Source organism: Bos taurus, chromosome 16, assembly GCF_002263795.3.
Source record: "Bos taurus isolate L1 Dominette 01449 registration number 42190680 breed Hereford chromosome 16, ARS-UCD2.0, whole genome shotgun sequence".
NCBI classification, from domain to species: Eukaryota; Metazoa; Chordata; class Mammalia; order Artiodactyla; family Bovidae; genus Bos; species Bos taurus.
In genome coordinates, this window is record NC_037343.1 from 19,694,039 (window position 1) to 20,847,471 (window position 1,153,433).

General features: G+C 40.1%; 2 protein-coding genes and 4 non-coding genes across 12 annotated transcripts in view; 1 reads left to right on the forward strand and 5 right to left on the reverse strand.

Moving 5' to 3' along the window:
* Nucleotides 1-121,868, reverse strand: part of USH2A (usherin) — a 923,574-nt gene extending 801,706 nt beyond the window's left edge. Inside the window, exons 1-8 of the mRNA NM_001191425.2 lie at nucleotides 121,384-121,868; nucleotides 117,708-117,873; nucleotides 56,691-56,823; nucleotides 25,827-25,890; nucleotides 22,768-23,062; nucleotides 21,686-21,870; nucleotides 21,001-21,222; nucleotides 19,792-19,885 (exon numbers count right to left, since the gene is read on the reverse strand). Of these exons, the coding sequence (NP_001178354.2) occupies nucleotides 19,792-19,885; nucleotides 21,001-21,222; nucleotides 21,686-21,870; nucleotides 22,768-23,062; nucleotides 25,827-25,890; nucleotides 56,691-56,823; nucleotides 117,708-117,873; nucleotides 121,384-121,868 (1,644 nt within the window). The remainder of the gene's footprint in view (nucleotides 1-19,791; nucleotides 19,886-21,000; nucleotides 21,223-21,685; nucleotides 21,871-22,767; nucleotides 23,063-25,826; nucleotides 25,891-56,690; nucleotides 56,824-117,707; nucleotides 117,874-121,383) is intronic.
* Nucleotides 121,869-209,522: 87,654 nt separating this feature from the next.
* On the reverse strand, nucleotides 209,523-905,539 carry ESRRG (estrogen related receptor gamma). Of its 7 annotated transcripts, XM_010813096.4 has the most exons (9): nucleotides 712,949-713,731; nucleotides 703,269-703,359; nucleotides 694,751-694,842; nucleotides 406,262-406,677; nucleotides 379,114-379,230; nucleotides 279,791-279,901; nucleotides 275,544-275,705; nucleotides 225,806-226,075; nucleotides 209,523-213,420 (listed from the first exon to the last, which is right to left on the reverse strand). In XM_010813096.4, exons 4-9 carry the CDS (start codon nucleotides 406,662-406,664, stop codon nucleotides 213,176-213,178), a joined length of 1,308 nt encoding a protein of 435 aa, XP_010811398.1. In that variant the 5' UTR covers nucleotides 406,665-406,677; nucleotides 694,751-694,842; nucleotides 703,269-703,359; nucleotides 712,949-713,731; the 3' UTR covers nucleotides 209,523-213,175. The 7 variants fall into 7 exon arrangements, with proteins under 7 accessions (XP_010811398.1, XP_010811399.1, XP_059731645.1 ...); XM_010813097.4 differs by lacking the exons at nucleotides 703,269-703,359; nucleotides 712,949-713,731 and adding an exon at nucleotides 905,272-905,539; XM_059875662.1 differs by lacking the exons at nucleotides 703,269-703,359; nucleotides 712,949-713,731 and adding an exon at nucleotides 854,568-854,689.
* Nucleotides 234,621-234,679, reverse strand: MIR2285BM (microRNA mir-2285bm). The gene has a single exon (NR_162293.1). It is a non-coding gene; the product is annotated as a microRNA mir-2285bm (primary transcript).
* On the reverse strand, nucleotides 540,792-540,863 carry TRNAY-AUA (transfer RNA tyrosine (anticodon AUA)). Its single transcript has one exon. It is a non-coding gene; the product is annotated as a tRNA-Tyr (tRNA).
* Nucleotides 680,792-680,862, forward strand: TRNAG-GCC (transfer RNA glycine (anticodon GCC)). The gene has a single exon. It is a non-coding gene; the product is annotated as a tRNA-Gly (tRNA).
* Nucleotides 731,101-731,159, reverse strand: MIR2285AZ (microRNA mir-2285az). The gene has a single exon (NR_162250.1). It is a non-coding gene; the product is annotated as a microRNA mir-2285az (primary transcript).
* Nucleotides 905,540-1,153,433: the final 247,894 nt, after the last annotated feature.

The window sequence follows — 1,153,433 nt, forward strand, 5'->3', positions numbered from 1 at the left end:
TCTTTACATGCAACTGTTTCAAATAATATAATACAAATATGGATTCCCTAGATTAAGAAGCATAATCCATTATTTCTGTCCTTTAGTTTAATGAGTGGGCATAAAAATGTATTTGAGTTACTATTTGGATATATAGCCATTTTATATTACAAATTTTACCTAGTGCTAGACATGAGTATTATATTAATAAATTAAAAATCCTTTTATTCATATAGCCCCATTTAATTTTTCCTTTTAAGATTTAAAATGTCAATGATATTTATATTATTTGTTAATTACAAATTGTCAGCCTCAATCATTTGTTGTATTAAAGTCATCTCCATTTATTATAGTAATTAGTGTCTGCCAGGGAATCTTCTTTGAATTTCGTAAATGAAAGTCCTTCAATATTTTCAAATACTTGAATCTGTAATCAAGATGTTATGGTTATACTCTAGTCTAACACTCTTCATATAGAAGGCATTTCATAAATATTTCTTAAATGAAGAGAACAAATAATGAAACTTCACATTAGAACAGGAAACATATAATTATTAATTTTATAATGGTTATTCCATGGTGAAGAGTCACCTCCACTGTCTTTACCAATAGCATGAATACTTAACATAGGTAATATGTTCTTAATAGATTAATAAATCATTATATTTTAGGAAAATTTTGCTGAAATAAAGCCATGCGAAATTTATAAATAAAACAGCAAACTGTGCTCCTTATTCACCACCTGACAAAAACAAAATAAAATGCCATGTACATCCCGTCTTACCAGTAATATCTGAATTTAGTAATGTTCATTCACAAGTATTTCTTGATATTTTATTACTTTTAACATAGTATGATTTTCTATGGTTATAAATATTATATAAATGATATGCTATACTAAAACAAGCTTTTGGCACTTCATTGTTTGAGAAATCTAATAATGTTGATGCAATAGCTACATTCATTCATATTCACTGCTGTATTTCATTTAAATACTGGCAAATTATTTTTCAGTGGTGGCAACCTTCCCATCAGTGGCTTATATATCCTCAGTACCTAACTTACATCCTTGTCAGAATTTGAAACTTTCAGATTTTTTTCTCTTTACCAACCTCATGGGTATAAAACATTGTCTCATGGTTTTGGTTATTTCACTGCTAACTAGTAAAAGTTCAGATCTTTTCACATGTATTTGACCAGTTAAGTTGCCATTTATGGCCTTTTCTGTGAATTGTTGTTGTACTTGCTAAGTTGTGTTCAACTCTTTGCAAGACTGTAGCCCACCAGGCTCTTCCATTCATGGGATTTACCAGGCAAGAATACTGGAGTGGGTTGCCATTTTCTTCTCCAGAGGATCTTCCCGACCCAGGGATCGAACCCACATCTCCTGCATTGGCAGGCAGATTCTTTACTACCTAGACACCAGGGAAGCTCCTTCTGTGAATTATCTTATCTTGGTATGTTTTTCAATTAGTTTGTATGATTTAAAAGTTTCCTTTGTTATATTCATTGTGTTGTCCAATATCATCAGCTAGTCTGTAGTTTTTCTTAAAAAGGTAGCTTTTGATGATTAGAAGTTTCTAATTTTTACATAGCCACATTTACCAATTTCCTCTTTTATTAGTTTGTGCTTCAAGTGTCCAGAAGTCATAAAGACATCCTTTATTTCCCAAGGGAAAAATGTTTATCTTCATAAATAGATGATATTGGGAAAGGCAAGACCCTGCCACTTACTATACTCCCCAAATTTATTTCCACTATTTTACTTCTCTAATAATATGTATATTAGAATAAGTTTGTCAAGTCACAGCAAAAAAAAAAAACAAAACTGCTCCAATATTATTAGAATTAGATTGAATTTATAACTGGGGAGAACTGACATGCTTTTGATATGGAATCTTTCTCTACATGAGCATGTTGTAGTTCTCTATTAATTTAAATCTTATAAATTTTTTTCAATACTGTTTCTACCATATATATAAGTTGGTAGATTTTCCTTTGGATATTACTATAATTAGTATCTCTGTTTAAATTAAGCTTCCCATTTGCTTTTTGTTATTAAAAGGCAATTGATTTCCATGAGTCTATCCTATTTATAGGATTCTTTTCTGTTTGGTCACACAGTTATGTCTGACCCTTTGCGACCCCATGGACTGCAGTACATCAGGCCTCCCTGCCCCTCACCATCTCCCGAAGTTTGCACAAGTTCATGTCCATTGCATCGGTGATGTCGTCCAGCCATCTCATCCTCATGCCCTCTTCTCTTTCTGCCACCAATCTTTCCCAGCATCAGGGAATTTTCCAATGAGTCGGCTATTTGCATCAGACTGAAGTCATTAATATTTAATAATTTGTAGATTGTCTTCCATTTTATGACCAAATCATCTTGTCTTCAGACATTGGCAGTTCAATTATTTCTTTTTATTTAATCAATAAATACTTGTATTGACTTATACTTAATTTACAATATTGTGTGAATTTCAGGTATACAGCAAAGTGAATCAGTTACATAGGTGTATATATGTATACAGTAGTAATAGTGTACCATTAGTCACTCAGTCATGTCTGACTCTTGGCAACCCATGGACTATAGCCCACCATGCTCCTCTGTCTATGGAATTCTCCAGGCAAGAATACTGGAGTGGGTTATACACACATACGTATATTATTTTTCAGATTACTTTTCATTATAGGTTATTATAAGATATTGATTATAACTCCCTATGCTATACAGTAGATCCTTGTTGGTTATCTACTTTATGTATAGTAGTCTGTAACCCTGAATTCCTAATTTACTCCCCCACCCCCACTATCCACTTTGGTAACCATAATTTTATTGTCTGTGTCTGTAAGTCTATTTCTGTTTTCTAAATAAGTTCACTTGTTTCACATTTTTAGATTTCACATATGTGATATTTTTCTTTCTCTGACTTACTTAAGATGATAATATCTAGGTCCATCCATATTGTCCAAATGGCATTATTTCATTCCTTCTTATGGCTGAGCAATATTCCATTGTATATACATGGCACATCTTATTTATCCATTCGATTGTCAATGGACATTTAGGTTGCTTCCATGTCTTGGCTATAGTAAATTGTGCTGCTATGAATACGGAGACGTCTGTATCTTTTTGAATTGTTTTCTCTGTATATATGCCCAGGAGTGGGATTTGCGGGATTATATGGTAACTTTAGTATTTTTAAAGAACCTCCAGACTCTTCACCATAGTGGCTGTATCACTTTACATCCCCACCAACAATGGTACCTTTTTCTCCATACCTTCTCTAGCATTTGTTATTTACAGACTTTTTTGATGATGGTTATTTTAACTGGTGTGAGGTGATACCTCATATGTAGTTTTGATTTGTATTTCTCTAGTAATTAATCATGCTGAACATCTTTTCATCTGTCTGCTGGAATTTTCTCTTTCCAATTCTTTAAGTGACTACTCTTTTTCTTATCATACTGAGCTGGCTAGATCCTTCAAAAATATGTTGAGTAACAGACAATCTTTTTTTAATTTATTTTTTAGATGAAGAATAATTGCTTTACAGAATTTTGTTGTTTTCTGTCAAACCTCAAAATGAATCCTGACCTAAAGTGAACCACCATTATGGGTACTGTTGTTTAAAGAAATTTGTAGGGTTTTTTTTTTTTTTTTATCAGATTAGGGGAGTCTGCTTCAACTATGCTGAAAATATTAATCTAGATGGATACTAAATGTTATCAACTGTTTTCTCCATATATATATAAATGAGCATGTTTTTCCTCCCTTCATTGGTTAATGTAGTAAATTATATTAATTAATTTTTAATACCAAGTTTCACTTGCATTTGTGGGAGAAACTTGATTTGGCTACCATAAGTTATTGTTTTTATAAAATAGCCATATTTGGTCTGTTATTATTTTAAGAAACAGGCTTATGTTTACTAGTGAGAATGATAAAGTTTTATTTGTACTGTCCTTTTTTGACTTTGTTTCCTGGCCTCCTCACTTCTATTGACAGAATTCAAAATAAAGATATGTGCCCTCAGATAAAAACTTAGCATGTTATATGTTTAATTTTATATTGCTGTTGACTCTTCTATTCCCACCACCAATTTAAGAGAATGTAAAGAAACTCTTCAAGAATAAGAATTGTGGTTTGCTTAGAGATATAAACCTATTTCTCAGTAAATGAGTACCCAAAACAATTTTAGTGGATTAATGAAAGATTCATAATTTTAGTTGGCAATGTTTTCTTATTCTATTTTTCTTGATGAATTTATATAATAATGCAATAATTAAATGCATTCATTCACTGAGAACCATGTACTTAATGCTTACAATGTGTTCTGATTAAAAATTCTATATAATATGCTGAAACCATCTTTATTGATTAATACAAGATCAATGTTTATAAATTTTCTATGTGATCTTGACACATAGAATGTGTATTTTTCACAGCTGGATACAGGAACCTATTAGTTCAGGCTTCAAATTAGTTCAATACTTAGTTACTAAGGTTTTCCTATTTGTGTTTGGACTGGCTGTTTGACCAATTAAAGTCATCTATACTGATAGCAGATTTGTCAATTTCACCTTCCAGTTCTATCAAAATTTGCTCTATACTTTTGAATCTATAAGATGTATATAAATTTAGAATTGTATTTTTTTATCCATTATATGTAATGAATGTTTTATCTCTAATAAATTTTTAAAGACTATTTTATCCAATATGAATACAGTTTAAGTGAGTTTTCTTACATTTTCAAACTTTGTATGTGCTTGTGTTTTAGGTATATATCTCACAACCCTAGTGTCAGTATCATGTTAAACTGTATTCAAGCCTGTGCTGTGCTTAGTCGCTCAGTCCTATCCAACTCTCTGAGACCCCATGGACTGTAGTCCGCCAGGTTCCTATGTCCATAGAGATTCTCCATGGACGGAAGAATACTGAAGTAGATCGCCATGCCCTCCTCCAGGGCATCTTCCCAACTCAGGGGTTGAACCAAAGTCTCCCATATTGCAGGCAGATTCTTTACCACCTGAGCCACCAAAGAAGCCCAAGAATACTGGAGTGGGTAGGTAGCTTATCCCTTCTCCAGGGGATCTTCCAGACCCAGGAATCAAACCAGGGGTTCCTGCATTGCAGGCAGATTCTTTACCAGCTAAGATATCAGGGAAGACCATATATACTCCAATATATACTATGAGCTTCCCTGGTGGCTCAGTTGGTAAAGAATCTGCCTGCAATGCAGGAGACCTAGGTTCAATCCCTGGGCCAGGGCAGATCCCCTAAAGAAGGAAATGGCAATCCACTCCAGTATCTAGACTGGAGAAATCCCATGGATAGAGTAGCCCACAGGCTACAGTTCATAGGGTAAAATATCTTCCCAAATCTGAAACAAGTGACCTAAGAGCACACATTGCATGATTTAAGTTTGTTAAGGTATAATTTTGTGGCCCAGAATGTGAATGGTTAATCTAGTGAATGTTTCATGTGGGCTGGAGAAGAACGTGTATGCTGTAACTGTTGGATAAAGTAATCTACAGGTGTTCAATTAAATCCAGTTGATTGAAAGTATTGTTGAATTCAACTATTTCCTTCCTGATTTCCGGCCTCCTGGATCTGTCCATTTCTGACAGAGGGGTTTTGAAGTCTCTAACAAAGATAGTGACTTCATCTATTTCTTTTACCAGTTCTATCAGTTTTTGCCTTACATATTTTGATGCTCTGTTATTAGGCACATGTACATTAAGGACTGTTATGTCTCCTCACAGTTAACCCTTTTACCATTATGTAATATCCCATTTTATCACTGATAATTTTCCTTTCTCTTAACTGTGCTCTAAAGTTAACACTTCAGTGTTTACTCTAGAGTTTTTTGATTAATGTTAACATATAAATCTTTACTCTTTTAATCTATATGTCTTTATATTTAACATGGATTTCTTAAAGACAACACACAGTTTTGTCATGTTTTTGATCTTCTCTGCCAAACCCTTTTAACTGATATTTAGGCCATTGATGTTTAAAGTAATTACTGACATATTTGGAGTAATATCTATTGTATCTGTTACTGTTTTCTATTACTTTCACTCTTTGATCTATTTTTATCTTCCACTCTTTCTGCTTTTGTTGTCTTGATTGTGCGTTTTATGTGATTCCATTTTGTCTTTTCTCAGCATATCAATTATTTTTTACTTTTTTAAAAAAATTGATGTCCTTAGAGTTTGTAATATACATTTACAACTAATGTACAATATTTACAACTATTCTAAGTCCCCTTTCATTTAACACTATACCACTTCATGGGTAGGATAAATATCTTAAAATAGCACTCCCAGGTCCTCTCTTCAATTCCTTGTTGCTATTTCATTTGCTAATACTTGAGCATATTATGCTATTATTATTTAGATCAAACTATTATCTTTAGATCAATTAAAATTTTAAAAATGTTTTTATTTTACTGTCACTTTTCTTTTCTCTAAATCATCTTGTTTATTTATACAGATCGAAGCTTCTGATTTATATAGCTTTCTTTCTCTGTAATGAACTTTCAACATTTCTCGTAAACAAGTCTACTGATAACAAATTCCCTCAATTTTGTTTCATTTCTCCCTAACTTTTGAAGGATTAATTTTTCAGGTTACAGAGTTCTAGGTTGGTGTGTTGTGTCTCTCAACATTTGAAATATTTTTCTTGCTTACTGGTATCTGAGATGTCAGAAGTAATTCTTATCTTTGTTCCCCTGTAGGTTAGATGGGTTTTTCTTTGTAGTTTTTTTGCAGGCTTTTCTTCTTTGATTTCCTGTAGTTTGACTATGATATGGGGGCTTCCCTAGTGGCTCAGATGGTAAGACTCTGCCTGCAATGCGAGAGACCTGACTATGATATGTCAGGGTGTAAATTTTTAAAATTTATTTTGCTTGCTATTTTCAGGCTTCCTGGATTTGTGGGTTGCTATCTGACTTTAATGTAGGAAATTCCCAGTCACTATTTCTTCAAATATTTCTTCTTTTCCACTTTTTTCTCTTTCTGATATTTCCATTATGCATATATTATATCCTTTGTAATTATCTCAAAGTTCTTGGATAATCTTCCTTTTTTAACTCTTTACTTCCTCTTTGCTTTTTAGTTTTGGAAGTTTCTATCCACACATCCTCAAGTTCAGAGATTCTATCATCAACCTTGCCCAGTCTACTAATGAATCCATCAAAGATATTCTTCATTTCTATTGCAGTGTTTTTTCTCTCTAACATTTGTTTTTTTTTTAAGATCTTTCTGCTTATATTATCCATTTATTGTTGCATATAATTTTCCCATTAGAACCTGTAGCATATTAATCATAGTTGCTTTAAATTCACAATCTGGTAATTCCAAAATTTCTACTATATTTAAATCTGGATCTGATGTTTGCCCTGTCTCTTTAAACTGCATTTCTGCCTTTTAGTATACTAATTTTTTAAAAAACATAATGATGGATTGGATTGAAGAAACTCCAGAAAAGAAGGCCTTTAGTGAATGTGGTGGTAAGATATGGGATCAGAGAAGTGTTCTATGGCCCTATATTAGGTCTCAGTCTTTCAGTGAGTATGTGACAGTCCTTCAATCTGACCTGTTAGGTGTAGCAGGATGACTAGAAGGGGATGGAGTAAGATATTTTCCTTCCCCTTAATTATATTTTTAATGTCCATTTTAATAGTATCTTGCTATTTTATAAACTCTACCACATATTACTACTGAGTTTACATTTATTATTTAATATATTATTATTAAACAAGATTATATTTCAGTTCAGTTCAGTCGCTCAGTCGTGTCTGAATCTTTGCGACCCCATGAATCCCAGCACACCAGGCCTCCCTGTCCATCACCAACTCCCAGAGTTCACCCAGACTCACGTCCACTGAGTCAGTGATGCCATCCAGCCATCTCATCCTCTGTCGTCCCCTTCTCCTCCTGCCCCCAATCCCTCCCAGCATCAGAGTCTTTTCCAATGAGTCAACTCTTCGCATGAGGTGGCCAAAGTACTGGAGTTTCAGCTTTAGCATCATTCCTTCCAAAGAAATCCCAGGGCTGATCTCCTTCAGAATGGACTGGTTGGATCTCCTTGCAGTCCAAGGGACTCTCAAGAGTCTTCTCCAACACCACACTTCAAAAGCATCAATTCTTCGGCACTCAGCCTTCTTCACAGTCCAACTCTCACATCCATACATGACCACAGGAAAAACCATAGCCTTGACTAGACGAACCTTTGTTAGCAAAGTAATGTCTCTGCTTTTGAATATGCTATCTAGGTTGGACATAACTTTCCTTCCAAGGACTAAGCGTCTTTTAATTTCATGGCTGCAATCACTATCTGAAGTGATTTTGGAGCCCCCCAAAATAAAGTCTGACACTGTTTCCACTGTTTTCCCATCTATCTCCCATGAAGTGATGGGACCGGATGCCATGATCTTCGTTTTCTGAATGTTGAGCTTTAAGCCAACTTTTTCACTCTCCTCTTTAACTTTCATCCAGAGGCTTTTGAGTTCCTCTTCACTTTCTGCCATAAGGGTGGTGTCATCTGCATATCTGAGGTTACTGATATTTCTCCCGGCAATCTTGATTCCAGCTTGTGTTTCTTCCAGTCCAGCATTTCTCATGATGTACTCTGCATAGAAGTTAAATAAGCAGGGTGACAATATACAGCCTTGACATACTCCTTTTCCTATTTGGAACCAGTCTGTTGTTCCATGTCCAGTTCTAACTGTTGCTTCCTGACCTGCATACAGATTTCTCAAGAAGCAGGTCAGGTGGTCTGGTATTCCCATCTCTTTCAGAATTTCCCACAGTTTATTGTGATCCACACAGTCAAAGGCTTTGGCATAGTCAATAAAGCAGAAATAGATGTTTTTCTGGAACTCTCTTGCTTTCTTCCATGATCCAGCGGATGTTGGCAATTTGATCTCTGGTTCCTCTGCCTTTTCTAAAACCAGCTTGAACATCAGGAAGTTCACAGTTCACATATTGCTGAAGCCTGGCTTGGAGAATTTTGAACATTACTTTACTAGCATGTGAGATGAGTACAACTGTGCAGTAGTTTGAGTATTCTTTGGCATTGCCTTTCTTTGGGACCGGAATGAAAACTGACCTTTTCCAGTCCTGTGGCCACTGCTGAGTTTTCCAAATTTGCTGGCATATTGAGTGCAGCACTTTCACAGCATCATCTTTCAGGATTTGAAATAACTCAAATGGAATTCCATCACTTCCACTAGCTTTGTTCGTAGTGATGCTTTCTAAGGCCCACTTGACTTCACATTCCAGGATGTCTGGCTCTAGGTCAGTGATTACACCATCGTGATTATCTGGGTCGTGAAGATCTTTTTTGTACAGTTCTTCTGTGTATTCCTGCCACCTCTTCTTAATATCTTCTGCTTCTGTTAGGTCCATACCATTTCTGTCCTTTATCAAGCTCATCTTTGCATGAAATGTTCCCTTAGTATCTCTAATTTTCTTGAAGAGCTCTCTAGTCTTTCCCATTCTGTTGTTTTCCTCTATTTCTTTGCATTGATCGCTGAGGAAGGCTTTCTTATCTCTTCTTACTATTCTTTGGAACTCTGCATTCAGATGCTTATATCTTTCCTTTTCTCCTTTGCTTTTCACTTCTCTTCTTTTTACAGCTATTTGTAAGGCCTCCCCAGACAGCCATTTTGCTTTTTTGCATTTCTTTTCCATGGGGATGGTCTTGATCCCTGTCTCCTATACAATGTCATGAACCTCATTCCATAGTTCATCAGGCACTCTATCTATCAGATCTAGGCCCTTAAATCTATTTCTCACTTCCACTGTATAATCATAAGGGATTTGATTTAGGTCACACCTGAATGGTCTAGTGGTTTTCCCTACTTTCTTCAATTTCAGTCTGAATTTGGCAATAAGGAGTTCATGATCTGAGCCAGTCAGCTCCTGGTCTTGTTTTTGCTGACTGTATAGAGCTTCTCCGTCTTTGGCTGCAAAGAATATAATCAATCTGATTTTGGTAACCTAGCTTATATGTATTGGCTAGTTTACTTGCTCACAGTTCACTTTTGCCTATCAGGCCTTTTTCCTGAAATAATTATATTTCTTTGTAAAATATATCCTTAAAAATGTTCTTAGTGCATCTACACCAGTGGTAAAGTTGATAAATTTTTGTCAGAGATAAATTGTACTCTTTATCCTTTGTGTTTAAATGATAGTTTAACTACAAATACAATTCTAGGTTTGTTGGTTACTTTGTCTTTGCACTTCAGAGGTACTATCCCATTGTCTTTTGGCTTCTATCGTGGATTGAGATATCAGAAGTTTCAATTTCTTATAAATTCATATCAATAAATATTTATCTTTTTCTCTGGCTACTTTTTAAAATTTACTCTTGGTCTTTGGCAATCATCAGAATCACTATATATTATCAGTGTATTTTTCATAGCCTATTTAGGATTAAGAAGGATCAGGTCATTACTCAACTTTTGTCAATTCTTTACTCTTATCCCTTTAAATACCATATGTCTTCATTTTTATATGCTCATCATTTCTATTCTATAAAGCTGTCTTAATCTATCCCCTTGCTCCTAACCTCTTTTTCATGTTTTAAACTTACATTTTCAAGGTGTTTATGTACATACTTATTTCAGGGAAACAAGAATAAGTGTTTTTCAAAGATTAATAATATCATCCAGGTGTCAGATAGGAAATGAAATTCTTGACTTTGACTCATGAAGTGAACATCTAATGTAGATTCTATAATATAAACTGCCTAAATGCTAGTTACATGAAAATAAATTCATCAGTGTTACAAAACTATAATATAAAATGAAATAGATTTAGAGTAAAAAATTTCTGTTAGCAAATAGAAAACATTCAGAAAACAAAGATCATGGCATCTGGTCCCATCACTTCATGGGAAATAGATGGAGAAACAGTGGAAACAGTGCCAGACTTTATTTTTGGGGGCTCCACAATCACTGCAGATGGTGACTGCAGCCATGAAATTAAAAGACGCTTACTCCTTGGAAGGAAAGTTATGTCCAACCTAGATAGCCTGTTCAAAAGCAGAGACATTACTTTGCCAACAAAGGTCCAGCTAGTCAAGGCTATGGTTTTTCCTGTGGTCATGTATGGATGTGAGAGTTGGACTGTGAAGAAGGCTGAGTGCCGAAGAATTGATGCTTTTGAAGTGTGGTGTTGGAGAAGACTCTTGAGAGTCCCTTGGACTGCAAGGAGATCCAACCAGTCCATTCTGAAGGAGATCAGCCCTGGGATTTCTTTGGAAGGAATGATGCTGAAGCTGAAACTCCAGTACTTTGGCCACCTCATGCAAAGAGTTGACTCATTGGAAAAGACTGATGCTGGGAGGGATTGGGGGCAGGAGGAGAAGGGGATGACAGAGGATGAGATGGCTGGATGGCATCACTGACTTGATGGACGTGAGTCTGGGTGAACTCCGGGAGTTGGTGATGGGCAGGGAGGCCTGGCATGCTGCGATTCATGGGGTTGCAAAGAGTCGGACACAACTGAGCAACTGAACTGAACTGAAAGCTCAATGTGTAATAAAAATATGACACAAGTTAGTCATGATGACTCATACTTCTGGACTTAAGTTCCATAAAGGAACATACTCTCTAAAATAACAGGAAATACTCATTTACATAAATATCAATGTAGAGTGTGACGATGGCACCATTCAAATTGTTGAATGGTAGAAAGGGTTCTTATATAAAATGTTTTAAGCTGGCTCTGCTATTTATAATACTAACAAAATGCATACTGATAGTTTGATCTTAGTTAATTCATAAAATCTAAGATTAATGTTATAAAAGGGTCACAAATCAGAGCCAAAGAATAAAGGAGTATTCACGGTTACTAATAAATTGCTCCATGAATGCTTGGCCACCCTTGCAGATAATGATGTCACAAAATGATGAAAGAATAGTTAAGCAGCCAACAAAGTGCCAGTGCTTGGCAGAGGAACTGATCATTGCATCATTCTTGGACCACAGCCCTTGAAAGGTGAACACAACTATTAAAAGAAAATGAAAAATTCTAAGGATGCAAGTTTCAACTGGTAACACTTTTCTTAAAACTAGATTCTATCAATACTTGAACTCTTAGAACAGGTAAATAAAGTTCCAGATAGGAGGAGAAAAGAATTAATGGCTATATTGTAGCTATGCCACCATGTTATCTGATATATACTAGTTATTTCCTTATACAAGTTTCCAATTCCTAGGTTGCATTCTGCACCTGTGAACTTAACATATATTTTTGAAATTTATAATGGACTTCCTGAGCAGGTGGACCAGAAGTACTTTTTTATTATAAAGCTAATAATATGACTAGCTAGGAAATGATCTAAAAAGTAAAAAGGAGTTGGGGTGGGGTGGGATTTAGAAGTCTATGTATCAAAATAATATTTATCGAATAACTCTTTGATATGAAATTAATCTACAATGACAAAATGGTGGTTTCTTCAAACAGGGTTGGTGGGGAGATATTGACTACAAAGGAGCACAAAAGAGAGCTTGCAGAGAGGAAAAGGTTCTATATTTTAATCAGGGTGGTTATTACAACAAGGCTATACATTTGCCAAAACTCAAACTCTACATTTTTAAATGGGTATATTCTATTGTATGCAAATCATACTTCAAGAAAGTTACTCTATAAAGAAAAACAAGATATTCCTATATGTGAAATTTGGTAAAAAGAACAAGAAATATTTGTATCGCTTCTTTTTTTTCTGACCATTGATCTCCTACTCTTTATTAGGAACATATTCCGCAAAGGCCTTTGGTATGGATAGCAGGAAAGCATAAAAACTTTGCTTTTGTGAAGATTAAAGGAAAAGTAATGGGTAAAAATACCTGCCACTGGGCAACAGTCATTCACCCCTCCCACTCTGGACTCAGGCTGACATTAGGATTTAAGGAAAGACTGTAATCAATGCTGCTTTACCTCCAAAGGTTGAAGCTGATGTCCTGACTTCAGGAATTGCTTGCTAGAGTTAGCACTCTCCCCACAAACACACACACATACACAACAAAAAGAAAAAAAAAATTGTCTTTTGAATGCATAAGTTTTTTCCCCCATAGAATGAATCCTTACACTACTCTTTGAACTCATCTTAAAAATGATAAATACTTACAGTATATGAATTTATAATTATATCAAAAAACTATTTAAAAATTAAAAATACATGTATAAGTGACAGTTATTAGTCAAATAACATTAAGCATTTTAAAACAGTATCAACAATCATATGATCCATTAGAAGCCTGATGCCATGTAATCCTGAAATCTACTTTAAAACATTCAACTCTGCTCAAAAGTCATTGAATAGTATCTAGTCTGTTGGGATTTGTTTGCCATAGATTAATCCTAAAATGGACCAGTAAATTAATTACTCACTGCTTCAGTCATTTGGAGGGAAGAAATGTGACAAATGCTCCAAATTTTTCTCTATTAATGAAATATGCCATTATTATTTATGGTAACCATAATACATTATGCTCAAAGCATCATACATTGTGTTTAAAGCCTTAAAATTGCCGATACCATACCAAAATATGTCAGAGTTCCTAGTCCAACAGCACTGAGGAGAATCAGTGAGCCTCCTCGAGATAAGTATTTTAAGTTTCACAAAAAGCAGTGGAATGTTTAAGAAAAAGTAAGTATGACTTCAAGTTCATCTTAGAATCAATGGTATCTTTGGTTACAGATATTGAGTTGTTTTGGGTTATTTGTTAGTTTTTTTTTAACTTTATGAATGGACAAAATAAATAGGAACAATGAAACAGACTGCTGATCTTACTATACCCAGAATAATCTACTAGTATACGTCTCAAATATTAGAGTAAGCTTAAAAGTGTCTGAAGACCAGATGGTTAACATGAATGAGGTCACAAGATATACGGCTAAGGATAGTAGTAAATACAGTGGCAAGTGAAGATGATGATGCTCTAGAGAGGGTAACTGCTACCATGAGTTAACCAGCTGTTACCATGGGGAACGGGGGCATGCCCGTGTTGGACGACTTTCTAATTAAGAGAACTCGGAGATGTAATAAAAAGATGGAAGGAAGGAAGGTGAAAACTCTTCTTGGAAATTAAAAAACTGAACACTGTTCCCACCTGAGGACCACCAGTTTGCAACATCAACTTTACAAGCAAAAAATATTTTACAGAAAAGTCTCTAGAATGACTATGTATATGAACACGCTTCTGATTTCACCATTCCATTCCCCCAATTTCATTCATTTTCACTTCTGCTAAAAACACTTTCTCATAGGACTGACAGTTGCCAAGAACTGGCATATTTTCAAGGCTTACGTTTTCATCTGTTTGCCAAATGGCTGTAATATAAGTCACAGAAGTCCTGTTTATTGAGTAATATTATTAATGGCTAGCATAATACTGTGAAATTGAAGACACTCCTTTTGGATTATGTCCAGATCTTTAAAGAGAACATTGTTTCCAATAGGATATGGATGGCTTATATTAAAACTTGTTATTTAAAAAGTGAAACAATGTGAAAAACACTTGAATATTTTCAAATTACTGTAGGGGAATTTTTTCAGATATAAGTCCCACATGTATTAAAATATCTAGAATGATAACAAAAGAAAAGGTCATGCTATGAATACCGCATAAAATCATTTTTCATTTTCAACACACTATTGAAAATATCATAGGACTGAGAAATCATTCAGCTTAACAGTTTATTGACTTTTTCCCTTCAGTTGCATTTGGGAAGGAAGTGAATGATATTTGTTGCTCTTTTATTTATGGTACAATTCATGAATTATCAAAATACTACAAGAAGGAAGATAACATAAAAGTTAACTTTTAAACTTTTGTTTTCAAAGGCACTTAATGTCTAAATAAGAAGCATTAAAACATATTCTCAACATAAATTATAGTTAATTATTTCACTAGTTCATAATTCAACAGTCACCACTGGAGACCAAGTCTGAAAATCCCAACTTGACTTCTGAAACCAATCATGAGCCTTGACTTATTTAATGGCTCTATTTTTAAGAGGAAGCATGAAATCACCCAAGAATCATAAGATATCAATCATTGAACTGTGAGCATTTAGAGAGAGAAAAGGGAAAAATATGGGATGGGGCATGAATAGGAAGGGAGATGGGGATGAGAAAAGGGGAGAGGAACTAACTAGCCAAAATAAAGCAAGAGAGGCTCAAAAAACAATGAATCAAATGAAAGTATTAGGCAGTCCTCAGTCTATGGGGTCACACAGAGTCGGACACAAGTGACGCGACTTAGCAGCAGCGGTATTCATTTACTAAACCTATTCAGATCTAACTGTCCTACTCAGTTCATCCCAGAGCACTTTTAAATTGAGTTATTAGTGGACTTGGGGAGGAGTGAGGTTATAAAAGAAATCACTGACTGCAAAAACAGAAGTGTCTATTTTAAATGATCAAAAGGAGACAACACTAAGAAAAACAGTATAGTAAAGTCACTCAGTCGTGTCCAACTCTTTGTGACTCCATGGACTGTAGCCTACCAGGCTCCTCTGTCCATGGGATTTTCCCGACAATAGTCCTGGAGTGGATTGCCATTTCCTTCTCCAGGGGATCTTCCCAACCCAGGGATTGAACCCCGGTCTGCGGCATTGTAGACAGAGGCTTTACCGTCTGAGCCACCAGGGAAGTCAAGAAAAACAGTATAAATGTCATTTTAATATCAAGAGCAAATCAAATTGCCCAAAATTTAAATACACAATTACAGCTGAATAAAGAGTGAATCAATGAAGTTAATTCAAATAATTTCCTTCTGCAACAATACAGTAAGCCATATAAACATTAAAATCAATGTTTAGAGACTTTTTCATGATATACTAATACAATCACACTCAAAGACTCCAGTGTTAGATATCTGAAAAATATAGAAGATTCTTTCTTTCAAATCGATTAACTAGTGGCAAAGACCAAATGTATAAATTAAAAAGTCAGCAATATGAATCCATGATCTGGAGGATAGGTTCAAATGGACATCTGAATTAGAATGTGGAAGTTTTGGTTTGAGCACATAGAAATAAAGGTGGCTGTAATCAAATCAAAGACCCTAAGTTGAAACCGAAGATTAGCAAGACGTTCTAAATGTGTCAGAGGAATGCTGCTTCTCAGAAAATATTCTTGCCATTGAATTATACACACTAATGCTGTAGTTGAAAAACAAATTAGATTAAGAATTTCAGAAGACAAAAATGGAGTTTGTCAAATCCTTTACAGATGGTTTTTAAAACAAGATATTCCATGAAATTCTAAAACAAACTACACAGACGAGTGAAGTGACTAACAACACACAAGTCGGGAACATCTAGAAGGCATGCAAGTCATATAAGAATCAAGAGACAGTGCTGCCATTTTAAAAGCTAAAATACACTAATGTATAATCTCATATTTATATAACAAAAGATACAAATGTAACCATTCCATACTCTTGTCAATGAAGAACAGCTTTTTAGAATGACAACTACATAAAGTAATCCATTGTATTTACAACTTAAATTTAATACGTGTGAATGTGTTAGTTGCTCAGTCATGTCTGACTCTTCGTGACCCCACGAACTGTGGCCCACCAGGCTCTTCTGTCCATGGGATTTCCTAGGCAAGAATACTGGAGTGGGTAGCCCTTCCCTTCTATAGGGGATCTTATCCACCCGGGGATTGAACCTCAGTCTCCTGTACTGCAGGCAGATTCTTTACTGCCTGAACCACCAGGGAATCCCCTTAATTTAATATACACATGGCCACATAATCCTCCAAAAATTTTGTACCAGTTGGGAGTTCCACCATGTTATATTCAAAATTCATCTTCTCTCAAATCTAAATGTCATCAATTTTGAAATTTGTTGCTAATCTGATAGGCTAAAAACAAAATTTTATTATAATCTTCACTTTCCTAATTAAAAGTGAAGTTGGTGAACTTTGATGCATTTGTTGAAAATTGTCTTCTTTGTGAATTGCTTGTTAGTATATTAGCCCCTTAATATTATTACCTTCGACAGAAAGGATATCAAACCAGTCAATCCTAATGGAAATCAACCCTGAATATTCATTGGAAGGACTAATGCTGAAGTTGAAGCTTCAATACTTTGGCCACCTGTTTAAAAGGATCAGCTCATTGGAAAAGACCCTGATGCTGGGAAAGACTGAGAGCAGGAGAAGAGGACGACAGAGGATGAGATGTTTAGATGGCATCACTGACTCAACAGACTTGAGTTTGAGCAAACTCTGGGAGATAGTGAAGGACAGGGAAGCCTGGTGTGCTGCAGTCCATAGGGTTGCAAAGATTTGGACATGATTGAGTGACTGAACAACAAATGGTATTAATTATTTTCCTTAGTATTCTTTAAGTGTTCTTTGTGTATTAGAGATTGTGACATAATAAAATACATATTTTTGGTCTCTGGCACACAGCTTCTAAAACTCTTGTTATTTCCTAACTGGTAAGAGTGATAGGGGCATATTTTGTTATAAACTTGGTTTCTATTCCCAGTTCCTAAAATAGTTCCAGAACCAAAAGTTAAAAAAAATATCTTTTTTATATTCATAACAAGTCCCTATCCACATGAGTTTATTTTAACAAGATGATTTTTGGAAACACCTTAAGGATAAGGGCTGGTGCCAGCAAAGACAACCAAGTGGTCAGAGGGATGGAACTTTCTGCCTCACCTCTAGATCTCCAGGGAAGTGAGAAGGGCTCAAGGTCAAGTTCAATGGCCAATGATTAAATCAATCATGTGTAATGAAGTATCCATAAAAATTCTACCTGAAAAGGCTCTGAGAGCCTGCAGACTGCTAAACACATAGAGAGTGGCATGCTCAGAGAGGGCACGGAAACTCTGTTCCCCTTCCTCTTGACATTCTCTTTGCATCCCTTCCATCTGGGCGTGCTTGAATTGCATCCTTTTATAATAAATGGTTATCTAATAAGTAAACTATTTACTTGAGTTTTGTGAGCATTTTTAGCAAATTATCAAGCCCAAGGAGTGCATTAGGGGAACTTCTAATTTGTAGCTAAGTCGGACAGAAGTTGTAGTTAACCTGGGGACTCACTACTTGCAGTTGGCATCTAAAGTGAGTGATGTCTTCTAGGACTAAGCTCTAAACCCATGAGGTCTGTGCTAATTCCAATTAGTGTCAGAACTGAATTAAATTGTAGTACACCCAGTTGGTATCCATAGAGAACTGAATTGCTTGGTGTAGGAAAAAAACCCATATATCTGGTGTCAGAAATGTGATCTGTAGTTGTAGGTAGAATAGTGTGCATTTCCTTTTTAGAGGGATCTCAGATCTTTATCTGTTAAATATTTTCAATCAGCCCCATCACTTATCACTATTGTGCTTAGTCGCTTAGTCATGTCTGACTCTTTGCGACCCTATGGACTGTAGCCCACCAGACTCCTCTGTCCATGGGGATTCTCTAGGCAAGTATAGTAGAGTGGGCTGTCATGCCCTCCTTCAGGGGATCTTCCTAACCCAGGGATCAAACCCAGGTCTCCCGCATTGCAGGCAGATTCTTTACCATCTAAGCCATGAGAGAAGCCTTCACTTATAAAGAATACTTGTATGACCGAATGTCAGTACTTTTTTATGACTCCTGATATGCTTGTTTCTTTTGTATTTCATATGTTTTGCTTATATAGACCCCACCTGAAATTTAGAAATATTTTTTTAAGTTATAAAATATATTTTATTATTCTATTGTTTACACATATTCAATGTAGAAAATTTCAAAAATACAGTTATAAATAGGATAAAATACTTTATTTCTGTCACATAGGACTGGTAATTTCTTAAAATTATATTCATTTATTATTTTACCTAGCATTATTAATGTATCAGTAAGTTATTATAATCCTTCCAGTTAAACATGAATGCATTTATGTAATGTATATGTGTGGATATATATGAAAGTGAAAGTGTTAATCATTCTTGTTCTAACCTTTATTTTCATAAATTTACAGTTGTTTTTACATTTAATTCTTTAAGCACCTAGATTTTTATACATGTCATGAGGTAGGTAACTTTATTTTCTTACAAATTGGCAGCCAATTGCTTCAAACACCATTTACTGAAGATGCCATACTCTTTACTTTTATTTCTGCTGTAACCCTGTTTCTGCTGCTGTAACCCTCTTTCATATCATCTATTACTGATGTTTGTGCTGAATATTTATTTCTAACAAGTTTCTCTTAATTTTTTTTCATTTACTTCTTCTTCCTAAAGATGAAGCTAAATTTCCACTTCCAGTATGAAACTTACCCCGATGATTAGAGACAAACTAAAGCAATGTAACTTCTAAGCGATTTCACTATAGATTTTCAAGTTAACTACTAATTAAAATTCCTGATATCAGCAACAAATTAAACTTGATTGATGCAATCACATAAAGATCTCTTTATATACCTTTGCACAAATGTACCCTTTAGGTGTAGCAATCTGATCCTTTTCTTAGTTCCATCTATTTATATGCCTTAAAAGTTGCTTTATAAAATATGATAATGCTGATGAAACAGAAAAAAAAAGGAAAAAGAAAACCTCTGGGTTTAGTATTAGTTGTTATTTCTCCCACAGAGTATTTTTAAATAAAGTTTTCAACTTTACTCATAGCTTTCATTTTTCTCTATGAAAATGTTTTCTGAAATAATTAACAGTTTAAGTTCATATCAATTTACTTTTACTCATAAGGAGAAGTTAGACCAAGTCAAGTTTAAAGGATTTATATTCAACAGCCCACCCACTTTTTTGAGATTCCCACGCATAAACAGAGAACTCACATGAAGTCCTTCAGTGAAACTTTCCTGAGAGCAGAGGCATCTATAGGGCTGGCTTGTTGTGTCACAGTGATTGGCATGACCATAGCATTGACACCTGTGGACATGAGCATCGAACAACTCCTTAGAAACACCAACCCAACTGTGAGTATATTTAAAGATCTATGTATGTATCCACTATACGAATTTAACAACAAGAGGCAAAGTCTATTATCCAATACAAAATTCAGTTTCTTTTTGGTCATATGGATAATATTCATAACAGTTTTAAATTAACACTGAAGTATTGGAAGGATTTTCATCAATATCCAAATGTGAAGTTGATTTTCAAACTCATTCTGAGTGGTTTGTACCAATATTAACCATGTGGCAAACTGTCATGAAAAGGCATTTACTGAAACTACCAAAAACAGAATTGAGACTACAAAGTTCAGAATAAACTGAAGAATAAAGTTCACACATTTCAATTGGTCTTTTTCCTCAAAATTAGATGGTGAAAACTTAATAGCTATTTTTTCATTGTGCTATGACTTAACAAATAACATTTATATGTTCATATTCCAGTCTGCTTATGAATATGTGCTTTATTCACAGGATATATCATTCTTCTAGCACAAACCAGTTTTAAGTAGAGTCTATATATGCAGCATTTCCATACTAGGGAGTACGCTATCTTGTAGTTTTCCAACTATTCATTTGTTTAACTTTGTTCTCTACTAGAGCCAGATATTTATAAATTCCTTAGAGTGTCCTATAATTTTCCTTTATTCCTTTATAGGAGAACAGATATTCCTCATAAAACTGTGAACTTATGGAGATCAAGCTCAGTACTTACAGACTAGCTGGGACTACAGTTGTAACTGCAAATCTAGCTTCTTCTCTTTGATTTCAAGAACACTTGAAAATTATATTCCAGAAAAAAATAAGCAAAATATTTGACAATTCTTTTCTAAGTTGGATTCAGGGTATCATAACTTCTAAACCCAACAGCTTTTGAAAATTGATTTCCTAACAATGTGATATTATGTACATCAAAGACTCACATACAAATCTCCCCCCAAAATCTTAGAATAGGAAATAATGTCAATACATGGAGACTGGAATCTGGTTTTCTCTAAAAGGCTAATGTATTTTTAAATGAGTATGACAAAAATTTGTTGGACACGAGATTCATCATGAAAAGCACACTCAGAACCTTGGTCATGAGCCTACCTTCCAGTGATGGTGATTTCATTGACCCCATAGTATCTGTGTCTGGGGCTGACAGGAGTCTCAGTCGTATGGTACTGCCCATGGAAATGAAGTCGTACTTGGGTGGCCTTAACGAACTCTTGAAGTGATGGGGTATTATAGAAATTATTGTATCCAGGACGCTGATTTGGTCCAGGTGTCAGGACGCTAAACGTGACATTCCCACAGGAATATGGAGGAAAACTGTTGATGAAATTTGAAATCATGAAAAGCTATTCATATTTTTTGACAAAGCAGACATTATAACAGTAATAGCTTGAATTCTTCATTCTTGGAGACAAACATTTCATCTATTTTATACACAAGCAATATGAGAGCATCCCAGAAAATATAGTAAAACATTTCCCTGAGGACATAATAAAAATCCTATTAATATATATAACTTGGTAGCTAATCTGAAAATCAATTTTAAAGCACAAGTGAGACTGTAAGCAAGAGATACTCTATAAAGTCTTACGGGAATTTTAAACAGTGTTTAAAACTCAGCTTAAGAAATAGTCTTAGAAAAATCTTCCTCAAGAAAATTGGTGGTAGAGGAAGTCTCTACCAGCTTAACTAGCTTGCATGCAGGTTACTACTGCACATTAGTCTATTCAAATTAACTCCTAACTGCATTCAAAGATAATACTTTAAAAAACATTCATACTTGGGAAGTTGAAGACAGTTGACAGAATCAGAATTTGCCAAATCTCCATTGTTTTTCATTCTGAAAGTGCTGCAATTTCTAGCAAAATATTGCCAATCCTCCCAATCTAGGCTGTCCTCCTTTTTCCTCTGAATCCTTACTGCTGTTGGTTGTGGACTAGAGAACTGAATGATAATATAAAACACCTGAAAATGAATGATAATTGTCATTGAAGTTTTAAGTTTGACCCCATCAGTATAAATCAAACCACGGGAATTTTTACGTTCAAACATAATAGCTGACTTCCTTATAATGACAATTACCAAATATTCATTAGACATCAGAAATTCCATAGCCTACAGTAAAGGCAACACATTCTATAACTGCATATATGTCCCTCTTCTCAAGGATTTTATAAAGTGGAAATTAATACATTTCATATAAAGACATGAACAAAACATTACTTCTAAAAATAATTGTTATATATTTCTTCTTATAGTTATTTACAATAAGGACTACAGTTTACATTAATTTGTGCTACTTAATATTGAAAAGAATGTTTTCATATTTCATATGATTTTGATACAAATCTCTAGAAAATTAGGGCCTGCATATCTTTGATATATTTTTATTTTATAGGTTGTGATACACTACTTTGATGAAGTAATGGTCAATTGCCTAATTCAGCTTTCACTTTATAGCTGGTTAAATTGTTTCCCCAAATAGATGTGTTCAAGTACTAACTCTTGATACTTGTGACTGCAACCTTATTTGAAAATACGGTCTTTGCAGGTATAATTAAGGGTCTCAAGGTGAGGTAATCCTGGATGTACAAGGAAGAGGGCCATGAAAAATGGAGGCAGAGATTGGAGTTATGCTGCCATAAACCAAGAAATGCCAGGAGCCACCAGAATCTGAAGAAGGCAAGGAAGGATTCTTCCCTACAGCCTTTAGAGGGAGCATGGCCTTGTCAACATTGATTTCATACTTCTGATATTCAGAACTGTAAGAGAATAAATTTATGATTGCAAAACTATTAAATGTGTGGTAGCTTGTTGAAATATGCAAAGGAAACTAACACGCATCCCACTGTTACGAATTACCTGATACTGTCCATTTTCCAAATCTATGGAAATGGTCACTCCTTGACTAAGCTGGGTCATGTTTGTAAACACATGTGACACCCACGAAGTACCAACGTTGTTATCATTGACAAAAGAAAGAGGATGGGCTTCAGGATTCAGCCGTAACACCCTGTTTTTGGTTGTGTCTTCTGCGTCATTAGGAATGCAGTACCGCTGTTCCAAACGATGGACACGAGGGTGGCTGCCAGGGCAACGGCAATGTGACTGGATATGCAATCTGGGTAGATCTCTGGAGAAAACTTCCTGAATCTCTCTGTAGGAGTCAAGAGGAAGATGGTAAGGACCAGTAACTCAACAGTGACAGGACTTCTAAGAGGTGTTACCAATGACTATCAGTATCACGATGTTTTGATTTGCAGACATTTACCCTTAATAATTTGCTAAACACAACATAAAATCAAAGTCGTTCCTAGTCAAACATATGCAATCTCAAAAACTGTATCTCAAAAACAGTGCATTTTTTAAAATGAGGTATAGTTGATTTACAAAGTTGTCAATCGCTGCTGTATCGCAAAGTGATTCAGTTACAAATACTCACACATTGTTTTTAATATTCTTTCCCATTCATAGTTTATAACAGGATATTGAATATAGTACCCTGTGCTGTACAGCAGGACCTTGTTATTTATCCGTTCTAAATATACTAGTTTGCATCTGCTAATCCCAAACTCCTACTGTATCCTCCCTTAAACCCTGCGCCCTTGGCAACCACAAGATACCACAAGTAACCACAAGTCTATTCTCTGTGTAAAATCAGCACATTCTTAAGGGTTAATTGTGTACATCAAGAAGCATGCACAAGTCCTTGACTGATAATCAAGATATTTGTTAAAATATAATACTTTATTGTGCCTATTTTTGATTAAAAGAAAGGCAACATTAACTTTAAGATTAACATTAAGATTGTTAAGCTGACATCACTATGAGTGAACAATAATGTATTGAAAACAATGAGTTATAGATAGGGTCTCCCGTTCATCCATGGAAAGAATTAAGAAAATCATTTTATCTGCTGCTGTTTTAGGAGAAGGGACTGGGGCCAAACCCATTTGTCAATGGTTTCCTGTGACTCACCAGTACAGATTCTGGCACCCTAAAATGCTTCAATGGCTTCAGATCATATGGCCACTGCCAAGAGTCAAAGAAGAATGCCAATTTCAGGCAGATATATTTAATTTTTCCATTAAGGGCAATATACTGATACAGAGCAAAATCAGTCATTCTATTTATAAGCATTCTCCCACATAATGCCTTTCCAGACATTTCAGATAGGCCAACATCAGCAAGCCAGGTGTAAGTAGAGAGTAAACCAGGTCTAAGTTGAGAGATCAGACTTCTCTCAGACCCCTCTAAGGGCAAATGGAGGAGGCGGGCACCTTTTTCACTCACTTAAAACACAGAATGGCATGCCTTCTTCTTTAAATCTCATTCATACTTTTCACTTGACATCATGTGTGGCATAGGGCCAGCAGTGACCGTCCAGTGAAATGTTTACCTGAGGAAATCTTTATTAGCAATGCTGCTTTTCAGAATTTTAGACAAAAGTGATCTAAATGATTGTCAGACTAGTGGCCATAAATCTCCCCAAGAAAGTGTTTCAGTGTTACAGCATCCTATATTCAGGCATCTCTGGATCATATAGACTAACTAAAAGAATGCGTATATTGTTAATGGACATAAGATCATCGCTTCATCTCAAGAGCAATGCCTCTCAAATTTACAAGAACTAGTTCTGTCATTGGAAATTCACCATACTAATCTACATTTCCCTTGAAGAAAAATGAATAAACATTCTTCTTCTGCAAGTGAATAAGATCAACGTATTCATACAATGATGTAATATTATATCATCAAATCATAACTCAGGAAACAAACTTCAGAGGATATCTCAGGCTGAATTTTCCTTGAACTTTCTGAGGAGAATGGAAATATGCATGCCTTAAAAAACACCTAAGAAAGATTTCCTACCTATTCTCAAGATGAAGAAATACTTCAATAAATATAGTCCAAGTCCACACAATGTTTTATTCACTGGAAACAGAAATATACAACAATACTTCAAATTACTTACTCTTTTTGTCTCGAAGTCTAGTAGTCCAGTCTCTTGAGATTTTTCTATACATCAATACAAGTACTCAGTTCCTTTGTTCTACATTCTCTAGTACTTACAAATTCGGCAAAGCAATTTTACAAGGCAGATATAGCGGTTTCATAAGTATCAGAAACAACTTCAAACAGAACATTTAAACAAATGTATAAAGTGCTTCCCTGATAGCTCAGCTGGTAAAGAATCTGCCTGCAATGCAAGCAACCCTGGTTCAATTCCTGGGTCAGGAAGACCCCCTGGAGAAGGGATAGGATACCCACTCTAGAATCTGCCTGCAGTATGGGAGATCTGGGTTCAATCCCTGGGTTGGGAAGATCCCCTTGAAGAAGGGAAAGGCTACCCACTCCATTATTCCAGCCTGGAGAATTCCATGGACTATATAGTCCATGAGGTCACAAAGAGTCAGACACAACTGAGCAACTTTTACTTCACTTTTATCCCAAATTAGAGGTTTCCCTTGTGGTTTAGTGGTAAAGAACTGGCATGCGAGTTCAACCCCTGGGTCAGGAAGATCCCCTGGAGAATGAAATGACAACCCACTTCAGTATTCTTGCTTGGGAAATTCCATGGACAGGGGCCCTTAGTGGGCTACAGTCCATGAGGTCTCAAGAGAATCAGACATGACTTAGCAACAAAACAACAACATCCTAAATTATACACTACTACTTGTTCAAAAGTCTAGTTTTCTTAGAAGAAATCATTTGTACAGAATTTGATCAATTCTATGTTATCAGTTACCCACAGAGTAGCACTAGTGAATAAAAACCATAGACTAAGCCAAAGCAAACACTAAAAACATTAATTAGATGGTGTTAAATACTGTAAAGGTGGAAAATTCAAAATATTCATGATATTCTTACTTAAATGAATTTATCCTTACACTTCAGGTATAAAATTTTCATCAGCTTACCTGTTTGTAAGCGCCACTTGGTATAATCGAAAATCTTGCATTCTTCCAACAAACTGCTCTGAACCTGTAATATATATATACATATGTATATACATATATATTAAATCTCAGTTTTCCAAGCAATGTCTGACAAATGTTCAAGTGAAATTCTTTTAAAGCTCTGAAACGTTTTTATTCATATTAGTTTCAGTTGTACAGCATTATAATTCAACATCTGTATATAGTACAAAGTGGTCACCACAAATCTAGTTATCACCCATCACTATACAAGTTGACACCCTCATCGGTTTTGACCCCTCTCAACCACATTCCCCTACAGTTACCAGTAAACTGTTCTCTGTATTGATGAGTTTTTTAAATTTTTAATGGGCACAATCCAGGGTTCTCAATTCTGTCCCATTGATCTGTGTGTTTTTGTGCCAACACCATACAATGTTGATTACTACAGCTTTGTAGTAGAGTTTGAAATCAGGGAGGATGGTTCTTCCAGCTTTGTTCTTCTTGCTCAAGATCATTTTGATAATTCATGATCTTTTGTGGTTTGCTACAACTTTTAGAATTATTTGTTCTAGTTCTATGAAATATGCCCTTGAAATTTTGAAAAGAGTTGCATTGAACTTATAGATTTTTTGGATAAGATGAAGCAGTCTTAGAGACTGCTATCAGAGGTACTGTCTCCTGGGCTGCAGTCTTCACTCTGGGGCTTCCCTGGTGGCATATATGGTAAAGAATCTACCTTTAATGAGAAGACCCGAATCTGATCCCTGGGTCTGGAAGATCCCCTGGAGAAGGAAACAGCAACCCACTCCAGTATTCTTGCCTGGGAAATACCATGGACAGAAAAGCCTTGTGGGCTACAACTTGGGTCTCAAAGAGTTGGACACCACTGAGAGAGTAACTCTTTGGATAAGATGGACATTTCAAGAATATTAACTATCCCAATCTATGAATAAGAAATAAATTTCCACTAATTTGTGTCTTTAGTTTGATTCATGAGTGTCCTGTAGTTTTCAATGTACAGGTCTTTTACCTCCTTGGTTAAATTTATTCCTATTTTGCTTTTGTGGTGGTTTAGTCACTAAGTCGTGTCTGACTCTTTGTGAGCCCATGAACTGTGGCCTGCCAGCTCCTCCGTCCATGGGCTTTTTCAGGCAAGAATACTGGAGTGGGTTGCCATTTCCTTCTCCAGGGTATCTTACCAACCCAGAGATCAAATTCAGGTCTCCTGAATTGCAGGCAGATTCTTTACCAATTTGATGCAATTGTAAATATGATTGTTTTCTTAATTTCTCTTCCTCATTAGTTCATTATTTGTGTATAGAACTATGACATATTTTTGTATATTGATTTTATATACTGCAACTTGCCTTATTTATCAGTTCTAACAGCTTTTGGCAGGCAGTCTTTAGGTTTTCCATAACATGATATCTGCAAATAGTGATAGTTTTCCCTGCATGCTACAGTCCATGGGGTTGCAAAGAGTTGGACATGACTTAGTGATTGAACGACAACAACAATAATGTGTTATCTGCAAACAGCAACAGTTTTTCTTTTCTTTCTTTCCAATTTAGATTCCTTTTACTTCTTGTGTGCTGTACTTAGTCACTCGATCATGTCCAACTCTTTGAAACCCCATGGACTATAGCCCACCAGGCTCCTCTGTCCATGGGGATTCTCCAGGCAAGAATACCGGAGTGGGTTGCCATGCCCTCCACCGGAGGATCTTCCAAACCCAGGGATCAAACCCAGGTCTCCTGCATTGCAGGAGATTCTTTACCATCTGGGCCACCAGGGAAGTAAGCCCAAGAATACTGGAGTGGGTAGCCTATCCCTTCTTCAGGGGATCTTCCTGACCCAGGAATCAAACCAGGGTCTCCTGCGCTGCATGTGGATTCTTTATCAGCTGAGCTACCAGGGATTTGTTGCTAATTGCTGTGGATAGGAATTTCAAACAATGCTGACGAGAAGTAGTGAGAGGGCATTCTTGTCTTATTCCTGATCTTACAGGAAAGCCTTCATATTTCCACCATTGTTAGTTGTGGGTTTGTCATACATGGCCATTTTATGCTGAGATATAGTCCTCTATAAACACTTTGCTGAGAGTCTTTGTCATAAATTAATGTTGAATTTTGTAAAATGCTTTTTCTACATGTATTGAGATGATCATATGACTTTTATCCTTCATTTTGCTGATGTGACTTATCACCTCAATTGATTTGTGGGTACTGAACCATCCTTACATCCTTGGAATAAATCCCACTTTATCACAATGCATGAGCCTTTCAATGTCTTTTTGGATTCAGTTTGCTAATATCTTGTTCAGAATTTTTTTATCTATGTTCATCAAAGAAGAGTTTGAGAAGGCTAGGTATTTAATCTTCTTTGAATACTTCCTAGAATTCACCAGTGAGGTCATTTGCTCCTGGGCTTACTGGTTGAGAGACTTCTTTTTTTAACTGTTTTAATCTCCTTACTAGTAATTTGGTCAATAGGTGGAAGTGCTTTATATCACAGCCTTTTCAAATTCTTATAGACCAGTGTGTGTACTTAGTCACTTCAGTTGTGTATGACTCTTTGTGACCCCATGGACCATAACACGCCAGGCTTCTCTGTCCATGGGATTTTCCTGGCAAGAATACTAGAGTGGGTTGTCATGCCCTCATCACTGAACAGTATATATTTTACTAATTACAAATGAATAACAGTAATGATCATAGTTATTTCTATAAACTTTATAGGCCTTATGTCAGAGTTATTATTTTGGTGAGCCTACTTACTGACACAATTTATAATCTCTATCCCGAATATCTTCCCCAAATCAAATTTCTCCGTAGTTTATAAACATAAATCTATCATTTCATCAGTCCTAAATGTGATTCTCATCTGTTTCCTATGTGATTTTCAGAGCATTCACATTACTGAGAGATGACTCCCCATTTTTCCATTCCACTTGCTCAATCACCAAGCTTCAGGGCATCAGTTTAGGTACTCTACAAATTAAGATTAATGCCTCATTTAGAAAGCCTGCAATAAGTGAGGATAGATTGTAAACCTCCTATTTATGAGTTCTGAGTTACTCACATGTCTCAAAATTCCATCACCACATGAGTATTTTTATAAAACAAGTCAAGTTCAGAGCCCAATCTGCTTTGAATTAGGTAACTTTTCAAGATATGGGTAGATATCAACTTTAAACCACACACAATTTTATCAATTCAGCAAATACTTATTTACAATGCATTAACAGATAAGCTGATGGAGAGTAGGAACAGAAAAATGTAAGAAAGCTTGTTTGTTTTAATAATAAGAAAAACAATGAAAATGGCAAAATTCTAGCTAGAGTTTAAATCATGGGGACACAAAAAAGGATATGATCTAAAATATAATGCCTATTCAGTAACTGTTTTTAAATTAAATTTAGAGCAATGGCCAATCACCAAATGACTATTTCCTCAAATGTGTTTTTTTAAACAATTCTATTTTTTAATTTTATCTTAATAATAGAGTTTTTAAAAATGTTTGCTGAGCCTTTGCTGCAGTTCCTTGGTGGTGACTCAGAGGAACCTGGGACAGAGTGAGGTTATGCCAGGTGAATAAATGATGCCAAGTAGAATTAGCACACCAAATAGTTTCGATGTTGATCTCAGAAGCAGGGGGAGATGAATGAGCAAAAAGGGTGAGATTCAGGGGCATAAAAAGGACATGTGTTTGTGTTTGAGTTTGTGCTTGTGTGTATATATTTCTATTTCTTCTTATAATTATATTAAAGGCTATAGTTAAGAAAATAACATTTCACATATGAATATTTCTTCATGAATCTAAAGGTTTCCAAATGATATACAGGAAGTAGGCTAATTGAAATAATTATAGTATTCACTTCAGCGTTGGCTAGGGACACTAAAGAGATTAACACTGATTCTGCTCTTGGCAGCACTTACTAATGAAGCAACAAGAAGTTTCCCATCATCCTCAAAGCATGCTATGCCATCAAGCAATACCCTCCCCAATTTAAAAGCTATTGTTACAGGTTGAATGGTACTCTTCCCAAACTGCATATTGAAGTCATCCCCCAGCACCTATGAACATGCCTTTATGTGGAAACAGAGTCTTTGCAGATATAATCAAGTTAAGGTGATATCATTAGGGTAGGACCTAACCTGACGAGTGTCCTTGTAAGAAGAGGAAAGTGCCTGGTAGAAACACATTCACACAATGAGAAGGCCATGTGACGACAAAGGTGGAGTTTGGAGTGACGTAACTGTATAAGTCACGGAATACCATGGCTTGGTGGCCACCACCAGAAGTTAATTAAAGGCAAAGGACTCTCCACTAGAGGTTTCAAAGAGAACATGGACCTAGTAACACCTTGATTTCAGATGTATAGCATCCAGAACCGTGAGACAATAAAGTTCTATTGTTATAAGCCATGCAGTTTGTGGTATTTTGTTATGGAGGCCCAGGTAATGAATTTAGTCAATATTTAGTACATTTAACATAATGAGTTATCAAAGAGAAAAAATATATATTATGAAATGTATTCCATATTATCCAATTTGTTTTTTCAGTGTATTTTTTAAAAAGTCTAAAACATTATATATAGAACCACTAGGGAATGTTTTATTTCAAAGTACCCAGAAAATACAGATCATAACAAATAAGGGATAATCACTTGTGATTTTTGAAAGACTTAATATCACTGAAAGCAAAATTGATGATCATTGTTATTTTTTCAAAGCTTGAATCATGGATTTAAATTATCAAGGTGCTTTCATTCTTTCTTCATTCATTCCTTCAACAAATATTTATTGAGAGCCTTTCACACGTTAGGATTTTCATGGGTTTGGGGGATACGTTAGTTAACAAAACAGGCACAAAAAGCCAAAAAAACAACTGTGGAGCCTATATTCCAGCAGTTATATGAACATAATAAATGAGTAACTTATATAGTGTATTAAAATATGATAAATACTATGAAAATGGGGAAAATTAGAGCTACATAGAGAGCATAGCTGGAATTTAATTTGGATGGTATGTTAAAGAGAGGTCTCATTGAGAACAGAAAGAGAATGAATCATGTATACATCTTGGGGCAATATTCCAGACAGAAGTCAATGAACGCACAGACCCCCTAAGCCACTATGATTGGCATACTAGAGGAGCTGCAAGAAGTCAGTACCCTGAAGCAGAGTAAGAGAAGGGAGGCTCTTGGAAAATTAAGTCAGACAAGCCAGCCAGACAAGTAACTGGCTGCTGTGGTGGTCGGCAGGGGGATGGGGTAATTGGGTTCCAATTGTGAAAAGTCATGGAGCCTATTGTTAGTACTTTGGTTTTATTCTGTGTAAAATAGGAAGTTTCTGGAGAGCATAGAGTAGAGAAGTGACATGAACTCAGGTTTATTCCAAAGTGTTAAAAACAGAATATAGGAAGACAAGGGTAGAAGCAGTGAGATCAGTTAGGCTATTACAGTCTCCAAGTCAATAGAAGTCAGACTAGGGTATAGAAGTGAAGGTGTACACCTCAATATTAATAAATCTGAATTCATTTCCTATATTTTAGCAATAAAGGGACACTTTGCTGCAGAGGGATTGTGAAGTCTATTTTATCACCTGTAAAATAAAGGGACTAGGTTTTATGACCTTTAAAAACAATTACAGTTTTCAAATTTGGAATCTGAACATAGAACAATCACATCTTCTACCACAGAATTCATATTTGAAGGGAATTTTTAAAGTTAAAAAAGTTCACTAAAGACCTAGAGTTACTGTGAATCATCCACTCCAAACAGGAGAATTATGATTTGATTTTGGGGGAGAATATCATAAAATCAAGGACACAGTCATAAGAGTGAATTTTACTAATTCCTTTGTCAGCTGCCAGCTTTACAGCAACAGATATTCACTGGAATAAACAATAAAATGATTTTTCTTTGAAAAATATTCATATGGAAAATATCAGTTAAATTACATAAATTGATCAAGTAAACAGGTATGAATCATACCAGAAAGCCCTCATGGTTGTATATTTAGAAAATATGTAACTACTGGAAAGAAGCAGTATATCCACATTATGATTGGTGGCATAGCAAAATTACTTCAATAGGAAAACTGAGTAAATAATCTAATACATAAATCAAGATAAAAAGAGTAGTTTTGCAATAAGGCTAAATTTTTAAAAAGTCACACCAACTGGAAAGGAAGAAATAAAATTGTCTCTATTCATGGTTAATATAATTGTCTCTTAGGAAAGCCCAGTAAATTTATACAAAAACTACTAGAAGTAAAAAGTGAATTTAGCAACAAGTTGAATGTATAAAATCAATTCAATTTCTATACACTAGTGATGAACTACTGGAAAGAAGTTTTTAAAGTAATATTTATATTAGTCCCAAAACATGAATACTAGTTATAAATCTAAGAAATGAAGGTTATGCCTGCTGATGAAAGTGCAAGATAATGATGAGAGAAATTACACAGTGTGATCAGGAATGGCAAAGTAAGAACAAATGAAGATTCTGCCATAAAAGCAATAATAACACTAGCAAAGAATGTCAAAATGATGACATTCTAAAATGATGGAAACTGACCAAAGATTTGCAAAAATCCAGGGTGTGTGTGTGTGTGTGTGTGTGTGTGTGGTTTAGTGGGTGAATAACAATAAGAATAGCAAATTTTGTGGCATTTTAACTTTCTCAATTGCCGTCCTCCTCTCAATCACTCAATGGTTAATCTTGATATTGGATATTCTATGATCACAGCGAAAAATAGAGCCTAGCATCCACTGGAGGAATGAGAGTGGTGTTGGAGCTCCTTGAAAGCCTTAATCTCAGAAAACTGTCATTATTTAATCTGATAGTGGTACTATAAAAAACCCCACATGTATGGCTTGAAATTACTCAGAGCTTGGTCATTTCTTTTCATACTGTCCGTGGCATTCTGAAGGCAAGAATACTGAAGTGGTTTGCCATTCCCTTCTCCAGTGGACCACATTTTGTCAGAACTCTCCACCATGACCCATCCATCTTGGATGGTCCTACACAGCATGGCTCATGGTTTCATTGAGCTAGACAAGGCTGTGGTCCATGTGATCAGTTTCGTTAGTTTTCTGTGATTGTGGTTTTCAGTCTGTCTGCCCTCTGATGAAGAAGGATTAGAGGCTTAAGGACGCTTCCTGATGGGAGAGACTGACTGAATGTGAAACTGGGTCTTGTTCTGATGGGTGAGACCATGTTCAGTAAATTTTTAATCCCATTTTCTGTTGATGGGCAGGACTGTGTTCCCTCCCTGTGGCTTGACCTGAGGCCAAACTATGGTGGAGATAATGAAAATAATAGCAACCTCCTTCGAAAGTCCCTTGCACACACCGCTGCACTCAGTGCCCCTGACCCTGGGCAGGCAACTGCCAACCTACACCTCTGCCAGAGACTCCTGGACACTCCTGGGCAAGTCTGGGTCAGTCTCTTGTGGGGCCACTGCTTCTTTCTCCTGGGTCCTGGTGCACACAAGGGTTTGTTGGTGCCCTCCAAGAGTCTGTTTAAGTTCTGTGTTAGTTCAGCAGTTCTAGGGTGGGGTTAATGGCAACCTCCTCCAAGAGGGCTTATGCCATATCCAGGTCTGCTGAACCCAGAGACACTTCCCCTGTGGCAGGCCACTGCTGACGCATACCTCCACAGGAGACACTCAGACACAGTTCTGGCTGATATACCCATTTGAATGCAGAGTTCCAAAGAATACCAAGGAGAGATAAGAAAGCCTTCCTCAGCAATCAATGAAAAGAAATAGAGGAAAACAGTAGAATGGGAAAGACTACAGATCTCTTCAAGAAAATCAGAGATACCAAAGGAACATTTCATGCAAAAGTGGGCACAATAAAGGACAGAAATTGTATGGACCTAACAGAAGCAGAAGATATTAAGAAGAGGTGGCAAGAATACATAGAACTATACAAAAGAGATCTTCATTACCCAAATAACCACAATGGTGTGATCACTCACCTAGAGCCAGACATCCTGGAATCAAAGTCAAGTGGGCCTTAGGAAGTATCACTAAGAACAGGGCTATAGAGGTGATGGGATTCCAATTGAGTTATTTCAAATCCGAAAAGATGATGCTGTGAAAGTGCTGCACTCAATATGCCAGCAAATCTGGAAAACTCAGCAGTGGCCACAGGACTGAAAAAGGTCAATTTTCATTCCAATCCCAAAGAAGGGTAATGCCAAATAATGTGCAAACTACCACACAATTGCACTCATCTCACACACTAGCAAAGTAATGCTCAAAATGATCCAAGCCAGGCTTCAAAAGTACATGAACTGTGAACTTCCAAATGTTCAAGCTGGATTTAGAAAAGGCAGAGGAACCAGAGATCAAATTTCCAACATTCACTGGATCATCAAAAAACAAAGAGAGTTTCAGAAAAACATCTATTTCTGCTTTATTGACTATGCCAAAGCCTTTTACTGTGGATCACAACAAACTGTGGAAAATTCTGAAAGAGATGGGAATACCAGACACCTGACTTGCCTCCAGAGAAATCTGTATGCAGGTCAAGAAGCAACAGTTAGAACTGGACATGGAACAACAGACTGGTTCCAAATGGGGCAAGGAGTACATCAAGGCTGTATACTGTCACCCTGCTTATTTAACTTATATGCAGAATACATCATGTGAAATGACAGGCTGGATAAAGCACAAGCTGGAATGAAGATTGCCGGGAGAAATAACAATAGCCTCAGATACACACATGACACCACCCTTATGGTAGAAAGCAAAGAACTAAAGAGCCTCTTAATGAAAATGAAAGAAGAGAGTGAAAAAGTTGACTTAAAACTCAACATTCAGAAAACTAAGATCATGGCATCTAGTCCCATCACTTGATGGCAAATAGATGGGGAAAGAATGGATACAGTGACAGACTTTATTTTGGGGGACAAAATCACTGCAGACAATGACTGCAGCCATAAAATTAAAAGATGCTTGCTCCTTGGAAGAAAAACTATGACCAACCTAGACAGCACATTAAAAAGGAGAGACATTACTTTGCTGACACATGTCCGTCTAGTCAAAGCTATGGTTTTTCCAGTGGTCATGTATGGATGTGAGAGTTGAACTATAAAGAAAGCTGAGCGCTGAAGAATTGAGGCTTTTGAACTGTGGTGTTGGAGAAGACTCCTGAGAGTCCCTTGGTCAGCAAGGAGATCTGACCAGTCAATCTTAAAGGAAATCAGTCCTGAATATTCACTGGAAGAACTGATGCTGAAGCTGAAACTCTAATACTTTGGCCACCTGATACAAAGAACCAACTCCTTGGAAAAGACCCTGATACTGGGAAAGATTGAAGGTGGGAGGTGAAGGGGATGACAGAGGATGAGATGGTTAGATGGCATCACCGATGCGATGGACATGAGTTTGAATAGGCTCCGGGAGTTGGTGATCGACAGGAATGTCTGAAATGCTACAGTCCAGAGGGTCACAGAGAGTCCGACATGACTGAGGAACTGAACTGAACTGGGATGTTTGTTGAAAATAATCAGCGGCAACTGCTTAACATTATAGTTGCCTAAGGCAACAATAACAGCTTGGGAAAACAACAAACAAACAAAAAAGAGATAAAAGCTGAGAAATGACACATCCATAGGGGGCTTTGCAAAGATTTCCTGGGAATCTAGAAAGCCATGCTCATACAAAGGGGGATGTATATGTCCAGGAACATGTACATCCCCGAGGGACATTTGAGAACTTAAACTTTCACCTCTCTTTGACCTTGTAATTCTACACAAGCAGTAAATGGTGACTAAAGAAGAGCGCTAATCTGACCGACTGAATGTTAAAGGTATATGGCAACAGACTAATAGAGCCCTCAAAAGAGACTAAAAAGATTATTGGCTCTAAGAATTTATGAAAACCTCAAGGCTATGGTTTTTCCAGCGGTCATGTATGGATGTGAGAGTTGGACTGTGAAGAAAACTGAGCACCGAAGAACTGATGCTTTTGAACTGTGGTGTTGGAGAAGACTCTTGAGAGTCCCTTGGACTGCAAGGAGATCCAACCAGTCCATTCTGAAGGAGATCAGCCCTAGGATTTCTTTGGAAGGAATGATGCTAAAGCTGAAACTCCAGTACTTTGGCCACCTCATGCGAAGAGTTGACTCATTGGAAAAGGCTCTGATGCTGGGAGGGATTGGGGGCAGGAGGAGAAGGGGACGCCAGAGGATGAGATGGCTGGATGGCATCACTGACTCGATGGACGTGAGTCTGAGTGAACTCCGGGAGTTTGTGATGGACAGGGAGGCCTGGCATGCAGCGATTCATGGGGTTGCAAAGAGTTGGACATGACTGAGCAACTGAACTGAACTGAACTTCCATTATTGGCTTATATGGTAAAGAATCTGCATGCAGTGCAGGATACTTGGGTTTGATCCCTGTGTTAGGAAGATACCCTGGAGAAGGGAATGGCAATGCACTCCAGTATTCTTGCCTGGAGAATCCCACGGACAGAGGAGGCTTGTGGGCTACAGTCCATGGGACGCAGAGAGTCAGACATGACTGAACGACTAACACACTAGAGTGCACACTCACACATGCTAACTGAACAGAGAGTTCAATGACCATTCATGACAAAAATATGTATTTTATATAATTTGTTTAGGAAAGTCACTAAACAAGCAAACAGCAGCAACAAAAATCCTGGGGAAGGAAAGACTCTGATTTTTGTATCTGCTACATTACACTATCTAAAATGCCCAGTTTTCAACAAAAAATATGACACATGCTAAGGAACAAGAAAGTATGGCTGATAAACAGTTGAGGGGAAGGGGTCATATAAGCTGGGCCAGTTAAAAGCCCATACATTAAACTTACTAGACAAAGACTTTAAATCAACTATTTAAACATGTTCAAAAAACGGAAGGAAACCATATCTAGAGAACCAAAGTATCAGAATGATGTCTGAGCAAATAGAAAAGATGATTATATGAGACAGAAATTATCGAAAAAGAAAAATTCACTAAAGGGACTCAACAGTAGATGCAAATGGGCAGAAAAAAAACAGTGAACTTAAAAACTGGTCAACTGAGATTAGTCTGCAGAATAGAAAGAAAAAAATACAAAAATTAACCAGAACTTCAGGGACTTGTGGGATTCCCCATCAAGTATACAAATATGACCATAATACTAGTCCCACGAGAAGAGAGAATGAAAGGAGCAAGAAAAATATTTAAAGAAATAATCATAAACCTCCTCAGATTTGATGAAAAACATTAATGTATACATCCAAGAAACTCAATTAACTTCAAGAAGGATAATTCAGAAAACTGTACACAATATTTCATAATCAAACTGCTGAAATTCCAACAGAAATTTATGAAAGCACCAAGAGAGAAATGATCCATCTATACAATGTATCTTCAATAAGATTAACAAGATTTCTCATCAGAAACCATACAGGCCAGATGATAGTGAGATGACATATTTAAAGCACAAAGGAAAAAAGAAAAGAATATGAACCAAAAATTCTCTTTCCAGTAAAACTATTCATAAAAAATGCAGGACAAATGAAGAAATTCCAAAGTAAACAAAAACCGAGACTATGATTTATAGACCTAATGACTTACAGACCTAATTTATAAGAAGTACTAAAGGAAGTCTTCAGACTGAAATGAAAGGACACTAGACAATAATTCTAGTCCATGTAGAGAAATAAAGAACACTTTTAAAAGTAACTACACAAACATAAATATTATTTAAATATTTTACTTATAATTCTTTTTCTTAATTAAAAAGAGAAATGCATAAAATAGTAATTATATATCTGTGTTAACAACATAATTTGAATGACAATAACAAGGGGGATAAAAACAAACAATAAGCAGAAAGTTTGAGTATACTAATGAAATTAAGTTGGTATTAATTCAAGCTAGATTATTATAAGTTTAGAGGCAACTGTGATAACCTGGGAAACTACTAATAAAATAACAAATATAGTAAAAAGAATAACAAGAGGATTAAAATGGTATACTCAAAAACATCTATTTAACACAAAAGAATACATGAACAAAAGAGGCATAAGCCTTAGAAAACAAAGAGCAAAGTAATATTACAAAGTTAACTACCTTATCATAATTGCATTAAATGTAAATGGTTTAAATACAATAAAAGGTAGATTTGCAGAATGGAAAACCAAAACATAAATATGATTCAACTATATGCTTTCTATAATAGACAAGCTTAAGGAAACAAATAGTTTGAAAGTTAAAAAATAAAAAAAGACATATATTACATAAACTATAACCAACATATTCCCAACATATTCCCAACAATAAATAGGTCAAAGAGGAAATCACAAGCAAATTAGAAAATCCTGAGACAAATAAAAATGAACATATATCACACTCTATGAGTTTCAGATAAAACAACGCTTAAAGTGAAATATAGAACTATAATCATCTATATTAATAATGAAAAGTTTCCAATCAATAACCTAGTCTTCTACCTTCAAAAACTAGAAAAAAAGAGGAAACTCAATCCAAAGCATACTGAAATAAGTCAATTATTAAGATTAGACACAAATGAAATATAGAATTTAAAACAATCAGGAAAACCAGAAAGAACAAAAATTGTGTTTTTTTTTTTTTTAATGAACAGCATCTTTAACAAGTCTTCAGCTACACACACTAAGAAAAGAGGAGACAAAGACTCAAATTAGTAATACCAGGAGTGAAAGAGGGGACATTGCAACAGACCTTACAGACAAGAAAAGATGACAAGGGAATCCCTGAAAAATGTAGGCCAAAATTAGGTCAGATCAATGGATCAATTTCTAGAAAGACACAAACTACTGAAACTGACTCAAGAAACAGATATCATCACCAACAGACTACCAGAGCTCATCAATGAATTCAATAATGTTGCAGGTTATAATATTAATATAGAGAAATCTGTTGCAGTTGAATACACTAACAATTTTAAAATGGCAAAACCATCCCCAAGAAAAAGAAATGCAAAAAAGCAAAATGGCTGTCTGGGGAGGCCTTACAAATAGCTGTGAAAAGAAGAGAAGTGAAAAGCAAAGGAGAAAAGGAAAGATATACCCATCTGAGTGCAGAGTTCCAAAGAACAGCAAGCAGAGATAAGAAAGCCTCCCTCAGTGATCAGTGCAAAGAAATAGAGGAAAACAATAGAATGGGAAAGACTAAAGATCTCTCCAAGAAAATTAGAGATACCAAGGGAACACTTCATGCGAAGATGGGCTCAATAAAGGACAGAAATGGTATGGACCTAACAGAAGCAGAAGATATTAAGAAGAGGTGGCAAGAATACACAGAAGAACTGTACAAAAAAGATCTCCATGACCCCCAAAAATCGTCACAACCCAAAAGATCTTCATGACTACAGATTCAATGCAATCCCAATCCCAAACAATCTACAGATTCAATGCAATACCAATGACTTTTTTCTTCATACAAACAAAATAATTCTAAAATTTGCAAGGAAACACAAAAGACTCCAAATAGCTAAAACATTATTGAGAAAGACCCAGATGTCTCATGCTCCCTGATTTCAAACCATACTATAAAGCTACAGTAATCAAAACAGTATGATATTGGCACAAAAACAGATGTAGATTAATGGATTAGAATAAAGAATGTAGTGAATACAGGCAATTACTCTATGAAAAAGGAGGGAAGGGCATAAAATAGGGAAAAGTCTCTTTAACAAATGGTGTTGGGAGAAGTGGACAACTACATGCAAAAGAATCAATCTGGACTACTATCACATTATGCACAAAAATAAATTCAAAATAGATTAAAAATTTAAATGTAAGACCTGAAAGCATATAACATCTAGAAGTAAGAATAGGTATGTTCTCTTTGACATTGGTCTTCATAATTTTTTTTTTTTTGATATGCATCCTTGGGTAGAGAAAACAAAGCAAAAATAAGCAAACAAGACTACATCAAACTAAAAAGCTTTTGCACAGAGAAGGAAACCATCATTAAAAGTAAAATGCCAAAACAACAAAATTCTGTAAAGCAATTATCATCAATATAAAAATAAATTAAAAAGAAAAAAAAGGAAAATGCCACCTAGTAAATAAGAAAAGATATCTGCAAATGATACATGTTAAGTGCTTAATATCAAAAATAAATAACTCATACAATTCCACAAATGAACAAATAACCCAGTTGAAAAATGCTCTAAGTAGACATTTTTACAAGGAAGATACACAAATGGCCAACAGCCAAATGAAAGATGATCAACATCATCAGGAAAATGCAAGTCAAAACCACAGTAAGATATTACACCATATTTGTCAAAGTAGCTATTATCAAAACACAACAAATAACAAATGTTGGCAAGGAAAAAAGGAAAACCCCCACTGGTGGGAATGTAAACTGGTGCAGCCACTATGGCAGAGTATGGTTATTCCCCCAAAATTTAAAAATAGAGCTACTGTATGATCCAGCAGTGTCATTTCTCAGTATCTATCCTAAGAAGTATAAACATTAATTAGAATAGATATATGCACCTCTTTTTCATTGTAGCATTATTATATTATAAATAACCAAATATGGAAGCAACCAAAATGTACATCAATAGATGAATGGATAAAGAAGATGAGGTATATATACACACATACACAAACAGAATATGGAGTATCACTCAGCCATAAGAAATAAAATCCTGTCATTTGCAAAAACAAGGATGAACTCTGAAGATATGAAATAAACCAGAAAGAGAATGGCAAGTAGTGTATGATTTTACTTAAATTTGAAATCTAAAAAACAAAACAAATGGACAAATATAATAGAACACAAATAGACTTACAGATGCAGTAAAAGGGGACGAGGAAGGAGGAGGAATTAAATAGGTGAGGGAGATTAAGAGGTACAAGCTTTCAGTTGCAAAGTAAATGAGTCACAGGTATGAAATGTACAGTGTGGGAAATATAGTGAATAACTGCATAATATCTTTGCATGGTGATATACGGTACTAGATTTATTGTTATGACCATTTAAAATACAAAATTTTTGAGTCACTAAGTTGAGTAACAGAAACTAACATAGTGTTATAGGTCTACGATATTTTAAAAACAAATTTATAGAAAAGAGATCAAATTTATGGTTAACAGAGAGGGAATAGAGTAGAGGGAAGGGGGAAGGAGATGCAGACAGTCAAAAGGTCTGAACCTCCAGGTATAAGTAAGTACTAGTGATATAATATACAATATGATGAATTTAATTAACACTGCTGCATATCATTACGGAAGCTGTTAAGAGAGTAAATCTCAAGAGCTATCATAAGAAAACATTTTTTTCTATTTCTTAAGTTTTATACCTATATAAGTTGATGAATGTTTACCAAAACTATTGTAAAAATCACTTCATGATGTATGTAAATGAGATCACTGTGCTGTATTCCTTAAACTTAAATAGTGCTGTATGTCAATTATATCTTAGTAAAACTGGAAGAAACAAAATCAAATATAATAGTGAATGAAAAAAGAAGAAACAGATATTCTTAATATGGCTATAATAAAAAAGGAGATTTATTTAGTTTAAAAAAGTTATTTTCCACAAAGAAAATCCAGGATCCATGTCTTCACTGAATTCTTATAAACATTTATTTTTTTCTTTTTTTTTAAATTTATTTATCTTAATTGGAGAAGAGAAAAAATGGGGACTTCCCTGGTAGTCCAGTGGCTGAGGTGCCACATTCCCAATGCAAAGGGTCCTGGTTCTATCCCCAGTCGAGGAACTAGATCCCTGATACTGCAGCTGAAAGATTCCCCAAGTTACAACTAAGACCCAGTGCAGTCAAATAAATAAAGAGGAAAAATGTCAAGCCTTCACAAGCTCTTCCAAAAAATATAAAAGGTAAAAACACTTCACGTTGAGGTTTGACAGAAAACAACAGAATTCTGTAAAGCAATTATCCTTCAACAAAAATAAATAAATTTAAAAAAAAAAAGCACTTCCCAAATAATTCTATGAAGTTATCTTACCCTGAGAACAAACCCAATAAAGACTATACAAGTAAAGAAAGTTACAGATCAATGTCTTACGAATATATATCTTCAAAAAAAAATACTATTAAACCAAATTCAACAACATAAATACAGGATTATACACCACAAGCAACTGGGATTTCTCCCAGAGATTCAAGGCTCATTCTACATATGAAAACTAAATAATGCACAATCTGATAGAATAAAGGACAAAACACAAATGATTATCTCCTTAGACGTAGAAAAAGGCCTTTGTCAAATGCCAACATTTGCATTATAAAAACAGTAAACCCTGAAAAAGAGAGAAATTCTTCATATAAGAAAGGGATTTTAGAAAAATCCATAGCTAACATCATATTCGAAGGTACAAGACTACTTGTCTGCCATGTCCAATATCCACATTTGCCACTTGTAGTATATATTGTTCTGTAGGTAATTAACCAGGGCAATTAAGCAGGGAAAAGAAAGGGTTTCCAATTATCAAGGAAGAAGTAAAACAAATGTGTACCATGAGAAACATATGTTAAATGTGAAATTTCATAAATTTTAAGAAGAAAATTATCAGCATGGAAACAAATAAATAATGTATGCTTTTATTCATAAAATGGAATATTAATAAAGCATGCAAAATGAATGAATCAGACTTAAAAATTAAAAATACTCAAAAACAAATTTTACAGTTGCTTTCCAAGGTGAAATTTTACAGTTGTTTCCCAAGGTGAAGCAACTTTTATAAATTTTAACATGAAGATAATAGTATGTATTGTATTATTTAAGTATACTTATATACTCCAGTACTCTTGCCTGGAAAATCCCATGGACAGAGGAGCCTGGGAGACTATAGTCATGGGGTCGCGAAGAGTCAGACATGACTGAGCGACTTCATTTTCACTTTTATGCATTGGAGAAGGAAATGGCAACCCACTCCAGTGTTCTTGCCTGGAAAATCCCAGGGACAGAGGAGCCTGGTGGGCTGCCATCTATGGAGTCGCACAGAGTCGGACACGACTGACGTGACTTACCAGCAGCAGCAGCATATACATATTAACTTAAGGTTGAAATAGTTAATATTTGACAATCTTTAGTCTATAAAACTGGCAATTATACAAGGTATAAAAAATCTCATAAGGTATAAAAATGACACAAGAATAATAAATGTGAATACAGAATGGGAGAGAGGGTTAAGAACCTTTTGATATTTCAAGGCCATAAATGACCATTACCTAGAAAACTCACTGGCATAACAACAATTTCTATTTTAGAAAGTTAGATGTTAATAAACATGCTAAAGTCAAATGAGGAGAAGGCAATGGCACCCCACTCCGGTACTCTTGACTGGAAAATCCCATGGACGGAGGAGCCTGGTAGGCTGCAGTCCATGGGGTTGCTAAGAGTTGGACACAACTGAGCAACTTCCCTTTCACTTTTCACTTTCATGCATTGGAGAAGGAAATGGCAACCCACTCCAGTGTTCTTGCCTGGAGAATCCCAAGGACGGGGGAGCCTGGTCGGCTGCCATCTATGGGGTCGCACAGAGTCGGACACGACTGAAGCAACTTAGCAAAGTCAAATGAATGGAAATAGCAACAAGTTATTAAGACTAGATCTGTCCTTGTGAACCAAAACAATTTTAGAATTAGAACTGGAAGTATAATTATCGGCACTGCTGCTAAGTCACTTCAGTCGTGTCCGACTCTGTGAGACCCCATAGACGGCAGCCCACCAGGTTCCCCCATCCCTGGGATTCTCCAGGCAAGAACACTGGAGTGGGTTGCCATTTCCTTCTCCAATGCATGAAAGTGAAAAGTGAAAGTGAAGTCGCTCAGTCATGTCTGACCCTCAGCGACCCCATGGCCTGCAGCCTACCAGGCTCCTCCGTCCATGGGATTTTCCAGGCAAGAGTACTGGAGTGGGGTGCCATTGCCTTCTCCAAATGATTGGCACAGTTGCCTTTAAATAGAGATACCCACTCACGGGCTAAAAGAAAGATAATTACTGTGAATTTTTATTTAAAAAAAAAACCTAGTATGATATCATACTGAGAATCTTCACTTCTGAAAATAACAAAGCTTAAAGACTGAGCATTTTGACAATACCATTAATAGATTCACATATGTAAGAAAAAACCTGCCAATGTAATAGAACAAAAATAAATAAATCTGTGTCCATTCTACAAAGACTTAGATAACCTCCTTTCCTCATTTCTATCAAAAGTTCTAATTGAAATTAAAATTATGCATGATGGGGGTCAGATTAATTACCTAATTTCTATTTACTTCAGTGTGACACAAAAGAAAACATTGTACTCTGAATCCAACTATAAAAGCAAATCAGAAAAAATCTAGAACTTCAAAAATGATGGCTCTAGAACAGAGAGTCAAAGAAGCTTGCTCATTTATTTTTTTCATGCTCACAATGGTAAGGGCTTTATGCCAGAAAATTTAGAATGCATTTTGTGTTTCTATTATTGTTAATGTTGCTTTTAGGTAGTAGTAACAAAAAGATAAGAATATACTCCAGCTGTCATGGAACCATAAGAAAGAAAATAAAGATTTAAATAAAATATCATTGCAGACAACAATAACAAAAAAAACAAGCATTCAATATAGAGTCAGATATGATTAATATATGTGTATTATACAATTACACAATATATACACTATAATAAAATTCCTTGATTGAGGAAAATTTGAAAATTCACCTCTAGAAGTGGTAGCTAAAATCAGTGAAAGGCAAGGTGTTATCCTGAACAAGTAACAGATGACTACAAAATATTCAAATTAATCATCAACCCGTAGAAGGTAAAAGTTTGAGCTGAATGAAGAAATAACCAATGGTTCAAGTGTTGTAAGACAGAAACTGCTTCACAAAATCAAGAAACAGAAAAAGGCCACTAATGAGTTGAGATAATCTAACAAGGATTCAGAATCCTCAAAAAATTTCAGTGTTAAATATTGGCAGTGAATAGATTTCAGGAAGACCAAAGAAAACTTATGTAAAAAGCCAAAAATCTCCAGAAAAAATTTGAAGAGGTAACAAATAAGGTCAATTCCCAAATGCTACCAAAATAATCTTTGGGGCCAAGTAATAGGTACCTCCCTTGATCAGAATGCCAGAGACCAGCCATGGTTAACAACCAAGAGAGGTGCAGAGTTAAGCAAAGAGGTGGTCAAAGAAAGAAAATGTGCTATCAAGTGTTACAGTAAGAGTTGGATTTCCACCTGTGCTTCAGGTATAGAAAGTTGAAACCATCACTTTAGATCAAACAACCAAAGTAAGCCAGATAAGCTCTAAAATCATTTCTTAAACCATCAGAAAGTAGAGAAGACAGAGAAATTTGAATAAATTCTAAAAAGTAAACAAGCCTTGCACAGAAGAGTTGAGACCCACAGCTGTTCTCATCCCTAACAGAAAAGTGAGAGGTAGCAGAAATCAGTTATAGAATAAGAAGACAGCAGTCCCTACTAGCACCAGAGGGAGTCTACATCCATCCTAATTCTGTCATCAAACATCTGAAACCAGCGGTGAACTAAATTATATTACAGCTGAAATAAAGCTCAAATCCACATCAACTTCAAATAAGTTTGATGCTGCTCTCCTCCTTTCCTCCTCCCACCCACTGCCAACACACACACTCCAGAGGCCTAATAGAACCAGAAGTGCTCTTTTCTCTGGAGGTAACTATTATTCACCTAGCTTTCCTGATGGCTCAGATGGTAAAGAATCCGGCTGCAATGCAGGAGATACGGGTTCAGTACCTGGGTCGGGATGATTCCCTGGAGTAGGAAATGGTAACTCACTCTAGGATTCTTATCTGGAGAATTCCACAGACAGAGGAGCCTGGTGGGCTACAGTCCATGGGGTCACAAAGAGTCAGCTGACTGAACAACTAACACACACAAACACACTTCTATCTCTTTCATTCCCTTACACAAAATGTCTGGCACACAATAAAAACATTTTAAGACACATGAAACAGCAAGAAAACATTGTGCATCACAAAGAAAGGAAAAAAAAAGTCAAGACATGGCTCAGATGTTCCATAAAATTCTAGTCGTTCAGTCGTGTCCTACTCTTTGTGATGCTGTGGACTATACAGTCCATGGAATTCTCCAGGCCAGAATACTGGAGTGGGTAGACTTTCCCTTCTCCAGAAGATCTTCCCAACTCAGGGGTCAAACCCAGGTCTCCCACATTGCAGGCAGATTCTTTACCAGCTGAGCCACAAGGGAAGGCTTAGATGTTGGAATGATCCAAATATCTAAGGCAAAAAATACCAAAAGATCTAGTGGAAATGGTGACAATATGTATGAAAAGATGAGGGAATATGATGAGCAGACAGATGGAACCTACAAACGAGTTACCAAATGGAAATTCTAGAGATGAAAAGTTTGTTATTAAAAAATGAAGAATTTTCTAAATAAGCTTAAGAGCAGCCTAGATACAAACAAGAAATTAATAATCAGTGACTACTAAGACAAATCAATATACAGTATCCAAAGAGAAATGTTAAGAATAAAAAAGAGTATGTAAAAAAAAAAAAGCAAACAAAAACGTGCCCTACATCTGTGGAATACTATCCGTGCTCTGACATAAACATAATTGAAGTCCTAGAGTAAGAGGAGAAAGAATGTGGAATGGAAAAAAAAGAAGAAAGAAAAGTTTAGAGAGAGAATTATCAGAACTTCCAAAAATAGTGAAAATATCAATTTACATAAGCAAGAATCTGAGCAAATCTCAACTAGGATGAATACTATGAAAACTACATCCAGGCAGTTTAATTAAACTATTAAAATCAAAGAGAAAATTTTCAGCAACAATAAAAAAATGGCATATACCCTACAAAGGAATATTAATATGAATGATGGCTGATAACTCATCAAAAATAATGAAGGCAGGAAGACAGTGAAACAACAATCTTTAAACTGCTAAAAAATTATCATTAACAATGTAAAACTCTATATCCAGTGAAAATATCTTTCAAAAGTAAAAACAAATTAAAGACATTTTTCATAAAGCTGAGAGAATTTGTTCCCACTGGCCAAACTATAAACAATGAAGAAGGAAGTCCTTCAGGCTGAAAAGAAATAACACCAGATAGACTTCAGGATTTGCAAAAAAAAAAAAAAAAAAACCACAATGAAGAGTACCAGAGAGGACTAATCTTTGAAGAGAGAAAGAACTTATTTTGTGGCGCTTACCTACACAAAATATAGGCGTTTTAAACATATTGTACATCACTGTCCTAAATTAAAATTTTTTCTTACTCACCCTAGGAAAATTTTGATTTTGAGCCAAAAATTGAATGTCGGCCAGGACCATTATTTTAAAATACTTAAATTTCACAAAGTCAGTAAGAGTAATACCTAAATTATTATAACATTAATATTTATAATAGCAAATTTTCATTGGATAACAAACATAAACCAAGTATATATTATTTAAAAGTTTTACAGTTGCTTTGAAAACTATATCAAAAACATGTTATAGATGAACAAACAAATTAGGAAACTGGATGGAGAAGTTAAATTTTTTGCCAAAGTCACTTGACTTTTAAGAAGCAAAGCCAGATTCAAACCAAAAACAAGTACCTTGCTTCTCAGGCACTAATTATTATAGCAATAATAATTTCTATGTACAGAGAGTTCAATATCCAGTGCAAATTTGCATTTCCTCAACCCATGTTAAAGATTATACTTTATGCTCATTCATTTTTCATATTATAACACATCATGAATGTGTTGCCAAGTCTTGACCAACTGACATTTCATTTCTCTTAATAATATACACTTTTCCATTGGAGACATAAATTATCATTTATTTTAATCCATTCTCTTTTGAAGTTTCTAACTGGTTCCAATTATTTGCTACCTTAAGTAATTCTACAATTAACATTTCATGTACATATTTAAAGCCTTATTTAATCATATTCTTGAGAGATATGTCCTGGGAGGAGAACACTTGGATGACACAGCTTTCATATTTTTACTTTTCGTAGCTTGCCAGGTTATCGCAAACTATTTCCAACCCTAGTATTCTCTTTTTTATTCCCAGCCAAACTATATACAAAATGATAAGCACTGTTTGAATTTTAAATTCTCAGTCAGATGCTTCAATATTTTTGCTTTACTAATTCTGGCCAGGATATCATGCTAATAAAAATCTTCAATATGCCAGGATTATGAAAACATTTCCTTTTACTGTCCTCTACTATCTCATGATTATACATTTCACATTTAAATTTTAATTCATCTGCAGTTTTTATTTAATTATGATTGCAAGGTACACATTTAAATTATATTTTTATTTTTGTAACATAGTTGGCCACTTGTCCTAATAGCATTGCTAGATATCTCTTCCGCAATGCTCTGAAACTCCTTCATCCTTAATTAAACTCCTCTACAGCATTATATGGGCTTTCCTGGTGGCTCAGATGGTAAAGAGTCTTCCTGCAATGTGGGAGAGTCAGGTTCAATCCCTAGGTTAGAAAGATTCCCTGGAGAAGGGAATGGCCACCCATTCCAGTATTCTTGCCTGGAGAATTCTATGGACAGACGAGCCTGGCGGGTATAAACCAAAGGAGTCACAAAGAGTCAGACATGACTGAGCGACTAACACTTGTTTGTTTTTTTAATACCTTTATAGATCTTGTTCCTATAGTCTATTTCCATTCCATTTACCTGTCTCAATTCATCAATTTCTACATTTTTCTATTTCTTTACTTTTTACCTAATTAAAAACAAGAATTCTCTCAGAAAAATTTTAGTATTATCTCCAGCTAAACTAAAAGGAAAACTGGCTTTCCATACATAGCTGAAGTTAGAAATGTTATTGATAACCTTTGGGACAATAGTAGAAATAAAAATACTATTCCAACTCCAGAAAGAACAAGCAAGTGAATGAAGATACAATGCCTAGAAAACATGGAATGCAAGGGAAGTTGGCATTAGCATTAGGTGATCATCTTTTTCTTCCTTGTATATTTGCTTTCACAGCTACACAACGAAAGTTCCCTGATTCCTTAATGACCAGTTATCTTAAGAAAGTAATGTAGAGAAACCAACATTTAAAAGGAAATTAGAACTCTGTTGATAAGAGTTCAGAAATTACTCTGAAATACTTTGATTCATGAGATTTTTTACTTTTATATCCAAAATTTGCAGGGCTATTGTAGTTTATCACCACAGTGACTTTAGAGACTGTTTATAATTACATGTCTGTTACCACAGCTCCTCTTCATTTTCTGCCCAACTGAAGGAATTAAAATAAATATATGACTGGAACTAATGGTACTTAAAAAGGAACTGACACATTGGTTGATATGGAAGGTCTAAGCTGTTTCTATTTGTATATTTAAAAATCAGCCAGAGCAAATCAGATGACTGAGCACACACACTCACACACATCCCATTAATACAGATACAGAACCCAGGAAACAATATTCATATGGTCCATTGGCTAATTTCCTAGGGGAGGCAAAGACAAGGCCCACAGCAACAGAAAGTGTCATTGGCACCCTACAATATTTTTCTAGAAAGTTATGCTAGTTGGAGATGAGACTCAAAGAAAAGGCTTTCTAGCAGCCAACACTCACGTGAAGCTGTTGCTTCCTGAGTACAGAAACAAGGAAACAAGGTAAGCCTAACCAGAGAAAGAAAGAAAAGCCATCTTGATTTCCTGTAGACCTTCGTTTGATATGCCTGCGATTGAGGCAGATCTGTTCCAAAGCAGAGACAGCCGGCCCAGTACTGCATGACAGCACCTTTAATTCAGCTTACGGTAATCTCTTGCACAATTACCTCTCCTGAATGAAACCATCTTGGATGTAGACAAAAGTATGGAGGACAGTGACTTAATTTTTTGATTAAAAAAAGGAGCACGGGAGAGAAAGAAAATGATTTATAATAAGTCCATGGGAACATTCTGTACCTATCTCTTTTCTGATTAGAGAGGTGGCATGGAGCCTGGCTCATTAGGCAGAAGTAATGAGCCAGTCTACCTGCCATCTCTAATTAGAGAAAAGATACAGTAGGTACAACCATACCTAGAAATTGATGGGAAAAAAGATAAAAATTATTTTTAAATATCTTTGCCTCCTGTAGCTCTCCAATGCCAAAACTTAAGGAGGAAAACTATATTAAAAACTAAGTAACACTGGAAATAAATGCTTTTCCAATTATGTGCTTTCTAATCAGAAGTCAAATTTCTTTTTTTGCAGTTTAAAAACAAACATCATATTCAGCCCACACTGTCCTTTGGAATCATTAATTCAGCATTTAGTATATTGAAATAGAATAGAAGCAAGTCATTTCAACCCCACAGTGCAGAGTGGACAAATTTATGGCACTATCGAATACTTTGAGCAACATTTGGTGCAATAAAACACTTTTAGAAGTGCTAATGGGAATTAAATATTGAAATAAGGCTCACAAGATTTAATGTGTTATTAAGAATTTCTGCATGCAGAGTACTTTATAAAATTTCTCAATAATACTAATTACTCAAATCAAGTTTCTAAATATATAGGTTTCTTAAAATGCTACTTCTTTACGGAAGTTTAGCTTGATCTAAGAGAATATATAAATTAAAATAATAGAGTCATTTATAGACATTTTCCTTTGGATCTCTCAACAATTCTATGGAAAGTAATTGCTATGTCTACTTCACAATAAGAAAATAGATATTCAATGAGGTTAATAATAGCTACCACTTATTAAAATTTACTATATGACAAGAAATATATTCTACATATACACTAACATATATAATTCTTATAATATCCCTATAAAATATTTATTAAAATATAAAATTTAACAGATTAGAAACTTTAAAGGAATATATCTTTAGATCAAAGGTAAACAAATGGATTGAATTCAACCCTAAATTTGTTTGGCACCAGAGCTTGGAAATTTAACCAGTGTTTTAGAGTGTATTTTGAATATTTAAATATCTATATATATATACACACATTTTCCCATAATTAAATAACTATATAAATCAGGTCATGGGGAAAAATTAACATTTTGCATTATTTCAAAGTTAATAATAACAACACCTATAAATATCTATGTGACAACTCCATGACCAGTTAGGCATTTACTGCAAACATTTGAAAAGATTTGAGTGCCTGCTATGTATAAATGATAGGACTGTATAACTATCAGAATTTAAATTTAGCAAGGTCATTGATTTCGGTGTTGACCATCTGGTAATGTCCACGTATAGAGTCTTCCCTTGTGTTGTTGTAAGAAGGTGTTTGCGATAACCAGTGCGTTCTCTTGGCAAAACTCTATTATTAGCCTTTGCCCTGCTTCATTCCTTACTCCAAGGCCAAATTTGCCTGTTACTCCAGGTGTTTCTTGACTTCCTACTTTTGCATTCCAATCCCCTATAATGAAAAGGACATCTTTTTGGGGTGTTAGTTCTAGAAGGTCTTGTAGGTCTTCATAGAACTGTTCAACTTCAGCTTCTTCAGTGTTACTGGTTGGGGCATAGGCTTGGATTACTGTGATATTGAATGGTTTGCCTTGGAAACAAACAGAGATCATTCTGTCATTTTTGAGACTGCATCCAAGTACTGCATTTCAGACTCTTGTTGACCATGATGGCTACTCCATTTCTTCTAAGGGATTCCTGCCCACAGTAGTAGATATAATGGTCATCTGAGTTAAATTCACCCATTCCAGTCCATCTTAGTTCACTAATTCCTAGAATGTTGACATTCACTCTTGCCATCTCCTGTTTGACGACTTCCAATTTGCCTTAATTCAGGGACCTGATATTCCAGGTTCCTATGCAATATTGCTCTTTACAGCATCGGACCTTGCTTCTATCACCACTCCCATCCACAACTGGGTATTGTTTTTGCTTTGGCTCCATCCCTTCATTCTTTCTAGAGTTATTTCTCCACTGATCTCCAGTAGCATATTGGGCATCTACTGACCTGGGGAGTTTCCCTTTCAGTATGACACCACCCTTATGTCAGAAATGGCAAAGTAATTTTAGAATTTGTAATTAAGGAAATGGCAATTCACTCCAGCACTCTTGCCTGGAAAATGCCATGGACAGAGGAGCCTGACAGGCTACAGTCCATGGGGTTGCAAAGAGTTGGACACTACTGAGCAACTACACTAACTTCACTTATGTCAGAAAGTGAAGAGGAACTAAAAAGCCTGTTGATGAAAGTGAAAGAGGAGAGTGAAAAAGTTGGCTTAAAGCTCAACATTCAGAAAACTAAGATCATGGCATCTGGTCCCATCACTTCACGGCAGATAGATGGGGGAACAGTGGAAACACTGTCAGGCTTTATTTTGGGGGGCTCCAAAATCACTGCAGATGGTGACTGCAGCCATGAAATTAAAAGACGCTTACTCCATGGAAGGAAAGTTATGACCAACCTAGACAGCATATTGAAAAGCAGAGACGTGACTTTGCCAACAAAGATCCGTCTAGTCAAGGCTATGTATGGATGTGAGAGTTGAACTGTGAAGAAAGCTGAGCACTGAAGAATTGATGCTTTTGAACTGTGGTGTTGGAGAAGACTCTTGAGAGTCCCTTGGACTGCAAGGAGATCCAATCAGTCCATCCTAAAGGAGACCAGTCCTGGGTGTTCATCGGAAGGACTGGTGCTGAAGCTGAAACTCCAATACTTTGGCCACCTCATGTGAAGAGTTGACTCATTGGAAAAGACCCTGATGCTGGGAGGGATTGGGGGCAGGAGGAGAAGGGGACAACAAAAGATGAGGTGGTTGGATGGCATCACCAACTCGATGGACACGAGTTTGAGTGAACTCCGGGAGTTGGTGATAGACAGGGAGGCCTGGTGTGCTGTGATTCATGGAGTCGCAAAGAGTCAGACACGACTGAGCAACTGAACTGCACTGAACTGAAGGTCACTGAACTTAACGTCGATATAAAAATTGATGCTAATTTTATATAATAGAAATAAAACTAGAGAATAAAGTTCCAAAACAGTATTAAGTGAAACTGAATCTTTAAAAAAAAAAGGACAAAAAAACACACAGGACTAAGTCCTACAAATATGAATGAGACCACTATACAGAAAACTAAAAACATTGCTGGGAGAAATTAAGGAATATATGCTGCTCGTGGATTGGAGGACTTGATATTCTCTATATATCTATTCTTGCAAAAATTGAGTTAAGGATTTAAACTCCCACAAAATTTTTGTGAAAATTGAAAAAACTCCTTCTAAAATTCATATAATAACCAAGACAATCTTGAAAGATTAAAAAAAAATTGGAGAAATTAAATCCTTCTAGACAGTAAGACTCTTCTGAAGCTACAAAAATGAAAACTAAATGTTTTAACTATATGTATGGGCAAACAGATCACTGAAACAAAATAGGGAGCTCAGGAACTCACTTCTTCATGTAACAGGGATGTAATTTGTGACAAAGCTGCCATTGCAAAGTAGTGGAGAAGTGATGAAAATGTTTCAGGGTTAATTAAAATTCCAGGTGGGGAAAAAAATAGAATCTTGACTCCTACTTCATACTATACCCAAAAATCAATCCCAGATAGAATGTCAATCTAAATTTGAGAGGCAAAATAATATCACTTTTAAAATAAAGCACAGGAGAACATCTTTAGAGATTTTGGGTATTCTCCTACACTTTATACTTTCAGGGTTTGCAAAGATATTCTAAACATCACATAAAAAGTATTAAGTTTAAAATAAACATAAATTAGACTTCACTGAAATTAAGAACTTCTGTTGATCAAAGGAAACTGATAGTATAAGTTGTAATTCAGAAGGTTATATTTGAAGTCCATTTATCTCTCAAAGAATTCAAATTCAAAATATTGAATTCCTATAAGTTATAAAAAAGACAAGCCTTCCAACTAAAAATTAGCAGAAACTTATATAGGTAGTTCACAAAAGAGCATAACCACGGCCAAGAAGCACATGAAAATGTTCTCAATACCATCAATCATCAGAAAATGCACCATAAAGCCACCAGAATGGCAAACAACAATAATGTATGATATTATTAAGTGTTGGTAAGTACATGGAACACCAACATTCTCAAACATCTTTGGTTAAAATACCCACTTTGAAAAAGTAAAGAAGTATTTTCTAAAGCTTAAAGAAATAGCAGCACACTATAGAGATATATCTTATTGGTGCTTAGAAAAGAATTCATACACAAGAGTACTCACTTGCATGATTTAAAGCGCTTGAACATTCAAGAACAGCCAACACTAATTTATGCTGATAGAGGTCTCTACTGACACTATTCTTTGTTTCCCTTTAGAGTTGGTATTCACCAGGAGTGTGTGAAATCCAGGAAATGTTTGATAACTTTTTCTGGATGAGAATTATGCAAGTATATATACAGATTAAAAATTCATAAAGCTATATCCGTTAATATTCGTGTATTATGTTGCATGAATGTTTTTGCCTTGACTAAAATATAAGAGAATATTTTTTAATTTCTATAATGAAAAGTTCTGACTATCTAAAAGCTAGAAAAAATGTGTAACATAATATTATTAACATTAATGAGCTTTTACAAATAGATTTTCCAGAGTATAAATATGAATATACAATATCAATAAGGAATTCACAAATGACATGCAAATTATCCAGACATATGTGGGAAGCTACTTAATCTCACTAATGGCGAATAATTCTAAGGCAGGGTCCAAAAATACTTTCCGGTGAGAGGAACGGCAAAAATGAAAAAAAAAAAAGGATTATTTGTCAGGTTAGTTAGTGTTTAAGACAAATAGTTACTTATATTTTTAAATAAGCCTGTAAATTTTCACAACCTTATGAGGTAATGAGGTAATCTGTCGTTATGCTTTAGGGCAATCATTCCCATATGTATTAAAATATAAAATGACCATTTCAATCTAACTTCTATCAACTTAGGTTAGCAAAATAATTATAATTAACAACAGCATTGCATATTAATATAGTTTCGTATACACAAGACCCAGTTATTCATTCATTCATTCAACAAATATGGAACAACTACTGAGTACGAGATGCTGGAAAAACAGTACTGTTTTCTATGACACAGCCTCATTTGATCCTCACCATGAAACTGTAATATCATCACCATCATGATTTTAAATTCAAGATAACTATAGTTTAGAGACATAAAGTTATTTCAAGTCACATGGCTAGTAAGCAGAGAGATGGGACTTGAAAACTGACACCAAAGGAAAAGGTCTTAAGGAACTGCACAGACAATTGCTCAAATGCAATATATATGTGTATGCATAATAGATATAGACACAAATACAATATATAAATACATACATATATATTTTGTGTTTTTGTTCAGATAACTGCTAATAATTTTGAAATAGTAGACGTAATCTACATGTTAATTAATAAGATTGTGTTTAAAAAGTTTTGGTTACATCTATACAACTGTGCACAATGCAGTCATTTTAAATGAGAAGGCATATTAACTGTTTCTCATAACATTTGGAGGGGAAGTATTTATTTTTAGAGGGCTCAGAGAAAGCATATGTATGATAATTTCATTTTTGGAAAATTATTATATTTATAACCATATCTCTAGCTATATGTACAAAAATGGTGGAAGGTTATAACAAAATTAACTATCTCTATCTATAAAGGTCAAAATAAGGAAAATCCTTCCTATTTTGTAGAGTTTAATGCTGTTTAGTTTTTCTTATAATGATCATTCACTGTTTAATAATATAAAGCAATTAATATTACCATTTTTAAGTATAGGCAATTTTGTAGACCAGTGTGCTAGTTACTACAAGAGAATTCTAAATTCAGCTTCTGTTCTTTTCAGGATATGCCACTATCTTCTTAAAACTATCTACTCCACCGTACAAAAGAATGAAATAATGTCACTTGCAGCAACGTCAGTGCAACTAGAGTATCTGAAGTAATCAGAGAAAGACAAATGCCATAAAATATCACGTATACGTGGGATCTAAAATTTAACACAAATGAACCTATCTATGAAACAGAAACAAAATCAGAAACACAGAAAACAGACTGTGGTTGCCAAGCGGGAGGGGAACAGGACAGAGGTGGATTGGGAATCTAGGGTTAGCAGATGCAAACTGGTATATATAGAATGGATAAATGACAAGATTCTACTGTATAGCAAAGGGAAAGATATTCAATATCCTATGATAACCATAATGGAAAAATATGAAAAAGAATGAATATATATATATGTAACTGAGTCACTCTGCTGTAGAACAGAAATTAATACAAGACTGTAACTCAACTTTACTTCGATAAAAATACATTTTAAAAATATAGTTTATTACATATTGTTCTTACTTTGAAAAAATAATGATAAAGACATTTTAAAGATTCTCTGATATACTGGGTTAAATAATGGCCTCCAACAAGTAAGACTACCTGCAATTGTGACTTTATTTGGAAAGAAAATCTTTGCAGATGTAATTAAGGATGTCGAGATGAGAAAATACTGGATTAGGCTGGGACCTAAATCTGATCACAAGTGTCTTTAAAAGAGACAAGAAGGGGAGAAGGCCAGGTGAAGATGGAGGCAAAGACTGAAGTTATATATTAATAGCTACAAGCCAAGGAACACTAAGTATTGCTAGAAGCCACCAGAAAGAGAGAGGCATGAAATGAACTCCCCCTCAGAACTTCCAGAAGAGGCCAACACTGAGCCCTTGATTTCAGATTTCTACGCTCCAGAATCACAGGGGGATGAAATCTGCTTTATTAAACTGTCACCCAATTGGTGCTACTGTATTACAGAAGCCCTAGGAAACAAATACACCTGGGTATTTTAAAATATCTTTGACACATTTTTCAAGGAACAATGTAATTAAATAAAACAAATAATTTTCTGAAATCTAAACTCACCATTTAAGCTCTGTCCTATTTGCATGGTACCAGAGGCAAAATCTGTAATTGAACCACTTAGAGTTCTTGCATCAAAAGCTGCATTATCCTTTTCCAAACCATTGATGAAGAAACTGATTTTTGTCTGGTGTACCTGTAAGAAATTATCACCATTAATAATTGCATAATCTTTTATTTTATAATAACTGCCGTTAGCAAGCTTTCTCAAGTTAACTTCCCACTTCTCCACTTCCTTCCGTTGGAAACACTAGGAATTTATTTTAATGGTCAAATGGTATATCTCGTGTTTTTATATCTAGACATAAACCTAGATATAATAATTCTGTGCTGGATCATACATACCAGGGTATTCAAAGGTTTGCTTAACTGTTTGTCCCATATATTTCACAGCTCTGTCTTCCATGCCTTCATAAGTTGTTCTGGAGACACTGCTTCTTTAGCTACTAGTTAAATTTGTTACAGTCATATTTGGAAATAAACAGAAATGAATGCAAAAGGCAAAAATATTCAAAACCAGATACACTAGAAATGTATTACATATGAATATAATTCAATTTAGGTTGCTAACACAAAGACTCCTTATAAACATTTATTTTCTTGGATGTTGGTATCCAGTTGGTAATTTTCACCTGCACTTCTCCATGCTGCTGCTGCTGCTGCTACTGCTAAGTCACTTCAGTCGTGTCCGACTCTGTGCGACCCCAGAGACGGCAGCCCACCAGGCTCCCCTGTCCCTGGGATTCTCCAGGCAAGAACACTGGAGTGGGTTGCCACTTCCTTCTCCAGTGCATGAAAGTGAAAAGTGAAAGTGAAGTCGCTCAGTCGTGTCCCATGTCCGACTCTTCGCGACCCCATGGACTGCAGCCTACCAGGCTCCTCTGTCCATGGGAGTTTCCAGGCAAGAGTACTGGAGTGGGTAGCCATTGCCTTCTCCATACAGAATAGCAAAAATCTGCTGACCATAGTCTAGGCTAATTAATCAGGTACCCTAACAACCCTCTACACCAGAAGTCAATAAGCTTTTTCTGTAAATAGATAAATATTTTTTATTTGAATACCAAATGATTTGATTTTGTGGTCTAAATGGCTCAGGTCACAACTGTTCAACTCTGCTGTAATAGGAAAGCAGCCACAAACAATATATATATAAATGGGCACAAATGCGTTCCAGCAAAACTTTTATAAAAATACGTGGCCAGCCACGTTTGTACCACGAGCTATAATTTGACTACCCCTGGATTATATCATAAAAAGTTACGCAGATTACTTCATTGAGAGAAACGTAATATCTTGTAGTTGAAGGTTAGATGCTAACATCTTAAATAAAAATATCAAAATGAAAGTATATTAAAACAGCCTTTCAAAAATTAATGAAAATAAACAACCACCCTCCAATATTTTTAAATCATGTGAATAACTGCCTTATGAACTCTTTTCAAAGTCCCCATCTTTAAAAAAAAATTACACACACACACTATTGGCAACTATAAAAATTTCTTGGCAATATCAATATATCAGTTCATCAAAAACTTATTCAGTTTGGCTTTTTTCCTCTCTATCCAACCTGCTTTCATTTAAAACCATATTTTTTCCTAAATGCATCAACCCTGTGTTCCATTTGACTTAATTATAAAACAAAGCGTTAACATAAAGACCAAAAATCACACACTAGCTCCTCACGGACCTGGATATATACCCTTCTGCTCCTTTTTTTTTTTTTTTTTGCATGCCATTTTTTACAGCCTGTTACTGTCATTTGGTGTTTGACTGTTATCATTATAAAAGATACAGGCTTTTCTACTTTGTTATTTGTAGCATTATCTCATGTTTTACAACATCTCTGCGCAACATGCAGGCACATGAAATATAACTCGTGGAAAGTTCTCGAAGGTATTAATGCATAAAAAAGAATGTGGTTCCATCTCTACTGTCTTTACCCAGCCAAAAGCTGATGAACAGCCAATTTTCCTTTATCACATTAGCGCAGCCATGAGGGAAACACATTTGTTCTAGTCAGCTCCACTAAAGATACTATTACCAATCTAACATATACATGTTTTATATCAGCAGTATTCTCAGAGCATGAGAGAGCCAACAATATATTAACACTAGCATGACAGTTTATTTAAGAAAAGAAAATTGTCTCTGTAGAGGGACAGAAGTTAGAAATGTATGGCTAAAGCTCAGTGTCACTGGTCTAATAAAGGTAATAATTCTTTGGCTTTCTTTATAGCAGGTAACACTCCTGTGACAGTTCTGTCATATCATTCAAATAAAAATGTTGTCTTTTACAAGTTTAAGTGCACCTTTATTTTGAGTCAGATGGAAAGCATGCTTTTGATTTTCTGTATTCACTGTATTATATCTGTAGTCAAGAGTTCGGGACCTTCTTTTCTCTTTTTTTTTTTTTTATCAACTCATCACATATTTACTTAATAGAAGGATTCAGTGTCACTTGCAGTGAATTCCAGAAGAATGTTTTCACTTTCTTGGTACTTAAAAAATGATTAATGATGATCCCAAGTCACTCTTGCCTGGTGTGGCCTCTCCCCCACCCACCACCACCAACTACCTTTCTATAAATAAGATTAAATCATCTTTGGTGTTCTGTATCATGTTTTATATTCCAAGATTCTCTAAACTACTTTGCAATTCAGGTCTGGGGCCCCATCACACTGAAACTGTGACCATGATGGTGGCTCTTTGCCATAGCTCATCCTGATGATCCCCTTGCCAGTTATTTAAGGGAATAGGAATATATACGATGGAATTTCTGATCTGTAAAAAGAAAGCCTTCTGCTCAAGTGAACTTCCTCTCTATCTTTCTCCACCTCTCTGAGGATTAGAGGAGTTTGGACATGTTTATTGGTGTGGCTTGAAGGAATGAATTGGCAAAACTAGTAGCAGCTGTAGAAAAGCTTTACGCCCTCACAAGATCCCCAAAAACATTTCAGAAAGAAGATACAAGGGGGCATGTCATTCTCAAGCCTTCATGCTCTCGGGCCTTCAAATTTTACTTTGTTGATTTTTTTTTTTTTTTTTTTGGAGGGGGGTCAAATTTGTGTCTCTGTGATAGGCTGTACTCATTCCTTTGAGCTCCAGAGTATATTAGACTCAAAAAAAAAAAAAAAAAAAAGGTAGAATTCCTCACCATCCTCATGCCTGATTAGAGAGGAGCATAATTCAAAACTCTAGAAAATCATACAACTGCTAAGAGGCTACCAAGGGAAAAAATACAACCAGGCCCCCCCTGTAATTATCAGCAATCTCTTGTTTCACTGAAATGCCAGATTTCTGTTGTTTTTCTACTTAGGCTGGCTGCTACCGTTACCACTGCCACCACCGACAACACAAAAGCAAAATAATGCTGATTCAGGCTGGGGAAAAAAATAAGCAGAGTCCCTATGCTGACTTCCTCATTGGAGAAATAGTTTTGCAGTTTTCCTGTTGCCTATATCCTCCTAATTTTAATTTACTTCAGCACAGCATGAACCTAGAATCTACAGTAGCCCTGTAAGTTACACCAAAAAAAAATAAATAAAATCACAATCATTTCCTCTAGGAGTTTGTATGTATGAAAGCATAAAGTATTTTTAGTATACTAAAAGTATGTGAATCACTATAAAAGATGACAGTTGTTTTTCACTAAAGTACTGAAGCTTATTGTCTTTTTCATGAGGTTGATTTGAAAAGTTGTGCCTTAATCCATAAATGTGTGGTGTAGAACCTATTTGGGGACTTTCTTTGTGGGACCTATCTTCCTAGAACTGACTTATGAGCCTCCCAAGAATATAAGTTTCATTAATTTGATGGATCTCATTTTAGAGCAAAACCATTTTAAGCATTTTGAATAACATCTCTCTCACAGATTTAATACAAATGGTTTGGCAACAGATCTCAAATTCAGACTCACTTTCAGAAGATGAGGATGGGTGATACAAATATAAAGAACATCATCTTGAATGCTAAAGATTTCAAACAAAAAAAGAAAACTACTTTCCCCTACAGATATGAATCTGAAGGGAAAACTTTATGAAGGAAAAAGTGTTTGGACTTTCTGAAATAGAAATTGTCCTAAAATAGAATTTCTATTTCTAGGTTAAAGAAGGATTTGCATAAAAGATTCAACTATTCCATCTATAATTTTTAAGCATAAGGAAGACAGTTTATTCTGAAAACTTCATAAGGTTATTTTAAAATATCACATGTATGTTTCATCCTCTACCTGAAAGCATGTGGAATGCCACTCTGCTTACCGTCCTAAACTAAAGGTCTTCTAAGGTTTTCCCTCTCTCGTTCCATCCACTTTTATTTCCAACTGCTCACCAAGAGTCAACTTCACCTAAATGGTGAGATTTCCTCACTGTCTGATAATCACACAATGCTTAATTCTATTTCCATGTTATATTTAAGCTATTTCCATATGGTAATAAACTTGCTACTGCTTTTCATTTACTTAAATTCTTAGTATTTTAAAAACATATATATCTCAAGTCCTAAATCCTACAAGGATCCTTTATTGACTCCTTCAGCATTATCAAAGTGTTCACATTTATTGAGAAGCTAGCATATTGAGCACTGTTCTAAAGTTTTCTTTTATCTTTACAACAACCCGAGACAGATTTGGAATTATCTCCAAGTAATGAAATGGAATCATAGAGAATTAAATACAAAAAGGTTACATTTTTCAAAGTCACAGAGAGGAGTGACTGGTTCTAGAGACTGTTTTAACCAATTTTAATTATCTACACCCAGTTAGCATTTAGAAATAACCACCATCTAGTTTATCAGACCCACCCATTGAACTACTTTGCTTTAACTCAACACAGTGATGATTCAGGTTTTATATCAATGCCTCCCATAATAAGAAGGGTAACAACCCGAATGAGCAATATAACCATTTGCCATTTTCCTGGCAATGTTTTGAATGCTTTACTTATAGTATCTTACCAGGTTCTCAGATCCCCCTCTGTCATGTTATTAGTTTTATCCCCAAAATGAGGACTCTTGAGATTCACCTGCTCCACTATTCTGATCCTGCAGACTCTGGGAAACCTTTCATCTTTGAACAGCTTTTGCTATTATAAATGATTGAACTGGAAGATGTCTCTTTATAAATTCAATTCTTAGGTCCCAGCTCTAATTACTGAGACCACATGAAACAAATCCAATCCCTTTTCCACACAAGAGTTCACACATATTTTTCTCCCAAGTCTTCTTCAAGATAAATGTGTTTGGCTTCTGTGGCGTTCTAAATATGACATGGCTTTGGGTCTTTCTTTTAAAATATGGCTCCAGAAATACTACAATCTCTACATGTGGCCTCTCACCAAATTGAAATAAGATTATCACCTTAATGTAATCCAAACTTGCATGCTACATTTCTGGCAATGACATCATATAGCTAAAACTGATAAATTAAGTTGAGCTGACTGTTAAAGCATATCTACCCCATCCTGTACATATGCAGTTAGTTTTGTGAATCCAAGGACAGGAATTTATATTTATCCACAATATATTTCATCTTGTTAGATTCAGCCCATTGCTCCAGGCTGTCAAAATCTTTTTGGATGCTATGTCTCTCATCCAATGTATTTAACATCCTCCAAGATTTGTGTCATTTGCAAATTTGATGAGCATGCCCTATGTGCTGGGCAGAAGCTCAGTAAATACTAATTGACTGATTGACTAATAAATACTCCAAAAATAAAACCAACACAATCTACAGCATTGCAATTCTAAGCAATAAAGAAAAGGCATCATTTTTAACAGATAAAATGTGTCATACAGGAATTCTTCACCTTTGCAGAGTGACCTTATTTACTAACATGGGTTTTTTTTATAGAATCATATAATTATGAATAAATACATAAATTTATTAAATATGTTCTATGCTACATTTATCCAAACAATATGAAAAAAAGAGTTGAGGTAATTATTTATGGAAAGTTTGTTTGTAGAAATTAATCACATGGGTTGCACACAAGTATTTGAAATGTGTATGTGTTCCCACATACACTTGGTTTGATTTACCGATAACTCCTTAAATCTTTCTTCTCTTTGACCATGTGAAAGATGCTGCAGGGAAATGACTTCTGACACAGCTATATTATTCAAGATTTTCTGACTAGTTTTGTTTCTCTTTATTATCTCCCATGAGCTCACACATTTCAACACTCCTCTCCCTGGTCCCATCTCCCTTCCTCCCTGCTCCATTCATCCCCAACCCCCTCTCCAATAGAACTCTGTCTCTGACATAAAGACTTCTGTTTCTCCTGTATGAATAACTCAGACAAGCCAGACCCTGGAAGTGATTCATGCCTAAGTGACTACATTTACACCCTAAGCAGGGTACTTTGGATTTACTACTCTCTCCATGACATCTATCGGGCTTCCCTGATGGCTCAATGGGTAAAGAATCCACCTGCAATGCAGGAGACACAGGTTTGACCCCTGGGTTGTGAAGTTCCTCTAGAGGAAGAAATGGCAACCCACTCTAGTATTCTTGCCTGAAAAATCCCACAGACATTGGATCCTGATGAGCTACAGTCCATGGGGTCACAAGGAGTCAGACATGATTGAGCAACTAAGCCTGTATGCATGCCATGACACCTATTAAAGCTCTCTCTCCATATACTGCAATCTCCTAGGAACAAACCTCCAGCTTAATCAATCTCTAGAAATTTAACATAGGAATGTAAGTAATTTTCTTTGTCCTATCTTGAGTGGATATGAAACTCTCATGGCCACTTTTTCCTAAACTATTACTCTATTTACTTTAAAAAGTAGCTATTAATTTATACATACACACAATGGAAAAATGCGCCAATGGTTTATTATTGATTTCATAGGGAATGGGGACAGAGTCAGCCCATTGTCTGTAGATACTATCTAGGAACATTTTATGCACAATTCCACATTTAAGAATGCTTTTGGTAGTGTGCATATGTTGCACAAAATAAATAATAAGGAACCTACTATTAGTATATATCACAGGGAACTATATTCAATATCTTCTAATAACCTACAATGGAAAAGAACCTAAATACATATATATATAGGTGTTTGTGTGTATGTGTGTGTGTGTGTGTATATATATATATAGGTGTATATACATATATATATGAATCACTGCTATGCACTTGAAGTTAACAAAACACTGCATATTAACTATACTTCAATTTATAAAAATGGTTGAAAAAGAATGCTTTTGGTACACAGATGATCACAATATCTGACGCTCTTAATTGTCTCAATGTATCTTTAGTTCTTTTTCCTATTTTATCCATACAGAACAGATGACTTCTAAAAGATTATTAGAATTAGCTAAAAAGAACCTTAGTAACTTTTTCAACATTTCCTATCCCTAAATCTGGAAGTTGTTTTTATGCCTACAATTTCCTTTCCTTAAAGTCAAGTTCTTATCATGTCTTCCATGTCTAGGAATAAAACTGTTCATCATACCCTTCATATAAAACCATAACTTTATGCCATACAATAAGTCTTTGTTGGTTATCTATTTTAAATATAGCAGTGTCTATGTCAGTTCCAAACTCCCAGTCTATGCCTTTCTCCATCCTTTCCCTGACAACTATAAGTTCTTTTTCTAAGTCTGTGGGTCTATTTATGTTTTGTAAGTAAGTCCATTTGTAGCATGCTTTAGATGCCATGTGTAAGTGATATCATATGTTATTTGTCTTTCTCTTTCTGACTTACTTCACTTAGTATGATAATTTCTAGGTCAATTCGTGTTGTTGCAAATGGCATTAACTCATTCTTTCTTTAGGGCTGAGTAGTACTGCATTGTGTATATATGCCACATCTTTATTCATTCATCTGTCAATGGACATTTAGGTTGCTTTCATATATTGGCTATTGTGAATAATGCTGCTATGAACACTGGCCTGCATGCATCTATTTGAATTAGAGTTTTCTGGATTTTTGCACAAATGTAGGATCACTGGATCATATGAGAGCTCTATTTTTAGTTTGAGGAACATCCATACTGTTTTCCATAATGTCTGCACCAATTTACATTCTTACCAACAATGTACGAGGATTCCTTTTCCTCCACATGCTCATTAGCTTTTATGATTTTTGGCTTTTGGTGATGGCCATTCTGATTGGCCTAGTGATGTTCTCTACTTTCTTCAATTTATGTCTGAATTTTGCAATAAAGAGTTCATAATCTGAGCCATGGCCAGCTCCTGGTCTTGTTTTTGCTGACTGTGTAGAGCTCCAAAGAATATAATCAATCTGATTTTGGTATTGACCACCTGGTGATGTCCATGCGTAGAGTCTTCTCTTGTGTTGTTGGAAGAAGGTGTTTGCTATGACCAGTGTGTTCTCTTGGCGAAACTCTGTTAGCCTTTGCCTGGCTTCATTTTGTACTCCAAGGCCAAACTTGCCTGTTACTCCAGGTATCTCTTGACTTCTTACTTTTGCATTCCAGTCCTCTATGATGAAAAGGACATTTTTCTTTGATGTTAGTTCTATAAGGTCTTGTAGGTCTTCAAAGAACCATTCAACTTCAGCTTCTTTGGCATTAGTGGTTGGGGTATAGACATGGATTACTGTGATACTGAATGGTTTCCTTGAAAACGAACAATTATTCTACCATTTTTGAGATTGCACCCAAGTACTGCATTTTGGACTCTTTTGTTGACTATGAGGGTTACTCCATTTCCTCTAAGGGATTCTTGCCCACAGTAGCAGCTATAATGGCCATCTGAATTAAATTCACCCATTCCAGTCCATTTCAGTTCACTGATTCCTAAAATGTCAATGTTCACTCTTGCCATCTCTGTTTGACCACTTCCAATTTACCTTGATTTGTGGACCTAACATTCCAGGTTCCTATGCGATATTGTTCTTCAGAGCACTAAACTTTACTTTCACCACCAGACATGTCCACAACTGAGCACTGTTTATGCTTTGGCTCAGCCTCTTCATCCCTTCTGGACCTATTTCTCCACTTTTCTCCAGTAGCATATTGGACACCTACTGACCTGAGGAGTACATCTTTCAATGTCGTATCTTTTTGCCTTTTCATACAGTTTATGGGGTTCTTAAGGCAAGAATACTGAGTGGTTTGCCATCCCCTTCTCCAGTGGACCATGTTTTGTCAGAACTCTCTGCCATGGGCCATTCGTCTCGGGTGACCCTACACGGCATGGCTCATAGTTTCAGTGAGTTTGACAAGGCTGTGATCCATGTGATGTTTGGTTAGTTTCCTGTAATTGTGGCTTTCAGTCTGTCTGCCTCTGAAAGATGAGGATAAAAGGCTTGTGGAAGCTTCCTGGTGGGATGGACTGGCTGTGGGGAAAACTGGGTCTTGCTCTGGTGGGCAGGCCATGCTCATTAAATCTTTAATCCAATTTTCTGCTGATGGATATAGCTGTGTTCCGTCTCTGTAGCTTGGCCTGGGGCCAAACTATGGTAGGGATCAGTTTAGTCAGTTCAGTTTAGTTACTCAGTCATGTCTGACTTTTTGCGATCACATGGACTGCGGCACACCAGGTTTCCCTGTCCTTCACCATCTCTCAGAGCTTACTCAAACTCACATCCATTGATTCACTGATGCCATCCAACCATCTCATCCTCTGTCATCCCCTTATCCTCCTGCCCTCAATCTTTCCCAGCATCAGGGTCTTTTCCAATGAGTCAGTTCTTTGCATCAGGTGGCCAAAGTATTGGAGTTTCAGCTTCAGCATCAGTCCTTCCAATGCATATTCAGCAGAATATTCAAGGAGAGATAAGAAAATCTTCCTCAATGATCAATGCAAAGAAATAGAGGAAAACAATAGAATAGGAAAGACTAGAGATCTCTTCAAGAAAATAAGAGACTGCAAGGGAACATTTCATGCAAAGGTGGGCACAATAAAGGACAGAAATGGTATGGACGTAACAGAAGCAGAAGAAATTAAGAAGAGGTGGCAAGAACACAGAAGAACTAAAGATCTTCATGACCCAAATAACCACAATGGTGTGATCACTCACCTAGAGCCAGACATTCTGGAATGTCAAATGGGCCTTAGGAAGCATCACTACAAACAAAGCTAGTGGAGGTAATGGAATTCCAATTGAGCTATTTCAAATCCTAAAAGATGATGCTGTGAAAGTGCTGCACTCAATATGCCAGCAAATCTGAAAAACTCAGCAGTGGCCACAGGACTGCAAAAGGTCAATTTTCATCCCAATCCCAAAGAAAGGCAATGCCAAAGAATGCTCAAACTACCACACAATTGCATTCATCTCACACATTAGCAAAGTAATGCTCAAAATTCTCCAAGCCAGGCTTCAACAGTATGTGAACTGTGAACTTTCAGATGTTCGAGCTGGATTTAGAAATGACAGAATATCCAAAGATCAAATAGCCAACATCCAGTGGATCATTGAAAAAGCAAGAGAGTTCCAGAAAACATCTACTTCTGCTTTATTGACTACGCCAAAGCCTTTGACTGTGTGGATCACAACAAACTATGGAAAATTCTTCAAGAGATGGGAATACCCGATCACCTGACCTGCTCCTGAGAAATCTGTATGCAGGTCAAGAAGCAACAGTTAGAACTGGAAGTAATACAACAGACTGGTTTCAAATCAGGAAAGGAGCATGTCAAGGCTGTATACTGTCACCCTGCTTATTTAACTTATATGCAGAGTATATCATGGGAAATGCTGGGCTGGATAAAGCACAAGCTGGAATCAAGATTGCCGGGAGAATATCAATAACCTCAGATATGCAGATGACAACACCCTTATGGTAGGGGTAATGACAGTAATGGCAACCTCCTTCAAAAGGACTTATGCCAGCACACTGTGGCTCCCAGGACTGTTTTAATCAATTAGATCTGATAGACAGAGTGCCTGAAGAACCATGGACAGAGGCTCGTGACATTGTACAAGAGGCAGTGATCAAAACCTTTCCCAAGAAAAAGAAACGAAAAAAGACAAAACAGTTGTCTAAGGAGGCCCTACAAATAGCTGAGAAAAGAAGAGAAGTGGAAGGCAAAGAAGAAAAGAAAAGATATACCCATCTGAATGCAGAGTTCCAAAGAATAGCAAGGAGAAATAAGAAAGTCTTCCTAAGTGATCAATGCAAAGAAATAGAGGAAAACAATAAAACGGGAAAGATGAGAAATCTCTTCAAGAAAATTAGAATCAAGGAAACATTTCATGCAAAATGGGCACAATAAAGGAAAGAAATGGTATAGAACTAACAGAAGCAGAAGATATTAAGAAGCGGTAGCAAGAATACACAAAACTATACAAAGAGGGTCAAGGATGAGATCCTTGGATGGCATCACTGACTCAATGCACATGGATTTGAGTAAGCTTCTGGGAGATGGTGAAGGACAAAGAAGCCTGGCGTGCTGCAGTCCATCCAGTCACAAACAGTCGGACGCGACTGAGTGACTAAACAACAAATTCTGACTGGTATGAAGTGGTACCCCATTGTAATTTTTATTTGCATTTCTCTTAATTCGCAACACTGAGCATCTTTTCATGTCCTTATTGGCCATCTGTATGTCTTCTTTGGAGAAATATCTATTTAGGTATTCTACTGCTTTTCAGTTGGATTATTTGTTTGTTATTAAGTTGTATGAGTTGTTTGTATATTTTGGAAATTAACCCTTTGTCAGTTGCATCATTTGTGAATATTTTCTCCCAGTCTGTATGTTATCTTTACATTCTGTTTATGGTTTCCTTTGCTGTAAAAAGCTTATAAGTTCAGTTATGTCCCATTTGCTTATTTTTGCTTTTATCAATATTTACTTTTTATCAATAAATATTGCTTTTTAAAATATTGCTTTTATCAATATTTATCAATTTGCACTGGTAAAATTTGTCCGAGAATATCTGGCCTATGTTCTCTTCTACGATTTGTCATGTTGTGTATTACATTTAAGCCTTTTAAGCCATTTTGTGTTTATTTTTGTGTATTTTTGTGTGACGATATGTTCTACTAATCTTCATTGATTTACTGCATATAAAGCAACTGGATCTTGCACCAAGTTGTTGTTCAGTCGCTAAGTCATGTCCGACTCTTTGTGACCCCACGAACTGCAGCACACAAGGCTGAGATGTCCTTCACTATCTCCCTGAGTTTGTTCAGACTCACGTCCACTGAGTCAGTGATGCCATCCAACCATCTCATCCTCTGTCGTTCTCTTCTCCTCTTGCCCTCAGTCTTTCCCAGCATCAGGGTCTTTTTCAATAAATTCGACAAATCCTCATTCAATCTGTTTCCTTGCTACCTCTGACTTGTCTTTATTAGCATGTCCCTGTGCTCTCTGATCTAGCTACACTGCCCTCAAGGGCTTCCTGGTTGGTGGTAGTGGTAAAGAATCTGCCTTCCAGTGGTGCAGGAGACACAGGAGACATGGATTCAATCTCTGAATTGGGAAGCTCTCCTGGTGGAGGAAATGGAAACCCAGTCCAGTATTCTTGCCTGGAGAATCCCATGGAAAGAGAAGTCTGGCAGGCTACAGTACATGGGGTTGCAAAGAGTTGGACACAACTGAGTGTCTGAGTACACACCCCCCCCAAACATTCTAGGCACCCATTTTCCTCAAAACCTTCACATTTTCTATTCCTACTCCTTGACATTACTCCTACGGACACCTGCTGGCTATTTGCCACACCTCCTTCAGATGTTTCCTTAATTTCTTTAATTGTCATTTTAGGAAAATCCCTCCTAATACCCTTACTAAAACTGTAGTACCATCCTTGCTAACCCCCTTCCCTATCAGCTTTTCTCTGTGCACACCAAACATACTGCATATTTTATTTATTTTTCGGCTTTTTAGTCTCCTCTTCCTGCCTAGAGTCTAAATTGAAGGAGAAGTTTGGCTTTGTTTCCTTTTGCTGTTTTGTTTACTACTGTTACCTCATTCCCCAGAGTGATAACTAGCAACTATTAGGAACTTATTAAATATTCACTGAATGAATGAAGCTTCATCTAAACTAAGGACTGAAAGATTAACTACACTAACTTGAAAGATTAACAGAAATTAGCAAAAGGCAGAAGTGGTAGAAGATAGGAAATAAGTGAATTGTTGGAAATGGCAACCCACTCCAGTATTCTTGCCTGGAGAATCCCAGGGACGGAGGAGCCTGGTGGGCTGCCATCTATGGGGTCGCAGAGAGTCAGACATGACTGAAGCGACTTAGCAGCAGCAGCAGCAGCAAGAATAGAAAATGGCTTCCCTTGTAACTCAGTTGGTAAAGAGTCTGCCTGCAGTGCAAAAGACCCAGGTTCAATTCTCAGGTCAGGAAGATCCCCTGGAGAAGGAAATGGCAACCCACTCCAGTATTCTTGCCTGGAGAACGCCATGGACAGAGGAGCCTGACAGGCTACAGTCCATGGGGTTGCAAGAGTCAGACATGACTTAGTGACTAAACCACCACCACGAGGCATAGAAAAACACAAGAAAATGGAAAGAAGCCTTAAACTTATCCCAAGCCTTCTATTTATACTACCCATTCTCATCCTTTTCTTCTCAGTGTGTTGAATTTAAAGCCACATTTCTTACTTTCCCCCCAAATCCTTCCCAGTTTTTTAAATCTATTTAAATTTTAATGATACAGTTGTATATAACTAGGGCAAATTGTGTCTGAAAATGGTGGACATCAGATTCCTGTTATAAGTTCAGGGAGTAAGACAAAGATGTGAAATCACTCCTGACCCAAAGGCAGAGGCTCATCATTCAATCCTCAACATCTAGATAGATATGTAGGAAATCATTTCTGTACACAATCCAAAAACTCAACTCTGTGCCAGTATTCAACTAATATCTTAAAGATCCTGAGCAGTAATTTGTAAGTTGAAATGGAGTCCTGCTCTATAAACAAAACAGGTAAAATACCTCCTTCTGCTATGCAGGAGTTACTCCTACTAAAATCTTCAACAAAGGCAAAAAATCCCATTAATTAATTAATGGATTATTAAATTTACATTCTTGAAAGAAACACATTCTTTTCTACAAGTACCTATCTTCCAGCCATTCTGTATCCTTAGCTTTTATTTTTTTGTTTTTTTCCCCCAGCTCCAGGAGTACTGAGCAAAATTTATTGAAAATGTGTCTCATAAACTAAATGAAGAAGAGCCATTTTAGGCCAAAGGAAAAACATGGATCTCTTTAACCTCCTTTAGAGAATTGTATCATGAAATCTGATACGAATTGCTTTATCTTTAAAGACACTCAGAACTGAGAATAAAGCCTTCATGGTGACCCTTGTTTAAAGGTGGTGCTCTTTGCCCTAAAGCTGGTGAGATAGTAATTGTCTAAGCAGTTTTTTCTTCAATCAGTAATGGAGAAGCACACACATTTAATTTTGTTTTGACAGGAAAAATGACAGCAGCAAATAGGTATTTTTTTAAAGGTAAGGATTATATCAGCCCTAAAACCAAAAGTAGCTATTTGTGGGTCAAATGTAGAACATTCAGTAAAGTTTCCTTTCTTTCACCCATTTGCAAAAACAGCAAAGAAAAAACCTAAGATTGTGTCATCAGTTAGAGCAAAATAAATGAATGCTTTCATTATTCTCTGAAGAAATTTATACTAGCAAACGGATAACCAGATTCAAGCGGTGCTCTTGAAAATAATATTCATTTTGTCTTTTTACAATTCACATTTATACAGTCCAATTCTTACATATTTCTTCCCAAACCATTTTTCCCAACGTAAGCAGCAGCTGTCAAAAAAAAAAAAAAAAAAAAAAATCCCTACATTTGGTGGTGTATTTGGAATCTTTTTTTACAAAGAGATTAAACTTCTCTAAAGGCTGACAGGCTCCAGAAACGTGAGGCCCAGAATAAAAATAATGGGTGGGAGAAATAGCCACGTGTTGACTTGCCAAAAACAATGAGTTTATAATAACTGCTATAATACCTGACTTCAGTATATTTTTAGAAAGAGGAAATCAAGAGTGAAGGTGGCTATTAAAGGGTAAAACAAAAGGGAAGGGAGAGAACTGCTATGGTTATAATGGGTAATATAAAAATCAGCTTATCTATCATCTCCCACATAATACTGTTTCTGATATTTCACTGGCGCTTTTTTATCTCCTGATATGTGTAACAATGGATGTTGTTAGGTTAGTGTACCTTCCCATTCACTTAAGAATGACTAGGTAGTAGTTTACTTCTACCTTTCCACAAATTCACCTTTGAATTATAATGTTTAAATACTCGGTTCAGCTTTTAGGACTTAATGAGACTTTTTTTAGAACCAGTGATGGGTATGAAGGGATGCAGGGTTTATCGTCACTCAGACCTCACTTGTCTATTGCCACCTCAGAGAGTCCTTTAATGTCCGAGCCAGCCTAAATAATCACTCAATAACTTTCTACTATGTTGTCGTATTTTAATTCTGCAGGTATAAATTTTCTCTCAAAGTATTTCTGGTTTAATTCGCTTGTTCTCCTTTCCCCACCCGTACCTCATCATGTACATACATGTGCATGCACGCGTGCACACATACACACACAATAACAGCAACTCCAGTCAGTCACTGCATTGTCCCAGCACCAGCAAAGAATCCTTCTAATCTAAGAGATTTCTTTCCACAACTTTAACATAACTGTTTCCATTATCTGTGATTTTTTTCCCCATCCATTCTTTCTGTTTCCGTCTCTGAAACCCCTCTTAGAAGCATGATGGATCTGCCTGTGGACACGTCTCTATTTTCTCTACATCAGATCTGATAACTGCAGGGCAAGGGCGGGTATGCAGGACAACTCATTTTCTCAGGGCAAGGATCCCCTTTCACCTGAGTTTCATCAGCCTTCCTTCTTCTGGCCTAGAGTCCACTCTGTATGCTCCAAACCGAGGTCAGCTGTCACCACTGCCTGATGCCTCTTGATGGGGAAGAGTGGGAGAATCTGACCCAGACTGTCACTCCAAGTGCTGCTTGCCAATTCCTGTCCCCAGCAGTGACGGAGTCTGCTGTGCCTTCTGCCCACGGAGTCCTCCTGCCCCCGGAGTCTGTCAGCTCCAGGCTTATGACACCCACCACTCAGTTCTCTCCTCCACCACAACTTCACTCTCCTGTGTGTATTTTGGACTGTGGTTTCTTTTGCCAACCTGATCTCATCTGCTTTCTACTTTCCCAGATTCCTACGACACATGTTCTAATCATCATGTTCTTTTCTATACCTCCCAATAGTAGCACTTGTGATCAACTGCTGCTGTGTCTGAGCAGGTTAAAATGGTAAATTCCTTTCCCTAGCCAAAAAAGAAAAAAGAAAAACCAGTGAAGACCTGAAACACTCACTGTGAGAAATAAATGTGGGCACTGCCTAAGTAACTTACCCGAAATGCACTTGAGAGCTTCGCAAAATTTCACTTTACCATTAGCCTTTCACGCTACTCGGAATCAGTGTCTAAGTCATTTATACCATTAGACTAGCTAGATGACAGCAAGTTGTCAACAGATTTCTCAAGGATTTCTCCAAGGAACTAGAGACTTACAAGTGGGAGAAAGTGTCACTCCATCTGAATCCAACCATTACACCAATTGACCTGAAAGCTAGAAAGGTTCTGTTTCTCTAAGGAAAATAAAACAATTGAAAAGCTTGAGTATCCAATCAAACAAATTACATTTAACTCCCCAGGGGGCTACACCACTTGTGCTCAAAGCAGAGTTTCGAAGGAATATCTATTCTAAAGGATAGGCTTAGCACAGACTGCTGAAAAGGAGCAAAAAATAAAATGAATAAAACTGAAATATAATGGAACTGAGGAACTACATAGGCATAAAGGTACAATATTATTTTTAAATAATGTTACTATTAAATAACATTTTATATGAACTTGAATTCAAGCCCTGTCATTTAAAATTACATATTTATGGACTAAGAGGGGAATTGATAAAGAATTCCAGTTTTCAGGTTGTCATTAGTGATCGGCAAGAATAATTACTCTATTAATGAAATCTGCAGACAACACCCAATTGATAGGTACTGTGAAAGTCATTAAGAAACCAACCTAGAAGAAAATGCAAGAGGTTAGATTATCGGGCAGGAAAGGAGTGGGAAATTTACTCTATTTAAAGAGAAGGTCGTTCAGAACGCACACTTTAAATAACTTCTTTTTCCAAGTAGCTGAAAATGTTTGAGTACTACTCACTACCTCATATTTACTAGGCAGCAACACTGCTTCAGACAACAGACAGGATATAGAGCCAGAATCGTGAAAAATCAAAATCAAAAATGCCAAATGCAAAGAAGTCCCAAGAAATGCAAGAGAAAGACACTCTTTATGTATTTTTTCCTTGACATGAAATGTGAAGAAAATGTGAAGAAAATTTTAAAGAAAATTCTTTAAAATAATTTTTAAAGAAACCCCAGCTATCTTCTGGGCTGTAACAGAACTCAAAAGGCTGAGTGTGAATACATCTGTGAAGAACAAAGGATACTGTAGAATTCGGCGTGAGACGAATTGTGAGGGACAAAAAAGAGAACCACTAGTTTAAGTTATACCGTGTGTTGTTTTTTGTTGTTGTTGGTTTTTTTTTTTTTTTTTGACTAAATAGAGAATGGACAGCAGTGAGCAATACAATCACCATCATTGGAAAATACTACAAAGTGATCAACAATCATCTGAAAGAGAATTTTGCTAAAGATAAAGAGGAGATTTTTGTAGAATTTAGCAAAGTTGGGTTCTTTCATCATTTAAAAAATATATTGAGGTTTTCAGTCTATCACATATGTTTTTCTCAATACTATCATTCTTTACCAAACTCACTCAATTCCATTTGTTTACACATTTTCTTATATTAAACATCCACTATGCAGACACTTTGCTCTATTCTTGACATAACCATAAATGAAGAAAGTATTTGCCTTCAACAAATTCAAAATGTACTTAATATAAAAATCTACCTATAAATGTCTAATAAAATCTACCCTTTATAAAAAATATTGTACAGCAAATAGGAAAAAATGCCATAGGAGCACAGAAGAGAAAAGGGAAAACAGATTTAACATGCTCTTTACAAACGAATTTGCATTTGTTCTGGTCCCTAAAATATGTGTACAAAGGAAGTAAAGGTTAGTTCTAGAGGAAGAAAGGTGCAGGGCAGAAGCAACTATGAGGGAAGGCAAGCCGGAAGAACATGGATGAAAGGACAGTTTTCAGAGACTCAGGAAACACTGCAATTAAAGGTCAAGATACTTAGAAGGACAATAAGGCTATAGATCCACAATCTAAAACACTGTAAAAGGGTCTTGAGAGAGTTGCTAAGAGAAGGAGAACTTATGGAGCATAGAGTTTCTTTAGACATGTAATCACATTTGTATTTTATTACATTCCTTTTTATTTTTTTTATTTTTTTTCTCTAATTTTATTTTATTTTTAAACTTTACATAATTGTATTAGTTTTGCCAAATATCAAAATGAATCCGCCACGATTGAAAACACTAGGGGTAGCGGGTGGGAAGTAGGACAGTGGGGAGTAGAAAATAATTGTAATACACAACCCAAGCGTTAAGGAAGGCTCCTCTTTGTAACTCCTACTTGCAAAGCAAGTTGTGAAGAACTTTGTTCAAAACTTTAAGGTCATCTTTAGTGCTCCTCCAAACTTCCCAGTTATTAATGAAATCTTTGCAGTTTTCTCTGTATTTGCCTCATAAACCTGTTTTTGCCCTTCATTTTTTTCCTGCTGCTGCTGCTGCTAAGTCGCTTCAGTCGTGTCCGACTCTGTGCAACCCCAGAGACGGCAGCCCACCACGCTCCCCCGTCCCTGGGATTCTCCAGGCAAGAACACTGGAGTGGGTTGCCATTTCCATCTCCAATGCATGAAAGTGAAAAGTGAAAGTGAAGATGCTCAGTCGTGTCTGACTTCTAGAGATCCCATGGACTGCAGCCCACCAGGCTCCTCCGTCCATGGGATTTTCCAGGCAAAAGTACTGGAGTGGGGTGCCATTGCCTTCTCCGTTTTTCTGCTACATGTTCAATAATCCATCAATACCTCTCATCTATATCTTAATCAGTTCAGTTCAGTCACTCAGTCAAGTTCTGCTTTATGACCCCATGGACTGCTGCACGCCAGGCTTCCATGTCAATCACCAACTCCCAGAGTTTACTCAAACTCATGTCCATTGAGTCAGTGATGCCATCCAACCATCTCATCCTCTGTCATCCCCTTCTCCTCCTGCCTTCAATCTTTACCAGCATCAGGGTCTTTTCCAATGAGTCCATTCTTCACATCAGGTGGCTAAAGTATTGGAGTTCAAGCTTCACCATCAGTCCTTCCAATGAATATTCAGGACTGATTTTCTTTAGGATACACTGATTGGATCTCCTTGCAGTCCAAAGGACTCTCAACAGTCTTCTCCAACACCACAGTTCAAAAGCATCAAGTCTTCCGTGCTCGGCTTTCTTTATAGTCCAAGTCTCACATCCATAAATGACTACTGGAAAAACCATAGCTTTGATCAGACAGACCCTTTGTTGGTGAAGTAATGTTTCTGCTTTTTAATATGCTGACTAGGTTGGTCATAGCTTTTCTTCCAAAGAGCAAGTGTCTTGGTTTAATTTCATGGCTGCAGTCACCATGTGCAGTGATTTTGGAGCCCAAGAAAATAGTCTGTCACTGTTTCCATTGTTTCCCCATCTATTTGCCATGAAGTGATGGGACCAGATGCCATGATCTTTGTGTTTTTTTTTTTTTGAATGCTGAGTTTTAAGCCAGCTTTTTCACTCTCCTCTAGATTCCAAACAGATTGTCCTGTTTTCCAAATCTCTTCACTCCAACACTGGATTATGTCATCATTCATTCACTCACTCCATTCATTTACTCATTAAATATTTGAGAACTGACCACATTCAGACATGATGCCAAGCCCTCAAGGAAGTATCAGTAAATATGGTACAATCTTTGACATAAAGTTTCCTGGTCTAGTTGGGAACACAAATGCAGAGCATTAAGTTAATTGTGAGGATTTCACAGAAGTACTAAGTATATCTCATTCAGGGTTTGAGATAAGAAAAGATTTCCAAAAGAATCTGAAACCACCTGAGTTAAAGGAGAAGTAGGGTTAATCTGAATAAACAGGAGTGGTAGAGACAGAGTAAAGGGGCAAAGTACATAATTAAATAGTTAATCCCACTAGGGGATTTTAAGTAAAGAAAAAAGTATGGAAGACCCCTGTAAGTTAATGATCACTTAAGAAAGCAGATTTGCTTAACCACAAAACCAAGCAGGCTTGCTTAGCAATAAAACCATGTAACAGAATCACGAGACATGCCCCAGAACAATAAAGTAATGGTGGCATGACACCCACATCCTACCCAGGAACTCAGTAAGTCAATGACTCCTAAGACATGCTCTCTGCACACTTAAAAAACAATAATTTTGGAAAGGTGACATTTCAAAGAGACAGACCCTCATTATGTTGAGACCTGAAATAATTTTTTCATAGCGTCAAGGCAGTTCTATCTTGATCATGGAGGGACAAGAAAATTTCCCCATCTGACATGGAGGAGGAGTTAATGATGGAAGCATAACATCTACTCAAGAATGAGGAAGAAAATAATCTTTTCCCTCTTCCCCACTTTTCCTTTGATTATAAAACTATAGCCCACTAAGTCCTTGAGATGCAACATCATCTCACCCACCTGTTTGTAAGCCTCACAAGCATCCTGTTCTAATAAATCACTTATCTATCACATTGCCTCTCACTGAATTCTTTTTGCATGGAGACATAAAGAAGCGGAGCTCCTTGGAGTCCCCTGAAATGCCAATGAGTGGTTTTAGCAGGGGGAAAGTAGTCCTCCCATAGTCAAGAAGTTCTGTGGTTTTACAAATGCAAAAAAGACTGATACAGAGTTCAGCATCACTGAAATGAAAGATACACAGGGAGGATTTACAGAACACAAGGCTGTGCAGCTGTTGCAGCTAACTCATTGAGCATCTTTGTTTCATGCTAAGGTATCTTAAAAGTTGGAAGAAAAATAATTGAACTATGAAAGATCACTGACAGCATGATGACAATACAAACCTAGGATTTATAGATTTTGTAATCATGAGTATGGGGTTTTCCTGGTGGCTCAGTGGTAAAGAATTTGCCTGCCAATGAAGGAGACTCAGGTTTGATCCCTGGGTTAGAAAGATCCCCTAGAAAAGGAAATGATAACTGACTCCAGTATTCTTCCCTGGGAAATCCCATGGACAGAGGAGCCTCACAGGCTACAGTCCATGGGTTGCAAAAGAGTCAGACACAAATTAGCGACTAAACAACAATTATGAGTATAGAACTAGTTCCAGAATTAATCCTGATTGTGAATAAGGTCTCTCAGTGGGTGTGTGTGAGATGAAAAGTGAATACAGTTAAGCAAGTGGCTGTGGAAATACCAAAATAAAGAGCCTGTGTGGAAGAAGAGCTCTTGAAGAAGAGGCTTGAGGTGACCAGAATATACTGACAGATGAACAGACATCAGAGTATATGCATCCTCTTCTTTGGGCTTCGCTGATAGCTCCAGTTGGTAAAGAATGAGCCTGCAACACAGAAGATCCCGGTTCAATTCCTGGGTCAGGAAGATCCGCTGGAGAAGGGATAGGCTACCCACTCCAGTATTCTTGGGCTTTTAATCCAAGAATCCACCTGCAATGTGGGAGACCTGGGTTCAATCTCTGGGTTGAGAAAATCCCCTGGAGAAGGGAAAGGCTACCCATCCTCTTATTTTACTTGTTTAATCCTTTTTTAACTTATATGCAGAGTACATCATGAGAAATGCTGGACTGCATGAAGCACAAGCTAGAATCAAGATTGCTAGAAGAAATATTAATAACTTCAGATGTGCAGATGACACCACCCTTATGACAGAAAGTGAAGAACTGAAGAGCTTCTTGATGAAATTGAGAGAGGAGAGTGAAAAAGTTGGCTTAAAACTCAACATTGAGAAAACTAAAATCATGGCTTCTGGTCCCATCACTTCATGGCAAATGGATGGGGAAACAATGGAAACACTGACAGACTTTATATTCTTGGGCTCCAAAATCATTGCAGCTGGTGACTGCAGCCATGAAATTAAAAGACACTTGCTCCTTGGAAGAAAAGCTATGACCAAACTAGACAGCACATTAAAAGGCAGAGATATTACTTTGCCAAAAAGGTCCATCTAGTCAAAGCTATGTTTTTCCAGTAGTCATATATGGACGTGAGAGTTGTACCATAAAGAAGGCTGAGTGCTGAAGAATTGATGCTTTGGAACTGTGATGTTGAAGAAGACTCTTGAGACTCCCTTGGACTGAAGAAGATCCAACCAGTCCATCCTAATGAAAATCAGTCCTGGATATTCATTGGAAGGACATGCTGAAGCTGAAGCTCCAATACTTTGGCTACCTGATGTGAAGAACAGACTCATTGGAAAAGACCCTGATGCTGGGAAAGATTGAAGGCAGGAGGAGAAGGGGACAACAGAGGATGAGATGGTTGGATGGCATCACCGACTCAACGGACATGAGTTTGAGTGAACTCCAGGAGTTGGTGATAGACAGGGAGGCCTGATATGCTGCAGTGCATGGGGTCACAAAGAGTCGGACACAACTGAGCAACCCAGCTGAACTGATTTTACTTGAAAGAAAGAAAGTAATCTTACAGGATGGAAGCCTGAAAAAACAAATAAGATATAAAGCCAAAGACATAAGAAAGACTAGTATTTAGTGACTATAAAGATGTTCTGAACATTCAGATAAAAGAAGTTTACTTTTCAGAAAAATAAAGATTAATTAATACCATGGTACATGTTTTTTGAACAGGGACTTTAAAGATAAAGAAGGAAACCTGTAAGTATTCCTGCCCCAAACACACACAGGACATGGATAGTGAAAAATAATTCTTAAACTTTTCTCAGATTTCTCTTCAGCAACATGATGTGGTATATTAAAGGCTCAGAAATGAAAAAATATGAAAAGAAGCACATTCTCATCCAAGTCATTGTTCATGAATAAAGGCCTTGGATATGCCCAACTCCACAAGGATTTTGAAGGCACAACACCAGCCATGTTCCCTTTTGGAAAACAAATACTCTCACCAAAGAGAAAGCTCAATTTAAATGAAATTAGGTAAATTATAAAAGGATGCTCAGTGAATATTGAATCCATTTAAACCTATTACTTTTAAATAATAGCTATAAAATGTTAGAATAATCCTTGAAATAAAAGTAACATCATCTAATTATAATGATTTTGCTATAATTTATTGGGATAAGAATCTTCATTTATTCTAAGAAAAACTAGACTGTGGCAAGAGAAAAAAAAAAAAGAGTTGTGAAAGCAGAGGTATGATTACTCTCTTACTTTCCTATAGGAGTTGATAGTTTGATGCCTGAAATTCATGACTTGAGAAATATAGCCTTAAATTATTTTCACACATGGATTTTTAAAATAATCACTAGCATAAAATTATATTTAATTCCTTCCAAATTACTATAACCATAGTATTAGTCACTCAGTCTTGTGCAGCTCTTTGTGACCTCATGGACTGTAGTCCACTAGGCTCCTCGGCTCATGGGATTTCCCAGGCAAGAATACTGGAGTGGGTTGCCAGTTCCTTCTCCAGAGAATCTTCCCAACCTGAGGATCAAACCCAGGTCTCCCACATTGCAGGCAGATTCTTTACCATCTGAACCAAACAATTACTGATACATTAAGATTTCTTAGTAGTCAAAAAAAAGCAAATCCCTTAATTAAAAAAAAAAAAGCAAGAGGCAATGTACAATATTACTCAGAAAAAAAACAAAAAACACGTGGTTGATCAATAAGTAGCCATTGCACAGAAGATGAGACATGTACCAGTTAGGGTAAGAAATGCAAAATGGAACAAGAATGACTAATCTTGTTTTGCCCATCAGATTGGGGAAAATGAAATAAGTAATTCCCTGTATTGACAAGAATTTAAAGGACAGGCACTCTGATTCACTTTTGGTAGGAGTCTGCATTAGTCAAACATTTTCTGAAGGCAATTTGTCAATATGTGTCAAAAATAAAATTATGTACACCCTTTGAGTCAAAAACTGCACCTCTGTAATTGACCCTAAGGTTGCACTGAGAAACCACCTCCAGCTGGAAATCATTTAATCAGTCTACACACCTGTTTTTCTTTGGTATTACCCATCAGTCTATACACAGGCAGTAACAAGGCAGTCTGATGAATAATTTAAGACTAGGGTATTTGGAGGCAAGAGAAGGAAAAGGGGACATGAAATAAAAGAAATTGTTAAGAGACTAGTGAAATCATGTTCTTTGTGGCCTAAGCTAGAAGTAGAGGAAGTGAATCCAGACCAGACTTGATAGACTCAGACAAAAACAAGGGTCCAGAGGCTTAGGTGTGTAGTTAAAAGTTATTCGGGACAGATAGGACATCAGAGAGAGGGTGACTGAGTGAGTGAGGATGGTAAAGCGGAGAAGAAGTGAGGTTACATGATCATTGAGCAAAAGATGATGCTGATGTTGAGAAACCCTAAGAGTTAGGGGTGATATTTTATTGTGTTTATAGGGAGGTTGCCCCAGATACCAGCTGTGCAAAAAAAATGAGTCAGGTATTGAAGAAAGTTATGTGCTTAATTAACATGAACTTAAAAGTACTGTTTCTTTCCAATGTGAGATTAAGAAAATATGTCAATCTTTATATCTTCATATATATATACATATACATATATATATATTATATATATATATAATATATATATCTTTATACCTGCCCCAGCACTGAAATGGATGAAAAGCAGGTAGATGAGCACCCTCCACTTGAAAGGCACAAGAGAGGGGTCCTCCAGGGAGGGAATTAGTGTTTGTAAGGACAGGACTTTGAAGAACTGTTGATAAGAGGCTGAAATTGTAGATAAAGTAGCTTGGTTACAAGCTACTGTAAAATGAAAATGTTGAAGATGAAAATAAAGAAAGGAAGGACAGGGAAATAATGGCATGAGAACATGTGAGAAGACACATAATTGATGGGCATGAGTAATAACAAAAGATGACAGGGCTCTTGGACCCTGTGGACTTAACTACTCCACATTCTACTGGAATTCTGGGGTGAAGGTGGCTCTGCGCTGGCAGGTTGGGGGAGGGAGAGAGTGAGAGACTGAAATTAGAAAATATAGGCTATTACATATAGACTGTATAAACAACAAGGTCCTATTGTATAGAATAGAGATCTATATTCAATATCCCATGATAAACCATAATGGAAAGAATTTTTTTGTTTTTTTAACATAAATTTATTTATTTTAATTTGAGGCTAATCACTTTACAGCATTGTATTGGTTTTGCCATATATCAACATGAATCTGCCACAGGTGTACACGTGTTCCCCATTCTGAACCCCCTTCCCACCTCCCTCCCCATACCATCCCTCTGGGTCATTCCAGTGCACCATCCCCAAGCATCCTGTATCATGCGTCGAACCTGGACTGGCAATTTGTTTCATATATGATATTATACATGTTTTAATACCATTCACCCAAATGATTCCACCCTCTCCCTCTCCCACAGAGTCCAAAAGACTGTTCTATACATCTGTGTCTCTTTTGCTGTCTTGCATACAGGGTTATCATTACCATCTTTCTAAATTCCATATATATGTGTTAGTATACTGTATTGGTGTTTTTCTTTCTGGCTTACTTCACTCTGTATAATAGGCTCCAGTTTCATCCACCTCATTAGAACAGATTCAAATGTGTTCTTTTTAATGGCTGAGTAATACTCCATTGTGTATATGTACCACTGCTTTCTTATCCATTCATCTGCTGATGGACATCTAGGTTGCTTCCATGTCCTGGCTATTATAAACAGCACTGCAATGAACATTGGGGTACACGTGTCTCTTTCAATTCTGGTTTCCTCACTGTCTATGCCCAGCAGTGGGATTGCTGGATCATAAGGCAGTTCTATTTCCAGTTTTTTAAGGAATTTCCACAGTGTTCTCCAGAGTGGCTATACTAGTTTTCATTCCCACCAACAGTGTAAGAGGATTCCCTTTTCTCCACACCCTCTCCAGCATTTATTGCTTGTAGACTTTTGGATCGCAGCCATTCTGACTGGCAAAACGGTACCTCATTATGGTTCTGATTTGCATTTCTCTGATAATGAGTGATGTGGAGCATCTTTTCATGTGTTTGTTAGCCATCTGTATGTCTTCTTTGGAGAAATGTCTGTTTAGTTCTTTGGCTCATTTTTTGATTGGGTCATTTATTTTTCTGGAATTGAGCTGCAGGAGTTGCTTGTATATTTTTTAGATTCTTTGTCAGTTGCTTCATTTGCTATTATTTTCTCCCATTCTGAAGGCTGTCTTTTCACCTTGCTTATAGTTTCCTTTGTTGTGCAGAAGCTTTTAAGTTTAATTAGGTCCCATTTGTTTATTTTTGCTTTTATTTCCAATATTCTGGGAGATGGGTCATAGAGGATCCTGCTGTGATTTATGTCGGAGAGTGTTTTGCCTATGTTCTCCTCTAGGAGTTTTATAGTTTCTGGTCTTAGGTTTAGATTTTTAATCAATTTTGAGTTTATTTTTGTGTATGGTGTTAAAAAGTGCTCTAGTTTCATTCTTTTACAAGTGGTTGACCAGTTTTCCCAGCACCACTTGTTAAAGAGCTTGTCTTTTTTCCATTGTATATTCCTGCCTCCTTTGTCAAAATTAAGGTGTCCATAGGTGTGTGGATTTATCTCTGGGCTTTCTATTTTGTTCCATTGATCTCTATTTCTGTCTTTGTGCCAGTACCATACTGTCTTGATGACTGTGGCTTTGTAGTAGAGCCTGAAGTCAGGCAGGTTGATTCCTCCAGTACCATTCTTCTTTCTCAAGATTGCTTTGGCTATTCGAGGTTTTTTGTATTTCCATACAAATTGTGAAATTATTTGTCCTACCTCTGTGAAAAATGCTGTTGGTAGTTTGATAGGGATTGCACTGAATCTATAGATTGCTTGGGGTAGTATACTCATTTTCACTATATTGATTCTTCCAATCCATGAACACGGTATATTTGTCCATCTATTAGTATCCTCTTTGATTTCTTTCACCAGTGTTTTATAGTTTTCTATATATAGCAAATCTGGGAAACTCAGCAGTGGCCACAGGACTGGAAAAGGTCAGTTTTCATTCCAATCCCAAAGAAAGGCAATGCCAAAGAATGCTCAAACTACCACACAATTGCATTCATCTCACACGCTAGTAAAATAATGCTCAAAATTCTCCAAGCCAGACTTCAGCAATACGTGAACCGTGAACTTCCTGATGTTCAAGCTGGTTTTAGAAAAGGCAGAGGAACCAAAGATCAAATTACCAACATCCACTGGATCATGGAAAAAGCAAGAGAGTTCCAGAAAAACATCTATTTCTGTTTTATTGACTATGCCAAAGCCTTTGACTGTGTGGATCACAATAAACTGTGGACAATTCTGAAAGATGGGAATACCAGACCACCTGATCTGCCTCTTGAGAAATTTGTATGCAGGTCAGGAAGCAACAGTTAGAACTGGACATGGAACAACAGGCTGGTTCCAAATAGGAAAAGGAGTACGTCAAGGCTGTGTATCGTCACCCTGTTTATTTAACTTATGTGCAGAGTACATCATGAGAAACGCTGGGCTGGAAGAAACACAAGTTGGAATCAAGATTGCTGGGAGAAATATCAATAACCTCAGATATGCAGATGACACCACCCTTATGGCAGAAAGTGAAGAGGAACTAAAAAGCCTCTTGATGAAAGTGAAAGTGGAGAGTGAAAAAGTTGGCTTAAAGCTCAACATTCAGAAAACGAAGATCATGGCATCCGGTCCCATCACTTCATGGGAGATAGATGGGAAAACAGTGGAAACAGTGTCAGACTTTATTTTTCTGGGCTCCAAAATCACTGCAGATGGTGACTGCAGCCATGAAATTAAAAGATGCTTACTCCTTGGAAGGAAAGTTATGACCAACCCAGATAGCATATTCAAAAGCAGAGACATTACTTTGCCAACAAAAGTCCATCTAGTCAAGGCTATGGTTTTTCCTGTGGTCATGTATGGATGTGAGAGTTGGACTGTGAAGAAGGCTGAGCACTGAAGAATTGATGCTTTTGAACTGTGGTGTTGGAGAAGACTCTTGAGAGTCCCTTGGACTGCAAGGAGATCCAATCAGTCCATTCTGAAGGAGATCAGCCCTGGGATTTCTTTGGAAGGAATGATGCTAAAGCTGAAACTCCAATACTTTGGCCACCTCATGAGAAGAGTTGACTCATTGGAAAAGACTCTGATGCTGGGAGAGATTGGGGGCAAGAGGAGAAGGGGACGACAGAGGATGAGATGGCTGGATGGCATCACTGACTCAATCGACCTGAGTCTGAGTGAACTCCAAGAGTTGGTGATAGACAGGGAGGCCTGGTGTGCTGCGATTCATGGGGTCGCAAAGAGTCGGATATGACTGAGCGACTGATCTGATCTGATATATAGGTCTTTAGTTTCTTTAGGTAGATATATTCCTAAGTATTTTATTCTTTTCATTTCAGTGGTGAATGGAATTGTTTCCTTAATTTCTCTATTTTCTCATTATTAGTGTATAGGAATGCAAGGGATTTCATATCCTGCAACTTTACTATATTCATTAATTAGCTCTAGTAATTTTCTTGTGGAGTCTTTAGAGTTTTCTATGTAGAGGATCATGTCATCTGCAAACAGTGAGAGTTTTACTTCTTCCTTTCCAAATTGGATTCCTTTTATTTCTTTTTATGCTCCGATTGCTGTGGCCAAAACTTCCAAAATTTTGTTGAACAGTAATGGTGAAAGTGGACACGCTTGTCTTGTTCCTGACTTTAGGGGAAATGCTTTCAATTTTTCACCATTGAGGATAATGTTTGCTGTGGGTTTGTCATATATAGCTTTTATTATGTTGAGGTATGTTCCTTCTATTCCTGCTTTCTGGAGAGTTTTTATCATAAATGGATGTTGAATTTTGTCAAAGGCTTTCTGGAAAGAATTTGATGCTTGGGGCTGGTGCACTGGGACGACCCAGAGGGATGGTGTGGGGAGGGAGGAGGGAGGAGGGTTCAGGATGGGGAACACATGTATGCCTGTGGCGGATTCATTTTGATATTTGGCAAAACTAATACAATTATGTAAAGTTTAAAAATAAAATAAAATTTTAAAAAATGGAAAGAATATTTTAAAAGAATGTATAAAGATATACATATAAAACCAAATCACTTTACTTTGCTGTACAGCAGAAGTTAACACAACACTGTAAATCAACCATATTTCAATACGTAAAGTAAAGGGCTGTTTTAAACCAATTCCTTTGTTCAAAACTGCCTTTTGTTTCCACTTAATTATTGAATGGTTTTACCAACTTCTTTCAAGTTCCCATCATCTGACACTCAAAATCTTTCAGGATTTCATCTTATTGTGTCTTACATAAAACCTACTCAAGACAAACTTGACCAGTCACTCTGTTACATGAATACACCGAACTCTGTGCTTTTCCACGTCCCTGTCCAAAATCCAGAATTCTCTTCCCATTTCTACCTCTTTAAAACTTTTCAATCCTCAAAGTCCAGGTTAAATTCATTACGATCTATGAAACTTCAGGAGAAAACACAACTCCAACAACTATAACCACTTGTATGTATTACTCTGTCAGTGTTACAGTCACCAGTGTTTACATTTTATGTCTTCTAATAAGTTCCTGTTGTTGTTCAGTTGCTCAGTCGTGTCTGACTCTTTATGACCCCATGGACTGCAGCATGCCAGGCTTCTCTGTCCTTCACCATCTCTCAGAGCTTGCTCAAACTCATGTCTATTGAGTCAGTCATACCATCCAACCATCTCATCCTCTGTCATCCCCTTTTCCTCCTGCCTTCAATCTTTCCCAGCATCAGGGTCTTTTCCAGGGAGTCAGCTCTTCTCATCAGGGGGCCAAAGTATTGGAGTTTCAGCCTCAGCATCAGTCCTTCCAATGAATATTCAGGGTTGATTTCCTTTAGGATTGACTGGTTTGAACTCCTTGTGTACAAGGGACTCTCAAGAGTCTTCCTCAACACCATAGCTTGAAAGCATCCATTCAACTCTCACATCCATACATGACTACTGGAAAAACCGTAGCTTTGATGGAAAAACCATAGCTTTGACCATATGGACCTTTGTTGGCAAAGTAATGTCTCTGTTTTTTAATATGTTGTCTAGGTCTCTCATAGCTTTTCTTCCAAAGAGGAAGTTTCTTTTAAATTCATGGCTGCAGTTACCAGCTGCAATGATTTTGGTGCCCAAGAAAATAAAGTCTGTCAGTATTTCCATTGTTTCCCCATCCATTTGCCATGAAGTGATGGGACCAGATGCCATAATCTTAGGTTTTTGAATGTTGAGTTTTAAACCAGATTTTTCATTCTCTTTCACCTTCATCAAGAGGCTCTTTAGTTCCCTTTACCAAGATTCTATTTAGTTGATTTTTGTCACTTCCAAAACGTCTATCCAGTGTCTTTTGTACATGTGTGCTAAGTCGCTCCAGTCATGTCCAACTCTTTCTGACCTAGTGGACCAACGCCTGCCAGGCTCCTCTGTGCATGGAATTCTCCAGGCAAGAAGACTAGAGTGAGTTGCCATTTCCTTCTTCAAGGTATGTTTCTAGCCTAGAGACTGAATCTGTGTCTCATATCTACTATGTTGGGAGGTGGGTTCTTTACCATTAGCACCATCTGGGAAGCCCATGGTGTCTCTTACACAGAATTTAATTTGAAAAATAAATTAAAGTGAACAGCAGTCACAACAGAATAGGAGTCATCAAAAAGAATAAAAACTCCTGACTTTGTTCATGCTTTAGCTTTGTGGGCAGAGCTTAAATACCAACTCTACCCACCCATTTAGCCTCTCAGACTTTGAGAATTTTGACATAGGACAGCTTGAAAATCCTCATGGGTTGTAAAGGGATTTTGAAGTAAGGCAGGAGGAATTACTTTTAAAAAAACCATAGTTTAATTACCTTGTAAAAAGGAGAAAATCCAGGGTATGAAGGACCCAGAATGTGTATAAACTTTGTAGTTCTATAAATATAAGATATAATTTGGAAAAGACAAAAATAATCTGAATATAAGAAACATTTATAAAACTAATGTCAACTGGATAAAGAAAATGGTTGAAGACATCACTTAGAATACCCAAACCTGGTTTTCCTAAGCCACAGAGTAGTAAACTTAGATGACAATAACATTCCGGCAGTCAAACTACGGAATCCATTGTTAACAATTTAGTTTCCATTTTCACATTTGAGTCTGGTGTAGCTGACCTGACAAAAAAAAAAGTCTTCAATAGAGACCAAATTTTTCTGCGTGGGTTATTCCATGCAAGTTACTTTACTATCCAAGCTTAATATTCTGGCATTCAGACAATTTTTCAGATGCTGAGCATTTTATATTATTAGACAGGAAGAATCTGGGTATAAAAATGGTTCTAATACATTGCATACTCCCCAGGTGGGCCAAAGTGCTTTACAAATTAATGAGGCAGCTACTGGCTTTGTGGTAACTTCAGTAGACAAACAGAATCTATTAAGAACTCAGTAATACCCTTTACAGATCCTCAAATGTAAAAATCTATTTTAAAGCAACACTTCCAAAGTGTCACTGGGTCTTTAATGCTCTGTGCCACCAAAGTTAGAAATAAAGGACCTTATTTTAACATTTAACCTGCCAGGACATCTTTACCTGCCCTCCCTCCTCCCCACATTGTGACACCGTCTGAATTCAATATGAGACAAAATGCTGGTATGGGAATTCAACTCAGATATCTCGTTGAAGAGCATCAGGCTCTCCTGACCTCCCAACCTTCCCTTTGTCTGAACCTCCTGAGAATCAGGTAGATGTCAAAATGTAACGAGTTTCCTCTGGAAGAGCGTTATTGGAAGGGGGAATATTCCTTGCCGGGGACTGACCACATTCTGCCAAGATCCAGTGACAAAGCTGTTTAAAGTAAAAATCAACAAATTCCTATAAATTTAATTTAGTGAGTTTAACTATAACCATTATTTTCTTAAAAAAAGAAAAATCTAGCTTTCAAGGCAAAGGTGACTTCAATTTGGGAAGTCAGTGAAAACAAGTATCTGGTGAGAAATGATGCTTTTTCCATAAAGGAGATGGTTTCAACATTCTTTCTTCAGAGATCATTTTAAAGGGAACCTTTAAGGATCTCCTCAAGGATTTTATCTTTGTCTGGAAATCCACTAAGCTTCTGTGTTTGGCTAACCTTATGCTGCCTTTTGGCTATTGCTGCCAGTAATCAACTTTTTTGTTTTGTAGTTTTAGGGGAAAACAAAGTATTTTCCATTCTTTGTATTTTAATATTTTGACTTAAAATGGAAACTGCAAATGCAAAGGTATGCCAGGTGAGTTAAGATTCAGAAGATGAGTGTTTTTGCTGGGCATAGTGAACAGGAAAACAGCTCACTTTGTACATAAAAGCAGTTTTTTACACGTCATGAGGCATTTGCACAGGGTCTTGTTCTCAGTCAGACCAAAATGCAAATGCCATGTTAACAGAGGGAGGAATCAAAAGAATGACACTGGAGGACAAGCCAGAATCACAATTTATCTGCAGAACGCTCTGCAGTCCGATGGCAACTTCTAAGCTGCTGACACCCCTGGCTGAGGTTCCTGCCAAGGAAACTCCTGCTGTTCTTCTGTGAGGAAACTTCCGCCTTTCTCCTTTCGTAACTTATTATGCAGGTCTTCCTTGCCTCCCCCTAGGCATTCGTCAATCAAAGAGGTATTTGGAACTCCTTTATTTAAAGGCAAATCAGCTTTAATTTTATATGACAAATTTTCACAAAGCTATTTATAATTGCAGGGAAAAGGTAAAGATATAAAAAGCGGTGATGGAGCAGAATAAAACGATTAAAACGAGCTAAGGGTTCATTTCCTGAGTGCCCAGTGCAGATGAAAAAAGGAAAAGGTTTTTGGATGAAACTAATGGATTTAATTGCAAGCTTTAATTTGAAAACTTCTAAATCCCAAGTCTTCCTACTCTACCAATTCTCACAGATATAAGGGACCCACACAAAGGATGAGCATCATCTAAATTATAAATAAATGAACACTACTATGTATCTCCCTGCGTTTGGAAACTCAGCTGTTATTTACAATGTAGAGAAACGACAATGCGCGTGCACGCTCAGTCTTGTCTAACTCTTTTGCTACCCCCATGGACTGCAGCCCGTTGGTCTCCTCTGTCCACGGACTCTCCTAGGCAAGAACACTAGAGTGGGTTACCATTTCCTCCTCAAGGGGATCATCCTGACCCAGGGACTGAACCCAAGTCTCCTGTGTGCCCTGCATTGGCAAGCAGATTCTTTACCACTGAACCATCTGGGAAGCCCAGAGAAATGACAGCTCACTTCTGAAAGGATGTAAGGAATCATTCCTTCTATTATGAAAGTGTTGGTCGAGGTTGGCTCAACTTACTTCTACTAATTCACTTACATAGCATTTCTTCCAGGGATATATTTACTGAGTAGGATTTTTCTAATTACAAAAGAACAATTTTAAATATTAACTCTTATATTTAAACAGGGGAAAATTCTGAATCTGACATTAACTTCTTAACCTTTCTTTTCTCCATTTATATACTCCCCAGTCATTTCTAAAAAGAGATTTACATGCTGAAAGATTTATACCTAATGGAACAGAAAGTAAACACACACCTTAAATAATTGGCCAATTTTCTTCAATACAAATACTCATCACATCCCTAATGAGGAAAGTATGGTATTTCTAAATACATTCAAATCTTGCCTCAAACACATTTTTATTTAAAGAGAACAGTTTTTCTATACATCTTCCCTTTAGAACCACTGGAAATAATTTAGTTTTTATTTTAAAATATAGCCAAACATTTCCCCTAACGCTCAGGTATCAGGTGGACAAAATAATAGTGACTTACATTTACATCTTGCTTCTCAACTGTCAGTACATTTACTGGCTGTCAGTAAAAGAGAAAAATTTAAAAATTGACTGTCAGTTTTAAAAAAGGGTAAGAAAGAGAAAATATACCAGCAAATGTGGAGAAAATAATTTTGAAAAATATTTTACCCATTTCAGGTGTCTTTCACCAATGTGAAATGTATAACTACGCAATTTGAATTGTTTGATGTCTTAAAATTGTAGATTCTAGAGAAGATGGAAATGCCTGGGTAAAACATGTTTACTTTGAAATCACTATTTCCAAACTAGGTTGAGGCAGATGTAAACAAGACTGCCATTCACCTAGTCAAATAAAGGGATTCTGGAGCTTTGCAGTGTTATTTATATAGAACAGGAGATTTAGACTCAGATTATTAGATCTATGCATCCCTTAAATTTTCCAATCAAATTACTGATGAATTTACCATAACTAAAAAGTTGAGCATATAATACTATAATGAAGAATGAATTCACACCATAACTGCACCTCTTCCAGAACATAAAACCCCAATCTTAGTTATTTCTCAATCTAAACATTCAGAAATTGCAGCAGAGTTTGTTCTCTTATAATGTATTGGGTTATATGTATTTTTTAATTCAATGAAAATATTTTAAACATTTAATCTAAATTATATTCATTTTCAAAGGCTAAATATTCTTGAAATGGAGAATTCTATACCTAAGTTTTTAAGATAATTTATGGACCTAAATAAATAAGATAAAGAAATAATGATATAGCAAATAAATGTGTACCTATTTTCTTAGTATTTATAACCACAACAAACTTTGAAGATTTTAAGTTTATTAGAGATGTAAGAAATCTCCCATCACTTTGGCATTTTCCTGCTTCAGTGGTGAAATTGCCGATCAAGAAGACTCTTTAAACTTAATCATCATTCATCTAATTTAATGAAATTAAATCTGGGCACATTATTTTTATTAAAATAATGAAATTGAATCATTACAGCATTCTGTCCAGAGATAACAAGTGGACGATGGACGAGAACATCAGCTGTGAATATATTTAAATATAGATTTACACATGCAGTATTAGGGAAGGTAAAAACAGGCTATGAAATAAACATTAGGCATCAACTCTAAGCTCACTGTCAAGAGTACGCCCAAGCTTCTAACCACAGAGTTCAGCTGAAGGTAACTATCTGTCAAATGTAATCTGTGCAAGTGAATATGCTTAAGCTGGTGCTATGAATCAACCAAAATTGCTTTGGTCTTATTGACATTCAATTGCGAGAAGTTGCAGCTCATCCCGTCCAATAGACAGTCTGACAACACCAGGAGTGCTTCCCGTGACAGAAAGCTTTAAATATAGATGCAACTATCATCAAAATACACATGGACCTAAACTTTATGATCCTTCAAAGCATCTTTTGCAATTGGTCAGGCAGTCATCAGCTGGTCATAGAAGCCCCAAGATCCCATCTCGTCGCCCTAACGTCTGCCAGCTGGCTCAGTTAACAAACCATTATTAATCTTGAAAAAAATAATGAATATAGATTTGATTGACAGGTAAAGTCCTCCTGGATTAGTAGGAGCGTTCCTGTTGCATTGTGCTTAACCCCACTTCTTCGCTTTGCAGGTCTGCCTTTTATCTTTTCTACCATTTGAGACTTGCCCCCAATACATCTTAATAAATAATAACCTGGCATGCAGGAAGAAATCCAGAGGGTCAATTTTAGACAATGCCTTGCAGATATTTTTTGACATGTATTGAGTTTGCATAAGCACTGCATTATACCAACAAGAGAACTAAGGTGAGTGAGGTTAAATGACTTGCTTAGAGTTGTTTCCCCTTGGGCACTGTGACCTCTCAAGCAGATTCTGCCGGGGCCCATATGCTTTTGTTCCAGGTCTTAATCTTATATTGAACAAACTTTCCATTTCTTTCCTGTCTGGGCATATTTTCAACTAAGAAAAATGTGTTGAGTTACAAACAAGTCGTGATGCTCTGCTCACCTCTGCTAAATACCGTCAATCGCTCTGTACCTTGGTCATTTCATCTGTACCTTCTTCATAGGGTAGTTCATAAAATGACATGTAAAACCCTTGACTCCATAAGAAACCAGCAGACATAGGTGGGTAGATTGATATTTTCATTTCTAAAGTACCTAAGTAAATACTTTGCTGTTCCTCTAAGAGCTTATCATTTAAGAGAAATTGCACTGTTGAGAACAAATCTTTACAGGACATAAGGAAAGTATATGACCTACCACATTATCTTAAAAAAAAAAAAAAAAAAACCAGTAGAGTAGCTTCCTGAACTCTCACACTAGTCCCTTTATTAGCAATAGTCTTTTCCTTTTTCAGGGAACATATTACTTCTTCAAGACCTACCTTGAACTTTGAAGCTACATGGAAAAAATTGTGATGCAATGTTAACTTAAAAAGGGAAAGGAGGGGTAGACCAAAGTATATATTCACTAAGGATCTGCTGTGGTTAGAACTATCTAAAATATGTGCATGAGACCGGAGGGAATTACATTAGTTTAATGACAGAATTATTGGAGGGGATTGTTGGGTTCATCATTTTTCTTATTTATTTTCTAAGTATTCTAAAATATTGATTTCATCACAGATACAGAGAATAAACTAGTGGTTTTCAAAGGGGAGCAGGTTGGGGCAAGGATGGCATGGGAGATTGAAGTTAGCAGATGTAAGTTATTATATATAGAATGGCTAAACAACAAGGTCCTACTGAATAGTACAGGGAAATATATTCAATACCCTATGATAAAAACACAATGAAAAAGAATATTAAGAAAATGTATATATAAATATACTGTACAGCAGTAATTAACACAATATTTTAAGTCAACTATACTTCAATCAAAATAAAAATTAAAGAATATTGATTCTCTAACTATAGTGATTTTTTAAAAAAAATCTCATTGTTAACCAAAAATTATTTTTGAACAATCTCTACCCAACCTTCCCACATTGTTTCTTTTCTCCTCTGTATAGCTTCTTAGGGACAGGGACAAGGGACTTACCATCTGCGCTCACCTCAAGACCTCTCACAAAGTGTTGTAGGTACAGCAGATATCTAGTTTATTTTACACTCAAAAAAAAAATGTGTTCTGGGCAAAACTGTCTTTTTAATTTATTTTTTAATTGCAGCATAATTGCTTTATAATGTGTTGATTTCTGCTGTACAACTATATGAATCAGCTATTTGTATACATACGTATCATCTCCCTCTTGGACCTCCCTCCCACCTCTTCCATCCCACCCCTGTAGATCGTCACTCTTGACTTGTTTCCTAGGACCGTGGCCACAGAGGTTCTTTTCAAGTATTACATGTGAAAATGGAAGATGCATCCACCAATCCTGACTTTTACACCTGCTTTTTCATCAAGCACTCTGTGGCCTTGCTTGAGTCAGCTGCTCTTGTGTCACCAAAGACAAAAAAGTCCCTCCTGCCTACAGGTAAAACATAAAGTTTCTCAACAATCTTATTTACATAGTTTTTTTTCCCCCACAATTTTCTTACTTTCTAGCAAATATTTAAATTGAAAATTTAATCAAAGAAGTTCCAAAAGTTCTAAAATCACATATATTAAAGATAAGGTTCCTAAGTACAACACTTTCCATGTTAAGTGCTTGCAGGGAAAACACACTAAATCGGACTTAGCATTTTCAGGTTTAGTTATTTTGAGTGTTTTAGACTACTAGTTAGTTTCCATGTGGCTTTTTATTTATTTCTGGAGTTAAAAAATGTTATGGCTTTTGATGTTTTTATTGTCTCATATGGAAGATGTCATAAATATTATTAATGGACTGAAAATAATTTTTATAAAATATTAAAAATTAGAAAGCATCTTACAAGTCTTCTGATTCTGACCAAGACAGAGTAAGCCCACTTCAGCCTCTATTTCCTTGCAATTACCACCAAAAACCCTGAACAAAATACAAAAAGCAATGACCTGAAGATTCTGAAAAATGAACCAAAGCAAACAGATTGTGGAAACGAGGCATAACCTAAAGAACTGAAAACTTCTGACTTGTAAAAGACATTGTTGAAAGAATGGGAAGACAAGCTACAGACCAGAAGAATATCTGGAAAACTAACAACTGTCAAAAAGTTCATATGCAGAATACATAAAAAACCATTGAACGTACCTAATAAGAAAACAAAGAACACATGTTTTTTAAATGGGAAGATCTGAACAATACTTCACCAAAGAAAATACATGGAGGATGCACACAAAAGCTGCTTGATGTCAGCAATCTCCAGGGAAATGCAGACCAAAAGCACAATGAGATAACAATAAGTGTCTATCAAAAGAACGGCTGGCTAAGTACAGGTAGGTTGGTAGATGGGTAGGTAGAGAGACCAACCATATTAAGTTCTGGCAAGGATACAAAGCAACTAATCTCACATTTTGCTGGTGGGAATACAAAATGAGACAGCCACTTCGGAGAAAAGTTTGGCAATTTCTGAAAAATGTAAGCATATAGCTACCATAGGAGCCAGGCATTCTACTGCTAGATACTTACTCAGATAACAGATCAGAGGTTGATGGGGGTTGGGAGTGGAAAGAGGGCAGTGACTATAAAAGGGCAGCACAGAGGAATATGTGGAGGTTCCAGATCTCTTTCATATGTTGACTGGCTGGTGATTACATAACTATTACAGTCCCATGATAGTGCATTTGCCCAAAGGAATAGAACTGTACACCAAAAAGGGAACAAATTTGCTATATGTAAATATATTCTGAGCTGTTGTTGTTTAGACTCTAAGTCATATCTAACTCTTTGTGACCCCATGGACTGTAGCCTGCCAGGTCCTCTGGGAGTTCCCAGGCAAGAATATTGGAGTAAGTTGCCATTTCTTTCTCTAGGGAATCTCCCTGATTCAGGGGTCAAACCCAGGTCTCCTGCTTGGCAGGCTGATTCTTTACCACTGAGCCACCAGGGGAAAAAATAAAAAAGCACCTTACAAATATGTGATAACAAACAACCTTTTCAAAAACCTTTAATAGAATAGATAACTAACAGACTTTTTATAGAAATGTCAAATATCACCTGCAAACGTCTCCCAATTGTCAATTTGGCCAATGGTTTCGATCATCAAATTGAGGTACTAATAACTGATCCAGCATGAATGTATGCTAAGTCACTTCTGCTGCCGCTGCTGCTAAGTCACTTCAGTCGTGTCCTACTCTGTGTGACCCCATAGACGGCAGCCCACCAGGCTCCCCTGTCCCTGGGATTCTCCAGGCAAGAACACTGGAGTGGGTTGCCATTTCCTTCTCCAGTGCATGAAAGTGAAAAGGGAAAGTGAAGTCACTCAGTCGTGTCTGACTCTTAGCGACCCCATGGACTGTAGCCTACCAGACTCCTCCGTCCATGGGATTTTCCAGGCAAGAGTACTTCAGTCGTATCCAATTATGCAACCTCACGGACTACAGCTTGCCAGGCTCCTCTGGCCATGTGATTCTCCACACAAGAATACTGGAGTGGGTTGCCGTGCCTTCCTCCAGGGGATTGAACCTTCCTCTCTTACCTCTAACCAGCATTGACAGGTGGGTTCTTTACCACTAGAGCCACCTGGGAAAACCAACAACTGACCCAGACATTTAAAATCCTATCTGATCTCACACCTTAACTCTATGTCACCCTCAAAACACTCAGACTTGTAAGGCTGTTTCCCTTTTTAAATCGACTATTTACTGAAATCCTATTATTTTCATATAAATGAAACTCCTCTTTTAAACATTTCCGATGCTAACAATTCTGTGCACTTTATTTAAACAGAAATTTTTAACAATCAACTTAAACTTGGATCAATTTTTGAGCCAAAATATAGTATGTTGCTAATTCAGAGTTCTTATCAGCTATCCTTAGAAACTGCAGAAGCCTATTTTTAGAATTCCTTTCTGTTTCCATTTTTCTTATTTTTTGGCTTTGATAAACATCGCTCAATTATGTATGGTTAACCTTAAGTCCAAGTCTTTTCTGTACAGGCTTAATATCATACATTATGTCTCTCAAAAAAAGACAGAAATCACCTTGCAAACTATAAGGAAATAGCTAAGAATAAAAATCTAAAACCAAGAAAGATGGTTTTGCCTCTGAGGAGTCACATAGCCATGTCTGAAGACACTTTTGATTATCACTGGGCTAGAGGGAGTTAGATGCGTGGGAGATTTGTTAGTGATATCTATTGATAGTAGGCAGAGGCCAGGATTGACAATAAACATCCTACAACCTACAGGATAGCCCCTACAACACAGAATTACACTGTCCAAAACATCAAAAGTACTGATACAGAAAATAAACTAGTGGTTACCAGTGGGGAGAGGACACAGAAAAGGAACAATATGGGGGGGGTGAGATTTAAGAGATCCAAACTACTAGATATGGGCTTCCCTGGTGGCTCAGACAGTAAAGAATCTGCCTGCAATGTAGGAGACCCAGGTTCGATCCCTGGGTCTGCAAGATCCCCTAGGGAAGGAAATGGCTACCCATTCCATTATTCCTGCCTGAAAAATTCCATGGACAGAAGAGCCTGGCAGGCTACAGTCCATCGGGTAGCAAAGAGTCAGACATGACTGAGTGACTAACACTTTCACTTTCAACTATTTTATATAAATTCCATGGATATGTTCTACAACATAGGAAATATAGCCAATATCTTACAATAACTATACATGTAGTATGACTTTTATCAATTGTGAACACTATATTGTATACCTGTAATTTATGTAATATTACATAATACATCAACTGTACTTCAATTTGAAAAAAAATATATACCTCAGATTGAGAAACCCTGTCCCAAAGCAATCACATATTCAAGAACATGACATATACTAATGAAAACATGAGCATAAAATCAAAAATTCAGGTAATTTCTAGGCGTTTCACTTATTCTCTAATGACTCTATAGCTACACACATACATAGTAGATTTTTCAATATTAAGAAGCAGTAACAGTACTTTCTCTATTACCCATTATACAAACATGCAAGACTATACCATTTTAAGAAATCCACCAAAAGTTTTCAATAAAAATAAATGTCATATGATTTCAAGAAACAGAAAGTCATAAGAAATTGAGTCAGAGTGCAAGGGAATCTTGAATCAGCAACTTCTTGCATGCAAACACAGTTCGATTTTTAAGGAATAACTCAATAAGCAAACCTAATACATTTTTAATTATGCTAAATCTAAAACTCCACATGAATTTTCTATGATTCTGTTTGAAACAGTATAAAACCTGTATTTGCTAGTTTAAGTTTTACATGAGAGCTTCCACTACATATTTAAAAAGCAAGTCATCTATCATTAATGCTCAGTTATACTAGAGTTAATGATTTAGGACAGGGTGTTTAATAGGTCACAACAAAAATTAACAACAGCTAATAATTATAGATGCTAATTTGGATAAGCTCTCACTAATTAATAGAAGAATTTATCCTTGGTATTTATTTTAACTGCAGTCAAGCATTGCTTATTATTTTAATCACTACATGAACCAGTTATACATGGTACAAATGAACGTCAAACTACATATATTAACACAAGAAACTCCCAGTCATGAGATCTGCAAATAATAACAATTGTTTTTCCATCATGATAACCCTATGTCCCTATTCACAAATCATATAAACTAGTTATGGTCATTTTAACATGGAAAAAGTCTTGAGGGGTCACAAGCTCCACTTCAACATGTGAAAGTGGGTTAGTCACTCAGTCGTGTCTGACTCTTTGTGACCTCATGGACTGTAGCCCACCAGGCTCCTCTGTCCACGAGATTCTCCAGGCAAGGACACTGGAGTAGGTTGCCATTCCCTTCTCCTCAACATTTGAAGTTGCTTCAAAAAAGGCAGATCTGCCAAAATTAATTGAAACAAAATGTTTAAAAGTACAGACTGTATTATCTCCCTGAACTCCACTTTATGTTTAATATGAAATAGCAATTTCTCTTTCCCCTATGGTGTTCCTGGTCACGTAAATTGGCTCAAATGTTGACACACTAATGCCAAGTTAAAAGCTGCTCTTGAATAAAGTGTTTCTAACTGTGAATGAATCTTGGACTTGCCCACAGGAAAGGGATGGGTCTCTGCCAGCAGCAGTAGTTGTGATAATCAGCAGTAGTTATATGTCCAATCAAGGACACACCTTGTTGACTTATGTACTTACTTTACACTTACCTGGAATGATATTTGGTTCAAAAACCATTTCAACCTTTTAACTTCAATTTTGACAAAAGAGTTTCTGAAGAATGTTAAGAGAATCTACAAATGCTCACCCATAGGTTTCTCATCAAGCATTTTATAATTCGCCAGTACACCTGAACACTGCTGCAACTTAGGTCAAATTTTTATTTGTAAACAAGACCATGTCTAGCTTTGTCAGAACTGACTTTGCAGTATTTGACCAGTGTATCTTTTTCCAATATCCAACTCACTTTACAGAGGATTCTTTCTTACTTCCCACCCATTTTAGCCAACTGCTCTGCTGTTACACAGCTGGAGGGGATTGGGGGCAGGGAGGTCCCAGAGGGAGTGGATATATGTATACATATAGCTGATTCAAAGCAGAGACATCACTTTGCCAACAAAGGTCCATCTAGTCAAGGTTATGGTTTTTCCAGTGGTCATGTATGGATGTGAGAGTTGGACTGTGAAGAAAGCTGAGCGCTGAAGAATTGATGGTTTTGAACTGTGGTATTGAAGAAGACTCTTGAGAGTCCCTTGGACTTCAAAGAGATCCAACCAGTTCATTCTAAAGTAGATTGTCCTGGGTGTTCTTTGGAAGGAATGACGCTGAGGCTGAAACTCCAGGATTTTGGCCACCTCATGCAAAGACTCATTGGAAAAGACTCTGATGCTGGGAGGGATTGGGGGCAGGAGGAGAAGGGGACGACAGAGGATGAGATGGCTGGATGGCATCACCGACTCGATGAAGGTGAGTCTGAGTGAACTCTGGGGGTTGGTGATGGACAGGGAGGCCTGGCATGCTGCAATTCATGGGGTCGCAAAGAGTCGGACACGACTGAGTGACTGAACTGAACTGATAGCTGATTCACTTCATTGTACAGCAGAAACTAATGCAACATTGTAAAGCAACTATACCCTAATTTTTAAAAAGAGAATAAATGTAATGAAGAGTTTATAATAAATAACAAGCATTTTTAAATGGTGGACAAGGTCCCCTTTAAAAGATTGTGACTTCTGGTTCTAATAAAGAACCAGAATAATCCCATTCCTCCCAGGTCCTCTCTCTACAATTTAAAACCCTGGGCACAACACGACAAACAAGTATGGGAGGACTCTTCAAGGTGGGAAGAAGGCAAAAAAACTTTGGGATCTCAGGATCTGAGAAACAACATGGCAGTAAATCCCCTAAGTTTTCTTATTAGTACTCATATACCCTAGATGGAGCATTCCAGAAGCATCTATCCTAGAACTGCCAATAGGCATAGGTAAAATAAGTTCCAAGAAAAGTCTAATTCTCCTAGATAAAGGACCAGGAAGTGGTGGCCTAAAATAAAAGGGCTTTTAGGCAATGTCTACCCTACTTCTGCCAAACACCAATGGAAAAAATTACAAACACATAAATATACACTCTCTCATAGTTCTAACAAAGCCCATCAGAGGGCTAATATTTCACCCTACCCTCCCAACCCAGCAGAAGCATGCCGCAGTACTTTGAGTCCCCTATGTGGTAGAACTGACAGAGCCATTCAGAGAGCTCACCTTCCTTTGCCCCTGGCGAAGCAGCCAATGTCCTCCTGCAGGGCCGTGCTGTAAACCCAGGAAGGAGCTGCTCTGTCCTTCTCCACTTCAGAAAAGAAAGCAACTCTCCAATTTAAAGGTAGAGGTAGTATTGATGGGAAAGACTAAGGAACTTACTTTCTATCCTCTGCTCCATGGAAGGAGGTAATATTCTAACCGCCTTCCAAAAGAGTATGCCTTTTGGAATACTCTTTTGGGGGAGCTGATCTGCCACCCCCACCTGCCTGAGGCAGGTTGTACTTCAATTCTTCACCAGGGGAACGTCACCTCAGCCCAGCAAGGACTGAGACTCCAACTCTACCCTCCCATCTGACAACAAGGAGACATGATGAGGTGGGGCAAAGAAGGGTACATCAGCATTTCACTTCCTCCGCCCATGTCATGTCCTGGCAGGAGCTGGCCCGTCACATTCACCCAGCATCAGTATGACTGAAAATGACGTGTGCGTCAGGGCCCATCAGCACTTTACCTCCCCCAACCCTTGGTGTCAGGGGAGCCCAGTTGAGAACCATACATTTATACCTTCTTCACGGCATGACCAAATGCAGTGATGTGAATCCGGGCTAGTCTGTACCCAAGTTCCCATCCCTCTCCCACCAAGTGAGCAGGGCCTAGTGGGGAAGTGAGCTGAGCCCCCATCCCTGGTGTTAGACTGAAGGATGTGGTGTGAGGAAGGACTGGTCAGTATTCCACCACCTTCTTCACTTCCTTGTGAAGTGAACCCAGTGGGAAGCTGAGCCTCCTCTTACACCTGGCATCTGTGAGGCAGAATAAGGTGACAGGGCAAGGATTCTTGACCTTCCACCACCCTCTTCCCTGGTGTCAGTAGAGACCAGCAGGAAGCTGAGTTTCCGCCACCCTAAAGCTACAAAGTGGTGTGAGTTAGCAATGTGCTTTCCCCGCCCTGATGGCAGTGAGGCTCAATGGGCATATATCCCGAGAAAACCATAATTCAAAAAGATACCTGCACCCCTATGTTTATTGTAGCACTATTTACAATAGCCAAAACATGGAGACAACTTGAGTCCATCACAGATGAATAGATAAAGAAGATATGGTGTGTAACGGTCCATTGTGTGTGTGTGTATACACTTAACATATAGAAGTATATAATGTAATTATATATAATATATGTAATATATATATATTGCTTAGGCATAAAAAAGAATGAAATAATGCCATTTGCAGTAACATGGATGGACCTAGATATTGTCATACTAAGTGAAGTCAAAGACAAATATCACATGATACAACATGTATGTGGAATCTTTAAAGAAATAATACAAATGAACTTATTTACAAAATGGAAACATACTCACAGACTTCAAATACAAACTTATGGTTACCAAGGTGAAATGTGGGTTAGGGGGAGACTGAAAGATTAGGCATTTGGGTATTAACATATACACACTGCTATATAAAAATAGATAAACAAGGACCTACTTATAACACAGGAAACTCTACTCAGTATTCTGTAATAACCTAAATGGGAAAAGAATATGGAAAAAAATGGATATATGTATATGTACAACTGACTCACTTTGTTGTATACTTGGAACAGAACATTGTAAATCAACTGTGCTCCAATATAAAATAAAAAATAGAAAAATACATCACTCAGACACAACCAGGTGCTACCAGTAGGTGGCCCAGTTCACTGAGGAGGCGTTTGAAGTGCTAAACTTCCAACCCTTCATCTGTAATAAAGCAGTGTGGGTCAGTGAGGTGGTGGTGACAGGAGCAAGTGGGAAGCTAAGTGTATACACTCACCTGGTCATTGTACCTTATCTCAACAGGGGGTCAACCTAATAATAAAAAGAAGAGTAAAGTGGAGCCAGAGTCTCAGAACACAGTATCTAAAATGTCCAGAGGAAAATAAAAGTACTTGTCATACCAAGAACCAGAGAAACTATGACTTAGAATGAGAACAGAAAATCTACCAATACAACACTGAGATGAATCAGATAGTTGAATTATTTGATAAGATTTAAAAGCATAGAAGTGCCCCTGGAAGAAGTTGTGAACTCTCAAGGTGAATGAAGAAAAAGAAAGTCTCAGCAAAGAAATAGAAGTTATAATAAAAGATTAAAATGGAAATTGAAGCATTTTAAAAAATCCACTGAAACAACAACAATTAAAAAAAAATTTGCTGTATGGACTCAAGAGTAAAGTTAAGATTACAGGATAGAAACTAAACTTGAGGGTAGATCAACAGTGTTTATATAGGTTAAATAAAAGAGGAAAAAAGAGATTAAAAGAAATAAAATGAAGAGCACCTCACAGATCTGAGAGACAATAACAGAAGAGTTAATATTGGGATAATTAGAATCTTGGAGATGAGAGCGTGGATTGAAAATGTATTCAAAGAAATATTGTCTGAAAACACTGAGAAACAGCAAAAGACATAAACATACAGAATCAAGAGGCTGAGCAAACTCAGGATAGATAGTAGGATAATACCAAAGACATTCACACCAAGGAGTTCAATATTAAACTTCTGAAAACACAAAGAAAAACTGAAAGTAGCCACAGGAAAATGATGTGAAACTTATTAGGGAATATCAATTCCAGTTAAAACAGGTTTCTCACCGGAACGATGGAGGCCTGAAGGACGGCCACAACATTTTTCAAGTAATGACAGAAATTAACTCTCAATCACAAATTTTACATTCAGCCAAAAATATCCTTTAGAAATAAATGGAAACTCAACACATTCTCAGTTGAAAAAAACTAATAAATTTTGTTTTCATCAGTCCTACTCTTAAAGAAGGACTAAAGAAAGTTACTTAGAAACAAAATGACAATAGAAGGTTTAGAGCTTAAGAAAGAAAATAAAAACATCAGAATGAGTAATACTAAGGGTAAATATATAAACTATCCTTATCATGAGTTTATTAAATAACATTTGATGGCTGAAGAAAAAACTATAACACCATCTGTTGTGGTGCTCAATGTATGGAGAGGAAACAGTCAAGGTAACTATACTTAAAATCAGGGTAGGTAAAGGGACCTAAATGGAAGTGAAACTTCTATACTTCAACAGAAGCGACAAAACATCAATGCCAGTAGACTGTGACAACTATATATACTGTAATACCTAAGACAATAAAAACACTATAATCAAAAATGTCATAAGTAAAAATGAATTCTAGAATGGGCCCAAGTAACCTACAGCAAAGTAAGAAAAGAGGAGAAAAATTAAAAAAAAAAAAAAACAACAAATGACAAAATTGCAGACATAACTCCATCATATGATTAAGCTTAGATGTAAATACACCAAATAAATTGCAAAGATTGGTAGAGAGGATTAAAAGATAATATACAGATAATCAATATATATGAAGAATATATAAACACACACACATTTTATAGACACACACACACATAATACAAGCTACACAACAGTAGAATATACATTAATTCTAAGTGCTCACAGAACATTCACCAAGAACATTGGGCCATTTTTTTTAAAAATTCAAGAAAATTTAAGGAACTGAAATCAAATTGTGCTTTTTTTCTGACCACAATGTATTCAAATGGAAATCAATACCAGAAACATCATTTTTTTTAATCTTCAAAAGCTCAGAAATTAGACAACATACCTGGAATTAAAGCATGCATCAAAGAGGAAGTCTCAATAGAAATAAAAATAAATAGAACTGAATAAAAACGAACATACTAAAATATCTATGACACAGCTAAAATGGTACAGAGGTGAATATTTACAGCACTGAATTATACATTAAATTACAGCAGAAGCCTATTGCTTTAAGAAGCCTATTGCATTTAAGAAGAGAAAGGTCTAGAAATATTAATCTGAGTTTCTACCTCAAGAAACCCCAGAAAAAAAGAGCAAAATAAATGCAAACTGTTAGGTAGGTAGAATAGGAAAGAGGAGTCCAGAATGGCGGTGGTTAAAAGACAAATAAGGGAAAAGCCAAGAAAATAGAAGCAAGGAAGTTCCCAGTACCCGAGTGAGAACCTCAGGTAAAACAAAAAGTCCTCTTGGCTAGCCCAGTTTTCACAGGGCAGGCTCAGGGGGAGGAGAAAAAAACATATAAAAAGAAGAGCCAAAATTGGGCCAGGGGGCGTCTCTTCTTTTGGGTCCGCTCGCCCTCATGCCTCAAGGATGTATTTTCCTTTGCTTGCTAAATAAAACTGAGCTGTAACACGGAGTTGTAACACTGGTCTATACAAGGAAATTACACAGGACTGTAACATTGGTCCATCTGTCGTTTCAAATTTTTGTTTCAATGAGACAGAACCGAGGAAATTACACACTCCCCCAACAAAATCAAGCAAATGAAAAGAAATAATAAATATAAAAGCAGAAATCAATGAAATTGAGGATAGGTAAACATTAGAGAAAAGTCAAGGAAACAAGAATTTGGTTTTTCAAAAATATCCATTAAACTGATAAACTTCCAGCAAGACTGACAATTATAAGAAGAGAGAAGATACAAATAATATCAAGAATGAAATAAGTGATATCACTTTAGATCCCATAACCAGTTAAATGATAAGTGATAATAAAAAATAAATAATATTAAAATCACAAATTCAATTCACTTAAAATAGACTAGTTCTCTGAAAACCACAAACTACCTAAAATCAGCTGAGATAAAAATATACAATCCAAATGAAAGAAATTCAATTTAAATAAAAAGCTTCAACAATGAGATCTCCAAACAACTTCACTATACCTGAAGATGTCTATCAAACATTTAAGAAAGAACGAACACTAATTTTACATAATCTATTTCTGAAAACAGAATAGGAGGGAACACTTCCCAACTCATTTTATAAGGATCACTCTAACCTAATAGTAAAATATAGGACAAGAAAGGAAAATTATGGATCAATACAGCTCACAAATGTAGATGGAAAAATCTTAAGAATACTAGTAAATCAAGCCGCATATATAAAGAATCATCATAACCTAGTTGAATTTATTTCAGACACATAAAGTTGGTTCAACATTTGGAAATCAGCCAGTGATCAACCACTTTAATAGGCTAAAGAAGAAAAATATCAAATGATGTAGACAAGGTCTTTAACAACATTCAACACTCATTATGATGAAAATTTTTAGTAAATCAGCAATAAAGGGAAATTCCCTCAACATGATAGCTAATATTATACTTACTGGTGAAAACTGAATCCTTTGTCCCTAAGATTAGGAACAAAGCAAAGATGTTTGGCATTATCACTCTTATACAACATAATACTAGAAATTCTAGCTATTGCAACAAAGAAAAAAAAATCATACAGATTGGAAAGAAACTACTCCTAATTGCAGACAACATGATTGTCTATGTAGAAAATCCCAACAAATTACAAAATAATTTTCAGAACTAATAAGTTGTTTTTAAATACAGAATTAAGCCCCCTAAATTAATAAGGTTTCTATATACTAACAAAAATATGTGAAAAGTGAAGTCGCTCAGTCATGTCCGACTCTTTGTGACTCTATGGACTGTAGCCTAACAGGCTCTGCTGTCCATGGGATTTTCCTGGCAAGAGTTCTGGAGTGGGTTGCCATTGGAACTAAAATTTAAAACCTGATCAATTTCAATCACTTCAAAGAAAATTAAACACTTATGAATCAACTTAGCAAAACATACACAGGATTTGTATGCTCAGAATTACAAAATGCCTATTAAAAAAATCAAAGATTTAAATAGGTTGTCTATCATGTTCATTTATTAGAAGATTCAGCATCATAAAAGATGGTAATTCTCCCCAGGTTGATCTATAGATGTAATGAAATTCCTACCAAAATCCCAATAAAACATATGGTAGACACAGGTAAACTTATTCTAAAATTTATATGAGAAGGCACAAGCCCTGTTGCTGCTGCTGCTAAGTCGCTTCACTCAGGTCCAACTCTGTGCAACCTCATAGACGGCAGCCCACCAGGCTTCCCCATCCCTGGGATTCTCCAGGCAAGAACACTGGAGTGGGTTGCCATTTCCTTCTCTAATGCATGAAAGTGAAAAGGGAAAGTGAAATTGCTCAGTCGTGTCTGACTCTTAGTGACCCTATGGACCGCAGCCTACCAGACTCCTCCATCCGTGGGATTTTCCAGGCAAGAGTACTAGAGTGGGTTGTCATTGCCTTCTCCAGGCACAAGCCCTAAAAATATGTTAAAAAATTAAATCTGTGGTGAAGTAAGACACAAGGTGGGTATGTTTATAAAAGGGGAGCTCAGGGCAGTCTTTTGGTAATGGAACTGTTCTTTATCTTGATTATCATGGAGCCACAAATCTACATATGTGATAATATTATATGGAACTATACACACAAGGGCTTCTCAGGTGGCTCAGTGGCAAAGAATCCACCTGCCAATGCAGAAGATGCAGGTTCGATCCCCGGGTTGGGAAGATTAAGGAAATGACAATCCACTACAGTATTCTTGCCTGAGAAATTCCATGGACAGAGGAACCTGGTGGGCTATAGTCCATGGGGTCACAAGAGTCAGATATGACTTAGCAACTACATAACAACAACACACACACAAACAAGTGCAAGAAAAATGGGAAATCTAAATAAAGTGGGTGGATTAGATCAATGTCAGTATCCTGGCTCTGATATTATACTATAGTTTTGCAAGATATTACTGGGGATAAGGGATATTTGAGATCATTCAGTATTATTTCTCATGAATGCTTACAAATATACAATTATCTCCAAATAAGTTAATTAAACATAAAGAAGCACTATCTAGACGGGATCTCTCCAAGTTTAGTGCTCCTCAGTTTTCAGAATTTCTGGGGTCTCACTTCTCTTTGATATTTATAAAAGCCTTTTTCCACAAACTTTGAGATTTTCTGCCTGCAATTGTTAGAGGTGTTTTAGGGGATTAAATAATGGCCACCATTTGTCCCAATGCATATTCCCACAGAACTCATCTTATTTCTAGCTCACTTGTTTTTTTCTTCTAGCTACCTCTCATTCAACCCAAACATTGAACCCAACTCTTTTCTATAGATTCCCTAAAGTGCCAACCCCTCCCCGCAAATAGCTAGCTATAATTGATGTGGGGCAGATAACTACAATACCACAAGGGATTTGCATCCCAGAAAACATCTTAAATTGCATACTACATATCCATAATCTAGGTTTTCTTGGTCATCCCCACCACAGTGAAATTGGCATGGCCTGAGTCTCCTCTTCCGAGCCTTGGGCTCTGGCTCTCCTCCCCTCCCCCCACCCTCAACTTGACCACCTTCTGACCTTTTCCCTTCTTTTCTTTTCCCTTTCTCTCCTTAAACTGAGAACCATGAAAACTAATCATAAACCAAAGAATCCAACTATTTTTTCTACTTCTAGAATATACAATTTTTTCTGAGACTACTTCATGTAATCTTTAGAAAGTAAAATGAAGCTGCTTTTCCTAATATGCTTATATATATATATAAATAAATACACACACACATATAAATACACAAACATGACTTAGCAACTTAGCACACAATTATACACATATTTATCATGTATATATAATTTTTAAATATCACTTTTCTCTGTTGTAGTTAAGATAATGGGAAGACTAGCATATCCATTAAAGCCTTTCCATTCTTGGGAAAGTTTTTATAATTTGACTATTCTTTCTTTGGCTCAGAGATATCTAAACTGGTATCTTGAACATATGCTCTTATTATGTATCCAGAACAATACAGCTGCTTGGAATATTTTTGAAGGTTGCATTTTAGAGAGAGAAATACCAGGGGAAATTGTATAGGAAAATAAAACTATTCAAGGCCATGTTTAAATAAAGTCATATTCTCTATTCCATTACCAAGTGATACATACCATAGGCCAAATTCTGCCCTAGGTTATATGCACGCTGCTCTTTCTGACTTTAGTGGGAATTGTTCATGTATAACTGAAGGCTTCAGTTAGCCCTGTGGGCACAGAAATGCCTACCCTCAAAAAAAGCAAAAATTATCTGTCTTACTATATTTGGCTTTTAGATGAAAGTGATATAATATAAATGACAATTCTATTAGATAATATAGGTTTTAAAAAGCACTACCATCAAATTTTAACCATTAAAAATTTGACAGAATTACCATAGTGGCATTTGCAAGACCAGAGATTGTTCAAACAGATAAGTAGACACTGGAAAATACTTTTGGTTGCAATTTTCGATTTTAGTAGTATACAGAATAATGTGTGCTATAATATTTGTATGTATTTTTCTTTTGTATATATCATGCATTTTATAGCTATTGGCTGAGAGTCAACCATTTTCTGGCAAGAAAAATTGCTAAATTTTTCAAACAGCCGTTTCTAAGTTTAAATGTTAATTTACCCATGGTTTGCTTTAGATTTTGATTTAGAGGTATTTTCAGAGGAAAGATCTTACTGAACTTAAATTTTTGCTATGAAATATTAGACTGATAACATTCAGACTTGTAAAGTCTAAACACTGCAATGAGAGACGTGATGATCTTTTTGCATATATTAACTAGACAAATATTTTCTTTTGATGTATACATGTATATTGTGTATATTCTAAGGTAAATAACAGTTATGAAACACAATGGATTAGAAGCAGGTGACAAAACATGGGTTGCCTGTCGGAGGGAGAAACAAAATAAAAATAAAAAATTCATAGCCCTATGTAAACTTCTAAGCCACTTTTTCCAGCCTTCTTTATTTAATACATGATATATTTCTTCCTAAGAAACTCAGACCCTTCTTACCCTTACAAACATCTTAGGCTATTCTCATGCCCCAGGAATTGCTCACCCAATCCTGGTATATAGATTTCCTTCCTCCTCTTCTCTACCTAGGCAAAAGCCAGTTTCCTTTAGGAGTTAACTCAGATCCTACATTCTTTATGCATCCTTCCTAACAAACCTGAATTGCAGCAGGCCATTTCCTACCTTAAATTCTGATTATTTTATTATACATTTTGTAATCCATCAAGGAAGGCAGGAAAGGAAGAAACAATACTTGGGCCCCACCTCAGAGCAACGAAGACACACTGCAGTGTTGGCATCTGAATGTTTTTGAAAGTTTCTCAGTGATGCTAGTGATTTCTAGAGTTGAGAATTACTACTCTGAACTGCAGTCTAGCTTGTAAGCACTGAATATCAGAAATAGAAGTCTCTTCGAATGTATCTCTTTGGGCAAATCAGACTGTTATTCATACAATCATACAAAAGCCAATAATCTGGGATTTATAAACATCTCCCTTTACCTTAACCTCTACTCTCTTTCAGTCAACAAGTCCTTTAATTTTAATTCCTAAATAGATTTTAAAGCTGACCACTTCTCTGTGTACCTATTATTGCCAACATAGTTCAAGATATACTTATATCTCACCTGGACTCTAAGGGTAATTTAACAATCTTTTTTTCTTGTCCTCATACAAATTTTTCTTCTTCACTGCAACCAACATCTGCCCAGGCCATATATTTTCCATTCTTCCCCAATTTCTTCCCTCACCCTCTGTTCCCTACATAAAGTATTTCCATAGAGTCCCCTTGAAAAAAATGTAACATGACCACAATGATCTTTCAGTGGCTGTGGCTTCATTTTGCATGCTGCTCTGCTTAGTCTGCTGCACTCCACCCCTGCCCTGGCCTTTTAGTATCTCATATGCAACAGAGTCCCTTTTACCAAAGGGCATTTGTACTATGTGCTACACACGTATGGAATGTTCTTCTCTACTTGGGTTGCCTCGTTCAGTTCCATATGTTCTTTTGAATACATGCTGCTGCTGCTGCTAAGTCGCTTCAGTCGTGTCCGACTGTGCGACCCCATAGATGGCAGACCACCAGGCTCCACCGTCCCTGGGATACATGCTATCAGTTAAATTGTGACAATCCCAAAAAGACAAATTGAAGTCCTAACCCCTGTGCTGGGGAAACAGTGGAAACAGTGTCAGACTTTATTTTTCTGGGCTCCAAAATCACTACAGATGGTGACTGCAGCCATGAAATTAAAAGACACTTACTCCTTGGAAGGAAAGTTATGACCAACCTAGATAGCATATTCAAAAGCAGACACATTACTTTGCCAACAAAGGTCCGCTAGTCAAGGTTATGGTTTTTCCTGTGGTCATGTATGGATGTGAGAGTTGGACTGTGAAGAAGGCTGAGCGCCGAAGAATTGATGCTTTTGAACTGTGGTGTTGGAGAAGACTCTTGAGAGTCCCTTGGACTGCAAGGAGATCCAACCAGTCCATTCTGAAGGAGATCAGCCCTGGGATTTCTTTGGAAGGAATGATGCTAAAGCTGAAACTCCAGTACTTTGGCCACCTCATGAGAAGAGTTGACTCATTGGAAAAGACTCTGATGCTGGGAGGGATTGGGGGAAGGAGGAGAAGGAGACAACAGAGGATGAGATGGCTGGATGGCATCACCGACTCGATGGATGTGAGTCTGAGTGAACTCCGGGAGTTGGTGATGGACAGGGGGGCCTGGTGTGCTGCGATTCATGGGGTCGCAAAGAGTTGGACACGACTGAGTGACTGATCTGATCTGAACCCCTGTGCCTGTTAATATGATCTTATTTTGGAATAGTTTTTGTGGATGTAATCCAGTTAAGATGAAGTCATACTGAATTAGGATGGATGCTAACCCAGCATGACTGGTGTTCTTATAAAAAGAGGACACTGACACGCAATGGAGAAGATGGTCATGTGATGTTGGAGGCAGAGATGAGAGCAATGCATCTAAAAACGAAGGACTGCTGGTAAACACGAGGAGCAGCAAGTAAAGCTACCCCTCTACAGATTTCAGAAAGAGCATGGTCTTGCAGATTCCTTGATTTCAAACTTCTACTGGAAAAGAATACATTTTCGCTGTTTTAAGCTACTCCATGTGTGTTTTTTAGGGAAAGCCCAGAAAAGTAATACACATATCTAATACAATTTCCTCAAAGTAAGCCTTTCTTGACTTCAGAGATTTCATCAAATTGTCCTTCAGATGATCCCACAGAACTTATCACAGTCATAACTTGGCTTTCATTGGCGTGATTATTTGTCTTTTCTTTCTAATAAACTGTAAGCTCCATCACAGCAGACTGTAAAGTATCACTACTTCATCAGACATTTTTTTCTTTACATGTCACATTTACGGTAGAAGTCAAATAGGCTGGGTTTATCTTTGTTCCCAATTGTCGTGGGTATCTAACATTTCAAGGAGCTACATCACTTTCCTAGGGTTGCACAATTTTTAAGTAAGATATCAAGAATTGAACTTTGCCTTTTTACTAAATATGATATTTTAAAGTCCCATGCAAAGAGAAAAATTAATTTTTACTTGGATTGTTTTACCTTTTTCTAATCAAGTGGTAAAAATTCTTCCTTCTTATTTTTACTATATTGTTACTGGGCTTGGTTCTGTATGTCATGGATCAGGTAACCAGGGAAGGTTAAGTAGAATATTCTTTCTTTCGCCCACCATGGTCTTTCCTGACTGTTATAAACCATAGAGATATTGAGAACATAACATAAAATGATTTATGTTATGCATTAAGCCACCTGTATCACTGAGAGTATAATCATAAAAATATATTGATTTTAATTATTTGTGCAAATCATGTAAATATGTGAAGCATTATAAACACTGACATTACAAATATGTACAAACATGTATGAAAATTAATTTATATTTACTTTGCAAATATGCCTTTTCAGTTCTTGGTTTTTGTCAAGGGGACATTTAGAGAATTCTGATACTCCTCGTACTTCTGATACAAGTACTTCTTGTATCTTTACAGTGATCTAGGGTCATAGCAATTTATTATTTTTTAGGTAAAGGTCAGGGAAACTTGAGATTTTAAATTCAGGCAGGAAATTTAACCTTGGCAAGGCTGCATTTTTAATCCAGTACAACTAACTAGGCTCAATAATCACAGCTTTTATTATCATCATTTTTAACTGAATATTCTGAAAAGCTTTGTTAAATTCTATTGATCTTTAATTCATTTCAAGTGACAAACTATTCCCCTAACTTGGGTGATATTTGACTGACTAGACACAAACAGAAGGCTTTCATATACATGTAAATAATTACAGTTTAAAGCAATAAAAAGTATTAAAGGAACCATATGGATTGAAATTCTCTTGTGGTAGGAGTTGAGGTGGTGCTCCCAGGAGAATCCCAGTACACAGAGCTTCCTGAAATGAATGAAGAAGCTTCCATGAGGTTGCAAGGACAGTTTATGTTCCCTCAATCAATAGAGACATGGAAATACCTTTATAAAGTGTGCACATGGGCATACACTCCAGAGATTAATTGAGAGAGTTGGTTTATCTATTCTAACAAATGTTGGTTAAATTGCATTTTATTTTTCTCCAGAACCATCAATAGTTTCCCTTTTTCAGATTGAATACATAAATCAAAAGAATATATTTCATGAACAAACTATGATTATGAAACTCCTATTCTTCATCTATTGATCCCTGAAACTTTATTTACCCATGCATTTTTTTCCCTTCTCTGTATTAGATTAGAACTGCTCTTTTTCACATTATTGTAGCTAGGACCATCTGTGGCTCTTGACTTGTCAGTGTTTCAAGGAGTCCTCAAAATAGCATAGATGTGAAAAACTCATTGCTAAACCAATTCTTGCTTCCACACTTGCAGTATTTCATCAGCTTCTAATTATAGAATACTACTACATTTCAGCATAATTATTAAAGGGTTACTAATGATTCTTTGATGCTATTGGTCTTATAAAACATGTAGAACTATTTAAGGGAAAACTGTTTTCATAGGAAACTCTGAGGTTTTACTTTTAAATGATACACAACAGAATATCAATATCCTTCCAAGCTGCTTTATTCACCAAGCCCTAACAAACTGCTGAAATAAAATCCTTTTACATATTTTAAAACTTAAAAAAAAAAAAAGAAAATCCAAAGAGATCTCTTAAAATAACCATAACATGCTGATACAATATGAAAACGAAGCTTTAAAAAATCTGCTAATGTTATCAGTGTTCCCCATTCGATAATAAAAAGTCTGAATTGATTTTTTTCCAGTTTTAGTACAAAAAATATGACATAACGAATTTCAGCTTGATATAATTTGAAATAGCCAATATATTAAACCCCAAAGTAAAATTTAAATTGGCAATCATGTCAGATTCAAGTCCCTGAATGAATATTAATTTAAAAACTAATCATTTTCCAACAGGTTGAAGCTGCAAAATGCTAATTCTTGAATAAAAGCTGTTAGATCCATTACAGTAATATCAGGCATTTTTTTGTTTAGGAAAATAGACCTCCAAAATTTGGAATGTCTGACTCTTCCTAGCACCATTTTTTTTTTTTTTTTTTGCCCAGGGATTTAATTATTTAAAACTCATTTCTTGTTTTAGATTTGGGAAATTAGAATTCTGATTTTACTGATGGAAAGCTGACTCTAAGTGAACTCTCTGAGGTAAGGTGTAAGGCCAGATCAGTTAATTAATTTTATGTCACTATGTCCATGTAAGTTAAATTCTGGTTTCTGAACCAAATCCATGAGTAAAGGTATTTTAGTTTTATAGACACACACATACACGCGTGTGCACATACCATGTAAATTAATTGATTGTGGCCATATTGGAGGATGAGTAAAGACATACATATACACATTAACTATAGACTTGCAATTTTAAACTTGACTAAGCCAGATTATCAAGTATGTGTTCTATCCTATGCCCAGCATGATGAAGGCCCTGATCCCCAAGTGAAACAGAATTTGGATGCACTAGATAATAAGGCAACAGAGAATAAGTTACATTTCACATTTAAAATATATTCTTTGCAGTTAAATAGTGAAAGAGTTACAAGTTGCCCTTGTCCATATCTTGGCCAAGAAGTCTACCAAAAACATTGCTGTGTAAATTACAGACCACAGGGGGAAGCAGGGGAAAAGCATAAACCCGAGCATCACTTGAGGAGCTGGCTGTGTCACTTAACCATGTCTGTCCAGACAACCCTACACAAATTAACAGCTTCCCACACTTCTTTTCAACAAAGAATTCCAGGAAGCCTTGTTTTGCACATCTAGTCCAATCCTCTTATCACATAAGAAAACTGAGCTAAGTGTATTTGTTAAGACTACTGAGTAGCATTACCTGAGTCATATTTCTCTTCTCCTTACCTGTTATTCTTCCCACTCTTTTTAGGAATGAGTACCTTCTTTATTAAGCATCTATAACTTTATAAGTATCTTAATATCTTAAATATATCAGAAGTGAGAAGTGAAGGTGTTAATTGCTCAGGCATGTCCAACTCTTTGCAACCCTGCCAGGCTCCTCTGTCCATGGAATTCTCTAAGCAAGAATACTGGAGTGGGTAGCCATTCCCTTCTCCAGGGGATCTTTCTGATCCAGGGATCAAACTCAGGCCTCCCACATTGCAGGCAGGTTCAGTAAAGAACCTGCCTTTACTGTTCTTTACTGTCTGAGCCACCAGGGAAGACCAAATGTATTCAGACTTGCGTCCAATTTAAAGGAACGCTATGCAGATCTCCAGTTTAAATAACTGCTCTTTAATTATTATTTGAATGAATACAGATCTCCAAAATGCTGGGTATCCCCATATCTATCAATAAATACCAGATGAATAAAATCCAATCTGCATGATTTTTCTGCTTTATGGCTGTTTTGTTCTGTAGTTTTAAGGTAAAACGTAGAATAGGGATTTAAAAAAAAAAAAAAAACATAAAAATTAATAAATAAAAGAAGAGCACAAATTGGAAAGGACAAGTTTTCTCTTGATAGTCAAACAGTTATGAAATAAAGGTGTCTCATTAAATCATAAGTACTTTAGCCTTTCTTGAAAGAAGGCAAGGATTTAAAGATTTATAAAGAAATTTTGCCTAAACTAGGAAGTGACTCCTATTTGACATGTATTGAAATGATAATGCTGATTTCAACAGGCACTCTAAGAGCATCTGACTCCTAGGGGAGTAATTCAGTCATGGTTACCTCTTCACTTTTAGATTTTTAAACTTTCTTTGTGAAGCTTTTAATGTACTGCTGCCTGCCAAAACATGGCACAGTTTCACAGGTAAGGCAAAATAAAGGCAGGTAGAAAACATTTATTCTTCATTACTGATACAAAACTATGCAACAAATAAATATACTCATTCAATATCTTTTGTAGAGTCCACTTATTCAGTGGTTTCTATTTCCATATTTTTATAACCCAATTCTGGTTCTGGTACACTGGCAGCAGGCAGAATGGACAAGACATATAATAAGTCTTACATCTGCTAACTACTGAATAAATGAGAGGCAAACATAGACAGACTGAATCCATCATTGCAATAGATATCAGGTGTGACCTACCTTTTTGCAGGTCCTTTCAACCTTGGTGGCATGGAAACCCTGCTCCATGCCAACTGAATTTGCTAAACTCATATCCTACCAAAAAGCAGAGTAGATAAGCCTAACATGCTGACTGAAGATCACTTTTCCAATACCCTCCTAGGAAATTAATCATTTCCTCTCTGTGTTCAATCACCTCTCTGCGTTTCTATTTTAAATGTCCTTTTTAAGGCTTTTAATGCAATGCAGCACACATGCATAGCAGAATTTCACAGTTACAATCAGACCAAACAAAGATACGTTTAAAGCATATTATAATCCTCAATAATAGTATCTACACTGAAATAGATTTTAAAATCCAAATAACAATTCTCAAGAAACTTTAAGTGGAACCTGGGACCCCTTGCAGCAGTGCTTGAGTGAACGAGTTAAAGTCACTCAGTCATATCTGACTCTTTGTGACCCCATGTCTCCAGGCCAGAATACTGGAGTGGGTAGCTCTTCCCTTCTCCAGGGGATCTTCCCAACCCAGGGATCGAACCCTGGACAAATGTCTCCTGGAGCAACAAAATACAAAGAAACTATAAAAGACTAAAAACAACTGTGTACATGTTCAGTTGGGGCAAATTATGGACAATAAGATGAAAAAACCCAAATGCCACTTCTGAAGAGCTGGGACCAAAATCAGGGTACTGCACATGTCCCATGCACATAGCATCACCAAAGAGGTAGCAGACCACCTAAGTCATCTCTCTGGTCTGACCCTGGACCTGTTCCTAGTCTCACCACATATAAGGAATTAGCTTGCACCTCACCTCAAAGAGCAAGCAAGGGAAACTGTTACTTGTTTTTGCCACCTCCCCTGCTACAGCAGGGGACCCAGTAAAAAAAAGGCTTGCTGAATTATTTGTCTGGCCTCTAATCAATTTCTATTAAGGAAGCCAAGAACCATGGTAGTAACATAAGGAAGTCTACCTGCTTCAGAGTTGGGGGGAATGTAATAAATCAAAGACTTTCACAAAGTACACAAGGCTACAGATGTCCTCTAGTGCAAATGGCATGGACCACACGGGGGTGCACCTGTGAGAGCATACTCACGCTGATGCTCCAAGGCTTTGGCCACCTGATGCAAAGAACTGACTCATCGGAAAAGACTCTGATGCTGGGAAAGATCGAAGGCAAAAGGAGAAGGGGACGCAGAGGATGAGATGGTCAGACAGCATCATCAGCTCAATGGACGTGAATTTGAGCAAACTCCAGGAGATAGTAGAGAACAGAGGAGTCTGGTGGGCTGAAGTTCAGGAGGTTGCAGAGCCTGACTGAACAACATGAGAGCATATACTGGGGACTATGGTACACAGTACCTCTGGTGTAAAAGGCAAGGGTGACTTTAGACTGCACTGGACCCTTCCAGAGCCCTAAAGAAACCAAAGAAGAAACTGTCTGTTCCCGAGAACTATAAAATAGCAGCCATCTCACAGTTATCTCAGCCTTTAGCAGCTTCTAAGGCAAATGCAAACTGTTGTTGACAACTAAAGTAATCATATAACACCTTTTGAGTGCCTGATGTGTAAAGTTCATTAGTTCTAAGGTCAGCATTTTAAATGCAACAGTCAAATTGTATTCATATCATAAGAGACTACCTAGAAAAGATAGCTGTAAAATCCAGGCCAAGGTCTTAATACTGCATGACTATTAAAATTAGTATTAGACAGCAAAAGAGCTGTTACACATTTTTAAACAAAATAAAATATACTAAGCAAATAAAACAAAACTTTGCTGAGGATATTACTCCAAATGGGACTGTCCTAACCATCTGTGGACATTTTCACTGCTATTTTGTGGGGGAAATACTGGAATTTCAAAAGATACATTGTTAGGTCATTTAAATATTGTTTTTCTTTAGTTGTCACTTACAAATACTTAAGATCTGAAAGGTAGTGCTTCACATCTTATGGGAAGATGCCATTTAAAGGAAAAAAAAAAGAAAGATGGATTCTTGTGCTTAACCAAATGTTAAATATTTTTTATTTTACTCACCTGCACACTAAGATGAATCCATTTCTTCACAAGAATTCTCCCCAGTGTCATTACTTTTATTGGAGGCTGCAAACCATTTACTGTGCGGTAATAAAACATGGTCTCTTTCTCAGATATTGTAAGTTTGAATACAATCTGCCCATCCGCTGTTTTTTCTATAACACACCTTGGGAAACAACCAGAAAAGAGAAAAGGTCAGTTTCCAACCAAAAGACATTGTCCAGTGATGGTGGTGCAACAGATCCCAGACTCTCATCAAAGGTCACAATGAACAAGTACCTGAAGGTCATCATATTCAGGGCAAGCTTTCTTTCAATTAAAAGGCCGTTTAATTTCAAGAAAGATAGAATTCTTATTTACAGTACATCTGCTAGAACCTTCACTCCCTTTATTAGAGATTCATGGTGGCAGCTCAAGTGGTTGAATCATCCTGCAAAACCAATATTTAGCCTATTGGCTCATTAGTTCCTCTGCCATTTCTTTTATAGGAAGCGGCACAATACACCACATTCTGCTTGGCTATTGAGCCACCAGAGCAAATCATTTTCTCCTCCTCTTTTTTTTTTTTAATGTAAAGATAGTTTAGTGTCCATAGAAGGCTCTAAACTGCTAGCCCTGAAGTCAGAATCGCTCTATTTAATTCCCATGATGAAATGGAGAATGGACAACTATAGTCTTTATTTAGCTCATCATCAACTGGCCAGAAGCCAAAGCCAGTGTCTGTAAGATGACGGCCCAGCTCGCCATGACCACAAAGCCCAACTGGGGCACTGAGATCATGGTAATGATCTGGGATGAAAGGTCATGGAATCTTCTAAAAATACAGTGAAATATTTTGATAAAATAGAAGAATTTTCAGAAAATTAACTGTCAGGCCAGTTATCAAATCATGTTATTTTTAAAAATCACTTATATCCTGATTACAACAGCACTGTGTTCTCATCCCTTTAAATAGACATGTTTTATGTTTTCTATATTCTCTACTGATTTATGTTTAGTATAAGTGATTTTATTTTATACTAATTATATCATTGCATGTGCCTTAGCCACTCTGAACCCACTGAGAAGAAACAGATATGAACTTGAGCCCATTTCCAATTACATTTCAGTCTAGCAGTTCAACTTTTGCAGAAGAGAGAAGAATCTCCTAAGGAGATTAGTCCCCCAAACCTACTATTTAAAGAGAAATATCATGAACATTAAGCACAAATATCTCCTCCAAGTAACTAGCTATTAAAGATGCTCCTTGCTGCTCACTTATTGTGCTGCTCTGGAAATAACACCCATCCATCTGTCTTCCTATTCAATCATGAGTTGTCTGACAATAGCAGCACAGCCTGGTATATAGTAGATCCTCTGTGCCCCGCCCCTGCCGCCCCCAAAAAATGATGAGTTAGTGATCTGAGTATGAAGAATCAAAGAGGCAAAGGTAAGATTGAGCCAACCTAGAACTATTGCTAAATATGTTTTTAAAACTTTTCTTTTTTTTGTTGTTTTTTAATTTTATTTTATTTTTAAACTTTACATAATTGTATTAGTTTTGCCAAATATCAAAATGATTCTTAAAGGACACATTTTTCTCACAAATCATTCCTCCACATTTGCATTCTTTCTGAGAGTTGAGAGGTAATGATACGATCAGAGAATACATAACTCTGCTTGTTATGTATTACTATTAGTAATTAGAAATAGTAATACATTACTATTTCACTCTCACTTTTTTACTCTATTTTGCACATATATTTGGTGATCAAGTTATGAAAAATATATTTTATATTGGGCAAATAGGTTTAGTTGACATATAGATTTTATATAAAGCAGAGATATGATTTTATGAAAATTCTATTGTGATTCAACTCTTTAGTAGGTGGATATTTCTCAGTCACTGGAATTAAAGTTCCTCTCTATTCCTCACTTCTATGTCTTAAACAATCCAAGAAGAGATTGCCTCCATTCGTTTTTCTTGAGTTTAAATCTACAAGTTAGAATTTGACCATTACTCAAGAATGTATTTGCCAAATGCAGGCTTATTTCCCCAAGCTTACTGAAAATGCATTTCTTAATATGTTATTGATTATCTTCCTTGCTATTTTGTTTGCTTGTAAACATACTTGCTTTGGTAGATAATGAATGTGAGAGGAAGGCAGGTAGCAAAATATTTAGGAACTGGATTTATTTTGCTCCTGGATAAACAATAATTGGATAATCCATGTTTTGTTTGTTTTACTTATCTAGTACAAACACCGCGAAATTCCCCAATTCCCACAGGTATTTTAGTTTTGAGAAGGGAAACGACCTTGATGCTTGGAACTCTCAAAACCGTAAACCATGTGCTACTGCCTCTATAAATGTTCCTCTGTCTTATTTATACAAAATGATACCAATAGAAGATGAATTTTATAGAGACATATCCCCTGGAAAAATTTAGAAAAAATAACTTCATCCTAGCCATATTTGTCAAGAGACAATATTTTAAGACTCTTTGGACATTAGTTACATAAACTAAGTAAGCTGGATTTACAGACATTTCAAACAGTAAGAAAACAGGGTTTTCTTTTAGGGTACATACAGAAACAAAGGTAATGGTTTGAGATGATTTTCACTCCAAATAAAACAAAATGAAAAAATGCCAACTTTCACTTGGCAAATTAAAACTAAACATCATAGATATTTAAGTCTTATTTGCTTATGAGATTATAAGACTTTTCTGGTTTGTTTCATGAGTTTTTAGATACTTGGCCAACATCCTCATACAAAGAAAACATCACAAGAGGAAGAGCCAGAAGCCCTATGGGAAGAAGAAAGATAAGCAAAAAAAAAAAAGTCTCAAAACTGTCTTATTTATTCTCATTTCCAGATTGGCTCTAAACACTTAAGGAAAACACTGGATATCAGTTTTAGAAACTATTACAGAATGAAAATAAGGTGATTATTAAAAATAACCAAAAATTGTTAACGAAGCCCCCCACCAAACTCACCAAAGGCATTTCTGATGGGGTCAATGGCATTAAATTTTGAGAATCTTTTATGCTTTTCTATATATTTCCTAATGGATGAAAACACCAGGAAGCAAAGGGCCGAAAGCGATCTCTTTTCAGACATGAGGTGTCATTCATTTGTTCAACTCATTATTGAACATCTTTTACAATGAGTTAAACAAACATCTCTTCCTAGGAAAATAAGAACACAGAAACAGTCCCCAGCAGTCACAGAGTTCACTGCCTAATGACAATTGTATACTCTAGTAAAGGCAGGTTGCTTATACAAATCTAGACCAAGACCTTGAAAGTATACATTATTTGTATTACTAGTCTCCATGGCTTACAACTCACAGTGAGCCTGGCTGAGCCTCTGAAAACAAGACTAAAGGTTTAGCTAAAACTACTGGGGGAAAAAAAATGAGGCAAGTATAAATATTTCTGCCTGCCATGAAATTATTTTAACATACTCTTGAGGGTTCACTTCATTCATAGAAAGGGGAAAGCACTTTGAATTTAGGGAAAGAAATATTTGGTCAAATGAAGTTGACCAGAAAAGCCTCATGTAGGAGCTGGTCTTCAGTTAGCCTAAATTCCAAAGTGCCTTCATTTCCAGGTTGGAATTCAAGTTGCAATACCCTTGACGCTAACTGATTTTGCAGGACCCTAGGAAAGCTTACACTCCCTCTGCTACTTACATTACACCTCCTTGCTCAAGTTTCAACCACACAGCTAGAGTAAATGATGCCGCCAGCCTGGGAGCAGGAGGAGAGGCAAAGCAACTCTGGTGATTTCCAAAAATGAAACTTGCAGAATGGTTATGGGAGTTGGGACTCAGGTCACGCTGGTCTTTAATGATGCAACCCCTGAGGCCTGCTGAGAAGAGGTTGGCGTAGGTGGGGGGCGATGATCGGTAAGGGCAATCCTGAACACACAGCCTCTGAGGACAGACCCGAAGGCCCTCGGGTGTGGCAGAGCTCTGACAGAAAGTGCTTTGGGCTGGGATTCCGCACGTTGCTTGGGTTGGCACCACCGAAACCTTCTTGAAGGCTGCCACATTCTCCAGCCTTGGGAACAAGCCCTGAGAGTCAGCCCATGAGATGGAAGCAAAGTAGGCAAAGAGCCATGTTTCAGGGACCGGAAACAAGAGGCCGAAGCCCAGAGAAAGAGCCAGGCAATTCATGTTGACTCAAAAGCATTCTCCTCTGATTCAGGCGTTCCTAAATAAGTTGGAAGGCCGAGGGCACTGGCCAGCAACACTTTATTGCGGGGTGCTTTAAGTAACGTTGAGATAAATCCATTTTCGGGAAACTGCAGACGTGGTTTCACACGGGGGTAACACCGGAGGCTTCCGTGGTGATGGCGAAGACATGAGTAGCAGCTGGTGTCTGGGAATCAAAAGTAGAGTGTCAAGAAAAATCTGCTGTGTCTTTAAAACTTTAGGTGCAGTCTAAGCATGAGGATTCTGAGTCCCTAAGAGACATTATTAAACTTCTTAAAAACATTCTTTAGTACACTGTTTATAGCAAAACACTCATTGGTACCTATCTTCATTGCGCGAATCAAGCACTGGAAAAAGTCCACAGGACAGCCAGTTTGATACACACATATGCACGTGTATTTTATTAATATATTTCCCCACACAGCAATTTCGGATTGCTACTCCACCTCAGGGAATTAGCAGCATCCACTCTCCTTCACAAAACAAAGAACTGTATAGATTTCCTTTACACACACACGGGAGGCAGTTAACGCAGAGCCAACCTGCAGATGTCCCGAATAAAGCTGGCAAAGCACTTTGGGCCTTCCCCCCTCATCCCAGCATGTGAGGCAACTTTAAGCTCACGGTAAAGCTGATTAGAAACCCAACACCATCTGTCCGTCCTATGCCTTAGTATTTAGCAAATGTTTGCATGTTTCCTCATATGACTATTTGTAGGTTACATATGGACCCCTAATACTGTGTTAGTAATTGTATTGATAAATAAGCTGAGTTACCATTTCTTTATTGCATTTCAACCAGGCCCCTTAGTGTGACAAATGGCTCTTCCCAGGACCGCTGTCCCTGGTTGCCTGGCAACACTACGGTAACCCCCAGAAAGTCTCAGCAAATAGGCCGCAGCAGAAGGACGACTGCAAGGAAGACTTGGGTGCCCAAGTCAGGGATTCTGCACGGCAAACGCTTGGTTACCTGAAACGCAGAGTGCAGTCTGCTGGCTGGACCGCCTGGAACTGAACTCTCCAAGACTTCAGCAAGTGCCTCAAGCAGTGGGAGGGACAAGGATGCAGCCAGGCATGCATAATTTTAAAGTAGCAGTGTACCTTATCCTCTAATCCCTTTTTTGCCCCTCCCCTTTCCCCCACTTTTATGCACCTCAATCCTTTTAGCCATGTCATCAAAATGATCTGCCACTATCAGACAGTAACATAAGAATTCCTAGTGCTCTTTTTTCTGAGCGACAAATGTACTGATGCTCTAAAAGCTTGTTGCATTCATAAAGTTTTTGTTGCCCATTCAATGGTCACCGTGTTCTTCACCCCAGAACACCCTCTTCTAAATGTATGAACAGCATCTGATGTGATTTCCAAATGGTGCATTTGAAGGGTCAGAAATTTTAATTAAACTACAGAAGCAATAGGACTGCTGACTTTGTAGCTGCTTGATTAGATATGAATATGTGTGTTTTTATGAATGCACGGTTGATGTCAATTCTATGTAGTTTTATTACATCCAAAACTCTCTTCAACCATCTGAGGTATCTCATCCTAAATGAGAAATAGCCTAAAGCAACTACTACCCCTCCATTGTCTTAAAAATGGAAAGCTCATTTGGGAAACAACTAGACAATCGCACTTTTATTTTCTATAAGCTATTATATTTAGAAAAATGTGAAAGAAATGGTTGTATGGTATTCCTTGTTAGTAAGGCAGCAAGAGACAAATTCAAAGTACCATCTCTTAAATTTCCCTTCCAAGAGACTTCAACACAACTCATTTAAATATCAGCTTTACCAATCAGAACTAGGTGCTTCCAGAGGAAATCTTTACCTTTTGTCAAATTATCCTATTGTCTGTCTTGTTGATTAGTATAATCTTTCAAGGGCAAATTTTGAATCAAAAAACAAATGTTACTATAAAACCCACTAACATGTAAGAACTTCTGAAAACCTGGAAAAACGTTTGGAAATAAAGGACACAGTGATGTAGACAAATGGATTATTCACACCTCAACAAAACATGCAACCAATGTTTGTCTTAGAACCTGTTATTCAATGGCTAGTTTCTCTTTAGGCCTTATGAATCCAAGGATTAACTAATTTTTAATTGTGGTACTTCAGGGTGCATTTTTTGGGTCACTGTTCAGGGGATGAGAAATCATCTACCACATAACAACTGATGTTTTGTAGTAGGAAGTCATGACTCAATTTAGATGATTTAAGATTAGTGACTCTGCTCCACATTCAGAAACTCTGCCTGTGATTTGCAAAGAGAGACAGTGGGTTGACATATCCCTCAACTTCTGCAATTCAGTACTGTCAATCTGAAGACACATCTGGTAACTGATTTGGACACCAGCAGTCTTACCACCACTAGACGGGACTTAGAGATACAGGAAAAAAGCAAAAGAGTGGAAGAAGGAAAGTTTAGTTAAATACAAAGAACTATGTGCTATTATTTTCTCATATTTTTGTGGATCCACTGGGTAGTTCTGCTCTGAACTAGCGTGGCTGGGGCTGGATACTCTGATTTGGCCTTACTCTGTCATCTAGCAGTTGGTTTGACACTCGTGAGAGTCTAACCTAAGCTCGTTGTGATAGTAGCCAGAAAATGCCCAGCAACATAAGCTGAAAGACCCTACTGTACGAGTACTATTCAGGCATTTGCTTGTATCACATTTGTTAATGTTCCACTGACAGAGGAAGTCACATGACCAAGCCCAGATTCAAGGGCTATGACACTGACTCCACTCTTCAAAGAACAGTCACATTGCAAGGGGGCACACATAACAGATTGGAAAGAACTTGAGACGATTTTGTAAACTACCACAGAGAGCTGAAAGCAATTTCTTTTTCTAATGGTCAAGACATCTTAGAATCAGCATTTCCTTCTTTTGAAAAAGTTCAAAAAATGATGTTTTAGTTAGTCAACTATTAGTAAATTCATACTCATTATTATGGAAAAGTTCACTATTATAGTTTATTATAAACTTGGTTTTTCAAGCCCTTGAGGCTTAGGTCTCGAAGATGGGCAAAATCAAGGGATATCCTTGGGGTTTTTTAAGCATTCATGGATTTTCTATTAAAATTAATTAACCTATGGCATAACTAATCTAGAAAAAGAAAAATGGTGGATGTGTAAGTAATATGAGATATGAAAACAGAGGGTCCGATGTAATTACAAAATAAGAAAATGTTGTAGACAATTTTATGAGAATTAAACTTGAGTTCTTAGGAATATTAAATAAGTTCCTTAAAATATTTCCAACTTAGACTGAGTGAAGAAGAAACGGTTAGAAACAACACGTTCCATCAACTGCAGAACAGACAGATTATGGTATATATTCACACACTGAAAGGTGAACGCAGAATGAAAGAAAAGTGAACTACTGCTACAAGAAACAACACGGAAAATCTCACAGACCTGATCATGAGTGAAACAAGGTAAACACCCCAAGAACATACTAGAATGATTCCATTCATATGAAGTCAAAGAGAATCAAAGCTAATCTGCGGTGAAAGAAGTCAACATAATGCTATCTTTAAAACAGAGGAAGAAATGGGAAAGGATTCAAGGAAGCCAGCAGGAGGGCTGGAAATGTCTTCATCTTAATACAGGTGGTGGTTACACAGATGGATACAGTTTTTGAAGTTCATCAAGTATTACAGTTAAGATTTGTGCTCTTTGTGCAAATTATGCTTCAATAAAAAAGAATCAAGTTTTGCTTTTATTTTTCAACATGAATAGTTCTAATACAGTCTATAGTTAAATTTCTTCCCAAAAGGAAAACAGTAGGCTCCGGCAGTTGTGCAAATCAGTTATGCCACACATATGGGAAACTATAATTCCAGTTTTTACAAACATTCTTACCATTGAAATAAGAATATTTCCCAATTTATTGTATGAGGTAGCTATAACCAAAATAGAATGTGTGTGAGAAAGACAGAAGGCAGGGAGTGAGAGAAAGAGGGAGATTATAAAACAGACAGGAGAATATGAAAGAAAAATTAAAGACCAGTCACACTCATATACATAATGCAAAAAAATTCTGAATAAAGCATAAGCAAACTGAATTCAGAAATATTTAAAAAGAATAAATCTCCTGACAAAGTTGGGTTTGTTCTAGAATTGTAAAATTGGTTTGAATGTTAAAATATATATTACTTCACCATTAAAATAGTTTAAAAATTCATGTTATTTATTGAGGACCAAAATCCTTTATGAATTTATTTCTTTAGGACCAAAATTCTTCATAAAAGAAGAAAACTTCTATAACTTGACAGTTCATGTACAAAAACATTATAAATAATAAGTATGATAATTAGCACTTTTGTTAAGATCAGTAGAGAAGGAACACCTACTTATTACTGCTGCTAGTCAACATTCAACTAGCCAATGCATTAAAATAGGTAAAATATAAACTAAAGGATAAACACTGCAAATGATTATCAAATGTCATTTATTTCAGTAGATAACAAAACCTAATGACAAATTTTGACCCGGATTCTAGAGAGAAGATGTAAATATGATTAATGCTATTCATCAATTTTGGAACACTTCTCTCTAGGCACATACTACTTTTAACTCCTTGGAAATGGTCACATGACTTGCTTTTGCTGAGAAATATGAGCCACTGCCAGGAGGAAGCTATAGGGACCAGTAAGCAATTGCTCTCTCCCTCCCACTTCGCCACATCCAGCTAGTGGCTGCTCTGTCAACCTCTTGCCCTGGCTGGAAAGACATAGATCAGAGTTTGCTTGCCAGACACAAAGCATGTGTGAAAAATAAACCTTTATTGTTTAAAGGAATTTTTTGAAATTTTAGAGTTGTTACTACAGGATAATTTAATTTAATACAAGTGATGCAAAATCAATAAGCAAAAATCAATTGCACTTCTCTATACCAGTTAGAGAATGAAATAAACAAATTAAAAAATATAACTAAAAGATGGTATCCATATTGTAGAGTACTTGGGAACACATTTAAAAAATGCATTACTGCTATGAAAAAATCAAGTTTATTGGTAACATTTAAGAAACTGAAAATAGAGATATTATGTTTTGGGATTCAAAGACTAACACAAGGATGAAGTTTTCATATAGTCATCTATTAATCCAATGCAATTCCTATGAAAATCACAACAGAGTTATTCATGAACTTGACAAGTTTATTTCAAAGCATATTTAAAAAGAGCAAATAATTGACAGTATTCAAGGCACTACAGACATAGAATAAGGTAAGGGAGTGACTTTGCTAACAGACACCAAGATGTTCTTGCTGCTGCTGCTGCTAAGTCGCTTCAGTCGTGTCTGACTCTGTGCGACCCCAAAGACGACAGCCCATCAGGCTCCACCTTCCCTGGGATTCTCCAGGCAAGAACACTGGAGTGGGTTGCCATTTCCTTCTCCAGGGCCACGTAAATTAGGAGTGTGGAACCTTAGTGCAGAGATCGGTGGGGGGTTGGGGGAATCCAATAGAAACATCAAAAATCATAGGAAATGATTCACACATATGTATAGACATATGTATATACTTATTTTGTTCCTGTATATCACTAAAAGGGCTTCTTTGGTGGCTCAGATAGTAAAGAATCTGCCTGCAATGCTTGCAGTGCAGGAGTCTCACGTTCAATCCCTGGGTCAGGAAGATCCCCTGGAGAAGGGAATGGCCACCCAATCCAGTATTTTTGCCTGGAGAGCTCCATGGATGGAGCCTGGCGGATTATAGTCTATGGGCTGGCAAAGAGTCAGACATGACTGAGTGACTAACACATCACTAAGAAAAGGGTGAACTAGTTAGTAAATTTTGCAAGGAAAATTAATTCCCTGTATTGGAAAATACTGATAAAATGAGACTGGATCCCTACTTCTCACTATATACAAAAGTTACTTCCAGATAGATTGAGACTTAAATGTTAAGGAGCAAAACTTGAAAATCATTTGAAATTAAAGAAGATGCTTTAACCGCCTTAAGATGTGAACATATTTCTTGAGCTGGACACAAGTGCAAAACATAAAAGATAAATAAATGGGATTACATTAAAATCAAGGACTTCTGTTCATCAAACATCCCCACAAATTGAAAACCTAAGCCACAACATGAGAGACATGTCACACAAATAGGAGAAAAGAATTAATACACAGAATGCTTAAGTGATTTCTGTGAATCCAGACACAAATATTCATTTATTTATAGAAAAAAAGACAGATGATATAAACAAGGATTTCACAGAATGGCAAACATGAGGGACCCATAAACTTCCAGAAAGCATTGGACTGCATCAGTATTAGGGAAAAGCAAATTAAAATCACAATGAGATTTTATTTTACACATGCTACATCACACAAATTTTAAATTAGGACAATGCCAATTGTTATGGAGGACATGTATCAAAAGGAACTCTAAATATATAAAATTGATGCATATTTTTAAAAGTTGAAACTATGTATATCCTAGGAAACAGCATATTCACACATATACATTCATTAGAAAGCCTCAACATTATGCACCAGGGAGCTTACTCTGTGTATTCACAGTAGATATTTCTGGTAATGCCTGAAAACTGGAAACCATTCAATGTTATAAAAAAAATGTTTATTAAAAACATCAATAAGTCATTGACATTTTCCTATGATGACAAATTCTGCTATTTGTTGATCTTTTCCATATTTTTATTTATTCTGCCTTTTTGTTTCCCATGCTTTGTGGCTTTCTGTGATACAAGTTGACTGTTGACACAGTTATCTAACTAACTGTCCAACCACAGGTTACAATGGGCAAGCCCAATGCATTCATTGAGCATAATACTCTAATTCTGGCTTTTTTATCTTTTCAACAGTTTGTGGTAGATGAGAACTCCTAGCATCTGTCATTGTTGTTGTTTTTTTTTTAATTACATCCTTGCCCTTTTTCATATTTGAAAATTCAGATGGCTAGTTCCTAGATAATTAAGATTATTTAAAGTCATAATAGTCATCACAATAGGTGCCATATGTGAATGTCTCATATATAGCAGGGACTATGCACATGATTTATACACAATTGAGCATTTATACATACACACACACACACACATATAGCCATCATATCTTTACTATAACTCTAGGAGTTAAGTGTTCTTACTTCATTTCACAAATGTGGAAATTGAAGTGTGGAAGGGCTCATGCTGTTTGTTTTTGCCTCTTGAAAAATTAACATGTCCAACAGGAGAAGCGTTCAAACTATGTTGGTTTTCTTTTTATTTCATGTTCTTTATTTTTATCATATTTTTCCTTCCATGATTGAAAACACTAGCTATTACATAAAGACTGAATTAGTTTTTTCAATATAGAAACAATTTGTGCTCTCAAATTATAAAGAGTAAATGTCAAATAGGAATCTGTAAGTGCAATGTTTTTGACCGGTGTGTCCTTATAGTGTGTAAGTTCAGTTCAGTCGCTCAGTCGTGTCCCACTCTTTGTAACCCCATGGACTGCAGCATGCCTGTCCATCACCAACTCCTGGAGTTTACCCAAACTCATGTCCATCGAGTCGGTGATGCCATCCAACCATCTCATCCTCTGTCATCCCCTTCTCCTCCCGCCTTCCAATCTTTCCCAGCATCAGAGTCTTTTCCAATGAGTCAGTTCTTCTCATCAGGTGGCCAAGGTACTGCAGCTTCAGCCTCAGCATCAGTCCTTCCGTTTAGTGTGTAAAGGTGGCACCAGTGCCGAGTGTGACAAGGATACAGGGGCATCACATAGACTGTGGCCTGGGCTGCGGTCCTGTCAACCTGAAGGACTAAACCAAGATTATAAATCAAATAGGGTGGCAGGCCAGGCTAGGGTGTGGCTGGCAAATTTAAAATTCAGAAAATGTACACGTAAGGAAGGTATGTGGTAGAGAGGCCAAGAGATCAAGAGAGATGTTGCAAGTAAATGACTGAGTTGGACCATAATTCCAAAAGGTACATGCATCCCAATGCTTATGGCAGCCCTATTTACAACAGCCAGGACATAGAAGCAACCCAAACAATGGAATATCACTCCGCCAGAAAAAGGAACAAAATTGTGAAACTTGCAAAGATGTGGATGGACCTAGAAACTGTCACACAAAGTCACGAAAAGAAAAACAAATATTTTATATTAATACACATATATGAAATCTAGCAAATGGCACAGAAGGTCTCATTTGCAAAGCAGAAATAGAGACACAGACATACAGAACAAGCGCATGGACACCAAGGGGAGAAAGGTGGGATGAAATGGGAAATTGGGATTGACATATGCTAATATATACGATTGATACTATGTATAAAATAAATAACTAATGAGAACCTACTGAATAGCACAGGGAACTCTACTCAATACTCTGTGGTGACCCAAATGGGATGGAAATCCACAAAAGAGGAGACATGTTATACGTATAGCTGATTCACTTTGTTGTACAGTAGTAATTAACACAACATTGTAAAGCAACTATACTCCAATAAAAAAATGTTTAAAAAGTAAATGACTGAGCTGGTAAGTTGGTACAATAAGATGGATAGAGAGGACCATGGCTGCGATCATTAGCAGATTGCTCCTGAAACAGAAAACAGGTTAAGTCAAAAACCAATCTGGAATTAGATATGGCCAGGCTCAAGTGGACCCAATCAGATGGATATGCCCTGACATATGTTTGAAGCAGATTTAACAAGGAGAGGAAAAACTGACTTTTTCCCTCTCCTCCACCCCATACATTTTCTCTCTTTTTTAAAATCACACAAGTAATATATGAACACTGTTTAAAAAAAATTTTAAGCAATATGGAGAGACAAAATTGAAGACTTCATCTGCATCCCACCATCAACTCTTCATTATGCCTCTACTGTTAAAATTTGGACCATTTTCTACAAGCATGAAGTATGTATACTCTACACCAATCAGATTCAACATTGTGAAAAAGTTCAGCAAAATGCTTCCTATTCTTGAAAATTCCCACCTACTTTCTTTTGCAGTTTTCAGAACCAATACAGTCCCTTGCAATGCTCAAAATTCAGAGTCAATTAAATCACCTTTTTTCCCCAAACAGACTAAATCACATATTAATTCTAGGACAATGCCAATAGTCCATTTAAGGGAACCCTCCTTCCTTGGAGTGAGTTAGAGTTTCACCCAGGGGCTCAATGAAAGTTGACTTCTTGGAATGGTTTGATCTTCAGGGCCAGACCTAGAATCCTCATAGTGGAATATTTGCTTCCTAGAGAATGATAGACTGTCAGAGCCTCTCAGTGTCAAGAATAAAACAAGTCATGAGGAGATAACTCATATGACAGCACTACCCGTCCAAGTAGCCAGAGACCTGCCCTGAGGAATGTGAGCCCTGGACTTGGGAGACCACAATGGAAGATGTTTCATAATCAAAAGAAGCAGTCACTGAGAAGATGAGCAAAGAACCACGCCTTGCTGGTGATGCCAGCCCTATCCCCACAAGATGCAGAGAAGCTGTGGTGGGACACAGTATATCTTGCTGCTACTGCTGCTAAGTCGCTTCAGTCGTGTCAGACTCTGCAACCCCAGAGACGGCAGCCCACCAGGCTTCCCCATCCCTGGGATTCTCCAGGCAAGAACACTGGAGTGGGGTGCCATTGCCTTCTCCAATGCATGAAAGTGAAAAGTGAAAGTGAAGTCACTCAGTTGTGTCCGACTCCTAGCAACCCCATGGACCGCAGCCCACCAGGCTCCTCCGTCCATGGGATTTTCCAGGCAAGAGTACTGGAGTGGGTTGCCATTGCCTCCTCCAAATATTTAAAAAAAAAGATTAAATGAATGGACCACACATCCATCATCACCTGAAGCACTGGGACAGGTAGGACCAGTTAGTGGGTAAGGATGCAAGTGGCAGAGACAGCCTGGGTTGGAACCCGGGCTCCATCACCCATATTCACTGCGTGTTCTTGGACAGGTTACGTAACCTCTTTTGGCTTCAACTTCCTTACCTGTAGCATGGGAATGTCTTCTATCTCCTACCATTGTTGGCAAATTAAATGTAGAGAAAAAGTGAAAGCTGAAGTCGCTCAGTTGTGTCCCACTCTTTGCAACTCCATGGACTATATAGTCCATGGAATTCTCCAGGCCAGAATACTGGAGTGGGTTGTTATTCCCTTCTCTAGGGGACCTTCCCAACCCAGGGATCGAACCCAGGTCTCCACAATGCAGGTGGATTCTTTACCAGCTGAGCCATAAGGCAAGCCCTAAATGTAGAAACAATAGACTGGGTTTTCACTGTTAGCTCTCCTTATATTTTTTTTTCAATTTATACCTACTGAGTTCTTCTGTAATTGTATATCCAAAGACAGAGAATAAGCACATTTTTAGAAAATACTACCATAATTTTTCCTGTCATTATCACTTTTTTTTAGATTATCTTTTGATCTTTATTAACAAACCTACAAATTGCACAGAGAAAATACTACTTCTAAAATAAAAGTGAACAAATGAGAATCCAGGCTTAAGTCACTTGATGGGCAAATGGCAAAACTCAGACTATCTGGATTAGACCCAGTAACCATCATTTTTTATTTTATTTTTTTACAAAGATTGAACTCAGAGGTTTTGGGAAAGGCTGGGGTATTCAACTGTGCCTTGAGAGTTGACAGTTTTATAGACAGAGGAGAACACAATGAGCCTTTTAAGTGACAGGAACAGCATAAGTGAGGACATCTAGTTTAGAATAAGATTGTCCTACATTTATGAGACACGTATTTCCTGTAGAAATGTATAAATACAATTCAGAGCTCTAAAGTAGATTGTATCGGATTTCCAGATTTCTCTGAGAACGTTCAAAGCATTAACAAGGGTATTATAAATAACTTCGGGAGCCTTGGTTTTTTATTCTGTATCTAGGTCCTAGCTGTTCTCAATCTATTGCCTTGATCAAAATTGTTGAACACATGTTCTTATACTCCTTAAATTATGCAAACCCTCAGATGGCCCAGGAATCACATTTGTTCAAGGCATAAAAGCTTGGTGTGGGTATTTCAGGTTGCACCAAGACATACGGGGAACTTGATACCACTGATAGCGTGTGGCAGGCCATCTAACCGCTGTCCATTCCTTCTCCTCAGGCTGGGCAAGGGCCCAGACTGAGCCTGGCAGGTGAATTTAAGAGTGACTTTCGAGAGCTCAGTCTGGCAGGGATATAACAGCTGCCAGGCAGTACGGGACAGGTAGCAGCAGGCCGTTTAATGGCTGGTGAACAGGACAAATGGGTGGGTGTGGGTCTGAAAAAGAAAATGATACAATGTGGGGGAAGGACGGCAGGCAAGCAGAGCACAGCATGGAGCCCCAGCCAGCAGACGATCAGCAATAATTAAGGCTCAAGTTTCTGCAAAGCGCCACGCTCCTCAAGATGATATGGGCCCCCCTTTTACCATGTGGGAAAGCCCTAGATTGCCTGAAACCCATGGGTGTGGAGTTTCAATATGCTTTTGAGAAAGTGTCATTGTTTTGAGGGAGGAAACACGAAGACACAGCAGGATTCAGGGCACAGTTTACTAAGCAGAGAGGGTGGTATATCTGGTCTTAGAAACTCAACCCAGCTGAACAACCCCTAAAACATTCCCAAGAGTGGGGGAAAAAAATGTGCACTACATTTAGAGTGAAATGGAGGATGTAAAAGTTATGATGATGGGAAGAAAAACCATTTTGCTTAGGAGAAAAAGCCAACAGTATACGGTTGAAGGCTATTTTGTCTTAATTTAGGGGAAATAAAAGGGAATCTGCTGGATCAGTAAACTTTTCTCAAAGGTCTCTGTAACTCTTCATGTAATTTACTTATGTGGTTTATTAATATAATCCTTAGAAGCCAAAGACTTTAAAGAGGAGAAGAGCAAGAGTTTAAAAAATGAAGAGCATGATAAAATTTGAGCAAAACACATTTGCAAAGCAGTTTCTAAAACATATCCAAACACCATCATTATCAGTAAAACTAAAACGGACAGTTTGAGAAACAAGACATTTTACTGAAACGGAAATTGCCTTTGAGGGAGGCGATGTGAGACTTAACTCTGATGGGACTCAATATTGTTAGGGTTTAAACCAAAACCCAGATCACCTGATGACCAGACCAGCATGATTTCTACCTCATTCTATACCCATGAACATATTTGATTACATTTTATTTGCATATATGTAAAGTTACATATTGTACATATATGTAAAGTATGTACTTTCACACATATGCTAAATCAAATGGTCCAAGAAGAAAGGAATTAAGGATCATGAGTGTGTGAGCAATCTTTCTGTAATAGTAACAATACTAACAATACTACAAATGCTAACTGAATTTACATTGTATTCATCATCATGTTGTAAAATACTATCTCATCTAACCTACACAAAACCCTCCAGCACTAATGAATACTATTTGACATATCAGGATGCTGAGATATGGATACTAATTAATTTATTACAGACGAACAATATTTAGAAAGAAATACGAGACTCAAATATACCTCCATTTAAGCTCTTACCCAATGCCACATTGTCATTCAAAGCAATGATATCAGAACATTTTAGTATTAAACTTTTTCTTATATTTTTTAAATGTATCCTTAAGGCAATTTGGGAATCACTGGTTAAAAAAATATATATTCACCTGCAATTTAGGAGACCAGGAAACACGAGCTTGATCCCTGGGTCAGGAAGACTGCCTGGAGAAGGAAATGGCAGCCCACTCCAGTATTCTTGCCTGGGAAATCTCATGGACAGAGAAGCCTGGCAGGCAATAGTTCATAGGGTTACAAGAGTTGAACATGACTTAGGGACTAAACCACCACCACAAAAGCAATTTAAGTGATACTGAGCATCTTCAGTCTATCAGGCACTGTGCTACACTAACTGATATACAGATAACAATTTTACGAAAATTCCTGAAATTAAGAATTGGCCTTTTGCTTTTAAAAAAATTAAAGATCTTATTTTAGGTGACAATATAAAGCCCTTAGTTTGAGATTGACAGAAGCAGCCCCTTTTGGCAATAGTATGTTCAAATGCCATCAATTCTATTGTTCTAGAACCATGTTAACAAAGCACATTCAGAAGGATCATCAGAGAAAAATCCTTGAAGATGGGGGAAAAAATGAGAAGTAAAGCATAGTTTTGAATAAGTACTTGATAAGATTGAAGTTACTGGCAGTAAGGGAGTCACTTCGTGTAGGAGCAAATAAATCAACTACAATTTTAACCTAAAGTACCACTATAGGAGTATTAAAATTCCTTCTACTTGGGTAAATATCTCTATTTGAATTGCAACTTGCAGGGAGAATGTAATAGAGAGTAACCTAACTGGACAAGACTCTGACCACAAAGAAGGGGCTCTTTGTCAGGCAGCTACAGAACTGGCCAACAGAACTGAAATAGAACTAGAATATAATCTGCAAATGATCCATCAAAAGCAGGCGAGAATTCTAGAGAAATGAGTTATGTGGGCAAATGCCCAACAAGACATTTACTACTGGGGGAAAGACAGTGGACTAGAGGACAGTCACTTGAAGATTGACTCTGAAACTAGCTCCTCAGCAGCTCAAAGAGGAGGGACACTATGCATGTTTACATCTTCTTCAATTACACACCTAGTAATCAATGATCTGTTAAATGAGTAAACAAACAAGCCGAATCTATAATGCAGCTCATAGCTGGGCAGTCAACCATTATGCTGGACAGCCACACTCCACGCTGCAGCTTCAGATTCCGGAAGAACATACAACAACCAGTACTGTAATGAAACTCAGTAGCCTTGGGAGCTCCTGAAAATGCCAGTGTAAGGGACATGGGATGTAGAAGACTGGCAAGCAGAAGGAAAAAGAGAAACCAAAACAGTCAAGAGGAAAACACATAAGATGAATTTGAAACAGGCTCAGAAATTCAAAATGAACTTTTTAGAAAGTCAACATTGTATGATATCTCTGTTAACATGTAAGCTTAGATCGTTCTTGTCAGGACAGAATCTTGAAAAATAAAGCCTATGGCATTTGCCTCTGGGAGTGGAGAGATGACACACACACGGCACCTTCTCTGTAGTTGGTCTTTCATGGCCTCAGTGAGTTTGGACACTCCCGCCTTAAGCCTATGCTCTTATATTATCTTTAAACCCATCTTTTCAACTATCTTGGGGAAAAAAAAAAAGTAAAGTGCAAGCTGATGTCTCAACAGAAACAATGGAAGCTAGATGACAACTCAATATCATCTTTGAAGGAATATAAATGACAATGTAGAATTCTATAACCATCAAAACTAATCTTCAGATCAGGGATGAAGTCAACATATTTCCTAATGAACAAAAATTGAGATAATTTTTTTCCAGTAAATCTTCACTTAAAGGAGAATTAAAGAAATCCTTTGGTTAGAAGGCAAATGAACTTGGGAAGTGGGGGTGGATACGAAACACAAGATAGAATGTAAAGAAACATAACATCATATGTATGTGTAAATATAAATATTTACATACCTAGTGTATAAAACAGAAGTAATATTTTATTACATTTAAATTGAATAAAGTTAATTAATTTAATGACAAAAATAAAACAAAAATTTGCCTGGAACAAATGAAGTTAAAAAGCTTATCACTGTCTAACTGAAAAATATTAATTTATATTAAACTGTGAAATTAAGCATTCATATTATCATTTGTTGTGTGACTACAAAAAGAATAGAAAAAAGTATAACTATCAGGTAGTAGAGAGAAAAAGGGAATAATGAAAAAATTTAAAACAATTAACCCAAAGAGGGCAAGACAGAAAAAAAGGAACATAAAACAAATAGGGAAATATAAAACAAACTGCAAGAAGTATCTGTAAGTACACAAACATTTAACAGATTATATCGTGTTATGAAAAGACTATGATTATAAGCTTCTGTGCTGCTTACAGGATATTTTGGTAAGACGATAAAAGGATGGGCAAAGATACACCAGCAAACACTGACTAAAAGAATTCATGGTAGTTATAATAAAATTTCAGAAAATGTACACTTTAAGAATAATTTTTAGGAATAAAGAGGCATATATATATGACACTAAAAAGGTCAATTAACAAGAACACAATAAATCATAAATGTACACATTTGTAGTTCAATTTGCAACTGTGTGTGTGTGTGTATAGATATATATATATATTTGACAGAATTAATGGGGGAAATAGGTAAATGCATAATCATAAACAAAGGACTTTACCCCACCTGTCTTAGATCAATAATTAAAAAGACATTTTTAGCAAAATGAATAAACTTGACCTCTTCAACATTTAGAGAACAGTATGGTCAATCATGTTAAATATTTTCAAATACACATAGAATATTTACCAAAGTTTTTCATGTGTTTGGCCATGAAGCAACTCTCAAGTTTCTATAAATTCAAGTAAATTCATATTCAACAGACTACAGTAAAATTAAGATATAAATCAACAAAGATATTCAGAAAATCCCTAAGTGTTTTGAAATGAAATAACATGTTTCTATATAATTCATATATCAAAGATCAATCACAACATGGATATTACAAAATATCTTGAGCTTAACAATAATGGCAAGAAAACAGAAATCTTAAAGGGAAATGAAGAGCCTAAATGCATATATGTTAAGATTGAAAGTCAACTAATTAATCTCAAGCAAAGGAAGAAAATAAATTGAATCCAAAACCCCCAAGAGAAAAATAAATAATCAGTGGGTATAAATCTACACAAAGAATACTGCAGAATAGAGAAAAACCAAGAAAACCAAACCATTTCTTGGAAAAGATCAATAAAATTGATAATTAATGGATCAAGAGGAAAATGAAAGAAGCAGAATTTGCCAATATCAAGTAGATAACCTGTCAAAACTACAGATACCAAAAGGAAAGTAAAGTGACATTATTAATAACTTTATGCCAGTAAATTTGGGAAGTAACCTGAGAGAATCCTTAGAAAAAGAAATTTTATCAAAAAGCTGATATTTTTGCATATATTAAAGAATATATAGTATTCTTTAATATAGAAGTCTGTAGTTGGAAATATTTCCACAAATAACTTTCCATACACAGATGATTTTACCGGGAAACTCTTCCAAATACTTAAGATATATTATAGTTATTACATAAATTCTTCCAGAGGCTAAAGAAAGAAAGAACATTTTCCAAATAGTTTTTATGAGGCTAAAAGCTGCAAGGATACAAAAAAAAAAAAAAATGGAATTCTGCATACCAATCTCTCCCCTGAAGTGCAGAAAACTGAAAACTGTTAGCATACATACTGTAAAGTACATACGAAGTACAAAACATCAGAATCAAGTTGAATTTATTTTTAAATTGCAAATTTAATTTACCATCTGATAAGTAATCAATATAATTTGCTACACTAACTTTATAAAAGAGAAATCCTATGTGATCATAGACACAGAAAAAAAATCACTTGATAAAATTTTAATATTCATTCTTAATTTTTTTAAAGAACAACTCAGCTAGAAGTAGAAGAGAATTTCTGCATGCATTAAGCATATCAACTCCTCCAGAAAGCACTATAGCAGATATCTACTTAATAACATATAAACTTTCATTGTTGCCATTTCTATTCATCATTAAACTCAAACTCCAGGCCAGTGCAATAAAGTAAATGAAAGAAATAAATGGTATAAATATGAGTAACTGAGAAATATCAGTGCTCAAGATATTGATGAGTTGTGGAAAATTCAAAAGAATCTACAAACTATTAAATGAGTTAATTTAGCAAAGTGACTGGATATAAAACATAAAATTAATTATAGTTTATATAACATCATGAAATTAAAATGCAAGAATTATCATTAGAGTAGCTTAAACAACTTTAATGAAAGACAAAGAAGTGCATGAAATTTTATTTTAATAAGTAAAATAAGTTAAATAAATTGAGAGCTAGACCATATTCACAAACTGAAAAACTCAATATTACACAGATATCAATTCTCTACAAATTGAAGAACAAATCCAACATAATCCCTATCAAAATCCTTAGCAGAGTTAATTATAAATTGATGTAAGTATAAAATGTATATGAAACTGAAAGGACAAAGAATAATCAAGACAATTATGAAAAAGAATAGTTAAAGAAGTAACAAGTTGGAGAAGGCCTAAAGAACAGAGAACATTACTAGATACTACTGCTGCTGCTGCTGCAAAGTCACTTCAGTCGTGTCCGACTCTGTGCAGCCCCAGAGACGGCAGCCCACCAGGCTCCCCCATCCCTGGGATTCTCCAGGCAAGAACACTGGAGTGGGTTGCCATTTCCTTCTCCAATGCATGAAAGTGAAAAGTGAAAGTGAAGTCGCTCAGTCGTGCCTGACTCTTAGCGACCCCATGGACTGCAGCTTACCAGGCTCCTCCGTCCATGGGATTTTCCAGGCGAGAATATTGGAGTGGGGTGCCATTGCCTTCTCTGCTACTAGACACTAAGGTATAATAAATCTGTAATAAGATAGTGTGGTGTGGGTGAAAATAAATACATCAAAGGAAACACAATAGAGCCTGGAAACACAATCAAATATAGATATTTCATTTATGAAAATAATTTACTTTAGAGAAGTAAAGATTTTCTGTTATTTTTGGTTTGTGTTTTTTCTTGAAAGATTCTGGGTCAACTTATAATATGAAAGAAAATATCTTTATATAAACAAAAATTTCTAATGTTAATATATCACTGAGAGATTAGAAAGACAAGTTACAAACAGGGACAAAACATTTGCAATAGTTGATAAACAATTCTTATCCAAAGTATATAGAAACACCTGCAAATCAATGAGAGATACTCAGAAAAAATGGCCAAACTACTTGAACAAGATTCTCTAAGTCAACAGACTTAGGAAAAAACATAATTTCATGCTCAGCCCCTCCATGACCAGAGAATTAAACGCAATAACAAGGCACCTCTATAAAAATGGATAAAATTTAAGGCAAGAAATACCAAGTATACAGAAATATTTGATGCAGTTGTAAATCTTAGATACTGCAGTTCCATCTTAAGGTTTACACTCAACAAACATGTGTATAACATATGTTTACCAAAAAAACAAATACTAATAAGCATTTGAATTTTCACAGCAGCACCTTCATAACAGCTAAAAAATGGAAACTATCAAATGTGCATTATCAGTGGAATGGAAAACAATACATTGTTTTAATATTCATACAATAAAACTATGCAGCATTGCCTGTTTCTGCCTTTATATGATTTGAACAAGTTTCCTAATCTACTTTTCTTACCTCACTAGTGAAAAATTACATATTTCATTCATATTCTTATGATTATCATCCGATATTTTACCTTCACACTATTGTTCTTAAAACATGTAGTCAGAATTTCTAACTTTTCCCTAAAGACACCAAGAATGTCAGTACAGTTTTACTTCCACTTCTCTCTCTCTTCTCATCTGTCATTTGGATACCATTTGGAATTTTATTTTAAATTAAGAATCAACATTTACCTGGATGTATCCATGAATTTCACTATCATCTCCCAATGCTGCTTCTTGGATTGCACTTCTACCTCCTACATTTATTTTCTTCTTGCTGAAGAAGCATTTTTACTAGAGTGTCTATAAAGGTCAAATGTCTGAGTCTTACATAGTTGAAAGTTACTTTCTCATTCTCACATTTGAATGATACTTCTGATTTGGGATAGATCCTAGATTTCAAGTTATTGGTCCGAAGAACTTGGATCTTGATCTACTGCCCTCTTGCATCCGGTTTTACTGGATATCAAATCTACTATCAAACTAATATCAAAGTAATTATCATGCTCATGTAGCTAATAAGGTTTCCCTCACTCCCACCTTTGGAATTCTACAGTTTTTTCTCTGCAGATTCCCTGTGTTGACTCTAGATGTGGTGTCCTCTTTAGAATTTTTATTGCCTGATATAGTTAACTGTTTCAGTTTGAAAACTCTTAATTCATTTTAGAAATTACCTCCTGTTTGTATTTTGGATATTTTCTCTTCTATAATCTCTACATTTTATTAGATAAATTAAACCTAATGTATTTATCTCACATATTTTATACTTATTTCTCTTCATCTAGTATGCTACATCTGGGTAATTCTTTGCTCATCTTCTAGTTTATGAATGGTCTTTTTGGCTATGACTATTGGGCTAATCCAATAAGATTTTAAGCTTTATATTTCAAAAGTTTAATTTTGCTGAATTTAATCTGTTCAAATTTCCTGAGTTTTACTCTGTGGATATCATTTGTATTTATTCTGAAGTCATATTTTTGTAGTACAAACTGTTAAAAACTTTTTACTCTTTCAAGTGCTGAGTTTTCTTCAGATGTTTTATGAGTTCTGAATATGCAGGTTTTTATAGCAGAAATTGTACATCAGACAGAAATTGTCTATTTTAAACTATCTTTCTGCAGTTTCTACTTGGGCAAACTTTTGGTAAACAGTCTTAAGAAAAACAGAGCTGGAGAAATTAGGCTCTGTAACTCGAGACTATATTACAAAGCTACAGTAATCAATACAGTATGGTATTGTCACAAAACAGAAATATAGATCAATGGTACCTCCTGATGGAAAGAGTTGACTCATTGGAAAAGATTCTAATATTAGGAAAGATTGAGGGCAGGAAGACAAGGGGCTGACAGAACAGGAGATGGTTGAGTGGCATCACCATGGGGTCAAAAAGTCAGACATGACTTAGAGACTGAACAACAACAACAGGACAGAAAGCCAAGATATAAATCCATGCTGCTGCTGCTGCTAAGTCGCTTCAGTCGTGTCCGACTCTGTGCGACCCCATGGACAGCAGCCCACCAGGCTCCCCCATCCCTGGGACTCTCCAGGCAAGAACACTGGAGTGGGTTGCCATTTCCTTCTCCAACGCATGAAAGTGAAAGGTGAAAGTGAAGTTGCTCAGTCGTGTCCGACCCTCAGTGACCCCATGGACTGCAGCCCACCAGGCTCCTCCGTCCATGGGATTTTCCAGGCAAGAGTATTGGAGTGGGGTGCCATTGTGATTAATTAATCTATGACAACGGAGGCAAGAATATACAATGGAGAAAAAAGTCTCTTCAATAAGCAGTGCTGGGAAAAGTGGACAGCTCCATGTAAAAGAATGAAATGAGAACACTTCCTAACACCATACACAAAAATAAACTAAAAATGGATTAAAGACCTAAATGCAAGACTGCATGCTATAAAACTCTTCAAGAAAAATGTAGGCAGAAGACTGTTTGACATAAATTGCAGCAAGATATTTTTTAATCCACCTCCTAGAGTAATGAAAATAAAAACAAAAATAAACAAATGGAATCTACTTAACAGCTTTTGTGTAGTAATGGAAAGCATAAACAAAAAGACAACCTTCAGAATGGGAGAAAATATTTGCTATCAAAGTGAAACCAACAAGAGATTAATCTCCAAAATATATCAACAGCTCATGAAACTCAGTATCAAAAAAAAAAAAAAAAAACGAAAAAGCCAGCCCAATCAAAGTGGGCAGAAGATCTAACTAGACATTTCTCCAATTATGACATATAGATGGCTAAAAAGCATGTCAAAAGATGCTCAACATCACTAATTATTAAAGAAATACAAATCAAAACCACATTGAAGTATCATATTATACTAGTCAAAACAGCCAGCATCAAAAAAAAAATTACAAATAAATGCTGGAGAGGGTGTAGAGAAAAGAGAATCCTCCTACATTGTCAGTGGGAATGTAAATTGGTCCAGCCACTATGGAGAGCAGCATGGAGGTGCCTTAAAAAACTGAAAATAGAACTACTGTAAGACCCAGCAAACACACTACTAGACACATACCCAGAGAAAAATATAATTCAAAAAGACACATGCACCCAGTGTTCACTGTCGCACTATTTACAATAGCCATGTCATGGAAGCGAGCTAAATGCCCATCAACGGAGGAATGAATAAAGATGTGGTACCTTTACACAATGGAATATCGCTCAGCCATAGCGAAACACAATGTCATTTGCAGCGACATGGATGGACTTAGAGACTGTCACACTGAGTGAATTAAGTCAGAGAAAAACAAATATCGTATGATTATCACTTATACGTGAAATCTTTAAAAAAATGGTATAAATGAACTTATTTACAAAACAAAAGCAAAAAAAAAACAAAAGCAGAAAAAAAATAGAAAACAAACTTACAATTACTCATGGGTAAGTAGGGACTGATAAACTGGGAGATTGGGATTGACATATACAAACATATACATATAAAAGAGATAACTAATAAAGAGCTTCTGGGTAATTAGGCTAACAAAGTTGTGAACATTTTAAAAGAATTGTATCATCTGTTCTTAAGCAATTTGTGTCAATTATATTCTATCAGGCTATTTGCTGATAAAAATGAGAAACATCTACTGTAAGGTAAACAAGGATAAAGAACTTTTACAATGAACAATGAGCATGCTTACTGAGACCAGTATCTACAGCATACACTCTGCCATATTATACAATTTCTCCAAAAGTGTATTCACTATTCAAGATGTAGAAGTCTTCTGTTCAGTGTGGAAACAATGCAAAATATACTGCTATTTAAACTACTTCCGAGGGTTTTTCTCTCTTTGGGAGTTACAACTCAATTTCTACATAGTTACAAAATGACACACTGATCTGGTCTAGAATTTACCCCTAATTTTTTTCTGGCTTGTGTTAGATAAGAGATGTGAGCACACTGACATCAGAAGAACAATTTACAGGATATAAGCACAGGATTGACCCTTCTAAAATATTGATTAAATTCTGTAGAATAATACTTTGCCTCACATTCTCTCCTTCCCAAGTAGCCAACCTGTTTGCTCATTGTCTTGGGGGGCAAAGAGGGGCAGTTAAGATAGGGAAGAAAATGGGCAGGGGTAAGAGAGCTCGCTTCATGATTTTAATTTGAAAATGCCTAAAGCCCTTAAGAAGAAATGGCAACCACTCCAGTATTCTTGCCTGGAGAATCCCATGGACAGAGGAGCCTGGCAGGCTACAGTCCATAGGGTTCCAAAGAGTTGGACACGACTAAAGCGACTTAGTCCCTGATGCTGGGAAAGACTGAAGGCAAGAGGAGAAGGGGATGACAGAGGATGAGATGGCTGGATGGCATCGCTGTTGACAGACATGAGTTTGAGCAAGCTCCAGGAGTTGGTGATGGACAGGCAGGCCTGGCGTTCTGCAGTCCATGGGGTCTGGACACTGGACTGAGTAGGACACAACTGAGCAACTGAACTAACAAACTAAAAGGGACTCAGCACACAGCACACAGAGCCCTTAAGGGGCTTCCTGATGGCTCAGCAGTAAAGACTCCACCTGCAATGCAGGAGACATAGGCAATGGCAACCCGTTTCAGTATTCTTACCTGGAGGATTCCATGGACAGAGAAGCCTGGCAGGATACAGTCCATGGGATCACCGAGTCAGACATGACTTAGCAACTGAACAATAAGAAAAAACCTGTAAGAGAGTGAAGAGTCAGAAGACGTTTATGGGGAGGGACACTGAGAATTGTAAATATCAGGGTTCCCTGTCAGTCTTTCCAGAATGCTCCCCAACCTAAGCAACTTTGGACACAGGCTATGAAGGAGTGGAGGTACCTGGGGAAGGAAGGGAAAAAAGCCACAATAGTTTAAATATCAGAAAACTGAACAGCGGGGTGGGTCCTTTGCTAAGTCAGAACTTCCTAAGATCATTTTATGGAATCTGAGAGCATAATTATATGCCTTGCTCCTGGGGAGAGGTATCACAAAGCGGTAGAGAGCTCCCCAAGAAAGAAAGGCAACAGTGAGTTTAGGCAGGGCAGGACCAGAAACAACCTCATAGATACCACCTGTGCCCTGCAATGGCTGTCTCCCATAAGCCCACAGTATTGCACTGACTGAGGGAAAAGATGATGTCGCCATGGCAACACGCTTGCATCAAGAGCCAAGGAAGAAACTGAGTGCTAGCCTTCTCAGTGGGCCAAATACTTCAGGTCACTGTCTCCTTCCTAGGGACGCTCCACAAAAACTTAGTTGCAATTTTGAAGAAAACTATGAGCTGAATTGAAGTTACCAAAAATAAATACATTTCTTACACACCTCAACTACAGAGTTTGAAGGTACTAGAATGAATGCACTTCCTACGTTTCTGCTTGATGGCCTCTCAGACCCTGATTAGCACAAGAATAAGGGGAGCTGGGCAGAAACTAGAGAATTAATGTCTCCTGGGCATTTTTAAGTACTAGATCCTTTACTCAGAGAAGGCAATGGCGCCCCACTCCAGTACTCTTGCCTGGAAAATCCCATGGACGGAGGAGCCTGATAGGCTGCAGTCTATGGGGTCATGAAGAGTCGGACACAATTGAGCGACTTCACTTTCACTTTTCACTTTCATGCATTGGAGAAGGAAATGGCAACCCACTCCAGTGTTCTTGCCTGGAGAATCCCAGGGATGGGGGAGCCTGGTGGGCTTCCGTCTATGGGGTCGCACAGAGTCGGACACGACTGAAGTGACTTAGCAGCAGCAGCAGCAGCAGCAGAACCTTTACTAAGCACTTTATTTATCCTAGAAATAAAACCACTAGGAGAGAACTTATCTGTATTTTTATAAATGAAAAAGTTGAGGCTCACAGAAATAACGTGCCCCAAAATACTCAGGTAGTAACTGAGTTAGAATTCCAATCCAAGTCAGCCTCTCTTTGGAGGCTACAAACCTGGGCTTCACCCCCAGACTTAATCAAATTCATCAGGCCTGTCTCACAACCCCAGTCTCTGTACAAGTTCACCAAGAATCCAGGCATGCCATCTCTTATTTTTCATCCCACTTAGCTATGAATCTGCTCCAATCAGCAATAGACTACACCAGGGCACTGTGGTCACCAAGATCCTCCCCCTTCTGAAATCTAAGAAATCCTACTTACTGTCTGTAAGCTTCCTTCCTTTCTTTCTCATTCCTTCATTTCTATTAGGCCAACAGCAGGAGTTCATGAACATGATTAATCCCTGTATTGTCATCCTTCACTATCCCAGGCTGGCCTCTCCACCACATAATCCTGCCTATACCTCGGACTCATTACCTCAAACACCTTAACAATGCTCTAACTTCGTTACTTTTTTTCCGCCCTATCCTGCCTGTCCTCACTCAGACGTAGCCTTCTGTTTCCCATGTATAAACTGCTAACTGTTGCTGCAGAAAACTCCTGGCTATACAGTTTGCAGGCACCATCACTAGTTCAGTGGCGCTCTCTGGTAGTTTGGGAATGACAGTTTTCACCCAGCTCCCCTTATTCTTGTGCTAATCAGGGTCTGAGAGCCCATCAAGCAGAAATGCAGGAAGTGCATTCTAGTACCTTCAAACTCTGTAGTTGAGGTGTGTAAGAAATGTATTTATTTTTCTTAACTTCAATTCAGCTCATAGGGTTTACATTCATTTTGCATTCCCCTCCCCATGATACCAATCCACACTCCCTCAAGCCCTCCAAAATCCCCCAGTTCCTCTTCACAGCACATGATAAACATGCTCGCATCCTTGCAGACGATCCCTTTCATCCTTACCTCTCATTCCCAAGAAGAGAACTGTCTCTTAACTCTACATCTAAAACTCTCAATTTCTTCTCCTTCCAGATGTTGCTCCTTGAAACATACTTTAAGATTAGGGCTTCAACATCTCCTCTGGTGATTTTTTTGAACTAAAGGATTCTAAATGTTTTTCATTCATATGTATTTGGGTTTTTTTCTTCATTCACTTATATATAATACATATGAAGACAATAGTAATTTTGCTCTTGCTGTAAGATGTTCTATCTCTTCAAACGTGGTGAAAGCAGAACCTGTTCTCTGTCTCCATGGCCATAGCCTTTCTCTTGTTCTTGTGTCTATGCCGCTCTACTAAAGACACCCTCCCTAAATCACTTCTCTCCCTTCGGTCAAGTGCACTAGCTTATTTTCAGTCCTGTTTCTGTCAATATCTACTAAGCTTGTTAATGTTACCTATTCCTACTTTTTAAAAAATCATTCCTCACCTGACTTCCAGATAACTTCATTTCTGTCTTCTATAGAAATCCTTTTTGGATTTTCAGGTTCTTCCTACAGCCTTCAAGTATTCTTTGCCCTTTTTGTTTGCAGTTCCAAATAAGAATCACCTGGGGCACTTTTCTTAGCACTAAGCTGCAAATTACAATCACCTGAGGGGTCATTTTTAAACAGGCTGAAGCTGTAGCCCTACCTGAGACCAATGAAGTTAAAATTTCTTGGGGGTGAAGCCTAGGCATCACCATTTTTTAAAGTTCCCAAGATGATTCTAATGCACAGCCAGAATTGGAGACTTACAGGTTTTCCAGAAACCAAAGATTCTTATATGCATAAGTATCACCTAGGAAGAATTCTTAAAAGGCAATTCCTTAAGTCCTGCTAGCTAGGTATTATCAGTGGGATTTGAAAGGGACCTGTGGATTCACACAAACAGGAGGAGAAGGGGATGACAGAAGATGAGATGGTGGATGGCAACACCAAGTCGATGGACATGAGTTTGAGCAAGCTCCGGGAGTTGGTGATGGACAGGGAAGCCTGGTGTGCTGCAGTCCATGGGGTGGCAAAGAGTCAGACATGGCTGAGACATGGCTGAACTGAACTGATGGATTCACATGTCTAACAAGAACACCAGATGATTCTGATCAAGGATGCTTAAGAATCATTTTAAGACTTTTTCACCTATTCCCTTTCTTTTAGCATGCCTTCTAAACTGTTTTCTAAACTTCTTGCCTTTTGAAGTCACTTTAAACTTACCATGTCTAAAATAAAATGTATCCTCCACCCCCCCATATAGCTCTCAACCCCCATATTCCTGCTCCCTGCTAAACAACCTAAGTACCTACTGTGTAAAAGCAGAAATCTTTGAGCCAACACCTTTTCATTTTTCCTCATTCTTCACATCACATTGATCAATACAGCCCTTTGATTCTACCTAAGAAATGTCTCCAAAAATCTCTTCTTACTCCTCACTTCATTATTCAGACTTTTCTTGAATCATACCACTTTATGACTGTTTGTAACTCAGTATCTGAACATTGTTGCCAGAGTAAGCTTTTTATTCATAAAATGCCTACTAGAAAATGGGCTTCGCTGGTGACTGGGATGGTGAAGAATCTGCCTGTGATGTAGGAGACCTGGATTCGAACACCGGGTCAGGAAGATCCCCTGAAAAAGGAAATGGCAACCCACTCCAGTAATCTTGCCTGGAGTATTCCATGGAAAGCGGAACCTGGTGGACTACATACAGTTCATGGGGTCGCAAAGAGTTGGACACGATGGAGTAACTAACACTTAACTCTTGTACTAGAAAATGAAGTAACATTTGATTAAGGGCCAAGACTATGCCAAACACCATTCTAAGAATTATGCCTGCTTAATATATTTACATCTCACATTAGCACTTTGCCTGTATTACCTCCATTTTATAGATGAAAGGCAAGTGAGAAGAAACTTGCCTACGTTTACATACCTAAGAAGCAGCAGAGCTGGGATTCAGGTCCAGGCACTGGAGCTCATCACCATTTCAGAGTACTGTAGTTTGGTTACATTGTTTCCCATCTTGAAGGTCTTGGCTTCTTCCAGATTGCCTACAAAAACAAAGACGCTTGAGCATGGCATACAAATCGTTTCAGATTATTTCCTCCCTCTTATTTACTACCTGCTACGCTGCACCCTACAGGCCTGCTAATGTTGTAGTTGTCCAGCCAAGAGTCCAAAGAGCCAGAAAACAGGGAGAGACACCAGTGGTTTATCCGATGGGGAATCTTACAGGGCTGAAACCAAAGGGCCCAGCAACAACACTGATGGCTGACGCTATTGAGGGGGAGGAGTCTACCATTGATAGGGGGAATTGACTTCCAATTGGCTCATAGTTACCAGGGAAACCAGCGACTGGGGTGGGGAAGAGGCGGGTGGGGGGCAAGCACCTAGATGGTTACTGCTGCTGCTGCTGCTAAGTTGCTTCAGTCGTGTCCGACTCTGTGCAACCCCATAGACAGCAGCCCACCGGGCTCCCCCGTCCCTGGGATTCTCCAGGCAAGAACAATGGAGTGGGTTGCCAGTTCCTTCTCCAACGCATGAAAGTGAAAAGTCAAAGTGAAGTTGCTCAGTCATGTCCGACTCTTAGCGACCCCATGGACTGCAGCCCAACAGGCTCCTCCGTCCATGGGATTTTCCAGGGCCTTCTCAGATGGTTACTAGAGGCTTACAATTAAGAAGAATGGAGAGTCCGGTGAGTAAAGCAGGGCCTGGCTGAGCAGGGTATGCACAGAGAGCAAGAGAAGAGCCATCTAAATGGCCTGACCACACATCACCACCCTCTTCTTTGTTCTGTGAGATTTGCACTATTTTCATCCCCACCGAGTCCTCTCAGGCTCAACAACCCTGCTCCATCTGCTCTGCTTATCTTGCCTCTCTGCAACTTCTTCCTACCCTCCATCTGACCAGGCAATGCTGACTCATCCTTTCAAAAATAATTTCAAATATTACTGATTCTGTAAAAATGTTGCAGATGCTTTCAGTAAATAGCTCTTGGCTTATTTTGTATCATCACTCTTTGAACTTTTTATAGACAATGCATATTATTAATTTTAGCTAAAAGTTCCTGAAATAGGATCTGTATTCATCTAGAGCTACTAACAACAAATCAACACCAATTGGGGGGTTAAAACATTAGAAATGCATTCTCTTATAGTTTGGGGAACCAGGGGTGTGAAATTAAGATGTCATCAGGGATATGCCCCCTAGAAAGTTCTGGAGAGAATTTTTCTTTGCCTTCTCCAGATTTTGGTGTTATTGGTTTGTGGTGCATAACTCCAACCTCTGCCTTCCTCTTCACATGGTCCATTCTGTTTCTGTGTCCTCTCCTCATAAGAACATTAGTCATTGGATTTAGAGCCCATCTTATCTGAAGGATGACTTCATCTTGAGATCCTCATGAATTACCTGCAAAGAACCTATTTCCAGATACTGTCACAATCTGAGGTTCTAGCTAGACTTAAATTTTTGAGGGAAACTATTTAACCTGGTAAAGAGTTAAATAAGAAAGAAGCAATAAATGCTTATTGTTTGGTAGGAAGTAGAATGAATGAATCGGAGAAGGTGATGGCACCCCGCACCAGTACTCTTGCCTGGAAAATCCCACGGACGGAGGAGCCTGGTGGGCTGCAGTCCATGGGATCGCAAAGAGTTGGACACGACTGAGTGACTTCACTTTCACTTTTCACTTTCATGCATTGGAGAAGGAAATGGCAACCCACTCCAGTGTTCTTGCCTGGAGAATCCCAGGGACAGGGGAGCCTGGTGGGCTGCCGTCTCTGGGGTCGCACAGAGTCGGACACGACTGAAGCGACTTAGCAGCAGCAGAATGAATGAATGAATGACAAATAAATGCCAGAGCTTATATCAAGACTATATAAAGAATTCTCAATAATAAGACACTTCAATTTTTTAACTCATTTTACTTTTTTAACATGTTATTTTTAAAAGCAGTTTTAGCTTTACAACAAAATTAAGAGGGAGGCCTAAGGATTTCTCATATACCCTGTGCCCCCACACATGAATAACATTCCCTATTATAAATATCCGTCCCTATCATCAATGTCACTCACCAGAATGTTTTTTTTTTTGGGGGGGGGGGGGCCACACACTGTGACATGTGGGATCTTAATTTTCTGACCAGGGATCAAACCTATGCCCCCTTCACTGGAAGGTCAGGGGAAAAAATCTACACTGACTCACCATAATCAACCAAACTACACACGTTGTTTGCTAGAGTTCACTCTTGATGATGTGTGATAATATATGTACATCATTATAATATCATACAGAGCATTTTCATTGGCCTAAAAGTCTTCTGTGTTTGGGCTATTCATCCCTCCCTCACCCCCCAACCTTGGCAGGCATTGATCTTGTTATTGTCTCCATTGTTGTGCCTTTTCCAGAATGTCCTACAGTCGGACTCATTCAGTGTGTAGCATTTTCAGAACAGATGTTGCATCATTCATCATTAGGAAAAATACAATGTAAAATCACAGTAAGACATCGTTTCACCCCTATAAGAATGGTTAAAATTTAAAAGATCAGATCAGATCAGATCAGTCTCTCAGTCGTGTCTGACTCTTTGCGACCCCATGAATCGCAGCACGCCAGGCCTCCCTGTCCATCACCAACTCCCGGAGTTCACTCAGACTCAACGTCCATCGAGTCAGCGATGCCATCCAGCCATCTCACCCTCTGTCGTCCCCTTCTCCTCCTGCCCCCAATCCCTCCCAGCATCAGAGTCTTTTCCAATGAGTCAACTCTTAGCATGAGGTGGCCAAAGTACTGGAGTTTCAGCTTTAGCATCATTCCTTCTAAAGAAATCCCAGGGCTAATCTCCTTCAGAATGGATTGGTTGGATCTCCTTGCAGTCCAAGGGACTCTCAAGAGTCTTCTCCAACACCACAGTTCAAAAGCATCAATTCTTCAGCGCTCAGCCTTCTTCACAGTCCAACTCTCACATCCATACGTGACCACAGGAAAAACCATAGCCTTGACTAGACAGACCTTTGTTGGCAAACTAATGTCTCTGCTTTTGAATATGCTATCTAGGTTGGTCATAACTTTCCTTCCAAGGAGTAAGCATCTTTTAATTTCATGACTGCAGTCACCATCTGTAGTGATTTTGGAGCCCAGAAAAATAAAGTCTGACACTGTTTCCACTGTTACCCCATCTATTTCCCATGAAGTGGTGGGACTGGATGCCATGATCTTCGTTTTCTGAATGTTGAGCTTTAAGCCAACTTTTTCACTCTCCACTTTAGTCAATGATAATGAGGGGAACAATGCAAACTCTTACAGAAAATGGTGCAGCCCCTTTAGAAAACTGGCAGCTTCTAATAAAGTTAAATATACACCACAGAATTTAGCAATCTCACTCTAAAGAAATGAAACATATGCCCATATGATGACCTTTAGACAAATGTTAATAGCAGCTTTATTCATAGTAATCCAGAACCGGCAACAACCAAAGTATCCATCAAATGGTAAATGAAGGAATAAATGATAGCACCTCCATACAATGGAATAGTATCAGCAATGGAAAAATACAAACTACTGATATCTACAACATGGATAAATCTTTAAAAAAAAACACTGCACTAAGTGAAAGAATCCAGGAACCTAAGACCAAAATCAGACTATTGCATTATTACAATATTCTAGAAAAGGCAAAGCTAAAGAGAGAAATCAATCCGATGACCACTGACTATGAGGGATGGAAAAGGATGTATTGTAAGGGGCATGCAGGCAGTTACTGAGGTTGTGGAAATATCCCCGTCTACGTGGTGATTCGGAGAAGGCAATGGCACCCCACTCCAGTACTCTTGCCTGGAAAATCCCATGGACGGAGGAGCCTGGAAGGCAGCAGTCCATGGGGTCGCTGAGGGTCGGACACAACTAAGCGACTTCACTTTCACTTTTCACTTTCTTGCACTGGAGAAGGAAATGGCAACCCACTCCAGTGTTCTTGCCTGGAGAATCCCAGGGACGGGGGAGCCGGGTGGGCTGCCATCTATGGGGTCACACAGAGTCGGACACTACTGAAGCGACTTAGCAGCACGTGGTGATTGGAGTAAAGGTTACATGATGGTAAAGATTTGTTAAAACTCAAAATAAACATTTCGAAAGAGCAAATTTGGGGACTTTCCTGGTGGACCTGTGATTAAGACTCCATGCTTCCAATGCAGAGTATGCATGTTTGGTCTCTGGTCTGGGAACAAAGATCCCACATGCCTTGAGGTGTGGCCAAAAAACAAACAAACAAAAAATAAATAAATAAAAACAGAAAAATAAAAATCAGTAAACAAAAAAGCAAATTTTACTATATATAAATGGAAACAATGAAGTAGACTCAAAACAGTAAATATATAAATGACAAGATAACTCAATGGCTAATTGCTAGGTTCAAATTCTCCCACTTGTATTCTCAATACTTGTATAACCTTGAGCAAAGTCAGCAAACCTTTGTTTCTCCATATGTGAAACTGTAATAGTAATTTAATAATACCTACTGCATAGAGTAGCTGGGAAGACAAAATGAGATCCTCGATGTAAATGTGTTAGTCCTGGGCCTGGCATATAGCAGGTGTTCTTTAGAATCAGCTCTTATTACTTAATCCCAAGTATTACGAATACAGTATAAAATCATGGCAAAAAGGCATTTCAAAGAAAAATGAAAGCTCTGGCTATGAGCTACAGTGACGAGAGGGGTTCTAGCATAGTAGGGGTTCCCCCTGGCTTTACTTTCTCTCACTCCATAATAAAGCAAAACTCTTCTAGGCAACTCACTAACTGTTGGAAATTGATCTTCCACCAACTCAGTGACATAAACATTGCTTCCTCTGAGGCAGTTTCTTGACCTTGTGGCCATCTTGACTGGCCATCTCATCTCTTCTAGCTGAAGCCCCTGCTGTTATTCAATTAAGCCTCGATTCCAGACCAGAGGCTCCTGGACAGAGTCCCCAGCCCAGATCTCCTGTGGGCACAGCACACAGCTCACACAGACAGAGGAGAGTGACTAACAGTTGGATTTAGAGATTTCTGGTTCACCCTGCACCGCAGGCAAAAAGCAATGTTCCTTTGGGTTTGTGGAGTGTCTGGATGGAGTGAGTCATGTAATCCCATAAGGTAAGTAACATCGCATTTTAAATGGAACGCAGTAAATACATTCATAAAAGCAATTAAGATATTTCAGTAACACCACAAAGCATTTATACAATCAAAAAAAGATGATAATAATACCATTTTACTGATCCCCAGCCTTCAAACACAGGTCTTAAATAGCACATTTATCCTTGGCCTATTGATTAAAGAAATATGACATGTTGTGACCAAATTTTGGCATGTTTCTAAATATTTTGTGAGCACTATAAAGAGTTTTTTAAAATATGAGCTTTGTGAGACAATCTCCATAAGCAATGTTATAGTTTCTAGAATTGTTAAGCAATATAGGAAGAAACAAAAAGTTGAAATGTCGGGCAGTGTGATTGCATGTGTAGGAGAAAGCCAGCAGGAATAAATCTGGGTAACTGTAAAAACTGTTTTTCAAAACCATACAAATTAAATATTAAGAGTACGTATATGCCAGTGTTTCTATGAATTCACTGACTCCTCTCACGTATACAGGCAGAAATACTTCCTCTGTCACCACGGCATTTTGGAAAAGCCTCTTACATATCTCCTTAGAGGGACTCCAGGCATGGTTGCTCCCAGGGTCTTGTGAGACAATGGGCGTTAGAGGAGAGGACAGTATAGGTGAGGTGGGGGTCAGACTTGGAAGTCCAAGCACCACGACTTCCCATCTCAGCTGTGCTGTTTACTGTATGTGGATCCTTAAGCAAGTTACTTGACCTTTTCATTCTTTCATTTTTTTTTTTCACAGTTGTTGGGAGAATCAATTGAGAAATGTAAGTGACCGGTAAACAGCAGGTGACATCATTCAAAAAGTGTTATTACCTTCTGGACATTTGACTTTCGAAATAACTCTATTTTCCTCTTTGCCTTGGCCCCTGGGAAGCTTACAGAACAAATTTTCTAACCATCTATAGTAACCACACTGGATGGACCCAAATGATCTACGTTTTTAGGTGAAAGTTTATCTTGGTTTTGGGAGGTTTTTTTGAACTTATATTTGAGTATAGATGAACAGCAATGCTGTGTTAGTTTCAGTTGTACAGAAAAGTGATTCAGTTGCACATACACTTGTATCTATTCTTTTTCAAAATCTTTTCCCATTTAGGTTGTTACATAATATTGAGCAGAGTTCCCTGTGCTCTACAGTATGTGCTTGTTGGTTATCCATTTTAAGTATAGTAGTGTGTACTTCGGAGAAGGCGATGGCAACCCGCTCCAGTACTCTTGCCTGGAGAATCCCATGGATGGAGGGGCCTGGTAGGCTGCAGTCCATGAGGTCTCTAAAAGTCGGACACGACTGAGCGACTTCACTTTCACTTTTCACTTTCATGCATTGGAGAAGGAAATGGCAACCCACTCCAGTGTTCTTGCCTGGAGACTCCCAGGGATGGCGGAGCCTGGTGCGCAGCAGCAGCAGCAGTGTATACTTGTTGATCCCAAACCCCCTGACTACCCTCCCCCACACTCTCCCCCACTGGTAACTGTAAGACTACCCTCCCCCACACTCTCCCCACTGGTAACTGTAAGACTATCCTCCCCCACACTCTCCCCCACTGGTAACTGTAAGACTATCCTCCCCCACACTCTCCCCACTGGTAACTGTAAGACTATCCTCCCCCACACTCTCCCCACTGGTAACTGTAAGACTATCCTCCCCCACACTCTCCCCCACTGGTAACTGTAAGACTATCCTCCCCCACACTCTCCTCACTGGTAACTGTAAGACTACCCTCCCCCACACTCTCCCCACTGGTAACTGTAAGACTACCCTCCCCCACACTCTCCCCCACTGGTAACTGTAAGACTATCCTCCCCCACACTCTCCCCACTGGTAACTGTAAGACTATCCTCCCCCACACTCTCCCCACTGGTAACTGTAAGACTACCCTCCCCCACACTCTCCCCCACTGGTAACTGTAAGACTACCATCCCCCACACTCTCCCCACTGGTAACTGTAAGACTATCCTCCCCCACACTCTCCCCACTGGTAACTGTAAGACTATCCTCCCCCACACTCTCCCCACTGGTAACTGTAAGACTACCCTCCCCCACACTCTCCCCACTGGTAACTGTAAGACTACCCTCCCCCACACTCTCCCCACTGGTAACTGTAAGACTACCCTCCCCCACACTCTCCCCCACTGGTAACTGTAAGACTATCCTCCCCCACACTCTCCCCATTGGTAACTGTAAGTTTGTTCTCTTACTGCCCATATTTCTCTTTCTCTTCAACTATGTTGACATTTGCAAAAGTGTGTGTGTATATATTCTATCAAATCTTTTGTGGAATAAATGAGTATATGTATGCAAGTGAACAAATAAACCCATTTTAAACATTCTATGTAAATGATTATCTAATGATATCATAGTTGCTTTGCATTGTCTCCAGAGTAGACTGTGACAAGGAATCCAAACCCCTACAGGGACATATCTTACTCCCTATTGCATTCATTATCCCGATGACAGTTCCCAAAACACAGAAGAAATCCCTTGACTATTAAAATGAAAGTAATACAATATTGTAAAGTAATTAGCCTCCAATTAAAATAAATAAATTTAAATTAAAAAATAATAATAAATAAATAAATTTTAATTCCAAAAAAAAAAGAAAGTATATTTCTCACTGTGTTGTATATTACTTTGACTTGACCTCTAAGGAACCTGCTCACATTTGAGAACAGGATGAGAAAAATCTCACGAAATGTACCTTAAAATTATGAAAGCATGTAGTCTTCATATTAAGCTTAATTCAGAGTTAAATAAACCAGAATTTCACAGGTTCCACAGTAAGCAAAGTCAGGATTATTACTCTGTACCCTGACCACATAATGATCTTTCCCTCCATATTTCAGTATCTTAACTCTAAGTTTATAGACAGAGTAATATATTTTGATTTTTTTTAATATTTTTTTGGCTCTACCGGGTCTTAACAGCTGCATGTGGGATCTTTAATATTTGTTGTGTGGCATATGAGCTCTTAGTTGGGTTATGTGGGATCAAGTTTCCTGACCAGGGATTGTTCCTAGGCCCTCTACTTTGGGAACACAGAGTCTTAGACACTGGACTACCAGGGAAGTCCCTAGTATATGTCCTGATTTTAAAGAAAACAGTGACATTGTCTTTTTAATCAGTCTCAGTAAGTGAATAATAAAAATAATCAGGGGGTCATGATGTTGGAGAAAACTTGGACATCTAGTCCTCATTTCATAAATAAGCTCAAAATTCAGCTAAGGCTTTTAATAGAATCTAAATAGCTATATAATGTGTCTCTGGAAGGGATAATAAATTAATGGTGTAAGCAGAAACCAGATTTATATATTCATTAATGTCTTAATTTATAAAAACCAATTTGTGAGGTAAAGCAAAAAAAAAAAAGTCCAATTCATTTCTTAATTTGTTTTCATGATCTCATTTCCTTTATTACTATTTGTTATTATTTATAAAATTAATTTATTTCCTTTCACGCCACACTTTCCCTGATTTTCTAAAAGGGGCAGCAGGGGCTTTCTGGGTCCTAAAAGAGTGGGCGGGTGATGACTGAAATGCAGACTAATGACTTAATGCCTGCAAGTCCCGCGATTTCCCCACAAAGCTCTGACAAAAAAGACCTGGAGAACAGCAGACCCTGCTATTCTCAGCGCAGCTGACAATTTGTGCTAAATAGAATCAAATTTGGGGATCTAGACAAATACCCAGTGGGACCAGGTTTGATTCACCTGGTCTCTCTAAGTAGAAGATAACCCCCAAGAGAGAAATCAGTCTTCAAAAAACAGAAAGGGAAAAGAAAATTTTCTGATCTCTTGGGATTTGTGTGGGTGCACCCCTATCTCTGCTACTCCTTCTTCTTTTGGAAGATATCTAGTTTTGTGTCTGATCTTAACTGAAAACCGGTGTCATTAGTATTATTTGAAAGTTAGGATATGAGGGAAACCAGTCACCAAGGTCAATAAGTAAAGATAAAGAGAATATTAACATAAGGGGAAAATGAAGCCTCTTTCTGAAAAATATCACAAAGCACCACGGTATCAGAGATATCCATTTGTTGTTGTTCAGTCCACAAAGTCGTGTCAGACTCTTTACAGCCTCATGAACTGCAGCATACCAGGCTCCTCTGTCCTCCACTGTCTCCCAGAGTTTGCTCAAATCCGTGTTCAATTAGTTGGTGATGTGACTTAGCACCCACTCATGAATGCTATCTGACCATCTCATCCTCTTCCGCCCCCTTCTCCTTTTGCTTTCAATCATTCCCAGCATCCAGGTCTTTTCTAATGAGTTGGCTCTTCGTATCAGGTGGTCAAAGTATTAGAGCTTCAGCAACAGTCCTTCCAATGAATATTCAGGGTTGGTTTCCTCTACGATTGACTGGTTTGATCTCCTTGCTGTCCAAGGGACTCTCAAGAGTCTTCTTCAATACGGCAGTTTAAAAGCATTACTCAGCCTTCTTTGCAGTTCTACTCTCACATCCATACATGACTACTAGGAAAACCATAGCTTTGACTACACGGATCTTTGTTGCCAAAGTATCTCTCTCCTTTCTAATACGCTGTCTAGGTTTGTCATAACTTTCCTTCCAAGGAGAACTGTTTTTTAATTTCATGCTTTCAGTCACCATCCACAGTGAATTTTGGAGCCCAAGAAAATAAAACCTGTCACTGCTTCCACTTTTCCCCTATTTGACAGGAAGTGATGGGACCAGATGCCATGCTCTTAGTTTTTTGAATGCTGAGTTTCAAGCCAGCTTTTCACTCTCCCCTTTCACCCTCATCAAGAGACTCTTTTAGTTCCTCTTCACTTTCTGCCATTACAGTGGTATCATCTGCATATCTGAGGCTGTTAATATTTCTCCAGGCAATCTTGATTCTGGCTTGTGATTCATCCAGCCCAGCATTTCACATCATGTTCTCTGCAGAAGTTAAATAAGCAGAGTGACAATATACAGCCTTGTCATACTCTTTTCCCAATTTTGAACTAGTCAGTTGTTTCATGTCCATTTCTAACTGCTATTTCTTCATCCACATACAGGTTTCTCAGGAGATAGGTAAGGTGGTCTGGTACTCCCATCTCTTTAAGAATTTTCCGCAGTTTGTTGTGTGTGATCTATATAGTCAAAGGCTTTAGTATATTCAGTGAAGTAGAAGTAGATGTTCTTCTGGAACTCCCTTGCTCTCTCCATGATCCAACGAATGTTGCAAATTTGATCTTCAGTATCTCTGCCTCTTTGAAACCCAGCCTGTACATCTGGAAGTTTTCAGTTTACTTACTGCTAAAGCCTAGCTTGCAGGATTTTGAGCATTACCTTGCTGGCATGTAAAATGAGCGCAATTGTTCAGTAGTCTGGACATTCTTTGGTATTTCCCTTCTTTGGTATTGGAATGAAATCTGACCTTTTCCAGTCCTGTGGCCACTGCTGAGTTTTCTAAATTTGCTGACATGCTGAATGCAGTGCATTGACAGCGTCATTTTTTAGGATTTTAAATAGCTCAGCTGGAATTCCATCACCTGCACTAGCTTTGTTCATAGTAAAGCTTCCTAAGGCCCACTTGACTTCACACTCCAGGATGTCCTGCTCTAGGAGAGTGACCACACCATCATGGTTAACCAGGTCATTAAGCCAAGTGAAACAGCACAATCAGATTAAATCAGCCACCAATTGTGTTTGAGTATTATGATCAGTGAAAATTCCAAACAGACTGAAAAAAATTACATTCAGTAACTCTAAAAGATGACATTACTCAAAAAGTCTCAATGAACGAGGAATAGGCAGTTGCACTTCTTCCTGGCCCTCTCCTAACTGGTTGCTGTTTTGAGTCTCCCTCTTATTGTAATTTTAGCTTATTTTTGGACATGCCTATACACTTAATGCGAAGAAGGCAATGGCACCCCACTCCAGCACTTTTGCCTGGCAAAACCCATGGATGGAGGAGCCTGGTAGGCTGCAGTCCATGGGGTCACTTGGAGTCAGACATGACTGAGCGACTTCACTTTCATGCATTGGAGAAGGAAATGGCAACCCACTCCAGTGTTCTTGCCTGGAGAATCCCTGGGACGGGGGAACTTGGTGGGCTGCCGTCTATGGGGTTGCACAGAATCGGACACAACTGAAGCAACTTAGCAGTAGCAGCAGCAGCATACACTTAATGACCCTCAATATTCCATTCCCATGTTTCTTCCTTCTCAAATGTCACTTATAGCCTAATAATTCCCACTGCCATGTCCCATTCAACTTTTACACATGACTTTCAGACCTATGTCTCTTACAACTTACAGAATGTCTCTACCTAAATCTGACACAACTTCTTCAAGAGCTGGTCTGAATCATCCTTAACTCTCCACTCCCAAAAGCCAAAAGTCAGCAGTATCTATTGCTTCTGCTTCATATCTAGCTCATTCTCTCAGTACTCTTCCATCTTAGACAAAATTTTCCTTAGAACTTCTCAGCAGCCTAGTGTGTTCCAACTTCAGTGATCTCCCTGACCCTAGTTAATCCCTCAATCATCCAACCCTCAAAATTTTCCATCAGAGCCATACATCTGACATTCTTATCCTGTTTAAAGGTTTACAATGACCTCTCCTTGTCTATAAGAGAAATTAATATCCTCATAATATTTATTGCATGTAAGCTGTTGCACCCACTGTGAAAAAGAGTATGTAGGTTCCTCAGAAAACTAAAACTAAAAATTTTTGTCTGGCATATATCCAGACAAAAACGACAGTTCAAAGAGATAACAGGCACCACTACGTTCATAGCAGCACTAATCACAATAACCAAGACATGGAAACAACCTAAATGTCCACTGACAAATGATTTAAAGAAGATGTGGTCAATCAGTTCAGTTCACTCAGTCATGTCTGACTCTTTGCGACCCCATGCACTGCAGGAAGCCAGGCTTCCCTGTTTATCACCAACTCTCAAAGTATACTCAAATGCATGTCCATCGAGTCGACGATACCATCCAACCATCTCATCCTCTATCGTCCCCTTCTCCTCCTGCCTTTAATCTTTCCTAACATAGGGTCTTTTCCAATGAGTCTGTTCTTTGGATCAAGTGGCCAAAGTATTGGAGTTTCAGCTTCAGCATCAGTTCTTCCAGTGAATATTCAGGACTGATTTCCTTTAGGATAGACTGGTTGGATCTCCTTGCAGTCCAAGAGACTCTCAAGAGTCTTCTCCAACACCACAGTTCAAAAGCATCAATTCTTCAGCGCTCAGCTTTCTTTATGGTCCAACTCACATCCATACATGACTATAGGAAAAACCATAGCTTTGACTAGATGGACCTTTGTTTGCAAAGTAATGTCTCTGCCTTTTATTATGCTGTCTAGGTTGGTCATAGCTTTTCTTTCAAGGAGCAAGCATCTTCTAATTTCATGGCTGCAGTCATCATCTGCAGTGATTTTCGAGCTCAAAAAAATAAAGTATCTCACTGTTTCCATTGTTTCCCCATCTATTTACCATGAAATGATGGGACCAGATGCTATGATCTTAGTTTTCTGAATGTTGAGCTTTAAGCCAACTTTTTCACTCTCTTCTTTCACTTTCATCAAGAGGCTCTTTAGTTCTTCTTTGTTTTCTTCCATAAGGGTGGTGTCATCTGCATATCTGAGGTTATTGATATCTCTCCCAGCAATCTTGATTCTAGCTTGTGCTTCATCCAGCCTGGCATTTCTCATGATGTATTCTGCCTATAAGTTGCATAAGCAGGGTGACAATATACAGCCTCGACATACTCCTTTCCTGATTTGGAACCAATCTGTTGTTCCATATCCAGTTCTAATTGTTGCATCTTGATCTGCCTACAGATTTCTCAGGAGGCAGGTCAGGTGGTCTGGTATTCCCATCTCTTTAAGAATTTTCCACAGTTTGTTGTGATCCACTCAGTCAAAGTCTTTGGCATAGTCAATAAAGCAGAAGCAGATGGTTTTCTGGAATTTTCTTGCTCTTTCTATGATCCAACAGATGTTGGCAATTTGATTTCTGGTTCCTCTGCCTTTACTAAATCCATTTTGAACATCTGGAAGTTCACAGTTCATGTACTGTTTAAGCCTGGCTTGGAGAATTTTGAGCATTATGTTGGTATCGTGAGATGAGTGCAATTGTGCAGTAGTTTGAACATCTTTGACATTGCCATTCTTTGGGATTGGAATATTCACAATATTTGGCATTGCCTTTCTTTTTTTAAATTAATTTATTTAATTTAATTGGAGGTTAATTACTTTACAACATTGTGGTGGTTTTTGTCAAACATTGACATGAATCAGCCATGGGTTTACATGTGTCCCCCATCCCAAATCCCCCTCCCACCTCCCTCCCCATCCCATCCCTCTGGATTGTCCCAGTGCACCATGGCATTGCCTTTCTTTGGGATTGGAATATTCATAATAGCCAAGACATGGAAACAACCTAAATACCTATTGACAGATGATTTAAGGAAGATATGGTAGGTAAACACAATTGAATACTACCCAGTCATAAAAAAGAACAAAATAATTCTAAGTACAGAAACACGGATGAAACTAGGGATTATCATACTAAGTGAAGTAAGTCTGAAAAAGAGACAAATGAAACTGCCTTCATCATGGACACAGAGAATCATGGACACAGAGAACAGGTGGGTGGTTGCCAAGAGGGAGGATGCATGGGAGAGGGATGGAGGGGAGGCTGGGGTTAGCGGATATAAGCTGTTATAAGCAGAATGGAAAATAAGGTCCCACCGTACAGCACACAGCTATATTCAATGTCCTATCATAAACCATAATGGAAAAGAATATATTCAAAAGAGAATGTATACAGATGTATAACTGAGTCATTTCACAGTACAGTGAGTAATTAACACACCCTAAATCAACTATACTTCAATTAAAAATCTTTAAAATATTTTTAAAATATAATAATATTCATTCCATCTATCTATCCATTTATCTCTACATTCATTTACTCAAGAAATACTTACTGAGAATAGCATTGAAACATGTATATTACCATATGTGAAACAGATCATCAGTCCAAGTTCGATGCATGAAACAGGGCACTCAAAGCCACCGCACTGGGACAACCCTGAGGAATGGGATAGGGAGGGAGGTGGGAGGGGGTTCAGGATGTACACCTGTACACATGTACACCCATGGCTGATTCATGTCAATGTATGTCAAAAACCACTACAATATTGTAAAGTAATTAGCCTCCAATTAAAATAAATAAAAATTTTAAAAAAGAAACCATATAAGCATAAAAAAAAAGAAAGAAATACTTACTGGACTCATATTAAAAAACAGGCACTGTTGGTATTATGCTATGTGGAGTAAAACACAAGTCCATGCCTTCTCTGAACCCTGACCTCCACCTTCCAGACTCATCCCTGTCTTTTCTCCCTACCTTACTCAAACCCTGCATACTGAATTCATACCAAATATTTCAGTTTCCTTTTTTGGGCTCCAAAATCACTGTAGATGGTGACTGCAGCCATGAAATTAAAAGACGCTTACTCCTTGGAAGGAAAGTTATGACCAACCTAGATAGCATATTCAAAAGCAGAGACATTACTTTGCCAACAAAGGTCCGCTAGTCAAGGTTATGGTTTTTCCTGTGGTCATGTATGGATGTGAGAGTTGGACTGTGAAGAAGGCTGAGCGCCGAAGAATTGATGCTTTTGAACTGTGGTGTTGGAGAAGACTCTTGAGAGTCCCTTGGACTGCAAGGAGATCCAATCAGTCCATTCTGAAGGAGATCAGCCCTGGGATTTCTTTGGAAGGAATGATGCTAAAGCTGAAACTCCAGTACTTTGGCCACCTCATTCGAAGAGTTGACTCATTGGAAAAGACTCTGATGCTGGGAGGGATTTGGGGCAGGAGGAGAAGGGGATGACAGAGGGTGAGATGGCTGGATGGCATCACGGACTCGATGGCCGTGAGTCTGAGTGAACTCTGGGAGTTGGTGATGGACAGGGAGGCCTGGCGTGCTGCGATTCATGGGGTCACAGAGAGTCGGACACGACTGAGCAACTGAAATGAAATGAATGAAATATGTTCTGCATTTTGACCTTCACATATTTCACAAACTAGGCTCCCTATTTCAAATCGTGACTTCCTAATAACATTTAAGTACCACAGTCAAGTGCCACCTTTCCTGAGAATGTTCCTGGCTATCCCAGAGAGGGATATCTACAACCTAACCAACAGTTATAGGCTAGATGATTAACTGTCATTTTCTGTTTTGGTTTTTTTTTTTTTTTTTTTGGTCCTAGCATATTACACAATGCAAACATATGTGTGTTGGGCAAGAAAACCAATTTTCCAGTAACAAATGCAAAATAAACATAAAAAGTAAAGTAGTTTGGTCAAATGAATTGTCTAAGTCTATTGGTGGAAGAAAAACAAGTTAATTTCAGATAAATGTCCATCTGAAGAAGGAAGGAATGTTGCTTTTTGACCATTTCAACTATGATTTTGAACTCTGTTAAATGGCGAATACATGACCTAGATGAAAAACCTGATTTAGATGAATGCATTCACTGGTTTCAGAACTAGAAGACAATGTTTTACTCACATGTGCAACTTTGAGATGTTCTGGGAAAACAATGTGCTTCCACAAAATTTACTCCCAGAAATTAAGGATTTTGTGAACACATCTCTAAGCACACTTTAAAATGTAAGTATGCCAAATGACCTCTTTGGACCACATCCGCAGTAACTGTCTTATTCTCAACCTGCCACTTCTTGAAAGAACATTCCTTTTTACCAATGGCTCCTATTCACATAGTTCAGAATAAATATCTCTATGGTTCCCGTGTAACTCAGGAAACTGACAAAGTACAGCATCTTCTCCTACCCAGTTTCTCCTTTGCTCCCTACCCCCAACCCTCAATCCCTTTCCAAGGCACCAATGTAAAAGCTGACTGATAACATTCTCACCAGTAGCTGGTCTATTATGATCTGAAACTGGGCTTCTTCTCACTGCTGCATAGAAATCCCATGAGCTCCTATTGCTACATCGTTCAAATACCAGCAGCCAGGGATTCTGAAAGAGGAGTGGAGGAGCAGGAAGAAGCTCTCATGGGGCATTCATTTCATGCAGATCCATGAAGCCAAAGTCTTCCTGGCTGCTTTTCACACATTCTTTGTTAAAAAGATGTGGCATAAGGCTTAGTGGATGTACAAGTCCTCAAGCTGTTGGACTGTATAGAAAAGGGGAAGATATTTTGTCAGCTTTTGAGATTTCCTTTTTAAATATGACCAGACATTCATATACATTTACACACTTTCCCTTTAATCAGCAACATGCAAATTGCGTATTCATCTGGCTAGACATAGGGCAAGCACTGTTTATGGAGATAGCATTACACATTATAGGCACAATTCTGATGAAAGGAAATCTTTGTTTAAAAAAAAAAAAAAAGTACTGGAGGTAAAAAGAAGCAAGTTCTGTAAAAAGCAAATACAGTTTGGGACCAGGACTTCCAAGGTATGGATCTCGTCTCTGGTTGCCTAGTACAAAGCCAACCAAATTTCTCATAATCATTTTAATAATATTAATACAAATGCCACCATAACATACCATACATTGATTTAATTCCTAAATGTTTCTGTTTGCTGCATTGGTGCAGTTCCCCTAACAAAAACCTTTCAGTTGATTATGAGTCATATTTCCATGCTAGCTTATTTTTAACAATGAATTCTGATGTAGTCAGGACTATTTTTGTGGATGACTATGCTGAGTGTCATTCCAGAATCATTTTGTCAGACTCATCAGTATACCGTGCATGCTTAATGCTAAAATAAAATAATAAAATGTATTTATTTATAAATATTTTCTATTTCTTATATAATTAGAGAAACTGTATTATCATCATATGTTTTTCTTTAATCAGTGTTTATCTCTTTAACATCCATTGAAACATTACATTTATACCAAGTGGTAATACTTTATAAGTAATGGTGAATCTGTCTTAACATTTTCACCCCCGTACTTACTTGTGAGTGATGAGGAAAGGTCACAAGATGATTGAACTTCAGTTTGGTCTCAGCACCATAAGATGATTCTCTTTTCTATTTTTATAACACATGAAAATTTTGTAAAACTATGGCCATAACAAAGTCAATCTCTTTTATTCCACTTTCATGGCATGCACCATCTTTAATTGAGTATGTTAATCTTCCAAGAGAGGCTAAAAACCCCAAAAAAGTAGTTTGTGTCTGCTTGTTCATTGCCATATCTCCAATGTCTAGAACAAGAATAGCACAAAGAATTACATGGGTGCATCAATAAATATTTGAAAAATAACTAAAAAGAAACAATCAGAACAGAAGAGCAGAATCACAGCCATTCCTTCTTCAGCAATTCAAGCTGCTCCCCTTCTCTCACTCATCTTGAAAAGGAGAGGGAAATAGCAGCAGAAAATGGACAAATGCTCCACTGTTGATGGCAGTGACTTAGATTCAGGAAGTTTGATTAAATATCTGTGGTGAGAGGATGTTAACACGTCTCCTGCCTAGTCCTACCCTCTGTCTTACCTCACACCCCTCTCATTTCACTCAAAACCAGGGAAACACAGATATTGGGATCCTTGAACAAAGCCATCATCATCTTGATTTTCATTCCAAGAGCTTATTCCCAGTAAAAGTCCCTTTTCTATAAGGAAAGATTTGCAAGGATATGCTATGATAGAGAACCAGTTTTGTACTGTTATTTCTCCCACCTTCAACCCCCCACTCTCACATCAAGATGGGAAAGAACATGATCCTCGTTGGAGGGCAGAGGGAGCAGAGTGGAAAAGAGACAAAGAAACCGCAGTTAAGTTTGACTACAGAAGGGTAGGAAGGCCCTGAATTCATTAGGTGGAGCCCAAGAAAGTGAATGAGGTTCTGAGCAGCATGAGCAGAAATCAGGGTGTTAAACAGGGGCAAGTTGAGGAGATACCATACAAAATCCCCCCAACTCTCCCCCTCCACTCCCATAAATCTCCAGAAGTCCTGAGTACACAAAATCATCTCCTCTAGTTCCCCATACTCCTCAAAGTCTTATGTAAGTGTTGAGATTTGGTCAATGAATAGAAAGGGAGCCTTGGGTTCAGGACAGTGAAGCCACCAAGTACGTGACTGAAGACCAGAAACCATGCGGAACTGTGCCAATCTCCCCTGACGGCCTCATGGACAGACCCTTCTCCCTGATGCCATGTGAGCCCCAGGAAGTGGATGCTACTCTAGGGGGTAACATGAAGAAAGGACAAATTTAATGAACTGAGTTAAAATCTAGAATGGCTAAGAAAACCCAGGACTGACTACAACACATTTCCCCATTAGGGGGAATGAGGACTCAACAAAGAGATTGGCAGCGTTATGGACAAAGTTTCACAGCATGGTTCGGAAGCATTCACATCTCTTAGCATATATTGTAACTCCATTTGGCAAGCTACATGCTGGGGATGACAAGCATAAGTGTAACTAAACAATCTCTTTAAAGTGTCATGAATACCTGAGAAGAAATAAATACAAGTTTAATGCATTTTATCTAAACTGAGGACAGCTAAAATAAAGGAGGTGGCAGAATACATTGTAGACACAGATGTGACCAATAATTTCCTTGAAAATACAGTTGAAAATCATGATTAATATTTTATAACAAATGAAAAGATTATATTACTATTTAAATTTAGCTGTTCCTAACAACACTGTCACCAAGAGTAGAAATGAGATGTTGACCCACTGTATTAGGACATGTATTTTAAATTTCTGCGCACTGAGTCATTCCCTTACTTTACTAAAAATATTTATTCAGGAGCTGGGTCAATGATTAAGGACTGTAGGACGATTAGAAAAAAGTCAAACTTACTGATCCGTAAAGAAGACTGGTACATTATAGTACTTGGATGTAATAATTAGTATCATTCTCTTCATTAGCATTATGGTCATTAAAAAAGCGTGTAATATAGTGGTTATGGACATAGAGTCCAGAGTGAAATCTCAGCTCATTCATTTACTAGCTATGTGTCACTGCAGTAAGTTGCTTAATTTCTTAATTTACCCATCTGTAAAATGGACATTTCACTGTCCCCACCTCTCAGGGCTGTTAGGCCGAAAAGAGTTTAATAGAACAAAGAACTTGGAACAGAATCTGGCACATATGAGATGCTGTTCAGATGTTGACATTTACAGAGGTTATTACTGGTAGTGAGCATGGTGACATCTAAACTTAAAACGGTATCTCACAGTTTAAAAACAATACTGATGTACAATGATCTATTTTAATCTTTATACGAGCCCTGAGAAGGAGGTAACATTGATATGCAGAATAAGGGACTCTACACCTCTAGAGCAGGCTAGGGTCTGCAGCCCTTGTCTAGCAGGAAGAAATTTCAGAAGATGAGACCTTCAGCCACTTAACTCTTAAGAATAAGAGTGTAGGGACAATGAGACAGGTTGGGACCTGGACCCTTTGCTGCAGTACTGCAAAGCTTGCACCTGGATATACCTCTCCTTCTGCAACAAAATACAAAAAAACTATGTGGGATTAAAACTAACTGCAGGACTGTGCAGGTGGGGCAAATTGTGTACAAAAGATATAAAAAGACCAAAGAACCCCTACTGCCATTTCTGGAGAGCCAGGAGCAAAAACAAGGTGTTGGAGCAAAGCAAGGTACTGAGCATGCTCCCTGCCTACACCACCTAAGCGTCCTTTGGACCCTACCCCTGGATATACCCAACTCTCAACCCATATAAGGAACAAGCTCACCCCCAATCCCATCAGGCAGAGAGCAAGCAAGAGAGCCTGTTTCTTCTCTCTGCTCCTCTGATGTAGCTGCATGCATGTAGCTGGGCCCCCAATAAAGCCTTGCCTGAAAAAAAAGAGAGAACACTAAAATTTGGAGAGCATAAGGGAGATGTGAACCCCAGTCTCCTGAATCCAAATCTAAACTTGCTGTCAAAACATTTGCATCCTCTACTATACAACATGACTCGTTCTCCTTTAAGGAAAACATAAAGGTAAAAGGAATGAGTACTACTTTATCCAGAGACATCAACATATAGAGCCTGATCACTGATAACATTGGCATCAGACTGCGAAAGGGCGGTATGCACAGGAGGAAGTTGTGGAAGCCCTGGTTCACTGATGGGAAAGGCCAGCTTAGGGGACTGAGATGATCTGAGGCAGCAGAGCCCCCTGTGGAGGCCACCTGTGTGAGAAGGTATATTATGCACAAAGCATCCCCACTTCTAGGAATTGAAAGGCTGCAGAAAGTAACACCTGGGCATGGAAAGATATCTCCAATCACTGTGATATAGGATAAAATTTACAATGACCTTATGTTTCAGCTATTATAGGACCTTAAGAAATACCTCACAAAAGAAGATATCAGTTCAGTTCAGTTACTCAGTTGTGTCAGACTCTTTGCAACCCCATGGACTGCAGCACACCAGGTTTCCCTGTCCATCAGCAACTCCTGGAGCTTGCTCAAACTCATGTCCGTTGAGTCAGTGATACCATCCAACCACCTCATCCTCTGTTGTCCCCTTCTCCTCCCACCTTCAATCTTTCCCAGCATCAGGGCCTTTTCCAATGAGTCTGTTCATTGCATCAATGGCCCAAGTATTGGAGTTTCAGCTTCAGCATTAGTCCTTCCAATGAATATTCAGGACTGATTTCCTTTAGGATGGACTCGTTGGTTCTCCTTGAAAGTCTAAGGGACTCTCTAGAGTCTTCTCCAAAACAATTCAAAAGCATCAATTCTTTGGCTCTCAGCTTTGGACTATAAAGAAAACTGAGTGCCAAAGAACTGATGCTTCTGGAAACACCATAGCTTTGACTAGATGGACCTTTGTTGACAAAGTAATGTCTCTGCTTTTTAATATGCTGTCTAGGTTGGTCATAAAGAAGATATACAGATGGCAAATAAGCATGTAAAAAGATGCTCTGTACCATACATCGTCATGGAAATGCAAATCAAAACAATAAGATATCACTACCTACTTATTAGAAGGGCCAAAATCCAGAACACTGACAGCATCAAATGCTGGTGTAGAGATGTGGAGCAACCGGAACTCTCCTGACTTAAGGGGATGAAAATGGCACAGCCACTTTGGAAAACAGCTTTGTGGCTTCTTAAAAAACTAGACAAACACACCTCCATGCAAAACAGTTGGAAACTTATGTCTTCACACAAACCTACACACAGATGTTTACTGTAGCTTCACTTACAATTGCCAAACTTGGAAGCATCCTGAGATACCCTTCAGCAAGTGAGTGGATATATGAACAGTGGTACCTCCAGAAATGGAATATTACTCATTGCTAAAAAAGAAATGAGCTATCAAGCCACAAAAAGACATGGATTTCTAAGAGACTTACATATTGCTAAGTGCAGAAAGCCAATCTGAAAGTGCTGCATACTTTGTGATTCCAACTACATGATATTTTGGAAAAAGAAAAACTGTGGAGACAGTAAAAAAGATCAGTGGTTGCCAAGGTTGGTGGGAGTAGGTGGGAGAGACATGAATAAGCTGAGCACAGAGTGAAAATATTGTTTTTGCTATTATAACAATGGATGTCATTAGGCATTGTTTACACCCATAGCATGCACAACACCAAGAGTGAACCATAATGCAAACTTACAGACTTTGGTTGACTATGATATATCAATCTAGGCTTTTCCTTTGTTAAAAAAAAAAAAAAAAAAGTAGCATTCTGGTATATTCTGGTGCATTCTATGCACTCAAGGGGTCAGGAGGCATATGGGAAATCTCCACTTCCCTTTCAATTTTGCTGCAAACCTAAAACTGCTCCAAAAAAATCTTTTTTAAAAACTAAATAAGTAAGGATACATAACTGTATTTTGAATGATGTCCTGAGAAGTGTCCAAGGTTAAAAATCTGTCTGTTCAAAGAAATATGGAGGCCAATATTTACAGAGATTACACTCAAAGGTGGAAGGTAATGGAAATAATCCTCACAATTAGATAACAGAGCCTTTCCATATTAACATAAATGATATTTTAAAATTGAAATATTAAGCCATGGTAAGCATAAGCTCCAATATTAATGGGGCACATAAACAGAAAAAAAATGGTTTTGTGCTATTTAATCTCAAAAATGGTTTAATGACCCTTATCTGATTATGAAAACAGCACAAGGCACTGTATTAGATAAATAGGACATTAAAAATACTGCTAACTGGTAAGCAGCTTGAAAATATCCAAATGAAAGTAATTTTAAATCAAATTTAATAGTCACTAAAGGAATATTAAAGAGTTGTCCTGGATATGGCTATGACATTGGCAAACACAAACATGTATAAAGAAAGTAAAAGAAAAGCACAGAATAACAGCTAAGAAAACAAATCACAGATTGAAAGTTATGAATTTGGTTAATTTACTTATGGCTTGGTGTCTGCTACTCCAGATGCATTAATCCTCAGACTAATAAAAATGTTGAGTAATACAGTATACTTTAATGCATAATTATACCAACCTAATACAACAAACATGGTCAAGTGCTTTTCTCTGGAATTTGGTTATTTGTTTGCTTACTATAATGAAATTTAGACCAGAAATCAACAATAAAAATTGTATATATAAAGGACATAAACATAAACAACATATACATTTTGAGAAATATGTAATATTTAGAAATAAATAATAAAAATATTATTTATGAAAATCATGAGTTATAATAAAAGCAGTACTTAATGTTAATATTTGGTTAAGCTAGATGTTAATATATGGGGATTATTATATTAATTTCTATTCATATTTTATATTTTTTAAGATTTTCATCTGTGATTTTATTTTTTGATGTTTTTTTGAATTTGGTTAGTTTTATATTAGGAATCGAAAGCTGAGCACTGAAGAATTGATGCTTTTGAACTGTGGTGTTGGAGAAGACTCTTGCGAGTCCCTTAGACTGCAAGGAGATCCAACTAATCCATCCTAAAGGAGACCAGTCCTGGGTGTTCATTGGAAGGGCTGATGCTGAGGCTGAAACTCCAATACTTTGGCCACATCATGCGAAGAGCTGACTCATTGGAAAAGACTCTGATGCTGGGAGGGATTGGGGGCAGGAGGAGAAGGGGATGACAGAGGATGAGATGGCTGGATGGCATCGCTGACTCGATGCACGTGAGTCTGGATGAACTCCAGGAGTTGATGATGGACAGGGAGGCCTGGCGTGGTATGATTCGTGGGGTTGCAAAGAGTCAGACACAACTGAGTGACTGAACTGAACTCAACTGAACTATTAGGAATCAGCCATTTCAGGACACTGGACAGAGCTTAAGCAAAACATGTAAAACACCGTACTTGAAGCTATCCCCATTTCCCCACTACTCACTTTGACATAAAAGTCATGATGACTAATACATGATTATCTCTAGTGCTTCAGCATCTGAGTATGGGTGGGCTTGACTTGGGCTTCCCAGGTAGTGCTAGAGGTAAAGAACCTGTCTGCCAGTGCAGGAGACATAGAGATGTGGGTTCGATTCCTGGGTCGGGAAGATTCCCTGGAGGAGGAAATGGCAACCCACTCCAGTATTCTTTCCTGGAGAATCCCATGGACAGAGGTGCTTGTCAGGCCCGGGTCCATAGAATCACAGAGTCAGACACAGCTGAAGAGACGCAGCAGCAGCAGCAACAGCAGCAGCAGGGCTTGGCTTGGGATGGTTCAGGCTCCCCCTTCTAAGTGTTCATTCATCTCTCTTTCTCTCCTCTTAAGTGTTAGTACAATGAAAAGGACTTGACTTCATCCCAAAGTTATCTAAGTGTGGGGTCTTCCAGGCCTCAATTCCCTAACTTGAAAACTGAAGGTAACAGCAAAATCTCACAAGTGATTGCATAATAAGAGAGGTAAATAATGTGCCTGGTGGAGCGATAAGTTCAGTGAGCATTACTGATTGTTATGCTCCTTACACCATGGCCCTAGTCACTGTGGTCTACTCACTGGCCCCAACCCCAAGATTTAACTTCCTGCTGATGACCATCTAGGAACCTCCTCGTTTGGGCCATGGTTCATCACATTGTTCTGGTACTACAACAGCATATTTGAGGTATGTATGTTAAATTGTGGTTGGAAATACAAAAGAGAAATTTGTCATAGATAGTTCCAAAAAGTCAAGTAATCACCCCAAAACATTTGTCTCCATCCCAAGAACAAAATTAGAATCACAAGATATTTTCAATGGGATAGTGATGACACCCTCGAGTCAGAAGGGAAATCTGGCCTAGGTTAGTTGGAGGCTGTCCCAGCAGTATCAGCCTCTATATTGTTAGGTTTTGCACATTTGATCAGCTCTGATAGTCAAAATGGTTGTTGTGATTATAAAGGCATCTGGAGTCAGAAAGGATCAAGAATCTCCCTACCTATATCATTTGTTGACATGAGACCTGGAGTCACCTCACAGACACACAGCAGTTTTTTCTCTCCCTGTTTATCATGGTCTAACCTTTTGAACTGTAATTTGGAGAAACAGACAAAAAATTATCTCTGTTAATGAAATCTTGTTGGTTTGTTTTGTTTCTTCAGGGAGCTTGATGTTTACCTACATGTTCCCAAATGAGAGAGCCATTTTTAGGAATCCATTTTTCCAAATAGCAAATAGAAATGAACCCTAGAAGAAAAATAAATGCAGCCAGAGAGCCTAAAAAGTAATCCTAGTGCTCACTCCCAGGTCTGTTATCACCTCCCTGAGTACTGTAACTTCTCCAGTCTTTCCTGCAAGAACCCCAGTTGCACTGAAAGTCACATCCAGCAGAAGTGACCTGTGGCATTTATTAGAACCTGTTTGATGTAATTACTCTTTTTTTTTTCCTTAAGAACCCCTTAACACCTAACCATCCACACAGGTGTTTGTTAGCAGGTACAATGTTACTGCAGAGAAGGCAATGGCACAGGCAAGAGAATCCCATGGGAGGAGCCTGGTAGGCTGCAGTCCATGGGGTCGCTAGGAGTTGGACATGACAGTGACTTCACTTTCACGCAATGGAAAAGGAAATGGTGACCCACTCCAGTGTTCTTGCCTGCAGAATCCCAGGGATGGGGGAGCCTGGTGGGCTGCCGTCTCTGGGGTCGCACAGAGTCGGACACGACTGAATCGACTTAGCAGCAGCAGCAGCACAATGTTACTGAGCATTTACTTTTGTAGGTACAATCCTGAAATGAAGAGCATAGGATGAAATAGAGAACACAATAAAGGCCAGTCCGTAAATCCTATCATCTTTATATTCGTACAACTATGCTGTGAAAGTATATACAATAAACGCAGCAACATATGATTTTCAACTGTAAATTTTGTAAACACTGTTTTGATTCCTCTAATATGTCTCTGGAACTACTCTATAATGTGAATTCATGTTTCCTTCATTTTCGTTCAAATTTTTTTGGAACACAGCCAGTTACAAAGAAATAATTTTATTTTTCAAATCACTGCTATCCTCTATACCACCTTTGGCCAATGGGGAAAAGCATCAGACTGTTAAGCAAACAATAATTAGGTGCAAAGCTCAGAAAGATAGGAATGGCTGTTCTCATACAGGCGGGGCAGTTGGAAGCTCTCCTTCTTTTGACAATTACAGATACAGTGAGTGCATCAAGAGGGCATGTGAGAAATATCAATGCTCACTTGACCTACCAAATATATTTGTTTGGGAAAATATAAATGACAAATTGATCTTCAGATTAATGGCTGCCATATTGGTAAAGTACAAATCACTTTTAACAGCCACATTACTTCAGTAAAGAGAAGCTAGCTAACTGCTCTTTAATTAAGTACAGTTAATGACCTTAAGGGGATTAGTAGTCTTGTCTGATAATCAATAAGCATGGCAAGATTGCTGCCTCATAAACTGGGATGGGAGAACTAAATTAATCTGAAAAGATTAGTTTCCCCTGGGTTTTTTTTTTTTTTTTCTTTCTTTCTTATAGGTTGATTCCATGCAACCCTTTGGAAACTCATAATCCCAGGCAAGAAGTACATGCCAGTAATCCATTTATTATAAAGATATACATTTATCTTAGCATACATGGCTTAAAAAATGGTGCCAAGAATCCAAGTGACCAAAAAAAGGCCTTTTCTTGCAAATCATTGCTTGAATAATGCTCAAATAAAATCCTCTGTGCTGCATTTGGTAAGTGATTGATTAATGGATTTTAACTAGCTCTGCCATTGTGAGGTTCCATTTCTTCATTCATAAAATGAAGGAGGAAGCCTTGAAGGCCCTTTCCAGTTCCTACATTTTATATTTTGAATAGATCATAATTATAGATTCACTTGGTGAATTGTCTGTTTTTTAGTAGCCAATCAGTTTTGAGCAATAAGACACTAATCTTCTGGGCTCTCATCTGCGTTTCCCTTACACAGTCAGCAAAAACAAGCACGGTAAGCCAAGAACGTACATTTGAAATGTACCATTTGGGCAAAAAAAAACAATAAATTAAAAATGGATGGTAGTGGATGCCATGTGGTACAGTGGAGATAGGAGAGAGAGGGAGGTGGGACTCGGTAATAATGGCTTTGTAGTCACATATGTTTTATTCAATACTTGACTCTTCTGCTTCTAAGAAACATGGCTTACACAAATTGCTCTTCCTTTCTCAACCTCAGTAGGGTTAGAGAGTGGATCATCAAAATCATGGTAAATAAATGTTCTATGTACATATCATAGCACTTTCCAAATGCTACTTGTCTAGTCCCATGCCATTCTCTGATGTATTTGGGTGATCAATAGACAAATTCACACAAAATTTGTATGATCCAGCAATCCCATTCCTGGGCACGTATCTGGAAAACCATATTTCAAAGATACATGCACTCCAATATTCACAGCAGCAGTATTTATAATGGCTAAGACATGGAAACAACCTAAATGTCCATCAACAGATGGATGGATAAAGAGGATGTGGTACATATATACAACAAAATATTACTCAGTCATTAAAAAGGATGAAAGAATGTCATTTGAAGCAACATGGATGAACCTAGAGAAGATCATACTAAAAAAGTCAGATGGAGAAAGACAATGTAAATATATATGATAACAGAAAAAATGGTATCAGTCATATGTGGAATCTACAAATGATTCAAATGAACTTATTTATAAAACAGAAACAGACTCAGATTTAGAAAACAAACTTATGGTTACCAAAGGAGAAGGTGGAGGAGAGGATAAATCAGGATGTGGGGATTAACATGCACATTACTATATACAAAACAGTGAACAAGGACTTACTGTATAGCACAGGGAACGCTACTAAATATTCTGTAATGACCTACATGGAAAAAAATCCGAAAAGCAGTGGATATAGGTAAACATATAACTGAATCACCTTGTTGTGACCAACACAAAATTGAAAATCAACTATTCACCAATATAAAATAAAAATTTAAAATACATGTATATGCAGTATAACTATATGTGATATATAAATTCTCTACTTGTATCTGAGTACCGACAAACCTTTTGAAAATAAGACTGGGTCTTTTTTAGCTATAGTTTTCAGCTCCACGTGTAGTATCTGGCATAGACACATACTGATAAAACTAAATAAGTACACTTTAGAGTAGTTTATTGGTTTTATTCAATTTTAAACCTTCAATATCTAAGCCCTCAATGTTTTGTTGAGCAACCAGGGACATCAACCTACTTGCTAAAACTAATAAGTAGTATCTGATTTTTCTTTCAGTATGTCAGTGTTATCAACTTCACGCACAGCAGTTTACTTATAGAACAATTAAGCCCAACTATGTCCCAGGGATTATGAGAAGTGGTTTTAAACATTAAATGATGCTAATCACAAAAAAATTATATAGCTATTTAATATGTGCTGTCATAATAGAAAGGGTTTGTCTTAAAGTCTTTTCACAGTCACATTTAACTTAGTATTATAAATATGTCGATTATTATCCAAGCAACATTGGTAAGACTTGGAAACTTGGAAGCTGAAATTGTCAGAAAAAGTCATTTTGCCAGCATGAGATAAAGTTCTATTTACTAACATAATTAAGATAATGTAATAGAGGCTATATCTGCAGAATAATCTCAAGAACTTCAAAAGCTAAAAAACAAAAAAACAGAAACAAAAACCCACTGAAATTCTAGTAATGCTGCTGGTACTTCAGAGATCTTTTCCTTTCTTATGGATAGGTTATTTAACTTCTTAAGGGTTCATCTTACAAGCCTTCTAGATGAAGAAAATGCAAAAGGTTCTATAAGCAAGGGAGAAAAGCTTCCTTCACTAGATGAAAAATTGTTAACATTTCCTATATTCCAAGAGTCAAACATCTATATAGTGTATAGGAATGAAACCCATTCTGAAATGCCTACATGAGATGCCAGATTTCCAGCTTTGCCACTGAACATGGCTGTCCATGTCTTTAGATTCTCTTGCAATCCCATTTTTTTTTCCCATTTGTGAGAAAGTACACAGAAAGGGCAACGTGTTTCCAGCAGTCTGTAAGAGCCTGTAATGCTTAAATGCTATTGGATTGGTCTTGGGGGACCTGGGGACTCAGCTTATGATTCTATAGCTGGACCTCAGGTTTCTCACTGGTGACAGAGAGCAGCTCCCCACGTGGAGGTGGTTCAGCACCCCTGTGCTCTGACACTTGGGGGCATTTTCTGCAGCGCCTGTTTCAACCAGTGGACAGTTCCTACACCATCTACCTACCACTGATGTTGGTGGACTGACCAAGTTCCTGGATGCTGCCCTGCGGAACCTGCTCTGCCCAACCATGTGCTTCAAGGGTCACTAAGGAGGTCCTGATGGCTCAAATGATAAAAAAGAAAAAAAAAATTCTACCTGCAATGCAAGTGGGTGTGAAAGTCGCTCAGCCATATCTGACTCCTTGCAACCCCATGGACAATGGCCCACCAGGCTCCTCAGTCCATGGGGATTTCCCAGGCAAGAATACTGGAGTGGATTGCCATTCCCTTCTCCAGGGATCTTCTTGCCCCGGGGATCAAGCCCAGGTCTCCTGCCTTGCAGGCAGATTCTTAATGTCTGAGCCACCAGGGAAGCCCACAATTCCTGGGTTGGGTTCAATTTCCTGGGTTGGGAAGATCTCCTGGAGAAGGGAATGGCAGCCCATTCCAGTATTCTTGCCTGGAGAATTCCAGGGACAGAGGAGCCTGGCAGGCTACAGTTCATGGGGTTCATGACTATAGTTCATGACTGAGCGACTAACACTTTCACCTTCAAGGAGGTCCTATTCTCTGAACCATGAGCCACAACTATCCTTTAAGTCATGAATTAATCCAGTGTCATTATAAATGGCAAAACGTGTTGTTCCACTGTGTCCCCATGGACACACTGACCTCAATGTCAATAAATTGCAGTAGGTTATGAGATTTCATTAATTCCTTTCTCTGAACAGCTATGACCACGAAGACAAGTAAAACATCAAACACTTAAACACTCAAAAAGTTCCCCGAAAGTCCCTAGGCATGGGATAAAGTAATAACAAATACAAAATCATCCTAAATTTCCACTGTGCCTCTCAGGCAAGCTCTAAAAATTCAAAAATAGTACTGTTACTACTTTGCCAAATCTTCAAGGAGCAGTTAAAAGAAAGAAACATTATTGGGGTTAAGATTTTATACTTCATAGAGTTGAAGCAGTGTGACAAGGCATTATAAAACTGTAGGAGAGGATAGCAGTAAGTAGTAGCAGTAGTAATAGTAGTAATGGAAGTGGTAGTGTTCTATTAGATGCTTGGAGACAGCAAAAGAATCAACGAGAAAGATAGAACATTGCAGAGTAGATTTGGTTGAAGAAAGACCTGCTAAGTGTCCCTTCATCCTGTCTCACTTACTATATATGTGGCTGCCCATGCCAGTCAGTCAGTCAGTTCAGTCACTCAGTTGTATCTTTACGACCCCATGGACTCTTTACGACTCTTTACGACCCCATGGACTGCAGCACGCCAGCCCTCCCTGTCCATCACCAACTTCCGGAGCTTGCTCAAACTCACGTCCGTTGAGTTGGTGACGCCATCCAAACATATTATCCTCTGTCGTCCCCTTCTCCTCACACCTTCAATCTTTCCCAGCATCAGGGTCTTTTCAAATGAGTCAGCTCTTCGCATCAGGTGGCCAAAGTATTGGAGTTTCAGCTTCAGCATCAGTCCGTCCAATGAATATTCAGGATTGATTTCCTTTAGGATGGACTGGTTGGATCTCCTTGCAGTCCAAGGGACTCTCAAGAGTCTTCTCCAACATCACAGTTCAAATGCATCATTTCTTTGGTGCTCAGCTTTCTTTATAGTCCACCTCTCACATCCATACATGACCACTGGAAAAACCATAGCCTTGACTAGACAGACCTTTGTTGGCAAAGTAATGTCTCTGCATTTTAATATGCTATCTAGGTTGGTCATAACTTTTCTTCCAAGAAGTAAGAATATTTTAATTTCATGGCTGCAGTCACCATCTGTAGTGATTTTGGAGCCCAGAAAAATAAAGTCTGCCACTGTTTCCACTGTTTCCCCATCCATTTGCCATGAAGTGATGGGACCAGATGCCATGATCTTAGTTTTTGGAATATTGAGCTTTAAGTCAACTTTTTCACTCTTCTCTTTCACTTTCATCAAGAGGCTCTTTAGTTCTTCTTCACTTTCTGCCATAAGGGTGGTGTCATATGCATATCTGAGGTTATTGATATTGCCAGAGAAGCCTACAATTTCAGCATCATCTTCAACAGCCTTGATTATAAGGTCACAGGGAGAAAATACAGAAAAGTGAAGAGAGCATAGGTATTCTACCACCATCTCTGGCTAAGGCTTTATGAGGCCTTGAGCAAATCCCTTCACTTCACTGCCCCCCGATTCCTCTCCCACAAATATCCATCTTACAGGGCTCTTGGAGGACTTATAACTCATCAATACAAGGCATCTAGCAGGGTTATGGTTAGAGCAGTGATTTTTAAATTGACACTTTATTTTTCAAATATTAAATTTAAAAAGGCAAATAATTCAGTGCTACCCATGCCCATTCATCCAGATTTAATTTATTAGTAGCAAGGAAGGTCCAATTGGAGAAGGCAACGGCACCCCCTCCAGTGTTCTTGCCTGGAAAATCCCATGGACAGAGGAGCCTGGTAGGCTGCAGTCCATGGGGTCGCTAAGAGTCGGACATGACTGAATGACTTCACTTTCACTTTTCACTTTCATGCATTGGAGAAGGCAATGGCAACCCACTCCAGTGTTCTTGCCTGGAGAATCCCAGGGATGGGGAGCCTGTGTGGGCTGCCACGACTGAAGCGAAGTAGCAGCAGCAGCAGAAAGGTCCAAAGAGACTAATGGAGAGCAGAGAAGGTTCAGAGAACAAAATTTGTCCCCTGGGGGCCACTCGGGAAGAGAACCCTACAGAGATCAGTGGAGCAGGAAGATACAATAGGGAAAGCATTGAAGATGCTCAAAGGGAATTTTCCAGTGGATCAAAGAGTTTCTTTTACAGTTCTGCTCTGCACTAGCCCTGAGTCCGGATAAGGATATTTAATCAGAGAGCAGTTAATTGTTATTAATATCAAGTCATGATTTTTACTTTGCAGGTGTCACATTTTCATTTCTGTGTCTTTCTTAGAGAAATTTCCCTCAGCGTTTTCTCAGATTGGCATGGTTCTTTTTTTTTTTTCCACAATGATGTTGGGGGTTCCAGTGATAGGAGGACTGACCCGGGGCTTGTCATAAGAGCAGCCCTGGTTCCTATGTTGCTGTTGGACAGATTGATAAACAGCTCTGGTATCGGATTGAAGATGTTTTGTGCCACAGATTATGAACTGGGGGCCAAGCTTGTGAAAGTCTCTGCAAAGAGTATTCTTTTTACGTTTTTATTGCCTACAAAATGCCAGGAGAGTTTCCAAGTAAGAGCAATCACTGTTAAAGAAAATAGGACATAAAATAAACTGTTATTACCTGCAAAACAGCTGTATTTCCTTTTCTTTCCAGAGAAGCGCATAAACCCTCTGTATACTCTGACATGAAGAAATGTAATAGAACTTTTATTTCTGTAAACACTAGATATTCATCCTTGATAGGTAACATCGGGGGGGGGAAAGTTGTACTTAAAGTTATATCAGCTGTTTCAGAATCACAAAATTAAAGAAGGGATCTCACAAATGGATCTGGCCATTCTTGGCCCAAGATGGGATGTTGTTAAGGTTCTGAGCAAGTGTTTGCAGCAGGATAGACTGGTGTTCAGTTCCAGCTCTGCCTCTTGGTACCTAGGGAACCTGGAAAAATTTATTTCTGCTCTGCAAGTTTCACTTTCCTCATTGTCAAAGTGGGGACAATAATAGCACCTACTTTATAGGCGCTATTAAATGAAATAATATTAAATGAAGTAACATATGTAAAGTGTTAAATATAGCACTTGACCCACTGGGAGCACATCAAACAATTGGTAGCTATTATGCCAAAACTGTTCTTAGCAGCTAGTTATCTGTTATTTTATAATATATAAAGGGGACCTAATGGATAATTTGAAGAAATAAGAATATTTTCAATTGCTTACTTTCTTTTCCATTCATTTAAATCCATTGCTTTTCCTGATTGTTTTCTTTGAATAAAATGAATGACTTCTCAGCACCTGTCTTATAAACACACTCTTCACAAATCTAGAATCACCATTTTACAGCTGTGAAAGCCTTCATATATAATTTAATGCAACTCCCTTGTTTTCTAGATGATGGAACAAAGTGTTAAAAAGATGACAGGATTTGCACAAATTCACAGGTATCATCTTCAACAAGACCCCAGCTATTACGGGCCTCTCCCAAAGCTCCTTCAAGTAAAAGTCAGAATTCAAAGCTAATTTTCACACTCTCCAGTCCTTGATCCCTGACATGAGTTCTCCCAACCACCTTTTATTGTCATTCTATCCTTTTTATGATACTTTTTCTAAGCATATTCCTGGTTCTCTGACCTTTTTTTTTTTTTTTTTTTTAGCTATTTAAAGACTGCAAGCTGAATGCATCACCCTATTGGTGTCTAATTACAGACAAGGGTTCCCAAAGGATTCTTCCCTGAACCCTGGTTTTTGGTCCTGCCCCTGGAAGAATCTTCTCTGAGCATACCTGGTAAAGGTCATGCTTTCTTTCGACTTCTCACAGGTCCAGATACATGTGCATATTTGCTCCTCTTTCCTGGACTCGAGTCCCTGAACAGAGGAATTCTAGTTCCCTGCATCGATCACCCAACAGATCTCTGTGCAAGAAGCACAGAACAGTTTCTTCTTTCTTTGCTAGTGCCAATGCAACTCACGGATCTAGATCTCACGGATCTAGATCAAGGCACAACAGTGGCTGCCTCTGGCTTTCGAAAAATAAAGCAAAAGGCAGAACTCGAGTTTTGTTTCTTCCTCATGTCTAACCCCTAATTCGTTTTAAATGAATGTATCAGACTGCCTGTTGTTTTTCTTATTTTTCACTGTCAATTTTTCTCAGTAGATGTGTCTTCACATCCCATGGATACATATTCAAGTACATGATTTGGTATAAAGATTCCACTGACGTTCTTATTTAAGTTCCAGACCCCTTTTCTTATAACTAAACTTTAATTCTTCTTTTGATGGAGCCAAAGAGGCGTGGATTTGGTATGAAATTTTTCATACATCAGTTACACATCCTTGAAAACAAGGATGCTAAATTTTGAGAACTGCTTTCTGCATAATGATTAAAACTAGTCTGAAGCAGTAATTTACTCCCCCTCCAATACCATTGGGTGGGTTTGCAGGGTGTGTATGGAAGGTTAGATGATGACAGAATTATTTTTAAGAAAAGATATTTCTACTTTCTAACCTGGGTTAAATAAACATAAACCTTAAGCTGGAGGGGGGAGGTGGCAGGCAAAGTGATGAGCACAAATTCCCCATCCATAAAAAACATCTGGCACAAGGAAAACAGTAGCAAGTCCAGATGGTACCCGGCTCTGACACAAGCCAGGGGATGCTCTACGGACAGAGACACCATAGAGATTGTGTGTGTGAGGAAGCACAAAATACAGTCTTACAGAATTAAAACCGGAAACCTTCATGGCTGGTAGCAGGAGAGAATGAGAGCTTAGTCAATATTCTAACAATGACGACTTTGTAAAACCTTTTCTTAATACTTTATGTCTACACCTCTGCTTTACACTGTACTATAAGGTACATGGCAGTTTTACACTGGGCAATCACACTGGGAGGGGGCAAATGCTGCCCAGTATTGAAAAAACCAATTGGAAAGCGAACATGCATGGCACCCATGCATGTTGGGTTGTGGTGTGGATGCCGTCTAATATGGTCTCAGGTCAGCAATTGGCCTCTTGTTGTTATCATTCCGCATGTATTTGGTGCACAGCTTTGTTAAGATCAGCTGAACCGGCTATAGAAAACAAACATGTTTATCAAAGGGGAAATGGTAGAGGGGATAAATTAGGAAGTTGGGATGAACAGATATACTACTGTTTATAAAATAGATAACCAACGAGGACCTATTAACATAGCAGAGGGAACTATATGCACTATTTTGTAATAACCTATAAGGGAAAAGAATTCTAAAAAGAGCACTGTACTGTCCAACTGAAACTAACAACACATTATAAATCAACTATACTTCAGCAGAATAAAACAAAATTTAAGAAAAGAGATCTCTGAAGCAATTGATTCCTACTTGCTTCATTCTCTCCTCAGAAAAGCTAAAGGTTATTTTCTCAGTTCAAATATTTCTCATTCCGGGAGGCATCTTCAAGTGAGAGTCTGGTTAAGGGCTCTCATTCCACCCTCCTTAGCAGCCAGGACTTTCTGTAAGAACTCATCGCAGTAGTGGTCATTGGCTCAAAGCAGGTTCCTCCTCTAAGCCTGAATTACACAAATGCTGGGAATACAACCATTTTTCCCATTTAGCCAGTTCATGACTGACTCCACATCTTCACGTCTTGTGTCTGTGTAACAGTCCCTGTTCTAAGCACCCACACAGTGATGAACAAAACAGACAAAACCCCTGTTTCATGGAGTTCATTTCTATGAGGGGAGACAAGCAACATGCATGAAATAAATTAGCAAGACTCTCAAAAGAAAAATGTTTGATGGTGCTGACAGCTCTGGAGGAAAATCCAAGAGGCAAAGAGAGAAGGGGAGAGTGAGATAGGAGAGGGCTTTTTCAGTTTTAAATAAAGTGACTGGAAAAGCCTCACTGAGAACTTGAGATCTAAAGAAGGTGAGGGAGCAAAAGCAGGCATCAGAAAGGTGTTTACGTGTTGAGTGAACTAGTAAATGAAATGACAAGGTAAAGAGGAGTGCGGTCACTGGTCTAGGGTTTCCTCATCTGTGTGGTTCCAGGCTCAGGAGCACTCTGCTAGGTTAAAAAAGATCCATGTAAAAATCCAAGGAAGCAGCTCTGGGGTGGAGTTATTTTCTTTCTAGTTTGAATTACATAACAGAAAAGGAAAACTAGCTGATGGGTTGCAGAAATCAAGGAAAGTAAGGGTGAAGATTAGCTGATGGTTGACTTTCCGGAGAAGAGTAGGTGAGGACCAGCATGAGCACAAGTGGGAAAGAAGAAAGGAACCCGGTGCCTTGGTGTCACGGGAGACCCAGGGGAGAAACTGACTTCTGGACCATTTGGAGAGGAGGCTGGCTTGAAAGGCAGGCCAGAGAGAGAGTCCTTGGTGCTGAAGAAAGAAATTTTGTGTCTGATGTCACAGACAGTTGTAACCAGTGGGCTTTATGAAGCTTAATCGAGACCTGAGATTGATGGCCAAGGAGAGGCGAAACAGAAGTTTATTTAGTGCAAGAGTGGAATGGTGCAGGTGCGGCGCCAATAAGGGAGAGATGGGATTCAGGGGAAAAAAGCACATCACTAACTGCAGGACCTTGGGAAAGGCTCACAGCCTCTCAGCCCGCTTTCATCTGGAACAGAAACAAACTGGGCCAGATAATTCCTGTAGCAGCTTCCAGCTCTAATCAGTTCTGACTTTGTTTATATTATAAAAGGATAGTAAAGAAAGATAAAGAAAGACATCTCCCTTCTGGATTGAATATCACCTCTTCCCACGGTTCTACTGTTGTTTCTGAAATGCAAGTCTGTGTACCCAATGCACAGCGAGGCCAAATGATACCAAAACGTCAGAGTTTGCAGCAGAGAAAAGTTTATTGAGGGCCCTGCAATGCTATGAGTGGGTCATGCTTTAAAAATCCCAAACTCCCTGAAATCTCCCAGCAGAGCCCTTTTCTAAGAAAGGTGATGGAGGGGCATGGTGAGTTTGTGCCAACGTCTCGGTTGTCAGACCCTTTGTTCTTGAGGTAGAGTTGTGGTCAGATAACCATATTCCTGTAAATCTCCACCAAATGAACTTTATTCTCTGTTCTGACAAGAAAGGGTAGGTCCTGCAGCACAACCTTCAACCTCTGAGATCCAGGACTGGCTGAGAGAAGGCAGAGCTCAGCAGGCGGCTCCCTCAGGGCCAGGTCCCCAGACCCTATCCAGCCATCATCACTGAGGGAGCCAGGCGCCCAGGACCCAAAGGTCAGTTGGGTCAGGAGCTCAGGCTCCTTAGGTCAGCCACATGGTGGGGACAGGTCTCATAGACTATGTCCCAGGCAGACGGCCACTGCCATTAGGTTGCAGAGGCAGGGATTAGGGAGAGGCTTACTGCCACCTCAAGGCCTGAGCCTGGTCAGTGGGAAGCCGTGGCCAGGCCTCCAGAGCCTTGCAGGACACAGATCCTGCCTGTCCCCTGAGCCACACACCCCACCCAAGTTCACCTGCTGGCCACAGAGGGCCCCAGGGAGAAGGCCAGGGTCCACCTCTTACCTCACTTTCTGCCTGAGGACCACCACCCAGCCAACTGTTGGCTCAACATGCCCACTAACTGCTGCTCAGTGACAATTGGTCACTTGAGGGAGGGGCTTACCGTGGCCTCAACCAATGGCTGAGCAAGGCCACTAACGGTCACTCATTGACAGTTGTATGCTTGTGGGGGAGGGGCCCATTGTAGTGCCACCGTTAGTGGTCTCCTGGTAACCGTTGCCTGGTAACGGAAGCCGGTGGTAGAGCACACCAATGGCCATGTGCTAAGGGATATGCAGGCTGCACCTTATCACACTGTTAACTGTTGTGGATGTACCTAGAGCCCCATGCCAAAGCATTCAGTTGGAAATTTCACTTAGAAAGTCTGGTTCATTAAAAATCTAAAAAATAGAGTCACCATATGATCCAGCAACCCCACATCTGGGCAAATATCTGGAAAAGATGAAAATTATGACCCCAAAAGATACATGCACCACAATGTTCATAGCAGCACTATTTTTAATAGTCAAGACATTGACTATCGACAGAGGAATGGATAAAGAAGATGTGGTACATATATACAAAGGAAAATTACTCAGCCAAAAAAAAAAGAATGAAATAAGGCCATTTTAGTAACATGGATGAACGTAGAGAATGTCATACTGAGTGAAGTTAAGTCAGAAAGATAAATATACTACTACTTATATGTGGAATCTAAAAAAATGATACAAACTTATTATAAAGCAGAAATTAACTCAGATGCAGAAAACAAACCAAAGGGGGAAGTAGGGGGATAAATGGGAAATTTGGGATTAATATATATACACTGCTATATATTTAAATAGATAAAAAACATGGACCTACTGTATAACACAGGGAACTGTATTCAGTATCTTTTAATAACCCATAATGGAAAAGTATCTGAAAAAAGATGTGTGTGTGTGTGTGTGTGTGTGTGTGTATCAGATTCAGATATCTGAATCTGTTTGCTGTACACCTGAAATTTATGAATCAATCATATGTTGACTAAAAAAAAAGATCTCTAGGATTCCTCTAGTGTTAGTTGCTCATGTGTCCAACTCTTGTGACCCCCATGAGTTCAGTGCCAGGCTCCCCTGTCCACGGGATTTCCTAGGCAAGAGTACTGGAGTGGGTTGCCATTTCCTTTTCCAGGGGATCTTCCCAACCAAGGAAATGAACCTGGGTCTCCTGCATTGCAGGCAGATTCCTTTCCATCTGAGCCACCAGGGAAGCCCAAATCTTATAAAAGTCATATTCAAATCACTTTGAAAAACACAAAAATCATGTGTGTGAAATACTGCAGACTTTTGGGAATAATTTATTTTATCCTATGAGCCTTAAGAGGAAGTAACCAAAAAAGATATACAGAAAGAGAGAGGACTACACCACAGGCATGTATTTAAGTCCAACCCTTAACCACATATGAAACCACAAAATGAGGCAGATGCTAATTGGGAGATCCAGTCGTGAGCTTGTTTCTCTTCCCAGCCGCTGGGCTCAAGCAGAGTCAGTTTTCACCAGAAACTCTCATCTGAACTTCCCGCTGGGAGACCTCTGCATGTAGCGCCCTGGGAGGGAGAGAAACTGGACTGAGCACAAAGGTCAAAAAGTGGGTGAATTTCTGAAGACAGGGATTGTGAGAAACTACTTCTCTCTTGTTCCTTGGGCTGCACCGCTATGGTCTCTAGAAACTGCAGAAACTGTGATTGAGAAGGAGGAGCTAAGATGGCAGAGGAATAGGACTGGGAGAACACTTCACCCCCCAACAAATTCATCAAAAGAACATTTAAACGCCAAGTAAATTCCACAAAACAACTTCTGAATACTGGCATAGGACATCAGGCACCCAGAAAAGCAACCCATTGTCTTCGAAAGGAGAGAGAAGAAATCCAGCTCCACCCACCAGAACACCGACACAAGCTTCCCTAACCAAGAAACCTTGACAAGCCACCTGTACAAATCCACACACAGTGAGGAAACGCCACAATAAAGAGAACTCCACAAACTTCCAGAATATAGAAAGGACACCCCAAACTCAGCAATTTAAACAAGATGAAGAGACAGAGGAATACCCAGCAGGTAAAGAAACAGGATAAATGCCCACCAAACCAAACAAAAGAGGAAGAGATAGGGAATCTACCTGATAAAGAATTCCAAATAATGATAGTGAAATTGATCCAAAATCTTGAAATCAAAATGGAATCACAGATAAATAGCCTGGAGACAAGGATTGAGAAGATGCAAGAAAGGTTTAACAAGGACCTAGAAGAAATAAAAAGAGTCAATATGTAATGAATAATGCAATAAATGAGATCAAAAACACTCTGGAGGCAACAAATAGTAGAATAACAGAGGCAGAAGATAGGATTAGTAAATTAGAAGATAGAATGGTAGAAATAAATGAATCAGAGAGGAAAAAAGAAAAACGAATTAAAAGAAATGAGGACAATCTCAGAGACCTCCAGGACAATATTAAATGCTACAACATTCGAATCATAGGGGTTCCAGAAGAAGAAGACAAAAAGAAAGACCATGAGAAAATACTTGAGGAGATAATAGTTGAAAACTTCCCTAAAATGGAGAAGGAAATAATCACTCAAGTCCAAGAAACCCAGAGAGTCCCAAACAGGATAAACCCAAGGCGAAACACCCCAAGACACATATTAATCAAATTCACAAAGATCAAACACAAAGAACAAATATTAAAAGCAGCAAGGGAAAAACAACAAATAACACACAAGGGAATTCCCATAAGGATAACAGCTGATCTTTCAATAGAAACTTTTCAAGCCAGGAGGGAATGGCAAGACATACGTAAAGTGATGAAAGAAAATAACCTACAGCCCAGATTATTGTACCCAGCAAGGATCTCATTCAAATATGAAGGAGATAATCAAAAGCTTTACAGACAAGCAAAAGCTGAGAGAATTCAGCACCACCAAACCACCTCTCCAACAAATACTAAAGGATATTCTCTAGACAGAAAACACAAAAACGGTGTATAAATTTGAACCCAAAACAATAAAGTAAATGGCAATGGGATCATACTTATCAATAATTACCTTAAACGTAAATGGGTTGAATGCCCCAACCAAAAGACAAAGACTGGCTGAATGGATACAAAAACAAGACCCCTACATATGTTGTCTACAAGAGACCCACCTCAAAACAGGGGACACATACAGACTGAAAGTGAAGGGCTGGAAAAAGGTTTTCCATGCAAATAGGGACCAAAAGAAAGCAGGAGTAGCAATATTCATATCAGATAAAATAGACTTTAAAACAAAGGCTGTGAAAAGAGACAAAGAAGGTCACTACATAATGATCAAAGGATCAATCCAAGAAGAAGATATAACAATTATAAATATATATGCACCCAACACGGGAGCACCGCAGTATGTAAGACAAATGCTAACAAGTATGAAAGGGGAAATTAACAATAACACAATAATAGTGGGAGACTTTAATACCCCACTCACACCTATGGATAGATCAACTAAACAGAAAATTAACAAGGAAACACAAACTTTAAACGATACAATAGACCAGTTAGACCTAATTGATATCTATAGGACATTTCATCTCAAAACAATGAATTTCACCTTTTTCTCAAGCGCACATGGAACCTTCTCCAGGATAGATCACATCCTGGGCCATAAAGCTAGCCTTGGTAAATTCAGAAAAATTGAAATCATTCCAAGCATCTTTTCTAACCACAATGGAGTAAGATTAGATCTCAATTACAGGAGAAAAACTATTAAAAATTCCCACATATGGAGGCTGAACAACACGCTGCTGAATAACCAACAAATCACAGAAGAAATCAAAAAAGAAATCAAAATTTGCATTGAAATGAATGAAAATGAAAACACAACAACCCAAAACCTGTGGGACACTGTAAAAGCAGTCCTAAGGGGAAAGTTCATAGCAATACAGGCATACCTCAAGAAACAAGAAAAAAGTCAAATAAATAACCTAACTCTATACCTAAAGCAACTAGAAAAGGAAGAAATGAAGAACCCCAGGGTTAGTAGAAGGAAAGAAATCTTAAAAATTAGGGCAGAAATAAATGCAAAAGAAACAAAAGAGACCATAGCAAAAATCAACAAAGCCAAAAGCTGGTTCTTTGAAAGGATAAGTAAAATCGACAAACCATTAGCCAGACTCATCAAGAAACAAAGGGAGAAAAATCAAATCAATAAAATTAGAAATGAAAATGGAGAGATCACAACACCCAACACAGAAATACAAAGGATCATAAGAGACTACTATCAACAATTATATGCCAATAAAATGGACAATATGGAATAAATGGACAAATTCTTAGAAAAGTACAACTTTCCAAAACTGGACCAGGAAGAAATAGAAAATCTTAACAGACCCATCACAAGCATGGAAATTGAAACTGTAATCAAAAATCTTCCAGCAAACAAAAGCCCAGGTCCAGGCGGCTTCACAGCTGAATTTTACCAAAAATTCAGAGAAGAGCTAACACCTATCCTACTCAAACTCTTCCAGAAAATTGGAGAGGAAGGTAAACTTCCAAACTCATTCTATGAGGCCACCATCAGCCTAATACCAAAATCTGACAAAGATGCCACAAAAAAAGAAAACTACAGGCCAATATCACTGATGAACATAGATGCAAAAATCCTTAACAAAATTCTAGCAATCAGAATCCAACAACACATTAAAAAGATCATACACCATGACCAAGCAGGCTTTATCCCAGGCATGCAAGGATTCTTCAATATCCACAAATCAATCAATGTAATACACCACATTAACAAATTGAAAAATAAAAACCATATGATTATCTCAATAGATGCAGAGAAAGCCTTTGACAAAATTCAACATCCATTTATGATAAAATATTCTCCAGAAAGCAGGAATAGAAGGAACATACCTCAACATAATAAAAGCTATATATAACAAACCCAAAGCAAACATTATCCTCAATGGTGAAAAACTGAAAGCATTTCCTCTAAAGTCAGGAACAAGACAAGGGTGCCCACTTTCACCATTACTATTCAACATAGTTTTGGAAGTTTTGGTCACAGCAATCAGAGGAGAAAAAGAAATAAAAGGAATCCAAACTGGAAAAGAAGAAGTAAAACTCACTGTTTGCAGATGACATGATCCTCTACCTTGAAAACCCTAAAGACTCCACCAGAAAATTACTAGAACTAATCAATGAATATACTAAAGTTGCAGGATATAAAATCAACACACAGAAATCCCTTGCATTCCTATACACTAATAATGAGAAAATAGAAAGAGAAATTAAGGAAACAATTCCATTCACCATTGCAATGAAAAGAATAAAATACTTAGGAATATATCTACCTAAAGAAACTAAAGATCTATATATAGAAAACTATAAAACACTGGTGAAAGAAATCAAGATCAGATCAGTCGCTCAGTCGTGTCCGACTCTTTGTGACCCCATGAATCGCAGCACGCCAGGCCTCCCTGTCCATCACCAACTCCTGGAGTTCACTGAGACTCACGTCCATCGAGTCAGTGATGCCATACAGCTATCTCATCCTCTATCATCCCCTTCTCCTCCTGCCCCAAATCCCTCCCAGAATCAGGGTCTTTTCCAATAAATCAACTCTTCGCATGAGGTGGCCAAAGTACTGGAGTTTCAGCTTTAGCATCATTCCTTCCAAAGAAATCCCAGGGCTGATCTCCTTCAGAATGGACTCGTTGGATCTTCTTGCAGTCCAAGGGATTCTCAAGAGTCTTCTCCAACATCACAGTTCAAAAGCATCAATTCTTCGGTGCTCAGCCTTCTTCACAGTCCAATTCTCACATCCATACATGACCACAGGAAAAACCATAGCCTTCACTAGACGGACCTTTGTTGGCAAAGGAATGTCTCTGCTTTTGAATATGCTATCTAGGTTGGTCATAACTTTCCGTCCAAGGAGTAAACGTCTTTTAATTTCATGGCTGCAGTCACCATCTGTAGTGATTTTGGAGCCCAGAAAAATAAAGTCTGACACTGTTTCCACTGTTTCCTCATCTAAAGAGGACACTAATAGATGGAGAAATATACCATGTTCATGGATTGGAAGAATCAATATAGTGAAAATGAGTATAATACCCAAGGCAATTTATAGATTCAATGCAATCCCTAGTAAGCTACCAACAGTATTCTTCACAGAGCTAGAACAAATAATTTCACAATTTGTATGGAAATACAAAAAACCTCAAATAGCCAAAGCTATCTTGAGAAAGAAGAATGGTACTGGAGGAATCAACCTGCCTGACTTCAGGCTCTACTACAAAGCCACAGTCATCAAGACAGTATGGTACTGGCACAAAGACAGAAATATAGATCAATGGAACAAAATAGAAAGCCCAGAGATAAATCCATGCACATATGGACACCTTATCTTTGACAAAGGAGGCAAGAATATACAATGGATTAAAGAGAATCTCTTAACAAGTGGTGCTGGGAAAACTGGTCAACCACTTGTAAAAGAATGAAACTAGAGCACTTTCTAACACCATACACAAAAATAAACTCAAAATGGATTAAAGATCTAAACGTAAGACCAGAAACTATAAAACTCCTAGAGGAGAACATAGGCAAAACACTCTCCGACATACATCACAGCAGAATCCTCTATGACCCACCTCCCAGAATATTGGAAATAAAAGCAAAAATAAACAAATGGGACCTAATTAAACTTAAAAGCTTCTACACAACAAAGGAAACTATAAGCAAGGTGAAAAGACAGCCTTCAGAATGGGAGAAAATAATAGCAAATGAAGCAACAGACAAACAACTAACCTCAAAAATATACAAGCAACTCCTACAGCTCAATTCCAGAAAAATAAATGACCCAATCAAAAAATGGGCCAAAGAACTAAATAGACATTTCTCCAAAGAAGACATACAGATGGCTAACAAACACATGAAAAGATGCTCAACATCACTCATTATCAGAGAAATGCAAATCAAAACCACTGAGGTACCATTTCACACTAGTCAGAATGGCTGCGATCCAAAAGTCTACAAGCAATAAATGCTGGAGAGGGTGTGGAGAAAAGGGAACCCTCTTCCACTGTTGGTGGGAATGCAAACTAGTACAGCCACTATGGAGAACAGTGTGGAGATTCCTTAAAAAACTGGAAATAGAACTGCCTTATGATCCAGCAATCCCACTGCTGGGCATACACACCGAGGAAACCAGAAGGGAAAGAGACACGTGTACCCCAATGTTCATCGCAGCACTGTTTATAATAGCCAGGACATGGAAGCAACCTAGATGTCCATCAGCAGATGAATGGATAAGAAAGCAGTGGTACATATACACAATGGAGTATTACTCAGCCATTAAAAAGAATACATTGAATCAGTTCTAATGAGGTGGATGAAACTGGAGCCTATTATACACAGTGAAGTAAGCCAGAAAGAAAAACACCAATACAGTATACTAACGCATATATATGGAATTTAGAAAGATGGTAACAATAACCCTGTATATGAGACAGTAAAAGAGACACTGATGTATAGAACAGTCTTTTGGACTCTGTGGGAGAGGGAGAGGGTGGGATGATTTGGGAGAATGACATTGAAATATGTATAATATCATATATGAAACGAGTCGCCAGTCCAGGTTCAATGCACGATACTGGATGCTTGGGGCTGGTGCACTGGGACGACCCAGAGGGATAGTATGGGGAGGGAGGAGCAAGGAGGTTTCAGGATGGGGAACACATGTATACGTGTGACAGATTCATTTTGATATATGGCAAAACCAATACAATATTGTAAAGTTAAATAAAATAAAATTAAAAAAAAAAAAAGACAGCAACACACAGACAACCCCATCCCTTGGAGTCATGAATTCCCCGTCTTCCTTGCCTTCAGCTACACTGATTTTAATCTAAGTCATGTTGGGCAGGACTTAAGAAAATTTGGTGAGAGGGTTGACAACATTTTCTACAGTATAAAAAAATCTCGGGCAAAAACTTTACATATACAAGTAAAGTGATATTTATGAAGACTTTATTTTTTGTGACCACCTTTAACTCAATTCAACCTTTCATAGATTATTATGGATTCATATCCTAAATTGATAGTTTTGTTCTGTCTCAGTGTTCTCACCGTGTGGAATGAAAGAACTCTAAGAAATTTCAAAATTAATTTTGTGATTTTATTTTAGCAAAAATCCAAACACTTTTGAGGCTAAACCCACTTTAGTACAGGCTTCCCAGGTGGTGCTAGAGGCGAGGAACCTTCCTCCCAATGCAGGAGACATTAGAGACACAGGTTCAATCCCTGGGCCAGGAAGATCCTCTGGAGGAGTGCATGACAATCCACTCCAGTTTTTTAGTCTGGAGAATCCCATGGACAGAGGGCTGCCTACAGTCCATAGGATTACGAAGAGTCAGACAAGATGAAAGGACTTAGCAGGCCCATCACTTTATACATCTGGATGTCCACTGACTTCTGCCATAATTCCAGTGCCTAGCTATGTGTGTGTCCACAATTACTTTGTAATCAAATTGTTGCAGAAACATGAGAAAAGTCTAGAGGTATATTTAATATATAACAATGTCTGGGCACCAAATACATGCTGAGTGATATAACACAATGTGCTTTAGAATAGAGGGTTTTAATGCTTTATATGGTGGGCTGCCATCTATGGGGTCGCACAGAGTCGGACATGACTGAAGCGACTTAACAGCAACAACAGCATGGAGAAAAAAAAATGATAGAATAAATTTTACAACTAGGACTGATTACATCCCCTGAAGGAGGAAATGGTAACCCACTCCAGTATTCTTGCCTGGAAAATCCCACAGACAAGAGGAGCCTGGCAGGCTATAGTCTATGGGGTTGCAAAGAGTGGAACACGACTGAGCAACTTAGTATGCACGCACATAATTTGCAAGACTTAGTGGATCATGAACATGTGGAGCATTTTGTTCAAAAAGAAAAAGAGAAAAACATTTCTAACCCTCCCCCCAGACTCTCACTTGACGTGTTACTCTATTTTTATCAGTTACTTAATGTCTCAGTCCCTGGAGTGTAGGGATACTGGCCAGAAAAGTGCAGACCCTCACACACACTAATGACTCAGATCACATGAGGAACACATAACCACAACCCTGACACCAGCCTTCACAACAGCACTTCAAAGTCAAGGCCATAGGATCTGTGTTTTAGTGACACCATATTGACATTATACTAAATAATCCAGTTTCAAGAAAAGGTATCATCTGTCACATACTTTGTTTTATTCGTTTGTTTTGTATTTACTTTGTAGATTTTTTGTTACATAATTTTATAAGGAATGTCCCTAATTTTGCACTTGTAATTATTTAAGTACTGTTATTATAAAAACAGGGCTTGTAATGGCTCAGCAGGTAAAGAATCTGCCTGCAAAGCAGGAGGCACAGGTTCAATCCCTGGGTCGGCATTATCCTCTGGAGAAGGAAATGGCAACCCATGCCAGTATTCTTGCCTGGGAAATCCCAAGGACAGGGGAGTTGGGCGGGCTGCAGTCCATGGCATTGCAAAAGAGTCAGACATGATAGATTGAATAAGAACAGACATTATAAAAATAGAAATAATTAAGTAAATCTTGGAGATCTATGAATTTTTTTTCCCTGAAAAGCATCAAAATTATTAACTAACATGAGCTGTTTCTATATTCCCCTACATTCAACATTGGAGATGCCACAAAAATCAAATGAGGTGCTAAAAAACTTATGATAAATTCTTGGGGTACTATGCGGAAGGAAAATGCACTGAGAGCATGATAAGGAGTAGATAGTACAAACGAGGAGAGAGGCTGAGGAAGTGGGGAAGGGCTTGGTCATTGGATCTTCTTTTTCCCCTGCCTCTTCCCCTCCCCATCCAATTTGTCATTATGGAGCAGGAGGAAAAAAGAAGGACGGAAAAGCATATATTATGAAATGACAAATAATAGTAGTGGATCTGTATTATGAGAAAAAAAGTAGACCTAAGGAAAAAGCAGATCATACAGCTAAAGAAGGAAAGTTCATTATGATAAGGGTATCATTTGCCAGTGAAACCAATTTAATGGCAGAAAATGAAGAGGAATGAAAGAGCCTCTTGATGGAGGTGAAAAGGCAGGGTGGAAAGTCTGGCTTAAAATTCAGCATTAAAAAAACAAGGATCACTAATACAATTATGTAAAGTTTAAAAATAAAATAAAATTAAAAAAAAAAAAAAAAACAAGGATCTTGGCATCTGGTCTTATCATTTCAAATAAAGAGGCAAATGAAAAGGGAAAATCTGGTAACAGTGTTGGATTTCATTTTCCTGGGCTCCAAAATCACTCCAGACAGTGACTGCAGCCATGAAATCAAAAGATGCTTGCTCCTTAGAAAAAAAGCTATGAGAACTCTAGGCTGTGTATTAACAAGCAAGAGACATCACTTTGCCAGCAAAGATCTGTGTAGTCAACATTTCATGCAAAAAGTGAAGTTGCTCACCATCGTGTCTGACTCTTTATGACCCCATGGACTGTAGCCCACCAGGTTCCTCTGTCCATAGGATGTTCCAGGCAAGAATACTGGAGTGTGTTGCCATTTCCTTCTCCAGGAGATCTTCCTGACCCAGGGATTGAATCCAGGTTTCCCACATTGTAGGCAGACGTTTTACCATCTGAGCCACCAGGGAAGTCATACAAAGATGGGCACAATAAAGGACAGAAATGGTATGGACCTAACAGAAAAAGAAGATATTAGAACAGGTGGCAAGAATACACAGAAGAACGATACAAAAAAGATCTTTATGACCCAGATAACCATGATGGTGTGATCACTCACCTAGAGCCAGACATTCTGGAATGTGAGGTCAAGTGGGCCTTAGGAAGCATCACTACGAACAAAGCTAGTGGAGGTGATGGAATTCCAGCTGACCTATTTCAAATGCTAAAAGATGATGCTGTGAAAAAGCTATACTCAATATGCCAGCAAATTAGGAAGACTCAGCAGTGGCCACAGGACTGGAAAAGGTCAGTTTCATTCCAATCCCAAAGAAAGTTCAAACTACTGTTGCTGCTGCTAAGTCACTTCAGTCGTGTCCAACTCTGTGCGACCCCATAGACGGCAGCCCACCAGGCTTCCCCGTCCCTGGGATTCTCCAGGCAAGAACACTGGAGTGGGTTGCCATTTCCTTCTCCCATGCATGAAAGTGAAAAGTGAAAGTGAAGTCTCTCAGTTGTATCCGACCCTCAGTGACCCCATGGCCTGCAGCCTTCCAGGCTCCTACGTCCAAGGGATTTTCCAGGTAAGAGTACTGGAGTGGGGTGCCATTGCCTTCTCTGCAAACTACTGTTAGGTAGGTAGAATAGGGAAAAGGAGTCCAAAATGGCTGTGGCTAAAAGACAAGGAAGGGAAAAGCCCGCAAAAATAGAACAAAGGAAGGTTTGAGGACCAGAGTGAGAACCTCAGGTAAAACAAACAATACTCCTGGCTGGCCCAATTTACATAGGATAGGCCCAGGGAGAAAATAACATAAAAAGAGGAGTCAAAGCTAGCTCTCTCACTCTCTCTACCCCGCGCGCATTGAGGTGCTCTTCTCTTCCTGTCTTTGGATCGACGTGCCCTCATGCCTCGAATATGGATTTTCCTGCTATCTTCTAAATAAAATAGAGCTGTAACACTGAGCTGTAACACTGATTTGTCTAAGAGTTATAACACGGTCCTTTTGTGACCCAAGAGCTATAACACGGTCTATCCAAGACTCAGAATTTGTAAATATTACCTTATTAGGAAAAAAGAGTTTATACAGATTAAGTTAAGGATCTCAAGATTGGGAAATTATACTTACTAGATGATCTGGGGCATTCTAAATGCCATTACAAATATCTTTATAAGAGATAGAGACAAGACATGAACTGAAGAGAGGGTCATGTGCTGATGGAGCCGAGAGAGATCTGGAGATGGGACTAATCTAGTTATATGAAAGTCACTCAGTCATGTCCGACTCTTTGTGACCTCATGGACTATACAGCCCATAAACTTCTCCAGGCCAGAATACTGGTGTGGGTTGCATTTCCCTTCTCCAGGGGATCTTCCCAACCCAGGGATCAAACCCAGGTCTCCCACACTGCAGGCAGATTCTTTACCTGCTGAGGAACAAGGGAAGCCCAAGAATACTGGAGTGGGTAGCCTATCCCTTCTCCAACAGATCTTCCTGACCCAGGAATCGAACCAGGGTCTCCTGCATTGCAGATAGATTCTTTACCAACTGGGCTATCAGGGAAGCCAATCCAGTTATATAGCAAGGAACGTCAGCGGCCCCCAGTAGTTGTAGAAGGCAAGGAATGGATGCTCCTCTTGAGTCTTTGGAAGGAACATCTTGATTTTGGACTGGTGAAATTTATTTCAGACTTCTGCCTGAGGATAAATGTCAGTTGTTAAGCCAGTAGGTTTGTGGTAATTTGTTATAGCAGTCATAGGAAATTAACATAACTGCTCCTCTACAGACTTTGAAGTCACTAAAATATTAATAACAGAAAACTATGAACAATGTTATACAAATAAATTTGAAAACAGAAATAAAGGCACAAATTCCCACAAAAATACAAACATGATACAGGAAGAGATTTAAAAATCTGAATGATGTATATACTTGTTATAAAGTATAGTCCTAAGGAAATAACTTTATCTAGAGAAAATATCTAGAGTTGGACGATAAAGAAAGCTGAGTGCCGAAGAATTGATGCTTTAACACTATGGTGTTAGAGAAGAATCTTGAGAGTCCCTTGGACTTCAAGGAGATCAAACCAGTCAATCTTAAAGGAAATCAGTCCTGAATATTCATTGGAAGGACTAATGCTGAAGCTGAAGCTGAAATACTTGCCACCTGATGGAAATAACTGACTCATTGGAAAAGACCCTGATGCTGGGAAAGACTGAAGGAAGGACGAGACAAAGAAGACAGAGGATGTGATGGTTGGAGGGCATCACCGACTTGATGGACATGAGTTTGAGCAAGCTCTGAGAGTTGGTGATGGACCAGGAGGCCTGGCGTGCTGCAGTCCATGGGGTTGCAAAGAGTCGGACATGACTGAACTGACTGCAACCTCCCTACACACATTACATTTGGAGATACCTTTTCGACACAAAGAAGTCTAGTGTGCAGTTGGATTCTTAATTCTTAGAGAAAATATCAGGCACTCCTGGTTTCTGCATCAAATTCTAAGATGCATTATTTCTTACCAAAGAAATAATGTAATAAATGATATTAGCACAATAAATGTATTTGGTTCTAATTGAATTTTTTCAAGAAAAGGAAATCTAAAGGAGGTACATTTCTTCCATCTTGTTTTATGACAACCTTTATATCATAACATGAAAATTATATCATGGAAAAAAATTAAAGGATTTTATTATTCATAAATAGAGATGGAAAAATTCTTAAATAAAACATAAGCAAATCAAATTCAGCATAATATAAAGAGATTACCATACTATGATCAAGTTAAGTTTATTTCAGGAATGCTATATTAAAATAGCAATAAATAAGTTGCCACATTACCAGAGCAAAGAACAAAAATCACAGAATATCTCAGTAGATGCAAGAAAAGGTATAACATTCAAAGTCCATGGAGTATAAAAATTCTTGGCAATTGGTGGAAAATAAGGAACCATCCTTTATCTATTAAAGAATGTCTGTATGGAACCTACATCAAAATTAATCCATCAAAATTAATGGAGAAAGCCAAAAGCATTTACTTTGAGACAAGGAATAAGGTAAGGGTTCTTGTCTCATTAGTTTTATTAACATGGGATGAAGGTCTTTGCCAGTTCAGTAAGACAAAAGGAAAGAAGTAAAAGACAAAGGGTTTAGAGGAAAGAAATAAAGCATATGTGAAAGATAAGTTTGAGTATGTAAAAAATTCAAAAGAACTCACAGACAGCTAATTTGAATGAATATGTAAGTTTACACAGGTTGGTGGATACAAACTAAATATACCAAGCAATTTCAATTTTAGATGTCAGCATAAGACAGAACACAAAATTAAATAAAAATGAACTCTAGACATAAATTTTTATAATAGCAGCAAAATATTTCTAATATGCTATAAGACCTCAAGTTTTTGTTTAAAGATGCTGCTTTGTAAGAAAATAAAGTGCAAGAAAAATAAATTGAGGGTTATAACATACTCATGAATTGGAAGTCTCAATGTAACCTAGATATGTATTTTCTACAAATTGATCTAGAGAATTAATGCAACCCCAATTAAAATATTACCAGGTATGTGCAATTAACAAAATGATATTGTATTTTATATAGAAATGCTAAATGCCAAGATACTTAGGTAAAAGACAACATGAAGAGGAGTTGTTCAGGCAGCTATTTAGCTTTGTAGCATTTTAGGAAGTAATTAAGAGTGTGCAGGATTGGCACAAAGATTGCCAAATGAATGAATAGAAGAGTGGACCCAGAAACAGAGCCATGTTTAACAAGGGTGCCAGTGGAGCTGCAGAGAAAGGTCAGTCTTTCCCATGGAGTGTTTAAACAACTGGATGTTCATACAGAAAACAAAAAGATAAAAACCGTGACCTCTACTTCATGTCATACAAAAAAATCAATTCCAACTAATTTGAACATATAAAAGAGAAAGCTAAAACAATAAAATTTTTAAAATATTTGAAAGCCTCTTCATAACCTCAAAGAAAGGAAGAATTTTAAAACTGGGTACTATGTAAAGTAATTAGCCTCCAATTAAATAAATTTATATTAAAAAAAATAAAAAATAAATAAAACTGGGTACTAAAAGCACAAACTGTAGAAAATGATTGATAACTTGGATATTAAAATTAAGAACTACTTTCTCAAAATGTAACACTGAGAGGGAAAATCTAAGCCACAGTGTTAGAGAAGTTATTTGCTACACATTAAAGGGACAAATGATACATACTGAGAATATATGAAAAAAACGACAAATCAATAAGTACAAGCCACCAGAAATGTGAATGAAGCAATTGCTTAAACAGAAACTTCATAAAAAATAACCAAAATGCTAATAAAAATATGAAAAGGAGCTCAATATTATTAATCAGGGAAGTGAGAAACGTTATAAAATATATAAAAATACATAGTCATCAGAATGACTAAAATTTAAAGGTATGCAGTAACATTCAAACCTTTAGAACTTTCTCTCACACTGTGAGCAGAAAAAGATACTGACATAACCACATGGGAAGAGTTTAGAAGTAACTGCTGAAGTTGAACTTCATGAGAGTCATGCCATTTTTTAGAATATAGTAACAAATGCATGTAATATAAGTAGATGGTGGGGCAAACCAGTTAGCTTGTAGCAGCATTATGCATACTAGCAAAAACTGTATGTAACCCATATGTCCCTCATTTGGAAAAATAAACAGTATTATACAGCACTGAAGAGAAACCACTATTAGCTATAGCATGGACGAATGTCTCAAAAGTGATATTGACTGAAAGAAGCCAGTCACAAAATAGTATGTACTGTATAACTCAGCTTTTATAAATGTCAAATGTAGACAAATTTGTACCATGTTGTTTAGAAATACATGAGTAGAAGGAAAAGTGAATCGTGATTCTCTTTGTTTTGCAGAAGAAGCATAAGTGTGATATTTGTGAAACTCACAGTGTTCTTTCTTGACTTGCTGGATGCTTTCATAGATGTTGGTTTTATGATCTTTCTTTAAGGAGTACTTATATTTTAGGTACATTTGTATGTTTAAAAATGTTTTTAAAAGGAAACTACTTACTGGTAAAGAAAATGATCAATTAGGGTGTCATGAAGATAATGAACATTATGTAATTGATGATAGAGATTCAAAATATATAAAGGAATAACTAACAAATAAGTCAATACATAATTCTAAGTGGAGATTCTAACACATCCCCATAAGAAATTCTAATATCAAGCAGACAAAAAAAGCGGCAATGACATATTTAAAATAACATTAATAATGTGCTAAAATGAACATTTCGCCCTTCATTCAGAGTATTCACATTCTTTTTGAGCACAACTGGAATATTCTCAAAAAGCTGATCCTAGCTTAACAACAAAGAAGGCTTTTCTAAATTTTGTGGTTCAAATTCGTACAATGTTATCTGACAATAACAAAACATCATTAGATCAATAGTAGTAAGTATTTAAAACAAATATTTGAAAACATATACCTATAAAAATATACACATATACAACATACTGGTAAAAAGCCCTTGATGAAAAAGTAAATCATAAGAAGAATTACAGAACACTGCAAAAATACTACACGTCAAATTTTGTGGAAAAGTACTAAGAGGGAAATTTGTGGCTTTAAATACAGTCATTAAAAAATGAAAAAGTGAGAAGTTATTAAGTCATTTGTGATGTACTGAATTACTGTCTCTATTTCTTGATTTCTTTTTGTTTCTACACTCTGTCATGTAAATTTGAAGTTTCTCCCACATAATTGTTTCTCCCGTTCTTTTTTTTTTTTTTTTAACTTTACAATATAGTATCGGTTTTGCCATACATCAACATGAATCCGCCACAGGTATACACGTGCTCCCCATCCTGAACCCTCCTCCCTCCTCCCTCCCTGTAGGATTTGGCTACATGAGTTCCTTTGGCCAATAGGGGGAGTGCATGCTTAGTCACTCAGTCCTGGCTCTTTGTGACCCCATGGACTGTAGTCCATCAGGCTCTTCTGTTCATGGAATTCTCCAAGCAAGAAAAGTGGAGCAGGTTGCCATTCCTTTCTCCAGGGAATCTTCCCCACCCAGGGAATGAAACCAGGTCTCCTGCATTGCAGGCAGATTCTTTACCATCTGAGCCACCAGGAAAGCCCAATGGGAGGAGACAGGAGATAAATAAGAGCCTGAAATGCTCTTGTGTCTTGGCACTTGCTTTCCTGTGCCCTCTTTTATCATCATGATAAGAGAATCTTCTGATTAGTTGCTGCCCCTCTAGCCTGGCCCCCCGAGGGAGACATGAGATGCTGAACTGAGCCCTCTCTCTAGATTCTCCAACCAACTTCAAATGAGTACCTACTTTATTCCACAGTGAGGTTTTGTATTATTATGCACCAAAAACTGATAGAAAAATCGGTACCCAGAAAAGGAGTTTCTGCTGCAATGTAAACCTAAAATATGTGGAAGTGGTTTTGGAATACTGGCAGTGGGAAACTTTTATAGAAAACTGGAAAAATGCTACTGAAGGCTGGAAAAATGCTACTGAAGGCTGGAAAAATGGCCATTCATGTTACATACTAGAAACCCATTCACAAAAGTTTTGCCTTCAGTAACTTGGAAGAAAGTAAATGAATCTAACAAATTTATGGACTTGGGGAAAGATGGTTTATAATTAGAATGCTAAAAACATGGGTTGATTCCTCTTAACTGCTTATATAATAAGGTACAATGAGAAAGAGATGAACTCAGAAATAAGCTGATCAGTTTGCAACCTGAATTTAGAGGGAATCCAAGACTATATATAAATAATTAGAATTAATAAAGAAATTCAGGAAATATTCAAATATAAGATCAATATGTAAAATGAAAGAATATTCTTTATTTAAAAAGTCGCTAATAAAATAGTAAGTTACAATTTCAATAGCCACAAATCTGTAAGTTTCCTAGGATTTGACTCAAAGAATGAGACTTCATGGAGGTAATTTAAAAACATGTTTTCTTAGGTTAATCTCCTAAGGCAGTAAAAATTTTTAAAAAATTAAACAAATGGGATCTAATCAAACCTACAAACTTTTTCACAGCAAAGGAAACCACTAGTAAAATGCAAAGACAACCTACTGAATAAAAGATTTGCAGATGATGCAACTGACAGGGATTAATTTCCTAAATATACAAACAGTTCACAGAACTCAACAACAAAATAACAAACAATCCCATTGAAAAATAGACAGAAGACCTAAATAAATACTTCTCAAAAGAAGATACAGAGGTGACCAACAGGCCCATGAAAAGGTGCTCAACATCTCTAACTACCGTATTAGAGAAATCCAAGTCAAAACTTCAGTGAGGTACCACTTCACACTAGTCAGAATGGTCACGTACATTTCCACCAACAGTGTAGGGGGGGTTCCCTTTTCTCCACACTCTCTCCAAAATTTATTATTTGAGTCTACAAATCTGGAGAAAAGGGAACCGTCCTACATTGCTGGTGGAAATGTACATTGGTGCAGCCACTTTGGAAAACAGTTATGAAGAGTCCTCAAAACACTAACAATAGAACTACCATATGATCCAGCAATCCCCTGTCTAGCCATATATCCAAATCAAACTCAAATTCAAAAAGATACATGCACTTCTCTGTTCATATCAGAACTATTCACAATAGCCAAGATTTGGAAACAACCTAATGTCCACTGACAGATGAATGAAAAAAGATATGGTATGTGTGTGAATATATATACACATACATATGCACAGACATATGTATGTATACATATATACAATACACATATGCATGCTAAGTCACTTCAGTCATGTCCAACTCTTTGTAACTCCATGAACTAGAGCCTGCCAGGCTCCTCTGTCCATGGGATTCTCCAGGCAACAATACTAGCGTGGGTTGCTGTGCCCTCCCCCAAGGGATCTTCCTGATCCAGGGATTGATTCTGGGTCTCTTATATTTCCTGCCTCGGCAGGTGGTTTCTTTACCACTAGCACCATCTGGGAATCCCCACAATATACACACACACACACACACACACATACACATATATATATATACACAATGGAATACTACTCAGTCATAGAAAAAGAACAAAATGATGCCATTTGCAGCAACACAGATGAAACTAGAGATTATCATATTAAGTGAAGTAACTCAGAAAAAGAAAGACAAATACCATATGCAATCACTTATTTGTGAAATCTAAAATATGACACAGATGAATTTATCTAAGAAACAGACTCACATAGAGAAGACTTGTGGCTGCCAAGGGCAAGGGTGGATGGGGGAGAGACGGAATGAGAGTTTGGGGTTAGCAGATGCAAATTATTATATATAAAATGGATAAACAACAAGTACTCCTGTATAGTGCAGGGAAATATGGTCAACATACTCTTGGCAAACCATATTAAAAAGGATATGTATGTGTATGTATTTATACATGTATTTGTATACCTGAAACACTTCACTTTACAGCAGAAATGAATAAAACTATACTTCAAAAGAGAATTCTTAAAGAAATAAAAGAAGATATGAATTAATAGATATGTGTACATTGAATCTGATTGATGAAAATGTTAACTTTGTCCAAATTAATTTGTAGACTATACATTGTAATAAAATTTATAGGATGTTCATTCTGAGAACTGAAAAAACACTTTGAAGTTTATGAGAAAGAAAAAAATTTTTCCAAAAAACCAAGAATTTGACAAATAAGACAAAGTGTGTGGCAGGTGAGTGGAGGATACACTCTAAGAGATATTAAGACAAGTTAAAAAATTATATTAATAAAATTATAATACTGTGGCAGTAACATACAGACTGTCAAAAAGCATAAGGAAAAATCAAGTAGATCTTTATACATGGTCGTTTGGTATAATATAGATTTGACATCATACCTTGGTAGAGAACCTTTTATCACAGCGTATCCCAAAGAGATTTTTAAAAGGCTTCAATACAAAATTCAAATCATAAAAAGTTTCAAAAATTTAGAAACATATTTTTAAGTTCGAAAACATGAGGATCAAATAGAACACAGACAAAGGTCAAAGTTACTAGGTGAATGACAGACTGGGAGAAGACGTTTGGGAAAAAGCTGAAACTGATAAGGATCAATATCTAGAATGTATCAAGAACTCCGGAAGATGAACAAGAAAATGGTGGGAAATCCAATAGAAAAAAGAGCAAAGGTTATGAATAGGCAATTCACAGAAAGAAGAGCCTAAGCTGGTAGAAACATAGGAAAAGATGTTCAAAGAAGGGTAAGTCAAAATAATTAATTGCTGTTTGAAAAATAATGTTAGTAAAATTTAAGAGCAAAATAAAATTATATGCTGAGGGAAAATGAAACAAAAAAGGCACGGCGGGTGGGAGTTCAAACCTACCTAATTCAAATTATATTGGTCCATAGGAAAGTCATCCAAAGGTGTTCTTTGCATTGTTGATTGTATTAAGAAATTCAAAACCACCTTCTCAAGAACAGCAAGGAAGTCACATGCCATAGAATCCTTGCATGTATTATTAATAAAAACATCCTAAAAACATCTTTATATCTAAACATCCGTTTACTTACAAACCAGCCCAGAAATTACTCTGAACTACATTTTGTGTGTGTGTGTGCGTGGAGGAAAGGATTTTTTTTTTTTCAATGCATACCCTTGAAAACATAGACTACATATTTATTTTGATCTAGAAGCATAAAGTTGATACCCTAGGGCTAGTCAATCATTTTGTTCACTAAAGGAAAACCAAGACGAAATAAAAGTCCAGGGGAGAAGAATCTCAAAGACAGTAATATAGAACTCTCTGTGGGATTTTCTTACATTAATTTTAGTATTTTTCATTTGTAATAATTGGAAATCTCATAATTTGGTGGGGGAAAGCCAACACTTGTATAGCTCTAGATCTCATTTTGGAAATTGCTCTCATGACTTCAGTTTTCTGTGCTGTTTTTTTTTTTTTTTAAATAGCAGCCAGTTCTTCACTTCTCAAGAAAACTGTGAAATTCGACTGAGCATGGCAGATTGAATTGGAGTGTGAATAGTGTGATTTAATGCTCTTGCTAGTCTGGAATGTTTTCCTGTTAGTACTTTTTAGTGACCCCTCCCAACAGTGTGTTTGTGTTTTCAAAATCAACTCTCCCAAGTTCAGTATATTTGAAACACACAGGTTACCATGATTTTCATAAAGAAAATAGGCATTGTCTTGTAGAATAAAATCCAGTTGTACTTTGACCATCTGTGACAAAATTTGTATTGATTAAAAGCTTCAGTGCTTCAAAATCCTTTGTCAGGGCTGCATTCTAATACTTACAGCAAAATCATCCAAATAATTCCATATATTCTATGATGTTATTTTCAATTTTTTAAAAAAAGAATAATGGAAAAGGTATATGACACTCTAAGAGCATTTTCATTCATGCTCGTGGCTTCTGTGCTACATCTGCTACCCTCTGTTCAAAAATATTTTTACACATACACACACACATTTGGCTTATGATCTTAAGTTTAAAAACACTTCTGATTTGAAGCAAATTTTCTCACGGCCAAAATTCTGTGGCATGTTAAGGCAACACCATTAGTACATTGGGACATCTTTTTTTTTTTTTGAGGCTGTACAATTGATGCAATAGTTAATTATTAATCTGACTGGCATCTGTAATGAAAAAGTGAGTGCTCTTGCTTTTAGGCCATAGAGCAGTATGTAAATCTCTTGTGTGGCTGCAATCATAATATTCCTGCAGCTATGGTGTCACCTATTGTAATTTTTCTGCTAATAAACAAATTTGAACTAGCCAGGAATCCTAAATTTTGAGACTCGTTGTTTATCTCAAATATACTCCAGAGAAATCGTAATGCAGTCCTGCTTTGAATTTAATTTAAACAGGAACAGGCAAAACAAATCTCTATGGAGGACATTTGACAATAATAAAATATTTCTCCCAGCGGGTGAGCTGGTAGCAATTGTATTGTTGCAATACAAGCTCACGTTTCAGTAGGTCATTACCATCATAACAAGCCCTTGGACCAACTGGCATGGACATGCAACATTGAGCCCCTGATGGGCACATTATTTCAGACCTTTAACTTCATGGAGAACAAGACAAATACTCCTGGGAAAGGAGGATTATATTTTGAAATCCCTTTCTTTTCTATTTTGTTTCATAATAAGATGCAGTGTACAATCAATCTACTGCTACTTGTTTCATTCTGTTTTCTCCACGCTACCGAGGGGCACCAGAAGCTAGACTTAGAGATTTGAAAGGGCCAGAAACAATGACTTAAACGCTCTATGTCTATTGGACTCTGGAACTTTCCATTTCATGTGTACATCACTGTGGACGAAACGAAAACCTTAAGCATTGCTCTCTTTTGACAGTTTAATCACAAAGTAAATCTCACAGTAACAAAGTATACCTAAAGTTTTTGCACAGGCCCAAGAACGAAATATTCTATTTCAGTTCTATTTCGTTTCTACCTCTTATCTACGTCACCAACTTGCAAAAAGAGAGGTAACGGGAATCATTCCAACAAATCAATTTTGTTTTGTGTTGGTGTTTTCGTTTTTTAGTAGGAAAAAAAATAGGTATTTTTGAACCAAACCTAATTTTAAAGCACAGGATAGGGCCAAATGAGCAGGATTAAAAAAAAAAAAAAAAGATTGGGTGATACTCCGCACAAGTTTTTAGCAGGTATTTCCATTCTATCTCCATTATCTGGGGCATAGCCAGAAGATGTGGCTTGGGAATTATCAAAGAAAATGTGTTCTCCACACTTGTGCTATGCTGCAGAAGCATGAAGGCATGAGGGGTGGATGTGAGGGGGTGGGAGAAAGTGGAGCTGAAAACCATGCAAATACATTCCATTGGCTTTGTGAGTTAAAAAATAAAGAGGTTAAGTCCTTTTGTCTTGATATTTTAAAAGAAGATAGTCTAAAATCTCATAAAAACTCAGAGCCAACGTCTGAAAAGGCTTTTTATTTTCTAGGACATTCCTGGCTTATTTGAGAAAAGTATAAAACTTTAAAGCAGTGGTTGCCTCATCTTTGCATGAGGATCACCTGGAGATGTTTTTTCAAAACTATTCCAAAGCCCAGGCCAATTAAACCCCAAATCTCAGTATGAGCACCAGGCATTTTTAACACTCTTCACGTGATTCCAATATTCTGCCAAGTTCCATAACCACCATTTCCAAAAAAATTAACTCCTTTATACACAATAGGTGAAATAAAAGTGATACCTTAACATAAATACAGCCCATTTGTCAAAGCCCGTCATTTATATATTGAGAAACACGCGTCAAAATCCTATTGTTATTTCTCTTTTACACCTGAGGCAACCATGATAAACACATCAGTACCAGCAAAGTCACTCTGTAATAATTCTAAATTATAAAAACCAACAAGAGAATTCTGATGTAAAAGTTTTCAAAAGCATGCGTGCCTGTGTGTGTGTATGTGTGTGTGTAAAACACATACTTTGAAATGAGGACCTATTGGAAAGAATTACAGGCATAATTTTCCTTCTTAGGTTTGTCTCTTGCAGGGTCTCAGTTTTACCCAAATATTTTGAAATTGTCCAGAGTAAAACATGTCACATGCAACGCTGGGCTATGGCCACTCAAAAGACATTCAATCAGGAAAAGACAAGTCTGAATCCTGTGGCCAGCTCGTGTACCTTAGTGATTTAGGTAATTGTGCGCCTCTAAATCGGATGCGGTGTTATCAGCTTGTTTCTCTAGAGAGCCGGCCACCTCGGAAAGGTGAGAAACATGGTGGGCAAACACAGTGACAGGAGGCCATCCAGATAAGCCGAGAAGCCAAGGAAGCAGGGATTAGCACCTCGGAGATGGTGCCAGGAGGGGCTGGTGGATGAACGGCGGACGCTGAGCAGCAAGGGCCCTCACCTCTCTGGAAGAAAGAGCCAGGCAGGGTCCACTTGCGGTCAGCAGTGCTGTGTAAACCTCTTGAATTCCAAAACAGCTCCCCAACCTCACTCAGCCTCACCTTTCTAGAAGCTCTGCAACTGATGCCCCCTCGGGAAATCCTGCCGGCCCCTCTGCCTGGCGCTGCTCCACGGACCCAGCAGCTCGCTGGCTGCCAAGCTCAGAGCCGGCACCTGATTTAATTGTGGGTGGAGGGAAATAATAGGTTATCTCTAGCAGGTTTTAATAGGATCTTAAAATAGGGGGAAAGTTTTCTGTTATGACATTGACATAGAGGCGATGATTTGGAGTAAAGTAGGATGATGTGAGACGCTTTAAGATTAAATAAGAGCTATATAAAGGCTTGTCAGAATGAATTCTAATGTGCTTGAGACACTTTGCATACTCTTAAATATGCAAAATGTCTCTTGGCACCCTAGAATTCATTCTGACAAGCCTTTATATAGCTCTTCTTTAACCTCGTACCTTATTCTTAGGGAACAGGTAACAGAGATATTCTCTGAAGGAAAGCCACAAAGGGCAGTGTTTTATTGATTTGGTTCTTAAGTGGGGGGAGGGGAAAAAAGAAAACACCATACGAAAGAGCAATCAAAAGTGGAAGCATGTTTAATATTGCTCTACCGTCATCCTGAAAGGCATAATAATTTGAGTTACACATCTGAACTGATTGGAGTTACAGAATCATATCTCCTTTTTGCATTTAACAATATATACAATATAAAATAAATACATTTACACAAATGGACATTTGCTGGAGCACACAGTATGGTACACATCACAAAAATATACAATTGATTGCTTTACAGATGTGAAGCCCATCTACAGCTATAGACAAGGTTTTATTATTATTATTATTCTTTTTACTACTGGCTATAATGCAACTCCTGGATTATTATAAGCAGTTTAAATTTTTTTTGTCCTTTTACGATCTTTGCACATAAGACTGCCATAAAATGTTTTCCTAGGCAGGTAAACAGAGACGCTTAAATAATTAAAATACAATCACCAACACTCATTTTCTCTTCTATAAGAAAAATAGCAGTTTTAAATTTTTTATATCTTTTATGTTATCATTTAAATGCAAAATAGTGGAATAAATACAACAATCTGATCTGATTGAAACACAAGTGTAACTACAGGTAGTCACACAATCATATTGCTTAAATAAGAACCAACCTAAAAGAAGCGAAAGGAAAATGAAAATTATATGGCTAAAACATACACCTTGAGAACTTTCCAGTACTTCACATTAAGTAAATGGTCTTGCTTGAAACTTGAAAAAACTTACCTCCAGCGAGGTTTAAGATGAAGCGTTTACCCTAAAGCCCGTGCAATTCTTTTAGATCTAAATTTTAGTTGTGTTTCCTATTTGTGAGATGCTTGTTCTTTTGTAATGCGGAGAGTCAATTGAACTGAAAACTAAAAATTGTTCTTCATTCTTTTTACATTTCTCCCTCTCAGGTTTTTAGCTGGTTGGCTTTTACTTCTGAAGCCCAGGTACTTCAATGTGATACAGTGAAAACAATGTATATATTGTATATATTTTATTTCTATAGATAGTGTGGTTGAATAGTAGTAACTTAAACCCTGCACAAACTTTCTGGAAAATAATCTTTTGAAACACTTACATATATAAATAATCTTAGAGAATCAGCACCTTTTTTCCCAGGAGTTGTATTTTCCATTGTTATTTTTTCAAGGGATGTGCCAATTTCTGAACTCCTATCACAGCTATAAATTTCAAGTTATTGACCATCTGAATGAATTGCTAATGATGATTTATCTAGAATCACACTACAGTCACTTCTCTACTGAGAAACCACAATCTACGATATAATCCCATATAGCTAATGATAGATACACAGTATTCCTAGCACTAGGCTGATGAGACATCAACCCAAGGTATTTTGTTTAAAGCACACAAAGTAGCAATAGTTTTGGAAATGTGTCCGCACCAAAAAAGTTTTGCAACAACACAGAGCGAGTTAATAACAACATCTGAGAGATGATTGAGTGAAAGCCATATATACAGCATTTAAAAATTAGACTTATCTATATTCTTGAAATATTCAAAGTTTTATTTCTAAGCTATACATTGGTATTCTATAATAAACCATTAGAGAAATTATTCCTTGTTTTGAAAATATTATTATGATTCTGATGTGTATCTGTTTGTAATGAATACTTGTTTGGAGTCTCAATCTCTTAATTATTATTAGGAAGAACCTTATTAATGGTAAGGAATAGAATATACTACTGTAGTCTCCTGAGGAATTGTACATCCAATATTGTCTCTAATTCTACCCTGTGTCTAAAAGCACACACCACAAGAATCCAAACACCACAAGAAGAACAAGACAACAGTCTTTGAATGCAACATAAAATTCAGAAAAGCACAGCAAACATGAAACATTGAAAAGCTGAACTACATTTCTTTTGTTTGTTAGGATTACAATTTTAATTACATTTGTGTACATAGAATAAGACTGTTCACATAATACAGGGAGCAGCTACTAACACTGGTCCATTGGTATAGCATTTGATGGAGGTTACTGTTTATTGGTTATTCAGCGATTGTAGATTTCAGGGGCATCTAATTGATTTCTTCATTAGATTACACCTCTTAACAGTCTGGAACCTGACTGACTTTCTTGCTGTGACAATACTGGTGGAAAAGTACATAGATTGGCTTAGCTCTTGGTAAAAACTGCAGATTAATTTTAACAAACATTCCTAAATGAATCAACTCATAAAGATTGGGGTTTAGAATTTGGTCAGGCGTCTGCTGTCTTTGATGATTTTTTTTTTTTCCCCAAATCCTGGCATTTGCCTTATTGCCTCTAAAGTGAATACTGGCTCACAGCTCCTTCAGGGATAAAGTCTGTAACTTTGCAAACAGGCAGTATTTCATTCCTAACCACCGTGGCAGCTAGAAATCCTATGGCAACTGGACCTCCCAGGGAGAGAGGCGCGCTCCTGATCACTCTACGGATCTGTATTCCAAGTGCAGTGACCACTCGGAGTCACTGCAGGTGTAATCTAATCCTTTGTGTCAAGTGAACACTTAGGTAAACTGGAGCTCATGTTAAGAAACTGATGTTTGGGACCAGACTGGCACACAACATAAATTGCATCCGTGAAAGTATGCACCTTCCTCTCAACTATTGCTTGAGTAAGTTAAATTCCCATATTAACAAATGGCTGAAAAGTGGTAAAGCTGGTACAAAAAAATCTCCATTTGTAAGAAGAAAACGAAACATTTTTTTAAAAATCTTCCTTCAGGATTCATTTGTCCTTCATTATTGTTCGTAATTGTTCAAAGCCAGCACAAAATTGCAGTATTCTTATTTCTCTTTAGTATTGCATGAATGAATAAAGCTTAAACTATTCCCTGAAAAAGTTACATAGTAGCTAAACTAACAAATACCTGGAAGACTTGAAAAAACAATTAAGGAATCAAATGGCTGTAACTGATTTAGATGGAAAAGCAATGATAAGAAGCAGCCGATGCAACGTTGCTTAAGTCATCTAATTAGAGGCTGCTCCCGTGGAATCTAATACTGCACTCAGTCAATTTGTGTGTGTTGCACTGTACTTTTAGGTACGTCGGTTCTGTCTCTTTGATTCCTTAGTCATTGGGGACGTTATGGTTCACAAGAAGTTCACTGGTATCCATATTATGGATCTCCATCCTTTGGCAGGGCTGGCTTCCATAGCTCTCCAATTAGAGACCTCTTTTAAAAGTTCAGCAGCAGAAGGAAGGAAGGAAAGAAGGAAAAAAGGAAGGAGGAAAGGAAGGAAGGGAAAAAAGAAAGAAGGAAGAAGGGAGGGAGGGAAAGAAAAAGAAAGGAAGGAAAATCTTCTTACAACTAGAGAGATTAAAGTTTAAAAGAAAGTGGAAGAATAAGAACAGGAGGGACAAGGGATACAGGAGAAGGAAGGAAGGAAGGAAGAAGGAAGGAATGAAGGAGAGGAAGACTAGGGAAGGAGGAAAAAAAATAACGAGGAAAAGAAAGTGAGAAAAGATACGGAGAAAAGATGAGATCAAGGTAGGAAGAAACTCATCAGGAAGATAGGGAGAAATCTGAAAGCTGCTTCATAGTCTTGCTGCTAAATCATGAGTGCAGTCTTTGTTGATTTTTGACGTTGTTAACTAAACTCTTAAGTTTCTTTGACATCACTCTTGGGTTTATTCTCCCTTTTTCAGCGTGCAGGATAGGATGGCCCCAGGAAGCCTTTAGTCAGACCTTGGCCTCCAGCATTTCCAAAAAAAGTTTGTGCATGGGGACTTTGCCTTCCAGTTTGATGTTGTAGAAATGCTGCACAGCCTTGGTGGAGGTCTGCCTCAGAAGCGGCAGCGTCATCAGCATCTTGCCAGCCCTGCGAGGGTCTTCCATGTGCTGGCCGGCCTCATAATCCTGCAGGGCCTCATGTAAGACATCCTGAAGCTTCTGAACAGCTTCGACATCTTCTATGTGCATGGAGTCTACAAGCAAAGCCAAGAAGATAAACAACAATAAAAAACATGGCAATTCGAGTTGTGAAACTTAAGTCTTATTCTTGAACTTCTCTATGCTGTGAATTGCTCAGGGATTTCCAAAATCTCTATTTTATTTTTCTAAATTTCGCTGCAATAGATAATTTCCAGTGCTGACTTAGGGCGTGGGAATTACTACAAAAATCCATTATTTCAAACCTGTGGGTTTTTCCCTCTGGAATCTGAGCAAGAGAAGACTTTAACAGAATACAGTCTTGGCTGTTTTATTCATTATTTCATTCATATATTTATTCATTCATTCAACAATTATAAAAGCCCATCTGTTAAAAAATTATCCTAAGTGCCATGGAGGTAATGTTGTCTAAAATTCAGATCTTGTACTCAAAAAGCCCATATTTCCCAAAAGGGTAAAAAAGAAGCTGATAACCAAAACTGTAAGATGTTCATGAAAATACATTGAACCTAACATTATGTTCCATTGTAAACTATACACAAATCACAATAAACTGCTCATCTTTCCAGAATTTTTCGTGTTCTCTTAACAATTCATTAAAGCATCCTTACCTAGTCTGCTTCTCTACAGAAAAACACATGAAGTCTTTAATGAATTCTGAAATACTTTTCACATTTGTGAAGGTGAACTTTGCCCATAAGTACTAATTTAAAAACCTAATTCAATCAAGCAAGGAAAGGGTTAACAGGGTTGCCACAATTACTCTTGCGAGAAATGTGAGATGTGAAGGAAAAAATAAAAGTTACAGCTCTAGCTCTAAAACAGACACTTAATTATATACAAGTTTGAATCATTTAGCACGTTTTATTGATTCTGATGACAGTTTATCTGTTAATTACACATAATGGAGTCTTTGGGGGGTTCTTCATGTTTAATAATTCTAGTTCTCTGAGAATGCAGAGCTCTGAGATATATGTAGTTAGCCTAATCTTTCATATAATTCAAATATCAGATCACATGCCCAAAAAGAGAGAGGAAATGTAATTTAAAATCAAGTAGCTAAACATATGATGGAAAAGAATTACGGCAAGGTAATTAAAAGACTGATGGCTATAACCAGTAAATGCTTTTAAAACTTCTAGGTATTTTCTTTACTGTTTTGTTTTGATTTTTACATTGCCATTGTAAAATTGTTGATTCATGAATTGACCATTGTTAACAACTGATTTCTTTAAAAGAGTTTTAGGGGACGTCCCTGGTGTTACAGTGATTAAGACTCCATTCTCCCAATGCAGGGGACAAGGGTTTGATCCTCAGTCAGGGAACCAAGATCCCACATGCGGCAAGACGCAGCCAAAAAATTTAAAAATTAAAAAACTTGAAAAAATGAAAAAGAGCAGAAAAATATAATAACTAAACCATTTCTTAAATACTTGTTTTTGGGTGTGGCCTCTGATAAGCACTTTATCAGTGCTTATCTCATTCATTTCCCAACAGCCCTGTGAGTCAGGTGGCAGTGCTAGTAAGTGTCAGAGTAGGATTAAACTCAGGTGTCTTTGAATCAAAGTATGTTGCCAGAATTTATAACACTGGACATGACATTTCCTTTAAAAAATAAAAGAGTTGAAATTGTCCTCTGAGCTCATCTCACTCAACTTTCCATCTTCATCAAAAATCTTGTCTACGACATTTCTAACGATGACACTGCCAGTTGCGTGGACAGCTTTCTACGTAACAAGGAAAAGAACTAATTGTTAGAAATGTCTTCTTCATCTTTTCCCAAATCTGTGTCCAACTGCCATCGTTTGGTCCTGGTTCTAACTACCGAAACCATACAGGATACATTTTCTTCTTCGACATGGCAGATCTTTAAATGCTTGGAATCAGCTGTATGGTCACCTCGGCCCCCACCCCAAGTCTTGCCTTCCCCACTGCTCTTGCCCAGCAGGAGATATATTATAGAATGTCACAGGAAATGAGGCGAGGACAAATAGCAGAGAGATATGCTCACAAACAGCAATTAAGACTTCAAACTATTCTTTAAAGGCGGTGATTTAGCTTGAGAGATTTAAAAATGATTTAATCAAATTACTATGATAATTTAACTTCCCATTTACAGAAAAGATTCTAACTCATTTTAGCTTAACCCATTCTCGGATCTGCTAATATTTTAAATGCAAACTCACTAAATCTGAACTATTTAATTAGACCATGATTCAGCTGGCAGACTGCTGAAGAAAATATTAATCTCCATTAGGGATCCTAGTTCAAGTTCTGGCTCCGCAGCTTTAATCTGTGTTTTATTCTTGGGGCTAAATTTACACATTTATGCCAAGCTCAATAGAACTGGCATTACTTTATGTAATTATTTAATTTGGTTGTTGGTACTTTTTTTTAACTTTATGTTTTAAAGGAAATTGTCCCAGTATTTGCGCTGATGGGAACCAACTAAATTTAATAATGGAAACCATAGGTTTATGAACTAATCAGACACAGCAAAGCTGAACATTAAAAACATAGAGTGAGCTGCTAAGAAAAAATAAACCTAGGATTTCTGGGTTCAAGCCCAGACCCATTAAATAAGAAAACTGGAGCAGCATGCAGGACATTAGTAGTTTTTAAAATCTAGGTGATTCTGTGGTCAAGTCAGAGTTGAGAATCAGTCAAATAAACAGTAAGACAAATGGTATTCTAAAATAATCAAGATTCCAAAAGACAACCAGAGATCAAATGATATATATAGCCTCAACCATATTTTAAGTTCCAACATCTAATAATAAAACAGAAACCTTTTGTTAAATTCCAGTACTTTCCTCCATGAAGTGGGACCGTAAAGGGACATATCTAATTCAGATCGTTTACTTTGGGAAGACAGCTAAATATCCTTATACTAATAGCTGCAAAATCCATTGAGACTTAGAGCCATGGCAAAAGAAGATTTTTATTTTTACATCTTATCTGGAACAGAACACTGTCCTTCTCAATGGTAAAGTTATCCATTACTGTGGCATTAGGTACAGCCAAATGCCCACGTTCTATTTGGAAACTGTCTTCAGGATTTGTAGCTCATTCTTGGCAATATTTTCTCAATGATGCCAAATCTTATTTTGAGGATGGAATTGAATATTAGACACAGACGAAGCATATTCAGAGTCAAGCCTGACACACATTATCAACTGATACTCAGCCATCTTTTCCATGGAACACAGGTGTTGATTTTCTTTAGTTTGTAAGCTGCCTACATGAAGAGGGGCAGTAAGGGCTCAGCCAATGTGACTCCCTCTCTAATCACCGAAGCAATGAAATGTAGTATGATGAAAAAGAGAAGTGAGCAAAAGCCTACTTTCTAAAAGCAAATTTGTGTCTCCAAATTTTTGTATACGACTGTAAAGAGTCTAATGAAGTGATCTCAGTTAACCAGCTGAGATATTGAAGAAACTGTGTTGTCCACTATGGCAAAATGACTCTTGATTAACCCAGTTAGACTTAAGTTTTCAAAAAGGTGCCAATTATAAAGTTTGGATTAAAAATCAGTAAACTGTATTCCAGGAAGTTGGTAGTTGTGTCACCAAACACTTTTAATCTCTCCAAATCTGCACATAACTAGATAGCAAAACTAAAAACCACAGACAACACTTAGCAGAAACACGAAGTGACAAGATATCCAAAACATACACACACAAACACACACAATCAGAATTATAGTGTGTGTGTCTATCTGTGTTCCTAGCTCTGTCCACTGAAAAGATTCAGGAAGGATGGTCAACCTAGGGATGTAGTAATGGGTACCACCGGCACCCAAGCTGTAATCAGATTCCAAGTCCCAGCCAGGAAATATTAAGGAAGAATATGGAACTCCTTGGGCTTCCCAGGTGGTGTGAGTGGTAAAGAACCTGCCTGCCAATGCAGAAGACATAAGAGACGTGAGTTCGATCCCTGGGCCGGGAAGATCCCCTGGAGGAGGGCACAGCAACCCACTCCAGTATTCTTGCCTGGAGAATCCCATGGGCAGAGGAACCTGGTGGGCTACAGTCCATAAGGTTGCAAAGAGTCAGACACGACTGAAGCGACTTAGTGCACACACACATATAGAACACCTTGTCATGATAACTAGGAAGGAGAGTATCTACAACTACTAAGTCATTCAAAAAAGATTCCATACACTGACCTGCAGAGGTTCCCACTGATGCTATGGGGCAATTTAAAAAGAATTATAATTGCAACTGACTGAAATCCACTGAATCTGTTTAAATACAAGTTTTTATAATGACATTTTAAAAAGAGTGCTGTTTCATTATCTCGAAAACTTGTAAATTTTAAGTAGAAATAATCAAGCATTTATCCTTTTTTCCCACATTCACTCTGTGACTCTGGTAACCAAGTAAGACAAAGACTCTCTGTGTAAAAGTATCCCCACTACAGAATGAAAAAAGAAAGGTCACAATACAAATCACCATGGATTTAGGGAATGAGTTCCAATGGCTGCTGGGCTTCCCTGGTGGCTCAGACAGTAAACAATCTACCTTGCAATGCAGGAGACCCAGGTTTGATCCCTGGGTTGGGAAGATCCCCTGGAAAAGGGAAGGGCTACCCACTCCAGTATTCCTGCCTGGAGAATCCCATGGACAGAGGAACCTGGCAAGCTTACAGTCCATGGGGTCACAAAGAGTTGGGCGCAACCAAGGGACTAACACTTTCCCTTGCTTCACCAAAGAGCTGCTAACATCACACAAAAAAGTGAGACAGCCAGATATCATGTGTCTGCCCAAGAATAACATGCCACCTATAGGTCTAGAAACTGAATCTGATTATGCTGTTTTGGATCCTGTCGCGGGTTTGCACAAGATGCCAAGGCCAGAGAAACAAGATGAGCTGCCCCTACAGGGTGTAAACTGCAAAGTTTGCACTGTGGGGAACTCTGCAGGGCAAATGTCTTGGCTTTTGCAAGAGACAAACTCTAAGAATGTGAAAATGAAAGAATAAATTTTACATGGAAAGAGACTTCACAGATCCATAAGGAGAAGACAATGTTTTTTAAAGGGCAAGACTAAGCTATCAAGTCTGGGGATATACATTCAGCAATAAAGCCATTGTAAAAAGCTAACTGTAAAAGTTGGGAGGAGAGTGGTTACTTTCATGGAAAGGGAGGGGATTGAGATTGGGACAGAACAACTGAGATTGGACACAACTTGACCTTGTTCATTGTGATAGGTAGCAAAATGGTCCCAAAGATACCCAGATTGTCTATCTCTGCAACCTGAATGTTACCCTGTATGGAAAAAGGGACTTTGATATAGGACAGTATCCTATATTATCCATGGGCATTCAGTGAAATCAAGTGTCCTTTTAAGAGGGAGGGGGGAAAAAAAGGCAATGTCACCACTGAAGCAAAATGGTACAGGAATGGCTCTGAAGATGGTGGAAAGAACCACGAGCCAAGGATTATAAGGAACACCACAGTGGAAGCTGTAAAAGACCAGGAGCCAGATTGTCCTATAGAGTTCCCAGAGGCAGTGTGGCCCTGTCCATACCTTGTTGTTAACCTGGTGAAGCTGATCAGGACTTTTGACCTCCAGAACTGTAGGACAATAAATTCGTGTGGTTTAAAGCCATGGGAGCTTCCTTGGTGGCTAAGTGGTAAAGAAACCTGCAGTGCAGGAGATGATGGAGACATGGGTTCGATCCCTGGGTCGGGAAGATCCCCTGGAGTAGAGTACAGCAACCCACTCCAGTATTCTTACCTAGAGAATCCCATGGACAGAGGAGCCTGGCAGGCTTCAATCTATAGTCAAAAAGAGTTGGACACAGCCGAGTGATTTACACTTTCAAGTCACATATTTGCTTTTGTATGTGTATGGGTGTGTTAGTTTGTGTTTTACATTAAAATGGTGAGAGACATAGAGAGAGGTAGAGAGAAACTTGATGAAAATGTCCTTTCTAGAAAGTAGTGAGTTGAGCAGAATTCCTATCAAGACTACAGAAACAGTTGGCAGAAACACCAAGGAAGCTGCACACACATCAAGTAGGGGGTTGGATCATAACACCTTGTAGGTAGGTCTTTTCTAACCCAGAGAAGTTGCAATTCTAATACTGCAAATAAAAATAACTCTGAGGAGACTGGGCTTGACACGTACACACTACTGTATATAAAGTACGTAACTACTAATAACTGACTAATAATGAGGGTCAGTGGTCAAGAATCCAACTGCTGATGCCAACTCTAATCCAACTGGATATGCAGGAGATCTAGGTTTGATCCCTGGGTGGAGAAGATCCCCTGGAGAAGGAAATGGCAACCCACTCCAGTATTCTTGCTGGAAAAATCCCAAGGACAGAGGAGCCTGGCGAGCTACAGTCCATAGGGTCGCAAAGATTTGGGCATAACTGAACACACAGCAGTGATCACTGAGCATGGTAAGAAACATTCAAGAACCAGCTCTATTTTTACATAGGATTTTGAAACATCACAATATGCAAATAAGGGTTGCATTAAATCAAAAAACAATCTACTTTCCTAATATGTCTTCAAAAATAAAATAACCCAAAGAATGATGGCAGATTTGAGCAAAAACTAAAAAGAAGTAGAAAAGACGGAAAGGCATTAAGTTTGCTTTTTTATTTGTGTGATAGTATTAACTATGGTTTTGTCTGGGTAAGAGTTGAGAATAAGCTTCTACCTGCCAAAAAAGACCTACCTATATTAATTTCTTACAAAATCTGGTAAACATTTTGGCTTCAACTATTTTTGTAACTTTCCTGAGTAGTTTTATACCATAACTCTCTACAAAGACAGTAAGAAGATAAAGGAAGCATAAGCAAGCACATGTGCTCAGCAGTGTCCAACTCTTTGCGACCCCATGTACAACAGCCTGCCAAGCACCTCTGTCCAGGGGATTTCCCGGGCAAGAACACTACAGTAGCGTTGCTATTACCTCTTCCAGGGGATCTTTCCAACCCAGGGATTAAACCCGCACCCTTGCATTGCAGGTGGATTTTTTTTTTTTTTTTAACCACTGAGCCACCTGGGAAGCCCAAGATAAAGGAACTGGGGACAAAATTCAAAATGAAACTTAAAATATTAATTTAGGCTGGCAGATCTGAAACTGCACTTGGTAATGTCTTACTCACTGACCACTTTAAAGACGTGGGATATACTTATTTGTAAAACAAACAGCTTATCGATAGCAAGGGACAGAGGGTCCAACCCTCTGTCCTCAAGTAGTCTCACATCTTTTATCGGCTCGCTTCTGTTACCCATAAAACGATACTGGAGATGTCTACTCAAACAGGCAGGTTGTGGGAATCTAAAAAAATTTCCTGGCAGAGGCTCAAAACTAAAATAGAAATGTCTACAGAAAGATACTAAAAATGGATAATCTCTTGTCCATTAGCTAAAACGGTCTCCTGTGTATCAAATCAGCAAACTCCATTAAAATTTCAATAAAACTGTTTGAGGACCCAGTAGATACTAAAGAGCTGTTTTTACTCCTTTACTAATTGTTCCGATCTGTGAAGATGTTACTATTTCTCTATTACAAATTCAACACAAATACACATACCACACATGAAATCTAAGACCAAAGGCATTATCCTCTTTTAAAAGTAACTGAGAGTTAAAATTTTAGGCCAGTTAGGAGAAATAAGGTGCTATTTAATTCATCTGCCTGATTTTACAGAGAAGAAGCCATGCATTCTTAAAGGAGGTAAAAATCTGAAATTGGAGATTAGGGGAAAAAAATCTCTGCTTTAAGGTAAAATGCATACACACACAGTACACAAATAGATTATATAGAGTATTTGTAATATTACTTCACTGGGGACCTATTAGGAAAAACGTATCTAAACAGCCTACCCTAAGAAGAATATGTGGTGTTGGAGAAGACTCTTGAGAGTCCCTTGAACAGCACAGACATCAAACCAGTCAACCCTAAAGGAAATCAATCCTGAATATTCATTGGAAGGACTGACGCTAAAGCTGAAACTCCAATATTTTGGCCACCTGATGCAAAGAGCCAGCTCAGAAAAGACACGGAACAGACCATGATGCTGGGAAAGACTGAGGGCAGGAGAAGGGGGCGACAAAGGATGAGATGGTTGGATGGCATCACTGACTCAATGGACATGAGGCTGAACAAACTCTGGGAGATAGTGAAGGACAGGGAAGCCTGGCGTGTTGTAGTCCCTGGGTTCGCAAAGAGTCAGACATGACTGAGTGACTGAACAAGAAGAGTGATCATGAAAAATAAGATTGAGAGACACTAAAGTTGTATGAGGTTCCAAATACACTGATTAAATATGGCCCCATTCCAGCCTCCAATAGAAATCATCAACTTTTCAATCCCTGAAATTACACCACATTCTGTACATATACCATTTGTATTTGAGAACGAAATACTGTCATGAGATGAGGATAATCACTTATGATTTAAAATTGATGACCAAAATATCATTTGCAGCTCGATATCAATTTGATGTTATTACTCCAGAAGTGGGATTCCCAGATGGCACAGTGGTAAAGAATTCGCCTACAATACAGGAGATGCGGGTTTGATCCCTGGGTCAGGAAGATCCCCTGGAGAAGGCAATGGTAACCCACTACCACAGTCTTGCTGGGAAAATCGCATGGACAGAAGAGCCTGGCAGGTTACAGTCCTGGGTGTCACAAAGAGTCAGACACGACTGACCGTGCATACATGCACACTCTTGAAGTACTGTGTAGAAGTAAAAAGAAAACTCAACTTGAACATGTAGATTCTATTTATTCTCAAACAGCCCAGGGTTAAAATTGCTCTAGGTTGGGGGTGGATCTGGAGTGGCAACAGTTGGCATGTGAGGGGTGGCTATGGAACTTGAAGCTCTTATGACTTAAGCAAAGAGAACGATCGGACTAAAAGTAATTCTTAATCTTAAAGTGCTTTTAATCTTGCACTGCATAAAAGTGAGTATATTACCTTGGGGCTAGTGATGATAGTTTTCAATAAATCTTAGACAAAAGAATCAAAAGAACCAATTGAGAGAATAGAATCATATGCTATAATCTTACCTAAAATGCTTACAGCACTATCTTACTCTCTTTATGTCTCATGAAGACAAAGTGAATTCTAGAATCATAGAATTCCCCAAATGGAAAGAATTCTAGAGATTAGTCAAAACCTCTTGGTTAATGTGTCAGAAAGCTGGGGCCTTACAAGGCCAATGTTCAAATTGTGACCTAGATTCTCCTTTTAAAATTCAATCTCACGAGATGTATCAGGGTGCAATATTTCTCAAGAGATTGTTGTTCTCTATCCAAAATAGAGAATATGTAGTTGAAATGAGCCTATAAAGTTTCTTACCTTCAAATATAAGTGGAATAATTAGAGTTTTCAAATATTAGAATATCGTAATCACAGTATTGTTGCTGTTGTTTAGTTGCTCAGTCATTTCTGACTCTTTGTGACCCCGTGGACTATAGCCTGCCAGGCTCCTCCGTCCATGGGATTTCCCAGGCAAGAATCCTGGAGTAGCTTGTCATTTCCTTCTCCAGGGGATCTTCCCAACCCAGGGACTGAACCAGTGTTTCCTGCAAGGGTAGGAGGATTCTTTACCACTGAATCACCAGGGAAGCCCTAATTACAGCATTAGCTCACGATACATTGGGATTTTTGGCTGTGTACCTAAAGACAGGGAATATACTTTCAATGGCTTTCTGGTGTTATAAATATTCCTGAATTCATATGTGACAGAAACACAGCTACAAAAATTATGACAGCCATTATCAGGAAGCCAATTCCCTGTTTCCCAAGCATAAGCACAACATTTATAATTATTGAATAAAGACAGGTGTTTAAAATAAGCTGAAATTTAGATTAATGAGACAATGGTTGTTAACACCGACAGCCCGAAGGAGAATGCTGAGATATTATAACAATAAAGTAGATTTTTTTTCTCCACACAAAGTCTTTTACATTAACCTAAAATTTCTAAATATGAAAAGAAAAATTTACAAAATTTTTGGTATGTTTATGAGAAGTATTAAAATATATTCACATTGATGTATTTGGCAGCTTAAGAAACACTGGTTCCTAGCAAGATCTAATCTACAACTTTATTGATGTCCTTCAAATAATGGTTAAAAAATGGAATAAAACAGCATCATATTGGCAGTCTCAAACAAAATGACTTTCTGAGTGGTTTATCCCAAGCTAAAACAGTAGGGCTTACAGGTTGGATGGATGAGAGAAAGCTATATTTACGCGACGAAGGAGAGGTGACACCATGTAGAAATTAAAAGCCCTTATAGTGCTTAATCACTACTCCTTCATTACAGACTCTGATTCTGTTAGTTTTTCTTGGTACTGAGAAGCTGAAAAATGTTAGAATTACTCACAGGAGAATTTTGTGATGTGGAGAAGTAGCATACTACTGAATAACACTATGCTAGAAGAGAGGGTTTGTTGACTATTTCTGGCTTAACACATGAAAAATAAACTGACTAGTTCTTTAAAGAGTTTCTAATCACCACTCATTGCTCAAAAGTAGGTCACTTCCTCCCCCTCATATAGAAGAGAATGTGGGATTCGAACATCATATATCAAAATATTAATGATTATACTTCTAAACAACAGTGACAAATGCTGCTACTAATTAATTCGGGTATTTTAAATTATAATCCATAGCCATAAAGTATACAACTAATATCTAAAATTACAAAATTTTAGCAATTTTGATGATAAAGTTTTAGCATTGCACAGCATTCATGATTAGTTAATAATTCACAAAAAGCAATTTGAGACACAAAAGATACACAACACACTGGGCTATATTTTAAAAATAATTAACCAAGTAAATGTTTTAAATTAGAACCACTATACAATTTCCAGATAAAAATTCTTCCCAAACCATCACTGGATCTTTCATCCAATTATGAGAGATGCTTTAATGGGAAGTCCATACCAACTAATAAATTCTCAGAACATTTCTATCCCATCTCCCACTTTGGTCTTCCAGACAGCAGGGGTTTCTTCAGGGTTTGTGATGATGATGCCATGTGTCATAAAGAGTCATATTTTACAATTTCACAAGGGGAGGAGGAGAGAAGCGAGTGGTATTTTAAGGAAGAGGGGTCCATTCGCAATTAAAAGTGTGAAATGCTAAACTCCATTATGAAGACAAATAGCAAAGTACAACTTCATTGTTGAAAACAATTTCCCTCCTATCAGTCCAAGGATTCATGCATCAATATTGTAGATGAACTGTTAATTACAAAATCAATTAAAAATTATTCCTAAAAACAGTCACGCATCCCTGGCTCTCATGGGGGCAATTTGGGCAGAAGGTCTCATCTCACTAGGACCGCGCCAAATCACAAAGTCGTCATCCACAAGTAAGCAAAAGCAATCTGGTTTTTCATTTTTCAGCGCGGCTGAGCCCAGCCTGAGATTGATCGTCACATATGGCCCCAGAAAACAAACTGTCAATACCTTGAATGCTGCAGAATTTGAACAAATAGCCATCCGCCCATTCAAGCCACTCATTGCATCCCATTTAACAGATTTTATTGACAGTTTCCTTCTTGTAATTAAAGGGAAAACTACTGGCCGGCAACCAAGATAAAGTTCAAAGATAGGGTCAAAACAAAAGCAGATGGAGGGGCACGATGTGACTGTCAATGGTACATAGCATCAGAGCGTGTTATTGACGCAGGTATCTAAAGATCGGCACGTCATTAAGGAGGGATCTATCCTGGACTTTATGCAAATGCTGAGAGAGACTTAAGACCACAGTCAAGCATCCAAAGAGGCACAAAGGCAAGAACAACAAAGCACCAACGATTTTTACTTATCAGAGTTTGTTCTCTATTTTAGCACATTTCAGTTCTCACGTAAAGACCGTTTATTCTCATAATTCTTAACCCTTACTACATAGGTAATACCTTTAAGGGAAATACTCCTTTGCAGAATTCGACTGCTGGAGAATTCCAGAAGGGAAGAAAACAGTATTCTCTGATAACCAGAATGAAAAGCAACACAACATATATGATTCCAATTAAAAAATTTGCATTATAAGGTAGGGGAATGATTTGCATGTCTAACTCATACTTATTTTCACTTGTGTAAATAAGACAAAGGACCTAATATTGTCCTGAGCGTGTCCATTTACACCACTGCCACTTTGGCTTTTGCTTTGCCATGATTTGTGTTAATGAACAATTTGGTGGTATAAGGGACACAGCCCTTAATAAGCAAATAAAATAAAAATAACTCCCTTTAAGTTGGTTTTTCTTTTCTTCTAACTTTTCCCTAGAAAGCTATGAGGATTATAATTTTGCTGACTCAGAATTTACAGCTGGGTCTAGTAAATCCCTGAAGAAGAAGGTAAGTGAAGGGGCAGAACTGACATATTAGGAAATATAACAACGAACCATGTCAATATGCCAACCTGAATTAGCGAGAGCTATCGCTTTGAGGGTGACAAATTCTTCTTTCTCCAGCTTCATGCTCTTGTATTTTTTTACCAGCTGCAGGATAGCATTATTTAGGTCAAGAAGGCCTGCTAATTTGGACTGGTCTTCATCCATTATATAATCGTCTGCATAGACAAGTTCATCCTCAAAGGAAAGAGATCGGTACACGACACCAAGGATCAAGATTTCCATCCAAGCACTTTGCAGAAGGCTCATCTGGTCCGCCAGGGACAGCGTGGAGAAGCCTGCATGGGGATATAGGCAGATCAAGTTACTATAAAGCCATCATATCATAATGCAATATTAGCTTCACATGGTAGTCAGCTTCTGCATAGGCGCTCAAAATTATGCTGAGCTCTGATTAGCTGCTCTTAAAATTTCCTCTACCCATTTTGCCAACGGCAAAGTAAAAGGCACCAACCAGCTTCAACTTGTTGGTGTTTTCGCCATATTTCAGACACAGCTGACAGGAATATAATAGATAAGAGGTAGTTTTCTTTCACTTGAAATACCAAGCAATCATGAAATACAATTGATTTCTAGTGGAAGTCTTTATGAATGTCTTAAATGGAAGGAAGTGTTAGTCGCTCAGGCATGGCTGGCTCTTTGTGACCCCATGGACTCTAGCCTGCCAGGGTCCTCTGTCCCTGGAATTCTCCAGGCAAGAATACTGGGGTGGGTAGCCATTTTCTTCTCCAGGGAAACTTCCCTACCCAGGAATTGAACCTGGGTCTCCTGCATTGCAGGTAGATTTTTTACCATTTGAGCCACTCTTACTAGGCTTGATAGTTTGATAGGAAGTCAAACTATCAACTACCTCATCTCCAAAAACTGCTCTTGATAAACATGAAAGTGAAAAACAAACCCCAAAAAAACAGAAGCCCCAAATAAAGGACAGCAATTTAGGCCACACAGTAGAGTGCAATCTGGAACCATTTCTCTGTAATAGTCACAAGCACAGCGAGTGTTGAGTACGATTACACCTGAAAGAGCTTTCTTAATTGGATATTCTGTCCCCACTGACATTTAGCATGAATTCCTTTTTTAAATGGCGATTATTGGTATCAAAGAGGATGGAATACTTTGCAGACTGGTCCCCTCACCAAACAGAGAAGCCACATTTTATTCTTGATATTAGGATCCACTCATTTAAAAAGTTAAAATGGAGACCAGGAGGTGCAATGAACAAAGTATGAGCAGAGACAGATCCTAAACTTCAGTATCCGCTCCACTGAACTACTGGCTGTGTCACCTTGAACAAGATAATTTCCTTGTACCCTAATTTCTGTTTTGCCAAACACTACTTCATAATATGTATTCTATAAGTGTAGCTATATGATATGCTATTTTTATCTGAAATACCTGGATGACTGCTTCAATCCTAAACCTGGTCTGCATTTATACATACATGTTTAAAGTCCCTTCTGAACTTGAGAAAACACAAGTTAAAAAAAATTAAAAAGAAAATGTGGATCAAGAGGGAAACATGAAGTAGGACAATTAAACCTACTTAGGAGTAAAGATATCTATTTAAATTTTAGAGGGATTAGACCCAGACTCTAAAAGAAGTCTTAGTGGAGATAACCTGATGATCAGTTGCTTACTTTTGCCTTAAGAAAAAAAGTTTTCTTAAAACTTCACCTTCATTTCAAGGTTATGCCCAGGAATTCCAAGGGTAACAAACCATATCTATGGTTTTTGAGGACAATGGTACCATGATTTTAGATTCTGCCACCAATAATTCCACAGAAGGAAGAAAGTATTCATAATGCAACTTATAAAATCTGTTATTACTCCCTTTCTAGAACCTATTACCCAAATCATAAATACCCACTGCTGTTCAGCTTTCTTAGGCTCCTACCTTTGGCTATTGTTCTTAATCATTTTTATTCATCACAGATTATTCATGTTTCCTGTGAGAGTAGCAACTATAGCATGATAAAGAAAAGGAAATTATTTCCTGGCCCATTGGAGGAAACTAGTGGTTGGACATTTGGTACCATTCCCTTCAAGTGTTTAATAAAATCACCAAGAGGGATTAGTCCAGCTTTTCTTAAGGCCCACGTAAAAAGCATTTATTTCATTTTTTTTCTTCATCAAGTTGCTTACATATTACTTAACTGATCTTCTGTTGGACTATGTCTCTTTTTCCTTTTTCTCTATTCTTTCTTTGTCACCAAAATATGGGGTTACATGAATAAATGTCTGCTTAGAATTAGAGACGTCACAACTTTTAACAGGGATTACAAAGAGAAAAATAACGATCGAATCTGAGTAGATGTGGCTCCATTTCCTTTTCATGTTGAGAATGTTTTACAACAAATAAAACAAAAATCAAACAAACAAATATTGATCTTTTTTCCAGTCCCCCACTGCAAGAAAAAGATGTCCTGCAAATACCTAAGTTAAGAAGAGAGACTAAGCAGGAATTTCTTTTGTAACTAAAATAGACGCAAAAATAGTCATCTAGGAAGTTCTGAGCAAAAGGAGATGGGTAATTTCCATTCGACTTCGTATCCTTGTTCCTTTTCACGCTCCCAAGCAGCAGTTTTTCTGCAACGGCAGATGGACAGAGCGCATAGCCTGAAGCACCTTCCTGTGACAGCCCTATTCTCCAGCCCAGACACTGCTGTTAGTAAATAGATTTACACATTCTCCAATCTCCACACATCTTTCTGCCGAATAATTAAAAGCAGGATGATTAGTTTATTGAGTGGAAGGAGGAACTTTTTTATTGAGGTCCGTCCACGATTTTATCAGGGCCAGCACTTTTACGGTTGTCAGGAGGATGCAGGCATCCAATTTTTCTTATCTGCCTGATTAATACAAACGCTGTTTCAGGACGCATTAATTAACAGATACAAATCTACGTTCTCATGGAAGGATCAATACGGAGAAGAAAAGAGGCATCAATGTGAATTTAGTGCTGATGATGGAGCAGGCACGCTATCGACATTTACGTGCACGGAAACTTTAAAGTTGCACGGGGGCCCTTTTGTCCCTGTGATTTACAAATGAACAATTTTTTTTCAGCCATGACAATGTTTCACACATTTCTTGGGGGGTTTAATTAAGCCCAAAACAATAAAACTTCATTTTCTTAGGTTGATCCTGTGACTTGATCCTTCTAGGGGTGGGTGGGTAGGTGGGTGGGTGGGTGGGTGGGTGTGTGTGTGAACCGAACTTGGCCTTTTACTTCTTAATGAAATAAAAACAAGGAAAAGGGTAAAGAAAAGGTTCTCCTTTTGGAGGGTGGGGGGTGGTCAGGGAGCACATAAAGATAGATATAGTACAAAAGGTCCGCTTGAGAGCCTCAAGTCTATTTCAAGCTGATCAGAGGAGGTGTAATTTTGCCAAACCAAAGGGGAAAGGACAACCTATGGTCTACACAATATAAATAAAGTCTGGACTTTTATCTCTTCTTGGTCCAGAAATAGCTGGATCCCAACATTTTAACCCTTTCCTCCCAAACCCTTGCAATCTGGAAGCTGTCACAAAGAACTGTCCTGCCCAAATGCTTGGATAACAGTTAAACAGCCTTGTTATAAGCTGGCTGTGCTCACCTGAGCACTAAGGCAGCTGAACCCAAAACAGAGACGATATTTCAATTCCTCAAAAATTTCCTTCCTGGCCTTTAGGAGTGCTAGTTCTATTTTACACTCATAAAGACACAGGGATGAAGTGATAATTTTATCAGTAGTCCTGAGCAAAGTAGAAAAACATAAGTGACCAAGAGCTAAATGAAAATGCATATTTTAGTGAACTGAGTCTAAGGAATTTTCTCAAAACACGACTGCTCCATTGGTGCACACAGGCTTGCCTCCAAATGATAATTATTTGTTTGTGCTTTTACTGGGCCTTCAGTGGTGTTTTATAGCTACTGGACTACAAGTTAGAGGTCCTTCGTATCTATAACCTTTAGCTATCTTTGGCGAGAAACCTCTTTGCCAAGTGAAATAAAACATGCTTTGCCGTGGTGTCATGGGCACTTCATGTTTTGTACATCCCAGCATCTTAATCTTCAGTGTGTGACAGGTTATAGTTTTAAATGTTCAGCTGTATTACAGCTTTTTAAAATACACTGATACCATGGCACATTTTTTTCTTCCCCAGCTCCAGTCCATCCCAGGCATATTGCTGACATCTCCGATCTCTCTTCATCTCCACCCTAGAGTCAGTGCGACTTAATGTATCTCAGGCATTCTGCAGGCAGAATGAGTCTCTACCTTAACCCACAGTTACGTAGCGTGTTTATCTGCAGGATGGTGTGCGCCAAATAAACCAGATGACACTTGGGAATAACATCATTTTGAACGATTGAAAAGCTTCTCGAGAGGCAGGTACCCTTGAAGTAACAAGCCTGAAGAAAGCATGTTTTGTGCCAAGTCCCTCGCTTTCTTCTCCTGGAAGCGTCGGAGGTTGACAGTGGCGCTGTGGGCCCTTGTCAAGCACTTTTATTTATTTATTTTTAGCCTGGCAAACTGATGCACTTTGCAGTCAACTTACCAAAAAGGCTAAGCATTTGAAAGTGTGAAGGGCAAAAAATATCTGACGGCTAGTCTTCAAAAATACACTTTCATTTCAGAAAGCATAAATGTTTATTTCCTGAACAGAGTGTTGACAGAAATAGGCTGCCGTGAAGGCGTTTGGGTTTAACCCCTGCTAGGCATTTTCTTCTTGGCAGTTTCCTCGAAACAGAGCAAGCCTCTTACATCTTTGGGGTGTCTGTTAATATCACTTAATCATGGCATTGATTTCTCTGTTCACAGTTTTTGAACTGGAGTGTCTCTGTCCCACCAAAAATGGACACATTTCAATGAATAGCATAGCATGCTAAAATTACATGTATATCACAATGACATAACAACTCACTGAGATCACAAGCGGAGTTCACTGAGAGAAGCTGACTGAGCAACACGGAATCTTCAACTCTCATAGAAATAAACCTAGTGTTGATAGGAACTAGAGGAAAAAAGCATAACAATGGCACAGAGGTTTGGCCTTAGTTATTAATAAATGCAGATCCATAAGCTTTGTCAGTGATACTCTCTTTTTTAGTCACTTGTTCTTCTCAAATAGGAGCAGACATATCATTTCTTCTATGATTCGCAAAACACAGGGCTCAGGTTCATGTGTGTGTATGTGTGCACGTGTGCACATGTGTGTGTATATATATATATAAAAGACCTTTTCTCTCTTTATTTCCCATAGAGATGAACTTCATGGACTAGAACTCAGTTGGGGCTCAAGGCAAACAGTTACCAATAGTCCAGTGCCAAACTGAAAACCTGGAATATCCTTTTGGTGCTACCAGCAGCATTTTATTTAAACATTTTCTTTATAAAAGATAATTATTATCACTCTATTATTATCTCTCTACCATATTATATTCTCTCTTTGTTATATTAGCACCTAAGCATTACATACATACAGTGCTACCCTTTCAACCTTTATTCTTTTAGCCTGACTGAGACCCAGATTTCAAGCATTTAAATTCAATCACAGTTGGTTTGGGTGAAACGTAAGAATAACTGACAAAAATGGGATCGCTCCCTTTCTTGCCAATATGATCACTCATTTCAACATATGTGGAACACAAGAAATCTGTTTCTTTAGTTCTGTTTCTATACTCCAAGTAAGGTTCATGGATATTTTACAGAGCCGTTATCTTAAAATAGCAGTTTCATGGGACAAATGTGAAAATTAGAAAGACAGAACTCAGATTCAAAAATTACTTTATATCTGCATGGCAGAACTGACCACTGTGGGTACAATGGTCTGGATAGCCGTGATAAACTAAAGGAGGAGAGAAGAGAGTTGAACAGGTGGTATCCACCCGTCCAAGGCACAATTACCACTATTCACCAAGCTTACAGGTTTGACTGGCCACTCACTGACCACTTATGCTGGTCATGTGAACAGCCGAATATGTTAGCAATCAGCACACTCCTGGGCACTGCAATCAACAACATGCCCCTATGCCCACATGGCACTGGTGAAATGCTTTCTTCAGCAATTGTTTCATGGTTTGTTTTTTTTTTTTTTGGCCACACCACAAGGCATCTAGGATCTTAGTTCCCTGACCAGAGATTGACCTCGTGCCCCGTGCAATACAAATGGAGATTCTTAACCACTGGACTGCCAGGGAAGTCCCAGCAATTGTTTCTTGTTTCCCAGTCCAGCTTGCTAGAAAAAATTTTTTTAATTAAATAAAAAATTAAAAGTGTAACAGCAGCTAAGGAAAAATATTCCCAGGTGGCAGCACTGGAAAGCCTCAACATGACGGTACGAACTTTTTTGTTGGTTTGTTTGTTTCTGTGAGTGGGCAGGTTTAAACACTTGCCAACCTACTTTGAAAAGGACCTGAGAGAGGGCAGATGAATGCAAAATAAGAACCCAGAGAACATCTACAGGGAGGGTACAGCTTCTCTTTGTAAATCCCACTTACCTACCATCTCTGAAGGCTCCAGAGGAGCTGAAATAATTCCCTTAGTCCTTCCCCAACCCTCTCTGAGCTGGCCTCAACTGTACTTCTCTCCTTTCATCTAAGCCAAGAAGAAAGACAAATTGTTTGGGGTCATGGAGGCAAGGATAGAGAAGCTGCTTTCAAGGAGGAAACTCTAATAGCTTTCTTTTCTTACAACCTTTTTTTGTGTGTGGTACTAGTTGAAGACAACAAAGTTCTACCTGGGAAAACTCTCCTTTTTGATGTGACTAAAATTTGTTTGGCCATGAAGAAAAAAAAAGGCTGCACCATATATAAAATAGGACTCTTCAAAAAAAATCTGATAAAAGGGTATTGCCAGTTTTACTTTGGAATTAGATAGATACTGAGGAGGGAAAAACATTGTGAAGCTACATTTCTGATTTGGGGGCAAAAAAAGAAACTACTGGAATCTTGCTCTCCCCAGTAGGACTGGTAAGAAATATCTTGTGTGTTATAGGAGCCAGAACCGTTGTCCAAGAAGAATCAGCCCAGCCCCACCAGATATGCAGGCATTATCCTCTTTAGGAAATTCCCAAGAAGTGGGCATCAGTTTTGGTCTAATACTTGATATAAAAGTCAAACCCTGAAAATAAACACAGGTTGACTGTCTTGAACTTTGGGGATCTTTAAGGTTGGTAGACATTTCCACAAACTTTTAAAGAGTATATAGGAAACTTTTAATGTCAAATATTCAAAAGCTAAGGGTTTACTGCTATGGGTGACAGAAGAGGGAAGAGGCTGTGGTGTGGGGAGCAGTGACCTTGACGTCTGGGGATCTGAGTTCTGGTTCCATCTCTCCCGGTGACCAAGGGTGTTACCTTGGCCCCTGCTGTTAAGTTGAATCACTGCCCTCCAAAAGCTGTTGGAATCCAAAATCCCAGGACTGTGAATGTGACCTTATTTGGAAATAAGGTCTGTGTAGATGATCAAGTTAAAATGAGGTCATTAGGGTGCTGCTGCTGCTGCTAAGTCACTTCAGTCATGTCTGACTCTGTGCGACCCCATAGACGGCAGCCCACCAGGCTCCCCAGTCCCTGGGATTCTCCAGGCAAGAACACTGGAGTGGGTTGCCATTTCCTTCTCCAATGCATGAAAGTGAAAAGTCAAAGTGAAGTCACTCAGTCGTGTCCAACTCTTTGCGACCCCATGGACTGCAGCCCACCAGGTTCTGCTGTCCATGGGATTTTCCAGGCAAGAGTACTGGAGTGGGGTGCCATCGCCTTCTCCGAGAAGAAAGGCTTCCCTGACCAGGAAGGTCATTAGGGTGGGTCCTCATCTAATCTGATTACAACTTCACTGAAGGGGAAATTCAGACTCAGACACAAACAGGAGGAAAACAAAGTGAAGATACACAGAATATTATCATCCACAAACCATAGGATGCTGGAGGCTACCTGAAGCTAGAAGAAAGGCATGGGATAGATCTCAGAAGGAACATACCCTTCAGACACCCTTGATCTCAGACTTCTAGACTCCAGAACTATAAGACAAATGCTTAAGTCATTCAGTTTGAGGTACATAATTATAGCAGCCCAAACAAACTGCTGGCTTCCCTGGTGGCTCAATGGTAAAGAATCCGCCTGCCATGTAAGGTACTCAGGTTTGATCCCTGGGTCAGGAAGATCCCCTGGAAAAGGAAATGGCAACCCGCTCCGGTATTCTTGCCTGGGAAATTCCATGGACAGAGTCGTCTGGCAGGCTACAGTCCATGGGGTCTCAAAGAGTCAGACAATACTGAGTGCACACACGCACACATGCAGAGGAAACCAATACAGACCCGCAGCTGATGCTTCACCTGTCAGTGTGAAATGAGGACCAAACATCTCTGGAGCATCTTCCAGCCCCAATGCTGTCTGACTCCGAAGAACAAACGGAGAGCTGCTTACATGAAACACAAGCCTGTGTGGGTAGTAGTGAGCACCTCTGATGAAGATTACTGGATTGGGAGTAAATCAACTAGCATGGGGTGCCAGCTCTGCCACCAACTAGCCATGGACTCAGCTCCCGGGATTCCTGCTTTCTCACCCGTAAAATGGAAGGTGGGAACACTCTTCCCAAAGTTTGGGTCCAGTCCTGCATCATTCAGGTTTTCAGCGATTCCACCCTAACACAATTCAAATCAACTGATATTTGGTGCGTCTATGATGAATGAAACACTGTGTTCATGACCATGATACTAATATTACACAAGATGATATGATTCCTGTGCTCAGACTTTACGGTTTAGTAAATGAAGAGGAGTACACCACGAGGTGAAGTAGGTGGGTACCACAAAAGGCTCACACTGAGTACAATGGGCTGGCCAAAAAGTCCACTCGGTTTTTTCCATCCCATCTCACAGAAAAACCCTAATGAACTTTTTGGCCAACCCAATAAATGCAGAGGAAGAAAGATGGGTGTTTGGTTGGACGCATCCTCCCAAATGGACCCATCACTTCGTCTCCTTTTCTTCCTCTGTGGTTTGGTTTGGGCCTCCATCTTCTCTTTTGGGATAAAGGATACACAAATCCTTATGTCTAGTGTTTCCCACTTCTGTCCTACCTGTGGTTATTCAAACATTCTGTTGAATATGAACTCTAACTCTGCTATTCACTGATACAAATGTTTTCTTGGCTTCCACATCTCCTGCAGGACAAAACTGAAACTCTCTGGCACAAGATGAAATTTCTTTAAAAAAAAAAAAGATGAAATTGCTTTCACTCTGTGGCCTTTCTCATCCCTTCCTTCCATACTTCCTGAAAATGTCTCACCTGGGAAGTGGTCTGTGGATGGCTTAATACCTTGAAAACTGAGACCATTTTCCCAACCCCCATGTCAAACTCCACACCTTCACGACTTCCCAGATTAACAGCAACACCACCTACCAGCTGCCTCACCCCTAGCCTCTCAGGGATCTATCACTAAGTGTTCCCTTTAATTCCTAATGTCAAGTGCATATATTTCTTTCTATCCTTACTGTCCTTATCACTGTTCCTGTGTAGCATCCAGTGGCAGTGACAGTGGTGAGCTGCAGAACAGGCTAGTGGAGCTCAAGGTACAGACATCAGCAAGTGAGGGAGCGGGGGTGACGACATCTGCCCAACAGGTATATCCACATCCTTCTTGGGCATTTCCCCGATCTCTGAGCTCTTACCAGTGGGGACCTTCTCTTCTTTGCTCCTTGCTGTATCCGCAGCACCTCCAACACTGCCTGCCGTGTAGCATGCGCTCAATAAATATGTGCCGAACGAATGAATGGTAGAAAATTCCTTAACGACTCCTGGACTGGCTTTCAACAAGAATGGGAGGCTAAAGAAATAAATATTCCAGATACCAGCTCCAGCCCCCCAAATATTTGAACACTTCACAAAAAAACTGCCTAATATTTTTTTTTTTAATTCAACAAGTGTTTATTAAGGCATTGATTATACATAAAGCTTTTTGCTTGTAAGTGCCTATCTAGCATATAGGATTTTCTCTGGAGCCACTTAAACTCTGATAAAGTTCTGCCTAAATTTCACAACCTCAGCCAGTTCTTTTTGAATTTGTAATTAAAGTTGACATTTTAATCATACTGCCTAACTACGTTCTCCTATATTTACAAATAACCATTCACAACAGATTCCACGATCATGTCACGACTTTTTTATTATTTACAAGTATCTGTAATTAATTTCTCTACTTTACCCCAGTTGTGTAATTATTTTGACAATGTGTAAATTTATTATCTGGAGCTAGTATTTTAATTCTCTGAAAGCCTGACTTAGGTCACAAATGAAAGAAAAAGCTCACTGCCTCTTTCTACTCGCTGGAATAAAAATTTGTATCTCTACCGTTTTTACATAAATTCTTAGGAGACTCCATATCTGGCTTTGATAAAGCCAAAGTCACTGACAAAGGCACTTTCTACACTTTAAAAAAATGGCAAGCAGATTGAGCAATCCTGTATTTTCTTTATTCATTATGAGTTTCCTTTCCTTGAGTCAAAAACAGCAAAGAAAAGGCAATGCAATAAAAATGCATTCAGGTATAGCAACTCCCTCTCGGTCCATTCTAGAACAATGGATTCTAATACTCACTTGTCAGAAGTATTTGCAACATGACAGCCATTGGGCAGCACGAGGGAGTGAGGTGGCTTCCCACTTGAAAGCAGCAAATTAGGCATTTACGGCAGTGAAGATGGTACTTGTTGGTTACGACCTTTCACTGTGACTGCACAAGTAGGTGTTAATGTAATTTAAATGCCACTTAGACATGTTTCAGGTTTATCAAACTGGTTTGTACATCCATTCTTATGCAATCATTTTGAAGGGGAACTATTTCCACCTGCTGTAGGAACAAGCATAGCTAGAAACAGCCCTAGGCAAATATTGTGGGCAAGTGAAGGAGGATCCATTTAACTTAAGAAAAAGTCAGGTTGGACCTTGAGGAAATCAACAGGACGTCAAAAAATACCTTTAATAAGTTGGGTAGTTGGTTCACATTACTTTTTACGAACTCTGTTTTTTCCATTTTTTTATACGTATTCAGCTGAGAGTCTGTATTTATGGACACACATGTTAGGTCTCTTGGAAACCATAATTTTTCATTTAAAATAGGGACATGGTGAGAAACTCAAGAAGATGAATTTTGCTAACACAAATTTTCAGATCAAATACATTTTTTTTACAATTCAAAATTTTAATAAACTAAACAATGTTATTAATAAAGCATATCATCTGTCAGAGTTTAGCAAGAGAGAGATGTGCCTCTAACCCTCTTTAGAATTGCTGGAGAAACAATCCCAACTATAATTTTGGGTTGTTTTTTTAAAACAACAGTGCATTATCAGCATTTTTTATCTTCCTTTACAATTCCTAATATTTAATTTTTAAACTGTGTTTCTGATCCCAAAATATACTTTAAATTAAAAATAAATTTTTGTGAGTTTGTCTTTTGCCCACACATGAAACGTGATAACTTTTTAAAAAGATGAACCACTTTTAATGGGAGCATTCGATCATTAAAGGAAATCTATAAACAGCAAGTTAGCCATGGCTGCTTTGTCTTGTTATATGTGACACAACATAATATTCTGATATTGAAGAATCTAAAAGCACATTCCACACATTGGATAAAATAGAAATAAGCTGTTGTAGTATATACATGTATATTTATACATATTAAATAAATTGGTTATATATTATGTAATATATACATAGGTGTGCATATTCATATACATATATATAAAACTACAAATATATGGTTTACATATATCTAAATGAGTTAACATAATGAAAAATTAGAAGGAAAGAAGAAATGATCTATCCACCCTAATTTGATTTTGGATTAAATGCTGCCCATTCAAGGAAGGTAAGTGTTCAAACTTTCTCCCAATGCACCTGCTTGCATTAACAGAGGCACAGTTGCTAGCTTATGGCTTAGGGTATTAAGTCAAAAGAGTCTTTTTTTTTACACTATTTTTCCATTTGTGAAGGCCACATCTGCACACCTGAAGCCACAGAATGACGTTGGCATCATGAAAGACTGAGTTAATTCTCTGAGCTCACCCAAAAATGTGCAAATTTTATTTCCGCTGCCAAATACCAAAGAACAGAACATTGCGATCATCTTGCTTGCTTTCACTTAAAGGATAAAGAATTGATTCTCTCTGGGATCTCTAAGAGAAAGTCACTTCTAATTTCTTTATTAATTTTATATAACATGCCTTCAAATCTTTTCTAACATACCAAATTAAGTTCCTCGATATAGAAACACAAATCTCAACAAGAGCACTAATTATGAGAGGCTTGTTGTTTATGGAATTAAAATTTATTTCTTCCCTTTTCTCACTTTTACTTCTTATATATAAAGCAGAAAAAAAAAAGAAAAGAAAATCTTCAGGTGTGCTTTTCTTCATTTTTCCCTAAGTAGAAAGATACTATAATTCAGTGTCTCCAACATATGCCCTAGAAAGACAAAGGCAGGAAAAAAAAAAAAAGCAAAAAACTAAGAGGTCTTCTGCATAAATGCAAGTTAAAGGATTTACAGCGAAGGCTATTAAAAACAAAGTGTCATATGTATCCGTGAAAGAACGTAGAAGAAATATGTTATCCATGAGATGCATGTCATAGATGTGAAATTATAGCACCCTGACCCTGAAACTCCACATTCAAATAATATTAGAAATTATCACTATCTATGCTTAAAAACCCGGGCATAATTTGTGCTCCAGACAGCAAGGAAAAACAGCAACTCTGAATTTCTAGCCCTGAGAGTTGGGTTTAAAGTCAGGCTCTCACATGATTTTTCTCTGGGGCTAATGAAGATCTGTTTACGAATATTTACTCCCAAGTTCACGGCTGGTGTTTGCTGGCTCAAGCAGAGCTAAGTCATTACGGCTTGGCACACGATCCACCGGGGAGGCTACCAGTTATCTTCTCACTGACAACAGAGGCAACCCCTCCGATTCCTCTCTGCCTCCCCTCCTTCTTCTCTACACTGCCCTGATTTGGATAACTGGCCAAGTTAACAGAAAACAAAAAAACTGAGAAACAACACAGCTCTTGGAATTTCTCAACCACATGAATGCAGAATCGTTATCAGTCTTGAAATGCTGCCTGTCCTATTTACCACAGATACATAATATACAAACCAGACCTGCAAACCTGCGCCTCTTAGAATAACTCTTTCGAGACACTCTTCCATTCAAAAGTAGAATGGAGGAGGGAGATGGAGCTGCGGTGTAAAGCTCTCACATTGTCATGGCTCTTTTCCTGAAATGAACAAGAGCACCCACTGCACCGCCTCCCTGTCTTCCTGCTTGGATCTTTTGGAGAAGGAAATTTATCTTTGCATCTCACCTCTCCTCTATGCTGTGACCAATCCCTTTCACGTCACTGAGATCCTGCAAATAGATCCAGGAAATCCTAGAAATTTCTAGATGAGGCTGATTCAAGAAAACAAGCAAGAGGTTACTAAATAAGAGTTACCATTCAGGCATGAATCTAGCTGGAAGTTGCACTGCATCCTAACTCCACTGGAGTAGCATGAAGGCACCTCTGCAGGCAGAAACTCTTAAACGTCTGCAACAGTCCAAAATGAAAGAGGAGGGGAAAAAAAGAAGAAGGAAAAAAAAAAAAAAAGCTGCCTGATTCTAATACACCTAATTAGCCATCGGCAGACTCTTAATTGCATACATTAGGATGATTCCATAGTGGAGATTAATTCTAAATATACCCAAGCAGCTGGTTAAGATGCCATGGATTACAGTGTGGACTGTACTTTTCCACTTAATTAGATATCAAAATTAAGCAGCAACAAGCATTTTGACATAACGGGGATCAAGCCGCTGCTTGGTATCCCAGAGCTGCACTTAAAATGACCGCTAAACAGAGCCGCACAGATGGAGAGATATTAAATGCCGCACTGGAAAGTAATTTCAAATAATAAAATATCAATATTTACATTTTAATTACCCCTACTGAGAGCCGCTCTGTCATTTTCACTATTGCCGACGCAGCAAGGGGTAGTGAAATGACATTGCAGCTCTGGCTGCAATGACTATTTTGTTTCCATTAAAGAATGACAAGTGTTTTAGAGGCAGTGACACTCGGTGTGTGAACAAGAATGACAGCAGATCAGAAAATTCCTATTAAGGGACTAAATGCCTCAACAAGAGAATTGACTCTGAGCAGCAGCTCTTCCTTGAAGCACATAATCCTTTCCAAATTTTCTGCTGAAAGTTTATTATTGGGGATGCCCAAGGGAAGTTTTAGTCTCCCATGAAATATTTAGATTGGTAAAACGTTATATGATGATCGCCAATCTAAAAACAATAATACTTGACATGAACAAATATCCAGGAGTTCTGTGTAAATCACAAAGAAGTTAAGGGTTTCTTTTTAAAAATTTCTGTCATTGAAATTGACAATACCATTGATCACGTTTCCTTGAAACATATCTATTTCCTATCAAATGCATGGATGAAAGCTCGGGATGTGACTTCGAATCATCATAGTAAAAATGCTGGGCTTGTTTGCCCCAGTTTTTCATTAGTATTTTTATTGTATGCAACCATCTCAATCATAATTTCCTTGACATGGAAAATAAAGTTAAAAAATGGGTAACAATTTGTATGTGTAAAATGCATATCCATGTGCAAAGATACTATAGATTTTTCTTTGGCTTCTGTTATGATTTAAAAGTAGCAAATTCCTTGCGGCTCTTAGAGGCCCTCCTCAAATTTAATTACTCTTTATGGGGTGCGAAGATGAGATCATGGAAAAAAATAAAAGGTATATATGAAACGTGACATGCCACATTCACGGGATAATAAATGAAAACGGTAAAGTCTTCCTTTGGGGATGACTGTCAAAACTGTAGAGATCTTGAAAGAATTTTAATGCCTCAAGATATGAGAGAGCGTATAAGAGAAACTCCTTGGTCACTATAGTAGGCAGTTAACTGACCCCCTATCTCAGAGCCTGCATTTATTTAATGTGTAGAGATGAACAACCATAAACATGATGAATGGCTATAGCGGGAGGCTGAATAGAATTTTTCAAAGAGAAAAGGGAAGTTGGGGAGTGATACAGACCCTTAGCCCTCTTCTACTCCCATTCCTTTTAAAATACCAGTTTTGAAGTTGGAATAAAAACTTGGTAATAGGCATGGGAGACTAATGCTGATTCTCGAGGAGATGTTCCTCTGAACAACAAAAAAAAAAGGAAGTGCCTAGGAAAGTATGTCTTAAGCATCCTTAATGCTTTTAGGACAAGACAGATCCCCATTTCTCAGCTACCAGCACCTTTTAATTTCTGAAAGAGCCACGGTTGAAAATCTTAATTAATTGTTCCATACTGCTTCAGGATCATTATGCAATGTAATAAAGGCCGTGTAATTATGAAATTTTACAGCCATTACCAAGGCTGATGGCTCGTATTTCATCCTCAGCTGGACCCGATGGCTTTTAGGCACTCGGCTCCCCTTTGATGAACTACAGACAGATCTATCAGGCCCAAACAATATCCAGGCAAGGCAGCTATAATAGCTACCTACAGATGAAGCCATAGATAAAGATAAACTATAAATCTACACACACAAATGCAGGCACATCGCCTGGGGATGACAGAGAGAGGATGAGACATTTGGGAAAGGCAGACGCTCCCACGAAGGCGACCTCCTGCGTCTTCCCTTCATTTCACTCCAGAATGGCTTGGATTTTATAAAAGACAGCGAAACCCAAGTGAACGTCTCATTTATTCTCTGTATCTCAAAATCAAATGAGAAAAGGCAGGGGTGTGAGAGTATGTCCATGAGCATTGTACTTAGTGCATTATTTAAAGAGTAGAAACTACTCAGATATCCTAACATCTATTTCAAAGGTGAAAGAAAAAAAAAAAGGCTAGCTATTTATAATTTTTTTTGCCCAAACCTAGCACTAACGTGGCAATCCAAAATAAGCACATTGTGGCAAATTAGAGTACATCTCATGAGTATCTTTTGTAGAGATATGAACATTTAAAAAATAATTTAAGAACAACAAAAAGCCACGCTGAAATGCAGAGAGAGAAAAATACAATTATATTCAACTATTATAACTAAGGGATTCCCTGGTAGCTCAGACAGTAAAGAATCTGCATGCAATGTGGGAGACCTGGGTTCGATCCCTGGGTTGGGAAGTTCCCCCTGGAGAAGGGAATGGCAACCCACTCCAGTATTCTGGCCTGGAGAATCCCATGGTCTGTATAGTCAATGGGGTCGCAAAGAGTCGGACACGACTGAGCAACTTTCACATATTATAACTAAAACTTTTGTAGCTTGAAGTATTTTTCATTTTGGCATGTAAGAATTCATATAGCCTGAGAAGTGATAAATCTATGGTCTGAAAAAAATTAAAAAAAAAAACAGCAACTATGGTCTGCTTAATATGTTTCCAACATCTCTTTTTTTATGTGAATTAAACATTTACGGAGCTCCTTTTAATCATCAAGATAAAGAGAAAAGGGCCACCAAGGAGGTTCATTTGACAACCATTAAGTGCTACACTCCGGGGAGCATTGAGTTCAACTCTGCCTCTGGGGTGTGGCAGCAACTTCACAGAGCTAATGCCCTCAGTCCTTACGATGGCTGGCTCATTTCATGAATATGACCGGACAGCCAATCTTAACTTGGTTTTATCCAGGAGGAAAAAAAAAAATGCCTATCAGAGGGTTAATCTAATTCAAGGTGCAAGCCCAAGGGTGGACCATGCCTGGCAAGAAAGAAAAGTAGCACGATGTACCCAGGGTGATTTTGAGATTGAAGACAGGCTGTGAGGTAGGATGTATGAGTAAGGGGGCTGGTGAACATAAAAAAGGATATAATATGGGTTTAAGTGGCGTATAGTCTCTAGAAAGCACAGCTCGAAACTGTTCATGAAAAGCATGGATCAAGAGTGAGAAAACTGGTTTCCGTACAATCTCAACTGACCAGTTGTGTAACCTTGAGCTAGTCACCGAATCGCTCAGCCTCCTTCTCCCAGACAACGCTGATTGACGGGATGCTCTAGTCTACAGTACACTCCAGACTGGACATTCCATTATCTTTAATGTCCTTTGTTTTGGTGGGGGCAGAAAAAAGTGTAGATCCAAAACATTCCTTCTCTACAGAAATGGATGGTCTCCCTGCTTGAATCCCTTTCTAGGCTTGACTATATTTTACTTTGCTAACATGATCCCACCTCTCCCCGCCTTTTCTCTGAGAAAGAGAACACCGAGTACAAATGCCCTTGACCTACTCCCCCTTGTCATCTGTATGAGGACCGATTCCTAACACCTTCTTGCTTTTCTCTAAAGAAAAGGGATTGCTCCTTCCTCCCACGGATGGATGTTTAGCCCATTCTGTCCCTCCTCCTCCCTGAAACTCCCCCCATGCCCTCTGGTGCTTGTCACACAGCCTTCTCTTGGTCGTCCTGCCTTCTTTTGTGCAGTCCTTTCCATGTGACATTTTCCATAATTCTGCTTGGCTTTTCACTGCTGCTAAGTCACTTCAGTCGTGTCCATGTCTGTGCGACCCCATAGATGGCCGCTCACCAGGTTCCGCCGTCCCTGGGATTCTCCAGGCAAGAACACTGGAGTGGGTTGCCATTTCCTTCTCCAATGCAGGAAAGTGAAAAATGAAAGTGAAGTTGCTCAGTTGTGTCCGACTCTTAGCGACCCCATGGACTGCAGCCTACCAGGCTCCTCCGTCCATGGGATTTTCCAGGCAAGAGTACTGGAGTGGGGTGCCATTATTTCCATGGGTGTAACAAGCCTATGATACCAGCACATATGGTTCCCCAAAGAGCTAGGCTTTTCTATCTCCCACTCCCTGTAGTCATCCTCATGGAAATGTAACTTGGGCAACTCACCTCAAAATATCTACAGGTGAACTCATCCCCTGCCTCTCTAACTTAGCCCAGTGAATCCCCTAGAGCATCCTCATCAAATACTTAACAAGATAGAACCAAAATTTTTGGATTGATCTTTGACTCTTCTCCCAAGTCCAAGTGTTCCCATGAAACGTCTCTTAGTCCCACCTCTTCCTTCCAATCCTACCGCCTAATCACATCCTCCATTATCTTCCACCTGAACCGAACTCATGGTTTCCCTGACTCAAATCTCACCCCTCTACACTGACATTAAGCAGGGATCATCTCTCCCCTGCTCTTATGGTTTCTCTCTGTGAGGTTCACGGAATCCCTCATAGTCTAGGCTCATCGTGCCATTCTTTATTTCTTGTTAAGAATGATGGTGATGATAACAATTTGTAAAATTTGTTCAGGGCTTATTACATGCCAGGAATTGTGTTAAAGACTTCCATAATGAGCCCAGTATTAGGGATTCAACAAAAGACAAAGTACTTGCCTTTTGGGGGTTTACATTTAGGACCTATGGGACCAGGTGGTGCAGTGGTACAGAATATACCTGCCAGTACAGGAGAAGGCAATGGCACCCCATTCCAGTACTGTTGCCCGGAAAATCCCATGGATGGAGGAGCCTGGTAGGCCGCAGTCCATGGGGTTGCTAAGAGTCAGACACGACTGAGCGACTTCACTTTCACTTTCCACTTTCATGCATTGGAGAAGGAAATGGCAACCAACTCCAGTGTTCTTGCCTGGAGAATCCCAGGGACAGAGGAGCCTGGTAGGCTGCAGTCCATGGGGTCGAACAGAGTCGGATACAACTGAAGTGACTTAGCAGCAGCAGCAGCAGCAGCACAGGAGATATTGTACTTTTGAACTGTGGTGTTGGAGAAGACTCTTAAGAGTCCCTTGGACTGCAAGGAGATCCAACCAGTCCATTCTGAAGGAGATCAGCCCTGGGATTTCTTTGGAAGGAATGATGCTAAAGCTGAAACTCCAGTACTTTGGCCACCTCATGTGAAGAGTTGACTCACTGGAAAAGACTCTGATGCTGGGAGGGATTGGGGGCAGGAGGAGAAGGGGATGACAGAGGATGAGATGGCTGGATGGCATCACTGACTCGATGGACGTAAGTCTGGGTGAACTCCGGGAGTTGGTGATGGACAGGGAGGCCTGGCGTGCTGCAATTCATGGGGTCGAAAAGAGTCAGACACGACTGAGCTACTGAACTGAACTGAACAGGAGATGTAAGACATGCAGGTTCTGTCTCTAGGTCAGGAAGATTCCCTGGAGTAGGAAATGGCAACCCACTCCAGTATTCCAATCCCATGGACAGAGGAGCCTGGTGGGCTACAGTCCAAAGAGTTGCAAAGAGTCAGACATGACTAAGCAAGTGAGCACTCACACACATGTTCAGGAGGGCAGTGGGGAGAGAAGAAATAAAACCACAGCAGGCAGTAAAATAACAGTGCAATGGAGGGACCTTCCACAAAACTAAGGGAATAAACAGGCACCAAAAAGGGGCAAAGGGAAGCAGTCATGTTAAACAGGGCTCTCAAGGGGAGTGTTCCTGATACAGGGTGTCTGAGCAGAGCCCTGAAGAGCTGAAAGCGCAGTCCTGTATCCCCCTATGGAGGAGCATCCCAGGAGGACAGAAAGGTAAAGATGCACTCACTGGAGAAGGCTTTTCGTGGTTCAGAGAATTGCAGAGAGGCCAGTGTGGCTGGGGAGGAAGAGGAGGAACTAATGGTGTTGGTGAGGTCATGAGAACAGGCATGTCACAGAGGCTTTGCAACTTTTAATAAACTTTTGGGTTTTTTTTTTTTTTTGAATGAGAGAAGAAAAGCCACTGGTTGCTTTGAGCAGAGAGGAGACACAACCTGACCTGCATTTTTAAAAGATGACTGGGTGCAAGAGACGAATGAGGCGGCTCTAAGCAACAGAACATCTACTATTCTCCTTCCCAGTTTCCACGTGAGGCAACTGAGGCATGAAACCCACTCCAGGTCACACGGTGAAAAGTATTAGAGTTACAGCCATGAAAATGAATGAAATAATGCCATTTGCAGCAACATGAATGGACCTTGAGATGATCACACTAAGTAAGTCAGAAAGAGAAAAACAAACACCATATGATATCACTGGCATCACTTACATGTGGAATCTAAAACATGACAAAAGTGAGCTTCGCTACAAAACAAACTCTCAGAGAACAGATTTGCGGCTGCCATGGGGGAGGATGGATTGGGAGTTTGGGATTTGCCGATGCAAACTATTATATAGATGCATAACTGAATCCCTTTGCTGTCCACCAGAAACTAATACAACACTGTACATCAACTAAACTTCAATAAAATATGTTTTTTAAAAAAAGTACTAGAGCTACGATTTACACATGTGCCGCTTGAATCCAGAACCTATAACTGAACCACGACGCAGCGAGCTTCTCTTCCTGTGTTCCCACCATCACTTATTCTTTCCCAAACAAGCCATACTGACTTCTGCGTGTTCTTTCTTCCTGAATTTTTTTCTTCCTTCCTTTCTTTTGGCCACACTGAATTTGCAGGATCTCAGTTCCCTGATCAAGGACTGAGCCCAAACCAGGGCAAAGAAAGCCTGGAATCCTAACCAACAGGCCACCCAGGAACTCCTGCTATTTCCTGACCTTGGTGTGGACTGCCCTTTCCCTTCCTCTCTGAAGAGGCAACTCATTGGCAAAGACCCTGATAATGGGGAAGACTGAGAGCAGGAGGAGAAGGGGGCAACGGAGGATGAGATGGTTGGATGGCATCACCGACTCACTGGACAAGAGTTTAAGTAAACTCTGGGAGATGGTGGAGGACAGTGAAGCCTGGCGTGCTCCAGTTCATGGGGTCACAAAGACTCAGACACGACTGAGTGACTGAACAACAGCTGTAGGGCAGATGCCCCTTCAACCGTCCAAACCTCTCTGAAATATTTTCCTCGAACTATTTCTCTCATGACCTTAGAGACAGAGAGGCGTCCTTCTCCTCCAGTACCCAGCCCATCATATCAGCTTGTGTCGACCCTACTGAAGTTACTATCTTTTCTATGATATCAAATCACTTATTCATCATGGTATCCCCAGGGCTGGGTACACAGTTGCATAGTCTCAGGACCTAAATGGTTTTAATCCATGTTTGGGGAATAACCAAAGAAATGACTGATGGGAAGGGAGTCAGGGTCACAGCTTGGCTCAGGGTGTGAGGAGAGCTGAAAGCAAAAGAGCTTCCAGACACCTCTGTCCCGTCCATTCCTGGTCCCACGCTCCCTCCCAAAGGCTGGAAATCAGAACACAGTGAAGGTTTGCCTCTGCTGCCGCCAGTTAGAGGTGACTCAGATAGCTGAGGAATTCCATAAGGGGAACACAGGGTAAGCTTGAAAAGCTGGAAGAGTTTTGAGAGCGAAAAAGCAGCAAATGCGTCCCGTCGCCCCAAAAGAAGATGCTCAAAACCTCCTAAAAGGACCCTAAAGCATCATCCTATTCCCCAGCTTAACACCAAGTGGCTGTTCCACATGCCTGGGTTTAAGTCTCCAGCCTGCCAGGCACCCCATTAACAGCGAAACTGTTTCAAGATAACTTTGAAAAGCTAGGCGCCACAGCAGTACAATGCAACCTGGAGTTTACTGAACAAAGCGCACGAGGCCACAGGATACAAAGTCCTAGAAACAGTCTTAAAAATGATCTCCTTGAAAATCCCCATTTAAATGATGACGAAGCTGAGAGCCCTTAGGAAAACAAATTCCATCATCATATTAGACATGTGGGCTGTGCTTAGTTGCTCAGTCGGACTCTTTGTGACCCCATGGACTGCAGCCGCAAGGCTGGTCTGTCCATGGGGATTCTCCAGGTAAGAATACTGGAGTGGGTTGCCAGGCCCTCTCCTCCAGGGGATCTTCCCAACCCAGGGATCGAACCCAGGTCTCCCACGCTGCAGGAAGATTCTTTACCATCTGAGCCACCAGCCCCCTCCCTAACCATTCTAGGATATACAGTCTGGCCACACTGTGCATACAGTTTATGTATTTTAATATTTCTACTGCATCTCATCCCTAAGACAGAGGTAGTCTTGGAAGACTTCTCCCTTATTAACACTTCCTGTAGACTTTTGATATTCTATTCTCATGTTCTGAAGAACCTCAGCAGAGTCAATGGGCTCAGAAATTCCTATAGAATGAAATGGCTGTAAAGTTCCACCTTATATGCAGAGAAAAACTTTACAGATTTGTTACACATAGTTTTTATTTATCATGTATTTTTAATTAAAAGGTATAATAGATTCACATAGTCAAGCTCTAAATGAAGACGGCTGGGGTCACACATAAAGGACTGTATTTAAATTTTGACTGGTCTGTTACACCACAAGGTAGGTGCTCAAATATTCATTAAACGCATAAGCTCACAAGACTAGGTGGTGTAAATCAGTCAATATCATGTTTGACATAATGATGTGTTTTCAATTATTTCATTTCTAAATTCAACTTTAGTATAAATAAAGTTGCTATTTGCAGCAACATGGATGGGCCTAAAGAAAACTACACTTGGTGAAGTAAGTCAGACAGAGAAAGACAAATACTATGTGATATCATTTATATGTGGAATCTAAAGAATAATACAAATGGATCTATATATAAGACAGAAACAGATTCACAGACATAGAAAACAAACTCATGGTTACCAAAGGGGAAAGTAGGCGGGAGGGATAAATTAGGAGTATGAGATTAACAGATACAAGCTACTCTGTATAAAACAGATAAGCAGTAAGGATCTTCTGCATAGCACAGGGAACTATATTTAATATCTTATAATAACCTATAAACAAAACAACCTGAAAAAAATATATATGCAACTGAACCGCTTTGCTGTACACCTGAAACATAATATTGAAAATGACTATACTTCAGTAAAAAAAATTTTTGCAAGGAACTTGACATTTAAAAATTAGCAGTAAAGGTATCAATATAATGGTGTGACATGCTCAACTTTGCTTCAGTTTCTCCAGGATCAAGGCCTGGGAAGTATGTGAGCAAATGAACTAGAGAAGAAACAATAGCTAAAGTCTAATTCAAAGCCAATTACATTCCAATACGAACCTTACTTTATTCTGCTGCTTTGACTAAGATATGTTCTTTAGGCAGAATAATTCCTGTTGTGCTTGATTAGGATTTCTCACTACTTAAAATTTAATGGTTGAGTTATTTCTTAAAAAAAAAAAAGCATCAAAGAACTTGCTTTTTTATTCCTATTGAAAACTGGCAGTTTTTCAAGACGTTTCTTTATAACCTGGGAAGATGACAGTTACCACTGTGGTAAGGAGACACGGACTCTCTTTGGAGGCTGCAGCGCTAATAAGAAAGATATGGTTCAATGTCCTAGGTATTCTTCCAAGTTTTATTAATTAGGTGGAAAGCCTTTCCCCCTGGAATAGTCAAGGTATTTATTAACACTTCAGCCCCACAAATAGAACAAATGTACAGCAAAGGAGATAATTATTAAATACACCGATCCCTTTATCAACTTGGCAGGGACAACCCAAAAGACAGTTTCTGATTATGATCTTTTTCATGATATTTTAATTGTGCTTCTTAACCTGCTAAATTAAAAACTACAGGGCAATCTCACTTAGATCACAGACAAAGGAGATCATATCAATTTGCAACAAAATGTATGAATGCTCCTATCTGCTTTAATTACACCGAGAACTTAACAGGCATATTCAATAGGATCACAGAAGGATTGAGAGCTAAATGTTATCTCTTAGCCAACAGCATTATCATGCCCGTATGTTGTTACACATTATGGAGCGTGAGCCTCTGTTTCATAATAAGTTTAGGAAATAAGGACATTGAAGTAAAGGAGCTTGCTCTGATGTTTGAGTCTGTTTTTTTTTTTTTTTTTTTTAAGATTTTTTTTTTGATGTGGAACGTTTTTAAAGGTTTTCTTGAATGTGTTACAATGCTGCTTCTGTCTTATGTTTTGGTCTTTGGCCATGAGGTTTGTGGGATCTGAGCTCCCAGACCAGGGATTGAACATCTCCTGCATTGGAAGGCAAAGTCTTAACCATTAGTCCGCCAGGGAAGACCCCGTCAGTCATTTTTATCATGAGCTCTTCTATGTAACTCGGCCATGAGCTTAAGATGAGTGACGACAAGAAAAGACCTAAGTCTTCCTGTCTCTTAAACAAAGTCAGCAAATGGATTCTAAATGTTTTTTAACTTGCATTTTATTCTACGTATGTAATCGTTTTTCAACCAAAATCCTGCTAGAATTAATCTCAGCCAACCTTTTAGGTTTTCTCAATTAGCCCATTTACTTTTATCCTAAAAACCCTCACCCCAAACCTTCTTGTGATGCCTGAGTGTGAATACGGAGCAGGTTCCTGCGAGCATCAACCACCAAGGATTTGAGCTTTTAATCTTGTCCACACCTTTGGGAGCATAAACCAAGGCCAATTGTGCTATAATAACTTGATAGGAAATGTGCTCTTTGGTGACTTTTCAAAGCTGGACACACTACATTCTGTGACTCTATTCTTTGTGTTTGGGGAGATGGAGGAGGGGCAGAGAGTTTTCTGATTCTACTACTAATCCTGGTTGATCAGTTCCATGCTACCTGGGCTTCCCTGGTAGATCAGCTGGTAAAGAATCTGCCTGCAATGCAGGAGACCCCAGTTTGATTCCTGGGTCGGGAAGATCTGCTGGAGAAGGGATAGGCTACCCACTCCAGTATTCTAGGGTTTCCCTGATGACTCAGCTGGTAAAGAATCCACTTGATATGTGGCAAGCCTGGATTTGATCCCTGGGTTGGGACAATCCCCTAGAGAAGGGAAAGGCTACCCACTCCAGTATTTGGGCCTGGAGAATTCCATGGGGTCGCAAAGAGTTGGACACAAATGAGATACTTTCGCTTTTCTTTCTATGCTACTTGCAAAGGAACCCCCTTCCCAGTGCTCACATCCTGCTGATACTCTTTTTTTTATTATTTTATTTTTAAACTTTACAATATTGGTTTTGCCAAATATCGAAATGAATCCGTGACAGGTATACATGTGTTTCCCATCCTGAACCCTCCCACCCTCCTCCCTCCCCATACCATCCCTCTGGGTCGTCCCAGTGCACTAGCCCCAGGCATCCAGTATCGTGCATCGAATCTGGACTGGCGACTCGTTTCATATATGATGATATACGTATTTCAATGCCATTCTCCCACATCATCCCACCCTCTCCCTCTCCCACAGAGTCCAAAAGACTCTTCCTTGAACTATTTTCTATCTCCCTCCCAGAGGTGGGAATTCTTATTTAATTGCTTTAGCAAGCTTCCATCTTTTTGCTAGCCTGTAAGAACAGAAGGATGCACCTTTTAAAATTCCTTATGAAGTAGTCTTTAAAAATTACTGATAGCTCTTACATATCCATGTAAAGGAGATATTAACATGGAGCTATGCAAAAAGAAGCACATCCAAGCAAGGATGGACAATGCATCATGTAGATCCTTAGAATTCTCCACCAGCCACAAATGAAATGGGAGACTGCAGAGATACACTGCCATTCAGAAGCTTACACTCAATATTACCTAGGAAGCTACTGTTTTCCCCTTAGTTAGGACACACTGTAGCATTTATTCCACCAGGTATCCTGATTGTCTTTGACATTTTTGTTTTTTTTTTTTTCAAATTTTTACACTGTTTTCCCAAATAGATTTTGATGACTGGGATTGTTTTAAAAACAGTATATTTCATACCCTGCCCCCCCCAAAAAATACCCTCAATAATGTTGTAGGATTAAATTTTTTCTATTTACTTATTTTTTGCTGAGTTCTAGGTCCACACTTTCACACTCCTGCATGTGCCACTTAGTTTTACCCATTTGAATTTGTACTGACCTGAATTGAGTATTCATTTCCACTCAAATTATTCTCAGCTAAAGGAAATAGCCACTCCGACCCATTCCCCTCACCAAATGGCATATGGAAATATGGTAGTGTTTTTTCTAATATTTGCTTATTTGGCTGTCCCAGGTCTGAGTTGAGTCCTGTGGGATCTAGTTCTCTGACCAGGGATTGAACCCAGGGCCCTGCATTGGGAGTATGGCATCTTAATCTTAAGATTAATTGGGAGTATGGTCTCTTAATCACTGGACCACCAGGGAGGTCCCCAGAAATATGGCATTTTTGAACCAAGACTTTTGAGAATCAAAGGATGCTAAAAGTTCTTTAAGATAAGTAAGCTCCCATTCAAAATAACAAAATTCACTGAAAAATGCCATGAGTTCAGTCCACTAGACAAATAAACCTGAAATTGACTACACTGTTGCCATGTGCAAAAATGCACACGAGACCACCTTCAAATCATTGACAAGGAATTGAATGCGCTGAAACTTTCCATGGGACACTGATATCTATCCCAAATCCAAGTTATACAGTATTTCAGGTTGTAGCATCGTTTCCAAATCTGCCTTTAAGAATCTCATTACACGTTCTTTTATTTGGAATTTTTTGAAGTTCCCTATCACCATTTTTAAAAAGTTTGGGGATTAAAATATGTTTCTTTCTTTGGCACAGACATTCAGGAAATCTCTTCTATGCTTCTATGAATCCCTGGTAGATCTAAAAGAATAAAGAACGGACTTCCTTGAGCCCCAAGGCTGGAAGACCATTCTGGTAACACAGGTATATATCACATTTGGATTCCAGCAAGCTTCTAATTTTGCTTTATTATCTCAATACTAATGTCTAACTGCTGCCTTCTGGAGACTTACTAATAAAATTTGAATTGGAAATACACTGCAACATGTATTATTTCATTTATTTCTATTGATTCACTATCAAAACTATGATTACATTTGCAGTATTTTCTCAGTCTATTGAATAAAAATACAGTGCTCACCATGATCTAAACAGTACTTTAACACATTCTAAACTTCAGGATTCCATCTATACTTGAGATCATAGTGATAAGTAAAGTTACTTAAATACTTTTAAGAGATTAGCTCATTTGAAAAATAGAAGATTATAGAAGCTCATCATTGTTTATGACCAATACACATTAAAAATGAAAAAAAATTAGAAAATTGTTCTAAATATCAAAATGGCTTTTGATCACCTGAATTTAGGTATCTTGTAGAACTACATAGCAATTACCTGAGTGACAGTTGTCAGAAGACAGATGTACATACACAATCAAGTGTGTTAGTTTAGAGAAAATCACTTAATCTTTGTGTCTTGGTTTCCTCATCTGGACAAAATGAAAAGATGAAAACAACAACCTCACAGGTAAGCTGTATGTAACAAATGCAGATGAATATCAGATTTATTTGGATTCACTTTGTAAGCTGAGCCTCACTATGCAAATGATGATCATTTTCATTATTGCTGCTACTGCTGCTAAGTCGCTTCAGTCCTGTCCGACTCTGTGCGACCCCAGAGACGGCAGCCCCACAGGCTTCCCCGTCCCTGGGATTCTCCAGGCAAGAACACTGGAGTGGGTTGCCATTTCCTTCTCCAGTGCATGAAAGTGAAAAGTGAAAGTGAAGTCTCTCAGTCGTGCCCGACTCTTAGCGACCCCATGGACTGAAGCCTACCAGGCTCCTCTGTCCATGGATTTTCCAGGCAAGAGTACTGGAGTGGGGTGCCATTGCCTTCTCCGATTTTCATTATTACTGTTTCACTAATAATCACAATAGTTCAGACTCATCTCACCTAGGTGAATTTCAGAAACTTCCAAGCACTTTTTAAAAAAAGATTTTAGTCATCTTTGGTTGGAGTGGGGTGCCATTGCCTTCTCCGATTTTCATTATTACTGTTTCACTAATAATCACAATAGTTCAAACTCATCTCACCTAGGTGAATTTCAGAAACTTCCAAGCACTTTTTAAAAAAAGATTTTAGTCATCTTTGGTAGATTTCTTTAAAATAATTACATATTTCTCAGTCTTCTTAAAGTAAGTCTACTGAATACATCTTTAATTTTCCTGATGACCAGGGTCAGCACGCCAGGACCCATCAGGAGATCCAAGCTGCCCTGAGTTACCCTCAGAGGTAGCTGAAGGATGCAAGGCTGCCCAAACCCGTGTTACTTAGCCTCCAGTGCTGGGCTTCTTAGGGCTTGATTTGCATTTTATATTTTTACCTGCAGACTCTTGCTTTCTATTGCCATTCACAGATTCCTTTTGGCATTATCCCTCCTAAAATTTGCTATGTTTGAGAAGAAAAGCTAAGGTATTTAGAATGGATCATAGAAACGATTGACTAGTCTATGAACGAGGGGCTGAGGGACTTCACAATGACAACAGTTTCGGATATTACCCAGAACACTTCTTTCTGTTTGTTTTCAGTTATGCTATAGGGAATTGGGCTGCTCAAAATTTGATATAATATCCCTAGAAGGAGAGAAAGTGAGTTGAAAGACAGTGATATAAAGTTTACTTACGTAGAAATTTCTGTGTAAAAAGATGGTTATTATGGTTCATTGTTTTTCCTCTTAAATGATTAGAAAAACAGTTTAAGAATTAAAAAATGTCAGTAAGAGTTGAATTATATAGCCTCATGAATTTTTAAGAGTAACTGCCAAAGTGTTTATGCAATAAAGCAATACATTTACATATAGCAGCTTTATGTAGACTTTATACAACTTATTGACAAGCTTATGAAATAGCCACCCCAACTCAGCAATTTTAAGAATGTCCAGGTTAATATTAACATATTTAGTGTTATTCTAAAGTTATCTGTATAAGTTCATATAAAAGATATCTGTCAAAAATTCAAATGTCTTCAAATACACATAGCATTTAACTGCGTCCTTAGAACATTTACCACTGAAGATTTATAAATTTTTATAAAAATTTATAAACATTATTTACATCCAAATAACTGAAAACATTTCTGTTCAATGAATAAATACATATTTATATATTTGTTAAAATGCATATTGCTTACTGGAATGTGCTATAATGGCCCCTTTCTCATCATTACATGTGAATATGTAATTAGCCACATAATAAATATCTCCAATGAAATTTCCAAGAAAGCTCTTAATTCAAATGTGTCATGATCACTTTTCAGAGATCATGAACTTTTCTGTTTTATTTTTTTGAACACTAAAGATAAAATTATGGCTTGGCCACAAAAATGCTGGTGTAAATGCACCTTGGCTGTCCAATAAATCTTTATTGATCTTGTGGATAAAGGTGGCTTCTTGGGAAGTGAAGCCTTCTCTTTGGTAATAAAGCTACCATATTTATTTATGTATCCATTTAAAAGATTTGCAAAACTGAACACTAAACTTGAAAATCATGAGAGTTGATGGTTTACGATAGATTTTTCAACCCCAATACTACAGACACCTTTGGGTGGAAAACTCTTCATTGAGGAGAAAGGGGTGGGGGGCTGCTCTGTGAACTGTAGAAGGTGAAACAGCATTCCTGGCCTCTCTCCACTAGATGTTCCTCCTTCTCTGTTGTTACCCTGATTGTGACAAAGTGTCTCTGCTGCTGCTGCTAAGTCGCTTCAGTCGTGTCCGACTCTGTGCGATCCCATAGTCACTGCCAAATATCCCCTGTGATGCAAAATTCTCCCTGGGTGGGGACCACCGGTTAAAGATGATGAAAAAACATCTTTTCCTCCCTAAATGAGCTACCAGAAGTTGAGAATCATGGTAACAAGAGTAAGTTTTCTTGGCCTATGTAGCATTTTCCCAGCCCTAACCAAACAGAGACTTGAATAAGAGAGGCTCCTCTATTCGCCAAACTTGGCCCCAAGCAAAATTTGCATCTCTCAAAGGCATGCTTCATGGCTAGCTGCCCTGTGTCGGGAGCTGCGTGAGGTTGAATCCTCTGCTGCTGCCATTGTGAAATTCTTAATAATTTTTATTTATTGTTTTTTTTCTTATTTTTTTTTCTTCTTAATAATTTTTAAACTGTGGGTTCTGCATTTCCCTGTGCACTGTACCCCGTCAGTTATGGAGCCAGTTCCATAAAAACTATCAAACCAACATTAGTGGGATGCACCAATGAAATCTGTTTTGCCAGCAGAAGTTTTTGAGATCCCACTGTGCTAAACAAAAAAATCAGTTTGGAACTTTTTTAAAAAAATGAATTAGTTTATAAATTGTGTTAGCATAATAGGTAAAAACCAGGGATTTTGAATGCAGTAGACCTGAATTGCAATCTCATTGTCTCTATTTTACTAGCTTCAGAATCTCAGGCCAAGTTGGCCTCTCTAAACTTCAATTTTCTCAATTATAAAACGGTGTCCAATTGACAAGGGGATATATATATAAATGGAATATTACTCAGCCATAAAAAGCAAAATACGGGTATTTGCAGCAACACAGATGGAACAAGAGAATATTATGCTTAGTGAAATAAATCAAAGACAAATATACGGTATCACTTATATGTGGCATCTGCAAAATTATACAAGTGAATCTATATACAAAACAGAAATAGAGTAGTAGAAAACAAACTTGTGGTTACTAAAGGGGATGGGAGGCAGGAACAAATTGGGGGTATGGGATTAACATAAACAAACTACTATACGTAAACCACATAAGCAACAAAGATCTACTGTATAGCACAGGGACCTATACCCACTACCTTATAATAACTTTAATGGAATATAATCTGTACAAGTGCTGAGTCACTATGCTGTTCATCTGAAACTACCACAATGTTGTAAATTACTTATGTTTCAATAAATAGCATCAGAGGTGATACTTAGTTACAGGGTTTCTTTGAAGAGTAACTGAGGTAATTTATACAAAACAATTAGCCTGACACCTAGTAAGTGCTCAGTGAATGTAGCTCTAGCACAGTCATGTTGTCGAGATTCATCCAAGATTGGGATGAGAAAATAAAATCTCAACCTGAACAGGGTCCTCATACTGTTTGTGAAGGCACATTTCCAAGGTGCAAAGCATCGTGGAGTCCTGCTTGCCCAATCATTTCCAATCATTATTCACCCAAAAGTCTCAAATTTCAAAAACACCTATCAAGTGTTTAAAACCTGGTTCTGAATTTGCACCTGCAGGTCCAAAGGTCCAGCGGAACACACCTGAGCCGGGCTGTGCATGCTTGGCTGCTGATATCAGCCCAAGTCGATGGTGCAAGCATGTGTGTTAATACATTTCATACATTAGAGATGTAAATTTTATTCTTCAAGCTGAAAGCCAGGTGATTAATTCTCATAGCATAGTGATCAATTGGTGCAGATGCTCCACCTGTATTAATGTTTGTTTTTGTACGCATTAGGAGCGGGAGCACACCAGTAACACAGGTGTCTGACGCAGAGCTCTGCAGTGTTGCCGTTAGCCGGCAAACATTGAGATCAGTACTTAGGCTGCACGTAGCACTGCCAATTTTTTCAATTAGACCCATTATTGATTTGATGAAAAAGCAAATTAAACATACCATGGTGGTATGTAAATCGGTTAGAGAGAGCATAAGGTTCTGGTACAAAGAAGGCATGAGCTGCACGGCTTTCCTCAGCTATAACTCGTAAGGGGTTCTTGGCAATTGCTGTCCTGGATGGGGTTCCTTGTGGCTTCCTTGGTGGCTCAGATAGTGAAGAAATCGCCTCAAATTCAAGAGACCCGGGTTTGATCCCTGGGTCTGGAAGATGCCCTAGAGAAGGGAATGGTTACCCACTCCAGTATTCTTGCCTGGGGAATCCCATGGACAGGGAAGCCTGGTAGGCTACAGTCCATGATGTCTAAAAGAGTCAGACATGACTGAGAGATTAAGCACACACATACAAATACAGAGGGTTCCTGGAGCTACACGGGCTGGCTGGCAAAACAACCACCTGCAAAGAGCAGAGCTATGTTTTAAAAATTCACAACAGTTTTGCAGAAAGGAAAAGGGATGTTGGAAATCAACTAACTTTGAAAGGATATGGAGATAGGAAGGGTTGCAGAAGCAGCATAAACTGGTTTTCATCAACTGATGGTCCATTTTGCTCAGATGTATGGCCATCGAGAGTGCATCCGGCAGGCATATATGTGAGACATTTAAGAAACTGATTTTGCTGATTCAAAATGTTATCTTGACCACTACCTCAAGCTCGTGCATGTTTTCCTTGTCTAAAGTTGAAAGCTCCTGGCCTGCCTATGATCGGAGTTTAATCCAGCTCCTATAATTTCTTAAAATTTGAAAGAATGTTCTTCGTTGGTCAGTGAATGATGTTCTCCAGTCCTGCTAACAAATGGGACAAAAGTATGAAAAATGAGCCTGTTTAACCTACTCTATTGTTTGCTTTTAATTCAAACCTTTCATTTTTATTCTATCTATTCATTTATTTTTGGCAGCACTGCATGACATGTGAGATTAGTTCCTCGACTAGGGATGGAACCTGTGTCCCCTGCAGTAGACCAATAGAGTCTTAACTACTGGACTGCCAGGAAGTCCCTACTCTACTGGTTTTATTAACAGAAGGAAGCTAATGCTTATCTCAAAGTTCTTGATATCTCCCTAAACATGCATCTTCTCTAGATTTCTATACAAGAAGGCGTCAAGGCTTCTAGGAGCCTTCCCTGATTCCCAATGTTAAAACTGCCACCATGGTGTATCCCTAGTATGCTGCGCTGCTCCATCAATGCACTGAGAACACCATGCTAAAACTGCCCCTTTGCTTATTTGTGACCTTCAAAAGATCCAACTTTTGACAACTGTGTGATCATCTCTACTCTGTTTACTTGTACATTCCACCACCAAGCAGAGTGCTTAGCATAAAGGTACTCAACATTTTTACAATAAATATGTCACACAGACAAAATTCAATTTTGTTGACTTTAAATAAGAGATCTTACTAAATAATATTCCAGGGACTTCTGTGGTAGTTCAGTGAGTAAGACTCCATGCTTCCACTGCAAGGGGGCATGGATTCGATCCCTGGTCTGGGAACTAGGATCCCACATGCCACACAGCCTGGTCAAAATAAATTAATAACATTCCAAAGAGTTTGCTCTTCTCCTGGCAAATAATGGGGTCTAGTAGGCCAAAGGGTTGGCCTTGCCAAATCTTAAGCTCTAAGTTTCAATTATAAAGTCTATGACAAATCTGCCAAGATAAACTGGAATCAGTCAGCGATGATTCAAAATGCCACCAAAATAAGTAGCAGGTGAACCAAGGTCATGAAGATATGTTTTTCATATCTTATTTAGCAACTTCCACTGAGAAGGCAAATGACTTCTGCAGAGAAGAGAAAGAATCAAAGCAACGTCAGTAACTGGATGAGGTTAATGACAAACACAAATCAAAGAGGAAATGTTGAAAGTTTTAAATTCCACGAGATCAATGATTTAAAGGAGCTTTTTATATGAGCACTCATAAAAAGAGATTTAGACAAGAGAAAAATATTGGGAAAGGATGGAAACGTATGACCACTGCTTGCACTGGGATAAATAGAGCCAAGAGGGCCTGAGAGGGATAGAGGGATCCTATATGTATGAGAAGACAATTTCTGTGAATGAATGAATGAACTGTCACAGCTCATCTGAAGTTACTGAGCTGCTATGCAAGTATAATTAGGGAAAAGGCATTCAGATCAGATACTCCATCCAAACAATTTCATTCACTATACTGTGAATTATAACATGATGTGTATATGTGTGTGTGTGTGTGTGTGTGTGTATACGTGTGTGTGAGTGTATATATATGAAATTAGGCTTCCCAGGTGATGCTAGTGGTAAAGAATCCACTTGCCAATGCAGGAGACACAGGAGATACAGGTTCAATATCTGGGTTGAGAAGATCCCTTGGAGGAGGGCATGGCAACCCACTCCAGTATTCTTGCCTGGAGAATCCCATGGACATAGTGTTGCAAAGAGTCAGACAAGACTGAAGTGACTTAGCACAGCACACATATATAACCAGCATTTCTCTACGGTGCCCCAAATCAACACTCTTATCAGGGTGCTGCAAAGACACACATCTCCACAAAGAATGGCTTAGGTGAAAAGAATACCTTGCACAAACAGAGAGGTTCTAAAAATGTGAAACTAAGAAAAATAAAGGTTTTGTTCACTTTTTCCCTCCAAGGGAAACTCTTCAAAGAGATGGTATGAGTCATCTGAAGAGTTCCTGGTTGTTCTTTGTTTTCCTTTATTTTTACATTTGTGGGTTCATTTTTTTTTAATCGAAAATCGAGGAGATTGGAGCTGGCACGGCCATCAGTGTCTGACAGGAGAGAGCATATGTTTCCTGTCATGCTGGCACCTGAGTGCAACAGCCGTGCGGAAGTCAGCGCAAGTCCTCGCATCAAAGTTTGCTTGCCATTGTACGGACGTTGTTAGAAGTTGAAAAAAAGCAATGTCCATTTGAAGCTCGTCTGTGAACTTTGCATGAACCGCTAGGAATAATGTAGTGTGATGACAAGCCAGTTATACCTTCCACTAAATTTGCTGTCTGGAATGAACTGAAATAGTGTTTGGTTTGTGTAATTACGTCCATCTATCTTTATATTCCAGCGGCATATCGCAAATTGAAAATACTAAAAATTGACTGTTGGTTCTGATATTTAATGATTGCCAAAGACAAGACGATGATTTATTGGTTACTTACCGATGTGACACATTTGCATCTTATTAGACGGAGATTACTATTCCTTAAAATGCGGACGAGGCCTGATCATGTCTGATGGATTGATTTGATTTGCAAATGTAATCAAACTAATAAGAGGGAAAAAATGAGCAATAATGCCTTGTTTTTCAACTGGCAATCACTCCCCTGCCAACAAGGCTGATATCCCTGACTAAGCAGCCTTTACACAGTCTTCCTGTCGCCTCAAATAAACAAAGGGATGCTAAGAGCTTGATAAGAGGATAACAAGCCAAGTATGGATGCAGCATGGAACCCACACCCCTGAACTGTGCTGCTGCAGGGGAGAACAAAAGTGAACAACAGGAGATGCCACACGACCTTAACAATCTGGAGAAAAAGCTCTCGTCAGCTCTCTATGCCCAAATTCTTCCACCTCTTCAAAGTAAATGAAGAAGCTTTTCTTAAAGTGAAAAATACTGTCATATTCCCTCATGCAGTAAAGCAGGCCTCTATTCATAAAGAGACTGTTTCTGAGAGAGTTTAACCATGTAACATCCAAGTGGGTTTAGAACCACCACACGTACGTGGTTTGAAAACAGCATCAAAGCCCTGCGAGGCGGCCACTGACCCTCAGTTGAGACCCTACAATATCACTGATATCCACAATACACGAAGGGGTGCTACAGAGTGGGAAACTGCAGTAAGGACCAGGAACACGGTTGATACCTGACTTCGATCATTCTCAAAGCCTTTCTTCAAGCTTCCTGAGTACATGTAGGACAGAAAAATAAAAACCATGATCCTCAGTGTGCTGTAAAGCAGCCATTCTTAAGATGAAAATTCAAAAAGAGTTTTGATAATAGATCAACTATGCCTCATAGTCATTTACTAAATAAAGCCAGAGACAGTCTCCCTAGAATGGAACTTTAGCGTAAGAGCTACCATAGAATAGGCTTTCAATATACATTTTTGTTCAATGCATGAGTGAATAGGCATTAAGTTGCTACAAAAATATATCACAAACAGTATTTCTGCTGGGGTGCTGAATATTACAAAGTGTGCAAAAAAGTCAAATTGAATTTACAGAACTTATTACCATATTCAGATCTCCAAAACTATCATAGTTGATGTTTCAAAGATAACCACATCACCCATCCTCAGCCCACAGGAAATTTATTAAACCACAAGAACACAGCATGGTCCGATTCAAATTAAATAATAAACAATTCTATAGTAACCATATAAAGTTGTCTTGGAAATTTGAATTAAACATACACGGCACACACAGAGATGTTAAAATCTAAAATCCTCACTGGGAATAATGGGTTGGATCGCTGACTAGGCTAATTAGAATCCATGGATTATCCACAAGCTTATTTTAATCAAACGTTATATACCCATTTGCAAGAGACATTGTTTTCAAAGATAGCATCAGTGTTTGCATAGCAAGTATACTCAGAGATGGTCTAAAAGTAAGGTGCACCTTGTGTATTCATGTTATTTTATCCTTATGTTATCCAGGCCCTTAGCTTTGCCTCAAGAACTTCCATTGAAAAATGCTTGGTCACCTTAAGCTGTTGGTCATGTTTACCAACCTCAAGCTTCAGCAATGATTTCTCTCTACTATATACCCCTGCATGAAACAGTAAGATTCTAAGCTAAACCTTTAGATTGATAATCCTTCAGATTATGATCTGATATATCCAGATATTATATCCAGGCTATATCAAAGAATAACAAAAGAAAGATGGGCTTACTGCTTATACCGTGGGGTCCACAGTTTAAAAAATACACAGAAATAACTTGTCTATAATATTTTCATTACTGGTCTATCTTCAAGTCTATGTTGCCCACGTAAATATATGTATGCTTATATGTGTGTGTGTGTGTGCGTTAGTCATTCAATCATGTCTGACTCTGCGACCCCATGGACTGCAGCTCCCCAGGCTCCTCTGTCCATGCAGATTCTCCAGGCAAGAATACTGGTGTGGGTGGCCATTCCCTTCTCCAGGGGATCTTCCTGACCCAGGAATCAAACTCATGTCTCCTGTACTGCAGGCAGATTCTTTACCATTTGAGCCACCAAGGAAACTCCTGTTTATATATAATGTGCTATATATATAGATTAGAAAAAACATTGAGGATAACTTGCTAATATTTAATACCATGCATAAAAGTGTTTATATACTCTTTTCCAAAAAACTGGTGGTGACTATGATAAATATCAACAGCGTTCAACTGGGAGTTAAAAGACTGAGTTTTAGTCTCAACTATGTCCTAAGTAGCTTGTGACCTTGGGTAAGTCATTCAGTTTTCCTGGTCTTAAACATTTTTATCTGTAAGTGAATGTGCAAGTAAAGGCATTTAACATTTAATGAACACTTAACAATTAAAATATTGGATTCGGCACTTTACAATACATTAATGCATTGATTTGCCCTAGCACCCTATAAAGTTGGTTGCTATATCATTGTCATCCCCATCTTATACATAAGCAAACTGAGTTCCTACTGCTGCTGCTAAGTCGCTTCAGTCGTGTCCGACTCTGTGCAACCCCATAGACAGCAGCCCACCAGGCTCCCCCATCCCTGGGATTCTCAAGGCAAGAACACTGGAGTGGGTTGCCATTTCCTTCTCCAATGCATGAAAGTGAAAAGTCAAAGTGAAGTCTCTCAGTTGTGTCCGAGTCTTAGCCACCCCATGGACTGCAGCCTACTAGGCTCCTCCATTCATGGCAGGTAGCAAATACAGATATTTTATATCTAGCTCCAAACTGCAATACAGTATCTCCTCTTAAAATGGAAAGTTCTAGCAAATGATCTCTAAGGTTTATTCCAGTTCTACCAACCAAGAACTAATTTTTTAAGAGATCTCTCTTTGATATCATTACATTTTTTTTTTAAAGAATGTCACAAAACTTCCTCTAGGTATTTTTCTGAATAAGCAAGCACATTTTTTTAAACTTTGGAAAAAAGTCTATGATACAGCAGTTTGCTTCAGCATCATAGCTGTTCACAGACATAAATCTGAAATGTTCGAGTACAGATTCCGTGTTTTTCCACAAAAAGTTAATTTGACTAACGTGCACAGCTGAAAGGACCTTTGGGAGGGTATTTCTCTCTTACATTTATAAATCTGCACTGCAGACACCCTGCCACTGGGTTCTGCCATGACACAGAAAATGACAAGAAGACACTCTGGTTGGGAGGGGAGTTTGGGGGAGAATGGATACCTGTGTGTGTAAGGCTGGGTCCCTTCACTGTCCACCTGAAACTATCACAACATTGTTAACTGGCTATGTGTGTGTGTTAGTCGCTCAGTTGCATCCGACTCTTTGTGATTCCATGAACTGTAGCCCGCCAGGTTTCTCTGTCCACGGAATTCTCCAGGCAAGAATACTGGAGTGGGTTGCCATTCCCTTCTCCAGATTAACTGGCTATACCCCAATGCAAAATAAAAAAGTTTTTAAAATCACAAGAATAAGTACAGCTGGACTACTTTTTCCCCCTAAAGTGCTGACCGCATCAGGAGGAGTCAGTCCTTCCGTGAGCCCCCAGCGGCTCCTTCTCCCCTACTCCCTCCTCAGCCCAGGCCACCATGTGTCCTGCCACAAACATGCTGACTGGCGGCGGGGGCCCCACACGTCAGGTAATTAATCCTTCCCCAATGTAGGTTAAGCAGGTGTGAACCCCCTTCATACACAGAGGAGGGGGCTACTCTTCAGAGACACCCCTGAGGTACGGTGCTTAATTGGGCTCCGATGACTCTCAATTCATACAGGCCGTGCTGCTGACCTGGACGCCCAGTCATCCACTGCCTTAATCTGAACCCAGTGGAAGAAGCTGGTCCTTTCCCCTTCTTGATTTTGTAATATTAACTATATGCGGTGAGGACTTAATTGCCCATTCAGGCAACAGAAATATAATTTTCTTATTGGAAGCAAAGTTATGTGATTAATGGAGACACATAAAATTGCGGGATGAACTAAGTTGCATTGACTCTAGCGCTTAGAATTCACAAGAGGTGGTATTTATCCATTATATTTTTCTCTTTAACTAAATTACAATGCATTAGTATCTTTAGGTCATATAATGATAACACTGAACTGCACATTAAGAGATCCAAGTATAAAATGAATGCTGAATACCCCTTTGACTTGGGGCTTGTACACTTTGTACATCATTCCTGATTCTTGCTGGAGGGAAAAAAATATATAAGCTGACAAAAATAAAAGTGGTTGATTGTTTCAGAGAAAACCATAGTACTTTTTCTTCTGGCAAAACAGAACATTTTTCTTCTTAAGAGAAATATTAAGGTGTTTACAAACAAATGGACATATAATGTCTATTTATCATATACCATTCACTTATTAGAAAATTTGGTCAATCAAAGTGATTTTGGGACTTCCCTGGTGGCTCAGCTGGTAAAGAATCCACTTGCAATGCGGGAGACCTGGGTTCAGTCCCTAGGCTGGGAAGATCCCCTGGAGATCTCACTCCAGTATATCCCCTGGAATACCCACTCCAGTATTCTGGCCTGGAGAATTCCAAGGACTGTATAGTGATGGGGGTTGCAAAGAGCTGGACGTTACTGAGCGACTTTCACTTTCACTTTCAAAGTGATTTTGGCTGGTTAAATACATTCTTCTAGTTGGATTCTTGTAATGAAGAGTCAGAGTCATTTATGATGGCTGAAAAGTGGCCTGAATTGGGGAGGGAGCCATGGGTTGGGAAGATCCCTGGAGAAAGGAATAGCTACCCATTCCAGTAGTCTTGCCTTGAGAATTCCACAGACAGAGGAGCTTGGTGGGCTACAGTCCATAGGGTCACAAAGAGTCAGATACGACTGAGTGACGAACACTTTCACTTTTCAGCTTTTAGGGAAGTCATAAGCTTACATTCAAGTTTGGTATTGTCTGATTGGTAAAATACCACTGATGTGGATAGCGTGGGTGACTTTGTACATGCGTGTGTGCACTCAGTTGCTCAGTCACGTCCAACTCTGCGACCCCATGGACTGTAGCCCACCAGGCTCCTCTGCGCATGGGATATCCTAGGCAAGAATACTAGAGTGGGTTGCCTTTTCCTTCTCCAGGGAACCTTTCCAACTCAGGAATCGAACCTGTGTCTCCTGCGGCTCCCGCAATGGGGGGCAGATTCTTTACCACTGAGGCTCCCAGGAAGTCCCACTTTGGACATACATGGGTTGAAAATTAGAGAAAAGAGAATAATGAAAAAGCATAGTTAAAGGGAGGACGGTGCCTTGACTGTGTGGACCCTGACTTTGGTTAATAAGGAAAATTCATAAGGAAGAGGAAAAGGTAAATGAACAGCAAATGCTAGCGGCAGATTTCCCCTCCCCCTTCTTGTCGCACCTCCCTGACAACCCCTCAGCAAAGGCTATCCAACAGTCTAGGAAATCACAATTTCAAAAGTACTCCTGGGACGTGCCTGGTGGTCCAGAAGTTAAGACTCCACACTTCTACTGCAAGGGCCGTGGGTTCCACTCCGGTCAGGAACTGAGATCTGGCAAGTCCCATAGAGGCCAAAGGAGAATACACCCTGATACTCCTCACGCCTTTCATTCTTCCCCAAATGTTCGCAGTGAGTTCAGTTCAACTCTCTTTCCTCTTTGCTTCATCCACATTCACACCATTTCCTTTTACACATCAAAACCACACTTTGTATCTTGAACCTGAAGCTCACTTATTCACCAGAGCTTGGTCTAACAAGGAAGCAGGCTGACTTAGTCACTTAAAAAACATAGCCAAGGTGGGCACTCTTGGGAAAAAGATAAACAGAAGACCACAGTTATCTGGCTTTTCTGTGGCTTGTGAACCAAAATTATTTTGAATTCTCTTTCAGTTCAGTTCAGTTCAGTCGCTCAGTTGTGCCTGATTCTTTGGGACCCCATGGGCTGCAGCACGCCAGGCCTCCCTGTTCATCACCAACTCCCGGAGCTTACTCAAACCCATGTCCATTGAGTCAGTGATGCCATCCAACCATCTCATCCTCTGTCGTCCCCTTCTCCTCCCACCTTCAATCCTTCCCAACATTAGGGTCTTTTCACATGAGTCAGTTCTTCACATGATGTGGACAAATTATTGGAATTTCAGGGTGATACAAAATCCCCATTCCTTATGCACCCTGGCGCACATGTGTGAGGGAGCGCGCACACACGCACACACACACACACACACACACAAACACACACACACAACTATACAGCATTCACACTTTCAAATTAACCATTCCATTCTATGTGGATGATTTGACTATTCCTTCTTCCAAAGTATTTAGGCTGTGTCCTAGCTTTCATAAATTCATTAGGTATAGGCAATCTTGGATTACATAGATAGCTATTTTTATCTAAAAAATATAATGCACTGTACCAGAAATTCTGAGTTTAGCTGAGTAATACATACACCCTCTTTCAAAAAGAAAACTCAGCAGTTAATTTTTTTTTTTTTTTTTTGAAGAAACCTCTTCTCTGTGAGTTTAAAAAAGTGCTTTCAAATTACTCGGCATTCTACAGAAAACTGTTTCTCTGATGCTTGAAGTCTCCAACTGCCTCATAATTTATATCTCTTTTCTCTGCTCTTTGTTTTTCAGCCATTTTCCCTGAATGTCAAAGTCAATTTAGTGCATTTCACTTTGCTGAATAAATCAGAGGCGAAATCCTTGCTAAAAGTGAAAATTTGATTTGCTAAAAGGAGCTTAGGGCAACTATTAATCAATATATCCAGAGTGCCAAAGTCAAGGCCACTATAGACATGCATTCATTTGGAGATTGGCTGAGGCAGACCAAGGGGGACGCAGGGGAAAACGTGTGACCAGCCCCCAGGAGGGAGGTGGGATTAGGGGTGGGGAGAGGGTCACAGAGGAGCAGAGGGAGAAACAAAAACACGCCGGCATCGTGTTCAGACTTCTCCCTTCAATTCTTCTTTTACAAGTGGAGAAAGATTCTAAGGACGCATTTAAGCATATATGGGTTATGCTAACTACACTGGCTTCCATGCAACAATTTTTTCACAAGACACAAAAGTCTTTCTCTCTAGAACTCATCAAGCAGCCTTCAGAAGAACCTAAAAGCAACAGCTTTATAAACAAACAGAATTCCAGAATAGAAATGAGTTGGGTCAGATCTATAGGATGTCAATATTTTGATAACCCTCAGGCTTCTGATACACAATGAAATGAAGGACAGGACTCATCCTGTCCCTTATCATTCAAAAGAGCTTCACAATTACAATTACTTGCCTGAAAACGATACCATATTTTAGGATATGATGCATAGAGAAATCTTCAATCTAGTGAATCTGAACAGAGTCAAGGAGGGAGAGCCTTCATTTTAGCAACCAATCACTTAAAAACTTTTCCAACTATTCAGCTGAGTAGCTACTCAGTGATCACTTTGTTTCATTAAAATTTGTGATCAGGGATATAAAGGATACAGTATCAATCAAACACCTTGGTTTTGACTGATTTTAAAAGTGTGTCATACATTTCCTCTTCAATTATTTTCATTCTCCTTTCATTTTATAAATTAATAGACAAAATTTAAAGATAAGGCAAACATGTTACATTTGCCTAAACTTGCTATGAAAGGCAGGTAGATAATCTGGAACAATGACAAAAAAAAAAAAAGTATGGGAAAGTAGATAGATGAAGAGGGGTGAGAAAGGCCTAATGAAGCTATTGGCAAAAAGTGATTTAAGCTAAATAGTCTATGGGTTCTAGTAACATTACTAACAGTGTGAATGAAACCTCCTGACTTAAGAGTTTGCTCATCTATAAAGTGAAGGTAATAGGAATTACATTATGATATGTAAAATTAGATAGCTAGTAGGAATTTGCTGTATGACACCGAGAGCTCAAATTCGTTGTTCTGTGACAACCTAGAGGGGTGGGATGGGACGTGGGAGGGAGGTTCAAAAGGGAGGGGACATACGTATATCTATGGCTGATTCTTGTTGATATACAGCAGAAACTAACCCAAAATTATAAAGTAATTATCCTCCAATTAAAGATAAATAATTTAAAAAAAGAATTAAACTGCCAAACTGTTGTAGACACCAAATAAAAGTTCTTGCACATGCTTTGTAAATAATAATAAACTACATAGATATTAGTTATTTTTGTGTTGAAAGCTTATGCGCATGCTTTAGTCACTCAGTCACATCCAAATCTTTGTGACCCCAGGGACTACAGTCCGCCAGGCTCCTCTGTCCATGGAATTCTCCAGGCAAGAATACTGGAGTGGGTTGCCATTCCCTTCTCCAGGGGATCTTCCTGATTCAGGGATGGAACCCGTGTCTCCTGCACTGCAGGCAGATCCTTTAATACCTGAGCCATCAGGGAAGACCTTTGAAAGCTTAATCTCACAAGAAAAAAGATCACATTTCAGTGTACACATGTATACACAGAAATTTCTGTAGACAAAGACCCATGATTCAGGGTAGAGATCAGGTCACTTGTATCTTTAATAACCCTCACAGTACCTAGCATAGTACTAAGTCCATAGCTGGCACTCAAATGCTTACACTGTATTCATGATTGCTATGAAATTATGATCCTTCTTTGATCAGAGGTACATGGTGGCATGACTATGAGTGGAAATGCAAATCTATTTGGGGGACACCTAGTAACGCAGCAGAAGTAATGCTGGAACAGAGGTCACGTGAGCACAGGTAATTCAGCACGGTGACTGCACTGTACGTTTGGTCACAAACAAAGGCACTGAACACTGAGGAGAGGTCTCTGTGAGCATCTTTAACAACATTTGAGGTGTCTCAGGAATTGAGTCTCTGTCTGGGAAACCTCAAAACTTCTTTGTTGGTCTTCCTCCTTTATAGCAAGGGGAGCTGCAGAAAAGGAACAAATCTCTAGGGGACATTGCAGATTATCTTATTCACAACAGTTTTCAACTTGTTCCTTTCTCCTTATCACAATTGTGACTTCTGGAACTGATCAACACAGTTATTTTAGGTTTGGCTGAGGAGGACAAACTGGAGTATTTGAAGCTGATGGTCCTGCTCACCTAGGACAGCATGACGACAATATCCATACAATGATCCTCTTGGTTAAATAACCTTTCCCTCCCTTTCTACTACAACGGATGTTTGCCGTGAATATTTTTTGAAATAGCTCTTATGAATACTAACTTTTTGGATCACTTGCCTCTGATTACAATAAAATGACAATCTATGTGCAGTCTCTTAGATAATAAAATGAACACTGAATATTTTACGTTTAGATCATGCTTTATAATGTGCAAGTTAATTATGCATAAGTATGTAATTTGCATGTGTATTCTTTTCCTTTTCATTTTCACAAAATAACTAACGGTTAGACCAGTTATGCAACTTACAAAATAGTACTCAACTATATACAGCTCAGGTTTTCTGATTTTACTTTCAGAATTATTCTACATGTATTAAACCACAACTACAGGTACCCAGGTATACAACTACCAGGTGCATTAAATATAACTTCTGATTATCTTATAATCGAATTTAGCTATAATTTAAATAGTCTTATTAAGTGCCAGAACAGTAGATCTTCAATTTAAAATTTTTCCATTTAACTAAAAGACTCAATGACTTTATAGTTCGGAAATCACTGTTACATGCAAATAAGAAATATTAACCCTAAGAAAAGAGCTGTAATCACTTTAATTCACTTATAGCAAAGTAGAAATCACAACTACATGTAAATTCAGTTATAGAATGGGGTGGAAGGTGGAGCCTCAGAGCCAATTAACAGTTTCATGCTATGAATATTTTTAATCAACAATATATTTTTCAAGTGCCAATGCTATAGATCCAAAACAGCATATTAGGTCCTTTTTATATATACCATAGGGGCTTCCCTGGTGGCTCAGACGGTAAGGAGTCTGCCTGCAAGGCAGGAGACCTGGGTTTGATCCCTGGGTCAGGAAGATCCCCTGGAAAAGAAAATGGCAAGCCACTCCAGTATTCTTACCTGGAAAATCCCATGGACGGAGGAGCCTGGCAGGCTATAGTCCACGGGGTCACAAAGAGTAAGACATGACTGAACGACTAACACACAACACAACTCCCCAGGTGCCTCGGTGGTAAACAATCCGCCTGCCAATGCAGGAGACTCAGGTTCGATCCTGTGTCAGGAAGATGCCCTGGAGAAGAAAACAGCAACCCACTCCAGCTTTTGCCTGGGAAATCCCATGGACAGAGGAGCCCCAAGGTGCATTTGGTCACAAACAAAGGCACTGAATGATGAGGAGAGGTCTCTGTGAACATCTTTATGGTCTGTGGGGTCACAAAAGAGTCAGACACGACTTAATGACTAAAACAATACATAACCTAACTCTCTTAGTCATCTATGCCATTTTTTGCATACAAAACCATGATCACATACACATATACATGAAACATACTGTTGTTACAGATGGAAACATAAGCTTACAGTAATTATTTCCATCACAATATATGTGCTTTTTCACATCAAAAGCATGTATTGGTGCTAAGCAGTTTAAGATAAATAACCGGCATTTGAAAAACAAAACCTTCACAACTTTGTCTGGAGGATGACACAATCTTAAAAATTTGTCTCTACATCAAATGCACTAGGACAATAAACATTTCTTTAAAAAGTATCATTTTCAAAATGCTCTTGTGTATTCTCTCACAAGATTTATATCCTAGGGTAGAAATAGTTCGTTCATTTTCTTTAGAGATTTCTTTCATTTACAGAAAACTCTAAATACTTTTACTGAGAAAACTATTAAAAAAAACTCAATGAGCAATTTTAATACATTTTCCTAAGTAAATAAATGTGTTAGTAAACAATGGTTCAGAGTAAATGGAGAATACTGGTTTCTCTATGTTAGATTTCTGTTTCTTCATGAATAAAGAACTATATGTAAAGAGTTTTCTATCTCATATCTTCCTAGTGTGGCTTGCTTTTCGAGCTTAATATTTCCTGCCTTCGTTTGGTATGAAGAAAATAATTACAGGTTTTTTCCTTTCCTGTTTAATGCCATTGTATAGACACTATTTTAAAAATGTGACTAAGAGGCCCCAAACTTAAAGAGTCCTCCTTCTTTAGCAAGGAACTGTTTAACCTGTCATGTTAAAATTAAACAAGCCCACCTGACAATTTGCCATACTTGATAAAGGAACCAAAAAAAAAGCTTCTAACGTACATTCATTCACTTAATTGTTCAAATACCTTTCTCTTCTTTTAAAGTAATCCATCTGGCAAGATCCATAAATATATTTAAGCCACTTATATAGGTCAGCTAATATGGGTGATGCTTTTTTAAGCACCATCTGACGAAGCACATTCTGCATTCCACTAACAAAGTTACAGTATAAAATAATATTTTAATCAAGCCCAAAGAACAATAACAGATCTGACTGCTGGACTGATAATCGTCTTATCACACCATGTGAAACCTAGCTCTAATATTTGACAGAGCCTCCATTACTTGGCAGCCCATTCTAAAAAAGGCCAACAATGGAAAGAGAATGAAGTGGAGTGTGCAAGACCTCCGTATCTACATAAAAGAGATTAGAGGCGACAGCGTTCCATTTTACAGCTCAATCATATTGTGTTAGCATGCGCTTATCCGAGCGCGGACGAAATTGAAAGAGAAATAAAAAAGAGTCAGGCAGATAGGAACCAGAAAAGCGAGGCCTGAGCAATTTCCAAGGATATAAAAGGATGCTAATGGCGGGGCCCTGTCATTCTTAAAAAGGGCTATTAGGGCACCATCATCTGTTCTGGTGCCCTTATGCTCCTTCAACTAAAGTCAAGCATTTTCTAAAGCCCTTGTGATCTTTTTGCTTCTAGAGATAAAGTATGGTCATGTTTCAGAACAACACACTTTCCATTTATGTGATTTATTAAAGTAAGTCAACTAATTCTATTTACTGATTTAAAAAAAAAAAAAAAAAACCCACTCCCTATGTATTTTTCTTCAGTACTTGCTTTTGTTGAATTTGTCACTTTTTCACGGAGCAAAACAAGTATACGAAAATACTTTCCCAGCAACGCAGAAAGGCTATGATGTTATCTGAGATGCTAAACTTAATTTTGAAAAAGCATGTGGGTCTACATGTGTGTGTGATTCCACAAACTGAGAGTGGCATACAGAGAGCAAAGGCTTGGATGTTAGTATATTCTAAAAAAAGGTTTCACTTAATTTTCACACAAGCATTAAAAACATAACAGTTTTGAAGTGAAATTTCAGTTCTGATTTGGCTTTAATTCCAGCTCTGACCCCAGTTATCAGGACTAGGTCATGGTATCAAAAACACATTTTTACTTTTATTGAGGCAGAAATGGGACCTCAGTCTTTATATTCTCTTAGGCGTTACCCTCCCATCCCACATTGCACGCTGCCACCATGCCCAAGCAGCCTGAACCCGGCTTGCACATAGAGCAGCAAGCTCGAATCACAGCATCTTTCTCTTCCACCTCAAAACACTGTCTGGCACACTTACTGTTAGCATTTCAGTGAATGCGTGGTTTGCTAATCCCTCTCTGAAAAGCCAAGAGACTCCTTGCAATCATTTAAAACACCCTCCGGGTATCACGAAAACCAGAGCTGTGAATCATCAGTGCACAGCAACCTCCTCTGGCATTTGCTGGGCAGAGAGACTCACGTCAGCCCCCACCAATTCTAAGCCTCCGCTTAAGACTGAACACATAATCGTACAGCAATTGTTTCCACCACTGGAAATGCTGTTACTCATAGTTATTTAAAGTTACTGTCTTCACAGAAGTCACCAGAGCCCCTTTACTGTGACAAGTTCCTCTGTAAGCTGACATTTCTACTTAGATACACAACTGGACCCACAAATTTATCACCGACTTTTCCTGACCGGAGAGCATCAGCAGGCATTGTTGACTTCTTGGTCGTCTTTATGGAATGTCTGCACAGTATTAAAATACGGGCTTAGTAAATTTCTTAATTTAAGGAGAACTGGGGCAGAATTCTCTGAAAGAATGGGTGGTGTGGTGTCAGAATGACATATCCTTTGATGCTATGAATAATGATAACATTATTGCTATTATTTTGAACTAATTCTCTCAAAGGTGATCAACTGGGGAACTAAAATACACAGATTCTACTCCAGGAAGCAATGATGAATATGGGCTTTGAAGGCTCTGGATGCATCTGTGAACCTGTGGAAGTGCTTTTATTAATACCTCCTTCTGCCCCAGATCTCCCTATCTTTGAATTAAGCAAAATAATATCTAATTCCTGGGTTAGAACAATGATTCTCAACTGGGGAAGAAGGGGTTGATATTGCCCCCTCAAGAGGATATCTGGCAATGTCTGAAGACATTTTTATTTGTCATAACTCAAAGGTACCAGAGGATGGTAGAGGGTAGAGACCAAGGATGCTGCTAAATTCCCTACAAGGAACAGGACAGGCCCCACAACAAAGGGTTACCTGGTTCCAAACAACAATTGTGTCAAGACTGAGAAAGCCTGGCTTAGAATAATACTAGTTTGAATTTGTGACAATATATGTGTGTGTATATATAAATACTGGAGAAGGAAATGGCAACCCACTCCAGTATTCTTGCCTGGAGAATCCCATAGACAGAGGAGCCTGGTGGGCTACAGTCCATGGGGTCGCAAAGAGTCAGACACAACTGAAGCGACTTAGCAGCAGTAACAGCATGTATAAATATAAATGATATACTATATATTGGTTATTTTTAAAAGTATATATGGGCTCTTCAACAAATCTTAGTTGTGTTTCTTTTAAATCCCTTCATTAACACTTTCCTTCAAAATAAGTTTTCATATAATTGTTTAGGCAAATTCCAGCTTTTTCCCCTGCTACCATTCCCAATGTCTTACCATCTTTTAGCGTATCCTATTTTTTCTTTTTTTTGCTTTTCCTGAAAATCTGTCAGCTGTGATCATAATCCAAATGCAAACCAACCATCCACACGATCAAATTTCCATCTTTCTTTTAGATGTAGTGACCCTTGTGGAGGTATCTGCTACAGACCACACTCCAGCTCACCTATTTAACTAGTTTTGACCTAATTTGGGGTGCTTTATTAGCAAACAGTGTAAGACAAAGTAGCTGGTATAATACAGAGTGATGTTTAAATTAGTTTACAATTTGCTTGGCTTCATCTAGAACTGCAGCGAACAAAGCCATTCAGAAATGTCAGCTGTGTTCCCAAGCACTGTAACAAATTGTCGCCTGAACGCTGCACACCTAATGACTTCAAATTAGCTTCACTGCGATATCGCCTGACAGTTCGTTACGACTGTTAGCAACATAGCTGGCGTATCATGACCAATAAATTGGTTTCAGTGTGGGCTGGGAAAGGGACTTCCATCAATTTGATTAAAGAAATTACTGTAGCATTCAAAGCATAAAGACAAACTAGTTTAAGGAGACAGAAATAAGTTCACTCTACCAAAGAAACATGGCTCATCATCCAAAAATTTGTGTGTAAACTATTTGAAGATCAGAGTTCAAACAGAAAACAATTCAAGTAGACAACCAAAATTCTTAAACCTTGTGATCAGGTAATGTGTTCACAGATCTAAGGATGGGTCTGGAAAGAAAAGTCACTGGATATTTTAAAATACTACTCTTAAGTTATAATAACAGAAAATTTATGATGCTTAACGTTTATTTTTGTAATTTATGTATAAATTCATGGTAAATATCTCATTGTAAACCAAAGCAATAAGCAAATATGAAAAGCAATTCAGTATAAATCGCCACTACAAATGACAAAATGAGTGATTTTTAAAAGGAAAAATGGGATCTAGACTACTCTTGATAAAAAAACATTTTTTAAAGTGAAAAGAAAAAGCCGAAGTGTTTTCTTAGGCTAAAACAGACTTTAAAAGGAGTAAAAAATATTTTAACAAGTTATATTCTATTTATCTGAGGTTGGCAATAATAGTACCTTCATGTGTGAAAAAATAATGAACAAGCATTCAAGATGGTATAGCTATAAAAAGATTTATGATTCTATTAGGATAGGAAAGCTCTAAATTAAGTATGACAAATGTAAAGGTTTAAAAAAAGTCCTAATGAACAGGATTTCCCTGGAAGGCCAGTGGTTAGGACTGCGTGCTTTCACTGCTGAGGATGTGAGTTCAATTCCTAGTCAGAGAGCTAAGATTCCACATGCCTTGCCAGGTGGCCCCCCCAAAAAGAAAAAAAATTTTTAATATATAAATTTAAAAAAAGTAAAATTTAAAACTCCTAATGAGAAAACTGTGAATTGGCCTAAATCAACATATACACCCTAGGGGATTAATTGCAAACATTTCTTTTTCATTTCAGAAAATGTACCTGGAATATGCTTCGCCCATCCAATGATAACCACCAACTCTCGATCAGCCAAGTCACACAGTGTAGTGAGGGCTTTGATGTCACTGTCGGGGACGGTAGGGTCAGGCATGGCATAGATCTTCTCCGGTTCAGCCACCAACAAATGTGAGACAATCTTGTTATCTGCAGGATCAGACCAGAGCACTCCGGGATCACTAGCAGCATCATTTCTTTTTCACACATTCTAAACTAGGTGGTGTTTTGAAAGGAAAAAAACCCAAAGCCTCAAATAGCCTATAATCAACCCCAAATATTCCATTTATGGTTCAATATATGTATATTAAAGTGTTTCGGAAAACCCACAGCAAGAAATAAGCCACTGCAGTCGTGATAGCCCTCTGCTTCTCCTTGGCTTTACCTGCCTTTGCTGGAATGAAGCATCTGTCCTGTAATGAAATTTTTTATAGCAAACAGATAAGAGGAGTTAGACGCTTTCTGGGTTTACTCTTTGATTCTTAAGTGGGATTTGGGGAAGCAGATTAAATAGTATAGAGCAGTTTTAAAATAAAACTCTACGTAAACCCCTGAAATGTAGAACGCAATGTGGAAGGCAAAGATCTAGTGCCCGTAGACCTAATGGGCATAAAAGTCATTAATTGTCCTAATTCCTTTAAAAAAGAGCAAAGGTCAGAGCCCTTCTGCCTGGGTGAATTACTGACTGTATAACTCTATCTCTGTGGGATGCCTTCAATAGGAATGTCTTTCCTGTCTCCTCTCCACACACCCAGCCCATCTTCCAAATAGAGCCAATGTCAGTTTCCAGAAAAACACTCCTACTTAAAAGTGACCGTGTTTTCTCTTCTGAGCGTCTCATTCTTCAGTCTTCTTTTATCATCTATTGTCTTTAGTTCACTCTCTGGTTCAGATCTATCTGTCCGAAATTTGTGATATACGTTTTTAAAATCCTTCATAAAGTAAACACTAGAGACAAATGGAAAGCATCACATCAAATGTGTTTTATCGCTCAGGGCCATGTGAGAGTTTATGGAAGGGGTTATAAAGCCTTGCTAACGGAATGAATTTTCTTGTTGGCCTTATTTCCAATTTTTACACATAGTTCTAGATTTGATACTTTCTTCTAAGTGAGGAGATACAAATAGGTAAGAATAAACCCAGATATTTCAATATTCTACATCTTATTACTCTAGAAAACTAAGGTCTTAAATGGGATCTTATGAGTCAAACCAAAAATTCTTCTCTGTTCACTGTTTGCCTTTTCCTCTAAATTTTTAACTTTTTAAACTCAAAATGAAAAGACTTCGTATATCTTAGAATTGAAAACAAAGCTTTCTGTCTCCTTTAACAGCAAGAATCCTTACCCAAGCTATAATTAGTAATTTTTCTGATATAGTTTAAAATTTTTATTACTATGACTGCCACATGAATTCTTTTAATTTCAAATTATCAACATCAATATTCCCTGGCAGTAATATTCGATTACTATCAAATTAAAAACACAGATTTGGGAGGAAATATTTCCAAATATATACTTTCTAGAAAAAAATTAAGCTCAAATAGAGATTTTTTTTTTTTTAATTTGCAGGATCTGCAGAGAATGACATTTGTTTCTTGTATATGCTATAGAAACAACACCCTGTTTTTTAGTTACGCTTGGAAAAGTTTCTGCTTTCATTGCTCTGACATTGTAACAAACCCTGTCAGCAACTACTAGATTCTCAGGACTAGAAGGAAATGCAATAATAAAGGGTGCAAAAATGTAACTGAAGGAAATAGTGATTCGAGTTTTTTTTTAGTACAGGGAAAATGTTACCTGTTTTTAGCTAAGTCAATGGATACTTGACCAGAGGGACCAGAAAAACTTGGTGGAGGCTTAGAAATTCCTATCATTCAGAAAATGGAATAGCTGGCAGCACTGTTTCGAGGTGAAGCTTATTTAATGTTTCCCTAATTAGAATCAATAGAACCCAATTTTCATTCTTGGGCTTTTGTAGAACACAGACAATCAGTCAGGCTCCAGAAATCTCCCCCAGCCACTTCCTCAGCAATGCCAGGGCCCAGTCTCTTGACACTTATCTGACAGGATCTGAAAATTAAGTTTTATAAATGTTTGTTACCAAAACACACTAATTGGATGGACTAAGGAAAATTAACACAGAGGCCTTAAGATAATGAGTAATGATTTATTAGGAGTCCTCTTTTATCTCAGACCAGTGGAGCTCACTGAAATTGCTGTAATCTCCTTCAAGGTACTTGACAAGCCTCCTCCCGATTCCCCAGGTTTAAGCTGAAAACCATAGATGTTTCTCTACCCTGTGGACTTACGAATGAGCTGGTGCTCATTCTTCTCTCAGTAGAGGAAATCATCAATGGTGTCAGTCAACGTTCATAGAAAATGAATGAGAAATGGCCAGTCTGGACATTTACTGAATCCAGGAAAACAAAACCTCTAATGAAATTAAGCATTAGTGTTTATTGCATTTTATTGTATTATCAGAAAGTTTTTGATTCTAATGTGCAAAATCTGCTTAATGCAGTCCTAGATTGTATTCGCAGAATGCCAAACAGCTTATGCAGGCTGAGGAGAAGATGCCAGATTGGACAATTGAAGGTATAATCAACATAATGTTTTTTGGAAAGGCAAAAGGAAACTATGCCATATGTTCACTTAAGCTTTAATTTTATGTAAAACTGGTTGTTTTTCCTTTGACATAGCTAAAATGTCCTTTCATTTACAGTTCAGGGTCTGTTTTATTTACTTAACAGATGCCCATATGCTCACATGGATGACACACAGCAGCGCCCCCTCCTGGAGAGTCCGAGAGAGGACTTTTTTTTTTTCTCTTCCCCTGAAAGCTGATCAAAAATGACCTGTGTCTTTTCTAGACCTGCTCTAGCTGCAACTTCCTCTGGTGAGGGCCAGTTGTGTCTTCTGAGCCAGAGACAGCTAAATAGGAGAAATGTTTCCACCGCAGCACTTTTCAGTGCCTCGTATAAACTCTGTGCCTAAACATCCTAAAATATTAGCTCTTTTGCATTACAATAAGCCCCCCACATGTGAACCTTCAAGTTGCAAACTTTCAATGTCTGGCCTGAGTGAAACTGCAGCTTGCCCTCCGTCTCCTATTGCTGACGATCCTTCAGCTCTACCATCTCCCACCGCCTCTCCCTCCTCCAGTCAGCAACTTTTCTTGCCTCTTCACTTGATGCCAGCCTCGGTATGCCAGCTGTTGTACTGTACTACTACTGGACTTTGCAACATAGTGTAAGATTAAAAATGTTTTATTTTTTGTGTCTGTTTTATGTGTTATTTGTGTGAAAAGAATTATAAACCTATTATAGTACAGCACTACATAGCTGTGTTAGTAAGGTGCCTAGGCTAATTTTGTTGGACTTATGAACAAATTGGATGTACAAATGGGCTCTTGGAATGGAACTGGTTGGTATGTAAGGGACTTACTATACAGCCATGAACTGATTTTTCTGAAACTGGAATACAGTTAACCACCTTGATCTATATTCTACCTCTTTAAAAAGATGTATCTATATTCTAGTTAATGACATACAGAACAGGGCTTGCGTTTTAGCTAGGTACCCATCACCATTTTAAACTGCAACTGGACGTTATCAATGGGCTTTTAAAAAATAATTCATAAAGCCCATAAGGACATCTGAAATGGAACCACCAACCTATGCTTGTTATTAGTTGGACTCAATCTTGTTTTAATCTATTGCTGGCTCGTGTGTTAACCTTCCATAGCTCCAAATTAATGAGGCTCCTAATGTATTTTCATTGGGAGGTTGAACAGTCAAACTCATTTAGTTAGTGAAAACTACAAAAATCACTTTCTTGTGAAATCTGAAACTAACAGCTCCAATGAACTAATGATCGTGGTATGATCTGTTTTATGTACCTCTGAAAATAAAGATAACCTGTAAATGTAAAAGTCGCACCATATAAGCTATGACTTAGTATGCTTAATGTTTCTACAAAATGACTAGGTTTAAAAAAGTGGGGAGGGGCGGCAGGGGACAAGAAAGCCATAGGGGGAAAAAGATAATCAGCTGAGTTGCTACTGCTCTTCAAAGGCAGTCCCTGGGAATAAAGCCACAGACCCCCCCTACCCCCCTTAGGGAAGAGAAGCCTCATTGGAGTCAGTAGGAATGGGCATGCCAAAACTAATGTATCGAGAGCAGCCAGCTGGGAGGATGTCGTGTGCTGGAAAGCCAGACGTGTCTGCTGTACTTACATGGCTTTTTGGCTGGCTGAACCAGCTGAGGGTTCAGGTATGGGCTGTTCTCCGCATCTATTCTGCGTTTGTACTTCTGCCGACCTCCGCGTACTCTGTCAAGACGCACTCCTGTGGGCAAAGACAGGCACTAACTTACTGTTGAGGTAACTATCTTTGGGACCAATCAAATACATAGAGGTAAACAGAAAATAGAATGCTGAATGGTCCAGGTGGATTAGAGGAATGTTAAAAAAAAAAATGTGATGGTTAAGCCAAGACTGCCAGAGATTGGAAACCAAATCTGGAAGAGACGCCGCCCAAGCTGAAAGACATGTATCCAAGGCCATCAAAATCACCTACACACCAAAGAAAAGGCACCTTTCCTTGAGAATTAATACAAAGAAACTGGAATTTGGTGCTAATGTTGTTTCCTCCATTAGCAGTGTGTATTCTCCTCATCATGGGCTTCCCTGGAAGCTCAGTGGTAAAGAATCCATCTGCTAATGCAGAAGACTCAGGTTCCATCCTTGGGTCGGGAAGATCCCCTGGAGGAGGAAATGGCAACCCACTCCAGTATTCTTGCCTGGAGAATCCCATGGACAGAGGAGCCTGGTGGGATACAGTCCATGGGGTTGCAATAGTCGGACACAGCTTGGCAACTAAACAACAGTCCTCTTCATCAGTCACCCCTGAAAGCTCAGTGTGTGGGGTCGAGTAGACGGGTAGATCCAAAGCCGTCGAATCCACCCCGAATCTATCAGAGGACCCCACATGGACCTGTGGAAGTGAACTGAGTTGAAAACTTCCACGGGCTGTGGAGAGCAGGAATCCCATACCCGGGATGAGATCCAAGGATGAGATCCATGTTCTAACATCAACATGTCTCAGACAGAGTGTGTTATTTACATCTTGCCACACATCTGTATTTTGTTTTAATTGAGAGAAAATGGAGAGTAGGTTTGGACTGAACACAGGATAGAAAAAGGAGATTCCTGAAAGAATTCAGGAGGCTAGGATGGTGAAGAGGGGATTTGTTAGGAGGGCAGAGATGAAGCGTGAAGCTAGAAAGTAGGCAAAAGGAAACTGGCAGTAACACTTTTTCCCCAAGAGTGATGGACTGGGTCAAGATTCAGGGAGGTTTTGCTGGCAGTGGGTCAGCAAAATTAAGGAAAGGAATAAAAGGAAAGGAATTAAAAAGAAAGAAATGTCTCATTTACATGGAGGAGCGGTGAGGAAGAGCTTGATAATAACCTGGCTTCCAGTCTATAATTACAAAGTTTAGGGTAGAACCATATAAATCTTTATCAAATAGAGACGATAACTTGGGAGTAAAGAGAGGGGTGAGAGATTCTTTCTGTGCTCTTAGGTTGTACCTTAGCTGATTAAAAAAACAGTATTAACACTCTCCATTAATAAATTCAGCCAAACAGTTCATTGTATTTTGGTATTTCTCACACACACACAAACTGTTTAGGACATAGTTTAACAGCATCCTCAGTATTATTATTTTACCAAAGGACCTCTCAGAGCTTTTAACACACAAATAACCTCTGTAAAACTCTCAAAGGGAGATACAGACTATGCAATGTTTTGCAAGCCAATGTCACAAAGATCCTGATTTAGAAACATTTATCAATATCATGTTGCACATGTGGATTGTGGGGTAACTAAGTTAAATGAAACAGTTCGGGAAAGGCTGATGTGTTTCTTTGTGAATCCTGAAGGTGAATATATACACTCGAATGTTAAAGGTGATTATCAATCCATGAGCTAAAGAAAAATACAACTTTTCATATTATCTTAATAATACCACTTTAAGAGCTGATTTCCTTTTAGAGATAAACACAAACACACACTTGGTTCTAGATAAAGCCTGAAATGTCAAACTGAAACTTCTGAGCATAGTTTAAATGAAATCAAGAGAAAACTTCAAGAGCAATGACAGTAGATTCAGATAAATAAATACCAAAAATCGAAGAAATTACGTATAGTATCTAAGTATTTAGGGGCTTCCCCAGTGGCTCGGACGGTAAAGAATATGCTTACAACGCAGGAGACCAGGGTTCGATCCCTGAGTCAGGAAGATTCCCTAGAGAAGGAAATGGCAACCCAACCCACTCCAGTATTCTTGTCTGGAGAATTCCATGGACAGAGGAGTATTTAATGAAAACAGTAGTGCTAGTGAGTCACAAAGAAACTGTATTTCTTGACTGTTGCTTTTAAAGTACTTTTGAGCCTATGGTAGAGTTTTACCCCTTTGATTATCTAATTTTTAATGTTCTATTTTTATTGTGTCTCTATTTACTAAAGTTTAACACTTGCTCCCTTTTCTGCTTTTTAATTCATGTTCCATGTTTTTTCATTTCTTTCTTTCCCCAAGATAGTTTTCCAATTTACACAATGTGTCCACATTTCATTTGTTCATCTGAGATCCATTCAAATGTGTTTCACTGTAAGAGTTTAGGAAATTCAAAGCATACATAATTCAGAGTGGTATCATAGCACGTGTGGCATCTAAGTCCAACACAATGCAGACATTAATGTGATATGATTAAAGGTGTAAAGAGAAGGCAGGATGAAACAAACAAAGAGAGAAAGACAATGGCAGACTAAAGCTAAGAAAAGGAGGAAACATTTAAAAATAACCAAAATTGTTAGAACCCATAAAGCTTGACATACTATATATAAGCTGTCACTACTATATATAAAATAGATAATCAACAAGGACCTATTTTTAGCATAGGGAAATCTACTCAAGTCTATAATGATCTATACGGGAAAAGAATCTCAAAGTGGATATATGTATATGTATAACTGATTCCATTTGCTGTACAGCAGAAAATACCACAAAACTATAAATCAACTATACTCCAATAAATTTTTTTTAATTAAAAAAAAAAAAAAGAACCAAGAAAGCTCATAGAATACATCTCAGTTAGGTTTTAGACTCCAAGATTTCCTTCTGGTGTTTGTCAAGACATGCATTCACCATGTGCAATACAGCCTCACACTGCCAAATGCTGAACAATACACTACATATTTTCAAATACAGGGGTCAGAGCTGGTGCGTTTCTGACAATGGATTTTGTCTGTCATGAAGGCACGTGGAAGAAGACTATGGCTCAAAGACTGGATTCAAGGTCCCAGTTGAAACAGTTCTGACATAGTCATACATACCACACGAGAGCCACCAGCCAGCTTAGACAACTGGCCCAAGTTTAGGGGAAAAGTGCAACACTGAAAACCAGTTATTAAACATCACGAAGAAAAAATGAATACTCTTTACTGACACAACTTTTATTATATATTGTGCATTATTTTTGTATTTGGAGGAACAGATCCTTTAAGCGTTATGAAATAATTTTATTACTGTGCATTTCCTCTCAACTTTGAACAATGAATTACAGAAATACTCATATTACTCCCTGCATGCTCCCTCCAAATTTAAAAGCGTGTCCTCCCTCTTACATTTATTCTTTTTCTCCTTTTTCCTCTTTTTCTTATTACCCCCCACCCGCCCCACCTCATTGCAGTGTGTGGGCAGATAAACTACTGTCTAGCCATACATCTGGGAGGAGGCAATGGCATCCCACTCCAGTCCTCTTGCCTGGAAAATCCCATGGATGGAGGAGCCTGATGGGCTACAGTCCATGGGGTCGCTAACAGTCAGACATGACTGAGTGACTTCACTTTCACTTTTCACTTTCATGCATTGGAGAAGGAAATGGCAACCTACTCCAGTGTTCTTGCCTGGAGAATCCCAGGGATGGGGGAGCCTAGTGGGCTGCCATCTATGGGGTCGCACAGAGTCGGACATGACTGAAGTGACTTAGCAGCAGCCATACATCTATCTCATCCTTCCCATTCATCCACACAAACATCTATCCATCCAACCAGCCAGCCATCCCACTGTATATAGCTGTCTAGTTTCTAAATATAAATACTCAAGCACTTTTTACATAAACCATGGTTTCATTATTTCCTAAAATAAAGATCAGTAGGACAAAGGATTCTTTTATGATTTGTAACTTTAGGTAAATGATATTCAGTAGATTATTACAGAGGGGAAAATTAGATATGCTACTTGATTAATAATTAATACAGTTATGTAGTGAAAATTGATGGACAGTCAACAGAAAAAGTGTTCCTGCCAAGTTCAAATAACAATTAATGGTAAAAATTTATAGAATCAACATATTTTAAAAGATCATAATAATTTAAATGAAAATTTTATTCCCATTTTAGGGCGTGAAAAGTAGGCAAATATCAATAGCTTCAACTAAAAAATATTTATACCACTTTTAACCTCTTTTCAAAATCTGGGAAATCTTTTTATGCTTCTTGCAGTGAAATGATGATGATGATGATGATGATGATGATGTAGTTTAGCTGACTTTATACTCAGTGAAATGTTTGAACTCAAATCCTAGTAACACACCTGCAACTACTACATCATACTTAAATTACTCATATATTTACTCAGTTCTGCTTGAAGAAAAAACTTAGTAAAACCAATCCCCACCTGCCCCCGCCCCTGGACAATCACAGAACACACAAATACACAAGTGGCAGAGCTGTAGAAGTTAAATCAGCGTAAACCACGTCTTAAAACACGTGGACCCAGCCTCTGAGTTGTGCATCTTTGAAAATAAACAATAAACAAAATAAACTGAGTCATAATAATGCATGCACTAAAACTGTAAAAGTTATTTTAAAAAGAGTCCAATAACACTACACAGATATCATGAAGAAGTCTACTATCAGCATATTTACAGTTTTAAAATTTTTCCAGAAAAATGTTTCTAACTGTAATAATATGATAATTTATTCCTAAATACTACAGGAAGACTATGTTAAAAAAAAATAAAGCATCGTTAACAAATCAGAATGCTTTCTTTCTGGCTCTTTCATTAACCAGCTCTTGAATTTTGTTGAACTCCTTAACTTTTTGCTTTCCAAATATATGAATATTAAGACAATATTCTCCCAGATGTTTTGCTGCAATGATTCAATATGATATTAATATAATAATATATTTGGATATTACACAAATGCATTATAAAATATTTTATAAATATTAAAATGCCAAGGATATTGACATTATATCAAAATTTTGTTGAAATATTTCTGTATTACTTTATTGAAGTATATTCTCCATCACGATCATTTACTGAATATCTACCCTGATGGAGTTTGACGGTCTACCCTGTCTCAGTTCTATAGGTCAACAGATTTGATGTATGATTGAATGGTGAGATAATACAAAAGATAAAAGCCCAATAATGATATTATTTGATGTATAAGTGAGTACAGAATCTCATTCTATTTACTGCTCATCCCTGTTACTAATAATATCTCTTAGAGATTATTTTAGAATAGGTATAGAGACTAACCCAAATTCTATCCAAAAGAAAAATGCTTTCTTTGAATCCAGCTATAAACACATAATACAAAGTTAAGTAGAGAACTGATAATTATTCAATTAACCTAATGCATTTCATTTAAAAGTCTTAAACTATTTCAGCAGAAACAAAGAAAAACAACCATATTTACGATCTGGACCAGGAAAATCCTGATTTGCCATAAATAAATATCAATCTAATCCAAATATTTCTACTGCCAATGGCAAAGCCTGCCCCTCTACATCTTTACAATCTTAAATACAAACAATTTCTGTTGGGACTTCACTTGGTATACCATTTTCGAAAAAGTTTAAAAAAAAAGATTTCTCTCAGGAAATAAGACACCCACAATGTTCAATGTGTGACAGGATGTGAAGTTAATTAAGGCAATTGGACTTTCTATTCATGTGGAGACTGCCATTACCCTTTTTTTAAAAATAAAAGATTTTAATAGTTGGCATTACTGACTCAACAGAACGCTTCACACTGCTTCTTCTTTCAAATACTGCATGTGCCTGCACTGCCACAAGGGAATCACAAATCTCATACACTGTCAGAATTTACAAAATTGAGAAAGCGAGAATAGGGCAAGAAGGAAAAAAAATATGCTGTGAGGCAAATAAACGCCAAAAGAAGTGAAACAGTTCAGCACAAGGCCTTCTTAGGTCAGCTCATTTTAAGTCTACATTTTATGCCCAAATGCAAATTTTTACAATATTATATAGTCCAAAGTCAAAAGTGTTTTCCACATTTTTTAATAGCACAAAGTCAGAGGCATTTCATAGGACAATAAAAGTTCTCTTCAGATAATTCTACAAGGCAACCCTAGCCTATTTGGCTAAATCAAAGACAAGGTTTTCATAATACTGTTCTCTAACAAACGTTTGCTTAAAAAAACCAAAGAAACATTAATTACACAGACCCATGGAATACTTAAAATACAGAGTCATATTAAAGTAATGATAATCTTTAAAAAGAAAGTGAAATCATTTTTTAAAAGATTAGTGACTTTAATGACTCCTAAATAAATAGCTGCATTATTTAAATATTACTGAACAGGACTTGTAATTGAGGATGGGAAACAGATGGGAAAGTACTGATAAAACTTATGAGGCAATAAGGTGAAGAGAGTGGGAACTTTCTCTTCCACTATGTCTCCTGATACTGCGGCTTCCTTTGCTGCGGAAGGAAACGTGGTTCCTTCCAGTCAGAAAAATAAATACCTGGGTGTGCCCTTGAATTTGCCTGAGATTTCTGTGAGGGAACCATCATAGACAGAGGGTAGGGAAAATCCCTTTGCGGGACTGCAGGAAAGAAGAAAAGGCAAGTCAGCAGCATCAAAACACAGTAGAGAGAATTTTAGTGGCAGCTTCTGACGGGGTTCTCCTTCAGAACAGCATCCTTACAGAGAGTGCCAGTTTTACCTAAAGTAGCTGGGTGTATTTACAGGCACCACAGTAAAAGGTGAGTGGAACTTATTTGTATATTGACACACATACTCCAGCAAGAGTCTAATCATAGTAAAGTATTGAGGATCGTGAGACACAATAAAATATGCCAAGCCTTAGTTATCTGCTTACTATTATTGCCCCTTCTCTAAATAGACAGCAATGCTGCTCAACATGGCTTCATGATATAGTTCCTTTCTTCCTACTTCAGTAGTTTTTTGACTCCTGATACCCGCATCTCCCTACCAAGCAGTGTCTTCATTTCTAATGGAATGACTCAGTCTCTGTATGAAATGTCTTGGTATCAACTGGAACATCCATGGGTTATGAGAGCTTCTTCCAGGCAATGGGTTAACTGTTTTACGTATACGGACACACTAGATATTTACAGCAACCCTACGAGGCAGGTGCTATTATTATCCCATTTTACAAATGAGAAAACTGGAATTGGGAAGAGGCTGAGTCAGGAGTGGCAGCTGGGGACCATGGATGCAGAACTCACGTCCTCAAGCACTCTGTTTATACTGCTTCTCTGTCATCAAATTCTATTTTTGGAAAAGAGTGTGTGTGCTCAGTCCCTTCAGTTGTATTAGACTCTTTGCAGCCCTATGGACTGTAGCCCAGAGGGTCCTTTATTCATGGGATTCTCTAGGCACGAATACGGGAGTGGGTTGCCATGCCCTCCTCCAGGGGATCCTCCCAACCCAGGAATCCGCATCTCTTCTATCTCCTGCACTGGCACGCAGGTTCTTTACCACTTGTGCCACATGGGAAGCCCTTGGAAAAGAGCATGTGGTATTAATATATACTCCAAGAGCAGAAGCACAGGCAGACAAAGCCCAGTTGTTGTGGTAAACAGTACTTGCCTCCTGATGGCAGTGTGTGTAAACAGTGGGGCAGAATGATGAATGAGCAGGGGGAGAGACGAAGACAGATGAACACCTTTACCCCACGGAAGGGCTGGGGCTTCTCAGGTGATCCCCGTGGTAAAGAACCCGCGTGCCAATGCAGGAGATGGAAGAGACGCAAGTCTGATTCCTAGGTTGGGAAGATTTCCCGGAGGAGGGCATGGCAATCCATTCCAGTGTTCTTACCTGGAGAAATCACATGGACAGAGGAGCCTGGCGGGTTCTGAGTCCATGAGTCAGACAGTCCATGAGTCAGACACGACTGAAGTGACTTGGTGTGTATGCACACACAAAAGGGCTAGGCATTCTGCATCTATGACTCTATAAAGCATCTTCACATAGAAGTTTATAGCTATGTGACTGTAAACCAAAGATGATAAACAGATTCAGTCACTCTGCTTTTCTGCTGAGGTAGGGACCCAGAGATATTTATTTCCTTGCTCCCTGTTTCTCTTTAAAACATCAGTGAAGTAAGACAAGGACTGTTTGGCCAGGGCCATGGAGGAAAAGCAACGCTCTGGCTGAGTTTTACAGTTTAGAAGGAGACCCAGATGGTGGCTTTTCAGCTAGACCCCCTGACCAATGGTTACATTTACATTTACTTCTGCTGGAATGCCACTGCATGTCCAATACTTCGGCCACCTGATGAGAAGAGCCCACTCATTGGAAAGACCCTGATGCTGGGAAAGATTGAGGGCAGGAGGAGAAGGGGACAACAGAGGATGACATGGTTGATTGGCATCACCGACTCAACGGACATGAATTTGAGCCAACTCTGGAAGACAGTGAAAGGGAAGTCTGGTGTGCTGCAGTCCAAGGGGTCACAAAGAGTAGGACACGACTTAGCGACTGAACAAGAACAATGTGAAAACACTGTAAGATCTGCTGAAATAAAAGGGGAAAATCACACAAGGAGAGAAAATGCATATCCATTAAGCGGGCTTTTTTTTCTTTTTAACTGAGTCCTCAGTCACTAAAAGAGATAAAAGCCATGACTCACATTAAAGCTTCCTTGCTCTACAGATGAATTAACAATTAGCAAGGGGAAGTCTTTCGTTTTGGTCTCCTGATAGCTATCTGGACTATTAAACATGTGAGCCTTGCATAGGAAATTACAGAGGCTTCCCTCTGTTGCAGATTCAAGCTGCAACCAAAATACATTTGTAGATTTCCACACCTAGGACACAGCCACAAAGAAGTCCCTCCTTTTTCTTTTTTTTCCAGGGTGCGATTCACTGCTTTTAGCTGGTTCTGAGGCATCTGTGCTAAATTTATAATCTGGGTGATAGCCGAAATAAAAATCACAGAAAGCTGAAATAGTCATAGTTTACAAAATACTTTGCAGGGAAAATATGATTCCACCAAGGGACCCAAGTTGCTTCATCTGAAGCATGGAGCCCTAATCTATGACACACACAAGTACAAATTAGGTCATCTGCAACAGGTGACAAGTTTTAATTGAATGTCTTCTGTCTGCAATTCTGACAAAAGGTGAATGGAAATAAATGAGTCTGGCAAGAACGGCCCTGAGCCTTACAAAACCCAATATCTCATTATTTTTAAACAGCTATCTATAAACTGATGCTGACAAGCCTTGAACCTTTTATTTCTGCTCAAGATGAGGTGGTGTGCAGGGAAGAAAAAAAAAAGGGAAAGAAAAAGGGGCATCTAGAACATTACATTAAACATGCAATACCTACCATTATTACTTCCCCAACGTAATTAAAGGAAATCTCCTATTCAAAAGGCACTATTTCTTACTTTGCTTGATGTCAGAGAGGAAGACAGAGAGCATGCTTGCCTTGCATTTGCTTAAACATAGAGACTGCCTTTAAGGGAAAAAAAAGAAAATCTTCTCTTTCTTTCTTTTTGGCCTGTTAAAAATTTCATAAACTATTCAAAGAGATATTACGGTGGCTTAAACCTATCTACACTCTATGTTCTCAGGTTACTATTAAATACTAGTGACTCTTCCTTTTACCCTTTTCAAAATTGCCTTCTCCTGTGAATAAAGTTGTGAATTAGCGGGTAAAGACATGAAATGTGGTTGCACATCACCATCAAGAAAAGTGATTCTACTAATTCACAATTAAATTTGACACTGGCAGCAATAAGTTTAACACAATAATAACAGTAATAACAGTGCACAGTACCCCATGGGGATGCTCTGTAAACAGAAGCACAAATATTATTTATGCAAAATTCAATGCCCTGTAAAAATGAATTAAATATGAAATCAACCAAGCTGGTTTATAAGTTGCAGGTTGAGAGCCATAGTCACTGTGTTTCATTCAATGGAGAGGAAGTCAGTGGAGACCAAAAAACCAGACATGGATTTCAAAGAGAATACAGGCTGTGGGAGAAAAAAATAAATGAGTGACAGAGAAAGAAAGTATGATTCTAGGCCACGTGGGCAACCAACGTAGAGTTTATGAAGCACAAAGAGAAGCTGACTGTAATGAATCTGCCTGCAATGCAGATCCCCGGGTTGGGAAGATTCTCTAGAGAAGGGAATGGCTACCCACTCCAGTATTCCTGCCTGGAGAATCCCATGGACAGAGGAGCTGGTGGGCTGCAGTCCATGGGGTCTCAAAGAGTTGGACAGGACTGAGTGACCAACATTTTCACTTTTCACTTGGTGACTCTAGTGGGGAGAACTTGAAGCCCTGGACAATTTGTTAGGAACTCAGCAAAAATAATAAAAATGCTTTACCAGGGCAGGCTGCAAGTTAAATTGCTTCAGCTATGTCTGACTCTTTGAGACTCCATGGACTGTAGCCTGCCAGGCTCCTCTGTCCAAAGGATTCTCCCGCAAGAACTCTGGAGTGGGTTGCCATTTCCTCCTCCAGAGGATTTTCCTGACCCAAGCTCAAACAGAAATTACAAAAGCCAACTATAAGATACCAAAGTGACACATGATGCTTAATATTTTTCCACTGCTATGATCTGGCAAAATTGAGATTGTATATAAAGTAAAGCTAGCAGAAGGAACATATGTCTGGGTCGTGTGAAAAAGAATTATACCTAAAACATAAAATGCATAGGAAAAAAATCAGTAGAGATCAAATGTTAATATAATTTAATGTATACACACTGAAATTTCATATCAGTGAGACATTTTCTTGTGACCATGTGACATTTCTTATGCTATTGGCAGCAATGAGCTTAATAGAGTAATAATAGTAATAACAATACACAGGACTCCATGGGGATTCTGTGTGTAAACAGAAGCACAAAGAAAATTTATGCAAAATTCAGTACCCTGTAAAAAAGAATTAAATATGAAATTAAGCTGGTATTCAAGTAGCTGGAATGAGAACCATCGTCACTGCATAATATTCAAATAGAGAGGTACACAGTGGAGTTCAATGGCCGCACCGTAGGTTTTTAGCGGGGTAAACACGAAGTGCCATGGGCTGAATGTCTGTTTTCCCCCAAAATTCATACGTTGAAACTGAGTCCCCCACGTGATAGTACCTGGAAGTGAGGCCTTTGCGGCGATTAGATCACGAAGGTGTAGCCCTCATGATAGGACTAGTGCTCTTATAAAAAAGGTTTCAGGGGACTTTCCTGATGGTCTAGTGGTTAAGACTCCGCCTTTCAATGGGCTAGGGTTAGATCCCTAGTCGGCAAACTAAGGTTCCGCCTGCCCAGAGAGCTCTCAGGAAACCTCACTGAACACTGAATCTGCCAGGGCCTCGGTCTTGGACTTCTCAGCCTCTGGAAACGCGAGAAGTAAGTTTCTCTTTTTTATAAGCCACCCAGTCTATGGTATCCTGGTACAGCATCCCAAATGGACTAAAACAAGAAGAAATGAAGAAAAAAATTTAAAAACGACTCGGCCATAAGAAAGAATGAAATAATGCCATTTGCAGCAACATGGATGGGTCTAGAGGCTGTCCTACTAAGTGAAATAAGTGAGAAAGAGAAAGACAAATACCATATATATCACTTTTATGTGGAATCTAAAATATGGCACAAATGAATTTATATATCAAACAGAAAGACTCACAAACATAACAGAATTGCGGCTTCCAAAGGACATGGGGAGTGTAGGAGAGAAGGAATGGGAGTTTAGGGGCAGCAGATGTAAACTATTACATACAGACTGGATACAACAAGGTCCTATTGTATAGCACAGAGAACTATACACACACACACACACACACACACACACACACACACATACACACATACACACACAAATAACATACAAATCCAACCAGTCCATTCTGAAGGAGATCAGCCCTGGGATTTCTTTGGAAGGAGTGATGTTAAAGCTGAAACTCCAGTACTTTGGCCACCTCATGCGAAGAGTTGACTCATTGGAAAAGACTCTGATGCTGGGAGGGATTGGGGACAGGAGGAAAAGGGGATGACAGAGGATGAGATGGCTGGATGGCATCACCGACTCAATGGATGTGAGTTTGAATGAACTCTGGGAGTTGGTGATGGACAGGGAGGCCTGGAGTGCTGCGATTCATGGGGTCACAAAGAGTCGGACATAACTGAGCGACTGAACTGAACTGAACTGAACATACATATATGGTGGTTTAGTCAATAAGTCATGTTTGTCTCTTGCGACCCCATGACTATCAGACTAGCCTATGAGACTCCTCTGTCCATAGAATTTCCCAGGCAAGAATACTGGAGTGGGTTGGCACTTCCTTCTCCAGGAGATCTTCCCAACCCAGGAATTAAACCCAGATCACCTGCATTGCAAGTGGCCTCCTGCATCTCAGGTGGATTCTTTACCGACTGAGCCACCAGGGAACATAACATACATGCACATATATATAACTGAACAATATATATAATATATATATAACTGCATAATTTTGCTCTATAATAGAAAGTAATATAACACTGCAAATCAACTATACTTCAATAAAATTTTTCAAAAGGAGGGAGATAGAGACATACTCTACAATGGATTGATTCAATGTCTAATATGAAATTTAAAAATACAATAGTTTTCCATACGCTTCTCATCCAAATCTATGTACCATTCAGTTCAGTTCAGTTCAGTTGCTCAGTCGTGTCTGACTCTTTGCAACCCCATGAATCGCAGCACGCCAGGCCTCCCTGTCCATCACCAACTCCCGGAGTTCACTCAGACTCACGTCCATCGAGTCAGTGATGCCATCCAGCCATCTCATCCTCTGTCGTCCCCTTCTCCTCCTGCCCCCAATCCCTCCCAGCATCAGAGTCTTTTCCAATGAGTCAACTCTTCGCATGAGGTGGCCAAAGTACTGGAGTTTCAGCTTTGGCATCATTCCTTCCAAAGAAATCCCAGGGCTGATCTCCTTCAGAATGGACTGGTTGGATCTCCTTGCAGTCCAAGGGACTCTCAAGAGTCTTCTCCAACACCACAGTTCAAAAGCATCAATTCTTCGGCACTCAGCTTTCTTCACAGTCCAACTCTCACATACATACATGACCACAGGAAAAACCATAGCCTTGACTAGATGGACCTTTGTTGTACCATTACTAACCCCCATTCATCTGCCAACTAAGCTGTTAATTTGTGAGGAAAATTAATGGAGAAAAGGAAAAGAAAACCAAGAGAGAGTATGAGTGAATGGTCTAAGCCTTGCAGAAGTACAGACATGGAGAAGATGGCATGGTGGATTTAGAATCCACTTCCAGCTGCCTGGATCCACAAGGGCACATGGCTCCTGTAAGCACATTTTCAAGCCGATGAGAATTCAGTTTTCCTCCCCTAAAGCTGACAAATTAGACTATTGAGCAATTTAAGACCTCATGAGAAAAACTAGGGTAGAATAATCATGAGTGGCAGTGATAATAAAAAAGCACTTATACATAAGCGATATATTCACTAAAATAAAGACAAATATGAAAAGACTATTAATAACAGACACACTAAATAAGTCATGTTTCCTGTACAATTAATTTCCATTTATCATCCTTTGATCTCTGGAATATTTTTAGTATCTTCCTTCTACCTAGTTTTAGCAAGATAACTATAAATTCAGTTTGAATTGCTGTAGATAAGACGTGTATGAAAATACATTTTTTTTAAAAAATCTGTTTTTTAAACCAAATGTTCACTGACACACTTATGTTACCATTTTGGGAACTGAAGTCTTAAGCCGGTGCTATTCCAGATTCATGCTTTAATGAATGTTAAAGATTTGGGGGAGAGTGATGCATAAGCAAATATAAACATAAACATATCAAGACTTTCAGTCAAGGAAAAAAAAAACAGTGAAGAAAGTGCTTACTCTGAGGCCAGTAAGAAAACTGTACATTTAAAGTGCAGTGGCGGGGTGAGGTCCATGGGCTGTACTTTTGTTCTTATATTAGGATGTGTGAAGAGTGTGTAAAAAAAAAAAAAGACAGAAAACACCAATGATATTTCCAGATGCCAAATACAGTAGGTCTTGGCTGAGGAAAGCCTGTATCCGTACCAGATCATAAATTTCCTGAAAGACTTCGCTGTGTGTAGTTGTTATAGGAGGGGCTAGCTGGAGGTCCTGCCAGAATACCCAGAATGGCCCACAAGGCCAGGAAGAATCTTGACGTCCTAAAGGTGCCAAGAAATGAAGAACAGGTTTTTCTAGGCACGGGCAGCTCAAAGCTAGATGTTGGGAGTTAAGCGTCTAACTGTCACTGCCTCACATGGAATGCAGTAGAATTTCCCATGAAAATCTCCTCGCAGTATTCCAAAACACATTTTCTTATTCTTTCCTGTTAACAGGTTCACTCCATATTTTTATATTATTTTATTTCTTTAAATGTATTTGGCTGTGCTGGATCTTAATTGAAGCATGCTGTATCTTCAGTTGTGGTATGCGTGTTTAGTTGCTCTGTTGTGTCTGACTCTTTTGCAACCCCATGGACAGTAGCCTGCCAGGCTCCTCTCTGTCCATGGGGTTCTCCAGGCAAGAATCCTGGAGTGTGTTGCCATTTCCTTCTCTGGTCGGGGGAGGGAGGGTGGTGGTCGGGGGTCTTCCTGACCCAGGGATAGAACCCACATCTCTTGTGTCTCCTGCATTGCAGGCAAATTCTTTACATGCTGACCCACTGGGGAAGCCCTTTAGTTGCAGCATGTGGGATCTAGTTCCCTGACCAGAGATTAAACCTGGGCCCCCTGCATTGGGAGTTTGGAGTCTTAACCACTGGGCCACCAGGGAATCCCATTTCTCTATATTTTTAAAAACACAATCTAGGTTAAAATCAAAAATATTTTATCTATTATGTATGTTCATAATTTCATCAAAAAGTTGAGGGTGAGGTCACGGTGAGAAATGACACTCTAATTGAAACAGCTTCAAAGGATCAAAATACAGTCAGATGATTTTGATGTACATTTTAATAGCATGTTGCTCTGTCATTGCCCTTGTAGTATATGTCACACAGAAGACACTCAAAAATACTGAGTAAGTGAATAAAATTTACAACATGCTTTATAGCCATGTACTAATCGGGGTCTTTTTTTATTCTTCTTTTGATATTTCTAAACCTGGAATGTAAACACAGAAAGATATGGACCTCTTGTCATTTCTCTCAGTAATTCTTATTTATCCTGTCTTTCTTAACTAATATATTTTAACTTTAGAAAGGTAGAGAAAGCTTGACAGTGGAAAAACAGCATGAAGCAATTAAAAAAAGAGTTGTTCAAAGCATGCATTTTGAGTCACTTCAGTCATGTCCAACTCTTCTTGACTCTATGGACTGTAGTCTGCCAGGCTCCTCTGTCTGTGGGATTCTCTAGGCAAGAACACTGGAGGGGGTTGTCATGCCCTCCTCCAGGGAATCTGCCTGACCCAGGGACGGAACCCATTCCTCTTGTGTCTCCTGCATCCGCAGGTGGGTTCTTTACCACTAGCACCATCTGGGAAGCCTTCTGTTGAAAGGGAGGACATCTAAATTGAATTTTTCAATATTCATCCTTGTAATATAAGAGGAAACAGCATTTGATTTACTGGGAAAACCACAGATAAATATTAAGAAAAATTAACTCCTAAGAATTATATTTAGATTCCAAATATTGAGCAAGAAAGGCCAAGGTCCCTATACTTGGGAAATTTGATAAATGAAGAAAACCATTCTGTTTCTGAGACATTTTTATTGCTCTCTCACTGGAAGCAGATGAATGAATGTGATCACGTGTTAAGCTCTCTTCCAGTTCTAAGACTCTATGAATGAAATGGTATACTTAAAAAGATGGAATTGACCCACAGATTCAGAGTACAAAAACTGCCTTGGCAGTGGGAAACATCAACATCCTTCATATCTTAAATCAGGAAGACCAGAGCCAAATGGATAGCATTAATGAACCAGAAGAGCAGAAGGTTTTCTGGCACAGGCCTCAGCCTTCCCCTTTCACTGACCTTGGCCAAATGCATTTCCTTTTGTGCTTGACAATAATACAGCAAATAATGTGCCCATGTTTGAAAAGCGCTCCTAGCTTATTACTGCATTAGGAAAAGATCAATGCCTGTTGCATATGCCTGTGCAGACTGAAGGATGGAAAATTAGAAACAGCTTCAGATTTGTGAGCACTGTACTACACAGAGACTAGATTATGCTAAGGAGAGGACAATATGACCTAATAATGGAGATTAAGAAAACGACCAATGAGCAGCTAATACCTATTCTGGTACTTAAGTGAATTTCATCTGGAGTTTCAAAATAAAAAGGCATTTGGCTAAATAGGATCAGGTTTCAGTAAATATGCTACAATGAGTAATGTTTCATCTAAACATCTATAGTCATCCTTTTAGGGCTTCCCTGGTGACTCAGTCAGTAAAAACCTTGCCTGCGATGCAGGAGACCCAGGTTTGATCCCTGGGTTGAGAAGATCCCTTGGAGAAGGGAATGGTAATCCACTCTAGTATTCTTGCCTGGAAAATTCCAAGAACAGAGGAGCCTGGCAGGCTACAATCTGTGCGGTCGCAGAGAACTGGACACAACTGAACGAGTAACACACACACACACACACATATATATACAGAAATTATAGTTATATATCATGGATATCTACATATATACATAAATACATAAAGAAATAGATGTGTGTGTGCTTGCTCAGTGGAATCTGATTCTTTGCGACTTCATGGAATGTAGCCCACCAGCCTCCTCTCTCCATGGGATTTCCCAGGCAAGAGTATGGAATGAGTTGCCATTTCCTTTTCCAGGGGATCTTCCCGACCCAGGGATCAAACCTGCATCTCTTGCATCTCCTGCATTGCAGGCAGATTCTTTACCACTGAGCCACCTGGGAACCCCTATCTAGAAATAGGTAAATATACACAAATTCTAAATCAATAATATACAGTTCAATTTCTTTACCTTCTTGATAATGATCTGGCAGGTCTAATGACTGTGGCATTTATTTATTTGCAAGATTTTTCCATTCAAAGAAAACCCATGTTACATGAGTTAATATTGATGTTTATATCAGGAGTTGCAAATTCAAACAACTACAGGGACTCCTGATGTAAAGTGAAGAAGCAAAATGGATTGTGTGTTTAAAAAAAATAAGGAGGACGTGCTGTGGTGACCCAGAGACCTCTGGTCCCACCATGTACACAGTCCCTGCCAGCACCTCTATGATGTTGCCTTGTGGGGATGCAGGCGCATCCGAATGGAAGGCCAGCATTATCAGTTTCCAATTCCAAAAGCAGCCAGCAATCTGGATCTTTACATAAAATTACCCAATGATTACATGTTCACACCAATTTTTAGCTAATCAATGGCCCTCAGGATGCCAAATTATAGTCTTTGGTTTATCTTCTTTAACACAGGGGCCATTTGTTAGAAGTTCCCTGATAGAAGTCAACTCTGACAACTGGCTGATTAAACTGATCAGACTATAAGTTGGTAGCTATTTAGAAATTTTATTTAGGCCTTCTTTATATATGAGCATAACTTAATTGCTTAAATTGTTTGATAGGCTATATTCTGAAATTCTAATTGAAAAATACTATTATCCACAGGCACAGAAAACAAATTCACGGTTACCAAAGAGGAAAGGAAGTAGAGAGATAAATTAGGAGTTTGGGATTAACATACACACACTACTGTACACAAAATACAGAACTAACAACGACCCACTGTGTAACACAGGGAACGCTACTCAATAGTTTATAATAATCTATACGGGAAAACAATCTGAAAAATAATATATATATATATACATGCAAATATATACTTATGTGCATAACTGAATCACTTTGCTGTATACCTGAAACTTACACAACACTGTAAATCAATTACACTTCAATAAAAAAATTAAAAAATGCTATCTAGTAGGGTTTTAGGTATAATAATGTACAAAATATAAGGATTCTGATTAGAAACCATTTCAAACAAGAGTAAAAAGTGAATCATCTATGCCCGCACATAGCACCTGTCAGTTCAGAATGTTGACATGTTTTGATCCACATAAGCCCTCTTACAGAATCTTGCTTAAATAAGCACAAGTCTCCATGGCTGTTTATAGTAAATGGCAGTGAAGGCTTTCCTTAAATTCATCCATCATGTTTACAAAATATCTTGACTTTAGGAAGGAATATCTTTCTGCCTAGCAAAATCTGTTGGAACCTGCAAAGTCAACTCTTATAATACAATTGGTGTGTCATGACTGTCACTAAGATGACACCAAATTAATCATTATTGGGAATTAGCTGACAAAGAACTGCTCTTCTGTTGGCCTAGACCCTTCCTCCCCCAACTTATTGTGTAATATGGAAGAGAGGGTCTTCGATGTGAAAAAGAGTAAAATATACTGAACACCTTTTGGAACTGTCCTAGTAGGAATTTGGTTTTAATAATGATTTCTTTGGTTTGGTAGATCACCAAACACAATGGACTAGAAGATGCTACTGACAGCTGGAGGGGGTGGGTGTCAGTGGGAGATGGCCAAGACCGTGTTACTATCAAAGATGTTGTAAGAGAAACGAAAGGAAAGAAACTAAATTTCAAAAGACTTGCGAGTTTACAAAATAAAACCTCTATGATTAAAAGAAGGTACTAAAAATCACTTAATCATTAACTCTTTAAAAATACATGGGGGGAAGAAATGAGTCTTTAAACAGATCATGACATACACTGGACAACCAGCAGTAATATTATCACTGAAGCTAGGATTAATTAAAATATAAATGTATTCACAACAGAGAGGAGTCAAATCTGTACACCTGCTGAATGAAATGGTTATTCGCTGAGTCTCATCAATACCAAACCACTCATGCAACATGAGCCTCTGACAGAGAGGTAAGGGCTTCCTCTACTCTTCATATTTCAGAAACTCACTTTAACAAGCGTCTCATCTTTGCTGCCATCAAGAGAACTGGATAGGAATCCCCTGGAAGTTGTCATCTAAGTGCCCTAATAATCAAGAAGGCTGTTACTGGGTAGCATGACCACCACCACCACCACCACCTCCTGCCCACTATCCACAATAGCTTCTTGGCTTTCCTCTTCAGTACACAGGGTCCTTAATGGCCAAGGAAATGGAAGACCTTGAAACTGAACTCAAGACATGGCAGGTCAAGAAACGGTAGTAACTGGGCCACCAAAGAAGCCCAAGAACACACTTAAATGTCATAATAACATTTCCATCACCATGTTGAGACTGGAAAAAGTACAACACTTAGATTCCAAAAAAATTTTTAGATAGCCATATATGTTGGTTTACTCATGCCTTTAACCAAATCCTAAGGAGACAGTCAATATAGACAAAAACTTTATGTGATATGGGGTTGGCGGGGGGAACCACAGCAAAGTCATTCTTCTCATTCTTCCTACTTCTCTCATCTGGCTACCTGATTTAATTTTATATGTATTATATTCATATACACACACACACACACATATGTGTGTGTGTATATATATACATGTTATATGTATATACATACACACACATGAATGCTCAGTTGCTCAGTCATGTCCGATTCTTTTGCGACCCCATGGACTGCAGCCTGCCAGGTTCCTCTGTCCATGGGATTCTCTAGGCAAGGGTTCTGGAGTGGGTTGTCATTTCCATCTCCAGGGGATCTTCCTGACCCAGGGATTGAACTGGTGTCTTCTGCATTGGCAAGGAGATTCTTTATCACTGAGCCACCAGGGAAGCCCATACATACACACACACACACACACACACACACACACACGTATGTGTGTATATTCAGGACTGGTCATATCTTTTTTAAAATAATTGATATGTTCTGTAAATCAATGTATCTTGTTGTTAAAAACATGCTATAAATGGGAAAAATATAAGCTTTTCTGAGCATTCCTTGCTTGGCTATTACTGAAATGATTTCCCAAATTTCAAATAATTTTCCAGCTCTGATAATAATTTGTATTTCTTAAAAATGTTTATATTGTTTCATGTGTTTTACTTGGTATTTACAAAAGTAATAACCAAAGTACTGCTTAGTATTAAATGCAAAAAAACAGAGCTCAACTCAATAATTCTCTGCATATCTGTCCATAATATGATGTAGTTTTTACTGCTGGGGATATAATTCAAGAATATCTGCATATCATGGAGTTGTTTTAAGACCAGCTGTATGCTGAATACTTGAAAGATCTCATGGTATCAAACACACTCAATAAATGTTCATTGGTAACATTGTTAAGAATGAAAAGAAATATAAGGGGAATTATTTTAGTCATTGGTTCTAATAAAATGACAGTTCATTTATCTATCAACATGTATTCAGTCCCAAACTGAGATACATTTTAAAAGTTAAATAAGATACAGAAGAGACCTTGTATGAAGGTAAAAAGAAATCATCGACAGAAAAGAATGCTTGGTTTTCTGTTTCCCTGATATTTATTATAGATTTTCTTTTTCAAGACTGAGGTACACTTAAAGAAAATGGGAAAATTAAAAATGTGGCATGGACTCTTGTAAATCTATACTGCCTCACTTAGTAAACATGTTAATGTGTGCTGAATTTTTTGTGAAGTCGTTAACATAGGATTACACCGAACACTGTACTATCTCCATATCTGAATCATGTGTTGCATATTTAACAATACAAGGTGGACAGATCTGGATTTGGAATACAATGGTGTAAAATTTTTCTTGAAATCAAGGAGTTAATTAAGCACAAAACAAAGGAGGAATAAATTCTAAAACAGTCCCTGAAAAAAAGATGAGGGAGGGAATCTGATTTTTGAGGAAAACAAGATATATTTTCAGAAATGGGATGTTAATTACATCAAATAATATCCTAATAGATGTTTGTAAACAGTTGTGCATAATTTTAAACCATAACATGTTGTTATTAGATAATGCAACATAAATAGAAATATAGGATCAATTACATAAATTTTATCAATCCAATGTCTGAATTCAATGAACATACATAAAAATAAAGCTATTTTAAAGTTTTTACCTTTTTCAAGAAATTCCAGTAACAGTATTCCACTTTTTATATAGTGAAATATGAATATATACAAAGGATAATTCAGAACCACATTAACAATTCCTAAAACTGAAAATTCAAACCTGTCCAACTTTTCCACTTTCCTATCTGGTGTAAGTATAATTTCTGAAGCTACCTGGGTTTCAGCTTCTTCACCAAAACAAACTTTAGCACAATCTTTCAAAATTCTGGAATAAAGACTGCTTTTAAAATATTTTGAAAAGAAGAACTCCAAAAGAGTTTTGCCACAGATGAAATAGCTGTGGTTTTGAAAACCAATAATCAGCATTTTCTTTTAAAGACAATTAGTGGTAAAGTTAAGAGGTACATTAACTTTGGCCATTAGAGGGATGCGTTATTTTTAAAATACATCACCTAATAATGACGCAACTGTTAACTGAAATCATAAAAATCTCTATGCCAACTTCTACTTGTCCAAGGAATCTAATAGCCACAGTAACTTGGGGTTTCCAAATCTTCCTTTATTAGCACCGTTGCAACACTTGAGACATTTTATCCCACTTATAATTTCTATATATGCTGTCCAAACAATACACTATGATTATCCAAGTTTTAAAAAATACTACCATATTATTTATTGATACTACAATCTAGACGAGGTATTATAAATCTCATACAAATAGTATACTGGCAATGGAAATAAAGTAACTATGTATCTACTATAAAAATTCAGACAGACATTCTATGGAATTCTAAGCAAGAAAGCCATTTTTGAAAAATGATATCTAATTCCACAATCTATAATTATGCTTCAAATCAATGCTTTGGACCAAAATGAAATTATATTCAGAAATTCTAATGACAGTCTGCACCTCGATTGCAATGTGCCCCCTCCAAAATTTCAACAGAAAACAGTAGCAATTTTACCGTAATCTGATGAAGAAGCATTTAGACTTTTGGGGAAGGAGTTAATGAATTATAGATCTGAAACCAAGTTCCATGGATTCACTATGGACTTTCATTCTAATAGTTAAAGTACATGTCTATCAAATTGCTCATGAGGACAAATTTATGGAAAATAACCAAGAGGAAAAGCTTTGTTCTTATTAAGAAACATGAATATGTATGTAATTTTAGCCAGACTAAATTAACCCAAAAATGAATTTAAAAAAAAAAAAAAAGGACAATAATTGTCACCAGAGAAGGCTTGCTTCCCTTCCTGCTCTTACAAAAGCATCTATGTTTAGAGTTTCAAAAAAGAACTCATCATTTTGAATAAAACTACTTGGAAAGAGACAAAAGAAAAGGAATATGAGAGGAAACCATTATGGAGTAAGAAACAAGCAGAGTGTCCCCCCCTTAGTAATCAACCTGTTTAAAGCAGGGATAGCCTGCAGGCTTGCTATGAACAAGGACAGGATAATTAGTGTGCATGCGAGTAGTGTGCTATTGCCCGGGTGTGTCCACTTCCTAAGCACGACTCTATTTACAAAGCTTACACTGAGTCATTAATCCAAATTCTACATTATACATCTGAAACTGCATGAATTCTGAAAAGAGTAAAATCCCATTTTAGCAGCAACAGTACAAATATGAAATGAATGTGCAATGTATTACAGATAGTTGTGCAAATTCTTCCCCATCTTTGTGGGCAAGCTATGTTTACATGTCCTCTTCTTGGCAAATGCTCAATTCATCCGAACCAATATCAACACATAAGTGGATTCAATCTGTGATTTTTGTTTTTACTTTCAAACTAACGGGGCCTTCCCAGATGGCGCTAGTGGGAAAGAACCTATTTGCCAATGCAAGAGACGTTAAGAGACACGGGTTCGATCCCTGGGTCGGGAAGATCCCCTGGAGGAGGGGCATGGCAATCCACTCCAGGATTCTTGCCTAGAGAATTCCATGGACAGAGGAGTCTGGCAGGCTTCGGTCCACAGGGCTGCAAAGAGTTGTAGACTACTGAAGCGACTTCATACGCACTAATGGTTTAATTTGATTGATGTTTGCTCATGATTAGGGATTTTAGAATGTAAAATCAGTACCATTTGAATTTAGCAGACATGCAAAATTATACTGCTGTTATCTCTCTCATCTTCTTAGGCTACTATTTCTTCTATAACCTTTTAATATATGAAGACCTGAAAGTGAGGAACTCATACATCAAACAACAAATAAAACCAGGCAATGCGGTTCATTTCTGTTAATAAATTAATTACTATGATTTAACTTCTGGTTCCAAATAGGAAAAGGAGTACGTCAAGGCTGTCAATTGTCACCCTGCTTATTTAACTTATATGCAGAGTACATCATAAGAAACGCTGGGCTGGAGGAATCAAGCTTGCCGGGAGAAATATCAATAACCTCAGATATACAGATGACACCACCCTTACAGCAGAAAGTGAAGAGGAACTAAAAAGCTTCTTGATGAAAGTGAAAGAGGAGAGTGAAAAAGTTGGCTTAAAGCTCAACATTCAGAAAACGAAGATCACGGCATCTGGTCCCATCACTTCATGGGAAATAGATGGGGAAACAGTGGAAACAGTGTCAGACTTTATTTTTCTGGGCTCCAAAATCACTGCAGATGGTGATTGCAGCCATGAAATTAAAAGATGCTTGCTCTTTGCAAGAAAAGTTATGACCAACCTAGACAGCATATTCAAAAGCAGAGACATTACTTTGCCAACAAAGGGCTGGCTAGTCAAGGCTATGGTTTTTCCAGTGGTCATGTATGGATGTGAGAGTTGGACTATGAAGAAAGCTGAGTGCCAAAGAATTGATGCTTTTGAACTGTGGTGTTGGAGAAGACTCTTGAGAGTCCCTTGGACTGCAAGGAGATCCAACCAGTCCATCCTAAAGGAGATCAGTCCTGGGTGTTCATTGGAAGGACTGATGCTGAAGCTGAAACTCCAGTACTTTGGCCACCTCATGCGAAGAGCTGACTTATTGGAAAAGACCCTGATGCTAGGAGGGATTGGGGGCAGGAGGAGAAGGGGACGACAGAGGATGAGATGGCTGAATGGCGTCACCGACTCGATGGCCATGAGTTTGGGTAAACTCCAGGAGTTGGTGGTGGACAGGGAGGCCTGGCGTGCTGCTATTCATGGGGTCGCAAAGAGTCGGACATGACTGAGCGACTGAACTGAACTGACCTTCTGCATTGCCTTATATAAAATAGAAATAACTATACTTTTCATTTTTAAATTAAATAAATTTAATATAACACCGCTTTATATACCAGACATTTCAAATACATCAACTCTCCCTCAAAGACTTTGGAATACAGTAAGCAAAAACACCCAAGTGAATTATTAATGTCTACAAAGCACTTTCACGGATGTAATCTCATTAATTCCTAACAGTGCTATAAACATAGGCCTGATATTTCCAATTTGTAGAGTCAGAGGAGATAAGCAACTTGTGATCAAGATCTTGGACTTATTTTTCTAATTCCAAGTGCTCCTTAAACTACTGTGAGAGTGTGTGTGTGTGTGTATTATATATAATCTTCATTTTCCAAAACTCAATAAATGTATTAAAAAAGTTTAAAAATAGAAAAAGTAAAAAATAAAGAACAGTAGATAATATACCCATTGCTCTCTCCAGCCCCTTCCTCCCAAACAGACACTTTGAGAATCTCCTGGATCCTTTTCTGAGACCTTACAGGCAATGGGAACAAAGAGAAGGGCAAGTTCAAGACTGACAATGTGGCGGGAAGAGAAAACAGGGTCAAAGAAGAGCCAAAATCTGGATCCCAATGGAAAAAACAGTGTTCTTGGCCAAAATGGGGGAACCAGAAGAAGGAATAGGTTACAAAACAAAGATAACAAGTATAGTGTTATGCCTGTCAAACTTGAGATGATTTGGGGAAATCCAAGGTATAGCACACAGAACTCAAAACTGAAATTCAAGTCAGAACTCAGAACTGGTCGTGTAAACTTGAGTCCCAATGCAGACATGTAAAAATGTAAATGAAGATTTGCTTTTCAGAAAGTAGAATGGAAGGGCTAGGACCAATCTTGGAAACTTCTCATAAATACAGTGAAGAAACAATAAGTGAAATGAGATGGAGGAAACTAGGAATGGTGATTTCAAAAGTAGGAGGGGGAAAATTGCTGACTATTGTAGTACATTAATTGAAGGAGAACAAACCACTAGGAGGTGGGATTCCTACAAGCTTAGCTAAATGAATGGGGACAGTAAAATTGAAGAAATTATATAGTATCAACTTAAGGAACACATGTCAATATTACTTTAAGTTATGATAAAACTGAGCATCTTAAACTAAGTGTGAATGTATAGTCTTCAAGATATTTTTAAATCAGCCTTGATGAAAATATGGGCTTCCCAGAGGGCTCAGTAAGGTAAAGAACCTGCCTGCAATGCAGGAGATGCCGGGGATATGGGTTTGATTCTTGGGTTGGCAAGATCCCCTGGAGAAGGGTACGGCAACCCACTCTGGTATTCTTGCCTGAAGAATCCCACGGACAGAGGAGCCTGGTGGGCTACAGTCGATAGGTCGCAAAGAATCAGACATGACTGAAGCAACTAAGCACAGCACACACAGTAGATGAATATATATGCAGTATCACAGATTCTTATCTAAACCAAAACTCTCCTAAAGGCAGTCATTATTAATAGCATGACTAATATAATGCATCATATCCAAAGGGAAGGGACATTATTACATCCTATCGTACCGCTCTGTTTGTGTCTGTGTAGATGTGTGTGGATGTGTTTAGTGCTTGAGTTGTAATATATCTTTGCATTTTCTTTAACACACTATAAAAAAAAAAAAAAAGGGCAGACCAGAGTCAAAGGAGTAAATATCAACACAATTAAACTGTATGAATTTTAACAATCTTACATCTTTTACAAAAACCACAAAGCTCTATGTTACCAACAGTTCTACAGTCCAAGGGACTGAATTAACTTTTCTATTTCTGTTATTTTTTAAGTTAAATCCTTCCAAACCCCAATCTCACGTGAAATATCACTCTAGAATACTCTGAAGGTTATGAACTTAAAGAACTGTACAATCCGCACTGATCTGGATTTATGTTAAGGATGGGCAAAAGAGTTTGGATAAACCCATAAAAAGGAGCTGAAACCAGCTACTCTTCTCTCTGGAGTAAGGAAGTAAAGACTCCTGCAATCTTACACCAGGTAAAACTGTGCTTCACTTACAAAGTTCATCGATATGTTTTCTGGGCTACAGATCCTGTTATGGATTTTTGGAGAAAATGAAAGCAGAGGGCAGCAGAAGTGGTTCTAATGATGAAAATCCAAGACTGAATATTACCCTGTGATTTCAGGCCTTTAAATAGGAACACTATTGTCTGATCCCTCACTGGGGAGCACGGAAGAGCAACAGGAGAACTAAAAACCCAACTTCATTTTACTCTCGTACAGGCCACAGACAGCGTCTCCATCAGACTCGTGTTCAGTAACTACGCATGGGATGATAGCACATGTCCTTTTTTTGTCTCTTAAGTCTATGACGCTTTACTGGCAACTGACTTTCTAAAGCTTCAGCTTTATTGACACATGACCATGACCATACAGTATGGTGATGCTCCTTGTATACAAACACTCAAAACAACACCTGTGGTATCAGAGAAAGAAACTGCATCTTTGTCCCCATTCCTGACACACAGCTCCTAAAATCATCAGAACTGTCTGAGTGATAAATAAGCATGATAGGAGTCACTTTGGTACTCATGAAACAACTCTCTGTGAGCCCCTTGACAGCTTCAGGATGGGGACTCTTGGTCAGGAAGGCCAAACCTTGATTAGAAATTTGGAACTTTCAACCCCACACCCCTATGCAAAACTTCCAGGGAGCAGATAGTGGCTAGAGATTGAATTAGTTGCCAATGGCCAATAATTCAATCAGTCGTGATTATTTTGTAGAAACCTCCATGAAATACTCTAAAAATGGGACTCAGTTTGGAGAGCTTCCAAGCTGGTAAATACCATGGTGCTGGGAGGACAGAGCATTCAGAGAGGGCAGAGAAGCTCTGTAACCCTGCCCATCCCTCACTCTATGCCTATTTCCCATTTGCTGATCTTTATAAGAACCCAAAAATAGTAAGTGCAGTTCCTTCCTGAGTTCCATGTGCCTTTCCAGGAAATTATCAAACCTGAGGATGGTCATTGAGACCATGGGAAGCTGTGTGCTGTTTTCTGGTTCATGAAGCACTTCATCGACCTTACCTCTCTGGATTCTCATATTCACTCTAAGAGTTAAGTATTGTGCTTTCCCATTTTACAAATGAGGAAACTGAGGAAGATTCAATCCATCACAAGGTGGTAGACACAGTTACCACACTTACATGAGTATCACATGGCTGCCTTCCTTACATACAAGGAACTGTCTGCATCCAGCATTATTAAAAAAAAAAAAAAAAAAGTCATTTAAACAAAGAACTGCCACTGAAATAAGCTGGTATTGTTCAAATTACTCAATCCGAATGAATAACAGTCACTATGCCATCTCAATTAACGTAGGGAAGGCTCCAGTCATTTATCTTCTCTTCCATTGTTGCTTAGCTTTTTAACTAAAAGGGACGGTCCTTTATTGTTAATTGTGATTTTTTTTTAAGAAGTGGAAAGAAACAAAAAAGAAAATGAACAAAATCAATTATGGTTGTCGGTGAATTTCATATACCTGAGGCCGAACTTTACTGTTTTAATTAAGTGGAAATATAGGCCCATTGTTTGAAAAACATTAAAAGACAATTCCAGCGCTGACACTGACCCTCCCCCATGCCCCAACCTTGTCTTTTTAAAGGGGAACACCTATGACAACCAGGCCGAGAACTGCCTGGAAGACTGAATGCTGATAATGACCAATAGTAAATAACTATCTGCATCTTAATTATTCCTCTAAAAAGCCAACTAATTATAAGTCAACCACCTGGTACATTTCAATAAAGTTAGTAAATTATCTAAAGTCATTCGATAGAGTTCACAGATATGAAATCAAAAGTATCTATGCATAAGTTTGAATAAATTCCCAGTGAGTAATTCTAGGATTTATTCTACTCACACTGACTAAATCTTACTAGGAGTTTGCATCCTGAAACACAAGGAAAATCTCTTAAAACTGGTGTGCGTGTGTGCGTGCATGCTTAGTCACCAAGTCCTGTTAGGCTCCTCTGTCCACGCAATTTTCCGGGCAAGAATACCAGAGTGGCTTACCATTTCCTTTTCCAGGGGATCTTCCTGACCGAGGGATTGAACCTGTGTCTCTTGCGTCTCCTGCATAGGCAGGCAGATTCTTTACCACTGAGTCAGCAGGGAAGCCCTGAGGAAGCATTTCATGGTTGGTGGCATTGTGACTTTAAAGTTATGAAACTGGATCAAACCCCAGTTGCATCACTTCCCAGATGTGTGATCTTCATCTTTTTAGGGCCTCGGCTTGCTCATGTGTGGAATGGGTCTGAAACCAGTATATACCTCGCAGACACATGGTGACAAAATGAGATGAGTCTCCGGTACCAGACATGCCAGCCATTGTTAGTACTCACATGTGCATTAAAAATACACTTTACTATCCTTTAAATGTTTAGGTTTCCAATCTTCTATCTAGAAATTAATGTCTTTTGGGAACAACAATATTACTTACACCCTTTTGAGTACTCTTTTAAGTAGGAATATTTTGAGAATAGCAAAATGTCCTCAAAAATCTATGTGCTCAATGGTTCCATCAGTCCTGTTATGTGGCCAAACATCCGATCAAGAGGGAAGACTTGGCAAACTGTCTTCCGTCACTCCCACCTGTTAAGACTGGTCCTCTCCCTCCATCGTACCATCTGACCAGAGTGTTCAGCATCCTGGAACCAACTAATGAAAGCTAATCACTCATTTCACAAGAAAGTGGAGTGGAAAAAATGACTGCTTTTAGCTTGAATCACAGCTCCACCACTTTTTCGCTGTGTGATCTTTGCACAATTCATGAACACCTTTGAGTATCTTTTGTTCCCTCTCCTGCCTAGCTAGATTGAGAAATTAGGAAAACAGCATCTCTATAAGGCCTTACACAGTGCCAGGCACACAGCAGACACTCAGTAAATATTCATTCTCTATGGCCTTCATCTACGTCTTTCCCAGGAAAGAAGAACATAGCATGTAAAGGAAACATTTGCAAGGCAGGCAAAAAAAAAAAAAAGTTAGTCATTACTGGTGGAATTTCAGGACTCAGTAGTATCTTGGTAGAGCAGCTATTTTGAGACCTGGGGCATTTTTAGCATCTGTCACAGCATAATAGGCAACCACTTGATCGGAGCTGCAGAGAGTAGGCTATGGCTAACAGTGATGTTTCCATAAACTCCTCAAGGTAAAATCGTGCAAGTGCTTGTATGAGAGTGAGAAATCTATCTTCTCTCTTTCTAAGAAAGATGAGAGGGACACTGTTCTCTAGGCAAATGTTTGAAATGAAAAAGCTAGTATGATTAGAACAAACCAATATGAAGCACATTAAACAATGTCTAATGATAGTAAACAATTTTATTTTTCAAAGCTGATACTTACATGGGAAGGCTTACTTGATGTCTAAAATTCACACAGCACTCAGCTCTCATTACTTTAGGAACTCATGTTAGCTCAAAAATGACAGGGCCGTGAAACACATAGAAACAGGAAACCTCGATTACAAGCGCTAAATTCCAACATAATCAATCATAATTGGACTTATTTTATCTTTTCACTTGATAAAAACATATTCTGTGGGGAAGTATGTACAGTAAAAACCTGTTTAAATTATTTCAGAAAACTAAGTTTCAAATAATTTAAAAGATAAACTGCTACTATCAAATGTCAAATGCATAAAATGTCAATTTCTTGGGAAGGGTGCAGCACAGATTTCATTTCTATTATGCTTTTTGTACCTTTCCTCTATTTCTGGAGACAAATAAATTTTGAGAGAGTCTAATTAGCTGTCTATTCAGGTGCAACTCAGTGAAAAAGCTGAGGGCATTCCTGACTGTTTTTCCCCAACTTCTGATTTCTTAGAATGCTGAATTTCTGCTTACACTGCCTCAAAACCCTTGGGATCCAAGGGGCGATTTTATTTTCTGCAGTGCCAGATTACGAAAACAATTATGCAAAGCATCAGTGGCATCTCTTCTCCGCAGAATTTTGGTAGGAACATGGGAGAACATTAAAAAAAAAAAAAACCTGTAACAAGTTACATATTTTAGTAGCACAGGGCAAAGATAAAGGTTTATTGCTATGTTTCATATGCATTATTTTGACTGCACGCTGCCCCAAAGCCAATTCAGAGAGCAATCAGGGATTACCCGCAGCTTCGTTTCCTCTGGAGAAGAACACACATTCTTACACTGCTTCCAACCTGTACAAGCCCCATCCCTGGGGTCAACTGGCTCACTGAGAAAGTCAGATGAGGAACAACATAAAACACGATTACTGCTCTGGTTTTCCCTAAATGCTCTAGGTAGCCGTCACTTTACCCTGTATACACTGCATTCCATTACTGCCCAAAGTAATAAAGACTTCTGTCACTGCAAGAGCTTTTCATCTTCAGAGCTCCTTTCTCTTCTCCTGATAAGACTGCCAACTCCATTCTCTGTAAATGAGCTCATGTGAACACTTTATTTTCAGCACGTGAAAACAAAAAGGGCCACTGCCCAGCTTCAGAGATGGAGGGGGTGGTGCTCTGTCTTCAAAGTCAGCCAGGGATGTTTGAAAGGGATTGAAGCTGACCTAGGGAGCCTCCCTTGGAATAAGGAAGTTAAGGCTGAGCCATTCTATTCCTCCACTAGTCTCACTTCTATTTTACAATGAAGTAAGACTTGGCTGGGTGGGGGAGTGGAGGAGATGGAGCGAGGAGAACAGAGCAGCTACCTTTAAACCGATTTTCTGTGTGTGAACATTAGATGTTTGCATTCACTTTGGACACCACCACTAGCCAATACCCATGCCATCACAAGCGTATGTGAGCTGAACATGTCACATGTGGGACAGATGGCTAAACCATCCCAATGCTGTCAATTCTGAAATAAGTGAATCGCAGCTTAGGTGTCCTCGTCCAAACAGTAAGTAAATTTAATTTTTTTGCAATCAGTGGCATATGTTTGCATCTGTGTACAATACGACTTGGGCCAAATCTGATCTGGCCACGACGTCCTGAGTACTAAGGCCGTATAATTCCTAGGTTAAATGTATTGCAAATACCAGAGGGGGACAGGTTAACTAATTAAGAATATACATTGCTTTTCTGGTCCCCTGGATATCTACCATGCTTGTGCAAAGTAAGAGTGACTGACCAGCCAGAGGATCTTCTCTGTTGTATTTCTAAAATGCTTAAGCTTGCCCCATCAATGGAACACACTTAATTTTCCATAGTATCTAACAGAGACTGGCTTTATCTGTTCACAGAATTATATCCACAATCATTATATCATTAATCATTAATCATCATTATATCCACCTCCACAAAGCTAGTGGAGGTGATGGAATACCAGTTGAGCTATTTCAACTCCTAAAAGATGATGCTATGAAAATGCTGCACTCAACATGCCAGCAAATTTGGAAAACTCAGCAGTGGCCACAGGACTGGAAAAGGTCAGTTTTCATTCCAATCCCAAAGAAAGGCAATGCCAAAGAATGCTCAAACTACGGCACAATTGCATTCATCTCACACGCTAGCAAAGTACTGCTCGAAATTCTCCAAGCCAGACTTCGACAGTACATGAACCGTGAACTTCCACATGTTCAAGTTGGATTTAGAAAAGGCAGAGGAACCAGAGATCAAATTGCCAACATCTGTTGGATCACTGAAAAAGCAAGAGAGTTCCAGAAAAACATCTACTTCTGCTTTATTGACTATGCCAAATCCTTTGACTATGTGGATCACAACAAACTGTGGAAAATTTTTAAAGAGATGGGGATACCAAACCACCTGACCTGCCACCTAAGAGATCTGGATGCAGGTCAAGCAGCAACAGTTAGAACTGGACATGGAACAACAGGCTGGTTCCAAATCGGGAATGAAGTACGTCAAGACTGTGAATTGTCACCCTGCTTATTTAACTTATATGCAGAGTACATCATGAGAAACGCTGGGCTGGAGGAAGCACAAGCTGGAATCAAGATTACCGGGAGAAATATCAATAACCTCAGATATGCAGATGACACCACCCTTATGGCAGAAAGTGAAGAAGAACTAAAGAGCCTCTTGAAGAAAGTGAAAGAGGAGAGTGGAAAAGTTGGCTTAAAACTCAACATTCAGAAAACTAAGATCATGGCATCTGGTCCCATCACTTCATGGCAAATAGATGGGGAAACAATGGAAACACTGACAGACTTTATTTTGGGGGCTCCAAAATCACTGCAGATGGCGACTGCAGCCATGATATTAAAAGATGCTTGCTCCTTGGAAGAAAAGTTACGACCAACCTAGACAGCATATTAAAAAGCAGAGACATTACTTTGCCAACAAAGGTCCATCTAGTCAAAGATATGGTTTTTCGAGTAGTCATGTATGGATGTGAGAGTTGGACTATAAAGAAAGCTGAGTGCTGAAGAATTGATGCTTTTGAACTGTGGTGTTGGAGAAGACTCTTGAGAGTCCCTTGGACTGCAAGGAGATCCAGCCAGTCCATCCTAAAGGAAATCAGTCCTGAATATTCATTGGAAGGACTGATGCTGAAGCTGAAACTCCAATACTTTGGACACCTGATGTTAAGTACTGACTCCTTTGAAAAGATCCTGATGCTGGGAAAGACTGAAGGCAAGAGGAGAGGGGACGACAGAGGATGAGATGGTTGGATGGCATCACCAACTCAATGGACAGGAGTTTGAGTAAACTCGAATTTGGTGACAGACAGGGAGGCCTGGTGTACTGCAGTCCATGGGGTCACAAAGAGTTGGACACAACTGAATGACTGAACTGAATTGAACTGATCATTATATCCACCCAAATCAATTTATTCAAATATGTAAAAAGTGCTTATTATGTGCCAGGCTCTGTAGCAGGCATGGAGTTACTTTCCTTCCAGGGCTCCCAGTCTAGTGGAGGCAGGTAAATAATTAGATAAATAATTACTGTGGAATGTCATTTTCTAATGAAAGCACAGGTCCCTAGAAGGGAAGAAAAGTTCTCTGGGGAAGTCAAGGAAGGTATTCAGGCATCGTTGAGTTGAAGAGCCAATCTGTATATTTAAATAAGGAAGACAGAAGCACATTTTAGTCACAGAGACTAGCTGTGGCAATTGTTTCTTTATTTGTTGCTTACTTGCTAAGTCCTGTTTGACTCTTTTGTGACCCCATGGACTGTAGCTTGCCAGGATCCTCTGTCCATGGGATTTCCCAGGCAAGATTACTGGAGTGGGTTGCCATTCCCTTTTCCAGGGGATCTTCCTGACCTAGGGGTCAAAACTGTATCTTCCACATTGCAGGTAGATTCTTTAGCACTGACCCAGCAGGGAAGCCCAGTTGTGGCAGAGAAATAAGCAAAAACATGATCTGAAACTGTGCTGTCCAATATTTGGCTATTTCCATTTCAATGTAAACTCATTAAAATAAAATCTAAACTTCAGTATCTTAGTTATACTTGCTATATTTTAAATATTCTGTAGTTACATGCAGCTAGTGGCTACCATATTGGACACTGTACTTACAGAGTATTTCCATCATTGCAGAAATTATGGATTTGGGAAAACAGACATTTGAGGAGTGACAAGCTATGGATGTTTGAAATACAGGAAGGAACCTGGAGATCCTGAAAGATGACTCAAAGAAACAGACACTTTAGCTCACCATATTTGAAGACCCACAGCTGCATTTAAGTAATGGAGTAAGTAGTGTGGGCAAATGAGAAACGAAAATGGATGATCTGATCAGATTGGTGTTTTAGAAAAAAATTTCATTCAAGCTAAAGTGTGGAGTGTGGCTCACAGACACACATGTGCACACACACACAATCATACACAAGTATTCCACGTACGTATACACTAACCATACATGCTTTTTACTTCCTTTGTTTTTGAATGAATAACAGCAATCATAATGGAGGCTAACATTGCGGGTTGCTTACTCTGGACCAGGCACTGCCTCAAATACTCTGCACATATTAACTCATGGGGCTCAAGAGGTGAAAGGATTCCTTAGAGAAACATGTTGACATCTATGGGCCAATACTTCTGTTTAATCCTTCACTTATACTGTTTCATGGGACTAGACATACAGAACTCTGAATAGAAATAACTACAGAAAAACACATGGACAGTTGAATCGATGGTGTAATTCTTCCTGCCAACTGAACTTAAGCCTTCATCAGGTTACCCTGGAACTTGGGGGCTGAGCTGATCGTGCCTGCTACACTCATCCACAAATATGTCATATGGCATTTATGGAGGTGCCAATAAAAATCTCCTGTGTCGCATGAATGGGAACTTCTCCACACAGAACATCCAACTAAAAGCCCAAGAAGAAACAGTTCATACTGAAAACCCACAGTATAAAACTTGAAGACACAGAGGCAACAATTAGAAGCAACCATGAGCAGTGACTTCTCCAGTGACCAGCATCTCACTCACATGGTGAATTGAGGTGGCTGAATGTCTGGCCAAATCTCGCTTGTCTTCACTTTCTTGGGTAGGGTACTTTGCTCACCATCCTAATCACTTAAAGTCAGGCTGTGCCCCACACTAAGCCAGTGAAATAAGCTTTCTTCTTTAATGGCCAAAATCTGACCCAGGTTCACCCAGTGGAAGAGAAGGAGCCTCATATAGTCTGAGTCTCGATCCCTTCCACGCTAGACTCTTAAAGCCCCTCTCAGTATCCTATAATTCACTGAGTGGATCAGTCATAAAGAACTAATTCAATGCCCACTGTGTGCAAAGAACTCATGGCATGTAAAGAAACATACTTCTGGAATAAAGATTTTAAAAGAGATAAAGTATATATAGAGGAAATAACATGACAACAATTAAAAAGCAACACATAAATACTGAAAACAATTCGTTATAAGCTAAATCCTTGAGTGCTATGAGATTTAGGATTTAGGAGAGAGAGAGAGATGAATCTAGTGATACAGGTTAAGAAAGGAAGACAACTCGAAGAAGACTGATTCTACATCAGGTCATGACCGACTCTGTGCGACCCCATAGACGGCAGCCCTCCAGGCTCCCCCGTCCCTGGGAATCTCCAGGCAAGAACACTGGAGTGGGTTGCCATTTCCTTCTCCATAAGCTGTATATATGGTTCACCAAAAAAGTTCATTCGAGTTTTTCCATAACCTCTTGTGGGAAAACTCAAATGAATTTTTTGGCTGACCCAATATGTTTATCAAAATGGTTCCCAGTGAATTCTTTCTGATTTATTTTACAATAAAACTACAATCAAAGGTTCTTAACATCTGAAAAGAGAAATTAGGAAAGAAAGCATATGAAAGTTAGTATTGGCTCATCAGCCATTTTTAAAGAAAGAGTAGAAAAAAAAGCACATTAGAAATTACATAGTCTTATCTCCAAACAAGAAAGACAACTTTACATGGCGTACTTTCCTTACAATTTCTTAAAACCTCACTATTTACAATTTCTAATATAATTAATGGAATGTTTATAATGCTTAATGCTGAAAATCCTCTGATCGAGCTAATTTTTAAAATGAATTATTCCACTTAACAAGGAAAGGAAAAAAAATCCTTTCGATTTTTACCCACATGCTACAGTTCTCCAACTATTCCATATTTTCAGCTATTATCCCTTTCTTACAAAGAGCCCACTTAATAATGTTCACTCTAACAACCTCATTTATTTTCCAGAAAATTAACTCAGTTTCAACCCTGATTAATGATTTCATCTAAATGAATCAAATTAAAAATTGAAAATTATATTTCAAAAGCCAAAGAAAAAAAAATTGACCATTTCCAGTTAACAAATGATCCTTTCAAATATTAAAAGATGACCATGAAGAGTGCGTGATAGTAATGAAATCTGGCTCAGGCCTGCTGCTTATCTGGAGTTCATGGAGGAGAAATAAAGGAAAAGAGAAAAAAGCAAAGAAAAAGGTACCCTATGCATTTTTTAACACTGAAATCCCTTGGGCGTCCAAACTGACTTCTACTTAAGCTTTGCCTGTAATCAGTGTACCAAAATAATATGAGCATTTCCCTCTTAATTAAAACTGGTTGGGTTGGAGATGCCCCTCAAGCCCATGGGGGATTAGGAAGCCACATACACACTAATAGCCCCTGTTAACAAAACCCAACCCATGAAAGAACGCCTCATGCTAGGAGGGAGAAGCTTGCCCATAAGGAAAACAAGCAACTAATTAGGGAGAAACTTCTTCTCTGATAGGTTGTTTAAAAAAAAATTTATTCTGGGCCAGGGATTAAGGAGGAGGCAGTGAATGGGAGAAGCACAGAGGGTTTTAGGGCAGTGAAACTATTCTGTGATATTACAATGGTAGATACACCCAGAGAACATAAAGGGTGAACCCTGATGTCAACATGAACTTTGGGTCCCTGTAGGTTCCACTGTAGGAAAAGTATCACTTCTCTGCTCGGTGTTGTCAGTGGGGGACGGGGTGTATGCGGGAGGAGAGGGGACAAGGGCACTCTGTGCTTCCCACTCAATCTGGCTATGAACCTGAAACTACTTTAAAGAACAATGTTTATTAAAAAAAAAAAAAAAAAAGAATCCTCTCCACCAGAAGTCTACTTTAGGAGTCTATGGGATTACTGCCTTTAGAGACTTTAAGAATAAAGGATGTCACTTTCAGCTAGACTCCCTTCTTTAATTCAGTTGTTCAAATGTACACCTCAAGAGTAACCAACGTGAACGACTGGCCTTCCAGCGGGTCTCAAGTCGACAGAACAGAGGAGGCGTTGTGGTTGTACACAGGCTGCATCCCGTTTCTCTGACAGATAAATGCAGCCCAAGCTTTCCCTTCCGAGGGCAGATTGTTACAGATAATATAGTATCTCAAATGATGAGGGAGCCAAAAAAAGCTGCTTCTGCATTCCTCCCCAATTCTCCGCTGGGATTTGGCTCACGGAGGTCGTTAGGGGCTTCGCAGAGGCCAACCAAGCCCGCCAGCGGAGGAGGGAGGAGGGAGGAGGGAAGCGGGAGGATGGCGGCAGGATGCGGGACTGGGCGGCGGTTGCAGCTCCGGGCAGGGGATGCTGCGGGGAAGCTCTGGTGAGACTCGGCTCCAACTGCCAGCTCGGGTCCCCCGCCACCCGCAAGCTGCCCGCCCGCCCACCCCCGATGGGCGCCCGGCCAGGGGCTCTGCTAGGTGGAGGGGACGCCCGGGGAGGGCGCCCTGGCCCGCAGCCCGCACACCCGGCGCCGCCCTGGGGCTCCCCTTTGCACACTCGTGTCTGGCCGGGGCTGCCTCCGAACCGCCGCACCGGGAGCCAACCTCAGAGGCAAAACAGAAACGCAGAACCTGAGACGCAAGGAAGAGGCGGCTGTCCCAGAAAACTCGAGACCGGAACATCGCGAGTGTTATGAGAAAACAAGGGCGTCTGTGATCGGAAACATTTACCAAACAGTGTTCATCCTCATGAGTTGTTTGGGTTCTCACAGAGAAACACGACTTCAAAGGGAATAAGCAAGGATGAACCTTTATTTACGGCAAGAATGTGGTGGGTTTGGAGATTATTACGTTTTACTCCAAGTTAGTGCAACAACCCTCAGCTGCTTCCTCTTCAGTGGCTCCTTTCTCATGTCCCTTGTCAGAGCTGGTGTGCCCTCATGTCCCTTGCCCCCTGGTTGGAAAATTATTTCATTAATCACTACAACAGGCAGCAGATAATATTACCTACAATTTACGAGGAAAATAAAAACACAGGAAGAAGCGACTTGCACCATAACCAAAAAAAAAAAAAAAGTATCATGTTATATGGCTCCTCAACTATTATTAACCTGTCAAACTTTCTATGGTAGACTTCATAAAATTCTAGAAAAAAATTTTAAGTACTCTGCATAACTTTAAAACCAGAAACCTATTCAAAGCCCTTACAACTGAAATGAGCCCTTGAGAGATTATTAAAATGCCCTCATATAACAAATAAATAAACGAAGGCTCAAAATGGTTGAATGACTTGTCTAAGTTCACAAGACTAGTAAATAAACATAGGATAAAAATGTATGAAAACGTCTGAATCAGTACAGCCTTTATGTGTTCTGCTTAAATTCCTGGTGCTTTCAAATACAGTAATTCTTTTAACGCACAGTGGAAGCTATGATCTACATTAGAGATAAAGTGCTGGCTTGAATGAGCCTTTGACATTTGCAGGGATTTTGTTAATGATCAGTGGAGAGGACCAAGAGAGCCTGGCTATGTCATATATGGGATTTCTCTTCCATTACATTTTCCCAAGGAATCTAAATGCTCATAGACTCTGCCTAGCTTGTCCTGAGCCTGCCAAGGTTTGTGACTTGTCTAGGTACACACCTGCTTTTGTGATGAAACATAATATAGAAAATAAAATTTGCTTATGAAAGCAAAAATTCTTCAACACTAAATATAATCTTTGCCATTTTCAGACAAGAAGGCTGGGATAAGAAAATCAGAACTAGGGCCAACTGTAACAGGTGCTAATAAAATTTTTCCATGAACCACTGTGTCACTATAATCCCTACTCTGATCTGGAACACTTTGGCCATTTTAATGCCAGGCTTGTCTGGACTATCTGTTCCAGGTTAAATGTTCCCAAGTGGATTGTTGATTCAATGCAATGGAGAGAAGTTTTGCAGAGATTATTTTAAAATTGCACAATAATTTCTCTGACTGTCTAGATGAACCAAGTTTTCAAAATGATGATCTAATTAATTACCTAGGCCAGTAACATCTTCCCAGCATAGCTGGACACTGAAATGATTTTCTCAAGTTCAAGGTTCAGGAAATAAATGTAAACTTACTGTAAATTTAAATCAGTCTTTAATAACTGATCAAAAAGCTACAACCAACCTAGATAGCGTATTAAAAAGCAGAGACATTACTTTGCCAACTAAGGTCCGTCTAGTCAAAGCTACAGTTTTTCCAGTAGTCATGTATGGATGTGAGAGTTGGCCTATAAATAAAGCTGAACACCAAAAAATTGATGCTTTTGAACTGTGGTGTTGGAGAAGACTCTTGAGAGTCCCTTGGACTACAAGGAGATCCAGCCAGTCCATCCTAAAGGAAATCAGTCCTGAATATTCATTGGAAGGACTGATGCTGAAGCTGAAACTCCAATACTTTGGACACCTGACGTGAAGAACTGACTCACTGGAAAAGACCCTGATGCTGGGAAAGACTGAAGGCAGGAGGAGAAGGGGACGACAGAATAAGATGGTTGGATGGCATCACGAACTTGATGGACATGAGTTTGAGCAAGCTCCGGGAGTTGATGATGGACAGGGAAGCCTGGCGTGCTGCAGTCCAGGGGGTTGCAAAGAGTCAGACACAAATGAGAAACTGAACTGAATCTGACATTTGTTTTCATTGCTTACATGAAGAAAATGAAGACAAAATAATGTTTAAGCTGTATTATAACCTGGTGTTAAACCACATCTATATAGCAGGAAAGAAAACAATGGGAGCAGATAATGTTTAATTTGGTTTCTATAGATCTGATAATAAAGATATCAAAGTTCTATCTTTTTATTTGAATTACTGTATTTAGCTGCTATCTATACTAGTCAGAATAACCATGCTAATGTCTTGCTTTTATATTTGATATTACTTAAAATATCATTTTAATCATATGTATACTGAATGTCACTTTAAAGGAAATTACGTAGTTCCTAAATATCATTTAATTTTCATTAATAGTTACTTTTGTTCATTTTTAACACTAAACTCCTCTGCTTACTTTAACATGTAATTCAAAACCCTCATTCTACACAAACTTTTTCAAAATGTATCTTATTCATCCATTCTCCAAAAGACTGACACAATCCATGAATTGACCCTAATTTTCATTGAAGTAGTTTGCAAATATTTGCTATAACTTTATTTACCTAACTGCTTTATCTGGTTTGACTACTAGCTGGATGAAGATAGATTTCTATTTAATCCTCACCATAAAAAGACACTATTGAATGCTAAGGAGCCTGTGAACACTCCAAAAAAGATCACTGGCTGCAAATCAGTTTAAGTTACAGACATCAAAGAATAAAATGCCAGTACAGTGATTCAGGGACTTCCCTGGTGGCTTAGAAGCACACAGTCCAACTGCAATGCAGTAGATGCAGGGAATGCGGGTTCGATCCCCGAGCTGGGGAGATCCCCTGGAGGAGGAAATGGCCACCTGCTCTAGTATTCCAACCTGAGAAATCCCATGAACAGAAGCGCCTGGGGGGGTTTACACCACAGGGTCACAAATAAGACAGACAGCACTGAAGCGACCGAGCAAGCAAGCATGTACTGTGATTCAGTGTTCTCAGCCGTTTTCAAACTCGTCAACAAAACTTTGAGATTCCCAAAAAGGAAAACAGAAAATTCTCTAATTTATGCCACCACATTCTAGTCATGTATTCTAGTACCCAGTGAGGGAATGAGGCTGTGAGATTAAGAGAAATAATGCATATAAAATTAGGAAATTGTTGTTCTACATTTATTGAAGTCCAGATGGGAAGACAGAAATCATACCAGGCATTTCAACAGGGAGAATTTAATATGAGAAACTGGTTCAAAGGGTATTGGAAAGTTGCAAGAGCAAAAATGCAGCAGGGATCCTAACTGCAGGAAGCTTCTGGAAATCGAGAGAGCAAAAGGAAGATTCAGTGCTATCAGAGTCTGGAAGCCCGGCAAAAAGGCCCTAGTTGGGCTGGGACTCAGAGCTCTGAGCTGCGCTATGGGGCTTGAGCAGGAGTGCCAGGAAGAGCTAGAAACAGAGCCAACTGTCAATGCCAGGGCAAAGGGTCTTTGATAGAATGGCACTGGCAGGAGTAAGTCAACAGGAAGCAAACATAAAGATCCAATTTCTTCTCTCTCCTCCTGTCTTAGATCCCAGCCCTTGCATCACAACAGAAAAGGGTGGGTGAGCGCTCTGAGAGCTGAGACACAACAGCTCCATAAAGGGCTCTAGGCTTAAGAGGGTTTTCATAACTGGATCATCAACCTCATCTCTAAGAAACAGTAACCTTTCTATACAAGTGCATCCTAGGGCATTAAAAAGGCATCGGGTCACTTTCATGAGCCAGTAATCTGTTGCTAATACTCAATGTTCACCCGCTAACGCCCACATTTACATTCTTTTCCATGGCCTGTATCACCAAAATATTTAGCTGTTGCTCCTTAATCTAAACACTTACTCTTGACCTTTTCACTTTAAAAAGGCGGATTATATCACCATTGGTCACCAAAGGCACAGCAGTATTTCTGTGCAGGGTGAACATATCTTTGGAATATATTGAAACCCTAGCCCTGTGGCCTTAGGGCTGTGTTGGCTCATTACCAGGTGGACAGGTGGATGGAGGTGGGAGGGGGGTGTGCCTGTATGTAAGGGGAGGATGGGTATGTGTGTACAATGAGGCCGCTATTGTAAAGAGAAGCACAGCACCAAATTAGGCCAAAAACGTAATCAAGAAGCAGAGCTCAAACCAAACTTAATAAAGTTACTTGTTCTTTTTCTTCTTCTTCTTCTTTTTTTTTTTTGCATTAATGTTTTTGGTCAGATCCTTAATGTTATATGAAAACAGAACTATTGCCTGTGAACCAATTTACTAAACAAATAGCAGCTGTAGTAAAACATCTGTTTGGGAAAGAGAAAATATAAACTCATAAAATCAAATGAAGGCAATGCGACTTGTACTTTCACGAATATGTGAGCATTGGACATATGGTGCAGTCTGCAAACGATTATTAATCATTCTATTAAAAAAACAAATTGCAAAGCAGGTATTATTATGACTGTTACACAGTATAATAGCCAGTATCTGAATAAGATTTTAGAAAATAGTATATGACTATTTCTTAGGAACGAGAACTCCCTTGCAAAAGAAATGTTTAAAATGAAAAGCAGCATTGTATCTAAAAATATTTCTATGTCTCTATACTGTCACCCAAAGTGGAAAGATTGGTGTAATATAAATAACATAATATAGAGATTGAATAAAGTAATAATAACAATTGGAACAAAAAATTGTGTAACTTGGGAAGGGCATTAAGTAGATTATGCATAGACTTGGCCCTGTAGCTCATCAAAGTCAAAGTGGTTTGCTTTCTGAGATGAATCGTCAGAAGACCTCTAATAAAAATTTCAATGAAACTATGGAAAAGAAAAGTCAGGGAAATGACTAGGTTCCAGCCTTATGTGCCCAGTGTGGAAGAAAAGCAAAAACCAATAAAGAGAGCTTAAATTAAAAAAAGCAAAGCAACACACAAAAACATCTTCTGCAGAAGCTGTTGCTGTCTTCATAATAAGAGAAAAGCTGATTTTTGCTTGTTTTTGTTTGCACTACTTTGCTGCCCTCGCTCGCCTTCTTTCTCTTTGATTCACAGAGTTTAAGTTAAAACCAAAGAAAGACATAATACAACTGAAACCAAATCACATCACTAGTATACAGCAAATCTGAGAGTGGTAATAAATGTCAGAGCTATACAAGCAAAGGCGAGCAGCTAGGTTCTTTTTGAAAAAAAAAAAAAAAAAAAAAAATTTTTTTTTTTCTTTCTTTCCATACTTAAAAGTGAAATACCTAGCTGTTATCTTGGTGCCTGCAGAGCCTCCCCATTGTAGATTCAATAATACAAGAGGCTTCTTATCAGCAGCTGGGGTGACTGATTGGAGCTGTGATATGTTTAGACAATGCACTGTATTTAACTGAATTTACAGATGCCCCAACTCAGGCGTGGTAGTAAACGCCAGAGACTAATAGCAAATTAAACATGTACAATGGACTAACTCCATTTGCTCTCACAGTGTAATGTGTTTAGTTAACTTACTCATAGTCACACTTTATCTTTTTCTCTATGGATTCCCTGGGATATGTTTCAAATTGGCCAGAGATTAAATCTTCTTTTCAATTTTTTTGTTACCATTTTATTGCCTCTTTCCATTATTATGGGCCCCTTTTTCTCTTGCAGAGATAAGCTAAACAAGATGACTCTCAGTTCCCCCCCCCAACCCAATTATCAGATAGTCAGCAAGGAATGCCAGGCTACAGGATTCCATAATATTAATATTAATATAACATGAGAGGAACAAAAATCAGTCACTTATTTGAAAGCAATGGTGTATTTAACTCATTTGAAATTTAAATGTGAATTTTAATGTACCTGGTATGTAACACATACATATAGAGTGGGAGCAGCATGCACAGGCCATTCTGAGAATTATTTTAACTCTTCACTGTTTCATAGATTTGCTCACAAAAATAACTGCAAGTAAATGTATATCTACGTCCATGCACAGCCCAACTGTTGACGAGGAAGGAAGAGTTGTCACAATGCTCTCGCACTTTCCATCTGGTTAACAGAGAAAGGTAATTTATTGTTAGATAGACCCACAGATGGATCTGCAGATCTTCTTTGAAAGAGGTTGTTCAGAGAACTCTCTCATTATACAATAGCCACTGAATCCATAATGGGTCTGTTGTCCTCAGGAAACTACAAAGAATTTCTACATTCATTATAGCATGTTACCTACAGAGCATAAAGGAAATCTCTAGTTTATGCTGATCACATTCAGACTCTGGAGAGGGTTAAAGATAGCTCCACATCCCCGCCCTTCCATGACCCTGGTCTTGAGAAAAGTGGATGGAGTTATATGCTGAAAAAACTGACAGCTAAGGTTGACATTAGGCTAGATGATGGTGACTTCTGATTCACTTGTTGACATCTATTATACGGACAAGCAAAAACATTTTTGCATCAGCCTCACTTACAAAACGAAACATAAGGAAACCTAGAGTAAAGACAATGGTCTGGAAAAAATGAACAAAATGGATGATTTCATGGCCATTTCCATGGTTCGGAACCTAAAAAATGACACTGGACAGAAAGAAGGTACAGTGTAAATCCTGTGTGTGTGTATTCACATCTACTTCTGAGAGACCAGTCCCTGGACCCTACCACAGGACGGCTCATTCTGATGCACAGGAGACCCAAACTTGTGACCATGGCCTTGATCTGACATGATCTTCTCCATTCTCCATGTCTTCATTAGCCCTTATGACTGACTACACAAACTATTTTATCAGGATCTTGCATCTAATGAGACATAAATACTTAAACAAAATGGAAAGTGGAAAAGAAACATGTGACTATGATGACCAAATGCTGCTAAGTCACTTCAGTCGTGTCCAACCCTGTGGGACCCCATAGACGGCAGCCCACCAGGCTCCCCCGTCCCTGGGATTCTCCAGGCAAGAACACTGGAGTGGGTTGCCATTTCCTTCTCCAGTGCAGGAAAGTGAAAAGTGAAAGGGAAGTCGCTCAGTCGTGTCCGACTCTTGGCGACCCCATGGACTGCAGCCCACCAGGCTCTTCCGTCCATGGGATTTTCCAGGCAAGAGTACTGGAGTGGGGTGCCTAAGTGCCTGAGTATCAGAGTCCCTCCAATTGACTTTTGAATTGGCTTTCTGAAAAGCAGGGATGGCACCAAATGGAAACACTAAAAGCACTCATAACCACACAAAACCACTATAAACCAAGCTTATAGAATGAATCATCCCCAAAGCACTAGTCCCCTAACGCCCAGACCCAAACTTCACTCTGAGCAAAGTACAAAATGGCATGGAGGACTAACGTCATTTGAAAATCAACTTATAATCAAATAACCATTACTCATCAGACGGACTTCACAGTAATCGTTTCTTTCTATAACTGAGCAGTCCAACAAATGTTACTTCTCTTAATCAGTTCTGATTGGTATTTGCCATAGGAGACATAGACAAATCTTTGACCAATCTTTAATTAGTATCACTGATGAAATATTTATTCTTTTAATTTGAATTTAGAAACCCAATAAAGCCATGTTTGCATCTTTTATCAACTTAAATATTATCCTCCTTTATTGCTTTTGTCATGACTGCAGATTCTGAAAATGTTCTCCTGAAACAATGCGTCTTCCACATATGCACAGTTGCCCTGGTCTCACTGCTTTTAGGGCAAATATTTAATATAGGCATTAAGGTCATAAATTCATTTCAGTCCTCCTCCTGAGGGGATCATGAGGTAGAATTCCTCTAAGTGTCAAGAGAGAAAAGGAAGATATTTTTAGACATCCTAAGACCTTCTTAGGGAATCACAGATTGACCAAATCATACTTAATCCTCTAATTCGCAGAAACAATGGGCTGGACAGTACTATTGAGCCCTTGTGCGTGGAATGTATGGGATATTCTACTGTCCAGACACTGAACTGAGAAGCTGGTGTTCTATTTTTGGTTCTACAACTGATGAACTGCCACCATTGGCTTAACCTGTCTCCCAGCCACAGACACAGTTACATAGTTCTCCTGTCTGATGGTTCAACAGGGATCAGAATTCATCTAAAATACCAGAAATCACCAAGAATGTGATTAAAATCAAATGAAGCAATCAGAATGCCTCTTGTAACAAGAATGCCTTTACCAATTTCCTGTAGCCCATAAAACACCTCTGAAATTAGTATCTGGAATAATCTAGGGGGAAAAAAAGCAAACTAGGGAAGAATTGTATCTTCCGGCAGTTACACAAATAAATAACATAAATGTCCCCTGCATTGCTCAGAGGAGGTTCCAGTACTGAAATATCTTTCCTAGTTGCTGGTTTTGAATTTTCTTTCACCTTTTCTTTCGCACTCTAGAATCTCCAATAAAAGTCACCTCTTTGTGACAAATCCATCACAAATGGGTGTTTGTAATATATAGAGTATCAGATGTTCAAACAAGCTGTGCTTGCTAATCTATTACACGTACTTAGGAGCATCACCTATTTCTGCTACCTAGAAGTTACACAGATACCCATGCTCCTGAGATTATCGCACATAAGATTACAAACTTTTTTCAGAACCTGGATCATACTGGCTTATGCTTGCTACTGTATACTCAAAGTCCAACATAATGCCCGGCACATAAACATCAAATGAGGAGAATATAGACCTTTTATCAAAGAAACCAACACTTATTCTGTGCTTGTCTTGTAATAAAGTCACACCTTTATCTACCTGGGAGCCCTCCTCTCATCCTTGACATATCTCCTGCCAGAGTCCTGACATCCCGATGGGTGCAAACTTGGATACTCCTACGTTCTTACTTCTACTAAGAAATAACAAAAGCAACAATTGACATTTCATGTTTTGAAAAGATGTTTTGTAAAAAAAAATAAACTCGCCAAGTAGGATCCTTAACCCTCTTACTCAGATTCAATAAAACAGAATACTCTGGAATTCACAAAATAAACTTCACTAAAATCCCACTTTAGAAATAACAAACCCCTTTCTTAAAATAATCAACCATGAAAAAGGAAACACAGATACAAAAATAACCTGATTGTTGATACAGTAGTTAAAGTGTATGCCGGCATTTCCTGTCAAAAAATCTTCATTAGTGGTTAATTCTGTCAAACAAAATCTGGACCCACAATTCTGCTGGTGGTGGCTGTCAGCTTGTAGTTTGGACATTTCAGTATTATTTAAAAGTACTTTTCCATATTTAATATATGATGGCTTCCTGTACCTTTCCACTGGCATTTATCACCTCTCAAGAGTGATCAGTCTCCATGAAAGTGAAGCTCACGGTCACAGAAGGGCCTAGCCCTCATTTATTTCCCCATGCAGTATTTGGTACATAGCAGAATGTCCAACAGCAGATGTGTCTCCTATAGAAAGGTCACACACTTAATAGAAATACAAGTTACTTAAACAGACTTGTAATCTTTAAAGACATAAAGTGCCCTTAGAGTAAAGTCTAGATAATTGTACAAAATTCAGTGTGTGTATTTTCTTTTGCTCCAGGTTCCAAAATGATCCTAAAGATGCTGCCATTTCCCACACCAGAGTTCTGACTGTTGGTAGGATTTAACATTGAGTTTAGAGAAAGACAGGCTGACAGTATCCCCATCAACCAACTTTATCCTTGCTGCATTTCTCTATCTCTGTAAGAAGTCAACACAGCGTATGGGGCTTGAAGGCATTTAAAAGACATTTAGAGGAGTATTTTTTTTTCTCCATTAGCTTCTGCATGATAAGCCCATCTTAATTTGTTTTTCTTCTGAATCTCTTTACTAATGATTAGTACAGGCTCTCAGCATGAATGTGGGAAAGGGAGGTGGGCTGCAGTGGAGAAAAATGTAAGTGCCTACAGCGGTGAACATGATTCACCCCACCCCCGCCCCAGCTCTGCCACTGACTATGTGACTTTGGGCAGGATACCCGAACACTATCTGTAAGGATATGAGGGTAGTAAGTGCTACTGAAATACACACACACACACACACACACACACACACACACACACACACGGGGTTGGCCAAAAAAGTTTCATTCGAGTTTTTCATAAGATCTTACAGAAAAACCCAAACAAACTTTTTGGCCAACCCTAGTATACACACACACACACACAGCTTCCCCAGTGGCTCAGCGGTAAAGAACACACCTGCAATGTAGAATACACAGGAGACCTAGGTTCGATCCCTGGGTCAGGAAGATCCCCTGGAAAAGGGAAAGTAACCCATTCCAGTATTCTTGCCTGGAGAATCCCATGGACAGAGGAGCCTGGCAAGCTACAGTCCATGGGGGTCTCAAAGAGTCAGGCATGACTGAAGCAACTGAGCATGCACACACACACATTTATTTATTGTTGTTGTTAAGTTGCTAAGTCATGTCCAACTCTTTTACAACCCCACGGACTGTAGGGCTTGATTCTCTATGACTGAGCCACCAGGGAAGCCCTATATATATGTATGCATGTATGTGTACACACACACACACACATAATATAAAGCAAAGGAAACAGAGTACCTAATCGCTAAGTAAATGCCCAAGTTTACACAACAAAAGTGACAGAATCAGAATGTAGCTGTTTTGATGCCTTTGAAGGATATAACTAAGATTATGAAAAGCATGTTGGATAGAGTCTGACACACAGGAGTTCCTCAATATAAATGGTAGGTTCTTCCTTCTCTGTCTCTCTCTTCCCTGCATTTCCTTTTCACAGAAATAGATAGCCAGATTCTCTTAGACTAGCCTGAAGGACCAATTCAATTGGTAAAAAGAACTTAGCAGGGAGTCACTATAGATACGGAGAAGGCAATGACACCCTACTCTAGTACTCTTGCCTGGAAAATCCCATGGACGGAGGAGCCTGGTAGGCTGCAGTCCATGGGGTCGCGAAGAGTCAGACACGATTGAGTGACTTCACTTTCACTTTTCACTTTCATGCATTGGAGAAGGAAATGGCAACCCACTCCAGTGTTCTTGCCTGGAGAATCCCAGGGACAAGGGAGCCTGGTGGGCTGCCATCTATGGGGTCGCACAGAGTCGGACACGACTGAAGTGACTTAGTAGTAGTAGCAGCAGCACTATAGATAAAATTTTATGAATATACACAGACTTAGTGAACAAACTTATAGTTGCCAGGGTGAATGGATGGGGGAAAGGAATATTAGGGAAGTTAGGATCAACATGGACACACTGCTATATTTAAAACAGATAAGCAACAAAGTCCTACTGTACAGCACAGGGAATCGTGCTCAATGTTACGTGGCAGCCTGGATAGGAAGAGAGTTGGATACATGTATATTTATGGCTGAGTCCCTTGGCTGTCCACCTGAAACTATCACAACACTGTTAATCAGCTATACTCCAATATAAATAAAATGTTAAAAAAAATCTTATGAGCATATATAAATGTTAATCTACTAACAAATTCAGTGCACCTACACACACACACACACACACACACACACAATTCAAGTAAGCCTCCAAAGAAGGTTCCTGGAATAGCCACAGACAATGAGTGGACTCAGGTCACAAACACTATGTTGGGTTTAGGGGCAGGAGGTCAGGAGGTCAGACAAGAACAAAACTTACTGCCTGCCCTCAAGGGCCCAGAATCCACTGGGGTACTCTTTTTAATAACTCAGTGTAATATATTTTGCTCTATGTCAGAGGTATATATTAAAAAAAAAAGCAAACCCTATGGGAATGTAGAACAAGAAACAATTAATTCTGCAAAAGGATTCAGGAAGTCTTCACAAAATGGAAGTGATTTCTTTTAGACATGTTGAACTTCTCCAGGCAATGATGTGGGTAAGAAGGGTATCCTAAGTTGAGAGAATGAACAAGCAGTGACATGGAGGCATGGAGAGCCTGCTACGTGCCAGTGGCAGAGAGAAGAACAAAGTCGCTAAACATACAGGACCTGACGAAGGCCCGGGAGATGGATCAGGTTTTAAGTGTGAATGGCTGCTTACAAAGCTGGGAGGGTGTTGGAATTTACCCTGCGCAGTGTGGAACACGCCCAGAAGAGAGGACAACGCAGACTGGTGGAGATGACTTCATAGCCTGGGTGATGAAGAAAACAATCTTTGCCAAAGTAATGGCCAGGGGAGACTTCCCTGGTGGCCCAGTGGTTAAAACTCCGCCCTCCCACTGCAGGGACCACAGGTTTGATCCCTGGTTGAGGAACTAAGATCCCGCATGATGCCCTCTCATTCAGCTAAAAACATAATATAAAATAAACAAAGAAGTGGCAAGGGGGATGAATGGAAGGAGATGCAATCAAAGGATTAACAACAGAAGAGCTGTAGGGATTTAGAAGCAGACAAATGCCAGGATGTGTCTGATGATAGTAAGTCCATATACTGGGTTAGCTAAAAAGTTCGTTCGAGTTTTTCTGTAAGATCACATGGAAAAACCCAAATGAACTTTTTGGCCAACCCAATACCTGATGCTCTTTAAGATTTATTCTTGCACGAAAAGAAAAGGAGGATAGGAGGCAGGACTTGTCTTTGAGGGAAAAGGAGAATAATAATAATAAAAACAACAACTGTTCCAATTCTAAGGTGCTGTAAAACTGAAGTCAAAGAGTAGACATCTCGGGCTGCAGTAAAGAGCATCCAAGGGTACTTACTGAGGGCTCTACATCACATTACAAAATACATATACAACATACACTTTATATTCCTTTCTCCATTTCTCCTTCTCCTACCTTCTTCCTTCTCCTTTCTTCTTTCCCTTCCTCTTCTCTGTAGTCTGTCCTAGGCCCAAACACATCAGCAGAGCTTAGCTCTACAAGTCAGGAAGAATCCATAACACCCTGCCCTCTGACTTCCCTCACACTAACATTAGTGTCACAACCACAATTTACTCGACACACCTCAGAATCCCATTATAGAAATTCAAGTTCTTCCAAAACCGCTTTGTGGGACTTATTTAACCTAAAAGCTCAGCGATGTTTACCTCTGAGCCTGCAGCCCTGCAGTGGAATAACTTAATAAATGGACGTTGCGGAGACACCTTTATGTTTCCTATGCAAACACTGCTTAGAAAAGCCATTAATGGGAATTATGGAAGGAGAAAGCCAACTAAATACCCAGGCCAGGATAAGCAGGGATGGATGACTCAACTGGCCTTCAGGGGCCTTCTCCTCTGCTCGTAATTTTATTAGAACCATTACCAGTGAAGAAATCTGGAGCTTTTTGAATTGAACCGTAAATTGTTTCTGCTTTCTATGGGATCCTAAAGGAATTTCAGGGGGAATTTTTCTTTGCTTTGTCGAGTGGCTCCCAATGGACTGGGGGAAGTCTTTTGGAAATTTCTGGGTTACTCTTGGGGACTTTTCCTGGAATAGATTCTTCATTAGAAGTTATTAATTTTAAAAATACATTGGAATTTTTGTATAAAAATGCACAGCATGCACCCCCAAATTCAAGTTTACAGGATTCATAAAAAACAGTCTCATAATGGTAACATCTTATCATGGTGGAAATGTTTTCTGCTCATGGTTACAAAACCCTGTGCTACTGCTTTAATCTCTGCAGTAAGAAGTCATTGTTTTAAAAACAAGACACTGAATGTGTTTTTGACAATCCCTCATTACCCAATTTATTTTTGGCAGAAGTGATATAAAGTGTTTCGTTTTTATTTATAAAAAATATATTACTTGTGATTCTGGGCAAAAACACAATGAAATGACATGGAAAGCACCTTAAAATGTTTGTCTGCAAAAGCACTTAAAGGCTCATAACAACTGCTTGATGTAATGTTTATTGTGTTCAATCATCACATCATTTATTTTATTTAAAAGTGCATGCCTCTCTCCACATCCCAGTTTTAACAAAATCATCTTTTACTGTTCATATCCTCCTCAGAAAACTTCAGGTGGCATTAATAATGCCACCCACTCACACCTGAATCTAACACAATACTGGAAATTAACTATGATTTAATAATAATAATAAAATATAATAATGCTGCCCATTCACAGGGGCGATATAAAAAACTCCTCTAACTTTCTTCTCAGTTGTTTCTCTCGTGGCCAAAGTTCCAACACTAACAACAAATTGTGGTTTAAAAGGCAGATATCATACGATATCACTTATATGTGGAATCTAAAATATGACACAAATGAGCCCAGCTATGAAAGAGAAACAGAATCATGGACACGGACCAGACGGGAGGTTGCCAAGGCGGGGTTGGGAGAGGGGTGGGTGGAGTGGGAGGTTGGGGTTAGCAGATGTAAGCTTTTATTTATAGAATGGATAAACAACAGGTTCTACTCTACTCTGTAGCACAGAAAACTACATCTTATGATAAACCATAATGGAAAACCATATTAAAAAAGAATGTGCGTGTATACGTATGTATAACTGAATCACACTCGACTGTGTAGCAGTAGTTAACACGCTGTAAATCAACTATACTTCAATTTTTAAAAAATCGACACAGGCAACTACACTTCATACTTTGTAATAACCTATATGAGAAAAGACTGAAAAATAATGCATATATGTGTGTGTGTATATATATACATGAATAACTGAATCACTTGGCTGTACACCTAAATCTAACATGACACTGTAAATCAACTCCACCTCAGTAAAAACATACATTGTGATAAAAGGTGATAGATATGAATTGGAAAATTGCTTTTAGTTTTCAGAGAACAGTATCTTCTTATGCTCTTCAGCTTTTATTTCATTAGTAGCCTCTTAAGCCAAACAGGTTTCCTTTTGCTATTTTCCCTGCTCTTCCACAAGTTTCCCAAGCAAGTCTTCTCTTGGTTTGCAACTCCCGTTGAGTAAAATAGCACTCTGGTGTCTCTACGGGGCCACACTGTCCGGGCTATACTAAATTTGAAGTCCTTTCTCCCTGATTCCACACCCTGCTTTACAAAAACACACCATTTGCAGATCAAAGAGAGACGATTTATGCTTTCATCCAGCTGACGGACGATTAAATTAAAACAGATCAGCAGTGCAGTGCACGGGCAGGTGGCTCCCACCACCACGGTCGGCCTCAGAGCGATTAAATTGTGGCGGAGATGGAGGGCCTTCCGCTCCCATTCCCGCACTTACAGATCAAACGGTGACAAATGAGATGTTACTGCTCTTGTAAAGCAAGGCTACAATCTGTCAAAATCCAACATAATTTGTGACCCTCTGTGACATCCTCTTTCTCTCTCTCTCTTTTTTTTTTTTTGACATTTGAATACAGTGATTGTACTAGAGTCAAGTCCATTTAAGTGAATATAGTCAATTCTATCTAAAGGAATACAGCCTGTTAGCTCCAACATGGTAGCTGAATATATATCTGTTGAGTACTCCAGCGACCCTTTGTGTTAAGTGCATACCATTAACAATGAATTCTGATTTTTTCCAAGTTATATAATTTGATATCTTGACAGCCCAGACACTTAAAGCACTACTATTTGTTTTAAATGGCTTTATTTTATTGTTTAAATGTCAGTATCAAAATAAAGTAATGCATACAGCCTTGTCAGTTCTACTGCAGAGGGAAGGATTCCCGTTGAGGAGAGTCTTGAAAGAGTTTGTTCTAAAAATGGACTCAAAAGTCAATTGCAATGTCTCTTGGCTGAATCCTTAAATGACTCATGAAACATATTTATACCGCATTTTCTGTTTGGTTGCTGCATTTAATAAGGCACTGAGGCATAACAGCAAAGGGAGCATAGCATCTTAACTTACTGAAGTTGACATCGTTGCCAGGTTTGAAAAAAAAGAAAAAAAAAAAAAAAAAACTATGGGAAATAATTGAGGAATGCTTGATAAAAGCCACAGCCCAAACTGAACGGGCTTCTTCATGGGCTTTCATTGTATAATCTGTGGGATTACTGTAGGTGGCTTAATCTTCAAGAAAGAAAATACAAGATTCAAGGGACTGATTGAGGATAGTTTCTAATATTTTTAACTACTTGAATGACAGGGAGAATTGATTCTCTCACGCTTTCACTCCATTCAGACCTGTTTGGGGTTTATGAGCCTGTCACATTTTAGAAAAGTCATTAACTTTCTACTTCAAGGTGGCTAAAGATCTTTCCCAAAAGATTTCTGTTGACCACAAACCTTTAGGCAAAGCAACGTCAACCTTCTGGGAAATCTCTCTGAAATAACTTTGTTTACAAAGACTAAAAGTATATCTAGGCTCTTTGAGCACTTTTTTTAGGGTCATACTTCAAGGTTCATGGGTATAAAATGTGTTCCTTCTGTGCAGCTCATTCGGTGAACTACCAAAATAAAATGGGTGTGTTCAACTTATTCTGCTCCTCCTGTTTGGGCTTGTTTGCCCACATTTTAAAGTAACTGTCCAGCCTGACTAAAATCCCTGTTAATGACTTGGCTTCAGGAACCCAGGTGGCTAAAACAGCAATCAGCAGGGACAGAAAATTCACCTCCATTTCTGGCACACGGCGCTGTGATACACTAATCTACCCTTATTATGATGCACCTTTATATCACTGCTACCCAGACGAGGAGAGGAGAGTATGAGCCATAAGACCTACAGACCTTGCCTATTAAAGGCAGAGTCCAAGTCAGTCTGAACACATCCGAGGAGCCATGCATTTGCTTTCTATAGCAAGGAAAAGGAATTCACCCTCCAAAAAAGGAATCCAGCGTCTACGGCCAGCAGCTCTGTTGTGTCCGGAGTTACCAGAGAGGTGCTCCAGTGGATTATCACAGAAGAAAGTCCACATTAAGTCCCTGACATACAAATGGGTTCCATTCTGAGAACACATTTGTAAGTCCAACTTGTTCGTATGTCTAACAATGGCTTGTTTGCCCATGTTTTAGGTACCCAACTAACCCCGTCGGCTATATATGGATAGTACTGTACTGTAATAGGTTTATAATACATAAAAGACAAGCAAACACAAAAAATAAAGAAAACATTTTCAATCCTATCCAACCAGTCCATTCTGAAGGAGATCAGCCCTGGGATTTCTTTGGAAGGAATGATGCTAAAGCTGAAGCTCCAGTACTTTGGCCACCTCATGCGAAGAGCTGACTCATTGGAAAAGACTCTGATGCTGGGAGGGATTGGGGGCAGGAGGAGAAGGGGACGACAGAGGATGAGATGGCTGGATGGCATCACTGACTCGATGGACGTGAGTCTGAGTGAACTCTGGGAGTTGGTGATGGACAGGGAGGCCTGGCGTGCTGCGATTCATGGGGTCGCAAAGAGTCGGACACGACTGAGCGACTGAACTGAACAGTACCTTGAAAAGTCCAGTAGTACAGTACAACAGCTGGCATACAGGGGCTGGCGTTCAGTGAACAGGCAGAAAGAGTTACTGACAAGAGGTGGGAGATGGTAGAGCTGAAGGATCATCACCAACAGGAGACAGAGCGTCAGCTGCAATTTCACTCCTGTCTGAAATGACTGGATGTGAGAATGCACGTTCGCATCTTTGAAAGTTCCCGACTTGAAGTTTCCTATGTAGGGGACTTAACTGTATTGGGGTTTGGCTCCACTACTGTGTGTTTGTGGATTTCTAGAATGTAACTCTTATAGTTACCTAACCTGTGGTATGAGTAGTTTGTTATCACTGAAAACCTACCAGCATTGGGGAATAAATACGCTTAGTGAAATAAGTCAGACAAAGACAAACACTGCATGACAGCACTTATATGTGGAATTTAAAAATACGAGTGAATGTATATGCAAAACAGAAACAGACACACAGCTATAGAGAACAATCTAGCAGTTATGAAAGAGGAGAGGGAAGGGGGAGGGGAAGTTTGGGGTACGGGATTAAGAGATACAAACTACTATGTATAATTCAGTGACAAGGGTACATTGTAGCACAGGGAATTTTAACTGTTAATAATCTGTTAAAAAAAAAAGGAAATGAATTACTATGTTGTACACCTGAAACTTTATAGTACAACATTGTAAATCAACTATCAGTTGAGTTCAGTTCAGTCGCTCAGTCATGTCCAACTCTGTGACCCCATGGACCGCAGCACGCCAGGCTTCCCTGTCCAGCACCAACACCCAGAGTTACTTAAACTCATGTCCATCAAGTCAATGATGCCATGCATCTCATCTTCTGTTGTCCCCTTCTCCTCCCGCCTTAAATCTTTCCCAGCATCAGGGTCTTTTCCCATGAGTCAGTTCTTTGCATCAGGTGGCCAAAGTATTGGAGTTTCAGCTTCAGCATCAGTCCTTCCAATGAATATTTAAGACTGATTTCCTTTAGGATTGACTCGTTGGATCTCCTTGCAGTCCAAGAGACTTTCAAGAGTCTTCTCCAACACCACAGTTCAAAAGCATCAATTCTTCGGGGCATAGCGTTCTTTATAGTCCAATTCTCTCACATCCATACATGACTACTGGAAAAACCACAGCCTTAACTAGACGGACCTTTGTTGGCAAAGTAATGTCTCTGCTTTTTCATATGCTGTCTAGGTTGGTCGTAACTTTTCTTCCAAGGAGCGTCTTTTAATTTCATGGCTGCAGTCACCATCTGCAGTGATTTTGGAGCCCCCCAAAATAAAGTCTGTCACTGTTTTCATTGTTTCCCCATCTATTTGCCATGAAGTGATGGGACCAGATGCCATGATCTTAGTTTTCTGAATGTTGAGTTTTAAGCCAACTTCTTCATTCTCCTCTTTCACTTTCATTAAGAGGCTTTTTAGTTCCTCTTCACTTTCTGCCATAAGGGTGGTGTCATCTGCACATCTGAGGTTATTGATATTTCTCCTGGCAATCCTGATCCCAGCTTTTGCTTCATCCAGTCCAGCATTTCTCATGATGTAGTCTGCATATAAGTTAAATAAGCAGGGTGACAATATACAGCCTTGATGTACTCCTTTCCCAATTCGGAACCAGTCTGTTGTCCCATGTCCAATTCTAACTGTTCCTTCTTGACCTGCAGACAGATTTCTCAGAAGGCAGGTCAGGTGGTCCGGTATACTATACTTCAATTTTAAAGAATGCATGTTCTACCCTGAACCAGTTAGAAATGGGTATATAAAACAGAAAATGCAGGTTTGGCAAATGTTTTCTTCACAGCAATCCTTCTCAAGTCAAAACATGACTTGAAAGATTTTAACAAGATTGATTTTTACTTTCCCCTTCATCCCATCTTGTTCTTTCTCCACATTGTTTATAAATGTAAATAGGTTAGAATTGTGTGTCGATCTGTACTTATTGTGACTCACAAACAGCAGTCACTGGGGTTGCCAACTGTTCTGCATTTGTTAACAGATTACTTCTACTTGTGTGAGTTCTGTCTGGCTCCTGTACCTGCAAAGGCTTTTGCTGATTTTATAACCTGCCACATAGTGATGAGCTGATCTCTGTTCCTCACTTTCCTCTCTCTTCTTTCCCTTTCCTGCTTTTGATGTAGATTCTCTATTAGACGCAGGGGACATAAAGCAGGTTTTCACCTTTGCCTGGAAGGCCGCACAAGAGGAGCAAAAAGGAAGGTGGCAGAAATATTCAGAACTTGAAAATCTTTTCTCTGCCTCCAAGATGAGGATAAATGTCCCCGAAAGATTACCTGAGATCCATGTACAGACAGCTCTTCCTTCGAACGATTCTCCCGGCACCTCAGAGGTTGTTTGTTTTCCTTTTACCTTCTTTCAATGGAGTATGACTCTCAGTGTATGCAGAAAGTGAAAGTGAAAGTCGCTCAGTTGTGTCTCTTTGCAACCCCTTGGACTATACAGTCCATGGCATTCTCCAGGCCAGAATACTGGAGTGGGTAGCCTTTCACTTCTCCAGGGGATCTTCCCAACCCAGGGATCAAACTCAGGTCTCCCGCACTGCAGGCTGATCCTTTACCAGCTGAGCCTCAAGGGAAGCCCCAGTGTATGTAGAGATCTTCCCAAGTAAGACGACTGCTTTGCATTTGTTAATGACATCTTTGTAAGATAAAACCCATCCAATTTGTGTTTCTTCTCAACATTTTCAATGTTTGCTATATGATGGTAATTACACCTGAACTTTCCTACCACTAAAAATTTCCCCAACTTTCCTTAGATTGGTAGCTCACATCTTCCTGAGTAACTTTTCCAGCAACAGAAGTGCATATGAGTGGCTGATGTCAACCAAACCGGAGGCCACTTGAGAATGCCACTAAAAGAATAGTGGCTGAAGGTTATAAATAGGTGACACTATTTTTAAAGCATCAACGAAATGCTTCATGAAGTGAAACATAAAGCCCAAGCAGTCATATTGTTAAAGAGCTGTCCCCGTGTCTAATATCTACATAAATAGCAGCATGAACGTAGTCTCATGAGCTGCTTTGCTTGGTCTCAAGCTCATCACAGGCACAACAGAGGAAACTTCCTACAAACTGCTGGTCTGCCTTAAAAACAACAACAACAATAAGAAAACCAACTTCTGGGCTGTTGAAGCCTTACAAAGTGAGCAAATAAGAGTATCACAAAGCAGAGTTCAAAAGAATCTCAATTACTGAACAGTCAGGAATGATTATATATTGCAGTACTTCAGTTTAGACCAATAACATTTTGTTAACAAGAACATTCAATTCTTAGCCTCAACCTCACCCGGCACTTGTTGCTACTGAAAGATTAAGGTTATCTCTCTGTGTAAGTAACCTACGTTTATGTCCAAAATTAGACTGTAAAGTGGGAGCCTTCTTGGCTAGAATAAAATGGTTTTTAACGTCAATTTATAAGTTCTCTGAAAATGCAAGTCCCTTTCCCTCAGCTGAATGACTAATGCATAACAAGATTTTGTGATATCCAAACCATTGACTGTCAGAAAGATTTAAGCTCAAATCAACATGCATTTATTCTATGGTACAGCAATATGGAAGGCTGATAGCATGAATATTTTACAGTAATGTTTCAATATTAAAATCCCTATATTGAGATTCTGGAGTAACATGCAAATTATATTTAACCATCAAAAAAATTCACTGAAGTACTTATTAGGGTATCAGTAATAATAGTCATTAAAATTTTATGATCACTTAAAAGAACACTAAATAAAGACAGTTTAGCAAATGCCCTATTTACATATTTTAACAAGACTTACATAGTAATATCAAAATCACATTGAATTTGAGAGTAAAATTAAACTTGCCCTTAAAAGAACAGATACATTATGATCTACTCTGATAAATTTGCTTGTTTTCCCAATAGTGGGGTGAGTTGCATGGATTTATTCATTTTGCCTTTTCAGATCAGCTGTGATATTATACAAGATATGACCAAAGGTCAGGGGTTCAATCTAGGGATTAAGAACAGAATTAACTGAACAGGCTGTATAGGAATTGAGTCTGCAATCTTAGCCTCCAACACCAAGTCCTATTTTGCTCTACTAAACACTAACACATGGACATCACTTGATTTTACATAGATATAAGTAAAGACTATATACATAACTACTTCCACATATATATGTATGTACATAGGTGGCTCGCTTTCATTTAAAACATTTTAGGATATATATACAAATTAGGCATTTTGACATATAAAATAAGAAGCTGACTTTTCACAGCATTTTAGAATGCTGACGACAATCATTTTCAAAACTGAGGGCCCTCACACTTTGCAACTAAATCCAGCGTAGAGCATAAAACTAAAAAATGGGTGGGATTTGTCTTCTTTACCCTATATATGTAAGGTTAAGAGTGATCACTGTAAATTCAATGCACTTGAGGAAACAGTAGACCAACAGAAATTCTCAAGGAGAGATATATGTAGGTACTCAGGGAAGATGGGTGGTCTGGAGTCAACAACCAAGTCTGTGGAGAGTGATCGTGCCATTGACCAGGTCACTTCGGTTTCCTTGGGATGACTGATTTACTGGAAAACACATCCGGTAGAACCCATTAGGCTCCATCAAAATTTGAGGCTCATGGGTGGCCAATTCATTTGGCAAGACAGGCAGCACCACAGAATCCAATGAGGAATAAATAAGCCGCACCATATGTGAGTCCTTAGCTATCTTCCTTGTTTCCCTGTTAGAGCATTTACAAAGTAACTAACACTAGGAAATCAGAAAAGAGGAAACTTCCTAATATCATACTGTCCTGACCGTGTGTGTGTGTGTGTGTGTGTGGGTATATACACGCTCACATGTATGAGAGAGGGAGATAATTACAGAACTGACAGATTCTTGGAATCAGAAATTTATAGAAAAGATGAAATACGTCAAGTGATGTTTTCTAAAGTCTTATTTAAATAAACAAAGAAAAACTATCAGAGATATTTGGGAGCAACTTCATTCAAAGCCCATGACTGCCACTGTTTCCACTTTCCTTCTTCAAAGAAATAGGAGTTAAGACTTCTCACTTTCACTGGCTGTCATACAAGTAACTTTCAGCAACACTTTATATGGCAGCTGTATGAGCTTTCCACTAAGGACATTAACTTTTTTCTTTCAAAACTCTAGCTATCACTAAGCAGTTCTGTATTCTAAGGAGTTCTGTATTCTGAAAGGCACACACTAGTAACAAAAGACCACAAACACTAATTTGCAATGTATCTGTGCCCAGTTACTAAAGCATTTTCATCTTTCCAATCATCTCTCTTTTTTTCTTTTTTAGGTTAATATCAATACTAAGTGAAGTAGGCCACACAGAGAAAGACCAATATACGATACTGTTTATATGTGGAAATCTGAAAAAAAAAAAAGATGCAAACAAACTTATTTACAAAACAGGAACAGACTCACAGACTCAGAGAATGAACTTAGGGTTATCAGGGGACAGTTGAGGGGAGAACAGATTGGGAGTTTGGGACTGACATGTACACACTGCTATATTTAAAGCAAATAGCCAACTGTATAGCACAGGGAACTCTGCTACTCTGTAACAACTTAAATGGGAAAACAATTTGAAAAAGAATAGATACATGTATATGTATAACTGAACCACTCTGCTATACACCTGAAACTAACACAACACTGTTAATTCTATTCCAATAAAATAAAAAAATTTTTAATTATATTTTTCATGACATAGAGAGGTTTGTTTAGTTGAAGAGTTAAAAGATACCCCAAATAACTTGATAACCGAATAATCCACAAACAGCATTCAATACAAGTGGCTAGCAGAGAGTCGAATTTGATTAGACATATCTAGTCAGTAAAATATCTTAAAAGGTTTTTAAACTGAAAAGTTCATTCAGTGTGAATTAGGAAAAAAAAACCCTGAATATATAATATGCATCCAAAAAGATCCAAAATGCACAAAATTCACCATCTCATGGTCCTTCCCAATGTTTTAAAAATTAAAGAACAAGCCCTTTTGACATTAAAAAAGCTCTCAATACATGTAGAAATTTTTTTCATATAATTAGAAGCCCTCCACACTATAGTAACAGATGTTAGACTGCAGTCTATAAAAGCCTGGGTTCAGAAGTCAATTTCTAGGTTTGAATCCCAGCCCTGTAAAGTATCTGTGTGATTCTGAAACAAGTTACTCAATACCTTTGCTCTCCAATTTTCTCATCTACAAAATGGGTTTAAAATAGCACCTATACCAATCCTTAGTATAATTTTGAGGATGAACTGACTTAATACACATAAAGCTCTACTCACAAACCATCATTATTAATACATTTTAGATCATCCCATCACAGAGCCAATTTGCCAGTTTGAATGCTATGCTGCCCCCGGAGAATCCTACTCAATTTTTATATTCATTCATTCAATTGCTCCTGTTCTTAAAGAATTTGTAGAAGGACATGTCACCAAGCTAGTAGCTAACCAAGAAAAAGAATCAATGAGGCCTACTCTTGACAATAAGCATGCACTTTGGTGGTGTGAAGTAGTTATTTAAATTATATAAGCCAATCCTTCCTTCACTAACTGCAGTTCATTCACATTATACTCTAGGCACAAAATGAATGAGAGACTTAATCACTTATTTGTGACCAAGGAAAATGTTGACGACATATTTTATTTGACCTCAAGGACAAAAAAATGTAAATATTTACAAGAAGGTATACTTTTACATGATGGTAATCTCCTTTCATCCATGGTCCTTTGATTTGTAACTAGTTACCATTTGGAGGATCTACTGAAATATCCTCCATTTTTAGAAAATCGCTCAAGGCAGAGTAGTATTTTGAATGATGCAGAAAAGGAGACTGATCTTTAAACATGTTTGGCTCACCAATCTGAAATCTGTTCCTCCATGACATAATATGAATACTGACATCAAGTTTGGACACCAGACGTTAAGATGCAGGGTGTTTTCCAAAGAAGACTCCCATCTTTGTTTTTACATCAGCCAATGAATATTGATAAGACTCTGGAAGCAGCCCTGGATATGTATCCACAGCAGAAACTTCATGTAAGTGGCATGTAAGTGATATTTGCGTATAAAATTTTGCTTATTCTAGGCTAAAGCACTCAAAGCTCTGACCTTGACCTACCCTTTGCCCAGTTGGGCAAAAATCCAATTTATTACTCAGTTTCAAGAATTTTCTTTATGTTTTATTGGAAAAAGGATGCCTTTCTATCTCATATACTAGTAAAAGGAACATCCTGGTGGTATGTGCTTAAAAAACCTGACAAAGAGGTACCTCATCGGGGGTCACACACAATAATTATTCCATGCATCCCATCAAAAGATACCACTGGTGGCACTCTGTGTTTTGTTGCCAAGAGAGGGGAAAGGAGATGTAGAAGGAGGTCACCCCACATGTTCAGGTCATGCTTAGTCACTCAGTCGTGTCCGACTCTTTGTGACCCCATGGACTGTAGCCCACTAGGCTCCTCTGTCTATGAGGATTCTCCAGGCAAGAATACTGGAGTGGGCTTGCCATGCCCTCCTCCAGGAGATTTTTCCGAACTATGTCTCCCACATTGCAGGTGAATTCTTTACTGTCTGAGTCATCAGAGAAACCCAAGAATACCGGAGTGGGTAGCCTATCCCTTCTCCAGGGGACCTTCCCAACCCAGGAATTGAACCAAGGTCTCCTGCATTGCAGGTGGATTCTTTACCAGCTGAGCTAGCAGGGAAGTCCATGTTCAGGTTATATGATGATAAAGCCACCTTCCTTAGAACAAAGGGCTTCGTTCAGATATCTCTAGCCAACACCTTAATTCCTCAACAAGGCCACCTCCTTGTGGAATCCTCCATAATCAAGCCATTTGGGGACAGGTCAGCAGCCACAGGAGACAAAATTCCACTCTCCCAAGTCGCCTTGGCTTTGATTTTTTGAACCAAAAACTCTCTTTTTAATTAGCACTTTCTGGTTGTTTATTTACTTTTATTGGAAAGATAACTGCTTTACAAAGTTGTATTGGTTTCTGCCATACATCAGCAAGGATCAGCCTACGGGATACATATGTCCCCTCCCTCTTGAACATGCCTTCCCCTCCCCACCCCATCTCACCCCTCTAGGTTGTCATGGAACATCAGCTTGATCTTCCTGTGTCATACAGGAAATTCCCAATGGCTATCTATTGACAGACGACAATAGGTATGTTTCCAATGCTACTCTCTCAATTCATCCCACCTGCTCCTTTCCCCGCCGTGTGTCCACAAGTCTGTTCTATGTCTGTGTCTCTATGGCTGCCTTGCAATAGGTTCATCAGAATTAGAGACTGAAGGTACGCCGAGAATAATCAGTTGCAGCCGTTGGCTCCGCTGGTTTTACCACGAAGTGACTATTGCTCCTTCCAACAATATTACAAAATCTGGAAAGGCACCGAGTCAGGTGAATTCTCCCTTGAAATGCTTCTCAAGTCCATCTCTTTCTAGTCCTCGAGTGGACCCACACTATTCGACACTTGAAATGTCCACAGTGATGTGCTCACCAGACTGCATGCGTCGCCCTCCTCTACACTTCCATCTTCACACATGGGTACCCATCACTTCCCTTAAGATGTACAAGCCTTAGACCCTGGGTATCTACTGTCTATAGGATGCAGTGTACATATTTGGCCTGGAATTCTAGCAACATTCTCCATGACCTTGGTCTTATCAACTTCATCCTCATCTCCAGATTCTGCCTTTCACAAAACTTGATTTGAGCCAGAATGATACTTACTGGGCCTGAAAAATCACTGAAGACTTATGACTCAAGTGACACCCACGCATAACTGGCCACAGCTACTCTTCTGAGGAAGGTCCTTCTCAATCTCTGCAGTTCTAAGAACTAACATTCCTTTAAGAATAGAAATCCACTTCTTAAAATATCCTGGTGTCACCTTTAATCAGGTAGGAACTGATCTCTGATAACTAGTGTCTGACTTATTTATATGGGATCTCTTTTGTGCTCATGAGAATGGTTGATATCTTTTACTTGTTCTTTGATTCTTCTCAACTAGATCAACAGTCTTTTAAGGGCACAGACCCTACACTTGAAATCCCCTGGACACATGAAAGTGACCTACACATAACAGAAAATTTGTTCACTATGATAGTAAGAAAAATGTTTCTCCCTTCTGTTAAGTAGCTCCAATGGAACACAAAGAAAAGGCATCTATATTTTATAATACATAAGCATATATAGATATAATAAATTATATAATATACACAATTATTTGCTTAGTAAGCCATGTTCTTTATGAGTGTTTTGCTTCTTGTAAGCTCAATTTATAAGGTCAGACTTTTCCTGAAGAAGAAATTTCGATGCATATCAATCACTCTGATTACAGGTTTCTTTCTTTCAATATATTCTACATTGATTTGAGCCATTTGAAGTCTCAAAATAAAGAAATTACTAGTGTATTTGAAAGGCATGTCCATACTTCTAGATGAGACTGGCTCTTTTAAAGATACAGGAAGAAAGAAAGAAGGAGGATACAGTCATGTAAACAAATCTAAACTCTTCCTGTAGAAAAGAGCACTTTAATCATTTCATTCTTTTTTTCCTAGGAGTTCAAAACATTAACTTCTATAGTCACAGTTCAATGCAACTTACGACTAAACTTGGCATCCATTGAAGCCATTTAACTCTACCTTTAAAGAACAGGGGAAAAGACTCTGTTTGCAGCATTATATAGATTAGCATTACTCCCGTAGGTGATATTATTATCAAGTAAATTCCTCCATCATATAAATGATGCATCCATTCACTGAGACCAGAATGTACTAATGTAAAATATTCCCTGCCCCTGTTCTTCTGACAGGATTTCCCTGGTGACTCAGTGGTAAAGAATCCACCTGCCACTGCAAGAAACATGGGTTCAGTCCCTGGGTTGGGAAAATCCCCTGGATAAGGAAATGGCAACCCACTCTAGTAATCTTGCCTGGAGAATCCCACGGGCAAAGGAGCCTGGTGGGCTAGAGACCACAGGGTCGCAAACAGTCAGATATGAGTGTGACTGAGGACACACTCACACTCTTCTGACAAAGCAGGAAAGGTGGTAGAGACAAGGCTCTGCTATTGCGTGACTAAGGAACCTGAAGATTTCCTTTATCAACTTTAGAAGGTACAAGGAAGGAAGCAAGACCTCTGGAAACTAGTCAGATGCTTACAAATCCTTACAAGGATATCCTTGCAAGGGCGACTAGACCATATAGCTCTGAAAATGTATCCATGTCACACCTACAGGCAGAAAGATGCTAAGATTAATAGTAACTCACTACGATAAATATACTGAGAATTTGCAAGTGCACTCTACACACTGTGCTCAGTCACTATGTCATGTCCGACTCTTTGCGACACCATGGACTATAGCCCACCAGGTCCTCTGTTCATGGAATTTTGAAGAATACTAGAGCAGGTTGCCATTTCCTGCTCCATGGGCTCTTCCCAACCCAGGGATGGAGCCCGTATCTCTTGCATCTCCTGCATTGGCGGGCGGATTCTTTTACCACTACCCCACCTGGAAAGGCCCTCTCTACACTGGGTTGGTCATAAATAGCTTATGTGTGCATGTACAGCAAAATGCACAGAAATACAAACAAATATGTAATAAAGGTAGGTCTACATAGCGAGTATGTGCTTCAGGATGTATATCCATATGGATCAAATGTACTATTCCAGCAGGACCATCATTTATAAATCAAACTCTTATCAGCCAAGTCCACATCCCCAGACCATTACTATTTGGAAAAGATCTGAAACACTCTCCTTTTCTCCAAAATATGCTCAGCCAATATCACTTCCACTAAGACTTAGAAAAAAGCCCAGAGAGACAGAAAAACCCCATGAGCGACCATCAAATGCCAGCCTCGGTCTCCTTCTCCCATAAATCACAGACAGTAGGGTGCTGAGCACTAAAAATCTGAAGCAGAAAAAATGTCTAGAACCATGAACAGAAACTTGCCTTTGCTCATTTCTGGCAATACTGTGAGCTTCTGTTCCTGTGTTCACTTATCATTGCAAAAATGAAAAAGCATTCAGATACTTAACAGTGTCTAATAATAGGAGACAGTTTAGAACAGAAATAATTCCAGACTTCTAAGAAACCTGTCAAAATTTCCCAGAGGTAAGAAACAATGACCTACAGTAGACTGTGGCCATGACCCTGGGGTCTAAGTGCTAAGTCTAAAAAAGTGCCACAAGATATCTGATGACAGATGATCAAGACATCATTTTACACCCTACCTGGACCAGATAATACACTCAAATGAATATTCAGCATACTTGCCTTCAATACCACATGGAAATTCACAGAGAGACACAAGAAAAAAAATGACATTCTTTGTTCAAGGCTCTCCTTGAATCCATACAAGACTCAACCCTCATCTTTATGCTACTGTTCTCAAATTAACATCTCATCTCAGTCCCTGAAATTCTTACCCAGACTCCAGCCTCATGGTTTTAAGTGTGGTGAATCATTTTGATTCGGATACTCCGATATGACCTGAAACCCAGCACATCTGAACTAAACTCATGCTCAATCCCTGATCAGTACTTATCAGAAGGCTTGGCTCAAAGGTCAAAGAAAGCACCCAAAAAATCCATGTTCAGTGAATTATTTCTTCTCGTACCAGTTACCATTCCACACCCTCCAATTGTGTTTCTTTCAGATCACTGGTTTCCTACTTCGCTTCTTTGAAATAATTGAGTCTTACTGACTTGCTTCCACCCTCCCCCCCCACAACCCTCATTCAAACACTCATCAAATTCCTCCATCCTTTCTTCATAAACTCTGACACAATTACCTCTTGGAATACTTCAACCCTCAACCAGATGCTGATCACCTTGTACTGGACCAAGGAGCTGCAGCCTAGGTTAGCAAAATATCCATCTGCCTCTTTCCCCTTTCACCTGACCTGACTACTTCTACAGGATTAGAATTCATAAAAATAATAGCTTTGTTCCTTTTATAGGAACCTAAGCGCATGCGTCTGCTTCATCCCTCCCAAGCTGTGTTCACAGTGCCACTGCCTGATTCCTGTCCACGCCATTCTAATAAAACTGTTCTTGCCAAATTCAGTTTTGACTGCTTTGTTGGACGTGAAAGAAATCTCACGAATAAGTAACCATAAAATCTTTCAGTTTGCAATAGTGAAAGAGGCAATACCTAGCCATGTACCTTAGACTCTAAGATATGCATATACAGACATAGATGCAAAAAAATTCAGAATGATTAACTATGTCATATCAAGAACCACAAAACTGCCCATACAAACTGACCCAGTTTTCCCTCCCTCATGGAATCATCTCACGAGAAATGATTTAAAAGAAGGAAAATGCTATAAAGTGATGTAAGATGATCATATGCACAATGGGGGGAAAATAACAAATGATTCCCAAGAAGCAAATAATTAGGTGCATGATACCATTAATTTTTAATGACATGGCACTTAAGAACACTACAAAAGTATATGTAAGAAATACTGTATGCACTACGATTATAGCTATGAAATGGGAATGAATAAAGGGCTACAGATAAATAAAAATAAAATTTATATTAGCTCTAAATTTTCTTTCAAAATGGAAATACTACAAGATTAAAAAGAGAGCCTGACTCCAATAAGGATATCAGTTTTGAGATAACTAATTAGTCTTTAAATTCTAATTATTAAATTGCTAACTATTTCGTCCTGGAATGAGAAATCAAGTGGGCCTCAGGAAGCATCACTACAAACAAAGCTAGTGGAGGTGATGGAATTCCAGTGGAGCTATTTCAAATCCTAAAAGATGATGCTGTGAAAGTGTAGCACTCAATATGCCAGCAAATTTGGAAAACTCAGCAGTGGCCACAGGACTGGAAAAGGTCAGTTTTCATTCCAATTCCAAAGAAAGGCAATGCCAAAGAATGTTTGAGCTGCTGCACAATTGCACTCATCTTACATGCTAGCAAAGTAATGCTCAAAATTCTCCAAGCCAGGCTTCAACAGTACATTAACTGTGAACTTCCAGATGTTCAAGTTGGATTTAGAAAAGCCAAAGGAACCAGAGATCAAACTGCCAACATCTACTGGATCATACAAAAAGCATAAGAGTTTCATAAAAACATCTACTTCTTTTTACTGACTACACCAAAGCCTTTGACTGTGTGGATCACAACAAACTGTGCAAAGTTCTTAAAGAGATAGGAATACCAGACCACCTGACCTGCCTCCTGAGGAATCTGGATGCAGGTCAAGCAGCAACAGTTAGAACTGGACATGGAACAACAGCCTGGTTCCAAATCAGGAAAGGATATACTGTCAGGCTGTATATTGTCACCCTGCTTATTTAACTTATATACAGAGTACATCATGAGAAATGCCGAGCTGGATGAAGCACAAACTGGAATCAAGATTGCCAGGAGAAACATCAATAACCTCAGAAACGCAGATGACACCACCCTATGGCAGAAAGCTAAGAAGAACTAAAGAGCCTCTTGATGAAAGTGAAAGAGGAGAGTGAAAAGTTGACTTAAAACTCAACATTCAGAAAACTAAGATCATGGCATCTGGTCCCATCACTTTATGGCAAGTAGATGGGGAAACAGTGGAAATAGTGACAGATTTTATTTGGGGGGGCTCCAAAATCACTGCAGATGGTGACTGCAGCCATGAAATTAAAAGATGCTTGTTCCTTGGAAGAAAAGTTATGACCAACCTAGACAGCACATTAAAAAGCAGAGACATTACTTTGCCAACAAAGGCCCATCTAGTCAAAGCTATGGTTTCTCCAGTAGTCATGTATGAATAAGAGTTGAACTATATGTATAATATCATATATGAAACGAGTCGCCAGTCCAGGTTCGATGCACAGTACTGGATGCTTGGGGCTGGTGCACTGGGACAACCCAGAGGGATGGTATGGGGAGGGAGGAGGGAGGAGGGTTCAGGATGGGGAACACATGTATACCTGTGGCAGATTCATTTCGGTATATGGCAAAACCAATACAATACTGTAAAGTTAAAAAATTAAATTAAATTAAAAAAAAAAAAAAAAAGCTGAGTGCCAAAGAATTGATGCTTTTGAACTGTGGTGTTAGAGAAGACTCTTGAGAGTCCCCTGGACAGCAAGGAGATCCAACCAGTCCATCCTAAAGGAAATCAGTCCTGAATATTCATTGGAAGGACTGATGCTGAAGCATACTTTGGCCACCTGATGAGAAGAACTGACTCACTGGAAAAGACCCTGATGCTGGGAATGTAGGCAGGAGGAGAAGGGGATGACAGAGGATGAGATGGTTGGATGGCATCACCGACTTGATGGACATGAGTTTGAGCAAGCTGCAGGAGTTGGTTTTAGACAGAGAGGCCTGGCATGCTATAGTCCATGGGGTCGCAAAGAGTCGGACATGACTGAACAATTGAACTGAACAGTTTCAAAAGGGAAGAGAAGAATGTGATATCTTCAGAATCTAATGCAGCTAACAGTAATGTAAAGTTATCATTTACTGAACATCTACTATACACTAGGTCCTTTAAATATTTTCTTTAGTTCTTAACAACTACCTTACTAAGTAAGTACTGTTATTCCCATCTTATCTAGATGAGGAACTTGAGTCTCAGAAAGGCCAAGTGGCTTACTCAAGGCTCAAAGCTACTCAGTGGTACAGTCAAAGCCAAACCCAAGTACACCTCAGTTCTGGCTCAGAACCTTTCTAACACACCATTCCCACTGCAGGCCATTTCACAGATTTAAATTTTAACGAACAAAAGACAAGAAGAAAACAAATGAAAACATTCAAAAAGAAGAAGACAAAGTATAAATACACACTCCCAAACTAGTCAAGGCTGAGAGGAGATGTCCAAGACCAAATACCTCTGTTTGTTTTAATTGTCTTGCTTCTCATTCGCTTATGAATTATAGGAAGTGTGCAGTTACTTACTGATGGCTAGCACCAGCCTCCCAGATTTCAAGCATCCACTAGTGTGTGAATCTTGGGGAAGAGAAGAACCTCACCTCCCACCATGGGATAACTAAAATGCCAGACAATTTGCTAACCTGAACCCCAAGGGCAGGCTGTGGGTACATGCTCATTCAATCAGAACACCTGCCTGATCTCCAAATAGGGAATATGACTCAAAGAAGTGACTGCTGAGAACTCGATCCAGGGCCAATGCAGTAGCATCCAGAGGCCCGGAGGAGCAGCTCCTGTGCTGGCCACAGTAGTATCCTATAGAGGATGATCCTGGGCCTGAACTTAGCTGTGGTCCAGTCACTCCACTCCCTAGAGCCCCCATCCATTTCCTGAGTCTGTTTCTCCAGGACGCCCACCGATTGTCAAGCTACCAATTCCCCTGACTGTGTAAATTCCTTTTGTCTGTAAGTTCATTAAAGTCGATTTCTGTTGATTGCAATCAAACGCCTTGACTGGTAAAATAACGTAACAGGAACCGATGACCAAGTGATGATAAACTATAGTACTGCAGCTTTTGTGTTTGTGTCTGCTGCTTTCCACCATCAAACAGAATGATCCTCTAACTAGAAAAAGGTACAACTGAATATACCACAAAATAAAACAAAATATAAGACAGCATTTACATACTTTAATAAAAGTCAAATTGCTTGACCCAAGGAGATCACATCCAGACTATGTCCTTATGAAACTAAAGATGTAATTTCTTTAATTTCTGAGAAACCACGGAACTAGATGCATCCCATCTATAGATGTGAACAAATCTAGACCCTCCAGGAAAGGGAAACAGAGGATTTTATAAACAACAGATCCTGATGAGTATCTCTTACCAACTTTTAGAGAGAAACAGGTTCAGGGCTCTATAAGAAACCACATCACACTCAAGCACACAATATAAACACTAGTTGCCTTTGGGTGGTACATTTTTCTTCTTCCTCCTCTTCTGCATTTCCACATTCAATTTCTATAATGAATAGTTAAAGCTTTTAAAACGGAAGAAGAAAAATTTAAAGGTCAAATCATGTCCTTCCATGAAAAACCTCATAATCTTCTTTGATGGAGTTATTCTCCTTGTGTGTGTGTGTGTGTGTGTGCACGCGCACTAAGTTGCTCAGCCATGTCCGATTCTGTGACCCCATGGACTGTCGCCCCTCAGGCTTCTCTGAGGGTATCTCCTGACCCAGGGATCAAACCCGTGTCTCTTGCATCTCCTGCATTGGCAGGCATATTCTTTACCACTAGCACCACTGGGGAAGCCCTATTCTCCTAGGAGACAGCAGGAAAACCACAGACACCTGGTTAATGCTTTCAACAAGGTACTTGACAATATCTCCATGAACATCCCCTGGACAAGACAGAAACATGTGGAGTGGGTGATGGAAAATTTAGAAGAATTTGAGCTGAATGGCATTAGAGTTAGGTGAACCCACAGTTGGGTGTACTACCATACTCAAATTATGTGTATTAAGGAATTAAAGTCAATTTCCAAGGAAGGGGAATGCCAGATGTGGTCTGGAAATTTTTATGGTGATTTCTGCTCAATGTTAGTTATAATCACTTGAAGATAAGATTGCAGACGTAGTACAGTATTTACAGATAAGCCAAAGAAGATGTGTGTAACATATAAGATGGCAAAGTGATTCTGTCAGATCTGAGACAATTTAAAAAATGCTAATAATGCTAAAAATAAAATTCAAGATTAGGCTTAAAGTCCATTAGGTAAGACAAGGCTAAAGGAGTGAAAACTAGGTAATGATCCTTTTAAAAACACTGAGGATTAGAGCTGAGGAGAAGGTTAATAAGACCAACAATCTGGGAAGAGCATCTATAATATCAAGGGAATCAGCAGATCTGGTGGGCAGTATTTAATCACAAAATATCGGCACTATTGTGTACAGGCCTAAGAGCCATTCTTTTAAGAAGGACACTTATTAAGTAAAAAAAGTAATGAAAAAAAAGCAACCAGAATGATAAGAGCCTAAAAATTACTTGAGGGAAGAATTAAAGATACGTAGCCTGGAAGAGTGTGAAGGAAGGAAAATTAAGCAGCTTTTTATTTTTTTGTTTGTTGGCCAGTGGCTTGTAGGATCTTCCCCGACCAGGGATTGAACCCATCCCCCCTGTATTGGGAGCACAGAATCTTAACCACTGGACTACTCAGCAAGTTCAGTTTCTGATTTTTAAAGCATCTTTAAATGCATGAAAGTATAAACTTCAGTACAGTTCCACAAAACAAAAGCAGTGATAATCAGTGGATGCGCAACAGACACAGCAGCAGAACTATTAATACCGAGACAGAGTCAGGGTAAGGGAAGACAAATAGGCTGCAGTTACAGCAGCAATGCTGCGCCATACGTTTATTCCATGCAGCTATTTCTTCTTTTGTATCTTTGTGCCCAGTGACTCTATGCTGCTGCTGCTGCTAAGTCACTTCAGTCGTGTCCGACTCTGTGCAACCCCACAGATGGCAGCCCACCAGGCTCCCCTGTCCCTGGGATTCTCCAGGCAAGAACACTGGAGTGGGTTGCCATTTCCTTCTCCAATGCATGAAAGTGAAAAGTGAAAGTGAAGTCACTCAGTCGTGTCCAACCCTCAGCGACCCCATGGACTGCAGCCTTCCAGACTCCTCTGTCCATGGGATTTTCCAGACAAGAGTACTGGAGTGCGATGCCATTGCCTTCTCCAGTGACTCTATACTAGAGCCTAAAACATTTAAAGCATGAGAAAAGCAGTAGCTCTGCAGTTTCCCCAATGGTTCAGTGAGTAAAAGAATCCACCTGCAATGCAGGAGACACAAGTTCAATCCCTGGGCCAGGAAGATACCCTGGAGAAGAAAATGGCAATCCATTCCAATATTTTCGCCAGGAACATCCCACAGAGAGAGGAGACAGGTGGGTTACAGTCCATGGGGTCTCAAAGAGTTGGACACGACTGAGTACGTAAATTCATAAGCTGGAGTGTGTGGTCATTAATCTATATTGAAGGTTAAGGAAATCCTCAAGAGTAGATTTGACTTTTTAACCCATTTCCAAGGCACTGGTTCTCAAAACCAGGATCAGTTCAGTTCAGTTCAGTCGCTCAGTTGTGTCCGACTCTTTGCAACCCCATGAATCACTGCACGCCAGGCCTCCCTGTCCATCACCAACTCCCAGAGTTCACTCAGACTCACGTCCATAGAGTCAGCGATGCCATCCAGCCATCTCATCCTCTGTCGTCCCCTTCTCCTCCTGCCCCCAATCCCTCCCAGCATCACAAAACCAGGATACATATCTCATTTGGTTTTGATGACATGATTTCATATAGAAGGACACTCCTTGTGCATGCCACTAATAACTGAAGTGTCTCTAATCCATACAAAAATAACTAGAGACTATGAATTTTAAAATACCATCTTCAAATAGGAAAGTTCCTTCGTTCCCAGGCGCCATTCTTTTTTATTCACAAACATCCTGACTGTTCATAATCCTTTCTCTTTTACTACTTCCTCTACCTCTAGCTCCCTATGCATTCTCACCCCCAATTCCCTTCCTTTCCACGTTGGTTACATTGCAGCTGGTCCTTGCTTTCTCAGATACCAACTCAGCTTGTCCACACATCCATCCCACTCCTCCCTAGTTCTCCTTCTACTCTGCTCCATCAAGTGGAAGGTTTTTCCTGACAGCAAGGCTTTTCCTGACAGCATGAAGAAAAACTAACTCTACTTTGCTGTGAAAGGTTAAGAAATAAATGTAGGAAACCATATCTATAGAAAGATATCTTGGTTAGATAATGTATATTTCCCCAAATCCCTGAATAGAAACCTAGAATTCTGACGACATGTTTATTTCAAGAAAGTGGAAATATTCAGTAGAGTAACAGCATAACATTATGTGCAATAAGATCATTCTGTCAAGAAATAAAAGACAGGCAAATAATGATTTTCTTTATTACAGAAACTTCATTAGTACAGCCTTGTTCAGTATAAATTATTATTTGATAATTGTGAAATATGCCCAAGGGATCAAGAAATTTTTTCCTTATACTGGGCGATAAAGTTTAAAATGTCAAGGAAATGAAAATAGTCCCATGTGTTGTCTTTTATATCTACAGATTAGAAGTTGTGCTTATAACTACGTGAAAATTTCATCACAAAGGTATGAGTATGATTCTCTGGAAAACATATTATATATTCCTATAAAGAGAATTAATTATTTTACAATGTCCATAGAATATGAACTTTACTACAAACCCAGAGCCTGATGGTATACTTGCTTTAGATAAACTGATAAATCTGCATACAGTATCCTTTTGATTGGAATAATGGCCTTTTAGTGTTGGAAAGGATTGTAGAATCTAGAGCCACAAATGTTAACCTGTGCCCTTTCAACATTCAGAGTGAGCACAGTGTTTGTAAATACAAATAATCCATTGAGTCTGACGGATCAAATCTTAAGGACTCAAGCTACAAGCCAATTTGGAATGTGCTCAGATATGGTCTTATTTTTGGAGTTGAGAAACACATGAATGAGCATAGACCTCTGTAGTACCATCATATGAATAAAAGTTCCTATTTTTTTATTAGATTGGGGAGAGCAAGATCACAGAAATAAACTAGACAGAAAATGAATAAAATCCATCCTTAAAAATGACAGCAAGTCTAGTCAGCACCACTGGCTCATTCATTCATTCATTAAGCTGTAGCCACCGTGTTCTTTTGGAAACACACGTGTAAATCCTATGCAAAACAAGAACCAAACATTCAAAACTCATTAACCTCAGGCAAAGTCTAAAATCGTTAATGAGGTTTTAAGATCCTTTAATACCTTGACCAGGGACTTTCCTTGAGATCCAGTGACTAAGACTCTGCACTCCCAATATAGGGGGCCCAGGTTAGATCTCACATGCCCCAACTAAAAAAAGAAAAGAACCCACCTGCTGCAACTAAGACCCCAGCACAGTCAACTAGGTAAATATTTGGGGCTTCCTTAGTAGTCTAGTGGTTAAGAATCTGCCTTGCAATGCAGGGGACAACAGTTTGATCCTTGGTCTGGGAAGACTCCACATGCTTCAGGCAACTAAGTCCATGCGCCACAGCTACTGAGCCCGAGCGCCCTAGAGCCTGTGCTTTGAAACAAGAGAGGCCACTGCAACGAGAAGCCCGCATACCACAACTGGAGAGCAGCCGCCTCTCTTGGTAACTAGAGAAAGCCTATGTGCAGGAATGAAGACCCAGCACAGGCAAAAACAAATAAATGAATAAATATTAAAAAAAAAAAAATGCCTTGACCCCATCTTCCAGCATGACTAGCCTACCTCTGCACAGGCCATGAACCATTAGCAACACTTGGCAACTTTCCCTTCCTCAAAAGAACAAAACTCTCTCAAGGTCTTTGAGCTTTTACATCAACTGACTCTCTGCTTGGACACCTCTGTTCTCTGTCCCCTTTTTCACTAGCTGCACAGACTTCTGGCCTTACTTTATATACCACTTCTTTTTGGTGCCCTTGGACTGGAGAGACTGGATCAGATGCTCCACCCATGTGCCCCCACACCCCCTTGCTACTGCCACCCCTCCTTCTCACCAGCTAGACAATCAACTCCTCCACTTCCATTCACTGCTGATCCCCATCCCCTAGCATCCTGCTTGAAACAGAGGAGAAGTTAATGCACCATTGTTAAGTGGGTCAATGAATAAACTAAGGGCTGAGACTCAGGCCCTAGGGAAGCACTGACACAAACCAACAAGCTGAGAGTGGACATGCCAGGGTTCAGTTTCATTAAACATAAACGTAGAAAATAAAAGATATCTTTTTCCCAAACATGTTTGGAGGTCAGATAATTTTGCTCATTAGATATATGTGGATATAAGACAGCACTGTCAGAAGTAAATTTAAGACATAGTTAGTGAGTTAAGTCAGAATGGAATAACTCTGGAAGGTAAGTAAAATTCCCCCTATTGGACTTATTATCTCCAATAGCTAAGTCACTCCCTGGGGAGAATTTGGCTCTTCTACAAGAATGCTAACTTTTTTTCACCAGAGCAGAGTCTAATCAAGTGTGTAAATGCTGCAATACACCAAATGGCAGAAGAGAATTAATGTTCCTCTTGTGGGTTCCGGAAGTGTCTTACCACCAGGAAGTAATACAGGCACTGAACAGAAACAGTGATCATTAGAAACAGTCACGCAAAACTTATGAAGAGGAATAGTCTTGCTTTATGAGAACGTAAGATTTTGATCATCTCTCTCTCTTTCCATTTGATGCCCTTGGAGTAGAGGCTTAGGTAAAATATCAAGTCATAGCCACATTCACAGGCCTCAAGGTAAGAAAAAAAAAGTCAGTTTAAAATTCCTTTGGTTGTCTATTGTTGTATTCAAATGCTTTGTGACTATTATCATCTTAGATACTCTAGTGAGTTCATTTTTCCCTTGCTTAAAAAAAAAGAAAACAGCTACACATACCCATCAAAATGAAGACTCTCACACTCACTGTGATAAGCAAAACCCTAGTGAAATGGTGAACGGTGAAGTCACTGGAAATATTGGGGAAATAACTTGACTTTTAAGCACATATTGTTTTTTGATCGCGAAGTCAGACGCAAAGGACAAACAAACAAGAGGGCTATGAAAAACTACTGCTTCATGACAGCCAAGGCTTCTGAATCTTGCTTTGTAAATCATCAGCATGTTTCATTCTCTGTGATCAGAGAACCTCAGATGATCCAAATCACAATCATAGATTAGCAGCCTGAATTATTCTTCCAACACAGAACAATTACTGAATTACAGGAAGACTTCAGAAGTCCTGTGTACCTGCTCATCAAACTTCATTTTGGCAATTTTTTTAAACCATTAGTAAAACTAACACACACACATGCACACACACAAATCTTAAGAGGAAAAGTCTGCGACCTCTGCCAAATTTCAGCTGGGAACAAATTTTTATGGCCAGCTAATAAACCTGCTGAAAAGAGGGGTGGATAATGAAAACCCTCCCGAGCCCTTAACTACAGTGTGCACGGCTATAATAAAAAGAATTAATGCAGTCAATTTGTACTACTGTTCTCAGAACAAAAACCCCTATTTCAACCACAGCCTTTTCAACAGCTGATTGGCAGCCCTGTCCATTCCCCCTCTGCAGTGTTGTCAGGAGTCTTCAACATGATAATGAGCCTGTCACCATATTCAAATAGCCCTGTGACAGCAAGTTTTGTGAGTGTGACGTCCACTGCAAAGGGTCTGTCAAAAAGCACCTTTCAGAAAATGAAAAGAGAATGCTTTCCTGATGATAAACCTAATTTCTCCATAGATAAAAGAGTGAGATTTTTCATCAGATTTTGTCAGTGCTATGTTGTGTTGCATTCATCTCTTCAAATGTTCCTGTTTTCTCTTTTTTTAATATACATAAATTTAGATTTGTCAGTGACGGGGAAAAAAACTGATGATGAAACATCACTTTGGTTCTAGGAAGCTAAGTCCATCAGGTTACCACAGAGGGAAAAGGGGGAAAGGAGGAAAAAAACGGATGCCTTTTCTAAAACATTAACAATTGGCAAGAAGAGTAAGAGACTAACTTGTTACTAGTTGCCTAATAAACTTTCAAATTCAAAGTGAGGCTTTACTCACTGAGGCCAATTGCTTCCCTTCAAAAAACCCACAGGAAATTGCTCTGTTCAAACTGTCTCCCTACAGTCACTTTCTCAGTGACAGACTCTGTGACTTCACAACAAAGAGAAAGCTCCTACCTCAAGATTTGAGGGTTAGGTTACCTCAGTACCCAAGAACATTGTGCAGATTTGCAAAAATCTGGGAAAATGTGTTTTCATCACACTTGAACACATTAAAGAATCTGGTATGCAACAAAGATGTTTAAAAGGTACTATTGTTGAAGAAAACATTCATTTTACTTCCATTATGAAGAATGATTTTATAAAGAGCCCAGATTCTCTAGAGCACTGCCTAACTTTCTGCTATTTTACTCTTCAACCTAGACCAAATCTCAGTGTGTCCAGCATCAAGACAAAACTCTAATTTAGGTATTTTCTCAGAAGCGGTATGTACTTGTTTGTGTATATGTATGAAAGTCAAAGTGATAGTCCTCAGTTGCGTCTGATTCTCTGTGACCCCCATGGATTGTAGCCTGCCAGGCTCCTCTGTTCATGTTAATTCTCCAGGCAAGAATACTGGAGGGGGCTGCTATTCCCTTCTCCAGGGGATCTTTCCAAACCAGGGATTGAACCCCAGTCTCCTGCACTGCAGACACATTCTTTACCATCTGAACCATCAGGGAAGACATGTATATGTATATTCAGTTCAGTTCAGTGCAGGTGCTCAGTTGTGTCCGACTCTTTGCGACCCCATGAATCGCAGCATGCCAGGCCTCCCTGTCCATCACCAACTCACGGAGTTCACCCAGACTCACGTCATCGAGTCAGTGATGCCATCCAGCCGTCTCATCCTCTGTCGTCCCCTTCTCCTCCTGCCCCCAATCCCTCCCAGCATCAGTCTTTTCCAATGAGTCAACTCTTCACATGAGGTGGCCATACTAATGTGTATATAAAATACATGCCTCTACATATATACTGTGCATATATATAACATACACATACATGTATATGTATTACATGTGCATAAATACACACACCATACATGCACATATACATTATATATATTACATGTATCACATACACATATATATGTGTACACATGCACATATATATGCACAAGCAGAAAGAACATCAAGCTCTTACTCTTTGTGAATGCTCGTGTCTCAGATTTTAATAAAATTTATTTTAATAAAATGCACACATGTGTACCCAAGAAAAACAGAGCAGCACTCTGGCTTTGATAGTGGAAGAGGATCGGGAATGAAGAAGCAGGGGGACAAGAAGCCAGCAGAGAACTGTCATTCTCTCACTCCGAGGCGCCCTGAATACCACCTTTAGCAAATAAACACATGCAGGAGGTCCTAAAGTCTTGGAAGAAAGAAAACCTATGTCGGAATTTAAATCCAACACCTACTGTATCTCAGGCTCTGTGACAGTAAAAGAACCTTACAGAAAATATATATACTCCACCCAGTAAACTACCGTAAGATTTAATTCTCTGCTCTTCCTATATTGAACTACATTCAAACATGTAGAAGAGATACTATGATACATGCATAACCATATGTTTCATGAGTCTGATTTTAGCTGATGATTCACTGATATAAGTTCCATTTTTAAAGGAATTCTTAAAGGGACTTTTAAACATTTTTAAAGCAATGTTTTCTTTCTATCCTCTGATCTCATGGCAACTTATATATCTAGATGTGATGAGAGCATCTGTGAAGCCCTTTTGCTATTCAAAAACAATGGACTCACTGGAATTCTCATTCTCTCAATTTCAAGCAAATACAGTCCTAGTTATGTCTCAATTTGGTTCAGATCTGAATATGCCAAAAAGGCCTATTAATTAAGGAAACTGATAATTTCATGTTTTTGTATGTGTCATATACACAAAGCTGACATGACCAGAGAGTTTTCCTAATCAAAAGTTATACGTTTTGATGTATGATGGGGAGGGTGGGTAGAATCTTTATCTTTGCAATTATAGAGATTATTCTAAATACACCAGAATGATCAAAATTAAAAATACAAATAAGAAGTTAAAAAAAAAAAAGACATGGTTCACTTTTACTAGTCAACAGATAGTGACGCTGAAAGTACTGAAGAGTTTCTAGTTTTTAAAGCCCAGAGTAAGAAAAAGAAGCAAAGGGGAAATGTGGGTGGGGTGGGGGATGGTATCTCCCCAATATATGTAAATGCAACTCCTAAAAGAAGATAAAAGTAACTCATGAAGGATCAGCCATAAATTTGACTGATTTTAAGTTTGTCAGCTGGAGGGAACTATTATAACGCCAATAAATAGAGCTGTAGACAGCTGGCCATGTGTAATACCATGCCCCTTTGCCTAAATGTTTAAACCATTGATTTACTTGGGATTAAAAAAAAAATGAAATCTCAAATTCAGCTATCCCCAACACACAAAGCAAATTCCAGAATCTTGAAGACTTTCATTGTCTCTGAAAGTCATTGTCACCACCCTAATCCCCTCATTAAAGCTAAAGAAAGGCCGAGATGGCATTAAAATGAATGCAGACCATTTGCAGCAATCTCCTGCTCACACCACCTCCAAATGAAGGCAGGCACATTGCATAATCCAGGCAGCAAGAGCTCCTGACAGGTGGATGATTTATGCTCATAGTCAGAAGAATCGGAGGGCCTGCGGAGGAGACAGCATGAGCTAGGCGGTGGCGAGACAGATGCTCTCAGTGGGCTTGCGGGGGCTGGCAGGCTCCAGCTAGTTCAGGTGCAACCTGGACACTTTAAGTGCTGAACTCCTATTGCCTAGATTCCAACACTCTGATGTGCCATTTGCAATATGATACGCAATGTACACTGTGAATAAACTGTCAACTGCAGGCAAGCACTGTATACACGCACGTACCCCTTCCGAGCATAGATGTTATGGACACGTGCCCCAGCACATAAAAGAACGGAAACCCATTTTTTTTTTTTTCTGTTGTTATTGTCAAATGATTCTTCTAGTACAGATGTACACGTTATGAAGTGCAAGGATCTTCAGTCCTGAAGATTTTTCGCCCAGGTAGGGTAAGCGGAGAGTGACAAGATTTCCTAACAATTAGATCAATATTAAAGATTGCACAGAGGGATTAGGAGAAACACACCTCAGCAGAAAACCGACATTCCTGTCAATTATATTAATTATTTTTCAGATACATGACATGCCTTCATGACATTTCCTTCTGAGAAGGCATTTGAATATTTGAGAGGAAAATGAATCAGAGGTGGATAAAAGGAAGGATCCCTAAAGGGTTGAACCTTTTTGAAATCAATCTTTAAAATAGTTTTTTTTTTTTTTTTTTTTTTCAGAATTTCTCTCAATAGCCCCAAACAATAACAATCTGTTAAAGATTATGGTATTGGTTAAAAGGGTAGATAAACCTAATTACAGCTATCGACGACAAATTACGGCTACTCCGATCTCTAACAGAAGGTATTAGCCAGCATTTGACTGGTCAGCAATAACCCACCCACTGGATGGAGAAATTCACTCCACAGATCCAAATGGAACTATATAGATCATTATTCATCTGCTCAGCCCAGTATTTCCAAGGTACAGAATTCCAGGCAACAGAGAAAAGGCTAAATATCGAAATGTACAGGCTTCAGGTTATCTTGGAGGAATTCGACTTTACTTTAAAATCCTAGATACTTACTGTAGGGTCAAAGGTAGAACTGCCAATGAGAATTAAAGACACAGCCATCCCTTTAATTAGATAAGAGTATTCAAAGACGGTAAATTCCCAAGAAGCCACTTTGCAGAGCAAGAGTTACAGTGTTCTCCTGGGGGGTGGGGGGCCCGTGGGCTTTTTTCAGCTCTGCACCAGCTAAAAGAGAAATTTTTAAAAGAACAAAATGGAATACATTGTAAGTAATTCAAAATGCCTCCAGACTTTACAGTTCTCCCGAGAGAAAAAACTCAAACAATTTGAAGTCTTCACAAACTGCATCCAAATCCTTTTTCTAACTTCATTAAGCTCTGGTGCTTAAAAATCGTTCATAGCAAGTACTTTAATTAGATACATTAGAGAGGAGCCAGTGCAGGTAACCAGACTATCCTACCGGGAGGAGGTGGGGGGTGGGGGAGGGGACGAAGAGTCTCTTACTCAACCCTGAGACCTGGTTAAGGGACTAATCAGGGGCTGGTACCTTTCCTCCCCAGTCCCCCAAAGCCAACTGGGGACATGGGTGGGTGGGCTAGAGATAAAGAGATTCCAATGTCATCCTGGCCTCGTCAGTATTCTGCCAGGTTACCACTGTATACACAGAGAAAGAAAGCAAATGTTAAGGAAGCACAGGACTGAGTCCTCTGTACTTTGTAAGCTATTTTTCTGTTTTTGCTTCCCTTCCTTTCTCTCTCCTCTCTTCTTTCCTCTTGGTTTTCCCTCTCTCTCCACGTCAGACCTTCCAACCCCCATACTCTGGGTTGGCAACCACCGCCACAAGATTTGCAGGATGGATAGAAACCAGCATTAAAGCGATGGGCGCTATACAGAACTCTGAGTTGCTACCATTGATCTGATGTTCTGAAGTTAATCAAGGGTGGAAGGACGAAGGGATGGGGAAGAGAGAACATTTCTATGCAGAAGTAATGCAGGAGTACTTTTCCTGCTGGAATAACGGCTCTGAGGCAGGGTTTGGGAAGACAAGTAAAAACCGTGCAGGCTTCCAGTGACTTGCAACCTTAAACCCAGGATACTTAAAGAGACGGAAACCACAAAAATCAAGAAACCTCAAACAGCACAGTTTTTTGTTGTTGTTGTTGATTTTTGGTTTCAGTGGATTTTTTTCCTTTTTTAAATTTAACTAGGGAGAATTCTTTCCTATGGAAAGAGCTAGCACAATCGCATATATGAAGGCAGAAACAACAGGTACTAACCTGGAGGGGAGGGTGAAGGGTGAGTATGCCACTACGGCCAGGTGAATCCACGGTTCCACTTCCCGTCTGAGGTAAAAGCTCCCCAAACAACGTAGAAACAAGCTGTACATTTCACCTTTAGCCACTGTCTGCCCTTTCAAGTATCTGTTCTACAAGAACTTTTAACACCACACCATCCTTTAAAAACTTTGCTTTCCTCTCTTTGTCTTTTCATGTAGAAACAGCAGTTTTTAAGGGATGGCATGCTTGTGAAAGTCCAAGGCAGAGGTGAAAGCCTTTCTTCACCAACGACTTATCTATTGTTTAATCCTGAAAAGCTAGAAGTGAATGCATACATTAGCATGTCCAAGAATAACTGCAGATGCCATAAATTACACTTTGGAAAAAGTTAGCCATGATCTGGATGCGAAGTGATTCCATGGCTGCAAGGTCATTTGTTTCTGGTCCATGACAGACTTGCCTGCTGTCCCCCCACGATCCACAGAGGGGTCTCTGTAATTCTGGCAGGTTCTGCCGACCCTGCCTGTCACCTTCAGATCTCAGGCCCACAGGAAAGGGTCTTGGGCTGGAGTCACACAGAGCGTTATTGGGGACCTCTGACCTCAGTAAGTCTCAGAGAGCAGCAGTGTGAAGACAACCCAAACCTGCTGTGAACACAGCACTTGGTCATTCTGAAGGGAGAAAAAAAGTCCAGAAAGATGACACTGGAGACCAAGCAGAACATATCTGTTTAGGTTTAGCTAGGCAGTGCCCCAAACACTTAAGAAAATAATACTGATGCTAATGATACTAATAACAGTTGACATTTACCACAAGGACTCATATTTGTCACAGGGTGCTAAATATTTTATATTTATCTTATCTAATTCTCACAGCAAACTCTGTAGGGCATGCATTATGATGATGATCACTATTTTATAGATGAAAAAAACTGAGGTTGGAGACATTAAGAAATTTGTTTTCAGAGGGTCTTCCCTGGTGGCCCAGTGGTTACGACTCTGAGCTCTCAATGCAGGGAGCCAGAGTTCAATCCCTGGTCAGGGAACTAGATGCCACTTGCTGTAATTAAAGAGTTTGTTTGCGGCAACTAAGACCCAGCAAAGCCAAATAAATATTAAAAAAAAAAAAAAAAACGTGTTAGTAACTGGCCACCTAATAGCGACTCAGGGCTGTCTATCAGCAAATACTATGATCTCAATACAGTATGTCAAATGACGTGTTTAAAAGACCGTTCCGAACATATTCTCTTTATTTTGCCTATACATGCCATGCGTGCCTTTGTAAGATATCATACTACCTACTGGAATGTTGCAATGTGAAAAGAAACTAAGGATTCATCATTTTTCCCTCTACTTCCCTCAGCCCTGAATTTCTTTAAAATATCCAGCCATGAAGAAAAAAGAAAGTGCAGAGAAAGCAAAGAATCAGGTATATGTGTGTCTGCACATCACAAGAGAAGACTTTTTATCAGTGATCTCTCTCACTGTGATGGAAGGGAGGCAGAGGAAAGACCCTGAAACTAACCTCTGCTTCCCTGGCCCATTAGCTGTTTTCCAATGTGCAAATAACTCTGGTCTCCTAGGACCATTTAAGAGTTCAGCTGACTCTAGCATTCACTCCTTCTGGGTTTCCAGTTAAAATCAATGCATTAACTGAAGCTGCTAGTTAGATTCTGTAACTGCAAGTTAAGTAAGAAAGGTGAGGAAGGGAAGAATTCCCAGCTTTATAAGCTTAGGAACTTTCAAAGAGGCCAGTTCCCCAGTGGCATTAAAATAGAAGTAGAATTACTTGTAAAAGCTGGGGGATTTTGTTCTTTTCTACCTTAACAAAAGTTTTGATAGATTTTCTCTGCTGGAGCACATAACCAAATAGTTAAAAGATTTGTGAGATAACCAGGAGATTCTCTATCTAATATTTCCTAGGCATACAGCGACTGAATTGAATTGCTGTTCCTTTTATTTTATCACCATTACTGGAGCTTTATTTTTCTACACTGTCCCCTCCAGATTCTAATTAATGACTTCTGGGGAGACCCACAGACATACACGAAATCGTTGAGAAATACATTTGGACCTGTTGACTGCAGAATATGAAAGTGATTCTACAAACAGAAAAATGAAATCATCAGATGATGCCCTGGACTGCCTCTTGGGCACAGATACTATGCAGTGGCAGTCTCTTCTGCTAAACAGCCCATAATAGTCTACCTGGAAAGGGTGAAGTTCAGAGATATCAGCAACTCCAACATGATTCAAACGATTTCTAAGAAAAAGTAGGAACAGTCTACGTAGAAATTTTAAGAAATGATCTTGTGGTCCTACAGAGAGCAACATTTACAGAAATCAGAAAACAGTCCTGTGATTGCATAGCGCTCTTGTTTCAGCATATCTATCACAAGGAACAATTCTGGAATTCAGATAGTTCTGCCACCAAAACTATTCCCTGAAATCAAGGTCTCCTTGCTCATAAAAGGAGGTAATAGCAGACAGCAGTGGCTTCCATGTGCTGGAAATAATATTTCAAATCTTGACACCGTGGAAAGATTAACTAATTAAGAGAAAAACCAAAAGACTTCATTATGAATATCAGTAGAACATATGGGCTTCAATGTCTGAGAAATCAGGAATGAATTCTGATTTGCCATTTACTAGTTTTGTGATCTTAGGCAAGTTATTTATATGAGTTATTTATATTTAAAATACATCTTATATAGAAAACAAATGTATGGTTACCAAAGGGGATGAGGGATAAATTAGGAGTTTGGGATTAAAATATACACATTACCACTTTAAACAACAAGGACCTACTATACAGCACAGGGAATTATATTCAGTATCTTGTAATAAGCTCTAATGAAAAGAATCTGAAAAATAATATATATATATACACATATGTATAACTTAATACTTTGTTGTATACCTGAAATTAACACATTATAAATCAACTATATTTCAATTTAAAAAAATAGGTCTTAGTTTTCTCATTTAAATTCATTAACATATCAAATATCTATGGGCAAGACAAATGAAAAACATCTTTTTCTTGAAATTCAGGATATATCTATTGCTGTATCATCAGGGTACTCAATAAGAATTCACACAACATGACTTCTGAAATATAATTCTGTCACAGTCACACACATATAAAGAAAAATATAGAAGTGACTTGTATGTGATGATAGTACAAGAATTATTTCTAAAAATCATTCTGAAAAAATTATCCCTGCATTCAAGTTTTAATAATGTAACTCAAAGCCTACTAAACTAGGCTAAAAAAAAAAAATTAATCAGTTATATTTTACTGAGCACCTATTAAGTGATCACTATGAGGTGTCATAGTCTATTCTGAAGATCTTTATGCTTTGCAGTATGGTAAATGCTAAAGTGACTAATAGAATATAAAATATTACTAACACAATATTTTCTTATAGATTATTTGCTTACTAGGCACTATGCCAAAGAGCATTACATCGATTACCTCATTTAAACCTCCAAACAAGCCTGTGATGCAGTTAGAATTACAACCCCCATTTTACAGATAAAGGGTCAAGCACCTTGTTTGAGATAACGCAGCAAGTAAGAAAGTTTGGATTGAACTCAGATTCTATTTCAGCACTGTCCCCTATGTTACTCACTGGCCCTGAGGGACCATTTAATTTAAATAAAATTAAATAAAATTAAAAATTCAACAATTTATTTGCATGAGACACATTTCAAGGGCTCAATTCACAGTCACAGACTCCATTTGATCTGAGACATCAAGCTTTTATTTTTACTTTCCTACACAGAAAATATGAAATCAAAATGCTAAATTGTACAAAACAGAATATAAAGGCTGGTAAAATTCAGAAAGGGAGAAAATCTGTATAATTATAAACAAGCAGGCATATGATTAATGATGATAGATCATAAACCCCATGAGGGCAGAAACTTGCCTCTCATGTTCACTTTTTAACCCTGGCGTTAATAAAGTGAGTGGTATGAAGCATGCCTCGAAAGTATTCACTGAAGGCGTGGATAAAAAGTGGATGAGAAAACACTTGAAGATGGGGTTGATGAACACATATGATTGGGGTCCATAAGTTGTTAGAAAGAAGCTCTTGGAGGAACAACCCCACCTCAATTCTTTGTGTTACAATGAACAGGGTGTATTTTTTGGACAGCACATAGAGGTATTTACATCAATTAGACCATACGGCCAGAATCCACATTCTATCCAAATATTTCCAAATTATACATGAATTGATAATAACCTAAGAGTGGCTAAGGTCAGAGTAATTGCCATTTAATTGGCTTCAAATACACTAATGATTATGATAATGTTGATATTGGAGAGACTTAATAGGCCTAGAGATAAATGTCTAAGAGAGCAGAGGGGTAAATCCAGGTGGGGTGAGACGGGGGGCAGACAATGACAAAGGTCATAAGCTTCAGAACCACCAAATGACAACTCACTACACTGGTGAAGAAGCTTCACTTTCAGAAGAAATTTTGGAACGAAAAAAAAATGCTCAAAAAACAAAGCGGCAGTAAGAAGGAGAGGAAGTTCTGTGTTTCAAAAAAGTTAGGTCTTAGAGAAAAGTTTGGGGAAAATTAACTGGACAGAGAGAAGCCACTAAATAAGGGCTCAAGAGTCCACAAGGAAAACTCTTTGTAGCTAAGATCTGAAAGGCAGGTTGGACGAAATGGAGTTGACTTCCGAGTGAGAAACAGAACTGAAATTTACTACAGAGATAAGCAGAAACACATGCTAAGTGAAACAAGGTAATGCAAATGATTTCAATCTTGCCTACAGTCTATTCCTTCAATTCCCCTCATCCCCAAAGGCCTGATGGGCCTAGAGTTTGTCATACAGTGAAGTAAGTCAGAAAAACAAATATCGTGTATTAATACATATAAGTGCAATCTAAAAAAAAAAAAAAAAAATGGTACAGATGAACCTCTTTCCAAGGCAGGAATAGAGACACAGACATAGAGAACAGATATGTGGACACAGAGGGGAGAAGGAGAAGGTGGGATGAATTGGAAGTTTAGGATTGATATATATATACACTACAATGTGTGAAACAGCTTGCCAGTGGGAACCTGCTGTCTGTATAACAGAGGAGCTCAGCTTGGTGCTCTGCAATGACCTAGAGCGGTGGGATGGGGGCAGAGGATACATGTATACATATAGTTGATTCACTTCATTGTACAGCATAAACTAACACAACATTGTAAAGCAATTATACTCCAGTCAAAAAGAAAAAAAAGCTAGTAAAGTAGTCCAGGAGTGTAAAACTAGGAGTATGGAGCCTACATAGAAAAGACTTCACAGCTGAAAATGTATAATCAATGAGAAAAATAGGGAAGGGATTATGATTCCCCTGGTGGCTCAGTGGTAAAGAATCCGCCTGCAATGCAGGAGACCTGGGCTCGATCCCTGGGTCAGAAAGATCCACTGGAGAAGAAAATGGCAACTCACTCCAGTTTTCTTGCCTGAGAAATCCCATAGACAGAGGAGCCTCTGGCGGGCTACAGTCCATGGGGTCACGAAAGAGTTAGACATGATTTAGCAGCTAAACAACAAAGTACAATTTTAGACTACGCATAATCCTTGGAGAAGCAGGTTAACCCAAGGGCGATCGCTAATAAATCCTCCCTTTGAATTCTGCCATCGCACCCCTGTTGCATCCCAACCACCATGTAAAAGAAGGGGCTCTTCCAACTGGGGTTTGCAAAGAGCAGAAATCCTAATACTTCTGTCAAAGGTCTCTATCAAGCTTCCTGCTTCCAAAATCACTTCCAGGACATTTCCTGTGAATGGCAGGATTCATCCTTGCTGCTGCTGCTGCTGCTAAGTCGCTTCAGTCATGTCCGACTCTGTGCAACCCATAGACGGCAGCCCACCAGGCTCCCCCATCCCTGGGATTCTCCAGGCAAGAACACTGGAGTGGGTTGCCATTTCCTTCTCCAATGCATTAAAGTTAAAAGTGAAAGTGAAGTCACTCAGTCGTGTCCGAGTCTTAGCAACGCTATGGACGACAGCCCACCAGGCTCCTCCCTCCATGGGATTTTCCAGGCAAGAGTAATGGAGTGGGGTGCCATTGCCTTCTCCGAGGATTCATCCTTACGTCAACATTAAAAAGCAATTAAAGCTGAAGTCAGGTGAAAACAAATTGAGGATGTGGATAATCAGCTGAACTCCATTGCACCTGGGGAGCAGTGGCTTCCAGGGCGCTGGGGCTGTGCGGTCTGCGGGGGAAGGCTGGGTGGGAGTGGCAGAGTCTTGGTATCTGTTCTCCCGGCCACAAAGCCACCCTGGCTCTCAAACAGCACAATCTGCCATTCACTGAAGTCTGGTTTGCCAGGAAGCCCAAGGATGGACTCCCCACCAGTACCATCAGGCTCAGGGAATTTGGCGAGCACCAGGCACCTCCGACTTCTGCCAGCTCATTGGCTTTGGGGAAGCCGCTGACCTACTCTCCGCTGAGTGGCTTTTGTGAACCTGGACTCCGGCCCGCCGCTCATCATTGATCAACCTTGGCCAAGCCAGCTGGCTCGTTCCTTTGCAGACAGCTTGCCTTAGGGAAGCTGGTTGGTGGCTCGACAACCTACTAAGCGAGAGAGACACGAAACTCCAGAACGATCTCTCAAGAAATACCCAGCTCTCGCTTTCACTGGAGAGAGACTTGGAAGTGTACAAAAACACTGTCTGATGCCTCCTCGGATAACACTGAGGTGACCAGAAAGGTAACTGACAAGTTAGGAATGGTGCCCAGGGGAAATGAAACCGTGAAGCTCTTCATTCAGCAGGCCTTATTCAAATGTGCATCAGAGAATTCCATTAAATTTAACCCAATGCCATAAACAACAGGGCCACAGGGATATATGTGGGCACTGGTGAAAAGGAATAAAAATATGTTGTCTGGAGGCTGGTGGGGAAAAAATTCCACATCCAACAGAGTCCTAAATGGCAGGGGCCTCCCCTCCCCGCTCCCTCACCACTTACCACACTGCCACTAGACTTCTGGTGCAAGAGCAAATGTTGAAGCAGGTTTTTTCCCCCTTGGGGCAAAACCCATTGGGGATTTTTAATAATCCAAGAGGAATAAAAATTGGTAGCGTAGTAGATAAATGCTGGCTCCCTATTTCAAATTCACAAATGGAAATGACAAATGAGGACAATCAAATAAATGATTAACTTTTAATAGTATTCCCATTAAAACACGAGGAAGGGAGCTAAAAGAACCGTTCCTTATAATTTCAATCTTTCTGTCCTCTCTCACACAAATGCGGCGAGCGAAGGCAGATTTATTCAGTTCAAATAATTCTCAGTGCTGCCTTTGCTAAGTTCACAGGAGAGAATCTATCCGCTTCATTTCTAATGTAATTGTCATTTTTGACAAATATATAAATATAAAACGGTTCCAGAGAACCAGAGATCCATGGGGAATTTGTGATAGTCCAAAACTCACGTGGATTATATACAGAATCATAGACAAATCTTTAAAACATTAGTACTTCCATTTTTCTCATTTATAAGACAGATAAGATTGTAATATCCCAGAGGTCCACTCTGGCCACATCCTCCAAACAACTGAGGTGACTGACACTCAAAGTCAGTGAATCAGACTCACTCCTCTTTACAAAAGCAAAACTTCAAAGGAAATTTGTTCTGAACTTGGCTTTCTAAAAATTGGAGCCAGAGAGTAAAACTATGTCACAGAACAAAATGTTCCCCTCTGCTCTAATTGGGATTTAAATAAGATGTCATGCACTAACAGAAACAGAGAACTCTCAAATCGGGTTCCCAGGAACTGAACAGCTTGCGTGTAGCTGGTACTTTATTCACACAGTTTATAACTGACAAGTTATTCTAAAGTTTATGTTGCGATCTCAAGAATCTCAGAGTGCGAAGTCACATGAAAGTTCTTCTAGTCTAATCCCTACATGATCCTTGAAACTGTTCTCTGCATCAGCTCTCATACTGATGGGAAACTCACTGCCTTTTGACACAGTCCATTCTATTTCTGGAAAGTAAGTGAAGAACGCAAAGCAATCGAGTGAGCCCTAGTTTAAAAAAAAAAAAAAGGTTTATTTAAGTAATCTTTTAAGAGCTCAGTATCTCATAATACCCATAGCTTCTGAAGAATCCCAAGCTAAATATACACTTGAATATTCCTACTGTATTAAACAAATACAGCACATAGGCAGAAGAGCTGGAATGCCTGACTCCATCATGCCTTGTGAGAACTCTGGCAAGTAACATAATCTCTGTAAGTTTTTCTTTCCTCTGTGAAATGGGGAAATACCCAACTCTGGAAGTCATTGTAAGGATTAACAACAACAACAAAAATCCAACTAGAGCACAGAGTACATAGCCTACGGCATATTAAGCGCTCACCAGTAAGTGTTATTACTCTTACCCTCGAAATCTTGCTATTCATTTCAAGACTATCCAGGTTTCATACCAACAAAGCACAAGGAAAAAAAAAAAAAGCCACCATCTGGCAGTGCAGCAACTGTACATGAAATAAGTTTTCATGGCACCTTAAGTATATTCCCAATGGCTTAATGTCAAGACAAAGCTCACGAAAAAGGTGCTCTTTGCTATTGCTTATATTATAACTTGGGAGTTTTGTTTAATACTCTGCATTAATGAGGGAGCTTCTTAGGATAATATTACAACAGAGAGTGCAAGAAATACCAGTGAGGTCAATGCAGTTCTATTAACTGTCATCTAACACAGAAATATTTTCCTTGAATACCATTAAAGCTTTCTCTTTTTCTTTGTTCTGCTTTTTGAAGGCAGTAGGAACCCAAATTTCCCTACCAATAATTTCTGTTTTCGACTTGGCAGCATAATGATGTTAGACTTGGAGAAAAAAAAAAAAATTCACCTTGGCAATGTCTTCTTCAGAGGTTTTTACAAAAGATATTTCACTAGGATAAATTGCACTAAGCAGGTTCTTTAAGTAAGCAAAAACAAATCTGCTTGTTAATAAATGGCCTGAGTAGCTTTTGTATTTTTTAAAGAAAATCTACCTGGAAAGTGCTACAGTCTTTAAAGAACATTTTATTAAAATAGAAGATATGAAACAGAAGGGTAATTAGACAAGTTAGTTGCTCTTTGCTGCTCCTGCTGATAGGGTAAACCCAGAAGACTCTCAGAGTTCCCACTGCCATATATAAATCAAGACACAAGCTGTGGTTAGGGGAAAACAGTTCTGGGATAATTTTTCTTTACATCCTGGGGGTTCCAGACAACTGATCAGAGAAATATAATGGCAGCTAAATGAATAAACATATAATCTGTGCTCGGTCTCATATTTATGTATATATGGACACATACATGATGCCTTCTCTAAACTAAAAAGTAGAAATAGGAAGGATATCCTATGGATTATGATGAGATAGATCAGAATAAACAGGATCTCTGGACAATGCATCCTCTACTGTGGAGGAATTCTCTATATTCTATCATTTTTCTCCTACCCAAACATTTCCTAAACACGAGGTCAGTCTTACTAATCTATGAGACAGAGCAAAAGATGAGAGCATTCCACTCTATAGAGACTGGCAACTCTTGATGGGTTTTAAATGATTTGGAAAGTCAAAGGATTTAAGTAGGGCATAGATGGCATGACCCTTTTAAGGTATGGATTGGCCCAAAAGTTCATTCGGGTTTTTTGTAACATCTTATGGAGAAACCCCAGAGAAGGTGATGGCACCCCACTCCAGTTCTCTTGCCTGGAAAAGTCCATGGATGGAGGAGCCTGGTAGGCTGCAGTCCATGGGATCACTGAGAGTCGGACACGACTGAGTGACTTCACTTTCACTTTTCACTTTCATGCATTGGAGAAGGAAATGGCAACCCACTCCAGCGTTCTTGCCTGGAGAATCCCAGGGACAGGGGAGCCTGGTGGGCTGCCGTCTATGGGGTCGCACAGAGTCGGACACGACTGAGGCGACTTGGCGGCGGCAGCATGGAGAAACCCAAATGAACTTTCTGGCCCACCCAATACCAGAGAACCAAGAAATGAAAACAAAAGATTTCATTCTAGATTTTCAAACTTTTTCAGGCTAATTTCTTTCCCAGGGACCTATCTAGATACAGACAGTAACTCATCTTGACCAAAATGAATGGACCTGAATATATTGTTCCATACAATACAGTAACCTTGTCATTCTTCCCTCCACCACTCCTGATACACAACACCTTCTCCAACTCACTATATGCCCAATGTTCCAGCTGCTGAGTTATCTTGTAAAGACATTTCCTAGACGGATCCCCATAGTCATCTGCATTTTCAGTGACCTCATTAAACTCCAGGTGAAAAACCTGGTTTCCCCATTCAGAATCCTAAGGAAAAGTCCCTTCCTTATGAATGCCATTAATACCAGTATCTTGGGCACATATCCCTTGTTAAACCTATAAGTTCTGCTGTTTCCCGAGTGCCAGCACTGTTTCCCATCTTCTCTACCCTTAAATGAACCTTTCAGGTCACAGATGGCCTGCTCTGCTGAGATGCTGGGCAATCGACCCACAGCTGGAGAATGAAAGACCCTTGTCGGGCCAAGGCTGAAACATGCTATGATACAATTACAGGAGGGACCTGGGAATAGGACTTTCATCTCATACCCACTGATCTGCAATGGGACCTTGGGTAAGTTACTAAAACTCTGATCCTTGAGCTCCTCATCTGATTAATGAGAATCTGACATGCAGGGACCCACTTTTCCCAATGAGGTTTTAAGCTGATAATGAAACTGTAATATCCCATGCCCTTTCCACGCTGAATAACATTTCAAATGCTGATTTCCAGCCACTGCTTTGACTTGATCCTGAACAAGAAGACTCACAGTTCTACCATATCATGTAAATTGTCTACCTGGCATCTTCATGGTATTACAGATTTTTAAAAAGTAGGGGATTATATGGAGCACCTCTATAACAGAAGCTTACTTTATAAAGGCAAATACAGTTATCAGTTAAACACATAACTGTATCATTTGTTGTGTTTTAATGACTCATTTGTTTTTTTCTCCAGAGGAAGTACTTAGAAGGCACTTGAAAATTAATATTTTAGTATTATGTTCCTATAGACATTGTATCATTTTTTCTTGTCCATGCCATGCAGTAGGCAGGTTCTTAGTTATCCTTGAGCAGGGATCAAACCCATGACCCCTGCAATGGAAACATGGGAGTCTTAAGCCCTGGACTACTAGGAAAGTTCTGACATTATATTATTTTTAACAAAACTCATAGAAGTTTGGAATAGAAGATATGAAAAAGAAACTAGCTTAACTGCTCCCCAGCATGTATGGAAATGAAGACAGAATTGAATGGACTGAAAACAACAATGCAAGGTAGTGGAAAAACCAGAATCAAGAGCAGAAACACAGTGTTTTGCCAGATACATGGGAGGAACTCGGTTAATATGGAGCTGTGCTAAAACTTATTTCTCTCCTCAGTTTTTTTCCATGACACTCTGATATCAAAATTACCTCAGTAAAATTTAATGTACCTAAGAGGTTAGTAGAATTCTTATATGTCTTCTTGCACACATTTAAAAATGTGTGTGTTCTGTCCATTTTCTTTGGTAGACAAAGGATTAAATTCTATATTTATAAATAAACAGGCTGAAACTGAGTCCTAGAGGTCATATACCTTGCCCCAGGTCCAAGAGTATACAGAGCCAGGGCCTGAATCTAGGTTCACCTGACCATAAAGTTTGACCAGCAACGATAGCTAACATTGAACTGCTCCTGGTTCTGGGCTACTTGCTAATCTGAGCACCTAACCTGCAGTATCTTACTGGATATTTGCAACAACTTTTATTTGCAATAATAAAAGTTTATTTGCAAACTTTTTATTTGCAAATATAATTATTGGCACTACCATTTTTCAGATGACAAAAGTGATGATTAGAAATGTTAAGTAAACTCTTTTTTTTTAGGGAAAAGCAAAAAGCATACTCTCTTGTCATGAAATAACCAAACCAGTCTGCCATGTTGCCTGGCTTCATCCGTACTGTGGCACGCAGGCTTGCTTAGCTGAGGAATATAACACTGTACACAAACGTGCATCTCTTGTTTTCACCTACAAGAGTCAAGGAAAAATACTTGAGTTGCCAAGGTGAAACCCATCATGCCAATAACGAACAAAAAGCCCTTCTTCAATCTTTGATCAGTGCATTCTATACCTAAATAAAATAATTATTGCTTTCATAAAATGTCTCTGTTTGCCACTGACAGAGGGAAAACTGAACCTGTATGTCCTGCAATACCTTTTAAATAACTAAGGGGGAGAGATCAAAATAAAAATAAATCTTGACCAGATTTATAGGTGCACCTTGATTAGTTCTTGTTTTCTCCTTCAAATAAACAATACCTGAAAAAAATGAAAAGGGAATGTTGAGACCAGATATCTTGTAATAGATGGGTTTTCCCTGACATACAGTATGGTATAATGCTGAAAAAAATAATCCTGGCCCATCATTCCTTAGCGGAACGTAGAATCTAGAAAAGAGAAGGGGATTTTTCAGGATGCAGAAATGGTGCAACTATTTGGATTCAAACAAGCTACTTCTGTTTTTTTTTTAACTGTACTTCTCACAGTTTTGCTTTATTGTTGAATTTTGTCGTTTTCTTCACATAACTGTCTTTGCTTCCATTGGTAACAATTTTTTGATTCAGAAATTCTAATATTAAAACCAAACATGTGGGACATCCTTGGTGGTCCAGTGGTTACGATTTCACCTTCCAATGCATGGGGTGCAGGTTCCATCCCTGGCTGGTGAGGTAAGATCCCACTCCATATGCTTCATAGCCAAAAAAATCAAAACAAAACAATACTGTAACAGATTCAATGAAAAATTTTAAAATGGCCCACATCCAAAAACAAATCTTAAAAAAAAAAAAAAAAACCAGAACTAAAAAACAAAAAGACAAACATAGTTCATTTGGATAGGATTCTGGTACTAATGAGAAGCCACGTCTTATAAAGAATTTAATCCCATACAGTGTGAAGCAACTGAACTTGTTTACTGACTAAGCCACTCCTTCGTCCCACATCATTAGTAGAAATGCCAGTCAATAAAACCAAGGCTTATTATTTTTAAAAGAATGGAAGTTTCATTTTTCTATAAACCCCTTTTTTAATGAAAATGTCTTCATTTCCCTCAGGCAGCATTTTATCTAAGATGCACTTGGCTAGTTGAATAAAAATATCTGTTAAAGGAAAGAAGGTTCCCATCAAAGCTGTTGAAATCTGATTTCATTTCAGATTCTAGAACTAATGTTGTTTTTTGTTTAAATAGATTTTGTCTGTCAATTTCCAGACCCGCTGTGCCATCAGCCTGTATGGACTGCTGTGGTCAACACGGGGGTTGTAGAGGCAAATTTTATTATGGACTGGTAATTGAATTGAACAGGTTTACATTTGAATAGATTTACTACATCATGATCTCTGACATACTGCATGGGACTGAAATCCCTCTCCATCCATAAAGATATATTTAAGACAGTATCATTCTCTCCAGGCTGAGAAGGTAAGTCTTGAGGCAAGGAGATGGCCCAATATAATCGTGCATTTATATGCAGTGTGTAATACAATATTTCACTGTATTTTTTAAGGACAAAAGAAAAAAGAGTATTCCATATTTACTCATAACCATCCCCTCTTTTCTCTTTGGGGGAGGGGGCTTAGAGATATTTTTCCACCAAAGTGCACACAAGGAAGTAAAGGAAAATAAATTATTTTTTGAGTATATCAGCAATAGCAGCAATTCCCTTGAAAACAGTCCCTCTAAAGGCTTGATAACAGCAACTGAAGAGGTGTGAATTATAGATAAGCACCCATCCCATTTACTTTCACCAACAATGTTTAATTAAACACAGTTCACACCTCTTCAGTCACTCTAACCACCCTTCAAGATTGCGCCTGCCTGAAAACACCATGGGGAAAATTACTTAAGGGAAAATATGTTTTCTACTTCCTCCTTAAACCTGGAAGGACAAATAGGTGAGTACACTGTAGCAGTAAAATCAAACTAATGAAAAAAAATTCTATCTATTGGACATGGAGGCATATCACGATGTACTTTAGTTTTGAAAAAACAATCCAAATTGAGGAGACACCCATTCAGCGAGAGGGGTGTGGGTTTAATCCCTGGTCGGGAAACTAAGGTCCCACATGCCACGTGGTATGGCCAAAAAGTTTTTTTTAAGTGCTAATTGATACATTACTTTTACAACAGTTTTAAAACACTGATTTGCTTTTGAAAAATAGAGGTTCCTCAACTCCAAACTCAAAAGTTAAGCCTTTTTGAATAAGCATACGTCTCTATAGCTCAACTAGGGGCTTTCCAGATCATAAAGAACCTGCCTCCCAAGGCTGGAGACATAAGAGACATGGGCTTGATCCCTGGATCACGAAGGTCCCCTGGAGCAGAGCATGGCAACCCACTCCAATATTCTTGCCCGGAGAATCCCATGGACAGAAGAGCCTGGCTGGCTACAGTCTACAGGGATGCAAAGAGTCAGACACAACTGACATGAATGTGTGCACAGCTCAATTAACTGGCAACATAAAGATAACAAAGACCAAAAGTGACTATCAATCAATCACTTATGACACTCTGAAATATGTTTTGTCTGGTACTCTGTTACTGGGTTTAAAGGCAATCACTAAGATAAGGTTTTCCATCACAACAACGTCAGCTATCACCGCTGTTCTAACTCAGAGGAAAACTCTTTGTCCTATGAGTTGGGTTGTTACTGTTAGATTATGTTTTCCTTTGTTAAAATTGCTGTCCTTTTGGCATTTTTCACATAAGCTTCCTCTAGCAACACCATCCATCATTCTCACTGTTGCATCTCTGGAGCCTAGAATAGTGCCTGGCATATGAGAGCAACTTACTAAATATTTAGGAAATGGATTATAAATGTAAGACATGGTCACTGTGGAAAACTCCTAACAGTGCCAAAGGCTATAGAGCAAAAACAAAAGCATTTCTCATCCTTAATTTTATTCACCAGTATAACACTGTTACCAAGCTTTGTGCTTTCTTCCATTTTCCATACATGCATCACCAGTGTGTGCATACTAATATAAATTATCAAAATATAAATTTGTATAAAATTTAAATAGGCATATTTTATATAAAATATATATAAATTTAATCATTCTAATAGGTAATTTGTTTTATTACTGAATAGTTGATTTACAATGTGTTAATTTCAGGTGTACAGCACAGGGATCCCATTATATATATTTATATATATACATATCTTTTTCAGGCTCTTTTCCATTATATGCTATTATGAGATATGATTATAGTTCCCTGTGCTACAGTTCCCTGTCCTTGCTGTTTATCTATTTTATATATAATAGTATATATCCGTTAATCCCAAACTTCTAATTTATCCCACCCCGCCTTGATTTTCCCTTTGGTAATCATAGATTTCTATGATTGTGAGTCTGTTTCTGTTTTGTAAAAAGTTTATTTTTGCATCATTTTTTTTTCTAGATTCCACATATATATGTGATATCCTATGATATTTGTCTTTCTCTGATTTACTTCACTTAGTGTGACAATAATCTCTAGGTCCATCCATGTGGCTGCAGGCAATTTGCTTTCTATTTTATTTTTGGCAAAATATCTTCTTTCTTTTTCCATAAGGCTTTAAGGATAAAGTTACACACTTGTCTGTTTACAATTTTTCTTCAAGTTGTTCTTAGTTAAGGGAGAAGTTAGTTCTTAGTGAACAAGAGAAAAACAGAGTGAATTCCATGTACCCAAATATTGTCTGATCTACTCATCTTCCAATGATATTGTTCACAGAAAAAAACTTGGAAGAAAAAGCCAGGAAAAATTATGAGATCTGTTGATGCCATAGCTAACTGAAGCTCTGGTTCATTCATGGGAAATAAACACTTGGATCTACTTGGATTTAAAAGTGAAAAAAAATAGGTGATCTCCAGTAACAACAAATCATACAAATTCATAAGGCTGACCCCAGGAATAAGACAGTCTATGACTCAATAAAAACAACACATTTAAATATTTAATTTACCTCATTTTCTTTCAAACTTCAATCACTGTATTTTAATTTTGTTACTGTATAAAATTATCAGTTATTTTAAACATTGGCAAATTTTCTGAAGAGAAAGAAACAGTAAAATCTAAATGTAGTATGTAAAATTCACATCTACAAAAGCACATACATATATGCAAATACATTCAAAATAAACCAAAAATTAAACTGAGGTTTCCCACAGAAAAGAACAATTTTTCTCTGTCTCTAAGCTTCACTAGACATACTTGAAACATACAAAGATTTCAGGACCTTTGGTATGAGTGAAGGACTTGAAGGAATTCTAGAATCTATTTGGGTTCAGCTCCTGTCTCTATGGCTTGTTTGGTGTGTGTACTTAGGCAATTTGTTTAGCACAAAATACATCTTCACTGTTACTGTTTTGTGTTTGTTGCTATTATCCCCAACTGAAAGCAACAATTTTAATAGCACTGTTATAAAGTCTTTATAGTAGAAAATAGTCCCAAAGATAAGATTAGAAAAGAAAAACAAATGCTTTACATCTAAGATTAATTTTTAAGAAAGAAAGACAAAGGTAAACATATGAAATGAAATGATGGATATGTTAATTAGCTTGATTATGGTGATTATTCCACTATACATACATATATAATGAAATACAAATCATATGCTTTAAATATATACAACTTTTATGAATGACACCTCAGTAAAGATAAGGGGCTCTCGCTGTATATGTAGTACTGAGAAGAAAGCAAAACGACAATGACTAAGTAGCCTCTTAGCTGCTCTTCACCCTCCGCTTTCTGCAAGTTGCAAAGATGAAAAGAACCCACACTGCCAACATACCTGTGGGTTTAGCTGCACATCAGACGTGTCCTACCTTGTCCCTCCCTGTCGATGTCAAGCAGGCATGAGGGATCAAGAGCTCAGGCGTACAGAAGGAGCATTCTGCCACCAGATTCAGGGTACTTACTGTGACCCCAGCATTTCCCGGTTTCTCTAACATTTTTGAAATTCCCTGTACATCCCCTCCTCCCATCCCCAACCCAAAGCACAAGGCCACTAGCACCCAGCCTTACCTTCTTTCAGCATGCCCACTTTTAAACACTTCATGAAGCGGCAAGCCTGGCAGGATTTACGTCTGCGCTTCGTGATTTCACATTCATTCGTGGCAGGGCAGCTATATTCTATATTACCTAAAACACAGAGTGTGAAGAAAAGAAGCTGTTAGGTTTGCAAGACCCAGGCAATCTGAGCATCCCCCTGATAATGTCAACTCTGCTACTTCTGCCCTCTTCCTTCAAATAAATGTCAACAGGAATCATGAGGGTGTCGCAAATATCATGAAGCCAGATGCTCAGCTACGACCACTGAAGATGCACTGAATGATGAGTAGCTACAGAGGAGATATACAGTGAAGTTCTTCAAAAAACTGAGCTTAAAATTAGCCTTTAAAACATTATGCTTCTTCCATTCAAGCAAAGCAGCAGTCTCCCAGAATCCTGGGATCGAAAAGAAATTTCCCAGCAGATTATTTCCATAAAAAACACAAACATCAAAACCATATAACTACACCATCCATCCTGGCTTTCTTTTGGCTACTAATCATCTGATGCATCAGGCTTCCTGTCCTTCTGACACGGAACAGTATAAATCTCACTGTGAAATGATCAGCAGGCTAATTTGGAACTGCGCAGTAAGCTCCTTGAGGGCAGGGACTAAAGTTACATAGTTCTCACTTCATCACTTACCAGAGCTTTACAATACAATTTTACTCTTTGGAAAATGTCTACTGATGATGGATGATCACCATCATGACCATCATCATTACCATTATCACCATCACCATCATCATCATGTTTATTACATTACTTGCATAATTAATCCCAAACACTCAAACTGCATGGAAGTGCTAGATACAAAAATAAACAGCTATGACATAATACTTTTAATATGACGGTCTACATCATTTACATTAGTAACAATACATGTGAAATGATAAGGGTGTCATCAGAAGAAGATCCAAACTCTAACTTGAAATCTTTCAATTAGGGCCAATGACAGGGTGTGGGAAGCGCTCTGGGGCTGCCTGCAGCTTTGTAGAGAAGCTGCCTTTAAAATAAAGCCTCTTTCCCCTATCAACTCTGTCACATAGTGCTGGAAGGTCCTTCGTTACTTCCTAACCCTTTCCCCTTGTGATTAAGTGCATTAGTATCTCTAATGAAAATGCATTCTGTTTATTGCCCTCTTGGGAAGGGGGAGGTCATCACACCAAATGCATAAATTGTCATCAGAGACAGTCCGAGCATAATTGCAATTTTGCTGCTCCATGTTTGCAATACTCAGGGTCCATCCAAGTCCCCTGAAACATGCACAGATTCTAGTAATTAGCATAGAGTCTGCCTGGGACCACAGCATTGATGAAATATTTCAGAGTTAATCACACTTTGTAAACACTGATTTATATTGACTACCTTTCTCCAGACTGATGTCTCCTCATTAAATATCACATTAGTGGATTGCAGGATTGTAGAAAGACTCAACTACTCAGCAACTGCTAATTCAACAGGAAGTAATACCTAACCACTTTTAAGTATGGAAACCTGGTTAAGGATGCATGACTTCAAAAAAAAAAGGAAAAAAGCCTGTACATTATAACTTGAGATGAGCCTATCAAAACTGACTAAATTAGCATTCTAATTCAGGGCATTTATAATAATAAAAGCAACTACTTTTTAACATAATAGGTTAAATATTAAGAGCAATATTAATTGTATCAACAGAAGCACAACACCACCACCTTCCTCAGAGAAATTATGGTGTTATTGTATTACACTCACAGAAAACCAAGGATAAGTCAAAGGAACCAGATTGGCTGGGTCATGGCTGAGAATAAAAGGATTTAGAATCTGAACTTTAAATGAATCATTTTTCACTGTGAGATTCGCTGAAAATTTATTTTGCATCAAGAGTGTTGCTAGTCATTTTCTAGGGGTTAATTAATATTCTACTACCAGATCTGTGCATTCTACATGGCTCTGTGTGTGTGTGTGTGTGTGTGTGTATGTGCGCGCGCACCTGCTCTCAGTAGTGTCCAACTCTTTGCATCCCCATGGACTGTAGCCCACCAGGCTGCTCTGTCCATGGAATTTTCCAGGCAAGAATACAGGAGTGGGTTGCCATTCCTCCTCCTGGGGATCTTCCCCATTGGCAGGCAGCTTCTTTACCACTAGCGCCACCTGGGAAACCCATTCTGCATGGCGCTCCTTGTACTTATTTAAAAAGAAACCCAAGCCTCTGCTTTCTTAGGAAGAGCCAAATAATAACTAGCTAGAAAGGGGGAAAAAATGCTTTCCAAACAGCATTTCTTCCCTTTTTTGTTCCAGAGAAGTCAGTATGAATTTTTGTTCACTTTCCAGTATCAAGGCATGACCCCACACCACAGCCCCGCTTTTAACCCACTACTGTTAACTTCTACTGAAATGCCTCATCACACACACACACACAAAATAATCATATTTCCTTTCAAACCAGTTCCTCTTCCTCTTTGAAAATTACATTCTCATCCCTTGCAACAAGGCCTTTCTGACAGGCCCCTAAGTCAGGCCTGTGTGAGCTCACACCTGGACGATTGCAGTTACCTTCTCGGGCACTTTGCCTCTGTCCTGTCCCCCTCTAATCCACACTGCATACCACGATCATATTCCTCTGCCTATGATGGCTTTGATCATGTCATTAACCCAACTAAAAAAAAAAAAAAATCAATAAATTCCTATGGCCTCCGGAATAAATATAAAATATTCATCTAGCCAACAAAATCTCTGCTCCCATCTCACTCTCATCTACTTTTCCAGCAACATTACAATGATTACCTTACATGAACTTCCTGATGCACCAATTTGATTTATTCCATTTTTGCTGTGTCCTTCAGGCTTCCCTCTGAGGATGAGCTATCTTTGCCCCTCTTTCCTTCTTAAAATTACTTCCAAGGCTCAGCATTCAACTCACAGTCCATTCCAAGCTTTCATGGAATCTTCAGACCACCCTAGCAGAAAATGATTTCCAGGTTCTCCTACCTTTGTGGGTACTCTCATCACATAATGTGCCAGATTTTTTTTTTTTCTCACTTTGTCATGTGCATATTACCCATTAGATCATAAGATCCTGGAGAGTATTACTTATGAAGAATAGAAATACTCCACCAAAAAGTAGTATATAAGTAAAATAACACATTTTAAATTATTTTTTGGTGCCTCAGGGTCACTTTGATGAACATTAAATACGATGCTGTCACATGGGTTCACAAGGTCAAGTGAGCTGGGTCGCCCATTAAGAAACAATATGAAGAAATTAGGAAAATCATTCCACAAATGTTTTAAAAAAGTAAAAATCTAGTTAATTTTTCAAAACCTTAAAGAAATACCTTTGACAAAAATGGAAATCCATGGCAAAACCACGGGAGCTGCTATCAAGGGGAAAATAAGAAAAATACAAAGGCTTCTGGAGAGTTAATTGTGAAAAAAGAAGAAAAAAAAACCTGTAAGAAGTTTTAAAGGAAATAAAAGTGCATCTTGATATAAATAAGAATAAAAGTAGTATAAAAATACAGATAGATGGCACTAAATGAGTTACTGGGGCTTCCCAGCTGGCGCAGTGGTAAAGAATCTGCCTGCCAATGAGGGAGACTCAAGAGATGTGGGTTCAATGCCTGGGTCTGGAAGATCCCCTGGAGTAGGAGGTGGCAACCCACTCCAGTATTCTTGCCTAGAAATTTCCATGGACAGAGGAGCCTGGTGGGTTACAGTCCCTAGGACTGCAAAGAGTCGGGCAGGACTGAGCAACGGAGCATATACATAAATGGGTTATCTAATGCTTATCTCATTATAACACAATTATTTACAGGAAACATTCAAGGATGATTCAATAATACCAACAAAATTTATGGATAACCCTTCTCTCTGAATGACTGTCTAAAGATTTTTAAGATTTCTTCAGAAACAGAAGGGGAATTTTCACATTCTCCACATGAGAGTTTAGATCACATATAAGGAAGAATTCCAGTTTCGTTTCCAACTACTACATTCTATAATTCTTCAGTGACAAAGAGAAACGTTTTAAAGGCAGACGAGTTTTTCATAGGGCCTTGGGATGAGTTCTTCAGGGGAAAGAGTCCTGTCTCATTTATGGCTGAATCCTCACTGCATATGAATGAGCCAACCTTCATGAACCTGTGCAGGGCTGGAAAAAAAAGAGAAAATTCCTACCTCTTAAGGAATCTAGGACCTTACAAAGAAGACAAAGATAAAGATTTGTATGTCAACAAATCACAACACAACTGAGTGTGATGGTTCTAGCTTCAAGTCAGCCCCAGATGCCCGTGTACACACAAACATCCCCACAAGCAGAAATCATGCTTCAGAGACTCAGTGAATTCCTCACATGGGAGCAAATTATTGAAATGTGCTGTCACAAATGAATAAATGACAGCATGGGGGTAAAGAAATCTTCCCAAAGCTATAGGAAAGGCGGCACTCTTATAAAAATTTCACTGTGCATGCAAAGAAAATACACGGGTCACAAGTGTTTTCATACATGATACATTTCCAGCTAAGTATATAGACATGGTTTACAATGAATCTGGTATCCTTCAGCCAAATGTTCTGTTTCGCTATATTTGTCTTGACATACATGGATGATAACCTTGATTTCACTAAGTAACACTGGTTTTATGTCTTGAAAAACAAATCAACATCGTTCTAAAGAACTTCTTTGCTGGAGGAAAACCTCTCTAATTTCCAAGCCCTCCCATTGAGTCCCTTAGTTCATTGTTGTTGGCTGTGATCACCCACCCAAAGGTCTTTGATCCATGTCAGAGTCTACAAAGATTCTGCCCTTGAAAAACCTTCCCTGGTAGCTTTTGTATTCAATGAAGAAAGCATTTTATGCTAAAAACATGCTCCATCCCCCTCCCCAAGCACCTGGGCAACACTGTTTCACATCTATTTTGGTAACAGCTCAAACACACTACTCCCAAGAGACCCTATGATCTCGATGGGGTACTTGTTTTCCTTCGATTCACGAAGAGTAGAAATGAGACAAAAGTATTTCCAGTAGTAACTGCAGGCCCCTGGAACGTTAACACCAGACAGTGATTCAGGGGGGTGCAGAAGCTACTGCTCACATTCTCAAATTCTCCTTTCAAACACGGAGGTTTCCTGGATTAGAGCTCGCCCTTTTCCGGGCCACACTTGTTCCATGGTGCCACCAGGGACCACACTGGGCAGCCATGCATGACACGGTTGGAATTTTCCCAGTTTTGTCAATGGCTTCAGAGCCAATCAGGTCCGTGTGGACGCTCTGGGTTTTGAAACCAGGCTGGCAGGAATGGTAGAGCAATTTATAATATCTCCTGGCGGCTTTTCAGAAGGTCCTGGGCTCTGATGACTTATTTCAGAGTCTTTTGTACAATTAGTTTGCAGGCAATATAATCTTCTCACTTACTGCTTAATAGAATCTTGCAGCAAGCTGGCGGATAGAATAACAGGGTGTATGTAAAACTCCAGCCTGGAGTGCCAGTGGATAATTTGTATATTCCTTTCAGTCACTTAATGGACTTTTACAGTTTGGCAGTGAAAGGGCTGAATGATGTGAATTAGCATGGCATCTCAAAATAAAAATATATGTCAAATCTTTACTTCCGACTCACATCTCTCGCACACAGTAATGCAGCATTGGGCTTCATGGAGTTCCCAAGAGCTGTCCTCTTTTTCATATGTACAGACATCATCATTGTAAAGCCAATTTGAAAGCATCTGTATATTTCCTCCAATTGTTTTAATTTTATTAACAGAACCAAATGGCTTGAGATGACCCACAGGGCACTCCAAGTGGGGTTTATCCAATTGTTTTCCAACATTAAGTGATTTAAAAATAATGGGATTTGCCTCAGTACACAATTACAGAGCATTAAAAACATGCAGGCAATAATCTGTAGTATTTTTGTTTTAAGTGCCCAAAAGCAGAAAAAAAGAAAGAAAATCCTCTCTAGTGTACGGTAGTAAAGGGTTTCCATACAGCTTCCCTTTCTTTTTCTTTCTCATGTTTAAAGCTCCTTTGTTTCTAACTCCTTTTTCCTCATTCTACTTGAAATAGAAAATATTATTATTATAGCTATAGCTTGTATTGTATAATATGGGATAATAATTCATTACATACTTGTGGCAAAAAAAAAAGTCATAATTCCATCAATGTATATTAAATAAAGGGTGTTATTTTATTTTCAAAGAACGCACCCAAAGTTAGACTTCAAAATAAGTTACTTTGTTCCCAGAAGACTGCTCTGAATACTTTTCAAAACTTCCTTTAAAACTGCCACAAGAGTCACTTCAAAGCTATAAGCTGGAGACAAAGGAGCTATCAAATGGTACTTTGCTCATATTCACCCAAAACATTTGACTGGCCTCTTTATCACAAGCCATGACGCTAAATGATGATGTCCATTACTAAATGTTAAATCTCCCCTGAAAGTCAAAGACCTGTCATCACTGAAGATATTTCAAGAATCTGCCTCAAGTCTCAGTGAGGATGCCCGCCTCAGACAAAGACAAGGAACGTCAGCGCCAGCCTACCTAGGGGACCCCATCTATCTGCGAGGTATAAGATGTGGCAGACAGTGGAGAGAGAGGGGAGGATCACACCTGGTTAACAGTCACATCCAGCCCTTAGCAAAACAGTTCCATACACAGGGTTATGCCAGAGTCTCACATCCTTTGCTTCTTGCTCCCCTCTAAGCCTCTACAAAGTGAGGTGAGAGATGGGCAGGTCTAGAAAAGATATTTGATGCTTTAAGGTTCTACAGGATTAAATTCTGATCATCACAAATGTCATTCACAAGAGCCATAATAGTATGTGGGCACAAATGACTGCCTTTTCAGAGGGAAGCTTAGGCCCCAAATGGGAAAAGATGATGCTTTGCCTTTAAGGGAAAAGATCAAGAAAAACCCACAAGCAGACAGGTTTATCTTATTTTCTGGTCATGCCACTCAACTTATGGGATCTTAGTGCCCTGACCAGGAATTGAACCTGGACCCCCACAGTGAAAGCTTGGAGTCCTAACCTCTGGGCTACCAGGGAATTCCCCAAACAGGAAGGTTTATGAACCTCAGATACTGGAGACTAAACCACAACTCTGGTTTCACCCTCCAGCAATCCGTGTTGGGAAGACCACTGAGCCTGTTATACAATGGCCAGAAACGTACGTGTATATAACCACAAGATTACAATTCCCATTGCATTCAATGAAAAATGGTTTAGTGGGAAAACAATGCTGTTAAATGGGGAGATTATTTAGCCCTGCCTTTTTTCCAATTTAAACAAGAGATACCCAGCCTCCGTTTCCCCCAAACTTGTAAACATGCCCATTCCTTTATTGCTCTACCTGCACAGCAGTTAACACTGGGCAATGCGCATGTTCATATCAAGAAGATGGGTACAGGTCTTATATGCCACTGAATAGCCATCCTGTGCACACTGCCTTGCACATGGGGCAGGAAAGCATCTGAGTGAGGGAAGAAGGAGAAAGGAAAGCTCTGTCCTTTTTGAGTTGTGTGAACGTGAACTGATCACTTTACCTTCATTACTCTCAGTTTGCTAAAGTACAAAAGAGGAATAATCATATCTGCTTTGTAACATCGTAAGCATTACATGAAATATACATACTAAAATCATAGAGATCTGCTCTCCCTTCTGAGAAGAAAGGGAAGAGACACTTTAAGAGTCCATGAATTCTGTACCATTTTCACTCGGAGACCTAACTCTGGAATTTGGGAACAGTATAAAAACAACCTTCCACAGGTTTATGCAAGACTGGGAGAATGAATACACCCTTCACCCAGAGAACTGGAAAGAGGATTTTGTCTTGTCAATGACTCCTGTGTACATAGCTTTATTTTACAGATACCAGGAGGAAAGGAAGAGTGCAATGATTCAGGTCATTTATTAAAGCATCAAATTGTCTATTAAGTGAATTTCCAAGATGCCAACCACCACTTCTCCTAAACATTTCCTGTCACTTTCCTAGAGCTCATAAAATGCCCATCACTGGATGTAATCTGATTATAACTGAGGGCAAAACAATTGCAAAGCTCTTCAAAATCTCACCCAGCCTTATCTCTGGCCACAATCTCTGGCCAGTCCCTACCCCTAGCCCAAACCCACCCCGTTGTCTACCACCTAGGCTGAATTCCTCCCAGTTCCTAGAAAGCAGCATTGTCTCTCCCACTGGTTCCAGATGTGCTTCTTGTATTATTTTTTCAACAAAGATCTCCCAAGGGCCCACAAGACTGGCGTCCAGCAGTCCTTATGGGTGTGAATAGTTCATCTCCCACTTATCTTCAAGCGAACGTTTCTCTTAGTATCCAATACACTTTATTACAAGTGTCTAGTGAATTGTCCACCTCCTGTCCCAACCATACAACTGTCCATTCCTTGAGGGCAGAGATTTACTCCTCTGGGCCCCCAGTGGAACGTTTTATTATCTATCAACTTGATTTTTCCTGATGCTCTCTCTCATTCCTTCATGCTAATGCTTAGCTCCAAATTATTCATAAAAATAAACCAAGTACAGTTAATTAGACAGAATACAACTGATAACAAGCCACCAGTAATATATCATTTGGCATAAAGCAACACAGATTTTTAGGCTATTGGATTTTGTACAAATCCTAAAGTCCAGTGGGTTCAGGCTCTTGGTTTTCTGTAAACCAGAGAAAGGTAAATGTGTACTCACTTGTTTATGATCACTCAACCCTCTTTACAAAGATAGTGAAAGTCGCTCAGTCGTGTCCGACCCTTTGTGACCCATGAATTACACAGTTCATAGAATTCTCCAGGCCAGAATACTGGAGTGGGTAGCCTTTCCCTTCTCCAGGGGATCTTCCCAATCCAGGGATCGAACCCAGGTCTCCCACACTGCAGGATTCTTTACCAGCTGAGCCACCAGGGAAGCCTAAGAATACTGGAATGAGTAGCCTATCCCTTCTCCAGAGGATCTTCCCAACCCAGGAATCGAACCAGGGTCTCCTGCATTGCAGGCAGATTCTTTACCAGCTGAGCTACCAGGGAAAGGGCTAGTTAATTGCAGGAAAAAGACCAAACCTCAAATTCCTGATATCCAGTCCAATGTTCTTTCAATGCACCTGTTAAAACTCACATACAAATAAATGGTAAGAGTGCTGAGAACTCTTCCATGTTCTTTATGTTACATCTATGAACCCCCCTTTCGCAGATGAGAGAATTAAGACAGAGAGAAGAGCTAACATGCCCAGAAACACATAGCTACCAAGGGCCAGAGCCACAATTAAAACTCAGGCACTCTGGATCCAGCATCTCTCCTCTTCACTGTGATGTTATGTTGCCTGACTTTAATCCTTAAAAGACATGAATTAAGCGTCATGATTGAGTGTTGCTTAGAACAGAAATGAAAAACAAAATTCTTATCTTCGAAGAGACTGTTTTGTGTGGCTGTTGTTGTTGCTATTGTTGCTGGTGGAAAAGGAAATTTTGATGCCTACTGGGAGCAGGAGGATAGGGTGGATCTTGGCATCGTCTTGCTATTGTCAGACTTGTGGTACGTGGGCAGCTGTGGAGAGGATACGGTTGCTTTTGGAGAATGGAATCTCTCAACACCTCAGAAAGAAATCCCTCAACTCGTCTCTGTACCACTATGGTTTGTGACCAGTTTAAGTCCAGGGAAACCAAACAAACCATGTCACCAAAGCAACAGGTGTCAGATTGCAAACACGCATTTTCAAGATCCCCAAATCATGGGGATTGCTCATGATAGAAAAGAAACTGTCCTTCATAATCAGCAGGGTGTGCTCTGAAACGCATCTAAAGGGGAATAACAGTGTACAGTCAAAAAGACTGACTGATGAAAAGGATGGTGAATACAAATATCTCTCATCAAAGGTATGCAGAAATTTAATGTTTTTAGCTTTGATATGACATCTTCTTGCAAAGGGCAACTGTTCTTTTGCAGTGCAGAGAACATCCCCTATGTGACGTGTACCTATTGCATCTCTGTCTTTACGCTCCTATGGTACGGGGATCGTGTCACAGAGCCTTCATAGAAGAGCTCAAAAACGACCAGTGCCACCAGAAAAGTGTTAGATCTGAGTTAAGCATAATTCCCCAAAATGGTGGCATTCGGTATCCAACCCCAACTTTCATGTGATCTTGCTCCACCCACCTACAAATTTTAAACAACCTTGATATGAGTCTGCCTGTGTCTCCTTTAAAACATACAACTAAAAACAAACAAACAAAAAGCAAAACAACAGTTTGCTAACAAAATACTCTTGGCGAATGGAAGAAATGCTAATTAAGTCTAATGCATCCACTCTATTTGGATAGAGTTTCCATGTGTACATTTTGCAGTGGTGGTTACATAATGGTACAGCAAGTCCATATGTCAAGTGTGGAGGCATTAGGACCATATCCTATGTGACAAAAACAAATGATTCAAACAGGAATTTGACTTCATACCAATCTCGAGATCTTCCTCCTACCTTAAACAAGTAAAAGCAAGCATGTGAGTGTTAGTCACTCAGTAGTATCCAACTCTATGCCACCCCATGGACTGTAGCCTGCCAGGCAAAATTACTGGAGTGGGTAGCCATTTCCTTCTCCAGGAGATCTTCCTCACCCAGGAATTGAACCTGGGTCTCCTGCATTGCAGGCAAATTCCCAAAGCAAGCGTATCACTTCCTAATACTGTCCCTAAGGGCTTTTTTCTCAAATGCTATCAGTGTACCCAGAACTCAAAAGAGACACTGGAATTAGATTCTTCCTCCCAGATCAAGTTCACATATTCAGCAAGTATATACCTACGTTCTCCAGAGCGGATGTGGATTTGGGGTCATCCTGCTTGACACAAGTGATGGAAACTGATCTAAACTAAACTGTAGTGATTCCAAGCTAAGACACTAGAGTCAAACAGGTTCAAATTCCAATTTTATCATTTCCTGTCTGAGTTGGGGAAAACTTTTAAATCTGAAGTTACTGTCTTTGTAAACGAAGTGGTCATGGGACCTAGCGACAGAGACCTTAAGGGACTGCTGTGAAAATCAAATGAGATCATATATTTTGAATGGACCAAGCAGAAGGCCTGACACAGAGTAAACCTCGATTATCAACCATCATAACAACAGTGTAATGATGCTCAGGAGAGGGACTAAGATGCAGGAAAAGGGCTAAGGGGGACTTGAGAAGAACCCAGGTGCTGGTCCTTAGCACAGAAATGAGGAGATCCCATCACTTCATGGCAAATAGATGGGGAAACAATGGAAACACTGACAGACTTTATTTTCTTGGGCTCCAAAATCACCGCAGATGGTGACTGCAGCCATGAAATTAAAAGATGCTTGCTCCCGGGAAGAAAAGCGATGACCAACCTAGACAGCATATTAAAAAGCAGAGACATTCCTTTGCCAACAAAGGTCCGTCTAGTCAAGGCTATGGTTTTTCCAGTAGTCATGTATGGATGTATGGATGTGAGAGTTGGATTATAAAAAAATCTGAGCACTAAGAACTGATGCTTTTGAACTGTGGTGTTGGATAAAACTCTTGAGAGTCCCTTGGACTGCAAGGAAATCAAACCAGTTCACCCTAAAGGAAATCAGTCCTGAACATTCATTGGAAGGACTGATGCTGAAGCAGAAGCTCCAATACTTTGGTCACCTGATGCGAAGAACTGGCTTATTAGAAAAGTCCCTGATGCTGGGAAAGATTGAAGGCAGGAAGAGAAGGGGACACAGAGGATGAGATGGTTGGATGGCATCACCGACTCAATGGACCTGAGTTTGAACAAGCTCCGGGAGTTGGTGATGGACAGGGAAGCCTGGTGTGCTGCAGTCCATGGGGTCGCAGAGTTGAACATGACTGAGCAGCTGAACTGAACTGAGGAGATGCTGGGCAGAGAATTCCTCCTGGATGGTGCTAGGAAACCAAAAGATAGGAGCATAGTAGGTCTGTTAAACCAACTGGCACATTAGGAGATGCATAAGGCAATGTCCAAAAGTAAGTAACAACTTATCATCCTAGGGGTCAGGGGGTGTAGACAAGGCTGCCAGATGGATTCACAGTAAAACAGAGAAGCCGAGAGGAGGACCTGGAGAGCTGTGCAGTGTTTGCGCCTGAAGACTTTCCTTTCGGAATGAAAACCTGGGCAGTTAGACTGTCTCCTCGGACAGGGTCTGCAGCAAAGGGCTTGTCATTTCTTCCCTGGTAGCTCAGACAGTAAAGAATCTGCCTGTGATGAAGGAGACCCAGGTTGGATCCCTGGGTCAGGAAGATCTCCTGGAAAAGGAAATGGCAACTCACTCCAATATTCTTGCCTGCAGAATTCTAGGGACAGAGGAGCCTAGTGGGCTATCATCCATGGGGTCACAAACAGTCAGACACGACCGACCGACTAACACACACACAGACAGGAAGAGTACAGAGGAAAACTGACAGGGGAGAGTGGGGGGCTTCCTGCTGGATGATGACGCAGGGGAGGGATGATCCCATGCCTCTTTCAGGGAACACTCAATTCCCACTCCTTTAGAAAACAGCTGGGGTCTGCAAGCTTTTTCTTAAAGGGTCAGACAGTAAAGAGCTCAGTGTTGCAGGTCCTTAAAGAGTCCGGTGTGGGTCCTGTAGCAGCAGGAGGGCAGACACAGACAACGCAAGAATGGGCGTGGCTCTGTTCCCATAGACTTCCTTTAACAAAGTGAATTTGGCCCCCAGGGTCTTGGTTTGCTGATCTGGGGTCCAAAATGTATAGACAGAAGGCTGCAAGGATAAGAAATACTTTACAATCTATTATCCATTATTTTCTTTATTTTTTTGGTGGGTGGGGGCGTGGGGCTTAGGACCCTGTAAAGTAGCTTCTTACAAGTTAAGTTCAAAGTAGTCTCTGTAAATTGATAATATCTGAGATGAACAGGTGGCAGGATGAGTTGGAGGGCTTTTGCTTTAAAGATTTACAAAATTTGATATTGTTATCCACCTAAAACAGAGTCTGAGGACTCTGGAGACAGAGAGAGTATTCCAGATGCAAGGAAGCAGTGAAGATGCTCTGGAAGCAAGAGAAAAAATGAAAAGGTGTAATCAAGGACAAATCTTGGTCTGTATTTGTTCCTTTGAAGATTCTTGTGCTTGCCTCTGATCTTCCCCAAATGGAAACTATGATAATAGCATGCAATGAAAAAAAAAATGAATGTCAGAATATAGATTTGGGATATGCTTTCAGATTCACTCTAAAGTATTCAGAACTTAAGCTCTAAATTCTAAATTAATCCATATTTTCTTGTACTAAATTCTGTTCTTTGTAGGATTACTCAGGGATGCCCTTCTTAAAAAAAAAAATATGACTGTTTTTTAAAATTTTTTCAAACCAGAATAAAACAAGAGTTAATTCCAAAGAATACAACTGTTCCCTATAAACATACAGATGCATTCATATAATCACTTTTTAAAAAAATCTCTTCTAACTAGCACTCATCATAAGAAAAAAAATGGACTCTGACCTGCCTTCTGTTGTGGTCACAAAGTTTAGTAAGTGCACAGCTATCCCTACATCAAGACAGGAGGAGAAATAAGCCTCTTTTCTCCTGAACTCAAGAAAGAAAGAGTCTGGGAAGTGTTATCAGTGCTAAGTGTACATTTTTAGGATCCATCTAAGACCAGCAACTAAAAATCTAGTGGCAAAACGATTGTCAGCAGATAAAGTCCAGGGAACGGACACAGAAAACCGATTGGGTGGTACTGAAGACTTGCACTCTCAAACTTCATCTTTAGGGGATTTGGGAAAATGAATGATAAAAAATTAGATATTTTTAAGACTTACTTCTGACTGCCTTCTTTTTATAAACCTTTAACATCTAATCATAAATGAAAATATTCTTAATTCCCCATTTTTATTGTATTTTAACAACTTAATGGAAAATTTTACCCATGAACTAAAATCTCTTAAGAAAAATTCAGTCTAGAATTATTCCATGCTTGAAAAGATTTTTAAATATACAAGGCAGATTAATATGGGGGTTAACAGCTCAGGCTCTGAGTTCAGACTGGGATCCAAGTGTGTTTGGATAATTCCTTCTCTGTGCCTGGTGGTGAACTTTACAGATGTTCCACATCTATAAATAATACAGTGATACTATAATGGTGATATCTACTCTAATGGAATGATGAAAGGATGAAACAAGATAATTAATGTAAAACACTTAGAATAATGTGTGGCGAATTTTAAGAATTGAATATATTATTATTATGAAAAATTAACAAACATTTCATATATTACTGGTATAAAGGCATTGCATTCAATTGGAGAGGGTGAAACCAGCTGTTTACATTGTCCACATAACGTAATTATTTATGGATAGGCTTTGGTAGCTAAAAGAGGAACTTCAAAAAAGAACTTTAACTTTGGGAAGCATCTGAAACACCTCAAAATGTTTAAACATTCACCTTACACTCATGAGGATGGTACGAAAAAAAAAAAGAAAAGAACAAGTGTTGTAGAGGATACAGAGAAATTAGAACACTTGTGCACTGTTGGTGAGAGGGAAAATGGTGCAGCATCTACAGAAAACAATATGGAGGCTCCCCCAAAATTATAAATAGAGCTACCATATGATCGAGCTACCCTGCCTCTGGGCATTTTACCTAAAAAACTGAAAGCAGGATCTCGAAGAGATATCTGTACAACCATGTTTATTACATCATTATGGGCAATAACCAAGAGGCAGAAATAACCTAAGGTCCACTGATGAATGAATGGAAGAAGCACATGTGGTATATAAATATAATAGAATATTATTCAGCTCCTAAACAACAGCGGGACTTCCCTGGCAGTCCAGTGGTTAAGAATCCGCCTTCCAATGGAGGGGATGTAGGTTCAGTCCCTGGTCAGGGAACTAAGATCCCACATGTGGGGGTGGGGGTCGGGGGGAGACTAAGCCTGCACCACAACTGCTGAGCCCATGTGCTCAGAGTCACAAGCCCACACGGAAGTGCAAGGAAACATCCCCCATGCCTCGTGAATATCCTGCACGCTGCATAAGACCCGACTGAGCCAAATAAATAATTTTTAAAAATAAATAAATAAATAAAATTTAAAAGGAAATCCTGATATACACTACAGCAGGGATAAACTGAGGATAGTATGCTAAGTGAAACAGACCAGTCACAAAAAGATACATATGACATGATTCTGCCTACAGGGGGTACTAAAGTAGTTAAACTCATAGAAACAGAAAGTAGAATGGTGATCACCAGGGGTTGGGGGGAGGGAAAAACGGGGAGTTGCTACTTAATTGGTATAGAGTTTCATTTTTGCAAGATGAGATCATGCTGGCTATCTGTTGTACAACCATGTGCATGCAGTTCTCACTAAAGTAACGTATCCTTAAAAATGGTTAAGATGGAAAACTAAGTTTGATACTATGTTATGTACATCTTTTATGCTTTTTACCACAAAAAGAAATAAATTAAAAATACATTGGAACATCATTAATTTAAATACAAACTTATATTTACTTTTGGTATATATCAGAATACTTTCCCAACATCCATTACCTAATTTTAATTTCATGTAAAATTCTGAAATGGTGTAAGAGGATACCAGTGACCAAGCTTCAACACTGTTGAATCCTAATAACTTCAAGCAACTTCAAAGAGAAAGCTAATTAATGCCCTGTGTATACTTTATCACTTCTAAGATGTTATCTAACTTTATCAAGTAATATATCAGAAAAATGAACAATGGCCTTGGGCTTTACCAGTAAAGAAAAAAAATTCTGACCCATGCCACTGACCCTGTCATTCCTCACAACCTGCCTCACTGTTTCCAGAACCTGAATTCTCACAAGTAACAAATCATCAGATTCAAATCATATTGAGACACAGACTGCTGCAACTAAATACCAAAAAAGTGAGGCACATCAATAGGAATTTCAGGCAACAAAACTCTTATCACATTTTTTTGTTGCTGTTTCCTTTCCTACCCTAAGGATGAACATTTTAATGTACCCTAACTGGATTTTCCCTGATAGCTCAGATGGTACAGAATCTGCTTGCAACGTGGAAGATCCAGGTTTGATCCCTGGGTCAGGAAGATTCCCCTGAAGAAGGGAATGGCTACTCACTCCAGTATTCTTGCCTGGGAAACCCCATGGGCAGAGAAGCTTGGGGTGGGGGGCCACAGTCTGTGGGTTCACAAAGGGTCAACCACGGCTGAGAGGCTAACACTAACTAGATTTAGGGCTTCCCCAGGAGTTCAGTGGTAAAGAATCTGCCTGCTAATGCAAGCAATTCAGTTTCAAGCCCTGGGTTGGGAAGATCCCCTGGAGGAGGAAATGGCAACCCACTCCAGTATTCCTTACCTGGGAAATCCCATGGACAGAGGAGCCTGGCGGACTATAATCCATGGAGTCGCAAGAGACTTGGACGTGACTTAGTGATTAAACAACAACTGGATTTAGTCAGAACCAATTCTGCATTTATGGGGAAAAGGGTCTTATCATGTAATTACTTTAATATACGTTAAAATGTGCATTTTGAAAAGTATAAAGTACAATATACCATTCCTATTATTTGTCCTCAAGCATTTAATAGGATGCTCTGTAGATGAGGGCCAGTTGTTCTGTGAAGGAAACAGCCCTATTTGTCAGGGTTTGGTTCTGAGTAAGGGAAAACCTGGAGGAAAGAATGAAAGCTATGTTAAGACAAGTATTGATATCTTTGCTCAGGAGTTTATCTTGTCATCAAAGAATAGCCTCTAGCCTCCTCCTCAAAACAGTCATAATACTGGACTTGAGTGCAAATCCAGTGATCTGCAAAGTATCAGCCACACCCCATTACCTAAGGAGGCCCACCACAGATGCAAAAATCCACCTGGTTAACAAACAGGAAAGTAAGTGAGATTTTTAAAAGAATTAAGTGGAACTGATCCATGAAGTCCTTTGGACTTCATGTAAACAGCACAAACTTTCTTCTCACCAGTGACTTGCCGGGAAAACTTGTGTGGAGTGCTGGCAGAGGTAGTACCTTTGACCATGGCAGGCTGGGACAGGGCAGGATTATTTGTTGTTTAGTTGCTGGTATCCAACTCTTTGCCACCCCACGGACTGCAGCCTGCCAGGCTCCTCTGTCCATGGGATTTTTCAGCCTAGAGTACTGGAGCGGGTTGCTATTTCCTTCTCCAGGGGATCTTCCTGACCCAGGGATCAAACCCAGGTCTCCTGCATTGGTAGATGAGTTCTTTACCACTGAGCCACCAAGGAAGCCCAGGGAAAGAGAATTACTCACCAACAAATTCCCTGGAAGAAATGGGAATGCATGTGCTTATGGGAGAGGTCCCGTAAGAAAGTAACTAAGTCAGGGACAGGTAAAAATGGATGGCACAGGTGGATCAGGACACTGAACCACAGAGGGTACCAGGGTCACGTCAGCTCCACCCACATTCAGCACCAAGGAGCTCCTCTCCTTCCTGGCTGCTATTATTACTTCTGAGGACATAAGCTCAGGTGAACCAGGGGAAATGGATTTTATTTTCTGAGTACAGAGGGTTTTATTCAAGGAAATAAAGTTTACAAAAATTCAAGAGAGAGAGAGAGCACAGCCTCTTAAATACACATGTAAAGATAATCCAGAATAACATTCTTATTTTTCTGATTATATCATGAAGGCCATATCACAGTAGAATCAATGAAGAATATATTAATATTACAGATATATTAGGAAGTTAAAGTACAAAAGTAGAAGTTAAAAAAGTTACTAACAAGTTTGTACTTTTATTTATCATAACTGTTACACTTTTAAGATTAGTGATATTACTACTACAAAGTGTCTTTTTTAATAAATAAAAATAAACATAATGTAATTTACCAGAGGGTCATAAAATACATGCTGTAACTTCTTCTCAACCACCGTGAAATAACATAGACAGTAAAAGAGGGGTCATTTATTTTGCAGATATACTGCTTAGGAAAGTGAATTCTGTCAGCCTAAATTGACTAATTATCCAATCTCACTAATTTGACGGTGAACTACAGTTGGACTTTTTACCATGGCATTAAAAAGTTTCATTGCAAACTCTTTTTCTCCTTGAATGCCACCGACTCCTTACGTGAGATGGGTTCTTATCTACCGTCATCCAACTGGAAAATACACCCTTTCAGGAGGTTAAAATAATATGTTGATTTTAAATGACTTCCAAAATACAGTAATGTAATGCAATGTGCTTAATAAACATGTAAATGACACCAGAGACGCTGGTGTTGCAAATGTGAGCTCCTAACATCTGAAGGACAAAAAAACAGTGAGGCTCATTACATTTTCTTCTGTTTTCCTTTCCGTGATCAAAGACCAACTATGCAATTTATTCTCTGAAAATAAACACTCTTATTTTATACAACCAAGATCCAACTTTTTGTCAGTTACTCTAAATGCTACTTTATTTTCATTTGCATTGATTCTGTTTTCTGACTAGCTGGCTGATATATACATGTATATGTCATCGGGAGCAGTGAAAAGAGGCTAGAAAATTCTGATTCCTGGGGGGAAAAAAATTCTGAAAACTGAAATAAAAGACTAAAAAGATCATGGTAGAGAACTTGATTTCAATTTAAATAAATAACATGCAAGCAAAAGTCCTCTGAAATGAAAATTTTGGTAATCAATATCGCCCACAAGGAAGATGAAATGAGGGTGTTTACCTACACTATGGCCAGCTTTCAAACCTAGCCCTAGGTCTGTTTTTGTGTGACTCAGCGTCTGCCTGCAATGCGGGAGACCCAGGTTCGATGCCTGGGTCGGGAAGATCCTCTGGAGGAGATGGCAACCCACTCCAGTATTCTTGCCTGGAAAATCTCATGGATGGAGCCTGGTAGGCTACAGTCCATGGGGTCGCAAAGAGTCGGACACGACTGAGTGACTTCACTTCACTTACTTCACTTCAAGCCCAGATTGGTTTTTATGTTCTTAAACAGCTTAAAAAGTAAAACAAAGCAAAACCTGAGTAAGTGACAGGGCAAGTATACACGACCTAAGATATTTACTATTTGTTTTATTATCTGGTTCCTTATAGAAGAATTTTGTTGCCCATAGCTCTTCAACAACCTCAGAAGTGATGACAATTTAGGCCAATTCCTAAAAGTCAGAACAATCCATGAAAAAAGAATCACCACTCACTTACCCTGAGAAGTGGGCCCACTAAGTCAAAACTGAGACAGAGTAAACTATAAATTGTGCTGTTTCCTGAAACATCTATTCACGTAACATTCTCTACCCATGGAGAAAGTCTTTGATACTGAGTTTTCCTATTAAAAACACTGAACCTAACAATTAAAATAACAGGAGAAAGATTACCTCTCATTCTTCTCATTGATAACCTGGCCACATTCATGCATGTAAAAAAAATCAGACAACACTAGCATCAAAGGCAAGGAAAAGTGGAAAAAGGCAATTAAACATAACAAGAACAAGCTCTGAGTTAGAGCAAATTGCGGTTTAGAAAATATTTCTTCTGAAAATATTACCTCCATATTTAACAGTGCAAACAAACTAATAATCACAGGTTCATCAGGATGGTTTAGATATTTCTATATTATTTTGGATTTTAATTTTAAAACATACTAGTTTTAAAGCTGCCATTTACAAACAGAGGAAATTCTTTTCTCTAAATGCTGTTTGAGTTAAACAGATAGTACCTGATTATTTTCCACGGGAAGGTTCATATGATATACAGACACTCAATTTGTAAGTTATTTCCTCCAGTGCTGCAAATATTCTATTCTAAGACTAAAATAGCACAGGAAGGCAAAGAAAATGCTACCTCCAGGAAAGAGCCTCTAGAACTAGGCAGCCAGCTTCAGGAAGGAGTCAGCAATTCAGGATGGAAAAGAATAGCATTTGCATAGGCTGTGCCCAGACACCTTCAGCAGATGCCTTGCAGGCAAATTCCTCCTCTTTAAAGCCCTGTGTTTAAGGTGGGATTTAAGGCTCTTATCAGTGTCACCTTTAGACTCAGACTAGAAGGGCCCCCACCTGAAGGCCCCAGGCTTTAGAAAGCATCCAGGTGGGAGCCCTTCCACAGCCAAAGAAGATAACCCCTCCCAGATCCACCCCTTGTATACTTGTATACCTGCTGCTGCTGCTGCTAAGTCGCTTCAGTTGTGTCCCACTCTGTGCGACCCCATAGACAGCAGCCCACCAGACTCCCCCGTCCCTGGGATTCTCCAGGCAAGAACACTGGAGTGGGTTGCCATTTCCTTCTCCAATGCATGAAAGTGAAAAGTGAAAGCGAAGTCGCTCAGTCATGTCCAACTCTTCGAGACCCCATGGGCCGCAGCCTACCAGGCTCCTCTGTCCATGGGATTGGGACTCCCTAATTCCTGGGATAAACCTCCACCAGGTCCATTCCAGGGCCTGCGTGAATCTCTCCCCTGGGTCCCTCCTCTGGAAGGTGGCTTGGCCTGGACCTCACTCCTTGTGTGCACATTACACAGCCCATGCATGATCAAGGTGCAGCTGTTAGGAAGAGGTGGGTGGGCCTTGGACTTGGGGGCAGAGGTATGCTGATATACCAGACAGGATGCGCGCACGGGTGAAGGGAGAGAAATGGGCTCTCCTTCTACTGCTTCTTCCTGATACAAAACACCTGAATCTAAGAATTAAAAATGCCAAGCTGGCCTCTCAGGCCATTATGAAGGCATATTTGCTCGGAGAACAGAACATATTTGACTTGGTGGTGGTGGCTGAGTTGCTTCAGTCCCATGTCTGACTCTTGTGATCCTGTGGACTGTAGCCCCCCAGGATCCTCTGTCCATGGGATTTCCAGGCAAGAATACTGGAGTGGGTTGCCATTTCCTTCTCCAGGGGATCTTCCTGACTCAGGGATGCAGGTGGTCTCCTGCGCTGCAGGCGGATTCTTTACTGAGCCACAAAGGAACCCCCTTACCAGTTTATTATCTTGATTTATAAACATTTAAATATTTACACAGTATATGGGTGCCCACTATACTCCCATCTCAGAGCCCACGGATATCTGCAGTGGACTTCGTTCTCACGACGGTCACTCCTATATCTCACGCAGCAAAGATATTCTGTTCTTTTTATTTACTAAATTTCACATTTAAAGCTTACTGGGATATTTTAAGTTACAAGACTCAGGCTCCCTTTCTGATTTACCTAGTTTTCCATCCATAGGGGGAAAAAAAATTGATCACCATAAAACTATATAAAACCAATCAAATTTCCCAATCAGCCCACCGAAATGCCTCCTAGTCTAAAACAGTGCTATTGTGAGGAATGGTTACAGGAAAATTTTGAGGGTTTAATATCAGAACGTGGCTCAGATGGTAAAGTGTCTGTCTACAATGTGGGAGACCTGGGTTCAATCCCTGGTTTGGGAAGATCCCCTGGAGAAGGAAATGGCAACCCACTCCAGTACTATTGCCTGGAAAATGCCATGGACAGAGGAGCTTGGTAGGTTACAGTCCATGGGGCCGCAAAGAGTCGGACACGACTGAGCGACTTCACCTTCTATCAGAACGAAAGGGTGGGGAGCTGTGAGCTGAGAAGGCCGCAGGTCCTTCTAGTTTACCGTCACAGACCCCTCTTTGCCTAGAGTATTTGCCCGCCCAGTGCTTTGGTATCCTAGTCACACTGTCCATATCAACCAAAGTCAATCATTTACTGAGCACTTACTGTGGGTCAGGCACTTTGACAGTCTCTCATTTAACCCTTACCTCCTGTGGCTCAGACTGTAAAGCATCTGCCTACAATGCAGGAGACCGGGGTTCGATCCCTGGATCGGGAAGATCCTCTGGAGAAGGAAACGGAAACCCACTCCAGTACTCTTGCCTGGAAAATCCCATGGACGGAGGAACCTGGTAGGCTACAGTCTATGGGGTCGCAAAGAGTCGGATACGACTAAGCGACTTCACTTTCACCTGTGAAAGGGAGGCACGGAGAAGTTGTGGCCTCTCAGCACATAAGCAGCTAAGACTTGAACCTGGTTTTACATGAATTCAAAACCCATTTGAAAATGAGTATCTTTTAAAAAAAATTATCCCCTACTTTTTAAATATAAAGTTTCTTTTTAAAAGGGTGGATGTCATATTTCTAGCATAAAATAAATGGTTGAAAATGGTTATATTAATCATATATTTAGTAAACATAATATATAACATATGTAATATAACACATATTTTTATATAGAAATAAGAACTTCTGGGGGTTAGTGTTTTATAAATTAAATAATGAAATATATATTGAGTTTTGGGGATATAAAGATATTTTCCTTCTCTTATGGCCTTAACAAGAGTCCAGGGAAAACTCTTAATGATACCAAAAAAATACAAAATCCCACACATACACAAAAATTTTCACTCATTTATGCATCGAGGCCAAAGGTAGAATTAGAAAATAATCAGAAAAATGATATCCCACACAAAAATGAATAAGCTTAGAAAATGGCAATGAAATCACTGCTGCCATTGTAATGCTGTGTGATAAAAGAACTGTCAAAAGCCTCTAAAAAGTTTTTTATTCAGCAGAAAAGAAAAAAGATAAAACCAACTAAAACCTTCCAGAACTGTTGACTTTTACCTAAGTGCTGACCTAATTCAATAGTTTTCCAATGATAATTTGACCAGCCAATAAATAAAATATGCCTTTCTGGTGGAAAATATGCCTTTCTGTTTGACTTTCACTGAAATCTATGATTAATTGCCTCTCACAACCAGAATAACCACATTCAGCTTTGACAAGAACAAGTCTCATTACTTTTCTTAACATGTGCTCCAGATATTTGTTCTTTTGGCTCTAAATTTAAGCATGTTGCTCAACTTTTAAAATGTGTTACATATTGGATAGCCAATCTTAAATTATTATAACAAGAAATAAAAATTCTAAAGTGGCAATATTCCCCGTGACTATGGCTTTGAATACATATGTCCCTTAGTCAAGTCAACGAGAGCGTGCTGAACCAGGAAGCCACACTTACATAATGCCTTGCCCATATGGGTTGTGAGATTGCAGAAAGACTTGTTCTTAAGGAAAGTTGCGTAATCTTTTCTGATTCTCCAGGAGAGCTTCAAGGGAGGGAAAGGCAGAGACTACTATCCGTCAAGGATAGTTTGGCTCTAGTGCTGCCTGAAGACATGAGAATGGATGTTACAGTCCTTTCCACATCAGAATGAGCATCTGTGATGTTGCAACAGATCCGGGCCACTTTCAACATCTTCCCAGTTGCATCGCTATCACTCGTTGGCCGCAGAAAGGAGGGGCTGTTCCAATCTCCCTTACAATTACCACCCTAATTATTACATTACACTTTCACAATCTAATCCCTTTATTTGCCTCACTGCCTTTTTGGGGCTAAGTAAGCACCACGGCATGATGCCCGCTGATGTAGCTAGCAGGGTAGCTGGGTAGCTGGAGTGCCTCCCAGCTGCCAGCTACAAGCACAGCCAGGTGGGCAAGTCCAGAGTCTAATCTGGACAGTGACATGTCTGCCTCCTGCTCAAAATCCTTGGAAGTTGCTCTTTCCAATATGGAGTAGAACTGAGCACTAACACATCAATGCCAAGAACCACCCTGTGCTTCGCCCTGGGAAGCTTTTGGTAGCATTTCAGCATCTAAGGGAGCAGCAGCAACAGAATTCCAATTGCTCTATTCCAGGGATCTCTGGTAAGTAACTACTGCATGGCTATTAACAGCTCAGCAACAGAATTTCTTTCTTTTTTTGAAACAACTATCAGGAAATGTTTGCACAAAGTGGTCCTATCTTTAGGACGACATACTGGAAATACATACTGAGGACCAAGTTGTTTAATTCTGCCCCCCAACCAAAAATCTCTGGTGTTCCCTCAAGGTTGGAGACATTTATAGGAGGAATTTACCTCAATCCACAAACCTCTGGGAACCAAGCTTTCAGAAAACATGGCTAAGCAGAAACTCAAACCAATACACTGCCAGGCCCACAAGAGATTCTAAGTCAATATCTGTTGACCTTGGGTCAATAGTTAGACCCCGAGTTGTGTAAACGGAGTTAACAAAATCAAATTACTAACAGTTTAAATTTGGGATGCTCTGTAGCATCCATATTCTAATATCGTGGGGCAATGCTTCTAAGAACCTCCAAATTTGAAGTGTCTTCCTTCTCAAGTTTTGCAATCTAGTAAGTAGGCTGAGATGGCACTAGCGGTGAACAATCCACCTGCCAATACAGGAGACATAAAAGAGGAGTGGGTCAGGAAGATCTCCCGCAGGAGGAAATGGCACCCAACTCCAGTATTCTTGCCAGGAGAACCCCATGGACAGAGGAGCCAGTCAGGCTACGGTCCACAGCGTTGCAAAGAGTCAGACACGACTGAGCGTCTGAGCACAGCACACAAGCAGGCTGAAGGGCCTCCCTGGTGGCTCAGTGGTAAAGAACTCGCCTGCCAATGTAGGAGATGCAGGTTCGCTCCCTGGGGCAGGAAAATCCCCTGGAGAGGGAAATCGCAACCCACACCAGTCTTCTTGCCTGGGAAATCCCACAGACAGAAGAGCCTGGCGAGCTGTAGTCCACAGGGTCGCAAAAGAGTCAGACAGTACTTACCAACTAAGCAACAAGAGCAAGAAAGCTGAAGAAATATGTTCAAATGCCCCAAAGTGAGAGGAAGCTTTGCATACAGGCCATCATTCTTTTTACTTACTTTACATTTGATTCTGTATTTCATTTTATCCAGAAGCATTCCTTGAGGTAGGTCTTAATGCCTTCAGTTTACAGATGAGAATAAAGGAAATAAAGATCCAGTGGATGAAGGATTTTTGTAAGAAAATGCTAATAAAATATGGCAATGACGATCCATTAAATATGAAGATACAGCTAGGAAAATATTTAGGTAATTCATTCGTACTCACACTAACTTGGCTTGTGTTCTTCAGTTAAATCTATGAGAGGCTATGAAAAGATGAGGCTGAAAGATTCATTCTATTATATGTTATAATTTCTTGAACAACTGCACTTTAACTCTTTAACTGTGTGTTCATCAGCCATACATCAAGGAAACAATCATGTAACGGACAACACAAAAGCAAGTGGGAGATGGAACCACCCGTTCGACTAAGGACACTCCTTCATTGCATCTGGGTGAGATTTGCCCTCACACATGCTCTTAAAAGAAAGGGTAGAAGATAACTCTGTGCCCATAAAGGGTTTCAGAATCACCTTTTGTTGGAACATTTAGAAGGATTAGAGTTTAACAAACATCATCTCTTTTGTGCTTTAAAACCAGGAAGCATGTCACACATTTATTAAACTGATTCCAGTTATGTCCAACAAGGGACCAGTAGATAGGAGAGTTGCCAGCGTTAAATCAGCAGCAACACGGTAACAGAGCTGTGGTTCCCAAACTCTGAGCACCAGAATCACCTGGAGGGCTTGGCAAAGCACGTATTGCTGGGTCCACCCCCAGGGATGCTGATGGAGGTAATCTGGGATGCAGGATGGGAATAATCTGCCTTTCTAACAAATTCCCCAATGATGCTGCTGATACTCCTGAATCAGAGCTCACACTTTGAGAAGCACTGTTACAGAACACAGCACAGTACAGGGCAGTGGTTCTTAACCTCAGTTTTACCTGAAGCATTAACTAGGAAGCTTTCAAAACCCCCCACTTGCCCTGGCTGCACCCAAAGCCAATTAATTCCGAATTTGGGGGTATGAGCCCAGATATCAACATTTTTTTACATCTCCGGGTGAGTCCAGTGAGCCCACAAGGTTGAGAACCACTGATACCTGGGAAGACACACTTGTATCCATAACTAATTAAGAAGATGACATTTTGGGTTTGGCACAAGGCTTGTGGGCTCTTGGTTTCCCCACCAGGGATTAACCTGGGCCCTTAGCAGTGAAAGCACGGAGGCCTTAACCATTGGACCACCAGGGAATCCCCAGAAGAATCATCTTGTAAATCACTGAGCAGAACAGAATCACTGGTATGCTAGAGGCACTCAAGAAACAAAGATTCTTTCCTTCCTCTGTTTTCTTGAAAGTGTATCACAAAACATATAGAAAGGTGAAATGTAGTTTTCTGTAAGGATATATATCTATAGCTTTGAAAAGGAGTTGAGTTTTGTCTTTGTGGATTCCTAAAGGTCACATACAAATTTCAACCATAGTTTCTACATTTTTGTGTGGGAAATAATACTGCTATTTGTAAATCTGGAGACCTATACAGTTTTGATATGTCATACATGTTGGACGCATATTTTACAATTCAGTATAGTTTGGTACGTTTTTTATATAAACTCATTAAAAAGGTAGGGAAAGTGTGTCTATGCACAGGAAAAGAAGGCAGGCCATAGAAAATTAAATTTGTCTCCAGAGGTGATTCTCAAAGTGTAGTCCCTGGACCAACAATAGCAACATCATCTACAAATCTGTTAGAAATATAAATTCTCACATTCCTACTCAAGACAGAGCTAATGAATCAGAAGCTCTGGGAGTGGGTGATCTGCATTTTCAGAAGACCTCCAGGTGAGTGTGATGCATACTCTAGTTTGAAAATCACTGGTCTGAAATATTTATTATTTTAGCTCTAAGAAGAACAGAAGAGGTAAAAACACAATTTATCCAGGGCATAGATAGGGCTTCCCTGGTGGCTCAGCAGTGAAGAATTCGCCTCCAAGGCAGGAGACAACCTGCAATGCCTATGACCTGGGTTCGATCCCTGGGTCAGAAAGAATCTCTGGAGAAGGAAACGGCAATTCACTCCAGTATTCCTGCCTGGGAAATCCCATGGATAGATGGGGTTGCCAGCACTGGACACAACTCTGCAACTGAACTACCACCACCACCATCCTGTACACATCAGTTCAGTTGCTATCTAGATACCCCCCTGCTCTAATAATAGCTGTGTTCTTTTAAACTCCACCCAAAGCTTATTATCATTCCACCCCTGGAGCTTGACAGTAAAGGTGGAATTGATAGGGAGCAAATGGAGGGGCGGAGTCTATTCTACAAATCCTCCACTATCAATTTTAATCTATTTCTATTTTGTAAGCAAGATAGAATTCAGATGGTAAAACTAGATTAACTAGGACAAGAACCCAGAAAACCAACTAACCAACCATCATATGAGTGGGAAGAGTGGGTATCGCCAGGTGGGTATCCAGACCCTCGCTCACCTTGAATCGTCCTCTTGAAGAACGCCTTGCAGGCTTCACAGGATGCCACCCCATAGTGGTACCCAGACGCGATGTCGCCACACACTAAACACAGTCTCTTGGGCATCGAGTTGAGCATGTATTCACACTTGGTCTGGGGATCTTCAACAATGGTGCTGGAGCAGTCGTCATACAGTTTCCGGACAGGCCCACTACCTCCTAGGATAGGAGCAGAAGGGTAGAGAGGCGGCGAGTCAAGTCCGTTCTGATGGCCATTCATGGTTGAACTGTAGCTCCCGCTGGCGTCCGAAGAGCCACCTGGGCTGTGGTGGTTGACGCTGTCCGTCAGGGAGGCCGGGCTGGAGGGTTCCGTCTTGATGAAGGACGAACAGCTGGAATCAATGTGTCGATCTTTGTTTGACATTCTGCAGAGAAGCCTGAGGTGGAGGGAGATACAAACAGAAGGAGAAAGAGAAGGATAGAGTGTCAAACACAAAGACCAAAACAGGTAGAGACAAAGAGGAGGTGAAAAAACAAGAGGAAATGGAAGGGAAGGTTGAAGGAAGAAAAAAAAAAAAAAGACAAGAATTCATATGTTAAAGACTTGGCTCCTTGAGAGTGCAGCCTAAGAGCTGGGGCCTACACATCATTCGCTAGTCAATATCTCTTGTTCTACAACAAGGTAATCAGCATAAGGGCGTGACAGGGTTACATCAAAGTGCCCAGACAGACCATAAACAAAAGCTCTGAGGGATCCATTTCCTTTCATTTTAATACCTTTCTCTTGGAGAAGTCAATATCTAAATCAACTCTCTAGATTCTAAATTTATCCACGGAAGAAGAGTAATTGGTAAGGTCTGTATCATTTCTAAAATTACATTTATCCTCACTCTACTTTTCTCTTCCATTTTCGGATGTTGCAATCATTGTATTACGAGCAGAACCCAACTTTTATTGTCAAGACCAAACAGATGATTCCTCAGCTCTGTAATTACTGTTTGTCAGCATGCTCCATAAGCATAACCGTGTCTTTTATTGATCTAAGACACATAGGGAATATATCCTCACTCACTTTGCCTCTTTATTTAAATTGCTCTATTTCCTAGACATTTAGCGGTATAGAAAGATTTCAAGGATAAAATTCTCACCAATATTTAAGGATTACTTCCTCGAGCCCACAAAACAGGGAAATGATTACCGGCATCGATTAATAAATATGTACATGTGTTTACGAGTGTATGTGTTTGCGTGTGTGATCTACCACCGTCAACAACAAGAATCACTAAAAGCCATTTGAGCTTTCAGTCTACCTGTGAATCCATAAATCTGATACTCTATACTCAGGAAAGTAAGGATGTATCAGATTTTGTCCTGAAAAAATAAGACTTGTGGTGGTCTCTCTTTCTCCCCTGCCTTTGCTCTTTTAACATCATACCTCCTAAAAGGAAATATGATGAAGCATCTAATCTGACGAACTCTCTCTCTTATTTAGAAGAAACGGTCCATCCCTCTTACTTTGTCGGACCCATAAGTGATTAAATTTCTGAAGAGGTAATTAGATGAAAAGACGTAATTGGTCCTATTTTCTTTCCGGTTAGCCACAGTGCAAAACCCCTTTTAGCAAAGTCTCTAAGAACCTTCTGAGAGCCCACTAGAGGAAGAAGAGGTGACAGCTGAGAAAGAGACTAAGATAATTGCTTCCCAGTGGAAAGCTGATTTATGGGAATCCCACAGGGTAATGGTCATTCACTGGAATTTGGGGGAGTATGTCACAGGATAACCGAAAGGATGCAATTACCTCTTTCCCTATAAATCTAATGATATTTTATCACTGCACAAATTTCATGCTCTCCTCTGGGCACCCCCCTCCCCAAATCCCCCCGCTGTTCTGTTACTTTCAAACCAAGAAAAATACGGTTCTTTCCTATCAGGGAATGTTCACTGAAAGGTTCCAAGAAGGGGATCTCAAGTGCCTCTAGAGCCAGAATGTGCCTCCTACCTAGTAGATTTCCCACTGGAAGTTCTGTGCTGCTTTCTCAAGGAAAGCAAGCTTAGGATGTGAAGAAAACAAACAGGAAGGAGAAATCCACAAAAATACCTTCTTGCTTTCGCCTACCCACTCATGTTGTCCTTTCCTGGAGAAGGAACGAAAGGAAAAATATCCCCCTTGCCAGCCTGAACCAGGCTTCTGCTCCCTCCCACCTCGGCTGCCTCGTCCCCGTCACTGTTAATGAGTGTTGTAATTAATAGATCGCTCTCCTTGTCTCCCGGCTTGCACCCTGGGCTAAGCACTTTTCCTCAAGTCAACGTTTGAAAGAAAGCGGGTCGGCACTGACTTACAGCAGCCCTGCGAATTCCTTTTAATTTAAAGCACTTACCCCACCACTTCACTTATTACCTTATAATTACTGGACTGCTCGCACATACATTATGATCTTAGACTAGAGTTAGAAGTTATTAGGGTACTAAAACACGGTTGCTCCCCTTTCCTCTCTCCGGCACTGAATTTCTCACAGTGATGACAATTAACTCTTTCGCCATCTGCCCGTGAGGCACCATTTTTTAATCTTTTTTTTTTCTTTTTTCCTGAGGACAGTTGCTTTGAACTGCTTAATCATAACAGTTTACGCTTTCTCCAGGTCCTCTTCTCTAACTCTTTTTTTGATTGTTCAATTTTATACCAATTTCCTTTCCTTTGAGCTTTTTTCTCATGGACTTCTAAATGAAGAGCAAAACTCTTCATTGAGGAACAAGGGCAGGAATCAGCCTCCTATTCATGGAAGTGTTATTTGCAAAGTCACCAAATGTTTATGGGTCAAATGCATGTTGTTAATAAGGTCTTTGAAAAATTGGGTATCTCCGGCCAGCCGTTTCCTGGAAAAATCTCAGTCCCTAACTTTGCAATTATCTGGATGGAAGCAAGAAAATTCACAAAGTTCATGCAGTCAGGGAAGTCTTGGGACAGGTGCAATCTCTCTTCCTACACAAGTCTGGCCTCCGCAGCTGTAAATGAAAGTGAACAAGCTGGATTTGTGCTGTAGGTTTTACAGGTTTCTTCTCAGACGTGAACCGCTTCCTTCATGAACACTTTCTGCCCAGTGGAAATAATAATAGAGCTGCCATTTATCAAGTGCTTACTAGGCACCAGACACTGACCTGAGTACCTTACAAATATTTCCTCATTTAATCACCAAGACGGTCTTGTGAGGGAGGTATGACTCTTTAGGACACAGACCCTCAGACATGATGCTATGCTATGCTAAGTCACTTCAGTCATGTCCGACTCTGTGTGACCCCATAGACGGCAGCCCACCAGGCTCCCCCGTCCCTGGGATTCTCCAGGCAAGAACACTGGAGTGGGATGCCATTTCCTTCTCCAAAGCACGAAAGTGAAAGTGAAGTCGCTCAGTCGTGTACGACTCTCAGCGACCCCATGGGCTGCAGCCTACCATGCTCCTCCATCCATGGGATTTTCCAGGCAAGAGTACTGGAGTGGGGTGCCACTGCCTTCTCCGTCAGACATGATACAATTTCCTGAAAGTCACACATTTTGAAAGTGGAAAAATCAAAGATTTGAACTCAGGGCTGACTCCAAAGTCCAGTGCAGAAATGTCTTCAAGCCAACACAGAGTCTTTCAAGGTGTTTGCTGACTTTTTAAAAAATAGCCAAGCAAGCAAAGGTAGAGATGGCACACACAGAGCATCTCCGACATTCACGCTTACCCATGAGTTCAAAGGTGGCTGAAGGAGCCACCACCACCCTGGCGACAGGGCTGCCCTGTTGAGTCACCCTCCCCAGAGTTTGGAGTGACACCAAAACCGAAGCTGAAAGAACACAGTTGTCTCCTAATTACTACTTAGCTCATTACACTGAACATTTCCTAGACACCATTACATTATACCCTAAAACTACAGTGGCTCTTAATTCTCTCCCTCTCTGTCTCTGAAATTCTACAGCTCTATTATTCAAGCCTGAAATATTCACAACTATCTATAAATTCAATTGTCAGCTGGTGGGTTTTATTCTAGACTTCACTTCAATCTAAAATTAGAGGCACTAAAATTCACATTAACTCTAAGAGGAATGTAGTGAATAAGACTTTATTTCAAAAGAACACCTTTTTGTCAGAAAGAACCATTTTCAAGATGATGGCTTTATCTGGAGCCAAAGAGAATAAGCCCGATTCCACATTGTGCTGTTAACGCAGAAATTTTAGGTCACATTGGATTAATAAAAATCTAAATTTAGTTAAGAATTATGAATAGAAATAACATGTGTTGGAAAATGTGGGAAATATTTATTTTAAAGCCTACGTAGAGTTGCTTTTATTATTTCAAGGGAAGTGATGGGAGGCACGAGGGAAAAAGAGAAGTAACTTTCTCAAAATCTTTTCTGAGTGTACACTCTGAGAATAAACTGGAGAGAGAAATAACCATGTCAAGAATAACATTTAGTTTCTGTATAAGAAACAAAATTTGAGGCTGTAACAGCCTTCTAGAAGCCAGGGACATTGTAGCGCTTTAGAAAGCATTTTCAACACAGTCTGAGATACAGTCTTCAGTATTCTATGCAAATCCTAGATATGTTCTACCATATATTCGATATTGTTGTTAGTTAGCTGTTAAGTCGTGTCTGACTTTCCTGCGACCCCATGGGCTATAGCCCACCAGGCTCCTCTGTCCATGGGATTTCCCAGGCAAGAATACTGGAATAGGTTGCCATTTCCTTCTCCAGGGGATCTTCCCAGAACAGAGATTGAAATCAAGTCTCCTGCATTGGCAGGGAGATAGATTCTTTACCACTGAGCCACCAGGAAAGCCCTTATATTCTATATATGTTCTACTATATAATATATATATATATATTTATATATAAAGTCTGATGATCATGCTTCTACATAGGAACTTAACTTTTTATTTTATATTGGAGTATCGCCAATTAACAGTGTTGTGATAGTTTCGGATGGACAGCAAAGGGTCTCAGCCATACATACATATGTATGTATCTATTCTCTTCCAACTGTCCCTCCCATCCAGACTGCCACACAACACTGAGCACAGTTCTCTGTATTATGTAATAGGTCCTTGCTGGTTATCCATTTTATATGAGTGTACCTGTCTGTCCCAAACTAACTATCTCTCCCCACCATCCTTCCCCCCTGGCAACTGTAAGTTCTCTACGTCAGTGAATCTGTTTTCTGTTTTGTAAATAACATAGGAACTTCGTGCCCAGCCTTGCCTAAGGGGCAGCAAGAGTAAAATTTATCTTTGGTGTTAGATACTAGTCATCAAGCAAATAAAGCTTCCTGGTTGCTGGACTATATAAACATGTAATTTTAGAAAGTTAATTAGTGGTGCGTATAGGTGTGCATGTAAAAGGAGAAAGTGAGTAAAAAAAAAAAAAATAAGGATCAGTTAAAGTTGCTGTTGTATGGGAAAACCAGATAATCTGTAATTAATATCCCATATATATTATAATTACTCTTCCCTGGTGGCTCAGACAGTAAAGCGTCTGTCTACAATGTGAGAGACCTGGGTTCGATCCCTGGGTTGGGAAGATTCCCTGGAGAAGGAAATGGCAACCCACTCCAGTACTTTTGCCTTGAAAATCCCATGGATGGAGGAGCTTGGTGCAGGCCACTATCCATGGGGTCACAAAGAGTCGGGCACGACTGAGCGACTTCACTTTCACTTCACTTATCTTATAATTATCAAGCTTGATTTGAGAGATGCTACCTAGATGCAGGTAAATGTGTGATAGTGAGTGACTGCTGTGACTTTGTGGGCAATGTATAAGCATCCAGCACAGTCTGGATTTCCCAGAAGGGACTTAAGCCAATGTTCCCTAGGCTTATATATAATTATATATTATTAACCCTTTCACCAAAATAGAAGTTCTTAACAAGTAGCTGCCTTTCATATTTTGAATTTTATACCAAACTCGAGTTCTTTGCTATTTTATTTCCCTCCTCAAATATGGTGCATCAATGCAATACACGTGTACAGGTCTTCTTTGACTTTCCTGATTGTAAAACGAAGGCAAGATTTTTTTTTAACTTTTATCATACCTATTTCAGTGACAGACACCTTAATAGCTAAATAGATAACAACTATTTTATTTGCTTCCTTGTCATCCTTAAGGGCCCCAAAATACCCATCATCATTATGGATTCCAAACATTTTATCAATATATATCCCAAATTTTTATGTATTAACAATGAAGCCAGCAAACCTGCAAGTTTACAAATAAGAAGAGAGAGAGAAGACAGAACCTGTGACTTTCCTGCTAGTTCAGTGGTTAAAGAATCCACTTCCAACGCAGGGGGCATGGGTTCGACTCTGATCAGGGACCAAATACCTACCTGCTGTGTGGGGTGGCCAAAAAAAATCCTTAATTCTCTGAGTCAGGGTTGAAAAGCAAGGTGCTCAAGTCCAATCACTCATCACTTACCTATTCAAAATGGGAACAAATCTCTAAGAACTGGTCAATTTTCTACCAGCTGAAATCACCCGATTGAATATTTCAATACTTTTCTTTCAAAAAATAAGAAGCTTTTATGAGCCTATAGGTTTGGGGTTTTGCTTTTATGCTTTCAGAAGAAAACCTCCAAGACTAAGGCTGCAGACCCCAGAAGCCCAGGCTTCAAAGCCTATAACCCCAGCAGCTCCCTGGCAGAGTCTGAGTTAGAACTTCAAGCACTCCACTTTACAATGAGCTTTTTTTTTTCCCTCCCTGCTTCAATTAATTGCACTCTCCTAAAGTGGCAAAATGTGAATCACTTAGTAACAAAATGGGCACCAGCTGCTATTGTCAGAGAATGATGATGCTGAAGAAAGAGAAAGCAACGGAATGAAGTGTCATGTCAGAAATCAACGGTGCAACGTGTGATTTGAGAAAACATGACTACTTTACAGAGACAGGGTGTCATTATGGCATCACAGTAATACGCTGCTTTGACAACTGCTGGGTCTAACATATCATCATTGCATTAAGGTACACTGGCTTAGTTGGGGAAAGAAGACAGAGGATTTTTTCTTTTAATAAGAAATATCTCCAGGTCTGCCTGGTTAACCCAACAGAAGGAGATCATTAATTGTAAAGAAAGAACCGTACATCATGATTCACACGCTCAGAAAGATTAAAACATGCGCATGTACGCACGCACACACACACAGGTATCATTTTAGGTCTTCTTTAATAAACGCTGAGGTCCATCTAACGCAAGAAACGTCTGCCTATGAGAATCACAAGGATGTAGTGGCCAGTTCTTGATTGTTTGAACAAGTAACTTGAGCATTTAGTCTAAAAGATTCTGTGCAAGTAATACTAGCATGAAATGGCCAAGGTAAAAACCTTTTCAAGTTCCAGAACAGCAACGTCACGTCACTCTCCAACTGTCCTATTTTGATTTCGCCCCAGTGCAATTTTATTTTTCTCCTATTCAGCTGGTCACTGAAATTAAATTTTACAATGGTTAAATAAATAAAAGATTCTTTGCAATTTAGTCTGTCAAGAACAACAGTAACCAAACAGCTCCTCACAAAGCTGGTGCTTGAGTCACTGGGAGATGTAGCTAAGCTGTATGAGAACCAGGGGCTAGCTCCTTCAAATGACAAATCAGAGCTTCTATCTAAGCCAAACCCTTTGCCAATTCTATCAAAGCCTTTACCAAGCAAAAAAATTTAGGACAAAAAAGGAGACCTGCAACTCATTTCTGGTGAGTTGTTGAAAGGAACACACCCAGGAATGTAACTTTGTGTGTGAGTGTGTGTGTGGGTGTTCAATCGCTCAGTCATGTCCAACTCTTTGAGACCCCTTGGACTGCAGCCCGCCAGGCTCCTCTGCCCATGGAATTTCTCAGGCAAGAATATGGGAGTGGGTTGCCATTTCCTCCTCCAGGGGATCTTCCCGACCAGGGATCGGACCCACATCTCCTGAATCTCCTGCATTGCAGGTGGATTCTTTACTGCTGAGCCATCAGGGAAGCTCTGATATAACTTCATACCTAGGGCTGAACCATGACCATGAAGGACTTCGTTGAAACTCTGCTTTTAAGACTGCAGAGTTCAGTGATCTTTTCTTATCCAATTTTCCTCTGAAACTAGGTCTGTCAACTATCCTGGTATGGTCACTGAAATGCCACATCCTAGGACTCCCTCCATCCCAGACAAACCAGGATGGTTGGCCATCCAATTGAAGGTAGAGAAACACCTATAAAACCCTGTGCCTCTCCTTCTGCGGTTGTACCTAAAACAGAGGGAAACGGATTATATTCCTTTTCGGTAAAGAGAAATGCGGTAGTAACACTGCTGCTGCTGCTGCTAAGTCGCTTCAGTCGTGTCTGACTCTGTGCGACCCCATAGAGGGCAGCCCACTAGGCTCCCCTGTCCCTGGGATTCTCAAGGCAAGAACACTGGAGTGGGTTGCCATTTCCTTCTCCAATGCAGCAAAGTGAAAAGTGAAAGAAGTCGCTCAGTCATGCCCAACTCTTAGCGACCCCACAGACTGCAGCCTACCAGGCTCCTCCATCCATGGGACTTTGGGGTGTTCTAAACTGTACGGGTCAGGAAATGCCAGCATCCCTATCTTACTACGCCATACCAGCCAGACCCATCACCATGTACTACTTTGGATGTAGGAAATCCCAACTGCTTCCATTTGTATTGCCAGGTGATTTCTGATGCTTCCTGGTTGATAAACTTTATTAATGGGAAAAGAAATGGTTCTGTGGTATCACAGTATGTTGCTCATTATGGCTGTTGACAGTTTCTGTATTTAAGGATTCGATCTGATGCTGAGGTGCTTAGTAGTGTAATTCATCCTTAGCTTGTTTTCCTGGACCTATTTCAATCTGGGGGTGAGCATCCCTCGTTTATAGCTCTAAATACAGTAAGTGAGCTACTGGCAAATCAATAAAAACTGTTAAATGCATAATAATGCAGGGTAATTGCATACATGATGTTTTGCATTATTAACTGTCTGAGCTTTTCTTTAATATAATGGGCACTCATGTAATATAGAGCAGCTTTAAGTCTATAAAATATACACAGTTTATACGAACCGTGATTCTGCTTAAAACTCTGGCTAATCACCTACATCGGCTTTGAAGGAAGACTTCTCCTCCACTGCCAAGTCCAAATCAATTCTTATGACATTACTTTATAACTAACATGATATTTAACTGATGATGGCTATTAGCTATTATACAGATTGCCTTCAAGGACTGAACAGTAGGGGGAAAATACCAGTTTAAACAAACTTCTGCCATGTAATCAATATTATTGAGGCAAATTAAGTGTCTTAACAAGTGTGTATATTTGCCCTAATGCAGCTTAATTAACTATATCCTCACCACTGCCCAAGTCCTGGTCACCTATGGATGTCAGAAGACAAGAAATGTCTAGTCAGAAACTTAGATGCATAACAGATGCAAAACAAGCATTTTTATCTCCAGTCTCTAAGAAGACTTCTTTCTTTATACGGGTTACTCTCCTGGGACCCAAAGTCAGAGGACAGGAGGGCTTTAGAATTGTGTACCCTATGTCTTGATGTAGGAAATGCCCAAGTGCTGACCAGACTGCTATCCCCAGGCTAGAGTGAAACAGCCCTGGGCAAAAGGTGGGGACCACTACCAGGAAAAAAAAAAAAAAACCTAAGATAAATCATCAAAATGAAGCTTAGGATATATGCTGAATGTAACATTTATTCGGTCTTAGAGATTTACTACGCCATGAGCAGACCTCCTCTGCAGTAAGCTTTCTAGAGAAAGGAAATCGTCTCCTCCTTCTACAAATCTCTGGTCTTTCAAACAGAAATATGGATCAATAAAGTTTGCTTGTGTTCAGACAATTCCGTTTTCAAGCAGTCAAGGAGTACACTGAAGAGAAAAAGCGGACACAGCAGTAGGGGGTACTGACAGCTAAATGAAGACCTTCTCACAGCATCTTGCTAGAGGAGAAATAAACAGACATTGAACTCATAGAAAGTCTATGCACTGATCTTTACAAATTACAATCGAATATAGATGCTTTACACACACACACTGCACTGATGGAGTTCACAAATCAAATCCAGGTCAATGAGAGCGCTCAGGCTGTCTGAATCTCCCTTTCTTATTCTCTTTGCTACACTGGAACAGGAAACAAGAATGCTATCCGGAGTTGATGTAAGGATACTGAGATCATAGTATTGATGTCACCCTTTACTCATTAAGAAAATGTTTTGCAAAAGTGATTACAATGACCAATAAGCCAGCTGCCTCCATAGAGAGGCCAGTTCCTTTGGAGTGGAACTCTGCAACATCCCCGGAAACCAGGTGAATCACAGTAGCAAGAAAGCCTAGATGCTGAGAAGGAATCCTTGTTGAAATAAACGTTGCTTTGCGTTTACAGGAACATTTCTGTCTTAGAGGGAGAGTCACGGTAGCACCGCAGATAGTAAACCACATCTCTTCCTATTGGACAGCAGTTAAACTATATTTATACTTTTAACTTACTAGCTTAGTCTGCAGTAATTAACATCTGGATGCAAAAGCAGCTGGTCTGGGGTGATGTATGAGAGCAGAGGTTACCATGATGTTCTGTTGGTATCAGGTGCTGTTCAGCTGAAGTAGGAGAGTGGGGGGAGGGGTGGGAGAGGGGGAATCAGCTAATTATTAATCCTAAGACTCCTTCCTCTGTATTATTTTTTTAAATAAAAGCTTGTCATTGAGCTAGCTGCCTGAAGAGAAGATGAAGCCTAAAGACCCAAGCCACTATTTGCAGGCAAGGAAAAATAACATAGATACACACATACATTTAATTCAAGCCATAGAAATGACGAAGGATTTGTTCTGTAGCAGAATGGATTTTGTAAAAGGGATTATGCAGCAGTGAGACACCATCGAGCGAAGCCAATGGAAGCCACCGAGGGGCCAGGATTTCAGATAGGAAGGGCTCAGTGGTGGTGTGTCAGTCAAAGACCCAAAGACAAACATGCAGAGAAAAATTTCTAAAATCTTCTCAGTTCTGGAAAACTGATCCAAAAATGTAGGACACCAGAGTTCCCACACTCGGTCTGTTTCTCTCATTTCTCAGGAAACCCTGCCTTCTTACAGGGCTGGAGGGAGGAGGTGTATGCCTCCAGGTGGGGACTTGGGGCTGAGTGACCTAAGGCAGGCCACGAAGGCATGCTGATCCTCTATCTTCGTTCTTACTTGTCAGATGGGAGGATGTGCTGAAGTGCTTTCTAAAATAACTCCTGCCCTTTAAAATGTATACATATATACATATACATTTTACTCAAATAAAACCCACACTGGCTTGTGACTCGGATGAGACCTGAGAGCAAGGGCTACTGCATGAAAGCGCACTTCCCAAACTTCTGTCTGTTTCCTTGACTGCCATTGCACTCAGCCACTGTTGAAGATCAGGGGAGTGCGTGCATGTACTGTGTGTATGTGTGTGTGTGCTGTAGGAGAAAGAAAAAGTACTTCAACAACTTGCAGTGGTTGTGTGTGTGTGTGTGCGCGTGTGTGTGTGCTGTAGGAGAAAGAAAAAGTACTCTGACAACTTGTAGTACGTGTTTGTGTGTGTGTGTGCTGTAGGAGAAAGAAAAAGTACTTCAACAACTTGCAGTGGGGGTGTGTGTATGGGGGGGTGGGTGTGTGTGCTGTAGGAGAAAGAAAAAGTACTTCAACAACTTGCAGTGGGTGTGTGTGTGCGTGTGTGTGTGCTGTAGGAGAAAGAAAAAGTACTCCAACAACTTGCCACATAAAAATGCAACTGCGGCAATGACATTCAACTGAGTAATCCTTCCCAGTGGGTGACAAAGGGACAAATAGATCTGTGATCATTAGAGGGAATCTGGGGAGCAGGAATCTTGGTTGTTTTTTTTCCCCTAGAAATGGTTCTCTTCTTGCTCATTACGTTTTTGGTAGGAGGCGTTGGCGGAAAGGGCAATTCCCCGCAATCAGTGTTTAAGTGGATGTTTGTCCCAGTGTGTGACACCACGCTGTCAGCAAGCAGCGGGGAGTCCTTGAGTTGTTACTACATTTGATTTGACTGCCAGTAGGAAGCTTCATTTCTACCAACTGTTAGTTGCTCGCTCAAAGAATCTTCTCTTCATTTCAGGAGTGATTTTTTCCCCCCTTTCTTCTATTTTCTTTTCCTCAATAGGTCGTGAGTTCAAACTTGCATGTGGACAGAGGCAACTTTAGTTCTTGTCTCCAAAGCTGGTCAGACCTGAGGGTCTGGTTGTAAAGAGTCCAGCCAGTATGTTCAGAATTTCGTGTCTCTCATTTAGATTCTCTGCACTTTAATTCAGATTTCCTAGATCATCATAAGGTCAACACAGACGCAAACTGGTTTGGCCACATTGTGTACACACGTTTTTACTTGGTGGGGTTTATTTCAGTTGATGGAGCAGACGTTTCTGCAGCTCTTATCAACCAAAAAAAAAAAAAGCCTTGTCACTCACCTTTTCCTGCAATTTTGTTCAACTATCTGCTATTTTGGTGACTGCTTTCGACACCTCTACAATTTTTCTGATCTGATAACTTTACTACTTCCCATGAAAGCATCTCTCTTCTCAAATAATGATTCTGATAATTAGGATTCTCAGACAGTGCCTCTGACAAGAACTTCTGACAGTGAAAAGCATCTTTAGAAACAACAAAAGCATATGATGAGTAAAAATGGTGGGGGGAAAAAAGAGAAGGAAAAATTCCTCAGAGATACGATGAAAATTCAGGCTGAATGGAAAAGTAATTAACACGGAAGAGCTAAAACTGTAATTAAGAAAAATTTCATTACAGGGAGGCAGGTGAGTCCATTTTTCTGAATATGACAAGGGGCTGTGTTAAAATAAAATAGAGGCAGGTTTCGGGGAGTGGAGCAGGAAAGCCATGTCTTTAACCAGATCAAATTCTCGAAATTGGCTGTCAAGACAGGATTGTTGTGATTTATACCCGTCTATCAAGTGCCCGAACGGAGAGACAGAGAGAAGAGAAACAAGCTGCTGTCGCTTCCATTCGCAAAGAACCTTTAATTTCCACAGCACCATCTGTTACCAAATCTAATTCACATTCCCCCTTAATCTGGTTTAGTTCCATAATACTAATTCTTTTCCAACCCCTAGGAACACAAACCACCAAAAAAAAAAAAAAAATGGCTTTGGTTCTTGGTGAGTGAGAAATTGAATATTATAGAGTTAAGGTGTAAAGGCTTGGTGGCTTAAGTGAATCATGCTCTTCTCCATTAAAATGTCTTCCTGGTAAAGGGATTTGTTTTCAGCCAATGCAGAGATATGAAATTGTTCACATTTGGGGTAAAAAAAAAAATGCTGATATAAAAGTAGGTCGGGGACATGAAAGGAGAGGTTGTCATAAAATACAATTGTTGTCAAGTTTAGTCACTTTCAGAACTGGCTATAAAATCACTTTGTCATGGTTTTCACATAGAGAAAGCCTGAAATTGTACTTTTGTTAAGGAAACTGAGAATGATGTATATATTCAGAAAAGGTAGAGAAGGCTGGGCTGGGGGTGGGGGGGAAACTGAAGGGAAACCTAAAGAAATGAAAATGGAAAAATTTATATATAATTTAAAATAAAGAGATGTATATGGGTAAACACATGTCCATGTCCCCCAATCCGAGGTTCGGTTAGCACAGACTTGATCCAACATCACTTCCGCTCTTAGCCAACATAATAACTGGCATTCACAATAATGAAAGCTGTGGAGCTATAAAATTATAAAGTGCTTTCTGCATCAGAGAAGGATTAAACCATCCTCAGTAAAGACTCAGTGCTAAATGTATGTCACTGCTTTCTAACTCTGTGAAAAGCTGTCATCTCTAAAGGCAATAATACGTAAAGATCCACAGGCGAACTTTACAAAATGAGAAGAGACACTGTCTGAATCCTGGGGTGAGAAGTTTTGATTACATATTTCGTCAACTGGCTCACTACCTCATTCTCCTATGAACGTTAGAAGAATCATCCTTTTGTTCTCTAATCCAGTCACTCAGAAGACTAGCTGGTTGGTCCACGTCATATCAACCACTCAGTAAATCACTGGAGAGGTTATGATCAAAATATTTTCATGACAGACTTAACTGTAAACCAATAAATACATGCCTTATAAAAAAAACACCTTAACATGTAAAATTGGTCACTGAACTGGTAGTATCTTCATACTTGATTTAAAAGATATCCTAAATCTGTTACATAAAGATGCATTTTTTAGGAAAGATTCTCTCACTTTACTGATGGCATCTTCTGATTAGGTAGCTATTTTCAACTACTAGCAATAAGACCCTGCTTTTTAAGAAATGTGGTAGATTATGAAAGAAGATAAATCGTTCATGACATTGTAACAAACAAGAAAAGTGGAGATGAGAATATGCTTATATATGCACACGCACGCACACACACGCACACACACACACATATATCTCCTATAGAAACATCAATGGATGTCATATATACATATAAGTGATTAGAGATTCTAAAAATGGTATAATAGAAAATTAAACTTAATATTTTCAATATTCATGAAGGAATATGCTAATTCTGAAGTGAAGTGAAGTCGCTCAGTCATGTCCGACTCTTTGCGACCCCGTGGACTGTAGCCTATCAGTCTCCTCCGTCCATGGGATTTTCCAGGCAAGAGTGCTGGAGTGGATTGCCATTTCCTTCTCCAGGGGATCTTCCTGACCCAGGAATCAAACCCAGGTCTCCCGAATTGTGGGCAAACGTTTTACCATCTGAGCCACCAGGGAAGCCCCAGGTGCTAATTCTGACATCCCTAAATTATACAGAGTAATTTGTATTGTATAATTTTTAGAGTTTCTATTACAGTTGAAAAAGAAATTTTTGTTTTCTTCACATTCATAGGAATTCACAAGACCGACAATACTAAATGTTGGTGAGGATGTAAAGCAACTGGAACTCACATACATTGCTGGCAGGGTACAAAATGGTATGACAGTTGTGGAAAAACAGTTTGGAAGTTTCTAATGAAGTTAAACATACACTTACCACATCACAAGAATTCACTCTTAGATACTTACTATCTAGTATCAATAGAAGTTATCTATTTATCAATAGAAGTTTCTATTGATTCTTATGCCTTGTTGTTGTTATTTAGCCACTAAGTTGTATCCAACCCTTTTGCAACTCCAAGGACTGTAGCCTGCCAGGTTCCTCTGTCCATGGGATTTCCCAGGCAAGAATACTGTACTGGGTTGCCATTTCCTTTTCCAGAGGATCTTCCCAACTTAGGGCTCAAACCTGTGTCTCCTGCATGGGCAGGTGAATTCTTTACTACTGAGCTACCTGGGAAGCCCCAAGTCTTAAACAGGCAGACTTAGAAAATTCTTCATCAACACCTACCTGTACTTTTGACTTACACATAAGAACTGAGTGAGTCAGGGAAGTGAGACACATGACTTATTTAAGGACATTAAGAATTATGAGGTAGAATTTAGTCCAAATTCCAGGTTTCCAACTCTGAGGTCAGATCTTTTTCTAACCTATGAACAGGACAAAGGATGAAATTAAGATTAGGCCCATAATTTGTGGACACAGAGGAGGAAGAAAAGGGTGGGACAAATTGAGAGAGTAGTACTGATGTACATACACTACTAGGCTTCCTCAATGGCTCAATGGATAAAGAATCTGCCTGTGATACAAGAGACACAGGCTCCATCCCTGGGTCAGGAAGATCCCCTGGAGCAGGAAATGGCAACCCACTCCAGTATTCTTGCCTGGGAAATCCCATGGACAGAGAAGCTTGGACGGCTACAGTCCACAGAGTTTCAAAGAGTCGGACATGACTGAGCATGCACACACACACACATAAATGTTTACACACTATCATGTGTAAAACACAGAGCTAGTGGGAACCTGCTGTATAGCACAGGGAGCTCAGCTTGGTGCTCTGTGATGACCTAGGGAGGTAGGATGAGGTGGGTAGGTAGGAGGCTCAAGAGGGAGGGGATATATGAATATGTGTGTATATGTGTATATATATATATATATATATATACACATATTTATATAGTATATAGCTGATTCTCTTCCCCCTTTTCATAGGTAAAGAATCTGCCTGTCAATACAGGCGACACAGGAGATGAGGGTTCGATCCCTGGGTCAGGAAAATCCCCTGGAGGAGGAAATGGCAACCCACTCCAGTATTCTTGCCTGGAGAATCACATGGTCAGAGGGGCCTGGCAGGCTACAGTCCATGGGGTCGCAAAGAGTTGGACACGGCTGAGTGACCAAGCACATACATAGCTGATTTATGTTTTTGTACAGCAGAAACTAACACAACACTGTAAAGCAAATATCCTTCCCCCAACTTAAAAAAAAAAGAAATAAAAAAAAACTAGGCCTATAATAAATAATATTCTATTGATCTGGGTAAACACCTTTTCATATTTTATTTTTTAAATACTTATGAAATTTTTTTTTACTGTAAACACCAAATAATTCCGTGGATCCATGTGCACATTTGGGAAGTAAAGAAAGATAACCTGAGTTCACTCCTCATCGTCTTCCTCCAAGACAGGGCTCACGACAAAACGGCTTATGCAAATAGGCAAAATTGGAGCGGTGATGTGGTCATGTGTCATTGTAAGTAACTCATGGTGGGCTTTTGAACATTTTTGGTTTGATTCTTTGACATTTTACTTAATTTTCAAATATTTATTTATTTGGCTGCACCGGGTCTTCGTTGCAGCACATGGGATCTGCAATCTTCGCTGCAGCCTGCGGGATTTTCAGTTACAGCATGTGGGACCTAGTTCTCTGACCAGGACCTCTGCACTGGGACTGCAGAGTCTTAACCACTAGACCACTGGAGAAGTCTTTTGCAACAAGGAAGATTATGGGACACAGAATAAGGAAACATTAAGGATTTAAAACGTGGAAATCAGAAAAAGAGGGGGAGTCATCTCATTTTTAAAAATATCTTTTAGATTATCAGTATAAACACAGTTTTAATAAAAAGAGTCAGGGGAAAAGTGCAATATAGAAAACTGGAGTAGTTAAAATCATGTATTTCAAAAGAAATGCCTAATTCTATGGAGCTTTCACGAAAGAAAACTTGCATAGTGACTTACATCAATTTAAAAATGATTTCAACACCAATTTACCAGATGCTCCTCAGGTAGGAAGATGGGGGATGATGTTCCTTAATGGGAAGGAAAATAAATCACAGAACACATTTCTTCCCTTCTTTAACTTACATACACATGAAGGTTACAGCATTCAGTACTTAGCCAAGGAGAAATGACGTGATTGTACAGCTAATTCATGTTTTCCTGAAAAGAGGTTTCTGCAAAATAATAAAACTGTGTGAAATAATAAATAAATAAAACTGTACATTCCTGAAGATGAATTCAGCCAAGTTTATCTCTGTCAATGGCTCCATACACATCCTACAGGTAAACAATCCTCTTCCACCCTAAATCTCACTTCTCCCCACCTTGTACCTCTTACACGAAATGCTTTGTTGTTGTTTAGACGCCAAGTCCTGTCCGACTCTTTGTGACCCCGTGGACTGCACCCTGCCAGGCTCCTCTGTCTATGGAATTTCCCAGATAAGAATACTGGAATGGGTTGCCATTTCCTTCTCCAGAGGATCTTCCCAAACCAGGGATGGAACCGGTACCTCCTCTACTGCAGACAGATTCTTTACCGCTGAGCCACTACAGATCCTCCATGCAGTGCTTATTGACTTGTAATTCTTCCTACCAACCAGCTTTCTCTTTTCCCTGGAATGCATTTCTCCTTCCCTTGGCTCCAACATCTGGTCAGCTCCCATTCATTAATAAAACTTCTACTGAGTTATCACATCTCCAGGAAGTCTTCCCAGCACCACTTTCCCTAGATATTCCCATAATTCCACCAGCCTACTTCTACAACCGCACTTAACACATTGTCTTTCCCGTGGATACTTATGTTTGCATCCCTCCTCTTGAGGAGGACTGTACACTATATCTCTTCCTAAATTTAACACCGTGCCTGGGCTAGTGAATGAATGTACAAAACGCGAAGTCACATCTGCAAAAAGTAGTGGACTTTAAATGCTGGGTTACAATTTTTTTTTTTTTTTAAATTAGCGTGTTGTTCACACAATCTCAAGAATCTGTGAGATAAACATTAAACATAGAAAATCTATTTTTCTATTTTCTTAGGTCAAAGTAAGAGATTTGATTGAAACTGAACAATCTACAGGATGAACTAGTAAATGATTATAAGATTTTTAATTAGACACCTTGGCTTTGAGTTCACCAACACTGTCATTCCTTAGTGCCAAACTCGGAGAAGGCAATGGCACCCCACTCCAGTACTCTTGCCTGGAAAATCCCACGGATGGATGAGCCTGGTTGGCTGCAGTCCATGGGGTCGCTAGGAGTCAGACACGACTGAGCGACTTCACTTTCACTTTTCACTTTCGTGCAATGGAGAAGGAAATGGCAACCCACTCCAGTGTTCTTGCCTGGAGATGCCAGGGACGGGGGAGCCTGGTGGGCTGCCGTCTATGGGGTCGCACAGAGTTGGACACGACTGAAGCGACTTAGCAGCAGCAGCAGTGCCAAACTAACTGCAGGTGCTGAGATGTTATCTACAAACCTCAGTTGCTGAATCTGTTACATGGGAGCTATATCTCATAGTACAGGAAGTGTAAACAACTGTTTGCAAAGGCGCTATTGAGTTCAGAACGATCTCAATGAGTAAGAAGAGAAAGGCCATTTTAGGATGGAGGAGGATGATCCAGAAGTGCAGGGGAGGCTCATAGAATGAAGGAGGGAGTGGTTCTGCAGAACAAGATAGGGGATCTGGAATCTGCTACAGGTTCAAAAAGTAGGTTGGCCAGACTGTGGAAGGTTTGAAATACTATGATATGCAGATTCGATGCCATTTTATAGGTGATGGGAAGCTACTGAAGACTTCTAAGGAGAAAAGACGTAACCAATATTGTGCTTTTATTAAACACAGTTTTGACTGCAGCAGTGTCCATGTCATTCATCCCTATTGTGTTTCAGGAATATCACCTGATAAAACAAACAGACCAGATCTCTGAACTCACAGTGTTTAAAGGCCAACTTCGGAAGCTCTTCTATCTGGCCAGATAAAGGATGAGAAGAACATGAAGTGAAATGGTAGCAAAGACAATGAAAAAAAGAGGAGGCAGACATTCTGAGCATCATGAATAGAGTTTTCTCCACCTCCAGTGATCCATAAATAATACATGAGAATTGATGAAGCTAAAATGATTTTAACGAAGTATACATATATATATATATTTTTTTTTTTTTTTAAATAAAGTAAGCTCCAATAATTTGGCCACCTGATGTAAAGAGCTGACTCACTGGAAAAGACACTAGTGCTGGGTAAGACTTGAGGGCAGGAGGAGAAGGAGGTGACAGAGGATGAAATGGTTGGATGGTATCACTGACCAACAGACATGACTTTGAGCAAACTCCGGGAGACAGTAAAGGACAGTAAAAGCCCGGCGTGCTGCAGTTCACAGGTGGACATGACTTAGCGACTGATCACCAATGCAAAAACAAATGCCCATCTTGTGATGGAACTGTTCTTTATCTTGACTGTGGTGGTGGTCAGAGGAACGTACATTTACAATAAAATTACACAGAACTAAACCCACGCACTCACACACACAAGTACAAATGAGTGTACACGATGAGATCTAAAGTCAGTAAACTCTTTCAGGATCAGCCTCTTGGTTGTGACCTTGTACTATAATTGAAGGAGGTTACCACGGAAAAATGTTAGATGATTCAACTTCTGTTTCGTTACCGTAGAACCATGTCAACTATTCCATTATGGCAGATACTTAAGCATCAACTTTAATAAATTCTATGTTTTGTTTAAAGAAGGCTCCCGATGGATTTTTGGTTTCCCTGGTAGCTTGGACGGTAAAGCGTCTGCCTACAATGCAGGAGACCCGGGTTCGATCTCTGGGTCGGGAAAGTCCCCCTGGAGAAGGAAATGGCAACCCACTCCAGTATTCATGCCTGGAAAATCCCATGGACCGAGGAGCCTGGTGGGCTACAGTCCATGGGATCGCAAAGAGTCAGACACGACTGAGCGACTTCATTTCATTTTCACCACGGAAAAAACTGGGTGAATGTATAGTATTTCTCGGTATTATTTCTTATAACTGCACGTGAGTCTACAAATATATCAAAGTAAAAAGGTTTTTTTTTTTTAATTAACATCTCTCTTGAAGACATGGACTATAGTGCATTTGACTTTGTATCCTTGGCACTTTGTATGATGCTGAACTCATATTAACTACTCGATGAATATGTCACTTAATATGTTTGTTGAATAAATAAATGAGCTGCAAGGCACAATGTTAACTAAAGGCATCATTATTCTTTATAAATGTTGTTATAAACCTCATCACATAAGTTCTATGTCTGGCTTATATTTATCTGGCATTACTTGAAATACCAAACTTCCAACACTAAATATCAGTTAGTCAAGGTCATGAAGCTGAGGCATAGATGGTCCTCCATTCTACCACTTCTCAGAGTATGGTGAGCTCTCAGGATAATGGTCATAAGAAATATTAATATTATTTCATATATCTCAATAAGATATCAGGATTTTTTTTCCTTTTTAACAGTGAGAAAAGAAGTTATAATCACACAATGATTCTCGAAACAAACTTGTATGACAAGCATGTTCTCTGTTTTACAGATGAGGAAACAGTATTGTCATAGAACTGGAACTTGAACTTGAAATTTCTGTCTAAATTTTGTCCTCTGAGCTACAAAATGCTGAACCACGAAGATTTAATAACAATACTTTATAGCAGCCAATTAAACATGTCAACTGTAGTCACACATATAACTACTATCTTCTAAAGATTTTAGTTTTCAATACTATTTCTTAAACAACTGCATACTCAGTTAAGTGCTATGATGTATCTGTGATGATGATACAAATACAAAATAACAAAAATGGGACCAAAATAAAACAAAAAGAAAAAAAAGTACCTTATCCCCTTAAACATCTAACAACAAAGGATAATTTTGAAAAGTCAAAATTACTTGGCGACTTAGAAAATACTAGATTATTTACACCATAGAAAGGAAAAGCTAAAAGATGACTATTATTTAATTGAAACAGATTTAGAGCCTTCTAATAAGGAGAAATTATATTATTTCACAGCATGAAAAACCTGAGCTAGATACCAGGTAGAACTTCCAGACCAATTAGCTTTTATCATTAATATCAAAACATATTAATTATATTACATATACACTATGTATATGTAATTAATTAATATACATTAATTTTCTGTGTCTCAGCTATCTATTAACTAAAATGTAGGTATTAATTAGTGCTCACACTATCTAATGCAGAAATGTTGAGACACAAAAAGAAAATAGATATGAAAACCTTTGAAGAGTTTAAATGTTATGCAAATCCAAAGTGTTACTACAAATCTGTGAGACAAAATATTTTAATCTTTGCAATAATCAAATCAGAACATTAAGCTGCACCTACTTTTGAAATATAAATCCATACCTACCTGGGGCTGTCACAAGAAAACTAGTCAGCCTTTGGGATTTGTTGTAAATTACATTTGTTTAAACACTTTGATAACACATTCTAACTTGTACTGGGAGCTTTCCTGGTGGCTCAGACGGTAAAGCATCTGTCTACAATGAGGAAGACCAGGGTTCGATCCCTGGGTTGGGAAGATCCCCTGGAGAAGGAAATGGCAATCCACTCCAGTACTATTGCCTGGAAAATCCCATGGACAGAGGAAGCCGATAGGCGTACAGTCCATGGGATCACAAAGAGTCGGACACGACTGAGCGACTTCACTTTCACTTTCTAACTTGTACTGACTTTTCACCAACATAAGCTCACACTATCACCCAAAATGATCTCCTTAACTTCTCAGTACTTGAGATGAAGGGAGGATGCTAGGTGTTCACAGGAAAGCTTTAAAGGAAGCAGTTTACAAATCTTTATGTGCCAAGAATGATATGGACACTGAAGAATAATGAAGTCTTTTTCCAGAGGAAAATGTGTTTCAGAAGTCAATATATCCATGCTAAGAATGCAGGCTGCATGAAAGTCATGCAAGAAAATACTGAGGTTTAGAACACCAACCTCCCCCAGCCCCTCCACCTGTCATCAGATTCCATGTGGATGACACCTAGTCTAACACAGGTCAGGGGGAAAATTCAGGTTAGAGATAAATTCTGAAACTGTTTAACTACACTAGGCCTTCTTAGCTATTAATCACAAGAATAAAACAAGAAAGTGCGGATAAAGCTACAATGATCACTTTGGGGGAGGAAAAAAGTGACACCTACCACTAGAGACATTGTCTTCAAGCAAGAACCATGAGGAATGTCTCTCTGGAGTGACTTCAACAACGCACAGTATGAGTCACAATGGCTGTCAACCTCAGCAGCTTCTGAGTCAGCCTCTTCAAGACCCAAGCCCCTGCCTCCTCTGTTTGCTGCTAAGGCGTGGCTCTCCTATGACAGTACATCTGACCACTTTTCAGAAGGCAAGCAGACAAGGTAGGAACATTCCTTGTTCTTAGCCAAAGTCCAAGAAGAAAGATGTAGGGAAAACAGGAAGAGGGGAAAATTAGTGCTGTTCATCTCATAAGACTTGATCACTGATACAAAGTAGCTGAATGGACTGCGCAGGGGCTTTGGAACACAGTGTTGCCCTTGATGTGCGTGTTTGAGGGCAGCTGTGGCCCTGGAAAGCAGGCCTGGCGGAGCCCAGCCACGAGGACGGGCCCTGGTGGTGATGTGGCTGCACTCAATATGCCAGCAAATTTGGAAAACTCAGCAGTGGCCACAGGACTGGAAAAGGTCAGTTTTCATTCCAAGCCCAAGAAAGGCAATGCTAAAGAATGTTCAAACCACCACACAATTGCACTCATCTCACACGCTGGCAAAGTAACGCTCAAAATTCTCCAAGTGAGGCTTCGACAGTACGTGTACTGAAAACTTCCTGATGTTCAAGCTGGATTTAGAAAAGGCAGAGAAACCACAGATCAAATTGCCAACATCCACTGGATCAAAGAAAAAGCCACAGAGTTCCAGAAAAACATCTACTTCTGCTGTATTGACTATGCCAAAACCTTTGTGTAGATCACAATAAACTGTGGAAAATTCTGAAAGAGATGGGAATACCAGACCACCTGACCTGCCTCCAGAGAAATCTGTATGCAGGTCAAGAAGCAACAGTTAGAACTGGACATGGAACAACAGACTGGCTCCAAATCGGGAAAGGAGTACGTCAAGGCTCTATGCTGTCACCTTGCTTATTTAACTAACATGCAAAGTACATCATGTGAAACGCTGGGCTGGATGAAGCACAAGTTGGAATCAAGATTGCCAGGAGAAATATCAATAACCTCAGATATGCAGATGACACCACCCTTATGGCAGAAAGTGAAGAATAACTAAAGAGACTCTTGATGAAAGTGAAAGAGGAGAGTGAAAAAGCTGGCTTAAAACTCAATATTAAAAAAAACGAAGATCATGGCATCCAGTCTCATCACTTCATGGCAAATAGATGGGGAAACAATGGAAACAGTGAGAGACTTTATTTCCTTGGGCTCCAAAATCAGATGGTGACTAGAGCCATGAAATTAAAAAATGCTTACTCCTTGGAAGGAAAGCTATAACAAACCTAGACAGCATATTAAAAAGCAGAGATATTACTTTGCCAACAAAGGTCCATCTAGTCAAGGCTATGGTTTTTCCAGTAGTCATGTATGGATGTGAGAGTTGGACTACAAAGAAAGCTGAGTGCCGAAGAATTGATGCTTTTGAACTGTGGTGTTGAAGACTCTTGAGAGTCTCTTGGACTGCAAGGAGATCCAACCAGTCCACCCTAAAGGAAATCAGTCCTGAATATTCATTGGAAGGACTGATGCTGAAGCTGAAACTCCAATACTTTGGCCACCTGATGCGAAGAACTGATTCATTTGAAAAGACCCTGATGCTGGGAAAGTTTGAAGGCCGGAGGAGAAGGGGATGACAGAGGATGAGATGGTTGGATGGCATCACTGACTCAATGGACATGAGTTTGAGTAAACTCCAGCAGCTGTTCACGGACAGGGAAGCCTGGCGTGCTGCAGGTCCATGCGGTCGCAAGGAGTCAGACAGGACTGAGTGACTGAACTGATCCAGTAGCTGGGCTTCACTGGTGGTTCAGTGGTAAAAGAAAAAAAAAAAAATCACCTGCCCATGCAGGAGACAGAGGTTCAATCCCTGGGTTAGGAAGATCCCCTGGAGGAAGACAAGGCAACCACTCCAGTATCCTTGCCTGGGAAATCCCATGAATGAAGAGCCTGACAGGCTATGCCCACAGGGTCGCAAAAAAGTGAGACACGACTTAGCCAGTAAATACAACCACCTAGTAGCTAACTAGTTAGATATACACGATTTCAAGTCTCCTCCTGGAGCATCTACATCCACATGTGAACTCCAGAGTCATATCTAATGGAAATGAGCAGGTTTACTTACTCACAGTAAGTGATGGCCAGTTACAGACATGAATTTCACAGACAAGGATACTAGGATCCACTGTGAGAGATAAAATTGGATGGCAGGGAAATCAAAGAAACAGGAGATGGAGTAAGGAGCTCGGTGTTATCACTTGGAACTTCTATAGGAGCAATGGTATAATATCTCTCTCCCATTCCTAAGGGACCAAAGATTCTGTGACAGAGGGAATTGATGCTTAGATAAAATGGATCTCTTGAGAAATGGTCATTCCTGTCCTAACCTGCCTCAACATGTCCATATTTCTCCCCAGTCTCCAAAATTCAGCTGACAGATTATCAAGCTCAGATAATAACACTGACTGATGTTGGGAACTTTATTCATTCATCCATCTTTCTATCCTCGGAACCTCACAAAGCTGAAGGCTGTGTGCTGAGGTCACAGCCAGCACATAAGTAAGGTTATCTGCTTATTTACCTGCACTGCTGTATCAAATATGCTGTCAAATTTAAGCTAGACTGTCTACTAAAATATCAGCCGCAAAAAACCCAAATAATGATGGCTGAAGGATGGCATGTGATTGGTTGACTATACTGAGCACAGGGTGGTTGTTACCGTAGTCCTTTTATTAAATATGAAAGTCAAAGATTTATGTTATGGGTGATGAGGGCAAGAATGCTGTAAAAGGGAGAAAATATGGCAACAGTATGCTGTACATCACCAATGGGATAATTATTTATCTAAAAAGTTGGCATTCTTAGACTTCCAACATGCAGTGTATGAAATTCATATATTCAAAGGAGACATCATAATAACCTGCCGGCTGGTGGTGATGGATATGTTTTTAATCCAAATGACCACAATCTTCAGCCTGCCTGTCATGGAGGGCCAGGGAAAAATGGAATTTTCCTTTCATAACTCTTGATGTTGAAAGAGGAAAAACCTGGAAGCATGATAAGTGGCTCATTCCAATGGACAAATGGACATGGTGCTGAGAGAATGAGCGTGAATAAAAGTCATTGTTCCTGAACGAATGCCATTTTCACTTGTTACACCAAGAAAATGGAGCAAAGGGTGGTGTCTGCCTCCTTCCTTCCTGGAAAGTGCAAGTTCAAACGGCAACGAAAGCTGGAAAATCTTCAACATGGTGTGGATTCATTTACAATTTACCTCTTGCTGGAGAAAGTCGGGGGCAGGCTGGGATAATATTTGTCTATTAACTAAAACTTATTGTACAAACACAGCAAGAAGAGTTGATGCTGGAGTGCTTTATTGACTCGAAAGCCTCGCCTATGGATTTCCTCCTTTGAGGTTTAGAGGAATTCCTATTTCTCATTTACAGGCTATCAGAAAAGGTATATGACCTGTATTTTTTAATTTATATAAATCCACTCAGTCAATCAGCCTGGGCTGAAATTTAATGGATGTATCAGTCATTGTTGGTGCAGGGAGAGAGCAGGCATCAGCATCCACCGTTCCATCTCTCTTCTTACATTACCTCCGCCCTCCTTTTTCACTTTTTTAACCTCCCCAGCTCAGATGTCTCCCCTAACTTCAAGCAAGGAATCTTTCAAAGCTGTTGTTTTTAAAGGGAGAAATCCAAGTAAATATAAACGGATGGAAATACAGGAAGATCTTTCGGCTAATTTGGTTTTTAAAAATCTTCGTTTCTCCCATCCATGAGATGCCAATTTTATTACATATTCAGCAAATTTACAGGAACAAGATGTTCCCCTGACAAATTAATCACTTTCCAAGCATTTTATCATATAAATAAAATATCACCACAGGAGAGTAAAATCATCAGCTCAACCAGTTGGTTTAACCCTTCCTTAGGAAACTGGGCTGAAACAGATTAAGGACCACCTCCGAGACACACAGACACACACACACTCCTTCACTTACTCTTAAAACCATGAGTTCGGCAATCAGACTACTCATAACAAGGCTTTCAGGGACTTGGAACTTCAGAAGCCAGATTACAATGTTTAAAAGAGAGATACCTATACCTCTGGTTTTTAAAAATTTTTTTGCTGCACTGCATGGCATATGACATCTTTAGTTCCCCAGCCAAGATTGAATCCATGACTCCTGCATTGCAAACCCTGAGTCTTAACCACTAGACCCCCCTTAACCACAGGGGACCGGAAGTTCACTCCCCTCTCTTGCTTTTTAAAAGATAGGAGAAACTGAAGACAAAAGGATCTCTACTATGCTAGAATTTATCTTTTCTTTTTCATAGTTTTATTTCGACATTTCTCCTAAATAATCATCATTAAATACTATGTTTTTATAGACCTATTCTTACCCTACCATTCTAGGCAGGGAAGAAAAAATGCAAGGTGCTAGGTTTCTGTCTTTACTTAGCTTTCCCCTCTGCTAATTTCAGAAAGTGAATCCAGCAATTATAAGTAGTAGGGAATTGATAAGGAGTTCACACGTGCAGGAGAAATAGCTTCAATTCAAGCTTCCCTGACTAATCCTTATTATGACTCATTTCGACTTCAGAATTTGTCGGTTGAGGTAAGAAGCTAATTTGGCTTTGAGAAGTGAAATCTCAGTTTTGTACTTTCCTTCCAGTGCTTCTAACAACCCATTATTAAGAGCAGAGTAGGAGGGGGCATGAAATATTTATTGAGTGCCCACTTTCATCAGGCATTTTTTTTTTTTTTGCATGCTATTTTATTAGATCATTAAACTTAACATACTTTAAGTAAAAGCATAAATTTCTTTGGCTTCCAAACCCACAGTCTGTACCACTGTATATCTTACATCGGAAAATAAAATGCACTATTTTAAAACTTATACCCAATACGATTCTCAAACTCTGACCCTGAGACGAACAGCAGGACACTCGGCAGATCTTGGCAGGAAAGTTGCCCTGGCAGATTTCTCTTAACTGTTTCGTTGCTCTATGTGCACGCATGCTGCTCCTTCTGTTTGCACTCATCAGAAGACCTGTCTCCTTTCTTGCCATGGGTTCTCTTGCAACAAATACAACCAAGTTTAATCTAGAGAAATCTGGCATCATGACTGGGCCAGGTGTGAGACACCAAGGAAAGGTGACCAGGCCATGCTGACTGTCTTCAGTGCTTACATAAATATTAATACCATTCTATTAATGAGCCCTGTTTGGGGAAACCCTAAATGGTCACCTTACCTCCCTACTTATGAGCCCATAAAAATACTGGTAATTTATGTTACATCCTTCTTCTTCCCTATGAATTGCATAATGAAGTTCTTTATGCGAGGCTATTAAGAAGCAACTTGGATGCTACTACTTGCTACTTATCCCATATAATTAATAATATCATAACTGCTATTGAGGGCACTGTTTAAAACAGCTAGGCTTCTCAAGTAGTATCAGTGGTAAAGAACCCACCTGCCATGGCAGGAGAAACAAAAGATGCAGGTTTGATCCCTGGGTCTGGAAGATTCAGTGGAGTAGGAAATGACACCCCACTCCAGTATTCTTGCCTGGAAAACTCCACAGGCAGAGGAACCTGGTGGGATACGGTCCACGGGATCACAAAGAATGAGGCATGACTGACAGAGTACAGAACACAGCCTTCCATAAATATAACTGATTTGACTAAACTTTCAATAGCAAATTTCAGGAATAATCATTAAAATGAGATTTGCTTTTGAAACAAATGTGTTATACAAAGGCTTTTAGTAACATTTATTTATTTTGGTTCTAATTAAATCATTATACTCATCAGTTGACTACATAACTATAAAGTCAGCATTCTTAAAAAGAAAGTAATAAAACTAATTAATTTCTTTCTGGGTTGTTCCTTGATAAATTATGAAATCTCTCTTTTACATTTCCTGACAAATACTTGGGCACATAGTTTTCTTTAATAGTTGATGTTCATGTCTTTGAATAACACCCTTCAATGAAAATGCCAATCAAATAAAAATAAAATTAACATTTAGATTATGGATTTTCTGGTCCTATGAGAGAAGATGAAAGAATGAATCTGTAAAATGCTAAAAAGAGATGTTTATAGCAAGCACATGTTCATTTACTAAGCTTCCATTGCCATTTTGTGGAAATAAACATACTTAAAACTCTAAATTCTTCCTGTCAAAACAAATGAGTTTGAGCAAGCTCTGGGAGACGGTGAAGGCCAGGGAAGCCTGGTGTGCTGCAGTCCATGGGGTTGCAAAGAGTTGGACATGACTGAGTGACTGAACAACAACAAAACTCTGAACTCTTCCTGTCAAAACAAATATACTTTTTATCATGATCCCTCAGACGGTAAAGAGTCTGCCAGCAATGTGCGAGACCTGGGTTCGATCCCTGGGTCAGGAAGATCCCCTGGAGTAGGAAATGGCAAGCCACTCCAGTATTCTTGCCTGGAGAATCCCATGCATGGAGGAGGCTGGTAGGCTATTCCGTCCATGGGGTCGCAAAGAGTCGGACATGACTGAGCAACTTCACTTTAAGATAAAGTAAGTTACAACATAACCCAGGCAAAGTTGACACAAGCACGTGATCTGATGAATCATATGCATGTAAATTACTTGAAAATGATATAAAACTGGTCCTGTTCCGATTAGATCAGAGGTGTTCTAACACCCTAACCTCAGAAAACAAAAGGGGATAATAAAACAACGTTCAGGAAGACCCATGCCTGCAAGTCTTCAATAAGAACAAAATTTAAAAACAAAAAGCCAGTCAAAGTGAATAAAAGTAATTAAGACAATGGGTAAAAAGCTTGTGTTCTTGTATAGGTATATTTAAAAACTTTTTCTAAAATACTTCTTGACTTCGTACATTGTGTGTGTGCTTAGCCACTCAGTCGTGTCCAACTCTTTGCGACCCCATGGAACCCACTAGGCTCCTCTGTCCATGGGGATTTCAGGCAAGAAGACTAGAGTGGGTTGCCATTTCCTTCTCCAAGGGATCTTCCTGACCTAGAAATCAAACTTGGGTGTCTTGCACCTCCTGCATTGGCAGACAGATTCTCTTACCACTGAGCCACCTGGGAAGCCCCTGACTTTGTATATTGATGGAGCCTAAAATATCTATAAAGTCTTCCCTAAAGTTGTCAATTAGACGCTGAGTCAACTCCTGCTCTTGTAGTTAAACCATCACTATTTCCATGCACATGTTACTTCTAATTAATTCATGTCTCTCAACATTGTCCTTTGCCTGTCAAAAGAGTAAGCATTCAATCATCAGCCAACAGTATCCAAGTGCCTTCAGGAGGAATAGATTTGTTTTCCAGGAAAAGATAATATATGAAAAGTCACTAATTCTGAGAAAATATCTTTTGTGGGGGTTTTATTTTTGCAATGGTATGCAGCAAAGCTAGGGATGGGGCTGTGTTGTTCAACGTGAGGCTTGGGGGTGGTGGGCAGAGAGAGCTGGGATGTCAGAGGAAGGAGAAAGATCACAAACCAGGTGTGGTCTAGTGCTCCTGAATTTTAACTTAATGCCTTTAAATTTTATGGAGTTACTTGGCTTATGACAAACAGCTCATTTTATTTGGCACTGGAAAATGGTTTCAAAGGCAGAAAAAAAGGAATCATCTCAAATATTTTTTTAGAAAGTAACTGGTTAGAAAGATATTTCCTCGAAATAAAAAGTATTTTACTTGAGCAACTATGAAGCAGGTTGCTGCTTATATTTTAAATTAGCAGAATGGTTCCTTTTCATGCCTGTTTTGCTCCAGATAGATGTTGCTTATTTAAGTGAAGGCTAGAGCTTGACTGGCTCAAAAAAGCAAGACCATTAAATTTACTTTGCAACTGAACTGAGTCAAGTGGGATGGAGTAGAGGAACACTAAAGAGTCTAGTCTATTCTAGAACATAAGCACCAATTGCTTTTCTGGACAGATAGAATTGGGGGAACTATTCACAAACACATTTTCTTTTTAATGGCTCTATCATAAGTTTGTCCATTAAAACATAAAAAGGTTAGATGTAATACATAACACTATCCATATATCTGTAAGAACCTACACAGTAAAAATAAGGGGGATGCATAAAAAATCATAAACTTAAATGAAGCACCTACCCTCACCCCAAAATTATATTTTATGATTTTCAGGAAAGAAGAAAGGAACAGTTTGTTTCAACCCTGGATATTACCGATGCCATTCATAGTTCTGGACTTTCATTTAGAATCATTTTCATTCAGACTAGATCTTCCTAGATTTCAATGACAATGTCAGGCCTGTAGAGCCTATCTTGTGAGATACCAGGAAGTCTTTTAAAACCATTATGTTTAAACTTTCCTTATTTTAGTATAAATGATTTCGTTAACTCCAGTTTACCATTTCTTTAAGTATTTTGTTTTTGCACTCATCAGGTAATTCCTACAACATGCCTTTCTAGGTGGTTTATTGAGACCCCAAACACACAGTCCTATACAGATTTCTATGGTTAAAGCTTTCATTTCATATTTAGTTTATATTAATGGACATGCTGAATTCAGTTACAGGGTTTTGTATGTAGCAATTACCCAAAAGATTTTTGACTGGCCACCTATACAAATAAAATTAACATCAATCTTTTTCTAACTGTTTTTACCTAGTAGAAAAACAAAACAAAATACGTATAAATCACGATTCACTAAAAAGTCGAATGTTTTATTCCCCACCTCCCCCTCCCCCACCACACACAAAAATCATCAGTTTCAGAAAGGACAGAGTTGTTTTATTTCTGCCAAAGCTGTGCCTAAAAATATTACATTTCATCAGTTTCACTTATCTTGAAAAGTCCCCAAAGGTTCCCTACCTGAAGCTGGCCATATTTTCAGTGCAAAATAGGCTGAGCTCTGCTATCTAAATCTAGATAAAACTCCTGGGTTTGTAATCTGCACAAAGATCTATACATCTAAATCTCTATGCAAATCAAATGCTTTCCTGCATTCGTGTGAACATTCCAAAGCACCCAGGGCTCAGGGAGCAGGAGGAGGTTCTTACAGATTCTTCCCGGAGCCCTTCTTCTCCTTTCCCTCTATTTATTTATACTAGCTCCCTAAATAATTCACACTGCCTGCTTTTCAGCCCGAATGTGCCTCAGAAGAGGCCTACAATGAGCGATTGCAGTCACCAGATGGACTCGTGAATGCAGCAGGTGGGGCAGATGGCAAGGCGCCCTGTCTGATGCTGCTTGCTTCGGCATGGGCTGCCTTTCTTTCCAGGTACATTATCATCATCCGAACACTGAGTGGTGTGTAGTTTGGGGGTGGGGTGGAAGTGGGGCGCTGGCAAATCTCTGACATGCATTCCTAGAGGAATCATCAATTACCAGCTGCCCTCTTCCTCCCTGCCCCCCACCTCCAGCAACCCTGGATATTTTTACGCTGTTGCTTTGTGAGAGGGTCTGTTAAGACTATGGTGAAGGTTTCGCGATGGACTTTGGCACTAGGGATAAAGAAGGATGCCTGCGTTTTAAAATTCCACCTCGGCTTCATAGCAAGTGAAGAAGAGAGGATTCAAGGGGATGGACACCGGAAAAGTCAGGGAAACTATAAGGGAGAAATGTATTCTCATAGATACTTTGCCAAAAAAAAACACAAATGAAGGGAAAAGGTAGGTGAGATGACTCAGCTCCTGTCTGTCATGCCTTTGCATAAAGGTAAGCTGCCCTCTGCATCTATCCAGTGGAGATCAAAACTGTATCTTTATAGCTTTTCAGTGTTGCAGAAAATATTAGCTGTGCCCAAGTTGAGACAGTTCTGTGTCTCATATTTCTTTAAGAGTCATTTCCAAAAAGTGCAGTATTTCCCTTTCAAAGTTTGTAATTCTATAGTCCTATAGAAAACTGCAATGCCTATCACTTGAAATTGGAAATTTGCAGTCTCATGGTGCCAAGCTATCATGAGACAATCACTCAGTAACATGGAGTATAAATTTTAATTGAGCATAAACACTTGACACAAATTCTCCCGAGATATTTCTGGCATATTCAGATTGGCAATGGTACTATGACACCATGATTTTAATCCTTCTATAAACTTAACTGATGCCAATATAAATCTTATTACCTAACTTCACTAATCATCTAATTATTAACATCTAAAAATGTGAAAGAGAATCATTTTAATGATCTGAAGCAAACCAAGCTGTATCTTCCCAAAAATAAATAAATAAAACACTTTAATAAAATGCATTCACTGAAGGGAGACTGTAAAGACAGAAAACTGCTTTGAATTCCATCTTTGAGTCCTGGGGCAAATTGAAATCCCAGGCTTTGGGGAACAGCGATGGGCAGTTTTGCAAGACTGCTGGACAAAGACAATAGCTGTGAGATTATCTCAAGATTAAGGGCAAGGTTTCCTTATAAAAATTACCTTTCAATAGTCATTTACTTTGATTAGAATGAATTTACTAACTCAGACTTTGCCCTCACAGTCCAACTACACAAATCTAGCGTTCAAATGCATCCTCTTTGCTTTTCCTATGACCAGGTAAATGTATTCTTACCTGATCTTTTAAAGACTTTATCCCCCTCTCATTTCCAGTCTAAGAAACAAACCATACACGAGTCATTTAGAGTATTTTAAGATGTAATGGCAGCTTTGGTGATCAAAGCTTCAAAGGCTTCACAAGGAAGCAGTCTGGACCAGACTTGACTGCTCCAAGACCCCAATCACACTTTCGCAATATTTAGGACTGAAATGTACCATTTCTGATTTGTGTTCTTGAGGGCTAACTTCTTATCGGCTTTACAGGGCCCAAATCAGAAAATCAGAATGGATGTTTCAATTCACTTAGGTTTTATGTAAAATCCCTGCTACCTAAATTCCTGAAATCATTTTCTGAAGATTGACCCAAGCATAAGTTGAAACATGTTTTTTTTTTTTTTTTTTAATGTACTCAAGATGACTTTATATTTTTATTACTTATTTCAGGAACTTTGTGCCCCAGATAGGATCTATACATGGTCAAATATTTTGGAATGAATGATCAAGAAAACGCAGTTTAATGCACTAAATTGATTAGTGATTGTAAAAATTGCAAAGGAATGAATGTAATCTTTTTTGATGCAATAAGAGAAGCTACTGTAAGCAATCAATTGGACACCAGAGAGTTGGCTATAAAAAATACACTTCAAAAATCAATTTTAAACTGGTATTTTCTAACCTTGATTTTATTAACTCTCCTTAAGCTATTTGTCCATAACCTAATTAATGTACATAACCAAAGGTACTTAATAATACTAAACAGAAGGAAATGGACATTTTTTAGAAAGACATTAAAAGGCAGATGGTAATAAATTAAAATGTAAAGATAATAACTGTAAAATTAATTTTTAGAATTATACATTTTATAGTGATTTGAATGTCTGTTCAGACTTCCACAATTAAACTGGCAGGCCAGATTATTTCTAAAATAAAAGTAGTAGCAAAGTCTCAGCTAAAAAATAACTGCTATTAAAAAAATTAAAAGGTAGTAAGTATAAGCAAAGAGCGATAAAATGAGTGGGTCATTACAATTTAAGCATTGGATGTAAGAGAAAATACAGGTAATGTATGGTATAAGATGCTGCTGAAAGTGAATGATAACTAAAATTTTGATTTCTGACACTGCAAAATTATTCTTTTAGTAAAGTCTATATGATACTCTAAAACAGATGCACCTTATATAAACACCTGTATTTGAATATACTTTTGGAGTATCAGAAATCAGTGTCATGCTATTATATACACATGCAAAAATTTCTACATTTGCTTTGCCCGTGTTTAAAAAGTTAGTACATATGTGTCTGTATTTGTGTATGTGTGTGTGTATGTAACACAATTTCTCTGATTTATTTCCTTATTTCAGATGCCTTTCTAGATGTGAATAAGTCTTAGAGTTTCAAAGTACAAGTTAGTTGAAACCTAACAGAGAAAAATAGATATCCAAATTTTATCCTGATACACAGTATATACAAGAATTAGCATAATTTAAACAGAAACATATATTTATATGCCACCTTTCTCTTTCCCAAACAAAATATGGACAAAGTCCCTCAGATGACATAAATTCAGTGCAATGCCCAATTTGTTAAACTCATGCAGTCCCCTATATTAACTATGACTTTTTTTATTTTTAACTATGACCTTTCTTGGTCAGTTTTATTGTTCCTAGGCAGGTAGCACTGATTGGGGAAAAAAATGAAGGGAGAGTGGTTATGATCTCTAATGAAATTACTTATTTATTTGTGGTCTACCTGCCTAGGGGAAAATAGACACTGAGTCATGTAATTAACACAAAAAGAATCTTAGAAGAAACCAACCAACCAACCATATTCTTAAGAGGCAGGAAATACAACGATCAAATAACTAGCAACTTAAAATTTGAGGTAAAGACAGTATCTTTGCAATATTCACCTGTAATCCTGGTTCAAGATTTACCCAGACCACTTTTGCTCTGTTTGGTTTTTCCTCTTGCTGAATATCTGAGAAGAATTTTCAAGTTTTGAGTGTAGAGTTTAAAAAAGAGAGAATGAGCAAATGATCTCTAGCATGCATTCTGGGAACCTCCACAGAACTATTTGCATAGCCCTTGAACACTGTTTAGTAAACAAGGAGTGGACAGGACCAGAGTGGCTTCTCTCTTCGAGTCCTGCTGTCCTTTTTCAAAGCAAGGCAGGGGTTCTGTTTTTAGTACACACTTTGGTTCAGCGTTAATCCTGTTTTATGTTGTTCACACCTGCTGCTGACTAGCAGCCTGCTGATGGGCTGAGGCTCACGCTGCTCAGAGAAATCCCACTCAACTGAGAGGCCGGACAAAAGCTACTGGACGGAGCTGGAAACAAAGCCTGACCAGGGTCCTGAATACATGAGAAGCGGACCCCACAAAATCTCTCCTCTCATTTGCAAATAAAGTCTCCGATGTCCCAAATTTGCCACCCAACAGTAAATGCAACCAAATGCTCTTTTTTTTTTGAAAGCCTAAACCCCATTGGTCTGTCTATAGTCCTCAGTGTTTTCATGTCTTTTGGTAAAATGAATGCCAATATATGCAAAAAAAAGAAAAAAAGCTTGCAAGAATCAGGTGTACATGACAGCCACCCTCTATGTCCTTACCAAAAGAATCTGTACCTGAAACAAACCGATTATTCACTTAAAATATCCTATTGCTCACCTCTCTATTCATGGAATTTTATATCCCAAAATGAACAGATAGAAAATACATATTCTGCCATCCGTGGCCACCGGCTGACCAGGACAGTGACTTGTATGCTAAGACGGTTCTCCCCCACCCCCCAGCCTGCACTGCATGTGCCTAATAGCAAACATCAAAAGGAATGACTTCTTTTTTGATCTTAGTACCAGCGATAAATCAAATTCAGTGCCACAGACAGAGGGGAAATGCACTACTAAAGGAAAACTCCAAGGCTGACAGTGGGACCAGTCGGAGGCATTCGCTCAATCAAGTTTCAGTAAACGATGCCCACCCTCCCTCTCTCTGGAAACAAGATGTAAGCTGTCATGTGCTTACCCAGAGCGAGAAAAACTTACCCAGTCCTGACGTGACCCTAAGTCAAGATGCACTTTCTGCTGACATTTCCAGCGGTGGTCCCAGAGCCCCTCCCACCCACCGAAAGACAGAGTCAATTTCCTTCCTATCTGGGAGTCGGATTCTGCCCGCAGGTGGGCACAGAGAGCTCCTACCGGCTGGCACAGCGCAGCCCCGAGATGAGCCGCACATCTGGGGGTGGGGGGGGGTGGTGTCAAATAAAGACTCTGGGATCATTTTATTACATCTCCCGAAGCACCTTTCCTGCCTGCCATAGCCAATAAAGCCCCATGGGCTCCACTGCCAGCACTCAGGGAGCCACACGTCTGCCTAACCCACAGCAGTGCATAGATTTAATGGAGCACAGTTTTAATACTTCTCTGGGGGGGACGCATGCAAAGCGCTAACTAGCAAACTAAGGTTCTATTAATGAATGGATGTACAGGTGCCATACTGGAGATGCTGGCAGCTTCTTCCCAGTTTGCTTTCCAACTATCTGCCCCGAGCAACGTGCTCTTTGGGGGCAGTCAGTCCTCGAGCCTAGCTCCTCTGTTGGCGCCATACTCTTCCTCGGCAGTTGAGAAATGTACAGGGATGCTCGGAATCAGAGACGCTACCACAGGTGAGAAGCCAGGTGAAGGCACACTGTTTCCGTCTGTGTAAAACAGTGTTCTTAGGAACTCTCTACTGGTATTAAAGAAAAAAAAAAGTTGTCGAAAAAACGAGATACTCTACTTGCCGTAACTGCAGACAGAATTCATGTGTTTTTCATCATCAGACACAGCCCATTCGAACACTGAAAACATAGTTGTCACTTTCAATTTGTTTATGGGATATGAACAGCATAGGAGTAAATTCAATTATTATGTGGAATCACACAAAATTGCTGATATTTGACCTAGAAAAATGGCCATTTCATACGGCTCAACCTAATTTAATTAGAATCCTATTATCTTACGTTCATGCAAAAAAGCCTTAAGTTTGATTGGGAAATTTCATAACTTTCCTTCTTGTTTTCCCTCAGAAAGCTACCTCTATTTTTGGTTTTTAATCACTATCAAAAGTGAGATTTTATCGAAGTATATTTCAAGACTTGAGCCTATTAAGATTTGGGGTACACAAGCCTTAGCCATCAAAATTTCACTGGAAATCAAGTTTTGCTCATTAGTCCACCCACTCATTCCATAGAGTGTTTCCTGTAAGGCTTGGCCTTGTGAGAAGCAACTTGGCAACCCCATAAAACAAAAGAGCAAAAGCTTCATCCCAAGGGCCAAGAGGACAGAACGATGGAAAAAGATGGACAAGTCTCAGCTTTGACGTTCTGAACTAAAGGACTTGAATCACAGGTGATTTTCTTCTCCCCCAGTAGCTTTGTAAGTTTGCTCAAGACAGAAAGACTTCAGCGGATATCAGCAGCAGCGGCGGCTCTCAGGTCAGGTGATATTTAGCGTTTTGCATGTAGTATTGGCGATGTGATGAATACCCTCAGATAAGAAGGGGAAGAGGAGCTGCCACGAGCAATTGATCACAGTGTACTACCTGCCTCCGCCTCCAGCGCTGCTCCTAAGTTGGCCCACTCCTGAAGAAAGTGAGGCCACCTTCGTTGGAGGATAGCGCTTTCCTCGGGCACAAGTTTTTATTTCAGTTTGAATCTTACCCCATTGCATTGCCAGTGATGCATTTTTATGTTTACAATTGACATCTTCGTCAAAGAACGAAACCTCTGAGCAACGGCTCAAAAGCATGAAGGTTGCCTGCAGTTAAGTACTTATTTTACACCTAAACGGAGCCCAGTTGTTTTGAGTTAAAATTTAATAAACCTTAAACGGATGACCTTTCTTGCACAGAAAGGCCCAGGGTTACAAAAAAGAAACGAACTTTCCAATGAAATATATTTTAAGGATCTAGTGCTGAACAAAGGGCTAGTTAAAGCTGAATGCTTTGTCAATTTATCAGCTTGTGAACATTCTGTTCCTGAATTCCCCACTGCTCCTGGATGTATGGAACGGTGGTGCCTTGCTTAATCGAATACTATTGATTCGAGTGTGTCACAGTGATCTCATTGAGAGTAATCAATAGTAATCCAAAATCAATCAATCTGGCTCTTGCACTATCATTTATCAAATCTGAATACGCCAAATTATTTGTAGGTGTCAAATTACAAAGAAGAGAAGGGGGGAAAACCGGGGAAGTTAATGGTTTATATTGAAGAGCAAGACCAATGTCTTTGGTTTTTTTTTTTTTTTTTTTCCCTTTAAAATGGACAACTACTTGGCCAAATGCATTTATCTTCTCATTAACGTATCCTAAATTTATAATGAATCTCATTCCATTCTTGGGAAAGAATAAGACTTCTTGTACAGGAGTGAGCTGGTTCAGCATAATCTTTAGAAACTTAAAGATGCCCCAGCTTGCGGAGATCACACCAGCATTTTCCAAGTCTGAGTAGCTATGTTTCAAATGCCTGTCATCCATCTGCTGGTAAAAAGGAGACGGGACTGGCACAGGACAAAACTGCATCTCTGAGGATCAAAAATGATGGCTAATGGAATCAGAGTGGAAAAAGGAAGAGTTAATTTCTCCAGAGAATGTACACCTAGATGCACGTGCTTATCAAAGAAGCTGCTGTTGGCGCTGAGGGTTCCTTTATCAACACATTCACCTGTAATTTAGTCCAGGTAATAAAACCGTCTATTCATTACAGCACACACTCAAAAGCACTCCTACTATTTAACGTGAATGAAAAAAAGGCCCAGAGTGTCTAAAACATTTACTTTCGCTAATGCAAAAGTGTTGGCATTTTACTTCATTCGCGATAAGCTGGTGCCAGTGGAAGTGATTATTCTTTTCTTATTCAAAGCCTATCAGCATTTCGAAAAGCTCTCTCCATCTTATCAGGTGTATGAACAGCACAGTTACTGAAAACAGTTTGTACGGCTCCTCTCTCTTTCTGCCCAGCTATCTGATAAACCCCCAACTAACTAACTGTATTTACACACAATCAAACAGAAGTTGTATCTTCCACGCGCGGTCGCCACATTCCAGTTGGCCGTAGGTTTTTCTGCTGTGACATTAACTTAACCAAAATGTCAGTAGCGAGTACCCCAAACTGACAACAATCAAGAAAACACTATAAAAGCACTCAACTAGAATGCACGACAAACAGAGACAAAAGCAAAACAAATGCGAATAGCTGAAGGCAATCTCTTTGGAATTTGAGGGGGGGCGGGGGATAAAGTGTACCGTGTGTGCAAATCGGGATGAAAATCATGCACTTACCTTTGACCAAAGTAAATGATCTTTTAGCAAAACAGATCAATAGACAGACAGCAATTTTAAAAGAAAATACTGCTGACATGGAGGGGGTTCAGGAAAGTTTCTAAGAACTGAGCACATATTGCCCCCACATTTCAGTTTATCTCAATGTAGGGCAGAGAAGTTCTATAATGTAAGCAAAGTAAGACAATAGTATCACCGAACTTACCCCATAAACCGAAGACAAGATAGAAAGCAAGGCTGTCACATATGGTGACCACATTCTCAGGACAGATTTTCCAATCATTAAAACCCTCATAAATGCTCTAGACATTAAAGTTTTGTTCACTATAAGGAAATAGAAAAATACAAAAAATACAATTTGAGTGTTTAACCTCATCATTTTTCTCATTCTTCAGAATTAACCAACTGAACAGTCCCATATACAGCTACAAAAAAGAACCATCCTAGAGACTAAGCTAAGGAGATGATCCACTCTCCATTTCTACCTGGTTAAAAAATGCTTTCAGGAGTTCATGGTTCATACAAATCAAGAGACATCCCTAATCATTTCTGGGTAGTTCTTCGGAGCATGAAAGACAATAATGATATTTCTAGAACAGAAGAGAAATATGAAACTTATTTGAACAACTGAATAATAAATTCCTAACCCCATGAAAGAATCTCTGCCTGGGCTTCGGTGCATAAATGGTCCATTTGCTCCTCATCTCCTTTTGCTGAATGGCTAGGAGAGAACAGAAAAAGGCAGCCACATGCTCCCACCTGAGCCCAACTCCTGATTCTGTCTAGACTCCAAGAACAGAATGAGCCTTTCCTCAGATGGGGAGAGCAATAAGATGAATTAGCCAAGTGTGCAGTTGAGTACAATTCAGCTGATGGTTGCCTTTCCATCTGTGACACTATGATCCCAAGACTGGTGAGGCAGGTCTCATTTAAGTCTGTGGCTAAAAGGGGTGCTTCTGTCATTTCTTAGGGCCCAGGACCAACTGTATACAGACACTTTCTCATATATATTTTTTTCTTTCTTTGGCCATGAACTGTTGGTTATGGGTACAACAGTCCTCCCCAAAATATCTAATTTGTTTTAATAGATCAATGGCTGTAAAGAAAGCATTGATAGAGTATTTTTTCATTTAGGGAAAAATGAATACAATGTAACAAGGCAACTTAGATTTTTTGGAGAAGTTAAAGTGCCACGATAATTTGGATTATGGAGGGCAAAGAGCTATTGATTGAACAACCTCACATTTGAATTTTTCTCTTAAGTACCTTTGTCTCTATAATTTTTCATATGACTCACGATTTTTGCTCACTCTGAACACAATTTTAGATATTTTTTTCAAAGCAAAATAAATGTTTAAAACTACAGACTGTAATAACCTACTAACTGCCTTGAAAAGGACATCTTTTCATACATTTTAGCTCCCATTGTATTAAGAAACTAAATGTATTTATTTAATGAGTCCTTTGTTTAAATTCTCAGAAGCCATTGCAAATGAATAAAATCTTCCTCGAGTACATGAAAAAGGAAATCTCACATACAAAAATACAATTCTGATCATGGAGGAGAAAAAAAGAATTCAGTGTTCTTCTATTTTCTGTGCATAAGTTCTTGATTTACTTTTTTAAATTTCATTTTTTTAACCTATTGAAGAAGCAAGACAAACATGAAAGCACAAGATACCTTATTTTTTTTTCTTTCTCAGAAAATGTATGCAATATGCAACAAAAAAAGAAATGTCCCTTTAAAGTGGACTGACAAGGCTTTTGATTCTCCACTTGTTAAAGACTTTATATACATCACACGTAAGAGCAACTAAGATTCACTACTTTGGACCTTTTTTTTAAAAACAATGAACCCCATTATTATCCCTTTATTTCCAAGATAGTAAAAAGATTTGAACAAGCTTCAGTTACTCTTTTTCTTTTTTTGAACAAAACTCATTATTATCTATGCTTTCTGTAGTCCCACAGAGTTTTAAAGAGAAGTAAGCAAACAAGCTGGTTTTCATTGCAGTTCTACTAGCCATCAATCTCTGATACAATATGAGAATTTATTGGTTGCTTCCCTTTTATTTAGTACCATCTTAAGCAACTGTTTGCAGAGGTGTATGAGGAAGCAAAGTTAAATTGACACGTCTGTGATATGCCTGACAGCCCTTCGTATGCCTAGTATTAATTTGCTTTCTTTGGCTAGGTAAGTGCTGCCAAAGCATATTATATATAATGTGTACTTCCAATCAAAATGATGAAAAGTATATAAGCAATTTTGTTTCACTCAAAGCAAGGTGAGAAAGCAGAGGAATGTATATGACAGAGACTGCCTTTAACAATCAAAATATAAATTTGCTTTCAAGTTCTCTTTTTACAATGCAATCTGATCTTCGATAGGCTCTCCATGAGTTTAACACTTTAAATAACTCTTTAATAGATTTTAAATGCCAAAAACCAGTGTTTTCATTTATCAGACTATGTGAAAGAATTCCATATAGCCAGAGGCAGCATTTCTAATGGCTAGTGTTGCATGTTCTATATTTATATTCAAATGCACATACAGATCTATGTCAGTATATTGAAATAAGACTTTAATTGGCCAGTGAGAAGCCAATTTATTTAAAACTGTACTTTTTCTTTTATTGCTTTGCCTCAGTGAGTTATCTTCCAAATAAATATACATGCATTGCCATCAATTAAAATGACAAAACATTTGAAAAATCAAAACATAAAAAAGCAAGCTTCTTCCAGACATTTTAAAATGCTTTTTATAAATTAAAAAAGGAGGTGCCTGAAGGTATACATACACAACACATATACAATCTGTATCTGCTCAATTTGATGGTTTTGCATAGTTGATTTGAAAATACATTTGGAAAATACTGAGAAATAGTGTCCAAATCAAAGAAAAAGAAACATTTGGCACTTCTGTAAAGAAAAAGTAAAGAGAAAGGGTGTTTGTTATAACTAAATGGAAATTATTTTTATCAGCTAGGTTTCCCAGACTTTGACAGTCGAAATCTAAAATGAACTTGAAACAAGAAGAAGATGCCAGGTAAATCCTTCAAAAGGCAGAAGGCTGTCACTTAACACTCTCAGATAATAAAGGAGCTAACTTTCAGCAGATGGATTGGCATAAAGAAACAGCAGGATTTTTTTAAACAAGAAACATTAAATCTGTTTAAGTATTATACAAACATATAAAGGTAGGAAATGAATCTAGGAATTTAAACAAAATATGCATTAGAACAAGAATTTGAATAGAAAGAGCATTTGGATAAATGTTTTCTCTCAACACTCAGATTCACTGAGCAAAACCACAGACCTTAAACTTACCTCTGAGAATAAAATTCAAAAATTCACAAATCTATGATGTCTTTCATTTGCACATAATGATAATTAATTTTCTATATTTGCTTTTGGCAAAAAATAAAATGACATATTTATATAGTCAGATAAGTGAAATTTTTATTTTGCACTTATTTAAAAGCTATCATGTTTTCATTAAGATATATTTATCAGACCCAACTATATGAGAAAACAATGTAGCTAAGAGCTAATTCAAAACTGGTTCTTGGATATGGGCCCAAACCATTAAATTATGTACTTAATACTAGTGGCTTATTTCCTATTTTACAAATTATTTATGATTTCTATATACTGAATTTCAAAATGATAATTAAAAATGTATAAAATCAGAAACAGATTAATATATTAGGTTACCTGTTACCTGTCATTTATACAGCAGCTAAACCAATTTAGTTTAAAATCAGACTTGGTAAATACCTGAAATACTAATTCAACGTTAAAATGATGCCTAGGAAATTTAACTAGACACTAGCTGATTAGAAAAACACTTGAGATCCACTTTATTATATAAATACACAAGAACACTCTCAGCAGCACACTTATATTCTACATACATACTTCTTCCCGTGTCTATATATGTATTTCACCTGCATACTATACATGCACATAAATGTACACACATGTGTGTAGTATATTCTACAGACTGCTTTGGATTTTAAAGTAGCGTATGCATAGCTATTTATTTACAATGGGATAGACCATGGACATCCCATACACATGGCTACGAAAATAATAATCAACAGCAAAATATACAAAATGCAGTAAGAGAGAATGTCAAGAGGCAGAGATGCTGGGTGTCATCCCCGGACTCTCAAATACAAATATAAGTATGATTGGAGAAAGAGAACCTAAATATTTCACTGTCAGAGAATGTAGAAAACAGCAATTCATTTCTATCTCATGTGCTTTAGGACAATGACAATTTAATACAAGGCCAGTGGATGTAAAAGAGATAAAAACTGAACAAACTGGGCCAGGGCAATCAAAGATTTTCTCCAGAGAGCTGGCTAGGGCCGGAGCTCAAATGCACTTACAACAGATCAACATTGTATTGTTTCTCTCTTCCATGAATTTGCTATGAAGCAAAATTCAGAGCAGAGCTTATCTGCTGCAATGACTTGAAACTTCTACTGAGATACCTCAACGCTCTCCTCTTATTTGTGAATTCTTGGCAGGTGATTCTGAAAAGTTTATTTGATATTAATTGCTGTCACAGAAATCATGGCTATCAACTGCCACTTGTATGACAAAGTATCAACCATAAGCACAGATTTTGATTTATTTTTATGAAATAACATAAGCAAAGCATTCAGTGCCGAACAGCACTTAGGAAGTCAAACAAAGAAATATTTTGTTTTGTCACTAGGCTAAGAAAAATGTTGAGGAATTTTTCACAAGTGATACGGACTTGAGATTAGGCATTATGCCTACCTTCCAAAAAAACGGCTTCTTCTTTGTCTGTAGTTCTTGCAGGAGTGAGGTATTGTGAAAGTATTGTTAAACAGAGTCATAGAGAAGTTAGCTGCCCCCTTTGATGAATAGCACCATGGACCTAAAATTAATTGCAAAAGTATGGCCTGGCTAATGAGATGGTCCTTATCTTTTTTTAGCACAGGAAGCACAAGTATTTTTCTACTGGCTCAATATTTTACAAAAATGCCTAAACTATTCTTAACTCAGTAAAAATATTATTCAAAGACCTCAAAGACACAAAATAACACAAATTCTAAGATCTAGAAAATTCGGAATGAAAACTAATTTCCTGTATTATTTTCTTTCTAAATGTTTATTTTCTTTTTTGCTTTGAAAAGAAGGACAACAGCAAAAAAAAAAAAAATCTTTTCTCTGGTTTCTGTTAGCATTTTTTAAAGCTGAATTACAATACCATTCTTTATAAGATGACCAATATATATCACAGGTCAGATTAAATCAAAGAAATATATCAAAGGCCGTCAATTTAGAATTAAAAAAAAAAAAAGAACAATGATGCCGTATTAGGGGGAAAACACTAGAAAAATGATCATCCATGCAAGAGAATTAATGGATATCCACAAGGGCTTTGCTAATAACATGGGTTAATTACCACTGCAACACACTAGGCTCAGTAAATAAAGCAGCAGTGCCATAAACACATTAAGATGAGAAACCATCACTGGAAGAACCAGCCAACACCATCACCCTTGCCTCTGACCAGGAAATGGGAAGCTGATTCCCAGCCCTTTCTGCACAAGGAGCATTTCTAAACTTACCACCCAATGTGTACAGGGTAATACATAAACGCACTGACACAAAGGGCGAGTGAGACACGGGTGTCCAGCACTTACTCACCACTCCCATTCAACACTGATTCTCTTAACTCAGAACACTTTTTTTTGCTTACTCCAAGGAGAAAATCATAGGTTACATAATTAACACTGTCCGGATATTTCAACTATACGTAGTTTGAGATATGTGGTTATTTAATTTTTAGAGAAACAGAATTAATCTGTTCACTTTAGGGATGTGATGGGCAAGGTTACGAGACTCTACAGCTCAGGAACATTCACCCCGAAGTGCAGCCACTTGTCACTTCCAGCAATTTACAAAAAAATCATCTGAAATCCCCTACCTTTAAGGCTGCAGGTGTTTTCAACAGATTTATAGAGAAGAAACAGGAAGAAAAGTAACATGAGCTCCATGTCTGCAGTGTATTCTTTCTTTGAAAAATAAACTTAAACAGTCTGTTCATAGTTCCCAAATAATATCACATCTAAAGTGACTTCGGCAAGCTCCTATCTTTTTTAGAAAATTGCCTCCACTCTGATGTAGGCTTTTTGTTGTTGTTGTTATTGTATACATTTTCCCTTCCAGCCTATGTTTATCCCATGTATTTCGACATTATAATATTACTTTTGGATAGTTGTATTTCAATTTACTTTAGCTTTTAACAAGGAGTGATGAGGCAGAGAAAAGAATCAAAACCCTGAAGCAGAAACAGTAAACCTTACACAATTAAACTTGCATAGCTCCAAACAGGAATTAAAAAAACAAACAAACACAAATCTGCTTAATTTTTGAGGTCTGGATTTTCATGATCAGGCTGAAATTCAAATACTAAACTGTTCCCTCCTAGCCTTGCCTGTTTTGGAGTGTTTCAATTGCCTTTCCTTCTTCCAACAGCTGTGACAACTGCTAAAACAGTCAGTAAAATTAAGTCCGCTCTATAATCCTGTAGTCAATGTTACATTTTAATCAGAGGTTGAAAGAGAACCGTGATGAGCACACTCATTTAGAATGATTAGACTGACACATATGTCAAAATGAGCAGATATATTATTTTCATCTATTTATGCTATCAGTTATTACTGCTATTAAATGTGAAACAAGCTTTCAAGTATTATGCTCTTTAATGCACTGGCACATTTCCCAAAATTAAAAAAAAAAAAACATAGTTATAGGTTAACATTTTAGGCTCTCCTGATGGTGGTCAATAAATTGAAGGAATCTTTTCAACAGCCTCCACAGCAGAAATTGTCCAATATTCTCCTCTGAAACTGCATAACTCTGGTTTCATTTCTGTGTATACACACACGTGATGGGGTTTAACCCAGCACAATTACTATGAATATTAATAGCATGTATAAATTCTGTGGTTTATTAATTGAGACAGAGAGGCAGATGCGTTACTAAGCATTAGATCTTTCTGTCTGTCCAGTGAACCACGTAACCATCAGAGCTGCAACCAAACAATAAATCTGTATTTTTTAAAGATGACTTTTAATTGAGCCAAAAAAGAAAGCTAGTTTGAATCTTGCGCCAAAGCCAAAAGGACATGTGTCCTGATTTCATTTAAATGCATCTGCTTTAAGAGGCTTATCTAAACTAATTATTCAAATTAGCCATAAGAAGTTAAATTCAAGGAAACTATTTTACAAAGAGGGCTAGGGGCAGGAGGCAGATTTTTAAAGTTTATTTATTTATTTATGAGAGAAAAGTTCTGACTTGGGTGAGCTTGGATAAGGCATTCTTCCTGACATGAAGGTGTATTCAATTCTCCAGTGCTACAGCCTCAGGTGTACTAACCTTCAAACTCCACTTGAGTGGGCAGTCCTACCTTTCTTTATTTTTCATTTTTATTTTCACACAATTTAAGGTTTCTTCCCTGGAGCGTTTACAACTGACGCAAGCACTGCCTTCCAATCTTTCGGTTCTTCCTAAGTCCATCCCTGGGCTAACATCCCTGGTGTGAGTGTGTATGCATGCAAGCACGTCTACAGACACGCATACACACACGCTCACACTCAAACATACGAGGAGCCACTGAGACTGCAAGTCACTTTTCATCTCTTGCTTAATTACAAAGCAAGGCAATATGCAGTCACTAAGGACCGCTAGTGGACATCTACCTATAATGCATGACCTCCTCCTCTCGAGGGTTTTATGTTTTCTTCACAATCTAGAGAGAACTGTTTGCCAAGAGCACTCTTTTCAGAATTATAACAGTTGGTATTCCTGTAATGGGAAAGCAAAGCCATATAACTGACTCAACAGAAAGAGGAACCAGTGACAGTTACTATGATAAACTAGTATTTTATCTTAACAGTGGGTTGAAATTAAGTTTATGACCTACTCATTTTTACCCAAGAATGCCTAATTTACTCCTTTTACCCCCTACTCACTTCTCCCTCACCCTGAGCAATACAAATATGTATATTTCCATGGGCATAAAGATATTCATAAATACGAGTGAAACTGCATCTAAGGACAAAAGTACTTTTCTGCATTTTCTGGACATGATACATGAAACAAATCCACAATCTCAGCGTCGTCTGTTCAAGGAGAAATTTAAAAAGTCACTACTGTTTCTTCTTTAGTTTTTTTTTTCTCCCTTTAAATATTTATAGCGTGTGAAAAATCTCATGTTACTTAATGGACTGATTTGTCAGTTAAGTGCTGACTTAATGCTAACCATGCAAATAACATTATTCTAGCCCCGGCTTGCATAGGGCTAGTTTTTAAATTGTTCTCTGAAGGAGAATTAGTAAATGTGCAATTTCGCCTCTAACTCTGAGCGGTAAGAAATGACGGGGAGCTGAAAATATCTGTCAAGCTGCAAATACATAAGAGGCACTCAATAGTATAAATCATTTTGAATATTGTATTTTAAAACATCTTTCCTTGGGAAAATGGGTCCTAGTAAAAGATGCATTTTAACAGTTCAGTAAGCATTTGTGCCAAGTGCCTATTCTTAGCACCTGAATAAGAAGTGACTGTCACACAGCTGTTTTACTGACAGTCACTGAGCTTTGCCTCAAAGGTAACATTGTAGTCAGAGAACAATTCTCGACTTCCTGAATTAGGAGATCACCCTCAACACAAAAGGCACAAGACAGACACAAACAAGCACTCGTGCACACGAAATACCCAAGACATTACCTGAATCAGTGCGCCACGATCCCCTCCGTCCACCCCCCACACCCCCCCGCCACACACACACACACACACACACACACACACGCACCCCCACGACGAGTTTTAAAAAGCAAAGAAAAAGGTACCTACTCTTCCTCGTAGTGCAGGGAAAAAGATTCAGGAAGGCAAAGTTCTACCGAATCCATGTGCGACCGGCAACCATTATTTGTGTACCCCCGCTATAAATCAAAGTTTCCTTGACAGAGCACAGTGCAATTAACACAAATGTTCTCCTAGTGACAAGCCTACAGGCACAGCCAGTTGGGACCAGAGCTCTCACACTCTCCTAATCAAGGACTTAAAGCCCCGATTGGAGCTTATTAATATGAAGTAGAGCTTAACATATGCAGTCCCACCGGCCCAGGCGCGCAGCCGATTGGGGGGCGGCTGCCCAATCAGGAGGGAGGCGACGGGAGGCTGCGAGGAGCCGCGGAACCAGGCAGGTACGAAGGGTGCAGAGACGCGACCCGGCTAGAAACTGAGCGCGAGAGAAAAGGGAGCGGGGACCAGAGATCCGGACGCTCCCAGTAGATACTGCGCTAGGCCCGTGCTTGCTTGCTCTTTTCTTTTTCTCTTTTCTCTCCTCCCGTGGGAAGCTAGAAAAGAAACCTAACTAATTTAACCCTCCAAGCCCCGGAGGGATCTGTCTTGGGTTTCTCACCCAAGATCTCTTTTTGCCTTGCCCAGAAGAACTCACGCAGACTCTCAGTTAATTTGGGAAAGGATTCTGCGGAAGGTAGAGAATGAAGTTTGTCCTGGCGTTGTCTGTGTTTGATTCCACCGGGGAGGGGGCTCCTGCTTACTGAGTGCTGTACTTTCTCATTGATCCGTCATCGTGTTGTCGTCTGTTTCTCTGATCTAGACTGGGTATAAAAAAAAAAAAAAAATCCAAGATATGACTTCTAAATTGTTCGGATATGCGAAGTGGGAATCGTCCTCTGAGGTGGATTGCAGTTTTACATCACTACAGAAGAGGAGAGTGCCTCAATGCAATTTTCGAAACTGCCTATGTAAATTATATGTGTAAATATTTCTTTATCTGCTCCCCCTCTTTCTACCTATAGATATACAATGCATAGCTTTTCAAAACAAAGATAAACAACTGCGGGACAAATTGGCTCCTCCAGTTTCAGGAGTGGGAGACAGGGCAGCTGGGTAGCTAGTGCATTGAAAACGTCTCAGTGCATTTTGACAAAATAAAGACTGCATTTTTTTTTTTTTCTCCTGTAGGGAAAGCAGTGCTAACCAGCGCACTAAAAGTGTTCTTAGTCATACATTTATTTCAATACAAGCCTCCAAACTGGGAAACATATACAAATACATATGATTTTTACCCCAAACATAAGCTTTCAAATAAAATGTAGTTTACTATTTGTCAGTTATACACAACACACCCTGAATGCTTTAAAAAATCAACTCAGAAACATTTCGTAAATCATCACACAGTTTGGTCATTATAAGCAGGAGTTTCAAACAGAAGTGCTTTTTAAAGACAGAATATAAGAAGAGAAGGGTGTTTTTTCTCTAATAGTGTATAAGCCTGATTTTAGTTTCCATATAACAAAGAGTTTGCTTAAGTCCTATTTTTAAATACGGGTTCTTTTTATACTAGCAAATGTACATGGGAATAGCTACCAGCTATTTATGGCAAAGAGATAACTGCTACCTTATGACCCGAAATTTTGATTCAGCTCTACTGCTTACCAACCCTTTTCCTATTAAGTCTGACATGATATAAATAGTCTAATCTTTGAGATCAAAATAAATTAGTTCATATATCCAGTCTGTGTTCAATTCACTAGATCAGAATTCAACTCTTTCTTCCACCCTCTCAAATTTTTCTAGGCCTTTAAAATAGAACAGCCACATTAACATTCAGAATATAAAAATGACAGACATGATTTGGTTTCCCCCACAGAAGAAAGCAATTTCCTTGCCATGTATTTAGCCATATCTAAAGATATGGGCCTGATGCCTTTTGTTTGTGGTCTAAATGCATACAAGTTTCTAGTGGAGAACTCCCATAGCAAAAGCTATGCCTAAGAATACTGTAGAAAAGCAGGTAGTAAAAGCTTAATTACCAGTAGCATTATGCTGTCTATATTGTTAAATGTGAACTCTGCAATTAAGATGTAAATTTGGTGGTGAGCAGTGAATTAAAAGAGCTTTGAGATGTAGGAAATCTGCAGACACCCGAGGAAAAAGAAAAAAGAGATTTGTCTGTTCAATTGAAAATGAGACATGTAATCATTTTATAATTTAAAAAATAAATAAGGCATTTGAAAAAGAAACATGATTTTAAAAAATACAATAAAAGAAATATGGAAACTAATATTGCTTTAGAAAGACAGGAAAAAAATATCTGATTCAAGGATTCCTATCTTAATCTATGAATAAATTAAAATTCTCAGAGTAATTAATCCAGTTGTATACATTTTTAAAAGAAGAGATACAGCAAATAAAATTTCCCTTCTTATTTTGTACCGGGACATTTAAAAAAATAAAAATCACTTAACGTATTCAGTGGATCTTAATGTACTCAGCACATTCAGCTCTTGCACCTGTGCAGAATACTGTATTCTATTCAGTTTCTTTGCATTATCATACTGTGACAGAACCTGTTTATTACTCCTTTGAAATGGCTTTTTAAAGACAAGATTTGTAGTCAGTAATTTACCGATGGACATTAAGTCACCATGTTTCCTGAGAGTTATCTTTTATTTCCTAGAATGTCTTTATTTTTTCTAGGGTACTTATTTGACCCATTCTGAACCATTTGATTTTGCTGGTGTCTGTTTTTAAACATATTTAGACTCATATTCATATGTAAGTCTTTTTTCTGTGCTCACAGAGGTCCTCGTCCAAACACGCACCGCGTGATCCCCACAGATTGCTCACTAGCTATATTTCATCTGTGCAAGGTGCAGTGTCCATTGAACTAGCTGCTTTCTGAACCAGTTTGCAAAGCTGGTTTATTTTCCCTAGGGATCAGTGTGTCACCTCTACAAGTCAAGGACCTAAGATTACACCTACTGTCTTGAATCTAGCTTAACTAATTTAAAATTTAAAATAATATCTACTGCACTAAACTTGCGAGACAGCTTCCAGAATGTTTTATAAACACACAGCTTAGTCATCTCTAGAATCTTCCCTAGTCACAGACTTTTTTTTTCACCTTGAAGGAGGAAAGAGGATAATTACAGGAAATAAACATACCATGTGCAATACTGAGCATAAGCTTTAAAGAATCTCAACTACAAAGGATTTGGGGTAAATGAAACAAATGGACAGATCACCAGCCCAGAATAAATAAATATATTTGCTCACCAGTCTATACACTTCACAATCTTACCACAAGGAGTCTACGCAAAGCAGGATAAATGGAACCAGACAAAAGGACCCCTATGAGTGTTTCTCAAAGAATATTAACAAATTAGTTAACATCAGTCTATTAGGCATCAGACCCTGGATCCACACGCAGTTTCAGTCTCTTCTTTAAACAATGCAGTTTCATATCCAAACAACTTCATTCTTAGGCCCCAACGAAAGCACAGATGCTAAGCAGAAAATACCCTTCATTTCTGCTTGAAAGAATGAAACAGCAACAAACAAAACTCAGTGGAAACAAAAGGTAGATTCCTGTTGTCTATAACGGACATTTTACTGTATTGAGTCGGAATCATTTTCTGAAACCGTGAATTCTTATGATGTTAGAAGGTGCGGAGAATGCTTAGTCCTGCTATCACTGCATGCTAATAGCTATTTTTCATCCCCACCTTCCTTTTCTGAAAATTAACAGGACTCATCTGTATGAAAATGTTTATAGCTGCCACACTCTTTCTGCAGCAAATCTTGATTCTATATTGCGCGTTTGCCATTTGTTAAATATTTCAAACTAAACAAGGCATTGCAAATTTAGATTTTCAAATTGCCCTGCAATCTACTTTTGCAGATCTTTCTCAAGATCATAAAACCTTTGAAAATCTGTTTAACTTTTGGAACCATCTTCCCTGCTGTCTGTGATATATTGTGTGTAGTATAATATACTACAAAAAGCAAACTGAGACTTTTACAAACTACCATCTTTCTGAGACTTTTTCAAACGACCATCTTTAACTCCAAAAGAAAATCCACAAGGAACATCCCTGGAAAAAGCAGCCTGAAGGACAAGCAGAGGCCTGGGCCCCAGGGTCCCCTCTGCCACCTCATGAGCTGTGTGTCTCTTGCTTCTTCATTTGTGCTTTGAGATTTCTTTTATGCTATAACCCTGCTTAAGAAGACACCTTCCCAGTGAGAACATGAAGACTCCTTTCGAAGTCAGTGTGACTACTTTATATCACCACCAAACCTCTATCCATTCATCAAACCTCATTTTCTGTTGCTTTTCATTTCTAGGGCACAGGCTTTGATATTTAAATTATTGTCTCGATTGGCAAGAAGCAATCATTTCTACTGAAAGTGATCGCTTCCACAGAGGCACTAATAAAAACCTTTCCTTTTGACAAACCTCTTGTCCTATATATCCATCCCATTCCCGAATTACCAAGTCCATGTAAAACAAAGCCCATTCTCTGGGGAGTGATTACCTCACTTCCAGAATTCACAAAACTCTTTTCCCAGTGTGTTTGTGAAAGTGGGGAGAAAAAAATAAAGAATCAAAGGAAGACAGAGAAACTAACAGAGGCAATTCGGTTTCTGTTTAATTAATTCAGGATTACTTCACTTTCATTTTGTCAAGCTAATCATATACATGGTGAAATGTCAGTAAAAATTAAATTATAAACTACAGTAGCTCCAATGGGAAAACTGGCTCTAGTTGTGTTGTATTTCTGACATACTTAACCCCCGTAAAATACCAAGTGCATTTTCTCATATTCTACAAGCTTTCTATAATCTGCATGGCATGTATTTCCAGAGCAATAGTTAACATTTTGAGATTACATGTTAATAAATGAGTTGCAGTTATATTCTTTCCTGAATGTTAAGCACCATGAGCTAAATGCAGAAAACATTCAAGGTCAATGTCCCGTTTTAGACCTTTTCAGGCAGCTGTAATATTATGATAATCAAGCTTAAAATATTCCTATAGAAAGAGTAAATTAGCCTTTTCACTTGAAAGATGATTATGATAAACAATACACCTAAGAGAGGACGAAATCCCTATTTTTAAAAGCCATAAATTGTTGACTCAATCATGTGTGTGATAGTGTTGTCCAAAATAAAGTGTAGCTTCACTCTGTGAGGAGGGCAGGGGGTGGGAATGGAGAGAGAACAGGAACAGATGTAAAACAAATATGACAGATTTCAGAGGGAGCAATACTTGCTTTGATACCAGTAAAATGATCGATTTATCCATCTTACTCATTCCATTCAACACACAGTATATTTGAAGTTAAAAAAATGGATCGATTAATGACACATGAATAAAAGCATTGTTTTTTCCTGATGTATACGAACAACATTGAAAGTTCTCTTCTCCTACAGCTTCCGTGAACTTTTTTGTCCACATTTTCCAAGGAACAGCAGTTTTTTTTTAAAAAAGTGAGATACTCAGCATCTCGTGTCATATAAACAGGCCTAAAGAGGTGATCATGCTGTTTTTGGATCTTAGAACTCTCTGACACACTTAGAAGTTCCTTCTCACAAATGAACATATTTCATAAAAACCTGTTTCCCCCTACCACGGCGAAACAATCAGGGATGTGTGTGTGTGTCACGCCTGGCAGACGTCAGAGGACTATGGAAAGCCCCTCGCTAGGTGGTAACAACCTACTCTGGGGCCACGCCTCGGGTTCAGATTGCAACTAGCAGGGCTGAGGCTTTGGACCTAGAGTCACATCACCCACATAAATCTCAGTTCCTTCAGTTACCAAATGGGAAGAACAATAATAGCAACCATGTAAAAATTATTATGGGGATTACACGAGTTAAACTGATTTAGCGGAGTATCTGGTCCTAGTTGGGGGAACCATATGGTCCCATGGGCCAAGGACATTCTGGCTGTGCCAATTTTCCTTCCTGGCTTAAACATTTATAGTACTCACTGCTTACACTCTCAAAAGTGCCTCAGTATAGATCAGACGTTTTACAGTCATCCTTCACACAGTGAACCCTCCATAAATGTTAACCGTATTATTTTTAAATCTCACTAAACATGAGATAGAAGAGGATGACACTGACAATTCATTTGGCTTTCGTCTTTGACTGGTTCAAGGTATTTATAGAAAGGCAAATGAAGTGCAAATATTCCCCCAGTGAAACCATCAATAACTTTTACCATAAGATGATATGAACTGCTTGCTCTAATATTGCCATATATATATATGTGTATATATATATATATATATATATATATATATATATAGTTTTGATGTAATGAATGGGAAAAATTAAGGTTATGAGGAAAACACACTCGGAAAGTTAGTGATTCTGCTGAACCTCCAGAGCGTTCAATTGTACACTGTTTACCAGCAAGAAAGGGAGAGAGAAATTACTCCTACTTCTTTTTTCTTCCTTTAAGACACTTCTTCCACATCTCTTCACCCTGGCAGGTCCGTCAATAATGCTGTTGATTTTGTTACTATCCCAAGCACATGCTCATTTACCCTGGAGTGCTTTTGATCAGATACCCCAAGAACTCAATTTCTTCACAAGGCGTTGCTCTTGTTACATTGAATGGCCGCTAATCTATGGCGGAACAGAAGGGCTAGGCCACGAGGAATTACAGGCCGAGGGACACCATGGGGATTTTGAGTTCAACCTGGTTACCTGACAGGTGAGGAAAATAAGGCTCCAGAGAGGTAAGAGCCTTAACTCAGGTTGCTTACCCAGGCAGTAGAAAAGCTCTATTTGCAGAGATGCGAACGGACCTAGAGTCGATCACAGAGTGAAGTGCAGCTGAACCTATTTCCAGGGCAGAATTGAGACGCAGATGTAGAGACTGGACCTGCGGGCGCAGGAGGGGAAGGGGAGAGCGGGTCAAACGGAGAGAGTAGCACTAACAGCGCACACACCACCATGTGTAAAACAGCCAGAGGAAAGCTGCTGTGTGGCACGGAGAACGCAGCTCGGTGCTCTGTTGACCTAGAGGAGTGGGATGCCGGTGCTGGGAGGGAGGTCCACGAGGGAGGGGGTATAGGTATACATATAGCTGATTTACTTGTTGTACAGCAGAAACTAACGACACTGTAAAGCAATTATACTCCAATTAAAAAATTATATTTTCTCTCATTTCTAGTGCTTACATGCATGCATGCTCAATCGCTTCAGTCATGTCCCTCTCTTTGAGAACCCATGGACTGTAGCCCGCCAGGCTCCTCTGTCCTTGGGGCTTCTCCAAGCAAGAATACTGGAGTGGATTGCCATTTCCTTCTCCAGGGGATCTTCCTGACCCAGGGATTGAACCCATGTCTCTTAGGTCTTTTGAATTGGCAGACAGGTTCTTTACCACTAGCACCACCTAGGAAGCCATGGTAACAAGCTATTAATGTCACTCTCACAATTATTGACTATATTAGTAGTTCAAAGAACTCTGGCTGAGAACCTGAGCCCTCTAAGGACAACGGTCCCAAGTAAGAGTCAAGGGACATCTAATCCCAAGAGATAAATACCCAAGTGGATGTCCAAACTGTCCTCCACTTCCTCCAAAAGCTTAGAAAGTCAAAAAGAGCCACATATTAAAAAAAGAAGCGGGGATGAATTAGTAGAGAGAAATTCTCTTTCTTCTCCCCAAGTAATTAGGTGTCCAGTAATGGAATTCAGTAAATATTTCTGTTGATATTACAGGAACACAATGAATATGTTTTGGATGAGTGAATGAATAAACCGATGACAAGTGTTATTACTCTGTTTATTATTACTCAGTTTAAGGGAGGTTGGCAAATGGAAAGACTGGTGGGCAAAAATGCTTTTCTGTACTTCTTGGGTATCTTAGTTCAGTTGGATTATTAGAGTAATGTAAGTAAATTTAAAAAGATTAAAGTGATTTTTAAAAAGTAAATGGAGAAAAGGGAGGTAGAAAAAGACAAAAAGAAAGAAAGGATTAGAGGTCTAGGTCTGCTCATTCAAGATATTCCAGCTTTCCTCACCACTTATCCTTTGGAAAGGTAAGCACAGGCAACATGGAATGATCACTTTCTTTCTCATCTTTCTCTTTTCCAAATATTCATATTGACTAAATATCAAGACTGGAGAAGGAAATGGAAACGCATTCAGTATCCTTGCCTGGGACATCCCAGGGATAGAGGAGTCTGGCAGACTACAGTCCCTGGGGTCACAAAGAGTCGGGAACAACTGAGTGACTAAAACAACAACAACAAATATCAGATATAGAAAGACAATATTTATTATCAAAACAAAAGCAAGCAAACAAAGCCGCCATATTAGTACCTAAAACTATGACCCCTATCAGGGTAACATGAAAACATTCTCTTATTTAACCTGACAGAAATGCTTTTAGAAAATCATGATATCCCAAGTATGTCCTGAAAATGACTACTTTTTAAATAAAAGCATTCAAAACTGTCTCTGGTACTCTCTATATATGTATAAAATATATATATATATATATTTATATATATAATGATATTAAGGATTTTAGGGTTTCCTTTTAGGAATCCTTTTAGGATTCTAGTGTTTCCGTAGTCAAATGTTGACAAGATCCTATGAATGGCACACATCTATTTCTACAGTCTTAATGCCAGAGCAGCACAGAGCACTGAATGTTTTCAAAAAGGTGGTGGGTTTCTCTTCTTACAAGACAGGATCTTGCCTTTAGGTCTGTGTGTTGTTTGGTGGTTTCACTCCAAGAGGAAGACAGAGATGAGGACATACAACTTTGCATCCTATCAAGGAGAGCCAGAAAGTGTTTTCTAGAAAACCACACTCACGATGCAAAAGAGAGTGAGGCAAAGAATTCCCTCCCCATCTCCTAGCAGATTATAATAACAGGAATGGTGACAGAGATGGGGACATGAGGACAATACATTAAGCCTGGGGGCTCATATCTCACCTGCAGTTTGTCCCCAAATGCACAGCTCTTTGTACCACAAGCTTTATCCAATCAAACTTTGTGTTGCAGAAAAGCAAGTAACATAATTAAAGACCCCATTTTTTCTTTTTTTTTTCCTGGAGTTCAGTTACTACTTGAATTAGAAAACTAAACAAATCAAAGATAATTTTCATTAGTGAGAAAAGAAACAGATTAACTCACCCTTTGATAAATTGGAACTCCAAACAAAGGAGAAACATTTAACAAAGGAAGGTTTTTCAATCTTTATAGTTTTAAAACATAGCCAGGTAGAAAAGTTAAGCTGTTTAGGAAAAATTTCTGATTATAATAGGTGGGATATCTAATATTTTTGCTATAGTTTAATATTAACAAAAGCTGTTTCACACACAGTCCTTGCAGCAACTCTGTGAAGCAGGGAGAAACTCTATTTTTATTATCCTCATTTTACAGATGACAAAACTGATGTCTGAAGAATTTATTTGATGGCCTAAAGACATTTGGTTGTTAGGCTGCAGTTATGAGGACCTGAATTTCTTGTTTTTTTTTTTTTTTTAAATTTCTACGTCTCTTGTGCTCCTAATTTCATGCTATGTCTCATAAATCTTGTTTCATCCTCTTAAAGAAGACACACAAGAAATACAGAAAAGCATTCACTAGCATGCACTTTTACCCACCAACAGTTTTGTTTCAGGAAAGTAGAATAAACTTGCTCCTACCAATGATACACCTTATTCTTCTTTTCTTATTGAGGAAACACACCTTTGGGATTCCTGATCTATATCAGGCCCTGTGTAAGTTTCCTGGGATAAACACATACAACACTAATGAGAATTTAAAGTACAAAAGGGAAACCTGAAGTCTCTTTTCCCGTCTCTCTGATTTCACTCAGAAAGCTTTGGTCTAGCTCTCCATTGATTAGTTTCTCTTCCCCACGTTTCACGGTAATGCAGCTCCAGTCTTAACTCTAGAAGGTCTAAACCGGGAAACAGAGACCTAAGAAGGAGCAAAACTGTCCCTCATTAAAAATGAAGCAACCGCAATTTGTAAAGATTTAAATGAAATTTAAAAATCATCTTATTTGCCTGGAATGTTTCCAAGATTTCCTCATTAGTAAAAAAAGAACTGTGATCAACCTATATAATGTAACAGCCTTATCAGCATCAGCATAGTTTTCTGAGTTACTTTATTTCATCTCTCAAAGCTTTCCAGAAGGCACTGCATAATGCTGGGTGCTCTTGGATCTGCGATTATTATTGCTAAGAAGATCTTAGAAGGAAACATGGCCACATTTTGTTTTCTCTATTAGCAAAGATGATTAGATGAGACAATATTAGCTTTAATGGGCTCTTTCTGTGGTTAGAGCTTTCCAATTTGGCCCCACCATTGGCCTCATTCCATCGATTGAGCAGTTAGTCCTATTCAATTATTCAATCCCAATAGATATTTTGAGATGTACAGAATGTGAATGTAAACATTCTGTTTATTTTTTACCAGACTGAATTCATGTACTCTTACTGGGGAGAGAAAGTTACACATTCACAAATAAACTCTGTAGTATTGCAAAGAAAGTGTTCCCTTGCTGATAATTCTGGCTCTCATTTGGTCAGCTACAGCACTGAACAAAGTTTAATCCACAGGATAGACAGAGCACCATTCCAGCCTTCTGAGGCTACCTGAGATGCCTCTTCCTCTCCACGCATCCTTCAGGGGTCCCCAGGCAGAGTCAATGGCTGTCTCCTCCGTGTCCCACAATGCTTTGCACTCAGGGGTCTAACTGGCTTGTATCAAGCTAGATTGTCCTATGTCTCTGTGCTTTCCATTTAGTAACTTTCTTCTTTTAATCATCTGGGCTCTGCCTTGTAATCTGGACGTTTTAGGCTCTTCATAAATATTATCCCAAGGGACAGCTGATTTGGGCAAAAACTGTCACATTCATGCTGATTGATTTTTTTGGTAAATGAGTTTCAATGTTTCTCTGAAGAAACCCTGTCACTATTTTAATGGGGCTAATATATTTATTCTTCCACAATGAACTACTCACTAAATGAGACTGTATTTTGACTTATGAGGGAAGGAGGATTGTTATTACAGAATCCCATCCCCCTTACCCCACTCAATGAATTAGAAGGAAAAGTTGACCGTATTTTTCAGTATTCCTTTTTTTCTTGACAAGGTTGTACAGTGGTGCCTCCTCCTCACCCTTGTCATCCACGAGAGAGCCTCTAGAACAACTGTTTACAAGTTTTCCATCCTCAAAATCATAATGACAAGTAAATCTCCATCCTTAGGTGACCTGAGTGGTTTCAGTTAAGTGAATGATTTACCCAAGAGCTTGATTCTGTGCATCATGGTACTTACCTCCTCTTGAGAAAGACAACAGGAAGAAGATTCTGAAGGGGCAGTTCCTGGTATGTATAATGAATAACCTTTCTAGGCAATACACTATACCCCAAATCAGATGCTTCTAAAGCATTAAATATTAATGCAAATATTTATCCCCTCAAGTTAAAATCAAGCTGGATTTTAGGGTTAAGAGTAGAAAAGAAAACCTCTGATGCTCCTGCATTTTGCCCAGAGGAGTGAGACGGGGTAGAAAGAACACCGAGGAGCAACTAAGGAACAAGTGTTCTTTTCTGTAATCTGTGACTTAGGTCTTTCATCTCCTTGGGTTTCCATGAATAATGGGACTGGGCTAGTGCAGTGGTTCTCAAAAGTGCAGATCCCAGACTAGCAGAATCCACATCAACTGCAAGCCAGCTAGAAATGCAGACTCTCAGGCCCTGGCCTGGACCTACTAAGGGATACTGGACCTGAAAAATCCGTGTTTTAACAAACCCTCAATGTGACTCTGATGCCTAAACCTGAGGACCGCTGGGCTAGAGGATCACTGTGGGATGCACCATAGTGCATTCCCCTGGACAACAAGGAGATCCAACCAGTCCATCCTAAAGGAAATCAGTTCTGAATATTCAATGGAAGGACTGATGCTGAAGCTGAAACTCCAGTACTTTGGCCACCGGATGCGAAGAACTGACTCACTGAAAAAAACCCCTGATGTTGAGAAAGATTGAAGGCAGGAGGAGAAGGGGATGACAGAGGATGAGATGGTTGGATGGTATCACCTACTCAATGGATGTGAGTTTGAGCAAGCTCCGGGAGTTGGTGATGGACAGGGAAGCAACTGAGCAACTGAACTGAACTAATGGGATACACTGAGCCTGATGAATAAAGTCACACAACAACAAATGCCAAAATAAATACATACACTGCTGCTGACTAAGGCTATCCCAGATGCTTGAACCTTCAGAATACTCTAAATTTGGTTCTTTTGCTTCACTTCTGTAGGTAAACTTTTTTAACTCAGCTGTTTATGCTGCAAGATCTGAAGTAAAAGACCTTAAATTTGTAAGAGGACAATATGGAAACTCTGAGAACTGCAGGCAGTGGTTCTTTCCTTGCTTTGGATCCAGTGGATGGTGGGCTGGTAGGTTAAGCTCTTCTCTGCCTCAGTTTCCTCAATTTTAAAGTGGTGGCTCTAACCTCGTATTATTGTTCACAACATTCAATGAAAAGGTCTATATATGTCAGTGGTTTGAAAAATCTTGATTCCCCAGGCTATACCTCAGCCAATTAATTTATAATCTTTGGCATCAGGAGTTTTTAAATCTCCTGGTGAATTCAATATGCTGCCAAAGTTGAGACTTGAGAACCACTGGTAAATTGCTTAGCACAGGACCTGGAAGCATTATTTTACTATTATTGAACCATATAAAGAAGTGTAAGTAGAAGCATACACTTAGATATTGGATGGCTTATGTTCAATCCTGGCTCTTGAGCTAGCTGACAAGTACCTGAATTGTTTCTTCTTAGGGTTATCACTGGCAAGAACAATTAACAAGAGGGGAGAGAGGATTAAAAAAATACCTGCCCTGCTTACTTCGTATGATTGTTGTAAAAACAAGTGAGATCATGTAAATCCAAGAGCACTGTGAACTATGCACATGTCAGGAAAGATTATTCATACATGTAGCCCACAAACACTGTTTCTAACATGCAAGAAATCTCAGTAGCTACATGTCAAATCATTAAATGCAAGAGACTTCTAGATCGTCACTAGTCCTGCTGAAGGGACATCACCTTTTTTGTTGTTTAGGCCTTGATAACATCCCAAAGTCCAAGGGTAATCATAGAATGAGATCATTTGGATCCACAGTAAAATTACCTGGGGCTTTGAAAGCTACAGATGGTTGGATCTCACCCAAACTCCCTGACTCAGAATCTCTGAGATCCACACAGTAGTACTTTGGGGAAGAGTCTACTGGTGATTCCAAACTGCAACCAACATGGAGAAAGACAGAAAAAAAGGTGACATGAAACAACAGGAAAGTGGCTTCAGGTAGCTGAAAGGCATTTGTGGGCCTCGCTTTTATGTGACATCATGCTGAGGAACCAGAGTTTCACAGATCCATCCATTCATGAAATTTAAAGTGAGAGCAATACTGCCAAGCATCCAGGAGAAAGCAGGGAACCACGTGGTTTGCCACAGAGGTGCTGAGCAGAATTTAAAAGTCTGTCTTAACACAGTGCTTTAGACCAAAAACAGATGTGAAATAGTTAAAATATGAAGTGGGATCATAAACAATAAAATTTACTCTTCATTTCTTCCTTAAATTCTTACGCATCGTTCGAATGGTTTTACAGCCAATGTGGCTTATTTCTCTCACAGATAATAATGGTCAAATAGAATTTAATGTGGGAGAAAAAAAAAAAGTAGAATGAGTGGGGCAAAGTACAAAAGGGAGGTAACTAGACACCAGATCTGAGAGGTAAAAAAAAACAGCTCTCTTATAAAGAGAAAGTTCTAGAACTTTCAAACTCCTGGCAGATTCCTATGTATACATCCTCATATCTCCTTTCTCTCTGCTTTTCCTCAGTCCTTCTGTTTAGCAAAATCCTACTTAGCCTTAATATTGAAAAGTTTATAACATCTCATGGAAAAACTTTTTGGCCAACCCAATACTTAAGTTCTCTCTAGGGAGTTCAGAGGAGGCTTCTTACAGGACAGAGACCCCAGCATCCTTCTTCTGCTGCTGCTGCTGTGTAGTTGCTAAGCCATGTCCAACTCTTTTGTGACCCCACAGACTACAGCCCGCCAGGCCCCTCTGTCCATGGGATTTTCCAGGCAAGAATACTGGAGTGGGTGGCCATTTCCTCCTGCAGGGCATCTTCCCGACCCAGGGATGGAACCCACGTCTCCTGCACTGGCAGGCAGATTCTTTACCACCGAGCCACTGGGGAAGCCCATCATCCTTCTAAACCTCCACTAACCAAATGCTATTGACTTTTTCCTTCTGTTTGCCTGATTTTCCCCATGAATATAAGCTTTTTGAGAATAAAACTTGTATCCTGTTCATCTTTATAAATAATCTCAGCTTCTTAGGACAAGTGCACAAAAGGTGATCTCCAAGGACACATTAAACTGAATTAAAAAGCCCCTGGCTGTGGGGAACAAGAAGGAATTCCTAATAAGGAAAGAATAAGCTCCAGCATTCTTGCCTGGAGAATCCCGTGGACAGAGGAGCCTGGCAGGCCATGGTCCATAGGGTCGCAGAGAGTCGAACACAACTGAAGCGATCACGCACGTGTGCAAGATGTCAGACAATTATAGCTTTAATTTTAAAATAATTTTCAATTATTAAATGTTTAATATTTTTTTCCTTAGCAAATAAGCTTCCTATACATAAACTGTCTTCAGTGATCTTTCAGACTTTCTTCTTGAGGTTAAGCAGCAGAGCTGCCAAGGACACTTGCTCAGTGGATTTAACCAGTAGGTGCTTTAAGATGCTAAGGCTTGATTCTCTAGGGACTGGCATATGGGGTTTATACCAGTGGTTCTCAAAGTGAACCATCAGTGTAACTTGGAAACTGACCATGTTAATTTCAGACCCTACCTAGAGAAACCCTGAGGGTGGGGCCCAGCAATCTGTATCTTATCAAATCTTCCAGGTGATTTTAATGCAAGTTCAAGTTTGAGCCCCATGTTGGAGCTCAGTGGTGAAGAATCTGCCTGCCAATGCAGGAGATGCAGGTTCAATCCCTGGGTCAGGAAGATGCCCTGGAAAAGGAAATGGCTACCCACCCCAGTGTTCTTGCCTGAGAAATCCCATGGACAGAATCCCATGGACAGAAGAGCCTAGCAGGCTACAGTCCATGGGGTTGCAAAAGAGTCAGACATGACTTAGTGACTGAGCAGAAGTATGGTCCAAACAAAAGGATTTAGAAGAAAAATGAAAAAAAAATGAACTTCTTTTCAAAGTCAGTTTCTAAATGGGCCATGGAGTCCCAAACTCAGATTAGCAAGCGCTTCAGAACAAAGACACAGCTAAACTTAAAATTCCTACCTCTGGCTCCTTAGAAGAATGAGGTTTAAGATGCGGATAACAAACTTGTCTCTTTTCTATAGTCTATCCAACCAGCCACCTTCATCCTTCACCATTTTCCCTGCAGATTGCCTTGTAAACGTGGCCACATCTTAAGTCCTAACTCTGACTCCTGACCTCGAGAATGTTAGCCCCTTTCGGGCTGAAGAACACTCCTTGGATCACTGACTTGTTGTATTATGCTAGGCTTAATAGGCCTGACCTGTGCAATATTTTTTATCTGGCTATAGTCCTATCTCTAAATTCTCTATTTTGAATGAATACCGATTTTGTGACATGAAGTCTGCTATATAATGAAATGCAAACAATGAAAAAGCTAAATCAGTTTACAAAAAATCTATTTGTCAAACAGTGTGGAGATGTTCCCAATTTAGTCTGGGCTGTTCGTGCAGTTCTTGATAAGGGAGTTAAAAACGTTGCTGTTCGCCGAATGAAAATAAAGGCATTTGCACCACAGATATATTTTCCTTTCAAAAGTCTTTGTTGTAACTTGTAGCTAATTAAATGCCCTCACACAAGAGATGTACACACACAGCAAAATCAGAGAATTTTCTTACAAGGGAGCTTGAGTTAAAAAAGAGAGCAAGGCTAGCTTACCACATACATCCTTATATTACATTTACATTTCTATACAGCTTCATCAGCCTGACAAAAAAAAAAGCACAAGGGGAGGCCTTTTCTGTTCAATTTTGGACTAGAGAGATTTCTAAGCCCTACAAAGGAACGTGCTTAACATTAAAAAAAGAAGAGGAAGAAAAAGAAAGAAATAGTAACCCTGTCTTAGATGCCTGTAGAAAAAGAATGCTTTCCACACACCTTTCTATGTACCCAACAGAGGAACTAAAAAATGACTGGGAACTTTAAAAAGGGTTCAAATTTTTTATTTGTGACTATCTTCTTCACTCCTGGAGCTTCTTTGCAGGCAGAGGTGTTCTGTATCAAACTTGGTATTTATTGGAGTGGTTTTGAACTTACCATGCCACACTTATCAATATGGGATTTAATGTAGACTGACATTCTCTAGTTCTTCCACCTTCTGAATGTAACTATTTCTGGGGCAGAATTTCATGTGCTAATATGCAGTTGAAAAATATTTGAATCATATAAAACATTAATTCTCCAATAGAACTGGCATGGAGTTATCACAGTTTCTAGCCTACTATCTTCTCTCACAACTCTATCCCCCTACAGGAAGGCTGTCCCAACATAATAGAATGACATGGAATGTAAAAACAGAACACTGTCCACACAGAGCAGCCATCACTAGAGAGCTGAATGCTCCTTGGGGGTCAGTGTGAAAGTGAAAGCGTTAGTCACTCAGTCATGTTTGTCGTGTCCGACTCTTTGTGACCTCATGGACTGTAGTCTGCCAGGCTCTTCTGTCCATGGAATTCTCTACATAAGAGTACTGGAGGAGGTAGCCATTCCCTTCTCCAGGGAATCTTCCCAACCCAGGGATCGAACCCAGGTCTCCTGCATTGCAGGCAGATTCTTTACTGTCCAAGCCACCAGGGATCATTGTAATGTACAATTATTTCTTTATATCTGGTCATAATCCTCTGTCACTACACGCATGGATTTCCATAGCCCTGGCCCACACACCTATGCATTTTTCATCTGAAAACTCAGAAAGATCTCCTCTTCCCTGAAGGCATCTCTTATTGTGCCATCCTTTTGGGTTTCATATCAATTTGTACATAATTGTATTTCTCCTGTTAAACTGTGAGTTCCTTGAAGGTAGGGAACCCTGTCTTAATCGTCACTACAATGCTTGGAACACAGCTCAGGGCCTGACAGAGAATAAATATTCAACAGCTGTTTATGGAATAAAGGAATAAACACAAACATATCAGGGCACTTGCACTTTGAGAACTGTGACTGTTACAAGAAAGAGTAATTTATATAACCCTTTTAGTTACCAAAAAAATGCCATGCTTTTTGCATAAAAGTGCTTGGAGTAAATTTGTAAGTTTCTAAGACCTAGTGGTTCTAACCTCAAATCATCTCTGTGTTCTCAAGGCTTTCTGCCTGAATCTCCAAACTACTGGCTTAACTTTTTTCCTTCCATCTATCTGCGCCTTTCTAAACCAATTCACGTGATCTTAAGCACCACTGTTCCTCAGTAGCCCATGTTATCCATTGCTACAGAACAAAATCTAGATTTCTGTAACCTGAAATTCAAGTCTGTAAACAATCTGACCTAAATCCTCTTTTCTTGCATATTTCTCACAATTCTGCTTCTAGAAACCTAGGGACAGTCATCTCAGCTTAACTCGAAGTACTGAATAAGCTTTCCTCTTTCCAGGGGCTTTGTCCACCCCGCCGCCATATAATGCTCTTCAAAGACATTCTATGTCTTTATATCTTTATAAAGTAGGTTAGAGTCTTAGGAAAGGACATGAACCATTCTGCTTGGGAGAGGGGAGAGAAGGTAGCAGGTTTTCTGAGCTAAGTCTTAAAAGACAGTTGGAGAAGGAAGGACTCATGATAAGCAAAACAATCTTCAAAGACACAAGAGAAGCACAGAGTCATAGTTCTTCAGTAGACTGGAAGTCCCCTGAGGGCAGGAGTTGCCTGGTTCATCTTAATAATCCCAATAGTACCCACCAGAGTATCTTGCATGCAGAAGTTGAGCAGCACACATTTCGTTCATGAGTCTTTACCCATTCCTGCACTAACTCCCTCCAAACCTTTAATATGGTATCTTGCATATAGTAGGTGCTCAATAAATATCAGGTAAATGAATGAATGATTTCACAGTCTTTCAGTTCTTTGAAAAATGCGAATGTGGGGAAATGGACGAAGTGAATAAAATTTCAGCAGCGAGAAAAAAATTCTTAAGAAGAAACATTAATGGTTAGGAACACAAAGTATACTTAATATGTTTACACACCAAAAATATACTGTATTTAAAAACTAGTTAAAATCTTGTGTTCACATCGCCCTCTGGTGTCGGACTCTCCCAGACATCAAAAAAAACTTCAAAATTTTAGTTTGGGGAGAATTTACCCCCCCAAAAAAGGAAGAAGAAGGCTCTACTTTTCCTGATGAACGCAACCTATAGCACTGACAAAGAGCAGTGCCTGTCAACCTTGTTCCAGTTGTTAAGGACTAAATTCTTAACCCCAGCAAGGTATGGAGCCTCCAATATTTTTGCTGAGTATTTGTCTAAGTCATAATCTTACCGTGAGAGTCATTAGAGACCAAGAGAATGAGCCTGCTGAACTGCAAGGCTTTGGGTAAAAGGTGTGCTTCAAAACCCCACCAAGACAAGACTTTGTACCAGTAGCTTACGATGAAAGTTCACCTTTGCCAAATTTTGTCATGTATCAGAAAAGTTGTCAAGCGGAGAACAAAAGTTACAGCACAGCACAATCTATGCATCTGCTGTTAGTGGTAGAAGAGGTGGCCAAGGTGGCTGAAATGAAAACGCCATCTGCAAAGTGACTCTTGGTGTTATGAAGAGAACACTCGAATAAATTTCTCAGAAGGAATAAAACCACTTTGGGGGGCTATGGCATAGAATTCTGTATATCTCTCATATTAAAAATATAAAGCTATTGGTCTTCAGAGTAATTTAGTTATTTAAGTTAGCGGATTTAAGGTTTCTCAAAACTAGGAGGTCATTTGGAGACGTCTTAGACCCAGAAACACAAACTAGAAACAGATCTTCGCATGATTCCTTTTAAGTTTGTAAGCTGATTGCCACAGAGTACTCTAACCATCCTCACCATCTTCCTTATCATCACCATTGTTACAGTCACCACCGTGAGTACCAGCATCGTCACCATCACCAGTGTTGCTAAGCATCACACATTTAAGATATGCTAGGACTGTGCTCAGCTGACATAATTCATAATTCAGCTCATCTGAACCTCATAACAATCTTTATAATATGTCAGTTTTACTGATCAGAAAACTGAGGCTTCATAACTTCCTGCAACTTCTGTATGAGCTGAGGCAGAAACAATTCTAACCCTGCTCATAGGACTCAACTTGGGCTATTAACTGTTCTATTTACTACAATTAGGTACCAGCCCTTCATTTAATGGCACTGGCTCTGAAGATGGTACCACATGGAATGTGGCTCTATTCATTTATTTGCTGCATCCTTCCTTCTAGCTAACGTGCTGATAGGAAGGCTCGAAAGGGTTAAGTGCTTTAAAGGAACAAAGCCAAAGAGATCAATCTTGGGTGGACAAGGAGCCATGAGGGAGTAAGAAATACATTGTCTGCTAGAGTCTCTTTTACTTTGTCTCTGAACAAATGGCAACAAAATAAAGAATACCAAACTTGAGGGTGTCAAATCAATTTACTTATACTATATTTGGCAAGCATTTGTCACATTGTTATTACCACTGCACCCAGCGTTAAACAAAATATTTACACACCAGAGAAATGCAAGCCCACATCCCTTCCTTGGAAAGTAAACATCCACCGTGCAATATTCATAAAGTAACTCATTGGACGTTTTAATCAAATCTTTGATCTCATTTGAGTGTAGTCCTGAACACTTGGGGATGCACACACTCACCTACCCTTCTCAACACAGTTCTGAAAACAAAGGTCCAAGAATGCCAGGAATCAACAAATTTTATTAGTCAAAAGACTTTAAAAAACACGTGCAACAATTAAAAAAAAATACAACAACCGACTTTAAGAAATGCACACATATAGGACTTATAGAGGTTATTCCCACATCTCACCATCTTCATTCCTGGCAATGCATGCTGTGTTACCTATGAATAGTCTCTTTTTGGCTACAAATGTGTCCCATCTTCCATCTGTTCTTCTAGCAATACTGCTGGCCTCCTGCCACTGGAGTGGCATCAGCCTTCATGATATCACTTGACTAGGTTTTCTCTGGTCCCCATTTGTTTTACTCTCCAGCCGAGATCAGGCAAGTATACTTTTCTGTCGCTTTTTGACCAGGTTGTAATTGGGGTTCCATATTAGCAAACATTTATGTTTCTGCTCTATTTACCAAAGTTTGCAGCCTACTTAGCTCGGGTCAAACAGAGAATCTAAAGTTCCTCGAGAAATCGCTGGCTGAGCCATCAGAGGATTCAGCACAGGGCCTGAAGTTTCCTTTTATAACCAAATATCATTTAGAGGTGTGTCTACTAAAGATACTTCTCCCTAAACTGTCTCATCATTTTCCTGAATTTTGCTTTCCCTTCTTTCATTTCTTTAAGAAATAACTGATCCAATACCTGCTCTGTTTCAGAAACTGTGCTACACCCAAGGATTGCTCACCCTCTTGAGCTGAAAGCTGGGTTTTCCCCAACCTTCCCTCTTCAAGGATCTCACTGTAAGTAGCTGTTCAGGCTGCCCAGCCCACTGGTTCAGAGGTTGCTAAGTTTCCGAGTCAGCTCTGTTCCTTGCTAAGGGTTTGTCTCTGGGAAAGTTACTTAATCTCTCACTAGTTTCCTTATCTGAAGGACATATCCAACAAAGGGTGCCTGTTATTTCTTAATTGTATTATGGCAATTTCTATTTCCATCTTCCCAGTAGGACAGTTGTGTGTTCTGCATGCGTGCTCAGTCCTGTCCAACTCTTTGCGACCCTATGAACTGTAGCCCACCAGGCTCCTCTGCCCATGGGATTTCCCAGGCAAGAGTACTGGAGTGGGTTGCCATTTCCTTCTCCAGGGGATCTTCCCCACCCAGGGATGGGACCCTCCTCTCCTGTGTCTCCTGCCCCGGCAGGCAGAGTCTTTACCACAGCACCACCTAGGAAGTGTATTAAACTCATTCTGTAAAATTATAAAGAAGTAAACAAATAGAAGATGGTGTGAGTGAGTGAAAATTGCTCAGTCGTGTATGACTCTTTGCGACCTCATGGACTATACAGTCCATGGAATTCTCTAGGCCAGAATACTGGAGTGGGTAGCCTTTCTATCTAATAGGGCTTCCTAGGTGGCGCTAGCGGTAAAGAACCCGCCTGCCAATGCAAGAGACACTAGAAGCTGGGCTTTGATCCCTGGGTCAGGAAGATCCCCCCCGAGGAGGGCATGGCAACCCCCTCCAGTATTCTGGCCTGGAGAGTCCCATGGACAGAGGAGCCTGGCGGGCTACAATCCAAAGGGTTGCAAAGAGTCGGACACGACTGAAGTGACTTAGCACAGCACGCACATTACTATCTAATACAGGATTTGGGGCTTCCCTGGTGGCTCAGTGGTAAAGAATTCACCTGCCAATGCAGGAGACACGGGTTCCATCCCTGATCGGCGAAGATGCCACGTGCCTTGTAGCAACTAAGCCTGTGCACCACAAGTATTCAGCCTGTGCTCTAGAGGCCCGGAGTCACAACAAAAGCCACCACAATGAGAAGCAACTGCAGAGCAGCCCCGCTTACTGCCACCGGAGAAAAGCCTGCAAAGCAAGGAAGACCCCGCAGAGCCAAAGGGGGGAAAAAAAAGAAATACACAGAGTTTGATACAGGTTTTAACATGGAGTTTGTATTAGAGAAAAATGGAAAACATGTGTCCAGCACCTACTGTGTGTCAAACACTGCTGCAATCTCTCCATATATATTTTGGTTACCCTCAAAAACGTTCAATGAGATCAAAATAACAACAGCTTTCTTTATTGTGTGATTTTTTAATAACATTGGGTTGGCCAAAAAGTTTGTTCAGGTTTTTCCATAACATCTACATGCATGTAATATTTCATATATATGTAGATTTTTATGATGATTCCATTTTGATGAAATGAAAAGGCGGTGATGAAGCTCAGGCATTCACTTAGCCAAGAAAACCCACTCAGTGAGTGACAGAACTGGAGTATGACCCCAGGACCTCTACTGCCAGAAACTGTAACTCTTCCTGCTACAAAACATACTTCTCCTGAGTGGGAAAGGAAAATAAGGTAGGCCCAGATTAGGCTGAATAAAAGAAAATAATACCAACCTGATAAAACATTGATCCTGACAGGCAAAATATTCTAACTGGCAAAAAGACTAATGTCACGGACACAGTATTTTCTGTCTCAAAAGTGAAAGTGTTAGTCGCACAGTTGGGTCGGACTCTTTGTGACCCCACGGACTGTAGCTCTCCAAGCTCCTCTGTCCGTGGGATTTCCCAGGCAAGAATACTGGACTGGCTTGCCATTTCTCCTCCAGGGGGTTTTCCCATTGGAAAATCTAGGTCCCCTGCATTGCAGGTAGATTCTTTACTGTCTGAGCCACAGAGGAAGCTCATTCTATCCCAAAGAGTTTGGTATTTGTGCAAATGCAAATTGCAGAATATCAAAGCCAACTTTTAAAATAATTCCTTGCTTAAAGTTCTTAACTTTCATTGTGTCCTCTTTTGTCTGATAGTAGAGCAAGAATTGGATCAAATTTGATAGATTTATTAATTGTAGAAGTATCACTTGGAACATTACACCGCTTATTTATCTTCTGTAGCTGACAACCGGCCTGTGTGAAGAGGTGTGCAGTACACTTTTGATGAAATAAAAACACGCAGTCTTTACCCACTACTTTGGAGATCTTTGAGAGCCATCAAATGCTAATCAGCAGACAAACACCGACCTAATTCCAAAAATTGTATACTTATCAAAAAAACAAAATAGGCGCACACAAACACCATTCTGCCTTGCTTCATGTCATACCTGTGTATATAAAATTCTGAATATTTTACTTCAACAGCCTAATTTAACTTCAAATTCGTTTTTCACCCTAGTCAGAAGGCTTTAGATTATTAGTAATAATTATCAGTATGACTTTGCAAAGGAAACCTAATCTAAGAACCCATAAAACAAGTTTCAGGGAATTGATATATTTTATAGTCCTGCAACCTCATTTCATTCATTTCTAGCACAAACATATCACTTTCAAGCTTCCCAAATCCTAGTTCACACATAATCTCATTTAGTCCTCTTACCTATCTGTGAGATCCACAATGTTAGTTTTCTAGATTCAGCAATAAACATTCTGAGAGGTTATTTACATCGTCTTGGAACATAGCAACCCATAAGTGGCAGAGACGAACTCCAAGATAATGACTCCAATCCCATCAGAGTTCCCCCATCTGTCTCAGCAGCCCCTTCACGCTTCTACCCAACTCTCAAGACTATGTGATAAAATAAAATAACAGCAGTGAAGTATACCTCTGTCACAGTGCTGGTTCCTCAAGAGATCGTCGTAGGGTCGTTCCTCTGCAGGGTGCTTTATATCATCACATGGGTGTCTTGCAAGGCCCACTCCCTTTTCCCTCCCGCCTCCCACCCCACCCCCAGCAGCGCAGTTTCTCTTTGATTTCCCCAGATATGCCTGATACAGGAATGCAGAGGAACTGGACCTTTGGGTGCAACCATTGCACTTTTTTCTAAACTAGATATTATGATTTTGTCAAACATTTTATAGATGCTTAATACTCAAATATGAGTAGCCTCTTTTTGATTCTGGTTCTACTATGAGCAATTTGGGTGACTTTGGGCAAATTAGTCAATCTTTTCAAGCCTCTGTTTACTGAAATGGATCACTTGAGGCTAAGAGTCTATTCAAGCCCGCCCCACCCCTGATATTATTAGTCTTTGAAAGTATATTTGTTAAAATTCAAGGAAAACAAGTGTTCAGGGGGCCAAAAAACACAATTAAGGAGAAGAGTCCAGTAAACATTTACCCTTATTTTGTGTACAATGTTGCCTAATCCATCAACCCCATTTTGCTTCAATTTCCTGCAGCTGAACTAGAAAGGGGATTGGATAAAGATTGTTATCTATGATGTTGGTAACCCACACTTTGAATAATAAGTACTACTGAGACAGAGTGATGACTTAAAAATAAGAAAAACTTAAATTTGTGAATTTGAAGAGGACTATATTGGGGTTAATTATTGATTTATAACTATAGTTTAGAAATGAAGAGGCTTTTTTGAGGCAGAAGGTAAAGCTGAAATTTATCATACATAATGGACCCTCAATTTCCCTGTAAATGTGTATCCTTGATCAAGGCCTGCTCCAAACAGGTTACTAGTATCATGCTTTTTAATCCACATTACCTGGACAGGAAAGAAATGGCCATTCTGTGATACCAAAATGCCAAAGTACTCTAAGTTGACTGGCTTTATTTTTTATTTTTACTTTTATTCAGAATTAGCAGAATATGGAAAATACAGAAAACAGTCAAATGTTTTTCCAGCTGCAGAAGCAAACACTTTCCTAGTAATTTCAAGTAATTTAAAATGTGGTCTTGCTTCTCTAGCTCTTTTATTTTTTTACTATCAGTACCAAACCAAGAGTCTGAATATTAATAGAACAATTTATATAGGCTGTTTTCCACCTTAATGTGGATATTTCAAATTACTTCCACATTGTGCTCTATCAAAACACACAGGCCCCTCTAAGTTTTTCTGTCGTGCATGCTTAGGGTACACAGGTAAGTTCATGAAGTTTTGGCAAATTCACAACTTCCTCTTCTTTAGGGGGAACAGAGGTTGTCCCTGGATTGATAAAGAGATAGGATTTGGGAGGATTCTGCAGGATCAGCCAGCTTTTTCAAACTCAGTTTAATCAAATGTTGTTATTATGGGGAGGGGTGATTTCGTTTGACAAGAAGAGCAAGGCCACGAGAGGACAAAGTGTGACTTGCAAACTAGAAATAATCAGGAGATGTAACATACGAGCATCGCCTGCTAGGGTGCACCCCACATTCTCGGACACAAGGACAGACCTGGACACATCCCATTTGTCTATGCTTATGTGGTGACAATCTTCAGTTGCCTATTTTCAAAATAGGAAGGCTCTGCTTAAATCAAATGTGCCATCCAGCCTTTTGTATTCTGAACAGGTCCACACTCTTTACTCCAGGCTTTCCTGTTCCCAGCACTCTACAGAACTGGGGAGCAGGCAACAGCCCTTCAACCACAGTCTGTCTGCAAGGGCCTTGCACAGCTAAGGTGTCTAAATATGCTTTGCGCTGTGATGCCGTCACTTAAGGATCAATCAACTGCCCTCTGGAGCTAACTACTATTCAGCAACTGATGCCAACCCTCAGCCCTGGGGCAAAGAGATGGTGCCACCCAATGCCCCCCATTGTTTGTCGAGTTTCTCAGATTCCATAAGACCCATACCAACGGCACCTGTTAAAGCTGCTTCTGCTAAGCCGTTCTGCATTTGTCTGGCTGGATTTGGACTTCCTGGCTCTCTGGCTAAACACAAAGTGATTAGAAAGCCCAGTGTTTGGCAACAAGCATGATGGGGAGGACGCTTCAGGTAGGTCTAAAGGAGCGGGATGTGTTCTTCAGAACTCGGAGCAGGGAGCGCCCTGCTAGAGACCTTGCTGGGGGATCATGACGCTCTCCATTGCTGTCAGCTGTTTAACAGCAGCTGCTTCATGTAATTCCAAATGATCCACTTGGATGAAGTTGTCATTCTTGCCGTAATCTTTAATTTAGTAAAACACATAGCTAAGCAACGTTAATTTGAATGTTATTTGAGTTTCAAAAAAGTTTCCAATGTCTGTATTTTCCATGTCAACACCAGGTAAAAATCATTACGGAAAAATAGAAGTTGCACAAAGGAGAACATGAGATAACATATTTTCTATCAAAGTCAGTTAGATGCTGATGTGTAGTTGGGGATGGACATGTACACACTGCTATGTTTAAAACAGATAACCACCAAGGACCTACCGTATAGCACAGGGAACTTTGCTCAATGTAATGTAACAAGCTAAATGGCAAAAGGATTTGAGAAAGAACAGATACAGGTATATGTATAACTGAATCGCTTTGTGGTACACCTGAAACTAACCCAACATTGTTAATCAGCTATACCCCAGTATCAAATCAAAAGTTAAAAAAAAAAAAATGCGGAGGTATAAATAGAAGTGCACCAAAACAAACAAGCAAACAAAAAGTAGAATGAAGTTAACAAAAACTTTTTCTATTGTTAACCTGTCTTCCTCATTGCTTAATTTAAATTGCATCTTTCTGCTGAGGAGGACTTTCTACGTTAAAGAGCTAGGACAGAAACATTTAACACAGCTCATGTTTTAAACATTGGAAAATAGCGGAGTGCTCACATAATACAAAGGTGAACACAAATCAATCTTTTTTTCCCCCTTTTCTTTCCTTCCTTCCTCCCTCTTCCTCCTTCCCTTCTTACCTTCCTAACACGACGGATTATCATCAACCACGGGTTGCAGAGAAGCCGGTTTACAAGGCAAAAAAAAGCCTGGCCTGGTCTCCCGCGATTCTGCAATTCTCTCGTGGACAATAGAGGGCGCTGATGCTTCTGGTCTGGCAGAGGCAGCGCCTCCGCAAGAACAAAATTGCACCTCTGCCCGCGGCTTGCCTTCCAGCTTGCCTACCTCTCCTCCGGAACCACACTCCCTCTGCTTAGACGTTCTCTCTCTCCCAAGAAAGCTGCCTTTATTCTTCCTCTATTAGTCTATATTCTGCGTTCTCCTTTTCAAACCACTGCTTTAAAAAGCCGTTATTCAGTAATAGCTTGTGATCTTTTTTTTTTTTAATATATCTTGGCTTTTCTGATTATCAATAGCTGTTCTCAAAGCATTTCTTCTTACCTTACTGTTATTCTCCTAACCCCATCTAAATGCAATTCATTCAGAAAAGATACTACTGCTGGCATCTCGACTTAAAGGGGGAAAATGAAGGCTTCTAGAAGCTATGACCCTTGAGTCTATGTCCCAAAAGCCTACTGTTTGGTGACAGAATAGCTATTGAAGGTCACATATTGATAAACTGATAGACACCAGACTCCCCCCACCCCCACCCCCCCTGCAGAAGAACACTGTATTGGAGATACAGTTCTTTACCAAAGAGAGCTATTTACTTTTTTTTTTAAAATCTCAGAGCCATAACAATTTAAACTGTTTCACTTGAATCAAATGAGATGCATCATCCATTTCCCTGATGTGCTTTCAGTAAAGAGGAAAAGCATTCGTATAAAATACCTTCGGAGAGTGCTCTGTGTTTAACCATTTTCTCCCCATAAAAGCTCAAATCACCTAATCAGAAAACACTCTATCATTTTACACTGAATGGTTCATAAGAACATAAAACTCCATTTAGCACCACTACTCGCTCTCATCATCTACCCTTTTAAAATGCTTACCCATCTTTCTCATTGCTATTCAAAGAAACAGATTTATTTCTCACCCTGGAGTTGGGAATTTTGGCATGCCAGATTGAAAATGTACCCAACGCAAGTAGTGGATGGGTTATTCTTAGTCTCCTTACATGCTTAAGAGAAAATGGGGCAGGGTATGTCTCTAAATCAAATAAAGTTCTTTGGAAACTCTGACTTCAACTAGATCTACATTAGTGAGGCCCTGTCGTATTAGAAAAAGAGCTGGAATTGTGAACGATAGGCATTTTAGCTCTATGAAGAGAGGGGAAGGGGCAAAGTCACGGAGATTTTGAGCCAAGGTGGCAGAATTATCACCATATTCACAGTACATCTGATTTTTTTTAAAGCTTTGGTTATGGACATGAGAAAAATTTCTCCAATGTATTTTTAAAATTTTCATGGGAGTAGAATCCCATGGACAGAGGAGCCTGGTGGGTTACAGTCCATAGGGTCACAAAGAGTCGGACACAACTGAACAACTGAGCGCGTGCGCACACACACACACACAGTTGCTTTACAATGTTGTTGTAGTTTCTGCTGTACAGCAAAGTGAATTGGCTATATGTATATGTATATCCTCCCTTTTGGGGGAATTCCCTTCCCATTTAGGTCACCATAGAGCACTTAGTAGAGTTCCCTGTCCTATACAGTCAGTTCTCATTAGTTATCTATTTTATACATATTATCAATAGTGTGTGTGTGTGTGTGTATCAATCCAATCTCCTAATTCATCCCCCCCCCCCCACGCCCCGCCCCGCTTCCTCCTGGTATCCATATGTTTGTTCTCTAAGTCTGTGTGTCTATTTCTTCTTGGTAAATAAGATTGTATATACCATTTTTTCCCCCAACTTCTTTTTGATGTTTATCATTTACAATGAAAACGAGAGCTACTAACATTTGATGGGGGTATTTTGCCTCAGTTCGGCTGTGCAAACCCTTCTTATTGTCTCTCTCCTGTTTCTTTCAACCAACTTTTATCTTTACCTCGCTTGTCCTTCCCTAGTGAGGCATCAAGACCTGGGAGACACAAGTTACAAGCGTGGCTAAAAGGGTTGCTGCCTCTCCTTTTAGAAAGTCAGGGCGGAAATTCTCCCCAGATAGTCACACTAGTCCGTATCCGTTTTCCTCAAAGTTGATGAAATAAAATCAGAAGGTCTTTGTCTATCTTGTGTTTTAGACTATTTATCATATGAAGAAGAAGACAATTGGGTTAATGATTTTTTTTTTTTTTCTTTTTGGAAGAAGCAGTTTCTATGCTCTGTGGCAGCCAACAGCCCCTCTGATTAGAAGGCGGCTTCATAAATTACAAACCACCAGAGTGAGAGTCATTATGTAGAATGGGCTCTGCCATCTGGTCGTCCACTCTCTACATGAGAAAGGCCATAATCTTTGCTCTGTGGCTTGGTTACTTCAAGGAGCCCTCAGTCACAATGAAAAAAAAGAAATGTATTTTCATTCCACACTCACTTGGCTTTCTAACCCTAGAAAATCCAGGCACTTGGAAAGGCTATGATTCCCACTGAACCGATGAGAAAACTGAGAAAAGCGAGTTCAGTGTTTTATCTTAAGTAGCCTTTACAAATCAAGTCCAAAGGAAAAAAAAAAAAGCGGGGTTTGCTCTTTGGTTCAACAGGAAGAGAGTAAGTTCTCTTTTTTTCCCCCTGCTTTCTCTCCATATAAGAAATTTCACGTCTATTTCATTTCCGTTTTCTGAAAGGTTCTATCAATGCAAGTTACAGGCGCATGTGACAGGAGAGAATAGATTTCTTATTAAACAGGTAGACACTTTGCAACAATTCATCGCAGCTGCCTCTAGGGGAAAAAAATAAAAGTTTTTAGTGAAGTTGATAAAATGCCAGACAGGAACTAATTCTTTACTTTTATATATGCTTCTTTCCTGAAGCAAACAGGAGAAACACACCTCTCTTTACCTCTGGCAAGCAGTTCGGAATACACTGCCAGAGGTCCAATTCTCTTTAGAAAGAACCACTGGGCATTCAAACTATAACCAGCCAAGCCAAAGAATGATTTGGCCCTGCGTGGATTCGGTATGATGGGGATTACTAATTCAGGCTTTCACATCTCTCCGTTTATCTATAGCTTCCCTGTATTAGACTACTTTAGAAGCAATGTAGCATCATGCTCAAGAACATGGATTCTGAACCCATTTCTGAGGCCACTGATGCCTCTTATTCACTGTCTGGCCTTGGGCCAGTGATTTAAGATTTCTGCACTTCAGTTTCTCCCTCTATAAAATGAGTTTATAACAGTACTAATTTCACTGGATTGCTGGGAGAATTACAAATGCAATTGTTATGATGCTTAGAATAAAATTTTCCAATGACAATCTTTTGTGATCTTTTCACTCAACTGTGGTTTGTTAGTTTTTTAAATTTTTATTGGAGTATAGTTGCTTTACAATGTTGTGTTCGTTTCTGCTTATAGCAAAGTGAATCAGTTATATGTATACGTGTGTGTGTTAGTCACTCAGTCGTGTCTGACTCTTTGTACCCCATGGACTGCAGTCCATCAGGCTCCTCTATCCATGGAATTCTCCAGGCAAGAATACTGGAGTGGGTTGCCATTCCCTTCTCCAGGAGATCTTTCTGACCCAGGTATCGAACCAGCATCTCCTGCATTGGCAGGTGGGCAGTTCTTTACCACTGAGCCACCAGGGAAGCATAGATATGCTTCCTTCTTTGCAAACAGCTATCAATTCAATGAGCTTCCCTGATGGCTCAGGAAGTAAAGAATGTCACCTCCAGTGCTGGAGACACAGGAGATGTGGATTTGATCCCTGGGTCAGAAAGTCCCTTGCAGGAGGAAATGGCAACCCACTCCAGTTTCGTGCCTGAAAAATCCCATGGACAGAGTAGCATAGTGGGCTACAGCCCACAAGGTCAAAAAGATTCAGATACGACTGAGCGATTAAACACATCAATTCAATTGGATGCTTTCAATTAACACTCAGATGTTTGCCTGGTGTATAGTATCAGACTTTTCTCATGATCAGAGGAGACTGGTATTTATGAGATATGGCCAAAGAAATTCATCAAAGGATATTTTAAAATTCCATATTAACTATTATCATTGCCTACCTTTGAAAAAATAAAAAAGAGAATATCACGAAAGGAGTTCAACAAACTAATACTACTGTTTACAGGTTTCTTTTTATCTTAAGTCTAAGTTCTGTTAAAAAAAATTAATCTCAGATGTACGTTGGGCTTTCTACATATTTTATAATAGTTGTGCAAATACATTAAATATATTCATATACTGTAACCCTTTAACAAAGTCTAGAGGTATAGCCTAAATAAACTTAAAGCATACAAAAATTCCTAGTTAAAAAGCAAAGACTATTTGGAGATATTAAAGATTATGCATTATGACTCAGGCCAGTATGTAAGAAACCCGGGTTTCTGATATCGCCGGAGAGTGGGGATGAGGGTGGGGAGTGGCAGGAAAGGCAGCTAGCTGTGCAGGCACTGTCTCCATTTTCTTGAGAGCAGGAATAAACTCAGTCACCAGTGATCTTGCAATGCAACATGAAGCTGGGTTTCCGGGGCCCGCACCCACTCAGCTGCGACTCTTCTCCGTGTCCTCCACTCCACGTGGCATTTGGTTACCCTACCACTGTTCCTCGCAGGCCTTGAGTCAGAAACCATGCTGATTTTACTGCCACTTTTTCCTTCCCAAACCATAAGAGCTTTCAAAAGTAACTTAATGGGAAACAGCCAGACATTTTAAAAGAGAAGGAAAAAAATATCCTTCCTCCCAAATTGTCTGAAACCCAAGACCAAGAATGAATGTGACCTTGACACAACAGAGTCATTTCTCCAAGGGGTCAAGAGGCCTCTAGGGAATCTCAAGCCTTCCCTCTGGGGCACACATCCACATTCATACACAGACTCCTATCTTGGGATTTACTTTTTTGAGAGATGCACAGAAATATCTCTCATGTTACCCTAGAGGCCAGCATCCAGAAGTACTCCCTGGATCACTGAAATTGTGTTTTCCCTTCTCTATCCCCTTGCAAAGGGGACAGTCAACTTTTCTTGTTCAAGATCCTCTTGGGGGCATCCTTCCTTCTGGTCCCTGAGTTCAAGTTTACCAACAACTCTTAACAAATCCTCCCCTGAACTCTATGTAGGGACACTGGACAAGGCCTAATCTATTACTCTGATTATTCAGAGATGATCTTTCAGCCTCTGGATTGTGTCTGGATACTTGTTTGAGTCCCTAACTTAGAATTTTATTTCTTAGTATCTAAGGCAGCAGACCCAGAAAGAGAAAGAACTCAAAAGAGAAAGACCCAAAAGAGAAAGAACTCACATGCAGCCATTTTTTCCACATTTTAATCAAGTTGGGTAAAAGATTTGGTGGGGAACTTTGAAAGTAATGGCTCACAGGAACTTTCTCTATGATTTGTGGGTTTCACTCTCCAATGTTCCTTTCCTATTTCAACTCTATTATAATGGATAATTGAGAACTGACTATACAGATGGGGAATGCATCCATCCATTCATTCAACAAATATTTCAAGATGATGACAGGGACATCAAATTTGCCAACATGTAACAAGGCCTCCTTAAAAGAGGCAGATTATGAGAGAATATGGAAGACAGACAGTATATCTTTTTTCGTTTGTATATTTCTGGTACTCCATGCACACATTTAAGAACAAAAAAGGAAAAGAGATGAGGATATTTTTATGTGTTCCAAAGCCATTCATGTCTTTATATTTCCTACTATTTTTTAATGAGGTAGCATATTTTAAAAGTAAACTTTACTTTTTTGAAAGCAGTGAACTGGTGAATTTTTGATATTTTGTAACTTCTTAAATGATGGTTTTACATTAAGATCTCACTCAGAGTAGTAGGAAATTCCATGACTGTCTTCAAAGGAGAAATTAATTTGGGAATTTCAAGTCATGATTTTTCTTGATTCTACTAGATCAGAACGCTAGATCTTAGAGTCCCTCCAAAATGAGGTACTACATCTTGTGTTAGGAAAAGAGAGCATTTGGTTAAATAAATGACTAAATAAACCGTCAAAGTCACTGCATCAGGCATCTTTTATACAGTATTTTTTCTCTTCAATTTTTGGTTCTATACATATAGTAACATTATACTGAAAAATCTGAACGAACTTTCTGGCCAATCCAATTTATTTATTTGTTTATTATATAGAACAGGCTTCCCAGATGGCTCAATGTTAAAGAATCCACCAGCAATGCAGGAGATGTTCAGTCTCAGGGTTGGGAAGATCCACTGGAGGATGAAATGGCAACCCACTCCAGTATTCCTGCCTGGGAAATCCCATGGACAGAGAAGTTCGTGGGGTCACAAAGAGTCAGACAGGACTTAGTGACTAAACAACAATGATAAATGATAGTATATTACACTACTGCTGTGAAAATCAAATTCATTTTTAATCAATTTACTTATATTTGCCTCACATGATACCCACATATCATGGAAGAATGACCTTGAACTCAGCCTCTGCGGTCAATCCTCCCACACCCAGTCTCCAAGTCAGTAGGTCCTCTGAGACTATCAGAGCACACCTTTGGTAGGTGTTTACAGAGCTAACTCTTCTCTCTTTAGTGTAAAGTGATCAATGGGTTAAGAGAGCAAGAAGCAGTGTGTAATTTACCTTAAGGATTGACTTTGCAAAACATCATGTGAAAAACAAATATATGATATTGCTTATATGTGGAATCTAAAAAAAATAGTACAAATGAACTCATTTACAAAACAGAGTCACAGATAGAGAAAACAAACTTATGGCTATCACATTTAATACTACTATGTATAATAAATAGCTAATAAGACTACTGTATAGCACTGCTGCTCCTAAGTCGCTTCACTCGTGTCCGACTCTGTGCGATCCCATAGATGGCAGCCGACCAGGTTCCCCCGTCCCTGGGATTCTCCAGGCAAGAACACTGGAGTGGGTTGCCATTTCCTTCTCCAATGCATGAAAGTGAAAAGTGAAAGTGAAGTCGCTTAGTCGTGTCCGACCCTCAGCGACCCCTTGGACTGCAGCCTTCCAGGCTCCTCCATCCATGGGATTTTCCAGGCAGGAGTACTGGAGTGGGGTGCCATTGCCTTCTCTGACTGTATAGCACAGGGAACTCTATTCAATACTCTGTAATGACCTAAATGGAAAAAGAATCTAAGAAAGAGGGGATTATATATACAGGGATAACTGATTATTTTGCTGTACACCTGAAACTAACACAACATTGTAAATCAACTATACTGCCCCCAAAATTTAGAGAAAAACAGAACTTTGACCTGAATAGTAATAAATACCATGTTAAAATGTTTGGGGGTACAGCTAAAAAAAATCATGTCATGTATTAAAAAGCTTTTGGACTTCTATGCCAAGGGTTATTTGTATACACTAACTTCAAGGAGAGTTGGACCATAAAGAAGGCTGAGCACTGAAGAATTGATGCTTTCCAACTGTGGCACTGGAAAAGACTCTTGAGCATCCCTTGGACAGCAAGGAGATCCAACCAGTCCATCCTAAAGGAAATCAAGCCTGAATATTCATTGGAAGGACTGATGTTGAAGCTGAAGTCCCAATGCTTTGGCCACCTGATGTGAAGACCCAACTCACTTCAAAAGATCCTGATGCTGGGAGCTATTGAGGGCAGGAGAAGGGGCAGCAGAGGATGAGATGGTTGGATAGCATCACCAACTCTATGGCCATGAATCTAAGCAAAGTCCAAGAGATGGGGAAGGACAGGTAAGCCTGGTTTGCTACAGTCCCTGGGGTCACAAAGATTTGGATACAACTTAGCGACTGAACAACAACAACAACCCTTCAAGAATTCTAGTTAAATTTCCCCCTGGATGCTGAGCTCCTCTGAGTAGCAATCTAGAGACGCTTCCTCTTGAGCCTGGGCCACTGAGGGTTACAGGGAACCAAGCAGACTAACTTGCTCCAGAAACCCAAAGGGCTTGGGATCCTTGAGTAAGAAGCCTCCCCGAATCTCATTTTCCCCAGATAACTCTAGCTTCTTGGGGCCAGACCTTAAGGCAGCCAGTGTCCTTTAATTTTCTCACCTGAACAATGCAGAGAGCCTCTGCTCTAACTTATAGTCATGTGTGGGAATAGACGCCATAAGATGGAAATCTCTGGCATTCAATACAATCCATTTTACAATCCCCCAATGCCATCAGAATTGCATGACTACCAAAAAGTGACGTGTCATTTAAGGTTCTTCTCTCTTTTTCTCTGTATTCTAGGCTATCAGAGTAGTATGTTACAGGGGACACAGCAAAGACCCCCGGAAACAGCCCTTTCTTGGTCTTGGAATCAGAGAATGACCTGCAGGCAGGGTCTAGAGAAGACGTGAACCAGAACAACTCCCTCATCTCTCTGCATGTCACCACAGCTTGGATACAATAGGAGCTTCAACAAGAGCAATGCGTACTTAAGAATCAAGAAAATCAGGTTCTCCCTCTTTGACAGAGAAAGCTCTCAGGTCTTGTTAAAGCCTCTTTTTCTCCTTGGGAATTGAGAGATAGCTCCTTTGTGGTACTTCAAAAGAGGGCAAGCAAGGGCTTCCCTGGTGGCTTAGTGGTAAAGAATTCGCCGGCCAAGGCAGGAGACATGGGCTCTGGATCTCTGATCCAGAAAGATCCCATATGCTGCACAGCAATTAAGCCTGTGTGCCATAACTACTGAGCCTGTGCTCTAGAGCCCGGGACCTGAAACGACCAAGCCTTCATGCCACAATTACTGAAGTCTTTATGCCCTGAACCCATGCTCCATCACAAGAGAAGCTACCGCACCACAGCTGGAAAGTACTGAAAAGTAGCCCCCACTCACTGCAACTAGAGAAAGCCCACAAGCAGCAATGAAAACTCAGCACACCCAAAATAAGTAAATAAATAAAATTATTAAAAAAAACAGAAGGTAAGGCAAGAGAGGGCAGATGGGTCAGATTTCCAAAAGTAGGAAACCTGCAAGTTATCTACCAATACCTACCAATAAACAGAAGCCAGTCTTTATTTCTAGAAATTCAAGAGTGAAATAATGACAGTGGACATAACAAAAGTCACAAAAGAATATTCATTGTTTACTCACTGTATTTTTTGAAATTTAAAAATGTTTGGCCTTGCTGTGCAGCCTGTGGGATCTTAGGTCCCTAACCACAGATTGAACCTGGGGATCCCTGCATTGGAAGTGTGGAGTCTTAACCGCTGGACAATCTGGGAGGTCCCTATCATCACTTTAAATGTATGCAATTTCCTACACCAAAAAATAGTCATTCTTTTTAATTCTGAAAACATACATAGGGAGCAAGAGGAAGAGCGGTCTGAGTGCAGAGGTTGAAAAATACTATCATAAACCTATATCTCCAAACTGGTGACTTTCTGGGGTATCCACCTCTACCTCCCTAAGAGCAGAGAGAGGCAGGTATTCAAGGGCCCTCCCCACTCCTCATAAAGGCATTGCTCCAGCTTCCTGAACTCCCATCTAAAGGTTGTCATTGCAACTTTGTGCCATGCATGGCTCCAGACAATTCACTAATTCAAACTGTAAATCTTTATTATAAAGATTTCCTTCTCCTAAGCAGTAATTCTCTCTGCTCTGGTGGGGAGAGGAATGATTTGTTTTTTCGTTACTGGTTATTTATAAGATATCTACTCTAGATTAGTCCTGCTTGAGTGGCATCCTAAATGGCTCCATTCCCCAGCAGTACTTTACTTCTGATGGGAGACTGACAACCGCTACTTAGAATGTCTTTCATGATACACAATGAAGTGAAAAACTGCTGTGAAAAAGCCCATGTTTCAAAACAAACCATCTCTATAATAAGCACTTAAAACCCTTTTCATTAATATATTTCTTTGTGGATAAAACAAAAGCTTAATACTGCAATGTGGCCTTTGACTATTTTTTTTTTTTTAAATAAACACTATTTCAATTTTTAGCTGGATCCAAATAATGGAAATGCAAGTGAGGCTTGAGATGTTATCCACATACATCCTCTTAACGCTGGGGCAAATTGTGTTGTTTTCCACAAAAATATTCAAAGTTCAACAGAAATCTGAAAGTGCAAGCCTGAATTGGTAAGTGCAGAATCTAACCACCTCCGTATCACAGGTATTAACAAATAGCTTTGGTGGAAAGAGATACAGTCCTATCTAATCCTTGTCTGAATTTGCAATTAAGACTACAGAGCAGCAGATATCTGTGCACAGTTCTGCTCGCTTCGTTTTAAATGGCTGGACCTCAATCAAATTGGGCTCCAAGAAGATCGAAAAGCAAATGTCTAACATCTAATTGAACTCATAGACAGCACTCTTTTTAATACAGCTAATGCTTAGTGCCAGCTTCAGGCTGCCAGGATGTGGGGGAGTAGGAGAAATGAACAAACAAATAGCATTAAAAAAAGAAAGACAGAAAATCTCCTTGGAAAACTTGTCAGGAAATGATGATTACTTAATTCCTTAATATAAATATAAAAGCCAGCCATTCCACACTGATGCTCCGCGGTCTCCTCCCCCCACCCTCCTTCCCTCTCTCTGCTCAGAATGAGGGCTCCACTCACTTCCATTCGCTGTCACCTCCCATAGAACACCCTGAGAGCCTCAAAATGAAGCACTTCTGAGTCTTCTTTTTCAATCTGTGTGAGTTTATCGCAAATGAACAATCATGTTGGAAGGGGCCCCGTCTGTTTAATGTCATTAGCGATTGTTTCATAAAACAAACAGCCGCTCCACCGTTCGGCTGCAGTTAATCTTAAATCTAAACGTGGCGGCACTCGGGACTGGTTTGTTCTCACCAAGGCAGGTCTCTTAATCTACTGCAAGTCAAGGCGCTTATCTCTCTGCTCAGTTCAGGGATTTTTTTCTCCAAATACTAAACCAAACCCAGGGAACACTGGGCGTCCAGAATTTTTTTTTTTTTTAATCCCCTGGGCAATTTAAAAAAAAAAAAAAGCGACTCAAAGTCTACAGTATATTTATTTATTGACGGTGCTATTTTACAAATATTTTCCCAATACTGACAAAGTCAAACGCTTTCGCAGGTTGGCACCTAAGTGCCAGCCTAATCAGTGACTTTGGGAATCCTGATAAAAGGCTAAACTGAGAACAAAAACACATTTATCGACTTTGGAATGATGGGTACTTGGAAAGTCAAAGACTTCAAGTAGTTATATACTCGTGGAAGGGTCTGATTAGCTCCGTACACTAGGCTAATTTATTATTATTATCTTTTAACAATATTCTTATTTAGTATATATTTTGTCACAGGTATGATCCCAAATTCACTGGATGATCTTTTATTTTTTCATTGACTCAGTCAAATAACCCTCAATAAGGTATTATTATGCCCATTTTCAGATAACAATATTATTATTTAATATATATTTTGTTATAGGCATGGTCCCAAGACTCAAGGTATGTTCATTTTTTCATTGACTTAGCCAAATAACTCTTAAGAAAGCGTTATTATCCCCATTTTCAGATAGAGTAACTAAGGCTTTGGTAAGAGATGAAGACATTTGCCAAAAACCACACTGCTGGTACCAGGCAAACTCATTATTTAAAACAAGGGCACACTGGTTTAAAATCTATATTCCCAGCCCTAAGGTCCCATTAAAACTGGTCATCACATCAATTTGAAAATTCATGCCTATAATGATCATACATTCTGGCGTTCCTAGGAGGGTTCTAACTTAGAAATTTTTGTACCTCTGCCCAACAATGTGCCTGAGATTTATAGTGGCAATATTACTGTGGTTCCAGGCTAGAGATTCCAGTAAAAGGTTGTCTGTTGGTACTTCAGGCTCAGAGAATAAAGGTCACTTTCAAGTTGTATCAAATCACCACCCAATTTCCTCACCAGAGCTTACCTGAGGGAGAGGGGCCCCTGACCAAGCTGACTTAATCTCCGTAGGTGGCAACTTTTGGGTCCCAATTACAGCCCTGTTCATCACACCAGTACCTGCCCCCTGCCACCCCTGCATGTCTCCTCCACTCACCACTTGGCCATCCACCCACTCAGGCATTTAAACCCATTAAAACAAAACTCTGTTGACTTCTTACATGATTTTTAAAACCTTTTTGTTAAATTTTTTTTCCCTCTAGACCCATAATTAGATGAAAAAACACTGAAAGGCAGAAATCAAAGTGTGAAGCTCTTTATATGGTACTGAATAGTCATTCTCATAGCCAATCAGTCAGAAAATGATTACTAAGTATCTTTCATGTCCTGAGCACTAGGCTGGGCACAAGCATCCCAATATTACTGCCCAATGGCACTCCACTCCAGTACTTTTGCCTAGAAAATCCCATGGATGGAGGAGCCAGGAAGGCTGTAGTCCATGGGGTCACTAGAGTCAGACACGACTGAGCGACTTCACTTTCACTTTTCACTTTCATGCACTGGAGAAGGAAATGGCAACCCACTCCAGTGTTCTTGCCTGGAGAATCCCAGGGACGGGGAAGCCTGGTGGGCTGCCATCTATGGGGTCACACAGAGTCGGACACGACTGAAGCAACTTAGCAGCAGCAGCAGCACACCTACTATGGGCTACCCAGGTGGCTCAGTGGTAAAGAATCCACCTGCAAATGCAGGAGACTCAGGTTGGATACTTGGGTTGGGAAGATCCCCTGGAGAAGGAAATGGCAACCTGCTCCAATGTTCTTGCCTGGAGAATCCCATGGACAGAGGAGCCTGGTGGGCTATAGTCCATGGGGTCAAAAAAGAGTTGGTGACACGACTTAGCAACTAAGCAACAACACCTACTATACTAATGGTAACAATTTTCTCCTGCTGTACTAATTTGTTAAAAAGAATTGGAAGGTCATCCTCATTCATATCCTTCTGTTCTGACCTTTGGCAATTACTTTCAGCTTCTCAGAGGGGACAAGTACTTTTACATCTAAACATTCGCACCTACACTTTCCTCAGTCTAGTACTTTATCCTCCTCCTCCTCACTTGGATAATTCCTGCTCCACCTTCAGATCTTAGGTCACATGTCATTTCTTCAGGGCTATGTCCCCATTCACTGCATTCCTGAATGGGGTGGGTGTCCATGGTTTCCATAGCATCCAGGGTTTTCCCATGTCACAGCACTTAGAACCTGTGCACATCCCCCAGGAAACTGTAAGCACCAAGAGACAGGAAGCTGGTCTGTCTTGTTCACTGGTGCCCCCACCCAACATGAAGAATGATGCTCGGTATGGAGGTGGTGCTGAAAACGTTTTGCCTGCATGGATGAATAGATGAATGGATAGATGAATGGATAGATGGATAGATGGAAGGATATCTAAGAGTATATTATTTTACTTTTATAGCCAATCAAAAATATCTCAAATTTTTAAAAAATTAAAATATATATCATCTGAAGAATGGCAGTTAATTGATATCACGGGATTTTGTTGTTTTAAAATTAGAATTAAGAGCAAATATAGGACATTATAAATGGAGTTTCAAAATTCCAGAGAGGGTAAGGGGAGATTTCAGCAGAGGGATACAGGGATCAGAAGACAAAAAACATGAACACTCTTTGGATTTTGCAGTCTTGACCAAGGAAATTGATGTTTTATAAAGATGAGTCAATTTATTTGACAAATCATCACTGGGCCTCAGCTGACAGGACAAGCACACTAGTGGGCATCATGAGGCGATCAGAGATGATTAAGATATTCTAATTCTAAGGATGTATGAGCAAACAGTATCACTAATTATTAGATAAATGCAAATCAAAAGTATAATAAGATATCACCTCACACCAGTGAGAATGGCTGTTAAAAAGTCTACAAATGATGAATTCTCAAGAGAGTATGGAGAAAAGGGACCCCTCCTACACTGTTATTGGAAATGTAAATTGGTGCAGCCACTAAGGAAACAGTAGGAAGGTTCCTTAAGCAACTAAAGAACTATCATATGATCCTGCAACCCCATTCCTAGGAGAAAACTAATTTGAAAATATATATGTGCCCCAATGTTCACAGCAGCACATGACAATAGTCAAGACATAAAAGAAACCTAAATGTCCAGCAACAGAAGAATGGATAAAGAAGACGTGGTACATACCTACAATGGAATACTACTCAGCCATAAAAAAGAATGAAATAATGCTGTCTGCAGCAATATGGATAGACCTGCTGCTGCTGCTGCTAAGTCACTTCTGTCGTGTCCAACTCTGTGTGACCCCATAACGGCAGCCCACTAGGCTCCCCCGTCCCTGGGATTCTCCAGGCAAAAACACTGGAGTGGGTTGCCATTTCCTTCTCCAATGCATGAAAGTGAAAAGTGAAAGTGAAGTCGCTCAGTCTAAGTCAAGTAAATCAGACAAAGACAACCATCATATAATATCACTTATATGTGGAATCTAAAAAAAGGATACAAATGAATTTATTTATAAAAACGAAACAGGCTCACAAACATAGAAAACACACTTATGGTTACCAAAGAGGATGCAGGAGGCAAGGGGAGAGATAAATGAGGAGTTTGGGATTAACATATACACAATACTATATATAAAATAGGCAAAGAACAAGGACCTACAGCATAACACAGAGATCTATGCATAGCATATCGTAATAACCTTTATTGGAAAATAACCTGGAAAAGAATACACACACACATACATGGGCTTCCCCAGTGGCTCAGAAGTAAAGAATTCACCTGCAATGCAGAAGCCCCAGGAGACATGGGTTCAATCCCCTGGAGGAGGAAATGGCAACGCACTCCAGTATTCTCACGTGGAGAATCCCATAGAAAGAGGAGCCTGGCGGGCTATAGTCCACAGGGTCACAAAGAGTTGAACACGACTGAAGTGACTTAGCACGCACGATGCACATACATACACATAACTGAATCAGTTTGCTGTACACATGATACTAACATAACATTGTAAGTTAACTATACTTCATTTTTTTTATACTTCAGTTTTTAAAAATGTATGAGCAGAGAAAGAGAGAAAAAAATACATACAGTTTCCTTTGAAGGAGTGCAAAGATGTCATTGGTTCAATCTCTTTTTTCATAGTCTAGCAGCTGCAACCCACTGTCCCAGTTCCAAAGCTCATTTTAACTCCCTACTAGGCTTCCCTGGTAGCTCAGATGGTAAGAACTGACATGCAATAAGGAGACCTGGGTTTGATCCCTGGGGCAAGAAGATCCCCTGGAGAAGGGAATGGCCACTCTAGTATCCTGGAGAATCCCATGGACAGAGGAGCCTGTCAGGCTACAGTCCATAGGGTTGCAGAGAGCTAGACATGACTGAAGTGACTTGCCACAACACAGCACAACCTCCCACTAGGGAGAGACCATGACGTCTAACAGAGGGGAAAAAATTAGATTTGGAAATTAAGTTCCCCCACTTCACCATACGCTTTCTTTTCTGTCAATACCTGGCACTCCCCTTTTGCAAAGTCTGGATCTTTTGGGATCAGGTCTGAGTAAAATGACTATTAATTTATTTAGTTCGTGCAAAGAGTACAGTTCAGAATCAATATTTTAGAGTGGCAAACTTCACTAATGGAAAGTAGGGGGGGATCTTACGAATAATCATAATTCCTGACTGAAATGTTCATTGAGTGAATGAATGACCTACAATTTCATATTCACTGCAAATGTCTACAAATCTTTAAATCAAGATAGCTGCAAATAGCCAATGCACTGACTTGGATTCATTGTATTCTCCCTACCCTGGCCAATATCTACTATCTAGAGAAAACAACACTTAGAAACAAGAACAGTAAAAATAAAATCCTTTGAAAAGAAGTAACATTAATTTTTTACCTGTATTTTCAAGCCCTGAAAAGCCAAGGCTTTCTGTAGTAGGCTTAAGTATGACTACCATTTGAAACACTTTAATACGTGTGAAATAAAGGAAGAAAAACAATGGCACTCATTTACAAATCCTATCTTTGAACTAGTGTGCAAACTGGTTCATGACTTGAGGTTTACAACTTGCAGCTGTCCAGCTCTTAAATGCATTGCTCAGTTTTCATAAAATCAGTTTTGTGGCTTACAGTCCAAGGGTGTGTATATCCAGGTCTCCAGCAGTCTGAATGTGAAGTACTAGATAATGCCCCTTGGTGGTGGCTGCTAAAAAAATAATGACACCAGCACTCTGCCAAGTGTCACAGATCCATTGTTTTATTAATCCCCATAATAACACTAGATCTAGAACGGGTTGTTAGTCAATGCCTCCTTCTCCTACAATAAGGAACATGAAGCTTGCAGGGCTGCGTAATTGCCCAGAACCATGAGTAAGAGCTAGTGCTCTACAGGAGCTAATCAGGTAAGAGAGGACTTTTTCTATAACAAATTCTTAGTCTACAAATCTGACATAATTCTTGAGCTCAAAATGCTTTTCCAGAGGCAGGTCCTGAAGGACAGTATATAGTATATAAGTTGCAGTTCAGAAGTCCCTTATACAAGCGGAATCTTGGATGATTATTCCAGTGAAATTCCCCAAACTGTAAATCTTTGACAGCCTATGTGGTAGGTAGGCATTTAATACATGCTTCTTGTATTAATCTCACAAGTTACTTAAGAGCACCAACTCTTCCAGAAGTTTTTTTTTTCCCTGCTCCATTCTCATTTACAGGTTACAAAAGCAATTAAAAATAGATTAGTGGAGGCAAGAAGGGGGAACAATTACAACAAGTCCCCCACATATGAACAAGTTCCATTCTGAGAGCGTGTTCGTAAGTCCAATTTGTTCATTAAGTTCAATAAAGTTAACCTAGGTACCCAACTAACACAATTGGCTATATAGGACTGTACTGTTAATAGGTTTATAATACTTTTCACAAAAATAATACCTAGAGACAAACACACATAATATACAGAAAACATTTTTAATCTTACAGTACAGTGATCTTACAGACACATGGATTAACTTATGTGATTGGACATGGGAATGGATGTTCACATCTTTGAAAGTTCGCAACTTGAAGGTTTGTATGTAGGGGGCTGACTGAATATCGGGGACCATTTACACAGGGGTATGGCATTCATGTGAGAAAATCAGTTAGCTCATTTTCTACACATTCTTCATTTTGGTTTCTTTTCTAACTACACTGAATACACTCTCATATAATACTTCATTTAAAAAATGGCTATAGTATGAATACTTTAGGCCATAACATGCTCTCATTGGTCATGGGGCCTCTTCAGAAAGTACTACAATTTTCAATAAATCACTAAGAAAAACAGAATCTTTATTACCTGAAAAAAAGCTTTTCCTCAATTGTAATCCATATGCTTATTTTGAGTACTTTCTTTTTACACATCACATTTTAGTTCAGATTATTGATCAGTAAGATACAGTGGAGGATAAGGAATAGAAAGGGAGGGTGAGGGGGAGGGAGGGGGGAGGAAAATGAGAGAGGAACCTGAAAATAAATCACCAAAGAGAAAAGTGGTTACGAAATGAATGTACACCTAGCGTTTTTCGCTGCTTAAAATCAATAATTTCTTCCCTGAGTACTGTAAGGCTGAGTTCAATTTTATATATACAATTTTCTAGTGCTTAAATTCACTCAAAACACTGAGCTGGCAAAGTTTTCATATGCATGCGTAGGAGCACACCCATCAGAAGAACAAAGCTTTTGGATCCCAACAGATGTAGAAGTGGATTCATCTCAGAAAACTACCAGCTCTGAGTACATGACTCAAGGTATCCTTAATTTTGTCATCTATAAAATAAAGAAGAATATATTTAGGTTTGTGATTCTCAACTATAATAAATCTAAAAACTAGAACATAGTAGGCATTCAATGAGTTACAGTCTTGTTAGAGAAGACAAATGCATTAAAAAAATTAAATAAAACTGAAAACAGGTTAAAATAAATGCAAGGAGGGTTAAAAGTACTGTCTTATAAGCTATCTTCTTGGGCTTCCCTGGTGGCTCAGTTGTAAAGAATCTGCCTGCTGATGCAAGAGATTTAGGTTTGATCCCTGGGCTAACCTGGAGAATAAATGGCAACCCACTTCAGTATTCTTGTCTGGGAAATCCCATGGACAGAGGAGCCTGGCAGGCTACAATCCCTGGGGTCACAAAAGAGTCAGACACAATTTAGCAACTAAATAACAGCAACAACAATAGGCTGTCTTCTACAGCTATCATGGCATCTGGTCCCATCACTTCATGGGAAATAGATGGGGAAACAGTGTCAGATTTTATTTTTCTGGGCTCCAAAACCACTGCAGATGGTGACTGCAGCCATGAAATTAAAAGACGCTTACTCCTTGGAAGGAAAGTTATGACCAACCTAGATAGCATATTCAAAAGCAGAGACATTACTTTGCCAACAAAGGTTCGTCTAGTCAAGGCTATGGTTTTTCCTGTGGTCATGTATGGATGTGAGAGTTGGACTGTGAAGAAGGCTGAGCGCCGAAGAATTGATGCTCCAACTGTGGTGTTGGAGAAGACTCTTGAGAGTCCCTTGGACTGCAAGGAGATCCACCAAGTTTATTCTGAAGGAGATCAGCCCTGGGATTTCTTTGGAAGGTGTGATGCTAGAGCTGAAACTGCAGTACTTTGGCCACCTCATGTGAAGAGTTGACTCATTGGAAAAGACTCTGATGCTGGGAGGGATTGGGGGCAGGAGGAGAAGGGGACGACAGAGGATGAGATGGCTGGATGGCATCACTGACTCAATGGCCGTGAGTCTGAGTGAACTCCGGGAGTTGGTGATGGACAGGGAAGCCTGGCATGCTGCGATTCATGGGGTCGCAAAGAGTCGGACACAACTGAGTGACTGATCTGATCTGATCTGACAGCTATCAGAATCCCCTGAGGTTCTTATTAATTATGTAAATTTCTGGGTTCCACATCAGACCTGCAGAGGGGAGCCTCTAAGGGTTTAGATTCTGGAATCCGTAAATCTGCATCTTCAAAACCCACTCAATTCATTCTTCTGTTGACTCAAGTCTGAGAATTTCTTCTAGGTAGACAGAGTAAATATGTTGGTAAGAGGATGAAAGGACACAGATGGCACTCTCAACCTGGATGATTCCAGAAGGCTTTACTGGCAGAGGGACTAAATACAAGGGAACTAATGACAGTAAGTAGGGGAACCACAAGAGACCATGAGAAACCCAGGTGAGCAGCAGTGAAACCATTACCACCCCAGGATGGACGCAGACTCAGGAAGAGAGAGAGTTGTGGGGAGGAAACTTCCTTTAAGAGAAGCAATGCCCTTGGTTGAGAAAGGCAGCTGGAACAAGGCTGGCAGGGAGCGGTCCTTTGGAAAATACATTGTTCTTACGTTTCTTCCTCTCTCCAGGTTCCAGTGGAGTCTCTGCAATGGCCAGAACCTACTGGAACCCAGAGGGCAAGGAGCCTTATGGATAGGGTCTCTGGAGGTCACCTCTTGGAGCAGAAGCCAGTGGAAAAGTTGGAGGTTAACCTGGAGTGGAAGACTGCTGACAGCAGGGATGGGAAGACTTCACAAATGAAACAGCCTTTGAGTTTGAGGATGACTAAAAGATCAACAGTAATAATGAAGATCATAATAGTTATATCAAGCTAGATCATATAGCTGGAGAAGGCAATAGCATCCCACTCCAGTGCTCTTGCCTGGAAAATCCCATGGATGGAGGAGCCTGGTGGGCTACAGTCCATGGGGTCGCTAAGAGTCAGACACGACTGAGTGACTTCACTTTCACTCTTTGCTTTCATGCACTGGGGAAGGAAATGGCAACCCACTCCAGTATTCTTGCCTTGAGAATCCCAGGGACAGGGAAGCCTGGTTGGGCTGCTGTCTATGGGGTCACACACAGAGTCGGACACGACTGAAGCGACTTAGCAGCAGCAGCAACAGATCATATAGCTAGATCAAAAGCTATATCCTTTTCGAAGGATTTCATGTGTACTCAGTTGTTTGATACTCACTACAGCCTTACAAGTCTGGCTCCATCACAGATCAGGATGCTGAGACAGGCAAAGGTTAACTTACCAGCCTAAGGTTGCGGCGAGTTAAGAGAAAGCAGAGCTAAAGGTTGGCCAGCTGCCCCCTGGGAATGAGCTGAGAGCTCCACTGCTCCACTCTCCCAAAAGAAGTTTCTCAGCAAACGATTACATACAGGATGGATAAACAAGATCCTACTGCACAGCACAGTGAACTTTAGTCAGTATTCTGTGACAAACCATAATGGAAAAAGAGTATGAAAAACAATAAAGAATAATAGTCTCTCCGCCTGCCAAGGCAGGAGACTCAAGAGATGTGGGTTCGATCCCTGGGTTGGGAAGATCCCCTGGAGAAGAGAATGGCAACCCATTCTAGTATTCTTGACTGGAGAATCCCATGGACAGAGGAGCCCTATGGGCTACAGTCCATGGGGTCACAAACAGTCAGACATGACTAAAGCAACTTTGCACACTCGCCTATATGTAATAGTAGGTATGTGTAATATAGTATATAACTGAGTCACTTTGCTGTATGGAAGAGATTAACACAACATTGTGAATCAGCTGTACTTCATAATTCTTTTTTAGTTAAAATAAGAAAAAAAGAGGTGTCTCTGAGGGAAAGTAGGTTCCGAGCTATGGGAAGAACAAATAAATAAGACAGAGAAATGTGCCCAGCCTGGTGTGTGAGAAAACCAGGAAGACTGCAGTGTGGCCAGACACTAAGGGACCTGGAGAGGCAGCAGAAAGCCTTGAACTCCATCCCTCGATGCTGCTTAGCTTCACCCTGGCAGTGGGGAGTTCCACGCACCTACAAAGCTTTTCAACATGCTGTTCCTACAACCTGGGCACTGACTAAGCCCTGGGCTTTCACTGAACTGTGTGTGCTGAGGTGGAAGACAGCTTTATTGTTACTCACAAATGGAGTATTACGGATCCCTGGTTCTTTTTCACCTTTCATTGCTTGCTCCTGATATAACTTTTTATAACAGGAGCCATAGAAACACAAACTCAAAATATCTCAAGGCAGCAGAGGTAAAAATAGAATGTAATAGTAAAGCCCAGCAATCTTCGAAACAAATCTTGTAAAGAGAACCTGTCGGGGTTTGATCTCTTCATTCAGCACACTTGTCCTCACAGAGGTGCACTCAGATGTAAAACTGTGACAGAAGAACCAGATCCTTTCTATTCTGTGAGTATTATCTCTCTCTCTCTCTTTTGCTTCATCAATTCTCAGCCCACCACAAGGATGAAGATAACTCCTCCCCCAGGATATGTGAGTTTACAGCTGCTCCTGTTTGGGGGACCCAGGAGGTACAATTATGCAAAGAAGACGTGTGTGTGTGTGTGTATGTGTGTGTGTGTGTGTGGAGAGAATTACATGCAGAGGAGAAAGACACAGGAAAGGATTACAGGAGCAGAACAGAAAACAATCGAGACATGTTCTTACTAGCCATTTGATTTTCATCAGTGCTCCTACTCAGTCCAAATTTGGGGGTTACTGAGATGAACAAGGGCTTCCCAGGTGGCTCAGTGGGAAAGAACCTGCCTACCAATGCAGGAGACCCAGGAGACAAGATTTTGATCCCTGGGTCAGGAAGATTCCCCTGGAGCAGAAAATGGCAACCCACTCCAGTATTCTTGCCTCAAGAATCCCATGGATAGGGGAGCCTGGTAGGATACAGTTCGTGGAGTCGCAGAGAGTTGACATGACTGAGCAGGAGCGCGAAATGAAAAAAGAAATGAGAGAGCTGTTGATTCATTCCCTGGAACTTCCCCAGCACCCTATGGGAACTGCCCTGGGATAGCGTCATGTCCCATGCGTTCAGTGTTAAAACATGTCATTTTGAAAATCTTTATCTGACATACACAGAAAACAGTGTGATATTTGATGAGATGACACAGCCCCACGGACTACACAGTCCATGGAATTCTCCAGGCCAGAATACTAGAGTGGGTAGCCTTTCCCTTCTCCACGATTAAACCTCCAGAAATTTATTTATTGATATCAGGAGTTACACCACAGACACTGACTCTCTTTACAGAAAGAGAGTCATGCGACAACATGGATGAACCTAGAGATGATCATACTAAGTGAAGTTAGAGAAAGACAAATATCATATGAATGACATTACTTTTATGTGGAATCTAAAATGACACAAATCAACTTATCTATGAAACAGAAACAGGTTCACAGACACAGAGCACAGGTTTGTGATTTCTAAGGGGGAAGGGAATGAAGAAAGGATGGAGTAGGCTGTTCGGGTTGGCAGACATAAACTATTATATGCAGGATGGATAAACTGTCCTACTGTATAGCACAGGGAGCTATACTCAATATCCTGTGATAAACCATCGTTGGAAAGAATATGAAAAAGAATACATTTATGTGCATCACTTTGCTGTACAGCAAAATTAATTTCACAGCAGAAATTAACACAACACTGTAAATCAACCATACTTAGATAAAAGAAAAAGAAAAAGAAAGGCAGAGTCTCCTTAGAAGCCTCTACTTTCTCCTTTCCGATCTCCATGATTCTGCCTTCTTGGGTCAGCCATGACTCAGACCAACAGACCTCTGGCCAGCGATCCAGGATTCTTTATCCATTATTCAGGTAATGTAGCTGTCATATATTTGATTGTGGTTATTGTGTAACTTCTCTTCGAATCTAAACCAAATTATCTTCTACAAATAAAACTTGATGATGCTCAATCACTTATAATCACTGAACTTAAAAACTAGAAAGGATCTTCTGACCATATAATTCAACTCCTTGTTCTAACGGACAGCTGAGGCCACAGCAAAGGGAAAGACACTTGTCCAAGGTCATAAGAAGCAGTAAACCTGACTCAAATTGTTGTGTTTGATTCTGCTCAGCACACTGACTCAGCAAACTGCCCCCGTTAACAAGATTTTCCTTTCTTTCCTTGTTCCTTATATTTTTAAAGTCACACTGGCTTCTTTAAAAAAAAAAAAAAAAAAAAAGGAGTGGGGGAGGAAAAAACACACAAAGGAGTGTACTGGTCAAAATTTCAAAGACATAATTTCTGAAAAATAAGGGCATAAGGAAAGAAGGGGAGAATTTTTGAGCCTACTGCCTAAAATGCCATCCAGATAGGTTAACTGTAATCTAATCACTTGCAATGTTTATCCTGCATTATGGTAACAGTGAGTTTAAAGCTATATGAATAACAAGATACTGGGATTTTGTCAGCTCCAGCTCCATGATGTCTGCAATTTTCAATATATCTCATGGTGGAAAAATATAAGCAATCATTAAGTCTTTGATTTCAGCTAGTACAGTTTACTTAGATAGATATTAATACATAACTTATATCATGCCAAGCAAATAGCTGAGTCAGTAGACAGCAGTCACATGCACATGGCTGTGTGAATGTCTAAATGGCATGGAGAGCCTTTTTATAGTTTTCCTCTTCAAATGATTTTCTCATGATTATATTTTATATTTATTCTGGGCTTCAACATTTACGTATGCATTTTGACAAGATCTGGGGACAAGACAGGCAAGAGAAGAACTGATTCAATTATCAGTTGACTTTATTAGCAAAACAATATTTCCATGAGAGGACTGTAAGCTATTGGGTTGTTACACTTGAGCTTATTGCTTAAAATAAAATTTAGAAACCCAAGGTCAACAGAGCCTTTGCACCTACCCAAACTGTTGGCTGGCTTTATTATTGAAAGTGACCCCTGATGTGATTGGCATTTAACACATATATTTACTGGTGGCTAAAATGGTAAAGAATGGGCCTGCAATCCAGGAGACCTGGGTTCAATCCTTGGGTCAGGAACATCCCCTGGAGAAGGAAATGGCTACCCACTCCGGTATTCTTGCTTGGAGAATTCCATGGACAGAGGAGCCTGGAGGGCTACCATCCACAGGGTCGCAAAGAATCAGACATGACTAAAAGGTATGGGCACCATTATAGGTCATAATTATTCAAATTGTCTACCTTTTCTGAAAAAGCTGATAATAGATCAACTGTCAGGATCCTGTTATAAACACCTGTGCATCCATTTATCCATCCATCCCCTCATTTACCTGTTCATTCATTCATTCATCAAATATGTCTATTCTATGCCACGTACTGGATAAAATAATCAGCCTTGTTCCCTCATCCCATTGTGCTACACATAACTTCAAAGATATAGTTCTTTGTCAAATAAATCTATACCAGATTTCAATTAATGGGAATTTTTAGAAGTCCAGATAAATAAGAGAAGAAAATGATACTTGCCTCTTTTATTAATATTACTTATCTAATAAAGATGCTCCACAGTTCAACATAAATATACATATGCTTATAGCAGTATGAAAAAATTCAATTGAAAAATTTAAATTAGGCACATTTCTAATTTAATGCCTTATTATCTTTGCCATAGCATGTGCAGACAGTTATCTAATAAGTAAAATATGGAGAACAAGGAAGAGGGGCTCAGCCCTAAGGGAATTTATAATACATTCTAATGTATTCTAATGGTGTGTGAAATATACATCTAAAGTCAGAATTTGTCAAAATTTCGTAACTGGGAGACACTGATAACTATGTCCAAGTATGCGTCTAAAATATTCCTGCCATATGAGAAAATATGCCTTATTCTGTATTTAAAAGCTTCTGTACTGCTAGAAAAATAATTAATACACCTATACCTAGACATATTTTGAGAAAATAATGTGGGAGAGCATTGTTGAGTTTCTTTACTGCACTATGTTTTTTTTTTCCTCCTGTGATATCATTAGATATGCAGGTGGTAAATTTATTTATAGTATATATTTTTAAAGTTGCATGCTTTCTTTCTTTTGAGAGGCATAGCTAATGAAGCAAATTTAAATTTCAGAGCCCAAATTCTGTGGTGAAAGTGAAATTGTTCTAACCTTCAGGGGCCCCAGTTCTGGTTTTAGCTCTACAGGCCAGAGGTGAACACAATCTCTCTTAGCCTCTGAGACCATCCGTTTATAGAAAGGAGATGACCAGCAACATAGATGGATCTAGAGACTGTCATACTGAGTGAAGTAAGTCAGACAGAGACATCATACGACATTACTTATATGTGGAATCTAAACTAAGGCTACAGATGAACTTATGTACCAAACAGAAATAGAGTTACATATGTAGAGAAAACTTATGGTTACCAGCGGGAAGAGAGGAGGAGGGATAAACTGGAAGATTCGTATTGACATAGACACACTACTATATATACAATAGATAACTAATAATGACCTACTGTATAGCACAAGAAACTCTACTCATTACTCTGTAATGACCTACACAGGAAAAGAATCTAAAAAAGAGTGGATACATGTATATGTATAACAGATTCACTTCGCTGTACATGTGAAACTAACACAACATTATAAATCAACTATACCCCAATAAAAAATTTTTAAAAAGAGGAAATGATGAATTTGGGATTAACAGATACACATTGTTGTATATTAAACTGATAAAAAAAAACATAGACCTACCATGTAACACAGGGAACTATATTCAATATCTTATAACCAATTATAATGGAAAAGGATCTGAAAAAGAATATATTATGTGTGTGTATATGTATAAAGAGAGAGACGTATAACCGAATCACTTTGTTGTATATTTGAAATTAACATAGTATTGTAAATAAACTACATATACTTCAAAAGTTTTATTTATTTATTTTTTTAAAGGAGATGACATTTGGATAAACTAAAGGCCATTCCATAAAGGTGGGAGTTCCATGAACTCAAACTCTGATGGGGAGGGCTAGGTGTCTGCCAGGGAAGTTTAAGCAAATGGAGCAGTAGTGAGATTCAGAGTGAACTGGGGGAAAGAGGCGCCATCTAAATTCATTCAAGTTCTAATAACAGACCGACAGACAAGGGAAGAAGCAAAGTACATGTGCAGCCTACATATAGTCAGTCAGCAAAATCTGCACTGGATGATTGTAAGGCTAAGTTTCAGTTCAAAATGAGGGAGCCTATGATGTTGAGGCAATGGCACCCCACTCCAGTACTCTTGCCTGGAAAATCCCATGGATGGAGGAGCCTGGTAGGCTGCAGTCCATGGGGTCGCTAAGGGTCGGACATGACTGAGCGACTTCACTTTCACTTTTCACTTTCATGCATTGAAGAAGGAAATGGCAACCCACTCCAATGTTCTTGCCTGGAGAATCCCAGGAACGGGGGAGCCTGATGGGCTGCCGTCTATGGGGTTGCACAGAGTCGGACACGACTGAAGCGACTTAGCAGCAGCAGCATGAGGTCCCCAAAGAATTCTTCCCTCTTCAAGTCCTCACTGCTCTCTCTCAATATCCTACAAGAATTCAGCAGCTCAGGCTGAAGCTGCATACGACAAGTTCTAGAAGTTCTTCAACTTCACAGCACTTCAAAAACGTATATACAGTTCTACCTTTATCCAACAGCTAGAACACAACGTGAGAAAGGCAGTAATTCTGACACTAAGATATAGCCTTCATAGTTAAAGGCGGTAAAGAATTCACCTGCAATTCCTGGGTCGGGAAGATCCACTGGAGAAGGGATAGGCTACTATTCTTGGGCATCTCTTGTGGCTCAGCTGGTAAAGAATCCGCCTGCAGTGTAGGAGACTTGGGTTCGATTCCTGGTTTGGGAAGATCTTCTGGAGAAGGGAAAGGCTACATACTCTAGTATTCTGACCTGGAGAATTCCATGGCCTGTATAGTCCATGGGGTAGCAAAGAGTCAGACAGACTGAGTGACTTTCACTTTCAAGCTATAACCTCTGAAATACCTAACTTTCTCTTTCTCCAACATAATTTTTTAACTAGTAAAACATATTATTTGTCATTACTCAATATCTAAAAGCAAAATCTTTAGTTTGAGACGTCTGTGCCAATGACCTCAGAGAAAGTTAGTTTTATAAAATAAATAACATACTGAGTTATTTTTTGCTTACCAACGTCTTCTAGCTTTGGAACTACATTCCCAAACAGCTTAGTGGATCTGACCCAGTGTCAGATTACCCAAAAAGAGGCTAAGGAATATGCTTGGGCAGCAGCAAAGCAGGGACTCTGAAACATTTTTTTCTTTTTTAAAGAAGCTGATATTTGATGTTTTAAAATGAACAAAAAAAATGAGGTACTCTTCGTCGGATAAAATCAGAACTTTGTCGATTTCTAATACTATCATGCAGCTTGGTACTGTTTTTGCTTCTAATTACCTTTAGGTAGGAGATGAAGAGATGGGCATCCTCTTTAATGCCCAGCAGGGTTTTCTACAGGTTTTAATCTGTCCTTGATCTGACCATTTGAATGGAGAAGTCAAATAAGCAGACGAAGGTATGAAAAAAAAATCTCAATCAGGGACATTGTGATGTTAAGTAAAGAATATTTAGACTTAAACTACATATGCTTTCTTAAATAGTCACAGTAAAAGAGTATAAACTGCCTTTGTTTTTAAGAGATTGGATTAGAAATTTGGATGGTTTACCAAGCAGATAAGATTCATTAATAAATTCATGGATTTTTTACACAGTTATAGCTTGCTTTTGATTTAAAACTTCCACCAGAAATGCAATGATATAATTTAAGCAACAAATAGTTTTCTTTACTCCATAGACTGCTCTTGATGTGGATATGGTATACCTTACTTAGGGGATTTATTTCTGCCTTTCTGATCCCCCTGGTGGTGGTGGTTTAGTTATTAAGTTCGTCTGACTGTTTGCGACCCCATGGTTGGTAGCCAGGCTTCTCTCTGTCCAGGAGATTTCCCAGGCTAGAATACTGGAGTAGGTTGTCATTTCCTTCTCTAGGGGGATCTTCTGATCTAGGGATCCAACCCGCATCTCCTGCATTGCAGGCAGATTCTTTTACCACTGCGTCACCAGCGAAGACCCTGAAGCACACCAGAAACCTTAGGGATCTTCCCACTTTTGATGAAATTGTCAACTGCAATTAACTACGAAAATGCTTTTGTATAAGCAGTATTTGATAAACTTAATCAGGAGTAAAAAAAAAAAGAAAAGAAAAGAAAAAAAGAGGATCTTAGGATTTTACTAAATACCCAAAAAGTTTAAAAAAATTCATGAGTCTCCAAAGTCAGCCTCTAAGTTCTTTCCTGAAGAAAAGAGAGAGATTCATTGACGGGAAAAGAGTCAGACTTAGATCTTCCTGAGTAAGCAGCTGCAGATGGAGGCTAAAAAGGATAAAATGAACAATGCAGGGTAAAGGCTATGACTAGGCTTATGAGAAGTCTTGTAACCCAGCCCCAGGAGACCCTGATAGCTTCCTCCGCATGGATATTGTTTCAGTCATAATGTGCCAGAATACTAAAGGGATTTGCTACTTACAAAGTAAGTACTAAATGATGATAATAATAAAAGTATTGACCAGTAACTAATGTTGAAGCATGACATTGTTTATATGTTATTTCATTTAGTCTTCATAGCAATTCTATAACAGGGAATTTCGCCCCAAGTTAAAGATGTGTGCATTCATCTTTAACTTGATGAAGACTGGACCGTTTAGGAGTGGTAGAGCCAAACCTCAACCCAAAGCCCAGTCTTCCTGGCATAAGGATCTGTGCACTTGGACCCAGGTTTCTTGAAATACCTTGGTCAGATTCTGCTCCCAAAGGGCACAGACCTGGCATCTTGCTGCTCTCCCGGGGTCCCACTTCTTTGGACTTTGGAAGCAGACCATGCAGGGTAGTACTAGACACTGGTTCCTCTGGAGGTGGCAATTTACCCCGTCACACATCCGTGGCAGGGGCCACGGTTTAGGCTGCAGGAGAACGTGGCTCATGTCACGGGGGTGACGGCACACCATGTTCCACTCCACAGCATGGTCGGAGGTTACGAATCGCAAAAGCAACATGAAATCCTAAACGCGAGTCTCCTCTGTACATCAGTCATGCTGCGCCATCATCCTATTACTCTCTCGCTTTATGAATGAAAATCGTGGTTGCTAAACCCTCCAAATCCCTCCCTTTTTTTTTTTATCCTCCACGTGGAGTAGTTGCACTCTCTTAAAGGCACTGTCATGGTTCAAAGCCACTGTTCATAAATGAAACCTCCAAAATGACATGAAAAATGCTGATAATAGATTAATGAAAAGGACTAGAATGAGGCACTAAATCCAGACTCCAATTAAAAGTGTGTAAAAACCGTGAACACATATGAATGAGATCTGCAAAGGAATGCGGAAACAATTAAGATCCTGGGACAGTGAGGGATTTTTCTATTTTTTTTAAATTGCTGTTGAAAATGTTATTTATACTGTAGTAAAGATGTGAACCTAAAAATATTGCCCTATTTTCAGTTTGCCCTCTGCCACCTGTTGCTCATCTATTTATCGTGTAACAAGCGTGATTTCTAGGTCCCGAGATCAGTTGCCTCTCTTCCTGTGTGAATCCATCCACCTCATCCCTTTAATTACTTTGTAAAATAGTAATGGTTTTTGTTTCTAGATCTTGAGCCCTGCAACCCTGTAACCAGTGGCCTTAGTGGCTAACATGACTCGAAAGTCCCATGAGCACCTCACATGCAAATATTATCATCCCCTCTCCACACCTGTCCCTTTTCGTGGGTCCCCATGCTGTGAACCTCTCCACACTCCTTTGACTGGCCAAACCTGACACCAGGGAGCCTTTCCTACATACATAAAATATCTCTTTTTAAAAATAATACCATCCCCAATTTATCACTCATCTCTCTTCCCATCATCACTGTCAGAAACGAGGTTACTCTTGGCTCTCACCAACTCCACTCAAAAGATCCAACCTAACCTTCATTTCTCTCCAAAGAAGGCAGAGTGATCATTTTAGACTAAGGATCCCCCTTGCCACTCTTCTATGTAAATGCCTTTAACAGCTCCCTGTTACTCCCAGGATTAAGGGCAAACTGCTTAATATGTTCGATAAGGTTCTCTTTGACTTGGCCTAAGCCAACATTCGGACTGTGTTCTCCCTGCCTTCACCTCTCCCTAATCTTTCAACAAACCCTAATAACCACCATCACTGGGTTATGGGCTTCCCAGGTGGCGCTAGTGGTAAAGAACCGACCTGCCAATGTGGGAGACATAAAAGGCTCAGGTTCGATTCCTGGGTTGGGAAGATCCCCTGGAGGCAGAAATGGCAACCCACTCCAGTATTCTTGCCTGGAGAATGGCATGGACAGAGAAGCCTGGTGGGCTGTAGTCCATATAGGTGCAAAGAGTTGGGCACGACTGAAGTGACTTAGCACACGCACACCGGGTAACAGTTCTTTGTGCAACATGGCAAGCCCTCCCTGCCCCACCCCAGCACAAATGCCCCCTGGCTAATCCCAGTGTCTCTCCATTATGGCTGTTCCAGCCTCCAAAGGCTGACTTAGATGCACCTCAGCTGGTCCCCAGGACCCTGGGCCTGTCTGCATCCTAGCATTTACCACACGCAGTTATAATTGCCTTATTCTGAGTATGCGGTCCCTTACTGGACTTCAGACTCTTTGAGGGCTTTGGCTGTGTCTTATTCATAGTTGTATCCCCGGTAAAGTTCCCCATACAGTTACTGTAGCCTAAATAAATGCCAAAGGTCAAGTTCTATTTAAGCATTTGATGGATTAGTAGAGACAGTATTTGTGTACTAAGTTGCTTCAGTCGTGTCTGTCTCTGTGCATCCCTTTGGACTGTAGCCCGCAGGCTCCTCTGTCCATGGTATTCTCCAGGCACAAATACTGGAGTGGATTGCCATGCCCTGCTCCAGGGGATCTTCCCAACCCAGCGATCCGACCTGCATCTCTTGTACTGGCAGGTGGGTTCTTTTCCACTAGTGCTGCCTGGCACTAAGACAGTATTTAGACACATTTATATTATTTATACTTGGGCTTCCCTGGTGGCTCAGAAGGTAGAGAATCTGCCTGCAGTGCAAGAGACACAGGTTCGATCCCTGGGTTGGGATGATCCCCTGGAGAAGGGAATGGCTGCCCACTACAGTATTCCTGCCTGGAGAATTCCATGGACAGAGCAGCCTGATGGGCTACAGTCCATGGGTCGCAAAGAGTCAGACACAACTGAGCAACTAACACTTTCACATATATATATAATATACGGCCACTTTAAAATATGTTAACAGTGAGAGATTCTACAGAGTTTAGGAGATAAAGGAACATTCTATGACTTCCAGAAAGATGTTATGCGAAAGGGGGGCAAAGTATTATACTGGCTTTTTTTAAAAGAAAAATCTGATTAAATACTGTTTATAAGAGATATCAGTTTACTTTTTTTTTGGCCACACCATGCAGCTTGTGGGATCTTAGATCCCTGACCAGGGACTGAACTTGGGCCCATGCAGTAAAAGCACCAAGTCCTAACCACTGGACTGCCAAGGAAGTGCCAAGAAATTCACTTTAAATACAAATATACAGACAGATTGGAAGTAAAAATATAGAAAAAGATATCCATGAAACACTAATCCTAAGAAAGCTAGGGTGTTTCTATTGACTCAGACAAAGAAGATTTCAAGACAAAGAGAATTATAGAGATGAGTAGGGTCACGTCCACATGTCAGGTTCATACCAGCTGGACAAAACACATTCTAAGGAGATGAAGATGGAGATAAAAAGTTAGAAGATAAAAGACAGTACCTATAGGCATTTTTAATGTAGCTTTGTCTCCCTACCCAGTCATCTTTTAACCTCTTGAAGTGCATCCATCATCGTTTTGGATTTATCCCCCTCTCTTCCCAGCCAGGTACCACTGGCATGATGGATGGGAAGGGGTGTAATTCACCATTGTGGCTTGCCCACGTGGGCTGTAATCAACAGTGACGTGTTTTGTGACAGTTCTGTATAAAAGATGACTAACATAAATAAAACGCATTGTATATTATGGGGTAATACAATATAAAGCACCACAGATATACTTGCCTGGCAGCAAGGATCCAGGATTTAAGTCTGTGAGAAGCGGCATTCCAAGAGGAAGTCAAAATTCTACCTGGCAGCTCATCCCGTCACCCAGTGGCTTCCAAAACGTCCAGCTATCACTCAGTCCCTCACGAAGACCTTCTCAACAAGGGGCAACATGGAATTTTTGCACATTTGTATGACCTCAAATCAAGCATCCTGAGTGCAATTTTAGTTTTCATCTGATGCATTTTGTCATAGAGGCTTTTCTTTATAATATGTTACAGAGAAACATGGGCTTCCCTGGTAGCTCAGATGGTAAAGAATCTGCCTGCAATGCAGATTCAATCCCTGGGTTGGGAAGATCCCCTGGAGGAGGGCATGGCAACCCACTCCAGTATTCCTGCCTGGAGAATCTCCATAGACAGAGGAACCTGGGGGGCTATAGTCCACGAGGTCACAAAGGGTCGAACATGACTGAGCAACTAAGCACAGCACACAGAGAAACACAACTGAGGGGAATCAGCAAGGTCTTCTACAAAGGCCAACGGTACTGGAGTCAAACTGAAGTCTGAATTCTGACCTCACAACTGAACATTTATGTTACTATTGAATAATGACAGAGATAGCTTCTTAATCTTTAAAATAAGGATCTTGTCATATTCATTTCTAAAGTCTCAACATCTAACTCAATATAACAGACATGTTGCAAATAATTTACATTCTTCTCCTTCTCTCCTTCTCTTGCTGTTTCACACACACACACACACACACACACCTTTACTCTCGTGAAACTCAGACAGAAATGTTTCCCTGAGATCTGTAACTGTGAAGTGATACATGGACTTTCAATATTATTAGTAGTAATATTAAAGTATAGTATTTGCAAGGTTGTGTAAATTTCAAGTGTACAAAAAAGTGGTTCAGTTGTACACACACACACATATATACATATATATTTTTTTTTTTCAGATTCTTTTCCCTTATGCTTCGTGCTTTCTCAGTTGCTCAGTCAGTGTCCAACTCTTTGCAACCCCATGGACTGTAGCCCACCAGGCTCCTCTGTCCATGGAATTTTCCAAGCAATACTGGAGTGGGTTGCCATTTCCCACTCCAGGGAATCTTACGGACCCAGGCATCAAACCTGCATCTCCAGCATTGGCAGGTGGATTCTTAATCACTACACCACCTGAGAAGCCCCCTTTTCTCTTATGCTGCTGCTAAGTCACTTCAGTCGTGTCCGACTCTGTGTGACCCCATGGATGGCAGCCTACCAGGCTCCCCCATCCCTGGGATTCTCCAGGCAAGAACACTGGAGTGGGTTGCCATTTCCTTCTCCAATGCATGAAAGTGAAAAGTGAAAGTGAAGTTGCTCAGTCATGTCTGTCCCTTAGCGACCCCATGGACTGCAGCCTACCAGGCTCCTCCATCCATGGGATTTTCCAAGCCAGAGTACTGGAGTGGGGTGCCATTGCCTTCTCTGCTTTTCTCTTATAGGTTATTACAAAATGTTGAATATAGTTCCTCATGCTATACGGTAGGCCCTTACTGGTTACCTACTTTATACATTGTACTATGCGTCCCCTAATCCCAAACCCCTAATTTATCCTTCCCCCTTCTCTGATACATGGTACTTTTATTCCATGATCCCTTCCGTGCTGACTTAGGAACCCAACAAGGGCTGCTTTCAACAGAGTTGCCTGCTGTTTTAAATTCAAACAATAACCACGTTTAGCCACCTGGTACCTATCACTGCAAACTACTTCTCAGAAAAGCACGCTGGGACTCATATGAACCGGTAAAGAATTCAAAAGCCATTCAGCATATTCTGGCCACAGACCTGTGGAAATTATAAAACTGACCCAATAGAGGAACTTGCTGAAGGTGGTCCGTGGTTGGCTCCTTGAGAAACAGATCCTGGGGTCTGCACTAGAGGGCTGGCAGGAGATCCTCTTAGGAGTGGGGGAGGCGGGAAGCAGAGTGGACAGAGAAAGGAAAGCAAGTGGGATACTGCTGATCCCACCAGGAGCTCGGGGCTCAAATGGCCCTTCGGAGTTGTCTCTATTCGAGGTGAGGGAGCAGGGCCTTTGGACCTCTGCACAGATGAGTCACGGAGCCCTCGGTAAGACAGTTTGCTTTGGCAGAAACTACTTCCGGGGAAGGACTGTACTGTGAAGCCTCACTTCTGGCAGCTGTGGGCATGAATTTCCTGGTCCTAGAATGAGGACCTGGACCCTACACCACACACCCACTCCAGAGATGTGAGTCGCACCCTGGCTATCCAGTCTGTTGAGTCCCTGGTCGCCTGCAGTGAAACACCGGTCTTTAGGTACCTTTCCAGCGCACCCCAGAGGTCAGAGGCTGCGATCCCAGTCACCTGGAAGCAGTTCCTGATGAGGCGGTGCTGACCAGGCCCCAACAGAGTGCAGACACACAAGAAGAGCTTGCCTTTGGCTGAGACGTTCGGCACACCTATTTCACTAAATGAGGGGCTTCCTCAGTGTGTATGCCCAACAGTGGGATTGCTGGATCATAAGGCAGTTCTATTTCCAGTTTTTTAAGGAATCTCCACACTGTTCTCCATAGTGGCTGTACTAGTTTGCATTCCCACCAATAGTGTAAGAGGGTTCCCTTTTCTCCACACCCTCTCCAGCGTTTATTGCTTGTAGACTTTTGGATCGCAGCCATCCTGACTGGCGTGAAATGGTACCTCATAGTGGTTTTGATTTGCATTTCTCTGATAATGAGTGATGTTGAACATCTTTTCATGTGTTTGTTAGCCATCTGTATGTCTTCTTTGGAGAAATGTCTATTTAGTTCTTTGGTCCATTTTTTGATTGGGTCATTTATTTTTCTGGAATTGAGCTGTAGGAGTTGCTTGTATATTTTTGAGATTAGTTGTTTGTCAGTTGCTTCATTTGCTATTATTTTCTCCCATTCTGAAGGCTGTCTTTTCACATTGCTTATAGTTTCCTTTGTTGTGCAGAAGCTTTTAAAGTGAATTAGGTCCCATTTGTTTATTTTTGCTTTTATTTCCAATATTCTTGGAGGTGGGTCATAGAGGATCCTGCTGTGATGTATGTCGGAGAGTGTTTTGCCTATGTTCTCCTCTAGGAGTTTTATAGTTTCTGGTCTTATGTTTAGATCTTTAATCCATTTTGAGTTTATTTTTGTGTATGGTGTTAGAAAGTGCTCTAGTTTCATTCTTTTATGGTACATATACACAATGGAGTATTACTCAGCCATTAAAAAGAATACATTTGAATCAGTTCTAATGAGGTGGATGAAACTGGAGCCTATTATACAGAGTGAAGTAAGCCAGAAAGAAAAACACCAATACAGTATACTAATGCATATATATGGAATTTAGAAAGATGGTAACAATAACCCTGTATACGAGACAGCAAGAGAGACACTGATGTATAGAACAGTCTTTTGGACTCTGTGGGAGAGGGAGAGGGTAGGATGATTTGGGAGAATGGCATTGAAATACGTATAATATCATATATGAAACGAGTCGCCAGTCCAGGTTCGATGCACGATACTGGATGCTTGGGGCTGGTGCACTGGGACGACCCAGAGCGATGGTACGGGGAGGGAGGAGGGAGGAGGGTTCAGGATGGGGAACACATGTATACCTGTGGTGGATTCATTTCAATATTTGGCAAAACCAATACAATATTGTAAAGTTTAAAAATAAAATTAAATTAAAAAAATAAAAAATGCAGATGTACTATACCTCATAAACAAAAAATAAAAAATAAAAGAAAAAAAATATTTACGTCATTGAAATAAAAAAAAATAAAATAAATGAGGGGCATCTAGATGGGATTAAACCCGTAAGCAAGAAAAAGCCAACTTCATTGTTCTAAGAGGAGGAAATACCACGAACAGAGGCTCATTACGCTGATAAACACACTGGAGTTAAAAGGGAACCCTCACCCCCACCCCCACCCCCAAAAAAGAAAAACAAAACTAAAAAATCTAATTAAAAAAGAGAAGACCCAAACTTTTTAAGAGAAATCTATCCATGGCAATAGGTCCTCAGAAGGACAGAGTGAAAAAGTAATATTAATCTGTGATCCCCGGGCCTCTGCTCAAGGTCACCCCGCTCAACTCTGACACAACAAAACAATGCCAGAATACAAACCTGAACTGTGAAGAAATACCTTTTTCATTAGTTATTCAAATGTTATTTGTAACTCTGTTATTATGAGGAGGCTTAAAATTTATGCATGTATAAACTGCTGCTGCTGCTGCTGCTGCTAAGTCGCTTCAGTCGTGTCCGACTCCGTGCGACCCCACAGACGGCAGCCCAGCAGGCTCCCCCGTCCCTGGGATTCTCCAGGCAAGAACACTGAAGTGAGTTGCCATTTCCTTCTCCAATGCATGAAAGTGAAAAGTGAAAGGGAAGTTGCTCAGTCGTGTCCGACCCTCAGCGACCCCATGGACTCCAGCCTTCCTGGCTCCTCCATCCATGGGATTTTCCAGGCAAGAGTACTGGAGTGGGGTGCCATTGCCTTCTCCGATAAACTTCTAGGGCAAAACATTTATTCAATTCACCCTCAAAAGACTTTCACTATAGGGCTTCCTTGGTCGTCCAGTGGTTAGGGCTCTGGGCTTCCATTGCAGGGGGCCCGGGTTCAATCCCTGGTCTGGAACTAAGATCCCACACATTTTGAGGAGAGGCCAAAAAAACAAAAAACAAAAAGAAGTCTTCCACTAGCTTTAAAAGGCACAACTGGTTATAACTCTTACTTTTTGAAACATAGTGGATTAAAAATTAACACATTTTTATAACAATCCAGTCACAAACATTAAGGAATTAGAAGTATCTTTGAGATCAGAAAAGGGGAGGTAAGGTTCATCTAGTCAGATGTTTAGAACACTGTAATAAGAGGGTATTGTTGTTCAGTCACTAAGTTGTGTCTGACTCTTTGCGACCCCATAGACTATAGCCTGCCAGACTCCTCTGTCCATGGGATTCTCTAGGCAAGAATACTGGAGTCAGTTGCCATTTCCTTCTCCAGGGGATCTTCCCAGACCAGGGGTTGAACCCATATCTCCTGCATTGGCAGGCGTTTTCTTTACCACTGAACCACCAAGGAAGCCCATAATAAGAGGTTAGAATTCAATATTTGCAGAATGACCTTGGTCTACTGTGTTATCCCTCCTGAGACTCAGTGTTTCATCTGTACAAAGGGTGCAATATGCACACTGATTGATGTTACGGATCAAATAATGCCATATATAAAGTCACAAGCACCCAATATATTATATGCACTGTGTATAGAACAATGTTAGTTACTTCTGCTTCATCTCCTTCTACATCATGAGGCATTTTTTGTTGAAGCATTTTCTAAGGACCGGAGTTTTTAAAAAACATGTAGGATGTTTCCATAGCTCAGATTTATAGCAAAAAAAAAAGAAAAAGAAAAAAGCATCAAGAGTGCAAAGAAATTGTGGTGCATGTGCTACAGCCAGTGATTAAACTTTAAAATAACTTGACAGTTTTTATTTGTATATAAATACCACCAGGGCCAATCATTCACATTATGGATTTCAAGCTTAACAAATGTAATTTAAAAACAACAAAGGTACTTTTAAAGGAGTACTGTCAAAGCCCTGACACTTGCAAAACTGAAAATGCTCATGTGTAAGACTTGAAATGGTAAACCACACAATTCTCTCTCCCTGACAGAAGCTATCAGGATGGATCTGAGAATGCCCAGACATTTTTTATGTTGAGTTAATCATTGGTTTGGTGAAGGAAATGGAAACCCATTCCAGTGTTTTTGCTCGGGAAATCCCATGGACAGAGGAGCCTGGCAGGCTACAGTCCATGGGGTCATAAGAGTTGGACACAACTTATTGACTAAAATCACAAACCACTGATAGGCTGGTACAATTTCTCATGAAATTGTATACATTTAGATATAGAATAAAAACTAGGAATTGCTGGGATTTGCTCAGTGCTTATTGAATGAGGCTCTGCGCATAGATTTTTCTCTTTACTTGTCACAGAAAAGTTATGGGTCTGTGTCAATATTATCTAGTTTGCCAAAGACAAAACTAGAGCAGAGTAAGATCTAGAGGCCCTTCAACCAGATTGCTCTCCTTTTGCCTATATTATCTTAATAATATGACAAGCCGCGTTGTGGGAGTGTGGTTTACAGAAGGAGAAACAGAGGTTCGGAGAGGAGAAGGGATGTGCAAGGTCTCACAGCTGGTTAGTGACAAGGCAACGACTGGGACTCAGTTCTCAGATTCATGTTCTTCTTCATGAACCTTATTGTCACTTCTGGATTGTGGCTCCAGCACAAGAAATTAGAATGTGTCCAGCAAAACAAAGCTTTATGTTCATGACAGAGAACTAAGTACTATGAGTACTGGGACTCATAGATTTACCAACAACATATGTAGGTCCCACGTCTTTCTCAGTTCAGTTCAGTAGCTCAGTCATGTCCGACTCTTTCTGACACCATGGACTGCAGCACGCCAGGCTTCTCTGTCTATCACCAACTCCCGGAGCTTGCTCAAACTCATGTCCATCTATTCAGTGATGCCATATCTTTCTACTTCAGCACTAAATTCAACTAGTAATTGCCAAAATAAATAATTTTGTGAGGTGGTCTCAAAGTAGCTACACACTTATTATTTTAACCAAATTCAAAATAATAAGCAATATTATTGTCTTATCAAGAGTCACCATATGATACTACAATCCCACTCCTGGGCATACATCTGTAGAAAACTCTAATGCAAAAAGATATATGCACCCCAGTGTGCACAGTAAGCATTATTTTCAATAACCAAGACACAGAAACAACCTAAGTGTCCATCAATAGATGAATGGCTAAAGAAGATGTGGTGCATATACAATAGAATATTCTTTGCCATAAAAAGCACAAAATAATGCCATGTGCAGCAACATGGATGAACCTCGAGATTATACTAATGAAGTAAGTCAGCCAGAGAAAGACAGATATCATATGACATTGCTTATATGCAGAGTTAAAAAAAGATACAAATAAACTTATTTACAAAACAGAAGACTCAGGAACATAGAAAACAAACTTATGGTTACTAAAGTGGAAAGGGAAATATAAATTAGGAGCTTGGGATGAACAGATACCCACTGCTACACAGAAAACAGGTAACTGACAAGGACCCACTGTATAGCACAGGCAACTATACTCAATATTTTCTAATAACCTATAAGGGAAAAGAATCTTAAAAATAATATACTGAATCACTTTGCTGTACACCTGAAACTAACATGACATTGTAAATCAACTATATTCTGATTAAAAAAAAAAAAGAACTGAAAAAAGAGAGCAAATAAGAAATATACCTGGTTTGTAGGTTAATACGTAGGTATAGAAAAGGACAATACATTATTACTATGTTCACTTCTCCACTACTTGCCTAACATATTCATTCTTTCATTAAGCAAATATTTATTGAGCACCTACTGTGTGACAGACACTGTGCTTAACACTAGAAATACATCCCTGAACAGCTAAAAAAAAAAAAAGCAACTCTTGCTTCAATCTCTGCTGGAGAGTAAGACCATAGAGAAATCAAGGTAGATTTATTTAGCTGTGGCTACTTTTTTTTAAAGAGCCGTAATGAAAACAGCAGATAATAAATATATTTGCAAGCTTCTTTATATAGCCTTCAAATGTTTTTTATTTCTCTTATGTCCAACTAGGGGTTTAACCACAGGAACATGTGCAGAAGTCCATCAACAAGTGAGTTAATGCTTATTTAATATCATCTGCATCCCAAATGCTAAATGAAACACTGTCACAGTTCCAAAGAGCTTATATTTTAGTGGACTAATCAATGCAAGCATAATGAATCAGCCGACATACATACCACGCCCGGTGCCCTAATGCAGGAGAGACCACCTTTGCAGGTGCAAATATCCCTCTCTTCACTTCTGCCTCTGTGTGGCTGTCTCAGAAAACCAGGTATGTCACCAGGTAAGACAGGAATCACAGGGGAGTGCGAGACCACCTTTGTAGCTCAATTCCAGACAATTTCTGGGAATCATTAACGTGCAAAGTAAGAGCCAGACTGACCAGATTCATATTTATGTCCTGCACAGGGGTATACAGACATGCCGTGTGCAAATGCTGGCCATTTCAAGGTGACAAGCCTCTGATTGAAAAGTCTGGAGGTCGATAAGTCTCATTTGGGGTCACCTGGCCTAGCTGTCACCTCGGCTGACAAAGAGGAAATTTTTAGAAAATAAACCCCAATAAGCTTTGAACAGCTTGGCCTCCATTTCCAAAATAATTATGACACGCCAGGTCTTCAGGCTTAAAAAAAGAAACTGACTTCACATTTCTTTCTGTTCAGAGCAAGTCTCCTGTGAGTAAATAGTTACAGTCCGGATTACAAAGGCCTGGGTTTTCAAGCCAAACACAAGAGCACTTAAATATAATAGGGCTGGTAGATGCCTTTTAAATCCCTTTTCTTTTTGATCAGAGAGACAGATTTGCACTTGTTACAGGATGACTGAGTAAGTCACTCATGGCGTTGCCACTTGTGAGTAATGGCACGATTCCTTCCTTCTTGGGGTGTTAAGTATTTTCTCTCCGTCTCTGTCTTTCCCTGTATATATTAATATCTAATTTCCATGTTGGAGATCAAAATGCAGGCAAACATTTTCTGCTTTTGCACCAGGAAGGCAGAGGACATTATAGGAACTCTGGAGAAATTCAAGCCTCAATCATGTTCTAACTTATTGATTTATGTGAATCAATATGCATTTTTGCAAACTGTCTTTTTTTTTTTTTAAAGTTCCACACTTAGCAGCAGAATTAGGTAATTTTCATTAGAAAGACCTTCTAATTAACTAGTTCTTTATTTAAAAGAATACAAATTCTGCTCTCAAGAATGCTATAACGTTTTGTCAATAGTTCAGAACAGGGGTAATGACCCTCATTAATGAAAGCCCAGTGTGAGTCTGAGATCTCCATTTGATTCCTTTTATCAAAGTATGGGATCCTAGGCAAAAAAAAAAAAAGCTTTACAGGAATCATTCTCTACCTCACAAATAAATAAAACCAACCTGCCAGAGAAGGTGACAGGAAATGTATGGTGCAAAATAAAAAATATCCGTTGTCAGTTTTAACAGGTATTCCATCTTTTGGACCAATGAGAAATTTGGGGAAAATATTTTCTCCTTCTTTGTTTCTTGTTCTCTTTTAAAAAAAAATCTACTCGGATGTCCCCTGTTCATTATAAATGATCTCATGTAGAGATATCAGAACGTGGAATAAAGAAGGAATGAAATAACTCCAATCTTACATTTCTCTTAAGAATAGAGGGCATCTTAGAATCTCCCAGGGAGCTGGGGTTTGAGGGAGTTGGGGGATGGGCTTGTGTGGTTCGAAAATGCTTTTCAAGTGATTCTAATATAGCTTCTGGTTGAGAATTTAGAATTTATTACCTGGGTTTGCCTGATCATATGTCTCAATTATATTATGAATGGATCCAATCTCTATTCCCTTAGAACAATACATCCTCTAGGAGAGGGTCTCTGCACTGATTGAATCTGAGGAAATAGGGCTAATTAACTACTTTGTGTGTGTGTGTGTGTGTGTGTGTGTGTGTGTGTGTGTGTGATTGATATTATTAGTACTTTTGCAGCTATGCTTACAAAGTACCTTAGCTTTTACAAATATCCTCGTGTGTGTGTGTGTGTGTGTTTATGTGTGTGTGTATCTGTCTGTTTTTCGAGTGATACTGATATATATTGACATTAACACAAAAGAAGGGAAGACTAAAAGTTGCTAGTTAACAGGAACAACTATTGGTGCAATTTCTTTCTTGGAGAGGATATGCACTCAGATCATGAGACCTTAAATAAAAGCAAAGACTGGAATTTTAAGAACCAAATAGGGGTCAAATCTTACCTATTAATACAAAAATTGCTAAAGGTAAAAGGAGAAGTTTCAAAATATTCTTCATGCTAAATCATATAAGCAAAACAAAAGATTAAAACTCATCTTAATCCTGAAATTTCATCACATAGGATACACACACACACGGGGGTGTTTGTAAAAGCTATGCAACTTCATTAGCTGAATGATTTCTGAAATGAATGCACTTAACACGAGCACAACTACCTTGTAACACCTCGCTCCATCAGAAATTATCTTTTAAAGGTCCAATTTTTTTCATCATTCATTTGTAATTAAAATAATTTAATTATTTTACCTCCTAGGAAATCTCATTTCCTGATTTTTAGCTTTAGTTTCTGTTGTACACTTATATCTCCTCATGCTCCAAGACTAGTGGCTTATGTGTTCATAGTTTCCCAACCTCAACTAATCTACTCCCTTTTCAGTTTGTCACAAATTCCTAATGGGATGCAAATCCTCCTGTGTCCCGTCCCAGTCTGGACAATACTGTCATGATATCTACGGTGACAAAACTTCATTCAAAGGGGCCATCCCAAGACCATGTTCGCACGGGACTCCTGCCTGAGCTTTGCCCTGACTCTTCACATATTTCGAGTCTGTATTCCATTTCCCACTGTTGACTTGTAAAATCTTTTGCAGTCTCTTAAAGAGTTACAATAAAAAAATCATATAGTTGATTTTAAAATTCAAAATCATCTTATCTTGCCTTCTTTTCCAATACTGGGTGATGCCATCATCGTCTGGGAATTATTACTGTTGGTTTGTTTTGCACCCTGCCTTTTGCTTTCTTTTCTTGATCTCTTCGTTAATACAGTTCTTCCTGAGCTAATTACAATTTCATTAGATTAAGTGAGATCCTTAAAAGCAGCGTTTGTCCATTCATGACACGAGCTACAAGTTCCTGTCACCCCATCATATTCTTCAGAGAGCTTCTTTTTCATAATTTACATCTTATTCTTTTTCTCTTTCCAATGTTGAGTGTTCTCTCAATAATTTGCTGTTTTTGTCCATTTGCCATGCCTCTCCTAACCTGTTAAAACATCTGTGATGTTATAGCTAATTGTAGTCAAGGATTTTCCCTTTTTGGCTGAGAACAGCTTTTGCTAGAGTTTAAAAATAAGTTCCTTGCAGAGGCTTTCATCCTATTCCACAATAGCTCTAAATCTAAGTTACATCTCATGAGTCATAATAAAAGAAACCCTCACATACTTTATTTCTGTGAACAGAGAAACACACACACTTTTTGGAAAATATATATATAAAATACTAGATTCAAATTCTGAGGTCCAATAGACAAGAGAGGTCCTAAAACACTACAATTATTTCAGATGATTTAAAAACAAAGGTATGCTAGAAAAATCATAGATACATGCGTACGTATAACTGAATCACTTTACTGTACACCTGAAACTAACATAATGTTGTTAATCAACTATACTCCAATATAAAGTAAAAAAGTTTAAAGGTATAATGAATTTTTCTGTGATTTGATTTCCCTAGCTTCAATGTAGTTAAGGAATTATCAAACAGATGATCACATCAATGTCTTACTGAATACACTCCATCTCTCAAAGATGACTATTTGGCCCCAGATTCCTTTCTTCCTTCCTCCTCCCTGTAGCCCCAAACCCCCACCAAAAAGCTTACCAGTTGCTTAGTCTGTGTGTTATTAATTCATGGAAATGCAAGTATTATTTAACTATAAAAATAAAAATCGCACTCAGGCGAATCCTGAATTATTCATGCACTCTGATTTTACATAATTTGACCATCCCTCTTTTTATTGCTATTTCAGTTTCTATCACTAAACAATTCTCCGCTAGGTCCACCTTGGATTCCTGTGAACAAGGAGATAACACTTGCAAAATGTTCCCTCGGAGACGATGTTCTGAGCTGATGTCCAAACATTTACAGCCAGAGCCTAAACTATGAAAAACAGCAAGGAATACCCTCAGTGCCCAGAATGAAAAGTAGAGTCTTAACAAGACTGTTTTTTAAAATCAAATTTCTTTAGAATTTCAAAATCTGGGGTGACACAAAAGCTAGCAAAATGGAACCATCACAGGAATAGACCTTGGAGACGGCCATTGTCACTCTATGTTTTCATCGTGAGGACACACAGACCCAAGACATCATGGAAACACAATTAAGGCACTTAATGTGATTTTGCCATTAAGAGTTTCAATGGGCAATGTCCGTCTCCCTGTTTGGTAAGCAGCAGGAGGAAGAGAAGGAGTGCATCTGAACAAGTAAGTGTTGGAAAGATAAAATATAAGATTGGGAAGCAGCTTGCACCCGCAGCAAAATAGCAAGAGCTGGCAAGATGAGTCTTTATGGTGGCCAGTATTTTTGAAAGTCTCTATTGAATTTGTTACAATGTTGCTTCCGTTTTTAATGTTTTGGTTTTTTGGCCATCTTAGCTCTCCAACCAGGGATCGAACTGGCACCCTCTGCACTGGATGGCCAAGTTGCAACCACTGGACCACCAGGGAAGTCCCCTATGACGGCCAACATTTTATTTTCTTAATTATTTTTAAAAAACCTTTTATTTTGTATTGGGATATCAGACACGACTGAGAAACAAACACCTTTTTGAATTCCCAAGTGGTGCTAGTGGTAAAGAGTCTGCCTGCCAATGCAGGAGACTCAATAGGCATAAGTTTGATCTCTGAGTCGGGAAGATCCCCTGGAAGAGGAAATGGCAACCCATTCTAGTATTCCTGCCTGGAGAATCCCTAGGACAGAGGAGCCTGGCAGGCTACAGTAGAGGGGGGTGCAAAGAGTGGGATAGGATTGAGTGACTTAGCATATACCATAGCCGATCAACAATGTTGTGATCAATTCAGGTGAACAGCAAAGACACTCAGCCATACATACACATGTAAAATGGCCAATATTTTAGACATCACAATGTTAGGTGCCTGGCATGCTGCAGCCCACGGGGATGCAAAGAGTCAGACACCACTTAGCCAATAACAACAATGACAACAACAATATAACAGGGCACAGTTTGTGTAGGCCTGTATTTTACAAAGCAGGCTCTCTGAACTTCACCAGAATCTTGCTCAGAGTTGGAGGGAAAGGCTAGTCGTAGGAGTAACATCAGACAGAGTTGAACGGAGCAAGAAGAGACAGCAAAGAACCATGCCAGGCAGGACAAACCAGACAACTCAAAATAGTGATGAGCACAGCCTTGTCTAGCAAGAGCACAGTCTCCTTTTTCAAAATCACTGTTTACTGTTTTGCTCATTTCCAAAATATCATCTTTAGCAGGTCATTAAGGCAAGGAACTAGAAGTGTAAACTGAACCTTTGTGGCAACATTCTTGAAATGTTCGGTGTGAAGCATGGAAAAAGGGAAAAAAAAAACCCCACACCACACAGATGGAAAATACTGTCATGAACTGACATGTTCTATTTAAAAACTGTTTGTCAGCGGTAGTTAAGTTGATGCTGTCAGCATGGCAACAAATCATAACATTTTGCATGTTTTGCTGCATGCTTGAAGCAGGCAGCGCACACAGCATGCCTTGATCATAGTTGGGTAGGGGGGAATTTAGGAACCAAGCAATCAGTGGAACAGAACAGAACAAGTCTGATCTGCTAGTCCCTAAAGGTCAGCCACCAGGGAAGAGGACAGTGCTATCTCTGATGCGTTATCTCTCTGTGTCTCTGAAAGAAAATTGCTGTTCAGAGAGAGATTTTAAAGAGGGAAGCCTGTAGCCCAGGAGTACTAAGGGGTATCCCTCCCCTGTCTTGCTTGTTTGTTGTGTACCACTCAGTCATGTCTGACTCTTTGCAACCCCATGGACTGTAGCCCACCAGGCTCCTCTGTCCATAGAATTCTCAAGGCAAGAATAACCGGAGTATGTTGCCATTTCCTTCTTCAGGGGATCTTCCTGAGCCAGGGATGGAACCTGGGTCTCCCACAGTGCAGGCAGATTCTTTACCGTAATATCTGCAATTAACATAGAGATCCAAGCCCTGTCAGAATGACATCCTCCTTTTTGGCTTTATCATAAGGGAAAAAAAGGGCAACGCTGAGTAATTATCAGCTAGTACCAGACTTGGGGGCCTCAGATCCATATGCCTGCTCTGGGATGGACAAGGCTACTATCTGGACAATCTGCTGGACAAGGCTACAATCTGGACAATCTGCTCTCCTCTGTTTCCTGGACCCAGGAGGAGACTGCATTCCCCAGGCCAGCAGCTGACAAGCCACATGACCACTCTTCAACAAGGACTGATGAGCAACAGTGCAACTTCCACCTCATGTACTTGGGGGAAAAAAGATCTGACGTGGACTTTGATCTTGTTGCCTTTCCTTGGCTGACATGACCAAGGTCAGGGCCACCTTAGAGGCTGGGGATGGCAAAACCACTGGCAATCGGGCTTGCTAAAGCCCTGTGGGGCAGGGCCACCTACTCACCTCCAGCATTTGCTTTAGTCTTTCACAGGAGAGAGGAGCAAATTTATCATTTGTTTTTATTTAAGAAAATTTATTTCTATATTTATTTAAGAAAATTTATTTCTATATTTTATTTAAGAAAATTTATTTCTACATTTTATTTAAGAAAATTTATTTCTATATTGTAATTTATTTCTACATGTCCAATTTATAAGACTGCTGTTCAGCCCCTAAGTTGTGTCTGACTTTGACCCTATGGACTGTAAGCACGCCAGGCCTCCCCGTCCTTCACTATTTCCCAGAGTTTTATAAGACTACATAGTATTTATTATTCTGCTTCTGGATGGAATGATTTGCATTGTTTATGGAGACAGATGCAAGGCATGACAATTGAGAAGGCAGGTTTTTAACAATCCTAAGGAGTATGTTGGGTACTATTGCCCTCTTTTTTTTTTTGGTCACTTTTTATTTTATACTGGAGTATAGTTAATTAACAGTGTTGTATTAATTTCAGGTACACAACAAAGTAATTCATTCATATATTCTTTTCCAAATTCTTTCCCCTGTTAGGTTGTTACAGAATATTGAGCAGTGTTCCCTGTGCCATACAGTACATCCTTGTTGGTTATCCAATTTTTAAAATAGCAGTGTGTACATGTTAACCCCAAACTCCCTAAATATCCCTCCCTCTACCCTTCCCTCTGATAACCATAAGTTTGTTCTCTAAGTCTGTGTGTCTAGAAAGGAACATTTATATTCTTTACTCTGCACTATTTTGGAGTGTTTGTTATACAAGTTTATTAACCATGACTCATTCAGGTCCTGAATCTAACACTGGACAGTTTGATGCCTTGGAAAAGTCAAACACTTTTGAGCCTCTTTTCCACCTGTACAATGGGCACAATTCATATTTGCCCTTATTGGTTTAATGTTTTTATTTTGACTGCGCAGGTTTTTGTTGCCACGCACAGGCTTTCTCTAGTTGCAGTGAGTGGGTTTAGTTGCCCAGCGGCATGTGGGATCTTACTTCCCCACCCAGGGATCGAACCCACGTCCCCTGCATTGGAAGGCAGATTCTAAACCACTGGACCACCACCACTTGCCCTTTTTTAACCTAAAGGAATACGGACATAAGTAATTTGTAAAATGCTGTTATACAAATATAAAGTAGAAGCTAACATAGGAATTTGAAGGAAAAACCAATTCCTTCTATCTGGAGTGATCACAGGAGATTAAAGAGAAGAAGCTGAGGGGCAGGAGGTGGGAGGGAGATTCAAGAGGAAAGGGATTACGTGTATACCTATAGCTGATTCATATTGATGTATGGCAAAAGCCAACACAATATTGTAAAGCAATTACCCTCCAATTAAAAATAAATAAATTTTAAATTTATGTAGATTCTTCCCTCATGCACTTTATAGAGAAACAAACAAATTAAAAAAAAAAATCTTCCAAAGAAGAGAAGTTGAGCGAAATCTTAGTAACATTGGATAGAATTTTAACTTGCAAGGAGGATGTACAAGGATGGAGAAAAAGCAGAGGACAATATTTGAAATAAAGACTGCATTTTTCAGAGTAGGTAGCAGGCAGTTTGACTATAGTTAAGGAATCTAATAGAAGGGTAATAGGAAATAAGGCCGGAGAAGGAAATGGCAACCCACTCCAGTGTTCTTGCCTGGAGAATCCCAGGAACGGCAGAGCCTGGTGGGCTGCTGTCTCTGGGGTCGCACAGAGTCGGACATGACTGAAGAGACTTAGCAGCAAGAAGTAAGTTTAGAAAGATAAGTTTGAGAGCTGGATGTAGGAGGGTAAGAGAGCCTTGAACACTAGGACAGTGAATTCGATTGATCCTGGTAGTGGGGGTAACTCATCCTCTTTACCTATGCTTGGTTGAGGACAATCACTGGCTTGAGACACTGTTCTATAGAGATGCAGTGCTAGGATCTGGGAGAGTTAACTTGCGATCTGAATGGAAAGACCGAGAGAATCCGAGATGCCAATCTGGACTCTTAGCCCTGTGGAGCCACTGAACAAACCTGGAAGCACTTATCTCTACCCTTCCTGTGATATGGGATAACTAAATGCTTATTTTTCATCCAACACTAATTGCCATTTCTGTTACTTGCAGCAGAAACATTTTAATTTTTTTAAGAGTCTTCATTGAATTTGTTACAATATTGCTTCTGTTTTATGTTTTTTTGGTCTTCTGTCCATGAAGCATGTGGGAACTTAGCTGCCACACCAGGGATGAAACCCACACCCTTGCTCTGGAAGGTGAAGTCTTAACCACTAGACTGCTAGGGAAGTCCCCAAAAGCATTTTTAAAGAGTAAGCAGTGTGAGTGGTTCACTTAGAACCATGGAGAACAATGAATTAACATCTGGAAAAAATATTTGATCTCTGAAAAGATTATTTGCAAAACCATCACTTTAATTTCTCAGACATACACCCTTCATGATCAATACACTGAGCTATTCTCTTTGTTGTTCAGTCACCAAGTCATGTCCGACTCTGAAACCTCATGGACTGCAGCACACCAGGCTTGCCTGTCCCTCACCACCGTCACAAAAACATTCTGAGATATATTTACAGAAGCAATCTAGAAATGGACTTTATAAGAAAGAAACTTTTTTCACTGATAAGTTTTACTTACAAGCATAGCACTTTTATGTTTGTAAACTGCATAAAAATTACAAATATTCAGAAAAAAGTCAGCCTGTAGAAAACTATTTTTAGAAAACTTTAGACCTAAGAAAACCTAGATAAATCAACTATCTCTTCTTCATAACTTTACAGAGGAGAAAATTCAGGCCGTATCATATTACATGCCTTGCTAAAACCCATGACTAGAACACCCAGCCTTTACGATTTTTTCTCCCACAAAATATCACAGTTTAGCTGCTCTGCTGTCAACTAGAATTTCTTTTTGTTCCTAGTATAAGAAATACAGGACAAATGTATTATAAAGATCAAAGAGGGAAGGTCAGGTGACCCGGCATTACCTATAACTACTATGCATTTTACCAGGAGCATACGAATCTAAATTTGAAATGGAATATTTGAGTAATATTTAGACCAACAGGACCTATCCAAGCACATATGCATGGAGCAGAAGCATGTTGTCAGTATTCTTCATTATCTCCATGATGCCCATGTATAACTTGTTAAATATTTCATTTTGTATAATGTCCTCTATCTGGCCATTTCCCTAGATCCAGTCCCAAATTAAGCAAGGATTGTAAGTCATTCTGAGCATAAGTAGAGTACTAGAAAGTAATACCAATGTCATTTGTTCTTCCTCTCTCTTTAGCTTCTCCTCTCCATGTACTCCCTAGGTTCTTGCCAGGTTAAAGCGGGGGAAGATCAGGAGAGAAAAGCTGTTTTTGATATTTAAAACCCTCAACCACTGCTTCAGAAACAAATATTCAGAAGAAAGGGGGAGATACAAATCAGATCTTTTACATCCGTGAAGGAAACTTGGGGTGGAGGCCCACAGGAAAAAGGCATAGAGTACTCTTGGTGTATTTCCTCAGCTTGAATAAATGCTATTTAATAGGTGTCTTTATGTAAAATAATTCAGTCTTTGAGAGGAGAACTAAGCAGCAGAATTTGATACTTTAGCCCAAATCAGTAGTTTTATAAATGTGGTGACGAAATTTTTTCTTAGATGATCATACAACAAACCCTTCACTGCTTTATTAAATAGAATGCTTGATAAAGAAAAACTGGTCGGCTGTGGTTGATTCTGAGGCCGTATCACAGGAACCACGGAAGGGACTCATTCAAGTACAGCCTCTCCTGCAGTCCCCATTTCAATTTTCATAAGGCACAGGGATCCCTTACTGGAAAAGAATCGCTCGAAGTCTGCTGCTGATGGGAATATGATCAGTGACCTTAAATCCTTTTCTTTGCAAAATCAGAGTCATGTCATACAGAATTCAGAATTTCTAACAAATTTTCCAGACAGATTTTCTCAGCTGCTGTCCCTTTTGGCTGGCCTATCTTTCTTTCATGTTTACCACCCGATCCCCAAATACAACCCTTTTCTTCCCAGGGTGGTTGCTAACATCTGGATATTTTTGATCACACTTCTTTTACTGCTAATCTTGGAGACTCAGCAGGTCAGTATTTTTTTTTTTTTTTTTTGGCCATGGCTCATGGCTTATGGAATCTCAGTTCCCTGACCAGGGACTGAACCCTGGCCGTGGAAGTGAAAGCCTGGAATACTGATCACTAGGCCACCAGGGAATTTTGGAGCAGGTCCATGTTTGGACGGAAGACTGTGATGGTAGGTGTCCTAAATGCCCCCTCCCCAAATTCCCCCTTCGGGATGTTTGTATCTGTGTATAGTGCTCAGTTGCTTAGTCATGTCTGACTCTTTATGACTCACCAGACTGTAGCCCTCCAGGCTCCTCTGTCCACGAGATTCTCCAGGCAAGAATACTGGAGTGGGTTGCCATTTCCTATTCCAGGGAATCTTCCTGACCCAGGGATCTCTTGCGCCTCCTGCATTTACTACTGAGCCACCTGGGAAGCCCTATCTTTGTATGGGCCCCTCCCATACTGTACCAGGATCAGTCTGTGTGACCAATAGAACACCACAGAAATTATGGCATGTCACTTCTGAGGCTGGATTATAAAAGACACTGTGGCTTCTTCTTTGGCCTCCTTTTCTCCCTAATTGTGAGCTTTGGGGAAAGTCAGCTGCCTCACCCTGAGCAGCCATCTGGAGAACTCCATGTGGTGAGGAGCTGAGGCCCTCCAGCTGGGAACCAGAGAAGGGAACTTGGAAGGAGACCCTCCTGCTCGGTCATGACTTCAGAGGACCTCAGTCCTGGCTACCAGCTTGACTGAAACCTCATGGGAGACCTGGAGCCAGGAGTAGACACCTACGATGCTCCCAGACTTTGGACTCTCAGAAGCTTCATGAAGTAACAGACAGCTCCTGTCTTAAGCCATTACATTTACTAGTAATTTGTTCTGCAGCTTTAACGCATGCTAACAGGCACTGTAGGGCTTTTGGTTTTGTTTTCTTTTCTTCTAATCTTTAAGTAACTTGAGGATAGGAGCCATATCTTATTCATCTTCAGGTTCAGTAGCGTGCCTTAGGACAGAGCAGATCCAATAACCATTTTCTGAATGAATGATCATCTCCTTCCTGTTTTTATCATTAAAGTAAATTCAATGACAATTACACTTCCAGACTTCTGGCTTAACTGAAGATTTTTTTTTTAATAATGTGGTTTCACCCAGAGAATATAGAAAAGGGGAAAAAAATCTGAAATGAGATCACCTTTCAAAGGCTCCAATTTTTTTTAATGCTCCCACCATTAAGAGTTCAATATAAATTTACAATAAGGCTCAGCGAGCAATTTAGGAAGCCTTGGCCTGCTGCCTTATATAAGCATTCGTGATTACAAACTAAAACTTGGCCTTGCCAGCTAAGACATGACAGCAAGATGGGAAAGACTAAAGGCTGATGTAAGTGTGAAAAAAATAAGCTCCTGGAGCTCTTGGGTCTCAGGGGACAGTAGAATAATTCTTAAGATGACCTGGGGAAGCCACTCCTAAAGGTTAAGTGTCCCTTGGTAACTTGACAACTTGGGGAGAAGCACGGATCAACACCTTCCCAGCTTTGTCTGTAGGTGGGAACTGTAAATAATTCATGATATATCCATCCCTCCAGATCCACCAACCCCCAAATTCTAAAGCATTCCTATCGGGAAAACACAGCTTAATGAGTGGGTACAAGAACCACTCTTACCATGCTGAGAAATGAAGATACACCCATTCAGTTCAGTTCAGTTGCTCAGTCGTGTCTGACTCTTTGCAACCCCATGGAGTACAGCATGCCAGGGTTCCTGTCCATCACTAACTCCTGGAGCTTGCTCAAACTCATGTCCATCAAGTTGCTGATGCCATCCAACATCTCATCCTCTATCACCCCCTTCTTCTCCTGCCTTCAATCTTTCCCAGCATCAGGGTCTTTTCCAGTGAGTCAGTTCTTCACGTCAGGTGGCCAAAGTATTGGAGTTTCAGCATTAGCATCAGTCCACCCAGTGAATATTCAGGACTGATTGCCTTTAGAATTGACTGGTTTAATCTTGCCATTAGGAAGCCTCTTAGGAGACATGCATGACATTTACTAACAGGGCAACATTTTTTTTCCCCACTGACTACACCCCTTTCCTAGGGCTTCCCAGGTGGCTCAGCGGTAAAGAATCTACCTGCCAATACAGGAAACTCGAGTTCGATCCCTGGGTTGAGAATATCCCGTGAAGGAGGAAATGGTAACCTACTCTAGTATTCTTGCCTTGGCAATCCCATGGACAGAGGAGCCTGGTGGGCTATAGTCCATGGGATTGCAAAGAGTTGAACATGACTTAAGAGACTAAACAATAACAAACCCCTTCCCTAGACAGTGATCTCTTCTGGGAGAGAGTTACTGTAGTTATTACTTACGTATATTAGTAAGTATTATCATTACTTTGTACTGAGTACAAGAAGAAAAGTAAAGGTTTTGCTCAGCACAGTTGAAGTTTGACCAAAGAAAAGTTCAAGGTGCATGAATGAAAAAACAAAACTTTCACTGGGAAATCATTTCCATGGATTGCATGAACTGTATCTTTAGGGACTTGGGTAAGCGCTAGTCTTCTTTTGGGAAAGAAAAGACTCAAGAAAAGCTGTCTTCCTTTCCTTCACTCTCAACTAGCTGACAAACAAATACAGCTCAGGAAACCAAGAGTCAGAATCATTTCTTTGTCATTTTAAAAAAATCACTAAAATATTAAAAGAAGAAAGAACCGGCTAGGGTCGTACAAGAAAGGGCCTCAGGTTCAGTTAATTTCCATTCCAGATAACAAGCTAGAATTCCTGCATCACTTGACAAAAGACTGCTTACTCTAAAAAATGAGAGGACTGCCCCAAAGGCATAAAGTAACATGCTCCGAGGACTAAACTTTAAAACCAACAGACTCGGAAAAATAAAATGACAGCTCTGTTCCTTAATTACAACTGTTTTTCCACTAAAATAAACAGACAAATAATCAGACTCTGTAATACATTAACTTTTAACATCTTTTTAAAAAACACAATCACATATATAAGAAAACAAAGGTGATTTTAAATGTAGGATCCTGGAACTTTGATTTCAAGAAGGTAAAGACTTTTCTGTCCCCTTCATCTTAGAAATTATCTGCAATACAACAATACAAACAGAAACACATCCTCCATCATTGATAAAAATAGACGTACTTGAGCCTGAACTATGGTGCAGGAAGTTGAAAAGCAGAGTTCAGAGGAATAAATGTTCAAGAGAGACAAGGAAGTGAACTACAAACACAGACAAAATGGGATGCCAACAAGAAGCAGGACTCTACACTCTGAAAGCTCAGGAGTCAAGGGCATTGGGTATACCTAGCATCCCTTGCTGAAAATGAGGGCATTGCAGGAAAGCCTGCATTACCCTCATTACCCCCCACCCCCTCAACCAGGCTCCCAGGATTTTCTCAGGCAATTGTATATCCCCAAAGCAAGACACTGGAGGACTTGGAAAGAACAGAAGGATCTAGAGAAAAGACCAACAAACACCAGCACTTTGGGATTCTCTCAAGAACAACAACAAAACTGATCTACAAAATCACCCTAGAATAAAGGCAACCCATTCACCATCTCTATTCACGAAGCCATCAACTCACCTTCACTTTTTTAGGGCCTCACTTTTAAATACGAACAGAACAAAAATAAACAAATGGGACCTAATTAACCTTAAAAGCTTCTGCACATCAAAGGAAACTATTAGCAAGGTGAAAAGACAGCCTTCAGAATGGGAGAAAATAATAGCAGATGAAGCAACCGACAAACAACTAATCTCAAAAATATACAAGCAACTCCTACAGCTCAACTCCAGAAAAATAAATGACCCAATCAAAAAATGGGCCAAAGATCTAAATAGACATTTCTCCAAAGAAGACATACAGATGGCTAACAAACACATGAAAAGATGCTCAACACCACTCATTATCAGAGAAATGCAAATCAAAACCACTATGAGGTACCATTTCACACCAGTCAAAATGGCTGCGATCCAAAAGTCTACAAATAATAAATGCTGGAGAGGGTGTGGAGAAAAGGGAACCCTCTCACACTGTTGGTGGGAATGCAAACTAGTACAGCCACTATGGAGAACAGTGTGGAGATTCCTTAAAAAACTGGAAATAGACCTGCCTTATGATCCAGCAATCCCACTGCTGGGCATACACACTGAGGAAACCAGAAGGGAAAGAGACACGTGTACCCCAATGTTCATCACAGCACTGTTTATAATAGCCAGGACATGGAAGCAACCTAGATGTCCATCAGCAGATGAATGGATAAGAAAGCAGTGGTACATATACACAATGGAGTATTACTCAGCCATTAAAAAGAATACATTTGAATCAATTTTAATGAGGTGGATGAAACTGGAGCCTATTATACACAGTGAAGTAAACCAGAAGGAAAAACACCAATACAGTATACTAACGCATATATATGGAATTTAGAAAGATGGTAACAATAACCCTGTGTATGAGACAGTAAAAGAGACACTGATGTATAGAACAGTCTTATGGACTCTGTGGGAGAGGGAGAGGGTGGGAAGATTTGGGAGAATGGCATTGAAACATGTAAAATATCATGTATGAAACGAGATGCCAGTCCAGGTTCGATGCGCGATACTGGATGCTTGGGGCTGGTGCACTGGGACGACCCAGAGGGATGGTATGGGGAGGGAGGAGGGAGGAGGGTTCAGGATGGGGAACACATGTATACCTGTGGCGGATTCATTTTGATATTTGGCAAAACTAATACAATTATGTAAAGTTTAAAAATAAAATAAAATTAATTAAAAAAAAATACGAACAGAACAAGCATTTGAGCAATTTCTTCTCCTAAGTTATGCATTGTTGTTGTCTTTCAGTTGCTAAGTGGTGTCTGACTTTTTATGACCCTATGGACTGCAGCACTCCAGGCTCCTCTGTCCTCCACTGTCTCCAGGAATTTGCTTGAATTCATGTCCACTGAGATGTTATGGATAAATATACATTTTTCAAAATTGTGAAACAATCTTTCCCTGGCATCTACAGTCTATCCTAACTCCAATACAGTTCCATTCCTTCCTTTCCCTGCCTGACTTTCTGTGGCCCTCCTCTTCCTTAGGGCCTAGCATCCCCTTAACCCTGAGGTCACCACCAACCCCTTCCATGCTTCCTAATGCTCCAAGCCAGTTCTTTGGCCACCTGATACAAAGAACTGACTCATTAGAAAAGACCCAGATGCTGGGAAAGATTGAAAGCAGGAGGAGAAGGGGACATCAGAGGATGGGATGGTTAGATGGCATCACCAACTCGATGGATATGAGTTTGAGCAAGCTCTGGGAGCTGGTGAGGGACAGGGAGGCTTGGAGTGCTGCAGTCCATGGGGGTCACAAAAAGTCGGACACAACTGAGCGACTGAATTGAGTGACTTCTTGGCTGTCTTTTGACACTACTAACTCTGCTCCAGTCATTCAACCTCAAAACTGAAGCAGCTTAGGGTTTCTTTTTTTAAAAAATGAAGTTGTAATTTTAGGATAGTTTTAAATTTGTAGAGACTTCCTGGTGGTCCAGTGGTTAAGATCCTAGGCTCTCAATACAGGGGCCTGGGTTCAATCCCTCAGAGCAGAAAAAGAAATAAAAGGAATCCAAATTGGAAAAGAAGAAGTAAAACTCTCACTGTTTGCAGATGACATGATCCTCTACATAGAAAACCCTAAAGACTCCACCAGAAAATTACTAGAACTAATCAATGACTATAGTAAAGTTGCAGGATATAAAATCAACACACAGAAATCCCTTGCATTCCTATACACTAATAATGAGAAAACAGAAAGAGAAATTAAGGAAACAATTCCATTCACCATTGCAACGGAAAGAATAAAATACTTAGGAATATATCTACCTAAAGAAACTAAAGACCTATACATAGAAAACTATAAAACACTGGTGAAAGAAATCAAAGAGGACACTAATAGATGGAGAAATATACCATGTTCATGGATTGGAAGAATCAATATAGTGAAAATGAGTATACTACCCAAAGCAATTTATAGATTCAATGCAATCCCTATCAAGCTATCAACAGTATTCTTCACAGAGCTAGAACAAATAATTTCACAATTTGTATGGAAATACAAAAAACCTCAAATAGCCAAAGCTATCTTGAGAAAGAAGAATGGAACTGAAGGAATCAACCTACCTGGCTTCAGGCTCTACTACAAAGCCACAGTTATCAAGACAGTATGGTACTGGCACAAAGACAGAAATATAGATCAATAGAACAAAATAGAAAGCCCAGAGATAAATCCACGCACATATGGACACCTTATCTTTGACAAAGGAGGCAAGAATATACAATGGATTAAAGACAATCTCTTTAACAAGTGGTGCTGGGAAATCTGGTCAACCACTTGTAAAAGAATGAAACTAGACCACTTTCTAACACCATACACAAAAATAAACTCAAAATGGATTAAAGATCTCAACGTAAGGCAAAACACTCTCCGACATACATCACAGCAGGATCCTCTATGACCCACCTCCCAGAATATTGGAAATAAAAGCAAAAATAAACAAATGGGACCTAATTAACCTTAAAAGCTTCTGCACATCAAAGGAAACTATTAGCAAGGTGAAAAGACAGCCTTCAGAATGGGAGAAAATAATAGCAAATGAAACAACACAAACAACTAATCTCAAAAATATACAAGCAACTCCTACAGCTCAACTCCAGAAAAATAAATGACCCAATCAAAAAATGGGCCAAAGAACTAAATAGACATTTCTCCAAAGAAGACATACAGATGGCTAACAAACACATGAAAAGATGCTCAACACCACTCATTATCAGAGAAATGCAAATCAAAACCACTATGAGGTACCATTTCACACCAGTCAAAATGGCTGCGATCCAAAAGTCTACAAATAATAAATGCTGGAGAGGGTGTGGAGAAAAGGGAACCCTCTCACACTGTTGGTGGGAATGCAAACTAGTACAGCCACTATGGAGAACAGTGTGGAGATTCCTTAAAAAACTGGAAATAGAACTGCCTTATGATCCAGCAATCCCACTGCTGGGCATACACACTGAGGAAACCAGAAGGGAAAGAGACACATGTACCCCAATGTTCATCACAGCACTGTTTATAATAGCCAGGACATGGAAACAACCTAGATGTCCATCAGCAGATGAATGGATAAGAAAGCAGTGGTACATACACACAATGGAGTATTACTCAGCCATTAAAAAGAATATATTTGAATCAGTTCTAATGAGGTGGATGAAACTGGAGCCTATTATACAGAGTGAAGTAAGCCAGAAAGAAAAACACCAATACAGTATACTAACGCATATATATGGAATTTAGAAAGATGGTAACAATAACCCTGTGTATGAGACAGCAAAAGAGACACTGATGTATAGAACAGTCTTATGGACTCTGTGGGAGAGGGAGAGGGTGGGAAGATTTGGGAGAATGGCATTGAAACTGTAAAATATCATGTATGAAACGAGTCACCAGTCCAGGTTCGATTCACGATACTGGATGCTTGGGGCTAGTGCACTGGGACGACCCAGAGGGATGGTATGGGGAGGGAGGAGGGAGGAGGGTTCAGGATGGGGAACACATGTATACCTGTGGTGGATTCATTTTGATATTTGGCAAAACTAATACAATTATGTAAAGTTTAAAAAAAAAAAAATCCCTGGTCAGGGAATGAGAACCCACATGCCACAGTGAAGATGGAAGATTTCATGTGCCTCAATTAAGATCTGGTGCAGCCAAATAAGTAAAGAAATAAATCTGCAGGAAAGTTGTGAAGATAGTACCAGAGCGCTCCCTTCCGTACATCTGGTATCCAGTCTCTAACTTTCCACATGTTACATTAGTAAGGGTACATTTGTCACATCTAATGAACCCCTGTTGATGCATGATTATTAACTAAACTTCTTATTTACTCAAATGTTCTTAATTTGTACCTATTGTTCTGCTCCAGGACCCATCTACGATATCACATCATATTTAGTTATCATGAGGCTTCAGGTTTCTCTAACATTCCTCAGACTTTGTTTTCAATGATCTCGACAGTATTGAGGAGTTCTGGTTAAGGACTCAATAGAATCTCCACTGAGATTTGCTTGAGGTTTGTTGCATATTTAGATTGGGGTGATGGGTTTGGGGCCAGAAGACCACAGAGGTAAAGTGCCATCTCAATGGTACATACTATTGACATGATTTATGACGGTTGGGCTGACCTTGGTCACCTGGAAGAGGCCTTCTTTGTCAAGTTGCTCCTGCCTCCAGTGTGAAGTTTCTCTTCCCCATCCCTCTTTCCATAGCGTATTTCTGGGAAGGCAGTCACTATGCATGGCCCATACATAAGAAGTGGGCAGCTATGTTCCTCTTGCTTCAGAGCAAAGTATCCATAGAGATTATTTTGAATTCTTCTCAGCATCACTTTTGACTAGTCTTTTGCCCTTGATCTCCATTCCAGGCATTTTCTCAATAAGTAAGCAGTACAGGGGGATTCAGTGTAGATATGGCTACTCCAAACCCTGACTCTTTTGATGGAAATAAAACAGACTGAATTATTCCTGGTATCTTAGAGCTTCCTTCTTTCTTTCCCTTCTTCAACAAATTTGTGGTGTCTGCTATACATTAGGGCTTGCATTAACTTTAGGAACAGGGCTAAGTCACAGGAATATGAGGGCTCAAAGATTATTAACAGTAGTCTCTAATTTAGCTAAGGAGTCAGAGAAGGCTTCTTGGAGACCATGACTTCTGAGTTAAAATCTGGTGGGGAGAAATATGTCTATGAAAGGGAGATATAAGAGAAGAGAAAAGTCTATTTAGGTCTTCCACCCATTTTTTTCATTTTTTGAGCACTCAAAGCCACTAAGAGAAATGTAAATCAAATCTACAACAAGGTATCATCTAACACCAGTCAGATAGGTCATCATCAAAAAAATCTACAAACAATAAATCCCGGAGAGAATGTGGAGAAAAGGGAACCCTCCTACACTGTTGGTGGAAATGTACAGATAACTTGATGCAGCCACTATGGAGAACAGAATGGAGATTCCTTAACAAAACTAAAAATAGAATAACCACATGACCCAGCATATATCTGGAGAAAGCCATAATTCAAAAAGATACACACACCCCAGTGTTCATTGTAGCACTGTTTACAATAGCCGGTGCATGGAAGCAACCTAGATGTCCATCAGCAGAGGAATGGATAAAGAGGATGTGGTACATATATACAATGGAATATTACTCAGCCAAAAAAGAACAAAGTTGTGGCATTTTCAGAGATGTGGATGGACCTAGAGACTGTCATACAGAATGAAGTAAGTCAGGAAGAATAAAACAGGAAGAGTAAAACTGCTCATATGTGGAATCTAGAAAAATGGAACAGATGACTGTATTCACAAAGCAGAAATAGACACATAGATCTAGAGAATAAACTTCTGGGGGAAGAGGAGATGCAATGAATTGGGAGATTGGAACTGACATATATACACCTCTAGTTTATAATAGATGACTAATGAAACCCTACGATATAGCACAGGGAACTCTACTCAATCCTCTGTGGTGACCTAAATGGGAAAGTGAAAGTGAAAGTGAAATCGCTCAGTCGTGTCCGACTCTTTGTGACCCCATGGACTGTAGCCTATCAGGCTCCTCCATCTATAGGATTCTCCAGGCAAGAATACTGGAGTGGGGTGACATTTCCTTCTCCAGGAGATATTCCCAAACCAGGGATTGAACCTGGGTCTTCTGCATTATAGGCAGACACTTTACCATCTAAGCCACCAGGGAAGCTCCCAAACTAAATGGGAAGGCAACTAAAAAAGAAGGGATATATGTATACATATAACTGATTCACTTTGCTGTACAGCAGAGACTAATACAACATTGTAAAGGAGCTATACTCCAATAAAAAAAAATTAAAAAAAAAAAGAGAGAGAGAGAAAGGAGAGAACATTCTAGATGGAGGGACAGCATGAGCAAAAGCTCTGACAGGGGAGGGAGCGTGGGGGGAAGTTCTGCAGAACCACGAGCAAGGGAGATAGGGGGAAGGGGGCGTCTGGGGAGCCAGGAAGGGCTGACTCCTGAGAATCCACAAGCAACACGTGGTCACTAAGAGCAGGACTGTGCCTTGGACAGAGAGACGTTTTCAAATGATTATTAAGTCTGCCAAAGGCAGAATCTTCCTGGGCAGAACGAATGGATGCAGGACAGCCAGTTAGGAGGCCTTTACTGAGTCTTAAGAGGAGGTGATGTGAGCTTGGCCTAAGACTGGGACAGTGTGGGGAGGGACAAAGAGGGATACACATATACCTAACTCATGGAGTTCTGTGAGGTCATGAGTTAATAAGCACAAAGCATTTAAGCAAGTGCCTGCCTTATACTAACTGCTTATAATAATAATACTGCTTATATGATCTTGAATAGACATCAAAATGGGAATCAACCCCCTCACCAACAAAATGAAGAGGCTTGGCTATATAATTTCCAAGATCTTCTCTAACCCTAAAGGGTTAATATTCTTAGCCATTATTCTTTGCTAGTTTGAGGACTGTCAGCTCTTATGTGTGCTGTTCCCCAAGAGCTGCCTAAGTAAATGTTACCTTCACTTGGTTACCCTATACCATTGCAATACCATCAGACCTTTTCAAAGAAGTGACAGTGGGCAAAAGGTAAATATGTAACTGATTTTTCATTCCTAAACATTTCACATTCTGTAGAATTGGTCATGCATTTCTACCCATTATACCATCACACTATCTTGTTATTTCTGCCAGGTCTAGAAAGTATTTCAGGAGTAAATCTACCCCAGCAAACTTTAAACACTCAGAGATGCCACCAACACCTGTGGAAGCACAACTTAAATGTTAAATCTGATTTCTCAGGGTAGCTGCTGCTGCTGCTGCTGCTGCTGCTGCTAAGTCGCTTCAGTCGTGTCCGACTCTGTATGACCCCATAGACAGCAGCCCACCAGGCTTCCCCGTCCCTGGGATTCTCCAGGCAAGAACACTGGAGTGGGTTGCCATTTCCTTCTCCAATGCATGAAAGTGAAAAGTGAAAGTGAAGTCGCTCAGTCGTGTCTGACTCTTTGCGACCCCATGGACTGCAGCCTACCGGGCTCCTCCGTCCATGGGATTTTCCGGGCAAGAGTACTGGAGTGGGGTGCCATTGCCTTTTCCGTCTCAGGGTAGAGGGGGTCATTATAATCAGTGAATCAGTGAGGAATGGAAAGCACTAAATGGGTCTGACATCTGGCTAGGATTTATTGTCAGTACAAAGCACACAAGTCCCTGTCTTCAAGGAGCTTACAGTTTATCTCAGGGGGAAAGATTATACAATTATATGTTGTATAATCCATATACAACATAAGATTATAGAAATTATGAATGGTTTCTCAATTCAGACTCTAGACAGTGGAAAGAATTCAGAGGAGAGGGAATGAAAGCCATATAATGATCAAAAAGAGTCAAGAACATTGAGATATATTATCACAGTGAAGTTTTTACTTCAAAAACTTTGGAAAATTTCAACCAAAAGGATAAAATGTATTCTGTGAACTCTTGTCAAAGCTTACATCCTTCATACAAACTAGAAAAAAGAATACACAAGCATTCCAGATTCTTCTACTAAACTGGGTAAATGTATCTGTAATGATAACTGTAAATACCCCATTTGTCATTAATTTAGAATGATCACTTACATAGCCTGAGAAATGTGTGATATTCTTGAGAACCATGTGATATCCTCCTAAACCCACATTTATTTATAAATAAAACTATCTTAATCTATTACAGGGAGGAGGAATCTCACTACCTTTCAAATAAAATTACACTAAAACAAAGACAGGAAATAGAAATTTCTAAAGGTGAGAAAAATAAAAATTCAGTTGTAAATGAGCGAACATCACAAGTAAATTTAAGGTACTAAAACAGATGATTTTACTGAAAATTTAACACCTCTCAACACAGCTATCTGCCCAGTGGTCAGGAAACCAATAACATCTTGTCAGCAATGCTCCAAGTACATCAGTGACACAGATTCTAAAAACAATAAAAGCAAAACAACAAAACAACAAAAGCAGTGTACGTACGACCCTAGCCATCAGCTCACGCGTTTTTCTCAACTGCCCTTTCCTGGCTCATTTCTAACACCGAGGAATTCGCAAATAGCACGAAGAACACAGGCTGGTGGGAAACGCAGGGGGACAATGTAGATAATTTTGAAAGGCAAGCAAGAAATATTTCAAACAATGTGGGGACATTTAAGAAACATCTTTTCAAACTTATATTTGATAAACTGGGGTATATGTGGGGGGGAGTGGTTAAAACTCAGGAAAGTATCCCTTTAATAATGAATGATAAGTCATTATATACAGTGTTCTATTTTAATAAGAAACATCATTTTCTCAAATTAGAACACCAAAGCAGGGGTCTTTAATTACTTTTGGGCCAGAGGCTCCTTTGAGGATCTGATGAAAGTCAGACATTTTCCTCTGAAAACTACATGCTCTCACAAATTTAGCATTCAAATTTCAACATAATTTATGGACTCACATCTCTGCCCAACATCAAATCCACCCCTCTATGGGTTCGCCATTGTCTTGTAGGCTCACGTGTTAAAGGCTTATAAGCCCCCGATTTTATAAACTAGTGTGCTATTGAAACATGCTTAAGACCTTGGAACAAGACTGTGTATGCATAACCGAATTACTTTACATCTGTACATTTTGAAACTAACACAACATTGTAAATCCACTCTTGTTGTTATTCAGTCACTAAGTCGTGTCCAACTCTTTGCAACCCCGTGGACTGAGGCATGCCAAGCTTCCCTGTCCTCCACTATCTTCTGGAGTTTGCTCAAACCCACGTGCACTGAGTTAGTGATGCCATCCAACTATCTCATTCTCTGTTGCCCCTTTCTCCTCCTGCCCTCAATCTTTCCCATCAACAGGGTCTTTTCCAATGAGTCGTCTCTTCGAATCAGGTCGCTTAAGTACTGGAGCTTCAGCTTCAGCACCAGTCCTTCCAATGAATATTCAGGGTTGATTTCCTTTAGGATGGACTGATTTCATCTCCTTGCTGTCCAAGGGACTCTCAAGAGTTTTCTCGAGCGCCACAGTTTGAAAGCATCAACTCTTTACCATTCAGCCTTCTGTCTAGTCCAACTCTCACATTCCTACATGACTACTTGAAAAACCATTGCTTTGACTATATGGACTTTTGTCAGCAAAGTGATGTCTCTGCTTTTTAATATGCTGTCTAGGTTTGTCATAGCTTTTCTTCCAAGGAGTAAACTTCTTTTAATTTCGTGGCTATAGTCACTGTCCGCAGCAATTTTGGAGCCCAAGAAAAGAATATCTGTCACTGTTTCCACATTTTCCCCATCTATTTGCCATGAGGTGATGGAACCAGATGTCATGATCTTTGTTTTTTGAATATTTAGTTTTAAGCCAGTTTTTTCACTCTCCTCTTTCGCCTTCACCCAGAAGCTCTTTAGTTCCTCGTCGCTTTCTGCTGTTAGACTAGTATCATCTGCATATCGGAAGTTGTTGATACTTCTCCTGGCAATCTTGATCCCAGCTTGGGATTCATCCAGTCTGGCATTTCACATTATGTATTCTACATAGAAGTTAAGTACGCAGGGTGACAATATAAAGCCTCGATATACTCCTTTCCCAATTCTGAACCAGTCTATTGTTCCATGTCTGGTTGTAACTTGTTTCTTGACCTGCACACAGATTTCTCAGGAGACAGGTAAGGTGGTCTGGTACTGTCTCTTTAAGAATTTTCCACAGTTTGTTGTGATCCACACAGTCAAAAGTTTTAGTGTAGTCAACAAAGTCAAAATAGATATTTTTCTTGAATTCCCATGCTTTTTCTATGATGTTAGCAATTTGATCTCTGGTTCCTCTGCCCTTTTCTAAATCCAACTTGTACATTTGGAAATTCTTGATAACATATTATTGAAGTCTAGCTTGAAGGATTTTGAGCATAATCTTGCTAGCATGTGAAATGAGCATAACTGTATGGTAGTTTGAACATTCTTTGGCATTGCCCTTTTTGGGGATTGGAATGAAAACTGACCTTTTCTAGTCCTGTGGCCACTGCTGAGTTTCCCATATTTGCTGACATACTGAGTGCAGCACTTCAACAGCATCATCTTTTAGGATTGGAAATAGCTCAGCTGGAATGCCATCATCTCCACCAGCTTTGTTTTGTAGCAGTGCTTCCTAAGATCCACTTGACTTCACACTCCAAGATATCTGGCTCTAGGTGAGTGACCATACCATTGTGGTTATGTAGGTCATTAGACTTTTTGGATAGCTCTTCTGTGTATTCTTGCCACCTCCTTTTAATCTCTCTGCTTCTGTTAGGTCCTTGCTGTTTCTGTCCTTTATTATGCCCATCTTTGCATGAAATGTTTCCTTGATATCTCCAATTTTCTTGAAGAGATCTCTAGTCTTTCCCATCCTATTGTTTTCCTCTATTTGCACTGTTCACTTAAGGAGGCCTTCTTGTCTCTCCCCACTAAAATCAACTACACTCCAACATAAAATTAAATTAAAAATTGAAAAAAACACACATATTATTGAATAGAACACATATTCAAAAAAGCATTTCATTTTACTGATTGTGTGGTATACAATGCTATCCATTTAATTTCTTACCAATTCTTGGTCATCACCAATTCTTGGAACTCATTTCTCCCTGTTTTTCCATTTTGGTTCTCAGTCCATGCATTTTCAGCATTCTGTTCCTCAAAACTACTTAGCAAGAACAAAACGGAGAAAAAAATGTTTCAAAGATGAGAGGAAAACCAGTCACTTGTGCTCTTGGCAGCCCTGGTCATTGGTTTAGTTGTTTATTTATTCAGTCAACAACTTGAGCTTCGACTATGTATCAGGAGCGGGGAGGCAGCAGGCTTGAAAAAGAGAAAGCTGCCCCCTCTCCAGTGCGCCCCAAAATAGTTTCGTGTCCAGAGCAGCAGCTGGAGAAGCGGTTAGAGTAGGTGGATATATAACCAGGTGCCCTGAGGATAAGAGGACACCCTTGAGGCAGGGTGTTTTCTGCTTGGAGACAGGAAAAAATTGAGCTGAATAGCAGTTAAAGAAGGTGTATTCAGGAAGAACAGGAACGGCTGGAGACACAGAGGAAAACCAATGCACATCTTCTCTCAGGAATGGGGTGCCGAGGCAAGGAAGGTTGAGAATTGCAGTGTGGTTGGGACACATTGGGCATTAATGGAAGGAATGCAGCAGCAGCAAGAAAGTGAAAAAAAAAGCGGGGGGGGGGGGGGTTAATTGAATTGTTACTTGGTGCTGATAATGCCAAAAGCTAGTTTAAAATATCCAATCAGAGTTGTAGTTGGATCTCTATTTCTGTTATGCAAATAAGATTATCTATATTATATTTCTAGATTCCACATATATGCGTTAACATGAACGAAAATATCAACACCAAGGGGGAAAAGGGGTGGGTAGGATGAGTTGGGAGCTTCGGACTGACATGTATACACTATTGATACTATGGATAAAACAGACAATGAACGAGAACCTAGTGTGTAGCTCTGGAAAAGGTAATGGCACCCCACTCCAGTACTCTTTGCCTGGAAAATCCCATGGACAGAGAAGCCTGATAGGCTGCAGTCCATGGGGTTGCTACAAGTCAGACACGACTGAGCGACTTCACTTTCACTTTTCACTTTCATGCATTGGAGAAGGAAATGGCAACCCACTCCAGTGTTCTTGCCTGGAGGATCCCAGGGACGGGGGAGCCTGGTGGGCTGCTGTCTATGGGGTCGCGCAGAATCGGACACAACTGAAGCGACTTAGCAGTGTGTAGCTCAGGTGCTCTGTGGTGACCTAAATGAGAAAGAAATCTAAAAGAGAGGGGATATATGTATACAAATAACTGATTTACTCTGCTGTACTGTAGAAACTAACCAAATACTGTAAAGTAACTATAGCCAAATAAAAACTAATTAAAAAAATAAAAATAGCACAGAAAAAAAGACAATATTGTAGTTGGAAAAGAAATAGAAATTTTGAGCAAAGTTAAGTAACTATATTAGAACCAGCAGCCTAACTTGGGAGCCCAGTGCAAAATAAAAATGTGGGGCTGGTTCTTTGTTCAAAATTATGAATCATTTCAAGATGGTGATAGGAGAATATTAAGCCAAATATAAGGGCCCTTCTGAGCATTGGAACCTATGTGACTACACAGGCTGTACATCCCTGAATCTGGCCCTGATTATATAAGAAGGAAATTTCAAACGTTCACCATGATTCGTTATTAGCATGGATAAACAACTCACAGTTCCAAAATGGCAACTATAACACCAGGCTGGGAGCCTTAGAGTCACTTCATTTTCTCAGCAATTCTATGAGGCACAGATACCTCTCTTAGATACTAGGAGACAAAAGAGCAAAAGAGAAAAGCGATCTTATATATATCTTAAAGAATTCCCTCAGTGCCTTGAGCCATGCTGTGTTATAGTGAGCACTCAATACTGACTTGTAACTAAGTGATTTTATTTCTTTGCTCTGAGTTCATCTTCGGCTGAGCCATGAAAGTCCAGACTCTCTGAAGTCAGCCAGAGGGTCTGTATTTATAGTTGTGAGTGAAAGATAGAAATAGAAAGGACCACCTTTCACCATTCCAGTTACACCAGTCCATGGAGTCTCAAAACATCTACCTCTAGCAGGAATGTGAGATGGGAATGTGGGGGGAGCAAAATGCCAGCACTCTCAGAACTGTCCTTTTTTTTTAAACACAGACACAGCTCTGAGCACAAATTCCATAAGTTTCAGGAGAAATTATGCATTCAAATAGCACATACACATTACAAGAATACTGAATCTATTTTATTTATTTATGTATTTAAATGAAGGATAATTGCTACAATGTTGTGTTGGTTTCTGTGGCACAACTTGAATCAGTCATAACTATGTAACTATATATATATATATTTATATATATCCCCTTCCTCTTGAGCCCTCCCCCCCACTCAGCACAATCCCACCTTTCTAGGTTGTCACAGAGTACAAGGTTGGGCTCCCTGTGTCATATAGCAGCTTCCCACTAGCTATCTACTTCACACATGGTGTGTATATATACCTAACAGAGGGCATGGGTACCCACTCCAGGATTCTTGCCTGGAGAATCCCATGGACAGAGGAGCCTGGTGGGCTACAGTTCATAGGGTCGCAGACAGTGGGACATGACTGAAGTGATTGAGCAGGCAGGCAGGCAGTGTATATATGTCAATGCTACTCTCTCAATTCGTCCCACCCTGAATCTATTTTAAAAGAAGTTATTAAATCTTCAGAACCTACAGTAATTTCTGACTTCTCCCAGCAAACCTCCAATTAAGAGTTTCATGAAACAAAGCCTTGCTAGAGGGTTCAGGTTCATAAGCGTGCTCACCCCTCCCCCTCCCTCCTCTGCCTCCCTCCAAAGCTTCAGAAGGACCTGAATCATCTATTGCCATCAATGAAATTCACTTTTTCCACTTAGGATGAGAGTAAGAACTGCCATGACTGTTAGGGGAAGCACACTGATTGAAACTGCCCACCCTGGCCAGGCACCATAGTAACCATCGGCATGAGCTGTTTTATGAAGGAGATCCTGATAAGGTATAATACGGAACTAATAAGCCACCACCAACAGGAAGAGTCCGGAAAGGTCGAAAGGAGACACCATGTGTCCGTCCACTTCCCAGAATCCCTCGCTAGCATCCATCTTGGCTGAGTGATGCGTGCGCCACCAGGAAAGACTCTGAATTAGAATGATTGGCCAAAGACCACCCGGAAACTAATCCCATCACCATAAAACCCGAGACCACGAGCCACGCGGCAGAGCAGTTCTCCTGGGTTCCCTTACCCTACTGCTCTCCGCCCGGGTGCCCTTTCCCAATAAAATCTCTTGCTTTGTCAGCACATGTGTCTCCTCAGACAATTCATTTCTGAGTGTTAGACAAGAGCCCAGTTTCAGGCCCTGGAAGGGGTCCGCCTTCCTGAGACAATGACCACAACAGACCATTAATTCAACAGTGAAAACCAAAGACTAAATATTTGCTAAAACTCCTTAGATTTTTATATTGACTTTTTAGCTTACTTGAACAGGTCATCTCTTGCACATTGGGGCAAGTGGGGGGCTTTTGATGGTGTGTTCAGGGCTTTCTGTGGAGCCTCTGTCCTTTGGTTCTGGGAGGCCTCCACAACACCCTGTAGCTCAGAGTTCTGTGTGATTAATAGCTCTGCCAGCCATTCCTATTTAAAAACTATTCTTACTTTACATCTTTTTTTTTCTTCCTCTGTCTCTGATTTTCTCTGATCCTTATTTTTCTCCTCAGCAGAAGTACCCACTGTCAGAATTTTCTCCCTACTTTCCCAAGCCTTGTCACTTTATTCCACAGTGTCTTGGTTTGGGGGAGCTTTTGTTCAGTAGATAGCAGGCCTTATGCAAATCTCACAAGTATAACTGGCCAAAAGGTTCAACAAGGTAAATCATCAGCTGGTCCCTTTCTCCCCCTTTTCACGTCCCCGCACGCCGCCCCCTACCCCCAGTTCCAAATCCACATCCTGAGAAGAAAAGAAAGAAAAAAAGCAACCCACCAAAGGAGACACTGCGTCGCTGCAAGCAAAGCAGTAGTTTCTCTGTTCGGCTTGTACAGTGGATGTGTAAGTGGCATTTTCAAAATTATTCTGTCAGCCCCATGACAATTTAATTAATTAATTTTTTTATCCCGTGCCTCAACTCTGTTGTTTGGGTAGCAATGTCCTGTCAATATCTCACTCAGGTGTAGCAGGGACGGGTCTAACAGCCCTGGGCCGGCAGCCAAGCTCACCGGTGACTGACGCTCGCTTAACTGAGCAAAGATTTGCTCTGCGTGGAGTGGGGCTTGACTGTACAAGGACCGGTGGTGACAGCCAGGGTGCCGGCTGGAATCCTAACAAAGCTGCTTCCAACGTGTGCTCAGGCGAGTGGAACCAGCACTTAAACTGAATGTTAAGGGGCTTCAATCTTGGTGGTGTTTTTTTTTTTTTTTTCTCCATCATTTACCATCAGAATAAACCCTGGGATTTTACAGGGAAAACAGCACATTAGGGCACTTAAATAGCAAATCCTTGTACCTTTTTAAAAGGCTGTTGAAGATGTATTAACTTGTAGGAGCAGTCATTTAATTGCTTGCCTCTGCTACCCCACACACTATTTTTTTTTTTAAATGACCAAATTAAACCTGCTGCACAAATTTGTGCTTTGAAGTTTCTGCCAAAGGATCATTCCTTTTAGGGCGTGAGAAAAAGAACTGAAACGCTCTCCTTGGGTACCAATGTCTGCAGCTTCCTTCCACCCCCCGACCCCCCACCTTCCCTGTCCCAGAAGCCTTCAGACAAAGAAGCAAATCATTGGCGTTTAAATGTTTCAAATTCATTTTCCAAGCCAGGTTCGAATATCACTATCATAATTCCCTCTGTCATTTCAATGAAAGCCCGTAAGCATTTACAAATGGAGGAATGTTGTACTTACAATTTGGGGGTGTGTGATGCAGCCGTGTATCTTAAGAAAAAAAAAAAACAACAACCTGTTATGTTTATAGGCTGTCCGTCCTGTTCAAAGACAACACCACTCTTGGTAAAGCTGAAGAAATTAGTGAGAAACAGAAAAGTCTTTTCCACACCGTGAACCTGTGAAAACTACTCTTTGCAAGGAGCCGTGGGAGTTGGTAGCAGAGTCTGCTGTTGTTTGAGACTTTGTCTCTTAGGTCAAATGCAGCCCAAAGCCAACAAGATGATTTACCATCTCACCGCTTTGAATCTGATGATATGCAACTGCCGGATGAAATATTTATACGAATTTCCCACTTCACCTATAAAAACCGTAGAGACACGCATAGGTACACAAACAACAGGCAGTCACGGTGCACATTTGTTTAGTTAGCTAGCAATTTTTGAAAGTTGTGTGTGGATAAGCAGATAGTGTCAGCGTGACAGAGGCAGTGCATCTGGGCTGTTCAAGTCCTGGATGCCTCTTCCCTTGGAAAGGAGTCCTGTTCCATTGCATCAGACGCCCAGTAACATGATCTCATCAACCTATGTGAGCACCAGAGGTCCAGGCAGGTCACAAGTCAAATTCTCTCTGTTGCCAATTGAGATTGACATGTGCTGTTGTCTTAATGATCACATGGTCCGATTTGGCCAAACGGGTGATCTTCACGAGAAACCAAGGTACAGTTTGTCAAACTGAAAGGCATTTGCAGGCTCGAGTGTTAGGTTTCCACAATAACAGTTGGCTGAATCTCTCTCTGCAGGTTAAAATACTGTTTTGTAAGTGGGGAAAAAAGAAAATCTTCTTTTTCTTTTGGTCTCTGGTTTGGTTTTGGCTTTGTTTTGTTTCAGTCTGATTTTTAAAGGCATGGATGCCCAGACTACTACAAAGGGGGGCTGGTTGGACCTCCCTGGCAGGGACGGGACAGAAGGATGTCTGAGTCTTGTAGGAGAGAAGGCTGTTACGCTGCATCTAACCCAAACCTGGTTAGCTGAGAAACAGTTCTTCATTCCTCTGTGGGACTTGGAACCTGGATGCTATAATTGAAAGCCAGTGTATTAAGCATAACACATCAAACCACTGTTAACACCCAGCCTCCCGCAAGGCAGCCTCCTAACAGCTCTGCTTTCTGCCTACAGTCTGTGCAAGCAAGTGGAACCGTCGCATGCACTGCATGCTAAAGGCCGCAGCCTTTGTCTTCTCCAAGTTCTGTCTGTTTCAGAGGCTAACATGCAGCAATTAGTCTAATTAATGTGAAACAATGAGCTGTGTTACCACTTATCAAATTGATTGTTCCCCTATCAAAACAAAACAGGCTGGCTTTTTGATGTAATTTCAAGAGATGATTTGAAATGTCATGTTGCTGGGAGCCAATTACCTTATGACTAGAGTCACGGTCAACAGAATACATAATTAGCATGAGTTTGGGAAGGCTGCTTACTGCTAGTATGTTAATTAACTGTCTTTTGTCATAAAACAAAAAGGTTGTATGGAAGGTTCTGAAATAGGTCTTTTTTATTTACATTTCTCTGCGCTTATCAACGCGAGGCATGACAATGCAAAAGAATAGGAAATTTGAATTCCCCTACTTCAGATGAATACTCAGCTTGCAAGGTCAGGGCCACGTGCAAACTGCAATGCCATTCACCTCGCTCCAGTCCTGCCCCAGTGTTATTATATTACTCGTGGATTTTAATTAACTATCGGGTAAAACTCGAATGTAAGAAATACCAAGTCCCACGAAATAAATCCCCTAACAGACTTCTTTGGAGCTTCGCTTGCGTTTGCGCATCTTATGAGGACTGGACAGTGCTTGGCTGACCTGGGAATGCCACTCAGGTGTCATCTTTCTATTTCAATCTTGATATTTGGAAAGAATAAACCCATCATCAAATGATGTTATTGCCTTTACCACACTATGACAGAGAGGGGATGTATAGCAGGCACCTGTGGGTTTGTAAAGGCATCCTATCCATGAGCTAGGACTCCAAAACTCATCTGCAGCTTCCTCTCATCTGGGGGAGCCTGGCAATTCCATCTTCTTGATTAAGGAACTGATTCTGTACTTCTCAAGCCCGAATGCATTCTGGAGGGAGCTATAATCAGTAACTGACAATGAACAATCACAGCAGCCCTGAGGCATCATGGTTTGACAGGCCCATGGGTCACTAGCTTCTGGTATGGAGATCAAGTTCAAGTTCCCAGAATTCGAATACAATTGTCCCACTGCCGAAAGATGGCATTGTTTGACATGCAAAAGCAGGGGGTCCTCTCTTGAAGATCCCACAGTTTTTGATGAGAAATGTGCTGCCATCTTGTAAGGGTCTGCCAACTCTTTCCTTTGCTTTTTCTTGGGATTTAGTTCTAATCTTACAGTCCTATTAGAAGGATCCTCAGAGGGCAAAACAAAACAAAATAAAAGACTTCCCTGGTAGCACAGTGGATAAGAAGCCACCTGCCAATGCAGGGGACACAGGTAGTGTCCTTGGGCCAGGAGGATCCCACATGTCGCAGAGCAACTAAGCCCATGAGTCATAACCGTTGAGCCCGAGTTCTAGAGTCCAGGAGCTGCAACTGCTGAAGGCCAAGTGCCTAGAGTCTGTGTTCCACAACAAAAGCCACCGAAATAAGAAGCCCGCACGCCACAACGAAGAGTATGAAGAGCAGCTCCTGTTCTCTGCAACTAAGAAAGCATGTGTGCAGCAACAAAGTCCCAGTGCCCCCATCTCCCAAAATCCCACAAAATACAGCACCTTGCTATTAGAAATACTAAGTTTACTTTGCAAATTGGATTCTCCATACTAATTAGTTTCCATTTTTCAACAATTTTTTTTCCTGTTTCTAACATCATTAAAATACTATTTAAATGTAATATTAAAAAAACATTAAATGGACGGGAGGTAGTGCTTTTTCTTCTGGGGTTTGGGTTTCTCATTTTTGCAATGTAGAGTCAGGAACCTTGGGGTGCAGACAGTGGACAGAAAGGACCCGTGAATCAGCTAAACTGGAGAAGAAAGTGCGTTGCTGATCAATTCTTCACCCTCTGAGACAGCTTCTCTTCTTTCTGCCAGTTTAAAGGTTTATTCTGGATTGAGATTCTAGTTTTCAAAATGTTGGATGGGGGAGACAGAACCAAATGAGGATGCTACCTGAGAAGTCTGACTCATTAACAATAGCTAACCATCACTAATCTGGAGGAGGAAATGAAAACTCATTCCAGTATCCTTGCCTGGAAAACCCCATGGACAGAGGAGCCTGGTGGGCTACAGACCATGGGGTCACAAAGAGTTGGACATGAGTGAGCAACCGTACACACACACATCACTAAAGCTTTTTGAGGTATGAAAGCAGTGGTACTAACCCCAATATGGACATGAAAAGAAATTAACTAATTTTGACTAATTTCATAGCTGTGCATAGAGTTTCTGGTATGCTTGCCAAATTCCTTCTTTGGACTCAAGAGGTTACAAAACCCTACTGAAGATACGTGGGAGACTGACAGACTTATCAGAGTCTGTCATACAGAGCAAAGTAAGTCAGAGAGAAAAAACAGATATCGTATATTAAAAATGCATGCGGAACCTAGAAAAAAGGTTTAGATGATCTAATCTGCAAAGCAGAAATAGAGACACAGATGCAGAGAACAAATGTATGGATGCCAAAGTGGAAGGAGGGGAGTGGATGAATTGGGAGGTTGGGATTGACACATCCACACCATGTGTGTGTGCGTGATCTGTCTCAGTTGTGTCTGACTCTTTGTGACCCCATGGACTGTAGCCCATCATGCTCCTCTGTTTCTGAGATTCTCCAGGCAAGAAGACTAGAGTGGGTTGCCATGCCCTCCTCTAGGTGTATGCTGCTGCTGCTAAGTCACTTCAGTTGTGTCCGACTCTGTGCGACCCCATAGACGGCAGCCCACCAGGCTCCCCCGTCCCTGGGATTCTCCAGGCAAGAACACTGGAGTGGGTTGCCATTTCCTTCTCCAATGCACAAAAGTGAAAAGTGAAAGTGAAGTCGCTCAGTCATGTCTGACTGTTCGCGACCCCATGGACTGCAGCCCACCAGGCTCCTCCATTCATGGGATTCTCCAGGCAAGAGTACTGGAGTGGGGTGCCATTGCCTTCTCCTCCAGGAGTATACACACTAGTAACTAATGAGAACCTGCTGTATAGCATAGGGAACTCTACTCAATGCTCTGTGGTGACAGAAGTGGGAAGGAAACTCAAAAAGAGGGGATAAATGTAAACATATAGCTGATTCACGACACCATACAGCAGGAACTAATGCAACATTGTAAAGTAATGAAAGTGTTAGTCACTCAGTTGTGTCTGACTTCTTGTGACCCATGGACTATAGCCTGCCAGGCTCCTCCATCCATGGGATTCTCCAGGCAAAAATACTGGAGTGGGTTGCCATTCCTTTCTCCAGAGGATCTTCCTAACTCAGGGATTGAACCCAGGTCTTCTGCATCGCAGGCAGATTCTTTACCATTTGAGCAACTAGGGAAGCCCCCTTGTAAAGTAACTATACTCCAATTAAAAAAAAAAGGTTACAGAACCCTAGCGTTGAATGAAATCTTATAGAAATGCCCCCTCCTAACATCCCTCCAAGTGGAATTTTCCCTACACTGACTCTGACCACTGAAACGTGATTCCTTTCAGGGATGAACCTCTTTGGGGGAATTGAGAGAAATGTGCAAACATCCTCTAAAAGTTCTTGGATCCCTGTGAATAAGAAAACAGAATTCCTGATGTTTGGGTGCTATTATTGCTCTAAAGTGAATGCATGGCTCACAGATAATGTGAGGGGTCACAGCATCTGGGCTCTGGTCATTTAAGAGGATGACACAAAGTCCTTATAAAGTGAGGTCTAAAAACAGGTCCCTTCTGAACGAGAAACCTAAATGAGTCTTGATTATATATCATCCGTGAAACCAAAATGGACAATTTGGAGACTAAGCATTGGTAACAAAAGTCCAACAGACAGTTTGCTCGTAATATTTACCAGCTCTAGTCCCATTCTAACCATTCCCCAGTGCCTCACATTATTACAATACCAAGTTACATCTCATCTGATTCTGCCAAAGGATTTTTTTCCCCTATTTTTTCCCTCAAATTGCAAGGAAAGTAGTTAAAAATAAGGAGGAAGAGGGGCAAGAGAAGAAACTGTTAAGTGGCTGACAGTTGCTGTGCTGTGCTGGCTTACATATATACGTACAGGGTGCTGTGCTAAATTCATGTATTACCTTATTAAATTCTCACAAGGACCCTGCAGGATGAGTACTACTTTTTTTAACTATACCATTTTCTAAATGTTAATGATAAGTTAAGAAGACTTAGAAAAGACCATTAACTAAGCCAAGGCTTTGGAACTAACATTGACTCTACAATTCTAGTCCTTCTGACTACACAGGCTGCTTGGTATTTCTGTGGTAGTTTTAAAATTTTAATGCAATATCTCAATAGAATAAGGGTCTGCTTTTTTAAATAAACGTAAAAGAAAAAAAAGACCTCTGGTTATCATCATTAAAAACAGAGCACCATGTATGTATATACAATGGAATACTATGCTATGCTATGCTAAGTCATTTCAGTCGTGTCCGACTCTGTGTGACCCGATAGATGGCAGCCCACCAGGCTCCCCTGTCCCTCGGATTCTCCAGGCAACAACACCGGAGTGGGCTGCCATTTCCTTCTCCAATACATGAAAGTGAAAAGTGAAAGGGAAGTCGCTCAGTCGTGTCTGACTCTTAGCGATCCCATGGACTGCAGCCTACCAGGCTCCTCCGTCCGTGGGATTTTCCAGGCAAGAGTACTGGAGTGGGATGCCACTGCCTTCTCCAACAATGGAATACTACTCAGCCATAAAAAAGGATGAAATGTTGCCATTTGCAGCAACATGGGTTGATTTGGAAGGTATCATGCTAAGGTGAAACCAGTCAGAAAGAGGAAGACAAATACTGTATGATAACACTCATATGTGGAATCTGAAAAAATACAACAAACTAGTGAATATTTGCTGCTAAGTCACTTCAGTCGTGTTCGACTTTGTGTGATCCCATAGACGGCAGCCCACCAGGCTCCCCCGTCCCTGGGATTCTCCAGGCAAGAACACTGGAGTAGGTTGCCATTTCCTTCTCCAATGCATGAAAGCGAAAAGTGAAAAGGAAGTCACTCAGTCGTGTCTGACTCTTCGTAACCCCATGGACTGCAGCCTACCAGGGTCCTCCATCCGTGGGATTTTCCAGGCAAGAGTACTGGAGTGGGGTGCCATTGCCTTCTCCGAGTGAATATAACAACAACAAAAAAAAACCCCAGATTCACTGATATAGAAAATAAACGAGTGATTACCACTGGGGAGAGGGGAGGGGGAGCAATATAGGGATAAGGGAATAAAAGTTACAAACTGTTATGTAAAAAATAAGCCACAAGGATATATTGTACAACATGGGAAATAGAGCCAATATTTCATAGTAACTACATGGAGTATAACCTTTAAACACTGTGAATCACTATATCGTACACCCATAACTTACATATGGGCTTCCTGGGTGGCTCAGTGATAAAGAATCTGCCTGCCAAGCAGGAGACTCGGATTTGATCCCTGGGTCAGGAAGATCCCCTAGAGAAGGAAAGAGCAACCCACTGGAGTATTCTTGCCTGGGAAAACCTATGGACGGGGGAGCACGGGGGACTATCGTCTATGGGGTCGCAAAGCACTGGATAGCACTGAGCAACCAAACAACAACAAACTTACATATACTGTGCAGCAACTACACTTCAGTAAAAAATAAACACACAGAAGACAGAACACCGTGGGTTAGGGTCAGTGACAGCCATCTGCTGCAAAGTAGCATGGAGATTTACCTTTCTATCATTTGAGTTCTTGAAAATGAGGGATTTAAGGAAAGCAGGGCAATAGCCACATTTTTGTTCTGCACCCGACATGTTTTCTTGAAATTTGAGACAAGTTTAAAACAAATCAATGTTTTCAGAAAAGTAGGGCATTTTTTTTTTCTTTTATCATTAAACGCTAAAATTCTTCAGAAATGTTTCCTTTGGGCTTTCAACAAACCTGATCACCTCCTGCAGAAAACAAGTGCTAAACCAAAAACAGGGTTTCGGGCAGCAGATTCAGCAAGGAATGGAGCATCAAAGTCCACCAAGGGACTGTGGGCCCGCTCCCTGGAAAGTAGACCAGAACTCTGGAGGCTGGAGGCAGCACCGGGATGGAGTGGGGTGTGGAGAAGCAGCTCCCACTGAAGTGCCGTTGACATGTCAGCCAAACACTCAGCTTGCCTCCATCACCCTTCACAGAGCGAAACATCTCTTTACGTCCGGAAACATTCGGAAAGCCTCAAATCTGTCTTTTCTCTAACTTCAATCCAATGAGTGGTGGAAATGAAGGAGAGAGAGAGAGGGATGGAGGAAAAGAGAGGACCAGTTCTGTTCACATGAAAGGGTGGGACCAGTTACATGTCTGAATGCTGTTCCTGCAGACTCTTAGAATCTTTTCTGAGACTGGTGGCTGTGAAAATAGAGCAGCAGCGGAGCCCAGCCACCCACCCACCACATTCAGACCATCAGAGCTGGTGCCCCTTCTGCAAACTTGCAAGGATGCTTCAAGACCTGCCTCGATGCCCTGGTGCACGAGCAGCGACACCTCATTTGCTTTCCCTTTCCCATTTTTACCCCTTCTTACTCCTGGCTACAGTCTGCTCACCTATGTTCCAAATGTCAGTATTATGGAACAATCCTCAATATTGTAAACCTAACAACAGCTTAATAAATAAAATGTTTTTATAAAAAGTTTCGGCTGGAGCCTAAGACAGTGTGCTTGGCTGTTCTCTAGTCCTCTTGGAGCCTGAAAATAGCACCAGGCCTTAAAGAACAAGCAGATCTCGGAGATGCGGCAAGTTCAGTTCAAGATCACCACAATAAAGTGAGTATCACAGTAAAAAAATTTAAATAAATAAAATAAAACAATCCTTACGTGATGTTGTGGTGGCGCATGTGTCAGTGTTCCTATTATATGTTAAGCCTCAAAGGAAAAGTAAAGTTTGGGAAGAAGGCAAGATAGAACTTGAGGGAAGAGACAGAACCTTAGAGACACAGGTTTGGGAAAGCCTCAAAATGTGGTTGATAAGCGACAAGGTGTCATACACAATGTGGGTCAGTAGTAGATGGAATAGATCACATATATACCTGTATATATGTAAGTATTTTTGCTTAAGAATTAGCCCACTTTCCAAAAAGCAATGCTTGGCAACAAATAGGAGAGGCACGTTGAAACTAAAATGTAACCTGCCTTTATGCACAGCCCTGATCAAAACAGGAGATCACTGAGCTTTGTGTTGAGAAGCTAAGCAAATTTCAGAAACTAAAGGGAGGTAAAGTGAAAGTGAAGTCATTCAGTCGTGTCTGACTTCTTTGCGACCCCATGGACTGTAGCCTTGTAGCCTATCAGGCTCCTCTGTCCATGGGATTTTCCAGGCAAGAGTGCTGGAGTGGATTGCCATTGCCTTCTCCAGAGGATCTTCCCGACCCAGGGATTGAACCCGGGTCTCCCGGATTGCAGGCAGACGCTTTACCATCTGAGCCACCAGAGAAGCCCAAAGAAGAGGTAAGATGCATCAAATAGGGCTTCTTCAATAGTAAAGAATCTTCCTGTCAATGCAGGAGACACAGGTTCGATTCCTGGGTGGGGAAAATCCCACATGCCGCGGAGCAGCTAAGTTCGTGCACCCCAACTATTGAGCCTGTGCTCTAGAGCCCAGGAGCCGCAGCTACTGCAGCCCATGCACCCTAGAGCTCGTGCCTGGCAGCAAGGGAAGCCACCGCAATGGGAAACCTGCGCTCCGCAACTAGAGAGTAGCCGCTGATCGCTGCAACTAGAGAAAAGTCTTCGGAGCATCGAAGACCCAGTACAGTCAAAAACAATTATAAATAAAGTAAATTAAAAAAAATTTTAAAAGATGCATCAAATACCAGACAACTGGATGTGTTCACACATATATGGAGAATGTGAATTCTACAAAGGTTTTTTTGTTTTTGTTTTTTTTTAAACAAGAAGCTATAGTGGCTCTTTGGAAAGGGTTTGGTATGGGAGAAGACAAAACCTATCAAACAAAATAAGATAATATAAATATTTCATTTAGTTGTTATCATCTCTTTTTATGATGATAAGACATTATTATCATATTTTTTATTCTAACTCATAAAAAATGGTCAATCTTCCACATTTGTAATGGGCTAGAGCACACTAATCTTAGTTTGGCATAAAGCTCATACAAACCACTCAATATTTTCAATATAAATGTAATGACTTCTGATTTTAGGAAAAAATAACAATGCTCAAGAAAAATCCATCACTGGTTAACTCTAAACTCTCCTATTGGTCATTTCTTTAAGTAGGTGCACTTGCAAAAAATAAAATAAACTTTCTGCATATTCATTATGGAAGAAGATGGATGATAATCAGTAGGAGAGACAGCAAATTTCTTCTTGAGGATTAGGCTCCAATTGGTTGCATTTCAACATCAACCTGGCAATTTTACTATTAAGTCAGCAGAAGTGAGTCCTCGTACGGTATGCCACTTACTCCCGGAGAACATCAGGCAAAGGGAAGAGAACACGCTAGAATAAATTGTGCATTATTTCTGGCATTAGTTAAAGGAACAGAGCATTATAAGGAAAAAAAATACAGTACCATTGATTTTTACAGGTGTTTAATACAGATAAGCTGAAAAAAGGGTTTCCATTTTAAGCCCAGTGATGGCTAAAGATGCATTCAAATATGTTCAAAAGCAATCTAAAGTCTTCTAAAATGGTGTTTAAGCTATTCGAGCAAAACGTAAATAGTTTTTGTCGTAGTATGAGGAAGGTAGAACAAAAAACAGATTCCAAGGAGCTGACTCTGGCACACTGCCGGCCACTGTAAAATCAGGGGGTCATTAAAACAGAGGTAATACTGTTTATCCATTACATGATCACAGGTTATTTAGTGAAAACAGTCGCAGACTGTCCTTAGAAAGGTAGGCGGCATAATTACCCTGGAAGTCTCTGAGGTCCACTCTCAGGAGAAGAGACTGAAACAATCAAACTGACGACTTATATGTGTGTTTAAGAGAGTCACTATAGAAAGAAACTAAATCCAGATGCTTTATGATACCTCCCTATGTTTTAACACGTTTCTTTAAAGTTCATTTATAAAGAATGGGAACATATTTGACATATTGAAGTGCTCTGCAGAAACCAAATTATGAAGAAAAGTTGATGTTGGCAGAATTATTGAATGGATAATGTTTGTTTCACTTATTTGAGGGCGGAGACATTGGCCTCCAATTTCTGCAGAGCTGTTTGTTCACACAGTAACAAATAAAGCAAAAGCGATAGCTGCCCATGTCTGACCACGTAACTAGAGCATCCAGAGATGCTATGAGACAGGGAGAGAGATGTTTGCTTTGGGCATTTTTCACTATGTATTATGATTTGTCTTCTCATTAGCAATCAGATTTTCTTTCTTAGAAATACATATCGATAATCCTGATTCAAAGAGAAGTCCAATTCCAAAAGTTTGGATCCCTTGAACATTTTTAAAAATTGTGCTCCCCTCTCTTCCATGACATTGGCTGGATATCCTCTTTTCTAACTCTTTTGATCATATCCTAACTGACGGCAGGGTCGGAGCTCTAGTGAACAAAGATGATGGACATGGTTAGCCAACGCCTCTCTGACCAACTGACAAACACAAATTTAGTGCCTCTTTCCCATGCATCTAGCACTGAGGACAGGGTTGATATAAATGAGGACAGAAGGGACTCAGTAGACAAAAATATCCCTCTCATAACAGGTATTAGAATAATTACAATACGTCATGTTAACTAGGATGAAAGAGCGCTGTGCAGCTGAACAGTTAAGTCTAAGCATTGTGAAGTATGAGCTTCAGGGGAAGCCAAGTGAACTTGGAGAGGTTTATTGTAGTGATGCCCAGTCACTAACACATCCCGTGAGCTGCGACAGCTGACTCATGTTCTGGAGATGCTAAAGTGGAAATCCCAGGAATCAGAAGCTGCTATTTGTTAAACACATGATATGATCAGCTGCAAGTCAGAGCACCTAGACAAGTGATCTTGACAAGCCTGGTTAGTGATACTTGGGGACACACACTGGCTCAGCTGTGATCATGTCTCAGAGTTTCCACAGGAAAAATGTCACGAGACTCCTCTATGTCATCGGTGCTGAGGGACATGTAACGCAGCCTTAGTAATATCATGAACTTGGTAATATTTCGCAATCTAGTTATACTTGCAATGTTATAAAACTTTTGTTAAAATGGATGTGGGAACACAACAACTCAGAGGACACTGGAATTTATATTATGCAGTGTTATACTAGGGCTTCCTTGGTGGCTCAGAAAGTAAAGAGTCTGCCTGCAATGCAAGAGGCTTGGGTTCAATCCCTGGGTCAGGAAGACCCCCTGGAGAAGGGAATGGCAACCCACTCTAGTATTCTTGCCTGGAAAATTCCATGGACAGAGGAGCCTGGTGGGCTACAGTCAGTGGGACTGCAAAGAGCTGGACAGAACTGAGCAACTAACACTAAAGTTATACTACCAATTTTAAATCTACATATATGGAGCAGCAGGAACATGAGTTTCTTTTTTCTCCTTACAAAAACAAATTTTTATTCAAGTATAGTGGATTTACAATGTTGTGTTAATTTCAGGCATACAGAAAAGTGATTGTAATACATATATATCTATCTCTACATAGCTTTCTATATATTTATTTTTCAAACTCTTTCCCATTATAGATTATAACAACCTAAATGGGAAAAGAATTTGAAAAAGAATATATATATGTGTGTGTGTGTGTGTGTGCGTGTGCATCTGTGCTAAGTTGCTTCAGTTGTGTCCAACTCTTTGTGACTCCATGGACTATAGCCCACCAGGCTCCTCTGTCCATGGAATTCTCCAGACAAGAATACTGGAGTAGACTGCCATGCCCTCCTCATATATATATATATGTGTGTGTGTGTGTGTGTGTGTGTGTATGTGTGTATATAAAACTGAATTACTTTGCTGTACATATATGAAAGAAAGTGAAAGTGAAAGTCACTCAGTCGTGTCCAACTCTTTGCGACCCCATGGACGGTATAGTCCAGGGAATTCTCCAGGCCAGAATACTGAAGCAATATATATATTGCTGTATGTACATATATATGCATGTGTGTGTGTGTATACGTACATACACATATATATATATATAAAAAACTGAATCATTTTGCTGTACGCCTGAAACTAACATAACATTGTTAATCAACTGTACAGCAATATAAAATAAAATTCAAACAAAGAAATCACTTAGGTGGTAAGAAAAATAAATAAATGTCATCCAATTTTATTTATTTATTTATTCATTCACAAAATAAACAATAATTAAAAACCCAAAGAAGACATTGAATATTACTTTGAAATCAGAAAATCAAGGTCAAAATCTTCGCCTAATCAACATTAAGTTCCCGGGCACCTTGTCTGTAACATGGGGAATCAGGAAGGCTTGCACCTCTCAGGAATGTCATAGTGAAGCTCACACAGGTGGATATGCACAAAACTGCCCATCGATGCTGAAGCACTCTACATAAATCGTTGTTATTGCTGTACACCTGGGTTTATACCAGGACATCCTGCTTGCACAGGATGAAATCACTCACTGAACATGCTCACTCCCTGGGGAGAGGATTCTTACCACTCTTGTGAATTTGAGGAATAATGTGTGAGTTGCATTAACTGGTGTTTATTAATGTATTATGAACCTCTGCCGTGGCATCTGATTCACAATAAAAAGATTAAGCAGACTAATTTGTCATTTATTTTCCAATGCCTGCTTTCCTGCCCGAAGCACCACTAATATCCCAGGAGCTCGTCAACCCAATTGTTTCCCATTTTGCATTACTTGCTGAAAATAGTGCTAATGTGCCCAAAAGGCTTTGCTTCTTGGTGTTGGAAAAAAAAACAAACCCAAAACAAAACGAAGAAAAACCACTCCTAAAAGAAAAAAAAAAACAACCGCTCCTGCTCTAGCCATCTCAATACTGTTGTCATTGGGTGAACAGAAATACCCCAGAACCACTGGGCTATAGCTAGTAATCAAACTAAGTTAGCAGCCTTATTGCACTGTGGACGCGAGCCACGGCCCTGTGCTTATTGAGTATTTATTTTTGGGTGGAAGGGAATTCCATCTGTAGAATGAAATTCACAAGCTAGAGGGAGCTGAATTATACTCTGCCTATACATTAATACACGAACCATTTTGTTTGCTTGCTGGGGGAATGGGATGTCAAAAGCACTCAAATAACTGGTGAAACCAACTTTTTTTTTCCTTCTCAAAATATTCATAATCAGTTATTTAGACAACTTCAAATATTAATTTGCAAAACTAATTTGTGAATGTAGACACAACTCATTATTAATAGAAGCATAAAGATTTCTCATCTGTTTTTTTAATCCAGCCTTATAAATGGTTTTTAACCTTAACATGTAATAGTTCTGGCTACTTTCTTCAGTCTGTTTCACTTTGAAAATGTGCTTTTTGCTTTATCCCAGGAGTTTCTGTATTGCTTAAGGCAAAATACTCCAGCGTACATTCACAGCTATCAACTGTAAACATTCTTCTACCTTATTCTGCCCAAGGCTCAGAGCCAGTTTAAAATGTCTGCGGATAGTTTCAGAAGCCTACAAGACTCCACAGAGTCATGAAAAATGATTATTTTTTTAAAAACTTGCCAATTTTCCCAGCAATGTAAAATTTATATTTTTAAAACCCAATCATTTTAGCTGTGGGGAGACACTGACTGAAAACATAGTGTTTTGTTCTTTCAAATATGATCAGCTTCAAGGATGAGATGCTGTAGATTACATTAATCCTTATGAGGTTATTTCTTACCATTATTTTCTTAAATCCTTCCCTCACTTTAATCAAGAACAGGAATGTTATGGGCTAGATGTAGGGAAGAAGCATAGATTAGTGGTTAGTATAATAGCCGGAAAGCCAGGAAACGTGAATTCTATTCTTGGCCAAGTGGTCTTAGGTGAGCTCATGATTTACAGCCTCAGTTTCTCCATCTATAAACAGAAAGTGTTGCACTTTACCACAAAAGAGGGCTAAGCATTTTAAAAGGATTATTTTCGTTCATCCTTCGATGTAGATAATATCATTATCCTAACTTTATAGAGTAGGTGACTGAGGTGTGCAGGCATATTAAGTCGCTTTAGTCATATCTGACTCTTTGCAACCCCATGAATTGTAGCTCACCAGGCTCCTCTGTCCATGGGATCCACCAGGCAAGAATACTGGAGTGGGTTGCCATGCCCTCTTCCAGGGGATCTTTCTGACCCAGGGATGGAGTCCGTGTCTCTTACGTCTCCTGCATTAGTAGGCGGGTCCTTTACCACTAGTGCTACCCGGGAAGCAACGGAGGCACAGAGATGTTAAGGAACTGGCCCAAGGTCACACAGCTGGGAGCCAACTGCAGAGGCCGAGCTCTAACCCTTAGGCCACAGCGTTCTCTACATCCTTGGTCTCGAGGAATGGAATAGACTGTGGATCCAGTCCAGAAAACTGTCAGAATAGGGGCCCAGATTGTCCCTGTCCTCTTGGGCCTCTGTGGATATTCTCTTAAACTCACATTCTCTGGGCCATTCCTGCCACCTGCCTTGCGGGGAGGACCACCCGGATTCAGGCCTCCCTGGCAGTGTTGCTCCTGGCAGCCCCCGCTCATGGCAGTTGCCACACAGCAGAGCTTCATCTGCCAACTGAACCGGAGCGAGACCTCCGGGCACGGTCAAGTGCAGCTGGTGGAGGGAGGCTCAGATTTCCGATGAACTGAACACAATGGAGCGGCACCGTCACATGACCATTACGAAAGCACATGCTGGCTGCTTGTTTTTCGCGCAGAAGTGCATGAACTATTTAAAACTTCTCCTCCCCCTCACCGCTCCCCCAGCCCCAGCTCCCCTTCTCTCCAGATCTTCCATGCCTTCCTACGGGTAAAGTTCAGCCAGGGGACGATTGGCCAGATGTTATCTGGTGTCACTAGCTTCTTTGCAAAATGAGGACCAAACACAACGCAGAAACTGGCTTTCTCTGCACTGTTGCTGACAGCATGGATCCCAAATGGTGCACTTGCAGAGCAGACAGGGGCACCACTGAGGCTCCTCTCTTTGAACCTGGCATTGGCGGGGACAGCCAACTTAACCTTGACTTCCACAGAGGCTAACGAAACGCCCCTTTCACTACGAGGAGTCATTGTCCATATCAGAGCAAACTTGCCAGAAACAGAGCGAAGGTTTAAAAGGTCTCACCACATCATATCTTCGGGGTGCTATATGAAACATGGTTTTAAAATATCCCGTGTTAGTGGGTGCACAACTGAAGCGACTTAGCAGCAGCAGCAGCAGCGGGTGTCCATTAGGAACTGTGGTCATTTAACATGTATCATAATTGTGAATTCAAAAGAAACTGTTGATCTTCATATTTCATGACTCTGATGAAGCAGTGAATAGTAAAATGATGCTCTTTGTATTTAAGCCAAAAATAAGGATTACAGTAAAAGAACCAAACTTATGGAAATGTCCTCGTTCTTTAATGTGTCTGGGATAAGGTTGCAAATGAAATTCAAGGGTGTTTACATGCAATTGCTAGATTAATATTTGCGCATTTAAAAGCACTAAACTGGCTAAAGAGAAGACTGCTAAGTTGCTTCAGTCGTGTCTGACCCTGTACGACCCCATAGACAGCAGCCACCAGGCTCCCCTGTCCCTGGGATTCTCCAGGCAAGAACACTGGAGTGGGTTGCCATTTCCTTCTCCAATGCATGAAAGTGAAAAGTGAAAGTGAAGTCGCTCAGTTGTGTCCGACTCTTAGCGACCCCATGGATTGTAGCCTACGAGGCTCCACCGCCCATGGGATTTTCCAGGCAAGAGTACTGGAGTGGGGTGCCATTGCTTTCTCCGAAAGAGAAGTCTGGTATTCACTAAAATCTAACTGGAGGGAACAGGAAAAAAAAAAAAGGAATCATACATACGACTTTTAAGATATTTGAAAAGCTTCTCCTTATAAAGAGGTCTTTCAAAGACAGCAAACACTGAAGATTTGCCAATGAAGAAAGAAAATCTTTCCAAATAAGTCATTTAAACAATGTGGAGCTTAAGGCTTCCTTATCTTATTCGTGGTTCAGAGAAAACATTTTGTGATCTTTTTATATTCAGATCATCTCTTCACAAAACGTTGCTTTCTTTGGTTCAAAAAAATCAAAACTAAGCTTAAACAATTTTGCAGTAAAGCATCACATAGTGACGCTGTTAATATTAAGGAAAATAAACAAAAAACAGGAGCTTAGTGAATCAATACAGAATAGACTTTTTTACAAGAGGAAATACTTTGGGAAAACTTGCACACATCAAATAATGTCTGGAAGTTGTGAAATACTCTGGGAAACAAACTTTTCTTCCTATAAATATTGAAAAAGAACAGCTACAAGATGCAAATGAACTACTGAACTCAATTCTTGGTCTTTAAAATGTATTTCAATAGAATAGCCAATGTACCATCTCAGTATGAAAAAAAGATGTACAGTAATAGCATTCTGAAAAATGAATTAAGAATACATTGTCATCAACTCCAGCAAAAATAATAAAGGTAGAAAAGATTAAGAGGCAAGCATATCTTTCAGAATTGTAAAATGGGTTTATAGGTCTTCTAATAACAACTTTTACTCAAACCTTACATAAATAGGCTTAGATGATACAAATATTATGTGGGCTGTGTGGACACTCCCAGCTTCCTAATCATGTTTAGGGATTACTTGATAGAACAGAGACATTTCATTCCTATTGGGCTGAGGGATTACTGCAAAGAAACATCTAATATTCCATTTTTTAATTTCATGCATTTTTTATTTACCTTTAATGATGCTGTATATATTCATCATCCTGAAATATTAAAACAGTATGAAAAAAGTAATAAATTGGTGGAAAATTTAGGGAATAGGAATGCAACAGCACGCAAATCATACACTATCAAGTGCTTGATACACATTTAAAATTACTGCCGACTACAGCAAAGCCAAATTCCTAGCAGATTTCTGAAGCACAAAGTCACAATAAGAAGATCAGCAGAACAGACTGAAATAATAGAATATTCATCCCTCTAATCCATATGCAATTCTTTAGGGCTTTTTTTTTTTAACAATGCATATGAGGTCTGACTGTATTCAGGATTTAAATAAGTTGTCTCTCTCCTTCCTGCTCCTCTCTGTTTTTATATAAAAAAAAGTATATATAGTTATCATTTCTGCATTGCTGCACCATGGAAGACAAGGTTAGCACATTTCCTCACATCTCAAATGAAACAATAGCATCTTTAAACAACAAAGGTGTGAAAAGAAATACAATGTATTCATCCCACCAAAACCTCCTGAACCAGATTTTTGGGAAGAAGGAAAGTTGACATCACTCATAGGGGAAATGAAGTGATGTTCTCTGGTCACTTCATTACCAGTTAATAAACTGATACAATATTGCATTTAAATATTGACCAAAAGCAAAAAGCTGGCATTTCATCTCTGCTTTATTCACCTTCCCCTGCAGACAGATGAGACTGTCTGTCTGTTGGGTATTAAGAAACGTTGCAATGAAGAATAGAAAATGACAGAGAAAGAAGCCAGCATCACCGAGTTTGGGATGAACTTTTCCGCGAGAGCGCTTGGAAGTCTGGGAAAGTGGAAGGACACGCTGGCCATCAGATGACCAGCTGTCAGTCAACTGTCAGGCGCCTGGTGGTTGCATCGTCATCCTCGCAGCCCATGTTCTAATTGCCCCGTGTTAACAGAAACTGCCTTCCAGCAAGAAAGTTCTTTAAATTACCTTCTTTAGGTTTCTTTGTAATACTGTTTTCTTTAAGGAGAATTTACTGCCTGTGCCTGCATGCCTGCTTAGTCGCTCAGTCTTCTTCTAGTCTTTGCGACCCCCTGGACTGTAGCCCACCCAGGCTCCTGTATCCATGTGATTTCTCAGGCAAGAATACTAGAGTGGGTTGCCATTTCCTTCTCCTAGGGATCTTCTTGATCCAACCCACGTATCCTGTGTCTCTTGCATTGCAGGTGGATTCTTTACCCACTGAGCCACTGGAGAAATACTGCCTTGTAACAAGGAGGAAAATCAATGTAACAGAAACTACCAAATATGCTATCTATTTTTTAAAATCTCATACATCTCTCAAACCAGTCAATCCTAAAGGAAATCAACCCTAAATATTCCTTGGAAGGATTGATGCTGAAACTGAAGCTCCAATACTTTGGTCACCTGATACAAAAAGTTGACTCATTGGGAAAGACCCTGATGCTGGGAAAGATTGAGAGCAAGAGGAGAAGAGGGTGATAGAGGATGAGATGGTTTGATGGCATCACCGATTCAGTGGACATGAATTTGAGCAAGCTCCAAGAGACAGGGAAGGACGGGGAAGCCTGGTGTGCTACAGTCCATGGGGTAGAAAAGAGTCGGACACAACTTAGCAACTGAACAATGACAACATCTCTCCTTCTTTATGAGGCTTTCTTGCATTCACCCAACACTCTTGGTCTGTCCTTTGAGCTAATGTTGCTAGCGAATGTCTTATGGCCTAAATCACATTCTGTCTTGTGGCACGGTCCTCTGCCTCCTAAGCATGCCTTTTGAAGGATTAAGTCCGTTCAGGGCGAAGGCTGGGTCTTCTCCCCCATTATCTTCTCTCTTACAATACTGATCACAGCTCATTGTGCCTAGTGGGTATTTAGCAATTTCTCACTGTTACTGACTGAACTAAAATTGGTTTTATTAATTGTCTTCATTTGTGTGATACTCTGTTTTTCAGCTCACTACTCCAATTAGACAATCCTACCAGTTGTCAATGAGGTTAGTTGCCATGAATGACACTAAACCCAGAGTTAGAACACCTTGCAGAAAATGAATTGGAGAGAATCTGCATGTCCTGCCATCTCAGCAGTGCCCCTAACAGAAAAGAGGGTGTGCAGCTCTGAAGAATGAAGAAAGCATTTACAGAAAGCAGAGCAGAGACAAACAATGCAGTGTTGGAAATAAAAGTTTCCTGTTCACATCAAGCAATAGAAAAATGTATAGGAAATGAAGAGGCTATATGACAGAGAGAAGAAGAGTTCTTCGCCCTACTTAGAGAAAAACAGGGGCTTCTTCAGGGAAAGACAGACTACCACGCCCAAATTTAATACACATTAAAGCAAAGCTTGCTAAACATTTCAGTGGGCTGGGCAGCCTTAAGGAAGTTCCCACGTTCCAGACCACAGCTCACAGAATCCTTTGCTAAGACCTCTTCGCATTTGCCTGGCTGTGATACGTCTCCATTCCTCTCCAACCCTCACAATGCATTCCGGAGTCAAGGAAAGCTGAGAATCCATCCAATTTTAATCCAATTCCTTCTTGAAGGTTTTAAGCTTATTCCTTCATTCTGTTTTAAAAACGTTAAGACACCCGAGGGAGAAAGACCAGGAAGCCTGGCATGATGCAGTCCATGGGGTCTCAAAGAGCTGGGCACGACTGAACAAGAAGAATGAGACACTCGAGGGGAGAAAAACATTCAAAATGCGGCATGATGAATGGCAAGAGGAAAAGAGGGGAGAACAACTTATTAGAACTGATATAAACTGTAGGAAAAATCAAACCTCATGTCTTTGTATACCCCTCTCTGTCTTATGTCAGAACGAACTGCCTTCGGTCCTAATTATGACAGGATGATCCTATCTACAACATGATATCATCTTTTCAGCTCAAGTTCTCACACCACTAAGCCTCTCGACTCCAGGCAATCACTCAAGAATTCAGAAGTGTTCTCAAGTTCTTGTGTGAACCAAGATGTGTCAGCTCTGAGCAGGTGGTTCAGCTGCTCTGAGATTCTTTGCTGCGTACATCCAGCACGCAGCTTAAGCCTCTTAGAAACAATGCGTCCACAGCTTGTAATTAGCCACCCAGATCTGCTGGGGTCAATAAACTCCCTGATATTTATAACTGATGACAACAGGTCAAGGTGTCACATACGATGCGGCAGATAGAGTGGTAAGACGGCTACTTTTAAATTCTATACCAGGTGCCAACTCCATTCACAAAAGCTTCTCTTCCTATAGAAGGACTCCTCCCCTTACCTACCCAGGTCTCTCTTTCTGGTTTCATGAACTTTGCTTTCCCTGCCTGCTAATAGTTGATCAGTTCTTTTTTTTTTTTGGAAAATATTTCTAAAACACAAATAAACTACATTACGAACTTTCTTGAGAGCCTGACTTGATTTTACAGATTCTGTTGTATATGTGTTAATTCTTATAGAAGTCTGAAATAACAGGGATGTCTCAAGGTTAAGCCAACTGTCATAGATACTTGGAAAGCAGAGCCATTGATAACAACCGTTGTCATCACTCTTACCTGTCTGCTCCCTCCTTCCAGGACAGATGTGAGCTTACTTAAATGAGTAAATACAGATTTCCCTGCTTCTAGCCCATACCATCTTTTCTGGAAATTGCTATTTAGTAGGAGTTTCAATTTGCTGGAAAATACTCTGGGTTTTACCCATTCAACTAAACCATTTAAAACTGTTGGGGTCTTGTGGGGTTAATGATGGTCATATCATCCACATCATTTCCATATCATTCAACCTTATTTGTTGCCAAATTTCCATATCATTCAACCTTATATGTTGCCTTATCGGAGTCCCACAACGATATTTTGTGGCAGATACTATGATTTCCATTTCACTATTATATCATGTATTGTCACATGACTGCTGCTGCTGCTAAGTCAATTCAGTCGTGTCCGACTCTGTGTGACCCCAGAGATGGCAGCCCACCAGGCTCCCTTGTCCCTGGGATTCTCCAGGCAAGGACACTGGAGTGGGTTGCCATTTCCTTCTCCAATGCATGAAAGTGAAAAGTGAAAGTGAAGTTGCTCAGTTGTGTCCGACTTTTAGCGACCCCATGGACCGCTACTTGCTTACAAAAGCTGGGCTTTAAAACTGAGTTTGTATGGCCTCAGAGCTCAGGCGGCCAACCTCCTAGTGGGGTTACAATCTCCTCCACCTGGTTTTCCTGGTGGCTCAGACGGTAAAGAATCCAACTGCAATGCAGGAGACCCTGGTTCAATCCCTAGGTCAGGAAGATCTTCTGGAGAAGGGAATGTCTGCCACTCCAATATTCTTACCTGAAGAATTCCATGAACAGAGGAGCCTGGTTAACCTACAGTCCATGGGGTCATAAAGAGTCATATATGACTGAGTGGCTAACACTTTCACTTTCCACCTGGCTGAGCAGGATGGGAATTAGAACTCTGGCATAATCACACCCTTACCTTTTAGAAATGCTGGCATGATAAATCTCAGGATCTCAAAATCGGACCATCTCACTCTTTCAATCAAGATGGACATGTATATTTTAGGATTATTTGACAATGACATTAGTTGATACTGAATTTCAACTCAGATGTAGGTATATCCTGTGCCCAGGTTAATGTATATACTGTAACCTTAAAAGTCACTGATCTACAGACTGGTGGTTGCCAGAGGTAGTGAGTGGGCAAAATTGATGGAAAGGATGTGTTAGTCACTCAGTCGTGTCCAATTCTTTGTGACCCCGTGGACTGTAGCCCCCCAGGCTCCTCTGTCCCTGGAATTCTTCAGGTAAGAATACTGGAGTGGGTAGCCATTCTCTTCTCCAGGAAATCTTCTTGACCCAGGGATTAAACCCAGGTCTCCTGCATTGCAGTCAAGATTCTTTACCATCTGAGGCACCAGGGAAGCTGGGAAAAATTGGTGAAGGAGAACAAAAGGTAAACATTTCCAGTTATACAATAAATATGTTATGGAGATGTAATGCATAGCATGATGACTAGAATTTACAATACTGTCTGGCATATGTGAAAATTGCTAAGAGAGTAAAACTTAAAAGTTATCACTGCTAAGTCACTTCAGTCGTGTCCGACTCTGTGCGACCCGAGATGGCAGCCCATCAGGCTCCACCATCCCTGGGATTCTCCAGGCAAGAACACTGGAGTGGGTTGCCATTTCCTTCTCCAATGCATGAAAGTGAAAAGTGAAAGTGAAGTTGCTCAGTCGTGTCCGACTCTTAGCGACCCCATGGACTGCAGCCTACCAGGCTCCTCTGCCCATGAGATTTTCCAGGCAAGAGTACTGGAGTGGGGTGCCATCGCCTTAAAAATTTTAACTATGTGTGGTGGTGATAGATGTTAATGAAGAAAATAAGTCACTGTTGGAAAATGGAGTTTTGATATTTTCTGAAAGTCTGAATGGATGAAAAATTATATAAAATAAAACACTTGGAGGAAACCAATTTTTTTAACAAACCCAACTAAAATCACCTTGAGGGTAAAAAGGATGACCACCAACAAATGAAAATATATCTCTCAGAATTAAATAATTGTTTAAAGGTTGCAACTACACTTAGAAAAGCACTTGCAAATTAATAAAATTTTTAAAAGGGTGTTCTTAAAGCAGAAAACACTTTCCCTCAGTACTCCTGCCTTAAGCCATTTGAACCTTTTGGCAAACACCTATCGTTGTCCAGCAGCATGAATTAAGCAGGTGTGTGGAAGGCTTATCTTCAAGTCATCGAGGATTTCTGCCACTCCTTAGGCTCGGGCTGCTCCTGGGTATCATGGATTATCAGTGTGTGTTCCTTCATTTGTTTATATAAACGGACCAATGGCTGTTGAAACACTTCAGAGCACTTAACTAAAGCAAACACAGCTCTTGAACTTTAAATATCCAACAAGAGGAGCTATTGACAAGGAGGACTTGACTTAGCAAATCTCAGTATCATTTGGAACCTTACTACAATCTTCCAGATTTACAAAGAAGGCACACAACCCCGACACTTATCTTAACTTTGGCTCCACACAGAGGACACCATCCCGAGTTGAGACAAGATTTAAAACTAATACTACCACTGAGCAATTTCACTTGGTTCATTTTTTTTTTTTAAATTGCAGTATAACCCTCTTCCACTGTTGGTGGGAATATAAGTTAATATAGCTACTCTGGAGAATACTATGGCGGTTCCTTAAAAAACTAAACAGAACTACCATGTGTGTGCTAAGTCACTTCAGCCGTGTCCGATTCTTTGTGACCTCATGAACTGTCGCCTACCAGGCTCCTCTGTCCATAGGATTCTCCAGGCAAGAAAGCTTGAGTGGGTTGCCATGCCCTCCTCCGGGTATCTTCCTGACCCGGACTGAACCCACGCCTCTTTCGTCTCCTGCATTGGCAGGCAGGTTCTTTGCCACTAGCACCACCTGGAAGCCCAGGACGACCATGTGGCCCAGCTATTCCACACTTGGGCATATACCCTGAGGAAATCATAATTCAAAAAGATACACGTACCCCAAGGTTCATCATTTGGTTCCGTAATTGTCCTTGGGATTAGAGATGAGGCTACCTACTTAGAGAAAGGAAAGAGGGTCTTTAGCTTCTATCTTAGCCTTCCAGTTTTTTGATTCCCTCCCATTCTGCATTCCCTAAACTCAAAGATATTTCTGAAAGAACTCCTGCGAGGAGAACCTCAGATTAACATCAGGGTATCTGAATTTCCATTCCAGCATCCCTATCATCTGAAAAACTGTGCCTAAGTCATAAATCCTCCCAGCTTAGGGAATGATGTCTCTGAGCTGGACATAAAGACCCCTTTCAGCTCTAAGAGCCAATTATTCTACCATTTAAGGAATTCACAATGATGAAATCAATTGACCTATTCATATTGGTGGCTAGAGAAAGAGTGCCATGGTACTACTGAATGTTGTTGCTGTTGTTTAGTCACTAAATTGTGTCTGACTCTTGGGATCTCATGGATTGCAGTCCACCAGGCTCCTCTGTCCCTGGGATTTCCCAGGCAAGAATACTGGAGTGGGTTGCCATTGCCTTTTCTGGAGGATCTTCACAATGCAGGGATTGAACCCACGTCTCCTTCATTGGCAGGGAGGTGCTTTACCACTGAACCACCAAGGAAGTCAGCATGCATGCTGCTGCTGCTAAGTCGCTTCAGTCTTGTCCGACTCTGTGCGACCCCATAGAAGGCAGCCCACCAGGCTCCTCTGTCCCTGGGATTCTCCAGGCAAGAACACTGGAGTGGGTTGCCATTTCCTTCCCCAATGCATGAAAGCAAAAACTGAAAGTGAAGTCACTCAGTCGTGTCCAACTCTTTATGACCCCATGGACTGTAGCCTACCAGGCTCTCCCGCCCATGGGATTCTCCAGGCAAGAGTACTGGAGTGAGTGGCCATTTCCTTCTCCACAGCATTGCATATAAGGTTATAAAAATCTTCCCAAATAGTGGCAATAGATTTATTGTGTTGCTTCTCTTATGTCGAAAGAAACTACACATTTCTCTGGTGATTTTTAGAAATGTTAATATTGAGATGGCATTTTAGATGCTAGAGAGTTGTTCTATGTATTCCCCTTTGGAATTTCCTAATCTTACTTTAGTTATTGCTTGAATTTAGCTTTGCTTTAGTGCCAGGAGGAAAAACACAAAAGAAAACACATTATTTTCAAGAAATTTAAATAACTTAACCTTATTTCCATTTGCCTTTCTAGACTAAACAACAACTTGAATTCCAGTTCTTCCCAACTGTTAGGGTTCCTAATTCAACAGACTTATCTTCTCTTGTAGAGTGTTAGAGCCACCAGCTTTCTGGCGGGAATGTAAGTTGTCTTTACAGGATTCAAGGCGTTAGACTAAAAGAAAATTTTCAGGGAAATCCAAAACTTTTATTGGCCTATGATTTTCATATATAGTACAAAAACCATTAGAATAATATTCATAACTTTTGCTTCTGATCAACTGCCCAACTGCCCTATGTTACAATGAAAGACAAGTCCGTTCCATATAAAGACGTGCCCTTTATAACACACACCTAGCTGGAGCCCTTATAAGGCTTGGAGATAAGTTTCTGACTACAAGATGTTTCTCTTATTTATCCTTTTTTATTTTTATTTTTTTGATAAAACTACATGCACCTCTAGCAAGAAAACAGAGTCCAGAAAAGCTGGAAAACGATATATTCTTCCCAGCCCTCCAAGCCCCTGCATTCCTTAAGAACTGCCATACCCTGGAGCAAGGCCCAATGTCTTGTCAAGTGCCTCTCTCTGTTTTAAGCTTCTTCTCCTTTTACATTTATGATTATTATTCTTACTTCTTCACAAAGCCTGCATTAGAGAGCATACGAACTACTGAATAAGAAAATCTTAGTCACAGATCCTATAGGGAATAGCTTTTGAAATTCTCCAACATACTAAGTCATAATTGGGTTTTAACACATAAAATGGCTGAGTAATTTAAATGTTTAGAAAAGAAAACAGTCTTTCCTAGAGTTTATGAAGTGCTAAGCCTATTTCTTACAATGACTAACTTCCTTTCAGACTCGAGCATCGTCTAGCGTATGCTCCGGAGAAGGCTCGCTGAAGACACAAACCAATTTACCAGACTAGTGTCTCATTGTGCCTGCAGCGCCTTTTTGTGAAGATGTTGCTGTTGTTCAGTTGCTCAGTTGTGCCCAACGCTTTGCAACCCCATGGACTGCCACTCCCAGAGTTTGCTCACACTCATGTCCATTGAGTTGAAGATGCCATCTGACCATCTCATCCCCTGTCGTCCCCTTGTGAAGATGGGGAAGTAACAAACCATGACCGGCCCCACCTTACGAAATGAAGCATAATGTTTTAGAAACATATATTCAACATCTGTCTGCTTGTGGTTCTGCATGAACCAGGAAGTCAGCAGCCAGCGGGATTTGTCACAGTGAGCGACAGAAGTCTGTTCTTGATAACTGGATCCATCTGCCTCTCTTTGTCGTCAAGTGCTGACCCCACGCAATCATGATAGCAACAGTGGGCAGAAAATGCGGGTATCATTATCTCTCCATGTCAGTTCTGAAAGCACTGGGCCCAGAGACCAGTCCTTCCCATACATTCTTCTTGCCCATTCCGGCAAGGTTTGGATGGAGAAATCTTTGGCTTGAGCCTCACAACAGTTTGTGGGAGTAAAGCAGCATCACTACTGGCTCTATTGCTCAGCATGGCTTAGATGTTCTCCTTTCACAGAGAAAACGGTAAAAATGTGGACAATAATACCACGTTGGTATTACTGGGTTGTTGTCAGCATCCAATAGGATACTGCAGGCGAAGATATAAAGAGCTTTACAAATTCCCTCTAACGCTTTGCAGAGGGAAATCAGACCTCTGAATTTGTTAGTGACATTTCAGAGACTCAGAGAAGGAAAGGACAGCCTGAAAGTCTGAGATGGTGGATCCTAAGTTATATTTAAAAGTGTGAAAGTATTAGTTGCTCAGTCGTGTCCGACTCTTTGCAACCCCACGCCCTATAGCCCACCAGGCTCCTCTGTCCATGGAATTCTTCAGACAAGTATACTGGAGTGGGTTTCCATGCCCTCTTCCAGGGGATCTTTCCAACCCAGGTATCAGACCAGGGTCTTCTGCATTGCAGGCAGATTCTTTACTGTCTGAGCCACCAGAAAATCCTTAAGTTATATTTAATGCAAGACAAATAAGATAACAGGATCCCTTGGCATTAGCATCTTAAGAAGGACTCTCTGGAAACATAATGATATGGTATCGTATCAGTCCAGTATTGAAAGGGTACGTAGTCCAGGCAGATGGGTCTCCCAATTACTTCCTAAGTCCTCAGATTTGAGCTGGATCTATTAGCTCTTCGAGGACCAAACCTTTCCAACAAAGGAAGCCAACCCATTGTCTGAGTTGAAGTGTCCACCAATGTTGATACTGTAATATATAGTTGAGAGTATAAATTGCCACTCAAGTTTCTTACATTTCCTTTGCTAACAAAACTAGGAGACAAGTAAGATTTGCCTAAATAGTCTCACATGCTGAGACGTAAAGGGAGGACAGTTGGAGTTACTTTGCATTTAACCTCAGTTCTAATGACAAAGTGCTCAATCACCATGATCCAAGGAAAGGTGAAACACACACACACACACACCCCCCATCTAGAGACAGACAGACGACATGCAATCAGTAAGTCAACGCACACTGGCTACAGGAACAATTCTAATAAAATACATTTATCTGGACTTGTAAACCAATAGTATGGTGAAATGTACCAGAATCAAAAGTACAGTGTGGATTAATACATGCTGGCAAATCAACTGACCTTGAGTTTTAAGTATTAGCTGCATGATCTGGGCTCACCAATAACACTAGGTACAATTTACTTCTTGGCTCAGAAGTCAAGACCGATGATAAGCAGAGGTTAGTGATAATAATGCTATGAGAATAGTATTGGATATCATGTGAAAACTGTTTTATAAACACTTCTCTCTTGGGACTTTCCTGGCAGTCCAGTGATAAGGAATCTGCCTGCTGATGCAGGGGACATGGGTTTGATCCCTGGGCCAGAAAGATCCCACATGCCTCGGAGAAACCATACTGTGTGCCACGATTACTGAGCCTGCACTCTGAGGTCATGCTCCAAAGCTAGAGAGTAGCACCTGCTCACCACAACTAGAAAACATCTGCATATAGCAATGAAGAATCAGTGCAGCCAATAATAAATAAATATTAAAAAAAAACATTTCTTGATTTAATTTCCTTCTTATACTAATGTCTTTGGTTTTGATATTACCGATCCCATTTTACAGATAAGGAAACTGAAGGTAAGGTGCCTAATGCTTCTAACTCCAAAGGCTTTGCTTGTAATTTTATGCCACACTTTTAAGTTCTAATTTCATCCCAGAGTCTTCAGTAGACTATCATTGCTTCTGACCACCAAAAAGGACCTTGAAATTGTTCCTCCAAAGTTTTCCATACTTTGGTTCTACAAGGACTCACAAAGTTCTACTATCATCAGCTGACCAAGTAGATACTTCAGGATCTACATAGGGCAGAATTTTCACGAGCACACTCTAAGTTCCTCTCTTGTTCCTACTGCTAAGTCACTTCAATCGTGTCTGACTCTGTGCGACCCCATAGATGGCAGCCCACCAGGCTCCCCCGTCCCTGGGATTCTCCAGGCAAGAACACTGGAGTGGGTTGCCATTTCCTTCTGCAATGCATGAAAGGAAAAGTGAAAGTGAAGTCGCTCAGTCGTGTCCGACTCTTAGCGACCCCATGGACTGCAGCCTTCCAGGGTCCTCCGCCCATGGGATTTTCCAGGCAAGAGTCCTGGAGTGGGTTGCCATTGCCTTCTCTTGTTCCTACCTATATCAAAAAAGGCGATCCTGGCCCATCTCTCACAGACACTGACAGTGAAGTACTGACTGCTACAAAACTGAAAGAAAAACAGATCTCAGATTTATAGATCATGACCATTGAAAAAATCTGGAAGAATTATCTTAAATGGTAACAGAGTATAGGTCTATGAACATAATGGAATGGTGGTGATTTTCATTCTCTGCTTTAGATTTGTCTCTATTCTTACAATATTTTACAAACAGCCATGAATTATTTTGTTACTGAAAAATATGTTGAAAATGATATGGGGATATACTGATCTAATGATTTTATTTAAAATGATGCCTCTGAAATGTTCTTTCTCATTGTACAGTCATCTTATTCTGTTCTGGATTTTAAAACTTATTCTAATGTGATCAGTAGTTATATTGTACAGAAATTTGCAGTGGGTTTATGTCTAAATGACTGCAATGGGGTCATGCCCCAATAAACAAGCTAAACTATTGCTATATTGAAAACACATTTAATACACCTAACCAATGGAACGAATGAGAGAGTTGGGCCATAAAAAAGTCTGAATGCTGAAGAACTGATGCTTTCAAACTGTGGTGCTGGGGAAGACTCTTGAGAGTTGCCTTGGACTGCAAGAAGATCAAACCAGTCAATCCTAAAGGAAATTAAATTTGATATTTATTGGAAGGACTGATGCTGAAGCGCCAATACTTTGGCCACCTGAAGCAAAGAGTCAACTCATTGGAAAGACCCTGATGCTGGGAAGGATTGAGGACAGGAGGAGAAGGGGACCACAGAGGATAAGATGGTTGGATGGCAATCACTGACTTGATGGACATGAGTTTAAGCAAGCTCTGGGAATTGTGATGGACAGGGAAGCCTAGTGTGCTGCAGTCCAAGGGTTCACAAAGAGTTGGACACGACTTAGCAACTGAATAACAATGACCTACAGAACATCACAGCTTAGTCTGTTGTTCAGTTGCTGAGTCGTGTCTGACTCTTTTGTGACCCCATGGACTATGGCAGGCCAGGTTTCTCTGTCCATGGGATTTCCCAGGCAAGAATACTGGAATGGGCTGCCATTTCCTTCTCCGGGGGAATCTTCCCAACCCAGGAATCAGAACCATGTCTCCTGTATTGGCAGGTAGATTCTTTACCACTGAGCCACCTGGGAAACCACAGCTTAGCCCAGCCTACCTTAAATGTACTTACATTAGCTGGGCAAAATCACCGAACACAGATTATTTCATAATACAATGTTGAATAGCTCATGCAATTTACTGAAAACTGCGCAGAAAGTGGAATGGGGTCTGGGTCCAGAATGGATATCACCTGTTTACCTGTGTGGTCGCGTGACCAACTAGGACCTGTAAAGCACAGCTCGGGCAGAGAGTGCCACCCACACATCGCTAGCACACATTTGACTTTTTTGAAAAAGTCAAAAAAGATGAAGCACAGTTTCTCCTGAATATACATCATTTTATGCCATGGTCAAATTGAGAAACCATAAGTCAAACCACTGTAAGTTGGAGACTATGTGAATTCATTCCATGCCCTCTGGATTCCCTTCTAGCATCTGAGAGGAACTGAAAAAAGCTCTGATAAAACCCCAGCTCTGCTTCTCATTACCTTCATAACCTGGAATAATATAACTTCTCAATTTCCTCACACATGAAACAGGAATAATAATACCTATTTCCTTGCTTTGAGATGATGTTTCTTAAAATTCTCTAGGCTTTCATAATTTTTCTTCCTTCTTGATAAATATAGAACTTATTTCATGTGTCATCTGACACCTAGATTTTCTTAAATTGACTTTCTGTGTATGATCCTACTTCTCCAATTGGCCAAAGGAGTAAAAGAATGAGATTGTATAAATCTGTGTAACCCATCCAGGATTGGATGTATGAAGAATATAAAAGGTAAATAAGACCTGGAAACTCATTATCAAGTAGGTCCTAATAGTTCCATATAAATAACCACAGTACAAGTTCAAGGCTAAGGGGCCATTGGTGGAGGGTATGTGCATGCGTGCCAAGTCACTTCAGTCATGTCCGGCTCTTTGCAACCCTATGGACTGTAGCTGACTAGGCTCCTCTGTCCATGGGATTCTCTAGGCATGAATTCTGGAGTGGGTTGCCATGCCCCTTCTCCAGGGGACCTTCCTGACCCAGGGATCGAACCTGCGTCTCTTATGCCTCCTGCATTGGCAGGTGGGTTCTCTACCATTAGTGATACCAGGGAAGCCCAGTGGAAGGCAAAATTAATTTTAAAAAAATGAATAAACAAATGGAAGCAAGAATGACTTCCGGTATAAAGTGGTATTTGAGGAGGGTCTTGAAAGATGAACAGGCTCTCACAGGCTGAAAACTGGGGACATGATGAAGAAAAATTAAGAACTTTCAAACTCTCTTTACATCTCTGACTCTTGGTATTGTGCTTACACAGATCATTTTCCACTGTTTCATGGTTCATCATTCTCTGTTTAAAACACAACGCTTTCCTGGTTCAAATTAGCATTGACTGAATATCTCTCAAGCCCAAGAAAGAACCAGAGCTTAAATTGGGGAGCTGTTTCCCAGAGAGAAGAGAGCTGGTCTAGCAAATGACATCTTTATAGTCCTTTTGTGTGTTTGGGCTCAGTCACTAGATTCTGTCCAATTCTTGGTGATCCCACGGACTGTAGCCCGCCAGGCTCCTCTGTCCATGGGATTCTCCAGGCAAGAATACTGGACTGGGTTGCCATTTCCTTCTCCAGGGGATCTTCCCAGCCTAGGGACTGAATCTGCATCTCCTGTGTCTCTTGCATTGGCAGGCGGATTCTTTACCACTGAGCCAACTGGGAAGCCCTCTTAGTTATGAACAGATTCCTGTGACATATGACAGCAATGCTCTTATAGAGCCAACTTTTTATACATAGTCTGCAAATTTAAAGATTGAAAGCAATTGTGTTTGTTTGTTTTGTTGTTTTGAAGGAAGGTATAAAGGAGCAAACAGAGAGCACGCTTATTATCTCACCTACACTTCCATGTTTTCCAGGTGGGGAGGCTAATAGTACCTGCATCAGCAGGTCATCATTCAAAGTGCACAGCAATAGTAAAAGCTGCATAAATGTTTTAAACAAAGGAACATAAAAATCGCTTTATTGGAATACACACTCTTAATAAAATTATCTAATTATTCTTGGGGGGCACACATTTGAACACGTACATAATGCATCAAGTTCTTTTCTTTAATATTTCAGAGCTGGCTTGTTGTCTCTACATGTCTTGGAATTTGTATTTTCTATGAGTAGAAAACCTAGGCACAACATATTAACCCCCAAAAGACAACCGGTCATAAAAAAAGTTACTGGATTTTTTTCATGTCTAATTAACAGATGAAACCAAAGGCTGTATTTCAATGATCAGTAACTTCATGACTGCGTTTTCAATGATGCTGGAGCCCGTGTGTAAAGAATGATGCCCTCTCACCAGTGGCACATCTTTTATCCTTTTTATTTCATTAGCCTATCATCTTAGTCTACATTGTTTTTGATAACAGTCGATCACGGTTCATAGTTCAGTTAACATTTGTCAATTTGCTAATATCTCAGCGCTCACAGTTAGGCATACAAATGCAGTGTCAAGGGTTGTCTTGGGCAATATGACCAGAGAAAGAGCTCAGATCCTATTAGATATAGGAAAGACAATGGGATACAGGGACACAATGAAACTTTTTGTTTGTTTTTGTTGTAATTTTCAGCTGCACCACATGGCATGTGTGGTCTTAATTCCCTGACCAGGGACTGAACCCACATCCCCTGCCTTGGGAGCATGGAGTCTTAACCACTGAACCACCAGGGAAGTTCCTTAAATGCTTCACTCTTTCATTTTAGAGGATAAAGCTGTCTCAGTAAAAGTGATCTGCACTGACAGAATGGCTGTCAACATCAACAGCCTCTTGGTATCATTAACCTGCAAAATTTATTCTTTCTCCAATACTACAACCATTTCTCAAAGAACTCCAGAGCTCCTGCCACACTGAAGAGTCTCTGTGAACATATATGCAACCATGAGGGACACAGCTGAGGATGGAAGGGTTAGGCTGCTGTCCATTATCACCATCACCATCATCATCACTACACCAGCATCATATCATAACAAGATCATGCACTGATCAGCACCAGTACCACAGGACCATTCATTGACCAGCAGCAGCAGCAGCATCCTTATCATCATCACAGGACCATTCACTGACCATCAGCATCATCATCATTGTCATCTCATCACCACCACCACCAGCATCATATCATAACAAGACCATGCACTGATCAGCATCAGTATCACAGGACCATTTATTGACCAGCAGCAGCATCCTTACCATCATCACAGGACCATTCACTGGCCAGTACGCAGACACTGTGCTAAATTCTTTCAGAGATGTTTTCACTTAGTTCCTTACAGCTACACTATCCCCATTTTGCTGATGAAGAAAATGAGACAAAAGGAGGTCAAGTAACCAATTTAAGAAGCTGGGCGCTAATAAGCAAGGGAGTCAGGATTCTAACAGAGAGCAGCCTCAGGCTAAGAAGCCTGTCTCCTAACCATTCCACCTCACAGGCTACTCACCTCAGAGAGGATTTATGGAAATGAAACGGTGGCTAAAATAGCAGCCAACTCCATAACGCACACCCTGTGGAGTCCATAACGGGGCACCCTGTGGGGCCAGGAAAGGCCTCGCAAAGGCCACGTTTTGAAATGAAAGCCTCCATGTGCCAAGAGCGAACACACCCACACACAGGCACTCAGGAATTTTCTTAGTGTTTTCTCCCTGCTGAAACTCTGAACGCAGCATGGGCAGGCGCCCAGAGCCCTGCTCCCTTCAAGTGTTACCAATTCCTGGGCACATTAATACCATAGTTAATATGAAGTGTTTAGAGCCTCCCCATCGGTGACAAATGCGACTCAGCCAAATTTCCTGACCACCGAGGCCACGGAGGGACAATTTGGTAGATTTCATCAACAGTTCTAATTATGTTCCTGTCAAGTCGAGAACGAAGTAATCCATAACTGGGGGGTGCGCGCAGACAGTGGCGCAGAAGAGTAATTTATGCCCCAGACACAGGGTCCTTTCTGTAGTTACTGTGCACAACGCTTGACTAACAAGTGGGTTCAAAAAGGAATTGATTAGGGAGAACACAGCCCTCTCACTTGGAGAGGCTTGTCAGGTGGAAGTTTATGAGGAGTTACGGGGTGATGGCTTCTGGGAAGTCTTGTTTATCTATGCATCCAGAGTTCAGGGCTCTCGACACCTCAGAGCTGCAGGTTGTAAGATACAGGATCCTGGCTTCTAGCCTCTCACGGACTCTTTTCAAACTGCTTGATTTGAGCCGCATCTCTGGAGAGGCTCTGCGAGCAGACTTTTTCAAGTGTGACCAGGAGGGAAGCTGAAGAGGGTGAGCCAATGAACGGTTGACTTAACGGAATAGATTTTTTAAAAATAACAGGTCAATCTCCAGATAGCATCGTCATCAGAGATACAAGGATATCATTAGAAGGGGGAAGAAAGGACCCTTCGACGATGCTATAAATAATGTGCTAATGGAATGTGCAGAGGAATTGTTAGGAACATACACTGAAATGTCACAATACCCCAGTGTGTGCTCTCCTCTTCAAAAAAATGAAACTACCAGACCAACAATTAGAAAAGAGTAGGGGGAGGAGAGAAAGGAAAGAGGATGGAGGGGAGGCTGGGGAGGGGACATATCATGCAATTTTGAGTGATTTTCCACTGCCATCTCTATTGGAATGCGACCCCTGTTCCCTCCAACAGGGTAATTTTATACATGACATTCTTATTAAATATTTCAAAGGAGGGAGGGGGAGAAGGAGGAGGAGTTATGTGTTTGCTGCCTTTTTTTTTTTCCAAGAGTTAAGGCTGGTAATATTAGCAGCTGCTTGGTTATTATTACCGATCAGTTGTTAATTAAAATAAAATGAAGCTTCTTAAACTTCAACACCATATTGCAAATTATGCAAAAGACACAACTAATTGCATTATTAGCAAAAATTACATTTAAAAATAGCACCACACAAAGAACTAAAATTATCTAAACTCGCTTTTACCAAATGAAGCCTGAGGAGACAGAACTCCGGGGAAAACAAGGGTTTTTCTGCCTCTCGTTCAATAAGGAAAGAGACAGAGGAGAGAAAAAGGCCTTAAATTTTGCTACTAAATATTCACAGAAATAGTAAAGACATTTGAAATTACCTAAGATAAACTATTAGATAACAAATTTAGATCATTCTCACACAGTACACACATAATATACATTTGGATATAATTAATTCTGGGTCATGCACATACAATTTTCCAGGCAATGAATTCAGGAAAACCAGGGCTCATTATTATTGCTAAGACCTTCCTGGTCTTTAAATGTAGAGCCTGGACAGAATGGGATAAAAATAAGCCCAAGAACAGTGAAAAAGATATATACTGTTCACTGGGCACTTACCAACAATATACATATACACATTTTTTTAAAAGAAGACCATAATCCATTGTTCTTTTTTCCCCAAATTTCTTCTACCTTCACCTGGGTGGATGACCAAGAGCTGCCCGTGTCTGTAGATGGTTTTTCATGCTTAACTTTGTTACACAGAGATGTCAAGGCATCCACAGGCCCCTTCATGCAGGCTCTCTCATGCTGTACGAGTGGCAATTAACTAACACAAAACAAGACGGTGCATTTGTTTTTACAAGCAAGCACTGCAAAATCGCTCTTCTGATATCATCGTGTATTTAATATCACTTTGATTAATTTTTTTCCTTTAATTCCGTTCCCTTCTTAGTTATAAAGCTACCACCTTCTCTACTTAACAACAGGAGTGCTTTCAGCAAAAAGGAAAACACTACCTGGAAAAAGGACAATTGTGGGGAATTCCTTCTTGCTCAACACTGAAACTTCTAAGCTGAATAGAAGTTCCTTTTGACTATTAGTTTTGGCCAGGGTCTTGCCATAGGTGGAAAAATGAGCATTATTCTCTTAATCCAGGAGAGAGACAAGTTTCCTACTGAAATGTCATCCTGCTTCAGAGCCACAGATAGAACCCTTTTCATAAACAGCTGGGCCCAAGGAGCAACTGACAACTCTAGAAGTGAGAGCTTGCAAGCTGATGTGGTAAAATGGTCAGATAAACAAATAAATTATTCCATCTGATGGTATATCCCAACATACCAAAATCTGGGGCAGATAAGTCCACTTCAGGTCATTATGCTTTTCTCTACTTCCTTTATCACCATCTTCACCTTCTAATTTATTTCACTTTTTCCTGTAGGTCATCCACCATAATTTATGAGAGGAAGGGCAGTACTGAATGGTTGAAAGACCATCACTACTCTAACACACTGACAATAGAGGGTTCATGTAGTGGTAATTCCTCATCACTTTGCTCTGAATCCCTAGACCCCTTCACTAACCTCACGTGATGCTGTGCTAGAGTAAGTGCTCAAAAACTCAGGAAGGAAAGGGTGGGATGAATTGAGAGAGTAGCATTGAAACATACATATTACCATATGTAAAACAGACAGCCGATGGGAAATTGCTGTATAACACAGGGAGCTCAACCCAGTGTTCTGTGACAACCTAGGGGGGTGGGATGGAGTGGGGGTTGGGAGGGAGTTTAAGAGGGAGGGAACATATATATACTTATGGCTGACATATGTTGTTGTGTGGCAGAAGCTAATGCAATATTATAATTACCCTCCATTAAAAAGAAAATCAGAAGTCACCTGTGAATTGGCCTTTTGTAGATAAACTTGGATACTTTACCTGAAAGTGTTATACTTCAGTATACATATTACCTTAAAAATGTATAATTTAGAAAAAACACATCAGGTGGGAAATCCATTTAGTCATAAGGATTCAGTGATAAGATCCACAGCACTTGACATCTGCCCCAAAACTGCAGGGATCATTACCAGCCTTAGCTATCATTTCCTAAGCTATTTGTTCTAATAATAGTTATAAGGTATCTCCTTGTAGATCTGTAGGGCTTCCTTGGTAGCTCAGCTGGTAAGGAATCTGTCTGCAATGCAGGAGACCCCGGTTTGATTCCTGGGTCAGGAAGATCCACTGGAGAAGGGACAGGCTACCCACTCCAGTACTCTTGGACTTCCCTGCTGGCTCAGCTGGTAAAGAATCCACCTGCAGTGTGCGAGACCTGGGTTTGATCCCTGGATTGGGAAGATCCCATGGAGAAGGGAAAGGCTACAAACTCAGATATTCTGGACTAGAGAATTCCACAGACTTTATCGTCCATGGGGTCACAGAGTTGGACACGACTGAGCGACTTTCATTTTCATTTGTAGCTCTGTAGGCTTTAGGGTATTTAGACACCTGACTGCTTCTAGGTAGTCTGGTCATTTTTCAAAATCCAGATGCATTGTTTCTGTGAAAAATTTGATGCACACAAAATTGGCCAAGTAGTATCCTTATTTGTATAGCAAGGAGATCAAACCAGTCAATCCTTAAGGAAATCAATCCTGAATATTCATTGTAAGGACAGACGTTGAAGCTGAAGCTCCAATACTATGTCCATCTCATGCCCGGAGCCAACTCATGGGAAGAGACCCCAGTGCTGGGACAGATTAAAGGCAGGAGGAGAAGAGGGTGACAGAGGATGAGATGGTTGGATAGCATCACCAACTCAGTGGACATGAGTTTGAGAAGCCTCTAGGAAATAGTAAAGGTCAGGGAAGCCTGGCATGCTGCAGTCCATGGGGTCACAAAGAGTTGGACACGACTTAGTGGCTGAACAACAACAAACGTTATATGGTGTTCTTTTTTTCAACCTCTCCTCTATAGAAATGGACAATAGATACAGACACTGCTTAAGGCTAAATTTGAGGGAAAGAAAGATTTTCAGCCTAAATCAAGGTGGTTAATTCAATTACTAAATTCTCTCAGCACAGTTACCACCTGGGTACTGTGCATCACTGTTCATCTAAAATCTGTTCTTCAACATACAGATGGCTAACAAACACATGAAAAGATGCTCAACATCACTCATTATCAGAGAAATGCAAATCAAAACCACTATGAGGTACCATTTCACACCAGTCAGAATGGCTGCGATCCAAAAGTCTACAAGCAATAAATGCTGGAGAGGGTGTGGAGAAAAGGGAATCCTCTTACACTGTTGGTGGGAATGCAAACTAGTACAGCCACTATGGAGAACAGTGTGGAGATTCCTTAAAAAACTGGAAATAGAACTGCCATACGACCCGGCAATCCCACTGCTGGGCATACGAAGTGAGGAAACCAGAATTGAAAGAGACACGTGTACCCCAATGTTCATCGCAGCACTGTTTATAATAGCCAGGATATGGAAACAACCTAGATGTCCATCAGCAGATGAATGGATAAGAAAGCTGTGGTATGTATACACAATGGAGTATTACTCAGCCATTAAAAAGAATAGATTTGATTCAGTTCTAATGAGGTGGATGAAACTGGAGCCTATTATACAGACTGAAGTAAGCCAGAAAGAAAAATACCAATACAGTATACTAACTCATATATATGGAATTTAGAAAGATGGTAACGACAACCCTGTATGTGAGACAGCAAAAGAAACACAGATGTATAGAACAGTCTTATGGACTCTGTGGGAGACGGAGGGGGGGATGATTTGGGAGAATGGCATTAAAACATGTATAATATCATATAAGAAATGAATCGCCAGTCCAGGTTTGATGCAGGATACAGGAAGCTTGGGGCTGGTGCACTGGGATGACCCAGAGGGATGGTATGGGGAGGGAGGTGGGAGGGGGGTTCAGGATGGGAACACATGTACACCCATGGCGGATGCATGTTGATGTATGACGAAACCAATACAATATTGTAAAGTAAAAAAAAATAATAATAAAAAATATATATAAAAAAATAAAATCTGTTTTTCAGAGACTTTTCTGCGAAAACCTGCCAAGAGGTGCTTCTCACTCATAGCTTTATGGAACAAGTGTCAACAACACAGTAGGAATTGAGGCTTGAAGAGAGCCCCAGCTGTCAGTTATGGAGCTATCTCCATGCCGTGGGAGTTATGGGACATTGACTGTCAAGGCTGAGATGAGACCAAGAGTCTCCAGCTCACCAATCGTACAATTAAGAGGAGGGACAGCACTGTCCAACTATCAGCACTGCAATGAGCATGACATAACATATGGTAGAACTGATGCATTTTGCAAGCTGTAAAACTGAGTGAGAAAGCATAGAGACAAAGATGACTTGCGGGGAGGGGGTTAGTATGGATGCTGGAGCAAAGGGTTGGTCGTTGAGAAAATCGGAGAGTCAGAGGTGATTACTTGGAAAGGAAAAGAATAACAATTGTTTGAGGAATGGGTATGCTGAACTTCAGGCAGCACATCCAAATGGCTTTGAGCAGCATTTTGACGTGTTACTAGGAATCAGAAGAGAGGTTGAGACCGGAATGTGCTATATGTGTGGACATAAGCTCTGAAGCCCTACTCATGGATGAAAGATGATGACAGATGCTAGTGGTTTGGTGCCAATGGATATAAAACGTTAGCAAAGAAACATGGAGAAATTTAGCTGTCTACAAGGTCGCGTGAACCGAGGAGCAAGAACATGTCAGTAAGGAAAGGGCCATTAGATACAGCAGAGACTTTCCGAATATAAAGACTGATAGTGATATAAGCTCAAACACGTTCTGAAAGATCTACCTTTTCTTACTCCCCTCCCTGACATTTTGTGATTCTCATGTCCTGTTTTACATATTCTTGTTCATCCTTTTGCTGTTCATTGTAGGTATAATTGCTTTCACAGAATTTTTCAAGTTGTTTTTAATCTATATGCTGCTTTATTTAAGTGATCACCAATCTTTTTCTAAAGATTTTTTTAAATGTGGACTATTTTTAAAGTCTTTATTGAATTTGTTACACTACTATTTAGGCAAAGTCTTAACCACTGGACCATCAAGGAAGACCTTTCAATCCTTTAATATTTACATTTCCTATTATGATTTTCCCTTTTTTATAGATTCTTGCTTCTTCTCACTTGTCAATATTTCTTTTAAGACAGATTTAGTATCACTATATTCTCTTAGCTTTTGCTTGTCTGAGAAATTATTTTTCTCTCTTTCTATTCTAAATGATAATCTTGTGGGGTACACCATCCTATCAACAGGTTGTAGGTTTTCCCTTTCCAGGACTTTGAATATATCTTATCACTCGCTTCTGGCCTGCAAAGTTTCTGGGGAAAAGATAGCTGATAGACTTACAAAAGTTCCCTTGTAACTGATTGCTTTTCTCTTGTATATGCAATGGAACACTATTCAGCCATAAAAAAGAATGAAACAATACCATTTGCAACAAACGGATGGATCTAGAGATTATCATACCATGTGAAATAAATTAGAGAAAGACAAATAGTGATGATATCACTTATATGTGGAATCTAAAAAATAGTACAAATGAACTTATTTATAAAACAGAAACAGACTCACCACAGACAGACTCACAGACATAGAAAGTAAACATATAGTTACCGAAGAGGGATAAATTAGGAATATGGGATTAACAGATGCATACTACCATATATAAAGGAGATAAACAATAAGGATTTACTGTATAGCACAGGGAACTATATTTAATATTTTGTAATAAACTGAAATGAAAAAGAATAATAATATAGTTATATACATATACATGCTGCTGCTGTGCTGAGCTCAGTCATGTCTGACTCTTTGCAACCCCATGGACTATGGCCTGCCAGGCTCTTTGGTCCATGGAATTCTCCAGGCAAGAATACTGGAGTGGGTTGTCATTTCCTCCTCCAGGGCATCTTCCCAACTCAGGGCTCAAACCCAAGTCTCTTGCATCCCCTGGCAGGCAGATTCTTCACTAGTGTCATCTGGGAAGCCTATGTATGTGTGTGTATATACATATATATATGTATGTATATATATGTATGTATGTATGTATATACACACATAGACATACACACACATACACATACATGCATATCACCAAACCACTTTCCTATACACCTGAAATCAACACAATGTTGTAAATCAACTGTACTTTAAAATTAAAAAAAAGGGATGTGAGGACTGAGAAAAGATCAATGGATTCCATGGCTGGAAGTAGACCACAGGGGCAGCAACTGAAGGGCAAGGCAGCACCAGATTACAAGTCAAGGAGCAGGTTGCAAAGATTCCATGGAGATCAGGTGCATGAAATGTTTTTATAAGAATGTTGATGATGAAGAAAATGAGAAAAGCCAGGCAGCTCTCCTAGCAGTGATCAAGATGTGGGAAAGTTTTTGTTTGTTTCTTTGCTTTTTTTATTTTCTACGTTGGAAAGGCATTCTTGGAGTTGGAAGAGTCCAGCACTTTGGAGACACTAAGGGATGGAGCTGAATCTTAGAAAACATAGGTAGAACTGGGATCAGCTTAGGCAGAAAGATGCATCTCACCAGAGATGGGAGAGGAGATGCCTAGAGCTCTGTTTAACTTGACAAAGGCAAAGAGTGGCAAGATGAAGTGTGGTGCAACTTCTAGGCTTTGTAAAGAATCACAAGCTACCAGCAACAGGAATCATGTAAAAGAGCAAAGTTCAAACACTATAAGGCAGTAATACTTATATCACAACATTTAATGAGAATGTAGCTAAAGAGATTCTTTGATGTCTTGCAAGCAAAATAACTGCTTGATTTATTGAAGTTGCTACTGTTTATCCTATTGTTCTAGAATCATGTGCATTTAGCTCAATAGAGTCACATTGTTTCAAACAACAGAGTTTTGGGGAAAAAAATACATGCTCAAATATATCTTTGCGTCCCACACAAGTAATATTCTGGGAGCTCTAGGTCCTGCTTATGCAGAGTGAAGGAAGCAGCCAATGCTGCTGTTTTAACAAAAACGTGGATTGGAAAAATCAGAAATAAATTTTTATCACCAGACTGATTTTCAAACCTAACAAAAAAAGAAGGTAACCAGTAAGTTTGTGATACCACGAAGCCCCAATTTAGACATACTAACAGTAAGTTATTTAAAAAACAAAACAAAACTTTCTTGTCCTTTAGTTTCCTTTATTTTGACTACAGCTGTGAGCATGGCAAAAACCAGTTCTTTTAGTCTTTCCAGTACATGAACTTGAGGACAGGGAGAATACAATGAAATGAGAAAATTAGGTAACTCTCACCCCAAGGAGTTAAAATCCATCAGCAGTGAGTCACGGAATTTAACTGCACATCCTTTATTATTTTATTTTTGTTTTTTTTTAAAACTGTTTTTCTTTCTACAATCACAGGCCAAGCCAGACCATAATCTCCCAGCAGGAGCCTGGCATCAGCACAGTGGCACGATCAGCCCGGCAGCAGGAAGGCAGGCGATCTCCCTGCTGGCCCTCTTTGTTGTATAAAAGGGGCTTGGCATGAGTGTGTCTGACAATGACCACCAACCATTTCTTACTTTTTCCTGAGCCATACTCAGTATCAAGAAAGCATCAAGGGGTGCGGCAGTTCCATAACACACTGTGGCAGGAGAGTTAGCCCAGCAGGCAAACGTTTTGGCTAATGTGAAATCCTTGTGCAGCAAACGTGACAAGACAATGGCAAAAGGAGAGACCGGTGGATGGCTGGAACTGGTTTGGGTGGCAGAGAGAAAAGATGGGGAGAGAAGGTAAAGAGCTAAGAATGATAATTGCAGATAACATAGGCTGCTAGATACATAGATACATACACACGCACACACACACACACACTCACGCAGGGAAGAAAAGGCAAAAGCTTCCAAACCTTAGTACTGGGCTGATCAAGCATATGCGTGAGTGCTCAGTCAGTCATGTCCGACTCTTTGCAACCCAATGGGGCTGTAGCCCACCAGGTTCCTCTGTCCATGGAATTGTCCAGGCGAGAACACTGGAGTGGGTTGCCATTGCCTCCTCCAAGGGATCCTCCCAACACATGAGACCACCTCATAATAAGAAATACCAAATAAACTACTCAATGACAAAGCATCGTTCCACTCCCAAGTAAAGATACACTTAACTTTGAAAATGATAACCCTTTCCATAGACATGTCTGGTTTTTAGAATCCTAAAAGTGTCATCTCCTGCTCAAATTAATGTGCTGATATCTAATCATCATTGCTGGGGGAATCAGTGATAGAGGGCTGGAAAATCCCAGGGAAAGCCAATGATGGTGTGTGCCTTGGACCCAAAGGTTCCCTCAGTTCATCAGGTGGTCAAGAGGATTCAGTATCATAGGCTGGAGAAGACGGAGTATCATCTTGAAAGGCAACAGGGAGCTGAAAAGCAGACTGATGGTGTCTTGAGCCACAGACCTTGACCACAGCATCCAGCACGCTGGGTACCAGCCAGTGGAAAGATGGCCTTTCTGTGAGATGGGCCGGGAGCTATCCTTTGTAAGACTCACAATTTTAAAAGATTAATTCTGTCTAACAGTTACGGGTGCAGACTTCTTAGAAAGTAGGTTACAAGGTCAGCCAGCTTTCAGAAGCTTTACATTGTTGGGATATTTTTTTATAGGGAAAGTAGACTTCGGGCGGTATATGGCTAAATGCCCTAGTATAACCCAGATTGGGAGGATAAGTTTTTTTTTTAATTTTGCTTCCCCAAAATTATCTCTTCAGTTATTGAACTGTGCCTGAGAAAGCATGACATGGAGATCAAAGCTATCTTTTTTGTTCTTTCCATACCCACAAAAAAGAAAGATGAAACGAGTTTCTCCTGCCTTAGACCTGCCTCCTAGCAGAGCCTCTGAAACCAGGTATGCACAAGAAAGAATGGGATGGCTTCCCACCTACTCATATCATTATTTCTCACTGTCATCACATGAAACTTGGTTCTGATTCCTGCAACGGAGGAGAGAAGCAATGGAGTGACATCAACAACTTTTGTTGCTGTTTTTCAGCCTCCAGAAGCGCCGTCTTCAGTAGATGAAGATCACACTGTTATCGATGAGAACACACGTCCTTTGTCACTTTCTCCCATTTTGATGTAACGACTTTGAGACCTTGACACTTCCTTTTTCTGGTAACACAGTGACTAGAGGCACACATTGTTGTTAAGACACTTGATGCGTTTTAGGAGAACATACTGTGACATTATTAAAAAGGAATGACTGGCCTAGACAGGAATCAAATACATGACTTTGGCCTCAATTCCACACGTTCTAACCAACTGTCAATATGTTTACTATAAATAGTACTTCCTAAGGTTGAAATAATTGGGCAACAATGGATAGCTATTACTAACTGATCCAAAATTGCCTGGGTAACCTCTTCGTTAAAGGGTACTTGACGCGGGACATGGAAACAACCTAGATGTCCATCGGCAGACGAATGGATAAGAAAGCTGTGGTACATATACACAATGGACTATTACTCAGCTATTATAAAGAATGCATTTGAATCAGTTCTAAGGAGGTGGATGAAACTGAAGCCTATTATACGGAGTGAAGTAAGTCTGAAAAAAAAAAACACCAATACAGTATATTAATACATATATATGGAATTAAGAAAGATGGTAATGATGACCCTATATGCGAAAGAGACACAGATGTAAAGAACAGACTTTTGGACTCTGCGGGAGAAGGTGAGGGTGGGAAGATTTGAGAGAATAGCATTGAAACATGTATATTACCATATGGGAAATAGATCACCAGTCTAGGTTCGATGAATGAGACAGGGTGCTCAGGGCTGGTGCACTGGGATGACCCTGAGGGATGGGATGGGGAGGGAGGTGGGAAGGTGGGTCAGGATGGGAAACACATGTACACCCATGGCTGACTCATGTCAGTGTATGGCAAAAACCACTACAATATTGTAAAGTAATTAGCCTCCAATTAAAATAAATAAATTCAAACAAACGAACAAACAAAAAGGGTACTTGATGATCTTAAAATTAAATAGGATTTCTCCCCGCCACCCCACCCCGACACTAATTTCTGGAGGGGGAGCAATAGGAGGAGAATTAGGGAGCAAGGGAAGAGATGAGATGGAAACAGAGATAGAAGCAGAGGGAGACAGCAAGAAACAGACGCTCAGGGCAGCCTCTCAGCAGTGCCTGCCAGCAGCCCTCTCCCCTTCTCAGGAGTCTTGGCGCACAGGAACAGCTCTGTCTCCAGGGCACACATCACAGTCTGTAACTCAGGGGCTAGCAGTCTGGTCAGTCCTGGTTTGCACACTCTCCTTGCCCTGGGGGATTCTAGAGGAATTCAATCAGGAAGGAAACAGTAGAGGTTCATGAACACTGGGCAAGAACAGCTGCCAACTTCATTTAGGATGGGCCGTTAACAGAAAGGAACAAGGTCTGGGAGCATTTCGTCGCCCACTTTGGAGAGTGTTAGGAATAATGCCTCCTCGGGACAGTGGCCGGCCAGGTGGAAACCTAAGCAACGCGACAGCTAGCTTATGGCAGGTTCACTTTATCATGCGAACACCTCTTAAACACACCCCTCCCCGCCACCCTGCAGGGGCTCGCGTGCTTGTAGTTTGTCTAATTCTAATGTAAAACCTTTGGGAAATGTACATGCTAATGCTACTTCACCCGGATTCAGTGAATGACGCAAATCTAAGTTTTCAAAAAATAAATCTTGATCTTTTCCAATGGACAACAAGAAAATATCTGGGGTTAGGATGGCCTACATGAGTTTTTACAAAAGGAACATATATCTCCTAATGAGGTCCAGTTTTCATATCTAGTGTTCATTTCTCAAACTTAAATTAAGAAACCCTCTTAATATAAAATAGATTTTTGGCCATTAAAGATAATAAAATTAATTTGTCTAGAAGCTCATTGCCAAACTGAACAAAGGAAAGCTGGAAGAGATGTCTCTCCACTATTCATACTGCCAAGAGAGACTAAAACAGAATACCCAGCAAGCAAAGATCATTCTTGATGCAGGAAAGTCTCACTTAGGAAAATCTACACCGTAAGTCAACTCATGGGGCTCAGTATTACGTAAGGTTCTTAACTTCTGTTTGTTTTTCTTCCTCAAAGTTGAATTTATAACCTCATACTGGGCTTCCCTGGTGGCTCAGCTGGTAAAGAATCCACCTGCAATGCAGCAGACCTGGGTTCAATCCCTGGATTGGGAAGATGCCCTGGAGAATTCCATGGGTTGTATAATTCCATGGGGTTGCAAAGAATCAGACAGGACTGAGCGACTTTCACTGCAGCTTAAGAGAACCCTGATTCATGGTTCAGTTAAGACATGGCTTACAAGGGAAGTCGGGCACAGGCCTGCAGGTACCCATCCATTCTGTGCTAGCAAGGTGCTCACTGCCCAGGGACCCCATTAGGAAAAAGGGCCACATGAACGTCTGAACTGAAAGCTGTCACAGACACGAGGGCAGCTACACTGAGATGCTATCAATATCTGTCCTCAGAGGATCAGAGGCCAGCAAAGTCCTCTGTCACAAACTCCACTTCTCTCTCCAACCCACAGTATCTTTAAAGCAGGAGGCAGATGGGCTTCCTGCCTGAAGATAAGGCGTCAACCCAACTGTCACCCAGGACTCCAGTTGCATGGTATGTGATACGCTTACAAAATAGCCCAGCTGGAGAGACCAACCTGGCCATTTTGCCCGTTGTAAATGGGTTATTCACGGGAAGACTTGCATCTTCATCTATCCATTGACAAGAAAGCACTATTAATCTGAGAAGCAAAAGTTCTATGGACTTGACAGTGTATATATCCAGAAAACTTGGAAGCGTAAACCCTGGCTGAAGAGTGCTTTATCGCCTCATGTGCCAGATGTTAGCTAACATGTGTGTACATGGCGGGGGGGGGGGGGGGGGGGGCGGTATTCTTTGACCTGGTGGAATGTCATAAAAGGTCATGAATGAAACTGGAATCCAGGGTTTATAGCTGTGAAATATGCATTATCAAAAGCCATGCTCGTGAACAAACACTAGGAATGATTCATCCTTCTTTCTTTTTGCCTGGAAGGAAATAAAATTGCCTGGTCCTCAATTCATGATGACCAGGCAGTCAAACAGATCATCTTAAGTTACTTCACAGCTTAGACAAGGGTGCAAAACAAACAGATGAGAAGAAAGAAAAAAATTCTTCTCTTTTTTAAAAAGATTTTGTTTCCATGCATCTTTTCAACACTGTTCTAACAAAAGGACCTATTAAGACATATCCCTGTGTTTTGTTCTTTTGTCCTGTTTTTCCTGAGTTACAGGAAAAAATTTTTTTAACAATAACATGAAAAGCAGGGAGTTTCAAAATTGTGGTTTTATTAACGAATGGAAGATCACCTTTCTCAACAGAGCTTTACAAAATATTCCATCAGCAGAAGTGTGAGGCAGGTCGGAGAGACCAACTTTTCCAAGGTATTAAATTAAAAGATGTTGAATTAAGTTAAATGCCCCACATTGAATTGACATTTCCCCCTTTTTAAATGCAAGCTAAGATTGATGAAAAATACCACTTATCTACATTAAGGGTCAAAATCTCTAGCAAAAGGAGCTTCTGGTTCAACATGTCAGAGCAGAGTCAGTCTTCCATAATCCAGGGACCAGGACGCGGATCACATTCTGATGATCCAATTAATGGTCGGATACTTTGCAATCATCTAGCAAGCAAGGCCCCTAACAGATTGTGGGGCTGTAACATCAATTTCTTAAGTGCATTTAAAGGATTACAAATGTTAGTCCTGGCTTGAGACTGAAACACCTATTGAGGTGCTCTGAACCACATTACTGTAATTGGGTACCTTGAATTAATGCCATTTCTTCTGATGGGTGAGTTGAATACATTGGAATTAAGAGTTCTTTCAGCGGTATGTCACTTTCCCATTCTTCCTTCCTTTTTTTGTTTCCTTGGAACATAAATCCGAATTGAAATAACTCTTTTTAATCCAGATAGCTTTAATTACAGCCCTCAGGAATCCAAGTATTGTCCTAATTTTACCTCATGCACTGTTTGGGTGCTTTCTCCCTTGGCTTGTTATCTTAATAGGCAGCGCTTAGGAGATGAAAATACAATTCTTTTCTTAACAAGGGAATGAGGGGAGGGGAAAAGGGAGTGAAAGAATCCTTCTTCTCTTTCCTTCCAGCCAGATGAACCTCTTTAAGAACACAGAGGATAGTACTGAAGAGAAGTTTTGGGTTTTTGGTTGTTTTTTTTTTTTGCATTTTGTCATGTTTTCTTCCTAACTGTACAAACACATTCTTCCCCCACCCCCGCCACCCGCCAACCCATCAGGAGATGATACGGCTGGAAAAATCTCACGAGTCCAGGTTGCTTTGTCAGCAGAGCACTTTTCATTATTCTTCAGCATAGGATCTTTCTCTCTAAGCTGGGCGTGTCAAGGTCTATGACTCTAGTATGTAACGAAGTGGTACATTGCAGCCCTAAGTGAGCTGGTTCTTTATTTGTAGCCTTTTATCAAACTGTGGGGCTGAAGGGTCCACACACAGACACTGGGCATCTGGATGGCAGGAGACACACACGCTCTGCCCACTAAAGCTCCAGAAGACAGCAATATGTTTGGGGAGTGAAAGGATAACAACTCCCTTCTTGCCTCCTTCTTTAGCTCTTGCATGTGCGTGCGTGTGTTGCTTCAGTTGTGTCTGACTCTGTGTGACCCTATGGGCTGTAGCCTGCCAGGTTCTTCTGTCCATGGGATTCTCTAGGCATGAATTCTGGAGTGAGTTGCCATGCCCTTAAGGCTCCAGGGCATTTTCCCGACCCAGGGAGTGAACCTGCATCTCTTAGTCTCCTGTACTGGCAGGCAGGTTCTTTACAAGTGCCATCTGTAGCTCTCACATATTTTTAAATATCATACATAAATGCTGTTCCAAAGTGTTGAAATAGGAGACAGCATTTCTCAACCTCAGCACCACTGAGATTTGGGGCCAGGTCATTTGGGGCTCTAGGGGCTCCCCTGTGCATTGTGGAAGGTTTAGCAGCACCCTCAGCCTCTACCCAAAAGATACCAGCAGTAGCTGCCCAGCTGTGACAACCAAAAATGTCTCCAGAAATTGCCAAATGTCCTCCAGGAGGCAAAATGACCCCGACTGAGAAACACTGGATGAGACGGACCTAGCAACCAGAAGCATACTGCACTTGCTCATCTCCTCTGCCAAATATGGGCCTCCTTGGTGGCTCAGCCAGTAGTCTGCCTGCAATGCAGGAGACCTGGGTTCAGTCCCTGGGTCAGGAAGATCCCCTGTAGGAAGGCATGGCAACCCACTCCGGTATTCTTGCCTGGAGAATCCCATTGACAGAGGAGCCTGGCAGGCTACAGTCCTTATGTTTGCAAAGAGTCAGACAGGACTGAGCGACTAACATGTCCACTTTTCTGCCAAATATGGTTCTGGCTGGGATTAAAAAAAAAAAACAAAAAAAAAGCAGCAACACACAGAGCCCTGAAAAGGGCTACCTTGAGGACCCAGGCCTCCATGAACAGGTGAACTGTTTCTCTACCTGCGGGCTAGAGTAGTTGGCTTGTTGGGTTCAGTAGTTCTTTCAAAGCTAGATAGGAGGAGTTTCTCTGAATTTTTTTTTTTTTTGACTCATTAGATAGCCCTGCTCAAAATGATTTACACACAGATAATTAAACTTAAGCCCCAAGGACTAGTTAACTGTTTAGCAGTGTATACATTTCATAAAACCATTTCCATACATCTAGTTTTAAATTCATTAACAAAAATTAATAGCTATGCAGTGCTCTCCATCGCGCAGCAGGTTGCTATGGGATGCTGGCTAAATTACCCCTTTCTATCACTCCGCCAGCGATCTCAGAGACAGTTAAACTTTGCTGCGCTGGAAATGCTGCCTACCAATTTACAGCAAAGCTCATATTTACTATATTTAGTGTGAATCATTGACTGAACTTCAGAAAATATTTGTCTCTGTTTGGTGTGCCTCTGGAACATTCCATCAGCTTTAAAGCACAATGTGTGCACTTTTTGCAGCTTTGGAAAAACGAGTGAGAAGCATTTAGTAGACAATATTAGCTTTGAATATGTATTAGGAATGTATTTTATCCTCATATATCTTTCATCTTAAAGTCCCCTAAATGTGCTTAAATATCTTGTGTTTGTTTGTTCCCCCTCTTGGTGTGTTTTTACAGGGAGAAAAATGCCTTTCTGATATGGTACCTATGATCCATTCATTACCTCTTTATTTCCGAATACCAGTATAATAAGACAAAGTAGACAGTAAATCTCTTCTCTGTAAACTTATTCTGACCTTTATATGCACTTTAGGATTTTTGGTAAATTAAAAAAAAATTTGGCTGCCCCCGTGGCATGTGGACCCTTGGCTTTCCAGCCAGGAATAGAACCTGTGCCCCTGCATTGGAAGGTGGAGTCTTAACCCCTGGATCATCATGATTTTTGGTAATTTAAAGCATACTTTCTATTAAAAATAATCTTCATACTCTGCTTCAATCATCTTTCACCAGTATTCACAGTGTTCAAGTCTGAAAGAGAGTCAGGGTGAACTAATTCATTGTTGACACTCAGAATCCTAGGTGGCCCAGTCCCACAGAGTTAGTACAAAGCATTGTATCGTTCGTTCTTAGCACTTATCTTAATCTTAATAACTAGCCAGACAAGTGACTCCAGAGTCTGGGGCTTATCAACTGGAATTCGTCACATGAACCCAAGAGAAGACAAGAAATACATTATATAACCACACCATACAAATCGTTATCGTTTGATATTTAAAGGTATGCGTTCAAAAGCCTATAGGAGACTTTCATTTATTTATTTATTTATCCTCTGCGGAACCCAAATTCCACTTGTTCGTATTAAATTGGATAGCACGTGAACAGAAACGCTCTTGTTGGGTGTTATCTGCAAACAGTATTTACTCCCAGGAGATCAAAAGGATTCTTCCTGCTTCATTTCAGCACTGGCTATCAGGAACAATCTGCTTGAAAACCTAGCTTTGATACTGATTATTTGGGAAACTGATTAAAAAGGAAATAAAAAGGCGCATGTTCCTTAACCATTCAGAAATGCCAACTGCTTTAGTTGAATTTTCAGTGTCTTCCCCATTAGAAGGCTGTCTGGATTCCTTCAGTAGAGGCTTACACAAACAGCAATGTTAAGCCAGCCACACTACAGTTTTCCCAGATCATGTCCTGAGTTAAAAATAGGATGTGACTCTTAACTGTACCACATTGAAGGTATCTTCTTCAAGAGCGGCAAGAAGCTTATTTAGTTTCTTTTGTGACAGATCATTTATTATGAATCTTTCTAATTATACCTTCAAAATTTTTACTCTAAATGAATTGAGGCTCTAAGAGGTATAACACACTTGTTTTTGCATTTTTCTACAAGATGTATTTAGGTTACAGAACATTTTATTATGTGTATAATGAGCTAAGTATATTTTACTGAGATTTCAAAAAATATACATGTTTAAAAATGTAGATGGCTAAATAATCAGCCTCTTCAAAATAAATATTTTCTTTAAAATCACCCTTTTGGCATTTTTTCCCAAATAAAATGAATTATGAAACTATTTGACAGCTGCGTTTTAGCTTTTTACCTACATTGTAAACTTGAATATACGTTTCAATAAATTCTAACTTATTACCTTTCCTCCTTTTCAGGAAAAAATATTAGCTCATTAGTTATTTTAAGAATTCTTAACATTAACACCGTTTTACTTTTGGTGAGAGTGGGGTAAGTTCATTAATATTTGCATTCTTAAAAGAGATATGGTTGTTACTCAATTATCATAAGTAGTTTCAAAACAAAGACCTCATATCAAATTGCATTAGGTCTGGAAACAGGCTGACAATAAGATTTGGTGATCAGACATACTTGTGTGTACCTTTGGTCTGATAATTATATAATTTACTGGGTTCATATCTCCTTTCTATCAATCACTGAAGGTACATTTTGGTGACATTTCAATACATGCAAAATGAAAGGTAGCAGAAATATGAAAAGAGTATAATATGTATCATTTTCCCTAGAGATTACACTCTTCCTATAGTCTGTAATAAATAGCCTGCTATTTTCCAAATTGGGAATGAGAAAAACTGATGGTATTGATTATAGGTTTTGTACTTCTCACTGACTCTATTGATGTAGAGTTTACCGAGAAAGAAAGGGTCAGAATCTAAAAATAAAGTAGGTTTATGTATATGTAAAACTGATTCACTTATTGTACATCTGAAACTAACAACATTGTAAATCGACTATACACCAATAAAAATTTAAAATAAATGAATAAATAAAACAGATAACCAAAAAGGACCTACTGTATAGCCACAGAATTCTGCTTAATATTCTGTAATAACCCAAATGGGAGAAAAATAGGGAACAGGATAGATAGATGTATATGAAAGACTGAATCACTTTGCTGTACACCTGAAACTAACACATTGTTAATCAACTATGTTCCAATATAAGATAAAACTTAAAAAAAAACTGTGATTATAATGAGTGAGCGCTATTCATATGTTAAAAAAATAAGATCATTTTTAAAAGGATCAAAAAGATCTTTGGAAATATCACTTTATCATTTTGTTAATATCTAAGTGGGCCTTCCCAGTGGCTCAGCAGTAAAGAATCAACTGGCAATGCAGGGGACCCAGGTTTGATCCCTAGGTTGGGAACATTCCCTGGAGGAGGAAATGGCAACCCACACCAGTTTTCTTGCCTGGAGAATTCCATGGACAGAGGAATCTGGTGGGCTACAGTCCATATGGATTCAAACAGTCAGACAGGGTTGAGCAACTGAACACATAATATCTAAGTGCTTAGATATCACTGTATTTTATCAAGGCTAAAACAGGAAATGCTGATGGATGTTTTATCTTGTCTTGAAAAGTGACCTTCTAGAAACCTGTATATGAACATAAAAAAATATCGCAGTGGTAATGTTCAAGTATTTAAAGGCATAGTTTACTTAAATAATATGTGTGGTGCTTCCCTGGTGGCTCAGTGGTAAAGAATCAGCCTGCCAATGCAGGAGACACAGGTTTGATCCCTGTTCTGGGAAGATCTACATGACACAGAGCAACTAAGCCTGGGAGCCGCAACTACTGAGCCCTCGTGCTGCGACTACTGAAGACTGCGTGCCCTGGAGCCCACGGTGCACAAGAGAAGCCACTGCAACGAGAAGCCCGCCCACCACACCGAGACAGAAGCCCCTGCTCGGCGCAGCTAGAGAAAAACCCATGCAGCAAGAAGACCCAGCACATCCAAAAATATGTGTGTGCGTGTGTGTGTGTAAAATTCTCTCCACCAATGTGATATTTTGCTTTTACTGAATGCAATTTATACTTGATCAAATATTGTGACGTAATCATATTTTTTCTAGACTCTTCTTGGGAGTCCTGGCAGGACAAAGCAAGAAAGGTTAAAGACCCATGCCGAATTAGAATGATAACTTCTTTGTAAAGAATGAATAAATGCACTTCCCAGAGAACCCCACTCATTACCAAAAGCTGCCTTCTCTGAGTCAGTATGACCCCTTAAGCCATAAAGAAACATTTTCTAGTCTTCTGACTTGGCATCAAAATTGGTTGTGAAATATAGCAGAGAACTACTATTGTCTGCCAATAGGCAGAAGTATACATCTCCCTTTGCCCATTCTAAGATTCCTTTTATTTTTTCCTGAATATTATAGAAGCAAATAAGAAAAACAAATATTAAGAAACTGGCATCTAAAGACAGCAAAAAGTTGGGCTACACTGGCTCAGACAGTAAAGAATCTGCCTGCAATGCTGGAGCCCTGGGTTTGATCCCTGGGCTGGGAAAATCTCCTGGAGGAGGGCATGGCAACCCATTCCAGTATTCTTGGCTGGAGAATCACCTCGGACAGATGTGCCTGGTGGGCAACAGTCCATGGGGTCACAAAGATTCAGACACAACTGAGTGACTTAAGTACAACACAGAACAGCACACTGATTTTAATTTTACTTAAAAGAAATATTAAGAATCATTAAATGACTCAGCCAAAACCTTGACACATGGACTTTAGAGTGGTCAATAAGAAAGAGAAGCAATCAAGAAAGAACTAGATGACTGCACTGCTGCTGAGTTTACCAGATAAATCAATAAAGATTCAAAGCGAAGAGAAATGTTTCAAAAAGAGTGCTTTTTACTTGGTCTACTTGAGACTTAAGCAATGTTTCTTTGAAATATTTTTCAGTCTGAGTCCTTCACTTTTGAAATTTATTAGTCACCAGCTCTAAAGACTTTAGTGGTAAACACTGGCTTCTTCACAGACACCACGGCTACATGCTGGCTTCTTGACACTCTCTCTTATAAAGATGTTAATAAAGAACCAATATTAGCTAATCAAGATAATGAACACAACAGTGGTAAGCAGGACACTATAAAGGAAATTCTTTGGTGTAGAAACTGTGGTACACCAATTAGCAATCAAAGACAAAAGATCAGAGGGTTATGATACAATTGTGAATATAGCTATTTATGGTCTCCAATTTTTTTATTTAAAAAAAATCAGAAAACCAAAATATTTTTTGCATTGGTTGTTTAATGCAAATAAATTTGCCTGTAACACAGATTTATTTCCTAGCATTTTACTGATTATATATATATTGGGCTTCCCTGGTGGTTCAGATGGTAAAGAATCCACCTACAATGTGGGAGACCTGGGTTTGATCCCTCGGTTGGGAAGATCCCCTGGAGGAGGGCATGGCAACCCACTCCAGTATTCTTGCCTGGAGAATCCCCAAGGACAGAGGAGCCTGGCAGGTTACAGTCCATGGGGTCACAGAGTCAGACACGACGGAGTGACTAAGCATGCTGCTGCTGCTGCTGCTAAGTCGCTTCAGTCGTGTCCGACTCTGTGTGACCCCATAGACGGCAGCCCACCAGGCTCCTCCGTCCATGGGATTTTCCAGGCAAGAGTACTGGAGTGGGTTGCCGTAGCACAGCATAAATATTTTGGCAATTTAACACATCTTGTTGTTTATTTCTACAGAGGTGTTTGAATCCTGGAAGTCAAGAAAAAATTTTTTTGCTGCCTTGTTTATTAATTGTTGTTGTTTAGTTGCTAAGTCACGTCTGCCTCTTTGTGACCCCATGGACAATAGCCCACCAGGCTCCTCTGTCCATGGGATTTCTCAGGCAAGAAAACTGGAATGGGTCACCATTTCCTTCTCCAGGGGATCTTCCTGACCCAGGGATTGAACCAGGAACTCCTGCATTACAGGCAGATTCTTTACCACTGAGCCACCAGGGAGGCCCTTGTTTATCAATTATAACATTCAAAATTGAACACAGGAAAACGGGCACATATATACTATAACTACACTGAATTTGAGGCTTATGCAGTTCTTAAAAACCATAGAATTGTTGAGAAAAAAAAATTTAGTTGACTAATATTTTTTTTTTTTAATTAAGAAATTGAGACCATAAATAGCTAAGAATCAAATCCAAAGTCAGGAAGTCTAGCTCCAAAGATGGCACTCATTTGCCTTCATCTGTCTTCTGATTTCCTGCAAGAGTTCTTTCCAGATTAAGATTTATTTTGTCCACTTGATGGAAACACAGTTAGGTCCTTCGAACCATGTCCCTACTCACAATTTCAGGACATGGTATTCACTAGACATCCATTCCACATATTTTCTAAAGTGGGACTTTATAGAAATATCTTTAACCTCGTATAGCTAAACCCATTAGGACTCCTGCTCTTTGAAGCCAGTTTCCAAAACTGGTAACACTCCACACATTCGCCAAGGACACAGCCACATGTCAAAAATGTTTAACCCTGCCAGGTATATATTATGCTAAAGAAATGAATCAAGTTAAAGGCGGAAAATAGCTCGACTTCTTTTGTAGAGCAGTGTCTATAGGACAGCTGGCTGACTAGTATCAAAGTGAACTGAGAAATTCCCCAAACCCAAGCTTAACATCAGAGCTGACTCTACGCCTTTATCAGAGCCCCCAACGTGTGCTGCCAGTGGGCTTCTGAATACTCAGGGTGGATGATGTCACACCCAACCTCAAAAATGTTCAGTGGTGCACATCCTTACCTACTAAATAATAAAGCCCACACTTTCGTATGATATTTGAGATCTTTCTGCTTTGTCCATTGTGTGTTCTACTTAGCAATCCCACTCAGTTTCGACACACACCTCCACTGGAGTGTGCTCATTTTTCTCTTTCTCACACTTTGTTTTCTTTATCCACTGGGTCCCAGAAAGCTAAACACCCGTGAACACACACCAGCCCCACCTGCACACACACTCATCTTCCCCTCGCCTCCTTTGCTCACCCATCACATTTTACCTCTCTTCCAAAGACCGGGGAAGCTGGCTGGTCCTCCCAGACGTTGCTCCCTAGACCCTGAGTTCCAATGAAACTTCTTTTCCCATAAAAGTCCACAGTGTGTTGTTTTGATATCTATCTCTAGTTTTCATGCTTTTATTTCCTCTTTCCCCTTTTTCAAGCACTTCATGATATTTCCTTGATGAAATGATTCAAACGATTCAACTGCTCATTTTTATAAGTGTTTATACCTTCTAGGCGGAGAAGGCAATGGCACCCCACTCTAGTCCTCTTGCCTGGAGAATCCCATGGATGGAGGAGCCTGGTAGGCTGCAGTCCATGGGGTCGCAAAGAGTCAGACATGACTGAATGACTTCATTTTAACTTTTCATTTTCATGCATTGGAGAAGGAAATGGCAACCCACTCCAGTGTTCTTGCCTGGAGAATCCCAGGGACGGGGGAGCCTGGTGGTCTGCTGTCTATGGGGTCGCACAGAGTCGGACACGAACTGAAGCGACTTAGCAGCAGCAGCAGCATACCTTCTAGGACATGTATGCTTGATTGTGACATGTATAGTATGTGATATGATATGTATGATATGTGATATATATGACATTCACACATCTAGGACATCTATGAAATATTGTGATAATCCTGCTACAGAGGATAAACCCAGACATCAGTCCATTAATTACTCTGTGAAGTAACTGGGGGTTTGACCCAGTTGGTCGCTTCTGCAGTTGCCCCCACCTTTCCTATTAGACTGTAATCTCCTTTAAGATCAGATGGTTGGCTTTTCCATCTTTATCTATCTTAATCAGGTACGCAAATGTGTATAAAACCCAAACGTAAGTGGGTACTCAATAGACGGTGCTGAAATGTATTCTACTCATCCTTCCCACTTTGACATCTCAGAGCAGGATACAGAAAAAGGGGTGCACACAGTGAAAACAGTGATCTTTGTATGGAGCTGGGGGTTGCTACTTATGATTGACAGTCTCAGCCAATGGATGCCAGTGACGGCAAGTCACATAATCCAACACGCTAGAAAGACCTCGCCCTCTGGCAATACCTGTGGACTAACAGAAAGGTCCTGGCTGGAGAGTCTACCAAATTCACTCTCTCTCAGTCAATGTCAGGCTCCATTTGGGGAGAATTATCCTCCATGTATTTTCATCCTGAAGGAAAAAAGTAACTTTTTTTTTTTAAATCTCTAGGGCATCTGATATGACTGTGTGTGTCTGTGTTCAGTCGTGTCTGACTCTTTGAGCCCCCACTGACTGTAGCCTGCCAAGTTCCTCTGTCCACAGAATTTCCCAGGCAATAATACTGGAGTGAGCTGCCATTTCCTCCTCCAGGGGATCTTCCCAGCCCAGGGATCAAACCCACGTCTCCTGTGCTGGCAAGTGGATTTTTTTTACTGCTGAGCCACCTGAGGAGCTGAACTGATATGATACTTGGATTCAATATTCTGGAATAAAAACAACACTGTTGAAGCTGGCTTGAATCATCACAGGACTTAGGGACAAAGTGAGGTTCCTGGCAACAGTACCTAAAAAACGACAAACAGTAGTCCCGCCTTCAGTCTGAAGTCCCTGTGATGAGACTACAGTTGATTTGAATATTATTTGGTGCCAGAGTCTTGGATATGTTCTTTTGGTGAATTCTCTCATTGACTTCTTAGAAAAACCTCTGTGGGAATAATTATTTCTCCATGTGACAGATGAGAAAATTCAAAGTCTGAACAATCTAAAAAGATGGATATAAAATCTAAATGGGAAAAGAATTTGAAAAAAAAAAGTGAAAGTGTTAGTTTTTCAGTCATGTCTGACTCTTTTGTGATCCCATGAACTGTAGCCCACCAGGCTCCTCTGCCCATGGAATTTCCCAGGCAAGAATACTGAAGTGGGTAGCCACTCCCTTCTCCAGGGGATCTTCCTGACCCAGGGATCAAATCCACATCTTCTGTATTGCAGGCAGCATCTTTACCATCTGAGCTATATATAACTGAATCACTTTGGTGTACATCTGAAACTAACACAACACTGTTAATCAACTCTATTGCAACTTAAAATTTAAAAAAGTACGATATGAAATCAAAAGGAGAGTTAGGCCCTGTGGGCAACTAAAGTGGAAAATTAAATGCTTTTTTTTTTTTTTTTTCCCACAATAACTCAGGGTGGAGACCATAAACCAAGGCGAGACAAACTGGTATACAGGACCGGTGGAGGGAAGTGCTCGCTCTGCTACACATCTCTTCTTTATCCACCAATCAGCCACCCTACCATCCACTCACCTGCTCACAAATAAAGGCAACACCTATGAGCCAACTAGGTAAGCCCAGATGCAAAGGTGAGTCTACCTGGGTCTGAGTCTGCACCTGCAGAACGATTCTTAGAACAGTTGTCAACTTGCAAATCGAGTTGAGCAGGAGTTCCCTCTCCCCACCCGTCCCTCCATGAAGGCTGTGTTAGGCACCTGCCTCCCCTGCCTGGCTTCCCACTCTCATCTCTTCCTCTCTTGTGTTTATGGACTTTCTCTCAATCCAAGTGAAGACAGTGGTGCTGAATAATGACAAGATGCTTCCCTCAACCCTCGCTGGAGGTAGCCAGAGAGTTTCAGTCAGCTTGGAATTCTTCAAATATCTTCTTCTTATCAAAAAGAGATGCCCTAATATTCCTGGGGCATTGTGTGGACACCTAGAGATACCAAAGGAAGCCAAGGGTTGTGATTTCCTTTTCTTTTACTGTTTCCTATCTCTCCTGGGATTATCACTCGGTTGTTTTGTTTCTTATAAAACACTTTTGATGCAAAAAAAAAATATCGCCTTGAGTTTATACACAGTAGCTGAACAAATGGAGAAATGGGTGAATGGATCTCAAACTGATGTAAAGAGAAAGTTTCTGGGAAGCTTGTGTTTTATTTTCCTATATAGATATGATCAGGTGCTTAATCAGTCTGTCTCTTTCTTTCTCTTCATCCATATCTGTCTCTGTCTGTCTCTTTCTCTCTCTCACACACACGCGCACACACACACACACACACTTTGGAAACAACACAAGCCATTTGAGCGTGAAGAAACATATCTTGAACTTGACCTGAAACTGCTTTTGGATCATGTTCATCTCTGACATCAAAACAGTTTCTGCCACATAGGGTCTGGGGACAAGCAACCCACAAAATAGCAGCTTATTTAAAAACCAAATTCAGCCCTTACTGAAAGTGGTGATATTTGAAGCACATACAAGTAAAACTAATTTAACCTTTGGAAAGTTATCTCAGGAGGGAAAAGTCAAAATCCCTTTATAAGATTTTTAAGCACTGCAATTATTGACAAGGGGTATATTGCTTCAGTTTTCTCCGATCAGGAAGAAAAAAAAAAAAAAGAGAGAGAGAGAGAGAAGCCCACAAGAGACATCAGCAGCTGTCAGGCTGCTTTCCAATTGCAAAGAGGTAGTTTACAGTGGGCTTGTGCCAGTCTCTTAAGACAGGGTTAAGAAGCCTTTTTAAAATGCCTCAAAAAGCCAGCTCATACATTAATCAAGTCGAACCCTCATCCATACTTACTGCAATACATCAATTACAATGTCTTTTTTTAAAAAAATAAATTCTGGTTGACAGCAGACACCTTATTAAGGCCCACTAAAATGATACAATAAGTAGAAGGCTATTAATATTGCTCTTTTTTTTCCCTCCTTGCTATTGTCTTGCTGCTCTGGTCCGCAAACAAATTCAAGCTGCATTACAATTAATGCTGGTGGAACTCCTTCTAACGACTTCCAGCTTGCTAATTTTTTACGCTAATAATAATAAAAAGGCATTGCTATGCAAGAACGACCCCCTTTTATCATGCGAGCATAGCACACCAGAGAGTGTCTGCTATTGTTCACATGAAAGACAATTAAACCCTGGAACATCAAACCTAAAAATGACAATCTGCTAACCAGCACTGGGCATTGCTCAATGCTTTCCTTTATTTTCTGAACTCCTAGAAAAAACAATTCTCTGAAGACCTTCCTTTCCTGTTCTCCCTTAACCACCTTTTGTGGGTGGGGGGAGGAGTAAAAAAAAAAAAATAACCGTTGCTGATTTATGCATCTCTGTGTAGAATTTATTAACGGTCTAAGGCCAATTTCACTACAGCCTTCTTATTGCCTGTAGGTTGAAATTCCGGACACATAAAAAAGAAAGGCACCAATATCACCTACATAGTATCCCATTTAAAAATAAACAGTAAAGGTTCTTCAAAAATGCATGCAATATGAAAGTCTAGAAGGAGAAAGAAAAATCTAATTCCGCAACTCTGTGCTACTCGTCATCTCTGGGGATTCTGCTAGAGTCACGTGGGTATTTGGAAAACTCGTCTAATCCAGGCACCAAGTTTCCACAAAGCCAGAGTCGAAAACCAACTCCCTTCCTTCTTAGCAACATAAGGATTTCTTCACCAAAACACATGCTCATTTACTGGAAAAATACCCACGATTTGAGTTTTAATTATAACATTCAGAACATAAATACAACCACTTAAAAGTTCACTGGCTTTCCCAAGTGTTTTCCACATACTGACTGAGGCTTTGTCACAGCATAAAGAGAACTGGATTCAAGTTGCAGCTGGAGTGAGTCTTGGCTTGGCCACCTGCTCATCTTGGGGTTTTGACCAAATCTGCTAACCTCCTTGAGTCTCAGTTTCTCCCTTTGTAAAACAAATAGGAAAAAAAAGGGGGGCTTCTTCTTCATCTTGTAAAGATGAAACGAGAAGATGGCTGTGAAAGCTCTCTGAAAACGAAACCTCTGTGTATTGTATTGAAAAGTAAATAATTAAACGGAGTTGCTGTACGTCCTCACTGGAGTTGCACTGAAAGCTTTATTATCTGATTAGTAGTGAGTGATTCTCAAAAGCTGAGCATGACCACATCTTCTATTTAATCCACAGGTTTTCAGTAAAGGGGCCAGGCACTACGCTAGGACCTGCACGTTTGGTATTATGTTTCATTTTTACAGGAACTCTCCATGGTAGGTGTGATATTCCATACTTACAAATGAAGAAACTGAAGCCCACAAAGACTGAATGATTTGCCTAAGAGGCAGAGCTGAGATTTAGGTCTCAGCACAATTTGTGACCCAACCTAAGACACGCACCTTGGAAAGCTTCTTCTGTGGGAGAGCAGGTCTGTGAAGCAAGGGTCAGAGATAAAAACTGTGCTGTAATGTCAGCTCTGACATCATTGGCTCTGAAACCTTGGACCAGCCCTTCAGCTCTCAGTTTTTGTATCTGTAAAATACAGATAACATTTCTGCCCAGGGGTGGTTGTGAGGATCAAATAAGCTAACCCAATGTTCCTGGTAATAGCAAGTACTTAATTAATGTGGGGGCTTCCCTGGTGGCTCAGACAGTAGAGAATCCACCTGCAATTCGGGAGACCGGGGTTTGATCCCTGGGTTGGGAAGATCTCCTGGAGAAGGGAATGGCTACCCACTCCCGTATTCTTGCCTGGAGAATTCTGTGGACAGAAGAGCCTGGTGGGCTATAGTCCACAGGGTCTCAAAGAGTTGGACACAACTGAGCAACTAACACATACTCACACAATGTGAACAAATGTTATTGCCCATATTCTCCTGGAGAAAGAAATGGCAACCCACTCCAGTATTCTTGCCTGGAAAATCCCATGGATGGAGGAGCCTGGTAGACTACAGTCCATGGGGTCGCAAAGAGTTGGACACAACTGAAATACTAGGTAATAAACTTTAACATATAAAATGAGAATTAAACAAGGATCAGTAACTTCTACATTTAGCCAAAGTAGGGAAGCAGAGACCACATTTCAGTTCAGTTCAGTCACTCAGTTGTGTCCAACTCTTTGCGATCCCATGGACTGCAGCATGCCAGGCTTCCCTGTTCATCACAGACTCCTGGAGCTTGCTCAAACTCATGTTCATTGAGTCGATGATGCCATCCAATCATTTCATTCTCTGTCGTCCCCTTCTCCTCCTAGCTTCAATCTTTCCAAGCATCAGGATATTTTCTAATGAGTCAGTTCTTTGCATCAGGTGGCCAAACTATTGGATCTTCAATTTCAGCATCAGTCCTTCCAGTTAATATTCAGGACTGATTTCCTTTAGGATCGACTGGTTTGATCTCCTTGCAGTCCAAGGGACTCACAAGAGTCTTCTCTAGTACCACAGTTTGAAAGCATCAATTCTTCAGTGCTCAGCTTTCTTTATGGTCCAACTCTCACATCCATACATGACTACTGGAAAAACCATAGCTTTGACTAGACAGCCTTTTGTCAGCAAAGTAATGTTTCTGTTTTTTTAATAATGCTGTCTAGGTTGGTCATAGATTTTTTTTTTCCAAGGAGCAAGTGTCTTTTAATTTCATGGCTGTAGGCACCATCTGCAGTGATTTTGGAGCCCAAGAAAATAGTCTCTTACTGTTTCCATTGTTTCCCCATCTATTTGCCATGAAGTGATGGGACTGGATGCCACAATCTTTGTTTTTTGAATGTTTAGTTTTAAGCCAGCTTTTTCACTCTTATCTTTCATTCTCATCAAAAGGCTCTTTAGTTCCTCTTCATTTTTTGCCATAAGGGTGGTGTCATCTGCATATGTGAGGTTTTTGATATTTCTCCCAGCAATCTTGATTCCAGCTTGTGCTTCATCCAGCCCAGCATTTTGCATGATGTACTCTGCATATGTTAAGTAGGCAGGATGACAATATACAGCCTTGACGTACTCTTTCCCAATTTGGAACCAATCCGTTGTTCCATGTCTGGTTCTAACTGTTGCTTCTTGAACTGCATACAGATTTCTCAGGAGGCAGGTAAGGGATCACATTAACCACTCATTTCAGCTTGCTGCCTGGAGAGAAGGTCCAGGCTATATGCAAAAACATGAAGTCCAGCAGACTCCTTCAATTAAGAAGATAAAGTTTAGGACTTTCCAGGTGGTCCAGTGGTTAAGAATCTGACTGACAACGCAGGGGACACGAGTTCAATCCCTGGTCCAGGAAGATTCCACGTGCTGCGGGGTGCGTGTACCTAAACCCGTGTACCTCAACGACCGAAGCCTGTGTCCCCTAGAGCCCGTGCTCCATAACAAGAAAAGTGCTGCAATGAGAAGGCCACAGCACAGCCGGGGAGTAGCCCCCAGTCACTGCAACTAGAGAAGGCCCACACACAGCAACAAAGACCCAGCACAGCCATACATAAAGAAATAAATGAAATTTAAAAAAAAAGAAGACTAAGTTGAAAATCTGGGGAGGTCAAGGCAGCTAGAGCTTGTAGGATGGAGCACTGGAGAAGACAGTGCTGCACCGACAACTCCGCAGACCTGCAGATGGTGCCCTTCAAATATTCAGCTGAATGTCAATCAGCACAGGTGCTTAAAGAAACTACCAATGGCCAGGAAAGGCCCATTCAAAAAGATGAGCAATAACAGTGCCCAGTGCTCACACAAGGCCAGGAATTATACCTGTGCCCATCAGTCAGAATCAGACTGGAAAAGCCTCATGATTCATGGAGCATTATAAGATATACAGCAAGGCCTTGACTCAACAGCAGGAAATAATTAGCTCCAGACAGAGTTTTGTTTCACTTAAGTTAGAGATGAGATCTTAAAGTATCAAACTTTTTCCAAGTACCTGAAGTGCATCTCAAAACAAGGTTCAAGAATATTAATTGAAATACAAAATATACAGTACACAGCAAGGTAAATTCTCACTGTCTGGCATCCAATCAGAAGTTACCAGACATTTTTAAAAAGTTTCAATTGAAAACTCCAATTTTTAAAAAGCTCCAACATAAAACTCCAATTGAGGAGAAAAAAAATCAGTTAATTGAGATAGATGCAAAACTGATCTGGAGTTACAATTAGCAGACAAGGACATTAAAACAGTTATAGTAACTAATAGTTTATGTGTTCAAAAGCAGAGGAAAGGGAGATTTATAAGCCTACAGATCAATGAATCTCCACAAACCCCAACATAAGAAGCATAAAAATTCTATACCAAGATGTGTCATAATCAAGTTGCTCAAAATTGTCTATAAAGAGAAAGTCTTAAAAGCATCCAGAGATAAACACATTAGGACAGAGACAAGAAGGTAAGTCTGACAGCAAATTCGTCAGTGGAAACACTGCAAGTAAGAAAACAGTGGATCAGCATATTTAAATTGCTGAAATAAAAATAACTTTCAAAAACAAAGCCCCCCCAAAAAAATACCTTTACAGACATACAAAGGCTGAAACAACTCATTACTAGCAGACTGGCACTACAAAAATATTAAAAGAAATTCTCCAGACATTATACCAGATGGAAATACAGATTTGCACAAAGGAATGAAGAGCAGCTACATGGGTAAATATAGTTTTTTTTTAAATTATTATTTTCATTTCTTTAAATGATAATTTACTGTTTAAACAAAGAGTAATAATAACAATGTAGTGTGGGGCTTATGATATTTATAAAAGCAAAACATATGACAATAGCACAAAGGCCAAGAAGGAGAAAACTGAAAGTACTATACTGTCTGTCTCAAACTATAAAGTGGCATAATATTACTTGCGCATAGCCTATGATAAGTAAAAGATGTAAACTATAAATCCTAAAGCAATCATACAACAACAAAGACTTATAGCTAATAACTAACAGAGGTAATAAAATAGAATCATAAAAGTACTCAATCCATAAGATGGCAAAAAGGGAGAAAGGAAACAAAGAAAAGATGGAATAAATAGGAAAGAAATAGCAAGACACTACATTTAAACGTAACCATGTGAATTGCCACATTAAATATGTGTTCTGCTGCTGCTAATTTGCTTTAGTCGTGTCCGACTCTGTGGACCCCATAGACGGCAGCCCACCAGGCTCCCCCGTCCCTGGGATTCTCCAGGCAAGAGTACTAGAGTGGGTTGCCATTTCCTTCTCCAATGCATGAAAGTGAAAAGTGAAAGTGAAGTCGCTCAGTCGTGTTCGACTCTTAGCGACCTCATGGACTGCAGCCTACCAGGCTCCTCCATCCATGGGATTTTCCAGGCAAGAGTCCTAGAGTGGGGTGCCATTGCCTTCTCTGAAATATGTGTTCTACATATCCCAATTAAAAGATATTGCCAGATTCCATTAAAAAACATATCCCAATTAAAAGATATTGTCAGATTCCGTTAAAAAAAAGTAAAATCCAACAATATGATGCCCACAAGAAACATACATAGGAGAAACTTTCTGTGACTTGGTTAGAATGTTTTCTTTTAGTTACAAAATGAAAATAATAATCCATAAATGATTAAACTGATAAGTCAACTTCATAAAAATTAAAAATGCATGCCCTTTGAAACACAGTGTCCAGAAAATGAAAAGACAAGCCAACTCTGGCAGAATATATTGCAAATCATAAAATCCAGTTAAGGACTTGTATCTATAATATATAAAGAACTAACAAAAATCAACAAAAAAACCTACTATAAAAGTGGGCAGAGATTTGAGTAGACACTCCAACAACAAAAATACACAAATGACAAATGAGCACATGAAAAGATACTCACCATCATTAATCACTAGAGAAATGCAAAGTAAAGCCACAGTTATATACTAATACTGTGGTGTTGGAGAAGACTCTTGAGAGTCCCTTGGACTGCAAGGAGATCCAACCAGTCCATCCTGAAGGAGATTAGCCCTGGGATTTCTTTGGAAGGAATGATGCTAAAGCTGAAACTGCAGTACTTTGGCCACCTCATGCATAGAGTTGACTCATTGGACAAGACTGATGCTGGGAGGGATTAGGGGCAGGAGGAGAAGGGGACGACAGAGGATGAGATGGCTAGATGGCATCACTGACTCAATGGACGTGAGTCTGAGTGAACTCCGGGAGTTGGTGATGGACAGGGAGGCCTGGCATGCTGCGATTCATGGGGTCACAGGGAGTCGGACACGACTGAGTGACTGAACTGAACTGACACACCTATTAGAAGGAATGCAATTAAAAAGCCTGAATATATCAAGGATTTCTTTAGAACAAATGGAACTCTCATGCACTGTCATTGAGAATGCAAAATGGTACAACTGCTTTGGAAAACAATTTGGCAGTTTCTTATAAAGCCAAATATACATGTGACGTACGATCCATTCCTAAATTCACCCAAAGAGAAATGAAAGCCTATGTCCATACAAAGACTTGTCCCCAAATGTTCACAGTAGTTTATTTGTCAACATTCCAAACTGGAAACATGATGAAAGATCATCAGTAGATTACTGGATGAGCAGAATGTATTATATCCATACAGTCATAGAGTATGCAGTAATAAAATGGAGCTGTCACTGCAATGACATGGATAAATGTTAAAGTAATGATGCAGAGTGAAAGAAACTAGACCAAAAAGAATACATACTCTAAGATTCCACTTATTTAAAACTCTGGAAAATGTGAATTTATCTCTAGAGACAGCTGATAAATGGTTGCCCCAGGTTGGGGAGATTAGGCCTGTAAGAGGTCAGAGGGAAGAAGTGCAAAGAGGGACAAGACAACTTTTAGGGCGATATATCTGATCATTACCTTGATAACAGTGTTGGTCTCAAAAGTACATATGGATGTTAAAACTGCTATATTTCAATAGAGCTGTTGAAAACAGATAGGATCATTGTCCACAAGGAATTAAAAATCTGCTTATTGAAATAAAGCATACACAAAAATAATGTAATGAATAAGAAAGATAGTGTTTCCCACAGAAAACACGAATAGTACCCAACAGTGTTCTTACAAGTTCCTGTGTATCAGAATCAACCGGAGGGAGTGTTAAAACATGGGCTTGCCGGATCCAAGATCTAGAGTTTCTAATTCAGTAGGTCTAGGATGGGACTTAACAATTTGTATTTTAAACTAGCTCTCTGGTCTTTCATACAAGCTGCATCGGCTTAGAGACAATCACCACTCTTTCAGAAAACAATCAAATCTCAAAGTGAATGAAGTCGCTCAGTCGTGTCCAACTCTCTCTGACCCCATGGACTGTAGCCTACCATGCTCCATCCATGGGATTTTCCAGGCAAGAGTACTGGAGTGGGTTGCCATTGCCTTCTCCAGAGGATCTTCCCAACTCAGGGATTGAACCTGGGTCTCCCGCATTGTAGGCAGACGCTTTACCATCTCAGCCACCAGGGAAGTCTATTAAATCTCAAACTTATGAGTAAATTAAGAGTCAGGCAAGGATATGGTCCTACTAGTCAAACTCCAGTTTCTGCTCTATTTTAGCTTTTCTCTTACAGCCTTTTGAGAAATAGTTACTGTGGTAAATCAGAAGTGATAAAGATGCAATCATCTCTCAGTATCCATGGGGGGTTGCTTCCAGTACCCCCTGCAGATACTAAAATCCACAGATGCTCACGTCCCTCACGTATTTAGTATCTCTTTCTCGATCGTGGGCTTTGGTGCTCACTATTTCCTTTGAGTGTAACACCTTTTATCCCTCATGCTTACTTTTATCTGGCTAATTCTAATTCATCCCTTAGGGCTGAGCTTAGACATACATCAGTCTGTGAAGAAATTTCTCTGGCATACTCCTATACCCAGCCTTCTGCTCAGGCAAATTTTCTGCTCCTCTAGTCCGTATTTCATGCCCCTACCTAGCACTCCCCGAGGTTGACCCTTGAGTTCATCTTCTAAATCAGTTTACCATGCTCATCCCATTTCTTTCTACTTCTCAAAAAACTAATTTATTTCTCTTTCGTTGACTGCAGTAGCATTTGGGACATTTCAGCATTCTTGATTCTCTCTGAGTTACCAAGCCAGTCAGGGAGAGAGAAGGAAGAAAAGAGGGGTAACAAAAATCTAGAATCATAAAGTGGGATAGGAAGGACAGGGGATGAAATTGTAAATCCACAATATCACATGCACACACAAACTATGTGGGGGATGCTGACGATTATTACTCAAAGGGTAGTAATTTCAAGTGGTACCAATCTTTAACCCAGATTTGATCACAGGACAAATCAAGCTTCCCAGTTCATACTCATGCATTTGACATATTTATGGTCTGCTTTTATAGTTTTTGATCACAATTTCTAGGAGGCAGCTAGTCCCTAAATCAACAAGTCAGTAAAAAGCAACTAAAGTTCCAGTCCTGTTAACAGAACTACCTACGAGGAGGTCAGCACTGTTTCGGAACACATTTAAAACATTTATGAGAGCCACCGAAAAATGTCTGTTCATGAAACCAGGTTACATTAAGCATCCTGACTGTATTTTTCCACAACTCTAGACTTTGGTTACAGCAGCCCAAAACAAGGGTTGAAGAAAAAGAATAAAAGTGATCCAGAAAAAAAAAAAAAAAAACTTTCCTGAAAATTTTTGTTTCAACCAGAGGGATGGAAGTTCTGAGGACAAAAAGCAAAGTCAAGGACACCAGTGACATCTGTCTTAGGAAGGGCAGTTGTCACATCACACTCAGGGGTTGAGAGTCAGGGTGGCTTTCCTGTGGCTCAGATGGTAGAGTCTGTCTGCAATGTAGAAGACCCAGATGTGATCCCTGGGCCAGGAAGATCCCCTGGAGAAGGAAATGGCCCTCCACTCAGTATTCTTGCCTGGAGAATCTCATGGACAGGGGAGCCTGGCGGGCTCCAGTGGGGTCACAAAGAGTTGGTTGCAACAGAGGAACTAAACACACACACAGAGTCAGGGTGGACTATTCAGTCTGACTTCAGCAGGGATCGTCTGTCCACTTCAGGAGACGCTGCCTAGAGGTTCAGGCTTAGAAGAACAACCCCAGTTCTCTGGGAAGGTACACCAACATTTGGAAGGTAGGATTATTAGGGGAAGCACACTGATTGAAACCGCCCATCCTGGCCAGGCACCATAGTAACCATTGGCATGAGTTGTTTTATGACAGGAGATCCTGATAAGGTATAATACAGAACTAATAAGCCACCACCAACAGGAAGAGTACGGAAAGGTCGAAAGGAGACACCGCGTGTCCGTCCACTTCCCAGAATCCCTCTCGCTAGCATCCATCTTGGCTGAGCGATGTGTGTGCCACCAGGAAAGACTCTGAATTAGAATGATTGGCCAAAGACCACCCGGAAACTAATCCCATCACCATAAAACCCGAGACCGCGAGCCACGCGGCAGAGCAGTTCTCCTGGGTCCCCTTACCCTACTGCTCTCCACCCGGGTGCCCTTTCCCAATAAAATCTCTTGCTTTGTCAGCATGTGTCTCTCCTCGGACAATTCATTTCTGAGTGTTAGACAAAAGCCCAGTTTGGGGCCCTGGAAGGGGTCCACCTTCCTGCAACAGGATGGCATTAAATAACCACAGCCCAGCAAAGAAGCTAACCTGGGAAAACTGACTTACAGATTCTACCACTGCAACAGCCAACAGTTGGAGGCCACATCCCCAAAAGTATGACAATCCCAGCCTCTTGCACAACAGGAACTGACCTAGAAAAACCTTTATTCCCCTGCCAAATAAAAAAATCTGATTCCCAAAAGCAAAGAATACTTTGACTTCACACTCTTTCTGGTGGACCTTATTTTGATGATTATATGATGAATGAAGGGAAAAAAAAAGGCTGGACTCTGACTAGGAAAGTTTGTCATAAGGTTTCCCATAATCTTGACTTTTTTTATGCTCTGCAGGAAAAAAAAAAAGATTACCAAAAAGGAATAAAGAGCACTAACCAAAGAAATTTCTCTCTCCCAAATTTGCAGCACCTCTGAACTTCCTTGAAAGGGAAGGACAAAGCAGCCGTTTGCTCAGCTTAGATCATTTTGATTGAGACTCATATGTTATTTTAAATGAACATTGCTCAGGTAGTTAAGCCTTAAAAACCAACCATCCTTGACAACTGTCCAATTCTCTTTTTTTAAAGTCTTACCTTAAGGGTTTCAGAAGCACATTTTCAAGTAGGCTGTAGTGGGAGGGGACAAAGCTTCCTCCCTGCTTCACAGCTCAATGGGGCTTCTGGCCTTTGTTCATTTTTGTCTTTGAAAACTTTATGTTACAATTATAAAAGAAAAAAAAAATAACCAGAGTAAACTTAAAAAGTAAACACGCTGCAGTTGCTTTAAGCTGTTGGAACAATGCAAAATTCCAATGCATATTAAATATACAATCTAATAGAACACTTATTTTTTAAGATTTTACTCTTACTACTTGACTAATAATGTTAAAAAGGAAAATAAAGGGCTACATCTCTCCAGTGACACTGGGAGTTCACTTACATTAATTTTTTTGTTGTTGAATGGAGTGGATGACACAACAGCAAGGCAAGCGTACCAAAGGGCAGCTAAAATCTTTTTTGCATTTCCTATGCATGGAGTCCCTCTGGAAGACTTCCCAGGGGGCTCAGATGGTAAAGAATCTGCCTGCAATGCAGCTGACCCATCTTTGATCCCTGGGTTGGGAAGACCCCCCTGGAGATGAGAATGGCAACCCACTCCAGTATTCTTCCCTGGAGAATTCCACGGACAGAGGAGCCTGGTGGGCTTTATAGAACATGGAGTCACAAAGAGTCAAACACTACTGAGTGGTTAACACTTTCACTTCACTTTTAGACACTAAGTCCTGATGTAAAATAATGTTTGCAGTTTTTACTTCCATACTGCATATAACATACATACATATATATATTTTTTACTTTGTGGAAGCTCTAGTCTTACACCTTATAGTAATGCCAACAAAAATGTTTAAGGAAGGATCATCCAAAAGAAGACATGACATTTTGCAAAGCCTTCAGTTTATCTTTAGAAAGTGCAATTATAAACGATGCTTGAATCAAGCTGCCCAGACACTTGTGTTAACACAGAAATTCTGTTACCATTAGTTCTTGCTCAGTAAATGCAAATATTATGAATACTGTTCAACCGCAGGGAATGTCATATCTACCACTTCTATGACAGTAATAATGTAAAACATGCTTGCAAGTAATAAACATATTTATTAAATAGACCTCCATTCAAGTTAGGTATATATATATACAAACACACATTTTACTGGACAGACTATTAAGTGTCCATAGCCTATGTATTCATATACAATATGATATGCATTCACATCCCCTTTAAATTGTGCAACTATAATAACACAATGACATTTAAAGGATGTTCTTAATGTACAGTTCTTGGGGCTTTCTAGGGTGCTAGTTGTAAAAAACCTGCCGCCAATTCATAAGACATAAGAGACTCAGGTACGATCCCTGGGTCCGGAAGATCCCTTGGAGGAGGGTATAGCAACCCACTCCAGTATTCTTGCCTGGAGAATCCTGTGAACAGAGGAGCCTGGTGGGCTATGGTCCATAGGGTCATAAAGAGTCAGACACGACTGAAGAGACTTAACACACACACATACTCGTTCTTTACCAATACTGAAATGAGTGTTTCTAGGGGAAAGGAACAAGCATGCATCTTAATTTCTACTGAAGGTCTGCTTTAAGCTTTCTGAGGAAAACCATATTAAAATCACATATACTAGCTTTCCAATGTAGTAAATATACATATTTCATGATATCTTTATCTTCTAAAGGGGCTGGAGGTATGTCTATATTTCTTTTTCCACATGGTTTTCACAGCTTTAAATTCTGACATCTATTATTAAATTTCATTCTTTGATGTGGGTCTTCAAACTTAAAAAAGAGAGTATAAAGCAATCTCTCTTCCTTTTCTTCCTGCCAAATAGACATTTTTCTAACTTAAATATTTTTTATATCCTTAACTATAAGTTTCTGTCATTTTCTTCATCCATGTTCAAACTGTGAAACGAGAAGATATATTTGGTTTTAAGAAATAAAATGATGAAACTTTGTAAATATCAATGGCCTTCAAGTCTCGTGCTGAAATATGGATGCCATATGTATTCTGATAGAGTCTCAAGAAAAACATCAGATGCCAGAATAGCTATCTTCACATTACGCATATGGGGAAATTAAGGCACAGAACTAAATTGCCTGTCCAACGGCTCAGAAAGGCTGTATCTGCAAGTACAAACTGATTGAGAGGGAGCCAAATCATTTAATACAAATCGGTTTTCAAAATAACTCTTTTACTTTAGCAATATTTTTCTAACCTTTCATTTTTATACACAGCTAAATTCTCTGCCAAAAATGGAACATCAATTCAAAGATCATTATCTTAAATTTACAATAATTTTTATAGCTTGGGCAGAATTTTACCTTCATATATCTATGAAGAAGAAAGTCTGTAAGTAAATTAACAGCAAAACAAATCTGCATGTTTTGAGGATGTTTAACTACACACGATAAAATAGCTTTATGGGCTGTTGCTGATTTAGAAACAACCATTTCATTACAAACAAATTAATAAGCAAATCATTTAAAGTTTATTTTTTTTTAAATTGTCCTATCTACCTCTACCAGAATGCTTTGTAAATTTAACCCCAGTTCTGCATGTTTGAGTTAATTTTATTTCTTGCTATCTCCCTACTTTCCCCCACTATACCGTAATTGCTATGATGGCCCCAAAAATTATTTTCCTTTTCAGTATAAAACATTTGAAATTTCATTTTTTAAATTATAATACTTCTGGCAAACACTGAGTAGTCTCCAACATTACAGTTTTATCTTTTTGTGAATGTCATATACAGTTGATCCTTGAACACACAGCAGTTAGGGGCACCAATCCCCTACCCAACTGAAAATTCATTTATAACTTTACAGTTACCCTTTCATATTCATGGTCTGCTCCTCAAATTCAGCCAACTGTGGATCATGTAGCAAATATTTAGTGAAAAATACATGTATATGTGGACCAGTGCAGTTCAAACCTGTGTTGTCCCAAGGTCAACTGTAAATGGTACCATATAGAATGTAACCTTTGGAATCAGGCTTCCTTCATTCAGCATAGAGACTCATCCAGTTGTTGTATGAATCAATGGTTTCTTCCTTTATAATACTGTGCAGTGTTCCATTGTATGGATATAACACAGACTGTTACACCGTTTACCCTTAAAGATGTTATTTCCAGTTTTGAATAGACCTTCCATAAACAGTCATGTACAGGTTTTTGTGTGAACATATGTCTACATTGCTCAAAGTTAAAAACCCAGAAATAGGATTTCTGCATATGACAGGTGCATGCTTAATCTTATAAAAAGAGGCCAAATTGCTTTTGAGAATGACTGTCATTTTGCATTTCTACCAGTGATGAATGCAAGTTCCAACTGTTTCATATCCTCACCTACACTTAGTATTGTCAGAATTTTAAAAATTATCCATTCTAATAGATGTGCAGTAGATCTTAAAAAGGTTTTAATATGCACATCTCTAATGACTAATGACGGTGAACATCTTTTTGTGTGCTTATATCCAGTGTGTATATTATCTTAAGTGAAATGTCTGTTCAAGTGTTTGTCCTACTATACAAATTAGGTTGTTTTCACACTACTCAGTTATGAGAGTATTTTTTTTTTTTAACTTACTCTTGACACAAGAGCTTTGTCAGATATGGGCTTTGCAATTTCCCTCCTCAGAATGGAGTTTGTCTTTTCATGTTCTTAACAGTAGGAGACCAAAAGTTTTAAATTTTGATAAAGGCTGATTTATCAACTCTTTATTTTGTGGATTATATACTTATACAAATGGTGTCATGCCTGAGAATTTTTTGCCTAACCTCATATCATAAAGATACTTTCATATGTCATCTTCTAAAAGGTTTATAGTTTTGTATTTTACTTGGTATTTGGCAAATTTTGAGTTTTTTATTAATCAGGCATGAAGTTTAGGTCAAGATTCTTTTAATTTTTTTTTTTTTTGCTTATTGATGTTCTTCACTTGCTCTAATATCATTTGCTGAGCAGATCAGTTTATTTTTATACCACTGTCCAAATCCATCAGCTGTAGATGCTCTCTTTTGGTCCCCTGACAACTGTCTGTTCTTTTGCCCGTACTGTACTGTCTTGATTACTGTAGTGATATAAGAAGTCTTAAAATCATGAAGTGTAATTCATATGAGCTTTTTCCTTCTTTTTACACATTATTTTATGGTAATTCTTTTGCCTTTCCAAAAAATTTTGAGAATCAGTTTGCTTATATCTACAAAAAAAATCCTGCTGGAAATGTTACTGAAACTTCAATAAATCTATTGATCAGATTGAGGAGATGATTTTCTTTCTATCAGTTTTATCTATTATAGAAAGTGTAGACATCTCCAGCATCCACAAATTGTGGATTTGTCCATTTCTCTTCTCAGTTCAGTTAGTTTTTGCTTCATGTATTTTGAAGCTTAGTTTTTGAGTTCATACAAATTTAGAATTGTTACATCTTATTGGTGAATTGATCTCCTTATTGTTATGTACTTCTTTATTCCTGATATTTTACTTTTCAGTTTTGGGGGAGTGCTTCTAAAGTTTTCTTTATCTCATTAAGATAGCTGCTTCAACTTTCTTTTAATGATTAGTGTTTGCATACAACATCTTTTTCTATCCGTTTACTTTTAATCTACATATATCACTGTATTAGAAGGGAGTTTCTTATGGGAAATACAGAGTAGAGTTGTGGTTTTTTTTACTTCTTTTTGATTACGTATTTTATTTATTGCATTTAGATCACTTATGTCTAATATATTTATTGATTTGTTTGGATTTATATCTACCAATCTGCTACTTGGTTTCTATTTGCTTTCTTTTTTAATTCAGGTATCAGTCAGTTTCTAAGGAGAAACTTGGATTACTTGAGCGTTTTTTAGCATTCTATTTTAATTTATCTATTGCATTTTTTATTATCTCTTGTATAATTTTGTAGTGGTTGCTCTTCACCTCTCATAGTTTATTCAGAATCATATTTACCACTTCAAGTGGAACATGGAAACCTTACCATATTATAGTTCCCTTTATCATTCTCCATTATATTATAGTTAACTTATATATAGGAGATTCCCTGGTGGCTTAGAGGGTAAAGCGTCCACCTGCAATGTGGGAGACCCAGGTTCAATCCCTGAGTTGGGAAGATCCTCTGGGGAAGGAAACAGCAACCCACTCCAGTACTCTTGCCTGGAAAATCCCATAGATGGAGAAGCCTGGGAGGCTGCAGTCCATGGGGTCACAAAGAGTCAGACATGACTGAGCGACTTCACTTTACCTTATATGTACATTGAAAATTCCATCATTCAGTGTTAAAGTTTTGCTTTCAACTGTCAAACATATTTTAAAGAACTCAAGGAGAGAAGAGTAGTCTACAATGTATATCCAATATCTACTATTTCTTTTGCTCTTCTTTCATCCTTTATGTTTCAAGTTTCCTTCTAGTATTATCTTCCTCCTATCTGAAGAACTTCCCATAGATGTTATTTCAGAACTTGTTTGAAGGCAGCAAATTCTTAGTTATCCTTCATCTGAATATGTCTTTATTTCTCCTTCATTTCTATGCAGTAGTTTTCATGGATATAGAATTCTGGGTTGGAGGTGCTTTTCAGTAATTTTAACATGTTGTGTCACTTCCTTCTGCCTTCTGTAGTTTTTAATGAGAAATCCACAGTTGTTCAAATTGGTTTTTTTCCCAATAAAATTGAATATTTTAACTCTGGGCAATTTCAAGATTTTTTGTGCACTTACTTTTGTAACATTTTGATGAAGATATGTCTGAACACAGATATGTTTAAGTTTATTCTGTTTGGTTTTCACAAAACTTCTGTAATCTATAGACTATTTTCCTTCCCCATCGAGGAAGTTTGGGGCCATTATTTCTTCAAAAAATTATTTGTACTACATTATTTTTTTCCTCCTTCTAGAACTTCAAGGACACAAATGTTAGACTTTTGTGTTTTTTTTTCATCTCATAGTTTTGTAAAGCTCTCTGTATTCCCTGTCCCATGAATCTCTCTTTATTCCCTATCCCCAAACATTTTTCTTCTTTGTTAACCAGTAAGATAATTTCTATTGGCCTACTTTCAAGTTTATTGACTCTCAGTCTTTCATTTCCATTTTGCTATTGAGTTGATCCAGTAAGATTTTTATTATGAGTTTTGTACTTTTTAGTTCTAAAATTTGCATTGAATTCTTCTTTATATTTCCAATTTCTTTGTTAAGAAATTCCCATTTTCACATTTGTTTCAAGAGTGTTTGTGATTGCTTGAGTATATTTTAAGAAACAGCTTCTATAAGTCTCTGTCAGATAATACCAACGTGTGTATATATTCCCACTGTTGGCATCTATTGATTGTCTTTTCAATGGAATTGAGGTTCTTTATATGCCAAGTAATTTGGGGTAATATCTTGGACAGTTTTGATGTGATATTATGATACTATATATCTTGTTTATATCCTATGGATTATGTAATATTTTGGTTAACAGGCAATCAAACTAGGTGAGGTTCAGTTCACAAATTCGTAACTGTCTTTTGTGGACTAGGGTTCCAGTGTTAGGTCAATTTTCAAAGCCTTATAGTGCTATTCAGATTTTTCCTATGCATGTGCCATGACATGGCCAATAGACATAATGGGCAGTGGTTTATCCATTTAATTCACCAAAGTTTTGATACAATAAATTACATATGTGTACAGCAGCTCAAGGATGAACCCAGGAGGACATAAACATCTTTATGTGGTCATTTCCCAAGGCCTCAATTTACAGCATAATCTCTGATATTTTTATTTCCTTGGGCTCTCATTTTTAGACCTTTATCTGTAAATTTTGGGCTTTAGTTATGTTATTCAGTTGCTAGAACAGAGAGAGAAAAAACAATGTGTATGTGCTCCATCATCTTGGGACCACTTATGTGAGAAGGCTCCCCTCTTTCAGATGTTTGGCTCCTGCCACTATCACTGATGATGATGGAACTGCTTTGGGCCTGAATACAAGGAAATGAAGAAAAGAAAAAAATCCTCCCCTTTATTTTTGCCACACTGTAACCAGAACTAGAAGCCTTCTCCTGGAGCTCTCTCTGTCTGAGCTCTGGTGCCCATGTCTGGGTTTCAACTCCAATAAGGTTAGGACAGGAGATACTGGAAGGGGAATAATGGTAAACTCACCATCAGTTTAGGAGTTCTTTCAATTCTGATCTACTTCCCTAATCCACCTGCTACTGTTTGCTTTTCAGTATCCTCACATAATGACTCCATGAATTCTGTCCAGGTTTTATAGCTGAATTCAGTGGGAGGCACAAGGTGGACTGTGCCTATTCCATTTTATCTGGAACCAAAACGCTGCTAATTTTTTTTTTTTAATTGTGAAATGACTGCATCAAACACACTGAAAAATACAGAAAACATATGTAAAGTTTAAAGAATAATATTATTAAATACCAGTGTACCCTCACTTATGAGAAAAACTTGGGGATACTAACTAGTCCCTGAGAATCTCACTGTGTGTCTCCTATGTTAATATTTCTCTTTCATAGAGTTATCAGTCCCTCAGCGTTAGAGGAATCATTCTTTTACATCCTTTCATAATCTTGTCACTTCAATCCATACCCCTGAACAATATACTATTTAGCTTTTTTATATCTTAACAGAACTTTTAATGTATATACAAAAATATGCACAGAAAAGTATATAAACTATATACAGAAAATTACACAGATCATGTGCAACATAATTATGCCCGCAGCTCCTTGTCACCACCAACATTCATACTGTAATAAACATTCTTGCACACCTGTCATTATGGACAATGTGGGAAGTCATCAAGGAGTAGACCAGGAACAAATGTGCTACAGTGTTCTGCAGCATGTGGTATGCCTGCATTGGCTACACCAGTCTATAGTTCCACTAACCATATGTGAGGAGTCTCAAATCTCAGTTTTTGCCAATACCTGCTGCTGCTGCTAAGTCGCTTCAGTCGTGTCCGACTCTGTGCGACCCCATAGACGGCAGTCCACCAGGCTCCACCGTCCCTGGGATTCTCCAGGCAAGAACACTGGAGTGGGTTGCCATTTCCTTGCCAATATCTGGCATTATACAATTCCAATTTCTAGTTTCTACCTAATTCATGATGTTAGAATCTGCATTTCTATTATTGTTAATGAGTTTGAACACTTTTAACAATGCTTGCTAACTCTTTGGATGTCCTCCTCTATAAATTGCCTGATCATAACCACCTATCTTTACAATTGGGATTTCTATCTTTTTCTTTGTAAGTCTCATGAGTTATTTTTACAGCCTAGATACTAATCTCTCATCTTATTCAGTTCAGTTCAGTCACTCAGTTGTGTCCAACCCTTTGCGACCCCATGAATTGCAGCACACCAGGCCTCCCTGTCTATCACCAACTCCCGGAGTTCACTCAAACTCACGTCCATCAAGTCGATGATGCCATCCAGCCATCTCATCCTCTGTTGTCCCCTTCTCCTCCTGCCCCCAATCCCTCCCAGCATCAGAATCTTTTCCAATGAGTCAACTCTTCACATGAGATGGCCAAAGTACTGGAGTTTCAGCTTTAGCATCATTCCTTCCAAAGAACACCCAGGACTGATCTCCTTGCAGTCCAAGGGACTCTCAAGAGTCTTCTCCAACACCACAGTTCAAAAGCATCAATTCTTCAGCGCTCAGCTTTCTTTATAGTCCAACTCTCATATCCATACATGGCCACTGGAAAAACCATAGCCTTGACTAGATGGACCTTTGTTGGCAAAGTAATATCTTTGCTTTTGAATATGCTATCTAGGTTGGTCATAACTTTCCTTCCCAGGACTGAGCGTCTTCTAATTTCATGGCTGCAATCACCATCTGCAGTGATTTTGGAGCCCAAAAAAATAAAGTCTGACACTGTTTCCACTGTTTCCCCATCTATTTCCCATGAAGTGATGGGACCAGATGCCATGGTCTTCGTTTTCTGAATGTTGAGCTCTAAGCCAACTTTTTCACTCTCCTCTTTCACTTTCATCAAGAGACTTTTTAGTTCTTCTTTACTTTCTGCCATAAGGGTAGTGTCATCTGCATATCTGAGGTTATTGATATTTCTCCCGGCAATCTTGATTCCAGCTTGTGCTTCCTCCAGCCCAGCATTTCTCATGATGTACTCTGCATATAAGTTAAATAAGCAGGGTGACAATATACAGCTTTGATGCACTCCTTTTCCTATTTGGAACCAGTCTGTTGTTCCATGTCCAGTTCTAACTGTTGCTTCCTGACCTCATCTTACTAGACACCATTAATTGTTTTATTGTATTAATTGAGCATTAATTTTATTTATTTTTGTTGCTTAACACAGGTGTTTCAATGTTTAATATCACATGCATGCATGCTCAGTTGTGTCTAACTCTTTGTGACCCTGTGGACTGTAGCCCATCAGGTTCTTCTGTTCATGGAATTCTCCAGGCAAGAATATTGGAGCAGGATGCCATTTCCTATTCCAGGGGATCTTCCCCACCTAGAGATCAAACCCGTGTCTCTTGCATGAACTTTTAATATGTAAAATAATCAATTTTTGTCTTAAATTATCCTTTTGAGGTTTTAAAAAATATTTTTCTATCTCTAGGTCACAAAGATATTCTCCTGTTTTCTTCTACTATTTTTATAGTTTTATCTTCCACATTTATCTCTGTAATACACCTAGAAATTATCTATGTAAAAGGTTTAGGAAGGGATCCAGTTTTATATTTTTCCATGTAGTAAGCATTTTCTAAAAGTCACATAAAATGCAATCTGTCCTTTCTCCATTAATTTTTTGAGGCTGCTTTAATAAGTATTAAGTTTTTATAATTTAAGTTCTCTGTGCTTTTATTCTGTACTATTAGTCTCTCATCTGTTTGAAATACTCAAAAGAAGTTGCTGAATAAATATATTTTTATTTCACAAAATTATGAATAATTTTATGAAAGTATGGATTTTATAAAAGTATGAATTATAATTTTACCAAAGTATGGGTATTTTAATGTTAATTTTATAAAGGTTTAAAGAGTTCTAGGAGATCCTTATTCCTGCATATACGTTTTGGACTTGCTTATCATATCTATCCTCTTATTTCCTATTATGGAACATCATGTCTGGGACAAAATCGGTCAAAGGATACATTTTAACACAAAGATATTATCAAATTACAACTATATGGGCATATAAAAATGTGCTAAGTGAGCACAGAAGAGAAAGACCAAATGGGAGATGAGAGAAACTGGATTTGAACCAATTCTGGCTTAAGCACAAAGAGTTCAGTTCTAAAGGCAAATAGGTGAACATATAGCCACTGGAATATAGTCCATTTATATAATTCTCTAGCAAATCTGCTTTGCCATCTGTCTTAGTCTCTAAATAACTTAGAGTTCAAGAGTTTACAGGGGGTTGCACTCAAGCTCAACTTTTTGGTAAATGGTTCCAGGGCACTGAACCCACACTCCAAAAAAACTAACAAACAAAACAGTGTTGATTTCCTGTCCACTGCAATTCATCTCTCTCTACAATTGCCATGACAGTCTCTGATTACTGATATTATTATCCCCAGAAGATGGTTCATGGAAATTCTCATCCCCTGCTAGGCTGTCCCAGTTTTATAAAGTGAAAATCTGGTCAGCTTACTCTACAGGGGAAAAAAAGGCCACCAGGAAAAAAAAAAAAGGCTGTTTAAAAAAGATAGCAGCTGCTACGATGCAGCATTAATGCAGACACAGCAGAGTGAGGGCAGGATGTCTGTTTTGCTCTTTTGCTTGTCTTTTTTCTCCTTACTCCTTTAGTGACAGTATCACTAGAGAGTTAATGGAAGCACTGTCAAGGAATTTTCTGAACAACAAAATGGTTACTCTCCCTAATTATTTCAAATGCAATGCATTCTTCTTCCAAAGAAGAATTTTGCAGCATTCTTTCTGTTCCTAAATTCATCTCCATCTCCCGGTACCCTTTCCAAATAAGGTACATTTATATCTTGTTTAAACAAGCAAAATGAAATCAAGTAACCCAGTCTTAATTAGGATTTTATGAATTCTGAATTTGTGACCAATATAGTTATTTATCTGAAATTAATCTGTACCAACAGTGTGTATGCTTGCTTATACATTATTGTAAATAATATTAAACTACTATCAAAAAACTTTTTTCATGCACCTTAATTACTTCGGGCACACCCATTAATATTTGGAAGGCACATACATTAGAGCCAGAAGAAACCATTTTATCTAATATTCATCTTGCAGAGAAGGAACCTAAAACTCAGAAAAAGAGGCAGAGACTTCCTGTAATCATTTAAAAAGCCACCTAAAGATTTTTACTAAGCAAGTTTCCATTAGCTTCATCCAAATATACTTCCAAATGTGAACTGCATTCACATTTTTCTAACATATTTATTAATGTTTTACTTGACTTTAATCAGACAAATCCTTCTAACTTCAGTATCCCATTTGTAACACCAATATCATTTACTCTCTACTTTTTATTTAGTTGAGGAAATATTTAACATACTAATTTATAATTATGTGACAGTAAAAAACTAAATAAAGTGGGAAAGTAGATTATTAAGGAGTATGAGACATGAATTCATCATCAAGAGAAAATTAGAATTCTCCAATATATTCTCATTTATATTAAATGTATTCAATGGAAGGACTATTTTGCAAAGATAAAAAGCATTGCTGATCCATTATTACTGAACATATACTAGGATAATTATTGCCTTTTAATATACTCTTTCTACCTTAAAACAATTGAACCTACAGATAAAAAATAAATATTAATTGAAGCTGAGGTCGTTCTGTATTGAGCCACAGGGAAATTCCCTAAAACACAACATAAAAGAAAAAACAAGCATAAATTAAACTGGCAAAGTTCAAATGCTTCTACTTTTATGTCTATTAAATGCTTCTTAAGATGAGCATGAGAAAAGTTACTAAAGAAAATCTTACTAAAAATTATTTAGAGTGAACCAGTTCCTAAATAAACTCTCATTTTTTCCAAACATATATCATATTTTTTTAATTAAAGAATGATATTCTCCAGATATATGAAGACTATAAAAAGCAGGTGCAGGTCATTCTCAAAACAATTTCAAAGCTTGGTAGCTTATCAAATATGGAATTCTCCTCTGAAAAAATTAATTGTAATTAATGAGTATCATTAGCATTGGAAAGTCATTTTTCAAAGATAGTAATAGATGTAAATCACATTTCTTCTGTCCATGAATTGCCACAAAACTTCCCTGGGTCCTTTTCCAATACTGTATGGAAGTGATGGGGGAAATGGAAGTGAATCTAGGGGTTTGAGGGGAGAAAGAGGAGTCATAACCACATCAAAAGAGACGTTAAAAAAATCAAGAGCAAAAGAAATCTCCCTATTTATCTAGGTTTCCCATCATTATAGCAAAACCTGCCACCATCTTTCCCACTACAAAAAAAAAAAGTCAGGGATTAAATCTGCTGCATAGGTTAAGCAAGAGAATACCTGACCCTAATTATAATCTAATGTTAAGGAAGCCAGATGTGTACTACACAAACATATGAAAGGAGAATAAAAAGTTATGGACACATTCAAGCAAACGTTTCAAGGGGAATGAAGATTTACTGCATAAATCTAATAGGAAAGATGTTTGTGAACCATCTGGTAACTGACTTATATAGCCCCATACATTAGCAACTGTTGTCATGTTTTTAAAGTACAGAATTTCAAAACTGTGCTGAAGCCTTTTGAATGCAGGGAGCTTGCAGGAAGGGATTTAAAAAAAAAAAAGTCCTAAAGAAAAGGCTTGCACTTGAGTTTTAAATAAAATTCTGAATGGTGTTTTAGAGGTTAATATAAGCATTGTCTCTATCATACCCTTATTCAGCCCTTACAACCACCTTATGGGAGGGCAGGGGGGCATTATGATAACGGCCATTTTACAGGTGACATAACAGATTCAGAGCCTTTCAGTGACTTTCACAAGATTACCTGGGTGATGGTTGCAGAGTCCGGATTGCAAATTCCTAGGACTCTTCACTTCCTTCGACTATTTTTAGGCTTTGAATCATAATATGAGGCTTACTGGCTGTCAGAGGTGTCCACTTTCTTTTGGTTTACCAGACTGCTCATGAACTAGTGTCGGCTCGTTGAACAGAGGCACGGAGGAATCCCAGGGCCAGGCACGCACTGTGCCTCTCCTGGGAGGAGCACAGCAAATGCTTATTGAACGAATAAATTAAGAAAGAATAAAGCAGATGTGATATAGATGTACAGAATGGAACACTACTCAGTCACGAAAAAGCATGAAATAATGCCATTTGCAGCAATATGGACGAACCTAGAGACTATCATACGAAGTGAAGTAAGTCAGAAAGAGAAAAACAAATATCTTAAAATATCACTTACATATGGAATCTAAAAAAATGATACCAATGAACTTATTTGCAAACCAGAGATAAGACTCACAGTTGTAGAGAGGAAACTTACGGTTACCAAAGAAGATGGGGGTGGAATAAATTAGGAGTTTGGGATTAACATATACATACTATTACATATAAAATAGGTAAACAACAAGGGCCTACTGTATAGCACAGTGAACTACAGTCAGTATCGTGTGTGTGTAATATATGCATACACAACTGACTCACCTTCTGTACACTGGAGACTAACACAACATTGTAAATTAGCTATAATTCAGTGAAACAAGAGAGGAATGTCAAGCAATTCCTAGTATCTAGAAAATACTCAGTAACATGACAGATGCTGGAATAAGGAAATAAAATATGGATTTTTGTCTCAATAAGACAAAGAGAATGGAAAGCACAAGGCCCAAGTTATTAGAACTAAACTGTTCCATGCCAAGCGTAAGTACTAGGGCTCAGAAGAAGTTACAAGTTCAGTTTACTTGGAAATAATGAACTTATTAATGATACGGAAAATAGGGAGGGGACTAAAAATGGCCTTTAAATGGACAAAAATATTGAAAAGCCAAAGCAAAAGAAGAGAGCTTTAGCAAGTAGCATTAACAATGACATTGGTAAAATTGAGAATGCGTGCATTGTGCTAAGTCGCTTCAGACATGTCCAACTCTGCAACCCTATGGACCACAGCCTGCTAGGCTCCTCTGTCTGGAAGAGTAATCTTGCCTGGGATTCTCCAGGCAAGAATACTGGAGTAGGTAGCCATGCCCTCCTCCAGGGGATCTTCCCAACCCAGGGATCGAACCTGTGTCTCTTATGTATCCTGCATTGGCAGGTGGGTTCTTTACCACCTTTAGCACCACCTGGGAAGCCCAAAATTGAGAATATATTTCCTTTAACTTTAATTTCTAAGATGACATAATAAGAAATTTAATAACTTTCACAATCTGTCAGATACTGAAGAGTCCCAGAGGGAAAATACATATTACTTTTCACTATTTTTTTAGGGAGTCACAATTTTGAAATCATTGTCTAGATAAAACTAATGATATTTGAAAGCAGATGTCTATATTGACTAAGATCTACCTCTTCCCTAACTTAAACTCTACACAGATGACTGTCAATATGCTAAGACCATGGCTGACCCAGAAGCATGCTCAATTTCCTTAAGCTCAATTTGTTTCTAGGATGCACTGTTCGATGTGATTTTCATGGCATCCTTATTTCTAACAAAAAGTTCAAAAAGACAGGTTACAGAAAGGCGTTGGCAGTGACTAGACAGAGATATTCCACTGCTTCTAAATCGTCACGAAGCTTTGACTTAGTCCAGCCAAGTGGATGGAAAGTTGAAGCTTGACGGCTTACCCATGTGGGTTCTTTGGACTTCGTCATGGCTTCCGGCTCCAATCTGAGGTCCTTACAGTATGAGGATTCATCAAAGCAGGTAGAACAATGAGCGCTTCCCTGACACAAATATATGCACCCCCGTCCCCACCACCCCGTGGTAGCACTGTGAGGATTCTGGGGCTGGCTTGTCAGAGCACTCCATTGCAGACAGTTACCATGAAGAATATCACTGCAAATGAGAATAGATGTCCCACACCTCTCTGGAATAGTAATTTCTTAATTCTCATTCAAATCCAGCAGGCAGGACAATATAACTCGATCTCAATTGGCCATGTGGTCCTGACGGCGTCCTGCTAATGGGCTGTTCACTTAATTTATGTAATTTTAAAAAATTAAATAGTCCTATTTTAAATCCCCACTGCAGTCCTTCAGCTCGAAAGCACACATTTAAAAGTTACAGTGTCTTTCTAAATCAGCATTACCAAACTTCTTACCTTGTTGACTATGCTCTCCTAAAGTTTTACCTTTTCTTGGCTCCCCTTCTGGTTTGTGAGAAATAATTCCGAATCCCATTCACAAGTCACTTAAAGCTCTGCTTCAGGAAACTAGGTTTGCCAATTTGGTTTTAGACTGAAACATAAATCTGTTGCTTTATGAATATAAAGTAAGAACCCAGCTTGCTGATTTATGATATATTTGCAAAGAGGACTACCTTAGTAGGGCCAATGCAGTGCTCAAAAGTGAACAAAATAAAATTCACTCTTTGATATACACACGATTCCAGAAAACAATTCACAAAACATTTCACTGACAGCCTACTATGTCCAAAGTATTGCCCCCACTACTGGTAACTTTATCTTTGTTTTAAAATCCACTTTTTTCTTTTTTTTACATTTTTGAAGGTTTTTCTTTTATTAATTAATTATTGAATGAATATAGTTGAGTATGAGTATAGTTTAATGAGTATAGTTGCTTTACAATGCTGTGTTAGCATCTTCCGTACAGCAAAATGAGTTGGCTATACGTATAGCCCCTCCCTGTTGGACTTCCCTCCCATTTAGGACACCACAGTGCATTAAGCAGAGTTCCCTGTGCTATACAATATGTTCCCATCAGTTGTCTATTTTATACATAGTATCTGTACTATAAATGTGTCAATCCCAATCTCCGAATTCTTCCCACACTCCCTTTTCCCCCTTGGGGTCCCATTAATTTGTTCTCTACCTTTGTGTCTCTATGTCTGTAGATAAGGTCATCTACACCACTTTTCTAGATTCTACATATATGTGTTAATACATAATATTTGTTTTTCCTTCTGACTTACTTCACTCTGCATGACATTCTCCAGGTCCCCCCCCTCAAAAGAAATTAACATAAAATCAATTTCTTTATCCTAGTCTGTGTATATAGTGGCTGCCTGAACCTTCCTGAGGCTTCCCTTGGATTTAAGGCCTAGAGCAACCACATAGACACTAAGAAAGCTTCTTAGAGGTATGTAAAACCTCTCACTGGCTGTCAAAATCCTTGCTCTGAGGGCTCAGCAACATCTGGAACGCCTCTCGGTTTTCTCCAGTCTAGAACAGCATGTCTCTCTCTAGAATCTTCCATCAAGGATTTGGAGAGAAATGGACATTACGTCTCAGAGCATATTTGAAGGCACACTCACTACTTTCCATATAAGAGACTCCGATCTCATTGTAGTGAGGTTCACAGTTACTTTATTTCGGTTTATAAAGTATTTTCTAATAAATTAGCTACACTTTGGGTGACAATCACATACTACAGTAGTTCACAAACAGGCTAGCTAATAATTCCAGTTATTTTTTATGGTTTGTTCTTTTTGTTTGTGTTTTTGCTTTTGAGGTGTGGGGCATAGGATGACGTTAAATGATGCTGGATTCACTTAATCCCCTTCCCTCTGTTCTTAATGGGTCCCTGGAACAAAGGGAGAATCAACCACTACATTCTGAAGTCCGAGTAGTCCAAGTGGAAGGAGAAACGTGGCTAGATGAGTTGTGTTCAGAGCAGATTTCCAGAAGGCAGCAGGAGACATGAGAGAAAGAGAAAGTCTGACACATTTAAATACAAAAGTGAATATATAATTTGTGTGTGTTCATTTAATATGTGTTCATCTAATCAGGTAAATAAACTACATAAGGTACATACTATTAATAGCTATATACAAGACTATCTGAAATATATAATACATACACAGGATACATTAAGTATTAGGTCTATAAAGATGCATGTGAAGAGGACTGTGAGCCAGAGATGCTCAGTCTGCTTCTGAGGCTGTCCAGGGAGAGGGCCAAGGCGGGGGATGCTGAAGGGAAGTAAGAGTCCATGCAACCGCTGACCCGAGGGGCTATGCTTTATCTGTTCTGTAAATTGAGGTCCCAAGTTTCCAAGTTAGATTTTGTTGGGGAGAGGTCTGCCACTTCCTCAGTACCTTGCCAGTCTGATCTGTCATTGCTCCCCACAGGTACACGCTATCTTTGCTTCATACATTGATCTTCACCTGGCCCTCCTTCCTTCTCTGATAAAACAAACTATGTTTATTCCCAATTTTATTTCTTACCACCCATCCAACTACTACTCCTTCTTTAAAGCCAAAGTCAGGCCCCACCTCCCATGTCAACGTCTTCCTAGAAACTCCAGTTTGTAACCACTTTCCTCCCTTTTCTTAATTCCTTTTCCTCTATTCAACCTTTGAATTAACGCTGTTGATTTCTGAAGATATATTCCATTTCTTCAACTCATTTTCAGTTTTGAATTGATGGACTAAAGCCAGTATGGATAATCTCTGAATATGACTGTCCCCTTAGGTATGAACACTGAGAAGGCAATGGCACCCCACTCCAGTACTCTTGCCTGGAAAATCCCATGGATGGAGGAGCCTGGTGGGCTGCAGTCCAGGGGGTCGCTAAGAGTGGGACACGACTGAGCGACTTCACTTTCACTTTTCACTTTCATGCACTGGAGAATGAAATGGCAACCCACTCCAGTGTTCTTGCCTGGAGAATCCTAGGGACAGGGGAGCCTGGTGGGCTGCCGTCTATGGGGTCGCACAGAGTCGGACACGACTGAAGTGACTTAGCATAGCATAGCATAGCATTAGGTGTGAACAACTGGCAGAACACGTCGAATCCTTTTTCCTCCCCCCATTCCAGTTAACCTGAGCCTGATCCTTGACCCACTCCATTTTACATCTCACTCAAGGCAGGGCACTGTCCCCTGCCTACAGGGTCTCCTGCAGCCGGAACAAGGAACTGTCCCTCTTTATACCTCACTGGTCAGGGCTAAGACGGCCCCAGGTCTCCCAATCCTCTCGGCTGGCTAACGTAAGAATACTTTAGTAGTCAAAGTTGGAAGACATTCACATAAACTGATGGTTACAGTCCCATATTTTAAATTCAGTGTAAAACATAGTCATACAGGAAGACTATCGAATGGCAAAACATGTAAAAAATAAAAGTTAGGCCATATTTGGATACAAAAAACTGTAATAAAGAATTGGCAACACCTACATCATCCATGAATAAGTGCTGTGAATAAGTCTTTAAAAGCTTCCTCGCCACCACCTCTTCAATAAATCTGTGTTATCAGAAGAATCCATTTAACAGCTAAAAACTATTATTCAATTTAAAACCAGTGTTTTGTTTTTTTACTTAATTACTAGATCACCAGGATCTATGGGTGTAAAAACCAGGGGTTCTTTTTGTTACTATCTACCCACAACCCTTTAAGAAGGTACCATCTTCTCCATTTTTCAGATTAGAAAACTGAGGGTCCACGTCTGTCCTCACTGAGTGGTCAGAAAGACTTGAGCTTGGTTTTGGCTCACTTCAAAGCCCAGTATTCCCACAGGGCCCCTCTGACCAACTGAATACAATGTTTCATATATACGGTATTTCAGCTACCTTTCAGTTAAGTAAGCTTTCCTGAAATAGTCCAATTGCTATATATTACATTCTTACTACGGAAAAAAATACCTTCTAAGTTTCAAGGAGCTGAGTTCAAATTTTAAATTTGAACTATCAGAACAGAATCACATTTAACTCTGAGATTTGCTATCCTAATTCAGGTCTAACTTAGGTCAGAAAAAAAGGGGAAGACTTACTCTTATTTCTCAAATAAGCTGTCGCTTTTATTAAAAGATACTGTATGTTTTAATACCTCCTGGCATGTACTTGAAATTGTTTTAAAAAAGAGAAAATGTTTATATTTATATATATATATATAAAATACTATGGTTCTGCTTATGGAACCCTGTATTTTTCTATCTGCTAACATAACTGACCTGTTCATAAGTGTCTTTCAATTTTCTGTTATATACAGAAATTCCCACCCACTTCCTTTGAATGGCTGATTTTTCCTCTCTGAATACATAATAATATATTTATCCTCTTTGAACTGTATTAAAAAGATATACCTAAACACATTCCTATCACTCCATAGAACTTTTACATGAAAAGTATAGGAAACACTCTTTCAATGCCACAAGAAGGAATATTTTCCCCATTTAGAAATGTTAGTTTTCAGTCTCCTGTTGAAAAATAGAGTTAAATCTTGGATGCAGTGAAGTTCTATTCACGTTGAATAGTCATTATTATGGTGGCTTCTCTGCCTGATTGGTTAAAGAAGACAACACAATTTGTAATTGATTCTTCTTACCACTGAACAACTAATTTTGTCTTCCAAAAAAAGCTCTAGGGTTTATTAACTGTGCAATCACAATTTACTGAGGTCCTTTCATCAAATTAGCCCTGCAACAATGCAATTTTTCCCTTATTTTGCTTCTATTTCAAGAAGGGCTTTCTACTATGGCTCTTATTAAGACAGACAGTCACTCTCTTCTAATTTAGGTGTTTTTCTCATGGCAACAATTCATTATTACAGCTGAAGGATTTTTTTTGTAACCCAATTCTAAGCTTCCTTTTTCTTATTTCCTATTTCCTACAATGTCATAAAATGAGTTATCTCCAAATTGGAGCAACCAGTCCCTCTCCCAAGGAATATGCTCTCTTGTTCTTTAGAAACAGGAATTTCAATTTAGGAATAATCCACTCAATTTCTTTGGCTAGCCCTTCTTTTCTTTGTTTTGCTTATTCACTTATTTCACACTTAGCTCTACAGACTCAAACTTCAATAAAATGATTACATCATTAAATTTTTAAGGGTTCTTTTCCTACAGCATCCCCAAGCAGGATGAATTTACTACATGTTATCTTTCTCTGATCTACTTACAGGAGTATGGGATTCATATGGACCCTCATCGATAGCTATATGGAAACCTGCTTCTACATCATCAAAGAAATATTCTTGATCTAGTTCCTAGCACCCAACTTAACACTGGCCCCTCAAAGGCACAGCCAGTATCTCAAATGCCACACGCATGGGTGAATGGGAATCCAGAAATAAAGCCCTGGAGATCAATAGATGTGGCTGAGAAAGCGTTTGCATTCTCAGGGGTAGAGCTCACTGTGTTTCTAAGTGGATCAGAGATATGATCTGCAGCCACCGTGAATGGAACGGAAACTAGATGCCATCAGAGGGAGATGCGGGTCCTAATGAGGTGAGGTAATGCGGCAAGAATAGAGTCAGGGAAGGAAGTGCGGCCCCGAGGAATCTCAAAATTAGCTCATACTTGCATCCCGACCCTCAGAAGAGTGAGAAAAGCCACAAAGCAGAATTGCAGAGTTTCAAACCTTTGTGTAAGAGAGGAGTCAACTTTTACTTCCTCTGCTTATCCATGGAAGTTACACCCTGAGTACTCCGAGAGGTAGCACAGCATGTTTTCCTAGGAATAGTGAGTGAAAGATTGCTGACATCTTTCTATTGTGGAAAGTGGGAGGCGGGGGTCAAAGTGCTGACTCTCCACACAGAGAGGTATCCACTGGAGGTGGCCTGACACATGCTCTAACCGGACACCTCCGAGAAGATTGCTGAGGCATAGATTTCAAGCCCAAATGCCTGGGAAACACTCAACGCAGAGGGGATTTCGCACGTGCTAGGCACACCGTGGCAGCCTTTTCATGTAGACAGCAATTCAGCAAGTCCGTCAATCAAAGGTCCAGAGGCAGACAGACCAGAGACACCCACTTCTGACCTTGCTGGGCCACCAGGACAAGGGGGGAAGAAACTGGCAGTAGAAACTTTTCTCGGTGAAGTAGAATGACATAAAATTATCATTAAAAGGAACTCCTCTACTCTGGCCTCCTCTGTAAATCCACGGTAACACCATCCCATCCATTCACCCCAATCTCCAGATGGCCAGTGAGATGCTGTCACAAAGAAAAAGACAGCTCTTGCGGTACTCCTTTTAGAGGCAGGCATTCGTAGTTTTGTTTATAGTTTTATGTTTGTTTCCAAACAGTATTTCTCATTGGGTAGGGTATCTTATATATCCATTGACTTTGCTTTCTTGGTAAACCAATTCTCAATACATTAAGAGTTAATTCTAGGTGAATTTATGTGAGGTTATTTAAGTCTAATAATTATTTTATTGTGCATAGAAAGTGGAAGGAAAAGATGACAAGGTCTCTTTTTGAGGTTAGACTTGACAATGTTGTGCTTAGTTGCTCCCCTGTGTCCGACTCTTTGCAACCCCATGGACTGTGGCCCACCAGGCTCCTCTGTCCATGGAATTCTCTGGGCAAAAATACTGGAGAGGGTTGTCATTTCCTTTTCCAGGTGATCTTCCCAACCCAGGGATTGAACCCAAGCCTCCTGCATTGCAGGCCGATTCCTTACTGTCTGAGCCACCAGGGAAGCATATTAGATAGCTCAGCATGTAGATGGAATAAAATTAATTTTATTTCTGCATGAGATTCATGTGATAAAGTGAGTTTACTTACTTGAGGATTTATTGAGTTGGAGACTTTTTTTTTTAATAAAGGCCTATAACACTTTTCCCTTGAGCATAAACTTTTATAGATTAATGGGTCTAAAATCTTTTATTGATATCCAACTATAAGCAATGAGTTGGAAAGGTAAAATAGAGTAAAAGTATAATCCCAACTTTATTCTCCAGGAGTTCATGAGGGGCAGTCTTACACACAATTGGGTATTTATGATATAATAAATGATGTACCCCCATCACTGTTTCTGTTAAGAACAAAATCAGAGCTCTACAGTGAATATTTACTGGGCAATTCCAATGGACAGAAGAATGTACTTAGCCAAATACAACTCTCTCTGGCTCCACACTGAAAGTGTCCTTCATTTTTCAGTTGGACACATGGATGCATCAACTTGAGACAGATAGTCTGTGATATCAAGACCCAGCCTACGGGAGTCTTGCCTTGATGAAATACACGTGAACCAGTTTTTTAAATGAATATATATTCACATGTGCGTACATGCACACACACACACACACACACACACACACACACTCTGTATGTCTGTGTCCCTCTTAGAGCATGCTTCTGTCGCATGTCTGCATTCTCAGTATATAAACAGATCATTTGCTTTTCTACCCATTTCCAAATCTTAGAGTAATAACTTCTAGGAAAGAAGTAATAATAAAGAATGATTACACAACCTTATTTGGGCAAAAAGCTAACATATGGGTATCAAGGCCAAAAATATGGATTTCAAGATAAAACATATGGATGCCCATATGGAAAAAAAGGTTTCCTGGCCGGAAACTCTGCTGTTGCATTTTTTATGCCTGTATGTGTGGGTTTTCTTTCTTTTTTTTTTTTGCCTTCTGCCGAATAACACTGTCTGCCGACAGATTCGAATGTTATAAATTCACACACAAATTTCACAAAATGCTCTACTGTTATCAACTTTATTAGATTTTTTAAAATTCTCTTAATCTTTTCATCACTTACTAGCTCAAGTAATGGATTTTTAGTAAAACGGTGAGGCTTATTACAATCGATCCTGGGACTGAATCTTTTCTTGATGCTTAACTAATGAAACTTATTTTTCTTCAAAACCTCCATAAAGAAAACCCTTCCCTTCACACACACATGTGTGCTCATACATGCACACACACACAATGGGTGGCCCTTATGATCCTGCCTCTGTTTGGGGTAGCCATCAGACAGTTGGCATCAGACATTTATAGGTTCTATTCTGGAGAGTAATACCCCATAGAAATGGCAGAACACGGTCAATTAGGACAGGGGTCCTCAACTTCCAGGCCACAGACAGGTACCTCTTGTCAGATCAGCGATGGCATTAGATTAGAAATAAAGGACAAAATAAACGTAATCTGCTTGAATCATCTTGAAACCATCCTCTCCACCTCCATCCACGGAAAAATTGTCTTCCCCGAAATCAGTCCCTGGTGCCGAAAAAGTTGGGGATTACTGATAAGAGATGAACTCTTAAGAAAGTTTCCATCTTTATTCTTAAATTGTATTCATGGAGAACTTTCTTCTTTTAAGGGATAGAGGAAACAGAGGTATCAGGAGAAAACTGCAGACTTTTGAGAAAACATGTCCTTTAATGTGGTGCCTTTAAGTCACTGGATTCTCTGTGAGCAGATATTTAAATCTGAAGTATCACATACTTTACAAAAGAAAACATTCTTTTGTGAAGAACGTTCACTGTGACCCTTTTGGCATACAGATAACTAGAACATACATTTAAATTCTAGTCTTAGGATACTTCTGGGGCAAGTATGTTATCAGATAGGATGTGCCCACCAAGAGCCCTTCTGATTGCAGATCTGGCTGTGTTGCAGCTTCACAGGGGAGGGGCATACTTTCTGATTTGGGATCCCTGGAGCTCTAGGCTTCAAGAGCATCACCTTCTATCCTGAAGGTTCCTAAAGGGGTATATACATCACCTCCAACAGGGTAATTAAAACTAGCTCTTATCCCACAGAAAGAATATCATGACAGAGTTGATCTGCAGTATTTAAAGTTATAAGGTACTATTTAAGTTCTTTCCAGTCTCTTTAAGGAGGCAAAAAGTGGATACTGGAGCTTTAAAAGTCTTCAGATTATCCCAACTTGAGTCTGTTGGATTCTCTCTGAATCCACTTTTACCACTGGTATCAAAGGCAAAGAAAATAAGGAGAAACTAAAACTAAATTCAGTAAAGGGTGAAGCAGGAGCAAGCTGATCTATTGCAATCAACACAGCCCTAGTCTCACAACACTTTTACAGTATTCAGCTATTACAGTAATTACGGCCAGCACATGTGAATCATTAAATCGTCCTCTCCACTACCTGCCTGGCTTGGTGTATCTAGACCCAGAATAAAAGCCAACTCTTTAAGTTCATATAACACGATGTTTTTAGGTAATTTTCTTTTAACAAAAGGTCACAATTGTTCATCATTAACCACATTCAGTGTCTGTCTTTGAGAATACTGCCCAAATTCCTTAGCTGGGCATTGACGACTATTCACAAGTTGGTCTCAAGCTACTCTTCCCGGTGGCTCAGCGGTAAAAAATATACCTGAAATGCAGGAGATAGAAGAGACTCGGGTTCGATCCCTGGGTTGGGAATATCCCTGGAGGAGAAAATTGTAACTAACTCCTGTATTCTTGCCTGGGAAATCCCATGGACGGAGGAGGCTGGTGGGTTAACAGTCCATGGGGTCATAAAGACACATGACTGAGCATGCACCCACAAGGCTACCCTTTCCAATTCTGATATTATATATATATATATAAAATACACACACACACACACACACACACCACATTTAACAAACTATTTTCTATTTCTTGTAAAAACAAATACACATCTAGTTTCCAAGTCTGTGTTCCTTTGACTCTTCCCTCCTAGAATATTTCTTCCCATTCATTTTCTTTCTTTCAACAGCACTAATTGAGTAATCAATTTGCCAAGGATTGTCACAGATAACGGAAACATATTGGCAAACAAGCAGAAACAGCTCCTGAATTCAGGACGCTTACAATCTACTCCATATCTAAACCAACCCCGAGGTTCAGCAATAATTCCCCAATGTCTTCCTGATGCTTCAGCTAGGAAGTAGTAACCACCCCAATTCTCTCCATCAAATCAGACTAAAATTCCACAGTGACCAATAGAGTGCCAGGGCCTGACATACAATGAACTTTCAAGATAAACCTTGAAAGGATGATATTACAGTTAAAGAAACATTCAACTTCATTTTTTTTTTCCCAGCTGAGTGCATCATTTGTCCAAAGCACCGGGTCTGGCAAGTGGAAAGCCAGTAACAATCCTTATTTAATTGTGAATGTGAATGAAATGAAAGTGAAAGTCACTCAGTCGTGTCTGACTCTGTGACCCCATGGACTACAGTCCATGGAATTCTCTAGGCTAGCATATTGAAGTTGGTAGACTTTCCCTTCTCCAGGGGATCTTCCCAACCCAGGTCTCCTAGGTCTCTCACATTGCAGGCAGATTCTCTGCCAGCTGAGCCACAGGGAAGCCTAAGAATCCTGGAATGGGTAGCCTATCCCTTTTCCAGGGGATCTTCCTGACCCAGGGATCAAACCCAGGTCTCTCAGCATTGCAGGTGGATTCTTTACCAACTGAGCTATAAGTGAATGTGAATAGGACGGGTTACTTTCCTCAAGGAGCTTACAATCACCATAGAGATGACCAAAAGAGGCAAGAAATATGGAATGAGGGAGGTGGGAGGGGGGTTCAGGACAGGAGGACACATGTACACCTGAGGCTGTTTCATATAAATGTATGGCAAAACCCACAATATTGTAAAGTAATTAGCCTCTAGTTAAAATAAATAAGTTTAAAAAGAAAAAAAAAGAAATACGGAATGAGCTATTGGGAAAATATTGATGGCAAGGAAAGCTGATTGCTGTAAAGGAGAATAAATGTAAACGTCTGTTTTAGTGACTGCTCCTCAAAGGATAGGAAGGAAGCCTGCTTTGTGATTACTTAGGGAATACAATGCATCTAATTGAAAGAATCAAAACTAATTTGAAATTATTTTCTAAATGCAAAGTAATGTTCAATTCAATTAAAAGAGATGCTGTGATTTGGATCTGAGTCCATACAACACATTATTCAATGATTCTGGAAAGGCTTTTCCAAAATGCATGTTGGCTTGAGTTTCTGGAAATGCTGATCTCCAGACCTGAAACAGAAGCAAGCGATTTTCATGACGTTTACACCGTGGATTTTGCCCATCCCTAACCCTGAGTGCCAAATTGAGTATTCTGCTCTGATTTGATTATTACCTATGTTCTGCCTGACTGTGGATCATCTTGCAAAAGCTGTAACTAAGGGTCAGATCAGTAAACTCAGACCTGGCGGTGAATTTCATTTCACAGACTCAGGAACCACAGGGTACAGACGCTTTAAAGACAGTGGTCAATTTCTCTTTTAAAGGTCTTAACTCCCCGAGTCAGGTCATCTGTCCTGTAAATATTCTGAGAAAGCCTGAATCAATGAGACACATGCAAAACGAACCAAGCCAGCCAGTCCATGTAGCAGCCTGAGTGAATCACCTATATTTACACAGAGCCTCAATCAGATGCTTCAGTAGAGTGGCTATGTTTATTTCCCTTGCTTGTCTATGATCTCTTTATTAAGTTTGCTGTCTTTACAGAGGAACTGGCAGGCTATCACTTAAAGGCTATCTCCTTCCCCTCCTAGCTTAAAATCTTATTTTTAGAAGGAAGAAAAGATGAGGGAGCTGGAGACTGGGGAAAGAGGCGGGGGGAGCGGGGAGAGAGCTATTACTTGCCAAACCCGCACATGTGCACCAGAGAACACGGTCAAGTGGTCAGAAGCAGCACTGATGTTAATTAGCAATGAAATGAGGAATGAACCAGCATTAGCCCTGAGACTAATCAATGGGAAAATCACTCCAAGCAGCAGCTTAATGAAGTAGTATACAGCTGTTTATTTTTAGCCAGTTTATCCAGAACAAAAAAAAAAAAAGAGAGAGAGAGAGAAATCTCCAGTAATTATTAGGAAAAAATCTTGCTTAAAGTATATTTTTTCAAAGCCAGGGTACAGCTCTGATTTATGTATTTATAGTATAAATCCTATTCTGTGTTGTTTATTGTTTTAGTGGGTAAGTCATGTCCAACTCTTTGTGATCCTATGGACTGTAGCCCCGCCAGGCTTCTCTGTCCATGGGGTTTCCCAGGCAAGAATGCTGGAGTGGGTTGCCATCTCCTTCTCCATGGGGATCTTCCTGAGCCAGATCAAACCCACATCTCTTACATCTTCTGCATTGGCAGGTGGATTCTTCACCACTGCTCCAAGTAATAGAAAAATAAAAACTTGCTAAAGTATATTTTTTCAAAGCCAGGGTACAGCTCTGATTTATGTATTTATAGGATAAATCATATTCTTATTTCTTTCAATTAATAGGACAAACCAAAAAATTAGATGGGTATGAATACCTATACCATATCAGAAATACACTTTTAAAAATCTTCTTAACATAGATATTCATACTCATTTTGATTTGTAAAACACATAAACAAACAAACAAACAAAACACACCATTTTGCTGGAGATGTAAAACTGCTGCAATTTTTCTGTAAGTGGATTATGGGAAAAAAATGCTATTAAGAGGAAATAGGATTCTTCTCTCATTTCTTTGAAAGGTGAGGGAAATCACTTAGAAAATATTTTTGCTTGGTTTCCACTTTTAGAAAATATGACTGGTATCTACCTATGAGCAAGGCCACAAAACCTAATAATTAAGATCTACTGGAGGTTTTCAATAGAAGTACATCGTGATATATATGGGGATCAAAAACTAGAAGGACAATTAGGAGGGGGGATCTTTATCATTTTATCAGGATGGTCAGAAGACAGAGTAGTCAGTTTAAACGAAGTAAGTCTCTCTTTGAGAATTTCTTCCCTGCCTCTAACTGAAAGATAAAATTTTCCTCGGAAGGATACAAATGTTCTTCTTACCTTAGCAAGTTCCAAATAAACAAAAGGGACTTCTCAAATGAGAAAGTCTTATTCACCATTCTGGGAACAAACTTAGAGTCCACTTTCCTCCTAGTGATGGAGATATTACTAAAAGTCCAAACACTGACTCTAGCCAGACAGACTTGAACTAAAGTATCATTTCGTGGGGGGATGGATGGTTTGGGGAAGGAAAAGGGAAAAAAGGAACCAGAAGAGCTCCTCTGCCATGCCCCTTTTCTCCTCCTTTTTTCTCCCTCTTTTTCTTCTATCTAGTAATTTGATAAGTGGTAGTACCCCCATGATACAGGAAAATCACTGCTTGCAAAATATGTCCAAGTAGAAATCAGGACCTAACTCTAGAGGCCTATTAGGCCTCCTTTCTTTCTCTTTAACTAGAGTTTCAAAACCCTAAGTAAGAGATGGAGCTTCTCATTCTACCCATTCTTCCCTCCAAGTGTCGGGGGTGTGTGTGTGTTAGTCACTCAGTCATGTCCGACTCTTTGTGACCCCATGGACTGTAGCCTTCCTCCCAGGGATCTTCCTGACCCAGGGATCAAACTCAAGTCTCCTGCATTAGAGTACACAAATAATTTTTTTTTTTTTAACATCATGCCAAATCTAGTGAAATGAATACACATCCTCTCATTCTCTTCCAAAGAGAGTCTATGTACACCTTCACAAACACCTGAAAAAAAATCAAGCTCTATTTCAACAGATCCAGGCTTAGGTTTGAGGCTATTAATTGGGAAGAAAGGGGAGCGCCCATTACTGGAAGCATCTTCTGACACTTGGCCTGAGCCTCACTGTTCGGGGCCACTGCAATTTTTTAAGCACACTTCCCATCCAATGAAGCATCTTAAGAAAACAAAAACAAACAAAAAAACAAAACAACAAACCGGCCGCTAAATACAAACCTGGGAAACAACAGCCCTCAAGTAATCCCCTTTATAGGATGATTTGATAGCTCAAGAAAACGGAAACAAAGCACCAGGCCCTAGAACACCAACAGCTGGTTGGGAAATTGCCGCAGATTGTTAGGGGGACCTGCAAACTAGAGATAGGCAATGAAAAGGTTAGAAATGATAGTTAAAAAAAGACAAATTACTCCAAAGACCATATTCTTTAAATCGCTGAAGCAAAACATGTTTATTCGATTTGTTTGTATGCCTATTACAAAAATGCTACTTTGGGATTCTAGGAACCCAGTCTGTCAATTTTTCAGTTTCTGCATTTTCATGGTTGCTTAGAGCTGTTTAATGCGAATACACTTCCAATAAGAGATTTCATGCCCCTAAATTACACCCAGTTAAAAGCGAATGAAAATGTAAGGTAAATAACTATAATCAGCCATATTAGCTTTCTCTTGGCACCTCTCACTTTACAGGCATATTTAAAGACATCTCTGGGGCCCTATCCTTTTTAACAAGCAGCAGCGTATTTCCTGGAATATTACTTAAGATGCTGTGCAGTGAACATTACACAGGTTAAAATGTTACCTAGAGACCTAGAAAGAATTGCGTCTGTTGCAAGAGCCATCTTTTTTACCACATTTTGGAATGTCTGAGAAGATGAAAGGGCATTTGCCGTGGAGGGGATGAAAGGAGATGAGAAGAGTTTAAGTTTGTCTTTCATGTGTAAGTTCATTGATCAGTCGTTGTGAAGAGCACGGAAGTTTGAAAAAAAGTAACTCTGGGAAGAAATGAATGAGGGAGGGAAGGAAATGTACAAATGAGAAGGACCCTCTGGATTTGCCATACAAAGAAAGCTCTTCGGAGTTAAACCTCTAAATTAACTCTTGGAGGGGGAGCCTGTTTGACGCCCCTGACTATGTTTTGCTCTCACTTTTTTTTTTTTGGCATTGACGGTTCTTAAACCTCAGTGTCCCTGAGCATAACCCTGTGCACCGTTTAAAATGCAGAGTTCCAGGCCACCTGAGAAATGTGGATTAAATAGCTCAATTAAGGAGCTCAGGAATCTGTGTTTTTAAAAAACTGAAGTATAGTTGATTTACAATGTTGTGCTTGTTTCAAGAGTATGACAAAGTGATTCTGTTACATATATTCTTTTTTGGACTGCTTTCCACTGTAGGTTATTACAGTATATTGAATACAGTTCTCTGTGCTATATAATAGGTCCTATTGCTTATCTATTTTATATGTATTAGTATCTGTTATACCCAAATTCTGAATTTATCCCCCTCCCTTTCTCCTTTGGTAAGCATAGGTCTGTTTTCTGCGTCTGTGAGTCTGCTTCTGTTTTGCAAATCAGTTCATCTGTATCATATTTTAGATTCTACCTATAAGTGATATCATGATATTTGTCTTTCTCTGTCTGACTTACTTCACTTAGTATGATAATCTCTAGGTTCATCCGTGTGGCTGCAAATGGCATTATTTCATTTTTTTTTATGGCTGAGTAACAGCGATCTGCATTTTTAACTAGCACTGCCAGGGTATTTGTGGATTACACTGAGAAAATGGCTCTATGATGTTAAGAGCACACATATTCTCTCAGATGGCATTGCCATTTCAAAAAGACTTCCCACCCATTCACATAGGCTTTTCCTGCAAAGCGCACACTTGTAAGCAAGCCTTCAGAAGTATGATTAGCCAGGAAACAAAGGGGAGCAAGAGATTAGAAGAACAATCAATAAATGGCTCAAGTATAGGAAGATACCTTGTTCATCCAAAACATAGGATGGTATTGTTCTGTGATCCTAGGGCTCAACTGCCTCAGTTCAGTTTTAGGAAAAGTGGTAATCATTGCCTTTTGTGGGAGGCACAATTTCTGAGGAACCCAGTCATTTAAAAAAGTGAGATCTCCCCTCTATTGACAGAGCAGTCATCATCTCTGTATTATGGTACCCATGCAGTAGCGGGGCAGACAGGGAAAGAGCTGGGTCCAAGTTCAACCCATCCTGACACTTACTGCTGGTGCAACCTTGGGCAGGGCCGTGCTCATTTCCTGGCTCATTCCACATCTGCACGATGAATATACATTGCAGGCAAAAGCAGACTTGTGCACCATAAATACAAAACAACCTCTTCACAAATGCTGAGGGTAAAATGAGATGAGAAAGCAGTGTTCTTTAGTACAGAGCCTGAAACATGAGACATGCAGAGCAAATAAAATGGAGAAACAAGCTGGTCAAATCAAGCATCAGAACTTAAATCTTGTGACTCAGTTTGGGGCACTAATTTCCTAACTCAACTGATGAGACTTGCCATTCATTTTAAGCTACTTAGGGAATCCTGAAGATTCGGAAGCTGGAAATGAGGTTCATTTCATGGGAGATGAGGTTCATTTCATGTATTATTACTAATTCAGCTGGGAGGACTACAGTAGGTCCCCTACATGCGAACCTTCAAGTTGCAAACTTGATGGAACATGTGTTCCATCAGTGTCAGGCCTGAGTGAAACTGCAGCTTGCTCTCTGTCTCCTATTGCTGACGATACTTTAGCTCTACCACCATTTCACACCTCCTCTCCTTCTCAAGGAGTGGAAGGGCACATGCTCTTCTCTGGCAGGATCCTGGGTCACAGGCAGGGCTGGAAAGGATTTCTGAGGGTCTCAGGGAAAGTAGGAGGGCCCTGCAGATCAGTTACTGGTAGATATGTTACTAATCCCCTTATATACCCTGGGGACACTTTTAGGCGATGAATAGTTAGGAAACGTTGCAGATAACGACAAGAAAGCTCCAGGGCCAAGAACCAAAGACACAAGAGCTATAACCTAGACTTTCTTTCTCTGTAAGTACTTAAGCACTTTCATTAATAGTATTTTCTGGGACACTTGGAATTTATTCTTTGAATAAATACTCTCAAAAGCACCACATTTTAAGACAGTGTTCAGGTTTGTCCATATCACCGAGCTGTGCTTTAAAAGGTATGAGTCCATGCTCTTATTTGCATTCCTTCAGCCACTAATTTTATCCACGAAAACAAAGACTTTGGGACAGGCTCAAAGGCAATGCCTTGTCCGCTCAGGGGCACTGAAGGTGAGGAAAAGAGATGCTCCATTTATACTTCACAATTCTACAATTTTAGAATTTCCACGGGAATGGACTGTCTTTTGACATTCCTCTCTGACTTGAATGTACAAACACCCGAAGGGACTCACCAGCCACGATGAAAGTTCTAGGCGCTTTGTTTATGGTCTCCTTTGGGGTGCTCTGCTCCCTATCCTTATTGACCACATAGTACATAGAGACGGCTGGCAGAAAACACTCAGGTGATGCTAACACTGAGATGCTTATGAAGAAAGACAGGGAAAGTCTGGCTGAAGCCCAAACAAAAGGTAGGTGGTAACGTAGCAGAAGCCAATCAGCCCATCTAGATGGTGAGTCTGGGAGGTACTGGTAGCCACAGGAGCCAGGAAGATGGCTAGAGAACCCACTAGGTCTCTGAACGTGCAGCCATAACTCAACCCAGTAATGCTTTATGCCTACGACTTGTACATCAGAACTGCCCATTCCAATAGGCCCAATGGGGGTTTTCCCTTCACCTCTTTGCTTTTATAAGTTGAACAATTTTGTCCTCGCTCTATGGTATCATGAAGCTGCTAAAGAAATCCATATTAGCTTTTTTCACCCTTCAGAATCAAGAGCTTTGACCACCTCTTTATAAAATATTTCAATAACAAGGCTTGGAATAGCCCATAAATAAGCATTTGTTGCCCTTAACACGGACCTCAACGGTCAGGAGCTTCACAGTATGGTCCACAGAGATGAACTAAGTTACCTTCAACAATGAACCCACTCTTCCGGGGTGGCGATCCTCAAACCTGGAGTACTTAGAGCTTTGCCAAAGATAAACACAATAGTCTAATTATTTATGTTTAGTACAGCATGCTTACAGCTTCCCTGTAGCTCAGACAGTAAAGAATTTGCCTGCTTGGGTTTGATCCCTGGGTAGGGAAGATCCTCTGGAGAAGGGAATGGCAACCCACTCCACTATTCTTTCCTGGAGAATCCCATGGACAGAGGAGCCTGGCGGGCTATAGTACATGGGGTCACAAAGAGCTGGACACGACTGAGCAACCAACACTACTATTACAGCAAGCTTACTGATTCCCAGAAAAGAAGGTATCACCCAGTTAGCTTGGTGTTCAGGTTGTGGGCATTCTGGAAAGCTCCAAGAGAAAACCAATAATGAGGTCAGAGCTCCCAGAAGCAGTAAGAGAATGAGCAAAATTATATCTGGGTTGTGGGTGCATGAGTGGTGTGTGTGTGTGGTGTGTGTGTGTTGCACTCTGTAGTCTGATATTTTCAGTCTGGTTTGAGGGGAAAGAACTGTGACTGAGTGGACAAGTTGTATCCTAATATATACACTATATTATTTCAAACCTTTACATAAAAACTTAGCTTCATGCTTTGTCTCTTGGTCCCAAATCATAAGGACCTTGACACTTTAAGGAGTGGACCAAGGGTAGTTTTATGTAATAAAATTTTAAATCACAGCAGCTTGATCCCCTTTAGTTACACTAAGGGCTCACAGGTAATCATAATACATTTACTATGTCTGTATCTTTAAATTGCAAAGTGTACACTGGAGAGAACTTGGGGATATGTAACCATATCCAGTTCCCGTGAATCTCAGATAATGACAATGAAGAGGAAGAGCAGAAGTTAGAGGTGCACTCAGAGTGTCACATTGCCAAGTGAAATAAGCTTCCAGAATATTCATGCAGGGAGCCCAGATTTCTCACTTCCTTATTTCTCGCTGTCAAACAGGAAGCAACTAAGGTGAGGCTGAGAAGCCCTCTCAGACTCACTGCTGCTGTGTTTTGCTTCTTAATCCTGTGCCTTTGTTAGGAAAACATGATCGGAATTGAGAGAGCACATGGGACTGGGCTGGGAGAGGCAAGAAATGTAGCCACCTTTTGTGCATCAGTAGAGGAGCAGAATCAGAGGGTCAGGAGCTAGGAGGACCCTTGGGAGCTGATGCAGTGCTCCAAGCAAAGCTAGAGTCACCCAAGTGGAATCGTTAATCTCCCTTCCTCCACTTCCTGGCACAGAGGATTCTCTGCCTGGTTCCGAGAGGTTCTTTTCAATATGGAATTCGAGTCATCCTTCTTCTGGCTAAAATTTGAACACGTCCTCTTTTGTTAGCAGCAGGATTCTCATGAAACAGTCAGTGGTAAGGTGTCTACCGAAACAGTTTCTACACCTGAAGTCCATGGGCATGATATTCACAAGGTTCTTATCCCAACTGCTATTTCCTAAGCTTCTATTTTTGGAACCATCTCAATATCATCTTGTTTTATGATCCAGGGTTGTTCTGATCTTGTGAATAAGAGTAATCATTTTTGCCTCCATGAAAAGGGATGGGGGAGAAATGTGAGTCTGCTCTGTGTCTCCTCCAGTATAACCGTCTACAAACACCTCAATATCGGACCCAATTCCGACTTCTAGAGCTCAGAGGTGAGTCGGTGACAGTTTCCATCTCTTCCAAGACATCAGCAGCTGAGAAAACACGAGAGTTTTTGAAATGGTTTTGTGGCTCCATATTGCAAACAGATGGTGCTTAGTGATAAAAAACGCACCTGCCAATGCAGGCGATGTAGGAGACATGGGTCTGAATCCTGGGTCAGAAAGATCCCCTGGAGGAGAGCCAGGCAACTGACTCCAGTATTCTTGCCTGGAGAGTTCCATAGACAGAGAAGCCTGGTAGGCTATAGTCCATAGGCTCACAAAGAGTCGGACACGACTGAAGCAACTTAGCAAGCATGCATGCATTGCAAACAATGCTACTGGCTGAAATAGCATTCAAGACAGAGAGCATTCCTCCTCCCAGGATGGGCTGAAATATTACATGGCTGCACAGGGAGCATGGGATCCTCCAGCCTTTTTGGAGACTATTCTCTATTATCATCTCATTTGGCCTGAGTTCCCCAGCCATCACTGGCCAATGGAACTTCATTTTGTTTTCATGTTCCCACTTGTCCACACAGGACAAGGCTGTCATTGTCTCATCAAGTGTTTATAAATAGCCTTTGTGTGAAGAGCATCATGTCCTGGTGGCTTTCAGAACCTAATCTGAAGGGAAACCCCTGGGTATAATTGTATGTATGTGTGTGTCTGCCTATTTGTGTATATGTGTACTCACATGTCTCTGAGCTCAGCAAAATATACCTAGAATTGTGTTACTCATTTTCTTACTGTGTATCCAAGGCCCATGTCAGCCAGCACGCCTTGCCAATATAAAGGATGCTGTATTTGACACATCTCTGCCTCGGGCAATGTCCACAGCATGGAATTCTTCTTGAAGGATCTTTTTTTTAAACAAAACAAAACATCTATTTATTCATTTGGCTGCATCAGGTCTTCGTTGCGACATGTGGGATCCTTCATTGCAGCACGTGCGACCTTTCACGTTAGTTATGTGAAAGTTAGTTATGACCAACAGGCTCAGCGGTTGCAGCACACGTGGGCTTAGTCACCCTGTGGCAGGCAGGATCTTAGTTCCTCAACCAGGAGTGAACCCCCGTCCCCTCAATGGGTCCAGTAGATAAGTGGATTCTTATCTACTGGACCACCAGCAAAGTCCTACAAAGCGAATTTTTTGAAAGACTGTGACTTAACTAGCACTAGGGTCTACCTCTTTTTTAAGCTAAAAGGCACTTAGGCAAAGAGATGTGTGTGTGTGTGCACATGGGTGTGTGTGTGTGACCAACTGCATGTGCATGTATATGTGTGACTCTGTGTGTGTGTGTGTGTGTGTGTGTGTGTGTGTGGCAGGGCTGTAGAGAAAAGAACGGAAATATCAAGATTACAGGTTTGCAAGGATGGGCTTAGTCTTTGATTCCCCAGCCGTAAGGAATGGAGGGTGTGAAAGTGACTCAGAGTGGCAGGAGTCCCACACAGCTGGTCCCTGCTGGCCTGTATACTCAGAAGAGAGACCGAGGCTCTGGTGGAGAACTATCCAGAGATGCAGACGAGATAAATTCATCCGAGAAAGTGAGAAGTGGCTTGGGCGTGAGCATAGTAGACGGCTGGGTTAAATTAAATGCCACTGATGTGCCGTCTTTTTCTCTTTTCATACTGTTCATGGGGTTCAAGATAGCATCACAGACTCAACAGTCGTGAGTTTGAGCAAGCTCCAGGGAGTTGGTGATGGACAGGGAAGCCTGGCGAGCTGCAGTCCATGGGGTTGCAAAGAGTCAGATACGACTGACTGTGATGAAATGATATGTCATCGACCCCTTCCACCCTCCACATTCAGATGATGCTCCCAGGTACTGCTCATTACTTTATTAACAAAACAAGGGGTAACTCTGCACAAGAGGCAGTTAAGTCCTTGCTTGGACACTTGCACATTTCCTTCAAAGACGGCAGCCTGAAGCCCAGAGCACAAGGAAAGAGCCCACAGTCTGGTGCAGAGCCTGGCTGCAGCCCTCTGCTTGGGTGGATTACAAGCCCCTTGGTGGCCCAGTTTCTTATCTGCAAAACAAGGAAGGATAGTATTTGTGTCTACCTTGCGGGGTCACTGTGAATATTAAAGATGATTTCAATAAAGCACCTAGGAAAAACGTTGGCAGGTCTTAGGAGGTAGTAACTCTTTGGAAAACTCAAGAGAGGGCAAGGGTCCCAGAGTATTTATTGCAAATGCAATCACTCCTGGACCGACTTACATTTATTTCTTAATTCTCTAAAAGAGATAAAACCACCACCGTCCTCACAGATGACATTTTGCAATTTACATTCCTAAAACAACTCAGAGGATGCTGTGCGGGCATGTGTGCTAAGTCGTTTCAGTTGTGTACAACTCTTTGTGACCCTATGGACCGTAGCCCATCTGGCTCCTCTGTTCATACAATTCTCCAGGCAAGAATACTGGAGTGGGTTACCATGACCTCCTCTAGGGGATCTTGCCACCCAGGGATTGAACCTGCATTTCTTACATCTCCTGCATTGGCAGGTGGGTTCTTTACCACTAGCGCTACCTGGAAACCCCTCAGAGGATGCTGCTGCTGCTGCTAAATCACTTCAGTCGTGTCCGACTTTGTGCAACCCCATAGACGGCAGCCCACCAGGCTCCCCCGTCCCTGGGATTCTCCAGGCAAGAACACTGGAGTGGGTTGCCATTTCCTTCTCCAATGCATGAAAGTGAAAAGTGAAAGTGAAATCGTTCAACCGTGCCTGACTCTTCACGACCCCATGGACTGCAGCCTACCAGGCTCCTCTGTCCATGGGGTTTTCCAGGCATGAGTACTGGAGTGGGGTGCCATTGCCTTCTCCATCAGAGGATGCTAACTATAGATAAAACGGTACTATCAGATGCAAGAAGCTAAGTCAAACCTTCTGTTCAACTTTATTCTATGGGATATTCCAGATTCCCTGGTAGATGCACTGTGAGATTGCAAAAATTAAACCAAGTCATTTAAAAAAAAGTGTATTTAGTGCCTGTTATAAACAGAAATGGCTTCTACTCTCCCAAAGATACTCATTTTTCCCCCCTCTTTTTTTTTAATCTCCTTACTGCTTGGAACTGCTGAGCTTAACAAAGCAAATTTGGCTTTACTTAACAGAACCAGCTCAGGAACCCCTAAGAGAAGGAGTGACCCAACCACCAGAGATACTATGCTCTACAAGAAGCCCTGAAGACAGTTTAAAGTCCAGAAGATCCTTCAAGGCCAGCGCCTCCACAACTACTAGGCAGGCTTAGATTTTAGGAACAGAAATGGGTCATCTGCATTTTCTGTGGCTGCAAACCCCAGCCACTGCCTGGAAGTTTATGACAAGCAGACATTCTGGGACTCTAAGCGGTTTCTGGGATCTTAGCACTGAGCGGCGATATAAAGAGAATACACATAACAGAAAGCTACCCTCTTCTGAACTGCTCAAGGAAAATTCCTCACCCCAAATGAGATTAAGAGCTCGGCGCAGATAACTGTCTGTGACATCCATTTCAATGCCATCCCGCACAAAATGGGCATTTTATGTCATTCAAACTAGAATCACTTTAGAATTCTTGTGAAAATCCAATATACGCTGATTTTTTTCCCCTTCATACTATGCATAAAGAAAGATTAGCCAAGCAAATTAAACATGCAAAGGCTATGGCAAGGAGTGTAGTTAAATGAACTTTATAGTTTTCAACATATCGTATGCAAATAGGCAATTCATCATGCACGGGATGAGCTGCAGCCTTTCCAAGGGGGGCTCATAGCTCAGTTGGTAAAGAATCACCTGCAATGCAGGAGACCTCAGTTTGATTCCTGGGTCGGGAAGATCTGCTGGAGGAGGGATAGGCTACCCACTCCAGTATTCTTGGATTTCCCTTGTGGCTCAACTGGTAAAGAATCTGCCTGCAAAACGGGAGGCCTGGGTTTGATCCCTGGGTTGAGAAGGTCCCCTGGAGAAGGGAAAGGGTACCCACTCCAATATTTTGGCCTGGAGAATTTCATGGACTGTATAGTCCATGGGGTTGCAAAGAGTCGGACACGACTGAGCGACTTTCACTATCAGGGTTCAATGTCATGGTCTTGCTCACCCACGACAACAAGGCCAAATACTTCTTCACTCACCAGGCTCTGCCTATTTCAGTCTTTTTTCTGTTCCTTGAACCAGCCCAGCTCATGCCCACCGGACGGCCCTTGCTCCTGTTACTCTGTCTGCCAAGAACATCCTGTCCTTGAATCTTTACAGGATGGGTTCCTTATCACAATGCTCTCAGATCAAAGGTTACCCCTTAAAGTTCAACCCTTCTTTGACTGTCTAATCATTCTCCATCCCACCTTCATTTTAGTCCCTTCCTAACACTTATCACCATCTGAATTCCACATCATTCTCTTGGTATACTTATTTAATAATGGAACAATAGACTTGTAGGTCAGTGAATGCTTGGTCTTTGTCTTATCTCCACCATAGCCTCAGAATCTGGGGCTCCCAATAAACACGGATTTATTAGTGGAAAATCAGCTACAAAATACTATTTGTTTTAAAAGATTCAGAAAGATTTCTCCTTAAAAACAACTGAGAAGCAGCACAGTATGTATTAGAGTGCAATAAAACATTATACTAGGCTGGCCAGTAAGTTCATTCGGGTTTTCCTGCAACTTTTCCATAGGATGGTATGGAAAATCCTGAATGGACTTTTTGGCCAACCCAATACTTTTATACATTTTTACACTTCAAACTCTTTCTGGTTTCAGTGGGCTACCTCTCTCTACTTTACAGTATATGTGTGCCCCACCTTCATTCCATTTATTCAACCTGAAAGAGAAAAATTGTCAAACTCTAGATAAACACAGTAAACACAGCCAAGTAAAACCAAGAGCGCTGCTAACAGTTTTATATCCTCAGCATCGCTGCGAAGCAGCAGGATATTCTCTTGTGAAGTCTCAGCCCCCAGGCTAAGATAAAGGGAAGACAGAAAGGCTAAATTCGATGTGGGCTCACTCAGTCCATAGGAACCTCCAGCCCATGGTCTACCTGGGCCTCCGGCACTGCACACAGGGAAGTACGATCTTAAGTGAACAGCAGAGCTCTCCTGCAACCAGCATGGAGGATGCTCCCTGCCTGCCACCACCTGGAACACTAGCCAACGTTCCTCAACAACTCCACACATTCCAAGACACATTAACATCCTGGAAATGAAAGATCCAATTGCCGAAAAGATGCTTCTCAAAATGAAGACACCATATCACACATGAGTGATGGACCTGAACGAAGGTAACTTCTTAGGATAGGGGACTGACCCAGAAGAAAGAAAGGAAAGATCCAGAGAATTCTTGCCATATCTTTGTTGTATCACTGGCTACCAAAGAACTCATGTGGAACTTCCACTCTGGAAGAAGTAGTTAGGACACATAAAGTGTTTCCTTTTTTTTTTTTTTTTTTTACATTTAGAGATAAGGAGTGTTTTCCCAAATAAAGAAATGAGATAAAGCAGAAGTTCATGCACTGCATCTGGAACTATCTCCAAATGTTCTTTGCTCACATTTGTAACTGTCTGCATATATATATGTCTGTGTGTATGTGAAAGTATGTTGGTGGGAGATTGTGCGTGTTCGTGTGTGCCACTGGGGAACGCTGAAAAAGTGGAGGAGAGACTCCGAGAGTCGGGACATTCTGAGTAGCTAATACTCCATGTTGTAAACTGCTTGTGCAGCAGGACCAAAGAAGAGGCATCGCCTGGCCACCGGCTGTTACTGACTCTGGGAAAATGAAAAGACAGCGTCTCTGCACCTGTTCACCTGATGGTGAAGGAAGGAAAAGCCATTACCGAGTGACAGGAGACGAAAAACCAAAATCCACTTCAGCAACTCATCCCACGGCTGGTGATTAATCTCACACTCCCTCAGCCTGATGCCCATTAACCAGATAATTAATAATTTCTTTAGGGATTCCGGCTCGGCAACTGTTTTATCAACCCACACAGCATCAGGGAAACGCTGCATTGGTGATCAAACGTCTGGAACCAGGCAACGGCTGGAAAGACACAGTAGGGCTTTGCAGCCATTTGTGAGCTTCTTTCAAAATGAGCAAGTACAGGGCAAGTGGTCCAGTCTCATTTTTCGTCGCTACTGTTGGCCACCCTGCAGTGCCGAGGACCAGCCATCCCCTCAACCCCAAGCCCAGGAGAAGACCCCTCTGCACTGGGACATCTCACAGACTTGGAATTGCAAGGACTTCCTTACTATGTATACAAACCAGAATAAACCATAAACTCTGGGCATACGTCTTTCAAAAGAGGGCATAATCTGAGAGCTCCCCAAATCAAAACTTTCAAATAAGTATTTAATCAGAACCATGCCAGTGGACATATTTCTTATTCTTGCTGGCTCTCATTCATATGCATCGCATGCAGGAAGGTACAAAGAATCAAGAGCACCCTTTCTGAGTCTCCTGTGTACATTTATCCTTCTTCTCTCATGTTAAAACTTGTTCCATGGGGACAAGCCAACTCCTCTTTTTTATATGTATTTTTATTAAGACTTTAAGACTGTGAATAAAATCCCAGGGAGAATAATAAATCATAAGGATTGCTATTAAAAAGGCTCGCCATTAAAATTCCAATGGATTCATTTTCTCTCCTAATGAGAAGAACACTACCCTGGAAATATTATTATACATTTCTCTTAACTCCATCCAGAAAGCAATTTGGATGGAAAAGAAACAAGGGTTTAATCCATCCTCGTCAGAAATCACAATGGACTTGCCGGCAGAAAACCTGGGTTGAGACCTGCCATAGTTACACTGGGTTTTGGTATTATCTCCTCGAGCTTTTCTCATGGGATGCTATAATTTGCAGCCAAACAACACATCGCGTGAAGTTTGCCATGAGAATGCCAAAATGCCCTGTTTGCATCTGGCAATCCAAGATGCAAGGGTGCTCACCTTATGTGGATCCAAAAGGGATATTTCCCTCAGGCTTCAGGGCCAGGATAACCTGGACTCCTTCTACATGTGGCTTACACAGCTGACGCAAAACTTCAGACTGAGAGTCTGGGCTGGAAGGAAGCTTAGAGCCAAATCAATGGTCTATTTCTAGCAAATTTGCAGGAACATAACACAGGCATCTACCCACAACACACACTCCAATTTAATCCTGCTACGACAGCCTGGTTTTTCTTTCACTCTGACTTTCATACATTTTTAGATTTTATTGTATGTCCTTAGGAGAAGGCCCTTAAATCATTTTTGTAATAAAATAGTAGGTAACAAATTTTGTCAACAAAAAGAGAGTAAAAGAAACACAGACTGTAAAAACTTTGGCTAAACATGTAGCATCACTAAGTGTAATGTTAGAATAAGCTGGAGGGATTGTGGATTTACATGACCTGATTGGGTACTCCCCAAGCCCAGGGCAAGGCAGTGTGCCATAGAATTATCCCCACAGAAATCCATGAAATCCCTATGGCATAAAGTTTACTCTGATTTGAGTTTTGAGGGACAAATTTTCATATCGAAGCATAAATCGTAGAGCAAAATGCAAATTTCACATGCACAGGAAAGATAAGGCAAAGACTTAAAAAAAAAAAACCAAAAACCCACAAATATTTTGGTTGTTACTGGCCATTTCAAACTAGAAATGGTTTCTAGTTTGAAATGGCCAGTAACAGTAATTAACATCACATAAATGCTGTTATGTGATGAATATGTGTGTTCCTGGCAAAGTCATATGTTGAAATCCTCACCCTAATGTAAGGGTATTCAGAGGTGGGGCCTTTGGGAGGTAATTAGGTCATGGGGGTGGAGCCCTCAAGGGGATTAGTGTCCTTATAAAGGAGAATCCAGAGAGGTCGCTCACCCCTTCCCACCAGGAGTGGACACAGAAAGAGGATGGTCATCTGTGAATCAGGAAGTACACCTTCACCAGACACCAAATTAACCAGAGCCTCGGTCTTGGATTCCCTAAATAAATAAATTGGGTTCCCTCCATAAATAAATAAATTTAAATTGACTAAATTAAATGTATTTTAAAAAGTGTGAGCAGTAAATGTTTGTTTGTTTTTTAAGCGAGTCAGTCTATGGTCTTCTGTGACAGCAGCCCAAAGTGATTAAGATACTCAGAAACCACACAAACATGTTTCTGGACCTCTGCTTTCAAAGTCCATGGGTAGAAATTTTCAGAAACTTTCAACTGGATCAGATTAGAGATAAGGAAAATGAGACCCAGTCCCTTGACTCTGCACAGCCTTAGGCTCATCATCTCTAAATATTAATAAATATTTCATATTTATTTTATATTAATAAATAGTTCACAGACTACCATGGAGATCCAGTGGTAGAACATATGTGAGGAATATCATAATCTATAAAGCACTGGAAGCCATGAAGTCTCAATCAAGAACACACACGATCCAGATTCACAAAAATCCAGTTTTGACCAATAACTCTGCCCTGTGTGTGTTTTTGTGTTACTCACTCAGTTGTGTCTGACTCTTTGTGACCCCATGGACTGTAGCCCGCCAGGCTCCTCTGTTCATGGGATTCTCCAGGCAAGAATACTGGAGTGGGTTGCCATTCCCTTCTCCAGGGGATCTTCCCGACCTAGGGATTGAACCTGGGTTTCCTGCATGGCAAGCAGATTCTTTACTGTCTCAGCCACCAGCGAAGGCCAACTCTATACCTTATGCAAGTCTAAGACAGGAGGCACACAGAGTCACTGGGGTGGGGGTGGTGTGGTGTTGAATTATCCAACCATGGGTAACACTCAGTTCCCAGAGGGTGAAACTAGACTGGAAAGATCCAACACTATACTCTCCATTCCTGGAGGATAAGGACCTTACCCAGTTATTTTCAACTTCCTAGAACCAAACATCAGAGAAGGCAATGGCACCCCACTCCAGTACTCTTGCCTGGAAAATCCCAGGGATGGAGGAGCCTGGTAGGCTGCCGTCTATGGGGTCGCACAGAGTCGGACTCGACTGAAGCGATGCAGCCGCAGCAGCAGCAGAACCAAACATAATGCCTCCCCAAGCATTCAGGACACGAGGGGGCTTCCCTGGGGCTCAGATGGTAAAGTATCTGCCTGTAATGCAGGACCCCGCTTCCCTGGGATTGCAGAGTCGGACACAACTGAGCGACAAACACTTTCAAGTGTTAATAGAACAACTACTGGTTGAAAAGAGGTCTGGGAATAGACACATACCATTAGACTAAAAGTGCCTAAATATTGCAAGTTTACTTCAAAACCGAAAGCAGACTAGCCCCATCGACAGCAATCAAAACGAACGAACAGAAACAAGAACAAACCAGAACATAAATGTGGTACAACACAAACACCGCTGGATTTGAGTCATAAGACCTGGCTTCAACTCTCTGATTCTTTTTACCTGTGCAGACTTAAAGGGGCGATCCCCACCGCATGCAGCCTATGTCCTCCCTGCTTCCTCCTCTTTAAAACAGAATAACACTATCATTACTAAATAGCAATATTATTGGGGTTTCCCAGGTGGCACTAATGGTAAACAATCCTCCTGCCAATGCAGGAAAACACCAGAGATGCAGGTTCGATCCATGTGTTGGGAAGATGCCCTGGAGAAGGGCATGGCAACCCACTCCAGTATTCTTGCCTGGAGAATCCCTATGGACAGACGGGCCTGTAGGGCTACAGTCCACGGGGCTGCAGAGAGTCAGATACGACTGCCCACGCCACTTTTATTAATAATTAATAATCTTATTTATATTAATAAAGTCAAACTGCTGTTGTGAGGAATGAGTTAACATGAATTAGAGAAAATTTTGTGAAAGTATAAAGCACTAAAAAGTATTAGTTATTACCTATTATTACACTATCACATAGAAATAAAAAGCCTGTCTGAAACCCACACACGCACACACCCATTGTGGGTTTTTCTCTCTCCCAAATGGCTTGATTCCAAAGCAAACTAAAGCAAGATTTTACAAACTAGAAACAGTATTTTAAAATAACTACACACCATCTCAGCCACTAATTATTTTTAGGATTTTACTATATGCAGCTAATTGAAAATGCTCAGTCCTTTCCATTCATTAGTTTTACTACAAGCACTCCAATGGATAAAAAGAAAATCCATCATTACCAACCTTCCTTGAAACTTTCATGGTCTTGTCACAAAGGCCTTGCCCTTACGAAAACAGTCTGCATTCATTCCGCACAAGTCACAGGACTGAACAGAAGATGAAATTCTGGCATTCCTAATACATAGAGTACCAGTGAGTAAGTGTGACAGAACACTATTCTACTCCTGATGGCAGGAAACCAGGCAGACAATACATTGCTCATTATGGTGAGGTGTATTATACATCACTGACTGCACAGAGGCTCTATTTGACCTGGAGCAAACCAAATATATGAACTGAGGCACTCCACCACAGGACTGCAACTTTGTTAAAAACTCACATATGCATATTATGAAAAATGGAGCCCTGGAAAAAAAGATAAGCTACAAAGATATTTACTAAGAAAATTACGAGACTGTAGGCACACCCACATTAAGAAGCATGTATCATGACTACCCTGGCAGTCCAGTGGGTAAGAATCCACCTGCCAATGCAGGGCATATGGGTTCGATCCCTGGTCCGGGAAGATTCCACATGCTTTGGGGCAAGTAAGGCCATGAACTGTAACTACTGAAGCTTGCACCCTGAGTTGGTGCTCTGTAACAAGAGAAGCCACGGCAATGAGAAGTTCATACACTGCAACTAAATAAAGACCATGTGGAACACATAAGACCCAGCACAGCCAAAAAGAAAGACATAATTAATACAAAGAAGCACGTAGCAGAGCACCCTTAACTATAACCTTTGATGTAAGCGGCAGCTCCATACATCTGTTGCTTTTGTTAGTAATCACCATTTATTGAATGCTTTTTATGAATGATGCACTTATTATATACTCAACATTCATTAACCAATAGAAACCATCTTATCTAGGAAGTTCTGTAATCATCATTTTACAGGTGGGAAAAAAAAAAAAAAAACTGAAAAAATATAGACCCAGAGTCTTACATGTGGCACAAGTGGGAAGCAAATCTAGGCCTGCCCAAGTTCAAGGCCTACGCCACTTCTGCATGTGTTTATATTTTAAAAACACATGGAGAATACACACAAATCCAAGTCAACCTCTTTTATATGTCTCCCCGAAATATAACTGTAATTATACTCATCCTGGTAAACAATATACAATGGTGGCTTAGTCACTCAGTTCTGTCCTACTCTTTTGCGACCCCATGGACTGTAGCCTACCAGGCTCCTCTGTGCATGGAATTTTCCAGGCCAGAATACTAGAGTGGGTTGCCATTTCCTTCTTCAGGGGATCTTCCTGACTCAGGAATCAAATCTGTGTCTCCTACATTGCAGGCAGTCTCCTGCATTGCAGGCAGAATCTTTACCGACTGAGCCACTAAGAAAGCCCTTAATATAAAACAAAATCCTATTAAATAAGCACCTGCTACATGTTCAGTTCTATATTACTGATGCTACAGTAATAATTTTTTAACATTATAGTATAACTATAGAAATACAGAAATAAAGTATAGAAGTGAAGCTGATTTACGATGTCATGTTAGTTTCAGGTGTATAGCACAGTGATTCAAATACACACACACACACACACACACACATAGAGATTCTTTTCCCTTATATTACAAAATATTGAGTACAGTTCCCGTGCTATACAGTAGATCCTTGCTGTTTCTCTATTTTATATACACTAATGTGTATCTGTTAACCCAACCTCCTAATAACCATAAGTTTGTTTTTTTATATCTGTGAGTCTCTTTCTGTTTTGGAAATAGGTTCATTTGTATCTTTTTTTCCACACATATAAGTGACATCATATGATATCTGTCTTTCTCTGTCTGGCTTACATTACTCTGCGTGACAACCTCTAGGTCCATCTGTGTTCCTACCAGTGGCATTGTTTCATTATCTTTTATGGCTGGGTGGTAGTCCATTGTATATATGTGCTACATCTTCTTTAATAATTATTAAAAATCATAAGGTATGCCCATAGAAAATACTGGTATGGTATTTCTCTATATATGTAGTCTTCATATTTATATATTTTTTTTACTCAGATCAAAGGAAAGTATATAGAGTATTATATTCAGTATTTAGGTTTTGGTTTTTTTTTTAATGTACCATGACTGCTCCACTTGGTCAGGAGATTGTGCCTTTGGAGTCAGGAGATCAAGGTTCAAGCACTGACTGTATTTTAAGCTTACTCTGTAGCCACGAGAATCGCTCAAGCATGTTGAGTCTGTTAACTGTTTCTTTTTTCTCTTTTTAAGATTTTACTGATTTATTTTTGGCTCTCCTTGGTCTTCGTTGCTGTGCGGCTTTTCTCTAGTTACGGTGAGTGAAGGCTCCTCTCGAGTTGCAGTGTGCGGGCTTCTCACTGCAGAGGCTTCTCTTGTGCAGCATGGCTGCAGGGCACGTGGACTTCAGTAATTGCGGCTTCTCAGCTTTAGAGCACAGCTCAATAGCTGTGGTGCACGGGCTTAGTTGCTCCACAGCATGCGGGATCTTCTCAGACCAGGGATTGAACCTGTGTCTCCTGCATTGACAGGCAGGTCCCTTACCACTGAGGCACCAGGGAAGCATTGTTGACTATTTTTGAGATGGAAATAAAAACATCTCTCTGTCAACTTTAAAGGGCAATTGTGACTATCAAATAATATAGTGCAGGTGATAAGCACTTTACAATATATTCCGAAGTTATAAACCTTGAGGAGGCTTTAATATAAGCATTAGTTACATGGTTTTTGCCCTGTTGTGACTTCGAAAGGACTACAGTTATATCTCGAGGAATGAGGAAAGTGAAAGTGTTAGTGGCTCAGTTGTGTCCGTCTGACTCTCTGTGACACTATGGACCATGGCCCACCAGGCTCCTCTCTCCATGGGGCTCTCCAGGCAAAAATACTGGAGTGGGTAGCCATTCCCTTTTCCAGGGGATCTTCCTGACCCAGGGATCAGACCCAGTCCTCCTGCATTGCAGGCAGATTCTTTGCCATCTGAGCCACCAGGGATGAGGAGAAAGAAAGAATAAAGACACAAGGCTTTATATTCTAACAACAGCCAACTATAAGCCTATATCTTCAAACAGAAAATGACAACAGGGAAAGCAGCAAGAAAGTTCATTCTGGTAGGTCTTGATCAAGAAAAATCAGTTCCAAGTCCTTAAAAATCACAACTCTCCCTGCCATTTGAAAAAACTCCATTGTCTTTCCATTCCGCTATTGCCACGAGCTCTGCTATCATCAGAGGATAAAATGAGTCTGTTGGCAGGTGAAAGCTTGAGTTCTAATCTCAGCTCTGACACAGGGGATTAATAAACAAATATTTGTAATGTTTTCTGAAGAGGAAAATTCTCGGGTTTTTTGTTAGTATTAGCGGCATATCCCTATGTGTACTTGGCCCTAGCATTGCATTGCCTATTTAATATTATTATATGAGCTTCATTGCACAAATGAAATAAAATGTTACTTGTAAAAATGCTCACTCGTCCCCCCACAATAATTTAAACACAAGGCTGAGAGGTCATTTCTCTAACCATTAGTGGTCCTGCAATTTTCTAAAACTTTCAGCTTTTCTCAGAAGCGAACTCTTCCATAGAATGTCTCAGTAAAAAAAGGGGCTTTGATCATGTAAACACATCTAACTGTCAGCTGAAATCACGAGAAAGCTGAATTGTACAATTTACAGAAGGGCTCACTTAGCTGGCCGTGAGAAAGGCTTGATTGGGGGCACATTAACCCTAAATACTTCCTCTGCAAAACCAGAAGGATGTTCAATGCCAGCGTTCTTGGTGATCAAGGTAACAGTGCAGCAGCAGTGACCCCATGGAGGAAGTCACCCTGAGGCATCAGTCACATCAGTGCTGCCTGCCGGGAGGACACAAACTCAACAGATAAATAAGTGACAGGGAACATACCATTCACCCTTTCCCCTTTCCCGCCCAGAATCCCTAGTTCTAAAACAATGTCCAAAGGACAGGAGAGATTTATTTCCACCAAAAAAGAATTCATCTGCAATGCAGGAGACTCAGAAGACATGGGTTAGATCTCTGTGTCAGGAAGATCCCCTGGAGGAGGGCATGGCAACCCACTCCTGTATTCTTGCCTGGAGAATCCCATGGACAGAGGAGCCTGGCGGGCTACAGTCCATGGGGTCACACAGAGTCGGACATGACTGAAGTGATTGAGCATGCACGCACACACTGTTCCCTAGACCTTTATTCAAGGATCCGAATAGAAGTTGAAGAAACTGGAGGCAGAAGAGGATAACCACTCGTGTGTGAGAAACTACGTGGATTTCAGTGTCCATCAGTAAACACAGAAGGTTCTTCAGAACTTGCTCCCTTTGCTGGGTCTAGCTTGGTCTGGCTGCTGGAGGCAGCCACCACTCCTCACAGACCTACGATGGGAGCCTAGGGTCGCTAGTGACCCAGGAAGCTTCTGGTTCACCATGTCATGGGGCGGCTTGAAAAGACAGGCCACACGAAGCAGCAGGGCCCCCTAGGCTCTGCTTCTGGAAGAATGCCCTCTTATCTTGGCATGCAGAGGTCACCATAGGATGTTACATGCTGGACTAAACCACATTCTACTGTCCTCAAGGAGGTGGATGAGATGGAGAAGAAGAAACGGCGAACGTGCTTTTCAACACGCAGATTGCGTTAGAACAGAAAACAACTTAACCATTATTCAGTCCCAAACAGCCAATATAGCTTTACAAACAAACAAAAAAACAAAAAAAAAACAAAACCCTGTAAGTGTGTACTTGATTACAAAGAGAATCTGAACTACTGTGGTGGTACTATAACATAGGATGCCTGGGTAGTCTACTTAAGATCATTTCCAAAGGAGGATTGGGAAAGATCCACAGTAACAACACTAGTACATCATGGCAATGCTGAGAGAAGACCTACTAACAGCTATTTTGGCAAAGCAGGAACTTGCCATGTAGACTGAAGTGCCCATCTTGACTCCCTTTACCATCACAAGTTTCGCAAGGAAGCAGCCAGGGGTATGCACTGTGCCAGTTCATATCCAAACTCCAGGCGATCTTGTGAACTATTCATCAGGGGCAGAAGATGGTTATTTTCCTTTATATCATACTTTTCAGAACTTTTAGTCATTTGTGGTTCTCTAACTGTGTGTGCGCGTGCACACACGCCCACCCACCTCCCTGTTCCTTTCAGGCTCAATTCAAACATTAACCTTTGATGTAACATTTTTGCTCCTCATCAGAATGGAAAGGATGAGCTTCAGAGAAGCAATTGAGTTGCGAGAATAAAAAAGATGACATCACTTCAAACGTGGACTTGCCAGAAAAGGATCCTTTTAAGCGCTCCCCTGTGTGACCAGCCAGGGACCCTCAACTCTCCCTGACCCGCTGCATGCTGCCCCTGTTTCATATCTTTTGATCACCATTTGTTTTATGTCACCGTTCATAACATCCCCCGTGTGTATATGTGTGTGTTGCACCTGTGTACTTTTTAAAGCTCCTGTCCGTGTTCACTTTATAAACTCCCAAGTGAAAGAGAGGAATTCATTAGCATCTGTTATTAGTTTGATAATTCTCAATAAAGTCAATACAAACATTCACATGGCATTTGCCCAGGAAGAGTATCAGGAGCAAGAATTTTGGGCCATCTGCTCATGTTCTTTCTGATACATGCACTAAAAGGTACATATAGCAAAAATGGCCCTAGGGATGGGTCTGAGGCCACTGATATGTTTCTCTTTTTCTCTAAAACATAATGCAAATGTCTTCTAACTTTTTCCTTTTTCACAATACATGAGTGTCAGATGCAGAACCATGTTGAGAGGTGCTCAAGTGTCACTGGATTCCTTCCATTCCGACTTCCCCAGCAACTTGTGAGCTCATGGTGAGAAACAAATATCCATTAAAACCAGAGCGGCGGGTTTGAGTCCTACTCCGCCACTGCTTTGATCTGCCTTTGCTCTGTAACTAACGACTCAAAGTAACCGGACTGCAAACAACTGCCAATGTATTCTCACAGCTCTCCAGTCTGATGGGGCTCAGCTGGACCATTCTTCTGTCGCTCCTGCTAGTAGGGTCATTCACGTGCATGTATTCAGCTGGCCTATGGGCTGGGGCTGGACTCAGCTGGGGTGATGTGCTGGCTGTATCTCAATCTCTCTCACTGTTTCTCTTTGTTTCTTTCTCCCTGTAGTCTCAGGGTCTCCATGTGTCTCTTCTCATGGTCTCAGCACAAGGTCTCTCCAACAAGGTAGCTAGACTTTTAAAATTGGTGACCTAAGACTTTCATGCCCACAAAAGTGGTAGCTGCCAGGCCTGCTTAAGGCTTAAGTCTAGAACTGGAACCATCTGGCCAGTCCAGATTGCAGGGGTGCGGGGGGGTCCACAGGGGAAGAAACTACACAGTGTGAATACAGAAAGTGTGAGTCACTGGGAGATCCCCACGTAGCCGACTACAGTAGCCAACTACCATAGTCCCCTAGCAAGGCACTCCCTCTCTTCATTTTGCTGAGTCTTACTGTATCATCAGTTTCCCTGTCCATTAAAAGGGACTAATAATATCCCAATGGACTTCCCAGGTGGTACAGTGGTAAAGAATCCACCTGCCAACTCGGGAGACCCAAGAGACACACATTTGATCCCTGGGTCAGGAAGATCTCCTGGAGCAGGAAATGGCCACCCACTCCAGTATCTTGCAAGGATAATCCCATGGACTGAGGAGCCTGGTGGGCTACAGTCCATGAGGTAACAAAGAGTTAGACACAACTGAGTGACTGAGCACATACACACACACAATAATATCGCTGTATTTATGGAGCTCTAACAGTTAAATATGACAATGAATGTTAAGTGGTAAGCACAGCGACTGACACATAGTAAATAAACTCTGTAAAAAGCCTCTTTGGTGAATCCCAAAGTACTTGGAATACCCAGAGATTTGAGAGCCCAGACCTACCACTGGGTACCCCTCCCTCGAGTCCGTAGTTCACATCAGCCTTCCGAGAAGTAACGTTGGTTCCTAGAACAGAGCTGGGCATTCATCAAGTACTAGCACTAAGTGTTTGCTGATTAACTCTTCGATCAAATGAATTGGTATACACTGTCTCCCAAACTCACTTCCACAACACAAGGACAGATTGAGCTATTTCTCAAGAATTTCTTATACGCAAAGGGAAAGTTATCAAATTCAATGTCATGAGCAATCATAGCAGTCTGGAGTTCATCTTCACCTCTTTTTAAATATAGTATATATAGCAAATTCCCCAGAAATATTTTGCCAGATTTTTCACTGCCTCCATTTTAGAACTCAGGCACACTATAAGAACTATGTAATCCATATGTCTATGATTCATTTTTACCCAGTTCATCAAAATGCTGTTTTTGTTTTAAATGTCAAAATGCCTTTTATGACTTTATTTATGAGCCCTTGAAAGTTGTTATTTTTAAATGAGGGTAGAACATGGTTTGCCAAATTTAAAATCTACAAAGGCATTTATAACTGTGTTCCAAATATCAGTTTCTGGGAGAGTTCATTTTGTTTACTGTTGGAAAAATTCATAGTTTCAGATACAGAAATTTAAAGTTCATGTACTTCATTTAAAATAGACTAATTTTAAATGTACTAATGAATACAATCACCTATGTGTACACAGAGAGTTTGGAAAAGCATTATGTGACTTATCGTCCCTTCAAAGGAAAACCTTACTGTCTCTGTCATCTCATTCTACTTCAATTTCATATCTTGATGAATAAAAAAATGAGACTGCCATTGCCACCTATTTGTAAGGGTAAAACAGTGTCCAAATCTTCATCCCCACAGTTCTAAACTGTGCCCCCTTCCCTACACAGACATATTATATGCTCATCTTACTTCTGACAATCAAACGTCATCAAACCCTCTTCCTGTCTTCTTCATGTCTTTATTAGTGTTTAAATTTTTTACCAGGAGATATTTTTTAAAATGACAGCAATTAAAGGGACCTCTCCATAACTCAAATTTCTGTGATAAGCCAATTGTAACCTGAATTAAAATAAAATAAATATATACCATAAAGCTGCTGCTGCTGCTAAGTCGCTTCAGTCATGTCTGATTCTGTGTGACCCCGTAGATGGCAGCCCACCAGGCTCTGCCGCCCCTGGGATTCTCCAGGCAAGAACACTGGAGTTGGTTGCCATTTCCTTCTCCAATACATGAAAGTGAAAAGTGAAAGTGAAGTCGCTCAGTTGTGTCTGACTCTTCGAGACCCCATGGACTGCGGCCCACTAGGCTCCTCCATCCATGGGATTTTCCAGGCAAGAGTACTGGAGTGGGGTGCCATCGCTTTCTCTGACCATAAAGCTGAGTGTTGGCTAAAAGAAATCTGTAAAACCCAATGTTATATAATTTTCGAAATCCTATATTTAAAAAAAGACAACCTGGGGGAAAAATAAAAGGGAATCTGAAAACCAGTGGAAGATCAGTGACCTTAGACCAATCAAACTCTAATTTAATTTATGAATCTGTAACATGAAGATAATGAAGGCCGTATTCCTCCCATCACAGACTTATTATGAATAGCAAGTATATAACATTTCATAAACCACAAAAATATTTAATGATAATAATAAATACCAAGTATGAGCTGTGGTGGGCTTACAGTCGGTAAAGAACCCACCTGCAATGTAGGAGAGCCGCATTTAATTCCTGGGTTGGAAAGATCCCCTGGAAAAGAGATAGGCTACCCACTCCAGCATTTTTGGGCTTCCCTGATGGCTCAGATGGTAAAGAATCTGCCTGCATTGCAGGAGACCTAGGTTAGACCCCTGGGTTGGGAAGATCCCCTGGAGGGGGCAAGGCAACTCACCCCAGTATTGCCTGGAAAATCCTCATGGACAGAGGAGCCTGGCGGTTTGCAGTCCATGGGGTTGCAAAGAGTTGGACATAACTAAGCAACTAAGCACAGCACAGCAGCATGAGCGGTCGCATATTTTTATCTCAGTTTCAAATAGAAACTGGTGCAAATTCACTGTCTTCTCTCACATTTCCATGTCAGAGGAAAACATTTACATTGAACTACTAAAGAAACAATGGGGAATTAGCCTGACATAACTCTGAAGAGGACAAGTGAGAGGTCTGTGTGCTTACTTGTCCCAGTGCTAAGAATGTGCTGATTCCAAGTCCCCTGCTAAGCACAGGATGGTATCCTGAGCCTCCACAGAATAAACATCATCCATGTGACACCGACACTTTTACCTTCAGTTTGTCACAATCTCAATCAATCCAGGAACAGAATTTCTGGCTTTGAACTGAAAAGCACCCTAGTTCCCAGACTTTGGCCAGGAGACGGACCACACAGCTAGAACTCTCTGCTCAGGTTGAAAAGCAGCTTGGAAATCTGAACACCAACCACAGTAAATCTGTTGCTAGGTTAACAATGTTTTCTAGTAAACAAAGTCTGCTTCCCCAATAACTTATACACCAGAATACATTCTTTTTATTCCTCTCTTTAAAATGCAAGGAGAGAAAATAACTAGGCTGTCGCATTGCTTGGCCTCTTCTCTCGAAATCAGACAAGAGTAATTCCCATTGCACACCTGAACTCGTCCTGCAGGGATGAGAAATATCACGTTTTTATACCACCCCAGAGCTGACCCGGGTGTTAATTTGAATCTTAAGCAGAATCGAGCTTTTCTGTGGGTCCATCCCACCTGTCAGCGTATGGTTGTATAACAAGATAATTACTTTCTCTTACTTCAAAATGCCAGGTACCCAAGGAAGACTTCCATGGCAAATGAAGACAGTGCTTGTATTAAATTTTATTCTAATAAGTCTAAGGCTGAGCCTCACTAGCATCTTGTTATGTTATTCACAGAAATGGTGGCAGATGCCACATACACCCTACAAAGAGGAAGAACCAGAGTGCGTGAGAACTTCAGAAATATATTCAGGGAAAAGTTTGGCAGGAAGCAAGATGAAGTTGTGTATCATTCATTTACATAGCTGTGCATTCTGGGTAAGAAAAAGTACAAGGTCAAATTCAAGGTAATTTAGAGAAGGAAAAGAGCAATGATGTGCTTGTGCTATAAAATTATTGCTTACTTAGTCCGTCAAAATTCTAAAGATTTTAGATGTAAAAAGGCATGTCCAGGTTACTAAAGGGGAAAGGTGGGGGGGTGGATAAATTAGGAGTTTGGGATTAACATATTGTTGGGCGGAGAAGGCAATGGCACCCCACTCCAGTACTCTTGCCTGGAAAATCCCATGGACGGAGGAGCCTGGTAGGCTGCAGTCCATGGGGTCTCTCAGAGTCGGACACGACTGAGCAACTTCACTTTCACTTTTCACTTTCATGCATTGGAGAAGGAAATGGCAACCCACTCCAGTGTTCTTGCCTGGAGAATCCCAGGGATGGGAAGCCTGGTGGGCTGCCGTCTATGGGGTCGCAGAGTCGGACACGACTGAAGCGACTTAGCAGCAGCAGCATATTGTTGGGCTTCCCTGATGGCTCAGATGGTAAAGAATCCACCAGCAATGTAGGAGATGCTGTTTTGATCCCTGGGTCAGGAAGATCCCCTGAAGAAAGGAATGGCTACCCAGTCCAGTATTCTTGCCTAGAGAATTGCATGGACAGAGGAGTCTGCTGGGCCATGGAGTCTCAGGTAGTTGGACATGACTGAGCAAGTAACACTTTCTATACATACTGCTGCTGCTGCTAAGTTGCTTCAGTCGTGTCCGACTCTGTGCGCCCCCAGAGACAGCAGCCCACCAGGCTCCCCTGTCCCTGGGATTCTCCAGGCAAGAACACTGGAGTGGGTTGCCATTTCCTTCTATACATACTACTATACATAAAATAGATCAACAACAAGGACCTACTATACAAGGAATGCTACTTAACATTCTCTAATAACCCAAACCGGAAAAGAATCTCCAAAAAAATAGATATGTGGACAGCTGAATCACTTTGCTGTACACTTGAAACTAACACAGCATTGTAAATCAACTACACTCCAATATTGAATAAAAATAAAACAACATAGGTAACTCACACAAAAAAGGCAGGTCTAGAATTTGGCCTCACCCCCAGCAAGTCATGGCTCCTCACACGAAAGAGCATGATTAGTTATTTCTTACAAATAGATTTGATCCAGATAACTTAGACCAGAGTTGCACAGAAGACCCAGGAAACAGAGAACTCTGGTTGTGTCTGAGTGTGGATGTGTGTGTACGTTCGTCTGTAGGTAAAGCTCTATGTCTGCATCTGTCTGGCCACGACCTTTCACATTTGTCATAAGGATTAATTTAGGATATTTAATGATGCCTATTCACCTTTCAAATTCACCAAGAAAGAAGAGACCTTTACTGATATCCAATGAGATCAATATTACCTTCTGGTAATATAGGACTTGGAAAAGAAGTTCCTGAAGACAAATGAAATCTAAGGACAGTTCCCACATGACGACTTTTATGCAACCTTGTGTCATTTATTGCACTGCTGCCTTCCACAACTACAGGCTTTCCATACCCGCTCATTTGGTAATTGGAAATCTACCCCATAAGATCTGTCTGGAGATCAGAGGAAGAGGTTCAAAGAGGGAGCCTCACAGAAAGGTCACGATCACAGGTCAGGGCTAGCAGCATACAATCTCTCATTCCCTGTATATGTTGACTGAATGCAACTTTGTGTCTGGAGTTACAAAAGCCCAAGAGGCAGCAGGATGCCATGAGCAGGGCATGAGATTCAGAGCCAGGCCCACAGCACTAGATTCAAATTCCAGACCTGACCCTTCTTGCTTCTGTGCTGTTGAGCAGTTTACAGATTTTGCTATGTTCTGCTGTCTTGTCTGGAAACTGAATTTAGTGCTGCAAATGGGATCTGAAGTGGTCCTGTTACTCATGATTTTGAATCCAGATTTTATATATATAACAACATTGGCAAGATTTTTACCTCTGATGGTAAGAAAGGCATTTGGAGATTTCCTTGATGGCCCAGGGGTTAAGAATCTGCCTGCTAATGCAGGGGACATGGGTTTGATCCTTGGCCCCAGAAGATTCCACATGCCGCAGAGCAACTGACCCCGCGTACCACAACTACTGAAGCTCGTACACTTTAGGGCCCATGAGCCATGACTACTGAGTCTGTGTGCTGCAACCACTGAAGCCCACACGCCCCAGAGCCCATGCTCAGCAACAAGAGAAGCCACCACAGAGAGAAGCCCCAGCTCCCCGCACCTAGGTAAAGCCCGTGTGAAGCAACAAAGACCCAATGCAACCAAAAAGAAATTTGTTTTTTGTTTTTTTTTTTAAAAGAAAGGCATTGCACAGACACCAGGAATGTCTTCCATCTGGAGGTGGATTACAGTAGTCTCTTGGACACATCACATGCTCTCTGCATCTTAGTCACGCTGTTAAGTTCTTGCAACTTCTTAACTGAATTTTACTGTGCAGTCTGCGTTCTATCAGTGAAATGAGGAAATACTCCCATCTCTCAGGGTTGAAAATGTAAGACAGATTCTCACTCCTCTGCCTAAACTCCCCCAACCCTGGGGCTTCCCATTTTCTGCCAGGTAAGAGGCAAAACCCTTAGGAAGGGCTGCTATATACCTCATAGCTCCCCTGCTCTCTCCCCGGAGCCCTGACCATCCCTTTAGACCATCGCTTTTTTTAAAAAGATGTATTGTGTTTACTGTCTTAACTCCTTTCACAGGAATAAAAATTTCACTTGGGCAGGAATTTGTATCGATTTTATTCCCTGCTGTATCTCTGCTGCTGAGCGTGGTACTAGGGATGCTCCATAAATATTTATGGATAAATAGATTTGTTGTAAGGTATCAGATAGTGTGGGGGTTCCCAGGTGGCACTAGAGGTAAAGAACTCCACCTGCCAATGCAGGAGACACCAGAGACACGGGTTTGATGCCTGGTTGGGAAGATCCCCTGAAGAAGGGCATGACAACCCACTCCTGTATTCTTGCCTGGAGAAACCCATGGACAGAGAAGCCTGGAGGGCTGTGTATAGTCCACAGGGTAACAAAGAGTCAGACATGACTGAAGTGACTTAGCACATGAGATTGTGTGTTATCTCTAAAGCTCCCAATACAGTGCCTGGCATGTGGTAAGAACTTGATAAATGACAACTATTGGTTCTTGAGGGTGTTTAACTGTGGGTAAGATTGTAATCATTGGAATTGTGAGGGGGCAGGTGCTTCTTGGCCAGTCAACAGTTTAACGAACACCTGGGTTACCCCAGGGTACTGGAAGCCCACTGTTCTATTGTCTTGACTTGTCATGACTCATCTGTGGGTCCTAGGCACACCAGTTTCTGCATCTGTAAAAGAAACACAGTAATATCTACCTTCCAGGGGAGAAAGAAGGTTAAAAAAACAAACAAAAACCCTGTTTGTCAATTGCTTTGCTATCTGCGATGAAGTGTCCATAGCATGATTTAAAGTATTCGATAAGAATAAAAAATAGGAAAAACCATAGCTTCTTACATCTGATGATTTTTCTGCCAAAAAAAGGCATCTTTCAGCCAGCACTCACACATTGCACCTAAGAGGGTTTCAGCCACAGTCTTTTTTTTCTCCCCTTCTGGTTAAAATTAAGCAGTGATGAGGGAAACGCAGTTAGATGTTCCTGGGGATATCTGAGGATTAGGTTTGCCAGTTGGGGCAAGTCATTCCTTTCACCAGGGTAGTGAAATACAGGGAAGAATAGATACTAGTCTCCTGCTCATTAACTGGGTAGAATTACTGCAGCAAGAAGGTTAACAATTACCCAAGTAATTAACGCTTCCTTGACTTTCATACTCTAATCCTATAGATGCAGGATTTCAGCTCTGGGTCCCAGAGTCCATGGAAGATGAGAGTGGAATGGGATGGAATGGGACTGCTTTGGAGAGAGGGCCTGGGAAGCCAGGGTAGTTTCTCTGGGTTTCTCGCCACTTCCTGATGAGACGCAGCTGCAGCAGAGGAGCGCTGACAGCCAGTGCTCTAGTTTCTGGAACCATCCGGCGCCACACAGGTATATGACGCCCGATCTTCTCTAAGCCCCCACGCCTACCCCTTCCCGCCCACACGCGGCATATTTGGTGTCACTGTTTATTAAAGATAACTAATGCCCTAAGTCTTTATTTACTTCTGTTTATTGCTATTTTAGCAAGAGTCACTGGAGAGCAGCAATGCTTCTGGTCCACTCGGGTTCTTTAATCACTGTTAGTAGGTAAAATCATCTGTGACAACTAATCCAAAAAGCAGATTATATTTATTTTGGCTACAGTGGCTTGCAATTCGTTAAAATCAACAAAGCCTTTTCATTAGCCCCCTGCTGATGTCCTAAAAACAGACATTTCAAGGGTCTCAAAGCGCTGAGCTACACATATGCAGCCACGCTAATTCTGACAGATTCTCAGTGCCATTCTTAACACGAAATCTTATTAAACTCACAAACAAGAAACAGAACCCTTCTGCTTTCATACAAAGGCTTAATTAACATGCCTAAACTCCAAAATCAAAATCATAGCCGCAAAGCTCCCTGAATGTGGGAGCAAAACAAACACAAAGAGACTGGATCATTAGTTAAGCAAGACTTACCAAAAATTGTTGGGACTTTTTTTTTTAATAATATGGGAAAGGATTAGAAATCAGAACCATGGTGCCTATTTCTAAACAGTTCTGCATGGGCATTCTGGCCTTCAAAAGCTGGGGTGGTGATTAACTGGACTGTTGATGGAGGCGGCAAATCCAGGGAGGAGAGGATCAAGGTCCTATTTCAGGGGTTTGCCAGAGGTTAGAAACAGTTGCATCTTGTTTAAGTCAGCATCGTTGCAACAATGTTCTATGCATCTTCCCTCTCCCACCTTCGCTCCTGCGAACACACTCACTGCTGCCCTTTCCAGGTGCGTTTCTTTTCTTTAGTACCATCCGGCTGTCCATCGCAGAGAAAGTCTCCTGAATGCTGAATTGGATTTTAAGGCTCAGTGTCAGAGATGGGGGTGTTCCAGGAAAGATGCTCACGGCAGTGACTCAGCCATCACTGTGCCACTGGGCAGCAGCCATAATTAATGAATATATCAAAAGGTCTACTCAAGGAGCAAAGAAGGTAGACAATGATTTATGTTTACCGAAGGGGTAGATTATTTAGCTTTGCAAGAGCTTTCAGAATCAGGAAGCCCAGAAATAGTTAGAGATGGTGTAGTAGCTCTCCAATCCTGGAGAGAAATTCAAGGAACAGGAAGCAGATCCAAAAACAAAGGGCAAGGGGACTTTGCCCTTTGCCGAGGGTGAGCTGCTCTCTCCTGCGATTATCCCCTCCACGGCTCTGATTGGAAAGCTGCTGTGGTTCATGTACTGCCATGACCGCTGCTGCAGTGGAATGACTTGTTTGCCCTCCCAGCATAATCCTGAATGTTGTCAAGGACGATTACCAGATGATACTTCAAGCAAGTCTCTGTTCTAACGTGGATTTCTGCCGGTACGATGGGAAAGCCAAAAGCAGGCCTTGAGAGCAATGGCTTGTTTGGGTCTTCAATTCACTTGGGATGAGCACGTTGGGACCAGAAGGTCTAGTTCATCTCCACGAGGGCCTCTGTCCAGCAGCCCCTTCAGCCAGGACTTCTGCTTCCTCCAGTTCATTCCATGAGCCAAAGAGCTATCTGTTAGAGCAGATTATAACATCCAGCCTAGAAGGAAAATCGACATACAAAGCTTCTCTCCAATCAGAGTTCTGTCCCTAGGGAAAAGGGAGCCACCTCTGATAGACAAGTTATCATTTGGGCTTTCCATAATTAACACTGTGTCTGCCATGGTAATCCTAACAGTGTTGCAAATACAAGAAAGGCTAGTATCATGGCTTTTGGGGGGTTACTGATATAATTTGCAGCCCCAGCTTGGGTATATTGATGGCGGGGCAGAAATGCAAGTTAGACAAACAGCAGAACAACATCCAGCGAGGTAAGAAAATCTAAAACTCAATTAAGTATCCAACATACTGTTTTCAATTGTTCCTTGGTCCCTGGCCGGCCTTATTCACTAGGTAATAAAAGCACACTGTCTTCCTTATGTATATTTACAACCAGCAGCTTTTCACAGCACACCCCAAAGCTTCCTGATTTTCTTCACTATCATCTACCACTATCTAGAGGATTATACTCAAGAAGATTTCCAGGTCATCACAACAGGTCACTTTTCTAAGCCACCTTATCAGGGAATAGGAACCACATGCAGTTCTTATGCAAAAAAACAAAGAATCCACTTGGTTTTGTGACTTAAACAGGTTGGCGAAACAGCCTTTATCACTGTTGTCATATAAAACATGTTGAGACAAGCAATACAGTGGCAGTCGCCCTGGGGAGTATTTCAACTTTATACCTCCTAAGGTTATTCTCAAATAAAACAGCACGCACCCTTCAGTTTTTGTTTTGGGTTTTTTTTTTTTTTTTTTTAAACAGGCTCCCTTCTCTTCCTGGTTCCTTCAAAATGAGCCTGCTGTTCAGGGTTCATGATTTCCTCAGGACAAAACAACCTGAGTCAAGCCAGAGCCAAAAGCCACACAAACCACTGCCCACTCCCCTAGACAACCCCAAGATCCGGCACACCCCTGCCAGCCAGAAGCAGCAATGAATGGGCCAGTGTTTTCCAGCCTGGCAAGACCCAAAGAAGCATCTAGAGCACTTGTTAAAACACAGAATGCCAGCCTCTTGGCCTGGAGACTCTGCTTTAGCAGGTCTGGGCACACTGGGGCAATGCCGGTACAGATGGAGTTGGCCAGATGCTCTGCGGGACACATTCCACATTCAGAACTGAATCAAAGGGCTTCCCAGGTGGCTCAGTGGTAAAGAATCTGCCTGCCAAGCAGGAGACACAGGTTCGATCCCTGGGTCGGGAAGATCCCCTGGAGAAGGAAATGGCAAGCCACTCCAGTATTTTTGGGTGGAGAATCCCATGGACAGAAGCTTGAAGGGCCGCAGCACATCCATGGGTCGAAAAAGAGTCAAACATGACTGAGCAACTAAACAACAATAGAGTATCAAATCCAGAGGGCGAGAACCTGAGGAGGCAGAGGATTTGTTCTCTGGCCCATTCTGCTACACAACCAGCTACTTCAACACAACCAGCTTCCTTCCCAGGAAGACTGAGTATGTGTATGTGTGTGCTCAGTCATGCCCGACTCTTTGTGACCCCCATGGACTGTAGTCTGCCAAGCTCCTCTGTTCATGGGATTTTCCCAGCAAGAGTACTGGAGTGTGTTGCCATGACCTCCTCCAGGGGATCTTCATGACCCAGGGACTGAACGTGTCTCCTGCACTGCAGGTAGATTTTTTATTGCTGGAGCCACCAGGGAAGCCCCAAGGCGGGGAAAAAAAAACCACTCCACGTATGTTCTTGTGGTTCTAACACACCTTGAATCCCAATATCGAACGTCGTGGTCATGTTAATGTGGCATAAAAAGTGGGGGGCAGAGTTTTTGATTTTTCAGTGAAATATAATAGGAGAGAAGCTAGCCATTTCAGACTCAGGAAAATGAACTGGTTACTTATCTACTGATGGATTTGCGGGGGGCGGAGTCGGGGACGGCTCTGATGGGACATCGCATTGGTAGCATAGTTTAGAAATCCGGGTGGAAAAGACGTATAATGTTTCACTTAAGGCTGGGGACAGTACCTCGAGATGTTGAAAGAAGCATATAATATGTTCCCTGGGGGATCTGAAGGTAGCAGTGTAGGTGACAAACAAGCCTGGAGGACTGAGGTCGTGACGAGGGCTTTCATCTGGTCAAATGAGTTGTATATGCAGTACACCGCCACTAAGCTAGGTCCCTCCGCAAAAAGAACAGCTCAACACAGCCCCCATTACTGTATTTCACGGACACTCTGTCTCACTAGAGTATGACTTGTTGGGGGGGATTAGTGTCTAGAGAGATCTCAAATAAGCTTTTACTAAAAGACCGGATGCTCAGCTATGGCAACTGCTTCTTTTTAATTCCGAAAGCAGCCTGAGCCATAACCCAATAGTTCTGCCCTCTGATAACGGAGTAAAATCTAATACTGTTCCTGAAATTTTATAGACATTCTTCTCTTTCTAAGGACATGAATAGTGTATATATACACTCTTCAAAGACTAGATTTTTCTTTTGTAGCAAAATGGCAAGCGCCTATGGGAGCGCAGTGCCTGCGGCAATGTTTCTTTCCGCTTAGAAGCCACCTGCTAATCACCTGCAAGTAATAACAGACTACAAGGGAGGCGGCCCCTCACCCTCCTGAAGGGCAAGGGTTAACTGGGAACAAAGTGAGGGAGGCTTTCTTGGCCTGAGGGGGCCTCCGCAAAGTGACCAGTGAGAACCTCCCCAAGGACGGATCCAAGGCGCTGAGAAACCACCATTCAAGATCAGAGGCAACTTGAAATGGACCAACGAAGTGGACTTCTGAAGCAGAAGGAAAAAAAATACCACTTCCAGAAAGGTAACATAGTCTCAGAGCCGGCAACATCTTGGAGAGTTCCTTGCTCTGCCTCTAGGCTGAGAGGTTGAGCTTGATGGGCATGGCACATAATGGGCCCTTCTCATCAGGCTGCTTTCAGAAACATGGCACCCTCTCACTCTACAGTAAGGCCAGTGCTACGCTGGGTACCAGCAACATCACAGGGACCCACAAGATGATTAAGGAGAACGCTAGTTTCAAACAGGATGCAAGACAAATCCAGCTATTCCCCCCTGGGGTACAGCGGCCCCTCAGTATTTGCAGAGGGTTGGCTCCAGGGCCAGGGGTGTGTGTGTGTGTGTGTGTACACACACATATATATGTATGGTCTTCCCTGGTGGCTCAGTGGTAAAGAATCTGCCTACAATGCAGGAGACATGAGTTCGATCCCTGAGTCAGGAAGATCACCTGCAGAAAGAAATGGCAAACCCATTGCAGTATTTGTGTCTGGGAAATCCCATGGACAGAGGAGCCTGGTGGGTTACAGTCCACAGGGTCACGAAAGAGCTGGACACGACATACATGTATATATGCGTGTGTGTGTGTGTGTGTGTGTGTGTGTGTGTGTATTTTTATAAAGAGAGAGAGAGGCATGCATAGTATTGATTAGCTAGAAAGTTTGTTAGGATTTTTCCACAACACCTTATGGAAAAATCCAGACAGACTTTTTGAGCAACCCAATATTTGCATAAGACCTACACAGATCCTCCCATATACTTTAAATCATCTCTAGAGTGCTTATAATACCTAATACAATGTAAATGCTCTGCAAACAATTGCAAATACACAGAAAGACAAAGCAAATGCTATTTAAATAGGTGCCTTTGTGCAGTAAGTTCAAGTTTTGCTTTTTGGAACTTCCTGGAATTTGGGGGAACATTTTTACCTGCAGTTGGCTGAATCTGCAGATGCAAAACCCGTGGATACAGAGGGCTGACTGTACTGTAACCCAAGAGAACTCAGAACAGACAATTCAAAGGGCATTAAAGGCTTAGAAAACTGTAACTAAGAAGTTGTTAAGGGAAAAGAGTTTAATCCTGTTCTGATCTTGAACTGAGAAAGAATTTAGGCATGTGAGGGATTTGATGGAATGAGTATGAATAATTCTTCTCCAGCGACTGAGAAGTCAAGAAAAGATTTCTGAACTTGTTGGGTTGAACATGAGGGATTGGTGCCTGATGGTGGCTCTGGGGTCACTGTCTTCAGGTTGTCATTAACTAGAGATCATATTCATTGATCTCCTTCCTTCATGAAGATAGTGGGATGGCTTTGAATTAATACACGCTTTGCTCTCCTCCATCATTACATCTTACCCCTGTGCCCTGTGGAAAGGCATTACACTGTGCCCAAATTCCCCTTTTTCCTCCATCCTTCTCTCACCTCTTTCCCCCAGGTTTTCCTTTCAAAGGAAACCTCCTTCTTTTCTGCACCTTTGCATTCATTCTGTTCTTTCATCTTGATAACAATGGAAAGGGAAAAATGAATCTCTCTCAAACCTACTTCTCAAACCTTACTATTATTTGAAACCTGTGGTATCCATCTCCATCACCCTCTTCCTATCAAGGATGCTATGGTCCAACTGAAACATTTCTTCTCCCTCCGGTCTAAATCTCCATGCTCTTGTATATTTTTGTAGGTTCTCCCATCCATATTATAATTTCCTTCATCTATCCTTCTTCCCCTCTTGTAGCCACTACACTCTGTACCACTGGCCATCCCACAGGCTACGAGGTTACATGATGGAGGGTGTATCACTGCGCTCCTGTGAAAACAGCACAAATGTCCATCCACGAATGAATGGAAAAACAAAATATGGTACAGACATACAATGAAATGTTATTCAGTTTTAAAAGGTAGGATTCTGATATATGCTACAGCGTGGATAAACTCTGAAAACATTATGGTGGATGAAATATATCAGACAATGTTATATAATTCCACTTACACGAAGTATTTAGAGTAACGGAATTCATAGGGTTGGAAAGGGGAGTGGTACGTGCTAGGGGCTGGGGGGAGGTGGGTATGGAGAATTAATGTTTAATGAACACAGAGTTTGAAGTGATGAAAAGTTCTAGGGATGGGTAGTGATGATAACTACACAGCAACGTGAATGGACTTGATGTCACTGAAATGCACACTAGAAATAGTTTAGACACTAGGAAAGCGTTAAGCCTGGTTTCCCAGACTTGCATGGGAATGTTCAAGTCGCACTGGAGTCAAGTTTGATTATACTTAGTTTCAGAAGAAGCATGGAAGGCTCAGTCAACAAATGATGGTGAAAAGATATCACTTCAATGTACATTTCTTCCTTCCTTCACTCACATAGGAGATGTTTACTGGGCAACGTCTCTGCGGCTGGTACAGTCCTAGAAGATGCGACTGAACAGCACTCACGATCTAGAAAAGCAAAGGGACAGTCAAGAAGGAACAACTTGTCCCACAAATGTTAAAAATAGGACAGAAATGTTTGGAAGCGTGTCAGGAAGGCCTTTCAAACTAGTGTGTGGGGGTGGGGAGGACAGAGGATGCTTTAAGAATGTTTTTAAGCTGAGACCTACGGTTTTAAAGGAGTTAGGCAAAGGCTATTCCAGACCGAGAGAGCTGTAGGCATGAATGAGAAATGACATAAGACTTCGGAGATTGGCTTGGCTGGAATTTAGAGAGAGAACAGAGAGACAGACAGAGAGTGGACCGTGGAGGCGGGGTGGCGGAAGTGGGGAGTCAGTCTGGGAGATGACATGAAGCATTTTAGGCGTTTTTTTTTTTTTTTTCCCTAAAGACTAAATGAGAAGATTACAACAGACCTCCCTTCCCAACTGAAGATGCTATTCAACTATGAAGGTGTTAAATCTGTGATCTCGTTCCCAGCCTCATCTGTGATGTTCTCATCCTCCCAATGTCCTCAGAGAAATCGTGTCTGACGCCCTGCACGTAGAGCCCTCCTCAGCACTTACCCGCCCACACATATCACCCTGACCTCACTCAAATTATTAGGCACCACAGGGCTTCCTTGGACATCTTTCCTCGCAAAGACCAGGGTCGGCGTTCTCACCACTGTCCTCAGTCACAGACACGCCGCCAAGTTTATTATGTAACCTTCCTTTCTGACTCACATCCCTTCTGAAGAACCTCTCTGACTCACTTCTCCCATGGAGCAGGCATCCTTCTCTTTTGCCTGCATCTTGAAACTCTCTGCTCACCCTTTTTCTTTCCGCTTTACATAGTCTCAGGTCTCTTCTGTTATCCACATCACTCTTTGGTCACCAGAGGTGAAGGCAGATGTGAACGTGGCTCATTATCCATTCATTCCATCTAAATTCAACTTGGCCGTCCACCAAGAATACGAGGTGATTCATTTACTGATCCTCGGTGCATTCCTGGCCTCACTTCCTTCTGAGGTTTCTTTAAAATAACTCTCTCCTCAAGCTCCTAACCCTATCTTCAGGAAATGACTTTCCATTCTGACTATTCCATGGGCACTCTTACCCGTCATCTGTCCTTGACTTTTGTGGTCCACAGGTCTGTTTGTACAGATGGGCTTGATCTTCTTAGCCTTTTTTAAAGGAGGATGACACTGAAACTTCACTGTGTGAAAGGCCTGAGAACTGCCAAGACGGGTAAGACATGGTTCTTGCCTTTCTGAAAGTTTTATCTATATTTAAAACTATACTTACATGGGGCTTCCCAGGTAGCTCAGTGGTAAAGAACCTGCCTGCCAATGCAGGAGACTCAGGTTGGATCCCTGGGTCGGGAAGATCCCCTGGAAGAGGGCATGGCAATCCACTCCAGGATTCTTGCCTGGAGAATCCTCATGGACAGAGGAGCCTGGCAGGCTATGGTCCATGGGGTCACAAAGAGTCAGACACAACTGAAACACTTTGTTTTAGGATGAATCTTAAATGGTACCAGTGTACGTTTCCACATCCAGGGCTCTTCTAGCAGAAGAGATCAGGGAAGGCTGAAGGAAGAAGGTGAAGTTTAGGCTGAGCCTTTAAGGATAAGTGGGATCCTGGTAGGCCTGACAGAGTGATATGAGGCATCCTGAGCAGAAGGAATTGCAAGTGTGAAACGTGTGGATGGAGGATACAAATAGTTTTACTTTTCTTTTCATTTTCTTGAGATATCCTTGATAAAGGAACATTGCATTAGTTCCAGATACACAACATACTGACTTGACTTTTGTATATATTGTGAAATGCAGTTTTGCTTTTTAATATGAAGATCCGAAGAACACGATGGTGCAGTGGGGCTAGAAGTGTGTGGTGTGATAATGCCGCGGAGGTTTCACCTGCTCAGTAAGGGAGGAAGGACCTTGTTACAGGTAACAGGATGGTATTCTGAAGAAGGAAATGGCAACCCACTCCAGTATTCTTGCCTGGAATATCCCAAGGACGGAGGAACCTGGTGGGCTACAGTCCATGGGGTTGCTAAGATTCAGACACGACTGAGCGACTTCACTTTCTATTCCAGACTGGTCCTCAGTGCACCTTGAAAGTTGAGAGGTTGAAGGTCAAGTTCAGCTAGGAGGACTGTGTCACCAGCTGGTCCCAAAGTAAGGCACACCGATTCCAATCCCTAATACTTTTGTGGGGAGGGGCTTATCTTTATTCATTTATTATTTACTTTGTTTAATCCCATTCTTAGAGCTTCCTTCAGCTTAAAATTCCTTATTTCTCATAAAAGTAATAATCGTTTGTGTGTATGTGTGTGGAAATTTTAAAGAATTAAGAAAAATCATTCTCCCCTCATATTAGAAACGCTTTCCCTTGACTCACCCTGAGAAACCACAGGGGCTTCTCTTTCCTTGCTCTGTAAAGCCTCCTGACTTTTCAAAGTGTTCAAGTCTCTTTGACTTGCCATTTCCCTCAGCTGGAAGCCCTCCCTACCTCCCTGGCCTCAACCTTAAGGGTTCAGCTCAGATGTCAACCCCCTGGGAAGCCTAGACACACCCCTCTGTCTCCTCTGCCAGTGTTCTAAGAACCCACCTCTGGGGACCCACGGCGCTCGGTTATCCCTCAGAACACCAAGCGGATAACGTGGAAATACCCATTTTCTGCAGCTGTCTTCCTCACTAGTCTATGAACACAGGGCTCAAGGGAAGGATGGCAGGGAGGGATAGTTACGGAGTTGGGAATGGACACATATACACGGCTGTGTTTGAAATGGATCACCAACAAGGTCCTACTGTACAGCACGGGGAACTCTGCTCAATGATATGTGGCAGCCTGGATGGGAGGGGAGTTTGGGGGAGAATGGATACATGTACATGTATCGCTGAGTCCCTTCCCTGTTCACCCGAAAGGATCACAACATTGTTAATTGGCTAAACCCAATACAAAATAAAAAGATTTTCTAAAAAGATTAAGAATAAAATAAATACTGTTTTTCTTTGTTTTGGGGAGGGATCCAATCTAAGTTAAACGAGAAAACATGAAGGCACACACACACAAAATCAAAATAAACATATTCGACTACTTCCCCTAGACAAAAGAGAACCAAAGGTAAAATAAAACAGAGATTTCTGCAACACATTTAAGAGAAACGGGGGTTAATATTCTTAGTGTGAAAAGAATGATAACAAATAAGGAAAATGATGATGATTTCAATACAAATAATTGCCAAGAAAATATGAAAATGCAAATTCACTGAAAAAGATATAAATGACCGATAAACATCACAACAGATGCTTAGCTTCATTCACAATTTTTAAACTGTAGATTGAAATGACTCTAAAACACCATTTCTCAACAGTAAATTGGCAAAAACACTGAAAGTCTGATGGAATCATGGCTAACTGGGAAATTGATAGTCGTACAATGTTGGTAGATGTGTTAACTTACACTGGTTTATAACACATAAGTTTCATATGTATAATTTATGTAACTTCTTAACGATCTGCTGACAGTTTCTTATAAAACTGAAAATGCAGATACACTGAGCCTCAGCAATCCTATTCTAGATATCTATCCTACAGGAATAAGAGCACAAGAATAAAAAACAAATTATATAGCAATACTGAAAACTAAACAAGGTAAAAGGGTTGACTGCGTATCACTAAGAGAATGGTTATATATGTTATGATATATCCATCTAAGGGGTACCTTCAATAAATACATACTCGTTAAAGAGAAGATATGTTAAGTAAACTTCAGACCTATATGTTGCATGGTTGAGTTGAAAATGAAACTAGTTAGATCAGAATTTCAATAAACATTAGAATTTGTAGAAAAAGCTATTAAAAAACTGTGAAGAGTGACTGCTGGCTGTGCATGGCAAAAGATGATTGTGCTTCTGTCTTTTCTTCCTTCACAAAACACTTTTTAACTTTGCCATATGTCTCTTTATCCTCAGCCCTTAGCAGTCCTCATGGAAGATGCTCAGTAAATGCTGGTTAAAGAGATTCCATTCTCCATTATTATGAACTCTTAGAAATCTGCCAGTTTTGTGCATCTGAAGGCATCACTTGACCACACATCTTACGGGAAACCCAAACAAACTTTTGGGGCAACCCCAAAATTAATAGCTCCCACCCCCCTTCACATGTAAAGCAATTCAATTTTGACAACAAATTATTCCATTACCATTATAAAGTCTCACTGAAGCCCTTGGCATTGTGAATCAGCTGCTTCCTCCCCAAACTCTCCTTAATCTTCCTGACGCTGGCTTTTATGCCTCCTGTCCTCCCCCTCTCTTTCTGCTTGCTCATTCTCTCATTCACTGCCTCTTTTTCTGTTTGCATGTTTTTCTTCTAAAGTTTTGTTCTCCCTGATACTCTTCTTTCTCTGCTTCATTCCTGTGATGATTCACCTTTCCTCGAGACCACATCCAAATGTTGTCTGTCTCTGAATAGGGCACCATTAATTTTCCAGGCTCATTAGCTTTGGGAGCCTCATGTTTTTGATTCCCTACAACTCAAATCCTGTCTGCAACTGAAAGAGTCTCCATCTCCCTCCTAAATGATCCCACTCTTGGTCCAGTTTCTCAAACATTCTCCAGGTGGCGGGGTTAAGCTGGTTGTCATTTTCTTCACCGAGTGTCAGAATAGCATGGTGAACTCCAAAGCAGGACTTGTTGAGTCACCCAGTCGTGTCTGACTCTTTTGTGACCCCGTGGACTGTAGCCTGCCAAGCTCCTCTGTACACTGGATTTCCCAGGCGAGAATACTGGAGTGGGTTTCCATTTCCTTCTCCAGGGGATCTTCCCAACCCAGGGATCAAATCTGCGTCTCCTGCATTGGCAGGCGGGTTCTTTACCACTGAGCCACCAGGGAAGCCCCAGAGTGGGACTGTCTGCTCTCAAGTCAAATCTCCTCTACTCAACCAAACTTTTCAATGTCTCTGTACTTCAATTTCCCTATGTTTAAAATGGGATAATACCAACTATTTTATGAGGCTGTAAACAAGATTTCATGATTTATTCTATTTAAAGCACTCAAAAGTGCTCTAGAAAGCATTATGGAAATACAAATTATTATTCTGTTTTCCAAATTTTCCATAGTGAACATCCACCAAGCTCATCTGTCCATGGAATTCTCCAGGCAATAATACTGGAGTAGGTAGCCATTCCCTTCTCCAGGAGATCGTCCCAACTCAAGGATTGAACCTGGGTCTCCTGTACTGCAGGCAGATTCTTTACCATCTGAGCCACCAGAGAAGCCCATAATAATAATAAAAAGTATTTAAGATATTCAATAGTTCCCAAAGATTTCTAAATCAACTGCAAACCCTTTGCCTACCTTAATGCCCTCTCTCCAGGAAGATGAACCTATTTTCCTTATGCAACTCAATCTTCTGACTTTTTTTTCATTCAGCACTTCCCAATTCTTTAGCTCCATCCCCAAATCCAGTGTCTGCCCAGGGAATTTCAAGAACTGGTTCTCAAATGAGTAAAAAAGCCCCAATTTTAATCATTCACCAATACAAATATTCCCATCCTGGCTGATTTTAAGCTACCAACACAGCATCATGGAGTATGTAGTTAGGAAGAAATTGCACCATTATATAGTATTTCCATAGTTCAAATACAACAGGCAGACCTCAAGAGCATTGAAAATAGTGATCTATGGGGGAAAATTATTAGGAAGCAATAAGTTCTATTTATTACTTTTGTTTTTAAGATCACCGACTTACTTGAAGTTTATTTAATTCTTCATAATATTTCACAAAAGCTGGCTTATAAAATTCCTAGAAATTTAATGCTTGGCTCTCTTGGGTTGAGAAGGCTCCAGAACACCATGAAACACCCCACTCCCCTACCCCAAGCATCCTCCTATTGACTCCAGCTTTGTCTTCCTGAACTGGTTCTCCTTGCCTCCTCCCTGACCCCTGGGCTACCCATCCTAGAGTACACAATGACAGCATCCCATTGGTCCTCCTTTGCCCAATGCCATTAAGCATTTTTAAGGGATATTAATTACATTTAGCATCCCGGCATACATATTTTATTACCTTTTTCTACTGTTTTGCATATTATCCTTTCTCCCACCTCCAAATTAGATCATATTTGTTTTATACTAGTGATTATCAACTACAGAAAAGGAGGGGTCTGCATCTTTGAGAATCATTTGAGAACCTCAGTACCTTTACAAGCCTCTCCTTCTCCAAGCCAAAGGATGCTGAAATTTCAGTTCCAATGCCTATCTCACTTCGGTTAGAGAACCACTATTTTATATTTGCAAATCTTAGCCCTACAAACGCCTGGCACATAGTAAGCACTCAGTAATTACTTGTAGATTGAAGAGATCAGATATATTCCAGAAGAAAAAATAAATCCTATTGATGAATTTAAAAGTCAGCTATCTGTCAAGGTAGGGTTTTGGTTTCTTTACAGAAAGAAATAACAGTACAGTCCTGGTAGTTATATTTGGATATAATAGTGAGAAAACAGGTTACAACTCAGGATATTCTTTCTTATAAAGGCAGTGAAACTCTTCCAACAGAAACCTAAAGCATAAGCCCATTACTACTAACAAGGTAAAGTGGCGGATGCCTTTATTAATGTAGAAATGACTGGAAATTCCTGCTGTCACATTCTTGGAAACCTTGGAGACCTGTAAATGCACACACACACATACATACATGCCTGCACACAGACATGTGCATAAACATACGTGGCATGATCATACACTTACTGCAAGAGTGTTTTTAAACACTAGGTGTGATGGCTACCAACTAACTCCATTAGAAATGATAGTATTGAAAGATCAAACTGTTTTATTCCTACTTATTTTGAAATAACATCCTAAATAACTTGTCTCTCATGAACTTCAACAACAACAATAACAAAAGCAAGAGAAAGCCATGGCCTTCACGTTCACATGGAAATTTTGGCTAACACTAAAACAGTCCAAGATGAGCACCAGCAGTAAAGCAGAAAAGCTACCTTTGAGAATGAGAATTGCCCTATCACATCCTTTTCTGAAGGAGAGATCTCAGATTATCCTGCGTCCAAGTCTACATGGATTCCTTGGGCAGACACCCAGGGAAACTTCAGGAAAGGCAGTCTCAAGCCATCCTGAAACAGTCACCCTGTAAATAAGTAAATCTTTCTCTTTCATTGGCACTTATATTTGCCCCAAGACAGTCTGTTTAGTAAAGAAAAAAAAAACACCCTCAAAATTTGGACCCCACTTTGCCAGCAGTAAGCTTTCTGCTAATTCTGTCATAAATAAAGAGCATTGACAAAGGCATTAAAGATGGAAACAATAAAAATAGTCAGGAAGGGCAGCAAAAAAGATTGCCATGATGGTCTGTCTCAGTTTGCAAAAAAAAAAAAAAAAGGTATTAAAATACCAACGATACAAAAATAGACTTAGACAATTATCTTCTTCACAGGGAGGGGGAAACTGCTCCCAGACCTCATAAGATGGGTGTCTTCAAGGTTTCATTGATTAGTTGATAAGTTTGCTGGTGAATGATGAGTCGATTAGTCAGAAGGGTTTGAATTAGTTACCAGAGCTGCTTCTTCCATGAATAAAATGCAGGAGTGTCCTCTCTCCCACCCTCTGTGACAGATGATATCTGTTTTCTCCTGTGAGTTTGAATTTAAGAGCCACTGAAGCTCAGCCACAGTATATTCTGGCTCAAATGAGCTGAAAATTGCATTCAATTTGAATTTCAAAAATGGAGGGGAAGAAGGGGGAAAAAAAAACCCCTTAGCACCCATCAAGTCTCCACACATTTCAACTATTTCCTGCTGCTTAGCTGCATTCCGCCAGGCTGGGGACCTGAAACCAGGATGTACTGCAGGGGGTAAGAGCATCTCTGGATTCCTGCCCAGTCTGAGTTTAAAAATAAACTTTTAATAGTCAGGATCAAAGCAAACCTCACTTTTACGCACATGCATAATGCAGAATGCGACCCAGCGAAGAAATAGATTTATCTTTTCCAAACTCAAATTGACCTGCTTTTTTTCCCCCTTATGTACTTTGGAGGTGATAAAGGTGAAGATGTTTTCCCTGGGAAACTCTAGAAAAGCAAATTCTTCTCTAAATTAAAATTAATTCCTCCTCAGCTCACTTAAGACCCTCATTCCCTGTTGCTTGATTTTTCCCCTTCTCCTGCCTCGCATTACAAAGCAGGTGCATTCTTGAAAAGTTGAGTGAGTGGACATTGATTTTTTTCAAATCAAATCATATTTTAAATGCTCTAAGAGAGTTATTTAAAGGAATCTCGTGATAAATTATTGTATAAAACCAAGCTATTTTGAGAGTGCAGATACTCGCCCCTTCATAAAAAGACACCGTCAGCATGCATTTGAGTCCATATTCAGTTTTCTTAAAGCAGGGCATACCTACAGTTTTGAAGAAACACAGATTGAAGTATCACCAATAATTAAAACTAAATTGTTGTTACCCAAAACAACAGATAAATCCCAGAATCATGTAACTGAATGATCTGGGGCCAGAACTCCAATTCATGATTGTTGGAGCTGAAGGAACACAGAGAATATCAGATTCATTTCAACCCACTTCACACATGGAAGTGTATTCTCCCATTGCCTAAATCATGTTGCAAATGAAGCAGCTTGGGTGTGATGAAAAAGGTAATTCAGTTCTGAAGTCCATTTTCCACATAGAAGCAGGAATCTGTTGAACACTGTTCAGATAATCCAATGACTCTAGAGGGTTCAATACCAGGCAGGATGGAAAGCATGGTTCCCAGCGTCCTTGCTCTGCCCGGGGAGGTTGGGGGGAGTGGGTGGGGTGGGAGGTGGAGGATGGGTACCGGATGACTCACTGATCCCACCTTGAAGAACCATGCACAGCAATGGTTTGCCTCCTTACCTGAGTTGTGAACTGTTTGAGCGTCTGATGGAAACACAGACCCTTTCCAATTTAAGAACCCCTCCATACTATGATCCTCATGAGTTATTACCACAGGGTTCATGGCTGCTACTGCTAAGTCGCTTCAGTCGTGTCTGACTCTGTGCGACCCCATAGACGGCAGCCCACCAAGCTCCACAGTCCCTGGGATTCTCCAGGCAAGAACACTGGAGTGGGTTGCCATTTCCTTCTCCAATGCATGAAAGTGAAAAGTGAAAGTGAAGTCGCTCAGTCGTGTCTGACTCTTTGCGACCCCATGGACTGCAGCCTACCAGGCTCCTCCGTCCATGGGATTTTCCAGGTAAAAGTACTGGAGTGGGTGCCATGCCTTCTCCGCAGGGTTCATGGATCCAGGACCAATTGAGTAACTGATGAAAGTATAGAAAAGTAGGCATTACATGCTTTTCCTTCAAAAACAGAGTGAAGAAGACTTAACATCTAGATATATTTGGAAAGATCTAGGCGTCCAACTGGTACCTGACAGCATGCAAGTACTTTTACTGAGTTCACAGAAGGCAGAATTGAGAAGGCTTCCTATCTTAAGTACAGGACAAGACCAAGAGAACAGTAATACTTGAAGTTCTCGCGCACTGCCAAAACAGAAAAAAGTAAGAAATAATCTAACCGTGACAGCTGTAGCTTAATGGCTAATACAGGGAATCAGTAGAAACAGAGCAAAACTTTTCAAAAAGAACCATGATATCATCGCAACACATACTCCTTAAAGTCCCATTTGTCGGAATATCCCATAAAATAAAACCCTGTGAAAAGCTTGAAAACAATGTTCTTGCATTTTAAAAGACAGAATGAGGGAAACATGGGTGACTCTTCACATACTAATGAAATCCTTGCCAGGACCACAGGGACAAAGATGTGAAGAGGCCACTTAACTCTTCAGTGTGTAACACATGGCATTATGTTCTGTGGCTTTAAAGGATCATTCACGACTCCTAATTTTTTAGGGAACAGCTTACCTTTCAAACTGCAACAATGTTAGCGTAGAATTTTTTCCTTACATCTTCATAATGTAATATTGTTTCATTGATGAACCAGTAAATTGTCAGCTCTATTCATTACGTGGCAGGAGCAAGGATCCAACCCAAAAAAGGAAAAAAAAAAAAAAAAGTGAGGTCAATTTTCTTGGCTGCTGCATTTAATAAAATCTCCCAGGCAAGAGAGTTAAGCACACATTAATAGCTATGACTTAGCTGCCTTCTGCAAGTCTTTGATTTTCCTATATACACTCAGGGCTGTATTAACACTAGCGCTAAGGGACAGTCCTCATGGCTTGTTTTAAGTTTTCTTCCTTCTCAGCTTTATCAGATTTATTAATCTTCTGCTTCCCTCTTATTTATACTGCATGCTCTGGTTAAGGTTTGAAAGCGTTTTCCATTATAACACCCATTTATAACTTTCAGAAAAAAAAAAATTCTTCTATCACAGGGCTCAAGGGACTTTCTACTTATTTCACATTAGTCTCAAAATAAACAAGTTTCTCTAAATGGTGTGGGTGGGGGGTGGTTCTTATTTCTCCCATTCTCAAAATGAGACAAAAGGAAGCAGGTTGAGAAGGACAAGTTTCCTGATGGAAAAACTCGAAGATTCGGGTATTTTTTTTGTTTCTGTTTGTTTTAAATTTGGTGGCACTGGCACGTGGGATCTTAGAATCCCAACCAGGGGTCAAACCCACACTCCGTGCTTTGGAAGCGTGGAGTCCCAACCACAGGCCCACCAGGGATCCCGAAGCCTCGGTTTTAAATAAGCCCACCGTGCATTTACCAAGTGCACTCTTTTTCAAAATCTTGTTTTTTCATAGAGTGTTTATCAGAAGAAATGATTAGATTGAAACTAATCTTGTAAAACTGCCAATGTTTTACTGATCTTGACCTACAAAAATGGCAATTCCATATGATCTAACTTAACAGATCTCATATCTATACCCTCATATAAAAGAAAACTGTTTGGAGCAATACATTGTTCACAGGGATATCCAGGGGGATTCTGTGCTGGACTTGGGGCCCAGGGGAGGGAGAAGGGAGAGGAAAAAAAGGTTGTGACCAACAGATAACTGAAGGGTCCTAACAATTTGTTTGGTGCAGGTTCTCATGCAGTTTGTTCAGTAAAAGATGTGGGAAAACTCATTAATTCTATGGCACCAGGCCATTCCCATCACACCCCTTGAGGCATGAATGTGGTAACTGTAGACTTCGGGGAGTGAACACTTCAAAGAGATGCCTGTGCCGTGATTAGAAGATTCTCAGAGGGGCTCTAAATCGTATTCACTCAGGACACCCTTCAAACCCACAGCATTTTGCCTTTTCTTTAAAGAATGAAGTTAAAAGTAAAATGCTTGACAATTAAACAAGATTGAGGTTTCAATTTCAACTTTGCCTTAATACCCCAAGACTACAAGAAGCAATTGGAACCAAACTTTGATCATTTGCTTTCACGCTGAAGAGGAACTATTAGAGCACTCGAGAAACAAAGGGATCATTTTAAAAGTTTTTGCGTGAGGGAGGGCTGATGATCAATGAAGCCAGGAGACCAAGGAGGCTTCTGGCATAGAATGGAATTTGACAGGGTGTAGACTCAAGAAAGGGAGATACTAACCGACAGAGAAAGACAAATATCATATGATATCACCTATACGTGGAATCTGAAATATATGATACAAATGAACTTAGTTCCAAACCAGAAATAGACACACAGACATAGAAAACAAATGCTATGGTTACCAAAGGGGATAGTGGGGGGCAGGGGGTTTTGTTAACCTAGGAGTTTGGGATTAACAGAGAAACACTACTATGCATAAAGTAGGTAAACAGCAAGGTCCTACTGTACAGAACAGGGAACTGTACTCAACATTTTCTAATAATGGAAAAGAATCTGAAAAAATTCAGTTTTGTATGTATATATAACTGAATCACTTTTCTGTATGCTTAAAAGTAACATGACATTAGGAATTAGCTACATTTCAACAAAAAAGAACCCCCCTCCAAATAAAGAAAATAAAAGATGCTCTGCAAATACAAATAGGAGGGTATATTTGATATACTTACTAATGAGAAAGGCTAAACGAGTTGCATGTGAGAATCTAACCCTATTTATATTCTAGGACTGTGAACATAGGAAGCCTGTTAAAAATCTGCAATTTGTACAAATATAATTTCCCCTGGAGAAGGAAATGGCAACCCACTCCAGTACTCTTACCTGGAAAATCCCATGGACGGAGGAGCCTGGTAGGCTACAGTCCATGGGTCGCAAAGAGTCGGACACGACTGAGCGACTTCACTTTAATGAAGCACTAAGAGACAGTCCACTCAAGTGATACTACAGGGTAAGATGTCCTTAGGAATCTAATTTAGGTTGTTTATTACTATTATTATTATAAAGAAAGCCTAGGATTCCAGAGTACGAAAGAAGGATTTGAAGGGACAAAAAATCCTTCCGGGGCTGAGTTCATCAGATAATGTTACTGTCCAGGTAATCATGCCAATGGTCATGACCAATGTGGTTGTGATTTCAAGTTCGCATTTAAAATACATAACTGGTCAAAGCCTATCTCTGAAATCAATGAAAATTCAAACTAACATTTACACTGTAGTTACAGTCTTGGGAACAGCTTCTCCTTTTGACCTCACATGTAGCACTTATCTCTGAGCAGAGGCTTTCAACTCAGGATCTTCTTACTGTGACCACCCCTACTTGCAGGGGTAGCCCAGATCAGTGGGCAGTGGGACGCTGGTCTCGGAGTCTTGGGGAGGAAGAGTTACTGCCTTAGTCACTACACTCCCTTTCAGACATGCACAAGACCTTAGGAGTTGTTGCAAGAAGAGGAAAGATGGATGCCTAAGTGCTTCTAGGATTCCTAATAGAAGAATTTGGAGTCTTCCGAACCCAATGGGAGCTAACTGTCCATGGCCAATTGGGGTCTTGTTATTTAGGGGTTCTTGAAAGGTAGGGGTGAAGGAGGAATTAGAACCTAGCTCTTTGATCACTTTTCCCCCTCCCCCAGTTTTTGCATACTTTTGCCATAAATCTTTCATGCCCCACTCTGTCCCATTCAGGGATTGGTAATGAGGGAAAATGGATGGGCATTGGAAGGGTATGCGGAATTTATTCACATTACCTCTACGGTCTCCTCTTACTACAAAATGTAATATACATATCCCCAGATTAATTTCATTCTAAATAGTGACAACCAACCCAGGTGGAAGATTTCTTCTTCAGTATTGCAGATAATGTACTAAAGAATAGAAAACAAAACTGTTGTAGACCTGAAGAAGTTGTGTCACAGTTTGATTGAGATTTTTGTGGGTAATCTAGAAACTCACTACCATTTATCTCATCTTTTTCCTCATCTGCAGATAGTCTGAATTACAACCAACCAGTTTTACGATGTACAGTGGGACACTGCTATTTTATAAACTGGGAATTACCTATCCTCAATTCATTATTGAGACTGGACATATGAAGTCACAAAAAATAAATTCATTCCAGGATGAAAAACTACCAGATACACGCACATAGATTTCTGCTTTGCACAACTTTACTGGACATTCTTTCACAAAGATTATAATGTGATGGTGCCACACCATCATGACTGCACAAAGTGGGGTTGGAGGAGAAAGCATCTGAATTTCTTCCCCCCTAACCCAGAGTTTATTTTTAAAGCACAGCCAGAGAATCAAGTTACCAGTTTCCCATCACTCACAGTCACTGACCCCAAGGCAAGAGAACTTGCACCACCTCAATCCCCACCACCAGCAGCCTCTGCGTAGTAACCTCCTTAGGAAGATAGAGAATTACCTCTCTGCCTTCTAATAGATATTCGAATACAAAGAGAAGCTATTAAGCACATAATGTTCATAAATTATGGTGGCACTACAGTGGAACCCAATGATGGCTGTCCTTGAGGAAAAGCATATTTTCAGTTCCAAAACCTAAGGAATATGTCTTACTAGGACTCACCTGTAAAAAGGCTATGACAAACTTAAGACAGCCTATAAAAAAGCAGAGATACCAGTTTGCTGACAAAGGTCTGCATAGTCAAACTATGGGTTTTCCAGTAGTCACGTACGGATGTGAGGATTGCACCATAAAGAAGGCTGAGCGCCGAAGAATTGATGCTTTTGAAATTTGGTGCTGCAGAAGACTCCTCAGAGTCCCAAGGAGATCAAACCAGTCAATCCTAAAGGAAATCAACCTTGAATATTCCTTGGAAGGACTGATGCTGAAGCTGATGCTCCAGTACTTTGGCCACCTGATGGGAAGACTTGACTAACTGGAAAAGCCCTGATGCTGGGAAAGATTGAAGGCAGGAGGAGACGAGGACGACAGAGGATGAGATGGTTGGATGGTACTACCAACTCAATAGACATGAGTTTGAACAAACTTTGGGATACAGTGAATTACAGGGAAGTCTGGCATGCTGCAGTCCATGGGGTCACAAGAGTTGGCCACAACTGAGCGACTGAACAATAACACCTGTAACATGCTAACAGATACCAAAGCCTGGACATCATACACTTTCAAAATGTAAGTTAATGGCAGAAGTTTTTTAAAAGGGAGAACAATAATAGTTCCTTTGACTCAACTGACTATGACTTTAGTACACTGTCAGTAGTAGATGATAAACAGAATAAATTCAAAAGCTTTCTAGACTCCCAGCCATATGTTGTTCACATCATTATAAATACATGTGATTATTTGAAGATTTGTTTCAAGATTTCAAAAAAGGCAATCAAAAAAGATTATCTGTAGGACTTCCCTCGGGGTCCAGTAGCTGAGACTCAATGCTCCCAAAGTAGGGAACTGGGTTTGATTCTTGGTCAGGGAACTAGATACCACTCGCCACAACTAAGACCCGGTGCAGTCAAATAAATAAACATTAAAAAAAAAGAGAAAAGAGTATCCTGGGAAGGCATAGGATGCACATCTTTGGGGACAAAGATGACTTCAGCACCCCGACCTCCCCATCAAGTTTGCTATAATTAAAAGAGAAACAGGGAACAATATAGTCAACATAGTATTTTTAAATGACCCTTGAAAGGAAGAGTAGGCCAGAGACTGGTATAGTTTTGAGAATGGATAATAGCCCACCAATGTAGATATAGCTTTTTCACTGATGGATACAACATAAGGCTTTTCTCCAGTAAAGCTGAACTCCAATTTAAGACTACCAGATTTAGATCTCCCAGTAGTTGCCACTGTGTAGTTCAGTTCAGTTCAGTTGCTCAGTCATGTCCTACTCTTTGCAACCCCATGAATCACAGCACGCCAGGCCTCCCTGTCCATCACCAACTCCCAGAGTTCACTCAGACTCACATCCATCGAGTCAGTGATGCCATCCAGCCATCTTATCCTCTGTCATCCCCTTCTCCTCCTGCCCCCAATCCCTCCCAGCGTCAGAGTCTTTTCCAATGAGTCAACTCTTCGCATGAGGTGGCCAAAGTATTGGAGTTTTAGCTTTAGCATCAGTCCTTCCAAAGAACACCCAGGACTGATCTCCTTCAGAATGGACTGGTTGCATCTCCTTGCAGTCCAAGGGACTCTCAGAAGTCTTCTCCAACACCACAGTTCAAAAGCATCAATTCTTCGGTGCTCAGCCTTCTTCACAGTCCAACTCTCACATCCAAACATGACCACGGGAAAAACCATAGCCTTGACTAGACGGACCTTTGTTGGCAAAGTAATGTCTCTGCTTTTGAATATGCTATCTAGGTTGGTCATAACTTTCCTTCCAAGGAGTAAGCGTCTTTTAATTTCATGGCTGCAATCACCATCTGCAGTGATTTTGGAGCCCAAAAAAATAAAGTCTGACACTGTTTCCACTGTTTCCCCATCTGTTTGCATGAAGTGATGGGACCAGATGCCATGATCTTCGTTTTCTGAATGTTGAGCTTTAAGCCAACTTTTTCACTCTCCTCTTTCACTTTCATCAAGAGGCTTTTTAGTTCCTCTTCACTTTCTGCCATAAGGGTGGTGTCATCCACATATCTGAAATTATTGATATTTCTCCCGGCAATCTTGATTCCAGCTTGTGCTTCTTCCAGCCCAGCGTTTCTCATGATGTACTCTGCATAGAGGTTAAATAAGCAGGGTGATAATATACAGCCTTGACGTACACATTTTCCTATTTGGAACCAGTTTGTTGTTCCATGTCCAGTTCTAACTGTTGCTTCCTGACTGCATATAGGTTTCTCAAGAGGCAGGTCAAGTGGTCTGGTATTCCCATCTCTTTCAGAATTTTCCACAGTTTTTTGTGATCCACACAGTCAAAGGCTTTGGCATAGTCAATAAAGCAGAAATAGATGCTTTTCTGGAACTCTCTTGCTTTTTCCATGATCCAGCGGATGTTGGCAATTTGATCTCTGGTTCCTCTGCCTTTTCTAAAACCAGCTTGAACATCAGGAAGTTCACGGTTCATGTATTGCTGAAGCCTGGCTTGGAGAATTTTGAGCATTACTTTCCTAGCATGTGAGATGAGTGCAATTGTGCGGTAGTTTGAGCATTCTTTGGCATTGCCTTTCTTTGGGATTGGAATGAAAACTGACCTTTTCCAGTTCTGTGGCCACTGCTGAGTTTTACAAATTTGCTGGCATATTGAGTGTAGCACTTTCACAGCATCATCTTCCAGGATTTGAAATAGCTCAACTGGAATTCCATCACCCCCATTAGCTTTGTTTGTAGTGATGCTTTCTAAGGCCCACTTGACTTCACATTCCAGGATGTCTGGCTCTAGGTCAGTGATCACACCATCGTGATTATCTGGGTCATGAAGATCTTTTTTGTACAGTTCTTCTGTGTATTCTTGCCACCTCTTCTTAATATCTTCTGCTTCTGTTAGGTCCATACCATTTCTGTCCTTTATTGTGCCCATCTTTGCATGAAATGTTTCCTTGGTATCTCTAATTTTCTTGAAGAGATCTCTAGTCTTTCCCATTCTGTTGTTTTCCTCTATTTCTTTGCATTGATCGCTGAGGAAGGCTTTCTTATCTCTCCTTGCTATTCTTTGGAACTCTGCATTCAGATGCTTATATCTTTCCTTTTCTCCTTTGCTTTTCACCTTTCTTCTTTTCACAGCTATTAGTAAGGCCTCCCCAGACACCCATTTTTCTTTTTTGCATTTCTTTTCCATGGAGATGGTCTTGATCCCTGTCTCCTGTACAATGTCACAAACCTCCCTCCATAGTTTATCAGGCACTCTATCTCCTAAATCCAATAATATTGGCTATCTTCTGATGTCATTTCTGAAGGAGATAGCTCTTCTATAAGAAAGACATGGCATTTAAAAAATAAGTGGCCAAGATCCTCGATTCTAGCACATTTCTAACCATTTTTCTTGCACTTTAACCATGGAAACATGGAAAATCAGAAAGGGAAAGGAACAAGAACAAGCAGCAGGAGAGAGCAAACGTGAAAAACTAAGAGAAAAGAAAAATAATGGAAGGAAAGAGGAAGGTTAAACATGAGTGAGCACACAGTTCATTCACTCAAACCTGGAGTACTCAGGACAGTCAAATTCAAATAGAGGGCAAACTTGGTTTATCACTCCTTTCCCTGAAGGATGCAAGAATGCCACTGCTGGCAGAGATCCTGGAGATGGTCTACTCCAAAGCCCTCATGTCATCAGTGAGGACAATGAGGCCCTGGAAGGGAAAGTAACTTCAAAGTCAGAGCAGGAAGCCAGGTTCACTGTGGACCAGTCTAAGGGTCTACCAACCACAGCCACGTGAAAGCAGTAAAGGCCCGTCCGAGTCATGCACGCATGCTGTTGCTCAGTCATGTCTGACTATTTTAGACCCCGTGGACTGTAGCCCGCTGGGCTTCTCCGTCCACAGAATTTCCCAGGCAAGAATATTGGAGTGGGTTGCCATTTGCTCTTCCAGGAGATCTTCCCAACCCAGGAATCAAACCAGCATCTCTTGGGTCGCCTGCACTGCAGGTGGATTCTTTACCACCTGGGAAGCCCTTTCCCAATCACAGACAATCACTAATGATCCCATGAGTGAAGAAAGATGGAGATGCCCTTCTCTCTCTGGGGGGAAAAACACAGATCAGCTCACAGAATTTAAACGCACAGGAAGAGCTGGAATTGGGCACGGCCACAGCCGACCCAGCTTCGGGGGTAATCTGGCCCGTGGAGGCAGCACACTCTGAATTCAGAAAGCTCCAAGTCCAATTTCTTACATTCCCAACAAACCGTCTCTGGTGGTGATTATGCCGTAACATTTCTGATGATTAATTAAGAGACTTTCATTACATCACTTGGCTTGTAATTAACAGCTCCCCCTGTCTTTAATAAAATAGATGGCATGATATAAAATAAACAAGGGGGACCAAGTGATAGGTAAACCCTAAGCCGAGATGATATCACCCTCCTCTTCTGTCAGGATGGAGGTGAAGAAGCAAAAGGCTATGGAAAAGATGAGTGGGGTGTGCTCAAGAGGGAGATGGGGGGGAGAAGGCAGGCATTTGCTCAATCAGTACCTATTTTCAGAATTTCCTTCAAGCTGGCTCGGACTGAGAGTCATCAATTATTTAAAAGATGTAACATGATGCTTCCTTTGTTGAGGCAAATCTGCAAGCAGACCCCGAGAGAAAATAAAAAATGAATTAGGCAGAATGTATTAGTCTGCTTGAAGAAAACAAAGATTTAGCTATTGGGACTCGCTCTTCTTAGAAACAGTTCAATTTTGTCTCCAAAATTCACAAACCTTTTTTCTCCCTCTCCTTACCTATTTATTTATTATTTTCTACAGTAGATCACACAAAAGGGGGCATGAATCATTTCCTAAACTTCTCCTTTCTTTTCAGATTCAGCTTGATGTATTGTCTTCATTTAAATTACAAATACACTAATCTGAAACACTGTTTACCAAGCAGCATTTTAAATGAAAGATACAAGAAATTGCATCACTCACATTTTAAAAATGACTTTAGACTTCGGACCTCATAAAAAACAGCCGACAGTGTTCTCTGTCTTGGCTGCTATATTTCAGTCTAGCTAATGAAATTCAATTAGTGAGCTTTGTACTTAGGACATTATGATTCTGATGGCTGGTCTGATCAAAACTGGTGTGCCAAGCCCTAGTTCTGTTTTCTGGCAGACCACAGTTAAAAGGAAAATTCAATAGGGTAGATTGGCATGGGGAAAGTTAGTTTCAGAGGAACTCACTTCTCACCATCATTAAAAAAATACGGGAGGAGAGCTGTTCCTTAGAAGGGTTTTATTATTTACTAATCAAATGGACTAACATTTTGAAAAACCTCAATACCTAAGTCTGTCATTATCAGTGTTAGTCTTTTAAAAATAGCAACTGACCTAAAATAAACCAGTAACCAACTAAAATCAATAAATCACAGATTTAATCCGGTTTTAGGTTTGGATCTGCCTGAGCTTGTGTTACAAACAAAAAGTACAAATACTGGACTCTTAGTGATGTCTTTATGTTAATTTTGTTCTTGTTCAGTCATTAAGTAGTATCCGATTCTTTGTGACCCCATGGATGGTAGCCCACCATGTTCCTCTGTCCTTGAGATTTATCCAGGCAAGAATCCTGGAGTGGGTTGCCATTTCCTTCTCCAGGGGATCTTCCTTAGCTAGGGATTGAACCCATGTCCCCTGCATTGACAGGCGGATTCTGTACCACTGAGCCACCAGGGAAGCCCAATGTCTTTTACAGGCCTTCCCAATTAAAGCAATAAGCATCACCCACAGGAAACCTTGAGCCTTTACACTGAAGATTCAGATTACACCATCAGTTCAAGAGGTGCTGTGCCTTTAACACCTGAAAGAATTTAACACTTGAAAACAGATACACACTTAGCAAAAACCACTGGGCTGAAGCCTAGTACATTACACATCTTGATCCTCTACCTGGACCATTGGCCTTTGATTCAAGGGTACCACGTCTGCATGGATCAGGTTGAATGGCAAGACACAATCTAACTCATCATTATATGGCCCGATTCTTCGGACAGCAAAAGCAGACAAGCAAAAATGGAAATTTCAGATGGACATATAGCCTTTGGTCTGTTAATAACAATCCTAATTAACTAGACAATTGAGACCTGAGCATCTATTTCATTTTCAAAGTTGTTTTCTTAAAACACAAACCAGGTCGTACCGGTTCTTTGCTTCTCTCACAGGGAATGACACCCCTGTCCAACTCGTGATAGACAGAAACCAAAAGAGCCATCCTTGGCATCTCTTCTGCGTCATCACGTCTTTCCCTCTTTCTGGAAAACAATTACGGGAACAGTCATCTGAAATCCCAGAAGTGGAATCTGACTTCTTGGTCCACTCCTTGGAAAGCTGTTCTAGAAGCTTTTGGTTTTACCTGGGAGTGACCCAGGATTGGGTACAGATACTCAGCCTGGACTTCTTGTACCCTTGGTGCCATTCTTCTCTGACTCAAAAATTGTACATCCCTCATCTGTTCTTGATAGGAATATATCATACAGATATTTTTTGATGATAAATCCATTCAGAAGTAAACTTTTTCTTGTGTCAAATGCAAAAGGGAAAATGCACATTCACTTCCTTCCCACAAATGGGCTGCCTCTGATGTGTTTTCTCAGAATTCATTAGTAAAATGCCTTGCTAGACTGTCTTGCTCCAGCTTGCTACAGCAGAGTCTGCGCCTCTCTTCTCAAATCCACATTGACTGACTTCACATTGGTAACTTGAAATCACACTGCGGCAGGAGTATTTACATCAAGGAAATCACTGTCAGAACTCAGGTATTTTTACACTATGGTTACCAAAGGGAAAAGGTGAGAGGAGGGATAAATCAGGAGTCTGGGATTAACATATACACACTGCTGCTGCTGCTGCTGCTAAGTCGCTTCAGTCGTGTCCAACTCTGTGCGACCCCATAGACGGCAGCCCACCAGGCTCTGCCGTCCCCAGGATTCTCCAGGCAAGAACACTGGAATGGGTTGCCATTTCCTTCTCCAATGAATGAAAGTGAAAAGTGAAAGTGAAGCCGCTCAGTCCTGTCCGACTCTTCAGCGACCCCATGGACTGCAGCCTACCAGGCTCCTCCATCCATGGGATTTTCCAGGCAGAAGTACTGGAGTGGGGTGCCATTGCCTTCTCCAATATACACACTACTGTATATAAAATGGGCTTCCCAGGTGGCTCAGTGGTAAAGACTCTGCTTGTCACTACAGAGGATGCAGATTCAATCCCTTAGGTTGGGAAGACCCTCTGGAGAAGGAAATGGCAATCCACTCCAGTATTCTCGCCTGGGAAACCCCACAGACAGAGGAGCCTGGTGGGCTGCAGTCCCTGGGGTCGCAGAGTAAGACACAACTTAGCGACTAAATAACAGTATATAAAGTAGATAATCAAGAAGGCCCTACTGTATAGCACAGGGAAATCTACTCAATACTCTGTAATAACCTATACAGGAAAAAAAAAAATCTGAAAAAAAATGGGTTTATGTACAACTGAGTCACTTTGCTGTACACCTAAAACTAACACAATATTGTAAATCAATTACACTCCAATATAAAATTTTTTAAAAATCAGGTGTTTTTTCATCCCCTTCCCTCACAGACAGTTTACCAGCACATCGCTGGAAAAGGCTTTAATTCACTGTTTTCTTCTTTGCAAATAAAAGGTACTATAGAGTGTTTTGCATCGACACCCATCCTTTTTCTTCTCTTTCCCTCTTTTGGGGGGGACGCTAGTCAGAAGTTCACCACCTCTTATTCCTTGGCTCCAGGCTTGACCATCTTTCCCAGCCACTCTTGCAGGTAGGTGTGGTCAGGTGATTGAGTTTCCTTCCATGGACAGAGACCAAAAGTGACAGAAGCCTCTCCATACTTGGGTTGTAAGCCACCCCCACAAATACATTCCACGGTTTTCCCCTTTCACGGGCTTCTGTAGATGCTCTGGGCAACCCTGGATGCCACTCATCGAAGAAAGAGAGCAATGGGATAAGAAGACATCAACCTTCAAATCCGTTCTGGAAAGAGACTTACCCCATTCGGGAATACCCATTGTGAACTTCAAATGTGAGAAAACAGTAAAGTTTTTTTGTTTGAACAGTTTACTGTTTGAGAGTTTGTTTGATTCACCAGTCACCATGACTATAGCTGAGTATTCGTTCTCCTCTTCTTCCAACCACTGTCTTTCCTCCCCCAGCTGATGTGATAAATCCAGGGATGATGACTGATCAAGACTGGGAAGACTGGAATAGGAGCCCTAATATATAATACTGACTTCTCACGCAGAATTTTTGTTTCACTTAAGAGTTTTGAGTTCTATGTGTTGTTCATGTCAATAGTCATTAGCCAGAAATCTGTGTTATTTCCATATGCTTGTGGTACCGTGTGTAGCTCATTCTTTCTCCCTTTAGTGATGTCATCTAAATAAAGTGTTCCAATTTATAATCATATCCACATCAGATATATATGAGGAGTTCAATCCATATGCCCTATGTCTTGTCAAGGAAATTAACTATAAAGGTATTGATATTATACAATTAATATGAGGGCTCTTAACATATTTAATTTCCCCCTGACCTGACTTTCTTCACTCATTGTGAACAAAAAGTATGAATTCATTATTTGCAAATAGTCTGGATTGCTTAATGTATTCTAGAAGGAACGAAGAGTACACATACATGTACTCAAGCACGCATGTTTCTGTCCCTATAGGGGGCAAAAATAGTAATTAAGGTAAAGATAAGGAACCATTCTAAGTTATCAACCATGTAGGCTTAGTGGAACTCTAAATGTATTTTTAGTTTATATTTGTTTATTTAAGGTTTTCTCTTTCTATAACACTCAAGGTAAGAAAAAAAAAGAAGGGAGGGAGGGAGAGAAAAATAGAGAAACCAAAAAAAATTGTTTCAATCTCTCCATATTATTTACTATATAAAGCATCACACATTTTCCTCCTTGCAAGCCTGCATAAAGAGTCTATTTGGGAGTGTTTGGAATTGTTGTGTTTTTAAAAATTTAACAATCATAGCTCTGAAGCTTAATCACTTGTATGTGTTACAAGACCAGATGGTTCAAGTGGGTGTTTGTTTACAAGTTCTTTGTATAAGGTTTTTAGCTGCTTCTTAGTCCAAAGCTGGATATTTCAACTAACCAAGAAGGCAATGAGGAATGAGAAGAGACTGGATTTCACAGATCCCTGGACTATTAGACTTCACTCCACTATGGTCCTGAGCACCTGTACAAGGCAGGGTTTAGGGCCTAAGAAATAATAACATTTGCACGCCACGCTCTGAGTTCTTCATGGACCTCGGACAGGCTCTAGAGGAAGAAGGCATCTACCCTGGGCTCAGCGCTGCTGGCTGCTGGCAGTGGACACCAGAGAAGAACAGAGCACCCTGCCTTCCTAACATTTTAACTACCCTCAAGCTCTAGAATTTAAGATGTTTCCTGTTTTAACTGGCTTCGAGAACTGAGCTGTTTGACCAGTCTCATCCTCCTCCAGCTTTCTCCTTCCTGATGTGGATGAAAGGAGAGAAAGACAACTTTCTTGGTGGCTGCCCCATTCTCTGTTTCCTCTGTACGAACCACACAGCCAATATTGGCAAACGTGCAAAGGATGCAGGTTTCTTTACCGCAAAATAAGTCCAATAACATTAAAGTTTCCTTAGAAGAGAATGAAAAGTTTCATCAAGGAACAAACTTTATTGGCTTTGAAAAGATGAACATTTACTTCTTGTTTTCTGGATGAGAAAATCCCCTTATAGTTCACTGTCTACTCTGGGGCTCACCTTCTCTCAACAGAAAGAAGGCAGTCAATACTTCCTTATTTTCATTCTTAATAAGATTAATGATGTTCAGCACAGTTAGCCCACCTAGAATTAATATCTTACAACATGAGCTATCTGTCCTTCATGGGTTCCCCAAACTGGTATCCTTCCTGTGACCACCCAATCAGTTCCAAGAAATAAGATATTAGAGCAAAAGGGGCAAGATATTAAGTTCCAAGAAATTTTCAGTTCCAAGAAATAAGATATTAGAGCAAAAGGGTACAGGGATATCTTAGCATTTCAGTGAACTTCTATCCTTTTGTACAATCAACTAGCAAGAAATTATATCCCAACAAAAATGGATTTGATCATTATCATTTCAGGCATTTGATTCCTCTTGTTTATTAGTTTGGGGGATAGATCTTTTCCATAACTTCTTTGGATTAACTCAGCAAAATGGGACATCATTTAACTGCATCTTTAGGATAAGGCTTGAGAAGGGAATGGCAACTTACTCCAGTATTCTTGCCTAGGGAATTCCATGGACAGAGGAGCCTGGTAGGCTATATAGTCCATGGAGTCACAGAGTTGAACACGACTGAGTGACTAATACTTTCACTTTCACTTTAGGATAAGGAATGCACATCATTTATTATTCATTCTCCAAAGAGCCACACAATATTTTGCACATAGCTGGTGGTATCACTGACTCGATGGACGTGAGTCTGAGTGAACTCCGGGAGTTGGTGATGGACAGGAAGGCCTGGCGTGCTGCGATTCATGGGGTCGCAAAGAGTCGGACACAACTGAGCGACTGAACTGAACTGAGTGTTCCAGAAAAGGATGTTGAATGAATGAAGGAATAAATTACTAGCATTGATTATTCTCTTCCAATCTTAATGAATGCAAAGCTTACTTTAATACATGTCATTAGCCTTGGCAAAGTAAAGTCAGGAATACCTAGATAAATGAGCATATTTATGACATGTGACTGTTTTGCCTTCTGAAGACAACTCTTAAGAAAGAGCATTTTCCCCAAACAAACAAAAAAGAACCAACTGATATTTTAGAAGAGAATATGAAGTATGATTTTTCTCTCAACACTTGATAATCATTTGCTTATAAAACTAACAAAAAAGACACACATTGAATCAGGGATGTCTAAGTGATCTCAGAAATAGGATCATCTGTCCCTATAACAGGACAGCATGAATCAAACAAATATGTTCCAGATTCTTCCATGTATGTATCCCGACTCTGGAGCCCAAACAAAAACCTGTCAATAAACTGTGAAATTAGGGGGAAATAAAAGAGTGTTCTCATTATTGACAACCTTTAATAAGGAGAGTGTGTATAGTCAAATTCAATTTGAAATTTTGAAATTTGAAAAATTGAAAAATTGTCTTGATTTTTTTTTGACTGTGCCAAGTGGCCTGTGAGATCTTAGTTCCCCGACCAGGGATTGAACCCAGGCTCTCAGCAGTGACAGTGTGGAGTCCTAACCACTGGACCTTCAGAGAATTATTTGTCTTGACATTTAACAAAAGAAATCAAACTTAGCACATATACTTTCTACGGTAACAGTGTGCGCCATAGAGTAGTTGCTACGGACTGAATGTTTATGTCCCCCTGAAAATTGTATGTTGAATCCTAATGCCCAACGTGATCGGCATGTGGCCTTTGGGGTGATTAGATTATGAGAGTGACACACATCCCCTGTGGTGGGATTAATACCTCCACAAAAGAGGCCTGAGCGCTCCCTTGTCCCTTCTTCCATGTGAAGTTGCTGCAAACGACACCATTTGGGATGAGGACCTCACTGGACACCAGATCTACTGCAGCCAGGACTGTGGACTTCCCAGCCTTCAAAACCGTGAGAACTGAATTTCTGTTATTTAAAAGCCACCTAATTTAGGGTACTTTCTGATAGCAGCCCAAACAGACTAAAACAGTAGTCAACTTTTAACCAAAACTTGTTAAATGAATAAATGTATATAGCAGCCAATTCTGTATCATAGTAAAGATGTGGCTTGGGTATAGAAAGTTAAACCCAAATTCAACTTCTGATTTGCTAAAAATCCTTCCCTTTTTAGCACAATCATTATTTATTCTTATTTGTGACATAAAATGAATGGGCACTTGAAACAAGAATGTTTAAAACCAAGATGGGATTTTTCAAAATGCATCACTTCCTAATCACACTACTATATATTTGTCTTATCTATGTTTTTCAAAAAGATTATGTCTATCATATCTGGTAGCAGAAATACTATATGATAGGTGCTACTGTGATTATAACATGAAAGTATCTAGGTAGGATATTTCACACCACAGAAATTGGCAAACTCTATAGTTCAGGATTTGATTTACTGTTTGGTTTACTGTCTTGTCTTCAGAAATGATGGATAAAATGTAAATAAAGTAAATTAAATTAGTAAAATAAAATGCCCTTTCACATTAAAAAAAGATGTGATTTTCCTTTCATTATATCCCTCAAAACATCCTGGGAAAATCTAACTAGGCTTCTGCACACATAGAACTACTCTTCTGCAGATTGAAGGGGAGCAGAAACACCAGCAGTAGCTATGAAATATCACTGGTGGTCACTATTCATGTTTTATATACTGTCAGCAGCAACATGGTCATTTAGCATCAGACATAGTTATCCAGGCACTTAGATGATGCAGCAAGTGTCAATACTGAGGATACTATTTATAGCCCAATAAACTATCCTTTGAACAATATTAGTAACATTAAGCTTAGGTAGCACTCAAAGTACTAATGCCTTAATATAGATATATTGCTATAAGCATAGTTTACAGCACGGAACATAAACACAAATCCAGTGACACTAATAAATCACTTTCTTGACTGCTTAAAAATGTACTGCCAAAATGGGCTTTATGCATTACACAATGGAGCAGAAGGCAGCGATATATATTTAAATTTTCCATTTTTAAGCTGTCACTCAAAAACTTTTCATCCTTTTTTTAGCTTATTGATCTTACCGGCTTGTGATAACTGCTTCAACTGCTTGGTTGAGCTGTTTTTAGCTTCTGCTTCTTTTTAATAAGAACTAAATCAGGAATCATAAAATGCTACTAATTTAGCATATTTCAATAGAGATGGAAGTTACAAACAGCACGAAAATAGTGCGATTCTCATGTCTTATTGCCCTAGAATCCCAGATTTAATTACCATGTGGTACAGTATAATGAAGGGGATAGTGATGCTATGTATCACTATATACACACTGAAAATAAAACTTGTATTAAATATGCTAAAATAGTTGCTCCAGGTTTCCTGATCCCTTCAATTAAATATTTTTTCACATGAATGAATTATATGTGTGTATATATATATAAGTTTTTAATTGTTGTTGTATATAGAATAGATTCTGTGCTATTATTTCCTTTCTTTTTGGTTCATTTACAAAGAAAACTCCATTCTTAAGGTTTTTGCTATTCCTTACCTTACAATATATTGTATTGGCCAAAAAGTTCATTCAGGTTTTTCCATGAGATCTTATGGAAAAACCCAAATGATCTTCTTGGCCAACCCAACACATCTGGCACCAAAACAACCAAAATATCATCAGCAGAACAGCTGAACTGATTACCTGATCAACCAGCTTGCATCATCCCCTCCACACCGTGCATGCTCTTCAGCTTGGAGTGGCAAGCTGTTAACCACACTCAGAAAACGTCTCAAGGCTGATTTTGGATCAGAACCTTGTCCTCTCAGACCTGTGTCTGCTCTCAAAGGAGACTGTCTCTGAACTCTGCAGCAAACTGTACTTCGCTTCTCCCCTCACTGCTAGCCCCAAAGTTCAGGGCTCAGTATGGAAGAAAGAGCGGTCCTCATAGCTCATTGCCCTTATTTTGCAAACGGCTGCATGGAATGCGGAAGCCACAGACCCCCAAGGCCCGATCCATAAGAAATACCCCCGTGACCAGTATACTGTGTGGTTGTGGTCATGGCTCTGAGTACGGCCCTGAATCTCACCCACTCAGATAGGACAAAGCACTGGATTTGCTCACAGTGCAAATCCCATCACACCTTCCCCTGACGTCCTCCCCAGAAGCGGCAACAGCAGCAACTATTAGGCAGCCATGAAGTTTATTCTCAGAGGCAAGAACAGCTGGATTTTAGTTACTATCATTATATCTAGCTTCTGAGAGAACCTTGAGAGCATGCAAAAATAGCCAGATTAGTTTAAAAAATACAGATGAGTGAAGGGAAGGCTTTTCTTTCAGCGTATTTAAAATCATTAAAACTCTTCCATAAATAGTTCTTGCTCACTTGACAGCTCGTAATGTCAATAATGTTAAGCTTCCTGCATCATTTCAAACTGAGCCCCCAGTTCGTTCCTGGCACAGCTTTGGTGCCAGCTTTCTAGCAGGTGGCCACCACCAAGAGTCATCATGTTTCAGCAGAACTCACCATTCTGTTTCTGTATCCCTTGTTTCCACAAATGCTACCGCTTCGTTGAACAGGTCTCACAATCACACACATTGCCCCCTCTGGTTTGTGTACCATCTGTGTATGTAAATGTAAGTGGGCGGGTGCACACCCAACCGGAGGGGCACATTTTCATTCCTCTTCCACATCAATATGGTGATGAATTTCCCACTTAGAGCTTTTCTGACAGCTGGACGAAATGGTAGCTCCCGTGACCAGGGATGTCCTGACTTCTCCTTGCAGAAAGGTATTCAGCGCACGTAATAATTATCCATCCATCTCGTTCACACTAAAGGCGTGGCAATGCAATTTTAGCCTTATAATCAAGACCATATGACAAAAACCCAAGGCCATTAGGGACCAATTTTGAGGATTCTCTGCAAGACCATGATTTTCCAACCGCACTTACATATGCTGAATAGTTACCTCTGCACGACCGCACCTGCTCTCATTTATGGAGCCCCTCTGTTTTCCAAAGCTATTCTTAATAATGAAATAGGGTAAAGTTTTAAAGGCTGGCTGACTTTTTTCTTCCTTCATTAATTTTTTTTTTTTCCATTTCCCTAAGCATAGTATGAAAACGCTGAGGGTGAGTTTTCTGCTCACGCCACCGACCATACTTCAGGGTCTGCTTTTCTCTCTTTCTTCTTCACTTCGCCCTCTGCCCTGACCCCTCCCATCCTTCCTCTCAGCCCTGCCTCTGATCTGAAGCCTGATCTTCCTGGCCCATAGTTGCTCCACATGGACTTCTGACCACCCCACTTCAGGTTCAGTGACACAATAATAATGATGTCTCTGAGAGAACATGATGTCATCATAAATCTAGGAGCTGTCCAGCAAAGACTCCACTCGTAAAGTAGAAAGATGGCCAGAGTTACTTTGAAATAATATAAAACATGGCTCAAATAGTCTTTCATGTCTTATATAAAAATGTTTAGAATAATGAATAAAGCCATACCCTTTGATAGATAAAGCTATAAATACTAAAAGCAATAATATGGTCTAGAATTAATGATTTATCAATTTGAGAGGCAATAGGGGAAAATATTCATTAACTAGTAAGAAGAAACACATTATAAAGCCTCCACAAAATAAAAAACGACCAAGATGCTAGATTTTACTACCATTACTTTGGACTCTCTATGTATAGACTCTGCTCAATCTTATTTTTTAATCGTTCAAGGGACAAGAAATTATCTCCAAACATCAATTAATTGTCACCTTGGTTCCTTAGCTCGTAAGAGGGCATCATATTATCTCATCTCTGGACATTTTTCTAAAATTACGAGATAATGGACCTTTTAATGCAAGTCCATCACTCATTTTTTTTAAATTGTAAGACAGCATAGATAAATAATGCCATAAGCAATAACTCAGTATAATAACATAAAAAAAAAAAAAACTCCATACAGTCCCTCTCCATGGAAGAAGTAGTCATACATTGCAGATGGCCATGTTTGGGAAAGTTCTGTGAAGATACCCGACAAAAAATTCTTACCTCTGCATTGAGGCCATCAAAACCAATCTGTTTGTTTTGTCCACTGCTCTGGAAATACAATTGTTATCCATCCTTCTCACTGCTTAATTTAACACAATGAATCTTGGCCTGTTCTTAGTAAACAAGGGCAGAATGTATTGTGCAATTTCCAATATAAAACACTAAAAAGTTCCTAATTACTTGATTAAGGCATGTGGAAACAAGGGGACCATATATAAAAGGAGCCAATGATCTTGGCTTGAGCATTCCACCAGTTGAACAAAGTTCTGATTATCTAATCAGGTTCTAAATATGTGCAGATAATGTATCATCTATAAGAGGGTATATAGTTCGTGTTAAAATATGAGCTGTTTCCTCAATTAAGGTACTTGCCAGCTGACAGGCAGAGGAGTAGTTGTGACATCTCAGTAGTGATCCCAACCTGAGTATGTGTGAAGTTAGCTGTTCCTCTGATTGTCACCTCACTGGAACTATTTGCATTGGCAACAGCACACGGAGTTGGTTCGACCTTAAATGTGCATTTCTTAAAATGCCTTCAAAAAAGCCTGCCCAGTGGTGCTGCTCTGGAAATAAAGCCATTATGTTACCTAGAAGCTAACCTGTCACAGGCTTGACAATGCGGTTACAGGCAGTAGAAAGGGCCAAATCTTTCAGGAGAAATCATATAATTTTAAAAGCTACCAAAGGTGGGTGTGAACAATTCCTGTGTCACTCATGTGCCAATCACCTATCTATCAAAAGCATTAAATCAAGGAATAAACAAAACCAAACTTTAAAGTAGAAAAGAAAAAAAGACAGGTGGAAGCCTAGTATTCTGCAATAATCTTAAAATTATACTTTTAACCATAAAGGTGATAAAAAATTCAAGATGATGAAGACAAATTATGAAAAGCACTGTATCACTGTGATGCCAGATGAGCAACGGATAAAAGTCATTCTAAAAACTCTAGAAGTGGAAAAGGCTCTGTTAGATTTGTATATCTTTGCTCAGCTTTGGAGATACTTCTTTAATTTTGCTCTCTTCCTCACTCGTAATTAAATACTTCCTCAAGTCTCCTCTTTTGATTATTCTTCATTTCCTCATCCCTGAATTGTTAAAGAAGCTAAAACCTTGGACCTCCTTTTTATTCTACATTCACTCCCTAGGTGGTCACAGCTAGCCTCTGTAATTTTAAATACCATACATATGATGACAAACCACAAACGCATAACTTTAGCCAAAATGTTTCCTCTGAACTTCAGCCTCATCGATCCATCTTCCTACTTCCTAAACAATTCATTTGGATGTCTATCATGCATCTCAAAAGTAACATTTCCAAAATGAGTACTGATTATTCCGTGTCCTCAAATGACCGAACACCATCTCTGAGCATCCTTGCTGTTCTCTCTGTGGGAAGTTTCTTGTTCCCCACATCTGCCTACCCATCTCCTCACTTTATTTTTTAGTAACTTCTGGAATATTCTGACTACAAAGGCAACCACATCTTCCCCATTCTCTATCCCACTTATCCAGTTTTATTTTTTCCATAATATTTAGCATTAAGATGTGATATTTTTAATTGAAGTATAGTTAATTTACAATGTTGTATTAGCTTCCAGTATAGAGCAAAATGATTCAGTTATATATATGTATGTATGTGTATATACATGTATATATTCTTTGTCATATTCTTTTCCATTTTAGTTCATTACAAGACACTGAATTTAGTTTCCTGTGCTAAACAGTAGGTCTTTGTTATTTATCTATTTTATATATAGTAGTGTGTATCTGCTAATCCCAAACTTCTAATTTATCCCTACTCCCCATCTTTCCCCTTTGGTAATAAGCTTATTTTCGACGTTTGAGAGTCTGTTTCTGTCTGGTAAATAAGTTCCTTTGTACCATATTTTAAATTCCACACATAAATGATATCATATAATATCTGTCTTTCTCTGACTTACTTCACTTAGTATTATTATCTCTAGGTTCATCCATGTTGCTGCAAATACATTGCTTCATTCTTTTGCATGGGTAAGTAGTATTTCATTGTGTGTGTAAACATACGTAAACTTACTTTCTACTCATTTTGCTTCCTTTCCCTCCTTCCTTTTGTCCTGTTTTCTTTTCACCTTTCCTTCTTTATTTCTCTCTGTCTCTGTTTCCATTTGTTCTTTTCCTTGCTTCCCTCCCTCTTCCTTCCTTCCTTTCTTTCATTATTTATCTCCCTATACCAAAATGTAAGCTCTATCAAAACAGAGAACCTCTGTTCACTGCTATATGTCTATTCATTCCACAAGTGTGCTGTCCACTATCATATTTCAAGATCCTAAAACAAATTTTTAACTGTCAAAAGTATTGAGACAACTATGCATTTGGACTGTTTGCAAATTTAAACATGAGAATTTTTAGTCTTCTACTGTATTTGACACAACTGAGCGACTGAACTGAACTGAACGGTATTTCCTTAAAAAAAAAAAAACCTACAATTTTATATTTAAAAAGAAAAAAGAAACTTAAAACTAGGATTCCAAACAGAACCTAAAATCCATGACATGCTTTCATTTTTAAAAAATGAGGCTGAATAATACATAAACCAAATAGAATTTCTAGAACAAAATGAAAAATTATATATAGAGATAGATTCTATTAAGCAGAGTAATGATAGAATGGATAAATGAATCTTTGCTGACTGCTAGCCATGGGTCAGAAAATGTTAATCCTAACAAGAACCCCATGAGGGAAAATTCCCACTTTACAGAGTAGGAAATTAAGTGTTTGATCAACTTGCTACATTTATATAGCTAATCCCAAAGCCAGGATTTAAACTGTATTATATTGTATCGGTTTGCCTAAATATACATACACATGGTGTGGGTATAAATTTAATGTGAATTAGAAACAGAACTCTACAGAAAGAAGCCTGGAATACAAAGAAGAGAAAATGTAACAATTCTCATCTCTTGGAGGCTTAACATTTTTAATATGCATATGTTTTTATACAATTATCACAATGTTGCAGTTCTTAAATTTTATTTTTGTGATAGTGAATATAAAATATGTATCATGTATGTAAATTATGAAACATAATAATAAAATGAACCTTCATGAATCCCCTATCCAGCTTAAGTAATAAGCATTGCTAAAACTGGTAAAGTTATCCAGGGACCTTTTTTAATTGCACACAGCTCCATTCCTTACCAGGAATAAACACTGTCTTGAATTGTGTGCATATCATTCCTTTTGTTTTCCCTGGAAATTTTACCACAAGAATCTGTCCTTAAATAACATAATTTACTTCTAACTGATATTTCAAGATGGTGTCATATGGCATGTAGTCCTTCCTTTCCGGTTGTTTGTTGTTTTCTCATTAAATATTATTAGTATCTTTCTATGACATGTCTGGGTTGATGCACATAGCTGTGGTTCATTGATTCCATTGCTCTATCGTATTCCAATTCATGAACATGCCAAATTTACTTGTCCAGCCTTCTGCTAACTTCTTCTGCAGACATCAAAACATATTATAAAGCTACCATGAGATAATGTGTTCTTTATATGAGGACAGACAAATTAATCAATAAAGCCAAATAAATAGCTCAGAAACAGGATCACACCAGATGGAAACCTGGTATCTAACAAAAGTAAATTGCAGATCTGCAGGGAAAAGATGAACTACAGTAAATGGTGCTGATATCATTGATTGCCTTTAAAAGGAATCCTTCCTTAAACTGTCTATACACAATTGTAAATTTCAGATGAGTTACAAATTGTGAAAAGCAAACTTCTAAAACGTTAAGAAGACAGTATAAGAGAATATCTTCATGACTTTCAGTTAGGAAAAAAAATATTTTTGACAACACAAAAAGTGTCAACCATCAAGAAAGACTGATAAATTCTATCTAAATGAAAGTGAGAAGATCTTTTCAACAAAGGATACCATAAAGAAAATAAATGGATTAGTCATGATTCTCAGAAGATATTTAGGATACATTTATCTGTTTCTTATTAAGGATTTCTTTTTTAATTATACTCCAACCTTCTCTGAAATAGTCACTACTTAAATGCCTTCCTTTTATAGGTTCTTTGTTCCTTCTTAGTGCTTTGAAAATTAGGGACTCCATAAACACTGCTGACTAACAGATTTTTATTTTAGGCTGTTTTCTGCTGCAGTACATGTAAAATTTTACCTTGCTTTAAACAAAGGCTACTAACTATAGGTGGCATTGTTGTAGCATAGATCATGTTCTCAATTACCTGTATGACAGCAAAGACTGATACTAGTAAAACTTCATTTAAGTTTTTTAATTCAATTGAACCAGAAGGTCATTGACACTTCAGTAATTGCTATTGAAAACCATTTGGCTAAAAGAGAAAAACACACACATAGATACACACAAAATAAATTGTGACATAATCTGTACTACAGATTATTCATTTTAAATGGATTGTCCAGTTCTTGTTACAAGATCATTATTGCAATTATTTTACCTAATAAATTTCTTAATGATTCTGAAACAATGGTCAAACGTGACATAATTTATACAACCCAACTAAAGAAAAATTGGCAGTGCTTTTCTGGACCACAAACAGAAAGTCCAGTTTTTAAGCTGTGTTCTAGTTCTAAACTATGGAATAAATACAAAGGGATGAAAAGAACAAGAGCGGAAGTGATTTGCAAGAAGCTGGGGGAGCAACCCTTTTGCTATAGATGGGCAGCATGCAGTGTGAGGCTCTGTGCCCACGTGGCACTGTGTGGATGACCAGGCTGTTCCCTCCCGATCAGAGGTGTCTGGGAAAGTCTTTGACTTTTCTTGATTTCTTCTCTGTTTCCATTCCAAGAAGACAGGGTTAATATTGCTCAGTCACTCAGTCACGTCTGACTCTGCGACCCCAAGGACTGTAGCCCGCCAGGCTCCTCCTGTGTCTATGGGATTGCCCAGGCAAGAATACTGGAGTGGCTTGCCATTTCCTCCTCCAGGGGATCTTCCTGACCCAGGGATTGAACTCAGGACTCTGGCGTCTCCTGCATTGACAAGTGGATTCTTTACCACTGAGCCACCTGGGAAAGCCAGGGCTTAGTATAGCTAAGTGTCTAAAATTCCCCTTCTCTATAAATGTTTAAAAAAGTGCTCCTCCTCAAAAAGTATGGCAGAGAGCAGGGTGTGAATGAAATTCTCAGACTAGATATTTAATCTGTCAAGTCCGGCATCTGTCATCTCATTAACTGAATCTTGAATTCCCACAACTAGGAACCTTCTGTTTTGTTTGTTTGGGTTTCTTGTTTTTGCTAAATATAAAAAAGTCATCCTTAGGCTAACACATTCTCTCGTTAAAAAAAACGAAGCCATGACGCAACCCGGGTAGACTTAGAGATCATCCTGCTAAGTGAATTAAATCACAGGCAGAAAAACATCATATATCACTAAGATGTGGAACATAAAAAAATTATATAAATGAATTTACTTATAAGACTGAAACAGACTCACAGACCAAAAACAAAGTTATGGTTACCAAAGGGCAAATGGGGGACAGGGAGTTTGGGATTCGCAGATACAAACTACTACATATACAATAGATAAATAATAGGTTCCACTGTATATTATGGAGAACTATATTCAACATCATGTAATAAACTATAATGAAAAATAACATAGATATGTATAATTCAATCATTTTGCTGTACATCCGAAACACAGCACTATAAATCAACTATATTTCAATTACAAAAAAAAAGAATAAAGAAGCCAGTACAATACCAGAATGTATGAGTAAGAGTACATTATTTAAAGAATCACTGAAATCTTTTCATTTCAAACTTGCTTTTTAAAAACACTGTGCTTCAGGGCTATATACGCAATATGATACATGGAAAACAGCTCAGGAAACAACAGTGAAAATAAACACAGGTGTGGAAAAGAGCAACTGAGAAAATATATACGTTGATACAACAGGATGGTGACAAGCCAAAAGAAGAGCTAGGTAGACTCTGTCTTCTCACAAACAGATGGTGGTTGCTGATACTGTGACAACAACTCGGGCTTTGAAAACACAAACACCTGAGTTTAACACCCATCTGTCCATCTGAGTCATGGACAAGCCATGTGATTCCGAGTAAGTTCTGTCCTCTCTCCGGGCTGTTTACTGAGAAGACAGGAAAGACTATTCAACCCCTGAGCGATCTGAAGATTCGATGAGATGACGTACTTAAAACACTTTGCAAACCGTGAAGCACTACATAAATGTGATTCATCCATTTAAAGCATCATTATCAAAATAGACTCTCCCTGAGGAAAGAACAGAGGAAACGGGCTTACTAAATGATAGAAAAAGGGATTTCTATGACACAGCAGCAAGGAAAGCATCCTGACTGTGACAATGATTGCAACGGAGGGGACAGAGTTACTTTCTGCAGTACAACCAGCACTGCTTGATGCAGAATTAGAACAAACTTTCTTGGAGAGAAAGGCATAGAGTATGTGACACTTGCTGGTGCCACTCAGGATAAAAATTGAGTTCAGAGTTAACTAAGGTCCCTATCTTGTTCAGTCTTCTAAAGACAGCCTTCTACTGTGTCTCCTGGGGCCCCAAGGAATCTAACTATATCAAACTGTGTAATTCTAAAGTATTTGCTGGCTCTCTCTTGTAAAAGTTTAATCAAGATTTGTCAATCCCCCTCCATTATCCCCAAATGAAGCCCTTTTATTTTTATCTATTTTTACAGTAGGTTCTTTTTGGTTAACTATTTTAAATATAGCGGTGTGTACATACCAATTCCAAACTCTCAATCTCTCCTGCCCTAACGCCACTCCCCTGATAACCATAAACTCATTCTCTAAGTCTGTGAGTCTGTTTTGTAAATAAGTTCATTTGTATTTTTTTATATATAAGCAATATCATATTTGTTTTTCTGTGTCTGACTTCCTTCACTTAAAATGATAATCTCTAGGTCCATCTGTGTGTGTGCATTCAGTCGCTTCAGTCATGCCTGACTCTTTGCGACCCTATGGACTATACCCTACCAGGCTTCTCTGTCCATGGGATTCTCCAGGCAAGAATACTGCAGTGGGTTGCCATGCCCTCCTCCAGGGCATTTTCCCAACCCAGGGATCGAACCTGTGTCTCCTGCACTGCAGGCTGATTCCTCACCACTGAGCCACTGGGGAAGATGCAGGGCCATTCATGTCCCTACATTATTGCACTCTTTTTCTTCTTCTTCTTCTATTTATTCACTATTTAATTGAAGGATAATTGCTTTACAGAATTTTCTTGCTTTCTTCAAACCTCAACATGAATCAGCCATAGGTATACATATATCCCCTCCCTTTGGAAACTCCCTCCCATCTACCTTCCCATTCCACCCCTCTAGGTTGATACAGAGCCCCTGTTTGAGTTTCCTGAAACATACAGCAAATTCCCGATGGCTATCTATTTTACATATGGTAATGTAAGTTTCCACATTACTCTATTTCATTCTTTTTTATGGCTGAGTAATATTCCATTGTATCTATGTACCACATCTTTATCCATTCTTCTGCTGATGGACATTTTCCAAATGAAGCATTTTTAAATGAGCCACCAACTTATAAATGTAATTTGATTGAATTTTGCCAAATATTAAACATGCAGGCTGTCCTTAGGGCAATCCAGGGAAGAGGAGAATCACCCTGCTCTCTGATCCTTCCCACAAAGGACATTAAGGGCCCACTCTGGACAGGCTTCTATGGTAAGTGCTAGGAAGACACAGCAAAAGCTAAAGCAGACAGTCTCTGCTCTCAAGAAGTCTCAGTCTAGTAGGAGAGGCAGACATTACTCAAAGCCACATTCTCGAAAATTAATGCCTTGAAAGTCTTCAATAAATGGACTGATCAACACAGAGCACGCAAGTAAGGGTTACCTAAGGGTGAGAAGAATTAGAAGATACTTGAGGACACAGTAAGTATTAACTATGCAGACACAGGACTTCAAGATTTCTAAGCATAGAGAGAAGCAGGTGCAAAGGTCCTGCGGCAGAAGGAGCATAACAAGTCAAGAATCTAAAAGAAGCAGCTGGGTGGATGCACAGGGCAAGCAAGAAGCATGGGATGAAATAAGGTGAGAGAAGTGGGTGCAGCCAGACCAGATCAGTATTCTTAGGCCATGTTTAGGATTTTGGCCTTTATCCTTAGAGCAAGGTGAAGCAGCTGATGCAATGGAGGTTAAGAGAAAAATAAATCACAGGAGTTAAGAATTCCTTGTGGAACAGGTAAGGAATGGCCTTAACTGTGCTGGGCTTCCCTGATAGCTCAGCAGGTAAAGAATCTGCCTGCAATGCAGGAGCCACAGGAGATACAGGTTTGATCCCTGGGTTCGAAAGATCACTTGGAGAAGGAAGTGGCAACCTTCCTACTCCAGGATTCTTGCCTGAAAAATCTCATGGACAGAAAAGCCCAGTGGATTACAGTTCAATAACTGCTAGTGATGAAATGGAGGGAGGATCAAAAATCACTGGATTGTTCTTCCCTGGCTCAGTGGTCAAGTATCCCGCCTGTCAACACAGGAGTTGTTGTTGTTTAGTCACTAAGTCTTGTCCTACCGTTTGCAACCCCATGGACCGTAGCCCACTAGACTCTTCCATTCATGGAATTTCCCAGGCAAGAATACTGGAGTGGGTTGCCATTTCCTTCTCCAGGGGATCTTCCCAAACCAGGGATCAAACCTGAGTTCTCTTGCATTGGTAGGCAGATTCTTTACTGCCTAAGGGGAAGACACTGGGGAAGTCTTTCAATGCAGGGGATCCAGGTTCGATCCCTGATACGGAAAGATCCCACATGTTTCGGAGCAACTAAGCCTGTGCACCACAACTATTGAGCCGGTCCTCTAGAGGCCAGGAGCCGCAACTACTGAAGCCTGCATGCCCCAGAACCCATGTTCCACAACAAGAGAAGCCACGGCAATAAGCCCACGCATTGCAACAGAGAGGTGCCCCCACTCACTGAAACTAGAGAAAAGCTCTCACAGCAACAAAGACCTAGCACAGCCAAAAATAAATTTAAAAAATTATTTTTAAAAAATCACTGGATAGTTCCTCAGATGTATGGACACCAAAGTAGGGGAAAGGAGTGGGATGAACTGGGAGACTGGGACTGGCATATATTATATATACTACTATGCATAAAATAGACAATTAATCAGAACCTACTCTATAGCTCAGGGAACTCTACTCAATGATCTTTGGTGACCTAAATGGGAGGGAAATCCAAAAAAGAGGGGATATATGTATACATATAGCTGATTCACTTGGCTGTCCTGCAAAAACTAACAAAACATTGTAAAACAACTATTCTCTGATAAAAATTAATTTAAAAAAATTACTGGGTGGTTCCTTAAGTCACCAGCATTATTTCCCCCCAAATTGGACCTTATAGCCTGATCATCTCCATTTTTGCACCCCATTGGGTATCTCTGCTGAGCAAGTCATTGCCTTCCCACAAAAACTGAACACTGCTCCCCAGGGAGTTTAGGTGCTGGCAGTACCTGACAAAATATACCTGTGGGACGAATGAGGCTGCAGAGGGCAGGTGGCAGCTGACAGTGAATGTGAGTCAGTATGTGTCTACCTAACTCTGGTGGTTCAGATCGTAAAGAATCTGCCTGCAATGTAGAAGACCGGGGTTCGATCGCTGGGTCAGGAAGATTCCCTGGAAAAGGGAATGGCAACCCACTCCAGTATTCCTGCCTAGGAAATCCCAGGGCCAGAGGAGTGTGGCAGGCTACAGTTTGTGGGGTTGCAAAGAGTCAGACCGACTTTGCAGCTAACACTTTCACAACCCTGGAGGTAGACCTGGAAGGAAAAATCATCACCCAAACTTTCTCCTTCTTTCTGCTCCAGATAATGGCTCTCTCTATTAAAAATGTCCCTACTATTAGTAATTCAGTATTTATAAAAGGAGGAGAGAAGAAAAAACTCTGGCAGGGAAATAATAACAAAATGTATGATCCACAGAGGTGGTGGGGAGATATAATGTTATTTTACATATTTGATATAGAGCCTAAATTAAGCCATAGAAAAGAGGCCATGAATCTTCAAAGCCTCATTATCAAGCCTCCTTAAACCTCAAATACAGAAAAATACATTTCATAAACAAAGACCCAATAGGATTTTAATAGTACAATAAATTTCACAGACATTTGCACTAATCACATTTCATTACATTTTTTTTTTTAAAGAAACTCCATTTGATGGAGAGTCAGATTTTGAAAGAGGGTACAAAAGACCTTTTAGGAAGTTAGTGTTTGACTGACCATCAAAATGCCAGTCAGATTTGCTATGGACACATCTGATATTATGCAACTGAAAAGTTGTACACAAGCTCCCTCCCCCCACCTTCCACCACTCCTGAGATTCACTGTATCATGGTCCGTCTCCTATGTCTCTCAGGATACATCTTTCCTCTGACCATCCCCAACAGCAGGAAACTCGGACCTCAATTAGAGTTGTCAACTCGTCAGTTGTTCCTGATGGCTTTCAACAGTTGCATGCTTTCTACTGCAAATTTCCATCTGTATATTACCTGATGGGGATGAAGACAGTCCAGTCCGAATGCCATCACCACAATAATCTTAGACCCAGAAAAGAGATACCTTTATCCATTACTACTTTCAGACCAGAGCAAAACAGGCTCCTACCTGGGCCCCGCACTTTGGTGGCCCCTTCTCTGGCTGTGTCCTTCTCTACTGTATGGGACGTCTAAAGGGCAGTAGGCTGTGTCCACCTTGAGTTCATGCACCACCTCTAGACCCTCAAAGCGTTGGGATTCTTGAATCCCCCACTTGCAAGCTCCTAAGCTTACTTTAGGTTGGAATCCATCCTCAGGACACCTGACTATTCTGCCAAAGGTATATTTCTGACCAGAGGGGAGACTCAAGAGCAGCTATTATAAAGGGATATGATTATGTCCACTGGGGTAAGCATTCATTTGAAGACAAGGCACCTTGAGATGCTGGAAGAAGTTGGGGGTGGGCACTTCCCTGGTAGTCCAGTGGCTAAAACTCCCTGTTCCCAATCCGAGGGGCTGGGGTTCAGACCCTGGTCAGGGAACTAGATCCCACATGCTGCAACTGAAGATCCTGCATGCCATAACTAAGACCTGGCACAGTTAGATAAAATAAATAAATATTAAAAAAAAAAAAAGATGAAGAAGCTGGGGGTGGAAAAAGGAGAGGATCAGGGTAGAGGTCAGGGGCTGAAACACAGTTTTTGTCCTGAGGCCTTGTTCTAAGGCAGCACTCCAGGAAGCCTGCCTGATTCTATACTAGAACTTGGCCTTTCGAGTCACTCTGAACAGCATTTCTCAAAGTTTGATGTGCTACCAAGGTACCTGGAGGTCTTGTTCAGTGCAGATTTGGATTCAGTGACCCTGAAGTCCAGCCTGAAAGACTGCGTTTCTAATAAGCTCTGAGATGATACTGAGGCTGCTGGCAGGTGAACCATACTTTGAGTACAAAGGACATGAAGGTGTATTTTTTTCAAGACAGAACGATAGAAGATGTTTTATTTAACAATTTGTTTGGTGTGCAGCTTTTCAACAATTGTGAAGGGGCCTTCACAAAAGGGCCTCCATTTGTACTATTATTGCCCTAACCCAGCAAACACTTTAGAGACATGCCTGCCTTTCCTCTTTCATACCAGGGACCTACCGATTTCACTCATCAGAGTGGGGGAGAGTCGGCTTGAAGAACAAAAAGTCTCAACAAAAGATTAACTGCTTCTATTAATTGTGCTTCAGACGCTGCACCAGAGAGGTGCCCAGGCTGTCCACAGATTCTAATTCTGATACTGTGAACAATGTGAGAATTCCTCTGCCCTTGGCTATTTCACTACTCCCAAGCCCGTGGCTCCATGTCTACTTCATGGTAGTCATTTTGCAAAGAGAAACCAGGGGGACCAGGTCAGATAGTGGCCACTCCTGCCTAGGAAGATGCACGCCTTCTTGGGTGCTGGCTCACCTGTGACTTAGATGCCTGGCTGATCTGAGATACAGTCTCCTTCCTTGCCCATCCTGTCTCACTGGGCTCAAGATGCTGTTTCCTCGTTCCAGCATCTTCCCGAGTCCCCAGGAATGAGCATGAGATGTCTCTCTTTTTATTTAGTTCTTTGATTTCATGAGAGTTTTGTAGTTTTCCTTGTATAGATCTTGAACATAGTTTGTTAGATTTATACTTAGGTGTTTCATTGGCTGATGCTGGGAGGAATTGGGGGCAGGAGGAGAAGGGGACAACAAAGGATGAGATGGCTGGATGGCATCACTGACTCAATGGACGTGAGTCTGAGTGAACTCCAGGAGTTGGTGATGGACAGGGAGGCCTGGCATGCTGCAATTCATGGGGTCGCAAAGAGTCGGACATGACTGAGCGACTGAACTGAACTGAACTGAAGGTAAGTGGTATGGCCGTCCACTTTTTCTCCTACAAGGAATTTGCTTCTTCTACTTTTACTCTTCAATCAAGTCCTCTTCTTAGGCTAACCCCTAATGAATCTTCAGATCTCAGACTATCTGTCATTTTGAGAAATCTTTCTTAAACACATATTTAATCATTCAGTCAACTTCTCATACATTCATTTAACAAATCTATTTAAAATTTCTACTATGTGCCAGGTGTTATTCTAACTCTGGGGATAAGTTAGAAATATAAAGTTCTCTTCCTCATAGAACATATTCAAATGGGGAGGGGCAAAAATAAAAGTAAACATAAAAAAACCTTTCTGATAACAGTAACCCAATTGTACAGGTAATTATTAAACAATGAACGAAGGCATGTTGAATTCCTTTAGGAAAACCATGGAAATTCATTTTTGGTTAGCTTCTTCCTTAAACAAATTGAAAGAAAAAATGATAGAGAATCTATTTTACGTTTCTATTGACTGCAGCCCCTGAACTAATTCAATGATGAGTGCACATTCACTGCTTAAGAAATACTTAAAACAATCGACTGATGTTTCAGGAAGTGCAGTTTGGACTATAGGCTCTTCTATAGAAATCTGTAACCAGGAATGTTAAATCTGAAATGGAGAATGCCTCTCACAACAGATACATAAGGATTCCCTTTGAATCGAAGGAGCAGGCAAACACAAAAGTATTACCACCATCTTTATTTCAAATTAAAACGTGTCCCTTTCCCTACCCCAGATTCTAAGTCAAACAGCCACAATCCACAGCCTTTCAACCCAAATCAGGTTCAACTGATCTGGTTCAAAAACCACCACCAATGCTGGCTTTTAATTTAATCCTTTGGGTGTTGTCTTCATCGCAAGCAGGCTGGGAACCACTAGGAGAAACATTATTGAAGCTATTGAAAGTTTTACTATCAACTGGAAAAATCCACAAATAAAAATGAAGATGAGAAAATGCATCTCTAGAAATCTAATGTGCAGTTGGCTAAATGATAAACCAATTTGAATTAGTGAATTCTAATTGAAAAACGGCATGACAAAGTATTTTCCCATTAAAACAGGAATTTGCTAAAGGCATTTTCAATTATTTATCATGCTTCAGTAAAAAGCTTCACACATCCTAACAACACAGTGTCTTCAACTTTGCCTACTGATCGAATTTTTAGCACAATGGCACCTAGCTCAGATGACTTTAAAAATTATATGCCAATGACCTTGACGGTGTTCTTTAATTTTTATGAGGTTCTTTTTTCCCTTGCTCTCTACAGTCCTCACATGTAACTGCACAGATGCTTTTAACTTGATAACCTAATTATTATCTATAAGTGTTAATATTTTTAACCTTATCGGGGCTGATCTGCCTCCTGGAAACTGACAGTTCACTGAGTTTTACTAAAGGAGTAGAATATTTGGAAATTTTGACCACCGAAAAGGACGTTTTAGATGAAGGACTATCTCCCTTTGAAGTTCACAAATATTTGAATGTCCTTTCAATTGCTTAGATAACTTACACTTCTCAAAATCAGGGCAGAGGTGACTGCTGGGAGCCAAAATTGTGGATTCCAAGCCCACAGGGAAGGGAATATATTTGGAACATAATACCCCGTTGGTGCTCAATAAATGTTTATTAATGAGCCCCAATTTTTGACCCAGGCATGGAGAATCAGTCCAAGGAAGGAAGATTATGCAAATACACAGAAAGGTCACCCAGCCCTACATGGGGGTGTGGCCCACGGTGGGGGCACAACCAAGTCATTCAGGTGACAGGACATTCTCCTGGGTGTACAGCAGTGACCCTGGCAACCCCCACTCCAATAGTTATCTATTCCATTAAAAATAATGTAGAAGAACATTTTGTCAGTGGTTGCAAAAACTGCTGTTCAAGGAAAAAAACAACCAACCACAACAAAAATTCACAACACTCTCCACATAACAGCTTAAAGAGATTCTCGGGCCAGAAGATTCTTGATGGAGAATGGAGTGAAGAAAAACAAAATGTGACCTATAGAAATTATTAGTAATTCACTCTTATCCATTGACTCTTGTGTAACCCACTAGGCCTTGTAGTTAGTCCACACTATAAACTTGCAGGAGAGGGGAGGGCTCTCATGAAAAAGTTAGTCGCTCAGTCATGTCTGACTCTCTGCAATCCCATGGACTGTAGCCCACCAGGCTCCTCTGATCATGGGATTCTCCAGGCAAGAATACTGGAGTGGGTAGCCATTCCCTTCTCCAGGGAATCTTCCCGACCCAGGAATTGAACCCAGGTCTTATGCATTGTAGGCTGATTCTTTAGTGTCGGAGCCACCAGGGAAGCCCAGCTCTCATGAAATCAGGCTTCAAAACATCTTTTCAGATGACAGATTTATCTTGAAAGTGACGTGTCAGAAAGAATCACAAGCCTGGGAATTCATGCGATCCAGACTGATGACAGTAGACAAGGGCCACTCCAAAAGTGAAATTCATAAAAAGGTACCACCTTCTCTGATAGAAAACAGAAAAAGCTCAAAACGGTTACCCAAATGCCTTATACGATTCATATGTCCTTTCTCTCCACTACTGCAGAGAAGAATGTCTGTATGATTTGGCACCAGTCATTAGCGATTCAAAATTATTGTTTTTAATCTAGTAAGTAAAACAGAAATTTGCGATGGTTTATTTTAATGAAATATTTATGAGCTTTAGGAAAGTAGCTAAAACAGCTCTGATCTGAAAGTGAACAATGAAAATGAACTAAATTGATATCTCCCCAGTAGGACACACAGCTCCAAACACATACACATAAAAGACTGTCCCACCTAAACTAAAAATTTTAAACTGTATTTTGTAGGCTTTCTCTGCTTTTCATTGAAATCTTAGCTGAGGTGGAGATTACCTCTTTTCCTTCAGCTATCCTCACCTTGTCTTGCCTGAAGGCCCATAAATGGTAAATTATTAAACAATCGTTATTTGTAGCAGCCAACTGATTTTTTAGAGAATCCATATTGATTGAGATATTCTAGACTAATGATTTGAGGTTAAGGTATTTAGATATTATTACCTGTGATGAACTCAACTGGTAGAGCTTTTCTTCTATTTATATTATATTCTATTAATACATAGTCCAACTTGCTTGTCAGCCTTGGATTCATCCATCAGACCAATAAATGTGGCCAGCTGGCTTTTGCAATTGCCAAAGCACTTGATATGCTAAAACAATGCCAGCTATCCATAAAAGATTGTAAAAGACTGTAACTGTGATAGGTTAGTGAGCTGGTTAGCATCGTAACTGGGGTTGAAGTCATAGTTTTATTGTTGGTTAGGCTAATTCATCTGTCTTCTAGTAATTCAGAAGGCCTCACTAAAACACAAATAATGGCCAGTGGGTTACACAAGAGTCAATGGATGAGAGTGAAGTGGCCCAAACTGGGTAAATTAATTGCTAGTTACCAGAAAAAAAAAAAAGAAAAACATCAAGTTCATAGTCAAAAGTTCTTCAGCACCTCTCTCTTCATATACAAAAGATAAACATATGTCCAATATTATAATAATGCCTAACAACGGTATTTGAGATATTCTTCTTTGCCTCAGGACCCTTTGGATAACTGAAATGCTGGAATCCCAAAAGCTATGGTCCCAGCACTTAATAAGGAAGGTGATCTTTATGAGAGTAATTTTGTTGAGTTTAAGTGTCTACTCTGCCCCAAACAGGCTATATAAACTTGGTCAGAGTATTTAACATCCCAGGACCTCCAATGGTCTGAAAGATGAATGCATACCTACTTCATAGGTTCAACTCTGATATATAAATAAAAGCATTTTAATTTTTAAACTACAGTCCAGTGCATATATACATTTTTGTTGTTATAGTTAATATCAGAGTGAGAAACTAAGGTTTTAAAGGCTGTAGGCGGCTTCCCAGGTGGTGCTACTGGTAAAGAATGTGCCTGCCAAGGTAGGAGATGTAAGAGGCGTGGGTGGGATCCCTGGGTCGGGAAGATCCCCTGAAGGAGGGCATGGCAACCCACTCCAGTATTCTTGCCTGAATAATCCCATGGACAGAGGAGCCTGGTGGGCTACGGTTCATAAGATCACAAAGCATTGGACACAACTGAAGAGACTTAGCACACATGCACGTTGAAGATCGTAGAATGAAGGTCTGCAGTTCAAAGGTTTTCTTTCTCTCTGACCTCACATCCAAACCATTACCACATCCTGTCGGCACTACCTCCAAAGTACTGGGCTGGCCAAAAAGTTCACTCGGATTTTCCTATAACATCTTACAGGGAAACCCAAGCAAACTTTTTGGCCAGCCCAGTATAGCCAAAGCCCCTCAACCGTTTTTCACTACCTCCATGTAGACCTTGAGGGTCCAAGCCACTATCACCTCTCCCTGGACTATAACCATGGCCTCGTAGAAAGTTCTCTGCTTTTTCCCTTGTTTCTCTAAAAAGCTGCTGGGAGAATCCTTTATAAATGTCAGATCAGGTCATTCCCCTCCTCAAAATCCTGCAATTGGCTTCATCTCATTCAGAGTACAAGCCACAGCCATGACAGTGACCTTAACAGCCACTCAGCTCTGACCTCTTTCTCCCTTGACGCCCTCTCCCCTCACTGTTCCCTCCTGAGTATCCTTCCCTCTAATCTCATCGCTGTCCTCGCTTACCTAGAACACACCAGACGCTGCTCTTCCTCGGAACACTTGCATCTGCTGGTCCCACCACCTGAAATCACTCTTCTTAGCCATTCACATAACCATTCCTTCAGTGGCTTCAGTTCTTTCTGCAAATATCACCTCAATGGAGTCTTCCCTGACCAACCTTATATAAAGTCAAATCCCAACCCACCTCTCCTCACTCTACTTTTTCCCATAGGACATACTATCTTTTATCCTTCTTCAGTTTACTTTCTTACTAGAATGTAAGCTCTATGCCAGAGGCTCTGTCTCTCTTATTCACCGTTCTGTACCCAGAACAGTGCTGGATCAATAAATACATGTTAAAGAACAAAAGAGAAGAAAGAAAAACAAAGGAACGGATTCCAGATCCTCCAGCTCTGCCTTCTAACAACATTCTTTTCCTTTAATTGAAGTAGAGTTGATTTACAATGTTTTGCTAGTTCCTGCTATATAGCAAAGCGATTCAGTTATATATACATTCTTTTTCATATCCACTTCATTATGGTTTATTACAGGATATTGAATCTAGTGCCCTGTGCTATACAGTAGGGCTTTGTTATTTTATACATAGTAGTTTGTATCTGCTAATTCCTAATTTATCCCTTCCCCACCCCGTTTCTCCTTTATTAACCATAAGTTTCTAATAACATTCCTGATTGTTATAAACCAGTAAGCATATGAAAGAAATAGCCAATATATGCTTAGTCTCTAATACACTATACGATCAGGGCACTATCCAAAACTCTGTTGCAGGATTGTTCCCACCCAACTGGTTACAACACTGCAAATCGTCACAAATTCCAGTGTAACTCTTAAAGTAGAAAGGAATTATTATTATAATTGCAATCATTATCATTAACATTTCTGCGTATTTAAAGAAAAAAGCAGGTAACTTCCATCTACGTTCATCTTTCCAAAAATTGCTAATTGACTTGAGCCTCTGAAATTTCTGATTTAACAGGAAACTGAATTTGACCCCTGTAGATAATTCATTTTTCCAAAGAGAAAAAGAAGCAGCCGAAAAAATATTTCAACACTTTGTAAACTGAGATTCATATTTGTATTCCTAAACCACATATGCATGAGGCTCCAAAGTTCTCAAGGTAAAGAATAAAAGGGCTGGCAGATAATTTTTTAAACAGAAAAATGAGCAGCAGCACTTTAAAACTTCTCAGTTGGAAAGGGATATTTTTGGTCAATGATCTATTTTTATTTCTGCTCTGCTGTTTCTCGAGGAGTCCAATGACAAGGACCTGTCCTTCAAAGTTTTAGTCTATGGGCATTGAATTAGCATTTTCAATTACTTTCCTTGGATGAAGTATACAGGTCTCTTTCCCTTCCTACCCCCCACCATTCTCCCCTTTTCTTTCCCCTCTGAGGACAGGGAGGGCAGTTTCTGGGTTACCCTTTCTTTCTTTTTCCAGAATTTTCTCAGCAGGCTACCAACATACTTTTAAAAAGTAATTTACAGCTCTTTTCCCAAAAAGATAAGAACCACAGAGAGGATTTAGACACCATATGACATACACTCAAACTATCAAAACTATTCATTTTAGCTAACAAATTCGTGTCATTCTTAGCAGATACATATCTTTGTTACTCCTTCCAATTCTGCAGCAAAGCTAGTTAACTATCATCTTGGCATCTTGGATAATATACACAGAACAGTTGCCCTTACAGACATATTTAATAAAAACAACACCGAGTGGGAACTTAGAAATGAGACCTGATTACTTTGTCACCCAAGGAACAAGCATTGTTCTACATTTTTCTTTTTTTTCTTTTTTTTTTTTTTCTACTTTTTGGTCATGCCATATGCAGGATCTTAGTTCCCAATTGGATCGAACTCACGCCTTCTGCACCGGAGGCAGAATCTTAACCACTGGACCACCAGTCCCTATATCCTTCTTTCCATGATCATTTTACCACCTTTTTAATACAACAATATAGTCAGCTCAAGGGCAGATATGGAAAGGAGGAGACAAAGGGGCAACTTCTGTTTAATTTTTAGTAGAGCCAGTATCCAAAAACAGTCAAACCAGAAAGCTAGGAGTAAGGATTGAACTCATGTGGAAGCCATAAATTCTTCTATGGTGATACGGTTGTCCTGCTGATTGGGTGGAGGACCTTAGGAGGGGGCCTTCCTTTATTTGGTCTCTGGTCTCTGTTTATTCAGAGAAATAAATAATCTGCAAATACACTAGAAACATACCATAGCTCACTTAAAAGGCACAACACAGAATTCTGAAACCATTCACTTCCGTCCTCAACCTTTCGGTATCTTGCCGTTTTCACAATTAAGGCTTGAGGGGAAATAACAGAGACACAGAGGTCTGGGATCTAATCTCTTTGACTGCAAAAAACCATCCTTAATCAAAGAGATTCGAAACCAGGTAACTGATGGAATAACCAGGATATCTCTTACATGGGTGTGAAAGTGCCAGGTCTGCTGGGCACCAACTGTATGCCGGGTCCCTGTAGGTCTCTTTACTTATTCCATTTTGAGAAGCAGATTCCTGGGACGGACCACCTTAAACTCTAACCCCAAAAGCTCAACATCAAACTGTCTTGCTGCTGCTAAGTCGCTTCAGTCGTGTCCAACTCTGTGCGACCCCATAGATGGCAGCCCACCAGGCTCCGCCATTCCTGGGATTCTCCAAGCAAGAACACTGGAGTGGGTTGCCATTTCCTTCTCCAATGCATGAAAGTGAAAAGTGAAAGTGAAGTCGCTCAGTTGTGTCCAACTCTTAGCGACCCCATGGACTGCAGCCCACCAGGCTCCTCCATCCATGGGATTTTCCAGGCAAGAGTACTGGATGGGGTGTCATCAAACTGTCTTACCCTACAACAAATATTGCTTTCCATGAGCTATCCAACCATCTACTGGAAGTTCATTGGCTCTGCAGTTATCCCAGGGCTGAAATCTACTTCAGAGCATGTGTTGCAACATCCAACTCAAGTTACTTGGAAAGGTGTATCCAACAACATTGCTAGTGCTAACACAAAAAGAATGAAAAGAAGTGTTAGGTAGTAAAGATGTAGAAACATGCAAACTAGAGATCATTTTAAAACTATAAAATAACATTCACTTCAAGCTGGGTTTCCCAGGTGGCACTAGTAATAAATAATCTGCCTGCCAATGCAGGAGACATAAGAGACAAGGGTTCAATCCCTGAGTCAGGAAGACCCCCTGAAGGAGGAAATGGCACCCTACTGCAATATTCTTCCTGGAAGAATCCCATGAACAGAGGCGCCTGGTAGGTTACAGTCCACTGGGTCGCAAAGAGTCAGACATGACTGAGTGTCTGAGCACACACACACATATTAAACTATATAAGGGTCACTCAGTATGTCCAAGGAGAAAATGCTCCTAAAAGGGCATGTATATGTGTGTTCACGTATACAACACACATATCACTCCCTTCCTCCATTCATTCAAGCACTCCCCGCTTAAAATAAAAAGAAGTTGGAAGGGATTAAACTACAATGCTATTCCACAAGGCGGTAAATGCTTAAGCTACTGGCTGAATCTCTAAACCATGTCAGTGCCATTGGCTGTTTCATTAAGCTCACCTTTGGCAGGTATAACCTTCATAACCCAGTGTCTCCATTGGACTGACATTTACACAGCAATATCTTTTTAAAGCAATAGCCGTCAATGTTAAACACCTCTTAATTATGGGCTCATTGAACAAAGGTAGCATTCATCTCTTCATTTCACATAGACAGGCAATGGCAGCGGTGGTGGCAATTTTTATTTGTAGGAACCTAACTGCCACTTAAGACTCATTTTTATTACTCTTCAATAATGAGGTTTGTATTTTGTTTTGTGCTTAAACGATGGATTGGACTCCAATGAATCTGTCTTTCCTCCTTATTACTCTTATGACTTTCATGAGGAAGGAGAGGGTTTAGGCACGTCCCATTCTGTATCCTGCCTTAAACCAAGTGCACTAGAGGGGAAATAAGTAAATCTGGAGCCTCCCGGCTCTCTCTATTAGATTAATCACAGTGGGCTCCAGAGGATGGAGTATCTAGAGCGAAGATGGAATCATTTTCTTTCCTATACTAGGCTCAGCACTTTTTACATTTCTATTCATAACAGGGTTAAAGGCAGTGGAATGCCATCTCTTTTTCTTTTATGTCGGATTCTTGTACTGTTTATAGAGAAATTCTAGGAATAGTATTGACGCAAGTAAGCATTACTGGCTTAATTTTGTTTTAGGAGACATTTTCTTTGCAACCCTCTGGGTCAGGGCATTTCCTCTGCCTCATGCTAGGCCACTGAACCTTATCTGTCAAGCTCATAGAAGTCAAGTTCTAATGCAACCAAACAATATTAGGAGGAAAAATTCTTACAAATTAAGAATTTATTAACGATCTGTAATTTCGGTTTTTAAGATAAAAAATGAGGTGGACTAGGTTTGGAAAGAAACTTTTAGCGACATTGACAGTCTTAATTTTGTCTGGTATTTGGCGAGCACTTTCTCAAACTCTTCTACAAAGAATGTGAGAGCTGAAAAAGTCCTTAAAAACTGAGAATTAAGTACAAGGCCAAGGTCCCCGAGCTGGCAGGGGCTTCTACATCCAGCCTTCCTTCTTCTATGAAATATTTATTAATATTTATTTTCTGACTTTCTGGGTAAGAGTAATGAACCAAATGGAGGAATGAAGGGACTGAGACACTAGGGAAATCAGGTTATTTGCCTACAACGAGGGATGGCAAATGACTGTGAAGTCCAACCTGTCTCTTCCATCTTCCACCTCCGCCTGCTTTTTAAAGTTCTATTGAGACATAACCAAGCTCATTCGTTTACATAACTAAGGCTGCTTCTGCACTATAATGGCAGACTTGGATAGAAACAGAAAATATTTATTATCTGGCCTTCACAGAACAAGCATGCTAGTTCCCTGCCTAAGTACGCAGGCATGGCTGTGTGAAGCCGTGAGTGCTCAGCTGTGGCCAAGTCTTTTGTGACCCCATGGACTGTAGCCCGCCAGGCTCCTCTGTCCGTGGAATTTTCCAGGGCAGGAATACTGGAGTGGGTGGCCATTTTCATCTCCAGAAGATCTTCCTGACTGACCCAGGGATCAAACTCACCAGTCTTGAGTCTCCTGCATGGGCAGGTGAATTCTTTACCACTGCCTGGTACACAGACTTGGTACTAAACCGCCCCCACACAGGAAATAACATGGCTTCTATTCAAATATGCTACCCTAATTTTACCAGGGGCTTCCCTGGTGGCTCAGACAGTAAAGAATCCGCCTGCAATGTGGGAGACCTGCGTTCATTCCCTTGGTTGGGACGATCCCCTAGAGGAGAGCATGGCAACCCACTCCAGTATTCATACCTGGAGAATCCCCATGGACAGAGGAGCCTGGCGAGCTCCAGTCCATGGGGTCACAGAAAGTCGGACATGACTGAGCGACTAAGCACAGCACAATTTTACTAGAATCAAGAAAGCTCTCCTGGACACTGTGGGCTCAGTGTTGCAAAGGCACATCCAATATCTGTCCTTCAATCGCTATATACAGTTGCAGGCACTGATGCCGGGCTCTGCTCCCCAATGCTGTGTGCAAGGCTACTGATTGCCAATCCCCTCAGTGACTGTCAGAGCAAAAAGAACCATCCCTGTGCACAAACCCCACCCTGCTCCCCTAATGGACAGGTACCCTGTATTGAGAAAAAAGGTTTTTCTGTGCATCCAGTGGAACTGTGGGCCATTTGGGCTCCTTGAAGAAGTCCAAGTTCTTTTCCTTTATTTTCTCCTCTCTTCCCTCTTTTCCTGGAGCTGATTAGGCCATGTGCTTAAAGAGATGAAATACTCAGGGGGATAAAAGCCAACACGACCAAGTACATGAGGGCTAGAACCTCTTTTCCTTCACCAGTTAGATCTGAACAGCCAGCCCACCTTAGAGAAGTCACTTTCCTGCTCTCTCTCTCCACCCACCTCCCCCCACACCCTTCCCTCTTCCCTCTTCTCCTAGGAGGTAGCCAGGTGTGCAAAGAGATGTCTTGGGTTGGCCAAAAAGTTCGTGGGTTTCTCCACACGATGTTATGGAAAATTCCGAACATTTTGGCTGGCCAAGCCAGAGAGCTTAGTCTGGCTAGATTTTGACACCTGAAAAGGCCCTCTAGCACTCCCGGTTCTCTGGCACTACCTCCTCCAGTTCCTCAGATTATGGTGGGGATGTGCCACATGGGCTTTTCCTTGAAGTTTATAAATGTGTGATTCAGGATGGGCCTTCTGGGAAAATCAGCCTCTGAACTCACCAATATGGCTTTGGACTTTGGCACCGTACACACATCCCAATACAGGGTTACTTACCCTTATCCTGTGATCTGTGCTCAGTGGCTCAGTCGTGTCTGACTCTTTGTGACCCCATGGCCTGTAGCCCGCCTGGGATTCTCCAGGCAAGAATACTGGAGTGGGTGGCCATTCCCTTCTCCAGGGGATCTTCCCGACCCAGGGACTGAATCTGCATCTGCTGCATTGCAGGTGGATTCTTAACCACTGTGCCAGGCATAAGCATTACTTGGGGTTTGCAAGAGACAGAACGACTGGTCACAGCCAGAGTCTTAGATTCTTGAGTCTTCTGGCCATGATACTAGAGAGACAATATAGTGTACAGTAGTGGAGCCAGAACTTCTAGATTCAAAAGCCAGAATCAGCTACTTATTAGCGACTTGGCAAATCACTCAAATTCTGTGCCTGTTTCCTCATCTGGAAAATGGGGACAATAATAGTCCCTATGTCACAGGAGTGTTGTGAAAACTAAATAGGAATAGGTGCAAAGTACTGAGAACTATGACTGGCACCATTATAAGGACGATAATAAATGTTTCATAATTGGGGTTAAAATTGAAATTTTATATTAGAGGAAAACTATCATCAACACATTAGGCATAGTCAGTCGTCCAATTTCAGAAAAACGTTTAATAGTGATTTAATACAAATGCACATGTTTCATGGAGGCCCTACTTCTTTTTAAAGTAATTCCTAAAGCACACTCTAGAACCAAACAATCCAATATTTGAGTGTCTCCCAAAGGAAGCTTCTAAAACATCACATTGCTGAACCTGAGGATTTTTCCAGATAAAACTATTGTTTCCCTCCTTTTCTTTCCACCCAACTTAAAGTCTAACTTTCTACTCCCAAATCTCTTTTTTCATGAATTTCTTTTAACAGCCCCATCTATTGGCTACTAAACCCTATCCTGTCTTGCCTATTTGTGTAGTACTAACACTTGCCCGCCGTATTACACCACCATGCATGGAATGAAAACCATGCTTAGCAAAATTTACTAGGCAGAAGCCCCAGGTCTGCTGATGGCTCTTGTTCAAACACAGCCATATTGCCTAACTTTGAGTCATGTGTGTTCACCTGTCTTACAGATACCTCCAGATACATGTCTCAAGAAGCTCAAGTCTAACCAAATTAAACACACAATTTTTAACCCAAGTCTGTTCCATTTCTTACATCTCTTCATAAAATAAATGGCTTACTACAGTGCTATTTACAGTAGCAAAGACATGGAAGCAACTAAAGTGTTTATCAGCAGATGAATGTGAAAAAAGAAGATGAGGTGTATGTGTGTTTGTGTGTGTGTGTGTGTGTGTGTATAATTGAATACTACTCAGTCATAAAAACTGAAATAATGTCATTTGCAGCAACATGGATGGGCCTATACATTATTATACTAAGCGAAGTAAGTCAGACAGAAAAAGAAAATACCATATGATATCACCTACATGTGGAATCTAAAATATGACACAAATAAAATCATTTACACTACATTAGGCAGAGTTAGCTGTCCAATTTCAGAAAGAAATGTTTAACTGTGATTTAGTACACAGAAACAGACTCACAGATACAGAAAATAAACTTATGATTACCAAGGAGGAAAAGGGGGAATAAATTAGGAGTATGGGATTAACAGATATATACTACTGTATAAAAAATAAACAAGAATTTACCATATTGCACAGAGAATGGCATTTAATATCCTCTAATAATCTATAATGGAAAAGCATCTGAAAATATATATGTATCTGTATAACTGAATATATATACAACTGAATCACTTTGCTGTATACCTGAAACTAATATTGTAAATCAACCATACTTCTATTAAAAACTTAATGCCTTACTATTTTTTTTTTCAAACCAGAAATAGATCCTCAGTTCCTCCCATCTATCTCTTCTTTTCTCATATTTAACAAGTGACTGGTCTCTTTGAACAGTGCTTAAGTATATCCTACCACTCCAATTCTGCAGGCACCGTGCCAGTTCACATTCAGATAATTTTGTCCAAGACTACTGCAATAGACTCCAGTTTTAGTAACTCCCAGACCCTTCAATACATCATCCAAGGCACTGCTTCCCTAACCTCAACTGGACCACCCCTCCACAGTCTCACATGGTTTCAATGGTATTCTCAGTCCTCCAGGTACATCCACAGCTTACTGCAGGGTACACGATGTCAGTGTCATGGTAACTCTATTAACTGAACAATCCTGGCTTCCTCTTTTGCCTCCACTTAACCACCTTTCATTCTGCACTCCAGCTATATAGAGTTAATAGAGTTTCCAAAACATTCCAGGTGGTCTCCTGCCTTTACATCTGCTCTTCTCTCATCTTGTAATGCCTTTTCCCACCTGGTCCATAGGAAAACTACTTTTTCCCATAAAGTCTCAGGTCAAATGTTACGCATTTGCTCCCTTTCCTGACTATATTATAGATTGAGTACCTGCTAAAATAACCAGATAACATGCTAGTCACTGGTTATATAGTCATGCCCATGAAAGCAATCCCCAGAGATGAGCTGACTTTTCCTCCATGCCAACCCTGGACCTGATGCGTCTTTCCATTACAGTAGGAAGGGCACTAACTTGGAGTTACGTGGGTATCAGCCTTTCCACTCTACCCTAAGCATGTGCCTGTTGCTCAGTGGCTAAGGTGAAAGTGAAAAAGGGGAAGTGTTAGTCACTCAGTTGTGTCCGACTCTTTTGTGACCCCATGGACTGTATCCCACCAGGCTCCTCTGTCCATGGGATTTCCCAGGCAAGAAAACTGGAATGGGTTGCCATTTCCTTCTCCTGGGGATCTTCCCAACCCAGGGACTGAACCCGAGCCACTGAGCCACCAGGGAAGCCCGTACCTCCAACACAGTATTCAGCAGTATGTATGTTAAAAGAATGAAAAAGCACACTCTGTCTCTTCGACTAATTTGTCCTCTGGTTTCACTGAATTTCTCAAAGGGCATAATCACATACAAGGTACTGTGGTCAACAGTACAGGCTTTGCAGTAAGACAACCTCAGTCTCAAATCTGGTACCACTACTCGTCATCTATGAGCCCTTGGACAGACTACTACTTAGTTCTATAAAATGGAGACAATTCTGGTATCCAATTTCACAGGGCTGCTCCGATGATGCAACAGGGGAACACATGTAAATAACTCAAAATGACTCTTCAATAAATGTTATCTACTAATTTACCCTGAATACTACGCATCTACCTATATGAGACAACAAACTATAGAAATAAATATAAATTAATTGCTTTGTTCAAGAAATCAATTAGTCCACACATTTTTCACTTCCTGTATGGTTTCCAACTGTGTCGAACCTAAAGGGTTAAACAGGCATACACACAAACATTCTTCCCACCAAGGCTTGTCATCTGAGGATGAGGGTCGGGGAAGGCAGTGCTGCTGGTTATGGATGTTAAATCAACAATTTTTTCTTACAACAAACCCCTGGCACCCTGTTCTCACTATGTCATGGCCTGTGATGACTTAGTGGCTCCCAAGCATGACCAAGCGATTAGCGGGGCTGTGTCTGCGCATCTCAACAGTAATGGGAGCTCTCTTTCCATTTGCCGTGTATTGAAGCCTGAGCGCTTCGCTGCCTCGTGCATTTTCAGCTTGATGAATTCATTATTCTCCATATTTTTCTCCTCCCTCCTTCAGAGAAAAACCTTTCCCTAAAATGCCAGGATTTTTGCCCTGGTTTTAAGAAAAAAAAATTTTTTTTTTAATTTTGTAAACATGCAACTTGGACAGCGAGTCTGCAACAGCTTAGCTGCACCCTGGGCCACTTGAAGAGAGTGATATGTCCAGTTCTTTAATACAACCCCCACAGCATCTCCTTTCACTGGAGAGAAAACATGCAGGTGTCAGTTGGGCATTTCTCCAAAAAAAAAGAAAAAAAGAGTACTTTTCTCCAGCTCTGAAAAGGGATGAGGTTGAAGTTATTTGTCCTAGATGGACAAGGATATGCTGGTCTAAACAGGAGACCTGAGAGCTTATCTCCCACGGTTTGCTTTTTTTGTTCCCCATAAACAAAGCCCACCCCCATACCTGGAGTGTATCCTTTCCCTCTCCCCCATATAAAGAATGTCAGATCGTTTCAACACACTGTGCTCACGGACAGGGATATGGTCGGAGGGTGACAAGGGCAGTTTCTGTTCATCTGTCGTTTTAGAAATCACTTTCAGAGAAAAGGGAAAGAAATTATCCTCATGGAATAAAATTGTACATGGCAGAAGAACACCTTACTTAAAACCGATCTGTGGCTTGCAAACTTCTTCTTTTCAGCCATATGACTGGCTTTCAGTAGCAAAAGAATGTAGGAGAGAACTCCACTCCACCATACACAACATAGGCTCTGCCGACATTTCTGAATCAAGACCTCGAGTTTAACGAGCGACAAGGACTCTGCCCGTGTAATGGGTGACGTCACATGCACTGGCCTTTCTGGTGACCAGCGGATGCCAAGGTCACAATCATCTTTGATTTTACCTTCACACACACAAAATGACATGAGCCATCAGTGAACTGCTTCTAAGGGCATTAGGAGAATAGTTCAAAGCACTGGCCCAGGCGTCAGGCCACCTGAGTTCAAAACCTGACCAGCTCAGGGACCCTGAATGGGTTATTTAATTCTCTAAGCTTCAGCTTCCTTACCTCTAAAATGGGAATGGTACTGTACACCTGATATATAACCTGATGATAAAATAATACGTGAAATATGCTCACCACTTATTTAGGTACTCAAAAATCTGTATTAAACACAGTGGCATTGATTATTTTTTCTTTGATTATTGTAATTTCCTGATACATCTCCCAATATTTCCTTTTGCAGGTATCACAGATTTTCTGGATGAAGTTTTGCTCTTAACTAAAATTTTTACTTTACCCAAGTAGGAACAAAATGATGTACCTCTTGTAGAGAAATATACGTTTTTTAAAAAAGACTCTACTCCCCAAAAGTTGGTAACATACAAAGGCACTGGTTTTTTTTTTACAACAAATACCAGATTGTGACAAAAATGCTTCTTTCTATAAAATAATGTCAAAAAGATCCCACCAGCTATGGGTTTCTTACCCACAGCAAAGCCTTATCCCCCAGAAGGTGAAAATATCCCAAATGGTTATCTCCTCCATTAGGCAAAAATAAAAAAACAAAACAAAACGAACCATATCCTGCCATGCTTCTCAGAGGCACAGCCTTGCTGTGGTCACACAGCCTCTGAAGAGGATGCTTCAGATCTAAATATAGGGATGTGGTGGGGGTGGGGGGCTGGAGATATAAGAACAGGAGTGAGCAGAGGCCCATGGGCTATAAATAACCAATGAGCAGGACTACGTTTAGAGCTGCCCATGTGCGGGACTCCAGCAAATTTCCCACTTTGTTTCCTGAAACAAAAGAAACAAGAGCCATGTCCAGGTTTCTCTGGATCTCTGGCAGGAATATACTCTTCTGTATGTGAATACATATATATGTGTGTGTGTGTATATGTGTATATATATATATATATGTGTGTGTATGTATTTTTCTTTTGAAGAACTGTAAGCTCAAAATAAATTGTTACCATCGCATTAAGACCATCTCATCCCAAGCTGGATCCACACTCACTAGTTAGGATGACCCGTTCACACTCGAGGGCACTGGCTTCATGCAAAATAATAATTCCCTAAACATAAAAGGTTTACCTGGCCAAGTCTTAACAAGCAGAGTACATATTTCAGCTGCAAATATTTGTCCCTCTAACATCTTCAAGATGGTTGTTCTTTACAATGTTTTGGCAGAAACAAACATCGGTTTGGGGGACAACACCTGATCATTTTCACCATTCCTTTAATGGGAAAGTGCTGACTAGATGAAGGGTTTACAAAGATTCTGTGTGCAGAGAGTAAGACCCAGGTATCTCTAAAATCATCTGTTCAGAAAAAAGCACAACCAACATTGCTGAAACCCTTTGAGCTGTCTCCCTTCAAAATGTTTCTAAGCTCTATGCTACCTGAGTCCCTGAGTGAGTCCCCAAGTGAGTCCACTGGAGAATTCTGCATAATCTTAGGCTAGTCACACGGAATATTTGGTGACTAATCTGCATTCCTGTCAAATGGATGGGGTCTATATGCCTGTGGATTTGTAGAGTCCCAGGAGGAGTTTGGGTCCATAAACCACTGAATGAATTCCATTAATACATATATGTGGCTTTTTCACCTGTGACATAAATGACATTTTTTTACTCGTCTATTTCTGAATGTTCTTTATTAAATAATAAACTCAAGAAAAATTTCATACAAATCACCAGTGTCTGTAACTATTATTCCTTATTATTACAATGGCTTCTTCTTGGGCTGAACTGAGAGTCTAATTTCAGAACTATGGTAGATTTGGCCCCCTTGGATGGCAGGGCCAGATCAGCAGGCTACTTTTGCAAAACCAGATCTCTGACAGGTCAGTTGGAGAGATCAGATAAAAACTTTGAACTTTAAAATATATTTATTAGAATCAGAGGCTATTAAATACATAAATAAAATATATGTATTAGAATCAAAAGTTGTTCTTTTGGACAACTTTACAATTCGTCCAGCTTTTCCCACACACACAGGGATGCATGCTAAGCCCTTCAGTGGTGTCTGACTCTGTGAACCCATGGACTGTAGCGCCCAGGATCCTCTGTCCATGGGATTCTCCAGGCAAGGATACTGGAGTACATCACTGTGTCCCCCTCCAGGGGATCTTCCCGACCCAGGGATTGAACTTGCATCTCCCATGTCTCTCTCCTGCATTGGCAGGTGGTTATTTACCATGAGCACCAACTGAGAAGCCCAGGGATGGATCCCTGGTAAAGAGATTTTTAGAGCCCACAGATCTGCCTCCCAGAAGAACCTCCACACACTGGAAGAGACTGGTCAGTAAGACTCCAAGGAATATGCTGGAAACCTCACCCCAGGCCCACGCTAGAGAAGCAGGTAGTGGTTTAAATTTCTCCAAACATTGCAAAGGCAAAGTTGTTCCCTTGATGACTAAATTCCAAGCTATCTGGTCCAATTTCCCCTTCCTGCTTGGAGATACCTTTCCAGTGCTAAAGGTTTGTTAGTCTTGAGAGTGTGCATGCTTTAATAAAATATGTGACTCCACTAAAAGCCTACATCTTCGTTAAAGGGAAAACTAATTTCAAGGGAGAAAAGCATGTGAAGGAATCTTGAAGCTTTCTTCTTAGCTTTCCATCCAACCCCAAGATGAGTCCAGGTCAAGAGTTTGATGAAGATACTCCTTTCCAATCTATCAAAGCGGAGGCCACCTTGCCCATATTCCTTCCCTTACCAATTCAATACAGGCTGACTTAACTGTCATCATCTGTATTTTATTTTTTTTGCCAAGAGGTATTCTCTGGCCACCATGAGTTTTTACCTGCTTGCCTACATGGCAGTCCATATAGTCAAAGCTATGTTTTTCCCAATAGTCATGTATGGATGTGACAGTTGGACCATAAAGTGGACCATAAAGAAGGCTGAGCACTGAAGAACTGATGCTTTCAAACTGTGGTGCTAGAGAAGACTCCTGAGAGTCCTGTGGATTGCAAGATGATCAAACCAATCAATCCTAAAGGAAATCAACCCTGAATATTCATTGGAAGGACTGGTGCTGAAGCTGAAGCTCCAATACTTTGGTCACCTGATACAAAGAGCCAACTCATTGGAAAAGACCCAGAGGCTGGGAAATATTGAAGGCAAAAGGAGAAAGGGGTGGCAGAAGATGAGATGGTTAGATAGCATCCCTGAGTCAATGGACATGGGTTTGAGCAAACTCCAGGAGATAGTGGAGGACAAAGGAGCCTGGCACGCTGCAGTCTAGGGGTCACAAACAGTCAAACATGACCTAGCAACTGGACAACAATGTGGCGGTGCTGATGTATCAGGAATCAGCATCCAACAGCAGCCCTGACCAATGAGTGACAGGAGAACTGGGGAACAAATGTTTCATCTGCATCACCTATTGGAGGGCTCACTCTGAGGCCTCCCAGAGTTTCCCAGGACTGAGTTCCACTTATAACTTCCTTGATGAAGAAAATCTTTACTGGCTGCCTTCCCTTCTGTGTCTTCCTTCCTCCCTGTTCTACTGAGATCACTTCCCAAATAAATTACTTGCCCTTGAATCTGTGCCTTGGGGTCTGTTTCAGCTGGAATTCAAACTAAGGCTCTGAGATATTTAAGCCTCAACAGAGAAAACACATTTGGAAGAAAAGAAAGACACACCCAGAGTTGCATAATTACTATTATATGACCTGTTATAGAATTGATGCTTTCGAACCGTGGTGTTGGAGAAGACTCTTGAGAATCCGTTGGACTGCAAGGAGATTCAACCAGTCCATTCTGAAGGAGATCAGCCCTGGGATTTCTTTGGAAGGAATGATGCTAAAGATGAAGCTCCAGTACTTTGGCCACCTCATGCAAAGAGCTGACTCATTGGAAAAGACTCTGATGCTAGGAGGGATTGGGGGCAGGAGGAGAAGGGGACGACAGAGGATGAGATGGCTGGATGATCACTGACTCGATGGACGTGAGTCTGAGTGAATTCCGGGAGTTGGTGATGGACAGGGAGGCCTGGCGTGCTGCGATTCATGGGGTCGCAAAGAGTCCGACACGACTGAGTGACTGAACTGAACTGAACTGATAGTTAACTCCAGGGCTATACGTGTCCATCATCATCTCTGTTTGAATAAGAAACTTAGGGGAGGAAATGACTTACCATCAGGATTTAGGGGTTCCATGAAAACTGCAAAGACTTTTTGGACTATTTGTGAAAGACTATTTTTTAATCTCACCCTGGATTCTGCCCATGATCTCTCATACTTACCCTTTGCTTTCCTCACTGTACTTTCTGAAGCTCAGGCTATGAGTGTTCCTACAGGAACCAGGTAACAAGCCCACTGTCTTCCACCTCCTGCCTGCTTTATGGGGCTCCTTCCCCACCTTCCCTATCTGCAGCACTTGGCTCTGGCCTCATTTTAGTTGCCACCTTTCGGTCTGAGAACCACATCCCTCGGATCCAGTGGATTGTGAATTGATGGCTTGACTATTCACATCTGGCTCTTCCTCTTGGGTAACTCTTTGGGTTCAATAACCTCACGTTTGTGCCTTTCTCTGGCCTGGATTCTGGTCTCTACACACTTGCTGCTCTTGGGATCTTCCCCACTGACCTGTGCCTTTCAGCCCTCCTGTTTGTCCCTAGCAATTTACCACATGCTCAAGGAAAAATTTATTATGGATACTTATTCAGACAAAAGTGAATTAGAAGATAAATGTGCATAAAGAACGATAACAACAAAAACACCTTTTATGTGTTTTTGGAGTGCTTCAAGTTATGTTTTTTCTTTTTTCCACTAGAGGGAAGGCCCTTCATCACAGCCTTTTAACTGGAAGGGCAACAACCTACTTCTGCCATGAGACACGAAAGACAGGCTGCAGATGGAGTCTTCCTCGTGTGCTCAAGTGCCTAATGTTCGTATTTAATTATTTGTCTGTAAAGGGAGGAGTGGGTAATTCTTGTCAAGGAGATGAAATTAAATATCAGACATGAGTATATTACTCAAAAAGAGATTTCTAGATTTAGGTAATGTATCACCCTTTCTCATGTCAAAGTCTTTCATCAGGGAGGTAAAAATATGATTTCTAAGATAACACCAATCAAAAACTGCAACTCCACTCTTTGATAACATGTATATATATGTGTGTTTAAATCCAGCACCAGATTTCCTTCATACAATGTCGTTTTCCCAGTTATTATTTACTTAGACCCAGCACCTCAGTGATAGCTCACACTTTTTCCTTTGTATTCTAAGATAAAGGGTGTTCCTGCAGCTTTCTCCTTCCAGGAAGGCTGTCTTGATTTTCATGGGTTTTCACCTGTGCTTCAGTAACGAGCATTTACAAGACATTCTCCAATGGAAAGAGTTAGTGAGGTGGAAGTTCTTCTGTATAGGTCATGGCTGATATGTTTGAACAGTTTCCTAAAATCACTTTCTGAGAAGGGTGGTGTGTCTTTAATCTAGATGAACGGTGTGTGTAGGAGTGAAGTTCAGGGGGGAGAGGAGATATCTTGAGCTCTTTAGAATGACTCTGAGTTGAAACAGTCATTCAAGTAGCTGGATGATTAACAAGCTATGTAAATAATCTATAACAACATTATGAAAATCTCTTATATCCCACAATTCTCTTAAGATTATCTGAATTCACAAAGAAATGTCATCAGAGATTTTTCCTACATGAGTCTACTCCTAGGTCAAGCCATCCATAACCTGAAGGATAGCATGAAAGGCAAAGATGATGTTTCCAAAACAGCGTAACAGTTTCTAGAAGAGATTAACATGTGTTAATCAGTGTGCACCCCTCACCCCAGAACACTGATGCTTTGTAATTTTAATCAATAAGCCTTATTGTTAGAGCTGAAAGATCTAAATAGACATTTCTCCAAAGAAGACATACAGATGGCTAACAAACACATGAAAAGATGCTCAACATCACTCATTATCAGAGAAATGCAAATCAAAACCACTATGAGATACCATTTCACACCAGTCAGAATGGCTGCGATCCAAAAGTCTACAAATAATAAATGCTGGAGAGGGTGTGGAGAAAAGGGAACCCTCTCACACTGTTGGTGGGAATGCAAACTAGTACAGCCACTATGGAGAACAGCGTGGAGATTCCTTAAAAAACTGGAAATAGAACTGCCTTATGATCCAGCAATCCCACTGCTGGGCATACACACTGAGGAAACCAGAAGGGAAAGAGACACGTGTACCCCAATGTTCATCACAGCACTGTTTAGCCAGGACATGGAAGCAACCTAGATGTCCATCAGCAGATGAATGGATAAGAAAGCTGTGGTACATATACACAATGGAGTATTACTCAGCCATTAAAAAGAATACATTTGAATCAGTTCTAATGAGGTGGATGAAACTGGAGCCTATTATACAGAGTGAAGTAAGCCAGAAGGACAAACACCAATACAGTATACTAACGCATATATATGGAATTTAGAAAGATGGTAACGATAACCCTGTATACGAGACAGCAAAAGAGACACTGATGTATAGAACAGGCTTATGGACTCTGTGGGAGAGGGAGACGGTGGGAAGATTTGGGAGAATGGCATTGAAACATGTGAAATGTCATGTATGAAACGAGATGCCAGTCCAGGTTCAATGCACGATGCTGGATGCTTGGGGCTGGTGCACTGGGACGACCCAGAGGGATGGTATGGGGAGGGAGGAGGGAGGAGGGTTCAGGATGGGGAACACATGTATAATTTTTTTTAATTAAAATTGAATAAAAAATAATAATAAAAAATAAATAAATAAATTGCAAAAATTAAAAAAATAACAAAAGCATACATATTTTAAAACAATCACTGCAAACAATTTCCTAACCTCATCCCTATAGTTCCTTTCGTGTTTGGCCATAGAACCATTTTGTTATCATAAAGTTTAGAAAGACAGTTAACTTCATGTATCCCTATATCATGTGTTCCCATACAGAGCATCGAGTTCTCTGCCATCTAAACAAATATTAGAAGACTTACTCTGATTTTACAGAGTTTTGACTGTTCTCAACCAAGCTCTCCTGAACTCTTAAGGGGTGTTTGTTGTTGTTGCTGCTGTTACTGTTGTGCCATTAGCCATCACTACATCTCATGAATTGAGCAAATATTTGCGAGCCTACTCTGCACCAAGCATTGGGCATAGACACATGCACCCCAGTGTTCACTGCAGCACTATTTACAATAGCCTGGATATGGAAGCAACCTAAACAGCCAGCAACAAAGGACTGGATAAAGAAGATGCGGTACACATACATAATGGAATATCACTCAGCCATGAAGAGGAATGAAACCAGGTCATTTGGAGAGACCCGGATGGACCTAGAGTCTGCTATGTAGAGTGAGGTAAAAAAGAGAAAAACAAATATCATCTGTTAACACATAGATGTGGGATCTAGAAAAATGGTACACATGAACCTATTTGCAGGGCAGCAGTAGAGACACAGATGCAGAGAATGGACACGTGGGCATGGGGGGAGGGGAAAGAGAGGGAGGGATGAAGTGGGAGATTAGCACTGACACACACACACTGCTGCCATGTGTCACACGGGTTTCCCTGGTGGCTCAGATGGTAGAGAATCTGCCCGCAATGTGGGAGACCTGGGTTCAATCCCTGGGTTGGGAAGCTCCCCAGAGGAGGGCACGGCAACCCACTCCAGTATTCTTGCCTGGAGAATCCCCATGGACAGTGGCGCCTGGCAGGCTATGGTCCATGGGGGAGCAAACAGTCGGACACGGCTGAGCGACTAAGCACAGCCGTGTGTAAAACAGCTAGTGGGAACCTGCTGTGTAGTGCTCAGCTCGGTGCTCTGTGATGACCTAGAGGGGTGGGATGGGGAGGTAGGTCCAAGAAGGAGGGGATATCTGTATGTGGATATCACAGATATATATATGTGTGTATATATATATGTGTATGTGTGTATATATCTGATTCATTTCGCTGTATAACAGAATCCAGTACAACACTGTAAAGTAACTATAGCCCCAATTAGAAAAATGTGAACAAGACAATGTTCTTTCCCTCACAAGGCTTACACATCTAATGGAGGACACATCCAAGGAATATGTAAATATATCCCTGATAGAGAACTACAGAACAGGATAGGGTAGGTGAATAGAAAAGAATGATCCTCTGAAGAGCAAAAAGCAGAGAAAGGAGGCAGAGTGTGAAAAGCCATGGTTAAGAGTTGTAAGTGAGCAGGATCCTATGGGGCCTTTCTAGGACAGACCCCTCCCCTCCCCTTCCCTATGGCCTCTGCCTGCCTCTGGTCTGCAGAAAACCTTTAGCCTCCCAAGCCTTCCCTGAGTCCCAAAGAATAAATTTAATTAGAGAAGTAAGAAAATGCAGAAGCAAAGGAAAACAGTCAAACAAGGCAAAATAATAATAGTTTAGCCATTAAGCAAAGTCTTTTAGTGCCTCCTCAAGGACTAGAGATAATATTCTGAGCAATATGGTTTGAACTGTTTTGCAGATACTGAAACCCCCACCAGGTGGAAGACGTTCTATTCATTGCATACTGCCTAAAAGCATGGAGAATCTCAGACCAGTTGGAATCAGAAGGTTGATGATGCCGACTCCCACTTACTTCACCACCAACCAATCAGAAGAATAGCCATGAGCTGATCACAATCCCTGAAAGGCCCTCCCTTATCCTGTCTTTAAAAACCTTTCCCTGAAAGCCATATAGGAGTACAGGCCTTCTGAGCACTAGCGACCTGGACTTCTTGCTTGATGTCTTCAATAAACATTGTACTTTCCTTCAACACAACAGATTGGTGTCAGCAGACTGGCTTTGCTGTGAGCAGGAGAGAGGACTGAAGTCTGGCTCAGCAACAGAATCAATACAGACTTCTCTGAGTAGGTGCCATGCTTGCTACCAAAGTAAACTTACAGACTAACAAACAAGAAAAAATAGACTCTGGAAAGCAATTTCCAGGTGTGTTTTATTTGTGCCACTTCATGTACCCTATATGTGTCTCTCTGGTATAAATCCCACTTCATTCCATCACTGAACTATACCTAGGCTGAGATTTTCATCTCCAACGTTCCCCAGACAGGGTGTGATATGCTGCTTATAAAGGCCAAAGGATAATAGAGTGTCCCCAAGTGGATTGCAGATTCCTATGCAGCCTGGACTTTTCAGACCGAATGAATCAGCTGGCCCTGCATGACCTCAATTAAGATAGGAATGGGGGCTTCGCTTTGGCCACACATCCTAAACCACATACTGTGCTTAAGTTTCCAAGCTGTCAGTCTCTGTGACTCCCCTTTAGCAATACTTAACGACGACTTGTGACATGGGATTCTGAAAGCTTTTTGAAAGTCTTACTCACTAATGGACAGACCTCTTACATATTTTATAGAACTAAACAAACATCAAAGTTAACACTCAAATGCAACTTGTTTTTTTCTAAACTCTCTAAAGCCTTGTCAGCATATAAACTCTCCTGCAAGTCTGAGTCAAACAAAGAGTACATGAGTGATGAATTTTTAGGGAGAAAAAAAAAAAAAGATTCCAAGCTTCTTGAGGGCCAAGACTCAATTTTACATTTTTGCTTCCCAGTGCCTAGCACGATGTCTGACACAAAGTAGATGGGCAAGTAATGTTTAATTGTACTGAAGTGGGGGGCAGGAAATTGCAAAATATTTAACCACAAAGAACAATCAGCTTTTGCTGATTTTCCCTTAAATATTATTAGCTATCTCCAAAGTTAAAATGTAACTGAAAATAACAAAACATATTTATATATACAGATACAGAATTCTAAGTACACTCTAAACAGAGCTTCCTATACGACTTTACAGGCTCCCCAAATTTCAGAAGTGCACACAAATAACATTATGACCAAGGATTATGATGATGGGGATCAGAACAATAGTGACCACTGATTAATTGCTAATCAGGTGCCAAGCACTGTGCTTGACACTTGCTTGTACTCTCCCCTTATCACAGGAGATCACAGTATCACGTCACCTCCTGCATCCAGACTTCCTGTAATCACCACATCTAAAGTAGCAGCAGGGCTGGCACTAGTGGTAAAGAACCCGCTTGCCAATGCAAGAGACATTAAGGGATACAGGTTGGACCCCTGTGTTGGGAAGATCCCCTGAAAGAGGAAATGGCAACCCACTCCAATATTCTTGCCTGAAAAACCCCATGGGCAGAGGAGCCAGGCGGACTACAGTCCATGGGGTCGCAAAGAGTCAGACAGGACCGAGCGACTGAGCACATATGCATGCAAAGTAGCACCACTGGAATGCAAACTGGTGCAGTCACTATGGAGAACAGTATGGAAGTTCCTTTAAAAACTAAAAAACAGAGTTACCATATGATCCAGCAATCCCACTCCTGGGATTATATATCTGGTAAAAACTCTAACTGGAAAATATGCATGTACCCCAGTGCTCACTGCAGCACTTTTTATTAACAGCCAAGACATGGACACAACTTAAATATCCATCAACAGACAAAAAGATAAAGAAGATGTGATACAAGTATACAGTGGAATATTATTCAGCCATAACAAAGGACAAAATAATGCCATTTGCACCAACATGGATGGACCCAGAGATTATCATACTAAGTGAAGTAAGTTGAGGGAGAAAGACAAACACCGTATCACTTATATATAGAGTTTTTAAAAAATGATGCAAAGGAACTTACTTATATAACAGAAACAGGCTCACAGACATAGGAAACAAACTTACAGTTATCAAAGGGGAAAAGAGGAAAAGGATAAATTAGGAGTTTGGGATTAGCAGATATAAACTAGTATATTAAAAAGAGATAAACAACAAGGCCCTACTATATAGCACAGAGATCAACTAAAATGGAAAGAAATATTTGAAAGGATATATGTGTGTGTGTATATATATATATATATATATATATATAAAACTGAATTGCTTTCCTGTATAACAGCAACTAATATAACAATGTAAATCAACTATACTTCAAAAAATAAGTTAGAAAAAAAAATAAAGTAACATCACTCTTGCGTTCCTCTCACTCCTTACCTTGCTTTATCACCCACCTGCTGATATTTTGTATATTTACTTGTTCAGTCATTTCTTAAATCTAGAAAGTGAGTTCCATGTGAGCAGTGACTTTATATTATTCACTTTTGGTTCTTGAGAAATTTAGTAAAAACTGAATAAACAGCTGATGAATGAATGAATGATTTCATTCACCCTGTAAAACAGCTCTGCAAATTAGTATGTTTAGCCCCAAGAGACTGCACCTGTATCTCCCTAAGTCCCACACTCTTTTGGTACCCCAAACTGACACGTGTTGAAAAAACAAACAAGGAGAGGGAAGGTCCTCCCCCCTCCCCTCCCCTCTCCTACCTTTCCTTGAGAGGACCAGAGTCTCCAGCTCTCTCCTCCCTGGCACATTCTCAGCGGAAGACAATGAGCAAAGTCAACACGGGGTAACCACTTGCCGTGTTATTTTTATACAGCATGCCTGCCACCCAAGAAGGAAAGGTCATACCAGTTGGAGTTTGGGAGCAGAGATCTGGAGATTTACGAGCCCTCTCTGAGTCACCTGAAGCATCAGTGCAGCGTGGACCCGGCCTGAGGCGGGGACTGGAACCAGGGAGGCTGATTCCTGTGAACTCACCGAGACGACGATGGCACATCCAAGGTTAAGGTGACGGATTTTCCTGTACCGCAGTCTTGCCCATTTATATCCAAGACCCTCCACCTCTGAGGTACCCTGTTGAATGACTCACTCCTGGCTACACTTGTGCCTCAAAAAATATTGGGTAGAGATTGCGCTCACTCTGGCTCCAGTTCCACAATGACCTCACTCGGGCTCCTGGTCCATAATGATGAGGTTCTGCCTGAATTATAACCTACAGCAGATTTTTTTCAGTTACTTCTTTCAGAAAAAAAAATGGACTTTTATCTTCCTTATATTTTAAATTTTATCTCCAGGTAAATATAGCTTTTTCTCCAATATATTTTTATTCCAGGAGGGCGATGGATGCAAACAAGAGCCAATGTTTTAATTGCTCTAATAAAATGAATCATCTCTTTCATGCGCATTTTACTTCTTGCAAAGATTTCTTTCTTAAATCTGTGAGTGCATGTCTGAGAGTTCTGAAATAGAAGCATATCTCTGAGCCTGCTAACTACATTTCCCATAGTAGGCTATTTAAAATGTATCTTTAAAGTGGATTACACATCTCAGGGGACTGGTAATGGGCTATGGAGTCACCAGTTCAAATTTAGTCCAGACTTTTAGCAGTGAACAAAAATCATTATAACTGAGAACTGCTTGGTGTTCTTTTGGGGAAATGGATCAATGGTTCCTCTCTGGTTCCCAGTTCCTAGTTCCCCACATCACACAGGACCACCATCATCTCAAAGGCACTGAAATCCTCCCAGTGATAGGGCAACCAGAAGGGAAGCATCTGTATATAGATATACACAAACACACTCACATGCACACTGAGGATGCACGTATATAGACATACACGTGCACATATACACATCAACACACACATACATATATCCTGGTACAGCTATTTTGATCAAACTCATCCATAAGGGGCAGTAAGACAGATACTGTAACCATTGATCTGACAACACTCTATTCAATCAAAACTGTTCAACAACTTAAGAATGTGCCTACACCATTCTGTGGTCCGGCTGTCACTGTGCAGGATTTCTGCAAACAGATGAGAGCACCTTCAGAAGCCAGCCAGGCTGTTCACTGTGATGAAGAGCACTGTGATGAAACAGAAGATGACACCAGTCTTCAGGGATGTCAATCTGGAGGCTTTCAGGAACACGAGCCTGCACTTAAAGATCAAAGACAACTGAGATGACCCCTCAGAAATCATACCTTTCCTCAGAACCCAAGAGACTGAACGCCACTCTTCACCCCTGCTCCTCCTTCATCTTTTGCCTCCCATATATCAGCATAGCTTATCCATCTCCACTCTTCATACACCCTGAATTCATCACTTATTTCCATTGACATCATCACCTTCTTCGGAAGGGGGACCACCATTGCTCCCCTTGAATACTGCAACCTTCCCCTATGTCCTTGTCTGAGATTTGCAGTCTAGTCCTTCTCTGTGAACACTCCAGATCACCACTGCCCTGCTTAAAACCATTCAGCGGCTCCCCACTGCTTCCGGACAGGGTCTATAATTCTAGAACTGCCAATAAGACCTTGACAATTTCACCACCGTGGCCTCCTTCTCTGTGTTCACATCACAGAAACCACAGAGCCCGATCATGTCCATTCTTGCAATGCTTCCAACGGCCAGGTCTGTATTCCTGCCTTCCACCATGTTTCCTCATTATTATGAAAGCATCCTCTTGACTCAGTGTAACTCTCATTTCTTTCAAAGGTGTAACCTCGCCCTTCCAAGTTCTGGGTTGGGTGTCGTTCATATAGCCTTATCACATAATGTACTGCACTATAGCAGAATATTATCCCCTTTAGGAGGGGCTGATCCTTGTTCACTGTTGAATCCCTAGTCATTAATATGGTTGTTCAGTTGCTATGTTGTGTCTACCCCTTTGCAACCTCATGGACTTTAGCTCACCAGACCCCTCTGTCCATGAGATTATCCTGGCAGGAATACTGGAATGGGTTGCCATTTCCTTCCCCACACTAATATGGTACCTGTGGTTTATTTTAATGAATAAATGAGTTCAGAAAATTTTTAAATGGCTTATAGCATTTTCTCTTTCATGACTGTATTCCTCCTACCTTTTCTGTTCTATTATAAACCAACCTTGTGTCCTAGCCTCATCCTGTTTATTTCTTTATCTTGGTATAGACCTCTCTGCATATAAAGCGAAGAACAACAGACATGGAGAGAGGGCCACCACTGCAAGCCGGGATTCCAGAGGTAGGTTACTAAGGAAAATCAAACACTAGCCTTTTGGGGAGGGCTTTTATTTACTTTTTTTAAAGAGCAATTTATCCTGTGCTTGAAGAGTTTTAGGCACGATATTCTCTGAAGATAATGGAATACATTGGATCACTGAAAGAAAGGTAAGACGCAGGGAAAAAGAAGAGTGAACATCAAAAGAAATATGTGGACAAATCAGAGGAAAAGCACAAAAGAATAGGTAAGAAAAAGGAAAGAGGGGACAATGTGATAAGGTAATTTGCACTCAGTAGGGGTCTTTTTTGGACAGTTGAATAGATCAATGCATGAATGAGTGAGGAAAAATCAAGGAATATCCAAAAAGGATAAAATAATTTTTAATGGTCATACTGGGTGAAGCAAGTCAGTTCAGTTCAGTTCAGTCGCTCAGTTGTGTCCAGCTGTTTGTGACCCCATGGACTGCAGCCCCCAGGCCTCCCTGTCCATCACCACTTTCCAGAGTCTACTCCAACTCATCTCCATTGAGTCGGTGATGCCATCCAACCTCTGTCATCCCGTTCTCCTCCTGCCTTCAATCTTCCCCAGCATCAGGGTGAAGTAAGTCAGAGAAAGAGAAATATCACACAATATCCCTTATATGCAGAATCTAAAAATAAATGATACACATGAACTTATTTACAAAACAAAAACGGACCCACAGACTTAGAGAACAGACTTATGGTTACAGGGCGGGAGGGATAGTAAGGGAGTTTGGGATCGACACATACCTACTGCTATATTTAAAATACATAATCAACAAGATCCTACTGTATAGCACAGGAAACTCTGCCCAATGTCTGTGGCAGCCGAGATGGGATGGGAGTTTCGGAGAGAATGGATATGTGCATATGTATGACTGAGTCCCTTTGCTGTCTACCTAAAACTAATACAATGTTGTTCATGAGCTATACCCCAATATAAAGTGAAAAGTTTTAAAAACATACCTGGACTTGGATCTCCAGTCTAACATGTTATGTATTCATTACACTCCAAAAGTGCTGGGCTCTTCCCCAGCCCAGTCAACTGAGAGCAAAACTCGATTTTATATTAATATTAAGAATAGTTTGTGATTAGAATGTTGATATCACTCATTCGCTCATGTATTCGACTAACAATCACTAAGTACTCTCAGTGGCCAGACCCTGTATTAGGTGTGAAGGACCTGACTGTCAAACACGTCACCAATGCCCCCAAGGAGACTGCAAAAGAAAGCACTACATCTTCTTAAAATTGGAAAGAATCTTCTGCTTTATACTGCACAGCCTACATAATCTGTGAAAAAAAAAAATATCAGAATCAAAAGTAATAGTGTGGCTTGGACAAAAGCCACAGGAAACGGGGGCATCTTTCTCAATAGAATTAGACGACATTATGACATGTGCCCATTTAGAATGGAACTGCAAATCATAAAAATGCCAAAAACGTGGAGAAGAAAAACATTAAAGGAGCTAACAGTAGAATATTAAAGACAGATGTAATTAAAGAGAGAAAGGCATAATAAATACAGGGTACTTTAAATTCTCTTTGTCATAGGGCTAGACTGCAGTTTGACTCCCAATCCCATTAAAGTCATTCTAAATTGATTCCCTTGGTATAATGAGCCCCTCCTGATAACACCAAAACACTTGGCCTCGCAAGAGCTCCTGAAGTGGCCCTGCAGAGTCGACCACCAGAAGGACAGTCATGCAGGGAGGTAGCAGACACTTCATGTGGAGCCCCGTGGACAGAAACACACACCCACATCCTGCTCTTCCTCCCCAGACCCTCGGCACAGGAGTGAACGGCATCACTTTGCTGTCCACCAGGAGACAGAGACCAGACCGTCTAGATCCACATTTCAGTAACAAGGTCCTACTGAATTCCCAACTTTGTTGCTGTTGTTTTGTTTTCAGCCACACCACTTAGCCCACGGGATCTTAAGTTCCCCAACCAGAGATGGAACCTGTATTCCCCCGCACTGGGAACGCAGATCTTAACCACTGGCCCACCAAGAAAGTCCCTGAATCCCCGACTTTTGACACTTGCTGGCTATAAATATCTTAGACTTGAAGAGTTATGATATTATGTTAGAGATTCCCTGGGAAAAAAAAAATCCTTTGCTATATTTGGGCTACAAGTTTTACCTCTCCTATTTAATTTGAATAAAAGGGAGAATGTATACAATTTCCCCACTGAGGTCATCTTTGCTCATACACTTTGCATGATTTGAAATAGGAGTTTCCAATAAGGACAGAGGGATTTCAGATACATTTTGTAATCAACACCACCCTCCTCCACCGAACAAAATGCTGGCAAATTTGAGAGACACACACTCTAAGTCAGTGGGACATCCCAGAAACCCAAATTATTACACTACCATTTTCCTGGACACCATTAACCTTGAGAGAATTGTAAAGGTCATCGGTTTGCAGGGCTAAATAGCATGCAGCAATTTCTCTAGAAATGTAAAACTAAGAGCTCTTCCACCCATGCTCAATTTTTTTTTTTTTCTTTTCTAATCACTGAAGATATTTGCATGAAAACAGGATCTTTGTTTCCTAAGAATTGATCCCCTTGCTACTTACTGCTGCCGCATCTCCACCTTGGTGACATCAGAGTTCCTGCTAAAGAGCTAATTTTAATATCACAAAGGATCGTGATTGCAAGTGGAAGCAGCTAACCTCTTATGAAACAAAGACCCTATTTTCAAGCAATTGTTTCTTATAATAAAATGCAAGAAAAGCTAAATATCTAAAATGAAAAAGAGATGATTTACCTGAAGAATTGATACTAACATTGTCTATGACTTCTTAAAGCTGCAGGAAAAAGTTAGGACAAAAGGGAAAAAAAACAAAAACAAAAGAAACTAAAAATGAACTTTCAAATGTTAACATGCTTTTCTCACACCTTTGCCACTGTTGTTTGGACGTGGGACAATTATATTCTTATTATTTTACTATACTAACCTCATTTCACTGAGCGATACTGGTCTAAAATTAGGTTTGAAAATGGCATATTTTATCTAGACATTACTTCATTTTGCAACTGTAAAGCCACTTACAATAATTTCTATTGTCCCATTATCCCTACATAATTTAGCATTTTGCTCACATTTTATTATTTATATTATCACAATTAAGAATCAGTTTTCAGTGATTTCAGTCTCAGCAGCGCACATAGATGAGTCTACTCCTAATCACTGTATTTATAAGCGTAAGTAGAAATATTCCTTCCTACAGAATGAAATGAACACTGAGAGCTCATAAACCCCAAGTTACTGGACAAGTAAGAAAAATATAAATGAATTTAGAATGAGTTCTGATAAATGTATATGATTTATGAAAAATACATGAGAAAATGGTAAGTGATCACCAAGAGAAGCTGGGTGCTATTCAGCCTTTGAAGCCTATTTCAGGAAACGTTATGAAACGTTACCAAACGTGGACATTCATGTTGATTTGGTTCATGCAATCCAAGAACCATGGACTGGAGCCAGTGTACCTTCCTTTCCTGCAGGCTACTCAAATCATCACACACTATTGCCTGTGATCATCTATGACTCTCTCTTGTGGGAGGACACACCAGTGCATCAGAAAAGAGAAAACTGTGACTAGGACTCTTGTGTGAACCACTCAGGTTGACTCTCTAGGGACCACACAGCCCCAGTCACCTGCATGGTGGGTGCATGCTCAGTCACATCTGACTCTGCAACCCCATGGACTGTAGCCCACCAGGCTCCTCTGTCCATGGGATTCTCCAGGCAAGATACTGGAGTGGGTTGTCACGCCCTCCTCCAGGGGATCTTCCTGACCCAGGGATTGAACTCTCATCTCCTATGTCTCCTACATTGCAGGTGAATTCTTCACCCACTGCTCCATCCAGGAAGCCTAATTATCTACATTAGAATGTCCAGATCTTGGATAAAGAAAAGATGAAGGCTGCCATGAACACTAGGGTGCATGTATCGTTTTGAATTGCGGTTTTCTCACGGTATATGTCCAGGAGTGGGACTGCTGGGTCATGTGGTAGTTCTGGGGCTTTCCAGGTGGTGCTAGTGGTAAAGAACCTGCCTGCCAATGCAGGAGATATGGGTTGGATCCCTGGGTCAGGAAGATTCCCTGGAGGAGGGCAACCTACTCCAGTATTCTTGCCTGGAGAATCCCATCAGCAGAGGAACCTAGTGGGCTACAGTCCATATGGTTGTAAAGAGTCGGATAGGACTGAAGTGACTTAGCATAGTAAAGCACGGTAGTTCTGAGCTTCCTAGACTGTGCTAGTGGTAAAGTATCTGCCTGCCAATGCCGGAGACTTGGGTTCAATCCCTGGGTTGGGAAGATCCCCGGGAGCAGAAATGGGAATGCACTCCAGTATTATTGCCCAGAAAATTCCATGGACAGAGGAGCCTGGTGTGCTACAGTAGATGGGGTGGCAAAGGAGTCAGACACAACTGAGCACACACAGAAGTCCTATTTTTAGTTTTTGAACCTCTATATTGTTTTCCAAAGTGGCTACAGCAGAAACTAATACAACATTGTAAAGCAACTATAAAAAAAATAAAAAAAGATGAAAGGAGAATTAGAGCTAGAATGGGGTTCACACCTCATTATTAAAAGAGAGCTGGATCAAATGTATTAGCCATATTGACCACATAGTTGAGGTATGTGAAGATATTAAAGACGCTTAAGTCAAAAGAGCTACTGTTAAACATTTATGTGTGAGGAGCTCTTTACATTTTATATTATCCTACACTTAACAGTAACCTTCCCAGGTATTCTTATCTCACGTCACCTCTTGCAAGGTGTACATAGCATTTGAAGATGATATGACTAAGCCTGAAAGGGTTAATTTGCCTAACTTCACACAACAAAGTGTGGGTACACTGGGATGCAAGGTCAGCCCAGGCCCTATTACCTTCCTATTCTAAGAGGTAAAATTCTTCTACGCTTAAGCTAATGAAACATATGTGGTAGTTTCCCAAAACTCTAAAGCCTGGCTCAAAAATCTTCAGGTTCATTTATTCATTCAGCATACATGGATTGAGTAGCTATTCTGTGATGATTCATATTTTGTAAGAGAGGGAATTTGGTTTCAAAAGAGAAGAGTGGTTGGGAATCTTGTATCCAGCCATTCCTTTCTAGATTCACCGGGAAAAGAAGAACTGAGTAGCTTTCCTTCGTAGGACCAGAGACGCTAGGATCTTCTGTAACATGAAGAGGTTAGACAAGATCATTTCCGTATTTGCTTCTAAAGGGGGTAATACGTCTTCATGCCTTCAAATAATAACTAGTCATCTCATAGCAGGTATGTCAATATCAAGCCATTGTAACTAAAGAAGAGCACTGCATGGAAATGTGGGTTTAGTAATTACCTCATTATATGAGCATAATCTGTCTCATACATCTTTGCTTATACCCAAGTTTTTTCACATGAAAATGTGCTAAGTGGATTGTTGTAGTGTCATCTGAGTGCTGCTTAATGCTTGCTTTATGATACATAAGTGAATAATTACTGTATTAGTTTGCTACGCCTGCTGTGACAAAGTACCACAGACTGGTGGCATAAACAACAGAAATTTATTGTCTCACGGTTCTGGAGGCAAGAAGGCCAGAATCAAGGATGTCATCAGGGCTGGTTCCTTAGGAAAATCATGGAGGTTAATCTGTTCTCTTCCTCTCTCCAAAGCTTCTGATTTGCTGGCAATCTTTGGAGTTCCTTGGCCTATGCCCATATAAACTCATCTTCACTTGGCATTCTACCTATGTCTCGCTCTCTGCCTAAATTTCCCTCTTTGGTAGGGACACCAGTCACACTGGATTAAGATCCACCCTACAGACCTCATCTCAACTTAAGCATCTGCAAAGACTTTATCTCCAATTAAGATTACATTCTCAAGAACTAGGGGTTAGAACTTCAACATCTTTAGGGGGAACACTATCCAAACCATGACAGTGACTCATTCATAAAGTTTCTATTTCTTTAGATGTTTTATACGATGTAAAAGCTCAGTTGTCTCCTGCAGCACTAATTCCAAGTGAAGGACTAGGTAAGGACATTTCACTAGAAACCCATAGAGAAGGCAAGACACGAGTTTGGGATTTGGGAAGATAGAGCTCAGCGAAGCATTCAGCCCACATGGCAAGGGTCCACACACTTTGTTCCCATTCCATGGAGATCCATGCTGATGGAAACTCCAGTCTAAAGACCGTTCACGTGATACACACGTCAAAGATAAATCTTTCCATGTGATCAGAGACAATTCTGTTCACATGAAGCAAAATGAACCATGCTGTGTCATGTAAGGTGGTGGCCCCAATGAGATATATCTTGATTTAATAGAGAAATAAAAGCAATATAAGGTCATAAGCTAAGGCCATCATAAAGTGCATGCAGGCACCCTATATTTTAATACACCCAAGCTGCTTTTTAACTCTGAGAGAAACCATTTCCCCAATGTCTACAAAAACGGCTCAATTAATTTCCTCCCTTAGATAATACCAACCTGTTCCCCATAATATGTCTAGTAGAAGTGTTTTCCTTTTCTTTTGTTCTCCTTTATGTTGGAACTCTAAAGATCTGAGGATGGAAACAGTGCTGGTTTCTGAATGACAGGAAATCTCCCACAGAAATAAAGCACACCCACACTTGATTACTGTGGTTAGAGATGCTCTAAAACTGTTAAAGACCAAGCATCAGTATCTGGAAAGAACCAAGGGGAAGGTACCAAACTGCCTTGGGCAGAAAAAACATTGGCATCTCCTTATAGCTTCACCAATAATTTTTTTGTTCAATAATAATAAAAAAAACAACTGAGCATCCACTATGTTTCAGGTTCACTGTTAGAGGTAGAGGGCAGTAATTTAAAATAGGATGGTCAGGGCAGACCTTACTAGAAAATAACAGTTGAGGAAGACTGGAATTATGGAAGGAGTACATCACAAGGATGTAGAAAAGAGTATTTCCGGTCGTGCCAAGAACCTATGATAGGAGCAAGGCTGGAGAGCGCAGGGAATAGCAAGGAGGCCAGGTGGTTAGAGCAGAAACATACATATAAAATGGAATATTTTTCAGCAATTGTAAATATGAAATCTTGCCATCTGCAACAACATGGATGGTAATGGAGGGCATTAAGCTAAGTAAAATAAAAACAGTCAGAGAAAGACAAATATCATACGATTTGACTTATATGTGGAAATCTACAAATAAAACAAACAAGTAAGCAAAACAAAACTAATAGGCACAGAATAGAATGATGGCTACCTGAAGGGAGGTGGTGGGGCAGGGGAGCAAAATGCGTACAGAGGGTCAAGAGGAACAAGCTTCCAGTTACGAAATGGGTAAGTCTTGGGGATACAGCGTACAGCATAGTGACCAAAGCCAGTAACACTGTATTGCATATTTGAAAAGTGCCACAAGAATAAATCTTAAAAGCTTTCATCACAAGAAAATAACAATTTTTTTTTTTTGGTTGCTTTGTGGGACTTCTCAGGCCCGGCACTAGTGGTAAAGAATCTGCCTGCCGATGCAGGAGATGAAAGAGACAGGATTTTGATTGCTGGGTCAGGAGGATTCCCGTGGAATAGGAAATGGCAACCCACTCCAGTATTCTTGCCTGGAAAATTCAATGGAGAAGCCTTGTGGGCTACAGTTCATGGGGCTGCAAAGAGCTGGACACGACTGAGCAGCTAAACACAAATGTCCCTTCACAATGAATCTCTACTAGAAACAAGCCAAGCTCAAACCTCCAAATCAGCACCAGTGTGTGTGTATATATATATATATATTTTTTTTTTTTTTAAGAAAGAGACAAATTATACACATTGCATAATATTCATTTAAGACAGATTCTTCCCTAAAGTTACAAGGGCTTAAATAAATCTGGATTCTATTTCCTACTCTTTATAATTAAGGGGTCAGTACTAATATAATATTATTATAAAATTACATATGTACAGTATTTGTATGTCTGGTAGCCAGCCTCCATGATGGGCTGTGATGACCCTTGTCTCTTGATATTCACATCTTTGTGTGAGTAGTAAATAATAGCAGAATGAGGGCTGGACAGTGTGACCACTTCATTAAGGCTGGAGTGATAATGTGTGACTCCCAAGGGGAGGTCATAAAAGACATCACAGCTTCTGCCTTGTTCCAAGAATCACTTGCTCTAGAGGGATGCCAGCCACCACACTATGGAGAGAGGACCACAGGGGGAAGCGCTGACTTGCCTGCTCTACGAGTAGCCACCTTGGAAGTGGTTCCTCCAGCCCTCTTCAAGCCGTCCTGTGGCTGTAATTCTGCCCAACAACCCACTGCAACTTCCTAGTAACACAGAACCGTGTGAGTGACCCCAATCCAGAATTTCCCAACCAAGCTCTTCCTAAATTTCCAATCCACAGAAAGCACAGAATGAGCATGTCATTTTCTGGAGTCACTAACTTTTGGGGTTATTCATTATTCAGTGACAGACACCTGTTATACTTTCTAACATCCAGATACTCTAGTGATCAGCAGTTAGCAATGGTTTACAACATTCATTTTTATCTGAACTTGACCCCTAAATTAGTATTAAGATCATGACCAGACTAAATAAAACTATATTGGGAGATGGATCTACTTGCGAAGAAGAAATAGAGACATAAATGGAGAGAACAACCCTATGGACACCAAGGGGAGAAGAGGGGATGGGATGAGTTGGGAGATTGGGACTGACACTGCTGATACTATGTATAAAGTAGATAATTAATGAGAACCTCCTGTATAGCTCAGGGAACTCCACTCAGTTAAATGTGTGACTTAATGTGAGGGAAATCCCAAAGAGAAGGATACATGTATACAGGTATGGCTGATTCACTCTGCTGTACAGCATAAACTTCATTGTAAAGTAACTATATTCCAGTAAGTGTTTTTTAAAAAACTCTATTAGGAAATTACAAAAACATATACTGAAAAGTTTCACTTGACTGAAATACCAAAACTAATAAACACTGATTTCGAGTGACATGGAATGCTGGAGGAAGGACAGACCTTGGAGTCCGTAAAAAATAATTGGATTTGGCTCTGCCAAGTGGCTCCACCACTTACTAGCTTGGACTGATCAAATCTTAGTTTCTCAATCTGCAAAATGGGAAAGCAATGCTTAGTTTACACTGTTGAGAAGAATAAACAAGACAATAAGTACAAATAATTTTATTCAACAAACAAAAGTTTCTCTTCTGTTAAAATGAATCTGGGTCATTTGCCTTTGAAAAGGCAAAAACTTTAAAAATAATAAATTAATATGTGTGTATAAGTTTTACCTTCTTGTCTCATGGCTAATGTTATAACTACCATTAGGCTTGTTTTGTGTCTAGTTTCAATCTAACCACAACTCAGAGAACTTATAATCAGTAATTCATTTGTTATTAGCATTGCAATGTCATTTACATTTTGGAGAGGGAAATGGCTAGATACAGAATCATATCAGAAGAGCGCTTAATACCTAGTGCTCTATTCTTAATAATTTCTACAAAGTAGAACTGACAGATGAGGTATGTTTTACCCAGTTTATTTATACTGTCTGTTTGAACATGTTTTAGAGAGAATTTAAAAATAAAGCAGAATGAATTAACAACCAAATTCACAATAAGGCAAATGGTATCCAATTCAAGATTTCCCTACGATTTCTTCAAATAGAGTAACATGGGCATATAATCTAATGTCCTGGAAAAAGAAAACAACAGACAGTGTTCGTTAAGAAATTAATCATATACTGGATCACCCAATCGATTTACTCCAAAAATACTTGTTTATTCTCATGAATGATGCTGTCTGACAATTTAGATATAGTGCCTGTGAAGGGAGGATAGTATTTTGTTATTTCTAGCTGCCATCATAAAGGGTGCACCACTTTGAAATTACTGAGCTAAAAATAGCAAAACAGACTCTGGACTTTTTACTACCAAGGACCACCTGACACTTTTTAAAGTTTTCCCCCATGAATCCTATTGGTTTGTATTGGACACTCAATCTACATTTAGTTAATAATAACTGCTATATTTTTATTAATAAAAAGCTATACTATTGCTGGCCAGAATTTGTAATTTGTAAGACTCAGTGTTGCAAAAAAATAAAGACAGGCAGGTAAGAGGGAGAGGGTCCTTTTGGAGTTGAATCCTTTTGGATAATGTAACCCCAAAAGCAAAAACAAAGAGATGTTTTAGTTAGTTTGTGCACATTGTGATCTTACACATTTCCATTATTGTTGCTGTTGTTCAGTCACTGAGTTGCGTCCAACTCTCTGTGACCCCATGGACTGCAGCACACCAGGCTTCCCTGTCCTTCACTATCTCCCAGAGTTTGCTCAAACTCATGTCCAATGAGTCAGTGATGCCATCCAACCATCAATCTTCTGTCATCCCCTTCTCTTCCTGCCCTAAATCTTTCCCAGCATTAGGGTCTTTTCCAAAGTCTTTTCATTACACTTTTTAAAATCCTGAAAATGAATCATTCTTTCATCACTTCCTCTAAGGATCCTAAGTTGAGAACTATTTAGACCCAACTGTTTCCTTTGAAAGAAGATCTAGACCAGAAACGATCTATGATTAGTCCAAAGACACACAGTTTAAAATGGCATACACAGGACTGGACATTGAGTCTTAAACACAAGACTGGTGCCCTTACCCCTCTATGCTCTATGCTAAAATCACCATTGGTTTGCACACGATGACAACCAGCTCAATCAGTCAAATCAACAAAATTTTCTATCCTGATTTCTGTTTGGCATTCACAGCTAAGCCCTTAAGAGTAATAGGAAACTCTGAGAACTTAAGCAACTCTAAAACGATGGGCCTCAACATACTGAAGGACTGGTGTAATGTTTTCCTTCTCAAAGTGTCAATGTCAATCAAAGAGAAAGTTCTGCTGTCTGCTACAATGAACTTGAAAGATAATCTGACATCTACAATAGCCTACATTCTCATTTATGTATTATATGGTAACATTAGAGTTGGTTTTTAAATGGCTCTTCTGACTATTAAAAAAAACTATTTTAATAAAAGGTCAAATCCACAATTTTTCTATATCAATATTCTCTCTTCTTTTTTCTAAGAAGAGAAACTTACGTCTTGCTCCCTTTCTAAGTAGTCTTGCAAGTTGATAGGAAAAATACTTTTTTTGCTTACTTTTACCTTGTCAGCTTCAGAACCAGTAAATTCATCACCATGCAAATTACAAGGGTCTTCATTGATGGATATATTTTATCCAAAGGATGTTATAAATAACTTCTTTTCCATAGAGCAACAACTAATAATTAGTGATCAAACTGGCTCCCTATTAAAACTCAGATACTACTGTTTAACTCACAGAGATGAGTCCAGTTTGATTTAGAATGACTTTGAAGCCAGGGAGTTTGCTTTTGGATTATAATCTGACTTTTTTGTTATATACTATGATGTGGATGTGGTGTAGAAAAATAAACACATGCTCAATAATGAACATAACTTATACTAAGCATAAATCTGTAAATCATTTTAAGGTATGTTTAAAAGTAAAATATAATTGAAGCATATAAAATTAATTTGGTAGTGTAAAGAAAGTGTACATTTTATTAAATATTATTGGTGATATACTAACATGAATAGTTGATATATACAATTTAAATTTATTCTATTAATAACAGCATTGATAATTTAGTTTATTCAATTTAAGATTACAATATATATATAATATCACACAGACTCACAGGATATGTGTAACCAATATTGCACTGTAGTTACTTAATGACAATGGCTTAATATTAATAACTGGTTGATTTTAGCTATTTAGTAAACAAGTAACGCCAAAGTAATTTCTTAAACTGTGTGTTACTTTATTTATTGTTATCAGTGATAAAGGCTAACTTCATCACCTCAGTGAGGTAAAGAATCCACTCAGTGGTAAAGAATCCACTTGCCAACAAGGAGACTCAGACTCGACCCCTGGGTCAGGAAGATCCCCTGGAGAAGGAAATGGTAACTCTTCCTGCCTGGAGAATACCATGGACAGAGGAGCCTGGTGGGCTACAGTCCACTGGGTCACAAAAGAGTCAGACATGACTTAGTAACTAAACACCAACACATCATTAAGGCTTCTAATAACTATGATAATTCTATGTAATTAAATGCTTTGAATAATCTATCAAGGTTTTTTTTCTAGATATTTAAAAGGACTATAATGAGTTCAAAGAAGATAGAGATTAAATTTATAGTATACTCACAGAAAGAGCAAAGGGATATTTAATCATTCCTTATACATATATACGTATAGCATTCCAATATAGAAGAATGCCTCACCATGCCAAAACATTAAGACTTAAATGTGACTTCTCAATTATTGGGGGTGAGGTAGGTAGGGGTGGTAAAGGTGAGAGGTTGGTTGAGACAGACAGAGAGTAAGCCATCACTTTGTGGTCATATAGTTTCAGTCTAAAAATTTTAAGATATTTCCCCATGATACCATGTAATGACTAATTCAGTAACTTTGGTCTCTCCTGCCAAAAGGGTAAGACGGGACAGGAAAGAAACACTAAGCCAAAGGCATTTTCATAACAAACTTCAGAACATTGTAATTGTGCTACTGGATAATTCAAGGATATTATCCTTATCTTTAGCTCAAAGCCTGAAATATATCAACACTTCTAAGGATTATTGTCAAAAACCATTTATGATTTTGCAGGATTAGAGTGAAAAACTTCAGTCTTGTAAATATCTTTATCAAGTCAGTCTCCACAAAACTCTTACTCTTCCTATTCTGCTGCTGTTGCTGCTAAGTCACTTTAGTCATGTCCTACTCTGTGCAACCCCAGACAGCAGCCCACCAGGCTCCTCTGTCCCTGGGATTCCCCAGGCAAGAACACTGGAGTAGGTTGCCATTTCCTTCTCCAATGCATGAAAGTGATATATTCTTAGGCAATTTTCTTTGATAAACCAAACTTTCTAAGCCTATCAAAGAGGTTTTACTTGGACTTCCTTCCTCCCTTCCTTCCCTCCCTCCTCTCCTCTCTTCTGTTTTCCTTCCTTCTTTCCATCTTCCCTTCTCCTTCCTTCCTTCAAGGTGTGTTCATTAAATACATACATACCAAGAATTTGCTGCATGCCAAGCATTGTTTATGCCAAGCACATGCTTCCCTGATAGCTCAGTTGGTAAATAATCTGCCTGCAATGCAGGAGACCCTGGTTTGATTCCTGTGTCAGGAAGATCTGCTGGAGAAGGGATAGGGTACCCACTCCAGTGTTCTTGGGCTTTCCTTGTGGCTCAGCTGGTAAAGAATCCACCTGCAATGTGGGAGACCTGGGTTCAATCCCTGGGTTGGGAAGATCCCCTGGAGAAGGGAAAGGCTACGCACTCCAGTATTCTGGCCTGGAGAATTCCATGGACTGTATAGTCATGAGGTCGCAAAGAGTCGGACATGACTGAGTGACTTGCTCTTTCACTTTCACTTTCAAGCACTGTTCTAGGTGCTGGGTAGTCAACAGCAAATAATAACAATAACGCCACAGCCCAATCACAGTATTCAAGTGGGAGCAGATAAAGAGGAAGAAAAGGATGTGAAATGATCCACAGCAGGCTTCCACAATGGCTCAGTGGTAAAAGAATCTGCCGGCAATACAAGAGAGGCGGGTTTGATCCCTGGGTCAGGAAGACAGCCTAGAAGAAGAAATGGCAACCCATTCCAGTATTCTTTTTTGGAAAATCCCATGGACAGAGAAGCCTGGTGGGATATGATCCACGGGGTCGCAAAGAGTTGGACACAACTGAAGCAACTGAACATACATCCAAGAGAGGAGCTGTGATATAAGAAGAAGAATGATCTACCAAAGGGAATAAAGAACCTCAGATTTTCTGCCCCATCACAACCAGTCCCACATCACAACCTCACCTTTACCCCACTGCACTCAAACATATCCTACAGGAACTAGGCACTGAGACAAATCAACTACACACCAGAACCACAAACCCAGCTCAGCAGACATTAAAATCTTCACCACTATCAATTTTACTCACACTTTTTTAACTCCTTTGAATCTGAAACCCAGAATGTGGTAACAAGAGCAAGGTCAATTTTATTGTCTCTGAATTTAGCAAGCTGGCAGAGTTAGAGCTGGTTAGATAGCATCACTGACTCATTGGACATGAGTCTGAGCAAACTCCGGGAGATGGTGAATTACAAGGAAGCCTGGCATGCTGCAGTCCATGGGGACACAGACAGTCCGACACGACTTGGCAGCTGAACAATAACAATGCAGTTGTTCAGGGTTACAAAGCTAAATAACAGCACTAACGTCAAAACATGGACTTCTGTTTCCAATAAAGAGCTTTTTCCATACACCATACTATTTCTCCACCATCAGACTATCTCCTCAGTGGAAGGACAGGCTAGGTGAATCCAAATCTTTGCCTCTAGTAACTGCTCTAGAATATTCACACACTGATGCAGCCGATGGCAACGGATAGGGAAAGAAGATGGCCTTCAAGTAGCATGGGGAACACACTAGATCTCCTTAGATTATGTGCAATCTCTAGACTGGTGCTACCAGGGACCATCAAAGCTCTTGGAGTGGGGAGTAGGAAGGTAGGGAAGACAAGTACTGATGAAGAATTCAACCCCAAGGTCAGCCTAGATGTCTGAGACAAGTTGTCATAGGCAACTCAACTTCTACCTCCAGAAATTTTTATCAGCCTCATTTCATTAACCAGAGACAATGGCCCTTGATTTATCACTTAAGTCCACCCCTTCCAAGGTTATGCACTGTGGCTGAGTTGAAACCAACCCCTACTGCCTACTGTAGTCAAGAGAATTACTGAAATAGACCAGTGTCCCCTCAGTGAGCTGCTGGCTTAGGAGCATCTTCCCACCAGACACCAAGAATACTTTTGCAGGATTTAGAATCTCAAGAAACATGCTTCTAAAACTTTGACCAGAGTCATTAGTGGCCAAGTTACTATGTCACTTGATACAAGCATATTCAGGAGGATTATTGGAAGGATTATCTTGCATATGTCCTACTTGAAAGCAGTTCAAACATCCTCATTCTTCACGGTAAGAGAAATATTCTACGTCACATTCATTTCCATCCCTAAAATTTCATCCTGCTTCCCGGTTGCTAGATGCTTCCTGCTCAAGTCAATCTGATACAAATTCTGCATGTTTCAGACTAGGTATCACTCACTCTTAGCTCTCTCCGAGAGTACCTAGCAGAATGCAAGGCTCACAGGGGGATGTTATGTATTGGCTGACATTCCTTGAAGGAAGTTTGCTCTCTAAGTGAAAGTGAAGTGAAAGTCACTCAGTCATGTCCAACTCTTTGTCACCCCATGGACTATGCACTCCATGGAATTCTCCAGACCAGAATGCTGGAGTGGGTAGCCATTCCCTGCTCCAGGGGATCTTTCCAACCCAGGGATCAAACCCAGGTCTCCCGCATTGCAGGCAGATTCTTTACCAGCTGAGTCACCAGAGAAGCCCTTGCTCTCTAAAATTCCTTCCAAACAGAGATGCAAACACAGGGAACAGACTTGGGGACCCAGAGGGGGAAGGAGAGGGTGGGATGAATTGAGAGAGTAGCATTGCCATGTATACACCACCATTCATAAGACAGAGCTAGGGGGAACCTGCGGTATGGCATAGGGTGTTCAGCTTGATGCTCTGTGATGACCTAGTTGGATGGGATGCGGGAGAAGGAGGGAGGCTCAAGAAGGAAGGGATATATGTCAACATGTAGCTGATTCACATTGTTGTACAACAGAAACTAACACAACATTGTAAAGCAATCATCCTCCAATTAAAATAAATAAATAAAACTCCTTCTCTGGGATGGTACATAATGCACACTGAAATTGGCTAAGAGTAGATTTAAGTCAAGTGATGTTCCAGCCATTGGCTTTGGGGTTTTCAAAGCTCTCAAGTTCAAAATATCCAAAGATACAGCCGCGAGCAGTTCAAACAAGCAAATGACTTTATTTGAAAAATAAGCAAATAAAAATGACAGGTCATAAAACAAATGTAAACTTCCTATTGCTTTATGCTGCTCTGTTGTCAACCCCATTGTCTATTGTTAACAGCATCTGGCACGAATTCTTTAGATGGGAAAGTTGTTTAAGGAACGTTCAGAATGCCAGTCCCCTCCATTCATGCATCTCGTGAGTCTACCCCATCGAGTACAGTTTTCAAATTTCAAATCACTCAAACTTATACTCATAGCATACACATCAGACCAACCGTGGGGATTTTTTTATTTATGGGGTACAAAATGAAGAGATTTCACGGTGGGGGGGAACATGAGCAGAAGAGAAGAGGGAGATGAACCCAGTCAGCCCAAAATGAGGAGGGGGGTGCGGCAGATGCAGTCATTAACACAGTTTCTGATGAATAAACATCCCCTTTTGTATTATTTTGATGTCAGCCTGTTCTCACATGCTGTGTCTCTCTGGCAAAAGAGAGCCAATATCTGTATCCAAAAATGACTGTTAATCACATTTTTGAAAAACATATTTTAGCAAAGGACGAAAACATTCACAAATGCAGCTGGAAAGCAAAAAAGAAAGAGAGAAAAGCGACCACCCCTGCAGCCAAAACAACTCAGTATGGGCACAGTGTCATGTGGACGCATCTCTGAAGCCCGACTGATTTGTAAAATCATCAGAAATGAGGCGGCTGGCTCTGATTACCCGTGTGATTTGGGGTGTATTTAGCCTTCGATAGAAAGTCTGTTCAAATGAGTTCTCCCATCCATGCCACCCGTCAGGCTTCATGCTAACAGTGATCATCAGAAAGAACTGAGCGTTGTCAAAGGTTATCTTTCCATTCAAAGGTACCACATGAGAGGCGGAGATAGAACTTCATACAAAATTTCGTCCTGTGAATAGAAATCATTGAATGACTGTCCAAAGAGGCCAGGAGGGTTTTAATAAAATATCCAAAGACCAGGGCAACAGTGACCTTGAATGCAAAATTATGGGAAATAAGATTCAACAAGATGTGTGGTAGAGACTAAGATACCGAGGTAGAAGACGGGAAGATGCGGAAATTCAGTTCTTTCCTCTAGACAGCAGCCCCTTACCTCCTTATCCTGCCTTCAAGACAGATTAGACCTGAAAATGTCTTTGATCCCTGGTAGACAGGTTTCAACACCAATAGGTTAAAATATTTATGGGCAACGGCCTGCAGATTCCAACAAGTCACATTCAATAATTAGATCTACTGATGATTCTAAGCTTACCCACCAGCCGCCACCAACTCCATATGATCTGCTTACTATGCAAATATCTACATACGTGCAAAGTCTTATTATTATAAATAACTCATCTCCCAGCTGCACACATACTCAACAGAGAAAATGACACATCGCCTGACTAGCACTAAAAGAAGCCAAGTGAAAGTGATGGAAAACGCTGGTCTCCAAACCGGTTGCTCCCAATTTTAGGTTTTATTTGGAACGTAAAAGGCGGTCCCAACTGCAGTCAGAATTCTCTGGCACTGAGCAAACAGATTTACAGGTGGGTATTCCAATGCCAGGAAGCAAGGTTGAGTGGTGGCTTCTCAGACCCTCAGCGGTGATTTGAAAAACTGTGACATGAGCTGGATCTTTTCACTGGCTCTGGGGGACAGAGCTCCGAGTGGCTAAATTCTCGTGTTCTAGTCTGCTTCCTCTCTACGTGAGCCAATTGCTTGAGTGCCTGTATGCAAAGCACTTTGCTGGGTACCCTCTAAGGGCTCTAAAACCCTCACCCCTCATTTTAGTTGAGTTTACCCTCTGCTCTCCTTGCTTTGGGATTGGCTTTTGTGCTGGAAAGCATAGAAGAGACTTTCTTATAAACACACACCATTCCCCAGCACGTCCATCACAAGCACCTCACTTGAGGACACCTCATATCTAGTTCTTATTTAATTTTTATTTTGTATTGGAGTATAGTTATTTAGAGTATTGTGTTAGTTTCAGGTGTACAGTAAAGTGACTTAGTTATGCATATACCTGTATCTATTCCCTCAGATTCTTTTCCCATATGACCTATTACAGAATACTGAGTAGAGTTTTCTGTGCTATACGGTAGGTCCTTGTTGGTTATCTGTTTTATATATAGGAGCAGTTGTTATTTAGTTGCTAAATCATATCTGAATCTTTTGTGACCCCATGGACGGGTGGCCCGCCAGGCTCCTCTGTCCATGGGATTTCCCAGGCAAGAATACTAGAGTGGTTTCCACTTCCTTCTCCAGAGGATCTTCCTGACCCAGGGATCAAAACTGCATCTCCTGTGTGGCAGGCAGATTCTTTACCACCGAGCAACCAGGGAGGCCCATATACAGTAGTGTGTATATGTTAATCCCAAACTTCTAAGTGATCTTGTTCTTAACCTGAATTCACCAGGGAATTCTCCTCTGTGGTCCCTGATTGCTCAGCTTCAGACCCAACCTTGGTTTCCACACCTCTCAGTCTCTTGCGCAGCTCAGCCTTCAGGTAAGAAAAAATGAAGTTCATGAACTTGACCGATTATATGGAAAGCTACTGATGAGCATCTAATGTGACGGCACTTGCAACAGTTTCTACTCTGTTAGTGCTGGAAAACTTTTCTTTTGAGTTACTAATAGTTACGAAGTTGACACTGACACTGGCCATGTAGAAAAGACAAACTCACAGACTCAATTTAGGCAAAAGGATCCTGGAGAGTATGAGTGCATTTCTCTCTTTCCTCAGTTTCCTCAAGCTACTTCGCCCCAGGGCCTCCTACACCTGCCCTCAGCTCTCCAGCCCCCTCCAGGCACTGGTCAGTGCACCAGGCTCACTGCTTCCTTATGTCTCTGTTCTTTGAACACCACTGAATTAGACCGTTGAAATTTCCATTGTACCCCTGAGGACTTATCTCAGCAATGCAAGGATTTTTTTTCAGTACCCACAAATCAATCAATATGATAGTGCGCTACATTAACAAATTGAAAAATAAACTGATCATCTCAGAAGATGCAGAAAAAGTTTTTGATAAAATTCAACAACGATTTATGATGAAAACTCTCCAGAAAGTGGGCACAGAGAACATAACTCAAGTATAGATGACATATATGGAAAACCCACAGCTCACATCATACTCAATGGTGAAAAGCTGAAAGCATTCCATCTAAGATCAGGAATAATACAAAGGTGCCCACTCTCACAACTTTTCTTCAACACAGTTTTGGAAGTTTTAGCCACAGCAATCAGAGAAGAAAAAGAAATAAAAGGAATATAAACTGGAAAAGAAAAAGTAAAACTGTCACTGTTTACAGATGACATGATACTACAGTTCAGTTGCGCAGCCATGTCCAACTCTTTGCAACCCCATGCAGTGCAGCACGCCAGGCCTCCCTGTCTATCACCAACTCCTGGAGTTTACTCAAACTCATGTCCATCGAGTTGGTGATGCCATCCAACCATCTCATCCTCTGTTGTGCCCTTCTCCTGCCTTCAATCTTTCCCAGAATCAGGGTCTTCTCAAATGAGTCAGTTCTTCGCATCAGGTGGTCAAAGTATTGGAGTTTTAGCTTCAGTATCAATCCTTCCAATGAATATTCAGGACTGATTTCCTCTGGGATGGACTGGTTGGATCTCATTGCTGTCCAAAGGACTCTCAAGAGTCTTCTCTAACACCACAGTTCAAAAGCATCAATTCTTCAGCACTCAGCTTTCCTTATAGTCCAACTCTCACATCTATACATGACCACTGGAAAAACCATAGCCTTGACTAGACGGACCTTTGTCAGCAAAGTCCATTGTCAGCAATGTCTCTGCTTTTTAATATGCTGTCTGGGTTGGTCCTTTTCTTCCAAGGAGTAAGTGTCTTCTAATTTCATGGCTGCAGTCACCATCTGCAGTGATTTTGGAGCCCCCAAAAATAAAGTCTGTCATTGTCTCCATTGTTTTCCCACCTATTTGCCATGAAGTGATGGGACCAGATGCCATGATCTTAGTTTTCTGAATGTTGAGCTTTAAGCCAACTTTTTCACTCTCCACTTTCACTTTCATCAAGAGGCTCTTTAGTTATTCCTTGCTTTCTGCCATAAGAGTGGTGTCATCTGCATACCTGAGGATACTGACATTTCTTCCAGCAGTCTTGATTCCAGCTTGTGCTTCTTCCAGCCCAGCGTTTCGCATGAGGTACTCTGCATATAAGTTAAATAAGCAGGGTGACAATATACAGCCTTGACGTACTCCTTTCCTGATTTGGAACCAGTCTGTTGTTCCATGTCCAGTTCTAACTGTTGCTTCCTGACCTGCATACAGATTTCACAAGAGACAAGTCAGGTGGTCTGGTATTCCCATCTCTTTCAGAATTTTCCACAGTTTATTGTGATCTACACAGTCAAAGGCTTTGGCATAGTCGATAAAGCAGAAATAGATGTTTTTCTGGAATTCTTCTGCTTTTTTGATGATCCATCGGGTGTTGGCAATTTGATCTCTGGTTCCTCTAAAACCAGCTTGAACATCTGGAATTTCATGATTCATGTATTGTTGAAGCCTGGCTTGGAGAATTTTGAGCATTACTTTATTAAAGTGTGAGATGAGTGCAATTGTGCTGTAGTCTGAACATTTTTTGGCATTGCCTTTCTTTGGGATTGGAATGAAATCGGACCTTTTCCAGTCCTGTGGCCACTGCTGAGTTTTCCAAATTTGCTGGCATACTGAGTGCAGCACTTCCACAGCATCATCTTTCAGGATTTGAAATAGTTCAACTAGAATTCCATCACCTCCACTAGTTTTGTTTGTGTGATGCTTCCTAAGGCCCACTTGACTTCACATTCCAGGATGTCTGGCTCTAGGTGAGTGATCACACCATCGTGATTATCTGGGTGAAGATCTTTTTTGTATAGTTGTTCTGTGTATTCTTGCCACCTCTTCTTAATATCTTCTGCTTCTATTAGGTCCATACCATTTCTGTCCTTTATTGTGCCCATCTTTGCATGAAATGTTCCCTTGGTATCTCTAATTTTCTTGAAGAGACCTCTAGTCTTTCCCATTCTATTGTTTTCCTCTATTTCTTTGCACTGATCACTGAGGAAGGCTTTCTTATCTCTCCTTGTTGTTCTTTGGAACAATATCCATTTGAATGCAGAGTTCCAAACAATCATTCCATAGTCTCTAACAAAACAGAGTTCCTTAAAATGCTCCACTTGTAGGGAACTTCAAACTCTTAGGAGCAGTAAGTCAAGTCACATGGCATACCCCACAAGTGTGGTGTTAAGCTTTATATAGAGTTTATCTCCAGATAAGAGAGGTGGCAATTGCTTCATGCTAAATTCTCAGAGGATGGTTTACAACAGAAGGACTTAAAATGTCATGTGGGTGATTTTCATTGTCAGGAGGTCCAGTCAGTGTTACTTTAATCCCCCTAAAAGAGTGACCAAGTACATCCTTCCACCTGGCAGTTAGCCACTTGTCTCACCATCATATCATCAAACGGCGGGGGGTAGGGGGGGGGCGCTGAGTCATTAGCACACACCAGAGGGATGGAAACAGTGAACATGATAAGATGGTCATGAAAACGAAAGCCAACCATCAAAGCCAGAGAAACAAGATATGGATGGGTTACCAGTGATGCTCCTCCAATCACACTCGATCAAGTAATGTTAAGAAAGGGCGAAGGGCACTTAGCCTCCCTTCTTTTCCTTCTTTACATCTGCTTGGAGGATTCCTTTGGCCTTTGTGTTTTTACCCCCATTTTCTCTCCTTCCAAAATAAAATTTACTTTTGTGACTGCTGTGGGTGTTTGGGTTCTTATTTTAATTTATTTTAAAGTTTGATTTAAATTTGGAAACTGCATTAAGACTTTTGACATTTATTTCTGGGGGTGTTTTCTGAAGCCCAATGAAGTGGGTGTTGATTGACAGGCAGGTTGCTATGGAAATAGCTGTCACCGCAGAGACTAGGGCTTTATTTTGTACTCTTCCTTTGTCAGGCAAAGGTTTGTGGGATATTTTAAAAATAGTATAAGTGCCCCAGAATTAATAGGAAATCGTTCAGTGACTCTTTCCTAACATACCTATCAAAACCTGCAATTGTTTTTCATCCTGTACTGCTCTGCATGCGTATTTGTAACTTTGCTTCATAAGAAGTGCTTTCCAATATTGTTTTCTCCCATTGGTCAGTTGTTATTTGCATTTCCCCTATGTCACTGGCCCCTACAAAATTACATAGGTAAGGAAATTGAAGTAATAAAGAACATTTAAAGGTCTTCCCAAAGAAATTCCCAACTAGTACAATCATGGAGAGCCTGCCAATTCAATCCTGGGGCTATTTTTACTGGGCAAGTTCATTCTAGGCTTTTAAAGAAGAAATTCCAGAGATGAGAAAATGCATATATGAGGTTTAAAGAGAAATGCATTAGCGACCTTAGACTTAAGTTGGGTTCAATTATTCTTAACTCCATTCATTTATTTATTCTTCATCTTTACTAGCTTGTTGGCCAGTTGGGAAATGCAGGACTTTCACATCCAGTACTGATTAGACTCAAATCTTCTATTATTTTTAGGACCCTCACTCCTCAGGCATTCATTACAGTCCAAAAAGCAACTGAATTCTGAATACTTTCCAAACATCACTTAAAAAAAGCAGAAACCCCCTGGAGGAATATGCTCTACAAATAATGAAGAGTGACCCTCTTCCAAACTCAGCTTCCTAGGAACCTGAATCTAATCATCTGTTTTCTTTATAACGGGTGCCTCGCTACACTATTCTCCATATTAACATAGCCCAGGTCAGCGCCTGGATTTCTGAAAATAGTGCAGGGAATGTGTTGCCATTACTTTGTATTTTTCTGGCTGCAGTCAATTCTACCATCTCTTTATTGGTCTTACTTATCTCCCTTTTATATGAATGTCAAATTTTGCATTTGTTAAGGGCCATCCTCCAGACCCCTGCTGGGAAAGCAAATTTTTTCTCTTGGTAATGCTTGAGATTTATACTATCTAAATATGAATTAAAACCATAGTTTGGAGGACTGAAATATATACAAATACTGATTTGTTTTCTTGAAATGTGGTTCACACAAAGTTTCTTTAATCATTCCGTTGGATGGGGATTTACCAAAGGATTTTTTTTTTTCCTATGCAGTATTGCTAAATGTTTGTCATCTTAGTGTATGTGTGAAAATTTGCTTAATAGACGAAAATCATAAACTCTCACTAAATCATATTTTCTCATTAAATAAAAAGTACATATAAGATACAAGATATTAGTGAGGATCTTAATTATGCATGACAAAGAAGGTTTAGTATTTCAGGACCCTCAATTTTGGGGGTTGTGTCAAGTCTTAGTCGTGGCATGCGGGCTCAATTGCCCTTTGGCAGGTGGAATCTTAATTTTCCAACCAGGGATGGAACCCACTTCCTCTGCATTGGAAGGCAGATTCTTAACCACTGGACTACAAGAGTCCCAGGAACCTCATGGTTTAATGGCCAGATTTAGAGTAAGAATGGGAAGAAATATATTGAGGAAGAGGATGTTTGATCTTTCTATGGCTGAAACAGCTCATTTGGGGAGTAGACTGGAAAGGAAATCTGTATCTCTGACTTTACTAAGAAATCCAGTAAGTCCAGTGAGTTACAAAGCTTAGAACACAGATAAAGATGGCAGGAAGATGAAAGAGGTCAGGAAAGGGAAAGAGTGATGACAGGAGAATAACATTCAATCTAACAAAATGCTACACAGGACAGAGATATGGACTACCATAATATCGACTGAGATGCTATCAACTTGCTCATCATAAGTACAGCATCATTCACATATTTTTTTAAAGATAGGTACCATTTCTTTTGTCTCTCTTAAAGATTCTGTAATGGAAAAATTACTGAACTAGATGAGCTAGCACTTGATTTCCCAAGTCATTAGATAAGTGACCTCATGCAGGTAACGCTTTTACTGCTATTTTCACCCTTTCCCCACTTCTTCTCCCTTCTCTCCTCCTCTCCATCATTATCTCCATCATCATCATCACTATTTTTATGATCACTTGGGGTCAACATCTGGGCTGGAAATTGCATTTCAGCATTTGTTCCCTGCAGAAAGACACCCTCAAAAGATATTACCCTTTTATCCCCTCACTTTGATTCTACCGATCATGTCCCCAAAAGCTAGATACTCTGTTACATTTTTCTATCAATGGAACCTGTTTGGCCAACCTAATTAAGAAATTCATCATGGGTAAAATATTTACATATTTTTTCATATTTACGGAATTCATTAGCAAACCCTAATTATCCACTCAGATGCCTCATGCCCATATCGAGGAATATGCCTACGTAGTTTATCCTCATACAACACAGGAAAGCTGAAAATCCAATAAGTGAACTCTTTCTCTGAGAGACATAACCAAAAAAGCCTGTTGTCACTTTTTAACAGACTGCAAATCAATAAGTGATGTAGGGTTTTATTCTTTGGTAACATTAGGATGTTGACTTCAGCAATAAGCAGGCTATAGATCAGAAGTTGGGACAGAATGTTTTGCAGTGATATACAAGTAAAAAGCTTCTTTTTTTAGAACTGTAGACATCAGTTATCTTATCCAACAACTAGCTCTATACTTACACTATCTCTCGGAGTACTGAGCACTGCATAATCTACGGTCACTGTACTAGTTTTTCCACTACAGTGTCTACCCAGGGAGGGGGAAAACATGGAACATTCTAGTGGAAATTGCCAATACACAAATGGAGAAGGGCATAAAAATAATAAAAACAACTCTTCTCAACCTCATTCACATTGAGAATAAACGAAAGTGTTATTATTCATGCTGCTGTCGGACAGTATCACATCTAAGTCACATCAGACACAACTGAAGCTGGTTTGTTATTTTATTTACAAAATACCCAGAGAAAAGAGTCTACAGAACTCAAAAAAAAAAAAAAAGACAGGGAAACCTATTCCACAAATCACAATGTCCACTGTCAGGACAGTCTCACTTATTTTGTTTAAAGATCTAGAAGAAAGAAGAAAAAAATTGGAATTTATTTTTCAAATTAACCCTTCCCCAAATATGTTATTTTAATCAAATCACTTAATGTTTTTGTGCCTCAACTCTTTTCGTGTATTTAGAATGAGGTAATGATAGCATCTAAGACTAAATATTAAAAAAAATAAGAGCATGGTATCTGGCCCCATTACTTCATGGCAAATAGAAGGGGGAAAGGTGGAAGTAGTGACAGATTTCCTCTTCTTGGGCTCCAAAATCACTGCAGATGGTGACTGCAGCCACGAAATCAGAAGACGATTGCTTCTTGGCAGGAAAGCGATGACAAACCCAGACAGTGTGTTGAAAAGCAAAGACATTACTCTGCTGACAAAGGTTTGTATAGTCAGGGCCATGGTCTTCCCAGTGGTCACGTACAGTTGTGAGAGTTGGACCATAAAGAAGGCAGAATGCCAAAGATCTGAGGCTTTTGAAATGTAGTGCTGGAGAAGACTCCTGAACGTCCCTTGGACAGCAAGGATATGAAACCAGTCAATCATAAGGAAGATCAACCCTGAATACTCATTGGAAGGACTGATGCTGAAGCTGAAGCTCCAGGATTTTGGTCATCTGATGTGAACAGCAGACTCATTGGAAAAGTCCCTGATGCTGGGAAAGATTGAGGGCAGAAGGAGAAGAGGGCGTCAGGGGATGATATGGCTAGACAGCATTACCGATGCAATGAACATGAACTTGGGGAAACTCTGGGAGATGATGAGGGACAGGGAGGCCTGGCGTGCTGCAGTCCATGGGGTCACAAAGAGTCAGACACAACTGGGTGACTGAACAACAACAACAAGTTGTTTTTAAATCAATAGAAATTGAAAGTTGTTTTTAAATCAATAGAAATTGAAAGATACTAAATATCCTAAATCCTGTATGATGCTATATAGTTGACAGTAATATTTTAGTTGACAGTAATGGTTAATTGTGGTAGCAATAAGAACTACACCAACAAAAGGCCTACCCCACCAATTACATGACCCTTCAGCAGGGCCACAGACAGACACACTACTGTTTCTATAGCAAAAGATGCAACCCTTCACACTGTGGAATAAAGAATATAATTAGCCTGACATCACTGAAGGTCAAATTTTGCTGCCAAAAAGTTTTGAGGCCAATTTATAAAAATAAATTTAAACAGAAAAGCTAACAGTGACTTCTTTTGGATTTCAGGACTATGTAGAACAGATTTTAGATTTGAACTAATAAATTAATATATAGGAGCCAAACTTTACCATGGAAATAGTTATTAAATTTACCCTTAGCCTTTGTCTTTCTGTATCTTAACTAAATTATTCTCGTTTCAATTTCCTTCCTGACCTGATACCCACTGATCTTTATCACCCCGCTTCATCACCCTGATCTTCATCTCCTTACACTGTGTGTGTGTGCACACGCATGGGCACATGCTGTGTCGCTAAGTCATGTTCAACTCTTTGAGACCCCATGGACTATAGCCCGCCAGGCTCCTTTGTCCATGGGGTTTTCCAGGCAAGAATACCGGAGTGGGTTGCCATTTCCTTCTCCAGGGGATCTTTCTGAGCCAGGGATCGAACCCACATCTCCTGTGACGTCTGCATAGGCAGATGGATTCTTTACCACTGAGCCCCTGGGAAGCCCCACACTACTCTTCTATTAAAACTCACCCAAGTCTCCACGTTGTTTGGCTAGGTTCTGCAGTGTAACAGGAAGACAGACGCTCAAAAATAAGATGGACCGATGTATCCTACCCCGACAGCCTCCTGAACTGGCCTTTCCTGCTTCCATCCAATCCCTCCTCCCTCCAGGAGTGACTGATCCTTTTAAAAGGAAAAGTTACACATGTCGCCCTTTTGCAAACATCTTTCAATGCCCTTTCAAGATTCTACTCAACAGAGATCAGACTTCTCAACATCGTGTACAAAGCCCTTTATGATCTAGTTTCGGCCTCTCTTTCCAGCCTCACCCTCCTCCTGGGCTTACTCCCTCCTAATCCACAAAGCCCATGTCCTAGTCCAGCCAGATGATTCACAGTTCTTGGAATATGTAGTAATATCTTACCTCTGCCTTTTGCTCACCCTGGCCTTTTTGCTATGACTTCCCTCCCCAGGGGCATCTGCCCGGTGGCCATTCCTCATCCTGTGCACATCCTCCCAAGCACAACTTCATCTGTGAAGCTGACCATGACTTCTTCACAGTTCCTTTGATCGCTGGCCATATCTCAAATACGTTGCTATGGGGCACTTATCACATGGTCACAGGGCCACACGAAAGCACAATGACCCGCTCTAACTACGCGCCGACTCATTTTCCCTGACTCGTCACATAGGCATCCTCAGTATGGCAACTGCCACAGTCATCATGCAAAGCGCATGCTGAGTAAATAAAGAAAATATTTATAAATAAAAGTGCTTCATATAGCTTTCTACAAAACTCTAGATATTAAAGGCATATAAACAGCAACCACCTACCAACTTTAAAGTTGAAGAAAAGTTTTTGGATCTTTGGTTTAGAAGAACAAACATGTCGGTTTGTTCTATATCTGTGGTTCTCGTGGAAGAACTCTACACAGTTTAGTGCTCAGGTTGAAAAAAAGAATCTCTACTTTTCGACTGCACTCCATTAAACAAATTAGAAATACACAGCATTCGAACAGGTATCACCAGCACCAGACAAACACTAGAATGTGGCCAATGAGATCTTGCTTTCAAGTTGGAAAGTTTTTCCAGCAGAGAAAGATTCAGAGGGAGATATAGGTTCACAAAAATGTGCACAAATGCACGACTTTCCCACCACCTGCAAAGGAATTTCTGTCTGTGGAGATAAAAGTTGCTTACATGCCAGTGACAAATATCTTACAAGCATATCTGTGGTAAGAAGAAAAATGTTCCAAGCAGAACAATGCTTTAGACTATGCAAGGTTACTATTGAAAGAACAGCCTGCCAGGACCGACACCTATGTCTGAGGTGGCTCAGACACTCAGTTGTGTCTGACTCTGTGACCCCATGGACTGTAGCCTGGCAGGCTCCTCTGTCCATGGGATTTTCCTCACAAGAATACTGGAGCAGGTTGCCATTTCCTACTCCAGGGATTCTTCCCAACCCAGGGATCGAAACTGTGTCTCGTACGTCTCTTGCATCGGCAGGTAGATTCTTTACCCCTAGCGCCCCTGGGAAGCCCAGTGTCTGAGGTATTCAAATACTATTCAATAAAACTACTAGCTCGTACATTTCAAGCAAATTTGGGACAACTCATTAAAGGAGATGACATCCATTAAGAAACATTGAGCCTTTTACTCATCTTTTAAGAAATTAGGTTTTCTTTTATATTAAGAGGACCAGAGCAAGTGCTAGTGAGGGTGTCTGTAATTTTTTCACTCTTGGTGCCTATGGTGGCTGTGCCATAGAAAGCTCTTGATACGTGTTTACTGAACAAAACCAGAAACTTACATTAGAGAGCAGACTTAAGAAACGCTCTCTCTACATCATAGCTCTGACTAAAATATTTCTAACTTACTGACTTCCATGGTTGCTTGGAGCAGGGCAAGGGCCAAACTACGGATGGTTCACGTTCAGGTACCTGGATGAAGTGGCCGGAACTCTGATACCTAATATCACTCCTCATGGGCCTTTGGTCACAGGCTCACTCAAGGTCACAGAATAACTACACGACATCTTTCCTGCCTTTCCCTAAGTCTCAGAGCTCCTAGGACACTCCTACATTGTTTGGCTCAAATGAATAAAGAAGTGAGAAGGGGAGGGGAAGTCCTCGGGAGAAAATAATATCTAAGTAGCTTATGTTGAATTTTAGGGAATCTTTTCGTCTTTACTTCGAACCTGGGTAATAACCAGTAAAGAAGGCTAATATCATAGGGCCATATTTTAAAAATAAATATGAAATTGCTGGGTCTGGAATAATCATACTAAGGTAAAATGAGTCAGACAGAGAAAGAAAAAAACATTATAGAATATCGTTTATATATGGAATCTAAAAACTAGTACAAATGAACTTATTTACAAAAGAGACTCACAGACACAGAAAAACTTTTGGTTACCAAAGGGGATGGGGGAGGGATAAATTAGGAGTAGGGAATTAACAAACGTGCACTGAAAGTGAGTGTTAGTCGCTTAGTCATGTCTGAGTCTTTGCGATGCCATGGACTATAGCCGGCCAGGCTCCTCTGTCGGTGGAATTCTCCAGGCAAGGATGCTTGCCTGGAGTGGGTAGTCATTCCCTTCCCCAAGGGATCTTCCTGACACAAGGACTCAACCTGCATCTTCTGCATGGCAGGCAGATTCTTTACCATCTGAGCCACCAGAGAAGCTCTAGTAATTAATAGGGGATTCATAGATGGATACTACCATACATAAAATAAACAAACAACAAGGATTTACTGTACAGCACAGGGAACTGTATTCAATATCTTGTAAAAAACTACAATGGAAGGAATCAGAAGAAGAATATATATATATATATACACACACATACACACATGTATACGTATGTAAACAAATCACTTTGCTGTAGACCTGAAACATAACATTGCAAATCAACTATATTTCAATAAAAAACAAAAAGAAAAAAAATCGGAAAAAGAAAAAGTGACAAGGAAAAAAGTAAAAATAATAATAATAAATATGAAATTGCAAAAAAAAAATACAACAAATGCTCAAAACTTCTGTAAAGGTTTGAAAAGTGTGCACTGACCCATTCAATATAGTCTATCTTCCATCTTGATCTAAAATGCTATTGCTAAGCTGTCAAGATTCTCTCCTGTAGCATTTTACAACGAGGAAAACAAGCCTAAAACAGCTACTTATGCGAGTTCATACATTCTAATACCTAAAGGGAAATACTGCTACCTCTTCTTTTATATCAGAGTTGTGTTACTGATAACAAGCCCTACTTGAAATGGATAAAGGACCAGTATTTTTCTCTCTTCTATGTACAATTCTTCAAAGATGTGAACAATGTAATAGATTTTAGTGAGCCCCAGAACACTTGGGTAGGAGAGCAAGGGCCAGGAAAGCAAGACGTGAGAAGGCACAGAGGATCTCTTTCTCTTGCTCAAGCCTTATAAAGTCCTGTTGAAAAATCTACAGATAAGCATCTGAAATCACGGTAAATTACACACTGCATGCTGGTGACTCGGTCATGGAAAATTATGAAGCTACGTGATGTCTCATTTGTTGTGCTGAAAACAAATGTAAATAAATTACTGGGAGAATCTCATTTACATTTAGAAATTCATCCTGATGCATGACATGACTGCCGATTTTTTTAAAGATACTTTGAGAAGAAATGCCACTCATTAAACCCAGATCATGAGGATCATGGCAGGAATTTGATTTGGTGCAGACTTTTCAAAACAAGGAACGTCTACCCTTTCGTAACAGTAGAAACACCTATTCCTACCCCACTCCCACCCTCAACACAGGGGAGGAGAAACAGCTTCAAGCTCGTGGTGGTTACTGTTTCTAACGCCCATTCTGCTGCCGTTCAAAGAGAACACCTCCCACCCACAGTCAGTGGGACTAGCTGGTCACCCAGCAGTGGTCCGCCATTCACACTCCCTCACCCAAATACACCCATGACCTAAGGCTGCTAAATGGGGTTAACGGGACAGATTGGACTTAACTGGATCCTGGAGGGATCAAACCCATGACCAATCTCGTTAGTACTCTGCTTTGACCAACTGAGCTGCAAAGCCAGGGAATCTCACTGACTAGTAATTGGTCATCCAGGCACAGATGCCCTATGCTGTGATGCCGCTGACCTGAAAAGGCAGATATAAAGTGCAGGAGATTGATGGGCTCTAAGCAAAAACCTTGAAGGGCTTTGGGTCTAGGGTGGCCGTTCGGCTTGCTGCCATGCTCAATTTATCCCATCCACCTCTCCACGACTCCATCAAATAACCCAGGGCCACAGCAAGGACTTAGGAAACGGGGTAATGAGAACAAATCAGGCAAGCACTCGTCAAAATGTCTTGAGAATCATTACACGTAGCCTAAAAAGCTACAGCTAGAGAAGACGAGACTGCAGTTCCTTTCAGTTACGGCAGTACACAGAGTATGGTCCAGCTAATTCCGTGCATACCCTTCCCTCCACATCAGAGACAATCATTCCTCAGCGCCCTGCCTTCTAAGTCAGAGGTCTCCAATTATTTGGCACCAGGGGCCAGTTTTATGGAAGACAGTTTTTACATGGCCCAGGGGTGGGGTGGGGAGGGGAGGTGACATTTCAGGATGCTTCATGCGTGTTGTGTCCGTGCAGCTGCTAACATGGGGTCTTTGCGACCCCATGGACTATAGCCTGCCAGGCTCCCCTGCCCATGGGATTCTCCAGGCAAGAATACTGGAGTGGGTTGCCATTTCTTCCTCCAGGGGATCATCCTGACCCAGGATCGAACCCACACCTCCTGCATTGGCAGGCAGGTCCTTTACCATTAAGCCACCAGTGAAGCCCCTAAACCTGAGTTTGTCTCTGTTTTCATGTGTATTCATTTGTATTGTCTTTAAATTCCACATAAGAGATATCATCCAGTATCACACAAGTCTCTTCTCCACTCTTGGCTGCCCTAAACCCAGTACAATGCTGTGGCATGGAGGTGGTGGGAACAGAGAATGCCAGGTAGATAACGGGATCATTCACAGGAAAGCCATGAATGTCGCTTCTCAGTGGATAGTCATGACCACTAAGCATGGAGTGCAGTGTATGAGCAGGACTCTTGAGGAGGAGGGCAGGGACAGAGTGGGGACTAGGTATTCTTTGCATTCCCAAAGCTGGGTTGGAAGGGAAAGAGGATTTCAGTGACCAGACTCCCCTTGCCCTGAATCAGGCAACCTGACATTGAATCCCAAATACCTGTCCATGGCACTTTATTTCTAATCTAACGCCACTGCTGATCTGACAGGAGGTACCAGTCTGAGGCTCGGAGGTTGGATACCCCTATTCTAAGTCACAGCCTGGGACTCAACCTTTGTTTCCCTATGACTATGGGCTCAATTTCCAGTCACTAGATTTCTTCCCATCTTTATTCTCCATCCCCACCTCACTCTAAATAGATATCTCAAAAAGATGTTGAGTTTTGCTTTCCGCCCCACAAGGGTAAAATAGACCATTTCCTAAATAGAGACCTGATGGTGTGCTCAGCCACATCCATAGCAGAATATTTACATAAGCCTGAAGTGGTCTGAGAGTTTATTGGTTAAGGGAAAAATAAGCAGGCCATGAAATAATTATTTTTCATTGTGCCCTGCCAAAACCATTCAGCCAAAGGCTAAATTGAGCCACTATTGTGATTATTTGAACTGGGGAGCCAAAAGTCTTTGCTGCAAAGCATCCCAGCTGTCCTAAATTTTGTTCTGATGGCTAGTTTTCATTCTGGCTCAGATCCTGCCAAAAAAAATGGTCCCCAAAATAGGCGGGTAGAAGAGTGGCTTTATCCAGACCCACATCAACTGCAGATTTAGGGCCATTCAGAGAACTTGATTATTAACAAATCACTTCCTGAAACTGTCATGACAGGATTCCCATATGCAAACGGCAGGCCTGCTCATATGCACACAGTGAGGCGAGGAAATTAAAATGAAGACTTCCCCAATTTACTGATGGCCATTTCTTTGAACGCTGATTGTACTTTATGCAAATGAGTTCTTCCCAGTGGTCCTCATGGCTGGGAAGCTGCAGCAGTTATCCAGGTTTAGTGTGGGCATTCACCCTGTGCTTGCCTGGTGCCTTGAAAGGTGTATCTAGTGACTGGAGAATTTCACGACTGAGTAACGTGGCTTTAGAAAGCAGTGGAAGCCCATAAAAAGGCCTTAGCAAGCAATGTGAACTCTTCTTGTTCAGTGTGGCATCCTCAGCCTCTGGGGCAGTATCTGCCCTTTGCAGGCGTTCAACAAACACCTGTCTGAAGAAAGAAAGGACAGGAGGCAGGTGTGTGGAGAGTCAGGGGCAACCAAAGTGTTAAGTCTGTTGTACCTTCTAAATAAATATTCTTTTTGTGTCCTAGGACAGAATACTCACCTAGGGTGGAGGCACAGAAAACCTCCAATCTGTCATCTTTTATCCAACCATTATTTCTTCCTACTCTGGCCAAGATTCACTCCCAATGGAGAAAAGTAGCAAATGCAATATTTAATCAAATGCATTATTCTATCAATATGTACAGCAGACTTGAACAAAAACCAGTGTGTGTGTGCATGTTAGTCAGTCAGTCATGTTTGACCCTTTGCGACCCCATGGACATGAGCCTATCAGGCTCCTCTGTCCATGGAATTCTCCAGGCAATAATACTGGAGTGGGCTGTCATTCTCTTCTCCAGGGGATTTTCCCCACACAGGGCTAGAACCCGGGTCTTCTGTGTTGCAGGCAGATTTTTTACCATCTGAGCCACCAGGGAAGCCCTGAACAAAAACCAGAGTGTCTCTGAAAAATCTTCTAAGATTTTTTTGCAGTTTACCTCTCAATAATATTTTTAAAAATGGAACTGGCTGCAATTGTATATGAATTTCAGGTCGACCGATAAGGTTGACCTGGAAGGTACAAGAGGGAAAGCAGAAGCTCAAGAACCAAAAGGAAAGCCCACAGAGAAGCTCCGGGAATCACCTTGCTGCCTGTATCCGCATTACTTGTGGGGCGAGGTTCCAAGAACTTCAAGCTACTCCCACTTCTGGTGAAACCAGTTGGATCTGTCCTGAAGCCAGTTTCAAGGTAGGGACAAAGCCTGGAGACACTGAAATCACCAGTCAGAGCAAGGTAAGTTTTTAGCATTTCTTGGCTCTACTTGGAAGGAAAGCAACTACTGGAACTGGTTTTATGTAATATCAATCACAGTTTTAAAAGTCATCTTCAAGCAACTCTGGAAATCCCCTTCTTTGTGATGTCTTCTGGGAAATATTATAGGAGTGGGGACTTTCTTGGTGTGCTTTGCTTGTGATATGACTTGCTCCCCCGTCCACTCATCTCAGCACCCACCAGCCACCGAACTAAAAGATGGAGGTGGGAAAGGGAATGCTTACCCTACTGGTAACTGACAACCTAGAACTGGAAACCATCTATGTCATACACCAGCTCTCCTGAGTGCCCATCGGGACTACCTAGTTCTAGGTTAATCTGTGACAATTAACACAGGTGAACATTTTGATCGAATGATGCAGCTCACATGATTAACATGTGAAAGATAAGTAGATGGGCCATCTTTTAAATAGAAACAATAGCTAGGAGATACAGTCACGTGAAAGACATCGTTAATTTAAAAGATGCATTCAGAAAACAAAATTTTTTAGTGACTAATGGTGGAAACATAACAGAATATGGTTGTCAAGGGAATTTGGGGGCTGTGCGTACTTCAGGCTAGCACAGATGGGTTGTCTTTGTCATGGCTGCTTCATGGCACCACCAGTTAGAACCAAAAGGGATCTTAGCCATCATGCCCGCTATTCCCACCCATGATGATACCCACTCTAGCTACCACCAAAATGAGATAAAGACACAGAGGCCTGGAGACATGAATATCATTCTATCGCTCATCATCAAATGCAATTATCTTTTATTGTTAATCTCTTTTCCTCTCTGCTCCATCATTCTTTCTATTCTTCTCCATTTCTATGCACTCAGTTAAATATTTAACATCTTTTCCTTCTCCCTAACTGTGACTTGGATCTTCCTCCCCAGCAGCTGTAAGAATAATTTTACAGACCAAAGATTTATACAGCACTTATGGTGCTAGGAACTGTTCCGAGTGCTTTGACATTCACCACATCATTTGTTCTTTCCAAGAGCCCTAGGTGGTAGGTACTATCGTGATTCCATTTTATTATAGACCAGGAAATTGAGGTGTAGAAAGACTAGGAACTAGCTCAAGGATACTCAACTGATAAACAACCACGATATATTTTAAAACAGGCAGGTAGGCTCCAGAGACCTTGCTTTTAACCATTATATAAACTGCCTCCACTACTAAATGTTACTGCATATTGATAATGGGCCAGCCATTATGTAGTTCATAGGGTCACAGAGTTGGACACGACTTAGTGACTGAACAACAACAGCCAATATGCTAAGGATTTTATAGGCACTGTTTCATGCATTTCTCAAATCACTAAAAGAGGTATTTAATAACGTCCTTCCCACTTCATGTGAGACAATTGAGACTTGAAGAGTTTTAGAAACATGCCCAAAGTAATCATCTAGAAAGAAGTACACCAGGTTGAGACAGATCATCTGACTATGGAATCTGTCCTTCTAAACAGGCTCTTATCTTCCTCTTCATCCCACCAGAGATCCAGAGCCCAGAAGGCCTGGAAGAACCAGGATCAATGCTGACAGCAAGGAGCTAGGGTAAGTAGGTCCTGAAGTCTGTCATGCCATCAGGTTCAAAAGTCTTTAGAAACCTAGGAAACAGGGAAAAAAGCATCTAGAGAGTGCTTTTGTTTTGTAAACACAAGAAAGAATTACCTAGCATGCATTCCTGAGGAATGATTTTCATCAGTTTCAGTTATGAAAAGTACAAGCTCAATAGGGTGATGTTTATTTTAAACAATTGTGGCCAAAAATAAATCTCTCTTTTTTGAAAATCCTAAATAACATCCGTCACAGGTTTTGGGTCTAACTTTCAGGGTAAATCAGTACATACAGTGGGAAAAGCATATGCACAAAAAAATTAAATGTTTGTAGTCAAAAATAGTAGAGAAAGCAAAGACATCCACAAAGAATCGAAAGTTCCATTCTAGTCATTTTTAAACTCTAAGACTTTCCCACCATCTACTAAAGATGTTCCCCAATAAAACAATAATCTCTACAAGCCTGATCTCTTATCCTTGTCCACACCCTTAACCTAGAAAAGTCCAAATGCAGTTCATAGTTACTTTACATAGAAACCCAAGACAAGGGATGAAGACATCGAAAAAATATTGGAGGAATGTTTATTATGCTATTAGATCATTTCAAAGAGGGAGGGCATACCCATGTCTTAGAAGATCCCTGCCCTGGAAAATCACTAATATGTGGTTATATGATACAGTACCAATAAATTACCAAAATCATGGTAGGTCATTTTCATTCTGATTTTCTACTCTCCCTTTTACATATTATTCCTATCTGGAATAATACACAGCCTAAGATGAGAGAAGAAATAGCAGAATAAGGAAAATTCTTATAAAAGGATAAAAAGCTAAGCCCATGACCCCCAGCAGAGAACAACCTCTGCCCCGCCATTCCTCGCCAAGGTCAGCCGAGCATGGTGACCTAACATCTTGCCTTCAGTTTCCTGACCTCTCCTCTGGCCTGCTGAGCCCCATGGAACTGGCTGCAACTCATGATTTCATTCCTACCTGAGCTGAAGGCATGAAAAGAGCCATGACCTATGATCTAAGACCTATGGGAGAGCCACGATCTACCGACTGACTAAATCCCCTCCAATCCAGTCCTTCAGCCCAAGGAAGCAATACAACATCTTTCCCTTTAAGGCAAAGGAAGAGATGCCAGGCATGCTTCATTTCAATGAAACCCAGCAGAGAATCAGAACCAAATCCGTCATCCTTATTGGAAGACCCTGCAGATGGCAAGAGTGTTGAAGACATCACTCATGGTTAATTAAAGAGTATAGACAATGAACACTCACTCAAGGCTAGTTCCTTCTTCCCAAAGTTATGGGTTCAGAAAAGGCCAGGGCTCCAGCAAAAGGGTTATTAAACATCACCTCTGCCCTGAGTTTGGCTGAACTGCTGTCACGTTTCACATGTGATAACACATGTGGCTATCCACTGTGGGGGGGGTGGTGTTCTGATTTGGAGGGCAATTAATGTGTAGCCTTTCCTGGCGAATCCGCCTAAGGAATTAGTAACCACTACTCCCCCCCACCTACAAAGTTCAGTTGAATATTAACTGCATTAACTTTGCAGCCTGCAACGTCCTGTTACACACAAATAGCTCATAGTGCTTATGGATGGCTTGCTTCACAAAAATCATTCCAAGCAGAGCCCCATTGCTGGAAAACTGTATTCCATTCAAAGGGGTGCCCACCCACAACCAGCCTTGGCCAAGACCCAACAGAAAGTGCCCAGTCTAGGGTATTTACTTGGTTTAACTCAATGGCCAGAATGCCCCGGACCAGGCAGCACCCCCTTCTTCTCTAAGTCTTACTACAGACCACGTTCCTGAGGATTACTTGAAAAGATGCACTCTGCAAGATGAGAATGTTGAATGTTCTCCGTAACCTTTAAAACAATCAATACAAAGACCAAGTGTTCATCCTGTTCCCAAAATATAAGGTCCCCAAGAACAACTTCCTATCAACCAGAAAACTTTTAGGAAAAGCACAGAGAATTCAATTACTACTCCCAGTACACAAAAATGAATGAATACAGCTTGAATCTATCTGATAAATAGAAGAAACAGTCACTCACCTTCTGCCCAATGGCGAGCACTACGCTAGGGATGATCAGCTCACCAGAACCTGCACTCAATGAGCATTCCCTCTCCTTACACTCTAGTTCTTCGTTACATGTATACTTGAGTCCTTACCAGTCACCCGGACAGAGGGAGTGCAGTGTAATTAGAAATCAAGTTAAATCTTGAGGCCTGGAACCTTTATCTTTTCATAATGCTATACACTTATTGCTCCTGTCAGTTAGCAACACAATTATGTTGTCTAGAAATGGAGACAAACAATAGATTTTAGTATTTAAACAAGAACTGAAATTGCAAGCAGAGAGCCGCAAACCATACCATTACACTGGAATTAAAGCTCCACAAGAAAAGAAAAAGTTTCACTCCCACCCATCAGCAGCCAACATGCAAAAAGAAGCTACCTGCAAATCAGAAGGAAGGTGGAACCTGTGCAGCAAAGCTTGGGTTCCCAAGTTAGGCTGGGATTTTGTGAAAACCCCAGGCATGAATATATGAAGGGAGAAAGCAGAAAACAATATTGCATAACACTTGCCCTTTAGAGTTAAAGGAATGATAGAAACCTTATCTATCAACAATGCCATTCAAGCAAAACTGTTGTGTCAATTTAGCCTTTCTCTAATCTTCCTGCCTACCAAGAGTTTCCAAACTCAGGCCTTACTATCAGAGTTGGGAAACAGAACAATCAACAATCGATGGATATCTATCCCCACTTCCTAGAAATTATTACAAGAATCACAAAAATTCAAAGGATGAGCAGATCTAGCCTTGCATGTCTCTCTGAATCCTATTCCTAGAATTTTTATAACAAGCTCTGCATCGCTGTAACCTCCATCAGTGCATGTATCTTTTCTGATAATCTATAAGGGGATACAAATTTTACAGAATAGATTCTTATTTCAGCTTTTTGAATGGAATGAATTCAGCCTCTATCACTATTACCACTCTACAGAGAGGTCTGGATGATCTTGAAATATCCATGGAGGAAACAACTAGAGGAGATGTTGCCAGAAGACTCTTCCGCAGGAGTTTGCCAAAAACAGCAAAGCTAAGAGAACTCATACTGGAGGCAGGAACTTTATCTATATGCTCGAGAAGTGTGGCCAGCGGACACAAGCCCAACACCCCTTCTGTGGACAGACTTATTTAGATTTGATGCCAAGTTCAGAAGAGGCCTGGGTTTTGCCTGTTTAGCTGAATATGCAAAGTGTAGAACCTATAGTGGAAATAACTCCTCCCAAGAGAGTGGTGAGAGAAACTTCTGGATTGAATTTTGCATCTTTAGAAACAGCAAATTTGCCCCTCAAATACACAAGTTGATCATCTGATAAAATAAAACTGGTGAAGAATATTTTCCAATTCCTGGAAATTAGCACAAAATCACTGCAGATGGTGACTGCAGCCATGAAATTAAAAGACGCTTACTCCTTGCAAGGAAAGTTATGACCAACCTAGATAGCATATTCAAAAGCAGAGACATTACTTTGCCAACAAAGGTCCGTCTAGTCAAGGCTATGGTTTTTCCTGTGGTCATGTATGGATGTGAGAGTTGGACTGTGAAGAAGGCTGAGTGCCAAAGAATTGATGCTTTTGAACTGTGGTGTTGGAGAAGACTCTTGAGAGTCCCTTGGACTGCAAAGAGATCCAACCAATCCATTCTGAAGGAGATTAGCCCTGGGATTTCTTTGGAAGGAATGATGCTAAAGCTGAAACTCCAGTACTTTGGCCACCTCATGCAAAGAGTTGAGTCATTGGAAAGGACTCTGATGCTGGGAGGGATTGGGGGCAGGAGGAGAAGGGGACGACAGAGGATGAGATGGCTGGATGGCATCACTGACTCGATGGACGTGAGTCTCAGTGAACTCCGGGAGTTGGTGATGGACAGGGAGGCCTGGTGTGCTGTGATTCATGGGGTCGCAAAGAGTTGGACACGACTGAGCGACTGAGCAACTGATCTGATCTGATCTGATATAATATATATATATAGAGAGAGAGAGAGAAAGAGGGTGGGGGAGGGAGAGAGATACAAACATATATATATATATATATATATATGCATGCCAAGTTGCTTCAGTCGTGTCTGACTCTATGCGACCCTGTGGACTGTAGCCTGCCAGGCTCCTCTGTCCACAGGATTCTCCAGGCAATAATACTTGAGTGGGCTGCCCTGCCCTCCTCCAGGAGATCTTCCAGACACAGGGATCAAACACGCATTCTTATGTTTCCTGCATTGGCAGGCAGGTTCTTTACCACAAGCAGGTAAAAAAAGAAGAGGTGGGTTCTTTACCATTATATATATGTATATATGCATATATATGTATATATATATGTAATTAATGAGTTTATACATACATGTAGGTCATATACCCATCTACATGAGTATATGGTACCAATGCTCATGTAGAGTTTGTTGATGATACTGTCTAGTCTCTATTTTGCCTTTTGTTTGAATTAAAAGGGCCTCTTCACAATAATTTTCTTGGCCTTGCCTTGAAAAAATGCTAAGCATTGGCACCCTATGCCTCTGCCTTCTGAAAATCAAGGGTTGCACCAACAACCACATTAGCCATCCCTATACTAAAACTCTGGACCCTCCAGAAAAATATCCCCCCTCCATTTCCTCTTTGATTCAAAAGTAATTGTGCACCAGTAGAGTTCAGAGTTTAAAACGAGTGCTTTTAAAAACTCAGAAAAAAAAAAAGGAGAAATTAATCCTAACCCTTACCTTTGGCACCTTAAAAGACTTTGGCCATGACTTACCTGTATAAATAGAAAGAACTAAATTACTACAGAAATGCCCATGGGCAAACATGTACTGACCAATGAAGTGTTCAGCTTTTGCATGATTAACCAGCTGAAGGGGGGGCGGGGGGGGCAGAGTGTAAAAAGCAGAGGGCATAAAAATAATAAGAAAAATTGATTAGCAGCACTCTTTTAAAGTAGTCTATGAAAAAATCCTTTTTTTGTATTCACTAGCTTGGAAACTGACTGCCAGGGATAATAAACTGGAATGACTTACCAGGACACTGGGCAGACCCCATGGCAGCTGTTCGAGTCTTCAGAATTCACTAAATACGAAGGTTCAGGTAAAAGAAAAAAAGCCACCAAACTGCCTCAAATGGATCGACTTACACAACAGGTCCTGCCAGCTGTCATAAAGTTAATTTTCTAATATATTGTGAAACACATTACATAAAGTTGAAAACTACGACTGGGCTTTGTGTCCATTCAATTTTCTCTCTGGAGCACTCTCCTAGACCACACTTGGCTTTACCTCCCGCCAGACCAATTCATTAAGAAAAAAGGGGATAGTCTTGAGCCAGAATATTTATACACTTGACTCAGAAACAATCTATTCTAAGTGACATTTTCCCAAGCTAAATGTACTGCAGGACTCTTCTATTCATAAAATTCTTGAGCTGGTCTGCAACTCCCTTAAGTGAGGAGAAAAGGAGTCAGATCCAAAAAAGAAAAACGCACAGTCAAAAAAGAAAGGAAATGCCCAAGGAAAGGCATGGGTTTAGGCTACTTACAAAGCAATGAGACTTCTCTTTCTTCCATTTACTCTGATTACACAACTAATATTTACTCAGCTTAGTCCTCCCTTTAGCACAAGGGACAGGCATTTTCTAGGCAAAGAAAAGAGAACAACCAAGGCTCAGAGGCCTCGCCAACAGGCTAGACCCCAACCCCCCCAGATTCTACCTTTTATCTAGGATGCTGCCTAGGTTAAAGAGACATTAAGAGGCTCCAGAAGCAGTGACCCACAAAGACGCAAGTGCGTGCCACACAAATGCACATGCGCATATTCTTATCACAAGTCCCTTATCCAGGCCATCAAAACACAAGTCTTTCCTCCCCTTCACTCTTCCCTTTGGCTACGGACAGCATCCCTTTTCCCAGCTGACCTCTCACATGTTCGCCACAGATCATAAGGCCTTATAACGAACTATATGCAAAGAGTAATATACATATCACTATGACCAAGGAATCGACTGTTTTCCTGCTGCCTGGATGACTCTAGGCAAGGGGTGCTTCATCCCGACTTTACAGAACAGCATAGTGGGAAGGCTATTGGCTGGTGCATGGATCAGAGTTCCGGTATTAGGTCTGCTGCTAAACTAGCTGTGTGAACTTGGGCAAACCACTCAGCCTTTCTGATCCTTGGCTTCCTCATTTACAAAATGAAGCATTAGAGCAGTGATCCTCTAAGCAAACTTCCAGTTTTAAGATCTTTTCTTTCCTTTTTTTTTTTTCCCTGTGCTCATTGACAGGTTAATGGACTAGAGGAGATTGGCTGAACACTTGTCAAAGTTACTCCAGCACTGCACTGTCCAATAAGCAGCCACTGGCCACATGCAGAAACTGAACAGTTGAAACAGAGTGAGTCCTAATCTTAAAGACTTAGAATTTTTAAAAAATGCAAATATCTCATTAATAATCTTTATATCAGTTACATATTGAAAAAAATGTATTTAGGATATATTTTAAAATGTATTATAAAAATTAATTATGTTTCTTTTTACTGTTTTTAATGTGGCTACTAGAAAAATTGAAATTGAAAATGTGACTCATGTTATATTTCTGTTGAACAGCAGTGCTCTACAGGAGACTTGGCATGCAGTCCAGATCTGGTCCACAGCCTATTTTTATATATCCTGAAAGCTCAAAAGAGTTTTTACATTTTCAAAGGGTTGTTTTTAAGATCATGTTATAGAGACTATGTGTGGCCAGCAAAGGTTAAAATATTTACTATCTTGCCTTTTATGGAGAAAGTTTGCCTCCCCACCCTTAGTCCTCTCCTTACGGGGTTTGGTGCTATAGTAATACTCCAGTCTTGAATGCAGTACCAGAAAAATCATGCTTGGAATTTCCCCATCAATCTCCATATTCCCACCATTGTCTTAAACGTGGAGAAGATGCGAAGAGCATTCCAGAAGGAGAAGGAAAGGATAATCCAGGCTCCCTGATAATTTTCCTTTCCCCTTGTCTAACCTATAGTAGCAGGGAAGCGTACAGACTGTGCCACCTCACAGATTTCTGTTTCCCTCTTAAGAGAAAAGTAGCTGAATATGGCGTCACTAAGAGTCAGACATGGCTGAGCGACTTCACTTTCACTTTTCATTTTTCATGCACTGGAGAAGGAAATGGCAACCCACTCCAGTGTTGTTGCCTGGAGAATCCCAGGGCAGGGGAGACTGGTGGGCTGCCGTCTATGGGGTCACACAGAGTCAGACATGACTAAAGTGACTTAGCAGCAGCAGCAGCAGCAGCAGCTGAATATGAAAAAATTTAGCCTAAAGGGAATACTATGACAATTTTAACCTAATTGTAACCAATTTAACCTCCCCCCTGCCCCAACGCTAACAGTGTCGCTTTAGGGGGGTGGGGCAGAATTTAGTGCAATCAACCACTCTACTTGCCCAGGACTGAGAATTTCCTGGAACTCGGGACTGTCTGCATGCTGAAGTACGAGTCTGGACAGTCCTGGGCAACCCAGGATGAGCTGGTCACTTTAAATTGGACCAATGAAAACTATGCTATTGGGACTTCCCTGACGGTCCAGTGGTTAGGACTCCATGCTTCCAGTTCGGCGGGGCACAGGTTCAATCCCTGGTCAGGGAAGTAAGATCCTTCATGTGGAGTGATTTGGCCAAAAAAAGAAAACTATGATACTATATTAACATAAAGAATGCAATGCTAATCATATTTTCCTAACAGAAATACCTTTAAAAAAAAAAAAAGCAGAATGTTGAAGTTTTGCTTCTTCTACTTTCATTGCCTAATTAAAATTAAAATTTTCAGAAAGTAAGTTCTCCCTGGACCATTCATATCATTTTAGGATCCTGGAATCAAACCCCCTGACCTCTCTGGGCCTCATTTCTTCCACTATAAAAGATCCTGAGGAGATAGTGCACTTTTGCCAGGGACTTCTGCTGGGGGATAAAACAGTAGCCATTGAGGGAGAAGAGAATTCTCAATTCAGGATTCATGCCCAATTCTGTATAACTGGGCAACAGTTGTCAACAGGATGCATTCTTAAAAGTGTTTCAACTGTGTGACCGTATAATCGCTTAAACCAGAGATAAAAAGGAACTCAGCAAGAATGGATTTCCAAAGAGGAGGGAAAATGATACATTAAATCCAGAAAAGTTATATGTCCCATATTCAGGAACCTAGATGGTGACATTTTATTATTACTTCTGTCATCATCTTGGGGTGATTGTTTTGAAATTCGTGGATGATAGGATATCTACTTCCACAAACAGCTGAAACTTGACAATGGAATTCCCGTTCTCCCCAAGGGCATGGAAACGTTCTCATTGTTTAAGAGCAGCGTGTCATTCACTGCATATTAAACACACACTGTCTTATGTTTCATTGGGGATGCTCTGTTGTGCAATAATTGGTCCCCATTGTTACATGCACAATTTGGCAGCTCAGATGTAAAAGTAAAGCCTCTTAAATAGCTATCTCCACTGATAGCCTTAGGCATCGAAGGTCCCCCGTGGCCACGTGCCTGCAGCAAGCCAAGACTAAGGCTTATGGGAGGGAGGGATAGATGAAAAGGGGGTGCACCTATAATCCTTTATTTATATTAGAAAAGCACCCCAAAAACCTCATTTGCAATGGCCGTGTGCCGTGGCAAGCCCCCGGCAAAAATTCTGCCCAGAGTGGAGCCCTGCTAAAGGAGAGGAAGTGGTCCTTGACCAGAAGAGAGGGAGAGACAAAATCCTGCTGGGTCCTTGATCTTCTCCCCACGGCAACACCTGTCCTCCTTTCCACCTGGGACCCTTGCTCCTAACATCACCCATTCAAAACCCTCAAGCCCCAGAGGCCATTTCTCACCTAAACAATCACAGCATCCCAGCTACGTTACAGCTGAGATGGCTCTGAATCCGGAAGACAGTCTCGTTCCCCCCCCACATTACTGAAATTCCCCCTTTTCAATTCTGAAATCCTTTCATGTCAAAGACAGATTTTGGATTTTTTCCCCATTATTATTTCGACACAAGTCTTTTTGAAATTTCTTTGTTCCCCTTGCTCTGTCTCAAACCCTGCCCCTACTGAAACTCTGTGAAGTTCAGAGACGCCTGGAGGGACCTTCCTCTGAACTTCAGCTCCGTCCTAGGAACCACTAGGGGATCTGGGGCTCTCTAGTAAGTTTCACACCGGCCACCGGACAATGCAATGCATTGTTCCGTCTTCCAGGGCGCTGACATCTGAACCACCGGGACAATTGCGGCTTCCCCTGGGATGAAAGCCAACTTTCTTCCACAAACCCTTTGTAACACAGGTCGACAAAGTTGGGAGCAGACCAAAGGCATGGAAGCAAGGAGAATCGGCCTCAGTCCCCAGTTCCCTCCCTTATGAATCCTGCTCAGAGGATCTGTGAAGTCAGAGCTGGACCCAGGCTGCAGAGTGCTTAATGGTACTTTTAATAACATCAAGTTGTCGGCAAGCAATCTACCATGGAACATTACACTGTAAATGAGAGGAGCAAGAACTAGGATTTCATATGCTGTATGAAAAAAAAAAAAGGAAAACAACATCTTCTGTCTATGGATTATTTTTAACATGTCCAGAGTATTTTAAAAGGTCCTCTAAATTAAAAAAAAATCTCCTGGTTGGTGAAGGATAGGAAGATAGAGTAGACTGGTTCTGAGTTCAAGTCTCACCTTTGTGACTTTGGTCAGTTTTCAAACTGTGCCTTGGTCTCCATTTCATCACTGTTGAAGTAGGACAAATAAAATCTATCTTACTAGCATTGCTGTGGGAATCAAATGTGTATGCTCAGTCGCTAAGTGAAACCAACCAGGCTCCTCTGTCCATGGGATTCTCCAGGCAAGAACACTGGAGTCAGTCGCTGTTTCCTTCTTCAGGGGCTCTTCCTGACTGAGGGATCAAACCTGTGTCTCCTGCATTGCATGCAGAGTCTTTACCACTGATTCAGCTATGAAGCCATAAGAATCAAATGTTGTTGTTGTGTTAGTTGCTCAGTTGTGTCCAACTCTGCAACCCCATGGACTGTAGCCCGCCAGGCTTCTCTGTCCATAGGATTCTCCAGGCAAGAATACTGGAGTGGATTGCCATTCCCTTCTCTAAAGAATCAAATAGATGATGTCTAAAAAGTGTTTAGCAAAGTGCTGATGTACCTTTTATTTTTTTATTTCCCAATTTTTTATTGAAGTATTGTTTGATTTTCAATATTGTATAAGTTTCAGGTCTATAGCACAGTGATTCAGTGTGCTGAATCAGATTCTTTTCCCTTACAAGTTATTACAAAATATCGATACGTACGTCCCTGTGCTATATAGTAGGTCTTTGTTGGCTATCCATTTTATACACAGTAATATGTATATGTTAATTCTAGCCTCTTAATTTATCCCTCCACCCAGCTTTCCCCTTTGGTAACCATAAGTTTCTTTTCTGCGTGACTCTCTGTTTTGGAAATAAGTTCATTAGTGCTTTTTTTTCCCTTTTAGAGTGCACATATAAGGGATATCATACGATGTTTGTCTGATTTACTTCACTTAGTATTATAATCCCTAGGTCCATCCATGTTGCTGCAAATGATATTATTTCATCCTTTTTAATGGCCAAGTAATATTCCACTATATATATGTACCACATCTTCTTTATCCATTCATCTGACAATACACATTTAGGTTACTTTCATGTCTTGGTTATTAGAAATCATGCAGCAGTTAACACTGGGATACATGTATCTTTTCAAATTATGATTTTCTCTGGATATGTGCCCAGGAGTAGGATTGCAGGATCATATGGTAACTCTTATTTTTAATTTTTTTTAAGAAACCACCATACTGTAATATACTTTTTAAATAATGACTAGCTATTGTTACCACTGGTCCTAGTAGGCGTACAGGAAATTGCAAGTTGAGGAGTGAGTTCAAGATCACTCAGTTTGCTGATCCAGAAGCAGGACTGTGTTTTTGGTAAATTACAGACAGTTCTTCCACAAGGCCAACCCCTCCCAAATATCTCTGGCCAAAGCAGAGAGATATATATAGAAAAAAATCACTAGGGCCTGAAATATTTAACAGGATGTTTGGGTTCGATACAAAAGTCAGAAAACTTGACTGAAGTGAGAGCTCTAGTGATTCTGTGAAAAAATTATTAGCTGAAGGCAGAGCTCTTCCAAAGAAATACTAAAGTGTTTCCTAGAGGGTAAGGAAGACCTAGGACTGACATATGGGTCCTAGTCATGTCTGTGTCAAAGTCTGTCCCCCATTAGTAAGAATATCAGACAGATAAGGAACCATCCCATCAAGTTTCATCACAGCACTGCCTTTTCGCAGCTGGTCCCCACCTTGTTCCGTTTTAGCCCTCCTGAGTCATGCTGGGCTTTTAGCCAAGCAGCATCCTTTCTTTGAATCCCAGCTGGAGAACACAGACTATAAAGGCTGTAACTCCCCTCCAAGGCCAAAGGAATGATGTCGAGGCACCTTGCCTGTGGACCGTGGGCCGAGCCTGTTCTTTAGAAAGTGGGTAATGTATTGACAAATGTCTCCAGGAGCCTGACTCTGCTCCCCAAGGACATATATTTTGCTTTCCCTTTTCCAAGTGGTATCCTGAGATTCCTGCCGCATGCCCAGATAGGGTCAGTATTTTGCATCTCCCCCTCCAACGTTTTTTTAAGAAAACTATTTTCTCCACTCCAAAAGCTGTGTATTTTTTCTGATTTAACTAAATTCAACTAAGTTCCCTTTCAAAGCACTTGCACACACATGAGCTTCATCCCATAACTTTTGTACTTGTTTTCACAAACTTTTAAAGTCTTCTTAAATTGTTTATACCTTAGTGTGTTCTGTTCCTCCACCATTAATGTAAGCTCCTGCAATTTGAAGTTTCTTTTTTAAAACTGAATGCAGTTGACTGACAATGTTGTGTTACTTTCTGGTACACAGCCAGGAGAATTGGAGATATATATAGATATAGTATATGTATTCTTTTTCAAAATTTTTTTTCCATTATAGGTTATTACAACATATTGAATATAGTTCCCTGTGCTATACAATAGGACCTCGTTGTTTATCTATTTTATATACAGCAGTGTGTATCTGTTACTCTCAGGCTCCCAATTTATCCCTCCCCACCTCTTTCCCGTTTGGTAGCCATAAGTTTGTTCTCTATGTCTGTGAGTTTCTGTTTTGTATATATAAGTTAATTTCTATCATTTTTTAGATTCTACATATAAGTGATATCATATGACATTTATCCTCCTCTGCCTTAGTTCACTTAGTATGATAATTTCTAGGTCCGTCCATGTTACTGCAAATGACATAATTTCATTCTCTTTTACAGCTGAGTAGATATACACATTCCACTGTATGTGTGTATATATATATATATCTCTCCATATGTATACATGTCCATAAGGATATATATTATATCACATCTTCTTTATCCCTTCATCTGTTATATATATGTATTTATATATATATATCACATATGTGTGTGTGTGTGTGTGTGTGTGTGTGTGTACAAGGAGATCAAACCAGTCAACCCTAAAGGAAATCAGTCCTGAATATTCATTGGAAGGACCAATGCTGAAGCTGAAGCTCCAATACTTTGGCCACCTGATGCGAAGAGTCAACTCATTAGAAAAGACCCTGATGCTGGGAAAGACTGAAGGCAGGAGGAGAAGGGGAAGACAGAGGATAAGCTGGTTGGATGGACAAGAATTTGAGCAAGTTCCAGGAGATGGTGAAGGACAGGGAAGCTTGGCAAGCTATAGTCCACGAGGTCAAAAAGAGTCGGACATGACTGAGTAACTGAACAACATATGTGTATATATATAACATCTTCTTTATCCATTCATCTGTTATATATATATGTCTGTGTGTGTGACCCACACACACAGACATATATATATCTCACATCTTCCTTATCCATTCATCTGTTAATGAGGGTCTCTTTTTTTAACCCCATCTCAGTGTCTCCTGAACAGTAGTATTCTGTACAGAATTCAGTCACCAGGTGATCAAAGGACCCCATCAACTCTACCTTAATCTTGGTAATCTGGCTCCATGGGAACATATAGACATAAAGATAAACAACACACACACACACACATACACACACACTGGAGAAGAAGAGAAAGGGGACAGACAGAGAAAGATGAGGCTGGCAAAAATACTAACTTAATTTGACTTTGGTGAGATCTCCCACATCAGACTTAACTGCCCTTGTATTCTCAGCCTTGTTTGATAAGAATTGTGGCACTCTATTTTTTAAAAAAATTCAGACTAGTGGTGTCAAAATGGGGTTTGTGACAACTAAAGAGATTTAAGACTGGTCATGGAAGGGAAAAGGTCTTCGGTTAGTGAGTTCAAATTCTGTCTCTTCAGTGGCTTGGCTGAGCACACTCTAAAGTCACGCTGCTATTTCCCATCTACACGGTCACAGGCCCCTGAAGAAGGGACCCGAGGGGCTGCCTGAGTCATGTCAACACTCGTCCACCTCAGAGAAGAAAAGACCCCCTTTTACTTTCCTCCCACATTCACCTGCCCTTGGACTGGAATTCTTTTATTCTTTTCAAATGATTCATCTTATTCCTTTGGGACTTAATAAGTAAAGCTGTTCCTTTAGTTAAACTTTTATGGCAGCAAGTTAGCAATCAAACACTTTTTTTTTCTTTCCTTTTTTGGCTGATGAGAGTTTCAGGTCTGGGATATGTCAAGATTTTTCTATCAACAAATATTTCTCTCTGCATGAAGCACTGTGTTGGCCAAAAGCTTCATTTGGGTTTTTCCTTAAGATGTTTTCCTTTTGGCCAGCCTGATATCTTCCCAAAGCAAGTATAGCTCTCACCTTAACAAGAATCCTGCGAGATGGTTTGTTTTGCTTATGAGGAAACTGTAAATCATGGACGTGAAATGATTTGTCCAAGGCATATTCAAAGCAACCTAATTTGGGGACTTTCCTAGCAGTCCAATGGTTAAGACTTTGCCTTCCAATGCAGGAGGTATGGGTTTGATCCTTGCTCAGGGAGCTAAGATCCTATCTATCTTTTGGACAAGAAACTAAAACATAAAACAGAAGCAATATTATACCAAATTCAATAAAAACTTCTAAAAAAAAAAAAAAGGTCCACATCAAGAACAAAACAAACACACAAAAAAAACAAACCAATCTAATTTGACACCAAATCCTACACCCTGTACCTATTCTAGGTACATGTCTGAGGGTGCATGCTCAGTTGCTAAGTCATGTCTGACTCTGCAGCCCCGTGGACTATAACCCACCAGGCTCCTCTGTCCATGGGATTTCCTGGGCAAGAATGTAGGTTGCCATTTCCTATTCCAGGGGATCTTCCCGACCCAGGGATCAAAACTGCGTCTCCTGCATGGGCAGGTGGGTTCTTTACCACTGAGCCATCAGGGAAGCCCACTAGGTACACAGTGGTACTCAATAGATGCTATTGGCCCCCATCCACTCAACCCAAATGGATGCTCAGAAATTTGGTAGGCTTCAAGGAAACACAGACCAGATCAATTATGTCAATACAGAGCCCGCTGAGTTTTATTTGTAGCTTCTGGCAATACTTCCTCACTGCCCACCAGTCTATTCAGCTACTTGCTTCTACATCGGGCACCCTCAACAACTAGGCTAACTGCCTATTTAGTCCACACCCGCCCCCTCGATCTTGGCTTGACACTCTGTACAGAGTGTGTGCTTAGTAAAAGCCTGAAAAATCTTCTCATCCTTTTTTATTAAAAAAAAAAAAATGAAATCACACAGACCCAGGGATCTCCAGCTAAGAGGCCCTATCGTCAGAAACACTGAAAAAAGATCATAGCTGACACCACAGTTGGTGAAAATAACAGCCTACAAGCTGTGCCAAAAGTTCTTTTTCCTCATCTAATCTCCCCATCATTCTTCTGACATAAGACAGCAAATGCATGAAATCCTTTAAACATTCATTGCAAGTTGTTATAAAGGTAGTACATTTTAAGAGTTGAAAAAAAATCTATATACAAACTCACATACGGACACATCCATTCATATATAAAACACTGCACATAGTTTTTAAAGAAATTGGCTTAGTAACATTTAAAAGAATCATTTAATCTAACTGATCTCATGTGTAACAGGGAAGAAGTTAGCTGTGTCTAGATTAGGCTTGAGAAGTAAAACCTCCATCTTTCACTTCCATGGAAAACTCAAGTTTCCACAACAAGCCTTGTGTAGAGATGGTTTTGTTTATTGCTTCTAGTTTGCTTCCTCCCTGGAACATTAAGTGGTCTTGGATATTAGAAAACAAACAGCCATCTGACTGTCACCCTACCAGCTGGCAGACTGAAGCGTCATAGCTAAAGCCCACACCTGCTTAGCTTCCTACAGAATCTCCACTTTAATTAGAATTAGATATTAGTCTGTGAGTATGTGTTCTAATTTTACTTCTTACTTGAAACCTTGCTTTGGCATGCAACATCTTGTTTACCTTCTTGGAAACAAATACCTATGCTTGTCCTAAGGGATCTCACGGTTATATTCAAAGCCACCTGCCCAGGAGATTCTCCACTGACACTTTATGATCTGAAATCCACGAACCCAGATTAGACTTTACAACAGGACCATGCTGCTGCCATCTTTTGATGTTCCCTGATAGCATCTCATTTCAGTTTGAAAGAAACCATTGCTTCAAAAGGTGGGGGCTCATTCTAATCATAGATATATATTTCTGCTTTGATAAAATGTAGAACTGCTTATCTTATGGAGTGTCCCCTCTGTTTGTTTGTCTTGAATCACTCAGCTATACCCTATGCTGAATGACATATAAAGATAGAAATTACGGAAATCAAGAAAGCATTTTCTCCAATGCAGATCCTGAGTTGCTCAAATGAGTCGCTAAAATTTCCCTCTAGGATGTCGTTTAAAGTCTAACGTTGTCCCAGATAACAACTGACCACCGGTTTCTTTGATTCCCAAGAAAGGAGAACTTTGCAGTGTGACGCAGGCCAGAGCATTTGTTGTACAGGCTTGAGGCATTCACCCAGGAGGGAAATAAAGAAAAAAATTCACACACTCACACACACACATGTGCATGCACACACACACTCAGGCACACTGCCGCCATCCAGCAACAGTAAAAGAGCACACAAACAGAGCCCCATCCAGACAGACAGTATTGGTGCAGGTGTTTGTAAACAAGTAAGTTTGGAGAGGTTTCTAATTATAAGCTGTCACAGCTAAAATTAGAAACCCGATCTGCTCACTTTATTTAAAAAAAAAAATGCTTTCCAAAAGAGTTTATTTAAATGAGAGCAGCCAGCAAGCTTTGATTTGGCAGCCTGACGCTGCTCTGGTGACACAGCCGGGTGTCAGCTTCTTCACTGTACCAGGAGGGGCGCTTCCCAGGTCCCAGTGAAGACAGGCACAGTTTTCATCCATTGTCATGGAATGATACTGTCTTCTCTGGATGCAAATATCAATCACTCTATTCCCCATCAGCCTCATGTCTCCCTCTGTATCCTCAAAAATACACTCTCATCACTTCCTGTTTCTCCTTTTCCTCCCAGCTCCAATTCAAACTCAATTGCAAACATTAAGCATTTCTTGGCCTCCCCTACCCCACAAAAAATAACACTCCATAATAAGCTACATATAGATGTTCAAGACTGAACATCCATTAGGAAACTCAGCGGAGAAGACAAACTTGATACATCAGCGGGGCCATCACACCACATTCCAATCCTAGACACAGCAAAGTGAGCGCCCTCACCCTTTGCAGAGCAATTGGACCACAAAGATGCTTTCCATAAATGGAAAGAAGGAAGCTGGCTTCAGTTACAGGGAGGAAGCTGCTCTCTCCCATTTACACAAACAATATAAAATCACCACCCTCAACCTGAGAAGTTTGTGTCATTTTTAAAACCCATCAATAATAAATGAATACTGCACAATTCAGCCCCGGTTGACCAAAATCCTCAGTCACACTTCCTGAAATGAAGTGCATCTCTGTTGACTCTTTTCAGTCTTACAATAGCCAAAAAAAGAAGCTCAAGACAATAGTGGGCTTCAACACTTTCATTAAAGAGCCATTACCTTAACCCAGAGTTTTAACTTTAGCTATTTTTATTCTCATTTTCATGACTCTCTCTCTGAGCCAGCTTCTCGGGATAAGAGGCAAATGAATAACCGTTATTTGCACCCACATCCTGGCTCTTAAAGACACATATAGACAGAAAATTAAGTCATATTTCTAAAGACAAAGAGCTAATGCTCTTTATATAGATTGCACCCGTACAGGAACAAAACGGAACTATTCAAAACGCAGAGCTGAAGCTATAACCCCAGCTAACTCATCTTCAGCTCTGCCTTCTTTTGTATATTCACCCCCCTGCATACCTGCAACAGCTTCAGTCTCATTCCTTCATCTCTACAGACCATCACCCAGAGTTCTGAATTAAAGGAAAAACTGCCACATTTTAATTTTACCTTTTTCTCTCCAATTTATAGAAAAGATGCCACTACCATTAAAATAGCCAAAGGTAAAAAGACAAAGGGGAAAAAATGACTACGGATCATTTGACTATGGCACTATGAAAGAATCCGTCATCAAATAATCAAGATGATCAATTCTCTAATAAAGCAATAACCACCTCTTAAATTTCACTGAACCAGGTAGCGGATCTCGAAACGCAGATACTCAAGGCAGTTCCTCCCTGTCCACAGGAGATCCAATAGATGACACTGAAATTATGCTGTCTGTTGACCACCCCACTCCCTGCCCCTTTTGGCTACATGGCATTCCCTACACAGACTGGTTTCTGCGACCCACTTGACGATAAGCCCTACTAATACCCTAGGTCCTCTTGCTTTTCAAACTTTATTAAGTATGGGTCTCTACCATCTGCATGCACATACTCTATTCAATACCTAGAGGACCGGACAAGAAAGATCACAATATCATTCCCTTCCAAGTTCATTCTATACACATTAATGTGGCCCCTTCCTGGAAATCTTTAATCTATCTCTTATGTGTGTGCCCAGTCAGGTCCAACTCTTTGCAACTTCATGGACTGTAGCCCTCCAGCCTCCTCTGTCCATGGGATTCTCTAAGCAAGAATATTGGAGTGGGGTGCTATTTCCTACTCCAGGGGATCTTCCTGATCCAGGGATCAAACCTGCATCTCCAGCACTGGCAGGTAGATTCTTTACCACTGAGCCACCTGGGATGCCCTCAATCTATCTCTTACTGGTCCCTAATGAAATCCACATACTACGTATTCCAAACCTAAGCCAAATATCTCACATCCTCATTCTGACCTCTAACTCAGGTTACAGGTGAAACTTAAGATGTAAAAGAGCTCCAGGTAACTCATGAAGAGGCACACAATCATGGACTATAACTGACACATAAAATCCTATTCCAGTTTCATATTTTTTGACTGGTACTTAAAAAAAAAAAAAAAAAGCAACTCCACGGGAAAATGGACTTCTTGCCGAAACCCTCAGCAAAAACAGCCACTAGAATAATTCATCAGCACTGGGTTATTAAAATCCCTGACAGGTATTACTTAAGATGTTAGAAAATTATTCAGGCACATGTGTACACATACATCTACCTTCTGTGCTTGTGTGCTCACACACACACACACACATTTTTAGTAAGTACTCATTAAGCTATCTGAGATATTAAAACTAATCACGGCAGTTTTCCTTTAATGTTATCCTCAGCATAAAGAGAAATGAGCCCATTGTCATTTATTTCAAAATCATTCTTTATAAAAAATAGCTAATCTCCAGAAGCACACCTGGTTTATTGAAGTGAATACAAAGATGCAGCATATAGCCTTAATGTGCTCAGCTGGGAAAATATATTTTTTTAAATGAGCATTTGTTAGGGCTTTATTTGCAAATGCAAAACTATCCACAGCACTCTTTGTGCATGGAGGGATTTTTCATTTCAAAAACCACATTAATATAGGAGGATTCACATCAAACATGAACAGTGGCAAATAAAATTAACCCTTGCAGAACTGGAAAAACAACAAAAAAATAATACCGGGTTACAGGAAACCCAAAACCCAGGAAACTATGGACATGACCCTTAACGTTCATTCTATAGAAACTAGTGTAACCCTGTTTCAACAAAACCTCCTGACTCATATATTTAAAGTGTAAGTATCTACAAAGTTGACTCAGGCATCAAAAGTGGCAGAAAAGAGGGAACTGCTAGGTTAAATATTACAAAGAAAAGATCACCCATTAACTACACTGGGGAAGTTCCAAGGGAAAATAATGACACATCTAGAGCTTGCCCTAATCTTCTGAGATGGCCCGTCTCCACGAGGAGACACGAGGCTGCCCCAGTTGCCAAGGATGGCCTGTTGGAAGGTTTTCTCAGCAAGGCCATGTGGGAAGAAGTGTGGCTCTCGGCCATGTTAGCCAGGCGTTTCCTAGATACGATGGCAGGTGTCATTTTTTTCCATTTGATCAGGAAATGTAATACATCTTCAAAACAGTTTTCACCCAACTGGTCAGAGATGTTAAAATACAACCCTAAAAAAGTCCCTTTGCCACTTTCCCACAGAGATGCCCTCTCCTACACTGTTGGGTTTCTTTTAAAATATGTCATTATCACACAAAGGTCTCTGATATGTTTGCTTCTCCAATTTATTTTGTATTTAAAAATAAAATCAAAATACACAATTCTTATATTTCATTAGGGATCTGAAGAAAATGAAAATAATTCAGCTAAATGACAAGATGAACACAAAAGCAAGTAAGCTGTTACTTCCAGAATTGAAAAAGGTAGCGTCTACAGAGCTTGTTGGGACCTAAAAGGGTTACGTCATGTCTTTAATGAAAGGATCTATGTCAGGACTCACTGACATCTTATGCTGTGCTTTCTTTTATAAATCAGACTTAAAATTAGTGCTAACTTCTTCTACCTATATCCAAAATGGATACTAGCCTCATAACTGAAGACATGTTATTTTTACCTTATAATTTTATACCCACATATCACTCAGCACGGTACCTTATACAAAGAGATGATAAAAAATTGGTATTATACTGCATGGAGCAACTCAGAGAAAGGCAAATATCATATGATATCACTTACATGTAGGATCTAAAAAAAAATGGTACAAATGAACATATTCACAAAATGGAAATAGAGGCGTTGATGTAGAAAATAAACTTATGGTTACCAAGGTGGCAGGGATAAACTGGGAGATTGGGATTGACATATACATGATACATATAAAACAGATAACTAATAAGAACCTACTGTAGAGCATAGGGAGCTCTATTCAATACTCTGTAATGAATTATACGGGAAAAGAACCTAAAAAAGAGTGGCTATATGTATTCGTATAGCTGATTCACTTTGCTGTGAAACAGAAACTAACACAACATTGTAAATCAACTACGCTGCCATAAAAATTAATTTTAAAAGTAGGTGGTGAAGTGAACAAATGAATCAACTTGCTGGCATTAGATAAAGGAAGTCATTCTAAGCCAAGCCCACCCCAATTATATCACTCGTTCCTTGTCTTACAGCCCTTGATAGTTCTCCATTACCTACTTTAGGATAAAGTCCAAACTTCTAGGTATTAGCTCCTCCCACATTTCTAGCTTCATCACTTATCAACACTTTCACAAGCAATTTGGGAATATGGCAATGATAGGAATAACATTGATTTTTGAGAGTAAAATCTTGAGAGCAACAGAACTGAGATCGGCGACATCATTGGAAAGAGACAAAATTATTCCTTAGTTGGGAAGGAAGCTGAGCAGTGTGTTCTTGGTCATTCTCATCGAGCTGCCCCCACTGGAAAAATAATCCTCATGGTTCCGCTGTGGAAATGGATAAGTGCAAAGGATTGTGATGAACTGCATCAACTGAGTATTTTTAAAATGTCCTCCTTGTTAAAATTAGGACAATGGTCTGCTAAGAGAGATATTTGTAACTTGGACTTGGGTGATGACAATGAGAATGGAGAGAAATTAACGGTTAAGAAAATATCTAGATAGTAGGATCAGCAGTATTTACTGTTTGATTAAACAAGGTATTTATTCCTTAGTTGTAAACTGTTTGAATATATTAACATGTAAATGTCTTTCAGAAAAGGAGGCAGAGTGATGAACCATGAGATATACCATGGGAGAGAGAATATTAGCCAACAGACTTATTTCTCATCTGATCTCTCTGGTAAACCTCTGCTTATAGTGAGATGGTTGCATCAGACTATCATTTGATTAAGCTATTCGTGCGTGCGTGCGTGCGTGCGTGCATGCATGTTAAGTCACTTCAGTCATGTCCAATTCTTTGCGACCCTATCGACTGTGGCCCACCAGGCTCCTCTGTCCATTGGATTCTTCAGGCAAAAACACTGGAGTAGGTTGCCATCCTCTCCTCCAGGGGATCTTCCCGACCCAAGCATCCAACCCATGTCTCTTGTCTCCTGCATTGGCAGGTGGGTTCTTAACCACTAATGCCATCTGGGAAGCCTGATTAAGCTAGTCATCACTCTTCAAACGTCAAACACATCAACCAATCTTATAATGAGGATATTACTTCCTAGAAAATATCCTTTTTTGAGCAATAAATCTCTACATCTTGCATCTGATAACCACATAGCTTCACTTGGAAGTCTCACTGGAACTTCAAATTCACCATGTCCAAAAGTGGACTAGTCCCCCCACAAACGATTCTTTTTCCAGTCTTCCAGGTCTTGTAAATGGCATCACCATGCAAACCAGAAACCTGAGAGCCTCACATTTGATCAATTCACCTTGTTTAATCAAACAGTAAATACTGCTGATCCTACTATCTAGATATTTTCTTAACTATTAATTTCTCTCCATTCTCATTGTCATCATCCAAGTCCAAGTTACAAATATCTCTCTTAGCAGACCATTGTCCTAATTTTAACAAGGAGGACATTTTAAAAATGCTCAGTTGATACAGTTCATCACAATCCTTTGCACTTATCCATTTCCACAGCTGAACCGTGAGGATTATTTTTCCAGTGGGGGCAACTCGATGAGAATGACCAAGAACACACTGCTCAGCTTTGAGTGTCAAAGCTGACTTCCCTGACCTCTGTACCTTGACAGATGCCTCTAAACTGAACTTTATAGAGAGCAAGAAGGAAATTATCAATTTACTAATAAGATCTTTCGCTTTGACACTGAATTTTAGTCTTCGACAATAGGCTGAGAGAGAGAAACGACAAAAATGGGGTTTGAGAAATAAACTAGCCCACCCTTCCAGCCCAGGGTGTAGAGGAAGAGGACAGGCAGAGGCAGCAGGAGCAGACCATGGAAGCGATCCTGACCCACTTCTCTGGGTTGCAGTGCTCAAGCAGGTAGACACGTAAGAGGTTTCTTCCTCCACTTCCTGTCCAGAAACATCTTAATAGGTGCTCCCCAGCTCCCAACCTAGAGCATACTCAGCAGAATAAAGGTTGGGGGTAGAGGACAGGGATGAGGAGAGAGAAAGCCTGAGTCGAGCTCCCTCATAGCCCCATTGTCTTTAGCATAGTTCAGAAGGACGCAGAAAGTCCTGTGTTCTCTGTGCGGGGACATAAACCAGCGCTGATAATGTTGCACCAGGGCTGGGAGGGGTGGGCATCACACTAGCATCCAGGTGTGACACAGAGCCAGACTTCAAACAGTCAAGAAGCAACAAGAGAGCTCAGGTGTGAGAGAAGCAGAGAAAAGGCTCCTCAGACCCAGACCAAGCTGAAACACAGCAGCCAGTGAGTTCATCAGGTCCAGAGTTCAGCAGCCAATGGAGGCAGGGCAGAAGGGACCAGACAGGTGGTGAGTCACCTTTCCTGCAGAGGGCAGTAGTGAGCACCCGGAGAGCTGCCCCAAAACCTCTACACAGATACCACTGCACCACTGTCCGAGGCACCGCAAGCTCTCCCGTGGCGCCACTGCCATCCTGGGGAGAAGGAGACTGGGTGGGTAACTCTGAGCAGTGACCCAAAAGGGACCGTTTCAAAGGAAAGAAAATGATTGAAAACTGGAAGAGACTGGGTCATCATGCATTCTGTGCTACACACTAGAGTAGGTACTTAAGTGTGAGTAAATTTCCCTCCCTGCAACACACTCTGGCCATCCTCTTATGTGCTTCCAACTTGAAGCCAGAGTGTTTTGTGTGTGTGTGTTTTTCTTTTTTGACAACGCATATTTAATTAGACCATAAGCTTTCCTTGCCCATTCAACAGTGATCAAAATCCTTAATGTGGCCAATAAGTCCTCTATAACCAGGCATCTTTCATCTCATAGAATAAGTACCTGCAAGAAAGTGCTAAAACAGGGGATTCACAGAACCAAGAAGCATGTCTCTATGGAGACCAAAGAAGGAAGTGAATAAGGCTTCTTGGAAAAGAGGAGAAATACGATTCCAATCATGGAAAGAAACCTGAATATCTTCTGAGGAGGTGATAAAACAGTAAGACAGCATAGGAGAAAAAAAATAAAGAACAACAGATGCATCCATTGGCGCCTTCAAGAAGATAGGGGGTACATTAAGAAGTCTGCCCCATGTTGGGCACTCACGATCTTCCTGCTGCCCTGTGCCCTCCCTGCAATTCTTAAGCCCATAGACACAGCCTGAGCTCCAAGCACCCTCTTCTGCCACAGGCTGCACCAGAGCTGGTTCTAATCCAGGGGGAACAGCCAGTGCCGCTGATGAGAATTCAACATAAGCTATTCTGGGAACCAGAAGAAAGAGGCCACAAGAAAAGAAATTGAGCCAGAATAGAGTAGAAAAGAAAGTGAAAGCTGGTCTTCTGTGCTCCCATTTGGGAAGACTCTGTGGAAAGGAAAAGGTCTTCTCTGCTCTCATTTGGAAAGACTGTATGTTCCAGGAAAGAGATTGCATCATTTTGAGCAAGTAAGTCTACAAAGAACAACAGAAATATGTGAAAACTTCCCATCAGAAGATTTGTGGCATCTTCTACATGGAGCAAACTTCATCATTAAGTCAGATGTGCTTCAACTCCATTCAAGGGAACTTAATAGGTGAGATGTCAAAGAACTTTATTAGGAGGCTGTCTTACCTATGTGCTCCTCTGACCTGGACCCCAAGGATCATCTGCAGTGATTTGCCAAGATATCTCAGTCGGGGGGAGAGGGGACATGGCGCGAAGAACTTCTGGCAACACAGCTTGATAAATGGATTCTCTGGCCCAGAGAAGTTGCTGAAGTAGTAAAACTAGATGTGATCCAACAAAAACTTGGTTACACATGGGAAAGATCATGCCCAAATCATAGCCCTTCCCCAGCAAGACTCTGTCATTTCCTATTAGATGGGATAGACCACATATCCTGGGCAACTTTATCATCTGGTGTCACAGGTCATCTGGGGACCACTCAAGTGCGAATAACAGAGTGGGGGCAGACATTCCACATGTGAATGGTTCCTCATCTACAGGAAAGCCAAGCAGCTCCTCTGCTCAGAGAAATTCCACAGAGAGGTGGTGATTGCCAATCAAAGGAGAAAATGCCAGGCTCCTAAAACCAGAGGTGTCAGACTGGCCTAATGTGTGGAGAAGCAGCATCTCCAGGGCAGAAGGTGATCCAGGTTATCTACTGTCCTAACCTAGATGTGGGTCCATTAGTCACCTCTTCTCCTCTGTTCTTTTAGCCACTGCCTTTGCCTCAATTTGCTTGATAATAAATGGTCCCAGCTGATGGGACCACCATCAAAATAAATCAATCATTAAACTAATAATCAAGAAGCCCGGAGAAAGTCATAGGGAGACGAGCCAGCACCTGGGACCCTTTGCTGCAGTGCTCGCACCTGAGCAAACATCTCCTCCAGCAACAAAATACGAAGAAACTGTAAGGGACTAAGAATAATTGCGTATCTGTGGAATCGCCGCAAATTATGAACAAGATACAAAACGACCAAAAACCCAACTGCTACTTCTGAAGAGCTGGGAGCAGATACAAGGCACTGGGAGCAAATGTAGGGGACAGATCAGGCCTGCATTCAACACCACCAAAGGGGTGGGCAAGCCATGGGGCAACCAACCTAAGCCACCCCTCAGCCCACCCCCTGAACATCCCCCTACCCTCACCCTGTGGAAAGAACCAGCTCATCACCCCCCCACCTTGGGGATCTAGCAAGGGAACCCCTTACTTGATTTTGCTTCCCACTGCTAAACGAATGCCCCAGTAAAACCTTCCCTGACCTTCTTTTCTGGTCTCTTATCAATTTCTATTGATTAAGCAGGCCAAGAAGCCTGGTTGGTAACAATAGCTCACTTGCTATGTCACTAGGACTTGAGTGTCTGTGTCTCCTTTTAGAAGATCTTTCTAGGGCTCCAAAGGGTAAAAATAGTGCCATTTAAAATGACTGCTCAGGCCATGGAACATTGCTTTGGCCGTCAGGTTTAGAAATAGCCAGGTGTGAGGAAGAATCAGTGAACAGAGCAGACTTCAAGATAGAAAGAGAAAAAAATTTTTTCAGGTGTGCACACAGGCTGACAAAGGAAAAAAATGAAATCCTGGAAGAAAGGTTTTGTGAAAGACTTTTTCCTCCTCATTTCACATCCAGGATCTAAGACCTATGCATTGGCCAAGAAGCTGAAGTCAGCAGTTTCTATGTCCTTAGGTGGTTCTGAGACAAGACAGAAAAGAGTGGATAAGGAGGGGGATGATGGATGGGAAAGACTGGGTCATTTGATAATTCTGGGCTTGAACCTACAAGGGTTTCCCTTTGGGTATTATCCTGAAGAAAGCTCCAGGCAACCTTAGGCTTATTCTTCACTTGTCACTTGGAAAAGGTGAATCAGTTCATGCTTACAATGGCTAATTCTGCTACATCTCAAGTTCACACGCACCTTCTAATTATAAGAAACAGGCTTCTTGGGCTTCTCCAGGCAAATGCTCAGAGGACGCCAACATTATTTTTGCTGTTACTGCAACATCCAAATAATTTTCCATCTGCCAGAGCCTCAAATTAAAAGGGCAATGATCATGAGTGAATGTGTGCCCACGGCCTGGGCCATCCTTAAGTCTCTGGACCAGCCACTGGGCCATTTTCTCTATTAAGAGGCACACGACGGTGAAGAGTCATATGGGATAGGAGTTTCCCTGAGAGACAAGATAACTGGGTTACACGTCGACTATGCTTTTAAACGGCCGAGAGGTCCTATTCAAAAGCAACTGGACCCGTCAGGAGTCTTGTTTCCCATTATTAAACTGCTCAAAAGTACTGTGAAAACACAACAGCAAGAGCAGCGAGACCATTTTTGAATCAACTTTCCCATCAGACTTATTTCAAGCTGCCCAGGAAGACATACAGAGGATGCCAAACATAAATAGACCTTAGATTTTGAGACTGAATTCTGAAACTGACGAAAGTGTTAATGTCACTTCGGAGGAAGTGCCACACAAGGAACTGCGATGGTTCAAAAGAGATGGACTTTAAGATTTGGTATAGACGATAACCTGCTAGTATCCAGAGGCACGTGGGGTAACCCTGAAGCGGATGCTGGGGCAAATTTCACAGTGACTGAACACATCAGCATCAAAGCCATCACCCTCTGTAAATTATTCCAAATGAATTCCTGGTTACATCTTGAGTAATAACCATATATTACATTCATGTTAGAATGGCATTAGGTCCCACTGCCCATCTTTCTAAAATAATCTAAGAGAGATCAAGATGGTCAGAACCAGGTGTGTAAGAACATTTCTAACAATAGATCCAGGAGTGTGTCAAACAAACTAGAAGCTCCCCTTGACCTGACAGAACGTTTCCAGACATTTCTAGATTAAGCGGCAAGTGCAAGTCTGTGACCAAAAACACACTTTTAGAAGAGAACAGTCTCTACCTTCTCATTGGGGTGGGGGTAATGAGGACTGTAATCTGGTTGACAAGATAGTTAACCACAGCAGGGCATTCCTTAAAAGGTTTATCTAGGCAATCTAGGGCAGTTGGTTAAGGAATCTTATATTTTCTAGCCAGAGTCCGTGGACTAACCATCCTTAATCACTAAGACAGCTCTCACATATTACAGAAGTTCTGATGAAAACAAATAGGCCCCTCTGGAGGTGAACATGGAAATCAAGAGGTACTTTGCTTTCATCTTCCTTCCTTCTTCTTTAATCATATTAAAGTTACATATTTTAAAAACAGTTGCCCCAAAATACCCATCAGATGCTATAGAAAAATAGTATATGTGATTCTTATTCTAGGCATTAGACCTCAATAGACTTATTCAAGAATAAATATTAAAACTTCGATATGTGCTCCCCAAATCATTTCTTTCATTCCTAACAATCTGACTGGCATGATCAGCAAATGAATGGCCTTTTATGGTGCTTGTTTGGTTTCCTTTTTTCACTCTGACAGTACTGAAGAAGAGGCCCTTTGGATTCTTTCAAGAGCTATCCAAGTGCCAGTGTCATGGTTGTTAGCACCAGACGTCGGGCAACATGAGAAGGAGGGGTTGGCACATTTTCCCAGGGGCAAGGGTATATGGTAAGTCCATGGTGGGTCCCAGTGGCACTAAGGCTCCTGTGGACAGTGCTGCTTTACAAGAAAGGCTCGGCCGATTCCTCGGCATCTGGGAAGCTGTCAGCGTGGCATTCCTTACAAAGCTGGGTGGCTGCTTGCTGCTGACATGTTCAGTTTTGAACTCTGAAACAAAGAAAAAAAAAAAAAGTAACCTCCCTGGAATGTTGAGCTCGGCAAAGATCGCAGATGCCCAAAATGAGAAAGTCCATCATATATCAGGTGCTTGGGAACCTTCTGGAAGCTACTGAAAAAACCATGAGTATTTCTCTAATAAGTCTGCACTCAGCCATTTCAGGCGCTTGCCTTGAAATCCCTCCATTTCTACCTCCAGGACCTTGACAGCCAGACTAGAGATGATTCCATAGGTGATTGATCACATCCTCTTCTAAAGGTCATGCTGGGGGAGCAGAAATGCCAGACACACCGTGCACTTCTCTAAGGAAGATGCTGGTTTTATTTGCCTTCCTATTTAAATCCTATGGACTTCAAGCAAGATGTGGTAATGTCATGGAAATGTCCATGTGAGGTTTGATACTCATAGTCATTTTCTCTGCTTTTCTCCATTTGGTGTTCTACCCACAAGAAAGGACAAAATACACATAGTAATCTTCCTAGACTCCACTCAAAGCAAAGAAGACTACTCAGCAGCTCACTGTGGTATCTTCTAAAAGAAGTAAAACCATCCCCTTCTAACAGCATTGCAACACCAGTTCCCAGGACTAGATCTCGCCACAGCAGTGTCTATTTAGGTAGTAATGATCTGAACAAAGCGAAATGTATGGCCACGGTGGTTATTATAAGGGTGCCTGGCAATAAAATACGATGCCTTAGCAAATCAAGAGACATAGGAGGTGAGGAAAGGTCAGCGAAAAAAAAAACACATGAGAAATCAATGTCAAAAGAGGTCACTTTATGAGCTTCAAAGAGAGCTACCGTCATTGATTATAATATCACTGAAACAACACAGGCCCGGTGAGATCTGAAATTACATTTCCAATCTGAATTTATAGAACTCACTGCGGGCCCTGTTGTGACTGTAGCACGTTAATGGAAGCCTACCAAGTAAGCATGATTTAGACGGGCTCAGGCAGAGGTGAATTCAGTTTTCCCTGGGTTATAGCACTAGGCCCATGATCGAGAAAGGTTCAGAATCAGTTTCCTCTTCCATTTCAGAGACATGTCTGGTAATAGCTGGGGGCCAGAATTCTCTTTCAAAATCACAAACTCGATTATGGCACTTCCTTGCTTAGAAATCACCAACAGCTCCGTTTCTCATGCAGGGTAAGGTTTAGAATCCTTAGGCCACAGGCAAGCCCTTCTTAAGAGGCCAGTGCAGGCTCCTTTTCTGACTTCGTCTGACGCTCCAAGTTTACCAGAATCCTTTCAAGTTTCTTAAGCCAAGCTACTCTTCCCCATATGCAGGTCTTTATACAATTCTTTTCTGGCTTAAAGGCCACTCTACCCTGATAAATTATTCCTTATTCTTCTCTTTCCCCATTTCCTCATCATGAAAGATCCTGGGCTCACAAAACCCCATTTCTGTTTTCTTCCACACAGTTACACTACCTTTTCCAGCTTCCCTGCCTGGCATATAGATACATGAATAAACTCTGCCCTATGGTATATGGGCAGAAATGATGTATGACATCACTGACCCCTAACATCCTCCTGTAAGATTTTCTATATTCTCTCTCCTCCATGGTTTCAGCCTCTGAGTGACTTGAAGATGGTCTGGGTCCCTGAATAACTACGTGGAGCAGAGTATCCAACTCACCCCAGCCTCCAATCCAGGTGAGACCACGGTGGCATTAGTGAGAAATACTTTAAGACACCAAGATGTTCAGAATGTTTGTTTCTGCAGTTAGTCTACTTTAACTAATGTGCTCAACCAAACAGTATTATGTTTTATCTTTTGCTACTGTGCTTATAAGTCACCATGTTTATTCTGGAAGAAGTCAAGGTATAAACAGAAACTCATGCTTCCTGAAGGAAAGAAAAGCTGTATATCAAAACAAAACCAAAATTATGCAAGACTTTTACCCATTTCTGGGCTGACTAGCTAAGTTTCCTATACCATCTGTTTTGTTTTTGTGTTAGACACTCACTTGTATCAGGCTCTTCGCAACCCCATGGACTATAGCCGTCAGGCTCCTCTGTCCATGGGATTCTCCAGGCAAGAATACTGGAGTGTGCTGCCATTTCCTTCTGCAGGGGATCTTCCTGACCTAGGGATGGAACTTGGGTCTCCCGCATTGCAGGCAGATTCTATCTGAGCCACCAAGGAAGCTAACTCACTCCAATAGGGTGGAACCCATAAATGCAATTTCATTTCCTAGAACATGGTGCCGTTGATATTGTATTTATGGGTTCCACCCTATCAGGGTGAGTTAGCTTGGACAGAAGTAGATTCTTCTGGGGGAGCTGGCCATATCCCTTTTCCTAGACTGCTGTTTGTAATATACATGCCGCTAATTATATGGGCCACTATTTAAACTAAGCTGGGGAGAGAATTCCAGAAAAATGTTGGCAGCGATGGCAACATAGTTTTTCAATCCTTTGAATGCTGTAAAAATAGAACAACTGCACACACACAAAAAAACCCTAAATCCATGGACAACAAAACCAGGAGATGTAATTTCCTCATGAATCTCAAACAATTCAATGGAGCAAACTATGAAGAGTCACAGATCCTACATGGAATCGGCACGTGGATGACAGGAAGAAGGAAGTAATGGGCATGATAACTAATGGGACTGAGATCCTACATGGAATCGGCATGTGGATGACAGGAAGAAGGAAGTAATGGCTATGATAACTAATGTGACTGAGAGCGGAATCCTACAAACACCCAACACTACTCACTGGAGTTTCGTCCTTTTTTAAACCCAAGTGCAACAGCCCCACAGTAAGTAGGACTGACAGGAACAAAGCAGGTTAATTCCCACGAGCTCTCAACCATGAACTGTTCCTCTTCCAGAGTCAATCCCCATTGAGGAGACACTACTGCATAAGACAATAAACTTGAGCAGCATGGAATAAGAAACCTGCAAGAAAGAGAAGGTCTAGATCAAAGCAGAGGAGGGGAAAGCAGGAGGGGATCCTAAGAAGTGATCTACCATATTCTTAAAACCCCAGCAGTACACACACACACACAGAAGAGAAAGCTTTATAAAGCTAGTGAGACTTCTTGAACCCTACTTCATTCTAAACTGACACGAAAATTAATTTCACATAAAAATAAACAATGAAAAAGTATCAAGGTCAAATTTCATACAAAGTTATTATAATTACAATAAAGAATAAGGAGCAGAAAAAAAAATCCCTAAACACAACAAAAGCATGCTGGAGAGACATTCTCTCAAAACAGATCAAAACTATAACCTATCATTTCAAAAGAAGTTTGAAGACATTAAGAAAGGATATAAAATACAAAGAACATCACAATCAGGTTTAAAGGACTCATAAATATAGTGACAGGACTCAGAAAAGAACTGAAATAAAAGGAAAAAAATTATAAATGCCAGCTAAACTAAAAACAAACACAACAAATAATTCCTTAATGAATATAAAAGGTAAAAAGGAGGAAGGCTAAAAAAGAAAGAGATACAACAGTCTGAAGAGTAAGAGACAAATAGTAAAGATAAGCAAAGAAAATTGAACATACAGGTAACAAGAGATTCTGAAGATGGAACCAAAGGAAACATAACAAATATTAAGAACTATAACTTGGAGAAGGCAATGGCACCCCACTCCAGTACTCTTGCCTGGAAAATCCCATGGATGGAGGAGCCTGGAAGGCTGCAATCCATGGGGTCGCTGAGGGTCGGACATGACTGAGCGACTTCACTTTCACTTTTCACTTTCCTGCATTGGAGGAGGAAATGGCAACCCACTCCAGTGTTCTTGCCTGGAGAATCCCAGGGATGGGGGAGCCTGGTGGGCTGCCATCTATGGGGTCGCACAGAGTCAGACACAACTGAAGCGACTTAGCAGCAGCATAACTCCAGAAAATTTCCAAAGTATAAAAAAACTTGAAATGACATTAAAATTTATAACATGTATCTGCCAATATTGGCCCCCCAAAACAATACTAAGACATGTTTAATAAAATCCTTTGGAATTTTAGGCAAAATTACTGTGACAAAAAACCACTGTGACATACAGTGTTAAGAAAATTAAATTACCATTTGAGGACGATCCCCTGGAGAAGGGCATGGCAACCCACATCAGTATTGTTGCCTGGACAATCCCATGGACAGAAGAGCCTGGTGGATTACAGTCCATAGAGTGTCACAGAGTCAGAGACAACTGAAGTGACTTAGCACACGTGCACACAAGAATGCTTTAGGCCATTAGAAATCAGAGTTGTCCATTTGCTATATTAAATAAAAGAAAATAATTTTATATCCAGCAAAACTGATTTACAAGTATTAAAGGTTCAAACAAACTGGCCTGGATATAGGCAAGAACCGAAAAAATATTGTCTCCCTGAGTCCTTTCAATGGAGAAGGAAATGGCAACCCACTCCAGTGTTCTTGCCTGGAGAATCCCAGGGACAGGGGAGCCTGGTGGGCTGCCGTCTATGGGGTCACATAGAGTCGGACACGACTGAAGTGACTTAGCAGCAGCAGAGTCCTTTCAAAAGAACATGCTAGAAAATGAGCTTCAGGCAATCAAAACAATTAGGCCAACAACATAAGGACTAGTGGTGAATATCAAAATATATAGTTCGCTGCAGAATTTAGCTAGAAGGAGGCTAAGCAGTAGACAGCAGAGTATCTACTGACTATGCTCTGACAATGTGGATATAGCATAACTATTTAAAAATGAGAGAAGGATGAAGGGTACGATATGCAAAAAAAAAAAAAAATTAATTTACAATACCTACAATGGTCCTAGTTTTAGCACTATTTTCCTGAGACTATTGTGCACATAATTTGGGATAAAACAAATGAGTTAATTATGTGATATTCTAATTCTGTTATCCCCCTGTGCCTTTGAGAACCAACATTCTTCTGGAAGGAAGGATATATAAATGTAATGCAGAAGAGGTAAAATAAAACTCTATAATCTCACATTTGAACTAGAGTATCAATATGAATTCATAAGCTCTTAAAATATATAGTAAGATAAACTGCAAACTATCTCTATCATTTTATGAGTTTTTGATAGAGATTCCCAATCCTATCCTTTACAAAGGGTTAGGAAACAATGACAAACCCCGTAGTAGGGAGTATCCTTAGCACTTAAGACTAACATTTCTCACCTAAAGAAACCAGAGCTTCTTGGAGAAAATGGCTGATTCTAGATCTAGGGCAGGAAATATACAAGATGAACCTGGAACATCTTGTATTACCAGAGGGCAGGAAAGTTAAAGGCTTTTAAGACAATGACCAAAGGACTCAAGACCCAACTCAAAGGGCTCCCCACTGGCTCAACTGGAACAATCTGGGCTTCAATTACGATTGCAGCCTTGTCAAACACCACCTACAGTAGAGCCAAAAGGATCAGACTGGAGTCTGACCCAGTCTCTGGATCCAGCAGCCAATTTGCAGGACAGCCAGGGCTGAATAACTTGTCTAACGGACTATGAGTGTACAGTCGGGAAAACTCAGGCTCGGGGAAACTCTATAGGTCAAAGAGCCCAAGTTCCTCAATAGATAAATTGTAAGGAAATGAAAGGGATTAAAAGGGAACTTTACAGATTAAAAAAGACTTAAAGGCATATCGATTTTTTTTAATGGCCAAGACTAAACATGGTGTTTGTGGATACCCACTGGGTGATAAATGTGTTTCTAAAAATATAATGAAGTGACTATTATAATGGATAATGGTTACTTATGGGGGGGTTCAAAGGGTTGTGATTGGGTGAGGCACAGGGAAGGGATTCTGGGGTAGCAAAACTCTATTTCCTGTCCCAGCTGGTGTACAATACATATGCAGTACATATACACATATATGTACACATATTTCATACAATATATAAATATACAGAGCATTGCTGCTAAGTCACTTCAGTCGTGTCCGACTCTGTGTGACCCCATAGACGGCAGCCCACCAGGCTCCCCCGTCCCTGGGATTCTAATATAGAGCATTAGGACATGCATTTGATTTGTGTTGCCTTCTGTATTCATGCTGCATTTTCAATAAAAATATTCTTCTTAAAAAAAGACTAGGAGTTTCTTGCTGTCATCCAATCCCCCACTGAGAAGGCAATGCAAAGCACGTGGGTGAAGTGGAAAAGAATGTGAGGAAATGATGATTGAGGTCATATTGTGAAGGTCAACAAAAGTCTTTGCCGAGTTATATTTAATTCAAAGATAATGTAGATCCACTTAAAGGTTTTATGAGTCCAGTGATTTCCCCTTTCCTCTGAACTTCTTAATGTCTCCATCATTTACTGGATTCTCATATTTGTATAATTAAGCTAAGCGAGCTAAAGAAAGACGATGCCAAATAAACCCTGGCCAGAAATCTATATTCTTACATGGTTGAAGAGGGCTGGACCATGGCCGTTATCATGGGTAAAGTAACACTCATCGTCTTTATTGGGATTTAATAAAAATCAGCTTGCTGTATCATATTATACTAAATTAACTTTATTCAGACATCTTTACCTTTTTAAGCAACTAAATTCCTCTGTTTCTCAGGGAATATGCTATGATTCAGGAGAAAAGAGTCAACTTAGAGTTATGAAATCAAAACAACTTTGAAAATGACATAGAAAGACACAAGGGAATAAATGCCTCTGAGTGAGTCTAAACAATCGAAACAAATGTACAGGTATCTTCTTGAGACTGTGGAGAAGGTGTCTCTTAGAAATTATTATTTTATACACATTATTCTGTTTTAAAATATCCAACCTTCATAGATAGGCTATTTTACTTAGCATGCCAAATATTTTTAGTGACCATAAAGAATAGTCATAAGAAATTTTGTAGATTTGTTCTTTTTTCTCACCCTAAAAGGTCTTAAGTTCTTCCATTCCAAATTATTCATCCAGTGGGATTTTCAGGAGTTAATAAGGTGGAAAATGCTCCTTGTTCAAGACAAAGACAAAAATGAAGCTTTTAAAATCGCCAGCGTCACCGTTAGGAAAAAACGTCCTGCCAATCACCAGAGCAGAATTCAATCTCGTATTACAAAATGACTCCTTCCTAGTTCTTTTAGAAATAGATGGGGCACTGAATCACAAATAAAAAAACAAAATCTAACTACCACCAAAATAGAAAATAATATAACTCAAAGTAGCTAAATGTGTGTAAGAACCAAATGTAATAGGCCATATGTGTTACAAACTTCACAAGAGCCCAGGACTGCATTCATGCTCCCAATTCATGGGAAATAAATGGACTCATCCCACCCGTAACTCTGGAATAAAAAGACAGTTGCACAGGACTGCACAAGAGCCAAATCCAAATTCACAGAGGTTTTATTAAAAACAGGAAAAGGTCAGTCCTCTTCCCCCAAAGGAATGTCCAGGGCTTGTCGGAATTATTACTCCAAGATAGTTTCTTTATTAAATTCACTGTGCGGGAATAGAAAGACAAGGCTGGGAGAACTAGAAAGACAACAGAAAGTCTTAGTTTAGCCACAAACTAAATTTAATGCAAGATAAAGAGGAATCGGCATTCTCTTCACTGAATCTACAAATCAGATATATTTTAAAAGGTAGTCCTTAATGAACTGAGAAATCATATCGTTAAAGAACCCATGAATGTACATCATCTTTGCTCTTTCCTCCAAATAAAATAAGACTGATACGCCAGGTATGGGGAACCGCCTCACCAAAAACAAGAACATGAAACAGTCATTTACTTTTCCACCTCTGCTCACTACTATTTAAAATCAAGGGCTAGTTAATGAATTACTTTGAGTGAATTTACAGATCGAGGGTAGCCCAGCACTGTCTCGTTTAGCCAATGTTTTTCAACATGGGTGGTCACGGGGGAAAATCTCAAGCCCAAATTCACTGTCAACTTAAAATGGATCCCTGAGACACCCCTGGCGTGTGAACTAATTCTGTTTGTATCAATATTTGGAACGTGAGACAGATAACACAGTCACTTTACATGATGCTCCAGCACTCCCTCCCCAGCATTTTTATCATTTAAAATAATCATGTTTTGGGCTTCCCTGGGGGTTCAGTGGCAAAGAATCTGCCTGCCAATGTAAGGGACATGGGGTTTGATCCTTGATCCGAGAAGATCCCACATGCCAAGGAACAACTAAGCCCATGAGCCACAATTATTGAGCCTGTGTTCTGGAGCCTGGGAGCCACAGCTACTGAAAGCCATATGCCTAGAGCCTCTGCTCTGAAGACAAGAGAAGCCACTGCAATGAGAAGCCCGCACACTGCAACTAGAGTAGCCTCCACTCTCCGCAACTAGGGAAAAAGCCCTCGAAGCAGCAAAGACCCAGCACAGTCAAAAATAAGTTTAATTAATTAAATCATTTTAAAAAAGTGACCGTGTTATGAAAGCTGGGGCAGCAAGTGTGAGAGACTTTTACAAGCGTGAAAGAAAAGAAGGCAAAAAGTGGAACATATCTCCTCTGGTCTCTGCCTAGGTGACATCCCAGCTTTCAACACCAAGGCTACATTTGGGTGGCAAAGCACAGGGTACTGTATTCCATTTCAGGGCCGAGATAGGGGGTTGAGTCATCTGGTTTCTTTCCATTTCAGATCACATCCCTGGCAGAAAAGTCAACAGATCCACCATAATGCCCATTGCTCTGGATGCAGACCCAAAAATATTCCTTGTAAGGAGGTAAAAAAATGAAAGCAACATCTGGCAGAGAAATCTGTTCTCAAGAGCTACAATCTAAAGGAAGCGTGGGGTAGTGGGGGAGGGACATCCTGGTGGCTCAGGATGTAAAGTATCCACCTGCCAACTCCCAGAGACACAGGTTTGATCCCTGGCCCAGGAAGATCCCACATGCCATGGAACAACTAAGCCCCTGCACCACAACTATTGAGCCCATGCTCTGGAGTCCCAGAGCCACAACTCCTGAGCCCACACACTGCAATTACTGAAGCCAGTGTGCCCTCAAGCCTGTGCTCCACAACCAGAGGCCACCACAATGAGAAGCCCTCGCACTGTAAGGGAGAGTGGCCCCAGCTCTCCACAACCAGAGAAAAGCAGCGGGGAAGACCCAACACAGCCAAAAATAATAAATAAATAAAAATTTTTTAAAGGAAGAGTGTCATGGATTGAAGAGATTGAAGTCCTTCTTTTTGAGATGCTGTTTACAAGCTGGTGCTAGTGTTTGGGGGGTAACGAGGGAGGAGGCTGATTTGGAGCAGCAAAAACCTGGGAGAGACAAATCCCTCCCTTTGGTCTACAGTCTCAAATGTTGCTCGATATTCAAGACTTGGATGGCTTAGAAGTGAGAAGGTCGCCTGGTTTGGGTTGTATTTCTTTCCCTGCCAGGCTTTTGATGGAGAGGTCGGTGAAACTAACAAGGCCACGGAGAGAAGGGAAAAAGGGCGGTGACGTCAGAAGAGACTCCGGCCACTCGGTCAACCCTTCACCAGGCAGGTACCTGCGCCACCAGCTCTTCACTCTCTCTGCTGAGACCTAACAGCAGGATCCGTCTTGGAAGAACATCTGATGTAAGGCTTCAGAGTCTGACATATCGTTACCCTGTCTTGCCTCCTTCTCCTCTAACGGGTTCTAGAAAAAGCCTAGGAGAGTGCCGTTTCAGCAGACAGGGAAAAGAGGGTTGCGACGCTTTACATAGTTATTTTTATATTTAATCCAAGAGCGAAAGAGGACTAGGCGACCCAGCTGACTCTCAAAAGCATTTTAGGAAGTTGGCAGCAGAACAGCCATCTCCTGCTCTCTCGGACCATGTATCAAGAAACCGGATCTAGGGTATAGATATGTTTGTTGAAGATATCAATAGCGCAGATAATTAAGTTAGCTGCAGCAAACCAGCTCCAGGCTTTGAAGTGTGGGCACAGTTGATGCGCTCACCTTTCCCTCACCTGAGAGGCTAAGCCTACAATCTCCTCAAAGATGTTCACAATCTTGTGACCTTTGGTCCCCCCTCATTATCACATCATTGAGGTTACCTAACCCCGTGGGGCCAAACATAAAAAGAACTTTATCAACTGGAGAGTGGTGAATTCCTACCTTCAAAGACAAGACTCCGCCTGGGTGAGAAGAACCTTCAGCTAGAGGAGCTGAAATTCTCTAGACTTCTCTCTGCTGCTGCGGAAAGGAAGGGAAGGGCATCACAGAGCAGGAAAGGATGTCCACTAACTCAGTGCTCCCCAAACGCTGAATTGTATGGGAATCCCACCAGGTGTTTCTAAAAATACAAGTTACTGGAGCCTACATTTAACACTGCTACTGCTAAGTCGCTTCAGTCGTGTCCAACTCTGTGCGACCCCATAGACGGTAGCCCACCAGGCTCCCCCGTCCCTGGCATTCTCCAGGCAAGAACACTGGAGTGGGTTGCCATTTCCTTCTCCAATGCATGAAAGTGAAAAGTGAAAGTGAAGTTGCTCAGTCGTGTCCAACTCCCAGCAACCCCATGGACTGCAGCCTACCAGGCTCCTCCGTCCATGGGATTTTCCAGGCAAGAGGACTGGAGTGGGGTGCCATTGCCTTCTCCGGCATTTAACACTAGAGATTCCTATTTAACACTCCAGCTAGAGGCCCGGAATCTGCATTTTAATGATGAGTACAGAGGTGAATCCAAATGTGTAGTCCTCGGACCACAGTTTTTAGAAACCTAAGAACTGAGTGAGTCCAGCTTCTCAAGACTCCAGAAGTATTATATGTATAGCAATACGTACATTAATGATCCAATAAGAGCGGTATTACCCCAGAAACCACCAACCCTTTACCTATTACATTTTGTGCTTTGTATATTTCACATTATTTAATCTTCATTATATATATATAGATAGATAGATAGATAAAATAATTTGATCCATTTTACAGTCATTCTTTACTAACTGAGCTACGAGGGAAGCCCATACAGTCATATACATATATATATACAGACACACTATAATTTGATCCATTTTACAGTCATGGAAACTGGGCAATGGTAATTTGATTCAAGGTCACAAGCTAGTGAGTAAATGGTTAAAAATCCACCTTGCAGTGCAGGGGACACAGGTTCTATCACTGGTCGGGGAATAAGATCTCGTATGTTGCAGGGGAAATAAACTCGTATGCGGCAACTAGAGAGTCTGTGTGCTGCAACTCAGACCCAATGCAGCCAGGTGTGTATATATGTGTGTGTGTGTGTGTGTGTGTGTGTGTGTGTGTGTGTGTATAATACTACATGAACTCAGCCTCTTTGTAGCCAAGTCTCTACTGTACCCAGTCTCTCTATAGACTCCCCAAACTTGAATATATCCTTACTGTATTCTATTTGGGGTTTTCATCGAGGAAGGAAAGGAGAAGAAAGCAAGAACTTAAAGGAGTCAGCCACTGAACTGCCACTTTTCCCCAATTCTAGTACCAGGCCTTTTACAGTAAGAGAAAAGCAGAGGTGTTTCAACTGCTACTAGAAAGATAAATAGCCTAGGATATCTATCCGTGCCCCATAAATACTGCTGCTCAGAATACTGATATATTTCCAGTTATTTGTGATGTTTTCCTTTTCGGTTTTTTATGACAACTGAAATTTAATACAACAGGCCAGTTTGGCAAAGGTGAGCTGTGTAGCTATGACCAACTTAATTCCCTGGACTCAGAACCCTCAGAAAGTGTCAAAGCAGCAAATCTAAATAACTTCCCAATTCTCCCAGAAGCCCCCACCAGGAATATGACTTCTGACATAGCATTTCCAGGGAGAATTCCATGTTAAATGTGTTCTTGGAGACTCTCCCATGAGACTTGCCCAGAGAGATTCTACCTGGTTTTTGTTGTTTTTTTTTTTTTTTTTGACATGTGAGATTTTAGTGTATCAAACTCACCTTGATGTTGAAATTTTAAAGGGAGAGAGATGAGACAGAGAACAGTCAGAGAGAAGGTTACGGCCTCAAGGGTGAGCGGCCACTTCCTGACCATGGATATTCACTCTCCATCAGTTACACACAACCAGAAGATCACTTCTGTTGAGAACGGTTACTGGAGAAGAAAAGATGGACAGGCATGGAACCAGGTGCAGGCCTGGCAAGCAGAGGGTTATAAAACCTTTTTCTTTTTCCTTCCTCTAGAAGCAAATATAAACTTGCTTTATGATGCCAATCCTAGTTTCCCAGAGAAGTGCTTTGGCAATAACAGCCCTGGAGAATAAAAGCTTGAGCAACCAGGGGCATTTAGGACAATAAAGCCGCCTTCTTCCCACACATATTATTGTCAGTGCTGCCATGGCTCTGTTCCATACATTTCCTGCCAGGAGCTCACCTTATTCCTACAGTCAAGCATGGCAGTGTCTGAGTACTGAAGGCCATGGTCATGGTACCTCCTCGGTGGAGTTGCATTGAGGTTCAGTTGAATCAGTATATGGGAAGATGCTCTGGACAGTACCTGGTACACAGCAAGCTCTTCATGAGTCATAGCTATGATACTGTGGGATAGTGGCTGTTATATGCATTGATAGTTCAATAGCCACAATGCACATAATATATCCCAAATATTTTTAAAGTAAATATTTGACTTGTTTTTTTAAAGCCAATATGTGACATCCAAAATCACTGTGGACAGTGACTACATCCACAAAATTAAAAGACGCTTGCTCCTTGAAAAAATAACTATGACAAACCTAGACAGTGTATTAAAAAGCAGAGACATCACTTTGCTGACAAAGGTCCTTATAGTCAAAGCTATGGTTTTTCAAGTAGTCATGTATGCATGTGAGAGTTGGACTATAAAGAAGGCTGAGCACTGAAGAATTGATGCTTTCGAAATGTGGTCCTGGAGAAGACTCTTGAGAGTCTCTTGGACAGAAAGGAGGTCAAACCAGTTAATCCTAAAGGAAACCAAGCCTGAATATTCATTGGAAGGACTGGAGCTGAAGCTGAAGCTTTGGCCACCTGATGCAAAGAGCCAACTCATTGGAAAAGACTCTGATGCTGGGAAAGATTGAGGGCAAGAGAAGAAGGGGGTGACAGAGGGTGAGATGGTTAGATGGCATCACTGAGTCAATGGACAGGAGTTTGAGCTAACTCCAGGAGATGGTGAAGGACAGGGAAGCCTGACATGCTGCAATTCAGGGGTCACAAAAAGTAGGACACAACTTAGTGACTGAACAACAAAATGACTTGTTTGTATTTTTTATATTTATTCTACATCCCATGGGGGAAATGCTAATCATGAAATCATCCATTTATAAATAAAATCTGAAAATGTTAAAGCAACCTACTTTCTCCCTTACCTTTTAAATTCTGGAAAAGCAAGGCTTTTCGATCTCAATATTGCTGACATTTGAGGTTGAAAAATTCCATGTTGTATAGAGAGTTGCCCTGTGCATTGAATGGTGTTTAGCAGTATCTGTGGTGTCTACTCATCAGATGCCCAAAGCACCCTCTTCCCAGGTGCAATAATCAAAAATGTCTTCAAACATTGTCCTTTAGGGTTCAAAACTGCCCTTGGCTGAGAACCACTGGTCTAGAGTCATTCTGAAACAGACAAGTGAACTACAGACACAGGTTCTCTAAAATATGCCTCAAACGTAAGATGCTGTGTCCCTACTGGGGATTTCACTCATGCTACAAATAGCATTTTACTAGCAGTGAAGTGAAACCCAAAGCCTGACAGGGATGGTGAGATGCTTACCCACTAACAAGCTATGGTAAGCAAAACAGTCCAAACTTCTTCACTTATGCAAACTCAACATTTAATTTTCTGCAAGATTACCCACAATAATTACAAAGTTTCTATAACCCAGCCTCAAAAGCTTGAAACTCTGAGATCCATAAGAATTGATCTTTTATCTTTTACCTCTGCCGTGTACTGTGTCTGTGTAACATAGCAGATGAGTGAAAGCAATGTTGTCCTCTAATTTCTAGAAGTAAGAAAGTGAAACTTTAAATTATTAAATAATCCAGTAGAGAGATATAGAGAGTAAACCTCTAGCGTACAACCATTTTAAGCATGCATCTTTCAACTGAACAATTTTTTTTCCATATGATAATAATAGTTTGACATTCTAAAAGTAATGCTGAAATATTAGCCGGTAGCTGCCGGTTAAAGATGGTTTGAGGCCAAAAAGCTGACATCTCTGGGACACCAGTGTGTTCACTCTGCCAGTCACATATAGTACTTTTGAAGCATTAGCAATAGCTTGAATGGACTTCCTACCAGGAATCTGCGGTCAATTCTGACTAATGCCAGATCAACTTGAAGATTTCAGAGCCATTATGAAATATCTAAGTACTCTGACATAGTCTGAGAATGAAGACAAACCAAGAAATTCACACGATTATCAGAACTGGGTTAGGATCTTACTGACCAGGGATTAGAAAAATAGAGCTCAAAGGAGAGAGAACACACATTCTTTCCACTTTCTAATATCCACATGACTTATAAGGTTTCATTCCCAAGGGGGAAAAAAGAAATGGCACCCATATTTTAACTAAGTATCAGGCCAAGGCAGTTTTATCCGAAGGGTATTAATTGCTCTGGTGAAGGAATGTTGCACCATCCACTCACACCCTGGATCTCACTTAGTTGTTCCTTCATGTTTAAGATGCTATTACTGTCCTGGATTATGCTCCTATGACGGGTGAAGTGGGCGGGGCATTGAATGACCAGGAACTAAGTGTGCATGTACAAGGTCATTTCTCTTTTGCTTAGAGCTGCCTCGATTCCATCTGCTAAGAAGCTGACAGTGTATGTTCACTCCAGTGCCTGACCTAAGAGGGGAAAGTCTGGGGACTGAGGCAGGGAGAAGTCACCAGCATCCTGTATGAGCCATCCGGGGGGGACTCCCCTTCCCCTGTCCCCTGGCCTTCATCTTTGTTGTTTAGTCGCTAAGTCATGTCTCACACTTTGCGACCCCATAGACTGTAGTCTGCCAGGCTCCTTGGTCCATGAGATTTCCCAGGCAAGAATACTGGAGTGGGTTGCCATTTCCTCTTCCAGGGGACCTTCCTGACCCAGCAATCAAACACGTGCCTCCCAAGCTGCAGGTGGATTCTTTACTGCTAAGCCACCTGGGAAACCCCAGCCTTCATCTTTCAGTTCAGTTCAGTTCAGTCGCTCAGTTGTGTCTGACTCTTTGTGTGAGGACAAAAATCAGAATCTTTGCACCATCCTGTAGCCACAGGTACTGCACCCACAAAAAAAACAGACATCACAAGTTCTTTCTTCTAATATTCTCAGGGCTGTTTTTTCTCCCATCTTTTTTCCCTTTTCTAATGCCCTTCCCACTCGGTTTTCAGTCCTACCCCACACCAGCCCTCTGTCAAGACTGGAATTGCTAAGAGGTAGAAGCAATCTAGATCTAGATGTCAGAAGACTCAGTTTTGAGCCTTCCACTCTCTTTTTAATAGTGTCCCTCTGAACAAGCCACTTAATCTTGCCAAGTTAACTTAGCTATCAAAGGGAAATGATAATTTGTGACTTTATAAACTTTCACTACACAAATATCATGTGTTATTAGAAGAAATATTTAAAGCTAGAAGGGGTCATTCTGCATGTTATTTCAGTGGACCTGGTAAGAAAACAATTATTTATCGACAAGCACAGTTATTTTCAAGCAGCTTTCCTCAAAGCTGGCCAGATGGTTCCATGACTTTCTAAGAGAAAAGGTGAAAAGCCATCACATTTACCCCCGTTTAATCTTCCTTTTCTACCTTCATCATTTAAACACAGAAAAAGGGTTATTGGGCAGTTACCATATTTTCCCCTGAGAAGGAAAAAGTGTTTCCAGTGGTCTAACTTTAGGGATTCTGTTTAAACTGACTGAGAAGGTGGTCTGACCTTGGCATTAACCTTGGAAATTACGAAGCTTTCCACATTTGCCTCTTTCCACTGTAGCTGGACTGCCTCTTGTTTCTCACACAACAGTTTGGGACCTCCCTCTTTTCCTGGCCCCCTGTACGTAACAAAAACCCACATCTTCAAAACAAGCATGCAGAGCAGAAAGTACTTCTTGAAAGGGAGCTCCATCTGCCTTACAAACAGAGTGCCAGTCGGACATATCGTGGGAGCAGCAGGCAACTGTCTGGGGAAGAGACCATAGCATCTGGTGGACCCCAGGAGGCTAAGCACAAGAAGGACGGGATTCTCTCCAGTGCCCAGCCTGGATTCGAGGGGAAAAGAGAACGTTGTGAACTACAGCCCTGATGTCATTCCTTAAAGATCAGGAGATGGTCTTCCGAACTCGAAGGCAAGACGAAAACCTTCAGGGAAGGGTCAACCTCTCTTTCCACTTCGAAGAAAGAACCTCATTATGTACACAGGTGTGACTCTTCCATCCGTGTGTCTCCAAGTTCTTAGAAACTGATTAAGTGATAACCATACCAATTAGAAGAGATCATCGCAGGAAAGAGAAAAGTCTTTTCTCTGGAGGGTCAAAAACTAGAGGCCTTTCATACCTGCTATCAACTCCTATGATCTTAGGGAAATAATTTAACTTCTGCACAACTCCTTTTCTTCATCTGTACAATTAGGAAGAAAGTGTCACTGAAAACCCACAAGATTTTTTTTTTTTTGAAAATCAACTCAGGAAGTAAAAACCTAATTTTAAATAAAAAGCATTAAATATTTAATAATATTCTTAAGCATCTTGTCTTCCGCATATGAATTAATCTAGCTTATGCCTATAGCTGGAAAAGCACAAAGGGACTTTGGAAAGTCTTTGTGTTCACATCTGTAAAAGCTAAAAGATGGTTCTAATATTGTCTGCATGTCAGTGTACCTATGTTTCTTTCTCTTCACGTGTCTGTATCTTTGTATGAATCTTTCTGTCTCAAAAGGCAGAATAATGTAGCAGGAGAGTGCCCTGGATGTAAAGGTAGAATACATAGAGTAAATCCCAAGTCCATTATTTCTGGTTGTGTTGCTTCGGACAAAATAACGTCTAAAATGAGGATGATGAGTCTGGATCATCTACCTCCACGATTGCTTGAGTGTTAAATGATAGCCATGTTCTCTGCCACCTCTCTCTCTCACTCTCCTCTTCCTCCTCATTATTCATTACCCTTTTCCACCACTGCCTCTTATCTCTTCCTGTCCTTAAGATCAAGTTAAAGTATATTTCTAGATTTTTCTGATTATCGAGTGAATAAAATAAATTGCTTTTTACCGTGATCATCTTCCCTGTTTCTGGTTTGAGTCTCCTGAATGTCCTGTGTGTGTGTGTATTAGTCACTCAGTCGTGGCCAACTCTTTGTGACCCCATGGGCTGTAGCCTGCTGGGCTCCTCTGTCCATGGAATTCTGCAGGCAAGAATACTGGAGTGGGTTTCCATTCCCTTTTTCAGGGGATCTTCCCAACCCAGGGATCGAACCCAGGTCTCCTGAACTGTGGGCAGATTCTTTACCATCTGAGCCACCTGGGAAGCCCCTGAATGTCCTAGAAGAAATCTATTTCATGATTCTTGGGTCTCTTTCATTCCAGAAAATATACATTTTCCACCAACTCTGCAAACTGTCTCCAACTTAGTGAGCAGTGCAGGGGAGATATGTATAGAAGATTATAAATTGGAGGCCTTTGTCTGTCATTCACTAGCTGGGCAAGTTCTATTACCTCTTGTAGGCTCCATTTTCTCATTTATAAGATGCAAGTAACACTATCTATTTCAAAAGAATAATGGGAGAATTAAATCAATTATGATACCATTTAAAACACATGGCATAACGCCTTTTTAAATGGTAAGTACACAATAAAGAGCAGCTTTTATTATGTTAAAACTAAAACACAGTTTTATTGTTAATGATACCATGGTGTTAACAATGGTGATTTTTCAGAGGGAATCTTGAAGGTAGGATGCTGCCCCATCAAATAGCTTAGAGACAAAAACTTCTAAGAATTTCTAAAAAAAAAAAAAAAAGAACTTCTAACACTTACTGTGTACTAGACATTTTTCTTACTATTAATACTTTCCAGGTATTAACTCAGTTATTTCCTAGGTCATCATAGTTCATGAGTGGTTGATTCAAGGCTCAAACCCATCAGTTCAGGACTAGGATGTAAAGCACCATTCAAAATGCGAGGAAAGATAGCATCTTCTAGACAAACCAAATTGCTAGTAATTTGTTACCAGTAACATAGAACTGGGGGCTTTTCTGGTGGTGCAGTAGTAAAGTATTCGCCAGCAATGCAGGAGACATGGATTCAATCCCTGGGGCAGGAAGATCCCCTGGAGAAGGAAATGGTAACCCACTCCAGTGTTCTTGTCTGAAGACAAGAGAAGAACAATGGTAACTACCCCAGCATCCAGTGGGTAGTCTCATGGACAGAGGAATCTGGCGGGCTGTAGTCCACGGGCTTGCAAAGAGTCAGACACGACTTAGCAACTGAACAACGACAAAGTACTGAAGCCTATGATTTTTTTCCTAAACTTTTTCATTTATATTAGAGTATAGCCAATTAACAATATTGTGATAGCTTCAGGTGGATAGCAAAGGGCCTCAGCCATACATATAAATGTATCCACTGATTTTCTTTTTAATTTAAATGAGTGTAGATATAACGGCACAGCTCTTGCTCACCAACACTGTGACTTCCTCTCTACGGTAGGAAAGGAAGCAGTGTATCCAAACTAAAGCTTTAGGACTTGCTTATAGCCCTGGGTTCATCTGCGGTATGAGGACCTCAGGTGCATCAGCATTCGCATCTTTTCATCACTACCACCACCATGATCATCATCACCACCGTGTTAATATTTATTGATCATTCTATGCCAAGCATGGACTTTCCCTGATGGCTCAGTGTTAAAGAATCCGCTTGCCGGTGCAGGAGATTGAGTTTGATCTCTGGGTTGGGAAGATCCCCTGGAGAAAGAAATGGCAACCCACTCCAGTATCCTTTCCTGGAAAATCTCATGGACAGAGGAGCCTGACAAGTTAGAGTCCATGGGGTCACAAAGAGTCAGACACAACTCAGCAGCTAAACAACAACACCAACAAGCATTCTTCATATATATTTTTCTGTATGTGTTAAAGCAGAAAAAAAAATGTTGAAAATCATTGAGCTACACATTTCCAGATGCCTTCTGAAGACTTTCCTCATAATTCTACCCTACAGGACTCCACCACCAACCTTGAAAAGAAAAGAGGATGACAGTAATATTTACTGATATCTATCTTGTGTCAAGCATAAGATTAGGGACTTTCCATACATAATCTTATTTAATCCTCACAACAAACCTAAAATATAAGCATTATATTTATTGCTTAGTTATTGTCACTGATTTTTTATTATTTTAATCTCAGATGTATGATGAAGAAAATCACAGCTCAGAATGACTTGGTATCTTTCTCAAGGCTCACTGAGCTTCTAAATTACAGCTTGAGGATTACAACTAGATGTATATGTCTCTTTTGAGTAATATCTTTAAAATAGCCTTACCATTTACTAAACTGGCTTGTTTTCTTCCAATGTAATATAAACTCTCTCTTTTTTGGTCTGTTCACTGGAAAGCAGGAGCCCTTAAAAGAGTGCAAGCCTGGGAATCAGAAATCTCAGCTTATAGCCCTGGCTGTACAACTCATGGGTTGTGTGACTCTGGAACAGTCATTTATCCATTTAAAATGAACCATCTCCAGCTCTAATTCTACACACTACACTGCCTGAAAGTAGATACCAGACACCCGTCATCACTCACATGATATCAATTCTAATTGCAGGCTTTCTCTCTGCCCTTGGAAGAGAAGATTATGGAGAGGGACCTGCTGCACAAGAGCATTTGTTGACCAGACCACCAGACAAGGGTGGTTAAGGAGGAGGTTGGCAGGGAAGTGTGAGAAAGTCATCCACCTTACAGCTGTCCTGGCCGGAACACTACCACGGATAAACAAGAGTCCCTCTCGAGAGAATCCTGCTGGCATCTCGTCTTCATTCCTTTCTGGAAAAAAAAAAAATTCATATCCCTGTGAAGAATGTATTGCCTTCGACACGCAACTGCCAAAAACCCAACTGTAGGCAAAATCCATCTGACAAAAATCCCTTAACTGCTTTGATTCAGTTCTTAAAGGAGATTAGTGGTTGGAAGGTCACAGAGAAGCCAACCTACTGCACACTGCAGCCTGGGGTTTCAAAGCTCTCACTACTAAGGGGATCTCCGTACCTCATGCCCCTTCCCTCCAGGCCGTTTAATCAATGAATCAACAAATAGTTACCGAACGAGGCTTCCCTGGAGTCTGCAGGTCACTTCAGATGTGCCTCTCCAGTTCAATAGCAGGAGAAAGAAAAACAGATTTTTCTGACTCTTCTTAAAGTTTCCATTTATAAAACCAGGACTAACATGAAAAGACTGTGGGTCTCTTCTCCCTCTTTTTCTCTTCCCTTGAACCCTTCTGATTCACAAAGAAAATGAAAATGCTATGGAGTTGAGAGAATAAGAAGAGATAAAAGGAAGAAAGGGAGGAAGGAGGGACAGTAGGAGGTAAGGAAGGAAGGAAAGAGGTGGGGAGACAGACCACGAAGCAGAGAATCAGAAGCTTAGAGTTCAGGAAGGTCAAAGGACACAGCAAACATGTAGACAATCTTCTCAAGATAAACCACAATGGAAAAGAATGTGTGAAAAAAAATACATACATATATATATATATATATATGTATAACTGAATCCTTTTGCTTTACAGCAGAAACTAACACAACACAATAAATAAGCATACTTCAATAAAAATTTTTTTTTTAAAAAAGAAATATCTCTTTGGTAGCATGTAACTTTCATGTTTACTACCCTGTGAATTACTATTGCTCTTTAGTAGATGTGATTATCTTTGAGAACTAGTTACCACTAGTTTTAAGCTTTTAGGATTGATGTAATGATGAAGGTCTTATAATTCTAGGTGTTCTTCTGCTCTCAGCTCTGGCAACAGGATCACAGAGAAAATGCTCACGTTGCCTCAAACACCCACAGTATCAGAAATCAGAAATACACACACCAAAAAAAGGTAAATAACTTTCTAAATAATTTGCATGGAAATGAAAAAGTACATGGCAAAAAGATATTACTTTGGGCCTACAGAAAATGTTATGTTAAAAAAACTATACTAGGTTACAAACTAAATCACCATCTCCCAAGTGATGATCAAGTTACTGCATGTACAACCATCACTAGAGCAGGACCGGCCCATGATGTGACTGTTGATCTCTGACCCAACACTTAGAGCAGGATTCTACTTCACCAAATGTTTCCTCAATCAAAAATAATAATGAAACTAGGAACAGCTTATGAAGCACTCACTATATGCCAGACATGGTGGAAAATACCTTCTATGCATCAGCTCAGTTAACCCTTTCACCTGCCCATGAGCGGGCCTGACCTTCCTCAGTCTACAGAGGACAATGTGTCACTTTGCTCCAATTCTTAAGCACAGTGATCAGGTCCGGAACAAAATCTCCAACCCAGGTCTCACTCCACGGGTTGTGCTTCTAACCACCTTGTAGCTGACACTTTACTCCTGTTCTTCGGTGTAGGGAATCAAAGCTGGGAAAAGTAAAAATACTGTATTTCATTATCATTTATCACCTCACCAAGACTTGGTGTTCCCCTGTCAGCTTCAAATTGCTCCTTTCCCTCACAACATGAATGACTACAGTTTCTTCTTTCCTTTCTTTTAGATAAGCAAACCTGGTATTACAAGAGCTAACAAACCATGAAGCTATATAACAGAACCATAACATTCTAAAGAATCCTTCGGTCTAAGCATGTGATGAGGCACTCCAACATCTTAAAAAGCTAATTAAAAAAAAGTTTAAATATAAGTACTGTCTTCACACTCATAGGCCTAAACAAATAGTCCACTAGATAAAACTCCTGAGTGGATACAGAAAAGACTGATGCTCTGTTATCTTACTGAACTTCTAAATTACAACCCCCAAGCTTTTTTTCACGTGCTGATGGGGTCTATTGTAATGAAGCCATTAATAGAAAAATAACCCAAATTCTATTATTCAATATGACATCTCTATATGTACAACGATGCATCTATTCAGAAGTATCTGTACGATAAAACGAGGTAAGATATACATACAGCATGATCTTTTGTTCCAAGATGATACGATGATTTCTACCATCTGTGCATAGACCAGTTCGAGTCTATTTCACCTTGAGACATAACACACGTAGAGACAGACCTTTCCTCAGGGTGCCCAGGATTGTCCAACACAGTGACTCTGAACCCCTTCATTCCTGCACACTGGGTACCAGCCAGGACCACCCTCCAAATCTGGCTTCTAAGTGTCCCCTTTCCCCCCAACTCTGAAGACTAGAGTTTCTTTTTTCATTTCCTTTAACAAACACAGCTGAGATCAGTACCAAACAAACCACAGGGGTAGCACTTGACACATATACAGTGTTAATGATTCCTGGTTGAAGGCAAATGTATGAATCTACAACCACACTCACGTCCAGAAACCACTTCTATCAGAGAAATGCAAATCATATCGCAAAGGCGCGTCCTTGTAGAACTCAGCAAAGGTCTGCCTGGGCTCCAACCTAGAGGTTAGACACGGCGCTTCTCCCAGAATCTGCCTGTGCTCATTACCATATTGCAGGAGTGGCTCCCAAAGCCAAGAATCAGTTTTCAGAAAGGCCAAGGTTCTCAAATAATCCGGAGATTTAGGAAGGCAGAGAAAAGACAGTGGCATCACATAAAAGCCAAGGAACAAAATGACCTATTCCTCCTACATCAAAGCTTGAGGACTTCTAGAGCACACTTTTAGCACGACCTTCCATGGAGGAAGCCCAGGAAGACACAGATGTCCTTTGGGTTTCTAAAAGGAAGGTACTTACGTGAAAACCCACCAGTCACCACGCTTTGCCCAGCATGACAGTGGCCACCCTTCCCCACGGAAGCACAGCCTGGGACCCACCAAGTTTGTGGAGCTGTCTACTTGGGTTGCTTGGGAATAGGCGAGGGGGGAGAGGGGGGCAGGGTGGGCAAGGTGGGGGAGAAAAGACGGACTTTCCCTTTAAAACTGAACAGAAGCTGATCCCAAATCACATGACCTTTTACCGTAATTTCTATTAAAATCATTTCATGTCTGGTTGCCTCTGCTCTCCTAGCTCATTTGTATTGTTTACAACAAGTCATTGCACTGGCAGTGAGTGGGGGCTGAATCCATGGTTACCCGTTTTTACATTCACTAGTTAAATGGAATGCAGTCCTGCTGTGGGTTTCAGGGAACCAGCTCTTAAGAAACCACAATCCAGCTATCAATCAGCCTAATCGGAGAGAAATTAATCTTATAAACCCAAGTATTGGTACATATTAAAAATTGATGGCGAAGGGGCACGGGCTTTTTATTGGTTGGAGTTACGAAAGTGGCCAAGCTGACATTCGACTTAGAGCTTCAGAGTGTTTGGTCTGTGGTCTCCATCTGACAGCCGTACATGTGCAGCTAAACAGCTTTCAAGAGTAACACGACCACCCTTGAAAATAAATCCTCCTTCCCCCCACCCCCACCCAATTTTGTGAGCATTTCCTTCACCTGGTTGCTCTTAGGATCCAAAGAGTGCCTGAACAACAGTTCAACCAGACTGCAAACCAGCAAAGTAACTTAACCAGATACACACAAGCCAGTAAAACATCACACTGACAGCCTTGGGTAGGATTCAATTAAGACAAAAACCCCAGTGGAATGCTCTTTATGAGTAAATTAAAACTGCAAACTAATATGTTTCATTGAGAGCAAAGACGGTCCACTTTCATTATACTGTCCATGAATTTAGGTGGTTAATTCTTCTAAAAACATTCCGCAAAGCAAACTTGTTTCTCAAGATGGACATGCTCAGCAATTATTATTCCTAATCAAAATTTACAAGTTTTCTAGTTTAACGCCCACCATCATCGTCCCACAAGTCACATCTCCACGCTAAATGAGAACAGCAAATAGTTAAAGCTAACATATTACAACCCCATCTACTGCAAAGTCACTGTATCAGAAGCTAGAATTGATTTGTTTCCTCAGAACGAATGGAAAATGAATGTAACAAAACGTCAGAAAAATCCCTCCTGCACTGCTAATCGGATATTGTATAATGGTTGATTGCATCTCTGCCCTGTCCGCTCGCTGCCTAAATCGTACATACTTACACGTTCTGGGCTCTTCCAAGAGTTTGGTGCAGTTTCAAGGACAAATGTCTTAAGGAAGCCTCTCTACTGTGCAGCAGGGAGTCTAGCGCGGATCTGATGACAAGAGCGCGGTGCTAAATCTGACAACAGAGAAGGAAACTTCCTGCGTGCAGAGGAGATCTTGGAAAGTCTCGGGGTTAAAAAGGCTGCTTTGAATGTGCTGGGTGATCTGCTCCCTGGTTGTGTACACACAGTAGCAGCTGATCTGTGTTTGCAGCCCTGCAGAAAGGAACCTTTACTGAAAACCAATGGTATCACATTTCAGCAGAGCTGGTGCCAAGGGCTGGAGAGCAGAACCACCTTTGACAACTTCACACAATTCAACCCAGCAGACTTACCACAGGTCACAGAGGAGTGTACAAGGCATCTCTCCCCTCCCACCCCATCCCAGGTTTCACCTCGAATAGGTTAGCGCAGTTCCCTGGGAATCTAAATACTGTTACCGGCTCGACTCTGCCAACAGTACAAGGTATTTCCTGGACTTTTATTAAACATAGTCCCCAATCCCTGCTGTCCTGACCTACCATGGACTGTTATTTTTATAGAATTTTAAAAAATGAACCCTAATTTTTAAAAGGCACGGCTCTCTGTTATACAAAACTTCAGATCCATGGTAGGTTACTAATCCCGCGTTGAGTATTTCAGGCTCCCTGGACATTCCTCACAAATAAACCGAGGAAAAATAAATCAGGATTGGAGACCTGGGTATACCCAATTCCAAGTTCAGAAGTCAGAGTTTTCAAATTCCTGTTTGGTTGGGGGCCATCTTTTTTACTGTTGATTCTAAACTGGCCACAACTATAAAACTTCACTCCAGGTGGACCTACTAATAGAATAGGGCTCTTGGGATTTTAGGATTGGGCAAGCAGAGCATGAATATGCTGTTTGGTGCAGCATCACCTTCTTTACCACCCTACGATGGAGGAGAATGGAGATTCTAGACCTTGCCAGCTCCAAGAGGGAAAGTGAAGAGTGTGGGGTTTAGGGCCGGGGTGTTGACCGCTGGGGCTAACGCAGTCCAAGTCCCTGGTTAACCACCTCAGTATCTGTGTGTGCCCCAGTGTCCTTTCTGATGGCAAGTCTAGGCTATGGTATAGTATATGGTCTTTTCTCACAACTGCACATCTGACTTCAAAGGGTAGAAATCAGGGCTGATGGTTTAACCAAAGGCCGTGTTCAATGCGTCAGGCAGCACAGGGCAGTGTTCACCTGCTTCTCTGAAAGCTGGCCCATAAACTGCCTGGGCACCTGGTCAATTACCCACATCTTTTGCTTTTCATTTTGCCCACACTATGGTTCAGATGTAATGGTCATTCCCTACCCTGTAATGTAATGACAGCTTCCTATCCTGACCCGACTGCTGTCTACCTACTTGAGATTGAGTTATTTAAAATCTTCAACTTCTGATTCTTCACCTATGAAATGGAGACAGTATATCTACCATTCAAGATTACTGGGAAGATTTAAAGAATAATATAGGTCAAGGGCTGACCCTAGGTGCCTGGTATGCATGCATTTATCAACATTTACCGCACCCCCTCAGAACAAGGCCCAGGGCCAGAATCAGGGGTACATGTCAGCTGAGACATGACCCCTACTCTCAAGCACAGTGCTTCCAGTGTCTTTCCTCCTTTCCTCCTGCAAGGTGTGTAGTCTCCATTACACACCAAAAAAATTTTTCAAATACTCAGTCCCATTTGATTCTATGATAATCTAATAAGACAGATAAACCTATGCCCATTTTGCAAGTGGGAAAACCATGGCTTAAAGAAGTGAGAGTCACACAGCTTGTAAATAATAACTGGGGACTTCCCTGGTGGTACAGTGGTTAAGAATTTACCTTTCAATTCAGGGGACACAGGTTCAATCCCTGGTCAGGGAACTAAGATCCCACATGCTACAGGGCAACTAATCCCAAGTGTCAGAACTAGAGAAGGCTGCGCACTGCAACAAAGACCCAGACCAACCAAAACACAAAACAAAACAAAACCTGTAGCCCAAAATTCAATCCAAGTTCTGATTCTGTCACCATACATATGAATTTGTCACATAGCATTCATTTTCTGTACAAATCTACATTGTATTGTTATCTTAATAGTTCTTTGTGCATTATTGTACTTCCCTAAAGATAGTGTTGGAGAAGAGAATGGCAAGCCACTCCAGTATTCTTGCTTGGAAAATTCCATGGACAGAGGAACCTGGCAGGCTATAGTCCATGGGGTCACAAAGAGTTGGATACTATTGAGCCTCTGAGCAAAGACAGTTTAAGTCTTTAAAGAGAGACTTAAAATTATTTTCTATTCTCTTAACAGACCTAGCCTGACACTAAACATCAGATCAGATCAGATCAGATCAGTCACTCAGTCGTGTCCAACTCTTTGCAACCCCATGAATCGCAGCACGCCAGGCCTCCCTGTCCATCACCAACTCCCGGAGTTCACTGAAACTCACGTCCATTGAGTCAGTGATGCCATCCAGCCATCTCATCCTCTGTCATCCCCTTCTCCTCTTGCCCCCAATCCCTCCCAGCATCAGAGTCTTTTCCAATTAGTCAACTCTTCGCATGAGGTGGCCAATGTGTTTAATATATTTTCCTAAATGTAAAAGCAACTCAAGCTGGGTTCATTTACTCCTATGAGCACTCTCACAGGAAGCCATAGCTTCTCAACAAATAATGGTTGGGAGGTTCTTTGTTGCCGTCCAGTGTCTGTGCTATATCTTCGTGAGAGCTAAGTTGCTTTAGTCGTGTCTGAATCTGTGTGACGCTATGGACTGCAGCCCACCAGGCTCCTCTGTCCATGGGATTCTCCAGGCAAGAGTGGGATGCCATGCCCTCCTCCAGGGGGTCTTCCCAATCCAAGGATGGAACCCACATCTCTTATTTTACCTGCATTGGCAGGTGAGTTCTTTACCACTAGCACCACCCGGGAAGCCCATGCTATGTCTTCTGCTGCTGCTGCTGCTAAGTTGCTTCAGTCGTGTCCGACTCTGTGCGACCCCATAGACGGCAGCCCACCAGGCTCCCCCGTCCCTGGCATTCTCCAGGCAAGAACACTGGAGTGGGTTGCCATTTCCTTCTCCAATGCATGAGAGTGAAAAGTGAAAGTGAAGTCACTCTGTCGTGTCTGACTCTTCGAGACCCCATGGTCTGCAGCCTACCAGGCTCCTCCGTCCATGCGATTTTCCAGGCAAGAGTACTGGAGTGGGGTGCCATTGCCTTCTCCAACTATGTCTTCAGTTACTTTCAAATAATTATACACATGTCAAAGTTTTTAACATTGCCTCATAATTAAACCACCCCAAAACTGTTTTGCTTCATTGGTTTAACATATATTCTATACATATATCTATACAAAACCCAATGAATTTTGATAGGGAACATTTAATATTTACTTTTAAATTCAAACTTGATCCTTAGATATCTCATGATTTCTAGGTTCCCTTTAGTTTCAAGGTTTGACAAGTCACCAAGTATAGAATTACATTGATCATTATCTTGTGAATTAGAGCAGAACACACTGCCAACCAACCTCAGGTAAAACCCAAGCAGATTTCTGAATCTTTTAAAAAAATATGCTGTCTGCACAAACAGTCCAGATTCCTTCAATAATTCTTGATCTACTGCTTCACTTTAGGTTTTGAAATGTAGTCCATTTCTGACGGAAGAATTGGCTAGACACTTATCAGTGAATCCTACATAAAAATCTTTTTGAAAGAGATCTGTATATAATCTAGAATTTGGAGTTCAATTGATGCATTACATTAATTAGTTCTGTTGTATCTTGGAAATTTTTCCTTGAATGAAATTTATATCATTATTAATTAGTACTTACTGCCAAACAATGATTCCTTCAGCCTTAACAAAAACCCAGGGAAGTCTAGATTAACATCAATGTCAAGGCAAAAGTGGAATGACAGGCAGTGTTTGAGACAAAGAAATCAGTGACTGGATTCATTGTTTTTGTTTCCAAAGTCATTCACACGTGTATTTAGACAAGCTGTGGCCATCTGTAAGGGCGGGTAAATATGTGCACTGGCATTGCATACATTAGAATTACCAGGCTTGCTCCATTCAGCTGGCCAGCTGCATACTATTTCCTGCTTCCTCCTTAAATAAAATATTATGTGAAGTACCCACCACATACTTGGTCCACAGTTCTTGGACCAGAGTGGACAAGAAACACGCTTCCCAAAGACCACTCTGGAGCTAAACAAATCGACCTCAGCCTTGGGCAGACCTGTTCAGCATGAAGAATTGCTTGACCCAGTGACTTTTCCTCACCATATAAAAATACAGAGAATATTCAAGCGCTTGTACAGCCATGAGTCTCACTCAACTCCCACAACCATCTTGGAATCAAATGCTTTTCTTATTTACATGTTTACCGATACGACAAATTCAGAGAACTGAATAATTCCCCAAGGTCAGACAGGCATGAATGGCCCAGGAAAAATTTCAAAATGCATGCTCAAACTGTAATTCCAATACTTTTCCACGTAATTCACATACCATATTCTCTTCAGGAAGAATGTGCATGCATTAGCTTCCCTCTTTTTCCTTTTGGTTCCTCATCATACAGATCAGTTAAATGCAGACCAAGCTCTTTCTCATTCAAATACACAAACACACACACACACATGCCCGCATGTACACACACCCACCCATATGCCTCTTTTCTACCTTCAGCTGCCTTCTATCTTTTCTTCTCTCACATCTTGGCCAATTACTTCAAACTGAATTGTTTCTCTACATTTTTTTCACTTTCCCACTTTTCAATAATTGGCTGTCAAAACCCAAATCATATTATAGGTGATAAACTTAGGTGTACTGCTAATTTACACTATTCCCAGGGAAAGAAATATTTTGCAACCCTGTCTCTAAAAATCCTGAAGTTACTAAAAGTTTCATTCATAATTTTTTTTAAGTCCCTTTCAGATACTCTGTAATAGTTTCCATCTATCTTTTTTAACTTCCATTTATATGTGTATTCTCTTAAATATCAACCCTCCAGAATCTAGATAAATGATAAACTATCAGTCAGTTTTATTGCCTTTATGTTACTCTCATCACTTGTTTCATAACAGCACTGTTTTTTTTGCATTTTTTTCCATCACTGATGTACAATAATTTACTCTAATAAGTAGTGCAAAATTTTATGGCCTCGCCTAGTAAAGTCATCTGCATTTAAGATTATTTTCTGTGGGAAAAAAAAAGCTTGAACTAATAATTAATCTACAAATGAAAAATTTCAGTGTAAAACTTGAGTGTCTAAGTTTCATGAGGCTTTCATTTCAAACCCCTGAACCTGAGCTGACTTACTACTCTACACATTAACATCTCCAGTCATGGCGTAAAGGCTACGCTTATGTAAATACTTAGCTTATAGAAGAGAAATAACCCAAAGTATGATTAATTGGTTTATTCATTATTAATCAATCACTTAATTCAGAATCACTGGAGACCATCAAGGCACACCCCTTCATTTCAGAAATGAAGAAACAAAGGGACAAGGTTCTCAGATGAAGAGGACAGGCAGGTCATACTATAAACTCTGCTCAGGACCATTTTGACTGTCCCTGAGCTGAAGATCAATGTTCAGTAATACCCATTAGCTAAAAAGCACAAATTTCTAACTCTGATGGATCCAAAGGGTCCTAAAGGTATTATGTCCCATTTCTGTAACCTTTGGAAAATAAATGTTCATCCTAAATAGAACATGAATTTCTAATAACCGAATTAAACGGTTCATCTAAATAGCCAACTTTGGATTTCTCTCCACACATAATAACTTGGAAAAATATATAGCCTGTGTTTACTAGAGCGCTATAGCCACAGTCTCTAAGAAGAGCTATAACTTGCTAACAATTTTCCTGATTTATGTTTGAAAACATACAGGGCATGAAATGATTTCTGCAACCTTACATTTTCCTCAAGAACACTGGTAGGCAGAAGATAGGTTCCAAAAATAATGCTGGATTGCTTGTTGCAGCCTCTTTTTTAATAGAAATGTGTGATGGGCAATTATACGCGCTCCTCCAAAAAAAAAAAAGCATCATTAGATTTTTTTTTTTCCTGATTAAGAAAATTTTTAAAAAAAGAAGGAAGGATGAGGATGGAAAGAGGAAGGGAGTGAGGAAGGAGACCGTGATAAAAGCATCTCTTTTCATATGATGTTTACATTATAAAAACTGATTGCCTTCTTGCATAAGAAAATGCAATAGATATTCTTCTAAAGAACAGCTTATAGATAATGTATGGTTACAAACCATAACACGCTTATACAAATGTTAGTTATTTTCTGTTATCAGTGTTTAACATATATGGAAATTTACCTCACAATCTATAATTGTGCTAATTAAAACAAGTATTTGTGAATATAAATTATAATGGTCATAAAATCAGCCTTATTAATCTAATATATCTTAGAGTGAGATTGAATTTAAATGGGTCACTCTGGTAACACAGATACAGGAAAACACAGTTTATCCTACCACATAAGTATCAGGAGTACAAAAGTTTTTCTATGCTTCATATAAAGTTAGCATCCTAAATTTGAATCTTCCAAACAGTCAAAGATCACTGTGACAGCTACGCATATTTGCCACGTTAAAAACAAGAATTCATTTGTGTAAAGAAAGAAAAATCAGGACATTCATTAGCGAGCATCCTTTATAGGGCCCTATCCAAGTTATTTATTTTACCAGATGTGCCATCTGAAACAGCTGTAAGTGTCCATAAGTAAATAAGATAGCTTTGATTCTCCAGGGTCTGGCATGTGACCACAGGAATTCTAAACGTATTTAACCCCCCTTTTGTGCTAACTATGATCATTCCCTTGTTTACACAAATAAAAGTATCTTTCACAATAGAAATATAAACAGAGGCCTGACTTAAAACTACCAATGATTCTTCTTCACAAGCACAGGTATTACTGAGCATAATGGTATAAGCACATTATAAAATAGTTTAAGGTGTACATATCAGAAGGAGAATGGGAGGAAGAATTTACATCCAAGCAGCTACGGGGGGAGTGAGCCTTCGCAATTGGAAATCATTCAGGCACTTGAATGAATGGCATCTAATTTCCAAGGAAAAGGAAATGCCCTAGCTATGTGAAAAAGAGTCTTAGCATCACTACCATATGTTCTTAGGGAATTTTTATTTAATGATTTCCAAAGATATTTCCAGTGACCTGAATCTGAAGATTCAAAACCGGAAGGTGGTGTGTCCACTTTCTGTACCAAAAGACTGAATTATTTTCTGCCATCATCTCTCAAAAGAAGGTCCTTCTCCTTGTTGGCCACCACTTACCACTGATTCCAGTACAAAACACTATTACGAATTAGGTTGAAAGTAATGTAAAGAAGATGGTTCTAGAGGAAGATACTTGAACTTTCCTGCAGCACCCTATGCCATTTGCTCACCTGAGGCCATAAGGAGCATATAGGACTCCTATACAATTCCCTACTCTGATTCCTAAGGTCCACTTACTCTACTGGAATGACACTGCTAACCTCAAAAACTAAATTGTAAAGCAGATTTCACAGCTTTTTAAAAACTGACAACAAAGTGACAAGAGAAAATTTCTTTGTTTGCACATGAGGTACATATTTTGACTTTATAAAGATACTGTAAGTGAATTTTAAAAAATCAAAATATTCTGAAACTAGGTAATCATGACTTCAAAACGGCAGACTCTATTGTTCACAAAGAAATTTTCAGTTGGGTTTTTAATACCATTGGTTCAATGGAAAGATTCGCCAACTGCTCCCTGGAGAAAACAGAAGAGATCTGCATTTAAATAGAGATATAGTATTTCCAAATGCACAGTACCTAGAAGGCAGATACTGTCCAGGTTTCTTAGTAAGTTGAAAGTAACTCAAATGGTATTAGGTACATTTCGAGGCTGTAGCCTCTTCATTGCACAGCGCTCCATCTGTTTCCATACCTTTGCTTTTTCCTCTGTGCATTCTTTGTAGTATTTATCCCAAGAAGTTAAAATTAAACCTTTCTCCACTGCAAACTCCCCACACTAGCAACCAGCAATTACTAGTGTACACATCATTTCTGATGTGTACAGAAAAAGACCACAGAAGATAGGTTGGCCAGAAATGTTAAATAATTGAAAAGTATAATGACTTAATAGAGGAGTAAGCTTAGTTTACAATGCAGCCCATTTAAAGCCATAAAGATACTGTGTAAAAATTTTATCTTGTGGTTGACCATTACATATCCTATCTATTATTCAAAAGTATCTCAACATTGTTTTTCTTCATTAATGTGGCTTTTGGCATTTCCCTCAAAATCTTTCTGTTCCCAGCGTTTTCCAACAATTTTGAAACAAATACAAAATTCCTACTTTCTATGTCATAAATTTCCCTCACTGGGATAATGAGATCTCCAGTGTCTAATTGAAACCAATTTCACAGGTCAACTTGTAAGGCAGCCTTTAACTTCCTTGGATGTGATTTGTTTTGCATTGAACACAATCAAGCACGCACAATATTAAAAAAGAAATAAAACAGGGCTAAAGCTACTTGCATGGACACATCTGTAAAAAAAGAGAATCTCATAAATAACCTACCTTCCTGGGACACATTAAACCAGGGATTTGTCTATATTATTAAATGTCACAGGGCATCAGGAAAGTTTTGCCTTGACTGTTCAGCTAAGGTAAGTAGCAAGTTCATGAAGAAGAAAAAAAAAACAACACAGAGAGACACTTGGGATCAATTTCAAACATAAGCCCATTACCTCCGGCAGGCTCTTGCGAAAATTCTAGCTGCAACTGAAATATCCCTGTAAACAAGGTTCCTGAGAACAGCCTCAAATATTCTTCTCAGCAACACCTTCCCTCCCAGCCCTTCGGCTGCCTGCCTACGAGGGAGGTTGGTTACACCTTATCTGGCTGTCCTGCCATCTCATGCTGATTCAAATTCAGAACTCAAAGTGAAAGATGAAATATCTTCCAGATCACTTAATATTGAAATCCTGTCGCAGTAATAAGTGGTGCTCAGTTGGAGATGGGAACATGGAACTCTCTTGGTAACCTTTTAATTTCTGAAAAAATTGTACAGAGTAAATTGAGTGACACAGACATAGAAACCAAATGGATCGACCTGCTCTATTTTGTTAAAGCACCACCCATCAGAAGTTCCCTTGACTCCCTTGGCAATCCCCCCTTAATGAAGACTGGCGGGTTTCAGTAGACACTAGGCACTAAGATTTAAATGCTATTTTGATTTGCTGAAGAAATGATCTTTTATTGACATTCATCTCCCCAGTCAATGGACAGCTCTCTGTGTTATATGATACCATCCTCCACAGAAACGCTTCTAATTCTCCATAACATGAGTGGAAAGAGTTATGAGAACTGTTTTTAATAAAAAATAACAAAGCCATGCTTAACAGACAGATCTATATTTGAGAAATCATCTAGGCCTGTTTCATGATATACTCGATTCTTTTCGTATTTAAAGGAAAAGAAGCCCCATCACGTGACTTCATCTCCATCCATATTTTCAAGTACCTTCTTCTGTCAGCTATTCCTCAGCTCAGATCTGAGAACTGTTCAAATTTCCCTCTCCTCCCTACAAGGACAGAAAACTGTTTCTCAGGTTGGTTAACTCATTTTGGTAACATCAAACCTACTGGACAGGAAAAAATAAAAAAGAATCCAGACACCCCTTTCCCATTCCCCAACCACATCCCCTGCCTTCCCCTGGAGAACTTTTCTTCCCCTTTTCTCTTGCCTGCTGCTTCTGAGTTTGGGCCTTTTCCAAACACACTCCCCTATTTGGACTTTGGGCAGCGTGAGAAACAAAAGAGAGTCTCTCTTCAAAACTAGACCAAGTCATTCAGCTGCTCCGCACCACTTCAAAACATCCCCAGGTCACTTGCTTCTTGACTTAAAGTATTAAGCAGGAGTGTTCTGAAAAGAGTAGGAAGTCATACGTGGCCCTAACAGCTGCACTTAACTCACATGCTGAGCATTTCTTTCTTTTTTCCTCTTTTTTCTTTTTTTTTAAAGAGAGAGAAAAGGTGTTATTTTCAACATTGCCCTCTGGTTTGGAGTAGCAAAAATCACGTGCTTTCAGTGTCTGCCCGTGTCTTCTTGGGAGGCCACTGGTGCTTGGCCCTACAACACCAACCCACAGCAAACAAGCCTCCGTAGCTGAAACCGCCCCGTGTGGCAATTCACAACATCACCCGAGCAAGCAGGAGAGAGAAACACAGACAGAATCACTCCACAACATCGAGGCACCGCGAGGGACTTCTCCAGGCCCTTCCGGACTTTTCCAGAAATGTTCATTAAGATTCTGAAAAGGGGGGTGGGGGGGGTGGGTCAGGGAAGGGAACAGGAGGAGAGCTTGGCCCTCTGTGTGTCTCTGTCTCTGAGACTCTCATCACCAAACATTGGGGGGGTGGGGGGGAGGGGGTCTAGCCTGCAGATCCATCGGAGAGACTTCAAGGCTAGAAGGGGGTGGGTGGTTTGAAATACTTAAATGACGGTCGGGTGACCTCCGTGTAACTTCAGAGAGTCCCACGGGAAGGTGAACGCGTTGGGGAAACACAGAGGGTGAGGCGTAGAGGACAGGAAGGAGACACCTAGGTCTACAGCAGCAGCAAGCACCAGAAGGATTTTTCCAGCCCACGACAGCGGTCCTCAACTCCGGACACCACCCTCTCCCCAACGACCCCCTGCCCCGATCCCCTCGCCCCCTAGGGCCCCCACCCCTACTCATCCCCCACCCCGGTCCCGGCGCCCTAACTCTGCCCTTACTCTTTGCCACTTTCCCAAGCCCTGAAGTCTCGATCCAGGAAGGGGGATGGGAGAGGTGTTTTAAAGAACAAATCTCATGGAAATGAGAATTGATCAGTGTCTCTAGCACACACGCGCTGACAGTTTTGCAGTCATGGTAAGGCGAGTCTACGACAGGGGGACAGTGCTCATGGTTGTGTTATGGAGGGAGGGGTTGCTTTTTTTTTTTTTTTTTCCTCCGAGAGACTCTAAACAAGTGAAGGGGGGAAGGGGGGGGAGCAATAGAGATTTCCACCAGGACTGCAAATCAAGGATGCCCCCGATGCAAATGTCTGTCTCCAGATGTTGATGATAAGGGTTTGGACCAGTTACCTTGGCAGGGTCAGAACTGCAGCAGGTTAAGCAGGTGAGTCGTCGGGGATTTTAAAGAAGCCGAAGCCGGTCGCTTTGGCTGGGAAAGTCTACAAAACCCCCATGCAGGAACATTGCACATCTTACACACGCCTCCTTTAACTGGGCTCCCGCGACCTCGGGCGGGCGAGGGGGTGCCGGCCGGCGCGCCGGGGCCAAGGGCACGGCCCCCCGCTGGGCCCCCGCGGGTGCGGGGCCGGTCTGGGCCCCGGGGTCCGCGTCCCGCGCGGCTGTGCACTCACCGAGCCGGGCGGCCAGGGGCCGAGGGGCGCCCGCCGCTAGCCGGAGCGCCCGGGCGCCTCCCTTTGCTCTTGGTAGCGTCGGTCCGCACTCCCTGTGACCCAGGACGTCATGATGCCTGTCTGTTTTCTCAATGATAACTTGGCAGAAGAAGAGAGAGGCTGCCAGGTTCTCCTCGGGTGGTTACGTGGTATGTGCACGTTTCTGTTTGCATGCCTTTCTCTCTCTCCCTTTTGCAAAATAAATATCTAGATTTCTCCAAAAAAAAAAAAAAAATCCCGGCACTGTCATGATTTGATTGCATTATTGCGTTGGCATAATTGACGCCTCTGGGTGTGTATTTATGTGTCTGTGCGTGTGGGTTTTTTGTGTGTGTGGGGTTTTTTTTTTTTTTCCCCTTTAAATCCTGCTGCTGTTACTGCCGCCGCAGCCGCCGCTGCCGAGAGGAAAGCAAGCATGCGTTCATCTTTTGTCTTTCATTTTACCTTCAGGGTGACATTCAGTGCCAACGGCTCCCTTTTGACCTTCGCCAATCCCCGGCTGGGCAAAAGACGTTTGGGGAAACTTGGGGGGAGGGGAAAGAAGCGCCCCTCGGCCCCGAACGCTGGGGTCTCTGTTCCTTCCAAGGCCAGACCCCAAACCATCCCGACCCACCGCCCACCCCTGAAAAACCATTTTCCCTTCTACCCACCGGGCCCAGGCAGAGAAGCGGCACCCAGACAGCAAGGAGCATCCACCCAGGGCCAGACATTCCTGTTCTCGGCTGGCACTTGCTGACTTGCATCCCTCAGTTGCATTCCCAGCGTGTAGGCCTCTCACAACTGGAGCTATTTTTGTCTCCCAGAGATGTTCCTTAAAGCCCTTTAAAAATGGGGGGGGGGGGAGGGCAGGGAAGAAAAAGAGAGAGAAAGACAGAATAGGACCAACTCCCTATTTGAGGGGCTCTCTGGACACATCCGGAAATTTGGGGGTGCTCCCGGACGTCTGACCCACAAGGGGAGTTTAAAAGGGCAGAAAGGAGAACTACCTTTTATTTGAATTCTTCTACAACAGCAAGAAAACTTTTTTTTTTTTTAATACCAAGATATTATTGCTGATCATTCACTCTATGGGTCACTTCTCTCATCTTCTCTGGAATCAGTAGGGAAGGTCTCAAAAAATATTCCTTTGTGTTTGTTTCTGCAAACATGAGAATGCATTTTAGATGGTGTGTCTACATGACAGGTAAAACGGAGGGCATGTCTTTTTGTAATCTGTAGTTTACATCACTTGTACATTGGTATGTTTTACGTAGCTTCTATTAATCACAGTCTTGTGTATGTTCATCACTACAGTACTATGCATTGCTGAAAAATAAAAATCTAGCATGAGGTTTGGCAAACACTTTGCCCTTCTTTATCACTAATTCCCCACTTGGGGTAGTAGAATGGGCTTAGGATTTTTTTTACCGCCCCCCTCCAAAGCCCCTGTTGACCTTGGTCACCATCATGAATAAGTGAAGTCACTGATTCAAATTCCTAAAAGATGACAGCAGAAGCCAAGTTTGCAAAATAGTAAGCATGAAGGAGAGTGTCAAATCTGGATGAGTTCAAAAGTTTTTCTCCCCAATCTGAGAAAAACTTTTGAACTCATCCAAAATAATCTTCAGCTGCTGTAGGTTTAAAAACAGTTTACCTATTTGAGAGGTTGGCTCCATGTAATGAAAAACAAGTCAATTCCTAGGGCTTTTCCATTTCAACTCACAGATCAAGAATCACTAGCAAATTCCAGAGGGAAGTCATTGTAATTATGCAAAGACCAGACCATTTACATTGGAGCAGAACCTCACTAAAATAAACCTAGGGAGGGTCTCAGGACTCCTGACTTAGTACATTCCAGAAGTGAACTCTATCTCATCACCCTTAATAATCAGACATAGTTGTCTAGCTTTGCTTATCAGTCTTCTTGGAATGCCCAAAGGATGAATCAGTGTAGTTTTGTCCCGTGTTTAGAGGTTATCAGGGTCAAAGATGATTCTAAAGAAGGCAGAGTCTATTCAGAACTCTTAAGGAGACATCATCTCTCCATGTTCTTGGTGACTTTTCAGTAACTATCCAAGAGGGACTCATTAATATTCCATCTACCAACTTGGTTCTCCAGCTTGTTTACTTATTAACCTCAGAACTAGACCCTTAAAGACCCACTGCCAAGAGAAAGAACCATCAAAATGTGACTAACTTTAATCCCTTGAAATTCAAGTTTTTTTGTTCAGACAAATGCCTTCTGTGCTGTTTTGTCACCAATCCACATGCTCGTGCAGGTCACCAAGCAGTTTCCTCCCCCAGAGCTGAGCTATTGAGCAACCAGTATTGAGGCGACGAACTCAAGCTCTCTGGAGGTTTGAGTAGATCCCTTGTAAGCCCAGCTTGTCTAAATCCAGTTCCGGTGGGGAACTGGTCTCTCTTGTTTATTCAAGTTCAAACTTCTCAGGCTACTTTCAAGTCTTTATTTTCTGGCTTTATCCTAAATATAATAGTTGATATTGTTGTAACATGTTCAGTTTACAACTGATTGTACAATTGAAGTTGTACAATTGTTTGTAACTTCCCAATCAAACCAAAGGGCGTAAAAGCGCTAAGGTGGATGGAACATATACAAGGCACTGTTCTAACCGTGTGTTTAGAAGTAATAAACCTAATTAAATCTTCTCAACCTCAGTGTGAGAGAAGGGTTATTGGTTATTCACATTGTATCCCCCAAGAAAACAGAGGGACAGAGAAGTTAAGTAATTTGCCCAAAGTTACACAGTTGGGATTCAAATTCAAGTGCCTTGAGCTGCCATTGTTAAGCTCGTTGCCTGTCTACTCACCTACCTACTCAACTTGCATCCCAACTGTCCTGCAGTCAGGCTAGACACCCACTGCCCACGGCACACCTTCTGTTAACTCCTACTCCAATGTCATTGCCCAAGCATTCAATGTGATTGGTCAAGTCCAAGTCAAAATTTTATTTTGCACACAAAACCATTATTTACCATTCTTGAGTGTGATCATCGTCTCTGTTCTATGGTGTTCACTTCTACATATGACATCACTGTTATTTAACCATTTCAGGGGTTTGCTTTTAACTCTCCACTCTCAATTCCTTTGTAACAGGACTATAGGTTTTTGAGTTTTGTTCCCTGTCTTTTCTGGCTTGCCTAACAAAGTGCCAAGTACAACAACTGGTTCTCGTTAAACAGTTTCTGATCACTCATTGACACAAAAGTGCCCTTTGGAGAGCTTGGATGCCAATGTTTAATTTGACAGACATCGAACATTTAACATAGCAAATGTTTTATCCTTTTAACTGGACAAAAGGCAAGCTTATTTCTCCATATTTCAGACAGGCCCTGAAAAAACCAAGTAAGATCATGTGAAGTGAAAGTCACTTAGTTGTGTCCAACTCCATGGAATTCTCCAGGCCTGAATACTGGAGTGGGTAGCCTTTCCCTTCTCCAGGGGATCTTCCCAACCCAGGAATCGAACCGGGGTCTCCTGCATTGCAGGCGGATTCTTTACCAATTGAGCTATGAGGGTAGCCCAGGTAAGATCATAGGCAAAACTATTTAATTGGAGAAGCATATTCTTAAATGTATATTTTTTAAAATAGTTACTTATTTGGTTGTAAATATTTTCTAAAAAAATTTGGTTGTACCTGGTGCTCATTGTGGCACTCAGGATCTTTAGTTGGAGCATAGACACTCTTAGTTGTAGCATGCGGGATCTAGTGTCCTGACCAGGGATTGAACCTGGGCCTCCTAGCATTGGGAGCACATTGTCTTAGCCATTGGACCACCAGGGAAGTCCCTGGGGAAACATATTCTGATGGGGTAGAACTTAATGAGAATGAGGGAAAAGAGTGGACGCATATATAATTGTAATATTTGTAAGGCAATTAGACAATTATGACTTTTTAGCTTTTATGAACCTTTCTCTGCTGTATTTTTAATTTTCTAAGTGTCAAGATACTCATTTTCCTGCTTTAAAAGATAGGAAAATAAGTGGGGAACCATAGTCCCTTGTGATCTTCTCTTGGATCCACTATTGATCGGGTGATATCTGGCAAAAGACTGAATCATTCTTAACGGCAGTTTCCTTCGTGCACAAGGAGAAAAGTAAGCAGTCTAGTAGGACTGGATTTTTGGAAAATACAAAAATATGCTGGGGAGCTCAGGTAAAATTAACCACAACTGTATTTCTAATTCCTGAGTATAGTTAAGGGTAGCTCAGAAAAAAAATCCATACACCGAAATATGTTCAAACTTACTACCTTTTCCAAGATGGCCCCTTTTATATGAGATAAAATGATTAATAACTGTGTATACCAGTAACCGACCATATCAGCCACAATGTTATTAGTCATTATTCATACTTGCCTACAACTTTTCTTCTACCACAATCAGAGTGTTGTACAACCTTTTTTGAGGTAAATGGGTTCAACCATTTATGCCTTGATGAGTTAGATTCAGGTGTTGCTATCCTGAATTAAATCATGAAGTTAGTTGAAGAGCACAGGTATATGGTGAAGACAGGAGGGAGCTAGAACCAGAATGGGACCTCTTATATATTCCCTGATGTAACTCATTTGGAAGACGCTTCTCTCTGTGTTCCTTTCCTTATTTATTCCTATGCGTTTGAAAAATTTTAACTCACCAACCTTCTCATCAGGTCTTTGTTAGGATAAAGTGAAATGGCAGGAAGGAAAACACTCTTCCAATACAATGAAATACAATCATGGCAGATGTGCCTCATTTTACACTAGAGTTGTGTCTCTAAAATTTTTTTACAAACTTAGTAGAGCATAGAAAGACAAGAATTTAGGTCCTCTGGCTGAGGATCTAAATTGATTTCTACTACATCTTGCTAGTTATAGGACATCACAAAGTCCTACAGATAGTTAGGCTTATAATCAGAATGACAATACAGATCAATGACCCTATCCACTCCATACTTGAAAGACATTGTCCAAGTAGTAAGAACAGCCATTTATCAACCAGGACCAAGTTCATAAGACCATTTCTTTAAAACAGAAATGCATTCCATGCCTTTTTTATGAAAGACCACAATATCATATAAGGCAGAGGTCCTCAACCCAGATTTCATGCTCCATGAATGAATAAGGGAGTCTTGAAGTTGTAGGCAACATGTGTGTGTGCCTGTGTGTGTCTATGCACTGCTCTCAAAAAAGACCCATACGTCTCATCACATTCTCAAAAGGGTTCATGACTCCAGAAAGGTTAAGAACCACTGACGTAAGAATAGTTTATTTTAAAAACTGAACTTAAAAGAGAATAACACATCCATTTCAGCCAAATGTCATGCTGACTACAACATGGAGAGTGTATAGTAATCACCAATATTCAGAATGATGGCCTTGAGACACAATAAAAGCTTCAGTCATCAAAGAAATTTATTACCAAGGTATTTTACTGAATATGGAGAAAATGGGCCACCCTTTTAAAAAGATCTGAATATTGAATTAAAATAAGAAGGGCCCTCTGGTTTGATTTAAGCTGGCTGGACACTGCTGTGGGTACTAAGAAAGATGGATTAGTTTGGAGAAATACTCATTGTTTCAGGGAGTACAGTTAAGATGCAGGGCATCTGTTAGGTGCCAAGGAATGGACGCTGTGGGCAAAACTGTGGCAGTGAGGTGGGGAAGAGACATGGGAGGGAACTTAGCAGGAAAGCTGGAATCGACAGACTTTCCTGACTGGCTTGGGCAACTGAATTAGTGATAGGATGTTAAAGAGATACAAATAAAGGTGATGCTGAGAAAATAATGAATTTGGTTTGGGATATACTAAGCTTCAAGACTTGTGCAACAGCCGGATTCCACCAGCCTTAGCAGAGATTTAGACAAAAATCTGTAGCCAGAGAATTTGTTTTGGAATCATCAGTAGATTGGCAGTGACTTAAGCTGGTAATAAAGATGGGGGGTGGGGTGGTTATCAATGTAAAGGACTTACAAGCATCTGACATAAAGTTGCATTTGTTTGAATAAAACCTAATTTGTAAAATATGAAATTATGTAACAAGGCAAAAGACTGCTGGGGATTTTAAATATCTGTAGACACCTGTATTTGTACCATACATTTCTGAATAGGGCAATAACTTTCAGATTTTAATTTTACACCTGGGGTTTTCTGGAGTTCTTTCATTTTAAGGCTGTATTTTCATCTGAGATATTTGCTGCCCAGGTTCAGAAGGGAGAAACTTTTCCTTGGCAACCAGGTTCAACTGGAAAAAATGATCAAGGTGTCACCTGATGCTACGAGTCACCGACTATGCGCTCAGCTCTGCGGCCCTGCCAGATGCTGACCCAGCAGAGGAAACTCGGTGTCATGGAAAGAACACTAAACTTGGAGTCAGAACACGCTAGTGGGAGTCGAATTTCTACCTCATATGGCTTTTGCGACCCTGGGCAAGTCATTCAACTTCTTTCAACCTGGATTTCCTGTTTAGTAACTTCCCTACCATCCTCAGGGAAGAATTTTTTGAGCATTGGTGGTTAGGTAATCTCCAGAGAGGTGCATGAGTGAACCTAACCACACACTTTAGAAGTCACCTTGAAGAGCAGACTTATGGATAAAGGCAGTGGCGGTGGGGGAGGGGGGTGGGGGAGGGTAGGAAGGAGAGGGTGAGATGATTGGAGAGAATAGCATAGAAGCATATAGACTACCGTACGTAAATAGCCAATGGGAATTTGCTGTATGACTCAAGGAACTCAAACTGGGGCTCTGTAACCTAGAGGGGTGGGAAAGGGTGGGAGGTGGGAAGGAGGTTCACGAGGGAGGGGACATATGTACACCTATGGCTAATTCATGTTGATGTAGAAATGCAGAAATCAAGCCAATATGGTAAAGCAATTATCCTTCAATTAAAAATAAATAAATTCCAAAAAAAAAAGTCACCTCGATGCCAAAATGCAAGCCCCCTACCCTCTGAGTAACAGTCTAGCGTGGTCCATCATGCCTTCTTCTCTACCTCCATCAACACACTTCTCTGACCGTATTTATCATACTTCAATTATCCTTGCTATGTCTGTCTTTGATGCTCAACTGTAACTGCCTTTAGTGTCACAGGTGTCTTAGCTCTCTTTTTAATTCCTAGTGCCTCGCACACAATAGGTGCTCCATAAATGTTCAATGAATAAACCGGGATCAAGGGAGAGCATTTGCCTGCATCTGTTCCCATTCCACGAAGGCTTGAGCTTATCGGGAAATAGAAACAGCAGGGCCAGCCTTCCTGAGAGGCCCTAAGCTATAGAGCACAGGTGTGGTGCCTAGAGGGACTTCCCTGGCGGCGCTAGTTCTAAAGAGTCCACCTGCCACTGCAGGAGGCACAAGAGACGCAGGTTTGATCCCTGGGTCAGGAAGATCCCCTGGAGCAGGAAATGGCAACCCACTCTGTATTCTTGCCTGAAGGGGTCTCTCTCAGAAAACTCCTCCATTTACTGTTTATTAAGCTACCTTACTGTACAGTTAGTACAAGGGAATAAAGTATGTCACTTCCTAATCATATGAAAACATAAAATACAAAACTGCCCCTCTCTCCAAAACATATAACACTGATTTCATCTGCCATCGATGTACTTTTATTCTTTGTTAAAATTTTGTTTTTAATGGGACATTTCAAATATAAAGAAATTGAATAATGAATCCTCACATGTCAGATACCCAGATCTAGTAAGCCTAAATATGTTATCTTTTCTTTAGGGTTATTTTTTTTTAATAAGAAAATATGGCATTTTAAATACCAAAAAATAAAATAAATGCTGCAAACCAGATTTTACCAGAAAGCTAAGGAGAGGAAGAAGAGGGCGGGAGAAGGCATTGGTAACCTAAAGGAAAGTTGAGTGGCTGTCATGGCGTGGTGGAAAGGACCAAGAAAAATGGGACTGATGTCCTGTTTCAAAGTCCTTAGAAAATATATTAAACTCTTTATGATCAAATGATTGCATCTCTAAAATGGGATACTATTTAAGTATTGGAATTATTAGGAAGATGAAATGCATATGAAGGCATATGCCTTGTCCAAATAGGCAGCTGATAAAAGCAAATTCTCCTCTGTCCCCGCACACCGCCCGCCCCCTCCCCCCAGCTGCTGCCTTTCTTCCTTCCTACTTCTTTACCTTCCCAGAAGAAAAAAAGAATCTAATTCATTGATTTGTAACAACAGTCTACTTGGAAGCTTTTCTCTTGGCCAGGCTGCTAAAAAACAAGATCACAAGGATTAGCTTAAATCAGTGAGCTCCAGACTTTACCATATACTGGAACCATTTGAAAAGCTTTTAAAAGCTATCTCAATGCTCAGACTTCCTTAGTGGCTCAGACAGTAAAAAATCAGCCCGCAATGATGGAGACCGGGATTCGATCCCTGGGTTGGGAAGATCCCCTAGAGGAGGAAAATAGCAACCCACTCTAGTATTCTTGCCTGGAGAATCCCATGGACAGAGGAGCCTTGTGGGCTGTAGTCCATGGGGCTGCAAAGAGTCAGACACGACTTAGCAACTAACATTTTCACTTTCAGGACACACCCGGCAGTAAAGAAGTCAGGATGCAGGATGTGCAAGGGTAGGAAGCCAGGTGACAGTATGTTTTTAAACCCCCAAGTGATTCCAGTGTGTACCCAAGTCGGGGAACCCTGGCTCATGTGGAGAAATGGGCCTGGGACCAGTTAATTTAGCTAACTGGAGCCTGATGCTAGTCAGGCCCAGGGTTTGAATTCTGGTCCAGGGTGCCATTCTTCACTCTCTCACAGACTCAGATCACTCAGTCCTTCCGCGACGCTCCTTTGGCAAGCTCTGTATCCATGAACCGCAGGCAGGGTAATGACCGGGGACTGACTCAGCCCAGGTTCCATAAAAGTGAACAAAAAAGCCCCTAGGACACTCGTATTTGTAGGACTTTACAATTTAGCAAGTCCTTTAACACTGTATTTCATTTCCTCTTCACAACAACCCTGCCCAGTTGGCATGATTACGATGCCCAATTTCAAGATGATGAAACCCAACATGAGGAAAGTTCTTTTGCTCAGAGACAAAGTGGCAGATGGAGGTCTCCTATTTAGGTCCGGGTCTCCAGAATGGAGGCATTTGTCCTGGACTCCTCTGCCTCAGAAGCTCCACTGACCATCAGGGCTGATCATCAGCACTGATCATGCAGGGCTGCCTGCACGTTTGAAGGTTGGTTCAGACCCATTGTAGTTGCTCTGCTTATTAGGAAAGGTAAGGGAGGAAGGGGAAGAGAGGGGGAGGGAAGGATAGAGGAAGGGAAGGAGGGAGAAAGAAAAATACTTTTAAATATGTTTGTTAGGGCTTCCGAGGTGGCGCTAGTGGTAAAGGACCCACCTTCCAATGCAGGATAAGGATGAGTTCGATCCCTGGGTGAGGAAGATCCCCTGGAGGAGGGCATGGCAACCCACTCCAGTATTCTTGCCTAGAGAATCCCCAAGGACAGGGGAGCCTGGCAGGCCACAGTCCATGGGGTTGCAAAGAGTCGGACATGATTGAAGCGACTCAGCACACATGCATGTTTGAGTTAAACAGATTTCTTCCCAGCAGGCCTTTTTAAATTATTTAATGTGTTAACAAGCATTATAAATCTCTAAAATTTACTTCCAAACATATGAAACAGCAAAACCCTTTTTAAGCTCAGCCTTTGTCAGGACTAATGTCCCATGGAATGCGATTCCATAAAAGCTGCCGGGGCTTTCCTCACTTCGCTCAAGATTTTGTTGAAGTGTCATCCTCTCCTCTAAGTCAGATGGAGAAAAACAAACATCATATGGTATCACTCACATGTGGAATCTACTTTTTAGAAAAGATGAAACAAATGAACTTGTTTGCAAAATAGAAAGAGACTGATAGATATCAAAAACAAAGTTATAGTTACCAAAGAGGAAATGCGGGGAGGAGGGATAAATCAGTGGTTACCAAAGAGGAAATGTGGGGAGGAGGGATAAATCAGGAGCTTGAGATGAACATACACAGACTACTATATATAAGAGCGATAACCAACAAGGACCTACTGTACAGCTCAGGGAACTCTACTCAATACTCTGGGATATGATAAAAGTATCTAAAATGAATGAATATATATATATGTGTATAATGAATCACTTTGCCGTATACCTGAAACTAACAGAACATTGTAAATCTACTGTACCCCAATAAAATTAAAATTTTTAAAAAACCGAATCAACACCTGCTCCCTATCCTCACCTGCTTTTCCTGCTCTGTTTTCTCTGAACCCCTTAATGCCTTCTAATATACCTTGTAATTGACATTATTTCCTTGACTGTTTGCCTTGCCCTCTGTTTGGGAACATGGCATTTTCTGGCTAATTTTTCCCAGTGAAATCTCCAGCACCTAGAAGCATCACTGGCCCATAGTAGATGTTCAATAAATAGGTATTAAAGGAATGAATGAAGGCCCAAAAAGAAAAAAATGCCTGGAAGAATTCAAATGAAGGAAGCTTCTCCACAGGTATTGCCCCTTTAAGGAAATCAATTCTAATTCTAGTTATCGCTTACAATGATCTAATGAAGTGGATATGATTCCTACCTTATAGAAAGATAAAACGAGAATTAAAGCAATTAGACCTGTATGCAGGGCAGAAAAAAATAGTTAAGCCAAAAGATTGTTATACTGGAATTGATTCTTTTTCATTTTCTGCGTAACTACTGTGAGATAAAGTATATATGGTGGCTGTTTCCAGCTGTATCTGTGAAATCTACTAGACCTGTGGATAGCCATGAATTAATAGCACAGAGGTCTAATGTATTCAATATCAGGACAAGAAATTCTTTTCCATCTTCCAAACCAGACCAAGCTAAGATATAAAAATTCAGGAGACCCCTGATATAACGATGTTAACCACTGCCCGGATTCAGCATCACCACAGCTCACATCATATTCTGAGGAATGTTCTATAGAATTCTAATGGCAGTCAGCCTATTGCACAGGTGTACTGGGTCCCCTCCCCAACCATTTCACAAAAGCTCTACTATATGATAACAATGCTTGGCACCAATGTAGAGCTGCTCTCTGGTAAAGGTCAAAGTGCTGTGAACAATTCAAATATAAGCAGGGACGATGCTGGTCCATGGAGCTCAGAAAATGATCCAGTTGACCGATTCCTCTCCAAACACAGAGAGCAACGATGATGTGAAGAATATACATAGTAATAATGCCGGATGAATGCTCTGTTCCTCTATGTTTTCCGTTTTATCCACATTTATGAAGGGATGCTCTTTTAGTAATGAAATTGGTATTTATTAAGCACACCAGAAACTGCAAATCCAAATGAGCATTTCCCTACAAAATAGTCACTTGGGGAGACGATGTAATTACCTCAGCGATCCTGTGACTGCTCTAAACATTTGGGGAATTCCTCTTTTAAAATCACCTTCAGAGCTGCTTGAGGATTCACACAAGAAAACCAATCTCATTCCGTTATGGCTGCACTTTACGTAACGCAAATATCACATTTCAATCCCAGGCAAATTTGGTTGGTCAATGTAGTGGGTAGCAAAGTGGCTGTCCATCCGAATCTCCCAGGCATTGATTCAGGACATAGCATGCCACGTTGACCTCGATTCACTTTGCAGTGAGTCAGGGCTGGGAACTGAGAGTCTGTTTTTAAGAAACCACCCCAGGGGGTTCTGATGCAGCTGGTTTTCTTTTGTGGGATGGGGATTTGAGTACCTCGAAATTGGACAGCCTCATCCAGTGAGTCTTCCTCACTGCAAAGCCTGAACCTCTAACCTCCAATTATTCATTCACTCACTCAACATCTATTGAGTTCTTCCTATTAATATTTTATTCTACAAAGAGAGAACTACTGGCAATAAGAAGTGGAATAAAAGAAGTGTATGGTTAGATCAAAAACATTCCTACTGGACACATCCCCTTTCTCATCATACTCTCTTGCTCAATCTCCTAGTTTCTGCCTTCACCTTGGAGATGGTCCAAAAAAGAATTAATGTGTGTAGACTCCAGAATAAAACGGCCTGGAGTCCAATCCTTGCTCATCACTTAATCAGGTGACTGGGCAAGTTACCTCTCAGTTCTGGGCCTTATTTCCCCATCTCTGAAAGGAAGTTGATCATAGTACCTTCTTCTTAGGGATGCTGAGACCAGTAAGTAAGAAAAGGCATATAAAATATTTAGTATGGAGTTCACAGTTTTCAGTAAATATTGAGTACTATTATTTTTAATACTTATGTGCTAATAACTCTTAAATCATAAATTCTGCATCTGAAATCCCAACTTCCTTGTGCCTAGATGTCCATCACCATTTCAAACTGACCAGATGCAAACTTGAATTAAATATTGGCCCAACTGCTCCAAGTTATTCTATTCTGCTCTGGAGAAGGAAATGGCAACTCACTCCAGTATTCTTGCCTTAGAAATCCCATGAACAGAGGAGCCTGGTGGGCTATACACTCCATGGGATTGGAAAAGAGTCAGACATGACTTAGCAACTATTAACAACAACAATATGTTATATATGAATGTTTTTAAGAAAGTAAATTCTTAAGAGTTTTCATCACAAGGAAAAAATTTTTTTCTATTTATTTAACTTTGTATCTACATGAGATGATGGATACTCACTAAACTTATTGTGATCATTATGATGTATATAAATCAATTTTATTGTATATTTTAAACTTATATCGTACTGTATGTCAATTATATCTCAGAAAAACTGGAAGAAAGGTAAAAAGAGTGGGTGGAGAGAATTTCTATTTTTACTTTCTTACTGCTTTTGTATATTTATTTCCAACTAATTCGTACAGCTTTTGTAATTTAAAGAGTAATAAAATTAGAAATTAAGAAAAAAAATTTATTCTGCTCCCAATCTTGATTCAAGGTATCATTTATCTGTAAGGTCATTCAGTCCCCAAACCAAATGTATCTCAGATGATTTCTCCCACTTCATCCATCTCCCAAGCCAACAAGCACACATCCATACACACGCATTTCACTTAGCTATAAATTTGTGTCAGTTCTGTTTCCACAATTTTTCTTTCTACTCTTGTGTATGTGTTTTAAATTAATGTTTAATAAGATGCTGCTACATGCCAGGTCTAATCACATCAATCATCAATTCATACAAATCTTAGAGCAACATACGAATTAAATGCTATTATTATTTCCACTGTAAAAATGTAAAAACTGAGGCATGAAGACATTGGGAAATTTACTGGGATTCAACCAGCAAGGAACTCTGGAAACTAAGAGTCAATCCTGGCAACGGAGCCCAGAGCTGTGCTCTTCACCACTGTCCAAGACCAATGCTAATATTTAAAAATAATCATATGTGGAGTTCTCAGTACAGTATACCTTCATGACCATCCTATGACATAGACGCTATTTAAAACCCCTCTTTTGTAGATGAGGAAACTGGCACGCCCAGAGTATAAGCTGCCACTTCTCAAGTTCAGGTTTCCCTTGGGTATTGCCTGAGCTAATGAAATTACCTCCTCTATCCCTTCTGTGCATCTCCCAATTGAAATTTTGACAACTACTTTAAACTCAGATCTCACAATACTCTTCCCAAAGCTGAGTTCTTATCATTTATTCTTTTAAAATAATTTATTAAAAACCAACTGTATTCTAAGCAGTGTTTCTCTAATCTAACATTCATACATTCAAGGTAAATCTGACATGGAACTGTCCACAAGAAGCTCTTGGTCTTTGGGTGAGTACATAAACAGACAATTTCTTCAATGTGTACTGATAGTGCACAGGAAAATGGTGCCTAACAGCAGGGCATGGGATGGGTTCAAAGAAGGCCAAGTAAGAGCTTGGAGGATTGGTAGAATCTGCTGGGAAGCTGATAAGGTAGAGAAAAGGAGAAGAAAGAAGAGAGGCCCTTGATGAATGTAATTGAAGAAGACACAGATAAATAGAAAAATACCCATGTTCATGGAGTGGAAGACTTAATAATAAAATTTCCATATTATTCAAAGTAATCTGTAAATCCAACACAGTTTCTATCAAGATTCTAATAGCATGTTTTACAGAAACAGAAAAAAAAAAAAAATCCTAAGATTCATATGGAACCATAAAAGACCCCTAATAGCCAAAGTAATCCAAGGAAGGAAAAGCTGGAGGCATCACACTTCCTAATTTCAAGCCATATCACAAAGCTATAGTCATCAAACAGTATAGTGGTGGTGGTGGTTTAGTTGCTAAGTTGTGTTCAACTCTTGTGACCCCATTGACTGTAGCTTGCCAGGCTCCTCTGTCTATGGGATTTTCTAGGCAATACTACTGGAGTGGGTTGCTATTCCCTTCTCCAGGGGATCTTCCTGATCCAGAGATGGAATCTGGGTCTTCTGCATTGCAGGCAGATTCTTTGCTATGCTAACTGAGCTATGAGGGAAGCCCATAAACAGTATGGGCTGGTATAAAAACAGACACATAAGACCAATGGAACAGAAGGAAGAACCAAGAAATAAAACCACACATAAACAATCAACTAACACTGGAGAAGGCAATGGCACCCCATTTCAGTACTCTTGCCTGGAAAATCCCAGGGACGGAGGAGCCTGGTAGGCTGCAGTCCATGGGGTCGCTAGGAGTCAGACACGACTGAGCGACTTCACTTTCACTTTTCACTCTCATGCACTGGAGAAGGAAATGGCAACCCACTCCAGTGTTCTTGCCTGGAGAATCCCAAGGACAGGGGAGCTTGGTGGGCTGCCGTCTCTGGGGTTGCACAGAGTTGGACATGACTGAAAGCGACTTAGCAGCAGCAGCAGCAGCAACATTGGACAGGTAGCCAAGAATACTCAACAGGGAAAAGACATTCTCTTAAATAAATGTTGCTGGGAAAATTGGATATTCACATTTATAGGAATGAAACTGGACCCATATGTTGCACTACTCACAGAATTAACCTGAAGTGAGTAAAAGACTTAAATGTAAGATTCAAAATCATAAAACTCCTATGAAGAAAACATAGGGAAAAACCTCTTTGACATTGGTCTTGGCAGTGAATTTATGGGCATGACACTCAGAGCACAAGCAACAAAAGCAAAAATACACAAGTAAAACCACATCAAACTGAACAGCTTCTGCAGAGAAAAAAATCAACAACATGCAGGGGCAACCTATGGAATGGGAGAAAATATTTGTAGATCACATATCTAATAAAAGTCATTTTACAAAATATATAAAGAACTCATACAACTCTACCAGGAAAAAAAAAAACAAATACTCCAATTTAAAAATGGGCAAAGAACCTGAATAGACGTTTTTCTAAAGAAGATATTCTAAAGGTCAACAGGTACATGAAAAGGTGCTCAATCAATGTCACTAATCATGAGGGGAATGCAAAATAACACTACTATGAGATATCACCTTACACCTGTTAGAATGGCTATTACCTAAAAGATAAAAGGTGACAAAAGTTGGTGAGGAAGTAGAGAAAAGGGAACCCTTGTATATCTGGTAGAAACGTAAACTGGTGCAGCCATATGGAAAACAGTGTGGGCATTCCCTTAAAAAAGTAAAAACAGGGCTACCTTAAGATCCAGCAATCCCAATTTTGAGGTATGCATCTGAAGGAAATGTAATTACAATTTCAAAGCGGTATCTGTACCCTGGCATTCGCTGAAATAGCCAAGACATGGAAACAACTTGTGTTTAACTTTATGTGTATTGGCAACAACAAGGATAAAACGTGACAGTGATATGCTAAAAGATATAAGTCAAACAAAGAGAGAAATTCCACTTATATGTGAAATATAAAAACATGCCATTCCCGGGATCTTTGGACCCAGGGATTGGACCCAGGGATTGAACCCTGGTCTCCCACATTGCAGGCAGATTCTTTGCCATCTGAACCACCAGAGGTAATGGAGAGTATTAACTAACCCTGCTGTGGTAATTGGGCTTCTCTAGTAGCTCAGATGGTAAAGAATCTGCCTACAATGCAGGAGACCTGAGTTTGATCCCTGGGTGGGGAAGATCCCCTACAGGAGGGCATGGCAAGCTACTCCAGTATTATTGCCTGGAGAATCCCATGGACAAAGGAGCCTGGTTGGCTACAGTCCATGGGGTCCCAAAGAGCCTGACACAACTGAGCAACTAATAGACACACACATCTTAGTAATTATTTTACAATAAGTACACAAATCAAATCATTACATTGTACACCTTAAACTTACACAACATCATGTCAATTATATTTCAATAATGGGGAAATTTTTTAAATAAAAGAATAGAGGGCTTTCCTGGCAGATGGGAAAATATGCTGTGAGTAGAGATTCCAAGTAATTCTGTGCTGTTCAGTGTGACTATGGGCTTCCCTGGTGGCTCAGATGGTAAAGAATCTGCCTGCAGTGCAGAAGACCCAGATTCCATATTTGGATCAGGAAGATCCCCTGGAGAAGGGAATGGCTACCCACTCCAGTGTCCTTGCCTGGAGAATTTCATGGACAGAGGAGTCTGGTGAGCTGCAGTCCATGGGGTTGCAGAGTCAGACACACTGAGCTATTAACACTTCTACTTCTGTCAATCTATGTCGAAGGATTTAAGGACCCAATCTGGAAGGTGTGGCTGGAGATGTGTTTTGAAGCTTGGTGCATACCAAGCTTATATGTATAAGCACACAGTTTTGATAAGTTTCCTACTGTGTAGGCTTTCCCAGGCTTGCTGATAGGATGAACAGGCTAAAGCACCCTTCTGCCCTTCTGCTAGCACTGCTGAAATCTGAAAGGTGAAGCACAGAGTGAGGAGAGAACTCTTCTTGGCCTGTTTATGGAATCTGGATGTCATGCTGTCATGGGCAGCAGTCAAAGGATTTTAAAGGGGACTACGACATGACTGTGTTGGGCTGGCCAAAAAGTTTGTTCGGGTTTTCTGTACCATGGGATGGCAAACCCGAATGAACTTTTTGGCCAAACCAATATTTACGTCAAACAATGATTACACGCATGACTAATGCCACTCCTTGCCTCAAAATCTTCCTCATGGCTTCCCCATCACTGAAAAAGGAAGTGTAAAGTCTTCTGCATTCCAAGAAGAAACTCCAAGCATAAAGGCCTGGAGATAGCAGCATATTTGCTCTGTTCAAGAAACAGGAAGGAGACCCAAGTGGCGAGGCAAAATCAGACATAGGACAGGGTAGGCCGATGGGGAAGGGAGATGGGATCAGAGAGATGAGAGCTCCGAGCGGAGGCGGTTCTGAGCAGGGGAGAAACTTGATCTGTACTTATTAAAAAATATATATATACAAATATCCCTCTGCTCTGATCCTGGATACGATCACACATAATACACAATGATTCTTCGTAGAACAGAGCTCTGCACCCAAAACATTCTGGGATGCTGCTCTTCCCTAGGTGCCCATTCTTTTTTAAGCTTTACAAATTCTGACATCTATCACATACTTATCTGTAACTCAAGAGGAAGATGAAATCAAAGACAGGGCGGCCTCTTTCATCCCCTGGAGCTCCTGTGAATAGCACCAGTGTGGACAGAACGTTTTGAGAGCCGAGCCCAGAGGGCTGATACCTCGTAAACTGGTGAAAGCCCTGGAAGCCACTGTTTAGCACAGTGATGTACCACTACTATATATAAAACAGACTACCAACAAGCTCCTAGTGTATAGCACAGGGAACTCTACTCAATATTTTGTAATAATCTATACGGAAAAAGAATCTGAAAAAAAAAGATGTATATGCATGTATAGCTTTACTGGACACCTGAAATTAACACATTATTGTAACTCAATCAAAAACACACATACAATGATATGGGAGAGAAGCACATAGTAAACCATCATCAGCTTGCAGTCAACACAATAAAGTGGAAAAAAGTCACAGAGCTTGTATTCCAAAATCTGGCTTCTAACTGTGGCTCTATCACCTACCAGCTGAGAGGCCTTGGGCAATTCGACTGTCTGAGCCTCATGTCCTCAAAGGAGCTGATTCCTGCCTTGCCAGTTGAAGGGGAGATAAATGAGAACAAAGGGGCAAAGGGCTCTGTAGGTGATAATGGATTAGATGACAGTGAGATCCCATCATCTTCTCAGCTGATTAGTCCCCCAGCAAAGTCTTGAAGCCAGAGAAATGGAGTGTCTTGAAGTGGAGACAAAGGTAGGAAAAGTGCTGGGTGGCACAGGACATTAGGCTTCAGGATAAAGAAGAAAACAGTGACAGCATCATGTGATGGAAAGGAGCACTGTCACCATTCAATAGGCTTCCTTGGTGGCTCAGCAGTAAAGAATCTGCCTGCCAATGCAAGAGACACGGGTTCAATCCCTGGGTCAGGAAGATCCCCTGGAGGAGGAAAGGGCTACCCACTCCAGTATTCTTGCCTGGGAAATTCCAAGGACAGAGGAGCCTGGAGGGGTGAAGTCCATGGGGTTACAAAGGAGTTGGATGATACTTTTCACATGTGATATTTTGAATTTTGCAAAAAGAATACAATTCGATCAATTCTGTGAGTTGAAATTCAGCGTAAAACTCTTCCTTACAGATGAGGTTTCTTGGAGAACATATCTTGGGAAATGCTCACATGATGGGTTAGTCTCTAGAAAAGCACTCTGAAAGGATCACGGGTTAAGCGTGGTTCTGTGTGAATTCAGTTGGATAATTAAAGTGCACTATCCCATCTAGTTCCTTGTCTTTGTGACCCTCTCATTGCCAAAGAGACCCCATCAGAATCACACACAAACTCAGACCCTTTCTAAGCGTGATATCCATCCTGACCTCTAGCCAGGGGCAGTCCAAGAGGACTCAGTATCATCATAACAATCATTTTTCCTGGTCTTATTCTCACTGGTATTCTAATTCCAGTAACTGAACTTCTTATTTCTATAATCAAATTTTCACTTTGCTCTAGGCATAACCATAATAACCATTTTTTCAAAAAGCTATCATTTGTTACACTCAGTGTGGTTCAGTCACGTGCTAAGGACTTTGTTATTTTTAACACCACAATACCCCCAACAACGGTACTATCTCATTTTTATAACTTTACAGGAGCTGGGGTTTAGAGAGACTAAATAACCAGTCAGGGCCATGAGTTAGTAAGTGGGGGCGCCAGGACTGGGTCTGGGTACTTGAACTTGGCTTCTGAAAGCTGGCCCTGTGCATGGGTTCTGGTTGCTGCTGATTGGGCTTCCTTGGACTCCCTGGATGGTTGCAATAGTCACCAACCACCTACCACTCTGAGCTCCTCTGATGTGCGGGAGCGCTGGTCTGTCTCCATGGTAACAGATTCTGCGCAATAGTCTCCTGCTCAGACTTCCTCCCCGAACCTGCCCACGGACCACCATCAGCCCAGCACCTGACCCATCCTCAGCAGCCCACCTCTAGTCTCAAATCTCAGCTTTTCTGCCCCATAGTTTTGCTCGGCTGCATGACCTTAAAGTCTCCTAGGGGTAAAGACTAGAGGTTTCATGAAGTAGAAACTAATAAAAATACTCACTTTCATCTTATATCATGTTCTAGATAAATAAAATAAACCTTGAGACCATGCATTTATCATTTTAAGAACTAAACCAGTGACCAAATCAGATTACGGTGAATTCATTTACCTACATAGAAATTAAATATTAATGCAATATACCCAAATGGACAGACTTAATTGCTAAGGAATACAAAAATATGCTTTCTTCCAAAGACCAAAAAACAAGTAAATAACAATTACAAAAGAAACACCCTGAGTTTAGATAAAAGTCTTTAAATGAAACAGACTCTGAGCAAGAGATTTCAAACAATTTTCAAGCAGGAAACTCACTGTTTTTGAAAGTAAAATAGTACTTGGAATCTCGACGTATAAGAGATCAAAGAGGGACTTCTTTGACAGTCTGAAGGCCAGACTTGTTCTGGGTAGACCCCCCCCCTAAATCATCACAGCTAAGGAAGCCCCCCGGGCTTACACCTCACGCACAGACACACTCACACCACCCGGTCTCAGTGGCTTTGGAGGTTGTTTCTAAGTGAATCTATGATGAGCTCCAGAAAGTGTTTAGTTAGTGTCGATCAAGATGACAGGGTTGCAAAAGTCACTGATGGTTTTGGTTTAGGCACGGGTAATAACAGAAAAAGAAAAGCTCTGAATTATCTAGGATAAAGAGCCTCATTTATCAGGAGAAGAGTTTTTGGAAACAAAAAATTCCTTGAGCATTCTTCTCGGTCACGTCAACTCTCCTGTTCCCAGCTGCTCAGCCAGCCTAAAGTTTGCTGACATGAGACACTTGGCTTTGAATTTTGCCATCCCCACCCCCACCCGTCCACAACCCAGCCTCCAGCCTTACCGTCTTGACCTTGACAAGCTCCTCTGCCTGACTTCGAATTGTGCCAAGCTCACTCCTACGACTCTGAAGTGGAAAATGATGCAAAAATTCTTTGTGGCAAACAGTAAATGTTTCCTAATGTTATGCTTTTACCGTGTTCTATGCGCCTGTCATGATTTAAACATGGGCCTCCCCTCCCCTCCAGTGACCACCTATCTGGAACGGAGAAATTTTAGAATCTGAAACAATTAATAGAGGGTGTTTTTTTTTTTTTACTTTCTCTTTTTAAAAAATTTATTTTTATTTTTGGCAGTGCTAGGCCTTCGTTGCTGTGCAGGCTTTTCTCTACTTGAGGGCTACTCTCTAGATGTGCTGTGCGGGCTTCTCATTGTGGCAGTCTCTTTGTTGCAGAGCACGGGTTCCAGGGCCCAAGGGCTTCAGTAGTTGGCTCAGTAGTCGTGGTTCCCGGGCTCAAGAGCGCAGGCTCAATAGTTGTGGTGCACGGGCCTAGTTGCTCCCCAGCCAATGGGATCTTCCCGGATCAGGGGTCAAACCTGTGTCTCCTGCACTGGCAGGCGGATTCTTTACCACTGAGCCACCAGGGAAGCCCACAATTAATACCGTTTTCAAAGATCTGGGTGTACTGATTAGACTGATCATTTTCCATACCTTAATCTGTTTTGCAAGCTAAGCAGATATTTCATCAGAACGCAAACGTTAATAATTTCAATATCCTCTGGCTGATGTTAATGGTCTGGCTTATTGAGAATGTGGAAGAAAAAAGCTCTGTTACGTTACATCAGAAAAAACTAAAAATAAGTAAACAACTGTAATTCAAGTCTCTTCTTCCTAAAAACGCTTGATAAGACCCCTTATTCGTGTTTACCAGATCTATGTGTTTCCCACTTTTCTGCCCTGGATCATAGCTTAGGTCACATTAATTTATTAGGCATGACATTATCCAGCATTCAGACTACAACCATAAGTTATTCATGACAATCAAATGCCAATAGTACCTTGAGAGAAAGTCCTGTGTGGTTTCCAGTCACCTCCTTATACTCAGAAGCTGAAACTTATACATAGATATTACACTTTTTTCCCTTTTGGCTTAGTTTGTAAAGTTTGTTTTATTAGGCCACTGACATAGGAAAAGGTTCAAGTTCTTCTAAATAGTTTCATTTAAATGCATATATAAGCATTTCATTGTAGCTAGTGCGACCGAAAGTTCACAGGGAAGTTACCCATTAGATATATGGTCTGTTTCTACGCCCAAACTCAATGCTGAAATGTATTTTTAAAAAACTCCCCTAAAATTCAGTGTGAGCTACTTATGCACAAGGGCCATGGGATTGGCCTCCATACAATTATTCAAGACGTTATAAAGAGTGTTTTCCATCTTTCTTATGCTTGGAAATAGTTAGATTTTATGACTGCTGAGTCAGAGCCAAAAAATATAATTTTATGCCATAAAATACAACCTTTTCCTTTGGCTGTAGAAATTTATATGTACATATTTATGTGCTTATATAGATAAAAATCTTCATAAACAGAGTGGCCCATTTGAGATGAACTCCATTTAAAGCATGTCATTCCTGACTCTGATAACATTACCGCTGTGCTTTAAAAAATTCAGTACTTCCCCATAACTTAGCAAATTAAACCCAAATATCCCAAACTGGAGTTCAAGTCTTTCCACAATGTTTATAATCTTTCTGGGTTTTCTCCTAGTTCTTTACCATACAAACCTACTCAAAAACCAGATATAATTGCCACCATGTCCAGGCCTTGGACTCTCTCTCAAGTGCTACCATATTTCCAATCATCAAAATCCCAGACACCCTTCAGATCTCTTCCTAAGTAGATTCCTACCCCCTCCTTGTAGTTATTGCTCATCTCCTCCTGCATGTATAATTTCTCCACTTTTGGACATTCATAGTTCATTATAGCTTTATGATGGTATTTTTTCAGAATTCTGTAAATAAATTACATGGGTCTTTGAAAAAATTATTACAATAATCTATTTACAATAGAGTGCATGGACACACGTGTTAAATTATGATATCTGAAGCTGAAGCCCCAACACCTTGGCCATCTGATGTGAAGAGTCTACTCGCTGGAAGAGACCCTGATGCTGGGGGAAGATTGAAGGCAAAAGGAGAAGAGGGTGGCAGAGGATGAGATGGTTGGATAGCATCACCAACTCAGTGAACATGAATTTGAGCATCTCTGGGATATAATGAAGGACAGGGAAGCCTGGTGTGCTGCAGCCCAGGGGGTCACAAAGAGCGGGACATGACTGACCGACTGAACAACAGCAACTCAGAAATGTACTGGGACAGTCTAAATGCTAAGGCTTTTATCCATCAGGCAGATTTTGGACGAGAGCACGTGCACAACAGTAAAGCATGAGCTTGATTTTCCCACCAAGATGCTCAGGAATGAATGTGTATAAACCAGTGAAGAGACTATTCCAAGACAGTAAGAGTTTCCTTCCATTCAGATGCTATGCAAGGCTTCTTTACATGAACAATGAGCAAAACCACAAGGGAACTTGGCTATAAACACTACACTCTGTTCCAAATACTCCTTTCAACACCTACACGTCCAACTCAGAGACCATCTCAAGTCCAGGCAAGAAGTATGAAGCCAAGATCCTTTTCCTTACAATCAAATACATTCAGATATGTTTGCTTATGTTCTAGACTGAACTATAATAGATGAAGTGCCCAATATTTCTGTATATCTCAGCAAAGGAGCTTGAGAAATAGCAAAAGTTCTTAATTTTTAATGGTGGTAAAGGTACCAGTTTTAATGGTCGTGTTACCAGGTACCATATCAAAACCTACTTAAGGATTTTCCGAAACTACACATTTCTCCAGATCACCAGACACACCTTTGCCCTGGGGTCTACAGAGGTGGCTTTCATCTCCTCCACCTGCCTTCATAGCCAAGGGAACCAGGTACTGGAAAGTGAAGTCACTCAATCGTGTCCGACTCTTTGTGACCCCATGGACTGTGGCCTACCAGGCTCCTCCGTCCGTGGGATTCTCCAGGCAAGAGTACTGGAGTGGGTTACCATATCCTCTCCAGGAGATCTTCCCAACTCAGGGATCGAACCTGGGTCTCCGGCATTGCAGGCAGACACTTTACCATCTGAGCCAACAGGGAAGCTACTCTAAGTGGTAGGAAGTCTAAAGTCATCTGATGTTCAAGGAAAAAAAAAATAGGGGACTGAGTTAGGTAAAGTCAGCAAAGTTAAAAAACATGAGTGGGGAAAGAAAAGGGTGTGGTGGGGAATCAAATAGGCTAGCTGCAAAACAGCCGCAGTGCATGAATCACAGCTCTGGTGTTGGTGAATTCTAAGAAATTTTAATTTCTGGCTTCCAGAACATATCACCTCCCTAAAGGGTCTTCAAGTCGAGGTGGGTGAACTCTGACTTTTTTAAAGGGTAACTCATCCATGTCCAATTGGTCACCAATTCCAAGCCACTTCACCTAGCCTACTTTGTTGCTCCCTAGAGAACCGTCCACAGCCACATCCTGGAGTCCGGCTGCCAGCCTCCTCTTCATCAGCTCGGCCACAGATGGCAACCACATGGCACACAGGCTGCCAACCCCACCCAGCCGAGGCATCCGTGGCAGACACAGTGAATTAATCGTGGCACCCTTTCATGCACACACCAAACTGGATCTCAGAATTGTTCTCAACATAGCGCTCTGAACACCAACCACCAGTTGATGAGAGTGAGTTGAAACCACTCCACCACCTGTGTTAAGGAAATCCCTTCAAACCACCTCAACTTGTCTTCCAGTACATGACTGCCTTTTCCACTTTGTGCTCCTGATTCACAGAGCTTCAGCTTGCTCAAAACCATAGCAAACATTTGCCTTTCTCTTGATCTCAGCTTCCAAGCCTAGCTTCTTGTTGACCCCAGGAAATCACTGACTGACTTTTTTCTGTGAATTTTCAGCTTCTGGACCATTGCAAGCTTCCAATCTTGAATTTAACCAAGGAACTCCTGGCTGTAATGTCTTCCCCATGACTCAGTCCTACATCCACCCATCTTTTCATGAGTGCCATTGAGGCTTAGAGGGAAATGCCCAAGTTCTTCCAGAAGAGTCTTGATTTTTGTCCAAGTGTGCAGCCATCCAATGAAGTATCCTAGGGTGAGGTTCCTATTTAAAAAGTAAGATGGAAGTCTATCACTGGAGGCCAGGACACCAAGAAGACACAAAGACAGGCTCGAATAAATTGTCTGAGGTGCTCTTCTTTCTCCCCCTCCAGCACACACCTGGAGAACCATTAAGCCTGCATGGATGGCATCACCTCAGGAGCCTGCCACCCTGCCTCCCACGTGGGGTATGACCGTGCCAGCCTTCTTAATACCCAACTCTCCAAAACAAAAGGTCAAGATTTTGATACACTACAGTTAAAAGGTCACTGAGTCCTGCTGGAGACTGTAAAATAGGGTGGACTGTCCAGCTGAACTTAAAAAATGGACCATCCCGACAGGGATTCACACCATTTAAAAATTTATATACAGATTAGTCCTCGGCATTCAAAATGACCGGAACAATATGATTAAATCAAAGAAGAAAAAGAAAGGCAGCTTCTAAAGGTTTGCAACATTTCATACACTTACAAACTTTTTCAAAGCAAAAAGCTTCTAGCTAGAAGATTTCTCTGAATCAGAATTCCTTAGGTACCACCCCCTGGGCCACAGAGTCCCCTGAAAAACTTCCCAACTTTTTAGCTGCTGGTTCTAATAAGCACACATCCATGCTGCCAATATTTTCCCCCAAAGGGGGATAGTTTGGGAGGGTTCTGATCATCAGTGTGGAAGATTAAAGATGGCCACAAAATATTTGTTTTTTTCTCATTTAGAGAAAATAGCTCCACCCATTGAATAAGGACTATTAAAATTCAACAACAATGACCTTCTGGAACTACCAAAGCTGAGTCATAAGAATTTTTGCAGTTTCTATCTAGGTCTCTTCAAACATTCTCTCCCCAGACATTCCCCCGGAGAATCTAGTCATCATGCTTATAGGAAGTCATGCCATAAGGTAAAGCCATACACACACACTCAGGCTGACAGCCCCACCTCAGCTGCTAGACAACAGCCAGCATCAGTTGTGAGCCCTGAGAGGGACCCACTTGGATCGCTTCAGGTAACCAGTCCTAGGCTATATCTGGTGGCCGCTGCAGAAGAGACCTCAAGCACCAGCTGTCTGAGCTCTTTCCAAATTCCGGTTCCACAAACTGATGAGCAAAACACGGTGGTTGTGAAAGTGGGGAGGGGAGATGGGATTGGGAGCTTGGGATTAGCAGATGTAAACCAGTATATATGGAATGGATAAAAAACAAGGTCCAAATGTATAGCACAGGGAACTATATTCAATATACTGTGATAAACTATAATGGAAAAGAATATGAAAAAGAATGTGTGTGTGTGTGTGTGTATATATAACTGAATCACTGTGCTATCCTGTACAGCAAAAATTACTGCAGCATTGTAAATCAGCTATAAATAAATCAATATTTTGATTTATTTGGAAAGTGGTTGTTCTAAGCCACTAAGTACTAAAGTGAGTTTTCACATAGTCAGGTGTAGCTGGAGTAGACCATTTCGAAAAGTGGGACTCTATCTAAAAAATCTAAAACCTGTGACATTGACTCTGGGACCATGCAGCAGACACTGGTTGTTAAGGCCTTGAGGAGATGGTTAGTGAAAGCTGGAAGGGCCTCAAGGAGATGAGAACTTGAAGGACAGAGAGGAAAATACATGGAAGCCTTGAGAAAAGATCACCTGAATTAAATATAGGCAGAACAGTGAGCAAATAATTGCCTACAATAATACAGACAATAGAAGACAGCCTAATGATCTCCAGGACATGAGTAAGAGTTTCGGGCACAGTTTGAAAGCACTATCTGGCTTTTTCTAGATTTGTATACAATGAGTCCCCTACATTGTGAACAAGTTCTGTTCTGAGAATGCATTTAAGTTCAACTTGTTCCTAAATCCAACAAAAGTAGCCTAGGTACCCAATTAACACAATCAGCTATAGCTATATAGTGCTGTACTGTAACAGGTTTATAATACATCCACACCTCTGAAAGCTCACAACTTGAAGGCTCATATGTAGGGGACTTTAATAAAACTCAAGAAGAGAAGGATGGGTTCATGGGAAAACTATTCAATACTTTTTTAGCAGAATTGAGATCCAGGATTTGCTGTGTTTCAAAAGAAAACTGTTTCTCATCTCTAGTTGCTCTCAAAAGGATTCTCATAGTAAGAAATCTTTCATTGCCTCAAGAGAAGGATCAAACATAGAGTCTTTGTTAAGGCCTCAGAGAGATTTGACATGGGGCTCCACAGAAACATTCAGCTACATAAAGAGCTTTCGAAGTTTCCACAAGCAAGTCTCATAGACCTTCTCTGTGAAACAACAGAACTTCTAAGCATCTTAAGTGTTCTTCTATAGCAGCTTCACCCAGGGCTCAAGACAGAGGAGGAGGTACCTTGAAGAGTTATGTCTGTGAGGTTTTTGACTAATAGCCTAATGCCAGTAAGTCATGAGAAACCCATATATTTCAAGAGAATTGTATTGGTAGAAGGGCTGCCAGATGAGATGAAAGGGTCAGAGACAAGACAAAATGAAGAGGTCTTTAGACTCCCAACCTTGCACAAGTAGGCAAGGGGGCGAGAAAGCTACTCACACGCAAGCATGGGCCTTTTTTTTTTTTTTTAAAAAACGATTCAAAAGTGGAACCAGGACATCAAAAGTGTAAGTGTTAGTCACTCAATCATGTCTGGCTCTTTGTAGCCTGCCAGGCTCCTCTGTCCATGGGATTTCCCAGGCAAGAATACTAGATCCCCTTCCTTTCTCCAGGGGATCCTCCCGACCCAGGGATTGAACCTGGGTCTCCTGAATTGCAGGCAGATTCTTTACCATCTGAGCCACCAGGATATCATATATTAATGCATATATGTAGAATCTAGAAAAATGGTATACTGATGAACCTATTTGCAGGACAGGAATAGAAATGCAGAGGGAGAGAATGGACCTGTAGATGCAGCAGAGGAAGGAGAGGGTGGGATAAACTGAGAGTAGCATTGACGTATATAAACCACCACGTGTAAAATAGATAGCTAGTGGGAACCTGCTGTATACTGCAAGGAGCTCAGCTCGGTGCTCTGCGATGATGCAGAGGGGTGATGGCGGGGGGAGGTTCAAGAAGGAGGGCATAAATGTATACTAACAGCTGATTCATGCTGTTGTACAGCAGAAACTAACACAACATTGTGTAGCAATTATACTCCAATTTTTTTTAATTTACAATAAATTAAAAAAAAAAAAAAAAGAATTTGGACTGAGAGAGAGAGCTGAACTTCTAAAACTAATTAAAGATAAAACCTACCACACAGATCAGGCAGGGATCTTTCCTTATGTCACATCACAAAAAGTAAAGATGGTTAAAAGTTTGAAGTTTCTTGCTAGTTGGATATATGAAAGTGCAATTAAGTCCTAGGTAGAAGAAAATAACCAAGAAGAACCTGGAAGAAAATAACCAATATGCCCCTGACTGGGATGCAGAAGACAGTTCTAACTTGTCAGCAAAAAAGATCTCATACTCTTGCTACACAGTAACTTGGGCAAGACTGAAGAAAAAGGAGCGCTCCCAGATTGAGGTGTCTAAGTACAGCTATCTTCTTACTTTGTCAGGGTGAGAAAATTTAGCTTTAGTGAAACACAAGGTGCTTTTCATTTCACAAGATGGTTTGTGTTCTAATAGACTTTTTGTTTTTGGCATGACTAATGTCTTAGAATTCATTCTGAATAGAACTCACTGGACCCAAATTCAGTTTATATACAACTTTTCAAGAACACCGTTATCCCATAGATATCCCATAGTACACCATCACTTGTGCATGGAGATCTAAAAGCTTCTTACAATTAACTGAAAGCTTTTTACAATTAACTGCTTCTTCTCTCAGAGAAGGCAATGGCACCCCACTCCAGTACTCTTGCCTGGGAAGTCCCATGGATGGAGGAGCCTGGTAGGCTGCAGTCCACGGGGTCTCTACGAGTCAGACACAACTGAGCGACTTCACTTTCATGCATTGGAGAAGGAAATGGCAACCCACTCCAGTGTTCTTGCCTGGAGAATCCCAGGGACGGGGGAGCCTGGGGGGGAGCCTGGTGGGCTACCGTCTATGGGGTTGCACAGAGTCAGACACGACTGACGTGACTTAGCAGCAGCAGCAGCAGCTTCTTCTCTGGGGAGACATGTCACATGTGGGGAAGTGAGGAAGAAGGCAGTCACTCTGTTCTGCTGGATGAGAGGGGTCCCTTTGTGTGTCATTGTGATCCTTTCCCTGGGGGAAATACGGCTGAGCGTTGTTCACACAGCCTTCCTGTCACTTTTAGGGTAAATATGGGTGGGGATGGGCATTGTTCCTACTTATGTAAAACTTCCCACTTGGGAAAAGAAAGTTTAGAGTGCAGCATGTTTGAGTGTTTCCTTTTCTGTCTCCTCTACCAGGCTGTATCACTTGAGGGAAATACATTTATCTTTCTTCTCCGGGCCTTCAGAGTAGAGAATAGTGCCTGCCATGTAGTTGGATTTCAATAAACTTCAGTGGAAAGGGAAAAAAAGTCCCATCCGTGCGTATTCTAGAACGGCTCCTCCTTATCTGCCTCCACCCTCCTGGTTGTGGCATCATAGGAAGTCAGAGTCTAGGAACTCTCACTTACAGCATCTATAAGCCCCATAACCTCTCTCGCCTCTCCTACACTCATGTTCCTGCTCACTGTGCTCCAGCTCCGCTGTCCTACTCACTCTAACGTGGGGCACATGCCCCTGCCACGAGTGCTCTGTTTGCTCTTCCCTCTGCCTGAGAAGCTGTTTGCCCAGACTCCTGTAAAGTTGGCTTCCTCATTTCCTTCAGGTCTGCACTCAAAAGTTGCTTCCTCATGGATAACTTCCTTCTTCGCCTGATCCGAATTTCACCCTCCCAAACATTTCATATCCCCTTCTCTTCCTTCTTTGCTTCACTTCAGCTAACATAATCTTATATCCTATGTATTTACCTACTTATACTGTTCGTTCTCTCTCCACTAGAATTTAAGCTCCATGAGCCGAGTTTTGGTCTGTTCCATTCACTACCCAGCACCCCCAAACAGTCTCTGATATTTGATAGCATCTCCATATAAATTTGATGAATAAATGAACTTAGAGAAGGCTGACTTCCAGTACATGGACAATTTCTTAATGGTAATTTTTGGTGTAAGTGGGTAGAAAAGGGGAGGGAAGACTGAACGAAAAATTTATTAATGTGTGTTTTTTCCAAGATCCTGATCCCTGCTTAGCCTGTTAAAATGTCTGGATTCTATGTAGGTGCTATAGATAAAATAGATTAAGATAGGCACTCTTCCATTTTATGGATATAAATATCTTAATTATCTTGAGAGGAATGTATAAAGCCATCACCATGGATAACAGTGATCGCTGGCAGGTCCTAACTCTGGCTGTCATCTCATTGGCAAGTTCCCAAATAGAGTATAATGATTTGGCTACTAATTCAAACCAAACTAATAACAATCCATGATTTTCCTGAAGTGTTTAAAGAAGTGAGATGGCTTCTATAGGATCTATTAAACTTACTGACAATATTTAATCAAAAAGCTAAATGTTTTGACCCTAATGATGCTTACTTGAAATATGACATGGTAATAGAGAAAATGAATATCATATTTTACCAACTTAGAGGGAAAGCAATTCCCCATAAGCCCTTAGTATTTTAACAGCCAAACTGTCAAAATGTTCTTATTAAAGCCTAACAAAGATATTTTGTTATAATTTTGGCATCATTAATGAAACACAGAAAATAAAAGGAGTTGGTCATCGTGTCACTGAGAATGTGACAAGCAAGATAGAGATTTTCCTAATTTGCAGAGACAGTGTAGAATAGTTATGGTTCTGTGTTTTCCCCCTACCCTAATCCTTGCTGCTTTACCTCCTCTCTGAATTGCTTTTCCGTTGCTATTTCTGCTGACTCTCCTGTCCCTGCCAACACCAGCCCCCTGGGTTGGTGGTAAGTATGGAATTGATGAGAATCTCTGGTCTTATTTAGGGAATGAGCTTATGGTTACCAGGGGGAAAGAATGAGGGGAAGGAACACTTAGAGAGTTTGGGATGGACCTGTATGCACTGCTATATTTAAAATGGATAACCAACAAGGACCTACTGTAAAGCATAGGGAACTCTGCTCAATGTAATGTGGCAGCCTGGATGAACAGGGAGTTGGGGGGAGTATGGGTACACGTATATATGTGTGGCTGAGTCCCTTTGCTGCACACCTGAAACTATCAAAATACTGTTAATCAGCTATAGACGCCAATATACAATACAAAGGTGGTTTTGTTCTTGTTTTTTTTTTTTTAAAGGATCTCTAGTCTTGGATGGTTGTAGATAAATTAGAAAATCTGCAGTCTTACAAATGGGATATGCAGTTACTGGATAATCCTGGGCAAATCAATCCATTTAAGTTTCAATTTTCTTATCTGTAAAATTGAGATGTCAAGAATGCTTAGCTCAAAGAGCATTTAAAGTGCTTTAAATGCCATGTTGATGATAGTTATAATATAAATAACAATATAGAGACTGAGAGAAATTCATCATAGAGGTTAAAAATACTGGCTTTGCAGTTTGTCATAAGCGGGTTCCAATCTGGATTCTGGTACAAAACGGCTTTGGAACCACAAAAAGCTACATCACTTCTCTGAGTCTCAGGTGAGTTATATGTAAGATAGAGATAACAACTTCCTGGAATTTTGTGATTAACAGGAGTTAAATGATTAAAAAATTAAATGAAATTAAATATTCACTTTCTGTGATATACAAAGCACTCAATAAATAGCTGGATTTATTAACTTGTTAATAAATTTATTTCTAGGTCCAGTCTGGTAATTTTTCCTTGTCTTCACCAAACTAAATCATCTTGAGGTCTTTAACCTTCACTTAATGACACCTGTGTCTTCAACTCCTCTGGGATTATTTTTTGATATTTATAATACTTTAAGGCATATTTGTAGAAATCAACCTCTAAAATAATTCAGCTTTAAAGGTCAAGTAGATGATGTACATTTAATATTTCACCAAAAAGTTCAAATTATTTTCATTTTACCAAAAGTTGAGCTGACCTTACGTTCACAAATCTACCTCTGTCTCTATAAAGCCCACACCTTTAGCATCTTCCTAATGAAGCAAACAAGAGATTATTTAGCACTTACTATGAGCCAAAGCTCATAGTTCACTGTTCAAAGCATTTCATCTACATTAGTGCTTTTAATTCTTCCAATTACCCACTGCAATAAGTGTATTACTAACATCACCTTGAACATAGGGAGACTGAGAAACAAAGAGTTATATTACTGGACTAACTTTATACCAGACTTCCCAGGTAGTGATATTGATAAAGAATGTACCTGCTCATGCAGGAGACCTGAGATGGGTAAGGAAGATCCTGTGGAGGAGGACATGCAACCCAGTTCGATATTCTTGCCTGGAAAATTCCATGGACAGAGGGGCCTGGCAGGCGACAGCCCATAGGGTCACAAAGAATAGGACACAACTGAAGTGACGTAACACCAAGCACACGTTTACACCACTGGTAAATGGTTGAAGTAAGAAATTAACCCAGAAGTCTGACTCTGGATCCTGGACTCTAAATCACTCTATTAAACTTTTTAATGCAAATCCTGACAGTTCTAACAACTGCGTTCAGCTTGACCATCTCTGTGGCCTGAAGATATTGGGTAAGTGCCAGATCTACCCTTTGTACTAGAGAGATTTGGCCTCCGAGTCTGCAGCTATACGTAGTCAAGTTTGCCATAGCCAGTCAATAAAATCAATATGGTTGGGCCATCAGTGACATGATACTTACTCAATTCTGATTCTCATCACTAAAATGGGCAAGAAGGAACTCTGAAGTTCATTCAAGCCAACCACTCTCCCCTTTGCTCACATTAGAAAAGGATGGTACCACCATCCAAAGAAAAGGAAAGAATCACACCAAAAAAGCATACAAAGTGAGAAAAACACACACTTTGGCCTCGATGATTTACATTATGTCATGGGGTAAGACAGGAATGGGGCCTTAGAAGTGTAGATTTCCAATAAAACAATAAGGGATGATTTCTCCAATTTCAGGATTACAGTAGAAAAATCTCACCCTGGTCTGGGTCAATGAAACTAAACACACCATTCATTATCGTGTACAAACTGAGTTCAAACAAGGTCTCGCAGGAGTCAGTTTTAAGGGGCCCACTTCACAGGGAACATAAAGACTTAGCTTTGCTTCACCACAGAGGCTGCTTGTGTGATTAGGATTAAATTCAGCAGATTCAAAATATTGTTCTGTCATTCTGACTCCAAGAAACAGCGAATATGCTTCACATCCATGCTGTGAAAATAGCCCATTAATGGACCATGTAAATGTCCAAATCTCTCTCTAGATCTGCCCTAATGACTGAATGCTAACTTCCAAAATAAAAGAAAAAGAGAGTGAAAAAATAAATAGGCCTGGTTACATTTCTTTTGTCTCTGCCAACCCTCGTTCTGTAGGTTCATTCTAATTTCTTTCAGTCCTGCCACATAAAGACACAGTTCATTTCTGGAGCATCATCTCTATGTTATTCTTATAGCTTGACTGGCTTTGATTTACTCAGGAGAGAATGTCCCTTGAGTAAACATTATATGGTTTTTAAAATAACACAAGCAGTATTTGAAACAAACGTTGGGTTGGAAACCAGCTGTAAACTTAAGGTTTAATTATATTTTGTGTCATAATGTAACTTATTAGCCAGGGATTTAAATTACTACAACTAAGCCTCAACTTATCTTTCTAGTATTTTCTTGCCTCTGTTACTGCCATGGGAGGAACTGTGTGAGCTTTGGAGTCAGATCATTTATTCACGAATATATACTGGGAAAATATGTGCAATTTACAATAATTAGTACTGAGGATATAAGAAAGAATAACATGAAAACCATAATTCCAAAAAAATACCTGTACCCCAATGTTCATAAAAGCACTACTTACAATAGTAAGGACATGAAAACAATCTAAATTTCCATTAACAAAGGAATGGATAAATAAGATGTGGTACATATATACAATGGAGTATTACTCAGCCATAAAAAAGAACAAAATTGGGTCATTTGCAGAGACATAAGTGGGCCTAGAGAATGTTATACAGAGTGAAGTAGTTAGAAAAACAAATACTGTATATTAACACATATAATGGAATCTAAAAATGAAATGGGTGATTTTACTTGCAAAGCAGAAATAAAGACACGGATGTAGACAATATATGGATACCAAGGGGGAAGGGAGTATGGGAGGAGCTGGGAGACTGGGATTGACACTATTATATGCGCTATTGATACTGTATATGAAATAGGTGACTAATGCAAACACACTGTGTGGCACAGGGAACTCTACTGAATGCACTGTGGTGACCTGATGGGAAGGAAGCCCAAAAGGGAGGGGATACATGTATATGTATGGCTGATTCATTTTGCTATGCAGCAGAAACTAACACAACATTTTAAAGCATATATTCCAATAAAAATTAATTTAAAGAAAAAGAAGAGGAAGAAGGCAGAGGAGAGGAGAAGAAAAAAAAAATGCTGTTCCATCCTTTTGAGAATCTAGTAAGTGAATGTCTTGTCCAGCTCTTTGCAACCTCATGGACTATACATACACAGTCCATGGAATTCTCCAGGCCTGAATACTGGAGTGGGAAGCTTTTCCCTTCTCCAGGGGACCTTCCCAACCCAGGGATCAAACCCAGGTCTCCGCATTGCAGGTGGCTTCTTTACCAGCTGAGCCACAAGGGAAGCCCAAGAACATTGGAGTGGATAGCCTATCCCTTCTCCAGGGGATCTTCCTGGCCCAGTAATCGAACTGGGGTCTCCTGAATTGCAGGAGGATTCTTTACCAACTGAGCTATCAAAGAGAAGCACGAAGGTAATTATAATGTAGCATATGTGAAGCTACAGGGCTTCCCAAGTGGCTCAGTGGTAAAGAATCAACCTGCAATGCAGGAGACACAGGAGACACAGGTTCAATTCCTAGATTGGGAAGATCTCCTCGAGAAGGGCATGGCAACCCACACCAGTATTCTTGCCTGGAGAATCCCATGGACAGAGAAGCCTGGCAGGCTACAGTCCATAGGGTCACAAAGAGTTGGACATGACTGAAGTGAATGAACACGTGTGTGCACACGTACACACACGCACACACACGCGTGCAGCAACCGAAACATGCTGAACATCCAGGGAAATGATTCCTTCTAGATATCTCCAAGGCAGCTCACATTCAACCTCTCTCTGAGCTAGTTTTCTCCTAGTATATTTCTTTTCTCCATGACTAGCTTTATCCTCCATCCAGGAATATGGGGATCATTCTTCATATCTCCTTCTTCTTCAGCTACCATCTCTAATCCTAAATATGAATTATTTCATCACCACTATCACAAACTTAATTCAATATACCAGTATCTCTAGCCTGAACTAACAACTCTAGCCTCATCCACTCAGTTGACCATCAAACTCACTCTTCTTACAGTGGCCAGAATGAATTCTTTAAAAAAAAAAAACCAAAAACTGATTACATCTTATCTTACATTAAATGACTTTCCACTCCACTTAAATAAGGAGAAACCTCCTTAACAGGCTTATGAAGCTCTTCACAGCCTTGTCTCCACTTCCTTCTCCTGCCTCACTCTGTACCTCATTTCCTAAACCAATGCCTCCATTGCACTGGTCTTTATTCAGTCCTTAACCTGATGGGGTTCAGGATGTGCTACCCCAAAACATGGTGTCCTGGCACGCTGAATATTTTAAGCTGAAGGAGTTTGAGAAAATGGCAGAAGCAGAAAGGCCCCCTTAACCTCCCTTCATCATCCTCTCCCCTGAAGTAGGTCTTCCTCCTTGAGAAGGACCCTCCCTACGCCCAGAGGGAAGGAACATCCTTGTGTGCAAGACGGAGGGATACCAAGAAGAATCCAAACAAACACCCCTTGCTAAGTTCTTCCGGTTTACTCACTTATCTCACGCTCTTTGCCCTCTCACACCTTCCCTTGACTTCCCACTCTTCAGCAAGCCCAGGAAACCATTCAGGTCAGTTCGCACTTTTGGGTCTTCATTTCCTTAGGAAGGTTCCCATGTCACATCAAATTTACAATAAATAAGTGTATGTGCTTTTTTCCTGTTAGTATGTCTTTGTTTAATTTTCAGATCCATCCAGGGATAACGCTGTCAAAAGAAGCTTTTTTTCTCTGGTACAATCCCAAATTTCCTCCTAACCTAGTGTTGATACATTGTGTAACCTCTGTCTACAAGCGATTTTTCTTACCTGGCTAATTCACCTTTTACTATTGTTGTTTAGTCACTAAGTCACGTCCGACTCTTTGTAACCCCATGAACTGTAGCCTGCCAGGTTCCTCTGTCCATGGAATTCTTCAGGCATGGATAGTGGAGAGGGTTACCATTTCTTCCTCCAAGGGATCTTCCCAACCCAGGGATCAAACCTGTGTCTCCTGCATTGGCAGGCAGATTCTTTACCTCTGAGCCACCAGGGAAGCCCCCTATATTCCCTTACTAAGGTTAAATTCTCCTACAATGGGCTGATCAATATATTCATTTTCCTTCTTCATAGCATTTGTCACAGTTGTAATTTCCTTACATTTGTTTGTGGGACTATTTGATTGATGTCCAACTCTGCCATTAGACTGTAAGCTTCACAAGGACAGGAATCATACCTACTTCTGCTTCTCACATCCAATGTTTAACACAATGAGTCTGAAAGGGACAGATCGTCAATAAACAGAACATTTATTCATGGAATAAATGAAACAATAAGCAAAGAGTGGAGAAATGTCAGTATAGTGTCACAGAAAAGGTGTCAGCTGTGTTGGGTCTTGAAAAATATATAATCATTCATTAGGCAGAAGGAACACATGAGCAGAGAAACAAAGAAATGAAACAGGCTGGCAGCGCTCAGTGTAACTGAAGCCGTGGGGGTGATCTGTCTGGGGGAGGAGAACAGTCAAGTGTCAGAAATGACGGTGGAGAGATTCAGGGACGAAGCCACAGAGGGCCTTTTGTGCACTGCAAAGCAATTTGGACTTTTGCCATGGGAAATCACTGAAGGGTTGTAAAAAGGGAGTAAAATGATCATCAGATTTGCATTTTCGAAAAATCACTCTCATGGTAGTGTGAAGGATGTCCTTGCTAGGTGGCTGTTGGAGACAGGGTGACCAATGAGGAGGACATTCTACAAGTCTCCGGGAGAGACGCCGAAGACACAGAGCAAGGTGGTAGAAAAGCATTAAGTGGAGTGGGCACTTTCAAAAGATACTTGAGAGATGAGAACAACTAGCAATGGAGAGTAAGGTAAAAGAATAAGTCAGGGTATATATCACACCTTGGTCTCTGGGCCTCTGGGAGGGTAGTGTGATCATTAACCAGGGAAGAGAAAACAAGATACAAAGTCAGTTTGGGTAGACGGATGAGTGTGTTTCTAAACTCAGCAGGATTTTTAACATTTTTCTTTTTTCATATTTCTTAAGATTTTATTTACTTATTTTTGGCTGCACTGGGTCTTCACTGCCGCACACAGGCTTTCTCTAGTCATGGTCTGGGGGCTTTTTTTGTTGGGGAGCACGGGTCCTAAGCACATGGACTTCAGTAGCTGTGGCTCCCAGGCACTAGAGCATTGCTCAGTAGCTGCAGCGCGGGCTTCGTTGCTCCACAGCATGTAGGATCTTCCCAGACCAGGAACTGAACCTGTGTCCCCCACATTGGCAGGTGGATTCTTAACCACTGGACCACCAAGGAAGTCCAGGCCCAGTGGATTTAAAGCTGAGAGTCTTGTGCCAGAATGATTGGTGTCCTGCAAAATCCTCCTCCTCTTCCATCCAGTACTGTTTCAGCTGAGCACAAAACCAGCTACCAGTGACCACACTGTTCAGCCCTCCTACATCCCTGTGACCAAGTTCTTGATAATGGAAGAGGAGCCAAAGCGTGCAACCTCTCATTTGCTTTCAGAAAATTGCTTATGTCACATTTCTTTTCAGAAAACCAGGAAGTGGGTTAACTTTAACCGTGCCAATGAGACAACCCTTTAAAGGAGGGCTAGATGACCCTAGGTAAAGAACCAAAGGGTCAGTAAAGCAGACAGCCCAGACAAGCATTCCATTAGAAGGGGAAGAAATTTTTAAACTTACTCTAGGGGGAAAAACTTACTTAATCCATAGTACTCTAGGGGGGAAAATAACTTATTTAATCTATAGTATAGTGGAGCCTTATTTATGGGCCAAACAACATAGGCAGTAGGCAGCCACCTACACCAGTCTGGACCTAAAAAAAAAAAAGGAGTTCTAGGTCAACAATTGAGAACTGATAGCATAGAGATAGTTGTTAAAACCATGGGAATAATGACTTCCCTGGTGGTCCAGTGGTTAAGAATCTGCCTTACAACGCAGGGGACGAGGGTTCACCCCTGGTCAGGGAACTAAGATCTCATGCTGTGGGGTTGAGCGCACACGCCCCAACTACTGAGCCCGTGGGCCACAGCTAGAAGAAGCCCACACACCACAATGAAATATTCTGCATGATGCAAGAAGATCCCAGGTGCTGCAACCAAGTTAAAATAATAATAATAATAAATGAATATTTGAACAACAGCGACATGGGAATAGAATAAGAGAACACTCTTGAAGACATACTTGGCTTTGTAATCCTGGCCTCACTTGTTATTTTTAAGGGATTTAGAGTAACTTACATCTATGAGCCTGTGTTATATAAGCCTATTATAATAACTGTATTAATGAAGGTAGCTCTAGCTTCTATAAAAAATAAATCTCTACATCTCAGTAGCTGACTTAATTTCTTTCCCATTTATGTGAAGTCTGGTTGCATGTTGAGTAGGACTCAGGCTCCTCCAGGCACTGGCTCTCCCTCCCCTAAGATCTTGAAGCCCTTTGTTTACAGCTTTTTTCTTTCTATAGTCCATGATGGAAAGGGCACATGTGTTCCTAACCATGTCAGCCTGGAAGCTGTATCCACATCTCAATGTGGAGAACAATCATTTGGCCCCAACAAATGCAAAGGGACCTAGGAAGCATGGTACCCACCTTGGCAGTCACTTCCCAGCAGAAACGCTATACAGTGGAAATGGTACAGGAATCTTGGCGAACAACAGCCTCAAAAGTGATCTGTCCTGCTTGCTGCAAGGATGAAAAGTGAAATTGGATGGATGATATACCTAAGTGTATCACAGCTAAGAGACCCTCAATGATGTTCTCTTTTTTTAAATATTTATTCTAATTTATTTGGCTGCACCAGGTCTCAGTTGTGGCATGTGAATTCTGAGTTGGAGCCCGTGGATCTAGTTCCCTGACCAGGGATTGAACCCAGGATCCCTGCGTTGGGAGTACAGAGTCTCAGCCACTGGACCAGCAAAGCCCCCATGTCTTATATTTTTCTCTGCTGGTTTCCCCTCTTCCTCCCCCAAATATACTTCTTTGGTGTCCCAAATATGCCTTATATGTTCCCATTTCTGTGTCTTTATTCATATTCTTGCCTTATATACAAAACTCTTCTTCTCTTTTCTACTCCACCAAATCATCTTCTACCTATTTTTAAAGACCAACCTCACAGCAATTTTCCTGGAGTCAGCTCTTCCTAATTCTTCATGGCCAGATTACATGCCTTTGAAACACCATCACCATGCTTAAAACTCTTCGTGGAGCACCTACCAGATAGCTGTATGATATCATAGCAATGTCTGTTTTTACCCTTCCTGACTACCTCCCAGCCTAAGCTGTAACCTCCCTGAAGATAGCAATTGCATTTAACTCCTCTTACTCAAAGTGATTAAAAGAGTAAACTAAATTTAGACTTTAAGTTCAAGACACCAGCACTTAAGAGATCTGATATCCCCTCACAAAGAATGAAAAGGTGAATATTTAATCAGACAACTCTGGAAAAAGGGGGACAGAGGAGTCTGTCTTAAGTATTTATATACTCGGTGATGACTATCTGAATTATTGAGAAATTGCTCCATTTCTTTACTTTATTTTGTATATCTGTGTAGAATTATGTGTGGTAATATGGAATAAAGCATGTACTTAATGAACAATAAAGCAACATATCTTTCAATATTATGATAACTAAGAAAAGCAAACAATTCTGAAGAGGTTTCTTTAAGGACTCTCCACATGCATGAATCAAGGTGGTGATGTGGCAGTTCTCTGGGTAATCTGATAAATGTCAACATCCAAACTATTTAAATCCATCCATCAGGTGAACTCACCCCTGTGAGTTATCTGAGCCAAGCCACTTTGTTCTTTTTAGACAGAGCAACTGTCTGAGAAAAAGAAGAACAAGAAAAAACAAAAAACCAAAGCTAGGAATCACTGGACTTAGGCAATCCACTGAAAAGGCCTATGTTTTCCTTTTTCCAACAACTATTTTGATAAAAGTGGGTAACGCATAGAAAGGAGGTCTTTTTCAGCAAATTAATCTGATTACACGCAGTGAGTCAAAGGCTGAGTGGTCCTCCAGTAATATCCAGCTTTCTTTCTAGGAAAGAAAGTGGCACGTGCTCTCTATTAATGCGACTCTTCCCACACCCAATGCTCCAAAATGGGCCCCAGAAATGCTAGAATCTCTTCTGCTTTCACCATTCCTTAGCTGAGAGACCAGGGACACATCCAGGGATCACCCCATGTTCAAATCCACACCCCAGCCACCTATGAAGATGGCCCAAAGCTGATCTGAATCCCTGGATGCTAGCTCTTCGGCCAAAGTCGGCTCGTTGCTTATCCCAGTGCTCACTAGGCTATCAGAACACTACTACTCTGATGGCTAGAGGTGCAGTGGGATTCCACTTCTACAATACACTCCCTGTCTCTATCAGTGCCACAGATCTGAGCCTTCCAAGGAAACAGAATCTCACCACAGTGTGTAGGAAGAGTGTGATCCAGAAGGTGTTCCATGGAGCACTAGACCTAGGAGGTAACCTTCACCTGAAGGATGCTGTAATACATCTGGAAAACACCACTTTCAACAGTCCTGTCTTAGATATTCACAGCACGCATCAGGTACATAGGAGGCTCTGAAGTGTACCTGCTTCTGAAATAATCTGTAAAAGCCATTATTTTACAAATGTGTCTGCTAAGAAAACTTTGCATCTCTACCATCTTTCCTCAATAGATGGGGTTCCATAAAGTCAGGGTTCCTTCACTGTTGACATAGCACTTCACATTTTAGTACATATTTGCTGAATGAATGACTATCCTATAGAAGTAGGGTCCTATAGAACACATTTTATAAAACAGTGATTTTTTAAAAAATCACACTTCTATGGAATACTTCTAATAAGATCAACCTCCCTAAACAAGAAGATCTCTTTGACTCTCTTATTTAAATCATGGGATTCTCCAGGCAAGAATACTGGAGGGGGTTGCCATTTCCTACTACAGGAGATCTTCCCAGGGATCGAACCTCTGTCTCTTGGGTCTCCTGTACTGGCAGACTGGTTCTTTACCACTAGAGTTACCTGGGAAGCCCACATAGAATACTTCCAATAAGAACAACCTCCCCGAATGGGAAGATCTCTTTGAATCTCTTATTTAAAACCCAGTTTGTCGGGCACCTATCAAGAGCACACTAGCATTCACTGTCTGTGGTCAGATTTCTCTTTTCTCTTCCAACTATCTTAGTGTCAAACTGACCTCACCAGGGACTTCACTGGTGGCCCACTGGTTAAGAGTTTGCCTTCCAATGCAGAGGGTGCCAGTTCCATCCCTGGTTGGGGATCCCTTATGCCTCATGGCCAAAAAAACAGAACATAAACAATAGAAGCAATATTGTAACAAATTCAATGAAGACTTCAGAAACAAGCTGCATTAAAAAAAAAAAACAAAACTTGACCTAACCAAATATTTCAACATTTTTAGTATACAGACCAGTTAAGCCTAATGTTAACTGTATATAAATATATTGAAGGGACCATTAACAATTCTGGGTCCTGGGGATTCAGTATTTCTAGAGCAAGGCCTAGGATTCTACATTTTATACAAATGTCCTGGGTCATTGTGAAGGGGTTCAAGTGAAACACACTCTCAGAAATGCTGATCAAGAGACATGGAAGAGGAACCCTTGATTTGGCATCAGAAGCCTGGGTTTGAGGCCCAAATCTGCAGCCCTACTACCTGTGTGGTCATGGGCAGTCATCTCCAAGCCTCACTGTCCTCCCTACGGGATTCATAGTATGTCTATTACCTTCCCACCCACCTCATAACATTGAAAGCCAGAAGGTACTCAACATACACTGCACACTGAATTAGCAAGTTCACCATCATTCTATAGGATTCAATAAAGTAATCACAGCAAGTTTTCAACACAGAAAGGGTTTCTGCTGATTATTTAAAAGCAAATAAAACAGGGCTAAACCAATAGTACTGTATGCCTCCATGTCAGCCCACCTGGCAAACTTCCACAGAACATTTGACTCACACTTGTGGACCCAACATGGGTCTAATCATGAGGAAAGCTCAGCCATGTGACTCTGATCACAGTGCACAGGTGAATGTTAAAACACCTCCTCTGCTTGGTACCAGACCTCTGAAAGATGGCCTCTTCACTCTTAAGTTGGCAAATGGCTAGAATAAAACTCTTTGGTTAGTATCTGCATGTTTACAAGAGGAATGTTCTTGCCTATCAAGTGTCCTCATGAATAATAACTAACCATTGCTGAAAAATGAGGATGCAATGGAATATATGCAATTAACATAGTACTTGGCATCTTAAATTCTCTCTCCATTCAGAAGATTCTTTTGGAGCCTGTAGCACTCAGGGCAATTGCTATGAATACTACTCAACTACACTGAGCTGAATAAGCATGAGTCAATCTTTTGAAAACACAGGAAATAGGGTTGACTGTTTCCCAACTTTGTGGCATATTCTGAAGCCTACTTTTTGGAGTAGATCTGATATTGTTTGTTATTTACCTTTTGTGTATAAAATAACGAAACAAATTCTGTCATAACTGAAAGATCTCTGCCTAAAAGACTAGTGATTAAAGATTTCTAATTGGTGGGATTTTTTTTTTTTTAATTTCCTACATGGTGGCTCAGTGGTAAAGAATCCACTTTTATGCAGGAGATGCAGGAGACTTGGGTTTGATCCGTGGGTCAGGAAGATGCCCTGGAGAAAGGAATGGAAAACCACTCCTGTATTCTTGTCTGGAAACTGCATGACAGAGGAGCCTGGTGGGCTACAATCCATAGGGTCTCAAAGAGTCATACACAACTGAAGCTACTTAGCACACACACACATATTAATTTATATTATTCTCTGCACATGTGTTGGATTTTCTTCTGATTTTAAACTTCTCAATTTTAAAAGGGCTTGTTCCTCCACTTGAGTACTCAGAGGGTACCCAACTAATCTCTTTGGCTCATGGGATCTGTAGTTAATGACAGGAGCAAGAGAACTTTGCAAAAATAAGTCCATGCCAAAATGTTTATCTGCTATATTTATTATTGCCTTCCTGTTTAATATTTTGGTTCTGATCTATTTTCCTTGTGTGGGGCTCATGTTAGCAGGAACAAGTGTGACTAATTACAGGACTCACCCAGGCAAACAAGTGAATGAATCAAGACAAGTTGGGTGAACCCATCAAAAGATGGCAGACTATCTAGATTGCTGCAGACTGTTGCCAGGAGAGAATGCAATATTGCAGCCCCAGCATTCCTAGACTTTCCAACGTCTCAAAAGAAGTATGACAAAGTATAGGTATTCAATAAACACTAAGTAAATCAATAAATGCAGAGACTCCAATTTTCATTTGAAATCTCAAAGTTTTAACTGTAAGCAACATGATACAGTCTAAAGAACACAGACTCTGGAGCCAGACTATCTGGGTTCAAAAATCTATCTCTGCTACTTATCAACTGTATGATTGTGGGCAAGTTATATAAAATTTCCATGCTTCACTTTTCTCACTTATAAAATGAGGGGAAATAGTACCTACCTTGTGGGGTTGTTTGAGGACTTAATTTTTTAATGTGTTAAGTTTTCGGACGATACCTGGTATATTTTAAGGGCTACACAAACAAGGAAACACACACTACAACTTCAAAAAGCTTTATCATTTTAATACGTATTATTCTGTTTTTCTCTCAGATACCTGTAGGGTGAAGATGTTACCCTGCAGAGGAGGAGGCTGAGTGTCCCTCAGAATCCTTCTTGGCTGTTCAGGATAACAGCAACACATGTGGATCATGCAAGAACTCTGTGCATGGACACTTAGAAAGAGGCCAGTGGTTTGCCCAATACGTTATTCCATAAAATGGCAGATGTCAGAATCCAGTCCAAGACTTTCGAGGGACAGAATCAGAGATGTGTCGATCAATGTTCACCACAAGCCTGCTTCCTTCATAACTAAGAATGAAATTAAATGAAGAGCTGGTTCAAATCAGTTAATTATCTCAAAACAGCCAATTTGAGAAAACAGGCAAAATCTGTGCACTCAGCAACGTCCACTTATACTCGTCCTCTTTGTGTTAAGGTGCTTTGCAATACTTTAGTTTCTCTCATCTATGACTCCAAGACCTTTCTCCTGGGAACTTTACAAGTATATTACCTTACTACACAGCCTGCGTGTGGCTGGGTTAGAAACATCCTGGCAACATTTTCTTTGATCTTCCTGGTTGTTGTTGGTTTAAGGCAGATCCTGAATGTTATTTAAACAGAGGAGACTATTTGAAATTTCTTGGTAGATGAATTTGATAAAGATAATTAAAAAAAAAACTACTGTCATCTAAAGATAAAAGATCTCATTCATCAGACCTTGAATAACCCAGGACTTCTTCAAAGAAAAAGGTCAATGGAGCCACAGCTGCTTCCTTCACTTGTACAGCGGTAACTTTACACACTCCTTGATAATCTACGTTTGGTAAAGTTGCTCTCTTGCATTACAGGACAGTTTGTTTTTTTTTTTTTTAGGATTCAGCATTTAATTTTTTTGGTCCTGTGTTCAATCTGTTTCCCTCTGAATGAAGAATGTACCTATTGTTTAAAATAACTTCTACTAAATTGGACTTTATCAAAACTAAAAACTCTTATGAACTGCAGGGTAATACCAAAAGGGTGAAAAACAATCCAGAGAATGGGAGGAAAGATAAATATTTGTAAGTCATGTGTGTGTTAAGGATCTAATACTCAAAATACATCAAAAACTCTTACAGTTCAACAACAAAAAGACAAATAGGGAAGCAATTGAAAAGGAAGCAAAGACAATGAACAGATATTTATCCAAAGAAGATATTCCAATGGCCAATAAGCACATGCAAAAATACTGAGCACCATTAGTCATTAGGGAAATGCAAATCAAAATCCCAGTGAGATAACACTTACACTCACTAGGATGGCTATGATTTTTTCAAATGGAAAATAAAATAAATGTTGACAAAGATGTGGAGAAGTTGGAATTCTTAGACATTTTTAATAGGACTGTAAAACTGTATAGCCACTGTGGAAAGCAATATGGTGATTCCTCAGAAAGTTAAACACAGAGTTAGGATATGGCCAGCAAAAATCTGAAAACATAGGTTAAAGGAAGATTCTGAATAGTGTTTAAACAGAAAAGACTATTTGAAATTTCTTGGTAGATGAATTTGATCATGATAATTAAAAAGAAAAAAAAAAAGGCTGAATGGGTTCAAACGAATTTTGTAGTGAATGTTCACAGCAGCATTGTTCATAATAGCCAAATGGTAGAAACAACTCAAGTGCCCACCAGCACAATGTGGTATATCCATAAAATCAGATATTATTCAGCTGTAGAGAGGAATGAGGGACTGACACATGCTACAACGTGGCTGAACTTGGAAACTACTAGGCAAAGTGAATGAAGCCAGGCACAAAGGGCCAAATATTAAATAATTTCAGTTACAAAATGTCCAGAACAGGCAGATCCATAGAGACAGAAGGCAGCTCAGTGACCACCAAGGGTCGGGAGGAGGAGAGAAGGGGAGAGACTGCTTAACGAATACACAGTTTCCTTTTGGGGTGATGAAAATGTTCTAGAGTTAAATAGTGGTGATGCATGGTAGTAAAAAGCCATTATGTTGTATGCTTTAAAAGAATAAAAAATGTTGGATGTTACAGCATCTGAAATTTTACCTCGTTTTAAAAAAAAATACTGGCTTGAGTCTCCAGTACTTAGCAAGAGCTTCTTTTCCCCTACAAAGTTACTTCATATATTGCCCAAACAGTGTTTAAAAGTGAAATACTATATATAGAAGATCAGTGGCTGACAAGTTCTATTTCCTGTATTTCACTGGGCCATTTGTCATTAATGCTTTTGCTCTTGAACGGTATTCTTGGTTCATCAGTTTACCATTAAAACATCAACTTTCCCAATGCTACATTTCCACTTCCAAATGTTTCCTGTCAATAGTTTAACCAATTTAGCCAGCTCCTATTAATGAACATATGTGAGACCTTCTGTCTTCAAAATGACATTAAAATGTTTAATTCAAAATAACAGAATACTGATGACTCTGATAAGAAGAGTGATATGATTTATCATAAGTCAGTAATTTGAGTCTTTCCTTAATTTACACAAGATAAATAGAAAACAATGACATATCTGATAGAAAAAAATAGAATCTGGAGGAAAACTAATCATTCAGTAAGCCTCCCTGAAAAAAAAAAGATATATATTTATTTTATAAATCTATATATATAATAATACATTTATTTGCTCCCCAAAAGAAATCTTTTTAACTATCAAAATGTTAACAATAAAACAGAGATTATACAAATGGGTCAGTAGAATCTATTATATGCTCCAAACTTAATTTTTCTGAGCTGCAAACTTTCAGATCAACTACCTGACCTGAAACAAGGGGAAATGTGGAAAGAATTTTGAATTTAGGAAAAAAAAAATCTCCTTTGACTCAATACTTGTGAAGCAGTTGTTGGTAGATGCCCTTAGATCAGAGAATATAGCTGTAAACAAGCATGACAAAGTTGCATGGAAAGTTCTGCAAATAAATCTAGCTGTCAATGAATTTCAAAGATATAATTTCCTGAAATCATGTTAAATACCTGAGCCATGACTTCTTAAATCTCGAAGAAAATGTCTACATAAAAAGCCATGTTTGTCATTTGCAACATGTCTATTTAAATGTTAACATGACTGGGTTTATTTCAAACAGGCAGAAGAAAAAAGAAAAGCAAGTATTTGGATAATTTGGGTTTTAAAAAAGCCCCTCACTTTCATCTTCAGGTAAGTATCCCTTTCAGGTGAAAGCAAAGGCGGTTTTAGCCAGAATTGCCTGGAGAAATGCAGAAGGAATAATCCTGTCTCGTAGAAGCTAAACATATCTGGTTCGTGGATGTTATTGTAAGGAAATTTGAGAAATAACAGAAACTGAAACCAACTGTTGAAGGTGAACAAGAACTTGGTGAAAAGAAAGGCTTATATTTCATGTCAAAATCAAGTCAGATGGAAGAGTGCACAGAAGACTTTACAGGTCAAATTCTGAAAATCCTTGACCAGAATATACATATGAACATGTGGCCACAACAGTCACAGAAGTGGAGAATCCTATTCCTTCACTTAAGAGAGAAAAAGGAAGTTAAACTGGTGAAACCGAAGAGGAAAGCAAGGAGTTAAAGGAACTTTCTTGCCAGTCACTTGGATCTTCTCTGGATTCTCCTTAAGCCCTCTTTCCACTGACATTTCAGACCTCAGTTTTGTGCTCAGAGACGTGCAAATTTATAATCGACTGAAACCTTGAAAGGACACAACTCAGCTCTTCTTAGTGTTCACTTCTTCCTGAGAGAAGTCTCTATAAAGAACACATAAGCTAGGAATTGCTAACATAGCTTAGGAATGGCTGGAGTCCTGGGATAACTGACCCAGGAAAGACTGGAGATGAGCATAGGGAGAGGAATTGCTCCAGTTTTCAGGAAAAGTGACCACTGCTTACAACCTTCCACACATACCCAGCAGAGTCACAGGTCTACCTGGGGAAAGGGGTGGGGTGGTGGTGGGGGCTGCTGAAGTTCCTCCTAACCTCCAGTTTTAGGCCCCAGATGACCCAGTAGAGCAGCTCAGGGCACCATGAAGAGGACTGTCAGGTGTTATGCTCTGATTTTCCATAAAACTGTTACCACCGTTTACAACCATGATCTAAGGTCATCCAAAAGGGCAAAGCCTGTTTGCAGGCAGGCATGGGTGGCCTTCTCTGCCACCCCTCTCCCCCACAGTTTCTCTCTCATCACTTGTAGATCACTGATCTGAAGAATTTCTAAGAGGAAACTCCCCAGTCCTCTCTCTTTCCAGGGTTCCTTGAAATCATGAGCTGTTTGGAGAGAGAGAAATTTCTTCCTCCATGCAACTAAGCTCATTTGCACACTAACAGGCCTCCCCGTTCTCTGACCTCACCTCCTTCCATACACACCAAGTTCTCTTCTTTTGTCTGGATGTCGGAAGGTCATTCTCACTCAACCGAGGAAGAGAACTTGGGTCTTTCCTATCTAGAATTTCCACCTGAGGGTAAATCCCCAGGAGTCTGGAGGCCCCGAAACAGAAGCAGAGTGCGGAATGTCAGGGATGGAAAAGAATCTGCAGCCAGAAGGGAGAACTAGAAAGATCTGGGGGAATCGCAGCGCAGAGAACTGAGGCAGAGCTCAGGACAAGTTTATTTTACTTCGTTGAGCTCCCCGAAGCTCCCAAGTTCTAGGATTCCTTCAGAGAGACGGGGGCGAGGTGGGGTGAGGAGCCCAGCTAATTCTCAAAATTCCTAAAGGCGAAATTATCTGGGCAAGCATTCCTCTCCCACCAGAGCGCTGCACTTTGCGCGCGCCTGCGGGGGACTCAGATACTGTGCCAAAGTAGACTCGCTGAGAGGGCGCGCTGGGCCTTCTCCATCTTTGACCAGTTCCTGAGCAAAGCGTGTCGTGTCGTCCAGCGCTGGGGACAGGGAATTCCCATGTGGTTAAGGGTTGAGCGCTGAGGAAGCTGAGAAGCGTGTCAGATAAAGCACGGGCTGACGCGCCTCCACTAGACGGCCAAGGTCAGAGAACTTGGAGTGGGGTCTGGAGGTGGATGCTCTTGGGCTAAAGCCAAGGCTCTTGAAACATCGCGCTCTTTTCCAAGGAGATAAGGAGGGATACAGCTAGCTAGAGACCACACCTTCCCTTTTATCTCGTCTTTTCTTTCATTTCCTTTTAATTTCCATCTTTCTTACTTTTGATCGTTTTTCTTCCTTTTATAAGAAAAGCTTCCCCGAACCTGTGCCAGGGGAGCTGAGTGGCACTTACTGTCGGCTAATGGGGCGGAGGAAGAGAGGAGACACCGCACCCTCAGCCCCCGAATTCCGACATTTACAGGTCCCCGCCGCTTAGTGTCCGGCTGTAAAGTTGTAATAAATTTGCCATCTACCCATAACCCCACATGCAGCCCAGAGATAGCAGAAGATAAGTGCCTCTGAATTTAACTTGGCGGTCGAGTTTCTGAAAGCTCTTTTGGGCAAGCCGGGGTGAGAATCCGGGTAGCTCCGGGCCAGTTGGGGGTGGCCCCCGTCCCGTCTGAACCAGATCGTCCTTGCGGAGTGAGCCCAGGAGTGAAGCAGGGACCGACTGGAGCCGGAAACAGGCCTCAGACCCCGTTTCTGTGCCGGGAACCCTGAGTGCACATACTTTGGAAAGTCGGGTTCCCCCTGTGGCACTGCCATAGACCGGGGCTGGGTCTTCGCTCCCTACCACTTTTGTCCACAGACAGACTGAGCGCCCTGAGGGAGCGGCCACAGGGGGATTCAGGGACATCCACCGTGAGAGGAGAAATCGGTGATGGGGCAGAAATTCATCAGCGGGGGCCAGAGCCCTGAGCGCGCCACAGGCGAGGCCGCAGTTCTTCGCTTGCTGATTCTTAACCTCTCCCCACCTCCGCGCTGGAGCTCAGATCTCCAGCCAAACGGATCCGAGCCCCGGGTTATTTTCAGTCATAACCTTCTCCACCCCCCCAAATGCCGCGCCTGGGCTCTGAGGGGGAAAGGGTGGTTTGAACTGCCCTGCGCGAGTCTCATGGCCGCCGCCGCGCGCCTGCGGCAGAGCCGGCCTGGTCGCGGCCCCGAGGGCACAGCCCTTCCCCGAACCACGCGCGCGTCTGGCGCTCCACTCGCCCGGGGCTCGGGGCACCTCTCCAACCTGCCCCGCTCCCTGCTCCCCGCCCCCATCGACTTCTAGGTTCTAAAGCACAGAAGCATCGTCTAAGGCGTTAGCAGGTAGAAAGAGGAGACAAGGTCAAGGCCCGCGGACCTCCGCGATCCCCAAGCTTGCGCCCTTGCTGTCTCCGCAAGCGAGTCTTGTCCACAGCCGAGGAAGGGAAGGGTGTCGCAGACCCCAATTCTATCTTAAATTTGGGATTTGACGCTGTTTCCCGACTACCCTCCGCCAGCGCTCACATTCTTCCCTCCTTTCCGCCCGGCGCGGTTCCTAGATTTTAAGACATCTTGTCCTTCCCCCCCACAGCCCCCATCGCAGAGGGATGGTTCCCAACCGAGAAGCTTCACGAACACTGCATTCCCATCCTGCGGTCGGTCGGTGCCAAGACAAGAGGAAAGGTCTCGCGATCAACGCGCCTCGCCCACCCCCTACCCCCCGCCCCTTGTCCCTGCTACCGGGCGCGCTCCCGTACGCGCCTCCCTCCCCCAGACCCACAGAGTTTTCTTCGGTAGGAAACACACGCGCCCAACCCACCCCGCCTCCCACGTAAAGGCCAGTCGCCTCTGTTTTTTTGTGTGTGCCCAAACTCAGCTGGAAGTTGAAAGTAGGGGAGTCAGAGAAGCGCGGAAATAAAAGAGTGAGAAGCGAGAAATCAAAGGCAGGGGGAGGAGGAAGAAGGAAGCAGCCGGAGGTCGCACCGGCAGAGGCGGAGGCCAGCCCCCCGGGGGCTCCGGCGCGGCGGCCCCCGCGGCCGCGCCGCCCCAGCGGCCGCCTGCCAGCCCGCGCGCGCGGAGCCGGGTCAGGCGCGGACTCACATGGTGGGAGTGCAGAGCCGCTCTCTCAACTACTACGCGTGGGTGGTTTCGGGGCTGCTCCCCGCGTCCTGCTCCGGGGCTGCCCGCGGTGTGAGGGCAGAAACAAAACCAAACCGATCACGGGACGCGGTCGAGACGGGCCGCCCGGCGCCGCGAGGACCTCTCTCACTTTGCAAAGGAAGCGGGCGCGGGGATTCGGGCTGCCGGGTGTAGCCTATAAATAGCGAACTTTTAGACGGAATCAACTGACAAATGAGAGAAGCGCGGAAATTTGCGCCGGATTCCCCTTCCCCGGGATGACCCTCCCTCCCTACCAATCCCTCCCCCAACACAGCCACTCTGCTGGCAGGATTTGGGAGGGGGACAGATGGGGGTGGGGTGGAATGTAGTTTTACTCCGATTTCCAGTAGTTTTGTTATTTTTGCCAGGAGGGGTGTACTCCGCCTCTTTGCCTCCCCCCGCACCCTAGCGAGGCACTAGAGGCACCAACTGGGAAGGGCAAAGGCCCTAAGAGCAAGGATCCTAGGAGTTGGCTGGAGAAGGGGGAAGGGAGCAAGGAGCCGGGTTTCCCCTGGGATCACGGGAGCGACGGAAGGAAGGCGGGAAACTGGCAGGATTAGGGGTTTTCTTGAGACGCCAGGACGAGAGTTTAGGTTACCCTGTGTTTGAAGGGAACAGCGACAGGGTGAGTGCAGAAGGCACAAGGGAGTTCCCAGCCCGTAGGTTTCCATCCCCGAAGGTCACAGTAACTCTCCAGGGATACCAAGACCCCCTCCCCCTCGCAACTTCACGACCCCTCGGCCACAAGCCGCCGGGGTTAAGCAGGCACGGCCCCGGGGTCACGTCCTCACTCTCCGAGGGCCCCAAGCTCCGGGGAAGTGCGCCCGGCACGCTGGCGCCCGGGGGTGGTCCTCGTTAGCTCCCCGGGGGCTGGCCGCCTTTCGCCGAGCCCGCGCACACCGGCCGACCGAAGAGACCCCCCGAGTGACTGTGCGTCCTGACCGCCACTCGCCGCCCACCCGCCCCCTTTCCTTGAGCCTGGGCCAGATTGCGAACGGTGATTTGGGTTAGTACGATTTTCATCTTTATGCCAGGTGCTTTCTCAAATATAAACCCCTCCGGGGACGACAGACATTAGGTCTCCACTCCAAACTCGCCAGTTCAAGAGGCTGCCTAGCTGAATTTATCCTGGCGGTCTCAACACCAACCACAGCCTATAGGATAAGTCTAATAGGGCTGGGTGCCAGGGGTGGAGAAATTGAGGACACCGCAGGGGTGGGTCTGCAGGTGGAAAGGATTCTCTTTGGAGTCTTCACATTCAACATAAGGCCTGCAGAGGAGGGTGCCAAGCCCTTCCGAAGGGACTAAAAGCGGCCTCAGGGCTGGGGGGTGCGGGGTGCCGAGGAAAAGGGGATCAGGAGAGCGGCGGTGATCTTTCTTTTCGCCCCTTATCCCCGCCCAGTACCACCGTCCGTCCCTGTCTCACCTCTACCTCGACCCCCAGGAGAAAACCGAAGGGGGTCCCCCACGCGGTTGGGGGATGGGGGCGTTGCTACCCGGTTCCCGCTTCTTCTAATACCACTTCCTGCCGGTTACCTCCCGCGTGCACGGAAAAGTTATATTGCCTTATCCCAGAATCCAGACGAGTTTGGAAGGTGAGGGGCAAGAGAGAGGTGCTAAGAGGGTTCCGGCGGCCGCTCTCTCCGCGTGGTGCCCCCACCGGCCCCCGACTCCACGCAGGCGAATGAGCGCGGCGTTCGGAGCCACCCGAAGCCCGCGCTGCTCTGGCGCCCGCCGGAGGGTTGCGCTTCCCATGCTGCCCCGAGGGTCACGAGCCCGCGGGGGGAGAGTGACTCCTCTGCCCCGGTCCAAAGCCAGCTTACGGGTGTTCCCAGACGGGAGTTGGACGGGGCCCGAACGGCCCGGGCCATTCGCGCCTGGTTTGCGTTCCCCTGGCTACGTACCTGTCCCGGCCTTCCCGCTCGGACGGCTGACCCGGCTGCGGAGCCCGGCCCGGGAGCCTGCGCCTCCAGGGTACCCGCCCCCGCCCTCTCCCGCGCGCCCTCGCTCCCCCGGACGCTGGGCCAGACGTGGGGCGGTCTCTTGCGGATCTTTGGCTTGGGCCGCTGTTCCGACCCGGCTTTGAGGATTTCCCCAGGCTTTGGGGCCCCCTTTGTGGACCGGTGAGAGAGTGGCCAGGCCGGCGACTCACCTTTGACCCCACCCACCACTCCTTGCATCCCTCAAGTTCCCCTGCATCCGTCCCCTGGAGCCCAAGGCTTTGAAACGGTAGTGACTCCGCAAAGAAAGCGGGTGAGAACCTCCTTGCGGGTCGAGCATGGAAGTCAAGTGGGTGTTTGCGGCGTTTCTCGAAGATTCTGGGTGTTCGTACCAGGAGAACGGGCCCTAAGGGGACAGAAAAGATAGACGTACGGACAGCATCCCGGTGGCTGTTTTCAGCGCGAAGTTCACGTCTATTGTTTTCTGCCTCGGGAAAAGCTGCCCGGTGTGATAGATCTGTTTAGATCCCATCACTGGAAGAAAAATCCTGGTGATAACGATTATCTCCCGCTCGCGCTATCTTGCCATCGCCCCGATTCATCTCGCTCTCCGGGAGATGAAGAGGGTGAGAGGCTGGAGGGAGGATGGGCCAGGCCGTTGCCCTCGGATGGAGCGGAGAGGCACGAGGCCACCTCACCCGTCCCATTCCGCTCCGGGCTGGGGAAGAGGACACGGCGGGTTTCTTTCTCTGCCCAGCCTCACGCTTCTTTCAAATGATTTTAGTCTGGTGCTCCGGTCTATCCATATACATTTCCAATCTCATGGCTCATAAACTATTAGCAAAATGGTTTCATTATTCACCTTCTGTATCCTACAAAAGGGAGAAAAGAAGGGAGCAGCAGGAAGGCAGAGGGGGGGGTAGGGGGACGACCGTGGGCCACTAGTTCACAGTGATACCGCCCGTGTTTAAATCATGGCTCAGGCTACCTTCTTCATGTTGACACTCAACAAATCTGATCCGTTTCCGAAGATCTGTAGTCGACCTCCTCTCTTTATCTCTCCCCTCCCCTTTCTCTCTCTCTCTCTCTCTCTCTCTCTCTCTCTCTCGTCCATCACTCTCTCTCCTAGGTTTCTAGAAGGACCAGATAAATAACCAAAATACTGCAGATCCATTGTTTGTTTCATTAGCTGTCATCAATAAGGCACGCCCTTTAGATACGACATATAAAATTGACTGATTAGAATGTCTACCCCTGTCCCCTTTTGGGTGGTGGTGGTGACAGAGTCACATGTCATCTGTAAAGCCAAACCATCCTAAGACACAAGGTTAGGATGATAACCAAGAAGTTTATTTGTGGCATCAAGGTGGCCAATGGAGCAACAAGCCCTCAGCGGGCTTCCGCGAGTCCCGGGAAGTGAGGAAGTTGCAGAGTGGAGTGAGTGAGTGAAAGTGTGTATATGTGTGTGTACACGCGCGTGCCCGTGTGTGTGCCCTTTAGGAGAATGGGGAGACTAAAAGAGCGGGGTCTTTGTTTGGCTCTGAAGGATGGGGGAGGGGGACACATTAAATGAGTCAACCCTAATTAAAAGACAAATAGAAGCAAACATTCCTGGAGGCCGGAGAACTGTGTCCAAGGGGCTAAAAACTGCGGGCAGGCGCGAGACGGCAGAAGCAGCCTCGGGCAATAGGAATCTGGATCGGCTTCTCCTCTGGGGTTTATGATCATAATAAGTGTCTCTACCAACACTTTTACTTTTCTTATCAATATATTTTATGTAGGATGACTCTATCAACACATACGCCCGCGCTCCCGGTACTTTTGAAAATATAAAGGACGCCAGGCAAGCGAACGTGCAGTAATTATCCCTCGATGGAGAAACCAATCTGGCTGCGAGAGGCCCGTCTGCGATCGCCCGAGGCATCGGCGCGGGGACCTGCGCAGAGGCCGGAGACTGCCGGCGCTCGCTAGGTCACCGCGCCGCGCGGCCGCCGCTCGCCCGCTGTTTAATATACATAGGGTGGGAACGCAGGGAAAAAGGATCTTTGTGTCGGCACGTCCTGCAGGGAAAAAAAATCAATTTGCTATTTATTTTTGAAATATATAGATTTAGGATTTTTTTTCCCCCAGCCCGACCCTCTTCAAGAAACAGCGGCCCATATTGAATTACGTCTTTTAATGACTTTTCCCCTATATGCCGTAGCGATTTCACGTTCTGGGCAGGAGCAGGGTGGAGTTCCCTGGGCGGGGGTGGGGAGGGGGGGTGTCAATGCTGGTATCTTCAAAAAGATTTGCCTCGTGTGTTAATTGCATGCTGTTAAGCACATCTGGGACTGCGCGCTGACCAACTCGGACCAACTTTTAATTAACACATTGACCCGGCGATGGAGCAGCCGCCCGGCCTCCCCCTCGAAATATGTATATGAGCCGCGCGCCGCCAGATGCGAGCGAGAATCGCCTGCGTCCTGGAGCGGGAGGGGTGGGCACAGCGCCATCGTAGGCTCTCCCTGTGAACATTTTTTCCTTGCCTATAGGTGTATAGGAAATCAACAAAGACAAAGAGTGAAGGACCGGCTCCTGGAGCAGGCTTCTTGCATCCTTTAATGTGACTTGACCATGGGCGGGGCAGTTGGGGGAACGGGGAAGGAAGACCCCCCGCCCCTTCTCCCCCCAAGGCCATTGCTACCCAGCCTGCCTTGGGCTTGAGCTGCAGGCTTGAGCCGGGGCTTTTTGAATGGACCGACTTCTTGGTTAGGGAAAGCGGTCGCCGAACATCCGCGTGGAGAGAACGAGCCACCACTGCTTTCCCGGTTCTAGCCGGCCTCCTCCCATCCTCCCCGTCCTCTGAGGCTCTCCGTGGAGAAATCACAAACTCCAGGGCCCCCGGCCTGAGAAATAGGAATGGGCTCCCCCCACCCCCACCCCCCGGGTTCTTGGAGCTCAGAAGGCTAGGGCGCAGGAAACTACTGGCTATTTTTAGGACCCTAGGCCCTTTCTCTGGAGACCAGGGGGCGACCTTCCAGCCAGGTCAGTCACATCCCCGGCCGCGGGGAGCAAGAAACCCGGAGCGGAGAGCAGACGATGCCACCTGCAGATACGCAATTTCACCCTAAGTAATTTCATTCAGAATTGATGGCGTTTCACCAGAGTGGTGCCTTCGAAGTGAGTGCCTAGCCTGCCTCCCCGTAGAGCACCAATGCGGGTTAATTCCCAGATACGTACTCATTTTCTCTTTCCTCATCTAATCTCAACTGCCTAGCTCTTCTAAGTGCTTAGATTCAGCATACATCCCTATAAAAAAATGTCAAAGTGGTGTTCCTTCTCCTACCCATAAAAAAAAGTTGGAGTGAATCACTCCCAAGTTACCTTTTAACATCCCCTCCAGGTAACAGTTGAAGTTTCTTGTTTGACATTTTTCATTCCCCAATACAGAACTTTTCCATAAATACCCAGTCGCAACATGAGGAGAAGTATATGTGGCAATAAATTCACAGCTATATGTTCTAACTATGGCGATGCTTTAGAAAATTTAATGTGACAAGATTGCTCCCCAAATTCCTTCCACCTCTTTTCTTTTTTTCTGTATTCTCCTTTTTTTTCCCCCCTGTCCTTCCCTTAAATCTACTTCTCCTATCAACTTATCAGAGGATCTGCAAAATTTAAAACTAGAAGAAGAGAAAAGATAAAGACAATGTTCTATTACTCAGTATGCCTCTGAGTTCCTCTAGATCTTTTTTTTTTTTAATTCAGATAAAGGTATAATCAACACCTATCTTTCCTCAGGAAAAAACCAATCAGTTGGTAAATTACAATATCCCTTTGCAAAGATAAGGCCTTTGGAAAGGTAGCACAATCATTGCCCAAATGGCTTCATTTTGAGTTGAGTGGACCACTGCTCCTTATTTCAGCTCACAAATTGTTCTGCAAAATTGCAGCACACACCTGATATCCAGGAAAAAACAAGGGTTGGTAACTCCAGCTGGTTCTTTTGATTTACTCTGCCTGGTAAGATGTATGCTGGGGTGTTTTGATAAGGGAAAAAAAAAAAGGAGTCAGCAGTTTGATTTGGAAACTTTTTATTGCTGAATATGGTTGCAGGTTTAAACTAAAGAATGTGTTTCTGCTGGGGACATTTGCATGACACATCCATATGCATTAGCAGCTGCACGGTGTGATATCATCAGTTCCTGTGAGCATTTATCTTTTTTTCCCCTTCTGTCTTTCTCAAAGAAAGTGGGTGAGTGGCTTATAAGAGTACCATATAGACTTTAAAGATACATGACTCTTCCTGTGTCCTTCAGGCCCTCGTCACCTAATTGGCCTGCAACAACCTGTTTCTTTTGAGAATTATGGAAAATTTAAAGTAGCTAGCCTTCCTGGTTACACTTTTTATATTATAATAATGGATTAACAGTGTACAAAATTTAATGACAGAAGTTTTCAGAGAAAGGCGCCATTTGAAGCTTCAACTCCCTTTTGCCAAAGAAAAAGGTGTTGTAATCCACATTCTTCTGATCATTTGTTTAGTGACTTAAAAGAGAAATGTTTAATTAGATAAAGTGCCTTTATGTCATCAGACTTCACTTCTTGATATATGATAGAGAATACTTTTGAATCAAGAAAACTAAGATTTTACCATACAGTCATGGAGAGATGGTGTCAGAGAGCAGTTCTGAAAGACGTTTGCTTCTCCAAATGTTGTATGAGCAGTACAAAAGCTACTTTCTAACATCCACAGTGAGTTTTCTGCAACTAATTTGTCCTAAACTGTATTTCATGTGTGATTCTCCCTGAATCCCAGTGGTCTGTAAACAGCAGGAACCACAATGTCAAACTGAAATTGGAAGGAAACTGGATCTGTTTCTGTCCAGTTACTCAGGCTATTCGTTTTTAGAAAGAAAACTGTACATTTAAGTTGCGGTCATCAAGTCACGTTGACTTGGAAGTATATTGACCCCAAGCCAAGAGATTAACATACGCACAGTTTTAAAACTTTGCATCTCATTTCTTCTCAACATTCAGTGTTTGATGGTATTGCTGGAGAATAATCATGCTCAGATCCATCACAATACAGGTGTATCACAAAGTGAAACAAAAATCTGTCACATATACAAACAAGCAAGCAAAGAGATAATTACTCTTATCAGGAAATGTGTTGACCAATGACGATAACCTGCTAGAGATATTATGGTTTTTCTTTCAGTCTTTGTAGCTTTTTTTGGTCTCCAGAAAAGATATTTAAAAGAAAAAAATGAAATGACAGTAATTAGTGAAATAGTGTTGTTCACTTTTCTTCTAAAATACATGGAACTAATATGTACTATTGCACAAATGTGCACACACAATGACACATAAATATGCATGAGTCTATGTAATAATCTACTTTTATGTCTTGTTTCCAGATGTTTGCAAATACCACCAGTGCATTGGTTTGACCTAACCAAAAGGTAGCTAAGATCTCTGCCATTCAGTTGAATCCTAGATGTTTTAGGCATCACAGAACAAATTTCTCCTATCCTCCATTGCACAAAAGTTGAATTAAAAAAAAAATTATGTAACTTTAAAGTACTCATTCAATACAGTATGGATAAAGGTAAAAATGGCTGCCTTGTGTGATATTATATGATGAAAAATCCAGCTGCATTATTTTATTCAATTAATTGTTTGAGGAATAACTAGAACAGCCACAGGTTAGCTTAGTTGTTTAGTTCAGAACATGGCCCAGAATTGATCTTGTGATTAATTGTGTCCTGGCTCAAGAGCTCCATATTATACCCCTCAACCTTGAGCAGCCCGGGACAATTCTGTGCCAGATGTGACAAGAAGAACAAGGGAAAATGTGGATAAACTTGCACAAACCAAAGAAATCAAAAGATTTGCTTTTAAAAGCACACATTGCACTTGAAGCATTAAGTACAGAAGACGTGGTGTAAATGTCTGCATTTCAAACAAAATCTCTCTGGAAAGATTTATTAGAGAACAGAGAAAGGGAGCAAAAACACCTCATTGAGGCTTGAAGGGGAGCTTAGACTTGATGAAGAAAACTACTGTACCTGCCTGCGTTTTGATATATCATTTAAAACATTTTCAAATCAGCTGCTGCTTAATATGTGTTCTCTTTACCTTTAAAATAGAGAATTTATTTGCTTGTATGCTTTTCGATTGGCTTTTGATATTAAACATTTCTAAATGTTTTAAATGGTCAATAGATTTTGGATAAAAGGGATGTGAAGAAATTACTTATTTGCTTATCCATTTGTCTCTCAGTTTATTTACAGAATAATTCCATTTTTTCCTCAAAGGCTCTTTTGGCACAGGTCACAATATCATAGGGTCTTTGAAACATAGTGGTGAACAAAGATAAAACCATTCTAATGGTCACCCTTGATTCAGTGGATCCAAGGTAAAGAGCAGAAGGAAATTCTGTTATGTCAGTACTTAAATCTATAGCCGTTTATTCAGATTCATTTCCAAGAAGTATGTATGAGGTAGGTAATATGGATATTCAAAAGCCAGTGATTACAATCCAGCATGGATGAAGCTCAGAAGTCACCACTCCATTCTAACAAGTAAAGGATGAACGAACTGAAAAATCAGTTCTCCTTAGATTCATCAGAGAAGTCAGATCACAGGGCAAATGGCTGTGTCTGAAATTAGAGAGACAGACAGATACAGACAATCACAATTTATGAGGGTTCAAGAGCTGAAACCTCAGGAACCAGTTCTGGGGGAAACTGAACTGAAATTAACACATTCCTAGAGGCTCAGTCTGGACAAATCAGAGTTTAAAACTCCAGCAAGAGCAAGTCATAATCAAGGCCTCATACCTCCATTGAGTTTTATTTCTAGGAGCTCTACTAGTTCCTTGTTGCAAATGTCAGAGAAAAATACTCTCATACTTCCTAGATCTGTGGTGTCAGACATCAGTCATTGTTACTTCAAATATTGCCTCTGTTCCTTTCTTTCTTTCTCTTCTGGTATTTCCATTGTGCATGTTACATCTTTCATAATTGTTCCACAGTCCTTGGATATTCTGTTCTTTTTTTAGGGATAAGAATGGCACTCTTGTTATTGTTTAGTGGCTAAGTCATCATACGGCTCTTCTGTGACCCCATGGACTGCAGCTGGCCAGGCTGCTCTGTCCATGGGCTTTTCCAGGCAGGAATACCGGAGTGGGTTGCCATTTCCTTCTCCATGGGATCTTCCCAACCCTGAAGGGATCAAACACGTGTCTCCTGCTTGGCAGGTGAATTCTTTACCACTGAGTCACCAGGGAAGCCCAAGAAGGTCATTACATAATAATAAATGGGTCAATACTCTAAGAATATATAACAATCCTTAATATGTATGTATTTAACAAAAAAGCTTAAAATTCAACATTCAAAAAATTAATATCAAGGCACCCAGTCCCATCACTTCATGGCAAATAGATGGAGAAACAATGGAAACAGTGACAGACTTAATTTTTCTGGACTTCAAAATCTCTGCAGATGGTGACTGCAGCCATGAATTTAAAAGACACTTGCTCCTTGGAAGAAAAGCTATGACCAACCTAGACAACATATTAAAAAGCAGAGGTGTTACTTTGTCGACAAAAGGTCCGTCTAGTCAAAGCTATGGTTTTTCCAGTAGTCATGTATGGATGTGAGAGTTGGACCATAAAGAAAGCTGAGTGCCGAGGAATTGATGCTTTTGAACTGTAGTGTTGGAGAAGACTCTGGAGAGTCCCCTGAATAGCAAGGAGATCCAATCAGTCCATCCTAAAGGAGATCAGTCCTGAATATTCATTGGAAGGAATGAGGCTGAAGCTGGAGCTCTAGTATTTTGGCCTCTTGATGCGAAGAACTGACTCATTGGAAAAGACCCTGATAACCGGGAAAGATTGAATGCAGGAGGAGAAGGGGATGACAAAGATGAGATGGTTGGATAGCATCACTAACTCAATGGACATGAGTTTGAGCAAGCTCCAGGAGTTAGTGAAGGACAGGGAAGCCTGGCATGCTGCAGTCCATGGGGTCACAAAGAGTAAGACACGGCTGAGTGACTGAACTGAACTGATACTGATTGAAAAGGAGGAAATAAAACTCTTTCTGTTACTGATCATTTCCGTGCATGATCATTTATGTATAAAGTCTGAAAGAATCAACTAAAAAATTCCTGAAACTCTTAAATGATTGTAGCAAGGTTGTAGGATACAGGTTAACATTCAAAAGTAAATTTCAGTAAGTCTTTAATCCAATTGATGCTTTTGAACTGTGGTTATTGGAGAAGACTCTTGAGAGTCCCTTGGACTACAAGGAGATCAAGCCAGTCAATCCTAAAGGAGATCAGTCCTGAATATTCATTGGAAGGACTGATGCGGGGAAGTTTCTTAGTGACCAGTTGCCTGATCTTATCTAGTGAAGCCTGTATCTCTCTGTATACTTTTATTCAAACCAAGAAACAACTTCAGAATGACTATGAAAGGATTATTTGAAAATGACTGGATTTAGGATTTATGACAGAGATAGTAATGATTTCAGTTCAGTTCAGTCACTTAGTCATGTCTGACTCTGCGACCCCATGGACTACAGCACGCCAGGCTTCCTGTCCATCACCAACTCCCAGAGCTTACTCAAACTCATGTCCATGGAGTCAGTGATGCCATCCAATCATCTCATCCTCTGTTGTCCCCTACTCCTGCCTTCAATCTTTTCCAGCATCAGGGTCTTTTCTGATGAGTCAGTTCTTCGCATCAGGTGGGCAAAGTATTGGAGCTTCGATGGATATGAGTTTGAACAAGCTTCAGGAGTTGGTGATGGACAGGAATTTTTCATCTCATGGCTGCAGTCACTGTCTTCAGTGGTTTTGGAGCCCAAGAAAATCAAGTCTGTCACTGTTTTCCATTGTTTCCCCATCTACTTGCCATTAAGTGATCGGACCAGATGCCATGATCTTGGTTTCTTGAATGTTGAGTTTTTAGCCAACTTTATACCTTTATTTTAAAAAGTATAATCACATCATCTGGGCAGCTTGACTGGTTGATAGAGCCAGAGGTCCAGCTGTGATACCCAGATGGCCAGTCCTTATTGGATTCCCTGGCCACAGAGCCACCCCTAATCTCCACATCCTCTGGAAAATGTGTCTATCAGAAGAAAAAAATCAGAGAAAAGTTGCTGCCATCATTAAAACAATATCATGTTGGTAAAACAACTCAGGCTTCATGCTTACTGTTGACTGATCTTCATATGAGAACAGTAAAACACTGATACACTTAGTCTCACACACTTAGTCTTCGTTTCAGGTTGGAGATTCACATGCTGTCCAGTTAGCATGGTCCGTTGTGGGCAAGAATTTTTTCTGTATCATCAGAGCTGACTATGGGGCCAGAGCCAGGGTGGTTGGATAATAAATATTTCTTCAGTGAATTAAAGTTACAAATGTAAACCGAGATATAAAATAAAAGATAACAAGTCCCATTTGCTGGACTTTCCATTTAAAAACAAGAAGAAGAACAGGATGTGTTGTGACTTTTAAACAGTCTATTGACTTTTGCGGGGGTGTACTGCTTACATAGTGATTAGGAGCCCGAACCATAATTGTTCTTGTCATCCACACACTCGGCTCCAGTCGATATCTTTTTATCATATACATTTTTAATCATGTATTAATAAACAAGAAGTCTGTATCGTATTGATGATTGGATTATATTATTGACTAACTCCACAATTCCACGCATGGCTTCTGAAAATATAAACAAGGTCAAAATGTAAAGATCACATAAAGAGCATCAGAGACATACATTAGGCTTTTCTCCAACTCTTCATACAACTCTCATGGAGAATGATTCTGAGGAGAGCAGAGGAACTTTGAAGTTATTTATCAAGTGAATGAGTGATTCTGTCTAGAGCAGAGAGAATAACAGAAATAAAAATTAAATCACTTCATTTTACTGAAACACTGAAAGTGCTTTTGCTTTTCATACATCTTGGTGTGAGTGACTTCTTGAAATAAAGTGTGACCTAGGTTGCTTCAAGAATTTGGAGTTATAAGGAAAATGCGCCCCTGGCTGTTGGCAAACAGAAAATGTTACACTTGGGAAAATGGGCTTTACTTCATCACCTGCCAAAAGCATTAGGATTTTTTCCTCTCAAGGATAGAGGCTTCCCTGGTGGCTCAGTGGTAAAGAATCTGCCTGCCAATGCAGGAGACACAGGTTCTATCCCTGGGTTGGGAAGATCTCCTGGAGAAGAAAATGCAACCCTCTCCTGTATTCTTGCCAGGAGGATCACATGGACAGAGGAGCCTGACAGGCTCCAGGACTTAGTTGCTCCATGACTAAGCAACTAAGCACGTTCACACCTCTCAAGGCTAAGCCCTTTGTATTATGATTCTTCCCCTCCCTATACTGTAATGCCGCTCCCTGCCTGCCAGGGTATTTGCTCCTGGTGTGGTTGCCCAGACACTTCAGCTGGTGGGTAGACATCACTGGGAGAATCAACTTTGTGAAAATTAGATAAGTTATGGGTGAAAAATCTCAGTAGGGTTCAGTTCAGTTTAAACCCTCACGTATAGCATACATTTTAACTGTTCTTTCTTCTTCACTCTTCTTTAGAACCTCTAGTGTAAGGCTAGGAAATGGCAACCCACTCCAGTGTTCTTGCCTGGAGAATCCCAGGGACAGGGGAGCCTAGTGGGCTTCTGTCTATGGGGTCGCACAGAGTCGGACACGACTGATGCGACTTAGCAGCAGCAGCAGCTTTGTAAGGCTAATGAATGACGGTTCTTATATCTTCTTAAGACCCTGAGAACTTGGAGGAAATGTGTCTTTCTGAACCTCACGGGTTCTTTACACACTCGGTCTGTGAACTCTGACTTCTCTCTCCTAACAAACCATAGTCGCACTCCTTCCACTTGACCCGGGCACTTTGAAGCCCATTGACTCTTGGTCTTTATCATTCTTTTTCTAAAAGTTCCCTTTAATTCTGACATTCCTCCAACTTGTGATTTTCGCTTTCCTCCATAGTCTGGTTAATTGTTCCGCTGGCAAGTTCCTGGTTTTGAGAATGGGCTATGGTTATGTAAAATGTTACTGTTGAGGGGAAGCTAAGTGACAGGATATGAGCCCTCTCTCTATTGTTTTGCAACTTCTTTTGAGCCTATAATTGTTTCTAAATTAAATCAGATCTTAAAAAATCCAAGCCAAAATGCTAGCAGCTCATACTTCCATTTAATACAAATATTTCTGCATTCTCTGGACGTAACTCCCTAACTCACAACTTGGCAGAAAAAGGGTGGTGGGGGAGAGTTATCTTCGATTTTAAAGTTTTAACTGCTTTTGGAGAGAAGCTTTTGGGGACAGGGTGATAGAGCATGAGGGGATGGAAGAGAAAAAGACGTTAAGCAAAAGAATAAGAAAATGATTGCTTTTGAGCTAGACTGGAAGGAGATAATCAAAAGCACAAATACTTTGAATGCTCACAGAAAATAAAGTCCTGTCTTTTCACAATGTAATGTATTCAAATAGATTTAATACTCCTTTGGAGCTCTTCATTTGCATCAGTTAAATATGATAATAATACCTTGTGTATATAGTGATTTACACTTTTCAAAATTCACATTTATTATCTCTTTGATCTTCATAAAAATTCTGTGACACAGACAAAGGAGCGATTATTATTCCCATTTAAATCTGGCTGCAGATCTGAGAAGACTGTGTACTTTCTTAGGAGTGGTTAAGCCTGGAACCTATATTTTCAAGTTCCTAGTCAGGTGATCTTCCTAACTCACTAGATATTATTAGAATATCTAGTTTGGACTTTATTTATCTCTGGTTATAGAGCAAAAACCATGAAAGTTGTTTACTTTGCTTTAATCTTTTGAGGGAAAAAAAGTTGCCCCACCTTGCCCCATCCTATCTGTAAGGATTTGATTCCATGGGTCTCAAAATCCAGGGATGCTCGAGTCCCATAGTTAGTCCTCAGATCCAAGAATTTGGATCCACAAATTCCCTAAACCAAGGATTGTGTAGTAATCCATGTATTAATTGAAAAAACTCACGTGTAAATGGACCCATGCAGTTCAAGTTCCAGTCATTCAAGGGTCAACTATGCTTTAAATAGTAACAATGTCCTGAAAGATGACAGACCCGTGAATGATATTTAATGAACTTTTTTCCTTCGTGTATCACTCTGTGACTTTCTGTAAGTGAAGCTCTCTGGGCCTGTCTCTCCAGTTCTCTTCCTGGTAACAGGCCTGTCTTCTCCACTTCCGGTATTCTTCACCTTGGTTTAACTGAGAGATTGAGTGTTTCTATATTTTATTTTACTTATTCAATAGAATTTTATAGTCACACTGCTTAGGTTACAGAGAGAATCTTGAGAATTTTTTTCAATTTCCCTTTTGTCTTCTTTTTTTAAACCAAGTCACTGATTTTTCCTAAGTAGCCCTTTTTAGTCTTGTTAGTTTGTCTTTTGGTCCTGGACTCTATGGTCTTTCAACAATTTCCCTGATTAATGAAGTTTCCTTTTCCCCAGAAAGTTTATTTGGGGCTTTAAAATTTATATTCAGTAGATCAAAATTACAAAGTCAAAATTCAGTTTTTTCTTGAGCTCATAAGATCAGCTTATACATATTTTGTTGTCATTTTTAAATCTGCAGATTTTGGCTAGTTACTTAGAAGTTTTTCAAAAACATTTACTCCCTTTTATAAACTTAACTGAATACCCGCAAGCACTTAAGCAGATTATTAATGTACTTATTAGAGTTTTATTTTAAAATCATTCATGTATTTGTATCTGAACTAACAAACAAAACTTTTCCAAGAATTAAATAACTTTTACACATCCAAGACATGTGTATGTGTATGGGAACCAAAGTTTTTCTTAGATATTTCAAAAATAATACATTGGTTAAGCTGTCACTTTGTATTCACAGTCTAAATTGATTACTCAATTTCACATTTTAAATAGGAGTCAGAAAACTCCCCCTCCAGTAGGAGGGATTTGCTGCACATTAAATAGCAAATATATATATATATACCTCTTTTAATATGAAATTCCAGTGCTATGGCTTTTTAGCTTTTTTATGGTAAACAGTAAAAATGGACTTTTCTGGTGCTTTTGTGAATTTTTACACAATATACAGCTTTGTGTAACCACCAACACAATCAGAATATAGGGCAGCAAAAGTTACCTTTCATTCCCTAAAAGTTCTCTTTAATTCTCTGTATGACTGTATCCTGACATTCCTCAAGTGTTTATCCTTGGGCTTCTTTCTGTAGTCTGGTTAAATATGCCAACGTAGATTTCTTGGTTTTAATAATATACTGTAGTTATGTCAGAGGTTACCTAAGGGGATACTGGAGGTTGGGTATATGTGACCACTCTGTACTGGTTTTTTTTTGCAGTTTATTTGGGGTCTATGATTATTTCAGAATAAGGAATTTAAACCGCCCCCCCCCAAAAAAAATCCAGTCTGTGTGTTCTAAAGGCACAGTCACCTACAACTCATCTTTACATGTTCACACAGACATTTCTGCACTTTCTGTCTGGATGTGGTCTTGTAATTCGCAGTGCATTTTGGGGAGAATGAGTTTATCATTTTTGTTACAGAACAGTTCTGTCACGTCACCAGACTTCCATGCGCTACCTTTTCATAACCACACATCCCTCCACCCCTATCTATAATGTCAAATAGTCCCTGACCACGTCCCTGTCATTATAGCTTCTTCTTTTGGAGAACGTCACAAAAATCATGCAGTATTATAGCTTTTTAGAGGTCAGCTTCTTTCATTCAGGATAATGCCTCTGAGATTCATCTGCGTTTTTGCAGGTATAAGTAGTTTGTTCCTTATTGCTAAGGAGTATTCCATTGAATGGGTATACACAATTTGTTTATACATTCATTTGTTACAGGATATTTGGGTTAGTTCCCATATTTTTGCAATTAGGGACAAAGTTGCTGTAAGCATCCACGTGCAGGCTTTTGGGTGCACGTGTTTTCATTTCTCTAAGGTAAATACGCAGGAGTGGGATTACTAGGGCAAATACATAGTATGTGTCTAACTTTATAAGGAACTACCAAACTGGCTTCCAGAGTGGCTCCACACTTTCACCATCAGTGTGCGAGGATTCCAGTTGCTCCACATCCTCACCGGCAAGTGGTGTTTTATCAGTACTTTTTATTTTATCCATTCTGATAGATATGCAATGGTATCTCATTGTGGGTTTACTTTTCTCTGGTGGCTAGTGATGTTAACTATTTTTTCATGTGCTTATATATATCTTCTTTGATGAAAGATCTGTTCAAATCTTTTACCTGTTTTTTTTTTAACTGGATTGTTTGTATTTGTTTAATTCAGTTTTGAATTTTGCCAAAACTCAGGTCACCAAGATTTTCTCCGAAAAGCTTTCACATTTTAGGGGCACAAACTATTATGTATAAAATAAATGAGGTACAAAGATATACTCTACAACACAAGGAAGATAGCCAATTTTTTAACAATAACTATAAATGGAGTGAGAGTTGGACTGTGAAGAAGGCTGAGCGCCGAAGAATTGATGCTTTTGAACTGTGGTGTTGGAGAAGACTCTTGAGAGTCCCTTGGACTGCAAGGAGATCCAGCCAGTCCATTCTGAAGGAGATCAGCCCTGGGATTTCTTTGGAAGGAATGATGCTAAAGCTGAAACTCCAGTACTTTGGCCACCTCATGCGAAGAGTTGACTCATTGGAAAAGACTCTGATGCTGGGAGGAATTGGGGGCAGGAGGAGAAGGGGACGACAGAGGATGAGATGGCTGGATGGCATCACTGACTCGATGGACATGAGTGAACTCCGGGAGTTGGTGATGGACAGGGAGGCCTGGCGAGCTGCAATTCATGGGGTCGCAAAGAGTCGGACATGACTGAGCAACTGATCTGATCTGATCTGATAAATGGAGTAAATGGCAACCCACTTCTGTGTTCTTGCCTGGAGAATCCCAGGGACAGAGGAGCCTGGTGGGCTGCCGTCTATGGGGTCGCACAGAGTCGGACACAACTGAAGCGACTTAGCAGCAGTAGCAGCATAAACGGAGTAAAACCTTTAAAAAGTGTGAATCACTGTGTTGAATACCTGTAATATATAATATCATACATCAACTATATCTCAATTTCTAAAAGCAAAAAAAAAAAATACATTTAGACCTATGATCCGCATTGAGTTAATTTCTCTTTGTTATGAGATCTAGACTGAGGCTCATTTTTCTACCTGTAGATATACAGTTGTTCTAATGCCATTTGTTGAAAGGTCTGTGTTTCCTCCATTGAATTGTCTTTGCATCTTTGTCAAAATCAGGTGGCCCTATTTCAGTGGGTCTGTTTCAGGATTCCCTGTTCTCTTTCATTAATCTGGGTACCTGTCTCTCTGTCAGAACCCCACTGGCTTGTTTACCATAGCTATATTGTAAGTTTAAAAATCAGGAGATGTGATTCTTTCATCTTTGTTTTTTTTCAAAAGTCTTGCTCTAGTCTACACCTTTTCCTTTCCAAATACTTTTAGAAACAAGTTGTATTGCTGGTATTTTGATAGGAAGTATGTTAAACTTATAGATCCATTTGGAGGGAGTTGACATCTTTCCTATGTTGAGTCTTCAAATCCATGAACATGATATGTCTTTTCATTTATTTTTCTTTGATTTCTTTTGTACCTTTTTGTAGTTTTTAATCATAGTGAGCCTATGTATGTTTTATTAGACTTATACCTGAGCATTTGGGGAAACTATTTTAAGTACTTTTGTTTTCAGTTTCCTGTTTTTCATTGCTAGTGTACAGAAATATGATTGATTCTGAGCATTAACTTTGTCTCCTCCAACTTTGCTTATAAGCTCTAGATTTTACAAATAGATTCCTTGGGATTTTTCTACAGAGACAATCATGCTTCTGAAAATAATTTCATTACTTTATTTCCAGTATGTATGTCTTTTTATTTCTTTCCCTTGTTCTAGTGTATAGATAAAGATTTCCAGGAACTCCAGCCAAGTTTCAATGTTCATTCTTTTTTGGTCTAATATAATGTATACTTTGACCTTCCCTGGTGGCTCAGAGGTTAAAGCCTCTGCCTGGAATGTGGGAGACCCGGGTTCAATCCCTGGGTCAGGAAGATCCCCTGGAGAAGGAAATGGCAACCCACTCCAGTACTCTTGCCTGGAGAATCTCATGGAGGGAGGAGCCTGGTAAGCTATACTTCATGGGGTCACAAAGAGTTGGACGTGACTGAGCGACTTCACTAATGTATATTTTATAGGTTTCAAAGATATTTCTTATAGGTTCCATCATATGAAATTTTACTTATTCTCCTTTAATAATAGTTTTCTGTTTTGGTTTCTAACTAATGAGGCCCCAGAGTTGAACAGCTAAAACAGTTATCATGGTTAAATTAATTGAATTACTTTGCACGCAATGCAGAGTATGACGAAAGCATCACCATTCAGAGATGATCAGAGCCCCCCGAAGTGACAGGTATTAAGATGTACAGAGCAAGTCTTTGTGGCCGTCCAATAGCTGGGTAACTAGGGTGAACTCTGGAAGATAACTTCTAACCTACAACCAATCAAAAAGCCAAAAGCACCCATTCTTTAAGACTGCATAAAGTTCCTTAAACTCTGAGACAGAAAACTGGGTACAGTAGAATGAGCAGAAACATGTGTCTTCAGGACTGGGGTGCCAGTGATCAGAAAGACTCCAGTAGCAGTATGGGATTGCAAGATATTGGATGAAGCTCTTGATTAGAGTCAAGACTGTCCCTCAAATAGTAGACTTGGTGGTGGGTTGGGTAAGTGACTTCTGTTATGGGGAGCAGGGGATAAATAGGATACAAATGTCACAGAGTTTGATTGAACAAAACATGAGTGCAAAGTTTCAGTCATCCTCACTTGTCCTTTTCCCCCATCAGAGTCATTTTCTTCTCATTTCAAAATTGTTGACGTTTAAATAATTTCATTAAATTATTTAATGAAATAATGAAACTTATTTAAGTAGTTTCAAATACATTGGTGTATGGAATTAACTCTGTTGATCAAATAGAGTAAAATTTTAGGACTGCTTCTTCATTGTTTCTTCTAGATAAGGGGTCTCTTGCATTATTAGAATTTCAACAAATACCCTTTTCCTAAAGAAGGAAACTGTTTGATCACCTAGGAAGCACACAGAGAGCTCATCTGTGGTCAAGGGCAGGTATTTCATTTACCTGATTTCATGAGTAGCGGCAGCCAAAGCATTGTTTTGGAGAGATTTTTGGGCAGAATCTCTCGAACAAGAGCTCTCATATCATGAAAACCCAATTTCTTCTTTTCATATATTACTTCACATTAGGTCATGACTCAGTCTTGATATATTCTCATTTTAGGTATAGGTGTAGACCTGCCAGGGTATACAGGATTGAGATAAAATGGATGGAACAGCAAGCTCACCCGAGTGCTTCTATAATCCTGTCCACCTCTCCTTTTACCATATCACTCATGCGGTAGTATGGGATTGAAATACCTGATCATTTTCCAAGATGAGCTCTCTACGTGTTTCCAAAATACCTACAAGATAATTAAACATTTTCCTTCCTCAAGAAAATGTATTTGTGGAAATGCTAAAAATACGTCAACTTCTGTTTCTGAATTCAAGTCACTCAGACAACTGGTTTGGCTCTCAGAGCCTCCTAAAGGTCACCTGTGTGGTTATTTGCATTCACGGTGCCATCCACAAATATAAATTAAGCCACCTGCAAGAAAGGGAACTTTAAATTTAGGCAATGGGCATAGACTGGGCCCAGAGGATCCATTTCCATTAAATGAGGCTATAAAAACTAACCATGACCTAAGCATTCTTCTGCCCTCCAAAACAAGGCTCAGGGTGACAGTTAAGCCAAGAAAACATACTGCCTAGAAGGAAGCAAAGGACAGGACAAACACTCATCCGGCTGCGTCTTGGTACAACAGAGCACAGGTAAAACACGGATTGGAAAGAACCCCTGGCCTAATGCATTCGCTTTTCTTATATTTATCAGATGGCATTCCTATCAGATATTGACACATGCACACCATTTTCACAGGCAGATATCTTCTCAAAGATGTATTGGCAATAAGCACAACCCCCAAAGCCAAGAGGCACAGAACAACAGCATCTAAAGGATTATTACGTAGATATACTATAGCACGCATGTCTCCTCAGTGCAGAATCTCGGTGTGTAAATGTATACAGTGGAGTCTTTCCACTACTTTAATCTAATAAATTCATATGAAATTGCTTGTGGTGATCCCACTGGGTCAGCTGGTAATGCACAAAGTTTGAATCAGCTGAAAAACCAGTTTAATGGCAGTGGGGGAAAAATAAGGCAATACTACATATCTGGTATTGTGTCATTTATTGCATGTTTTTGAGCAATCATGTGGGCTCTTTGTCATGATCGCTTTCCCTTGGGATTTTTGAAGAGTTTTGTGGTTTCCCTTATATTAGTTATGGGCTTCGCAGTTATGTGGCACTAGTGGTGAAGAATCTACCTGCTAAAGCAGAGATGCAAGAGATGTGGGTTTGATCCCTGGATTAGGAAGATCCACTGGAGGAGGAAATGGCTACCCACTCCAGTATTCTTTGCATGGGAGATCCCATGGAGAGAGGGACCTGGTGAGCTACAGTCCATGGGTTCACAAAGAGTCAAACACGACTAACCACACTCCTTACCTTACCTTATATATTAATCATGCAAAGGAAAGTACCCTGTGTATTTTCCTATCATGAAAAGTTAGATCAGTTCCAGACCAAACTAAAATTCTGAACACTAACATTGCCCAAAGGAATGCTACCAAAGACAATTTAATGCTTTACCGCTGTGTAGGAAATGTTGTTGTTGTTCAGTCGCTCAGTTGTGTCCCACTCTGCGACCCCATGGACTGCAGCATGCCAGGCTTCCCTGTCCTTCACCATCTCCCAGAGCTTGCTCAAACTCATATCTATTGAGTCAGTGATACCATCCAACCATCTCATCCTCTGTCATCCCCTTCTTCTGTCTTCAATCTTTCCCAGCTGATGAGTTGACTCTTCACATCAGATAGCAAAAGTATTGGATCTTCAGCATCAGTCCTTCCAATTAATATTCAGGGTTGATTTCATTTAGGATTGACTGGTTTGATCTCCTTGCTGTCCAAGGGACTCTCAAGGGTCTTCTCCAGCACCATAGTTAGAAGGCATCAGTTCTTCTGCACTCAGCCTTTTTTATTTTCCAACTCTCACATCCATACGTGACTACTGGAAAAACTATAGCTTTGACTATATGGACCTTTGTAGGCAAAGTAATGTCTCTACCTTTTAATATGTTGTCTCAGTTTGTGATTGCTTTTCTTCCAAGAAGCAAGCGTCTTTTAATTTCATGGCTGCAGTCACCATCCACGGTGATTTTGGAGCTCAAGAAAATGAAGTCTGTCGCTGTTTCTATTATTGCCTCATCTATTTGCCATGAAGTGATGGGAACAGATGCCACAATCTTAGTTTTCTGAATGTTGAGATTTAAGCCAGCTTTTTCACTCTTCTCTTTCACATTCATCAAGAGATGCTTTAATTCTTCTTCACTTTCTATCATAAGGGTGGTGTCACCTGCATATCTGAGATTATTGATATTTTTCCCCACAGTCTTGATTCCAGCTTGTGCTTCATCCAGCCCAGAATTTCGCATGATGTATTCTGCATATAAGTTAAATAAGCAAGGTGACAATATACAGCCTTGACATACTCCTTTCCCAATTTGGAATCAGTCCATTGTTCCATGACCGGTTCTAACTGTTGCTTCTTGACTTGTATACAGATTTCTCAAGAGGCAGGTCAGGTGGTCTGATATTCCCATCTCTTGAAGAATTTTCCACAGTTTGTTGCGATCTACACAGTCAAAGGCTTTAGCATAGTCAATGAAGCAGAAGTAGATGTTTTCCTGGAAATCTCTAGCTTTTTATATGATCCAATGGACATTGGCAATTTGATCTCTGGTTCCTCTGCCTTTTCTAAATCCAGCTTGAACATCTGGAAGTTCTCAGTTCACATACTGTTAAAGCCTAGTTTGAAGGATTTTGAGCATGATTTTGCTAGCTTGTGAAATGAGTGCATTTGTGTGGTCGTTTGAATATTCTTTGGCATTGCCTTTCTTTGGGATTGGAATGAAAACCAACTTTTTCCAGTCCTGTGTCCACTGCTGAGATTTCCAAATTTGCTGACATATTGAGTACAGCACTTTAAAAGCATCATCTTTTAGAATTTGAAGTAGCTTAACTGGAATTTCATCACCTCCACTAGCTTTGTTTGTAGTGATGTCTCTTAAGGCCCACTTGACTTCACGCTCCAGGATGTCTGGCTCTAGGTGAGTGATCACACCATCATGGTTATCCAGGTCAAGATATTTTTTGTACAGTTCAGTTTATTCTTGCCACCTCTTCTTAATATAGGAAGTGGTGCTTATATTTTATTAAAATTATATTAAATAATTATATTAAGTGCTGCAAACCTCCAGAGTAAAATAGCCTATTTACTTTATTTACAAATAAAGTTAAATAGGCTGCTTTTCTCTGGGGGTTTACAACACTTATCATAGGCAAAGGTACATTAAGAATAGCTTTGAGATTAACAGATATACACTATTTTATATGAAATAGATAAGAAGGATGTGCTCTATAACACAGGGAACTATATTCAGTATCTTCTAATAACTATAATGGAAAAGAATCTGATAAAGAACATCTATAAATATATTTATGTGTATATATAAAACTGAATCACTTTGCTGTACACCTGAGTCATTGTAAATCAACTATACTTCAATAAATTTTTTATTTAAAAAAAGGTGTTTGTTGTTTTTTTTTAAAGAATATCCTACAGGGAAACAGAGTAATCAGTATTTCCAAAACCTGCTTGACCATAGAATCCATTTCTTGTGGAGCATCTCTCTTGGCAAGTGTTTCCCAGACCACACTTGAATAAAACATTGCTTCAAGTGGTTTCAACAGAAGCATCATTAAAGCCAGATCCGTTGCTCCCTCTTGCTACCTGGCTCCAGGTGACTGGAGGCAGGGACCACACTGAGTGTTACTTTTTTCTTTTTGTTTTCTGTACAGTGAAAGGACCTGGCACACCAGTTGCTTGGTTTGGTTTGATTTTCACAGAGGGTAAAAATCATCCTGACCAAACCTACATACCCAACTGGGAACACAATTTAGGGGGTTCAAAAAAGGCAGTTAGCCTTCCTTGGTTGATTGTAAAAACGAAATTGCTGTGGTAACTAGTACTTATATAAAGTTGTGAAATTTTCAAAGTTTTAATTTCTTTTTCAAGCAGAAAAAGAAGATAAATACAGTACGTACTTTCAGGGCTTTGTCACATCAGAGTTTTATATGAGGACTAGTTAGCACAGCATCTTATCTTTTTTTTTATTATGTTTACTATCAGTGAATTCTTATATGGGGCTTTTAGCTTGTGTGTGTATGTCTATATGAGTTGATCTTTGGCAATAATACTGTTTGAGATATGCTGATCACAGAAAAATATTCTGTACTGAAGAAATTCTGTTATTTTACTAGCCCAATATAAAATTTCCTATATTTTCGCATATATGTGTGTGTGTGTGTGTGTGTGTGTATAGACACACATATATAACGTATTCTGAGATAAAATATTTTCTCTACTCTCTCTCCCCAAACAAATAATCAGATGATCATGTTGTAACAGTAGTTCAATCAAGTCCAGAAATTCATATCAAAACATGACTTGCTAAAATTTTTTAAGTAAATGCAATTGTTTTTTTTTTAAGTAAATAAAATTGTTTAGACAATTTTATAGACCTCAAATTTCACTTTTCAACCAGTTTTCTGTAGCACAGACAGAGCCTACCTCAGCATTCTTTTAGGGCACCTAGCAAATACAGGCTGTAATAATGTGCTGTCTTGTAGGAAAATCCAAACAAAATGGCAGAAGCAGAAGTCATTCTGTCAAGTAGACAGTTGATTCAGTTAAGTAAAGAGTTTCATTTTGTTGGTGAGTTCTTCGGTATTTTCTAGCTTCTGTCTTAGTCCGTATGTTTTGAGGAAGTACAAACACATATTTAAGGGACAAATCCAAGTAATACAAATTAATGGTGTTCACAGGTGTCAAATTGAAGGGAGACGTTCCTGGGAGAAGCAGGCATGGTAAGGAAGTTTCTTCGTTTTCTTTCTTTCCTTCTTACAGAGTACCTTTTGGTTAGACCTTAAGAGAAAAGTGAGGACAAGACTTAATGGAAGGTTGAAAAGGCGGCATGCTTTATTCATCCACAAAAGGAGGAAGACTGTTAAGTGAAAAACAAATGAATGCAAATGATGAGCCAGTAAATTTAGCGAGGGTAGAGAGTAAGTCTCAGAAAATGACTGTTATTTGATAGTTTAAGGATGGGACACCTTAAACTACATATTGATACTTTTATATTCAATTTGATGGATGATGGGAAAAGTAACTTGAAGTTTCAGTATAAAGTACATTCTACATAACTTATTAATTTGTTAATCTAGAGCTAGACATACACATTGTATATGTAGAGATATAAAGATATGGTCTATATGTATCCAACTATAGAGATACTGTAGAAATAGATTTAGATAGATATACACAACATATATTCATGAATCTCTACATATATCTATATAATGCATATAGATGTATATGTATAATCAGATAGATAGATATACACATTGTTTACTGATATCTGTATGTAAAATACTAGCAAAAACATTATAGAAGATTGCCATATAAGAGAGAAATAAGAACAGATTACATCTATTGAGGATAATTTTTGTTAGAGAAATTTTCTATGTATATAAAATTGTTTTGATTAATATTTATACATCAAAATTCTGATAGTAACTGTTATAGACTGAGTTGTGTCCCCACAAAAGCCATATGTTGAAGCCCCAGTGCCCACCGTGACTGTATTTGAAAACAGTCTGTAGGGAGGTGTCGTTCATTCGCTAGGTTGTGTCCAAATCTTTGTGAGCCCATGGACTTCAGCCAGAGGTGAAAGTGAAAGTGCAAGTCACTCAGTTGTGTCCGACTCTTTGTGACCCCATGGACTATACAATCCATGGAGTTCTCCAGGCCAGAATACTGGAGTGGGTAGCCTTTCCATTCTCCAGAGGTCTTCCCAACCTAGGGATCAAACCCAGGTCTCCTGCATTGCAGATGGATTCCTTACCAGCTGATCCACAAAGGAAGCCCAGAGATAATAAAGTTTATATAAGGTCCTAAGGGAGGGGCCTTACTCCAGTAGGACCAGTGTCCTTGTAAGAAGAGGAAGAGATACCAGAGAACTCTCTCTCCATGAGCACAGAGGGAAGAAGCTGTCTGAGAACACAGCGGTGAGGAGGTGGCCATCTACAAGCCAGAGAGGGAGGCTTCACCTTAAACCAGCCCTGGCAGTACCTTGACTTCCAGAAGTAGACTTCCAGGCTCCAGAACTGTGCACACACACACTCCTATAGGATTTGCCTCCCCAAACTCAGGATATTTCAACAGCTGTCCTTATTTTGAAAATTTTATAGTAAACATGTGCTAATTTCTCCCCAGCTGTAACCAATATTCATTCATATAAATTTTCCAAGTTCACAGAAAATCAGGCTTCAGTGACAGCGAAATGATATAAAATGTCAAGAGAAAGATACAATAGGAAACTGGGTATGAAATTCTCAGTTGCCCAAAGTGTTATGTAAACCAACACACCAGGATAGGGCAGACCTCTTATAACGAAGATCCCAAACTCCCTAAATCTACATTTTAAAAGCACCCCCCACCACGGTTGATCCTTGAACACACTGAAGTTCAAAAGCACTATTTAAAACATTGACAGACTTATCTGTCTGCCACAGCAGGAAGCAGAGGAGTGGGCTAATGTTGAGGATCAATAAAAGCTTATTGAACTGAATTGATGATCTCTCAGGGCCTTTTTGTGTCTATGAAACTGATCATCTTTTCCCCCCAATCACGTGACTTTTTTTTTTTCTGATTCACTAACAGTGTTGGAGAAGGAAATGGCAACCCACTCCAGCATTCTTGCCTGGGAAAGCCCATGGACAGAGGAGCATGGTGAGCTATAGTCCATAGGGTTGCAAAGAGTCGGACACGACTGAGCGCACACACACACACACACACACACACACACACACACAACAGTGCAGTGTGTAGCACAAAGTAATATTTCGCTTAATAATTCCTCCTGACTTTTTTATTGAAGTATAGTTAACTTACAATGTATGAGTTTCAGATGTATAGCAAAATGATTCAGCTTTCTATGTGTGTATACATATATATATATGGTTTTTCAGATTCTTTTCCATTATAGATTATTACAATATTTGAGTATAGTTCTCTGTGCTCTACAGTAGGCCCTTGTGGTTTATGTATTTTATATATAGTGGTATGCATATTTTAATCCTAAACTCCTAACTTATGTCTCTCCCCCACCCCTACTATTCCCTTCTGTAACCATGTTTGTTTTCTATGTTTATGTCTGTGAGTTTATTTCTGTTTTGTAAATAAGTTCAAAGCTGATCATCTTTGAGGAGCAAGTCCATTGTTTTCCTATTCCACAAACTAATATTCCCACACTGGAACACAACTTCAAGCATCTCATGTCAGGCTGGGCAACATACAAGATTAACCCTTTCACTATTGCAGAAATTACCTATCTTAAGATGCTTACTCCTTGGAAGGAAAGTTATGACCAACCTAGATAGCATATTCAAAAGCAGACATTACTTTGCCAACAAAGGTCCATCTAGTCAATGCTATGGTTTTTCCAGTGGTCATGTATGGATGTGAGAGTTGGACTGTGAAGAAAGCTGGCATTGAAGAATTGATGCTTTTGAACTGTGGTGTTGGAGAAGGCTCTTGAGAGTTCCTTGGACTGCAAGGAGATCCAACCAGTCCATCCTAAAGGATGGTCCTGGGTGTTCTTTGGAAGGACTGATGCTAAAGCTGAAACTCCAGTACTTTGGCCACCTCATGCGAAGAGTTGACTCATTGGAAAAGACCCTGATGCTGGGAGGGATTGGGGGCAGGAGGAGAAGGAGACGGCAGAGGATGAGATGGCTGGATGGCATCACCGACTTGATGGACATGAGTTTGGGTGAACTCCGGGAGTTGTTGATGGACAGGGAGGCCTGGTGTGCTGCGATTCATGGGTCACAAAGGGTCGGACACGACTGAGTGACTGAACTGAACTGAACTGAATAACATTTTAAAAAATGCTGCTTCCTTAGCACCCCTTCCTTATCTTCCAACATCTTTCATCTCAGTTCTAATTCGCTCCAGAATATTTACATGTGCTTGTGCTTAGGCACTCAGTGGTGTCCGACTCTTTGTGACCCCATGGACTGTAGCACACCAGGCTCTGCTGTCCATGAGGATTCTCCAGGCAAGAATACTGGAGTGGATGGCCATGCTGTTCTCCAGGGGATCTTCCCAACCCAGGGACCGAACCTAGGTCTCCCACATTGCAGGCGGTTTCTTTACCGTCTGAGCCACCAGGGAAGCCCGAATATTTATACAGTCTCCTCCTATCTCCTAGCTAGAGTCACTCACAGGAAGGGATCAGTCCTGGTAGTGTTGTGTAGTCCTGTTTTTCCCACTTGTATAATCAGCCTGTTACCAAATCTCATGCAACGGTAAGTGAGAAAGGAAATCTCTTTCCCACAGGGGAGGTGCAGAGCGGGCTGCTGCTGCCTTGCCTCACGTCAGCTCTCCTCGGTCCTCCTGCAGGCACAGGAGACAGTTCTCATCACACTGTAGGCTTCCCACCTGCCCCTCTTCTCTGCCCCAGGCATGGAAGTCCAGGATGGGAGTCCGGGCATGTACGGCCCACCATTCCTATTCTCCTGATCTTGAACAGTAGGATGGATTCCCAGGGGTCCATAGAAGTAACTTGTTCTTTCATGTTCATGCAACTGACATTTTCCCCTTATCCTGTTCATATATGATTCCTGGGATCACCTTCCAAATAAACTGCCTGCATCCAAGGCCCTGTCACAGGCTGTGCTTTGGGGGCCCTGATCTAAGTTGAATCCCATATTCATGAAGACCTTATCTCTGCTTAGCAAAAGGGCCATAAACTGACATCTTTAATAGCACATTTTATTTGCACAATAATTTTTGCAAACTTTAACTAACATTTATAAATTATATGACCACATAAATCTAGATTTCCACCTTCTCTTTAAATATTGCTGTGTTTACCCCCATGGGGCCCTGCTGGTGCTGAGGGGTGACTGGTCTCTTTAAAGGACTCTGCACTCCAGGCCTGCCCATTCACTCCAGGAATGCAGACCTACGTTCATCTACCCCGTGCTCCTTCCTCTCCTTCCTCACGTTCATAACCTGCCTGGCTCCCGTAGGAGTTGGTGCAGCAATGGACATTGAGCTTGTGGGCTTTGTCACTCATCAATGTGGGGGAATTAGTGCACAGAGCAGCCTGGGAGTGTGGTTGGTGATGGTGAGCAGCTGTCGCATTCTCGGCACCGATGTGAAGAAAGCCCGGAAGCTTCTTTTCCCCCTCATTCCTGGACCCAGGGCTGTAGGACCAGTGGGAAACCCCAGAGAGTCCCTGGGAAGAAGTAGAGGAAAGTGAAGACCGGTAAAAGCCACAATGGCCTGACCCTGGGCCCATGCTGGTGACCAGCACCTTTTGTGATGGTCTGGTGATGCAGGCCAGAGCTCTCTCAGGCTGTTTTCTGGGGCGGGGGTGGGGGGTGGCGCTTAAGGAGGAGCATTCTTCAGACCTAGAAAAAGCAACTCGAGTTGCCTCTGATCTAGGATCTCGTCCTCTTTATTTTTTCTAGAGAAGGCATTTAACAAGGCATAAGAAACTACAAAAATCCAGACCATCTTAAAATGAGTTCCATTTACAAGCTTCCACAATAACTTTGTGTGGAGGGAGTGGGGAGCCCAGCTAACTTCTCTGTTTCTCGGCATTTTAATTTGGCCAAAAGTGATAATCACCATATTTAGTGATCTTACAGGTGCCCTGAGCGTGAATGAGACAATGTGAGAAAATTACCAAGTGCTTCATGTTAGTCCTAGTTTTACTTATTTTAAGAGTCTTTTATCTCAAAGTGAAAAAAAAAATTGTAAAATGGAAACACCTAGTACTATAGAGAATGGAGGAAAAAAACAGTTACCGAAACCACTTTAATAAAAGTAACAGCAAAGTAACACAGCCATAGAGGGGACCCTATTATGCCCACTGCTAAAGTATTAATACCACCTTCTCTTTATATTTTTGGGAACATGACTATAACTTAGTTTTGGAACCGTGTATCTATTCGAGTGGAGAAGGCAGTGGCACCCCACTCCAGTACTCTTGCCTGGAAAATCCCATGGACGGAGGAGCCTGGAAGGCTGCAGTCCATGGGGTCGCTAGAGTCGGACACGACTGAGTGACTTCACTTTCACTTTTCACTTTCACGCATTGGAGAAGGAAATGGCAACCCCTCCAGTGTTCTTGCCTGGAGAATCCCAGGGACGGGGGAGCCTGGTGGGCTGCCGTCTATGGGGTCGCACAGAGTCGGACACGACTGAAGCGACTTAGCAGCAGCATCTATTCCAGATTCCCGTCTCCTAAATGATTATAGTTAATAAAACATCTAAAATTTCTGTGGCTATTTACATATAGTAGGTGCTAAAAGATATGCTTGGAAACAGAAAGGGGGAAAGGAAGAAAGTATGGAAGGGAGGAAAGGATGGAGGGAGGGAGCGAAGGAGGGAGGAAGGGAAAACTTCCATTCATTCTGATTTTAGAATGATATTATGCTTTGAAGTAGAGAGATCAGAAACAATGAAAGAGGATTAGGAACGTTCCCTTAAATGCTGTGACCCTCAAAACCATGTCTCTCCATTTATCACCTACAAGTGTTACTGACTCTCATTGTGCCCAATGCTGGGAAAATCAAAGACATGTCAAACATGGCCCTTTGTGTGCTTCAACAGCTTAAACTCTAGTTGTAGAATTACAGCAAACAAAGATATATATATATATATATATGAAAGAATTACAAAGGATGTGGTACACATTCTGGGTTATGGCGATAACTGACATTCTGAGAGGCAAAAGGTCTCTAGGGACTGATTCAGCCGGAGAAGTCTTCTGAAGGAGATGGTGCTGGAGTCAGGCTGTGAGATGAACTCGCTGTATTCCCCATCTATGCCTCACATTAACCCTGTAAGGTTAATCTCTTTTCATAAATGAGGAAACAGCTCAGGCAGACTAAGTCACTCACCAAGGTCACTCAGATGAGGTCTATCTGACGGCAGGGGTTTCTCCTCCATACCGCACTTTTTCTGTAATGTCTGAGTTGTTACGATCATGGGATAAAAGCCAAAGTTCTGGTCTAGACTCTGCCCCGTGTACCTCTCATCATCCGCCATTTTCCCACGTGCCCTCTGCTTCAGCCACACTTTATGTGTTAAGAAGGGACCTAGCAGGAAATACATGGCACCCTTCAAAGAATTTAACTGAAAATAATATAGTGAGGAATTATTTTCAGAGAAGTTGGCAGTTCGAAGAACCAGCAAAGGCTTGGGGGCCTGGGGGGTTGGCGGGTGGGGCAGGCAGCTGGTGGTAGCCGGAAGCCAATACTACTCCAAGACCGAAGAGAAAGAGCAGAAGTGGAGATACTGCAGGCTGGAGAGTGCTGGAACCATGAAGGCGAGGTAACAGGAGCCGTGGTTTTGCATCCGCACCCTCAAAACTACAGAGAGAACACACTCCCTATCCTCTCTTACTGCCTGCCCTCACGTTGCCTACTGGGGTCTTCAGTTGGTCGAAGCCCTGGAAGACAGAGGTCAAGGGAGTCCGAGTGTTAGAGTCCATGGAGGTCAGCCTCGCAGACACAGAGGGGAAAAGGGTAGAGACTAGATTGTAGAGACAAATTGCGATCCGAGAGCTTTGCAAACACTGCTGTCACCCAGAAGGCCCCCCATTGTCTAGGTAAGCCCTCTTCTTCCTTTAAGACTTAGTCCAAGAGTCACCAGTACTAGGGAGCCGGTTATTGCCCACTGCCTCCCCTCTGTGTTTTCACAGTCTCTGTGTATACCTTTATTCCTGCCCCTGCCTTGTTCTCGGAATGAACCCGGAGTGAGCCAGGGGCACTGGGGCTGAGGGAAATCGCTATGATTCAACCAAATGCACGCAAGGGGGCCAATCAAACTGAGCTCTCCATGATAAATATATATTTCCTAACTTGTCAGTTTTGACTTAATTTTAAACACAGAGAAAAGTTGCCGGAATAACAGAAGCAATTCCCATATTCCCTTTTTTGGTCCGGGGTCACCAGTTAACATTTTGCCATTTTACATCATCATTCTGTTTATATATATCAGTGGCACCCCACTACAGTACTCTTGCCTGGAAAATCCCATGGATGGAGGAGCCTGGTAGGCTGCAGTCCATGGGGTCGCGAAGAGTCCGCTACGACTGAGTGACTTCACTTTCACTTTTCACTTTCATGCATTGGACAAGGAAATGGCAACCCACTCCAGTGTTCTTGCCTGGAGAATCCCAGGGACAGGGGAGCCTGATGGGCTGCCATCTATGGGGTTACACAGAGTCAGACACGACTGAAGTGACTTAGCAGTAGCAGCACATATATAGAATATAAAAGTATATATTTGACATCTATATGTAATCTAGATATAAAATTTTCCCTTTGTTACTTGCAAGTTGGAATGGTTACCCTTTTGCCCCTAAATACTTTAGTGCATATTTTCTAAGAACAAGGACATTCTCTTATATACTTAGAACACAATAATCAAAATTGAACACTGAAACAATACTATTACCTAGTTCACAGTCCATTTTCATATTTTGTCAATGGCATCAGTCATATTCTTAATAGCTCTTCCCACTCCCCTCCCCCGACCAGAAGACAATACAAGATTATGCATTGCAATTGGTTATTATATATCTTTAGCCTTCTTTAATCTGGAACACTTCCTCCATCTTTCTGTGTCTTGACCTTGACATTTTTGAAGAGTATGGGACGCTAATTTCATAGAATGCCCTGTAATATGGCTTTATCTGATGTTTCCATTTGATTAGATTTAGCGTCTTCATTTTTGGCAGGAATACCTGTGATGTTGTGTCCTTCTCAATGACTCATTGAGTGGTGTCAACCTGCCCTGATATTGGTGATGTTAACTCTGGTTATCATGAAGGTGTGTCTGCTGAGTATCTCTATTATTAAAAAGTATTATTTTAAATTTATAAATAAGTTGTAGAATGTGCTTTGAGACTTTGTGAGTAGCCTGTTCCTCATCAAATTCCAACCATTTTTTTTTACATTTTTTTTTGGAGTGTATTTGCTTTTCAGATTGTGTTAGTTTCTACTGTACAGCAAAGTGAATCGACTGCACATATACGGATATTCTCTCTTCCTTGGATTTCCTTTCCATTTAGGTAACCACAGAGCACTGAGCTGCCTGAGCTACACAGTAGGTTCTCATTAGTTGTCTATTTCATACATAGTATCAATAGTGTGTATATGTCAATCCCAATCTCCTCATGCATCCCATTCCCATGCCCCTCTTTTGTGTTCATGTATTTGTTCTCTACATCTGTGTCTCTGTTTCTGCTCTGCAAATATGTTCATCCATACTATTTTTCCAGATTCCACATATATGTGTTAATATACGATATTTGTTTTTCTTTTTCTGACTTATTTCACAATGTATGACAGTCTCTAGGTCCCTCCACATCTTTGCAAATGGCACAATTTCATTCCTTTTTTCTGGCTAATATTCCATTGTACATATGTACCACATCTTCTTTATCCATTCCTCTGTTGATGAACATTTAGGTTACTTCCATGTGCTGGCTACTGTGAATAATGCTGCAGTAAACATTAGAGTGTGTGTGTCTTTTGGAATTGCAATTTTCTCCCAGGAAATGCCCAGGAATGGGATAGCTGGGTCATATGGGAGCTTTTTTTTTTTTTTTTTTAAGGAACCTCCACGCTGTTAAATTCTAACCATTTTTTTTTAAAGGAAACATAAACAATTCACTGGGTATAGTGGGCAAAAAAAGGAAATGACCCTAATCTTCAGATACCCCTAGTTTTCTGCCCCTGATACCAAGGCATGTCAATTCACTGTCTGAGATTTTCCCTTTGGAATCACAGCTTGGTTCTGCAGGTCCTTACAAAGGATTCCTCTAGAAGAAAATGGAAGGAGTTGAGTCTCAATAAGAACAGACCAATCCAGCAGCACCTCCTTGGGATCACGGGTCAGCCCTTCTATAATTCCCCTTCTCCTCCGACCACCAGAAGCAGGGATTCCGTCCTGACTATTCCCACTTAACTAAGTGTACATCAAAACTGGGCAGGCTTTCCCCTGGCTTATTTACTTCTAAGGTCTGAGCGGTAGAAGCGTAGCCTAATTATTATTGACCCAAGTCATTTTTCTTGCTTAGGAAACGATTTAATAGTATTAGGAGCTGAAGTCTGGTAAAATTGGAAACCCAAATAATCTTGTCCTCAGACCTTGAAGACTAATACAAGGTTAATGTCTCTGCCTTTTTTAAAAAAGTAAGTATTTATAGTGTTTTAAACTGGTACTTGCTCTCCTTTCCATGTCTCCTTTAACACGATGATCACAATGAGAACTTTAAATCACCTGTAAAATATCATATCATAGTTGTTAGTTTAGTTGCTTGTCCCACCCTAGAATGTGATCTCTCTGAGGCCGGGGCTGTGCTCTATTCATTTACCTGTGCATCTCCTATAAGCATTTTGCATAACACATCATGAATGCTCAGGTTTAGCTGAATAATTTTAAACAATATTTATTTATTTATTTGTCTGTGCCAGATCTTAGCTGTGGCATGTGGGTTCCTGTTTCCCAACCAGGGATCAAACCTTGGCCCACTGCATTGGGAGCACAGAGTCTTAACCACAGGACTGCCAGGGAAGTCCTTAGTTGAATAATTGAATGAGTTAAGTGGTCCCCTGTATTCTAAATTATTCTTTACCCCAATCTGTTTCTTTTATTAAAATCTTTCAGTCTAGGAGCAAAAAGAATTTAATCAGGATCTGGGGTTTTTTTTTGTTTTTTGTTTTTGGCTGTAGAAAATATTGTAAAATTTTGTTGAAAAACATTAAAAAAAATCTCAGTGTACCAATATTACTTTTATAGAAAGAATCTCTTTATATTGTTTAATACTTTTTATGTTTATAAGATCATAAGACTCACAAAAAGTTATCAAAATGATACAGGGAGTCCTGGGTACCCTTCTCTCTGTACCTGCCACAGGTAATTTCTGACATAGTAGGTGTTATCATAGTGAATTTGTCCAAACTCCAAAATGGACTTTCCTGCAATACTAATAACTCAACTACTGACCAATTCTTATTTGGGATTCATCCGTTTTTACAAGCACTTTGTTTGTTTATAGTTCTTAGAAATTTTATCTCATGTCTAGTTTTGCACAAACATCAATCTGAACACAGAACTCTTCCATGACCACAAAGAAGCTGTTATCACTTTATGATCACATCTCATCACCTCCCCCCTTCCCCAAGACTAACCTCTGGAAACCTTTGATCTATTCTCTATAATTTGGTCACTTTGAGAATAGTACATAAATGGGATTACACAGTGTGTTACGTTTTGTGATCAGCTTCTTTTTTTCCCCACTCAGTATAATGCCCTTAAGATCCATTCCAGGTTCTGCCCTGTGTCCCCTTCATGTCTTTCTCTCCATAGCTTCTCTAAGCGATTTCCTCTGGTCCTATGGCTTTCAATATCAACTCCATAATGATGACTCCCTAGTCTTTATTTCCAAGTTCCTGGAAATCTAGTTTTGAAGATTCAGATGCCCACTTTATGACTTCATGGATGTTTAATACATTTCTCAAAATGGCCCTGGCTTAAACAGTTTTTCCTCCAAACTGACAGAAGATCAGAGAAAATCCAAGCTTTTTCATTTTAGTACCTACTATTTTGCCAAATTGCTCAAGACAAGTGTTGAGGAACTCTCTGATTTTTCTGTTTCTTTTCTTATTAATTCATTGGTAATTCTGTTGATTCCACTTATAACCACATCCTGAGGTTTCCTTTTTAAATTTTTATTGGAGTCTAGTTACTTTACAATATTATGTTAGTTTCTATTGCATACAAAGTGAATCAGCTAGGTGTATACGTATATCCCCTCATTTCTGGATTTTCTTCCCATTTAGGTCACCACAGAGCACTGAGTAGAGTGCTATACGGTAGAGAACCTACTGTATGTAGTATCAGTATACTATATAGTATATAGTATCAGTATACTGACACTACTATAGTATCAGTAGTGTATATATGTGTCAATCTCAATTTCCCAACATCATATATTAATGCATATTATGTGGAATCTAGAAAAATGGTACAGATGAACCTATTTGCAAAGCAGAAATCGAGAGACTTCCAAGTATGAGTGCATTTATGCTCTCTAGGAAAGAGTATGGAGGTTGAAAGCCTGGATCTGGGGTCAGACCCTGCATCTGCTTCCTGTTAGTTATGCACTCTTAGTTCCCCTGCTGAGGCTCCCTGTTACCTGAGTTCACTCAGTGACAAAAGGGCGAATGAGTATAGCTCCTCCCTCATAAAGTTGTGATAGTTAATCAAGTTCAAGTATGAGGACTTTTAACAACCCCCAGTGCATAGTAAACACTCAAACACTAGAACATATTAGCTGTTATTCATCATTTGTTCACAAATGTTATAGAGTGGCTATTACGTGATGGGTATTGGAGATAGCAGTAAACAGATCTGAGATCCTGGCCTTAGGGAGCCTACATTGTAATCGGGTAGGGGAGTGAGGGATAGAAATGAGGAACCATACCTAACTGTGGTTACTATGCAAGTGAGTAGCTCTGATCTTTCTTCTTTTAAAAAAGAAATATTGTTATATAATTATTCCTTAAAAGCATATTGGTTTTTTTTTTTTAATTTTTTAATTTAGTTTTTTTTGGCTGTACCACAGAGCACGTGGGATCTTAGTTCCCAGACCAGGAATTGAACCCATGCCCTGTGCAGGGGAAGCACAGAGTCTTAGCCACTAGACCACCAAGGAAGTCCCTTTATTTAAAAAATTTTTTTCAGGTATAGTTGATATACAGTGTTGTGTTAATTTCTGCTATACGCAAAGTGACTCATTATACATATATCCTTTTTTATATTCTTTTCCACTGTAGTTTATCAGAGGATACTGAATATAGTTCTCTATGCTATATAGTAGGACCTTGTTGTTTATCCATCTTATATATATATATAGTTTGCATCTGTTAATCCTAAACTCCCAATCTTTCCCTCTCACATCCTTCCCCCTTGGCCACCACAGGTCTGTTCTTTATGTCTGTGAGTCAGTTTATGTTTCACAGATACATTCATTTGTGTCTTGGTTTAGAGTCTACATATAAACTATATCGTGATATTTGTCTTTCTATTGGTGACTTACTGCGCTTAGTATGATAAGCTCCGAGTCCAACCATGTTGCAGCAAATGACATGATTCATTATTTTTAATGGCTGAGTAATATTCCATGGTATATATGTACCACATCTGATCTTTCCTTAAGAGAACCAGCCATGGGGAACACAGGTAGCTGAAGGCGTCTCCCTTTTCTACCTCCCAACCCCTTTCAGTGTTCACACTCAGGCCTTTTCTCCCAGGCTGATCCAGAGACTAATAAGCAGGGGTGCCAGAGCCTGGTCATCTCTGAACTCCTAACAGGCCATTTTTCCTCCAGGGCCTCCCATCAGCCCGGCCAGGACTTTCTCAGAGCAGCACTGCATCTGGGGTGCACCGCAGCACACACAATCTGAGGCCCTCACCACCTGTTCATCTTCCCTAGCCTTCCTTACTTGCCTCTCTCCTTTCACGGGTGTCAGACCTGCAATGCAATCTGAAGGCTGTGCCCACCTGTTCCTCCTCCTTCTTCCCTTTATCCTTCTGAGGAATTTCCCCCAATAATCTCTTGCCCATTAAAGTCCATCTTGGCATCTGTTTCTTGGAGGAGGCAAACTCACTCAGTGGGTTAAAGAAAAATGAAATGAGGTCAAGGAGAGAGAATGTGGCTCAGAAGTATTGAAAATATTGAGTACCTGTCTAATTGAATGGGTAGAATCTATTAATTTTTAGATAAGAGAGGTATGCCAGTGTCTGGAGGGAGTGTTCTCCAGGTGGAGACAATAACAAATGCAGAGACCCTGAGATGGGAACATGCTTGGCACCTTTAAGGACCAATAAGGAGCCATTTGGGCTTCCCTTGTAGCTCACCTGGTAAAGAATCTGGGTGCGATGTGGGAGACCTGGGTTTGATCCCTGGATTGGGAAGATGCCCTGGAGAAGGGAAAGGCTACCCACTCCAGTATTCTGGCTTGGAGAATTCCATGGACTGTATAGTCCACGGGGTCACAATGAGTCAGGTACAACTGAGTGACTTTCACTTTCTTTCACTTCAAGGAGTCATTTGCAGAGAAGTGGATAAGCCTAGAGACTGTCATACAGAGTGAAGTAAGTCAGAAAGAGAAATCGAATACTGTATATTAACACTTACATATGGAATCTAGAAAAATGATACAGATGAACTTATTTCCAAAGCAGAAATAGAGACATAGATGTAGAGAACAAACCATGGATACTGAGGAGGGAAAGAGTAGGATGAATTGGGAAACTGAGATTTACATTTATACACTATTGATACTATGCATTAAGTAGATAACTAATGAAAACCTACTATAGAGCACAGGGAACTGTACTCAGTGCTCTGTGGTGTCCTAAATGGGAAGGAAATAAAGAAAACGGGTCGTATATGTATACCTACAGCTAATTCACTTTGCTGTACAGAAGAAGCTAACACAACATTGTAAAAGAACTATACTCCGATTAAAAAACGAAGTTCTTCGTGATCTGACCCTGTCTCCTCTTCAACACGATCTCATTCAGTTTTCTCTCTTTTTCTCTCTTCTTTAGTAGACATCCTCTTTTTAGAGCAGTTCACAGCAAAATTGAGCAGAAAGTACGAAGATTTCACATATATCCTCTGCCCCCAAACTTGAACAGTGTTCCCCATTATCAACATGCCCTGCCATCTGCTCCTTTTTTTACATCAATTCTTGAACCAAAATGTACCTTTTCTGTAATGTGATTTAACAAACCTATTCTTGGTTCAGAGAATCTACTGCTCCCTCTGTCTGAAATATTCTTTCCTATAATCTTGGTATGGAGGGCTCTTCCTTTCATTGATACCTCAACTTCAATGTGTTCTCCTGAGAGAGGCTTCCCCCCAACTTCCAGAGCACCCTCTGTCTTACTCTCTGGTTGAATTCTGTTCACATGGGTTATTACCATCTGGTCTTTTTCTAGTTCATTTACTTGCTCATACACACCTGCCCCTCAAAGAATATAAGCTCTATGAAAGCAAGGACTTTATTTTGTTCACTTCAAGAACAGAATTTTGCATATGATGGATATTTATACAATTGTTAAAGAAAGTTCTCAAAGGCCAAATGTAGAATGTTCTCCTGCAATGGAAAATAGAGAACTGACTACAATAAAATGACCCTTATTCAGCTTGCTGCTGCTGCTGCTGCTGCTAAGTCGCTTCAGTCGTGTCCGACTCTGTGCGACCCCAGAGATGGCAGCCCACCAGTCTCCCCCGTCCCTGGGATTCTCCAGGCAAGAACACTAGAGTGAGTTGCCATTTCCTTCTCCAATGCATGAAAGTGAAAAGTGAAAGTGAAGCTGCTCAGTCGTGTCCGACTCTTAGAGACCCCAGGGACTGCAGCCCACCAGGCTCCTCCGTCCATGGGATTTTCCAGGCAAGAGTACTGGAGTGGGGTGCAATTGCCTTCTCTGTTATTCAGATTAGGTTTATAAAAATTGAATATGTATAACTTAAACTAATACTGCAATATAATTTTTTTTTAATAAGAGATAAATTTATCTTTTAGATGCCCAGGTCATATGTGTTGTCTTTTTAAGGCTCTTAGGATGTCAAATATCTTTTTAAAAGATTTACTTGTCAGTGATGTAAGATGTAACATCTGGTACCTAGATTCCTGGGTTAGTGTCCTGCCAGCTGTTCATCCTGAACTTCTCTGTTCGGATTAATAATAAGTAGTCAAGTACCCTATAATAAACAGGAAAGTCCTTAATGCATACTTTTCGTGTATTTTCTGACCTGTCTTCCAGAAAGATACTCATTAATCAATTTTATCTCTCGACTGACTCCTTGTTTATGTGCTGAATGTTGATGTCTCCCCTCCTACTGTTCCAAAGCTGAAGCCCTAGCACCCCCTCCTTTTTTTTTGACCCCACTGCATGGCATGCAAGCTTTTACACTGATTGGGGATTGATGTCCCTTGCAGTGGAAGCATGGAGCCTTAACCGTTGGACCACCAGGGAAGCCTCTGAAGCCCTAACCCTTAAGGCGTGCCCTAAGGTGTATTAGAAGATGGGAGCCTTTGGTAGGGAATTAGGTTTATATGAGGTCATGAAGGTGGAGCCCACCTGAAGGATTAGTGCCCTTTTAAGAAGAGGAAGGGGAAAAAAATGAAGAAGAGACCCTGAGAGCTGCTTTCTTCTGCTTCAGGTGAGGACACAGACCACTGTGTGCAAACCAGGAAGAGAGTTCTCACCAAGACCCAACCATGCTGGCATCCTGATCTTGGACTTCCAAGCTCCAGAACTGTGTGAAATAATTGGCTGTTGTTTAAATGATACAATATTATGGCAGCCCCAGTTAACTAAGGCACCACCTTTCCTTTTCTTATGCCTTTTTTTTCCTCCCTCTCACTGAGTCCTTTTCTGGATCAACCGGATTTAGGGATTCCACTTTCCAGGGGATATAGCTTGTTTGTAGCTTGTTTCATTTGTGCTTCCTGATTAGTCCTTGTAACAGTTTCATTTATCTGCTGCAGCGCCGTTCACCTGGCTTAAATGAAGCAACTCTTGTCTCCTCTATTCTACTCTGGTATCCATCAATTCCATCTCCATACACCCCAGGGAAATTCCATTCTCTTGGCAATAGGCAGAGCACTTCTTAGGCACTGCCCTGGGTCATTTCGATCTGGTCCAAGAAAGTCAGTGTGCAAATAGAGATGTGTTAGTTGCTCAGTCATGTCCAGCTCTTTGTGACCCCGTAGACTGTACCCTGCCAGGCTCCTCTGTCCACGCGATTTCCTAGGCAAGAGTGCTGGACTGGGTAGCCATTCCTTTCTCTAGAGGATCTTCGCAACCCAGGGACTGAACCCAGGTCTCCGACATTGCAGGCATATTCTTTACTGTCTGAGCCACCAGGGAAGCCAGCAAATAGAGATGAGCACCAAGTCAAATGGGGTGGGGTGAGGTGGCGAAAGAATAGTATTCCTGGGATTCTGGAATACTGAAATTGTGCGTTGCCTAGGGTCACTGTGCAGAGCCAAGGCCTTGTGTTTACTTTCCATTCTTGTTTTCCTCCCGGGCAGTAGGAAGCCTTCTTTCCCTTGCCTCCTTTGCATCTGAGTGGGGTCATATTAGTAGGATGACTAGTTCTGTTCAAGGCTACTTTTAGGCTTGAGGCCAAAGTGGGGGTGGGTGGGTAGGAGTGGGTGGGAAGAGACTGATACAATTGAGAAGCAGAATTCTCTCAAGATGATCCATCAAGATGAATGCACTAAGAAAAACAAATAATTGTCGGTTAACGCATGTATGTGGAATCTAGGAAAATGGTAGAGATGAACCTGTTTGCAGGGCAGGGAATAGAGACACAGATGTAGAGAAGGAACACGTGGACTTGGTGGGGGAAGAGGGGGAGGATGAATTCGGAGAGTAATGTTGATGCATATACACTGCTATGTATAAAATAGGTAACTAGTGGGAACCTGCCCTAAATTTACAGGAATCTGAGCTCGCAGCTCTCTGATGACCTGGAGGAATGGGGGTGGAGGGGAAGGAGGTCTTAGAGGAAGAGGATATATGTATACAAATGGCTGATTCACTTCCCTGTGCAGAAAAAAGTAACAGAATATAGTAAAGCAATTATATTCCAATAAACAAGAATAGGTGTCTGGCTGAAGGACAGTAAAGTAGACTCTCCCCCTTGTGCTATGAGGGTAGAATTTAGGAGACATCCGTATGATGCACAGTAGCTCCTGGTGGCACAGACACACATGTGTTCATTTGGGATGCACTGTATGTGGAAGAAGATCACTGTCGCCACACAGTGAAAGAGGGTGTGAAGACAGTGCCCTCAGAGTCTTACTGATGCTTCTTGTTGGAGAGACAAAAAAATATGCTGTAACACATAGATGTGGAACCGAGAAAAATGATACAGATAAACCTCTTTGCAGGGCAGGAATAGAGAGACAGATGTAGAAACCAGACATTCAGACACGATAGGAGAAGGAGTGCTCAGTTGCTAAGTCATCTCTGACTCTTTGCTACCCCCATGGACTGTAGCCTGCCAGGATCCTCTGTTCATGGGATATTCCAGGCAAGAATCATGGAGTGGGTTGCCATTTCCTTCTCCAGGGGGACGGTGAGGGTGGGATGAATGGGGAGATTAGGATTGACGTGTATACACTACTGGGTATACACAAGATAGATGGCTAGTGGGAAGCTGCTGTATAACACAGGGAGCTCAGCTCAGTGCTCCGTGATGACCTAGTGGGGTGGGGTGGGGGGAGTGGGAGGGTCGTCCAAGAGGGAGAGGATATACCATATACATAGGAGTGATTTGCTTCATTGTACAGCAGAAACTAGCACAACATTGTAAGACAACTATATCCCAATTTAAAAAAAAAAGAGTTTCTGAGATATTTTACAGAGATAAGCCAAAAATCATTTAGCTTAGAGAACTAAATAAAGCCCAACAAAGGGATCGAGAAGGTTAGGTTCCTCTCCCATCCTGAAAGTCCTTCATGTGACTTCCATCTCCGCACCACACCTGATTTTAAAACTAGCACATGTATGACATATAATACAACATTTATAAATTAAGGAAGCCCACCTCTTTTAAGTAATATTCTTTAAATCTCCATCTCTGACAGTCCTACTATTTGCAGGGTAACTGTAACAGGCGTATTTTTCAGAAAATAGTGAATAAAAACTGACAAGCTATCTGGGGAATCTGAATGTATAATTGATAGGGGCATAAATTAATATGATTAGGCCTTTATTGGGTGCAGTGGCTGCCAAACCTACAAAAGAGGCCTGGAATGAAACACGGCTATGGTCTCGGCACTGATAGACATCAATATGTAATGTGGATTATCTCAAACTTTCTCATGTGGGCTGCTGATGACAGTACTGAGCCTAATTGAAATTTTTATCTTTTCGTTGCATACAGACAGTTTTGGCTGGTCATTTTCTTTGGAAACAGGAGAAAACCAGGTGATAAAAAATAATCAAGGTTTTCAGTGAAGGTCTTAATAAAATCATTTAATGAAGGCTTTAGAAATTAGTGCTTTGTAAGTTGGAGAACCTAACTTCTGGAAATTCCTTTACATTATGGTTATTTAAATATTATTAAGCAGTCGTGTCCAACCAAAGTAACACAGAAGATTCGGTCATTTCTTCGGAAATTGATGGCATCTATATAAAATCATGGTTAATGGTTTAGCTGTTTTCGACACTTATAAAAACATTTCTTAATGCCTCTGATGAAATGCATCTTTGCAGAATGACATCTAAACAGGCTTTCCAGGTGGCTCAGTGGTAAAGAATCTGCCTGCCAATGCAGGAAATACAGGAGACACAGGTTAAGTCCATGGATAGGGAAGATCCCTGAAGAAGCAAATGACTACCCACTCCAGTATTCTTGCCTGAGAAATTCCATGGACAGAGAAGCCTGGTGGGCTACAGTCCATGGGGTCACAAAGAGTTGGACACACTGAGGGACTGAGCACACATTCACACCTATAAGTAACAAAATTAAAATAATTTCCCCATTCATTCTAAAAAACAAATTTACATGCTTAATAGTTAAACAGTTATCATCCCTGAGTACCACTATTTTTGCTAATATACCATTTTCCATTGTATATTTTAGATTGCAATGCTACGATCAAAAACAGATCAGAATTGTGATATTTCCAGAATGACATGTTAAGTTTCAGAGATCGAAGCACTTTCATCTGTAATTTTCCAGAACTTCCTCACTTTACAGCATGTATAATATTAGCCACATTTTATATCTGCCCTCGGCTGTAGTAAGTATAAGATGTGAAACAAGCTTGATATGATTTTGGGGAACATTTGTGTACTGCAACCAGAAAGGTCATATGTTTTATGTACTTTGTGATAAAAGTGAGTGTTGATATCTAGGGACTGGACAATGAAAACTAATGGGGCATTGGAACTTTCTTGGTGACCTCATGAAGCAATTTACGATCCTTTTATCACCCCCTAATACGATGTTGTCATAAAAATGATCTTTTAATTAAATGTAACAGGAAAACCCTGCACCCTCATTGGGGTGTTTCTGGTCCCGGCGAGTTAACATTTTTAATGGCATAGCATCAGCAGTCAGCAGTGTTGGATTTATAAAATGCCGTTCCTCTCGAGTACTTTCAAAGCTGTGATCCCTGTGACTGTATCTACCCAAGGGTCTGTGGTATAAAAGCAAAGCGGTTGAAAGAGTTGCTCGTGCAGAAAGGCAATGGAATATCACAGAAAGACAACTGGGTTGAAAAGAAACCTGGTCTGTCTCCTGTGAAATGTCCACTGTATGCTAGGCATTCCACCAAAAACTTTACCATTACCTCTATGTCATATTTCACCCTTATTCTCTGGAGAACTGGGTTCTTGCTCAGTCTCTGCCACTATTTGGTTGCATGATCTTAGGGTCATAGCTCTGATCTCAATTTTCTCTTCTGTATGTGGAGCGACAGAGTAAAGAATGGATCTGACTATTTGCGACCTCATGGACTGTAGCCCACCAAGCTCCTCTGTCCATGGAATTTTTCAGGCAAGAATCTAGGAGTGGGTTGCCATTTCCTTCACCAGGGGATCTTCCCAACCAAGGGATCAAACCCATGTCTCTTATGTCTCCTGCATTGAAAAGCAGATTCTTTACCACTGAGCCTCCTGCAGGGGGCCATAAGAATAAGACCACAGGCTTTCCAATTGCAGCATTAAATCTCTATACAAGAAATAAAAGAATGAGCATAGAAGAGAGAAAGAGAATCAGAGGAAAGGACATTATTGAAGTTTACCATGAACCATCTATGGTCCTGGGATCTGGAGACGGATGACCAAAATACAGTCCCTGATATTAAAAAACTCATAGTCCCATGAGAGAATGAATGCCATGTTAGCCTAAGAAAATGTATACTGGTGGGGGCAAGCACAGAGGGCTGTGGTATCAGACAAGGCGGTGCATCTCAAATGAAAAGTTGAGGGAAGGCTTTCAGAGGAGATAATGACTAGCGAAACCCTGAATAGTGACAAATGAGAGCTGGGTGAAGCGAGGAAGGACTAGCGTTCCAGGTGGAGGGAAGCCTCAGAGGGGTGAAATAGACTGGCTACAAGGCGCTGCAAGAGGTTTGCTGTGACTAGTGCATGAAGCACAAGGCTGTTAGTAAGAGGAGCAAACATTAGACATAAAGGGAACCCAATTCACAACAATTCTTGCAAGTTGGGCTCAGAAGCCTGGACTTTATCCTACAGGAAATAAAAAGCTGAAGACAGGTTGGATTGAGATTTAGAAAAAAATCAGCCTGGCTACAATAAAGGGTGGGGCTAGATCTCAACAGAGCAAAAACAGAGGTGGGGAGGTCAGTTAAGAAGCTACAGCAACTAGGGCAACATTTGTTGAAAGATGATCTGTCCCTGAACTGGAGAAATGGCCTGGGTGCTGAAAAGGAGGCAGGCATGAGAAATGTTTGGAAGCTGAAACCAGCAGGTCGTGGGCTTGACTGGATGGGAGATCAGTCTAAGAAGGGACAGTCTGGACCAAAGTGCTGACCAACTCCAGCAATTCAATGAAAACTAAAAGTCAGTTGTACTCAGTCACTCAGTCATGTTCAACTCTTTGTGACCCCATCAATTGTAGCCCGCCAGGCTTCTCTGTCCATGGAATTTTTCAGGCAAGAAGACCGGAGTGGGTAGCCATTTCCTTTTCCAGGGGATCTTCCTGATCCAGGGATCAAACCTGTGTCTCTTGCATCTCCTGCATCGGCAGGTGGATTCTTTACTACTGTGCTTCCTGGGAAGTCCGCATACTACCCTTGATCTTAGCCAAAAGGTCCTATGGAAAAATCTGTTAGATACTTGCTTTGTTACTGTGGTCTCAAAAAACTAAAAAAGTTGATAAACTGAAATCTTTCATCAAGTGCTCAGCATGGGCTTCCCTGTCACTTATCTTCCCCAGGAATCAGTCAGGGATAAAGAAAGTCATTTTTACCTCCCCTATGTAGCTAGAGAAATAGAAGTCCTAGATACTGGGTGATACAACAGGCGGATGCATGCAGAGAAAGAAGCCTGCTCACCCAGCTCCTAGTCCACATGGTTATTCCTTGCACAGTTCAGTTCAGTTCAGTCTCTCAGTCGTGTCCAACTCTTTGCGGCCCCATGAACTGCAGCACACCAGGCCTCCCTGTCCATCACCAACTCCCGGAATTTACCCAAACTCATGTCCGTTGAGTCGGTGATGCCATCGAACCATCTCATCCTCTGTTGTTCCCTTCTCCTCCTGCCTTCAATCTTTCCCAGCATCAGGGTCTTTTCAGATGAGTCAGTTCTTCGCACCAGGTGGCCGAAGTATTGGAGTTTCAGCTTCAACATCAGTCCTTCCAATGAACACCCAGGACTGATCTCCTTTAGGACTGACTGGTTGGATCTCCTTGCAGTCCAAGGGACTCTCAAGAGTCTTCTCCAACACCACAGTTCAAAAGCATCAATTCTTTGTTGTTCAGCTTTCTTTATAGTCCAACTCTCACATCCATACATGACCACTGGAAAAACCATAGCCTTGACTAGACAGAACTTTGTTGACAAAGTAATGTCTCTGCTTTTGAATATGCTATCTAGGTTGGTCATAACTTTCCTTCCAAGGAGTAAGTATCTTTTAATTTCATGGCTGCAGTCACCATCTGCATTTTGGATTCCAGAAAAGTAAAGTCAGCCACTGGTTCCACTGTTTCCCCATCTATTTCCCATGAAGTGATGGGACCAGATGCCATAATCTTAGTTTTTTTAATGCTGAGCATTAAGCCAAATTTGCACTCTCCACTTTCACCTTCATCAAGAGGCTCTTTAGTTCTTCTTCACTTTCTGCCATAAGGGTGGTGTCGTGTGCATATCTGAGGTTATTGATATTTCTTGCGGCAATCTTGATTCCAGCTTGTGCTTCTTCCAGTCCAGCATTTCTCATGATGTACTCTGCATATAACTTAAATAAGCAGGGTGACAATATACAGCTTTGACGTACTCCTTTTCCTACTTGGAACCAGTCTGTTGTTCCTTGCACAGCCTGCCTCCTTTGTGATAGAGGGACTTAAAGCAATTTTTTTTTCAATGTGTTGTTATTAGCATTCAAAAATTTTAGAATATTTAAATTCTCTTCTCTGATGACATACTGATTTACAGTCCATGGTTTTCCTTAGAGAAGTAATTGGCCTTTGAAATTTGTTTAAGCTCCTAAATATTCACATGAATAGGGAATACCAAGAGTAGCTACAGTACTATTTAAAAGCAGACCATTAACAGTATCAACACCCTTCAGCTTGAAAAGGTAGCCCAAATTAATCCATGATGGCACTCATTTCAGTGAGATGTGATTCATTCACAGGAGGATTCTTTTTTTTTGCCCATGCCACGTGGCATGTAGGATGTTAGTTCCCCAACCAAGAATTGAACCTGCACCCCCGCTGTGTTGGGAGCACAGAGTCTGAACCACTGAACTGCCAGGGAAGTCTCAGGATTCTTGACAGTAAAAATGACTCTTGATTTTCCATGGTGATTAGATAATTAGAAAAAACAAATAATCCCAGATCTCATTTTCACTAATATTTTCAACCTCCTTGTGTATCAGCCCTTTTATCAGGGCTGTGGGCAAATAGGAAAATAAACCTGCTTGAGTTTTATCTTTTTCCAGCTTCAAGACCTGTTGAAAATTTATTTCACTCTGGGACTCTGGGAAATATGGAACACAAAGACCTTGCAAATCAGCAAACAGGATGATATTTAGGAAAGACCATAAATTGCTTTCAGTAAGTCGCTGGTAAATCTGGTAATTTTGCACTGTATCTTTCCATCTTCTGAGGTATGAAATCCTAACAACTCAAATTGACATTCTCTCAGTCCCAGGTTAATAAAGGAATTGCTCAGGAACTGAGGTCAATTCCCCAAGAATTAAAACCAGGTAGGAAATAGCAAGATACCATAGGTAGAGCCACAGTGTTGGATCATGAATGTTAATAAAACAGTACATTTGATGCCTTGATATGTAAGTTTTATTCAGCACAAGTGTACTACTTTTCTCTCAGAATGAGAGTGACAAATGAATCTGAGAGGTTAAATAGTTCTCATAGGGACACTGTCTCTACTCTCACTGGTTCAGGCTACTATTACCTCTTGATTGGACTCTTCAGACACCTTCCTAACTTATCTATTTACTTCAGGAATACCAGTAGACTGCCTTGCCTTCTGTGCTGCTAAAATGATGAACCTACATGTCTTCACATTTCAATAGCTCCCTATAGTTGTACGATAAAATTCAAGTTCCTTTACTGCCATATAGCCCATTTCTGGTTCAGCCTCACGTCCCGCCACTTTCCTTCACCAACTCCAAATTCCAGTCAAGTTCAATCAACTGTAGGTCTTCAAAAATACTACTTTTGTTTATGCCTCCCCCAAACTGGCATAATGTCAGCCTACCAATCCATGAAAAATCAGCGAAAGGCTCACATCTGAGGCCAGTGATGTTGCATCATTCCTGAGAAAAGTTAAGAGCATGGGGGCCAGACAGATATAGGCTGGAATCCAGGCTACACGATTTGACTGGGTATATGACTTTGGAAGAACTACTGAAGTCTCTAACCAGAATCCTCACCAGAAAGAAGAGGATCACAATGATATCTATGTCACAGGGATATAGAAGGAATTAAAGAGCAAACATATGTAAAGCTTGTAGTACAGTGCCTGGCACTTTGTAAGTATTCAAAGTGTTAGATGTTACAGTGTAACAGGGAAGAACAAAACCTGACTCCATGTTGGGTCTGTTTCTTTTGCTTTAATCTTTGCTTTACATTGCTTTTGTTACTGTAATAAAAGGATGCTGTCTATCCCTAGAAGCATACATTACATAACAGCCAGTCTGGTGGGCTGCTGTCCATGGGGTTGCACAGAGTTGGACACTACTGAAGCGACTTAGCATGCATGTATGCATTGGAGAAGGAAATGGCAACCCACTCCAGTATTCCTGCCTGGAGAATCCCAGGGACAGAGGAGCCTGGTGGGCTGCCGTCTATGGGGTCGCACAGAGTTGGACACGACTGAAGTGACTTAGCAGCAGCAGCAGCAGCAGCCTGGGGAACCCTGCCCCTCTGCCTGAATGTGAAAGTGCCTTTGTTCAGCTCACAGGGAGGCATCCTGACCCTGCCCACCTGTGAACAGCTACAGGAAAGAAAAATTAACACATCCCTTCCCTTTTGCTGGCCAAGCCAGGAAAATTATGGAAGACTTATGGCCTTTTTACTTTACTTCCTTATCTCCTCCCCTTCTCTGTTCTAAAAAAGCAACTGGCATCCGGACCCTGATAAAATGGCACTCTAAGACTCTAGTCTGCCATCTTCTCGGAGGTTTGGCTTTCCAAGAAAGTCGCCATCCCCTGCCTGGTCTCCAGATTATTGGCTTGTCATGCGGCAAGCAGTCAGAGCTTGGACTCAGTGAACAACAGTAGTGCTGGGAGTAACTTTTAATTGTTCTTCATGTTTCCACCAAGGCCAAATGAGCAGTCTAGCAGCCGTATTCCTACACCTCTCTGGCTGTAATTGTTTAAATGTATGTGCCTGCTACCGGGCTCTGCAGAATCTGCGTACCCCACATGAAAGGATCAGGACCTGCCTTTGATAGAATTAATGAGGAAATTGAAAACCTTCACTCTACTGCTCCTGTAAATGTACAATAAGATATATATTTTTTTCACACCCATTTTAACTCAGGAAGGATTCCATATGACAGTTTATAGCACATTATCAATCTCACTTTTATTGGAAAATGGGTTTTAATTTTTTTTTCAAGAATATATGAAGGACAGCCAATGAGCCCATGTTTCACTTATTTGAATCACATATCCTACATTCTAGAAAATAATTATTTTGTGGCATTTTTTCTAGCAAATTATGTGGTGTCTTGACTGTGGCAGTGATGGTGTTGTTTTTAATCATATTCTCTGATCTTCCCTCCAGTTACTATTACTACTTTCTACTTACTACCTGTTCACTTTGGCTGTTCTGTCTCTTTCTGTCTTGTGTTTTAGTCAAGGGGTATGAGGTCTGAAAGGAGAAGGTGAAAGTGATCCCAAGAAGACACACACAGTAGTCACTGTTTGAAAGTGCCTAATCCACCACCTTGAGACAAAAGTTGATGTTTATTTTTTATTTCATGAATATCTAATTTTACAAGTAATAAAAAATAATGTTCATTGTATAAAAGCAACCACACAGAGACTAAAGCTCCCTAACCCATATTTTAGCATTTCTGTATGTATACATATATATTTAATAATGTTTTTTATTGATTATAATTCTTTTTTTGAGTGCTGAGCTTTTAGTACTCAACTATTTGTTTTAAAGATCTTTCCATGTCTTAATTTTGTTTTAAAATTTTGCATAGTATTCCATTATATAGCTATATTGTGATTTATTAACCATTCTACTATTGATGAATAGTTAGGTTATTTCCATTTTTGTGCTGCAATAATACCCTTATACACGTCTCTTTGTATACATGGATCTATATTTCTCTGGGAGTAGATGCTGAGAAGTGTAATTGCTGTGTCATACTACCTGGACTTAGAAAAAGAAATTTTATTCAATTGTTTTTTAATAAAAAACAAGCTTACAGTATAAAATCCAGATGTTGAAAAGTGCTATTTACCTTCCACTGTCTGGTATCTAGTCAAATAGTTCCCTCCCAGGGAGCAACCAGTAGTATTGTATTTTTTTTAATATGTCCTTTAAAAGATACTTTTTCATATTGAAGCAAATAATTAAGTAACTGTGTTTACATTGATGTGTATATTATGTAGCCCGCCAGGCTCCTTTGCCCATGCAGTTCTCCAGGCAAGAATATTGGAGTGGGCTACCAGTTCCTACTCCAGGGGATCTTTTTGACGTAGGGATCCAACCCATGTCTCCTGTGTCTCCTGTATTGGCAGGCAGGTTCTTTACCACTGAGCCACCTGAGAAGCCCCACTTCATTTTATGGGTGTACTATAATATGTTTAATGGTTCACTTATTGATGGTCATTTAGCTTTTTCCCAATATTTTATAAAAAATACTACAATGAATACATTTCTGAGTCAAGTATACATGCATTTATAGTCTTACAGTGAGTGAGTGAAGTCGCTCAGTTGTGTCCAACTCTTTGCGACCCCACAGACTGACTGTAGCTTACCAGGCTCCTCCGTCCATGGGATTTTCCAGGCAAGAATACTGGAGTGGGTTGCCATTGCCTTCTCCAGGGGATCTTCCAGCCCAGGGATTGAACCCGGGTCTCCCACATTGTAGGCAGACGCTTTACCATCTGAGCCACCAGGAACTCCCAAAATAGTCTTATAGGTGCAGTCAAATTTTCTTCTACCCTAGTTGCTTTGGGTTAAAATGTTAGTCCCTCAGGATGACTGTAAATTCCTTACCATTCCAACCATCAAGAGACAGTTTATTTCTCCAGCCTTTGGTTCTGTGAATTGTTTTTGCCCACTAGAATGCTGTAGAAGTAATACTGTGTCATTTTTAAAGCTGGGTCTAAGAGATCAACAGCTTTTTCTTTCTTAAGCTTGAAATGTTACTCTTATAAATGCTGGACAATAAGAAGTTCAAGCCAGATGGAGGAGAATCAAGGTAACCCCAGATGATCTGCCAGTCAGGCAGAACCAGCCAGATGAATCAGCTGTCTTGGGTTCCAGCCTAGTCAAGCCTTCAGATGAACTACCCTGGTTAGCCCAGTCAACCCTCAGAATCATGAGAAGTGATAAATGGTTGTTATTTTCAGCCACTAAGTTTTACTTTACTTTTTTCATTTTGTAATTGAAGTATAGTTGGGCGTCCCTGGTGGCTCAGATGCTAAAGAATCTGCCTGCAGTTGTGGGAGATCTGGGTTTGATCCCTGGGTTGGGAAGATTCCCTGGAGAAGGGCATGGCTACCTACTCCAGTATTCTTGCCTGGAGAATCCCATGGACAGAGGAGCCTGGTGGGCTACAGTCCATGGGGTCGCAAAGAGTCAGACACGACTGAAAGGCTCACTTTCATAGCTGAATTACACTGTTCTGTTAATTTCTGCTGTATAGTGAAGTGATTGGCATGCATACATCTCTATTAATGCATTTTTGAAATATTCTTTTCCATTATTATTTATCATAGGATATTGATTATAGTTCCCCGTGCTGTTCAGTAGGACCTTATTGTTTATCCATTCCGCATATAATGGCTTACATCTGCTAACCTCAGCCTCCCACTCCATCCAGCCCCCTCCCTCTTGGTAACCATCAGTCTGAGATGTCCGTGGTCCTGCTTCTGTTTCATAGATAGGTTTGGTTGTGTCATATTTTAGATTCCACAAAAAGTGATATCATATGTTATTGGTCTTTCTCTTTCTCACTTACTTCAGTTAGTATGATGATCTCTACTTGCATCCATGTTTCAGCCGCTAAACAGTGATTCTTAAATGTGAGAATGAACAGGATAAAAATGATATTTTCAAATTTAATCAATATATCATATTTGCATATCTAAAGCTATTAACTACTTCTCAAAAATCTTTTTCCCTGTCTACCAGTATTTCTCACATCCACTTGCCCCCTTACCCTACCATTCCTTTATGTATGTATTTCTATTCCTCATGTCTACTTCATCAGAATCTTGTAATATTTTCCCTAGAATTCTGAAATCTATTTTTGCCCCACACAATTCAAAATGGATGATTTCTGAGAGTCCGTGTGTTCAGCTCAGAACTTGGCAGGTCTCTAGGGAGCAGATTACCAAACACTACTGAAGTCCAAACTGAAACCCAGTTTCTTCCAGAATAATGACTCACAGTCTGGCTGCATGTGGGCACCTGCTGACCAGAGTTTCTTAGCTGAGGGTTCCCATGCAGGTTACCTTCAGGTGTCTGTCAGTTTTATTAAAAGTAGTCCCCATCACATCTTTGGGGATGAACATAAATCCCATATTTTTTTAGGAAGTCTCAGTTTATGCCTTTTATCTTTGGTACAATAATTCATTATGCACCTTTTCACTCTCAAAAGTATTTCAGTTTTTAAAATAAATCATATGATCATTCTAGGATGTATTGCAGAATACTTTCCAAGTTGCCGCAGAACTTACACACACACACAGATACACACACATACACACAGACAAACACACCCATGAATGTAGCAACTTAGGGTATTTGTTAGTAAATTCAAACCCAGTGTGCATTGCAACGATTCAAATTATTTAGTGATGATTCAATAACCATTCCATACTTGTTATCTTCCATATGTATTCTGTGAGTTTTACTCTCAAACTTAACTATACAGTTTTTTTTAAAATAAAAAATTACAAGCCTACTAAAGAGTATTTCTGTGAACCCAATTTAATATCATCAAGGAATATATTTTGAAACTAGAGAATGTCTCAACAAATAGATATTAATGGAGACCCATTCTCAAACTCCCATTGTGTTGTACAGGACCAGAAATGCTATACTGTGATCTGGGGTTCTAAAGATAATTAGGTATCAAAATAAGATTGAGAGAGAGAGAGAAAAAAATAAGAGCAGTGATGAAGTAAGTTCATATGCTTATTTGGGCCAAAGTACATGTACATACCCAGGTCAGAGAAGATTATGGGTCTAAGGCTGGGGCACAGGTATGTAAGAGGTGATACCTTTAACACATCAGCATGAGTAGGTCACTCAAACAAAGTCAGAAATCCAATAAAGCATCAGGAACCAACAATGTAGAAATACAGTGGAAATCAAGGAAAATCTAAGAACAAAAGCATTCTGCTCAAGTTTAACTGATTATGTCCCTCTCACTCTAGGAGAAGACTATTCCTGGTTGTTAGAGGACCAACTACGTACTGGAGGATGTAAGTAAAGACAGATAACATGGTTTGGATTGTCAGGGACCAGACACTGTTTTTACCAGAGGGAGTGTCTGGGAATAATTTTCTCTTATCAAGTATACTTTTACTAAACACTGGAACACCCTTTATATTCCAGGCATTGTGTTGGATGTAAAATGGAGAGGAAAAGAGGAAAAAATATAATTGTGATAATAAAAGGTCCGATCACTACTCTTAAGAGGTTTGTAGCCTGGTTCTTCATTTTTGGTTCCCTTCTGTTGCTATATTCATTTCAAGCACTACATGTTAATTGGATAGACATGGTACCCTTCTTAACAATTTAGTTTTTTAGTGAAATTTTGGGGAGCAACAGATATGTTTTGGTCATTGTCTTTGGTGCTAGGGCTAAAGCATTTTTCATTGTAAGCTAAAGCTCTAAAATAGTCTTTTAAGCACATTCTGAATACAAGCAGGTTGCTGTATTATTTAGTGAAAATGTTCATTTCGAGAGCTTTTTTTTTTTTCTAAAAAGCTCCAGACAATTACACATTCATCGCTTTCCTTAAGTGCTATCACTTACATAGCCTCTACATAGTATTTCAACATGAGGTTAATTGCAGCTAAAGAAAAGTTTATGATTAGTCCAGACAGGTATTTTTCTTCATTGTCTGATACCATAAATCCATTAAATTCCTATCCATCTTGTCATCCTCTCCTTGAAGACTGGGTTATATGACCTGCAATACTAGTTCAGTTTCGTGATGATAATTGTGATTGGCAGAGAGCTTTCAGAGTTGCAATAAATTTTGCCACAGGCAGAGAGGAATTTTGTACCAACCCAATTCCACTGTGAAATCAGATTTTTTAACTATCTTATTACTGGTGAATAGTTATCATTTGGAAGAAAGAACCATGGCTGTGTTCTGGCTTTAATAATTGCAGTAATTTGCTTTGGAAGATCAAGTTTGAAGCAGCTTGAGATACGTGGCTTTTCTTTGCATTTTTGGAGGGCTGAAGCACACTGCCTTCCACCCCCTATCCTGGAGTTCGTCTGCATCCTTGGATTGTTTTTTGCCTCGTTTTCGTAGCCCGTGGATAATCCTGGAATATGGGAAAAGTTGTGGTGCTCTTGTCATAGGAAGTTGACAGCACATTTTCTTCTACTCTATTTTTGTCTTTCTGAAAAAAAAAAAAAAAGACAGAGTTTAGGGACTCTGCAGTGTTTGTATATGCGTGTGTGTGCACGTGTGTGTGTATATAAACAAGAAGCCCACATACACATGATACATGTGTTCCTCCTTGAAATTTCAGTTGTTGACATGCTGGAAAAATTGGGTACGTAAATTATTTCTGCCCCCAGGCACTTTAACTTGAACGGCCAACACTTACTCACTGGTCACCATAGGTCTCCCTGTCCTTGGCAGCCTTACAGGGGTAATATTTTTTAACATGGTTGAACAGTTCTTGGAAATTTCTCCAATGTATTAAGCATGAACAAGCCTTTCTTCAACATCAGGCTTGCATGTCTTCCCTCCGCATTTATTTCTCTACAACCAACATATTTATTGGGGCCATTATGAGAAAAATCTCCCTCTCCATAAATGTTTGTCTTCCCCTTTGTCCCTTTTATAGGATAGTGAAGACGTGATGGAGGATCTTGCTGGATGATGGTATGTGTGTGTTTGAAGGGGAACTCCCTCTCGGTGAACTGTCTCCACGAAGTGTTCTTTCAAAACCCAGGCAGTAGGTTTGGGAAGTTTGCTTTGGGGTGACAGATGCACTAAGTAACGAAATAGGTGATAAACAGGGCTTATGACATCAGTAAAAAGTGGAGTATTCTCTGTACCAGCATTTGCAAAGGATTTCATTTACCACACCCATGAATGTCACTAAAATATATCTAGGATCTAATACTTTAACTGATCACCTTCTGGCCAAATAGCCATCTAAGAGCAGTTTAAATTATGGCATTCAGGTAAACAAATGCTCAGATATTCATTCACTCTGCAAAATTTTTGTCATTGTAGACCAGATGGCTCAGTGGGAAAGAATCTGCCTGCCAGTGCAGCGGACTCGGGTTTGATCCCTGGGTTGGGAAGATCCCCTGGACAAGGACATGACCACCCACTCCAGTATTCTTGTCTGGAGAATCCCATGGACAGAGGAGCCTGCCAGGCTACAGTCCACGTGGTCTCAAAGAGTTGGAAACGACTCAGCAACTGAACAGCAAGACACAGTCAAAGGAAAATAATCAAATTTTCTGACACTCGTCAAGAGTAGTTATCTCTGTGCACAGGACAGTGTTGCCAGGACCATCTAATGTGTCTGTTTTCATGGCTTCTTGGTTCATAATTAAACTAAAATTCAGGGTACTTTTGTCTCCTGTTTGTGCAAATGGCTGCCATTGAAGATGCTGTGGCATCTAGGGTGACAGCTGGATAATATAAGGATGTGTTTTCTACTGTGCCCTTACATAGGGAAAGCAGAGACCTACAGCTTATAACTATTCCAGCCAATCCCTACTTTTATTTTGGCAAGTCTGGAATTCATCCCTCTTCTAGAGAACTTGCTTACTATATACTGGATGCCAAAGGCATAAGGCAGGGAGGAAATATCTTTACATTAAGTTCCACATTAAGACATCACACAATCTCCAGTTAGTCTGCTGGGGAACTGGACTTGTGGGGTCAGAGATCAAAGGTCCATCATCATGGTTGTGATTTATCAGGTGAATTTGGGGTACACCTCCCCCCTCATGTTTACAATCACATTCCATCAGCTTCAGTTAGGAAGGAGACAATCCAAGTGCATTTCTTGGGGGATGTTTCTCAGAAAGCCAGTGACCTGGTGAACCCTCATATTGGCAGCCTCCGTGAAAGCCATGGAGACCAGATGACCCACTTCTGTCTTCAAAGCAAGGCTGAGGGACCATGAGAACAGAGATCCATCCCAGGCTCTGGCAGCTGCAGCTGCCTCACGGGCAGGTCTATTTCTAGGGAAATTTAGAAGATTCTATTTTCAGTCCTCTTACCTTCAGTGTATAACTATACTGTTGCCTTTGAAGGCATGAGATCAGATTCTGAGTCCTAGAGAGAGCCTCTCTAGTTTAATGTATTTTAAAACAGGCTGAATTTGGGCACATACCCTACCTAGTAAGCTCTCCTTTTTCTGGAACTAACAGTCACCACAGGAGTTATTTGCATGGAAGATTTGTTTATGAATGTATTTTGTTTATCTTTTAATACTTTAACTTTTTTTTTTGGCCCTGGGGCACACAGGATCTTAGTTCTCTGACCAGGGGTGGAACCTATACTCCCTGCAGTGGAAGCATGGAGTCCCAGCCACTGGACTGTCAGGGAAGTCCCTAATGCTTTAACTTTTTAGTAATTGAGATAAAATTTGTAAATGTGAAGTGTGTAGTCTTAAGTGTAGAATACCACTCAATGACTTATGACAGATGTATGCTCTTGCATACATGCTAAGTCATTTCAGCCATGCCTAACTCTTTGTGACCCTATGGACCGTAACACACCAGGATCCTCTGTCCTTGGGAATCTCTAGGCAAGAATACTGGAGTGGGTTGTCATGCCCTCCTCCAGGGGATCTTCTCAACCCAGGAATCGAACCTGAGTTTCTTATGTCTCCTGCATTGGTAGGTGGGTTCTTTATCACTCACGCCACACAGGAAGCCCTGCACTTGTATAACGTAGCCAGATCGAGATATAGAACATTTCCATCAATCCAGAAAATCACCTTGTGCTCCCTTCCACTCTCTTCCCCACCATCAGCAACCACTCTTAGTTTCTAACAGTGCCTGTTCTTGACCTTCATATAAATATTACCTCACAGTATATGCTCTTGCTTCTGACGCTTTTTGCTCAACACAATGCTTTAGAGACTTATTTACCTTGTTGAGTGTATCAGTAGTTCATACTTTCTTGTGACTAAATTGGATTGCATTGTATGACTATAATACAGTTTATTTATTCATTTTGCTATTACTGCTTTGTTTATAGTGGTTGTCTATTGTAAAGAAAGCTACTATGTACAGTCTTGTAGAAGTCTTTTTGTGAATATATGTTCATATTTACCTTAGTATATATAGAGAGAGAGCAGAAATTCTGAGCAATATATATCAAGGAATAGAAATGGTATAGGTTAAGCTTTTTGAAAGTAATGAAAGTGTTAGTCACTCAGTCTGACTTTTAGATACCAGGTGGACTATAGCCCACCAGGCTCCTCTGTCCATAGAATTCTCCAGGCAAGAATACTGGAGTAGTTAGCTATTTCCTTCTCAAGGTCTCCCTGGGTCTCCCTCACTGCAGGCAGATTCTTTGCTATCTGAGCCACCAGGGAAGCCCAGAGCTTTATATCTTTACATATATCTTTATATCTATATCTCTTTTCAACCCAGGGACTGTAGCCTGCCAGGCCCCTCTGTCCATGGGCTTCTCCAGGCAAGAATACTGGAGTGGGTTGCCATGCCCTTCTCCAGGGGATCTTCCCAACCCAGGGATCAAACCCAGGTCTTCTGCACTTCACGCAGATTCTTTACTGTCTGAGTTACCAGGGAAGCCCATGAATACTGGAGTGGGTAGCTTATCCCTTCTCCAGGGGATCTTCCTGACCCAGGAATCAAATGGAGGTGTCCTGCATTACAGGCAGATTCTTTACCAGCTGAACTACAAGCAAAGCCCATATATATGTACATGTACTTTATATGTATATATATATACATATATATGCAGAGGTGTGTGTGTGTGTGTGTGTGTGTGTGTGTGCTATTTTGTTTACTGTTAATTTATAGTAAATTTTGAAATCAGGTAGAGTGAGACTTTAAAATATGTTCTTTTTCAAGATTATTTTGACAATTCCAAGTCTTTGCATTCTCATTAAACTTTTAGAATCAACTTGTCAATTTCTACTAAAAAAAAAGCCTGATGGGATTTTGATTGGTATTGCATGGAATCCATACATCAATTTTCCAAGAATTAATACTTCAATAATATTGATTCTTCCAGGTTATGAACATGGTATGTCTCTCTACTTATTAAGGCCTTCCTTAGGCCTTAATTTGTCTCAGTTTTGTTGTGTAACTTCAACTGGAGAAGTACTACATGTATCTTTTCAAAGATGATTTCTAAATACATTTTTTAATGTTACTGTAGATGGAAACTTAAAATTTCATTTTCTAATGATTTGCTGCTAGTGTAGAGAAATACCATTTTTGTGTGTGTGTATTGATTTTGTATACTACAACTTGCTGAATTCGTTATTAGTTTCATAAGATGTGATTTTTAAGGCAGATTCTCAGTTCTTTCTATGGATGTGATTATGTCGTTTGCGAGTGAAGACAGTTTTACTTTTTCAGTTTTAGTCTGTGTCCCTCCTTTTGTTTTTCCCCTTGCTTTGTTGCACTGGCTAGAACGTCAATATGATGATGAAAAGCAGTGATGACTTGCTTTCCTTGTGTCTGTCTTTATGGGGACAGTGTTTGATATTTCACTTTTGCACACTGTTAGCAAAAGATTTTTCATGATGCCCTTTATCAGACAGAAAATTCCTTCCTATTTTTAAACTTGCCAAGATTTTTTTTTTTTTTGGTCTGTCTTAAATCATGAAGAGGTGTATAATTTTGTCAATTTTTTTCTACATCTGTTGAAATTATCATATTAATCATGTTATCCCCTTTTCTTACTGATGGTCTAAATTACACTAGCTAATTTCCAAATGTTAAACCAGTTTTTAAAATTTCTGGAATAAACCCCAGCTGGTTATTATGTATAATTTTTTCATGTAATTCTGATTTCAGTTTGCTAGGAATGTGCTAAGGACTTTTTAATTTATGTTCATGAGAGATATTGGCCTGTAATTTTCTTTTCTTATAATGTCTTTGGCAAATTGTGTCCCAGGGTTGTCCTGACCTGATAAAATGTGTTGGGAAATGTTCCCTTCTCTGTTTCCCCAAAACATCTGTGTAAGAACGTATTATTTTTTTTCGGAAATTTTAGATAGAATTCACAAGTGAAACAATCTGGGCTTAGATTGTTTATTTGTGGGAAGAGTATTTATCACACATTCAGTTTCTTTCGTTGGTATTAGTCTATTCAGAGTTCGATATTATGTTTTTTCAAGTAATTTTTCTATTTTATATAAGTTGTAAAATTTATGGGCATTAAATTATTTATAGTATTTGCCTTATGATTATAATATCTGTAAATGTATATGTCAGTTCTTTTCTTATACTGAAATTTGTATTTTTTATTCTTGATCAGTCTTGCTAAGGCTTTATAATTTTAATTGTCTTGTATGAATCAATTTTTTACATTTTTTTGGTTGTTTAGTGTTTCACCCCTTTCCTGTATTAAGGTTATTATTTATCTCCTTTATTTCCCGTGGCTTTAATTTCTTTCTTTGCCTACTTTTGTAATGTGGAAGGTTAGTTTATTAATTATACATTTTTCTTCTTTTATATGAAAAGCATTGAAAGCTGTAAATTTTCTTCAAATCACTCTTTTAGCTGAATTCTCCAATTTTTGTGTAATATAAAATTGATTATCTTAACTATTCTTAAGTATGCAGTTCCATAGTGTTAAGTATATCCAATTGTTTGTGTGACCAATCACTAAACTCTTTTCATCTTGCAAAACTGAAACTTTATACTCACTGGACAATTACCCCTTCCCCATTCCCTTGTCTAGCAACAAGGATGGTTCCCCGTGTCTAGCAGCCATCATTCTGCTTTCCATCGCTATATATTTAACTACTCTGGGAACCTTGCATGAGTGGAATTATCCAGTGTTTAGCTTTTCGTGACTGACATTCACTTAGCATGATGTTCTTAAGGTTCACTGATGTCATAGCAAATATGAAAATTTTTCTTCCTTTTTAAGGCTGAATAATATTCCATTGGGCTACACTGGTAGCTAATTTTGGTGTTGACCATCTGGTGATGTCCATGTGTAGAGTCTTCTCTTGTGTTGTTGGAAGAGGGTGTTTGTTATGATCAGTGCATTTTCTTGGCAAAACTCTATTAGTCTTTGCCCTGCTTCATTCCGTATTCCAAGGCCAAATTTGCCTGTTACTCCAGGTGTTTCTTGACTTCCTATTTCTGCATTCCAGTCCCCTATAATGAAAAGGACATCTTTTTTGGGTGTTAGTTCTAAAAGGCCTTGTAGGTCTTCATAGAACCGTTCAACTTCAGCTTCTTCAGCGTTACTGGTTGGGGCATAGACTTGGATTACTGTGATATTGAATGGTTTGCCTTGGAAATGAACAGAGATCATTCTGTCGTTTTTGAGATTGCATCCAAGTACTGCATTTCAGACTCTTTTGTTGACTATGATGGCTACTCCATTTCTTCTAAGGGATTCCTGCCCGCAGTAGTAGATATAATGGTCATCTGAGTTAAATTCACCCATTCCAGTCCATTTCAGTTCGCTGATTCCTAGAATGTTGACATTCACTCTTGCCATCTCTTGTTTGACCACTTCCAATTTGCCTTGATTCATGGACCTGACATTCCAGGTTCCTATGCAATATTGCTCTTTACAGCATCGGACCTTGCTTCTATCACCAGTCACATCCACAGCTGGGTATTGTTTTTGCTTTGGCTCCATCCCTTCATTCTTTCTGAAGTTATTTCTCCACTGATCTCCAGTAGCGTATTGGGCACCTACTGACCTGGGAAGTTTCTCTTTAAGTATCCTATCATTTTGCCTTTTCATACTGTTCATGGGGTTCTCAAGGCAAGAATACTGAAGTGGTTTGCCATTCCCTTCTCCAGTGGACCACTGGACAGAATCCACATTCTGTCAGATCTCTCCACCATGACCCACCCATCTTGGGTTGCCCCACGGGCATGGCTTAGTTTCCTTGAGTTAGACAAGGCTATGGTCCTAGTGTGATTAGATTGACTAGTTTTCTGTGATTATGGTTTCAGTGTGTCTGCCCTGATGCCCTCTTGCAACACCTACCATCTTACACATGGACATCACCAGATGGTCAATACCAAAATCAGATTGATTGTATTCTTTACAGCCAAAGAAGTACAAGCTCTATACAGTCAGCAAAAACAAGACCAGGAGCTGACTGTGGCTCAGATCATGAACTCCTTGTTGCCAAATTCAGACTTAAATTGAAGAAAGTAGGGAAAACCACTAGACCATTCAGGGATGACCTAAACCAAATCCCTTATGATTATACAGTGGAAGTGAGAAATAGATTTAAGGGCCTAGATCTGATAGACAGAGTGCCTGATGAACTATGGAATGAGGTTCACGACATTGTGCAGGAGACAGGGATCAAGACCATCCCCGTGGAAAAGAAATGCAAAAAAAGCAAAATGGCTGTCTGGGGAGGCCTTACAAATAGCTGTGAAAAGAAGAGAAGCGAAAAGCAAAGGAGCAAAGGAAAGATATAAGCATCTGAGTGCAGAGTTCCAAAGAATAGCAAGAAGAGATAAGAAAGCCTTCTTCAGCGATCAATGCAAAGAAATAGACGAAAACAACAGAATGGGAAAGACTAGAGATCTCTTCAAGAAAATTAGAGATACCAAGGAAACATTTCATGCAAAGATGGGCACAATAAAGGACAGAAATGGTATGGGCCTAACAGAAGCAGAAGATATTAGGAAGAGATGGCAAGAATACACAGAAGAACTGTACAAAAAAGATCTTCACGACCCAGATAATCACAATGGTGTGATCACTGACCTAGAGCCAGACATCCTGGAATGTGAAGTCAAGTGGGCCCTAGAAAGCATCACTACGAACAAAGCTAGTGGAGGTGATGGAATTCCAGTTGAGCTATTTCAAATCCTGAAAGATGATGCTGTGAAAGTGTTGCACGCAATATGCCAGCAAGTTTGGAAAACTCAGCAGTGGCCACAGGACTGGAGAAGGTCAGTTTTCACTCCAATCCCAAAGAAAGGCAACGCCAAAGAATGTTCAAACTACCGCACAATTGCACTCATCTCACACGCTAGTAAAGTAATGCTCAAAATTCTCCAAGCCAGGCTTCAGCAATATGTGAACCGTGAACTTCCTGATGTTCAAGCTGGTTTTAGAAAAGGCAGAGGAACCAGAGATCAAATTGCCAACATCGGCTGGATCATGGAAAAAGCAAGAGAGTTCCAGAAAAGCATCTATTTCTGCATTATTGACTATGTCAAAGCCTTTGACTGTGTGGATCACAATAAACTGTGGAAAATTCTGAAAGAGATGGGAATCCCAGACCACCTGATCTGCCTCTTAAGAAATTTGTATGAAGGTCAGGAAGCAACAGTTAGAACTGGACATGGAACAACAGACTGGTTCCAAATAGGAAAAGGAGTACGTCAAGGCTGTATATTGTCACCCTGCTTATTTAACTTATATGCAGAGTACATCATGAGAAATGCTGGACTGGAAGAAACACAAGCTGGAATCAAGATTGCTGGGAGAAATATCAATAACCTCAGATATGCAGATGACACCACCCTTATGGCAGAAAGTGAAGAGGAACTCAAAAGCCTCTTGATGAAAGTGAAAGTGGAGAGTGAAGAAGTTGGCTTAAAGCTCAACATTCAGAAAATGAAGATCATGGCATCCGGTCCCATCACTTCACGGGAAAATAGATGGGAAAACAGTGGAAACAGTGTCAGACTTTATTTTTGGGGGCTCCAAAACCACTGCAGATGGTGATTGCAGCCATGAAATTAAAAGATGCTTACTCCTTGGAAGGAAAGTTATGACCAACCTAGATAGCATATTCAAAAGCAGAGACATTGCTTTGCCAACAAAGGTTCGTCTAGTCAAGGCTATGGTTTTTCCTGTGGTCATGTGTGGATGTGAGAGTTGGACTGTGAAGAAGGCTGAGCGCCAAAGAATTGATGCCTTTGAACTGTGGTGTTGGAGAAGACTCTTGAGAGTCCCTTGGACTGCAAGGAGATCCAACCAGTCCATTCTGAAGGAGATCAGCCCTGGGATTTCTTTGGAACAAATGATGCTAAAGCTGAAACTCCAGTACTTTGGCCACCTTATGTGAAGAGTTGACTCATTGGAAAAGACTCTGATGCTGGGAGAGGTTGGGGGCAGGAGGAGAAGGGGACGACAGAGGATGAGATGGCTGGATGGCATCACTGACTCGATGGACATGAGTCTCAGTGAACTCCGGGAGTTGGTGATGGACAGGGAGGCCTGGTGAGCTGCGATTCATGGGGTCACAAAGAGTCGGACATGACTGAGTGACTGAACTGAACTGAACTGACACTGGTAGCTCAGGTGGTAAAGAAACTGCCTGCAATGTGGGACACCTGGGTTTGGTCCCTCGGTTGGGAAGATCCCCTGGAGAAGGGAATGGCAACCCATTACAGTATTCTCACCTGGAGTATTCCATGGACAGAGCAGCCTGGCAGGCTACAGTTCATGAGGCTGCAAAGAGGTGGATCTGACTAAGCAACCAACCCACACACAATATTCCATTCTATGTATATACCATGTCCAAATGATGGCCTGAGTGATGAGACCATAGGTCCCTGAACATGGAGGATAATTCATTTTTATAGTTCATGATTTATCAAATTTGATAATTAATTTTCAATCTCTTTTCACTGTTTTCTTTGGATTAGGTCTACCATCAACTCCAGTAATCCTTTATATTGTAATTTTCATTTTTTCTTTGGTCCATGCAATAGTTTTCTTTCTTTTTTTTTTTAATTTTATTTTATTTTTAAACTTTACAATATTGTATTAGTTTTGCCAAATACCGAAATGAATCCGCCACAGGTATACCTGTGCTCCCTATCCTGAACCCTCCTCCCTCCTCCCTCCCCATACCCTCCCTCTGGGTCGTCCCAGTGCACCAGCCCCAAGCATCCAGTATTGTGCATTGAACCTGGACTGGCGACTCATTTCATACATGATATTATACATGCTTCAATGCCATTCTCCCAAATCTCCCCACCCTCTCCCTCTCCCACAGAGTCCATAAGACTGATCTGTACGTCAGTGTCTCTTTTGCTGTCTCGTACACAGGGTTATTGTTACCATCTTTCTAAATTCCATATATATGCGTTAGTATACTGTACTGGTGTTTTTCTTTCTGGCTTACTTCACTCTGTATAATAGGTTCCAGTTTCATCCATCTCATTAGAACTGATTCAAATGTATTCTTTTTAATGGCTGAGTAATACTCCATTGTGTATATGTACCACAGCTTTCTTATCCATTCATCTGCTGATGGGCATCTAGGTTGCTTCCATGTCCTGGCTATTATAAACAGTGCTGCGATGAACCTTGGGATACACGTGTCTCTTTCCCTTCTGGTTTCCTCAATGTGTATGCCCAGCAGTGGTAATTTTATTTTTCCTTTCAATTCTAGAATTTCCCTTTGGTTCTTTATGAAGTTTCCATTTTTTTTCTGGATTTTTTTCTGTTATTCCTTATGACCTTTCCCTTTACGTCCTTGATTATATTTATAATTTTTTTTCTTTTTTTAACCACAACCTGAAGACCACATGATTTTGTTCCCTGAACAGAAATCAGATCCATGCCCCCTGCAGTGGGAGTGTGTAGTCCTAAACACTGAACTGCCAAGGAATTCCTATAAAGTTTTCTGTATATATCTTTTTTGCTAATTCTACTACCTGCTTATTTTCAGTTTTTTTTTTTCTTAAATATGGGTCACATTTTCCTGCTTCTTTGAATATCTAGTAATTATTATTGTTTGCTGAACAGTGTAAAAAATACATTGTATAGGGTGGATAGTGTCCTCTTTCTTTAAAATGGTTATGTAGTGTTCTGTGAGATCCTTTTGATTCCATAATAATGGATTTTATTCTTTGTTAGAGCAGGTGTTGATCAGTAAGCTAGTGGCACTGAATTATATGAAATACTCTACATGGCTGGGGTTACCCCAGCCTCAGTGACCGGGGAGAAGTTTAGGACATTATTTGGTGACAAGATTGTAGTTAAACTAATATCAGTTTTTTATCTTTTCATTGGTAAAGTTTAAATACAAAGAAGTGAGTCATCACAGAGCACCGAGCTGAGCTCCCTGTGCTATACAACAGGTTCCCGCTGCAATCTAGTTTATGCATTATGGTGTATATATATTAGTTCTACTCTCTTAATTCCTCCCACCCTTTTCTTACCTGCTCCTGTTGTCCACAGCTCTGCTCTCTACCTCTGTGTCTCTATTTCTGCCCTGCAAATAGGTTCATCAGTTCCAGATATGATACACAGATATAATGGAACATTACTCAGCTGTAAAAAGGAACAAAATAAGGTTATTTGCAGTGATGTGGATAACCTAGATCTGTCTTACAGAGTGAAGTAAGTCAGATAGAGAAAAACAAATATTGTATATTAAGGTATAGACATGGAATCTAGAAAATGGTATATGGTTTAACTTTAACTATTAAAAGAAATATGGCCTTATTTGCTATAAGCTTTGAGTCAAATGTACATATATAATTTTTTTCTTATAAAAGTTACCTCAAATGTTTTCATCTGTTATAAATGTTCTTCATATATATATATAGTCATATAGTCACATTTTACAGTTGATGGCTACATAATATCCTATTGCATAACTATACTGGATTTTACATAACCAATTCTTAATAGCTGTGCATTAAATTATAATAAATTTTGAGTTATCTTTAAACAGCTCAGCCATAAAATTCCTTGTATTAACACTACAAGTATGTATCACTTTGCTAGGACTGCCATGACAAAATACCACAGGCAGAGAGGCTTAAACAATAGAAATGTCTTCTCTTATACTTCTGGAGGTTAGAAGTCTAAGATCAAGAGGTTGGCAGGCTTGGTTGCTCTGGAGGCCTTTCTCTTCAGCTTTCAGATGGCTGCCTTTCTGCTTTGCCCTCATATGACCCTTTCTCTGTTCATGGGTGTCACCAGTGTCTCTCCCTCTGCTTATAGCATTGGATTAGGTTATACTCATATGACCTCATTTAACTTTATTATCTCTTCAAAGACCCTATCTCCAAATACCATCACATTCTAACATACTCAAGGTTACCACTTCAACATATGAATTTTGGGGGAACGTGTGCGTGCATGCTCAGTCGCTCAATCGTGTCCAACTCTGCAACCCCGTGGACTATAGTCCACCAGGCTGCTCTGTCCATGAGATTTTCCAGGCAAGAATACTGGAGTGGGTTGCCGTTTCCCCCTGCAAGAGATCTTCCCGACCCAGGGATCAAACCTGTGTCTCCTGCGTTGGCAGGCGGCTTCTTTACCACTGAACCACCTGGGAAGCCCAACATAAGCATTTTGGAAAAACACAATATATGAAAGCCCATATTTAAAACTTAGAAGTCAGTCCCAGTAGTGCTCAGTAAACATTTTCACTGGTTTTGTGGACTGGCTTGCCACGAATCTCATGGACAGAGGAGCCTGGTAGTCTACTGTCCATGGGGACGCAGAACCAGACACGACTGAGTAACTTTACTTACTTACTTTTGCCATGAATAATGCTCCTCACCCCCACTGCAAGCGTTATAACTAACACTTCACACAAAGAGCCAGTCCTGACTTCCCAGTACCCTTAGGAAGGTGGAGGGGGAAAGTGGAAAATCTGTGGCCGCTTCCATATGTATACTTAGTGAAAACGAGTGGTTTCCCACTGTGCTAGGTCATCCCCTGGCACTTTTGTTATGCTATCTCAGCTGTCTAGCACAAGCACCTCCACTTGTGTTGGGGTAGGGGAAGGAAGTAATAGGAGCAAGGCAGGAACATTCACTTGAGTGTTAACTGTCAGCACGATTACCCCTTTCCATCTGGGTACTAGAGTATCCCGTACCATAGGTCTTGACTGTCTGCTTGCATCCACAGCTTTTAATTCAAAAGGAGATGCACAGTGGTAGAGTTGTTGAATTAAGAAATTCTACTAACCGTAAGGACTTACTGTGCTCAGAAATTACCCTTCCCCAAGACAGTTCAGGCTTTGAAATGAAACCAGATTATTTTCTTTTACCAGCTATTTTAGCCCTCATTTCTGCCCAGTGGTCTCAACACTGTGCTGTATCAATATGATCCAGCTTGGTGTGGTTTTCAGTTTTGTTTTGTCATTTTCTGTTTTTTGGCAGTGTACAGCAGGGAAATTCTCTCTTTATATGTGGATATGTCGGGCTTCCCAGCTGGCATGGTGGTAAAGAATCCATCTGCCATTGCAGGAGACACAAGAGACACAGGTTCAATCCCTGGGTTGGGAAGATGCCCCGGAGCAGGAAATGGCAACCCATGCTGGTATTCTTGCTGGAAAATCCCATGGACAGAGGAGCCTGGCGGCCTGCAGTCCACAGGGTTGCAAAGAGTCAGATACAACTGAGCACAGACAGACACATGTGAATATGTCATCATTGCTGAATGATACCACAGGTACATTGCTACTAATAAATCTTATTTGATGAGGGATTAGGTAGAAACCAATGATTTGGGGGGCAGAGGATGTAGGGACATTTTTGGATTATCATGTTTCCATCAGCTTTAATAAAAAAAGTTTTTCTTTATGTTCCTGATGTGAGGACAAAGGGTAAAATTAATGAAGCTCTAAATCAAATGACAGCCCTTCCAGGTATGTCTTCTCATTTCACTAGTGAAGTGAGGAAATCCTGAAGTGAAGCCTGTTTCTTGCCAAAGTGTAGCTGACAATCTTTAAATGTCAAAAAGTTAAAAAAAAAAACAACTATTTTCAGGTATGCCAACCAGTGACTTATTTGAAATGCTAGTTGAATTATTGGGAATGCCACCGTTTTTGTGGTTTTCCTTTCAGTTTCCATTCTTTATAGTACATTTTCACGGCTCAATTACCAGACCAATTATACTTTTCTCTTTTTATTTGTTCTTTTTTATTGCCACCCAGGACAGAAGAAAAAAAAGAACATTGGTGACAGTCATCTCATTTATGGAAGGCTTTCAACGTTCCTGATTAGAATGCTCTTCAGCAAGTCGACTTGCCAATGACATACTATAAAAACAGCTTTTCTGATTAGAATCTTCATGCAATGGAGATATTTCTCACTAATGGAAATATACAAATGTGAGCTGACTCTCTGAGTAAGGGAGAAGAGGTCTGCTTGAGGAGTGAGTTTCAGGCTCATTGTTTCTTTTTTAAAGATTTTTATCATTGATTTGGAGAATGGAGTATGCTCCTGGATATTATGGAAAAGCAATTAAAATTTAAAATTACACAGGTTCTTAACACATAGTTAAAAGTAGCAGTTGAAAATTCAGGATGTCTGAATTAGATTGCAGTATGGGTAATCATATTAAGTTTATTCTGAAAGAGACCTGAAATACATATATATATATATATACACATTTATATAAATGTATATATACACACATACATATCCTAGTCAATTCAATGATCATGGACAAGTATAGTATGAGCACTGAAATCTCAGAATCATAAAATTAAGACCAAGTATAATGATAGCCTGAGGAGGGCATGGCAACCCACTCCAGTGCTCTTGCCTGGAGAATCCCATGGACAGTGGAGCCTGGTGGGCTATGGTCCACAGGGTCGCAAAGAGTCAGACGTGACTTAGTGACTTAGCACACACATGCATCACATTGGTAGCACACAGAGAGGAAAATATCCATATAGGCTGGAAAGAAGGATTACAGTCACTTCTAATGAGGTGATGACTTTTTATGAAGATCACATAAGAGTATAAACCCATGTTTAGAAGTTTATTTAAAATATTATATTTTTACTGTTAAACACTGCATGTTTTCTAAGATACTTTGGCCCCCTAATGCCAAGAGTTGACTCATTAGAAAAACCCCTGATGCTGGGAAAGACTGAAGGCGGGAGGAGAAGGGAACAACAGAAGACGAGATGGTTAGATGGCATCACTGACTCTATGGGCATGAGTTTGAGCAAGCTCTGGGAGATGGTGAAGGACAGGGAAGCCTGGCTTCCTACAGTCCATGGGGTCGCAAAGAGTCAGACACGATTGAGCGACTGAACAACAACAACAGTAGATGCCAGACTGGTCATGAAGTGAAAAAGTCAAAGTGTTAGTAGCTCACCTGTGTTCAACTTTTTAAGACCCCAAGGAACGTAGCCTGCCAGGCTCCTCTGTCCATGGAATTCTCCAGGCAAGAATACTGGAGTGAGTAGCCATGCCCTTCTCCAGGGTATCTTCCAAAGCCAGGTTTTGAACTCGGGTCTCTCACACTACAGGCAGATTCTTTACCATCTGAACCACCAGCCTTTTCCTAGAGCATGGACTGTTGGATTCCTTTTCCTGTAAGTGTAGTCCTGTGTCAAGCTCTTGGGAAAATCAGTGTCCCATCCCTACAGATGGGAAAGGTCAGGTAGGGTTCCAGATCTTGTGCAGAAACCAGGGGTTGGCTCATGATGGGCAGGCCATGGCAACACTATTCAAAGTGGAAAAGAAATAAGGAGAGTCAGTGAAGGAACTCTAGCCTTGGATAGGGGATGGAAATGTGGAGAGGGAGGAACACTATCAGAAATAATGTGTAGATGCAAGAGATAGACGCTGGTGGGGCTTGCATCTCAAGAAGACTTGAGGAGGCTTTAAACTACTGCCTCATCACTTTTATGGGCACATGGCAGATGGTATGTTTGGTGGACTTAAAGATCAAGAAAGACAGTGTCTGAGATTCACTATCATCAATCTTGCTGCCAAGTCTGGCTCTGACCTTTTATCTCCTAATTAGATAATTGGGCACCTGGTTATTCCTGACTTCAGTCCTGCCCCTCAGGTTCAGTTTGGTGTCTGAGAACTGGCTTCCAGAGATTCCCCTGCTACTATCTTCCTTTCTACTTTCCTTAGTTCGGCCTGCTCCTTCCAATGCTCTCTTTTATCTATCTTACTCTCCCTAGGTTAGGTGTTTTCCTGGAGCAGGACTTGTCATCTGTGTCCACATAATACTCTTTAGATATAGTCATCTTCCTGTTGAAGAGGAAAATTTAAATGCTTTCTCAGAGGCATACATATTGGGGCAGAGTAGGTGTGTATCTACTGATGTGGAATCTGGGTAGCAGAGCAGTGCCAGTGTCTCTCTGAAATATTTCTGACCTGACAATTGATGCCTACAAATTCAGGAGCCAAGCATTCATTCATTAAAATATAAATTCCCAGAGGAGCATTAGTTTATATCAAGCCTTTGTACCTTAGTGGGATTAAGGGATCTGAGAGAGAAATTTTTGTAGAGGAGAGAGGAAGAGGAAAAGAACATTATTGGTTTCCTAATGTCAGTTTCAAGGTGGAAATTTTAAAGCCCAGAAGATGACTTCACCTTTTTGGATCTGAATATTCTAGGCAATCTGACTGTAGCAATTGGCCAGAGACATCCAAGCAACCTGGCCAAAGATCGAGCCCTACATCCTGTATTTGTAGTCTCATACAATGTTCTCAGTTCAGTTCAGTCGCTCAGTTGTGTCCAACTTTTTGTGACCCCATGAATCGCAGCTCGCCAGGCCTCCCTGTCCATCACCAACTCCCGGAGTTCACCCAGACTCACGTCCATCGAGTCAGTGATGCCATCCAGCCACCTCATCCTCTGTCATCCCCTTCTCCTCCTGCCCCCAATCCCTCCCAGCATCAGGGTCTTTTCCAGTGAGTCAACTCTTCACATGAGGTGGCCAAAGTACTGGAGTTTCAGCTTTAGCATCATTCCTTCCAAAGAAATCCCAGGGCTGATCTCCTTCACAATGGACTGGTTGGATCTCCTTGCAGTCCAAGGGACTCTCAAGAGTCTTCACCAACACCACAGTTCAAAAGCATCAATTCTTCAGCGCTCAGCCTTCTTCACAGTCCAACTCTCACATCCATACATGACCACTGGAAAAACCATAGCCTTGACTAGACTAGATGATGATAAATCCTCTATTCTTTATCTGTCAGTTATTCTGAAAGCATTATTCCCAAGTCTTTCTCAGCCGACCATCCACAACTGTTATCCCGCACCCCACCCTTTTCACTCTCCCATGTTTATACTTATTAAACACCCACCAGGACTGTTGGCTACTGTTGTGTTGTAGCAACCCAAGCCGTGCTTCATTGTTTCATTTTGGATTTCAATTTATGCTTTCATCAGAACCCTTGATCATGGGTTAAGAGTCTAAGAGTCTTGGCTAAGAGTCTAAGACAGGATGGATTTTTCAGATGGTAGACTGGAACATGAAGACAAATTATAAAGAGACATCAAAGAATTTAGGTATATTTACCGGGTAACAAATATTTCTAAATGATGATGTTGTGAAAGTGCTGCACTCAATATGCCAGCAAATTTGGAAAACTCAGCAGTGGCCACAGGACTGGAAAAGGTCAGTTTTCATTCCAATCTCAAAGAAAGGCAATGCCAAAGAATGCTCAAACTACTGCACAATTGCACCCATCTCACACGCTAGCAAAGTAATGCTCAAAATTCTCCAAGCCAGGCTTCAACAGTATGTGAACCAAGAACTTCCAGATGTTCAAGCTGGATTTCAAAAAGGCAGAGGAAGCAGAGATCAAATTGCCAACATCTATTGGATCATAGAAAAAGCAAGAGAGTTTCTGAAAAACATCTAGTTCTGCTTTATTGAATATGCCAAGGCCTTTGCCTGTGTGGATCACAATAAACTGTGGAAAATTCTTCAAGAGATGGGAATACCAGACCCCCTGACCTACCTCCTGAGAAATCTGTATGGAGGTCAAGAAGCAGCAGTTAGAACTAGACATGGAACAACAGACGTTCCAAATCAGGAAAGGAGTATGTCAAGGCTGTATATTGTCACTCTGCTTATTTAACCTATAAGCTGAATACATCATGTGAAATGCCGGGCTAGATGAAGCACAAGCTGGAATCAAGATTGCTGGGAGAAATACCAATATCCTCAGATGTGCAGATGACACCACCCTTATGGAAGAAAGTGAAGAGGAACTAAAGAGCCTCTTGATGAAAGTGAAAGAGGAGAGTGAAAAAGTTGTCTTAAAACTCAGCATTCAAAAAACTAAGATCATGGCTTCTGGTCCCATCACTTCATGGCAAATAGATGGGGAAACAATGGAAACAGTGACAGACTTTATTTTCTTGGGCTCCAAAATCACTGCATGTGGTGACTGCAGCCATGAAATTAAAAGACGCTTGCTCCTTGGAAGAAAAGCTATGACCAACCTAGAAAGCATATTAAAAAAGCAGAGACATTACTTTGCCAACAAAGGTCCATCTAGTCAAAGCTATGGTTTTTCCAGTAGTCATGTATGGGTGTCAGAGTTGGACTATAAAGAAAGCTGAGTGCCAAAGAATTGATGATTTTGATCTGTGGTGTTGGAGAAGACTCTTGAGAGTCCCTTGGACTGCAAGGAGATCCAACCAGTCCATCCTAAAGGAAATCAGTCCTGAATATTCACTGGAAGGACTGAAGCTGAAGCTGAAACTCCAATACTTTGGCTACCTGATGCAAAGAACCGGCTCATTGGAAAAGACCCTTATGCTGGGAAAGATTGAAGGCAAAGGAGGAGAAGGGGATGAAAGAGGATGAGATGGTTGGATAGCATCACTGACTTGATGGACATGAGTTTGAGAAAGCTCTGAGAGTTGGTGATGGACAGGGATGCCTGGCATGCTGCGATCCATGGGATCACAAAGAGTCGGACACATCTGAATGACTGAACTGAACAAATATTTCAAACAGCCTTACGATGGAGAAATTAGAGGTGAATTTTATGGATGATGGGTATTGTCAATTGATTTTAGAGTCTAATGATTATAATCCTGTAAGAATGAAATATTTATGGTACTCTATAAATTTTCATATTTTCTCTCACCCCTTCTTTTGTGTGCTTTGTTGTCTGTCTCTCTTTCCCCTAACATTTTAGCTTTTTTCTGTTTCTTCCAACCTTACTCAGTAATTGCTGTAATACGTAATAATATCAAAGTGTAGTTGTCACTTACAATGAAGAGTCTTCTTGAACTCTTAAGACTGGGTTAGGAATCCCTCTTATGTCCCTCTAACAGCCTCTTCTTGCACCCAAGATAGCTTATACACATTGTAACATCACTACCATTTTATTTGTCTAATTTCCAATCAGACCTTAAACATATTTTTGTGACCATTTCTCTGTCTGGTTTGCCATGAGATTCCCTTCTGCCTGGTACCATGCTTGCAACATTCTTGGGGCTCAGAACTATTTGAACCACTTCTGCCACTTCAGACATCTGTAAAGAAGTTTCTTCCCTTTCTTTATTTTCTATACTTGTCTTAGAAGACGGGGAGCAGTATTTATACAATTTGCTCCAATTTCAGTAGAGATGTTTATCATGGTCTTCATGTCAAGGGTATCTCAGAACTTAATGCAAGTCAATAGAAAGAGTGCATTTTTATAGGGATAGTATAGAACTTGGAGCCCAGGAGTCAACTTAAGGAGGTGGCTAGCACTGCTGTGGTCACCTCCAAAAGAATACAGCAAACACAGTTCTTTCAGAGGGTCACTACCTGAAGAGTCCAGTCTGGTAGAAGGGGTAGCATCAGAATTCTCTGAAGAATGCAGCTCCCTAATCATAGGTCTAAGAAGTTTTTATTAAAAAGGAACAGATCTCAAAGAAGCAGTATGGTCTACTTTCCGATTGAGAAGAATGGAGCAGAAATTGGACAGGGGACCAGGTCTCCAGACCCAAATGCTAAGGAGTATTAAGAAGCTGAAACACAGCCCCGAAACTGATATAGAAACTCCATCAAGTGGCCCAGGGACCCAGAGTGAGAGTTGGGCACGGTGGCTGTACCTTATTGGCGTGTGAACACCCAGGGGTCTCCCGGTCATAGCGAACACCATTCAAAAGGCAGTAGTCAAATGCTTGTCTTCACAGGACTCCAGGGAAGGATCAACAGTGGCTTATCTTCTAACAGCTATTGTAACAGAGCCTTTGGTAAGAAGCTTTGTCTTGTAAGCTCTGAGATTGTTCCAAAATGGAATTCAAATTTGAATTACATAGTTTATAGCCAGTGATTCAGTTACCAGGGCACACACCAAGGAACTCTGGGGAGAGTTTCTGAACAGCACAGGATACTGAAGGAGAACAAAGTCATTTTCTTAGGCATCTAGAAATCAGACTCATCTTTAAATGTCAACTCTGGGGTTGCCCATGATCCAACATGCCCCACAGATATAAAAAGATACACTAAAGTGGCCATAAAAACAGTGGCCAAGATGATTGGGCCAAGTTCATAAAATTATTGAATCTGTTTGTTTTATAGGCTATAACTGAAAAGTGATAAATGCTTTTTATACTGAACTGCAGTAGAAGACCCAGTGGAATATGGATTATCAAGGCACATCTCTATCTTTGCCCTTTTATATTGTTTTATAATTACCTGTTTATGTGTCTGTCTCCCTAATTGGGTCTAATAACCCCAGATCATGAAGCCCTTCAGGAACTAACTTTGTGTTTTCACTTCATGGTACAGTGGCCCACACTTAGTGTGATACAGACCAATAGCTCTCCTCCAAAAACTGTTTTCCTTTTCTTTGGCCACACATGTAGCTCTCTGAGTAGTTTGGTATCTCTGTAAGTCATGTCTGAAATAGCACTTTGTCCTGAAGCCAGGAAACCAAGTCTTATCCTTTGTATTAATATAAGCAAATGACATAGACCAAATCTGGCCAATGCCCAATGACTCAGAGCAGTATGATGGCACTACGAAACCAGGCTAGCCATGATCACACTCTGAATATTTTCAAGGGTGATTTTCCCCTAGAAACCTAACTTGAATAAATGTTGAAATACAGATTCAATCACCTGGTTGTCTGAGATGGTTTTTCTGATAGGAAATGATGTCTTTTAAAGGGTCATAGTATAAAAAAATGAAAAATTTTAACAACGCATTCTTATCAGTATGCTTTTCTCTTAGGAACAACTACAGTAGAGTGTATTAACCCCAGGCAACCAGTCCTTTCCCACTTTCTTGCTTCTGTTCCTATACTTTATGGATATTATTTCTCCTTCCAGAAATACATTCTAGTTCATATTATTTTAAAAATTCTACTCCATATTCATTTCTGGTAGTAAAAATATTCTGGTCTAGGAAGTACATATTTGTCAGCATAAATCACATTTGATTTTTCCATTTATTCTGAGAGTCTTCTAGGTCTTGAGTATATATAATGGTTCTTGTAATGAAATCAGCTTGTTTGAAAACTGGACAAGTAGTTTGCAAACCAGCAGAAAACTTTCCAAGTATAGAAAAAAAAATCTGATCCAGGGATTGAAATAAATGATGACATTAATGTAAAAGTCTATTTTTCCTCAGTCAAAACAATTAACTTAATTAACAAACACTTACTGAGTTGACATAGTGAGTTAAAAAATAATGACAATAATAAAAAAGCTTTTATTTAGTTTCAAATCAATGATATTAGTTTAATTGTTTTTAAACTCATTATTTCTGAACTCAATACTTTTGGAAAATTAACTTCATCATTCTTAAGTCATAAATAAAGCTTCTATGTTTTTAAGCAATAAATAAAGCTTCTGTACTTTGATAGGTCATGTCTCTTAATTTACAAATGAGTCATTTTCTTTTGATTATGGCTTATATCCAGGTTAAATTACATTGCAACAAATCACAGTACATTATAGTGAAAGCTCCTTCTTGAGTCACTGTTAATTCTAATTTTCCCTTATTCCAAATAATATTTAATGCAACAGAATCCAAATACAAGGGAACTTTGATCCCTTAAGAATTTTGAAAAAGTAGCTTGCCTGTATTTATTTATAGTTTTTCTGAGAGCTATAATAAGAATGGTTCTTGTGATAAAAGTATAGTGCATATTTAGAAAATAATAGAATAAAACCAAATATCTAAAACATAAAATAATTGAGTTCGTTATTTATATAGGTTAAATGCCTCTTTAATCTTTCTTTTATTGAGATTTTGTTTTGTGAATAGATAGGCATGCAAGACACGTTTTAGATTGATTACTGTTCTCTATCATTATCTTGAATTACAAGTCTGATTCTAGGACCCTAATGAATGTGAATGTGCTTAGTTGCTCAGTCGTGTCCAACTCTTTGCGACCCCATGGACTGTAGCCCGCCAGGCTCTTCTGTCCATGAGGATTCTCCAAGCAAGAATCCTGGAGCGAGTTGCCATGCCCTTCTCCAGGGGATCGTCCCAACCCAGGGACTGAACCCTGGTCTCCCACATTGCAGGCAGATTCTTCACCATTTGAGCCACCAGAGAAGCCCCAAAGTTAGTTGACACCACAGCTATCTCCCACGGCATACTAATACAGTGTCTGAAAGTGTTAGTCCCTCAGTCATGTGCAACTCTTTGCAACCCATGGACTGTAGCCCGCCTGGCTCCTCTGTCCATGGGATTTTCTAGTCTAGAATACTGGAGTGGGTTGCCATTCCCATCTCCAGGGCCCTGACCCAGGGATCGAACACAGGTCTCCTGCACTGCAGACAGATTTTTTACTGTCTAAGCTACTGGGGAAGCAGGACCCTAACCCTAATGGAAAATTTCCAATCTTTAGTGAGAAGAGTCCTGACTGATTAGAAATCTCTAGGCTTCTTCTTTTCTAGATTAAGAGTGACTCACCTGATAGCAAATACTAATTCCACACCTTGGGATCACCCAAAATTTTTTTATGTTAATTCACTTGATCAGACATCCTTGTGTGCAGATTATATGAGTTATTAACAGATAACAATGGTGAAATAGAGCTTGTTGTTTACGATGAGTTAGTAAGAAATAATTCTTAATAATGCAAATGAACTTTTCATAGACACAATTATATTACTTGTTTGAAGGCATGAAGTTAAAATACTAGTGGGAGTCAATAAGTACATTGATGAAAACACTGGTACTTAGCAGAGTAAGTTTTTCTTATGAAATGAATTTACCATATCTTACGTAGATGTAGGGTACCTCTGATCATATAGTGCTTTATAGTGACAGAGAATGAGATGGTAAGATAGCATCACTGACTCAATGGACACGAGTTTGAGCAAATTCTGGGAGATAGTGAAGGACAGAGGAGTGTGGTGTGCTACAGTCCCTGGGGTCACAAAGAGTCAGACATAGCTTAGCAACCGAACAACAATAAATGTAGAACCACTAATGAATTATGATAAGGGAGACTGGAGAAATACATACTCCATCATTCCATTTTATCTAAGAAAGGGGAGAGCAGGATGTCAGTTGGAGGTGTGTTAGAAAGCACAAGGGATTGAGAGCATTTTGGAGAATCTCTGATGGAAAAAAAAGCTTGTTCAAGTGCCAAAAAAAATGTCTGATATGTTTTGAGCCCACCTAATATTGGAAAACCATAAATTTAGATGCAGTATTGAAATTCCATAAATATTTAAACACTTAATATATGCCTGGATGTTCTAGGCACCGGGGATTCAGCCAAGTCCTCATGGAGTTTGCCTCCTGGGGGGATAAAGAGTTTCTGTGGTACAAAGAAAGAAGACTGCTTGCTTAGCGGCTTCAGATTGGAGAATTTCAAGAGTTAAGTGTGGAGGAAGGGCAGGAGTTTAATTCATTTCATTGCAGGAAGCATTTATTGACTACCTATAATATCCCAGCCATCCTGTTAGTTGTTGGAGAATCAAGGATCAAAAAATAGTCTCTCTCTTTCAAGAGCACGTACAGCTTTCTGAGAAAGGCAGAAGTGCTAGCAGGTATTGTCACTAGCGTGTGGCCAGTACTCTGATGGCCTGGAGGGCAGTGTGTGCAGGGCCAGAGGTCCTTAGCTCAGTCTGGGAAGGGCCTGTGGAGAAGTGTCAGGGGGATGAAAACTAGGCAAGAGGATCCCTGGGCCAAGCCTTCAGACAGCATAGCCAGGCTCAAAGACCTTAAAGAACCTTGTGTGATGCCTGAAGAAAACTGTATACTGATTGATACCCTCCTGCATAAAGGATGAGGAAAGCAGGGTCTGGTGATGAGGCTGGTGGGATAGTGAAGGGATCACAGAGCTTCTTGGTGGTTGGTACCAGTAAGAAAATAGACTGTACTCTATAGCACAGGGAATATATTCAATGTCCTATAACAGACCATAATGGAAAAGGATATGAAAAAATATATATATATATACACACACATATGTTTCTCCCAGATATCTTGATTCCAGCTTGAACTTCATCGGCATATAAGTTAAATAAACAGGGTGAAAATATACAGTCTTGATGTACTCCTTTCCCAATTTGGAGCCAGTCCATTGTTCCATATCTGGTTCTAACTGTTGCTTCTTGACCTGCATACAGGTTTCACAAGAGGCAGGCAAGGTGGTCTGGTATTCCCATCTCTTTAAGAATTTTCCACAGTTTGTTGCGACCCACAAGGTCAAAGGCTTTAGCATAATCAATGAAGCAGAAGTAGATGTTTTTTCTGAAATCCTCTTTCAGAAAAAGAGGATTTCTCTATGATCCAGAGGATGTTGGCAGTTTGATCTCTGGTTCCTCTGCTTTTTATAAATCCCCTGGAACACCCTGTTTATTTAACTTATATGCAGAGTACATCATGAGAAACGCTGGACTGGAAGAAGCACAAGCTGGAATCAAGATTGCCGGGAGAAATATCAATAACCTCAGATATGCAGATGACACCACCCTTATGGCAGAAAGTGAAGAGGAACTAAAAAGCCTCTTGATGAAAGTGAAAGTGGAGAATGAAAAAGTTGGCTTAAAGCTCAACATTCAGAAAACGAAGATCATGGCATCCGGTCCCACCACTTCATGGGAAATAGATGGGGAAACAGTGGAAACAGTGTCAGACTTTATTTTTCTGGGCTCCAAAATCACTGCAGATGGTGACTGCAGCCATGAAATTAAAAGACACTTACTCCTTGGAAGGAAAGTTATGACCAACCTAGATAGCATATTCAAAAGCAGAGACATTACTTTGCCAACAAAGGTCCGTCTAGTCAAGGCTATGGTTTTTCCTGTGGTCATGGTTGGATGTGAGAGTTGGACTGTGAAGAAGGCTGAGCGCTGAAAAATTGATGCTTTTGAACTGTGGTGTTGGAGAAGACTCTTGAGAGTCCCTTGGACTGCAAGGAGATCCAACCAGTCCATTGTGAAGGAGATCAGCCCTGGGATTTCTTTGGAAGGAATGATGCTAAAGCTGAAACTCCAGTACTTTGGCCACCTCATGTGAAGAGTTGACTCATTGGACAAGACTCTGATGCTGGGAGGGATTGGGGGCAGGAGGAGAAGGGGACAGCAGAGAATGAGATGGCTGGATGGCATCACTGACTCGATGGACGTGAGTCTGAGTGAACTCCGGGAGTTGGTGATGGACAGGGAGGCCTGGTGTGCTGCGATTCATGGGGTCGCAAAGAGTCAGACACGACTGAGTGACTGATCTGATCTGATCTGATCTGGAACATCTGGGAGTTCTTAGTTCACGTACTGGTGAAGCCTTGCTTGGAGAATTTTGAGCATTACTTTGTTAGCATGTGAAATGAGTGCAACTGTGCAGTAGTTTGAGCATTCTTTGTCATTGCCCTTCTTTGAGATTGAAATAAAAACTGACCTTTTCCAGTCCTGTGGCCACTGCTGAGTTTTCCAAATTTGCTGGCATATTGATTGTAGCACTTTGGATTTGAAATAGGTTAGCTGGAATTCTATCACCTCCTCTAGCTTTGTTTATGTGATGCTTCCTAAGGCCCATTTGGCTTCATGTTCCAGGATGTCTGGCTCTAGGGGAGTGATCACACCATTGTGGTTATCTGGGTCATGAAGATCTTTTTTGTACAGTTCTTCTGTGTATTCTTGCCACCACTTCTTAATATCTTCTGCTTCTGTTAGGTCCATACTGTTTCTGTCCTTTACTATGCCCATGTTTGCATGAAAAGTTCTCTTGGTATCTCTAATTTTCTTGAAGAGATCTCAAGTCTTTCCCATTCTATTGTTTTCCTTTATTTCTTTGCATTGTTCACTTAGGAAGACTTTCTTATCTCTCCTTGCTATTCTTTGGAACTCTGCATTCAAATGGGTATATCTTTCCTTTTCTCCTTTGCCTTTCACTTCTCTTCTTTTCTAAGCTATTTGTAAGGCCTCCTCAGACAACCATTTTGCCTTTTTGCATTTCTTTTTCTTGGGATGGTTTTTCCTATTGCCTCCTATACAATGTTACGAACCTCCCTCCATAGTTCTTCAGGTACTCTGTCTATCAGATCTAAACCCTTGAATCTATTTGTCACTCCCACTGTTAGGGATTTCATTTAGGTCATACATGAATGGCCTAGTGGTTTTCTTTCCTTCAACTTAAGTCTGAATTTTGCAGTAAGTCAGCTCCCAGTCTTATTTTGCTGATTGTATAGAGCTTCTCCATCTTCAGCTGCAAAGAATATAATCAATCTGATTATATCAATAACCTCAGATATGCAGATGACACCACCGTTACTGCAGAAAGTGAAGAGGAACTAAAGAACCTCTTGATGAAGGTGAAAGAGGAGACTGAAAAAGCTGGTTTAAAACTCAACATTCATAAAACTAAGGTCATGGCACCCAGTCCCATCACTTCATGGCAAATAGATGGGGAAAAAATGGAAACAGTGACAGATTTTATTTTGGGGGGCTTCAAAATCACTGTGGATGGTGACTGCAGCCATGAAATTAAAAGACACTTGCTCCTTGGAAGAAAAGCTATCACCAACCTAGATAGCATATTGAAAAGCAGAGACATTATTTTACCAACAAAGGTCATTATAGTCAAAGCTATGGTTTTTCCAGTGGTCATGTATGGATGTGAGAGTTGGACCATAAAGAAGGCTGAGCTTCAAAGAATTCATGCTTTTGAGCTGTGGTGTTGGAGAAGACTCTTGAGAGTCCCTTGGAGATCAAACCAGTCAATCCTAAAGGAAATCAGTCCTGAATATTAGTTGGAAGGACTGATGCTGAAATTGAAGCTCCAATAGTTTGGCCACCTGATGCAAAGAACTGACACATTAGAAAATATCCTGATGCTGGGAAAGATTGAAGGCAGGAGGAGAAGGGGATGACAGAGGATGAGATGGTTGAATGGCATCACTAACTCAATGGACATGAGTTTGAACAGTCTCCAAGAATTGGTGAAGGACAGGGAAGCCTGGCGTGCTGCAGTCCATTGGGTCATAAAGAGTCAGACATGATTTAGCAACTGAACAACAATAACAATATAACACCGGCCTGTTTCCTGCTCGTGAAATTTATAGTTCTGCATGCCTTTGTTTTTGTAAAATATTTTTGCCAACATTATCATATTTCATCACCACAACATCCCTTTGAGCCATAACCAATGCTTTTCCCCTTTTACAGATGAGGAAACAGTCACAGAGATGAAATATTTTTCTCCAAGTCTTATATGGCAGAACTGGGCTAAAAACTGAGATTTCTGGTTTTTATTTTCTTTTTTGTTTTATTTGTTTGGAGAAGAGAAAAATTTGTTGCAGGGCCAACAAGGAAAATGGGTAGCTCATGCCTAAAAACCTCGGACTTCAAAGACTGACTTTTCAAGAAATAGAACAGGCAAGGGTCCTTTCTTATTTTATATATCAGAGGCAAGCATTTGGTTTATATAATTTTCTAATACAAAATTTGGTTGCTTTTAGAACTAACTTTGGCCCATTATCTTCTTGAATCTTTCAGAAGCAAGAAAAAACTCAAAAGTAGATTTTTTTTCAAAACCTTGTTAGCTACAATCTTGAATCTGTGAGAAAAGATGTATCTTTCTAGGCCTAGTTTTATACTTAATAAGATGAGACATGTTTAATTTTATTTTTAAAAAGAAATTAAGGCACAAGGAGGATAATTTGCATCATCTGTGTATCAGGGTGTGGTGACTTTTTTTGATAGTAAACATCTATCAGGGAGTCATAAAAATTCAACAACCTTCATGTTCAGTTTTAAAAGCTAATTTTTGGATTTTGGTCCAAGATACCAAAAATATTTGTACTCTTTTTCACATACTAGTAAATCTCATTTTCAGAGATGCCTAGATGGTATTCATTTAGAAATGTGTGATCATTACCAAGTGGGACAGTCACATGCTTGCCTTTGTGAACCACTTTATACCCCTTCCCAATGGGTGATGCAGTGGACTTACCAGACCAGTAGGTAAATCATTAAAAAAAAGAAGCGATTTATTTAAAATTCCTCTTTTTGCTGCTAGTCATAGGCAAAGGAAGCTGCCCAAATGGTTTCTACTTCTCTTATTTTCATTTTTCCCCCTAAGCTTCCTCTTAAATTGTCATTTACTGCCACTGGTGTCAAATGTGTTATTCCTTGTTAAGAATAAACTTTATTGAACGGGAAATCTCATCCTCTTACTATTTATTAATACAGTTTTAGAAGAATCCTCCCATTCGGGTTGGTAGCTGCTCAGTTGGGTTTCAATGCGATGTACTTGTTGGCTCTTTAGTCTCATGGGGACTGTGCTGAGACAGACTTACCCAGGCTTCCTTTGAACACAGAAATGAAAATCAATAAACAATTTGAACTTCTTCAAGGAGAATTTTTCTTCTCTAATGAATATACAAGCTTGGTTACAGCTTAATTCAAAGATTGAATTTAGTGAGTGTTTTTGAATGCACTATAAGCATGACAAACGCAAACCTCAAACAGCATGTCTCACAGGGAGACAGTGCTAAACAATTCCTACTCTCCCATTCCAAGTGCACATAAAAACGAGACAACGCAACTGTGGTCATATTAACTTGGACCAGTCTTGAGACACGGCCCAGGGAATGCCCGGTCATATTATGTGTGCTATCTTCACATGAAGATTTTGAAAGCGAATATATGGACAAACATAAAAAGAGCCCAATTAAATGAAACAAATATTTTATCAGTTAGGATTTTGCTATCTTTTAAGTGGAAGAAAATTCAACTCTGGCCTTAGTTAAGTCTTGATCCAGGGGCTCATCTGGTGTTAGTAAGATCCACTTCTTTGTGTCCCTCGGCTCCTTCTTCTGTGTGTTAACCGGTGCATGTCTGACTCTGCGACCCCATGGACTGTAGCCTACCAGGCTCCTTCATCCATGGAATTTTCCAGGCAAGAGTACTGGAGTGGGTTGCCATTTCCTTCTCCAGGGGATCTTCCTGACCCAGGGATTGAACCCAGGTCTCCCACATTGCTTTACCACCTGAGCTACCAGGGAAGCCCATAACTGTGTGTTAACTTCATCCTTATTCTTCGCTTCAGAGCAAGACACTCCCACATGACATCAAAATGCCTCCCAAGGAAATGAGCTAAGCTTTTTATTTTTCACAATAATTGAAAAAGAGCCCAGATCCTGTTTCTCATTGACCTGATTAGGGTCCCGAGCTCACTGTTATCTCTGCGGCCAGAGGGGTAGGATACACTGATTGACTGAAGGCTATCTGAGTTCACCCCTTGAATTAAGGATGGTATCAACCTCAAGCAAGTCTTCAAGTGTTTGCCAGAAGTGATTTCTCTGAAAGAATTTGAGGAAATAGTTCCCCAAAAGAGGGGTGTGAAAGTACTGTATGACCAAAATCACAGATAGAGGCCAGGAAAACAGATTTGAGAAATAGTTGAATAAATTAATTAGTTAATGCTACTATTAGAAACATCTTTTAAAATGTGGTAATAAGTTGGGCTGTGACTGTAATTCATCACCAATGACATAATATTAAACACATATGTTAATGGATGGTGACACTTTTGAAAGTTTTAAGAATAAAGATACGACTGTATAAATACCAATTCAATACTGTAAATGCAACTCATTGCTAACCTGTAAAGTCTATTATTAAATGCCTGTGAAAAATAAGGATTTCATACCTCTTACTGTAAATGACTTCCAAGACAATATCCTTTGTCTTCATAGTGTTTTATCATTAAGTTTCTAATTTTCCTGCATGATTTAACAATATACACATTGGAGCCATGAAAGGGAAAAAACATTGCATTTCCCTCCTCACCTCCCATTTTTCTCTGGCAATAGAGAAGGAACATGCAGAAAGAGAAAGTCATAGGACTCACCGTTCTTTATCTTGTTAAATCCAGAGACAACATCCTTGTGCTGGTTTATGACAAGAGTCCAGTTGAAAAATCCACAAGATAATCTGTTGGTTAATGATGGCTGGAAGTTTTGGAATTTACAAATGTAAACAAACTACATCTTCCTGACCCTGCTGAGAAGATTGTCGATTCTTTAGTCTAGTCCTAGGTTCTTGCTTTTCACTCATGTCTACTGACAATATCTGTGGTGGTTTTGCAGTATGGTCATAAGTTCCTCAACACTTCTCCTTCTACATATTTTTGTTGTTGTTGTTTAGTTGCTAGGTAATGTCCAACTCTTTTGTGACCCCATGGACTGTAGACCACCAGGCTCCTCTGTCCATGGGACTTGCCAGCAAGAATACCGGAGTGGGTTGCCATTCCCTTCTCCAGGGCATCTTCCCAACCCAGGGATCAAACCTGCATCTCCTGCATTGGCAGGCGGATTCTCAGATGGTGCTGAGCCACCAGGGAAGCCCATCCCTCTGAATGTTGGAGCCCAGTTCCCATCCTCTTGCATATGTCTTGGCCTTACTTCTAACAAATAGAAGATGGCAAACATGATCATATACCTCCTTTAGGTCATTAAAGGTATAGCAGTTTCCTCCTTGATTTCTCTTTCTCCTTTGGACCTTGTGCTGGAAGCCAGTGGCCATTTGATAACAACACTTCAGAAGCCCTGTGGCGCAGTCCTGTGCTAAGAAACAAAGGCCCACTGCCTACTGCTGAAGGAAAAAACAGACAGAACAGGCTCCATCTTGAAAGCAGGACTCCATCTTGGGCCAGACTGTGGACTTTGAGCTACATGTCCAGTATCTATGGAAGTGACGTATCAACTGGAAAACCAGACCCCCCCAGATGGAAGAGCCCCAGAGCTCATACGTAGACTCTCGGTCACCTAAAAGAATACCCTAATTATCTGTGTAACCAAATAGAATTATAAATTCTATTATGCTTATTGGGGTATGACCACAGGCCCATTGATAATTGTCCACTGTTAACTACCTAGGTTTAAGGCATATGAATCACAAGTTAGCTTTGATTGTATCTTTCTCTTCCTTTGTTCAGACTAGTTTCAGGGAATTTGGGGAGGTGGGTTTGGGCATGTACACTTAGGGTATATAAAGTTTTCACAAAAACTGGTCGGGGTCCTTGGCTAAGAGGAGACTCTGCCTTGGGCCCCTGGTGTAATAAATGGCACTCCATTGTCTATCTGAGTGAGTTTGTTTCCCGGAAGCATGGCTACAACACTGCCAGCTAGAGAGAGAGGTTCCCCACCTAGAGCCGTGTGAGTGAGCCATCTTAGAAGTGGGTCCTTTAGCCCCCTTTCATTCAGCTGAAACTTTCGGCCATATCTTGACCTCAATCTCACGACAGACCCTGAACTAGAACCAGGAGGCTAAACTCTTTCCAGATCATTACCTTCAGAAAATGTGTGAGATAATAAACATTTGTTGCTTTAAGCCACTTGCGGGATTCATTGGGGATTATGTTTGGGAATCTTATTCCCTGTTGCTCATCAAGATACAAATTCTCGTGACATGTGTTGTTGTTTAGTCACTAAGTCATGTCCTACTCTTTTGCAGCCCCATAGACTGTAGCCCTCCAGGCTCCTTTGTCCCTGGAATTTCCCAGACAAGAATACTGTAGTGGGTTGCCATTTCTTTCTTCAGGGGATCTTCCCAAACCAGGGATCGAACCTGCGTCTCCTACATTGGCCGGGAGATTCTTTACCACTGAGTCACGAAGGAAGCCCCTCATGACATGTATTGACCAATAAATTAGTCAATCAAGCAGTCAACCAATTGAGCATATATTTACTACTTATCCCTTCCATGCCCAGGATAATCTCAAATCTAACTGCAATACCTTCCTTACCTCATCTTATCTTCTTTACATGATTTTCTAGTAAGTAGCATACAGATGAGCACATGATTTTGCTTTAAGGAACTTCTCTCTGTTATATTTGGCCAATTTCCCCAAAGCCAGAGATCTTCCTGTTTTAAAACATTTCTGAATGCATTTCTGGACTCAGAAGAAGTCTTGATGAATTGAAGTAGCAAATTAACTCCTTCAAGTTGCTTGACTCCCAAGGAAATTAAATAAATGACTCTTTCAGAGCAAGTGCTTTTTTGCAGTCTTAGGAGAGAGGAGTCAGTTTTCCCCATTCCAGTCACTTCCTGCTTTACCCCTTGTGGGAAGTAGGTATCAGCAAACAGTTTCTGTAAAGGGCCAGAAAGTAAAGAGTTTGGGTTTCTCGGGCATATGCAACTACTCAGCTGTACTGTGATGATGTGAAAGCTGTTGTAGACAGTAAGTAAATTAGTGGACGTGATGTGTCCCAATAAAAGTTTATTTACATACATAGGTGCTAGGACAGTTTTGGCCCCTGGGCTGTAGTTTGTGGACCCATGCTCTAGGGTGGTATTTCCCAACATTGTTTATCATAAGCATCACCTGGAAAGCTTGTTTTACAATAACCACACCTCTGTGAAAATGTGTTTTGACTAAGCACCTCCACTGTTTCTTATAATCTGACAAATTTGGAAGCCCTAGAGAAATGAATGAAACCTGTGGTTTCCTTTGAACCAGGGGATGCTTTCTTCTGTGAGATGTAAAATGAGAATGTGAGGCAAGAATCACACATTGCATTTCTTTTTTTTATTTCTTAGGTCACTCTGTGAGGCAAGTATGATCTTAGTTTCCTGATGAGGAATCTAATCCCACCACCTGCAGTGGAAGTACAGAGTCTTAACCATTGGGCCACCAGGTGAGTCCCACAAATCACATTCTTTGATGTAGGATTTCTCCAATTTCATGAGGCTACACAATCTAAGGACTGGCTATTATGTTTCTCATAAACACATGGCTGAATTTCTTATGGTAGGAATGACAACAACAGGTAAAATCACTTCCCCCATTTCATTAAGGAAAAATTAATGCCCCAGGAAAATTTCTGGACTTGGTTTGAAGGATGCAGTCCCCCTGTTCTTCTACACAACGTGTAGTTTTCTTAAAATGATAGTTGCTTCGCAAGATTAAGATTTTTTAAGATATAGAATTCAGATATGTAATATGAAACTAGGCATAGGGCAGAAACACTTAAATCTGTGCAAAGTTTGACCCAAGAGATGGCGCATATCTATAGCATTATGCTCTGATTTCAAATGTGTGGTTCATTTGTTAAAAATAAACTTACAATTGCAATTTTTGAATGAGTTTCCTATGTGTATTCTGGGACTCTTGTTCTAGTCCAAATTAGTGAGATACAGTATATCCTGGGTCAGGACGATCCCCTGGAGAAGGAAATGGCAACCCACTCCAGTGTTCTTGACTGGAAAATCCCATGGACAAAGGAACCTGGTGGGCTACTATCCATAGGGTTGTGAAGAATCAGACACAACTGAAGCGACTTGGGATGGATGGAGTACATTAAGATTGCCTTTCTTTTCATTTTTTATTGAGTACATGTGTTTTGTAATTTCAGCAAATATCAGCAAGGAACAAACGAACCCTAATAATTGCCCCCAGGGCTCCCACTCAACTCTTTGGGTGTCACAAAGCAGAACTGTAGCTAGATTTGTAGAGAGTACATGGTTGGCAATATGGACCTCTTGCACTGGAACTCTTTTATCGTGGGAGACTGTTTTGTGCATTGTATGTAGGCTGGTTTTCAGCCTTCGTTGCCTCTATTTGCTGGATTCCAGTAGCTCTCTCAAGTTGTAACAATCAACAATGTCTCCAGACCCTGCCAAATGTCCCCGGCTGAAGGTGGGAGGGAAGGGCGGGAAACATCCCTGTTAAGAACCATTGTCATCAAGACTGTGTGAATACCGGAAGCAAAGTGAAGAAGTGGGACAGCTTCCCAGACATCTCATATTAAGTCCCTGCCCTCAGAGTCTCCTGAAATCCTTAGATAAGGAGAAGATGGGCTCATTCAAGCTGTAATTATTCAGGTAATTGACTCAGTGCTCCTCTTTGCTTTCACTGTGCGAACACCAGCAGTGAGACTTAGCTCTCCTGGGAACTGCATGGGACTCCATTGTTCAGGAACACCTGGGGACCATCATGTGTTGGCTCCCTCAGTAATAATTTTCCAGCACCCAGATGTTAGAAAAACCATTTGTACACACTGACCCAGGCTCACAGATTTTAATAAATCTGCACCCAGAGAATGCCAGGGAGTATGAGGAAGAACTAGGCAGCGTACACCATCTGGTGTTTTTAAAAATACATGCCATGAGCCCAATTAAGAATTTATTTTTAGGCTATTTATGAATGAGCTGATTTTGAATGAAACAGGAGCAACCTAACCCTAAAATAAATGAACTAGCTTCAAAATTTTCTTTGAAATTGAATTTTTAAGTGTGATTTCATAATAATGGGATTTTAGAAGACAACCTAAGACTTTGCATGAGTTGAATTGTTTCCTCCCTGCAAAAAATTCATTTCTCGAAGCTCTAACCCCTCAGTATTTCACAAAGTAATCATATTTGGCACTAAAGTCTTTAAAGTGGGAATTAAGTTAAATAAGGTCACCAGTGTTAGCATGTTAGTCGCTCAGTCAGTCGTGTTTGACTCTTTGCAATCGCATGGACTGTAGCCCGCCAGGTTCCTCTGTCCATAGAATTCTCTAAGCAAGAATATTGGAGTGGGTAGCCATTCCCTTTTCCAGGGGTTCTTCCCAACCCAGGGATTGAACGTGGGTCTCCTGCATTGCAGGCAGACTCTTCACCACCTGAGCCATCAGGGCAAGCCCTAATTCATTAGTGTGGGCCCTAATTCAATGACTGGTGTCCTTATAAGAAGAGATTTGGACACAGATGCGTGCAGCACAGAGAACACAACGAGAAGGCGGCCGTCTTCGAGTCAATGGGAGAGGCCTCAAAAGAAAGCAAACCTGCTGACACCTTGGTTTTGGACTTCTAGCCTCCAGGATTGTAAGAAAATCCATTTACCTTGTTTAAGCCACTACATCTATGGTATTTGGTTATGGTAATTCTAGCAAAGCAATATAGTGGGTTCTGTAACCCATTTGTTCCCTAACCAGCAAATAAGGGTTGTAAGTATAGGAAAATGACCAAGAAATGACCACTTCCTTGAAATTGCCTCTCTCTACTCCCCACCCAAGTCAAGATCATGTTCCTGATGCAGACTCAAAGATGAGTAATCTCATTAAAAACTAGAAAGATAGAGCACGGTGGTATCTCATCTATCTGTTTAGTTCACTTGTTTGGTCTCACCAAAACCTAATGTATCTTAACAGATGATAGTGAACTTCTGTAAACTAGTTGATAGGCTCAAGTTGCAGCTATTATCTGGGTATGGTATCATCACTGAAGAACATGAACCAACACAGCCCCTTGTACTTGGTACATATGTATTAACTGACAAATTATTTTTTCTCAGAACTCTAATAGAATTAAAAGCAGTTTGCATTTACATGACAAGGACAGGAGTATACCTTTATTATCTTTGTCCTGATCTCTTAACTTATCCTGCTTTTTTTAACATAACATAATCCATGGGGACCTTAATCATCTTTACATTGTATATAATATCACAAAGTGTACCCTGTTGATGATATCATGCTAACTGGCCTTGAGAAAATAGGAAATAGTTATAGTCTTGGTAAGACATCTGCCTGCCACAGAGTATGAGAAAACCATGAAGATCCATGAACCTACCACACTGGGGAAGATTTTAGGAGTTTAGTCACCTTGGGCATGCTGGCATATCCTCTCTAAGACTGTAGTACTTTGTTACTTCTACCATTAAGAAGGGCTTCCCTGATAGCTCAGTTGGTAAAGAATCCACCTGCAATGCAGCAGGCCCTGGTTCGATTCCTCATTCAGGAAGATCTGCTGCAGAAGGGATAGGATACCCACTCCCATATTCTGGCCTGGAGAATTCAGGACTATACAGTCCATGGGATCTCAAAGAGTCAGACACAACTGAGTGACTTTCACTTTACTTTCCACACTTACAATTAAGAAAGAAGCCAAGTAACTGTTAGATCCCTTTGAATTCCAGAAGCAAGATTACACCACATTTGGGAATACTGCTGTGATCCATTTACAATTTTTCTGATTTTGAATCAAGCACAGTGCAAGAGGGAGTTCTGTGTGGTTCAGTGGGGTTAGCTTCTCTGATGCCTAGGCTATATCAGCAAATCCTATGGTGCCCCAGCTGTCTGTAATGGATGAGATTGCTCTGTGGCATTTCTAGCAAGCTCCTGGAGGAGAGTCAAGGTTAGAACCTTAGGGTACTGGGATAAGAACTGCATGTGGTGAAGTGCCATTCTGTGTTTTTAGAACAGCTCCCGATTGACTACTTGGTCATCAAGGACACAGAACATCTGATCACTGGGCTCAAGTGACTCTTCGGAGCCACCCATTATGAATTCAGCATTATTAGATTCACTGAGTTATACACTGGGATGGACCCAACAGCAGTTCATTATGGTATGGAAGTGATGCATCCAGAACCAGCTCAAGCAGATCCAGAAAGCACACATGAATTATATGCAGAGACAGTCCAGGCTCCCTCATAACCCACCTGTGCTTTTCCACAATGGAGCTTCCTTCACCCTATACCATGCCTTCATTGCTGATATGTGTGTGTGTATTGGGTGAAGGGTGATTTGCTTATAATCAACCAACAGAATAGCAAAAAAGACATAGGGCTAGTTAACAGGCTTGAAAAAATGTTGGCTGTGATTGAAATGGTTTGCATAACAGCCACACCTAAGAGAGCCCTGGAGGACAGGAGGAAAGGGGAATCTTCCTAGTAGGTGGAGCTTTGAGACATAAACTTAGTTGTACCCTTTGTATGAAGGGAAGTGGTCTGAATTCCAAAATACAAAGTATGTATTGATTCTCGTTGTTGCTCAGTCACTGAGTTATGCCTGACTCTGCAACCCCATGGACTACAGCACACCTGTCCTTCACCATCTCCCAGAGTTTGTTCAAACTCACGTCCATTGAGTCAGTGATGCTATCTAACCATTTCATCCTCTGCTGCTCTCTTCTCATTTTGACTTCAGTCTTCCCCAGCATCAGGGTCTTTGAGCTTCAGCATCCATCCTTCCAGTGAATATTCAGGGTTGATTTCCTTTAGGATTGACTAATTTGATTTCCTTGCAGTCTAACAGACTCTCAAGAGTCTTCTCTAGCCTCTAAGAACACAATTCGAAAGCATTAATTCTTTGGCACTCAGCCTTCTTTATGGTCCAACTCTCACATCTGTACATGACTACTGGAAAAACCACAGCTTTGACTATACCTTTGTCAGCAAAGTGATGTCTCTGCTTTTTAATATGCTGACTAGGTTCGTCATCACTTTTCTTCCAAGGAGCAAGTGTCTTTCAATTTCATGGCTGCAGTCACCACCCACAGTGGTTTTGGAGCCCAAGAAAATAAAATTTGTCACTGTTTCCAGTTTTTCCCCTTCTATTTGCCATATGCAGAATACATCATGAGAAATGCTGGACTGGATGAAGCATGAGCTGGAATCAAGATTCCAAGGAGAAATATCAATAATCTCAGATATGCAGATGACACCACCGTTATGGCAGAAAGCAAAGAGGACCGAAAGAGCCTCTTGATGAAAGTGAAGAAGGAGAGTGAAAAAGTCGGCTTAAAACTCAACATTCAGAAAACTAAGATCATGGCGTCTAGTCCCATCACTTCATGGCAAATAGATGGGGAAACAATGGAAACAGTGACAGATTTTATTTTGGGGGGGGGCTCTAAAATCACTGCAGATGGTGACTGCAATCATGAAATTAGAAGACACTTGCTCCTTGGAAGAAAATCTATGACCAACCTAGACATCATATTAAAAAGCAGAGACATTACTTTGCCAACAAAGGTCCATCTAGTCAAAGCTACGATTTTTCCAGTAGTCATGTATGGATGTGAGAGTTGGACTATAAACAAAACGGAGTGCTGAAGAATTGATACTTTTGAACTGTGGTGTTGGAGATGACTCTTGAGAGTCCTTTGGACAGCAAGGAGATCCAACCAATCCATCCTAAAAGAAATCAGTCCTGAATATTCATTGGAAGGACTGATGCTGAAGCTGAAACTCTGATAGTTTGGCCACCTGATGCAAAGGACTGACTCATTTGAAAAGACCCTTATACTGGTAATGATTGAAGGTGGGAGGAGAAGGGGATGACAGAGGATGATATGGGTGGATGGCATCACCAACTCAATGGACATGACTTTGAGTAAGCTCCTGGAGTCGGTGATGGACAGGGAATCCTGGGGTACTGCAGTCTGTAGGGTTGCAAAGAATCAGACATGACTGAGCGCCTGAACTGAACTGATTTGCCATATGATTCCTAGGCAGGAGCAAATGGTTTGCCTGATTGGTCAGGGGTCTGTGCAGAGGAATACTGGAAATCGTAAGAAGGAGGGCTATGAAAGAGCTGGGTGACAGGACCCGGGAAGGTGGTCTCCAAATATTAGGATTTTTGTACTTCAGTTTGATGTTCACTCAGAAAACCTTTCTTTTGTCACTGAGAGTCTCACTATTCTATCAGCTGGACAGAATAACCTGTTCTGGGGATATCAGCCAGCCTCGCCGAATGGGGAATATGGATTCTCCTGCTACCAAAGGGGCCCAGTTTTCTGCCCAGAAGTAGAAGGTGGTTATCTCGTTATGGGGTGAAATTTGACCAATGACAGAAGGAGATGAGAAGGAATCAAGCAGATAAGGAATTTATTGTAAGCATAGTTTCTCCATGGCCTATTGGAATCCAGTCTCTGCAGCCTCCTCAGTGGTATAATGAAGCTAGCTTATACAGTTTTCTGTGGGGTTTTTAGCTTTTCATTTTATATTGGAATATCCCATGGCTCAGCAGTAAAGAACCTGCCTACAGTGCAGAAGACATAGGAGCTGAAGTTTCGATCCCTGGGTTGGCAAGATCCCCTGGAGGAGGAAATGGCAACCCATTGCAGTATTCTTGCCCGGGAAATCGCATGCATGGATAGTTGATTTACAATGTTGTGTTAGTTTCATGTGTACAGCAAAGTGATTCAGTCATACATATACATATATCCACTCATTTCTAGGTTCTTTTCCCATATAGGTTATTACAGAGTATTTAGTAAAGTTCCCTATGCTATATAGTAGGCCTTCGTTGGTTATTTTATATATAGCAGTGTGTATATGTTAATCTCAAATGCCTAATTGCCCCGACTTCCCACTTTCCTCTTTGGTAATCTTAAATTTGTTTTATATATCTGGGAGTGTATTTCTGTTTTGTAAATAAGTTTCTTTGTATCATTTTTTTTAGATTCCACCTATGAGTAATATCATATGATATCTGTCTTTCTCTGGCTTACAGTTTTGCAAGAATTGTTTGTATGCATCTCTTCCCAAGTTTGCATTCAGTGATGTAACTTGGTAGCTTAAAATCAACTGTGTTAGGAGTATTTACACTAGGGAAACTGGCAGACACTAGAAATCAGGACTCTTCTTCCCTAGAGAAAGAGAATGAAAGTCATTCAGTTGTGTCCAACTCTTTGTGGCCCCATGGACTATACAATCCATGGAACTCTCCAGGCCAGAATACTGGAGTGGGTAGCCTTTCCCTTCTCCAGGGGATCTTCCCAACCCAGGGATCGAACCCAGATCTCCTGCATTGCAGGTGGATTCTTTACAAGCTGAGCCACAAGGGAAGCCCAAGAATACTTGAGAGTGAGTAGCCTATCCCTTCTCCAGTGGATCTTCCTGACCCAGGAATCGAACTGGGGTCTCCTGTATTGCAGGTGGATTCTTTACCAACTGAGCTATGAGGGAAGCCCCTCCCTAGAGAGCTGGTTGTTAAATATTTACTCTGAATCCTGCTGAGCCATTGGACATTCCCACCACTGTTTCTCTATGGCCCTTCATGAAGCAGTGACCATAACTAATGCATCCCTCACATTGCTATTCACCTTTCTCTGCTTCGCTGTACTCTTACTATTGCCATTGTGTATCACTTCCCAAATAAATCATTAGCATGCAATCTTTGTTTCAGGCTCTGTTCACTAGGAACCTCAGACTAGGACAGGAGTTAAAGGGAACTGAGTGAAAGGATTCTAGATCTTTGTTCACAGGTTGATGTAGAATCCATGTACACACTATGGAGACTTTCTCTAGCAACCTTATACCAACTTGGGAGCAAGAGTGAATAAAATGATTGATGAGACTTATTTAGGTTTGGATAAGTTGAGAGATGGTCCAGCAGGAAAGAGATTCTGGGCTTCTGTCTTTCTCTAGTTGAGGTGGTTGGTCTGCATTTAAGAATGCCTACAGAGTTAAATGTAGGAGGAGGCAAAAGGCTGGGAGATCAGAACCAACACACATCAGAGGTATGGATGAGGGCATGGGACTCCCCCGATGGTCCATTGGTTAAGACTCCATGCTTCCTCTGCAGGGGCTGTGAGTTCAATCCCTGGTGAAGGGATTTAAGTTCCTCACTGATGCATGGCATGCTCCTCTCCCCCCAAAAGAGAGAGGAAAAGAAGTATTGATGAGGGCAAAAAGCATATTTCATAAACAATGAAGTTGTGAGAAATTTCTTGGAAAACAGTTTTCTGAATTTTTCTTCCAATATATCAAAACATATATGTATATAATTTAAATATATTACAAATACATACATATATCTTCTAATATACATACATATATCTTCTAATATGTCAAAACATATGTGTATATAATTTAAATAGAATAAATATATACTACAAATGCATATATAATATGTATAATGTATGTATTTGTAATATTTATTTATGTACATATATATAATTCCATATATATTAACCCACCATTTTCTTTTATTTTTTTAATTTATTTTAATTGGAGGCTAATTACTTTACGATATTGTATTGGTTTTGCCATACATCAACATGAATCCACCATGGGTATACACGTGTTCCCCGTCCTGAACCCCCTCCCCACCTCCCTCCCCAAACCATTGCTCTGGGTCATCCCAGTGCACCAGCCCCAAGCATCCTATATCCTGCATCGAACCTGGACTGGCGATTCGTTTCTTATATGATATTATACATGTTTCAATGTCATTCTCCCAAATCATCCCACCGTTGCCCTCTCCCACAGAGTCCAAAAGACTGTTCTATACATCTGTGTCTCTTTTGCTGTCTCGCATACAGGGTTATTGTTACCATCTTTCTAAATTCCATATATATGCGTTAGTATACTGTATTGGTGTTTTTTTTTTTTTTCTGGCTTACTTCACTCTGTATAATATGCTCCAGTTTCATCCACCTCATTAGAACTGATTCAAATGTATTCTTTTTAATGGCTGAGTAATACTCCATTGTGTATATGTAGCACTGCTTTCTTATCCATTCATTTGCTGATGGGCATCTTGGTTACTTCCATGTCCTGGCTATTATAAACAGTGTTGCAATGAACATTGGGGTACATGTGCCTCTTTCAATTCTGGTTTCCTCAGTGTATATGCTCAGCAGTGGGATTGCTGGGTCATAAGGCAGTTCTATTTCCAGTTTTTAAAGGAATCTCCACACTGTTCTCCATAGTGGCTGTACTAGTTTGCATTCCCACCAACAGTGTAAGAGGGTTCCCTTTTCTCCACACCCTCTCCAGCATTTATTGCTTGTAGACTTTTGGATCAAAGCCATTCTAACTGGTGTGAAATGGTACCTCATTGTGGTTTTGATTTGCATTTCTCTGATAATGAGTGATGTTGAGCATCTTTTCATGTGTTTGTTAGCCATCTGTATGTCTTCTTTGGAGAAATGTCTATTTAGTTCTTTGGCCCATTTTTTGATTAGGTCGTTTATTTTTCTGGAATTGAGCTGCAGGAGTTGCTTGTATATTTTTGAGATTAGTTGTTTGTCAGTTGCTTCATTTGCTATTATTTTCTCCCATTTGGAAGGCTGTCTTTTCACATTGCTTATAGTTTCCTTTGTTGTGCAAAAGCTTTTAATTTTAATTAGGTCCAATTTGTTTATTTTTGCTTTTATTTCCAATATTCTGGGAGGCGGGTCATGGAGGATCCTGCTGTGATGTATGTCGGAGAGTGTTTTGCCTATGTTCTCCTCTAGGAGTTTTATAGTTTCTGGTCTTACGTTTAGATCTTTAATCCATTTTGAGTTTATTTTTGTGTATGGTGTTACAAAGTGTTCTAGTTTCATTCTTTTACAAGTGGTTGACCAGTTTTCCCAGTACCACTTGTTAAAGAGATTGTCTTTTCTCCATTGTATATTCTTGCTTCCTTTGTCAAAGATAAGATGTCCATAGGTGCATGGATTTATCTCGGGGCTTTCTATTTTGTTCCATTGATCTATATTTCTGTCTTTGTGCCAGTACCATACCACCTTGATGACTGTGGCTTTGTAGTAGAGCCTGAAGTCAGGCAGGTTGATTCCTCCAGTTCCATTCTTCTTTCTCAAGATTGCTTTGGCTATTCGAGGTTTTTTGTATTTCCATACAAATTGTGAAATTATTTGTTCTATCTCTGTGAAAAATACCGTTGGTAACTTGATAGGGATTGCATTGAATCTATAGATTGCTTTGGGTAGTATACTCATTTTCACTATATTGATTCTTCTGATCCATGAACATGGTATATTTCTCCATTTATTAGTGTCCTCTTTGATTTTTTTCACCAGTGTTTTATAGTTTTCTATGTATAGGTCTTTAGTTTCTTTAGGTAGATATATTCCTGAGTATTTTATTCTTTTCGTTGCAATGGTGAATGGAATTGTTTCCTTCATTTCTCTTTCTAGTTTCTCATTATTAGTGTATAGGAATGCAAGGGATTTCTGTGTGTTGATTTTATATCCTGCCACTTTACTATATTCATTGATTAGCTCTAGTAATTTTCTGGTGGAGTCTTTAGGGTTTTCTCTGTAGAGGATCATGTCATCTGCAAACAGTGAGAGTTTTACTTCTTCTTTTCCAATTTGGATTCCTTTTATTTCTTTTTCTGCTCTGATTGCTGTGGCCAAAACTTCCAAAACTATGTTGAATAGTAATGGTGAGAGTGGGCACCCTTGTCTTGTTCCTGACTTGAGGGGAAATGCTTTCAATTTTTCACCATTGAGGATAATGTTTGCTGTGGGTTTGTCATATATAGCTTTTATTATGTTGAGGTATGTTCCTTCTATTCCTGCTTTCTGGAGAGTTTTTATCACACATGGATGTTGAATTTTGTCAAAGGCTTTCTCTGCATCTATTGATATAATCATATGGCTTTTATTTTTAAATTTGTTAATGTGGTGTATTACATTGATTGATTTGTGGATATTGAAGAATCCTTGCATCCCTGGGATAAAGCCTACTTGGTCATGGTGTATGATCTTTTTAATGTGTTGTTGGATTCTGATTGCTAGAATTTTGTTAAGGATTTTTTCATCTATGTTCATCAGTGATATTGGCCTGTAGTTTTCTTTTTTTGTGGGATCTTTGTCAGGTTTTGGTATTAGGGTGATGGTGGCCTCATAGAATGAGTTTGGAAGTTTACCTTCCTCTGCAATTTTCTGGAAGTGTTTGATTAGGATAGGTGTTAGCTCTTCTCTAAATTTTTGGTAGAATTTAGCTGTGAAGCCGTCTGGACCTGGGCTTTTGTTTGCTGGAATATTTCTGATTACAGTTTCAATTTCCATGCTTGTGATGGGTCTGTTAAGATTTTCTATTTCTTCCTGGTTCAGTTTTGGAAAATTGTACTTTTCTAAGATTTTATTTATGTATATTATGTATAATTCCATATATATGAACCCATCATTTTCCTTTACACTTTTCTGCTCTAGCCACTGGGATTTTCTTTCTGTCCTTTAAATAAGCCAAGCTCATTTTGCCTAGTGCCTGGTAGATTCTCTTTGCCCAGATATTCATTTGGCTTTTCCAATTAGATTGCAGTTCAAATGTCACCTTCTCAGAGAGGTTGTCAGATTGTCCTAACTAAAAGAGTGCACTTCTCTCCCTTCACTTACCCAACTTTATTTCTCTTCATAAACCTTATTACGATCTGGCATTGTTTTATCTATTTGCTTCATTTTTGTCTTCCTCACTAGAATACAGGCCCCATGGAAGCAGAGATATATCAGTTATGCAACTCCAGCACTTGTATTAATAATAGTGTCAAGCACATCATAGATCATTTATGAATATTTATAGAGTAAATGAACAATTATCATTAACTGTTAATTAATTGTTTATAGATGTGTCAGGATGGCAAAGTGGTCTAAGGCACCAAACTCAAGCTTATGCTTTCCCCCACTGGGGCTTCTGGTCTCTGAATAATGGGGGTGTGGGTTTGAATCCAAATTCTGATACATCCTTATTTGGGCTTCGCTGATGCTAAGAGGAGAAGGCAATGGCACCCCACTCCAGTACTTTTGCCTGGAAAATCTCATGGACCGAGGAGCCTTGTAGGCTGCAGTCCATGGGGTCGCTAAGAGTTGGACATGACCAAGCAACTTCACTATCACTTTTCACTTTCATGCATTGGAGAAGGAAATGGCAACCCACTCCAGTGTTCTTGCCTGGAGAATCCCAGGGATGGGGGAGCCTGGTGGGCTGCCATCTATGGGGTCGCACAGAGTCAGATACAACTGAAGTGACTTAGCAACACCAGATAGCTAAGATGGTAAAGAATCTGCCTGCAATGCAGGAGACCTGGATTCAACCTCTGGGTTAGGAAGATTCCCTGGAGAAGGAAATGGCAACCCACTCCAGTGTTCTTGCCTGGAGAATTCCATGGACAGAGGAGCCTGGTGGGCCACAGTCCATAGTATCACAAAGAGTCAGACAAGACTGAATGACTAACACAACACATAATTAAATAATTGGATGTTTAAGAATTGATGATAATTAATTAATTAATGATCTTGTGTGTGTCTGTCCCTATGGCAGGTCAGAAGACCAGGAATTGGAAGACCTGGTTATAGCTTTTGGGCAGCCAGCAGTTACACTGAGGTGATAAGGCATGTGCACACAGACACCTGGACACAGTGCAGTAGAGCAGGTGACGTATGTCACATCCATGATGAGTCTTCTGTTTGACAAGTGCTAGGAGAGTTCAGAGCACAGTGCACTGGAGCAGCCAGAGATTTTCGGAAGAAGTAGGTTTCCATGGTGCTCATGAGCATGGGTTGGATGTGGGAGTAAAGGGTAGAGAGAGGATTGTTTTAGTATCCCTCCCATGACCTTACCAGTGCTAAATTTGTTGGTGTCCAGGCATACAACCCGTTAAAAACCCCCAAATAGTCATTTTCCAATTACTTTGTCTGCATGACACAAGTGCAGGCAAAAAAGTCATCTGTGAGGGTAAGATACAAGTTTAATACTTAAACAGCTCTCTGTTATGTTTTGACCTCTGTTGCAATGAGATGAATAAATATTGATTGGTTTAAGTGAATTCAGGAACACTGAACTCATGTGCTGAACTATGTCTGTGTACCACTTTAGGAAGGAAAAAACAAGATGGATTCTGTTTGTCAAGGACTGACTGATGTCTAGTCGAATGTCCTCATTTAGTGTCAGCTTCTCATAAAAATGAAGCTGGTTGATTTATTCGAGTATTTTTTCAATGTGACTATTTGATAAAAACCCATTTAAATTGCCCTCATCAATTGTACTCTTTTATTCTGGTTTCATGGAGTAGGAAATGTCAACCCACTTCAGTATTCTTGCCTGGAAAATTCCATGGCGGTGCCTGGTGGGGTCGCAAAGAGTTGGACATGACTGAGAGGGTCCATGCATGCACACACGTGCACACACATACACGCACACACACACACATATCCTGGTTTCATCTCTTCTTTGTGTTGTCTTATCTTCTCAGTGATGGTAAAAATTTTTCTTACTTTAACTTTAATTTTTTGAATCCAAAATCTTCATACACCCTAAAATTGTTTATCTTAGTTTTTAAAACTAATAACAAAAAATCTAACCATCCTATCCCCAGAGCTTTGCCTGCCTGCTCCTGAGTGTTTAAGTAGGATTTAGTTCATAGATGGCTGATTCGCTGATTTGAGTAAGGCCAGGATTTGTTTTCCTCCTTTCTGAATCAGTCCTCAGCAGCTGCTCCTGAAGGAACAGTATTGTTCTTAGTGACTTTAGAACAGAAGAAGCTAGAAAGGCCCATTATTTCTAAAGCTAGTTTTTCTTGGCCCATAAATATTTGACACACTAGTAACTCTGAGCAGGGCATTAGGACAATATCAACTCACACAGTAGGAAATTTATACCAGTTTCCTTTTCTTAAAGAAAAGGAAGAGAGCAAATTCTCTGATGGCCCAGGGGTTAAGACTCTGCACTTCCAATACAAGGGGCACAGGTTCAATCCCTGGAGGGGGAACTAAGATCCCACATGCCATGTGGCCATAAAATAAGTAAGTAAACTGAAAGTCTTACTTTAAAAAAAATAAAGGCAGAGAAATTCAGCTGCTACCAATATTTATCAAGGCCACTCTGGAAATTATTGAGCTGTGAGGCATTCTGAGAGGAAAATGTAAAATTCTCATTTTGGCTTAGAAAACTGTTTTAAACATATTCAACAAGCAATATTCAGAAGTTTGATGATGAGAAGAGCAATTCTAAGAGAAGTAAGAGTCAAGTTACGACTAGAAAGTAAAATCATGGTAAACTTAGGTTACTCATGTAAGAGAAGTCAATCAGATTATTACTATTAAATTTTCAGGGGACTTGTACTCAGAACTAAAGGAAGAAAAAAAGACATTCAGAAGAAGGGATGTGTGTTGAGGGTTTAAAAAAAAGTTTATCTGAATAAATGAATGAATGAACCAGCAAGTCTTAGAGAATTTTATTACTTGTTGGTTAAAGTATAAAAACTTGTGAAAATGTAGATTTATGGCAGGATTATGTGTAGATCTATATCTCTGAATGATGTAATCCCACTGCTATATTTACTGAAAAGCATTCTTACTTGAGGCCATGAGGATTAATGTTGCTCTCTTGGTAACATACCAAGAAACAGTCTCATGTCTTTTAAAACAAAGCAATATAACACTCTGAATGTACAAGCAACATTGCTCCAGGAAACACATTTGTCTGCCAGAGCCAAATAGTAAGCCTAATTTAATGAACATCGGCAGTTTGTTGAGCCCACCAGGGAATAAGAGTCTTTTGGGAAAGCCTGAAACTGAATTGTGCCAATTTATTAGGTAGCTTTTTATTTAGGGAGGAATTTAAGTGCCTGGAATACTTCACCAAAAGATTCAAGAGTTCTCTCAAAACTGGGTCTCTTATTCAAGATATCCCTTAAATGTTGAGGGAAATGGAAATAGTCATCTATGTATTACTTGCCTTGCTCACAGACACATTATACTTATACCTTTGTATCTTAAGTTCACCTTAGGACATACTCCCTACGAGGAATAACACTGCACAATCAAAAAAGGAACAATATGAGATTTATTCATTCATTCCTGAAATATTAGAAATGCCTGACCATCCTTTCTTAGGGTCCTTTTATAGAGAATTGCACTTACAAAGCAACACCAAGAAAATATAAAACAACCATTATTTTCTGGAATATCTTGGTGTCGTGGTATCGGCAGCCATGGAGCTCTGTATGTGGGCCTTGGTCAAGAGCTGTATTGAGGTCATTATTCAGCTGTGAGTCATTATTCAGACAGGCCTCCCTACCTCTCAGACATTAGCATCCCTGTCTATTCCTTCTGAAGCCCTCCCTTTCACTTGCCATCATTGTTGGTATTAGTAAGGAAGGGAATGAATGCTTTCAGAACTGTTGAGATGTCCCTGCCTAGATTAGGGAGACAAACTTTGCAATCAGCCTGCCTTGGACTATTCTGCACTCTGTCCTCCCAGGATAATAGTGTTCTTTATGATTTGACAACTCCACATTGGTGGTAGCTGGTATTCTTTTTTGTCTTAGAACTTCTGTCATAGAAATAGTGCTCTTTTCTTCTCCCTTATTTGGCACATATGATTTCTGCATTTGAGTACCCATCTTGTCCATTGATGATGCTGGGCTCTGGGAAGGATATGAGTATCTGTGTATCCGTGTATGGAGAGTACCCACGCCTACCTGGTGTCTTTTCCAGTATTTGGGAACTAGTTCATTTTTCACATGATTCCAAGTGCCCATAAGCAGCAACAAGGAATGGAATCTCAATTCCGAATCTTCTCTGAATTGGAAGCATAGATCACAATTGCATGTTTATTTTTTCTAGATCTTCTGATAAATCATCTGTAAACTAGCATGGGGGTATGCCTTGTTATTATGGGGTGGGATGAATTGGGAAAATTATATGACATGAACAGGGGCAGAAATAATATAAATCATTATGAAAATTTCTTCTTGGAAACTGGACTTGTGATATTTTATTGCCTGCTCCCAAGATGCCAGTAGGCATCATGAGATCGATAAAAATTTCCTAAGATTCAATGAGCCAAACTGGTCTCTTGCTTCACTACATTACCCTGGGTCCCAGGGAAGCCATAGTGCTGAGCAGGGGTCCGGGAGCTGTAACTGCCTTTTACTTAAAATAACAAGTGATCTGTGAACATCCTGGCACAGAGGGAAGAAGTGGGCAATAGAATTTTCAAATAGGACTTATTTCTGTAACACCACTGTATCTGTTTCTTGTGGTTATCATAACAAAGTACCATAAACTTGGTGGCTCAAAACATCAGAAAATATTGTCCCTGGTTCTGAAATCCAGAAGTCTGAAATCAAGGTGTCAGCAGGGCTACCCTCCTCTGGAAGCTTATGGAAAGAGCCTGTCCTTTGGCTCTTCCAGCTACTGTGTTTCTTGGCATCCTTGTGGCTGCATCCATCTAATCTCCCCCTTGTCATCTGTATCTTCTCATCTGTCTCTTAGAAGACACTTGTTAGATTTAGGCCCCACCCAGGTAGTCTGGGATGATCTCATCTCAGTTAAGTTAAAATCCTGAACTTAATTGCATTTCAAAGACCCTTTGTCCGAAAGGTAACATTTACAGGTTTTAGGAATGTGGATGTGGACCATTATTTTGGTCCCTATTTTGGATGTGGACCATCAAGCCCACATGTTCCTTGTGTCAGGTTCTCCTCTAGGTACTTTACTCATACAGTAAGTGCCCTACGTATGAACCTTCAAGCTGTGAACTTTCAAAAATGTGAATGTGTGTTCCATCAGCATCAGGTGTGAGTGCAGCCGCCGCTTGCCCTCTGTCTCCCATTGCAGACGATCATTCAGCTCTACCATCTCCCACCTCCTCTCCCTCCTCCAGGCAGTAACTCTTCTTGCCTCTTCACTCAGTGCCAGCCCTTGTATGCCAGCTGTTGTACTGCACTACTGCATCTTTCAAAGTCCTGTTGCATGCATGGGTGCTCAGTTGCTCAGTGGTGTCCAACTCTTTGGGACCCCCATGGACTGTAGCCTGCCAGGCTCCTGCTATACTGTAAGATTAAAAATATTATCTTTCATGTTTTGTGTTTGTCTTTTATGTATTAAATACGTGAAAAGTACTTTAAGCCTATTACACTATAGTACTATGTACCCAATTGTGTTAGTTGGGTACCTATGCTAACTTTGTTGGACTTATGAACTTGCTCTCAAAATGGAGCTCATTCATATGTAGAGGATTTACTGTATTAACTTTTGAATTTCTGAAATCTGTATAGCTCTATCACCAGCTAGCTGTGTAATCTCAAACAAGTCATTTCACATTTTCAGTCATTTTGTCTGGGTAGCAGTCTCCTCCTTTGTGAAATGAAGAAGATTGGATTACTTAAAGGAATCCATATAATAGAGTAGGGAATAGCCTTAATTTTAGAAGACATGAAAGGATTTTGTTCAAATCTACATAGGAACTGATCATCTACAATTTCCCAAGTGCTGTACTAAGGCAATATAGAGGAACATAAGACCCTGGCCTTTGTTTCACATGCCCACCGTCTAGAAGAGGCAACAATATTATCTGTGTGCCCAAGCACTGTCACTCAAGTAAGTGAAGCCAAAGAAAGTTCTTGTGGGAAAAAAAACTAACAAATTGAATCAAGAATAAATCTGCGTAGAAGATGCAGAGCCAGAGCTTGTTGGCTTCATTGCTAAATCATGAAAAAGTGGATGCCAGTTGCTCTGCCACTGAAACCCCAGAGGGTACAGCTACTCGTGACCATCCAGGGATTAATGGTGCATTTAAATTGTTCTCACCAGAGGTTATATATGCACTGAGCCACAGTGGAGGCCAGAGCTGCATGGCACCTAATGGCAAACTCCAAAACGCCCTTGCATTTTTCTGAAAGGAGGATTGATAACATGCAAAGATATTGTGGCAGATAGTTCTGACATCTGACCTTCAAGAAGGTCTCAGGTCCCATGAGACCAACCACCCAGGTTCTAGAAAATATGTCCAGAGGAAATCTGTCCCCTGGCCAGATGTAGGCTGTGAGCTTGTACTTTGGTTCAGTGATCTGTACACTGCAAGGAGGAAGTTCATCATCATACTGCCTGAAGCAGGGGCACTTGGAGACGTATAAGGCACCAAACGTCTCCGCTAAATGTCAGGGTACATTTAGTGAACTTGACAAACTCAGACTCAGTCCCAGTTAACATTTTTCTCCAAACCCCCAGCAGGCAGCCTGGCCTGGTTGGCAACCTGCTCGTAAGAAACCCAGAAATACATAATCATTGCTTCAGCTAAGCAAGCTCTAGAAAAGAGATTCAAGATACAAAAGAATGCCCAGGTTCAGCCTTAAGTAGATCAACAATGACTTCTCAACCAGAAATGGAAGGAGCATCCAGACCAGCTTGTGTGGAGGAAAGCTGTAAGACTCAGTCCATCTGCAGTAACCAAAGTTCATCTGATCATCATGAGAGATAAGCTGTTTCAGGCAACATTCAGCATGGAGAGACATGCTCAGAGCAAGTCAGGCACATGGCAAATCAAAGAGCTACAGGAATATAATAAGAGAAAGCTAGGGTCATGCTGGGTGCCCACCTCAAAAAGTGCCAGAGAAGGCCAAGACACTGAAAAGCCTAATTATTTGAAATAATAGCTTTCATGTGACATACCAGAGCCTTCAGTTTATGGAGACTATCTAAATATTCACAGTTCCTTACCCCTAATGTCATGTTTTTCTCCAATTATATACTGCTAAGTCACTTCAGTCGTGTCCAACTCTATGCGACCCCATAGACCCCGGCCCACCAGGCTCCCCCGTCCCTGGGATTCTCCAAGCAAGAACAGTGGAGTGGGTTGCCATTTCCTTCTCCAATGCATGAAAGTGAAAAGTGAAAGTGAAGTCGCTCAGTCATGTCTGACTCTCAGCGACCCCATGGACTGCAGCCTTCCAGGCGCCTCCATCCATGGGATTTTCCAGGCAAGAGTACTGGAGTGCCATTACCTTCTCCGAATTATATACTAGGGGCTAGGAAATACTGCTAATTATTTTAGTCAAGTGGCTATAACTCTTGCTGTTACAATGAAATACCACAGGCCAAGTGGCTTAAACAACAGACATTTCTTTCTCACAGTTCTGGAGGTTGAGAAGTCCAAGATTAAGGTGTGGACAGATGTGGTTCTTGGTGAGGGCTTGCTTTCTGGCTTGTATACAGCCACATTCTTGCTGCATCCCCACCTGATAGACAGAGAGAGGGTTCTGGTCTCTTCCTTTTCTTAGAAGGGCACTAATTTTATCCTGGAGGCTCCACCCTCATGACCTCATCTAGATCTCATTCTTACTGCTTCCAAATGCCACACATTCGGTATTAGGGCTTTGACATTCAAATTTTGGGAGACACAAACATTCTGTATATAGTGAAAATAATAAAATAGTAGTAATAATAAGCAGATACACTTTTTCCTGGTGGCTCAGATGGTAAAGCATCCGCCTACAATACGGGAGACCTGGATTCAATCCTTGGGTTGGGAAGATCTCCTGGAGAAGGAAATGACAACCCACTCCAGTATTCTTGCCTGGAAAATCCCATTGATGGAGGAGCTTGTAGGCTACAGTCCATGGGGTCACAAAGAATTGGACACGACTGAGTGACTTCACTTTCACTTTCACTCTTTTTCCTTAATCAAGCTCACAGTCTAGTAGAGTTACAGATATTCATCAAACTTTCACACCCAAATATGTGAAATTACAATTGTGTTTCAGCTTGAAAAAGAAGAGGTGCATGAGGGTATTAGAGCAGATAGTAGGGGGATTTGACTGATAGGAGGTCAGAGATTCCCCTGCAACAACTGAGCTGAAATTGAAGGGCAAGGAGGTGCCAACTTGTAGTGGTGGTGCTCAGATGCTCAGTTGTGTCTGACGCTTTGTGCCCCCATGGACTGTAGCCCACCAGGCTCCTCTGTTCATGGGGATTCTCTTGGCAAGAATACTGGGGTGGATTGCCATTTCCTTCTCAAGGGGATCTTCCTGACCCAGGAATCAAACCCCAGTCTCTTGCATTGGCAGGTGGATTGTTTATGACTAGTGCCAGCTTGTGGTATCAGACAAGTAGCTAGAAGGGAAGGGAAAAGATGGAGGATGGGACCAGATGGACCTGTGGTGTCCAGGAAGCGTGTGCATGTGTGTGTATTTGGAGTTAGGGTCTGTAAGGAGGTAGTTAAGGTTAAGTGAGGTTATAAGGTGGGATCCTAATTTGATAAAACTGGGTACTTATAAAAAGAGGAAGAGATGTGGTGCTGTTTCTCTGTGCCCAGAGGAAAGGCCGTGTGAGGACATCGGGAGAAGGCGGCTGTCTGTAAGCTGAGAAGAGAGCTCTCACCAGGAACCAAACTGGCTGAGACTTCTGGCTCCTCGAACTGTGAGAAAATACATTTCTGTTGTTTAAGCCGCCAGCTGGTTACAGTCTGTAAAGGCAGCCCAAGAAGAAACAAAGACAAAAATAAACTAATATTTATTGAGTACGTGCCAGGTGCCAGAATCTTTGGGTTAACAGCTAGTATTTTTGGATACTTACAAACGAAAACATTTATAGGAAATTATCTTCTTCTCTGTAGTTCAAGATAGCTTACCACAATGTCCACATTGCAACCACAAGATAAGAAAAGATCCCTTCCCAAAAGGCATCACCCAGAAATTACACATTCTGTTTGCCTGCATCCTATTGAAAGACCTTAATCACATAGCTACCCTTAACTACAAAGGAAGCTGAGAAATGTAGTCTTTATTTTTTTCTTTTGTCCGAATCAGAGGTTCTATTACCATCAAGGAGGAAAGAATGCCCATTAAGGGAAAAAAGTCACTCTCCTACACCCACACCTTCAAATGGCCTTGGATGTTCCTGAATAAAATTGTTGTTGCTTTGTTGTTTAGTCACTAAGATGTGTCTGATTCTTTGAGATCCCATGGGCTGTAGCCTACCAGGCTCCTTGTCCATGGGATTTCCCAGGCCAGGATACTGGAATGGGTTGCCATTTCATTCTGTAGGCGGTCTTCCCATCCCAGGGCTTGAACCTGCATCTCCTGCATTGCCAGACATATTTGTTACCACGCAGCCACCAGGGAAGCCATCCTGAATAAATAATGTTTTTAAAGTATTTGATTAGTCAAGGATAATATTTTCTACACATCTTGGTTACCAACTCCTGTTGCAATGAAGACAGCCCACCCTTTTGTGGATAAATAATAAACTTCAGTTGTTTATTACCCATATAATGGAAGAAACACTAATTTTTCTCACAGCCATGAAAGTAAAGTGATTTGCTTAAGGATTGACATAGTCAGCAAATAGAATTACTGGGATATAAGTGAAGATTTTGGCAATGCAAGTACAGTTTTGTTCCCACTTAACAACCAGATGATTTAAAAGTCCTCCTTATATGCCATAAGATTTACAAATGAACTAATTTACACATACCTGAAGATACAAGGTAGGCAAGTTGGATGGTGAAGACCACCCTGAACAAATGGGAAAAAATTTTGCATTTCATCTGTTTCTTGTTTCTTAAAGAATTCAACTTTCAATCATTGATATTTCATAATATGAATGTATCATGGCTTGTATCATGAATGTACTAAGTTGCTGATTCCTATGAGCACCAGAGAATTGATGCTTTTGAATTGTGGTGCTGGAAAAGACTTGAGAGTCTCTTGGACAGCAAGGAGATCAAACTAGTCAATCCTAAAGGAAATCAACCCTGAATATTCATTGGAAGGACTGATGCTGAAGCTGAAGCTCCAATACTTTGGCCACCTGATGTGAAGAGCTGACTCATTGAAAAAGACCTTGATGCTGGGAAAGATTGAAGGCAGGAGAAGGGGACAACACAGCATGAGATGACTGGATAGCATCACCAACTCAATGGACATGAGTTGGAGCAAACTCTGGGAGATAGTGAAGGACAGGGAAGCCTGGTGTTCTGCAGTTCATGGGGTCTCAAAGAGTTGGACATGACTGACTGAACAACAACAACAACAAATATATTTATATTGTTTTCATTCGATTCCCCTGCTGTTATAAACCATACTGCATCAAACTTAACTACATAAATATTTTTATGGGGGGAATAGTTGAACAGTTGTACACATCTTTTAAAACCTGTTGACTGTCTTTGGCAGTATTGCCAAAGTGAAAGAGTACTGTTCAAAAAGACGACCTGAAATTTACTTTCATCAAGAATATATGAGACTATGTGGAATCTAAAATCTGACACATCTGAACCAGTCTATGAAACAGAAACAGAATCATGGGCATAGAGAATAGACTGGTAGTTGCCAAGCAGAGTGAGTTGGCAGAGGGATGGAGTGGGAGTTTGCGATTTGCAGAAGCAAGCTTTTATATAGAGAATGGATAAACAGCAAGGTCCTACTGTAGAGCACAGAGAAGTATATTCAATATTGTATGATAAACCATAATGGAAAAGAATACAAAAACAAAGAATGTAGATATATGTATAACTGAGTCACCTTGCTGTATAGCAGAAATTAACACAACATTGTAAATCAGCTGCATTTCAATTAACAAATAAATTATTTAAAAAAAATTTTAAAGAATATGTGAGACTAAAAAAAGTAGAATATATGAGACTGAAGTTTGAGGTCCTAGATTGGGGTCTCCAGAAGCAAACCTTGATATGAAAATCCTGTGTAAGTGATTTATGCAGGAAGTGTTTCCTGGGGAGACCAGTAAGGACTGGAGAATCAGGACAGGGAAAGGAAGGAAGCCAAGTAGAGTTTTGTTGTTGTTCAGTCGCTCAGTTATGCCTGACTCTTTGCAACTCCATGGATTATAGGCACTCCAGGCTTCCCTGTCCTTCACTATCTCCTGGAGTTTGTTCAAACTCATGTCCATTGAGTCAGTGATGCCATCCAACCATCTCATCCATTGTTGTCCCCTTCTCCTCCTGCCTTCAATCTTTCCCACCATCAGGGTCTTTTCCAGTGAGTCAGCTCTTGACATCCGGTGGACAAAGTATTGGAGCCTCAGCTTCAACATCAGTTCTTCCAATGAATATTTAGGGTTGATTTCCTTTAGAATTGACTGGTTTGATCTCCTTGCAGTCCAAGGGATTCTCAAAAGTCTTCTTCAACACCACAGTTCGAAAGCATCAATTCTTTGGTGCTCAGCCTTCTTGATGGTCTGATTGTCACATCTGTACATGACTACTGGAAAAACCATAGCTTTGACTATACTAATTTTTGTCTGCAAAGTGATGTCTCTGCTTTCACACTGCAGAGCTTAAGCTTCAGCCTTGTCCCTCAGGAGAAATCTAGAGAATAAATAAACCTCAGAATTGTCCTGAACAGAGGCAAGGGAGCTGAGCTTTCACATTCTGATGTCTGATGGTCATTTGTCAAGGGCCAGCCCAGGGAAGAGGCAAACCCCAGGCATGCATGTTTTGATTCCTGGTATACAGTAAAGCAGCTCTGATAGCCTGAGGGCAGTCCTCCAAAGCAGAATCTCAAGTTCCAGACTTTAAAACACAGAAGTCAGTGGTAGAGGCAGCATAGGTTATATACAGAAACTATTACAAGAAATCTGAGAGGACCTGGAAAAAACACCAATATTTTCTGCTACAGTTCACCCTTTGCTCTTGGTCAGGCCCTCTGACATTTCATGTCAGTTTCATTCCATTCTTTGAAAACGTCTTGAAGGTTGCTCAAAATTTCTGGGGCAAATTGTATTATAAAAATTGTATATTAAATGTGAGAGTCATTGAACACCCTACAGTCTCTCCTGCTGCAGCTGGCCCTACAGGGATTACATTTTCTCATCTCCCTCTTCTGCCACCCATTCTAGATTCCTCTAGACCAGTTTTCTTTTTTTTTTAAGTTATTTATTTATAAAGATCTTATTATTATTTATTTATTTAGCTGCACCATGTCTTAGCTGTATCAAGCAGGATCTTCATTGCCCCATGCAGGGTTTTAGTTACAGCATGCTAACATCTAGTTCCTTGACCAGGGATCGAACCCAGGCCCCGGGCATTGCAATCATGGAGTCTTAGCCACTGGACCATCAGGTAAGTCCCCTCTCAACCACTCTTGAATGTAACAGTGACACTATCTTCATTGCCCTAGTAAAGAACCTTTCACTGGGCCTTCGTAAGGAACAGAGGCATACTTATAACCCTAAATCTTTTGATTCTTCTCTCAATACTCTGCCAGGTCATTATTTGTTACAAGTTGCCAGGAGCCATTCCAGTGGCTTATTAGGACCAGCTCCAGGGGCTCTTGCCAGAGTGTTAAATACTGAGTCATAGGACAGTGGCCCTTATATTAATAAAATGTCCCTTATCAACCACTGTGGTTTGGCATCCTCAATACTGAATTCCAGGCCTGCTCTCCCAGGACCAGGAAGTACACATTCCCCAAGTCCTATGGATCTTTTGGCAAATAATTTCTTTCTCCTTTAATAAGGTCAAAATTTCCCCAGTTAAGTCATGCTGAAGCTTGACCCTAGTTTTCCATCTAGAAGTCAAAAAGAAAGGTGGGAGGGGGCGATCATAAGGAGAGCAAATACCGCCTTTCAATGTGTCTGTCTTAGTAGAGGCTTCTGAAAAGTCTCCAAGCTCATAGGGGACTGCTTTTGTTTGGAAAAAGAGAGTTTGTCAATCTGGCAGGTTCAGCGTGTTCAGCTGACTCGAGGAAATCAATGCTTCATAGCACACCTGCTCAGATTACCTATCTTGAGTCTCAGGGTCCCCCTCCTTCCTTAGTAGAGCCCTGATTTTGGTGCAGGGGATTTGCTGTGGTTAAGTCATCTTCTCTGAGGTTCTGTTATTCTTACAGCCAAGTCTGGTCTTCAGTACACCCTTTCACTGCCTCAGTATTATGAGGGTCTCCTTCAACTCTCTTCAAGGCCTGTTGGCTTTCCTACTGTGCCTTAAGTTGATAACTGACTGACCTAGGCTTGTATTTTTCTGGAGAAGGAAATGGCAATCCACTCCAGTATTCTTGCCTAGAGAATCCTGTGGATGGAGGAGCCTTGTGGGCTGCTGTCCATAGGGTTGTACAGAGTCGGACACTACTGAAGCGACTTGGCATGCATGCATGCATGCATTGGAGACGGAAATGGCAACCCACTCCAGTGTTCTGCCTGGAGAATCCCAGGGTCGGAGGAGCCTGGTGGGCTGCCGTCTATGGGGTCGCACAGAGTCAGACACAACTGAAGTGACTTAGCAGCAGCAAGCTTGTATTTTCCTCGATTTGATGCACTGATAGCACTCAGAAACAACTCACCAGTTCATAGCTTTTGTAATTACAACTTGCCCCGTATCTTTCAAATGCACACAGTGTTCTGTGTGTCAGAGCATCCTTTCCATCCCTATGCCATCTTAACACCGGTGAAAGTCTTAGTAACTGTGGGCTAATGCCAGGAAGAGTCAGCAGCCCACCCAGCACCAATAAAGGGGCCTTTGTTTTCAGATAGCCATTGAATAGCTAACTCCAAATCTGGCTCCTAGAGTCAGCTTCCTAAGGCCAGTGGGGGTACCAGCTACCTTAGGAGGTTCTAAAAAAGCAGTTCCTGAAATGAGGGTGGGTTTGCAAACAATTTCCAAAAAAATGATCCCAGGAAAACCAATAATAGAGTAGGAAATAGAATAGGAAAAGGGGAAAAGCCCAGCACTGGTGTGGTCTCCGGCAGAAGGCTCTCAGAAGGTAGATCTTTGAGGGGAACTCTGGACTCTGAGTGACAGCTCACCACTATCCCAATCTGATAGGAGCTAGACTATGGTACTTGTTCACCTGTTTGTCTCTGGACAAAGTCCAGCTGGAATGTAAACCCCTGAATGCTTGCAATTCTCTGTGCAATTCTCTTGCAATTCTCTGTGACAAAGTGGCTCCAGCAGCCCAAGGACCGGGAGGGCAGAGCTGCAGATACCGGTCCATGGAAGAGCAAGTGTGAAGAAAGTGGGCATGGTGAGGGGGCACAGACAAAGTAGAAAGGGATCCTGGGAATCTGGGCAGACCACTATATCTGCTAGAGTTATACTCCTCTTTTCATAGAGTAAAAGATATATCATTTACTATCTTTCTGTTTGTTTGCATAACTTCTTTTATCTTGATTCATTTTTTCTTCTTAAACTTTCAAGTTTCATTTACTTGCAGAGTGGGTGATAGTTTGCATATAGGACAAAATTCAAATTTTCCAGAAGGTATACAGGAAACATCTTCATGTTTATCCTTTCAGAGATATCTTCTGAGAACAGATTTTACGTGGTACAAAAATCACTATAAACATCCTCTGTTTCGTGTACATGGAATTCTTCTTTACACTTCTGTCTTCTTATTTAAAGGAATCAATTCTTTTCTGCATGGGAGTCCAGGACAAAGATAGCATCCCATCAGCAAAAAAGAAACTGAAAGCTATTGAGTTGTTGAGTGCTAGCTACATAATATGCAGGAAGGAAACTAACAATGAGGCCTAATCAGTTCAATCAGTTCCCCACATCAGTTCAATTCAGTTGCTCAGTTGTGTCCAACTCTTTGTGACCCCATGGACTGCAGCATGCCAGGCCTCCCTATCCATCACCAACTCCTGGAGTTTACTCAGACTCATGTCCATTGAGTCAGTGATGCCAGCCAACCATCTCATCCTCTGTTGTCCCCTTTTCCTCCCGCCTTCAGTTTTTCCTAGCATCAGGGTCTTTTCCAATGAGTCAGTTCTTCGCATCAGGTAGCCAAAGTATTTGCATTTCAGCTTCAGCATCAGTCCTTCCAATGAATATTCTTGACAAATCATCATTGTTCATGGAAGCAGTTTGTTTTCATTCAGTCGATCAGTCGTGTCCAACTCTGTGACCCCCATGGACTGTAGTCCATCAGGCTGCTCTGTCTATGGGATTCTCCAGGCAAGAATCCTGGAGCAGGTTGCCATTTCCATCTCCAGGGGAACTTCCTGACCCAGGGATGGAACCTGAGACTCCTGTATTGGCAGGCAAATTCTTTACCACTGAGTCACCAGAGAAGACCTTTAAGGAAGCAATAATATTAATAATAATTATCAATTTAGGGGAAAACATCTATTAATTGACAAAAATGTTTGTCTCAAAATTTTGAGACAATTTTTTTTTGTTGTTATACTGTGAGAAATAGAGAAATTGTTATAGTATGGGCTGGTAAAATATTGGATGATAACGAAAGGCAATGGATGGGTTTTAGGGGCATCCATCTGACTGCACCTTTAAAGAACACAAGCGTTTTACTTATTTTGGAAAAAAATACTGTGAAAATGGAAAGAACACCAGGCAGAATTAAGAAAACCTATGTGCTGTTGCAGTTTTGCTGGGAACTTGCTGTGTTTTGGTTAATGCTCTTAACCTCTCTGTGCTTTCATACTCATCTGTAATCTTCATTCAGGAATATTGTAGAGATGGAAATGAAATAAGTAGCTTCAAAGCAGAGCATTTGGGTAATTTTATATGCAGCAATATAATTAATAATAATACTAGCATGAGAGATTAGGCCAGTAGGCAAGGTTTTTCCTCTTGACTTATTTTTAGATTGCCACTATTATTTAGCCATCTGAACAAAGTATCTACTGATTTGGTTTATTTTCCAAGACCAAGTCAACTCACCCTGCAGATAGAAAGGTACAGTTTCACAGCTAGCAGTACTGTTGGGGGAATGCAGGATATCAATTGAGGATAAATGATGTGGTCAGCTCCTGGTCCTTACTTTCTTCTCATGCACAGAGCTTACTTTCAGGACTAGTTGAGATGCTTGGGAAGGAGGGACTTATCAAAAGTTATATATCATGAAATTAAAATTTGCATATAAAAAAGCCTGTAACTGACTGCAGAAAAATACTGTTTGATTCCACTTATACGAGGTACCTAGAATAGTCCAATTCAGAGTCAAAAGTATCTTGGTAGATGCCCAGGCTATGAGGGGTGGGTTTGGGTGGGGGTTGGAGTGAAGTGAAGTGAAGTCGCTCAGTCGTGTCTGACTCTTTGTGACCCCATGGACTGTAGCCTATCAGGCTCCTCCGTCCATGGGATTTTCCAGGCAAGAGTGCTGGAGTGGATTGCCATTTCCTTCTCCAGGGGATCTTCCCAACCCAGGAATCGAACCCAGGTCTCCCTCATTGCAGGCAGACGCTTTACCGTCTGAGCCACCAGGGAAGCCCAAGGGGTTCCTGGGCTTCCAGGGAACCCTCCAGGGGGTTGGAGACTTAGTGTTTAATGGGGACAGAGTTCCAGATTAGGAAGGTGAGAAATTTGGAGATGGATGATGGTGAGAATTATGCAACAATGTGAATGCTGCTGAACTGTATGGTTAAACATAGTTAAAAAGTATGTTTTATCTTATGTGACTTTTTCTACAATTAAAAAAAAAGATGTTTGAAGAAATTGAATGAGTGGATGAAATTATCAATTGCTTTTATTTATGTTGTTTCCTAAGAGTACAGAGAAACTTTAAAGCTCCTGATCTTCAAGTATAGTCATGCTTGCATGTTTTTTTATGCAGTTCCCTGTCTATCAGGCGTCTGCATATCACAGGCTGGGTTACATGGATCTCGAGAACAGCCATGCCTGAATTATCCCTGTAATAGTTTTCTATTGTTGCCGTAACAAATGGCTACAAACTTGTACCCATACCAAACTTGTACAAACGGCATACATTTATTACCTCACAGTTCAGTAGGGCAGAAGTCTGAGGACAGCAGGCTGATTTGCTTAGGGTATCATGGGACAGAAATGAAGATGTGGGTAGGGCTATGTTTCTTTTTGAAGGCTATAGGTCTCCTTCTGGTTGTCGGCAAAATTCAGCTCCATGTGGTTGTAGAACCGATGCCTTATCTCCATACTGGCTATATGCCAGTGGCTGCCCTTAGCATCTGGTCTCCTGTCTGCAGTTCCTACAGGTTGCTCCCTGTGTTTCAGGGCCAGCAGTAATGCACTGAACCTTTCCCACACAATTGCTTCTCTTCTGTGTCCTCTTCTTCTGCCACATCCTTCTCACTGACCATTCTGCCTTCTTTTAAAAGCTCAAGTGATTAGATTGAGCCCACCAGATAATCCAGGATAATCTCTTATTTTAAGGTCTGTAACCTCAATCACATCTGCAAAGACCCTTTTCCTGTAACATAGTCCAAGGTTTGAGGGATTAAGACATAGTGTGGAAATCTTTGGGGGTCATTATTCTGCCCATTGCAATCTCAAAGACCAGAAGAGGAGTCATTATGGGATATTACATCCCCATACGGCTTCCCTGGTGGCTCAGTGGTGTAGAACCCTCCCTGCCAATTCAGGAGACACAGGGATGTTGCCTTCCGTCTAGAATTATTTATTGTGATTAGTTATTAGCTATTTCCTGGTTTAGCTAGGAAGTGTTACAAAAACCATAGGAAGCAGGTGAGATACTAAGATAGGGAAAGGAGCCGGGTGTGTGTATGTGGCACATTTGCTTCTCCTGGTGAGATTCTCTAGCAAAAGAAATTTTTGGTCTCTCTTACACACTGCCTGATTTCTCCTACCATTATGTGGCTGATGACTTTGGAGAAGGAAGTGGGACTGCAGGGATCAGCCCCTGTTGAGGGTCACATTTGGGATCTATCTGCCTGTGGGGAGTATGAACACTGGTCTGCCTTTGGCCACATGATAAGCTCAGGGTAAATTCCCTGCCTTGTAGGGGAAGGACTCTAATTGTTGCCTGTAATTGAGTGTATATGTTCAAATGGATTAAATCATTCTTCCAGGCCAATTCAGCCATGAACAAGTCAAGCTCAATCTTTTAGATGTACTGAGTCACTATTACATGCAGACCAACGTGTCTCGTACTATGGAGTAGACAAAGATGAATTGAGACCCTATATATAAAACAGGAGAATAAAGATATCTTTTCTCTCTTCTCTTTCAAATCACTCCAACAAAAACAATATAGTACAATGAATAATAGTGAGTTGAGACAGCAACGAGAAGGAAGAAGGCAATATATATAAACTGATATTTTCACCTTTTATATAGAGGAAGGGGGAAGGTGGATGTCAAACGATCTAAGTCTGACCAATTAAGTAGTATATATTTAAACATATTTACAGAAACCCAGGAAGGTTCTAGAAAACCTAGTAACAATGATATGATTAGCTAAAATTAAGGGGGGGAGGGATGAACAGTGGGAAGAAATACAAATGTACTAGTTTTACCATTGGTTGAAGTAGGAAGACAGTAGATACTGTCTGAAGAAACAGTGTTTATTATCTTTTATAAGTTTTAATTATAAATTTTATCACTGGATTAAAAATAAAATACACATATACAGAAGGAAACTTTAACAACAGTAAATAAAATTATTAATAAATAGTACAATGAAAGATTGGAAAAAAACAAAATAAGAATAGAAAGGTAACATAGAACTGAAAGTTATATTTTATATCAACAGCTATAAAAAGATAAAGACTTTCAAATTGTATCAAAATGTAAAATCCAGGCATATGATATATAGAATACCATACACATAAAACTCACTGACAAAGAAAGGTTGAAAATGAAAGAATGAACAAAAGCTTATCACACAAATAGAAAAAGTCACTGAAAAGAGATAAACTAGTTTTCAAACATATGAAGAGACCCTAACCTCATAGTAAATGTAATTCAAAATAAAACTGCTCTACAGGAGCCTGTCCACTCTTAAAATTAGCAAAGATCAAAAGCCAGGTAGCACAATAGTTGCTGAAAGTGAGACTACACAGATGCTTCTATGTATTGCTGGAAGGATGTAAATTAGCCCAGCCTTCACAGAATGTAACTTGATGTACAAGTGCACTGACTCTATGATGCAGCAATTCCAGTTTAACGAATTTATTCTAGAGCAGTCCTCACACATATGTACAAGGCTATTCAATGCATATTATCTATAAGAGCAAATATTTGAAAGTAGTTCAATATATCCATTAATCAAACTTATTGAAGCCATTAAGAATGAAACTGTGGCTTTCAATGTATTTGTGCAAAATGAGTTCCAAGATTAAGAGGGAAAGAAAGTGTCTCTGTCAAAGGTCATTGCAAGCCCACATATTGCTTTTGTACAAATTAGAAAAAGATATTCCCTTCTCCTGCAAGGATGCAGTCTCTGCCTGGGTCCTTTTCTAAGTGGAGCAGGAGAGAACTTTAGCCTGCATGCACCTCTCAACCACACGCTTGTATGGAGAAGAGTTATACATGGGTGCCCTGACTCAAGAGCAAAAACTTGCATTACTTTTTAATACATTACTTTTTACTACAGCATTTAAGAAAAAAGAACATCACATCTTCTCTTCTTTTAGTACATAAGCATACTATCAAACAATTATGTGAGTAGAAATAATGAGTTGAAGATATCTTATTGTAACAAGGAAAATAATAATTGGTGGATCATTAAGATGTAAGCATCTAATGGAAAGAGTAGGATTTTATTTACCAGGCAATCTTAATTTGCTTTCTGAATTGAATTAATTGATTAGTTAATTTAATGCTTAACACCATTCGTTACCTCTGAATAGAATCACTAAAGTTTAAATTAGTAAAGTTTGTAAACAATAAATTGGAAGATGGATCTCAGATTTGTATCAAATAAATGTTGTAGTCTATGTTTCTATGATACTTCTTGATAGATATTTCATATTAATAAATATAAATGGTATACACTTTCTATCTATTTGTATATTTAGAGAGAGAATCAGTTATCTACAAGTTTGGCCCATATTATACTCAGATACAGTTTGTTTTAGAGTTATTAAAACAAATATACACCAACATTTCAGTAACTTAACATATAATAACCCAATGCAGATGTTTCTGTTTGGTTGATGGCTTTCTAACTCCATGGACTGTAACCTCCCACGTTCCTCCATCCATGGGATTTTCTAGGCAAGAATATTGGAGTGGGTTGCCATTTCCTTCTCCAAGGGGGTCTTCCCAACCCAGGGATCGAACCTGGATCTCCTGCATTGCAGGCAGACTCTTTATTGTCTGAGCCACCAGGGAAGCCGCCACACACACACATGCACACATTTTTAATTATTTATTCTTGACTATGCTGGGTCTTCATTGCTGCACAGGCTTCTGCGTAATTGTGGCAAGTGGGGGCTACTCTTCATTGTGGCTCACGGGCTTCTCACTGTGGGGGTTTCTCTTGTTGTGGGGCACAGGCTCTAGGGCACAGGCTTGATAGTCGTGGCACATGGGCTTAGTTGCTCTGCGGCATATGGGATCTTCCTGGGCCAGGGATGGAACCCATGTCTCCTGCATTGGCAGGTGGATTATTTACCACTGAGCCATCAGAGAAGCTCATGGCTTTCTTCTGGAATGATCTGGATACAGACTCTTTCCATCTTGTGCTCTGCCATGACCTTGGGTCTTGGAATCCTCTGCATACAGCTGACAGAAAAGAAAAGAAAAGTGGAGAATCCTGCTTCTTCAAAGCCTCGGACAGTGACAATTATCATTTCTACTGTCATTACATTGGTGAATTCTAGTCTTATGACCACACTTAAATACAAAGGCTGCTGGAAATGTCTGTAGTGCCACAGCTGTCAACCAGGAACAGTGATATAGCATGAAAAGGGGAGTATGAATTTTGGGTGAACAGCTAAATATCTCTGCTGCAGAGTTGAACCCTATAGGACAGTATCTGATTGAATAATAACTTTGAATTTAGATATCTGACATTTTGTGAACCCAGGATTGACCTATGACAACCCACTCCAGTACTCTTGTCTAGAAAATCCCATGGATGGAGGAGCCTGGTAGGCTGCAGTCCATGGAGTCGCTAAGAGTCGGACACGACTGAGTGACTTCACTTTCACTTTTCACTTTCATGCACTGGAGAAGGAAATGGCAACCCACTCCAGTGCTCTTGCCTGGAGAATCCCAGGGACAGGGGAGCCTGGTGGGCTGCCGTCTATGGGGTCGCACAGAGTCGGACATGACTGAAGTGACTTAGCAGTAGCATACATGGAATGGAAGTTCTGAATCAAATACATGATAATTATTGAAGGACTTGCCTACATGTGTAGTCTCTTTCCCTGGGATTCTTCTACCCAAAGTTTACTCCCAAAATTTCACTGGACAATCTTAGTCAAAAATATACTGAGCTCTTCCGCAAATTCAACCTGCATTTATCAGTCATTACATTCATGGACCTTCACTGTAACCAACACTGGGGACTGCTTCCTCTTCCATAGCCTTCTCTTCTCTTCTGTGCGTTTTGCTTCTTTTTTCTCACTTCTTCTGGACATTTCATCTCAGGTCTCTCCCCAGGTTTCTTCTCTTAATGCTCTTTAAATATGAGTGTTCCTTGAAGATTAATCCTGACTCAGCACTTTGCCTCTTCCAAACCGTCCTGGAATGATCTTATCCTTCCTAAAATTATAACCATCACCTGTATGCAGTTGGTGCTCAGATTTGTTTCTCTAGAACTTATCTTTTACCTGAGCTTCAGGCCATGCTTCCATGCTAAACATTTTCCCTAGACACCACACAAAAACTTCCACTAAGTCCAAACATACCTCTTTCTAAAGTTTCTCTCCCTCTAGTATTTTCTGCTGTAAAATTAGACACTATTTATCCAGTTATATAAGCCAAAGTCTTCATGTGTGATCCTGTTTATTTCAACATTAACCATATGCATAGCTGGCTTATTTTACCTCTTAAAAATACTTCATTCCCTTTTATTCCTCTCCTATTATTATTGCCTTCTTTTGGAACTTTAAAATTTCACCCCTGGAATACTAAAATAATCTCATCTTGGGTCCCTTACTCTAGTCCTCTCTTTAGATTGCACACGTTTGCTCATAGTGATTCCACCCTTGACCTAGTGGCTCAGGATATCCTGAATCAAGTCAGGATTTTCCATTTGAGTTTTTACAGTAGCTCTTAGGTGATTTTGATCACCAGCCAGTTTTGGAAATCACTGTCCTAGAATAAGTCCTGTGAGCAAGCCCCAAACAGCAGGTTTTATGGCAACCAATCCCTGTGTATAGTTTCAGGCCTTTATAGATTATCTCTTGGTATTCTAAGCCCTGAAAACAACAAAGGAATGACATTGAGGCTCTGGCATGATATGTCTCGCTCCTTCAACTGCTTCAAGTTCAATTCAATTACCATCACTACAGAGTGACTGTGAATTCGAGGAAACCTTGGTTCATACTGTGAATTTTATACACCTCTGTGTTCAGTGCATTAGTCAGATCATGGAATTTTTTCATCAGGCCATGTCAGGCAAATATTAGGGATGGGATCTTTCAGGAACCTACTATATAGCCTTGATTCTGAGCTCTGAATGCCATTGATCAATAGAAATAGAGCAGAGCAGGAAATGGATGAATATGTATCAGTGTTTCTTAGATTGGCTACTTTATGATAAAAGGAGTTTGTGGGGAGGATATTGGGGAGCTCACCAAGTGGGCTGGAGGTATAAGAAAGGGCTGGCTGGTCAAGGAAGGAAGCTTGGAGGTATAGGAAGCAGAAAACAGAGCGGTCCTGTTACAGAGAGAGAATAAAGGCTAAGCAGCTGATAAATGGCAAATATCCATTGCCGTGCACCTAAGGAAATAAAGGAGAGAAAGGGAAAAGGGTGGGGAAACAAGACTGAGGAAGCAGGGAAAATACTAGGTTTAAGCTTCATATAAACAGCCACATAGGAATTTTATTTTGTTTCTCTTTGTTTTTATTATTTTTTAAGTTAATCAAAAGAAAATCTCTTATGTACTTGATAACAATACATCTGGTCCTAATAATTCTAGAAATCTCTATTTATAGACATCAAATGTGCTGTTGAAATTAAACATAATGCATGAACAAAAATTGCAAGATAGATTTAGGGCTTGCTTTTTCAGTAAAGTAGACCACAAAGGGAATAAAGAAATTCTTTCCTCAAATTAATGGTGAATTCTTTTGTCTTGAGAATAGGAGTTTATATTCATTTCACTGAAAGCCCATAAATTGTTCTAGACAAGAAAAACAAAAGTAGCCCAAGGCAGTATTTTCATTATAGAAAAAGGCACATGTCCATGAATATCTAGTTTAATATTAACAAAAGTCATTCAATTAGCTATGCATGTGCCATTGTTATGAATATTTATTCACGTCTCAACTAAGTAACACTGATATCTTTTATTCACTGGTTCAGAGATTCAGATGTTATAAACATTACCCTTCGTGCCCTGGTGTGACATAAAGAGATTTGAGTCCAAAAAGGATCTGACACTTCCCACCACTGAAAATGCAAATTTCTTTAGAACTTCCAACTTTTTGTTATGGAAAATGCCTTTGTTGTTTGCTGATTTTATTTCTTCTGTAGAATCATTAAAAGAAAAACCATCCTGATGAGCTAATATTGGTTCTTTAATAATAAAAATTTTTTAAAATCTAAAACATGGTTTCCTTTCCCTCATCGCTTGGAATCTCTCTAGGTGGCTCAAAGAAAGAGAAAAGCATGTAAAATGCAGATGAATGAGATTATTTAGAGCAGGAATAGCAAATTCCCTTGTCTATGATAGGCTTTGCTAGTCAGTTTGGGTACTCTTTTCTGCTAAGCCCAGATATGGTTTCTATATCCAAAACTCACTTCTTCAGTTCAGTCGCTTAGTCATGTCTGACTCTCTGTGACCCCATGGACTGCAGCACATCAGGCTTCCCTGTCCATCACCAACTCTTGGAGCTTGCTCAAACTCATGTCCATCGAGTCAGTGATGTCATCCAACCATCTCATCCTGTCGTCCCCTTCTCCTCCTGCCTTCAGTCTTTCCCAGCATCAGGGTCTTTTCCAATGAGTCAGTTCTTTGCAGGTGACCAAAGTGTTGGAGTTTCAGCTTCAGCCTCAGTCTTTCCAATGAATATTCAGGACTGATTTCCTTTAGGATGGACTGGTTAGATCTCCTTGCAGTCCAAGGGACTCTGAAGTCTTCTCCAATACCACAGTTCAAAATCATCAATTCCTCAGTGCTCAGCTTTCTTTATAGTCCAGCTCTCACATCCATACATATGCTTTTGATTTATATGACTTGGCATATAAGATGAAACATACTGCTAAGTCACTTCAGTCGTGTCCGATTCTGTGTGACCCCATAGACAGCAGCCCACCAGGCCCCCCCACCCCTGGGATTCTCCAGGCAGTAACACTGGAGTGGGTTGCCATTTCCTTCTCCATGAAACATACTGGCTATACACTATTTAGATCAATTCAGGAAAAAATACAAGTTTCTGCATGCTACCCTATTTAGAAGATGTATAGAGCACCAGTGACTCAACGGTATCAATTTCCATTATTTGGAAAGTCTTACACTATCCAATCAGTAGTGACTTGGAATCTCCTATTTTCCCTTATTCTCTCAATTTTGACTTCTTCCACCACCAATGAGAATGGTTGTTCTAACCCTTACATTCTTCTCTTCTGGGCTTTTATCCTCTGATGTATCTTCCCTGACCAGGCATTTCCTATTTCAGCAGGCTCTGTTCTAGAAATGAAACACACACACACCCATTAAGTTTATATGCTCCCAAAAAATTCTGGTTGAGAGAATGAAGTGTTTTCTTAAATAAATATTATGTAATGCCTGTAGATTTCTGTTGTCTAGGCTTTATCTACTCTCTACTCTCTTAAATAAATTCTTTTCATTAACTACAATTAAATTATCAAATTTTCTATATATGCCAAGTTTCATTTCACAAAAACACCAGAAATAATCTCTCCAACAAAGATATTTTCATGTTTTATATACTATCCTCTTTGGTTTTTCAATAAGAAATTCTATCAAACAAAGGCTGTCTTTAAGAGGGCTGAAATCCCTTCTAGTTAGGCTCAAACTCTGCTGTTTTTCTTTACCTAGGCAATTCCTACATCTTTATTCTTATTTCAGATAGAGTTCAGGGGACACTTTCTCAAAGAAGCTTTCCATCCTTGACCTCCTATTTAGTTTCAAGTCCCTTACAATTACTAGTGACCAGTGCATAAGATGATGTCGTTCTCTTTTGTTTAGCTGTGCCCTGCATTCACTGAAGCAATTTTTTTCTGTTACTATCTGTTCCTGCTACTAGACTATAAACTTTGTGAGATTAGGAGCTATAATTTGGCCACCTGATGCGAAAAGCTAACTCACTGGAAAAGACTCTGATGCTGGGAAAGATTGAAGACAGGAGGAGAAGGGGATGACAGAGGACGAGATGGCTGGATGGCATCACTGACTCAATGGACATGTGTTTGAACAGATTCTGGGATATGGTGAAGGACAGGGAAGCCTGGCGTTCCACAGTTCATGGGGTTGCAAAAAGTAGGACACTACTTAGCAACTGAACAACAACAACAAATTGGATTTTGCTTTACCTTATCTACCCAATGCTTAGCACAAATGTGACCTGTGCTTGTGGCTCAATAAATAATGGTTGAATGAATAAGTAAGTATTCATTCAAATGCATGTCACTTCAAGGTACAGGCGACATGATAGTCTAATACTGAGTGCATGTGAAGGCCAGAGGAGAAAATATCTTAGCCCAAAGGACTCTCCAGTGGACAGCGTCAACTATCTGTGATGGGACAAAGAGAAAACTTCTCCTGGGAAGGAGGTAAAGCTCCTTCCTTACACTCTTCAATGGATGCCACACAAGGGGCCTTCTAATACTTTCAAAAGAATATCTATGGTAGCTGCCTGCGTTATCAGAGTGCTTCAGATTCCAGCTCCATTTCTGTGAATGTGAGCTCTCATCTCCCTCCAAATGACCCCTCGAGGGCCTCAGCAGCTTGATGGGTCCAATATCCAGCCACTGGGTTAGAGTGAAGAGATCAGTTAAGCAATGGGATAGCAGTGTTCTCCTGGCCAAGGGCTCAGAGTGACCTGGATATCGTGGGATCCTTAGTACTTCAGGCTTGTTTCCCTGTTTTTGTACCTTGGGTCAACATCATAAAAGTGACTGAAATTGCTGTCCTCGGTTGGTACGGAATTAAGGAGAAACTTTGGTCCTTATAACCATTAAAACCTTAATTAAGTCAAAAATGGGAACTCATTACCTCCTGCGTAGCTTGTGCTCTAGCTTTCAAATTACATCACTGCCACACGCCTGGGCCTGCAGTCTCCACTTCTAACCAAAAGGCACTTTGCCCTCAAGACTGATCAGCAGACAATCTTGTCCTGTTATGAAGGCAGAAGTCAGCTCTTCACTGAACAATGCTTCCATTTGATAGTCAAGATGGACAGAAGGTATATAGTATTTGACCTTCATGAAAATGCTGGAAAACTCCACTGCACTGTGAAAGGCAAATTATAAATTCCTTGAAAAAAAGGCTGTCTTACCTACTTCTTATGGCCTGCCCAGTGCCTAACAATTATTTATACTAAGTAAAAATTATTGGTTAACTGATTATTTTGCAGATGGATTAAATGAACATTGTCTGTGAGGGTGCCTACACCATGATAAACAAGAACTGATCGTTGTTACCTGAGATGCTGGTGCTAGAGAGAGTATTTAATGAGAGCAGGTTACCAAGCTGCACTCCACAAATATTATGGCTCCTCGTGTATGAGGTAGGGGCTTCCCAGGTGGAAGAATCCACCTGCCAGTGCAGGAGACACCGGAGATGTGGGTTCAATCCCTGGATTGGGAAGATCCTCTGGAGAAGGAAATGGCAACCCCTCTGGTATTCTTACCTGGGGAATTCCATGGACACAGTATCCTGGTGGGCTATAGCCTATGGGGTCATAAAGAGTTGGATATGACTTAGTGACTGAGCACAAGCACAAGTATGAAGTAGAGCCTTGAAAGCTCAACTTCATGAAGCTTCCCTACTTGACTCACCACACTGGATCCAATCTAAAACACCATCAGCTGTAGAAAGGAACATTATTTGCCTATCTCTAAGAAAGAGATTGTCGATTAACCTGTGCTATAGTATAGAGGCTTCCCTGGTGGCTCAGAGGGTAAAACGTCTGCCTGCAATGTGGGAGACCTGGGTTCGATCCCTGGGTCGGGAAGATCCCCTGGAGAAGGAAATGGCAACCCGCTCCAGTACTCTTGCCTGGAAAATCCCATGGACTGAGAAGCCTGGTAGGCTACAGTCCATAGGGTTGCAAAGAGTCGGACATGACTGAGCGACTTCACTTTCACATAGTATATAAGTACTGTGTATAGTACTTATGAAGGCATAGGTCAGAAACTGCAACCAGATTTTAGAGTTGTAAATGGAAAAAGCAAGAGAGTTCCAGAAAATCATCTATTTCTGCTTTATTGACTATGCCAAAGCCTTTGACTGTGTGGATCACAATAAACTGTGGAAAATTCTGAAACAGATGGGAATACCAGAGCACCTGACCTGCCTCTTGAGAAACCTGTATGCAGGTCAGGAAGCAACAGTTAGAACTGGACATGGAACAACAGACTGGTTCCAAATATGAAAAGGAGTATGTCAAGGCTGTATATTGTCACCCTGCTTATTTAACTTCTATGCAGAGTACATCATGAGAAACGCTGGGCTGGAAGAAGCACAAGCTGGAATCAAGATTGCCAGGAGAAATATCAATAACCTCAGATATGCAGATGACACCACCCTGATGGCAGAAAGTGAAGAGGAACTCAAAAGCCTCTTGATGAAAGTGAAAGTGGAGAGTGAAAAAGTTGGCTTAAAGCTCAACATTCAGAAAACGAAGATCATGGCATCTGGTCCCATCACTTCATGGGAAATAGATGGGGGAACGGTGGAAACAGTGTCAAACTTTATTTTTCTGGGCTCCAAAATCACTGCAGATGGTGACTGCAGCCATGAAATTGAAAGACACTTACTCCTTGGAAGGAAAGTTATGACCAACCTAGATAGCATATTCAAAAGCAGAGACATTACTTTGCCGACAAAGGTCCGTCTAGTCAAGGCTATGGTTTTTCCTGTGGTCAAGTATGGATGTGAGAGTTGGACTGTGAAAACGGCTGAGTGCCGAAGAATTGATGCTTTTGAACTGTGGTGTTGGAGAAGACTCTTGAGAGTCCCTTGGACTGCAAGGAGATCCAACCAGTCCATTCTGAAGGAGATCAGTCCTGGGTGTTCTTTGGAAGGACTGATGCTAAAGCTGAAACTCCAGTACTTTGGCCACCTCATGTAAAGAGTTGACTCATTGGACAAGACTCTGATGCTGGGAGGGATTGGGGGCAGGAGGAGAAGGGGACAGCAGAGGATGAGATGGCTGGATGGCATCACTGACTCGATGGATGTGAATCTGAGTGAACTCCGGGAGTTGGTGATGGACAGGGAGGCCTAGCGTGCTGCGGTTCATGGGGTCGCAAAGAGTCAGACACAACTGAGTGACTGAACTGACTGAACTGAAAAATGTACAAACATGAAACATGGTTTTCCAGCATTTGGAGTGATTCTGAGGGTATATTGTTGTTAGTGGTAACCATGAAGCAACAACTTGAAGGTCAGAGGAGGAGAGGAGGGTAAAAATATACCATTAATATGAGAAAAACCTACAGATGATTTCTGTTGTTGTTTTAGTCACTAACTCTCATCTGACTATTTGTGACCCCTGGGTTGTAGTCTGCCAGGGTCATCTCTCCATGGGATTTCCCAGGCAAGAATGCTGGAGTGGGTTGCCCTTCTCCAGGGGATCTTCCAGACCCAGGACTCGAACCTGTATCTCCTGCATTGTCAGGCCTACTCTTTACCATGGAGCCACCTAGGAAACCCACAGATGATTTCTAGCTGTCAGTGAAAAAGTTTGTAAGCAACCAGGGTGAATCTATACTTTTGTACTTCGAAGCTCAAACACCAAGTTAACACTCTTGGTTTGATTTACAAATTCAAGCTTAATGAAATTTAAAATACTTAAAAATGAAATACTTAACCACATGTAGTTGTTCATTTTGATGTCTTTTTTTGAAGGGAAACTATGTACAAAAATGTACCATCTTATAAGAGTCCATAAGAACAGGAAATGATATCTTCATAAATGGTCAAGTGGTCTGCTGTCCCGATTTGGTTCTGACAACCTGTGTTCAGTTGGGTGTCATTCTTCATCAGTTCTGTCCAATAGAAATAAAAGGCGAAGCCACATAGGCTACTTTGAATTTTCTAGCAGCCATATTTCAAAAAGTTAAAAGAAACAGGTGAAATTAATGTTAAAGTATATTTAGTGGAACACATCTCAAATACTTTGGCCACCTCATGCGAAGAGTTGACTCATTGGACAAGACTCTGATGCTGGGAGGGATTGGGGGCAGGAGGAAAAGGGGACGACAGAAGATGAGATGGCTGGATGGCATCACCGACTTGATGGACATGAGTCTGGGTGAACTTCGGGAGTTGGTGATGGACAGGGAGGCCGGGCATGCTGCGATTTATGGGGTTGCAAAGAGTCAGACACGACTGAGCGACTGAACTGAACTGAACTGATTCCAAATACTGTCATGTCAACATTGAAACAATAAAGTAATCATGAATGAGTTATTTAACATTGTGTTTTTCCTACTGTCTTCAAACTCAAGTGTGTATTTCCCACTTCAGTCAGTTTTAACTGACTGCATTTCTAATGCTCAGTGGTCACATATGGCTGCCACGTTGGATTAATGTAGCTTTATATCAGCCCTGGGTGTTCTTTGGAAGGAATGATGCTAAAGCTGAAACTCCAGTACTTTGGCCACCTCATGAGAAGAGTTGACTCATTGGAAAAGACTCTGATGTTGGGAGGGATTGGGGGCAGGAGGAGAAGGGGATGACAGAGGATGAGATGGCTAGATGGGATCACCGACTCAATGGATGTAAGCTTGAGTGAACTCTGGGAGATGGTGATGGACAGGGAGGCCTGTGTGCTGCGATTCATGGGGTCGCAAAGAGTCGGACACAACTGAGCGACTGAACTGAACTGATAGTCTCTCTGCAGTTTATGTATCTCTATATTAGAAGAGTATCTATTCCTTTATAATTCCTCCATTATTCCTCTATAATTACAGGAGGAAACCTTCTGGAATGGGTGCTGAATTCCCTTAAGATTTCTCTTCCATTTCCAAATATTATAGTTACTATCAGTATAAATACAAAGTAAGAATTCTTATGTGTCAATGGAAGTTGAGCTTGTATATATAGCTTTACCTAATTCAGAAACAAACTATCTTACTTTGACATAGCTTTAGGTATCTCATATATATATTTTATGTATAGCAGACACATTTGTGTGTCTCAAATTCAGATGTCAGTCCAAATTCAGATTCTGGTTTTGCTCATCTGAGACTGAATTGGTAGCTGAAATACAGGGGATACAAAGAAATGGAAGACACATGGTCCCTTTCCTCTAGGAATTTATACTGTTAACTTAGGGAAAAATGCATGGGGCCCCAGTGAGCTCTAAGATATTGCCCAAAATACTTTGGCACACTGGAATTTTGTTAAGATACATATAACATGAAATAAGCAGGATACTAGCTGGGTTTTGCATGTCCTGTTGGCCAGGAAGCATTTTCATTGTAACGAGTCCAGGTAATGAGACGACTTGTATTTGTATTGAGTACCAATTCTGATGCCATAGATGATTTTGATTTTTCAAAGGATTTCAAAGCAATTCACAACACCACTAAAACAGATCTTGCTGGTTGTTACCTTAGTTTTATGTCAATTCTTAACAAAGCATATACGTTAGCCCTTGGAATGACACAACTACAAAAATACAGATTATGATGATTAAACAAGAACAAAATCAAATTAACTACTATGAACCACAGAAGCCACTAAAATCAAGCTATATTTGAACACAAACATGTCCTAAATTTAATTTTTCCTCTAGAAGAACTTCTGAGTCACAGTAGCAGACTACATGCCCATCAAACCATGTTATCAGAGCCTGCCAGCAGGTGGCCACAGGGCCTTTGCATAGCTCTCTCTCCTTTTACAACCTCATCTGGTTACTGCTAGATTTTTTTTTTTTTAATGTGGACCATTTTTAAAGTCTTTATTGATTTGTTACAACATTGCTTCTGTTTTATATTTTGATTTTGGCATGTGGCAATCGGGGATTGAACCTGCACCCCCTGCCTCAGAAGGTAAAGTCTTAACCAGTGGACTACCAGGGAAGTCCCTGGTTACTGCTAGATTTGTAGGTTCATGGTTGTTTGCAGGTTCTGCAAAAATTTCCTAAATGAAAAAAGAAGAGAAAATTCCCTGTTCATTTACTTGTCTCAGTTTAATACCAGGTAAAGAAATTCTGCCTCAGAGTGAAACCCTGTTTTCTGAGCTGATCATTCGAACACATTGAAGTAGGAGAAGCCAAATGGAGAAACGCAGTGATAAAATATCCGAGATTAAAAGCCCATTTTATTTTAGTTCTTTTGAATCCACTTTCACTCATTAGTGTTTTATTTTATATCCTTCTCCAAAATTGCCTGATGTCTGATGGTTCTGAGGAGACAGCAGAAAAGGTTCTTGGCATCTGATCAGAAGCCAAATTATTGAGTAGATTTACATTCTCCCATAATGTTGGCTTAGAGATATGTATGTCTCCCATCAAACTCATATAACCTTCCCTCTGACTTAAAGTACAGGTAATCAATTGCATGGCAATAGAAAGAGACTTACCTATTTCTTGAGAGGGAATAGAACAAACAAATGTTTGGACAACCGCTGCTGTATTAATATACATGAGAAAGCAACAGCTAGTGTTATTCTACAGAAATGAATGAATGAATAAATAAATAGACTCTAAGCACTTTATTCTTCTCACATAATTTCTTCTCAGTGACATTATTGAACAGGCTGTTGAAAACAAACATCGTTAAATGAGAAAAGAAGAGCAGCCGCCTTTCTGATTCCCTGCTGCAACATTTTCCAGTGACGAATGCTCCCTAAATGGATTGAGCTTTTCGAAAAAGAAGTCAGAGAGAAATTTGATGTGGCCCCCTGACCCCTGGTAAGCACATGTATCTTCACCTGCCACGCAGCATGCTGGCACTTGCTTACTTTTCAGCAAAGACTATTGATTTTGCTTATTGGCTTCAGGCGAGTCCATAAAGAACAAATTACAAAGTCAGAGGTCCACGGTTAGCAATTGCTTGCATGATAACAGGGGCCTCACTCCACCCCCAGCTTTCACTATTGACATCCTCACCACCCCAGCCAAAGGAGAAGGCTGGATAAGAAACCTAGGATGTATTTTCAACCACTGTAAACTCAGTGTTATATACAAAGGTTTCTGTAAAGGATGAAAATGCAGGAAATTGGCTACAACTGTGTGGGGTAGAGTGTGTGTGTGTGTGTGTGTGTGTGTGTGTGTGTGCGCGTGTGTGTGTGTGTGTGTGTTTACTTGACGGGAAGCACAAGCCTTAAAATAGAGAAGACATGCCATTCTGGATGTAGAAAAGGAAGCTTGGAATGGGCACTGGATGCTGCTGTGAAACTGCCCTTTCTTGAGGCTTAAAAGAAAAGCAGGTAGATATATATCTGATATAAATGTGTTTCTAATGGAGACAGTTTATGGACTGAGCATTTTCTCCAGATAACTTCTAAGTCAAAGAATCTATGATGTTCTTATTTTTTTAATTAATTAACTATTTTTGGCTGTGCTGGGTCTTCATTGCTGTGTGCGAGATTTCTCTAGTTGGGGCCAGCGGGGGCTACTCTCCACTGGGGTGCGGGGGCTTCTCATTGGGTGGCTTCTCTTGTTTTGGAGCACAGCCTCTAGGCATGTGGGCTTCAACAGTTGCAGCACGCCATCTCAGTAGCTGTGGCTGCCCCAAGGCATGTGGGATCTTCCTGGACCAGAGATCAAACCCATGTCCCCCGCATTGGCAGGCAGATTCTGAACCACTGGATCACCAGGGAAGTCCTCTTATAGAGATTTAAGGGTGGTGGAAAACATATTTCTTCTGTAATTAAACAAAACCTATGAGTTGAACTTGTAAACAAATTAAAATCAGATGGAAAGCAATGTGACTCAATGCCACTATAGTGACTTGTTTTTCCATCAATTCATTTCTTCCAGCACCTTAAATGGTTTAATCCATTGACTCAAGCAGGCAGTAATCTGAATTTGTTTAAACTCAAAACTTTTTCCACATGACAAATTTCATCTGGGTTATAGTCCAAGATTTGATGGTCACTATAGTCGATAGTATAAATAGCTAGGGGAAATTAGTGGCTACCTCTTAAAATAATGAGAGAACCTACATTTTTTGGCCAAAAATTAGTCTGACTCCAAAAGTCTAAATACCAAGATGCTAATAATTAGAGAGACACAGGATGTTTTTAAAATACATATCATGAATCTCCTAGCACTTCTGATTCTTCAGAGGGCAGATGTTAGAGACAAGTCAGGTTCTGAAGACATAAAATTATTGATGGACATGGAGATGAAAAGTGCTCAGAGTTTTCAGAGTTTGATGAGGAAAATAAATATTGGAGAAACATATCTGAAGGCTCTCAGCAGGTCATGTTGGCCACACAAATAACCAATGAGAAAGACCACTGCACAGTCCTGAGTTCTGGTGTGCTTTGCTTCCATCTTATAGCATGAAAATGAAAATCTAGTTTGACTTTAGTATGTATTTGCTGACAGTCTTTTACTATATTTGAGGGGATGCCATGCTAAGGAGATGGAAATAGCTGCACAGAAAGCAAAACTTCTAAATATACCTTCCCACAAGACACAGGCTCTTATGAATATTACTCTGCATTAACATCACTTTGACGGAACTGCTGAGCTAGATTGCAGTTTTAAATGAAATCTAAAATCCTGGTCACTTTATTTCTGATGACACCATAGAGATTCCCACGTAAGCTCACCCCAGAGAGAGTTTTCAAGAAATGTTTGGCTATGTAAATTACCTGCTACAATGGATTTTGTTGCAATGGCTTCTGGGAGGGTTATGTGAATTTGTGATGAAAATGACAAGTCCAGCTTGGGGCTCAGGGTAGGAATCTTGGTTGAGGGTTATTGGCTGCCCTCATAGGCCCTATAAAACCTACAGAATGTCAAGCAAGGAAAAGTCTCAGGCTTCAAAGCCAAACTTCTTGCATTCCCATGACACTCCCTATAACCTTCCTCTTATCCCCCCTGCACCGTCAGGTAGATAGAATAAGTTTGTCATTATCTTCAGCTAGTAGTAGCTGTGAACTAGTTTGGGGATTGAGAGAGGAGTTGGGACATTTATGATCTTCCACAATGATTGCTGTTGCTAATTCTGCTGTGAAATATGTGAAGCATCTGGAGAGGGAATTCAATAAAGTGTGGCCAAAATAGCATTCACTTTATGCCCTAGCTTCTGGCACCATTTAAGACAGCACTGAGACAGATCATATGACCCCAGCCCTGGCGAGACCTCATCACTTTTCATGGGAGGACTGAAAAGTGCTGATCCTGGAGCGTTTATGCTGATGGAACACAGATAAAAATCTGCAGGTGTAACTTTTAAAAAATTTAGTACATGAAGCATAAAAAATATATCAGTACCACTATACATCATCCAGACCCAACTTCAGCACCATGTTGTAGATATAAAAACGCCCATCAGACTCTTCCAGTGTACAAGAATTCATAAATGGAGCTATGTCATAACAAATAGTAGGTTCAAAATGCTCTTTTTTATATTTAAAGGATAGCAAGTAAGGTATTTACTTATTATAACTCAAAGAGGAAACATCATTTCATTGTAAAGATGTCAAATATTATTGACACATATTGTCATCATCTAATTTTTCATTGATGGACAGTTTGTTCTAGAGAATGCTTGAAGAAGCATTGAGGGAGAAGAAAAAGAAAAAGATAAAAAAGATGCATAATGTTGTAAGAACTGCAAGTGGAAATAGCTAAGCTGTAGGTGAGCAGAGAAGAGAAAATAGGAAGTCCTGGCTGCAGGATGACATTTTGGAGGGGAACTGAGGTAAAGGCTGAATTTCCTCACCTATAAAGTGAATTTAACTAGAATTTGGGTCCAATTCGAAACTCATTCTTAGAAACTAAAAAAAAAAAAAAAAATTAAATGAAGGCCAGAAACAAACAAGCAAATAAAAAACCACAAAAAATGAACATAAAAAGAAATGAAGTTTGGGCATGCAAAAATAGTTTGTATGCTTGAAATATATGCAGATGCATTTTTTTCTACCTTAGGAGGACTTGGAATGAATCAGATATAATAATAAAAAAGATTGTTTTGGAAAATAATGGGGATATTTACCTGATTCCTATGTCCTGAGGAAATTCAAAGCAGTTTACCAAATATGTGCCACTCTACACTGAATGAAAACTTGAAGGTGATTTCTTATCAAAAAAAAAAAGAAACAGTATTGACTCAGAGCAGGAGAGGGTATATAGGCAAAAATCTCACCCAGGTGTTTGGCTATCTGGCACCAAATTTAGATTCCCAAATCTAAATCCTTAGCTCCTTTCAACTGCCTACTCAGACCTAAGGTGTCCAAAATTCATACCATCTTCAACCAAACACTACCCACCAACTTCTTTTTTCTGCCCTCCATTCTCAACCAAATACTACCCACCAACTTCTTTTTCTGCCCTCCATTCCACAGTTCCACGAATGGGACAACCAGTTGTTGAGAAGGAAATACTGGAGTCATTCTTTTTCCTTTCCCCCCCTACATTCTCAGTCACGGGCGTCCACAGATTTTATGCCTAAAGAATCTGCCCTACCATCTTCCTCCCCCAGTTCCATTGCCTTCATTTGGGCCCCAATCATCCCCCTCCTGGCTGACTGCACTTCCTAGTGCCTTGAGTAACACCCACGTCCCTCGGTGAATTACCCTCACCATTGCCAGAGAAGTCCTGCTGAAAGAAAATCTCATGTTACTCTTTAGCATTAAATCTTTCAATGGATCCCTATCACTCATGGGAATCAAATCCAAATTCCTTAGGATGGCATGAAGGACACTTCATCATCTGACCTCTGCCTCCCTATTTAGCCTCATCTTCTGTTAAAGGTCTCCGTTCACCCATATTCATGGTCTACTGCTTCAAGCTAAAGGAAACAACACACCACTCCCCTGCCTCCTGCCACCGGCTTTCTCAGCCCATACACGTCAATAATTAATGAGTACAGAGAAAACAGAACCCATGGGCCAAAGATTCCTAGACTTAGTTTTAAAACAAAATGAGGGAAACCATGTTTTTAGACTCCACACCAAACATGTCTCCATATCTCTCTCGAAAACTTGACACTTTCAAACCAAAGCTCTGAGCTTTCAGATCATTATCTCTTTATGGGCTTTGAAAAACTCAGAAACCCTGCCTTCTCTTTGAAGCTATGAACGATATTAATTTAGTGAGTGGAAAGCTCTGCATAGGCCAATGAGAAAACTTTAAGAGCAACCAGAAATTGAAAAAGACATCAGATTGTGTTTTAGTATTATATTTTCTACTTAAGGATCTTAGGAAAACAGCAGGCTCTAGTCTAGGGTTTCTGACTCCCTAGAAAATGACTGAATCATTTCAAAAGAGTGAAAAACGATCCCTAAAAACCCCAATGACTGACAGCTAGTGCCCCAACTTATACTCCACGAAGATATAATATTTATGATGGATTCAGAATTTATAAAAGAGAATGTCCCAACCTCATGTGAAATTTAATAGCACACATCCATTTGTCTGTTGATGTTTAAAGGGGTAAAAGAGTGGATATCTCCATGTGGCACTTGGTGGAAACTGGTGTTTGGGCGGTCCCTGGAAAGAAGAGAAGGACTTCTACCTCTCTCTGCAAGAGCAATGGTGACACGATCTTTGCTTCTGTGATTCCAAGTTTTATACATTCAAAGGATCATGATGTGAGGCAAAATGTTAGTTGCCCAGGCGTGTCCGACCCTGTGCAACACCATGGACTTTGGCCGACCAGGCTCCTCTGTCCATGGAATTCTTCAGAGAAGAATACTGGAGTGGGTAGCCATTCCGTTCTCCAGGGGATCTTTCTGGCACAGGGATTGAATCAAGGTGTCCTGCATTGCAAGCAGATTCTTTACTGTCTGAGACGTCAGGGAAGCCCCAGAGGAGTTGTAAAAGAACCAATCAGGATGATGCTCTAGAAACAGAGCCAGGTAAGACAAAGCAGTGAAGTGTTTGGGGTGCCTTTACCAATCTCTTGTAGATATCTCATTCAATCCTGGAGAAAAATGAGAAAAAAATAAAACCAGAATTCTACAAAATGAGCACATAAGGGAGCCATATAATTTGTGTTTAAAAAGACAAAAAAGGTCACTTCAATAAACAACTCTTGTATTCAAATCCAGTTTGAGTTGATTCAAACAGTTATTTCTTCAATCATCACTATGTATGGACACGCAAAGGAAATTTTATTAGTGCTTTTCTGCTGTTTCATAATCTCTGATTCAAAGTGTGGTAATGGTTTTCTCTCTGTTATTATCAAATGATATGAAATTTTGTAAGCAATTTTTTAAGAAGCAGACATCCAACACTTGTGTTTTCCCAGCTCTCAAGACAGATGTAAGTCAACATTTTATTATGCAGCTTGAAATTTTCCTAACAGATTATTAGTTTTATCTGAATTTCCAGAAGCAAATTCAGTGTGGTAAATTAACTGTTCAGAAAGCTTATGTAGGAAAAAAGTGCTTTCATTATACAGATCTCTCCCACAATCAGTGACATTTCTTTAACATAAAGGGATACCCATTTCTTTAGTAGGGCTGTTTCCTTAGCTGAATTACAGAAACAGGCTAGGGCTTACCTTGCTTTAGGTAATTCCTTCCTTAAAGTTTGGTTCAACTTTGTGCTCTAAATTTAAGAAGGCCAATCAGAAGCCAGGACTGGTCTTCCCTACATTACAATTTATACAGGATCCTAAGAGACTTTGCATATTACTGTTATTTACTTCTCCAACAAGTTCAAGTACCACACTCTGCCCTTACTCTGCCCTTTTCCAAATTATAGATTCTCAGAAAAAGAATTGTCAAAATTTATACTTATTAAGGGAGAAGGCAATGGACCCCACTCCAGTACTCTTGCCTGGAAAATCCCATGGACGGAGGAGCCTGGTAGGCTGCAGTCTATGGGGGTCTCTAGGAGTCGGACACGACTGAGCGACTTCACTTTCACTTTTCCCTTTCATGCATTGGAGACGGAAATGGCAACCCACTCCAGTGTTCTTGCCTGGAGAATCCCAGGGACAGGGGAGCCTGGTGGGCTGCTGTCTATGGGGTCGCACAGAGTTGGACACGACTGAAGTGACTTAGCAGCAGCAGCGGCGGCATACTTATTAAGAATATTCTTAATTCTAGAGTACACACAGAACCTTCTTAAGAGGCCTATTGCTCTGTATCCTTAGTGTAGGACAGGGGTCCCCAACCCCAGTACCTGTCCATGGACTGTTAGGAACTGGGCTGCAGAGCAGGAGGTGATCATCAGGCAAGCAAGTGAAGCTTCATCTGTATTTACAGCCACTCCCCATCACTGGAATTACTGCCTGAATTCCGCCTCTTGTCAGATCAGTGGTGCTGGCAAGAGATTCTCGTAAGGCCACGGACCCTACTGTGAACTGTGCCTGGGAGGGATGCAGGTCGTGTTTGTTCCTAATAAGAATCATCCTGCAACCTTCCTCCCCCACCTCCAGTCCACGGAAAAACTGTCTTCTACGAAACTGGCCCCTGGTGCCAAAAAGCTTGGGGACTGCTGGTGTAGGATCTACCTCCCCAAATTCTAATGTGGTTGAGGAATTACAAGTCTTATAAATATATTGTTTAGATCCTTGAATATGAGATCTTTGGGAAACTTTAATTTATAGAAAATTTCCCAAGTACTCCTGAGTAGTACATGATCTTACTGCTAATAATAGCTCACACTTCTTGAGTGCTTACTATGGGCAAAGCTATATCTTATTTAATTCTCCTAGCAATCCTGTAAAGTAGATCCTCTTACTATCCCTTATTTTACAGATCAAAGTAGGCTTCCAATGTGCTGCTAAGTACATTATCACCAAGACTGTAAGTACCCATTAGCGAGTCATGTCTCCAGAATGTTGACACTGAAAAAAGTTCTCCAGGACTTCAGAGTCCTACCACCCAGATGGCTTTTAAATAGTGTAGCATTTTCCCTCATGGGTTTCAGTCCTGCGTAGATTAATGTTTCAGGATATGAGTCTTCTTAAAGATACAGTCTTCATCCAGTGGGTACCCATGTTCACTTTCTCTGTGAAATGCTCTACCTTAAAGAATAAACAGTCTTTGGTGAACATGCCAGTTGGAAAATATGCTCAGTGTTGAAGACTGCTGATACTTCTTAAATAATAAGATTTACTTTTTTTTTCTAATTTTTTGGCCATGCCATGTGTCATGTGGGATCTTAGTTCCTTGACCAGGGATTGAACCCATGCCCCCAGCAGTGGAAGTGTGTTGTCTTAACCACTGGTCCAGTGGAAGTCCCTAGCATTATTGTTGATTCTAATGATGAAAGAATAGAGCCTCAGAATAGAGCCTCAGAATAGAACCTAATTATTAGTCTTCATTTTTAGCACTTCCTGTCAATTATATCAAGTTTTTGTTATGAGTATCAATTAGCCATCATTGTTGTTATTTAGTCACTAAGTCATGTCTGACTCTCTTTCGACCCTATGGACTGTCCATGGCATTTCCCAAGCAAGAAGACTGGAGCAGGTTGCCATTTCCTTTTCCAGGGGATCTTCCTAACCTAGGGATGGAGCCCTCAGCTCCTGCTGTATCTCCTGCATTGCATGTGGGTTCTTTACCACTGAGCCACCAGGGAAGCCATTATTGTAGACAACTTCAATTTGTCCACCAAAGATCTTATCTTCCTTTTCAACATGCCCGTAAGATTTTCCATACTGACAAGAAGTCACAGATCTGGAATAGTTTTCTTTGTCTCTGCCCACTCACTTATAGCCTTGCTGTGGGCCTGGCCCCTGTGCTATCTGATAAGTTTCTCTGACTATGGGAATCTTTCATCAAATAGGCTTGTTTCATGAGCCGAACGCTAACCAGCTAATATTAGTTTTTAATGAGTAACCTGAACTTAATTGTTCCTTGATCTGGTTTTAACTCTTTCGAGAGTTCAGATCACAAAATTATAGCCAGTCAGAGCTAGAAGGAACCTTCAGACTTATCTCTGCTGCTGCTGCTGCTGCTGCTAAGTCGCTTCAGTCGTGTCCAACTCTATGCGACCCGACCCCATGGACTGCAGCCTACCAGGCTCCTCCATCCATGGAATTTTCCAGGCAAGAGTACTGGAGTGGGGTGAGACTTATCTCTAATTCCCACAAATTATAGAGAAAATGGAATTCCAGATGAGCAGATGACTCATTCATGGACACACATGATTAGGAGCAGTTCTGATTCATGGTTTTTGGCCTGCATCACTTTTTCCCACAATTTCGTGATTGATAGTCTAAAAAGAGAAATAAAATGTTGATTGAATTGACCAAATATAAAGCATGGAGAGAGATACCTGCTAATGGATCTATGAAAGTATAAAATAGCTCCCACTTACTCATTACCACCCTAGATGTTGTGTTTGGCATCTTACATCTAGTCTCTCTTTCAAAACACTTGATAGCTCTGCAGAGTTTTACAGAGAAGGGTGTAGAAGCTGAAGTCAGAACCAGTAAGTGGCCTGTCTACATTTGGAACCCTAGTTTTTCTGACTCCAAAGCAGGTTCTTTGTTAAAAAAATTTTTAAAATGTATTTTTGGCTGTGCTGGATATGTGTTAACTGCATGGTCTTTTCTCTAGTTGCAGCGAGCAGGGGCTACTCTCTGGTTGCAGTGATTGGGCTTCTCATGGCGCTGACTTCTCTTGTTGTGGAGTGCAGACTCTAGGGCACACAGGCTTCACAAGTTGGGGCTCCTGGGTTCTAGAGCACAGGCTCAATAGTTACGGCCCACGGGTTTATTTGCTCCATGTCATGTGGCATCTTCCTGGATCAGGGATCCAACCTGTCTCCTGCATTGGCAAGTGGGTTCTTTATCACTGAGCCACCAGGAAAGCCCCCAGACTAGGTTCTTTTTAATCGAACATGTTGTTCTGCATTTGGGAAATGGGAGGTAATTTATTGTTTTAAAGTAGAGGGAGATGCACACATAGAAAACAAAGTTATCGTTTCTAAAGGGGAAAAGGGGTAGAATAAATTGGGAATTTGGGATTAACAGATTAACACTACTAAGTGAAATAAACAACAAGGACCCACTGTGTGGCACAGGGAGCTATACACAGTGTCTTGTAATAGCCTATAGTGGAAAAGAACATGAAAAAATCTATGTGTGACTGAATCACTTTGCTGTACACTTGAATCACTGAAAATTAACTATATGTGAATTAAAAATATTTTAAAAACAGAGTGAATTGTTAAAAGAGAGTATTAGAATCTGAAAACTTGGCGTCCTTTTCAGTCCTTGAAAGGACTGCAGAGGGAACAGTGTTCTGGATGAGGGCTATTTGTTTTCTCACAACGTAAATATCCTGTACTTTTCATTGCAGTTTGATATTTTAGGTCTATTGATCAGGTGAGTTTTCTAACTATTATAGGTACTGTATTTTATGGGATGTTTCAGTGTCCAGCTGTAACTCATTTCAGCAAAATGACATGCCTCTTCCCTGCCAAAGAGTGCCATAAAGTTATGTGACTCATCAGAAAAGTAACGTGATGCAGCAAAATGTTATGACTAACATTGACAAAAATGCTCATGACTAGTGATTTAGGCAGCTAATAAAGGCAAGAACATTATATTATTCATGTCCGGATAACATTCATAGATAATTCAGTATGCCAAAACCTCTAAGGATCAGGCTTCTAAGGAAAATACACTGTTTCTGTGGATTTTGCTAAATCAAACCAGATGTGCTGCAAGATACATTTTTATCAAAAGCTTTACTTTATAAATAGGCTCTCGAGCCAGACCCATTTTCAGGTCTTAAAGCAGAACTCCAAGTGCATCCTGTGCCCTGTCTTGGATATTATAAGAAACAATCTGTTTCAGAGAACTGAAGTCTCCCATCAGACATCTCACTCTGGATCAACATTATCTGAAACCATCACACCCACTGCTACTGCTGCTACTGCTGCTAAGTCGCTTCAGTCGTGTCTGACTCTTAGCGACCCCATGGACTTCAGCCCACCAGGCTCCTCCATCCATGGGATTTTCCAGGCAAGAGTACTGGAGTAGGGTGCCACTGCCTTCTCCTCACACCCACTACATTCCTCAAACCAAGGGTGCAGAGACATTTCTAAAAGGTTGAGAGGAACCACTAGTCTAATTCTTGCTTTATTGGGCTGAAGAAAGATGTGTGTTTCAATCAATTACCACGAAGATACATATGAATGGAAGCCCTTGTACTTTTTGTAGTTCCCTGCAATTTAAACAGCTTCTCACTTACTAAATTACCAACAGAACTTGTGTACTTCATTCCTTTCATTTAGATTTTTCCACTCATTTCTCAGAACTACAGAGAAGCTGATGGAAGCTTCTGTACAAAATGGGAGGAAATAAATCTAGTGATTAAGAGCAGACTTTAGACTAAGGCAAGCACTGGTTCAATTATTTGCTTCACCATTTACTAGTGGCTCAGACGGTAAATAGCAACCCACTCCAGTACTTTGCCTGGAAAATCCCATGGATGGAGGAGCCTGGTAGGCTGCAGTCCATGGGGTCGCTAAGAGTCAGACACGACTGAGCGACTTCACTTTCACTTTTCACTTTCATGCATTGGAGAAGGAAATGGCAACCCACTCCAGTGTTCTTGCCTGGAGAATCCCAGGGACGGGGGAGCCTGGTGGCTGCCATCTATGGGGTCACACAGAGTTGGACACGACTGAAGTGACTTAGCAGGCAGACGGTAAAAAATCCACCTACAATGCGGGAGACCTGGGTGTGATCCCTGGGTTGGGAAAATCCCCTGGAGAAGGGCATGGCAACCCACTCAAGTATTCTTGCCTGGCCAGTCCCCATGGATAAAGGAGCCTTGTGGGCTACAGTCCATAAGGTAACAAAGAGTCAGACATGACTGAGCAACTAAGCACAGCATTGATTAGTTGTGGAAGCCTGGGAAAGTTACTCAATCTCTTCAAGCCTCAGGCATCTCATCTGTAAAAATCCTACTTTATAGAGTTGTTATAGGGCTTAAATAAGCTTATCTTATTTAAGCTTCTATGTGTAGAGAAGCTTGCACATAATAATTGCTCAATAAATATAAGCTAGTTGTAGTAGTTAAAAGTGTAAAATAAACTTGGAAATTTTCTAGAAAGTCACAGCTCCCCAGAGATCTCATGTACAGGGGTATAAATAAGGTTGAAATGTACATTTTCAACCATTTTAGGGAGCCTTGGGGGATTATAAAATTAAAGAAGAATAATCTCCCCATTAAAATTCCATAGTCCCCTAGAATTAAGGAAGTGTGTAATGATTACCTTTTCCTGATTTTTTTTTTCCATCTCACCATCACCCTCTTCTCCTCCCCCATGTCCATAGGTCTGTTTTCTATGTCTGTTTCTCCATTCCTGACTGGTTATTTTGAGGTCAGAGTTTTTGATGATTTTAAAGCAAAGCATAGAATGTATTAAATTTAAACCATCATCAGTGAAATGGCAACCCACTCCAGTATTCTTGGCTAGAGAATCCCATGGACAGAGGAGCCTGGTGGGCTACAGTCCATGGGGTTGCAAAAAGTTAGACATGACTGAGCAACTTACAAATCAGTAGCTATATTTATCGCTCAAATTACATATAATTGTTTCTGTGAACTTAGATGTCTATCCTTCAAAATGGGGGCTTCCCTGGTGGCTCAGATGGTAAAGAATCTGCCTGCAATGCAGGAGAGCTGGGTGTAATCCCTGGGTCACAAATTTCCCCTGGAGAAGGGAATGACTGCCCACTCCGGTATTCTTGCCAGGAGAAGGCCATGGCCAGGGGGGCTTGGCGGGCTACAGGGCATGGGGTTACAAAGAGTCAAACACGACTGAGCAACTAACACATACATGCTTCCTAACAGACCTTTGAGTGCATTTCAGTTATTCAGTCGTGTCAAACTCTTTGCGAGCCCATGAACTGCAGCACACCAGACTTCCGTGTCCATCACCAACTCCCAGAGCTTGCTCAAACTCATGCCCATAGAGTCCGTGATGCCATCCAACCATCTCATCCTCTGTTGTCCCCTTCTCCTCTTGCCTTCAATCTTTCCCAGCATCAGGGTCTTTTCCAATGAGTCAGTTCTTCACATCAGGTGGCCAAAATGTTGGAGTTTCAGCTTCAGTATCAGTCCTTCCAATGAATATTCAGGACTAATCTTTAGGATGGACTGGTTTGATCTCCTTGCAGTCCAAGGAACTCTCAAGAGTCTTCTCCAACACCACAGTTCAAAAGCATCAATTCTTTGGCCCTCAGCTTTCTTTGTAGTCCACCTCTCACATCCATACATGACCACTGGAAAAACCAGAGCTTTGACTGAATGGAACTTTGTCAGCAAAGTAATGTCTCTGCTTTTTAATATGCTATCTAGGTTGGTCATAGCTTTTCTTGTAAGGAGCACGTGTCTTTTAATTTCATGGCTACAGTCACCTTCTGCAGTGATTTTGGAGCCCTCCAAAATAAAGTCTGTCACTGTTTCCACTGTTTCCCCATCTATTTGCCATGAAGTGATGAGACCAGATGCCATGTTCTTAGTTTTCTGAATGTTGAGTTTTAAGCCAACTTTTTCACTCTCCTCTTTCACTTTCATCAAGAAGCTCTTTAGTTCTTCTTCACTTTCTGCCATACGGGTGGCATATGTGAGGCTATTGATATTTCCTCTGGCAATCTTGATTCCAGCCTGTGCGTCATCCAGCCCAGCATTTTGCATGATATACTCTGCACTTAAGTTAAAAAAGCAGGCTGACAATATACATCCTTGACCAACTCTTTTCTCAACTTGAAGCCAGTTCATTGTTCCATGTCTGGTTTTAACTATTGCTTCTTGACCTGAATACAGATTTCTCAGGAGGCAGGTCAGGGGGTCTGGTATTCCCATCTCTTGAAGAATTTTCCACAGTTTTGTTGTGATCCACACAGTCAAAGGCTTTGGCGTATTCAATAAAGCAGAAGTAGATGTTTTTCTGGAAATCTCTTGCTTTTTCGATGACCCAGTGGATGTTCGCAATTTGATCTCTGGCTCCTCTGCCTTTTCTAAATCTTGCCTGAATATCTGGAAGTTCATGGTTCACGTACTCCTGAAGCCTAGCTTGCAGATTTTCAGCATTACTTTGCTAGCATGTGAGGTGAGTGCAATTGTGTGGTAGTTTGAACACTCTTTGGCATTGCCTTTCTTTGGGATTGGAATGAAAATTGATCTTTTCCAGTCCTGTGACCACTGCTGAGTTTTCCAAATTTGCTGGCATATTGACTGCAGAACTTTCACAACATCATCTTTTAGGATTTGAAATAGGTCAACTGGAATTCTGTCACCTCCACTAGCTTTGTTCATAGTGATGCTTCCTAAGGCCCACTTGGAAGACAAGACACCCTCCAGGGTGTCTGGTTCATGTGATCACACCATCATGGTTATCTGGGTCATGAAGATCTTTTTTTGTATGGTTCTGTGTATTCTTGCCACCTCTTCTTAATATCTTCTGCTTCTGTTAGGTCCATACCATATCTGTCTTTTATTGTGCCCATCTTTGCATGAAATATTCCCTTGGTATCTCTAATTTTCTTGAAGAGATCTCTAGTCTTTCCCATTCTATTGTTTTCCTCTATTTCTTTCCACTGATCAGTGAGGAATGCTTTCTTATCTCTGCTTGCTATTCTTTGGAACTCAGCATTCAAATGGGTGTATCTTTCCTTTTCTCCTTTGCCTTTAGCTTCTCTTCTTTTCTCAGCTATTTGTAAGCCCTCCTTAGACAACCATTTTGCCTTTTTGCATTTCTTTTTTTGGGGGATGGTCTTGATCACTTCCTCCTATACAATGTCACGAACCTCCATCCATAGTTCTTCAGGCACTCTGTCTATCAGATCTAATCCCTTGAATCTATTTGTCACTTCCACTGTATAATCATAAGGGATTTGATTTAGGTCATATTGATTTAGGTCTAGTGGTTTTCCCTCTTCAATTTCAGTCTGAATTTGGCAATAAGGAGTTCATGATCTGAGCCACAGTCAGCTCCCGGTCTTGTTTTTGCTGACTGTAGAGAGCTTCTCCATCTGTGTCTGCAAAGGATATAATCAATCTGATTTCAGTATTGACATACTGGTGATGTCCATGTGTAGAGTCATCTCTTGTGTTGTTGGAAGAGGGTGTTTGCTATGACCAGTGCGTTCTCTTGGCAAAACTCTGTTAGCCTTTGCACTGCTTCATTTTTTACTCCAAAGCCAAATTTGCCTGTTACTCCAGGTGTTTCTTGACTTCCTACTTTTGCATTCCAGTCCCCTATAATGTAAAAGACATATTTTTTCAGTGTTAGTTCTAAAAGGTCTTGTAGGTCTTCATAAAACCATTAAACTTCAGCTTCTTCAGCATTACTGGTTGGGGCATAGACTTGGATTACTGTGATATTGAATGGTTTGCCTTGGAAGTGAACAGAAATGATTCTGTCATTTTTTGAGACTGCACCCAACTACAGCATTTCGGACCCTTTTGTTGACTATGAGGGCTACTCTGTTTCTTCTAAGGGATTCTTGGCCACAGTAGTAGATATAATGAACATCTGAATTAAATTTGCTCATCCAGTCCATTTTAGTTCTCTGATTCCTAAAATGTCAATGTACACTCCTGCCATCTCCTGTTTGACCACTTTTAATTTGCCTTGATTCATGGACCTAACATTCCAGGTTCCTATGCAATATTGTTCTTTGCAGCATTGGACTTTACTTCCATCACCAATCACATCCATAACCGGGCTTTGTTTTCTCTTTGGCTTCGTCTCTTCATTCTTTCTGGAGTTATTTCTCCACTCTAATAGCATATTGGGTACCTACCGACCTGGGGAGTTCATCTTTCAGTGTTCTATCTTTTTCCCTTTTCATACTGTTCATGGGGTTCTCAAGGCAAGAACACTGAAGTGGTTTGCCATTCCCTTCTCCAGTGGACCACGTATGTCAGACCTCTCCACCATGACCTGTCTGTCTTGAGTGGCTTTACCCCTGCAGCTTGGAAGCTGATTTTACTTTCTCTTTGCAACATTTCTCATGAAATCTCGCACACAGTGAATATTAAATAAAAGTTGAAAAAGTAAATGAATGGGTAAATTATTTCCACCTTTTCTAGCAAAGAGTTATACAGAAATAGTGCTCATTACATGATGAGTAATATGGTTTCAATTTCCTATTAGATCATTGTATTGTGTTTGAACATGGGCATTTGAGAAAGTTTATGTGGTCTTTTGACTCATAAAAGGTCATTTAAAGAGTAATATTTATTGATCTTTTCCCTTATAATACTAGTTTTTTGTTTCTTAGCTTTATTTTACTTTATTTTCTTCATACTTATTCTGGTGTGTGTGTGTGTGTGTGTGTGCTTTTGTCTGTAAAACACAAAAGCAGGAGGGTTTCTTGGCTCACTATCCAGCTGCATTAGACAAGGTCTCTAACTGAGACTTGTATGTATATACACACTTCTTGCTATTCTTGTGTATAGATATACTTCACAGACTGGAAACTCAATGGGAAATAAAACACAATCACAGAAACCTATATTTTAAGCTAAACTAGGGCTTCCCTGGTGGCTCAGACTGTAAATAATCTGCCCACAGTGCAGAAGACCTGGGTTTGATACCTGGGTCAGGAAGATTCCCTGGAGAAGGGAATGGCAACCCACTGCAGTATTCTTGCCTGAAGAATTCCACGGACAGTGGAGCTTGGCGAGTTATAATCCACGGGGTCAAAAAGAGTCAGACACGACTGAGCGACTAACACAACACACACAAACTAACACAACACACACAAACGCAAATTTGTTTGAAATAAAGAAAGTGTAAATTTCATCTAGGGAATTCCCTGGTGGTCCAGTGGTTAGGATTCTGTGCTTTCACTACAGTGGTACTGGGTTCAGTCCCTCTTGGGGAATTAAGATTCCATAAGCCACACAATACAGCCAAAAAAACTTAGAAATTGTCATCTAACTAAAAATTTTAATCCTCAAATTGCCCATCCATAGCCCTCTTGACAACCCTAGGAACTGACCTTCACCCAGTCCATAATAGGAAAACTTTCAGATAAACAACGAGGAGCATGGCAATTAGCTGCAGTTTGCATGAAATAGAAAAGAAAATCCCTGAACAGATACAAATATTTTTTTAGAATGCCAGCAAATCAGACTGACTTAAAAGTAACCATTTACTTGATTGACACCAAGGGGAATGACGTTTGTTTCTGCCCTCGCACTGTGTATGGCATGTAATAATAACTCAGTGAATGTCTATGGAACTGAACTATTAAGCTAAGTATATAGAGCCAAGGTGAGTCAGCTTTAGCATCAGCAGTATGGTGGCTATTTACTCATCTGACCCTGCAAAATAGGGTCAATTGTACCGTAATCCCACTTTAAAATCAACTAGTTGAATTAATATCTTGTATGAAACAACCATTAGACCCCACTTATGATAATTAACAAGCCAAAGGAAGGTTTTCTGCCACAGACAACAGAACCACTGTGTCACATTCCAGTGAAGTGGAAAAAGAAGTCGAAAGCAAAATGCAGCTGAAGGTGAAATCAGCTTCTAAACATGTAAAGAGACTAACAGTCCCGATTTGAGGAGTATCAGAAAAAGTCAGAATTTTCAGCCATGGGAAAAATATCTCTCTTCCCCAAGTAGTTCTTTGCAGCCGTAAAACTAGACAGACTACCCTGAGCAGTAGGTGTTTTCCTGGAACTCCCTTGCTTTACTGTCCATGGGGCTCTCCGGTCAAGAATACTGGAGTGGGTTGCCATGCCTTCCTCCAGTTGACCATGTTTTCTCAGAACTCTTCACTATGACCCATCCATCTTGGGTGGACCTGCACGGCATGGCTCATAGCTTCATTGAGTTACACAGGTCCCTGACTGCAGTCATGAAATTAAAAGACGCTTGCTCCTTGGAAGAAAAGCTGTGATAAACCTAGACAGCATATTAAGAAGTAGAGACATCACTTTGCTGACAAAGGTCTGTATAGTCAAAGCTGTGGTTTTTCCAGTAGTCACGTATGGATGTGAGAGTCCGTAAAGAAGGCTGAGTGCTGAAGAATTGATGCTTTCAAACTGTGGTGTTGGAGAAGACTCCTGAGAGTCCCTTGGACTACAAGGAGATCAAACCAGTCGATCCTAAAGGAAATCAGTCCTGAATATTCATTGGAAGGACTGATGCTGAAGCTGAAGCTCCAATACTTTGGCCACCTGATGTGAAGAACTGACTCACTGGAAAAGACCCTGATGCTGGGAAAGATCGAAGGCAAAAGAAGGGGGCGACAGATGATGAGATGATTAGATAGCATCACTGACTCAATGGACATGAATTTGAGCAAACTCTGGGAGACAGTGAAGGACAGGGAAGCCTGGTGTGCTGCAGTCCATGGGGTCGCAAAGAGTTGGACACAAATTAGCAAGTAACACCACCAACAACAAATCCTGAGCTGTGAAGAAATGTTCTTGGGGTCTGAATATTTATAGATCTTTTCTTATATTTATTACGGTAAAATTCGATTTTTGCTCTGCTTTTCTCTAAACCCTGTCTCAAGAGGGAATATATTCAGCAAACTACCACAAATTATGATAAGAAAAATGATCAGTGCAGCCTCTCTCTAAATGTTCTGATAATCAGTACAATTAGAGGTGCAACAAGAAGAGCTCTTGTTGCAGAATGAATGTGGAAAGCAAACTTGAATCTGTCCTGGAGTGATAGAATGCATCAAATAGGCCACACCAAAGCAACCATGTGGACAGTGCTGGAGGTGCCTAGACAATGAACTGAATTAAGAAGCACACGCTGACCATCGTAGACAAAGGGTCAACTATGGGAAGCGAGGCCTGCTGACATTGGGATCCTGCAGCACGTTTCTTTTTTACAAATGGCACTTTGGTTTATGATTGCACGGGAGAAAGATAAAAAAAGCAAAACAATACAAAAAGAATGGCTGCGTTCTACTACTGATGAAAAAAAGAAAAGCATTCCTCTTGCCTCCATAACTCTGAGCCAGTTGGAGAAGAAGACAAGAGACCACAGATCGAAGCAAAAAATATCACTTCTATGACTGATAAAGGGTGAGTTTGGCAATGCAGAATGTACGGTGTTTTGAGTCAAACTGCCCTGTTAACTGAACCAGTGAATCAGGTATGCTTACTTGCCAGATCTCAGGCAGGGGTGAATGATGACAACCTCATCTCTTGCCACCAGCCTTCATGTGATGACAGAAGAACCACTCTGCTGGAGCCCAGGAGAATGCTCATTCCCTGTGAGCGGCTTGCTCCCACGATAGAGAACCGAGGGGCCTAGTGGGGCATCTTCTGTCTACTGGAAACGAATTCTATTGGTGGTTACTTCACCGCCCTAAAAGTGAGTCGAGGTTTGAAGAAGAACCAGGAGTTACAGTATCTTGTTTTACTGGCAATGATGGAAACATTGAGCGGAAGGTGTTCCCTTCTTAACAGTATGAATTGGTACAAAACTACTGATAATTTCTTGTCAACCCAGCTCAGTTTAGATTTCCATTCTAGACCTTGATTTTCTTCCCAAAATGAATATCACCTCCTGTCTGCTTCCAAAATGCATACACTGTTAGTCTGTAGGGGATATAAATACCTTATTCTGGAAAGAATTAATATTTTAATCTTTTCTCTATAGTTCTTATAGATACTTCATATATTCTGATTTATACTGCATACTTCTTGTTTCCAAAGAGGTTGTCAGTGTAATTATGTAGTATAGTATTTAGCATGTATTATGTGTAATTAGAGGGTGTATCAATACATGTGCTCTGACCAAACTCAGCTTGGCTCGTACCTACCCTGCTTCTCCAGGGGCTATTATTTCTCTATCTGTTTGTACATTAACACTTAAAAAGTCTGGTTTTGAGGCTATGAGAAGTAAAGAAGGTGGTAGCTCGAATAAAGCTATGGCCAGAGCACTGCCTTCACTGTCCTCACAGAGGATTATCGAGAAGGAGACATTGTATAGTTTTAGCCATTGAGCTATGTGTTAGTCTATAGCATATCCGCTGCCTTTGTACATATTGGGGAGTTATTGAGCCAAACAGAAATGTAAAAAAATGTGAAAGGATTGGAAGAAGTAAGCAATCGTGATAGAAATAGAAGTGAAACAGCAAGGTACTCTGCTCCAATCAGGGCTTCCCAGGTGGTGCTAGAGGTAAGGAGACACAAGAGATGTGGGTTCAATCCCTGGGTCAGGAAGATCCCCCGGAGAAGAGCATGGCAACCCACTCCAGTATTTTTGCCTGGAGAATCCCATGGACAGAGGGGCCTGGTGGGCTACGGTTCACGGGGTCACAAAGTGTCAGACATGACTGAAGCGACTTGGCAGGCATGCATGCTCCAGTCAATTGAAATGAGTCACATTGGATTGCCAACGAACGGAATTAGGAAAAGCCTTCAAAATCTAAACTGTTTATAAGTAGAGGTGTTTTTAATCACACCAAGTAAGTTTATAATTCAGGCAGAGTCAAATTATTTGTACTGTATTTCAAACTATGTTACAACAGGACCTTATTTCACACAATACCAATGATAACTTTTATTCTTATTTTTATATTCAAGGTATATAATTTCCCTACTGAAAATCAAACAAGCATTTTCCACATACAGAGGTTTGGCACACCAGAAATTCTGAGGGAACTTCCTACTGCAAAACACACTTGTGATTGCTGGGCTTAGAGGAAAAAGGAGTAATTTCCAAGTCTCTTCCCACAATGCTACTTTGGAAGAGGGGGAACGAATCACGGAGACAAACCCTGGACTCACTGCTAGGCACAGTGAGTGGGCAGAGGATCGGTGCTATAGTGACTGCAATACCAATGACAGGCCTCAACCCTACAAATAAGAGGCAGTGCTTTGAGTCAATAGCAAAGTGTAGGATGGAACTGCACACCTTCTCAGTAAGACAGAACCCTGGAAAGGAGCTACAGGGTAGACTGACTGATGGCAACATCTACTCATAGCAGAGACAAATACGTATTTTATCTGAAAGAAAATATCTCTAATTTAACCCTATAAAATCTCCACAGACAAAGATTGGACAATTTGGAGTTCACAAAGATCATTCATCACAAAAGAGAATAAGATTCCAATGCGGAAAAAAAATAGAGGCAGGGGGATTTAAAAACAACAGATTTAGATTACCTTGTCTTCATATACTTGAATCATCATAAACAACATATTCAGTAGTCATGTATGAAATGCATGAAGAACTGAAGTATGGAATCACAAAAAAATAGGCAAGCTACCAGTGATCTCCAAATGACTGGTGTCAACTCTGTGCGACCCCCATAGATAGCAGCCCGCCAGGCTCCCCCGTCCCTGGGATCCTCCAGGCAAGAACACTGGAGTGGGTTGCCATTTCCTTCTCCAGTGCATGAAAGTGAAAAGTGAAAACGAAGTCGCTCAGTCATGTCCGACTCTTAGCGACCCCATGGACTGTAGCCTACCAGGCTCCTCCGTCCATGGGATTTTCCAGGCAAGAGTTCTGGAGTGGGGTTCCATTGCCTTCTCTGCTCCAAATGACTACATAGATCTAAAAAGGAAAAAAATGGAGGTTCAGAAGTGAAAATATAATTTTCAAACAAATTCCTCAACAAATGGATTAAACAGCAGATTAAATACAATTAAAGAGATAAATAGTTCCCCAAAAGATACCTCTGAAAAAATAAAAATGCAGCACAAACTAACAAGAAGATATAAAATATGAAATAGAAATTAAGAGAGATAATGAGTTCTAATATATAAGCAATCTGAGTTCCAAAAGAAGATCATAAAATAATTTGAAGTCATAATTACTGAGGATTTTTCCATAACTAATATAAGCATAGTATACATTCAGGAAATTTAACACTTCTCAAGCAGAATAAATAAAAAGAAATCCGTATCTACACACAGCAGTAGATACAGTGTAGATACAGTGGCACTGCAGAACACCAAAGACAAAGATTGCTTTTCAAAAGTAATTGCAGAGAAAAGTAAGGTCACCTAGAAAAGAGTGACAATTACAGTGACTACAGACCTCTCAACAGCAGCAAAGGACCCAAAATTCGGGGAATAATAATTTCAGGGTGCTGACAGAAAATGACTATCAAATTATAATTGAGTATTCAGAAAAATGACCTTTCATAAATGAGGGTAAAATAAAGACATTTTTTTTATAATGAAAGCATTTTACTTTGTAATTTTATAATGAAAGTATTTCCCACCAATAAACCTGTGCTGCTGGAGCTTTTAAGAATACATTTTGAGAAGAAAGAAATTACTTACAAAAATGTCATCTGACATACAAAAGGAAATAGTGAGTATATAAAATAGTAATCAAAATATGTAACTTAAAAAACATCATCTGCATAGAATAATAACAAGTTTAATATATAGAAGAATTAAGAGCAGAACCAAAATACTATACTACAATAGTCATAATTCAAAGGGAGGCGATGGAGCTAAGGTTGTTGTATGAGGCAAGATAGCATGCATATATATTTTGTAGAATAAACATTAAAAAAAAAAGACAAAGGATACACCCGTGGCTAATTCATGTCAATGTATGGCAAAACCACTACAATATTGTAAAGTAATTAGCATCCAATTAAAATAAATAAATTTATTTTAAAAAACCAAAAAAATAAAAATAAAAAGAAGACAAAGTATAAAGTTTCCAAACTAACATAGGAAAATAATGGTTAAGAGAAAATAATAAACAAAAATAACAAATAAATCAACATCAAGAATGGAGGACAAAATGAAGAAACAAAAACAGAGGTAAAATAGAAATCAGAGAATAGACGGAAGAAAAATTTCAACAATATTCAGCTACATGATTACTCTTAATACACTTAAAGAGATCAGGCTCATTAAAATATATTGTCATAGTAGACAAAAATATCCTGTATATTCTATTTACAATGGACACTCCAAAAATAAAAGAACATTTAAAAAGTATAGAAAGAAAAAGAAAGGAGAAATTTATCGTTCAAAAAAATAATCAGATCAGAGCAGTCGCTCAGTCGTGTCCGACTCTTCACGACCCCATGAATAATAGTAAGCTAATTTAACCAAATCATTGCCAGACAAAACCAACTTTGAGACAAAAAGGATTATTAAAGGTCAACTACTTAATTACAAAAGGCTTAATTTGCCAGCGAGACAATTTAAATTTGTTCATCTCCATTAAAATGGATTTCCCTGGTGGCTCAGGTGGTAAAAAGTCTGCCCACCAATGCCAGAGACACAAGAGATATAGGTTCAATTTCTGGGTTGGGAAGATGCCCTAGAGAAGGGAATGACTACCCACTCCAGTATTCTTGCCTGAGAAATCCCATGGACAGAGGAGCTTGGCAGGCCACAGTCAGCCCATGGGGGTCGCAAAGAGTCAGACCCGACTGAGTAACTAACACTTCACTTCACTTTCACTTCATCCCCATTAAAATAGCCTAAAAATGTAAAAGGTAAATATTGATAGAAATTGAGGTATACATTTTTTAATCTTCATTACATTTAAGAAATTTCAGCATCTCTCTCTTACTTTTGATAGGAGAAGCAGAAAAAAATAGGGAAGATATAGCCTATTTGTAAAATAATTTAGGTGAATCATATCATCAGTATATTAAAAAATAATATGGCCAGACAAACTTATTCTAGGAATGTAAGGATGGTTCAATGGATAACAAAAAGATAGCTTAATTGATGATAAAAGGAGATTTAATAAAATTCACTATAAATCTATGATTTTTAAAAGTGACTTAGATTAGAAATAGAAAGCTGTTTCCTTTATGGAAGTATCTATCTCAAACTAAGTGTCAAAATGATATTTATGATGAAACATTATGGGTTTAAGAGACTGTGCTTTGTAATCACTCTTCCTCAGGTTTAATAGTAGCTTTGCCACTTACTACTTCAACTTGAGCAAATTAACTTATAAAACCAGAGAAATGCAAATCAAAACCACAGTGAGGTACTATCTCATGCCAGTCAGAATGGCTGTCATCAAAAAGTCTACAAGTAATACATGCTGGAGAGGGTGTGGAAAAAAGGGGTTGCTGTTGGTGGGAATGCAAACTAGTCCAGCCACCATGGAGAACAGTGTGGAGATTTCTTAAAAAACTGGAAATAGAATTGCCATGTGACCCAGCAGGCCCACTACTGGACATACATACTGAGGAAACCAGAATTGAAAGCGACACATGTACCTCAATATTCATTTCAGAGCTGTTTACAGTATCTAGGACATGGAAGCAACCTAGATGACCATTGGCAGACAAATGGATAAGGAAGTTGTAGTACACACACACAATGGAATATTACTCAGCTGTAAAAAAAAAAAAGAACACATTTACGTCAGTTCTAATGAGGTGGGTGAAACTGGAGACTATTATATAGAATGAAGTAAGTCAGAAAGAGAAATACCAATGCAGTATATTAATGCATATATGTGGAATTTAGAAAGATGGTAACGATGGCGTATGCAAGACAGCAGAAGAGACACAGTCGTAAAGAACAGACTTTTGGACTCTGTGGAAGGCAAGGGTGGGATAATTTGAGAGAATAGCATTGAAACATGTATATTACCATATATAAAATAGATGACCAGTGTAAGTTCAATGCATGAAGCAGGGCACTCAAAGCCAGTGCTCTGGGACAACCCAGAGGGATGGGATGGGGAGGGAATGGGGAGGGGGTTTCAGGATGGCGGACACATGTATACCCATGGCTGATTCATGTTGATGTATGGCAAAAACCACCATAATATTGTAAAGTAATTAACCTCCAATTAAAATAAATGAATTTTAAAAATCATTTATTTTCTCATATTATATATCAAAATAAAATAATAAATCTTTCAGTTCAGTTCAGTTCAGTTGCTCAGTTATGTCTGACTCTTTGTGACCCCATGAATTGCAGCACACCAGGCCTCCCTGTCCATCACCAACTCCCGGAGTTCACCCAAACTAATGTCCGTCGAGTTGGTGATGCCATCCAGCCATCTCATCCTCTATCGTCCCCTTCTCCTCCTGCCCCCAATCTCTCCCAGCATCAGAGTCTTTTCCAATGAGTCAACTCTTCTCATGAGGTGGCCAAAGTACTGGAGTTTCAGCTTTAGCATCAGTCCTTCCAAAGAACACCCAGGATTGATCTCCTTCAGAATGGACTGGTTAGATCTCCTTGCAGTCCAAGGGACCCTCAAGAGTCTTCTCCAACACTATGTTCAAAAGCATCAATTCTTTGGCGCTCAGCTTTCTTCACAGTCCAACTCTAACATCCATACATGACCACAGGAAAAACCATAGCCTTGACTAGATGGACCTTTGTGGACAAAGTAATGTCTTTGCTTTTTAATATGCTGTCTAGGTTGGTCATAACTGTCCTTCCAAGGAGTAAGCATCTTTTAATTTCATGGCGGCTATCACCATCTGCAGTGATTTTGGAGCCCGGAAAAATAAAGTCAGCTACTCTTTCCACTGTTTCCCCATCTATTTCCCATGAAGTGATGAGACCAGATGCCATGATCTTCATTTTCTGAATGTTGAGTTTTAAGCCAACTTTTTCACTCTCCACTTTCACTTTCATTAACAGGCTCTTTAGTTCTTCTTCACTTTCTGCCATAAGGGCAGTGTCATCCACATATCTGAAATTATTGATATTTCTCCCGGCAATCTTGATTCCAGCTTGTGCTTCTTCCAGCCCAGTGTTTCTCATGATGTACACTGCATAGAAGTTAAATAAGCAGGGTGACAATATACAGCCTTGATGTACTCCTTTTCCTATTTGGAACCAGTCTGTTGTTCCATGTCCAGTTCTAACTGTTGCTTCCTGACCTGCATACAGGTTTCTCAAGAGGCAGGTCAGGTGCTCTGGTATTCCCATCTGTTTCAGAATTTTCCACAGTTTATTGTGATCCACACAGTCAAAGGCTTTGGCATAGTCAATAAAGCAGAAATAGATGTTTTTCTGGAACTCTCTTGCTTTTTCCATGATCCAGCAGATGTTGGCAATTTGATCTCTGGTTCCTCTGCCTTTTCTTAAACCATCTTGAACATCTGGAAGTTCACAGTTCACATATTGCTGAAGCCTGGTTTGGAGAATTTTGAGCATTACTTTACTAGCGTGTGAGATGAGTACAATTGTGTGGTAGTTTGAGCATTCTTTGGCATTGCCTTTCTTTAGGATTGGAATGAAAACCACTGTGGCCATTGCTAAGTTTTCCAAATTTGCTGACATATTGTGTGTAGCACTTTCACAGCATCATCTTTTAGGAATTGAAATAGCTCAACTGGAATTCCATCACCTCCACTAGCTTTGTTCATAGTGATGCTTTCTAAGGCCTACTTGACTTCATATTCCAGGATGTCTGGCTCAAGGTGAGTGGGAGTGATCATACCATTGTGATTATCTGGGTCATGAAGATCTTTTTTGTACAGTTCTTCTGTGTATTCTTGCCACTTCTTCTTAATATCTTCTGCTTCTATTACGTCCATACCATTTCTGTCCTTTATTGTTTAGTCGCTAAGTTGTGTCCAACTCTTTTGCGACTCCATGGACTTGAGCTCACAAGACTCCTCTGTCCATGGGATTTTCCTGGCAAGAATACTGGAGTGGGTTGCCATTTCCTTCTCCAGGGGATCTTCCTGACCCAGAGATTAAAACTGCATCTCCTGCACTGGCAGGTGGATTCCTTACCAGTGAACCTCCAGGGAAACCCTTGATTTGTCATACAATTTACTTTACCTGGATGCACATTTACGTATCTTATCTCCCCTAGCTACACTGTCAGCTCCTAGAGGGCAAAACCATCTCTTTTTCTTTTTCCTTCCAAAATTAACCAGTTTAGGTAAGAAAAAAACAATCTGGCTTAGAAAGAACTATTAACAATAAAGATGGTATGTATTTTTAAATGATAATAGCCCCAAATAGAGAACTATTCAACAAATTAAAATACAGATATTAAATGATAAGGTGAATATTGGAAAGTTACCAATGAATGATTAAAATTTGGTTAAAATGACTGTATTCCACACTTTTCTCTTCCTTTTGGAATTCCTTCTGCAACAATTGGGTAAATGGGGTCACCTGTCTCCCACCGTCTGTCCTTCCCTTCCTCTCCTTCTTCAATAGCTCTATTGAATTGTAATTTACATCCCATGAAATTCACCTATGGTGAGTGTGCCATTTGAAAATTTTGGTAAATTTACGAAATTTTATACATCTCTTTTGACTCCCCTCTAGCTCCAGACATGATGCTGTGTGTTATTAGGTAACCAGTAAATCCCCAGAAAGAATGAATAAAATATCATAGATATTTTAGTACCTTAGTAGATCTTCTCATTATAGTTGACTCACTGGAACTGCTATTCAAAAAACTAAGTCTATCATGATGTGAGACTTTTCCTGGCAGCGTGAGCATCCAATCTCCTGAGAGGCCATGTAGCTGAAATTCAGTCTCTGTACCGTGGTTGAATTAAATCTCAGAGACAGAGTTTTGGGTGAAGTAGAAAAGAATAGTTTTATTGCTTTGCCAGGCAGAGGGGACTAGAGAGGGCTGTGTGTATCACTCAGTCATGTCCAACTCTTGACTCCTCTCTTCATGGAATTCTCCCAGGCAAGAATACTGGACTAGGTTGCCGCAGGGATAGAACTTAGGTCTCCTGCATTGCAGGGAGATTCTTTACCATTTGAGCCACCTGGATTAATGCCCTCAAAACTGTGTGTTCTGACCTGGAAGAAGTAGTGAGGAGTTTTATAGCAATAGTTCAAAGTGGAGAGTGGGATCAGCTCAAGGACAGTTTTCTGATTGGCTGGTGGTGAGGTAATCTGGAGTCAGGATCATCAACCTTCTGGCTCCAAATGGCCTGGGGTCTATGTGCTTGTAGAGAGCATGCAGTTAAGGTGTTCCACCTGGTGGGGGGTTTCAGTATCTGCTAAATAGCCCAAAGATATTGTTATGTGTATCACCTGAAGGGAAACCAGAACCCTGCCCCAAAGCTGTACTATTGTTTCTTATTGCTCCTCCCTTGTCTCTGTGTCCCCTCCTTTCCCTGATTAGCAACTGTTGGAACCTGCCCTTTGGGTCCCAGGGAAGGTCTTGGAAGCTGTATAAAGCCTACTTCCTGTAATCAAGAAATGGGAAACACAGAAAAGCTTTAGTGCCCAGGAGATCCAATGGGTCCTGCTTCATTTCAGCCATACAGGAGGGCAGGATGTATAATGGTTCTTTCGTGGAGAATTCAGACACTGCATATTCCTTTGAGAAGGGCTGAAGGAGCAGTAGCCTCAGGACTCAGACTGGTTTGAAGGTGGAACCCAGACAAACTCAATTCTGTTCTTGAATAACCAGTCTTAATTTCCCAGACAAGGACTAAACTTGTTTAATAAACAATTCACTCATGTGGTAAATACCTGTACCTTAGACACATGCTTTAATAATGTGTTGGAAATCCCCTGGCAGTCCAGTGGTTAGGAATCCATGCTTTCACTGCCGAGAGCCTGGGTTCGATGCCTGATCAGGGAACAAAGATCCTAAATCTGCCTAGCAAGGCCAAAAAAGAAAAAAAGTATGTTAAAGCTTTTTTTTTTTTTTTTAATTTCAAAGCAGTATACAAATAAAATAAATTGAACATTGTGATTTATATTCACTTATTTCTCTTGGGCATACATATATGTGTAGTGAGTTACTTAGGGGACAATAATCATTCATTAGCACCAACAGCAAGAGACATTTGAATATGTTTGGATGGATGAGAATATGATAACAGCTGAGAATTTTCTTTTAAAAAGTGAATTTTATATTTAAAAAATGCTATTAACAAATGGTATCCATAAACTTTGGCTATAAAACATTTTTTGTTCACTAAGACATTTATATACAGATCTGAAATTCAATAGAAAATCAAAGAATTAGATAAAAGAATAACTTCACAGTTTATGAGTACTGCACCTCATTTTATTTATAATAAGACATGCTTAAGAATATGTAATTTTTGCCATTTGGCTATAAAATCTTATGTTTCAACTGTAATATAGTATTTCCTTAGTTTGATTTGTAAGAATTTAATACTTTGTTATTGGACTACCATTATATTATTATGAAGAAAGGAATTTTTACCTTTTTAGAGGTTTTTTGGTAGTACAGGAATGATATTAATGAGTTAAAAATGACCATATCACTCTCTAACCACCAATCACCATCACCACCATGTGCACACCAAACACACACGCACACACCCTTAAATCTCATCAATAAATCCTCATTGGTCCAAGTCCATGGTCCTTGCATGATGTGCAGGACTTCACACCCAACCTTGTCTACTTCTGAAGACAATCCTTTGATCACCAAATTCAAGTTTATGTCCCAGGAATATCAGGTTATTCACAGTTCCCAGGACAATTCCTGTTAGTCCTGTTTCCTGCTTTTGCAAATGGAATACCCTTTCCCAAAATCACTGCTTTCTTTCCTTTTCCTCTGCCAGATTACCTGTCTGGAAAAATATTCATTCATCCTTTAAAACTGTGCAGATACCTCTCCTGAGAAGCTTTCTCTGTGCACAGATTCAGCATATTCCTTCTTTGTTGTTTTGAGTTGCTGCTGTTGTATTTGGTAACATCTCTGAGCCAGGGCAGAGTTATATTATTTAACATTTTCCTCTGTGGTATAAGGGCTTCCCTTTCAGTTCAGCTGGTAAAGAATTTGCCTGCAATGCGAGAGACCTAGGTTCGATACTTGGGCTGGGAAGATCCGCTGGAGAAGAGAAAGGTTACCCACTCCAGTATTCTGGCCTAGAGAATTCCGTGGACTGTATAGTCCATGGGGTCACAAAGAGTCAGACATGACTGCACGACTTTCACTTTACTTCACTTCACTTCACTTCACTTCACGTCTGTTGCCCCTATGGAACTGGAGCTCTTTGAGGTCAGAAGCCAGTCCTCATTAACCTCTGTCCACCTCCTGCCTACCACCAAGCCTAGTTCATATCCAGTAAATGTTTCTCAGTTCAGTTCAGTCGCGTCCGACTCTTTGTGACCCCATGGACTGCAGCATACCAGGCCTCCCTGTCCATCCCAACCCCTGGAGCCTACTCAACTCATGTCCATTGAATTGGTGATGCCATCCAACCATCTCATCCTCTGTCGTCCCCTTCTCCTCCCGCCTTCAATCTTTCCCAGCATCAGGGTCTTTTCCAATGAGTCGGCTCTTTGCATCAGGTGGCCAAAGTATTGGAATTTCAACTTCAGTATCAGTCCTTCCAAAGAATATTCAAGACTGATGTCCTTTAGCATGGACTGGTTGGATCTCCTTGCAGTCCAAGGGACTCTCAAAAGTCTTCTCCAACACCACAGTTCAAAAGCATCAATTCTTTGGCATTCAGCTTTCCTTGTAGTCCAACTCTCACATCCATACATGACCACTGGAAAAACCATAACCTTGACCAGACGCACTTTGTTGGTAAAGCAATGTCTCTGCTTCTTAATATACTGTCTAAATGTTTCTAAATCTCTTCAATTTGGAGGGCATAAATCATTAATTTTATATTTTTAAAAGATATGTCCTGAAATCACTTTAAAAGTGATTTTTACTGCCACCAAAACAAAAGAATGGAAGAAGTTCACCATCTGCTTGCCTGCCTTGTGATAATATATCTTGTGATAGTTACACATGACCATCAACGGTGGAAGTCTGGCACCTTTGCAGAGAGTTAGGGGCCCTTAATGAATCTGGTACCCTGAGTGCTCCTGACTAGATATCTTTATGAATGGGAAGATCTTTGTCATAGAGTGTTTATCCCAAGACACATTTGCAAAGTGGAAAATTAGCTGTACTATTACTTGTTTTTGGACGGAGAGTTTTTCTTCCCTTCATTATTTACAGCTGATTACATGGCTGTGGATTTCAAAAAGTGTACACTTCTTTCACATTCACACATGCAACTGAAATCCATATTATATTTAAGTTCACTTCTTGTTTGGAAATGAGATACATAAAATCAGAGTATCATGTGGCATTTGCATGCTCAGCCTCTTAGAAAGCTAAGTAATTCTCTCCCTTCTCCAGAGTAGATCTATTTTCTAAAGATATTCCCTGTTTCACCAATGAGAATAATCACAGGGGACTCTTCCCCCCTAAGGTGTTATTTTGATTTCAAGAATTAAGCTCTAATTGAGCAGCTGAGAAAGATCCTGCTGTAAATGTTAACGATGGAGTCAGCTTTTCTAATGAATTCCAGCTGATGAGGGGCCAGGAGAAAGAGGAGAACAGCAAGACATGTTGGGGGTGGACTGTGCAATTAGTGACCTCCAAGAATAGTGATGGAGAAGTCAATGGCAACCCACTCCAGTACTCTTGCTTGGAAAATCCCATGGGTGGAGGAGCCTGGTAGGCTGCAGTCCATGGGGTCGTGAAGAGTCAGACACGACTGAGCGACTTCACTTTCACTTTTCACTTTCATGCATTGGAGAAGGAAATGGCAACCCACTCCAGTGCTCTTGCCTGGAGGATCCCAGGGACGGAGGAGCCTGGTGGGCTGCCGTCTATGTGGTCGCACAGAGTCGGACACGACTGAAGTGACTTAGCAGCAGCAGCAGCAGCAGCAAGAATAGTGACTTCCAAGTTCATGTTTATCTGGACCCTTAGGATATGACCTTATTTAGAAATAGGGTCTTTTTAGATGTAATTAATCAAGGATGAAATTATCTGGATTTACTGTGGGTCTTAAATTCAGTGGGACTAACTGATGGCTCAGTGGTAAAGAGCCACCTGCAATGCAAGAGACACAGGTTTGATCCCTGGGTCAGGAAGATTCCCCTGGAGGAGGAAATGGCGACCCACTCCTCTATTGTTACCTGGGAAATCCAGTGGACAAAGAAGCTGGGCAGGCTACAGTCCATAGGGTGGCAAAAGAGTTGGAGAGGACTTAGAGACTAAACAACACTTAAATCCAGTACTTGATACCTTAGAAGAAGAGGAGAGGGCACTTATCAGGTGGTCTAGTGGCTAAGATTCCATGCTCCAATGAAGGGGCCCAGGTTTCAATCCCTGGTCAGGGAATAATATCCCCCATGCTGCAACTAACCGTTTGCATGCCACAATTAACAATACCACATGCTGGGATGAAAATCAAAGATCCCATGTGCTGCAGCTAAGAGCTGGTACAGCCAAATAAATACATTAAAAAAAATTTTTTTTAATGGAGAAGAAGAGAAGACACAGAGAGACAGACACAGGAGAAGACAGCCATGTGAGACAGGCAGAGATTGGAGTGATGCAGCCACAAGCCAAGGATGTCTGCGGTCACCAGAATTGGAAGTGGCCTGAGAGGATTCTTCCCTAGAGACTTCAGAGGGAGCATGTTCTTGCTGACACTGTGATCTCAAACTTCTAGCTTCCGAATCAAGAGGATAAATTTCTTCTGTTTTAAGCTACCAAGTTTCTTGTCATTTATTATGACACCCACAAGACTCTACAGGTTGCATATTTGGGTATCCAAATAATTATTTACTGAGTGCTCCCTATTTGCCAAGTACTATGATAGGTGCTTGTTTTTGTTGTTTAGTGGCTAAGTTGTGTCCAACTCTTTTGTGACCCCATGGACTGTAGCCCACCAGGCTCCTTTGGTCCATGGGATTTCCCAGGCAAGAATATTGGAGTGGGTTGCCATTCCCTTCTCTAGGAGAGCTTCCCAAGCCAGGGATCAAACCTGCTTCTCCTGCATTGGCAGGCGGATTCATTACTGCTGAGCTACCTGGGAAGCCCATGCTAGGTATATCCCTAGTCATACCTAGCCCATTACTAGGTATATCGTAATACATAAGTGAGACATTAAACAAATGCAGTACTTATAGTGCTGTGAGAGTATAAGCTAAGAGGTGTAGCTTGAGGGTTTGAGAAAGACTTAGCCACAAATGAAGCAAGCAATGGGTAGGGTAGTCCAGCTATGTGCAGTTGTCCAGGTAAATAGGGAAGGTAATGGAGACCATTGCAACAGAGGAAAGCCAAAAACTTTAAGGAAAATTTCAGCACTCTGAGATATGTAGGAGCTTGGTTGGGAAAGTGTGTCTGGATCATGATTCTTGGTAGATCAGTAACACAAGGTGATCCTGGAGATGCGGTCAGGGATGACATCATACAGGTCCTTGTAGGTTTTGTCAAATGTCAGACATTATTCTAAGTACAATCACAAGTCTTGTGAAGAATTTTTAAAAGGGTGTTGTATTGCGACTGTGATTGTATTGTGATTGACTTGTCTTGTGATTAAAGTCATTTTTAAGAGATTAGTCTAGTTATTCTGTAGACAAGGAGTTGCAGGAAGATAAGAATGAGTGTTGGTTGCCAGGTAGAAGTCCACTGCAGTGGCTCAGAAAAGAAACAGGGTGGCCTAGAGTCCAGATCATTGTAATGGAGTTAGAGATGTGAATGGATTTAAGATATATCTGAGGGAAAGAAGTCATAGGACTTCATGTCTAGAGGAAGGAGTGAAATGGACAGATGTCAAGAAAATATTTGCTTGGAAAAACTAGAAGAGGAACACTTTATATGGATTCAGTGGGCCTGAATTTACTTTTGGATTTGTTTCCAGAAGTGTCTTTGTGACATCTAAGCACAGATGTAATGTCATCAAATATACAGGGCTAAAGTTGAGATGCTTATGCTGGCCTGAAGATGTAAATTCCAAGTCATCAGAATTAATTTTTATTTGAAACAATGGGAATAAAAAACATCATCTAGGGAGAAAATGGAGAGAGAGGAGACTTGCAGAACAGAAGCACTCCTGAAGGATATGGAGATAGGCTTTTTAAAATATAGCAAGAAAAATCAGAGGAAAACGAGGTGGTGATGGTGTGTGCAAGCCAAGGGAAGGAAGTGGTTTAAGAAGAAATGGCCAACTAGGTCAAAAGCTGATGGGTGTCTAAGTATGATGAGACTGAAAAAATGTCTCTTGAATTTAGTAATATGGAGGGCATCGGTGACCTTAACCAAAGCTGAAAATGGCCAGTGGCAAGCAGAAGTGGGGGTGCCCATAGACCACAGGAATAAAGAATGCCAACAGGGTAGATGCTGTGAAGTCAGGATTCTATGCTCATCCCCACTATGAAGTCTTTGGGTTTCAAAAAGCCCCTGAAGTGCCTAGAATTTCTGAGCTGCCTGAGACTGGATTTCCATGCCCTGGTAGAATGGTAACTTGAAATGAAGATTAAGTTGGGTTGTAGAGAAAGTCACCTGTCTTTTTGTATCTATGGGCACAGAGATTCATCTTGCTACATGAAGTGAGTTAGAGAAGCATTAATATTGGAGTTGGAACTGTATGTCTTCTCTTAGAAATGCTTCCATTAGAAGCATCTAGAGATGGAACATCCTAGAAAGACCAGGGAAAACCAGCACACCCAACCCCAGTAGAAGAATTTTTAAAGCCCACTAGCAAATGTAAACAGGCTAAAAATTTCTGCACAGGATTTGTTTTTTTGTGCAACATAATCAGTTACTCAACTCTCTTCCAGGATTTCAAATCTAGAAATTAGTATCTGCTTCTCCCACTGATGCATCTGTTCTAGGGCCAAGGAACATGTGTGTTTAAAAATCTCTCAAGAGGTTCTGATATTCTGATGGTGAAGGGGAACCTCTGAGTTCTCTAATCTCTAGGGTCCCTTCAACTCCAGCACTTTACTATCCAAAGAGGATAAAGGATAGACACCATGGCAACACATTACCAGTGGCTTGATGGGAGTTGATTCTAATTCATGTTTGGTCTTCAGATGGCACTCTCCAGTTATCAGTGTGAGTTCCTGGTTTAATTTCCAAATAAAATTCAAAGACTACCTTAAGGGATAGGAACTGGTTCCAAGAAAGCTTGATCGAAAGCATATCTCAGAAGACATTACAAAGGTAAACTCCAAAGCCTCATGTCTTTAAGGATCTCTGTGTCATGGCCTTTATTTAACATGTATATTTTAGTTAGCTGGGCTTCTCTGTAGGCTCAGCGGTAAAGAACCCATCTGCCAGTGCAGGAGACATGGGTTTGATCCCTGGGTTAGGAAGATCCCCTGGAGAAAGAAATTGCAACCCCATCCAGTATTCTTGCTTGGAAAATCCCTTGGACAGAGAAGCTTGGTAGGCTATAGTCCATTGGGTTGAAAAAAGTCGGGCATAACTTGGCAACTAAACAACAATTTTAGTTAAAAAGCATTTCTAAGAGAAGACATGCAGATGACACCACCCTTATGGCAGAAAGTGAAGAGGAACTAAAAAGCCTCTTGATGAAGTGAAAGTGGAGAGTGAAAAAGTTGGCTTAAAGCTCAACATTCAGAAAACGAAGATCATGGCATCCAGTCCCATCACTTCATGGGAAATAGATGGGGAAACAGTGGAAACAGTGTCAGAGTTTATTTTTCTGGGCTCCAAAATCACTACAGATGGTGACTGCAGCCATGAAATTAAAAGACACTTACTCCTTGGAAGGAAAGTTATGACCAACCTAGATAGCATATTCAAAAGCAGAGACATTACTTTGCCAACAAAGGTCCGTCTAATCAAGGCTATGTTTTTTCCTGTGGTCATGTATGGATGTGAGGGTTGGACTGTGAAGAAGGCTGAGTGCCGAAGAATTGATGCTTTTGAACTGTGGTGTTGGAGAAGACTCTTGAGAGTCCCTTGGACTGCAAGGAGATCCAACCAGTCCATTCTGAAGGAGATCGGCCCTGGGATTTCTTTGGAAGGACTGATGCTAAAGCTGAAACTCCGGTGCTTTGGCCACCTGACTCGAAGAGTTGAGTCATTGGAAAGGACTCTGATGCTGGGAGGGATTGGGGGCGGGAGGAGGAGGGGATGACAGAGGATGAGATGGCTGGATGGCATCACTGACTCAATGGATGTGAGTCTGGGTTAACTCCGGGAGTTGGTGATGGACAGGGAGGCCTGGCGTGCTGTGATTCATGGGGTCGCAAAGAGTCAGACATGACTGAGCGACTGAACTGAATTGAACTGAAGAGAAGTCATCTTATTTTGTTAAAAGATGTAATTTCTAAATCTTCTGACTTTTGTAAGAAAAATTTTTTCTTCTAAGCCTGGTCCCAAAATTGAGTAGGCATTTTTCAGCTTTTTTGTTTGTATTCTTATCCACTGTGCCACCAGAGAAGTCCAACTCCTATGACTACTCAAATATACATTTTCAAACTATTTTAAACTTCTCATGACTTGAGATAATTCACGGAGCAAGAAATAACCAGAAAGGTATTTCTACTAAATAGTTTTAGTATTTAAGACGGTGAATTCTTAATAGGATCTCTTTTTATTTTTATAGTTGGGTTGTTGTTGTTCAGTTACTAAGTTGTGTCTGACTCTTTGCAACCCCATGGACTGCTTAATCAAATATTTTACAAATACGTAAAAATATCCCCTGAGATCACTCTAACAAAATTATTTTTGAAGACACATCTCATAATGCAACATTACATGCTTAAGAAATGTGATAGTTATGTAACTTTATTTTCTGTTGGGCTTCCCTGGTGGCTCAATGGTAAAGAACCCACCTGCCAATACAGGAGACACGGGTTCCATCCCTGGGTCAGAAAGATCCCCTGGAGAAGGAAATGGCAGCACACTCCAGTATTCTTGCCTGGGAAATCCCATGAACAGAGGAGCCTGGATGGCTACAATCAATGGGGTTGCAAAGGAGTCGAACATGACTTAGCAACTAAGTAGCGATAACAAAAGTGATAGTAATTAGGGGTACCCTCTCATCTGCATGCCTCAGGGTTTTTTTTAAATTTATTTTATTGAAGTATAGTTGATTTACAATATATTGTTAGTCTCAGGTGTACAGCAAAGTAATTTAGCTATACATACATATATGTATCTATACACAGTCTTTTTCATATACCTTTCCATTATAGTTTATCATAAGATGTTGATCATAGCTCACTGTACTATACAGTTCAGTTCAGTTCAGTCGTTAGTTGTGTCTGACTCTTTGCAACCCCGTGGACTGCAGTGAGCCAGGCCTCCCTGTCCATCACCACCTCCCGGAGCTTGCTCAAACTCATGTCCATCGAGTCGGTGATGCCATCCAACCATCTCATCTTCTGTTGTCCCCTTCTCCTCCTGCCTTCAGTCTTTCCCAAACATCAGGGTCTTTTCTAAGCAGTGAGTTCTTCACATCAGGTGGCCAAAGTACTATACAGTAGGACCTTGTATGTATGATCGTTTGCATCTGCTAATTGTAATCTTGCAATCCATCCCTCCCCACTCCTCTCCTCCTTGGCAATCACAGGTCTGTTCTCTATGTGTGTGAGTCTGTTCCTGTTTCATAGGTAAGTGCATTTGTGTTATAGTTTGCTGCTAAGTCGCTTCAGTCGTGTCCGACTCTGTGCGACCCCATAAACAGCAACCCACCAGGCTCCCCCGTCCCTGGGATTCTCCAGGCAAGAACACTGGAGTGGGTTGCCATTTCCCTCTCCAATGCGTGAAAGTGAAAAGTGAAAGTGAAGTCGCTCAGTCTTGTCCGACTCTTTTCGACCCCATGGACTGCAGCCCACCAGGCTCCTCCATCCATGGGATTTTCCAGGCAAGAGTACTGGAGTGGGGTGCCATTGCCTTCTCTGGTGTCATAGTTTAGACGCACACATAAGTGATGTCATATAGTATTTGTCTTTTTCTGACTGACTTCCCTTAGTATAATACTCTCTAGATCCATATATGTTGCTGCAAATGGCATTATTTCATCCTTATTTTTATGCCCGAGTAATAGTCCATTGTATATACGTACCACATCTTCTTTATCCATTCCCCTGTTGATGGATATTTAGGTTATTTCCATCTATTGGCTGTTGTGAGTAGTGCTGTTATGAACGAGGAGGGCACGTATCTTTTTGAATTGTAGCTTTGTCTGAATATATGACCAGGGGTGTGACTGCTGGATAGCATGGTAGCTGAGTTTTCAGTTTTCTAAGGACCCTCCATCCTGTTTTCCATAGTGTGCTTGCCTCAGGTTTGCAAATGGTGAGACTTTAATGTGGAGGGACACCCCTTGAGTTCCTTGGGCTTCTCTCTGCCACCTTGCTCACACTTCTGAAACATCAAATTGCTGAGTTTGGGAGGAAAAACTGGACTTAAAGCCTGACTCATTCCACTACGAATGTCTTTCCCCTCTGCTCCCTGTGCCACAGTTTTTACCTCAGCAGCTCTGTCTCTGTGAACAAGACCCGAGTCCTTTGGTTTCCCGGAGGCTGGAAGTGACGGAGTCAGGAAGCCCATTGTTCTTGCACAACTGACCACATTCTCCCAGAACTGCTTCTATTGACTCTGAATCCAGCTGGAAGCTAGGGCAGCTGTTTGGGAACCCCCTACCGTTCCAACAAATATGTCCTCATGATTGAATGTCTTTGGGAGGGGCAGAAGGATAGCACACAGAATGGTTACTGATCGTGTCACTTCAATATCTGGACAAGTAGAGAAAAATCAACAAATGAAAAGATAAGCTCTCCACCCTTCAGAAGTTTATATGTTTGGCTAGCTTTTCTATTTTGATAGATTATATATTTTGACAGTTTTGTGGACATCTGATCAAATGCTTGTACCTCATGAAATGAAGCAGGTAGAGGTATATGTCTTTTGATCAAATGCAGATAAGCCCCAAGATGTATTATGTAGTTTAATTCACATTATGAAAGTAGTCTTTCCCTTTAGCCATCCAGTTACCTGACTACAAAAAATTCCTGTGTTAGTATTATGTCATGCATATAAATGTGTTTTAAATATTTCAAAGTATTATGTACACATAAATTGTAAGCTATTATTTTGGCCATAGCACATTCCAAACTTGACATCCTTTCTCTGTTCATTTATTCTCAAATCTTCTCACCTGAGCATTTATTACATCAGGCATAAGCTGGTTATTTAAGATCTAGGAATAGCCACCTCATTTTCCAATTCTAGAATAATTCTTATCAAGTAAATTTTGTCAAGTAGAAGTTAACATATTATTCTTGCATTCCAACTAGCAATCTTTAACTGACAGGAAAACCAATGCCATTTCCTCAACAGCAAATTATATTCCACTTCTGTGCATTATAGCACTTTTCTTGGAGTTGATAAATAAGGGGAAAATACTGATGGTCATTTAACTTAGTAGGATTTACTTAAATGAACTGCCAGAAAGGACTTAATTTTTAAAATAATTGATTTCTCTCTGCATCAGATGAAAAATATACAATAGAGTAAATGGAAATCTTTTAAACAAAAGTAATTTTCTGTTCATTAAATGAAACACAAAGTACACTCTAAGGTTGGATTATCTAAATCTTTGAAAAACAATTACTTGCAGGTTATTAACCTATTTTTAAGGCAAGAGGTTTTAACTGGCATTCGGAGAGATTCCTAACCTGACATGCATTGAGATAAAAAATTTTTGAGATAGTTATCACTACCCTAATGTTTTTGCTACATACTGGTAGAGGAAAATAGCTGAGTGTATTCAAGTGATTTGAAAATGACATGCAGTGTCTCATGACAGGTAATGGCAGCTGAGAGACCTGGAAAAAAAATCCATACTGACCTCACCACTGTTCAGCTTCTATCGACAGTTGTCACTCAAAAGGCGATATCATATAAAAGCTTTCCAATCTGAAGCTTAAGTTTCCATAGTAGGGCAAAATCCTATTACCTTCGAACCCACCTTTCAGACATCTATTCTCTTCTCTTCATGTTTGCAAACCACTGACAGTTTCTTCTAAGTAAAATGTCTTTACCCAGGTTGGTTCTTCTTATCATCCCAGCCCCAAATCTTCCTTAAAAAATAATCAGTTGTATAGAATGATATGCAGGTTAATTACAGTTTTCTTAAAGTTAAATGATGTAGCACCCAACTTCATTTAATTGCCATCTCCTACCATGGCTGTTTCTTTTTTTTTTTTTTAATTTTTCCATAGCTGAAAATTTTCTGGTATTTAAATTGTGTTTTCTGAATTTCATTTTCATATATTTTGAACATTTCACTTGTTTAAATGTTCTTGAGATCTAGGAATAGAAGAGATTAGTGGTGGATTGTATAACATTACTCAAAATTTTAAAAATGTATAGAATTTATAGACGTGAGTTTACAGTCGTCTATTCAAAAAAAGCTGGTTGGAAGTTAGAAAATAATAAATTTAATTCTGCCTGTGTATATGATGTGAGATGATTGGTGTTTGCTTCATATTTCATTTGACTTTATAATTACTGATAGTCACTGCTGCTGTTGCTATTTTGTTGTTCAGTTGTGTCTGACTCTTTGTGACCCTGTGGACTGTGGCCTGCCAGACTCCCCTGTCCTTGGGATATTCCCATCAAGAGTACTGGAATGCATTGCCATTTCCTCCTCCAAGGGATCTTCCTGACCCAGGGATTGAACCTTCATCTCCTGTTTGGCTGCCGAATTCTTTATTACTGAGTCACCTGGGAAGTCCTACAATAGATACACTCTAGGATAAAAAGGAATAGCAATAATCTCTTCTAAGAGCTCATCAATGTTCCATCCATTAAGAGACACAGAGGAAACTTTAAAGGTGTTTTATATCAAAGGAAACTAGTAAGATCATAACTTTGTCATTGTGTAATCTGCCAAAGAATGGTGTTTAGTTGTGTGGTCTGGCATGGCCTTATATCGTGCCAGCTGGAGAGGTGGCTTTCATGACATTTTTAAATCAAGTAATTCTTCAAATTCATGAATTCATTCAAAACAAAGGCTATGGTTTTTCCTGTGGTCATGTATGGATGTGAGAGTTGGACTGTGAAGAAAGCTGAGCGACGAAGAATTGATGCTTTTGAACTGTGGTGTTGGAGAAGACTCCTGAGAGTCCCTTGGACTGCAAGGAGATCCAACCAGTCCATTCTTAAAGGAGACCAGTCCTGGGTGTTCATTGGAAGGACTAATGATGAGGCTGAAACTCCAATACTTTGGCCACCTCATGCGAAGACTTGACTCATTGGAAAAGACTCTGATGCTGGGAGGGATTGGGGGCAGGAGGAGAAAGGGACGACAGAGGATGAGATGGCTGGATGGCATCACTGACTCAATGCACATGAGTTTGGATGAACTCCGGGAGTTGGTGATGGACAGGGAGGTCTGGTGTGCTGTGATTCATGGGGTCGCAAAGAGTTAGACATGACTAAGCGACTGAACTGAACTGAGGTGCTTTTGTGGTCTTCCCAGATAGTGTAGTGGTAAAGAATCCACCTGCCAATGCAGAAGACACAGGAGATGTGGTTTCAGTTCTGGGTGGGGAAGATCTCCTGGAGGAGAAAGTGACAACCCACTGCAATATTCTTGCCTGGGAAATCCCATAGAGAGAGGAACCTGGCAGGCTACAGTCCATGAGTTAGATTACAAAGAGTTGGACAGGACTAAGGACACATGCACAGGTACTTGTATAATCCATAGGTGTCCTTTCTGTTCCCTATATCAACTTGATTCCTACTCATCCTTGAATATTTAGGGTAGATATTAGTTTCTTCATGAAGCCTCTCCCCAGCCTATTTTTAATCTACCTTAGTACTAGAATGAATCACGTTATCCTGGAAACTTTTTTTAAATAACTTCTTTATTGAGATATACTATTCGCATATCATAGATTTCATCCTTTGTAAGATTACAGTTCTGTGGCATTTCATATACTTACAAGGTTAAGTACTGATCACCACTAATTCCAGACCATTTTTACCACCTCCCCCCAAAACAAGTCCCAAACCTTTATCACTCACTCTTCCCCCTTCCCTTAACTCCTGGCAACCACCAAATCCCTTTCTGTCTCTGCGGATGCACCTATTATGTACATTTCATACAATGGAATCTGTGGATGTATCTATTCTGTATATTTCATACAATTTCATACAATGATATGTGGTCTTTTTTGCTGGCTTCTTTCACTTAAGCATAAAGTTTTTAAGGCTCCTCCATGTTAGAGTATAGGGCAGGAGGAGAAGTGGGTGACAGAGGATAAGATGGATAGCATGAGTTTGAGCAAACTCCAAGAGATAGTGAAGGACAGAAAAGCCTGGTGTGCTGCAGTCCATGGTGTTGCCAAGAGTTAGACTTGACTTAGCAACTAAACAACAACAACAACATATTATAGTATACATTCTTTTCCGTTGCCAAATGATATTCCACTGCACAGATTCCCCCACATTTTTTATTCATTCATCAATTGATGATAATTTGGGTTGTTTCTGCTTTGGGGTTATTATGAATGATGCTTCCATGAGCAATCATGTACAAATTTGGTATAGACATATGTTTACCGTTCTCTTGAGTATATAGCTGGGTCACATGATAAATCTGTGCTTAACATTTTGAGGAACTGCCAAACTGTTGTCCCAAGTGGTTGTACCACTTTAAAATTCTACCAGCAACCCATGATGGTTCTAATCTCACTACATCCTTGGCAACACTTGCTAAGGTCCATCCTTTTTTACTGTAGTCATCCTAGTGAGGATGAAGTGCTATCTTACTGTGGTTTTGATCTGCTTTCCCTAATGAAGAGTCCCTCAACTCATCATGAGTCCCTCATGACTAATGCTGTTGAGCATTATTTCACCTAGATGGGGCGATTCTAAAGTTTGGGGCAAAAATATTATTTATTTTACTATCTCCAGTATCAAATATACACTGGCACACACTAGAAAGTAAAAATGTTGGTCGCTTAGTCATGTCTGACTCTGCAACCCCATGGACTGTAGCCTGCCAGGCTTCACTGTCCATGGCATTCTCCAGGCAAGAATACTGGAGTGGGTTGCCATTCCTTTTTCCAGGGAATCTTTCCAACCCAGGGATTGAAACTGGGTCTCTCATATTGCAGGCAGATTCTTTACCATCTGAACCACCAAGGAAGCCCACATAATAGGAAGCCAATAATTTTTATAAATGGAATGAATATATATTTAATTTTTAACAGAACTGAGCTTTGAGTTACTCACAAGAGCAGTCCTAGGTACCCAATGTCTTTTATAAATATTGGCTATATACATGAAAGAAAAATATAAAGATTCTTTAAACTCCTTTTTAAAAACCCAGCAAAAATATGTGTTCTTTAAATGATGACTTACTTATATTTTTCTCTTTAGAAATCAGTTTTTAACAAGCACTATATCTTGGCTCTCACGGGAGCAAAGTGTAACTCAGATTGGGTGGTAGCTGTGTTTCAGCCAAGTTGATTACAGGGCCAGGAAAGGAAAATGCGGTGTTTGTGGAAGGCAGGGGTAGATATGGATCTTGCACGAGAGCCTGTCCCCTGAAATTAGAGATGGATGAGAGATATGGATTTATTTTTCAGGATATGTTCCTTCCTGGATGTCAGATGCCATTTGTCACACCACAGATTTTGCTGTCTATCAGGATCTAGGTAAAAAGGTATTTCAGAGCTTAAGGAGTTTCTCCTCATACAGCATTTTATCCAAAGAAGCAGTCTCAATTCCTCTGAGAAGTTTAGAAAGTTGGAGAAAAGCACAGACTTATATGCACCATGGTATTCAGCATGCTAGCTCTGTATCTTAACTCCTTAATAATTTTAGAATCTACAGTAATTCTATTATTTTTCTAGCATGATTTTAATAAATCCTTGTTTCCATGGTCTAAACAGGACCCAAATGACTAAAACATTTCCAAAAGTGGCAAATTTACAAACTGCGGATAACTGGGGAACTGAGAGAATGAGAGAAGAGGGTTGAGAGCAGAATCGGATAGTATGTTTTGAAAGACTAAAAAAATGGACATGGCTAGTGATACAGGAAGTTCATTTTTAGGACTGTAACTTCAGGAAATAATTAGACGACTGTGCAAAGATTTATGAACGTAGATCATCTTGGATTGTTTAAGATAGAGAAAAACTATAAACAATCTAATAGCCTAGCAGTAGAGTTGACAATAAATTATAGTACATCCCCATATCCATATAAAAGAATACTACCCAGACACTAAAGTCATCTTGTAGAAGACTGTTTAATGATGTAGGTATTTTCAAAATATATGAGGTTTAAAAAGCAGGTTTTAAGAATACATATCTATTACAATAGGGCTTTCCTTGTGGCTCAGCTGGCAAAGAATTCACCTGTAATGTGGGAAACCTGAGTTCTATCCCTGGGTTGGGAAGATCCCCTGGAGAAGGGAAAGGCTACCCATTCCAGTATTCTGGCCTGGAGAATTCCATGGACTGTATAGTCCTTGGGGTCGCAAAGAGTCGGACACGACTGAGGGAATTTCTGTTTCATCTATTACAATCTTCTTTTAAAAATGCATGTTATATATATATGTCTGCATAGAAGAAAATTTTGAACTCTGAGTGGTAATACAGCAAGTAGCTTTTTAATTCGTATTTGTGCTTTTGGGTCTACATATTAAGATTAATAATATATTATTAAGTGGCACATTGCTTAAATAGAGAAAAAAAAAAGAACTTTTGCTGAGCTACCATGTATGTAGAAGCTCATATCTTTGGAGACTGTATTTTAAATAGGATCCCTTTTGCGGATGTTTGATGTACATGATGTAAGGGATGTACACACAAGCACACACAGAACAGCAAATTGCATTTTGAGGTGACTTTTAGCTTTGGGTCTCTGTCTTGATTTTTAAAAACCTTTTCAAATGGGAGGGACTCGTGTGGAATTTTGGAGGAATTTCTAGTCTGCAGTCTCGTGTTTCCTTGCTGGGCAGCTCCTACTAAAGTCATGTTCCTGGGCTTCCCTGGTGGCTCAGTGGCAAATAATCCTGGTGCAAGTAACGCCTGCCAGTGCAGGAGACACAGGTTTGATCCCTGGGCCGGGAAGATCTTGCATGCTGTAGAACAACTAAGCCCATGTGCTGCAGCTATTGAGCCTGTCCTCTAGAGCCTGGGAGCTGCAACTGCTGAAGCCCTAGAGCCCCTGCTCTGAAGCAAGAGAAACCACCTCAGTGAGAAGCGTGTACACCGCAACCAGAAAGTAGCCCCGACTGGTTGCAACTAGAGGAAAACCTGCACAGCAGCAAAGACCCAGCATGGCCAAAAGCAAATCGACAAAGTCTTGTTCTTGGTTCTCTTAATCCCTAGTCCACTCCCGACTCTGAGACTTATCTGACAGTAAGGCTGACTCTGCCCGTCCCGTTTCCTCTCTCTCCATGCCAAGGCCTGTCCCTGGGATGCATTCTCATCTCCTCCCTGTAGTGATCTCCCTGGTGGTTATCTGGGACAGTCTGGTGATTACCTGGGGCGGTTAAACTGTGTCCAAAGTGGAGAGACAAGACGATCTAATCCACTACACAGCTTTAAAGTCTCAGTTGTGTCCATATCATCATATGCAGCTTGGTGCGTGTGCTTGCATTCTAAGTCACTTCAGTTGTGTCTGACTCTTTGCAATCCTATGGATCGTAGCCTGCCAGGCTCCTCTGTCCATGGGACTCTCCAGGAAAGGATACTCGAGCGGGTTGCCCTGTGCTCCTCCAGGGGTTGCATAACCTCTTGCCATGCCAATGCAGGGATTGAACCTGTGTCTCTTATGCCTCCTGCATTGAGGCATGTGGGTTCCTTACCACTAGCACCACCTGGGAAGCCCTATCCAGCTTTGCTGAGTAATAAATCTGATCTTTAACATATATTTCTAATACACAATAGTCATTGCTTTTTTATATGCCACCAGTGAATAGCTTGAATTTGAAATTTAAAACACAACCCCATTAGTATGTACACCAAAGACAAAAAGATGCATTAGGTGTAAATGTAATAAAATATGGATGAGATCTATATGAAAAGGAATATAAAATTCTGATAAAAAGAAATTAAAGAAGATCTGAATAAATGGAGAGATATGCCATCTATGTGGATAAGAAGACTCAGTATTGTCAAGATGTCAGTCCTTCCCAACTTGATCTATAGATTCACCACAATCCCAATCAAATTCTCAGCAAGTTATTTTGTGGATATTGACAAACTGATTTTGAAGTTTATTCAGAAAGGCAAAAGACCCAGAATAGTCAGCACGATATTGAAGGAGAAGAACAAAGTCAGAGAACTGACACTACCTGACTTCAAAACTGACTATAAAGTTAGTCATCAAAAGAGTGTGATATTGGAGAAGGAATAGACAAACAGATCAATGAATAGAACTGGGAGCCCAGAAATACACCTACTTAAATACAGTCAACGAATCTCTGGCAGAGGAGCAAAGGCAGAAAAATAGAGCAAAGACAGTGACTCCAACAAATGTTGCTGGAACCACTGAATTGATCCTCCACATGCAAAGGAAAAAATAGAATCTAGACCCAGACCTTACACTTTTCACAAAAATTAGCTCAAACTGGATGGATCATAGACCTAAATGTAAAATGCAAAACTATAGAACTCCTAGAAGATAACACGGGAGAAAATCTAGGTGACCTTGAGTTTGGTAATGACTTTTTTGGTACAACATAAAAAACAGGATCCATGAAAGAAAAATATTGACAAATTTGGCTTCATAAAAATTAAAAATTGCTGCCTTGCAAAAAAAAAAAAAAGCTGTTAAAAAAAATAAGAAGACAAGCCACAGACTGAGAGAAAATACTGTAAAATGCACATCTGATAAATGACTGGTATCCCAAATTACAAAGCACTCATAAAACTCAACAAGAAAAACAAACACCTCAACTAGCATCCATGTCGGTCTGTCTCCTACATCCATATCACAATTGGTTATGAACTTGGAAAAGCAAGAAGTGTGTTACTTATGCAAACCTCCCCCACAAACCCAGATTTCGGATGATTCCATGAAGGAGCTGTTTGGAGGAGGTACAGTTCCCTGGCGATTTATGAGTAACCTATATTGAGAAAACCCTAACTAATACTTATCGAGAAAAAAAGTGGGAAAGACTGGTAGGAACATGCTAATTTGTTCCCATGGGGTATACTAAAGAGGAGGATACAGAATCTCAAGTGAGAAAATAAAAGGAGCTAGAGTGAGCTTTTTCTTAATTAGAGAAGGAGGCAAGATGGGCTAAAATTTACAAACTCCTGCTCAAGAGGCAATGTGTCCTAGGTGAATCTTGGCTCTGTCCCTTGTAAGCTGTGTAAGCTTGGACAGATAATTCAATCTCTATGAAAAGAAAGAGAACATCCAGAAAAGTAGGTTGTTCCCTTATGCCCCCTTTCTTTCTGTTCAAACTCCTGATATCTGTCTGGCTAGTTCTCGGGGTTAGGGCAGTTTATTTTAAAGATCTAAAAGAAGAACAAATGCCACAGCCAATTCCACCAGATGAAAGGGGAGCCCTAAGTGAATGGAAAGGAAGATGTAACAGCTGCTGCTGCTGCTGCTGCTGCTGCTGCTGCTAAGTCGCTTCAGTCGTGTCCAACTCTGTGATACCCCACAGACGGCAGCCCACCAGGCTCCACCATCCCTGGGATTCTCCAGGCAAGAACACTGGAGTGGGTTGCCATTTCCTTCTCCAATGCATGAAAGTGAAAAGTGAAAGTGAAGTCGCTCAGTCGTGTCCAACTCCTAGCGACCCCATGGACTGCAGCCTTCCAGGCTCCTCTGTCCATGGTATTTTCCAGGCAAGAGTACTGGAGTGGGGTGCCATTGCCTTCTCCGAGACATAACAGAGATACTCCTAAATCACAGGCCAAATAGTTGGAGGTGAAATGCTCTCCCTCTTTAGGATCATCTGTAGAAAGAGAATGAGAAGGCAATGGCAACCCACTCCAGTACTCTTGCCTGGAAAATACCATGAATAGAGGAGCCTGGTAGGCTGCAGTCCAGGAGGTCGCAAAGAGTCAGACACGACTGAGCACTTCACTTTCACTTTTCACTTTCATGCGTTGGAGAAGAAAATGGCAACCCACTCCAGTATTCTTGCCTGGAGAATCACGGGGACGGTGGAGCCTGGTGGGCTGCCATCTCTGGGGTCTCATAGAGTTGGACACGACTGAATCGACTTAGCAGCAGCAGCAGCAGCAGAAAGAGAAGATGCTTCTTAATTTGGGGCTTCCCTGATAGCTCAGTTGGTAAAGAATCCGCCTGTAATGCAGGAGATCCTGGTTCCATTCCTGGGTCGGGAAGATCTGCTGGAGAAGGGATAGGCTACCCACTCCAGTATTCTTGGGCTTCCCTGGTGGCTCAGCTGGTAAAGAATCCACCTGCAATACGAGAGACCTGGATTCTATCCCTGAGTTGGGAAGATCCCTTGGAAAAAGGAAAAGCTACCCACTCCAGTATTCTGGCCTGGAGATTTCCATGGACTGTATGGTCTATGGGGTTGAAAAATGTCAGAGCGACTTTCACTTTTACAGTTAATTTGCAATGTTGTGTTAGTTTTAAGTATACAGCAGTGATTCAGTTATACATTTACATATATTATTTTTCAGATTCTTTTTCATTATAGGTTACTACAAGATATTTGAGTATATAGTTCCCTGTGTTATACAGTAGATCATTGTTTTTTTTTTTTACCTATTTTATATATAATAGTGTGTATATGTGGAGAAGGCAATGGCACCCCACTCCAGTACTCTTGCCTGGAAAATCCCATGGAAGGAGGAGCCTGGTGGGCTGCAGTCCATCGGGTTGCTAAGAGTCGGACATGACTGAGTGATTCACTTTCACTTTTCACTTTCAAGCATTGGAGAAGGAAATGGCAACCCATTCCAGTGTTCTTGCCTGGAGAATCCCAGGGACGGGGGAGCCTGGTGGGCTGCCATCTATGGGGTCGCACAGAGTCGGACACGACTGAAGCAACTTAGCAGCAGTAGCAGTAGCAGCAGTGTGTATATGTAAATTTGAAACTCCTAATTTATCTCTCCCTGCTCACCCTCAACTATCCCTTTTGTTTGTTTTCTATGTCTTCGGGTATATCTCTGTTTTGTAAATAAGTTTATTTGTATCATATTTTTAGATTCCACAAATAAATGATACCATATTATATTTGTCTTTCTCTGTCTGACTTACTTAATATGAGAATCTCTAGGGCCATCCATGTTGCTGCAAATTGCATTGTGGCATTCTTTTTTATGGCTGAGTAATATTCCACTGTATGTGTGTACCATATCTTCTTTATCCATTCATATGTTGATGGACATTTAGTTTGCTTTCATGTCTTGGCTATTATAAATAGTGCTGCTATGAACATTGGGATGCATGTACCTTCTTGAAATAGAGTTTTCTCCAGATATATGCCCAGGAGTAGGGTTGCAGGATCATATGATACCTGTATTTTTTTAAGGAACCTCCATATTGTTTTCCATAGTAACAGCATCAATTTACATTCCTGCCAACAGTGTAAGAGGGTACCCTTTTGTCTACACCCTCTCCAGTATTTATTACCTGTAGACTTTAACCGTGGCCATTCTGACTGTGTGAGGTGATATCTCATTGTAGTTCTCTTGAAAAACAGTGATAATGACTTTACTACCTAAAGCAACAAAACACTTACCTTGGATCACGAGAAACATCAGTCCTTTATTAAACACACCAAGCTTTGCATCTGGTCTTCATGAGGCAGGAGAGACTGCTGCAATGTGGGGTCAGAATGTGGCTTTGTGAAGACCTCAGGGATGTGGCCAAGGTTTCCGGACTCATTCCCCATCCCTCAGGAGTGACTCACTGACACACCATTGAAAGTTACTAAAACATAGTTATAGCTCAATAAGTACAGTTATTATCTTGGTATTATGCTAATTAATATTTTTAAAAGATTAAATGCTTGTTACATATGTCATACAGCAAGTAAAATGTGAGGTCAATATTAGAACAAGGCCTGCCTGCTCTCTAAATCTAGACATTTTTAACTGCATATACCATAGAGTAAATGCACATTCTTATTATGGGGTTGGAACCCAAAACCACTAGTGAGGCAAATTTGGAATATAAGAATTGTGACTAATTCGTATATTCCTGTGGAATATAGGAAATTTGACTAATTTGGAATATAGGAATCAGCACTAGAAAGTATTTTTAAAAAATAAGTCAGATTGGACTTCGCTGGCAGTCCAGTGGTTAAGACCCTGAGCTTCCAATGCAAGCGATGGAGGTTCGATCTCTGGTCAGGGAGCTAAGATTCCACATGCCAAATGGCGTGGGGGGAAAAAAAAAAGGACAAAAAAAGGCAGAACTTATGTCTTTGGAATTCCCATTACTCAAAGTAAGCCAACAACTGATTTCCAAATGAGATCTGCCAATAGAATAAAGAAGAATCATTTTCACTTAAGCATATTAATTGTTGGTATATAGTGTTTTTGTAATGTTAGAGAAAATGTTTATTAAATTTCATCATTTATGATCACTGTGTTATAATCAAAGTAACCCTGCATAAACTTTGACATTTAAAAACACAGAACATACTGATTTTTCACCTATTTTATTTATAGGTACTTTTCAATTCTTATGTAGGGCTCATAATTAGGGGATATTATACATTTATTTTTCTCATATATTGCTTATTTAAGAACCAAATTCAGGGAACTTCCATGGCAGTCCAGGGGTTAAGACTTCATCTTTCAATTTAGGGGTTGTGGGTTTGATGTCTGGTTAGGAAGCTAAGATCCCATATGCCTCATGACCAAAAAAAACAAAACAAAACATAAATACAGAAGCAGTATTGTAACAAATTCAATAATGACTTTAAAAATGGTCCACATTAAAAAAAAAACCTTTAAAAAAAGGAAGCAAATTCAGAAGGGAAAAAAACACCAATATAAATTCATTCTTCAAAACTTCTCACAATGTTCCTTTTAATTATATGCTTATGGTACATTCTTCTGCTAAAATATTAAAAATAATTTGTTCCCTTTGACAGGTAAATCAGTCCCATGACATTGAGTTTATAGTATGCATTTGCTTGCTGAGCAAACTTTGCGTGTAAGACAGTGCAAAGTTAAATAAGTCTGCCTTCTTTAAGTTTTTAATTTAATTAAAGTCTATATTTTAAGGCACTTCAAAAGAAATATAATACAGGATGTGAGCTGAATAATCCCAAAAGTTTCTGTAAAAAAACTTCTGATCCCTGGTGGACAAAGTATAAATAATCTCATTGCCTATCACCCGTTCCTTCTGCCCAAGTGTTGGAACTGCAGCTGGGCACAGAATGCTTTAATTTGGAGATGAAGAAGATTTTTTTTTTCCCCTAAGTAGAAAGCATACCATGGAGAATATGAATCACAAAGGGTGACATTAAATCTTGCAAAGAGATAATATATGTCTCTGTGGTGGCTCAAGAGACTAACAATAAATGTTAAATATTAATAAGATTGTGAGAATCCTCATGGATACTGTGATAAAGTAGCACCAGAGAAGGGGGAAAGACACAGACAATAAAAAGCAGAGATGTATGTCATGGTCTTTACTGCAGTTCACTGTAAGTTTTCTGCTTGGGGAAAAGGTAAATAAAGAGAAGAGAAATGTTTACCCCAGGGAAAAGACAGGTTTGGGAGTGTATAACATTAGAAACACTCTGTCTTCAGAGACAGAGAGTTGGGCCCTTCTCTTGTGGGCTGAGATGCAAAGGAAAATCAGCCACATTCCAAGAAGGAATCTGCTGTGACATGTTGAGAATGAATCCATTTGCTATTTTTTTTTTTTTTTTGGTATTGGTATAGAGTTGATTTACAGTGTTGTGTTAATTTCAGGTGTATAGCCAAGTGATTCAGTTATACATATGTTCATTCTTTTTCAGATTCTTTTTCCATACAGGTTATCCTAGAAGATTAGGTAGAGTTCCCTGTGCTACACAGTAGGTCCTTATTGGTTATCTATCTTATGTATAGTGCTGTGCTGTACTTAGTTGCTCAGTCTTGTCTGACTCTTTATGACTTCACGTACTATAGCCTGCCAGGCTCCTCTGTCTATGGGAGTTCTCCAGGCCAGAATACTGGAGTGGGTTGCTATGCCCTCCTCCAAGGGATTGTCCCGGCCCAGGAATAGAACCCAGATCTCCCACATTGCAGGCAAATTCTTTACCGTCTGAGCCACCAGGGAAGCCCATCTTAATATAGAGTAGCGTATGTGTATTCATCCCAGGCTCCTGATTTATCCTCCCTCTACATTTCCCCTTTGTTTTCAATATCTGTAAGTCTGTTCTAAAAATAAGTTCATTTGTTTCATTTTTAAAAACAAGTTGAATTCCACATAAGAGTATTTGTCTGTGACCATATCACCTTGAGGATTCCCAGGTGGCTCAGTGGTAAAGAATCCACCTGCCAATGTAGGAGATGAAAGAGACATGGGTTCGATCCCTGGGTTGGAATGATCCCCTGGAGAAGGAAATGGCAACCCACTCCAGTATCCTAGCTTGGGAAATCCCATGGACAGAGGAGTCTGGTGGGCTACAGTCCATGGGGGTCACAAAGAGTCAGATACGCCTGAGCACGCGCACACACACACACACACACACGCACACCTCCCTGAACATGCCTCATCACATCCATTTGCTTTTTTTTTTTTTAATTAAAAATAATTTTATTTTCTCTTTTTTTGAAGTTGGAGTATAATTGATTTACAATGCTATGTTAGTTTCTGCTGTACAATGAGTTCTTGATTTTCTTAGCTTTTGCACTTGCTGTGGTCTCTGGGGACGGCAGCAAGGAGAGTGCTGACAGAGGACTGTCTAGCCCCACCCACCGCTCAGAGAGGGACGGCGGGCTGGGCCAGGACACAGCTGTACCTCGTGGCTCCTCTTCAAAGCCTGAGGCCTTCCAAGTCGCTGAGTGTATCTGCAGACCAATTATGAGGGAGAGAGTTGCTGTCGATAACATTGGCTCAGCCTGCACTTAGTTCTGAAATGAGCCCTGCTTTTAGACTCTCTTTCTCCTACCCTGACAATACCGAGCCTGATGGATGGAGCCACCTGGGTCGGTGGTCAGATGCATTTTCTCATACTGAAAAAGGGGTTAGAGACCAATTATCTAAAAATGGGGGAAGGTAAGAAATTACCAGGCTTCTATCATTTGGATGTAGCCAAACCCTATCTGGTTTGAATGACTATGTTAAAAAAAAAAAAGAAAAAGAAATAGCAATCTTTCTGGTTATTGTGGAGGCCACGAGCAGATGAGCAAAGGAAAGTGTCAAAGGAAAACAGCCAAACTAGGTGAAGGCTGAGTGTGTGGAGGCCCGTGGGGAATATTTGGATGGTCTCAGGGAAGCACGTTCGCTCTCCATTCTGATACACAGGGAGCCGGGGATCCCCCAGAACACGGGAGATGTGTGTCTGGGTGTGCTTAGGGTGAAGGAAGGCTGAGGGCTGCAGAGCAGGACACAGAGGTGTGGAGAATGAGCTGGGAGGTGAGCAGAGTATGGCGTGTGGACCTCCCATCCCAATTTTACATTACCTGAACCTAATTGTGAGGGAGGGAAATGAAAGGATTATTATTTTTTTTTAATTATCAAAGTAGAGTCGATTTACAATGTTGTGTCAATATCTGCTGTATAGCAAAGTGACTCAGTTACACATATCCCTGAGTATACGTACATAGTGGCAAAGAATCCACCTGCTATGCAAGAACTGCAGGAAATACAGGTTTGATCCCCTGATGGGGAAGATCCCCTGGAGGAGAGCATGGCAATCCACTCCAGTATTCTCACCTGGACAGTCTCATTGACAGAGGAGCCTCACGGGCTAGGGTCGCAAAGAGTCGGACATGACTGACGTGAGTTAACACACATACATGTTCTTTTTCATATTTTCTCTAGTATGGTTTACCACAAGATATTGATTATAGTTCCCTGTGCTATACAGCAGGATCTTGTTGATGTACTGTGTGTATAATAGTTCACATCCCAAACTTCTACTCTATCCTCCAGCCCTTCTCCTCCTTGGCAATCACAAATCTGTTCTCTATGTCTGTGAGTCTGTTTCCTTTCCGTACATACATTCATTTATGTCATATTTTAGGTTCAACCTATAAGTGATATCATATATCATATATCTTTGTCTCTTTCTAACTTACTTCACTTAGTATGATAATCTCTCCATCCATCCATTCACTGCAAATGGCAATATTTCATTATTTTTTTAATTAAATTGAATTTTTTTATTGAAGGATAATTGCTTTAGAGAATTTTGTTGTTTTCTGTCAAACTTCAACATGAATCAGTCATAGGTATACATATATCCCCTCCCTTTTGAACTTGCCCCATCTCTCACCTCATCCCACACCTCTAGGTTGATACAGAGCCCCTGTTTGAATTTCCGGAGCCATACAGCAAATTCCCACTGGCTATCTATTTTACATATGGTAGTGTAAGTTTCCATGTTACTCTTTCCATACATCTCACCCTCTCCTCCCCTCTCCCCATGTCCATAAGTCAATTCTCTATGTCTGTTTCTCTATTGCTGCCCTGTAAATAAATCCTTCAGTACCATTTTTCTAGATTCCATATATGTGCGTTAGAATATGATATTTATCTTTCTCTTTCTGAAGTTATATTTAACTTCACTCTGTATAATAGGTTCTAGGTTCATCCACCTCATCGGAACTGACTCAAATGTGTTCCTTTTTATGGCTGAGTAATATTCCATTGTGTATATGTACCACAACTTCTTTAGCCATTCATCTGTCCATGGACATCTAGGTTGCTTCCATGTTCTAGCTATTGTAAATAGTGCTGCAATGAACAGTGGGATACATGTGTCTTTTTCCAGTTTTGTTTCCTTGGGGTGTATGTCTAGGAGTGGGATTGCTGGATCATAAGGTGCTTTTTATTCCTAGTTTCTAAGGAATCTCTATACCATATTCCATAGTGGCTGTATCAATTTACATTCCCACCAACAGTGCAAGAGGGTTCCCTTTTCTCCACACCCTCTCCAGCATTTATTGTTTGTAGACTTTTTGATGATGGCCATTCTGACAAGTGTGAGGTGATATCTCATTGTGGTTTTGATTTGCATTTCTCTAATAATGAGCGATGTTGAGTATCTTTTCATGTGTTTGTTAGCCATCTGTATGTCTTCTTTGGAGAAATGTCTGTTTTGGCCTTTTCCCCACTTTTTGATTGGGTTGTTTGTTTTTCTGGCACTGAGTTGTATGAGCTGCTGGTATATTTTGGAAATGAATCTTTTGCCAGTTGTTTCATTTGCTGTTATTTTCTCGCATTCTGAGGGTTGTCTTTTCACCTTGCTTATAGTTTCCTTTGCTGTGCAAAAGCTTTTAGGTTTAATCAGGTCCCACTTGTTTATTTTGTTTTTATCTCTGTTACTCTAGGAAGAGGGTCATAGAGATCTTGCTTTGATTTATGTCATCAAGTGTTCTGCCTATGTTTTCCTCTAAGAGTTTTATAGTTTCTGGTCTTACATTTAGGTCTTTAATCCATTTTGAGCTTATCTTTGTGTGTGTGTTAGGAAGTGTTCTAACTTCATTCTTTTTCATGTAGCTGTCCAGTTTTCCCAGCACCATTTATTGAAGAGGCTGTCTTTGCCCCATTGTATATTCTTGCCTCCTTTGTCAAAAATAAGGCACCCATAGGTGCATGGGTTTATTTCTGGCTTTCTATCTTGTTCCATTGGTCTGTATTTCTGTTTTTGTGCCAGTACCATACTGTCTTGATGACTGTAGCTTTGTAGTATAATCTGAAGTCAGGAAGATTGGTTCCTCCATCTCCATTCTTCTTTCTCAAGACTGCTTTAGCTAATCAGGGTCTTTGTGTTTCTATATGAATTGTGAAATTTTTTGTTCTAGTTCTATGAAAAATGCTGTTGGTAATTTGATAGGGATCACATTGAATCTGTAGACTGCATTTGGTAGTATAGTCATTTTCACAATATGGATGCTTCCTACCCAGGGACATGGAATATCTCTCCATCTGTTTATGTCATCTTTGATTTCTTTCATCAGTGTCTTATAATTTTCTGTGTACAGTTCTTTTGTCTCCTTAGGTAAGTTTATTCCTAGATACTTAATTCTTCTTTTTGTTGCAATGGTGAGTGGGATTGATTTCTTAATTTCTTTTTCTGATTTTTCATTGTTAGTATATAACAATGCAAGTGATTTCTGTGTATTGATTTTGTATCCTACATCTTTGCTAAATTCACCGATTAGCTCTAGTAATTTTCTGATACTCTCTTTACAGTTCTCTATGTACACTATCATGTCATCTGCAAACAGTGAAAGCTTTACTTTTTCTTTTCCAATCTGGATTCATTTTGTTTCTTTTTCTTCTCTGATTGCTGTAGCTAGGACTTCCAGAAATATGTTGAACAATAGTGGTGAAAGTGGACACCGTTGTCTTGTTCCTGATCTTAGGGGGAATGCTTTCAGTTTTTCACCAATGAGAATAATGTTTGCTCTAGGTTTATCATATCTGGCCTTCACTATGTTGAGGCAGGTTCCTACTATGCCCATTATTTGAAGAGTTTTAATCATAAATGGGTGCTGAATTTTATCAAAGGCTTTTTCTGCATCTACTGAGATGATCATATGGTTTTAATCTTTCAATTTGTTAATATGGTGTATCACATTGATTGATTTGCATATATTGAAGAATCCTTGCATTCCTGGAATAAACCCAACTTGATCTAGTGAATGAGCTTTTTGATGTGTTGCTGAATTCTGTTTGCTAAAATTTTGTTGAGGATTTTTGCATCAATGTTCATCAGTGATATTGGTCTGTAGTTTTCCTTTTTTGTGTTGTCTTCGTCTGGTTTTGGTATCAGGGTGATGGCCTCATAGAATGAGTTTGGAAGTGTTCCTTCCTCTGCAATTTTTTGAAAGAGTTTTAGAAGGATAGGCATCAGCTCTTCTGTAAATGTTTGATAGAATTCTCCTGTGAAGTCATCTGGTCCTGGGCTTTTGTGTTTTGGGAGATTTTTGATCACAGCTTCAATTTCAGTGCTTGTAATTGGGTTGTTCATAATTTTCTATTTCTTCCTGGTTCAGTCTTGGAAGATTGAACTTTTCTAAGAATCTATTTCTTCCAGGTTATCCATTTTATTGCCATAGAGTTGGTCAGAATAGTCTCTTATAATCCTTTGTATTTCTGCATTGTCTGTTGTAATCTCTTCTTTTTTCATTTCTAATTTTGTTGATTTGATTCTTCTCTCTTTTTTCTTGATGAGTCTGGCTAAAGGTTTGTCAATTTTATCTTCTCAAAGAACCAGCTTTTAGTTTTATTAATCTTTACTATTGTTTCTCTCACTTCTGTTTCATTTATTTCTGCTTGGATCTTTATGATGTCATTCCTTCTACTAATTTTGGGGGGTTTTGTTCTTCTTTTTTCAGTTGTTTTAGGTGTAAAGTTAGATTGTCTGTTCGATATTTTTCTTGTTTCTTGAGGTTGGTTTGTATTGCTATAAACTTCCCTCTTAGGACTGCTTTTGATTCATCCCATAGGTTTTGAGCTGTCATGTTTTCATTGTCATTTGTTTCTAGAAATTTTTTTATTTCCCTTTTGATTTCTTCAGTAACCTGTTGGTTATTTAGAAACGTGTTGTTTAATCTTCATGTGTTTGTGTTTCTTGGAGTTCTTTTTCTTGTAATTGATATCTAGTCTCATAGCATTGTGGTCAGAGAAGATGCTTGATACGATTTCAATATTCTTAAATTTACTGTGGTTTGATTTGTGGCCCAAGATGTGGTCTATCCTGGAAAATGTTCCATGTGCACTTGAGAAGAAGGTGTATTCTTCTGCATTTGGATGGAATGTCCTGAAGATATCAATGAGATCCATCTCACCTAATGTATCATTTAAGACTTGTGTTTCCTTATTAATTTTCTGTTTTGATGATCTCCATTGGTGTGAGTGGGGTGTTAAAGTCTCCTACTATAATTGTGTTACTGTCAATTTCTCCTTTTATGTCTGTTAGTGTTTATCTTATGTATGGAGGTGCTCCTATGTTGGGTGCATAGATATTTACAATTGTTGTGTCTTCTTATTGGATTGATCCCTTGATCATTATGTAGTGCCCTTCCTTATCTCTTGTAATCTTCTTTATTTTAAGGTCTATTTTGTCTGATATGAGGATTGCTACTCCAGCTTTCTTTGGCTTCCCATTTGCATGGAATATATTTTTCCATCCTCTCACTTTCAGTCTATATGTGTCTTTAGGTCTGAAGTGTGTTTATTGTAGACAGTATATATATGGGTCTTATTTTTGTATCCATCCAGCCAGGCTGTGTCTTTTGGTTGGAGCATTTAATCCATTTACATTTACAGTGATTATTGATATATATGTTCCTATTGCCATTTTCTTAATTGTTTGGGGTTGATTGTAGATCTTTTTTCTTCTCTTGTATTTCTTGACTATATAAGTCCATTTAACATTTGTTGTAAAGCTGGTTTGGTAGTACTAAATTCTCTTAATTTTTGCATGTCTGGAAAACTTTTTATTTCTCCATCAATTTTGAATGAGATCCTTGCTGGTTACAGTAATCTTGGTTGTAGATTTTTCCCTTTCAGTACTTTAAATATATCCTGCCACTCCCTTCTGGCCTGCAGAGTTTCTGCTGAAAGATCAGCTGTCAAGTGTATGGGGTTTCCCTTGTATGTTACTTGTTGCTTCTTCCTTGCTGCTTTTAATATTCTTTCTTTGTATTTAGTCTTTGTTACTTTGATTAGTATATGTCTTGGTGTGTTTCTCCTTGGGTTTCTCCTGTATGGGGCTCTTTGTGCCTCTTGGACTTGCTTGACTATTTCCTTTTTCATGTTGGGGAAAATTTCAACTATAATCTCTTCAAAATTTTCTCATACCCTTTCTTTTTCTCTTCTTCTTCTTGGACCCCTATAATTTGAATGTTGGTGCGTTTGATATTGTCCCAGAGGTCTCTGAGACTATCCTCAGTTCTTTTCATTCTTTTTACTTTATTCTACTCTTCAGAAGTTATTCCTACCATTTTATCTTCCAGCTCAATGATTCATTCTGCTGTTTCAGATGTTCTGCGATTGATTCCATCTAGGGTATTTTTAATTTCAGTAACTGTGTTGTTTGTCTTTGTCTGTTTATTCTTTAATTCTTCTAGGTCTTTGTTGATTGATTCTTGCATTTTCTCCATTTTGTTTTCAAGGTTTTTGATCATCTGTACTGTCATTATTCTGAATTCTTTTTCAGGTAGTTTGCCTATTTCCTCTTCGTTTATTTGGACTTCTATGTTTCTAGTTTGTTCCTTCATTTGTATAATATTTCTCTGCCTTTTCATTATTTTTTTTTAACTTATTGTGTTTGAGGTCTCCTTTTCCCAGGCTTCAAGGTTGAATTCTTTCTTCCTTTTGGTTTCTGCCCTCCTAAGGTTGGTCCAGTGGTTTGTGTAAGCTTCCTATAGGGTGAGATTAGTGCTGAGTTTCTGTTTGTTAGTTTATTTTTCCTCTGATGGGCAAGGCTGAGTGAGGTGGTAATGCTGTCTGCTGATGATAGGGTTTATATTTTTGCTTTGTTTGTTGTTTAGATGAGGTGTCCTGCCCAGGGTGCTACTGGTGGTTGGGTGATGCCCGGTCTTGTATTCAAGTGGTTTCCTTTGTGTGAGTTCTCACTATTTAATACTCCCTAAGGTTAGTTCTCTGGTAGCCTAGGGTCTTGGAGTCAGTGCTTCCACTCCAAAGGCTCAGGGCTTGATCTCTGGTCAGGAACAAAGATTCCACAAGTGGTTTGTTACGGCATTGCTGCTGCTGCTGCTGCTAAGTCGAGTCAGTCTGACTCTGTGTGACTCCATAGACAGCAACCCACCAGGCTCCCCCATCCCTGGGATTCTCCAGGCAAGAACACTGGAGTGGGTTGCCATTTCCTTCTCCAATGCATGAAAGTGAAAAGTGAAAGTGAAGTCACTCAGTCGTGTCCGACTCTAGCGACCCCATGGACTGCAGCCTACCAGGCTCCTCCGTCCATGCAATTTTCCAGGCAAAAGTACTGGAGTGGGGTGCCATTGCCTTCTCCATGTTATGGCATTAAGTGAGATTAAAACAAATATCCAAAAACGAGAAACCAAAGATGACCCCCAGACAAATGGCACTTACAAAATCAGGCAAATAATAATTAAAATAATGGAATATACACATATACATATACACCAGTGAGCAAAGTCGAAACAGCCCAAGAAAAATAAAGTATGGTAGATTGACCTGGTGAACAAAGGAAAACAGAAATTGTATTTACCAGTTAGGAACAAAACTAACTAAAGCCCAAACTGGGAAACAAAACTAAAGCAAGGTGCCAACTGGGAAAAAAGTAATGAAAATGAAATGAACAAATATGTTGAGAGGAAAGAAAAGAAAGAAATAATAGATATACAAAGTTAAATAGAGGTAGATAAAGAAGATTTCTATACATTAAAGATTAACTGCTCAGGGAAAAGAACAATAGGAAAGGAAAGCAAAGGAATAAATGTAGAAAAAATATTATAGGTTTACAAAAATTAAAAATTGAAATTATAAAAAAGAGAGAAAAAAAAGGAAGAAGAGAGAAAAAAAGGGGGGAAAAAAGTCCACAGAACTGCAAAAGCCCAATGTAGAGGCAGAGGTTTATAACAATAAAAAGTGTGACTGAATTTACACATATACATATACACACATCTGCAAAATCAAAAAAATCCGATAAAAATAAAGTACAATAGATTGACCCAGCAAACAAAGGAAACAAAAAAATTGTATCTACCAGTTAAGAACAAAACTAAGTAAAGCACAAACTGGAAAACAAAACTAAAGCAGGGTGCCAACTGGGGAATAAAGCAATGAAAATAAAACTAAAAAATATGTTGAGGGGAAAGGAAAGAAAGAAAAGAAAGAATAGATATGAAAAATTAAATAGAGGCAGATAAAGAAGATTTATATACATTAAAGATTAACTGCAAGAGGAAAAGAACAGCAGGAAAAGCAAACAAAGGAATAAATGTAGAAAAATAATAATAGGTTTAAAATATTAAAAATTAAAATGAAAAAAAGAGAGAGAAAAAAAAGGAAAACTCCACAGAACTGCAAAAGCCCAATGTAGAGGCACAGGTTTATAACAACAATAAAAAATGTGACTGAGGAAAAAAAGAAAAAGCTCAAATGCTTAGATTTCATAGTGCCAATAAGATCGACAACAGAGCGGGGGGGGAAAAGGGTGAAAAAGAAAAAAAATCCGAAAAGAATCTACAGAACAAGTCAAAACACAAGAACAACAGATGTTTTTCTTGAGTCACTGCTGTCAGAGTCCTTTCCCTCGCTGGGAGTCACAGTCCACTTCACCTCCCTAGGATGCCCTCCAACACTGTGCTGGTCTCTGGACCTGCTGTGCGGGCAGCTCAGATTCTAATCTGGTCTTGCTCCGGTGTGCTCTTGCCTCCATTGTCCACAGCTATCAGAACCAGTGTGTTTTTCTTTTGTGGGAGCTCTCAATGACCTTTTATATATTCCATAGACACAGAGCCTGCCTAGTTGATCATGTGGATTTAATCTGCAGCTTTTACAGCTGGTGGGAAGGTTTTGGGTCTTCTTTGTTAGCCACACTGCCCCTGGGTTTCAATTGGGTTTTTATTTCCACCTCTGCATGTGGGTCGTCCACTGGAGTTTGTTCCTGAGGCTGCCCTGGAAGACTTGGGTTTGCCCCTGTGAGGGCAGGTGTGGAGGTGGTGCAGCTGATTGAGTTGCAGGAGTTCTGGCAGCATCAGGTACTCAGGGGAGCTGGGGGCTAGGGGAGCAGGAAGTATAGTGCTTTAGAAGTGTATGGCAACCAGTATTGGCCAATACGCTCCAGTATTCTTGCCTGGAGAACCCCCCCCCTCCCACTACCCCAACTGAGAAGCCTGGCAGGCCACAGTCTACAGGGTCGCAAAAGTTGGACATGACCAAAGCGACCCTGTGTGCACAGACGTAAGACTTTTTTTTGCCTGTAGCAACTCTGCCCCAGTGAGAGTTAAGCATGAAGGTGGTGCAGCTGCTTGGCTTGCATAGACCTTGGCGGCGCCAAATGCTCAGGGACACGACTGCCTCCACAGCAGGTGTTATGGCTCTATCACAGTCTTTTTTCGAGCTTCTTGTAGCTGGCCATCAGTAGGTTTCTTTGGCCAGTCCATCTCTGTAGCTCCTCCCATTCAGGCACTTAGAGGGCTTTCTTGCCTGGGGTCCTTCTCTGTTGTTCGGCAGGTCAGGCACATACACGGGCCCCTCTGGCTAGGGTCCTACTCTGTGGATCTGCATGTCAGGCACTTAAAGGGGCACGCTGGGTGGGGTCCTACTCTGTAGTTCAATGCATCAGGCATTTGATGGGCCAGGCTCTCTATTGTTCAGCTGCCTATATTGGCATGTGGGGAAAGAGCGGCTATGGTGATGGCTCCACCCCATTGCGTGACTCAGCAGTATTACCTGGCTTCGATGACTGCCTGTCTGGCTTTCCTCCACAGGCATTTCCTATCACACTCTCCTCACTCACATCCCCTAGATCGTCTCTCAGCAGTCAACAGCAGCCCTCACCTGGGGTTGCTCCACAATCCCTAAACTGCAGCTCCCAGCCGCTGTACCTTCCAGCAGACTTGCGTCCCTGTCTGGAGAATTTATGGCTGCAGCAAGGACTGTCTGATTCTCATTCCATTTAGGCTGCCACAGATTAGCTGTTTCACTCAGCCTTAAATGGTTCTCCTCTGACTCAGACAACTGCCCGGATATGGGGATTGGACCCCTGCTTCAGTTCCCTCACCTGCTGAGGGCAGGTCCAGTCCTCCTAACACTCCTGTTTTCCCACCTAGTTCCTTCATCCTACCGAGTTTTGTGTGGGTCTGCATATTCTTTTCCACTGGTCGGGAACTCCCGTCTGCTCTCAGGTGGTATTCTGCATGCACTTCTGTGTCTGAAGGTGTATACCTGATGTATCCATAGAGAGAGATGCACTCCACGACCACCTACTCCTCCGCCATCTTGTTCTCCTCCTTTTTGATTCTTTTTAACCGTGGAGGAAGTGGAAAGATTTAAACAGGATTCTTATTTGGACTTATTCCACTCAGGAAAAGAAAGAAAGACAGGCACATTATTACTTATTTGCAATCTAAAAAATACTATTTTGAGAATAAATAACATTCTGATTTCTCCCCCCCCTTTTTTTTTTCATTTTTAATTGAAGAAAAAACGTGCAGTTAGGCCAAAGGAAGAAATACCTCTACTGCCAAAGATGATTGTGTTATCTGTCTCCTCAAGGAACCTTTTTATGAAGATAACCTGATTTTCATTTTGATTTATCTGATATCAGAGATTGAACCAAATGACTCCCAAGGCTATTCTCAAATCCACATTTTATAAATTTTAAGACAGAAAATGTCCTTTTTAAAGAATTCTACAAACTGAAAAAGGAGTTTTCTTTTTTCTGTGAAGGCACCACCCTCGATGGGTGGATCCCCAGTGAGAACTGGGGATGTACTCCTGGCCTGCCTTGAGTTTAGGACCAGAGAGCACAGATCTAGTTGGAACATAATGGAAGGCCCTCATAAATGGCATCAGGAGAGCAGAGCTGCAAGCTGAAATACCTCTGTATGTCATCCAGTTGCTTCTGCTTTCAAAAACTTGCTTTTACTTGGTTGCACTGAAGCACATTCTATCTAGAATTAAGGGGAAAAAAGATGTTGTAATGGCAAAGTAGATGCCTGGTGTTTCCTTATATTTTGCAGAAAGAAAATCTGGGCTTCCTTTTGATAAACTACAGTATCTTTGTGGAGCCAGATTTGGGTTCCAAAGGGCAAGGTCCTTACCTCCTCATGGCTGTGAGGCATAGTGTTGTCCTGTCCATAGATAATACTTCTTTATGTTGGGGACCAAAGGAGTCATATGTGATCACAGTTCAGTAAACATATGATTTCAGGAAGAGAGATCTCAGTGGCAGAATAATGCTTAGTATATGCAAATTGTGTTTGGCTGGATGTAAAGAAACCCTGAAACCCTGATTTATGGTAGTATATTCTTCTGGCATAAAAAGTAAGTGAAAGAAAAATACTGAATGATGTCACTTATATGTGAATCAAAAGGAAAAACTTGTGAAAACTGAGTCGAATGATGGTTACTAGGGGCTGGGGCAGGAGAAACTGGGGAGATGTTGTTTAAGGGTATTAACTCAAAACCAAGTTGGTAAGTCCTAAGTCCTGAAGATTTAATTCGCTGGATCCTGCTTGTAGCCAACAATGCTGTATTACAAGCTTCAAAGTTACTAAAAGACTAGATCTTAATTATTTCCACCACAAAAAAATGAAATTATAATTATGTGAGGTGATAGAGATACTAACTATGATGGTAATCATTGCAATATGTGAATGAACCAAATCAACCTGTTATACATCTTACAACATTGTATGGCAATTGTTGTACGGCAATTTTGTTTTTAGTTGTTAAGTCGTGTCTGACTCTTTTTGACCCCATGATCTGTAGCCCACCAATCTCCTCTGTCCATGGGATTTCCCAGGCAAGAATACTAGAGTGGCAACCCGCTCTAGTATCTGGCATATTCCAGACCCTGGGATTGAACCCGTGTCCCCTGCATTAACATGTGGATTCTTTACCACTGAGCCACCTGGAAAGCCCTGTATGGCAATTAGACTCCAATAAAAAGAAATCTGCAGATATACCCTACTGCATATAATATAGATTAAAAAAAAAAAGACCTATTGTATAGCGTAAGTAGCTATGTATTATCTTGTAATAACCTATAATGGGAAAGAATCTGATATATATATCAGATCAGATTAGTCGCTCAGTCATGTCCGACTCTTTGCAACCCCATGAATCGCAGCACACCAGGCCTCCCTGTCCATCACCAACTCCCGGAGTTCACTCAGATTCACGTCCATCGAGTCAGTGATGCCATCCAGCCATCTCATCCTCTGTCGTCCCCTTCTCCTCCTGCCCCCAATCCCTCCCAGCATCAGAGTCTTTTCCAATGAGTCAACTCTTCCCATGAGGTGGCCAAAGTACTGGAGTTTCAGCTTTAGCATCATTCTTCCCAAAGAAATCCCAGGGCTGATCTCCTTCAGAATGGACTGGTTGCATCTCCTTGCAGTCCAAGGGACTCTCAAGAGTCTTCTCCAACACCACAGTTCAAAAGCATCAATTCTTCGGCACTCAGCCTTCTTCATAGTCCAACTCTCACATCCATACATGACCATAGGAAAAACCGTAGCTTTGACTAGACGAACCTTTGTTGGCAAAGGAATGTCTCTGCTTTTGAATATGCTATCTAGGTTGGTCATAACTTTCCTTCCAAGGAGTAAGCGTCTTTTAATTTCATGGCTGCAGTCACCATCTGCAGTGATTTTGGAGCCCCTCAAAATAAAGTCTGACACTGTTTCCACTGTTTCCCCATCTATTTCCCATGAAGTGGTGGGACCGGATGCCATGAACTTAGTTTTCTGAATGTTGAGCTTTAAGCCAACTTTTTCACTCTCCACTTTCACTTTCACCAAGAGGCTTTTGAGTTCTCTTCACTTTCTGCCATAAGGGTGGTGTCATCTGCATATCTGAGGTTATTGATATTTCTCCCGGCACTCTTGATTCCAGATTGTGTTTCTTCCAGTCCAGCGTTTCTCATGATATATATAAACAGAGAAGGCAATGGCACCCCACTCCAGTACTTTTGCCTGGAAAATCCATGGATAGAGGAGCCTGGTAGGCTGCAGTCCATGGGGTCACTAAGAGTCGGACACAACTGAGCGACTTCACTTTCACTTTTCACTTTCATGCATTGGAGAAGGAAATGGCAACCCACTCCAGTGTTCTTGCCTGGAGAATCCCAGCAACGGGGCAGCCTGGTGGGCTGCCATCTATGGGGTCACACAGAGTCGGACACGACTGAAGTGACTTAGCATAGCATAGCATATATATAAAACTGAAAGTTTGCTATACATTTGAAATTAATAAGACATTGTAAATCAACTATATCTCAATTTTTATAAAAGGAAAATTTTAAAACGAAGGTCAAAAAGTAAGTGATTTCTGGTACCCATGCAGCAGTTCAATCATGTTAGTGTTCACATGGCTCCAGTCCCCTTGGCTTTTCCCTGATATTGTAAGATGGCTTCTTTGCACCCAGCTATGTATCACCATCCAAGGTAGGAGGAAGGCAACTCGGAAGAAGGATCTGCGTCAGTCACATCTGTGTCTTTTTATGAAGGAAACAAAAACTTTCCCAGAAATATTTCCCAGCAGACTTCAGGGTGTATCACATGACCACCTCCAGCTGCAAGGGAGGCTGAGAAATCCAGGATCAGGGTCATCATGATTGGCTGTGATCAAATTAACCTGGAGTTTTGCTGACCCTGAACATTACTAGATCCTGTCAGCAGGGGTGGGGGATAGGAGTGCTCTGGATAGACAAGTGAAAGTATCTGTCAAATACAGTAATTTGAATGAGCAAATAGTTTATCTTATGCTTTTTTTAAAAGATTTTTTTTAATGTGGATCTTCAAAGTCTTTAATGAACCTGTTACAATATTGCTTCTGTTTTATGTGTTGACCCTTTGGCCACAAAGCATGTGGGATCTTAGTTCCCCCACCAGGGATTGAACCCTCAACCCCTGCATAGACGGTGAAGTTTCAACTACTGGACCACGGGGAAATCCCAAGTAGTTTATTTTGTGTGCTCTTGCTTGCTCAGCTACTCCGTTGTGTTAGACTCGTTGCGACCCTTAGTTTATTTTAGATGGGATTAAATTCCAAATCCCAGTCTATTATTTATTATCTGCTGCAAGTCAGCTAGCCTTAGGTTCTCAGGTAAAATAGAGAGAGTGATTTTTATCTCTGATTGTTGTCATTATTGCATAAGATGTGGTTTAAAATGCTTAGCAGAAGGAATGGGTAATAATAAGTCCTTAGGGATACTGGCCCCTTTCAACTTTGACCCACGGTCTACTTATGCACAGGAAACTCTGCAGAAGAGACAGTGGAAAACAAGATGGCGGAGGAGTAGGTGGATATGGAGTATATCTCTCCCCATGGATACATCAGGAATACACCTTCAGACACCCAGAATACATGCAGAATACCAGCTGAGAGCAGACAGGAGTACCTGACCAGTGGAAGAGAATATATAGACCCATGCAAAACTCAGTAGGATGAAGGAACTGGGGGGGGGGGGGGGAATGGGAATTTTAGTAGGACTAGACCTGCCCTCAGCAGTGGGGAAACTAAAGCAGGGATCCGAGCCCCACATTGGGGCAATTGTCTGAGTCAGAGGAGAACCATTTAAGGCTGAGAGTGCAACAGCTGATCTGTGGCAGCCTAAATGGAATGAGAATCAGACAGTCCTTGACGCAGCTATACATTCCCCGGACAGGGACGCAAGTCTTCTGGAAGGTGCAGCGGCTGAGAGCTGCAGTTTAGGGATTGTGGAGCAACCCCAGGGTGCTGTTGACAGTGGAGAGACGGGTTGAGGGGATGTGAGGGAGGAGATTGTGGTAGGAAATGCCCATGGAGGAAAGCCAGGCAGCCATGGAAGCCAGGCGATACTGCTGAGTCATGCGAGGGGGTGGAGCCATCACCGTAGCCTCTCTCCCCACACGCCAGCATTGGTGGCTGAACAAGAAAGGCTGGCCCATCAAATACCTGATGTACTCAACTACAGAGTAGGACCCCACCCAGGGTACTCCTTTAAGTGCTGATGTGCCCATCTACAGAGTAGGACCCCAGTCAGGGGGACCCCTCTATGTGCCTAATGTGCCGAACAACAGAGAAGGACCCCAGGCAAGGGAGCCCTCTAAGTGCCTGAATGGGCCAAGCCACAGAGAAAGACTGGCCAAAGAGGCCTTCTGATCACCAGCTACAAGAGGCTTGGAAAGAGACTGCAACAGGGTGGTAACTCCTGCTGCGGAGGCAGTCCATATTCCTGCACAGTTGGTGCTGCCAGGGTCCCCACAAGCCAAGCAGCTGCATCACCTTCACACTCAACTCTCACTGGGGCAGAGCTGCCACAGGCAAAAAAAGCCTTGCGCCTGCCTATGTGCACAGGCTCACTTCGGTCATGTCTGACTCTGCAACCCTGTAGACTGTGGCCTGCCAGGCTTCTCTGTCAGGGAGGGGGGTTCTCCAGGCAAGAACCCTCAAATTAAAAAAAAAAAAGAGAGAGAGAGAAGAGACTGTGGCTCTTACCTGGGGCATCTAGAAATTGTTCAGAGCAGAAGGAATTCAGTTCTCTCTGGCACCTTTAGTGAGGCACCTGTCATGGGTTGGTAGGGATTCCCAGTACAGGTGAATAAGCTAAGATCATGAGCCAGTGGACAAAATTTCTTAGAGATGTTGACTCTGCCTGCTCCCTGTGGGCCTCAGGAAGCCTTCAAACATAGTGTGAATAAATCACACTCACCCTCTAGCAAATGCCTAGATGCTTCCAGGATTCCTGTTCTTCCCCCATCCTTGCCCCAACGCAAGACACAGGCATACTGATTTTCATGCACAAAGAGTAGAAACCAGAAAGGTATGTTTGGTGCAATGGTAAAAAGTTAGGCTCTAGTGTGGGTTCAAACCCCAGCTCTGTTGTAAAGTAGCTATGTGACCTCTGAGCAAGTTAGCTCATCTTTGTGCTGTGTGACTCTGAGCAAGTTACTTGATCCCTCTGTGCCTCAGTTTCCCTATCATTAAATGGAAGTGATAAAAGCACTTCATAAAGTCGTTGTGAGAAATAGATGAGTCAAATATACATAAAGGGCTTCCAGGGTGACATCTGTAGTGGAATATCTTGCAGACACATTAGAATGGGTTTGGCCACCACTTGATTTAAACGTGCTCTGAGATGGTTACTGCACTGACGAAATAACAAGTAATCTAAATCTCAAAATGGCTAAACTTCTAAATTACTCCTGGAGGATTACCCTAGAGTCCAAAGGAGTCCCCAGTGTTGCCTTTCAGCTTTGCTTGGGTTCCTTCTGAGCTTCTGCCAGGCCAGCCATAGAGGGAATATCCACAAGTGGGTATCATTAAAGTAGGGAAAACGTCAGTGCATTTTTCTCCTTGCTGTCTCTAACATACAAACAGGACCATGTTACTCTCTGGCTTGAAGACTTCTCAGTGCCATTTCTTTGCCAGATTTCCTTACATGTCACACAAATGTTTCCAGGCTATGCCACCTGGCGCCACCTGCTTATCATCTGCAAGCCCTGTGTCACATGTTTTGAAGACAATAGTTCTCAAACTTTAGCTGCACCCTAAGTATCCAGAGAGCTGGTTAAAAAGCAGATTTCTGGGCCCTGAGAATTTCTGATTCAGCTGGTGGGACTCAAGAATGTACATCTCTAACTGATCCATTCAGTTTGGCTGCTTTTCCTTTTCTGAAAGGAAATCAAGACTTTAAAAACTAATTTTTAATTCATATTTTTTCACCAATGCAGAGTAGTCCTCCCTGACCAGACCTTGAGCTGTTTAAAGTCTAGAACCTTGTTGATTCATCTTCATCCATCTAGGGGCTTCCTGGCCCATTGTCGAAGACCTAGTAGTTTTTCTCAACAGTGTCTGATGCTCAAATGAAATTCAAATGAGTGAGGTTTGGCTTTGCATCTGTTCTGTCCTTCATCTACAAAGCAGCAGTACCAACTGAATTGCTGGCAAGAACTTTTCTTAGTCGTGGTGGCAGGCTGACCAAGTTAGGCCCCCAAGACTTCCTCTGGGACCCACACACTCATTTGTTTAAAAACCGTATAAAGTTCAATATACCCAGTAAAGGCACAACAGGAGCTTTTTATCCTCTGAAAGTCAGTACTCCAGTGTGGATAGATCTGCAGCCTCGGTTCATGGACACCTAGGGTATCTCATTTTTATTCTCTTACCCAAGTTCTTCCCTTAAAGATGCATAGAATACCCACTGATCTCATTTTAGATATCATAAATGAATTTTTTCTTTCATTTTGGCTGACCAGTACAAAAGGAACAGTAACCACACAACTGAGAATAGAATAACCTTAATGAATGTCCCTTCTAGAGAGAACAGGGTGGAACAGCCTAGCCTGAGAGTATATTTAAGCATGTTTTGTAATCTTTACTCTAGATGTGATCTGAATTTTTGATCATTGTTTTATCATATTTGGCCATTGTTTTACATTATCTTAGGGCTTCCCTGATAGCTCGGTTGGTAAAGAATATGCCTGCAATGCAGGAGACCCTTATTTGATTCGTGGGTGGGGAAGATCCACTGGAGAAGGCTACCCACTCTAGTATTCTTGGGCTTCCCTTGTGGCTCAGCTGGTAAAGAATCCACCTGCAATGCGGGAGACCTAGGTTTGATCTGTGGGTTGAAGAAGAATGTGTATTTTCCTAGCCAATGAAAATTTCTGATTGATTTAAACATTAGGATGACAGAAGGCCCTTATCTAACTTGAGTAACACAGATTTCTTTTTTGGGGTTCTTGGTTTTTACTGGAGGTCTCATTTACCAGTCCTCTCTTTTTTTCAGACCTGACTGGCATCAGACAAGCTTTGGCTGGCTATTTCACCATCCTGAACCTGGATTTCCTTATTTACCAAATGGAAATGATATTGTCTCATAATACTGCTGTGAGAAGTAAGGGAAACGGCATGAGTAAAGTGCCAAACTGTGTACTGTGTACCGCATTGTGAGTAGGGTCTAGAAGGGGCAGGGTCCCTGTACATAAAGTTTGGTACATAGTAGGTTCATAGTAAACACTAAATTAAAATATTTATTGAACACTTGCTGCTGCTGCTAAGTCACTTCAGTCGTGTCCAACTCTGTGCGACCCCATAGACGGCAGCCCACTAGGCTCCCCCGTCCCTGGGATTCTCCAGGCAAGAACACTGGAGTGGGTTGCCATTTCCTTCTCCAATGCATGAAAGTGAAAAGTGAAAGTGAAGTCACTCAGTCATGTCCGACTCTTAGCGACCCCATGTACTGCAGCCCACCAGGCTCCTCCGTCCATGGGATTTTCCAGGCAAGAGTACTGGAGTGGGGTACCATTGCCTTCTCCGATTGAATACTTACTGCCTATGTAACTTCATGCACCATGTGATGTGGTATAAGGCTAAAGAAGCATATAGTCAGTGGTGAGTAAGGGCCATTCATGCAAAATTAAGTAAAACAAAGACAACAAATTCATAAATGGCAACAGGACCCATATAGCATAAAATAGTAGAGGCCTGCATGCCTAAGAGGATTATAATCAAGGATTGAGTTTTGTCAGAGGAGGCAAGAAGATTCTGAAGGTTTTATAGATAATTTTTTTAACTTTTTAATCAAACAAAGAGGAGGTTTCCCCCAAGCCTCAGTTTCTTAATTGGTAAAATATGGCTACTAATAAAACATTGGGAGGATTCAGTGAAATAAATTGTGCAACTTAGTGGATTAATAAATGCTCAATAAACTGAACAGTTCTATGAAGACCTACTAGACCTTCTAGAAATAACACCCAAAAAAGATGTCCTTTTCATTATAGGAGAGTGGAATGCAAAATAGGAAGTCAAGAAACACCTGGAGTAACAGGCAAATTTGGCCTTGGAGTACAGAATGAAGCAGGGCAAAGGCTAATAGAGTTCTGCCAAGAGAACGCACTGGTCATAGCAAACACTCTTCCAACAACACAAGAGAAGACTCTACACATGGACATCACCAGATGGTCAACACCGAAATCAGATTGATTATACTCTTTGCAGCCAAAGATGGAGAAGCTCTCTACAGTCAGCAAAAACAAGACCGGGAGCTGACTGTGGCTCAGATCATGAACTCCTTATTGCCAAATTCAGACTGAATTTGAAGGAAGTGGAGAAAACCACTAGACCATTCAGGTATGGCCTAAATCAAATCCCTTATGACTATATAGTGGAAGTGAGAAATAGATTTAAGGGACTAGATCTGATAGAGTGCCTGATGAACATGGAATGAGGTTCGTGACATTGTACAGGAGACAGGGATCAAGATCATCCCCAAGAAAAAGAAATGCAAAAAAGCAAAACAGCTGTCTGAAGCCTTACAAATAGCTGTGAAAAGAAGAGAAGTGAAAAGCAAAGGGGGAAAGGAAAGATATACCCATTTGAATGCAGAGTTCCAAAGAATAGCAAGGAGAGATAAGAAAGCCTTCCTCAGCGATCAATGCAAAGAAATAGAGGAAAACAATAGAATGGGAAAGACTAGAGATCTCTTCAAGAAAATTAGAGATATCAAGGGAACATTTTATACAAAGATGGGCTCAATAAAGACAGAAATTGTATGGACCTGAGAGAAGCAGAAGATATTAAGAAGAGGTGGCAAGAATACACAAAAGATCTTCACGACCCAGATAATCACAATGGTGTGATCACTCACCTAGAGCCAGACATCCTGGAATGTGAAGTCAAGTGGGCCCTAGAAAGCATCACTACGAACAAAGCTAGTGGAGGTGATGGAATTCCAGTTGAACTATTTCAAATCCTGAAAGACGACGCTGTGAAAGTGCTTCACTCAATATGCCAGCAAATTTGGAAAACTCAGCAGTGGCCACAGGATTGGAAAAGGTCAGTTTTCATTCCAATCCCAAAGAAAGGCAATGCCAAAGAATGCTCAAACTACTGCACAATTGCACTCATCTCACATGCTAGTAAAGTAATGCTCAAAATTCTCCAAGCCATGCTTCAGCAATACGTGAACCGTGAACTTCCTGATGTTCAAGCTGGTTTTAGAAAAGGCAGAGGAATCAGAAATTAAATCGCCAACATCTGCTGGATTATCGATAAGCAAAAGAGTTCCAGAAAAACATCTATTTCTGCTTTATTGACTATGCCAAAGCCTTAGACTGTGTGGATTACAATAAACTATGGAAAATTCTGAAAGAGATGGGAATACCAGACTACTTGACCTGCCTCCTGAGAAATCTGTATGCAGGTCAGGAAGCAACAGTTAGAACTGGACATGGCACAACAGACTGGTTCCAAATTGGAAAAGTTGTACATCAAGGCTGTATATTGTCACCCTGCTTATTTAACTTATATGCAGAATACATCATGAGAAACGCTAGACTGGAGGAAACACAAGCCGGAATCAAGATTGCTGGGAGAAATATCAACAACCTCAGATACGCAGATGACACCATCCTTATGGCAGAAAATGAAGAACTAAAGAGCCTCTTGATGAAAGTGAAAGAGGACGGTGAAAAAGTTGGCTTAAAGCTCAACATTCATGGCATCTGGTCCCATCACTTCATGGGAAATAGATGGGGAAACAGTGGCTGACTTTATTTTTCTGGGCTCCAAAATCACTGCAGATGGTGATTGCAGTAATGAAACTAAAAGATGCTTACTCCTTGGAAGAAAAGTTATGACCAACCTAGATAGCATATTAAAGCACAGACATTACTTTGCCAACAAAGGTCTGTCTAGTCAAGGCTATGGTTTTTCCAGTGGTCATGTATGGATGTGAGAGTTGGACTATAAAGAAAGCTGAGCACAGAAAAATTGATGCTTTTGAACTGTGTCGTTGGAGAAGACTCTTGAGAGTCCCTTGGACTGCAAGGAGATGCAACCAGTCCATTCTGAAGGAGATCAGCCCTGGGATTTCTTTGGGAAGAATGATGCTAAAGCTGAAACTCCAGTACTTTGGCCACCTCATGGGAAGAGTTGACTCATTGGAAAAGACTCTGATGCTGGGAGGGATTGGGGGCAGGAGGAGAAGGGGACGACAGAGGATGAGATGGCTGGATGGCATCACTGACTCGATGGACGTGAATCTGAGTGAACTCCGGGAGTTGGTGATGGACAGGGAGGCCTGGCGTGCTGTGCTTCATGGGGTCTCAAAGAGTTGGAGATGACTGAGCGACTGAAATGAACTGAAAACTGTAACTATTGCAGAAGAAAACAATTCTAGAGAAGTATTAGGAAAAAAAAAAAAAGGTTGGGACCAGCAGTCTGGAAACCTGAGTCCTTCATCTCTCTGAGTCCACAAGGATGAAACTAGAGGACCATTAGACTCTCAAAGCCCCTTCCAGCATGATGGTCCTTTGTGCTGAGCTCTGTGTAACTGCATGGTCAGTGGGGTCTAAAGGGGCAGTGGCCCCTGCCCTCACCACCAGCTGCACACCAGATGCTGCCTGCTCCCTCCCCTGGCTCTCAAGGTGTCTCGTGAGTATGTTGAGTTCATAGAGAGTTTGGTATGAATTTTGGCTCTGGGCCTCAGTTTCTGCAGGGGAATAGTTTTTATTTACATTGTAGGGTGGTTATAAGGAATCGAAGAGGTACTGATTACAGTGGTGACTATGATGATGGTGATGGTGATGATGACGGTAGTCGTGCTAATTATGACAGGGATGGTGATGGTATTGATGGTGGTTGTGGTGGTGGTGGTGATTCTGATGATAGCGATGGTGATAATAATGATGATGATGGTGGTGGTGGTGGTGTGTGGCTGTTGTTACTACTCTAATACCTCTTGACCTAAGAAAACAGGAATTTGTCCCTTGCATCCTCCTGCTCCCAAGCATTATTCCCCTCTCCTGTCCAGGTGGGTCTGTTTCTTTTTCATTCCTTTGCTTCCAGTGTTATTTTAGCCCCCAAAAGCAGTTGTATTACCATCTTGTCTTGATATTGTCCAGGTCCCCCCAAGAACACAGAAACTTCCCTTGCAAGTTTCTTATCCTTTTGGGTTTGCTTCCTGTATTTCACATTGTTCCACACTCATGGACCCCAGTTACTGGGCAAAAGATATGCTGTGATATTCTATGCATATTTATATCAAGATCTAATGATACATACACCATTGCTTGCATACATGCTAAGACATTTCAGTTGTGTCCAACTCTTTACAACCCTATGGACTTAGCTCTCTGGGTGCCTCTGTCCATGGGGACCCTCCAGTCAAGAATACTGGAGTGGGTTGTCATTCCCTCCTCCAAGGGATCTTTCTGACCCTGGGAATGAACGCACATCTCTTATGTCTCCTGTATGGGCAGGCAGGTTCCTTACCACTAGCACCACCTGTGAAGCCCACATATACGTACCATTGAAAGTGAAAAGTGAAGTCGTTCAGTCGTGTCCGACTCTTTTCGACCCCATGGGCAGTAGCCTGCACCAGGCTCCTCCATCCATGGGATTTTCTAGGCAATAGTACTGGAGTGGGTTGCCATTTCCTTCTCCAGGGAATCTTCCCGACCCAGGGATCGAACCCAGGTCTCCCAGATTGTAGACAGACGCTATACCATCTGAGCCACCAAGGAAGTCATTACCTTTGTTCATTTCACTGAAATGAAGTTTTTGCCTTCACTTCTAACCAAAACCAGTGTTTGAATAGAAATAACGCCAGACACAAAGAAGTCAATCACACACTCATTTCTGAGAACAACCACATAAAATTAGTGAGTTCAGTCCTTACATACACAGCAGGTGTGTTAAGGCAGTGGAGGAACTTTGCAAATCAGTCAGATCTAGGCTCACTTCTAACCAACTAGCCTTAGCCGAGGTGCCCTGAAGTCAGTAACCCCGAGGAAGTGTATACAGTGTGAGAAGAGTTTCCTAAGACACTCTGTTAACAGCCAAGATGAGAGGCTGACATTTTTAAAAGACAGAGAGGGGGAAAGGTGAGAAACCAACTTACCAGGAAGATAGCGCTAGAGTTGAACCTATGATTTCAACTCAGATATGCAGCGTCGTTGCCAAGATAGCTGTGTCTGAGTTATCTTGGGAAGAAACAACATTCTGGACTGATGGGCTATACGTGGGGGAGTTTGTGGATTTAAAAGCAGTCCCTCCAGCCCCTCTTCCCCCAGATTTCAGTAAAAGCTTGTATTGAACTGTGCCACTCAGGCAAGGAGTTAAAAGAAGCCAGGCTGCTCCTTCTTACTCAGCACTTACTTTTTTTTTTAAGGATTCATTATTTACTTATTTATGGCTGCACTGGGTCTTCACTGCTGTGCGCGGGCTTGTCTCTAGTTGTGGAGATCAGGTCTAGTTGCAGTACTCGGGCTTGTCATTGCAGTGGCTTCACTTGTGGAGGACAGGCTGTAGGGTGAACGGGCTTCAGTAGTTGCGGTCCCCGGGCTCTAGAGCGCCGGCACAGTAGTTGTGCACAGGGGCTTAGCTGTTCCGGGCCATCTTCCCGACCCAGGGATCAAACTGGAGTCTCCTGCATTGGCAGGCAGATTCTTTACCACTGAGCCACTGGGGAAGCCCCTTACTCAGTGCGTCTACTCCTTTAGTTCAGTTCAGTTCAGTCACTCTGTCGGGTCCGACTCTTTGCGACCCCATGAATTGCAGCATGCCAGGCCTCCCTCTCCATCACCAACTCCCGGAGTCCACCCAAACCCATGTCCATTGAGACGGTGATGCCATCCAACCATCTCATCCTCTGTCATCCCCTTCTTCTCCTGCCCTCAATCTTTCCCAGCATCAGGGTGTTTTCCAATGAGTCAGCTCTTCGCATCAGGTGGCCAAAGTATTAGAGTTTCAGCTTCAACATCAGTCCTTCTGATGAACACCCAGAACTGATCTCCTTTAGGATGGACTGGTTGGATCTCCTTGCAGTCCAAGGGACTCTCAAGAGTCTTCTCCAACAACACAGTTCAAAAGCATCAATTCTTCAGCGCTCAGCTTTCTTTATAGTCCAACTCTCACATCCATACATGACCACTGGAAAAACTTGCCCACACCTAACTTTGTACCGGATTTTGCTTTCTTATTATACGTTTTGTCATTTGTCAATTGCTTTGAAGATGAAATTGGGACCTGCCATTGTTAAGTTCCTGAGAAGGCAATGGCACCCCACTCCAGTACTCTTGCCTGGAAAATCCCATGGACGGAGGAGCCTGGTAGGCTGCAGTCCATGAGGTCGCTAAAAGTCGGACACGACTGAGTGACTTCCCTTTCACGTTTCACTTTCAAGCATTGGAGAAGGAAATGACAACCTACTCCAGTATTCTTGCCTGGAGAATCCCAGGGACAGAGGAGCCTGGTGGGCTGCCGTCTATGGGGTCGCACAGAGTCGGACACGACTGAAGTGACTTAGCAGCAGCAGCAGCATTGTTAAGTTCTCCACTGCAGCAAGCACAGAGCTTTAGACAAAGTACCATTCCATTCAGTGTTCTTGAAACTGGTCAGTGAAATCAGCAAAGCTTAGGGATTTAAGAAACTTAGGACTAATGTTAGGTATAATGGAATTATTCCACCCTATGGGGAAGCCATATAGCTGGGGTCCCCAACCCTGGGCTAAGGGCCTGTTAGGAACTGGGCCACACAGCAGGAGGTGAGCAGCAGGTGAGCAAGCAAAGCTTCCTCTGTATTTACAGCAACCCCCCCCCCCCCCACACACACAGTCACTCACATTACAACCTCAGCTTCACCTCCTGTCAGATCAGCAGCGGCATAATACATGTAATGCATTTGAATCATCCCCAAAGCATACCCCAGCCCCCATGTCTGTGAAAAAATTGTCTTCCGTAAAACTGGTCCCTGGTGCAAAAATGGTTGGAGCTGCTGCCGTGGAAGCCTGTGAGTTTATGAGTCAGGCTGACCTGGGACTGAGTCCTGGCCCCAGGCACTCTTTGCCCGTGACCTTGGTGAGTTGCTGTTGTCACACATGTTCATCTCTGGGTTCATCTGAACTTCTTGTCTCCAAGTCTCACCTTCTTCATCTCTAAAGGGAGGGAGGTCATGATTCCTACTGCATAGAATACTAACAGTACCTACTTCAAAGAACCAACCTCATAATAAGAGTAAGTCCCTCATAATTCTTGGGAAGAGTTCATGGAAATTATGATTAAACAGCTTTTAGCATAGTGTTTGCTACGTATTAGGCACTCATTGAGTGAGAGCTGTTAATAATAACGTGGTCATTTTCTACTTCAACTTTGGATTTATCTTGAGGGACGATTTTCACTCTTGTATTGACAAAATAATGACATCATCCAAATAAATGTACTGGAGCTTTCCTTGAGGATTGATGGCGTTGTTCCCACCATGGGAAGGTGGCGCTGTGGATTTTTTTTTAACTTTTTATTTTGTATTGGGGTATATAGCGGATTAACAAACAGTGCTGTGATAGTTTCAGATGAACAGGGAAGGGACACAGTCATACATATACATGTATATCTATTCTCCTCCAAACTCCCCTCCCAGCCAGGCCTAGCATTGTGTTTTCATTATATGATTGAGGTCCTTCTAATTTTTTTTGTTAAAAATATCAAGATAAGAGAGGGGACATGGGTCTACCTGTGGCTGATTCATGTTGATGTTTGGCAGAAGCCAATACAATACTGTAAAGCAATTATCCTTCAATTAAAAATAGATAAATTATATATATGTATATATATTAAGATAATCCATTTAATGTACGTAAAAAATCCCCATGATTATATGATTATACAGAGGATTCTGGAGTTATCTGTGGAATAAGAATAACTGCCATTTATTCAGTGTCTACCAGCTGTCTTGTCCCGTGTGGGGCACTTTGGCTCTATTACTTCACCTGATCCTCTGACTGGCCACGATTTTAGCTCCATTTCACTGATGAAGGAATGAAAGCTCAAAGGGTAAGCAACTTGCTCTGGTCACATAGTCCGAAAATAGCAGAGGTGGGTGTGATTTGAAGTGAGCTCTGACATCAAGTCCGTGCCTGGCCAGCACTCCTGACATCTGGAATATTCGCAGCCTTGTTCAGAGGTTAGGCACGCACCAGCCCCACCCCAGAGGCTGGGGTATGATTCTTCTACCTGTTTGCCAGGATTGTGCTGCTGCAGTTTAAGCCTGCGCGGAAACACCATTGTAAATTACTTATTTTGAAAGTTGGCTAATGGGCCCAAAGGATGAACTATTCACAGTAAACAACACCAACAGCACGCGGGAGAGTAGGTCTCCAGGCCAGGAAATCGCCTCATTTATCTTAATCCTTCCTCCTTCGCACACACATCTCCTGTTCCTCCGGCCCTGTTCCTTCCCTCGTTGAACACACAGGATGTGTGTTTTGGGTGTCAGGGTACAAGCACCCTGGCAGACGTTCCCTGCAGTGTTAATGATCTTGAACTGTTCTCTGGTGTCTGCGGCGTTGGGAAGACCAGGGGGAGAAGAAGCTACACCTTTGGTACACGTGTCTGAACAAATGTGTGCAGTGACTGTTCACAACTGTCTCTAATTCTTCTCCCTCTGATGCACATCAGTGGAGCTCCCATCAGGCGTTAGGTGCCAGGCACAGGGCTACGCTGACCATGGGATCAGGACTAAGATGACTTTCCTGGAGGAGCTTGCAGAAAGGAGTGAGCTGGAGGAGACTGGCAAGCAGAGAAGGTCTCATTCTAATATAGTAAATGCTGCCATGTATGTATATACCCTGCAGCTCAGATGGTAAAGAATCTGCCCGCAGTGCAGGAGACCTGGGTTCAACCCTCAGGAAGATCCTCTGGAGAACGGAATGGCAATCCGCTTTAGTATTCTTGCCTGGCTAATCCCATGGACAGAGGAACCCGGCAGGCTACAGTTGGTGGGGTCGCAAAGAGGCGCAATTAGACTGAGCGACTAATACTACTGCTACTACAAGTATACAGCGGTGATACTGAGACCTGAAATGGCATGGAAGGATGAAGGCAGAGCAAGTCCCAAATGTTTTGGTGAAACATATGATGTCTCAGCTAAACACAAGAAGTGCAATGGTGTGAGACCAGCAGATCTCAAACCGCATTCCCTGGAACCACATCTTGACACCTACTACAGACTAGGGACTATTTGAGCCCTGGAGAGATGGAGGGAATACAATAGATTCCAGGCCAATTAACTTCTAGAGTCAGACTCCTCCTCTATCAATGTATTTTGCGATCTTAGGTAAGTCACTTCACTCTTCTGGACTCAATTTCTTGGTCTGTGAAAGAGGAAAGTTGAAGAAGATAATCAAAAAAACTCTCTTGCCAGTTTTGACTCCTTTACAGGTAAAAGAAGAAATATTTTTGAAGATTTCTTGATTTTTTTTTTCCCGTGATAACAGGCCATGAACATCCTTGGCCCTGGAGTTAGAGGAGGACAAAATATACGTGGTCCTTGTTCTTGTGGAATTCATCAGCTGCCTGGGAAACAGTTTTAAACAAACAAAATACTTAATTACAGATTACTGAGGGTAACTGCTTTTGAAGGAAAAGTTTTTGGAAAAGTTTTCATTTCTTAAGCAGCTTGAACTTGTCTGTGATTCTCTTGATTTACCATTGTGGTTAACAAAACTGCATCTTTTAAAAAGTGTTTTAGTTTTGGAAACGTCTGTGTGTGTCTGTGTTAGTCACTCAGTCATGTCCGACTCTTGGCGACTCCATGGTCTGTAGCCCGCAGGCTCCTTTTTGTTTACATTTATTTTATTGAAATATAGTTGATTTATAACATTGTGTTAATTTCTGCTGTACAGCAAAGTGATTCACTTATACATGTATATGCATGCTAAATCACTTCAGTTGTGTCCAACTTTTTGTGACCCCCGTGGACTATAGCCCACAAGGCTCCTCTGTCCATGGGATTCTCTGGGCAAGAATACTGGAGTGGGTTGCCATACCCTCCTCCAAGGGATTGTCCCTATCCAGGGAGTGAACCTGCGTCCCTCATGTCTCCTTCATTGACAGGCAGGTTCTTTACCTGGGAAGTCTATAAATATTTTCTTTTTAATATTCTTTTCCATTATTGTTTATCACGGGTCAATTGAATACAGTTCCCTGGAAACTGCATCTTTTCAGTTGAGCACGTTCTGGATAACATCTGTCTCTGGGTATCCCGGAGAGCCACAGGCCCAAGAGAACAGCAGGCATTGCTGAGGCATCCAGCTCTGTTTATCATAGGGCTTCTTAGACCCTCTTCTGAGCCACCTGAGAGCCCAAGAGCCCTGATGATCAGGAAGGAGCAGTGAAGAAAAAGAAAGCAGTTACCCCTAGGCTGGAAGGGAACAAGAATGACGATTCTGCAGCAGCGTCAGATCTGATTGGACCCCAACATCAAGAGATAACTGTGAACAGACCAGTGTTAGCTGCTCCGGCTACAAGCAGGCAGCAGTGAGAGGGTCACATTTCAGAGGGGTGGACAGCTGTCCCCAAAGTACTCCATCCTCGCTGGTGGGCTTGGCAACGAATGGCTCACCAGGGAGAGCTGGGTTTTGCCGTGAGCGGTTGTTTGCATCCAGGCTTAAAGAAGCTAAGGGCATCATCCTCGGTCTCGTGGCTTTGATGAGACAGGGTGAAAGCCCTGGAGCAGAAGATGGCACCCCACTCCAGTATTCTTGCCTGGAAAATTTCATGGACAGAGTAGCCTAGAGGGCTACAGTCCATGAGATCGCAAAGTGCTGGGCACGACTGAGCGCAGGCATGCGCACGCACACACAGACACACACAGACACACACACACACACACACACACACACACAGTGAAAGAAAGGAGAAGGGAAGTTTTATTGGTGATTTCAGCTCCCACCTATGTATGGCTGTGAATTTCCAAAGTTATAAATTACTGATCAGGCTCAGAATAGAATTCCAGCAGGCTTTCTATTGTGTGTGTTCCTTAGAGGTTCTCTAGAAGGATTGTCACATTTTTCTCACTGTGACCCTGGGATGATCCATGTAGCTTATCTGGTTTAAAAAACACAGCCTGCTTAAGTGACGTGTTCAGGGTCACCTAGCAAGTGAGTACCAGGGCCAGGAAGAGAACCCAGATAGTCCAACTTTTTTACCTTTCATAATGAACCAGGCTAGGTTTCTTATTTTACTTTTGCATTCTCGGAAATCACAAATTAGCCTGCAGTAAACTTCTGTCTTGGGGAAAGACTGACTTGGTCAAATCATAAACTGGAGAGTTTGCAGCAGTATTAAGAAGTCCCTATAGAAAACAGAAAGAAAAGCTCCTGAATTCAGTCCGTAGCCCACATTCCTGGCTCAGACAAGCAGCGGCATTTGCCCTGACTTGCCTGGCTCAGTGCCAAGCCCCAAGAGTACTGGATCTCTGTCTGGATTGTCTTCGGGACAAAGAACCTGGAAACAAAACAGGGGGGAGGGGATCTTGGAGAAAGAGGAGAGAATCCAGGCAGAACGACACGTTGCAGGAAGTTCTCTATCATCGAGGAAACCCACCTGCTCCCAAACCTGGTTCAGCCATGCTCCTACAAAGGTTACTAATGGAAAAACCCTGGGGACAAGGCCTTTGACACAGAGTTCTACAGGACAGTGAGAGTGACATCAAGTGGATGAAGGAGTGAATGAAACAGTCCCATGAACTCAGTCCCGTGGTAGAGGATTGCCATTCTGTGAAGCAGGCTTCCTGTTCAGAGTCATCCTTAGGATTCAGTGTTTGGTTCTACCCCCCACCCTGGTTCTCTCGCCTGTGTATTTCTCCAGGGATCTCCTTGCAGGAATCTGAGTTCTCCTTGCACAGAGTGGGTCATCCTCTAAGCTCAGTCATTCTGATGTCTTTGTGGGGACTGGGGAATGATGTTTGTTTAGGGGATTCATTTGATATGAAATTGACAGATATTTGAGCATATGTACTACATGTCATATACTGCCTTATGTATTGGGGATGTAAGGACAGTCCTTACTCTCAAGATGCTTACTGTCTAATTTAGCGAGAAAGGCAATATCACAAGTAAGCATGGAGAAGAGGTGTCTAATCCATCTCATTAGGAAGGGCGACACCTGAGTTGAGCCTTGAAGGGGTAAAGTAGCCACACAGGGCACTAGGAGGTGAGAGTCTAGAGAGCAGCCTCAGCCAAGTCTGGAAAGGGAGAACAGCATCTGGATGTGGATAAAGATTTCAGGACTCTGGGACAGTAGATTGAGGTTTAGAGCAATCGCTTGCTCCTGGTTTCCTCCTCTGCGAGAGGGTGGTCTCCAGCCTCGGCTTATTCCACGCACATATCCCATGAAGAGGATGAGTTTGGAGGGTGCTTCACTTGAAAAGCTACATATGCTTCCAATGCCATCTGTCTATTTGTTTTAAAGAGTGGGATCTTAGCTTTATTTAAATGTGCCAACAGGACAGTACACCAGAACTTAAAATCTTTTAATCCAACCAAACCTATGACAAAATACAGTTTTAATTGCGGTAAAATACACATAACCTAAAACTTAACTATCTTAACTGTGTCTGCTGCTGCTAAGTCGCTTCAGTCATGCCCGACTCCATGCGACCCCATAGATGGCAGCCCACCAGGCTCCCCCGTCCCTGGGATTCTCCAGGCAAGAACACTGGAGTGGGTTGCCATTTCCTTCTTCAATACATGAAAGTGAAAAGTGAAAGTGAAGTCGCTCAGTCGTGTTTGACTCTTTGTGACCCCATACCAGGCTCCTCCGTCCAAGAGTACTGGAGTGGCTTGCCACTGTACCCTTAACGGCAGCAGGTACATTTCCATTGTCGTGCAACCTTCACCACTGTTCATCTCCAGATCTCAGCCATCAACCCAGCCTGTAACTCTGAGCCCATGAAACAGTAACTTCTCCTGCCCCCAGCCCCTGGTCACCTGCCTTTGTTTGTTTGCATTCATTGAGTTGTTTTTGCCTTTCATGTATAAGCCTCAGACTGATTTTCCAACAGCATGCACCAAATGGAACTATCCACTAGACGACTCTGGACAGAGGAACAGCCGTCAGTTTTGGGTTCTTGTCATGAGGCTCATTTCTCTCAGATGTGACTTCAAAATGCAAAGTTAACGAGCCTTATAATTCATAATTCAAAAAGTCTCATGCACCCCGATGTTCACTGAAGCACTATTTACAGTAGCAAAGACATGGAAGCAATGTAAGTGTCCATCAACAGAGGAATGGATAAAGAAGCCGTGGTACATTTACACAATGGAATATTACTCGGCCACCAGAAAGGATGATGTAATGCTGTTTGCAGCGACATGGATGGATCTAGAGTTTGTCATACTGAGCGAAGTAAGTCAGACACAGAAAAACAAATACATGATATCACTTACATGTGGAATCTAAAATTAAAGGATACAAATGAACTTATTTACAAAACAGAAGTAGAGTCACAGATATGAAAACAAACTTATGGTTACCAGGAGATGGGGTGGGTGAAACAGTTAGAAGATTGGGACTGATGTATACACCCTACTGTACGTATAGAATAAGTAACTAATAAGAACGTACTATATGGCACAGGGAACTCTCTTTAATACTCTGCAATGGTCTGTATGGGAACAGAATCTAAAATAATAATAATGGATATATGTATAACTGATTCACTTTTCTGTACACCTGTCTGAAACTAACACAACCTTTTAAATAAACTATGCATGCTTAGTCCCTCAGTCATGTCCGACTCTTTTCGACCCCATGGACTGTAGGCCTCCAGGCTCCTCTGTCCGTGGGAATTCTCCAGGTCAGAATACTGGAGTGGGTAGCCGTTCCCTTCTCCAGGGGAGCTTCCCAACCCAGGGATATAACCCAGGTCTTCCACATTCAGGCAGATTCTTTACCATCTGAGCCACCAGGGAAGCCCAAATCAACTATACTCCAATTAAAAAAAAGAAAAAAAGTTTCTCCTCCTAGCCTAGAGCGGGAAGCGTGAGCTCCCCCTGGAGTTCAGTGCTCGTGTAGCAACAATCCAGGCAAAAATACCAGGCAAAAAGCTCGAATTGTTGGTGGATTGCTTCCCTTGTGGCTCAGCTGGTAAAGAATCCACCTGCAATGAGGAAGACCTGGGTTCGATCCCTGGGTTGGGAAGATCCCCTGGAGAAGGGAAAGGCTACCCACTCCAGTATTCTGACCTGGAGAATTCAGGGTCGCAAAGAGTCGGACATGACTGAGCAACTTTCACGTTTTGGGGCTTCCCTGGTGGCTCAGATGGTAAAACGTCTGCCTGCAATGCGGGAGACCCGGGTTTGATTTCTGGGTCGGGAAGATCCCCCGGAGAAGGAAATGGCAATCCACTCCAGCACTCTTGCCTGGAAAATCGATGGATGGAGAACCCTGATAGGCTACAGTCCATGGGATCGCAAAGAGTCGGACACGACTGAGCGACTTCACTTGCACTTTGGGGAAGGGAAAGGAAGATTAGAGAGCCACTAGGGAGTTTGTAAGTACAACCTGTCATCTCTCCGTCTCACACCCTGGACTGCCTTTCAGAATCCTGCCAACACTTAAATCCCTTTTGCTGCTTAGACTGTCCCGAGTAACTGAGAACGCTGGTGCTTCAATGAGCACTGCTGTTCCTCCAGTCAATGTGGAAGGAATGTTTCAGCAAACGGCCAGAGATGTGCTCCCAGAGACGGCAGAAATCAAGTGAAACATAAAACGCAGGCCCTGACCAACTCTGGTCCCAAAGGCTTGCTTGGAATGTCTCACCAAATGGATGCTTTCCTGTTTCTGCATTAATCCTTTGTATGCTGGCTAAATTCCAACTCAGGTAATTACATTCTCTCTTACCCAAATCCCCCTGGCAAATTTAGTCCTTTCATAGGTTTTCTTGTGATTTTTATTTTTTAATCTTTTTTAGTTTTTGTGGTGTTTTTCTCTTGATGTGGCAGTTTTCTGAAGAGATTTTGCCTTTCCGCAAGAGGGCAGAGAGGGTGGGCCCACTGGCTCCGTGTGTTATCTTCAGAAGAATTGCAGGGGCGAAGTAAAGGTGATGGGAGCCCTGCTGAGCAGAGCAGAACCCTGTAGAATGAGAGGCCTCCAGAGATGCCCTCATGAGACCCCTCCCTCAGGGAGGTGTGTGATCAAACCTCTGATGTTATCCACTGACTTCTTGGTATAAAGTCTCCATGACCCTCTGCAGTGAGACAGCCAGTTTTATTACTCTTTGGGCAAATGATTCGAACTTATCCTTAAATGGAACCCCTACGGCTTGGGTGTTGCGGGTCCATCCTCTGTTTCTTGTATTTGATTGACAGTCTATTGTCTGGTTTCCCAGCGTCATGATCTGGATTTTGCTTTGGGATGAAGGCACTGTAGATGTTTTTGGTTATTTGGATCCAAAAATCTCTAAAACATGCCAGCAATTTCTCAGTAATTATATTTTAAAAATCACCAGATCATCAAACTGTGATCAATTATGTGATACACTCCAACCCATGAAACATTTATTGAATGACTATGTCCCCTTCCCTTCCATCTAAGTCACCCTGAGGAAGTTAGCTAACAGTTTCGTGCTTTGGTTATCTTACTTGTAGCTTGAGGATGATAAGAATAGCTACTTCATAAGATTGTTTTGATGATTTATTGGGAGTGCATGGAAAGTCACTACTACTACTGTTATTACAAATTATTTTATTATAAAACACTAAATATTAAGCAAACATATATATTGTGGAATTGATCTTCTAAGAAGGTAATGAAATACTCAAAATATCTCTTAAATAAAATGAGGATACCAAGGTAACTAAGCAATAGTCCTGCCCTCAGTACACTTGTGATCTAATGAAGGAGTCAAATGTCCTTTTCTCTTAATTTTTTAAGATAGTCTTTTTCAAATTAATTTGTTTATTTGGCCAGGTGAGGTCTTAGTTGCATCATGGTGGATCTTTCATTGTGGCGCAAGGACTCTCTAGCTGTGCTCAGGCTCAATAGTCCTGGCACATGGGTTTAGTTGCTCCACAGCCTGTGGGATCTTGGTTCCCCAACCAGAGATTGAATCCATGTCCTCTGCACTGCAAGGTGGATTCTTATACTGGGCCACCAGAGAAGTCCCAGAGTCATATGTTCTTCTTCAGTGCTGTCGTCCTGATACCTAGATCCATGCCTGGCATTTACAGTGGGAGGCCGATAAATGTTTGTTATTGGGATTATTGAATGTATAAAGGACTTAAGCACAAACGTACAGAAGGTAAATTGCCAATGAGGAGAATTGAGGACAACTTCATACAGAGGTTTGCATCTGATCTTTGAATTCTCTGGTTGAATACAATGATTGAATTCAATCTCAGGAATGGATATGATCTTGATAGATCAGGAAAGAAGCAAAAGGCCCTCAAAATCACTTACTGAAATGGTGTTTCCCGATTTTTATTGGATTAGAGGACATGAAGAAAATAGTAATATTTACACAGGACACTGGTCAAAGGCTGTATGTAAGAACATGCTCCCCAAGAGAACATACTTTGGCTATTGTGGTCAGCTTTGTATCCCCAACACCTAGGATGGTACTTTGCAGATATTAGTTGAGTAGCAGCAAAGGGGAAACACTTAAAGTTGGTCTATAAAAGGCATGATTGGGGCCACTGAGCTACAGGATTCAAAAGAAAATGTAGAAAGAGTCAAGAAAGGCTGGAGGCAAATCTAGGATGCTTTTGAATGCAGTTCCCAAATTGGTCTTTATTCACTAGGGCATGGGCTCTACTAAAAATTTTGGATTGGAAGCTCTTAATAAGAAAGACAGTTCTGGGTGGGGGCCATGTAAAGAACAGAGAAAAATACTAGGCGAATTAAATTAAAAAGGTGACTATTTGTAGTGTCAGGATGGCAGACAGTGAGGGACTGAAATACTGGGTTGGCCAGAATGTTCAAATACAAATGAACTTTTTGGCCAACCCAATAGGAAGGGGAATGTTAAGAAAAGAAATGAAGAAATATTTGATAGGACATCGCTGGAGTGGGTTGAAAAAGGCAAGGCAAGAGTTATGTCATTACTAATGAGCTCTTCCACCTTAGTGGAAAAAGTGTTAGTTGCTCAGTTGTGTCCAACTTTTTGCAACCCCATGGACTGTAGCCCACCATGCTCCTCTGTCCATAGGTTTCTCCAGGCAAAAATACTGGAGTGGGTTGCCATTCCCTTCTCCAAGGGATCTTCCTGACCCAAGGATCGAACCCAGGTCTCCTGCATTGCAGGCAGATTATTTACCATCTGAGCCACCAGGGAAGCCCAGAGTACTTAACCTTTCCATCTCTTTCCACATCTGAAATGACCGTAACTATTCTTTCAGTGCCATTCATTCCTAGTATTTTAGAATTCTCTAATCTTATCAAATTCTCAGTACATTAGAGACCTTTCTAATGTACTTGGTCATTTCCCCCACCCCTCCTCCACCTCAGTTGGTAGTGACATTTCAGTTTCCTACTTTGGACTCCCTTAATTCTTTGAAGAATTTCAGGCTAACATTCATTAAAGTATAGCGTATAGATCCTTAGGGCACAGGGTGGAATCGTGTTCCCTGTGCCATCTGAAGATACTCAACTGGCATTGTCTTCTCTCTACTTTGCTCTTATATATTGGGTCTTCTAGGGGGACCCCTGACATAGATTTTTTTTTTTATGCATAGGAATTGTGTCTTACTCCCCTTTGCCAATACAAGCTTGGCATAGAATAACTGCTCACAACTATGAGGGACAAATGAATGAATGAGTAAATGCTTTGATGATGGGGAGACATCCCTTGGATTGTAGCTCTTTGGCCTCTGGGAAGTTCTGGTCAGATGCTTTATGACAAGAAACTGGTTAACAGCATCTTTTGTTTTTTTCTTTCCTTGAGAACTCTTAAGCTAAATGTTTTTCTAAACCTTTGTTCTCTGACAGCTATTGCTGTCATATGCTTCTTGGCCTTTCTCATCCATAATTGGTTACCTTCCCAAGCTCATCTGAAGTCTGGGGAATCAATTGTGCCATCCTTTTCTCTTAAGATTAGAACACTGACTGTTATGTGCACAGAAATTCCATCCATGGTATCAACATAGTCTTTCCAGGACAGAGACCTAGAATGAGTTAATAAGCACCAACACATTTGCTAAACTTAAAAGAATACTCTATTATTGTGTGGCAATTGGTAAAGAACTTATTAATTAAGGATATAAGATAGAGAGAAATCTCCCAAGAGGCAAAAAGCCATTACAAAGACATTGTGGAACCAATCTAGCAGTTAATGGAATACTCAGAGGTTCTTAAAAAAAAAGAGAGAAAGTGAGGGGGGGTGGGGTCACTTTTCAAAGGGTGTCACCAAATTAATGATATATTATAGATTGTGGGAAACTTACCAAAAGACAGATAGACTATAAAAACAAAGCAAAAAGCCTCCTAAACTTTTGTTTTCATACCATCCAATCTTTGTATGGCAACATCTCCTGATCCTAAATACACACCCACTCCACCACAAAGCATAAAAGTAAATTGAGATGGAAATCAGAATCAAACTAGTGTTGCAAATGAGAATTAATAGTACATTTGCTTTTGTTCTGAGACAAAATAAATAACTCATTTCAACTGCCTGTGAGTTGTTTGTTTAAGACAGAACTAGCAAATTAACAAGAAATGCCAGGCTCTCCTCCATTTCCCTTTTCAATTTTAAGTTTCCCCCTACAGATTATCTGGTCATGTGAGAACAGTGTTGTGTTTTAGGGAGGGATTTGGTGAGACGAGGCAAAAGCAGAGGATTACCCAGGAATTGGGTCCCCTGGAGTGATAACAGAGATCTGACAGACCTGTTCTATTAAGATGCTTATCTTCCTAGCTCCAGCACTGTGAGCAGACGCCCGTAGACCTGACTGCACCAAGCCTCCCAACGACATAGCATCACAAAGAACACGGTCTCGGGATCTTAATAACTCTGTGTTGGATCCCAGCGAACCTTTCATCTTTGAGGCAAAACCAGACCTGGGAAATATTAATATCTGCATCAGAGGAGCAGCATATAGGTTCAGAGCACGAGAATGAGAAAAATCAGGGACATTAGTTTCTTTAAGTTGCAATTCACATGTAACCTAGACCCATCCTCTGAACACAGATAATACACTCATAAGTTAAAACTTGTGAATTCTTTATGCCATAGTTTTGGATGGAGGGGTGAGATGCATTTACATTAATGAACATAAAATGGGAAAGTAGAAAGATCACTGGACATGGAATGTGAACATTTGATTTTGAATTTGTATGAGTTTATATGAGCTCTGATATCAGGATGTATTGCTCACACTTCATGAGCCTTTCCTTTCTCATCTACAAAAGGGGGTAAAACCATACCCACACTGCCTGCCTCGTACAGTAGATGTAAAGCTCACATAATATATGCCAGAGCCCTATACCATCCATAGAATTTTAAGATGGTGGTGGTGATGAGGATGATGATAAGTTATTAGCTCAAAGCAAGTACCTTAGTCTGTCTTGAAAGAAAATGACTAAGCTTTGTGATAAATGGTGGTAGAAATGAAAAGATAGTTTATTTATTTAAGTATTTGTTCCAGGTATTAGTTGTAGCAAGTGGGATCTGGGATCTTCGATCTTCCTTGCAGCATGTGAGATCTTTAGTTGTAGCACTCAAACTCTTAGTTGTGGCGTGTGGGATCTTAGTTCTCTGGCCAGGCATCGAACCTGACTCCTTTACGTTAGAAGGCAGATTCTTAACCATTGGAGCGCCAGGGAGGTCCCTCAATGTCTGTTTCAACATTCTTGTTCTACATGTTTAGTTTTTGAGTATCTTTCTATTTTATATAAAAGATAGAGGTCAAATGGGAGTTGAATAACTTGGCTGGCTTTCTATAACATACCCGCTAAGTATTATGCCAAACCTTCTCAAATATGCAACTTTTGTCTTTGTCCTGCTGGCTCCAAATATAGTTAGATTTTTCTTTTATTGTTCTCTCTAGTTTCATAAACTTGATCCATTGTTGGACTCAGTCTTTCTAGGCCTATCTTTTTGCAGTTTTATATTTGAGTTCATCAGAGTTTTCTTTATCTAGTCAGTTATATTGGTTCTATAATCTAATCTCCCAGCACATTTTGGTAATTGGCATTGCATGTAATTAAGGTAGAATTTAATCTCATACTGGCTCTTAACTGCACTGAGTATCTTTTAGGATTTCTTTTAGTCTTTGTTCACAGGACTATTAGGTGCTTAAGAGCTTGGCTCGTAGAGAAAATCTCTTTCTATGCTTGAGGCGCTCTTCTTTGATATTACAAAAGTTCATGGGAGTGTACTGAACTTCTCCCACCATAATTCCCTGTTTTTGACTACCTGCTTATCACTTAAGACTTTCAAACTTTCTGATCTCCCTGCCTAGAACTTTTTTAAATGTCTATTCTTTACATATCAGGCTCTTTCTCATGTCTGTGTCTTCGTTTTAATACTATATCCTCAGAAAGGACCTTCATGGTTATAATAATTAAAGTAGCCTTTGATATATACACGCCCATCCACCCACCCACACACTTGATCTCATCACCTTATTTATTACTCTCATGGTACTTAGCATGGTTGGTACTTGACCTGTTGACTGGTTTGCTTCCCCATATGTTCTTTCTCTCCCTGACCCGCCACCCCACCCCGCCCAGTCTTGTCCATCTTGTTCACTGATGTTTCCCAGTTCCTAGCACAGGGTCCATTCAATAAATATGCATTGGAGTAATAAATGGTCTATTTCTACATTATTCTGTGTGCTCTAAGAGGCAGAGTCCTAAATACATTAACTGAGTGAACTTGTATGAAAGGAAAAATCCATTCTTAGAGCACAAATAAAATTGAGATAGTTTATTCCATAATTTTCATTCTGTAGATAAGTGTTCAAAGAAGTGATATAGTTTGTACAAGATTTCATTTTTTAATGATTGGTAAAGCCAGGAGTAGAAGCTAAGCCTTTTGACTTCCAGAGGAGTAAGCATCAATCAATGAGCCTCTTCCCACTGGCACTTATGAATTTAGTTGTCCAACTTCCCCAGAATTGCACAACTTGAATGCTTCACTCCAGCAAACCAAACCAAAAGCACACAGCTTGTTTGTTGACAACAGCAACAGCAAATCCTCGCTGTCTCTACTATACAAAGCAGACTCTCCCCCGATTCACCCCATTCACCGAAGTTCTGCTCAAAAAAATCTTTGGCAAGTTTTACTTTTGTAATCCCAATCAACTCTAGTCTTATCAGGCTCTCTGTTAATTGTTGAGCTCTTTCTACTTCTGCTTTCCTGCCTGGATGATAAATCTGGAACTTATTTTTTCATTAACATTTCCTCACTGAGGTTGATTGGAAAAATGGCCATCCTATTTTGCAGCTCCCTCCATAAAGAGGTAGAATCCATTTCTCCATTGGATTCTATTTCTTTTTTTTAAACTTTTTATTTTATATTGGAGTATAGCCAGTTAAACAATGCTGTGATAGTTTCAGATGGACAGCAAATGGACTCAGCCATACATATACATGTCTATTTCTTAAATCTGGGCTTAGCCACCTACTTGCTTTGGCCAATGGGATACTGACAAATGTTTTTCAAATGGGCTCAAAAAATGCTGGTGGCATTATGGTTTTCTTTTTCTTGTTGCAGTTGAAATCCTGAGACCACCATATGAAAGGCATACCCTAGCCTTCTGGAGGAGAAGGCACTGGCGCCCCACTCCAGTACTCTTGCCTGGAAAATCCCATGGACGGAGGAGTCTAGTAGGCTGCAGTCCATGGGGTCGCTAAGAGTCGTGTCACTTTCCCTTTTCCCTTTCATGCATCGGAGAAGGAAATGGCAACCCACTCCAGTGTTCTTGCCTGGAGAATCCCAGGGATGGGGGAGCCTGGTGGGCTGCTGTCTGTGGGGTTGCACAGAGTCGGACACGACTGAAGTGACTTAGTAGCAGCAGCAGCAGCAGCCTTCTGGAAAGGTTACATAAAGGAAAACCTGAGCACCTTGACTGGTTGCCTCCCAACTGCCAGACATGTGAGTGGAGCCATCCTAGGCCCCCAGCTCTCAGTCTATCTGCCAAATGACTGCAGACCTATGAGTGAGCTCAGGTGAGACCATCAAAAGAATTGCCCAAATGAACCCAGCCCAAATTGCCCACCCACAGAATTGTGAGCTAACAAATGACTGTTGTTCTATTTTTTTTAAAGATTTTTAAACACTTTTGTGATGTTTTAGTTTAAATCTTTATTGAATTTGTTACAATATTGCTTCTGTTTGTTTTATGTTTGGTGTTTTTGGCTCTAAGACATGTGGGACTTAGCTCCCTGACCAGGGATGGAACCCACACCTCTCCATTGGAAGGTGAAGTCTTAACCCCCAGACCACCAGGGAGTGTCCTGACTGTTGTTTTAAATCACTAAGTTCTGGGATGTTTTGTTACACAGCAAAAACCCACCTTACATACTCACGATGCTTCCTATGTTGCTTTCTAGGCGTATCTGCTGCTTCACAGGTGCACTTCATTAGTGGATGATCCATTTATCCCCATTTCACAGAGAGGAAAGATCAATGCCAACAGGCTTTTCTAGTATTGATGCCCTGACAGGCTTAATTCTTTAGATCCCATGCATTAGAGATCAATCCTCCTTAGACATTTTTCAAGGAAACAGCCACTAAAAATGTTTAGGAAGGAATTAGGAAGTTAAGGATGTGCAGACAGTTCCTGAAAGCTGGACTTCAAAACTGTAAGCCTGAGCTTAAATAGGGCTTACAAAATTAATAAAGCCGGATTCCAATTTCATTCGTTTACCTCATATTTTCTAACCAGCAGCTATCAATGTACACCAAAAAATCTAGACTGTTACAAGACTGCAGTTATTAGAACTACCACACAATAATCATCACAATAATTATTGATAGTATTTATTGATCATCTCTAAGTGTTAGGCATTATTCACATCCATATCTCTGCTGCTGCAATAACCCTGCTGCTGCTGCTGCTAAGCTGTTTCAGTCGTGTCCGACTCTGTGTGACCCCATAGACGGCAGACTAATCGTTATATTAGTAGGGTTAGTAGTAGTAGTAGTATATTACTTACCTAATACAGCGGAGCTTCTCTGGTGGCTCCGATAGTAAAGAATCTGCCGGCAATGTGGGAGGTGCGGGTTCGATTCCTAGGTTGGAAAGATCACCTGGAGAAGGGAATCACCACCCACTCCAGTATTCTTGCCTGGAGAATTTCATGGATGGAGGCTACACTCCACGGGGTCACAAAGAGTTGGCCACGACTGAGCGACTAACTCCTGGAGAAGTTAAGAAACTAGTTCCAACCCACACAGCTAGTAAGGCAGAGAACTGAAATTCGAGCCAGGGTGAGCCGGTGAGCTTTCTCATCTAGCACTTTTCTCCCTTGGATCAAATGCTACGCAATTCCTGTTTCCTTACATATTAAGGATGCAGATCATGAACCCCACATCCAAGAATACCTGTGGGGTCTATTCCTTAGCAGGAAAGCAGAGTCTCTGTCATGTATCAACATGTAAGTGATTTCACTTTCAAACAGCTTAAGCTGTTATCCTTGGAATAGCCCTAGAAAAGCCTCCTATTTGTCTACAGCATTTGCTTTACAATCTGAGTTTTGAGGAGGCAGAAGGGAATACATTAAGCCATGAACCAGATGCATTTTTTTTTCTAATGCAGAGCCAGATAAAATACAATAGGACATTCCCAGATTTCTGAATTAAATTCCTTTAAAAAAAAAACCTCAAAGGAGGGCTCAATATTTAAAAACTTAGGTTAGCCTTGAAGCTAGGAACAGCTTTTATAAATACATTTTATGCCCCCAATAAGAGACCAATGCACAGGACATGCATCTCAGTTAGTGACAATTCACACTTCTCAAAAGTAGTAAAACTGAACACTATGCTTTTAATTTTATTTAATTGATCATCTCATACCTGCTAGTTCCATTTTAGTATTGCCCTTTGCCCTCAGTTATGGGCTTATAAACTCAGTTCACTTCATTGCATCTGACAGATACTGGAGTTGGCCAAAAAGTTTGTTTGGGTTTTAGCGTGCCATCTTTCAGAAAAATTTGAATGAGCTTTGTGGCCAACCCAATATTTGTTCTCTATCTGCTCCATATCCAGAGACCTTTAAGTTTTTGTTTTTTTTGGTTTCACTGGGTCTTTGCTGCTGCTCGCGGGCTTTCTCTAGTTGCAGCAAGTGGGGCTTCTCCTTGTGGTCGCTTCTCCTGTTGTGGGGCACGGGCTCTAGGCACACAGGCTCAGTAGTTGTGGTACACGGGCTTAGTTGCTCCATGGCATCTGGAAACTCCCCAGACCAGGGATTGAACCCCCACCCCCTGCATTGGTAGGAGGACTCTTATCCACTGCTCCAGAGGCCTTTATGATTTTGTGATTTTATCATCTCACTTCCTGGAGCCCCGCTTCCCAGGTCCTCATGTTTGCACTCACGTGTAGATCTTCTGGTGTCCCCTCCTCCTCAGCTGGCACTTGACTTTAGTTTTCATTGTAGCCCAGTGCCTAAGACAGTTCTTGACGCACGTGGGGGCTTAGAGTGTCACATTGTATTATACCTTTTTGTATCCCTGCACGCTTTCTACTTTGCACATACAGGAAATTCTCTAAATACTGTGAATGAATTAATGGAGGAACAATGGGAATGATCAAAGTAAGGAAAGTTCATCATGACTGCAAGCAGCTCTTAAGGGCAGGAGATCAATGATAATTTTCTTCCTCTATTTTTATTTGTCTTTGAAGAGGCAGGGTTCCTTTCTTTCATCAGTTTCTTTGCCCGAATATTCCAAACTTGATGCTTCCCAGGTGGCAGTTGGTAAAGAATTCACCTGCCAGTGCAGGAGAGACAGAGATGCGGGTTCGATTCCTGGGTCAGGAAGATCCCCTGGAGGAGGGCATGGCACCCCACTCCAGTATTCTTGCCTGGAAAATCCCATGGACAGAGGAGCCTGGCGGGCTATAGTCCATGGGGTTGCAAAGAGTTGGACACAACTGAGTGCATGCACATACATACAATCTTGTTAAAAATAAGCCAGTTTCTTTTTCTGGTGAGGCCAACTTCATAAATATAAGTCTGCTAACTTACATACCAGCTGAAACAGGCTGGGAAGCTGGCATCTGGGACCTGGGACCCTTTGGTGCAGGCTTGAACCTGGGCAAAAGTCTCCTTGAGCAACACAACACAAAGAAACTATAAGGGACTAAAAATAACTGTGTATATGAACAGTTGGAGCAAATTATGAACAAGATACAAAAAGACCAAAAGCAACTGCCACTTCTGAGGTGTCTGGAGCAAAAGCAGGGGACTGAGCATGATCCCTACACACAGACTACCCCTCTTTGGCCTGAGCTCTGGACCTGCCCCCCTTTTCTCACTCTATTTAAGGGACCAGCTCACCCTGTCTTGACCCTGCCAGGAACAAGCAAGAGAACCTATTACTTGCTTCCACTTCCTCATGCTGCAGCTTGAGTCCCAGCAAAGCCCTGTCTGAATTTCTCACCTGGCTCCTTACCAGTTTCTGTTGATTAAGGAGGTGAAGAGTTGTGGTGGGTAACACAGTCATCTTAAGAACCATAGCAACCTGACTATTTCAATCTGAGAATTAAGTGACCAAAGACACTTAAAAAGCACAGCTTAGCAGTTCTCTTAGTTCCCTTAAAAACAGCAGCGTTCTATAGACGCCAAATTGCAGAATCCGATTCAGGATGCAAATTACCACAAAGAAAAGGAAATAACGGCCGGAATTCTCCCTTGCCAGGTGATACCCACTAAGCTAAAATTCATGCATCTGGAAAATAATATAGCATAAAAAAAAACTGATTTCCCTGAAATGAGAACCACTTCTGATGTGTTTACGCTTATATCTGCTTCAACCCTACTCCCGTGGAAATGAAGTTATCGAAATGTCTGTGTTGGGTGATTGGGCCGCACCAGGACAACACAAAAGAGATGAGAAAAGAGCAAGAGGGAGGGGATATGTCACATCCTGACTACAGGGAAACAGTGCAAAACATCTAATCACAGCAGTGCCAGGGAACTTGAACCTGTCGAAAAAGATCCTGCGCTCTCCGTGCTTAATTGCGGTTGATAGCTGCTGGCCAGTCATGCATGACAATGTGTGCGGGTCTGACTGCTCCCTGCCTGTGCTCATTGCTGTCAGCCTTCACTCCAGGTGATGAACACAGTCCTCGGACCCTGCAAGAGGGGTCTGGGCCAGAGCTGGTGGAGGGGATGGGGGCTGGGGGCTGGTGAGGGCTGGAGCAACCCCTCATGGACACAAAGTGGCTTGTACGCAAATAACCCATAGCTAAACAGAGGTCGTTAGAAATAAAAACGTGGTAACCGGTCCATCCTTACTTCCTTTCCCCAAGTATCCCGTAGATTTGTTTTCCTTGAGCGAAAATAAATCTAGGACACCCTATTCAGATGGGAAGGACATCTGTGACCCGCGGTATATCCACTGGCCACGTATGACTCTCCTCTTTGGTCCATTCTATTTCAGCACGGGCTTGGCTCTAGATGGAGAAATGTCAATTGCACTCGAACAGCAAGGCTCATTATGGTCGACTCAATACTTCTAAATTTCTTTCTGTCTGCACAAGAGGCAAAATCATGTTTCTGTTTATTTCGATGACAAGGAAAGCCCCCAAGCGCTTGAGAAAAAAGATGGTTTATGAAGTCTAGAGTAGCACTGATAATTTGAAAGGAATTCATCCTTTTGCAGCCTAATTATTCATTTTTAGTGCGGGATGAGTTACAAAGTTCTCTAGAGTTGTAGACCCCTAGAGAGATTGTTTTAAGGCATAAATATGTAAAAGAAACCTCAAAACATATAAGTTCCAGACAGAATAAAATGATGCATTTGAGGTTAGGAACAATTTTCCACAGAAGGTCCATAACTTGTCTTCTGCCCATGAAGTGTTGGGAAGAGCTTAACTTCTCTCTGGGTTTTAATTGCTTCATCTCTAAAAATAGACATTTCTACCTCATGGGGATGCTCTGAGGATTAAATGAGCTGATGTCTACTTATGAGCTTCCTCTGCAGATAAATAGACAAACTGCAGGCACGCAAGGGCAAGGATTTGTATCTATTTATTTTTGTAAACTTAGTGACAGAGCACAATGATAAAGGGTACAACCTCTGAAATTAGTCAGGAATAGATTGAAGACGGTGATACTAACTAGCTGTTTACTTGTGTGTTCATTTTCTTTTCATTTTAATTTATTTTAACTTGTGTGTTAATTTTCTCGTCTTAAACGATGAAGATAATTATTCTTACCTGAGAAAGAGTTGAGATCATGGCCCTAAGAGATCCGACATACAGTAAATATTCAATGAATAGTATTAACTCCCAGCTCCAAGCATGTATTATAGAACAGAAAACTAGAAATAAGTTTATGTACTGAAAATTAAATCATCCATGGCAGGGTTACAGTTTTTGTTGATTGGCAATTTGACATGAACTGTGTAAGTATCCTGAACTATTTTCTCAGCGAGAACCCAAAATGAAGGATGGGAGCAAGGAAACTTATACCATAAAGGAGATTTATCTTTTCTCCACAATACAACTAGTTTCACTTTTTTCTGATTATATAAACAACACCTGTTCATTAAGAAAAAATTTTAAGCCAACCAATCAATAAAAGAAAGTCAAAATCACCTGAAATTTCACAATCCTGTGGTAACTATCGTCAATATGATATGAATCAGCAACATTTGAACAGTGCTTGGCATGTCAAATACTCAAAAACACGTGGATGACATTAGCGTTCTTCCTTTATGATATTTTGCCATACCAAACTAAATAAATATTTATGTCATACATGTTTCTAACTTCTCAGTTTTCTTTCTGCCTGCATTCTCCAGGTTATTTATGTAGTCTCCTAAATTTACTTGAAAATTTGTTTTCTTTTTTAAAAATCAGGATGAATCAAAATTGATTGTGAATAAATTTCATTATTTCTCAGGATTTATTTCTGAACTTTATATTTTGTCCACCGGTCCATTTGGTTAGTCCTCTTCCAATTCATATTGTTTTGATTAAAAAATTACAACAATTTTTCATTGCCACTTTTCTCTTTCATATTTGTCTTGGCTCTTCTAGCCTAATTTTTTGTCTTTGGAATATTGCTGGTTTAAAAGACAACTAAGGAAAATTTCTGTTGGGATTCTAAGTAGATATTCATTAATTACATCTATATTAGTTTTTTAAGTTGATATTTTATTATTTTATGTCTTCCTACCTGTCTTAGTCTGTTACAATTACTATAAAGAAATATCATAAACTGAGTGACTTACAAACAGCTGAAATTTATTTTCAGAGTTATTATAGACTGGGATATCCAGTATCAAGGTGCCAGCAGAGCCAGTGTCTGGTGAGGACTTGCCTTCTGGTTCACAGATGGCAATCCTTTAAGTATTTCCTCACACTCAGGAAGAGGCAAGGGAGCCTTCTTGTGTCTCTTTTATAAGAGTATTAATCCCATTCATGAGGGCTACACTCTCATGACCCTATCACCTCCCAAAGGCTCTGCCTCCAAATACCATCACATTGGGGATTAGGTTTCAAGATATGAACTTTGAACACAGACAAACAGTCTGTGTATGTGTGTGTGTGAGTTGCTCAGTAGTGTCCAATTCTTTGTGAGTCCATGGACTGTAGCGTGCCAGGCTCCTCTGTCCATGGAATTCTCCAAGCAAGAATACTGGAGTGGGTTGCCATTCCCTGCTCCAGGGGATCTTCCCCACCCAGGGATCAAACCCAGGTCTCCTGCACTGCAGGCAGATTCTTTACCATCTGAGCCACCAGGGAAGCCCCAAACAGTCTATAGCACTACGAAAACTAATACTATATCTTTCTATTGTTTTGACCTTGTTTTATGTCCTTCAGATAAATTTGTTTTTCTAGTAGACGTTTTGTAGCTTTCTTAATAATTTTAAGTATTTGTTAATCCTCTGTCAATTAACAAGTGAAACATTTTTTCTCACTTTTATTTTTACCTAGTCATTGCTAGAATAAAGAAAAACTACTGACTTTAAAAATATTTTTCTTTCATCAAGCCACCTTACCTAGAATTCCAATATTAACTCTAGCAGCTTTTTTAAAAATTTGAATCTCTTAAATTTTCTGAAATCTCAGGGTCTGTCTCTGCAGCAGCTTGTGTTGCATAATGATGAAATAAAGTGTTTTTTCTTTTCAAAAATGTATACTGATTATTTTATTTCTTTTTGTATACAGTGAAACCTTAAAAGCAATGATGAATAAGAATGGCAGTGGCATATACCCTCTGTTGTTCCTGATTTATTTAGGGTTTACCTCTAAGTAATAAACATTTTCCCTTTACATTGTCTTCTGTTAACTTGATAACCTTATCTTCCACATTTATTTCTCTGATTCATTTTGAGTCTGTCATTGTATTTGAGGTTAAATAGAGATCATATTTTATTTTTCTCTGTAGAGTGAGTCAACTCCATCTCTATATTGGCTCTTTCAACACAAATTTGTGGTACCGTTTTATCAAAAACTAAGCTTTTATGGGTTTGGACCTAAAAATTCTACTCTGCCCCTTGAACTATTTGTCCATTATTGAGTTGTACCATAGTTTTTTTTGTTTTAGCAAATCTTCATTTCCTGTAAGTTGTCTCCCCTTTTCACTCTTTTTTTTCAGAGCTTAGTTAATTTTTAAAGTTTATTTTTTCCTTCTACAATTTTTAAATTATTGATTTGAATTTAGAATGCATTTTTTGAGTTCCTCAAAAATATAACTTTATTTTGCACTTTAATTTTAAGATTGTGATAAATTTACAGATTAGTTTTGGGATAATTAGAATCTGTTTAGTGTTGAGTTTTTTCATATAACAATATGAAATGTGTTTATATTTGCATCTTAAAAAAAGTCTGGTGCCTTCTTGAAGGTAGATGATTAATAATAACCTTTTAACATTTTCTATGCTACTTCAAACTTTCTACTCCTTGGAATCATTTTTATTATTTATTTATTTTTTGCTAAGAAACCATTTATTTTTCTACATTTTCTTTCGTCTTTATTCTCAATAGATTTAATCTAGTGTTAAACTTTATGTCCAATCTCTTCTGTTTCTGTGATTATGACTCCTTTCTTGTACTAATTTTGATTATTTTTGATTTTTCTCTTTTCCCTTAATTTCCCAGGCATTTATATATTGATCAGTCCTCTTTTTATTTTCTAAATCAGTTTGGATTTAATTTTTAATTCTACTAATTATTTTCTATTTCATTTCTTGCAACTTTTATCTTTTCCCTCTTTGTTGCTGCTGTTTTACTCAGACAGATTTTAAAAAATATCTCTTAAAATGACTAAGTCAACTGATTTCCAGTCTTTGAATGTTAATAATAAATGTTATTAAAGCTATAAACTATCCTAGATTTACAGTTGTGCTCTGTGAAATACATCTTTTCATTGCTTTCTAAATATTCTTCTTCCAACCTAAAGAGTATTTTGTAAAGTGAGGATTGGGGGGGATCATTTTTTATTATTTATTTACAATTCTGTTGGATTATAATGAGAGGATGCGAACTTTAAAGTCACTTTTTGCTCAAAGACACAACCAGTTTTTGTTAATACTTTATGAAAATATAAAAGCAAAGTATGCTCTTTATTCATAGTATATTAAATTTATTGGTTGTAATTTCTAATTCTTTGATGTATGTCCTTAGTTATTTTTGTCTATATTTATCCAATTATAAAATATGCATATTTAAATTACCCACAATGAATATGTTTAGCTGTTATTTTTTTAGATATTTCACTCTATATATTTAGCTGCTCTACTGCTTGATACACACACATTTATTACTTTTAACTCTTCTTTGCAAGTTACCTTTTATTATTATTGTACATACTGTCTCTCTTTATCCTGCTTAGTTCTTTGGATTTTATTTTTCTCCTTGTCTGACTTTCACATCGCTTCTACTTTCTCCCCTCCTCTCTCTCTTCTTCCTCTCCTCCTTCTTCTTTTATAGGTACTAGATAGTTCATTGTCTATCCTGTTGCCTTTAAGATTTTTAAAATCACTTTTTGAAAAGGTGTTTCTTATAAATGATATGACTGAGTTTTTCTTTTTAACACATCATGGCTCAACATTCTTTCACTAGAAGAATTCAACTCATTTATCTTTAGTTTTACAACTGATAGCTGGATCATCAAAAAAGCAAGAGAGTTCCAGAAAAACATCTATTTCTGCTTTATTGACTATGCCAAAGCCTTTGACTGTGTGGATCATAATAAACTGTGGCAAATTCTGAAAGAGATGGGAATATCAGACCATGGGACCTGCACCTTGAGAAACCTGTATGCAGGTCAGAAACCTGTATGCAGGTCAGAACAACAGACTGGTTCCAAATAGGAAAAGGAGTTCGTCAAGGCTGTATATTGTCAGCCTGCTTATTTAACTTCTATGCAGAGTACATCATAAGAAATGCTGGGCTGGAAGAAGCACAAGCTGGAATCAAGATTGCCAGGAGAAATATCAATAACCTCAGATATGCAGATGACACCACCCTTATGGCAGAAAGTGAAGAGGAACTCAAAAGCCTCTTGATGAAGGTGAAAGAGGAGAGTGAAAAAGTTAGCTTAAAGCTCAACAATCAGAAAACTAAGATCATGGCATCTTGTCCCATCACTTCATGGGAAATAGATGGGGAAACAGTGGAAACAGTGTCAGACTTTATTTTTCTGGGCTCCAAAATCACTGCAGATGGTGACTGCAGCCATGAAATTAAAAGACGCTTACTCCTTGGAAGGAAAGTTATGACCAACCTAGATAGCATATTCAAAAGCAGAGACATTACTTTGCCAACAAAGGTCCGTCTAGTCAAGGCTATGGTTTTTTCAGTGGTCAGGTATGGATGTGAGAGTTGGACTGTGAAGAAAGCTGAGCGTAGAAGAATTGATGCTTTTGAACTGTGATGTTGGAAAAGACTCTTGAGAGTTCCTTGGACTGCAATGAGATACAACCAGTCCATTCTGAAGGAGATCAGTCCTGGGTGTTCTTTGGAAGGACTGATGCTAAAGCTGAAACTCCAATACTTTGGCCACCTCATGCGAAGAGTTGACTCATTGGAAAAGACTCTGATGCTGGGAGGGATTGGGGGCAAGAGGAGAAGGGGCTGACAGAGGATGAGATGGCTGGATGGCATCACTGACTCAATGGACATGAGTTTGAGTGAACTCCGGGAGTTGGTGATCAACAGGGAGGCCTGGCGTGCTGCAGTTCATGGGGTCGCAAAGAGTCGGACACGACTGAGCGACTGAACTGAACTGAGTCTTGATATTACTCATACTATCGTATTTCTATTTGATATTTATTCAATTCATTGTTTCTTTTATCCCTTTATCTTCCTTTTTTGTCTGGTTTGACCAAATTGCTATTCATTCCTCTTTCCACCATTTTAAATTTAGAAGTTCTATTATTTTCAGGTTTTATAATTCTGCTTTTCAATCCTAACAGATGTAACCAAATACATATTTCTGTATTTCTTGTTAAGACATAGTTCCCAAGTTCTTCAGTTTCAAGTGTGTGTTCTCCAAGCTTTGAGAGTTAATATGACTCGGTCTACGTGTTCAGAACTCCTCAGTGTCTCTTATAAGAAAGCTCTTGCAGCTCAGCATTGCTTTTCTCCCCAATTCATGTTCTACAGGTCAAACATTAACCAGGAGAAAAGTCTTGCACCTGCTCTCTCCACCCTCCAGGCCCTACTGGTCTATGAACACCAAGAGACTCCAGCTCAAGAGTGATGTCTTTTTTGCTTGAAGATGGCTCCAGAGGGCCAACATATTGAGGCTTCTGTTTATTCCCAGAATTATCCACCTAAAATCTTTCTTCTTTATAGTTCACTTATTGGATATTTTTATTTTAAAAAATTACTTATTTAAAAAATACTCTGAGTGGAAGCAAAATTTCAAGACCTGTGAAATACTTAAACTCAAATATTTATGCACTTCAATTCAGAGAGAGAAAGAGAATACCTGCCACTTAGCAACATGTCAGCTTGAATTTTGACTTTTAACATTTATATAAAGTAGACTATGGTAAATTGCCCCCCTTACTTCTTGTCCTGGCCCCTGAAAATGTAACAGCAAATGTTCTACCATCAATCTAAATGGCAAGCTACAACAGACTCGTGGAGAACAGTACTGTAAAAAAAGTTTTCTTAAATAAATTTTTCCTGTTAATATTTACCTTGTTGCTATTAGAAACAAAAATCATTGCAAGTAATGTTTTATATGATGTTTTAAAAATTATCTGATTTTTAAATCTAATGTTAAAAAATGATCTGAGCCTGCATTTACTTGGAAATCCACTTTTGTCTACTTTTCTTTGGTAGATCTTGTACTGTTTGTATTTCCAACTCATATTGTCCTATTTAGAGTATATTTTAAGTTTATAAATATTAATTACTGGCAATACTTTCTAATTTGTTCTTTTACAAATTGGTCTCTGTGAGTCTCTGAGGGTATCTTTAACCTAGCTTCTTCATTCATTGCAAAAACACAGACTTGGCTGATTCCACGTCATTTGTCAAGGCATTAAGCACTCACATGGTCTGACCTCCAGCCTTTATCACTGCATTGCCCTCTTCCAGGGAAGGACATGAAATTATTTTTTTTTAGTGTAAGGGCACGTCCCCTGTGGTCCAGTGGTTAAGACTCTGCCTTCCAATGCAAAGGTTGCTGGTCTGATCCCTAGTTAGGGAACTAAAGTCTTACATGCCTGAAGCATGGTCAAAAATTTAAAGATGAAAAATGTGGTGAAGCCTTTGTTAGGAGTCTGATGAACACTAGATGAAGAGTTACCCTCTTTTGGCTTTGGCTGGTACATAGCCACTTACTTGAACTATTTCTGAGAGTTGAGTTAGCCGACTGCCCTCCAGTCTGGAGAGAGGAAAATCAGTTTGGGTGCTCATTTGGTTTGGAGACAATAATCTGACAGCTCTGTCAAAGGTGTGAATATTTAGCTAGCAAATAACAAATCCTGACAAGCTGGACTTCATCATCCTCTGCAGCCCTGGGTGAGAGTGAGCCCTGTGGTGAGAAGGGAGATGAGTCAAAATTGGACATAGAACTTTCTGGAAGGCAGGGCAGTCTGGGCATAACCACGGCACATATAAACACAAACATACACACACAGTCACACACACACACAGAGCTCTCTGAGGTAGTGTATAATTCAGGAAGTTGGATTTTTGTTCTCTTTATGTAGAAATTATCAAAAGAAAAATCTAAATGTCAAGATGCTTTTTCAGCATAACGAGACTGATGCACTTAAATCTTACATGGAATCAACAAGCATACATTTCCTGAGGAAATATGCTCTGTGCAATCCAGGTCAAAACACTGGAAAATGCCAATATAATATAGCCTATGTTTTCAGAGGCCAACTCTCTTAGATAATATTTTAAAAAGGAGTTGGGTGAAGCTGCGAATTGTTACTATTGTCCGGTTGCTCAGTCATGTTCAACTCCTTGTGGCTCTGTAGACTTTGTGCTTTATTTTCTGTCCTGGAAAACCGCTTTCATGTTATATTGTCATGTTCCAATGTCATGATACCACTTATAGTATCTTTTAGCTGATTTTGACATTGGGTCAATACGTTGAAATTTTCCATTGTGCCAGTGTGGAGGAAAAGGGAAAGACATATGCAGAGAGGGAAGGAAGTTTGGGTGCAAGACAGCGTGAGATGGTCCTTGACTATTTTGAGAAGCAGGCGCATTTCCACTTGCAGGCCTTACATTACACAATTGGCAGCTAGATTCCTCTCTCTCATCAGACCTTTCACACGTATGCACTCAGATGGAGAAGATGTAAGGAAGCAGATGTAATGAGTGTTTCATGAGCAGGCAGTTACATGAATGATAAAAAACTTCTTAAAGTATCTCGACACAAATTAGAGTGGTGCACACTTTATAATAAGGGCAATGATAATCCGGATGATTTACAGCCACTTTAATCAAAGGCTGTATTAGAACGTGGATCCCAGAGGTGAGAAGGCAGTTATTAGTTCGCTGAACCACCCCGATCCCTAGGCATTCATAGTTCAACTCACACTGAAGGATTTTAGTGTCTTTGTAAAGGAAAATCCTCTTCTGAAATCATTCCACCCACTTGGAAGGGGTGGGAATGATCTAGTAAAGATAAGAGGAGATAAGGAAAGAATTTATGTTGACGTAGAAAAAACAGGTTGGAACTTGAATGGGAAATATATTTACTTCAAAGTTGGGATGGAACTAGGAGAATCTAGGTGCCTACAAATGATTCGTTATATTTTGAGTCACATATAAGTTTGATTAAAGCACCTAGACATATACATTAGTAAAATAGTTCAGCAGTGAATGTATTTTTTAAAATGTGATTTAGGAGGCTTGTAAAGCATTCAGAAACCACCTATTTGTATGCTGATGAATTGTAGATTTCTATCTTCATGTGTGACTTCTTTTGTGAGCTCCAGACTTGATTATTAAACTCTCCACTTGACAGTCCCACTTGGATGTTTAAAAGGAAAAACATTATGTATGTCTTAAACAGCACTCTTGATTCCTGGTCCCACTCCACAATCATTCTAATCTCTGGTCTTTTTTGTTGTTGTTAAAACCTCTGTAAATAATATTACCCAGTTTTCCAGGCATAAGCCCTAGGAACAATCCGTAACCTCCTATATTCCCTTTCACCTCACGCCTAGTCTATCGATAAGTCCTGTACCCTCTCTCCTTCCTCCATGGCCCATGCCCGCCCCCCCCCGCCCTAAGTCATCCATCTCTGTCTTCTGGACCACTACATGCCTGTCCCCATCTTCTCTGTCTGCTCCTCCCAGTTCATTTTCCATATGCGTGGCCAGAGTCATCTTTCTAAAATGTAAGTAAGGTCATGCTATTCTCCTGCTCCAAGTGTTCCTCTTTGTTGTTTAGTCGATAAGTCGTGTATGACTCTTTGTGACCCCATGAACTATAGCCTGCCAGACTCCTCTGTCCAGGGTTCCTGTACACTCAGAATGAAATCCAGGCTCCTCACCATGATCTGGTGCCCGGCCACATCTTCAGTTTCATCGCCCATCAATCTCCACCTCACTCAAGTGCCCTTCCAGCCTCCCTGAGCTCCTTGCTGTTCCTCAGCATATGTTTGTATCATCCCACCTCAGGGCCTCTGCACCTGCAGTCTCTTCTGCGTGGAACACTAACTCTATCAGACATTGGCAAGACTTGCTCCTTCACTTCAGTCAACATTCTGCTCAAGTGTCATGCCCTCAGAAGTGACATCCCCTTTAACTAACATGCCTCCCTCCATCAACCCCTATTTTTATTCCTGTTTCTAGTTTTGTTCATCGGAGAAGGCAATGGCACCCCACTCCAGTACTCTTGCCTGGAAAATCCCATGGACGGAGGAACCTGGTAGGCTGCAGTCCATGAGGTGGCTAAGAGTCGGACACAACTGAGCGACTTCACTTTGACTTTTCACTTTCATGCATTGGAGAAGGAAATGGCAACCCACTCCAGTGTTCTTGCCTGGAGAATCCCAGGGACGGGGGAGCCTGGTGGGCTGCCGTCTATGTGGTCGCACAGAGTCGGACATGACTGAAGCAACTTAGCAGTTTTGTTCATAGCATTACCATGGTTTTAATAGATAGGTGGACAGATGGACAAATGATGCATAGAGATAGATAGATAATAGATACAGAGCTACAGACAGGTGATAGAGATAAATAGAGATAATAACAGATAGAAGGGAGGATGGAAGAGTGGGGCTCAGATTTGGGATTCTTTAAAGCTTTCCAGGTGATTCCACTGTGCAACCGAGGTTGGGAATCACAGGACTGGAAGGCAAAAGCTAACGTGTGTGTGTGTGTGTGTTTATGTGCTTGCTCAGTTCTGTCTGACTCTTTCCAACCCCATGAACTGTAGTCCACCAGGCTCCTCTGTCCATGGGATTTCCCAGGCAAGAATACTGGAGTGGGTTTCCATTTCTTCCTCCTGGGGATCTTCCCAATGCAGGAATTGAATCCGCGTCTCCTGCATTTCCTGTGTTGGCAGGCAGATTCTTTGCCACCTTGGAAGCCCAAGCGCTAATATATAGTTGGTCAAAAGGTCTGTTCAGGTTTTCAGCAACATCTAATAGAAAAACTTGAATGAACTTTTTGGCCAACCCAATACCTAAAAGGCTGCTAGAATCCAGCTGCTAGAATTCAGTTGGAATATTTACTCTGCCGTTGATCAACTTGCTTTTGTGCTGCTGGAGGGATATTTCAGAGCTCCATTTACCCTCATCACAGTTTGGAGAAGTATTCAAAAACCAAAAAGGCTAAGTTCACGAGTTGTTCTTCTCTTTCATCAAGTCCCTTTTCTAGAAGAAGAAGGGCATGATTATAAGAGTCAGACACCTTGAATCTTTGAATCCTGTCTGTACCACCAGGGCAAATGCCATGTGTCTGTGACTCGATTTTCTTATCTGTAAAATCAGAATAATAACAATAATTTCCCTCCTGCAGTTGGTGAGGAATCAAAGGAATTCTACACAACGGGCTTAGAGTAGCATCTGACACAAAGTTAAGTGCTCTGAAAGCATCTGCTCTTTCTTTGAGGGAACGGCTCTCAAGCAGAAAATACACGTGGAAAATTCCTTTGGCCAATGATTTTGAAAGTAGCTAGGGGGATTGAGACAGGCCATTTTCTCTAATACTCGAACTCCACTCAAGAACAGAGCTGGTTAATGATTAGACCCTATAAAATTTTCCATGTCATGTGCCTTTTCCCCACCAGGCAATAGAGAATAATTAAGAATTATGGGAAGCGGGTTCAGTGAGAGGAAAGGCATGCCTTTCTAGGGACAAGCTCCAAGCCCTAACGAGGTTACTGGCACAGGTGTCTCCTGCAAATAAATTAATGGGGAGGCAGATCCAATCATGAATCTGTCATCCAAACTTGGTGTTTAGAGTCATTTGGGGAGATGGGGCTTCCTTGGCCCAACCTTGGTGGTGTCTGGAGCAAAGATTAGGAAGCAGAGTGATTTCATTAGGATAACAAGGCTGTTAAAGAACAATCTGGCTCTTTAGATCGTATTTATAAGGCATTTCAAAGAAACTCTGATCTGACAGCTGCTGTCAGTCCCTCACATAGGAACTATGGTGATTTATTGATACAGCAGGGGAGCTGTTATTATCCTTATTTCTAAAAGTTTTGTACATACCAAGAGTCCGTCTTGACTAGTTGCAGACTTCCCAAAGACAAATGCACCTCACTGAACATGCCACTTGCCCTGGCATGAGGTTTTGTTTGAACAGGATAAGATAAATTCTCTAATACATGGTGTCATACACACTTTTGTCAACTGCTCTGAGTCCTTTCTGATAGAATATGGTAGATAAAATTACGTTCTCAATTATCTGCATGATGATTAACAACACCATCTCTTGGCTGGTTTCTTCCACCTTGACTTCTTTTCTGGATGCATCAGAATATGCATATGTGTAATTTTTGGACAGAAGAATACATAATTATGCAGTAATAGATGCTCTACAAAGTGCAAACGCTACGGGATTTAAATATGGGTGATTTTTAATTCACTGTATTCTGTTTTTGGGGTTCTCTGGTGGCTCAGTGGCAAAATATCTGCCTGCCAATGCAGAAGATGTGGGTTCAATCCCTGGGTCAGACAGATCCCCTGGAGCAGCACTTGGAAACCCACTCCAGTATTTTTGCCTGGAAAATCCCATGGACAGAGGAGCCTGGCAGGCTACAGTTCATGGGGTCACAAAAGAGACAGTAACTAAACAACAACATTCCATATTTATCCACACCATTATACTTTCTGGTTTAGCTATTTGAGAATTGACTATATATAAGTCCAATCATGGAATAATTTCTTTTCATTCTTGAGCAGTGTAGAGAATATAGTAAATTTAGGGCCCCAAGCAGACTAGAGATAAATTTTGGACAACTAAAGCAAGTATTAATTTATTCAGCAGATTTTCATTACACCAAAAGATAGATTGATGATTAAGTAGATTCAAACCTAGCTTCAATAAGTTAGTGCCTGTGTGGGCCATATAGGCTTGTGCTGAAAGCTGAGATGTCTGGGGACAGATGTGAGGTTTTCATCAGAGAAATAATCCCTCTCATTTACATAGATCTCTTATTGCCATAGTCAAAATCTATCAGGTCATAGGTCTGGCTGTTCTGCTGTTCTTATTCTGTGCAAAATTTTATCTCCATACTTTCCAAGAGAGCTATTAAATATAAAGTGAAAGTGAAAGTGAAGTCGCTCAGTCGTGTCCGACTCTTTGCGACCCCATGGATTGTAGCCAACCAGGCTCCTCTGTCCATGGGATTCTCCAGGCAAGAGAACTGGAGTGGGTTTCCATTTCCTTCTCCAATTAAATATAAAAGCTATTATTAAATACAAAGAGTTTGCATTCTGTTTTTGGTTAATCCAAGAAATGATGCACATGTTGTGTTTGAGACCTCCTCTTCTAATTGCCAGCTTTTTGATCACTTCATCAGACATTATTTCTAGAAATTAAAAGTAGTTGAATTCTTAAAGTAGATTTTCTTCATTGCCACCAACGACATATTCTGAGTCTCTGTCTCAAATGAATGGGACTTTTATTTTCAATCCGACATATTGGCATCTTTACTTAAAACTACATTTGGCAGCTTCCCTATGGAGAAGGAAATGGCAACCCACTCCAGTGTTCTTGCCTGGAGAATCCCAGGGACGGGGGAGCCTGGTGGGCTGCCGTCTATGGGGTCGCACAGAGTCAGACATGACTGAAGCGACTTAGCAGCACCATGGGGTTAATGCTGCTCACCTTGCTATAGGGAGCAGTGTTCTGTGAGGTTTCTGGGAAGTCTCTTTAAAAGGAAGGTCATCTTCTATCCCTCCTGTCTTCCGTCCTGCTGCTTGACACGTGTCTGTGATGGCTGTTGCCCACAGCCATCTTCGACAGGAGTACAAAGGCACACCCTAGGGATGCTGCAACAGAGTTTCAAGACTGAGTCCTGAGCACCTGGTGCCACCATCTTGACGTTGGGCTGGCCCTCTCCGGATAGATTTTATATAACAGAGAAATTAACTGTTTTCTCTCACCATTTTGGGAGTACTTTTCACCATAACAACCTTATTTTAACTGATACAATATTTAATTTTGCTTCTGCTTAGTTGAACTGAGAAAACAATTAAATTGATTTTTTTAAATGCTTGAAACTAGTAACTAAAATTTAAAAAGATTACAATTCACTACAGACCTCAGTTATACACATAATTCCCATCCTCCATTATCTTAGTCAAGATTTGGCTGTGTTTTCTTTTTCCCAGTCATGACTGGTTCCAATCCTAGAGAACACCTCATCCTTGAATGCTAATCTTGTGGTTCTAATGGCAGGCAATTTGGGTAAGGAAATTGTCAGAGTATTAGAAATTTAAAATAGAAGTTCTTATTGCTCCCCTGCAAAATAGTAAGCCCTCTGAAAGGACTTCCTTGGAATATGTATGACAAATTAGTGTCATACAATTTATCTTATGTACTTAGCAGGAAACTTAATAAAAAATGTGGCCACACTTTCCAAGTTTGACATAGAATAGAAAGAACATTTTACTTTTTTTATGTGGAGTCAAAAGATTTTAAGTTCTAATATTGGCTCTGTAAACTACTACCCATGTAACCCTGGAAAAATCATGTAATCTCCATAAACTTAGGTGCTGAATTAAAAAAATGATAATGATAATAATAATTTATAAGATCAATGTGCATATTAAACAATACAGATGAAAACATTTAGCCTGGTGTTTTCACATAGTAGTTGCTCTATAAACGTCACTTAATCTGATTGAATTAGTGTTGCATTCATGACAGTTAGAAGAAGACATGAGTTAATACTCAAGTCCCATTTAAAAACGCACAGGGTGTCCATTGTCCATAAGTCTGTGGGCGCAATGGAGCCAACCACCATTTCTCCTGAAAAACCGGCTTAAGAAAAAAATCAATGATCATAAGCTGCCCAAGGATACATTGTAGCTAATCTCTTAACACTTAGGTGTGTGAAACCATCCAGCACCAACAACATTCTCATTTTTAGATAAGCTGCAGAATGAAACACATTTTATCAAATGCTCAGTTGAAATTCTTCTGTAAGGAAATATCTCCAAGAAATGTCTGTGGTCATAAAAAAGCTATACACAGAGAGGATACAGAAATTGCCCCTCTTATATCCATTCACTTCCACTCTTTTTGGTGTTTTGTGAGTATGGCCTTTGGAATGATTTGTGACATTGGCGACAGCAAAATTGTATCAGAAAAAGCTGGATTTTGTGGGTTCAGTAAGAATTAGCAGAATTCAGGATAACAGTAGACTAAGACAGACTAAGGGTTTCCCTGGTGGCTCAGATGGTAAAGAATCTGACTTTAATGCAGGAGACCTGGGTTTGATTCCTGGGTCGGGAAGATCCCCTGGAGAAGAAAGTGGCACCCCACTCCAGTATTCTTGCCTGGAAAATCCCATGGACAGAGGAGCCTAGTGGGCTACAGTCCATGGAGCCGCACAAGAGTCAGACACAACTGAGCAACTAACTCATTTTCAAGACTAGACCTGAGAAAGGTATGGGATGGGATAGGACATGTGTTTCTGTCTCAATGGCAGGGATATTCAGCTCACGGTATTAAATTCAAAAATATACCTGGGGGAGAGGGAGACAAAACTATACTAAAATTAAGATTAATTTCTTGTCCAAAGTGCTTTTTTTCCTGCGCTGACATCAACCCTTACATATGACTCCGCTGATTCTAGTATAGTCTCCAACTCTCTCTCAACCTGATACATTAGCATATATCTCTGTGAGGGAAAGTACAATGTTTTGTTAGTTTCAGGTAAACAGTAAGGTGATTCACTTATACATATATATTCTTTTTTCAGATTCTTTATCCATATTCTTTGCTTCGTCACTTTAGTCGTGTCCGACTCTTTGCGACCTTATAGACCACGGCCTGTCAGGCTCCTCTGTCCACGGGATTCTCCAGGCAAGAATACTGGAGTGGGTTGCCATTTCCTTCTCCAGCTACACATATAGGTTACTGAATATTGAGTAGCGTTCCTTGTGCTACACAGTAGGGCCTTGTTAGTTATTTTATATATAGTAGTGTGTATATGTCAATCCCAAACTCCCGAAGGCTTGATTTAAAAGCTTTAGTACTTTGGTCCTGGGAGTAAGCCTTAGCAGCCAGAATGTGTTTACTTCACCTTTTCCTGAGACAAGCAGGACGTGTTTTCTGCCACATCTGAGGCTGAGTAGTATGCCCTAGTCTGGAAAGACAGTGTTATGGAGAGACTAAAGGCATGGAGAGCAGCAGAATGGTCTGATTCAAATCTCTGTTTCAGAATATTATCTGTGTGTTCTTACACAAGTGGCTGTAAATCTCAGTTGCCCTATCTCTTAAATACAGTATGTGATTCGTGAGCTGTGCTGTGCTTAGTCACTCAGTCGTCCCCATGTGACTGTAGCCTGCCAGTCTCCTCTATCTATGGAATTCTCCAGGCATGAATACTGGAGTAGGTTGCCCTTTCCTCCTCCAGGGGATCTTCCTGACCCAGGGATGGAACCTGCGTCTCGTGGATTGGCAGGCAGATTCTTTACCACCAGCGCCACCTGGGAAACCCATGTGATCCCTACCTTATCCATTTACCCTAGCATTGAAGGCAGCCTCTAAAATGGTCCCAAATGATCCTTGCCTCATGGTATTCAGCTTTACATGATCCCTCCTCGTAAGTGTGGACCAGACCTAGTGATTCACTTCTAGCAAAGTTAGGGGTTGTCACTTCTGATATTAGGTGATGGAGACTGTGGTTTCCCTCTCAGCTTGAACTCTCAGCCTCTTGCTAGCTCACTGTTCTGAAGGAAACCAGCTGTCATGTTGTGAGCTGCCCTGTGGAGAGGCCCATGCAGTGAGGAGCCAGTGTCTCCAGTAACAGCCAGGAAGGAGCTGAGGCTGCCAGCAGCCGCATGGGTGAACTTGGAAGCAGATCTGCCCCAAGCTGTCTCTGGGAGTAGAGGCTTGTGAGAGCTTCTGGGCTGACATCTTGATTGCACTCTTTTGCGAAATCCTGGGCAGCAGTGTCCAGTAAGTTGCATCAGGATTACTGACCACAGACCCTGGTTAATAATAAATGTTCGTTGTTTAAAGCCACTGTGTGTGCTGTGCTATGCTGAGTTGCTCAGTAGTGTCTGACTCTTTGCGACCCTTTGGACTGTAGCCCACCAGGCTCCTTTGTCCATGGGATTTTTCAGGCCAGTATACTGGAGTGGGTTGCCATTTCCTTTTCCAGGGGATCTTCCTAACCCAGGGATCAAACTCAAATCTCCTGTGTCTCTTGTACTGCAAGTCACTAAACTGGGCTAATTTGTCACATGGCAATAGGTAACAGTTACTACAAAAAAATGAATTACAGGGTTGGTCAAAAAGTCTGTTTGGGTGTTTCCATATGGTGTTATATATATATAAAGCATCTGGCACAATATGACTTTCCCACCAAAATTATCATAAGTTTAATCATTTGAAAAATTATGTTATGGAGGAAAGAGGAAAAGAAGTAGATACGGGCACTGAGAAACAACCCTTTTCTATGTCAAAATATTGCCTATAGCTTGCCGTAACTTTAAGCAGCTGTATCCTTCCTTTTGACAGCTCACTACCCCACATCCCCATAATTGGGGAAAGGAAAATTGACTCAACAATAATTATAATAATAAATGGCAAAATTCACTGGAGCTTTGGCCGATCAGTCAGATGTCACATTTGTCACTGGGCTTCTAGACATTGATGTGACCAGTGTCTTAGATCAATGGACAGATGACGAGACTATGAATGATCATAACCACAAATGTCAACTTTATCCCTTTAAATGCACTCAGTGTCCTGTAGATAACCCGAAAGGTCACATCGATAGTTGCCACCTGCTATGTCTCTCGTTCCAAACACTATCAGACAACATGGCGTTTCTGGAGCACGGAAAGAAGTTGACTGCAACAGTCTGACATTTGATAATGGATCAGGGCACATCACTGTCCGATTAAGTCATGGCAATTCTTCTCTGTCTTTGAAAGACCAGTGCAGTCTCCCTGCTTCTCTCAGTCAGAGGGACAGCAATACTCGTCCCACCAGGTGCGTCTTTGAATTACAGGTATGAGCTGACCAAATGCATTTTTCCTGAAGTCAAAGAACTTGTAATATTTCATGTTAACAGTTCCCAGCCATGCACCCTTCCCCCAGCCACCAAAGACAAAACTCTGAGCTCATCATTTCATACTATGTCATGGGAGAAAGTCTAAAATCGTGAAAGATCTAAATTTATAGTACATTTTAAAAGAAATGCAGTTTAGTGCTTTTTAATACATGGAGTAACTTCAACTAATTACCAAAATAAAGTTGGCTCCCTCTGGCTTTAATGAACAGATTAGCGGCAATAGCATTAGCAACACAATTTGCATAAAATTAATTTGCTAAAGCCCTTAAAAATAGTGTTCAAAGTAGCTTAAACATGCTCAATGCCTATTTATACTATTAATTTGCTAAGTAAACCTTTCTTCTTAAGTAGGGCAAAAGTGAATCCTTTGTCCAGCTGAAGCTGAATTACCACCAAGTCCTAAAACAGTGAAGTCTAGATTAATTTGTTTTTCCCATACAAGGCTGGGAAAACATGGCTATGAGTTCAACTCCCAGTAAACTGGTAATGCAGGTATTTTGTTAAGCATTGGTGCAACAAGGAAAAGTAAACCCGTGTTGAACTGATAGTTACAAATGCCCGGTTTCCTGGACTCATTTCTAATTGAAGGTAAAGTTGCAGTATAATTGATTCCTACTCAGCAGATACCATGGCTGAGAAGCATGTAGATCTATGTTGAAAGATGGAGTACAAATGAAGAATACAAGTTTTCATGTGCCTATTGACCATCTGTATTTCCTCTTTGCAGAAATGTCTATTTAGATATTCTGTCCATTTCTCAATTGGGTTGTTTGTTTTTTGTTGTTGTTGAATTGTGTGAGCTGTTTGTATATTTTGAAAATTAAGCCCTTGTCAGTCACATCATTTGCAAATATTTTCTCCCATTCTCTAGGTTGTCTTTTCATTTTGTTTATGGTTTCCTTTTCTGTGTAAAAACTTGTAAGTTTGATAGGTACTATTTGTTAATCTTCGTTTTTATTTCCATTGTTTTGAGAGACTGACCTAAGAAAACCGTACAATTTATGTCAGAGAATGTTTTGCCTATGATCTCTTCTAGGAGTCATGTCTTATGTTTAACGTCTTCAAGCCATTCTGAGTTTATTTTTTGTGTACTGTGTGAGGTTGAGTTCTAATGTCATTGATTTATATGTGGCTGTCCAACTTTCCCAACAGCACTTGCTGAAGAGCCTCTTTTCATATTGCATATTCTTGCCTCAAAATTAATTGACCATAGTTGTATGGGTTTATTTCTAGGCTTTCTATTCTTTTCCATTGATCCATTTGTCTGTTTTCTTTCTTTCTTTTGCCAATACCGTGCCATTTTGATTACTGTAGCTTCACAGTATTGTCTGAAGTCTGAGCGGGTTATTCCTCTTGCTTTGTTCTTTTTCCTTTGGATTGCTTTGGCAGTTCTGGGTCCTTTATGGTTCCATATAAATTTTAGGACTATCTGTTCTAGTTCTGTGGAAAATGTCATGGGTAATTTGTAGGGATCACACTAAATCTGTAGATTGCTTTGGGTAGTATGACCATTTTAATAATATTAATTCTTCTAATCCAAAAGCATGGGATAGCTTTCCCTTTCTTTAGATCATCAATTTCTTTTACTAACATGGTATAATTCTCAGTATAAAAATCTTTCACCTCCTTGGTCAGGTTTATTCCTAAGTATTTTGTTTTAAGGGGTACGCTTTTAAAGGTATTGGTTTCTTTTTTTCAATCATTCCCTTTCTGATATCTCATTAGTGTAAAGAAATGCAGCCTATTTCAGAATATTTTTTTAAAGCTTAGTAATTAAAACCAAAACATGGTATTGGTTCAGGAAAATGTAGATCAATGAGATAGCAGAGAGAATTGAGAAACAGACACATGTATGTATGGAAGTATGTAACGGTGGTAGGATTTTAGGTCAATGTGGAAAGTGTGTTGGAAGATTAACTATCCATTTTAAAAATAAAAAGTTAAATCACAACTTCACATGACCCACAAAAATAAGTTATAGATGCATTAAAGTATAATGGTTAAAAAATGTTAGAAATAAATAAAAGAGGAGTATGCACAGAAGACATTCTTAAACAAGACATAAAATATAAAATCTATAGAGAAAAAATGAGTGAATTTGACTAAATCAAAATTTTAAAACCTCTGTTTTAAAAGAAATCATAGCAATGCTTGGAAAATAAATTTGCAATATATATAGAATACAGAGTGAAATATGTGCAGAATTTCTATGAAACAATAAAAAGCAAACAATTCACTAAAACTTAGTCTAAGTTTTAGTGAATTACAGGAACAAATGACTTAGAGAAAATAAAATTTTAAATAACATAACCACATTAAAACATGTTCAAACTCATCAGGAGTCAGGAAGATTATATGAAACTATCATTAAAAACCATTTTTTCCCCCATTCATTAAGTTACTAACAAAATATTTATGTGGTGGTAAGTGTATGGATAAATTTGTCCATTTACTATTGGTGGAAACAATAGAGGTTTTTTTGGAGACAAGTTGAAAGTATCTATTTATGTTAAATTTTAATAAACCTTCCACAACTCCAACTCTGATATTTTCCCTAAAGCAATAGTTATCAGTTCAGTTCAGTCACTCAGTCATGTCCAACTCTTTATGACACCATGGACTGCAGCATGCTAGGCTTTCCTGTCCATCACCAACTCCCCAAACTTGCTCGAACTCATGTCCATCGAGTCAGTGATGCCATCCAAGCATATCATCCTCTGTTGTCCCCTTGTCCTCCTGCCTTCAATCTTTCCCAACATCAAGGTCTTTTCTAATGAGTCAGTTTTTCGCATCAGGTGGCCAAAGTTTTATAGCTTCAGCTTCAGTCATTCCAGTGAATATTCAGGACTGATTTCCTTTAGGATTGAATGGTTTGATCTTCTTGCAGTCCAAGGGACTCTAAAGAACTTTCTCCAACACCACAGTTCAAAAGCATCAACTCTTTGGCTCTCAGCTCTCTATATGGTCCAACTCTCACATCCATACGTGACTACTGGTAAAACCATAGCTTTGATTAGATGGACCTTTGTTAGCAAAGTACTGTCTCTGCTTTTTAATATGCTGTCTAGGTTGATCATAGCTTTTCTTCCAGGGAGCAAGAGTCTTTTAATTCCATGGCTGCAGTCACCATCTGCAGTGATTTTTTGAGCCCAAGAAAATAAAGTCTGTCACTGTTTCCATTGTTTCCCTGTCTATTTGCCATGAAGTGATGGGACCAGATGCCGTGATTTTAGGTTTTTGAATGTTGAGTTTTAAGCCAGCTTTTTCACTCTCCTCTTTCACCTTCATCAAGAGGCTCTTTAGTTCCTCTTTGCTTTCTGCCATAGGGTGGTGTCATCTGCATATCTGAGGTTATTGGTGTTTCTCCTAGCAATCTCATCCAATAGTACACTAAGAACTACGTGGAGGGAATGTGTTGGAGCTCTTTAATAATAAAATATTGGAATTAACTAAATGTCAGTAGGAGAATTGGTGCATGAATTATGGCCCCTTCAGGAATTTTTATTAAAAAAAAAATCACTGGAACATTACATGTTTTAGAATATGGGAAACACCATATATGTCCATTCATTGGAAGAGAATAAATGTTGATATCTCTGTATGAAAATATTATGTAGTTGTATGAAAGAATTCTAATTCATTCATTAATTTGTCTGAAAGAAGTAGCCATGTGTGCTGATATTGAACAGGTTGCAAGATACATTGCTAGTGAAGGCAAAGTTCAGAAGGATAGTGTATACTCTGGTTTTCAAAAGGATTATATATAATCATTGCTATAGTTACACA

Bases quoted from the DNA above. Each gene is read 5' to 3' on its own strand.
- ESRRG (XM_002693943.7), bottom strand. From the start codon at position 454,454: ATGGATTCGGTAGAACTTTGCCTTCCTGAATCTTTTTCCCTGCACTAC. The intron at 279,902-379,113 runs GTAAGGCTGGGT...CTTTGCCCACAG, and splicing joins AGTGGGCATGCTGAAAGAAG to GAGTGCGTCTTGACAGAGTA. The intron at 213,421-225,805 runs GTTGGCATATTG...CTTTGCTTGTAG, and splicing joins GATAGCTCTCGCTAATTCAG to ACTCCATGCACATAGAAGAT.